At 41.0% G+C, this 1,151,029-nt stretch overlaps 16 protein-coding genes, 5 long non-coding RNA genes and 3 other non-coding genes across 57 annotated transcripts; 11 read left to right on the top strand and 13 right to left on the bottom strand.

Moving 5' to 3' along the window:
- Window positions 1-1,701: 1,701 nt before the first annotated feature.
- On the bottom strand, window positions 1,702-116,997 carry LCLAT1 (lysocardiolipin acyltransferase 1). Of its 8 annotated transcripts, XM_040550700.1 has the most exons (8): window positions 116,724-116,997; window positions 114,471-114,592; window positions 102,250-102,355; window positions 66,635-66,803; window positions 64,929-65,127; window positions 56,979-57,125; window positions 48,774-48,890; window positions 1,702-5,821 (listed from the first exon to the last, which is right to left on the bottom strand). In XM_040550700.1, exons 4-8 carry the CDS (start codon window positions 66,797-66,799, stop codon window positions 5,313-5,315), a joined length of 1,137 nt encoding a protein of 378 aa, XP_040406634.1. In that variant the 5' UTR covers window positions 66,800-66,803; window positions 102,250-102,355; window positions 114,471-114,592; window positions 116,724-116,997; the 3' UTR covers window positions 1,702-5,312. The 8 variants fall into 8 exon arrangements, with proteins under 8 accessions (XP_040406634.1, XP_040406633.1, XP_040406637.1 ...); XM_040550699.1 differs by lacking the exons at window positions 114,471-114,592; window positions 116,724-116,997 and adding an exon at window positions 109,853-109,871; XM_040550703.1 differs by lacking the exons at window positions 114,471-114,592; window positions 116,724-116,997 and adding an exon at window positions 103,918-103,936.
- LOC121066906 lies at window positions 99,458-104,910 on the top strand. Its single transcript, XR_005818015.1, has 2 exons — window positions 99,458-102,375; window positions 104,357-104,910. It is a non-coding gene; the product is annotated as an uncharacterized LOC121066906 (long non-coding RNA).
- A 56,667-nt stretch (window positions 116,998-173,664) lies between the features above and the next one.
- LBH (LBH regulator of WNT signaling pathway) lies at window positions 173,665-184,751 on the bottom strand. Its single transcript, XM_040550706.1, has 3 exons — window positions 184,564-184,751; window positions 183,823-183,925; window positions 173,665-176,174 (listed from the first exon to the last, which is right to left on the bottom strand). The coding sequence occupies exons 1-3, from the start codon at window positions 184,587-184,589 to the stop codon at window positions 175,971-175,973; spliced, it is 333 nt and encodes a 110-aa protein (XP_040406640.1). The 5' UTR covers window positions 184,590-184,751; the 3' UTR covers window positions 173,665-175,970.
- Window positions 184,752-201,777: 17,026 nt separating this feature from the next.
- YPEL5 (yippee like 5) lies at window positions 201,778-212,699 on the bottom strand. 9 transcript variants are annotated; one of them, XM_040550710.1, is made up of 6 exons: window positions 212,609-212,675; window positions 210,854-210,990; window positions 210,687-210,751; window positions 210,466-210,514; window positions 205,544-205,716; window positions 201,778-203,872 (listed from the first exon to the last, which is right to left on the bottom strand). In XM_040550710.1, the coding sequence occupies exons 5-6, from the start codon at window positions 205,682-205,684 to the stop codon at window positions 203,648-203,650; spliced, it is 366 nt and encodes a 121-aa protein (XP_040406644.1). In that variant the 5' UTR covers window positions 205,685-205,716; window positions 210,466-210,514; window positions 210,687-210,751; window positions 210,854-210,990; window positions 212,609-212,675; the 3' UTR covers window positions 201,778-203,647. The 9 variants fall into 9 exon arrangements, with proteins under 9 accessions (XP_040406644.1, XP_040406643.1, XP_040406645.1 ...); XM_040550709.1 differs by having other exon boundaries at window positions 210,367-210,514; XM_040550711.1 differs by lacking the exon at window positions 210,466-210,514.
- Window positions 212,700-212,734: 35 nt separating this feature from the next.
- Window positions 212,735-225,233, top strand: LOC121066911. 2 transcript variants are annotated; one of them, XR_005818018.1, is made up of 4 exons: window positions 212,735-212,992; window positions 215,846-215,972; window positions 218,191-218,287; window positions 224,035-225,233. It is a non-coding gene; the product is annotated as an uncharacterized LOC121066911 (long non-coding RNA). The 2 variants fall into 2 exon arrangements; XR_005818017.1 differs by lacking the exon at window positions 218,191-218,287 and having other exon boundaries at window positions 212,749-212,992.
- Window positions 225,234-295,500: 70,267 nt separating this feature from the next.
- On the top strand, window positions 295,501-302,793 carry LOC121066908 (ankyrin repeat domain-containing protein 9-like). Its single transcript, XM_040550707.1, has one exon. The coding sequence runs from the start codon at window positions 296,204-296,206 to the stop codon at window positions 297,092-297,094; it is 891 nt and encodes a 296-aa protein (XP_040406641.1). The 5' UTR covers window positions 295,501-296,203; the 3' UTR covers window positions 297,095-302,793.
- A 9,680-nt stretch (window positions 302,794-312,473) lies between these two features.
- On the top strand, window positions 312,474-335,930 carry LOC121066912. Of its 2 annotated transcripts, XR_005818020.1 has the most exons (4): window positions 312,474-312,718; window positions 312,827-312,942; window positions 315,976-316,060; window positions 335,233-335,930. It is a non-coding gene; the product is annotated as an uncharacterized LOC121066912 (long non-coding RNA). The 2 variants fall into 2 exon arrangements; XR_005818019.1 differs by having other exon boundaries at window positions 312,474-312,942.
- An 8,309-nt stretch (window positions 335,931-344,239) lies between these two features.
- Window positions 344,240-658,185, top strand: ALK (ALK receptor tyrosine kinase). Of its 6 annotated transcripts, none has more exons than XR_005818022.1 (30): window positions 344,240-344,346; window positions 428,984-429,103; window positions 440,150-440,314; window positions 493,918-494,119; window positions 550,089-550,216; window positions 577,744-577,875; window positions 587,333-587,464; window positions 589,523-589,623; window positions 598,677-598,846; window positions 606,922-607,016; window positions 608,407-608,550; window positions 621,310-621,472; window positions 625,758-625,908; window positions 628,308-628,439; window positions 629,449-629,593; window positions 630,384-630,446; window positions 632,068-632,166; window positions 632,862-633,014; window positions 634,287-634,385; window positions 635,317-635,503; window positions 637,427-637,517; window positions 638,424-638,488; window positions 640,489-640,618; window positions 644,680-644,777; window positions 645,881-645,973; window positions 647,790-647,891; window positions 649,053-649,187; window positions 649,759-649,849; window positions 650,904-652,965; window positions 654,603-658,185. XR_005818022.1 is itself a non-coding variant. In XM_040550717.1 (29 exons), the coding sequence occupies exons 1-29, from the start codon at window positions 344,247-344,249 to the stop codon at window positions 651,606-651,608; spliced, it is 4,191 nt and encodes a 1,396-aa protein (XP_040406651.1). In that variant the 5' UTR covers window positions 344,240-344,246; the 3' UTR covers window positions 651,609-658,185. The 6 variants fall into 6 exon arrangements, 4 of the variants coding, with proteins under 4 accessions (XP_040406651.1, XP_040406653.1, XP_040406652.1 ...); XR_005818023.1 differs by having other exon boundaries at window positions 650,904-652,263; window positions 652,392-658,185; XM_040550717.1 differs by having other exon boundaries at window positions 650,904-658,185.
- On the bottom strand, window positions 657,104-685,066 carry CLIP4 (CAP-Gly domain containing linker protein family member 4). 5 transcript variants are annotated; one of them, XM_040550725.1, is made up of 20 exons: window positions 684,938-684,999; window positions 683,952-683,989; window positions 683,745-683,796; window positions 681,870-681,931; window positions 681,142-681,285; window positions 678,783-678,922; window positions 677,798-677,891; window positions 676,802-676,963; window positions 674,500-674,618; window positions 672,864-673,100; window positions 668,864-668,999; window positions 668,049-668,189; window positions 665,406-665,489; window positions 664,006-664,140; window positions 663,440-663,574; window positions 661,510-661,633; window positions 660,656-660,720; window positions 659,920-659,992; window positions 659,175-659,300; window positions 657,104-657,323 (listed from the first exon to the last, which is right to left on the bottom strand). In XM_040550725.1, the coding sequence occupies exons 5-20, from the start codon at window positions 681,269-681,271 to the stop codon at window positions 657,314-657,316; spliced, it is 1,911 nt and encodes a 636-aa protein (XP_040406659.1). In that variant the 5' UTR covers window positions 681,272-681,285; window positions 681,870-681,931; window positions 683,745-683,796; window positions 683,952-683,989; window positions 684,938-684,999; the 3' UTR covers window positions 657,104-657,313. The 5 variants fall into 5 exon arrangements, with proteins under 5 accessions (XP_040406659.1, XP_040406658.1, XP_040406657.1 ...); XM_040550724.1 differs by lacking the exon at window positions 683,745-683,796 and having other exon boundaries at window positions 684,938-685,066; XM_040550723.1 differs by having other exon boundaries at window positions 657,104-659,300; window positions 684,938-685,021.
- PCARE (photoreceptor cilium actin regulator) lies at window positions 684,939-698,724 on the top strand. 2 transcript variants are annotated; one of them, XM_040550721.1, is made up of 3 exons: window positions 685,056-685,179; window positions 687,194-693,534; window positions 695,918-698,724. In XM_040550721.1, the coding sequence occupies exons 2-3, from the start codon at window positions 689,792-689,794 to the stop codon at window positions 696,045-696,047; spliced, it is 3,873 nt and encodes a 1,290-aa protein (XP_040406655.1). In that variant the 5' UTR covers window positions 685,056-685,179; window positions 687,194-689,791; the 3' UTR covers window positions 696,048-698,724. The 2 variants fall into 2 exon arrangements, 1 of the variants encoding a protein (XP_040406655.1); XR_005818025.1 differs by lacking the exons at window positions 687,194-693,534; window positions 695,918-698,724 and adding an exon at window positions 685,304-686,464 and having other exon boundaries at window positions 684,939-685,179.
- A 6,799-nt stretch (window positions 698,725-705,523) lies between these two features.
- On the bottom strand, window positions 705,524-748,182 carry TOGARAM2 (TOG array regulator of axonemal microtubules 2). The gene is made up of 21 exons (XM_040550727.1): window positions 748,082-748,182; window positions 741,219-741,335; window positions 740,596-740,721; window positions 739,255-739,389; window positions 738,219-738,515; window positions 737,538-737,758; window positions 735,777-735,949; window positions 734,544-734,590; window positions 730,311-730,501; window positions 729,294-729,444; window positions 728,178-728,342; window positions 726,117-726,258; window positions 724,347-724,452; window positions 722,309-722,544; window positions 720,968-721,126; window positions 719,768-719,885; window positions 718,358-718,461; window positions 716,775-716,979; window positions 715,382-715,598; window positions 710,125-710,211; window positions 705,524-707,866 (listed from the first exon to the last, which is right to left on the bottom strand). Exons 3-21 carry the CDS (start codon window positions 740,621-740,623, stop codon window positions 707,610-707,612), a joined length of 3,039 nt encoding a protein of 1,012 aa, XP_040406661.1. The 5' UTR covers window positions 740,624-740,721; window positions 741,219-741,335; window positions 748,082-748,182; the 3' UTR covers window positions 705,524-707,609.
- Window positions 748,183-757,200: 9,018 nt separating this feature from the next.
- LOC121066919 lies at window positions 757,201-767,296 on the bottom strand. The gene is made up of 3 exons (XR_005818026.1): window positions 766,837-767,296; window positions 757,487-757,603; window positions 757,201-757,401 (listed from the first exon to the last, which is right to left on the bottom strand). It is a non-coding gene; the product is annotated as an uncharacterized LOC121066919 (long non-coding RNA).
- A 3,671-nt stretch (window positions 767,297-770,967) lies between these two features.
- Window positions 770,968-795,018, bottom strand: WDR43 (WD repeat domain 43). Its single transcript, XM_040550728.1, has 18 exons — window positions 794,747-795,018; window positions 790,353-790,487; window positions 788,601-788,722; window positions 782,504-782,624; window positions 781,213-781,352; window positions 780,746-780,848; window positions 779,606-779,670; window positions 779,053-779,224; window positions 778,486-778,572; window positions 777,473-777,604; window positions 776,889-777,026; window positions 775,985-776,071; window positions 774,507-774,538; window positions 773,651-773,714; window positions 772,700-772,813; window positions 772,187-772,256; window positions 771,498-771,553; window positions 770,968-771,403 (listed from the first exon to the last, which is right to left on the bottom strand). The coding sequence occupies exons 1-18, from the start codon at window positions 794,975-794,977 to the stop codon at window positions 771,284-771,286; spliced, it is 1,989 nt and encodes a 662-aa protein (XP_040406662.1). The 5' UTR covers window positions 794,978-795,018; the 3' UTR covers window positions 770,968-771,283.
- Window positions 778,017-778,093, bottom strand: LOC121068856. Its single transcript, XR_005819116.1, has one exon. It is a non-coding gene; the product is annotated as a small nucleolar RNA SNORD53/SNORD92 (small nucleolar RNA).
- LOC121068858 lies at window positions 781,020-781,103 on the bottom strand. The gene has a single exon (XR_005819118.1). It is a non-coding gene; the product is annotated as a small nucleolar RNA SNORD53/SNORD92 (small nucleolar RNA).
- On the bottom strand, window positions 788,142-788,219 carry LOC121068857. Its single transcript, XR_005819117.1, has one exon. It is a non-coding gene; the product is annotated as a small nucleolar RNA SNORD53/SNORD92 (small nucleolar RNA).
- An 87-nt stretch (window positions 795,019-795,105) lies between the features above and the next one.
- Window positions 795,106-802,237, top strand: TRMT61B (tRNA methyltransferase 61B). Of its 2 annotated transcripts, none has more exons than XM_040550730.1 (7): window positions 795,106-795,571; window positions 795,655-795,757; window positions 799,327-799,517; window positions 800,547-800,638; window positions 801,053-801,291; window positions 801,886-801,993; window positions 802,136-802,237. In XM_040550730.1, the coding sequence occupies exons 1-7, from the start codon at window positions 795,110-795,112 to the stop codon at window positions 802,177-802,179; spliced, it is 1,239 nt and encodes a 412-aa protein (XP_040406664.1). In that variant the 5' UTR covers window positions 795,106-795,109; the 3' UTR covers window positions 802,180-802,237. The 2 variants fall into 2 exon arrangements, with proteins under 2 accessions (XP_040406664.1, XP_040406665.1); XM_040550731.1 differs by having other exon boundaries at window positions 801,913-801,993.
- A 50-nt stretch (window positions 802,238-802,287) lies between these two features.
- SPDYA (speedy/RINGO cell cycle regulator family member A) lies at window positions 802,288-811,311 on the bottom strand. The gene is given in 8 exon segments (XM_040550733.1): window positions 802,288-802,502; window positions 803,766-804,060; window positions 805,172-805,343; window positions 806,616-806,701; window positions 806,986-807,044; window positions 808,040-808,189; window positions 808,192-808,286; window positions 809,988-811,311. Coding segments are annotated over 7 exon segments (882 nt in total). The 5' UTR covers window positions 808,268-808,286; window positions 809,988-811,311; the 3' UTR covers window positions 802,288-802,458.
- An 8,766-nt stretch (window positions 811,312-820,077) lies between these two features.
- EPCAM (epithelial cell adhesion molecule) lies at window positions 820,078-826,014 on the top strand. Its single transcript, XM_040550732.1, is given in 12 exon segments — window positions 820,078-820,529; window positions 821,026-821,130; window positions 821,773-821,886; window positions 821,889-822,012; window positions 822,305-822,370; window positions 823,327-823,358; window positions 823,361-823,389; window positions 823,742-823,843; window positions 824,004-824,158; window positions 824,160-824,196; window positions 824,606-824,647; window positions 825,253-826,014. Coding segments are annotated over 12 exon segments (1,167 nt in total). The 5' UTR covers window positions 820,078-820,210; the 3' UTR covers window positions 825,295-826,014.
- Window positions 826,015-832,375: 6,361 nt separating this feature from the next.
- MSH2 (mutS homolog 2) lies at window positions 832,376-867,633 on the top strand. The gene is given in 17 exon segments (XM_040550734.1): window positions 832,376-832,630; window positions 832,633-832,679; window positions 833,771-833,926; window positions 834,306-834,584; window positions 834,931-835,077; window positions 836,185-836,334; window positions 837,428-837,561; window positions 850,321-850,520; window positions 851,327-851,436; window positions 854,146-854,269; window positions 855,341-855,491; window positions 859,172-859,269; window positions 861,204-861,449; window positions 862,963-863,167; window positions 863,483-863,730; window positions 865,356-865,525; window positions 867,277-867,633. Coding segments are annotated over 17 exon segments (2,805 nt in total). The 5' UTR covers window positions 832,376-832,461; the 3' UTR covers window positions 867,448-867,633.
- A 14,978-nt stretch (window positions 867,634-882,611) lies between these two features.
- Window positions 882,612-909,094, bottom strand: KCNK12 (potassium two pore domain channel subfamily K member 12). Of its 3 annotated transcripts, none has more exons than XR_005818028.1 (3): window positions 908,726-909,094; window positions 887,223-893,115; window positions 882,612-885,945 (listed from the first exon to the last, which is right to left on the bottom strand). XR_005818028.1 is itself a non-coding variant. In XM_040550736.1 (2 exons), the coding sequence occupies exons 1-2, from the start codon at window positions 909,072-909,074 to the stop codon at window positions 892,220-892,222; spliced, it is 1,245 nt and encodes a 414-aa protein (XP_040406670.1). In that variant the 5' UTR covers window positions 909,075-909,094; the 3' UTR covers window positions 882,612-892,219. The 3 variants fall into 3 exon arrangements, 1 of the variants encoding a protein (XP_040406670.1); XR_005818027.1 differs by having other exon boundaries at window positions 882,612-882,941; window positions 885,827-893,115; XM_040550736.1 differs by having other exon boundaries at window positions 882,612-893,115.
- Window positions 909,095-991,811: 82,717 nt separating this feature from the next.
- On the top strand, window positions 991,812-1,005,214 carry MSH6 (mutS homolog 6). 2 transcript variants are annotated; one of them, XM_040550737.1, is made up of 10 exons: window positions 991,812-992,077; window positions 992,467-992,669; window positions 994,862-995,034; window positions 996,146-998,690; window positions 1,000,027-1,000,292; window positions 1,000,902-1,001,019; window positions 1,003,233-1,003,322; window positions 1,003,940-1,004,094; window positions 1,004,303-1,004,502; window positions 1,005,045-1,005,214. In XM_040550737.1, the coding sequence occupies exons 1-10, from the start codon at window positions 991,866-991,868 to the stop codon at window positions 1,005,124-1,005,126; spliced, it is 4,044 nt and encodes a 1,347-aa protein (XP_040406671.1). In that variant the 5' UTR covers window positions 991,812-991,865; the 3' UTR covers window positions 1,005,127-1,005,214. The 2 variants fall into 2 exon arrangements, with proteins under 2 accessions (XP_040406671.1, XP_040406672.1); XM_040550738.1 differs by lacking the exon at window positions 991,812-992,077 and adding an exon at window positions 992,125-992,190.
- FBXO11 (F-box protein 11) lies at window positions 1,005,184-1,079,060 on the bottom strand. Of its 3 annotated transcripts, none has more exons than XM_040550740.1 (23): window positions 1,078,540-1,079,060; window positions 1,041,846-1,041,973; window positions 1,041,647-1,041,728; window positions 1,035,604-1,035,745; window positions 1,034,100-1,034,229; window positions 1,032,911-1,032,994; window positions 1,032,695-1,032,827; window positions 1,026,499-1,026,605; window positions 1,026,300-1,026,411; window positions 1,020,933-1,021,039; window positions 1,020,710-1,020,847; window positions 1,013,277-1,013,494; window positions 1,012,884-1,012,969; window positions 1,012,708-1,012,802; window positions 1,011,632-1,011,754; window positions 1,011,442-1,011,527; window positions 1,011,018-1,011,094; window positions 1,010,759-1,010,902; window positions 1,009,751-1,009,861; window positions 1,008,503-1,008,610; window positions 1,007,110-1,007,218; window positions 1,006,597-1,006,695; window positions 1,005,184-1,006,517 (listed from the first exon to the last, which is right to left on the bottom strand). In XM_040550740.1, the coding sequence occupies exons 1-23, from the start codon at window positions 1,078,655-1,078,657 to the stop codon at window positions 1,006,388-1,006,390; spliced, it is 2,667 nt and encodes an 888-aa protein (XP_040406674.1). In that variant the 5' UTR covers window positions 1,078,658-1,079,060; the 3' UTR covers window positions 1,005,184-1,006,387. The 3 variants fall into 3 exon arrangements, with proteins under 3 accessions (XP_040406674.1, XP_040406673.1, XP_040406675.1); XM_040550739.1 differs by having other exon boundaries at window positions 1,035,604-1,035,748; window positions 1,078,540-1,079,059; XM_040550741.1 differs by lacking the exon at window positions 1,078,540-1,079,060 and adding an exon at window positions 1,071,746-1,071,765 and having other exon boundaries at window positions 1,035,604-1,035,748.
- Window positions 1,079,061-1,079,204: 144 nt separating this feature from the next.
- LOC121068308 lies at window positions 1,079,205-1,080,152 on the top strand. Its single transcript, XR_005818795.1, has 2 exons — window positions 1,079,205-1,079,579; window positions 1,079,737-1,080,152. It is a non-coding gene; the product is annotated as an uncharacterized LOC121068308 (long non-coding RNA).
- Window positions 1,080,153-1,151,029: the final 70,877 nt, after the last annotated feature.

Genomic DNA, 1,151,029 nt, shown 5'->3' on the forward strand with positions numbered 1-1,151,029 from the left:
TGATTTTTAACCTGTGGCCTCTGGGTCCTTGTGGTGTGTGCAGCAAGAGCCCCATGAAGAGGACCAGGGAAGGTCTGCCTCACATTTGTGGGTTTGTCCTGACATCGCTCCTTGAGAAGTGTTCAGGAATCTGCTAGGCATAAACCAATGAAAGCCTCGGGGGGACAGAAAGTCATGCCTGCACATACTGTTTAGGAAGAGGAGGAGCTGTTTCCATTACATGCACTCACTGCACACCATTTGTTCAGCATTACTCAGCCAGGCTGGCCGTGAGCGGCATACTGATGGCACAGAGGTCTATTGAGGTGGCTCGAGGGATATTTATGACAGGAACTGCTCCACTTGTATTTGTTGTTCCTACTGTGCAAGCACACAGAATGTCCTGTTGTAACTTGAATAGCTTTTAGGCAACGGCTTAGAATAATGAAGCTAATTAAAGATGAAGTATTTAACCTTTATCCCTATCTTTACCTAACAGTCAATGATCTGATCTCTTCTGGTTGCCTGCCTCCCTTGCTGGCAGCTTCACATCCTGGAAGGGGGATGAGGGATGGTCCCGTAACTAAACAAATAGCTCTGCTTTTGCTCCTGGACCAACCATTTCCTGACAGGCCATGGTCTGCCACCAGGCTGAGAAAAAAGGACAAGTGTGACAAAACAGAAAGGCACGCTGCTCTTGTGGAGCTGGAGCCCCTCTGACCCTCAAAGAGGCTCGGCAGAGTACTGTGGTGTCCCCCTGCCAGTGGAAATTTGTGCTCCATCTACGGGACCACAGGTCCAGGGTCTGCCAGAGCCTGCAGTGGGAGAATGTTGAGCCCTGCTGCTCCTCGTCTCGCTCCCTCCTCCCCCTCTGAGCCCTAAATGATGCAAAAGGCTTGGTAAGGATTTTTCTTTTGTGAAGACTCAGCAGGAAGCGGCTAATGCAACCTCTCCTGCTCATCCCCAGTGCTCATATCCAATGGATAATAAAACCACAGGCTCCCTTCTCATTAATCCCTATTTACATGCTCTCTCGCTTACATAGCACTTTCTGTCATTAGCAGCACAAAGCCAAGAGACTGCCTTTAAGCTTCACACCACGTGAAGAGGCAGACCTAGCTTGCTGTAACCTTGCAGACCTAACTCAGTGACAAGTACCTCAGCAGCTCCCAAGAAACACAGCTCTCACCCTTCCACACCAAACTAGTTTCCAGACAACGGAGAGAGAAATCAATGAGCCCCCAAAGTTATATTAAAAACGGGTTCTATAAGGAAGTAAACCTTGCTACAGACCATTGTTTGTGTCAGTAATTACAGTGGTAATAAAAGGACATATCTAAAGCTGAAGAATGATCTCCATATCGACACCTAGCATTCCTTTTCAAGCCACAGCTAATTCTTGAGCAATACTGGCTAAGAAGCAAAACAAAGCTAATATTGAGCTACACTTCCTGCATGCACAAAGGTTTCTGCATTGCTTTACAGGAACAGGCTAGAAGAGAGTGTATAATTGTCTCTTTCCAACTTGTTATGAACAGCAGGGAAATGTCACCTCAACAGCCACAACAGCTACAAACCATCAGTCAAGTACCTGAAGGGACACCAGTCTGCCCAAGTGAAGTGAAGGGGGACACCCATCTGAGTGAAGGCAAGGTTTGTTCCTTATGGATGTGTACAGCTTATGTCACACGCTGAAATGAAAACAGTAAAATTAAACCCATGCAATGCTTCAGGTCTTTATTGCGGCTGTAGAGTAATTGATACATGGTTAAAATATCCTAATATAATCACTGAACTTTGAAAACTAAGTTTTTCTGTAGGTTTGTAGTGTCCTGGTGTTTTCATTCCTACAACATTCATATAAAATCAAGTTATAAAAACACTGATCTTTTTTAAACAACGGAGATTGATTCAACGCACAAAACTAGGAACCACATTTTGTATGATCATGACAAGAACTCACAGAGCAGCCTGGGGCCTTGCAGCATTGAACATAAGAGAAATGTCTTGGTTTGATGTTCTGTTACCCAGATGAATTTAAGGACACACACAGAGGACAGGATTGTAATCTTTCAGTTCTGAGAAAAGAGAAAGAAACCCACAGTGCTGAAGAGGAAACATTCGACTGAACAAACAAAGAGTATCTTCAAAAGCAAGAAAACCTTGTCATTTCCCTCAAATAACATAAGGAAGACCTAGCAGAGATGGAGGTGCTGTAGCAGGAGTAGTCACTGTTGAACAGTGTGGCTACTGGGACTACAAGAGGACATAAGCAAACCATGACAAACCACGCTAATAAGTAAGACAAATCTTGGTGGCAAAATGCGGTCCACAAAAGATAGGTGTGTTTGATTTCTGGTGTATTAGCACCTTTAATCTAACAGCATTGAAAACACTTTAAAGTAACTTACCCAGCACATCCTAGTAAGTGTAGTTCAAATAAGGAAACAGGGTGAATAAGAACAAGATATTCTCCCCAAAATCTGCATATTAAAACCTTTTGAGTACAAGCTACATTTTGACCAAAGAGGAAAAAAAAATTCACAGGAAGATCTCTCACAGCTCTTCAATCACTTTTTAAACATTTTTTGTCTTGCATTTCTAATTAAATTGAAAAATGATGCACATAATATGGAAATTTACATCTGTCTCAAAGTCAACACCCTTCCTTGCAAGAAGAGGATTCTTCGTTTCTCATGTGCTACCCTGCTTTATGGAGTCAGGCAGTGCAGATGTGGCATTTACAGCTCACAAGAAGTTATTTCTGTTCAATCTGAATTGCAGAATTGTAGGATGTTTACCACATTACAGTAGGTTACATATTTGGCTCTGGCTGGACAGAAAATCCCTTTTAAGGGATTTTATTTCATTTATTTTATTTCATTTTCAGAGTACAACTCTAATCAAACACATAAAAATATACAGGAAGTCTTTCAGCTCTATGACTAAGACTCACACTGATGTTTCTCATACATTTTCACAGAGATTTCACAGAATCATTTTATGACATCACAAAGTTCTCTGAATGACTGAAAAAGGTGTAATTGGTATTTATGTCACCATCATGTAACCTACCCTCTGAAATGATTCCTGAAGACTATACTTAGGCTATTGGAGTAGTCTGGCCATGTTTACATATGGTGTGAAAGCACAACCGCAGCTCAGGACAAACTAAAAGTCTTTTAGGTCTCCTCTGCATTAACTATAAACGAAGTTCTTAGATTTTCTCTTGCAATGACAGTACCTGGACATGTAGAGAACTGCACGAAAGCACAGCACAAAGCAAAAAAAAAACCCACAAGCTATGCAGATTTAAGCTTTTGCCTAAATGTCTTTGATATCACAGGATTACATTAACAAATGTCATCATACTGCACAAGAACTGCAACAAAACACCAGTTATTAAGTTTTTAGGTACTCAAATATAAATATGAAAAAATCATTAAGAAATATAATCCTAAATATAAATCTACTTCTAATTATTTTTTTAAGAAAAAAAGGGTTAAAAAATTAGAGTAAAACAGATAGCTTCAAGTACTTTCTGCATAATAAACAGTTATTATTAGCACAGATTAAAAAATACTTGTCACCTTGCAAGGGACAGTTGAATAGAGGCTGGTGATCCATTACAAAAATGGCCTTTGATACAAACATATTAGAAAACATGTTAAGTGTTGTAATGTAGAAGAAAACAGATGTGCCACAGTACTACCCCAGTGCTTGAGATGGGCAGCACAGTACAAGATACACCTTGCACTCTGCACATTTACATTTCGGAGCAATGCAACTCAACATACAGAGCCAGGCCATTTGGGTTTAACTTAAAAGTCAGGAAAGTTTTGCAGCAATACATTTGACCAGGTGGTCTAACATTTTTGAGGCTAACAAGAAATCCAATCTGAAGTGTCTCCTAAGTGCTGGCAATGTTTGTGCCTTTTAGTGTGTGACCATGATCATTACTCTTATTACATACAACAAGAAGTACACTTGCAAAATACACTGTCAGAGTTTAAACCTCCAGGTTTTCTGAATGTCATGAAACGAAGGGAAAGTTGGGGCCCAAAAAAGCAATGTAAAATTGCAAGTGAGTATGGAAAAGGAATGATGTAATCAGACAATCAATGAAAATAGTGCAAAGGGAAGATGTAACTCAATTTCTATGTGCTGTGATAGTCTGAAGCCCATCTCTTGTAGTACCTATACGGAGACAACTGTTGCATCAGATGCATTTCAGCAGGTCTCGCTGGCATGCACAGAAAAGACAGTCTTCCTGCCCAGTATTTTGACAACTGTCCAGTGTTTAGACAATTGAAATATCTAAGGAAGCAATGTGAAAACAGAACTAAACACTCCAAAGAAAAGATATCTTAGCTTCTCTGGAAAAAAAAAAAAGAAAAAAAAAGTATTTGCAATTAGATAATGTCTACAGTGAGACCTCTTTGAGAAAACATTTGCCAGCTACTCAGAGACAGACACTTATTTTTACCTCTACCAAAAAAAACACAAAAAAACACCACCAATAAAACAACATCAACAACCAAAAAAGCCCAGCTCCCCTATCCTGCAACTCTGTATACTACAGTAGGAACAAACCTCTCACAGCTAAGAAGGGAACCAAAGCAGTATGAAAAAAACAACAAGAAATCAAAACCTTCTTGCACAGGTCTATTAAATAATGTGAAGACTTAAACAGAGGCAGAGCCAGCACTGTTTTCTGTACTAAAACACAATGCTGCAAGGCTTAAAAAAAACCTTCTGATCGACTGAGCCAGAACAGGTGACTAGTGTGCTAGGTTCAGTAGTGTTCGGAAAAGCTTCAGTGAAAGTATTTTGCAGTAAGTTTGAATATTTGAAATAGCAAAAAAAAAAAAGAAACAAAATATCCTCCTCCAACTTGTACTTACCATCGAACCATCGGTAAACTTAACAGCTTTTCAAATCTGGTGCTCACTTTCTAATAATGTGATTACACAGAAATCCTACCTCTTTCTTAGCTGGACAGTTTGGATTTGTATATGAAAGTTCAATGCATATCAAAGTTATTAACATCCTTTTGATTGTTTAATAATCCAGCAAAGTGTTTCTTAATTACAGCAGGATGCAGTTGCTAGCTGCTTGCAAGAACAATGTTGAAATTATATTGAGATAAAAACTATCATTTTCACATGTAGCAATAACTAATGTTTTTCTTTCTTTTCACAGAACTAAGTGCAAATGTCTAACAGACAACGGTGATAGTAAAAGACAATTCTCATGCAAAAATTCTTCCCTGTTCATAGAATTCGCAGGATGTCTCAAAATCAAGCCTTTTTACATCCTTCTCTACCCAAGAGCTAGTTGTTTTTTATTTTTGTGTTGATAAATTTCTGTTGCTTTTTAAAATATCGATGACAAGCAAGTTCAATTAGTTCCAGCCCACCAAATATTTTCTGCTGCACAACAAAAAAGACTATCATGGCCACAAAGTACCATCGTGCAAAGCGGTACAGGTACAGCAGTGCAAACATACCCAGTGGGAACATTGTCCAATACAGAAGCGAGATGCACTTAACTGCAAAGACCCTGAGTTCAGATTTACACGGTGGAATAACGCTTTGCCTTGTTTTGTCAAAGCACTTTCCACCTTCATAGAAGTGTCGGAGTCTCTCCTCTTTTTCTTCCCAACGCTTCTGGCACCAAAGCTGCAACTCCTCCTTAGAAGTGGGCACTGTCTCTATGGGGTATCTCTGGACATGGAAGTGAATCTCCTTGGGGAAGTTTCCATTCAAAAGGTGCTTCTCTGTCTGAGGAATGTTTTGGGGGTATGCCACGGTTATGTCATGGATAGCATCGAGATTGTTACCTAGAAGAAAGATTTGGGGTAAAAGATCAATACAGATAATACAGCAACCAAAACACTCATCACTTCAAGGCACGATTGAAAAACTGTCAAAATGGTGGCAGAAATCCCAGAGATACATTAGCTACACAGTTTGTTTTATCTTCTGGAATTTGAAGGCTGAGAGGTCACAGGTTTCCCAGCCATTACCTCTTCTGAATCCCAGCAAAAACTTTTTGGAACAAAATTATACCAATTTGTACAAACTAATGTAGAACTACAACACAGTGAGTAAGAGGATAAAATCAAATTCGAAGGAGAGGAGATGCACATCTGACCTTGGAAAAAGAACAGAGCATGCAAGACAAATCTGTTACAATTTTCCAAAACAGTCATACCTGTGCTGCAAACTGAAATTACCTTTAACTAATCAAATATAAAAAGCAATGTATGTTCCTGTGAACGTGGCAAAAGAATGAGTTTGAAATTTGATTTAGAGCAAGCAGCACACAGTCCTAATTTATCGATGATTTAAGAAAATATACCTGAAGTATACACAATGTAAACAACAGGAGTTCATTTAATCTAGGGTTCCTTACAAAGGCTGAGGAAGCTCTCTGTCTACAGCTCAGCCAGTTTGGCGGGGTACTCCAGTTAACACAATTTTTTACAATTTGACAACCCAGTACTCTGACAGGGTGAGCTGTTGCCTACTGCATTCCAGATCTGGCAAACACGAAGTGTGGTATAAATGGTGGAAAAGCTGAGCTTTATGTAAACCTCATATTGTTAGCTATTTCGCCAGACTATATTGAACCATGTAAAAAGCAATTGTAGATTAGAAATTCAAGGGAATGCTGATGAAAAAACTCAGTTCTTCATTACTGTGCCTGATCAAGCCAACAGTCCTGGGAGCATAGCATTACTGCCAAAGTAGGTTTTACAATCACGTCTTTGTACTAACCGTTTTTACATGGATGCTCTTTCTACATACCCTTTTTGCCCTCAGCCTTTGACCAGACATTCTTTTTGGATTTTATATAGAAAATTCTGCCAGTGTAAAACTGATCTAAAAATAGGTGCACGGTGCACTGGACATTACAGAGCAGTTAAGTTCTGCCAGCAGTAATTTATCTTGTCTTGCTGTTTCTATTTTGCTGGCTGTCTCAGTGCAAAATAGAATTGGAGACTAAATGCTGCCTACAGTTGCGATGTCTGAAGACACATGCTGAGTCACCAGGACAGTATGGGGAACACTGACTGACAGATAGGGTGATTAAGCCAACCAACACCATCAATACCAGGCAATGGATTGCCAGGAGATAGATGGTGATATGAAATCACACAACAGCAAGTCCTAAGGCATTAGACTAGAGCTGCTGCAGGACAGCAAAACCTATGATTCCCCTGTGGCCAGGGATGTCTCCACTGTCATCTTCTTCCTTTGAGGATTGAGCGAATGACTCACGTTCTTGTACATAAAGCCTGAGTCCATGTTACAACCGTATCGCGTGCTGATTGATAAGAATTTGGCTGTATCTGCAGAGGGGCTGCTCCAGGGACTTTAAAAGCCTTTGTAAGTCAGAATTCTAGAAATTCTGCGCAGCTAGAAGCTATGCTAAGTGGTAGGAATTGTAGATGATGAGCTATGTTGATTGTTTATTTCGTTTTTATGCAATAATAAATCTCTAATTATAATCACAATCCTGCGGCCGGTCTTCATTCTGCCAAGGATCCCTAAAGAACCTGCCCGTCCTCTGCAGTGCTGGGTGACAAGGACAGAGCAAATCAGGTAACATTCACAATGGAGGTTTCTTAGTTAAATTACATTTCAGATGCAAAATTAAACCAAAACCATTAGGCAGGTACCCCAGCTATTCAAGACAAAAACACCAGTTTCAGTAGCTTAACATTCTTACAACCTTCATTCTGTAGCAGAAGACCCATATATCCTTCATACCTATGAAGAATAGGTATGAACAACAAATAGAAGCACCTTAGAAAAAGAAAGCTTACTACTGCACTCAGGAATGGTTAACGAAATTCATCTGTAGTTATTGTTACACAGCTATAAACACACGGTAGATGATTAATACATGCTGCAATCTCTATTTTTGGATGATAGAACAGCTCAAAAGCACCGTTACTTTTCTTTGTAAGCATTCTGTGCTCCAGTCAAAGTTATTTATGTTTCAGGATATGTAGATACACAACATTACTTCAAGTAACCACAATGGTCACTTTGGGCAGTGCACTTATATGTGGCATGGGAAGAATTTACCAGGCTCGCAGCCAAAATAAACAGCATCAGAGAAAGATGCCTTCTTTAAAAAATGTTTCCAAGGAAAAACTAGGACAAATTCTCTCACTATGCCAGCTACTCCATCAGGATTTTTGTTCTGTGTTAAGTTGCCAGATCTGGTAGCCTATTAGAGGTGAGAGTGCTACAGCCCCCAGTTCCATGGACCAGCTGGGGGCAAGTGTGAGCACATACTCCCAGTAGGTATGCACACAGATATATATGCAGGTACAATACAGACACAGGGACAGCCATGGATCAACATGGACAGGAAACATTACACTTACGCAAACACAGACGGCCCCATCATGTTCCCTTCTCCAGCTGATTGGGATAAAGGTCTGTCAGTGGAACTTAGGTACAAACATACATCCACATGGATTCTCCCAACAACTGGTCCTGGAGCCTTGCCCCAGGTGCTAACACCGGGACACGTGTGCCCCTTGGGCTGCAGCCCCTCCCCAGGGGCTGGTGCAGACCCCTTTGCACAGATGTACACACACTGCTGACCTTAGACACTCGGGGCCAGCCAGTAGCTGGTCCTTCGACCCTCTCTTCTCCAGTTGCCACAAGCAGAGAGAAACAGACGGACATACAAACCGGTCTCAGCTGACCCCAGGATCTATAGTCTCCCCAGCTGGTGGCTTGGACCTTGTAATCCCTCTAGTAGCCATCTTGTGACCCATCTGATCTCCCCAGTATCCAACTCATACTTACAACTGCTTCAATAACTGGTTCCTAAATATCCCATAAATCTTGCACAATCCCCAAACGCTCTTTTCTGCACCTCATAATGATTCCAAAAGCCCTGCAAGCAGCAATCCCCATCAGCCTGTAAGGTGATGGCTTCTTCTATTGATGCACCGTGATGAATGTCCACCCTTGCTCACAGCTGATTGCACTCCCATGACAGCCCTGGTTGGAACTGGGGCAGGGGCTCTGTTTCTCTGTCTGGGTTTTGGGGTTTCCCTGCCTGCTGTTGTGCCACTGCCCTTTGTGTGTGCACAGACAATCCTTTTATCTCACAACCCAACATTACAAAACCTTACAACCAAGAGCCTCTTACTACGTTCAAAATAAAGATACCATAGGTAAACTGAAAATTACTTTTAATAGTGTGTGTTAAATAATACATCAGCACAATACTTCAATTCCAGGGGAAAAAGTAGCCTGAATGTAAAAGTAGGATTAAAGATTATTTTAGGCTTTTTTCAAATACATTTGCAGATTCAATTGGTGAAAACTGCCAGAAGTGATGCTCAGTCCCAGATCACAGTCCCAAATATATGGATTGGTTGCACCAGACTCATCCCCTGTACTACAAGGATCACTCTACAGCTCAAGCACTGCTCATTCCTCAGTAATGAGTCATGCCAGTGACAAGGACACTTTCTTGCTCATACCTGGGACTGAGCAATGCTGAGCAAGCTCACTGTGAGACAAAAGGATCTATCTACATAAGCACTGACTCGAGGGCCAAAATGATGACTCAGAGTGGAAGCTCTTAAAACTCAAAATGACCATCAGTGTGCCAAAAATAAAGATGAGTCCCAAGCAAATCCATGTAATGAACTGCTCAGACTCCCAGCAGTCTGGAAAGTGAACAGGCAGATGAACCTCCTCAACATTAGCAGTGGTGGCTATGGCCCTTTTTCATTCCCAGTGAGGGTCTCAGCAGCTGTAATTTGTCCTGCTTTACTTACCATTGACATTACTTTAAATCATACAAGGATTATATGGCCTCTTCCCCTGCATTGATCCAGTAGAGAATATGCTATTCTTAATCAGTACCTCACAGAGCACCGCACTGATGAGTTGTTGAGCCAGAACGGGGATGCAGAGGTGTTCTCACAATAAAATATTCGTGATAACCTTAAAATAAGCTATTCTATGAAGTCAGGCTAATACATAAGGGCCTTGACCCTTCTACCTCCCACCACAATGTAACTACACCACCTTCCTCCTGCAAAGCAGCATATCTATCCCTTCTTCACAACAACTCCAGATGCTTCATACATCTCCAGACTTCATAAAACATTGCCTGTAGCTCTTCCCATACTTCCCTTAACATCCTCAACTCTACACGCATTTCCTTAGGAAAGCAGGCAGAAGGAGGCTCAGTATCTGTAAACAAACTGATCAACAACATAATCAAAGCAGAGATGGAAATGAGTAGAACAAAACCAGCTGTATTGCACAGTATGTGATTATTTTATGTTAGCTTTGAGATGAAGATGTTTTTGGACATAAAAAAAGCCAAAACTGCGTACTAGGAAATATTACTCTGTTGGCTCCTGAGATTTGAATCACTTTTCTTTGAGAAAACTATATTCTGGAGTATCAGAATGGAGCAGGTTCAAAGATTTACCTTGATTTATTCAAGGAAAGTATCATCCTTGTGAAGATTTAAAACTCCAGGCAGCCCTCCTTAAACCAGCAGTGTCAACCAGGGTTAATCTAAATCACTTTCAATTCAGCAGTTATTGGAAATCTTTTTTGGCTAAGTATAGCAATCACATAAGCAATCAAAAAAAGACACAATGATAATGCTGACCTTGATTAACAGAGAAGAGTGATCCTGCATAACATGTCTTTATCTAGCTATTCCTTTTTCCACTGTCATTGTGATACAAGGAGATACAGAGACCTTTCCCCCTGCCAAGAAGGAGTTAAGGCAATAGCACCTCTTGTCCTTGAGAGTGGAAGCCTGGGAAAGGGACAGTGATAGGTTTTGTGATCATCAGCAGGAAAGAGGAGTGCTCTGTGTGCTGTGCATGGGAGTCGAGATCTACTAGGAATTATCACAAGGTACCTCCGAGGTACAAAGACCAAGATAAGGTCATCCTCATAGCTATCAGCATACATAGCATAAGCTTACTTGTTTTGTTAAATACTTTTGGATCACATAGTTTTGTAGTCTGCAGTCTGATGCCGACATCTCATAAATGTGTAAGACAATACCATGAACTGAAGTTGTCTACAGATTCTATACTGAATCCATGTAGTTTACTTTCTGACCACACAGTTCTGTTCAATTAAACAGGTCATGCAGTGTTGGCCTGCTCTACCAAACTTGTAAGTTGCTCTTGAATAAACTAAACCTACTGAGAGTCTTAAATCTCAATATGAAGCACGTTTTTAAAAGCTCAAATCCTTCTTGTAGCTCCCTGAATCTTTTCTAATATTTCAACTTACTTTTCCAAGTGTGGGTACTGGAACCAGATAGAGTTTTCCAAAATGGCCTCATTAAGTTCTTACACAGACACCTAACACTAATACTCCTACTTGGGGTTGATTTTTTAAATCTTTTTGATGTCTCCAACGATTACATCCTTTCTTGAAGGTACGGTACTGCTTTGAGAGCCGATGTTCACCCCTGCTTATTAAGCATTATGAAGTCCTTTGCTGTAACCTGGAAGGCAATGAAGTCAGTAAGCTACAGTGAGAATACCAAGGACAACACCTGGGTAGGGTTTGAAGTGATGTGCAACAGAGCTGAGACACAAAACCCTCCATGAACTATGGCTGAACTGGGGATCCACCTCCCATGGACACAAGAAGCCAAAGAAATGGTAATGGGGACCTGACAGGTACCACTCCCCAGTTTCTAAGGAGCATCTAACTGGAAAGGAGAATACTGTCTGGCACACCATCCTTGAAGGACTGTTGATGCCTGAGTTGAGTCAGGGCATGCCAACAAGCTGTGGTAAAGTTTTTCTACTCTTACATACGACAAAACCTAAGGTTCCCTCACCCGAGGCCAGTGTTTGCTAATCAGTTTTGTGTTTGTAGCTTTAACACCTCCTTCCTTTTGTTCTTTCCTTAAGTCAGAAGGGGGACTACAGTAAAGCAAACAATAATTTACCCAAATTTCTTTCTTTCTTTTTTTTATCAGCATAATGTCACTGAACTTGTAATGCCAATTTAATCTAATCAACTCTAATATCTCTTACAGATTTAGTGATTCTTTGCAGAGACTATAAATGAATGTATCTGCAATGTCAGGGGTAGATCTCCCTCCTTCCTACTTGAGGGGATGCTCTTCAGTAGACACATCTGTCAGCTCCCTTCTTCCTCTGCAAACCAGATCAGCATTAATACAAGAAGGAAGATGTGGTATAATTCAGTTATCATATGAGAACTCAGTACCATGGGAAGGCTGGGAAAACTAAGAGCAGATCAAGAAGTAAATTATCCTTATCTGCAAGTTAAGATGTATCAAGCGCTAAACTGATTCCTAGTGGATTAAACAAGAACACTCAGGCACATGAAGGAACAGTGTACAGGGGTGGTGACAGGGAACAATTTGACACAGTGGCTCTCTCTGCAAGACTGTCAGATGGCAGTTGCCCTTAAGTCTTCTCTCCCAGGCTCCAAGGGGTTACTTTCTGAATTGCAAAGCAAAAGCTGCTTGAGCTATAAATAAAATAGAAAATATGTGGAGAGCAGGGAGCAAAGGGATAAAAGGGTTGGAATAACAAGTTATTTTCAGTCACTAGGGATGACCAGGCATAACTGACTCACCACTCTTTACTCTATCATTCCTGAACTACATTTATCAAACCCAGATAACAAAAATGCAATATTTATTCCCCTGCATGTATAGCTGCCCTCTCCCAGCTCCCCATACTTCGTGTCTGCTCTACACACACATATAGAATTAGGTTTTCACATGTATGTTACATGTTTGGAAGGAGAAAAGGTTGTTTCTAGGCTTATTGTACACTATTACTTATGCATACTGGAAATGGTATTTCATGTAATAGGCACTTATGTAGTGGTATGCAGCTCTACAACTCCACTAAACTTAAACATGAATTTCCTGGCAAACTGACAAGAAATTCAAATGAGAATCACAATTATGCTTGAAATAGAGATAATTTACTATACTGCAGTGAAATCCAAGTCTACCTTGTCATAAGATGTCTTTGCAGAAAGGCAAATTTACATAATTAGAAAATGGCTGATTCCCTCCCTTCCCTTCCCTTCCCTTCCCTTCCCTTCCCTTCCCTTCCCTTCCCTTCCCTTCCCTTCCCTTCCCTTCCCTTCCCTTCCCTTCCCTTCCCTTCCCTTCCCTTCCCTTCCCTTCCCTTCCCTTCCCTTCCCTTCCTCGTTTCCTTGTAAGAAGGTAAAGTAGTCACCCAAGTATTTCTGGAAAGCTAAGTATCATGACAATTAAGCAAAAGTAAGGTATCAAATAACCTTAAAATAAATACATATATATATATAAATGCATATACAAACAACTCAATCTTATTCTTATCTTTTAATATAACAGACTATCCACCTAATTCCTCTTCCTTGATAGACATTTGAAATCCCTGGGTATCTGGGAAAGAAGCAATCCATCCATATACAAACTAAAACCACATCCTTATTAGAGGCAATCCAGTTCTGCTAGAATTCAGCTGTTGCATCTGGCATTTCTCCTGTCATTCCCAACTGGCCTCAATGAGTTAACAGTCAAACAAAACACTCTGGAACAGTTTACATACACAACTGCCATCCCAATGATGTTCAAAACAGCAGGATGTTACTGCTAGGTAAATAATGCAGCTGGCTTAAAACCTGCATTTTTAAAGATCTCAGGAACAGCAGTATGTGTGAACTGTCATGTTGTAGCACAAAAGTGTATGTTAGCTTTCAGCATCCTAATTAAAATACAGACGTTAAAGGGGCTACCCTTCCTCATCTCTCTGTTCATTCTATAAGATGTTATTTATTTCCCCCAATTCTTCCAAAACCTTTGTTTATACTCTTTTCAAAAACATTTTTAATAGTCCTGGGATTTGCTAGGATGGAGAGTAGGGATTCTCATAATTTTGTCATAATTTTTAACCATTTTCAAAATGTTTTAGTTATAGAACATTAGACCCCAGATGATCTGCAGGCCAACCTTGAAACTTGACTCCTGTCTTTTGTGAAGTCCCTAGAAAACTAGCACGAGACAGAGCGTGAGAAGTAGAGAAAAATAATTCACTACAGATGAAACAAGAAAACAGCTGCAGCAGTTCTTGCTCAGTAATCAACTGATCAAAGTGTATCTTTTCAGGAATGCCATGGAGTTGTCACTTTCTGTCAGACCCTTAGTTCATGTCAATGGAAGGATGGTACTATGAGTAGCATAACACCATCCAACTGAATTGCAATGGTAGCAATAAGTAAATAAATAATGGCTGTTATATAAAAAAAAGTTTTATGTTTGGCTTCTAGTGAATTAAAATAATTCACTTCTATAGCTGAGATAAAAGGTTCAGCTTAATTGTCTCCCCTTACTCATTTTTTCCCCTTGTTTAATGGCTACAAACAAGTTACTTGTTAATTCAGCACACTTTGCTATCTGTTCTTATCACTAACCAAAGTCAGCCGCTAGAGAGTACTCTTTAGCTGCTCAGTTACCTTCTACTGTTTTATAAACTTGCCCTCTTCAAACTGTCCCAGGCATCATCACTTATGTCTACGGTAGCCTCCAGGAGCCCCAGGAAGAGCAATCTGTAATGAGTAGTAAACTTCAATTCCAAACAACGCTATAGGTGGGCTAGATGATGCACCCAGTACCATCATATTTGGGATACACAAGAAGAAACAGAAAACACATTCAAACTTTAGAGAAATTCAGTATTACAAATACAGGCCATGCCAATCCAAAATACTTGATGAAGACATACCCTGCAACAAAAATAAAATATAAACTATATGTTGAAAAACACCTGCCAGCAGCCACCTCAAATATTTGGATTGAGCGTTTCCACATAAATCTCGAGCCACTCTCTCACATTTCATGCCTCACTGGTATGTGCTATTGCCATTCTTGGTCACAGTGGCTTGTTTTCATTTCAGTGTACAAAGCAAAAGGAATGCAGAACAGCATCAGCAGTCTGACAAGAAGGTATAATTTCTGCACACAGGAAATTATTAGGCTTATAATCTCTCTCTGATCAATACATGTACAATAAAGTGACATTATCCATTTGCTCCACCTTCTTTTAAATCCAGGGCAAGGATTTTGCTCTGAAAACACTTAACACACTACCATTCGAAGAACTTCTGCCAAGTATGTCTGTTTTATTATCCAAATTCACAGCTGAGGTATATTTACATAAAAACAAGCTCATCTATACACCTCACTGAGTTAAATCAGTTTGGGGCTTGAGAGGCACTTGAGCTTCATTAACCAGCACAGCCCTCTTCTTGAGTTAAGTTCTTTAATGGAACTTAATTCTTTGAGATTCAACTCTAATACCACTAATTCCATTTCCATGTTTTTTTCCTCTGCTGGCTGACTACATAAAACATAGAGCCCCCAACACAAAAGCATACAGCATTGCAAAAAACAGGCATGCAGACCCACGACTGTATGCACTGAGATATGAACTTATTGTTCCTAATCCCATGGTGCTAAAACAGTTTCCACCAGACCACAGTACACAAGTGGACAAACCTTATTAAATTTAATCAGCCCAGTACTTGGGGGAGCCATCTTAATCAGTAAGGGATTTAATGAAAAGCTGCAACTCCAATGAATACGCTTTAATTACGACTGACTAATATTTATCCACAAAGAGGAATTTGTTTCAGCATTAGTCTGAGGACCTGGAAGAAGCCAAAGACATCAATTTAATAATGGAATGCCTAATTAAAGTATAATGGAAACCTAATTGTGATACACTGCTTTTATAGCACACGATTTATTTAGAACAATTGCTTTTCATTGGGCTCATTAGGGAAACTTAATCAAAACAATAGTAAAAAAGAAAAAGGAAAAAGAGAAACATTGGAACTTTCATGATGATTATAATCAGCTGACGAAAGATAGTGACATGCTTGTCAGATAACGCACTGCCATCCCTTCACAGGCTGTGGTTGAAAAATTTCAAAGGTTAATGATTATACAGTTCTTTTCCTCCTTAACAACCTGGGATCAGACCCAAACCCTGCTGCAGCTATTTGGTGGAGCTACTCTGGTGGAAAGGAGCCATAAAATTGAAGGCTCTCAGGATTCTCCTCAGAGAAACCTCGTGTAACACATGCAGCTTCCCAGCTGCTGGTGAAGTATATATATCCTGCTGTATTTTATTCCTTTTGTTGGTGAAGCACCAGGAAAAAAGCAGAATGGAAAGGAGCTGCTCCTGCTGCTCCTCCACCCTGCAGTGCCCCGCAGGAAACAGGCACAGGGAGCTCCAGGAGCAGATAACCTTCCTCCAGTGGTGGCTGCTGGAACCGCAGATCCCTTGGCTTTGGCTCGGTGTTGTGATGTGAGAACGGTTTTACCAACAGAAGCTGTCATGACTGTCATGGAAAAGAAAAAGGGATGCTAGGATCTGTGAATACACAGCACCATGGCTTTGTAGATGAACAACAGATTGCAGTCATTTTAAATGCACAGCAGCAAAACAGCCCTGTCTCTAGAAATAACAAGATTTGTTTATGGTTTTGTTCCAACTGCTGCTGTTCATAGAGATGGTTAGAAAAATTATACCAAGGTCAGTTCTTTAAATGAAAATGAGCAAAGACTGCTGAGTGCCTAAATGGTCATTCCTAAACCTAGATGTAAGCTGAATCCTGAACATCCATCTTTTTGTACTTCCACATGTATGATGCTGTCAGTCTGCCAGCCTGAGAAGTGAAAAGTGAATTCTTCAGGCACAGCAGAAGAGTAGGATGTGGGGCCAGTGGTTCATCTTCAGATATGGTCTCAGTATCGCAACGGTGAGGCTGAGAGAGACCACTCATCCCAGTATACAGTGGCCCAATACTGAGCCAAATGTATTGCTCTGCTCGTGTGAAAAAAAAAAGAATGGGTTGAGGCTCATAATCTACATGTTGTACCTTCATGTTAAAGACACAGGTTACAATGGTCTATTGCTTTTTAATACAGATCAGAAGGCAATCCCATGATGGTAAGTGAAGTCACAGACGAGATGTTGTAAATCCCTGTTGTATACAGACCCGTTTGAGCAGAAGTCTAAAACTCATTTCCTGAAAATATCTGCTAGAAGCTTCCACCCCTGAACTCCAATGAACATTTAACTCAGATGGCACTGTGCACTAGATGAAAGCAGTCATTACTAATGTTCTGAACATTGATTTTTGACACAAATATGAATATGTACAAAACTAAATCACAAGGAATAGAATCAACGGAGGCAATTCAATTTAGGAACAGCTTACATTGGACTTTTCATGAGCTGCAGAATGATAAACTACAAGTTGGTCTTTCTGCAAATAAATGATGAGGTGATGAAAAATCCAATGTAACTTGACTGAGATCATAGACAATTTAGGTCTAAGAAACAGTGCTGGTAGAAACTGCACTTCTGTTTGTCCACCAGGACAAAAGAAGAACTTCAGCTGCTTTGCCGTATTTTCTGAAATACGGAAAACATACCCAATGGATGCTGAAACCCAAAGTCCACCACTCATCTCAGTATATTTTCTGCCCAAGTAATAGTGACAAAAACTTCCACCAACTTTCCATCTGCACTGCCTTTTGAAAACATTAAAACCAAGAAAACAAACAAACAATAAGCAATTATAGCATGAATATCTTTGCAACTACACATAGTGACCAAGGTAAAAGAAATACAAAACAAAAAGTGAGATCTAGTATTTTTTTTCTCCCCTTGCAATGTCAACCTACAGTCATAATATCATTAAGTGACAATGGTAACTTTAACTGTGCTGTTTTACCCTAGGAGTGGCATTTCAAATGTCAAGGCTGACAAAACTCATTCAGCAAATTGACAGCTTCTGTTCAAACACCTCTAGTAACTCATGCTTTGGTGGGCTTTGTAACAAAATGAAAAATTCCTTTATTAGTTTATAAAATATATTTTATGTCAAATCAAAACACAGTGTTAGAAGAGTGAATATGCTGTTGCAATAACAGATAATATCTCACGAGATTACAAAATGGAATCTTTTTCTAGATCAATCTACAAACAGAGATGTTGTCGTAGTATCATTTCACTCTCACCAACTGCAGACATGAATGAATAATTCTACCCATAGAGTAAAATCCTGGCACGTGTCGGCAATTTAAATTGACTAGTACAGTGAGTTATGGTGCTGTCTGTGATGAAATAACTTTGTCAGCAAAAGCTCCAAGATGGAAATGAATTGGCTACTGTCCACTTGTCTTTGCTGACTTTCAAAAACTTCTCCCTTGATACTAAGAGTGACAAACTAGGTATGAAGGTGATTTTAGACTCATTGGTAAATCGTTTCACCTTATCTGAAATGGAAAACTGGTGGAGATCCAGAAAGCTAATTTTATCATTTTCAAGTTTTTTCTTTGAATTTATTTTGGTAGTTTCTCTGTTAGAACTACTAGGCACATCTTTATGTCCCTTCCTAAGCCATACACCTTCAAGAGAACAGGCAAAGATAGCCACAGTAGTAGTCTGATACAATATTATTTATAGCAGACACAAGGCAGATATGAGGCCAAGTTAGTTACTGGGAACATCCTCCTGAGGCTAGCTGCAGGAAAACCTTGCTGGAATTCTCAAAGGGAAAACTTCAGATTCGTCTAATACTTAGAAGAAACCCCTCCTTTATGTGCTGCACTGGGGCTTGATGGTCTTTGCCACCTCCAGTCAGGTTAACACCAGGCAGGGTACATATGTTATCCAGATTCCTTCACAGGAAGGTCCTGGTGTCACCGAACAGCGGGGGCATAGTGGGGTTTGTACGAAGCTGGAACAACAGTACGTGCAAGGGTAGAGTGGGAAGACCTAGTGCTGAGTCCTGTCAGCAGTCCAGACCCAACTGCGTCATGAGAGCCACCCAGTTGAACACACGATTCCTGATATAGGCAGCTCAATCTCCAGTGGGTCCTGAAAAGTCCTGACCCTGTACTTTCGTTTTAGCATCTGCAAAAGAAATATAAACTACAGCTATCAATAGACAGAATAGGTGTACTAAAATAGAATTTGTTTATGTAACACTCTGAAAAATACATGATTAATCAGACACTTCTACAACAAGAAGGGTTGTAAAAACTGATGAAAAGTCCATCATTTCATCCGGACAGAATCCTGAATGTTGACACTACAGCTGATCTGTGTAGCTAATTCTGATTTACTATACCACGCTTTCTCTTCATGATCTATTCTCTGAAATTGCAAGCCAGTAACAATACCTGTCTCACTTCTGAATACTGAAAAAGGGAAGAGCAGAACAAACACCACTTAATGCATGATGCCCTGAATTCTTGATTCTTAAGCATACGTTCTCAAAAGGCTGTTTTAAGAAAATATTTACTTTTTGGTTGTTATGGTGATCATCTTTTCACAGCAGTTTATAAAAACAAGAATGGCTAAAAATAAAAAATCCAAAGTAACCCAAGGAACTAAAAGGGGAATATGGCATGCAGATTTTTCTGGTTTCTGAATAAATCTGCATATAGTATCTTGCAGCAGCACGTTTTACAAAGGGAATTAAAGCCATGAAATTAACATTTTAATGAAGTAGAGAGACCATTGACGTCAGGACTACTCACTGATTGCTGCTTCCAGGTGGCCTAATGAGATGAAAATGAAGTTTATATCTTTAGCTAGTCTGAGCCAGGCTTGTTTTGTGACTGTGATTGAATTTAAATGAGAAGATACTTCTGTGTGCAAACATGTCTAGCCTTAGCAAATCTAGGCATAATAAATGCTTAATTTAAAATATTTCATGTTAAGAAAAGGGATTTCAGCCTTCTGCCACAATTCAAAATAAATGCAAAGCCAAAGTTTTATCACTAACTCTATAGCATGCCACAGTTCTGTACTGATTGCTCCAGGAATCCCCATATAAAATTTTTACTGCAAGATGTCTTTGTTTATCTGTCAAGAAGCAGAAAACATTCTGGATTCTAAAGGTGAAGTAGGATATCATAAATCCAAGGTAGCCTGTGGATAACCTATACTGTGACTTTTTTGGCACCAGAAGCATGTTAGACATTCAGGTCAACTGATGGAAATGCAAGACCACCATATATTGTGAAAGACACTTCAAAGGAACTGCAGCACATCATAAATTACATGTTTCTAAATGACGCTGAGAGTGCATTTTATTTTCAGCCTTCACTGTAAATAGTGAATAGATATGCATAAATATTCTTCCTCTGGGAGGGGGCAACCCTGTTTATATGTACAGACTGGGGGACGAGATGCTGGAGAGCAGCCCCACAGAAAAGGATCTGGGGGTTTTTGGTCAACAGCAAGCTGAACACGAGCCAGCAGTGTGCCTTGGCAGACAGGAGGGCCAACCGTGTCCCGGGGGTGCATCAAGCACAGCATTGCTAGCTGATCAAGGGAGTGATTGTCCTGCTCTACTCTGTGCTGGTGCGGCCTCACCTTGAGCACTGTGTGCAGTTTTGGGTGTCACAATATAAGAAAGATATAAAACTGTTATAGAGTGTCCAAAGGAGAGCAACAAAGATAGTAAAGGGTCTAGAGGGCAAGACATATGAGGAGCAGCTGAAGTCACTTGGATTGTTCAGCCTGGAGAAGAGGAGACTGGGGGGAGGCCTCATGGCGGCCTGCAGCTTCCTCATGAGAGGGAGTGGAGAGACAGGCACTGAGCTCTGCTCTCTGGGAACCACCGATAAGACCCAAGGAAAAACAGCTTTAAGTTGTGACAGGCGTGGTTCAGGCTGGATATCAGGAAAAGTTTATTCATTGAAAGGGTGGTTGGGCACTGGAACAGGCTCTCCAGGGAACTAGTCACAGCACAGCCTGCTGGAGTTCAAGAAGTGTTTGGACAATGCTCTCAGACACACGGCCTGATTTCTTGGGTGGTCCTTTGGGGACCCAGGAGTTGGAATCAATGATCCTTTTGGGTTCCTTCCAACTAGGGATATTCTATGATTGTTTCTTATTAGAGGAATGAATCAACATTGGTTTCATGATATACTCAGAATTTCTATGAAATTGTGCAAATATATTTAGTATTTTTCCACTTCCTAGCCTTGTTACAATATTAAAAAATAAATATATAAAAAACAAACCCCAAACCAGACTCAATTACTAACACTATACCTGTTATTTAAGTCTAATTCTCACTTCATTCCTAGGTTCACACATCTGTGATGTAGACCTCAATAGTCCTAGTTTCTCACTTCATATGATGACTTGACATACAGTCTGCTGCTGAACAGTGTCATTGATCAGTACTAGAGAACATAGCAGGGCAGGAGAAATGCAGAAAAGTTGTAACTGACCTTCCAAACTCTTCTCCTAAGTCTATGACCTAGAGCTAAAGAACAGTAATGAGAGGACGTTTTATTCCCCTTACAGGATATTCTCTATTTTGTCCATTGTGAGTTGTAGGTTCGTAAAAAGAATAAAGGTGAGCCATCAACAACACTCTGCTCTCTTTAAAACCAAAAGCTTCATAGGAAACCACTGCTATGGAATAGCCCTCTGCTCCTCACAAGATGGGGTTACTGTTGTTTACTACTTCTAGTAGACTGCTTATAAGCCTTTTATAGGCATCAGCTTTCTAGGCAAGCCACATGTCTGGATACAATATCTCTATTTGCATTCCTTTTTTCTTTTTTGTCCCCTTGGAACAAGCTATTGCACATGGATTATATTTGAAGATTCACTAACTAGATTTAAAAAAAATGTCCCCCTCAGTAATGTAACAGCAATAGCTGTTAAAGCTATCCCTGACTCCTCCACAGCACTGCCAAGCAATGACCCTGACTGTTGAGGCAGAGATTTCACAGAATCATGGAATCATTGAGGTTGGAAAAGACCTCTAAGATCATCTAGTCTGACCTTTAACCTAGCACTGCCAAGTCCACCACTAAATCATGTCACTAAGCACTACATCTACATGTTTCTTGAAGACCTCCAGGGATGGTCACTCAACTACTTCCCTGGGCAGCCTGTTCCAGTACTTCACAACCCTTCCAGTGAAGACATTTTTCCTAATATCCAACCCAAACCTCCCCTGGCACAACTCAAAGCCATTGCCTCTTGTCTTATCACTTGGTGCTTGGGAGAAGAGCCCAATCCCCACCTACCTCCATGCAACCTCCTTTAAGGTAATTGGAAAGTACAGTAAGGTCTCCCCTGAGCCTTCTGTTCTCCAGGCTAAACAACCCCAGCTCCTTCAGCCGATCCTCCTAAAGCTTGTTCTTACTAAGTGTGAGTCAAAGTCTTAGAAATCTTACTAGGTGTGAGGCAGAGTGAAATTGCTTGGAAGGACTTCATGAAATATGCACCATGCCCTGCCATGGGAACTCAGAAGCAGGGAAAGTGACTGACTCAAGCAAGGCAGCCAGGAAGAACAGATGGCAGACACAGATTTGTGATGCTCTTGTTTCATCAGCAGAAGAACCCATGTTCTCATGAGCAAATAAACACATCTGAGTGCAGGACTGCCACCTGGCTGCGGCGACTGTCTGCGACATGGAGCCTTCAGATCTGATTCTTACACCGTTTGTTTTACTGAGCTGACTGACCTGGACGAAGGGCTGGGTATCAACCTGCATGTTCAGCATGCTACAAAAATAGAAATGCATCCTGTTGTGGCAGCAAATACCTTTCTCTCCAAAAGATGTTTTTAACCACTTTTATTCTTAGGAAGCAGATGATATAGCTAAACCAATCCAGTACTAACTCACCTCCAGAAGGAGCAATATTACCGGTCTGCTGCTTCACACTGCGTGCTCCCTCCCATTGCTCCCCTGGTCCTGCAGTGAGCCCTTTCAGCAGATGTAGCCAGCAGAAGCTAACCCTGTCAGAGAGCCGTGCTTGTACTGGGGCTGCAGGGGAATCTTAACACCTGATTGCTGAAGGAAGTGAGATGCTGGTATTCCTGCTAACTCCATCAGGAAAGCTCATCAGGCTGGAGTGGATGCTGTATGCACAATACATTTTCATGTTAGAAACCCCTTCCTTCATCCACCAAAGAGAATAAGCACTCTCAGTTTACTCCACCCATCCAAGAGGTCAGCGCTGGCTTGTCTTTCTCGGGGCAGGAGACTCAACCTGCAGCTCACATCTGTTGTGTTGGTAAGATGCAAAAACAAGATTACTCAGAACACAGTGTCCTCCTGTAATTCATATGAATTCTGGGCCAAGGGTTGGGACATTTTTTCTTCATTATTCTATCATTGCCTAGCATAGCAATTTGCAATTGCTATTGCCTAGAACAGCATCTGGAAAAAGTTAGGTAGCCAGAACAGAGTAACAGACATGAGCTCAGTGTGTTCCCAAGACCTGATTTTAAGAGATACAACACACCTGCAGCTTTCAGCAAATTCATTATGGAGTTAAAGGCTCAAAGCTTTCTGACAAAAATCAAGCCCATGAGGATTGAAAGTGCCCCAGAAATATGCCACTGTTTTCTACACACTAGCTAAATGCTCCAGAGGCTTACAAACATTTGCCTCAAGTATGGATTGCAGTATTTCAGCCTGGGAGGTGACAAAGATAATGAATAACCTCAGCAAGATCCACGTGCGAGAGGGATGTTCACAAATTCCTGGCTAGCAGCAGATGGAAAAACAAAGGCATGGAACCACAGCTGCTCCTTTTCTGAAGTGGTGAAGGACCCAAGAGAACCTCCAAAATTCCAACACTTCCTCCCAGCTCTCTTTGGTGGCGTAGGCTCGTACTCCATTTTGTTAGATAAATGCCCTCTGCCCTCGATCTAGACACATTGCAACATTCAGACCCAAATTTCTGATCACTGACAAAACACAAAATTGCTTTGATTACGGAGCAGGTACATGCCTCGCATGCTTTAGCACAAACAACTCCAAGTTAGCTGAGAAGAAAACAACCATGTTGTACCTACGTTGAGGTAAAACTGTGGTTTTCAGCACTTTTTAATCCCTCCCCCAGTATCATCACACATTTATTTATCTGTAGCAACAACAGCTTCAACAGATTCCTGAAAATAAAAACTTCCAGGGACAAAGAAAATCACACTACAAGTCACCAGCTGCCATCGATCAGTGCTCAGCTCTTGACAACCTCACACACAAAACACTTCCTGATGTCAGCAGGAGATACTCAAGAAACAGTGAAGCGCCTTGAGGGAAGAGCAGAATGAAGACTGGGCTATACTGCCTTCTCCAGATGTGCACAGCCTTAACCTTCTAGACATTTACGTTTTAATTTTGCAGACCTCATCTTGAAAAAAGAATTACAAGTAGAGTAGTTCCCTAGGTTTTCCACTCCTCTGAACTACCAGAAAAAAAAAAGAAAAAAAAAAAGAACAGAACTGACTTCAATTTATTTGTATGCTCAATACACATATTTATACACTGACAGATCAAACAGGGCTAACATTTGATGCAACATAATTACTTCTTTTACTCTTTTTACTCTTCTTTTGATAAAGAATAAACACATTTTTGTGAAAATTGAAAATAGCCCATGGTACCTGAGACAAAACAAAACCAAAACAAACAAACAAACAAAAAACAGCCAAAAAAAAAAGGAAAGAAAAAAAGCTCTACAGCATCCTTCAGTTTTGATTCCCTAATTTTATACTGCCTTACAAATGACAAAGTACTTGACCAGAGAATTAATTGCAGAGACATAAAAATAATTCTGAATCCCATCAAGGGACGTTTATATGAAACCATGTGAGGTTCCTGTTCCATAAGAAAGCTCTGAGTAAATGGCCCTGCAAAGAATCTGCTTCAGCCAGAGAAAAAGAAAGCCTTGCCATCAGAACGGCACAAAAATGACAGCACCAAACTAGACACAGGCACTCTCTTCTATGACTCTTGCTACACCTATGTGAAGTATTTATAAACAGTGGCTAATGCGTTTTCTTAAAACGAGGTTGTAGTTTGTGCATTTAGTATCTAGAATTTATAGTTTTTTTTAGGAGACAGGTATATGCTCTCCATTCACAATATGTACAAAAAGCATGCATGCTTAATCCTGTCTAATTGTCTTTTCTACCTTTATGAAATGCATCTAGAATTTCCATCCTAAATTACGCATAGGATTCTTTATTGTAAATGATGTGACTCACCCATATAAATGTAATCCGCCAAGAACTGCTTACTGTAGTCAACTGTATGGCAGGCACATTACTGGCAACATAACGTAAATTACCTCAATACCTCCACCCCACCCACCAGCTTACTCTCCAAAGTGTTAAAGCTAAAAGATATTTTATGCTGCATTTTGGGAATACTCCTGCCATGTGCAAAATGAGAAAAATTAGGTATGAAAACTTTTCTTCTAGGAAGGATTCGTATCTTTTTGTGTGCTTGTTATGCATTCACTATGTGTGGCAGATATGACTCAAACATGTTAGTCCTAGCTGGGACCTGTACGAGGTTGATGACTGATAATGATGACAATGCCAGTCATCATAACAACTTTCACTGTTAGAGATGAATCTCAAAGCCATCTAAATGGGTTCTAGGGATTCCTCTTACTAGGACTGAGGACATGAATTTCCTTTTTAAAATGCCTAGACTGGCTGCTAAAAAAGCTTGGTTAAGGTGTTTAAATAATTCCTGTGGTGTTTCACTGACTGCTTCTCAAAATTAGCTTTCAGGTGTAGTAGATCCACTTATTTCTGTTGCTTAACTAAAGTAATCAACAGTTTAAGGATGTTTTATTCAAACAGATCCTTAGCTTGTACTTTTCCATTTCTTACATGGAAACACGGGCACAAATACGTTTGCTTCTTGCTTAATGCACAGAATTGCAATTAGATGTTAACCTCGTGCATCTAAAGGGGAAATCATCCGAAGTTTCACAAAAGTTATTTTTATATTCCACTCCAAAATAGAAAGGGTGTACTTGGGAAAAACAAAACAGGCATTACAAAATAAAGATGTCAGAGTATAAAGGTACTGTATTTGGTTGTTTTAAAGTCTTCACTCCTTAACCACATTACAGCAATGAATGTCCTGTGTGTGAAAAAGACCCTCACCCAGCTGCTACCAAACAAGTGGTCTGATTTTATTTTTGAGAGAAAAGCACTCACAAATTTAACCTACTCTGACATTCAGAAAATATTTATTCCATATAGCAAAATCTATTAAATTGGAACCTAAAAAAGAATGCAACTCAAGTATTTAAAATTTACTATTAAAAATATCATCTCCTGATATAATAAACTACATATATATGTGTGTGTATTGCTGTATCTGTATGTCTATATGTCTTTAAAAAGCAAGTTGAAGCTTTTTATTCTTGTTTTCAAATAAAAATTATTTGAATTGGACAGAAAGTGGCTACTGACAGCATTCTATTAAACATGCAAAATCCATTTGGTGGAAAAAAATGATAAAAAAGAAGCATTTTTTTCAGTTAACAGGGTAACTAATAGAAATATATTGTGCTTCAACATGTTTAAAAGAAAGAAGATACTGGCAGAAGATGAATTACAGAATGAATTCTGTTTTGGTTACAAATTGCTTATTTTTATTTTCAGAAACCTAATGCACTACCAGTCCTGTGCAATCAGATGTGCATAGCTTGATTTGTGTATTTGTGCAGTCCCCTGACCACAAATGAAATTGCTAGATTAGGATCTAAAATTTAAAGAACCTTCCTTAACCTCTCATAGCTGTGTATTTATATACACAGGCACCAGCACCTTGAACAATTTACAACCCCTCTGTGTATGCTTATTAATTTTCACTGTGCCACCTATATCTTTCATTTCCCCTTATTTCCCTCAATCCACAAATCCTATTCTGTGCAAGCAAAGGAAGCCATAAAGTGGACAAATATGATTGCTGAGATAGTAAGTGAATAAGAGAAGCACCACATTATACAACAGAGTATTATATAACGTTACTCCCTCCTCACATATATTATTTGATTTTCTCAGACACAGGAATACAGGATGAAGAATACAGATCCAAGGTCACTTTCTGTTTGCACATGCAGTTGCTGTAATTGGACACAGGTCAGGTGAGTGCACACATAGGAAGTGATTTTGAAAACTACATCTGTGTACAACTACCTATAGTTTTTTGAAATGCAATGATTTAAAAATAATACTTTTAAAGTTGTATCTTACAGACTCTTAACCTTCACTAAAAAGTGATTATATAACATTTCCAAGCTATTCTGTGTTGCTATACAGACCCTGTATTTTATTAACAGAATATAGAGTGATCAAAATCCCAGTAGGGTATGCTGACATTACTCTCCCTCCAGCTGGTCTTCTCAATCTGAAATGTTCTCCAGTCCACAAACAGGAAAAACTACAAAAGAGCTGACAGCATTATATGCCGCAGATACATGCATCCCTGCAAATTTCCAGTTTACAATACCAACAGCTGTATGAAAGACAGAACAAAATAAAACAAAAAAGCATATTCATAACAAGATTTAAAAAACAAAAACAAAATCCCACACCTTAACAGTTCAACAGTTTCTGGTTGAGGAGCTTCAGCTCCTTAATATCTGTATATAAAAGCAGATTGTCTAGCTGCAGAAACAAAGATGCAGAAAGACAGATGGTGTTGCATGTAAAAATTGTCCATTTTTATGTCTACCAAAATACAACCGAGGGTGTGTGTGCAGGAGGTGTAATCCTCTTCCCAAATGAATAGAGGATTTTCAATACAGGATGGGTCCAGAGATAGAGGTCAGAGAGAAGAAAAAGGAGAAAAGGTCGCATTCAAGCTTTTAATAGACTGTATTATTTTCTGGAGGATATAATTCCAAAAGTATTTGGCAAAACTTCAGGACATCCATCAACATAAGCAAAATGAGGGTCAGTTGGCTATTCTGTGAAATATTGAGCATTTTGTGAGTCATAAATTTAATAAAATGTGGATGTGCTAAATTTACTTCACTCCCAAGTCACACCCTTTTTTGGTAACCTCTGTCCATGATATTCTTTAATGCATCAATAATGGGAATCCTCAAAAAAAAATAAACTCAAAGAAATTAAGACTGAATAAAAACAGACAATACATGAATACCGAAGTCCCATTTAAGGTAACAAAAGAATAGAATAAAAACTCCAGACACACACACACAAACCATATATGTCAGTTTTGATACAGGTTTTAATTAATGATAGGAGAACCAAGGTTTCACAAGGCTCCTCTAACTAAAGGATTAGGATCTTGTGAGTAGTTTTGCCAGCCTATGATAGACTTTTCACAGCTATTACACTTGAAATCACAATTGTTAAACTGAGCTATTTCCCTACATATTCCATACATAACTGTATAGGATCAGAGCGTGTTCCTCCAGTCAATCTAACTATAATGTCATTACCAAAGCATACAAAAGCAAATTTTGACAGACACACATTTTTAACATATACAAATCTGTCTCTCAAAAGCAAAATAGTAACGACCTAGGCTGCATATAGCAGCAGACTTCAATGGTTTACTTCTTTAGGTGATTCTTAGTTGGGCTGGTTATTCGATATTTTTTGAATATTTCCCTGATACAACTGATGAATACCATACTAGAAGTTTAGATAATAGGTGCACTAACTGTCAGATTTTGTCTAACAAGTTATTTTCCCATAAAGGAGCATCACTAGTACTTCCAAATGCCTTCTCACAGCCCATTCTTCGCTCAGATTTTTGTATAAAATTGAGCAAAATTTCAGCAGTGTTCTGTTACCCAAAGCATGGAGTGCTCACATGAAGCAAACAAGACTCACTCTTTACTCCATCTCTTTGCACTACTCTGTATGATGCCTCGTCTTTTTGTTTTGACTGTGAACTATTTGGTTCAGCATTTCATCATAGAATCATACAATCTTCATGTTGGAAATGACTTCTAAGATCATTTAGTCCGACCTTTAACCTAGCACTGCCAAGTCCACCACTAAATCATGTCACTAAGCACTACATCTACATGTTTCTTGAAGACCTCCAGGGATGGTCACTCAACTACTTCCCTGGGCAGCCTGTTCCAGTACTTCACAACCCTTCCAGTGAAGACATTTTTCCTAATATCCAACCCAAACCTCCCCTGGCACAACTCAAAGCCATTGCCTCTTGTCTTATCACTTGGTGCTTGGGAGAAGAGCCCAATCCCCACCTACCTCCATGCAACCTCCTTTAAGGTAATTGGAAAGTACAGTAAGGTCTCCCCTGAGCCTTCTGTTCTCCAGGCTAAACAACCCCAGCTCCTTCAGCTGATCCTCCTAAGGCTTGTTCTCTAGACCCTTCACAAGCTTCACTGCCCTTCTTTGGACATGCTCCGGCACCTCAATGTCCTTCTTGTAGTGAATATGTTCAATACTGAACACAGTATTTGAGATGCGGCCTCACCAGAGCTGAGTACAGGGGGACAATCACTCCCTAGTCCTGCTGACCACACTACTTCTGATACAAGCCAAGATGCTGTTGGTGTTCTTGGCCACCTGGGCACACTGCTGGTTCATGTTCAGGTGACCATCAATCAGCACCCCCAGATCTTTTTCCTCTGTACAGCTCTTTCCAGCCACTCTGCCCCAAGCCTGTAGCGTTGCATGGGGTTGTTGTGCCCCAAGTGCACAACACGGCACCAGTATTTCAGTATTACAGTGCAATGGAGGAAAAACTGCTGCCACATAAAGAACAGTATTGTGCCACATAAAGAGCCAGACTTTCATGTGACTAAGATGTGGCATGGAAAGACAAAGACAAAGTTTGCAAAGGGCCTCACAGATACGTTTCATTGCAATTTTAAGTCAGACATAGAGGAAAGTCAGTGGGGAAAGGACAGTCTGTAGATTGCAATACTTTTAGTACTTACAAATTAGCCTGAGTCATAAAAAAGTTGGGTGGTGTGGGAGAGAGGGGGAAGCAAGATCTAATTAAGGAAACCACTAAATACACGCTCTAGTTTAACCAAACACTTATATGTTCCCTTCCCTAGAAAATAAAACAGAAAAAGGAGGAAGGGAGGATAAACACAATTGAAACAGGCAAAACGTCTTCCCAAACAAAATCTTTATGTAAGAAACGGTATCAAAACCTTCGATGGATTAATAGACTTTAAAAGACATCATTCTGAGGAAACCCTTTCCTGGTTAAGGCTTTGAATTTCAAGTTCCTGCCAAGAAAAAACAATAATGGCTCTCTGTTTTGGAAATTCAGAGAAGAAGGGTTATCACCGTTTTACAAGGATGTAAACCTTGTAAGCCTCTCTTTTGTTGTCTTTCAAAACATATTCACTTATTTCAACTGACTACGTATTTCCTCAGGAATTTCAAATCAATAGATATTTTCAGGCAAGCTATACTGGTCAGTACAAAATGAGCTGATTTCTTGATTTTCCAGAACAACAGTCAGCACAGGCTAAAGATTTTATATTATAGGTGCAAATAATTAATCTTCAAATAGCAATCCTGTGAATGCAATTCTGAAAAGTTGAACTCTTGGGATGTTCATGAGGAAAGCCACTTGCTCCCCCCACAACCATACTGGCAGACAGCTGAATTGTGACTCTTTCTATAAAGTTTGCTGTCTGCAGGCATTTGGCTTTTAGTGCTCTTTTTAAAATGCTCATGCATTAAATAGCTATTATGTGATCTCTCAGTTAAGCAACACAAAAATTGCAACTGTTGGGAAAAATACCAAACAAAGTACAAAAAAGTTACCTCATTTCTCTTGAAGGAATTTTGTTTGTTTTTCTGGTGTGAGCTGGACAGTTGATAATCTCAGAATGATCTTGTGTCGCATGAAATACAGCATGGCATAAACCATGTCATGATTTTATCATACCTGTTTCTTTATTATGGCCATTACAAAGCATGGGATATTGCTGTTCTACTAATTTCAAGTTACGTTCTTTTAATTACAGGATAACAGCCACAAGGGGTGGAACATTTTGTTCTTGTTCTTACTCCTGTTGTTTAATAAACAAAAGAGGACTTAAATCATACAACATCTGTAATTTTATAGCATATATAAAGTGGCAAAGGGGACAAATTTACCAATTTATTTTACAGCCTAGAGGATACATGAATGCAAAGAGGAGGTTTTGTGGAGATCTGGACTTGCCAGGTATCCACCTCAGGTGCCAACTTATAAGAATTCATTATTTTTCTTTTGTCAACTTGCCCAATTGTCCTGCTGCTTAGGTTAAGCTGTAGCAATTAAGTTGGCATTGCCATCAAAATACAACAGCTTCAACCATCTCCCTCATGTTGGCATGCCACATTCCTCCCCCACCAGCACTGCTGACACAAGCATTTGCGGGCCAAATGGTGAATTGTATCAAAAAGAATACACCGATTGAAAAACAGTCCTTTTCCTGTATTTTTCCCTGGTGGCAGCACTGGCTTAAATGCATATAAATCTAGGATGTTGGTTAGTTTCTGTGTGGAATAAAAATTACCTTCATCATCTCCCCCTAGGTTTTGCAACTTGTTCAGAAGCAAGCTAACTTTAGAATCATTTCCTGCTTTGTTTTAATGAAGTTCGGCTGAAAAATAAAAACCTGAACTTCCACAGTGCAAACTCAAACATTCTGGCTAAAACAAATGTATTCTCAGATATTTGAAAATACTTGACTGGATGTAATTCAGCAAAGCCTTATGTATTTCTACAGAGCTAAGGAGCCAGTCTTGAAAGAGCGAGCAGGCAGAAAAGCAGTAGATCCTCCCTGGAGTCGGTGACAACTGCATTCATCTTGGAAGGAAGCAAAACAACTTTAGCCATAAAGGGTAGGACATTATTAGTAATAAAATTCTTCACATTCTTTTCACAAAAAGACATTTCATATTACAAGACGATATCCTAACAAACTAGCCTTAGATGGTTTGGTTGGATTGAGTCTGCACAGTGCAATGCCAACATATCATACGTTCTCCTGATCAAGCAAAAATTAAAGTAGGACAAGTTGTCCAGTCCAGATTGGGTTATTTGGTCTAAAAATAAAGTTCCTGAATACCCATTTCACGTCAGTATGAAACAACTCAGATGGCAACAGCCAATTTCTTTTCCTGCAAAGCAGAGTTAGTACCTCCACATTACAATTTCCCAGGACTCTCATTACAATACCTTACTATAGCTGTTACGCAGAACATCAAGTTCGAGCCACTTGGACTGCAGTGGCTTACATTTCTGCGCTCTTTTAGCCTCAGATTAATTTCTCTGAAAGGAAGATAGGGTACCACAATCACAGCTAAAGCAATTCAGCTAAATTAAAGACTACGGCTAAAGAAAAGACCTTCTTTTGCTGAGTCTCAGGGAGAAAAAGAGCATTTATGTTCAGTGGAAGAAGAGAGGCAACTTGGGAAAAGTACAAGGAAGTTGCCAGCACATGCAAGGAAAAAATCAGAAAGGTTAAATCCCAGCACGAGCTCAACCTGGCCAATATGGTAAAAGATAACAAAAAATGTTTTTACAAATTTATTAATGGGAAGAAGAGAGACAAGGAGAATCTCCATCCTTTACTGGACATGGTGGGGTACATGACTACTGAGGATAAGGAAAAGGCTGAGGTTCTTAATGCCTTCTTTACATCTGCATTTACTAGTCAGACCACTTATCCTGGGGGATAAGTGGTCTGACTAGTAAAGTCTGGGATGGGGAGCAGAAGAAACACCCCCAGTTCAGGTGGAAACAGTTAAAGACCTGCTGCTCCACTTGGACTGTCACAAGTCCATGGGGCCAGATGGGATCTCAGGGTGCTGAGGGAGTTGGTGGATGTGATTGCTGGGCCGCTTTCCATCATCTATCAGCGGTCACAGTCATCCAGAGAAGTCCTGGCTGACTGGAGACTTGCTAATGTGATGCCCATCTATAAGAAGGGTCGTAAGGAGGACCTAGGGAACTACAGGCCTGTCAGCCTGACCTTGGTGCCAGGAAAGGTGATGGAACAGATCATCCTGAAGGCAATCACACAGCAGGTGTAGGACAAGCTGGGGATCAGGCCCAGTCAGCATGTCATGAAAGACAAGTCCTGCCTGACCAACCTCATATCCTTCTATGACCAGGTGACCCGCCTGGTGGATGAGGGAAAGGCTGTTTATGTTGGCTACCTAGACTTCAGAAAGACCTTTGACACAGTCTCCCACAGTATTCTCCTGGAGAAGCTGGCAGCCCATGGCTTGGACAGGTACACTCTACGCTGGGTTAAAAACTGGCTGGACGGCCAGGCCCAGAGAGTGGTGGTGAATGGAGTGAAATCCAGCTGGTGACCGGTCACCAGAGGTGTTCCCCCGGGAACCCCCAGTGTTGGGGCCCATCCTCTTTAATATCTTTATTAATAACTTGGACAAGGGAATTGAGTGCACCCTCAGTAAGTTTGCAGACAACACCAAGTTGGGGGGAAGTGTCGATCTGCTGGAGGGTAAAAAGGCCCTGCAGAGGGACCTGGACAGGTTGGGTAGATGGGCAGAGGCCAATGTGATGAGGTTCAACTTGGCCAAGTGCCGGGTTGTGCACTTTGGTCACAACAACCCCATGCAGTGCTACAGCCCTGGGGCAGAGTGTCTGGAAAGCTGTGCAGAGGAAAAGGATCTGCGGGTGCTGGTTGATGCTCGCCTGAACATGAGCTGGCAGTGTGCCCAGGTGGCCAAGAACAGCATCCTGGCTTGTATCAGGAATAGTGTAGCCAGCAGGACCAGGGAGGTGATCGTCCCCCTGTACTCAGCTCTGGTAAGGCCGCACCTCGAGTGCTGTGTTCGGTTTTGGGCCCCTCGCTACAAGAAGGACATGGAGGCCCTGGAGTGTGCCCAGAGAAGGGCTACGAAGCTGGTGAAGGGCCTGGAACACAAGTCCTGTGAGGAGCGGCTGAGGGAACTGGGGTTGTTTACTCTGGAGAAGAGGAAGCTCCAAGGGGGTTGGCCTCTTCTCACAGATAACCAGTGATAGGACTAAAGGGAATGGCCTCTAGTTGTACCAGAGGAAGTTTAGGTTGGAAATTAGGAGACATTTCTTTTCGGAAAGAGTAGTCAGGCATTGGAACGGGTTGCCCAGGGAGGTGGTGGAGTCACTGTCCCTGGGGGTGTTCAAGGAAAGGTAGCTGGTATGGTGCTGTGTTTTGGATTTAGGAAGAGAATAATGTTGATAGCATGCTGATGGACTGAAAAGCCAAGGACTTTTCAGCTTCTCACACTGTCCTGCCAGTGGGCAGGCTGGGGGTGCAGCAGGAGCTAGGAGGGAACAGACCCAGGACAGCTGACCCCAGCTGGCCAAAGGGGTATTCCATCCCATATAGCGTCATGCTGAACAATTAATATGGGGGGCTGTCTGGGGTGGGGGGACCAGCTGCTCGGGATAGGCGAGGCATCAGTCAGCAGGTAGTGAGCAGTTGCATTGTGCATCACTTGTTTTGTGCACATTATTAGTAAGTATTACTATTACCCTTATTATTATTATTTTATTTTGTATCCTAATAAACTGTCTTTATCTCAACCCACAAGCTTTCACTTTTTTTTTTCCGATTCTCTCCCCCATCCCACTGGGAGGGGCAAGGAGGGTGAGCAAACGGCTGTGTGGTGCTTAGCTGCCAGCCAGGTTAAACCACAAAAGTGGTTGAGTCTCAACCCATTTAATTCGAAATGAAACTCCGGAGAACTGTATAGTATTTCTGCCTATTTCATAAACAGACTTTAATTTCTTACCTTCTCATTTGTCTGACTGGAAGTTTCTAGGGTGAGTTTTACAGTACTGCTGAACATTCCTAAATGCAGCCAGGGGAAGCTCTGCTTTGAACATGGAAAGTGCTATGACTGAAAAATAAGTCCATAGGTACCTAAAACCAGGCAGTAGATCTGACCTTAATTTGGCTGGGCTTCAATTTCCCACATGTATGAGATAAATACAGACACAGTGAATATAAATTCTTTCAAGATCATGAAGCACTCTTGTACTAGAGCAGCAAGCAGCAGAGATGCTTATATGAAAATTCTGTTTTCAGAGAAGAGCTTGAAATGTGCAGTACATAAGCCCTGGGGCCACACTCTAAAGATGAGGAGAAAACAAAATATTTAAAAGTTGCTCCTTCACTGAGTGCTCAGTGAAGCAAAGGATGTGTGTGGGGAAGAATGGCATGCAACCATTTAGTTAAGAACCAGATCATCTTGTATATAGGTGTAAGAAAGCCAAAATAAGATTCCACAAACAGCTTTGTGATGTTAGCTGACTTTTGAGTGCCAAATTTGCCAAGCATTATGTTTTTGCTTTTTAAGTTTTGCTTTCACTCTTGGTTTCATCAGAATAAAATTACCAGTGCCCAAACAAATGGAATAAAACATTTACAATTTAATGATACTGGCTGCTGAAAAGTGATAAAAAAAATGAAATCTGGCCTCACCCTTAAAACATACATTAACCCTTCAAATATGAAGGCTTTCATTTGCTTTTAAAGCCCAACCCTGATTTTGGAAGAAAGATTCAAAACTGTAAAGCTCTTAGACTAATTCTTAGAGCTCTATACTTATTATAGCAGTGCTCATTAGCAACCATAAAGGTAATTCACTGTAAGTTTTCTGATTCCATTTCTCTGGCATTCATAAAATGAAATTATTCATTCATTTTGAACTTGAACATATAAAAGTTGTACATTTCAAAAGAAGCAAAGAAAAGAAATAGGATTTTGCCATTTTGACTTGCAGCACAAGTGTTAAAGCCTCAACTACAACGTTTGCACATACCAACTGTTTATGATAACAGTAGTCTTATTTTGGGCATTACAAAATTCAGTTGATGCTTCTATTATTTTTTTAAAGCATCCCTAACACACTTGTGCACAGCCATTTCAAAAATATCAAAAACTTTTTAATACCTAGAACTGCAAAACATACAGGCAAATGATTGTCCTGCATGCCTCTGGCAGTACATTTACCACTGATTAAGGACTCCTGTCTTACCAAAAGCTGAATAGTGGCTAAACTAATCAAATTCAGCAGTAGATTAGGAGGAAGGAATAGGACTGAATTTTCTGCTCCAAGCTGAACATTGTCATGACAAACAATTTGACAGACACTGATCTAAATGCTTTGGGATTTGTATTTCAAAATTGAATAACCATATGCTTTCCACTGAAATGTGCCAAAGGTTCTTGAACAGCTTCTGAAGTTTGTTTACCTGTGCATATTAATATGCAATTAAGAATTGTTTTAATACCCTCACCCCAAAGACTTGCAGCTCCAAGAGACTTAAAAAAAAACTCTGTATATAATCTAGGTTTGTAACTTTTTATATAGTCATCGGCAATTCTGAAATGAAGCAAGCAAGCAGCATAAGTAAAAAGTGGATATGGAGTCAGAATAATCACTGCCATGTACAGAGTATTCTACAGTAGAAAGCTAAAGATAAACATACCTTTTGTAACTTTTTCCTTCTCCTCAAGCCTGTTTTCATTCTACACTCAGCCACCACAAATGAGTTTCCTATCTTCCAGATAACAAGCTACCTCTTGGCTGAATTTTGGCTGGAGTTGTTCACCAGGGGAAGCCACACGGTTCAGCCACCCTTGGATTTACACCATCCCCACCTCTGCCAGCCCAGCCCATATGCCAGTGGGGAGCACCCCTTCATTACTTCTACAAAGGTTTGGAAATAAACTACTCTCTTCAAAATCTTGGCATTAACTATGACTGCTTATCACACTGATTCAACACTAGTCCCCTGAAAAGAATAAATGGTGACATGACACCCAACACAGAATTAAATCGGCTTTTGAAAGGTTAACTTGTCTGATTGTTTCTGTACAAGACAATACTTATGAAGACCACAGTTTTACTCTGTATAAAACATACATGAAAATATCTACCCGGGAAAAGAAGATTTAAGAAGAAAGGATCTATTTCAAGCATGAATTTGCTGCTTTGTTCTATTCAAATGCAAAACAGCGTTGTTGCTTATTATATTGCCACTTTCAACATCGCTTAATTTACATAAAAATTAGATTCTTCTTTTGTATTCATCAAGCATTCATGGTTATCTGTGTATATTTAATATACTTCCATGTCACCATCCATTGCTAGATAATTAGTGCCTGCAACTGTTACCACGTTTTGAACAGTGAAACATAGTAAGATGTTATTTAACATCAAGTTTTCATTCAGCAGATGAATAGCAATTTCCTACCCATCTTCACCTCTCCTGTGTCTTCATACTTTTTTCTGATCTACTATACTTAAAGGGGATGCACATTTCATTTGTCATAGGCATCCAGTCTACTGATGTTAAACGAGCATTCAACACAGACAGCTAAATGCTGACCTTCTCTCACCTTCTTCATATTACCTTTTCTTCAAGTCATTCTACCTATTCCAACATATGGACATACAGGACAGAGGAATTTTCAGTGAGATCAAGAATTAAAATATCTACTTGAAACACTAGAATATTAAAATATTTTTTGTATAAAAATATTATACAATTTTTTGTCTTGCACAGTAACAGATCCAGAACCTTATCCCAGTACAGTCAGTATGAAATTTTCCACCAGCTTCAACAAGTGAAGGACATAGTCAGAGAGTTGAACAACAAAACAGACACTTAGAATTACCTTAACATAACCTTGCACCAAATTCCAGAAAAATCCCTGCAAAGGAATTCTTACCTCAAACATGAAATATTGTTTCCTCCCACAAAACCCTATGTTTCTATTCTTAGTACACAAAGACTAAGCAATATTGAGGTACTGCAATAGCCAGGGCACAGGCCTGATAACAACAACTTCGTCATTTCCCTCCCTGCTAAGATGCTTACAGCAGTTTACAGCTTTGGGACTAAGTTGTGCTCAAATCTGCTGCTCTTGGGCTAGGCACTTTGGACCAAAATTAATCTTTGGTTAACAAAAAGACTACCTGCTGTTTTTTTCTTCTTTTTTTTTTTTTTCCTAGTGGAAATTAATTCATACTTCCTTTCTAGACCTGGCGTTACATTCATTTACTTTCAAATCCTGACAAAAAATTCATGGAAAAGCTACAACTGCATGCACAAGCTGCATGCACAAGTAGGACCCATTACCCCAGATTCCTACAACCTGCCCAGCATGCCATGCAAAGTTCTGGTAGAGATTTTCCTGTCCATCCCACTTCCTTTGGCAGCTTTACTCAACACTGGTCTCCTTTCAGTTCTGATAGACATGATAATTCAAGCACGTAACCCATTCAGAACAAATTCCTTTGAGAGCCACCAGCTGGCCAGCTGTCCTGAAGACAGCAAGTTTGTCAGTGGGGTCCATATTATTCAGGGCTGTTCAGAAAATAGCAAGGTTTTTCAATAGCCCTTGTTTATCTTGTGACAAAAGCCTATGGAGCATGTTACTCATCTTCTTCTTATTTGTTCATAATTTGTTTCTTAGTGTTTTTTGTTTGTTTGTTTGTTTTTTAAACAGAAAACTTTTTGTGAAGTGTTATACTTTTGGGATAAAAACTATACTGGTATTCCTTTTCAAGATAACTAGTCTTGTCCACGCCAGATATACATAGCAAATTACAACATTCCTGGACATTTTCCTAGAGGAAAATACAACATGATGCTTCTGCTGCATAAAGAAGAAATACAATTTAGTAAAGAAAGTCAGTGAAGAAACATACCAACTTGAAAACTGGAATTATTATTTTTTTTTTTTTAAGAGAATGAAATCTGAGAGCTTGAAGATGCTTATTTTGTAACCTATTCAAATATCCTATTTGATATTGCACTGCTCCCTAAAATGTACTCTGGACTATGCACAGATATAAAACTTTTTTATAAAGTTTTTATAAAGTTTTTATATCTTTTTATAAAAGATATATTACTTTTATAAGATCTGGATTTGAAAATCCACTGTCACAGTATACATCCTCAAATCTCTCTTGCTTCTTTCATCTATCTCCAGAACTTCCATCCTTTTGTATTTGCAACAACTCTTTTACTAAAGCAACAAAATTACCAGACTGGCAAAAACACTTTTGTTCTCTCACTCACAAGCACACACCACAAGAGGGCTACATTCAATCTCACTTTCTGAAATTCCTCTGTCTGGGCATTTAGTTATGCAATCTGAGCATTCAACCCTTTTCTTCTATTTTACTTTGAAAACATGCAGCACCTTATGAGGCTATTGACTTGTAGGTCAAGACAGAGCATGCAGCTAGTGAATCCTGGATTTTTTTTTTCAAGCCACATGTACATTCTCAACTGGGTTCCTCTGTCAGCTAAGAGGAGGCAATGGAGCAGGGCAGTCAAACTCATTCTGAAAAAGAGCACTGCCACCCTGGTTTAAGGACGCTCCAGGATATTTTGCAGACTGAGTGACCTCACTTTGGTCATATTCTGAGCTAGCTGGAACCTATGTTGGCTTCATTACCACACGTTTTTTGGTTTGGGTGTAAAGCTGCCCTAATCTTGCCATGGTGCTTTCAGTCAGTTCAGAGGGAGTGGCAGAGTGAAATCATTTTGCTTCTAAAAAAATATGGGGGATATATCCTTACTGCATAAAATCACAAAGAATAAGAAATAATTGCTTTCCCTAACTGTACTAACAAGGTTTTAAAATGCGATCCTCATCCTAGAGAGTTTGTCAAGTAAGACAGAAAACAGCCCACTAAAACCCCTACATACATACACACCTCTGTGTGTAAACAATAGTGTATCTTACATGAGAAAACTCACCATGCAAGCCACAGACTCATTACATTCTATCAGCATTTTGCTGTTCGATTTTAATGAGTTCTGCACTGCTCACTGCTACCCAAACAAGAGTATGTGAAAAAGAATATGCTGCTGGGTGATTACAAAACGCGTGGGAAACAGAGAGAGGCATGGGACTGAAAGACAAAAGAATTTATCCCTTCAAGGAGATGAATAAATTTTCAAATGTTCTCTCCTAATGTACAACACAACTATTATAAATCAGGAATTACATATAGATTTTAAAAATGAGTGCATGCTTACATGCATGTCTCGGTGTGTAATGTCAACTGAATTCATTAGCACCACAGGTAGCAGAAATCCTAATAAATCTCCATGGCTTCTCAGTATTGTTTGGAATGTATTATTAACAGGTTTATTAGATATTTCCAATGCTGTGGACATGCAGAGTGCAGTATTTGAGACTGCTGCAGCTTAACTGCTACCTGCTTCAACAACAGCGGTGTAATGGTTGTTTCAGACTCACAAAAACAAAGTCTCTGCCTCAAGAAGACACAGTCCTCACAGATACGTAAAGAATGGGAAGAAAAGAAGGAGCCACATAGCTGCTGAGCATATGTTTCATTTCTTTCTTTGATCCATACTATAACAAGAGCAAAGCAAAGAGTTCATAGAGAAAGCCAAGGAGCTTTCAAGTCTTTTGGAAGGAATGCTTTTTTTGGGTAAGTGAAGACAGAAGGACTGGTTAAATCACAGTGGTGCTGCTGATGAACCCAGAGAGCACTCAGGCAAAGAATCCTTCTGAGGGAAGACTTTTTAGAAGCATCCCAGCAGATTTAAAGAACAGTAATTCTTATAGGATTTTAAATGGTACTTATGTCCCTAAGGTCTGTGTGTTTGGCTTTTCAACATCAGTACCCATAGCAACTTCCAGGCAACACAAACGTGCCATTGCTCACAAATTCCAAAGCGTCTGAAGCGTTTTTGAGAATGTCTTTCTTTTTATTTATTGTGCATATTATGCTTTTCTCCTAATAGATGTGCTTATTGTCTCTGTAATGCCACAAACCATGAGGACGGGCTAGCTCCTTTCAGTGCAGCGAAGGACTGGTTATCAGCACGAGCCAACCAGAAGGATGCTCAGGCCCCTGCTTCTGCGACTGTTTCATAATAACTAAGAGCATTTGCTTTTAATCTTATACTGCAAGGTCAACAATGACTAGCAACACAAACAAAATCACAGTGTTTCATATACCTACATGTAGATAATACGTACTTCAGAGATGCTTATTTTAAGATACGAGCACTAGCTTTATACAGTAAGAAATGGGACTGGGGAGAGAGATGTCTACAGAGAATGTACATTAAACTCAGTTCTCCAGTTCTCAGCTGGCAGCCATTCCACAGGAAACTGACATTATGAAAAGATATTCAAACCTTGCATCTGTATGTACTTCATTACAACAGTAAATTCACATTGTACAGATCTTCAAAGAACCAGCATGGCACGTATGCAGCAGAGAGAAACTCTTCCCATACCTACCAAAGTTTGGTGAGAACATCAACAGCAAAGACATTATTTCCTGCCCTCCAGAAGCATGCAGTTCAGGAAAAGGTTGACAGAAGTCTTGAAACAGCAATATTTCAGATTACATACAAGGTGAAGAGTTGAGTTTATGCTGAAGTTTGTGTTTTGATAAAAATCTATTTTAGAAAGCATTTATACTCTACTACAATTTTTCCCAAGGTCCTCTGCCCTTGTATGTTTTTCGTTTTGCAGTATCAGTACCATAGCAACATCCAGGACTCATGAATGTGGAACTGCTCTCAACATCTCTGGAGCAGAGTCGTGCAAATGACTGCCAAGATCAGGGATCTGAGTCAGCCTGGAAAAGTAAGACATCGGGCTAATTTTTGTATACCCTGAAAATAATGGCAGGGGACTGGGAGGAGAGCAAAGGGAAGAAGGGGCTGAAGCTGCAACAGTATTAAGGAATGAAAGAAAAAAATTGCTAACAGTTTAATGATAATTAAATTTTGTAACTAGAGGAGATTGCAAGTTTTATTACTATCTTACAGATTTGATGGCTATATCAACAACTTAAGGGTTCCAACATTTTCAGTAACTGAAATGATACTCCATGGACCTTCTCCCCTGCCAGCAATTACTCAGATAGAAAAGTGATATCAGAAATAAAAAAATACATCTACAACAATTTTAATGCAGATGGAATTGAAAAGAGCCAGCATCTGCAAAAATTGGAAGAGTGGGGAATCCATTAAATATGTTTGAGAATCTCCTCTGCAATACAACGCTGATTTGGGATTAGTCTATTCAGTGTGTAGATGCTATTTTTCTAATAAAACACATCAGGAAACATTATCTCCTAACCAAAACTAAAGTAGTATTTTGTCCTAGAAAAGTATGTTTACTCTCTACTCAAGACTTCTTGAAGCAAGTATCTACCTTATTAATAAACAAAGCTGAGAAATGGATATGGTGTGTACAGCATCTGATAACGCCATGTGAAATAGATAGATAACAATACTACTCCGCCATTTAGAGTAATTAATTTCAACTTCAGCAATAATTATACTACTAATCCAACCAACATCCCCTGCAAAGTCTTGTATCATGGCCTGACAAGAGCAAGCAGTAATAAACTTGAACTTTACATCAGGCTCATCTATTGTCTGTCCTGCAGCCATTAGTCTCTAAAAAAAACCCACAACAAACAAACAAACAGCTCAGTATTCTGAAACACACAAAAAAAATAAAAAATAAAAATCCTCTTGATAATTCTTACAGCATTCAAACATTCAGTAGGCTTTCTTAGCATCAAGCCAGTCATAGGGATGTCGTGAACAAGCACACAAAAGGGACTGGTTCTTTTGTGTGGACCCACTGGAACATCAGAAGCATTCCAAGATATTATACTGACCTTACTGTACTGCTGTGAGGGACACTATAAGAAAAAAAAAAAAGAAAAGAAAGAAATGCCATCCAATGAGCTGACTGACCTTTTGAAATAAGCACCCAGAGAGATGCTGACCAAGTCTAGACTAGCAGATATACCTTGTTACACACATTCATTTCACCATCTAGCCAAACAGAATAACCTTTCATTAAAATATCTTGAAGAGAAGACAGATTTAAACAATCAATCAATCAAACAAACAGGAATGTCATCTTTAATTCTTAAGAGGTTAATTTAACTTTTACTGGACCATCTTTTTCCTGAACTCATCTGTTATCAAGCAAGAGCTTCACTTCTACCAATGTGGTGGGCTACCATCACTCCAGGCTTGCAGTTGTAGAAATTAAGAAATTCCCATTTGCCAGTCATTACCAGATAGTTATCACAGACACTGTGTATTCTGAGTGAAGGGAAAACACTGGAAACCTCTAATGCCACTGTGGGCTAACTGCTGGCAAATATTTTTTTTAACATGGTTAGCACAGCTACTAGTAATAACCTGTGAGGAGGTAAATGGAAAATGATCTGCTACGTGGTTTATCTGCTTGTCACAAGCCACTACGCACACCTAAGAGAGTGTAAGAAGATAACCTCAGTTGATGGATGTTGATAGGCTCAGGATCATTCAACCTGAAATATTTCCTATGAGTTGTATGGATGTGTAGGTAACAAACCCAAGAATTTGTCAAACTGTAAACACTACAGATAGCAGTTCTGACATGAATATGCTGGAAATACTGCAGTGAAATGCTGCACTCCATTCTCAGAAAACAATGGAGGATGGAAAGAGAAAAGGATGGGGTCTGAGAGATGAGAGGGTCTTGGAAAAAAACACAACTCTTTCCTAGAATGACCGAAAAGATGTGCTATTTGACACAGAGGTGAGGTGGTGAGGTGAATACTGCTCCAGCAATACATGAAAAAATCGAAGGGAAGAAAAAATGTGCATTGCAGGCCAGAAAATATCTGACAGAAAACCGGTGCCTGCTCTGAGGTGATGCCAAAGTGTGCTCATGCAGATATTTGCAAGATTTGGTAATCATTGATGGTTAGCACAATTCTGGAAGTATGAAAGTACAATTACAGTTACAATGCCAAACAGTAAAGCTTTAATACTGCATTTTCAGCTAAAGAATTGCTCTAAGCTCTTTCGCAGCAGTTCTGCAATTCCTAACTATCAGTCTTACTCATAAAATGACTCTGGGAGGCACACATACACAGAGCAAAACAGCTTGGGAAGAAAGAATTTCCTTGCATTGAGGAATGATGCTTTAGAGTTGTTGCTTAATCTTTGCAAATCTGGCGGACATGCATGTGAAATCAGTTGATTGAGGACTTCATGTGGCCACTTATACCTTCCTATTTTCAAAACAAGGTGGTTTCAGCTGACACATGCACAGAACAACCACTAGAAATAGGTCAGAGCTGGTCTGAGAGGCTGCACTGCTTAGCAGTGCCGGTCAGTGTACAAGCTCTGGCCTCACAAAACCCACAGAGATTTTGGTAGTGGCCCAGCGTATCATTCTGGGAGTCAGAAATCTGTTCAGTTATAAAAAGTGAGGATAGCTTTCATTAAAACAACATATCTAGACCTTACTGTGATGTGATATGGGTCCTTTCTATGTACTGCATCTCTGTTAAACAGAATACAAAGTGGGCATGAACATGAAAACTGCTGAAGACCTGCTTTACTGTGGTTCCATTGCATCAAATAAAACCTCTGATGGTAATTGAGCAGACACTTCTCAAGACCTGCATGCCTCACTCAATGCTTATGTGAAGAGGAAACAAACTTTGCGTATCAGAGTAGGAATCACCATATTTTATACACTCAGCCATACAGCCCTTAACCCTAACACTAACCCTAACCTGCCTAAGCATTTTATTCAATCAAGAGAGTTATTACAGACCCACATTTCACACCTGCGTCAATTTTCCTTTAAAAAACACAAATATAATGCCCTCTGAAATTAGTATTACTTTGATTTACATTTGAAGGAATGAATGACATCCAGGTATTAAAGACTGTTAATAGACATATAGTAAGTATCAAAAAGAGGTCAATTAAAATTTAACGTTGACAGAAATGATTGCCTGCAAAAGTATGAACAATCTTCTAACGATGCTTTAAAACCTTAGCTCTGTCTTAACACTTACTGTTTATTTAGTCCTGAGAAAATACTTAAAGGCCATGAGGCAAGTTTAGGAAAACATTCATAAACTACTTTTTTCTCTTGACAGACTATTTGACTACAATTACAGATATTATATCAAGATAATATATGCAATTCAATGAATCCAGACAGTATTGAATCAAATTCAATGGTATCATTTTCAATCTCTTTGAAACATAATACTAGAGACGTGTGAACTTTCAACTTAATTTGAAATGTTAGGAAAACTTTATGAAATACAACCAGGCCTGAAAACCTATACTTAATTTCTGATTAACCTTCTTGACCTTTCAGAGAAGGATCTTAAACCAGATCATCAAGAGCATTACATAAACCACAAGTGGTTTCAATTAACCTTGTTAAAGGCATGCTTATAAAAGTATTGTTTAAATTTTTGAATATTTCTGTCATTTTTCAAAATCCCACAGGTTGTAAAGATATCCCTTAATCCATGTTCTGCCAAAAGTAACTCCATGCGTGACATCTATTCTGAGTCTCAAGCTTAAAAAAGGGGTTTGATAAGAATTTAGGCAATGATCAAAGAGAGGTATATAATGATTACTTTAAAAAAAAAAATCATGACCAGTCTTAATTTTGGTGTCTCGAGTTTGTTTTCCATTGCTTATTCACATCAAAACATGTTGTGACTCTGTATTTCCAAAAATGCTCACCTATGCTCACTACTTCTACTTCTCAACTCTTCCTTGCCAAGCAAGGATTCTAGCAAGGAAAAACCTACCAGCAGGTCCTTATTCTTTTTAATAACCTCAAACTTCTCCCTTTGGCAGGCAGAATAACCAATATGTGGTAAAGATCTGGAATTACACCCAAAGAAATGCAGCAGAAAGCTCTAATAACTTTTTACCAGGTGCTGATTCAGAATTTTCTTGCCAGTCTGTTTGGTGGAGGTTACAGAATCACAGAATTGAAGGGGTTGGAAGGGACCTTGAAAGATCATCGGGTCAAGCCCCCTGCCAAAGCAGGTTAAGTAGATATATATTTTTTTTAGCTCCCATAATCTCAGAAATTACTTAGGAACCACCTTAGCAGCATTTAATAATTTAATTTAATCAGGTAGTTGAAATAATGACCATAGAAGAGCGAGAAGAAGGCCAGAGGAATTTGTGTGTTCGTTATCACTGGCAAAAATCAATTTTCATGGCTCAGAAATTTTTGCCACCTATGGAGAGCAAAGGACTGATAGCCACCAGGGTTATGTTGTTAGTGTTTAGCTAGTGCTTCCTCTAGGAAGCAACTCCCTAGCTAAGATACAAGCAACATTTAACTGAAGGTTATTTTTTCCCCCAATTCTTCATTTCCTATTCAGAAGGGTTGCTAATAGTTATTTTTAGGTAATAACAGGTAATTCTATCTATGCATATTAAAAAGTGTTCTTGTCAAATTATTATTATTATTTTTAACATTCAAAAAGCAGTTAAACTTCTAATGATATTTCTCCCCCTCTCTTCCTCAGCCTATTTTGGGAGCAAAATAATGTGCTCAGACCTAAAGTTAAGACACTTGAGCCTTAGAAATGGAAAACAGCCATGAGACAAAATGTATTCACAGGAGAGCTGCAGGGCAATAAGTTTGTCATCTGGACATAAAAATACTTTCAAACATGTAAACATGATGTTCAAGGCTCCACCGCTCCCTCATCCATGTTAAAGTCACACACACTGCTTTCAGCTTGCTATTATGAGCAGTAGAAAGGAAACAACTCTATATTTATCATTATTGGTACTATTGCAGCATGATGACAGTCCTGAAACAGGGAGAGTGTAAACACCCTGTCCTTAACAATCCTGAGGTGTTTTTTTGTTTTGTTTTGTTTTTAAATTACTGCTGGTATCAGAAATTAGAATTGTAAGAAAGGCACTCAAGTAGTATAAATAATGAGTCAAACCAGAGCTGCATGATAATGCCAGGTAGCAATGCTATGTGCCATCTATATCTGTACAGATGACCACCTGGACATCTACATTTTACATATAAAATAGTGTATATATATGCAGGTCTGTAATACTCTAAAGTGTTTTAAAGTAAAGTGACTACATTTGGGTTGTCCATGTAAATAAAATACTTCTGCATAAATGGTCCATATCTGGCACACTTGCAAACAATTAAAAAAGAAGTCTCAAATTAATAAATAATAATTTAATATTTTAAAATGCTAGTTGAACTACATTCTCACACATACGTTACTACATAATACTCTACAGTTGTCATGTTTGTAGCTTATAATGCCTATTATTCTACCAAATAACTAGTGAATTCAATGCTAGAGGGACATTAATATTTCACATAATATTTCCCTGCCTTAAAGAGAAGTAGAGCTTAAAGCATTGGAAAGCCTGGACAAAAAAAGTCTAAGAATGTTTTTGATTTTTCCTCCAGCTTTGTGATGCATAAAATTAGCTAATCACCTTCAAATATTTTCCTTTTTATAACCCAACAGCCTAATTTGCATAGATCTCTCATACAAGAGACAATCTCTGCATCTCTCGTAAAAAAGAAAAGTATTCTTATAAAATTAGAAAATGACTGTATAACCATAAAGCTCATTTCTGAGGTAAATATAGAATCTACTATTTTTTTAAGTTGATAATATTTCAGGTTGAAAACATTCCTTTAACTTAAAATTTATTCCAGGCTAGAAATATTATTATGCAATAGGTTAATCTAGTGCTGAAAATTTTAAGTAAAACAACTTTTTGAAATTTCATGTATGACAAATTTTTCATTACAGCAAATTAATAATAAACATTCAAGATACAGGAAAATCTAAGATGTCTGCTGAATGTCAGATGGTCAAAAATATATTGACTATATCTATGGTCAAACAGATACATAGTCCTTTACAGAGAGTGTCCAGTTGGAGAAAATATCAAAGTATTTGCTGTGATTTTGGTGTATCTGTTCAGTAGAAATCAGGCAAAATGCAAGTCAACTCCACTTCTAAAAGCCAAGCAAAGATTCTAGTAAGGAAAAACCTACCAGCAGGTCCTTATTCTTTTTAATAATCTCAAATTTCTCCCTTTGGCAGGCAGAATAACCAATATGTGGTAAAGATTTGGAATTACTTATCCCAGAAGAACGAGCCTATAAATAAGTCACTTTATATCTACTGCACATGTTTATTTTCTTCAACCATGCATTCATATACACTATAAATATTCACTCATCTGTATTTGAATCGCTGCCATATCAGTATGGTTATAATGGTTACACTGTTATGGCCTAGAGACTAGCAGAAGTCTCATCAAAATGCCCATTTCCAGAACAACCCCCAGATGTTTCATTCTAACAAGCAATTGCACCTCTATACTCTGTTCCCTTGATATTGGGAATTGGATTCAGTCTCTAACACCAGGTGAATACAGGGATGGAAGATCATTTCTAGGTAAAAAGCAAGCACCACACGTTCTCTCACCCACTGACCTGCCAAGGAACATAACTCGTATTTCACACAGCTTCTCCAAATCACCATTGCCTGGAAAAGCTAGCAGCACTGGGCAGCTGACTTGCTGCATCTGCATGTTGCTCAGCATTCCCCTTGTCCATTGAACACACTGATGTGTTCATTCTCTGCCCTCAGAAAGATTTTCCTTCTACTTTTGAGAGAGGGCAGCGTAGTACACGTCTGCATGACATAAGACTGAACCCTGCAACCACCCTGTTGGGATTAAGGAATGGTACAGACAATAAGGCTGAAATTCCTTAGGTTCTTTTTCACTATTTTCCTGGGGTAGACTGCTAAACAAACTACACTATTTAAAAAATGCAAAAGTATTGTTCTTGTACGCTACATATCTTGTGATGATATTAGTATCCTGTATCAACTCTCTCAAATCTCTCCACGTTACAATCATTTTAAGTACGGTTGCAAACAAAACCTTTTTTGTGTGATCAGTATACGTAATGCATCCCTGAAATCAAATCAAGCAGCCTCGTGAATATCAACTTCTACAGCTGTGGTGAGAGCAGTTATCTTACAGACAAAGAAGTGTGTACAACCACAGAGCAGGATTACCTTCCCGTAGACATTCCACCACAAATGTGAATCCTGTAGTTCGTGGATGTAAGACATACTCATATTTTCGAAGTCCGTTCTTTTCAGCAAAGTCATTACTGCGGGCTTTGGTACTTTCTGAAAGAGAGAATAAAAATTACCATTTTCTATTAGTGTGTATGTAGACCAAGATTTAAATATAATTCTTATATGACAGCAGTTCACACAGCACAGATGTGAAACAGCTTTTCAGACGGAGACAGACTGCAAGGTGCTTCTGGCTAGATATATATTTTGGTATTATGAAGAGCAATGTGGATTGCAAGAAAAGCCTTTTTACCCTGTTATTAAATCTCAGAAAATACTTAGAAAGTCTTTCATATTTATGAAATGCAATCTGAAATCTAGAAATTAAAATTTAATCGTCTTCCTAGGCTTCAATACCCATTTTAAAGTGAAATGTGTTAACGAGTTCACTAACTTTTTTTGAAGTCAAAGGCACGACATACAGCAATATAGGTTTGACATTATGTATAGAAATACCTTGAGTTCAATGAAAACTTATTTTGGAAAGAAAACATTAAATGGAGGAAAACAGTTAATTGAACACATTAAAACAGTATTTTACTCCTTCATTTTGAGCTTGATATAAGTTATTCATCGCCCTGTGCTGCACACACATAACCCACTTCAATTTTTTGACCTAGTGCCCAGTGCCACAACACATCCTTCTTACTATACACACAACACAAGCTAGGATCTGGAAAGCCACCTGGCTAAACCCCCTGACACATGGATTTCAAAACTCTGGCAGAAAGAATTCTCTCCAGAGCAAAACAAATAAAAGTTTTTAAGAGCCAATTCTTACAACTGCTTACAGAGCCCACTAGGGCAGGAAGACATAGACACCAAAGTGCTTTTTCTGAAGACAAGTGGAGAGGAAGCAATTTGTGCTCTCATACAGAGACTCTTCAAAGCAAAAGTCAGCAGCCAAAAAGCCTCTGATGGCTGCACTTACCCCTTCACTGCGGGTACTTCTGCACCTCATCTTGAACCGAAAGACAAAGGACAAATACAACGTTCCCATGGCAACATGAAAAAATTCAACTTTCTCAACTAACTTCTTTAATAACTAGCTTTTATATAGACTCCTACAGATGTTGTAAAAGATGAAATCCCAGCAACGTCTGTGGAACAAAATCATTGCCTAAGCAATATATAATCTTTCTCCAGGAGAAACAGCTCAAAGTATCCAGAGTTAACCTCAACAGAGATGAAAAATAAACTGATGGAAAAAAATACTGTTGCTTAATAACTTAACAGAATTGATACTTATAGGTAAGCTCTTTTCCTTGCACTTATCATAATTTTTCCCTGTAAAGGAGCAATAGCACATGTGGACCAATCAGCAACAGCAGTATGATATGCCTTTTTTTACATTGATCCATCTTTCTTTTTACCCTAAAATACAAGAGCTCTTGGGTTTACCAGAAAATGTGGGTCTCTCATAAAGTAACAGCTACCTATGAATAAATGCTATACCATAGCAGTATACTGAGGAATTTTTCCACTGTAACCTATCGTTAACTGTACAAGGTAACACGTTATATATATGCTTTTTATCCACATAGATTATCCATAATAAGATTATCTGCACAGTTCTCCTGACCATGTGATTTGGAGGAAAGGAAAACTACTGCACAGTAGGTAAGCAATTCAGTAAAGAGCATCCAAAGATTTAATTCTTAACAAATTGCCAAAATGTACAAACATTTGAAAATATTACCTCTTTAAAAGCACTGTTAAAATTACAGAATGTGAGATACTAAAATTATAGATGGCTACATAAATTAATCTTTTCTTGGGCATATGCATTATGTCATTCATCATATGATCAGAGTATCTGTTTTTGTCTGCTAGACGACTGCTACTTCATTCAATTTTGGAAACGGACTATGGTGAATCAGTGAGGGAACCTGCCTTTAGGATCCCTGCTTCTTATGGCAAAACTTGAACAAGGAATCAATCAAGGCTTGGAGTGGCAGAGAAAGAGAGAGCAATCTGGTAACTATTAAATGTTCCACCGAAAAGCTGGATTCTACCTCTTAACCATAACTGTATTGTACTATTAGCTCAGCAACCTAAACTCTTTATGAAATTACACTGATGACGAGGAGTTTTCCTTTAAAAAGCAGACAAGTCAAAAGCTCCTTTCCAGATTCTGTGGTGATTCAAGTACATGCTTGAAATTAATTTATAGCAAAGTTTTTAAGCTAATGTGTTGTTTCTTTTAAAGGACATCCAACTTCTTCAAATTGGAACATTTCCAATCTGCAAATCAGGTCAGTCAAAGCTTTGAGATGTAAGTCTATATGTCCGCTCAGTAGAACTGTATTTCAAAGGGCAGGATAAAAACAAACTTCTTGGTGTTTGCAGAACAATCCTATTTGCACCACAGGAAAAAAAAAAAAAAAATGAACAGGCAGCTTATTTTTCTAAACAAGAACTAATTTGCTCTGTAAAAAAGGTTTGGGACCTCCATTGCCCATTGTCTTCAAACATCCTTATTCACCTCCTTGTACTGGAAAAAACTCACTGTAAACATCCATAAACATCTTCCAAATTTCCTTTTATTATAATTCCGTTCTAAAAACATAAACAACCAGACAATGGTGTTCTAGCCAACACTATTCAGCTACTTATAGACAGCTACAAGTCTATGGGGCCTGATGACATCCATCCCAGGGTCCTGAGGGAATTGGCTGATGTAGCTGCCAAACCTCTTTCCATCATATTTGAAAAGTCCTGGCAGTCAGGTGAAGTCCCCAGTGACTGGAAAAGGGAAAACATCACTCCTATTTTTAAAACGGGTAGAAAGGAAGACCCAGAGAACTACAGCAATTTTGGAAGGTTGAAGGGTTTTTGATGCTATCCTGAAAGGACAGGATAGACTTTCACTATACCAAAAAGCAAGCATAATACTCTTCCTCCCCATCCTGCCTCTCCTGGCACTTGGAAAAACAAACAAACAGAAAAAAACAGTATGTTATTCTGCTAATATTTATGTACAAATGTACTGACTGCTATCTTACCTGATGCAAGCACCTTGATGCCTACTGCTGCTTGGCATCTGAGTGTGAGACACCAGTGCCTAAATGTTCTGGGGGGAATTCAGAGCAAGTCTCCTGCTTAGTACAGGGTTCAACAAAAGGCAATAAGGTGGTTGTTCCACATTATATGAAATCTAGAGTTTAGAAAACTGATTCAGGAAATTAGAAACATGTTTATATCCTCCCCTCCTCTTTGTACATAAAGAGAATTTACACAACAAACTGCTCTTTAAAATCTCTTAATCAGTAGACCAGGCTATACTGTCAACGCTATAAAACTTGTGTAGATGCTTCAACATTCTGCAGTCAAGACTGCAATATTTGTAGGCAGAAGAGTAAAAAAAAAAAAAAAAAAAAGAAAAGTAGTGTAGGATGCCTTTGCAAGTCTGATGATGAAAACACTTCCTTAAAAAGAGGAAACGTATGTTCTGTGTTTTGCTTCCAACCAATTCTAATACAAATTGCATAAAGCAGGTCTTGAAGCAGGGACTGGAACTGAGCTTGATTTAGGTGTCTCTGATCCCAAAAGGTCACTCACATCAGTTGGCTAAGGGTAATGTTCTCTCTTGCTCCTTCACTCAGAAAAAAATGAGTAAGCATTGCTTTCTAGAAACAAATATTTCATTTTTTCCTCTGTAATTAAGCCAAAGTAAATCTACCTCCTAAGTTTTTACTCATCATTGCTATTAGGCCCATTTTGCATTTTAACTCCTTGGTTCCATTTTCTCCTATAAAAAGGAAGGACTAAGAAGAATGATCTATTTTTATGGACAAACTTCATTTATAGGTTTCAAAAGTGATACAAATTCTAAAGGCAAGGAATGTCCAGCAAGATTTCAAATGCTAATATGTACAGTGTAACTAGGGGTGTCTGCTACCTCCATCTAACAGCTACGATCGTGCCACATTCCTTTAGCTTTATTGACAAAACAGGCCAAACATTCAATGCCATGAGGAATTCATTCTCTTTAAGAGTCACATGAAAATCCTGTATGTGTCAGATATGACCCTTATTAGAACAGCTACATACACACGGATACAAAACCTTCACTACGTTGTTGCCTGGTCCTATTATTTAGGTTAATAATTATGTCACGTGGTAACTTTTTTAATCTGCATACTATGCAGTAATTTCTGTGACTCTTAAATTAAATGAATACTTAGCTCAGATTTTTATACAGGTACTCCAACAAAAATACATGCTAAAACAAGGATGCATTCAAGCACTTAAATTGTGTTGATACACTGCAAGAAAAGCATTATCATTTGAAGCCCACTGAAGTCATCTGTTTCCTGCATGTTTACTGCAGTCATATTTTTCAGTTTAAACTGTCTTTTTCAGCCTGCAGTGCACTTGTCAACTTACACAAAAGAAAAAGAATTTAAGGGTTATAACCACAACCTCATACTTTTCTTTTCTTTTTTTTTTTTTTTTTGCTTCTGTGCTGCCTTTGAAATATCACTTGATAATATTTTTTCCCTATTTATCTAAAAAATGTCACTAAATCCCATTAATTGCATTACTGTTTGAAGTTATTGGAAAGGTTCCTATGTCAGCAATTTCATAAAAGCACCATACCTCTGAATTTCATTTGAAGTTTACCAGAGTAAGAAATGATGCCTAACACATTTCTCTCATCTTCATGTTATAAATCTTTAGGAAGTTAAAATTGCTTTTTAACCCCTGAAAACCAGAGGAGAAAATGTGAACAAATTCATAATATTTTTAAATCAAATTATATCCGTTTATATTTTTAATTTATGATCTAGTTTTGAATTGAAACAAAAATGTCTGGAATTTACACTAACAAGCTTCATTTGTATTAGTCTAAAGAATATTGGGATCTACAGCTCCAAGACCTGTACCCAACAAAAAGAGAAGTCTGTGTTTCCCATGAAACATGTAAGCAGTACTAATTCACCTTGAAAGAACAAGCTCACATGCTTTTACATATTCATCTTTATCTAGACTGATGTATTTTGCTGGATGTCACCCAAAAGAGTGATGAATTTCCCTCATCATTCTACTGGAATGCCAACTTGGACAACTTTAATATAACTACTACTAATCGACTCTCAACTGTTTTGTTTTATTTTTTTTTGCTACTACTAGTGACCTGAAATTTGAATATTATGTACTATGTTCTCCTTTAATCTGACTTGTGATAAAAGCATGCATATACTCTTATGATTTCAAGTACTCTCAAATGATGGTATGAGGCAGTGAAAAAATAAATGTGTAGTCCAGAAATCTCTCGAAGAAAGAAAAAAAATCCCCATTTATCTATTATCAGAGGTTTATATAGAGAGCTTAATAGCTATATTGGCTCACAGTTACTGTTAGTAACTGTTTTTAGTTAACAGAAAAAGTTAAGCAATTGTTTTTATCTGTGGTATTTTCAAACTATTACATGTTAAATAAAACTCTACCAGTGCTTTTATGATATTTTGTGCATTAGTAAGGTACTTGAACTTTAATAGAAAAGAGAAAATCCAACTGCAGGTCTGTGTTACCTTCTAGACAAAATATTGTGTTTCACATCACAACTGCCAAAGTTTGGACTTTTTTTTTTCAGCTGTTCCTTAAAGCAAAAAGGTCTGTGCACTCCTGCTTTGTCCACCCATTCCCCTTAACTTTTGAAGTTACTGACACCTGCCAAAATAGTTTGACAGAGACAAGAGATTCATAGATAATTAAGCTCCACTGAAGTTTTTAGAAAAATTAATGGCAGAACAAAGGGGAACCCCCAATAACAGAGATCTTAATGATGTGAAAAGCTGGCATAAGCTCCACAGGTATTTAGCCTGTTAGGCTTTCGCACAGCATGCAGTTGTCTGTCAGGTAACGCGTGTTGGTAAGGATGAGCCACAGCACATTACGCCTTGTGCTGAGGAGAGATTTGTGGCAGTGTTACATGGAAGGAAACATGAAAAAAATGAAAAATTGGAGTGAAGAAGTGACCATCTAGGGGTGCAGACATACGCAATGAGGCTTTACCAGGCCAAGAGCAATACAGCCACTTTTTAATGTTACTGCTTTGTAAATAGTTACTACAGAGAGTCTTCTAAGGAACACCTAAAAAAATAAAAGAGTGAGCAAAATGGTTATATTTTAACTTCCCAGAAGCACTATACTTATAGTAGTTTGTTTTCATCAAGGCTTCAGAAAGTTAGGCTTCTTTTTAAGCAGCTACAATGAAATACCTTTGATGAATTTAGCTTTAAGTTTGAAGTATTCCAGAATGAAAAGATGACCAACCTATCAGAAATAAGTATCTAGTTATTACTTCAAAGCCTATAAATACAGTCTGCAAATACATTGTTCAGGGTTCGTGATATTACTACTTTTTAAATTTATGTAGCATCTTTGAATGCAAAGTACCTCACCAACTTGAGGTCAGGCAGTGGGCCATGTCATACTTTACATTCCCTTGAAATCTTTCATTCTCAAATACCTGAAAACATTATACAATTTATCATCAAGAGGAGTAGATCTATCATTGTCATATGGTCTCGGAGAGGATAAAAAATTATAGTAGCATAGAGCTGCACAGCAATTCTCCTTTTCAGTGAAGTATATGTGGAATATTGTTTTTAATTTTAAACACTAGAAGAATTTTGTTATCAGAAGTCATTAGCAGAAAACATTCCCTCCGTTTCTGAAAAATGTTCCCTGTGATATTGAGCATCCATTGAGCACAAACCTTCATTTCTCATTTTAAAAGATAGAACATGAGATTGCAACAGATGCTAACACATCAATAATATAACAGCTCTCTGAAAATCATATTTCAAAACGTTACACAAATTACATTAAGACATTATTTTGTTCACATATTGCACTAACATTGATTGGATTAGCTTGCAAAGGGATTTTTGTATTGTCTTCTACACTATTTTAAAATACATGAGCTGATGTTTCCTGTGAAGACCATTACATAGGGATAGCTATTTACTTTGAGAAAAAAGGGGGGTATACGCATGCCTGTCCCTATACATCTTATTATGCACAATTTTTTAAATCTTTTTTATTTTTTTTTGGTACTACTTTGTAAATTACTACAAAGCGTCTTCTAAGAAACACCAAGAAATACCACAAAATACCAAGGTGACATTTATTACTGACAGGAACCTAGCATTGTAAACACTGGACAGTTTACGACATCAGAGGCCAACAGAGCTCCCAAAAAAACCAGCACCCTACCATCCCAGCCCATCACTCTGTCCTGCAGCACATCTTCCCTGGACTGCGCATACGTTTGTACTTACACAGCTACTCAATGAACTGGGGGAAACCATCACCACCAGCCAACAGTAGTACTAGTACTCATCACCAGTCATTCTAATCGTAATTGATTTTCTTTTTAAAGATGATGCTTATCAAATATTGTTGCACACATGAAGAACCACAGAGCATTCATAAAATGCTTTCTTTTATTGACATTCGAGTCTTCTTCAACACTGGTGAGCAGCTTGCTACAGATGCTGCACGACAGACCTACATTAATGCAGATATTTTACTAAGAATTAAGCAAATATTGTAGGATTAAACTCATTAAATTTACTATTGTGATAATGTTAACATTTGTTTTAGGTCTATTTTCTATTTTTGTTGAGAGTCAAACACAGACAGTTTACATGGCCTAGTGAACAAGTATCTCCATTTTCTCCTCTTAAAACACTGAGCAAGAAATCTAATAAAATCATCAATTGTTATCTTCAATCACCCTTCCATTGGTCTAAAACAATTTGCACTATTCACCCAAATCGTATGGAAAATAGAAACAGAAAAGTGATGTATTCCAGGTCTTGAAACCTATTTTTGTCAATACAATGTACAGATAGAACCGATCAATACAAAGCTATTTCAATCACGAGATGCTTTTGAAATATAACAGTTATTTTAGGAAGGCTGGCTAGACCTCTCAATGGGACTATGATTGTGCCTATCAGATATCTCAGCACATGATGATTAATAACAACAATTTATACTGTCTATAAGAACCCACTATTGCTCCTGCAATATTGAAATAGTGACTTTTTTGAACTATTACCAGAAACAAAAGGGAATCTTCATGACTGACCACTCCACAAGAAGATAACAAATGTAGCGTACCTGTGAGATCAGTTCCTTCTGGAAAGATAAGGAGCTGTAGTGGTTCATTAATGTCACAGAAATAGTCCAGCATTTTTTCAAAGTGACTCTTGTCATCTTCCCATTTTCTCTGAATGAAAATAAAGGCAGCAACCTGCATTGCCCAACCTGAAGTTTAAAAATAAATTTTTAGTAACATTTTATTCCGATACTTCCACAGTATCTGTTATTACAAAATATTTCACAAATTGCATTAGATACATTTTATTTTCCACTCACCTGTCCTCACCTCTAAATAAAGCCATTTAGTTACTGCGTAATAGGAGTTTGGAATAGGAAACAAAAAAATGCAAAATCTAAATAAATAAATCTAATTAAATTTTGAGTGGCTACAGTTTTGAAAAACCTAAGTTACCGGAATTAGAAAAGCTTTCTAGAGAGCAAGAGTAGGGTCAGTGATGTCACAAAATGTTTAAAACCATGACCCTCAATGTAACATCCAACACTGATTTCTCAATAGAAGAAATGTCCCAATGCCCCTTTGGACAAACATTTGAGTGATGCACTACAGGATAAAGTAAAGCAGCATTATATAGAGATAGTATAGCCCTTAGAAGTACATGTTAATCATGAGTGTTGTGCAAATAATATTTATTCTTTTATTGGCTTTATTACATATACATTCTTATAATTTTCATTACAAATAAAAGAAAATACAAAGTTGTTTATCACGTTTGATTATATAAAAATGTGACATTCACTGTATTAACATACAAGACAACTGATAAGATTTACAGCTTTATATCAAAATGACAGTATAATGTATTTCAATAAATGAAACTGCTACAGCAATATTTAAGACTGCAGCTCAGGGGTCACACACCATTATCTTCAATGAACACTTGTCTTTTTGGCACAATTTTCTATATAATGCATCACATTAGATTAAAAGTTCTGTGCACTATATCAGACAGCAGGACAAAAAAAATCAGGGCTCCAGCTCCATCACAATCCCATGACACACTCTTCTTCAACAAGGCCCAGAAGTAAATGGAACATTCATAGAATCACAGAATCATTTCGGTTGGGAAAAGACCCTTAAGAGATCATCAAGTCCAGCCACCAAACTCACCAACCAAGTCCCATCACTAAACCATGTCCCTTACTGCCACATCCACATGGTTGGAGACTCTATCACTTCCCTGAGCGCTCCATTTCAATGCTTGACCACCCTTTACATGAAAAAATTCTTCCTAATATCAAATCTAAACCTCCCCCAGCTTGAGGCTATTTCCTCCCTTGCTATCATTAGTCACCTGAGACCAGCACCCTCCTTGCTGCAACTCCTGTTAGGTAGCTGTAGAGAGCAATAAGGTCCCCCTCAGCCTCCTCTTCCCCAGACTAAATAACCCCAGTTCCCTCAGCCGCTCCTCATAGGACTTTTCAAGTCCCTTCACCAGCTTCTGTGCTCTTCTCTGAATGCATTCCAACAACTTATTGTCTTTCTTGCAGTGAGGGGTCCAAGACTTAACACAGTACACAGAAGCTGGTCTCGCCAGCGCTAAGTACTAAGGGACAGTCACCTCCCTGGTCCTGCTGGCCACACCATTTCTGATACAAGCCAGGATGCTGTTGGCCTTCTTGGCCACCTGGGCACACTGCTGGCTCATGTTCAGCTAGCTGTCAACCAGTGCCCCAGGTCTTTTTCTGCAGGACAACTTTCCAGCCACTCGCTGTACTTAGCTAGCTTGTATTTCATCAAAAAACCTGCAGAAAGATATTCTACAATGAAGCAAAAACATCACAGCTTCCTACTCACTTCTTTGTTTACCACAGTTCTCAAAGTCTGTTTTTCCTTTGATGGTGATTACATAACATTTTGTAGTGTATTTCAGCTCCTCTTTACATGTATTCATTTGTATTCTGTTCTTACAAGGAGCATATGCTAGAAAAACATTTATTAAAGTCACCAGTTTTTAAATCAACTTCATAAGTATTCAGCCTGGATAATATGTTAACCAGGATGTATAATCTCTTCTATATTGGACAGGATCATTAATTGTACTATTAAAGATTTGTAACCTGTATTGTGGGATCGATACTTCTTATTTTTAAATCAGCTAAGCAGATGAAGCCCACATAACTACAATACCTTCTGCAATCTGCACCTAATGAGTCTTGGACCCTGAAATAAGGAATGATATCCAGATAACTGAATACTGGAAATGAGCATGAGAATTAAGAAAGAATATGCTCGGAATGTAGTTTAGCAAATTCATACACTGTGTTTGTTAAAAACCCTTTGTACACAACACAAAATTTTGACCACAAAATCTTATGTGCATCTATGCATATACCATGTGCCCGGTGTCAAGAAGTACCTGTACAGCTTTATCAGATGAGGTTACATGTATTTAAACAAATCATTTGCAGGAAAAAAGGTCAATTTTAAAGTAACTGAAATATAACTTACATAATTTAAATACGCTCTGTTCTGGCATTTAACCGCTTTCTACTTGCTACGATATCTTTTACTACAATGGAGCAAACCCCAGTATTTTAACTTGAACAAAACAGAGCTTCATTTTCCTACTTGTAAGTATGTTATATAAAAGAGGACACTTTCTCACAGCAATTTTTGCCAAATACCAAATAGTGCCAAAACATGCAGTTACTCTAGAGGGTACCAAATCTAAAATTAAATTCATAAAAATGGACACAGCAAGGGGGGAAAAAAAAACCCTCTAAGCAGGAACAGAAATGCCTTGTAGCATTTACAACTTTGAGGACACAGCAGGCTCCATGGGACAGAGTGGAAAAACACGTTAGGAAAGTTCTGTGGTCGTTCTGGTATTTTCCACTCGTTCTTACCTCACAACCTAGACTTTTTGTATGTTTTATGTACCCTAATCATTACCCATAAATTAATGTATATAAAAACTGTACCGCGCTAAACCATTTTATTGTTTGGTATCACACATCAGGCCTAAGTTCTTCAGTCCTCAAATTCTCATTGTAGCAGAGGCTGTAAGTGGAAGGAAGGGAAGCAAGCAGCAAAAGAAATGATCATTCGGAAAGCCTGCTGATATTTTCCCAGGTCAGCAGCTCCTGAGAAAGTGTGATTTTAGTCCACAGTAGTGAAGGAGCATGGAAGAATCCTCCCTGCCAGATTCCACCCTCTCCCTGCCTCTCTGCAGGCAACCCAAGGCTTTGAATTATATGTAAGCTCACGTAATAAACTCCTTCTAGTGATCCTTCTTTGATAGCACCATGAACATCAAATTTACAAACCACCTCTGGCTACTAAGAAATCAGCTGCTTGCGTGACTCTTATTTTACTTGCCCAAATGCCCTTCAAGCAGAAGATATATGCAGCAGTATCCCATTCTTATCCTTAGTGGTGGTATATACAAGCTAAGAAGAATTTAATGCAGGCAGTAATGTAATGAAAGGAGGGTTGGTGAGGATGAAGAAAGACAGAGAAAGGAGTTGGGAAGCATCCAGTCTTTAAAAAACAAACAAACAAAACAGGTTTGATTTTATAACATAATATCCATTGTTCTGCAAGCTTTTTTTTCCCTCCCTATCTTTAAGTGTGTACCTAGTTAGATAAAACATCCCTCATTGCTCCAGTAAGAACAGATTATCTAAGAGTAAGATGACCAATAGTAAAGGATAGAGGTTTTCCTCCCCAGCTCCTCCAGCACAGCACCCTGAGCCAAACTATTTTACCATCTATGAAAGTGCAATAATCTTTCACATTCATTCAGCTTCAAAGCCTTCAGCAGAGCATGACATGAATGTGAATTCCTGCCTTCAGTCAAAATCCTGGTCCATACATCAGCAGCGGAGACACCTACTGTTTGCATGGCTCACTGTTCCACCACATTCAAAGGAGAGAGGAAACCCAGCACAAGCTTGCAGACACATGCCTTAAGCCTTTGAATAGAGTGAAAACAGGCTGCTGCTTTGATTTCCTCACCACAGCCTGTCTGCACTGTGCTGCTGGAAAAACAACACATAATAAGACTTGAGACATGACAGGGGATCCAAGTGGGAGGGCACAGAGGAACAAGAATTCAATAAAGCAACGGGAAAAAATGAAAGCTTTTCCTAACAAGGAAGATTTACAAATAAGCAGAAGGAAGTACCTGCTCATATGCAGCCTGCAGAGAAAGATGCTGCCCAGTTAATTACTGTTTAGTTTAGGACAACATATTGTCCAACAAAAGTAATTACATTTTGCTTGTTTGCACAGTGTTTTTTGGTCATCTAAACACTGCTGGGCAATAGGCATTTTCCTGACACAGGCAGCATTTACTTAACAAGGGAAAAAAAATATTCTTTTTATTTGCAAATTTTTGAGACATCTTTGATTAGGAAAACATAGCAGAGAAACAGTGAAGATTAAAAAAAATAAACAATGCAGTTCCATTTCTTTGCTAAAATTATCTTCTTGTAAGAATTTCACACATTTCTGATAGAATTTCCACACATTTCTCATAACTAACATTGCTTGAAAAAGTAGAAGCACTTCAGATTTACAAAATGGTTAGTAGTGCAGAAACTTACTAGGTAGAGTACCCAGCCACACTGACCTTTAAATTATTTTTTAAGAGATGAAAAAAATAAAAAATGCAGCTTCAAATCTCATGTAATACATACATAATGATACCTATTCCACACTTCAGTAAGGCTTTATTAGCTTCTAACTCTACACAAAAATACAATACCTACACAGCAAGGACAGCCTGCTTTGAACTAGAGAAATACAATGTAGGTAAGAATTTCCTTTATTCCTTTAGAACAGGACTGGGAGGGTTTCTTTCCTGGGGTATATCAGAAGGGGTGTGTGTTAGTAGGTCAAGTGAGGTTCTCCTCCTCCTCTACTCTGCACTGGTGAGACCACATCTGGAATATTGCGTCCAGTTCTGGGCCCCTCATCTCAAGAAGGACATGGAACTGCTCGAGAGAGTCCAGTGAAGAGCAACGAGGATGATTAAGGGAGGGGAGCATCTCCCTTATGAGGAAAGGCTGAGGGAGTTGGGTCTCTTTAGCTTGGAGAAGAGGAGACTGAGGGGTGACCTTATTAATGTTTATAAAAATGTAAAGGGTAAGTGTCAGGAGGATGGAGCCAGGCTCTTCTCAGTGATGCCCAATGACAGGACAAGGGGCAATGGGTGCAAGCTGGAACATAGGAGGTTCCGCTTAAGTATGAGACAAAACTTTTTTGCAGTGAGGTTGACAGAACACTGGAACAGGCTGCCCAGGGGGGTTGTGGAGTCTCCTTCTCTGGAGACATTCAAAACCCACCTGGGCGTGTTCCTGTGTGACCTGATCCAGGTGTTCCTGCTCCAGCAGGGGGATTGGACTAGATGATCTTTCAGTGTCCCTTCCAATCCCTAACATTCTGTGATTTAAATTGTATATATCTATTGTTGTAGAGAAGTCCTATCTCGTCAGCTACGCAGGAAACTGCCAATGACATTAGAAATTCTCCTTGAAAACTGTCACTGTAGAATAATATGTCATTAGCTGATGACGATGTCATGCAACAAACTGCAGCAGCAGCTACGAGCAGAGCAGTGGTCTCCTGCAGCTCCAACTTGAGCAAGTTGTACCAAAATACTGCAAGGAAGTTTCTGAAAATGAGACTACTGAAATGTAATACTGCTTTATGAACACTTTACTGCACACAATCTATCAAGCCAAAGCTACACTCTCAGGAAGAAAGGACCATCCATTTTTCTGGGCTTTTTTTTTTTTTTTTAAGGCTCACATTTAATCAAGTTTTTTGATACAGTGGAATGCAAAGAATTAATAACTTAAGAACCAAGTAAGTGACTCAATGATTCTCCTTGAAACATTTTCTCCTTCAATTTTAAGTAACCAGAAATAATTGCCTACTTGTTATACAGACTCATTAAATATGATACCTGTACACTCTTCACCCACAAAGGGGGTGACAAGGACTCTGGACCTATTTTCGTTCCTTTGCCCTTCACCTGTCATATATACCACTTCAATCTGTATAATCTTTAGTAGACCTAATTTTTACACCATAGCTGGGATGGTAGTTATGATAACAAAGGTGCAACGCTTAATACTCTATGTCTTTTTAGAGACACGGAAATGAAAGAAAGGGTTGCATTATAAACCTTGTATTACACACAATTTTAAATGAAATGCCTGCAAAAAAAATCATTAGAAAGGTCTGAAAAATGGGCTGAAAGCAACACGGCAATTTCATCTAATATATTTCTCAAACTCAAAGTAAGGTTACCATTAGGTAAAGATTTATTAGCGTTACATTTAGCTGACATATCAATGCCTCCATAATCCTCTATTTTTGAGTATTTATAACTAAATCATGTAAATATATAAAAGATGGAATTTGAAGAAATTACATAGCTGTGTTATTTCCAGAAATAATATACCTTGATGACAAATATCTAAAGTATAAATCATAGCTGCAGCGCACTGAAACTGTCCAGTTGATTTCCAAGTTACATCCTGGCCTTTAAAAGCTTATAAAATGAGCAAAACATTTATGTCAAAAACCACAGGACACAGTTTAACAAACAACAACAAAATCTGACAAACACCTACAAAAGGTCTGTCACATAACACAGCAGTGCCATTAGAGGTAAGTGGGAGAAATTCTGCTCTCACTGATTGGATGAAGAGGGTTGTCTGTTATGAACACTTATCTGTATCATTATCCCACCAATATGTACTAACTATGAATCGAAAAAAATCAGTTTCTAAACAACTCTTGACATATTTTTAGGAACCAGATTTTGCCAAGCGTATGTAACATCCCAGACTCTGGAGCTGACCTTCCAATTTTATTAAAGGCATTCTAATACTAAGTACGCACACATATAAATGTTTTGTTACACAAAAAATAGGGGATACTTTTGGAGATTAATCTATCAATCTTCCAGACTATAATCCTGAATTCCATCTCCCAACATTTCTTTAAAAAGTTGCAAAGGAAGCAGATTCCAGTATTTCAAAACATCTCTGCTATATTATGAAAACATTTATCTAAATATATATGTAATGTTAAAAGAGATGTCTTTCTCTCACATAAAATTGAACATTAAGTTCGAATGTTAAGAAAAAAGTGAAGGGTGTTCCCCAGTTGCAGCTCTTACTTAGAGGACTACACACCGAGTGAGTGAGTGTAATAAAAGCACAACAGTGTCAGAGGCCCTCCTTATGGGATCCTGCCAAAATGATCTATTCAGATAAATGGCCTGGCAAAAGGGAAGCATAAATAAGTTTAGTCTTTCGACATCATAAATATGATGCATATCCTGCCCAAGCTAGTTTTTATAAAAGGGCAAATAAATCAGAGAGAAATAAAATGCAAAGAGATGCTTTTATTTCAGGTAAGTCTATTCATGCAACAGTTTTTGGTCTATTTAAAATAGTTTCTCCAAATATGTGCAACTCATATCTGTTCCCAACTTACATCATGGATTATTTCATATCCTGTACAGCATATTTTGGGCAACCGAGTTTGATTTAGAACTACAGCTATTAAAACGAAACCTCAACTTTGCTGTTGCCCACAGTGTTTTCCCCTTTTTTTTTTAAAAATCTTCTCAATAGTATAGATTGGATAATGAAGAAAGAAATGATAAAAGCATGTGCAATATGGGGTGAAATGGCACCAAAACCAAAGTGTTGAAAAATAATTTGAAAAGAATCATAAAATATCTGTCACAATTTTAAAAAATGCTTTCAGTATGTAGCCATTTTTTAAAAAGAAAGGCTTAAGCATGCAGTTCAGGTGTCCTCTGGGAGATATATGATTTAATCGCTCAATACACCACATATATTTTAAACAAGATTTTTTTTAAATACTAAAATAGAATTTAAACTTAACTGAGTATGAACAGTGCTGGGTGAAGGAATTTTTAAACACATTTTACTTCCCAGGTGAAGAGTTTAGTGACCTACCAAATCCTGGAATGCTTTTCAGACTGGATTTGAGACAGATTTTTTCGAGTCTGAGGTAGCTGTATCGCAGCAGGCAGTTCCACAGGAACATCCAGTCCATTCGGGTGCGATGGTTCATGATAATGACACTCCTTTCTCCAGGAACAAACCCATCACCAGTGACAACCACCTTGGCACCAAACACCATCTCCAGCAAGGCCTAGAAATGATATCTTAATATCATGACTTCACTCCCAGAAGAAAAGCATCAGCACATTAGCAATAAAAATTAATTTCAATGACATCATTTCATTTATTCGTACACATTATCACCGGTTAAGATTTCTGTTTTCTAATAAAAAAGACAGCTTTTCCACAACTACAGTCAGCTGTTTAATGAAAGAGGAAACAATAATAAAATAGCACATATTAAAAAGCATTCTCTTACGATCCATGTCCACTATTAAACTACTTTTCCCTGTTTTTCCCAGAATGTAGGAATAAAAGTAAGGGAACCAGTATGGATCATAACTTGGCAGATGAAGTCTAAGTAGAGAACAGCTGCACAAATAATCTATGGCTCAATACTGTCAGGTCTGAGAAAGTAACTGAAGCTGCCTTGCTTTCTCCTTGGATCCAAATGGTCAATGTTTATGTGCTTGACTTCCAACTGTAAAAATGTCTAGAATCCATCTACAGAAAGAACAGCTGAGAGCGCAAAAAAATAAATAAGCTTGAATATGGCACAGTGATGTACATCTAAATCTGTACAAGTGTACAGTGCTGCCTTGAAGCCTGGGCCTCTACCCCACAGTTTAAAAACGCATCAACCAGTGAAGACAGTGATCTAAGAAGTGCCATCCCAAAGCATGAAATAAGCCTCAAAACTTAGGAGGATGCAAACAAGAGGTACACACTCCCAAGAAATGGGGATAGATAACAGATATTACTTATAGGTATGACTTACGGAACAGGATATCTATTTCTGAGCACTAATACAGCACTTTACTTCAGGGGAAAAAAAATATCTTAAAAGGCATAGAGGAACAGATGAGGCTTTCAGAGAACAAATGAAGAGATGGATCCCATTCATACTTTCCTCAGGAACAATTCAGAGAAAAGCTTTGTTACTGATTTCCAGACTCCTGGCTACAAAGTTGATGCAATGTAAGTGAGGAAGACTTCATTTCTATGGGAAGTTCTTTTTGACCTGAAATTGTCTAATACAACTACAAGTACTAAATTCTAAAAGGATTAAGTATGAGAACAGTGAAGGTTAGGAACAATGTACCAGACAGTAAATTATTTTCTTAATTAGACAGTTGGAGCACAGTTGAAAGCAGGAGTTATATGAAGACTCATTTAGGAATCTTTCCAATTTAAAAGAACCCTTGTGGTTCCTAGTGCTTCACCTACCCTTCTCTGATTAACATCTGACACTGGATAGAGGTAATATTAAAAGGCTTTTTCAGGAGTACAACCATCATGTGGTGTTAATCTATACATACATTAAACTGTAGGAGAGGGGGACTGTAAGCAGGCACACAGACAATCTGCAACACAGACTGAGCTAAAGCCTAAGCCTTCACAGATAGTTAGGAAGTTGAGGCCTGATTAACAAAAATATAATAAAGTTGAATTTTTGTTTTAATCAAATATGTTAGTAAACAGAATAAATAGTAGGACTTAGAACAGTTGTCCAGAACTTGGCTCAAACTGCAACTTACCACTGGAAGTGTGAGCCAGGTGGCCACAACACAGTCAGTGATCCAGCGATACCAGGCCGGGGAGATAAACATCAAAGGTAGAAAAGGACCAAGCATGAAAATACTTCCAAAAAAACTTCCCAAGAACAGTGCAACTACGAAGTATATTCCTTTCCATGACACCATGGCTCTGAAAAACAAAGTTGGCATTATGTTAGAAAAATAAGCCAATTAATAACTCTTCAGACCCACAAGTTCAGTTTCAGGTAGTATTCCTCCTTTTTTTCATGTCTAGCAACATACAACAAGAACAGTAAAGGCTACCAAAATGTACTACCTCAGAAGCAGCAGCAGTAAAACAACTCCATAAACACAGTAATTTGTAAGGTGCATTGGGATATTAAAGAGGTCATGTAAGAACCAGCTACATCATAATTTCCTCCACTTATTGCAGTATGCAATTCCATACTGAAATCTTCAGAAAGCTATTTTAAAATGCAAAGGTACAGAAAAGTTGTATAACAGAACACCTGTTACATTAAACTTTTCATCTACTATCATAGAATGGTTTGGGTTGGAAGGGACCTTAAAGCCCATCCAGTCCCAACCCCCTGCTATGGGCAGGGACACCTCCCACCAGACCAGGTTGCCCAAAGCCCCACCCAGCCTGGCCTTGAACACCTCCAGGGATGGGGCATCCACAGCTTCTCTGGGAAACCTGTCCCAGTGCCTGACCACCCTCTGAGTAAAGAATTTCTTCCTAATCTATCTAATCTAATCTAATCTATTCCTAATCTATCTAATCTAATTTCTTTCTAATCCTAATCTAATCTAAATCTACCCTCTTTTAGTTTAAAGCCATTACCCCTTGTCCTATCACAACACACCCTGACAAAGAGTCCCTCCCCAGCTTTCCTGTAGGCCCCCTTTAGGTACTGGAAGGCTGCGATAACGTCTCCCCCAGAGCCTTCCCTTCTCCCGTCTGAACAACCACCAATACCCTCAGCCTTTCTTCACAGCAGCAGCAGACCTCTTCTTCCTCTAGCCCTCTAATCATACTTGTGGCCCTCCTCTGGACTCACTCCAACAAGTCTGTGTCCTATATTGGGGGTCCCAGAGCAGAACACAGCACTCCAGGTGCGGTCTCACAAGAGTGTAATTGAGGGGGAAATCACCTCCCTCGCCCTGCTGGCCGTGCTTCTTTTGATGCAGCCCAGGATACGGTTGGCTTTCTAGGCTGCAAGCACACATTGCTGGCTCATGTTGAGTTTCTCGTCAACCAATAGCCCCAAGTCCTCCTCCTCAGGGCTGCTCTCAATCTATTCCCCACCTGTATTTGTGCTTGGGATTGCTCTGACCCAGATGCAGGACATTGCACTTGGCCAGGCTGAACTTCACGAGGTTTGCACAGGCCCACCTCTCAAGCCTGTCAAGGTTCCTATGGATGACATCCCTTCCCTCCAGCATGTTGGCCACATCACACAGCTTGGTATCATCAGCAAACTTGCTGTGGGCACACTAAATCCCACTGCCCATGTCAGTGACAAAGATGTTAAACAGAGCTGGTACCGTTACTGACCCCTGAGACATGTAACATCAGTAAACTACTAATGTTAGCATTTCCTGAAGATAAGGAAATTTGTTTTTTTATTTCTCCATTTCTTTCTTCTTGCAAAGCCTTGTGTTACAACACTTGCTTCCTCACCTAATAACGGTCTATATATGACCTCCTTTGGAAACCATTCAAACCTTGCACGACTGATCAGCCATTTTAAACACGATTTCCCTTTTCATCACAACAGGGCCGGCAAGCAGCAGCTGAGATCCCCCTACTATGTCTGGCATAGAAAATTTGTCACTTTTTGAAGTCTGCTGTACTTCAACTGTCCTAATCAGTTATTTTCCAAGAAGCTGATAGCCCTTGGTTTGCAAGTCAGTAGTGAAGACTTAATATAATTCAGTGTCCATGCTAACAGCTAGACTGTCTTATTATAAATTGAAATGTATAATGCATAGAGCTGCTTAACACATTCTGGTAGGATGCTTAGCAATCCTCCTAGCTTTTGTAATTGTTCCAAGCTTTCATAATTTAGCAACTACTACCAGCTATGACAAAGCAAATGTGGAAATATCAGTTCTCCAAATTAGGGCCTAAAAATAGACTGTTTTCAACTATTTAGGACGCAGCCAATTGTTTATAAAAAGAAAGGTTAAGTAGAAGTCACTTTTCAGTCACTTTACTGAATTCCTTTTTTGACAGGCTATTTTAGAAATTACAAGAGCTCAGATGGACAGGACTTCAGAAGAAAAACAGGAAGCTAGTGTTTTTAATTTAAAATGAGCAATGGAAAAGTAATCCATTAAGCCTTGTATACTATAACATACATGATTTATCTCAAGCGTGTTTTGTGCCATGTCCATAGCAATAATGTTTGCACAGCAAAGTATTCAAAAGTCAAGAAATAGTAATCCCAGTGTTCCTAGCACATGAACTTGCATCTCCTACATGATGTTGACAAGTAACAGGAAAGCAGCAGCATTTGGGGATAGTTCTAGGTTTAAACAATTTCATAAACTGTACATTTTTGGAGGATGGCTGAGAGCAGAGGCTGTACAAAGTTTTCCACATAAGAATGATACAAGCTGTATTTAGCCTGACTTCTGCAGCATAGCAAAAAAGTAATACTAAATGCAAACCATTCACTGATAGCTGGCTGTATCAGAAGAAAAATTTAAGAGAATAATGTTGGATTTTAAAAAAAAAAATCCACATTGTTTACATTCCAAAGCGCACAGTCCACTCTTTCCTGCAAAAAGCAGGACCTAAAGAACCAGCTGGCCACATATGCATGCACAAAATATGGACCAATTTTAACATATCAAAGGATCCCTGACAAGCACTGCACTGAAGAAACAATGTGTTCCTGTATGTGGTACTGCAAACCCGTGTGGGGAAAGTCTGACATAAATGTAGCCGAGGATAGAAGAAACCCAGAGAACGACAGAAATAACAAAAAGGGCAAAGAAAAGCCACTAACTGCAGCAGGGTTAGAAGAAAAGACCTCTTCCTAACATACCAAGATTAGAGCCCTGCAAAAGGGAGTAGAGAGGATTAAAATTCAATGGGATTGATCTAACCAGACGTGCACTTTCTGAGGAACAAACAGGAAAACAACTGGAAATGGCTTTACAACCCACTACCAGATCAGGAACAGGAGTTTGACCAACTTCAGCCAGCTGCGCTGTTTCTCTTGGAGCCTGCTCAGAGACACTGGTCATGGTGGAAGACACGGGGATGTCTGTCAAGCACCCTGGCCCCAAAACACTGCTGAACAACATGGAAGTGCATGTCCCAGGTGGAAATACTTGAGTACTGCACACAGATAACCACAGTGTTAATAAGAGAAGACACTGCTCTGCCATGCTCCTAAACTGTCTGGAAAGCTATCTAGGTCACTTATTTACAGGCTGAGGTTTTCAGTTTATGTTAGTCCTTCCCTCAAATTATCACACAGAGACAAATATTTAAGAAAAACCTTTTCTGTATTTTATGTAAAAGACTGTCTTGTAAACATACTTTTTTTTTCCTTTTTCTTTTTAGATGATCTTTTTTAGATCTTTTTTAGATCATCTTTTAGATGATCTTTTTTTCTTTTTAGGTATGTGAGCTATGCTAAAGACCTGAGAAGTTCCGAAGTTTCTCTTCTTCAACCTGCACCCAGCAGCATTTTGTTTATCATGACAGTATATATGCATATCATGACAGTATGTATGTTATACTGCATTCCACTGAGTTAAACATTGCAGTGCTTATTTCTAAACACAAAAGATATCACGTGTTTTTAATTGATGCCATTTATCCCTTGCAGGCACGTTTTTAAAGTGTAATGCATACCATGTTTAGTTTATACTGCTTACATTTACAGAACATATTACCTTCACATTTGTACACATGCATTTATCTAGAATAATGGATACAGTGTGCCATTGAATTACCTCCACCACCATAAAGCACACAACATGCAAACAGGTATGAGAAATAGAAAAACAGCTCAATGAATTCAAGCAAAACTGCAAAATGAGAAGCGTAAGCTGAAGAACAACAGCAGAGAGTAACCCATCCAGCTGGCCTCCTGAAAACAGTGTTCAGCAAGACCATTTTAGTAACCAGGTGAAATTATTAAGACACTGTACTTACTTGGTTCTGTTTCTGGGTTCAGTTAGGGCCTGCACAACAGTTTACATGATTTAAAATACATCTGCCTATACATGACAGCTGAGAAACATTTCCATTTAATCTCATTTTAACCATCAGTCAGTGATGGGTCGTCATCATACAAGCTGCTGAGAATGATGACTGCCAAAAGCATGTGCTCTAGGCTGGAAAGGAGGTCAGCAAGAGTACTGCTCTGCGTGTGTTTACAGCAGATAGAAAAGTGGGTGAAGACCCATGCTGCATTTGACACACTTCCTAGACCAGGTGGACCACTAAAGCAGTGTGTTGTCTCTAACACAAGTGGTGCTATAAGAAGCCTGCTCCAGCACTTCCTAGATTTGCAGTACAGTGCAGAAGCTTGTAAATTGTATAGAGCCAGCTCTGTCAGATAAAATTATTAGTCACAACTTTGTGTCCTACAAAAGCTTCAGTACAGTTTGGGAACTGCCCTGTCTCTGAAGCAATGCAGATGTTCACACTGTGCTGCAGCTTGCCTAATAAACCCTTTTTTGCTCAGCTTCTTACCCTCAGCTTCCCAACAGCAACCCACTGCCAGCCCATGCCTCATATTCCCAACCCCGCATTGCACATCTCCAAAGCAGCAATACTCCTCTCACACACACGCTGTGCTCTCTGGGACAGCCTGGACATGATAAACCCCATTATGCTACAAGGTCTGCTTGTGAGAGTTGGTTTCAGTTACCTCAGGAATTCCCCATTAGCTCCTATCACTGACAACAGGGAAGTGACTGATCCTTTTGCATCTCTTGGCCCTTTACAAAACTAGCTTGGAATGAAGGTGTCCTTATAGATGTATATGTGAGCCATCCTAAATTTGACATATATATTCAACAAGAGGAGAAAAAGCTACAGAGCAATGCAAAAATATACACCGGTGATTTCAAAACATGATTAGAAAAGCAACCAACCTGGAAAGGCGTACTCAATGAAAACTTGAAAAATGTGAAAAATCTCCAAACAAAAAAATCCAGAGCTGATTCACCTGAGAGATGGGATACCCAAGAAATGATTAAAAGGATTAGATTGAAAGTCTGAGCAACAGAAACCAAGCATTTTCAAAGTACATAAGTACTCCCTTATTGCTGTTGACAACAATCTCTTCCTATGGCAGGTATGACTCTAAACACTGGATTTGGCATTTGTGCATTTTAAAGCCACTTTCTATTCACTGTGTGTGTCAGAGCTGTGGTTGAAACAGTCAAAACTATTTTGAGATTCTGGCTCAAAGCTGCAAACATTATAAAGGCAGCACCCACATACTATGCTTGTAGTTATTCATCTGTTTTGTGGCAGAACTCCAAGCTAACGGGGTACTATGCTTCACATGGCCTTGTTGCCATAGCAGAAGGAAAACATGCCCTGTCTCCAGGTAACAGGAAACAGGGATTCTCAAAATACAATTTTTGTTTTACATTTCAGTTAATTTTAAAAATCCTTGGCTATGATGGGAAAAAATATTTTCCAAAACAGTTGCATTTCTGTTGACTCCAGTTTTATTAGAATATTTTCTGGAAATTATTTCATGATTCGACACATACAGTTTTTGCACTGTAATATAAAGCAGTGGCATCTTCCTGTGATCAGATTTTAGCCTGTTTTGCTTATTGTTCACACGTGTTTATTCCAGATACAGCTGGAATTACAGGCAAACCATGGCTTGTTATGTTTTCAAAAGGTTTTAAACACGAAAAAGAAAAGCCTGTTCTCTACAACAAAACTAGTTCTTCACTACTGTTTTTATGGCTTTGATGAGTGCAAAAGATGCAAAACAAATTTATCTGGTTAGAAACAAGAAAGTTCTTCTAAAATTAAAGCTCCAGAAGTTTCACAGTATTTGAGACTCACCACAAGCTTCACAATTCCTTACCAGTTCTGGAGTTCAAAGTACTTGTACAAATAGGTTAGTCGTCTTCCAAATCCAATGAAACACAAGATTTAGCCTACAGTACTGAACTAAGCAATATTATCTGACAGAGCCAGCTGCCTGCTAACCTAGAGCGATTTTCAAGTATTTACTGTTATGCAGTCAACAAATGAGGTTTTATTACATCACCAAAATAAAAGGGCAATAGAACAACACTGCATTGTTCCTGGTGTTTCCATTCAATAGCCACAGGCAATAAAATTGCATGTTGATTAATCTTCATGAACTGAACAGGGAATATGAGGCATTTTGTTTAATTTTTTTGGTCAGTGGAAAAGGTAAATATTAATTTCAATTAAAATCACAGAGAAATTCATATAGACAGCCAATTATACCTCTTCTTTAATAGTTCTGCAAAGAAAGCTAGCAGTTAACTGCAAACTGACTTAATTTACCTCTGCATTTCTTCAAAGCACTAAGAAAAAGGGGTAAGATAGAAATTCAGTTTTGCATTCTGAAAAATACTTCCCCGGTCAGAAGATAACATTTTCACAATGATTTTAAAACCTTTCACCTGGGTGAAGTGAATTGGTCTTCTTCAAGCAGGTGAGCAAGAAGGTTGTCAGCTTCCCAGGTGTTCATTAAACAAGCTATCAAGCTAAAATCCCAATTTTTCAGTATCAATAGTAAACAATTACAGATGTCTAGAAAGGAGAGTAGACAGATAATAGAAAACAGCTTCACAGCTTGCAAGGTAAATAATACAGGGGTCTCAGCAAGCACTGATCTGGTGGGCCAAGTTACAGACCACCAGACATGCTGACAAGTTTCAGTGGGAATGACACAACCTAGTAAAATGTTTTAAGCTCAGCAAAATCAGGCTTTTCTGTTTGAGCATTTTAACTTTTTTGTCATAATATTTCAAAGGAAATTTTTAACAATTCTTGTACTCCGAGCAAGAAACTAGTTTCTATATAGTGCTGTATTTTAAAAAAGAAAATCACTTACAGTTAGTTAGCTTTTGTAGACTGACTCAGTCTTATTTACAGATCTACAGCATGCCCTCTCTCTTTGACCACGTAACTACTCACTCGTGCCTCAGATAAAAAAAAAAGATCTGCAGGAATAGCATAAGTTATATGGGAAGCAATGACAGGGAGAAGCTGAATTGTTATTTGCATAGATATCCACTCTAATCAGTAGTTTGTAAAATACAGGCAAGAAGATCCATCAGTTTCCATAAACCCCTTTATGAACTGTATTTTATTCCTGATGCTTCTCTTGCGTACTGCAGTATTTTAAGGAATGTACACATATAGCACAGATCAACATCACAGAAAAAAAAAAAGTGAAGGAACAGGCACTTGACCATTAAAACTATTTCCTTTTTATTCAGTTCTTGCATTTAAAAAACCTTCAAGGGATTTAACACATGTATCATAAAATGATATAGAAGAGGGCAATAACAGATAATTATCATCACAAACCACATCCCTGACCCTCTCCAACAATAACATGCACATGCACACAAAGTACAATACTTAATGAGTAATTTCCGTAAATATTAACAATAAAATATGATTACTGCTGCATCTTACCATTTATTATCTCTTGTATTTGCCCAGATTTAATCTTACTATTATAATTCAATAAAGGATGTAATAGAATATTTTATTTGCTCTTCCAAGTAATTATCTTTTTCCAAATGCAAAAAAAAAAAAAAAAAATTGGATGAGATTCTCTGCAGTGCAGCCTTTAGATACTGTAAGCAGATAATTCAGTCAGAGTACAGACATCAAATCAGTCTGATGATTTTTCATTCAAGTTTACCTGTACTCTTTCCACTGTTGCTCTGGACAACCATTAGACCAATAAAGCTTGAATGAGAACATGAACTAAGGTATTTAAGCATACTTTGTAAGAGGGTGTCAAGCAACAACTACAGCTATTTCTGGGAAATCAAAAAAAAAAAAGATTTATGGAAAAGAAGTAGTTTGCTTTTATTCTTTACTATCAAATAATCTAATATAATTGACCATTTCAGCTGGTGTAGAAATAACTGCACAAAAGCTTTTTCTGCCAAAAGCTACCTCATTTTTTATTCTGTAAATTGCACAAACACAAGTCATTTTGATTAACTTCTTCATAGCTTCCCACTTCCCAATTTTTCTTTAAATTATCCTGCAAGTTACTATGACCCCACAAGCCTGTATTAATGAGCAATCAGCAAAAAAGAGTGCCCTGGTTGACAAATCATGAAAAATAATTTCAGCAGATGAAGAACAGCTGTTGTACTCCTGCCATCCCCTTCAAACCTCTGCCTTTAAAAACAGAAAAAAAAAGATCAAGAAGGTTCATCATTAAACACCAGATAGGGATGATGTTTCCTAACCCAACCACACATGGAAGAGCAGACAGTTCTAGAGTTTTATTAGTTTTATAACATAAAGCCTGCAGGTCAACTTTAGGCCTAGTTTACATTACAGAAGAAGCTACTTGTACAGCTGGCAAATCTAAGTCCTCTGATTTTAAAAGTCTACAACAGACCTAGCAGCTGACCAATTTTGATAGATAACAAATCCAAGCAAAAACTATGAAAAACAAGTTCCACTTTGTAATTGGAGATGTAACAAACAAGTTATTAAATCTATTTTTCCCGCTGTATAACAGCATCTCAACGTCTCAACAACTCAAACAGTTTATATCTGTACTTAGGGAATGGGATTTATAATTTCAGAAGTACCCATTTAACAATAAAGTCCTCAGTTGGGGAACAGAACTCAAGTATTGCAGGCTAAAGAACAGAAGTCAAAGGCAAAACAAGCAGAGCAATCAATGGAGCATCTTCAAGTCTCTACCACTGGAACAGAACCAAAATTCCTTCCTAGGAACAGTAAAAGCTCTTCAAGTTATTCACATGCACTGCAACAGATCCTGAACACATGATTAAAAGTTGAACTTCCACGGTTCTAAGAACTTCGCTCTGTTCACCATTTCACAGACAAATTGTTTGCTTTAGTCTGCTTACAGAACAGTAACCGGCAATTTCCTTCTCTATAAGGATACACCCTTGAAACTTTCAACGGCTCTTCTACTGCCATCAGCACAGAATTTTTTCATTGGGTTAACAACAGAAAAGAAAAACAGGAGACAAGTATGAACAAAATTCAAACAGCCTGTTCAACAAGCTATGTAAACCACCAACCATCACTAGGATAGCAGCAGCACGACAGAAAATTTATTCTAACTCATATAATTCTGAATATTCTAACTCATACAATTATGAAAATAAAGAGGGGGCATGTAAAAGCAAGCTTTCAGATGCCTTAAGCAAGCTACCCAAGTAGGTGAAGGCTTCAGTGAGAGTTTTGTATTTGCAGCCATCCTTTAAAAAAATCTGTTTTAGAAAAAAAAATGTTTTAGAAAAGAATATATTAACCCAAATAATTCCTGCTTTTTGTTATAATGTATGCTACAAATGCATGTGCAACAAGTGAATTTGATTCTGATTTGACAGTATTACAGTACTTTTTTAACTGAAGCATTTTCTAAAAAAGCATCTTTTATGCTGTGAGCCATTGCCTGTGAAACAATTCCAATTCCTAGCCTACTCTATTTCTTGTTCTTAGGAGCATGTTACATGTTACAAAACTTCAGCAGGCTCAGCCTTAAAAATCCCAACAGAAGACACTAAAGTCAGTAAGGGTCCACCTAGAATCAATTGTAAAATCAACTTAGCTAGAGGCTTATCTTCATTTTCCTACCCCTGTAAGACATTCTAGCTAAACAGTACTTATAAAGAGATGGAGAACTATGCCTACAGATGAATTTATGCCCCTCCTCCCTTTTTATAATAAAGATTAAATTGCTGTTATCAATCACATATAACTCTGCCAAATCTTTGAGTCTGAGCAACTGACTCAGGCTTTTTGTTTTTTTTTAAATATATTTCCAAGACAAATATAAAAGAAAAAAAAAACACATTTGCAAACAACATTAAAAATACTCTAGCCAATTAACTGGAAAATTCCATACTTCAGATAACTTAAAATTTAGCAAGGCTGCCTTAGTGTCAGGAATATATGGCACTTTGAAGCATACTTACACATCAGCAAATATTACATGATTATAATAACTTTAAAAGACACATAAATTGTAATTATCTATTGAATTACGCTTACAGGCTGGCTGCTTTCCAAGGTAAACATAGTAGAAACAACAGATGGTTACCTGGCAGACTTGGAAGCAAAAGGGGAAACATGAAGTAGTTCTGCAGAAACACTATCATTTCATCCCCACTACAGGCAGTGGAAACTGTTTATTTGCATTTGATCTATTTATGGACATGAAAACCTGTTCTCCATCTGTTATGTTTTGGTGAAGATGGAATATCCAAAAAATGCATAGCCAAAACTTACACGTTGTCAAACTACTGCACTACTATTAACTGGTACTAGTTCTGATTCAGGACCTAACCATAAGAGGTGAAGCTCTACCGCGCTTTTCAGAGCCCTCTGGAGAACACCCTTCAAATCTAGTTTGACAGCTCACTAGCCGGACCAGTCAACAGCATGTTGGGATATTTCTAAGATTACATTACAAACTAGAGTTAAGAATTGCAGCTTTAACCCTGTCTTGAGCTCCGTAATTCTCCTTCCACCAGCTACAAGGGAAGCTTTTCTTCTGACAGAACCTCAAAGGGAGGTCCTCGAGACTTCAAAACCATTTCTAATAGAGCATTAACTTCACCCATCTGCATGGTGCTGTGCATAGATGCTAGCTTTGCCTGGGAAGATACACAGCTGAGTTAGGTGTTCCGTACTCGAGCTAAAGCAGCTCCATACCTCAGCAACAAGCTGATGCAGGTACTTTGCTTCTGGTTCCAGGGCTACTGAATCCGATTCTATAAAACACACATGTTTTTCTTCAAACTGCAAGTGTACTCAAAGCCAATATACCGATATAATGGAATAGATCAACTCATGTTTTTTGTTAAAGCTTTAACAGGGTTAAAGGGTTTGGACCCTCAAACACACAGGAAGATATGAGCTAACCTTTGATCCCTATTTGTAAAGTGTTTTACGTTGAGATGCAAAGGCCCCAGTGTTATTTATAAATGAATAACAAGATGCTTGCATGAACACTTATAAAGGTCATTTTATCCTATAACAAATTACCAGTACAAGAAGCTAAACAAAGTAATTCAGTGTTGAAGCCAGGGAAGTTATCTGCCAGTGCTTACTCAATACTTTTCTAAGCCTCCAGAAGATAAATGGAAAAAAGCAACATCTAAGACTAAGATTTTTAGCCTTATTATGTAAAGCAATAGCTCGTTTGAAACAGAACCTCCATTTATAATAAAGTTTGCCAGAACTGAAAGGAGATTATATAAAAAAATAAAAATTAAGGGTTTTCATAGGTGGTGTATTTCCCATCACAAAGACCATGTCAATGTTACAATGAGTTTCATGTCAGTTGCAAATACATTTAGCAGTTGCAAATTCATTAGATGTGCTTGCTGTGGCAGACACAGATGCTAAGCAATCCAAGAATAAAGTAGTCATGAATTACAGAACAGCAAGTGACCTAGTCAGGGAAATAACCAATTACAGCTATTCAAGGTCTACCAGATTTTACATGTGAGCAACGCTCTAACTTAACAAGAGCTATGAGGAAAAAAAGGGAGGGAAGAAGGAAAGCCTCACAAAAACTATAGATGAAAAGCCTCACAACACACACTTTGGGCATTGTTCTAGAACAACCGACTGCTTCCAGTCTCTGTTTCAGTATTGCTGATTTTGCTACAAAAGTGCCTTAAAAGCTTCAAAGTGATAGGGGAAAGGAACAAAATGACAGAACAACTTTAATAGGCAGTGAAAACTCTGCTGCTTGTAACTTTGGGATGAGAGTCCAGAAAATACATAATATCCAAACCTACACCAAGACTTTCATGTGGAAGGGAGACATAGTGTCGAGAAGGTTATGGGTTATTTGCACTAGATAAATCATATCCAAAAAAAGAAGATATTATCCAGATTTGGCAGTGCAGATCATGCTACCAGAAGTATCTAAATCAGGAATCTTCTCATAGCTGTTCCTGTAGTCATGGAACGTCTTAATAATATAATACAGTTGTTAACATCAACTGTATCTAGACTTTTATTTAGGACCAGACAGATTTAATGATCTAGCAATTCATTATGAAGGCCTTTCCTTTTTTTTTTTTTTTTTTTTTTTTTGTTAGAAGAGTTTCTCTTCCAAGAAAATCTAGAATTCTCAGTTATTTCCAAGTGGGAGCACAGCCTGGCATATTTTTCCCCTTTTACCAAGTGCCCTGACCTTTCAAGGGAAAAGGTTATATAAACACACAGAGTTCCTGGAAAGGATCTGCTATTATTGATTAGCATACTAATACCACAGAAAAAAAAAAAAAAGCTAGAAGAGCTTATCTTCAAGCTGTAAGTTCACTAATAAGGATATGTATAAGAAAGCATGTATATATTTCTAGTTGCATTTGCAAAATTCCCAAATGCAATCACAGAATCACAGAATGGCTGAGGTTGGCAGGGACCTCTGAAGATCATCCAGTCCAACCCCCCTGCCGAGCAGGATCACCTAGAGCACATTGCACAGGATGCCATCCAGGTGGGTTTTGAGTATCTCCAGAGAAGGAGATTCCACAACCTCTCTGGGCAACCTGTCCCAGTGCTCTGTCACCCTCCCAGTAAAGAAGTGCCCCCTCATATTCAACCGGAACCTCCTGTGCTTCAGTTTGTGCCCCTTGCCTCTCATCTTGACGACTAAGTTGAACGAGACTGGGCCCAGTACAGACCCCTGGGGGACACAGCTGGCTACCGGCCTCCAACCAGACTGCACCACTGAGCACAGCCCTCTGAGCTCTGCCGGCCAGCCAGTTCTCAATGCACCTCACTGCCCACTCATCTAGGCCACACTCCCTGAGCTTGTCTATTGAGGACATGATGGGAGACAGTGTCAAACGGTTCTTGGAAATGCCTTTAATGATTTCATTGCAATGGGAACTATGATGGTGATACTTCTATTGGGAAAATTATGATTTATGGTCTTGTCAAAAACAGATACTCATGACATTCAATTTCCTTCTCTTCCCCATCACTTTAATGCTTCTCCCTGTATCTTATGAAAGTAAACACACTATTGAAACTCTCACTACTCCCAAATAACCAAAGAATGGTATATCTTTACATATGGGGACACTTTCCGTTCAAATAACGTGGCCTGAGGAGAGATTATACAGAAATTAGTTCACTTCTGACATTACTGCAAGGCCTGCTGAAGTTAAGAAAAAACATCACAAGCACAGCCACAAAATGGAACACAGAAGCATAAGAACTGAAAACATCAGAACTGACTATGAAATATTCCTATGTCCCAGAGTTAAGTGATTTTTTTCAGATGAACGTGGAACAGACAGCTATGCTATTCTCTGCTGAGCAATGTGCAGCACTGAAATTATTTCTGTCGCCAGGATAACCCATCAAGTAAACAGCCTGGTAAACAACAGCAAGTATAGTGATAGCAAATGATACAACACGAGAATCAAAGACCTGATATTACACAGTACCATTTGGAGTCTATTAGAGCTCTTCAATTATGTCAGCACAAGTAAACACTAACAAAAAGGATGGAAACTATTTAGAGAATCTATAGTTTCAAGACCTTTATTAAAAAAGGCACTGTAAAATTGTTCCAACTTTTTTCTAAAATGGTATGAATTAATTCAGTGACAACTGGGATCACTTGTTTTTTCCAGGGGCATAAAATCAAAAAGACATGCAGGATGCTGCTGTCTTAATTCATGGGCTGAACAGCATCTGAATTTCTGAGTGGAGGTAGCCAGGGAGCTGAGAAACACTCACCCTTGTATATCCTAACTCATACTGAACAAGGACTTAAACCTAATTCTGCACAACATCACTAAAATGAGAGCCCATCTCTTCTTTCTCCAAATTGGTTTTCTTCACTGCCCAAATTCAGCAACAAGCAAGGCGAGGATCTTGCCCTTCAAAGTTCTGACTTCTTCCCTCAGGAGGTCCATCTTGAGCAACGAACGAAGCAACAGCACATCCAGAAAAGTTACATGGTCCTTCTTATATTGGGGGTCCCGTAGCTGAATGCAGTACTCCAGGAGGGGGTCTCACAGGAGCAGAGGTATAGAATCACTTCCCTCGCCCTGCTGGCCATGCTTCTTTTGATGCAGCCCAGGATATGGTTGGCTTTCTGGGTTGTAAGTGCACATTCCTGGTACATATCAAGCTTCTCATCAACCAACACCCTGAAGTCCTTCTCTTCAGGGCTGCTCTCAAATCCATTCTCCACCCAGCCTGTATTTGTGCTTGGGATTGTCCCAGCCTAGGTGCAGGACCTTGCACTTGGTCTTGTTGAGGTTTGGTCTTCATGAGGTTTGCACAGGCCCACCTCTCAAGCCTGTCTAGGTGCCTCTGGATGACATTCCTTCCCTCCAGTGTGTGGGCCACGTGACAAAGTTTAGCATCATCAGCAAACGTGCTGAGGGTGCACTCAATCCCACAGTCCGTGTTACTTAAAAAAAAAAGTTAAATAATGCCAATCCCAATACAGATCCCTGAGAGACACCACTTGTCATTGGTCTCCAGCTGGATATCAAGCCATTGATCACAACCCTTTCAACGTGACCATCCAGACAATTTCTTACCAATTCCTTATCCACCAAGTGGTCCCTCCATCAAGTTAATGTCTCTCCATATTTGAGACAAGGATGTGGTGCAGGATGAAATAAATAATTTAGACTGACCACCATTTCCCAAGGCTAAGACATATCATTTTTTATTTTATGTAGAATTGTTTCATATTCAAAACTTTATCACACAGAAAACATTTTCACTTTCTCCTGCTGTTGTCACAGTTTAACAGCCAGAGAGGACTGAAGGAACCCAAATAATCTAACAGTGGGAATACAGGAACATGCCAGTTATGTCAAAGTGAAAGCTCAGAGCTACTTGAAAGCACTCCATTACAGCTAAGCAAGGCAAAACACCATGCCTTCTAACAATTAGAATCCAATTATAGCAGAGGCTAACTAAAATGCAGAAGATTAATATACTGGCTCAGGCATATTTAAGCTTGAGTTTTCCATCATCCATCACTGAAGGTGGGGTAAAGCCGATTGTTAGAAAGTTTTCAAGTGTGCAGTAAGGATAAAATTTGAAAACAACTTGAGGAAACATGGATTCCTGATGACCACTTAGTTTTCAACAACAGCTAAGATTTATTGTAATGACATTTTTTTCCAACATAGAAACAAGCTATAACAATGTTTTTCTTTTCCAATTTTATTGAACCATTACAGTAAGAACAACTGCTTTTAGAAGATCTCTTCTGTTGGGTTCAAACATATATTATTAAAGTAATGCTGGTAGCAGGAATCAGTTATTGGACTAAGTGATATCAAGGATTCCTGAGCAATTAAATTGCATTACAAACTTTGATATATTGATGAGAATGTCTGAACTGAGTATTTAGAAAAATATACTGAAAACAAATCTCCATGAAACTATTTTGGTTTTATGTAACGTATCAGAAAATGTATACACCTTCTACATCAACATTTGGAAAAGTTTTGTGGGTAATATGCACAGTAAGTCAGTTTTTAATAAAAATATTACTATTCATACTTACTACTTAAAGTTATTGTGTTTTTTTTGTTGTTGTATTTGCTTTTTTTTTTTCCAGAACAGGCAGAAAATGCGTGACATCTTTGTCAGTTTCTGTTCTAAAAGGTAAGCTAGCAATATTCACTAAAAGCCAACAAGTTATTTTTAGATCCTTTCTCATCTTCACCAGTTTATGCATATGATAAATTAACAGTCTTTTCAAAGAGCTATTTTATATGGCTAAAATAAGTTAGCCATATAAATTCAGTTTGGAAGTAGGTGGTTAGTAAAATAGCACATGGGTAGCCCTGTACTAGTTGCAGTATGTACTGTTCTTTGATATTCCCATGAGGCAAAGGATACGAAGACAAAGGTGCGTTTGGTGCTTTGAACGGAATGTCATTAGGGGATAAGAACAAAAAAAATTGTTTAAAGCTTCTTCTTGTAAATCACATCTAATTCCAGAATTTGTTTTTATTTCATTCCTTTTTATTGTTTTTACTTAAAACAAATCCATCCAACAAAAAAACAAAACAAAACAAAAAAAAACACCACTTTGCTCTATAGAAATATCATCAGTTATGCTTGGTGGAATACAGTAAGAAGTTCAGACAAAAAGCACTCACTGGATAGGCAATGACGACACGGTTTTGTTAAATATATATTTGCTCACCTTAGAGGTATCTCACAGAAACAGTCTAAGTGCAATAGGAAGTAATTGTAGAAATTTTAGTAATTTCTATAATAATGTATAGTAATAATGTAATAATAATATAGTAATAATGTAATATATAATAATGTAGAAATTGTAGTAATTGTAGAAAGTAATAGACTCTTGGCAGTACGTTTAATTATGTGGTGCCATAACTGTGATAACATTAAATCACAAGTAGCTTCCAAATCAAGACGTGTACATAAAGGAGCACATTCCTTCAAATGTTTTAGTTCAAATAGTTACAAAATTCAAAAGAAGTGAATCAATTTTAAGAATCAGGCTCTACAGTCAGGTTTCACCCCCTTTTAAATGCATTCCAGCAACATTACTGTGGTTCTGGACTAGCGGTTTGGTTGGTTTTGTTTGTTGTTTTTTTTTTCAAATCTTTGAGAAAAAAACATTTTAAAAAAAAAAAACAACTGTCTTCTGTTTCATACCAGCAAAGTAGCACAGACTTTTTAAAATCCTGGATGAAAACTACCTGAAAACTACCTTTCAATTCACCAAGCCTAGTCACAATCCATCAAAGAAGGGTTTTCTTCATTTAATTTAGGGTATTTAAATCAGTGCCTTAAATTGGGTAACTAGAATTATTTCTCCTCATTCCCCATCCTCTCTGTTCCCCATGTCTCTCTATTCTGTAAACTGTTTCTGTAATCTCATTTTACAAATGAAATCTCCACTTTCCCTTCCCGTGAAGCACAGCTTATTTTCATGGAGGCTTGATGTACAGGGGGCTAATATTGAAGAACTTGGTAGTGAAGCAGGCAATGGTAATAGGAAAAGCTAAAGAGACACTTAACTTCAGGGATTCACCCCTCTCCTTACATCTTCATGCCACCAGAACCTCCCAAATGCACAATACTATGTAGGCAGTATTTTTTTTTTTAAGTTTTTCTTCCGAGAAAAGGAAAGAAAGGAAAGGGGCACAGGATGCCTTGGAAGAGTTTCCAGTTATGAATAACGATTTTCCTACAAGATATGTAACTACTACTGCACACCGAAACACAGTTTGGAGTTTTAATACAGTTTCAGAAAATGAAATTTAGTTCTGTGAAACAGTTTTTGAGACGAGATCAAGACCAAAATTACCAGAATCACTTACATTTATATAAGAATAGTAACAACGAAAATAACTACGTTTCTTTTTATGTACAAAAGTGACTAAACATGTGCAGTCATAACAAACTTCAGCAATGAAAAAAACTGTTTGCAAAATTAAGTGCTTTTGCACAATATCCCTCTCTTCAGTTTTCTTCCAGTCTGTTCCTGTTAACTTATACAAAAGAATACTCTTCTGTCAATTTCACCAGAAGACATTTCAAACTGTTTTAGATTCTGACTATGTTTTAGTTCTCAAGGACTAGTCTTCCCCAAAGTTTGAAGAGAAGATCCTTTAACCAAATGTTTATGGAAGCTTATTAAATTTAGTCCACTTAGCCAACAATAGTTTGCCTAGAACAATCTTCAAAAGAGTTGCCCTGTTTGAAAATACAAGCATTTGGATATCTAATGTCTCCCACTATTACACTATTGACCCACATTTCAAGTCAATAATTTTGTTTCCATAAAGAAATTTTTACAGTAACCATGAAAATTCAGTATTCATTTAGATAAAAAGGACAAATGTACTATTATGTCACAAACAGCTAAGTCAAGAATATTACAATGCGCCACTGAATTTGATCAACCAAACTTATTTTTCTAAATAATCATATATACTCAAAGTGTACTATCCTAGGTGACCTAGAACTGTTAGCCAGGTGTACAATGGGCAAGCTTCATACACCATGACCACCAGAACTTCCCTTAGCTAGTTTTCTTTTCAATAATAAATGGTCAATTTAGAAAAATAATTTTCAGATTATAAAATAGATATCCGACATAGATTTTCCCTCACACTATGCAGTGTAATCAACCTGTTAGCCTCTGATAGCTCTAAGAAAGTAATTCATTACTAACGCAGTACCTCAACCTTCATGTATGTAACATGTTAGAAGCAGGCTACCAGTCCTCAATAATGGACTACTTAGTACAGTAAGCAGTAACAGTAAGTGTCTAGTAAGATTTTGATTTTAAAAACTCTTTTTTCATGACAATTATATTCACTAGATCATTTTCCTCCCCCTTTTCAGAAGCAGCAGCATTTGTCTCTAGTCAAATTATTTGTAACTCAAAAGAGTAAACAGCAACTAAGCTGGGAAATTTATTTTGCCTAGCTTATCTAGAGACTTTCCAAGCACACATCTAATTTACAAGAATTTGGCCTTTCAACAACTACTTACAACTATTTCTACATCCTCCTACAAGAACAAAAACACAGGATTTTAAGGAAACACAGCAGCAAGATTTTGCTCAGGGCTCCTATCTAGTCCTATCTTCCTATATATCAAGCATATCTGAATTTCAAAACAAGCTGAGCATTTGCACTTCGTAAGTGAAAATGCACAAATATGCCTAAATAGAAAGGAAGCTGCACATCTACCTAATCCTGTATGGGAGACTCCCTTCATTTTCAAATGGGAACTAAGTCAGCATTGCCACAGTGGAAAAAATTGCCACTTCCTATCTTAAGTATTAACAAGTTACCTATGACATCCTAGCTGTAAATTAATGTAGTGACGATTTCTCTAGTTATATTCTAGGGTCTTTTTATTTTATTTTAATCTTATTTTAGGTTTCAGTATTCAGTTTGTTCTTAAGACAATTTGTTTTTCAAGTATCCCAAACTTGGTTCAGAAGTAGTATTTTATCCCACGAAGCCAAGAAAATGTGTCTTGTAAATAACAGAATTTATCTGAACCATGGAGGAGCTGAGGGCATGTAGTAGGCTTACACGGCAAGGTTTTGGTAGCGAGAAGCTGTGCGGGGACTGCTGTGGGGGGACTGCAAAAGCTGCCCCATGTTAGATAAGAGCCAGTTTCAGCCAGCTCCCAAAGGGACCCGCTGCTGGCCAGAGCTGAGCCAGTGAGTGACATTGGCTGGACCTCTGCGAGAGCAGATTTAAGAAAGGCAAAAAAACTGCTGCACAACAGCAGTTGGTGGGAGAGAGGGGTGAGAAACTGAGAAAGAATCCGAGATACACCAAAGACAGTGAAGAAGGAGGGGAGAAGGTGCTCCAGGTGCTGGAGCAGAAGCTTTCCTGCAGCCCATGGTATACCATGGCAGAGTAGATCTCCATGCTGCAGCCCATGGAGGAGCCCCTGGTGGAGCAGGTGGATGTGGCCTGGAGGAGGCTGCAGCCCATGGAGATCCCATGCAGGAGCAGACTTGCAGCCTGTGGAGATGAGCCTATGGTGGTACAGATCTGGTGGGAGCTGACACCTGTCAGGGTCCCATACTGGAGGAATCTATTCCTGAAGGAGTGCACCCCATGGCCCAGACCCACCCATATTTAGAGCATATCTTGAAGAGATGCAGCCTGTGGGAAGCTCACGTAGGATCAGTTTGGGAAGAACTGTCCCCACCTTGCTTCCCGTCCCTCTCGCTATTTTTCAGTCTTGGTTTCTGATGCTGCTCTTCATTCTTTGTCACTTCAGTCATATTAACTTCTTCTGCCAGCACACCTTCTGCTGTTCGTCCAATCTCTGGTCTGCTGTTCAACACCAATTCTAGGTCTCACTCCCCACCATACTTCCCATCATTCTTATTACTTCTGATCATGCCATTGAAGCTGGAGGAAGAACAAGCAGGTGTAGATCACAAAATCTCTACACTTGGATCTCTGGAGCTCGTGTACCTTGGTTTTCCAGCTCTTCATCACAGCATTTCATTCCAGTCTGTCATAAATTACAGGATCTACCCATTCATGCCCCAGTTAGATTCCTCTCAATCAAGCAAAAGAAAAGCAAATATCAGCTACCTAACCGATGCCCTAGTAGCAAGAGTAACAGCTGAGTATCATCAAGGACCAAGCACATACCTGCAACCTTAGTAGGCAGATATAGACTATACACTTTACAGTTCTCGTTATCTGGCATTTTTTCATGTAGCTACTCTGAATTAGATGAGAGTCTGAAAAAGTGTTTGCTTTATTGTGCGGATTCTTTGGGAAGCTTTGTTGTTATTCTGGGACAGGGAAGGAGAACAACATTTACATAAAACCTGGCAAGAAGTGGCAACACCCACTTTTCATTTGTTATTTTGGCCCCCGACTGATGATATTTTTGGATTTTCATTCTGGAAAAAGGATAAAGATGAGGAATTGTCTGAGGGAGTGTTTGTTGGGCTGCCTGCCGTCAGTAAATTGGAAAATTGCCTAGGGTAAAGAAAGGACAGCTTCTGTAAACCTGGATTTAATCTGTGTTTAACAGAACATTCTCACAGAAAATGAGTATTTACAGTTTCTTGATACCTAAGATACTTTGTTATCTTATATGGTGTTGAACAAAATGATCAGTGGAACAAACACAGAAGTTGCTGAATTGAGTCCACCCAGTCATCCTGTCTGACAACATCTTGAACCACGCATTTCATAAGAAGGTGCAGGAAGAAAGCCTGCAGTAGGCAGTGCCAGCAAGTTTATTCTTAGTCTCTGCTGACATTTAGCTTAAACCATAAAATACATGGTTTTATATTCTTCTCAACATTACTCATTCATTAACAGACTGAGCTTGTCTTCTATATAAACAGACCTAATCCCTTTGTTCTAACAGCATCCTTTGAAGGTTTCTTCACTGTTGCTGAGTATCCAAATCTATAAAGGAAAATGACTGACAGCAGACAGACAACTTGCCCATTCAAGTAACAAAGGTACAAATCTCAGCCACAGTTTCGGGCAAATATTGGTACCAGGTAGTCAGAGTGAGGCAAGACCCATTAAAGGCTTTTAACTAGCTTAACTGCAAAACACTAGTAATTCTCACACTGCCCTCCACCCCCCCCTCCCTTGAATCTTTAAAATAAAGTCTAAAGACTGTATCTCATTCTAAGGAAAAGCTCAAATTTTTTTGAATGTCTTACCAGAAAGCATTGTTAGCTGTGAACAGCACCTCAGATTATGTAAAACAACTTAAAGGCTTCAAGGAACAAAGTATTTAAGAAGAGGAAAGTAGTAAGGAGAAAATTAGATCTTATTTGTGGGATCGGTTCAGACAGCCATAATGGAGCAAAGGATGCTCTTGAGAAGCTACCTCTCCAAGCCAGAAAGATCTTGTTGAGTTAGCCAGAAGTCTAAGGTGACAACTACTAAGATTTAATCATCCTTGAGCTGTGGGAAGAAGATCCCATCCTGATGCACCAACAGCAGACTAGAAACTGAGGAAAGAAAGGACACAAACATATTAATGGGCACTGATGGCACAGACTTTAACAAAGAGCTGGAAGCTACCATCTTAGCTAGCAGAACCAGTGTGAAGAGTCACGTAAAAAAATAAAGCCTGCAATGACTACTCATCAAAACCAGCCCATGCTACTAACATGTCAAAGGATGTAAAGAATGGGTAAAAAAGAAGCCAACTGGACAATCCCAATCTAACAACAGCAAAAGAGAAAAAATGTACTCCTGTTGCCTGTGTTATTTAAAGTATAATTTATCCTCCCACCATTCGTTATTACCCTAGACAACGAAATGTCTCAGCAACTTCCAGAGAACAGATTAAAGTTTTTCTCCCCTCAAAAATATGGGACTAACACAACCATCATTCCTTTTTTTTTTTCAATAACTATATATATATACTATGATTCACTTGCATTAAGTCTTACTAAACATATTTATTACCTTTAAAGAGAAAATGCAGATAATAATTTCAAAACTAAAAAGAAAGATGTGGATGTGTTATGACTATTATGTAATTTAATCCTAAATTGAGTATACTTAACCTACCGTTCAAATATTTTTGTAGGTGCTTACCTACTGTAGGTGCTTATTACTTCATTCTTTTTCATTCACGTTTGCTTTATTTTTCTTCTGCTTACCAAGGTAACAAGTGTACTTACAGAAATGTGTTCTAGAATTCTATACAAAATAGAACTACATCACTACTCTGTCACAATAGTCATGCTGATATGAAATATAGATGCCATTGTAGCTGAAAAAAATCAAATGGCAAAGAAGATGACAATGAAATATGTGGGAGCAAATATACAAATAAACCCTTTATAATGAAAGAAACTAGTACTAAAAATCTTTTTAAAATGTCAGCTAGGGGGACTCAATAAAGGTCAAGACACTTTGAAAAGAAGTTGATTCAAAAAATTTTTTTAAGTATTTACATTCCTTTGTTCCACAGTTCAGTACAATGTATTCTACATTACCTTAAGTTAAGAAATGACCTTTATTGCCAACATTTACTGTCCATTATCTAAGAAGTCCCAATTTTTGCTTGAAGAAGCCAAACTTATTGATTTGTAAATTGTCTAAGTCTGCACCCTGCAGGATACTTAGCGATTTCAGCCTCCAAAATCACTGCTTATGTTGAATAATTCTTATTACTTTTCACTGTTCTAGAATTTAAAAAAAAAAAAAAAAAAGAAAGTGGTGTGACTGCAGGAATCATTTCATGTATTTTAAACAGCTTTTAATATTACTGTTCCCGCCACTAGCAAATGAAAATAGGTGGGGCAAATATTTTTTGTTAAAGAAGAAATCTTTCACTTAACAACAAAACCGTGTCAAGAAATTCTGAAAATTTAGTGAAATTGTGAAATGTCTGTTTAAAAGCATTTTCATTACAAAAATGCCAGGTAGATTTCCTTAACTAACAGAAAGGCACATTTATATAGTTTTAAAACTATAAACACAAAAGCAAAATCAAGAATGAGAAAAAATGTTTTTGATACTGTGCATACTCCTGAAACATCTTTTTTTTTTGGTGGTTTAACAACCATGTTTTTCTGTGTATAAGAAGTGCTTTCGTCCCTTCTTATAGTGCAACACCATTACATAAACAAGAGAAACAACCAATAGCAAAACACAGCAAATGCTTCTCTTTCCTTCCTCCCTCAGGAAGGGAAATTATTTTTCTCTGGCAGCCCAGTTACAAAGCACATTTAAAATGCTCTAACAACAACAGGTTTAAAGCCACCACTTTGGTTCTCAATTCATACCATCCTAAGACTTCAAATACAAAAGGTACCTTGTTCCTAAACAACACCCCTTACTCTACAATTTATTTTAAGCTTAGCATCTAACTCCTCCAAAGCTGTTGTGAGCTTTAAAAGAATAGAATCATAGAATCATAGAATATCCCGAGTTGGAAGGGACCCATAAGGATCATCAAGGCCAACTCCTGGCACCGCACAGGTCTGCCCAAAAGTTTAGACCATGTGACTAAGTGCACAGTCCAATCTCTTCTTAAATTCAGACAGGCTTGGTGCAGTGACTACTTCAATGGGGAGCCTGTTCCAGTGTGCAACCACCCTCTTGGTGAAGAACCTCTTCCTGATGTCCAGCCTAAACTTCCCCTGCCTCAGCTTCACACCGTTCCCATGGGTCCTGTCACTGGTGATAACAGAGAATAGGTCACCTGCCTCTCCACTCCCTCTCGTGAGGAAGTTGTAGACTGCGATGAGGTCCCCCCTCAGCCTCCTCTTCTCCAGGCTGAACAGGCCCAGTGACCTCAGCCGCTCCTCATACGTCTTACCCTCTAGGCCCTTCACCATCTTTGTCGCCCTCCTCTGGACACTCTCCAACAGTTTAATGTCCTTTTTGTACTGTGGTGCCCAGAACTGCACACAGTACTCGAGGTGAGGCCGCACCAGCGCAGAGTAGAGCGGGACAATCACTTCCCTCGACCGACTAGCAACGCTGTGCTTGATGCATCCCAGGATACGGTTGGCCCTCCTGGCTGCCAGGGCACACTGCTGGCTCATATTCAACTTGCTGTCAACCACAACCCCCAGATCCCTCTCTGCAGGGCTGCGCTCCAGCGTCTCGTCGCCCAGTCTGTACGTATAGCCAGGGTTGCCCCGTCCCAGGTGCAGGACCCGGCACTTGCTTTTGTTAAACTTCATGCGGTTGGTGATCGCCCAGCTCTCCAATCTATCCAGATCTCTCTGCAAGGCCTTTCCACCCTCATCCGAGTCCACAACTCCTCCAAGTTTAGTGTCGTTGGCAAATTTGCTCAAAACACCTTCTAGTCCTACATCCAAATCATTTATAAAAACATTGGAGAGGATTGGCCCTAAAATGGAGCCTTGAGGGACCCCACTAGTGACCATCCGCCAGCCAGATGTGGCCCCATTTACCACAACCCTTTGAGCCCTGCCCCTCAGCCAATTGCTCACCCATCGTATCATGGTTTTGTTTAGCTGTATGCTAGACATTTTGTCCAGTAGGATCCTATGGGAAACTGTGTCAAAGGCTTTGCTGAAGTCCAAAAAGATCACATCAGCTGGTTTCCCTTGATCGACTAGATGGGTGATCTTATCATAAAAGGAAATCAAATTTGTTATGCAGGACCTACCCCTCATGAACCCATGTTGGCTGGGACCAATGACTGCATTGTCCCCCAGGTGCACTTCAATAACTTCAAGGATCATCCTCTCCATAATCTTACCAGGCACTGACATGAGACTGACAGGCCTGTAATTGCTAGGGTCTTCTTTCTTACCCTTCTTGAAAATTGGCACAACATTTGCCAGCTTCCAGTCCAATGGGACCTCACAGATTCCCAAGATCGTTGAAAAATAATTGAGAGAGGTCCCGCGATGACGTCTGCCAGCTCTTTAAGCACCCTGGGATGAATCCCATCCGGACCCATGAACTTGTATGGATCCAGGTGGAGCAGCAAATCCCGCACACGTTCAGGGTCGGTTGGGAGTTTGTCATTCCCACCGTCATGGTCCTCCAGCTCAGGGTACCCTGGGTCCCGAAGCCCATCATCAGTGTTGAAGACAGAGGTGAAGAAGGCATTAAACGTCTCTGCTTTGCCTATGTCATTGTCTGTGAGGAGACCCTCCCCATCTAGTAGTGGACTTATGTTTTCTTTGGTTCTCCTTTTTCTGTTCACATATCTAAAAAAAACCTTTTTTATTGTCTCCCACAGACATGGCTAGCTTCAACTCTAGTTAGGCTTTGGCCACACGAATTTTCTCCCTACAAACACGAACAGCATCCCTATATTCCTTCATCGTCGCCTGACCCTCCTTTCAGCAGCCGTACACTTTCTTTTTTCGCCTTAGCTCCAGTAGAAGATCCCTGGTCAGCCAGGCCGGCCTTCCGCCCCGCTTGCCTGACTTCCGATATTTTGGAATCGCCTGATCTTGAGCTTTTAGGAGGCAGTGCTTAAAGATGGACCAGCACTGATGGACACCAATGCCTTCAAAAGCAGTTTCCCAGGGGACCTTGCTGACTAGTTCCCTGAGCAGCCTGAAGTCTGCTTTCCCCACATCCAGGGCTGAAGTTTTGGTGGCAGTTTTCCTTCTGTCACCATAAATTCTAAACTCAACCACTTCAGGGTCACTATGACCGAGACGGCCGCCAATTGCCATGTCTCCCACAAGACACTCTCTGCTCTCCAGCAACAGATCTAGGAGGGAGCCTTTCCTAGTTGGCTCACTTAGCACCTGCACCAAGAAGTTATCATCTAGGTGCTTTATGAACCTCCTGGACTTGCTCGTGTCAGCCGTGTGGTGATCCCAGTTGACGTCTGGCAAGTTAAAATCCCCCACTAGGATGAGGGGAGCTGATCTCGAAGCATCTCTTAGTTCTGGTAAGGTCCCTTTCATTTTCATGAGAATCACCTTCCCTTAAGAAGCACCTATAGGTTATCTGAACTCAATAAAGCTTGTATAACATCTGCACAAAGTGGCACAAAACCAGGAGAGTTTTCAGCCCTTGATCACTAGAATAATTCCTCTGGTGCCTGTACTACTCACAGCAGAATTGTTAACTTTTAGGAAATTCTGAATTATGCCAATGTTCCTGAAAATACCTCCCTGATAGCTGCAAAATTAAGAGATTTTGTCTTACTGGCATTACAGAGACATGGTGGAATGGCTCCAATAACTGGAGCATTGGGATGGAAGGATACAGGTTCTTCAGGAAGGCCCAGCAGGGGAAATGAGGATGGGGGGATCACCTCTATGTCAAAGAGCAGCTGGAGTGCTTGGAGTTCTGCCTGGGCATGGATGAGGAGCTGACCAAGTCAGCTTGTGGGTCGGGATTACAGGTGACATTGTGGTGGGAGTCTGCTACAGGCCACCTGACCAGGAAGACCAGGCAGATGAGGCCCTCTATAGACAGATAGGAGCAGCCTCACAGTCATGAGCCCTGGTCCTCATGGGGGACTTCAACCACCCCAGTATCTGTTGGAGGGATGACACAGCAGGGCATAGGCAATCCAGGAGGTTCCTGAAATGCACTGATGATACCTTCCTTCTCCAAGTGATAGAGGAATCAACAAGGACAGCTGCTGTGCTGGACCTCATTCTCACCAATAAGGAGAGGCTGGTGGGGAACGTGGAGCTCAAGGGCAGCCGTGGCTGCAGTGACCATGACATGGCACAGTTTGGGATCCAGAGGGCAGCAAGGAGGGAGCACAGCAAGCTCACTACCCTGGACTTGGGGAGAGCAGACCTTGACCTCTTCAGGGAGCTGCTTGGTAGAATACCACGCAACAAAACCCTGGAGGAAAGAGGGTCCAAGAAAGCTGGTTAATATTCAAGGATTACCTCCTCCTGGCAAAGAGGAAGTCAGGCAAAAACACCAGGAGGCCTGCATGGATGAATGAGGATCTCCTGGCCAAATTCAGGCAGAAAAAGGAGGCCTACCAAGGGTGGAAGCAAGGACAGATAGCTTGGGAGGAATACAGAACTACAATTGTGGAAGCTTCACATTCCTTGTTTTACAGGTGTCCAATTTGAAACCTTAGCATTGAATACAAGGATTACAATGGACTACAATTAGCTATTCTTAATAACAATGTTGGATGTCAAGTGCTTATCAAGTAAAAAGCACAATCCGAATCTTCAGAGTGGCGTTTAACTAAGGACACTTTCAGCTAATCATCAATCCTTTATTCAGTTCAGTATACATCAAATGTGCAACTAGTAAAATGGGTTCTACAGACCATATTCCTTAGATTCGTAAGGCATTCCTAATACACAATCCATCCTAAACAGCAATTTTCTTAAGGGAAAAAAAGCTAGTATGTTAATGGAATTGCAGACGGTCAGTTTGTATGTGGAGATGTGGGTGACGTTAATAAGATGTATTCAATATATCATTTGTACCTATGTTTTTGTTGATACTGTAATGCAGACTAATGTGAAGAGAATTTTGGGGAACAACTGCTTACCTCTCATAGAAATCATGCAACTTGAGAAATGTAATTTTAGTATATTCAAGGGACAAAAGAAAGCTTTTTGATATTCATGAATTTCCAGAAAATAATTATAATTAAAAGGTAGGACATCCTAAGCAGAGGAAGACGTACCATTCCCACATGCAATGTTTATACTTTTCTAAAATCAAAATTCAATATTTAAGTAAGTCACATAACTATAATGTTTAAGCATCTCCTTCAAATTCTGTACATAAATAAAAGCAGAGATGTAACAGGAATAACTTTCTGCATTTACTACCTTTGAAAGGGTAAATCTGTTATCAATAGATTAATGGAAAAAAGAACAAAGCTTTTGGTTTAATTACCACTTATGTTTCAAAACAGTACAGTAAGTCTGTGTATTCACCGTAGTGAATATCCAGCAGGCTATACTGGATTAAAGAGTAAAACTTATCATAATAGTGTTTCACATGCCTGATTCAGGTTACTTTTTTTTTTTTTTTAAATGTACGTTTCACTATTTCCCTCTAGAGAAGCAAAATAATACCTCCTAGTGATATTAATTGCTCATAAAAGAAAAAGGCTTTAAATAAAAACCTTAATATGATAACCCTGAAATATAACCTATTTTCTTTTTGAAATAAATTCTGTCCACCAAGGAAAAAAAAAAAAAAAAAAAAAAATCAATGAAAGCTAGCTTTCAGAATCTGAAGATAAAAGATATTGACTCCAAGCCCCCCCCCCCGTTTTTTTTTTAAAAAATCCAACTCATCACATTTTAGTTGTTATTTTTCTTATTTATTCTAAATTAGGGAATAACTTAGCTAAGTAAACTTCCTTTCGAAAAAAATAATTTTGTGACTTTTCGTAATGGCTGAGTTTAGAACAGGCATATATGGAACTTCCCTAACCCTATTCCAGAGCAAAAATAGTTAAAAGTGTTTTAATTAATCCACTTTTCATTGACAAATAGTTCCTTTACAATGTTTTTAATATAATTCAACATTGGCTGCATCTTTCTTGACAGCTGGTATTTCCTTAACAGAAAATGTCACAAATGGCTTAAGTATAACATTCTTTCTAAAATTCATTTCCTTTCTGTGTAAGAAGTTAATACAGCGGGGGGAAAAAAAGCAGGAATGTTTCATGCCATGTGGGATATAACAGTTTTAGAGTTTTGCTTTAAATCAGCCCAGTAACGTTTTTGTAGAAGTATTATTAATGTTGCTTTAGCTCTACATTTGGAAAAAGGAAAAATGCTTGCCCAGAACTTTGCTTTTCTCCAGACTGCATTCCAACATGAACTTCACTTTTATGTTCTAGGTCTTCAAAACACGCCTGGTGGAAATCTGAGAGCTCTCAGTAAAGTTCAACTTAGAGGAGAGATATTAAGAATAAAACAATCATCTAGTTAAGAAACAAGATGCTGACAGTTCTATATCAAATACTTTTCTAATCAGAAAAGAAGTTCTTTATAACTTCACTCTAAACACTAAAATCATTCAAAACGTTGGTATTAGCAGAAAGGCACACCGCAATCTTTCTCAAGAGAAGGACAGACACTAAGATCTGACAAAAGGAGATGCAACTCCTGTGGTTAAGCCACTCCTCTACAGTAACTCCAGATCCGAAATTCTTAAGAGCTGGGAGTCTTGCAACAGTTGCATGCGGAAGAACTATGTTCCCACCTGCAAAAATCCCTGGAAATGCTATCTCTACAGGCTATTGAGGGCAAAGGCAGTTAGTTTAAAGCCTGTACCTACACCCCTTAAAGGTTGTAAACGCTTAACTAAATGACTGGAGAGCTACAGCAGTAACAACAGTCTTCAAGTGATGAAGAAATACCTGCTGATACTGTCTTTCCCATCATGCTATAAAAGATTCATTAGAATCTACTGTGAGAGAACAGACCATTTTAAGTGCTGCTGAAAACTTTCATTATAAAATATTCTACAGCTTATGCAACTTGATGTACAATGATATTTTGCAACTATTTCCCATTTTGGGTATCTCCTAGCCTTTTGTGATACTTGCAGTATACATTATCATCTCTTAATACTGTACATACAAAATACCTTGCACTGAAATCCAAAGCTGCCAGAAATTTCCCTTAGATTTTAAGGTTTGATTATTTTAAATTTATCAATAATTGACATGTTTCTAAACTTCAGCAAAAGCCTGTCCTAAATATGCCCTATTCAGCTAGTTCTGTACTTCAAGTCACAGCGAGAGAAGACGACCACAGGAAATGTAATCTTTCTTTTTAACAGACCAACTCATTTTAGCATTCTTCTCACAAAGATGATGCCTTTTGTTCTGAAAGCAGCATTAATTCTGCATGCCTTAGTGCTCATAACAAAGCTATGGACAAGACCTGCAATGCTAGTTTGCTTAACAGACTTTTACGAATGCCTTACACAAAGCTAACACAAGAAAAAAAAAAAAGCACATTACCACTTCTATTTACCACTGTGTATGTGTGAAAAGGACAAGAATCTGAAGATATCTGAAGCCACAGGCAACAAGCATATAACTCAGTACACAATTGAACAATTTAAAGCTTTCATAAAAAAAGTACTTGCTAAAGCCACTTCAGGGGCATAATGTTGTTGCACAAGGGCAATGGTCTGCAGAGCTGCAAAGGCAAAGAAAGAAGGCAGACCCTAAGAAAACCATACTAACGTGTAACTGAGACAATCAAAACTTATGAAGTCCTCTAAACATCTCATAAGGTTCTCTCATTAATTCAAAATAACTGCTATTAGCATATTTTCAAACATACACAGCACTCTTGTGCAGTAAAGTATCACATTATATTGTTCTTCAATAGATTAGCCTTATGCAACTATTTTAAAGAAGAAAACAATTTTACCTATTTTTCCTTTAGACAAAAGATACGAATTTGTGTTATCAACAATAATTTTAGTAATATCCCTGTTGTGAGCATTCAAGTCACATTTGCTTCTGTAAACATTTAACTTCCACACAAATACATGTATTTATGTATCAAACTTTGTCTTGATTTTACAGAACAGTCATCTCCTGAGGTCCCTCAATCACCTACAAGACACACAAAAATACAGCTGTTTAACCTTTGACATTTTTGCAGGCATTTGTCACTTAAGAATTATTAAGGTGGCAGATGATAAACAAAGTTCTTTCACGGTCAAAATCTAAGTGAGATGTTATTTAAAGCATTGTCTTAATTGGGACATTTTTATTGCTTACTGGAGCCAATACTGTTCAACTTCTAACGTTATATCCAACAGAAAGAGGTGCAAAATCCATTGATTCTCAACATTTAAGAAATAGACCAAGACTCTTTCTTCAGAGCAAGACTGAGACGCAGTAAGTACAATGCCTACCTTTAGTACTATATAAGCAGAAAAACTTTTCAGTGAAGAAAGTTTATACACAAATGATTACTTTAAGTAAAATTTGGAAATTGCAACCTCAGGGATACAGCCACTTATGATAAAATGAAGCATCCATTTTGTAATGAACAGTAGACCAATGCAAGCACTGGAAATAGTGGTAACTGTCAGAGTTTTATTTAGAAGTTGGTATTCAAGTGAGAAAATTTAAACCTGATGTTCCTAATAAAAGAACACACTTCTCTGAGCAACAGCATAATTTTGGGAGACACTTTGTTACTTTCAATGGTTAGAAATAGATGAGTCTGCAAAACATTTCCTGTAAATCAGACTGACACACAAATATTTTTTCTAAGGAAACTACAGTGCAAAGCCTATCCATCTCCTGGAGACAGCACAAAATGCAGTAAGACTGATCCTCTTTTTAAAACAGTCTATCCTAAACTACAGAAAGACCAAATATACCCAGAACATTACATTTCATCTTCCCAGAGATTGTACAGTTATTTAAGAGAGATTAAACCATATCAAGCACCCCCTATCCACACGTGAAATGCACATCAGTTCCCAGAACACTGTTTCCACTACCTGTCAATGAATAAGTAGTTTACTGTCAATATACCATTTTTACTTGTTGTAAGGACAAACGTATTGACCTTGGCAAGAGACCCTGAAACAAATACCCCTAAAACTGTTTTATATTTATGGGAAATTACTAGTCAAATTGACAGATTTACTGGTGTTTTCACACTGAAGAGGGAAGACCAGAAGAAAGGTACCGTCTATGCAGGGCACTAATAGGAAATGATTCACCAGTCTTACCAGACTCTACACAATCACTCGATAACCTTGGCATCCACGTGTTACCTCACACTTCCTGAAATTTTCTACTCAAGGGAAAAAGGCTTTCCACTAGCTCAGAATTAAAAAAATATTACTTAATCCCAGTAGAGACCCAATAGGTAATTTTTTCTTCTATTTGTTTCGCTCTTTGAGAAATCTTACATAGGTTTCCATGGCTTTGTTAAAGAACCTTGTGATGACTTCCCTAGAGCACACGGCCCCAAACTCTGGCTGGTATACTATCTAAAAAATTTACGTGGCAGAGCTATGAACAAGTTCCAAGTTCTGACTATAGATGGAATGCAGAAAACCAGTTTTCAGTCTGGCTCACTTTGAAAAGTTAACTTTCATAGATCTGCATGTGCTCATTACTATCTCCTGGTTCACCAGGAGAGTTAAATGTTATTTTCTTATTAACGAGCACAAAACACACATCTGCTCTTCACTGAGCTGAATGCTCGAGAAATTTTCAACTATACAATATGAATTCTGGGTAACAGTCCTGGTTATGAGAAAAATCATTTAGTGAAATCTACAACTTCAGCTTACTAACAGAAAGCAGTACTCACACCCTGCCGAAGGAGGTACGAGACGACCAATGAAAACTTCAGTAATCTCCAAAACAATGCTTGCACAGAAGTCTGGAAGAACAGCATTTTACTTTGTTCTGATGTAACCTGGCTTCTTGCTGAGCAGAATTTACAGTTTCTTTCTGAACAGCTACCTTTCAAATTTCAGAAGCACAGCATGAAGTGCTTTCAGTGGTATGTATTACAAAAAGGCTAGTATCAAGACTATTTGAGGCAATCTATAAATTTTTGATGGAAATAAGTTGTAAAAACACTTCAAAAGCATTAATCAGCTTGAAAACATTTATTTATTTATGCATACATTTTTCTCAATACGTTAAATCACATTAGGAGAACATCTTTTAAAATATGGCTCAAGCTAATTTTAAGCATGGTTGGAAAAATTTGGCCTACGCTGATTAAAATCTGTACTTAAATGAAAGGAAAATTTAACCACAGAAAATATGCTTAGTTTGGAAAAACAAGCATATCACTGCCAAAGTGCTGTCCTAAGTTTAGACTGCTGCCTAACGTTATAATTAGGAGAAACTAAAATGAATTTCTAAATGTTTCAAGATGAAACAGCCATTGGGTAATTTGCAAGATATATGATTATCTTCTGAATTCAAACACAGTGCTAATACTCAATCTGAACAAATGCAGACTGTTGCTTGTGTGGAGATTGGGGAAATCAATGTTAAAATCCATAGTAACACTAGGTAAGAGTAAACGCAATGAAACCTAAGAGCAAAATTACCAAGTGATGTGGAATTAATTACTCAGACATAAAGAATATTATTTGAGGAAGAAAACAGTTTAGAATCTACCGTTTACCACTTCTGTCTCTCCAAGAGCTGACCAAACTGAAAAAAAAAGGCTTCTCAGTGCTTTTACCACTGTTAAAACCGCTTTAGTGGCCATATTAAGTGGTTCACGCAAGTTCTCACATGCAGGACAGTAATATTTTCACCTTCAAACACCAGAGAAGGTCTTCCTAATGGACTTGAAAGGTCATAAGGCACATTTTCTTTAACTTCCCAAATAACATTTGTATCTGGGTTGAATCATTATCACACCAAACAAGCAAAAAGTAAGAGAAAAAAATACCACACAATAACCCCAGGTCTGTATGTTCATTTCATGTACAACCACAATAAAATCCAGTTACCATGAACAGTTGGCTAAATCTTCACCTGAGACAACTAACAAGGTTTCATGAAATCAAACTCGATTCCTATTTTAAAATCATGATGATGTGGGCTTGTCAGAACCAGCACTACCTGTTATTGTTTCTCTTCAGTTCAGCAAGAGAAATGATGTGCTTGGTTTTACTTCTTGTTTCATTTCTTGTACCTTGATACCCACAAGGACATAAATGGCAGGTTTATACCAAAGGATGATCAAAAAACTTGCAAGTCACAGAAGTTTTAGTATTACAGAGAAAGTCTTGGAAAAGACTGTGTCAAAGCAGCAAGATGAAAAAACAGTTTTGTTTCAGGGAATCCCCAGAAAAGAATAAGCCCATTATCAGATTAAACGCAAATTCATTTTCTCAGACTTATGAAAGGACAGTGTATTAACCAAGTCGAGCAATTACTTTTGTATTGACCGGTAAAGCCTCCCTCCATAAGCAGACATATGAGAAAAAGCCCTAAAAAAAAGAAGAAATATTTTGTCTAGGTTTAAAGAAGTCTACTAACATTGTTCTCTACCATCTCATCCTATCCTGCAATAGCAACAAGGGCCTTTATAAAGCACAGCTGTCTTTCAGGAGTCATAAACTTTTTGTCCAAGTCAACAAAAAGTTACATAAACCAAAGTGCAAGCCTTTCCACACACTCAGAAAGGATCTGTTTCAAAAAGTCAACTCTCTAAAGGTTCCATTTTCCACTCTCCTAGCTCTAAGAGCTGACCAAACATTGCACAATGTAAACAAGCCAGCTAGTTCCCAGTCCGTAGCTAATAAAACATTAAACCAGATTATGTAACTCAATATCGGACACAGGAATCTTGTCTGCCTGTTCTCAGCACCACAACCTGAAGAAACAAGTGAACAAGGGACAACCTTGAAAAAGACTGTCAGTGGAGAACAGGAGTAAGAAATATGGAAAGAAGAAATGGACAGGCATCAATAGAAGTACCTGCTGGAGAAGCAGAGGCTCTGCAGGAACAGATGAAACACATGACAGCCCGTCACTTGAGCAAACAGAGGACGGATTTGTTGAATCAAGTAACCTTAACACTGCTAAAATCCCCACTGAAGCTCTCTATTCTAAGTATTAAAAAACACTACAAAATCTGATGAGCCAACCAACATTTCAGCGGTGTTCATTTTAAGACATACTTTGACTTTCCTACTTTTTAATCCTAGTTTCCCCATTTTGTAACAAAGAAAAGCAAATAGACTGTCTGTTGTTTTTTTTTTTTCATGTTACTGCAAAATAAGCTTGTGCTTGATAAAGACTAAATCATTGCCAGGGTAAATACTACTGAAAAGTCTAAGTGTCCAAAAGCAGAGATTAGGCGTTGTCTTTAAAAGAAGAAACGTCTCCTATGTAGATGCTTAGCAATCAATAATCAAAATATGCAACCCATTATGTAAGCACACCCCACTTAATAAACTAGGTTAAGTATGGCTTACAAATAATTACATCCAAGAATGGTATCACGATGAATACGCATAAGAACCAAAGCGAGGCTGCACACGTAGTTTAACTCTAGCATTTATTTCTGGTACCCAGCTTTCTACAGCCAGTTAAGTTCTCAGCAGTTTGGCTGTCACAAGTTACAGACCTTGTTCTGACCCCCCTCCTGCACTTCTTGCACATGGGACATTTGGGTCAAAGTTTAGTTTTGCTACAGAGTAAATCTAGCCGAGATAGCAGCATGCACGGCATCACCAATGGGAGAAGTGACAAGAGGCACGGCGACTAGGGAAAACCACAGGAGGATGGTTGGAAAAAAAATGAAACAAATCTACACAGAACTTTACTGTAATCTTCTACAGAAGTCTACACTGACTCTGCTTTCTTAAGAAGAACAGATGCTAAGGATGAGAGTATAACAACAATCATGCGATTGTCTCTTTAGATATAATAGAATTAAAGGTACTGAAGCCAAGGTTTCGTGACGTACACTTTTCACACAACGTGTTCCCAGACGATCTCAGGCACTCCCCTGCGGCGTGTCCCCGCCCGGCATCTCCGCGGCTCGCAGCCCTCCTACAACGCTCCGGCCATGCCTGGGGAGGAAGGGAAGCAGGTAAGGCCGGGCCCCACCGAACGAGCCCCGTGGCTGCAGCCTCGCCGCCCACGGCCACCGCAACCCACCCGAAAGAGCCCCCGGGGCCCGGCCTCACCTGAGGGGAGGCGGCGCCGCGCCGGGAGCAGCCCCTCCCGCTCACAGGGCCGCCGGTGCGCGGATCGCGACGGACCGCATCAGCGCCCAGCGCCGCTATGGCCGCCGCCATCTTGGCGCTGCCAGCAGCGACCTCCGACCCCCCCCCCCCCGATCTCTTCCGGTCGCGGCTGTCAAGCCGTTGCCATGGCGCCGCTCCCGCGCCCGGCCTCCCTTAAAGGGGCAGCGGGCGGTGTCCTGCAGGCCCCAAAGCTTCTCTGCCTGCCTGCATATAGCGAAGCATATGCAGTTTTCAGCCACATTTTGCAACAGTTTGATCAAAATGACAGGAATTCGCATTGCACAACCTCTCCTCTGCCCTCCTTCCTACCCCTGCCAGGCCTTTCCTCCCCAAAACAGGACTGCCAATGGCCGTTGGGTGACACGGCCTTCTGGTTCAGGGCTGTGAGGAACTCAATAATAACAATTATAACAATAATAACAATAATAACAATAATAATAATAAAATCATCTTAAGTCCGTTATCAGCTATAAAGTGCGACAGCTAATCAGCCTAAGAGTGCTGTGTTACGGGCAAAATACCCTACTGCTGCTAGCAGCGGGTTTTCTCATAAAATTGTCAGGCAGGCAGGAAAGAAAGCAGCAGCAAACAGCCATGGAATGATTTCCAGTGCTGTTAGGGCAGGCCTGGGGGTGGTTAGTCCGAATTCTCTCTGAAACTGGCAATATTTTCAGCTTTATTGCACTGAACTTTACAGCTGCGTGTTGTTGACTCAGTTAACCCTTTTATACTCTTTCCACGTACATGTTTTTACAAGGTGAACGCATCTGGTGAAACCCTCAACCCAAGAAAGAAAACTCCAGGAGGTTTAAAGTGAAGTGTTATACTTTTTTAAAACCGAGCCAAGCCCGTGTCCTGCTCAATGGAGCTGCTGGATTAGGGCCAAAGTGATCTGGGTTCTCTTTCTGACCCCTTAACCATTTCCTGTGCGTGGCAAACACATCCCTTGGCAAATCTGTAAAGTTCAAGTACCACGGAAAAACCTGACCCCATAACCATTTTAAGATATATTGCCCCATAGCCACTCCACTGGTGGGATCCCTGTTTTCTGCTGTAGGTAATATTGAGGCCAACATCAGCTCTTTGGAAGCATCTATCATCATCATTCATTGAGAGTGCATTGCCTTAATAAGTACCCTTGTGGAGCTGAAAATCATTCATCAATTTGGTCAATATTGGAAGTAAAAAATTAGTGAATGAACATTCCAGGAATCTCATCCTAAAAATGTTGGAAATTCCATTGTCATACCTTTTTTGTAAAGCTAAAGATTTAAATTGATACAATACTCAACTGAATTCTCAGAGTACTTTAAACCCATGTCCAAAAGCATCTCCTTCAAACCACCTACAGTTTCAAAAGATTCCTCAACCCTTCATCTTCTTACTATTGCGTTGGGCCAGGGCTTCCCCTCACTGCTAGAGACTGTCATTAACCAGTTTTTCAGCCTCTCAGATGAATAGGATGGTCTTTCTACTGGATATCACCATATTGTCCCTCCAGAAAGGTTCTGTCAAAAAGGTCAGACAGTCAAAAGACCAAATGAAGTACCTCTATACCAATGCACACAGCATGAATACCAAACAGGAGGAGCTGGTAGCCACTGCCCAGCTAGAAAACTGTGACATGATTGCTGTCACAGAACCTTAGTGGGATGAAAAACAAACAAACAAACAAAGAAACAAAACCATGGGGGGGGGGGGGGGGGGGGGATTGATTGAATGGAGCTGTCTTTGAAGAACAGCAATGCATAGGTTGAGAGCTTACATGTAAAAATTAAGAGACCAAGCCGACACAGGAAACTTAATGGTTGGTGTCTTCTACAGGCCACCCGATCAAGGAGGGGATATTGATGAAGAGCTACTTTTTCAGCTACAGGAAGCATCATGCTTGAAGGCCCTGATCTTGCTAGGTGGCTTCAACCACCCTGACACCTAATGGAAAAGCAACACAGCAAACTGCAAGCAATCCAGGAGACTACTAGAATGCATCGAGGATAGCTTCCTAGCAGAGGTGATAGAAAGCCCAACCAGAGGAGACACGCTGCTGGACCTGTTGCTCACCAATGCTGAAAAACTTATCAGAGGGATCAAGACTGGAGATACCCTGGGCTTTGGTGAACATGCTCTGGTAGAATTCTCAGTCTCGATGGATTCAGGATGGGCAGAATATAAAGGCAAGACACTAAATCTCAGAAAGGCAAACTATTGGCTGTTTAGGGTACTAGTGCGAGGGATCCCTTGGGAAAGTACCCTCAGAGATAAAGGAGTGAATGAGAGATGAGAGATATGTAAAGACATTTTCTTAGGACACAATAGCTCGTGGTAACGACACTTTGTTTTTGCTGGGAATGCTGTCAGGAGATACTAATTAAAGTTTGATAAGAAAATGTGAAACGCTATATGGCTTTGCGTATTACATCACCAATGCCTGGCTATACAAACTTCCAGTTACGACATTTTACTTATAACTGGAGAAAATAAGTTGTTAAGAAAGATTAAAACATGTAATGGTGTTTCTGATTTCCTTAAAGACCCCAAAGCAATTTTGTACATTTTGTAGAGGCATCATTTTGTCTATCACATAGTTATGTATCCTACTGTGAAGAAGAACATGACAGCTTTTCAACCATTCAGCATGGCACAGTACTAGAAAATACATAGAATTGCGTTTTCAGTCACAACTACCCAAGCAAAGCATGCAAGCCCTCGAACCGCTGTGAGATGAGTTAACATAGCCATTTTGTCAGAATGCAAGAAGTCTACTCAAAAACTATACATGCAGTCGTATTACCCCTGCAGTTTTTATGAAAGTGGAAAGTACAATTTCTACAGCCAAAGACAACAGTGAGGGGAAGAAAAGAATGTTCAGTATTTAGTGAAAAGGAAGAATCTGGCTGACTGGAAGTGTATGTACATTTCAAAAGGCATTGTTAAAACAATATTAGGTAATGGCTTTACCTCCACAAAAATAATGCCATTTGAAGTGGTGTTTGAGCTTTTGACATATTTGAAAGAAAAGAAAATAAAAAAAAAAAAAAAGAAAGAAAGAAAAAAGAAAAAGAAATCTTGGATTTAATTTAGTCCCAAAACAACTGTGGGGAGAACTGGAAGGAGGGAGGCCTGAATTCCGCCAGATTTGCTCCCTGTATCCCTCAGCCTACCTCCTTCCCTACTGCATTAATCTTATCACCTCCCCACACCACGATCAACAACCACACAAGGCAAGAAGTGGTAGATACAGGTTGGCCAGTGTGTACCAGCTGCCAAGAACAATAATAATGTTTTCTCACTGGGGGCATGAATTTAATTCTCTCACCTCTGGCATGCTGTCAGTATTAACAGATCTTGTAGGAATGTAATTGTTTCTGAGACTGCTACCCTTCCACCAAATCGGACAGAAATTCGTCAGATGTGTTCAAAAGCTATTAGAGAGGAACTTGCAGCCAGACTAAAAGTCACTGTGGCTGTGTAAGGAATACTTGTGTGGAAAAACAAACTTGGGAGAAAAAAAAAAAGAGATGACTGGGGGCAAGGGTGGGGGGGGGGGGGGTGAATTAATGAGAACTCTCTGAAAAGGATTGGAATTAAAAATGATTCATACTTTTTAGTTGTGCTAGCACCTGAGAAGTAGAAAGTGAAAACGGAAGTGAGGCAAGCTACTGTCCATCCACTGCTAGGACTTTGAAATGTATAGATGAAGAGGTAAGAATTTAAGATATCAGTAACACATGAGAAGAGCATTTTTTGGCTGTAACCAGCGTAGGCTTTACAAAAGGTTTTCAGTGATATGATTTGCAGAGTGCTCCTTTAATTAGTCGTGTGATGGCACAGCTCACCAGGAATTACGAGTAGTACCATGAAGCTCCTAATGAGCCACTAAAAGAGTGATGACAGAGAGGAGGGGAAACTTGAAACCGGCTTCACTAATAGCAGTGCACCTAAAACATTTTGCTTTTTAATCACTATCGCTTAGTTCTGTGTTTTACTTGCAGACAAAGCTCCCTTGGGGCCTCTACCTGAGCCTAGTAGAATGACCACTTAAAAAAAAAAAAAAAAAAAAAGAGAGAGATAAGCAATGTGGAGAATATCTTTAAGGAGCTAGTAATGCCTCCAAAAAAAAAAAAAAAAAGCGAAAAGTAAACTCATGTTTTCCTGTTCTTTGCAAAAGCCTCTGTCACTTTAATGTGAAGACTCTCTAACAGCTCATGGTGCATATGGTTATGCTTGCATCAAAATATTTTCAGAATGTGACCCACAAGCACCTTATGGATCTGCTGAGGGTCTGGGTCTACTCTTCACATGGCTATTTGCACCTCCTAAATAAGCTCAGAATGTGTTAAATGCTTTCCTAATTGTCCTTTGCAATGTAAGCAACTGCAGAATTAGCCTCAGAGTTGTTATAAAGTAGTAAATTGAAGGAGTGGGAAGAAGAGGAAGAGGAAAGGATTGTGTCACAGGAAGGAAAAGATGAGAAGGGATCATAAATGCAACAGGTGAGAGGTTGAGAGATGCTCTCCCCAAAGACTTCCAACCTAGAGAGCAGCTTAGATGCCACCATCAAAACCTCTATGCGCTCTATCCTGAAACCCTTTAGGATAGCTCAGAACTAATTCCTGTGCTCTGCCCTAACACACTTTGTCATTCATTTGCCAAAACTACAGTACTCCATATCCATCTGGATTTTTCCTCTCTCTTGAGTTTTCTATGCAAATTTCACTGCCTATGAGAAGAGATGCGTTACTTGATATCTGGGACATTCACCTGCTTGCTTTCATTTTCCTACTTTTCTAGAGGGTTCAAGATAAGGATTTGACAAGTCAACATAAGGACGTTCATTTCTCCATCTTCTTACAAAGGAAAACAGATATCAGAGCCAACATACCCTCTTAGATAGTGAAATTCATTAGCTGCTCATAACATGCCTAAGCTGCACTTGTTAAATTTTTCAGAAATGGCAGAAGTGGGGACAGGGCCCTAATTCAAAGGGAATCAGCACAGCAGTGAACATCAAAACAGGGAAGGCAGTGACAGCATGGAAAGATTGCACTGATTTAAGCTGGTATAATATTTCTGGTGCCAGCAAGGTAGGTGTATATCTCTGGAAACAGACTAAACTTGTTCTTCTGCACAGTCCCATGAACAGCAAACAATAAATGCCACTGTTTACTGCCTTATAAATATAGTAACTGGTACAGATGACATAGGGAATTTAGCTGATTTGAAAAACACTAGGAGTTTAGTGTGTTAGCTATCAAATTCAAAAGGCATCTGCAGGTATAACCACGAAAGATAATTCAATAAATTACTGGTGTTTTAAAAAAAAAAATCCCCAAAGCCTGTGAGAAGATGAATTTAATTCAGAAATATTTATTTGACTTATTGGCTGTTTGGTTCACAGGAGACTCCCCCACAAGGGCAATAAAAAACAAGACTGCCTTTTTTGAATTACAAGGATTTTACACTGCGGTCCTTTCCAGTCTTTTTAAACATACCCCTCTCTTGTTTCAAATACTAAGAAATTCCATTCATCACGTCTCAGAAATTTCAGAGATGAAAATGATCTACTAAGTCCCATGCACCATCTCCTAAGCAGTGCAGAATTGCTCCTTGCAGTGAATTAGTATTTTTAATATTTTGTCCATCAAGTTTAGAAGGTCATGTTATCAAAGTGTTTTAAATCGCATTTCATGTTTGTATAAACAAATACACAGTTGGTGTATTTTGGTGTGGTATTACAGATGTGCCACAGAAGGAGGCAAGAAGAAGCCAGGATAAATGGCAGGTGCCAGTATCAGGGTGGTTTGTTTTGTTGTTAATATGATTGGTGCTGCATGCAATGGGCTTTCAACTCTTCCTCTGTGGAGAACAGTCACTCTAATGTCAGTCATTAGCAATTTGCTGTTGGTCAGTTGGGAACAGCATGCTTTCTACAAATTGCTTCCATTAGTCACCAATTCTGGTCAAAATAATTGGCTAGGAGGGAGAACAAGTCCCTGTGAAACAGGAGTTAACAGGATGGCAGAATGTACATTATTCTAAAATATATACTTAACATTTTTTGGATGCCAAAAGGTAGCGGAATTAGATCAGATCTCTTTTACACTGGGGTCAGGCTAGAGCTGCACCACTAACATCCAGTAGAGCCATTTGAAAAAACAAGGCTAAAGTACATGAGATCACAGTCTGGCAGCAATACAGAAGTACATTTGCTTGTCTCTGAAATGCAGTCACCTCTGGCTTGAAACATGGCAGCTGTTTAACATAAAACGGTGAGTGTGTTGACCAGTATGCCTCCGAAAAGGATGAAGAGGGAGAGGAAGAAGAGCATGGAAGAGTCTCACCAGTCCACAACCTTTGGTCACCAGCCTGTTTAGTAGAAGCTCCTATGACAACAACATGGTGTTGTCAGTTCAAGTACCTGGTGTTTTGACAGCCTTTTGTATCACTGAAAATAAGTGTTTTGGCATGACAGAAAAAAAAAATGGAACAAAAAAATGTAACTATGTACTAAACAGAAAAACACTGTGGCAGAGAAAACAGGTCAGAGTCAGCAGCACATCAACATTCGGTAAAGTAATTCTCAACAGGGTCTTCAGCCTTCCCACCATACAAAAGGAGCTTTGAGATCATACTGGTCATACTGGAGCCTGTGAAAACATATATTGGAACTCAAATGCAGACATGTTCATCAGCAGTGCAGAAAGAAAAGCAGCAACCTTTGAATCCAGATCTGCCTGTCTCTGAACCAACATGTAGGAGACTAGACAGTTGTCCCTCTCTTAGGCTCAGTAGGATCCTATCCTATCTCAGACTCAGTAGGATCTGAGAGAGAGACTGGGAAAACAAAGGTGAGTTACTGCTGTCCCCAGAGGAGGCAGCAGCACCTGAACAGTGGATGGGGTCAGAGCAAGAACAGAAGAGCCAGACTTGCATAAGCCATTTTTCAACATTACACAATGGAGAACAGTAATAACACTAATGAACTTTTATAATGCATTCCTATGGAGATTTAAAGTGCTTCGAAAAGGTAAGTAAATATTATGTCGCAAAGTGACAGATGGAGAATCCAGAGCAATGAGGAAATAATCGACTTCCTTGTAGCTCTGTGGAGAGTCAGAAGCGTGATGGAATGCAGAGTTAAGGTCTGCAGGGCTCTTGGAGGGCACAGGTCTGCTGGAAAGAAGAAAAACTGGCAGGTTAGGAAGAAGTTTTCCCTAAATATGGAAACAAATTAGAACAGAGAAGCGCATTTTTCAAAATGGGAAAAGATGTTTGGTGAAAACAACAATGAAGCATTTTGGGTTCCCAAGATTTTATTACCTTTCTCTAATGCGAGCCAAAGGATCCTATCCAAGTTTCCAGAGATTCCTCACGGGAAAAGCAAAGGCCTAGTAAAAAACGTAGCAATTGCACGGTAAAAACAACAACAATAACAAAAAGATGCCTTTTGTTTAACCACCTGGACAGATCCAGCATGATGCAAACAAAATGTGGGATAACAAGCTGTGAGAGGCAGCTCACATCTACAGGGGCTTGCCAGGCCGAGGCAGTAAAGCGAGACAGTGAGGTGGGGAGTGAGGAAGGACAGTACTGCCAGTAGCACGCTCCTGCCCACAGTCTTCATAGCTCATAGCTTTTTCATAGGTTCATAGATCAGATTATGTTGTCCACTACTCGCCCTGCAATGCAGAAATTGAGCTTTCATCAAAAACTCAGCTCTTCCTTCTCCTGGATGAGAAGCTCATCTGTGAAATGAGAGCTCAGCTGTGCAGCCATGGGCAATGTACAGATCTGCAGGAATAGCTTTGCGTTGTCTGTGTTAGCTTAGATGCAAGTGACTTATGGAGAAATATATGTCCTGTCATATGAAACGCAGTAATTAATCTGCATCTGATCTGCATTTCTCTGGCTGCAACATTTAGCAACCATTCATGATTGTGGCATGATAACAGGTCGGTGACCAGCCAGGTGTTACTCCCATTTCTTGTTGGAGAGGTTGAGAGCACAGGACTACTCCTTTTTCCCACTTCCCACTCCAATCATCCTGTTTGTTTTTGGGGGGGGCAGAGCAAAGCCAACACTCGGGTGCTGTATTTGGGCCTCCTCACAGTTATAATCTTTCCAGAGTAGTATTGCTGCCAGGGAGAGACCCCAGTAATGTCCCTGGGGTATAGGAGGCACTGCTGGGGTAGTGGAACGGTGAGCACTTACAGGACACATCTAGATCATCCTCCCTGGCTCCTGCCTCTGACAGGCTTATCCACAGACTTGGAGGCAAGCAAGGTGGAAAAGACTCGGCCAGCTTTGTTAGAGAGGTCATATATCTGGCTATCAGAAGGAATTCTACAATTCTGTGAACTTGATACTGAAGATATGAAACCCAGCACTGCTTCAAGCAGCTCTTCTCATCTGCTCTAACTTGTGGGGGACAGGATCTGGCATTCTGGGTGAGAGCAACCACAGCAACAGAGGCCGGCGTGGAGGGGATTGAGCTGGCTGCAGGAAAAGCATGTGGCTTTCCAAACATCTTGCAGTCCGAAGCAAAATCAGCAGTTCTGACATGCTGTGAGCAATAAGCAATGAGTTTTGTCAGCATGTCTAGAGGAAATGATAATTCTCAGAGTGTGAATGATGAAACGTTAACCAAGGTGGAGGCTTCGAATAGTATTGTGGTTAGGAAAGCTTTTGTGCAGCACTTTGGAAGAGCTGACACTAAGACAAAGAGCCCTAACTAAGGCATTAAGGTCTTCCTGGTTTCTCAAGCTACCCCAGTGGTGGTTTCTCCTGCTCCCTGCTTCAGGTGGTACAGCGTTTCCGCAGGAAGGGAGATTTGCACTGCTGTAACCATCACCTGAGTCTATCCTGTCTCCATGGACTTTCATCACCTACCACTCAGCACTGTCATTCAGTCCTCTGAGACACACAGGTCTTGGGTCAAGTCAATTTACTACTAAAAATGCATTGCAAGATTGATTATCCATCTTTCCCATTCTTTTCACTGATGGGCAGCTCTGATTGCTCTGGTCTTTTCAGCTTAAGATAAAGCTTAATGAATTCAGTGGGAGGGTTTTTGTTTGTTTGTTTGTTTTTTAATAGGTTACTGTGGCCTTGATAAAGCCCAGAGCTTAAATATTTTGCAAATCTGTCCCTTACTTCCAGGGTCAAAAAGTTTACTTGTCTCCTTTGCTCAGAGAACATTAAAACTATACACTGTAAAACATGTGAAATGCTTCCAGTCACTCCAGTGATGGGTACCACCAAAGTGCATTAGAAGAAAACAAGTGAGAACAACTGGAATCAGAGAAAATGATACAATTATTCATAGTAATAATACTAATTTAATAATGTCACCATTGTAGAGGTCTGTTGAAAAAATAACCTAAAGAGTTACCCTAGTGTGTGTGACAGAGGACATATGTGTATATTAGTGCATTAGTGCATCAGATTACATACTTACTTTTTCCTGATGCATCCTATGAGACATGGATCTTTGATCTTTCTCTCCAACCACCCATTCTGAGGTTGTTTTAAGAAAAATGTCAGTCCCATTATTTAATGCTGGAGAGAAGGAAAGAAGGAAAGAAGAAGGAAAGAAGGAAGGAAGGAAGGAAGGAAGGAAGGAAGGAAGGAAGGAAGGAAGGAAGGAAGGAAGGAAGGAAAGAAAAAAGCCCTGATGTTCTGCTGTGGCTAGTGTTACCCTCAGGCATTTCTGGTGTGCTTCTGTTATAAATTAATTTTATATGTGGCCAGGAAGCACAACATCTTATTGCATCATGTAAGAAAGTACCATATTTCTTCCCTGTTGCTCGTTTCCAATCTATATAACCATCTGGTGGCAGAGTTCTGTTGCACATTGCAGTTTCACGCCTGGGCCTCATCTTGAAAGAATAAGATCTAATGGCATTTTACTTTTCTCCCTTTTTAAGTGTGTCTTTTTATTGTGCTTCCCTCTTTCAAACATGACAATGATTTTCTTTTCTACCAAAAACTGCTTTTACCACTTCCACCACTGGGAAAATTTAGTTCGAGTAGAGATAAAAATTAAACCCTGCTGCTTTCCAGGAGTATCCTAGCACCATCCATTTCCACCAAGGGCTGGCCCATGTTTTATCATCTCCAATTTTTGAGGCACACTTAGCAAAAAAAGTACAAAATACTACACAAGGAAAAGTAGTAAAAGGCCAAACACTCCAGTTTGTATTAGTGATACAGAGAATATGAAGGCTCATCTGCAGTATGATGAACATGGGTTCTCTCCCACTTGTTGTTCATTTCTCTTCCCGTATCTCCTGACCAAGCCAACATCTGCTTCACCACTCCTACGATTTTCACAATGGCAACTCTAAAACATGTCTACTAAGCATTAGGGGAAAGGCAGAGGGCCATTTGCACAGCATAAAAACAGACTTTCATTGGTCCTACTAAGCCAAGGTCCATGCTGTGTAGTCTTTAGCACTATCTACTGGCACAGTGCCTGTCAACTCAATGCTCCCCCCTGTTGCCCCCAGTCCCTGCATACATGGACTGCATACATGGCTCTGCAGTAACAGAATTGGATCATTTCTGCCATGCTTTTCTCTCACAGTAAAAGGCCATGACCTGCCCATTTCTGTCACCATGCCTTGCATCCTGTGAGGGTCTCCTTGTCACCTGGTTAATTTGGGAACTGAGACATGGATAAGACAGGCTGTGTTTACTAGTGGTCAGAATAGTTCCTCTTAGATAAGCCTCACACTCATAACAGAAGCAGGGAAATTTGAGAAAATGCATCTGATGTAATTAGTGTGACCTTTCTGTCAGGTGATTAAGAGCAGAGAAAATATTTGGATTTAATATACCCCCCCCTTAGTCCCTCTTGATAAAGGATGATAAAAAGATGGATTTTCACAACTTACGTGCATTCCCAGACCTTTACTAGGCATGAAGGAGCACAGTCATAAAGCCATGCAAAACCAGCAATGGCAATATATATCTATATACTGAGTAAAAGACCCTTTCTTTTGGGATTTGTTGGCAAGGGTCCACCTGCCTCTCTTCCCTCCCTCTGGTGAAAATACCCTAGGCAAACCCCATAGCTCTGGAAACCATGCCCAAAATTTAATATACCCCCTTTGGTCCCGCTTGATAAAGGATGATACAAAGATGGATTTCCACCACTTACGTGGATTCTTTGCCACATTCAGCTAAGCTCAAACCTAAGCATTACTCTTAGGGATGAAGATGTGGAGTTAGAAATTATTGGGAAGGTGTGAGTGGAAAATGCTGAGTTTGAAGGGTTTGGATATTTTTCAGGTTTTTCACATTAGTCTGTTGCCTAACTAACCTACACTTTGTGCCCATCCTAAACCTAGAAACCTATTCAGAAAACCTAAGAGAATCCTTCCAAGATACTTGCAAACTACCTTTCCCAGAAGAAAAGGGAGGTGCTTTCTCCTTTCCTTAAGTCCTCCACTAAAATAATATAACACCTTGACTCCAGAGCACGAAGGAGCAGGATCATAGTCAGGACCAAGGAAGGAGACTACATGGAAAAGACAGAGATAGACTGGAGATACAGTCCAAATAGTAGCAGAGGAAACAGGAATTGTCCATGGGCAGCTCTCCAGGCACATTTGCTCATCTTTCCCTCCCCTACACAGCACTGATGACCAAGGAGAGCTGTGTAGACTAGCCAGTGTTACAGCAGAGCTGTGAAGAGCATTGCTCAATGTTTGGATAATACAGCCAACCACTCTCCTGGCTGCCCAACGCCTCTTGTGAAGTGAGCAGAGGTGAGAGAGGCTGTCCGGGCAGTTTGAGTGAGAAGCAGGGCTCATCTTTCCCAGCAGTATTGAAACATTTCCTTTTAGCTCTGTTCTTTTCTCTCTCTCTCCTCCCACCCTCCACCCCCCCCCCCTTTTTTTTTTTTTCCAGAAGGCACCCATCCAAACGGCCCTACATGCTGCCTGTGCAGTGTAGTTGTTTCCTGTTGAGTAGCTGTCAGCTCACAGCAGGGGATCTCAGTGGTGGTAGTTGCAGTGATCTCTCTTTTGAAGGGTTTGCATAATGCCCCGGGAACTCCTGGAATGAAAAAAGAGTTATGTAAATAGGAGATATTCCTGCGGTCATTACACACTGCAGGAAGATCCTGAATCACACTGATCCTATGAATTTCCTTCATTCATCTCAGCTGATGTCAACAGTCCAAAGAATTTTAAGCACTTGGACCATACAGAATATATAAATACCTGTATTCTGGCTAGCTGCAAAAATTGAATAGTAAGTATGGCTCCCTGGTGAATGAACAGGATATCACAGACTTATTTTGTCTTCCAAATGGGTCAGAGTTGAATTTCCACGTTTATTTTCTCTCAGTAGGTTAGGTTTTTACTTGGAGTTATAGTTCTTAGACTCATCATCGTAACAGAAACACCTCCAGATTTTCTGAAGATGTTTGAAATTATTTTTTACCAACTGCAGTTTGTTTTCTCTTTCTAATGAACCACTTCATTTTTATATATACAGTTCAGGCTTATGCACTCAGCCCGTGTTCTACATATGTAGAACCAGTAACCTTGAATCAATATGTATCTTTTCATGACAATTCTAAGGGGAATTAAGATTAATTAACCTTTAGAGACAATAATGGCCTTTCCTGTGGTATTCCTATTTGAGTACACGTTATCTTAATTAATGACATTATATTCCTTGCTTCAGATACCAGTGAGTCTTACTTCTGTGCCTGGCAAGATCATGGAAAAGATCTTCCTGGAAGCAATGTCAAGGCACATGCAAGACGAGGAGGTGATTTGAGACAGCCAGCACAGCTTCACCAAGGGCAAATTGTGCCTGACCAATCTGGTGGCCTTCTAAGATGGAGTGACTGCATCATAGTTGACAAGGGAAGACCAACCCATGTCACCTATCTGGACTTCTGTAAGGCCTTTGACAAGGTTCCACGTGATATCTTGATCTCCAAATCGGAGAGAGATGGATTTGATGGGTGGACCATTCAGTGGATAAGGAGTTGGCTTGAAGGTCACAGCCAGAAAGTGGTGGTCAATGGCTCTATGTCCAGGTGGAGGCCGGTGACAAGTGGTGTCCTTCAGGGGTCTGTCTTGGGACTAGTATTATTTAATAGCTTTATCGACAACATAGGCAATCAGATTGAGTGCACCCTCAGCCAGTTCGCTGGTGATACGAAGCTGAGTGGTGCAGTTGATACAAGAGAAGGAAGGGATGCCATCAAAGGGACCTGGACAAGCTTGAAAAGTGGGCCCATGTGAACCTAATGAGGTTCAACAAGTCAAAGTGCAAGGTACTGTGCCTGGGCCAGGGCAATCCCAGACATGAGTACACTGGGAGAAGAACTCATTGAGAGCAGCCCTGCAGAGAAAGACTTGGGGGTTCTGGTGGACAAAAAGCTTGGCATGAACCAGCAGTGAGCACTTGCAGCCCTGAAGGCCAACTGCGTCCTGGGCTGCATCAACAGAGGAGTGGGCAGTATGTCAAGGAGGTGACTGTCCCCCTCTACTCTGCCCTCGTGAGGCCCCGCTTGGAGTGCTGCATCCAGGTCTGGATCCCCTAACACAAGAAGGATGTGGATCTGTTAGAGCAGGTCCCAAGGAGGGCCACAAAGGAGATCAGAAGGCTGGAGTACCTCACCTATGAAGAAAGACTGAGGGAGCTGGGGATGTTCAGCCTGAAGAAGAGAAGGCTCCAGGGAGACCTCACTGCAGCTTTTCAGTTCTTTAAAGAGTGCTTATAAAAAAGGTGGAGAACAACTTTTTGCTAGGACAGATAATGACAGGACAAGGGGGAATGGTTTTAAACTAAAAGAGGGGAGAATTAGATTAGATGTTAGGAGGAAATTCTTCACTCAGAGGGTGGTGAGGCACTGGCACAGGTTGCCCAGAAAAGCTGTGGATGCCCCATCCCTGGAGGTGTTCATGGTCAGGTTGGATGAGGCCCTGGGCAGCCTGATCTGGTGGGTGGCATACCTTGTCACCTGTTCACATATTTCAGTAGCAGTGTGTTCAAGTATAAGCATCTCTGTATCCACATTAGATAAAAATTAACCCAGTCATTGCAAATTTGATATATTTCTGTGTTTCTTAGTGAAATGAGCTGATTGCCCCAAGCCCTTGCTGGTTAGCAGGACTAAGAGCAACAATCAGAAGTTCTGTCATCTCATCCAAAATCACATACTCACCATCAGAGCAGGTGGTCTCTCCAACTGTCTCATTTTGCAACAAACTGCTCATTTAGCTTTTGTATCGTGAAACAGAAGGTAAGACATCTGAAGCACCTCAGCTCCAAAATGGGTTACACTCAGAACCTTCCAGGATCTGACCCAATTTTGTCAGAGGAGATGTAGGTGTGGTGCTCAGCAGCCGGGTGAATCCCAGTGGAGGCCTGCAGGATTTCTGCTAGATGCTTTGTTGAGCACAACACAAAGGGATCAGCATCTCAGGTCTGCTCTGATCACTACAGAAAGGAAAACAAAGTTCTAAATTAAAAAAAAAAAAATCCTATCAAGGTTAATCTTTCAAAAGCTGTAGTTCAGCTGAATGCCCTCTTCCTTGGTATTAATTACGAAGACTCACTCTGTAATCCGTAAGTGAAAAATGAGTGAAATGTAAGCTCACTGCAGTTGCATTTAATATTTTGCTTGCTAACAGGGCATCTAATCCACCATGGGCAGAATTCATCGAGCCTCAGGGACTTCCTAAAACACGCAATCCCTTTAAATGAGCAGTGATCTTCTCTGCTGAATCTTCAATCTCGTGAACTAATAAGTGATGCTAAAGGCTCATTTGCTTTAGGAGCTCCCAAGGGGGAAGGGACCAGCATCATAGCCAACTCCAAGCGCAGCAGCAAGCATGGCTCTGAGATGAGCATGTACAAAGAAATAGATTCCAGGCAGTTTTATTTTTGTGGCAGAGAGCACTTCTTCCTTGGCATGCTAGCACTATCCTGAAATTTGTGAGCTGTGTGGACACTGGCATAAAAAGACCCCACTAACAGTCTTAAGCAGTGAGATCAATAGTAATTTCCACAAACTCTGCTCTTTCGCATCTCTCTTTCATATCCCCATGGGATAAGCAGCTGGATGCAGGGCTGACATTCTGCAGATGCTGGGATTGGGGTCTGTTCCAGGAGCAGCAGTGGTGGTGGCAGAAGGAAGCAGCACAGGGGAAAAGCAACTGAAATTCATTACTTGGAGAGGTCACGGGGGTCAGTGACAGAGACACTGAATGGATTTTTCCAGTCATTTTGAGCTGAGATTTGCACTCCGTAATCTGAATGCTTTTATCTATTTCTGAAAATAGACAGGAATTTTTTCCACAGGCTGCTCCAATCTGGCCATGGAGATGCAGGGAAGGATTACAGGGATAAATTCAGGTTTTGTTAAGCAAGCATAGCTTTTCCAAACCAAACATAGACAGCTCCCTTGCAGTATAAACACACATACAATAGTTCTTCTCTAGGAATGAGACAGCCCCCTGCAAAACAGATGCAAATGATAGCTGCCATGCACTGCCCTGGGGTCCTTAACTCCTGTTTTGCATGCTGTTTGTGTCTCTAGGCCAGCTGTGCTAGAGCCAGTGAGATCATTCCAAGGCTGCGGAGACTGATCTAGATTTGTTTCCCTGCTGAACGGATGAGTACAAGTTTACTCAGTGATTATTTTCTGTTTCACTCACATTTTGCTGCAGTTAAGCTTCCTCTTTTGCTTAGTCATGTCCTCTTTTGGCGGAGGCTTCTTTGAAAAGAGGGCTGATTCTAGAAATTAAGACAGAAACCATTGGGCGGGTGTAATATAGCCGTTTCAGGGACGAGGAGTTGATAAGAAGCCAGCTTTATTTACTAAGCCTTTTCTATCTATCTGGAGCAGACTATAGGATGTTTTTGGCTGGTTTTGGTGTTCCTTAAGGGCTTTGACCTAGAAACTCGAGCATGTACTTGGCTGTGTGTATGCCAATACCTTGGGGTAAAATACTGTGGAATAACACAACCTGCAACCTCACAGAATCAGCTGTTCTCACAAGGTTTTACCATTTTCTTGGTGTCCCTCTGTCCCACCAGCCCCATGGCTCACCTGCCCACCCTCCCTGGGTCGTGCAGTCACTCAGGCCTGGCTCCTTCCAAGTGCCAGCAGTGAACCAGCCATGCTTTTCCCCTACCTGCATTTTAGCACCCTCACTTTATACACACAAAAAAAAAGTTTTTATAAACTATAGACAGTTAGGTACTAAGACATAACCCTGCTCTTTCTGTCTGCAGGCTGGGAAGACTTCATGGTGCCTTTTTTTTTTTTTTTTATTAATGACTGTAATATCTTTGTGGTGGGGAGGTACGGACCTGGATGGAAAGCAGTGCATATGGATGGGCTCATCTCCAGAGCAGGGTCTGCATCAATGCAAGCAAGGCTTGGAAAACCATGCCATGAGCTGCTAAAGTATTCTGACAGCTCTGAAAGATGGTGATGAGGAGAGACTGTCCCCTGGGAGTCTCCTCAACTGGAGGTTCAGAGGGGGGAAAAGGTCTCCTAGGAGGCAGCCAAATCCACTGAGCTTCAGATGTTTGACAACAATGAAGTTTTTAGATCAGCCCTGGTCAGACTGGAGCTTTAAACATCACCATCTCCTGGGCAATGAAAAAGTCTAACAACAAAGCCTAAGTAAGCGTTCAAAGGAATTTGCTTGTGGGCTGAGATGTTTTTGCAGAAGACCCAGGATTTTAACCCCAATGCCAAGGATTTTAACATGGTGCTTGGCTCAGAGAAATCTGCACTTGCTCCTAATGGTCCCAACAAGTAGAGTGCTGTGTGTACCCACAGCAATGTTGGATGGGCTCTGTGCTATCAAAACTCCAGCTGGCTTTTCTGCTTCTCTCCCTGCCTTCCCCACTAAACAAATAATGTCAGACTCCTGTTTAGCCTTGTCTATTCTGGGATCTCTGACAGTCCTACTGATATTCACAGTTATACATGTTTACACTGATAGGAGACTGGCCCATATTGTGCAGAGATAATAACAGTACAATTTGATATTCATGAGGTGCTGATGATCTCCAAATATAGAAATGGAGTAATTATTGCTGCCATTACAGGCTGGATTTCAAAAAGCAGATAAATGGAGAAATGGATATGCTGTTTATTGCAGCTTCAACAGTAACAACAGGAGAGCTGTCTCACTTGATTAGGCAAGGGCCAGACTGCAGAAGACAGAGCTCAGGGCAGAGGGATGAAAGGCTAGGATACCCTATCAATAGAATGGAAAAGCACAGAAAATCTGAAAATGCACCTGATGTCAAGCTCACCCCATTGCACATCACTATACAAGACACTGATAAAGCAGGTTGACAGTACCATGAAAACCTATTGTGTAGCCGACTGGAAAAAACATTGCAGACTTTTCTACCAACCCCCCTTAAGGAAAGACAAAGCCTTTGGCTACTGTAATCAATGCATGTCTGCAGCTGGAGCAGCCTGCCAGGCTGTGATGAGAGCATGCTGAACGCCAATCCCAACCATTTGCACCCACAGGCAGTGACCCTTGGCCTCTCTCCATGTGTACAAACCACAGTCACAACACTTGTGCAGTTGCCTATAGGATGAGCAGGGTGTGCAGCAGCCCTGCACACTAGTCACTGAATGTGCACTTTCCATAGCAGGGGATATGATATCATCTCATAACTCAAAGCCAAAATCTCTATTTCTGGATAAGGTGACACAGAGTTCTTTTTTTTTTTTTTTTTTCCATAAGGTCTTAGGAGAAAATGGCCCTAGGATCTTCTCCCTGGCATAAGCCAAGGAGGCCTTATATCTCAAAACTATCACATCACGAACCAGCTGCATCATGTCCAGTAACAAAAGGTCAGTGTTCTACAGACAGTCATGATAGATAATGGCAGGGGAAAACACACAAGCAAACAAACATGGTTCCCTTAGTCTGTGTTTTTTAGATTAATTTTATGGACCTTTAGCTCTTACTGAAGACAACAAAAATAATGGGTACTCAGGGCTTCTCATAAACAGGCTGCTGGTTGACTACAGACTCCTTACACACAGGGATAAGCACTTAGCTTCAGGCTTGCAGGTTGAAACCATTGAATGATTTTCCAACAGAATCTCTCCTTTGTCAAATTTTGTGTGGTTGTGTATCTGAGAGTATATGTGTTTGGGGTCGTGTCCTTATCCCAGTCTCGGAAGGGTGCTAAGCAGTATTAGTTACCTAATGACTGGGAAGATGTCCGTCTGTCTAGAAGAGTGGCCTTTGGAGTTCCCATGCAGCAGTGATACCCACAGAGCTGAACAACTGTGTTCTTTGGACCACCAAAGTCATCCAGGATATAAAGCTATTTTGTGCAGCCATTCCCTCATGTCCCTCTGAGGAATCCCACCCCTTGCTCCTGCTTTCACAACAGGCAAAGCCAGATCTGCTTTGACTTTGACCTTTACCACTGCTGTGCTTAAGAAAGCACTCACCATCTTCTCTTGCTAGAGGGAAAAAAAAAAACAGCACATGGACAATAGCCAGCCTGTTGTCCCAGAGAGATCAAAAGAAGCAAAGTCTTCAAGCAGAACAGGACAGGAGCTGTAGGTGCATCTTGGGTTTGGTCGTCAGTCTCACTTTTGACACTGATTTTATGAAGTGAGATATGAAAGGGATAAAACAGACCCTGGTCTGAAAGTTGACTGCAAAGGGGATTTTTCTTAGAGAAGTAATTCCTCAGTCAGTCTCCTATTTAGGTGATTCTGGAGTCCTAAGAGCGAACTACACTCTAAATTTCTCCAGGGTTTAGGGAACCAGTGCTTATATGTGGACTTCACATGAATCACCTCAGGGCATGAAGAAATTAAATTATTCACATGCTCTGCTGCTCTGCCCTTCCTGTATCTTCTCTATGAATGCTACTAGCCAAAAAGGGGGAAGGGAAGGGAAGGGAAGGGAAGGGAAGGGAAGGGAAGGGAAGGGAAGGGAAGGGAAGGGAAGGGAAGGGAAGGGAAGGGAAGGGAAGGGAAGGGAAGGGAAGGGAAGGGAAGGGAAGGGAAGGGAAGGGAAGGGAAGGGAAGGGAAGGGAAGGGAAGGGAGGGAAGGGAAGGGAAGGGAAGGGAAGGGAAGGGAAGGGAAGGGAAGGGAAGGGAAGGGAAGGGAAGGGAAGGGAAGGGAAGGGAAGGGAAGGGAAGGGAAGAAATCTAAAGAGTTGCAAATGAGAAAAAAAGAGGTAACACTCCATAGCAGGTACATGGTGTTTAATATGTTATTTTAGGTTTACGAATATTGACCAACCCTTGAAATGCACTATAGATTATTGAAGTGGCTTTTTTCTGTGTTGTAGGGGCAGCAGGGTTGAAATGGACTTGTACAGCTTTCTGTCAGGCAACATCAAGGGATTTTTACTCAATTTTACAGATGGGGAAACTAAAGCACTGAGAAGTTACATGTCTTAGCCAGGGACCTAGTATCATACCAAGTAACTGGTATGATTTTCCTGGGAACTCATTCTGGCTCTTGGTCTTTGACACTCTCAAATGAGAATGGTCTTGGTTAAACTGGACATGCATGGGGTTTCGCGCTAGTTCTCTAGTTCTAGTTCTCAGCAGCATGAGCTACACGACTTTGGGGATGCTCTCATGTGATGTGCTTGGCCTTGTGTCGACATGATGGAGAGAGATGAGAGACTGCAACTGGTTCAGTGTCAGTGCCCAGAAGTCACAATGACTTGGCAAATGGACCCTGATCTCTCAGACCAGGTTCAGATTTGTCTGCACTAACTCCCACACTGATAGATTCACCAGACATTTTGCTTAAATAACTGCTGTGGGATCTTGTTGAACATGTGTTCAGCTGGATAAAAATCGCTCGGCCTGTAGGGAATCTGTGCTAGCTCCTTTGCAGCATGGTGCAGAGAATTCAAGGCACATACTGGAGATTAGAAGGGAGTTAAAAGAACAGGAGAGAGTTAGGGTGAAAAAAAAGAAGAAACCCCAAATCTTCAGTTCACATGTACGTTGTCTTATGCACTTTAAAGAGAAGTATGTCAAAAGCATGTCTTTACATGTAGCCAGGGTTCAGTTTGCTGTCTGGGACAATGAGGGTGGGAAGTGGAAATAATTATTGTTTTTAGCTCAGGTTACATGTCCAAACCAAACCTCCACAGCTGTCTTTCCTCATAACTTTTTCCACTTCCGCTACCTGCAACTCTCATTTTGGAATGAGTGGTGGAAAGTCCTTGTGGGTCATGAGAAAGGATCAGGCCTCTAAACACGTTGTTATTCCTGTTTTCCAGCTCTCAGCACTCACAAAAACAGATGATTAAATAGGGTAGGTAGCAGTCAAGTGATCCAGCTCTCCTGACAGGTGCAGAGAATTCTCTGCAGAGAACAAAACTTCTGGAGTAGTCATTTACCCTGTTGCAAATTTGCTTATTATACTTTACAGCCAAATCAATGCAGGTGCTGCAAAGAAGCATCACCACCTTACTGGAACACCCTTTCCTGCATTTTTGCTCAGGCTTAATACTAAAATACCTTGTCTGCAATTTCTCTTTAACAAACTTATGAGCAAATTTGCATCTCTCCTGGTTTAGCAAGGCAGAGCTGCGTTGGTTTCTGTTTGTTTAACACAAGCCTCTCTCCTACATATTGCACAGGACCTAAGAGAATGGGCTTTTACTTTGATCCAGGTTTCTTGTCATGAATAATAAAATAAATAAGAAGAATCAGTAGTTCAGTATCTACACATATGCCCACACCCTTTATCTAGTACTGAAGTTTCTGAATTTAGAATAGTCTTACCCCTTAAAAACAAGAACAAACAAACCAACAACAGCAAAACTGAAAAAGACCACAAAGTTTGCGACTTTCCTCCCACAGAGTCATGGAGTCTATTAGATATCCACAGCAAAGAACATTTCCTGCTGATTCATCATCATCCCTTTCACTGAGCTGATGTTACTTCTCCTCAAGCATTTAGACCCCTCGCGGCAGTATTATTTGCAAAACACATAGGTATTACCTGGAAAAACACACGAAGTGCACTCTACATTTATTGGAAGCTGTGGGAAGCTTTAACTTGCCACCACGTTTCCACTACCCTCCTATGCCCCAGGGAGAGACCTGCACAGTGTGGAGGTGATGAAACACAGCACGAAGCTAGTACGAGAGATCAGAAGAAGGTAGATGGCAGAAAAGAGCCCACAGGGCCTGTCCTAAAACTCTCAGATGGCTTTAGAAGCCAGGACATCATGGGTAGTGGCAGTGGAAGGGAAAATATAACAGGTGAATATTAGAGAAAGGGGTCCCTGGAAGGACAGGGCTTCCGGCTTGCAGTAGGAATGGGCCCTCTTCATCAGCTTTCCCCGCTGCTCCTAACTTCATGTGCAGGGCAAATTCCTTGGTGTCTGCTGGGAGAGGGGGTGAAGTCACTTACAATGACAAGCTAGGGAGAAGACTCAAAGCCTCTCTTCCATGAGAGCGTCTGACAAAGATGAAAAAATTTCAAAGTAAATCAACATTCAGAATTCAACTTCAGAATTGCTTAAGACCTCCTAAAGATAGGCTCCTACTGTGCTGGGGTACACTGAGCTGGCTAGCATGGCCTTACAACACACCTAATCCAGTCTCCCCTGCGCTGTACACCCTCTGCTCCCCCAGGACATACCCACAGAAATACACAGTATGCCAGGGCAGTAGTTCCAGGTCCAAAACAACTGTGGTCACCAGGTCTCAAGCAGGAGAGGGCTCAGCAGAGTGTTTGCTGGTACTAAGGTGGGGTAGAAATCTCGGCAAGTACAGAGAGCACCTATTTCACACTCTGGCAATTGCCCACAGCTGACAACAACACAGAGAAATGAGTTATACTAGCCCCCAGAGACAGAGCCTGAAGGAGGGATTCCAGGTTTTCAGGCAGGAGAAGCACAGTCCATTGTGTCTCTGTTCCCTCCTCGCATTGGTGCATGGTCACTTGGACATGAAACACTTCCCAGCCGCTGCGGCTGTTGCACAGCAGGGCTGGCAGTGAAACAGCCTTTACGAAATGCATGGCCATCCCTTGAGACGTGACTTTTTACTTCAGAAATGCTGGTGGTGTTCTCAGAGAGGCCAAAGCCATCGCAGCCCCTGCTGCACACTTGGGGTCACTAGTTCACTGGGGTCTCCACTGCAGCAGCGTTGGGGTCACCAGGCTGACTGGTCCAGGAGAGGGGGCCTTGCTCAGACCCCCACATGCACATACTTCAACACAGTCATTTCTTTGCACTACCAGAATAGGAGCCTTGGGAGATGAGCAGTTCAAACCCTAAACAACACTGCAAATACAACAGCCATCTTAGGCACTTCTAGCAGCCCTGGTGCCTGAAATGAGAAAATAAAGCTGCTTGCAAAATGAGTGGCAGTGTTTTTCATGTACATGTGCAACTGGGAATCATTCAGCTATAAAGAGAGAGTTTAAAAAAAGCTGGATAATTTTCTTTTGTCCTTTATTTTTCTGCAATGACACAATGCAAAGGGCAATGTTATACAGATGGTCAAAAATGAAGCCATGTAACAAAAGGGAAAAGAAGTTGGCCTAAAATATTTCACAGGGATCCTTCACAATTAATTACGGGCCAGAAATAAAAGTGACCCACGCAGCTCTGGTAGGGATAACTGGGAGTTGACTCTCCAGTGTGTCTTCTACACCATACCAAAAAGCTACCTGAAAATCCCTTACTAGAGTCAGCCAAATTATTTGGAGGTATTCCGGGGCCTTGGCCAACTCCAGTGTCTTCTGGTTTATGAGTCTTGTGGACCCTAAGGCGTGTGTGCTGCTGCTATTCACTGCAATGGATCCAGACAGGCTCTCTGCTATCTATATTTATCACGATCCCCTCAGGAAGTGCTTTGGCAGGATTTTGTAATGAAAACCCTGCCCAGAGCACTCTTTGGCATGCAGTGAGCAATCTTAAAATAGTGCACTGACATACTGCAATAATTACTCATATTAACACTCTTTATTGTGCAGTGTGCTGTTTTGTCCCCATTGCCTCGTTCGTTCCACTGCCTGGTGCCGGGTGGGAAGGCAGGGGAGAGCTAGGCTTTCTTAAAAGGTAAAGTTCAGTTCCAGGCTCAGATCCAGAGCCCTGAAAACAACTCCAACCTGATCATGATCTCATCCGTTACACAAAGAGAGCCAATGCCAGCACTGTGATTTTCTGCCAGATCCAAATGTCACAGGTGTTCAGACAGGATATCTCAGATCCTCTTTTGCCCATAGGTGTTGTTTGAAGAAAACATTAAAATAAATAAGCATAAGAACAGAACCAGAGAATGGCTTTGAGTGCACACTGTAGGAGCAGGCTGGTTCCTGGCTGGTTATGTACTGGCTTCCAGTCTAATCCATGCTTTCAGGCTTTTATACCCTTAGGAGTAAATCTTCCTGCACTGTGATAACTGTACACATCATTTTGCTGTAAAAGGTTAAAAAAAAAAAAAAAAAAAGGCAGTTTTCAGTCAGAGGATAGATGGGAAAGTGAGGACAACTTTGCTTGGGGTTGATAGAACCCACAAAGCTGCTGCTTCTTTTTTTTTCCCTTTTTTTTTTCAAAGTGTTTTCCTCTTTTCAAACAGAAAAAAAAAGAAAAAGAAAAAAAATTGAAACCACTTGAATTGTTGAACTGTGCATTTTGAACATCTGCAGAGTGTTTTTTCTGTTGATGACAAAATGAGCTTTTAAAACAACTTTTTACTCATGCCTATTTACCTAAACACCTAAACTTGCTGGATAAAAAGAACTCAATCTAAAACCCATCCAAGTCAGTACAAAGAACCCTAAAGACTTCGATAAGCTTTGTTTAAAACCTCAAGGCCCATACAGTTGCTCAAAGTTCCCAAGGATCGTGGTCTAAAGAAGACACAGCTCTATAATTACATAGACCAGGATCTCTGAATAGATGTTAGTAACTGCTTAATCACTGCCTCACAAGGGTAGATGATACTATGGTGTCTTCATTATACTCTATACAAAGAAAGAGAAATTAGGGCATGGAGGCAGCTACTCTTTTAAGTCTTTATTATCAGCAAGTATACTGTTAATTCTGAGAAAATTAGCACCTGATAACACACATCATTTATCAAAAAGATGATCAGAGAGCTGAAGCAGCCTATGAAGACAGGCTGAGGGAGTTGAGGTTGTTCAGCCTGGAGAAGTAGAGGTTCCAGGAAGATATACGGAAGAAATTCTTCAATCAGAGGGTGGTGAGGCACTGGCACAGGTTGCCCAGAGAAGCTGTGGAAGCACCATCGCTGGAGGTGTTCAAGGCCAGTTGGACAGGACTTTGAGCAATCTGGTCTAGTGGAAGGTGTCCCTGTCTATGACATGAGGGGTAGAATTATCTTTAAGGTGCCTTTCAATCCAAACCATTCTATGATCCTACAGTTCTATTACTTGCTGGTATAAGATGTGATCATATGACAGAAAGCCATCCTGCATGCTATATTTCTGTATGCTAGCCCTTTGGACTTCCATAATGTTACCAAGGAGCTCAAAGCACTTACTGAATCCTAGCCATGCCTGCACAGCAAGTTGCTATCACTGTAACACTTCTCCTCGGCCTCATTTTTCAGACACAATGAAATCAAAGATGTGGAAAGATGGGTTGCCCAGCTCCACTGAAGCTCAAAGAGGCTGAAGTTAGTGTGTGGAAGTGGGGTCCAAGCTGAAACCTCCCTCATCTTTGTGTAATCCTTCTGCTCTTTAGAGAGAATGGCAGGAAACCAACAGCAACAACGTCAGGAGAGAATGGCAAGAAATGTTACTCCAAAAAGTACAGTTAAATGATTCAAACACACATCTGCCTAGAGCAGATTACACCTCAGCATCAGTGTAAGCTAATTGCTGAAACGCAAATAACTGAAGTGTTCCCCTAACAGTCTTATTAGTTGCAAATATGTTGGGATTTGGATTATATTCACTGGGCAACAGTCATCCAAGGATCTGTTTTTTGGTTTCACACTAAGGGCCACAGTTCTGCTTCCTGGATGACTACATGAAACTTACTAAGGAGAAGCAAATAAAAAGTAGCCCCAGTGAGTAAAGCACTGTGAAGAAGCACAAGGGGTATGTCCCTTCCTGGCCAGTTTCCAAATATTTTCTGGGTGGGGAGCATCTTTCAGCATATTCATAAACAGCAAAATATGACTGAAGGAACAACAGCAAACTGAATCAACACTCAAGGCTATTTTCTTCAATAAGAAAACTAATTCAGGTCACATGAGTTTGTGAATGTGCTCACAACCACTTCTGTAACTATGATGCCATGGAAAAATGTTATTCCAAGAAAGCATCTGGCGAAGTACAGCACAGTTCCATTAAGCGATCCTACACTTCTGTCAAACAGCAAAACATCTTTCAGAATATATCAAAGGACATTTTTTTTAAAGCTGCCATTCTCTAGTGTGTCATCAAATCTACCCTAAAATCACAGCTCTGCAATGAATTCAATATCTGAATTTGTAATGGGATAGGTATCTGCCAAACATATCGTCACCACTGAACAATGCACTAGTCATATGGATTTTTTTTTCCATGCACTAGCCTTTATTAAAACTTTTTCAATTAGTTCCATGGTCTCCAGGACCTTCTGCCAAGGTCACTATTCATGGCTGAAAGGGCTGCTCACTGAGTAACGAGAACTAACTTCTCTGGAGACTTTTTTGAAAGCTGTATTCAAACACAATCTCCTGTTAATTGCTTACACATACTTGGTGCATTAACAAGAGCAGCTTTAAATATATACACCCAAACACAACAGAGGAAAGCAAAGCTTAGATATTAGCATCATAAGAAGAGCCTGTTGATGAGTTTTCTACCAAAGCCAGATCTGATAAGTGATGTGGGGCAAATGTTTTATTTGGAATAAAGCCTTTACTTCAGAATACTGTCTCAAATGCAGTGCTGGGTGGGTCCTGTTGTTCTGCGATAAATTCTAGCCTGTGAGAAGAACTCAACAATAGGCTTTTGCCCTAATTACTAGTCTAAGAGTTGCTGTCCACTGAAAATTCACTCCTAGAAATCTGGTTTTGCATGACAGTGGGTTGGTTAGTCTAAAAGACATCTCCTTTGATTTGTGACTCCTTAGGGCACGTCCTGCCTTATGGCACTCAGAAGATTAAGTCCAAGGAATTGCTGTCATGAGCAAGCAGGGCCTGATCAAATTGAATCAACCTGCTGACATAGCATCCCACTCATCCATAATATAGGGTTATTCAAACTTGAAACATTCAAAATGCTGCCTCTTAAAACTGATTGGTCAGGTTGGCAATTATCAGGGATGGTTCTGAGCCCTCTCTCAGCATGACCTCTGGATGAACAGGAGCTGATGGCACAGGAGACCGGCCTGTCACTGAGTTAAGCCACAACTGATCTCCTCTTCCCAAAACACTCCTCAGTATGATTTGTGACCCAAAGTAACTGATAACCTCTGCTCAAAGATGGTGCAGAGCAGGAAATAATCACAGACAGCTCCAGGCATTAGCAAGCTCAGCAGGAACCAGTGGGGAATCAGTGGTCAGGGGAATGTCTGAATGCATCTGGCTAAAATTCCAGTTACATGAGGGAGCTCGCACAACTTCTGCCTCCACAATTCAAATCCTTCCTCTGCTGCCATTTATGCATAAAATAAGAGCTTCTGGAGACAGCATATTTGTAGCCAAGTGTCTCAGGTGATGCTCCAGGCCACCCTTCTTACACCAAACAGACAAGACCATGCATCTTTAGTTGTACATTGCTTCCTATCTAGTGAGGAGAGAAGCAGCCTCCAGTCCTCAGGAGGAAAACCAGGGAGTGCAGTGATGGAGAACTAGCAGAGCCTACTAATAGACCCATGTCCTCCTTTTTGTTTTTTCCCTTTAAAGTACTGGCACATGAATCCTTTAGACTTCTGGTCTCTCTGGAGAGAAAATTCAATAGGTACTACAGCTAGAAAGAGGGTTGGATCAAGGTCCTGGAGAAGAATAGAGTAGATCTCTAGGCTTCTCCTTGCTTATGTTTTACGATCCTTGTGTAGGTTAACATGTTTTTCTAGGTATGCCACAATCCATATTACATTATTTTTCCATTACTAGTTTCAAATTATACCGCTTCTCCCTCTAAGCTCATAAAGTTCTTTTTAAAAGCTCATAAAATTTCACCTGTGTTTGTTTATGGCTCTCAGGATATGAACTAAACTCAATCAATTTAGCCCTATTTACCACTGCTGAACTTCACTCTATATTTCACTGAACTACCTTTTCAGGAGGAATATGTTACTTCCCCTCCCTTTCCTTTTGCTGAACTCTTCCAGCATGGCCACAGAATCCAGAACACTAATCCAATTCAATTTTTCCTTTTGTTGGAAACCCATTGATATAATTCTGGCCTAAAATGTAAATAACCGTGTCTACACTGACAAATAGCTTTGTTCCCTACCAGCACCAGACAACCAGCAACTTTGCCCCTAATGCTGGCAGAAATTAACACACATAAAGCAAAGTGGTAACTAGGCATAAACCCCCAAACTGGAAACAAAGTTTATCTAAACATGTTTGAGTTGCCATGATTTCTTTTCCCATTTTAGACAAGACCATGAAAACAGTTTTGATCTCTAGCCCTTTATTTCCTTTATGGCTGGAACATGAAGTGAATCAACATTTCAGGACCTCCAAAATATTTTGATTTGCTTTTGGTATTTGCTTATAAAAATGATCGGATTTTATCAGGGGGGAGTGGAAGAGCTGGGTTATTTTTTGCTGCATGGGGAAAGAATTTGCAAAGGGTACAACAGAAATTGACTCCAGCCTTTGCAAATCTGTGGCTCATTCTCTTTCTTGGTTTCATAGTACATTGTTGCCCTGGACTGGAATGAACTGGCACCACTTGATTTCTTGCAGCCTTGTGACTTTGAAGGAATTGTTCAGCTCTGGTAGCTCATGCTTTGGCACAGGTCAGCCGTGCACATTCCTGCCCATCACAGAAGGTGCACAGCCTCCCTCCTGCATGCACCTTGTGGACACCACAGGAGGAGGAGGAGATGCACATGTAGAGGTGGGAGTGGGTTGGAGGGAGGGAGGGACAGCTGCTGTTGCAGTCCCTGGGCAGTGGCAGTGGCCATGCAGAGGCATCCCATGTGCTGAAAGAGGAGTGCTGACCACCTGCTCCTGAGAGGGAGGCGGCACAGCCTAGCTGTCACTGGGAAGCAGAAAGTCAACTGACTTCAATTATGTGTGTTATGCAGAATTAAATTTGCTGGAGGAAAAAAAAATCACCCCAGTGTAGAAACTTCTGCTTTTCTTCTCATAAGAGACAAAAAATTGTGAACCTGTCCTGTTCAGAGAGCTGAAACAAGGACTGGGCCAAAAGCAACACAACAGGTACAAACACCCCTGAAGTTTAAGAGAGGATCTCCTCTCCTAAGATGGGCCATCTTAAAAGCCACTCTAAAATGGCCAAACCAAAGTCCTAGATTCTAAGCAAAAATGAATTTGGGAGCAGTACATCCAGATGCATATCTCAGTTTAGCAGGTTTTGAATATGGGAAATCACTACGTGGCATGCCACACCATAAAATTCCATGTTTCTCTTCAATATCATATGCACTCAATAAAAAGACTCTCACGCAGGATATTTTAAAGTGAGTAGAAATGCATTCATACGTGGAACTTGCCTCTTGCTTGGTTTTATACAGCAGACCCTGTGTGTGTGAAAAACAGCACTCCTTTCCCATTAACAGTTGCACACTCCTGATAGTGTTTCATGAAGGCAGGTAGTTCACTAAAGTCTCATCTGCTCCCTTTGTATCCTTTTTTTTAAATGTCCTACTGTTTTCTTCAGGAAAGACATTGACTGCTCTTAATGAAAGGACCTTAAAGAAAGGACAATTTCATAAGAGATTGTACAGGCAGTTGTACCTAGGAGCTATGTGGTCAACCACACACATATCAGGGTGAGATACAAGCAGCCAGCAGTGCGGGCACAGGATGAACACTTCACCTGCAGTCAGAGTTCTCTCTAGGTTCATAGACTCGTGAATGAGAAAGAACAGGATGAAAACCTCACATAAAGTCACAGGTCTTAGCTTTACCTTTAAGTCCATTCACTTGAACATTCCTTTATATTTCAGTTCCCCTCAAAAGCAATGTTTCTTGACTCAAAGAAAAATGGCCCAGTAAGCATATAGGCTACAAAATGTGCTAGCACATTGCCAGCTGTGACATGGCTATCTGAATGTGCTCATAACCCCACATCCCTGCCACACATCTGCTGCCTGCCCAGAGCAATGAGGGCTTTTTCTTGAGGTCCTGGGTCTAGAGCTGCCAAGGTGCTGTCTACATCACCATTCTGAGATGACAAAGGCTAGCCCAGTCCCAGTCATAAAAGAATTTGACTATTTATGTGAATATGGTTCAAATTGCTTGGGATCCTTTGCAGATAATGACACTGCAGATCTATACGAAGATCTAAAGGAAGCAAAATCTTTAGGGAATTTCAGCAATGGGTAACCAGATGCTATAATTTCTTAAGCAAGCAGCTTAAAAAATGCAGCTGCAAAAATGTGTGTGTACATAGACCTGGTACCATCCCCTCAGCCCGTCCTCCATTGTCTGTCCTTTTCATGTGGACAAACCTCCTCCTGCTTTAAGCTAGTATCAGTGTATAGACTCAGCTGCTTCATCTGATGTAGATGAAGCTCAGATGCTTCATCTCAAGCAGGGTGGACAGCAACATCTTAAAGTACCTTTGCAAGGCTATCCAGTGCTTACCTATCAATCAGAGCTTCTCCCAGTGTTGAACATGCTTTCCTACTCACACCAATAGGTCCCATACCATACCTCTGTGCTACCAAAAGACAGTAAGTCTTTAACTGCAGTTCTCGCTGGCAGACATGTGTGTGCTCTTGTGGTACACCAAGCCAGATGACGGGTAACCAATCCAACCACAGCGACGTGGCTTTCAGTCTGAGCTGGCTCCCGGCCCCCAGCTCAGGGCACAAGCAGTGCAAGCACAGCTGCATGCAGAAGACTGCATAGACAGAGAAAGCAAAAGACAGATGGGCAGTGGTGCAGCAGTGGTATTCTCTTAGAAAGCACCTAATGATCCCTGGAGTGAGAGTTTCTTGAAGAAACTGGACTCCCTTCATCCTGTTCTCACTGTGGTCCTAATTTGCCTTTCTTTACTGCTAAGCTGTCCTCAAGCTGGGCTTGGGTGAACAAATAAATGTGAGGTATCTGAAGTTTTGATAAACAATGTTGCTTACATAAAAATAAAAAATAAAAATGAGACTCTCTCTACATCTTTTCCAAACTGAAAAACAAAAAATCCCATCCTTTCCCCTTTCTTCCTTCCACTGGAAACTTCTTTAACACATTTAGATTAACAAAGTCCATTTGATAAATCACTTACCTTTCACATTCCCATCTCCTACTCACTTTCTTGTCTCTGAAGACTGATAGTTTTCCTTAATAGCTGCCCATGAGCACCAGGCACAGCACCAAAAGCACAGTTCCTGGTGCCAAGGCTCTCCCCACATCCTGAAATCCAACTGGAAATAGATCCTGCCCCTGCAAACTGGACAGTGGATATTTTCACCCTAATAATAACCTTCTATTTTTAAAGCAGTGGAGGGAATCAACAGCAAGGCTTTGCAAAGACTGGCTTTTTTAGAGCAGCACTGGTCACAACTCCATGGCATGGGTGAGGTCCATACTGGCCCCACCACTGGCTGTACAGCTGGAAATCAGCCCTAGGCATCAGCATCAGATGCTTCTTTTGATGCAGCCCAGTATACGGTTGGCTTTCTGTGCTGCAGGTGCACAGTGCTGGCTCATGGTCAGTTTTTCATCTACCAACACCCCCAGATCCTTCTCTACAGGGCTGCTCTCAATCCACTCATCGCCTAGCCTGTATTCAGATTGGGGATTGCCTTGATCCATGCGCAAGGCTGGTGACTATACTTGGTTGGTGACTATAATTCATGACTTCATTTGAATTAATTGCTTTTATTACTCTGCCCCTTCCATAATTCCAGAATAGCAAAGTGGGATACCCGACCAAGAACACACCCTAAGAAAGGGGATGTTCCTCCCTTAGGAAGCAGTTGTCTCTCTGTAGCTTATTTGTTAAACTTCCACATAAAAGAGGCTAGCAAAATAACATGAGGACTTTCCTTCAATCTTACTGACAAACGGGCCTGCATAAAAGAAAACTCAGTGTACCCAAAGACATAAAACTTGACTTTGCACATAACACTTAAACCAAAATCTGGATTTTTTTTTCCTGAATGGCTTCTATCTTTTCATTAGGCTGAACCAACCTCAACAGCCTCAAAAGTCAGAATTTCCAAACTGTGAGTCCAGAGTAACAGGGGCTGGACTCACCTCCCTGAAGGAGCACTAAACACCAGCAAGAGTGGGCCAGGACAGTTTTCTGCAGCACATGGCTATGCTGCAGTTCCTCTTCTCTACCCAAACATCTGGGCCTGTACCCCTTGCCATTTCAATTTTCCTACACCACTTCCCTTACTCAGATGACCACACTAGACAGTTGTGGCCATCTCAGTAAAAGCTTGTGTGCGTAAGTAAACCCAGGGCAAGGGTGAAATTGCTTTAGCAGAACTGGAAATTTGGGTTGTCTGTTTTTGAGTACCCAGGCTGAGATTTCAAAAGGTCCAGAAATAGGCCGATGCTGGGTCCATTTCAAACCAGGCCCCACAGAATCATAGAAACATTCAGGTTGGGAAAAAGACCTCTAAGATCATCTAGTCCAACCTTTAACCTAGTTCTGACAAGTCCACCACTAAACTACGCTACTAAGTTCTACATCTACACGTTTCTTGAAGACCTCCAGGGATGGTGACTCAACTACATCCCTGGGCAGCCTATTCCAATGCTGCACAACCCTTTCAGTGAAGAAATTTCTCCCAATCTCCAACCTAAACCTTCCCTGGCACAACTTGAGGGCACCTCCCTCATCTTATCACTTGGTGTTTGGGAGAAGAGCCCAATCCATACCTCACTACAACTTCCTTTAAGGTAATTGGTACAATAAGGTCTCTCCTGAGCATCCTCTTCTCCAGAGTAAACAACCCCAGTTCCCTCAGCCGCTCCTCACAGGACTTGTGTTCCAGGCCCTTCACCAGCTTCATAGCCCTTCTCTGGACATGCTCCAGGGCCTCAATGTCCTTCTTGTAGTGAGGGGCCCAAACCTGAACACAGTACTCAAGCTGCAGCCTCACCAGAGCTGAGTACAGGGGGACGATCACCTCCCTGCTCCTGCTGACCTCACTGTTACTGATACAAGCCAGGATGCTGTTGGCCTTCTTGGCCACCTGAGCACACTGCTGGCTCATATTCAGCCAGCTATTAACCAATACCCCCAGGGCCCTTTCTGCCGGGCAGCTTTCTAACCACTCTTCCCCCAGCCTGTAGCACTGCTTGGGGTTGTTGTGCCCCAAGTGCAGGACCCGGCACTTGGCCATGTTGAACTTCATACAGTTGGCCTCAGCCCATTGGTCCAGCCTATCCAGATCCCTCTGCAGAGCCTTCCTGCCCTCGAGCAGATCAACATTCGCTCCTAACTTGGTGTCATCTGCAAACTTACTGAGGGTGCACTTGATCCCCTCGACCAGGTCATTGAGAAAGATACTGAAGAGAACTGTCCCCAGTACTGAGCTCTGTGGGACACCACTTGTGACCAGCCTCCTACTGGATTTAATTCCATTCACCACGACTCTTCGGGCCTGGTCACCCAGCCAGTTTTTAATCCAGTGAAGCGTACATTTGTCTAAGCCTTGAGCAGCCAGCTTCTTCATGAGAATGCTGTGGGAAACGGTGTAAAAATCCTTACTGAAGTCTAGGTAGATCACATCCTTGCCTTTCAGGACTGCCTCCCAAGGGACTCTGCCAACCAGTCTCCTTAACAGGCCAAAGTCTGCCCTCTGGAAGTCCAGGGTGGCAGTTCTGCTAACCCCCGTCCTTACTTTTCCAAGAATCAAAAACTTATGAGTTTGTGATCACTGTGTCCAAGACAATCTCCAACCTTCACATCACCCACAAGTCCTTCTCTATCTATGAGCAAAAGGTCCAGAGGGGCACCATCCCACGTTGTGCTCCCTCTTCAGGCTTATTGAGGGTTAAGGACAAATCTGCTAAACTCCTTGTGCTCATTTCAAAACACCAGGCGCTACACTGGCAACTCCCAGGCAGTTTGCGTCCTAAGCTTACCAGTAGAAATGAAGCTCAAGAGCTGCATTTACAACGTCTGGGAAGTACACAGGAACCCATCAGGAAACCACTGAGAAAACTCCAGCTCAAGGCTCAGATCCCAGATGTACCCAGAGCTGCAGGTGTGTTTGGGTCCAAGGTTACTGCACAGACTTCTTTCTCCACCACCAAGAAATAATCACTGTCGTTGTCTTCCCAGCTGGCGAATGACTGTCAGAGAGAAAGCACCAAGACCAGAGCTGCTCAGGCAGCTTAATTCCTCCCAGTGCCTCCCTGCCATTGCATAGCCTAAATTAGAGCAAAGTGGCACTTGCATGCCCTGAGACAGATGTGCTGCTCCTGCTTGTCTTGTCCCTGTCTGCTGAGAACAGCCAACTCACAAGGAAAGCAGAGCAGCAGCTGGGCACAGTGCCTACAAAATCAAATATTGCTGTCTGGGTCCTTGCACAATGCCTGACACTAAGAGAGAGGTTTCAGAGCTACTTTTTGCATGTGAGGGGGCACACCACTTCTGGCTTGAAGAGTGTAACTCTGCTGAAAGCAAGGGAGCTGTACTGATTTACACCAGCTGAAGAGTTGATTACTGAGAAGTTGTGCTGCCTCACTCTGTAATTTTTCTTATTTTATGTAGTGTCAGGGGGCAAATCAAGGCCATGTGAAGCTCTGTGCTAAATTTCTCACTGTGATTTAGGAAATGTGTGGGAAAAAAGGCATGTGCAACTACATTGAAGGACCAGCCTCCTCTCTGAACAGAGTCAGTAGGTCGAAGATGGTATCAGTAAACAAACAAGCAAACTCCAAACCCACCATCACACCTGAAATGAGCTTTTGTGGATCAACCTGCTGATAGAAGGAGCTTCCTCCCGATCCTAAGCAATGATCTATATATCCTGAAGCCCACAAGCTCATGTCCCCCGCAATATGCCTTGTTTATTTTTTAACTTAATGACTGCTGTGCTTCCTCCCTTCACTCAAAAGAAGGGTTAAAAGGAGGAAGTGCTATACAGGCTCACAGCCATGCTGGGGGGTGAGAAGAGAGGGTCTGGGTCAGCTTGTGCCAGGCAGGAATATTCTCATTAACACAGAAAATGTGAGCTGTAAGAGCTTCTCTGGGGCATGCTGAATAACGTGTCCTGGTGCTCAGCAATGCCCAGGCAGAGCACCTATCTAAATTATCCTTATCTCAACCTGTGAGATGTTGTTTTTGTTGTTGTTGTTGTTTTTTCTTTCCAGCACAGTTTCTTCTTCCCCTCTTCTTCTAAGGAGGGGGAGTGAGAGAGTGGTTTTGGTGGATTTCAGCTGCCCAGCAAGGTAAAAAACACCACACCTTCATTTCAGATACAGGCAGGGGTGGTACACAGAAGGCCTGCCTCTGCCCTCAGTCCTTCCCTTAACATTCTTCAGTAACTGCTTAAAGCTAATGGTGGTCTTTGCAGAAGGAGCAGACTGGGATGGGTGAGATGATTTCACAAAAACATCTCACCAGAGGTGGCCCAGATGGACTTCTAGGTGCTGTGACATGGCCACAGCCAGTCTGGTGACCCCACCAGCAGCAAGACTTCCTATCCACAGAAGCTTCCCACTCGCAAGGCCACTCCACACAAACCAGTGTTGTAATGCATCACTTTCCCAGCCCCAATGACCTATTGCTGAATCAGTGACCTGGTGAGAAGCACCACAGCCCAACACATCCTGACCTGCAGCAGCCCAGCCTTGCATGTGACAGAGGTGTCCTCAGCCACTCTTCCCATCCCTCCTGCTTGGAGAAAGGACCTAACTGCAAAGGAGGATCTGGTAGTCGAAATCAGACAGCTGAAAAATGTTGGATTGCAGCCTCCACCATTGCATATTGGAATTGTTTGTTTATCTTCCTGCTTCCTCTGTAAAACAACTCATCCCAGCTGGGTCATAAGGAAAGGAACAATAGCCATATATTTTTAGGATCTATCTGTGAATCATTGGTAACCAGTTTTTCCATTTTGTCACCCAGAGCGTTTTGTTTGAACGAGATACCATGCAAAGCAGTTCAAGGTAGAAGCACGCAGGGCTTAAGTAGAAGAAAGTCCTGGAAGTCCTTTTTTTTTTTTTTTTTTTTTTTTTTTTTTTTTAATGAAAGGTGCCATTTTTCTATGTAAAGCTCAGACAGATTTTGCATAGGTGTTTTTTTTTTCTCTCCCCTCCCCTTGACCACATGACACAGAGACAGTCAAAAGCAGCCACAGCCCACGCTCTGTGAAACAAGTAATTTGCCTGCTCATTAGGAGCAGCAAGTTAACAATGCAATTCTGCAGCCTAAATATAGTGTGTGGCGGTGTGCCCCAGCCTGAGCACAGCCATGCAGCACCTCCGGGGATTGTCGGGGCAGTAACAGCAGAGATATAATATACGGGCATGCGATCAAAGGCATTGTGAGAGGAAACAAACACCTTTTTGGCCTGGCTTTCCCTTCGGGCTCAGGGCTTGCAGGCACTGCTGGACAACCTCTGTGCTGCCGTGAGCTCTCTAGCAAACCTCATCCTTCTCCTCCATGATCTTGTCATCTCCTTCTGTTAATGACTGCTTTTGGAGGAAATTAAGAGTGGATTTCAAAAGCCCTTAGTTACGAACACAAGTTCTGCTGCCTCTGAGTAATTAAATAGTATGGGAATCATTTCTCCTTAAGAAAAGGGGTTTGGGGAGTCACTAGATCACAGATTCCCCCCCATCTCTTCCCCCAAGTCTCCTCTGAAGCAGTAACTCCCTGTAAACTGCAGATTTAGCCCATGAGGCTCCCTTTCAGCAGTGTTTCCTTTTCTTTTGTTCACAGATGAGGTAGTGTAGGTGCAGAGGTAAAGAGGTTTGTTTTGGCGCGTATGGAAGATCAGGGGAAATTCTGCCTGCTTGTCCTTAATCATAACCCTATCAACAATCATCCAGACTCCTAACATTGCTTTCTCATTAAACCTGGCGACTCTCCAAAATGTCTTTTTCAGAAGTTTACCTCACACTCCTCAGTACCTCCTCCCCAGGTCTCTAATGAAGGTGTTTTATCTTTTCCATGCACAGGGGCAGGACCTGGGTACACATCTTGCCCCAGTCTTCCCTCATTCTTCATAGCACTGATTCATGCCAAATACAAACATATCCCATGTTTCATATGAAATATTCCCTTTTCAGGTCATGCTCTTAATGATAGTATTTTTGTGGATCAGTTTCATTCTACTAGCCCATAGAAAACTCCAGATCACCCCAGATCATCTAGCATGTTTGCCTATGGAAGTTTTTCCACAGTGCTGCTTTGTAATAAATTCCTTTCATGCAGGAGAAATGATTCTATCAAAAAATGGATGGACTTGTGCAGTCGTTTCCCAGTATCTCATACTCAATGGGAAGGAGGGAAGGAGGGAGGGAGGGAGGGAAGACGGGAGGGAGGGAGGGAGGGAGGGAGGGAGGGAGGGAAGGAAGGAAGGAAGGAAGGAAGGAAGGAAGGAAGGAAGGAAGGAAGGAAGGAAGGAAGGAAGGAAGGAAGGAAGGAAGGATGGATCCTGCTTAGCTACACTCTCCCTTTGATGTTGGAAGGGGCTTGGAAACCAAGTGCATTTTTCAAATCCCTGAAGAAATGCTGAGATCTGAGCTTTTCACAGGGGCTTCCTCTCTCTGTTACACACACTCTCTCAGGCCCTCTGATCCAAACCTCCTCAGACTTAGTCACTCTTGGGGTCCCTACATGTCATCTTGCCTCCTAGATTTAGAGCAGGATTTTGCAGCCTGGGAATCACAGGTACAGATGAGCTACAGCCAGCAAAGTCTCAAGCCTAAGGAAAGCAATTTGGTTGGGGTATTTGCAGACACAACAGAGTCAGTTCCTTTTTTCATGCCGGGTCAGGCTTCCTGCCACAGTCATGTCAAGCTGTGTGGCATACTCAGGCAGAGTTAGGAGTACCTCATTTCACCTGTGGCACTTTTCATCTGGAAATCCAAAAACACTTCATGGAGAGATCACCACAGGGCTGCCATAGGCCCAGCAACTTGCCTCCCAGTACACGGTCATAAAGTGCTCCCCACCCTCCAGAAGGCTCGATATTACCTCGTGTTAGCACACCTGCATGCTCATTTTGGGACAACCTGGGACATCCCGTGCCTTTCAGGAGCACCGTGTTGATATTGCTGCTTTTGCAGGTGAGGAAGCCAAGGCACAGGAGCTACATCATGATTTACCTGAGAGCGCTTATCTTCTCCCTCTTTGCAGTGCTGATGGCTCTCCCACAGCATGGCCCCACCACTTGTTCCCCAGTGGGTTTGATTCAGTTAGGTCATGTCCTGCCTGTGCTGTGGGAGGTTGTACATGAGCACAAGTAGCCCTCTAAATAGGAGATGTTCTGCGTGGATTTGGGGCACTCTCAGCTACATCTTACAGCCTTTATTGAGGCAAACCCTCTGCTGAGGTGTATCCCTTCCATACAGCTTTACTTGGTTTATTTAAGGCTAACTAGGACAGCTGCACTGGCCAGCTTAGTCAGCAAAAAAGAACTGTTTTGTGTTTTGAATTTTTTTTTCTTCCTTGCCTTCAGACAGTCTGTGAAGGGAGCAAGTTCCATCTGCTCCCAAAGCTGTGCAAGACTTGACTAGGCTCCAGCTTAACTACAAACCCTGCTGATGGCACAGGAGCATGGCTGTCTAACTCTGAAGCTGCTGCCGCACCAGCTGTAAAATGTCTCATCAGTGCTGTAGGCTCTGGGTCATCTGCTCCAACAAGAGATTGGGGCCATCAAGATTTGGCTCCTGACTCTGAGCAGGCTCCCTGCTCTTCTGTGTTGCTCTCACCACCTCGTGTGTGTGCCACTCCCTGCCTGCAGATTTACAAATTGGAGGTCTGAGGGCAAGATTTCTGCAAGGCAGCTCTATTGGACCCCCATTATCAGTGTTTCTTTTAAAAGCAATGGTTGTGTGTGAGGAGGAGGAGGAGGTCACTTGAAGGATGCCTGAAATTCTTTCTGAACATCAGCCACTTCTGACCCATCACAAATTTCCCCAGTTGCTCTGGCCTGTGAACTCTGTAAAATGCAATTAAAAGAGAAAAAGCAGAGGCCTGAAACCTCTGATTCAGGCAGTCAGTCTTAACTATTCATCAACGAGGCCAGTCTTATGCAGTGCTGATTCAATAGGACTGCCTGTCTGCTTCCAACCCTAGTTCATCAGAAGTTCATTAGACATCTGTTCATTAGACATCCAACAGAAACCCACATGAAATTAATGCCATGTTCCCAGAAGCTAAGGGAGAAGCTTATTTAATGCAGGCAAGCACTCACACTCCTGCCCAAAACTCATCCTCACAGCTTGAGCATCCGAGGAGTGTGGAAGATGCACCAGGCCCAGCCAGGCAACCCCTCCCCATCGCAGCATCCTCTATCACCTCGCATTCCATGTGCCTCAAAACCCACCTGCCCTGGTGAGGGGGTGGCAGGCAGACACAGAAAGAAGTGGCCATTTGGGGTGGAAGGATATTAATGATGGGTTTTAATGGCTTAATCACATTTATTCCCGGGGGAGGCGGCCCTAGGCTGATGACTGGTCAGGACACCATGCACTGGCAAGTGCAGTCTGAAGCCTGGTGGGGCCATTACATCAGTGAATCAGTGATATTTTCTCGGTGTCCTGGTTTCAGTTAGGACAGAGTTAATTTTCCTCCTAGTAACTGGTAGGGTGCTATGTTTTGGATTAGGATGAGAAGAGCACTGATAACATGCTGATGTTTTAATTGTTGCAGAGCAGTGCTTACACCAAGCCAAGGACTTTTCAGCTTCTCGCTCTGTCCTGCCAGCGAGCAGGCTGGGGGGTGCAGCAGGAGCTGGGAGGGGACAGACCCAGGACAGCTGACCCAAACTGGCCAAAGGGGTATTCCATACCATCTGATGTCATGCTGAACAATATATAGGGGTGGCTTGCCGGGGTGGGGGGGGCCGGCTGCTCGGGGATAGGCTGGGCATCGGTCAACGGGTGGTGAGCAATTGCATTGTGCATCATTTGTTTCGTACACATTATTATTATTAATACTATTATCATTATTATTATTATTGTTGTTATTATTATTTTCCTGTCTTAATAAACTGTCTTTATCTCAACTCACAGGCTTCACTTTCCCATTTCTCTCCCCCATCCCAGAGAGGGAGGGGGGAGGGTGAGCGAACGGCTGTGTGGTGTTTAGCTGCCAGCCAGGCTAAACCACAACACTCAGTTATGCCCTCTGCCCCATACATAATGGCTTTTCATCATGTGTTCGAATTTGTGTGTTTTGGGTTTTTGTTTGGTTGTTTTTGTTTTGTTGAAAAGGGCTGTTGGCTTTTTAGTTGCAAAAACTATTTTAATTCCCAGCCCAATAGAGAGGGCCTCACCTGTACAGTTATAGAACCCTGGAAGAAAGCCACAGGTGGCTGTTCAGGGCAGGCTGTTGAAGACATCCACCTGTAATTTGGTACCACTGGGGTTTTCTACACTAGGTTATGAGTGGTTCCACATGCTTCCTCCACAATTTCCAGACAGGTTCACTCAGCTCTGAGCTGGCCAGGAGGCACTGCAGCAGCAGACAGGACCGCTGCATGGGTGCCTGGCTCTGAACCACCCTCCAAGCAGCACCATGGACTGAAACAGCCTGGTGAAAAGCACCTTAATCATGGCTAAGTGCTACCCTCATTTAATATATCACAGATCAAGAGAGGCAAAATATGTACCTACAACACAAGAATTGATATGCACTTGGGACTGCAAAGAACAAAGAAATTACTGCAACAATTCTGGAGGATCTGGCTGTATTTTCATTGAGGCTAGCTTGACCTATTTTATTTTTTTTATCCCCACACTTTTGTCTGCAGCCATAACTGGATTTACTGGCTATAACAGCTGAGTGACAATCAAGTTTTCATGGAGAAAACAGAAGGCACAGCTCATACTCTAACGTACTCTTATCTCCAGCTCCCTCAGAACCACTGGCTTTGCCGCTGCCTGAAAGCTCCCTCATGGTGAAGACAGGAGTCCCGAGAAAATAATTGCAAGCACGGTCACACTCCCTGCATCTCAGCAGCCTGGCATGTAGAGCCAAGGAGTTTGATCTGTGCCACCTCACTGCTCTTCAGGGGCTGAAGGGAAGATGCTCATCACAGAGCCATGTCATTCCAAGCTCCCAAGAGAGTCCTGGGACCCAGCAGCCTCTCCTCGTGCTAGCAGCCACTGCTGCACCCACTGCTGCAATGCCAGACAGGGAGTGTAATGAATGGCAAGTGAGATGAATTCTAATTCCCTTTTTATACTGCAAATTTGACTGAATTAATAATACCTGCAAACCATGCAACCGTCTTACATAACCTTTAACTACTCAGGGAGCTCAGCATTTTCTATTGTCGGACAGCTTGCTGTAAGCTTATATTGTCTTGCTGGTTTGTCAGGCCCTGCAACGCGAAGAGAAGTACTTTCTGCAACTTTGCACAAACCAGGTGTCTGAGAGCTTTGTGCCTGCTCCAAAACCTTTATGCTTCCCTCCCATTATTTCCTCAGACCAGAAAGCCAGACATCACCCAAACATGTTGTTATTAGGAAGTGTATAAGGAAAGGGAAGGGAAGGGAAGGGAAGGGAAGGGAAGGGAAGGGAAGGGAAGGGAAGGGAAGGGAAGGGAAGGGAAGGGAAGGGAAGGGAAGGGAAGGGAAGGGAAGGGAAGGGAAGGGAAGGGAAGGGAAGGGAAGGGAAGGGAAGGGAAGGGAAGGGAAGGGAAGGGAAGGGAAGGGAAGGGAAGGGAAGGGAAGGGAAGGGAAGACATTTGTGTTGAAAGAGTTATTTCCAAGGAGCTATCTATATTACAATGATAAAAGATGAGACTAATGGGTGGTTGACACACTGCATGGGGCCAGACCCAGCAAAGCACTTAAAAGTGCATAAAGCTCCTAAGCAAGTTTTCCAATTGACTGGAACCTATCTTTTATTGAGCACTAGACATGAGTAAATGTGAAGAGAATAAGCTCTGACATGTCCTGGATCAATCAGATTTTTCCTGTGGCTTCAGCAGTGGCAGAAAAAAACATACTCATCAGCCATTATGTGAAGCTGTCCTCATGTGGTGGTGACTGACATGCCAGAAAGTCTGCATGGGACAAGAAGCTGAACTCCTCTGTCCTCCTGTGCTTCATACTACCAATAGCACTCAGGTTCTCCTTAAGTTTCTTTGTCCTCCATGTGCTTGAAGGCAAGACTTGCTCCATGTCACTCCCCTTCTCCCTAAAGCAAACACTAATTATATGGGCCCTGATTATAATGCTGGTTTGCACTGGCACCGCGCCACAGATTTCATCAGCATTACTGCTGATGTGTATGAGCAGAACTGCAAGCAGAATCAAGCCTTAAAAAAAATTATTATTATTGTTATTATTGTTATTATTGGTAAAATTTGGTACCTAAAGCATTTGTGGATTCCTCTCATTTCACCACCCCCGTGTTTTTATGTGCAATTAGCTGTCCTAGGGTCTCTATTGGGGATCATTGCATTAAATAATAGCTCAACACTGAGTTACAGAAATGGGTCTATAAAATGTTATATGGCACATTAGATGATGCATGAAAATGAACTAGGCAAGTTGGGGAATAGGGATTTCTGTTCTCTGAAAAGTCCCAAGGGAAATGACAGCAAGCACAGATATGTAGACTCTGTCATGCTGTCTCAGACTGGTGGTGCTTCCCCTTCACCACCCTGGCTCAGCATTGACCACTGTGAGGAAAGCAGGAAAAGATTTTTAAAAGGAAAAAAAAAAAAAAAAAGCAGTGTAATGGCAGATGAACACAAGAGATGTTGTAGCATACAGTGTTAACATGATCCCTACGCACACATTCATATGAGTTTTTAACCTGGTGCTAAAACACAACATGTTGGTGCCCATGGTCACACTCTAAAAATGAGAAGAGGGCAGAATCAGGCCACAGAAGTTGCTTCAGAGCTGGAGAATATGCCTTACAGGGAATATATATATACTATATACATATATATAGCGAAGCATCCTGAGAGCAATGTATTACTGGGAAGGTGGATTTGATTACAGTGTTTGAGTGCGTAAGTCTAGACATCAAAACGCTCCATCAGAAAAAGGCAGAACTTTTTGTTTCAGACTGAAGCTGGCCAAACTAAGTCAGAAATACACAAGCAGTATAATCTTAGGAGTTAAAGACAAATGCCAAAGGAAACAAAAAGCAGAGTCTCCATCTTTTGAGATGGTCAAAGTGAGCTTGGAGAGCTGCCTGGAGGAAAAGTTTTAGCTAAAAATACAAGCCCGCAGACTAAGTGCAGGGTTGGTGAGTTGAGGTTGCATGGCCTCAGATGTGGAGAGGGTCAGATTGGCAGTGCCTTGTCAGCTTGTGCTCTGTGGACAGTTTATGAAAGACTGTACAGGACCCAGTTCAGTCCAAATTATTTAAAAAACAAAAAACTTTTCTTATAGAATGCAGTGATATAGAAGCCACCAACCTACAGCTATCAGAAGAAGATTAATACACAGATAAGAGTATTGAAAGGAAACAAAGAAACACCGCCAGGGATTTGTCACGAGATGAGAAGGGTCATCCCTTCCTCTCAGAAGGATGTGAGGGCTGGGGACGCACATACCAGCTAAGTCACTGCAACCCGTCACTTCATACGAGAGAGGAAATCAAGTTTCCAGAAGGGTTTTTTTGCTATAAAACTTGAGAATGACTGGTGCTCCATAGCAGGGCTGAAGGGCTGGGCTGTGGGGACCTGATGTTGGCAGGTGCACCCACAGCATCCTCGCACTCCTTACGTGCCTCCCAGGATACAGGAGACTTCATCAAACATTATGAAAGGTCACCGATGCTCAACAATAAAATGGTTTCCTGCTTTCACCAGCTTCTCCTGGTGGTAATTAACGTGTCTTCCTGCAGAAGGAATACTGACAGAAAGGTAAAGCCAAGAATTGGAGAGAATGGGCTTCCAAGGAACTGCTGATTTGTCCTTGTTTGAGAAACCCGGTTAAGGCAAGTGATCAGGTGTTGCTAGAAATTGGAAATAATCTGTACAAATTGGAAATAATCTGTGTACAAACACATTCCTTCCTATGTGACTGCCAAGTTAATTATACCTTCTTGGGCAACCACTCCATTTTACAGAAATTCTCTCTGTCCAAAGTGTACTGCTGCCTGGCACAGGCTACTCCATCCACTTTAGCGCTTTGTGTCAGTGCTGAATTAACCCTTTCTGTCATCACAGCTTCAGAGGATGGATATTGCTATCAACCCCTCTCCTTCCAAGGACAGGAGAAAAATCTCTTTCAGTGCAGGCAGTCAAAAAAAGACGCAAGTCTGGGAAAGCCAGGATAGCTCTATGACATTTCGATGTCTAACTCCAGCTGTAGATTAAAGCTCCACATAGCCTTTTCCTCTCCTCTCTAGCTGCTGACCAAACCTGTGACCAGCAAAGAAGGGTTCAGGACATATGCCCATGTCCACCACCCGTAACGAACGAGAGGCTGAGGTGCTATACAGAACGCTCTGCCTTGTGCCTGCTGTAACTTCCTCAGCTAGTTCTGGTCTCACCCAATGTCAACACTGGAACAGTTTCTCCATGTTTACATGCTGCATTCCACTTCCATGGCATGCAATCAAAGCTTTGCATCCTCCTGGAAAATTAAAACGTCCCCTGGGGGAAGATGGTAATTAACACATTGAAAGAGGATGATTCCACAGTGGCAACAGGAGTAATCAGAAAGCTAATTATTTTTATATAAGCTATTTTGTGTGCAGACTTTCACAGGTGCAATGGTCTCATTCTGTTGGCTTGATTGGGGGCCAGTGTGAGCTGTCCATGCACACCTGAGAGCTGGAACCAAGAAAAAGGGAAAGCACAAGCTGACATAGGAGGGAAGCAGTCAGCTGTATCTTTATTTGAACAGGAAGAATTTCTTAAGTGAGAAAAGCACCCTCCCAAAACTGAATTACCTCTCAACCCATGGGAGAGCCCATGCTCATGTTCAGTTTTTCCTAAACCCATTTCTGACTCTGCTTCCACTCAGAGCTATCAACTCAGAGCTACCAGAGGAACTGGCATAGCCCTAAGATTTTAACATCTGATTACTTCAGATTTGTTAACATGCACAATACAGAATGATGGTGATGCTTCCATTCCTGAGATGAGGAATTCAAAAGAGGCAAATGATTTTCTTGCTGAAGTCTTTCTCAGGGTGGGTGCTAATGCTCCAACACTGCTCCATTATCCCTCTTCAGTCAGGGATGTCCCCATTCTTGATCCCATGGAGGTGGGAGCTTAGCATCTCTGTACAACAACAGAAATGTGTCCTGAGCATGCCCCAGTGCGGCACAGGGGATTTTGTTTCAAAGAGGCATGATCTCTATCTTCCTATCTCCAAACCACAAGGTTCACATGCCCTTTCCATCTCTGGGGTCCCCAGATGCAGACTGGCTGGAGTTGGACTCAGCTGTGTACCAACAGCAGATTGGTTTCCATGGAGAAAGCCCCTGCTTTCTCCCATAGCACCTGGATGGTGCTATAGGTGCCCCAGCCACCTCCCCAGCCTGGCCAGGTGAGGGACCGGACTCTGGGGCACAGTTCAGGGTATACTGAGGCCACAGCCAAAACACAGCCAGTGCTGCTCAATGCATACAGCAAGGAGAGACCATCTTCTCCCTCTCTCAGATGGCTTGATGTATCCTGGGGGCACATCCTTCCCTCAGCTTTCTCTTCTTTTAGTCTCAGTAGGTCTGGCTGATTTGCTCTTTTATTGTAGACTACATTCCTGGTATGATGTTTGCCTTTTACAAAAGCCTCATTACAACATTGACTCATGTCAAGTTTAGGTCTTATGTATGAGGCTTAGAAATTAATTACTTGGGACATGGGAACTGGCTCCAACCCGGAGATGGCTGTAATTCAGGCCTCTCCCAAACATGACTCTAATTTTAAAATAAATCTTGTAGGTTAAAATAACAGCAAGTCTTGGATACACCTTCAAGCTTCCGAGCCACTTAAGGTCAAAGCTACCGAGGCTGGGTATGTGGTTGTTTGTTTTGTTTTAAGTGAAAGGTGAGATTCATCACCCAAATGACATCTGCAGTGGGGATTTTAAGCAAATACATATCTATTGTAGGTCATTTGGTGAGATGCTTCTGCTGGCAGCTACTTTAAAGCCCAGTGCAAGGAGTGGTCATCACACATGACTCACGCAGACTCTGAGGCCTTGCTTTATCCACAGGCCATGGCCTAGCCTTTGCAATGAGGTGGAAACCTGGCCAACAGCGAGCAGCTGATGCCCAGCATGACTTTCTGGACAGGCTGCCTTTGTTACATGGGACAAAACCTGGTACAAAAAAGACAGGGAATTCCTGGAAAGAGTCCAGCAGGGGGCCACAAAGATGATACGGGGCCTGGAGCATCTTCCCTATGAGGAAAGGCTGCGAGACCTGGGTCTGTTCAGCCTCGAGAAGAGAAGACTGAGAGGGGATCTTATCAATGTGTATAAATACCTGAGGTGTGGGAGACAGAGGGATTTGGCCAACCTCTTCTCAGTGGTTTGTGGGGATAGGACAAGAGGCAATGGCCACAAGATAGAGCACAGGAAGTTCCGCACCAGCATGCGAAAGAACTTCTTCACCGTGAGGGTGACAGAGCACTGGAACAGGCTGCCTAGGGAGGTTGTGGAGTCTCCCTCTCTGGAGATATTCAAGGCCCCTCTGGACGCCTACCTGGGCAGCCTGCTCTAAGGAGCCTGCTTTGGCAGGGGGCTTGGACCCGATGATCTTTTGAGGTCCCTTCCAACCCCTTTGATTCTGTGATTCTGTGACAACAATAGTCAATATTTGTCTGAATCACCTCAGTTTATGAGGTGAAGGGAGCAGTACAGGCTCAGCAAACCTCATCTGAAGAGTGGTTTCAGGCAAGGCCTGGGATCTATCTGCTAGTACAAACGCATGAGACTGTGTGAGGCTTCCTACCTGCTCTTCCTACCCTTCAGTCCTGGCAGCTCCTATTTATTGCATAGCCATGGGATCTGCTAGCACCCAGAGAAGAGCTGGGAGGCAGATAGGACTGGAGCTGGGATTGGCTTCTCAGGAGGGAGGTGATCAAGGAGCAGTCCCTCTGCTTCTTAGGACTACAGAGGTGGATAAAATAAAAGCACAGATTTTACTGCGGCAGACGTCTCCCAGCTGTGGAGAAGCATGCTTTTCTCCTGCAAACAAAAGCTCTTTCCCTCTTCTGCCTCTGACGCTGCTTCAGTTTGCTAAGAAGGGTTGCTAATGTACTTGCCTGTTGACAGAGCAGACTTCTAGGATGGTTTATGGCACCTACTGTACTCCCGGCTCAAAGCTGTAAAACAATATCCGCTGTAGCTACTGTGTAGGGCTTGGCTAGCACAGCCACATTCAGAAGTGTCCAACAAGAAAAAACAAAGCTATTAAAAACACTCACACGCAAGCCAGGAAACATCTTATTATAGATCTGGGTTTGAAGAAGAGAAAGTAAAAACTCAAACCCACATTCAGTGTATGCCCAGCTACAGCTGTCTGGTCCACTTATTATCTTCACCAACGTGATTTAAATGCTGTACTACTCTAATATTTCACACTTTAAAAACAAATAAACAAAAAAAGAAACACAAGATGACATTGCTTGCTCATAGCTGAGGTCTATCCTGTTTCCCTGAAGGTTTGCTGATTTGGCATCAGAACAATACCAGGGGGAGCGGAGGGTGGGGGCTGTGTTCTGACTGGAAGATGTGGATGGCAGTAAAAGGAGCTCCTTCTGTATTTATATAATTGCAGCAGTCGGTTCATGTGCTGATCTTTAAAACCGTGGTGGAGAAAGAATGCACGGCTGTGAATGAGCTTCTCCACTGAGGTACATCTTGTACCTCATGCGTGTATTTCTCAGACTGCAGAAATTAAAATGAAAGCTTTGGGAATGCCACACTACACATGCAAAGTTAGCTATGCAACAGAAAGCTTTATAATTAGCTCATTTATTGTTTCCATAGGGCAAAGACTGGAGATCAATACTGTAAGTACTTTATTAAGTAGTAGGAAGCCTGGTGATGGCTTAAAAGTTGAACTGACCTTCAGCTGTGAAGGTTTTCTGCCCTTAATGCTGCCAGTCACCCCAGGAACCAAAAGCCTGAGGCATCCCTCCCCTTAACTTGGAAGAAATGTGGCCTAGGTGAACAGGGAGCTACTTCTGTGTCCTTGATGAAGGCAAGCTTAAACAGGGCTCTGCAACACGTGCTTTTATTAGTAGCCTGGATGTCTCAAGCATTTTCCTTTTCAGTTCTCATGAGTTATTTTCAGTGCACAGCTTCCCACAATCACTCGCTTTTGGGAGCTCATTAGACCAACTGGTGGAATAAATCCCCACAGATGAAAAACAACAATAACGACAAGAAAAGCAAGCAAACAACAACACAACAACAACCAAACATACCCAGAGAATCAAAAGCATTTCTATAAAAAGTTAGGGACATGGGTGTGGTGTTGTGGGTACAAACAAGACTAAGGCATGTACCTGTCTTTCCACTGCTGAGAAAAGCTCATTCAGTTACACGGAGTGTTAAATACAGAAGATGCTGATTATGTGTCACTTGCCATTTGTCACTTCTGGTGGTACCTGGCACTCAAATAGCCCAATTGCACAACTACTTCAACTTTATTCAACAGGGGAATTACATTTCAGTTCTATCTCTGTTTGCCCGTTTATAACGAAGTGCTAGGGAACAGATTTGTAGGTGACTTTCTTTTGCACAAACACCTGCCTTCTTTTACTATTTTGACCATCCTAGGAGAGATGTTTGTGTAAACAGATTCCCCTACCCACTCCATCCTCAAGAGAATGTATGGCACACATATCTGGGGGATGTGCATGTCATGTAACTCATCGCAGCCCATACTGAAAGACAACTCCTTTGCCTAGGCTATAATGTGAAACACTCAGGAGCATGCTCCTTAACTCGTTGTGTAGGCAGGAGAACATAATTATCAATTACATGATTACAGACTATTTCTCCCTCCCACATTCAGTTCCTGCTCTGTATAGTGATCACTCACTGAATGAAAATTTCATTTTTTGTCCCTCCCTTTTCTTTTTATTTTACCATACTCAAGCTCTGCTTTGAAGGTAGGTCTATCTATTAATATTCTCAGGGCTTTTTGTTTAGTTTCTGCCATGGTCTGAGCAGTAACAGAGTGAATACTAACAGCACAGGAAGAAAACTTTCATGGCACCAGTTCAGGTATTTGGATCCAGACCTGACAGCTGCCCAAGTCTTATTCAATCTCTGTTTTAGGCTTACTTAGAGAATGTAAAATCTTCTGGGAACTTCTCTGTAAAACCCATATGAGCATATGCAAATTACTTTTTTTTTTCCCCAAAAAATGTTTAACATAGTAAAACTTAGATGTACTAGGCTGGCAAACAGATGAGGCCCCACCAAATTTCATAATTTCCAGCAGTATGAATATTAAAGCTGCTGCTCTAAAATAAGTTTGCCAGAATTTAAACTGGGGAAAAACACTGAGTTTTCACAATTTTTTTTATTATTATTTTCAGCAATATCTGAACTTCTCTAAATAAGAAAATATATCTGGAGATAGAAACTATCGACATGAAATATGTCAGCTGAGTTCAAAGCAATTGGGAAGAAAGTAATGGTACCTACATGCAACGTAGCTCAATCTTGCTCTATGAGATACGGACCCAGTGGCCAATCTGCTAGACTGTGCTTCTTCCCTGACGTATATGACTGTACACCATTTACACAACCTTACATGTGATGTGTGTGTGTGTCTCTGTGAGAAAGACGGGAGAGACCTGATCTACAGCAGCACCGAAAGCTGATGCTGTTGAAAACAGAGAACTTGAAGATAGTCTTTTCATGGTCACTAACAGCAAGAATATTTTAGCACCACTCCACACAGTTAAGATAAAAAATGAACCTTTCCATAAATGCACTACTGTATTCTGAAGTCAAATAAGACTCTCAATAAAGTCACCCCAGGGTGTTCAGAAAGCAATTTACTATTTATCTTGCTGAAGAAAGCTAGTCCTTATTTTTTCCTTGTCTTTTCTTGCTAGGGCTCTAAAACCCCTGGAGGGTGACTACCTTGATAAATTGCATAACAAATTACATTTCAGGGCTGTACATCTCCATCAGAGAGTATGGAATCAGTGTAAGGCAGTCTGCTTTCATGAGCTATTTTGAGACATGATGGCCAGCCCTGGCTCTCTCAGAATCCATCAGCATCTCAGTAAATGTTTGTTCACGGACACACACATGTACATTTACCACTGCATGTCTCCCACTGACCCAATAGTTTCCACATACCCCTACCCCAAAAGTTCCTTCTCACAGAAGAGGACAACTGAGGAGATGCTCTGCTCAAGAAGGCCTGATAGCAAAAGGAAAAAAATAATAATAATACAAGCTCATTCCCATGGTGGGCTTTCAGCTTTGATAGCCTTAAAAACTACTGCATCTGGTGACCATCTGTGGTTAAAAATGGCTTCCCAGGAAAAAACTCTTAGGCTTACCCTGGGGAGGTCAGTTACTGTTAACCAAAAACCTTTTTACCTTGATGTCTCAAGAAAACAAGCATGTTCAGCAGAGTTGGTCCTTTAGAGTCAAAGTATGTTATTGCAACCTAATGTTACTTTTGGCAAACGCATCAGTATCACCTACTTGTCCAGGCTCGTTGGTGTACAGCATGGCTGCCAAAAACAGGATGAAGAAAAGGATGACACACTACTAATCTCTAACCATGCATGCTCAAAGTGCAAATGGAAAGAATGAACACCCTTGACCCTACAGTCCCCTGTTTGTCGCCAGAACAAGTGAAGCCCTGGCTGTGACCAGATAACTTTCCCCATAGCATGAATATGTCTCTGACCTAGGCAGAGGGCCAAGAAGAGAGCTGTCACTTCAAAACTCTTCAGCTCCAGAACATCTTGGCTGGGACTGTTGATCACAACAGTGGCAGGGATGCATGGAAGCTAAAATTGTTTGTCTCAGATGACCAACAATTCCTGCTGCAAGAGAACACAGCAAGGGCTTACTGTCTGGACTCAGCCTGTGGTTCAAGAAGACCTAAATGAAATAAAACCCAGGAAACCACAGAAAATAAATAAATAAGTAAAAAATCCTTCTCTCATCCTTTCTTCCCTCTGCCCAGTCATAGACAAGTGGAAAGAAATGGGAAGGCATTGTCCTGTCCCCTTTCGTGATCTGCATCTCCCTGTTCTGGTCAGCACCATGCTTTGTCTTTGAGACCATGGATCAAGGATGCTGCTCTATGTTTGCTGTCACATGCCTTGTGCAGAGCATCCTGTGTAAACAGTGCACATCTTAACTTTGCATTGTGGAGACATGCACACGTGTCTGAGTCATGGTTTCGATGTGATTGACAGCCCTCTGCTCCAGAAGACGAGTGCTTAAGCTGTGGGAGCTTGGTAAGCAAGGACGTTGTGTAAGTGAATAGTTATTTGTGTTCAAAGTTTAGTTTTGCACTCTGTGAGATTAAAATATATGCATACAAAGCTGAAGAACACATTTCTAAAACCCATTAAACAGTCACGCCCTTTCTCTCACAATCCTCTTCCCATTAGCAGCAACTGCCGAAGTTTTTACTTGCACTGCAGAGAGCAAGGCTTCTCTTTACAACCAGCCTCCTCACTGCTTTCTTCGCCCTCTGAGCCCACCCACTGGCACTCAGGACACCACAAGGATTTTCCCCACAAAGAAATGTGACAGCAACACTTGAGCAGAGAACGAGAGAGCTTAATTTCTTAGTGTTCTGCCAGACAGGTGAGGGCAGCACAAGACATCGTGAGCTATCAGGGGAGGAAAGGCAGCTTTGTGGCTGACGGCTGCCCTATTTTAGCAGAAGCCCCTGTTCAGCACTAGAAGCAAGTCTCCTACAGGACCGTGCCTTGGTCTCAGAGCAGCACATAGAAGAGGCCTGGCAATGTAGCATCACCAGATCCATGCTCTGCCCAAAGTTTTCAGAATGATTTTGGGTCAGTGCCTTAAGCAAAGATCCACAGATGTCTACTGAAAGGCTCTGGGGATTTGACCAGACAGCAAAAGTAAGGTGCCCAAGACACTCTGTGGGGATTTAGTCTTTCTGCAGGCCTTGGTTCTTTCCTCTGTAAAATTTAGATAGCAGCATGGCCCTATCTCCCTCAGAATCAGCCTTACACATATTGCTGGGAGCTGGTCAAGGGGCGTGGAGGTGATCAAGAGGATGGGAATAGGAGCTAAAATTAGTAGGATATAGCTCAGGCACAATCTAAGCCTTTGCTTGCGTCCTGTGAAACATTTCAGACTGAATAAGCCAAGCCTGTTATCATTTAGATGCTTTGAAGAAAAAACTCGGGACTTCTAGAAATTTGTCTACTGCTAGTTAAGAACTTGAGACAGTTGAATGATACTGGCTAATTCTAGTACTCTGCTATGCCCAGACGGATTTTGGTCTGCACAAGAAATGGTTATTCATCATTTCTCCTTGCCCCTTATGTAAATGTTCTGCTTTGTCTGTGAGGAAAAGAAAGAACAAAAATCTATAAATATAAAGTAAATGTCTATTTTTGGAAAAGAGTTTTCTTCCTGGCATGTGTGTCCATGTGTAAACAATCGTATTCCACATTTCTGTCAGCTTATCTAACCTCTTAAATATTGAAGTTGTTTTTTATTGCCTAGCTGTGTTCCTCAGTCTCTCTACAGGACTCTTTCAGGGATCAGATTCTCCAAACTCCACTGCACGTCCCAGCAGTGCCCTACATAGCAGATGAGTTGCACCCATTGCACAAGGCAAACTGCCCCTCAGAGTCATCACTTGATTGCACATCCTGTAAGAATACAGATCCCCATCTACCCATAACTGTATACCTGCCTATTGTACATGCTTGGATTTCACTCACCGTTGTGTCCAGGAAGTACATGGATGTAGATGATGGGATCTGCTCCATGCACCACCACCCTCCCTGGTCAGAAACATCCTATTGAACACACATTTTCTGCTGTCACTTCCTCAGAGGATGATAAAACTTCGTTGGGAACTTCAAAAGGCTTTCTTGCCTCCATTAGTCACTGAACCTATAAAAGGACCTCCAAGTAGGGTGAAGTGGCCAGTGGTTGCCGGCACACCAAGAGATGTTCTCCAAAGGACACTACACAGGTAAGTGTGGAGCTGAGCCTGCCTGTGGGATCCATTAGGTGGTGAAGGATAGTGTTCAAATCCCCTGTAGCAAGGTGGAAGCCTGTGCTGGACTTGTGGGAGCAAGCAGGGAAAAGGGGATATCAAAGAAAATGAAGTTGCTGTAGTTTGGGATGGATGAGTACCTCAGTGAGGGCAAGGGGCAGGATATATATGTAAAATGCAAAGCAGCTTTAGGAACAGAAAAAAGCTGCTAATGACAACGGAAAAGCTCTTCACAAGAGACAGCAGCATCCTGTGTGCTGATAAGAGACAGGATTAAGTGAGTGGAACATCACATGCCTGGACTGGTCATAGCTCTCCTTCCTACGCAAGCAACAAGCTCTGGAGGTTGATAACACAGGAATGTCAATGCAGAGCTAAAAAAAAACCTCCCTTGTGCTGCTTTAAATATTCCCGGGAACTTGCGGCTTGTTTTGAAAGGATCTGATTCAAAGCCCAGGGAGGGCCTTTCACTCCAGCTCGTGATAGCACTGCTTACAATGCTAGAAGGCACACACACACAGGCAAGGAGACTTGAAACACTGAGTTGGCCTTGCTGCATGTCAAATAATTTTCACCAGGAGCAAAGAGATAACCAAAGAAAGGGACAGAGAGAACAGAATGACTCAAATGACAGGTTTACTAATATAGTAGCAAGCACATTATAGAAAAAATAATTTCAAGCAAGCATTCAACATGTGCTCTGTTCCTTACGCCCTTATCCCAAACCACTCGCTGCTGCCCAGTGTCATAAACAAGCTTGTACAGACCTTGGGTCCAACAACAGCTGTCAGCTCCTATGAGGAGCATCAAAAATATCTTAATTTTTAACTATTTACCTGAAATCCCAACCCTGTTGAAGACAGTGAGAGTTTTGTCATTGCACTCAGCAGGAACAGAAATCAAGTCATTTGGCTGTGGTCATGCAAAAAACCTGTGGCAGAGGGAGACTTCAGTCCAACCCAACATTACAAACAAACCTGCAATGAAAGGAGGAGCTTACAGGTTTCGATCAAGTCCATATTTCCTTCATCCAGTTGCCCAAAGATCAATGACTGTTGAAGGTCCTACGCCAGTGTGGGGATAATTTGAATACAGGTCCCCCAAAGATCCAGCATTTGTCCCGCATTCTCAGCATTTCACAGAGTCCTTTGAAAGCCTACAAAACATAGCAGAGAGCAAGACTGAAAACAGCTGCCTACTCTACCACCTTTAATTTTATGCCTCTCTTTTAAACTACCATGGCAAGGTTTCCAAGGTGGGCTCTTGGACTTCGGAGCAGTGGTGTTCAGGCTCCTAGCCCAACATGTAAATGTCCTTATCTTGAGCAGCAAACACCCACCTGACAAGTGCAGTGAGACAAGAGCCAGACATGCTCAGCATCTCTGAAAAATCAGGCCAACAAAATCTCAGTTTTATCAGCTATAAACCATGATACCTCAAAACTCTTTCCCAATATTGGTCCCTGGGGAACTCTACTCATCTCTGATCTCCACTTGGACATTGAGACATCGATTGTAATGCTTTGAGTGCGACCATCAAGCCAATTCTTTACCCACTGAGTGGTCCATCTGTCAAATCCATGTCTCTCCAATTTAGAGACAGGGATATCGTGCACGACAGTGTCGAATGCTTTGCATGAGTCCAAGTAGATGATGTCTGTTGCTCTTCCCCTATCTACCAATGCTGTAACCCCACTGTAGAAGGCCACCAAATTTGTCTGGTATGATTTCCCCTTAGTGAAACCACGCTGGCTGTCACCAATCACCTCTCTGTTTTTCATGTGCCTCAGTAGAGTTTCCAGGTGGACCTGCTCCATGACCTTGCCAGGCACAGAGGAGAGACTGACTGGCCTCTAGCATCTTGCTTACCAGGAGTTTTAGGGCCAAAGGTTAAATTCAGCTCACACACTGAAGTCAGTGTGGTTTTGTGGGAGCAAGCTAGGCTGGAACTTCAGTCTGGCGGTTTGAGGAAGGAGGAACAACTTTGTTCTGACTTAAATAGGAAAGAGAAAGAGAAATAAAATGTTGACGTTCTCTTAAAATTCTCAGACTGTAGTCATTCTGCTGCAGTATGCTGCTTTCCCTAAGCACCCAAGCGGAGCTACTACAAAACAGAGAAGAAAACCAAGGAAGATCAGATGGCAATGGGGTATGATAGACCACCTTGATTTTCTCTTGTTCATTAACCATGCTGTTTCATTTCAGCCACCATCAGCAGTCATAGCCAGTTCTTGAGAGATTTAAGAGGATCTGGCAGGTCAGGCAGACTTTGACAGATGCTTTACCTTGGTGTCACTGGTGTAGAAAACACAAAATTTGCCCTAATGCTTTCTCTATTACCTACCATCCCTTCTGATACAGGTTGTGCTGTTCTTCGCTCACACCCCTGTAGGAGTTTTGCAGCACTGCCAGTGCAGACAGTATGGCATATCCATGTGGCAGGTTAAAATGTGACACTTCCAGTGACACCTACTCTGTACTTCTTTGTCCGGGTAAGTGGTCTTTAACAAAAGGCACGCTTATCATCAGGGGCCAGAGTCAGCATCACTCGGGAGCCTCTCAGTGAGGAGTGTGTGATTCCTTGGAGATTTTAGCCCACCTGGGAGCCTCCAGGTGTTGAGAGCACAGATCCACCAGCATCACTGGTGAGACTGGGAAAGGCCAAGTCAATGACTCACCAAACAACCCCATCCCCAGCCCTGTGTAGAAATGATTCCACTGCTCGTCTTGAAAACAAACTATCCCAATAAACTCTTCCCTCTGCAACTCTGCAGATGGAAAATGCTCGAGATCCTTCTCTCACCCTCCCCACACCCCCAAAATACACACACAAACACACACACACACACACACTCTTTCTCAGTCAGTCACATCTTTACTAAAGCTGATTTTAAGAGGATGGTTAGATTTGGGAGCGGGACAAGACCAACTCTCCCCAGCACAGCTTCCTATGGCAAACTAGCCTTCACGTTCAGTGATAAATCCCTTGCCTACCTGGCCTCCTCTTCTGAGAAGAACTGAAATAACTTGATGGTTTCCTGAGGCTTCCTGCTTACAGTTCTTCTGATAACAGCAATAGCTCAGTAGCCTTATTCATGGTGCACAGTTGTATAAATATACCTTGATCAACCCTAAGTCACCTCTTCAAGTAATGAGTGTTGGCCTTGGCACTTTCTTCTTGTGCAATTTAGTTGATACTTAAATTAACTAAGAACTAAGAATTAAAGAGTATTTCTAGTAAATGGGGTCCTACTTACAGTAGATCAGGGGCATGGCTGAGTAAGCTGACCAATAGGTGAAATGTGAAAGAATTAATTTCAGTGTCTGCTACCTCTGCTGTGCTGTTACGGTGATTTTTTCACAAGGTGGAGGAGTTAGCCCTAGGTACACAAAGACCATCTCCACTCTAACACCCTCCCAAGGAGGAAGAAAGGCTCATCCCAAAAAGATTCTGCATAAATTTTAAGAGGAAAATCCATTTCCTAAAGCATTATTTTTGTAGCAAGGTACAATACAGAAAAAGTAGGGCATCTTCCAGTCTCATTAGATGCTCATTTCACAGGATCACAATGTGGCTGAGGTTGAAAGGGACCTCTGGAAGTAATGTAGTACAAGACCCTGCTCAAGCAGGAATACTTGGAGGAGGTTGCACAGGACCACGTCCAGAGAATTCCCTTCACTCATGTATTAAGAATAGAATAGTCTATCATAGAATCACAGAACGGCTTGGGTTGGAAAGGACCTTAAAGACCATCTAGTTCCAACCCCCCTGCCACGGGCAGGGATGCCACCCACTAGACCAGGCTGCCCAGGGCCTCATCCAGCCTGGCCTTGAACACCTCCAGAGATGGGGCATCCACAGCTTCTCTGGGCAACCTGTTCCAGTGCCTTACAATCTTCTGAATGAAGAATTTCCTCCTAACATCTAACCTAAATCTTCCCTCTTTTAGATTAAAATCATCCTCCTTGTCCTGTTATTATCTGTCCTAGCAAAAAGTTGCTCCCCATCTTTTTTATAAGCACTTTTTAAAGAACTGAAAAGACTGCAATGAGGTCTCCCTGGAGCCTTCTCTTCTTCAGGCAACTTCTCTTTGTTTTTCCCCTTCTCCATCTCCACCTTCCCTACTGCTTCTGCTTTTATGAATAAATCTTTACTGTGCCTCAAAGAAAAAGTACCTCTGATGGGCTCTCTTACCCCTTATTGCTTGGGGCCATCAGAGAGGCAGTCAGAGGGCAGCTTTTGTCATAAGGAAAGCTTCTTCCAGGAAGTGGAAGACACTGCCTGGAGCTTCTGTATTTACAGTCTTTCTATTTCTGGCTCTCCCTTTTCACAGGGCTTTAGTCACTAAACCCTGTTCTTCCCCTGTGGCATATTAGTGGGTATACTTACTTCGGAAAAAGAGTGAACTTGGGGGGTGGGGGGTGGGGAAGCAGGGGGAAAAAACGCACACACACCACCACACAACACCAATGCTACCCTCACACCACGCCCACGCCACCTCCATCCCAACCCACAACAGTCCCCAGCCCCCAACCACCAAAAAAAAAACCTCTAGCACAGCCCATGCCAGAAATGAGGGGCTTTTTTACATCTCACACGTCTGCCTTTTCCAGGGCACGTTGGGTGCCCCTTCCCTTTCCTCCTGCCTTACGCAGTGTGGCACCACAGGGCATCAGCACCACCAGCAAACACACATGCAGGGAAGGTGTTGGCCCTCCATCCTCACCACCTCTGCATACTCTTTAGCTCTTCAGAGCTAGCCTGTCTTCTTTCCTAATGATTTCCATCACTATTCCTGCAAAGGTCCGTTTAGACCAGTCTCACCAGTAAAATCCAGTTAACTGCTCTCCCATCCACTGAGGCTGCAGCTCACCCTCCTGCAGATTTTCATCAGTGGCTCTTCTGAACATTTCTTTCCAATGCCTCTTGAAACCAGCTGGCGTTTGAGCACAAGCTTGTCTGACACCTATCCTGAGGTCAAACCAATAGTTACGCTCCTTGCCCACAGGCACCATGACACATTTTGTGCCAGCCTTACATCATCTTTGTCAGCTCCAGCTGACCTCAGCCTTATCCAGGGAGGTTTACACCTTGTTGCTGTTGAACCCTACAAACTTGCCAAAACCATGTGCTGCCCAGCTCTCTCCAGTGCTGTTCTGAATGGCAAATGTTTACTATATGGCTCCCTTTCTGAGCTTAAAGCCAGCTGGTCCTTCAGCTAGAAAGTTCTCTATCTTGGGTGCAATTTTTTCCAGGATGTGGCACAGCAACACTTTGATAAGGCACCGATAATGAGAGTATATAGTGGTTTCCATCAATAAATGAAGTCATCCATTTCCCAGGAAGGAACAGTCAGGGACTTGGCTGTAAACTTGGATGATTCTCCAGGTTCACAACTACCACTGACAAGGTTTGATCTGCACAAGTGAATGCACTCCCATTCACTTCAGATCTTGTCTCATTATCCCATCCAGTTATTGCTTTTTAAGGTCCAGCCCATCTCTTCAGTTCTTTTGATTTGAACACACATCCATTTCGCCATCTGGCAGCAAACAGATGAGAAAACACCTGTGTGCTCAAGTCAGCAGGTCTAATCAGAGTTATTTCTCCCAGAAATTTCTAACGGGACAACAATGGTCTTGCAAAAACAGCTCTTACTTCTCTAAACGCTTGCTAGGAGCCACAGCAGGAATAGGGCTTGCCAGAAGAGCAGAAAGTCCTTTAATTTTCACAGAAACTATCGAGCAGCTCAGTCAGAGCTATAACATTCATTCACTGCTGGCCAGTGCCTGGCCAAACACCAGGAGCCTGGAGGTGGAGGACATTCATAGCCCATTACCCAGCCTTCTAAGCCATGCAGCTCCCAGCTGTCACTGGTCTTGACAGATCACCTTATTACACAGAAGTTCTGTCCCTGCTCCAATCTCAGCTTGGAAACAGAGTGTTAAAATATACTTCCCTTTCTCCAAATATTTTTCTCTCCTGTTCAGCAGATCTGCTCCTAACCAGTCACCTTCTTGAAAGAGAGAGGAAGAAGACTCAGCTTCTTACAGGGGGAGATGTTATGTTTAGCTACATGCATGATAAAAACTGGAAATTCGCATTATCAGTAGCCAAGTGGGCAAAAAGCTGAGAAAAGTGGAATTGTAACTTGGGAAACTTCAGGCATAGCCATGGAAGGATTCAGTGATGTATTGTTTTATCCCAGACTGACTCTCAGAAGGATGCTACACTACAGACTGCTCCTCTAGTTAAAATAATTATTACAGATGATTACTGAAAATATCAGGAAGCCTTGTTCCCATCCTGAAATACTGTAAGCATAGTCACCCATCCTGATCACCTACATGTGCAAAGGAGGCTAGGCAGATCCTGAGTGCCAAGGCAGAAAATCCTTCCCCTACCAGCAGTGCAATAACATCTTACAACTGTTTTTATCAATAGGCATTAGCATGCTTTGTAGATGAGAGTAGATTATTATAATCCCTATTGCACACTCAGGAGAGCAGTCAGAGGTGGCAAGGCTGAAATTAAGAAACAGCAATGGAAGTGAGAGAGAAATGCAGGCCTCAGCCTAGCACTCCCCTTACCCAACACCATGCCCCCTAGGAGTGATGGAAATAAAATGAAGCAGAGCTCTATGCCCTCTTAAGCTCTGTAACCAACACAAATCAGGATGCCCTTGTTTTCAGAGAAAGCCCAGGAGAAGGGTCTTTGAAAGGGCTGATGGAGGAATCCAAGAAGCCAGGCTGGGGTTCACCAAACCTCTTTGTACATTAGGGACAGCCTTGACTTAGGGCTGGTTGCATTTCTGGCACTGTTTTGCCATGGATCAGCCTCAGCCTCTCCCACAAACAGAATTTTAGAATCACAGAATGGTGTGGGTTGGAAGGGATCTTAAAATCATCTAATTCCAACCCCCCTGCCATGGGCAGGGACACCTCCCACCAGACCAGGCTGCCCAAAGCCCCATCCAGCCTGGCCTTGAACACATCCAGGGATGGGGCATCCACAGCTTCTCTGGGCAACCTGTGCCAGGGCCTCACCGCCATCTTTGTAAAGAATGTCTTCCTTATATCTAATCTAAATCTACCCTCTTTTAGTTTAAAGCCATTATTTCTTGTCCTATTACTACACTCCCTAATAAAAAGTCCCTCCCCAGCTTTCCGGCATGAAGGCATATTAGGCATTTTAAACAAAATGACATACATATGCAAAGCTTGTTCTGTGAGAAAGATCCAGCCTCCAAATCTCGGAAATTAACTGCAGAGGAACTAGAATCTCACCTGTAATATTTGCTGACCTATTGAGTAATCATGTAACGCCTCGTTGAATGAGAACTTCTGCTTCTCTATACCTCTCACATGGTTTTCTACACGATGCTTTAATATTTTTTGTTTCATTTCCTCTTTAAATTCCAAGACAGCTGTCTGTATGCAAGGATAGCAGCTGTTTTGTTCCTGGAGTTAGCATGCAGTTACTGGACAGAAAAACATCGGGCTTTCTGCAGAAAACTTGACTTAGTTTTCAGTAAGATATTTTTGCTGTGTTATGAATCCAAACATTTGGCAGAATCATTAAGGCAGGGAGACAGAGAGAATTTGCTGAGATAGAGAAGAGCAAATGGGTTCATAGCTAGTCTTCACATGAAGGGCATAGCTTCCAAAGAGAAGGCTTTTATGCAAAGCCCTCTGTGCCCACAGACCCACTGGCACAAGGGTAGCACAGGAAAGGTGTCAGACTGCTGTACCTTTTTTAGCATCAAATCTATGATTCTATGATTCTGTGACACCTGGGTGCCAGCCAAGGCCAGGGGACACAGGCAGCAGCTGTGATGCCCCCGTGGATGTGAACTTGGATGGAAACAGAGGAGAGGCAATGCCCATTGGACTAAGCCACCGCACAGAGAGGTGGAAGGGACACGGGACAGAGTCATGCCTGATGTTGCCATCACCTACACTGTAAGACCCTGTTGGGCTGGACAGAGCAGAATGCCCCAGCAGGAATTACCCAAAGACAACATACAAGTAGTTCGCACAGCCAGCAGGAAAGGTACAAGCATTCATGATTGATAGGACTGACAATGCCCCTGCAAGCTGGAGAACTAAAAGTCACAGGAGAATATCGGGAGAAGAGAAAGAAAAAGGGCAAGGGTGGAGCCACCGCATCTCCTGCTGCAGGCTGGAATCACTGAAGGCTGCCTGCTTCTTTGCAAGGCAAGTGCACGGGCCAGGAACTGCCAAGCACAAGTGTCTACAAGGAAGGAACAAAGGAAGGAAGGAGGAAAGAAAGGAAGGAAGAGGCTGGAAATGTTCCTTTTCATTAAAAATGAAACCGAGACTCTTTGACAATGGGATGACTCCAGCAGCTGGGCTTTTAAGGACATTCTAGAAATTACAAAGCTCCTGATAAAATCGTAGGAGTTGGCAAGGCCCTATTTCCCCTGAACAATTATAATTTCTTTGCCTGTGGGCATCTCTGTGTTGAAATGCCTATGAAGTTCCTGCTGTGTCATTGAATTTGCAGTCATTTCTTTTTGGTTCCTTCTTCAGCCCTGCCAGAGTGCAAGCATTCCTGAAAATCAACTAACCACACTCACATGCTTTACAGCCTGAAGACCTTAAAGTAAATGAGCCTTGAAGAGTAATTGTATCATTACAGGCACCAAATTATCCTGAATTATGCAGTGTTTAGTGGACACTTTTAGTGGATTGGTCTGGGGAAAAGCATTATCTAATTGAATGTTAAAATGTTAAAGAAGAGTTAAAGTGACACTGTGTGATGGAAAGCAATGGAAAGCACTCCTTCCAGGAGGTCAGCTGAAACGTGAGAAAAAAAATCACTTCCCCAAATGACACAGCAATGCTAGCAAAAACTCGCACTGTTTTCAACCTTATTAGCAAAAAATATGACCTTGCTCATAGAAACCTGTGTGTAGAAAGGACTGCTTTGTAGTAGGTGCTATGTCTCTGCTGGGAGAAGGAATGAGAGGTCAGGCACAGCATCTTGTGATATCAGTAAGACATTTTCCACTTAGACGGACACAATTCAGGCCCCATCCCAGAAAAACGAGACACCTGTGGGAGATGACAATCTTTTTTTTTCTTTTTTTTTCTTTTTTATTTTCCCCCTTTCCTTTTTCACATTCATAGATTTATCTAGCTCTTATATAGCACTCTTTCTAAGGTACCCATTTGGCTGAGGCTCTTACATTAAAAGTACAGGGCTCTGTGCATTTTCCTTCTGAAGCCCATGGACAGTTTTTTTCAGAGAACTGCAAGAACTAGCTAGAAAACATCTCAGAGGCATTATCATGAACCCACACAAAAGAAAAGCAGCAGCAATAGAACTAATGAATGAAACACAGCTATTCCAAAGCATGGAACATGTTCGGCAGTCACCAGAGTTGGATGCCCAGCAGTCACTGATCATCTCTGCGTGCATTTCTGCACGTTTTACAAATGGCATTCATTATTATCATCTCTGTTCTTTACAAGTAGAAATTAACCTGAAATGGAGCATTAATTAAGAAATTAATGTAGAAGGTGAGCAGTTTGCTCAAGACCACACAGAAAATGAGTGAGAAATGAAGGATGGGAAATAGGTGTTGCACTGTCCATACCATCACATGGCAATGGCTTCTTACCAACACCTTGACATTCAACAGGTCCTGGAAAACAAAATATTTGGAGGCCCTGCTCCCGAAACTCTGGTGTTTGTTCATGGACAAGAACTTGGGAGAAGGTAGGAAGAGAGCAGAGGAAAGCCTATTTAGAACCTCACCTGAACTTCATGATGATTTTGTCCCCTTCTTGCAAAACTGGGGAATTAGCAGTGAGAGTGATGGACGGGGCAGTGGGAGAAGAAGGAACTTTTTTTTTCTGACTAAGAAATCCCCGTGCAGCAATGTCACAAAGGCAGCACACGAAGAGACTGGCATTCCCTGGAGGCAAAGGTGAGCAGCACATGGCTCAGGCATGAGGGACTGTGTTGCAGCATCATGAGACGAAATGCCCCTGCTACTCACAAAGGCATTTCACCCCAGAGTAGAGACTCCAGGCACCCCCAGCTTGAGGAAACACGGGGGCTGGAAGGCTTCTCAGCGCTCACCCATCATGTCACACCACGGCCCTGCATGTGCCTGCTGGGGAGCACTGGAACACAACCCAGCAGGATGTCGCTTTTCCACTGACTCACCCCACAGGTTTGGGCAACTCACTTCTTCCTCCTTCCTAACTTCCCACACGGGCAAAACACCAAGCACCAGGGCTCACTCCACGTACTGACTGAAGCAGAAGTCTGGGGGAGGCAGGTAGAGGGAGGGAAGCACAGTGACAGTCTGACTGAGGAATGCATGATTGCACCCTGCCAGGCTGCAGGCATTTCCTGACCCAGGGATGCTGCCAGCTGAGCTCCCATGACACAGTCCTAGTACTGAGCACAGACACCAGCCTCGCCATGGCCAGAGACACGGAGATGAGGGGTAATGGAGGAGGCAGTCACAGAAACCTGCCTGGGTGCAGCGCAAGTTTGCTTCTGGCTTGCTGCCTGCCACTCAGCAGTTAAACACAGGTGTCCACTGCTGTTAACACTGAGCAGTAAGTGGACATTTTTTCCATCGGAAAGAATCTCAAGAATTTCCCAGTTCTCTTTTTATTCCTTTTTCCTCGTGCCTCTTCCTAAGGAGGCAATTACAGGTGCGACAGCACTCATGACATAACCCTTGGGTGTTATCTCAAAATCAGCCCCCCGCACACCCTCCTGAGGACACAGCCAGCCTTTAAACTGAAGCCTTCCTCCCTTTCCACATCCCCAGCTGGTTCTTGATGATTTCTGCTTCATTCCCTGACTTGCAAACCAATACCCCCAAATGCAGACCGCAGACACCTCCGGGACACAATTACACCGCCCACCCCCCCCCCCCCCGAAGCAGCAGAAGCAGCAGGTCATTTCCTATGGCACTTAAGCCTGTTAGGTTTTTTTCCCCAAGAGAAACTAGTCCTGACATACTCTGATACAACACAGGGCAGACCCTGCGCCCCCTGCCAGCACCATGCACTATGGGGAAATCTTTGTCAGGTAGCAAGGTAGCCCAGTGGTCCCACATACACCTGCACAAACACAGGGTGCTGAGATGTTCCTACATGCACCAGTGTGGCCCTGCATGTGCAGTCATTACCACTTTAACTACCCTTGTTCTTCTGGGACTTGGTTGGAAAGCACAAGCACATCTCCAGCCCTCCTGCTTATACCCACGCCTGAATGCCTCTCTCCCTCTCGGAGTGATGGTGATGCTTCCCAGGGACAGCAGCAGTGCCTGGGAACAGCAGGCATCAGCCCCACTATTGGGTGTTCTAAAAAATATTAATGCATCATTGTTCTGGGAGTTTCCATGGAAAAAAAAAAAAAGAAAAAAAAAAAAGAAAATCAACAACAGCAACAACAAAAAGCAATGAACCCTCAATGCAATGCAGGGTTGTCCTCTCTGGACATCTCTGCCTGTGGGCTGGAGGAATTTTGGTGGCATGCCCAGTGGAAGAAAGCAGAAGGGTTTGAGTTCTGCTTGGGAGAAGACAACCCTCTATGCTGGAAACCTTTGGTACAAACTTCAAAAATTGCCCCTTTTCCTCCTAGATGCATATGGATATCTCCCCTCAGCACCCTGATCGCTCCATCTGCGCCCACAGGGAACCCAGGAGCATCCCTCCCATCCCAAGGGAGGGATGAGGAGAGGAGGTGAAGGGGAAGGGGAGGCGACATGTTTTGAACAAAAGAATGAGGTCAAACCGCAGGTGAGGCACTACCACTTCACAAGGGGAAAAATAGATAATGACATTAGTCAGCACCCAGCACACGACCTGTGGCATTTGCCCTCCTCAGCCTGCGGAGGTTACAAGCAGCCTTCTGTCCACGTCCTCATTGTCCTCCTCCTCTGCCACCACTGCCTCCCTCCACTCCTGCTGGTTTATGATATAGGCTTATGACAAAACAACTTATTAAAGGAATTATGCAACTGAGCTCCTAACCCTTTGCGTGCTGGATTTTTCCAAAGCCTTATGCTTACCAGGTACTTGTGCTCGAGACACCAGCTACTTGTCACAAGCCCTGCATTATTTTTTTTCCTAATGAGGCCTCAGCTCCTTAATTGCTTGCATGCTTTGTTGAGAAAGCTCAGTCACCTGGGTGGAAAGGTAATCCAGGAAAAGTACTACCTGCATGCCCCATTACAGGGGCTGGCACTACCTTTGCTATTGAACTCTGCCTACCACCTTGGTACCAGCACCTCAGGAGGACACTGGGGGACAGGACATCTTTATGCTTCTCTGTGTAGACTGATGTCCCAGCCATGTGCCCTGTGAGATGCCCTTCTGAGATGCCTTTGGGCACTGGGGTTGTATATGGTCTAAAAGCCATCGGAGTAGCATCTTCTTGCTGAGATGGCTGCACTGCTCATGTACAGCACACAGGCACACTGTGATGTACAACAGACCTCACCAGGTTCCCTCACTAACACAGAGGGACAGGCTTGCCAGCACTGGGGACTGATGCCTGAATTTGGTCTGAGGAGATGAGTGGCATCCTGAAAACATGAAGGGATGACACAAGCCCTGGGTACAGGCACATGTAAGTTCATGCAAGGCGTGTTGGCCTCTTGGTAGGTGAATGGGGCAAGGCAGAGGGTGCCCCAGAACCAGGTTCAAGGTCCGGGCATTGCTTAACTTTCAAGAGGCCTGATCTGTTGGTGCTCCTCTGAATGGAACAGCTGTTCCTTTAAGGTTTCCTTTCACTTTCTCTTGACCACACTGCTACTGTTTACTTCCCTATGTGGGTACCACCTGAAGTGGTAGGTAGGTAGTGGTAGGTAGGTAGGTAGTGGAGGGTAGGCATGCACCCACCCTGCAGAGAGGACATCCTTTTGGCATCATCTACAGGGAAAACAAAAATGACCCTGTACCACAGCCCACTGGATCATCCCACCCAGCCTCAAATCTTCTGGCAAACAACATCCATGGTACTAGCCAGCAGGCTTCTCCAAGCATCTCCACACACTGGTACTGCGCACTGCGGCGTATAAACCATATATCTCTGTATAATTAGGAGTGTACGGGGCAGTGACTCAGACATTCCAGTCAGCTTTTTTTCTCATCGTTGGTGTGTGAACTGTAACTTTAGTCATTTTTTCCAATTACTTTGGACTTTAAAAACAGTAATTAGCAAAGCCAGCTTGTTATCAGCTCCTTTCAGTAACCCATCCTCACGCTGGTCCTTCGCTCTGTTTTGGTCACAGACAAAACTTTGGCAGTTGTTTTTCATGGCTGGCATTTGTCTGGAGACTGGAGCAGCTAAGCAAGGAAAATAAGCCCTAAACCTGCAAGCACTTCCACACATCCTCATTTTAAACACTCATTCATTTCCATTGAAGTAGCTCCAGACTGGGTCTTTACAAAGCACAGCAAACATCAGGCAGGACATGACATAAAACCTCAGAGGTAGCATTTTCTCACTTCTCTTTCTAGTTATAGCTAGGCAGGCATCAACTCAGACAAATTGAAAAGACCATCGTCACTGATGATACTTCTCCTGCTGTGCTTTTACAGTGTCTTTCCCTTCTCAGAGAACATTTCACTACATGTACATCACCACTTAGCTGCAGCTGACTGGAGAGCGAGTGGCAGTCTGTTACTTACCACCTCTCACGGGTCTTTATCCTACAAAATGGTTCAAAGGGTGCTACAAAGCCTGCATTTAGTGAGGGAACAGGGGAGACTGCTGTTTCCTCTGCCACGCTGGTGGTCCCCTTATTTCCTTCCCTGTTGGGACGTCTGCTACTGCTGGTTGCAAGGTCCCAGCAAAGGAGGAGGTTAAAAGATCAATCACAGAAAGACTCTGATCTAGCCAACTTGCACAGATGAGCCATCACCAACAGCATCTAGACTGGAACACGAGAGCAGAAAAATGCCCAGGAGAAATACTTCAGTTGGCAACATTTTAGTATGAGGAATTAGAGTGGAAAGAACAAATCTTCCTGAATAATTCAGGCAAAGAATTCCTGGCAAGTAGATTGTATTTGTCCGTCATTTGTTTTGCTGTATGCAGAAAGACAACGGCATGGTCAAGGGCCCATCTACAGCGCACATATGTGGAAACGAGGGAGCAGCCAGAATCAGGCACTCCAGTTGTGCCAATGCCAAAAGATGGGGAGTACATTTTATCTTCATAGTCTAACTGCTCCTATCGGCTCAGGTAGGATGAGCCTCATGAAGTTCAAGGGTTCTGTGAACCTCTCTAGCTACATTTGGGTTCAGACAGTTTAGAAAACGCACCCGAGTTCACAAACCCGTTTATTTTCTTATGCTTCAGACTGATTTCTCCCAAAGGGAGACTGATGCTGCTTAAACCACACATTTTCGAGGCTGAAGGAAGGTCCATGTTATGTGACCACACCTGGAGAAAGTTCTCATGCTTCGGGGACCATCTTAAGCACGTGCCCAGCATTCAGCATGAGGTTAAATCTCACTGAAGTCGATGGGATCTACCGCAGATGTGGGTATAAGCGTGCCCAAATGGGACATGGCTATGGGGCAGAAGGGCTTCCAGAAGCTAGGCCAGCATGAGAAGCATGCCAATGGCATAAGCCTGCAGATACTGTCCCTGCAGTTTCTCCTTCTACCCCCTCCATCCTCATTCCACATTCATACCATATTCATTCATTTGTGGTATTTTCACCGTTTCATCTTATTTCACAAACACTATGCTGGTTTTTTGTTTGTTTGTTTGTTTTGTTTTGTTTTTAATTATTATTTTTTTTTGTGGTGATTGAAGAACATTAAGTTCATGGGGCTTGGCCTACCTCAGCCGACTGTGCTCATGCTGAAGGGATGGCTGTGGGTGGACAGACATCTTTACACTATAGAAACAGAGGCATCGACACATGAAGACACCAACCCAACAAGAGAAGAGCACAGAGAAAATTAGGGTTGAGGTTCAGCTAGCCTAGCTTCAGTTACTCAAGAGCTGGGCATGCAAACTACCTGGTTATCTACATCTTCTCTTTAGATAGAGCCAGAGGACCTCCATAAAGTCATTCTTTCCAGATAGGCTATTAAAATTAATCACCTTCCGGTGGTGTTTATCTCCTTCTGCGGAGCACAGGAAGAGATGAAACAATTATCTCAGGCTAGATGACCAGGTATTAATTAAGATGAAGGCAACTCTGCATGACTAGCCCAGTGCCAGGGTGTGAGGTGGTGTTAGTGCTTACAGCTGGGAGCTTTTCACTTGCTTCCAGAGCAAAACTCAGTCAAATACAGCATCTCTCCAGAGAACAGTAGCTCTGGATATTTTTTCTTACCAAGTTTTCTCAAAACCTACTGCTATTTCACCCAACCTTCCATGTAGACAAGTGTCTAAGGTTTGTTGGAAAAGAAAGGTATGAAAAGTCTCTATAAAGCACTGAGTGTTCACTTCAGTTAAATATTATACTTCACATGAGCTGTGGCCAAAAATGTTATACAGAGGTCAGTAATAGCTACAGAGGTTTAGCTGTTAGATGAAGCAAGGCAGAGATTGCAGCGGAACCCCCTTACTCCAGCAGCAGCGGACGCTACCAGAAGAAACTAGGGAGGACACTCTCAGCACACTACAAAGGGTTTTCCCACTTGGGGCTGTTTGCAGATGGTGAATGGTTCCACCACTGCAGCCTGCACAGCCATCTGACCTCAGCCAGCTCACCTCTAACCCACACAATGCAGTGAGGTGACCGTCCCTGTCCCCAGGTAGGCACTGTTTGAAAGGGAGCCAGTCCTCACCCCCAAAGGCAGCATCCAAAGCAGCAGACCCGACAGCCACAGCTCTGGCAGCCACCCCAATGGAAAAGAGTTGTCAAACATAGCTCAGGAAGGCTCATGCCTGACAAATATTAGTTGAGCTGATTGCAACCAGCCTGGCTCAGGTTGCTGAATGCAGGCAACCTGTAGGGAAGATTTTAAAATACTTGAAATTCATCCACCCTGTTTTCCTTCATGAGCACAGCTTGTATCCATCCTCACTTTAGAGGATGTAGAGCCAAAAGCATCAGCCAGTGGGAGCCTGGAGGATCCAGGGCTGTGGCTGTGTGAGAAATACCTGGCCACCGAGCTCGCTGACCACAGAGTAAAGAAGGAAGTGTTGAAAATAAAAGCGAGGCTGCTGTGACATTTTCGTGCTTGGCTTCTGACATCCTCTCCCTCTCATACACTTGACTTGCCTGCTTATTTTTATCAGATGAAGCTGATGGTTGCTGCTACGGTAACACTGTGTGGTTACAGAGCTGGCAGCAAACAAGTGCTCAGTGCATGTTTCCTTTGTGGCTTCCCTCCCTGCTCTGTGCTTCCACCCCTCAAGTCTCTCAGAATAGCGTATTTGACGCTGCTGTGCCTCACTTGTAACTGCTGCCTGCTGTGATGGCCAGTGGATTTATCAGTCCTGTCCCACCACAGTCATTTCTGTTAATGATATTTCACTAGCACGCATTATGGCTCATTGTACTTGAAGAAATAAATGTTCAGACTCTCTCTCAGGCTACTTCCCAGCTGGTCTGTCCTCAGTTTTGGCACTCAAACTGCACCAGGCCATTACAAACCACCACCCCAAGCCTTCAGCTCACACCACAGCATTACAAACCACAGCCTTGGACACATCTTCCTCCAACTGGGCTTCCCCCAACAAGCACCAGGAGCTGCGAAAGGGCAACTGAGGCACAGGGTACATCCCAGCTACACATCCAACCCTTCAGACATGTGCTGGGCCACCAAGGACCTTGAGTAGCACCTAACAGCTGCACAGTGTTCTTTCTCTTCTGACGTTTCTTTTCTCCAGCTCTGCTCATCAGCAGGTTGAAACTGTGCTACCACCAGCCCAAGGCATTTTCTAAGCAAAGTGACGCAGTTTGCAGGTTTCTCTGAGCTCAGTTCCCCCCTTTGGTGTCGGGCCTGAAACTTCTTTCCTCCTTCTACTACAAACACCACTCAGAAGCTTTCATTTTTGTTTTGGCCACCTCATACATACTTCAGCAGAGCAATCTAGAGATGTTTTTACACATAGCAGGCATGCCTGTCAGCTATGGGGTAATCATAGAATATCCCGAGTTGGAAGGGACCCATAAGGACCATTGAGTCCAACTCCTAGTCCAACTCCTGGCACCACACAGGTCTACCCAAAAATTCAGACCATGAATACCATCAGATTGGTATTAAACTTTGTGGTGCTTCCACTGGGCCCAGGACCAGCTCTTTGCTGTCCTGACAGCATTTCTTTCCTGTCCAGTCAAACACAAGCAAAAAGACATCATTTATTTAAATCATTAACATTCAGAGTTGTTCTTCTCAAGCAAGGATTTAGGGCACAGTGACTGCTCTCATTTTACATAGAGATGTTTGATTTCCAGGACCAGGGCTCAGAGCACTTGCATTAGAGCAGTGATGCTGATTCTCCTCTCACTCAGAGAGAAGGAGGAGTGTGGTTACACCAGAGCAGGACCTGGGCCTACACTGCGCTGCTCCCCACGTGTTGTGGTGATAGTGAATTATCTTTGCTTTCCAGCACAACAATAACTTTACCTAGCTGCACCCAAATGCAGGCACAGGTAGATGCCAGAAGTTCTTCTACTCAGTGTATTTCAATAACTCGGTGCTCCAGTGAAGCCAAACAGAAGTGGACACACACCAAAACCAACAAACCAAATATGTGGGAGACGCAACAGACTGAACTAAGCAGGGCAGCAGTGCAGAACTCACTGTGTCACCATCTGCAATTACAGGGCAAAGCTGTGAATAGAACAAATGTCTGAACTGTAAATGACAACCAAGGGTACTGCTTTTGGGGGCCAGGGGAGGAGGGGAAGAACATAGAAGAAACCTTGCTCTATGTGCAAATAAGGGTCCTAATACCCTAAGAACTTAATTGTGGGTGGTAACTCGGGGCCACCCATTCAGCAGCAAATTCACTTTCATTTGGTGATACAAGTTCCAGTTTGACCATCACAGCTGGAGCCAAGGACCATGGAAGAGCTCCCCTTTACACCATCACCTCCAGCCAAGGCAGACCCCCACAAAAGTGGCCCAAGCAGACAGTGTATGTAAGTTGGCTGAGGTACTAAAAGCACATATTGCAAGGCATCTTCACACCTGATGCCCAGTGGAGGTAAGAATATTCACAGGGAACATGTGCAGGTACTGTATTACTATTAGCAGTAAGAACAGGTGAGAATAACCTCACCTCTCCACAATTTCATGCTGTCAGCTAAGGGGTTAGATATGGATTATACATAAAACTATACAGATTAGATATGAATTTAAGATTATAAATTTATAAAGACAAAAGTTAATTCCAGGACAATGCAAATTGAACACTGATTTGCTGCAGCCATTCACACAGCAACAACCAACTATAGAAACATGGAAGGCAAAGACACTGCCCCTCACTCTCCAAGCTGATTCAGGCTCACATGCTGTTAGGTGAGCCAGATGCGTGAAACACAAGTGCCCCCATGTTCAAAGGACAGCTTCAACCTGATAGATATGAGTACTTTAGGATATTTGCATTAGCCTTGCAAGTCAGCACCCCTCATACCTGAAACACAAGCACTGGTCATTACTTGGAAAGTTGGCTATCCAAACCCACCCCAGCAGTAAGAGCAAAGCCAGTATGTTTGGAAAGCATTTTCAAACTTTATTTACAACTGTCACAGTGACAAAAATGTAGTTTGAAAAAAATGCTAGCTTCTCCCTGAGGCTCAAAAAAGAATTACAGAAATATAGAATGTATATCATACAACAGGAGGATTTTTACTGGAGTGCTTTGTTCTTTAGATGCATTCAACAACAAATAGAAATATACACAATACTTCCAAAAAAGGATGCAGACAGAACTACACAAGTCTTTAGGGCAGACAGCAGGTTTGAAGTCCAAGGATTGCCATCTCATTGCTGCAACATGGTATTATCTTTGAAATACAGCTTTTGACTTAGTGGTACAGCCTGAGACCAACAGAGTAACACTTAGAAATAGGACAACTGGCTGGTATACAGGTGTACGAGCTCATTCCATTAAGACAGCAAGACTAGAACAAGTGTTACAAATACAACAGCTGAAACAATTGTCAGAGAAAGTGGCATCACTATGTCATGACCATTCGGTGATGAACCATCCACCCAGACAGTCAAGGAGAACGTATAATCAGACCTGCATCACTAGGTTTGAGACCAGCTGCAGTGTAGGAACACTAAATTTGTCCTGCTTTGTGCTAACTCATCTCCAAACTCCTGTCTATCTGAAACAGTGATGCAGAGCTGATAAGTTATTGCCATTATGTTTAAACACAAAGACTGAAACAATCCTGTCAACATTTTTAAAGTAGTTCCCAACCCCCACCAGCACTTAACTACTTATGAGGTATTAAAAATACAAATACACACGTTCAAATAGATTTTAAAAATGAAACCTGTTATAAGCAAAGAGGGTGGCATTGGGATTATTATTAAAGTTTGGTTAAGGCCTTGACATTTCTTTTCCTCTTCTGTGACTCCAGATTTGGTTTAGGTAGTAACTGTTCTCATCCTATTCCAAGAGCAACTGGCTCCCTGAGCTGATCCACAAAGCCACAAAAGCATCACTTTCCAGGAAAACAGTGGGTTACCCTGTTTGGCAGCAGAACTGCCTCCTCCCCAGAGACAGGATATTCTTCCTTGGAGCAGGATATGGTAAATAAGGACAACCACAGACTTTGCAAACCAATCTGCACTTCATTAAACACCTACAAATGTTTCACCCATGCCACAAAGCAGACATCCTATCTCAGGACACTCAGGCTAATACTCTTTAAACAGCAGCCCTCACCCTTCCACCCTAGATCTGGTATCTAACCTTCGGGTTACCTCCAGTTCTGGCAGCACTCCCCCCTCTGCAGGTTCCTACAGGAGCAGCCAAACCTGCCCTGCACCGCCAGGGTATGAAGAGGCCCTGCAATTCAAAGCTGTAGGAGATCCCCAGACCCAGCCCTCACAAGCCCATGATGCAGCAAGTAGGAGATATGAAACCCTACAGCCTCAGACACCAAGGCAAGCGGGTGTAATCCCCACCCTGTAGCGTTGGGCATAGAAACAAGACAAGACCAACAGCAGCAGCCTTGGCAAATAGGAGAGAAAAATCCAAGGTGTTCAAATCTACATGAGCTCATGCTGCAAACAGAACGTGTCTTTACATTGGATTTGCACTACCTCATGCTAACCACCTGCAAGATAAACTAGATCCTTGCAGCAGCAGAGATGACAAGCAGCAGCCTAACATCACCCTGCAAATACAGCTGTTCAGCACCGGAAGGTCTAAAGGCAAACTGAGGGGGAAAAAACCAGCTTTAGGAAAGTGACTGGTACAGGCTCGAGAGCAAGAAGCCCACTACTCCTATGGATGTATGACCCCGACATGACTCTAGGAGGTGCTGAACTGGAGAGAGCTATGGGCCCCTCAGCAGTAGAGCATTTAGCGATGCTTCGCTATGGACACCCTTCTACCTTCAGACACACAAAATGGAAGCTTTAAGAAAGGCAGATCTGAGAGATGACTCCTCTGTTCTCAGGCTTTTGGTCAGAGGCAGCTCACAGCTGAGCACTGCTGTGCTTACTTTCCCTCCACACTCCTCCATCCCCATGCTCCCCCCTCCAGCATCCCTTGTGTGGTCACCCTCCACCACGTGCTCGGAATTTCACTGCTGTCTCCACCTTGGAAAAATACAGATAGTGATCTCAAGAACAGCAAACATTTCTCTGCGACACTTCCTTCCTCAGAAGGTCTGCTGACACCAAGGGCTTCAGTTCTCAATACAGAGAATACAAAAAACTAAGATCTTGCAGGTGCAAAGTTGAACTTGTCTTTTTTTTTTCCTTTAAAAAGCCATTCGAAAAAGTGTGGCTCTTCCTTTAGAAGGGTGCAGTCCCTTGCCTTTCCCTAGAAGCCATTTATTGCTCCTTGTTGTCCTTCTTTGCATCTTCACAGTTTTCTTCTTCCTCCTCCTCCTCGTCCTCCTCCTGCACAAGGAACTCTTCTGGCGGCCATCTTAGCTCACCGCTCTCCACATCGCCCTCTGTTGGCTCCACCACGATTGAGGGCAGGCGGTCCTTCAGCTTGCAGTAACAGTCGAAGTCAGAGGGATCGGGGAAAATCTGAAAGAGCCAAGAAATAGTCTGTGAGAGGAGCTGCTGTCAAGCAGCCTGAGACAAAAACAACTCTCAAGACACTTGGTCTTCAGGGTGGATTAGTGTCTGGACACAAAGTAAACAACTAAGTGATGAGAAGAACTCCTCAACTTCCTACAACATCTGATTGCTTGAAGCAAGCACTGCCCAGAGGCCTTCTTCCAAGGCATACGTTTACTTGGATAGGGCTCACCAAACAGGCCCCTGCTCTTCTGGTTATTCATCCAGAAAGCCTCAACCCCTCCGCCACAGCTTTTGCATGAGTGCTCCTGATTTTGCAAACTGAGATATCTCAATCTGCAAATCTGAGATCTCATTTCCTGCTGCTCGCCAAACTACACGCAAGAACAGACTTGTGCTCCAGGCACTGCCCTCAGAAGGGGAAGGAGACATGGAGCAGCACGGCACTGTAGCAATCCTGACCCTTGCCACATGGGCCTGTGCCTGGCACAACTCCTGGGCAATAGCACCAGCCTAAAGGAGAAGTTTAGCTGCATTTTGGATCATTTTGGCAATGTTCTGCATGCTTCAGCTGCCGTACATAAGTGAAATTCAGCAGAATGATACTTATTTTGTGGAAGGGTTGGAGACTGGACCATATTCCTTATGGCAGTGGGTATCTGTGGCATGGCCAGGAATTATGTACTCCAGTGCAAAGAGTAAGGACCTCTTTGTCTCCAGCCCCTTCAGGTACACAGTAACACCTTAAGCCTTCCCTCCCACCCATAGCTTGCCAGGGTAAACATTCTCATGGCCAGCAGCAGCACCAGGGCCCACACTCACTGGTAGTGCTGCTGGACTACAGGCTTTGATCCCACCGAAAACTGAGACAGATATGGGTACAGGAAAGTCTGCCACTGCAGTGGAGTGCTAACAGCAGATTTGTGTGACTATATGGCAGTGTGAACAGAAAAAAGATGCCCTCCTAGACGAACAGTTATCAAGCCCTACCTCACGCAGAAAACTGCTGGGTGAGGACAGCTGCAAAAGCAGGTTCCCTGTCCAGAAACCTTAAGCATTAAACAAAGCACCATGCTCCTCACGCCAACCATACAGGTACCCACCACCTTAGGAAAGCCTGACCCAAATTTCGAACTGGAACAACACCCAATCAACTTATTCTTCAGCCTAGCAGCTATTAACCACACCATTACCTCATTAATATTCAGTCTTCTAGTATTTAGCCATATTTCTTAAATCCAAAATCTTGTGTGAACCAGGTTATGAACTTGAAAAGGCCAGACTGCAACTTGATACAAAGTCAGGCAAAGTAACTTCAAGACCAGATACTCAGGAAAATGAAAAATGACTCCATGCACACAGCCACTTTGTCCTGGGGACAGTGGTAGAGGAGTCCAGTTCCCACTACAGCACCCACCGTTCACATGCTTTCCACATGCACAAGGGCAAGTGAGGTGTTTTGAACACAGACACATTAATATGGGTGTTGCAGCATGAGTTACTTGCTATTAATCACTCTCAGCATAAGTGAGACCGTAACTGTTTCTTGGAGCTTTGTGGCTTCTACTTGGCCAAAGACAGTTTCAGACACCCAGTACATTACTGGAAATACAGTTGATGGCTTTTAAGCATCAAGTTATTTAAACTCAGGATAGGAAAAAAAATACCCTTGACATTACATTGTTTAGAAGGTTGCAATGGAAAAAGAAGTGTGGTTCATGAGGTTATATAAGCTGATAATGTCCACTAAAATAGCCTCCTGTGCAAGAAAAATAGCAGTATAATAATTAAACTAACCTTTGACTGGTATCATTTTAAGCATATTATTTTCAAATAAATTGCTCCAATTTGACCTAGCCTGCCAAATTTTTTTTCCAGAAACTAAGTAGTAGTCATTTCCTTAAAAAACAAACAGCACTGAAATGTGGTGTGCAGCCTTTTTTTTTTTTTTAAATAAAAAACCAGCACAATCTTATCTCAAACAGTTGCAGGACAGGCCAAACCTAAGAAGGTCAAGATTTTTTCCACTAAGTCATGTCTTTTAATCATAGAAGCAGCATGAAGTGAGATGTTGCAACTGCATTTTCAAGGGGTGTGGACAGTCAATGGAAAAATTATACAAAGGCAGATTTCCTAGCATATGACAAGCAGGACAGCACTGCAGGCCAAGTACAAGGACTGAAGGGAAGTGGTTTTCAGATTAAGACTGTTTGCACATTCAGGGAAATGGTATGGAAAAGTCTCCTAGGTCAGTCCCAAATTAAGCAGAGCTGCCAGGCTCTTTTTATGAAGATCAGCAAGCATCATCTTTCTGTTGTCCCACACCAGCAGGGCCACGCTGCATTTGTTGCTCCCATATGCAGAATTTGGTCCTACTCCAGTTTTACACAATGGGAAGAAAAAAATCTCTGAAAAAAACTTGCAGTGAGTTCCCCCTCTCAGTGAGGATGCAGCAGGCTCAGATCTGACCTGCTAGCTCTGAACCCTTTTACACAACAGCCAGGACAGCTTGTCTAACAAAACCTGTCTGCAAGCTTCTCTCTGCTTGCTCACCCACCTGATGGGAAGACTTTTCATCTTCCCATCACCCAGAGAGTACAGCAGTGATGGCTTAGCTTCTCCCCCACATTTACCAGAGGGAGCCGCCCTGCACACATCTGTAACAGATGCCTACTGCTGACTTATGTTACTTGATGGGGGACAAATGACAGCCACCAACTGGTTGTTTGGGAAGGCTGGCTAAAAGCAAGTGCAGATGTAATTCAGTGGTATTAGTCAGGTATATACCTGATAAGGTACTGCAACTGCTTCCATATATCCCCAGTTCTGTGGCAGTGTCCCAGATTGTGGCCTATGGCAAGAGTCGTCTTATAGATATAAGTAATAAGCACATGTGTATGCTGTTTAGTGTAGCTTCTTGCTTTTAGCAAGACTGGTTTTCACAAGCCTCTCCAGATTATGTTTTGGGAACTGCTGTCTTTCAGGATGGAAAGGGTAGTGAAAGCAGTATTTAAAATGAAAGCTTGAAATGATTTTCTGAAGATCATATTTGCTTTGTTTCAGATGATCTAACTCTGCTACCCTTGAATGAAGTCTTGGCAACAAGAACGGAAAGTTCCCTTTGCCCTGGGGAGACTTATACCCTCTCTAAGCATTCACAGGGAAAAACACCAAAAGCAGGAGAGATGTCAGACAATTAAGAAGATTAGTTCAGAGCTACCATAATCCAAGCGACACTCAAATTCAAATGTATACTTCATACCAATACGAGGAGTTAAAATGCTTGCCTCCCTACCCATACAGGCTGAAAACTGTTTCAGCTTCAGGGAGACTAAGGTAAGATCTTTCAAAATTAAGCTACCATTTTGGTGGAAAGCTTTACCTCATTGTGGTATTACTAACATAAGAGATGAAGGTCTGCACTGAGAAGCATATCACTTCAGGTACAGGTTATACCCTGATGTACACATACCACTCCTTTGAATATTAAAAGGTAAGTTTTGTGCCTCTTTAGCAGCATCAAGTCAAAATCCTGATTTCTAATATTAAAGTTATTGAAATAAAACTCTGCTGCCATTAAGAAGCACAGCAAGCTCATTCCAGGAAATATTTAAATCATCTCAGTGTGCTTTTTGGAGAAATTTTCCAGTTACAAGAAGTAATGCTGCTAAGTTTCACTCACACAGTAGTCATGACTCGAAACCGAGCTCCATGTAGTATGCACACATAGTGTGACTCAGGTTTATGAGCTATGACAACTCCCTAGTCACAAACACATTGCCCTGTCTTTGGGGACAGTGGCAGGGAAACTTCATGCATCATAATTTTCCAGAGTAATGAGACATCAAGGAGGGAGGAAAAAACATGCACTAGGATGTTATGATTAGCTGTTTGTCCTCAGTTTGAATTTCAGCAGAACATTCTTTTACAGAGAGTAGATTTGAACATAATAGTTAGGGCTCTGCTCATTCCATATCTTGCTCATGCCTCCAGTTAAGGTCCAAGACCTGGAATAAACATTAATTCATCCTAAAATAATTAAGCCTGTGGATTTTGTCTAGTAACTGCATCAAATGTGCAATGTACAGTGGAAGATCAAGTTATCCTAAGCTCAGTTGTCATTATCAAATTCTGCAGCCCAGTCTGAAGACCTCCTGACAGCGGCAAGCACCAGCTCTAACACAGGCCTTCCCCAGGAGAAGCCAAGGCTACACAGATAAGTAGCACCTTACAAGCTAACAAGAGGAATCTTATCTTCCATCCTTTTCTGCTAGACCCCAGGTTGGTCCCTTCATGATGCAGGCTTTTGCATCCAGATCCACTGTACTACTGCTTTCCATCTCCCTAGTTTAGTTGGGAAGCTAGATGTACATCTCTGTTCTCTGCACTGATGCAGCTCAAGTCCCTCATCACTGAGCACCACAGCTCCTGAGAAAGTCAGTGCTTCAGGGTTGGTGAAGAGGTTGCATTCACTAACACCAATTTTCCCCAACAAGACAGAAACCCCAAGCTTTTGCCATGGACACTGGATGGAGTAGTAAGCCTATTTACCTAGATTCAGTCAGTCTGACGCAATTTGCAGCTAACTGTGGCTGTGATTAACCTAGACAGATCCCAGCATGATGTGACCATGACTTAAAGAGCTCAAGCTCCCCATGACAACCAAACCCCAGCTGATTGCATTAGGCAAGCTCAGATTCCACATGCCAGTCCCTTAAAAGGGAGCCTGAGGCCCCACAGAATCAGCTAGCTGGGCTGCAAAGTATCATGCTTAGCTTAGGACACATCATTTGTGTAAAACACTTTGGGCAAAGCGTTCTCAGTTGTGCTCAGAACCAGTTCCACTTTCAAGAAACAAAGTGGGATTTAGGTGAAGGTACTGTTTTAACAACAGTTCAGTGAAATGATTAAGCCAGCCTTAATTTCAGTAGCAGCATCCACGCTGCTGCAAAATGGTGTTACAGGACGAGCAGGCATAGTGCTGATGAGGCTTTTCAGAGAACAGGTATACCTGTTGCTAGTACAGCATAGTGATACAGTACAGTTCTAATACAGTACATTAGCTCCAACTGGCATGGAAAAGGCCCAGCTCTCCAGAGATTGCCAGGCAGGAAGGGGAAAAAGCCCTCTGTAGGTACATCTGTTTGTAGCAGGGGCATCTTGAGCCATCAGCTGCATTTCAATGAGTTGGTTTGTTTTTTTTTTGTTTAGCAGTCCCTTGGGAATTATGGGATATCTATTAAAGATCCAGAAATAGCTCCTTACTGCAGGCACAAGACCCAGCATGACATCATCTCCTCATCTGCATCTTCTATTCTGTTTATGCCTCCCTGTGCTCTGAGACTCATGCCCAGATTTCACCATTCACATCTACCATCTTCAGAGGGCCCAGAGAGCAACTTTGTCTTGCAAATACAGGAATAAAAACTGCTCTATATTGAAAGGTTTTGAAGTTAGCACATCAGCTTGCAAGCATCTTGCACATTAACCGGAAAAAGGTAACTATGCCAAGAAAGCACATTTTGCAAGTGAAACTGCATACAAACTACTAGGTCTGTATGGGCAACTCTGTTATCACAGGTATGAGGCTTCTGCAGTTTGGGTTTTCACATCATTGCTTAAAGAGCAGCAATGGTCAGCCCACAGAACAGCACGAAGTTTTACTGGGGGGTGCATACCTTCAGATGATGTCTAGACAAATAGACACTTCAGACTATGAACAGAGGCAAGGAATGGAAGAGGCAGAAGGAAAAAAGCAAACAAGTCAAGTTCCCTCGGAAAAATAACTAGGGAGACAGCCAGGAGCCCTGAAGTTCAGTGAACTCCACAGGACGGAAGAACCAGACTGCTGGAGTTTATAGTCTGGAGGCGGCTGTTTCCTCAGTTTACTTCCAGGTCTTTGCTTGGAAAACAAAAATACTTTAAAACAGCATGGTCTGCAAGTCAAGTCTGTCTACAGCAGATACTGACTTGCTTTACAATTCTAGCAAAGCTTCTGTGCCACCTCTTCTGATCCAAATAATCTCATGTCCACATGTGGTGGTAGCAGCAGCACCCATGCTCACTGCAAGCACCCTACAGACCAGTCCTCAGGCAGATCCTGCTCTGCACAGCCCAAAGGGCAACATTTTGAACCTCAGTTTGATGTATTTACTTTACTGCACAGATGATGCGTTCTACTACTAGAACAAGAAACACTTTAGGAACTAACAGCTTGCCTCTCCCAGTCTGGATCTACTTTTTTTTGGTCTCTAATAGAGAAGGGCTATCACACATTGTGAGTGTCCAGCTCTGCAGATGAGTGAAAGAAGATGTTGCAGCTTAGACCAATCCTCAGTGCAGGAGCAGTCATGCTCTATTAGCCCTGTCTGGTTTTAAGTTATTACACTACAGCCCTCAGACTAGCATATAATTTTCCATGTACCAAACACTCTCCATCAGCAGGATTAAGGAAGGAGTGACGAATCCTGAGACAGAACAGAGTTCACAGTACCATTTACATTTGATTTGTCTTTGCTATTCTAACTTCAATTTTCAACTTTTGAAGGATGCTTCCAACCAGCTCACTTTGCACTGTGACATTTTCAGTCTAGCAGTCAGAGGAGGAAGGGCGCAGCCATTTCTTCAATCCTCTTTACACTAACCTGATTTAGGAGGCAGAACCCTCAGCCACAGCCCACATGCTGCCAGTGCCTTATCAGCATCTGCCCTCTATATCTCTGCCCTTTCTACCACCAGTCTGGCTTACAACAAAGCAGAGCACTACCAGGTATTTACCAGCTCTTGCAGGCATTTGGACAGAGCCATCTATGACTAGACTACTTCAGAGAAGGAACCCAAGCCCTGCATAGATATGACTTATCAGCATATATGACTCAAAACGCTTTCAGGTTCAGATGATCCACTCAAAACCAAAGAGGCCTATCTCCTACTTCATCCAAAGAGACTAATCAAGGTCATTAGCACTAGGGGAAAACCTCATTGAAGCAACTGTTAGAACGAGCCAGGCACCCAGACTGACTCTTATTGGAAAATTTGGATAATAGAAACATTTCATATGACTTGGTTAGACTTCTTCACATGGTGACCCATTAAGACAACTGTTTGAACATCTGGCATAGACCAGCCCGATTGCTTCGGGTTTAGCAGCCATTCTCATTACCACACACTCCCTCTGTAGTGGAGGAAGGCAAGGTCATACGCTTTCCACTAACTCAAGCACTAAAGCAGAACAGCTATTTCCCCACACAGGCAAAAAAAATAACTTGCGCTATTCAGACACAGAATTCTGACAAAAAAGCAACACACACTCTTTTTTCCCCTCTGCACCTTTGGTTTCTACCGGAGGCCTGAGCTATGGCCCAAAGTTCAGCTGATTTCATGCTCCGGTGCACTGCTATAGGCTTGTAGCTCACTTCTCAGACATAAATATGCAAGCGTACAGCAGCACACCTCCTTAGACTGCACACTTAGAGCAACTGCCTCTGTGCAGGCTGTGTCTCAACTGCAAAGGAAAAACTCTGTACTGGGATTCCTGTCACCAAAAGACCTGCTACAAGATAAGGCCACAGAAAGGTACCTCAGACCAAACCCGCTGTCTGTCCCAAGCGATTCCCTAGGGGATTGCTGCCTAAGCAGCCAACGAAGCACCCACCTGGTATGACAGGCCGTCCTTGCGGGGGCTTAGCCCAATCTCGTCCATAGCTGGAGTGTTCATCATCACTTCAGTCATTTCAGCTGATCTCAGATAATCGGGGCTGGAAACAAAAGACAGCATTCACATGACCTGAGGATTTCAGAAGAGCTAAGCGAGGTTTAAGTAACGTCAGAAAAATAAAGAAGGCAGAAGAGGCCGTCAGCAATCTATTTCTGGTCCCTTCCTTCCTGTATGGCCGTGTTTCCCCCCCCCCCCAACTGCCAACCCCTGTGGAAGGGGATGGAAAAACCACCGTACCTAGCGAACCAGGTGCTCCACCTCCTGCACCCTGCCAGCAACGCTCCCCATTCCTCCCCAGGAGCACGGCTCAACAATACTTAGAGAGGTTTTAACAGCGGCAAGGCAGCTTTTTAACTCCACTTCCTCCAGCTCTGTCCCCAGGGGGGCACAGTAAACAAGTACAAGCATTGGTTCGAGGGGGTTTTTTGTTGCTTTTTTGAAGCTCCGTTCCGGGTCACGCCGGGGCCGCTCGGCCCGCACCCCCGCGGGCCGCCGGGCGCAGCCGTGCCACACCGCGGCCGCCAGCGGACCCTGCATCCCTCCGGGGATGGAAATATCACGATAAAAATATCACGCCACGCTGTCACATCGCCAGCCAGCGGCGGCAGGTGAGCGACGCTCCGCTTCCCCCCCCCACACCCCATCCAAGCAGCCGCCCCATGGGAAGCCCGCACTCACCAGGGCAGGGGGCAGAGCACAGACATGAAGCCCCAGCGGAGGCCGCCCTCGGGGTGGTGATGGTGGCACCACAGCAGCCCGACAGCTCCGCACAGCTCCGCGCCCCGCGGCCGCCCCAGCCCTTACATAGCCCCGGGGCGGGGCCCGGCCCGCGGCCGCCCCCCGCGTGACGCCGCCATTTCATGAATGGCCTCGGCGGAAAGCCCGGGGGGGGACAGGGGGGCTGTGTGGCCGCATCGCTTCTCGGTCTCGCGAGTGCGTGGCGGGGTCGCAGCACGGCACCCACGCGGGCACACCCCACCCGTGGTTGTTCGCGGCTCCTGTGTAAAATCTGTAAAATAAATCACCCGTAAATGTGGCAGTGGGCATCCAGCCCTGCTCCTCAAACCACCTGCTGTGTACGGTACCTTTAACTGGAGAAAAAAAAAAAAATCAGAATGAAGAAGCTCCAGGAGGCCAAGCTATATTTAGCAAGGCAATAAGAATCGATAGCAGCAAGGAGGAGACGACAGATGCAGCAAATCCATTTACTGCCCGGGAACGCACGAGTACTGCAGGCAGCAGGAGGTGAAACTCTGCCAGAGGGCCACTGGAAGATGCTCAGTGGTCTGAGGGCCTGCATCCACTCCATTTTTTCCTTGTGTGAGCAGTATCTTGCCATAAGCTGTCAGGTCAAGTATAATTCAGGGAATGTCTTTGTTTAACCTGTTGTTTCATGCTGATGCACCAGCAAAATGGATAACCAAGCACATAACCGTATTTGCTTCTGATAGCTAACATGCTGCACCTCCAAACGCAGAGCATGCACGTGTGCTGTGCACTGGATATGTGCATCATTCACCCAGCGTGTACAAACTATCAGGTGCAAGTTCAGTGTTTCTGCTGGGCAGCTGTACTCTCAGTTCCACTCTGCCAGCCTGCAGACTGTATACAAACACACACATACATACGTGCGTGTGTTTCCTCAGACCGGATATTTTAATCTTCTTAGATTCATATTATATAATGGTAGCATATGTGGGTGTTTTACATCAGGCTTCAGCAAGCATCTCCTTTGTGCCAGATTAAAATGAATCACAAGAAGCTGATCTAGCCCCTGCAGATGCATGGAAAATTGGGTGGGTGCAGACGAATCCGCTGTGAAGGGCTGCCAGTAACCTCTCACAGGTCCCACTTACTGGCTTTGCTAATGTGGGCACTCTCCTAAAAGAAGACAAGACTTGACTTGTAAAAGACATTTATGAAGAAGAATTGAAGTCAGTGCCTCGTGGTATGTACAAGGGCTGAGAGACCACTCTGGAGAGAGACGGGGGCCTTCATGTGCTGTTGATCCACATTATTAGATTTCTTAAAATTAACTTTTCTGCCTGCACCGAGTGCTCTCATCTCCTAGTGTGTTCAGCTGGAACACGGAGACAGGGCTGTAGTTTAATTCTCTCTGACGTGTCATCAGAAACAAGGCTGTCCCTCTCAGACATACACATACCTGCTGTACATGTCTTGATCTTGGCCTTAGAAAATAAAAGCCAATGAAAACAACAACAAAACAAACAAACAAACAAAACCCACAAATTCTTAGTAAAACCAAAGAGACCTATGAACAGAACCAGGCTCACCCTCCCACCGCCCACACTCCCAAGGCTCCTGCAGCCATCACTGAGCAAAAGCAGCTCATCAAGCTGCTCACCTGCTGCTTGTTTTTCCATCCAGCCTGGCACAGGCAGATAGTTTCATGGTTCTACCTTGATAACAGCCTTTTTGTTTGTTTGTTTGTTTTTGAGGGGACTAACAAAAAATCATACGTACTTATCTCAGGGATTACTTCCCATTGGTGTGGTGAGCACATCAGCCCATGGGGAAGCGTGGGGATCATTGCTGTTATTGCTCACTCTGGCTGGAAGCCACTGAGAGATTTATCCATGTGATTAACCATAAGTGCTTTAAGAGTCCTTTTGAATGCAAAGGCACACCTCATGGTTTCCATCAGCACGTTGGTGCTTTGCTGAGCCAGGCATGTTTGAACCCCAAGAAGTGAAATCTTTCTTGGGTAAGGTATGCACCAGCAGCATTAAACCTCCATTTCTTCCCTTAAGAAAGCCTTTGTGGAAGTGTTCATCTATCCCAGTGATGGGGGATCCTTGATAAGCCTGAGGATGTGTTCCCAATGCAGGAAAGTTGTCCAAGCATAGCTATAGCTTGTGCTTGTTTCCCTTGCCCCAGAAAGGTATGAAAAGAGACATTTTTTGTCTTTTGCTTACAGCCAGCTCTAGGAAATGAAGCCCAGCATGACCTGATTTCTACTTTTTTTTTTTTTCCCCCCCCATATCTATTGTGCTAACCAGATCCCTGTTTCACTGTTCCATGTTTTTGCTTTAAACACTTGGGACTCCCTTCTCATCCAGGGATAGGAACAGCAGCTCTGGGCTCTCAGCTGGGGCAAACTGATTTCCCGGGAGCTGAGCTCATTGAAACCAGATGAGCTCTCATGGCTTTTTTTTTTTTCCTTTTTCCAGTTAATTTTATAATTCTCTGTAATATTTTGTTTATCAGGAAAAAATTAATAGCAGCCAGTGGAGGGCCCGGTGGTGCTGCAGAGGGGATGGGAGGAGGCCGAATGGCTCTGCATGTCTCCCTGCAGCCCAGGAGGCCCTGTGTGGCAAAGCCATTAAGCTTGTCCCAATAATTAAATTTGTGCTTGAAGGCTTTGTTGAGCTGGGACCTTTACTGGTGTAGTGACACCTGTTGTGGATGACCAGGAGGAGAGCAGAGGGGCAGCAGTGGAGGAGAGGACAGGATGGAGGATACCAATGCATCTCTGGCTCAACAAACCTAAAATAACCATGCAATGACACCATTTTCCACCTGATTTCCCTTGCTTTTCTTCTCTGTTGCTAACAACAGTGCATCTCATTAATGCTTAGCCCCTCCTGGCCATTGTTTCACCCAGCACCTGTGCCTGGATGAGCTCAAATGTGCGCTGCACTGAGCAGGGAAGAATCAGGCCTGAAGCCCAGGGCTTGGGGCTTGCTGGGCCCTCCTTTGGCATTTATGTCCTGCCAGCACCTCCTTCTAACACTTGTTCTAAAAGAAGTGTTATCTCTTTCCTTCTGCGGAACTCAGAAGTATCACTCATATGTATTTAAGTTTGCAAAATGCACTGGTGATATATCTAAAATGACATTTAATAGCAGCCTCGGCCTTCTGAATCTGTAGGGCTTGGTCTATGCTCACACGATCTGCCAGTGTTGAGCATGGGTCAGGAAAATGGAGAAATGAAATGTCCCTATTTGGCCCAGCAAAAGCCCCAGCAAAGATGTAGGCATGCAGTAAAGCCTGGACACAAAGGGAAATCTGCTCTGAACCTGCTTTGTCCCTGCTTTTGTCTCCTTGCTGGTCTGCTCTGGAGATGCACCAAGGCTCCATCATCAACAGCGAAGCCAGCAAGATACGCAGGTTCTCAACTAGGCTCAGATCATGCCAGTACAGAAGGACAAGTTAGGAACAAAGAGTGTCTGTGTTAATATTTATATCCTGTCAGTGTAAGTGAAGTGCGTTTTGGCCAGAAATGGTGTATGGAAAATGTTTTCATTTGAAAAATTGAATCCTTTACTGAATCACTGTATTTCACCTTTTTGTTACACTACAATTTAATGTATTAATGGATTTATTTCATTAACAGTGTGTTCCAATGATACTTGCCTTACTTTTTTTTGGTCAGATTGGTGGTCAGCTGAAGAAGGTTGACCCTGTAGACAACACCAGACTTTCACACACTCTGGCAGGTCACAGACCACTTAGCACGTAGACCCAGGATGGCAGCAGGGCCTGAAAAGTAAGGAAGCATTTCTGTGCCCAAGAGGGAAAGAGGTAGTGTGTAAATCCAAGCGTCAGGAAGGCAGAAAGGCACAAAAACGGGGGAGCTGACTGGGGAAGTGTGTTGCTCCTGTGAGACGTTGTCTCTGCTGTTATATTTGTTTAGCTCTGCTGGCATAATGGCAACATGATTGTGTGCTGTAATAGCACAAAGGAGCTATTACACCCGCAGCTCTATTTCTGCATGGACAGGGGACTAAAACTGTCGGTGTAAGTCACATCCATCCCAGTATAACAAAGCCAATGCACTATCTTTGGCTGCAGTAGCTGCATCATGTCCTCAGCACGAAGAGGAGAGAGGCTGATCAGTGCAAGGCAGCTGAAGCAGTCACCCCAGTTGGTTCAGAAGAGTCAAAAGGACAAAGGAGAGAAAAACAGTACTGATAGATGAATGAAGTTTGGGGGATGACTGCTTGCCCAACACTGAGCCCCAAGCTCCACTGATTACAGGATTGGCCTTTTATATCGAGGCCTTTTAAAATCAGCCTAGGAGGAGCTACAGCCACAGAGCACAGGAGGGGCTGAGAACACGAGAACCGGGCTGTGCTGGGACACCCTGTAGCAGCCAGGTCCCCAACAGCCGTGGTGTGCCTGGATTTAGGGAGCTGCCTCCCAGGCCGTGGGAGTGCTCATCTCCCTGCTCTTTCTTGCACCTCCATGTGTGCAGGAGGCAGCGTGTTCCCCTGTGTGCAGGACCCCATCCCATCCCAGATTTGATGAAAGGTTCTTACTGATGCCTATTAAACCAAGCCATGATGCTCAGCAATGACCTTAACTCCGACCTAAGAAGACCTACATCTGTCAAAGAGCAAGAAGTAATCCCATGAAATCCTCAGCTTCCTACTTAAGAGCAGAGGCTAGTTATCCTTGTGCCTTCTGCCTTGAGAGCTCGCTAAGGCAGGGATCAGTGTAGTAATTGCTTCTTTTGGGACTCCAGGAATGAATAGCTGAAGTATTTGTGCTCTGCGGTCTGATGCCTACTTGGCCAAAAGTGACTGGTGCCTACTTGGCCAAAATCACACAGAGCTTGCAAAGTGTGACTGCACAAGCACGGAGGAGTGAGACACCCACATCTGCACCTGCATGAGAGGCAGCTCCTCTCCCCTGCTGGTGGTCCCCAGCCTTCACAGCTCCTCCACCTGGAGAGCTATCAGCATCACCAAACCCAGGGTGAGGCTGTGCCCTGTGAAGGCTCCCAGCACCGTGGTGCACCCCAATCCTTGTGGAGAATCCTCAGTCCAGCAGAGACCCACCAAGAGGAAGATGTAGAGGATGAAGGTGCTGCAGAGTCGCACAAACCGGCTGCAGGCTGCTCAATAGAAAAACAATCACTCACACTCCATCTAAAGGCCTGTGATTTAATCCTGGGGGACTAAGAAGGAGAGATCCAGGATAAACAACATCTGTACATTCACAAATAGGAAGTGGAGCTGCTTTCATGTCCTGAGCCTGTTGATTAACCGGTGTTATTGTTTGGCTTGGCTCTCACTGCCTGGTAACTTGGAAGGAAGGTAACTAAAAGGAATCATTTGGTTACACTCTCTAAATGTGAGTATCTTTAAATAGTGCATGGGTTTGCATTTTGCCTGCAGAGGACTGATGGGAAAAGGTAGCAAAAGAGTGCAGATGGCTATCAGAAGGGGACCTGTGTTTAGTCTGCTTGTGCCAGATGGGAATGGAAAATTTGCTCCCCTGCCAAGTGTTTAAAAGAGGAAATGGGATGTGATATTCTGCCTCCCACTCCTTTCTCTCCCCTGAAACCAGCATGCTGCTCTGCTTCCACTTGGTGTAAAAAATAAAAAATGCAGCTTGGACCATGTAAAGCCTTGGAGATGGCTAGAGATGCATCTCATTCCTTTTTAATGTGTTTATTGTGTAGAGATAGATGTAATAGAGTATTTTTACACACAGCTGGGTCCAGCACTGCATAGCACCTGTCTTTCAGTCTCCAATATTAATCAGTGCAGCAGAAAAAAAACTGCGAAGTCCTCAAACTGCAGAGATGTCCTGCTGTGATCTCCCTGTCTCTGGCCAGGAGGAGATAAACCTGTACCACAGCTCTCTTCCTCCTGCTCCACAGTAAGTCTCATGTCAAACACCTTGCCTGAGAAATGTACCTGTGAGATGGACCAAAATCTCTCACCTGAAATTCCTGTGACTTCCCCTGGCTAATAAACACAGGTCTGTCCTTCCAGAGATGGTGGAGGCTGAGAAAATGTGGGGCTGAGGCTCATCAGGTTGTTTTAGGGCATCCTGGAGTTGACCCTAACCCTGTCTCATTGGCATGAGCACTGTAGCAACCTCGATACGGTGCATCAGTAAACCCTCAGGTTAGTCTCAGAAACATCTCATGGAACCTAATGCCATGAATCACACCACCACTAAAGAGCTTTGGGCAGGACCTCTGGAGGTCTCCTGCCTAGCTCCTGCTCCAGAGTAGGGCTGACCTTCAAGGCTAGAGCAGGTTGCAGAGGGCTAGTGGAGCTGAGTTATGGACACTTACAAGAGCAGAGACCCCACAGCCTCGCCAGGCACCTGTTCTGCTGCCTCACCATCCCCAGAATGAACATTTTTCTTTCCATGTAATCAGAATTTCCCTCCTGCATCTTGTACTCGATGTCTCTGGGCCTCTTGCTATGTGCCTGGAAGCAGAGCCTGGCTCCATCTCCTCACCAACCCTGTTACTGTAAACAAAGCAGCGAAGACCAAGGCATGTTTTAATGTCATTGATTTCACCTGTTATTCATGACAATACCATGGACTTTCATAGCTGGGGAAGATGAGAAAAGGAAAACGAATGTCTTCCTCTAATTGGCAAAAAAGTCTGGGGCAGTGCCAGCACCCAGAGGAGTGGCACTCGGGCAGAGAGGGCACCAAGGTGTCTGTCACGAAGAGGGTTTGCAGGCAGTGATTGTGCCTGCCCAGGGAAAGGAGCTGGCCTCAATGGCCATATTCAGCTGAAGTGCAGGTAGAAATGAGGCCAGCTATCAACTATTCTGTAATCCCTATGAAACCAGGACACTTATCAGGACCCAGGATGATCGGGTCCCATTAAAAAGCACCTGCCAGTATGACTTCTCATGGGTTTTATTATCCTGCTTAGCTAGAAGTCGCCTGTGAGGACTGACCTCCTGTGGGCTTTGCAAGATCAAAAGCTGCTGCACAGGAGCATTGGCACAGGGGTGTTTGGGGTACAGTGGCATTTGTTTTCCAAATTTCTCCTCTCTCAAAGGCAATGGGATAGTGCCAGCAACAAGTGGTATTCTTGGTGGTCACGAGAGACAATAACATAAAAACTGGGGAGAAGAAACCTGACTTTCTCAGAAGTGAAGAGTGAAGTGCTTGAGCTTAGGAAGGTTGCTGGGAGGGAGGGCAGACTGAGCTCTCAAAATCAATCCCTGGGTATGGGACAGGGCACGGCTAATAGGCAGCAAAGAGAAAACCATGGAAATGCCCACTGCTGCTTGCTGCTTTCTTCTGCATTCATTTGACTTTTGACTACTGCAAAGTCCCTGAGCCATAATTAGGAGCAGACCTGTTGCAAGAGTTCTCAAACCTAATTGAGCTCTCTTGAAACTAAACCATTTATAACAACCTTTTGCAAGAAGAAAACACGATGTACTCTCCTTTGGTACAGTCAAGAATATGCTGGCTTGGGCCTGATTAGTCCACCTGCAGCAGATAAATGGTATGCAGCAGCACAGAGGTTAGTCTCTTCTTCCAGCAGGCAAAGGGTTAAGCAGCTTGAACATGATCCCATTAAAATCAGTAGGGATTTTAGGATCCCTTAAACAGAAGTCCTGGGCTGATGGACCTAGGTCTGTCTGCATGAGATATTGTTAATGGAAAGGACCTGGAGTGGGCTATTAGGAAGATGTTTTCCTTTCCTGTGCATTTGACTTTCAGAGGGTAGTGATATCCCTAGCCAGTCTCTAACTGAAGTTAATTTAATTTGATTTATTTTATTTTATTTTATTTTATTTTATTTTTAAGGGACAAGCAACACTGACTGCCATGCCTCTGACAGGGTGCCTGAAAAGGCTCACACTACAGTGGCATAAGCATACAAGGCCAGATCCAGACCTCTGCTCATAGTCTAGACCCCCTCACTCCTCTCTCACGAACAGCTAGAGATCCAGATGGCAGCTGAGAATTTCCTAATGAAAAATCTGGTCCATTTTGTAATGGGCTAGAACTACTATAGCTGTCCAGAAATCATCAGCTTGCCTTTCTGCTTGTCTGGGGCAAGAGTACCATGCCGAAGTCATGACTTGCTTCTGCATGACACCCAGGCATCCCTGGCTAGCAGAAGAACAGAGATCAGGGGCATGGTGGGACCAATCATTTAGCCACTAAAAAGAGTTGTTTCGGACTTAACAGGAATATTTTCAAATGCCAGTTTAAGTCAACAAGCAGTCATAGCCCTCAAGGCTTATGAACCAGGAGCATTCACATTATCCAAAAAGTCCTGATGGCAGCTGGCTTTACAAAAAGGAGCAAAGTCAGCCTAGGGCATTCAGAGTGAGAATGGAGAGAAGAAAGAATTACAACATTTTTTTCCTATTAAAAATAATTTTAAATGCTGGAAATACAAAGGGCCACTAAGCAGAACTGTCCAAAAGGAGTAACAAGAACTCACCTGTCCTTTTTCACTCCCTCCTGTTCTCCATCCTCAGCAAAGACCAGAGCCAGAGGACCAGCCTCACTTCCCAAGAGGTTATGATGTGCTACAGCAAGGGGATTTGGCAGCAGCTGTAGGTCTAGAGCAACTTAGTAAAGCAATAGTTCATTTATTTTGGGAATGGGGAAGAAGAGTCATTATTGCTTTGCCTTCAGACTTCATTTCACTCTTCTCTCCTTCAAATCCTTCTCCTGACAATAAATTTACCTGCCACCACTCACCAGGTGGCACACCTGCGATCAAGGCACGAGAATTCGCAAACTAATGTGACAGCAAGTATCATCGGCCTGTGTATCTGAAACCAGGCTTGTTCAAGGCCGAGAGGCCTCAGGTATCACTTGAAAAGACCAAAGTTACTCTTGGTTGTTTCTCCTCTCCGCCAGCACAGACTTTTTGATACAGGAAAAATCAGCCCAGCTGCATTTTGCAGGTAATGGGGCTGACCCCCCCGGAAGGTTTTTGGTCCCCACAGTTTAGGGAGACGAAAAACCTAAAAACGCTCAAGGCCTAAAACCAAACCAGCTAACAGAGCCTCTGCGATGGTGGTTTCTGACAGCAGAGGGGGTCATTGGGCTTTTTTTCCTTCTCCTCCATTGCAGAGCCCTACGTGCCCTACGTTCATCCGCACGGTGAGGGCTGCATGGTGCTCTGATGTGGGGTGAAATATGGGCTGGTGGAGCAGCTCTCTGCCTGCACGGGATCTGCAGAGGCTTTTTGCCCCCTCGTCATCTCTAAAAGTATTGGATGGGAGAAGAAGGTCTCACCTGCAGCTGTCAGCAAGACGTGTTTGTCTCCAGACGCTACCGCTCTGTTTCCAGGTCCCAAACTGTTCTTTCCGAGTGTCAGAAGCGAACCTCCATCATAAGCAATGTCATGAATACTTCTGACTGAATGATGTCCCCTGCTGCATCCCCCAGATGTAGGGTGGGAATTCATTCTCATCCCCTGCTCTGGGGGACCTCAGCCTGTCCCTGACCAGTGGTAAATGCAGTGCTTCACTCTGAGAAGACACCAGAGCAGGACAGTAGGACACAAACCCCTGTTCCACTGTGGAGTGCTCCCTGCCCAGTGCCAGTTCAGTCACATCACCTGTCCCCACGAAGGTGGTGGATTTAATGGCAAAATGAAGCGAAGTGGGTAACAGTGCACCTCTTATAAATTGCCTTAGCTCCTGGGGATGAAAGGTGTTTTATGAAGCTAAAATATTAAGACTACCCTGGATTATTCATTAAACATCAATTATCATAATCACATTTACTGTCAGGTGTTTCAGCGTTGCTATTCTGCTCTAGGAGGGAATGTATTTTCAAGCTGGTTTCCTAACAAAGGAAGTTCTGTGGGTCACACACTCTGGTTGTCTGTCCATCCTCACCGATCTGGGAACCTCCTGGTTCACTCCAGCTAAAATTTGCAGAGGCCTGGAAGTCTATGAGCAACAAGTTTTGGTTGAAGGATAAAGTTAGCCTCATTTGCAAAACAGGATGTTCCAAAACCAGATCTAATTTTCCATCATGAAAACCTCAGGCGAAAGTAAACTGATATTAACTTTAAAGGCAAACATAAACAAGGACTTATTATTTATCATTAAAACGTCTTAAGAAGGCTCTAGAGCCCTAAAAGCAAAACTTTGATGCTGTATAAAAGAATTATGTTTCTGAGATGTATCAATTCAATAATTAAAATAGCATCTATGAAATATAAATGTAAGATATTAATAAATTAAATTAAATTAAAGCCACTGAAAGCCAATTATCTTGTAAAATATCTCTGATAGCTAAACTGGTGAGATGTAGAGAGATTAATTTAGACCCTCATTTTAGGAAGTGACTATAAATTGTTATAATGCCACATCCAGTTACTAGGTTGTTATTGACACTTGTGAAATACATTTGGAAGGGCTTTTAAATATTTAGAATGAAGTAGAAATTAGAAAGGTATTAGAAATATTTAAAAACTAGCTGTCTTGTCTCATTTCACCTATAATCTGATTACATCTTCTAGTTTACACAGCTTCAGATTTGTAAACACCAGCACCTGGGAATCCTGTGCAGAGGAGGACAGGAGGAAAGTAAAGGCTGGGCCTTAATTCATGGAGGCAGCCATCCTTTTTGGTCATGTGAAAACACACAGCCTTTGCTCCTTTGGTTTTGCTCAGATCAAAGCGTGGGGCTCTTGGGGGGAAAGAGAAGGGTCATGTTGGTGCAGTGTATGCCAAAAGCCCAGGAAACATGGTCGTGCTACTCCAGAAAGCAGGCAACTAGCTGCATATGGAGGTTTCAGCTTGGAAGTTCATTGTTCTTGCTTTGGTTGGGACTTGCATAGTTGTAAGAGGAACTGATGAGCCCGTGGCCCCCACCTACCCGTGCTCAGGTTTTGCTACACTCTGCGCTTCCTGCCACAAAGCACAGTTAGCTCTGGGCAGAGCAAGCCCTCCCTGATCTGCAGGAGGACTGCAGCATGGGGATGTGTGTAGGGATGATTGTGGGGCCTTGAAACATCCAGGACGGGACAATACCAGAGGCCCTGGTGCTGCGGGATACCCCCTGTGAAGGATGATGACCCTGGGGCAGAGTGAGGAACAATCTGCAAGGTGTGCACAGCCCTGCTGGGACAGCTGGGTGGGTGTACCTGGCTCTGTGACCATGCACCAAGTCCCACAGCTAGGGTTTTTTCTTTTATCCCCTTTCTAATACTCTAGTTAATATTTGTCACTGTTAGTACCATTATAAGTGGGTTAACGAGCACTCTTTGATTGGACTGTTAAAACTTTTAAGTACCTGATAATACATTTTATGTCTTCTAATATAAGTCTTATTTCCCTAGCCCACATAAGCAGCACAAGTTGTGGTGAAACAACTCTGACTTCAGTCAGGGCAGTATTTGCTAAACAGAAGTAATAATGGAAAGAAAGGTGAGCGTCCAATGGTAGCCTCAGAAAACTGGGGCAGGTCAAGTGCCACCTTCCTCGGCTCCACCAACAGTGACCCTGCACTGGGGCAAGGCAGTTCTCCTTGCCAGGCAGATGAGTTTCCACAGGTGTTCATTGTCTTACCAGGCCACAGGATGCAACACAGGACTCTTGACCTTCTCCTGCAGTGCTGACACCCCCACAATGTATGACTAAATGTGCCTCCTCCTCACAGTACATGTAAATCAGTGATTTACCCCATTTCCAAAGCACAGCCTCAACATTCACAGGTCACTCTTCTTGGAAGCAATGGCCACAGGCCCCATCTCCAACACCAACAGCCCCACTGTAGAGCTTCACGTCTGTTTTTTTTTAAGATGTGAACAACGTTCACATGCAGTGCAAGCTTCTGGCTCCTCTGTCCTGTTGTGGAATAACAAGAACACAGATTTGGGTCAGGTCAGAGGAGCAATGGTTTATTTACTATAGCTGTAGGAGAGAAGAGAGAGAAGCAGACAAGCAAGCTCTGCTGATGTGAGCACAGTCTTTCTAAAAGGAGCGGAGAGTTTATATGCTCTTAGAGACACCCCATGAAAGATGACAGGGCGTGAGCTATACATACCTGTTGCAAACACAAGGCCACAGGACTGCTCAAGGACAGTCTGAATTCTGTTTTCTTCAGTGCAGAAGTAACTTCTCATTAAGGTTACACGATGATTACTGTTCCAGGAGACAGAGTGAAGGTTCGATTAAGAGGCCTACGTAAGCCCTAGCATTTCTACATCCATAATTCTCCAGAGGTTGTTCGTTATGCTCAGAGTGACTGCCTGTTACATGGGAACAGAGAACTGCTACTAGTTATGATGGGGGGAACAGTCCTTCCACCCTTGGCCTGTTTCATCAGGAAGAAGGGTGGTACAGGCTTGAAACTGTAAGGGACGGTTGCTGCATCACACCCCCAATGCGCTTGTGCTAAATGGCTTCTAGCTGCAATTTTGTCTGTAATGTCTGACATATAAATCATTTCAGTACCTTCTGCTTAAGTACAATGAAACAATAAAAATGAGTCTAGAAATAGATAAGGAAAAAGAATTATTTACATGAAATCATGTTTCCCTCCTTTCTTTGGTAAAAAGGGTAGAGAAAAACATCAGGTGTGAACCTCAGCATCTTGTTTCCTCTTGCTGTTCTTTTTCTTTTGATTCTGGATAAAAAGGAGTAAGAAAATTTGACTTCCATAGAAATAAATGCTGCAAGGGTTACAGCACACCTTCTTTATTTATTGTTCCCCAGAATCTTCTAAGCCTATTAAAACACTCTGAGATAATCAAATGAAAAGCATTGTAGGAATGTGTTTCTTTAATAAGAATCCTTTGTTCAATTTACAGACCAAAACAAGTGATTGGATCTGAGGGCATGCTGCCTTCATATAAGATTGCTTTGCTAGTCACATCATAAAGCCATGTGCAAATGGTTCCCCACCACATCTCATCTCCTTCAGATGTCTAAAATCTTATCTCATGAAGAACAAACCTTTTTGCCCTCCATGGCATACATTTGCATCTCTCCAGATAAAATCTGATCTGGTGATACTATGCCCATGTTTTTAATCTCTAGAGAGATGCATTCCTAGAAGTGAGAGGCATGAAGGAATGATATACATTAGCATAGCAGAGGATAAAGGCAAAAAAGGAGCTGGTATACATGTGGACAAAGGCATCAGGTAAAACTCCTGCAATTTTTCCAGTCCCTGAAGGAATAAATGGTGGTATAAACCCCAGCTGCAGTCATCTCCCTGCAGTAATGCTGTTAGTATTAAAAATCTTAATAACAAGTGTCTAAGCAGCGGTTCTGTTCACTGTATCATGATTCAATGGATCGAGTAAATTAAACAGTCTGCCTGGAAAAAGAATAGCAACGACAAAAGCAGGGTAACTGTTGAGACATTTCACAATGTTTTACTCCAGTTTTTTCTTTCCCTCTTATCTGATATTCCCCCTTTCTTCCCCCTTTTTGGGGATATTTTTGCAACTCCTTCAATGTACATAAAATTTGGTAGAAAAGTTTACTTTCAGCCCACACCACAGATGTTTCAAAGGCAGTAACTGACTCAAGTTTGTCTCGTGATGGAAGCAGTGTTGTAGCTTTATGTTGCCATGGCTTCTTCAGTCTACAAAATAATACTTTTGAGAGAACATCTAGGTCTTCCATAGCCCTCTTATTTCTTATGGGACGGGGGTAACCTAAAGGACAAGAAAGTGGAATAATTGTCAGGGGTTCTAGATGGCTGATGGCAGACCCTGGCAGAGACCCAAGGTATCCTCATTTCCATCAGGCTGTAGCAGCTGCCCTTATCCTGACTTCATGTGATGCAAGCAGGATTTTGGACATCAAAATTTCACCCAGCGCTGGTAACACTGGTTCACTGAAACAGTTCTGAAGACATGCTGGGTTCAATATAGCTGGGTCAATACATGTTCCCAAGGTCTTCAGCAGAACTTCTGGCTGGGGTGATGCTCGTGGCTGTAATTTTCATCTTCCCATCTTTTCCTCCAAAGCCCTAAACAGGGCAGGAAGTTCATCAACTCCAAGCATCAGGAGAAAGAGGGAAAAAAGCAAGACAAAAAACTAACCACAACCAGCACACAAACAGAACAGAGCTCCCTGTTCCACATTGAGACCATACATCAAATGAAAACCGCTGAAGCCTAGGTCTGACATCTGCTCAGACTTCTTAGATTAAAAGCTTCTTACAGCTGTTGGTTAAGTAGCAATCAATCAGCCTTGAAGTTTAAGTAGTTATAGTTACCACTCTAAATGCGTGGGATTTCCATTTCACATTCTAGTCATGAAGAAGCCAGCAATTACTAATGCTTAACCTGAGTTTTACTTTTGCACATTGGAACGTTCATATCCAAATTACCTTTAGCAACCAAATTATTGAAAAGTCACAGTCCAAATTTAGGAACACTAGAACACTGGTTGTCACTACAAGTTGAATGCACACCTATAAAAGGGTGATCCTATAAAAGGGTGATAATGGTACCATCCTTACCCTCGTGACCTCATATTGTTTTCATTCCCAGGCTGTATGTATGCAAGGACAGGATAACCATACGCTGGCTAACCCAATGGAAAGCTGACATTTTCTAAGTGTTCTACTTTTGTGACCTAAATTACCTCTCTCTAATGTACTTTTGGCTACAACAGAAATCATGCTGAGAAGCCTCATCACAAAGAATGGAGGTTTATCAAGTACATCACTATGTTAATGTCACCTCAGCAGGTAGACATGGAATAGACAGTCCATTGATCCCTTCTGAGACGAAATGAAGAATCTGCCATTCTGGTATAGTAATACTAGGAGTGACTTCTAACATTGCCAAAAGCAGACACTTCCCCAGATCCTTAAACTGTGCTAATTCTGCAGGGAATGTGCAGCAATCACCAGAGATTCACACAGAGCTTTTTTCTACATGCATTTCACCACATACATCTGGGTGCTGACTGAACTGAGGCAGGTTTTACTTTTCCACTAATCACAAAAAACAAATTGATTGCCATAAGGAAGCTTAGGCAACTTGCTCAAGTTGAGGGCATGGACAGTAGCACTCTGTGTGGACTGAAGCATACCTGCATATGGATTTCCAGACCAGACCAAACCTAATAAAATGGGTAGGATGGGGTTAAACCACTGCTCAGCAGGAGCAGAGCCATAGAGGCTATTTCTGCACCTCGTCCATTCCACCTTTCTTGACTGTGCATGAGAGTGAAGGTCCACTCCTGAAAAGTAACATCTTTTTCTTCCTTCTTTACTTACCATGTAGTTGTGCTTAGGCCAGTCTAAAGGGACAGAAGAAAGTCACCAAGATTTTTGGTCAAGCACCCTTGTATGATCTGGCCATTCTGCCTGTGTTCCCCCAAAAGCAAAGGAGTCTTGCTATTTCTCAAAATGCACCTGTTGCAATGTCACATTGGACTAAAAGAACTATGGCATGCAGTCTGCTGTAATTAGTAAACTTGCTGTTTCAAACATTTGTAAATGCTTGCAACAGTCAAATCAAACACTTTCAGTAGGACAAAGCAAGATCCCAAGTCTAAAGACGGATTTCTTTCTAAACAAGTTTTACAAAAACTGCAATGTATCTAGACATCACGCAAGCACACCTCTCATGCTAAATCAGAACGTAGGGTCTGAATACTCTTCTCTCTCCCACCTGTCTGACCCTCTCTGACACTTAGGAAATGCTAATAAATACCACAGTTTTTTGTTTTCTGATTTTTTTTCTACTTCTGTAAGAAATACAAGTTTCTGCTAGTGTGGAATGCTTCAGATAATGCGAACATAAACAGAACCTGCTTTGAAGGACAAATTCTTTCCAGCTCCATTCACACAAGCAGAGGCCAGAAACTCAGCACTGTTTTTTCAGTACTTCTTGTTATGAGTGTCCTACAGTGACATTCAATGAGGTTTCTCAAAAGAAACTGAAGAGCTTAAATTCAGCATCTTCTGCCATTTTTCAGGGGACCTCAGACCCGTCTGCAATGCCCAAGTGAATGTCCAGTTCCACTTTCCCTGAATCCCAAGTTATAAACAAGAGGTTCAAGCTTACCTCTAGAGCATGTCACCTCTTCTGCTTCTCACAAGTGCATTTATCTGTTATAGTAAGCTCCCCCCTTCTCCAAACACTGGTATTTTCCTTCCTCTTTTATCTGGATTTTTCTTCTATAACCTGCCTCCCGTTGCAGACAGACTTTTCCTTATACCTGGCAACTGTGTCCTGAGCTGTACCTTCACCAATTCCTTACCTGTTAATCCACTGACAATCTGCCAACTCTGTTTCCTACAGATCAGGGGGAAATCCACAGGGACAAGATTGCCCTGTAAGAATAAGCCTACGCCAGCTGCCCATAGCCAACCCCAAAATCCAGTGTAATGCTACCATTTCTAACAGAGCCGCAGGATGCGTATGCCATCTCCAAAGTTCTTTTAACACCCATGGAGAGATTAAAATGCTTTTTCAGTCCACAAACACAGCATCCAATCTTTTCATCTTACCAAAGATGAGTTTTGCTGAAGTGGCAGTTGGCAGCTTTAATGAAGTACTTCAGTTTTGGGCACACCTAGACAGCAACTACAGGATGAGATCATAGCACAAGATAATGTAAACTCTAATACTCTAACGTAAACTCTAATAACATTGCACCGTGCCAACCACCCCTTGTTTGGGAATCTAAGGCTATTGCCCTATTAAAAAATAACACTTAAAGCCAAATAGCAATGCATTCTATGTGGCTAGGTGTGCTGAAGCTCATCAGCTTGTCTCCTACACGTAAGTTATCTGTAAATAAAGCGTCTCGAGGGAGAATTTTTTGATGGAAAACTCTCCCAGAGCCACCCAGGTGATAACAGAGGGGAAAAGCATGTAGACCGAAAGAGCAATCCAAGGTCTATTGGATTCTGTTTTAAAACTGCAATGGACTTCACTTCAAGACTTATTTTCTCATGAATTCACCTCTGAAATGTCCAAGTGATATCCATGAAGTGATATGCACCTAGCACCTCCCCAAACCAACTGTATACTCTTTTTGCCACCTATTTAGAGAGAGATGCTCATCTACAACTTATCACCATACGCTGTAGAAACCCAATTATTTACTTAATGAAGGGAAAGGAAGATGGATTATATAATTCATTTGGCAGACTCCATGAAAATAAAATAACTGAAAAAGACTGGCAAATACCAATTCAGGACAAAACATACTTTATTCTATTGTAATGTCAGAAGTACAAGAAAAGTACTGCAGATGACCATGCTAATGGGACTTCGGGGGGTTTTGAAGGACAGAAACACAAGATAACGGGGTACTACTGTACTCAGTGCAAAAACTGATCTGAGGCACAAGTACACTACTGTTTAAGCAGCTCGATTCAAGCACAGCTCTGGTATGTGATCTACTCTGTTTTCTTTCTATATGACAAATCTATAGTAAAGCTACTTTTACATCAAATAGGCAGTAGATTCAAGTCAGGGGTGTCCAAATTGCCACTAGGCAGCTAAAAAAAAAAATACCCTGCACAGTCACCTTCCACATTTTAACTTCAGATATGGAGCTGTGGCAAGTGAAGAAAAGTTATTCGGAAAGATCAGAGGCCAGATCTGGTTGTCTCCTTGTACATCTGTGGGTAACTTGTTTCACATTGGCCACTACTTACCCAATAAGAAAAAATAAATAAATATGGATCTTTGATAAAGAATCATACATGTCTAACATTGAAATTAATTGCAGCCCTTGAGATCTTAACTTATGGCTTAAGACAATGAAAGTGTTTGGGCACCCTTGAGTTAATTAAGTTAATGAACAGCATTTTTGCTACAAGGCAAGCAACATCACTGTTTTAAGCGGAGCTGACCTCTACAAGAAAGCAGAAATCCAAGTCACTAGTTACTACTAGGCTGACATGTACTGCTGCCCAGAAAGATAAAAAAGTAACATCACAATGAAAAATTTCAAAGTTGAAAGAGAAGAGAGTTTGAACACCAGAAGTGGCATATGAAAACAAGCTGTTTAAGTTAATCTTTTCACAAGATGCAGCTTGCATAACTCTGCATGAACAAACATGCTGGCAGTCTTCTCCTTTTACACAGCAGTTGTGTTTAACATAAGTTCTGGGTTTAAAGAAAGCTACTTGAAGAATTAAGATCTGCAATTGCCTGTCAACTTAATGAGATTAATAGAGAAATAATGAAGAAAATTTACTACGGAAACAGGAGTTTCCCACTGGATCCCTATCATGACAAACAACTTCTGATTTGTAAGCAACACAAGACTAAACAGACAAGTATTATTTTATATTATTACTATGCTTATAAGTTACATCAGTTTTAAAAAAAAGAAGCCAAGCAGTTTTGCCCTATTTCAAGAATAGTTTTCAATCAACATCAGTTTACATAGTGACTGTGACTTCACAAACAGGAAATGGTGACATCCTGGGGTCAAGAATGACAAAAAAAAAATAATGGGCTCTGTGCTACCAATCAACCTCAACAAGAATATGACACAAGGGCCAGCCCAAGCTGTACCACCACTGAACCTTTAGCACTTGGCACAAATTCGGATCTCTTTAGTTTAGCTAGCAAATCAGGTGAAAAGACTGAGTCCAAAAAAAAGTAGCTAAAAACTTAAGCCAAAAATTGGAATATACTTTTAAAAAAAGCCTGTAATTTTAAAATAACTTTACACTGATATCAGTTTCTGCAAACTTAAAAAAGAAAATTGATCTCTCTCTAACAAAAGAAAAATCCCCCAAACATTTTTCTTTTAGCCCACTGTATCTGCAGATACATTCTCAGATCTAACAGTTATAAATGCAAGAGAGAAAAAGTTACAGCAACTGCACAACATTCTTTCTACGAACAGCTGCTGGAAGGATAGTAAAATATAAAGTAATAAAGAAAGGAAGGTTCCATCTAAAAAAACTCTCAAAATCTTTCCCACTCTGTAGTCCATGAATCCGACTCTGATGCTAAGGTGACAGTGTATGTAAGCAGATTTTTTTTGTTGATTTTATTACTTTCGAGTTTCAAATGAAGAGAACCCAAGAAGAGACTCAAGTCTCTTCAGGAATTGTCAGACGGAACATGCTCCTCAAATCCTTCACTCTCTCGGACCAAAGCTCTTTCCAGGATAACACGGCCTTCCTTGTAGCGCTGGCTGTCTTCAGTAGCAAATTCATAGATCCAACCCAGTTTGCTGTTGCAGTTCTTGCAGCTCACATCTCGAACCATATGGCGGCCAGTGAGCATGACCCGATCCTGAACTTCACTGTATTGCAGATTTACCACCTAACACAAACATACAGGGGACAGGGAATATAAAGAATTAGTCTGCCTGGAGCAAACCTTGAAAACAATAGGCATGACTGTCAACATCTTGAAAGTAGTCTGTGACACTGCATGTGAACTGAAAACTGAAGTGGAATAGTCTGTGGCCCCTGAAAATTTCCTGCTTGAGAAAGTAATGCTTTTAAAGACATACTTCACAGGGTTGTATAATGACCACTGTCTAATTGAGAGAGGCATGAAATCCTATCGTTAGACAGGCAAGAGTGCAAAGTACTGTGTTCAACTTTGGGTGATAAGTTCCTGGTGAAGAGTTTATAAACTAACTGATAGTGAACCACTTGTAAATACATCTACCCTATTTCTAGGAACTAATATGACCACTTATTTCCAGAAATCAGAACTAAAATATTAAGATGTGGTACTTAAAATTCTTGGGAAGCTTTTGAAATAATCATACAAAAAAAAGGCTTGGTGGCTGAGACCGTAAGACATTCACTTTTCATTATACATTCACTTTTTGTGTATGCATTATATTGTCAGTTTAAAATATACTTTTAACTCGTTTAGGCAGCAACATCACAAAATCAGGATGTATAATTCACTCAAAAGTTACGTCAGAACGATATCCAAACTGACAATGCACGGCAAGATTCTAAAAGATGGGGCTGCACTTCTCTTTACACTTTCCACCTGATTATGCCTGCTCTCTCTGCGTCAGCTGTAAGGGTCCTGACTGCAAAATATAAAAATCTAACTTCTTCTGTGATTAAAACCCACTATTTAACACACACACAAAATTTCAACCCCAAGACCATGTGCTTACTGGATGAGAAAGAAATCAGATGCACAGCTCTCTTTTATAGTTATACAGGCTTTTACTTGCATATTCATACTACTGACAGGATTCAGCAAATAACAGACAGAAAGCCCCAGACAAAGCACAGTAAAGTGAAGACACTCATGACACCTTTATCAACTCTGCCAACAGCCAGTGGCTAAATGGCTTTCAATGAACTCAAAACAAAAGAAAAAAACACTAACGGTTACATGACCAGGAACTTTGTGAGAAAGCAAAGGAAGATCACTGTTTCTCACTGACTAATGAAGAAGTCTATATCAAAGGGTTAATAATTAATGCTACAACTCAGGGTTATGACATACATATTTCAATCAGTTGATTTTAATCAAATTTGATAAATATAAAATATTGAACTAATCCCAAGCATTATTACCTGTAAAAGAGAGTGTGGTAACCTAATTTGCTGAAATACTATTAGTCCAAAATGTTTTAGACACGTAAAATATAATCTACACTTCTTTTCTTTCAAACTAAGTAAATAAAAAGCAAATGCCTTTGAAACTCTGATAAACAAAAATTCTCTCACAATGAGTTTGAGGTTCATATTACAGAACTTGGTTTCCAAAGCTAAAACTCCCTACATTTTGGTGATGCCACAATATTCATAATCCTCTTTATAGCCTTTTAGTATCGCAGATAAATTTAGATAGCTTGCCATTAACAGTCAATGCCAAATTTGACTTCAAATACAGTGGAATAGATCAAAAAAATAGTAATTACACAGCACTCTTGGTAGAGTTAAAAACTTCTTGGCTGACAGATTCATATCTCAGTTTTCAGAAGTATTAGATCACTTTTGGCTTCTTACCAACCTTGTTAAAAAGAAAGGCTCTTCCTGTGGCCCCTGTGAAGCGAGTGGAGATGAGCTCAGAGCGATTGGTCAGAATTGTGTCGCAGTTTGCACAGGAGAACAGGCGAGTGCCACCAATATGATCCAGAAAAATTCTTCCCATTTTTAGAACTTATGTAAGTTTATACTCAAGACCTGAAAGCAAAAAAAAAAAAAAAAAGTACATTTAAATAAAGCATCACAGCAAACAAAAACAAAAAAGACCCACATATATTGCTGAATATTCTGCAAACCAATTCAGCTACTCATTGCAAAAGTTCTTTCATGTATAAATTACTGAACTCACAGACTGTATTCACTCTTTTTCACCAGATTAAGAAACACCAAACTTAACCAAAATAACAAGTTCTTTCCTAAAATTGACCACGTCACGAGTAAGAACACACCTAGATACAAGTTAATTACATTAAATGAGGGAAGCATGAACTGGAACTCTTGAAATATTGTGATGACATTTGCAGACCAGTCTCCTACTAGACTATATGGTTCTTAAACCCAAAAGCTTACACTTCTTCCCTATTTTCTTTTCCTCTTTAATATGATGCTGAAATTCCATTCCGATATATATTCCCAACGAGTCACCCAGCTTAGTCAGCACTGGGAAATGAAGTACATAGAAGTACATTGAGTCACCAAGACAATTACAGCGTCATTTTCCCAAATAACACCCCCATCCCCTCCTTTATAAATATATTTTCTCCTTGTTTTGCACATTTATCACATGCAGACACAGAATACCACCATCCTGGATGCTTTAGTCTTCTACTACAGCAGACTGGCTACTGTACTTGACACTTCAATACATATACATAACGATTCATATACATAACATTGGATGATATTTAACTTAACAGTCAGCTGAGTCTTTACACCAGACAGCATTATATAAAACATTTAGAGCTGTCTAATCTAAACACAAAACAGTTTCATTTACCCAAGCTCCATTGCTAAAATACCTGAGTAACTCCCCTGATCAGAAAAAGAGCTTCAAAAGCAAATGTAGATTTGCAATACCTTATAAATAGAACTCTTGCTCGTAGGGAAAATTAAAGTATCTCAATACTAAACCAACAAATTACTACATTAGCTAGTGAGTAGACACAGCGTATCAGACAGTCTAAAACTTAATCACAGAGGATGAGATAACATGACAAAAGAATTTAAAGATGCTATTTTCATTTCAACTGCAGAAAAATTTTATGATTAAACATCTACAGTTAAACAATATGCCTCCATTTATGCTTCAGATGTGGAATCACAAAACAGTATTTTCACTGCTTTTTCATGCACAACAATGCAAAGTAAATCTGTCACTGCAATATGCACATTGTGTGAACATTTCAGAGCAGGAGACAGTGTGCTGTTCATACAGAAACTCGTCAAAGTCTGTGCTCATCAAGTTGACTATTCTACGTCTAATGCCTTGAGAAGAACAAATACCTAAACTAAACACGTTTCAAGTTTTAGAGGCTCAGTTTCTTAAAGCTTACTTCAAGATGCACAAACAAAACGGTATAAAACAAGCACCTGCACACACGAAATTTCAAGTAGTTCATACATACAAAAACCATAAATCACTGGAAAATATTTATAAACAGGTTGTTTTCTTGCAATGTAAAAATCTTGCAATGTAAAAATTCTAGCAATGTAAAAGATGACTAACATTGAATGGAGTGGTTTTAGCGTAAGCTCCTGGCATGTGGATTTTTCAAATCACTAGTCTTCTAGACCCCATCTGAAAGATATATAAAAATTCAAAGCAATGGAATGACACTTTCCTTTAAAGGTGATAACAAAACCCATTGCTCTTCCTGAAGGATAAATATAACAGGTCTTGAGTTTGACAAAATATTTCAAATAATTAGCTGAGCATAGTGGTGTAACTCCTTGTGACTTGACTCAAAGTAAATATTTTTCTTCAATTTTCTCTATCGTACCTTTCTAATATGTGCCTGTATCTTTCATAGCAAACGATGGAGAAAAAAAATTTGAACAATGACAGCATGGAGGAAAATTAACAGACAATAAGTGTGAGTAAGGATCAGTCAGTCTCCAACCAGAAGAAACCACAAATACAAGCAATAGAAGTAATTGTGACAGATATGCCCCTAAGGCATTTGGCCTATCTCTGTGTGCCATTCTTACTAATTTTGGATGCTATTTTTATGTTGATTGTATTGTGTATTAAAAACAACTAACTGATCACATGTTACTGTAAATGTGAAATCAACATGCAAAGGGGTGTTTCTTTCAAGGTAAACAAAAGGCTCACCCTGTCGTTATTTTTAGAAGCTAACATAAAAAAAATACAAAAACATGTCTGTCTTTTACCGAGAGCAACCCAAACACTAAGCTTGCTAAGTGACAAAAACAGATCCATTACATAGACTAACCTAGCAAACCATGATAATTTGAAAAATATACACCAGAACTGTCAGAAATGCAAAGATATCAAACATCTAAAAACATAATTCACTTAACTGCACCAAAAAACAGGAACCCAAAGACACTGAGAATAAAATTTAAATACTTAAGGAAAGTTGAGTATAATTCTTACTAGTTAAAAGTCAAAGTGACACCCAAATGTTTTATTACTTCTGATATGGCGTTATGCATGCAAGTGTTGAGTCCTACAGTCCAAATATTTAAATAAATGCATTAATTAATATACCCAAAGACTTCAGGTCTGAAAAACTTGTACAGAAATAAAAGGCCTAAATCCCTCAATTATTTATATCACCACAGAGAGCTGAAAGATACCTCATCATTAACTAAATGATAGAGAAGCTTCCAACGAGACTTAGGTCCTAACAGAAAGACAAAATGAAATTTATTCAATGGCAGCACAAGGATGTGAGAATTCACACTAAAGTTCCAGCAGAATCTAACAGACCAACTGGTACTGAAAGAACGTACTTCGGAATACAGGACATCAGGAAATGTCTTTTCGAGAAAATCAACACATTTAAAAGTTTAGAAAATGAACCTCTATAATCTGCATTACTAAGGAGTTTTTAATCAGTCTTAAAGAAAAAAACACGCTCAAAATTTATATAATCCTATTAGAATTTCTAACATTTAAAATAACCACTGCACTCATCTGCCTCACGGCAATTTGCAGTTAAAATAAATAACAGCCTAGAACTCCTATCATTAGCTCTCCATTTTCATTGTTACAGAATTTCAACAAACCCAAAAAGATCCAGCTGAAAACTAGTCGCCTTGCATAGTCATTGCATTACTACTCACAGTTATAAAAAGTAGAAAAATTACAAAATGACTTCTAGTAAGACAGCCTCCAAATGCTGCATTTGATCATGAGTTTTCTAAATGAACTAACAATGAACTGTCACTTTTTCTTCACATTTAGTTTACAGAAGTGAATTTTAACTTGGAATGACCCCCCCCACACACACCTTTTTCTTTTTAGGCAAGTTACGAAACACAGTGTTCACTTCTAAGACCAATGCAGAAGGTACTTGCTGTGTATAAAGACTGTTCTCCCATTATGTAAAGATCCTAAAGGGTATACTCACTGTCCACTGGAGGAAAAACAAACAAACAAACAACAAAAAAAAAAGAGCAAAAGCACAACAGAACGAGGGAAAGCAATTTTCCATACTGAAAATGGAATCGGGGCTCATACTCCTTATATACAGAAGTGGAGTGTACAAAGTCACCCAAGATAATTGTGATGTTTTCCCCCCTATAGTTTTCACTTCCTATGTAAAAGGCATGGCCATCTATTTACATTTACACGTGTAAATGATCAAAGAAAAGTCACAGGATTATGAAGCATTAAAGCTCCTCTGATCAGGGTAGGGAAAATGCACAGGAAGTGCACTTTGCCATTCATCCACTCTTTACACTCAAAGATAGTGAAAGTAACTTCCATTTGTGCGGAGCTGGCCAAGTTTCCTATTGCCATTCACAACACCAGAAAGTGATGCTACCAAATCGCACCAATGACATCATGCTACCAGCAGAAGTTGCAATAGCAGTGGACAGAATTTCAGTTACTCACAAAACCAAGGTCTGAGAAAAGACATTTTTTGGCCCATGCTTTCTTCTTTAAAATCAATCTAGATATTTTTGTTGGATATATGTCTCTGACAAAGTCCTAGTCATCCTGCCCTCGTGCAAGTTACCAAGCACAAGTCATAACATTAAAATCATGGATACCAAATTAAAATGACAGACTTCTTTGTATCTCATTAGTGTATGTATCTACCTACACAGTTAAATCTGTGTTAAATCTACACAGTTCAAAGAGGCAGGTACTTCTATGAACTTAGAGAAGATGCCACTGTCCTAAGTCAGCATCCGGAACACCACTATCAACTTGCACCATTGAGAGTACCTTTAGAAGAACTATCAGTGATAGCTCATCTTACCTAGCTAGTAAGGCTTGTTGATAGAGCATTATTATGATAGTACAAGCCTTGATATAGGTTCTTAGTCGTACTGTAAAATGTTTCTTGCCTACATGCTTCTCCCAGTAAGTGCATGGACAGTCAGGAAACATGAGCATTGTGCCTGGGTGCTGTAATATGCATTCCTAGTGCGGAGTGCTCCCAAACTTACATGTCTTTCAGTACTGATTTTGGAAATACCAAGCAACAGCTGTAAAAAAGCTGACATTCAACAAGTTAAATTTCACTACTACCTGCACACAGAGTTCAAACCACCTGAACAACTATGTGATTGGTATTTGTAGTACCTAACCAGCACACTTTCATAAGCAATAACGAATAAAAAAAGTAATGCAAAGAGTTATTTATTAACATTTTTCAAACTACAAGTCAAGGTTTTCTTGTCCCAGAGTCCACCTCTTGAAGACACAGGACCATGAGTGGGAGCTCAAGAGAGCCAGCAGGCACACACCGGACTGCAGATATAGCAGATGCCTCAGTGTTGCTTCAGCATCTCAGATCTACAACAGAAAACAGCTGCTAGTTAAAGGATACAAAGCTCTGACAGCCTCTCATTCTCCATACCTCTAACTAAAATCATTTTCCTTTGTACGGTGAGCAAACAAGTGCTCAATCCCCCTTGAAAAATGATGGTGCATTCCCCTAAATAAAACATTCTGACAATGTACTTACTCTGGAACAGGGCTTAAGATTCATCGTCTCATCTCAGGAACAGGGCTTAAGCTTTATCTTCTCATCTCAAAGATGGGCAAAAGAGAAAAAAGAATACTTAGCACAGCTACACAAGACTACACACTAAAGAATCACTGGGGAAAAAAAACAACACACTTTGTCTTTACCTTGCCAGGTTTCTGCTGCTCACATGTGAGGATGCATATGAAAACATGTAGCTTCTCAGCAGGTCTGACAATCAGCAGTCCTCCAATTTGACTTCCACGACTGTTAAAGCAAACAGGGCCAAGTCTCTGGCCTCTGCCTACATGCAGAATTTGTTATCAGAAAGCACCACACGTAGCCAAAAGCAAAGTAAGAACTGGAACAGGATGCTACACTCCTCAGAGCCACCCCCACTACTCTACGAAACTACACAAGGAAGTTAACGCAAACAAATGACTGAAGAGTCTTTGGCAACGTAATGAACACAGTACATGGCTCCCACCCATAACAAGTTGACTTTCAGCAGGAAACTGCATTTGTGCAAGTGACAGTAGTGTAATTTTCTGTTGTAGACAGTTTTCTTCAGGTAAAGTGAAAGCTTCACATTCAGATAGTGCATTTAAAAACGCTAACGTACGTTATACTGGTGTATGCAAACACTAACACGTGACAGCGGATGCACACAGATGGGTGTTTGTTTCTAGCACAGCCCCTTTATCTCAGTGTCTCCCACACCATAACTTACACCCTTACAATACTCTTGCTAGATAATAAATAAAAGCACTAATTTACAAGTGGTAGCAGATTCAGATTAAATTTCTTCCCCACTACTACACAGAGTCCAATACTAGTAACAATTTGTGTTTCCTGATCATCTGAAAAGAATTAATTACTAAAGTGTTTTAAGAAAGCTGTATTTCCTGGTTTTGAATATTTTTTCTTTATACTAACCATATAAAACGTTTGTCTATCGATCCATCCTGCAACTTCCACAAAGTTGAACTAATTCAGATGTTCTGTTTTCGTTGATTTTAGTGCCAAAGTGGTATAAATATTCACCAGAAGACACCAATGGGTTAATGAGTCAGAAAAAAAAATAAATAACATACAAACACTAAAGAGATGGTGGGAAGACAATGACCATCCCAACTACACCCACTGGCATGAAGGTTGTCAGTATAACTAGCTCATCTCACCGAGAGATTCTTACACCACCTAAGAAATGCCTAAATGCAGAGGCTCTGAAGATAAAGAGAGCCTTGCCCCCAAGTTCTCACAGCGCACAGACATTTCACAAGGTAGTTTTCAAGCTAAGCCTTGCACGTTTCAGCAGGAGCCGAGCAGCTCAAGGTTTACGCGCAGGTCAGATGACAGTAAACAAACACGAACCAGCGACCTCAACAACACCTCAGCCTGCCACGGCCACCGGCAGAGGGAACGCTATAGACACAAACGCAGAGACGCGAAGCTCACCGGGGCCGCCCCCCCGGCAGGCCGCAGGGCCCGGTCCCGGAGCCCCCCTCACACAAAGCGCGGCGCGGGGCGGGCCCGGCCGGGCTCCGTCAGGGGCTCGCAGCCAACCAGCGCGGGCCCGGCCCCGCCGCCGCCCGGAGCCGGCAGCTCAGCGCCCTGACAACAAGCGGCAGGAAACAGCTGACGGGGCGCCACCGCCGGGAGGGGCGCGCGGCCCAACACCGCCCCGCGGGGCGCCGGCAGGGGCCTGGGCACGGCCGCCAGCCCCGGAGCCGGCCCGGGGAGGTGCCGCCGCCCCACCGGGGAGAGCACGGCAGGGGAAGGGAGGCAGCGGCGGCCGGGCCGCGGGGCCGAGGGGAAAGTTGCGGCAGCGCCCGACCGAGGCGGCTCCGTCGCGGCCCCGAGCGGCGGCCGCCACCCCCTCGACCCGGCCTCCCCGCTCGGCGCGGCCGCCCCGCGGTTACCTGGAGCGGCTCCGCGGGTGCGCGGCCGGTGCCTTCCGACGCTCCGGGTGCGCGGCGCCGCCCCGCCCCCTGTCCGCCCCGCCCCGCCCCGCGCGTCAGTCAGCGCCGGCACGGCCCCGGCGGGGCTGGGCTCGGCAACGGCCGGGAGAGGGCTCTGAGTAAACGGTGTTGGTGTGCGCGTGGCTGGGCCTCAGCCTCTGTCTTCTCCGCCGGATTCAGGCCGTTAGGAAGGGCTGCGTCGACGTTAGCGCGTTAAAAACTGCCGGTTGTTCTGGGCTGAGCTCCAGAAGTTCAGGTCTCCTCAGTCCGGCTGGTCAGATCCGCACAGAACTGAGCGTCGACACGGCTCATAGGTGTCGTCAGCCTCCCTGTCGGTGATGCAAAGTAAGCAAAAAGGGTTGGGAGAGTCTGTCAGACAGCAGTCACCTCGGAGTTGGTGGCACAGGGACAACAAAAGTATGGAGAATAGTAGGAGAAAGCCATAAAGACTGTGCCAGGGGGACCATTTATCGCCAGAAAACAGAGACAACAACCTGTCTGTGGTGTCCTTGTTATTAACAGATTGTTCTGCTGGGCCTCACTGAGCAAGTGTGAGCTTTGCTCCCGGTGGTTTGTTCAGTCATGTCATGGGAGTTCTGTGAAGGTCCCCATTTTAATCATAATGCTGCTGGGGAGATCGCTGTAAAGGACAACAACAAAAGGAAAAATATGATAAAGTGCTGGTGCTTCAGCTGGAGTTGGTGACTGAGTCTTACCCAGCTCTCTGCTGCTGAGGCATGCATACATCCCGGGCAAATCATTTTTTTATGTCCCCTTTTCCTCTCCGTAAAATCCCCTCACAGGAATACTACCTGCCATGCTGGGTAGGTGTATGTTTACTTAAGGACTGCTCATATGATCTCCAGTCTGGGCATACAGAGAGGATGCTTCTCTGAATGTTGCAATCGTGTAATATAACCATGAAAATAAAGCACAAACCTCTAAATAGCATTGGGGAACATATGGGGACCCCCTCATGGTCAGGGGTTGCTGGTGGTTCCTGCTCCGCCTCAGCAAGGTGGTGGCAAGTTGCGGGACCATGGGGGCAATGCTGGCTGTCAGCAGGGATGGCTGCGGAAGCCCATCCTCGTAAGTGATGCTTAGCGACATGGTTTAGTGGGTAATATCAGTGGTAGGGGGACGGTTGGTGATCTTGGAGGTCTTTTCCAACCTTAATGATTCTATGATTCTATTACTTTCTCACAAATAAGGAAGGTAGCAGCACGAATCATGAAGAAACCAAACTGATCATGAGACAAACAGAGAATGGATTAGCCTTTGTTCAACAGATGCTGTCATGGACTGATGTTTTTATCTCCCTTGTAAAGGAACTTAGAGGAAAGGGGGCAGGGGAGGGCACATTTGTTAGAATGAAGCAGCAGGCTCTAGCAGCTCTGCTGGAAAACACCAAAAATACCAAAAGGAATTTCCAATTAGTTTGTAAGGGAGATGCTACACATCAGCTACAGGGTGAATAACAGGAACAGCAATATTGTACCACATGATACTTCTTTTCAAAGTAGCCTGGAAACATCAATTAATTCTCCTCTGGCATAGGCAAATTCAATGCACTCAACAGTTCTTTCCTATACTTCACATGCCAGGATTTGGGAAGACCCTGGGCCTTTTCCACAGCCGATTCATATCATGATAGCTCAAATGACCCTGGAGGAACCAGTCTGCCATGCGGCACAACCAGGCAGAAAAGGCCTGGTGCTAGGTCTGGAATTTAATAGACTAGAGAGAGATCAGGGGCTGCCTGTACCCAACAGTCCTAGGAAGGCCCACCCTTGATACTAAATCCAGTCTCCCCCTACTGTGAGTGATACTATAAGAGGTGTTTAAGGGAAACTGAGGTGATTGAGGACACAAACTGCACAGTGAAAATCTGACACCAGCATATTGATTTAATTAAAACCTCTGATAAAACTTCAGCAGAAGTCAGCGAGCCCTGGGTTTGTCCCATTGAACTAGCATCAGGACTCAAAGGCTGTTTATGCAGATCTCTCTTTAAAGATGAATGTTAGGCCTTAGTGGTTTTTACTCCTACTCGGTCTCCAGAAACACTAACAAATTTCTAGTACATATGTGGATTCCTGTGTGTCAAAGCCAAGCCTACCAAACGTGCATCCCAAAGAATGGGCAGGGATCTAGCAGGATTGTCCATTGCTGTTTCTCCCATGCCCAGAACTTCTGGCAGCAAAAATACTAAGCCAGACATGCAGGCTGTGATTTCTGAGATACAAACTTGACTCTTATATGTCCCCTCTATGAGTTCTCAGCTTTGCTGCTCTTCAAAGACTGGGTTCGTTCCACTAGATGCTCTTGTTATTTGAAAACAGTTACTGATGACCTGTATTTTTCAGTGGAGAAGGTGCAGCCTGCAGCTTCATTCTCGTAAAGTGAGCCTATTGACAGAAAAAATAAATTTGCTTTTCATTTTCCCCTCAGAAGCTGGCCATTCAGTCCCAGCACCCTGCAGATAGCAAGCTGAAACCTGTTTCTTTTGGCTTGGCTGAAAACCGCGATGGACACAGGTGCCCTTTACAGATAGATACTTTTTCAGATGGCTATGTTTTGTCAGGGGAAATTATTTATATAGTTAAAGATTAGAAGATTAGGGTCAAGGATGAGGAGGTCTCTCTATGCCCTCTCTGTAATGGCAGACCTGGTTTCATTACCCTGTCGCTGCCCCCCTTCCCCTGCCCTCCCAAACTGCTGGTCAGATTTTAGAAGGTGCTTAAGTATAAAATTCCAAAACATTCAGGAGCCATATCAAAGAACAAACTTAATGTCCAAAGAGAGCTTGGAGTTTCTGTGCTTTTACTAAAATGTCAGGTACAGTGACAATAAGCAGACTTGATGCCAGGGAATATACAAAGCTCTCCTGCGTCAATGAAGAGTCATCATTGTGAACATCACCATTCAGGGAGGCCAACAGAGGGGCAAAAAATCAACCTGAAGCCAGCCACTATTGCAATCAACAGTACTTGCTGCCATTCTCTAGCAAAGAAAGCACAGTAGCTAAGTAGAATGGGTGTTGATACAAGCACAGCAAAGATGGGATCTTGCATTTTTTTGCATTGCTAGGCCTTTTTCTGTTTTCCACAGGGGAGGAAGGTTACTGAAATGAAGAGAACTTTCAGGTTGTGGTCTCTCGCAAAAGGATAGACTGATTATTGTTCCTCCTATTTACAGGTTCCTATAACCACTTCCTTGTCAAGGGTCAGGATTACTCCATCCCTCCTTCTCTGAGAATGTTTAGAAACCACACCTGCTCCAGAGGATCAAAAGAGGTTTGGAGGACATACCATCTGTATGACAGGTGTGTGCTTGCTCTTTCCTTTGCTGCTGTGTCCCACATATCGCTATATAGTGGCAACACTCTGCAAGATCATAAAAGTTCACTTTTTTTTTTATTTTGGGGGAGATTTTATCAAGTGCCCTATACTTTCATAATGGTCATCTGATTGTGTCCCTTCCTCAACACAACATCTTGATCTGATGCACACATGTGAGTCAAGAGAAGATGCAGTGGGATGGTGCTCCATTGATCCTCCTGAACAGGGCAGGAAATGATTTAGCTGTCAACTCCCATCTGTTTTACAACAGGCAATTTCAAGTGAGCTATCTTATTCAGCTAAGGTAAAGCTGGAACCATTCCTTTAGCACAGAAACAAAAAAAACAATAACCAAACAAAAACAAAATCACAACAGCTGTCTATCAAGAAAGGAGATAAATATTTTGAGAGAGAACAGCTACTCCAGTTTACATTGACTTCATCAAACAGTCTAGGTGTTCCCATTGTTTGGGAGCAGTGGATGAAAACAAAGACAGATTGGGCTAGAAAGAGCCCTACACAGGGAGACTGAGAGAGCACATACTAAATAGGACACATTTTAATGGCTACACAGGATCACCATTTTTTGATATAATCAGAGGAAAATACTAGATTAGGTATATGTATATATACACACACCTGAGGCCCAGATTAATTCCCAGAGCTTTCTGTTTGGTTATACTTGCATCAAGAGAATGAACTGGTCTATTACATTTGTCATTTCATAGGACAGCGAGGAAAGATTGTTGTAGCATTGCCCATCTTTTCTGGTTGCTGTTCCTAAAGCTCAAGGTGGGTCTTCCCAGCTGCAGTCAACATAGCATTTCCTTGAATTTCTTGGAGCTGATTCAGTATTGTCATCAGTCTTTTAACAGTGCCACCCTTCTTCAGGAGGCGCAGCTTTAGGTGTCAAAGGTGAACCTAAAGGAAAGAGCCAGCCCTATTCTATATTTAATAGCCTCTTTTGTTCATACATAGCTACACAAAGACATTTATCGAGGATGATGAATCTAAAGGAAGCAGAGATCAAAAGGCAAGCAAAGTCTGGGAGAGGAAAGAAGTGGCCCACATAGAAATTTAGAAGGGAACAGTATATGCAAGCTTACCCAATAAATATCTTCTCTTCATCCATACCACTGAAGCAGTAGGGGAGAGGCTTGTTTTGTGATCTGCATACAGCCTAATACATGGTTGTAGTCAAATATCCCTCTGAAGGCAGAATACACAAAATGGGAGGAGAGCTCAGTGAATATATGTCCATGTTTAAAACCAGTCTCCAGGGTGAAGAACCTTGAGAATACAGACTTCAAATCTGTTTTCTGCCGATCAGTAAGCACAGGTGAATGGCATCACCTTCTTAAATGAACAATGTATTTTAGCAAGTGAAACTTGATGACAGGAGCCCACAGCTGATGAAACAGAAAAGGCTTAGCTCCCCTTCTGCAAATGCTTTAGAGATCTGAGGGGGGCTGTCAGCACAGAGGCCAGCTGTACAGCTGAATGTACAACATCATTTTTGCACCTGGGATAAAGTAGGAGAGACCATATATAGCATATAGCAGGGCATTACTGAGATTGCCACAGAAGAGAGAACGGATTGCCTGAGAAGGAACCCAGGTACGATAGCAGCAAAAAGCTGGATGATAGCTGCGTGTCTTACATCTGAAACTACAGCCGTGAGAATTTGTACTTGCACAGTATCATCCATGCAAAGGCTTTAAAGTACTTTGCTAATCTGAATGAGCAACACAATTCTTACCACAGAGATAAAGATCAGGAGTGCAAGTGAGGCAAAGCAAGTCATATGAAACCCCTTGTCAGGCTAGAGTGGGGATGGCAGAGTTCAGCCAGGAGCTGAGAGCAAGGAGTTTTCCCATTTACTGTGCTCTCCAGGCTTCACTTTGGCCAAGAGCCCAAAGGACAGTGTGCTTGGTGGCTTTCATTTAGTCAGCTGCTTACATGGCAAAGAATATGATGTGGCACTGGTAATCTCATGTGATTGTACACCAGACAGGGGCAGATTTAGACTAGCAGGGGGACTTGTAAAGGTAGCCTGACTTACTCTAAAGCCAGTGAAACTGGTGAGTGTAAGAGGAGTACAGGGAATTACAGGTTTAGACTCAAGTGGGCTCACACAACTATAGAACAGCATGTGTGTAAGCAACGCACACCATGCCTGATTCAGTTTTCTTATTTCAATAGGACTACACATAGATTGCTCACATTTGACAGATGTGAGCCAGCTTTCTTCCTAGATTTGTGAGACATAACATGTGAAGGTGGATATTGGCTTTCACAGGTGATTATGCATCAACAATTATATCACAGACACACAATAAGACATTACCAGTATCTCAGCAAGGAGCCGAGCTGCAGCAATGACAGCTTCACGTGTGACAGGTACACCCAACACAGCATGGGGTGGAGGGCACCACAGGGCTACCTACTGGAAGAGGAAGCCTTCAAAAGTGGCCACTGCATGTGGTTTGAGAGGAGCACAGAGCAGGAATAAAGCAAACAACAACATTAATTAACCAATAGAACATGGAAAATTATTCCATCGTTACTGTTGTTGCATCATTAGTCAAGCTTCTAGGCATCTGGTAATGTGACAGCTAATTATTATTACTACTATGTTTTGACAGATTTTTAAGAGGCCTCACGTAGGTGCCTCACTCCTCTTCAGTTTACAGAGGCTTAGGCAACAGGGACTTATTCACAGTCCAGCTTCAGACTGGAACATGAGAGGCTAGATGAAGTAATGATTCTTTTGTAAGCCTCTAACAAGCAAAAAGCAGATGTACATTCACAGGTGCCCTGTTAAAACCTAGAGTGGTTTGAAAAGATTATTTAGATTGAATTAGCCAATTTCTTTACAGGCTAGTTAGTGAGGCTAAGTGATCCTTGTAGACCTGCAGCATAAGAGCATATGGTCTTCTGTACGTCCAAGCACATCCTGTGGTTTAGTAGAGCTTAGGACACTGTCAGGCTTATAATGCACACCGTGAAGAGAGGTGTCAGAAGTGCCTAGCACGTGTTTATTTGCACTACTAGCCACCCCCCACCTCCACTAACTCAACAGCATTCAATAAAGCAAACTCCAGAGGGGATGAGTGGATAGATATGAAGAACCCTTTAGCAGACAAAAACAAAGGGGTAGTGGGGGGTAGTCTTACATGAATCCCACCCCAAACAAAAAGGAGGAACTGTGAGCTGTAAGTAGACCTGTTCATCATGGGACCCATATCTGCTAGCATATATAGACAGCTCTGCATAAGTTAATACAAAGTAAACTGTGAAAAAGGGCACCAAAAAGATACTGGCTTCTTCCCTTACCTTAAATGAGGGCAGGCTTAACTCCAAAATATTTGTCAGGGAGCAGCAATGAGCCACTGTTCCCAAGGAGCACCAAAGCCAGGAGCCAAAGGCAATCTTAGCACAAACCCAGTTCTGCAAACAGCAAGCAAAACCAAATGCTGGTAACAGGGTCAGTCAGCACGACTAGACACAGCAAGCAATGAAACAGGTCCATGCTCCATCCAGGAACAAAAGGAAACAGCAAGGACAGATCACAAGCTGTGACAACCACAGGAGGGGGCCAGCCATCCAGCAGAAAAGCCACCTGCAGAGAAAATCAAAGGTCCATTCAGGAGTCCAGACAAGAGGCAGGCATACCTGCAATGCAACTCCAACAGGAACTGAGCAAATCCACAATTCAGAATTTAAAGGGAGCCCCCAGGCCCATGAGCACAGGGCATGGGGGCGGTAGCCCCAGGTGAGACTGGTCAGTGCAATTAATGTCTTCGAGTGCCCTTAGGGCCCTGACTGTGTTTTAGAGTTAAAATGGCATTGCTAAACCAGGAAGAGGGTGATAGGAACAGGTTAACTTGAACTTCCCATAGTATAACACTTACGTTGGTATTTCCTGATACCCATTTAAAAAAAATCAGTTATTGTAATTTAGCATGACCTTAATCCATGAAAATGCATTGTAATTTGTCTGGGGGAATCTTGGGCTCAAGCGTGATGAATTTACGAGAGAAATGTGTCTGATCTTGATCCAAGTCCTTGCACTTTTTGTTTCAAAACCATGCACGCTCTGGGCAGTTTCTGATTCACTTTGAGGAGACCCAGTTTTAAACAGTGGAGAACAAAGCAACTCCAGAAGAAACACAGTGTGGAGAAACCAGGACTGGGACATTTTTTAAACTTGATACTTGACCCATGCTTTCTTATTTTCCTGTCTCCCCAGTTCTAATGCAGTAGTAATCTCTCTGAGCCCTTCTGTACTTTTCCTACCCCTCCAGTTCGAATCTGGTAGTCAAACTTAGTAGGGTTTGGAGTTTGTGTTTTGTTGTTGTTGTTGTTGTTGTTTTTAAATCAAGTCAAGAAGCAAAGTCAGAACCTCGTGTTTTACAGGCAGTGTAGAAACCACTTGTGAGCCATGGAAGTTGGCTTCTCCAGGTCGTGTAAGTCCTGAGCAAATTTATTTGTTTGGAAGATTTCCAATGGGCAACTTACAACAGAACAGAGCAATGCAGTATGCTTTCTCCTAAAATAGCAAGCAAACAAGGTAAATCCAGAGATGCTTACACACAAAAATTGCAGCTGATGAAACAAAAGGAACAGCTCAGGATTAGGGGCAGCAAAGCAGAATGACAGAGCCAAGAGATGGAGTAAAAATAAATAGGTCAAAGTCTGTCTGAAACACTGTGAAAAGCTTTCAGCTCTCAATTTCACTTCAGCACCTGGAAAGTTGAGAGCAGAGTTGAACCATGTATCAGGCAGGTGATTTTTCTGTAGCTGTTAATTGCCCCCTGATTTCTGAAGGCACCACTAATGGCCATTGACAGCAGATCTGTCACACCGCCCTTTGCCTGCATTTCTACCTTCTGGGACCGTGATGCATCCACAAGCCACATTACATTGCTATGTAGCCATCCGCAGGCAGCCCACATACTTCCTTCTGTGCTAGCTCACGGTTGCTAATAGCTGTCATTAGCTGCTGAGAAATGAAGATGGTGGCTCTCAGCTGGGAGGAGGTTGGTGTGCACTGGTGACTCACTGCACACGCCTCTGAGCAATACATCAGCAAGCACAACTGGAACTGAACAAGAATTGGTTGCTAAATGATCACATTTGGTTGATTCATTCTTCTTCTTCTTATTATTGTTATTATTATGGCTAACCTGGGAAATTTTCTTTTGTGTGGCATAGCTCTGTCTAGGCTGACACCTGATCCTTGGCCCTCCATCTCAGCTATTAGGTTACTGCCACACAGCTTGGTTGTTTTATCTGTTCCCCCATGGTCCTTTAGCCCACACCCACAATCTGATCTTTTGTATGCATGTAGGCAGTGGTAGGCTCTAGTTCAGAGTCAGCTGTTAAACACAGAAGTCTAGGTAATGCTGGGAGAGAGCTGATAAACATAAATTAAATTGAAACCCACAGAAATTTTTCTTTATATCAGTGCTTAAAGTAAGCCTATGGGGCAAACAATGAGCTGAAATAGGCTTGTATGTAAACCATTTAGAAATAGCCTGACACCATTTTAGAGTAGAAAACTACCTTATAAAAGAAGCCCTTCATGAATATCTCACTGTAATATCATAGCCCGTTGCTTTTGTTGCCTCAAGCAAACTGGTGTTTGGCAGTTTCTTACAGATCATTCCTCCTTGCTGTGCAGTGCCTGCTTGGTTCTCTGCAGAGTATCAAGACTCTGCTCTGAGTCTCTGCTGCTGTACTCTGATTCTCTGCTCTGGGAAGTCATTTAAGTCTGTGCTAAATTATGTGACACCCATCCCACCCCCCCATGGTGTTGTGGAATTATAAATACTCAACATGAGGCAGAGCAACTCAGAAATCAATTTTTGGCTCATAACAGCAGCTCTTGAACTGAGACCTGCAGCACTGAGGTAGGAAATTCTTTCCTACTGGCTGAGCAGGACTCAGCTTTCCAGATACTGCTTGCCTCTTCCCTTGCTTCTAGAAACCAGCATACATAAAATGGAAAATGGAAAGGCCACTGTAGGAAATAATCTCCTGATGTTACCCTTCTGTTAGTTTTACATATAACAATGCAGCCATAGCAGGACTGGTCTGTTGTTGGGAGAGAAAGAGGAAGCTGTCTGTGCTATGATGAAGAGGAGTGGAGGCCTCCACAAGGCAATTGTCTGCTGGAAGGACTCTACACAAAAAACAAAACAAAACAAAAAAAGTCTAGAGAATGGACTTTGTTGTTGACCTGACAAGCAAATCATCCTTAGCACTCTGCATGATGGCAGGAACCACCAATCTCACCTTGTTTTTTCTGTATAAACTTGTATATAAAAGCAGAAGGGAAGTAAAGGAACGGGTTACATCCAGGCAAAGAAGTTATGTATAAACATCCCTTCAAAGTACAACAGCACACAGATGTGATTAGAATGTGCAGTTTGTCTCTCCTGTCTTTGAAGCCTGCTGTGAATTCATGCTCTCAGGACCCACACTGCACTCAGGCTTGCACTTTAGCAGGTATAAAGGGAATCAATTCCAGGCTTCATTGATAGAAATTTTCCACATCTTCCCTTTTTTGAGCCTCAACCCTGCCCTCTGCAGTCCTCACTGGGATCTGGGAGCTGAAGACTAAACATTTAAGGTTACACATGGGAAGATACTTGAATATAGCCTTTAGAACAGCAATTATGCTACTGAGAAAGGGGTTAACCTACTCCCAGGAGGCAGAGGCTGCAGTCTGCTGGCAAGGATTTGGGAAGAATACCTTAAGGAAACCAGACATTTATGTCAGAGTTACCTTGATATTGTTAGAGGCAAACAGGAGCTTTTTCTACCCCGAAGCAGTGTTTCTGTTAACAGAATTCTGATAAGCACTTATTTTTAAAAGGAGTGATTCATAGATACTCATTTTTATTTAAAGATTAATTATTTTCCAGGGGATTTAAATCTCCCTTGACAGTGTTTATAACTCGACATGCCACAAAGCAAGGCTGTCGCGTAGCATTTGGAGGAGAATACTGACTAGAAGGGAAAGAGAAGCTGCTTATTCTCGTTTCGCTATCTGGATGGGAGGAGCTGCAGCCAGCCAGCGAGCAGAGCCATGTGAAATGCTACAAGGAACCTCAGGAGGTCACCCCTGTTGCGAGGCATGATCAGCTAGAACAAGCAGCAAGATGAAAATTAGCCTTGGAAAATAATTTCTGCTTTTATAATTCAGTGCAGTGCAGATTTGATCTTTAGGCGTTGATTTATATTGTGGGTATGACCATCCCCCTTTCTGTTCTCACCTAGTCCAATTTGCTTGGAATGGGGAATGACTCTCAGTGCAGGCTCATGGTTGATGTCATCCAGAGACAGCACTGGTGTTAGTGGCCCCTGGAGTGTTTCCACCAGTGCAACTAAACTACCTGGACAGTCTGGGCCAAAAGGCCATGTGTGGACGGCCCTGCAGGGAGACAACATTTTTTAATTACCTGGCAGAAACCCTTGGAACTGAGGGATTGCCAGTTCCATCTGGAAGGAGTGATCCCAGCTGCCCACTGTAATTTCTGCTACCTGTATAGTGGAAAAAACTTGTAGTATTAGCCTTTTTTTTTTTTTCCCTCTGAGGAGCTAAACCTATGCTCTTTGAAAAACACAAAGTGATATTGGTTTGGTAGGGGAAAGGAAAAAAGTGAAGAAATCTGAGACCTACACAGAGGACTGACAAATTTGCAAAGCGTTTTCAGTCACGGGGTTCAGAGGGAATATTGGGTTAAAGAAATCATCATCATTTGTACCAGAAGTAATTATGTGAGTGGATTAGTCACTACTGGCTTTGGCAGGGCTTTTCATTTTATTTCCAATAAGAGACTGCAATCTCCAGTCCTGTCAAAGCTGTTTGTGGTACACTGGCCAAAAAAACGTCCATGAGGACAACATGGTGCAGTATCACTGGCTCATCTTTTAGGCACTGGGGGAGGAGGACATTGAGTAGCATTTTGGGGGGATAAAAGGAGTGCTGTCTGTTTGCATTAGCCTTGGACTGTTTGAGTTTTTCTTTCCATACAGTGCAAAGCTCCTGGAATCAAGGTGAAATGTGAAAATCTCAGCTTCTTTGGAAAACAAACAAACAAACCAAAACCAAAACCACCAAAACATTTCCATCTTCTAGGGTTGTGAGGTGCTGATATCAAACAAAGGTGGCTAGTGAAGCGGATCTTACTTTGCCAATTCAAACCTTGCTGCTTTAGAGCAGGGCTGGTGCCTGCCCACCGTGGAGACGTGAGGCTGCCAGCTGCCAGCTCAGGAGATGCGCAGTGTCCCAGCATGCTGCCTGGAGAGCAGAGCTCCATAACCTCATCAGTTGTAGCAGTGAAAATCAGCCCAACGCCCAAGAGAAAATAAATGTAGGAAACACACTGTAAAGAACGCCTACTGTGGTTTCTCTCTTTCTGGGTGTTTGAGGTGGGTGAAATTGAAATATCCTCCAAAGCCTTCCTTTAGGTTATGTTGGGATGCAATTCCCCTGGTTCCCCCTCGGACTCCCATAGCATTCAGAACAGACTGAAACTCCCAACAGCACTGATTCCCCAAATGGCTTGAAGAAACACAATCAGCAGCAGAGACCAAGGGAGAGGGCTTAGAGTTTGAGAGTGTTTCATAATAAATTTCTGGAAACCCTGAAGACTTGCACTCAGATATGAACTTGCTGTTCTTCTTTCACTTTTAGCAGATGTTTATCCACTGCACAACCACCACTAACTGCTGTTCACAAAGCGATTAACGAGTGCAGGAGTCACATAGAGCTGTGTTTTAACCATTTAAAAGTGCAATCATAATTTTACCATACAGCAAACTGCTCTTGGTTACTTGGCTACTTTTTTATGCTACCACTTCTCTGAAGGATCCTCCAAATTCAATGGAATATTCCGGCACATTTATTCAGCTTTGATTCCCTGAAGAAATCCCAGAAAACAGGGTTTAGAGACTGTCTGAAGCAGAAGCAGCTATTCTGCGGACAGAAATTCAGAGACTCCAGGCCAAGTACATCGATTAGTTACTGCGAGGACCAGGCAGGAAAACTTGGGCAGCCAGGCTATGGCTTAGGGCCAGGAAAACAGCTGCTTCTAAGTTCTTAAAAGCTAGATGCCTTTGTGTAACACAAGTCGTGCAGAAATTCTTAACTCTTCAGTCTGATCCTATGTCTTTTGTTTTTTTTTTTAAATGAAAGCTCATCAACCTGCTTGAAAATATGTTCCATACCTATCTTGATTGCCTCTCTCTTCCACAGGCAAGGTGAGGTTTCCTATGAAAATGAACCCTGGAAAACTTGAAGAGCACAGGACTTACTCCTGCTTGAATTCAAGTCTCCCGAGAGATTTCTTGTATCCATCTGTATGCACGTGAATCTAACCAACACAGGCCACGCCAGCCAGGAAGAAACAGGCACCAACAAGGACAAAACAGGACCTCACTTCTGGTCCCCAGCACAGGGAATACCCTCAGCAGCAGTAAATGCAAAAACCAGAAAGCTATTCATGGACTTCCAGATTGAAACTACCTTTCTTCACAAAACAAATTGCATTGCTTTCCCGGTGCTTGTCAAGTGAGAGGCAATGGTAGTTAAAGGACATTTCTACAATCCACAATTCCCGACTGAGAAAACTTGAAAAGACATTTAATATATGAGACGTGAAGAAATTGTGAAGCATTGCAGTTGTGAAATCCATTAGTACATACAGCTTTCAAGGAATGCTAAAAAATTGGGGATGCGTAGAACAAGCTTAGCAACCTTATAAACTCAGAATATTTGCTGTGTAAAAGTTGTGGTATATTTCAAGAAAACGACCCCTCAAAATGTATGATATTTTTCCTTGTTTTTCGTGCACTACCTGCATGGCATTGTTCCAAGCGCCTGGATTTCAGTTCAAAGTAGCAGAAAAGAAAATGTGTAAATTGAATAGATTCAACAAAAAAGTCATAAGCATTTCTGAATTAAATATACACTTAAGAAAAATCTTCTGTCTCACAGTTGTGTCCAAAAAACATTCCTCAGGTTTTCTGAAGCCCTTAGTGTACACACTGAGAAGGCCAATGTGAGCACTGGCATCTCCTTGGTCCTTTCTGTTTGTATAGCTAGTAGTAAAAACAAGTGCACAGAGTGCATGAATACACTAGCAGTTGGATGTCCAGTACTAGCTTATTCTCTTAAACCCTCCCCAGGTTATTCCCCTTTCCCTGTCTGGAAGCATTAATCAGGGTGGTTAACGGGCTGAGTGTCCTGGGTTTAAACCACCCGCCTTGTAGATAGACAAATGAATTGACTAAGCGCTAATATATTTGTCATTAGGCATTCATATCTGAATTTTCTTCTGAGATGGCTATAAGCCATTGGTTAATGGGGTAAAATTAGATTTTTACAGGACTCTGTGCAGATAATTTTCTTAGGAAATCTCTTTCTGCTGAAGAGCCAGCCTGTCATGATTATAAAATGTGACGTTTCACCACTGTCTGATTGATTGCTCCTCAAACAGCAGAACTGTGGCTACAAGTGGTAGCCTGTGGCTCCGCCATTAAAGCTTCTGCACTAGCACAGAAGAGCTGTAGTAAGAGAAATGTCACATTAATGTACAAGCAAGCCCAAAGCTCTCAGCTCTGAGCATCACGGGACATGAAGGAAATTTCACGTTTGATCTAGAGCAGAGTTATTCTGGGGAACCTCAGCTCCGGAACTTTCATGTCTTCAAATCCTAGGCACAGCCTGCTTAACTTGAACTCATCCATCTTCACGTGATGAATCCAAAGAAAGACTAATACCAAGGGAACTCCCTCTCAACAAAATCTCAGAGAAATGTCGAGTCATCTTAAACCATATAAATGCTAAATAATATAAATCCTGGTTGGACAAAAAACTTGCTATCAGATAGGCCAATACCTGTCTTGCAATGATGGAGGCAGAAGCGGGTAGGGATTTCCACATTTTCTCCCTATTTTCCCATAAACATTTTCCTCAGAAATGTCGTTTCCCATATTCTAACTTCCTTTGCAGGCTGAGGAAGGTACACGAAGAAAGCTCTGGGTTTTTCCAGGGGTATGAAGTATTTCATCTCTAGGACACTGTTATCTGCAGTCAGTTGAGATGCTTCAGACAAATAATCCCCATCCCAACAGACAGGAAAGAGAACATATGATATCTTCTAGTTGCTAATTGACAGGAGTCCACAAAATCACCACCAAGATGTTCCAGATGAGCTTTTTATTTAGCACTAGCGGTGATGTAAAGGGATGGATAGGCCACAGAAATAGTCTACAAAAGATGAGGGGCAACTTGCTATACATTTAGCAGAGCTCATTTGCCCCAGCAAGAGGTCTGTGGGAGGGCAGTGTTATCCATTCTAAACTGGCGACTTATCTCTGGTCCTACATATGTCCATGACTGAGCTCTTTATATCATCCTGTTTTGCTTTCGTTCCCTTGCTTGTTAAATTTTCCTCAACAGACACAGTTTCATGATGTTCTCTGTGGCTGGGAGAAACTCCCCCCCTCAGCACACCCCTGGCTCTCACTTGTTATTCTCAGTTGAAATCCTCAAAAAGGCCGGATGCTTAAACAAAAGTTGGCAGTGTTTAGGCTGACATGTGCCACTTTTGTGTTCTCTTGTCTGGTAGCTCCTGCTTTTAGCCCACAGCCGGCCTGTGCTTGGTTTTTTTCTCTCCCTTGGAGGCTTTCTTGGGAGAGTGTTGGCCATTTTGCGCTGAGTCCTTGTCTGAGCTTGCATGGGAGTGTTGGTTACTCTCACTGATACTTCTGTATTTTAGTAACATAAAATTAATATTGCGAATAGTGAGCGGCGACGGGTGCCCACCACGGTAAATTATAAGAGGCAGAGTTCCCAAAGGAGAGGAGAGGAAGAGAAAGGGAAGTGGGAAAGAGAGGAGGGGATCCTCCCTGCGTTCCTCCCTGCCCGGCCTCAACTGCCCCGCGCAAACTGCCTGTGCTAACTGCCAAGCCAGTCCTCTCCTGCTGGCAGGTCCTGTACGCGGCGCTCCTGGCACTTTTTATTTAGCCACTTTATGACTGGCCTGTGCCCAGCAAGGCATGAGGGAACGGTGTGATATGGCCCAGGGTGGGCATTGACCAAGATGGACACATCCAATGTGAGTGGGATCCCCTCTTCATTTGCCTGCCCCCATCGGGACTTCCTCTTCCCTTTGGCACCCTGAGGTGGCCTCGCCACCTAATGAGGACGGGGACAGCCAAGGTTTTGCTCTCCCAGAGCCACCCTGCGCCTGCCTTTCACTTCCCTGCCAGTGCTCCCAGGCCCTCACAACACTGCAAGAGCCTAAAGAGGGACATCAAAATGGTCCCATGAGCCCTGCGTAGGGGCTGCTCTCTGCAAGTCCCACTATGCTGAGGTGGGCGGCATGGTTAGTGGTGCCATGTTCTGCATCCCGCAGCCCTGGTTTGTCGGCACCGTGGTGAGCCTCAGAGCCCTCCCAGACGTCTCTGCTCATATCAGTGCACTGCCCAGAAGGAGTGGAATTTTAATAGGAACGGGTTTATTTAATAGGAATGGGAAGCCCCAGCAGTGGCGCAGCTTCTTCTCTCGGATGTGCATCTCCAGGGCCTCCCGCACATCCTCATGCAGGAACAGGGCCTCCGCAGAAAAGAAGTAGGAGGGGGCAGGACGGGAGGGCAGCAGCGTGGGAGCCGTGCCATCCCATACGTGTACCTCCCGTGGGACTGCTGCACCATGGTGGGGAGAGCTCCCAGCTTGGTCTCTAGGGACTTCCTGAGGGTGTGCATCCGCAGGAGCTTCCAGAAGCCCAGTCCTTGCTCCAGCCTTGCCACGGGACGAGGATCCGCACCAGCGGGCAGGCTGCCATCCTTGTGAGCCACATCAGAGCCTGGGGGAGGGGGGGGGGTGCAAGCCGGCCTCGTGGCGCACAGGAGCCATCTTGACGAGCTCCTCGGCCTGTCTGAGAGGCCCAGCATCGCGGGGAAGTGTAGGTGCCCCCTGGGTGTTCAGCGCTGTATGCTGGGGAAAGAGTCTCCTCTGCTTTCTCTTCCGCAGCACTGGCTGCCACCGGGACCCGAGGAATGTTCTCTCGGCTGGGCGGAATGAGCTGGCCGTGGCCCGGTGCCGGCAGGAGTCGCTGGAGTCCCGAGAGGAGGAGGAGTACGGACAGCAGGAGGGTCTTGCCTGTCTGGCAATGAGCCGCTGCTGCCTCTCCCTGACAGCCTGGCTGCAGCGCCCACAGTCCAGACCGTAGCAGAGCAGGGTGCCCATGGGTCTGCTGCCCACCCAGAGCAGGCTGCTCCTGCAGCCGTGCGGCGCCTCAGCATCTGCAAGAGATGGGGGACGCGGAGCGCTGTGAGCAAGTGTCTGCGACGACGGGCCCTGCGCCTGGGCCAGGTGGCCAGCTGGCCTCTGAAGGTGTGGCCCGGCTGCCCCCAGGGACAAGCGTCTGTGCCATCCTCTGGAGATGCCTCTCCGTGTGACACTGGCCTCGGTGGCTGCTGTCACCGGGGGATAAGGGCAGGCGTGAGACTGTGAGGTCGCTGCCAGCTCTGTGACACCACCGAGCGCATCAGAGAGCCCAGGCGCAGGGCACAGACGCGGGACCAGAGAGGGGCATCCAGCAGGGCCAGGGGCTGGGGGCTCTGCAGGGAGCCCCTGGGCAGCAGGCTGGGGTAGGCCAGGCCCTGCTGGCTGGAGAGAGCCATTCGTAGCTGTCAGGAGAGGGCAGTAAGACTGAGGAAGCCGTGCGTTTTCACTGGCCTCAAGGCTCCTGAAGCCTCAAGACTCCTGAAGCCTCAAGGCTCCAGGTTCAAGGGAATTGCTGCCCATGAAAGCTTCCTCGTGCCACCCTGGGGCCATGGAAACAACACCTGCAAACAGTTTCGTTTCCTTCAGTGGCAATTGCCTGCATCCATTTAACAGCCAGGTTATTTTGCTGGTGTCCTCCTTCTGTTTGCTTTGGGGATGTACAGACAAGCATGCTTATAGTTATTAGAAAGCGCCTCATGGCAATAAACAAATTACGCTGCTCACCAAAAGTTACGACATCTCGCCATCTATCAACCTGTGTATGATGGTCCTCATTGGTCCGTGTAGCTCATGGCTCCTATCCTTTACGACTCGGAGCTTTAGACGGTTGGTGGATGGGGCGGTCCTTGCAGGAGCTCCCCCAGACAGCTGGTCTCTTTGGGCAATAAACTTCTAGCGCCTCGACTGCTTGCACTCGTACCACACCGGAGAATTCCTGGGGGAACCACAGAATGGCTTGGGTTGGAAGGGACCTTAAAGATCATCTAGTTCCAGCCCCCTTGGAGGTTTTCCCAACTTTAGTGATTTTATGATTCTGTGAAATACGTTCTCTGCCCCCATCTTGCTCATGCAGACAGTCAAATGAAGGCCATCAAGCTGGTGCTATCATTTCTACTTGGTAAATACATGCTGACTGTTCCCAGCTATCTTGCCCTGTACCTGTTTGGGAATGGAATCCAAGAGAACTTATCGCATGTTCTTTGCACGGATGTCACGTTGTCCTGTTGCTCTTTGAAACTATGTAAAGATTTGCATCTACAGTCTCCTGAAGCAAGGAGTTTAGAGATGCACAGTGTGTGAAGAGCCACTTCTTTCCGGTTGTTGAGAACTTCCTAATAGCTAGTTTAATTTCTTGTCCTCATACAAGACAGCACAATGAACAAATGTGTATTATATATCCTCCCCTTGTCCTTCATGCTTTTCTAGATCTCTGTAGTAGCAACACCAAAAGACATGAAAAAAATATGTAAGACAAATGCTAAATTCTGCTTTTCTGTCTCTTTGTTCCATGCAACATTTGACTCCCTATACTTCAGTTGGTGAGAAACTTGGTAGTAGGGGCTGGGATAACAGTGCCACTTTTTGGGGACACCAAGCTGAGACTAGGGATAGAATGATCACTGGGCAATTATTGTATGCACCCGAGGCAGGGACTGACTTGTTGGGAAAGGATTTGATAATCAAATTGGGCATTCAAATAGTAAATCGTTAGGTTAGAATAATGGTGTTATTAATGGGGTGCTCTCAGACCCTGAGAACAAAGATATATTTGCCTTTGAGTGGAAAGACTCTGAAAGGGGGTGGAAGCAGCAATACAGATGGACAATTTTACCTCAGGGATTTACAGGGCCACCAATGTATTTGGGCAAGTTCTAGAACAAATTTTGGAGTAATTCCAACCCACGGAGGAGGTGTTACTGTTACAATATGTGGATGATCTTTTATTGTCAGGACAGGAGAAAACAGTTGTGAAGGAAGCCACTAACGAGCTATTTGACTTTCTGGGAAAACAGGGCTTGAAAGTATTGGAAAATAAATTCAAACTCGTAGAAAGAGAAGTCAAATATTTAGGGCATGGAGAGACATGGAGAGAATTGAAACTGCAACCTGAGTGGGACGGACTGTTCCAAGTGCTCCTGACTACTGAGACGGCAGTAAGAACAGCTGAGAAAGGGTGGACTCGTACGTGGGTAAAAGCATCAGTTAACCCTGATACCAGAGAGACTGCATTAACAAAGACTTTTAAGGTTAAAACTGTTAAAAGTATCTATTGTAACCCTTTAACTTCTCCTTAGAGGAATTCTTAATGAATTAATGAGTAAAAGGGATTGAATTACACAGAATCGGAGTGTTTCCAGGGAACACTCCCTGGAAGTGGGAGAAAGGGGGGTGTTTAATCCCCACCAGAAGAATTCTTATCAGTTTGTGATTTTTGTTGTTTTTCTTAATTATTATTTCTTAATTATTATAGGGGTGTAGATATACATAGAAATGACGTATGTTAAGTTTATCTTAGGAATACCTATTCTCAATGGATTAGCGATAGGATAGAGGGAAAAATCAGCATTTCCAATTAATCCAGAACATCTCTCGAGTTCTATCTCGAAATCATTGTTGGATTTGCACCCAGACGCCTAGAAAGACTGAAAAGGCCTTGTCCCTGATTGCTATTTCCAGCAGCAACTGTGTCCGGATTCTCTAGATTTCTAAAAATGACAGATCATACTCAGTCCCGGGAAGCAATAGAGTTTGAAGTTGAGCTCCCTACACATAGTCCTGGCTACAATATACTGTGTTATCAAAGGTGCCATTTAAACAACATTGATAGAAAACTCAGGGAGCAATATTGCTGACCCTGGGTGTGGAAATATCCATGAAAAAGGGAATAATCCATACCGTACCGAATATGGTAGCCACGGGAATGCTAATGTACATAATGCACACCGGATACAACATGAGAATCCTGTAACCGGCTGGCCTGTCCCGAATGGCAAGGAGTGGTACTGGCTACGTGGCAATAAAGCCAGGAAGGTGTTGCCCCTAGGATGGAAGGGAGCTTGCACCCTGGAGGCAATAATTCCAAATGTAACTATTATTGAAGACCCACAAAGCCAAAGCCCCCTTGAGACCACACGCAGAATTAAGCAGACTTCAGATAATCCTCTAGTAAAATTCTCTAGCATTTCACAGTTTTGCAAGGTGGCTTTTACCGTGGTTAGGGGTGAGTGAATTAGAAAACGCCATTGTAAATATCTCAGCTATAACTGAAGAACTAGAAAATAAGTTTGGTAAGTTTGCAAAAGTAGTACTCTAGAATCGAATAGTATTCGATTTATTAATAACCTCATAAGGAGGAGAGTGCACTGTAATTAATACTAGTTGCTGTATATATGTACATCAAATGGAACGAATTTGACTGACCTCAAAAATATTTGAGAAAAACAAACAAACAAACAAAAAGCAAACAAACAAACAAAACCAACACAACTAGATCCTACATAGAGTAGCTCACGATGACAGTTCCTGGGGATTTAGAAACATTTGGGAGAAACTAACTTCGCGGTTACCTGAATAGAATTGGTTCAAACAACTATTTGTTGGTATTGTAATAATATTGGCATTGTATATCTATCATCCCCCGTGACACCCGAAGAAGAATATTGCACCTTAATGTTGGAAAAACTCAAGAGTGCGGTATGTGAAGAGGTGCAAAAACAACAATAGAAGTAAGAAAAGAAGAGGGGGGAATTGTGAGAAACTAAGTTGTGTTTTTGCAGTAGAGAATTACTGTTCTGTATTCCAAGGTAGTTGTGTAGTCATAATAAGGAGAAATGCTAAGTAGGTAAGTGGACAGTAGAAGGCCTCACTGTTCCAAAATAAGGTAGCAGCTTGAGAAAAACAGGATGAGCAGTGTGAGAACAGGAAAACAAAGATCACAAGTTCTCAAAACGTAAGAAGGGAGAAATTAAAGGGTTGAAAAACAGAAAAATTGTACATATATGGTACAGAGGAGCGTCGAGTAGCTTGTGAACCTGTAGTACTCAGCCAATGAGGAAACAGGGGAGGTGATCAGGCGTCGGGTAACGGGGAATAAAAGGTTATGATTTGTTTACTAAAGTGCGCTCCTAATTGACAGGACGCCCGCCATTGCAATCGCGAATAAAATAGCTTTACAGAAGATCCTGTCTGAAGAAAATTATTTGTGATTTTTCTCACAGACTCCAACAATAGCTTGTATTGGCAGGCATAGAAATGGAAACAACAGAAACTGGGAGTAAACAGCATTTGAGAATCATGACAAGACCTAGCACCCTTTATCTCAGAGAAGGAAGCAAAGGGAAGGAAAAAAAAAAAAAAAAAAGAGGTAAGGACAAAGTGCATCAGAGGTTATGGGGCCAGCATATCAGGGGGACCACATCTTTTTGGCATTCCAGCAAAGAGGAGTTTTAAGGAGAGATTCAAAGGAGGATAATTTGCAGATATTTGTGGAGACAATTAAATGATGACAGCTGTAAGAAGGAAACACCCCATGAAAGTAGCCAGCTACCGAATCCCACCATCAATTGGCGTCTTATGCATAACATAGTCCAGGGTTATGCCAGAGTTCACATTGCTTCCACATTCATAAGTCATAAGCGTTTCTGAATTAAATATACACTTAAGAAAAATCTTAAGGCAAGGTGAGGTTTCCTATGAAAATGAACCCTGGAAAACTTGAAGAGCACAGGACTTACTCCTGCTTGAATTCAAGTCTCCCGAGAGATTTCTTGTATCCATCTGTATGCACGTGAATCTAACCAACACAGGCCACGCCAGCCAGGAAGAAACAGGCACCAACAAGGACAAAACAGGACCTCACTTCTGGTCCCCAGCACAGGGAATACCCTCAGCAGCAGTAAATGCAAAAACCAGAAAGCTATTCATGGACTTCCAGATTGAAACTACCTTTCTTCACAAAACAAATTGCATTGCTTTCCCGGTGCTTGTCAAGTGAGAGGCAATGGTAGTTAAAGGACATTTCTACAATCCACAATTCCCGACTGAGAAAACTTGAAAAGACATTTAATATATGAGACGTGAAGAAATTGTGAAGCATTGCAGTTGTGAAATCCATTAGTACATACAGCTTTCAAGGAATGCTAAAAAATTGGGGATGCGTAGAACAAGCTTAGCAACCTTATAAACTCAGAATATTTGCTGTGTAAAAGTTGTGGTATATTTCAAGAAAACGACCCCTCAAAATGTATGATATTTTTCCTTGTTTTTCGTGCACTACCTGCATGACATTGTTCCAAGCGCCTGGATTTCAGTTCAAAGTAGCAGAAAAGAAAATGTGTAAATTGAATAGATTCAACAAAAAAGTCATAAGCATTTCTGAATTAAATATACACTTAAGAAAAATCTTCTGTCTCACAGTTGTGTCCAAAAAACATTCCTCAGGTTTTCTGAAGCCCTTAGTGTACACACTGAGAAGGCCAATGTGAGCACTGGCATCTCCTTGGTCCTTTCTGTTTGTATAGCTAGTAGTAAAAACAAGTGCACAGAGTGCATGAATACACTAGCAGTTGGATGTCCAGTACTAGCTTATTCTCTTAAACCCTCCCCAGGTTATTCCCCTTTCCCTGTCTGGAAGCATTAATCAGGGTGGTTAACGGGCTGAGTGTCCTGGGTTTAAACCACCCGCCTTGTAGATAGACAAATGAATTGACTAAGCGCTAATATATTTGTCATTAGGCATTCATATCTGAATTTTCTTCTGAGATGGCTATAAGCCATTGGTTAATGGGGTAAAATTAGATTTTTACAGGACTCTGTGCAGATAATTTTCTTAGGAAATCTCTTTCTGCTGAAGAGCCAGCCTGTCATGATTATAAAATGTGACGTTTCACCACTGTCTGATTGATTGCTCCTCAAACAGCAGAACTGTGGCTACAAGTGGTAGCCTGTGGCTCCGCCATTAAAGCTTCTGCACTAGCACAGAAGAGCTGTAGTAAGAGAAATGTCACATTAATGTACAAGCAAGCCCAAAGCTCTCAGCTCTGAGCATCACGGGACATGAAGGAAATTTCACGTTTCATCTAGAGCAGAGTTATTCTGGGGAACCTCAGCTCCGGAACTTTCATGTCTTCAAATCCTAGGCACAGCCTGCTTAACTTGAACTCATCCATCTTCACGTGATGAATCCAAAGAAAGACTAATACCAAGGGAACTCCCTCTCAACAAAATCTCAGAGAAATGTCGAGTCATCTTAAACCATATAAATGCTAAATAATATAAATCCTGGCTGGACAAAAAACTTGCTATCAGATAGGCCAATACCTGTCTTGCAATGATGGAGGCAGAAGCGGGTAGGGATTTCCACATTTTCTCCCTATTTTCCCATAAACATTTTCCTCAGAAATGTCGTTTCCCATATTCTAACTTCCTTTGCAGGCTGAGGAAGGTACACGAAGAAAGCTCTGGGTTTTTCCAGGGGTATGAAGTATTTCATCTCTAGGACACTGTTATCTGCAGTCAGTTGAGATGCTTCAGACAAATAATCCCCATCCCAACAGACAGGAAAGAGAACATATGATATCTTCTAGTTGCTAATTGACAGGAGTCCACAAAATCACCACCAAGATGTTCCAGATGAGCTTTTTATTTAGCACTAGCGGTGATGTAAAGGGATGGATAGGCCACAGAAATAGTCTACAAAAGATGAGGGGCAACTTGCTATACATTTAGCAGAGCTCATTTGCCCCAGCAAGAGGTCTGTGGGAGGGCAGTGTTATCCATTCTAAACTGGCGACTTATCTCTGGTCCTACATATGTCCATTACTGAGCTCTTTATATCATCCTGTTTTGCTTTCGTTCCCTTGCTTGTTAAATTTTCCTCAACAGACACAGTTTCATGATGTTCTCTGTGGCTGGGAGAAACTCCCCCCCTCAGCACACCCCTGGCTCTCACTTGTTATTCTCAGTTGAAATCCTCAAAAAGGCCGGATGCTTAAACAAAAGTTGGCAGTGTTTAGGCTGACATGTGCCACTTTTGTGTTCTCTTGTCTGGTAGCTCCTGCTTTTAGCCCACAGCCGGCCTGTGCTTGGTTTTTTTCTCTCCCTTGGAGGCTTTCTTGGGAGAGTGTTGGCCATTTTGCGCTGAGTCCTTGTCTGAGCTTGCATGGGAGTGTTGGTTACTCTCACTGATACTTCTGTATTTTAGTAACATAAAATTAATATTGCGAATAGTGAGCGGCGACGGGTGCCCACCACGGTAAATTATAAGAGGCAGAGTTCCCAAAGGAGAGGAGAGGAAGAGAAAGGGAAGTGGGAAAGAGAGGAGGGGATCCTCCCTGCGTTCCTCCCTGCCCGGCCTCAACTGCCCCGCGCAAACTGCCTGTGCTAACTGCCAAGCCAGTCCTCTCCTGCTGGCAGGTCCTGTACGCGGCGCTCCTGGCACTTTTTATTTAGCCACTTTATGACTGGCCTGTGCCCAGCAAGGCATGAGGGAACGGTGTGATATGGCCCAGGGTGGGCATTGACCAAGATGGACACATCCAATGCGAGTGGGATCCCCTCTTCATTTGCCTGCCCCCATCGGGACTTCCTCTTCCCTTTGGCACCCTGAGGTGGCCTCGCCACCTAATGAGGACGGGGACAGCCAAGGTTTTGCTCTCCCAGAGCCACCCTGCGCCTGCCTTTCACTTCCCTGCCAGTGCTCCCAGGCCCTCACAACACTGCAAGAGCCTAAAGAGGGACATCAAAATGGTCCCATGAGCCCTGCGTAGGGGCTGCTCTCTGCAAGTCCCACTATGCTGAGGTGGGCGGCATGGTTAGTGGTGCCATGTTCTGCATCCCGCAGCCCTGGTTTGTCGGCACCGTGGTGAGCCTCAGAGCCCTCCCAGACGTCTCTGCTCATATCAGTGCACTGCCCAGAAGGAGTGGAATTTTAATAGGAACGGGTTTATTTAATAGGAATGGGAAGCCCCAGCAGTGGCGCAGCTTCTTCTCTCGGATGTGCATCTCCAGGGCCTCCCGCACATCCTCATGCAGGAACAGGGCCTCCGCAGAAAAGAAGTAGGAGGGGGCAGGACGGGAGGGCAGCAGCGTGGGAGCCGTGCCATCCTGTACGTGTACCTCCCGTGGGACTGCTGCACCATGGTGCGGACAGCTCCCAGCTTGGTCTCTAGGGACTTCCTGAGGGTGTGCATCCGCAGGAGCTTCCAGAAGCCCAGTCCTTGCTCCAGCCTTGCCACGGGACGAGGATCCGCACCAGCGGGCAGGCTGCCATCCTTGTGAGCCACATCAGAGCCTGGGGGAGGGGGGGGGGGTGCAAGCCGGCCTCGTGGCGCACAGGAGCCATCTTGACGAGCTCCTCGGCCTGTCTGAGAGGCCCAGCATCGCGGGGAAGTGTAGCTGCCCCCTGGGTGTTCAGCGCTGTATGCTGGGGAAAGAGTCTCCTCTGCTTTCTCTTCCGCAGCACTGGCTGCCACCGGGACCCGAGGAATGTTCTCTCGGCTGGGCGGAATGAGCTGGCCGTGGCCCGGTGCCGGCAGGAGTCGCTGGAGTCCCGAGAGGAGGAGGAGTACGGACAGCAGGAGGGTCTTGCCTGTCTGGCAATGAGCCGCTGCTGCCTCTCCCTGACAGCCTGGCTGCAGCGCCCACAGTCCAGACCGTAGCAGAGCAGGGTGCCCATGGGTCTGCTGCCCACCCAGAGCAGGCTGCCCCTGCAGCCGTGCGGCGCCTCAGCATCTGCAAGAGATGGGGGACGCGGAGCGCTGTGAGCAAGTGTCTGCGACGACGGGCCCTGCGCCTGGGCCAGGTGGCCAGCTGGCCTCTGAAGGTGTGGCCCGGCTGCCCCCAGGGACAAGCGTCTGTGCCATCCTCTGGAGATGCCTCTCCGTGTGACACTGGCCTCGGTGGCTGCTGTCACCGGGGGATAAGGGCAGGCGTGAGACTGTGAGGTCGCTGCCAGCTCTGTGACACCACCGAGCGCATCAGAGAGCCCAGGCGCAGGGCACAGACGCGGGACCAGAGAGGGGCATCCAGCAGGGCCAGGGGCTGGGGGCTCTGCAGGGAGCCCCTGGGCAGCAGGCTGGGGTAGGCCAGGCCCTGCTGGCTGGAGAGAGCCATTCGTAGCTGTCAGGAGAGGGCAGTAAGACTGAGGAAGCCGTGCGTTTTCACTGGCCTCAAGGCTCCTGAAGCCTCAAGACTCCTGAAGCCTCAAGGCTCCAGGTTCAAGGGAATTGCTGCCCATGAAAGCTTCCTCGTGCCACCCTGGGGCCATGGAAACAACACCTGCAAACAGTTTCGTTTCCTTCAGTGGCAATTGCCTGCATCCATTTAACAGCCAGGTTATTTTGCTGGTGTCCTCCTTCTGTTTGCTTTGGGGATGTACAGACAAGCATGCTTATAGTTATTAGAAAGCGCCTCATGGCAATAAACAATTTACGCTGCTCACCAAAAGTTACGACATCTCGCCATCTATCAACCTGTGTATGATGGTCCTCATTGGTCCGTGTAGCTCATGGCTCCTATCCTTTACGACTCGGAGCTTTAGACGGTTGGTGGATGGGGCGGTCCTTGCAGGAGCTCCCCCAGACAGCTGGTCTCTTTGGGCAATAAAACTTCTAGCGCCTCGACTGCTTGCACTCGTACCACACCGGAGAATTCCTGGGGGAACCACAGAATGGCTTGGGTTGGAAGGGACCTTAAAGATCATCTAGTTCCAGCCCCCTTGGAGGTTTTCCCAACTTTAGTGATTTTATGATTCTGTGAAATACGTTCTCTGCCCCCATCTTGCTCATGCAGACAGTCAAATGAAGGCCATCAAGCTGGTGCTATCATTTCTACTTGGTAAATACATGCTGACTGTTCCCAGCTCTCTTGCCCTGTACCTGTTTGGGAACGGAATCCAAGAGAACTTATCGCATGTTCTTTGCACGGATGTCAGGTTGTCCTGTTGCTCTTTGAAACTATGTAAAGATTTGCATCTACAGTCTCCTGAAGCAAGGAGTTTAGAGATGCACAGTGTGTGAAGAGCCACTTCTTTCCGGTTGTTGAGAACTTCCTAATAGCCAGTTTAATTTCTTGTCCTCATACAAGACAGCACAATGAACAAATGTGTATTATATATCCTCCCCTTGTCCTTCATGCTTTTCTAGATCTCTGTAGTAGCAACACCAAAAGACATGAAAAAAATATGTAAGACAAATGCTAAATTCTGCTTTTCTGTCTCTTTGTTCCATGCAACATTTGACTCCTTATACTTCAGTTTGTGAGAAACTAAGTTGTGTTTTTGCAGTAGAGAATTACTGTTCTGTATTCCAAGGTAGTTGTGAAGTTATAATAAGGAGAAATGCTAAGTAGGTAAGTGGACAGTAGAAGGCCTCACTGTTCCAAAATAAGGTAGCAGCTTGAGAAAAACAGGATGAGCAGTGTGAGAACAGGAAAACAAAGATCACAAGTTCTCAAAACATAAGAAGGGAGAAATTAAAGGGTTGAAAAACAGAAAAATTGTACATATATGGTACAGAGGAGCGTCGAGTAGCTTGTGAACCTGTAGTACTCAGCCAATGAGGAAACAGGGGAGGTGATCACGCATCGGGTAACAGGGAATAAAAGGTTATGATTTGTTTACTAAAATGCACTCATAATTGACAGGACACCCGCCATTGCAATCGCGAATAAAATAGCTTCACAGAAGATCCTGTCTGAAGAAAAGTATTTGAGATTTTTATCACAATTTGGGGGCTCGTCCGGGATCTTGTCGCCTGCCGAAGATTTCTTTCCACCACAGACAGGAAGGTGCACCCCGCTGATTTCAGCGGTCCCTCGGCTGCAGAGGGACGAAGCAAAAGAGAGACGAGCGAAAGAGAGTCTCGGGGGTTTGGGCCCTTAGGTGTACAGTACCCCGAGCACGGTGAAGTGAGGTGCTCGGCAGTACACCCCACCTCTGTCCTAATCCTAGTTGAAGGCCTGTGGTACCCTGTGGGTGGTAAAGTCCACAGCAGCACGTCAGGAAGAGATGGGGATTAAGGGTTCCAAGAGTCAGCAGGGTGGGGTTGGAGATCCTAGGATTGTGTCTAAAGATAGCCCCTTGGAGAGAATGATAAGGATTTGGAAAAACAACCCTAAAACTAGGGAAAAGGATTAAAAAATATATAATTAAAAAATGGTTTGATATTGTGTAATTGTCTGGCCTAAAAAGCTAATAAAAGGAACTTGCGTATTTTGGCCAAAATACGGGTCTGATGAAAATTCAGGCTTGAAATTTATACGTAAACAATAGGGTTCCGTTTTCGGAGGAGGAATCAAGTTATGGTCGCTATAATGCTAATATTGCACCGGAGGCAGCGGCAGCTGCTCCAGGAAGGGAGACACGGACTGCAGTTGACGCTGTCCCTGGAGAAGTCACGCCGGGGAGCACGGAGTGCCAGGAGCGGATGCAGGGGGGGTCCAGGTGGGGCCTCGGGGCTGTGCAGGGCCGACTCGGGGCCGGTGCCACTCCCCCCTTACCAGCAGAGAGGTTAGGAGTTTTAAGAAGGAAATGGAAGACTTTAATTGAGGGCCTAGCAGAACAGTCAAATCCCTTTCTAAGGCCTAATTTGTATTCCTGGGGGGGAAATGTCAATCTTGAGTATGTTATTCCCTGGAGAAGAATGTTTAGGAGGGGAATGATTTGCCAGGCAGCTATGCAAGAATGGGAAAGAACTAACACCCCCCCCCAGCTCCCCTCCCGGACCGAGAGTAATTCCAATAGAGCAGAAATATCCACTTAGCTAACTGCAATAATAACAACCCACAACATAGAAATCATATGAGAGACTCGGGGTCAGAATTAGAAAGTACTCGGGGATGAATCCTGAGGACCCGGTAGCCCAAGGGCTCTTTAAAGTTCATTTTGTGATTAAAACCTGGCCAGATATACAGAAAAAGCTCCAGAAGGTGGGAGGATGGAGTGAACAGTGCAGGTAGTATGAAGTTGTGCGCCAGGAGGAGAGATGAGAAGGAAAAGCAGAGAGCGAAACAAATCATATTCACAGCGTACTGGGTAGTGAGGTAGAGGGGGAGATAGAGGTACTTTCGGGAGGAGTCGGGCCCAGGATGGAAAGGAGAGGAAGAGAGACGGAGGAATTGCAGACAAGGAAAACTACCTGTGTTGCAGCCTAAATCCTAGCAGGGACAGGCTTTGAGAAGATGTTTTAAGTGTGGCCAGGCCGGCCACTTCAAATAGGAGTATCCGGAGTGGAAGAAGGAGAGATTGCTGCTATGAATTCAGAATAGGGGAGTCAGGGCTTCTCAGAAAGCTAGTTCTCTGATAAAGGAAAAAGTGTACCTCAAGGGTTCCTCAAGCGTACCTCAATGTGGATCACTCTATGTGATACATGGAGTAATAATTCGTGTCAAGAAGATGGTTGATGTTAATAAAGAAGGGGGAGATGTGGGAGTGTGGCCATGGGGGTCGACAAGCCCCACGGTTGGCGATAACATCGGACTCTTAACGATGAGGCCATCAGGAATGTAAAGAGTTTAGAGGGAACAAAGAAGGGTGATTCAGGAGACGCCATGCCGCCATGCCATCTCGGGTTGCTTGTTCTCCCGCCGTTAAGGCATGGAAATTGCTGGGGGTTTGCTGGTTGCCGGGCAAAGTTGTTCGACCAATGAAGAGTTAGTGGAAAAGGACTGCTGTGGGGCGAATGGTATAAGAAGGGAGCCTGTCCTCGACGACGAAAACAGGAACAGGGACATGAACAACAGGAACAGGGACCGGCTAACAGAACAGGGACCAGGACAGGAACAGGGACATTGATCGCCTAATGAAGATGGGTTCGGCCAAACTCAGCAAAACCGCTCTAAGAAGCTCGTATAGAAAGTCGCTGGAAATAGGCGCACCGGAGCTGGAAGGAAGCTCAAGCTGAGAGAAGCAGACCCGCGCACACAACTGCCCCTCGCTGGCCGAAGGTAAGCAGTTGCGTGCTATGGGGAATCATACGTCCTTAGAAACAAAGACTGTCCCGGTAACCTTACAGCTTACTCCCTTTATTAGCAATCGGACAGTTTATGATCCTGAAACATGGAACCAAACTGAGGTCAGGGTGTGGGACTCTGCTACTAAAAACGAGAAGGTTGCGGTGGGATTGATCGGCACCTGGCGAGCAGTCTCTGAGGCCTCGAAGAGCCATGTGCGACCACAATCGGAGACGTGTGGTTTGCCAGACGGTGAGGGAGCTGCGGGCTCGTCCACCGATCCTTCTGCTACACCATCGGCCCCCCCGCCGCTACTGCCATCGCAGGCCTTTGCTGTTACGCCCCCTGGTGACCTGGACGTTCCTTTTGATCCAGGCGCTATAGGCCCTGAAAAGGAGCCGGATCTGTTTCCCTTCGATCCGGGGGGAACAGGATACATAAGGCCCGAAGGCCGAGTTGCATAACAACGTAAAGCGAGACATACTGCTCCCACGACTAGCCCTGGAATTCTCCGGTGTTTGTAATCAAGAAAAGGAATGGAAAATGGAGACTGTTACATGATCTGAGAAAAATTAATGAAGTCATGGACGATATGGGAGCACTTCAACCAGCATTACCAACTCCAACTATGTTCCCCCAGTCACGGACATTAATAGTAATAGACTTAAAGGATTGTTTGTTAAACACTTGCCAGAATTCGGAAAACTTTGCCATGTTTATGTTTCAATTGGTACCTTTTCTGATTGTACATATGTATAGGCATACTCGGGTTTCTTATGAACATGTAAAAGTAACGTTCTATATATTTAGAAAGTTCGACGGTTGTGCGTGCGTGTTGGTAGAGCACAGACACCCCGTGCACCCAGCGCTGTTTACTTGCCTTTTATAAATATTACTAAATTCAGATTGAGTTGTATCTTCTTTTATGACACTCTACAATTATTGTTATGGGCAAAACAGACTTAGCATAGGAAGATTAATAAAATTTATTACCTATTGCTGACGGGCTGAAGCGGTGAGAAACAGAGAAGCAAGCTGGGGGCACCTTCCCCCATCCACTCTCTTCCACCTCTTCCCTGCTCTGAGGGGCATGGGAGGGGGGGGGGGGGCCGGGAGTGGGGGCTGCAGTCAGTCCGTGGTGCTTCGTTTCCGCTGCTCCTTCACGGTCACTCTCCCCCCTGCTCTGTTGTGGGGTGCCGACCTTCCTGGACTGGTCCTGTGTGGGTTTCTCCACGGGCAGCGAAAAACGGGCTCTTTGGGAGCTGCTCTGGTGTGGGGTCCCTCTCGTGAGGTGCCGACCTTCCTGGGCTGCTCCTGAATGGGCTGCACCTTGGAGATCTGCTCCACTGCGGTACACCATGGGCTGCAGGGAGGTCTGCCTTCCCCACCAGGGGCCTCTCTGTGGGCTGCGGGGGGGCTTCGGCTCTGGCACCTGGAGCACCTCTGCACTGCACTCCTCCTCCTCTGCACTGACCTTGGTGTCTGCAGGGAGCGTCGAGGAGCTTGTGAACCTGTGGTACTCAGCCAATGAGGAGCCGGTTGAAACTGGCCCTTACCTAACATGGGGCAGCTGCTGGATTCTTCTCACAGGGGCTACCACTGCAGCCCCCTCCGCTACCAGAACCTTGCCGTGTGAACCCAGTACACTGAGGCAGCTAGGTCATTACTGGCCTGTAAAGAATCAGGGCTTAAATAAACTAATGTGATGGGGGTAGAAGGGGCTGGGATAACAGTGCCACTCTTTGGGGACACCAAGCTGAGACTAGGGATAGAATGATCACTGGGCAATTATTGTATGCACCCGAGGCAGGGACTGACTTGTTGGGAAAGGATTTGATAATCAAATTGGGCATTCAAATAGTAAATCGTTAGGTTAGAATGATGGTGTTATTAATGGGGTGCTCTCAGACCCTGAGAACAAAGATATATTTGCCTTTGAGTGGAAAGACTCTGAAAGGGGGCGGAAGCAGCAATACAGATGGACAATTTTACCTCAGGGGTTTACAGGGCCACCAATGTATTTGGGCAAGTTCTAGAACAAATTTTGGAGTAATTCCAACCCCCCGAGGAGGTGTTACTGTTACAATATGTGGATGATCTTTTATTGTCAGGACAGGAGAAAACAGTTGTGAAGGAAGCCACTAACGAGCTATTTGACTTTCTGGGAAAACAGGGCTTGAAGTATTGGAAAATAAATTCAAACTCGTAGAAAGAGAAGTCAAATATTTCGGGCATCTAGTGTCTGAAGGATAAATCCAGAGAGGATTCAGGGAACTGTTGAGCTACCCCTACCCAAAACTAAATAGAACTAAAAAGTCTTAAGAGAAAGAGGTTTTTAAGGAATGAGGAGTCACAAAGTCCTAAGGAAAACAGATACTCCCTGATGGGAGAGAAATGCTGAATAAAGTGCTAATGAGGCAAATATTAACTGTTTTACATCAAGAGGCTCATTGGGGAATTCAAGCAACGGGTGACACTGTGCTATGGAAATAAGTATGTGTAGGAATATATATACTCTGGCTGAACAAGTACGCCGGAGTTGTGTAGTATGTCAAAAGGTAAATAGGAAAATTATCCGCAGTCAGCCCAAAGAGGAGCGAGAACCAGGAATACAATGCTTCCAAAATGTACAGGTAGATTTTACAGAACTCCTTAGAGTAGGTAGATTTTATTTACTTATTAGTCTTGGTCGATCAGTAAGGAAGCAATTGACTAAGTTCTGGAAACTCGGCTTTCCCAAACGAAGTGCTTACCTTTGGCACTTGTCCGAATTCAAACTGCACCAAGAAAAGATGTGGGAGTTTCACCGTGTGAAAAATTATTTGGATTGCTGTACATGGACAAAGGGAATGAATTACCTCAATTTGAGACAAAAGATGCTTTTCTTAAGAACTATATACTCGGGCTGTCGTCCTCTTTGTCATCTCTCAGGACCCGTGGACTGTTAGCTCATACCCCACCCTTGGAAGCCCTGATCCATCCATTCCGAGAAGGAGATTGGGTTCTGATGCGAACATGGAGAGAATTGAAACTGCAACCTGAGTGGGACGGGCTGTTCCAAGTGCTCCTGACTACTGAGACGGCAGTAAGAACGGCTGAGAAAGGGTGGACTCGTACGTGGGTAAAAGCATCAGTTAACCCTGATACCAGAGACTGCATTAACAAAGACTTTTAAGGTTAAAAACTGTTAAAACTATCTATTGTAACCCTTTAACTTCTCCTTAGAGGAATTCTTAATGAATTAATGAGTAAAAGGGATTGAATTACACAGAATCGGAGTGTTTCCAGGGAACACTCCCTGGAAGTGGGAGAAAGGGGGGTGTTTAATCCCCACCAGAAGAATCCTTATCAGTTTGTGATTTTTGTTGTTTTCTTAATTATTATTTCTTAATTATTATAGGGGTGTAGATATACATAGAAATGACGTATGTTAAGTTTATCTTAGGAATACCTATTCTCAATGGATTAGCGATAGGATAGAGGGAAAAATCAGCATTTCCAATTAATCCAGAACATCTCTCGAGTTCTATCTCGAAATCATTGTTGGATTTGCACCCAGACACCTAGAAAGCCTGAAAAGGCCTTGTCCCTGATTGCTATTTCCAGCAGCAACTGTGTCCGGATTCTCTAGATTTCTAAAAATGACAGATCATACTCAGTCCCGGGAAGCAATAGAGTTTGAAGTTGAGCTCCCTACACATAGTCCTGGCTACAATATACTGTGTTATCAAAGGTGCCATTTAAACAACATTGATAGAAAACTCAGGGAGCAATATTGCTGACCCTGGGTGTGGAAATATCCATGAAAAAGGGAATAATCCATACCGTACCGAATATGGTAGCCACGGGAATGCTAATGTACATAATGCACACCGGATACAACATGAGAATCCTGTAACCGGCTGGCCTGTCCCGAATGGCAAGGAGTGGTACTGGCTACGTGGCAATAAAGCCAGGAAGGTGTTGCCCCTAGGATGGAAGGGAGCTTGCACCCTGGAGGCAATAATTCCAAATGTAACTATTATTGAAGACCCACAAAGCCAAAGCCCCCTTGAGACCACACGCAGAATTAAGCAGACTTCAGATAATCCTCTAGTAAAATCTCTAGCATTTCACAGTTTTTGCAAGGTGGCTTTTACCGTGGTTAGGGGTGAGTGAATTAGAAAAACGCCATTGTAAATATCTCAGCTATAACTGAAGAACTAGAAAATAAGTTTGGTAAGTTTGCAAAAATAGTACTCTAGAATCGAATAGTATTCGATTTATTAATAACCTCATAAGGAGGAGAGTGCACTGTAATTAATACTAGTTGCTGTATATATGTACATCAAATGGAACGAATTTGACTGACCTCAAAAATATTTGAGAAAAACAAACAAACAAAAAAGCAAACAAACAAACAAAACCAACACAACTAGATCCTACATAGAGTAGCTCACGATGACAGTTCCTGGGGATTTAGAAACATTTGGGAGAAACTAACTTCGCGGTTACCTGAATAGAATTGGTTCAAACAACTATTTGTTGGTATTGTAATAATATTGGCATTGTATATCTATCATCCCCCGTGACACCCGAAGAAGAATATTGCACCTTAATGTTGGAAAAACTCAAGAGTGCGGTATGTGAAGAGGTGCAAAAACAACAATAGAAGTAAGAAAAGAAGAGGGGGGAATTGTGAGAAACTAAGTTGTGTTTTTGCAGTAGAGAATTACTGTTCTGTATTCCAAGGTAGTTGTGTAGTCATAATAAGGAGAAATGCTAAGTAGGTAAGTGGACAGTAGAAGGCCTCACTGTTCCAAAATAAGGTAGCAGCTTGAGAAAAACAGGATGAGCAGTGTGAGAACAGGAAAACAAAGATCACAAGTTCTCAAAACGTAAGAGGGAGAAATTAAAGGGTTGAAAAACAGAAAAATTGTACATATATGGTACAGAGGAGCGTCGAGTAGCTTGTGAACCTGTAGTACTCAGCCAATGAGGAAACAGGGGAGGTGATCAGGCGTCGGGTAACGGGAATAAAAGGTTATGATTTGTTTACTAAAGTGCGCTCCTAATTGACAGGACGCCCGCCATTGCAATCGCGAATAAAATAGCTTTACAGAAGATCCTGTCTGAAGAAAATTATTTGTGATTTTTCTCACAGACTCCAACAATAGCTTGTATTGGCAGGCATAGAAATGGAAACAACAGAAACTGGGAGGTAAACAGCATTTGAGAATCATGACAAGACCTAGCACCCTTTATCTCAGAGAAGGAAGCAAAGGGAAGGAAAAAAAAAAAAAAAAAAAAGAGGTAAGGACAAAGTGCATCAGAGGTTATGGGGCCAGCATATCAGGGGGACCACATCTTTTTGGCATTCCAGCAAAGAGGAGTTTTAAGGAGAGATTCAAAGGAGGATAATTTGTAGATATTTGTGGAGACAATTAAATGATGACAGCTGTAAGAAGGAAACACCCCATGAAAGTAGCCAGCTACCGAATCCCACCATCAAGGATTCCTTTCTTCACAAAACAAATTGCATTGCTTTCCCAGTGCTTGTCAAGTGAGAGGCAATGGTAGTTAAAGGACATTTCTACAATCCACAATTCCCGACTGAGAAAACTTGAAAAGACATTTAATATATGAGACGTGAAGAATTGTGAAGCATTGCAGTTGTGAAATCCATTAGTACATACAGCTTTCAAGGAATGCTAAAAAATTGGGGATGCGTAGAACAAGCTTAGCAACCTTATAAACTCAGAATATTTGCTGTGTAAAAGTTGTGGTATATTTCAAGAAAACAACCCCTCAAAATGTATGATATTTTTCCTTGTTTTTCGTGCACTACCTGCATGACATTGTTCCAGCGCTGGATTTCGTTCAAAGTAGCAGAAAAGAAAATGTGTAATTGAATAGATTCAACAAAAAAGTCATAAGCATTTCTGAATTAAATATACACTTAAGAAAAATCTTCTGTCTCACAGTTGTGTCCAAAAACATTCCTCAGGTTTTCTGAAGCCCTTAGTGTACACACTGAGAAGGCCAATGTGAGCACTGGCATCTCCTTGGTCCTTTCTGTTTGTATAGCTAGTAGTAAAAACAAGCGCACAGAGTGCATGAATACAGTAGCAGTTGGATGTCCAGTACTAGCTTATTCTCTTAAACCCCTCCCCAGGTTATTCCCCTTTCCCTGTCTGGAAGCATTAATCAGGGTGGTTAACGGGCTGAGTGTCCTGGGTTTAAACCACCCGCCATGTAGATAGACAAATGAATTGACTAAGCGCTAATATATTTGTCATTAGGCATTCATATCTGAATTTTCTTCTGAGATGGCTATAAGCCATTGGTTAGTGGGGTAAAATTAGATTTTTACAGGACTCTGTGCAGATAATTTTCTTAGGAAATCTCTTTCTGCTGAAGAGCCAGCCTGTCATGATTATAAAATGTGACGTTTCACCACTGTCTGATTGATTGCTCCTCAAACAGCAGAACTGTGGCTACAAGTGGTAGCCTGTGGCTCCGCCATTAAAGCTTCTGCACTAGCACAGAAGAGCTGTAGTAAGAGAAATGTCACATTAATGTACAAGCAAGCCCAAAGCTCTCAGCTCTGAGCATCACGGGACATGAAGGAAATTTCACGTTTGATCTAGAGCAGAGTTATTCTGGGGAACCTCAGCTCCGGAACTTTCATGTCTTCAAATCCTAGGCACAGCCTGCTTAACTTGAACTCATCCATCTTCACGTGATGAATCCAAAGAAAGACTAATACCAAGGGAACTCCCTCTCAACAAAATCTCAGAGAAATGTCGAGTCATCTTAAACCATATAAATGCTAAATAATATAAATCCTGGCTGGACAAAAGACTTGCTATCAGATATGCCAATACCTGTCTTGCAATGATGAGGCAGAAGCGGGTAGGGATTTCCACATTTTCTCCCTATTTTCCCATAAACATTTTCCTCAGAAATGTCGTTTCCCATATTCTAACTTCCTTTGCAGGCTGAGGAAGGTACACGAAGAAAGCTCTGGGTTTTTTCCAGGGGTATGAAGTATTTCATCTCTAGGACACTGTTATCTGCAGTCAGTTGAGATGCTTCAGACAAATAATCCCCATCCCAACAGACAGGAAAGAGAACATATGATATCTTCTAGTTGCTAATTGACAGGAGTCCACAAAATCACCACCAAGATGTTCCAGATGAGCTTTTTATTTAGCGCTAGCGGTGATGTAAAGGGATAGATAGGCCACAGAAATAGTCTACAAAAGATGAGGGGCAACTTGCTATACATTTAGCAGAGCTCATTTGCCCCAGCAAGAGGTCTGTGGGAGGGCAGTGTTATCCATTCTAAACTGGCGACTTATCTCTGGTCCTACATATGTCCATTACTGAGCTCTTTATATCATCCTGTTTTGCTTTCGTTCCCTTGCTTGTTAAATTTTCCTCAACAGACACAGTTTCATGATGTTCTCTGTGGCTGGGAGAAACTCCCCCCCTCAGCACACCCCTGGCTCTCACTTGTTATTCTCAGTTGAAATCCTCAAAAAAGGCCGGATGCTTAAACAAAAGTTGGCAGTGTTTAGGCTGACATGTGCCACTTTTGTGTTCTCTTGTCTGGTAGCTCCTGCTTTTAGCCCACAGCCGGCCTGTGCTTGGTTTTTTTCTCTCCCTTGGAGGCTTTCTTGGGAGAGTGTTGGCCATTTTGCGCTGAGTCCTTGTCTGAGCTTGCATGGAGTGTTGGTTACTCTCACTGATACTTCTGTATTTTAGTAACATAAAATTAATATTGCGAATAGTGAGCGGCGACGGGTGCCCACCACGGTAAATTATAAGAGGCAGAGTTCCCAAAGGAGAGGAGAGGAAGAGAAAGGGAAGTGGGAAAGAGAGGAGGGGATCCTCCCTGCGTTCCTCCCTGCCCGGCCTCAACTGCCCCGCGCAAACTGCCTGTGCTAACTGCCAAGCCAGTCCTCTCCTGCTGGCAGGTCCTGTACGCGGCGCTCCTGGCACTTTTTATTTAGCCACTTTATGACTGGCCTGTGCCCAGCAAGGCATGAGGGAACGGTGTGATATGGCCCAGGGTGGGCATTGACCAAGATGGACACATCCAATGTGAGTGGGATCCCCTCTTCATTTGCCTGCCCCCATCGGGACTTCCTCTTCCCTTTGGCACCCTGAGGTGGCCTCGCCACCTAATGAGGACGGGGACAGCCAAGGTTTTGCTCTCCCAGAGCCACCCTGCGCCTGCCTTTCACTTCCCTGCCAGTGCTCCCAGGCCCTCACAACACTGCAAGAGCCTAAAGAGGGACATCAAAATGGTCCCATGAGCCCTGCGTAGGGGCTGCTCTCTGCAAGTCCCACTATGCTGAGGTGGGCGGCATGGTTAGTGGTGCCATGTTCTGCATCCCGCAGCCCTGGTTTGTCGGCACCGTGGTGAGCCTCAGAGCCCTCCCAGACGTCTCTTGCTCATATCAGTGCACTGCCCAGAAGGAGTGGAATTTTAATAGGAACGGGTTTATTTAATAGGAATGGGAAGCCCCAGCAGTGGCGCAGCTTCTTCTCTCGGATGTGCATCTCCAGGGCCTCCCGCACATCCTCATGCAGGAACAGGGACTCCGCAGAAAAGAAGTAGGAGGGGGCAGGACGGGAGGGCAGCAGCGTGGGAGCCGTGCCATCCTGTACGTGTACCTCCCGTGGGACTGCTGCACCATGGTGCGGACAGCTCCCAGCTTGGTCTCTAGGGACTTCCGGAGGGTGTGCATCCGCAGGAGCTTCCAGAAGCCCAGTCCTTGCTCCAGCCTTGCCACGGGACGAGGATCCGCACCAGCGGGCAGGCTGCCATCCTTGTGAGCCACATCAGAGCCTGGGGGGGGGGGGGGTGCAAGCCGGCCTCGTGGCGCACAGGAGCCATCTTGACGAGCTCCTCGGCCTGTCTGAGAGGCCCAGCATCGCGGGGAAGTGTAGCTGCCCCCTGGGTGTTCAGCGCTGTATGCTGGGGAAAGAGTCTCCTCTGCTTTCTCTTCCGCAGCACTGGCTGCCACCGGGACCCGAGGAATGTTCTCTCGGCTGGGCGGAATGAGCTGGCCGTGGCCCGGTGCCGGCAGGAGTCGCTGGAGTCCCGAGAGGAGGAGGAGTACGGACAGCAGGAGGGTCTTGCCTGTCTGGCAATGAGCCGCTGCTGCCTCTCCCTGACAGCCTGGCTGCAGCGCCCACAGTCCAGACCGTAGCAGAGCAGGGTGCCCATGGGTCTGCTGCCCATCCAGAGCAGGCTGCCCCTGCAGCCGTGCGGCGCCTCAGCATCTGCAAGAGATGGGGGACGCGGAGCGCTGTGAGCAAGTGTCTGCGACGACGGGCCCTGCGCCTGGGCCAGGTGGCCAGCTGGCCTCTGAAGGTGTGGCCCGGCTGCCCCCAGGGACAAGCGTCTGTGCCATCCTCTGGAGATGCCTCTCCGTGTGACACTGGCCTCGGTGGCTGCTGTCACCGGGGGATAAGGGCAGGCGTGAGACTGTGAGGTCGCTGCCAGCTCTGTGACACCACCGAGCGCATCAGAGAGCCCAGGCGCAGGGCACAGACGCGGGACCAGAGAGGGGCATCCAGCAGGGCCAGGGGCTGGGGGCTCTGCAGGGAGCCCCTGGGCAGCAGGCTGGGGTAGGCCAGGCCCTGCTGGCTGGAGAGAGCCATTCGTAGCTGTCAGGAGAGGGCAGTAAGACTGAGGAAGCCGTGCGTTTTCACTGGCCTCAAGGCTCCTGAAGCCTCAAGACTCCTGAGCCTCAAGGCTCCAGGTTCAAGGGAATTGCTGCCCATGAAAGCTTCCTCGTGCCACCCTGGGGCCATGGAAACAACACCTGCAAACAGTTTCGTTTCCTTCAGTGGCAATTGCCTGCATCCATTTAACAGCCAGGTTATTTTGCTGGTGTCCTCCTTCTGTTTGCTTTGGGGATGTACAGACAAGCATGCTTATAGTTATTAGAAAGCGCCTCATGGCAATAAACAATTTACGCTGCTCACCAAAAGTTACGACATCTCGCCATCTATCAACCTGTGTATGATGGTCCTCATTGGTCCGTGTAGCTCATGGCTCCTATCCTTTACGACTCGGAGCTTTAGACGGTTGGTGGATGGGGCGGTCCTTGCAGGAGCTCCCCCAGACAGCTGGTCTCTTTGGGCAATAAAACTTCTAGCGCCTCGACTGCTTGCACTCGTACCACACCGGAGAATTCCTGGGGGAACCACAGAATGGCTTGGGTTGGAAGGGACCTTAAAGATCATCTAGTTCCAGCCCCCTTGGAGGTTTTCCCAACTTTAGTGATTTTATGATTCTGTGAAATACGTTCTCTGCCCCCATCTTGCTCATGCAGACAGTCAAATGAAGGCCATCAAGCTGGTGCTATCATTTCTACTTGGTAAATACATGCTGACTGTTCCCAGCTCTCTTGCCCTGTACCTGTTTGGGAACGGAATCCAAGAGAACTTATCGCATGTTCTTTGCACGGATGTCAGGTTGTCCTGTTGCTCTTTGAAACTATGTAAAGATTTGCATCTACAGTCTCCTGAAGCAAGGAGTTTAGAGATGCACAGTGTGTGAAGAGCCACTTCTTTCCGGTTGTTGAGAACTTCCTAATAGCCAGTTTAATTTCTTGTCCTCATACAAGACAGCACAATGAACAAATGTGTATTATATATCCTCCCCTTGTCCTTCATGCTTTTCTAGATCTCTGTAGTAGCAACACCAAAAGACATGAAAAAATATGTAAGACAAATGCTAAATTCTGCTTTTCTGTCTCTTTGTTCCATGCAACATTTGACTCCCTATACTTCAGTTGGTGAGAAACTTGGTAGTAGGGGCTGGGATAACAGTGCCACTTTTTGGGGACACCAAGCTGAGACTAGGGATAGAATGATCACTGGGCAATTATTGTATGCACCCGAGGCAGGGACTGACTTGTTGGGAAAGGATTTGATAATCAAATTGGGCATTCAAATAGTAAATCGTTAGGTTAGAATAATGGTGTTATTAATGGGGTGCTCTCAGACCCTGAGAACAAAGATATATTTGCCTTTGAGTGGAAAGACTCTGAAAGGGGGCGGAAGCAGCAATACAGATGGACAATTTTACCTCAGGGGTTTACAGGGCCACCAATGTATTTGGGCAAGTTCTAGAACAAATTTTGGAGTAATTCCAACCCCCCGAGGAGGTGTTACTGTTACAATATGTGGATGATCTTTTATTGTCAGGACAGGAGAAAACAGTTGTGAAGGAAGCCACTAACAAGCTATTTGACTTTCTGGGAAAACAGGGCTTGAAAGTATTGGAAAATAAATTCAAACTCGTAGAAAGAGAAGTCAAATATTTAGGGCATGGAGAGACATGGAGAGAATTGAAACTGCAACCTGAGTGGGACGGACTGTTCCAAGTGCTCCTGACTACTGAGACGGCAGTAAGAACGGCTGAGAAAGGGTGGACTCGTACGTGGGTAAAAGCATCAGTTAACCCTGATACCAGAGAGACTGCATTAACAAAGACTTTTAAGGTTAAAACTGTTAAAAGTATCTATTGTAACCCTTTAACTTCTCCTTAGAGGAATTCTTAATGAATTAATGAGTAAAGGGATTGAATTACACAGAATCGGAGTGTTTCCAGGGAACACTCCCTGGAAGTGGGAGAAAGGGGGGTGTTTAATCCCCACCAGAAGAATCCTTATCAGTTTGTGATTTTTGTTGTTTTTCTTAATTATTATTTCTTAATTATTATAGGGGTGTAGATATACATAGAAATGACGTATGTTAAGTTTATCTTAGGAATACCTATTCTCAATGGATTAGCGATAGGATAGAGGGAAAATCAGCATTTCCAATTAATCCAGAACATCTCTCGAGTTCTATCTCGAAATCATTGTTGGATTTGCACCCAGACACCTAGAAAGCCTGAAAAGGCCTTGTCCCTGATTGCTATTTCCAGCAGCAACTGTGTCCGGATTCTCTAGATTTCTAAAAATGACAGATCATACTCAGTCCCGGGAAGCAATAGAGTTTGAAGTTGAGCTCCCTACACATAGTCCTGGCTACAATATACTGTGTTATCAAAGGTGCCATTTAAACAACATTGATAGAAAACTCAGGGAGCAATATTGCTGACCCTGGGTGTGGAAATATCCATGAAAAAGGGAATAATCCATACCGTACCGAATATGGTAGCCACGGGAATGCTAATGTACATAATGCACACCGGATACAACATGAGAATCCTGTAACCGGCTGGCCTGTCCTGAATGGCAAGGAGTGGTACTGGCTACGTGGCAATAAAGCCAGGAAGGTGTTGCCCCTAGGATGGAAGGGAGCTTGCACCCTGGAGGCAATAATTCCAATGTAACTATTATTGAAGACCCACAAAGCCAAAGCCCCCTTGAGACCACACGCAGAATTAAGCAGACTTCAGATAATCCTCTAGTAAAAATCTCTAGCATTTCACAGTTTTGCAAGGTGGCTTTTACCGTGGTTAGGGGTGAGTGAATTAGAAAACGCCATTGTAAATATCTCAGCTATAACTGAAGAACTAGAAAATAAGTTTGGTAAGTTTGCAAAAGTAGTACTCTAGAATCGAATAGTATTCGATTTATTAATAACCTCATAAGGAGGAGAGTGCACTGTAATTAATACTAGTTGCTGTATATATGTACATCAAATGGAACGAATTTGACTGACCTCAAAAATATTTGAGAAAAACAAACAAACAAACAAAAAGCAAACAAACAAACAAAACCAACACAACTAGATCCTACATAGAGTAGCTCACGATGACAGTTCCTGGGGATTTAGAAACATTTGGGAGAAACTAACTTCGCGGTTACCTGAATAGAATTGGTTCAAACAACTATTTGTTGGTATTGTAATAATATTGGCATTGTATATCTATCATCCCCCGTGACACCCGAAGAAGAATATTGCACCTTAATGTTGGAAAAACTCAAGAGTGCGGTATGTGAAGAGGTGCAAAAACAACAATAGAAGTAAGAAAAGAAGAGGGGGGAATTGTGAGAAACTAAGTTGTGTTTTTGCAGTAGAGAATTACTGTTCTGTATTCCAAGGTAGTTGTGTAGTCATAATAAGGAGAAATGCTAAGTATGTAAGTGGACAGTAGAAGGCCTCACTGTTCCAAAATAAGGTAGCAGCTTGAGAAAAACAGGATGAGCAGTGTGAGAACAGGAAAACAAAGATCACAAGTTCTCAAAACGTAAGAAGGGAGAAATTAAAGGGTTGAAAAACAGAAAAATTGTACATATATGGTACAGAGGAGCGTCGAGTAGCTTGTGAACCTGTAGTACTCAGCCAATGAGGAAACAGGGGAGGTGATCAGGCGTCAGGTAACGGGGAATAAAAGGTTATGATTTGTTTACTAAAGTGCGCTCCTAATTGACAGGACGCCCGCCATTGCAATCGCGAATAAAATAGCTTTACAGAAGATCCTGTCTGAAGAAAATTATTTGTGATTTTTCTCACAGACTCCAACAATAGCTTGTATTGGCAAGCATAGAAATGGAAACAACAGAAACTGGGAGTAAACAGCATTTGAGAATCATGACAAGACCTAGCACCCTTTATCTCAGAGAAGGAAGCAAAAGGAAGGAAAAAAAAAAAAAAGAGGTAAGGACAAAGTGCATCAGAGGTTATGGGGCCAGCATATCAGGGGGACCACATCTTTTTGGCATTCCAGCAAAGAGGAGTTTTAAGGAGAGATTCAAAGGAGGATAATTTGCAGATATTTGTGGAGACAATTAAATGATGACAGCTGTAAGAAGGAAACACCCCATGAAAGTAGCCAGCTACCAAATCCCACCATCAATTGGCGTCTTATGCATAACATAGTCCAGGGTTATGCCAGAGTTCACATTGCTTCCACATTCATAAGTCATAAGCGTTTCTGAATTAAATATACACTTAAGAAAAATCTTAAGGCAAGGTGAGGTTTCCTATGAAAATGAACCCTGGAAAACTTGAAGAGCACAGGACTTACTCCTGCTTGAATTCAAGTCTCCCGAGAGATTTCTTGTATCCATCTGTATGCACGTGAATCTAACCAACACAGGCCACGCCAGCCAGGAAGAAACAGGCACCAACAAGGACAAAACAGGACCTCACTTCTGGTCCCCAGCACAGGGAATACCCTCAGCAGCAGTAAATGCAAAAAACCAGAAAGCTATTCATGGACTTCCAGATTGAAACTACCTTTCTTCACAAAACAAATTGCATTGCTTTCCCGGTGCTTGTCAAGTGAGAGGCAATGGTAGTTAAAGGACATTTCTACAATCCACAATTCCCAACTGAGAAAACTTGAAAGACATTTAATATATGAGACGTGAAGAAATTGTGAAGCATTGCAGTTGTGAAATCCATGAGTACATACAGCTTTCAAGGAATGCTAAAAAATTGGGGATGCGTAGAACAAGCTTAGCAACCTTATAAACTCAGAATATTTGCTGTGTAAAAGTTGTGGTATATTTCAAGAAAACGACCCCTCAAAATGTATGATATTTTTCCTTGTTTTTCGTGCACTACCTGCATGACATTGTTCCAAGCGCCTGGATTTCAGTTCAAAGTAGCAGAAAAGAAAATGTGTAAATTGAATAGATTCAACAAAAAAGTCATAAGCATTTCTGAATTAAATATACACTTAAGAAAAATCTTCTGTCTCACAGTTGTGTCCAAAAAACATTCCTCAGGTTTTCTGAAGCCCTTAGTGTACACACTGAGAAGGCCAATGTGAGCACTGGCATCTCCTTGGTCCTTTCTGTTTGTATAGCTAGTAGTAAAACAAGTGCACAGAGTGCATGAATACAGTAGCAGTTGGATGTCCAGTACTAGCTTATTCTCTTAAACCCTCCCCAGGTTATTCCCCTTTCCCTGTCTGGAAGCATTAATCAGGGTGGTTAACGGGCTGAGTGTCCTGGGTTTAAACCACCCGCCATGTAGATAGACAAATGAATTGACTAAGCGCTAATATATTTGTCATTAGGCATTCATATCCGAATTTTCTTCTGAGATGGCTATAAGCCATTGGTTAATGGGGGTAAAATTAGATTTTTACAGGACTCTGTGCAGATAATTTTCTTAGGAAATCTCTTTCTGCTGAAGAGCCAGCCTGTCATGATTATAAAATGTGACGTTTCACCACTGTCTGATTGATTGCTCCTCAAACAGCAGAACTGTGGCTACAAGTGGTAGCCTGTGGCTCCGCCATTAAAGCTTCTGCACTAGCACAGAAGAGCTGTAGTAAGAGAAATGTCACATTAATGTACAAGCAAGCCCAAAGCTCTCAGCTCTGAGCATCAAGGGACATGAAGGAAATTTCACGTTTGATCTAGAGCAGAGTTATTCTGGGGAACCTCAGCTCCGGAACTTTCATGTCTTCAAATCCTAGGCACAGCCTGCTTAACTTGAACTCATCCATCTTCACGTGATGAATCCAAAGAAAGACTAATACCAAGGGAACTCCCTCTCAACAAAATCTCAGAGAAATGTCGAGTCATCTTAAACCATATAAATGCTAAATAATATAAATCCTGGCTGGACAAAAGACTTGCTATCAGATAGGCCAATACCTGTCTTGCAATGATGGAGGCAGAAGCGGGTAGGGATTTCCACATTTTCTCCCTATTTTCCCATAAACATTTTCCTCAGAAATGTCGTTTCCCATATTCTAACTTCCTTTGCAGGCTGAGGAAGGTACACGAAGAAAGCTCTGGGTTTTTCCAGGGGTATGAAGTATTTCATCTCTAGGACACTGTTATCTGCAGTCAGTTGAGATGCTTCAGACAAATAATCCCCATCCCAACAGACAGGAAAGAGAACATATGATATCTTCTAGTTGCTAATTGACAGGAGTCCACAAAATCACCACCAAGATGTTCCAGATGAGCTTTTTATTTAGCGCTAGCGGTGATGTAAAGGGATAGATAGGCCACAGAAATAGTCTACAAAAGATGAGGGGCAACTTGCTATACATTTAGCAGAGCTCATTTGCCCCAGCAAGAGGTCTGTGGGAGGGCAGTGTTATCCATTCTAAACTGGCGACTTATCTCTGGTCCTACATATGTCCATTACTGAGCTCTTTATATCATCCTGTTTTGCTTTCGTTCCCTTGCTTGTTAAATTTTCCTCAACAGACACAGTTTCATGATGTTCTCTGTGGCTGGGAGAAACTCCTCCCCTCAGCACACCCCTGGCTCTCACTTGTTATTCTCAGTTGAAATCCTCAAAAAGGCCGGATGCTTAAACAAAAGTTGGCAGTGTTTAGGCTGACATGTGCCACTTTTGTGTTCTCTTGTCTGGTAGCTCCTGCTTTTAGCCCACAGCCGGCCTGTGCTTGGTTTTTTTCTCTCCCTTGGAGGCTTTCTTGGGAGAGTGTTGGCCATTTTGCGCTGAGTCCTTGTCTGAGCTTGCATGGGAGTGTTGGTTACTCTCACTGATACTTCTGTATTTTAGTAACATAAAATTAATATTGTGAATAGTGAGCGGCAACGGGTGCCCACCACGGTAAATTATAAGAGGCAGAGTTCCCAAAGGAGAGGAGAGGAAGAGAAAGGGAAGTGGGAAAGAGAGGACGGGATCCTCCCTGCGTTCCTCCCTGCCCGGCCTCAACTGCCCCGCGCAAACTGCCTGTGCTAACTGCCAAGCCAGTCCTCTCCTGCTGGCAGGTCCTGTACGCGGCGCTCCTGGCACTTTTTATTTAGCCACTTATGACTGGCCTGTGCCCAGCAAGGCATGAGGGAACGGTGTGATATGGCCCAGGGTGGGCATTGACCAAGATGGACACATCCAATGTGAGTGGGATCCCCTCTTCATTTGCCTGCCCCCATCGGGACTTCCTCTTCCCTTTGGCACCCTGAGGTGGCCTCGCCACCTAATGAGGACGGGGACAGCCAAGGTTTTGCTCTCCCAGAGCCACCCTGCGCCTGCCTTTCACTTCCCTGCCAGTGCTCCCAGGCCCTTACAACACTGCAAGAGCCTAAAGAGGGACATCAAAATGGTCCCATGAGCCCTGCGTAGGGGCTGCTCTCTGCAAGTCCCACTATGCTGAGGTGGGCGGCATGGTTAGTGGTGCCATGTTCTTCATCCCGCAGCCCTGGTTTGTCGGCACCGTGGTGAGCCTCAGAGCCCTCCCAGACGTCTCTGCTCATATCAGTGCACTGCCCAGAAGGAGTGGAATTTTAATAGGAACGGGTTTATTTAATAGGAATGGGAAGCCCCAGCAGTGGCGCAGCTTCTTCTCTCGGATGTGCATCTCCAGGGCCTCCCGCACATCCTCATGCAGGAACAGGGCCTCCGCAGAAAAGAAGTAGGAGGGGGCAGGACGGGAGGGCAGCAGCGTGGGAGCCGTGCCATCCCGTACGTGTACCTCCCGTGGGACTGCTGCACCATGGTGGGGAGAGCTCCCAGCTTGGTCTCTAGGGACTTCCTGAGGGTGTGCATCCGCAGGAGCTTCCAGAAGCCCAGTCCTTGCTCCAGCCTTGCCACGGGACGAGGATCCGCACCAGCGGGCAGGCTGCCATCCTTGTGAGCCGCATCAGAGCCTGGGGGAGGGGGGGGGGGGGGGGCAAGCCGGCCTCGTGGCGCACAGGAGCCATCTTGACGAGCTCCTCGGCCTGTCTGAGAGGCCCAGCATCGCGGGGAAGTGTAGCTGCCCCCTGGGTGTTCAGCGCTGTATGCTGGGGGAAGAGTCTCCTCTGCTTTCTCTTCCGCAGCACTGGCTGCCACCGGGACCCGAGGAATGTTCTCTCGGCTGGGCGGAATGAGCTGGCCGTGGCCCGGTGCCGGCAGGAGTCGCTGGAGTCCCGAGAGGAGGAGGAGTACAGACAGCAGGAGGGTCTTGCCTGTCTGGCAATGAGCCGCTGCTGCCTCTCCCTGACAGCCTGGCTGCAGCGCCCACAGTCCAGACCGTAGCAGAGCAGGGTGCCCATGGGTCTGCTGCCCACCCAGAGCAGGCTGCTCCTGCAGCCGTGCGGCGCCTCAGCATCTGCAAGAGATGGGGGACGCGGAGCGCTGTGAGCAAGTGTCTGCGACGACGGGCCCTGCGCCTGGGCCAGGTGGCCAGCTGGCCTCTGAAGGTGTGGCCCGGCTGCCCCCAGGGACAAGCGTCTGTGCCATCCTCTGGAGATGCCTCTCCGTGTGACACTGGCCTCGGTGGCTGCTGTCACCGGGGGATAAGGGCAGGCGTGAGACTGTGAGGTCGCTGCCAGCTCTGTGACACCACCGAGCGCATCAGAGAGCCCAGGCGCAGGGCACAGACGCGGGACCAGAGAGGGGCATCCAGCAGGGCCAGGGGCTGGGGGCTCTGCAGGGAGCCCCTGGGCAGCAGGCTGGGGTAGGCCAGGCCCTGCTGGCTGGAGAGAGCCATTCGTAGCTGTCAGGAGAGGGCAGTAAGACTGAGGAAGCCGTGCGTTTTCACTGGCCTCAAGGCTCCTGAAGCCTCAAGACTCCTGAAGCCTCAAGGCTCCAGGTTCAAGGGAATTGCTGCCCATGAAAGCTTCCTCGTGCCACCCTGGGGCCATGGAAACAACACCTGCAAACAGTTTCGTTTCCTTCAGTGGCAATTGCCTGCATCCATTAACAGCCAGGTTATTTTGCTGGTGTCCTCCTTCTGTTTGCTTTGGGGATGTACAGACAAGCATGCTTATAGTTATTAGAAAGCGCCTCATGGCAATAAACAAATTACGCTGCTCACCAAAAGTTACGACATCTCGCCATCTATCAACCTGTGTATGATGGTCCTCATTGGTCCGTGTAGCTCATGGCTCCTATCCTTTACGACTCGGAGCTTTAGACGGTTGGTGGATGGGGCGGTCCTTGCAGGAGCTCCCCCAGACAGCTGGTCTCTTTGGGCAATAAACTTCTAGCGCCTCGACTGCTTGCACTCGTACCACACCGGAGAATTCCTGGGGGAACCACAGAATGGCTTGGGTTGGAAGGGACCTTAAAGATCATCTAGTTCCAGCCCCCTTGGAGGTTTTCCCAACTTTAGTGATTTTATGATTCTGTGAAATACGTTCTCTGCCCCCATCTTGCTCATGCAGACAGTCAAATGAAGGCCATCAAGCTGGTGCTATCATTTCTACTTGGTAAATACATGCTGACTGTTCCCAGCTATCTTGCCCTATACCTGTTTGGGAATGGAATCCAAGAGAACTTATCGCATGTTCTTTGCACGGATGTCAGGTTGTCCTGTTGCTCTTTGAAACTATGTAAAGATTTGCATCTACAGTCTCCTGAAGCAAGGAGTTTAGAGATGCACAGTGTGTGAAGAGCCACTTCTTTCCGGTTGTTGAGAACTTCCTAATAGCTAGTTTAATTTCTTGTCCTCATACAAGACAGCACAATGAACAAATGTGTATTATATATCCTCCCCTTGTCCTTCATGCTTTTCTAGATCTCTGTAGTAGCAACACCAAAAGACATGAAAAAAATATGTAAGACAAATGCTAAATTCTGCTTTTCTGTCTCTTTGTTCCATGCAACATTTGACTCCCTATACTTCAGTTTGTGAGAAACTTGGTAGTAGGGGCTGGGATAACAGTGCCACTTTTTGGGGACACCAAGCTGAGACTAGGGATAGAATGATCACTGGGCAATTATTGTATGCACCCGAGGCAGGGACTGACTTGTTGGGAAAGGATTTGATAATCAAATTGGGCATTCAAATAGTAAATCGTTAGGTTAGAATAATGGTGTTATTAATGGGGTGCTCTCAGACCCTGAGAACAAAGATATATTTGCCTTTGAGTGGAAAGACTCTGAAAGGGGGCGGAAGCAGCAATACAGATGGACAATTTTACCTCAGGGGTTTACAGGGCCACCAATGTATTTGGGCAAGTTCTAGAACAAATTTTGGAGTAATTCCAACCCCCCGAGGAGGTGTTACTGTTACAATATGTGGATGATCTTTTATTGTCAGGACAGGAGAAAACAGTTGTGAAGGAAGCCACTAACGAGCTATTTGACTTTCTGGGAAAACAGGGCTTGAAAGTATTGGAAAATAAATTCAAACTCGTAGAAAGAGAAGTCAAATATTTAGGGCATGGAGAGACATGGAGAGAATTGAAACTGCAACCTGAGTGGGACGGACTGTTCCAAGTGCTCCTGACTACTGAGACGGCAGTAAGAACGGCTGAGAAAGGGTGGACTCGTACGTGGGTAAAAGCATCAGTTAACCCTGATACCAGAGAGACTGCATTAACAAAGACTTTTAAGGTTAAAACTGTTAAAAGTATCTATTGTAACCCTTTAACTTCTCCTTAGAGGAATTCTTAATGAATTAATGAGTAAAAGGGATTGAATTACACAGAATCGGAGTGTTTCCAGGGAACACTCCCTGGAAGTGGGAGAAAGGGGGGTGTTTAATCCCCACCAGAAGAATCCTTATCAGTTTGTGATTTTTGTTGTTTTTCTTAATTATTATTTCTTAATTATTATAGGGGTGTAGATATACATAGAAATGACGTATGTTAAGTTTATCTTAGGAATACCTATTCTCAATGGATTAGCGATAGGATAGAGGGAAAAATCAGCATTTCCAATTAATCCAGAACATCTCTCGAGTTCTATCTCGAAATCATTGTTGGATTTGCACCCAGACACCTAGAAAGCCTGAAAAGGCCTTGTCCCTGATTGCTATTTCCAGCAGCAACTGTGTCCGGATTCTCTAGATTTCTAAAAATGACAGATCATACTCAGTCCCGGGAAGCAATAGAGTTTGAAGTTGAGCTCCCTACACATAGTCCTGGCTACAATATACTGTGTTATCAAAGGTGCCATTTAAACAACATTGATAGAAAACTCAGGGAGCAATATTGCTGACCCTGGGTGTGGAAATATCCATGAAAAAGGGAATAATCCATACCGTACCGAATATGGTAGCCACGGGAATGCTAATGTACATAATGCACACCGGATACAACATGAGAATCCTGTAACCGGCTGGCCTGTCCCGAATGGCAAGGAGTGGTACTGGCTACGTGGCAATAAAGCCAGGAAGGTGTTGCCCCTAGGATGGAAGGGAGCTTGCACCCTGGAGGCAATAATTCCAAATGTAACTATTATTGAAGACCCACAAAGCCAAAGCCCCCTTGAGACCACACGCAGAATTAAGCAGACTTCAGATAATCCTCTAGTAAATTCTCTAGCATTTCACAGTTTTGCAAGGTGGCTTTTACCGTGGTTAGGGGTGAGTGAATTAGAAAACGCCATTGTAAATATCTCAGCTATAACTGAAGAACTAGAAAATAAGTTTGGTAAGTTTGCAAAAGTAGTACTCTAGAATCGAATAGTATTCGATTTATTAATAACCTCATAAGGAGGAGAGTGCACTGTAATTAATACTAGTTGCTGTATATATGTACATCAAATGGAACGAATTTGACTGACCTCAAAAATATTTGAGAAAAACAAACAAACAAACAAAAAGCAAACAAACAAACAAAACCAACACAACTAGATCCTACATAGAGTAGCTCACGATGACAGTTCCGGGGATTTAGAAACATTTGGGAGAAACTAACTTCGCGGTTACCTGAATAGAATTGGTTCAAACAACTATTTGTTGGTATTGTAATAATATTGGCATTGTATATCTATCATCCCCCGTGACACCCGAAGAAGAGAATATTGCACCTTAATGTTGGAAAACTCAAGAGTGCGGTATGTGAAGAGGTGCAAAAACAACAATAGAAGTAAGAAAAGAAGAGGGGGGGAATTGTGAGAAACTAAGTTGTGTTTTGCAGTAGAGAATTACTGTTCTGTATTCCAAGGTAGTTGTGTAGTCATAATAAGGAGAAATGCTAAGTAGGTAAGTGGACAGTAGAAGGCCTCACTGTTCCAAAATAAGGTAGCAGCTTGAGAAAAACAGGATGAGCAGTGTGAGAACAGGAAAACAAAGATCACAAGTTCTCAAAACGTAAGAAGGGAGAAATTAAAGGGTTGAAAAACAGAAAAATTGTACATATATGGTACAGAGGAGCGTCGAGTAGCTTGTGAACCTGTAGTACTCAGCCAATGAGGAAACAGGGGAGGTGATCAGGCGTCGGGTAACGGGGAATAAAAGGTTATGATTGTTTACTAAAGTGCGCTCCTAATTGACAGGACGCCCGCCATTGCAATCGCGAATAAAATAGCTTTACAGAAGATCCTGTCTGAAGAAAATTATTTGTGATTTTTCTCACAGACTCCAACAATAGCTTGTATTGGCAGGCATAGAAATGGAAACAACAGAAACTGGGAGTAAACAGCATTTGAGAATCATGACAAGACCTAGCACCCTTTATCTCAGAGAAGGAAGCAAAGGGAAGGAAAAAAAAAAAAAAAAAAAAGAGGTAAGGACAAAGTGCATCAGAGGTTATGGGGCCAGCATATCAGGGGGACCACATCTTTTTGGCATTCCAGCAAAGAGGAGTTTTAAGGAGAGATTCAAAGGAGGATAATTTGCAGATATTTGTGGAGACAATTAAATGATGACAGCTGTAAGAAGGAAACACCCCATGAAAGTAGCCAGCTACCGAATCCCACCATCAATTGGCGTCTTATGCATAACATAGTCCAGGGTTATGCCAGAGTTCACATTGCTTCCACATTCATAAGTCATAAGCGTTTCTGAATTAAATATACACTTAAGAAAAAATCTTAAGGCAAGGTGAGGTTTCCTATGAAAATGAACCCTGGAAAACTTGAAGAGCACAGGACTTACTCCTGCTTGAATTCAAGTCTCCCGAGAGATTTCTTGTATCCATCTGTATGCACGTGAATCTAACCAACACAGGCCACGCCAGCCAGGAAGAAACAGGCACCAACAAGGACAAAACAGGACCTCACTTCTGGTCCCCAGCACAGGGAATACCCTCAGCAGCAGTAAATGCAAAAACCAGAAAGCTATTCATGGACTTCCAGATTGAAACTACCTTTCTTCACAAAACAAATTGCATTGCTTTCCCGGTGCTTGTCAAGTGAGAGGCAATGGTAGTTAAAGGACATTTCTACAATCCACAATTCCCGACTGAGAAAACTTGAAAAGACATTTAATATATGAGACGTGAAGAAATTGTGAAGCATTGCAGTTGTGAAATCCATTAGTACATACAGCTTTCAAGGAATGCTAAAAAATTGGGGATGCGTAGAACAAGCTTAGCAACCTTATAAACTCAGAATATTTGCTGTGTAAAAGTTGTGGTATATTTCAAGAAAACGACCCCTCAAAATGTATGATATTTTCCTTGTTTTTCGTGCACTACCTGCATGACATTGTTCCAAGCGCCTGGATTTCAGTTCAAAGTAGCAGAAAAGAAAATGTGTAAATTGAATAGATTCAACAAAAAAGTCATAAGCATTTCTGAATTAAATATACACTTAAGAAAAATCTTCTGTCTCACAGTTGTGTCCAAAAAACATTCCTCAGGTTTTCTGAAGCCCTTAGTGTACACACTGAGAAGGCCAATGTGAGCACTGGCATCTCCTTGGTCCTTTCTGTTTGTATAGCTAGTAGTAAAAACAAGTGCACAGAGTGCATGAATACAGTAGCAGTTGGATGTCCAGTACTAGCTTATTCTCTTAAACCCTCCCCAGGTTATTCCCCTTTCCCTGTCTGGAAGCATTAATCAGGGTGGTTAACGGGCTGAGTGTCCTGGGTTTAAACCACCCGCCTTGTAGATAGACAAATGAATTGACTAAGCGCTAATATATTTGTCATTAGGCATTCATATCTGAATTTTCTTCTGAGATGGCTATAAGCCATTGGTTAATGGGGTAAAATTAGATTTTTACAGGACTCTGTGCAGATAATTTTCTTAGGAAATCTCTTTCTGCTGAAGAGCCAGCCTGTCATGATTATAAAATGTGACGTTTCACCACTGTCTGATTGATTGCTCCTCAAACAGCAGAACTGTGGCTACAAGTGGTAGCCTGTGGCTCCGCCATTAAAGCTTCTGCACTAGCACAGAAGAGCTGTAGTAAGAGAAATGTCACATTAATGTACAAGCAAGCCCAAAGCTCTCAGCTCTGAGCATCACGGGACATGAAGGAAATTTCACGTTTGATCTAGAGCAGAGTTATTCTGGGGAACCTCAGCTCCGGAACTTTCATGTCTTCAAATCCTAGGCACAGCCTGCTTAACTTGAACTCATCCATCTTCACGTGATGAATCCAAAGAAAGACTAATACCAAGGGAACTCCCTCTCAACAAAATCTCAGAGAAATGTCGAGTCATCTTAAACCATATAAATGCTAAATAATATAAATCCTGGCTGGACAAAAAACTTGCTATCAGATAGGCCAATACCTGTCTTGCAATGATGGAGGCAGAAGCGGGTAGGGATTTCCACATTTTCTCCCTATTTTCCCATAAACATTTTCCTCAGAAATGTCGTTTCCCATATTCTAACTTCCTTTGCAGGCTGAGGAAGGTACACGAAGAAAGCTCTGGGTTTTTCCAGGGGTATGAAGTATTTCATCTCTAGGACACTGTTATCTGCAGTCAGTTGAGATGCTTCAGACAAATAATCCCCATCCCAACAGACAGGAAAGAGAACATATGATATCTTCTAGTTGCTAATTGACAGGAGTCCACAAAATCACCACCAAGATGTTCCAGATGAGCTTTTTATTTAGCACTAGCGGTGATGTAAAGGGATGGATAGGCCACAGAAATAGTCTACAAAAGATGAGGGGCAACTTGCTATACATTTAGCAGAGCTCATTTGCCCCAGCAAGAGGTCTGTGGGAGGGCAGTGTTATCCATTCTAAACTGGCGACTTATCTCTGGTCCTACATATGTCCATTACTGAGCTCTTTATATCATCCTGTTTTGCTTTCGTTCCCTTGCTTGTTAAATTTTCCTCAACAGACACAGTTTCATGATGTTCTCTGTGGCTGGGAGAAACTCCCCCCCTCAGCACACCCCTGGCTCTCACTTGTTATTCTCAGTTGAAATCCTCAAAAAGGCCGGATGCTTAAACAAAAGTTGGCAGTGTTTAGGCTGACATGTGCCACTTTTGTGTTCTCTTGTCTGGTAGCTCCTGCTTTTAGCCCACAGCCGGCCTGTGCTTGGTTTTTTCTCTCCCTTGGAGGCTTTCTTGGGAGAGTGTTGGCCATTTTGCGCTGAGTCCTTGTCTGAGCTTGCATGGGAGTGTTGGTTACTCTCACTGATACTTCTGTATTTTAGTAACATAAAATTAATATTGCGAATAGTGAGCGGCGACGGGTGCCCACCACGGTAAATTATAAGAGGCAGAGTTCCCAAAGGAGAGGAGAGGAAGAGAAAGGGAAGTGGGAAAGAGAGGAGGGGATCCTCCCTGCGTTCCTCCCTGCCCGGCCTCAACTGCCCCGCGCAAACTGCCTGTGCTAACTGCCAAGCCAGTCCTCTCCTGCTGGCAGGTCCTGTACGCGGCGCTCCTGGCACTTTTTATTAGCCACTTTATGACTGGCCTGTGCCCAGCAAGGCATGAGGGAACGGTGTGATATGGCCCAGGGTGGGCATTGACCAAGATGGACACATCCAATGTGAGTGGGATCCCCTCTTCATTTGCCTGCCCCCATCGGGACTTCCTCTTCCCTTTGGCACCCTGAGGTGGCCTCGCCACCTAATGAGGACGGGGACAGCCAAGGTTTTGCTCTCCCAGAGCCACCCTGCGCCTGCCTTTCACTTCCCTGCCAGTGCTCCCAGGCCCTCACAACACTGCAAGAGCCTAAAGAGGGACATCAAAATGGTCCCATGAGCCCTGCGTAGGGGCTGCTCTCTGCAAGTCCCACTATGCTGAGGTGGGCGGCATGGTTAGTGGTGCCATGTTCTGCATCCCGCAGCCCTGGTTTGTCGGCACCGTGGTGAGCCTCAGAGCCCTCCCAGACGTCTCTGCTCATATCAGTGCACTGCCCAGAAGGAGTGGAATTTTAATAGGAACGGGTTTATTTAATAGGAATGGGAAGCCCCAGCAGTGGCGCAGCTTCTTCTCTCGGATGTGCATCTCCAGGGCCTCCCGCACATCCTCATGCAGGAACAGGGCCTCCGCAGAAAAGAAGTAGGAGGGGGCAGGACGGGAGGGCAGCAGCGTGGGAGCCGTGCCATCCTGTACGTGTACCTCCCGTGGGACTGCTGCACCATGGTGCGGACAGCTCCCAGCTTGGTCTCTAGGGACTTCCTGAGGGTGTGCATCCGCAGGAGCTTCCAGAAGCCCAGTCCTTGCTCCAGCCTTGCCACGGGACGAGGATCCGCACCAGCGGGCAGGCTGCCATCCTTGTGAGCCACATCAGAGCCTGGGGAGGGGGGGGGGGGCAAGCCGGCCTCGTGGCGCACAGGAGCCATCTTGACGAGCTCCTCGGCCTGTCTGAGAGGCCCAGCATCGCGGGGAAGTGTAGCTGCCCCCTGGGTGTTCAGCGCTGTATGCTGGGGAAAGAGTCTCCTCTGCTTTCTCTTCCGCAGCACTGGCTGCCACCGGGACCCGAGGAATGTTCTCTCGGCTGGGCGGAATGAGCTGGCCGTGGCCCGGTGCCGGCAGGAGTCGCTGGAGTCCCGAGAGGAGGAGGAGTACGGACAGCAGGAGGGTCTTGCCTGTCTGGCAATGAGCCGCTGCTGCCTCTCCCTGACAGCCTGGCTGCAGCGCCCACAGTCCAGACCGTAGCAGAGCAGGGTGCCCATGGGTCTGCTGCCCACCCAGAGCAGGCTGCTCCTGCAGCCGTGCGGCGCCTCAGCATCTGCAAGAGATGGGGGACGCGGAGCGCTGTGAGCAAGTGTCTGCGACGACGGGCCCTGCGCCTGGGCCAGGTGGCCAGCTGGCCTCTGAAGGTGTGGCCCGGCTGCCCCCAGGGACAAGCGTCTGTGCCATCCTCTGGAGATGCCTCTCCGTGTGACACTGGCCTCGGTGGCTGCTGTCACCGGGGGATAAGGGCAGGCGTGAGACTGTGAGGTCGCTGCCAGCTCTGTGACACCACCGAGCGCATCAGAGAGCCCAGGCGCAGGGCACAGACGCGGGACCAGAGAGGGGCATCCAGCAGGGCCAGGGGCTGGGGGCTCTGCAGGGAGCCCCTGGGCAGCAGGCTGGGGTAGGCCAGGCCCTGCTGGCTGGAGAGAGCCATTCGTAGCTGTCAGGAGAGGGCAGTAAGACTGAGGAAGCCGTGCGTTTTCACTGGCCTCAAGGCTCCTGAAGCCTCAAGACTCCTGAAGCCTCAAGGCTCCAGGTTCAAGGGAATTGCTGCCCATGAAAGCTTCCTCGTGCCACCCTGGGGCCATGGAAACAACACCTGCAAACAGTTTCGTTTCCTTCAGTGGCAATTGCCTGCATCCATTTAACAGCCAGGTTATTTTGCTGGTGTCCTCCTTCTGTTTGCTTTTGGGATGTACAGACAAGCATGCTTATAGTTATTAGAAAGCGCCTCATGGCAATAAACAATTTACGCTGCTCACCAAAAGTTACGACATCTCGCCATCTATCAACCTGTGTATGATGGTCCTCATTGGTCCGTGTAGCTCATGGCTCCTATCCTTTACGACTCGGAGCTTTAGACGGTTGGTGGATGGGGCGGGTCCTTGCAGGAGCTCCCCCAGACAGCTGGTCTCTTTGGGCAATAAACTTCTAGCGCCTCGACTGCTTGCACTCGTACCACACCGGAGAATTCCTGGGGGAACCACAGAATGGCTTGGGTTGGAAGGGACCTTAAAGATCATCTAGTTCCAGCCCCCTTGGAGGTTTTCCCAACTTTAGTGATTTTATGATTCTGTGAAATACGTTCTCTGCCCCCATCTTGCTCATGCAGACAGTCAAATGAAGGCCATCAAGCTGGTGCTATCATTTCTACTTGGTAAATACATGCTGACTGTTCCCAGCTCTCTTGCCCTGTACCTGTTTGGGAACGGAATCCAAGAGAACTTATCGCATGTTCTTTGCACGGATGTCAGGTTGTCCTGTTGCTCTTTGAAACTATGTAAAGATTTGCATCTACAGTCTCCTGAAGCAAGGAGTTTAGAGATGCACAGTGTGTGAAGAGCCACTTCTTTCCGGTTGTTGAGAACTTCCTAATAGCTAGTTTAATTTCTTGTCCTCATACAAGACAGCACAATGAACAAATGTGTATTATATATCCTCCCCTTGTCCTTCATGCTTTTCTAGATCTCTGTAGTAGCAACACCAAAAGACATGAAAAAAATATGTAAGACAAATGCTAAATTCTGCTTTTCTGTCTCTTTGTTCCATGCAACATTTGACTCCTTATACTTCAGTTTGTGAGAAACTAAGTTGTGTTTTTGCAGTAGAGAATTACTGTTCTGTATTCCAAGGTAGTTGTGAAGTTATAATAAGGAGAAATGCTAAGTAGGTAAGTGGACAGTAGAAGGCCTCACTGTTCCAAAATAAGGTAGCAGCTTGAGAAAAACAGGATGAGCAGTGTGAGAACAGGAAAACAAAGATCACAAGTTCTCAAAACATAAGAAGGGAGAAATTAAAGGGTTGAAAAACAGAAAAATTGTACATATATGGTACAGAGGAGCGTCGAGTAGCTTGTGAACCTGTAGTACTCAGCCAATGAGGAAACAGGGGAGGTGATCACGCATCGGGTAACAGGGAATAAAAGGTTATGATTTGTTACTAAAATGCACTCATAATTGACAGGACACCCGCCATTGCAATCGCGAATAAAATAGCTTCACAGAAGATCCTGTCTGAAGAAAAGTATTTGAGATTTTATCACAATTTGGGGGCTCGTCCGGGATCTTGTCGCCTGCCGAAGATTTCTTTCCACCACAGACAGGAAGGTGCACCCCGCTGATTTCAGCGGTCCCTCGGCTGCAGAGGGACGAAGCAAAAGAGAGACGAGCGAAAGAGAGTCTCGGGGGTTTGGGCCCTTAGGTGTACAGTACCCCGAGCACGGTGAAGTGAGGTGCTCGGCAGTACACCCCACCTCTGTCCTAATCCTAGTTGAAGGCCTGTGGTACCCTGTGGGTGGTAAAGTCCACAGCAGCACGTCAGGAAGAGATGGGGATTAAGGGTTCCAAGAGTCAGCAGGGTGGGGTTGGAGATCCTAGGATTGTGTCTAAAGATAGCCCCTTGGAGAGAATGATAAGGATTTGGAAAAACAACCCTAAAACTAGGAAAAGGATTAAAAAATATATAATTAAAAAATGGTTTGATATTGTGTAATTGTCTGGCCTAAAAAGCTAATAAAAGGAACTTGCGTATTTTGGCCAAAATACGGGTCTGATGAAAATTCAGGCTTGAAATTTATACGTAAACAATAGGGTTCCGTTTTCGGAGGAGGAATCAAGTTATGGTCGCTATAATGCTAATATTGCACCGGAGGCAGCGGCAGCTGCTCCAGGAAGGGAGACACGGACTGCAGTTGACGCTGTCCCTGGAGAAGTCACGCCGGGGAGCACGGAGTGCCAGGAGCGGATGCAGGGGGGGTCCAGGTGGGGCCTCGGGGCTGTGCAGGGCCGACTCGGGGCCGGTGCCACTCCCCCCTTACCAGCAGAGAGGTTAGGAGTTTTAAGAAGGAAATGGAAGACTTTAATTGAGGGCCTAGCAGAACAGTCAAATCCCTTTCTAAGGCCTAATTTGTATTCCTGGGGGGGAAATGTCAATCTTGAGTATGTTATTCCCTAGAGAAGAATGTTTAGGAGGGGAATGATTTGCCAGGCAGCTATGCAAGAATGGGAAAGAACTAACACCCCCCCCCAGCTCCCCTCCCGGACCGAGAGTAATTCCAATAGAGCAGAAATATCCACTTAGCTAACTGCAATAATAACAACCCACAACATAGAAATCATATGAGAGACTCGGGGTCAGAATTAGAAAGTACTCGGGGATGAATCCTGAGGACCCGTAGCCCAAGGGCTCTTTAAAGTTCATTTTGTGATTAAAACCTGGCCAGATATACAGAAAAAGCTCCAGAAGGTGGGAGGATGGAGTGAACAGTGCAGGTAGTATGAAGTTGTGCGCCAGGAGGAGAGATGAGAAGGAAAAGCAGAGAGCGAAACAAATCATATTCACAGCGTACTGGGTAGTGAGGTAGAGGGGGAGATAGAGGTACTTTCGGGAGGAGTCGGGCCCAGGATGGAAAGGAGAGGAAGAGAGACGGAGGAATTGCAGACAAGGAAAACTACCTGTGTTGCAGCCTAAATCCTAGCAGTGACAGGCTTTGAGAAGATGTTTTAAGTGTGGCCAGGCCGGCCACTTCAAATAGGAGTATCCGGAGTGGAAGAAGGAGAGATTGCTGCTATGAATTCAGAATAGGGGAGTCAGGGCTTCTCAGAAAGCTAGTTCTCTGATAAAGGAAAAAGTGTACCTCAAGGGTTCCTCAAGCGTACCTCAATGTGGATCACTCTATGTGATACATGGAGTAATAATTCGTGTCAAGAAGATGGTTGATGTTAATAAAGAAGGGGGAGATGTGGGAGTGTGGCCATGGGGGTCGACAAGCCCCACGGTTGGCGATAACATCGGACTCTTAACGATGAGGCCATCAGGAATGTAAAGAGTTTAGAGGGAACAAAGAAGGGTGATTCAGGAGACGCCATGCCGCCATGCCATCTCGGGTTGCTTGTTCTCCCGCCGTTAAGGCATGGAAATTGCTGGGGGTTTGCTGGTTGCCGGGCAAAGTTGTTCGACCAATGAAGAGTTAGTGGAAAAGGACTGCTGTGGGGCGAATGGTATAAGAAGGGAGCCTGTCCTCGACGACGAAAACAGGAACAGGGACATGAACAACAGGAACAGGGACCGGCTAACAGAACAGGGACCAGGACAGGAACAGGGACATTGATCGCCTAATGAAGATGGGTTCGGCCAAACTCAGCAAACCGCTCTAAGAAGCTCGGATAGAAAGTCGCTGGAAATAGGCGCACCGGAGCTGGAAGGAAGCTCAAGCTGAGAGAAGCAGACCCGCGCACACAACTGCCCCTCGCTGGCCGAAGGTAAGCAGTTGCGTGCTATGGGGAATCATACGTCCTTAGAAACAAAGACTGTCCCGGTAACCTTACAGCTTACTCCCTTTATTAGCAATCGGACAGTTTATGATCCTGAAACATGGAACCAAACTGAGGTCAGGGTGTGGGACTCTGCTACTAAAAACGAGAAGGTTGCGGTGGGATTGATCGGCACCTGGCGAGCAGTCTCTGAGGCCTCGAAGAGCCATGTGCGACCACAATCGGAGACGTGTGGTTTGCCAGACGGTGAGGGAGCTGCGGGCTCGTCCACCGATCCTTCTGCTACACCATCGGCCCCCCCGCCGCTACTGCCATCGCAGGCCTTTGCTGTTACGCCCCCTGGTGACCTGGACGTTCCTTTTGATCCAGGCGCTATAGGCCCTGAAAAGGAGCCGGATCTGTTTCCCTTCGATCCGGGGGGAACAGGATACATAAGGCCCGAAGGCCGAGTTGCATAACAACGTAAAGCGAGACATACTGCTCCCACGACTAGCCCTGGAATTCTCCGGTGTTTGTAATCAAGAAAAGGAATGGAAAATGGAGACTGTTACATGATCTGAGAAAAATTAATGAAGTCATGGACGATATGGGAGCACTTCAACCAGCATTACCAACTCCAACTATGTTCCCCCAGTCACGGACATTAATAGTAATAGACTTAAAGGATTGTTTGTTAAACACTTGCCAGAATTCGGAAAACTTTGCCATGTTTATGTTCAATTGGTACCTTTTCTGATTGTACATATGTATAGGCATACTCGGGTTTCTTATGAACATGTAAAAGTAACGTTCTATATATTTAGAAAGTTCGACGGTTGTGCGTGCGTGTTGGTAGAGCACAGACACCCCGTGCACCCAGCGCTGTTTACTTGCCTTTTATAAATATTACTAAATTCAGATTGAGTTGTATCTTCTTTTATGACACTCTACAATTATTGTTATGGGCAAAACAGACTTAGCATAGGAAGATTAATAAAATTTATTACCTATTGCTGACGGGCTGAAGCGGTGAGAAACAGAGAAGCAAGCTGGGGGCACCTTCCCCCATCCACTCTCTTCCACCTCTTCCCTGCTCTGAGGGGCATGGGGGGGGGGGGGGGGGGCCGGGAGTGGGGGCTGCAGTCAGTCCGTGGTGCTTCGTTTCCGCTGCTCCTTCACGGTCACTCTCCCCCCTGCTCTGTTGTGGGGTGCCGACCTTCCTGGACTGGTCCTGTGTGGGTTTCTCCACGGGCAGCGAAAAACGGGCTCTTTGGGAGCTGCTCTGGTGTGGGGTCCCTCTCGTGAGGTGCCGACCTTCCTGGGCTGCTCCTGAATGGGCTGCACCTTGGAGATCTGCTCCACTGCGGTACACCATGGGCTGCAGGGAGGTCTGCCTTCCCCACCAGGGGCCTCTCTGTGGGCTGCGGGGGGGCTTCGGCTCTGGCACCTGGAGCACCTCTGCACTGCACTCCTCCTCCTCTGCACTGACCTTGGTGTCTGCAGGGAGCGTCGAGGAGCTTGTGAACCTGTGGTACTCAGCCAATGAGGAGCCGGTTGAAACTGGCCCTTACCTAACATGGGGCAGCTGCTGGATTCTTCTCACAGGGGCTACCACTGCAGCCCCCTCCGCTACCAGAACCTTGCCGTGTGAACCCAGTACACTGAGGCAGCTAGGTCATTACTGGCCTGTAAAGAATCAGGGCTTAAATAAACTAATGTGATGGGGGTAGAAGGGGCTGGGATAACAGTGCCACTCTTTGGGGACACCAAGCTGAGACTAGGGATAGAATGATCACTGGGCAATTATTGTATGCACCCGAGGCAGGGACTGACTTGTTGGGAAAGGATTTGATAATCAAATTGGGCATTCAAATAGTAAATCGTTAGGTTAGAATGATGGTGTTATTAATGGGGTGCTCTCAGACCCTGAGAACAAAGATATATTTGCCTTTGAGTGGAAAGACTCTGAAAGGGGGCGGAAGCAGCAATACAGATGGACAATTTTACCTCAGGGGTTTACAGGGCCACCAATGTATTTGGGCAAGTTCTAGAACAAATTTTGGAGTAATTCCAACCCCCCGAGGAGGTGTTACTGTTACAATATGTGGATGATCTTTTATTGTCAGGACAGGAGAAAACAGTTGTGAAGGAAGCCACTAACGAGCTATTTGACTTTCTGGGAAAACAGGGCTTGAAAGTATTGGAAAATAAATTCAAACTCGTAGAAAGAGAAGTCAAATATTTCGGGCATCTAGTGTCTGAAGGATAAATCCAGAGAGGATTCAGGGAACTGTTGAGCTACCCCTACCCAAAACTAAATAGAACTAAAAAGTCTTAAGAGAAAGAGGTTTTTAAGGAATGAGGAGTCACAAAGTCCTAAGGAAAACAGATACTCCCTGATGGGAGAGAAATGCTGAATAAAGTGCTAATGAGGCAAATATTAACTGTTTTACATCAAGAGGCTCATTGGGGAATTCAAGCAACGGGTGACACTGTGCTATGGAAATAAGTATGTGTAGGAATATATATACTCTGGCTGAACAAGTACGCCGGAGTTGTGTAGTATGTCAAAAGGTAAATAGGAAAATTATCCGCAGTCAGCCCAAAGAGGAGCGAGAACCAGGAATACAATGCTTCCAAAATGTACAGGTAGATTTTACAGAACTCCTTAGAGTAGGTAGATTTTATTTACTTATTAGTCTTGGTCGATCAGTAAGGAAGCAATTGACTAAGTTCTGGAAACTCGGCTTTCCCAAACGAAGTGCTTACCTTTGGCACTTGTCCGAATTCAAACTGCACCAAGAAAAGATGTGGGAGTTTCACCGTGTGAAAAATTATTTGGATTGCTGTACATGGACAAAGGGAATGAATTACCTCAATTTGAGACAAAAGATGCTTTTCTTAAGAACTATATACTCGGGCTGTCGTCCTCTTTGTCATCTCTCAGGACCCGTGGACTGTTAGCTCATACCCCACCCTTGGAAGCCCTGATCCATCCATTCCGAGAAGGAGATTGGGTTCTGATGCGAACATGGAGAGAATTGAAACTGCAACCTGAGTGGGACGGGCTGTTCCAAGTGCTCCTGACTACTGAGACGGCAGTAAGAACGGCTGAGAAAGGGTGGACTCGTACGTGGGTAAAAGCATCAGTTAACCCTGATACCAGAGACTGCATTAACAAAGACTTTTAAGGTTAAAACTGTTAAAACTATCTATTGTAACCCTTTAACTTCTCCTTAGAGGAATTCTTAATGAATTAATGAGTAAAAGGGATTGAATTACACAGAATCGGAGTGTTTCCAGGGAACACTCCCTGGAAGTGGCAGAAAGGGGGGTGTTTAATCCCCACCAGAAGAATCCTTATCAGTTTGTGATTTTTGTTGTTTTTCTTAATTATTATTTCTTAATTATTATAGGGGTGTAGATATACATAGAAATGACGTATGTTAAGTTTATCTTAGGAATACCTATTCTCAATGGATTAGCGATAGGATAGAGGGAAAAATCAGCATTTCCAATTAATCCAGAACATCTCTCGAGTTCTATCTCGAAATCATTGTTGGATTTGCACCCAGACACCTAGAAAGCCTGAAAAGGCCTTGTCCCTGATTGCTATTTCCAGCAGCAACTGTGTCCGGATTCTCTAGATTTCTAAAAATGACAGATCATACTCAGTCCCGGGAAGCAATAGAGTTTGAAGTTGAGCTCCCTACACATAGTCCTGGCTACAATATACGGTGTTATCAAAGGTGCCATTTAAACAACATTGATAGAAAACTCAGGGAGCAATATTGCTGACCCTGGGTGTGGAAATATCCATGAAAAAGGGAATAATCCATACCGTACCGAATATGGTAGCCACGGGAATGCTAATGTACATAATGCACACCGGATACAACATGAGAATCCTGTAACCGGCTGGCCTGTCCCGAATGGCAAGGAGTGGTACTGGCTACGTGGCAATAAAGCCAGGAAGGTGTTGCCCCTAGGATGGAAGGGAGCTTGCACCCTGGAGGCAATAATTCCAAATGTAACTATTATTGAAGACCCACAAAGCCAAAGCCCCCTTGAGACCACACGCAGAATTAAGCAGACTTCAGATAATCCTCTAGTAAAAATCTCTAGCATTTCACAGTTTTGCAAGGTGGCTTTTACCGTGGTTAGGGGTGAGTGAATTAGAAAACGCCATTGTAAATATCTCAGCTATAACTGAAGAACTAGAAAATAAGTTTGGTAAGTTTGCAAAAATAGTACTCTAGAATCGAATAGTATTCGATTTATTAATAACCTCATAAGGAGGAGAGTGCACTGTAATTAATACTAGTTGCTGTATATATGTACATCAAATGGAACGAATTTGACTGACCTCAAAAATATTTGAGAAAAACAAACAAACAAAAAGCAAACAAACAAACAAAACCAACACAACTAGATCCTACATAGAGTAGCTCACGATGACAGTTCCTGGGGATTTAGAAACATTTGGGAGAAACTAACTTCGCGGTTACCTGAATAGAATTGGTTCAAACAACTATTTGTTGGTATTGTAATAATATTGGCATTGTATATCTATCATCCCCCGTGACACCCGAAGAAGAATATTGCACCTTAATGTTGGAAAAACTCAAGAGTGCGGTATGTGAAGAGGTGCAAAAACAACAATAGAAGTAAGAAAAGAAGAGGGGGGAATTGTGAGAAACTAAGTTGTGTTTTTGCAGTAGAGAATTACTGTTCTGTATTCCAAGGTAGTTGTGTAGTCATAATAAGGAGAAATGCTAAGTAGGTAAGTGGACAGTAGAAGGCCTCACTGTTCCAAAATAAGGTAGCAGCTTGAGAAAAACAGGATGAGCAGTGTGAGAACAGGAAAACAAAGATCACAAGTTCTCAAAACGTAAGAAGGGAGAAATTAAAGGGTTGAAAAACAGAAAAATTGTACATATATGGTACAGAGGAGCGTCGAGTAGCTTGTGAACCTGTAGTACTCAGCCAATGAGGAAACAGGGGAGGTGATCAGGCGTCGGGTAACGGGGAATAAAAGGTTATGATTTGTTTACTAAAGTGCGCTCCTAATTGACAGGACGCCCGCCATTGCAATCGCGAATAAAATAGCTTTACAGAAGATCCTGTCTGAAGAAAATTATTTGTGATTTTTCTCACAGACTCCAACAATAGCTTGTATTGGCAGGCATAGAAATGGAAACAACAGAAACTGGGAGTAAACAGCATTTGAGAATCATGACAAGACCTAGCACCCTTTATCTCAGAGAAGGAAGCAAAGGGAAGGAAAAAAAAAAAAAAAAAAAGAGGTAAGGACAAAGTGCATCAGAGGTTATGGGGCCAGCATATCAGGGGGACCACATCTTTTTGGCATTCCAGCAAAGAGGAGTTTTAAGGAGAGATTCAAAGGAGGATAATTTGTAGATATTTGTGGAGACAATTAAATGATGACAGCTGTAAGAAGGAAACACCCCATGAAAGTAGCCAGCTACCAAATCCCACCATCAAGGATTCCTTTCTTCACAAAACAAATTGCATTGCTTTCCCAGTGCTTGTCAAGTGAGAGGCAATGGTAGTTAAAGGACATTTCTACAATCCACAATTCCCAACTGAGAAAACTTGAAAAGACATTTAATATATGAGACGTGAAGAAATTGTGAAGCATTGCAGTTGTGAAATCCATTAGTACATACAGCTTTCAAGGAATGCTAAAAAATTGGGGATGCGTAGAACAAGCTTAGCAACCTTATAAACTCAGAATATTTGCTGTGTAAAAGTTGTGGTATATTTCAAGAAAACAACCCCTCAAAATGTATGATATTTTTCCTTGTTTTTCGTGCACTACCTGCATGACATTGTTCCAAGCGCCTGGATTTCAGTTCAAAGTAGCAGAAAAGAAAATGTGTAAATTGAATAGATTCAACAAAAAAGTCATAAGCATTTCTGAATTAAATATACACTTAAGAAAAATCTTCTGTCTCACAGTTGTGTCCAAAAAACATTCCTCAGGTTTTCTGAAGCCCTTAGTGTACACACTGAGAAGGCCAATGTGAGCACTGGCATCTCCTTGGTCCTTTCTGTTTGTATAGCTAGTAGTAAAAACAAGCGCACAGAGTGCATGAATACAGTAGCAGTTGGATGTCCAGTACTAGCTTATTCTCTTAAACCCTCCCCAGGTTATTCCCCTTTCCCTGTCTGGAAGCATTAATCAGGGTGGTTAACGGGCTGAGTGTCCTGGGTTTAAACCACCCGCCATGTAGATAGACAAATGAATTGACTAAGCGCTAATATATTTGTCATTAGGCATTCATATCTGAATTTTCTTCTGAGATGGCTATAAGCCATTGGTTAGTGGGGTAAAATTAGATTTTTACAGGACTCTGTGCAGATAATTTTCTTAGGAAATCTCTTTCTGCTGAAGAGCCAGCCTGTCATGATTATAAAATGTGACGTTTCACCACTGTCTGATTGATTGCTCCTCAAACAGCAGAACTGTGGCTACAAGTGGTAGCCTGTGGCTCCGCCATTAAAGCTTCTGCACTAGCACAGAAGAGCTGTAGTAAGAGAAATGTCACATTAATGTACAAGCAAGCCCAAAGCTCTCAGCTCTGAGCATCACGGGACATGAAGGAAATTTCACGTTTGATCTAGAGCAGAGTTATTCTGGGGAACCTCAGCTCCGGAACTTTCATGTCTTCAAATCCTAGGCACAGCCTGCTTAACTTGAACTCATCCATCTTCACGTGATGAATCCAAAGAAAGACTAATACCAAGGGAACTCCCTCTCAACAAAATCTCAGAGAAATGTCGAGTCATCTTAAACCATATAAATGCTAAATAATATAAATCCTGGCTGGACAAAAGACTTGCTATCAGATATGCCAATACCTGTCTTGCAATGATGGAGGCAGAAGCGGGTAGGGATTTCCACATTTTCTCCCTATTTTCCCATAAACATTTTCCTCAGAAATGTCGTTTCCCATATTCTAACTTCCTTTGCAGGCTGAGGAAGGTACACGAAGAAAGCTCTGGGTTTTTCCAGGGGTATGAAGTATTTCATCTCTAGGACACTGTTATCTGCAGTCAGTTGAGATGCTTCAGACAAATAATCCCCATCCCAACAGACAGGAAAGAGAACATATGATATCTTCTAGTTGCTAATTGACAGGAGTCCACAAAATCACCACCAAGATGTTCCAGATGAGCTTTTTATTTAGCGCTAGCGGTGATGTAAAGGGATAGATAGGCCACAGAAATAGTCTACAAAAGATGAGGGGCAACTTGCTATACATTTAGCAGAGCTCATTTGCCCCAGCAAGAGGTCTGTGGGAGGGCAGTGTTATCCATTCTAAACTGGCGACTTATCTCTGGTCCTACATATGTCCATTACTGAGCTCTTTATATCATCCTGTTTTGCTTTCGTTCCCTTGCTTGTTAAATTTTCCTCAACAGACACAGTTTCATGATGTTCTCTGTGGCTGGGAGAAACTCCCCCCCTCAGCACACCCCTGGCTCTCACTTGTTATTCTCAGTTGAAATCCTCAAAAAGGCCGGATGCTTAAACAAAAGTTGGCAGTGTTTAGGCTGACATGTGCCACTTTTGTGTTCTCTTGTCTGGTAGCTCCTGCTTTTAGCCCACAGCCGGCCTGTGCTTGGTTTTTTTCTCTCCCTTGGAGGCTTTCTTGGGAGAGTGTTGGCCATTTTGCGCTGAGTCCTTGTCTGAGCTTGCATGGGAGTGTTGGTTACTCTCACTGATACTTCTGTATTTTAGTAACATAAAATTAATATTGTGAATAGTGAGCGGCGACGGGTGCCCACCACGGTAAATTATAAGAGGCAGAGTTCCCAAAGGAGAGGAGAGGAAGAGAAAGGGAAGTGGGAAAGAGAGGACGGGATCCTCCCTGCGTTCCTCCCTGCCCGGCCTCAACTGCCCCGCGCAAACTGCCTGTGCTAACTGCCAAGCCAGTCCTCTCCTGCTGGCAGGTCCTGTACGCGGCGCTCCTGGCACTTTTTATTTAGCCACTTTATGACTGGCCTGTGCCCAGCAAGGCATGAGGGAACGGTGTGATATGGCCCAGGGTGGGCATTGACCAAGATGGACACATCCAATGCGAGTGGGATCCCCTCTTCATTTGCCTGCCCCCATCGGGACTTCCTCTTCCCTTTGGCACCCTGAGGTGGCCTCGCCACCTAATGAGGACGGGGACAGCCAAGGTTTTGCTCTCGCAGAGCCACCCTGCGCCTGCCTTTCACTTCCCTGCCAGTGCTCCCAGGCCCTCACAACACTGCAAGAGCCTAAAGAGGGACATCAAAATGGTCCCATGAGCCCTGCGTAGGGGCTGCTCTCTGCAAGTCCCACTATGCTGAGGTGGGCGGCATGGTTAGTGGTGCCATGTTCTTCATCCCGCAGCCCTGGTTTGTTGGCACCGTGGTGAGCCTCAGAGCCCTCCCAGACGTCTCTGCTCATATCAGTGCACTGCCCAGAAGGAGTGGAATTTTAATAGGAACGGGTTTATTTAATAGGAATGGGAAGCCCCAGCAGTGGCGCAGCTTCTTCTCTCGGATGTGCATCTCCAGGGCCTCCCGCACATCCTCATGCAGGAACAGGGCCTCCGCAGAAAAGAAGTAGGAGGGGGCAGGACGGGAGGGCAGCAGCGTGGGAGCCGTGCCATCCTGTACGTGTACCTCCCGTGGGACTGCTGCACCATGGTGCGGACAGCTCCCAGCTTGGTCTCTAGGGACTTCCTGAGGGTGTGCATCCGCAGGAGCTTCCAGAAGCCCAGTCCTTGCTCCAGCCTTGCCACGGGACGAGGATCCGCACCAGCGGGCAGGCTGCCATTCTTGTGAGCCGCATCAGAGCCTGGGGGGGGGGCCGCAAGCTGGCCTCGTGGCGCACAGGAGCCATCTTGACAAGCTCCTCGGCCTGTCTGAGAGGCCCAGCATCGCGGGGAAGTGTAGCTGCCCCCTGGGTGTTCAGCGCTGTATGCTGGGGAAAGAGTCTCCTCTGCTTTCTCTTCCGCAGCACTGGCTGCCACCGGGACCCGAGGAATGTTCTCTCGGCTGGGCGGAATGAGCTGGCCGTGGCCCGGTGCCGGCAGGAGTCGCTGGAGTCCCGAGAGGAGGAGGAGTACAGACAGCAGGAGGGTCTTGCCTGTCTGGCAATGAGCCGCTGCTGCCTCTCCCTGACAGCCTGGCTGCAGCGCCCACAGTCCAGACCGTAGCAGAGCAGGGTGCCCATGGGTCTGCTGCCCACCCAGAGCAGGCTGCTCCTGCAGCCGTGCGGCGCCTCAGCATCTGCAAGAGATGGGGGACGCGGAGCGCTGTGAGCAAGTGTCTGCGACGACGGGCCCTGCGCCTGGGCCAGGTGGCCAGCTGGCCTCTGAAGGTGTGGCCCGGCTGCCCCCAGGGACAAGCGTCTGTGCCATCCTCTGGAGATGCCTCTCCGTGTGACACTGGCCTCGGTGGCTGCTGTCACCGGGGGATAAGGGCAGGCGTGAGACTGTGAGGTCGCTGCCAGCTCTGTGACACCACCGAGCGCATCAGAGAGCCCAGGCGCAGGGCACAGACGCGGGACCAGAGAGGGGCATCCAGCAGGGCCAGGGGCTGGGGGCTCTGCAGGGAGCCCCTGGGCAGCAGGCTGGGGTAGGCCAGGCCCTGCTGGCTGGAGAGAGCCATTCGTAGCTGTCAGGAGAGGGCAGTAAGACTGAGGAAGCCGTGCGTTTTCACTGGCCTCAAGGCTCCTGAAGCCTCAAGACTCCTGAAGCCTCAAGGCTCCAGGTTCAAGGGAATTGCTGTCCATGAAAGCTTCCTCGTGCCACCCTGGGGCCATGGAAACAACACCTGCAAACAGTTTCGTTTCCTTCAGTGGCAATTGCCTGCATCCATTTAACAGCCAGGTTATTTTGCTGGTGTCCTCCTTCTGTTTGCTTTGGGGATGTACAGACAAGCATGCTTATAGTTATTAGAAAGCGCCTCATGGCAATAAACAAATTACGCTGCTCACCAAAAGTTACGACATCTCGCCATCTATCAACCTGTGTATGATGGTCCTCATTGGTCCGTGTAGCTCATGGCTCCTATCCTTTACGACTCGGAGCTTTAGACGGTTGGTGGATGGGGCGGTCCTTGCAGGAGCTCCCCCAGACAGCTGGTCTCTTTGGGCAATAAAACTTCTAGCGCCTCGACTGCTTGCACTCGTACCACACCGGAGAATTCCTGGGGGAACCACAGAATGGCTTGGGTTGGAAGGGACCTTAAAGATCATCTAGTTCCAGCCCCCTTGGAGGTTTTCCCAACTTTAGTGATTTTATGATTCTATGAAATATGTTCTCTGCCCCCATCTTGCTCATGCAGACAGTCAAATGAAGGCCATCAAGCTGGTGCTATCATTTCTACTTGGTAAATACATGCTGACTGTTCCCAGCTATCTTGCCCTGTACCTGTTTGGGAATGGAATCCAAGAGAACTTATCGCATGTTCTTTGCACGGATGTCAGGTTGTCCTGTTGCTCTTTGAAACTATGTAAAGATTTGCATCTACAGTCTCCTGAAGCAAGGAGTTTAGAGATGCACAATGTGTGAAGAGCCACTTCTTTCCGGTTGTTGAGAACTTCCTAATAGCTAGTTTAATTTCTTGTCCTCATACAAGACAGCACAATGAACAAATGTGTATTATATATCCTCCCCTTGTCCTTCATGCTTTTCTAGATCTCTGTAGTAGCAACACCAAAAGACATGAAAAAAATATGTAAGACAAATGCTAAATTCTGCTTTTCTGTCTCTTTGTTCCATGCAACATTTGACTCCCTATACTTCAGTTCAGTTGAATGTTATCTTTAAGACACTACTCTCTCTTCTTCTGTTTTCTGCTCCTTTGCCTTTCTGGCACTCACCAGTGAAGAGCAACTAGGAATACCTGAGGATATAAGCAAATACTTTTCGTGTTCTTTTACCTGTGTTGTTCTTGAAATCATTTAATGGTAAACATATGACTTACTGACACACTTTAGACATCAATATTCAGAAGTTTAATTCATTGCCTTTGAAAGTCAGGCTAATACATTTTTTCTCTGCATTCCTCCAGGCAAGAAATGCTCCAGGCAGAAGAGCTATCAAGACCCCCAGCTGCATTATTATCTGAATTTCATTAGAATTATGAATAGTGCTGCAGATCAAGATGCAACAATTTTAATGTTTGGTCAACATATGCTGTTTACATGCTTTACAAGTCAGTGATTTTGCAGGCAGTTTGTCATTCAGCAAAGAACAGGACATGAAGGGAAGGAGATAACCTTCAGATTAGTAACAACCAGCTGAACCCTACAGAAACTCACCCTGATCTGAAGAGGAACTTTACTCGAACAAGGGATTCAGGGTGGATCTGAGGCAGCAGTACACTTCTAAGCCACTTGTCTGAATCTGACCCAGGCTGGAAACCTCCAAGTCCTCAAAATCTTCTGTTCGTTCAAGGCCTACTAGAAAATAACCTAGCCAACACCATGGGAGTGGGAAAGCTGATGTGGAATATAGCTGGTGATGTCTTAATAATAATGAAACAAGGGTTTTGTATTCTTCACTCCGTTGAGAAGGGCCTTTATAAGTAAATGAGACGAAGTTCTGCCTCAGAAGGACACAACTACTTGCAGACAAATCCTATATTGGTTGAGTTCACTGGGAATACTTTGATGGAGTTTGTCCCCCCCCCCCCCCCCCCCCCCCCCCGTCCTGAGCCTGTCACTAAGGAGGACCTTTGTTTGTCTTAGTGAGCAAAACACGATGATGCAGAAAAGACAAGCAGTTTCTGTATGGGAAGTGGAATCATCACCAGGCTGACAGTTACTCTTGCCAGGGACCCTTCCCATGCCTTCTAGACTATTCCAGAGCAAACTAAACTTCACATTTTGGAGCTGTCGGGTTAAAGGTGATCTCTGGTAAATCCAATGCACGGATGTCCTGACAGGGAGGCAGTCTTAACTCCGAGATTTAATACGCTGCAGAGCCACCTTAAAAGGAGGAAAACCCCTAGTGCTGCATATGGAGGTGGATACAATCCTGCAACAGGGAACAGGCTGGAGCAGACATGAAACAGCAGCCAGAAAACTTGAATATGATCCTTTGTACTGATTGAGTGCAAATGGCTGTTGGGCTGATGCTTGGCCCGCGGTTTAGAAAGTACATAAATAAATAAATAAAATTGCTTGTGCGATAGGTGGTAATTCATAAGGGGAGCTGTGTTTATCTTCTCTTCGGCAATGCCTTGTTGAGGTCTCTCCTGCTAAAATTAGTGAATTGCACCACCTTGTGGGTGTTTGAACGCGATGATCTTTTTCCACTTTTTTCCATGTGTTAGACTGCAGTGTTAAATTTGAATAGTGGTGCACCTTTTTAGAAGACAGCAATAGCTGATTCATTCTCACACTGCTTGTCAAAGACTAGGCAGTCATAAAGAACTGTTTTTCTGCTTGTTTTCTGCTAGCTGACAGAAACAGATCTTAGCACTTAGTGGTTGATTTTCATGGTCTTTGCTAGTGATCTTACTGAAAAACTGTAAACAATGATTTTTAATAATCAAAACTTTTCAATTGCAGTAGGAAAAAACTGAAATATGCATTGAAGAAAAGGGCATCCATCCTGTGCACATCTTTCCTCTTTCTAAGATGTTAATTACATGTGGCAGCCAATCTGTCCATTACAAAATTCACTAAACTCATGAAACTAATGTATAACTGAATAATATACCATGTGTAGCATCGTGTTTACCTTTAGAAATTTATCTGGCAAGAAGAACACACATCCTTTATAGCAGAGTTTCTGTCAGACATATGTTGGTGAATAGAACAGCTTGTGTACAATGAGTCCAAGACTTTCCAGAAAGCATTGGCTACCAGGTTTTATACAGCAATAGGACTGATATTATCAAGGATATGCAGGATTCCAGAATGCAAAGTAACCACTGATGAGAGAGTCAGTATGAATGTATACATAGGGAGTTTTTTTGTTTGATTGTTTTTTTTGTCAAGGGTGGGACTACTCCACATCTGTAAAGCCCAGACAAGCAGAGAAGCTCCTTGAAATGTGCCTGGTTAAGATTTTGCTGAGAGAAAGAGATGACATCCTAAAAGGAAAGCCATAATATAGCCTAGACTACAAGAAAATGGAACAATATCTTAAGCAGACCACAGGCAGATCAGCAGACAAATTCATCCACTTCAATTGTCCATGGTAAGAAACATAAATAAATAAAAAGGGTTTAAATGATAGTTCAATTTTTCAATCCTTCCTCTCATGTCCAAATTCAGGTTTGGAAAGGGCATTTTGCTTTTACAGTGTTGCTTACCTAACTGTGTACAGGGTTTTTCCAGGCAGAGTTACAAAAGCAGGTCATGATGGATACAAAGCTGGGTCAGAGATGCTCAGAACTCATGGGTAAAGCCAAGTGCTCAATGCCAAGTGGTCCAAGAAGTGGAGAGATGTTAGGACAAGTGACATGAAAAACTTGGCAGGAGTTTACACAGGTTTCTGAGAGCAGGCATCAAGGCAGGAGTAAGAAGAAACACGGTCAAAGAAAGACTGTGGGTTCTGGTCATCCTCCCATCCATCAATATCTGCCTGTCTGTTGGCTGATCCTGCCTCTTGAACCTGAGAGATCACAGGCTTAATGCATGTTACCTTGGCCATCAACCAGGATCACACCATCTTAGGCATTGTATGAGCAAAGAATAAAAGACAGCCCCTTCCCCAGAGAGCCTACAACAAGACTACAGATGAAGAAATACAGAAAGGGAAGCACATGCTAGGAAAACAGTTGGATGGCACAAGAGCCGGTGATCTCAGCACATCAGCAGCCTCATCTCTGCCAAGTGCTTTTTCCAGCCATGACTGCAAACGAAAATTTAAAGCAAAGATGTGGAAGAGGAAAATGAGCCAGTTTTATAGACGTTTATGGAGATTTCCTGGTCAGTTCCCCAGACTTGCCTACGTGGGAGAAAAGATTGAACAAGCTCACTTAAAAAGTCAGGCAGTTGATGACAACAGTGAGCCTATTGGATCAGTCAAACATATATCAATATTCAGCTGTTTAAGGCAGCAGTGGGAAGGATGGAGATTTAGAGGTTGAAGAGATTACCAGTGAATGTTTGACAATGTCAAAAAAAGGGAGCCTTCTAGTGGGAGAAACTGAGAAAGGCGATCACAGCTGTGAAAACGATCTCGGCGGCAACATTCAGGGTGGTCACAAACAGGGCAAGGTCAGGTCTGTTACAGCTAAAAAAGCACGATATTCATAGCAGATGTTTGAGCCTGTCCTGAATCTGAACCCCTGCAGACCTATACAATTAATGTTAGAACCCAATGGACCTCAAGTGTTCATCCAGGGCCTCTCTCTCACGCCACAAAACACCAACTTCCAGAGAAAATTGTTCAACATGTAAGAACTGAGCAAATATAACTTGTCATGGGGATAAAGCAGGAGGGATCAAGGACATTTTGCAATTTGTTGGGTGATGATTTGAGATTGTCCAAAGAAAAGGATAGTGTAGCAAAATATAAAGAAAGGCAAAAAGAAGGGGAAAAAATCCAAGAGTTTCTGCTAAACTGATTGCAAGAAAAGTCTTTCCTGGCTTGGTATCTGGCAGTGGAGTCAATTCTGATCATATGAGCAGAACATGCTGATCATGCATATGAGGGACATTAATAAAGGGAGAAACAGCAGTGTATTTCATAGCCTTTTAGCCAGGACTCCAACCCTCTGCTCATTCACTGAGTGCTAGAGAAAGCCACAGAGACACTGATGTATTAAAATACTGGACTCCACTGTTGTGTGAATCTGAGGTAGCCAGAGACATGTATAGCATGTGAAAAACAAGGCAAAACAAAAATCCAACAAAACATGAAAATAGAAGAAACACTGCATCAGTCATTTGGGGACATCAGTAACTCTGCTTCTGCCTCAGTCCCCAGTCTGCAAAGAGAAGAGTTGGATAGTAATTCTTCAGACTTATGAAGACCTGCATGACATAATCATGAAGGCTCCGAAATGAAATACAAAAGACAGGGAACCATATCAGTTTTGGGGTAGAATTTGGCCCTGATGTATGGTTACACCATTTTTTTTTTTTACAGTTTGCAGATTGTGTTTTAGCACTGAGCTGCCAAATTGGACTAATGAGCAACAGGGCAGTGTGAGGAGAGGACAGCTTCAGCTGCAGAGCACGCTGGCACATAACAGCCCATTTATGCTTTAGGAGCCATGACTGCCAGGAGGACAATGCCTCTCCCTGAAGAAGAGAAGTCCTCTCTTTCATAGATGAGGAAGATAACACTTATTAGCCATCTGCACTTTCAATTTCATGCTGCAGCAGCACAGTCAATATTTCTACCTATTTATGTAGTGGTTTTAGGACTCTATTTGACAGGCTTTAATGTAAACATGGCATTGCCGGCACATTGCTGACACACAGCCTTTTTTTTTTTTTTGGCACTGCTTTCAGTGTCTCTACATAGAATGATTTGGAACAATTTGGGTGTTACTGGGATTTTAGTTACAAACCTTCAAGCCAACAGTTTTGAATCTTGGTTAAGGCTGGATGTTTGCATCCATGATATATGGCCTTATTTTCAGGAGTGAGTCCTGACAACTGGAGCCAACCAGGAGGATGAATTTCTGTTTCACAAAGATTATTCTATTTTAGCGATATTTTCAGACCCCAGATCAAGATCTAAATCACCAAAGTCAGACATCATCATTTAGAAATGAATAGCATTTCATCTTGCCAACATCAACACTATAGGAGATCCCTAGCTGCCTCCACTGTTTAGCCAGGATGCTGGAAGAAGGAGTCGTCCCAGCTCTGTTGTCACTTTTGTCACTTGCCTAATGGAGCTGCAAAACAGTGGGGCAGCAAGAGTGAAAGCTGTCTGGAAACCTTACTCAAGGGACTGCGTGGTTCCTAAGTGCTCAGGCAACTAGTCCACCTGTGAACTTGTGGACTGTCCTTGGGCCTTTGCATGGCAGGGTTGTCCTAGGGGGTTCCCTGGTTTTCACAAGAGCCGTGAAAGTAAAAGGACAAGACAGTGGCCATTACAGAAACCCTGACCATTCTTCAGCCCTGCTAGGGCCTGACCTCACCAGAGGCTTTTCTGGAGTTCTTCAGAGGAAAATCATTTCCATAAACACATCCCAGTGTTCCCACTGAAGACCTCAGTCACTTTGGACAAGCAGTCATAGTCTTCAGTGTGACTACAGCTTAATGCACCTTTGGAAGGTGGAGTGTGTGCAGACTGGCACACCTTCTGGACCAACGACTCTGAAAGAAGGAGTCACAGAGGGTCACAGAGTCATGGAGGGGGGCTACAGAAGCCAGTGAAGCCATGCACATGTCTAACACTGGTGCTAAGTTAGAAGCTCCATGTTATTTTCCCTGGCCTCCAGCCACTTCTCTGGAAGGACCTTCAATAGAGGTTCTTCTGGCAGCTCTGTGTAGATGTCTCAGATCCTCAGCACATCTCAGATAACACTAAATGTTGCATTTAGGGACAGCAGCCCCCTGTGAATAATCTGTCAATGTCAACATCATGACCAACATCACTACCAGGGAAAGCAAAGGGAGGGCTACCTCAGGTACCTGCTGAGATTTCCTACCATCCGTGATGCCAGGAAGAGCAGTATCCCCCAGGTCTAACTCCCAGCCCCCAAGAAGCTGGATTTTTGATTCACTGACCGCAGCATGAAATTTAAGCCATGCTTCTAAATGCCAGCAAAGATCTGAATGTGAGTTAATTTCTTTCTGCCCTTCCCTTGGTTACCTTGTGGTAACAGCTCTTTCCTTACCACCAGTTATCAACTTTACCAAAAAGAGACAGTTCTGCTCGTGATGCACAGAAGACTCATTTTAAACAGAATATACAAGTGATTAACATAAATTCTGCATTATGATAAGAAATTTGACATCCTTTGGGACATTACTGAGGAATATTTCACTATGTTTAACAAGACACAAATAGAATTTATTTTACTATCCCAAATCAACCAGATGTAATGAATCAGAAGAGAAAGAAGCTTTAGCTAGTGCAAGGTTGGCTCCGACTGTAAACGGGCCCAAATCTCTCAATTCTCCTTCAGCTTTCAATTCAAAAGCTGTTAGCTGGGATCTTACTAAAGGCTGTTATGAACGGACAGCTCTTCCAGGGTTTCTGATATTTAGCATATTTGTATCTTCAGGCTGCTCAGAGGTGCCCAGGATTATATTTTCCCAGGTGCTGATGAAAGAGAGCTGAAAGCTGGCTGTCCACGCAAATAACATACCTCAATGAAACTAAGGGGAAACCACCACGTCCAAAGAATTCTTGAAGCATCAAAATGTTTCTCCTTTAAGCTTTCTTATGGAATTTCCTGCTTTTACATCTCTTCATTTTGCTAGTAATCCAGCAACTATTGAGTCATTTCTTACCGGCCAGATTCACATGTACATTAAACCCTAAAGAAGAAGAGAGCAGAGATGACCAGCTGCAGGTTAGCAGGCTCTGAACTCATTAAATGTGGTGGTAGAAGCAATTTGTCACTGACTAAGTCATCACAAGTACCCTGTTCAAGGAAACCATTACTCCAGTACAATTCTTTGAACAAAGCATCTGAGGCCTCAGAAGACACCGCAAATACTTCCTTAACAAATAATTTTGTAATGATAGTATGGCTGAAGATTGTTTTCAGTAGCTTCCAGCAGTTAATCATGGGTTGACAACTGGAGGCTGTAGGGATTAATGGAACTGCTTGCAACATGAATTTTTCTTTTGTAATGAATTCAATAAAAATAGATTAAAAATATGTTCTTATGTAAGGATACATTGGGATTCATCATGCTCCCAAGTAGCAAATAGTTTTCCTGCTCCTACAGCTCCTGCTCAAGCTGAGCTTTCTTTGAGTATTTGGCTTCTCTGCCCTTGAAGGGGAAATCCAACTGTGACGATACTGGCTCCACAAAATCTGGCTGCGAGGGTATTGGCTCTGCAAAACCTCAGCAGCTGGCAGGAGGTGATCTTCATCCTTTTTTGGACCATGGATTTTGTCAAAATATGCAATGAAATTGATATATTCTGCAAAGAAATGCAGCTTTATAGCCCTTGCATTTCCCACACAAATATGCAGACATTAACTTTCTGACAAGCTTTTGTTTGTACTACTGAGACAACACTAGAACCACTAAGACTGTTCAGACAAATTTGTTGGCATTGCACGAGGAATGGTACAACTGTCATTTTTTATTTATTTATTTGCCCACCTGCCTGGTAGCAGAACCTTAAAGTTGCAGTTTTGGTGTAGTGTCAGCTGCTGCATAAGCAGAGAACAAAGACCTTAATGTTTAATGAAAAAAGATCTTATTTCGGAGACTGCCATGAATTTAACCTTGTTGATATTGCATAGCACCAAATTATCAGGATAATTATGAGTTTTATAAAACAGCATTGCTTTTAATCGGTTTTGAAAACTAAAAGTATTCAGGAAGTAGGGTAAAACAGGGCACTGATACCCATAATCATCATGAAAAAAGAAAATGTTCAACAATATCAGACTGTATCATAGTCTTATGCAATCACTGGAAAAACAGCATTTGGTTCAATGTATCTGTAGGCACAAACTGTCTGCAAGTGCTTTTTGTTCTTTAAACAGAGTTCAGCTGGCAGGCTACTTTTTGGAATAGGCATGGCAATCTGTCTATTTCTGTGCTGTTTGAGAGATAAAGTCTCAGATTAGGACAGGAATTGGGAACTGAAACAAATGGGCTCTCAGAAATGGGAGGCACGAGGATTTTTGGCATGCAGGCTCTATGCAATCAGGTCTCAAAAGCACCTCTTAAAATGGAATAAAATAAGCCTTGTTATTTTCACAACTGCTTAAACCAAGCTGACATCTCATCCTCCAGACACAGGTGTGCTATTTGATCTAACCTATATTTGAAGAGATGTAGGACATTCAGTGAGAGTAAGCAACATCTTCATCCCCCCCCTTTGGAGTTATTCCAGTATTTATTGAGTGCCTGCCATTACAAATGGGTAATTCCTCCCTGAGAGTTGACAGAGGAAAAGCATGGAAATGGGTCTTGCTCCTGACCCATCTCCAAGCCCAGGCTCCCCTACTTCTTGTGAGTGCTCCAGGTCTTTGGCTAATGCACAGGTGAGGGTCTGAATGTAGCAGTGTGAACAGTATGTGTGTCTAGATCACAGCAGTGCTCAACTGGCCACGTGTACATAATCTGCGCATCCTCATTTTGTCTCTAGATGGCTTTCCTACATATATTGGATAAGACTTGCATTTTAGGCAGTTATCTTTCACTTCCAAACTTCTGCAAGTAAATAACCATCTGGGGACTGGTTTGTTCTTCACAGAGCATATCAGCTGGTCCCATTGCATGTAATTCAAATGCTTTCCAAACTGCTAAAGCTCTGCTTATTTTCATTTCCACTCTCTACCATGTAGTCAGAGATGGCTTCATTTGCTGTTTGAATTCTGCAAACAGAAGTGAAATATTCTGCAATTCAGGACAGGTCTGTTTATAGATTTTTCCAACACCTCAAAGCCTTGTTTAGTCAGCTGGCTGACTTGGAGCTGGTAAATTGTGGTGCAGGGTATAAGAGAAACCTTTCATGCCCAGTAAAACCCACCTTCTGTGTTAGCTGTACTCTTCCAGTTTCTTCACACAAAGTTGTCCACTGCTTTCTTTGTAGCTGAGCAAGAAACATACTGTTGAAGTTTTTGACAGATGTAGGATGCTGGAGGCAGTCCTAATCTTCCTCAAAAACTTTTCTTCTTCTTTTCACAAGCAGCTTGAAGTTTTTTCATGTGTGTACCCAGGCAGAAATGTGGCAGGAAGGAGCTGAGCTGAGCTTAGCTCAAATTAGCCACTAGACTGCTGGGGCCCCGTGACATGGCCACTCTGATCTTAAAGGAATTGCACCATTCCCATCAGCCAATGAAAAGAAATGCAGATATGGAGCTAGCTAAAAATGGTTTTAGGGGTAGCAAGGAGGAAAAAGAAATAGTATCTTATGTGCTCCATTTTTAAAAAGGATAAAAAGGAAGACCTGGGGACCTGAGGCCAGCCAGTCTCACATCTGTGCCTGGCAAGGTCATGCATGGGGCAGATCCTCCTGGAAACTATGCTAAGGCACATGAAAAACAGAAGGGATTAGTGACAGCCAACACAGTTTCACTAAGGGCAAATCGTGCCTGACAGATTTGGAGACCTTCTACAACGGGCTTACAGCATTGGTGAATAAGGGAAGATCAACTGATGTCATCTACTTGGACTTGTGCAAAGCATTTGATCCTGCCATGCACAACTTTCTTGTCTCTGAAATGGAGAGACATGGATTTGATGGATGGACCACTCGGTGGGTAAGGAATTGTCTGGATGGTTGCACTAAAAGAGTTGTGGTCAAGAGCTTGATGTGCAGGTGGAGACCAGTGAGGAGTGACATTCCTCACAGGTCTGTATTAGGACTGGTGCTGTTCAACATTTTTGACCATGACACGAACAGTGGGATTAGGTGCACCCTCATCAAGTTGGCAGATGACACCATGTTTTGTGGTGGACTGCATGTATCCTGGACTGCATCAAAACAAGCATGGCCAACAGGTCGAGGGAGGTGATTCTTCCTCTCTATTCCACTCTCATGAGACCCCACCTGGAGTGCTGCATTCAGCTCTGGGGCCTCCAGCATAAAAAGGACATGGACCTGTTGGAGCGAGTCAAGAGGAAGGCCACAAGGGTGATTAGAGAGCTGGAATACCCGAGGGCATTTTGTTTAGCCTCAAGAAGAGAAGGCTCTTGGCTGACTCTATAGTGGCCTTCCAGTAGGAAGGCAAAGGAATCTAAGTCCAAAGGCACCTAGCTTGTGCCACAGCCTACAAAGGTCAAATGTAAAAACTGATTTGCATTTTACTGCAGAATGGATGCCCTGGCAGTCACCACACAGCACTGGCACCACAAAAGTGGTAGTACTTGGTGATGACCCTGCCATGGACGGGAAGTGCTGGAGCAGTAGCAGAACAACTTTTGCTCAGATGATTGCCATTGGAGGTGGATTTAACACCAGAGAAGATGACTGTGAGCCTGCCTGTACTGGGGTCAACGTGCCATGGATTAGATTGACATGGATGAGGCTACCTGGTACTAAACCATTACATCCTTTGAGAGTGCCTGCACACAACCCCCAGGAAGGAACCAGCATACTGTAATTCCCCTCTCAATGTACCAAACACTAACTTCCCTGTACAAATATGTACCCTGCATCTCAATTTACCTAAACACTAGAGCAGATGTTTAAAGCAGTGAGGGTTGGTTAGTGTCTATAACCCCAGGGCAAAGATAAGGCAATTCCTGGTTCAGTGTGCAGCCCGAGCTGTGAGCTGCTCTGGGTTAGCAACCTGGGAAACAAAATGTGGATTCCCAAGTGCTCAACTACTGCCTGAGCTGGAGCACACTGAAATCAATGGGAAATTCCCTGTGCTCTTCAGTAGTCTTTGGATCTGCCCCTAAGCATGCACATGGTTTATTACAGCCATGGATACAACTGGATAATAGCATGTGCAAATGACTATTTAGCAGTATTTCCATGCATAACCACAAAAACAATGGACTAAAGCTGGACATAGAATCATTTATTCTAACAATATGAAACCTGGCCCTAAAATTAAATGTTTAGCATGAACAACGAGAACTTTTGATAATGGGAAGATGTGCTAAATCTAGATCCAGATTTGTAAATGGCTATGGTTTTCTCTTTGGATGACCCCAGACATTTGGAGATGATCGGATTTGATACTTGAACACTCCTTATTTAGTTTGAATATACTGTCGTCTCCTTGCTAAATGAAAAAAGAATTCTTGATTTGCTGTATTTTTCTGTTTTCATATCAAGGTGGTGAGATACCATCCTATTGAAATCTGTTGATTTATGAGATAAGTAGAAGTTCTCCTTCCTTAAGCATAAGTTGCAATGAAGGGTGCTTAATTCATTTATTTTCTATGAATTTAATTTCGGTCTGGCCCTTCTGCCTCATCCTATAGGCAGCCCCCATCAAGCCTTGGTCCTCTGTGTCTTACCAGGGCATTACACAAGTCAGGTTGCTTAAACCCACTTCCCCCCATTACAACTTGCTCTGATCTCAGTCCTGGAACATGACATCTGAGAAATGCTTAGATCAAAGCACTCTATCCACCAGTGTGGTTTGGCCATTAACCTTTTGTTTATGTCCCTGCTGTGCAATACAGAGGCACTTCAGATATTTCCTTGCTAAACAAAGGCAGGCATTTAAACTGGGCAATATACTTTGCAGCTCTGGGAATGGTTACTCCATATCCTGATTGACTCCTTTCTCTGCAGAGATCAATGCTGGGATCTTAAACATCACTAATGCCTTATAGACAATCCATTAACATCAGTCTCCTAATTGGCCAGCCATACCATTATTTCTAAAATAGGGATCCCTTCCTAATGCTACAGCTACCAGTCCCTTGATTTCGTGGGTACATTATCATCCATATTATCAGCTGTGTAACATTTTAAACTGCAACATATTCTTTTTACTATTTACTAAGCTGTGTGTGTGAGTGACATACAAAAAATAGATGAATATCGCTGTCGTACTTACTGCAGCATATGAGCTGATCTGGTTAGACGTGAAATGCAGACAGAAAACTACCTCACCTCTCAAGCTAATTTTAGTCTCTCCCTGCTTTCTCTCTAGCTGTGTGTGTATAAAATCGCTTGCAGTCTGACAGCGTTCCAGTAACCTGCGCCACACACAGAGCAGGATATATTTACTAACCATCTGCTTGCATGGCATGGGTTAACCGAGCCTGTGGGATTGTGCTTACCTAAACAAAACCACTGCAGTGAGGGGAAAAACAATGAATGGGTGGAGATGATCAGCCCATGCATTCCAGCTAGTGCAGTCCAGGCAGCAATGACAGCCTGAAGGTTGCAGCAGCATCGGGATCTGCATTCCAAGTGCACAGATCTTACCATCTGGAGCGATTTTACGGGGAGCAGCTCTTTATTTGCTGAGCCATGGCCAGTAACCAGGCCAGCCTGCAGGACGATCAGAGCAGGCACTGCAAGTTCTTATCCTATATGTTCTATCAGGCTGTGAGAGATCACAAGCCTGTTTGGATGCTAGAAGACATGAGAACTATGGAATATTTTTACTGGGAGGAAAATGCCAGCCTAAGAACGTACTCACCTTCAGAAGCCCTTCTCTATGCAGTGGTGCATAACCACCTGCCTTATGCTCAGTATCTGCTGTCTCATTTTCCAGAGGAGGCTCTCAAGGTGCCTGGGGAACACTTCTGCTATTGCCCATCATCTGCTCCCCACTTGGCCATGGCAGTCACATATGACAGGAGAGATATCTTGGGGCTGATCATCAAAATTGCACACAAGCTCCCCAGCTTGAACTCCTACATCAATAGGACTGGCTGCTTTCATCTGGAAGATGGGAAAACACCCCTACACCTTGCCTGTGAACTGCTGAGGTCAGAGACGGTCCTCATCCTCCTTGGCAATGGAGCTTCTCCTAGGATAGAGGACAGCAAAGGACTTACCCCGCTGGACGTCATCCTGGAACAGATGTGGGACTCCAAAGTCAACGTGGCATCAAAGAAGCTCTGCCTCGACTACCTCTTGCTCTTCATGCCCAACCCACAATTTAAGATGCGGAAAGTTCTACAAGATCATCCAGAGCACTGGACAGCTTTGCTGGGGGAAGACAAATTCAACAGCCTGGTTGGGAACACGCCTGCTTCTTTATATCTGCAAGCTATGCAAACTATTCTCCAGACTCTGCCTCCATCCCACTTCCCCAAAAGCATCCAGGAACTACCTATACCTCAGGCACTAAAGCCCTTACCATCTTATGGCAAAAAGCTAACGACAAAAAATGTGGTAAATGTTTTTCCTTGACTTTATTTGCTGGGTCTTGGATTTTCAAAGGCAACTTAGGGGACCTGGTCACCCAGCACCCTGTGTATTTTAGTGTGATTTTAATACTTATCCTATTAGGCTATGCTGGAAAATCCAATATTTTGTGACAAGATTTTAAATGTTTGTGATTTTTTTTTCTTTTCCTTTTTTTTTTTTTTCCTAATTGATTGCAGGCACGGCACTTTTAAAGACAAAAGCCTTCCTTGTTTTCTGTTTGTTGTGCATGTGAAGGGTTAACTGTAGCTGAGACTGTGTTATGTTTGTTTTTTCAGCTGTCAGCTGGTATCAGTGTATCTGAATTCCCAGTATAACTGTATCCTGTGTAATGTACCTGGGTAAAAAGGAACAACTCCTGCAGTAGGATTTTCAAAGGGTGTAACTGCAAGACTGTGTCCTACCCCCTCGCAGGAAAAATACTAGGAAAAATACTACCGTGTATGAACAGGATTGAAACGTCAGGTTTCCTTTCTAACAATGATCCAGTATCCTCTAGTAACAACCAAGAAGTCTATGGTTGATACTGCAGAGACGTAAAATTAGTCCTGCAGAGTGTGTGATTTTAATGAGTTACTTGACGGTGGGTTATAGCATGGACTGTATGCACTTAGAGAGGGCCAGTGGGTGTATATTCCGAGGGGCAAATTGGGACAGGCAGAAGAGCTAGTGGAAAGCATCCTGGCTCACATGGGAGTGAGGGGGTTAAAGGCAACCCAGCCCTGATGTCTCTACAAAGCTGTGCAGTGGGGAGGGAACCATTTTCCATGCTGTCCAGTAAAAAATTGCAAATCAGAGCAGGTCCACTGGTAGCCCTATCCTTCATGAGTGACATTATTTATCCTTTACTTGTGTTTTAGGGGTGACTGTGTCTCCAGAAGTGATGTAGCTCACTAACTTGATATACCAGTGGGTCTGAGAGTCACGGGCACTTGTTAGTTATCCGAAATGTGGGCATGACATCCTGCCATTAGAAGTTGTTGCTTGTCAATCAGAGTATTTTTGTTACCCGAGTCTAGACAGAGGGCCTGATCCTGGAAAATACAAAAAGTTCCCACTGATTTCTATGGGAACTGAAGGCAGGGTGTTTTTGCAGCTTTCCAGAAGTGGGCTGTCCTTGCAGGGCTGGGGATGCCCTGCCCAGGCAGAGTCCTGTCTGTTCAAGGCACTGGTCCTGCTCTCCTGGCTGTGCCCAGCACCAGCAGAGCAGTGGAAGAATCCTAAATCCCTCTTGAGGAACATCCCTTATTTTGGACCCAACTGTTCTCCTTCCTTTGTAAGTGTAATCCTGTGCTATAATGAAGTAGCATAACACATTTTCCAAGATCCATACTGAGCAGCAGTGAATAAATCCCTCATCTCTTCAAATACGTTTGGTGCAAAAGGCAGTGGGGCACAAACCCCTTTCTGCAAGGCTCTGGCTAAGAAAAGATGTGCGATCAACCTGTGCATTCACATCTGTGAACAGTGGAATCATTCAGCACAAAAATGTCTCCTGTCTCATCTGGCTAGTTCTCTGCCTGTGCCAGGGCTGCTGTACCAGAGCTGCACCCTTTTGTATTAATTAGCACGTGGAGCACTTCTGCTTGGTTTCTCTGTGTTCAGGGTACCTCCTGTGTGCCAGGCTACTGGTGTTGCCAGCCAGGGCCAGGTGGAGATATCTTGTGGGGCTGTGCCAGAGCCAGCTGGAAGGGCCCTTTGGAGATGCTGGGACACTGCTCCTGCACACCCTTTCCCAGGTGCTGGGAGGTAGCACTGTGCCAGCGTTGCCTGCGCTGCACTGGGTGAAGATGCACACTTGGTGAGGCAGAGAAAATGCCAGCCAGACCTACCAGTGGTGAGCAGGCCACAAAAAGGTTAACCCTTCCCCTGCAATCACACCTCCCTGTTGGTGCCCCTTCAGCTCTGCCTCTGGAGACTTGCTCTGCTCTCCCATCTCAGTCTATTCTACCTTGTTCAAGGAGGGGAGGACACGAATAGTGGCAGAGAAATCCAGGGTAAATCTCGGGCAAGGTTTTTGCACAGAGGCTGCAGCACACACTGGCAGGTGGAGGCTGTCACAGCTTCAGGAAACAGAGCAGAGCCAGAGGCAGATTTGCATAACAAGTAGTGGCTGAGCTGCTTCTGCCCTGGCAGCCTCCAGAAAGGCAGTGTTGGAGGAGGAGGACAAAGCAGGCACTTGCTGCCTAAGGCTGCTGAGAGTGACTCTGCAGAGCATAGTCTCTGTGGCACCCCTGGAGCCCAGAGAAGCAGGATTCACTTTGTCCCCAGCAACCATGTGGTATCTTATCCGTATGTCAGTGGGCGAGAGGCAGAGGAGGCTGGCGATGGCTATTATTAGAATAGTGATTAGGTGCTGGGAGCAGAGAGGAGGGAAAGTAAATCATCCAAAGGAGGGATGGTAAATCATCAACCATTACTGCACTGTCTTGATACCATGAGAGTTTTGATGCTATAAAGAGTTTCAAAAAAGGACAGGAGCGACAGTAGGACTGCTCAGCTTAGAAAACAAATGATGCAGGTGGGAATTCTTGGCATTACTGAGGCAGCTCTTTCTAACAGGGCAGGGATGTGTGTCCAGAGAGCCAGAGCAACCCACTGTGAGCAAGTGCTTCTAAAATGGTGCAGGGATTATTTGTTGACTAATAGTTGGGGATCACTGCAAAGGTCAGAGTTCAGGCACTTTGGCACTCAGGTGGCTTTGTACCAAGCAGAATGCTTTATGTGCCTGTGTGAGGTTATCCACCAGCCAAGACAGAGGATAAGAGCTTGATTCTGAGCAATTGCTCAAGAAACTCAAATTCTGGGGCATATCTGCACCTGGTATCACAGCCTGGAAGAAGGCTTCTGACTGTTTGCTGGCCAGCATGCAAAAACTCAGGTATTGTTAGCCCAGGGTGCAACAGGCAGCTGATCACACCAGAGCTCTGCCATTTCGGCTTTTCCTGACCATTTTAAGAAAATATCAAGCACTGTCTGGGCCTTGGCCACTCTCCTACTACCTGACCTCAATGTACAGTCCCACTGGGCCAGGGTTTAGGGCCATTAGCATCATGGTGCTTCATTTACCGAACAAGTTTTTCCATCATAAGAGTGCAGGGTGGGATGTCCTTCTGCTGGAGGGAAGGGATCTTCTACCTAAACCTGGTTCACTAATCTTGCAGTGACCTGCCTGTTAGTTTGATGTTCCATTTGTCTGCTACAGTACAGTCACATTACATCATTTACAGACAAATCTACCTCAGCCTTTTCTGTGTTGATCATTTTTTTTTCACTCTTTCCAAGCCAGGTTATTAGCAAAAGTAAATTCTATATACTTTCCACTGTTCCTGCTATCTGACAGTCAGTAGTCTTTAAAAAACCCTGTACTTGCATGGCAAATATGTTAGTGACTTTGCTAGTAAAAGAAAGTGCTAGGTGCTGTGTAGTGATGTTTACATTTTGCATATAGACATAGTAAGTAAAGGTAGCTTTTTATTTCAGAACTTGTCAAAAAGAATGCAAGCAAGAAAGAAAAGAAAGAGGGTTCAGTCTGTGCTAATCTTTGGATTATAGGTTATGTTATTTGATTTCAGTTGTCAGGAGTAGCACTGTAAAGATCTGATGTGTGTCTGTGTTTTACTTCAGTATCAGTGAGCATCATTTCAGTGAGCTCTGAGTGACCTTGCGTTTGTATGTGTGCATGTATGTGCACACATGTATGTCTGCCCTCTTCTGGTACAATTCGTAACTGACTGACAGTACTTAGACATCACAGTACTCATACACAACAGTGATCAATGCCTTAAGAAAGCAACCTTTTAATGAAATAAGTTTGTGTCCCAAGCACTGTGCTGCTAACAGGTAAGAATGTTTCTTCTCTTTCCAAGAGACAGCAGCTTTGCTTTTGAAACAGGCGTTCTGTCCCTAAGCATCAAACACAAGGGCTTCTTCATGCCAACAGACACAATCATCAGCAAAGGATTTGTGACAGTGGACACATTTAATTCTTAAACCGACTTTTTAAACAAAATCTATTAAACGTACATCTTCATCTTTCTTTTTTCCTGGGCTGACAGTAGAATTCAGCTACATACGATTTACCAATCTTATGCTACTGTTTCTGCAGCACCATTAGCAGGGAGGACAGGCCAGATTTTGACCTCAGTTACATCTCTTTACACCTGAACTAACACTTTTTACAATGGTCAGTTGCACCACTGCTGATGCTTGTTGGTATAAGAAAAAATGTGTTCTTCAAAGCTCCGTAACTCTGACTTCAGAATATAAATAAATGTGATACTTAATCCCTGAAAACATTTTTTACATTTTTCGTACTTTGAATGTATACAGATATATTCTCTAACACTGATGGGCACTTCCCTGTTCCTAGTTCCCTTGGCTTTTTTTGTCTTCAGCATGACAGGGACTGATGCTGTTGTTTACTGATGAATGTTGCCATGCCCAAGTACAATGTTCATTGTATGATACAACTTAATGATTCTATGATTCTAACTTTCTTATAAAGCCATACTTTTGTAATTTTGGTTTCTCTTTTTTAGGGAAAAAAATCTTCCATATACTTGTGTTTGTACATTACTCACTGCATGACTAAAGATGAAAAGATTGCAACGTGCTGGGAATAAAAAAAAATATATACCTTATATAAATATAATAGCTGTGAAAATTATTTAATCTGATTGTATTGCCATAATAAACTTGCAGTATAAATTTGATGTGTCTTTTATCAGCCAGTTGGTCAAAACCACCCACCAGCTGCTTTTGCTTTGGCTCATCTTGGTATTTGATTACTTCATTCTGACTGCTGAGCCATTACCTCCAAAAATTTGATCTGAAGAACATGGTATTTTCTTTCACAGGCTTGTAATAGCTGGCTGTGCTGCCAGGGGATGACCCCAAGTGATGAGGTGAACCCACATTTCACAGACTTGCTGTAAGGTGAAGGTGAATCAGAAGGGGCTCAACAGGAGCAAGTGGTAATTGGTTTTGAAGATTTTCATCTTTTATGTTTGAGCTCAGCTCACAGCAGCTTATGACAAAGCTCTTTCCAGTGAATATAACAGTGCTGGCAGGCTCCTTCCCCTATCTCATTTGTATGCAGTGAACATGCTCCTTTCCTTACTAAGGTTTTAACTCTGGAAGGAAACATTTCTCTGTTAGGCTTCCAGAACCAACTCTAACTTTTCCTGCGTGGTCAGCTGCTGCTGAAGGTCCACGGGCAGATGTGCATCTGGTACTCACTGTGCCACCTCCCTCTGGGTAACAATCTACTGGCATCTGTGTAGAAACACAACCCGGCCAAACTCCTCTACTGACCTGCCGAACAGCTACTCAGACTATTTCAGATGACACCAACACAAGGCTTGCACTCCAGTGCCAACTGTACCTACAAATCTCCTCTAGTGCACTATGTACAAGGTATAAACAAAGGAGTTAGTACTTCAGACTGTGATTGCACAATAAATTATTGTTTTCATGGTAGAATGTGGAGAGGGGAATTGCTTCCCTGATTCCACTTTAAAAAAAAAATAATGGCCAAGATTATCTCTTTGTATTTCTAGTGGGAGATTTAACTACTTTGCCCCCAAGAATGTAGTCCCCAGAGGCAAGTTTTCTGGCTTATTGGTTTCAACCTTCCCTGTCTCTCTTGATTATTTTTCAACAGTCTTAGGAATCTGGAGCAGTCCCAGTCAACTACCAAACATTGTTCCAATTTTCAAGATGGGCAAGAAAGAAGACCCTGTTAATTACATGCCTGTCAATCTCACTTCAGTGCCTGGTAAAATTATGGAGAAGATTATTCTAGGAGTTATTGAAAAACACCTAAAGGACAGTGCAGTCATTGGTCACAGCCAACATGGGTTCATGAGGGTAAAGTCCTGTTTAATGAACGTAATTTCCTTCTATGACAAGGTCACCCACCTAGATGACCAAGGGAAGCCAGATGATGCAATCTTTTTGGATTTCAGCAAAGTTTTTGATACTGTTTCTCACAGTATACTTTTGGACAAAATGTCCAGCATACAGCTAGACAAATAAATAATACAATGTGTGAACAATTCCAAACTGCAACAGAATCATAGAATCACAGAATAATTTAGGTTGTAAAAGACATCTAAGATCATCAAGTCCAGCCATTAGCCTAGCACTGCCAAGTCTACAACTAAACCATATCCCTAAGAAACACATTTACATGTCTTCAGAATACCTCCAGCGTTGGTGACTCAACTACTTCCCTGGGAAGCCCGTTCCAATGCTTCAAAACCCTTTTAGTTTTTTTGTTTTGTTTTGTTTTGTTTTGTTTTGTTTTCCCTAATATCCAACCTACACCTCCCCTGGTGCAACTTGAGGCCATTTCTTCTTGTCCTATTGCTTGCTGCTTGGGAGAAGAGCAACCCCACCACAACCCACCCTGCTACAACCGCCTTTGAGGTATTCGTAGAGAGCGATAAATTCTCCCCTGAGTCTCCTTTTCTCTATGCTAAATAACCCCAGTTCCCTCAACCGCTTCTCATAAGATTTGTTCTCTAGACCCTTCACCAGCTTCATTGCCTTTCTTTGGACACACACTAGCACCTTGATGTTCCTCTTGTAGTGAGAGGCCCAAAACTGAACACCATACCACAGAGAGTGTCAGGTGTCAGTCTCAAACCTGAGGCAATACAATGCCCTTGCCATCTACATTCTGGCTCACATATAGCTCAGATGGTCTCATATGGAAGGATGTTTTCATGAATCATAGAATCCCAGAATGGCTTGGGTTGGAAGGTACCTTAAAGATCACCTAGTTCCAGCTCCCCAGAGAGGCAGGTACACCTTCCACTATACCAGGTTTCTCAAAGCCCCATACAACTTGGCCTTGAATGCTTCCAGGGATGGGGCATCAACAACTTCTCTGGGCAACCTGGTCCAGCCCTCACCACCCACTGAGTAAAGAATTTCTTCCTTATATCTAATCTAAATCTGCCCTTTTTTAGTTTAAAGACATTCTCCGTTGTCCTATCACTACACAATCTGATGAAAAGTCCCTCTCCAGCTTTCTTGTAGGCCCCCTTTTGGTACAGGAAGGCCACTATAAGGTCAAACCAGAGCCTTCTCTTCTCCAGGCAAAACAACCAAAACACCCTCAGCCTGCCTTCACAGGAGGGTATTCCATCCCTCTGTTCATCCTTGTGGCCTTCCTCTGGACTTGCTCCAACAGGTCCATGTCCTTTTTATGCTGGGGGCCCCAGAGCTGAACGCAGCACTCCAGGTGGGGGTCTCAAAAAAGCAGAGTAGAGAGGAAGAATCACCTCCCTCGACCTGCTGGCCGTGCTTCTTTTGATGTAGTCCAGGATATGGTTGGCTTTCTGGGGTGCAAGCACACATTGCTGGCTCACGTTGAGCTTCTCATCAACCAACACCCTCAAGTTACTCTCCTCAGGGCTGCTCTCACTCCATTCATTGCCCAGCCTGTACCTGTGCTTGGGATTGCCCCAACCCAGGTGCAGCACCTTGCATTTGGCCTTGTTGAACTTCATGAGGTCCCTCTGGACTGCATCCCTTCCCTCCAGTGTGTTGACTGCACCACACAGGATGGAGTCATCTGCCAACTTGATGAGGGTGCACCTAATCCCACTGTTCGTGTCATGGTCAAAAATGTTAAACAGTCCCAGTCCTAATACAGAGCCATGAGGAATGTCACTCATCACTGGTCTCCACCTGCACATCAAGCTCTTGACCATAACTCTTTGAGTGCGACCATCCAGACAATTCCTTACCCACCGAGTGGTCCATCCATCAAATCCATGTCTCTCCATTTTAGACACATTTTAAAATATAGCAGTGCATATACAGGCCTGAAATCTTTATGCTATATTAAGCTACCTTTGATGCTGGAACAAATACAAGTTGGACAACCATTTCTACTTCTGCCTCTCCTTATTGACTTTATTTCAAAACTGTCTTGAGGAGGAACATTATTGTGTTATTTTTACGTTATGCTCAACATAATTAGGCCCTATTCATGAAAGAAATATTTAAAGGCTCTCTCTCAGTGTTATTATGACAGTCCCTCTGGATCAACTGCCATCACAGTGGAAAGAGCATTGTCTTCAAATTGTGAGCAAAATCTAGATGATCTTTCAGAAAATCATCTTCTGATTTTGAGGATTTGACTGAAGCAGAAAATGAGAAACTATAGGACAAAAGTCTCTGCTCCTCTGCCTGGAAGGTGTTAGGTGGTGACAGTATAAGCAGTCTCTTTTTCTAAATTTCCAGGTCTTCAATGCTATTTTTCTCATGTTATAGATATATTTTCAAATATTACTACTGTTTTTTTTCTTTTTTCTTTCTTTTTTTTTTCTTTTTCTCAGAGTGAGATAATATATCATCCTCAATAAAATTTAAAGACTGTTCAACCTGGGGAAGCTGTTAATGAACATGCTCTCACCAGCTAAAAGCAAGAAAAATGTGGATTTTAAAACGAAAGCCCTGCATTACATATATATATATATATTTCCCTCTAATTCCTGTGGCTTTGTGAGAAAGGCCTGTGTTGCTCAGCTATTGTTTGACATTATACGGTTCCTCCATTTTTGCAACAGGTCCTTGAATTGCCACAGTTTTGAAGAGGATTCATTTTGTCTTTTTCTTCCCTCTCTGCATTATGAGTACCCCAAAAGCTCCACAGGGATAGCTCAAAAACTACATTTATTAGAAGAGAAAATAAGACCTGTAACTCCTAAACCAGAGAAAATTCAGCTGGGAAAGGCAGGATAAAAATGAAGGGATTGTAAAAAACCCCCCCTTCCTCCAGCCTGCTTGTTTGCCACCAAAGCTGTAGCACGTTTAGTAATATCACTGCCACCCTTACACCTTGCAGCTGCTACTGATGATCATTTCTACAACAGACTGCCTATTTTTTTACGACAATTTTAAGATTTTCCAGCGTGCCCATCCCCAGGGCGTCCCCCAGGCGCCAGGCCGCCGAGTTTCTCTGGGCCGCAAGATGGCGTCGCGACCCTGAGCGGGGTGACCGCGGGACCTGCCGCCGTCGGCTGCCCCTCACCAGCCCCCAGTGGATGAGGGTGACGCCGTTTTTGTCACTGTGTCCAAACCTAATTCAAATAAGCAAAAACAGTTTGGGTGATTTTTTTTTTTTTTTGGCAAAATTTTGATTTAATTTGAGCAACAGAAGGGCCTCAGGTACCCTAGAATTTGATCCTGGAGCTGAGCAGTAAACAAAGAGCTGTGAACAGAAGAGAATTGTTTTTCGTGGGCCTAGTGTAGTTGCTGGGCAAAAATATGTTTCAGTCATGAAGAACAATCAATCAGCCATTTCTTATCCTCACATCTTTGTTCTCTCCGAAGAACAGGAGAAGCTGTTTTGGCTGAGCTAAGAGGCTCCATATTTGTATGTTACAAAGCACATAAATGCCAGCCCTGCTCCACGCACCTGAGGCAGCCCTGCTGGGGCACTACTCCTGCACACAAAAAAATCTCATTACACAGAGGAGCAGGATGAGGTGGAGCTGCAGGTGTCACCATTTTTCCCTTTCTGAAGAGGTGGTGGGTGAAACCCACTGCGGCCAGACAAGAAGGAAGGCATTTCCGATGTGGCAGGAGCTCTGTACAGGGACAGGGAGGCTGCCTGTTAGCGTGCTTGACTGGTGCAGAAAGAAAAGGGCTGATGAAGAGGTTGATACCCACGGGGAGCAAAGAAAGGTACTGCCAAAGATGTATTTACCTGTCTTTCTGGCACATTTGATTAAAGCTCAAATAGCTCCGTATACACTGGCAGCAGGCCTGATAGCTTAATCTGTCAGCTAACAAAAATCAGTATAGCTTTCTGAAGCTATAGCCCTCTGATCTGAAAGTCTGCCCTTTATTTTCACTTCTGTCTGCCTCCAGCCTAATCAGCAGACCTTCCAAACTTAAAAATCAGCTTTATATGCAAAAACAAAAATAAAACATCTGTATATATCCTAGAAGTCTTCACAACCTCCTGTTTTAATAATATCTCTAATATATATTTTTTTTCCTGACTCTAATTCAGCCAGAATCACTGAAATAATCCTTGTAGGACTGTTATATGTATTTCCAATTATGCAATTTATAAGCACTGGATGCAAATAGCTTTTTGTTCTTAAGAAAATTATTTCTTCATTAAGCGTAAAATCAGATTATTTTTTTTAGCCCTGCTTTATCTGCAAGTCCTTATGCCCCCTTTATGTATGGTTTAAGTACTGAGCTATGTAGAAAGAAATTAATCATCTTGTATCCCAACAAGACACGGCAGCTGGGTCAGCCTCACTATGAAGAGGCTTTTCAATGTTTGTTTTCAGAGAGAAGTAGAAGTCTGATAGACAGACACTTACTTCCAAGCTGCTGCCTTTGCCAGAGGCAACCCACGCAATCATGAGCCCTTCTGGCATCTCACTGAGTCATGTAGAACTGCCATAGATAAATGGAAGACAGCCAGGAGGAAAAAAAATTCCATTCACATCCAGCTAATGAGTAGAAAGTTCAAAATTGCCTACTGTTTTACAGGCTGTGTACCTTAATTAGATGAATCACAGAACACTGAGGGTGGAAAACACAGGCCAAAGAGCTCATAAGAGTCCACTTCATTCTTTTACACTAACAGCATTATCTACCTCCCCACAAGGGAAGATGTCACTCCATTTTCTCAGACAACAAAGTCATCTGGTATGATGCATGGACTAATGTGGAAAATAAGAGCAGAAATGATGTATGAGCTAGATGCACAAGCACTTTATTCATTTTCCTTGCCCCAAATCCAACTATTAACATCACTTTCCATAAAGACACTTACCTGCCTGCTTTCTGGTTGAGGTCAGGCCCATGACGAAACATCATGAGCTACACTGAGTATCAACATAAGGAACAAATTCAAAGTGATGTCCACATGGTAGTATTTGGAATTGACTAATCAGAAATTTCTCTGATGTGATAACAGGAAGATGTTACGAGCGCTGGGCAGTCCTGGGACTCTCGAGAAGAAACCTCGTATTAGTGTAATAAATAAATTGCATTCCCTTCATCTTTCTTTAGGCCAGATTAGAATGAGGCAGCCTAACAATGGAATGCTTCACGAATGCTTAAGATTGATACCTGGTATCAGTTTACAATAGCAAGCACAGAGCATGGAAGAACTAATAAAAGAAAACGTAATTAGTACAGTTAGTAAACAGCTAACCTGTAGAAGTAGATAGGAAACCAACACATACTGTCATGTAAACCTATACCTATACTTAGCTTGCACATTATCACTGGAAAATGTGCAACGGGTTCCAGCAGCCCCACTCGGTTCTCCCAGGAATGGGTGTGTAAAATATCTGACAGCAATGGAGCTAGTAGTGGTATGTTCAACTGTGTAGTTCAGTGTAGAGGCAATGTGTTCACAATGAACTCAAAACCTTGTGGTTTCCTTCTCGGTCTCTCTATATTATGACATGCTCAGTAACACAATTACTGTCTCTTTTTCCTTTACTGGATGGATTTATTTTTTTCTAGCAGCAGAAGGAAGAAATACATGGTTGTAGATCTCAACAAGCCAAATGGTACTTTGTATTTTGGCTATTCTGGTTTTATGATGTCTGTTGCTGTCTTAGAAGGAAATAGGTTTTGACAAGAGATTTGAAAAAAGATGGATAATATTGTCACATGTCGTTTTGTCATTGCACATGGCTGCTGGAACATAGACAACTCCATTGGCAAATGAAGAGTCATTGATCTGTAGAGTCAAAAAATGGAGATAAACACTTATGCCATGGCAGCATATGAAAGAAAGAAAGAGAATAGAGCAAAAAGCATATCATAGTTGGTGTTCAGAATTCATTGTTGTCAGAATGAACGGGAGAACAGCAAAGTAAATGTCAGAAACAGATATGCAGGTTGATAAAAGGACTTTGGGATGCAGAGGTGTAGGAAATAATGCCATAGTGGGAAGTCAAGAGATGAGGAGGGAAAAGTGTCAACAATCATTATGCAGGGCATGAGGTTGATCTAGAAGCTGTGCTTTGTGTTGACTGCAGTGTCAGAGAAGCCAGAAAGGGGATAATAATGTTAGGCAGGAGATAAGGTGAAAGTTGGTAAGAGCATGATCTGTCCTGAGTCTTAGAAACATTGCAAAGGAAGAACCATTGGTATTTAGACCTAGCCTACCGTGCAAAAAGAGTACAGAGAACAAGAGAATCCTAGAATGGCTTGTGTTGGAAGGAACTTTAAATATCACCTAGTTCCAGCCCCCCTGCCTAGGCAGGGACGCCACCCACTAGACCATGTTGCTTAAAGCCCTTTTCAGCCTTGTCTTCAACACCTCCAGGGATGGGGCATTCACACCTTCTCTGTGAAACCTGGTCCAGTGCCTCATCACCCCCTGAGTAAAGAATTTCCTCCTGGTTACTTAAATAAAGGAAAAAGAACATGGCAGAATCTTAATTATAAAAGATAAAGGGAATAAGAAGACACACAGAGGAAGATCAGGATTAAATTTTGCTTGGTGTTCAGTCAGCAAGAGAAGTGGGGGTGGCAATTTTGTCACAGCAAAGCTAAGTTGAGGGAAATAGATTCGGAGCAGTGAGTCAGCCTTGAGAGTTCACAGTTGCACAACTGATACTTGCAGCTGCAGAAGAGTGAGGATCATATGAAGCTCCAAGGGAGCGTTTCTTCCTGCGCTTTACAGCTCAGAATCCCATAGAGCACCTGAAGTTCAACAATCCTTAGTCGTCACAGATATGCACAAGCATGTCAGGTAGAGAAGAGAATGAGAGAGCAGTGGCTAGATATTGAGCTGCAGAAATATGCCTGGAGTAGAGAAGGAACTTGAGAGAAAATCCCTCTCTCACTGGAGACCTCACCTCTTGGGGGAATCTTCTGTGAGTGAAGGTTTAGGACAAATGTGTCAGCTGCTGCGAAGTCTTTTCTGTGGCCAATCCATGAAGTACCTTACTGGGTGATAAATAATAACACATGGACTATGGAGTCATATTTCAGTCTATAATTATACTGATTAAAATAATTTTGTTTAAATAGCTTATCTTTGTTTGCTTCCTGCAATACTGCTGGAAATCTTATGTGGTATCCAAATACATTTTTCTCCCTTTACTCAAGGTTTTGTGAAAAATGAACTGCTTTGTGACATCTGATTCTTAAGTACCTGCCTTAGTGACTGAGGTAGCAAACACACTCCTTTATTGCTCTGGAAACTAGCTTTGCATGTACTGTTTCATCTACTCCTTAATTCTTCCACTGGGGCTCTAAATCTGGACTAAGCTGAAATACTAGGACAATAATTCTTAATCCACTGTGGAACATCAACTGAGTGGTAAGACAGCGATTGGCTGCATACTATGAACATGGTTCCATTTCATTTCCTCTCTGGAGATGCTGATTCACTGATGGAGTGATGTTCTTCCAGGCAGGAAAAGATTAAATAGAGACAACAGACTCAAAAGTAATAAATAAGACTGTAGAGCAAAACTGCCTATGTTGTGTTATTTTAGAAGTCCTGTGTTATCATGCCTAGCACCGGGGAAGAGGTATGCATCTATTTAGCTCCAGCAGCAGTGTCTCCTTTTGGTTCTTTCTTAACCCCATCACCGTAAAAATGTTCTTCAGAGGAACGTGAGTGCTGTTTCCCTTGCTTCCCAAATGTGAAACTGAGGTGCTGGAGCAGAGAATGTTCCTTTGCTGCCTGACACTGACAGAACATGCAGCAGACAGGAACCATGTTTCCTGGCCACAGCTTCTGAATGCAGCATGTGGTCACAGAGCTTCCCTTCTAGTGTAGTGCTGCAGAAGGGCTGCACGGCTGAAACTCCGAAGTTTGGGTAGTGCTTCTCTAACAGACACAAAGCATGGGCTAGAATCACATGCAGCCCTTCAGAGAATTGTCACATCACCCTGTTCGAAGGACTGTCTTCAAAACCAGGCAGCAGCAGTTGATGAAAAACAAGGCTGGTGCTCTTCTCTCTTGATTTTGTGATCCAGAAAGCAGCTGTGCTGCTCTCCTCCCAGCTGCTATTCGTACCGGTGCTGCGAGCTTACCAGATCACCCTTCCTCAGCCCTGGGACAGGCAGCGCATTCGGAGTATTGAGCACAGGCTCAACATTCAAAATAGACAGGCCCACAGGACGGGGTTCACTGGACTCTGTTTCTGTCTTTTCAGGGATAATGGCCAAATGGCATGCATTTCAGCAGTTTTTTGAATGTACTAATTTTACTCTAGGGCCAATAATTGGTCCACGTGAATTGTGAAAATTAGGCAGTTGCAAAGGTTTTACTTCTTCTCTGTGTCGATCAAGGTGCAGAAGAAAATCTAACCTTGCTTGTTCTTTACAAGAAGCCACGTTGCTGTAGGACTTAGCGTTAACAAAGAAGCATGCTTGCCTCTTTTATCCTGTGCAAATAATGTCAGAAAACTGATCACTGACTGGTAGCAGGTTACCAGAGGGTTTGAATCTCTGAGTTTTCTGTATGTGCAGAAATCCACAAAAAACTCTGCCTGTGTCTGTGAATTGCAATCAATTTCACCTGATCCAGAATGTTAATTTGCTAAAGGAGACTGAAAAGAGGGCTTGATCTTTATTTGTATGCAAAACCAGAGAGGCAGAATGCTCAGTTTGGTTTTGACAGTATGTTGTGCAGCTGTGAGAGGTCAGGCCTCCAAGACAGACTCCAGAAGTGACCTTGTTCTCTCCTGCAGGTGAGGGTGTTCTCCCAGGGCTGGAGCATGCATCTTTAATATCCAGCTCGTCTTTTTTGCTGCGTGTGCTTGTGGCTCACAGTGTAGTTACTCTTGCTATGTGCTTTGGGGAACTTCAGTGTTTCACAGCAGGGTCATAGTTGACATTCTTAGCACATTCCTTTCATTTCTTCACCCTGATATAGCAATTGATATTCCACACAATGCTGCCTCATTTCTGGTCAGGCTGTTCTTTACAATCTATTTTTAATTTTTCCCCAAAAATTTGCCTAGTAAGGACTTTTGTATAATTGCTCCTCAAGATTTGCATTTCAGTGTAGTATTAGTTCTTGGAGCTGGCTGCAGGCTCACCTCACCTCCCGCCAAGTTAATCCACATAGATAATTTACCCAAATAATCTAAACACAGAAATACATTTTTGTTGTTATTCTCAGAACAGTATCACTCTCTCTTTTTTCTTTTTTTTTTTAAACTTTAGTAATTCAGTGGCTTCTGCAGTAGGTCTTCAGAACTCTTCTCCTAACTGAAGGGGGCTGCAGTATCTGTCAGAACATTTTTTTTTTTGGTGTATTTTCTAAGTGCTTTTCATGTTTTCCAAGTTTTGCAGCCTAGAGGTAGGCTCAACTTATTTGTGACTGGTGGTGTCAGGCAGGTGGTTCTCTTTCCCTTTCCTCCATAGGCATCTGCTTTAAATTATCCAATTTAAATTAACCTATCTGTGATAGGTTTGTTTATCTTCATTTCAACAGACTCAGAAGGCTTCAGATCCACCTATGTCATTGGATTCGGATGGAAAGGATGACAGACTGAACCATATTTGCTTTCCAAAATCAAGCTTGAAATTCCCTTTGAACTTGAACTCCCTGGTTGTAATTCACATGTGGATAGACTGACTTAAGTATTTTCTTCATTCCTCTCCCCAGATATATGATCCTCTTTTTTCTATGAGGATGGTCTATTTGTAAGGGTTCCTTGATGTTCTGCCTACATTTTGCCTTTGCTTCAGGTCATTTTAGAATGCTCCTGTTTCTACCTATTGCTCCCATTATGATGTTTGTACTCTTGCAAAGAATTGAAAAACATCTTCTGTCATTCTTACCTTTGGAGTTGTTGGTTGTCCAGGTTAGTCAGTTCTTTTTCATGTTTCCTCACTAGCTCTAAAAGGTATTTTATTTGAATCTGGGAAATAATGTTCTTCAAACTCAAGCTTTGTGATCCTGTATGCCCCTATCTGCCAGCATCGATAACCTTTTCCTTATAAACAGTTCTTAGCATTTTGCCAAATTGTCATAATAAGAACAAAACGGGGAAAAGTATAAATGCAAATGACGTTTATCGAATGTAATGGTAATGATCCTCAGCTTCATCTTGCAATAATGTGCTTGATATGCTACCTTTCTGGTCTCCTCCTCTGAGTATAAAAATGACCTTTGTATTCTTTTGCTGCCATTTTAAGAACTCTTGTTCCAAACAGGCAGTCTAACTGCCTTGGCAAGTTTAAAGACCTAAGCACAATCGGCATGTTTCTCTGGTGGTAAGTGGGCAGTAAGCTACGGTCTCAAAATCTGTGTGTGTGATCACAGCCATTTTTTGGAGTTACGAACCTGTTTGCATCTTTCTCCACTAGTAAACAAACTAAAAGCACCTGACAAAGCACAGCTGAACTCGTGCAGCCATCAAAGCAAGGTAGCTGTATCCAGGCTGCCTACAGGAAATGATACGTAGCATGTGTCAGCCCCACAAACCATTTGCAGGTACTGTAGGTATGTATCAGCTGACCCAGGGCACACCTGTGCCAGGACTATGCCAGCAGTTTAACAATGATGTGTCTTTTTCTGATGTGTTTGTTGGAGTTAAGAAAGAGGTTCAAGATGCCTCTCCTGTGCTTCACGCTCTGAGGCTGAAGGTAAAGGGAATATTTCTATTCCTGCAATAAGATATGATGAGGCTCCATGCTACTATGATAGAAGGCAGACATTACAGAGTTACCTGAAGTGTTTTGTAACTCTGTCTGTCAAGGATCCTTTTCTCCACAGCTCATGTCAGCCAGACTTTGGAAAATTTCATCTAAAATTACTCAGCCACACATGAAAATGAGAGTATGGCAAATAAGTTGATTTTTAACCTTGCTAAAAATCTTACAGTGCTTTCACTCGGAAGTCATGCTTCTTCTAGGCTTTATAGAAAGAAGCATCTCCAGTATCAGGTAAGCCCCTTTTGCTGTCTCCAGGAAAACATGAATCGGCCAAGTGATAACCTCTAACTAATTTTAATTTGGACACCCTCAGCAGAAGCTTGATAGAATTTGGCAGCTAAGTTTCTGGCTGGTGACATCTGCAGTGAATCTCCTCCAGTCTTCCAGCTTCTCCCCTGCCAGCTCATCTGTCTGCGTGCAGCTCCATCCTGCAACCCACAGCTGGCTGCTTCTGTGGTGGAGGGCAGGGCAGTGCTGGGTGAGGAGTGGGGAGCAGGGCCAGCAGGCAGGTAAAGCAGATAAAGAGGACAAAAACTGGAGACTGTACTAGGACTTGGTATTATAGGAAGGAAGAAGCTGTAGAGATGAAAAACAAAAGCAGGGAGGAAGCAGCACCAGCATTTACACAACCCCATGTCTGTTCTTTCTTCTCTGGCACAGAACAATCCAAGGTTTTCCTGAGTCTCCATGTTTCTTTGTTGGCAAGTATCTGTGTTATCTGATCATGAATTACATATCCTATATCCCTCAAGTTTGCTGATTGAGTTTCCCCCTTATGTGACTGACCCTATGGATGATAACAGATATCTCCTACTACCAGTTTCTTATTAGCACACAGTACAGAGATTTGTACTGGGGACATAAAAGGTTTCAGTTCCATTTGGAGGTCACTAGGGTTTCATATAATATCATTTATTTTCAATTAACATAGGAAGTGACTTAATTCCAATAAATTGCTAGGTGCTTAAAGTAAACCTGGCCAGAAATACAAATTTCTGGCCAGCTGAAAATTTTTACAGTTACTATCTTACTTGAGACAAAAGAGAAAAAAAAACACCTGTATTTTTGTGGAAGCACATAAGAACAAACTGCTGTTCCTTTAATTGTCCTTTGCAAGCTACCTGTCATCATTTTTCTCTGTGTCATCAAAGGGTAAACAGACAGAAAGAAAAGGAGGTGATCAAAGCTCTTATGGAAGGATGACTTTGATGTTATAGATGGCATGAGCCAGGGCTTAATCCAAGATTAACATAGTGTACAAGTTAATTGAAAGAAACAAATGTGAGGAAGCTAGTTCTAATTTTCAGCAGCTCATTTAGCTTATCTTTAATGCAAATTGTCAGTGCAATTCCTGTCATGAAAATAAATCTCAATAAAAATACATCACCTCTTCACACACATGTAAACCAAGGAAAGGATGAGCTCCTACCAGGTGAATTTGATGTTACTCAGCTGCACAGCAGAGATAATGTGGATTTCACTGCTTTAATCTAGTTTTATATTTTCTGAAAAATCTTTCTAATAATAGAAATATTGCTCAGTGAACTATGAGAGTGCTAATGAATGTGGAAGAATGGAGTGATGTAAACCTCCATTTGAAACACAGTAGAGCGGTATGATTCTCACCTATTTTACAGGTGGGAGACCTTACTAATTGAGGAAGTTAGAAGTTACATGCCCCAAATCTATAGATAATGAAAGGGCAGACTTGGAGTAACGAGAGTTCCAAAGCCATATTCCCTTTTTTACCTACAGACTTATGTTACCAAGTGTTGTATGCCCTTAGGCTGACAATCTCCTTGAGATTTACTATTGAGTATAAGTTCAGATAAAAGGAATCTCTGAAAGCAAATGCTATTTGAAATTGTATAAAAATGCAAAAAAAAAAAAAAAAAAAAAAAAAAAGCTATGTTGTGTTTATAAATCGTGATATCATATTATTATGATTCTTTTGGAGCAGTTTATGGAGCAGTAAAGCCAGAATTCTTTACAGAGATGAAAGTCAATATCTATCTCCGTACCTGCACCAACATTAGTAAGAAATATCACTAGACTTTGCAAGATAAGAAGCAAGGAAGAGGAATATTAACTAGAGACGTTTTTTTCCATATTATAGTTGTATGTTATAAAACAAACAGGTGTATAGTCTTTTGTATGCTTATAGAACTTTCTTTTCACAGAGCAATGAAGAAGTAGATATTCCAAAACATTTGTGAGGACAACATCAGGGATCCTCTAGGGGCTGTGATCTGCTTCTTCTGTAAGGTGAGAAACTATAATGAAACACATTTGTATGGGAAGCAGGTGTAGAAGTATTTAAATGTTTTTACTTGTATTTTAAAATCAATGTGTAGAGTGCAGTGTAAGGTCAGCAAACCTTTTCTTTCTTATTTATGATCCAAAAGGCAGTCTCTGTGTGTCCATTCATTCTGCATATATTTTCAAGGGCTGACTTGAAGCTTGGTCATCTCAGTAAACTTTAGATCAGGCCTATGACCTGAATGGGAATAAGATATGAAGAAGGCTGTTTAGCATATTCAGTTTTGTTTGGTGTCTGGGAAAGCCAGGAGGTGGCAGTGGAAGTCTACTTTACCACAATGGAATCACAGACTCTAGGTGTTTTCCAGTCTTTACACTGGAAAGGTGGTGAGTTGCTGCAGTTCTCCCATTTGAACCATTTAGTGGCAACTGCCTGCACACCGCTTACATTTGCAAGGCTACTAAAAGGGTCCCAGCAAGCTTGCAGAGCTCTCTAAGAAATGCTGTCTAGTCTTTAATTATTTATTTGTAATTATAATTCTGTTCTGCTGACTCAGCTCGTCTGTTTATGGGCAGTTTGACCAAACCATCCTTTCAGCAGCAAATGAGTGTTCTGGGTGTGCGTTTTGTTCCAAACAGATGGTATTTGCTTTTGCCCATGGCAGCAAGTGAATGAAAGTACACCATTTGAGCAATTGCTTGACAAGTAGTAATATATAAAACCTATGTAAGTGTAAATACAGATTTCCTCTCCTTTTTCTTCATGCTTACTCCTTAGCACTTAGCACATAGTTGGAGGTTTAGTAACTATTTTGTGTTCACTTATCTGATGAGGTGATTGTGGACAGATAATGTTTGTTTATCCTCACCAGGAGGAACTGAATGGAAATTCCTATTCAGTATCTTTATAACAATCCAATATCATAGTGAATAATTCTGTAAGTGATCCACATGAAAAGCAGAGAAATCATGGGAGAAGGCAGTGCAGATGAACAAAGAAAGAGGAAAAACAAATAGAGAATGATAAATTGGTCACTATCAGCTGGAACACTTTCTGTATCAGCTTGAGTTTTCAGTCTCTGTTTTTTAAAATAAACAGCTCTGGGCTGGGTCAGCACATGATGGGGGATTGCTGGGGGGGAAGACAGATGTTGTACAGAAGTATTGCAAATAATTTTGCAGTCTAAACTGTATCTGCTTGTGAAATGACTATTAAATAAGCAAAAGGCTTCAGAAAAATCTTTCTTCCTAAGAGCTACTAGCTGCTGGCTAGTAACAAAAACAAACAAAGAAAACAAATGAAACCAAACCAACCAACCAAAAAAACCACCAGAGCATAGTAACAGAAATAAGCCCCAAGATCTGTCTGTTAGTTTTATCAGGCTGCAGCAATCCCAGGATAGATATCGCTGCTTGCACAAAGGAAGGCTTGTACTGCCCTTTGCCTCTCAAACAGGTTTTTGTACGTCCCCTTCCCTGCAGCAGCTCTAAATGGGGAGGTAGAAGAAATGCAAGGGGAGAATATAGTAAGCTTTGTCTTAGCGTTTGATCACCTTTAAGAAAAGATGTTATCGATCTTGCTGTTCTGAAAGACTTGAAAAACTGATAGATGACTGGAAATAGAAGAAGCTCAACCAGGTAAACAAGACTGTGAGAGGAACAGATGATGCAGAGGGTTTATGAACATGATTAGATACAAAGGCAAGAGAAGCATGCATAAGGGAGACAGGCAGTGAGGAGAGGTGAATAGCAGATTCTTTTCACAGAGTGTATTGAAGTTGTTATACTCTAAATTCTGTATTTATTACCTGCCCCAAATGTTGCTGGTTTCAAAGCAGCAGTCTATGATAGAATCTGATCCCAAACGAATGTAGTTTTCATAGTCAACAATAGGAAGCGCAGATAGAAAGAAATTTGGTATCTTCTCCATAATCCTGCCTCTGGTGATAGTTATTACTAGAACCGGTCAGAGGAGGGAGAGAAACTGCATTTCTTCCAATCTCTCTGCTAACAGTTCCATTGTTTCAGTTCCAAGAAAGAACCAACGATATACCTGGGGAGAAATCACCAAAAATATCACTGATATTTTCCTCAAATTTCTAAAGTTTTAGCTAGCTACAGATTACATATACACCCTGAATGCTAATGCAGGCTGTGCCCCCAAAACAGAACTGCACGGATGAGAGAAGAGGTCACCTGCCATGACCTTTGTGGTCCCTGACTGCTCTGCTAACACCAGTTGCAGAGACGGAATCTGGAAAGCCAACTTTTGTCCACGGGCAACTGAAACAAGCGCAAGTAGCACAAGCAGCCAGACAGACTGCGGAGATTCTTGTAACTTTCTGTTGCTCCTGGCAAGACTGGAGTTAAACTGGCATCTACCACTGAAGGGCTGCATACCTTCTGGTCCTGTCTTTGAGCTTTGCAAACAGTTCTGTGCATGTTACTCTAATTCCTTTCTCATCAGTCTGAGGACTGCAGCTGTCAGGAGGTCATGAATTGTTCTAAGCATCCAGGTCCAAACCTCTTATCTAAAACAATGGTATTTGCATCGGAAACGCTATTTTGAATCTTCTCTTTTTTCATTTGCCACTGCCTTGAGGATGATGGCTTATAATAGCTGGAATATTTAAAAACCCCACCAAGCGCTGTGCTGACAGAACAGTAATTTGTATGTGCCCAGTACTTCTGGTTAATCTCAGCAAAGAGTTCACATGCTGAATGAATGTTTTTTTCTTTCATCATTCACCATATTAACTTGAGGTCATTGCTCCACTGACATTTGCAAACAGCACCCGTCTCTGTCAGTCAGAGCCGTGCACAAAAGGACCTTGGAAAGCATTAACTATGTCTATTAGACATACCCAGTTCGCACACAGCCCCTCGGGATGGGAATGAGAGCATTAGGGACTGATGTGAAATTGCAGGAGGAGGGAATAGGGGTTAGTCTACAGAAATGGAAATGCTTATGTTTGAAGTGGTATCACAAATACACAATGTCACAGACCCTTAATTTGTGTCTTGTTTTGAGAAAGCTGCAAAACCCAGTAGTTATGGCAAAGCCAACTTCTTTTGTTTTGTATGATTACAGTTAAAAAAAGACCAAATGACAGTTTGCAGTCCTGTGAACTGAAGCACAGTGCTCTGGATCACTTCAAGAAAAAAAGTGGTAACTGGATTTAGTTCAAAGCCGTAAGAAAACGGAGAGCAGGCTAATAATGCAAACAGCAACAGAGCTTTGCTTCTTAAAGAAAAATAGATTCAGCAGCAATAAATAGTGGTGCTGTTCACAAGCAGCCACATATATTGTTGATGTGCAAAGTCACATGAATGTGAGGTTAGGAAATTTGAGAATAAAAGTAATTTATACAACTGATATCCAAGCACAAATTCATCTCTCTCTTTCTCACTCCCTCCCTCCTTTTCTTCCTTCTGTCTTTCCAGAAGCTTCAAGAGACTTCTTCACTGGTACAAGACTAATTATTTTGGGACTGGGGGCAATTCCACATCTAATCAGCATCACTCCGCTTGTACTGTAGGAAAAAGGTTATTTTTATTTCATGGTCCAACAAATTGAGGCTGTGGGAGGAGCTACTGCAGGCAATGTTCGACCTAGGATAGGAACTCGGTGCTTTCAGCTTTTATATACAACTTGCTGAATAATGTTTTCTCTTGCTAATGAGAAAATCTGTCTAGGCCAGAAAGGGTAGGAGTATTTCATTCCAGAGATGAATGTCTGGATGCTCTGATTTTTTCCTCCCAGAATATGTTTTACTAGGCTGACCAACTTTTCTGTGTTATTAATTTTAGTCATCTGTCCACAGAATAATCAAGAACTGGCTTAGGAAGATATTAAGCTGAGCCATATACCAGTAAGAGCAAACAAATTCACTTGGACAGCTGCAAAAGTGAATTTAACTTACTCTTGCTGTGCCTAGGCATAGTGTGATTTCAGAGTTTCTTTTTGACATGTCACGAAGTCTCATCACGTTTCAAATAAAGTTACTGGAAGAGCAAAAGCAAGTCTTTCAATATACTACAAACAAGGGACTCCGTGAATCTTACAGACACATGTAAATCTACCTATGAGCATTGCTAGAAAAGTGACTAGGTGTTGTAAACCTCTGAATTCAATCTGTGCAAAGATCTCTGTGTCTATAATGTGCAAAGGCAAACAAGCACTGTTCTCCAGAGATTGAAGCACATGTGTGTAGATCTGCTCCTGACTCTGTGTTTTGATCAAATGTTGGGAGTTGAGGTGCTACCTCAGTTTTTCCGTACGTTCAGCAAGATGCAGCCTATTCATTGATTCTTGGCAGAGATACAGTTAATTTTCATAGTAGTTGGTATGGTGCTGTGTTTTGGATTTAGGATGAAAATAATGTTGATCCAGATGGCATTAAGAACGTTAAAATAACCACCAGGTGGATCAGGCTGCTAGAACTGAAGTGCTTATAAATTTCTAGACAGTTTTGGAATGGATGACTAGATTGTTGTCCTCCTGTACCTATACATACTATCAGAAGTAACCTACTTGTTCTTTTAATTAGGCTAAAATTTTCAAAGTGTGTGAAAACTTGCTTATTCCACTGAAAACAGAATTATATGCTGAGAGCTCACAGCCCACTCTTCAATCATTGCATAAATATTTTTATTGTGTATTGTTATGTCCTGTATGAAAAGTGTGTCCGTGGGAACATGTGGTGTGTTAAACACTGTGCCTGCCACCAGCACCTGCTTCATGAGCAGGCTAAATGTGGAAGCACATTTTGACAGTTGAGCTGTGCAAACAGTTTGTGTTCTGCCACAGCATGGGCGAAGCAGGAAAATTTGCATCTGGTTGAGTTGGCCCAGAGTGAAACCTGACCAATAGACTTCAGTTGTGCGTTGCAAGAAAACTCATTTGCTTGTCTTAACTTTTGAAAAGTAAGTGCAACTGAATTTGGCCTTGAACGATCCCATTGGGTTGAGGAATAAATGGTTTTGTAACAGGAAATGTTGAAATAGAAAGTTGAAATTTTCCTCATGTTCTTTTATTTTTTTCCTTTTTGTCAGTCACAAATGACTGTCCCAAATGCATTCAAACTTCACTACTAGCCTAGGCTGTACCATGACATTGCATTTTTCTGCAAATAAGCTCATCCCAAATTTGTGGCTTGGTTGTAGAGATAAGGTTGACTGTACCCTATAGCATACCACAGGTTGGAGAGAGGGAGGCTATGGAGAACCTATAGCAGCAGCAGGGTCAGTAGCTTTGTGGCACTGAAACCCTGCAGGCAAAGGAAGAAGCGAGGTCAAACCCTGGTAGCAGTGGGATAAAACTGCTCGTAAACCCTCAGCTATGGATTGCCTTGTTCCCTAGCTGTTTGTAATGCAAGCCGGGTTTCTAATTAATTGGGAAGAAGTCAGTGAATTAGTTGGACTTAGATCTGTGAATGATGAATACTGACCTAAACTTCCAGATGTCTGTGCAACAGCTCTCCTTTCAGCATGTGATTCTTGCATTCTCCCAATTCCAAAGCTTTGCAGAGTTTCAGATTATGTTTATCCTGACAGAGCCCATGTTGTGAGCATGGCTAGTCTTTGCTGTGGTTAATTGGTTCTAGTGCAGCAAAAATGCATTGGATATTTGAAGTTTCCTTACTCGAGAGCATTTTGCTAGCTCTGAGGAAGAGCTGCTTTGGCTGCGCAGCTGTGTGTGTTCGCCAGCAGGGCAATATGCTAACTGAAGATCCACCCATTGACTGACCCAGCATCTCCCTTCCTCAGGAAGATCTCAGTGAAGAGACTCTTTTCAATGTTGGACAAGCTTTGAATAAGTCTGAATTTGCTGCAATGCATGCAAAATGAGTCTAAATTCTCTTTTTATCACACACTTAATCATCCCATCACTTTGGACTTTGTTGTAGCCATCATTTCACACATTGGCATAACCTAGAATATATATGCTGGAGGGAAGCTGTGCTGGTAACAAGTTGTTTTCCTTCTGGGATCTTTCAGAAGTGGTTCCTTTTCCTTGCTTCTATTGGTTAATTAAAGGGACATACTGGATTTCATAGACTTACAAAATGATTTGCCATTCATGCCATAATGCCACAGATTCTTATTACCCTTGCGGATTTTAGAAGTACTTTTTTTTTTGGGGGGGGGGGAGGGAGGGGGCAAAGTTAAAGCAAGACTTTTATAAATCAGAAGAGGTAGAATATATTATGTAGAATGATATCCGATGGTTTAATTGATATTAGAGCCTGGTCAACCTCTTCTCTAGGCCAAATTGGTCACAATTAGTATTACATGCTCAGCAAAGCCCTTGGGAGACACAGTAGAAACTGCTATCTTTTTCTGCACAAAGATGGTACAGGACAGACTCACACTGTTCCTTTCTCCCAGTACCCTTCTTTCGCAGTCCCTTCTAAAAGGGAGAAAGATAGTTCATTCCCAGTGGATTTGGTACTGCGAACAAATTTTATTCGTGATGATCTGGACAAACGAGGCCTTGAACTGTGTGAAAACCACCATTTCACATATTGCTCAATTTATCACAACTGTTAGATCATAAAGAAAATATGTCATGTCCCACATTGATGTATGGCCATGGGGGAAGTTCTTTGATATGTCATATTTGCCATCCAGTGCTGTTGTTGGGAGAGAAGCCAGCATTGCTTCAGTTCTGGTATCACTTGTACGCAGAAAAATGTGTGTTGAGTTGTGGAAAAAAAAATAAAAATGGTGTAAGTACTTTACTGGCCTCGTACCACTCCCAAAAGAGCAACAAAATGCACCAAAATACAGCATTTCAGGACAGCAATTCATAACCAAAGGCAAAAACGATCAAATAAGTTTCCAAGAACACTTCTTTTCAAAGTGCACTCAGCTCACTTATGACAACGGGGTGCAGCTTTGGCAGTGACCTCTAGAAAGTATATAATGCATGGGCACTTCAAAAAACAACACCATACAGAGGGCACTCTGGTGGAACACAGACATTTGGGAAATGCTCCCATCACTACGCATGGTGTCAAGTCTCTGCACAATCCTTCTTTCGTATGTGAGCTGAAAACAGCCTTCAAATGTACATCAGCATCTTTCCGTTCATTAAGGCATTTATGTAGAGGTAGGATCTGCACTTGAGTCTACCTTGAGGGTGTAATTGTGTGTTGCTAATGTAATGGCTAGAGCTGGTGATCCAAACGGCAGCATATGAAAGGTCAGTTTGCAGAACACAAGGTTGTGTGGAGCAACTGGAGGAAAAATGGAGTCTGATTTAACAGAGTCAGAAGGAAAAAGGAGGGCAAGGGCAGTGAATGAAAGAGAGAGACAAGATGTCTTTTAAAAATAGATCCTGCAGAGGTGAAAACAAAAATTTTAAAGAACTCCAACTGTATGCAACTAAAATCTTAAAAAGAAAGATAATAAATAAAGGAAAAAAGAAACAAAAGCCATTATCAGAGCCAAACATTTAAGTGTTTTAAATGGGTGCAGATATCAGATTAGCTGTTTCCATGTATATCATCATGAGAACATTCTGTGTATATATTATGATGGATGCCCTTAAAACATCTTAGGCAATGACATGCCTTAAAAGGCAATTTATGGGATGTAATTCTGATCTCAGATAGCCTAGTTAACATCCACAAGTGGTTACTACCATGAGTCCTCTGGCAGGGCACTGCACGAATGAAAGCAGGACTTCACTCCTACTCCTTAACATCATTTTTGCCACTGTGATTTGTATTTTCTCAAGTGCTGTTGGAAAAATCTCTGTTACTCTTGGTTCTGTTGACAATCAGAAAAAGTTGGAGAACCCAATGGAGCATTACTATAGGGATTTATTTGAATCCCCACATAAATTTAAAATGGTATTCTGTCTTAACAACAACAAAAAAATCAGACTAATTTTCTTCTCTTGAAACTGCCCCAGTGGTCATGTCCATGCTTCTGTCATGCTTTGAGGTGCTGTTGTTCACTGGCATGGGCTTGTGTACGTGTGTAAGGTTCATTTCAATATCTGATTACATATTTCATTTGATGCATAGCTTTTATCCTCCTAGTGTTTGGACAAGTACATCGCTTGTGTAGGCCCAAATCTAGTGGGCCTAAATTCAATTCTTATTAGAATTACGCAACAAAAAGAAAATATGTTGGTCTTTTCTTGTCTTTGCTGGCTCTTCTCTTGCTTCTCTGCAGATGTTAAAACTAACTATCATTTTGAAAAAGGAAACCACTATCCATCAATATTAACTTGATTACTTCTCACTTTGGACGGGGTCATTACAGCTGGTATCATATTACAAGCTAATATATCGTATACTGCAAATTGACTCAAGTTTTTATCCCTGTAATGAGATAAAGAGGATTGATATGGCTCTCTGACAGCGATAATAAAATAACAAAGGAAATGGGCAGGAAAAGGAGAAACAGAACTTTGACACTTTCTCTTTGTGCATGCTACTCCTACTGATGTGGTTTTTAAACTACAAACGGCTTGAAGACCATGGTACTGCACTGATTTATGTCACTTAAAGACATAAGACCTATGTCACTCTAGTATATTACCATTCATTTCAGTGTTACTGTACTTTGCTGAGGCCTCAGAAGGGCTGGCAAAAGAATGCTTTTTGTGTACATGGAGTTTTGTGAAGTACTCTTGAGTTTCCTCAGGTTGCAAATACATCAACCTGTGTCTCATGAGGGAGACAATTTACAGAAATTATAGAGGTATCAAGCTAAATTCTTGACATGCCTGGGTCACATTAGTAGTTCTCAGAAAGCCCTCATTCCATATGCGGTTCCAGTCTTGGGGTTGCTTGTTAAGGATTAGGGTCTTGGGAGTAACTGTTGCCACAGTGATCTTGAAGGGGCATTCTAGGAAACAGAGGACACAGTTGTGTTCAGAGGGGTCCCAGGCCTGCCACCCTGGGGATCCATCACCCTAAGACGATGGACCAGTCTGTCCATTCAGTGTCAGAGGCCTGATGTTCAGGACAGTGCATGTGTTGTATTTGATGTGTGTGCGTCATCTGATGGTAAACCTGAATCACTAAGAGGTCTAGTTAACTCCTCACTTTGAAACATCTGTCAGAGGAAGCTGCCAGAGCAGTGTATTCAGCTGGGCCTTATAGATCCTCACCTTCGAGGGGGTACACCCCCTTCTTGAGTGCGTCAAGATTGTCTTTATGGATCAGCAGAAGCACAATTTTTTGTGCTTCTTTTGATTTTTCAAAACAAACAAACTAAACAAAACCTGACTGGTCTCTTTATGCTTTAGCTGGAAGGCTTTTCTCGTAAAGGAATCTCATCTAACAGGAGAGTAATCGTTACTGTGGTACTGAAAGCAAAACAGCAAGCAATTTCCTCTACTTTTGCCTTTCCCATTTTCCACAAGTGCAAATGGCTTCAATTGCTTCCTCAAAGTTTGATGAATTTCACAGGGTGGCCAGTGATTAACTGCAAGGGAGATTTTTTCTTCCTCTTTGGTAACTGTTCAGCCATTCCACTGAAGCACTGAACATCAGTCCTAACTAACCACCTGCACCAAAACACAACAAGGGTAAGGAAGAGGCGGTGGCAGAATCATTCCAGCTGAAATACAGGTGACTCTGTGTGTGGACAGTCCTTAAATGCTGTGTGATGTGAGCAGGCTGAGTCATGCTCTGAACACCAGAGCGTGAGTAAGAAAGCTCGCCTTCCTTGGAAGTTTGGTTTTATTGAGGAGCTGACAGCATCAGCTCCTATTTCCAGCATTGCTCCCTGAGTCATTCTCTGCGCGACTTCCTCTGTGCCCAAACAGGTAGTCTCATCCGCCTGCAGACAGGGCCAGACGGAGCAACATGCCATCGTGACTCAATGGCAAGTGTCATGAGTTTGGCGTGACTAAGCATCAGTGGTGGTAACACCAGAAAAACAAGTGAGGCAAGAGGCCTGCAAGAGGTTCTACCTCACCTTCTCATATGGCATTGCTGTAATGCATTAATAAAGACTGACTTGATGAGCAATGAGGGAAGAAGGCTAAACGTTATGTGTGCATGGTTTGCATGCTGAACTCTTACTGCTGAACGAAGTCCTATGTTTGAGAAGCCCAGTGCTGACTGAGAGACAAGTTAATTTAACTTGAGAATGACCATGATATAATATACTTTTAGAGCTGGAGCTTTCAAAGGAGGCAATTCCTGCTACAGCACGAAGGGAACTGGGCAGTGGGTGCCCATGAATGTCAGTTCATGGCAGGTTCCAGGTTGTCACTTGCCCCAGACTGGGCTTTTGTATTCAACTCTGGGTGGTGCTGCTTGGAACACAGTGGATCTGCCCTTGTGAAAAGCACTAAGAGTGCTTTACTTACGGAAACCACACCTTCAAAACACATTGGAGGAAGGAAGCTTTGACTCGTTTGCTAATGTTTCCATTAAGAAGGTGATTTTTTTTAGTCAGAGTTAGCGTTTCTTCAGGCAGTGTAGAAGGCAGACCACTTGTGTTGTCTGCACTGACACTGCTGTAGTACTCCCTGTGACTTTTGCCAACAAACTCCACTGGGAAAGAATAACAAATGAAGCACATTCGGTGAGTAGTTTGGAATGACAGTGAGAAGAGATTGCATGATTCACCAACCAAAAAGAGGACAGCACTTCTTGAATAGATTATTCGCTTGGGTTTATTTGCTCAGTGAGCTAAAAGTAAATGTAGAGCCAGTAATAGGTGCCAAGGCCAAAAAGGCAGAGTGCCAGAAAGATGGCAACAGGGACTGCAGGGCACTCATTCAGTTCATTTGACAGCTCTGGGGCCTAAACAAGGGAATCCTGGAGTGAGAACAACACTGTCTACAGACTATGAAAATTTCTTTATCTCCGTACTAATAGTGTATGGAAGAGCACTTCCTTGTTCTAGACATAAATTCTTTCTCAATGGCTCACCTAGCCATTGGTCTTTTTGCCATTGCTGTTGAGTGTCAGTTGCAGGTGATAGACCTGTGAGAAAGGAGTTTGGGCAAGACTTTCTTTGCCACTCTGTCTCTTTTTGCCAACCACCTAAGTGAAAAAGTTATTTTAAAGTAAGAACTGAGGAGCGCAAAATGATGGTGCTATGTTTAAGCCATTCCATCCCATCTTGGTAATGAATGGGTGAGGAGAATGGCTCTGGTGATTTTTCTTGACCCAGTGACCCCTAGGAACTGTTGCCAGCCTTCAAGTTTCCCTAAGCTGTATTGATTATGAGGACAACAGAAAAATAGCACATGGTCTCACCTGTAGCTCTCCCTTCTCTGATGCCTTTGTTGCTTCCTTGCAATTCCTATATGCCAAAACTTGGGCTAGGACTTTACACAGAGCACCCACCCTTTAAACACGTGTGTTCAACAGCACGTGATGTAGATTTCTTCATATGAGATTTTATTTCTCCACTATCAGTTGTCCAGCACAGAATGAAAATTGGGTGAATATTCACCTACCTTGAAACACTGCTTATTTATATACAGTTTTAACTGAATACAAAGTTCTTGGCTAAATCATTCTGCAGTCACTTGCTCTACAGCTGCTGCATCCTGCTGTTCCTACATGGCAGCACTTCAGCAATAACTGGAAGGGAAGCATCTGCCTGTCAGAGCAGTACACTGAGTTTTGGGATTCTCCCAAGTGGCAGTCATTATATCCCTGTGCAGTGATATTATTAGCATATTTTCACCCAGCAACAGTCAATGTCAGATTGTTTAACGAAGTGTTCAACAGGCATCAACATTTCAAAAAACACCAGACAAATGTCTTTTTGCTCGACCTCTTTAATGCAGTGTCATTGATCATTTGTGTGTTCAACTGCTCTCAAAACATCAATGTGTGTGTGCTTACAAAATAGGTATCTTCTTACTCCTTTTTTTCCTCCTTCAAGTGCCATGAGAAATTATTTAAGGACGTTTTAATGAAATGCATCTGTCACTTATGAAGATAAATAGCCATAGTATGGCTTTCCATTACTGGAAATGGCAGAATTAAATTAGAAAATTACAATCCTCAGCATCTTCCCTGACTTGTTTTTGCATAATGTGTTAGAAAATATGCCCACATAGGCAGAATGCTGCAATACCAATGGAGCATGTCATAAAACAAGACTTCTTTTTATGGTTGTTTCGTTAGTTAGCATTGTGAAGGTTTCTCCTATTTTTGGTCCTGTTTCTGGTCAAGAAGGCACAATTAGTAAGCAGAACATAAGTAGAGTGTCAAGTAGCTAAAACCCTCTTTTCAAAATCGAAGTTCTGGAGTTCTCTCTATGTTACTATATGGCTCCCAAGCCAGCTGGGAAGGCCATGGCAGAGCGTACCATCCAGACTGCTTAATTCCTCATATCCTATTTACAGTGGATCCCCTTTTCGTGGAGTAGAAGTAGCCCCAGTAAAATACTTGGGGCCACAGTTTGGACAATAGGAAGAACTGTTGTATTCTGAGTATTAAACAAAGAGATGACTATTAAAGGAGACATGTAAATGAACAGTGGGATGGTGTGAAATTGCCTTTTAAGATGAAATGGGCTTCTGTTAGTCCTTCATTAGCAAGGTGGTCTTTATGTCCTCAAAAGCAGATTGTTGATACTATGTTTTGTCTTTTTAAGTGAAGAGTTAAAATCCAGTCTGGCCCAGTCACTGTAAACCAGAATGTGATTTCCGGCCTTTAGGTCTGCTCCTTATAGAATCAGTAAGGTTGGAAAAGACCTCCAAGATCATCTGGTCCAACCATCCCCCTACCACCAATGTCACCCGCTAAAAAAGGGGGTATCTCCACTTACCAAGGGAAAGAGATGGCAATTGAGAAGCACACAGTGGGAGGTCCCTTGTGTTTCTCTCCTGTGATTCTAGCTGGTAATGGAGGATGCAGGCACAATGCTTGTGTCACTCAGCCGTTGTGCCCACATGCCAGCAGCATGTGCTCCTTCTGCACTACTCTGTCACTGTCCAACTCACCTGGCATTCCTCCACTCATTTTACTGGTGTTTCTCTCTCTTTCCTTTTATGGCATGTGAATTTTGTGTTTTTTGTTGCACAGGAAATGGCTTCAGCAGACACTGGACTGCTTTACCCCTGCCTACTACCCAAACTCAAGCTTCTTTGTAGGCATGTTACTGATGAATCCTTATCCCTCACTTCCTGAATAAGTACTTCAACTACTGTACTTCTATTCAAAACTGAGACCCCTGTGAGGAGAGAGAGAGAGAGAGGGGCAGTAACCAAAATTACATTGAATACCTTCTAAGGAATCCCAGGGCTTTTGGAGCAGAGGAGGCAAGCAGATAAAATGCATGGGGCATGAAGAAAGGCTCATTGAGAGAGGAGAGCTTTTAAAGCCCTGTCTGTTTTCCTTTCAGCCTGCAGCAACTCTACATGAAGTAAGCACTGGTTGTCCTAGCTTTGACCTTCAGCAGCCCTTCATGATTATGGATAGGGATGCAGATCACATCAGTTTTTCTCTGTCTATGCAAAACAAGAAGTATTCAGATTTGAATATCCAGATGACCAGGAACAGCACAGCACCAAGGTCACAGAGAAATAGCATAAGTAGTGGTCAGTGTGGCAAGTGGCTGGTCTCCAAGCAGGGATCAGTATTCGGTTCTTGCAGGTGGCATCGTACCTCTATAATACTCCCAGGTAATTGTGGAATTTTGTTTGATTGTTTAAATCCCAAGACTGCAATATTTTGCTGATGCTGGTAGAAGCATGATTTTCTCTGCAACATATTCTACAAATTGACTACATGCTGTGAAGAGAGGGATTGCATTTTATTTTTTTTTTCTACATGTAATGCCCTTTAATGTAATCAAGGAACTGTGTGTTCTCTCTCCCTCCATGCAGTCTGGCCAGAGGTGGGATAAGAAACTTCTCCTCTATGCCTTCCGCCATCTGGAAAAAGCATTTCTGTATTTCTCTGCTTCACTGGTGTTCCATCTCATTTAAAATCTCAGCTGAAAACTTATCCCTTCCCCCTTACATCTGTCTTTCTGTTCTTATTTATCTCTTCAACTGCACTACTGGTTTCTGTAAAGCATTTAAGAGGTGGAGTTTACATGACAGACACAATTCAAGGACTTAATCCTCTTACCCTTACTTACTAACACATGTATCTGTATTGGAGATAATGGGCTACTGGTGTAAGCAAAATCTGCAAGGCTGAGTCTGACTGCCCTATAAATATCTGGACAGGTCAAGAAGAGAAATGCTATGGAAAACTGACACTAAGGAGGGGACATGGGCTTCCTTTGTTTTACATACTTAGAGATGATCAGGATGGGAGCAGCACAGTTGACCAGGGATGATGCAGACTGATTACTACCTTGACAAAATGCCGCCTCTTTCTGTGTCTCACCATACTGAAAACCCTCAGGATTCTGATTCAGTCTTAGATACAAAGAATAGGAAACAGTTTTGTATGTCATGACATGTTGCTCTTTGGTCATAAGACAAAGAGTATAAAATGAAAGTTGAGTAAAAGGCATTCTTCCAGCAATGGAAAAAAACAGTTTATCATACTTCATGTTTCAAAGTGCTGAGACTCACACTTAACCCAAGTCTGGAAGACTTGCTTTCTGTTGTATAATTCTGCACACTGTGGAATAGCTGCCTGGACATACTCCATCATCCTTCCTCAATTCAGAATGCTTTTCACACCCTATCATGAATTTCAGACATTTAGTAAAAGACTTTCAGTTGCAGCCATCAACAGCATCAGGATGGAAGAAAGAGAATCACTTTGTCAATATTTGGTAGGATATGTTAGGTGAAATTCTCAGGTGATCTTACATGTCGGACAAGTCAGTGCCCTTCAGTGAAAAGTCAAACTAAGAGAAGATTACCTACTGACATCAAATCTGGCAATCAGTGCAAACCCAGGTATGTGGACAATAACTTAACCAAAGCCACCCAGAAGATCTTAATGCCTTAAGGAACACCTATGCACCTATCTCTACTTCCTCTCTTTCTCTGTGGCTAATCTTTGCCACTGCAGGAAAAGGAAAAAAAAAAAACAAAGCCCAAAAAGCCAAATTATGTATGAAGTGGAAAAAGTTTCTTCTTATCCCTGGCAGGTGATCAGTAGGAGCTCTAGAACATAGAATACATGTTATGCAAATATATAGTGTAAGCAACACCTTGAACAGATAGTTGATGAAGTCATTTTTTTCAGATCCACTTGATTTTTCAAGGACTCCCATCACAAGATTAAATTGAAGTTCTTTATCCACCACTACCCTATTTGAAAGGCTATTCCAGAATGTCATTCTTCCGATGGTTGGAAACCATCCCCCAAATTCCAGTCAAAATTTATTCATGCCCAATTTATATCCATTTGATCTTGTCCCAGCTTTATCCTTTAGGTTAAATAATTCTTCTCCCTCATTGATATTTACTCCTTGATGTACCTATATAGAGTCGTTATCTCCTCTCTCTAGCCTCATTTCATTAGGCTAAACAAGGCAAGCTCTTTTTACCTCTTCCTGTGAGACAGATCTTTTGTTCCTGAACTCATCCTAGAAACCCTTCTCTGCACCCCTTCCATTTTCAGCTTATCTTTTTTGAACAGATGTGACCAGAATTGCAGTATCTGAAATGAGGCCTTACCAGTACTGTATATGGTATTTCCATGCCTCTACCAACAAAGCCCAGCCTCAAGTGCCTATTCATTGGGCACTGGGACAGGAGCAGAGCTTTTCCTTATGGGCAGCAGGTTAGTCCTCTATGATTTGCTTGGATGTCAAAAGATATGTATATTAGGGAAATTACTTTTTCTGTGGCAAATTTGTTCTTTTATGCAGAGCAGTTCCCAACAGAAATATTCTAGGGAAAGTTCATGGAGAAGTGGAACTTTCCATTCTCCCTTCACTCAAATACAACATGCTTTTAAATAGGAGGCCTAATTCCTAAGAAGACCTTGGAAGCAAACACGAAGAGACAAGGCTATTTTGGACCTTGCCTTGCTGTGAGATTTTCTGGCTTGTTTTGCTTTAATTGAAATAACTTTAGAGAAGGATGAAGAACAGACTTGCAAGTCCAAACTCAGTGGAAATGAAACAATCTCAGAAGTCCTAATCTCCAAGGGTCTTGTCTCAGCTTTGGGAGGGGCTGAGCTCACTCAGCACCTCTCTAGACTTGTGCCTGAAGAAAGCAAACAGCCTTTCCTGGCAAAGGCAATGTCTTTACGGGATCTTTTGTGCCAAGTGCAGAAGGCATCAGCTTAAATTAATTTTAAACAGGCAAATGGGTAAAAAAAAAAAAGTGTTTTAATTTGTTGGTGATAGTAACAGAAATACTTATGTAGGGAGGAAGTTTCCTGACTATTTTGTTTTGAAGATTATAAAGCAATGGGAAAAGGACACACTGAAACACTGCAGTTAAACATATGGCTCATGAATAGTTACTTCTTGTTTTAATAGGATTTTCTTGTTTTTCTAGCTTGGCTGTCCACCCAAGCACTTAGTAGTTGAGTACAATGTGGTGGTTAAGAATGCTCAGGAACCCCCTAGCACTTCTAATGAACAGTGTGAGCATTCTGCTTAGCCAGACTCTACATCTTGTGAAAACAAACTTCTTCACACTGGCAGTAATTAATTTTGTTGCAGGTAATGATGACAAACTGTTAGACTTGGAATTTGATGCCTTCTTTATGTTGCACATCTGGGAAAGAGAGAACAGATCTAATTCTTCACTAGGCTGTACACAGGAGAGTGGCTGCTCTCATTTAACAGTTCTGCCAATTTGGGGTTGGACACTTTTCTGTTCGCATATTGCACTTGTTGAAAAATGCAGATTCAGGTCAATCAAAATCTGATTATGATCAGATGTTGATCTGAAATTTGTTAGCAACAAACATTTCTGTGTGAAGTCTAAATTTGTTTGTTTTCCAAAAGGGAATATTTCATTAAAACAATTACAATGAAGTTTTGAAGTAGCAGGACAAACAAAAACAATGTAAAAACAATGTGATATTTTATTTGATTGAAAATGATTGATGGGATGAAATGGAAGAGGGGAATATGGGAGTATTTCATGCTACAAAACTCCTTTGTTTGTCTATTTGTTTCAGGTTGAAGAAATCAGGCTTCTTTTTAATGTTTTGTTTAGGCTATGTCCTTGATCCTCAGGGCTGTCAAGAAGCCTCAGAAGAGCTGTAGGACACTCTACTGTGATCGTACTTACTTGCCTTCAAGGTGATATCAAAGGTTTTGATGGGAAAACAACTTTGTTTTTAGTAGATCTTCATGCATTTTTCTGACATGAATTTCTTTCATCTTTCTTTGAATCTAGTTAAGTGGTTTGGTATCCAGAAAGCAATCTGAACAAACTGCTTACTGCATTCAAGATGCTACTAGACAAATTCATGGAAGAAAAAAACCTCCATCATTGCTAATACCCTTATATGCTGCCTCAGTGGATTTAGTGTAACTGAGAACCAGGCCCACTGTTATTCCCAGTGTTAGTCTTACACAACCTCTCACATCTTTGCAAAGTACAATACAAATTAGAGCTTGCAATAGTCTTTCAACTTTATACCATGTATGCAAGTGATCTCAGCTCATTTTCAAGACAGATAATCAAGATTCAGTAAGATTAAATGACTGACCCGTTGTTACTTAACAATTCATTTGTGAAGTGTAAATGATTAATTGAAAGCTCTTGTCTTCCTTTCCCCAGGCCAGCATGTTTCTATCACAATGTAGGGAATAGATCATCAACAAACCTCTTCATCAGAAATACGTAATCCTTTGCTGATGGCTTGTTTGGCAGGCGCTATGGATACTCTGGGACATCATCCAAGAAGGGCCCACAGAAATTAATTGTCTCCTATCCTTTTTTTGAAATATAGGTCAGCCTTTCATGGCTGTGCTAAAGCAAAGATAGACTTAATCACCTAGAACAGCCAGTAAAACCTGGAAAACGTGGAGGTTTTCAGGCTCTCTCACTGAGAATCTTCCAAGAAAAAATAACATTCTGACTGACCTGGAGATAGCTTTAACTTAAAACAAATAAACAAGAAAACCAACTATACTGAAGCCTTTAGTCATGAACTCATGGATTTGTGTGGGACCTCTTTCCTTAGCTTCTCCTACTCATTCAACCTCTCTCTTCTTAGCTGCCCTTCAATTCCCAGAATATGAAGCCAATTAAAAAGAAAAAAAAAAAAAGAAAAAAGAACCAAAGTAGAAATATTAAGTGGCATCAGAGAAAATTTAACATAGAAATCAGAAACTCCAGACTCCCCCTCCAACATTTGAATCCCTCTCTAGCCCCTCTCTGAAATGAGTAAATAGTCTTATAGGAATGATGCAGACAGCACTGTTGAGCTGCCGTTGATGTGGTTCTGATACAGCTTGCTCTTTACCTCATTATAAGATTCTTGGTTCTTCTGAGCCCAATCTGCTGTCTTTGCAGGGGAAGCAAAGTCATCCTGTTGGAACACGGTATCCCTCTGCTAAGTTCTTACAAAGCTGGTTGGCAATAGTCCAGAGATATTATCTAATACTGGCTTTTCCACCTAGGCCAGTCACGAGTGAATATGAATGTAAATCTGTTTGTCTTATTTTTAGACTATTTGCTAGTCAATTTGCTTCTTATAACATATTCTTCACCATACTGGGGAAAGAGTGAGTTAATTTTTAACCTTCCCTCACTGAAAGATTTAGTAAGTCTTTATCTCCTTGATGCAAATTTGCAATACCAGTGTCAGAAAAGATGATCATCAGCACTCATTTCCTGGATGACTTCAGAAATACCAAGACAAATTGCACTTATTTAAAGGCACATTTCTCAGTGCTCTCAAGCTTTCCTGCTGTCTTAACATCAGCAACCATTTAACTGCTCTATAAGCTTTCAGTATTTTTACTAACTTGGTGTAAGCAAATATTGATCGTGACTAAGATAGTAATTGAGTTCATCCATGTTAATAGATGTCCCACTGGCTGCACCCATTAAAGATTCTTTAAAAGCAAAAACCATCTTTAATTGCCTGGGGAGACATGGGCTGATGTTGCAGCAGATTGGAACCTATTAATAACAGTAAATACAATGGTTACCCTAGCTTGCTTGTGCTTCTTTGGATTAATGCTTCACATGGAGTAGAAAGTTGATTAAAATTGGCATTCCAAACAGAATACTAGCCTGGTTATGCAGTTTTTATAAAACACCCTCTTTAATTGCTAAAAATATTTTCCTACAGAGCTGCAGAACATTCTTGAAAAGACCTTGTTCTTCAGTGAATACTTCTGCCTTCATTCTTCCTTCTCCACCATGGGCTGCTCCACCGTGGTACACCTTGTGCGGCAGAGGGAAGCCTGCTCCACCATGGTCCCCTCCACAGGCTGCAGGGGAACCTCTGCTCCAATGCCTGGAGCACCTTCTGCCCTCCTGCACTGGCCTTGGGGGCACAGAAGCCATCCCTGCAGCCCCCGGCTACCGAAACCTTGCCATGTAAACCCAGTACAACCTGAAAGATGGAGAAATTTGGTATTTGCTTGATATGTTGTCATTTTTGTTTGCCATAGGATCAGAAGACCAGAAGGATCACTAAATTCCTAAAAGTTAGTTCAGAAGGATGCACAGTTTATAAACTTCTAGTGTTTGTGTCTACTTGAAAACTGGAAGTAATTAAAAATACATCTGCATGTCTCCATGAAAGATTTGAAGGGCTTTTTAAGCCAAGACCTTCAAGATATTAATAAAAATTTGCCTTTTTACATTTCAAAGCATCCATGAAGCAGTAATAAATCAGGATGGTGGGATTTAATAGCCATGGTGCACCAAGAAAAATTATGAAACAGGTCTCTGGTTTCTTCAACCTGTTACCTATGCTGGATATTACCTGAAGCCAACTGCTTGTTGAAGTTGGCAGGCATGTGAAGGGGACTCCTGAAGACAGTTTCTATTGCACTTAGTAATATACAAATTTTTTTGGGGGGGGAGGTTTGTTTTTTTTTTTGATTTGATTTACAATGAAATATATCTGTTATGAGGTCATCCCACTTTTTCAGTAAAAAAACCTCCTGTGATTGGCAGCATGCCTAAGGGTGACATTAGCAACACCTGGGAGTACAGAGTCAGTCCCTTTTAGATGCTAAGCAACAATCTCCTGAAGCTGATGGGAAAGGCGTTAGTTCTTTGTGTACAAAAATTAGGACCCCGGCGAACATTTTCCCACTTAAAGTTAGGCACTGCAATCACTACCAAGTATCACAAACATGTTCCAAATGTGCCTGCAGTAGCATTACATTTTTCATAATGTAAGTTATGCAGTTAAGCATTATTGTCCTTTTTATCCAACCTGAAAAGTTCAGAACAAACGCAAATGGATATTTGATTGACTTAGCACACAGAAAGGCAATATCCCCACTGCTCCCTGCTGGAATTCCTGACATTCAGCCCCCTGCAACAGCTGCAGGAGACCTTGCAGCCATTCACTCTCAGGCAGTCATTGAGTTTTGGGGAAGTATTATTACTTTAGGAAATTAATGAGGAAAAGCATCCCCTAAGTGCAGTGGGTTCATCTTCATTAGGTAGTTTGCTGATGCTGCTCTCAGCCCTAAATATCAGCTTACCAGTGGACTGCAAAATCCACTCCCTAAAGTCTCTTGCATATGCGCTTGCTCTTTTTTATTTCTCTTGCAATGCTTGACTCAGCACTAAATTAACCTCACAGACAGAAGGTGAATAGCTGTGACTATTTTTTACTTTGAGAATGGGGAAAATCGTGGTTCTGTGATAACCCAATGAAAATTATACAAAATGATCAGATCTATACACCTGCCTGAATTTACGGTCACAATACACATCTCAGGAAAGGTCATTTTCACTCAATTTGCAATAAGATGGGATGTGACCTATGATTCTAACATGATAATCCAAGGACCTTAGTGAACTTGTTCCATTTCCAGAGAATGAGATTTAAGGGTGTTAACTGCCTCTAAGGAATTCAGAAGCTGTTTCAAAAGCCAAGCCACAAGCCTAGAAAGCAGACCTGGATCATTTTATTCACAGCAACAGTTTGGGGAATATGCCTGTGTATTAAGGAAGTAGTCTGGTTGATGCTCTGAAACAGCAGAAACACTAATGCTTGGGTTTTATGTGAAATGCATTCAGGTGTAGCTTGGCTACAGAGTCTAGCATTCAAAGAGTAGAGAAGTCCCAGACAGGTGATTCAGAAAGACTAGGTATCAGCAGGAGCCTTGAAAGCCATACAGCATGACAATCTGGACAAAACTCAGAAGGATTTCAGGCATGTGAAGTTCAGACAGGAAAGAACGAGGCAGTACATCCATCTTCAGAGGTAGACTGGGTAGGGAGATGGGGTATGGCTACACAAGGGAGAAAGGTTCTGTATGCTGGAGGAAAAGGCACAAGAATTTCTGAAAACCTAAAAGCCTGAGAACCTATGACATCTCTGACTATTTTCTAGTAAGGATATTTCCTTTAGTAAGGAAATAGTCAGAGAAATATACAAAATATTTTATTATTTCCTTGCACGGATCAACCTCTAAAGTAAAAACTGATTGTGCTTATAGATCTTTGCATAAGCATTTCTGTATATTTTAGCCATATGTTTAACTAAAATCCAGAAGAAGTGAATTTTAAGTCCAAAGCACCTACAGGGAAAATCCTTTGAGCTGAAAACTGATTAGAAGTAAGTAGACCTGGGGACTCAGATAAACTGAGTTACAGGTTGCTCTTCCTCTGTAAGGTTCAGAGACAGTGAACCCATATCCAAAACATTATTGGTTCTGAGGCCTTGTTTCTGGGAACTGTGGTTTGTATCAGTCAGTATAGGACCGGGCTTAACACTGCGTACATTACACTATACTGAAATGTTTTTGCCTTCCTGGTATAGCTCTATTGAATTAATGTGGTCAGTTGAACTCTCTTGGAGAAACTGCTTCCCAGGTACAGAGTCCCTCTGCAAGGTCCCTTGGTATCTGTGAAACAGGAATGTTGTAGCTAGCTTGACTGTGTTTGAAATTTCAGCCATCACTTCAAATGCCAAAAAATTGGCCTTTTCCCCCTGTGAGCATAGTTCATTTGAGAGCACCGAAGCAAGTCAAGTGCATATTTGTGTCTGTATATTGCTCATTCAGGTGATCAGGGAAGAAATCACATTTCATTGGTGATGTGTTTGATACTACGTGGTATGAAAACCACAACACAGGTTTCACAAACATGATGTGTACCAGCTTCCACCCTACTCTGTTCTTATGCTCTCTTCCATATGCTTTATAACCTCTGTTGTGCACACCAGCATCTAAATGGACATAAATTCTGCTGTAGATTTAAAAGCAGACTCCTGCATTCATGCAAGGTGAGGCAAGCAAAATTACAGGAGAGGTAATGCAGTCAAATGTCCCTGTGCTATTTTATATAGCACCAAAAAAAAGATGAGGCCAGATTTCTTTCTTTCTTTCTTTCTTTCTTTCTTTCTTTCTTTCTTTCTTTCTGTTTCTTTCTTTTGTTCCTTCCTTCTTTCTTTTCTTTCTCTTTCTTTCTTTCTTTCTTTCTTTCTTTCTCTCTTTCTTTCTTTTTTCTTTCTTTTTTTCTTTTTCTCTTTCTCTCTCTTTCTCTCCCTTCCTTCCTTCCTCTCTCTCTTTCTCTCTCTCTCTTTCTCTCTCTTTCTTTCTCTCTTTCTTTCTCTTTCTCTTTCTCTCTTTCTCTCTTTCTCTCTTTCTCTCTCTTTCTCTTTCTCTCTTTCTCTTTCTTTCTCTTTCTCTCTTTCTCTTTCTCTTTCTCTTTCTCTTTCTTTCTCTTTCTCTTTCTCTCTTTCTCTCTTTCTCTCTCTTTCTCTTTTTCTCTCTTTCTTTCTTCTTCTTCTCCTTCTTTCTCTCTCTCTCTTTCTCTTTCTCTCTCTTCCTCCCTCCCCCCCCCTTCCCCCCCTCACCCCTCCCTCCCCCCTCCCTCCCTCCTTCCTTCCTTCCTTCCTTCCTTCCTTCCTCCCTCCCTCCCTCCCTCCCTCTTTCTTTTTCTTTTTCTTTAATTTCTTTCAAATTGAGAATGACATTTTCCCCTATTATAAACACAGTAATTCATCTTACTCTATTTTTATCCCAGAACCTTCTTTATAGGGTGTTTTTTCCCATTTTATAACCTGACACATTTTCAGCATTGATTTGTTTGTTTAACTTAATGGGCAAAACTGTTGTATTGATGCACCCTGCCGTTGGTTGATACTAACCATCGGGGGTTCATGGCTGACACTTGACAGCGTGGGCATTAAGTGATGGATTAAACTTGTCATTCAGAAGCTCCATCCTGCTCCATACTCTTCATATCTGTGGCATGCTCTTTCCTTGATAAAAATTCTCGCCAAATAAGAAAAAATGCTTCGAGTATTCAATAAAAGATGAGATGAATCTGTATGAAGGTGAGAAAATATTTCATACAAGTGATGACTCATCTACTTGTATTTTCCATGTTTAATCCCAGGGATGTGTAAAAAGCTGTGACTAGAGGAAACCTTATGAAAAAGCAGCAGTTTGGCTGGAATTGAGCACCCAATTTGCAATCAGGCTCTCAATTAGGACACAAACGCTGTCAAATAGTAACATTATCACCTATAATTGGTCCAAGAGAAAGAAACACTGATTGTGACATTAGCAGCCAGAATGGTTTCAGGCAGGATCTCTGTTAAAATGCAAACACTAATTGACGGGATGAGGGAGAAGAAAAAAAAAAGAGTGTAATAAAAGAGGCTGTTATGCTTTATCTCAGTAAATGAAAGGCTAGTTAAGAAACACTCAACAGCCAAAGGGCAGGTAGCTTATGCGGAGCAGTGAATGGAAGAATGGGCATTGTTGATTCACTGCCTTTGTCTCAAGGAGCCAGAGTAACTACAAAGTAATGAGCAGAAGTCAATGTACTTTCTGTCTCATTAGTGTAAATGCAAAGTAGCTTCACTAAGGCAATACAGTTGAGATTTATATGGTGTCATATCTGGCCCCTCAATTACAAACTCTGGATGAAAGAGCTTGGGACTGTGGGTAGCACGGCAGAGAGTAAGGACATAGGTCTGTGCCTGCCATAAATCCGATGCAAACTGATGAACAATTGTTCTGCCAAAACCTAGTGAGGAAAGATCTACCTAAGTGAAGGTTGGGCCGTTGATTGGATTCTGTTGGTCTAACACGTCTCTCATTCAGTTCATCCCAGCAGGCTTAAGCAGCAAGACCACAGAGGGACTATGCTGCTTCTCCATAGGTCTCCTCTCAGACAGTCCCAAACAAGATGTACATTGCTATATCCCACTGTCAGTTCTTCCTGCTGTCCTGACGTGTCCAAAACCAGTCCCAGTCTTCATCTCTCTCTTTGAAAAGTTTGTTGTGTACAGACAATTTGTTTTGTGACCTTGCCACTACACCTTAGATCTAATACATGCCCAGAGTAAAGAAAACCGATGACTTGGATGGGAACTCCATGGTAGGAGGGACGGATAAACAGTGTCTGTACAGGAGTGCTTATACTCAGTAGTAGCTATTTCTTCTCAGAGTCTAGCTGAAACACACTGTTCTTAAATACCATTTCCTTGTTGATAGTTGGCTTAGCTCCTCAACAATATTTCTCTCCTTTTGCTTTTCTGACACTTTAATGGTCCTGTTCAAATTATGATGCTCCATTTTTTTCTGAGTGAAGGTTTTCCAAGGCAGTGTTGCCTGAAGAGTCGGTACTGTTTACATTATCATTATTAGCAGAAAGGTTAAAACAAAGCTATTGCTTATTCTTGCTCAGTCTATTATATACCCATCTTCCACTCATGCTACTGCAGTTTCCAATGCTAATGCAGTTTTCTAATTCCTCTGATTAATTTTGAGGCCACATGATATTACCCAGCTCTGGTATTACCCTGCTAATATTTCATATGAAGTTCTGGCAGAGGTTTACTAGAATGTGGATGTATCTTTTTCTGCATCTTTTCCAATGTCTACACAATTTCAGTTTGAACCCTAACAATTAATACCATTATCCTGGCACAAATTTGCAGTGTTTGAGGTTTGCAAGTCTTTCCTTGGAAGAAAACGCCTTCCAAGGGTCTAACACTCTCAGTTTGCACACTGCTATGCTTCCACCGAAGTACCCTGTCTGGCTTATTCTTTTTTACTGTTTTGCTGGTGCTGAAATGTAGACACCTACCAATGTGACTTTTTTTTTTCTCCACTGTAAAGACTAGTACTGTATTTAATCTCCCCCCACCCTCATCCTTTGAGACATCCTTGGATTTCTTCTGCTTTTCAAAATTAATTGCCAGTGACATAGTCAATTCATTAGCTAAATTAAAAAACTGGGATGCATACTGTCCAGGGCTAATCCCAGCCTGTCACAGAACTGCGCAAAGTATTTTCTTACCTGTCCCTCATTACCAGTTGTATTGACCAGACTTTTAATTTTTCCCAAATTTCCATTCTTCTTAATTTAAAGAGAGAATTTAGAAAGGAAGATAAAAGGCAGCCCAGCAACACAACCATGGGAGATCCCTCATTGATTTCTTTGCCCCTCTTCATTAATGGGGCCATTTTCACTTTTTCTCTTTCAATGTATTAACATCTGTTTCTATTTCATTTAATGTCTATTAATAAAGATGCCTCTTCATTTTAGCTTTCAGCTCTAACCTTCTTGTGTTTCATGGCAATAAAACAAGGTAATACAGTGGAAAAATCTACATACTTTTGTGTTACCTGATTTCCTTGGGACTGTTAAATAACAGTCTGCTAGCTGCCATGACAGGTATGGCCTATTTCAGCAGGATGTTGGGGATAAAGGAATCAATCCAATTACTGCTTCTAGCAGCCGAGTTAAAACCTGAACTGTGTCCTGTGTGGTCTGTTCACGTCAATGAGAGACATACCATTCACTGAAATGAGCTAAGCGTTAGGTTCAAACTGGTTGAATCTGACAGGAAAATACTAAGAAGTGAAAACTGCAGAAGTTCTACAGTAGCAACTTCATATGATGGAAATCAGATCTGTGAAAGCAGGAAAACAGCCTACGATAAACTGTTTTAAAGAGATTTTTAGAACATTTTCTGTGCCTAACATGACATTTTCTGCACTAATTTCATCCCTCTTGTGAGAGACTCACTAGCATACGATACTCAGACAGAGGAAGGTGACAGTCCAAAATAATTTGGTGAAGAAGGCAGGACTTAGTTCTCAATCCATGAATGTACATGCTAATATGACCATCCACTAGAGTAACAGAAGAGGCTGAATGCAAAGACCATGGTGAATTCAGTCCATTTAACATTTTCTAATAAGAATAGTCAAAAGAATAGAAGTACACATCTTAATTCAAAATACTTCTGTGTTGGATTTTGTGCCACAGAACACTTGTATGTATTCCAGTATTTTTCCAGTCATCTTGCTCTTCTGAGAAAAGGAAGATCAAACCCCAAAGTTTTACTAAAACTTAGAAGTGAATGAAGTAGGTTCACATATTGAGCAAGTAAATTTAATGAATTTTAAAACAAGAAGAGCTGTGGAGAAGAGAAGGCATGTACACAGCCCATTAGCGTGAGTTGGGAAAACACTGTCATCCTGGATGGGCTCTGAATTAGCACACCTGTATGAGGCTGAATACGGCACAGCAGTGCTTTTTGGTATGAAGTGTAGTACAGAACTATTCCTGTGATGATTGCCCTGAAGTACCTTCTTCAGCTCTTCTGTACTGAAAAGATCTTGTTTCTTGTCTAGGATTGTGCCTGCAATTACACTCTTTAGCACTACAATTATGGAAGAATTACACTGGGGTTCTGCTCCGGAATATCTGTGCATTAACATTAATTTGGTATAAGCAGAAGAATAACTGCTTGACAGAATAATTGCATTCTAATGATTATATAGTTCAAGTACCTGGATTATAAAAATATACCTGCATTAAGAATCAAACTAAAGAGATAATAATAAGTCATTAATTCGTGTAGGCAACTTCCAGAAATATGAATGAGTTATGATTAGCTAGAGCACTAATGTAATTACAGTGATTTCACATTGTTTATTATAGGTTTAAAAAAGGAAATTGGTGCACGAACCATTCTTAAAGCTGTTGTTTGCATTCTGAAATTGAACAATTCTGTTCAGTTCTTTAAAATGCCTTGTGCTGTAGGATTTTTTCCTCTGCACTTCTCTCCTTTTTATTTTTTTCCCTACCGACGAAAGAGACCCAGGGTTGCTCTGGGGACCTCGGTTTTTAAGGAGGTAAGAAAGGAACGGGAGAGAGAGGGAAGGCAGGGAGAAAAACGAACAGCTCTGCCCATCACTGCCTGCGGGGAAGCGGAGGAGGGAGGAGGCACAACCGGGGCCCCAAAGCCCCACAGCACCCGGCGCTCAGGAGCCTGCGCCCGCCTCGGCTCCAGCCCTGCCCCTGCCGGGCTCTGCCGCGGGCAGCGCGCCGAGTCCGCACCTGGGGACCCCCGCGGGGCGCCGCGCGCCGCCCGGCCATTTTTTTCTCAATGAGCGTTCCCGCGCCCCGCCCCCGCGCATTTGCATAACGCCAGCTGCCGGGGCCGCCATTGGCTGCTGGCGGGCAGGCTCGGGCGTGATGTCAGCGCCCGCCGGGTAATGCCCGCGTTGTGGCGGGTAGTTGGAGCCGGCAAAGCTCGCGCGGCGGCGGAGGCGCGGGCACCCCGGCGGCACGGCCGCCCCAGCGCTCCGCCGGCCCCGCTCCCTGACCACCGGGCACGGCGGGTCGCAGCGCACGGCGGCGCGCCGCCGGCCGGTGATGGCGGGCAGCGGGCTGCTCGCCCGCCTGCTGGCCGCCGCCAGCCTCGCCCTGAGCCTGGCCCCCGAGGCGGCGGGGCCGCGGGAGAGTCCCGGCCTCTCGCGGCTGCAGAGGAGGAACCTGGCGGTGGACTTCGTCGTGCCCTCGCTGTTCCGCACCTACGTGCGGGAGCTGCTGCTGCTGGGGCCGCCCGGGCGCGCCGCGGCGCGGGGCCGCCTGCTGCTGGACTGCGCGCCCCTGCTCCGCGCCGCCCGCGGAGGGCAGCCCCGGGCCTCGCCGCTCGCCTCCCCCGGCGGGCCCACCGGAGCCGGGCGGCGGCTGCGGCGAGCCAAGCAGCTGGTGCTGGAGGTGGGCGAGGGCAGCCTGCGGGACGGCTGTGCCGCCGAGCCGTCGCCGGGCTCCGGCGGGGCCCAGCTGGAGTTCAACGTCACCGAGCTCTTCGCCTGGTGGCTCCGCGCCGGCTCCGGGCGGCTCCGGGTGCGGGTGATGCCCGAGCGCCGCGGTGCAGCGCCGGGCAGCGAGCGAGGGCTCTCGGCGGCCATCCGCGCCGCCCGCCCCCGCCTCCTCTTCCACGTCTCGGCGGCAGGTGAGCCCTGCGTTGCATGCACTGCGTCGTGCCCCGCAGCGCCACGCGAGTCCGGCTCCGCCGTGCCGCTCACCCTTAGCCCCGCGGGAGAGGGAGGCGCAGCCCCAGCGCCCCCCGCACCCCCCGAGCAGCCGCGTTTTGCCCGTACGGCTCGTCCTTGCTGCGCTTTACCGGTCTGAAATGTACGGAGGGGGCTGCGGGGCCGGGAGGACTGCTTAGAAAGCGCCGAGGGGGTTTTATGCGGTACAAACAGTCCGTTGTGCCAGACAACCGCAATCGAGACTCAGAGGTGAAAGTGTCATTAGTCTAAGGAGGGCAAGGTCAGGTTGTCTGAAACTTCCCTTTTAAGATGATATTTTTTACTCAGAGTGCTGCAAGTGATTTCCAAGGTGATGTGCAGGCAGACCTCAGCGAACAGAAACATTTCTACAGCTGAGATTGACCATCAAACATGCAGTAATACTATTTGGTATTACTATCAATATTATTGCTCTTCTCTAAGCATAAAACATAATGGGTGACAGACAGACATGCAAGAAAAAGGTTTTCTGGTGAGTTTCATGTAGCTGTGTCCAAATGCCTGGCCAAAGGGGCATTCCATATCACACGGCATCATGCTGAACAACCAAAAAAAAAAAACTGGGGGAAGTTGGCTGAGGGGGGCTGCTGTTGCTTGGGGACTGTTGTGCATCACTTGGTTTGTTTATTCTTTATGTTACTGTTTTTTTTCCTTTTTTTTTTTTTTTTTTCCCATTCTTATTAAACTGTACTTATCTCAACCCATAAATTCCTGCACTTTTCAGTTTTCTCCCCTATCCCTCTGTGGGGGAGTGAGTGAATGGCTGGTGTTCAGCTGTCTGCCAGGTTAAACCATAACAAGCTGGAAGTGAGTTAATTTCTACCCCTTTTAAAACCGTAGAGGATATTCATGCACTATATCAGCTACAGTATGACAAGAAGTTTTTTATCTGTGAAAGCTCATGTATCATTGACACTTCTCTGAAGAGAAACCCTGGCTTAGATTTTTGATTCTGGACGGCAGTGATTTGCAGTCAGGGTATGGGGCAGCTCCATTACATCAAGTGAAGTCTCTAATTTGGGCCAATGATCAAGGAAGATTTCCATTCTGTGCATGCATTGCACCTTTAACACAAGCTCTGATTCAGGCTGTCCCAATAAAAGATTGTAATACCTAGAGGTCTGCAGGAACAAATAATTTGTCAGTGAGTTAAGTAGCTTTTATGAAGCTGTGTGGAAGTCAATGGTGTGTCCCCGAGTAGCTGCCTACTTAATGGTCCACAGAATAAACAGAAGTAAACTCACAAGAGGTGAGACAATTCAGTACTGGGCTATGAATATGAAGTTGGAACAACCGATTTTTGATACTCAACTGAGAAGATCCATTAGCAATTGGAATAACTGCAAATTGAACCCATCTCATTCCTTATTACCTGAAGCAAAAATCAAAGCAGGCTGTTAAAGCAAGCTCCATGTGAACCAGTCTTATACTTCAGACAAAAAGTGACATGCCTGGGTTAGCTCTTTCTGTGCTCATTTTGGCAGGGTAAGGCAGAGATGTCACCTGCCATAAGTTGTCTGGGTGAGGCCAATGCTCCCTACCTTCAGCAGATCTTGCCTTGCTATGTTACAGGAAAAAATAATAATAATAATAAAAAAAATACAGACACCAAAACTCACCTGCTATTCTTTCTCTTTGGGGAATTTATTGTGAGAAGCAGTCATTTTGCTTTAAAAATCTCCTCCATCTTTGGTGGTGAGGATAGCGTTAGCTTTTAATGCCACCTCAACCCTAGTGCTTTTAGCAATAAGGGAGCTGGAGGGCATATATTTGTCTTCTTTGAGGAAGATGGTGTGATTTTTAGCTTGGGTGAAGGGTATCCTTATGAACTGATGGGTGTTTTGGTCTTGTCACAACACAGATGGAGCTTTAACCGAAGTTCATCAGTAAACCCCCAGGCTCTGGTTATTGTCTTCACTGTTGGGAAGAAATGCATGTTTTTGCTGAGAGATAACAGTGGTTACCTATACCACTGTAAAACCATGTTGGAGACAAGGCTCTGCTGTTTTTACTGCAATATAGTCATGCAAAGTCAGTCATAGGGGATGCAGGAGTAGGAGGAGCAGAAGGAATATGGACTGCATCTACCTATTTCACAGCAATTCTCCTAGCAGCTGTTCATAATCTGCAAAAGTCATAGTTTCCTGCAGAATTCTGCACCAAGGCTAAAATGCATAAGTTGTGGCACTGTCAAATTGTCTGACACTTGGTTAGCAATGAAACCTTAGTGTGTTTATACTACTGTATGACTTTGCACTAGATTTGTAGCATGGGGTTATTGAAGAGTTTGAAAATCCATTCTTTCTGCTTTGTGAAGGTGCTGCTTACGTGAACACCATGTGTCACTGCCATAGTTAAATTTGTGCCATATAGATAGCCCTGCTGACAACAGAATATGCTGACACAGTGGTAACAGTATGAGCAGCATCCACTAGCCCATAAGTGTGCAGATTCCAGTAATTATTAATACTATTGCAGCTAATTTGTATAGGGCTTAACTAAAGCCTTTCCTAAGGCAACTGAGCCTTTCCTTCATTGCTTAAGCTAATTGGAAATGGATTTCAAACAACACAATCCTCCCATCAGTAACGTAAAGAGGCTTTACTTATGTTGACATACTTAGCACTTTCTCGCTCTCTGTTACACAGGATTGCAGTATTTCCTAGGAAAAAAAGCAATTACCTTGTTTAATTTTTTTTCTATAAAATTATCCTCCATGTGAATGGAGATTGAATTACAATTTAGGATAAGAAAAAAACTCAAGAAGCTGAATTCCCATTGAGTTTAGGGTTACAAAAGAGTCCTGTAAATAATACTTTATTCTCTTCAACTGTTACTGTCTCTGGTACTTGCTCAGAGATATTTAACTGGAGTGAACCCATTTCTATTCTAACAGCACGTTTGCACAAAGCATAATGCAATTTGTCTCAGTGTGTTACTGAACAATTAGTAAAAGACTCTTACTGGAGTGCTGTTGTTTAATAGACAAAGTTCACAAGAATTTCTACAATACTCTCCTGCAAATGCTCTCAATGCCAGATTTCTCTTGCACACTTAACCTCATGTAATGCGGCATCCTGCAAGAAAAAGCTTCCTTTTGCAGGAGCTGTGGTCCCCAGCCCATCTACCACTTCTGTGTCAGGCTGGCCTTTTCAAAATTAGGTAAGAGAGAGTTTTCCTCTCTTGGAAATGCTTCTTGATTTAATATTGGTTTCTCTTTCTTCCCACAGCGCTTCTCTGGAGCAAAAATCAAATTAATGCACAGGAAGGGAGGTGTCCTGGTTTTGGCTAGGATAGAGTTAGTTTTCCTGGTAGAAGCTGGTAGGGTGCTGTGTTTTGGATTTAGGATGAGAATAATGTTGATATCACATTGTTGCAGAGCACTGCTTACACCAAGCCAAGGACTTTTCAGCTTCTCACACTGTCCTGCCAGTGGGCAGGCTGGGGGTGCAGCAGGAGCTGGGAGGGGACAGACACAGGACAGCTGACTCCAACTAGCCAAAGGGGTATTCCATCCCATATAGCGTCATGCTGAACAATTAATATGGGGGGGGCTGGCTGGGGTGGGGGGACCGGCTGCTCGGGATAGGCGGGGCATCGGTCAGTGGGTGGGGAGCAGTTGCATTGTGCATCACTTGTTTGTACACATTATTATTGGTAATAATATTATCCTCCTTCTTCTTATTTTCCCTTATTTTCTGTCCTAATAAACGGTCTTTATCTCAACCCACAAGCCTTCTCTTTTTTTCAATTCTCCCCACCATCCCACGGGGGGGGGGGGGGGGCAGGAGGGTGAACGAGCAGCTGTGTGGTGCTTAGCTGCCCACTGGGTTAAAGCACACTGCGGGGGTGAGCTCAGAGAGGGTCACAGTGCCGCAGATCTCCCATATGTTAGGTAAGCCTCCCAGCTAGCATTTTGCTGGTGACTTTACTGTCATTGTCTTTGGGTTTGATTGGAAATTCTGTTTTTGTTTTGGTCTTAGAGGGTTTGCTTTCTGATGTCAACACACAGTGGGTCTCTAGTGGAGTCTGCTCTGGACAGGCTATAGAGCTTTCTTTGATAAAAATCCTAAACGTTCCTATATTGAAACTGCCAGTTAAAGGACTCAACACTGACTGTCCCTTGCGTGATTCATCCCACAGGTAGTGGGATGTTGGATAGGCATCAGCTTGGGTTAGTCCAGGTGAAGTGCTCTGCACTTGCAAAGTCTCCATAGTAATCCAGAGCTCTGGTAGCCTAGCCCTGCATAGGTGCTTGTGTTTTTTCATGTTAACATCACAGATAACCAAACGACTTACTGCAGGGAACCTAGGCCACAAATGTTGCTAAATATGTTTCTTCCGAGTTTACTCGGGAACCTTAATAAGCTGAAATGGCCATAAAATAACTTCCCTTGAGAGCTAATTTATACTTACATATGCAAATGTGGGAAGTGTATGTTAAAAGGGGCATACAGTGATGAAAATGAGTCATTCCTCCCTCTAAAGGTCAATGTACTTTCATTCACGAAATAGATTTAACATTCCAATTATATTTTTTTTAAATAGTAGTGTATAAGTCTTCATCCTCTGGCTAGGGGAAATATTACTCCTGCACTGTGGTCTTCATCTAAAATCGTAAACTTGCAACACATACTCTCCCTGAAACTGTCTACATTCATTACATACCACTGCTATTATAATGCTGAGGCAATTAGGCTTTTCATCTTTAGGGCAGTGCTACCACGCACCTGAACTTATTTGCAGGAGGAACCCTTTACCTAAGATTAGAAAGATCTTCAGACTAGATGAAAATGTGTTTCTGAAAGTGGACATTTTGAAAATGAAAATCAGAGCTGCAAGCTGAAATCAGACTGTAGGAAAGTCCACAGATTTTTTTCACATATTTCAGAGGTACCAGCTTTTGACCAAGGTCTTCCCTTCCCTTCCCTACCCTTCCCTTCCCTACCCTTCCCCCCCTTTTTTTTTCTGCCTCCAAAGAACAAAGTTTTGAATTGTGCAATACAGAGCAGAAAAATGGTGAAAGACTTCAGTCACTTCCCAGTTGCTGTCTGTTTTTCTCTCCTCCTTGACTGTATGTGAGGTGAGGTCTGATCTCTCCTGATAAGTTGGAGGCAAAATTCAGTGATTAAGTCTGAATCATTGCAGTAGGGCTTCTGAAAGGCTTACATTTTAGTGCAAGTCATTTTCTTCTTTTCTGCTGGGGATTTGTGCTTTGCCTAGGCCTGTGGGCCAGCTTTACCAGCACAGGTTCAAGGACAGGCCTGATTTGCACTTGAGTTTACTCCAGACAGGAATTAATGTAAACTGAGGCTTTCTTCTTCTACCCTTGGGTAGTCACAAGGCACCAGAGTACTGCATGCCAATTACTAGTTGCTAAATCACAGTGAACCCTAAGCGTGCTTAGGAGCATCTTTCCCAGTCCTTCCTGCCCTAAATTTCAGGTCTGTAGCTCTTCCCTTCTAGTCACTGGTGCTCTCCAGAAACCTGAACTTGGTCCATCCACAGGAGTCAGGCTTGATGAGAGTCAGGATTATGGCACAATGTTTTTATGATTTCCAGGTCTTTTTTTTTTTTAATTTCTGCAAATGTCATTTACTTTTAGGCACGGCTCATTTTTTTTAGAAATGTTCTTATTCATAAGCTTATTCAGTAAAATAGCAGTAAATGAACACCAAAAGGGACACAAGTATCGGTTTATTATGTTAACTATTTTATGTGGGTGAAAATTTATAGTAGATTTTTAAAAGATATTTTCTCCAATCTTGCTGTGCTTTAATTTCCCTGTTCTTAAAAACAGTGAATTAATACTTACAGCAAAGGAGTGCACTAGCAAACTTTAGTGCTTTATTATATAAATGCAGAAGCACACTTCAAAGGCAAAGGTGGTTTTGCACTGTCTGATGGTTGTATTTGAACGTAATCTCATCATTTGGTTCACTGCACATCTCACACAAACATTATATGATAGGAAATATAATCTGTGTTTGTGATAATGTTTGTGAATTAGTCAAAAAAGTAGAGAAAGTGAGGGAAGATTAGCAGCACTTAGCATTTTTAAATTTCACAATTTATTTAATTGAGACTTGTCATAGTAAAGAAAATATCACCTTTTCACTATATTAGTGCTAACTCATTTGGGGGGATGCTGTTTTGGGAATCCAACTTCAAATTTTCTTCGCAAGCAGCAGCAAATTCAGTGCTGTACCTGGACATTTCTGTTTTTTACTATCTAATAAAAGTAACCACTTGGGTTACCCAGAAACTGAAGTACTGAGACTAGGGGACATCTAGTTTTTGTCACAAGTGACATACCTAATGGCAAACAACAATCTAAGTTGCTTACTTTTCTTACCTCTTTCTTTCCCCCAACCATAGCATCTGTTTCCTGATGAGCTGCTCAATGTGGCTGCTGAGACCACAGTGCTAATTCAAGAAAGGTCCGTTATGAAATGTGCTATATTTCTCTTGCTCTTCAAATTCAGAAAAATTTGGTTGGAGAAAAATGTCATGGAGGTATAAATGCAGATTTGATAAGCCTGACCTTTATTTTCTTCTGAACAATGAATGTCAGAAAGCTTAAAATGGCAAGCTGAAAAGGCTGGAAGTTATTTACGTGTTTAAATATTTAGGCAAGAAACACACTTTGAGACTGAAGTCTAGTTTACATGAGCATTGTGATTTATGACTGAAGCAGCCAAGTAACTTCATGGTTGTCACTACCCTGCATGAGCATGGCTACTCAGAAATGCACTGTGACAGCACAGATAGGACTTATATATCTCTGCTTTCAGAAGCTATGAACTATGTCAGTTGTAGTGAAGGAGAATCATCTGCACTTGTTGGTCCTGTAGGATCTGTGATGTGGTTGAATTGTTCTGGCTGTATCCAAGAGCTGGTGGCCCGCTGCAAGTGGCTGTGTATCCACAGCTGGTGGCCTGCTGCAAGTGGAGTCCAGGTTATTTTTTATAACAGGCATTCTAAAGAAAATGGGAAACTATTGTACAAAGATAAAATCAAGCACGGAAAAATAGGCACTGAATGCAAAGTGATCACTGTGGTGTGAAAATAGTGTATTGGTTAATATTTTGCATTTATTTTTCCTCTTGCCAAAGAACTTCAGTGTTTTACAAAGAGTGGTCACAGCAATCAAATTCTTCTTTAACTTCCAACTTAATTGTCTTGCAATATTGGGTCTTCCATCAGTGAATGTGGCACAGAGTGAGCGGGAAGGAGGAGAGAATCACATGAGGAGGTAGAGTCAGAAGAAGAGTTGTATATCGAGACTTCTGCCATTGACATGCTGTGTGACGTGAAATACTTCTTTTTGTGGTTGGTACCTCCTTTGCATAACAGGGGTAGTTTTGACTGCTTTTGGACTCTGTTGGTGCAAGATGCTATTTTTTTGCAGATCACTATTACTTTTACTTTCTAAGAACCTCAATAAAGACAATAAAATGCAGTTTGAACTCTGGGATTTCTAAGGACAAAGCTAAAACAGCCTACCATACTGATTTCTTTTGATGTCTGCAGTGCTAATCATAGGACTGCTATTTCCTTGCTATCCTGGATAGCAAACTTAACAAACTTAAAAATGGCAACAGTTTTGTTTGATTTTACAATAGACTGAATTTGTGGTTTTGTAAAAAAAATATGAGCAATGCCTTAACCTGTTAAAGTACCATCCTGTCTGAAAGCCAAATGGTCAAATTTAGGTTTGCTAGAGTTTTTAGATTTTACTTTGTGGGGCTTTGGCCAGGGATACTTGTAGCCCTACAAAACATGAGGAGGAGTGGGATGGGCTGTGGTTCCTAGTGTCGTGGCCAGCTGGGCCAGGGGACATTTAATGACTGCAGCTGAGCACCATCTCCTTGTGCGTTGAAGAGCTGCAGGTGTTGGTGCAGTTGACTACTAGGCTGCTAAGCAGGTCACGTGTTGTCTCTTCTGAGAAGGGAAAACCTCATGGAGATGGTGGGAGAAGGTCTGTTGTTTATGATTTTCTTTTTAAGGTGTCAGAAATTAATAGAGAATGTGGGACTTGAGATTGTTTATAACTTCAGTGGTCTGCCTATTTCTTCCTGGGTTATGGGAAGAAAGGCAAAACTGAGGTACTAGGAAGGAACCTTTCATCTAGGCCTTTCTAGAAATGACGGCTATCCCCTCCATAAACTTGCCTCTAGCAGCTCTGCTGGTAGCTTTACAAATTTCAGAAGCCTGTAAGTGGCCATTCAATGCTCACATTGAGGCAGAAGAGCTACTTTTCCTGTCAGAACAAATGTATATGCTGGAATGGCTTGGACTTGAATTTGCCCTGCAGCAGTGTGCTGTGAAGGAGGAGGTGTGGGGTCCTTCTGCAAGCTTCTCACTGCCTCTCGTATCCTGCAATGCTGTGTCTTGAAAGAAAGCTGTGACTCTCTCTCTGAGTTATGAGCTGGGTAAAGGGAGACAAGATGGCTCTGTGTAAGATGGTCAGGTGAAGAACAGAGAATGCTTCGTGAGTGTGGGGAGAAAGCAGGGACACTACAGCAGTGAGGGTGGGAATGTGGTTAGACGTGGCTATGTGTGGATTCTTGCGCAATGTATTTCTTGATGTCTGTTAGGAAGAGGTAATATCAGTCTGTGTATGTACTCAATGATGTGCACAAATAGACATTTTGGAACTACTTCTTCCATGTCATGTGCTTTCTGGGACTCTTATGGCATTGGAGATTTCTTTCTAGCTCAGTTTTGAAAGCTTGTGTGGTTTCATGAATATACATGCTGTAGTGCCTGTGGCATGCAGCTGAATGCCTCTGATTTCACCTGTCAGAAATCTCTGGTAATCTTCAAAGCTCTGCAACATGCAACAGACTTTTAATTTCAATACGTACATTGGCATTTACCTGTTGTTTCTACTGTCCCACTATGTAACAAGCTATCAGCTGCATCAGAATGTCTGGGCTTTTTATAGCTTCTTCCATCTTAGATTCTCAAAGTACTTTAAGCGTTATCATCCTGGTGACAATGCTAAGCATTATATCTATTTTACAGAGAGATCCCAGGAAACAGAAATGGAAAAAGCAGCATTTGTTTATGTTAGACTGTAAGTGCTGAAAACAGTTTTCCCATATAGAATATACTACATAGCGATGTCTTTCTCTGCTTCAGCCAAAAGGCCAAGAAAGATCAATAAATTAGAGTTGAGAGTCTTGATAACTTACTGGAAATACTGCAGCAATTATTGGCAAAGCTGCTTTGGAGTCCTGTCTACTCCAAATTGCGTTTGCAATGTTTGTCTTTCAAAGAACTATGTTGTGGTGGTGGTTTTTCTTTTTTTGTCACGTTCCACACTACTACGTTACTGTTTACACTTTATTTTTGCGAACATCTGGGATCTGCTGAGCCTCTACCTGTCTTCAGAAATTGCCATGCATCTTTTCCATTTGTAGGATGGCATGTTATCATTGGGGAATATGATGCAATGGTTATTTCTGAGGGACATTTCATTATTGGTGCTAATTAAACTTGAAACTAATGAGAAGGGATTACATTTCAACGCTGGAGAGGAGGCCAGAATAGTTGTTATAGGTTAATTATTCTCTTAAAAGACTCAGTTTAAGTAACAATTCAGTTTATCAACTTTTTTTTTTTTTTACATTGTGCCAAAGGCATGTTTGAAGAGGATTCAGAATGTAACTGTTGCACTGACCTCATCTAGTTCTCAACCAGTAAACTCCTTCCATCTGCAAAAGGTTAACAAAATCTTTAAGAAAAGGAAATTTGTGGCTTATCTATGTATGGGCAATTCAGATGAGGTCTCCCTGCAAGTATTTCTTACCCTTCTACAAGATTTCCTTGGAGCGCTTGTTATATTTGAAAAATGTAGTATTCCATAAAGCTTCAAAGTTTAATGGTTGTGTTGCAAAACAGGTGCCTTATGGAGGTGGAGAGCGAATCTGTAATCAGGGCTTGCTTGAGATTAGTATTGTGAGTAACCAAGGAAGGGAGGAGGTGGGACTTCCTTTACACAGGAGTGAAGGGGTCAGCTGGCAAGCACCATGGCTTTCTGGTGGTGCGAGGGTGCACACCAGTTCATTTCAGTTCTTCCTAGCTGTCCTGTTGTAATCCTCCTCCTGCTCACTGCTCTTTGGAGAGATGAAAAATGGCCTCAGGTTGTTGCAATATTGTACTATGAAAAGGGAAAGGGGGAGCTGGATTGTTGATACTGTGATTGCAGAATGCTGAATAAAATGTTTGTGGGCAGGGAAAATATCAGTGTTAATTAGCTGCAAGTGTTAGGGCAGCCTACGTGCTCCATTAACCACTTGCCTGGTGCCTTCTGTCAGAGGACCTGCTTTGCAGATAGGGAATTATATTAACAGGGGGACTGTAAAGGCAAATGACCATTTCTGAAGGTGATCAAAATGCTCTGTGCACCACAATGGCTCAAATAGGTGGTGGGAGGCTGTGGTTTAGAGAAGCCCTTCAGTGTTAAGATGGTTTGCCTACTAATTGCAGGCTACAATCAGAGGTACAGCAGGGTGTCCTAAAAGGACAGCATTTGCTAGTCCTGAGCTCAAGAAAAGAGTTGCATCTTCCATCTGGTTGGTGGTATCAAGTCCACAGATAAAAACATCCTCTGAGTATCCATTTGTGCCACTGGATTGTGTCAAGGCCAACTCACTGGATTTTGGATAACATTTGAAGTGCTCAGTCTCTTTTGTTGTTATGGTTTTAAATCACATGAAGGTTGATCAAAAGTCTAGTGTTTCCTTCTCTGCTTTGCCAGCCTTACTGCCCTTTATCTCCTGAAACAAGGCAGCATTAAATCTTTAAGATCTGATTCAATAACACTTTATGGATAATAATTATGACTGATATTTAGCCTTCAGCAGCCAGTCTGTATGGAGACTTAATGTGTTGGGTTTTAATACTTTTTTTTTTCCAACATCAATTATAAAGCAGTATCAACTAGAATAGAAGAGGAAAAAGAAATATCAATGAAGTAGTTGTCTTTGCTTCTCTGCAGGGTGTTCATATGCTTGCCCCTTAATGTTGCTAGCACAGAGGGATTTTGCTGGTGAAAAGATTTTGTTTACAGAATCTATTTATGCAACTGCAGAGTTGTGATGAGTGAATGAATGAGCTACAGTAATCCTATGCTGGGAAAGGGAGTACATTAGTGGATAGTCCCTGGAGAGCAATTGATCCTTTTAATAAGTATTTGAATTCAAATTTTCAGAGATGCTATTTAGAGAAGAGCTGCACAGCTTCCTCTGAGGCTTATCCCACTAATGGGAGTTTAATCTACGAAACTTCTTTAGTTACCCCATATTAGTGAATTGTTATTTTCAGAAGTTTCCTTGATCTTATCAGGACATAGCTGCATGTATATATGTCATGAGTGTTTATGGAGATGGTCCCAGAACCAAACTGAAGACCAGATTGAGCAGAAGAAAGCTCTGATACTTTTGAAGTCCTGAAATGACATGCACAGTTGTTATATAAATTACAATACAAGAGAGAGGAAACTTTTGTTAGTTTCCGTACAGGGTCAATGCAGGAAGTTCTCCTGTCAGCACTGAAGAAGTTACCCAAAGGACCCAGGGCTGGGTTCTTGCTCAGCTGAACCTTGTGATATCAGTTAATGCATTGTTAACTTTAAGTGTACTATACTTTATAGTTGCCTTTTTTTTTTTTTGCCTTGCTCCTCCTTATAACTTTGTGTAAGGAAATCTACCTCCTTGTTAAGTTCAAATAAGATGCTGTCTGCTTTTGTCCATTTTTTTTTTTTACCTTTTTGATGGGGGGAAAAAAAAGAAGGGAATTCTGAAGTGCTTTGGGAGCTACGTGGAGGCCTTTCTTTGACATGGCTAAATATGTGAGTAATGGGGTGCTTAGAAACAATTTTACGTGTGATGGATGCTCAACAATAAGAAATCACAAATTGTGGGCAGCAGAGCTTAGAGAGGAGAGCTGCTCAACAAGATTAATGGGAAAGGAGATCTTTAGTATAATGAAAGACAGTTCAGGCTTGAAAATGGAAAATGACACACTAGATCGAGTCTTAAGGAGTTGGACGGCTGGGTTTCCTCTGCAAGTGGTAAAATGCTTTTGTAGAGACCCTTTCTAAGTAACAGAAGAGCTGTGAGACAAGTCGTAATTCCCACTTCACCTGCAGCTGAGTACAGTTGTATATTGATGGCTCAGATCATTTACAGGCTACCTGTCAGTGATGTCAAAGGAAACCTAGATGTTTCTTTGTTATAAGAAATGCAGGCAATAAGGAAAAACAGGATGAGACAAAAATAGAATGTAGCTGGGGCTGAGCACTGTAGGGTTTATTTTATAACCAAAATACAAGTCTTTTAAGTATCTCATTGTGCACTTGGTGTAAGGCTGAAGTCAATGAGATCCTTCTTGGATCTTATCTAGCCAGGTTTTTCTGTAGGGGCAAAAGCTCATGATCTTAGACAAACCATGTGATTTAAAGGTACTCAAAAAAAAAATAGGTCTCTTTCAATTAGATAGTTAATAAAACTTTATAGATGTATTTTATTTCTAGTAGAAATATCAAGTTTAAAAGAAAAAATTGATCAATATTTTGATTCATGATGATAAAAACAAAACAGGTGAAAGTGTAGCTCTTTCTTTCCAGCTCACTGTAAGTTGCAAGCAGTTAGTAACTCCAAATATCATGCCTAAGGAGGTTTGACTGTGAATCAGTTAGTAAAAGGTTAGTGGAGCTGGCCACAGAACCATTGTTGTGCCTGCAACATTCCTTATCTAACTCTGACAAGGATAATAGTGTGTGGAAACAAAGCCAGCAAACATGTAAAATACATGTAAATATAGAGGACAGCAAGTAATAACTGGACTGGTGCTCAGATGCAGAACACATTATCTATAGGTACAGTGGTTTGAAATATGGTAATGCTGGTAGATAAACATTAAGAGGACTATGAAGCTGAGAATAAATAGAGCAGTACTCCAAACAGTGAAGATCTGGAGCACAAGACCATAGAAAGATATTTGGGGCTTACTGCATATGTGAAAGATCCCTAAAGCTGTCAAGTAAATGCGCAACTGGCAAGTAGGTGAACTGCTGGGACATTGACTGAAATGGTAGAAGAAATAAATCAAAGGGGATTGCATTAGTGTAACTGAAGGCAGTATGTTACTTTGTTTTGAAGTGTAGTGTTCCATGAAGAAAGCAATGACTGTCATCCCATTAGAATGATCAAACTGAGTGAAGACAAGTCCCATATTTGGGCTATAGCATATAGGGGGCAGAAGTTTCTCTTCCATGCAGTCATCATTTTCCTTGAAGGCCTTGAACTGGAGTTTGATGGGAGACATAAGCCAGTTGAAGCCAAGAGCATCTTCCCATTGTATACCTACTCCACTCTTGTTCTCAGATACAGCCAGACTGGGCAGGAACCACCTTTCTTGCTCTTTGCTACCAGGCCACCTGCTGTGAGTGTACAGTGAGATACAGCACACCTAAGTTTTTTTTTTGTGGTGGAAGGTTAGAAATTGCACTTCTTTTCAGCACTTCTGGCATTTTTCATTAGTTCTTAGTCCTGGGTGGTAAGCAAAAGAATATATTGCTGCTCAGTTTAGTGACCAGAACGATTTTGTCTGTACCGTTGTTACATATGAGCATGTGAGATGCTGAGAGCCCTTCTTCTTGAAGTCTTGCAACTGTTTTGTGGAAAGGACTCTTGTGTGTAAACTGTTGCTTTGCAGCATGGATATTAGCAATTAAACATATCTTGCTGTGACCGACTGTTAGACCTGTGGCATCCTTTGTCTGAGTTCTGAGTTGAATGAAGACAACAGAAGTATCGTTCGAATAAGTGGAATGAAGGAGTAAGAGCATCCTAGTGCAAGCAAAGGGAAAAACACCAGGTCTTCAGAGTGCACTGACAGGAGGAAAGGACTTCTCTGGTTTATTGTAATATTCCTAAATGGAAAGTTCAGATAGTCACCTCTTAAAGACTTTACGTACGCTGTCCATTAAGCATTATATATCTGAAGACCTAGCTCAAGTATTTTTTAACCTTAATTTGAAATTGTTTAGTTTGCACCAGGGTACTATACAGCACAGACAGACCATTTGGGTCTCCTAACTGAGAGTAAGCACCCTTCCCTTTTCCCACCGTGACTGTGCTATTGTTGTCATGCCTTCATGATATGTTGATGTGATATTCCAAACCTCAAACTTAAAAGGCCAATAAATTTGCCCTTTATGCCTCATGAAAAAGTTCTAAGTAACTACTGATGTTATTTCCAGTTGCTTTTTGTTACCTAACAGTGTGGAAATAAGTTATTTTTAAAAATAGGGTAAAAGGATTGGAAGGGGGGAAATGCTCTCAGAAGAGAAAAAGTCAGCTAACTTGAGCTTTGTGTCTGAAAGGGGAACACTTTTTATTTGAGAAGGGACAGAAAATGCCTTGCTCCTGCCTCTAAAGTCTGTTCCGAGTATCTGTGATAGTCAAACCCACCTGCAAAGATTAAGAGATAAAGATCTTGTCTCTTACCATGTCTTTTATCATCACTGTAATCCCTTTTCCAAGAAATATTTGGGGATTGCATTAGGGGGTCCAAATTAAAATGTTCAAGGAAAGGAAAAAGATAATAGAGGGTCAGAGTGGATTATATAAAAGTTAAATCATCAGAGTTAATAGAAAGAGCAGACAAAGTACCCAAAAAATAATGAAAACTCATGTCCAAACTCCTTTAAAAGGCACTTCCATTTTAGTTGTAATTTTTTGTTAGTTCAGGCTTAGAACAATTCAGAAATATTTTTTTCCAGGTCTCTAAATTGGTCTAACCCTTGCTTCTTTGAAATACCTGTTTTATTCATAGTTCTTATTGCATAGCAAGATCTATGTCTCATGGGTGCACTGTGAACCATTTTAGACAATATAAACTTGCTTTCTGCCTCAGGATTTTGATGCTGGTGCTCTAAGAAGAAATACTTTATATGGTGTTTTTTGAGCTGCTCCAGGCATGTTCCTGTACTAGTAACAAAAGCCTGGCTTTCAAGTTAGCTTTGAAAACATGGTTCTCTTTCTAAGGCCTCGCCACTTCTAAAGGTCACCACTTCACTAAATGCTGTTTTCAGATCCTTATAGACACTTTCATTATCCTGCAGTGATCACTGTGTATCTTGGGGACAGAATCCTGCAAGGTCTGGAAGCCTTTCTGTTTTACCCTGGCAAAACACAGGTATCTCTTGCTTTTCTGTAGCATCCATTATTGTTATGAAGAGTGATATGATCATACACAGGGAATTTCATCTGTTCTTTTCAGTGCATGCCTAAAGACAGGGAGGGAGCATGACTTTTGGAGCTGAAGTTCCATGAAGGCTCAGTTTTGCAAAATCACTTCTCCAAAAATCCTACTCTGGGTACAAAGTGCCAAGTTCAACTCTAGTAATCTGAGTCTCACATGCTTTAAATGTAGAGCCCAGCTGGATTTTTTTCTGGGCAAAACCATTTGTCTCTCTTTAGTAGAAGTCTTTCTGTTAACACACTTTTTTCCTCTCTGAGAAAGCTATCTGCGGTGTTACAGTTTCGTACCACCACAGGAATCCCTTCCCAAAATAGCCGCCTCTTTTAATGAGGCTGCTTGTCGTGGAAGTAATGCATCATTGTGACTGACAGTATCATGACTTGGTCCTACCTTGATGAGGCTTCCTCCACAGGGTCCCTTCACAAATCCTTTTTTTAATATTGCTTTTCTGAATATATAACTCTTCTCTCAAAGGCACTCTGTAAAAGCAGTGTGGTGCTATTTCTCTGAGTAGCATTAAAACTCCGTCAAACTGAAGGGAGGCTCACAGCAAGGTGATAAACTAGTGGCTTGTCAAGATTTTTGCTGGCTAAATGGAAAATGAGTCAGGCAGCTTTATACTTGAAGGTAGAGAGAGATGAGGGCAATTTTGGTGTTTCAAAATCAGCCATTAACATCCATAAAATGAAAAATTATTTGTTTTTGAACTCATTCTGATTGTGAGGGACTCTTTTCACCAGTTTTTATGTTTGCTTGTGTGTTAATAAAAGAACACATTGACTAATATATTAAAAAGCTAAGATTTCATCTGTTAATCATTTTCTTTGAACAGCAGTTTTTGATAGAGTGGATAGTCTGATCTATTTGTGAGGTCAAAACAGGTGAGACTGATGCCTTCTGGCTCAGATACAAAGCTGGAGTTACAAGGTGCCAAGTTCAGCTCTAGTAATGTGAGTCTCACATGCTTTAAATGTAGACTTGCTGTATTTCGGAGTGGTGGAAAGATAAGGTTTTGTAAGCAGTTCTATAGTCTTTCATAATACCAATTTTTCAGTAAAATGATGACATCAGTGAATCTTGCAATCTTGCTGAAGTGGCAGGGAATTAGAGGTGAACTTGGCTCTCTACAAAGGTTGAAGAGGTTGTGCTGTAACTTGTTATTGGTCATCATCTCTGACACTGCAGGGAAGATAAAACTCTGACCTACTGTGTTCATTAATCTTTAGACCTCTATCTTCAAACATTTCATGTAGTCCACTTCATTCTTTTCCTCCCTCTTTTTGGGGTCCAGTATAATGCTCCAGTTAGAGCTCGTAACTGGAGTAGTGGCATGCATTTAAAGCCAGCAGTTTGCTTTGTGCTCCTGCTGGGTCAGTGCTTGGCAGTAGGTAATGGGGGGCTGAAGCGCCAGCATGGCTGCTGTGCGCCTGTGCTCTGGTGGGTGAGCGTCCGCACTCCTCTTCAGCTCTTGTGCCCCGATTGAAAATATGTCTGTAATAAAACATCTGCTGAGAGGTGCATGGAGATCATGGATTTCCTGCCTACCAGGTTGAGGTTGTGAAGTGCAAACATCTAGACTGGTAAAGTTTGTTTCAGAAGCTGCAGATCAGTTTCCTGCCACACCTGGAACTTCAATGAGTTTGTCTTTGTAGTTACAAATAAGATTTGACCAGGCTTTTTTAGGGCAGCTTGAAATGTGATTTGTTTCCCCATGTGGCCTATATATGTTGTTACATTTGCCCTGTTTTTCTGTGAATGTCACCAATCTGAACATTTCTGCTGCTTGGAATAACGCTCTGTTCAGATTTATGGTACTCTTCATACCCGATTGCTCACCACGTATGTCACCAGAATAAAGCAGTGTGCAGAGCAAGGGACTCATTGGGAGAGTGACACACTTGTGACAAGATGAATCCCAAGTCACGCACAAGTTCTCTAACTGTTTGGGGGCATGACTTGGGTATCTGTTACACGGGACTAGTATTTGGTTCACTCACGGAGACAGTGGGTGACACACCATCGACACGAGCCTCCTCTGTCAACAGATCAGTGAGCTTACTGCTATTGAGTATTTGTATAGCAATGCAACAGTTGAGAACTGAATTATAAAATGCAGGTTACTTGGTAGATGTGACAGTCAGTGAGGGAGCATGAGGTGACACTGAGACAATTCAAATCAGTAAGCATCTGTTTGTGCTCTAATTGCATCTCTCTAGATATTTCTGTGATGTGTGGTGGAAGCCAAGCAGTCTGTAGACATAACTGTATTCTAGTGTTCAGCTTTCTGAACACTCTGCTGTGGTTTGTAGAGGAGAGAGGCTTTAAGGACCTAAGCTGCTTTATCTGTGCTTTCAGATAAACTCTAGTCACTCTGCAGTTACATTTCCCGTGTATGGATATATTTGAGTTTTCTTTTCACATTACGATCAGCAAGAGCTGTTTCTGGGAAGCCTGATTAAAAATGCAGTTTCTCCTAGGAAAGAAAATAAGTGTTTTCAGCACTGAAAAAGATCACAGAATGATCATGAAAAGAATGAAATGAACTTTGAAGTTTGTTGCATGGAAGTAGGTAAAATTAACCTCAGGGCTTTCTACTCTTTGTAAAATAGTTTATTTTGAATAGACATCTGCTGAAAGTATAAATGACAAAGCGTCTAGGAAACAAGAAGTGTCTCTTATTGGGGTTAGTCTCAAGAAAGCGAGGCAGATTTTGTGACTGTCACAAAAGACTTTGTGGAAAAATTATACTTTATATTAAAAAATAGCAACAGCCAACACACAAATTGGCTGTAAGAAACCACAACTGCTATTTCTTGTCCTTTACGTTCTGTTAGCGTTTTTGGGAACACACAGATGGGTTCCAGCTGTGCTGTAGACCTGTGCCTCCTAGGATCAGACTAGGGCATCAGCAGCTCAGGCTGCGGAAGTACAAACACTGCTTTCCTGTTCTGCTCTCTTGAGCTTGATTATGTTCTTTTACAGTGGTATAATTAATTGTATAACTGTCCATATATCTCTAAATAAAATAGAGAGAATCTCAGGAAAATGTTATTTTTAAGCTCTGGAGTTGACCTTTTTGACACTGTTCAAAAGGTATAGAGGAGAGAGGATTTCAGTGGTATCAGGTATTACCTGCTGTACTGCATATGGCCAAAATCTTATCAAATAGTGACCTTCGCATAGGTCTGGTCTGGAAACTTAGAGAGAAAAATGAACGTTGGAAGATATTCACCATTTTCTTTTGACATTCTGAGAAGTCTGGGAGACCTTAGTATTAAACACTACTTTTTTTCCGGTTTCTACAGTCTAGCCCTAATCTGTAACCAACCCTCCCATTTTTCTCCTCAAACATTCTTTCAGATACGTATCTTTTTCACAGGAATAGAAAATCTTGTTTGTTATTAGCAAAAAAAATAAGGCATGTTTTATCAACAACTTTATTAAAGTGTGTTGTATTCTGAAGTGTCTCTAACACTTCAGCTCAATGCATATGTTGAAAGCAATGGAGACTGCCTCTCCAGTGTCTTTCATCAATCATTTTAGATATTTTATGTAAAATCCAACTGTCTCTTCTATAATAATTAGGGGCAAGTAGCTTTGAATTGTCATTTTGATAAATTTTGGAGTATTGGCAGTGTTATGGGCAAAGGAAGCAGGCATTCAAGCATTTCATCTGTCAATGTCATGGAATAACTTAAAAGATCATGTGGAATGTCCTAGCTATTTGATAAAATAGCTCGTCTACACGAATGACTGGATTTTGTGTGGTTTCATAATCTACTGAACTCTATTCTTTATCCTTTGCTTTAAGAATAGCTGTTAGAACCAGGTGCTTGATAAGTTTGTGTATTGCTTTTCTGCAGCCTTTTGTTTTTTTTATGTCAATGAATGACTTTCTATGGTGAATGTCATAGCAATGATTGACCTATATGGTACATGCATGATATTAATTTATAGTGATCAAAATTAATTTATCCCAGATGGATACATCATCACTCTTTTTCCCCCTGTTTCTCTGTAGGATATAATACCAAAGGCAGGCAGAACATTTTTTTCCCCAGCAGCATCCCAAGCAAAAATTCCAAACTAGGTAAAGTCATGTTTGTTATATGTGTTACAAAGCAAAGTGCTGTTTTTAAGGTCCTATATAACTGCATGGTTGGAGCCTATAGTGACATAGTAGTGTGATCTTAGGACCTATTGTTTTGTCACTTTCAGCATTGACTGTGCGTTGGTTTGAGCACAAATTAAAAGTTAAATACATAGCTTCATGTGCCATAGCTTAAATGAAATGCAAACAATATTTGAAATTAAAATAAGCTGTGGTGTTAAGAAAGGACAGTGACCATTATCTACCCACTCTAATTGAATTTCACAGTGGTTTGAAAACTAGTTCCCACCAAGTATGTTACGTCTGGGGACAGTCTTTCAGTCACTGCAAGACTAATACACCTGTGGTGAGATTTGACTCTCGTTTTGCCAGTTGTTTCAATTTATTTTCATGTTTAGGTTAAGGCAGGTGAATAGAGGAAGAGTAGAGAGAAGGTGGTGATGTCACTAGGCCCTGTGGTAGGGGTGGTAGCATGCCATGCAGCCCACGGTGCTGGGGGAGCTGGCTGATGTAGTTGCCAGGCCACTCCATCACATTTAAAAAGCCCTAGCAGTCAGGTTAAGTCCCTGGTGACTTGGAAAAAGGGAACTACAGACAGGTGAGCTTTACCTCTGTGCCTGGGAAGATCCTGGAAAAGATCTTCCTGGAAGCAATGTCAAGTCGTGCAGGACAAGAAGGTGATGCGAGACACCCTGCACAGCTCCACCAAGGGCAAGTCATGCCTAACCAGTATGGTGGCCTTCTATGGTGGAGTGACTGCATCATAGCTGACAACAGAAGACCAACTGGTGTCATCCACCTGGACCTCTGTAAGGGCTTTAACATGATATCTTCGTCTGTAAATTGGAGAGAGATGGATTTGATGGGTGGAACATTCAGTGGATAAGGAGTTGGCTTGAAGACAGCACCCAGAGAATGGTGGTCAATGGCTCTATGTTCAGGTGGAGGTCAGTGACAAGTCCCTCAGGGGTCTGTCCTGGGACCAGTACTGTATAATATCTCTATCAACAACATAGGATTGAGCGCACCCTCAGCAAGTTTGCAAATGACACCAAGATGAGTGGTGCAGTCAATACAACAGAAGGAAGGGACCCCCTCTGCTCTGCCATTGTGAGGCCCCACTTGGAGTGCTGCATCCAGGTTTGGAGCCCCCAGCACAAGAAGGATGTGGGCCCGTTAGAGCGGGTCCAGGCAAGGGTTGTGGAGGTGATCAGAGGGCTGGAGCACCTCACCTATGAAGAAAGGCTGAGAGAGCTGGGGCTGTTCAGCCTGAAGAAGAGAAGGCTCCGGGAAGACCCCATTGCAGCTTTTCAGTACTTACAGGAAGCTTACAAAAAGGATGGAGAGTGACTGCTCAGATAGATGATAGGACTAGGGGGAATGGTTTTAAACTAAAAGACAGGCAACACAGATTACATTTTAGGAGGAAGCTCTTCATTCAGAGGGTGGTAAAGCACTGGACCAGGTTGCCCAGAGATGTTGTGGATGCCCCATCCCCGGAAGGTGTTCACAACCAGATTGGATGAGGCCCTGGGCAACCTGATCCAGTGGGTGGCATCCCTGCCCGTGGCAGGCAGGTTGGAACTAGATGGTCTTGATGGTCACTTCCAACCCAAGCCATTCTATGATTTAATGCTGCCTTGCTGTTAATTTGTGCTAGGCTATCATGCAAGTTCACTTCCTAGACATAGGATATATTTAGCAAAATGGGAGCAGAGTACTTAAAATATCAATAAGGAAGTCCATACATAGGAATTCTGTATGAAAAGATCTTGATTTCTAGCTAAATGGGGTGTCAGATCATGAAATAGCCCATTATTTGAATTATTTTAGCTGTGTATAACCTTTACCAGACTTATTGACCATGTGTCACATTTTTATGACTGCTTTTCAGTACTAAGGTCTGGAGAGTAATGTCTTTATGAGGTATGTTGCCCTGTAGAAGTTGCAGGAGTCGAGCAGAGGACAGTGGACAACATGGGCATCCATGTAAAAAGGTTTATGAGATGTGATAGTGTAGGTGTAACCTGCTGGGCTGCCAGGTAGGAAAGAGTGTTTCTGCCTTGATCTTTCTTTTTTCTTCTGTGGGGTTAGTAGAGGCAGTTCTTGTTAATAAGCTTCGGACTTACTGTGATTCTGTCTTATGGCCATGATCCATGTGGCTGCAGGCAGCACAGCTTTCTGGGTGCTGTCTTGTATCTGGCAGGTGAACTAGGTGGTCCTTGTAGGTCCCTTCCAACGGAGCGATTCTGTTCTAAAAGATCCTGACTGTGCTGAGCATTTCCAACATAACACTGGTGTAGTAGGGTGAGTATTTTTTTTACCAAAGTTAAGGTTCCCTGATGCTCTGAAAGCTGGACAAGCATAGCACAATTATTTGTCCAGGTATGTGCCGAGGATCTCCCTTAGGAAAAGAAAAAATGTACAGTGTCATTTGTGAGGAGACTAAAGTTGAGTTTAACATAGCCTCATCTTAAAACAATGTTAATATAAACACTAGAGTACATTTTTTGCACTATTTCAACTTGTTTATAACTGACAGCTTAGATTTGTGTGACTCCATGTTGGTCTTTGAAAATGAGGTTGCTTAGTTTGGTAGGGAATGAAAAGTTTATGGAGTAACTTAGTAGTAAAGAGTAAATTGACTTACTACTTTGAATACAGGCAGTAGAAAAAAAGGCTTGACATGAGAGAAATATGCTGAGGCGCCAGCAGCAGTCTGACAACGCAAGCCTAACTGATTCTCTTTTTGCTGCTAGTGACTGTCAGGCAGGTGGGTAGGAATATTAAAGGAATGTTAAGAATGTTAAAAAGAACTCCTGACACATGGACTGACAGGTACCCTTAGTGCTTGAGTGTGCAATGCAGTCGTGTGTCTTAAAATAGAGCCAGATGCATGCATAATTAAGGAGACATAATTGCAATGCACTTATGTAAATTATCTTGTGCTTCTGTTCTTCCTTTTTTTTTTCCCCCTTCAGCTCCTTCAGGAAGGTCCCTTAGTCAAAGATTCAACTGATCAGTAAGAAACATTAAAATACCATGTTTGGAGCAAGAAAAAAACAGTTGTCTTTAGGAGAATTGGAACAACTTAACATGAGAGAAGTATGTGGCTCCAAAGTACATAGAGTTGGTGTTGGCAATCTTGCAGTTCATTATGTGAACAAAAATTCATTTTAGAAACCTTCATGTAAATGTAGTGGTTCTGTCATCCTCTCTATCTTATAACTCAGATAAGCAAATAGCATTTTTGCTAGCTGAAATCCTGCCTGCATAAGCTTTTCTTTCATTCAATGAGAATCTTTCTGGCAGTATATGCTTGTGAATTTAACCTCATTTCTGTTTGTACTAATTATAAGTTTTATTGTATTTTTACATCCTTTGGGAGGAACACAAAGACATTAGTCCATACATCATGGTTTTATATCTCCCAGATGACTGTTCTGGTTGCATCTGGAGTATTGCTTACAATAAAATATTCTTTCACTCCACGTTGCTCATCTCTCCTTTTCTTTATCAATTGTACAAAACTGTATATAGCTCTAACAATTACTGTATTTCCAGATCTCTGGTGACTGCGTGCATCAGACTTTAAAAATAACAGTCGAGAAGCTGGTGGATAAATTTCACTGTCTGGGATATTACTAAAATGTTTGCATTGACCATTCATTAATATCAGTTTACAATTGATCACATAGCACAAAACAGTTTCAAAAGCTCTGAAGCACCTTAAGCTCTGAAAGCCAGGACTCATTTTGAGGAACTGTAGTGCAGATGGTGGCATGACCAGCTCCTGCCTCTGAGATTTCATTCTTGCTTATATAAGACTACTTTTGAAGAGTAAAAAGGAATTGAATCCCTCTTAGTGGGGTCCGAAGACTGCATGAGCTGAGACTGCTACAGAGAGTGCAAGCTGTGGTGGTGAATGGTCCTGGCAAGCAAACAACTGCCTCTTATGCTTTTCACTCAGCCTAGTGTTAAATATTAAACACACCATTTAGCACCTATCAAAAGTCAATTGTTTATAGATATTCCTGACCTAGTCTGGATTTAAGCTGTGCTCTTTGTTTCCTGTCAATGAATACTTTTCTGGAACGAGAGAAGAGTGCACACAGTGTCCAACGAAAGAGAAACATGGTGACTGCCTCATCTTCATCTCCATGCAGAAATTCATCCACTTTCCACAAGGTTACAGTGCAACAGGGCAAGGAACTGGGAAGGCAGCAAAGCAGAAAAAATAGTGTAAAGCAGGAGATGCACTTCTGCTTTTTCTGTGCTATTTTTTTATGATCGAAGCTCTGGAAAAAGTAAAACATCAACATAAAGCTTGACCATTGATTTGTTTAATAGTATCTTACCACTTTCTCACTTAGGGACAGCTGAATTCAAGATACTGATGGTTGGTTATACAGCAAATGCTGGAATAAGCCTCTCTGCTCCTTTTGTGTGGCAGTGTCCTAAAATGCAGAGCTTGTGAAACTTATGGATGTACTTGAGTAAGATATAAGATCTGCAATCATGTAAAACTGAGTTGTGAAATGTTTCTAGCAATTAAGTAAATTTATTCAGTGGTTCATTGACCTCACTTTAGAGTTGATTGTCTCTTTGGAGCAGTTATTGTTGGTCTGTACATGCAACTGTTACTGAGTAGCGGGGTTTGGAGAAGAATGTTTTCCCTTCAAAGCTGGCAATAAATTGAAATAATTGAACTGCTGTATATGTGCAGTGTATTGTGAATATAGAGTAGTAACTCCTGAATGAGTAGCATGTGGAGCAGCTAATATGTTGTAGTACATGACACGGTGTAAAAGTTACTGAAATAATTCATTTAAATGCAGTACTTAGAGAGTTATAAGATGCCTTTTCGAATATTATTGAAGCTCAGATTACACCGCCTCTAAAAAAGGTTGCACAAAACTTTCCAATTCTAACATTGTTTTTTTGCAATTTTCAACCTTTAAAGCTTAACCAAAGAGACTTTGCTGATCATCTACTACATCTACACTTTTGAGTTATGTTTCAGGTAGGACATCTTATTCTCCCTAAGGAATAAGCATACTAAGCTATTTTATTGTGTGAAACTTTGAATTCTAAATTGATAAATTTATAAATTCTATCAATTGATAAATTCTAAGTAAATTGATAAGCAACTGTATGCACTTACATTGAATTGGTGTAGATGGAGCTAGCATTTAGATGGAAGGAATGATGAAAAAGGATAATACAACCTCTGCAAAAGACTGATGCATGACAACAAAGTGTTACTACTTAAGAGTGTAGCAGTAGGAAAAGTTTTGCCAAGCAACCATTTCCACCCTTTAGACTTCTGAAAGGTTGCCACCAATTCTAAATCAAACTTCTGATTGGAAGCAATTGCTTGTTCAATAAGTAAAAACTGCACAGCTTATGTAAACTATAGGCCAGATTTCTCCATCACTGTTAAATCTTTGAACATTATTGATCAGTATCTTTCTGGAAAATGAAGGTAGTCAAAGAATTTGACAGCATCAATTTAATCAATTCCTGATATTTGCTTGTTCATGTTTTTTGTTTGTTTTGTTTTCTCGATTTACTGTTTGTTTGTTTGTTTAAATGGTTGAAATAATGTGAAAGTGTAAAAACACCTCTGTTAGGGACATCTGCAGATGCCAATGAGATTAAAATGTATCAAAAATTCTGGTTTAGAAAAAGAAATCAGTCTTCCATCTGATATAATTTTCTGAAATTCCCATCCATGAGCGGTGGGGACAGAATCTGCTTCTTCAGAAAGGAAGAAATTTGACATAGAATGTATGCCTGTCTGGTAGCGTGTCCTTTGTATATAATCATGACGCAATGTTTTCCCCCCCCATTTTTGCTGGGCCAAATCTGACATTGCATTTGTGACAGAGTATGAGAATACGGACAGCTTGTGCTGTGTCTGAAAGTAAAGAATCTGAAAGGTCTCTGCAGCTGTGTACGTTCCTTCTTCCCATTACGGATAATAAACATCTATTTTGGATATTCAAGACTTCATGAAATGTTTTTCAGGTTCTGTCTCTGATAACAGAAGCTTTGAGTTTTTGTTTTCCCGTTTTGAAATATGATTTATACTTCATTCCCCATTTTACATAGATGTTTTAACAGATTAGCTTTAAGACTAAAACATCTGAAAGTTTGTCCTCATGTGTCCAATTGCTTCTTCATGCACTGAATTAATCTAAGAAAATTGGAGCCCTAAGCTAGATAGTGGTAAATAACCAAGTTTCTAATCTTTCTACATGCTTTTAAATAATATATTAGTTCAGGATTTTTTTGGGCCTAAGTATTAGACATTAATTTATAAATGCAGTGTATAATTCATTAATCAAATGAAAAACTTCTAAAGCATCAATGGAAAATCTTGAGGGATGTACGTTATATGCATATAATGTATAAAACTATCAAACTGCTCTCTGCCCCCTTGCCTTACCTCCCCCCCCCCCCCCCCCCCCCCGGTTGAAGCATGTATACATGACCTAGACTGAAGTCTCTAGAGATTGGGATAACCAGCCTTATAAGACAAACTTGTATAGGGCTCCTTGAAGTTAAGCCTAAATCTGCTCCTTGTAGGAGACGTTTCCTTCAGGGTGCCATTTATTTAGTTATTGGTCTGGTTTGCATAACTATGGTCATGGTTGACTTTTTTTCTGAACTCTCTGAAATGTTCTGTGTTCATGAACAAGGGGTACATCTTCCTCATACAATATGCATGTGGACATTCCGACAGTGGTCTGTGACCTGCTATGTGAAGATAGAAAAACTGATCATACAGAATGATCTTTCTTATTTAGCACAATAACAGCTCTCGAATACTACTTTTAACTCTGGAAAAAAGATGCGTAATTACAGCTCCTGGAGCGTATAGACTGGCTTCTCCATTGCTTAAGGAGCTTCTGAAGAGGCTCCTCTTGAGAGCATATGAAAAAGACCTAATTCTATTGTTGGATAGTTGCATCCTTGAATTTTATCTTGGTCTCATCTTGTGGCAACTTGATCGTCTTTTTTGAAGGTCAGGCTAGGAGAAAAGCCTAGGTCAGGACTTGTATTACTATCTTAAGAAGTCTGAGAGTCTGCAACTGCCTTGTGATATGCTTTTAAGGCACTGAAAGGCTGTGAGTCCAATTGTCCCCTGTGCCTCTAACATCATAATTATTGTTTGAAGTGTCGTGAGATTTTTTGTCAAGTTAGAATTATTGAACAACTTCACTGTACAGTACACAGTCAAAGATATTAAGGATTATGCATAGCTAGACAATGGGGGGGGGGGTTAAAATCCATAGATATATTCTATGAAAAATTTCAATCCGAATTTAAAAAAAAAAAAAAAAAGAACCTCCTAGCTTCTCCTATTCTCCTCTGTGGACTATGTATCCTTCTGCGTAGTATATGAAATGATGTAATTACATTCTGGGAGGGGGGAAGGACTGGTTTCCCACTTCTGTACCTACGTTGTGGTTCTGATAGGATTAAGCAGCCATGAAGAACTTTTCTCTGTAGGCATTTATTAGAAAAATAGCAGATGAACTTGTGTCAACAAAAAATGGAAGTTCAACCCATGCTACCTGTGCGTGCAAAGATCAGCAATGACAACTACAGGTGATTGAGTGTGCATCCTTGTGTGAGCATTCCAGATTTCTCTCTTTACGAGCCGCTCAGAATGCGTTATGTCCTTCCAAAGTCTCCTGTTAGAGGAAGCATAACTGTCCTGTGAGGAACATAGGCCTTTTCTGAACAGCTAAGTTTCTTTTGATTTTTTTTTCACTATTTGCATATGACTCTAATATTAGATTAGGAGATTTGCTAGAAAAAGGGGTGTTACTGAAGTTCTGTTTCGTATGTGGTGGGACTTGAATGCATTATTTGCTTAAGTGCTTTTATGATTTTATATCAAAAGCTAGTTCTGAAAAGCAATGCATAAAAATGGGATTTTAGTAAGATGGGACTGAGCGTAAAAATATTAAAAGGTAATTTTTTCCATGCACACAAGTGACAGACTGGTGAAAGCAAATTAATAGAGCTCCCAGAAACCAAGAAGGAATTAACAGTCAGGTCAGTGTCACAAAAATATGTTGGATATTAAACTGTGCAGAAGTTGTACTTAATTTTTAGTTCAAACAGACTTTATCTGCTGAACTTATGTCAGGCCACGGATAACAAACAGGATTTGAACTGGCCAATATTTGGTAGCCTAGTAACGTTATACACTTCAAATCAGCAGGGAGGTCTCTCTTCTGCTCTTCATTCTTAGCAAGAAATAACCTTCTGAGGGGTGGTTTCCGTAAATGTATCCAAGTGGTAACCTTGAGAATGGTCTTTTTGTATTTTTTTTTATTTAAAAAAAAATCTTGATTGTTCTAGTCCTTTTAACATCAACGGATGTTAAGAAATTCCACTAAAAGTGGCCTAGCATGGGAATAGAACTTCTTTACTGTGAACGTCACTTTCACATCTCATTTTAGATAGTATAAAAAATTATGGGAATTCAGCTATTACTGCAGGTTAAATTGATAGTCTCCTTCTGAGATTTCAATACTTAATTAAGACTCTTTGAGAAAACACAGGACACAAACAAAACATTTTTGAGCCAGGCTGGAATTAGCAGGGCTGAAGTGCTGCAAGGAAACTTTCTTCTCTCACTCAAGGATTTCCAAACAGTTGAAAAGTTAATGAATTCTCGCTACTGTTCAATTAGGTAGGTATGTTATATGAATGTGTAGACTAGAGCTAAGTGATTTACCAAGGATTACTGAGTATGGCTTTGTAAAGCAGACTCTTTTGTCAGTGTTCTCACATGATTTAATGTAATTAAATTACATTAATGAAATTAGGACCAGTACTTTTGCATCTGATTTTTTTTTTTGCATGGAATAGTAATTATATATTACGTCTTTAGAAAATCATTTTTTGTTCCTCTCTTGATGTGCTCTTGTCTTGTCTGATTCTGAAATGCACTAACTAATGTCTCAGATCTCTTGCGCTAATTCTCCTGAGAGTTCAACGATGTTGTGCTTGGATGTTTGCTAATTAATTAAGGGTTGTGAGTTGCTCTTAATCAAGGATTTCTTCTGAAATCCAGCCTAAAGCACTCTGTGTATAATGTTTGTGGTAGAAAGGGGTAGGCAATAAGATAATTAGTACATTAATGTGGATCTCCATTAATGATCTAATAGATAAAGTTTAGTACAACTGTGTATGCAATTGCTTATCGGTATGTAAATAAAAACGTTGTCACATGGCCCAAACCTGGATACTGGATTACTTTGTGTGAGCATTTACACGGTTGCACAGTATGCCAACAGGACACCAAAATGCCTGGAAATCACTGGGGGTGATGTGACTGGGAGCAGGACAGGCACTAAGTGAGGGCCATGCTCCCAGAACAGGGGGAGCATGGGATTGTGAAGAATCAGGCACTTCAAATACTCATGCCAGATCTTATGCAACAAAGAACGCTTACTGCTCTGGCAGCTCAAGGCCTGGACCCATATATATGTGGTAGTCTGGACATTAGACCTGTATTTATTTTTAGCCTCTGTATCTTTTCCTGCACTTATTTTAGGTAAGGAGTTTCATCACACCCTAGGTGAATCTTCTGAACCCTCAGTCTCAGTTGATAGTTAATTAAATATATTTCCAGGTATTATTTATTGTTGCCCCCTCTGTAGACTAGAATTTTGCAATTATCTAATACTTCCCCAACCCCCCCCATCCCTTTCTTTTCTCTAATTTCATTTTTAACATAAGACATGCACAGGTAGATATCTGCTAAAGACTGGAAGGGGACAAGTTGTCCCCTCTCCCATGCCATGATCTGTCCACTCACCTGGAATATAAGGCTTTCTTCAGCACCTCCTCTCATTCCTATGATGTTTCACTCCCCAGTTTAACTGTTACCGAAGTCTGAGCGATGAGAAACTGGATCAGAGGATGCTTTTTTAAAATTGTCTCTTTGCCTCTGGGGGAGGGGTAAAGTTTGCTTGGAGAGCAAAACTAGCTTCCAAAATTTGGGTGTAAAATTGTGATATTTCAGAAAAGTATTGATTTGAATGTTGCTTGAGAGCGTTTGGAGAAGTGAGTTGCTATGGGGTTAGCATCAACTCAGCTACATTCTCCATGGTGCTGCTCAGCCAGGAATGTCAGTGATATGTGAGTTTGCCTGACCCAGAAGGTTGCTGCATGTTTGTGCACAGCAGGGGTTGGACTGCAGCAATCAGCAGTAGGGTGACTTGCTTCAGCTATGGCTGATGTGAGGTGCTGTAGCAACGTTTCCAATTTGGAATCATACCTGGTTTAGGCAGATCTCTTCTTGAGAATTTAATTTCTATTTATATATAAGGGCATAAAACCAAAATCTAATTTCTTCACTCCACTTTTTTCATGCTAGTGCCCACGCAAAGGGCAGGGGAGAAATGGGGATAGGAATTGATTAATGTTCAGAAAGTTTTCTTGAGCATTTGAGGAAGTAAACACCATTTTGAAGACGACACTGCACTTGTGTACACGTATGTATTTTGGTCACATAGTCCCTGAAAATATTGCTGTTACTCTGTAACTGGCTGTATGTCATTAGCAGGTTTCAGCATCTGCCATGAGCTGCGTAGAGTTCTATATTGCAGTTGTTCTATTTTTGTGTCAGTTGTGCTGGCAGCTTAAATCCTAGCTAATGTACCATTGACAAATAGCCCTCTTTGAAAGGAGGCTGTATATATTACATATATAATGTAAATGAATTTATATTCATTTAGAAAAGAAGCACAGGAGAGAAAAATCAGTGCTTTTCAAATCAAATATGACAAATTCACCAGCAGAAGATATTTGATTTTCGAGCTTCTAAAAAGCAGACAAGATATTTACCATTCTGATGTATTTTGTTTTAAACTTAAAAAGGCTAAAATATGATCTAGAGCTGAACTTGTTATATTTGATTTTGCAAGCTGTTACTGGTTGGGTTGACTGAGTTTGAATTTACAAGGCTGTATTTTGAACACCTTCATTGAAATGCAACAGGTTTGATAACCCTTGGGCAGTTCTAATGTGACAGGAAGGAAAGAGCTGAATGGACGTTTACCTCCTACCCCGGAAGTGTTAACTCTCTTGCATGTTATCATTAATTTCTATTGATAATTTTAAAATTTCCTGGGCTCAGATCCACGAAGGTTCCTGGAATCCTACTTCTACATAGATCCCACCAGGGCAATTCAGTTGAAGACTAAAAACCCCCGAACTGCAGTGTGGCGTATTGAGGACCATCTGTGCAGCACCATGCCACATCACATTGAGTTATTTGAGGTGGCTCCAAATGAGGTACAAGCAGGCACAGTGTGACACAGGGGAGATGCTTGCAGAGGTACGAGCCATGGGAGGCTTGCGCACATGTAAGCTGTTGTCACGGCACTTCACTGGGGCTGAGAGCAGCTCACAGCATCAGAGCAACAGCCCCTGCCACCAAGATTTTCCACTGCCTTTTGCATTGGTTGGGAATTTTATGCAATAACATTCCAATTGTTTGATTGTAAACTAATAAGATAAATATTGTTAATTCTTTCCTTGAGAGTATTGCCTGAGGATGATAAAAGATCCTGACTCTCCTGGCATTCCACACTAGATAAAGAGAACAGTTCACTCATCCTTGCCATGGAGAAATTGTGGTCTAAGTTATAGCTCTCTGTTCTTTGGCTGCATCTCTCCAGAATAATTTCTTTGCTGAAGAAAGAAATCTATTCTTTCTTGGACCTGTCTACAAATTCTGGATATAATCACTAAATACTTGCAGCTGGAAAAATACCAGATGTTAAATTTATAAAAATAACCAGTGGCTTTCTTTTGCATATTTAAGCAACTGGTTGGAGTGGTCTCCCATGGTGAAAGAGTTAGGACTTGCAAGTCCTACGTAGAGAGCAGCTAAAGCCATCAAGCAATGCTTCATTGAGCGGGGGAAGCAGGACATTTCAAAGCTCTGTCATATGTTGCTCCATTTTATGCAGAACTCTTAACTATTCATTTTGAGCAGGAGCTAGAGCTCTATTTCCCTACTGCCAACTGAGACGTGTCCAGAAAGTCACTGCATCATCTCTTCTCCATTAGGCTAGTCATAAATTTTCAAGTATTTTGTACAAAAAAGGACAACTCCTGCAGGAAGGACTGAAGGAGACCCATCTCATAAAATGCCCTTTAATTTACTGATTATAAGGTACTTTCCTGGGAAGCTGGTCTTGGAGGAACTTTAGACCAGGATAAGAGCAGGAGATATTGGATGCAAAAAGACTGCACCCTCTTTCCTGCAGTGACTTCCCCTCAGAATCATTTAGGTTGGAAAAGACCTCTAAGGTCAAGTCCACCCATCCACCTAACACTGCAAGTCCACCGGTAAACCATGTCCCTAAACACCACGTCTATGCATCTCTTAAATACCACTAGGGAGAGGGACTGTAGTGCCTCCCTGGACAGCCTGTTCCAATGCCTAATCACTCTGTTAAGAAATTTTTCCTGATATCCAATCTTGACTAGTTGATACGTGGAGTTTATCATTGGATTGAATAACCACACACGTTGGACTATGTATTTCTGGGAAGTGTGTGGCTGGGTTAAAATGAGCAATTAGACCCTATGCTTAGCTGTGAGGTGGGGATACCTCACACTGTTCTTGTTATGGCCTGGCGCAGAGCAGGCTACATGGCTGCAGACATACTATGGTGGTGTTGGAATCTAATGCTGTTGTTTAATGTGTTTGTAACAAACAACACATTGTTAGGAGGTTTACAAACCCACACTTTCCAAGCTGTTACTGAAAGATGTGAGCTCTGCCTTTCTAAAGAATAAAATCTTTTTAAGGCCATTAAAAAAGAAAAAAGTAATTAGAGCCTTCCTGTGGTCATCCCAAAGGGCTGCAACACTGGGTTAAACAGTCTTCTGGTGCCTTGTTAAAGTGCTGTTTTGGGCATTGCTGCTCAGCCCAGGGGTGCCTGCAGGGCACTTGCTGGTGTGTATGCACCATATCGTGCTTGTGAGAGCACCCCTAGTCCACCATATCAGCAACTGGGTAAGGGATGATCAAACCAAGTGCAGAGAGTGCATTTTTCAGCTTGGCTTTGTCTGGGATCTAAATATTTAACGGGCAATGCCCAGTAAGATGTTTAACTCAACAGTTGAAGAGGAAACTTGATAAAAAGAGCTGATGGAAATAAAGCTTAAAAAAAAAAAATCTTGGTTATCATTTAGACTGGTATTAGAATCTAACTTCACCATGTAGATAAAGTGTGTGGCTAACGGGTATGCAGTGGTGATTAAAATGGGATCATACAGTACCTCATGTACTTAACCCCAACTAAACTTGACTTGTTTGCTCTGGCAAAGCTGTAGCTAACAGAAAGCCTGACCTGAGCAGGGAATGGAAGCCTGAGCCTTGCACACAGTGCAGACAGTATTTCTGTAGCAGAGAGGACCAGAAATATGCTGAGGAAAAGTGCATGGGATGAATCTTCTGTCTGAATTCTGGTCTGAGATTTCAAGGAAGTTTGTAAGGAGCATAGACATCATCATGAAACCGTTGGGGGGTACAAGCGTACCACTTCTCTGTAGAGCTCTGTTTATCCCGTATTGTGTGGTTTCAGACCTCTGCCTCTGAAATGGTCCCATTCTAGGTGCACATCTCAGCAAGCTGATCCTCAAATCATCTCTTAGCATCTGAGACCCTTCACACTAAGCAGAACTCTTTTCTGCTGTGTTGTTGTTGTTGTTGTTTTTTTTTAAGTCTATCCCTGATGGTTTGCCAGGAAGCAGTTCATGTAGCTAAGCCAAGGTATGGTGGAGTTCTCCTCCAAATCCTCCTACTTTGAGCAAAGTAGTATGCATTTTTATGTATCTTAATCTCATGATATACAGCTTGAATGCTTGTAGGGACAAAATGATTTTGGAGAGACAATTTCTTGAAATAGAAGCATGCTCTTTAGCTTATTGATACCTCTGAGCCCAGATACAGCTTCTAAACACACGCTAAGAGAGGAAGAATGGTGGAATGCAAGCAGTGCTAACTGTCATAAAAATTACTTCTCTGATTAATCATAAGATGGCTTAGAGACCGTCGTTTGACTAGAACAGAGTTTTCTCCTGAGACATGGAACCTATTTTTTCTGTACACTCAGAACTCATTGTTGCTGCTTAAAGCACAGAAAGGGGTTTCATAAACATTTTAATATTTCATGAGGCTTCTGTAAGCCTGAATGATCTTATGAATGCTAAAACCATGACATGTTACAAGAACAAATGCAAGCAGGCAGCAAAGATTTTGTAGTCTTATCATCCGAATGAACTAATAGATAAGGCAGTACACTTTAGTGACTTGTCATGTTTTGATTTCCCTCCTGGGGAAATTCAGACAAGTCTTAAAAATACTCTGCCTCCAGTTATTATTTTCAGCATTCCCTTAGTAGTTAGCCTCAGCTAGCAGACCAGTTACACATCTTAAGGTCCAGCTATGCGTTCTGACTTAAAAAAAAAAAAAATAAAAAAAAAAAAATTGTGTGAATTAGGTCTTTCACTTGGATGAATCTCATGACAGTTTTTTCTTTTATCAACTGTACAAATAATGCTGAAGAGTTCTTCAGTTGTTCTCACTGATACAAGATGTAAGGCTAGAATAAAAGAAACTCTGAATATCTGAGTAATGTAAATTCAGAAAAAGAGATAAGGTAAAGATTTGGTAACCAGCTAGAACAACAATCTTCAAAATAATTAATAACTCATATCATTTGCAGTCTTGCAACTAGGTACTCCATGGGTAGCACAAATTGGAAACCAAGGCAGAAATTTGATGCTGCAGTTCTGTAATCTTCACTGGTTTCTTCAGTGGCTTCCAAAAATAGCTGGACATCATTCAAACGTAGAATGATTGTACTGGATCAGACCAGGATATCTGCCAATGATCACAGCTCTAAAAAAAAAAAAAAAAGTAAATTAAAAAAAACATAAGAAAAAAAGCATGTATGAAATACTGTTTTCCTTAATAATATTATTTATCATCCCAGCTTCTGGTAATCTGTAGCTGAGAAACTTCCTGAATGGAAAGTTCTGCCAGCATCATCTTGTTTAATAACTTTTAATGAGACCTTCTTCCAAGAATTTGTCTCATTGTTTTTGGAATCCTTTGATATTGATCAATGGTATTTATATACCTGAGTTTCACAACTTAATAATTTTATCATTTAAGAAACAGTTATGTTTTAAAAGTTGTCAGATGACTTTACTGTGTGTTTCTAGTTTTTGGCATACGAAAAATAATGAAAATATTGAAACATAAGAATAATAATGAAAATTAATTACCATCCTATCCCAGCAATTCATCATTTCATATTCCCTTATTAAAAATCTATTTCTGTCTTCTCTTTGCCAGGATGAAGAATTCTAGCCTATTTGAGTTCTCCAGATCTGCCATGTGGCTGATCATTTTTGGTCTCTTCATCAGAAACTTTTCTAGCTCTTTCATATCCATATTGAGATTAGGGGAATAAGTGAAGGGAAAAACAGGCCCACAATGACATCACAATTATATTTCCTGATTTTTTTTTGGTTTCTTGTCTCATAATTCCTGAAGTTGCCTATTTGATTCCTGTTGAGCGTTGAAGTGATATTTTCATGGAACTACTCTCTTCGGACTAGTACTGGCTAATGTAGTCACTGCTGGATAAATACACTAGGGCTGTTGATCACAATCGAATTACATTTTGCAGGAAGGAGTGCTGACTCTTAAGCTATCCTACTCTCCCTAATAAAACCTAGTGTTCATTGTTCTTTGTTGAAGAGGTTAATTAGCCTCTCTGCTTCTTGTCAGAATTTCTCATTCATCAGCTTGTTCTTCACTGCAGCTGTGATGGGGATACAAGTAGGGTCTGTGTGGTTGAAATCTTGTTTGCTTCCTGCATTGGTAACTGTCCGGGCAAGCAGGACTTGGTAGTGGGAGGATGGGAGGTTCAGATAATTAGGGAAGATTAGTGTGCTTCAATTATCTCAAAGGCTTACCTTTTTCAACTTGTTTTTCAACAGAAATGAAGGGGGCCTCGTGTAGATCCTTCAGTTACCTACAAATAATCGAGGTCATGTTAAAAAATATGACCAACTCCTGTCAGTGTACATTATTAATATTGTAATTAATGGTACTGGGTCCCTCATAGTCTTTTCAGGTACTTTGCAGCAACCATGTAAGGTAGATAGGGTACTAATGGTTTTAAATGACAGCACAAAAAAAAGAAAGAAAAAAACTTTTGTAGAGCACTCCAGGGCTCTCTACTATCCAGAGATCTGTGCACCGCTTTTGGTAGGGAGCCTCACATGAACTTCTGGTGACGGCAGGAGCTTGAGCAGTCCTGTACACCCCATGTGGTCTATTTCCCCCTGTGCCAATGTGTCCATTGGACTGTGACCCAGGTACACATGAGTATTTGCTCTTCTCACTGCTTGGCAGTTTTTTATTCATTCACTGGATTTGCTTCTTTGCAGCAACTTGTCTACGGCATCTTCTTCCTTCGCTGAAGACCTGATCAGATCTTGGGTGACGGTGTTTGACTATATTTTTACTGTGATTTTGACTGTGAACTGGATTTCCCTTTACATCAGCAGAAGCGCTCAGTTCGTGTTTTGCAGCTCTCTTACAATGGGCCTATTGAGCTGCATACCATGGTTAATAGCCATGGGCTCTTTGACTGTGCATGCAGTTTTCCATACCCTTAGATTGTTGTGGAGGTAGTCTCTGTGCCATCTTAGACTAACTTCTCCCAGTTTGTCACGGTAATTAAAAAATAAAAATTGATTGTTGATGTTTTATGAGGATTTAAATATATGCTGAGAGTTAACCTGATATAATCACAGGAATAACATAGGTTTGACTGCATTACCCCCAGTTTTCCCATCTTTTTCACAACCTAACAGAAGATTCAAAAGACGCTGCCACCTTGTCCATATGGGACAAGAACCACAGCACTTGAACAAGCAACTCCTTTTCTTGGTTTCCTGTTTGATTGCTTGTGTGTGCTGTTCTGTGCAAGTCCAAGTACAGTTACAACGGAACTAGATGCTTTTTAAAAGGACAAAAATAAGGAAAAGTTGTGCAGTGACAGAATAACTGTAGTAGCAGAATAGTTTTTAGGGGGTTGTTATGTGCATGAAGTTTCTCTGGAAAATGTACTCGTGCTAAACGAAGCCTCTTAGCAGAAGTCCCTGCATCAAATATTCTGGGCGCTGCTGTTTTTTTTTCCTGTGAATTGCAGGGCTTCAGAACTGCCCAAGAGCAAACCCCCCACGACACCTAGGAAAGTTTGTGTTTCTTTTTTGTTAGTTGGTGGAGATATAGCTGTTATTTTGTTGATCACATCCATTGGGATTTGATGACGTCCATCTTGCCATTTTATTCCTAAAAACTGGATCTCTCGTGCAGGTCCTTTAACTTTGTTTTATGGCAAAACCGGCCTTCAGAAGGATTTGGACTATTTTCTTCCCTTTCTCGAAAACTTCCTCTGCAGTGTCACCCCACACAATGATGTCACTGATGTACTGCAGGTGTTCAGGAGCTTCCCCCTGCTCTAGCGCAGACTGGATCGGTCCATGGCAAATGGTAGGGCTATGTTTCCACCCCTGGGGCAGCCGATTCCAAGTATATTGGACTCCCCTCCAAGTGAAAGCAAACTGTGGCCTGCACTCTGCTGCTAGAGGGATGGAGAAAAATGCATTAGCGATATCAATTGTGGCATACCACTTGGCTGCCTTTGATTCCAGTTCATACTGGAGTTGTAGCATGTCCGGCACTGCAGCACTCAGTGGTGGCGTGACTTCGTTCAGGCCACGATAGTCCACTGTTAGTCTCCACTCACCATTAGACTTTCGCACTGGCCATATGGGACTATCAAAAGGTGAATGAGTCTTGCTGATCACTCCTTGGCTCTCCAGTTGATGAATTAGCTTGTGGATGGGAATCAGGGAGTCTCGGTTGGTGCGATATTGCCGCCGGTGCACAGTTGTGGTAGCGATTGGCACTTGCTGTTCTTCAACCCTCAGCAACCCCACAACAGAAGGGTCCTCTGAGAGACCGGGCAAAGTAGACAACTGTTTAATGTCCTCTGTCTCTAAGGCAGCTATGCCAAAAGCCCACCGGAACCCTTTTGGGTCCTTGAAATATCCTCTTCTAAGATAGTCTATGCCAAGGATGCACGGAGCATCCGGGCCAGTCACAATACGGTGCTTTTGCCACTCATTTCCGGTTAGACTCACTTCAGCCTCCAATACAGTTAACTGCTGGGATCCCCCCGTCACGCCATAAATACAGATGGGCTCTGGCCCTTTATAGCTTGATGGCATTAGAGTACATTGTGCACCGGTGTCTACTAAAGCCTTATACTTCTGTGCGTCAGACGTGCCAGGCCATCAAATCCACACAGTCCAATAAACTCAATTGTCCCTTTCCTCCCCCTGGCTGGAGGCAGGGCCCCTCTAGTCCTGGTCAGAATCTTCATTTCTGTGTTTAAAGGACTGCCTGCTGGAAGCTGGAGCAGCAAACTTTTCAGAGAACCCCTTTCTCCCGATTGTTTTCTTTTGCAACTCACGTACCTGTGCCTCTAGGGCCGTGGTAGATTTTCCATCCCATTTTCTCATGTGCTCTCCATGGTCACGTAGGTAAAACCACAGGGTGGTGAGGGGTGTGTACCCACCATATTGTCTTCCTTGCACGGATGAACGCTTACCCCTAATAGCTGAGACACTGGTTTGTACAGGAGGAAAATAAACTCTCTTTAAGTTGGTGGACCTCTTCAGAAAGTTTCTCCAAAGTATTCTCTTTTAGTTGGTGGACACTGGTTCGTTCAGGTGGGGGGGAAGATAAATTCTCTTTAAGTTGGTGGAACTCTTCAGAAAGTTTCTCCACAGCCAAGACGCAGGCCTGTAGGGAAGAGGAGAGACTTTCTTCGTACTGCCGGAGTTGTTTAGCCACTTCATCCACTGTGGGTTCCTCATCCTCTTTCCAGGCCATTATTGCCAATGAGCTGGCATATGATGATGGTGCACTCTGTACAAACTTCCGCCACATGGGTCGTGTACACTGGACTTCATCTGGATCTGTGGATATTTGTGCGTCATCTAGGTCCTTATAAATTACTTCCCGTACGGCTAATTCCCTCAGGTACTGAATTCCCTTCTCCATGGTGGTCCACTTGCCTGGTAGACGTACAAGTTCTTCCTTGAAGGGATACCTTTCCTTCACAGCTGACAGGAGACGCCTCCAGAGGCTGTGAGATCGTGCTCCATCTCCAATTGCTTTGTAAATGCCTGCGTCTCTAGCAAGGGATCCCAGCTGCCTGGCTTCCCTGCCCTCTAATTCCACACAATTGGCTCCGGTGTCCCAGCACCGGAGCAGCCAGGTGACAAGCTGCTCACCTATACAGCGACCAAAATCTTTTCGCACATCTCGTAGCTCACGCTGGTATAGGGTTCGGGTAGTTACTGTTGATTTTTCGACGTCCTCATCTTCATCCTCCTTCACATTTGATGGCCCAGCCTCGTCTTCTCTATACCCAGACGTAGCAGAAGACTGTCTGCGTTCTAAACGACCTGAGTCTCTATACCATTTTTTCACCTTGTCTACAGGGGCAACTTGCACTGCTACAGCTCGTTTCTCTGACCCAGCCACGTAGTCTGCAATACCCTCTGCAGGGGCAACTTGCACTGCTACAGCTCCTTGCTCTGACCCAGCCACAGGAGTGGGAGTGGCTGGGACAGCTGCAGGAGCTGGAACTGGAGCGGCTGCAGGGGCTGGAACTGGAACAGTTACAGGAGCTGGAACTGGAACGGCTGCGGGAGCTGGAGTGGCTGCAGGAGCTGGAACTGGAACGGCTGCAGGAGCTGGAGCAGCTGCAGGGTCTGTCACTAGGTTGATAGTAGCATCAATCGCAGCTTGATAGGCACAAGCCAGACCCCAGCACGCTACAGCGATTTGTGTCACTTTGGAACTGCCAGAGTCATGACACTTTTTTCAAGCATTCTACCAGTTTTTTCGGATTTTGCAGTTGTTCAGGGGTGAATGTCCAAAACACTGGAGGTGCCCACTGCTCTAGAAACCTGCCCATATCCTCCCACGCTCCCTGCCACTCGCAACTATCCCACCTCAAGACAGATCTCCGGATGAGATTCCTAAGTAGTTGTTTAACCTTAAACAAAACCTGAAGTGCATTCAGGAGACATAACAACAAGAACATGCTGGTCTGAGTATCCCAAGGATATTCAACATCTTGGAGAGCTACCGTAACTAGCTCGGGGGACAAGAGGGTGGTGAAGGAAGAAGGGAGAGTGAACAGGTAGGAAAAAATATCTTCCCCTGTCCCCTCCACAGATTGGCTCCCTGACGAAAAAAGGCAATAGGTGTAATTGCTAATAGTTTCTGAGATATGGTTTCCAAAGTATAGAGTCGATGACAGTGCTGAGTACAAATACCAGGTTAGAGTCATGACCAGAAATTTCATCATTTCATAAGCCATTGTTACACCACACAGTACCATAGCAATCTTAAACCAGGGCCCGGAAAGGATAAACAGCACAACAGGGAGCACATACAGAAAGTAACATGCTATAAAACTCAATTTGGGAAACAGGCACAGCAGACTTGAGATTAAGGCAATCAACATTGTGACTAGCAACTATTAAGCAGGTCCAATACTTATACCAATTTTAGTTTAACACACTCTGGTCAAATCTGTCGATATCTCAACCCTTCGGGCCCCACGTTGGGTGCCAAAAGGGCTGTTGTGGTTTAGCCTGGCTGGCAGCTAAACACCACACAGCCGTTCGCTCACCCTCCCCCCTCCCTCTCTGGGGTGGGGGAGAGAAATGGGAAAGTGAAGCCTGTGAGTTGAGATAAAGACAGTTTATTAAGACAGGAAAATAATAATAACAATAATAATGATAATAGCATTACTAATAATAATGTGTACGAAACAAGTGATGCACAATGCAATTGCTCACCACCCGTTGACCGATGCCCAGCCTATCCCTGAGCAGCCGCCCCCCCCCCCCCTCCCCCCGGCTAGCCACCCCTATATATTGTTCAGCATGACGTCAGATGGTATGGAATACCCCTTTGGCCAGTTTGGGTCAGCTGTCCTGGGTCTGTCCCCTCCCAGCTCCTGCTGCATCCCTAGCCTGCTTGCTGGCAGGACAGAGCGAGAAGCCGAGAAGCTGAAAAGTCCTTGGCTTGGTGTAAGCACTGCTCTGCAACAATTAAAACATCAGCATGTTATCAGTGCTCTTCTCATCCTAATCCAAAACATAGCACCCTACCAGCTACTAGGAGGAAAATTAACTCTGTCCTAACTGAAACTAGGACAGACAGGATTACCTTTTAAGCATTGCAGTGGCCAAGGCTAACGTTAGTAACACATGGCTCTAAAAATCCTATTGTCTCTTGTGACAAAGAAGAGAGACTCTGTACCAAGAATAGGAAGGATTCATCTGTTTGCAGAACTGAACAAACCTAACGTAGGAGGGACAGTATATGTTCTGTCATCTCGTTCACTTCCCTGACATCTCAGTTGTAATTCCATTTCAAATTTAAATAACCCCTTTAAAAAGAAGCTGAGATTCCCTTCCTGCTTCTCATTACTTCTGCCAAAATGTTATTGCTCAACCTCATTCCTCTGCTATACAGAAGCTTTGTTTTCATTTCCAGGTGTACTTTCTTATCGATTTGTATTGGTTTGCTGACATGCCAATAGAGCTGTTTGGCTTTAATGACTTCTTTTTTCCCCGGAATTTATCTCCAGTCATATTAAAGACAGCATTCCTCTACCTTCTTCCCTGGTATTTCTACTTAATACTTTGTCTCCTTCCATCTTTCTGTTCACACTAATTGCTGCACATCTGATTTAATTCGAAGTCATACCACTGGACCCCTCCAGAGCAGATCCATTCTCAGACTGATGGCTCAGATGTGTCTTGTCTTGTTTTGGCTGATAATTGCTGTTAATTAGTAAATGTATGACAATGCAAGCACTTTCTCCATAGTATAGGACTTCCATCCAGACATCCATTTTTTTCATTTAAGGCTTTACGTTCTTTCTCCTCTTCCCAGAAGGGTGAGCTGAAGGGTCACTGTATCACTGAAATAGTCCCCTTTTTTATGTGTAGGCAACTGCTGCAATGCTTCTTATAGCTCTGTAAAATATCGTTGTTTCAGTTCAGTCTGGAAAACAGCATTTCTGTCCAGAAATATTTGTAAGAATGATCTGAAGACCTCTTTTTGTGAGTTCCCCTTTTAGGACATACAGTTATTGGTACTTTGCTTTTGTTACTGCCTTGTTTATCTCTCAGCTCCTCCACTGTCCTTCAGCTTTCCCAGTGTCATTGATCTCTTGATGGTGCTGTATCAAATAATTTGCCCATGCAGATAGAATACAAGGCTCTGCCCTTGTTCAGAAAACCTTAGCAAGTACAGATAGTAGATCTGCCAGCTTTTGCTAGACACACGACACCTTTCAACCCTGTTCCATTCATCTCCAGACTTTCACAGTTCAGAACCTGGTCATATAGTATCGCCACTGTCTTGATAGAGTTATTTAAAACAAAATCTTTGCTACTGACTTGCAATTACATGTGCCTTATGGCAGAGAACAAATAGGAATAGGCTGTAGTGAGCAGTGAGATTGCTGGGCAGAAACAAAATTCTGTTTCATTTCTAGTTCAAAACAGAAACAGCCTATAGTATCTAATGACATAATTTAAATACATTGGGAATTTGTTTTCTGTTCTTCATAGAAAATCTAAATGAAGAAAAACAATTCACTTTCATTAGCAAAATAGTACTGAAAACCTTGACTCCATGAAAACCTTACCTTTTAAGAGCTTAAAAACAATCAGACAAACAAAACCCAACAGAATGCTTTCATTTTGCTGTCTGGAAGCTTGCAATAAATGATAGCGTAGACTTAGGAGGGATGATGGAGAGACTGGACGACAGCTACGCCTTGACATTTTCCTTCTGGTTTGAATATTAAAAGCTATTTGTTTCTTCTTTGTTCTGCCCAATTCCTGCCATATCCATAAAGTAGACAGAAGCAATAATCTTGGGTGTTGAGGGAGGCTAATTACACTGAAGGAAGAAGGCAAAGGAGAAGAGAGAAATGTCATTCAAGATAATTCTAGATGGTATGAGAACTCTGCAATCTGTCCCTAAGTCTGCAGTTTGCACCCTGATATATGTGGACCAGTCTGTCTAACCCCTTTGGCTTCTTTGCCAGTAAACTGGGACTGCTGATAAAGCCTACCCTGGTAACTAAAGCACTTTGAAATCCTTTAATGAAAAGGGCTAAGTATTAAAAATGTATAAGTCCTCAATTCAAGTTTGATGACATTTCTCACTGTAGGGAATATTCATTTCCACTTGAAGATGCTGAAGTGTGGGAAGATACATGAGCTTGGGGATGGAGACAGGATTGTATCCTTGGTTGTTTCTGAGTTATTTTCTCTTTGAGAAGGCTTAATTCTAGAGCACTGGCTCTGGGCTGTTGTACAGGACATGTAATTGTGTCTTCAAATCCTGGACATGGAAGCTCTCTAGCACCTTGGCAGGTGTGCAAAAATTTCAGTGTACCATCCACGAGTACGTGCTGCATTTAGATATGTTCTTTGGTACTCAGTCTATTACTGTTTGTTGTAATTCAATGTGTTTTCACTCTCTAAGATAGAAATTTTACATTCTTTCTTTATTGCAGGTGTGAAAGAGATTGTGTATTTAGGCCACCAGCAGCAATTCTGGGTTTGGAACTGTCAGAAGCTGTGTTTTGACTGTTTCCCCAGGAATTGCACTTCTAAGCTAGGGACTGTTTAGCTCACTGGGCATACCAGTTTTCTTCCCCATGGGACAGAAGACAGAAAAAATAAGATAGCAAGTAGTTAGTCATTTCCACAACTCCTATCTGCAGCAGTTTATCGCTTGGGATAGCTTGACTGTTTCAGCAGCTTTCCTTTATTAAGATCTGAGGCTGACAAACTCCTCTATTCTACTGATTTAGTACATGATATTGGATGTTTCTACATCTTTCTATGCATGACTTCACCTAACTATATAACTGAATGAAGTTAAGTGTTATTACTTGTTGCCTACCTCCTTAAGGATATTCTGTAGTGAAACTGCTTAAAGCTGATAAAACATTTTGATGTTTTTAGGAATTATATGTAAATTTCAGTGAGCAAAAACTACTTCAGTATATTTCAGTATATTTTTTTCTTTTTTTTTCTTGTGTTCAGATCTCCATGGATATAAATTCTGGCTCTGAAGACAAAATGTAGTTATTTTGCCATTGTTTTTACAAATTCTACCTGGGGATTTTTTTTTTTTTTTTGCTTTTTTTTAGCAGGCAGAGGATACTCACATTTTCTTCTGTGTTTGTGAGGAGGACATGGACTACTAGGGCAATAAGGAAATAAAACGCTTCGGATAAGACTCATATGATGTTTTTATTCACATGTGCTTGTACCTAAATACCAAGGCACCTGGGCACATCAGAGTCTTGTGTCTTTAACAACACTGAGAGAGCTCTACTTTCAAATGATGATTTATATATTTTAATATAATGCACTGTGTTTGGAGGAATGTTCAATACAGTAATTTGGTACTGTATTATCAGTTCTCAGCTAGTGACTAATCCATCAAATCTGCTCAGCACTACAGGTCAGAACAAGATTTTATTCTAAATGCCAGTGTGGCTAGCTTATTCTGCTCTCATAAAAATCAAGTTTTGAATTATTTATTTTCCACCCCATATATCATAATCACTGCCTACGGTAAAGAGTTTAGAATCTAAGCTTGACTGGCTGGCTATTTTTCTTAGAGTTGCATGAGCCAAAGCAGCACGCAGTTTACTCATCCAAACCTATTCAGAGTGTGACGTTATTCTGTGATACAAATTTACAGAACAGATAAGAAAACTTGGACTGCACAAATGGAACTGATAAAGATGGCTGCAAAATCCCATGGGTTCTTTCAGAATTGTTTTGAGAGTTTTTGGTGTTTTGCTTTGTTTTCTTTTTCTGGCATTGGTGCAGTACATTTTGACAAGCTTCAGCAGTTTTAGAAAAGCATTCAGAAGTTTTTGATGCTCATCTGAACCAATTCCATCTAATCAGAACAAGAACTGAATGCTACTGTTAACAGGAATCAATTGTATTCGTAGAATTTCAACTTTTCTGGTGTCCTCAGTTTATCCTCTGACAGAAGCAACCTTTATTAATCTGTCATTTCATGGTTATTGATTGACTATTATGCCAGTGCATTCAGCTTCTCTTTATATATAAGCTGTTCATTAAATCGAGGTGATAATTGTAATTCAATGCTCTCAGTTTTGAGTGAAAGCACTGTTGTATTCCTGTCACCTGTCACATTTAACTTTTAGGGGTAATGGTAGACTTCCAGTGGCAATGCTTGTGATTGTTAGACCTCCTTCACTTGTCTGATATCCTGTTCATATTGCTGCTTCAGGGGGTCCACCTGTTAGTAGGCCTAGCAGCAAGGACATGGGTCTGTTGTCAGAAGGGACTCATATAAGAGACTGTACTGTGGTGCAATTCAGGATTGCAAAAGACAGCTTTCAGCTAGCTTACTCATCGTGTTGTGGAGCTCAGAGCTGAATTGTGCACCTTGCCCTTCAGCTGGGCTTGGCAATGTGCAGTAGCTCTATGCCAAGTGCTACTCTAAAACCAACACAGGCGTGTATCAGCATCCTCCTGCAGCCATTGCCATAACTGTAGGTTCCACAAACTGGGGGTTGGCTAACGAATGTTGAAGTACTGAAATATTTACCTAGAACTCCCTGCAGTTTTTTATTACTGCCAAGCTGAGCTAAAATTGTCAAGCAGTTGGCTTCTTCCTTTCTGCTTGTAGCTGGGCCAGAAGTGCAGTAGTCTTCACAGAGTTACTTGTATAGCATGTATGTAAATGGCAAAAGGCAATGAGTAACCAGACGTTTCTTCACTTTATTGTTTTTGTTTTGAATCAACAGAATGGTGAGCGTGGGATCAAGCAGCACATGACTCAGAACAGACCTGGCCTTTCCCACCTAAGGGCTTGACCACAGATTCCGTTTTTCCCCTTGAGAAATGTGATTTTTTTGCTCTCAGCACAGCAGAATAGCAAGAGCATAACTAACATCCACAGTAGCTGACCTGCCCCAAATCTCCAGGCTTTAGGAAAATGCACTGCCAACATACTGGCTGTTTGCATAGCTTAATGTGGCTTATCAAAAGTCACTGAGAATGCAGCTCTTTTGTGTAAACAGTGCTGCAGTTCTCACTGCATATCACATCACACTGGTCTTTGTAGTAATTTCTTCACTCTTGCCTAAGCTGCTGGCCAGCTCTGCCTTTGCTCAGGTCACAGTTCGTTTGCTTTTCTCTACATGTCTTGGCACCAGTGCTGGAGACGCCTGCCCGTAGCTACAGAAGCTCATTTGTACGTGTTTCCTTCACGTGAATGAGTACATGGGGTGATGCCAGGCACTTGTGCCTAGGAGACATGCAGAAGTTGTAATCTGAAGGTGGCTGGATTGGTTCTGCTACCAGTGAGCTGTGGTTGTTATCTGGGGAGCTCTTTGATGACTGTGCTGCTCAGTGCAGATAATGTAAGTTGCCGTTACTGAAGGCATGTAATTGGAAAGAGCCAAGGATTTGTCCATGGATTTGGAAGAAGAAAACAGCATTTTTTTCTGAGAATCAAACAGATACAGGATTGAAACTGGTGAAGAGCATTGACCAAAAACCATTTCTACAAGCATGCTTTTCTTAGGCTACAAATCACAATTTATGTGGCTTTAACAAGTGTGTCTGAAGATTTCAAACAACTAATTTTATTGTTTTTGAATAAACAGTGTCCTCTGGTTGTACATTTACTGGACTATTTCAGTGTGAGAGCAAGACTGATTTCATATCGGTCTGTAAGTTTCCTGTTAAAATGCCTGTTTCTTGAACACTGCATCTCAGTATCAAATCCAGCTTTGTCTTTGGGTCATTGCGTAATAGTTTGTTTTATATGTGCTTTTAAATCTGAGGAGTTAGGGTTGCCTTAGTGACTATATACAACTCTTGTATAATGCAGTTTGTTTTACGTGTTGAAGTACTATTCCAAGTATACTTGTGTAGCACTGGAACAGTTCCACAGGGAAGTGATGATGGCACCAAGCCTGATGAAGTTCAAGAAGCATTTGAACAATGCTCTCAGGCATATATATGGTTTAATTTTTAGGTAGTCCTGTGTGGAGCCAGGAGTTGGACTTGATGATCCTTGTGGGTCCCTTCCAACTCTGGGTTGATTCTACTGATTCTAAATTTTCTTAGTTGTTTGGGAGGGGAGGGGGCTAGGAGAAGGACCTATTGTTATGCAGATGTCATGAGCCCTCACTGCAAAACCTAATAGTTGAAAAAAGGTAAAGGTGCAGCTCATACCCTGGCACACTGCTCACGTTTGGCTGACAAAGGATTTCCTCTTCTGGAGTTTGTGCTTACAAGGTTGCTTGATGAAAGGCTACCTGCAGGGCCTGATGGCACCTCTTGTGAAAGCGATAAACTGATGCATTGTATGCTAATCTCAGAACAGTTACTTGCAAAGTAAAGAATTAATCAGCAAGGGAGAAGTTGCCTGAATTGTACTCCTTAGCTGAAGAAGAAAGTAAGACATACGAAATATTCTCTTCTACAGCCCCAAGAATAACTGGACCACCTTTATTAGCTGGGGTTGGTCCTGCAAGGAATTGCTAAATAAACAAGTCCTGAAGGTGACTCATTAATGTCCTTCTGTAGGGACTGCATCTGAGGGAGGCAGGATGTAATACTCCGCTTTGTAAAGTCCTGAGGCGAGGCAGGAGCCCAAGGAGAACCCAAAGCTGAGGTTATTGTTCAGGCCTTGTTCTAGCCTCACTGTGATTTTTATTATTATTACTGAAACTAAATTTTAGGAAAGGAGGCAGTAGAAGGGGTTAAAGTCATTACATGGAACAAATTTGGAAAATCCATAAAGCCATGAGTCCACATCAAATTTGAGTATTTCTAGGATGTGGCAGTGCTTGCAAATAGCCTTACTGTAGTATCATTTGTTGGGCTTTATTATCCTTATTAGCTGATGACATTCCTGTTAGTCCTTGAAACATGCTGGGCATGTCTCCATTTTCTTCCTTTTGGTTAGCTCCCCAGAATGCTTTGTCTAAATCCTAATATTATAGACAGAGCCAGGAGATTTGCAGTTAATATTCTACTTGACTATATATTTTGAATAATGCCACATATATTTTACAGATTTTATGTCCATTCAGTAATACTCTAACTGCCTCCTTCACTGATGTACAGCCTCTAGATTTGGTCCTACAGTAATAGAAAAAAATGCTACATTAGTAATGGAAAAAAAATGCTATATTAGTTCCTGGCTCTTTTCTCATCATTCTCCAGTTCTGTCTTTTCTTGAAATATGTTCTATTTTGTTCCTTTTATTTCTGTTCAAAATATATTATGCATACTGACCCACACATATACTTGCTATTACTGCCTACTACCTAAAAATCAAATTATTTGACTTAACTGAAGTAAGATAGCTAGCCTTCTTTGTCCCCCTCTTTCTGTTCCTTCCCCTCTTTCCTTCTGTTCATCTGTATGTCTTTGCCTGTCTACTTTATTTGCATTGTTGACGTAATGCTCTCAAGATAAATATATATATATTTATGTAAAAAGCAGCCTTGCAGAATCACTAGAACAACAATGAAAATTATCAGTTGTACAAGTGTTTTGAAAATCTAGTTTCCATTTTTGACAGGAAGAAAACATACCTTAAAGCATTCTGCTTTGTAGGAATAATTACTTTTAACTGTGTCATTTGTTTATTACTTCATCATTTATTTCCCCAATGAAATAAGAGAAGTGAGTTTTGCTCTTTTTCTTTCTTTTTCTTGTCAGTCCTTGTTTGTTTACTGGTATCTTGGTTAGATGCTGAGTTTCCTGTTACTTCAGAGAATATTTGATTGCTTTGTTCCTCTTTCTATTGGAAGGGTGATAGACAAAATCCTAAAAAAGTGAAATTTCACCATCTTGGTTTCTTCTGTGTAGCTCCTCATCTGTCACTTGAAAATAAGATTTTTTAACAAATATTTGATTGTGCACATTTCCATTTCAAATTGAGAATTGTAAGAACTAATGATATAAGCTGTTACTGGAGAGAGAGGCTTCTGTATTAGTTTGTACAGACTTCTATAGTTCACTTTACGTTTCTAGATTAGAGTATATACTAGATGTACCATTAACATTTTATTTAGGCAATACCACTTGTATTAAAAAAGTACTATTTAAAAAAAAAGTTAATTATATGACCATGTACTGAGAATAGCAGAGGTTTTAGGTGTAGCTAAATGAGTATTTTAGCTGGTTCACTGAAACAGCATTTTTGAATTTTGAATAGCAAGGATGGTTTGTCTGTCCTGAGGATGAGAATGGACAGGCTGTTTCCTACATGTTTTTTAACTTTACCAGGAAGTGGGAGGCAACAAAGACAATTTACAGCCCCTTTTCCTGGCAGGAAACCAGGGCTGTTAGCACTGTGTTAGTCATCTACAAGGAGTTCAGTTGGTGAACCTGTGCTTGGGGGTCAGCCTTGGAGGGGGTCTTACTCACCATGCAACCACCTCCCTGTTTTCTTTTTCTTATCTGTATTGCTGCCCTTGAAGACGATACTCTTCAGATACTGGTGCTGCAGTTGATGACTTCTGTGTAGGTGTAAGTGGATGTTTTCCCAAACAGCTCTTTCAAACCAGCACGCATTTTGTAAAGTCCTGCCAGCTTTGAGATACTTTTAAAAGCAGTGTCCATTTCCTTCAAAATTGGATCTGTCCCATTCGTGATGTATTTTCACTTCCCTAAAACTTGCTGAAGCAATAATCAGTCTTTTAAAATTCTCTCTGCTCACTTCTGAAACAGTTGAACGTTATCCTCTATCCAGGACTGAGTAGCACACTCCCATGTTTGCATTCATTTTTTAAAGTAACTGAGAGGTTTTCATGAACAACGAGCTCATGGAGGTGATGAGCAAACAGAACTATTTGCCAGAGATTCTGTCTTTCTATGAAATGACAATATTACAGATTATCTGCTGGGCTATCTGACTGTAATTCAAAGAAATACACGACTTCTCTGGCTTTATTACTGCATCTTGTGTGAGTGAGCCAGTCCCATTCCCTCACATTTTACAGGTATCGATGTTATCCTCGTGTCGACTAATATCTAGTTCTGCCAATACAGTGTTTTAACTGCCATCCTTGGGTGTATTTCATGGACTCATTTTCTTCAGTGATGGCTGAAATAAGAATTGAGTCTTTCTGTTTCAGAGCTTCTGGAATAACCTTGTCTGGACCCTTTTGTTCCCTGTTCAAGTGTACTAGTATACATCTCTGTCCTGCTGTTAAAGATAAGAGAAGAATATAGGCCCATTCTGGTGTTCTTTCTCCAAGAGATTTTCTTTAATAGCCAACCTGAGATGTCCAAGACTAAGTCACACTGATAAGATGATATCTCTCAAATTCTAAGGATGAAGCATTATTCTGGCAAGGGTATTTCCTTTTAGTCTCTTGCCTGCTACTAATTGGAACCTTCTTTTCAACTGGACCTCATTTCTTCCTTATGCATGCAATGGTGACAATGGTGTTGACTTGCTTCTTGTCTCATGTTGAGACTTACTACTTTATAGTGGTGCAGGAGCAAAGTAGGAGAATGGAGAAGATTTGCAGATAAGGAAAAGCTTATTTTGCTATTTCTTGCATGTTTCCTTTAGTTCCAGAGATGTTTATTTCCAGAGAGATCAGACTTGCTTTATTATACTGAAGGAGAAGTGAAGATGTAAGTTGTTGAGCCTATCAAGAAAACTGCATAGTACAACTGAGTCATTAGACTTATAGAGTGGCCCATTCTGGGACTGATTCTGTGTTCAGTGTGCATCTACACAGCATAGAGTATACCTAAGCAAAGCACAAGAGTGGTTTTAACGGTCACAGAATGTTTGAGGTTGGAAGGGACCTCTGGAGAACAGCTAGTCCAACCCAAGCCAAGCAGGGTCACTGAGCACATTGCGCAGGATCATATCTAGATGGGTTTTGAATATTTCCAGACAAGGAGACTCCACAACCTCTCTGGGCAACCTGTGCCAGTGCTCTGTCACTCTCACAGTAAAGAAGTGTTTTCTCATATTCTGCTGGAACCTCCTGTGCTTCAGTTTGTGCCTGTTGCCTCTTGTCCTGTTGCTGGACACCACTGAAAAGAGCCTGGCCCCATCCTCTTGATCCCTTTCAGATATATATACCTTGACAGGATCCCCTCTCAAGTCTTGTCTTCTCTTCTCCAGGCTAAACAGGCACAGCTCTCTCAGCCCCTCCTTGTATGACAGATGCTCCAGTCCCCTAATCATCTAAGTAGCCCTCCTGTGGACTCACTCCCGTAGCCCCATGTCCCTCTGGTACTGGGGAGCCCAGAACTGGACACAATACTCCAGGTGTGGCCTCACCAGGACTGAGTAGAGGGGGAGGATCACCTCCCTCGACCTGCTGGCAACACTCTTCTGAATGCGCCCCAGGGTACCGTTGGCCTTCTTGGCCACAAGGGCCCATCGCTGGCTCATGGTCAGCCTGCTGTCCTCCAGGATTCCCAGGACCTTCTCCACAGAGCTGCTTTCCAGCAGGTCAACCCCCAGTCTGCACTGATGCTTGGGGTTATTTGCCTATATGATCTCTAACCCGATCCTCCTTGACTAAGGCAAAGTCCTCCTTTCTCCAGACTTCCTCTCTTGTCTCTAGGGTCTGAGATTCCTGAGGGCTGGTCTTAGCAGGGAAGACAGAAGCAAAGAAGGCATTCAGCAGCTCTGCCTTCTCTGAATCCTTCCTTACCGGGGCACCTGTCCCATTCATCAGTGGGCCCACAGTTTTCCTAGTCTTCCTTTTGCTATTGATACATTTGAAGAAGCCCTTTTTGTTGTCCTTGACATCCCTTGCCAGATTTAATTCCAAATGGGCCTTGGCTTTCCTCATCGCATCCCTGCATATTCTGACGATGTCCTGATATTCCTCCCAAGTGGTCTGTCCCTTTTTCCACATGCTGTGTACTTCCTTCTTCTGTTTGAATTTTGCCAGGAGCTCCTTGCTCATCCATGCAAGTCTCCTGCCCCCTTTGCTTGCCTTCTTGCTCATAGGAATGCATCGATCTTGAGCTTGGAGGAAGTGATACTTGAATACTGACCAGCTGTCCAGGACCCCCCTTTGGGTTATATGCCTCCAAATCCAACTGGCTCTCCTAGGGACCATTTTATTAGTGTTTGGATTCTGCCTTGCCTTTCAAGTCAGTTCTACAGATCTTCCTCTGAATTGCAGTGTCTGATGGATTACGAGGGCTGTGATCCAATATCCCGACTTTATTTGCAATTTGATAACAGCATGATAATTTCCTCCTAGTAGCTGTGTAGGGAGGATGTAAATAAAACAATCCAAATTGCTGAATAAATATGAATGTCAGAATCCAAAATAGGAGTTCATACAGCAGGATTAGGGAGATGGATGGCTCAGGCTTTCACTCTGAGTGGCTGCTAGGGCAGGAGTCTACCACTCCTCAGTCATGCATGGAGTCACCATTGCTTACAGCAGCCTGTGTTTGGCTGCTACTCCACAGGTACCAAACACTGCCTTCTTGACTGTGATAGAAAAATCCTCATCTGACTAAATTGCCCAGCACTATGAGTTCTGCAAAATGTAACTCAATCAAGTAGTTTCATGGGCCTGAATACACCTATCATGTAGGGTGGGGCTATCATTTCATAAAAGTCACATTTCTATAGAATCTCAGCAAAATCACAGCCTGTTCTTTCTTTAGGAGAATAATTTTCCTTCTACAATGCCTTGCAATATTGCTATTAACAATAGCTGGTCTTACTCCTTTCTTTTGGTACATCCTGACCAAACTGTGGAAAACTGAACTGCATGGTTACAGACAAAGAACATAAAGGTGTATTACCATAGCACATTACATGGTGTTTTAACAGTGCACAAGCAAGGTGTAACTGCCAATGATTTATTCTTATGACAAAGAAAAAAATGGGAATCTATATAGTTAAAATGAAAATGGCATTGAATTAATACATTGTTTTGCCAAAGGCCATTGTAAAATCTGGGACTTGGAGAGGGGAGACAAAATTAACTCAATGTTATTATAACAATATTATTATAATTGTCTTTTATTGTATGCCAGGGAGAAGAAACCAGCACCTCTCCTTCCTCTCAGGAAGTTGTAGAGAGCTATGAGGTTGCCTCTTAGCCTCCTTTACTCTAGACTAGGCAAACCAAATATCCCCGGCCTTCAAACCCTGCTACTGGCTTTGTTGCCCGTCTCTGGAAACTTTCAAGGACCTTAACATACTTTTTATTTTGTGGAGCCCAGAACTACACACGATATTAAAGTTGAGGCTGTACCAATGCGAACTATACTGGGAGAATCACCTCTTTTGACTAGCTCATTATGCTGTGTTTAATGCACCTCATGTTGAGTCTATGGTCAGGCAGTACCCCCACATCACTTTCTGCTGAGCTACACTCTAGCCATTCATCTCAATTACTTTGTTCTTTAATTGCCTTCATAACTTTTCTCCATAACTTTTCCAGGCACTGGGATTAAACTAACAGGTCTGTAGTTTCCTGGGTCTTCTCTCATGCCCTTGTTGGAGATGGGTATAACAATGGCTAGCTTTTAGTCAGTGGGGTCCTTCCTAGACTCTCATGACCTTTGGTAAATTGTGGAAAGGGGGACAGATATAACATCTGACTTCTTCAGCACTCTGGGGTTAATCCCGTATTATGATGGATATGAACTGAACTCATTTAGTAACAGGCCAAACAGCAATTTCTTACTGTATCTCAGTATTTGTCAGGGACCGTGACTCAGGGAAACATGACTGTTCAGGGTAGCACTTGAGTTTCTGTACTTCAAATTTCTGTGGAATACCTTTTAAAAGGTTAGCTGAGATTAAGTTTGTGCCCGCTGAGTAGAGGGCTACAAAAAAACAGTGAAAATTAATCTCTGAAATCCCACACGAATGCTCAATGTTTTCTGAGTATTTTTGCTGTCTGGAAGCAAAGGCATGGATGAGGGGTTTTGTTGTTGTTGGTTTTATCATGTTAGCTAAAAATTAACCGTTCAATAATGATAAAATTACCGCCTTCAGTGTAAAAAAAACAACCTTGAACAGCTGATTTTACTTGCAAATTGGTTCTCTTCAGAGGAAGATGAAATAGTTTATGTGCACAAGTGGCCTGATCTTAGCTTAACTATAGAGATATTTAATCCATATTTTAAGGCTCTGTGTCAACTGTATGGGACTAATAACCTGCCCTAAAGAAACAACAGCTTTTGTTGTTTCCCATAATCCTGGAAAAAAAATCCCAGAATATTTCCCTATCAGAAAAGACAGTTTAGCTGAGCTACGTGTTTCCCAGCCCATTATACTATTGTTGTAAATTCCATTAAGAACAATCTTTTTTATTATTTATAATGTACCATGTTGCCATTTGCATGAGGTAAGCGTTCATCTGAGAGGCTTGGACTAGGCACAAGAGGGTTGAAAATCCAGGCCTTTACATTAGCTACAGATCTCATTCTGGCACAGAGAAGTAACATTTTCTTAAAGTTACTCTTGCCACCTTCTAGAGAGAGGGATAATCATGCACTAAACCCGGTATCTTCCATCTGAAATTGATACTCAGGGTATGTCTACATGGCTAGGTTTAGACATCCTGGAGTTTGCACTGCCTGTATTTGACATGGTATTAGTGTAGAAGTGTAACAAACCTGAAGTGTCCGGTGGAGAAGGAATCCTCTAAAAGTATAAGCTATTTCATGTGACCTCCAGGCCTTTTTTTGTGACAATCTCAGCCAATAAAGCCCTCTGTCTCTCTCAATTTCTTCTCTAGAAGCTATTTTGCTCTTAGTATAACTATTGAATATTCTTTGAAGCAGAACCTTAGTATCCCATTTCCTGGTTGAATGCTTGCCCCTGAAGGTCATAACTAGTCATCCCTTTCCTTCACCTGACTTGTATCATACTGAAGAAAAGCATAGGAAGTTATTTAGTAGACAAAGAAAAATACTTTAGCATAAGAATTGAAGTGCTTGGTCCAGCTAGGTGATTAGGGAAAAGATTCATGGGTCACTTTTGAAGTCCTCGTGTCCTGTTTTTCTCCTTTTAAAGAGGAGCTCTGGATGGTAAACCATAGAGCAAAGTAGAAGGACCTCTACATGCAAACTGACAAATCCCACTTTGAAGCACAAATTTCTCCTCAAGGAGAGGTGGGTGATGAAGTGTTGAAACAAAGTACTAAGTGTAACAGCAAATCCTCTGCCTGCCAACACCTTCAAGTCTGGATGCCTTTTCCAGAAGATCTATTTTAAACAGAAGGAATAGGGTTTCATGAAGGGCCAGTTGAATGAAATGTGAGGACTATTGCTATATAAGAGCTCAGATTACATCTAAAGCTATGTCAGTGAATTTATGACAAGGCTTGATTCCAGGTGATGTCAGAAATTATTTCAAATGTGTGCAAGATTCTGGAAGCCACCTATTTTCTTGAGCAGGACAGCTTGAAGACTTTCAAGCTTTTTTTTTGTTTGTTTTCCCCCTTCCCATTAAAACCAAACCAAAGGAAACAGAACTAACTCATTCAACCTCAGTGGTCAGGATGAGTTCCTTCCCTCTCAAAAAGTCTGCATCTGCAAGTTCCCTTATAAGCCTGCCCATTTCTGTGCATCAGCTTTAGTACCTGTACAGCCACATCCTTTACTTTCCACTCATTTGTTGACATAATGTTCTCTGGGTTTGTGGTACCACAAGGGTCACTGCAGATTCTCGTCATCCCTCCATCTGTGTGTCTTCAGATGAATTAATGCTAATTGGACCTGGAGAAATGTTATCTACATTCATGCTATTGTAATCTATAAAATATTCATGCTAAGAGTGGCAAGTCAGTGTTGTTGGGACTGAAGTTGAGTTGGTAATGTCATTTTAAGACTTGGGTAAATACACCTGTAGCTTCTGTTGTCCATTTTGTTTTTTCAAGTGTTAGTTCTGCATACATATGAGATGAATAAGCCAGACTTCTGTTTAAGAGATGCTAAATTATTTTCATAAAACATATATTGTTGGCTGTTTAACTTACTATGAGCCAAGGTCCCTGGCATTAAAGGCTACACACTACAATGAAATGTGTTCATATTTTCTGCATTTATGAATTTAAATTATGGCAGGATACTTTCTTTTTTTTTTTTCTAATGCTTTTTTCCTCACAGCAGTCCTCTGTGGATATTCACAGATAGACTAATAATAATAGCTAGGGTTGCCTATTTGTTGCTCTGTCATGGGTTGTCAGAAATTCTTTATTTGTGCCATTAAAAACACACAAACAAAAAGCATGTTGTATCTGTTTGATGGTCCTCCTCGAAGGCCTATTTACTTTTCAGAAAGGAATTGTAAAATCAAGTTTTTAAACTTTATAAAGGATAAAGAATGAGAGAGAAACTTTTCTTCTTAATTGTAACTGATCTATACTCGATTCCTTCATCCTGCCATACCACTTAAGCAGTGTTTCCTTTTTTTAGCTAAAGGTATGATATGAAGGAGGTTCAGATCATAACCAAGCAATGAAGAATGAGTAACATGATGTTACCAGGTAGACAATAACTTTGTCTATATCATTTATGTGTTATAGAAATTTCTCATTTTGAGAAAAGCTCAAGTTCTTACTTTTGTCACTGAGGTGTCTTTTCTTTTTCATACACCCTCAGTAATTCCTCCCTCAAGCTTCAGCATCAAAGCATAACCACTTGTAGGTCATAACATAGCAGCTCTTTCCCAGCATAAGGGAACAGTGTACCTAGCAGTTGCAAGACAAGGTGTAATGTTGCACTGTAAGAGGGTAGATTTAGTGAGGATGCAAGGAAGAAATTTTTTTTTTTTTACAAGAGCGGTGAAGCTGGAACAGGTTGCCTAGAGAAGTTGTGGATGCCATATCATTGGAAGGGTTCAAACTTAGCTTGTTCAGGGCTTTGAGCTAACTGATCTAGTGAAAGATGTTCCTGCTCATATCAGATGATGTTTAAAGGTTCCTTCCAACCCAAACCATTCTATGATTTTATGATATGAAATCACAGGTAAAACTTGGGTATGTAGTCCCAAGTAATTCTCCCAAACAGGACTTTCCCGGCAACCCGTGCTTCGCATCCCAGTTTTGTCAAAAATACCCTGTTTTTCACTGATTAAAAGCTATGAAAACCTCAATGTCATACATCTCGTGCTGATATGTGTAGCACTGCAATCATACCCACATGTGAACCAGGATATTAGCTACCAAGTGTTTTTAAGGTACCTGTGTTCCTGCCGCAGTATCCTTTCCCATCCCTGCCAGCACACATCTTTTGTGGATCTGGAGCACGAGGTTTTTGTGTCAGGGAATGTATTTCTTTGTGTGCAGACAGCACATAGAGACATGGAGCTGATTTTGACTGGAGATGATAGGTCAGGTCACAACAGAATTAGTAAGTGCTTGCAGTGGCAACCAATGTAATTTTCCTCCAGTGTGGCTGGACTTTATATACAAAGCTTCCATTTTTCCACAACTCTGTCTTCTAGGATCCTGATAAATCATGTATGCTTTCTGGAGTTGGCTAATACTCTTCCTTGTGATGCTGTATCTTATGAAATGACTTACTCTGGGATCTTTTAGTAATGGCCAAGATGAAGTGGGAGCCAAACTAATTGGTAGACTTAGGCTACCCAAGCCTTAAGTAAAATATGCCTATTTTATGTTGTTTTCCTCAGATCTCATTTCTGTTACCTGAACTTGCTGCCATGTCTGTAGCTGTAAAGCAGAGTTTGGATTAATGAAGATGCACTTTCTGCACATTTTACAGTTGATCGCTCATTATAAAAAAGTAAATACAGAATGTTTTCAGGATTCTGTCCCTTATACCATCTGCTCTTCACACTCATACTAATGTGGCCACTTCCCTTTGGGCTTGCTGTGCACAAGTGATGAAAGCCATTAATATTTCCCTGGAGTTGCAGTTCACAGGGTCTTTAATAATTTATATGTTCCTTGTAAGCATTGGGCTTCAGAGTTTGAAGCCCAGGACAGGCATTTCTTCAGCTTCTGCAAGAGGTATATTATTATTTACCCTGAACAGTGGAGAATTTTGCTAAATATATAAAGCCACCAAAGGGGCTGAACTCCTTGGAGCTGAGAATTATAAAATCCGATCATCAGCTAGGGATACGAATTTTGACAAGTAAAAGAGTCAATGACCTCAATCTTATATACAAAAGAACGAGCATGTAAATGTGGAGTGTAGTCCTGTAGTCTCAATCCTAAAACATTTCTGTTTCACACTGCTGGAAAGCACTGCAGCTAAAGAGCAGCTGTACAGAGTCTGAGTTCTGTTCACATACAAGGAGACATCTAGCAAACTGTGGCTTGTCCTGAAATGCTGCACCCTTAGTGTAGACCATAAACTGTCTTGATGCAAGGTTTTTTGTATGGTATTTCAGAAGTGCCATTACAGACATTACTTTTTTTTTTTAAGTCTTAAGTACAAAGCTTCAAGTGCAGAAGATACTTGTTGAAAAGAAACTCCTCACTGTTGTAACTTTCATTGTAAATGGTGTGTTTAGCTTTGAGCTGACTCTGGGGAGCAGTGATGTATTAAGGCCATCACAGTGTTGTGGTTCTAAACGACCAGGGTAGCAACAATGTGAGAATCTTAGGCAGCAGCAATATTGCAGTATCCGCAATATCCATCCCTGCCTCAACCTGTGCATATCCCCAGGGTTAGTGCTGCTGTGCTGAGGCTCTTCTTGCTCACTTGGGCAGAACTCCTGTCTTCGTGGGCTGAACAGGGAGAGAAAGGGTCACAGCAGTGGGTGGAGAAGAGGGGATCCCACTTTGGAAGCCAGAGAGACGAAAGGGTCTTGAGTATTGTGCTCTCAACCGTGTTGCAAGCCCCTGCCAGCAGCAAGTCCCAGGCCCCTAGCAGGATTATATTGACAAGAAGTAAAAGAGTGAGAGAGAATTGCCTCTTCCTGAGCACCCTCAAAACTCATGTCCTAAAGATTTAATGGAGTTATTTTACTTGGTGGAGGCGTAGTCTAGTACTGCACACAAGTCTGATGGTGTTGCTGAGAACTAGATGACATTGCGTTCAACCCGTTAGTTATTTTTCATCATGGTTCTCATTGCGTGTTCAAAGAGACATGCTAAGGGAGAATATCTAGGTGTATCATTGCTTTTTAGGGATTGAGACAGAATTTCTGAATTTATTGTACAGCAGGGTGCTTACGGCAGAAGTAATGAAGGAAATGCCCATGAGACACTATTATACTTACCTTCCAGTTGATGGATCAGTTATTCCAGCCACGAGGCCCATTGAAGGGAGATCAGAAGATAATTGACTGTCAGGCTTTTGAGCAATGTTAAGGTCAATTGCTGTGAAGATCAGTTTATTTGAACAATGGGCCCGTTTACAAAGGGTTATAGAATGCTAATAATAGTTTTTGCTATAATGGAAGGTCTCAACATTGTCAAGAGAGAATTAACTTTTAAATGTTAAACCTAACTATCTTTTTTGAAATCTGAAGGCTTTTGGACAAAGAGCCCAGCTTCATTTTTTTGTTGGAATGAATGTGAAGGATCTGAAAAAATACACTCTAGAAAATGCTAAAACTCAGTGCTTTGACGGTTGATTTCTACTTCCAGTCATTCAGCCAAATTGCTAATATGCATGTATTTATTACATGCATATATGTACGTTTGTTTTTTTCGACTTTATCAAATCTTGAGAGGATCATTTGGGTGCACATGGAAACAACTGAAGGAAGCTATACTCAGAATAAATTTTTTTCCACGGGGCTCACTGTAGCTTTAAAAATATAAGAAGTGATAATCCCCCAACTGATCTGTGCATTTTGTGCCTGCTTTGTACATGGGTAACTAACAGGAAATGTGTGAGACCATCAAGAATCGAATTGCTGGCTGTCACATATATTATATCAAGTACATATTGCCTTTCTGTTTTCAAAGAATGCTTTGTATCAGTGAGATCCTTGGTAAAAAATTAGCAAGGTTTCTAAGTCAAGCCACTTGCTGCATTTGCTGCAAAGAAATTCTTTCAGCATCATCAACCACAGCCAAAAAGGCAAAGGCAAAACTATAGCAATAAGCTACCGGTCAAGCAACTGCCATAAACTCATCAGAACCTCCCAGCCGTGGCCAGGAAAAGCAGCACTATTACAGTCAGGAGTAGGTATTGCCAGGTAGAGATGTGCTTCAGTTTGAGGAAGTGTTTTACAGTACTGCTCTGGTCCCAGCATGCTGGGTGCCCTGGGGCTGGCACTGCACGGCTGCCTCTGCCTCGGCCCCGGCCTCGTCCTGCTCCTGGTGGCCTGGGCCACCCTGCGCTGCTGCGGCAGCACCTCAGGCAAATGGCGCCAGGTAGGAGGGAGGCTCCAGGCCAGCCCTTCTCAGGAAGCCTGGCAGGGCAGGGAGGCTGGGGGCTCGGGGGGATCCCAGTGGCCCACGGGATGGGACACGAGGCCTCTCGGTGGGCTCAGCCGGGGTCAGGCTCACTGGGGGGCTGCTCTCTGCCAGCAGGTCTGTGCTGGGAGCCGAGGCAGGGGAAGGCGCAGGAAGACGGATGACCCAGGTAGAGCTCTCCTCGGCCCTGGCGCTGGCTCCTGCAGGTGCTGGGGTCCCCTAGGGCCCCGCTGCTGCCCAGGGCTGGGCCGCATCCGAGCCGGGGGCAGCCGGGCCACACCTTCAGAGGCCAGCTGGCCACCTGGCTCAGGCGCAGGGCCCGTCCCCACAGACACTTGCTCATGGTGCTCCACGTCCCCCATATCTTGCAGATGCTGAGGCGCCGCACGGCTGCAGGAGCAGCCTGCTCTGGGTGGGCAGCAGACCCATGGGCACCCTGCTCTGCTACGGTCTGGACTGTGGGCGCTGCAGCCAGGCTGTCAGGGAGAGGCAGCAGCGGCTCATTGCCAGACAGGCAAGACCCTCCTGCTGTCCGTACTCCTCCTCCTCTCGGGACTCCAGCGACTCCTGCCGGCACCGGGCCACGGCCAGCTCATTCCGCCCAGCCGAGAGAACATTCCTCGGGTCCCGGTGGCAGCCAGTGCTGCGGAAGAGAAAGCAGAGGAGACTCTTTCCCCAGCATACAGCGCTGAACACCCAGGGGGCACCCACACTTCCCCGTGATGCTGGGCCTCTCAGACAGGCCGAGGAGCTCGTCAAGATGGCTCCTGTGCACCACGAGGCCGGCTTGCCCCCCCCCCCCCCCCCCCCCCCCAGGCTCTGATGCGGCTCACAAGGATGGCAGCCTGCCCGCTGGTGCGGATCCTCGTCCCGTGGCAAGGCTGGAGCAAGGACTGGGCTTCTGGAAGCTCCTGCGGATGCACACCCTGAGGAAGTCCCTAGAGACCAAGCTGGGAGCTCTCCCCACCATGGTGCAGCAGTCCCACGGGAGGTACACGTATGGGATGGCACGGCTCCCACGCTGCTGCCCTCCCGTCCTGCCCCCTCCTACTTCTTTTCTGCGGAGGCCCTGTTCCTGCATGAGGATGTGCGGGAGGCCCTGGAGATGCACATCCGAGAGAAGAAGCTGCGCCACCACTGGGGCTTGCCTGCAGGGTCGCTGGCAGAGCCCCAGGCACTGCCATCAGTCCCCTAAGAGCAGCGCGCCAGGCTCCACGTTCAGCACCGCCCTCGAGATTCAGTTGGGCACCAGGAAAGCGGGTGTCCAATGGAAAACATCCCCTGCTGCCTGTGCTGCGAGGGACAGAAGCTGCAAGGGAACGTGGAGGCCTCCCCATCACTGACTCTTCCTACCCCTGTTCAATCCATTAAACCCATTCCTATTAAATAAACCCATTCCTATTAAAATTCCACCCCTTCTGGGCAGTGCACTGATATGAGCAGAGACGTCTGGGAGGGCTCTGAGGCTCACCACGGTGCCGACAAACCAGGGCTGCGGGATGCAGAACATGGCACCACTAACCATGCCGCCCACCTCAGCATAGTGGGACTTGCTGAGAGCAGCCCCTACGCAGGGCTCATGGGACCATTTTGATGTCCCTCTTTAGGCTCTTGCAGTGTTGTGAGGGCCTGGGAGCACTGGCAGGGAAGTGAAAGGCAGGCGCAGGGTGGCTCTGGGAGAGCAAAACCTTGGCTGTCCCCGTCCTCATTAGGTGGCGAGGCCACCTCAGGGTGCCAAAGGGAAGAGGAAGTCCCGATGGGGACAGGCAAATGAAGAGGGGATCCCACTCACATTGGATGTGTCCATCTTGGTCAATGCCCACCCTGGGCCATATCACACCGTTCCCTCATGCCTTGCTGGGCACAGGCCAGTCATAAAGTGGCTAAAAAGACAAAAAAAAAATCCCCACATGAGATTTTTTCTCCAAATCAGGCAGGAGCAAAGAGTAGGCAGCACCGCCCGCACACCGGGCTCCCCTGTGTTTGAGCCTGCTGCAAGGGAAGGATTTCTCGGCAGGGGCAGGAGCTGGGACCAGGCAGGGAGGTGGCGGTGAGGCTGGGCTTTGCAGTGCCATTCTGCTCCTTCCTTCCCAGACGAGGCCTGGGTTGTGCACGGAGGTTGGGGACATGCTATAATTTAACTGATTATGTGCTTACTGTACAACTTAGCACTAGCTGGATGATTAAGGGGCTGGAGCACCTCTCCTATGAAGAAAGGCTGAGAGAGTTGGGGCTCTGTTCAGTCTGGAGAAGAGAAGGCTCCAGGGTGACCTTATTGCGACCTTTCAGTACTTGAAGGGACTTATAAAGAAGATGAAAAGCAACTCTGCTCAGTCCGATAACGACAGGACAAGGGGGAATGGTTTTAAACTAAAAGAGGGGAGATTTAGATTAGGTGTTAAGAGGAAATTCTTCACTCAGAGGGTGGTGAAGCACTGGACCAGGTTACCCAGAAATGTTGTGGATGCCCCATCACCAGAAGGTGTTCAGAACCAGGTTGGACAAGGCCCTGGGCAACCTGATCCAGTGGGTGGCATCCCTGCCTGTGGCAGGGGGGTTGGAACTAGGTGATCTTTGAGGTCCCTTCCAACCCAGGCCATTCTATGATTCTATGATTCTGTGATTGAGCCTTTGTACTACAGTATCTGCTACAGTCAAGACTGGACCTACTTGATAGGAAGACTGATGCTGAAGGAATGTGAGGAGAAGTGGCACGCTCATTAGAAAAAGAGAAGAAACAAACAAAACCAGGTTTTGTTTCTATGATGGACACAGGGTTGGAAGCCCCACAGAGTTTTGAACAGCTTTTTGGACAGCAGCTGTGGGATTGTGTCTAGTCTCAGAAGGTACGAGGTTCCCACAGGCTAGTCCACGTGATATTTTCCTGGCAGATGAGAACACATGTTGGTGTTCTCAACCTGCTGGTGGTTATGTGACAACTGGAAAGCAATCCTCATGCTGAGCCAGTGTGCCTTGCTGAAGGGGGGAACACACTCACCTGGTTTGGCACTACTTTCTTACCTGACTTAGAGCATGCAAAGCAAGGCAAGCAGGCAAAGCAAGTTCACACCTGCCTGCAAAGCACCAGAAGATCATATCCTTAAACATACCTTGCCTGTTTAATAGAGGTATGAAGATCTCCCAGGCTCCTAGTCCTCATCCATCACTCTTTATGGTATTTGTTCAAATGGAAGCACTCAAATGGAACCAAGTTTAGGAAGGTAAACAGTGCTTCCATGTAATTGTTTTGCCTTCTGGTTCTCATATACTAGTATACCCTTGAAATGATGGTGTTGCTTGTTCCTTAGAGGAAAGCTTAGTGCATGCCTTCCAGTCCATACAAGTAAGAACCTAAAAAACCTGGAGATTTCCAGAAGAGTTTAGTTTAGTATAAGAGTAATTGCAAGACTGGGGCAAATGTTTAAGTGCTACTCGTGTGATCTTTATATGATTAAACCTCAGCTGGAAGAAAAGCAAGGCTTATGTATGAATCCAGATCTCTGTCAGATCCCTGTCCAAGATAGAACCGAGAGTGCATTGGAATGCATGCAGTGTCTGTGTTTTCATGTGCAATGAGAGGTGGACGAGAGAAGGGGGAGGAAGAAACATCAAGAAGATGCTGTAATGCAAATGAGATGGGAGTTTAGTTAGAAGCAGTATCAACAACCTGTATATTGCTGTATCTGCTCCAGTTCACCCATCTCTACTTAATATCCTTTTGGCTTGTGTCTGTTAGTGGAGTTATAAAATACTTGTTATCTGATGATAATAAATGCTTTATTGTTCTCTGTATGCTCAGATATTTTCAGATATTTTAGCTATATTTTAGGTTTCTAAATTAAGATATTTTGGACATGTGCATATTAAGTAGTGCAAGAAAAATGTAAAATGCTAGCATAGCCTCTTGAGTTTTTGCAAAGTTAAATAGTGACACAAAGTACATAATAAAAGACAAACGGGCCTTGGATGGTTACATGGTTTGTAGAAGGTCACCACAGGCAGAAACAAATGAAAGACAATATGGTAAGCCTAGGAGTCCTGTTCTCAAGTTCTTAAAAAAGTTTGTCTAAGAAGGGATAAGTTTACCTTCCCTATTTTCTAGGTGCACATCAGAAGATGTAAGTAAGCTTCTATCACATTTGTTTTGTTTTTAAAAATGCTGTTGTTAACAGTTGTTTTACTATGTCTATCAGCTTGATAGATTTTTTATTCCCACCCTTAGGAGCAATGGATATTTTGTGTACAGAGATAAGCAGATGATTGCAGCAGTGTTCTTAGCTGCAAGGCAGTAAAATATTACGATACTCATTTGCAGTGTTGTACAAATATATAATTCTGTTCATCAAATTGCTGAACACTAATGCATTTATATGACTAAACTTCCTTTACCTTCTGCAACAAAAAAGACAGAGGACTTTGTTAGATGAGGGAGAAATCCCAGAACACTCTTGTTAAGAACTTGATGTCAGTCCAGAAAGGGAGGTATGTCTTGCTTTAAACATGCAACAAAACATAGCCAAACAAAGGGAAAAATAACAAACTCAAGACAGCTTGAGTTCTGCTTCAGGGCATAGGCAGATTGCCATAGGATGGTAGAGGAATGATTGTGTGCTAAGCAGACCCCATCTATGAAACATGCATAGCTTAGAAAAATAATAATTTTAAACGATTTTGATTTTAGGTGATTTTGATTTCAGAAAAATAATGACTCCAACTATTTTCCTTATACTTGCTGAAGAATAAGAAGTCCCATATGCTGCAGGAGGTTGTTTAAGAGAGAGTTTTCCTGGAGTTTCACTTTCAAAATTCCAGGTTTTTGGAAAGGCAAGAATGTGGAGGACCTGGAGAATCCATCAGCCCCATTCCCATCCCAGGGAAGGGCGTGGTGCACATTCCCTTCGAGTCTATAAGACTAGAGGACTTCCAACCCTGATCTTTGTGATTCTGTTGCCTGCAAATTGAACCCAGATCTTTAAAGATCTTTAAAGTTAAGTAGGGCCTGGAAATTTCTATGGTAGCACTCATGTCAAAACTTTTCTAAACTCAGAGGGCATAGATCTACCAATCTCGTGATATCAAATACCTAGCTGTGCTATGTCTTCAGAGAAAAGGCTTTCCTGGAAGCCTCCTGTTCTAGGGGCTAGTTGGATCCTGACCGTGTGTGACTCCTAACAACAGTGGATGTGGAGGAGGCAGTTCTTTCACACACCTTTTCCAGGCTCTGTTGAGAACAAAGTGTGATTGAAGAATATGTATGTTAGGTATAATATTTTGCAAGTCCTCCAAGTGACTCATGAACTGGGGATGGGGTAGCATGGTGGGAAATGAAGAAAGAAATTGCAAAGGTAGTTTGGAATTCAGAGGGATTCATATAAGCAAAAATGGAAATCATGATTTTCTTTTATTTCTCAACTAGAAGCAATATTTCTTTTATAAATATGGGTACCAACAATAGATACAAAACACCATTACAATTCTTGGTAAAGCTGGTGTTTGGACTTGACTGTGAAGGTCTTTTCCAACCTAAATGATTCTATAATTCTATGGCTGTAGGCTGGGAACCCAGTCAAAATCAGGAGAAGCTGCATGTAGGAGTCCTCTGGGTGCCCACTCTTCACTAGGTAGTGACACCCAGCGACACTTTGACCACCTCCGTTTTGCTGCAGGTGAGACACAGGCACTTTTGAAAAATCCTCTCTTCATGAATGAAGATAAAGGCTGGGAAAGTGTTTTAAATCCATGTATTTATTTTCCTGGCTGGTAAAGAGGAACCTTGAAAGAGACTCAAGAGTGAAGTAGAATAATCAAGCAACTCATTGATCTAAAGTTAATCTGCTGCAATTGCCTCAGCACATGCTAAAAATGGTCTCTTTTCTTTCTTTCAATAACTGAGGAAGCAGCTTCTGCCAATATCCCTCTAGCACCAGCAACTCTTGGTGCTTTTGTCTAACACACTGTGTTTGAACAGATCAAATGAAACTCATTTGTTATTATTGTTTAAGATTAAGCTGTGCTTAGAAAATTATTGTTGCATTATTACGCCAGTATCCTAAAACACAAATAGAATGAAAAACAAAAATAAAAAAGAAATCCTGTTTATTTGAGTTTTAAAGTTCAGTGCTAAGATTTGAGTCTCTGATCTTTTCAGTTGTAAATTGTGCAGTATTGTATTCTACAAAGAAGTACCAAGAAGCTGTCATAAAAACATTATAGTCATTATACCAAGGTCCCATGCAATATGCAAAGCTTTCAGAATGTTCCCCAGACACCGGGAAGGTGTGTTTCTAGTGCAAAACAAGACTAAATCACATCTCTTAGCTTTGGACTCTGATGTGGAAACTGTACAGATATGATAAGGTCACGTAAACTATCTTCTCAATCCACAAAATGAAGCTATTGAGTGTCTCATACTTCCCAGGGAGCCAGAAAAAATATCTAGGCAAAATATTTCGGTGTTGACCTGCTGGGATTAGTGCAAGCTGAATTTTGCTTTTGCACTTTCACTGATGGAAATAATTCAAAGTAGGTTTTCTACCAAACCAGCAGAAGTGATAACATTTTAATCAAAACCTACCAGTCCTCTAAATCATCTTAAAATGAGTTATGTGTCAAAACTATTATTTTCATAGAACCTTAGAATAAATCATGTTGGAAGGGAATATGGAAGGTCTCTAGTCCAGCCTCCCACTCAAAGCAGGACCAACATGGTATTCAGACCAGGTTGTTCATGGCTTTGCCCAGATGGGGCTTGAAAACCTGCAAGGATGGAGACAGCGTGTGTCCCTCGGACCCCTGTTCCACTGCTTTACTATTATTATGGGGATTTATTTTTTTTTCTTTATGTTCAGTCAGACTCCCGAGACCCAGTTCATGACCATGTCTCTTGTTCTCCCACCACATATACCTACAATAAGCTTGGTTCCTCCTCTCAGTCACTTCACCCTGGGTGCTTGCTGCTCTTAGGTCCTCCCAAGCAATCCATTCCGTGTGCTGAACAAGCCTCAATCCCATAACCTCTCCTTACAGGCAAGTGCTCCTGCCCTGACTATCTCAGTGCCTTCCCCTGAACTCCCTACAGTTAACTGATGTTTTGTTGTACTGGGTGTCCCAAACTAGATGTAGTGGTCTAAAACGTGCTGAATAAAGGGGACCAAGCTCTTCCTTCAATCTGCTGTCTACGCTCTTCTCGATACAGCACAGGATGCTGGCTCCCATTGCGCCTGCTTTGCAGCAGATCCCTTCTGGCAGAGCTGCTCTCCAGCCAGGCATCAGGCAGGGCCCAGTCCATGCTGCTGCAGGGAGTTCGCCCTACCGAGGTGCAGGGCTTTGCATTTGTCCCTATTGCACACCACATATTCCTGTTGGCCTGCTCCTCTGGCCTGGCTTTGTGCCTTTGGGTAGCAGTCCTGCCCTCAGGCGCATCAGCTGCAACCCTTGGTTCGTTGTCATCCATGTGCTGGATTTAAAACAAAACAGCCTAAACTGAAAAATAAATCTATGAACGGTTGGGCTCTATTTGTCCTGCATGTAATTCCTCTGATCTTGCTGAATTTATCAGTAAGTTTCTTTAGGAATGTTTTACAATTATATTTTCCCTTCAGTTTAGGCAAATTCACTGATCTGAAAACCTTTCTTTGTTTTCATCTGTGACAAAACCTACTCCTCTAGCTCTTTCAGGTCACGTATACCTGTAGGATCAGAAGTTTCTTCAGTTAAAAACAAAAGCAAATAAATATCACGTTCCTCCCTACCATCACCATGTCAGGGTAAGGTTAAGTTTTAAAGAACATTTGTTAAAAAAAAAAAGTTAAAAAAAAAAAAAGAAAAAAGTGCTAAGTCTGGACAAATCAATACATCGACAGAAGAAACTTTGTTTCTCTGATTCTACTAGAGGGCAGGTATTGGATTGGATTGTATCCCACTTGGTTTTAGTTTTTTTCACTGGTTCTGTATTGCCTGGAGCTCAGGCCCTAGTAAGATAGTGTAGAGATACTGCTTAAACCACAAAGATTTTTAAAAATTTATAAAGTATATACTTGATGTTTAACCAGCACATAAAGGATTTATATATTAGCAAAATCTTTGGCTTTTAACCCTATGATAGCTATGGATTGTGCTGAATTTTATTTCCACTTCAAACCAACCCTACAGGCAGGTATTGTAGGTTGTTTTGCTCTTATTGCAAGAGTGGAGCATGCTAAAAGTGTGAATGCCACATAATCTTGATGAACTCCCCAGATGAATAGAATTCACTACTGATCTTAAAATGCTGTTCTACTCTAGAGAATGACAATTAAAAAAAAAAAAGATCCTAATTTAATCAATAGAGTTACTCTCTGTGTACATTCAGACACATATAAAACCCGTTAGTGACAGCGTGATGGGTTTTATTGCTTTTTTCTATTAGCATTGCAGAACCGATTCAGCTTTGAGCAAGCTGAAATCTCTACGTTCCTATATTATGTCCACCAAAAATAAAAGCTGACACAGCTTAGAGGCTTTTAGGCACCAGAGTGCTATCAATAAAGGCACTGTTAACCCAGGTTCTGGTGAGTAACCTGTCTTGACCACTGGAAGCACTGGGACTGCACAGGTTTTACTGAGACCATAATTTCAGTTTACAGGATTTTTGCTGCTGTGTACGTTGTACAAGGACAAGAAACCCAGCTTAACTTTGACCCGAGGTTGCGTTTAGAGGTTAGGAGGTTGTTGCATTTTTCATTGTGCAGCCGAGTATTGTTGCTGCATTACTATAAAGTCCCGTTACAATATTTTAACACAGCTGATTTTTGTGAACTAGAATTACACTATTTGGAAGTGTCATTCAATTTGGTTAAGGAAGTGATCATTTTAGAACTGACCCCCCCCACCTGCAAAATTGGTCAGAGGAAAGAAAGAGAACCTGTGTGCACGCAGCATTCTGATCTGTTTCTGTGGCTGGTAAAGATACTTGAATCTATGTTAATGGAAAAGAAGCATTTTCTAGCAAATTGAGGAACTCAAGGCAAAAAAAAAAAAAAAGCTGAACAGATTATCTTAAAAGAGTTAGACAAAATTCTGGGCAATCTTGCTTATTTCATTCCCTATCAGTTCTGATTGTCCAATGTCCAATGTCAAGGTTTCACAAAAATAGACTTAAATTAGCAGATTTTGATTGCAGTACTGTGATTGACCTGTCACTGGAGATAAATCATTTTTAGACTAAAATAGAAGTGGCATCATACTCTGCAGTGATAGGATGTGAGATGATACAGATCCCTCCAAGCCAGGGTTCCAGTTTGGATTTTGAATTTGCACGCCTCAGAATTCAGGAAAGTTTGACTTAGCTTTGCTTTTAGTGGACATGTTGCAAAAGCTTCCATTTCTAGGTGGTCATCATAAAAATAGTGGTTTAGGTGCTACTGGAAACACAGAGGCTGCTGCCCTGAGAAGCACTTCACATGATGAAACAGAAAAGTAGGGAAAGTTCTTGATTTTATGATATGCAACCCAGGGTGCAGTGGTCAGAAAGCAGAAGTACTGGCAGATTAAAACTGAGAGCTGGGGAACCGATTCTGTAGCTCAGGCAGTCTGTACAAGGAGATAATGATGTTAATTCCTGCGAGTACTGAACTGGATTCTGATCAACTTAGTGTAAGCAGGTGTGCTCCACAGATAGCATGAAACAGAAAAACAGGTTAATTACTATTTTTTTGCAATGCAATAAGAGCATGTTGGACAAGTTTGCACTATTTCCCTGATAAATGCTAGATTGTGGGTGGGTGGGTGGCCAGGTAGCATATTAACATTCATTTAAAACTCTGCATGAGCCTGATGGATGCTGGTTGTCTTTCCACAGAAGAACAAAGTACTTCACCATGAGAATTGGTCTGCTCTTATCCCCTGCTGTCCCTTCAGTGTTCTTTGGGTGCTACTCACCTCTAGTGAGAGGTATCTGACTGCTAAAAGCCAGGGGAAACTTCCCCTCTGTTACCAGCTCCTGGTACCAGGGCCAAGAGAAGTTCTCCTTCTCCATGGCAAGAGAAATCCTAGGCCTCCAGTGCTCAGTCCCAGGGCTGGAGCAGGGATATAAAATAGAGAGCAGAAAGAGGAAGAGGGGCACCTGTCTGTACATGTGCCCAATTCCTGAAGACTCCTTCTTAGCAGCCCAGGAGAATGACTATAGGACATCCATGAGCAGAAGGCTGTAATGACCCAGACATCTGAGGGAGAGGCAGAAAAATATTGAGAAGAAGCTGGGTGTAGAGAGATGTCGTTGATATTAGAATGTCTCACTGGGGCCCTTATTACCATTGAGATATGGGGTAGATGTCCCAGAGAAAATGTGGCCTTGACCTCCAAACTGTTAGAGAGTTGCTTTGATTTCCAGGTAGTGAAATAAATTATTTAGTGGTAAAAATCTTCTTAACATGCTGTTCTTTTGCATCATTTGATCATCTTGCATAAGTCAAAAGTTTTATCAAATTACTCATATCTTTCTCTCTCTTTGCACGTTACAGGGCATCTGAATGATGCTGGTCTTTTTTTGTGCTCTAGTGTACTTCACAGATTTAAGACAACATCCTGAGCCCAGAGTCTTTCCTGAAATACAGTTATCATGGGAGAAGAGCATGTTCCCTGTTTTTCTTGCCTGGATTTCTTTTAGTAAACGGGATGGAAAGAAGGCTGCTTACCTTTGCAAAGCATTTTTTGCTTAAGGAGTACAGATGTTTGTCTCTGAGATCTCATAACACATATCATGTGAGTGGGTTGAATCTGGGGTGATTTTTGCCATGTGCAAAGCAAGACAGCTTCAGTGTGTGTCTAGAGCTCACACAGTCATTTCCATAGCACAGAGATTAGAGAGGGGGAAGATGCTCTTAGACAGCATTACGGCATGCAGCAAATACTTTAATGTGAGATAACCCTCTACAACAGTTTTGAATGACAGTTTCTTAATACAAATACGTTTCATGCAATTACTCATTTCCCAGGATGTTTCAAACTGTAGTCATGGGCAATCCAAAGTCAGTTTATTAATGAATCCTACAGGGTTGGCTGCTAAGGTGAAATGTTCTCCTGCTTATTTCTACTTACTAAGCCGTATGAAAAGAACCTTTAAAATACCTCAAATTCTCGCTTGATAGTTTCTGTGATTGCTAATACTGTCACTGACAGAGGGATATTAGGCAGGCCTTGGAAGAAGAAAGGCAGTTTGTGAAACTGTTTCAAAATTCTTCTCCCAGTTTGAAACCAGAAATTATGAAAAGGCTCAGTGCTCCTGACTCCCTGATGGGATGTAAACTTAGAGTACTTCTCAGCAGCTGTGCCCATGCCAGTTCAGTTTACTTTCTTCAGTGCTGGAACAGATACTTGCACTGTTAGACAGTTAAAGGTGCAGCTAGGACTACAGGTGCAAGCGGCTTGCAAACAAAAAGGCCAATTTACTTTGCAAAAGAACGGAAGATGTGTGGTTTTCATTCTGAAACTGCCTGCCAATGTTATCAAAGAAGGGTATAGATATAAAGCGCGGTGGCGTTGCTGTTGTAATTCCCACAGTTGTGCTCATTTGTGCCATGCAGCTCACTCTGTCAATAAAAATAAACATCCATCTAAAGTTTTCAGCAATAGTTTATTTCATTTGATTTTTTTTTTATGAGTTTACTATAGCTGTGCTCATTGTATTTTGCCGTTTACTAAATTTTCTAAAAGACCTTATTGATTCACAGTGAGTCTTGTCAGATTGGCCAAGCTCAGTGTCTTTTCTAGATCAAGCTCCCTGTCAGAGGATTCCCAGAGAGGTGCTTGACATCTGCAGAGCATAGTGATATCTTGTCAGATACACAGGAATTAGAATTACTTAAGTTGTTTTCTAATGTCAGATTTTCCACCAGGAAATATCATTTTGAAAACTAGACTTCCTATGGGAATGTATCAACTTACACAAAATGCTGGGGACTTTTTCAGGCTGGAAGAAAATCAAAATGAAATGTTTTGACTATACTATGATAAAGCATTTGGGTCATTTATTTCAATTGCAACTCTACTATAGTATACTTTCCTGTAAAATTGACACAAAATGCTTAAATTTTAATTCTTTCAAACAAAGTACTTGCTTCCAGACTGTTTTCTTGTATAAGATTTATTATTATTATTATTTATTCTTTTTCATTCCAACATATGGAATAGAAAGAAAGAGAAATCCTGAAGTTTTCTGCAAAACAGAAATTCAGGTATCTTCTCAGATCAAGCACCTATTCAGTACCACGGGCATTTGAAAGACCAACTGCTGCATAGCTGGAGTACCACACAAAACAAACAAACAACCCTCCCAAGGGCTGAAATCTGTTCCTAGTAAATATTTGAGTAATTTCTAAGTAGTCATCAACTGCAGTCTGTCCGTGAACAGTTTGAAATCAGCCAACAAGTGCCAAATTTCACAAACTGTTCATTGCAAATTGTTACTGTGACTGAGATGTGTGTCATTAAGAAGCCAACTGTTCTTAAACAAGCTTTTTGCCCTCGCCATGGTAAATACAGTACACAAGAAGCAAACAATAGATTTTAAGGGAAATGGTATTTTGAAAATTTTGCTTAGAAGTTTCTTCATAAAGATATTTACTGCTTTTTATCCAAGGATTCCCAAACACAGAGCATCATTAGTTCTATTTTACTAGTAGAAAAAAAACAAGGCAAAAAAAGAAACTGCACAATTTATCTTAGATCCCATTGCAGAAAAGAAGAGCTGGGAATGGAATTAGCTCTCTCAAGTTCTAGTTCATGAAACATTATCTATGGAACAATAAGTTAGTTGGCTTTTATTTATAACAGGCATTACTATGGTGCTTCTTGCAGAAGGTTCTGTATAACTCAAAAAATTCAACTTATCAGTTTCCACAGCAGACAGATAGGTACACTCTTCCTTTTCTAGATGAGGGAAAAGATACATAGATTGCAAATTGTTTTACAGCATTTGGGGGTGGCAATAAAAAAGTAACAGGAGACTAGCAGTGCTGTCTCAGCCTTTCCTGGCCTTCTCTCTCTTAATTTGTCACTCATCAGGTCTAAAATCACTTTTAAAGCAACTGCCGAAAGTAGGGTGATTTCCAAGACATGCATGCAGATAAAACATTCCACACTCAGAGAATAAAGGTTAAAAAATAAAAAAAGTCCAACACTGAAGCAGCTCAGTGAAGGCAGCTGGCAATGATTCCTCCTTGATTATTGCTTAAGGACCATTATTTGCAAGCACCTTACCCAAGGAGGACTTTCTTGGGAAAAAGCCACGGGAGGAAGTCTTCTTAAAGAGGTGTCATCTGTCATGACAACTTGCCTGTCCTGATGAGTCTTGTGCTGAGACTGCGTTATGATGACTGATGAGGCTGTCCAGAGCAGTTAACTCAGCCATTTGTAATCATTTCTCTTACAGGCCTTTTGGTAATCACTTTGGGAAATTCGTTTTGAATAGTGCAGGTTCTAGGGGGAAAAGAAGCTAGGTGTTTCACTTTTTACGGGAACGGATTTAGACAGCCACATATTCCGGGAAAAATGAAAAACAAAAATCTGTATAAAATATCTTACCATCTTTCTAGATGTTCCTGGTCATTATTCTGTTTTGTTTTGGTTTTGTGCAGATGAAAGCCCTTTCAACACACTGGATTTGTTCTAGATGCACAGAATTTCATTTTCACAAGAGAGAGTAAAGTCATTTGGCAGAGACAGGACTGGACTATCAGAAGTGGGGACCTCTGGGAAGAGGGAAACAGCGAATTGTGTTTTTTTTTCCTAATCTTTGCTATCAGTTTGCATTTTTTCTAGTCTTTGCATTGTGAATTTGGGCAGGTCATTTAATCCAATGGTTTGGGTTGTCCTAGTACCCTTACACATAATAGGTACCTAATTCTGCAAAAAATCTGTTTTGTCTATTTTTTTCTATGTGGTTCATGTCCACTCCTAGCTATTTTACAGCTCCTTAGGTTTCAGTTAAGGGCCAGTTCTTCAGCCCAGCCTTTCTCACCAGCTTTGCCACAGATAAGGAAGGCTGTAGCAGTATCTAGGAAAATGAAACAGTGAAAAGAGAAAGCTCCTCTTTTGGATTATCCCGTCTATAGCAGAAGCCAAATATAAGGACAGGTAGGACTTCACAGTGTGGCACTTGCACCCTGCTAGGCAGCTAGACTCCACTATAACTGCTCTCTCACTTCCCCTCCACAAAGGAAGAGGGAGAGAAAATATGATGGGAAAGGGTTGAGATAAGGACAGGGAGATAACTCACCAATTACTGTCACAGGCAAAGCACACTCAGAATAGGGAGATTAATATAATTTATTGCCTATCACTGTCAGACTGTAGCAGTGAGAAACTAAAAGCTAACTAAAAACGCCTTCCCCTTCCCCATCCACCCTCTTCTATGTCCTCCCCCTAGGCTGCACAGGGGAACGGGGAATGGGGGCTGCAGTCAGTCTGTGACACTTTGACTCTGCTGCTCCTTCACGGTCACTCCCTGCCCCTGCTCCCCATGGGGTCCCTCCCACGGGATGCCGTCCTGCCCGAACTGAGCCTGCGGGGGCTGCCCACAGGCAGCAGCTCTTCAAGAACTGCTCCCACACGGCTCCGTACCACGGGGTCCATCCCCCAGGAGCAAACTGCTCCAGCACGGGTCTCCCACATGTGGGCAGCAGCTCCCCCCATACCCCCTGCTCCTGCGTGGGCTCCTCTCCACGGGCTGCAGCTCCGGCCCGGGGCCTGCTCCTGCGGGGGCTCTCCATGGGCCGCAGCCTCCTCCAGGCCACATCCACCTGCTCCACCGGGGGCTCCTCCACGGGCTGCAGCGTGGAGATCTGCTCCGTGTGGGACCCATGGGCTGCAGGGGGACAGCCTGCTCCACCACGGGAAGCATTTTTTAAATATTTATTTTTCCCCTTTCTTAAATCTGCTCTCCCAGAGGCCTGACCAATGTCACTCACTGGCTTGCCTCTGGCTAGCAGTGGGTCCCTTTTGGAGCCGGCTAGAGCTGGCTCTGATCTGACAAGGGGCAACTTCTGGATTCTTCTCACAGAGGCCACTGTGAGAAGTGACTTATGCCACTGCTGTTGCTTTCTTCCATATAGTAATTACTTATTGACCAACATTTGCAGCTGTGATTATTTAATGGTTCCAAGCAATGGAAAAAGGTTGGCTTGCTTCTGGGGTGGAATTTTGCCAGATGTTGCAAGCATTCATGTTTTGGACAATATCTTGTGCCCTCGTGCTCTCTGAGGAAGAAGGATGGTACACATGTCCAAAAAGCTTTTTTCACAGCACACTGCAAAAGAAAGGCGTATATGTAACAGTAGTATGTGATGCAGGCAATGTGAATTTCTGGGGAAGCCTGAACAAATCAGCTGGAGAGAAATAAACACACCTCCACAAATTAACTCAGGTGTAACTGGGGCCTTCTGAATATATATATATATATATATATATATATATATATATTTTAATTTTAATTTTTATTTTTTGTCTGTACTAGGAATAATAGGAAGAGAGTTCCTCCTTCCTTCAGACAGGAAATTGTTGTTTGAAATTAACATTTTTTCCCCTCCACCCCCAACCAAGCTTCATGTTATAGTTCAGAGGAAGACAGGGATTTAAATGCTCAGGCCATGTGTAATTGTAGATGGATTAGAACTGGAAGAGGGGCATTTTGTTGCTATATATGAAAGTAAAAAATGTTCACTAAATTTTGTTGTAAATGCATCCAGAGCCAGAGGTACTTACATGGTATGAAAGTGTTGGAGAAGTGAGCCACCACCATTTTCATCCTGATCAACAAAGGAGTCTTTAGCAAGTCACGTAGCCTCTCTGCTCTGAGTGTTAACAGACTCCTGCAGACCAAAGAGGTTCAGATCTGCACCTAAACCTTCAAATAATCATCCCCTCAGCATCTAAATGTTCAAGGAATTTTTGTGTGGAACCTAAGAAATACAGAGACAAAAATTGAGAATTGCATGCCTATCTTGAAAATGAGAGACACAAATCAAAAGACAGATGTTGAGAAAAGTGTGAGCTTTTATGAAAATTTGCAGGAACTGCAGGCCACTGAGTATCGAGGTATCTGCAGCCATCTTAAGGTGATAACTGCCTAGAGGTCTAAGTTCGTGTATGCATTCTGGTGTAGTACACATTAAGGGTAGTACAAAAGAGGGTTTTAAGTGTATGTAGAGCAGGAGGTTCTTTCTGGCTTGCTTTCTTTCTTTTTCCTTAATCCCACTACTTAAGTGATAAGTGACTCTAGCTGTACGTATGTGTTGAATATGGAAGTAGCCATGCACAAATCAAAAGTAAAGGCACTATATGGTTTGAAGCCAGTATGTGAAATGAATTATTAAAACTCTGTTAGGACAACTACTGTTTTTTATTGTTGTTGTTTGCTTGTTTGTTTGTTTGAAAGCCTGGCCACTGTACTTTCTAGAGGTTACATTGATTGGGTACAGAATAAGGGAAAGTGCATGTAGGGGAGCAATATGAGACGTGCAGATAGATGGCCACTGAGAGTACATGGGAACTAGACTCCAGCTGTGAAAGATGAGAATCATACTGGTATCAGGTAAGAAACTGCTCTTAAATTCTTTGGTTTAGGACCACTGTAATGTAGAGTCCTAGGGGTCATTCAAGGAATGGAGGAAATCTCTAATGTTGACACACATGGCCCAAACATGAACACTGCCTTTTCGTTATTTGTTGGAGGTTTTTATAAACTACAGTGGACAAATACACCAGCTAACAGTGGAAAGATCACTTTATTTTTACATGTACGGAAAAAAATTCAGAACATTTGCAACCTGAAGTACTTCTTTGCACTTCAGCAGAAAGGTTACCAATTCCACAGACTAAATCTTGCACTTCCCTGATGCCTGCAGTGTCTGGAGGTCTTTCTGTGCTGCAGGAAACAGATGGATATAACGGCTTCTGGTTTTCACTGCATACCTGGTGAGTAATTCAGGCACATCAGTTATCAGTACAAAGATAAGGACAAGTATTGCCCTGTATTGAAATAGTGCAGCCCCAGAAAGCTGTGCCCCATCCGCTGCTCCTTTTCCAGTTGTGATCCTAAAATATCTAGAAGTGATATTATGTGCAAGCATCCAAAAATTAAGAGTATGTGTTTGTACATGGAGCTTTGCTGTTAAAGGGCTTTTCCCCTTTGTTTGTCAAAACTGCAGGCTAGACTGGCAGGAAAAGTTCACCCAGAGCCTCAGCCATTGCAGGGACCAACTCTAGCTGGGAGCAGTTTATTACCAACGCTCACTTCTTTGTTTCCCCTATGTTGCCCACAGAGATGCTTAATTGTGTTGTAAATGGTTAGTAAGGCAAAGATCAGCATATTGTTGTGTGTTTTTTTGTTTGTTTGTTTGTTTGTTTAAAGGTTTCTTGTACACACACAGATGAGTAACAACCTTAAGCCATTCCTAGTCTGGTTTGTAAATGAAACCCCGAACACTATCAGTGCCCACTTGTGGTGTCTTAGTGGGTAGGTCTTCAGCAGCTACAGAGCATTTGAAATGCAGTAATATACTCTAGATGGCAGTATATTTTTAAACTATATTAGTTGAGCTAGGTAGAGTATAAGCTTGGTCATTTTAATTGTTTTTGATGCCCTTGTCATGCCACTAGTAGAAATTTAAAAATTTCTAGATTTCACAACACACATAGAAGTGCTAAGAATTCACAGAAATCTGCAAAAAACAGAACATTGTTATTTTCACCTACATTTTTACCAGGAAAATTAGCTTTTCCGTGTAATGAGCAACAATACATGATACTTCTTTAATATTTCCCTGTAACAATGTCTTTAAGGAATTCTATTTTGGGTACTTCATGCTCCTCTTCTTCCATCCAAGATCTGCTGATCCAAACATATCTAGACTTAGCACAGACTCTCCTTGCATCAGTAAATGTCCATGGGATGTAGTTGTTGGAGAGAGTGCCTAGCTGGTGGAAAAGAAGGAGGTCATGGTGCACCTGATTTCTGATTCAGTTAGTCACTTTTGAGACATTAGTTTCTTCTATCAAAAGTTAGTATTTCCCATGAAAAGGAAAAAAAAAAACAAACACATTTCTAACAGAAGGGAGTTAACGGAAAATTTTAAATAAGCCTTAAAAAGACAAAAAAAAAAAAAAAGTAGTCAGGGCCAGAATGATAACACAGTTCACAGTTGTTGAGTTAAATACAGTTTTATTACTAACATATGCTTCATGTACAGGAAATATATGCTATTTCCAAATGTACTCATCAAGCATCTGCCTGTCAGTATTGTTGATCACTTGTACGCCTCATGCAGTGTGTCTAACTGAATTCCCTATCCCTGCAGATCTGCTACTGCCCACTAAATGCAAATTTCTTCTCCACGGCATTCGGGTACGTGTTTGGTGACACATATACTACCGTTTATTTGTATTCATCAGGCTTTCAAGATGACATAAAATCATTGTAACATAATGCATTATTAAATATATTTTCCGTCTGAAAAAGATAAACTTGACAGACTGTCAAGTGAACATTTTCTTACTTTAGAAAAGGTTTGTAAAAATAAACCCTGGAAGCCATCCATCCATTAGTGTAGTAAAGCTCACCAGCTATTCAGAACAAGAAACTGTGAGGAAAGCGGCTGCCCTTTGCCTGGTTCTCTGCCTTAACTGTAAACAGATTTTGACTTTTGCTTGAGTGACATTTAGACAGTAGGTTTTATGAGCATAGTTGAGTCTATGGATCATTCACAAAGTGTTAATTTGGCTGCTGGCTTTGCTGTTGCTTGTTCACCTTGATAAAATGAAGTGTTCTCACAGAATTCATGATGACTGTGTTTGCAGATGGGAAGAAAGGAGGCTGTATGAACACTGTTGGTGTGATCATGAGGATTAGTTTTGATTTTCTAAGTTTACAGGGAATTTTCAGGCAATCTTTTTTCCCCAGTTGCATCCCTTTCCCCATAAAATCTGAAACTAGGAACTTTTGTGGAGCCAGGAGCTCAGAAATCCTTTAGCAAGATTCTCCGGGGTGTACACTCACAGCTATTACAGAGGCAGTCCTGAAAATCCTGCTGGTCTTTTCTTGAAATGTCAGACTTTCCCAGAGACTAGAAAATGCAGATCTCAATGGAAGCTGTTTCTAAGCATGTAATTTGCTAGGAAATATTTTAGTGATTGCTGTTACAAACAGGAGCCACAAATACTTCTAAGGTTGATTTCTGATTTCCATGCAAACAAATAGGAATGATTTTGAGATATTCTTCCAGATATAGATGTCACTGAAAATACAGTTTGATCTCAGTTATTAACCTTCATATCTGTTGCAACTGTGAAATCTAGATGACAGGTAAATGCACGTTTGTCACCCCAGATTCACCACTATCTTACAGAATAGTAATAAGAACATTATCTCCCTGCCAATCTATATACAAAGGTAGATATGCGTCCCCCAAGCATGAAGATATTGGGTTGCCTGCATTGATTCTCAATATATTTTTAGTATTTTTCTTGGAAGAAGCTTTCTTTCCTATTTTGCTGCTAGGATGCATCTTTGGTGAGGTCTAGCTCTGAGAAACTGGGAATAATACAGCTCAGCACAGTGAGAAAGCTTATCTACAGGGTAATGAAGCAATATCAAAAGGGAGTAATATCCTGAAGTTGTTGTTTTTAGTTAAAAATAGCATGGATGTTTCAATAAAAATTCTGTTACGTTTCTACACTACACAGAACTTTAGAAAACTCCATATGTTAATGGCTGGGGATACTCATTCCTTCTTGCAGAAAAGGAGAAAAAGGGAGAAATCCAGTTTGTTTTAAAATGACCAAGGTAGAAAGCTTTTCTTTTTTTTTTTTCCATTTTTATTTGAACATGCAGGCTTATTCTATTAAAGAGGTATTTTTCATTAAAATAATACATAAATATTTTATTTAATGAATTTGTGGCCTTGAGGATTGACTTCCCTACATATGAAACATTTATTTTTTTTTTTTAAACCAAAATCTTGGTGAGCTGAATGAATTGCACATCCCCTAAGGAAATTCCTTTGCACGAGTTTAAAAACAGAAATGTCAAATGTTCTCTTCAGGTGCATGTTTCTAGCTGTGATTGAGTACCTTGGGTCAGGTTTTGGCCCTGGATATTCCTTTAGGGCAGGAATATCAAACGAACTTCTGTTATACCTCACCAAATGTCTGGCTACTAAAAACGAAGCTGTCAGCTTCTAGTTGGTAATCCATTAATTTTTTTAAAAGGTTAGGGTTACTGTTGACAAGTGATAGAGCACCATGGTACAGACAACCATAATGGGAGGTTAGTATATTTAAAAAGAAAGAGAATAAAATTTCTTAGTGCTTATTGTTTTCAATATTAATTGTTTCAGAGAGGGGGAAAAAAATATCTTGTGAAATGGTTCCAGTGTACGCTATGTTTACATTACCATTACAGCACAAGAAGCATTTGTTTAGCTGATATGCAGGTCTTCTGTAATTACCTTTCTGGTCATAAAATACCCTGGAGGTGGAAGAGGAAAGGTCGCTCCTATTCCTAACCTACAGCTCACTCTGAAATCTAATCATTCCTCACTGTGAAGAGTAGCCTCTTGGCTACAAAAAACCTTTTACCCAGCATCTTTCTCTGAAGATAACTTAATTGGGAAAGATTCATAACTTCTGATACAATCTTCTTGTCTTCAAGTTCAGACCAATAGCCCAAGCAAATCATTTGAGGTGAAGTTACAAAATTAATCCTAAGGAATATGAGAAAAAAATGAGTTATTAGGTTAAAATGAATTGCAGTAACTCTATTCTGAGAGAGGGAGGGGGAGTGAGAGAGAGAGAGAGAGAGAGAGAAAGTTCCAATTTTTGATGTTATCTCTGCTGCAGCTCTTGCTGCTGATAGAGGGGAGGTTCAGGTGCCTGGACTGCCTTGTCTTCTCTGCTCAGATGTTCAACTTTATTTTTTATCTCAGTTTACTGTATATAGTGGTGACAGAGGGAACACATCCACTTAGATGAGGCTGAAGGCTGGCATGATTTCTGAGGAATGAGATATGTATTGCATTAGAGTTGTCAGAGGCATATTTCTGAAAGTGAGGAGTGCCAGGGAATCTATGGTATTGCAGCTGATCATTGAGTTACAGATTCCTAAGTAAGGGTGGTCAGGATACAAGCAATGATTTAATTTTGAGTTCCATGGTTGCAGCGTTAAAGAGAAGAATGCATCAATGTAACATTCTATCAGATTATTTTTCCATGGGGAACAGGTAGGTTTTCAGGTTTGCGTCCTCACAGGATTCAGATCCCTTCCCTACCAGTGCTAAATGCATGACATCTACATTCATTTGGGTCTTGCAGGGGTAAGGAGGCCCCAGAGTTCTTGTTTGTGTTAGATGTGTGACCTGTGTTAAGGTTGTAAATCTTTCCTTGTTTTGGAGTGTTACTGGATGGAGATGTTATATTACAGGGATATTGTTACTCATTAGACATCTCACATCAAGACGAACACACTTATTATGTCCACTGATATTAAAACTAGTTTATTACAGGAGCTCAAATTTTATTATTATTTTTTTTAAATATTATTTTATACTAGCATCAAAGTGAAGCACATTTGTAGGAAAAAATCTGTTTTAGCAGCATCTGTATCTATTGTAATGGAACCTAACATTATTTGCCACATCAAGCTATATCATGAACTACTGAAAGATGCGTCAACTACGTCTTCATGTTAAGAAGGAAAATCCAATATAAAGGTTATACCATAGTTGCTATTGCTTTGTTATTCACAGTTGAAGGCAGTACACTAGGTTTCATATCTGCCCTCAAAAATGACTGGCCTGGTCTTTTTTTCTGCTAAACTCAGACAATAATAGGGGATGTTTTCAGGGCCCTGCAACTCTGTTCTGGATCCAAATCTTTCTTTTTATGCTTACGCCCTCAGTTTTGGGGCCCAGGCTGTTATTTTTAGGGCAAAATGCTTTATTTTTAGGTCGTGCAGTTTCATTTTAAGGTACAAAGGTGCCTTTTTAGGGTACAGTGCCTTATTTGAGAGAAAAAAATAACACCTTTTCTATTTCCAAAATCCTTATTCTAGGAGACAAGGCCTGAATTTTATGGCCCAAAGCCTCCTTTTAGGATCCAAGAACCCACTTTGAGGGATCAAAGCATCATTTTAGGATCCAGCCCCCAATCAGTTTTTTTGCAGGCCCAAAGCCTTTGTTTTAGTACCTAGAGCCTTCTTTTCGGGACCCAAAGGCTCAGTTTTGGGTAGAAGGAATCATTCTAGGGTCCAAAGACATGTTAGTGTCCAGAGACCCCTTTTCTGGGTTCTGAAACATTCTTTTTTGTGGCCAATGTCTCAATTTCAGGTTCCTAACCTTTTTTTTTTCCTAGGGCCCAGAACCTTAGTTTTGGGTTCAAAGAATCATTCCCAGGGTCCAAAGCCTCATTCTAGGGTTCAGAGCCTCATTTTAAGATTCAAATCATCATTTTTAGGGCACAAACAATCTCTTAAGGCTCTAAACCCTCTTTATTTTTTTGTGGCTGGAAAACATATTAATAGGGACTAAAGGCTCATTTTTATAAACCGAAACCTTGTAATTAGACTCTAAGCCATAATTTTCATGATCCTGAGCCTACATTTGGGATCCAAAACCACCTTTTTATCACCACACCCTAAGTTTTCAGACTCAGGTCACATTTTTAGGGCCCACAGTTTCATTTTTGGGGAACAAATCCTTATTTTGGTGTTCTAAAGCCTTAATTGAGAGGACAAATCCTCTTTTTTAGTGCCTTAAACCCCATTCTAAGGACTATGACCTCAATTTTAGGGCCAAAAGCCTCTTTTTAGGGTTCAAATGCCCATTCTTAGGGATCAGAACATTGTTTTAGGATCCAGCCCCCAAAGCTGTGAAGTCCAAAGCCCTATTTTTAGGTCCAAACCCTAATTTTGAGGTCCATACCCTAATTTTGGGGGCACAAACATTCCCTTACAAGTCTGAACTCTCTTTCTGTGGCTAGAAAGCATACTAGTAGGGACAAAAGGCTCATTTTGCTAGGTTAATGGTTGGACTTGATGATCTTAGAGGTCTTTTCCACCCTAAATGATTCTCTAATTCTATGACTGTACTGTAACTTAGCATAGAGACCAGATTTAATTGAGCCATTAGGGTTATTAATTTTTTGGAATGGCTTACAAAACAGCACAATGTGCTTTCTTATCTTGAAGATTATTGCTTTAAGCAATGAGAAGGAGTTACAGTTCTTACGTAAAAATAGTTCTTTTTCTTTTGTTTTTGTTACCATTACTCAGTTACAGGACTGCTAAGAATAAGAATACACTGAGAATGAGGTAGGGCTCAACTAACACTTGGTACTTAAGCTTCTGACAAGTCCCTCTGAAATTTTCAAGTTTTTCTTATGTGAAACAGGGAAGTGGCAGAGCTTTAGCAGAATCAAAGCAATGTTTTTACCAAGGCTTTAGCCATTTACCTTGCTTACTATTATCCCCTAAAATGTTTCTGTTATTATCCATTATTATTTACCCATTCAGGAGGACAATTATTTGACATTGAATTAATTATCACTCTAAGTTAATTCCTTTTGTTACATAAAATTTTAGCAAACTTTTATTGGGAGGTATCGCCATATTTTTTTTCTGGTATTTTAGCAAAGCTTAGCATTGCATCTAAACTAAAGTAATTCAAGCCAGCATCTGTATTGTTCTTACTTGACAAAAAATTTAATAGATCAAAAATGTATTTTTTATTTTTTATTTTTGAACAACAATTTCCTTATGGCTTCTTTGAGAAATCAGAACATATCAGCAAGCCAGAGGTTTGTTTTGTTGCATCATATTTCCTAAACACAAGTTTTGCCTGTCTGTACTTCTACAAAGTTAAATCCTTCCTTTCTCCTGAAGAGTTCAAAAAAATGAGAGGAGGATACTCAAGATCCTGTTATCATCAGGAAAGAAAGAAAAAAAAAACAAACCCACACCTTAAACATTCACAGGGAAAATCTGTGCTTTCAAAGCCTATATTATTCTGCTCATTGACCTGGCATGTTACTTCAGATTCTCTTTGCATCTCTAAGATCACTGTGGTCTTGCACAGTTAGTACAGTTTTGTACAGATACTTTCATGTTCTGGGTCAGTGTAGTATTCTGATCCCCAAACACATCTCTTAGATGCATAGGGTTGTTGAACAGGAGCTGTGTACTTTTGCTTCTTCCATGTACAGGATGTCTGAATGCTAACAAGACTTTAAGAATAAATAAATTGAAGTAAAGGTCAATGAGAACTTAGAATCTGTGTGGGACTAAACTTGGCAATTTTTCTAAGTGATGATAATACTGTTATGTAAAGCAATTTGTCTCCTGTTTCCCTGAACACAGACATAACTGGTAGTAAAAAATGACCAAGAAATAGTTTAATATCAGCACTCAGTGTGTATAATATATAAAGCTGATATCTGCACTTAATGTGTAGCATACAAGTAACAATGTCATACATAATGTTTGTATTTCTTTTTCTTTTTTTTTTTTTTTTTTAATGAAAGGTCTGAGCACTTTGGATGTCCCAACAAACAGCCCTCATCTTCCCCCTGGTCTCTCTGCTTGGAACTTGACCTGGGTCATGAGAGATACATCTCCTTTCTTCTCCCATAGAGGACGACACAGTAAGTAGCATTTATATGTTTTCCTCAAGAGGCTGTAACTAACTGCTTAAGGATATTCATATAATTGTGGAGCAAACCAATCAAACTCAAACAATCTGTGATACAATATCCATACTGTCAGCCCCTGAGGGCACTAATAAGCCTTACTGTCCCTTATCAGCTTCCCCTGGGGCCTTCCACGATCCTGCTTATGGGCCCAGGAACACCATTTCCGAAGAGTTGGACTTGGCCTGTTGCCATCCTCACAGAGGTTTCTGATGACCTGGGTTGCCCCAGCCTACCCTGCTCCTTCAAAAAAAAATAAATAAACAGGTCCAAACCAATACCACTCAAATATTTGGGTGGTATCTGAATCAAGTGATTTAAAATGAGGAGCTGCGTAGCAAATTCAGTTTTCCTTGGCATCTCCTTTCACAACTTGTATCTTTTCCAAAATCAGGGAATCTGTTTTCATCTTTTCTTTGGTATGACCTATTTCCTGGCAAACCACAGGCACATTCAGCACTGAAGTAGTATATGTCTACTCTATGCCTATTACCAGTCTCTATGAGAAGAGTTAAGGTACTGAGAGGCTAATAAGATTTACTCACCCCAAGCCTGTAATTATCTGCCTGAGGGAAAAGTTTGACCTACCTACATGAAGGAGGTCCATATTTCTTCAAATTTATGTTGCAGCCTTTTATGTGTGCAATATATATTCTTTCCACTGGCATACAATATCTGCTCCTAGCTGTTGTATCTGCTTGAACGATGAGGACACATGATTTTCATTTTGGAAGGGACAGTAGTCCAATCTTTTTCTCTCGCTTGGCTTTCTTAGAAGTTGCAAGGATGATTTTTAATTTATCCTTTATTACTTCTTCCTAAACTTTTTTAGATTCTCAGTAATACCATTCTAAGGGAAGACTTTGTTCTTAAATCTAAAAGCATCAATTCCGTCTGATAGCACCACATGGAGATAAATGTACTGCATCTAAGCAAAAATGATTTATTATGATTTCAGCTGGCTGCATGGGACCAAATTCTACCACATTCCAATCATCTGTTTTGGAAGGAAAGGCAGGAATTTAATGATGTGTTACACAAAATACGATCTTTAATCAGTGCTTCAAAATTGGATGAACATATTCCTCTGCTTTGTGTTCTATTTTTAAGAGGTCCCCAAAACCTTAACTAGTATGCTTCTTACTATAGAAAATACCAGTTTCCAATTCTAAGCTGTTTTCTCCTTCAGAAGGTGTAATTCAGGATGTGCACATTGAAACTAGTGGGGAATCTGGAAGAGGGGTAGGAGTCATGTTTTTTGCTAGCTTTGCACCTTAAGGTTTCCGAAAGTTGGCAGAGCCTCCTCTAAATTAAAGGGATAGCAGTAGCTGTCAAAGTTTTCAGACCAGAACGCCACATGGCATTGCTATACTTCCCTGCCACTTCAGATACACAATATGTGGAGGATTGTTATGTGTATGTTGAATAGAGCATGTAAGCATAGTTCAAGCCTAAAAGAGCAATTCTTAAAACTTCTCCCTATTCCTCTGCACACCTAAAGCTTTTAGGCACCTGAATGTTTCTTAGAAATTTTCCAGGGATCTAGATTTCTTTCCAGAACTGCGATGTGCATGACAGGGACGTAAATAGTGCCTTTCAGCAGCTGATTATTGGCTCTGGATCCAAGAAGCTCACTGAAGGTCACACAGGGATTCAGCAGAGCAATGCAGAAGACAAAGTTAGACTATCCAACTTCTACACTAGCAACCTTGTCTCAGGATCACCTCTGCCTACTGATTAAGCAGTTAATCCAAAATCACACAATAAATCATCAGCAGAAATAAAACCCAACAGTATTTTACTACTAGAGTGTTTTCCAGTTCTGCTAGAAGCTTTACCCGGCATGACTGAGATTATAAAGTGAGTGCTCAGTAGAACATCTATTAAAACACCCTCATAATCCGATGGGACCCATCTAATTAACTGACTGACATTGCTGGAGTGGGAAAATATAAGTTGTCTAATTACCTTTTTCTCGTATTCCACTATTGGATTTTTTTTTTTTGATTGAAAGGCTGCGTAAATTGAAATGCAGGGTCCCTCTTCTTCTGTCAAACTAAGTTCTCTCTTCCTTCACTCAGAATTAAACATTCTGATGGACAGCCACACCAGTTCTGACAGGAACAATGCTTGATGTTGTCTTTGAAACTCTATGCAGCAATCCCAAAAGATAATCACTGGCACAACAGGATGCTTTGAGAGTTAAGCATTTACAATGCTTCTTTCTATCTTGTCTTGAGTGTCTATATTTGTCTCTATCCAAGCACTGATTAATCGTCTAATATCTCAGAGGTGCATCATCGTCCTGCCTTGCAGAAAACAGACTTAAAGAAACATACAAAGTCAAAATTACCTGGAAAATTAACCCGCAGGGTAGGAGGAATGTTTAAATCACTGTTATTTTATTTTATTTTATTTTATTTTATTTTATTTTATTTTATATTTTATTTTATTTTATTTTATTTTATTTTATTTTATTTTATTTTATTGTTGTTGTTCTTTTTGAGATACACTGTTTAGCTAGAACAAACTTTAAATGAATTCTGCCTGTCTGGACTTATTGCAGCATAGTAGCCTTCCACTTGCAGCACTGATGGAACCCTGTCCTGAGGCTTACATGATTAACTGCACTCAGCCATGTAGTTTATTTCTTGTCCTGGTTGGCTGAATATTAATTTTCTCTTCTGTACAGGTATTGTATAAAAAATCGTCCCCTGCATAAAAACGATTAAACTTCTATAACAGGGGTTCCAGACAACAGGCACCCCTTAAGGCTTGGAAGCGTTCATGTCATTAGTAAACCTTTCTCTTCCCCATCCTCTACATGCCCCCAGGCAGTCAGCAACACCAAACCTTGAGCATGATTCTGGCAGAGTATGGTGGCAAATGCAGAAAGTGCTACCAACTGGAAAAAAATCAAATGCAGTTAATCCCATCCAAATTCTGTTTGAAAGAACACGTTTTCTGAGAATAACAGGCATAAACACAGCCATTTCCTTTTTGGAAAGCTGGAGACAGCTTTTACTTTTCAACTCTTCTTACACAGTTGTGCTGTCTGAGTGTGTCTTTACTAGGTCCCCCAGTAGCAGCTGAACTTCTCGCCCATTCTGTACCAGCTTTGCACAAAAGACAGGAATACCTCTTGGGCCGTGTCAGACTTGCAATCTCGTTTACAGATATTTTTCCCCAGAAATTTAGGAACTAAAGGTAATAGTGATGTTTTGGATTCCTAAGGCAACTGGGAATAAAACTCACGGGAAAAGTGCAGATTCAGCTATCAAATTACTAGTGTGCTTAAAAAGGTGAGTTCAGCAGAGGAGGAGCACATACCTTCAAGAGTGCATAATTATTCACAGCTTTAATTTAATAGGTACTAAAAGCATAATCCAAAGGATGGCTCTATTAATAACTTATTAATAATTTCACTCTGCTCTATGACTTCAGCAAACTGATCTGACATATTTTATTTTTTCATTTTTTGCCTTTTTTTTTTTTTATTTTACACTTTCTAATAGAATCTTGTCTGTGAAGAGATCATGATTTCCTGAATGGGGTTTGCTAAAACAAACAAACAAACAAAACACCAAAAATGTATCAGACTAATTTTACTGTGGTATAATTTGGGGTCATTCTCATTGCGTATATGATGCTCAGTGACATGGCTGTGGCTCAGTGAGGTATCAGATGATTATTTTTTTTTCTCTGGTAGGCTGAGTGCCCTTGCTGAACAAGTATTCATAAGCATGCATTCAAAACACTGTTTCATTCACGTGAGTTGAATACCAGTTAAACACTGCTGACAGGAAACTCAGTGAGTCTGATTGTCAAACAAAAGAGGGCAGCAGCTAGATGAGTTTGTGCTACAGTTATGTTCCCATGACTACTTGTTTTGTACATCTACAATAAATCAGACTAATATGGACATTTTCAGAATGATAAATCTATCATGATACTTGACTCTGCATGGCACAGTGAGAAGCATAGATATGAACTAATAGTTACAACAAGTTCCAGCTTGGAAGGTGAGATAAAGTCAGGAGAAGAATGAGCAGAGTAATACTTTGTCTCAAAGGAAAAATAAATCAATGCTTTGTTATTAAAGGTAGTGTAAAAGTGAAGTACCACCTTAATTCAAACATACCCTAACTTTCAAAGAAAGCATTTTGCAATCTTAAAAGTATTCTAACACTGTTTTGGGAATAGTGTTATAAATATAACAGAGCAAGACTTCGATCAACAATGGTTACACTAAATTAATGGAATTGCTTCATATAAAATAGCAGATGCTGTGACCCCATATACATGCGCACAAATTCTTGTTTAACAATTAGATGGTGTTTTTACCATGTGTAATGGCACTGAAGTCCACGGGGAGGAAAATCACAGGAAAAGCAGTTTCTGCCTAACTAAGCTGAAGGCTGTGCTATGCAAGAAAGGAAAATAAAATTTACTAGGGAGAAAAATTTACTTTCTTTCAAGTTATTCTTTTCCTTATATCCTCTTTTCATTCACAGATAATATACAATGACAGCTCAATATTTTTTCAGTAATAGAGTAATACACAGCAAGACAACAAATGTATTTTCTTCCTGTGTGTCAAGTATTTATTTTCTCTAGAGATCTTTCAAACTTCATGCAAGAGGTCCCTTGTATGAATTGTCAAAATATGACACTCCATCCAACTGCTGTTTTGTGCCAACTGGGGCATGTTTTCTAACTATCAGTGTTAGACAGTACTTCAATCTTTTGGTCAGAATGGGCATTAGAAATGCATTTACATCTATTGTTTTTGCTGCATGCTTGGGAGATGTGCTGGACAAGTATTTCTTGTGTGGAAGATGAGCTCTGTCACTTTTCACAGTGGGAGGAATGAAAATCAGAGCTGTTGCTGGTTGTGCTACCCACACCCCCTCCTCGCTCTTCTTTCTGTAGCTGTCTCAAAAGACTGTGCTTGTAATTGATTGATAAAGGAGTCCTGGCTCTTTTTTGTAGCTCGATTTCCACTAAACAAAGCAGCTGTCAAATACTTTGGTGATTCAGTCCCTGGTGTGCACTAAGGGACCAGGTGGATATAAAATGTATGTTGTCATTTTAAAGATTGACTTAACTAATAAATAAATCTTTGCATTATTGTAATTTTCTCTAAGATGTGGCCCATCCAGCTGTTGCTTCGCTCCCCTTGGGGGATTAATTTAAAAGCTTCTGGCACTAGGAGAGCACTGAGTTCCCTAGGGAGGGAAGTAGCACGTTCCACGCTTGGCTCGGAAGCCCGAGCGTCGGGATCTTGAGCTCTCTTCCCGGCAGTCGATGCCATGTCTCTGCAGAGCAAGTGACATTGTATGTCCTGCTGGGCAATGCTCCAATAAAATTTTATTTTCTTCAGAATACAATCTTAATTTCAATAGCACCTCCCGAGGGAAACCTCGGTGTTTTGCTTTCAATGCGGATAAGCTGTGCTGTTGAAGCCTGCCAGGACTCACCCCTGCGATGCTCCGCACTGAAAGCAAGCCCGCTGTGCTGCGTGCGGACCCATTGGGCTGGAGCCTTCCCTGCACACAGCACTCGTGGACGGGCACCTGCAGGCACCCACCGGTGGTCACCAGCCTGGCCTCCTGCCAGGGCCGTGAGGCTGCACAATGACTGTTCGTGCTGCCAGGCCACGGCTGGGCGGCCTCCTAGGCCTCTGCCCTGTTGTTGATGGGATTTCCCGCATCAGCGAGCAGGAGGCAGAGGGGCAGGGAAGCCTCTGAGGTGAGAGGAGGTGGGGAAGGGGCCTGTGCAGCAGAGACAGGATTGATGTGCTGCCTGGAAGGGGGTGGGGAGCTCAGGGAATTGGGGGGAGACGCTGGGGACTGCCTTCACTTAGCCCTACTAGGACACCTCTGGTCCTCCCAGTTAGCCTGAAGGATGCATCCCAGCTGTATAATCACAGAATATCCCGAGTCAGAAGGGACCCACAGAGAGCAATGAGTCCACCTTCAGACTCCACATAAGATGACCCCAAAATCAGACCATATGTCTGAGAGCATTGTTCAAATACTTCTTGAACTCCAGCAGGCTTGGTGCCATGACCACTTCCCTGGGGAGCCTGTCCCAGTGCCCAACCACCTTCTCAGTGAAGAACCTTTTCCTAACATCTAGCTTCCCCTCTGCTCCCCCTCATGAGGAAGCTGTAGACCATGATGTGGTCTCCCCTCAGTCCCCTCTTCTCTAGGCTGAACAAACCAAGTGACCTCAGCCGCTCCTCATATGCCTTGCTGTCTAGACGCGTCACCATCTTTGTTGTCCCACTTTAGACACAGCAGTAGTTTTATATCTTTCGTATAGCTCCCCCCAGGTGTGGGCCTAGCTGTATGCTGGCTGCCTCCAAAGAGCCAAGCCATCACACCACTCTGGGGTTTAGCAGAGGCCATGCACCCTCCTTAGACCATGGGTTCACAAAATGGCAGTGCGTGGTTTCACCACTTCTATGTGCCAGTGGGGCAGTGCTCACTTCCAAGGGCTCTTGTTGTGCCTTCTTCCACAAGTTCCTCCTAACTTTTCAACAGGTTGCTGAACTGACAGCCAGAGAGCACAACGTCTCCTGTTCACGCTCTATTTTTTGGGAGAAAAACCACTGCAGGCATCCTTGCATCACCCCACACGTGTAGCTCTGTATCAGTGGATAGAAATATCTTGATGAGGAAATTGAAACCCTTAGATGGAATGCCTTTTGCTCTTTTCTACTCGGAGGGAATGGGGAAAGGCTGTAGGAACTGGCTTTGTCCCTGGGATTAATAACTGGAAAATCAATTTGTCATTTCCCTGTCATAAATTAAAAGCTTATAGGCTTCATAGCAGGAGTATAACAGAGGTTGGTGCGTACTGATGGAGGGCTCAAAGCTCACTCAGCAGAGCACATCTCTACTATACAATTTAAATTTTATCTCCTTATACAAGGAGTATCTGACAATATTTGTATAAAAATTGAAATTCTGTGCAAAAATATTTTACCTGTTTCCACACTGCTTCTGTGATTGTTGCTACTGCAGAAGGTGTATTCTTGAGGAAGATTCTGTTCCTATTTTGATCTGTGTAAGTGACCTCTACATTGTGCACTTGTATCTGTAGGGGTAGTACAAATTAGTCATATTTAAGCTGATCACTTGCCACTTAGGATTCACATCTCTGAGCTGGTTCTTTGGGGAACAGAGAACCTCTGCTCTCTCCCTTGTCTATTTTAGTGAAGTAAGAAAGCAACCAAGCCTTTTCAAAAGGGTGTTCAGCTAAGAGTAACAAAAAGGAGTGATTTGTGAAAGCCAGAAGACCAGGGGTGAAAAGGACTCTTTTAATACAGACAAAGGTAGAACAACAAAAGAGCATTCTAAGAGGAAGGTACCTGCTGGTAAGATTTTTTGTGGTTGAACGGAGGATTGGTTTAAAATAAATAAGCCTAGTTTGTTATTGGTCAGGTGAAGAAAGGACAGTTTCTTAAAAAGAACAGGCAGTTTATATCTCTGTAAAATTATTTTTATTCTAAACAAAGCATGATTCTGTGAGGCAGGCTTACAGAAAGTATCTAAAACGATCCAAAGAGTGAATGATCCATAATCTGACCTGAAGCAATATAAAGGATATTTTTTGCAGATTACTGTGTTTTGGGGTATTTCTTATACTACTGTGTTAAGTCACTATTTTATTGGAAAATTCTAATCAGTTTAATTAAAACAGATGTGGTTGCCAGATATTTTAGTTGCTTGTGCATAAATTATTGCTGATGACTACTTTGATTAAAATAAATAAATTGAAGCATTCACAAGACACTTCGCATCATCAGACATACACAGATTCCACTGGCTTTTCAGTCAGATAGTAGCTTAATTTTCTTTTCAGTCTATGGTTGGTATCCTATACACTTTAAAATACCAGAAAATTAAATTATTTATGTCTACAGCCTTTCTTAAACAGGTGTTTACCTTGATTTGATTAGAAGCATCATGTTTTGTTTCCTCTTTAAAAGTGTAATTATGATAAAATAGACTTTAATAAATTAAACCATCCTGTTTCTTTAGTGTCCTTTGGATGGAAATACAAGAGATTCTTGGACAAGGGTTTGCTGTTTCACAGTATATTAGAAAAGAATCTTTGCAATTTGCTTAAATTTAAATTCTTGTAGAGCTTCTAGGATCTATAATGTCAGTATAGCTGTGCATACACAGGATATAAATCTTTGTGATATCTCTTTAATAGAAATAAACAAAAAACACTTGACTATCTAGTTACACTGTTCAAGTCTTAAAGCTCTGTATCTAGTCAATTAGTATTGGTAGTAGGTTTAAAGAATAATCAGAAGAGGTTGTGTTTAACATATTTAATTATCTTTCCTGCAGAGTTTGCTGTTTTTCAAAAATGGGCAGAGTGGGTTTTATTCGTCTTCTAAAGGCAAATGACTACTTTGTATGCTTAGCTGGGCAAGAAAAAAATACATTGGGTTTTGCATTTAAACATGTTATGACAAAAGTCAAAAAGGAATCTGAAAGACCTTTCTTAGGCAGAGGCATAAAAAATGAAAGGTGATTTGTGGTTCTGTACTTGCAGATATGGTTTATATGGTCTTGCAGCACCTACCACACCAACAACAGTTTGTCAGGAGAAAAAAAAAATATATATATATTCTTATATATTACATATAATGCTTTTTTGTATAAAGTATATTACACTGTGAAGGATGTAGTAAAAGATGGAAAGCCTGAGGATAGGAAGTTAACTCACATTAGGCTTGAAAGACTGGTTTATGTTTGTATTGCCTTTTACTGTGTTGCATCAGATAGCATTTCTTTGTCATCATTTCTTTGTGCTGAATAAGATAGTAGCAGTGAAATTTTGTTCTGATATGAGATTAATTTAAATAAGAGCTTATGAAGAACGCAGATATTCTGATGGTGTAGGGAGAGGAGTGGGAGGATTGTTGAGTTCTGTTAAAGATGCAAGTATGTTTTCATTAAATCTCAGGCACTCTTAAGATGTACAAGGTAAATAGTTTCCTCTTCTTCCAAGGAGTAATCTGTTGTAAAGGCCAAAAGGCCATCCAGCTTGACTACAACCAGCATGTTAGATGTCCACTTCTCTGTAGGCTGTTCATTGCAAGGGAAGGAAATAGTATTGCTATTTGTCTTTTTTCCTTTATTTTCACCACTTCACATGGAAGCTTTAGTTGTTTTCCGGGGTCATAACACTAAATGTGATAACTTATTTAATCACATACCCCAATTAAGTTGTCCCAGTTGTAAGTCAGAAGCCTGCTGTTTTACATGCTTCCCAAACAATATACAGTTTTCTTTTGAGGAGGAGGAGGTTCTTGAAAATGAGAGAGCCTTGTGGATGTCCACAAAAACCTTCTCTGCATGGGGACAGGAGGGTAAGAGAAAGCACAAAGGCTTCTGTTCACAGCAGCTTGATAGTAGAGGAGTGGAAGCAAGAAGTGACCGCTAGAAAGCTTATGAAAATACGTAAGACTGTTGAGGGAGAGAAGCCCACAAAGAATGAAGTATCTGATTTGAAATGTTTGCTCTTGCTGTGTGTTTTCTTTGGCCCAGGCTTTCACTTCCATAGTTCTGTGGGTTCTGTCAAAGATGCCCTTGCATGAGCTGTGTATTTTTTTCTTTTCTATCCTCCCCCCTCCTTTTCTTTATTTGACAGTGCCTTAAAGAACATACTAATCAAGGTGTTCCTGTAACTGAACTAATCACTAATAATGATAGATTTTCTATAAACTGTAGTTCAGTGTTTGGTTGCTCTTTTGTCCATTTGGGCTTTGGTGCAAAGTTTAATAGACTCAACACTTACAGATTTATTTATTTTTTTTAAAGAACTAAGGGACTAGATATAAAAGTGGTTTTCAGCTTGGGTACAATATTGTAGTAGTAAACTGTACAGCATGAATATATCCACCGTTCACTGCTGCCTAAATTGAAGTGTGCTTCATGTATTTATTTGTAAAATTTATATTGATAGCATGGAGGCCTGAAGAGGATGGCAGCATGTGCACTCAAATTTAAAGAAATATGTAAAATCCTTGTTATCACTACTTCTGCTGTGTGTGGATTCCTTACATTGTATGGTTTCCATGGTGTGATGAAGCAGTTAAAATGCAGAGTGAATGACAAAACATCTCAGTAGTGAAGAGAACCGCCAGGAGCTGGCAGCTCTCACAGGAGCGGTTGATGGGCCTTGGGCAGGGCCAGGAGCAGCAGTGGCCGCTCTCCGGGCATACAGAAGGCAGTCCTAGGGAGTGCTATGAACAAGGCATGGCGTGGCAATCAAGGCATGGAGAGGGCGTTTGCGCGGCAGGTCTTGTGGGATGGTGTCTGTTCAGAAGAGGGCTATTTCACTGGCCCTGTTGTTGTGACCATTTGCACTGGTCAAGGGCACTCATCCTGCCTCACCCTCAGGGCAGAATGGTGTACGCTTGTCTTAGAGAAGAGACTGCAGCTCCAGCTGGGAGGGTGAGGGGGTCTCTACCATGTACCCCAGCACCATCTGATGCCTCCACAAACGTAGAGCTGCTGAAGGGAGAGGCTGCAGTACAAACCTCAAACTGCAAGAAGTGTCTAGACCTTTCTCTAGTAGCAGGGACAGGCAGCAGACCAGCCTGCAAATGTGTGCCCAGGTGGAGGATCTCCTGCAGCGGGTGGCTGAACTGTAGGATGCGGTGAGAAGCCTATGTAGCATCAAGTGACTAAGCTATTAGTTTAGATGATTCCCTTCCCTGATTTAGCCTGTTCTGTCCTTTTATCTGTTCAGAAGAGAAGTTACTGGCTTTTGGGTCTTCCTCTTGATCTGCTGCTACCCCCATAATGTATCTCGGTGTGGTCCATTTCGTACAATTTTTTGCCTGTCTCTTTACGGACTTCCCCTATAGCTACTCATTAAAAAAGTACATGTGTGTAAACATACCTTCTAGCACAGAGGAAGTTGAACTTAGTCAACCTGGTGCGTTCTGTGTCTGTTTTCTTTTTCCAGTATTTGACTGCAATTTTGAATCTCCTTGTGAGCTGGAATATTCCCTTTCCTCAAAAGATCAGGAAGCCCCCAGCAAAGCCTGGCTCAGAGTGAGTGCAGAGGATATGTCACAGCTAAACATCCCGGATGTGCCGGAGAGAGATCACTCTGAGAATACACCAAAAGGTAAGATGAATACAAGTATGTCATGCCTTGGTTGTAGTGGTTGGTTTTAAACAAACAAACAACCAAACATAAACAACCAACCAAACATGCCCTTTTAAATACTTCAGGCAGTTATAATCCTTTTGCTGCAGGAGGCAATGAATTCAAACAGTATGATTAACAAAGGCAGTCACTTTGAATATGAAGTATCTGCTTTTATCTACATTATATATATAGGAAGCAGAATATAAAACATAGTATTATGTAAATTCTGTATAAGGCTGATCTCTCTATGGACAATATCTGGATGAGACTAGTCCTGTGGTGCCCATGTTTAAGGTTATTCAGTGGTTGAAAAAATTATTTAAAATCACCAAGACTGGTTTTACCACTGCTCTAGGTGATGTTTATCCTTGTGTTCAGGGCTCAGGTTTTCTATTTGGTGCAAAAACAAAAGATAGGTTTTGCCCTTAATATAAGAAAAAAAATCTTGCCTGTAGAGAGAGCTAGGAAGCATGAAGAGAAAGGAGTGTAACACTTTTCTTCTTCCTTGGATGAAAATGTGGCTTGTTGGAATTATTTTTCCTGCTTATAATCATATCTGTGAATGGCAGTATATTTCATTAAGATTTTAAGTGATAAAAAGATTGGTAGATATGTTTTTACCCTCCTAAGTATGAGAAAGCTAAAAATTCTTAACGCCTTTCCTGCTGTTTAGTAAGACGTGCTTGAAACCTTTCCCTATAAGGGTGGGGTGGTGGTTTAGAATGGAGCTACAAAGTGGAAAAGTGGAGTTAGGGCTACAAGCTTAACCAGGAACATGGAACAAAAAGGTATAGGGAAGGGTAACAAACATTATCAGAGTACTAGGAAAAAAATAAACAAAAATGCTTTATTCTGTCTGCAATGTGACGACTGTGAGATCTATAAAAATGTGCATTGAAGAGCAATGGGAAGCAGTCATGAAGTTAAGAATGCTGTGTATAGAACATACAAGAGGAAATATTTTCCATGTAGTATCTGAGTAAATCGTGGTAATAAGATGCATCAATTAATGTTATGGAGGCCAAAAGTATGCATAAGAAGGGTTGGATGAATTCTTGCAGAACACATTAATCACTGGTTATTTAATTCAAGTCTGCTTACAGTCCTTGACTCAAAAACTTCTGTTACAGAAAGCTGCAAGTGAAAAGATCCTTTCCTTACTAGCCAACATCAGAGATGTCATTTGACTTTGCAGACCTGCAATCGGACTGTATTGCTTGTAACAGTTCTTATGTTCAAGTAAAGACTAAGGAAAAGTTTCAGTGCAGCTTTTGTTCTTGTTCTTGAATTCTGTTTTCTCATCCTTATCAAGAGTATAGAACTTTTCCCCCAAAAAACATTATAAATTAACTTTCAAGGCCAATTGCTTGAACACTGGTTCATCAACAAATCAAGTCATTTTAGTGGGTTCTGTATTGTGTTTAAAACAAATGGACTGCATTTGTGATGCATGCAAATATCTTCTAATTTTCACATCAAAGAACATACATATGCATAATAAATTTCTTGCTACAAAGATAGTTAAGTGAAAGTTTGAGGTAAACCAGAATGTCTGCTGCTGAAAAAATATTTTTCCTTTTCTTAAATCCTCAAGCAAGCTGACTGCTAATGAAATTCAGGAATTAAAACATGCTTGTTTTGAATTAAAAATAGTAGTTGTTGCTTTCCAGGAGTGGGAAAAATGGAGTAAACAGTGAACAATAAAGGTATCATCACAGGTGAAGGGCCTGACCAAGACACTGTGGAGCTTTTCTTTGGTAGAGTTATACCTCTGTCTGTATTTATTTATGTATTTATTTTAAATATCTATCAAAGCAGAAGACAGAAAAACTGTTAGCTGGTCCTGTAGCCCAGAAATAAGACTATTATTGGTTGATGATTTCTAGTTACCTAAAATTCCATTTCTAAGCTCAAAAGTTTTCGTGGTGGTATTTTTTTGTTGTTGTCGTTGTTCTGTTTCCACCCCCACTCCCCAGCCCCTCCCACTCCTTTCTCACTCTGGAGTATAGGCAGTTTAGGCTGAAGTTTGTGTTCTACTGTTTTCTCCCATTGCAAGGTATGCCGTGTAACTAATGGCACGTTATTTGAATGGATTTATTTGGATGGGGTGCTGGGATGAGGTTTTGGGGGTTGGGTTACCTTTTCTTTTTTTTTTTTTTTTGTAATTATCAAATCTGTTGGACAATTTTCTCCTAAGCCCCTCAATAGAACTGTTGGTCTGAAACTCATAGGTGACTAACTTTTTGTGTATAAAAACTCATTTGAAAAATCAACACTTGGAGCTGGTATCTCTACTTTAAATCACTTTAATTACAGCTGCTTGGCACAAATAGTTACGCGGTCTGTTTCATTCTGAAATAATTAAGCACAAGTAATTCCAATCCCCACTGGTTCCTGCCAATTGTACTTCCAATTATCTCAATCTCATTTCATCTCCTTTGCAGACAGTAATGCACGGAGAGAAACAGATAATGTAACCAGCTTTTGAGATGGTTTAGGTCATCCTTATAACTCGGCTATCAAGTCGTGTTAAGACATTGATAGAGACAAATGCCTTAGGTATGATTCATTGTGCTTCGTAAACATTTATGTAAAAGGTTTTTCAGGAAATCATTGGTAGATATCCCGAAGAAACACACTGAAAGTATTTCTGTTTCTTTTTTCTTTCTTTTTTTTTTCTTTTTTATTTATTTCCTGCAGCATGATATAGCTCAGTGTCTAGGAATCAGATCAAATTGTCATGGATCTGAGTACCTAGAGGAAGAACAAGTTTTAGATGTCTCAATATTTGGTTATGGTCACATCTGAGCGCTATGTTCACTTGACATGTTCATTGTGTAGTATCACACAAATCATAGATCTGAATAAGGGTAAATGTTGAGGTGAAGAAATCTGATATTAAATTATTACATGTTGGAAAATGGAGGTCTGGTTTGCAAAGAATTGAAAAAGGATGGTTAACCAGACAATGGTGGAAGGTGAAATTTAGTGTAGATTAGATGTGAATCGAAGTGGTGGGAGAAACAGTCTGAGTTGGCATATGTAAGAATAGATTCTGATCTGGTTGCAATTATTCAAGCTGATTTTTGGGTAGGAATAGAACTGTGAAAATATCAACTCATTAGCAGTCATAAAATAAATGTCATGTTGGAATTAACTGGGAAGAGAGTAGAAAACAGAAAATAATACACTTTTATAAATATGTGGGTCACCTATATCTAGAATACATCATTCTTTTCTGTTTTCTGGTTCCCATATATCAAAAATCATTTAGTACATCTGGGAAAATTATTAAAAGAATGGAAACAAGGATGATCTAAAGTATGCAATGGCTCTCTTTTACGAGCCCTTAAACTGACTAGGGCTCTTCTCTGCCTGGAAGAGACATCTAACAGTGGCAATGGTTTATCAAATCATAGGATTTTATAAAATCTTTATGAAAGATTTTAAAAGGTTTATAAACTCCCAAGACTTTATAGAGCAAGGAAAAGATGAATATAGAAGGAATATTCCTTATTTCTTCTAATACAGAATTGAACATCATCAGGTTAAATTAGTAGGTGTCAGGTTGAAAACAGAAACGAATGAGATCCCTCAGTATGTAGCACAGAATAAAACTGTAGAACTGATTTCCAAAGGGGACTGTTTGTGCTAAAACCTTCTGCAGGTGTACAGGAGGTGTGCAGGGAAGAAAATAATTATCACTATTACGATCCTTTTCTGGCTCAGAAAATCCTTGCGCAATATATCCCTGAAGGCCAGAGGATTAATCTGGGGAAGTGCAACTGTTTGCTCACCCTGTTCATGTATTCGTTCCTATGTATCTACACCTGTCTGTTTTCAGAGGCAGATGGCTGACATTGATGGATCTTCAGCCTATGTTGGCAGGGTTGGTGTGGTGTTCTGTTCCTCTCCCATCCTTCACCCCAATTTTTTCTTCCTTTCTGAAAAAGGAGAGAATTGTACTCTTTTGGAACAACTTTTAGAGTTAGAGAGAGAAAAGGTGTGACTTAAATATTTAATATTATTTGCTGTTCTGTGAAAGTCTTGTAAATGGTATGGAACCACTTCTTGTGCAAAAACATTGACTGTTTGGTAGGAAGAATTGCAGGACTGTCTGTCTGTAGGAATCTGTAAAAGTGTGTTTGCCAAGGTACTTTGTACCTTGTTGGAAATTTTGTGCTTGGAAATTTTGTGCTAAAATACTTCACTCTTCTCCATCGCCTGCTTCCTAGGCCCTGCACAGTACATAAGATCTGCTGGAGCTACTAATATTTTCAAGTCAAGCTTATTAACGTTTTGCAGGATTAGAGATTTAAAGTTAAAATTCCACTGATATGCTAAAGATTGACAAGAAAAACTCTACTAATAGTATCTGAATCTGGTCTGTATGTATTGCAATGAGTAGGCAATCCATTACTAGACTTTTTTCTTTTAATTCATAACTAAACAAAATGCTGCTATGAAAATCTAAAATTCTGCATCAATGAATGCATTTATTTATTTTGACAAGTGCGATTAATTCTTAATTATTTATGATCCTTCATAATATATTATACCACCGAATGTACTGCAGTCTATTGTAATGAAATACGGGGAACTGGAGATCTTGCAACTGTGACAGTATTTCCTAAGGAGGCTAGTTATACAGTCCAGTCTGTGGTTAGAATGACAGAGTTTGTGAGCTTGAGAAGCTGCCCTTTGCAGCAGCGTGGTTGAGTGTGTTTGTCGTGCCCAAGTGAAAAAGTTGTTGACCTCTCTGATACACTTTCAGTGGGTCAAACCAGTCATAAATTCTATGCATCTTTATTCAACTCTTGATTCAAACTAGGGGTTTTCTGTGCTGCAGAGCCACTGAGTAACAGGTGGTTTAGTATTCATCAGAAAGTGTACCACTCAAGAATTCATCCCTCCTGTGACCTTTTCACAGTGCTGGTATTATCCTTCTCCCAGACAGCCAACGGCTGAGCTTCCTATCAGCAACATCACATTGTCATGTTGCCCGTGGGCTCATAGAGGACAGTAATTTTGGTCCCTCATCTAGGAGCACAGTGCTTCTGAGTTGGATTTTACATGGCAGAGGAAGAGAGAAACCACTAGTACAAAGTTCATCTTGTGTATTTAAGGAGGAAGGACCAGCAGTGGTGGAACCCAAAATACGTATTCACAAACCAGAACAAGATCTGTGCTTGGTTGAATGTCAGTGTGTGTCAGTGTGAGTTTCCAACTGCAAATGCAGTTTTAAACCTGAAGGATTAGAAGCTTTACCACTCCTGCAAGAGTGTTGCCTGCTTCTCGCTTAAGTCTTGTGATACTAGATAAATTAAGTGAATTGCAGCTTCTGTTATCTGAGTATTTCAGGACCATGAAAATATGCAGATACTTGATAAAAATTTCAGATGAAGAAATCAGCTGCGGAGGTATGACTACTATTTAAAATAAGAAACAAGGAAGTAATAAGCCAGTCTGCAAACGTGAATATGAGTTGAAGCAACTCCTTAATGGAAAATGCAGATTAAACTTTCATGAAGGGGGCAAGGGAAATGGCAGATGACAGCATCCTAGCCAGCTGCTGATTAGTTGAAAAGCTCTTGTGTATGTTCTAAAACAATTATCTGCACGTTGTGTTAATGCAATTTTGATTTTGTTATTCTTACTAAAGAAATGGAGCAAGGCTAAGGCACTGAGCGTATTACCAAATGGGAGATAATGAACTGCAGGATTATCAAATGGCTGTTGACTTGAATTTGTGACTACTCAGACAAAGAAGAATGAGGAAGATAATATAAGATAATAAACAATATTTTCTTTCAGGTTATCACTTTATTAACAGAACTGCAGAGTATAAAGGAATGTGGATTTGCAAGAAGTAAGTAGCTGAGATGTTAATTAATGTGTAGTACTCTTAAGCAGAAAAAACACTTGTAATGCTAAAAAGATAGCTGTCTACTAGGGGAAAGAATACGGGGTAAACAGAGTAGTTGGGTTCATGCTAGACAGAAGTCTTCCCTTTATATTAATCCTGAGACTGGTTTCAGGATATGCCTTGATCTCACAGAATTTATCAATTTTATATATCTTTTAAACAAGATTTCATAGTATTTGTTATACTTCTTTTCTTTAGTAAATCAATATATGGTGTTTGAGGTTTGACAGGGTGGGTCTGAAAACAGAATTGTCTTCTCAGGAGAATTTCAATTTTATGGGAAGAAAAATATGTACGTTTTTTCATATATTCATGTCTTCAATTTTTTCTAAAATTTGTGATGTGCAATAAGCACATTTCTTTTTAATGTTGGAGGAGAATATAGCTCATCCTAGTCAGAAGAGGTTCAGTCCAGATGTTCAAATAGTCCTTAGAAAGATACTGCTATAGTATGAGGCCATCCTAGTTTTATTATTTATAAGTATTCAGATAAACAGCAGGTATCCTATGAAGATTTGTAAACTTCCATTATTTTGTAAAATCAGAGTGGAATTGGGTTTTCTATTAGTTATTTTCCTCCATAAGATTTAGCCATTGAATCAGTGGAAATAATTGTTGTGCTTGCGTTAAAAGATCTGCTACAAACCACAAATGAAATAGTAGGAGAACGAAGCAAGATCTGGAAACAACACATAGGCTCAAAATTATTCATAGGCCTTATAGCAAATGAGAGATTTATGGATTTACAGGTGTCACTGTCACGTTCTTTGTAAACAGAGAGGGTTTTCAAATAAAAAATGTTATTTACAGTGAATAGTTATGGTTGTTCTACATGAGATTTAAATTTTGATACTCAACTTGGCAACACATATCAAGTGTTGCAACATGGCTCTGTAGGAATTTGTATAACTTTCATACACTAAACACAAAGCAAACTTGCTTCACAGTCTGTTGGGCTGTGAGGAGAAAAAAGAAAAAAAAAAGCTTTTTTTATGATGGTCAACTTCCAACTCATTCTCTTTCAGTACAAGAAATAGACCAGATGTTCTTAGCATTTTGCAGCTTGTTCTTCTCATTAGTACGACACTTGTGCTTTGTTATTGCAATGTTATTTTTCTTTAATGAGCTTCCTCTGAAGAGACAAATTATCTCACTGTAGGACAGTGTGTTTGTTTATACAGTAGGTATGTATTTATGCAGGCTGTGGAGAAGTGTGTGTTCGTTGATTTTTGAAATCTTCTTTGCTAATTCCTTAAATCAGTGAAGACTTGCTTGCAACTCATCATGAAACATTCTGTTCCCCAAGCTGAAAAATAAAAATTAATTTCAGTGTGCATCAGATGTTAGTGTACTCTGAGGACTTGCTGCATACCTGTGACTAATGTACTTCAGCGAGTATATCCAGAAAAGGCACTGACAATGAAGAATAAATGGCTTGTAAAATGGCCTCTTTCTCACTCTTAGAGACACTTTCTCCTTGTCAAGATGAGAGGCAAATTGAAAGGACAGCTGGAAGGAAGTGTATTCTGCTCTTGGCTGTGTTTAACCTTCTTATAGGAAAAGACTACTGCATTAACACAGATTTGTGATTTTTTTCCTGTGTAGTAGGGGTAGTGTTCTTTATCCATGAGTGCTTGTTTCCATGGGCACATTGGTTTTTTATTGTACTTTTCAAGTACAGAAAACTCATATATTTGTGCAAAGAACATTCAATGAATTTACACATTGTTATTTGATAGTTTTAATTTCTTTCTAGCCTTTCTGCTGCCTTGGTTTTCTGTGTATGTATACATATATATATGTATGTGCATATATATATATATATATATATATTGCCATGCTAATGACAGCTACCAGAAGTAGTAGCAGTCTCTATTTACAGTCTCTGTAAATAAAAAATGTAATGTATGATGGAGTATCAGCAAGACACTGTAAACTTTGTAGCTACTTTGTAAACTACTCCTTACCAAGCATAGTCTAATTATATGCATTACCAGTTATTCCTATAACCTGTGTTTGAGTCTGAGAATGTCCTTCTGTGTTAGACACTTACTTCATACTGTTTTGAAGAGCTGGGAGAAGGGTTTCTGCATGTCATCAAAGCAAAACTAGAACACAACATGTTTAAATTAATAGCCCAAGCTGAGTTGTATTCCTAGCTCTTCCAGACTTCATGTATCTTTCGTACCTTAACTAGCACTAACATTTAGATGCCTCTTACTCTGCAATATTTTTGGCATTAAGTTGGCCTGGTCCACTTTTAATAAATAGAGATTATCATATGGGATTTTCTACAGGCCTGTGTACAGGCCCTTTCTACAGGGATCCCAGATCACTTTCTACGGGGATCTGTGAGCTTAACTGTGCAATTCTAGAGTTTTCTCTTATAGCAGCTTAAACTGAGAGTGCTTATTTTATCCTACTCAAAGTAATCAAAGAAGGTCGTAGTGTTTAAGGTAAGATACTGAATGAGAATCATTTTACATCTTTAAAGATTTTTTTTTTCTTTTCTTAGTACCATGCAATGACCATTTAGGTGGCCCCAGGCATCTTGCGTACTTTATAATGAATAATCTTCCATTCAATTATGAGTTAGAAGCTATCCCTAGCTATCCCTAAAGTTTCATCTGTTTTCTTTGTTTGCTTGTTTTGAGAGCACAATAATTAAACAGATCATATAATGTAAGAACATGAGAATGGCCATACTGGGAAAGCAGGACAGGGAAGCAACTACCCACAATATTCGCTGTAGGCAGACAGGCTTGCCTTGGGGCTTAGGGGAGCAATACAATATAGCACTCCCACGTTATATGATAAGTCTGCTGGGATACATGCTACATACAATATGTTGTTGATTTGGAATCTGCAAATCTAGATGCCAGTCCTATGCTGAGCATCATTGCCTTTCTGTGTAGTGAATTATATTTTGAGTGCCTCTTTTGGTAAAAAATCACTTCCTCTAAGTTCCGTTAACTCCCTTTAGGCTCAGTGGCATAGTCTTTCGTATCTATCAAGTGCAGCCAATCTAGAAATGCTTGGCATTTTTCTTTTGCCTTCCATATATAAGAATTTAAAAGAGGATAAATACAAGTGTTTGTCTTTTGTTAAAATGAGGAAAATGTGTGTTTTGTGTTTTGCTTTATTTTTATTTTTGAATCTTGACTTGATAATAGTGGGTTCATATTACTTGCAAACCCAGATAAGTCATTTTTATTAGCTGAATACTCAGGTGTCACAACAGAGATGAAAGAAGCAAGCACAGCATATTTCTAAATGGCATTTCCTTAAGAGTTAAAAATAATAATAATAATAATAATAGTGGGCTTTAGTCATTGTTCTGCATTTTTTCTTCTTCCTCTTCTATGGCTGTGAGCAGTTCTTTCCATTCTTCTCTGAGAGGTTGTCATATAAATTATCTGGTGTAAACATGAGTAAATAAGATGATGAGTAGACTTCACCAGATTTGAAGAGGTATTCAAACAGCCAAAGCATTGCCTATGCCAAAAGAAACAATCTGATTTAGAACAGAGCTGCAGTAATTTGTTCTGTGTGCTGCTTTTAGGGTGGGTCATCTCACTGCTTTCACGTGCTTCCAGTGGGGAAGTGGAAAGGTCAGGCAATGAAGGGAAACATTTTGCTGTATACCACAGATAAGCATCTTTGGCAGTCATTTGGAGCCTTGCAAGGCACATAAACGGCATTAATAAAGGTTAGATGGGAACTCCTTTTCACCTGTCATGGTAATTTTGTTATCAGAGAAAAGCCCAAGCTGCAAAGCTCTGATACCAGTTTTGAACAGCTGAAGGTGCAAGGATGTTCAGGTTTCAAGGCGTTGATTCAGAGCAGTGCAGAAATAAAAGTCCATGTTTAAACAATGTACTGATGCAGGTTTAGTTCTACTTTAAGTGTTTTTCCTGAAGGTGTGGAATTATATGGAGAGGAAACAGAGAATGGTTTATGTTCAACTACTGTAACAGATTATAGCTTTTTAGGCTGCCAACTTTGGATGGTGCTGAGTCGGTCATACACATCAAAAAGGCCACTTTATTAGAGCTGAAAGTTCTCTGTGACATACAGAACTTGGAATTTTCCATACTGAAATTTATTAGATTAACTTTCCAATTACTAATCAAGCCAAAGTAGTATCTGTTATGCCAGAGCGGATTCTACAAAATACTGCTTAGTAATGATGCCAAGGCATTTGCAAATCAGTGACAACAGCTGGATTAACAGCACCAATTAACGTTTTTAATAGCAATTTTCATTAAATACATTTGTTTAAGTATGAATACTAGTGTAGGTTAGGTATCTGTTTGTCTTAGCCACCTATGGAGAAAATTAAATGGATGCAGAGATGGAGGCTTAGCTTTACTGAAGGAATTGATTACCTAGTTAGAGAACAGAAAATCTGGTTCCGTTACCTGTAAACCTCCAGAAAAAATAGAGATGGTTGTAATGACTTTGAAGCAAGAAATGACTAAGATGTAGTTCCGACTTTTTCAAGGTAGGTGTGTGACAGGCTGCAGATATTTCTCACTGTATGGCCAGTGTGAAGAACAAATGGTTAATGGTAGGGGTTTGGTGTTCAAGGGGCTCAAGTGATTGTTGTCCTGTGTAGAGCTGAACTGAATATGGACTTCTGTAAAATTAGAGGTGCTTACAAATATTCAGCAAGCTTGTGAATTCCTGATTACCTTAAAATCAAGGAAAACTCAAGTAATGGAAGTTAACATGTTTATTATTTACAAAATGAATTTGGGCTTCCAGTAGCCCAAAACCTCCTGCTCTGTTGTACAGTGGAAATTTGACAGGAGGCTGTGGGTGGATTAAGGAGTATTTCACTGCAGATGAAACTTTGGGGACCAGCATTTGGGTTTTGCTTGCACAGGTGAGAAGTCACGTTATAAAGTCATACTAGAGCTAATACGCTTTCCGTGGTATTGGTGTTGTGTGTTTGCTTATGTGCTTAGCTGAGATGTTTGGGGAGTTTGTCATGGCTGAGTGCTGTGTGAAGCTGAGCAATCCAGTTCTTTCCACTGACTTGTGGGGAGAATGTGCCTGTCTGGAAAGGTAAGGGGAGGCATAAAAATATGTTGGAGTAGGGGCACACCTTGAGTGATCGTTGACTTATATTTTCATTACACAGTGAGTGATAAAGTGTAGTTGAAATAACTGAACTCTAACCAGGTGAGGTCTCTCATCTGGGTGTAAAGCACTGCATAACCCAGGGGAAGAGCTTTTCTGCTTGGCTGTGATATCCCCCAAGAGATGGGAATTAGCTCTGTGGAAAGGACACATGTTACAGACAATACTTTAATCACTCTCTGCTGTGTGTTTTATTGTCGGCATGAAACTATGCATCTCAGACTGCTTTGTGGGTGGGCAGGTGAAATGTATTAGAGCTATACATTGATTAATATGTGTGTTATTTAACATTACACCCATTAACCATCAGAGAGGGTGGGGCACCAAAGACTGGCCCTTTGTGTGAAGTTAATTATGCCCATTACAGCAAGAATGACCTAAACTACTTATGAAAATTAACCAACTTATTGGTTACTCGTTTTTTTACCTATTACACTACTTTTACCAGCAGCCAAGCCTTTTTATTGATGGAGCTGAGTTATTGAGTTCTTTGTAACTAAGACAACTGTTCATAATGCTGACTGCAGAAACTTCAGAAACTACAGATCACTTTTTTTTTTTTTTAACTCCAGCAACATAATCAAATCCTTACTCTTTATTTTTTTGTGTATTCTGAAAAGTACCTTCCTATTCCTTCCTTCTCCTTTGACCTTTAACAGGTATTGCCCTCTTGTTCTCCTTTTCAGCTTGCAGGATGAACGGTTACAGAGGGCAGGAACTGGCATTTTGCTAGCCCAGGTGTATTTATAATTAGACTGTTTGTGAAATTGCTGAAAGCTTCCAGTTTCTCATTGTCCAGCTACAAGAGCATGTTAAGTTGAAGAATATGTTGTTCCTTAAAGCCTGACACTGTCATGGAAGTGATACAGATGTGCAATGTGCATTGTCTCACTGGCAGCTGCAGGTATGAGACCTGGTATGAGTATGAGCTGCAGCTTTTTTTTTTTTTTTTTTTTTTTTTTAATGTGTGTGCAGTACATTTCTTGCCTTAGAGATGCCAGTTTGTTTGGTAGTATAAGGAAGTAATGTTGTGCCACTTCTTTCTACCTTTCTATTCTTTTTGGCAATTGGTGCTTGTTATGTATGTTGATGTTATGTGCTTCCTGCGTGGGGTGGAGGACATAGAAAAGATGGAGTGAGGTTTACCTTTGCACAGGGCATTTCTCAGTGTGGTCTGTTTAATCATTTCGATCCCCTCCAGACTCAGTATTAGACCAGAAATTTAGACCAACAACAGTTTGATAACCTGTATTGCAAGCTTGTAGAACAAGTTCAGGAGGGTAGAGACATTATATTCTTGAGAACTCTGTTGAGATTTGGAAGTTTGGTAGTGGAGTTGACCACTTTTTATCTCTTTGGAATGAAAAGCTATAACAATGACGTGGCTCGGGGAGGGAAAAACACTAGGGAAGCAACAAAGGGGATGCGTTGTGTAGCGATGGTAGCATATCTGTTTACTGGAAAAACTGCTGTAGGGCTTAGTCCTGCTAAGAATCAGTGTTTGCTGTATTACAGTCATCTGTTTTAAAACAAAAACAAACAAAATTTCTCCATTTCTTACGACTACCCAATACCCAAATACTCGGAGTGTTTTTTGCCAGATTGGGTTCACAGAACATGTTAGCCTGTCATCTCTGAGAGCCTGTCATCTGTTACTGAGACCTGCACTTTGATCACCACCGAACATATCTAAAGAAGGAGATTGACCTGTCTTTGGCCACAGCACAATGGATTTTTTACTCCTTTTCAGGCAGAGATAATGACCATAAGGATTTCTCTCCTGCATCACCTTTGGTCTAAAAAGTACTAACACTGAGAACAAGAGATAATTTATCAGGTTTCCCCTATTACCAGATGTCTTTTTAATTGATGGGAATCTTTTTACAATCACTTAAAATAATTGCTTTTGAAGAATTTTTTCCCAATTGACAGCAGCTTAATGACAGGTTGTGACTTTATAATCAATTTTATTTATTGAATGGCTAATAGTACTAAAAGTAACAACTTTAACTTTGATATGGGGTGATTGATTTGGGAGGCCACTTGTAAATAAATGATTTCTTGTTCCATAAAGATTTTTTCTATTAGTGCTTTTTGAAGTAAAGAAAAAGAAAATCAGGCAAACTAATTTTCAGTAGCTGAAGAACAGCACAGGTAGGATAGTTTGTTATAATAACCACTGCTGCCCTAACTGTTTTTCTGACTACTAACAGAGCTGTGTGTTTTAATGGCTAAAAAAAACCCTGGAAATCAGCGTTCCTAGGTGTTTTTCCATCACTGAGTCAGTATGCATATGATCACACCCAGCAGCCATTTTGTCCCTCAGCAAGACTCTTAAAATAATCTGCAGACTGTCAAATGCTGTAATGCTAATAAGGTTCAGTTCTGGTAAGGTTATTTTACAAATGGAGTGTAGAAAACTGCATCAGCCTGTTATTTTCTGAATACATTTGCTGAGTTTACAGATGACATGATGCTTTTTTTTTCCCCCCCTGCACTGTTAACTGTAAATCCAAAAGTCAAACCAATTTCTTCTGGATTTTTTTTTCTGGTTGTCAACAATAATAGAGGTTCTCTGGCTCAACCTTCGTGCATCCTACTCTTCTGTTGTTGAATCTAAGTGAGAGTTTTACTTTTAATGTTTGAAGTAGAGGAGCACCCTCCTTTGTTCCCAGAAGTTGTCGGCCTTGTGGCACCAAGGATTTGAATTACACGTTAATACAGGTCTGTTTGCTTGCATGTATATTAAATAAGATGAGAAAGTACAAACCCTTTTCAGATCATTATTCTTCAGAGTTGGATCCTTTTTTGTATGTTTGCAAAGCACTTGGAGTTCCTTCAGAGGAAAGGTGCTATAAGTTCATATTACTGGTCTGCATGTAAGTGATAGTGGGCCATTCTGTTCCTTGGCAGTAATGGCACAGTGAAAATGGATTATCATTAATGTTAGCAAATACAGTTTTAGCAATGTAAAACCCATATCTTTGTGAAACTAAATGAGATTTTTCTTAACAGAGCTACTTTTATGTATCCACTATGCATTGCGCAGACTACTTCACTATTCTTAAAGCAGCTACCAGTCACCAGGAGCAGTCAAGCAGTCACTGCATTTTCCATAATTACAAGCAATTTTCCAATTGAATTATCCCGTGATTTAATTCCTTAGCTTGCATCTGGAGAGCATCAGCAATGTGCAGCTGTTTTGGCTTTGAGTGTTAATTGCTGCTAAATGCATTAAGAGTGGCCTTGCTGCAATGATTTCAGAAAAGAGTTAAATCCCAGCTCACTTCTGGATTAAATTTTTGCTTCTTGTTTCTTAGTCTCTTGACTCACATTGTGATACAGGCCATAGTTTTATTAGTATTTGTCTTGGGTAGTTGTGAATCTTAACTCAGAGTAAATATATTTAGTCACTGAACTGAAATCGTATTACAATGAAATGCAAAGATTAATAGAACCGTGCCAGAGCCAGTAAAAACCGAAGGGCTGCAGATTAATCATAGAATCATAGAATGGTTTCGTTTGGAAGGGACCTTAAGATCATCCAGTTCCAACCGCCCTGCCATGGACAGGGACATCTCCCACTAGACCAGGCTGCCCAAAGCCCCATCCAGCCTGGCCTTGAACACCTCCAGGGATGGGGAATCCACAGCTTCTCTGGGCAACCTGTGCCAGTGCCTCACTGCCCTCTGAGTAAAGAATTTATTCCAAATATAAAAAATAATAATCAAAATCTACCCTCTTGTAGTTTAAAGCCATTACTCCCTGTCCTATCAATACATCCTACGATAAAGAGCCTCTCCCCAGTTTAGTGATAAACGCTGTTAGTTTATATTGGTGTTATGACTGCATAGTTATGGATGGCAAAAGAAAAAGACTCAAGGTAACTTTGCAAGGTACAAAGGATCTGATGAAATAGGTATGATACTTCACATCAGAGGATTCTTTGGACAGGCCGCGTACTTCAAATATATGATTAGCGTGTTATAGTTTGTCCCCAATGGAAGGACTGGCAAGTATTTGGACTGGAGTGTTTGTGTGTTTTTTTTTTTTTTTTTTTTTAAATTTCAGAAAGAAGAAATAGGAGGAAGATTGAGAGCCTTGTAAGGCTAAAACTATCATCAGCGCTTTCCATGCTCTGTTAGATTCCAGTGGGAACAGATTTTTTACTGAAAGTCCCAAATTCTCTTCTTTACTTCTTTCCATTAAGTATGAAGAATGTAGTTAGGGGATTCTTAAGAATCATAACTCCTGTAGTTTAATGGGAATATTCTTGAACTGTACTTAATTAAGTAATGATGATACAAAGAAAATGTGAAACTTGTAAAGCATGAATTCATTTTCTAGCTTTGAATCCTGTAAGCTCTAATATGGTTATTTAATATCTTGACCATTTGATAACCTTTTATTAACAGAATAAATACTTATTGTGAAATGCTGTTAATATAATGCACTTAGTATAACAAAAGTGGTTTACAAAATAATTCTAATGGCAAACAATTTCTAGGTTTTTAGTAAGAAAACGTTACTGTTAAACGAATATGGTTTAAAAGATATTTACCCCTTACATGTAGAGGTTATTTATCCAAAGCTGTGTAACACATTTGTGTCTGAATATGAAAAAATGGCTCATTTAAAAATTCTGAGATTCTGCAAGTCCTATTCATGTTAAATATGGAATGTGTATGGTTCACTTTTCTGAAAGCTTGGCTGTTTTCATCCAGCTGTTTGGACAAGCTTGGGCTGTCCGATACACGAAGTTAAATTAGTTCTGGCTAACTTCCTAAGCCACCTTAAGGTAACAAAGCTGTATTGAAATTCACTGTTTTGTCTGTTTATTAAGATACTGACCCTCCATTAAAATAGCTGCCTATGAAGAAAATTAATTAAAAGAAATTATTTACTTAATATCTGCAGGATATTTGATCTTACACTATGGTATAAAACTTCTGACTATATTAAAGGTGGTGCATTTATATGACTGTGGAATGGAAAATCACAGAATCACAGAATTGTAGGGGTTGGAAGGGACCTCAAGAGATCATTGGCTCCAACCCTGATAAAATAAGTTCTGATTATATTACTGTTTATATTTTCAATACATTTTAAAGACACTGTTTTGTACAAAGTGTGTGTTTCAGAGTGTGTACATGGATTATACCAATTTGGTATCCAACTCACTTTCTCAAAGGCAATTTGCATTTGCCCTATGATAAAAACTCTATATTTGCTTCCTTTATTTGACTGTAACAAAGGAATTTGTTACGCTGTATTGTGTCTTATTTTTTGTAGCCTCACAGTAAAAAAAAAAAAAAAAAAAAGGGGGGGTGGCAAGCCCCCCACTATAAACTTCTGTGCTGTTTAGACACGTTACATTGATAAGTAGGTTCTGTTTATGTCTGAATAATATAAAGGTGATTGAATTTTCTTAATGGTTATGTCTGGTTCATGATTTTTCCTTCCAGTGAGAATCCTATTGTGCAGGTTTAATGTAACCAGGGCACTAGGCAACAAGCAATTGAATTACCTGCGTCTTGCAAAAGTTTCTTTTGTTCTCACTCAAAAAACTGTTTTCTATATGGCTTGTCTGCTCAAGAATTTCACACTTATCTCATGTTTTCACAATTATTTTTATTCCTTAAAGGAAGGCTTAATTTTGAAACATGGACAAGTAGCAAACACCCTGAATTAACTTTTTCATCTTAAAAGATAAACATATTCTGTCACTTCTGTTCTACGTCTGGAGATGGTTTATCCTGTTCCAGTTCAAACAAAGTGCTTTAGTTGTATTTGTAAAGTCTGCATGGGCAACTGCAGACTATTCAACAAGCAGAAGAGAGAAATTCCTGAAGGAGTGCTGAGAAATGTGTAAGGTTATTCGATTGACTGATAAAAGAATTTACAAGTCATTGCCTATAGATTGTTTAGAGAACACAGAAACAGCAGGCCATGCAGGATCAAGAGGCATTGCTAATTTAGTAGTGGAATAAATCAAGGAAGAATTTGATGCCTTTAGGACTGGAGTCCCGAAGGCAAAAACTGTAGCAGAAAATGAAAAATCAACTACATGGGGCATAGTAAGAATTTCTGTTCTAAGTAGGGATTTTATCACCAGGAAGTGGGAAGGGAGGCTTGAGATTTTCTGCAAATTGCCATAAAGCAGCTGAAAGACTGGTGAAGGCTTCCAGAAGAGTTAAGAATATGCCATTGCTACTGTATGAAACAGCAACAGTGCCTAATGCAGTGTACTGCGTACCGCTCTGGTCAGCTATGAGGAAGGTAATCTAAAACGGGAATAGATGTAGAAGAGGGCTCCTAGGATGCTGTTTGGAGAGCAGAGATCTTGCTACACCAAATGAAATTACAAAATGTCCTTTCTTTGTCCATGACATGAGGAATAGATACTGATATTTATAAATATGCTGCGGGAAAGAAAGGCAAGTACTGAATTACAGAAAAGAGCTAGCTGAGGGAAACGGAAGTGTTGATCAAAGAACATAAACAGGCCATGAATTCATTTAGCATGGAAATGAGGAAAAAAAAATATGAGAGCTGCGAATTGGCCTTCCAGTGATGGGAGCCAGTAGTCTAGACAGCTTTAACATAGCACTTGGTATTGTCTGTCAAGAGATGAAAGAATTGCCTTTTCTGGTATTATTGTGATGTGTACTTACTTGTTCTAAAGTTCCTACTGTGGTAGCGTCTGAATTGTCCATAAGGCAATTATTAGAGCTTAGATTGATCTTCTCAGCTGTGTACTGCACATTTATACAGGCCTACAGCCTGATGAAAACATCTGTAGCCCAGACTGTGCAGATCTTTAAAAAAAAAAAAAAAAAATCCCAGACTGCAACTGCACCCTGTCCAACAGAGCTGGTAATGCTGTCAGTTTTAACAGTTGTGCTACTTTATACAAGTATATCAGTCTCTGGCTTGCTCTTGCTCTCACATTGCTGGGTTCTCTCTGCTTCTCAGAAATGCTAGTTTTGTTTTCATGTAGATTTGAATGTCCTGATACACTGGCAATTTGCTGAGCTTCTTTTTACAGCATAGAATGGAAGGACTTCCACCACCCCACAGGAGACCATGGTGGCAGTAAGCCATCTGCACTGTTTGCTTAGCTGTGCTGTGGAGAAGTAAAAATGGGAACTTGGCAGCTGAATGCTCCCCCATGTCCTCCACCAATCATGCACCGTGCACTGCACTGTTTGCATTTGGTAAATGTGCAATTAAGGATTTTTTATTCAAATTACCTGGCCAATTACATGCAATGCAAAATTCCTTGCTTGTAGTGTGGTGATAGCCTGAACTGCAGACATTCTTGTGATTAAACTGTCCCTTGATGATGAAGTGGATAATTAACAAGAAGGGATTTTGCTGCATAGTGAGCAAAGTCCAAAAAAAAAAAAAAAGAATAGAATTGAGTTTTCACTGCTGTAATATGGTTTTAATGGTGCTCTTCTCCGGCAGGAGAATTGTGTCCAACCTTGCCTGAAATGAAAAATGTATAATCACATGCAGAATCAAATGGTAGACCAGATTTCTTTAAACAGAACATAATTTTAACTGGGTTAAGTGCCTTGCCAACTTTTCTTTCTGTGATAGTTTCATCCCAATAAAACCCAAGGCAGGCTTTGCCAACCCTCATGAAGAGCATTTGTAGATGAACATCTTTGTCCTTTGTGACAATTTGTGTAGTTCTGTGCTTTCAGACCTGAAAATTTGAGTGTCAGTGTCTAGTGATGACTAAAGATGAAGTATGTCGGAGTTGCTATTGTTCATTTGTTCTGCAGTCGTAAAATAGGAAATAGACACTTAATCCTCACACTGTTAAGTGTTGTGTGGACATGCAGTAAGCTCCATGAAAAGCCACACAGCTCATCCATGACAGCCTGGCATGAGCTAGAAGTTACGCAGGCAGAAAAACTATGCTCCAGTATGGCATGTTACTCGAGCTGATATTTCTGTACGTATGCCTGAGCTATTCTCTTTAGAATTTATTAGGTTTTCTTTAAGGCTATCCACTTAGAAAATTTAATCTTGTGAAGATGTCAGCTGAGAAAAATTAAAATAGTTCAGATACTGTATTTTTCTCCCTTAGAAATTTCAAAATATTAGCAAAAGTAATTATCCTGATTGAGCAAATGTTACAAGTTATGCCCAATATTGTGGATTAATACAATTAAATTATAGTAACTGGTTTAAATGAATGAAACCTGGAATTTTTATTCTTCCTGGAAAGTTGTAGCAAAACAACCTAAAATATACATGAATTTGTATGAACTTCCTTTGGCCTGCTAAAAAGTAGTTTTGTACGTTGTGCAGGCCATTTTCCTTCAATCAGATCAGTTTTAGTCTAAAACCAAAACTTAGAGCAAAGATGTTTTTGACGACAAGAACAAGTTAGATCAAGGAGTCTATATTCCAGCTAATGTAGTTCATAAAACCAGCAATCATCATTTGGTAAATTAGTGCTTGAAAATGGGTTGACAAACATATGAAGTATAATGCAGTAATTGCATGAGGTCTGTGGGTACTGTGTTGTTATGGCATTATCAGCTAAATTAAATTTGATCAGTTTTATATTTTTTTTAACTGTTTTTACGTACTTAGATTTTGCAAATGCTCATTATGGTTGAGCATGGTGCTATCTTCTCTAACAGAAGAACATTGTTTTTCGCTGTGTTTCTCAGATATGTTTGTCCTTAGAAGTACTTTGTAAGTTCTTATGTGTAGTGGCTTCTGGTTTGATATATTTGTTACAGCTTTAAAGGCTTAGAAACTTGTGTCTGATATCTCTGAGGTAAGCCTGACTCATTGCCTTAATAAAATCAGTGGACATAATAAAAGCTAAAGAGAACTTTGACTGTTACAGCAGTTATACTGGCAAGCTCAACTTCCCTTTAATCAAAAGCAAATAAAGTAACTTTCCTTAACACCTTTGATAATTTTGCATGTTAACCATTCATGTCAGGCTATGGGCACAAACTCAAACACAAGAGGTTCCATGTAAACGTCAGGAAGCCTTTATTGTGCAAGTGACAAAGCACTGGAACGGGTTGCCCAGACAGGCTGTGGTGTCTTAAAACCCTTGGAGATCTTCAAAACCATCTGGAAGTGGTTGTGGGCAGCCTGCTCTAGGTGGCCCTGCTTGAGCAGGGGGTTTGGACCAGATGGCCTCCAGAGGTCCCTTCGAACCTTAACCATTCTGTGATCCTGTGATATATAAGACATCAAAGCTAAACTGAGCTTTTAAAAAGAGGAATAATTCTGATGAAATTTCCTCTACTGAATCTAGCTAAAAGTACTCAAAATATGTTCTTGTAGAACTTCATTCGCCATTGACTTTGAACAGAAATATAAAGCTAAAATGAATATTAGTTCAGTTCTGTAGGAAGTTAGACTTTTTTTTTTCATTTTTATTTTATAGATGTTCAAAAGTGGGGGGGAGGAATTAGTGTTTCTTAACCTGCAGGGAATTTCTCTTGCAATCGTACAGATTTTTATCAAAGCACAAAAAATCCATACAACCTTAGGCTTGTTTCAGTTGTTGTAAGCATATATGTTTATGCTTAACAGTAAAATACACAGATTTCTCTGTTAGAGAAGCTTCATGAAATGACTTGTCTGCCCCTATAATTTGTTAGGAGTGAAACAAGAATTGCCTACAGGTGCTAATTTGGAAGAGATTAAGACTTAAGGATGACCTCCTGTGAACTAAACCCTGGGGAGGTCCTAATTTAGGAACAAAAATGGCAACGTTTCTAATTTTGTTTAACTCTGAAGGTGAGAGCTCTGGTGCTATGCTATCATTTCATCATGTCTAAGATACTGTTGCAGACAGTAGTACTATATCATACTCTTTGAGGCACTGCTACAAGAAACACTCAAATATGTAGGTATGGGATAAACACCTAAAACCAATTCCCAGCCATGTCTAGCAGGTATTGCTTACATTGTCATAACCACATGTTCATATCTTCTTAGAGCTGTAGATATTATTATCTCTATAAAATGCTTTATTATTATTGTTCTTGGTTTCAATATTTTATTACAGTGAGTTCCATAAGCTAATAGTTTGTTGTATAAAAGGTTTTACTTTTATCAGTTTTCAAACTGATACATTGCAATGGTAGACTTCCCCCCCCCACACCCCCCAAAGCCCCAAAATGTTAGTAGGGGTTTATTTAACATACAGGAAATTAGGTTGATCTTGATGTAAAAAGCTTTCAGTATCTGACTCTCTCCTTTATTTCCATGGGATTGAGATACTCGAGCACTGTTAAGTACTTAACAACCTGTAAAAAATCTCTTTGTCTATAGCAGATGTGTGTGCTATTTATTTGTGCTTTTTTTTTCTTTGTCTGCAAGACTATAATTAGAATGTTTTATACAAATGTTTCCATATCTGGACAAAACTTTTCACTGATTTGATGGACTTCTTCCGTAGTTTGCAAAGTGATTTGGACTTCTATTTTGATTTAGGCTTAGCAAATGTGCTAAAATGCATTATTGTCATATTTCAATGTGTATAAGTGCTTCAAAACAGTGGCCCTGCGACAACTTTCTATTGGAATAGTGAGGCTTTATTCACTTCTCTGTAAAAATACCATATTACTCTTAGATCTTTATTAATGGTTTTCATCAATAGGTTAAGACTATTAATTACTTTTTTCATCAACAGCATTGTTTTTGCTGGTCATGGTGACTATGTAGTTGGTGTGTCATTTTAGAGCTGACAGTTTATTTCCGCTACATAAAAACTTAGTTATAACTGATAAACATCAGAGACAAACATAAGGTGTTTTCAAGTTACAAAACTGCTCAGGAAAGCTGAAGCTCCTAGATTTAAAAGGTGACTTTGCATTATTCTAAGTTAAATGCACTTGAAAGTCACTGATGAGATGAGCAAGGAACTGCATTATGAGGACTCATGTTAAATAGATTTAGATAGACTCCAACTTGTGCAGTAATTCTGGCCTCACAACTTAAGGATTGTTCCATGGTTTTAAAACACAGGAGGGTAGGAGGAGGAATGAGAGAAGAAAAGTAACAATTTTGGTCTGCATATCCTATTTTGAGATTAATGATTGAAAAGATGTGCAAAAAAATCTTGAGGGATGCTCCTCAAGCTGAAACCTAGCACGCTGGTGACATCAAGATACAACCAAATCCTGTATCCGGCATTCAGGTAGCTCCAACTTTTCAGAATATCAGAACTCTAAAGATGTGACATTCTGTTGCTGTAAATTTACCTGGTGCTTTGAAACATACCCATTACACTGGAGCCATAGAGAGGGACGAATCAACATACAAGTTTTGTAAGAGAAAAGTAACTAAGTTGCTGGGGAAACTGGGACTTGTTCCTGGTAATCTTGTTTACTAGTAAATACTGGGGTCTGTAAAAGCAGAAACATTTTCCTCTGCCAATACAAATTCATTAGTTTGCAATTTTCAGTGTAAATTGGTACAAAGCCAAATTCTACAAGAGCAAAGTTTATTTGCTAAGAGATTGTGCCATTGATGTTGTAGCTAACAGACTAGAAAGATAATTTTATCTTTTTTTTTATTTCTATCTAAAAACATAAATAAATGCATATGGACTTGTACTTAAATGATAAGTTTCATAAGCAGAGAAGGTGGCAACAGATTTCCATGCTCTAAAGTGGGCACAAACTGAATTTGTCAAGAGCCACTCAAAACAAACGAACAAACAAAAAAACGGGGAAGCCTGGAGATTTAGATGAGAAAAAGGTTGGTTTGAAGTACAAAATGTGCATTCTTGTATCTGCCTCTGCATCACAGTGAGGAGTGACATTGGCAGGGGGCTGAGTATATGTTGTGGCAGTGAGATTTATTCAGAGGAAATGTCCTTTAGCATAAGAGCTGTAGGTTTGGATTTTCAGGGGCTGGCTGAGTGTAAAAGGGGGCAATCCCTCGTCCTTCAGTGGCACAAAATGAAGGTAATGACCACAAATGAGTTATGACAACTCCTTTCTAGAAACCTTCACTGGGATATTATAGGACATATGCAAATGTGCATGCATTTCAGGCGAACTCACACAACTTTGGACAAAAGTCCTTTATACTTCTAAAATGTCTTAAAAATTAATCATTTCAATGAAACATGTATTTGAGATACAGTGAAAATCCCAGAAAATCTTGGATTCTAAAATCAGAAGTAAAAGTGGCTTCTTCTGGAATCACTGTCTTTTTGGGGAATCAGTGCAAAAATAATTGGTATGAATAATTAAAAGTGCTTAGAATTTATGCTTAGATCAGAAATGTTTAAAATATGCCTGTAACTTTTCATAGCTGTTAGGTCCTCGTTATCTCTTCAAAGCAAAATAACAACAAAAAAACAACCACAGAACTTCCATGTATAAGATGATAGATACATTATAGGCTACAGAAAGTTTCTAAATGACTTTAAGCCATTTTATATTGATTTCATATACACTTAATAAATTCTTTGTTGAGATGCAAGAAGGGTACAGTCAGGTTGATTTTTTTTTTTTTAATGAATCACAGAGTCACAGAATCGTCTAGGTTGGAAGAGACCTCCAAGATCACCGAGTCCAACCTCTGACCTAACACTAACAAGTCCTCCACTAAACCATATCACTAAGGACTACATCTAAACATCTCTTAAAGACCTCCAGGGATGGTGACTCAATTCCCTGGGCAGTCCATTCCAATGCCTAACAACCCTTTCAGTAAAGAAGTTCTTCCTAATATCCAACCTAAACCTCCCCTGGCGCAACTTTAGTCCATTCCCCCTTGTCCTGTCACCAGGCACGTGGGAGAATAGACCAACCCCTACCTCGCTACAGCCTCCTTTAAGGTACCTATAGAGAGCGATGAGGTCTCCCCTGAGCCTCCTCTTCTCCAGGCTAAACAACCCCAGCTCCCTCAGCCGCTGCTCGTAAGACTTGTTCTCCAGACCCCACACCAGCTTCGTTGCCCTTCTCTGGACTCTCTCGAGCACCTCCATGTCCTTCTTGTAGCGAGGGGCCCAAAACTGAACACAGTACTCGAGGTGCGGCCTCAGAAAAATGAAAGTGAAATATGTTTAGGTAGAACAATCTGCATGCTGCAGGCTTGATTTTTTTTTTTTTTTTTCCCCCACAAAATTTTCTTGAATTTTTCTTGCAGATATATCCCTTAGGGTTATATAGAAAGAAACCCTTTCCACTGAATTGGTTTTAGTATCAGTCACTGCTAGAAATATCATTTTCTGCTACCTTTCACAGGGCTTGTATTGTCTTGTAATCATTCTTGACTAAAGAGACTTGTGATTTAACTGTCCCAAAAACAGAGAGAAAAACATTTTTCTTCTGTTTTTGACTAACAATCTCACTCTATTAGAGAGGCCTTCCCAGTGAAACGTATGTCAAATGCATTTATGAAGCATCCTGCTTCCAAAAATATTGTACACAGAAACATAGAATATCCTGAGTTGGACAGGATCTACAGGGAACGTTGAACCCAACTCCTGGCTCAGTTTAGTTGGGTTGAATAGTGGAATTGAACGTGTGTGAATCAGACACACTTCTGAGTGCCCTGGGGCATCGTGGGCACTCTCAATTTGATTCCTGCCAGGGGAGAAACTGCTGCCCCTGTCCTCCTGCAGGCAGTTCCCCTCTGTCTATAATGCATTCTTGTTGTAATGCTTATTATGGCAATAATCTGTTCTTGAGCTGGCCAGCATTTGCAGCTTAATGAAAATTTATAATGGGCTTTGATTGTTAGATGGCTTGATAATTTTTTTTACAAAAAAAGACATTAAAATACCTAATAATTTCATCCTTTTCATGAAAGAGTAGTAGGAAAGGAATCCTTTCCTGAAAGGATTTTGTGTACTTTACTGTACAGAAAAAGTGCTGTTAAAGGAAATGATTGGAGGGTTTTTATCAGTAATTCAGGAAGACAGAAAATTTTAATCGTAGTGCTGTCTAGCAAGTCATAATGTAGGTGTTTGCCATACTTTAGCTCATTGGCCTTAAAATAAGAATAAATGTACTGTCATGACTGAGATATTACAAGGCTAACTAACTTGGAAAACAAATTCCACAAATCTTCTCATGGACATTGCTCTAAGTAACAGACAGCTGATGTAATGTTATCTATATTCCTGGACAAAATTGCATCTTAATTTTCTCCACCTTTTCTAACAATTTATTTTCAGCCTTGAAGTTGCACACCTGCACTGTCTCTGCATTCTTGTAAAGCTGGGCAGTACTGCTTCACATTTTTTATCCAGGGCTTGGGGATTTACTCCCAAACTGCTGCTGGACAGTGTCTAGGCACACTTCATGGGATTGATGGTACTGTATAGAATTTTAAATTAGAATGAATATTGATCGGGATCTCGGGTTTTTACCCATATAGTGCTGCTTCAGATGTGGTCATCTGGAGAAAATGAGTCAATATGTGTGGCTTAAAAACATTTGGGATGGTTGTGAGGGTTTTCTTTAATGAGTAGGACATTCTTCAAAGCTCCTTTTGGGGAGGTTGCTTTTTATGGTTTTGTGTGACTGTGTTTTTTCCGGAATGTAAGTTTAGCAATCACTTGCCTTTGTGGTCTACCAATTTCCTGTCATCAAGGTTAGGATGATTTTACAGCCTGTATGTTATTGTAGGAGTTTTATTAATTGTTAGGAAGAGTGCTTGCATTACGTTGAAGTCCGCCTCTAGAGAGAGTGCATTTGCATGCTGGTTTTTTTAAGCTTAGGAAAAGCTTTTGAGTGACATGATTATCTTGACATTTGATTTAATGTGTGAGGTTTTTAAAACTGTTGTTAAATAGTTAAAGATGATAGATATAATAAAACTAAATGAATATCATCATGTGCAACACAAGCAGGGTAGCTTATGTAGTAACAAAGCATTAACATGGGTGACTGGGTTCAGATGAAAGGCTACTACACCTTGCGTATTTTCAAGTTCACATTCTCTTCTCTAAACCTTTTGCTGAATAATGTTACAGTTAGCAATAGTATAACACAGTGGCCTTCAGCCTTCTGGGGAAAAGCTGGAAGTGACATTGGTAAGAGATTATTTCTCATGGCCAGTAATCTACTGTTTGCAAGGCAAGCATTTTGCTTTTTTTTTTTTTTTTTTGGTCTGCCACAGATGACACTCCAAAGAAGCTAGGCCAATATCACGTTGTATATTGTAAGTCCAAGTTCCCATTTTAATCAGGTTTGGTTTAGACTTCTTTGCCTTTTCAAGTGTATTTTTAATTCTTTACTTTGGACAGCCTCTGCTATGGAGATACCGAGTGTTCACATTTTTGTAGTTCCTTTTCCTGTAGCTTTACACAAAAAGGCAAAACATTTTAAGCTAAGTATCAGTACTGATAGTATGCTTTTGTGACTGTCAGTCAACAGACTGAAAGAGTTCCTCCCAGATCTCTGAAACATCATGAATTGTTTCAGCAATTCAGTCTTCTCAGTTACAGTGTTTATATCCCAATTTATAACTAAACTGAACTTGATGGTATCAGTTGAAAATTAACATATTCTATTAAAAAGCACTTCCCTGCCAAGGTGGTTCCCCAATGTCCTTTCCTTGTCAAAAGTGATAGGCTGTGAAGACTGTTCTTCTTGGAGCCATGTTTGTTTGTCTGTAAAAAACAAATTAATTAATAGATTTTAAGGCCAAAGGAGACCATTAGATCATTTGACTCCTGTGCACACAGTGCATGGAAATTGATCTACCAATCCCTGTATTGATTCCAGGAAGTTATTTATTAAAAATGCACCTTGGTGTCATTAGCTGTCATTTGCTTTGCTTTCTGTGTCGAGTGGCAGTGTGCAAAGAACACTGAGCAATGTCGGTCTTGCACTGTATGATAACGGCAGTGCATTGCACTTGTAATTTACTTGGGAATCTCAACAGACTGAATGATTGGAAAAAGATTTTGGGGGTGGAAAGATAACGTTCAGATTACACTTTATACAACATTTATCCTGAAAGAAATTAACTGCTAGGCTAAAAATGTTTATTTTTGCTTCTTAAAATAACAGTTTTTAAAAATGCCCGAATTCAGACCCTCTCTATGTAAAAGCATTTAGCTGGTTGTAGTCAAACTTCTTCCAGGCTCTGCTTCTTCTCACTGCTCTGGCCCAAAACCAGGAGGGTCATTCTGAGATCTGTAGTCAGGTACCAGCTCCTTCTGCATGGCTTGGAGCCAATTTCAGGCATCATGTCGGAAGATTGTGGATTGGGCCTCTCATCACAGCTAGTCGTGCCCGACTGCAACTGCAAGTTCAACTGATCATCTCATGTTATGACCATTTCCTTTTTGGTGCCACTGTTTCCCAGAACAGGTACCTTCATACCATCAGTGTTGCCATGTTTTTTTCCTCCATGCCGTTTGGCACTGAACTTTATTAAAAGTATATGTTACTTGGACTGGCTTTCTTTTTATCATTGATTTGACCTTTTATTTATGATTACCCTGTCTTAATGCTAGTTGTGGAGTTTATTGCTGATGGCATTCTTCTTGCTGTAAGTTGTATAGCAGCACCCCTTCCCTTCTCCCTTGTGAAAATATGTTCGCTTAGTAATGACGAACTGTCTGTCACTTTCTAAGACTCATCAGACAATTCTGAAGCCATTTAATCTGTACCATTTTGATTCTCTGGTGTTTTCGTAATCAAAATGTCATGTGGAACTAAGTCAATTGTTCTGTAGAAGTCTGAATATACAAAACCTGTTAGTTTTCTGTAGGAAGCTTGTAATGTTATTAGGGCTTGTAACAAGTTAGGCTTCAGTTTCTCTTAACCCCATGCAGATTAGAAGTAAATGTACTCCTGTCTCTTAATTTTTTATCAATGAAGTAATTACTACAGGGTTCTCTATTAGTTTGACATGTTTGGGTCACCTCTTTAAACCTTTTAAAAATACTGGTATAGCGTTGCATATCTCTTTTAAATTATCTGTTATTCTAGGAGTTAAAAATAAAAACCTAACATTTTAGATAAACCCTTTAGCCGTGTTTTTTACAATATGCCAATGTTGTTCCATTCTGTTCTTTTGAACACTCATCTGTGTTCAAAAAATAAATAGAAAGACACTTGAGTTGAATGAACAGTGATTTGCTCAAAACTGTTCAAAGTTATATGTATTGTCTAAATTACTAACAAAATACAAATTACTAACAAAATACCCATGAATAGTTAGAAACCCTTGCTGAAATGTTGACATTTGCAATTAGCAAACTGCCTTTTAGTATACTTCATATCTACTTTGGTACCTTAGAAAATAAGCTGTAATTGCTGTTGCTAAAGACAGGTACTACTGAATCACTGCTAAATGTGTCGGTTTTACAGTAGCAAATTGCTCTGAAGAATGGACTGTACTTTAAACGTTTTTGGCTCCACCACCACCTGAGTCAGTCAGCTGAACAGTTACTTCATAAGAGACTTCCATTTTGAATTTATTTAAGATTATGATCAGGAAGTCTATTGGGTTTAAGTGGCAAGGGTCTGAAGGGATCAGTTCAGAAGGACGGCATCCCATGGGAGGGACCCCACATGGAGTAGGGGCAGAGAGTGACCGTGAAGGAGCGGTGGAGACGAAGTGTCATGGGCTGACCACAGCCCCCATTCCCCTGTGCCACTTGGGAGGAGGTGAAAGAGGGTGGATGGGGAGGGGAAGGTGTTTTTAGTTTGCTTTTAGTTTTTCACTGCTACAGTCTGCTAGTGATAGGTAATAAATTAAATTCATCGTCATACACTGAGTCTGTTTTGCCATGTTTTTGCCATGTTGGTAATTGTTGAGTGATCTCCCTGCTCTTATCTCAACCCTTGAGCCCTTTTCCATCGTGTTTTCTGTCCCTCTTCCTTAGAGGAGGGGGAGTGAAAGGGCAGCTATGGTGGAGTTCAGCTGTCCAGCAGGAAGTCCAGCTGTAACAGCCCATAGAGGGATCTGGATCCCTGTTCATTCTTTTGAAATAGTTCTGTAAGAGTTCAACTGCCTTCTTGAGTTGTATTCCATTTTTAAAATACATTGCCATTTAGACAGTCTGACCAGGCTAGGTGCAGTGCTCAGTAGAACCTTAGCTGCACACACACTGCTGTGTCTTTCCTGGAAGGAGAAACTCTCAGTTTTAGGTGATTGCATAGTGCTTGGTTAGACATTAAGAAGGTGGGTCCTCTCATTTCAGTTTTGAGGGCATTAGAGATTTGTATATGCTTGTGGAATAAATGGTGAGTGTGGCTTTTGAGTTTTTAAATACTGTGATTATAATTGTATGAGGTTCATGTAAGTCCCTAAAAGTACACTAATTTATACATTGGTGAAGCATAAGAACAGAATTTCAGTATTTTCATAGATATTTTATGCTATATCTAGCTTTAATAAAACATCTGCTTCATAAATTATTAGTGTTAAATTCTTTTAGTGTTTGTCTAGGCATTTCAGACAACATGCTTAATAGGTATGTTGCTAAACCAGCAGGTATTTTTCTACTTACTGTGGTACAGCTCTTGCCTTTTTTCCCCCTTTCCTTCTGACATTCTCCTACTGCTTCCAGATCCATGGTTAAGAGTGGGATACTTCACTATTTCATCTGATGGAGTGAAATGAACACTTTCTGGAAGCTTTCAGCATTTTAATTAAACATGCAGATAGTTGAGGAGCAGTACATATTAATTTTTTTTATTAAAAGCATGGATAAGGTACAACGTTAATCAGTGAAAAAGATCTTGCCCTTGCATTTCTTAATGGATTATATTAGTCATTAGATCATTAGAATGAGTTCAAAGTGCTCCCTCTTCATCTCATACTGTCACTTTGTTAATACCACTCTCTTATGAGTCACCTTCCCTTTTAAACAGTAATAAATTTTACCTCTCCTCCCCTTTTTTTCCCTCCCCAATGCCCACTTATTTGATTTGTTATGTAACTTTCAGGGAAAGGAAATGTACCTGGCTGAGGAGATTGAGAAAGATGCAACAGAAACGAAACAGCTAGGCAGTGAATTAGCTTTGTCAGTTCACGTTCTGCTTTGATTTATGTACTTTAAAATGCTTTTGAAGCACAAAAGATGTGCTGGTCCCTGGAAATGAACACTTACTCTCATTTCTACCCTCCAAGGTTGACATTAGCTGCTTAAGTGAAATCTGATCTGTGCAGTTGTCCAAGGCTTCCGTTTGACACCTCTTTCACTTCCCAAGGGTAGAACTCAAAACAAAATAAAGCGCTTGGAGAAGTGCTCTTTGCACCCTTACCAGTACATGTGTGTGCCTGGGTGCAGAATGGCACATCTTTCAAAAATATACGGGACAACAGTTTTCAAAAGCTTTGTGTTTTTCTTCGAAGCAACTGAAAGACGCACATGCCTTCAAGCCCACAAAACTGTGAGAGTAACAAAAACTTCTCGCTGCATAACTGGCTAATGGGAGTAAATCATGTGCGGATCATGGAGTGTCTCATAGGATATGATTGTGGTAAGAAGGATTTTTAAGGAAAGCCTGCTGTTCTGGTTTGTATGAATATTCTGGCAAATGACTCCAGAAAAGGAGACGACTCCAGTAAGAAGACAACCATCATGTAGTGAGCCGTCTCTCTTGCCTGGATAATGTAGAATTGAATGCTTTTACAAACACTATCCTAAGTCTACTGCGTGCTAATTGTGGTGGTTTTACTCAGCTGGGCAACAGAGGTCCACCACAACCACTCTCTCACTCCCCCTCCTCAAAGGGAAAGGGGGGGAAAATATGATAGAAAGGGCTCAAGGGTTGAGATAAGAACAGGGAGATCACTCAACAATTATTGTCATGGGCAAAACAGACTCAGCGTAGGGAAATTAATGTAATTTATTACCTATTATTTACAAGCTAGAGCAGTGAGAAACTCAAAACAAACTAAAAACACTTTCCTCTTCCCATCCACCCTCTTCTACATCCTTCCCCCAAGCATCCACTAGGATGTCTGTCTTGTTGGCCTTCCCCCTGTTCATTATCCACAGGGACTCAACCGTATCATTCCCAGCCCCGAGCTCTACAACATTGAATTAATAGAACATTCCTACATAATTCAGTTATGGCACTGTACACCTTAAAAATACCCTGGTAAGATGTGCTACAAAGACCAGCTGTATTTAAAACAAAACAAAACACAGCAGATGTGATTATATACCAGAGATATATTTCATGATTTATATTATTTGTAATACAGTGATCTATATTCCTGGTCAAGGGAAGCACAAAATTCGTTTAAAAAACCTTGCCTATTGCAGAAGAGAATTACATGAAAAAGGTTATTATAAAGTCAAAGCTGATGAAATGGCCACAAAACAGACATTTCGATGGAAAAATTTTCGAATAATGTTAGTGTCCTTTGGATCAGGCACAGAATTTATCATTTTTAATATAAGACTGCATTTGCTTATTGGGAAACATTTCTGATTGCCTTCCAGTGATTCCTTGTCACATCAGGTTATAAAAATGTCTAGTCCTAATTTTTACATACCAAATACGGGGAAAAAACAGCTTTTTGAACATTCATGCTTTTGCAACTGTTGCTGTGGTGCCACTACCTTCCTGAGCAAATTCTCTCGGAGAGAAACCTGCCTGTTTTAGCATGTCAGTAGATTTGCACATGATGATTACCTGTCCACCAAACCACAAGGATCAAATGTAGCTGGGGATAAGTGCTCTGTTCTGCCTTGGAAGAAGCAGGCCTGAGACAGTATTGTGGGATCTAAGGTATTTAGAAAAACTTGTAAAAGAAACAGGTCTTCTGAAGGGCTTGGGATATGCAAGCAGCCCAAGCAGCCAAGCTGGCATTAGCTGCCTAATGGAGCATCACAGACACGGTGTCTTTGTTCACTTGCTTACTCTGTTACTGTCAAGTTTCTCATCACCTTAGTCATAGGACTTGATGCAATTATATATAGAATTTGGCCTCAGTTGTCTTTAAAAGACATGTAGAAAAAAAAATAAATCTCACCAAAGACTGCAAGCCGTGGTTCAGAACCAAGACTCTGTGTGATAGTCATACTTCCTCAAAGGCAGTCTGCTGTCGGGTCTGCAGTGCCAGGTCACATCTGACTAATGGCATCAGTTTCTACATGCTTTATTAAGCACTGATTAGGCTGCATGCCCCTTCTAACATAGCTTAGTCACAAATCTGGACAGTTATCAGGTGTTTCGTGGTGTTTTCCCTTTTTTTCCTTTGTTTTCCCTCATTAGAAGGAAAGGAACGTGCAGCAGTAATAAATTTGATCTGATGATGATGTGTATGTCTGGTATCTGGTTCATCTTTGATTTCATGGATGAATCCCAAAGAAGTGTGAGAGAAGGAAATTAGTAGAGAATCGTGTTGGCAAGCAGGATTTAGAAGCTGATAGAGATAATGAAGTATCAGCAATACTGCGTGCAGCAGAGAAGATAACAGCTAAAAAGAAGCCAGTGTGCACTCAAGATGAAAAAATATAATGGAGATATAAAAAATGCAAAATGAATACCAGTGGGTTAATACTGGGAGTTTAGGGCTATCAGGACAGCAGTTGTGTGTGAGTAGTTAGAGCAGAGAGAGGGATGAGTAGAAGTTGTGACACTGATAGCAGGAATTTGCAGTATGCAACCAATCCATTTGCATCAACAAAGTTCATTCAGTCACCCCCTTTACCTCACCTAGACCACTTCACAACGTACACTTTGCTGCTGCCATTGCTGAATGCTAAATAAAAAAGTTAATTCTCTAATAAAAATTAGACATAAAATAAATAGGTAAATATATTCTCTAATAGAAGAATTCAGAAAGATACTGAGGTTTGGCTGAAGGCAGCATGGTGCCCTGGAAGCATATTGCTGCGTGGCCTGTTAATAACCTCAGTATGCTTAAAGCTAATTCAGTTTAAGCCATTCTTTTGTTTAAACTTCAAAAAATTGACCTTAAGAAAATAATAAAAAAATAATATTCTGGGAGGGGAGCTCCCCAGTACACAAACCTTCAGTGTCTTGTACTTCTGCTTAGAACAAGCTTGTTTCAGCGATCTTTGTTCTGTCTTGTTCTGTAGGCACTTATCTTCATCCCATTGCCATTGCTTTGCTACCTTTGTAATTTAGCTTTGGAAAGTACTCAGACAGATTACCTGTACATGTCTGTGAGGTAGTTACAGGTCTGTGTAGCCCCTCCATTCATTTTGTAGGTGGATGCATTGTGGAAGAACATCTCTACAAGGTGCATAGGCAGTCAAAATGACCCTCTGGAAACGACCAATTGCAGTAATATCGAAAACATTTTGTTTCTTCTCCACAGGGCAAAATGTGTCAGTTTGCAAGTTAGTGTATTATGTACTTGCCATTGTGAGGACACTAGGAAACGAGGTGGACTGTTTTCAGCAGCCAAACAGCAGAGTGTAAAGGTATTCCTCCTTTTTGAAGATTTGGGTTCTAATATGTATGAGATTGCAAGAGCCTTATCTCTTTCACCTAAGCAGTGAACAAGAGTATTTTTGTAAAGGAGGGTTGAGGTCTTGACGTGGGGGGACATTCCTCTCTCTAAGTCTTACCTAGTTGGATATGAGCTTCTTCATTTCTTATCATATTTCATAGCTAGACACTTAATGAGTTGCTGGCCTTTTCTCAAAATGTGATATTTTTCCTGGTGAGCAAATTAAATCCCTGTATGACATTTGCTTACATCAGGGAGGGACTGAGAACTAATGTGTTATGAATTACATTATAAGACTCAGATGAAAAGTGCTATAGAAATGGAAAATATTTATTACAGTTTTTATGTACAATTCTCCTGTAATGTATGCATGTTCACTGTTAATTCATACTGACATTTATGTGAAAATTTTCAGACTTTTTTTTGCTGTTAATCAATGTTGTAGGATTGATTTCAGTATAATCTAGTTTTTGAAAGGCTTTTTTTTTTTTTTGAACTGTAATGCAATTCACAGCAGTAGCAGAATCTCTGACTTCTTTTGCCTTTAATTACATTTAGCAATTACAAAGCCATGGCACCTATGTGAACTACCATATGTTATTCATCTTTATTATTCTCAATTAGGGTGTTGTCTGGTTGTTTCTCTTCTCTTCTCTTCTCTTCTCTTCTCTTCTCTTCTCTTCTCTTCTCTTCTCTTCTCTTCTCTTCTCTTCTCTTCTGCAGTGACTAATATAACAGAGTTATAATCTCACTTATAATCAAACTTTCAGGAAAGCTTATTGGATTTGAGGTGACTTGTATGCAAGCAATTTCCCGACAGCCAAACGAGATGCGTGCAATTTATGGGATATCCAACCTGATCATTTCATGGTCAGATACTAGTATATCTAATAGTCAGGTTTCTGGATTGTTGCAGTTATTGATTTTTAGTTTTCTTTTCCATTTTAGGGGCAGTATCTGTGCTTCATTAACTGCAGAGTAATTTTATAGGAGGCCATTAAAAAAAAAACACAACTTTTTAATTGGTTTGTTATCAAGGTAGCACAAAGCAATCATGAGTATTCCAGGCACAGTGAGGAAGAGAGAGCTGACTGGAAAGAATGACTTGCTTTAATGAAAAAACATAAATAGGTTTATTTTTTAAAAAAACAAAACCACGATATATCTTTTCCGTGTACAAGGAATATTAAAATTATATTTAGAAGTTGTCTTTGCATGGAACTGGAAAAGTGGTATTAAGGTATAAATTGTCATTAACATAGTACACAAGAGTGTATATCTCATCCTTTTAAACAAATCCAGGAGATATATTAAAATGTTGCCAAATAGTGGAATGTCAGAATTCTGTCTTTGAAATATTTTCACTTCATCAACAAGTAGCTGTCTGGAAATTCTCATTTTGTCCAGTTACACACATTGTATGTGAGCTTCTTCCTTGTCTTCTCATTGAAGTAAATGCTGTGTGCATGTGAGAAGTGGTGAATAAAAGACATAGTCAGTAGGCTTGGTACGTTGTTTATGACAGTACATGCTCAAAGAGGGAGAGGGAAAGCATGGAATAGCTCCTTTTATAAAAGACTGTTTTTATTTAGGCTGAAAGTAGATAAGTAGGGTAATTTGCTAGCTGTAGAAGAATAAAGGTTGGGCTAAATATACCTTTGTTTTCTTACTACATGAAGGTTTTAGTTTCAGGTGGACCTTGATATTAAGGAGCAACAATAAGACATATACTTTTCTGTGAAACTGACATTCTCTTATAATTGAGATCTTCTTAAGTCTCTCACCTAATATGCCGTCTTAAAGACAGAGTGATATTTTTTTTCTTCCTAATCTATCTGAAATAATAACTGTAAAGTTTAGGAAAGCATCAGCACATATGAGAACCTATATCACGGACAGAATGGAAAGGCACAAGGCATGATTTCAATATTTATTTATTTATTTATTTATTTGTGCATTTAAACAGCTGGCTGAATAAGAAAGGTATACATTAAAAGTATTGAAATTTTGAGGAACAAAATTTACCAGCTGTGAAGGTTTTAGGATGATCTGCATGAAATAAATAGCAGCTGCAACACGGTTTCTAAATGGATAAGTATCAACATGACAGAAACCCTCTGTCATAAGTTGCTGGAAGTCTAAAGGCCAAAGTAGAAATTGTCACTGTTATTTCTGTAAAATAATGATTATTCTGTATGCTATAATGTAGGTGGTGCTAGTCTTACTCATTACTTAAACTCTCTAGAACATGTGAAATATTTTGATTCTTTTGAGTGCTGTTACATTTCAGAACGTTTTATGTTTCAAGTCTTTCTGAATGCTGATCCTTGACCAACCTACATCTCCCTCCAACAAGGTATTATATCCTGTCAATAGTAAGTTGAAGTCAAACACATAAGCACCCTTTAGTATTTCCAGCCATAGTATCAAACCGAATTTGCTGTATATTGCCTCTTGGTTTGAGGACAGCAGACTGAACTGTAAAGGACCACAAAAGTTGGCTTTTATTGCTTTGTATATCATTCCACCCTATTTAGAGTGTGGTTTTTGGTCATATATTGTTGATGGTTTTACTGTAATACAAGATGTCAGCTGATTTCCACCCGGCTGTGCCAAGTTACTATTTTCTCAAAGAGAGTGTTTTCTTGGCTTTGCATGCTGTGTGATGATGTCAAATAACTGCTAAGTTCTGGTTGTGTGCCATTTCCAAATAAAGGAGGATATTCCTCCACTTCAAGGCATTATGTAGTTTATATTTGAAACCACACAATATTTTAAAGGTAGAGTATTTTAAAGAATAAAAGAGTATATATAGGATCATTGTTAATTTGTATCAGGATCACCCTGAAAGAGTTTGTGGATTTTCATTAGTTTCTTTGCAAAATTAGTCAAATGTACGTTGTTGACGTATGTGCAAATAATGCCTGTCACATTCACTGAATAAATATAGTACATGAAGCAGTGGCGAAAACTTTATTTACCATTATGCTTCGACTTGACATGAGAAACCATCCTTGAAGTATCTATAGCATGCAAAAGCCTTTTTCTTTCACAGAGTGCTAGACAGGGATACCAGCTAAGGGTCACAGCAAAAAGAACTGTTGGAATCAGCTGATTTTATTCTAACTTCCCATTTTCAAAGTATGAGGTCCAGTGCTCATGCTGGCCTTAGTACTGGTAAATTATTATGCAAATGATAAAAATGACTGAAGACTTATGGACACGTCTTGGTGTTCAATTTGGTTTGCAGTCTGGAAGGTGCCAGTGTCTACAGAATTGCAAGAGATGGTCACTGTTAGTCAGGTGTGCCACTTTTGGCTGGCCTTTAAGGGTGCTTAGCTTCCAGCAGAAGCTTTGAATATCATGTATCTCATACCCCATGAGTCCTAAAAATCCTCATCTCATCTGTCTGTCCTTGAACTCTGAATATAGCCCTGAGGAGAGGTTGCTGGTGTCACACAACTTAACAGCATTCTTTCTGTCTCCATCTGCCTGTGTTCAGAGTTCCCACTCAGGTATTTTCCTACAAAAATGCCAAGAGCTGGAAGTGACTACTTCACCTCTTCTCTTGATGCAAGAGTTGTGTGAGTGGGTAGTTGTTCAGTATTGAAGGTTGCCAAAAGAAGAACTATGTTTTCCTTTAGGACAAATGTATAAAAGGAAGCCAATAAAACTGCTGAAATGGAGAAAAGCTGTCAACTGTATTCAGAACAAGGGTTACAGAAATGCTGAGACTTAACCAAATTAAGTGCCTCAATAGCTCGTCTCCAAAGATGGGAATGGTGTGAAAGCCTTCTCATACTAAAGGTCTCTGCAGTGTTCCCTCCAGGATCAGTTCTACATCAGTTCTATAGTTGTAATGGACAGAAAAACAATGTTATCCCTGTTTCTTAAAATAAATAAAATAAAAAACATTAAAACCTTGCCAGTTGGGATGAAAGATACTGCCTGCAAGAACAGTAAAAGTGCATGCTGTCAAATATGACATATATGCAGAAATACCTATGGGCATATTAGTGCCTCCATAGTGATATGCTGTCAGCAGCGCATTTCTACTGTGTATGACCTTGCAATATTTACCTTTATAGAGGGGGAGTATTTCAATGAAGCTTGAGTATCTCCTGTAACCTTTATGGACTCTCTGCTAACTGCTGCATAACAGTTCATAGCACATTCAGTCTATGTAGGACTCGGGTTATTGAAAAGCAATAGCGGTAAATCCTATGTGGCTGGATGTCACAAGAAATAGAAGAACTGACTTTTTGCTCTTCACTGTTGTATAACTGCTTACATGTCTGCTGCCTGCTGCCTCTCTTAGCTTATTCCTAGGGGAGTTTATTTTCCATCCTTAAAAGAAGGCTGTCAGACTGATTTAAGACCAGAAGTGATGCTTTAAAAAAACACACATGAGTTTGCTGAACCTTGGATCATTGGACAGGTGGTCATAAGGTTTTGTCTGAAGTCAAAGAAAGCAGAATCTTGACTGGGCTTAAATATCTTATCTCTTGCCACTAGTTTTGGCAGCCTTGTGCTAACGCATCCAATTAGGAAAGGAAAACAGTACAGTCATGCAAAGAAAACTGACCTACAGGTGAAATTCGAAATGTAGGCAAATTACATGTATGATGTAAAAGTGGATTAACAGGTAAAATCTCCATTAATTTAACTGGTGATTTACAGTGCAGGCTTTTAGATGTACCTCAGCCTCATTAAAACTAAGTCCTAAGCATGTCTCTTTAGACCACAAGTAACCTTTGTGAATTTAAAGAGAACATGGGTGGTTTGCCACAAGTACCTTAAACTCACTCTGCTCACTTTTGACTTTCATGTACACTGTATTGCATAAAATGCTGCATCAGTTTACCCTAATGCATCAGTTTGTGAGCAGAAGTGCTTCTACTAGTGCTTCACTAGCAGGTAAATCACCTATAGTCAGAGCAAAAAGCTGAGGGCAAGAATAGTTGTCTTAAGGTAGGTTATCCCCATTTATGAGCCAGAACTCTCTGGGCTCCCAAATCACTTCTATACCTCTTCCACAATCTAGCTGACATACCTGTTCATTTCAGAAGTAACATTCACTGGTGTTTTGCTCTGTAGGGATAAGCACTAACACACATTTGGGCTTAAGGCAGATAGGATCTGACGTTATAAGGACCACGCATGTTTCATTTGCACCACCTCACCAAAATATCTCGCTTTTGTACTGATAATGGTAATGGCTTTCTAATGAGGACTCACTGAAACCATCATATAGAATCACAGAATGGCTTGGGTTGGAAGGGACCTCAAAGATCATCTAGTTCCAACTCCCCTGCTATAGGCAGGGATGCCACCCACTAGATCAGATTGCCCAGGGCCTCATCCAACCTGGTCTTGAACACTTTCCAGGGGTGGGGCATCCACAGCTTCTCTGAGCAACGTGGTCCAGTGCCTCTCCACCCTCTGAGCGAAGAATTTCCTCCTAACATGTAATCTAAGTTTCCCCTCTTTTAGTTTAAAACCATTCCCCTTCCCCTGTTATTATTTGCCTGAGCAAAAAGTTGCTCTCCATCTTTTTTATACGCATCCTTTTAAAAAAGAGAAAAGCTGCAATGAGGTCTCCCTGGAGCCTTCTCGTCATCAGGCTGAACATCCCCAGCTCTCTCAACCTTTCTTCATAAGTGAGGTGCTCCAGCCATCTTTATGACCTTTCTCTGGACCTGCTCTAACAGGTCAACATCCTTCTTGTGCTGGCAGCCCCAGACCTGTATGCAGTACTCCAAGCCTTACAAGGCAGAGTGACTGCATCAGTCTTCCCATGTCAACTGATGCAGTCACTCCATCATAGAAGGCCACCAGACTGGTCAGGCACAATTTGCCCTTGGTGAAGCTATGCAAGCTATCTTGGATCACCTCTTTGTCTTGCATGTGCCTTGACATTGCTTCCAGGAGGATCTGTTCTGTGATCCTGCCGGGCACAGAGGTGAGGCTCACTGGTCTGTAGTTCCCTGGGTCCTCCTTTCTACCCATTTTAAAAATGGGAGTGATGTTTCCCTTTTCCCAGTCACCAGGGATTTCACCTGACTGCCAGGACTTTTCAAATATGATGGAGAATGGCTTTGCAACTACATTAGTAGACTTGTACCTATTCAGTTTCACCAGGTGGTCTCAAACCTGTTCTTTGCTTACAGTGAGAGGGATTCTGCTCCCTCAGCCCTCATCTACAGGTTAAGGGAAATGAGAGATGTGGGAAGGCTGACTGTCAATGAAGTCTGAGGCAAAGATGTTATTGAGTACCTCAGCCTTCTCCGTGACTGTTTTTACCAGTTCCCCCTTCTCATTTATCAGAGGGGGTACAATGTCCTTGGCCTTCTTTTCTAACCAATGTACCTATAGAATTCCTTCTTGTTATTTTTTGCATTACTTTCCAATCTCAGTTCCATTTGTGCCTGGGATTTTCTGATCCCATCCCTTGCACAACTATCTCAGTTTTCTGCCCTCCCTGCTCACTTAAGCAGGGGGATGGAGAGTTCTTGCACTGTGACAAAAGCATCCTTAAAAAGCTGCCAGCTCTGTTCAGCTCCCTTGTCCCTAAAGACAGTGTTCCACGGGATCTCATCCACTAGGTCTTTAAACAGCTGGAATTTCACTCTTCGGAAGTTCAGGATCCTGACTTTGCTCTTCACCAGGCCCACGTTCATCGAGATCACAAATTCAACCAGGGATGGTCACTGCAGTCCAGACTGCCTCCAGTCTTCAACTCCTTAATGAGTTCTTCTGCATTGGTGAGCACCAGGTCCAGTAACACTTCTCCTCTCATTGGTTTGTCTAATACCTGGACCAGGAAGTTATCTTCAATGCCCTCAACAACTCAGGAGTCTCCTGGATTGCTTACAGCCTGCTGTGTAGCTTTTCCAGCAGATATCTGGGTGGTTGAAGTCCCCCATGAGGATGAGAGTATGCAAGCATGGTACTTCTTGTACTTGAAGCAAGAAGGTCTCATCAACAGTTTTCCCTCGATCAGGCAGCCTGTAGTAGACCCCAACCACAAGGAATCATATGGAATGATGGAATCAACTATATGGAATTACTCTGTCAGGTAGACAGCTTCTAAAGTTGAGTGCTATCCTGGGCTGTGTAAAATCTACTTTCTGAGCCACGTTCCTTTTCAAATTCACCCTGTCATTTAGTCATTGTTCTGTTGTCTGCAGGCTAAAACTGGAGAAGGGAGGTAGTCTTTTAATAAGACAGCAGTTCTCACAGTCATCAGCCAACAGAAAACAAATAGAATGTCTCATTTATACTGTATCTTAGCGAAATGAAGAAGAGGGTGGACTAATGGTTACCAAACAAGATGAATACACAAGCACCTTCTTAGCATAACTATGTCTCTATGAAATTAGAATGTCAGTGAGCTAAAGGTAATTTGATCAGGATGCCAACAGAATGATAATGGCTGTGATCTCACTGCAATTACAGAACCATGGTGGGATAGCTCAGGTGACTGGAATGCTGTCATAGAGGGCTACATGCTTTCTAGGGAAGACAGGCCAGGAGGGCGAGGTGGTGGAGTTGCTTTTATGTGAGAGAGCAACTGGAATGCATCGAGCTCTGTGTAGAGGTGGATGAAGAGCAAGTTGAGAGCTTACGGGTAAGGATTAAAGGGCAGGCTACCATGGCTGACACTGTTGTGGGTGTTTGTTACGGGCCACACAATCAGGAAGAGGAAGTAGATGAAGCCTTCTACAGACATCGGGAAGAAGCCTCACGATCACAAGCCCTGGTTCCTGTGGGGGACTTCAACCACGCTTGTATCTGCTGGAAAGACCGCACAGCTAGGCACAAACAGTCCAGGAGGTTCCTGCAATGCATTGAAGACAACATTTTAACACAGGTGGACAAGGAGCCAACAAGGAGAGGTGTGCTGCTGGACTAACAAACAAAGAAGGGCTAGCTGGAGATGTGAAGACTGGGGGCAGCCTTGGCTGCAGAGACACTGAGATGATGGAGTTCAGGATCTAGTAAGGAAGAAGCAAGGAAAAAGTAGGCTTGTAACCCTGGACTTCAGGAGAGCAAACTTTGGCCTAGTCAGAGGCCTGAGTGGAGGAATCCCCTGGGTTAGGGCCCTAGAAGAAAGGGGGGACCAGGAGAGGGGGTCAGTATTCAATCATCACTTCCTCCAAGCTCAAGATCGATGCATTCCTATGAGCAAGAAGGCAAGCAAAGGGGGCAGGAGACTTGCATGGATGAGCAAGGAGCTCCTGGCAAAATTCAAACAGAAGAAGGAAGTACACAGCATGTGGAAAAAGGGACAGACCACTTGGGAGGAATATCAGGACATCGTCAGAGCATGCAAGGATGCAGTGAGGAAGGCCAAGGCCCATTTGGAATTAAATCTGGCAAGGGATGTCAAGGATAACAAAAAGGGCTTCTTCAAATGTATCAATAGCAAAAGGAAGACTAGGAAAACTGTGGGCCCACTGATGAATGGGACAGGTGCCCCGGTAAGGAAGGATTCAGAGAAGGCAGAGCTGCTGAATGCCTTCTTTGCTTCTGTCTTCCCTGCTAAGACCAGCCCTCAGGAATCTCAGACCCTAGAGACAAGAGAGGAAGTCTGGAGAAAGGAGGACTTTGCCTTAGTCAAGAAGGATCGGGTTAGAGGTCATCTAAACAAACTTGACACCCACAGATCCATGGGCCCCAATGGGATGCACCCATGAGTGCTGAGGGAGCTGGTGAATGTTATTGCTAGGCCACTCTCCATCATCTTTGACAGGTCATGGAGAACAGGAGAGGTGCCTGAGGACTGGAAGAAAGCCAATGTCACTTCAGTTTTCAAATGGGGCAGGAAACAGGGTGCAGGAAACTACAGGCCAGTCAGCCTCTCCTCCATTCCTGGAAAGGTAATGCAACAGCTCATCGTGGAGGTCATCTCCAAGCACATGGAGGCCAAGAACATGATCAGGAGTAGTCGGCGAGGATTCACCAAGTGAAAATCATGTTTAACTGATCTGATAGCCTTCTATGATGGGATGACTGGCTGGGTAGATGAGGGGCGAGCAGTGGATGTTGACTACCTTGACTTCAGCAAGGCTTTTGACACCGTCTCCCATAACATCCTCACAGGCAAGCTCAGGGAGTGTGGCCTAGATGAGTGGGCAGTGAGGTGCATTGAGCACTGGCTGGACGGCAGAGCTCAGAGGGCTGTGCTCAGTGGTGCAGTCTAGTTGGAGGCCTGCAGCTAGCAGTGTCCCTCGGGTTAGTACTGGGTCCAGTGTCGTTCAGCTTAGTCATCAATGACAATGACCTGGATGATGGAGCAGAGTGCACCCTCAGCAAGTTTGCTGCCAACACAAAGCTGGGAGGAGTGGCTGATACCCCAGCGGGCTGTGCTGCCATTCAGAGGGACTGTGACAGGCTGGAGGGTTGGGCCGAGAGGAACCTCATGAAGTTCAACAAAGGCAAGCACAGCGTCTTGCACCCAGGGAGGAATAACCCCAAGCACCAGTGCAGACTCGGGGTTGACCTGCTGGAAAGCAGCTCTGTGGAGAAGGTCCTGGGAGTCCTGGAGGACAGCAGGCTGACCATGGGTCAGCAATGGGCCCTTGTGGCCAAGAAGGCCAACGGTACCCTGGGGCGCATTCAGAAGAGTGTTGCCAGCAGGTCGAGGGAGGTGATCCTCCCCCTCTACTCAGTCCTGGTGAGGCCACACCTGGAGTATTGTGTCCAGTTCTGGGCTCCCCAGTACCAGAGGGACATGGGGCTACGGGAGTGAGTCCACAGGAGGGCTACTTAGATGATTAGGGGACTGGAGCATCTGTAGTACAAGGAGGGGCTGAGAGAGCTGTGCCTGTTTAGCCTGGAAAAGAGAAGACTGAGAGGGGATCCTATCAAGGTATATAGATCTGAGGGGAGGATGTCAAGAGAATGGGGCCAGACTCTTTTCAGTGGTGCCCAGTGACAGGACAAGAGGCAATAGGCACAAACTGAAACACAGGAGGTTCCAGTAGAATATGAGAAAACACTTCTTTACTGTGAGAGTGACAGTGCACTGGCACAGGTTGCCCATAGATGCTATGGAAGTCTAAGGGGATATTCAAAACTCACTTGGATGTGATACTGTGCGACGTGCTCTAGGTGAACCTGCTTGGCAGGGGGGTTGGACTAGATGTTCTCCAGAGGTCCTTTCCAACCTCAACCATTCTGTGATTCTGTGATATGTCTGAATATGATCTGTATGATCGTTCTCTCATTAGGTAGTTTAAGTAAGAATGAAAAGGGAATATAGTTGGTCAGAAGAGCCTTATAGCACCTTCTAGAAATACCTCCACCCACCTCTCCCCCAACAATAATTTTGAAGCAGAAATTTTTGGTAGGGCTGGGATGATATTTCAGAGAATTTTATTTTCTGGGTGTTCCATGAAGAAGAAAATTTCTGTGGTAAATATTCTTTAGTTCTACTTAGCTGAATTCCATGAAAAATTTCTCTGTTGTATTTGGGCATTGTGCTATCCAAATTCATTACTTTTTTAAGGTAAACATTTGTCTTTTGAGAAGTAGAATTGATTTTAAAGGCATACTGAAGGTAGAATTAAAGCATGTGAATTGATTGGCATGCCCTGTTCAGTCAGCAGATCCCTTGTGGCTCTCTTTTTTGAGTTTTAGAGCAAAAGAGTTGTACAGTCTTTCATCCATAACGCTCATCAAGAGCTTCAACTTCTGCAGCTTGTACTCATGTGAAACCCACATTGAAGCCCCATGAGTATTTGCTTGCAAGAAGAGTGGAGGGCTTATTGTTTGTGTTGGAAAAAGCAATGCCATTTTTATTTCAGTCAGTTTAGTCTATTTGGAACCCAAAAGTGTGATAGGCAGTTTGCAGAATAAGTAAAGAAGAAATAGCTTCTTTTCATCAGAAATGTAATTTTGAAGTTGATCACAGTGCAGTCACACAGTAAAAATAGCAAACTGTGAAAGAAGAGATGAGGCACTGGAATTACAGTTTGTTATTGTGGGCAAAATACTTTGTTTATAGATGCGTGTTCTTTAATGGTCTCCATTGACATGACTGAAGCTCCTCTTTGTTTCCTTGTGTCTCTCAATTCATAGCTGCCAGCTGTCTTTTGGAATCTGGTACATAGACTTTCTTAGGTACTACCTATCTCACTGGCCTTCAACGAGACCTCTAAAATCCTCTTCTTCATTAAAACACACCATCTTCTCATGATTTATCTTACTTATATTATCTTTGGACCAAGCTCATGATTCTCTGAGCACCAGAGTTATGACACTAGCACACTACACTGACATTATGGCAGCCTTTATATTGTGAGCTTAGTCCTGGCACAGGAGACAGGAGGAGGTCTCTGCCAAGTAGGTGTTTTTACATTGTTTCTCCTGTGTTTTTCTAGTTCTTCAAGGGAATAAGTCACCACACTTGCTCCTTGTTTAAGATGGTGTCTGACATTACTGAACAGTGAGTTGCTGCAGTATGCAATCTGTTCCAGGCATGTTTCAAGTACGTGTGTGTCAGAGTATTGTTAGACTTCTTAATTTTTAAGCTTTTAGCCTGCTGAGTGTAATCAAATAACCACACTCAAGAGCAAAGTGGTAAGGAGGGACAAAGCATTCACCATCCTTTCTCAACTTCCTCTTAGCTGTTGTGCACACTATGACGTACTGAAAAGACATTCTGCCTCTCTGTTTTTATTGACAGAACCAGCTTCATCTTGGCTTTCCCTTTAGGTGTGCCTGTCTTGCTCGTGACGATGGAAATTTCTCCCATTTTCTAGTCTCAGAACAGAGATCTCAAAAAGCAACTTGCCCTTTGCCTTTTGTCAGCAGTAAACAAGAAGATGCGTATTGGCTAATCATCTGTGCAAGGCTGAATTATTTAAACACTTTTGTCCTTCTCTAGGAAATATTTTAATTTCAGATTAGTTAATTAAAAACTTAAAATTCAACTACTTTTCTCAGTTCAGTGCTTTTCAGCTGGGAGTGAACACTGCTGAGTCATTTAGGAATTGGATTGTAACAGTATCTGGCTCTAGCTCCCATTACAGCAGGCAGTACCTGGAGCTTTAAGTGTTTTCTTCCTTCTGATTTTTTTCTTTTGAAAAATTGGCTGTAAAATTCTTTGTGAGGAAAAACTTCTTTTATTGTTGTATATCTGAAGAAAGTAGCACGAAGGGATTCAGCTTTCCATATGTGCATGTTACAGATTATCAAAATTTAAAATGAGTAATAATAATGGTTATTTTTTAGTTGAATGGTGTTCCTTTTGACTTCAGTTCACATGCTATGTTCTAGAGATTCAAACAGGGGACACCTATAAAAGAGCTGCATGAAGGTCACCTCTTGGGGACTGCTGCTGCTTTGTGTAAAACTTCAGGGTTGCTCTGAGGGAATAGGTAAATTACTAGGGAATATTCCTGGTACTGGAGTGTGAGAAAAGGGATGACTCGTCTTTTATAACTTCAAGTTGCATTTCTATAGCACTGCTGCAGTTCCCAAGGATCGTAATAAATACTGTTTGTTCAAAGGACATGGTTTTATTTGAGTGACGTCTGATTTTAAGAGAAATGAAATTTGCCTGATCCCTGACTAAGAGAACAAAATTGGTCTTTATTTTGCTTTGATCAGTTCTTGGCCCTTCCTCCTTACATTTCAGAAATGAAAAGTACTTGAATAGGAGTTAATCTTAAGGACCTTTGACTTGCAGATTTCTGCTCTGATACCTATTTTGGCTACATGTTGTTCATGTTGTTTTCATTTTTTAATCTGTTTTAGCTTGTCCATTTGTGAAATGTATTACATGACCACAAAAATTACTATGAATTCATTAGAGTTTCTGAATTACTCCTGCATCATCTAAACAAACAATCTCACATACCTGCTAAGCTGTAGGAGTGAAATCCTGATTCTAATTAAGCTAGTAGCAAGAACTCTAATTGACTTCAAAAGAGGTAAGATATCATCCAATTACCATAATTAGATTGTTAAGAATTGTTCAGCTCCAAATTTTGTAATAATTCAAAGGCTGTTACCTTCATGAATTTTAAGTCAGATGTAAGTATGGCATGTTGCCAATCTTCTGGTGGTTATGCAGTCACATTGCACTCAGTTCTGGAGACTATTCACATTATTAGTGTTCAGCACATTTTAGAAGCTTGATGAAACAATTAGAAAATCTGTGTAAGTAAACCTAGAAAAAGTTTTCCAGTATCTTTTCTCAGTGTCACTCAGCTAGTGTCCAGTTCTTCCATGGCTTTTACCAAATGCTGAGCTCCTGCTGTGAGAGTTCTGCTTGAATAGTTAATTTAGAAGCTGAGTGTAAAATGAAGAATCTGAAGCTCTGTGGGATGTTTTGTGATACTGTGGAAGTACTCTCTCCAGTCAGCATCTCCAAAGAACATAAAACTTGATTTAATTTTTTTTTCTACTGTACAGTCCCCAACAGATGTTGACTGTTAATAGTTTTTACAGTTCTAATTTAATCTGGTAGGGTATTGAACTTGTATGTGAAAGGTAATAAAATCATTTTAGTAGGAAGATGGAGTTTATGTTCAGAATAACAGTTTTGCAAAGGGTTGTTAAATGGCTGCTTTATAACTGTGATCAGATTAAGTCAGCTTAGCTGTGTTATGAGCCTTGGTTTTCCAGAAAATAAGTTAAACTAACAAAACTATGGTCTTTGGTTATTAAGGGAGGAATCTGCTTGAATTGACATAAGGACACTGTAATTCGTATCAGGTATCTGCATGTCTTTTCTGTGTGTATTATTGGCTTGGGTGTGTTGCTAAAAATAACTTTCAAACACTGTGAACCTCCCACTTCATTAATTCTAATACATGCCACTTCTGTAACTGATTTTTATGTCCCATCATTTGATGGGACATTATGTCCTCATCTGATGTAATTTCTTTAGGTTTACTCGAATGTGTGGTATCCGGTATACAAGAACATCCCATGCATGAAATCCTAGACCTCATGTACAAATTGAGAAGTTTCACCTGTATGTTTGCCCAAGAAGAACTGGTTGGCATTTTCTGCAGTGAATGCTTTCCTGGAGAACCTTCCATTGTAACTTCTCTAGCTGTCATTTCTTTGGGTTGCAGCCATCTTTGCTAGACAGCTGCTTCAGAAAGTTCAAATGACGCATTAGGGTGCACTGACCTCACTTAGCATCATGAAGTTATTTAACAGAACATTGCTCTGTACTGCATTTGCCCTGAAGATTGACAAGGAAGGATTTAGGAGATGAGCAGTTAACAGGTTGCATTCAAAGCTATTTAGGTGATGACTAGCTTTTGAAAGGGTTAGCAATAGGACGGTAAGTTTGCCCAGTTCCAAGGGCCTAATGACAGCTCTTTCTTTTAAATATTTCAGGGTTGCCTCAGGATTCATTGGAATGTTTCAGTTGTATTCTGCATCCATATTAGACAAGAATATTGGGTCAAAGATTGGTCATTTGTCATTGGTGTGTTTTGAGTTGTAGTCTTACCCATCTATACCCCTTTGTTTGTAAACATAGAATCATTAAGGTTGGAAAAGACCTCCAAGATCATCTGGTCCAGCCATCCCCCTACCACCAATGTCACCCCCTAAACCATGTCCCTAAGCACCACGTCCAACCTTTCCTTAAACACCCCCAGGGACGGTGACTCCACCACCTCCCTGGGCAACCCTTTCCAATGCTTGACTGCTCTTTCTGAGAAGAAATGTTTCCTAATTTCCAACCTAAACCTCTCCTGGTGCAACTTGAGGCCATGTTTGGACAGGTGCTTTATTGATAGTGTGTCTGCATATACATGGTGCATTAGCATCATTTTACCTTTTTTTACAGATATCTCACGTTACTTTATTAGTCCTGGCGAGTGCAATTTCAAGGTGTCTCTTCATTGTCTGAAAAACATCTTGCGACTAAGCCGATCAGCCATCCTTCTTCCCGTTTGGTGATACGAATGTTAGAAAGTTGCAAAAAAGCTTCCAAAGTATCAACAAAACTTTTTCGTGGAAGATATGTTAATTTGTCTTGTAATATTCTTCTTATGTCCACTGCAATAATTTCCTGTTGTGTGAGTCAGTGCAGCCAGGCAGCAGGAACAACCACAAACTGGTGGCTAAAATGCCAGGCGAGATTATTCTTGTTACCTCACCAACCAGAGGATCCCCAACACAACACCTGAGCAGAGGCACATGAACAGAGGCACACAAGCGGGGATGAAGGAACTGCTAAACAGAGTCCATGCCAGGAGATCACCGACCTGCTGGTTTCTCCTGTTTTTATCGAGGGTTCACAAAGGTGCAGTTTTTACCACCATGCTGTGATCCTCACTGTGCTTTTTTGATCTTCTCCATACCAAGGCTGGGAGCTCAAGCGCGTCCAATAGGGCACCTCTGAGTCCACCAAACACCTCCGTTACCTATTTACAGATGCGCTATTTGCCAAACAGCCAGAGCACAAACAGCAGCAGGCATCATTTAGATGTTTTTCTACATTGCTGCTCCCCAGACGCATTCCCAGCCGCAAGATCACTTGAGCATATTTACAATCCTCCTTGACCGTCTTCTGTTCTCATCCCATCCTCCTCACCAATCTTCTGTTTTTAACCCATTCCTCCCAACACCGGTCCTTAAGTGTAAATATGTTTTAATTTGTGTTTGTCTGAAGTGACAGCAAGTTGCCAGAGACTTTATCGGATGCAACATGTTGAGGATGAGGAAAACTTGCCTTATGACTGCAGGTATTAAAAAGTTAGGGAAAAATATTATTAGGCGATGAGTAGTATTGGTAAATTTCTTCTACAGCTTGTGAGGGTTTATGGAGAATGTGGAAAATAAAGTATTTGCCATTTGGACCAGTAATTTCTGAAACAACACAAAGCAATATTGGGTAGTAAGGTTTATGTCATATAATGCAAATGCAGATATATTTGGTGCAAAAGGCTGAATGCTGTTCCCACTGCAATTTCTTGGTTCTGTGTGATCATGATGAATGAGCTCATGAGCCAGGGAATGCTAAGTGGCTGGGTCTGTGTCTGTATATCTAGTTATCTAGTTAATTTGTGATTATTTTAACTGCATCTCTTCAATAGCAGCAATGCACTGTGCAGCCAGAGTCCAATTTAAAACCTGTAATTGAAGAATCCTGAAATGACTCATTGGTGAACATCTTCTGGAAATGAATAGACCATTCGGAGTCCTGATTTTAGCAATTATAAGGTCCATGCTGTGCCATACACTGTCAGACACAGGTCCTGTCAACATACCCATGTTGATCAGTTGGGAAGAAACAGAAAGGGAAGAGCTTGATTTTGTGCTGTGGCATTCTGTGTTTAACCACTCCTTCATGTGAGCAGTAGAATGTGACACTGTGCAGTGTCCTGCACCATGTCATGTACCATGAAGTGGCCTTTCATTTCAGCTTATATCCCCTGATATCAAAATAGCAGCAGAAGTTTGTTTGAAACCACGGTGCTTTTTCTAGCTATGCACACAGGAAGATCCCAAGAGCCTTGTTAGAATCGTGAGAAAATAAGTGCAAAGAAATTATAGTTGGAGTCTTCTGGTCTTAAGGGTCTACACAGAGATCTCAGAGCTTGCCACATAGATTCCCTCCCATCGGAGGGAAATACAAAATTAATAAACAAGTGAACACATACCTTCTAATTTTGCCAGAAAGATGATGGATGGATGAAACAGAATATTCTTCTCTCTCTCGGCATGGATAGGGAATCAATGTCCATATGTACTTTTAGCTCTTTCTAAGTAGCTTTCTGTAACCTGATCCTGGAAATTGTGCTTGTATTGATCCTGTGGGAGGCTGTTGCATGGAGCAGAGGCAAGCAGTGACTGAAATATTGTGTCTGTGAGGGAAGGGATGAGTATGAGGATGTACGTTCAAAATATATCATTTCTCTCTTCAGACACTTTAATTTTTCCTTTGTAGGTTTGACACCATTGATTCCAGTAGCATAAGTCCTGCCAACTTTGATGAAATAGGATTTGGGCCTCTGTCAGCCATTTGTTGTGTTTGTGTGAGTGTGTTTGTGGTTGCCTGACAGATACGTTGCATGTGTGTCAGGGAGAGCAAATTCATGAAATTGGCTTGGTCCGAATTAGTGTTTTGAGTCTACTGCTTATGTGGTAAAGCATCTGTGTGATGTTAATACATACTATGTGTGTAAGGTCTGGTTACTACAGGAACTCACTGCTTTGCTCAGTGATAAGCAGATCTTGTAGCTTGTGAGGAGGAATCTTCAAATTATCCTGGTAACAAAACTTCTGCGTTTTCTCTGTTTCTTAGCAAGTCCCTCTCATTTTAACTTTGAGAACAGTCCCAGTTAACACCAGAGCCAGATGCAGCTCTAATACTTTCCTTAGCATTTATGAATTAGGCTGGCAGTAAGAGCAAAAAGAGAGCACCACAGCAGACAGTATTGCCACCCGTGAAACGGCTGAACTTTCAAAAGCGGGAGCAAAGTTATATTTATGCTCTCTCTCTCTCTCTGTCTTCACAAAAATATGAACTGAGAGGGCATTTCTAATAAGATTGTGTACATTGTTGAGGGCAATACTGCATAACAGCAACGTCTTTCGGAGTGATTTTCTAGGCATCATTTCACAGCAGTATATTGTGGGTCTATTCCTAACGTGCTGCCCAAATGTGGCTGGGTAGCCTCTAGCGTGGCAAATTCGTTTTCCTTTTAGCAATATAATTTAACAGGTAGAGCTGTTGTGACGATTAATAAGCCACATTTGCCCAGAGTGAGCCCTGTAAATAAAAGTACCCAAACCAAAGGGGGCTAGGAACTAACACATTTACTCTAGCAGCTAGCCATGTTTTCTACTAGGTCTCGCTGAGGTTTCAAATCTTTCCTCAAGTCAGGGTGTAAAAAAGCATACTCTTCTTTATTCAGAACCACTGCAGGAAAAAAAAATATGTAGGGGAATGTGAGCTTTCTTTTTGTTTCTTTGTTATGTTAGAAATCTCACTCCCTGTTGCAAGGCAGTAAGATGAGAAAATGGCTCTCGCACCTGCCAAGCTACCATCAGCAATTATTGCAACGCTTAGTGGGTTTCTGCCACCAGCAGAAGTCTCTTTGCTCCCTTTCATGTCAGAGATTTCAGTGTTCTTGTGGGGATGGTACAATTAAAGCCACAAGATTTAGTGCTCTAATTCTCTTTTGTTTGCAACGAAAGGGAGAGACGTGGAAGTATGATATATAAGGCTGGGTTTCTGGTTTATTTTACTGACCAGCAAAAATAGTGTGTATATTAAACTGTAACAATGACAGTGTTTGTTTAAACTTATCAAACCATTCCTTTAGTAGCTGGATTAAAGGCTACCATTTCACATAAAGGAATCTTGCTAATAAAGTGTAGCAACTACATTTCACTCATCTCTGTTTGCAAACCTTGACGTCTGAGAAGGCTGTACCTTACGTATTTCTGTTTCTTTCAGTATAAATATTTTCCAGTTTTATATATGTCATTAATGTGATGCAATGTCAAGAACACTGTTTTTTGACAAGTTTGTCAAAAATGTTCCCTATGATAAGTGTGGGAGGGACGTATGGTGGTTGACAGGAACCCGTGTTTCATTTTGAGCCTTTCTCTTATTCGTCTATGGGACCTGAGATAAACTAACAAGTCAGATTGTTTCAGAGGGGACATCTGTGACCAGGAGTGCAATTCCCCTGTTCTAAACTGGCATCTGGCAGTGAGATACTAAAATCTGAGCTCATCACCCTCAGTTCAGTGGAAATGGGAACTTCTGAAGGGCAATTCACCAGGTCCATTTTAGGATGAGATGAACTGTCATGGGAGCTGAGAATGTCTGCTTTGCACATTGTGATCCACAGCTTAGACACCAAGGTGAAGGATCCATTCATGGCTTCACAGGGTTTCTTAGACATTCTGAGCATCAGCAAAGCCTTGGGTTATACCTGCTCAGCCACTTTGAAAATGATTCCTTTGAGGTTTCAACCTCGGTATTTAAAAAAAAAAAAGGTTGCTGCTCCTGCTACAATTCATGCTTACTTAAAAACAGATTACAGCCTATAGGGCCTTAGTTTCTCCCTTTGTGAAATTAAACTGTTGATCAGATCTGTATGTTTTGCGTAGTAACAGACAGGCTTTTTTAATGGACACTGCAGAAGTGAAATCCTCCTTTATAATCCTCCTTTATGATTATCTGATCAGTCTTGCTAGAATCTGTGGAATTTAAATTTTTTTCTTGCTTTAAGGGTCGGTCCCTTTCATTTACCTAGCTGAATTTTCACTTACCTGACTAAACACCTCAATGTGCTGACTCTGTGGGAGAATTGGTAAACTGGTCAACTGCCAAAGGGGAGTAATTTGACTTACCTGAAATGAATAAGAGTGTAATGAAAATGCATCGCCTCTGTCCAACAGGATAAGCTTCAAATTGTACTGAAATAGAATTAGGCCAGGGGAGTCAACATGCTGGATAATAATGAAGTTTAACGTGGATTAGCTGCATGTAAAATGGATATGTTAGAATGAATTGCTGAAGAAATAAAGTGATGTCAGGCTTTTATCCTGACTCTTATGGCTTAAGAATGCTGCTCTCTTCTGTTTATTGAAGATCAAAGCTAGAGCTAATGAATGCGTTCTTTATTTGGGTGAGAAAAAGAGATACAAAGATGTAATACATACCTGACCTGTCAAATCAGGATGCCACTGGACCAAGGCCATAATGTTTGGCTCTGGACCACACCTGAGAAGTTGCAGAGATGGGAATAAAGTCCAGGAAGTAATAAGTACATAAAAACAAGAATCCAAACTTCTTTAATGGCTTGCCTGGGCTTAAAATTGGAAATCTCTTGGTTGACTGATTGATTTTTATAGTTGCTGTTACATGTTTTTCCCTCCAGTAATATTTGTGGCTTTTTTCACTTTGTGCCTTTTCTTCTGGTAGTTAAATCTAGGGAGTTTCCAAACTAGGTGGCAACAATAATCTTAGAATGAGTGGGAAGTATAGAAGGGCTGCTGAGTGAGTTGTGGCATAAAAATGACAAGTATTAATGTGTATGCTGGGGTTTTTTTTGTATTTTTTTTCCTTAAAGATTTCCCGTTGCTTCATCTATCCTAGGTTCATTCCTGTTCCTCAATGAATCCAAGAGTCCAAGCCCTGTCATCCTGAGCCCTTGGCTGAGAAGCAGCAACAACCAGTGCATAGTTCAAGTGGCTGTTTATAAATTTTTCCAGCAAAATGGAGAATATATTGCTCGGGTCCTTCCCATTGATGAAAGCAGCAGTGAAATCTTGTCAGCGCAGAATCTAGAGAAACATGGGTAAGTCTCATCCTCTCATTTGACTCATAGCTTGATTGAGAAGAAACACACAATTGCATAGCAATACAACCACAAAATGAACGCTACATATCTATCAAGGAGAGCAGGACACCGCACTGAGTAGATGTTGGTCTTGCATGGGTCTAAGTTATTGTAGAAACTGGTGATTGCTTATTTGATTATTCAAAGCATCAGCAAACTACTGGATCCATGTAACAGTGAGTCTCTAAGTTGACATCACCTTTATTCTCACTGCTTGTGAATACTAATTTGCTCTGATTCCTTTTTACTTCTTCTTTACCCAAGTGTACTTTTGGGGCTGGAATATTACTGAGTCTTTGGAGTTTTGTGCATCTGCATGAATTCTAAGTTTTGTCTTGCATTTGTATTTTTTAAATGCAGTCTCTTGTCAGTAAAGCAGTTCAGAGCTACTGCCAGTGGAGGAAGGCTTTTCATCTTTAAAGGGTGAAACTGTGTGAAATGTTTTATCCTCTTTGCACAATTAATCTTACTTGTTGATGATGTCTTAATTTGCCAGAATTCCCATGTATCCTTTAGACTTTAGTTAGTGGCAAAACAGTAGGAGCCATAGCTGAACGTGGTACATATTTTTAAACACTGGAGTAGTGGAGTGCTTTAGAATTGAATTTGGATTTATATGAGGCTAGTGTTGTCCCTATTGTATATACTGATTTTTTTATATATTTTTTTTCTGTCATAGAATGTGTATTAAGAAGTATAATTTTTACTAAGCACTCCAAATGTTTTTTGTTTTGATATGATAGATTAGAAAGTTTCTAATAGCAAGTCCTGCTGGCTTGTGCTTGAAATAAGATGTGATTATCTGATTACTATCTATAGCAAATTCTGTATTTTCCAGTAGCAAAGGCAGAATGTGCAGTTAAAATGCTGACAGGTGATGACCTAAGTCATAGAAACAGTTTGAATAGAAGTAATTTTCATATAACACATGGCCTATAAATGTGAGCAGGAGAGCTTGTGTATGGACCTAAATTGTACTTAGTTCCAGCAATATCATCCAAATTGTAAATTACTGTTGACGTCTGGGGAAAGGTAATTAGGGGAGCTGCAGCAGCTGTCTTTTTCCTTAGCTCTTTGAAAATGCTGTGCTGTATGTCACAGCTAATAAAAGTGCTTTGTGCAAAGTTCCTCCTGCATTGGCAATGCCACTGCTCCTTGGCATTTGCAGGGAATACTGCTGAGTGTAAAGTGCTTTGCTCTGCTGTGTGGAGGAGCTCTAGCTCACATCTGGAGCACAGGCAAGTGCCAAACGTAAGGAGCCCTGAAGGGAAGAGAAAGATCACTAACTACAGTAACAAATGCACACTTTTGCCATCTGCTGGAGACAATATGGGCTATGCAGCTGTGCATTGCAGATGGCAGAAAGAGATTGTCACCACAGAAAAGGTTGCCTATGCTTGTAAAGAAGGTGAGTTTGGTTATAGCTTGCCTGTCCCATCCACTTAGAAAAGTACAGCTTGCTACGCAACAGCATTTCCATGGCACATAGTGTAGTAAGGACATGCCTGGGACTTTCTCCATTCTATATTGCTGAATCCTTGGTAGTCTGCGCTATAAAACTTCTCAGGTTAGTTCATTTATTCCCCTCCACTCTTGTCTCATCACTGTGAGAGGTAGTAGCTCTTATCCAGCTCAGCAAGGAAGAAAGGCTCTGATATTGTGCCCACATAAAGGTAACAAAATGACAGTTAAGTTCCTACCCAAAAGAGGGCAGCCACAGATGGTAGGCTAACAGTTTGTTATTACTTGTTATTATTTTTTAACCTTAATTCCAGAACTGATAAGCGCTCCTGTGCCCTTTAATTGGAGGAATTAGATTAGATTATCTAAACTCTGATAATAACACATGCAAATCTTACTTTTGTAAAAATCTTTTCTTTAAGTAGGAAGCAAGAATAGCTGATCAGAATTTAAGAATAATTCAATAAAGTTCTTAAATCAATTAGTAATCCTATAGTTTACTCTTTTTAATACTATTTGTTAGAAACTGCAAAAAAATGGTGCAGTCTTGTAGTAAATTCTTTGACAAAATTCTGTAAGCTCTGAGTGGAAGATAGCTGATAAGCCTGTGCTAGAAATGAGAAAACACCTTGAAGTTTTACAGGTGACACTTCTTTGATTCAATGCACTTTACATACTGTTTTGCAAATAAGACCTGGAAGGTACGTGTAGTTGTGAGTCCATACCATTGCTGAAAATCAGGCTTATAGCAGGAAAAGCATGTTTTATCAAAAAAACTGCACTTGAGGGGTGCAGTAAATTAATTCCAGGGTGGATTTTCTCATATCTTGAACTATGCACCATGTCAGTATCTTTTTTTCCCTTCATTTTTTTTAAACCTCATAACCTGAATTACACGTATTAATATCTTACATGGTCTTCACACTTCATGTACATTTACAAGAGAAAAAAGTAAATGCTGTCAGGTAGTTCTATTTATTGAAAGAAGCCAAGCAAGTGTTTTGGTTGGCAACATATTGAACCAATCTTAAGTAGAATATATATAAAGCCTTGAAACTTTATTAGGAAAATAGAGACAGTATAGCACCAAATATTTATTTGTTACCAGGGTTCAATCATGCTGTCCTTGTGAGCACAATACACATTTTTGTTGTAATGGATAAAGAGCTAGTGATGTTCTGTTTGCTCTTATGGTCTCATTCGGTCTGAAAAAAATAGCCCAAGACTGTGAACTCACTAATTCCGTAATGAAGCTTAAATGGCACAGAAATAGTTACTTAGAAGATGCATATTTGTTTTATTTTATTACTTGACATATTTCACTACATGTTTTATTTTGCTTAGGAAGAAAGCAAGACGATTTAAGATATGTTACATAGTACTAGGATAGGGCAGATGTAACAGACACCAGGAAGAATATGTCAGAAGTGTTATCTGCAAGTGGTTCCTGAGTGATGAAACAGCAGAGGTTGGCAAACGGATTCTTGTTTTGTACTATCCAGAAATTTTGCTAAATAACTTTTCCACATAATATTTGTAACAATCCTCACTACTCAAAAGATAATTATGCCCTTGTTTATCAATTCAACAGAATTATGTACCATTGTTGTTGTTGTTGTTGTTATTATTATTATTATTTGTTTTAAGGCAAAAAAAGTCTTACTCTATATTTAATCTTGGTGGTTTTGGAATACTTTTGGTTAGACTTTTACTAATTTAGTTCCTAAGCAATCTGTAGGGACTACTCTATGGGGAACAACACACTGCTATATTCTGTTAGAATTAGATTTGTTGCATGATAGAGTTTCTAGATGATCTAACTTTGTGGATCTGTTTTTGATATGGTTTGTCTCTTCTGCCTTCCTTAAAGTTCTGTTGTGTTTTACAAGCCCACGCAATTGATACAGGAAGAGAATCCATGTACTGCTGTCAATCCGTTGTAATGGCAAAAAATTGTTATAATTCCTGCCATGGAGCATAGCAGTTTCTGATTTATCCCAAATGTCACTAGATGTTGTTACTGTCTTTTGCTGATTTTCTGCTCCCAGGGTGCTCTCTACAATCCTTTCTTGTTGCTATTTAATAGACTGCATTTTTTGTGTTACTGTAGTTGAGGAGAATGCAAGTATGAGTACATAGCATAGGAGTTATTTAGAAAAGCAAAGTTACTATCACAATTTGAATGTTGGCTTGGAGTGCCTCAGAGCTTGTCAGGCTGTCACTGTGGCCAGTGATTTCATTTCACCTGTTAATTATTTTCCTATCTGTTAAATTTGCAATTATAAAGCTAGTAAGCTTATAAATGTGCTTAATGAAGTAATGAAAATACAAAGGAAATCTTTTCAACGAGGTCAGAGTTTGTAATACAGGACTGATTTTTATTTCTTTTGATCTGTGTATTTCAGATAAGCTAGAGCCGGACAGGGACAAAAATAGCATCATACATTTTAATTACCATTATTATTTTACATCTCTACCGGCACTATTAATGGTAAGTGGCAGTATTATATACTGTATATATATACTGAAAGAATCAAGTATATTATATACTGTATATCAAACAAAACTTTTTAGTAAGTACATAGCAAATGACTACATAACTTCAATTTGGTCTTTCATTACAGAAAACTATTACTAATCCCATAATCAAGTTTTTGTTTTTGTTTTTTTCCAAAATATTAGGTAACAAGTAGATCTTAATATGGTTCATATGACTGAAGGTAATCTAGGCCTCCCTGAAGAGTGGAGGCAGTGCAGATCCTCAGATCAGCTAACTAATCATAAATACCAGGAGGTCAGACTTGTTCAGACGTAGATTCAAAAGGTGCGACCCGAGCTGCTGGATTGAGTTCATTTCTTGCATCTGTCCCTCATTTCCTGAACGACCTGGGCACATTACCTGTTCTGTTGTGCTAGCGCTTTTTCTCTATGGGAAGAAGAACAGTAATTTCTCTCTTTTTTTTTTTTTTTTTTACTTTAGATTGTAATTGTTTTGCGTTAGTGAGACACTGTCTTTTACTACAAATGTTTTCAACAGTTAGAGGCAAAGGGAGGTTGAGGCTGTGGCACCGACAATTAGATTGACATGGTCTGCTATGCCACCCCACACGTCTGGGAATAGAGACCACAGAATCTATGCACAGAATTGTTGGTACTGAACTGTATGCCTTTTGACTTAAGGAAACACATGATCTGTTAGGAATCACTAGCATCTGTCACATTTGACCTTGAGTTTTAGAGTCTCCTTCTCCTTCTCCTTCTCCTTCTCCTTCTTCTCCTTCTCCCTGAAAAACCTGTGGAAGGGAAAAAAAAGTATAAAAATATATATATTTGGGGTACTGCATATGAGCACTTAAACTCCTGACTTAGAATTCTGTGCAACTGAAATATGCTGCAAATTTTTGGAGATAGATTTTGATGCCTAAAAAAGAGTTTAAATGATTCAGTCCAAACTATGCATTTGAGAAATTCAGTTAATCCAGAAAATAATCTGGATTTATGGATTCATTAAAAATTAAGCTCTCCAGTCTTGGTGGCCAGGCACCACTAATCCTTACTTTAAGAGAGGAGCCTTCAACGGTTCTAGACAGAAAATTATCACTTAAGGTTTTCCTGTGCTGTTATCCGCTAGCCAACTGTTAGTCCCTTCAGGCTGGCAAATAAAATGCAAAGAAAAAAAATACAGTATTTGTAACTCTTTCCTTCCCCTTCCCTTTTCAAAATGTACCATCCTTAATACCTTTGAGGAATCAGTCCTTTCCAGAACAGATGCTTGTTTTGGAAAACAAGTTTTTCTTCTCCACTCAACAAAACCTTGATTCTTTCAGTATCTCAACTCTAGCTCTGAAGAAAGCTTTAACTCTGTTGATTGTGGTACCCTGAGGAGTTAATCTCTAGTTCATTTTCAGTAGATGAGGAGATTTAGATCAAAGCCCTTCAGAATGCGTAAGGTGGAATACTTCAAAGCTTTATGAAACAGTATGAACCTGATCTACAGTTGTCTTCAGATGTGGAAATATTGTTTCCCCATTCCACGTGAGCACTAGATTATGTAGATTAAGTTGTCACTTTAGCACTGGAGGTAGGTACATGTCCATATATTTCTCCTTCAAGCTTCTTAGTGGTTTTGCTGCTGAAAAAGTGCTGTGTTATTTCTTGAGATGAACCTGGTTCCTTTCTCTTAGATTTTGTGCAGAATTATTAAACTTCTGAGTGTGCCTTATTTTTGCATGTCAGCTCAAGTACAACAAAGCAGTACCTGCAAACTGCTCCAGAGGGATTTACTGCATTGTCAGTTGAGATTGGACTGTAGCAGTATGTTTCACAGTTTGCTGTCAGACATGTATGTGGAAGCAAAGTGTTTATAACCAAGAAAGATATATTAATATTGTCAGAAACTGAATTTTGAATGGTATTCAGTACTGTGGTATATCGTGTAGTGAAGCAGCAATATTATGAGACCTCTTGAACCAACCAAAAAGAACCAAAGTTCAATTATCAGTTACTGCTTATATTTTTTAGCAGTTAATTACAGTCCCAATCAAACAGATCAGAAGTCAGTTTGGGGCAATGGAGTTGGAGAGGGTGGGGGAAAAGTGCAGTTATTAGCGACAGTTATCAGGCAGTTTTTAAGTGGCAAAGCTGTCTTTTATTGATGTTGGCTAGCAATTTTAAGCAATTTTAAGTTAAAATAAAAGTAGCAAATAAGGAAAAAAAATTGTCCAACAAATTTCATCCTACTACCAGGGCAGATTACATAATGTGTAGAGAATGGAAGATTAGAGGAAAAATACACTTATTCTTTAAGGTAAGAAGTCAGTTTTATGGGTGCATAGTGAAGCAACTTTCTCTGCTGCTTTTCACTTATTGCTGAGCACACTATAACAAAGGAGGGCTGAGCTAGAATGCCCAATGTGCCCTCTACAAGGAGTCCTTGTGGCTTCCCAAATAATTGCAACACCTCTTGGTGACCTACTCCCAGTCTCTGGGAGCTGCTTCTGTGCTTGAAAGCTGAGACTGTCACATCTGGCCTCATAGAAATGACGCCAAAATGGGCATGGTACCAGAGTTGGGGCACCCTTGAAAGTGGCTTTTTCGTGTATTTGTTCTTTTGAACTCAAATAGTCTTTAATAAAAATAATTTCTTATGTGGCTGAAACAATTTCTTCAGACCAATCTGAACAATGTAATCCTACTTTATACCTCCAAATCCTAAGCACAAAAATTTGTCTTCATAAACTTTTATGTTGTGTCTTCAGAATTATTTGCAGGCTACTCTTTAGTGGTTATCATGCTATTCTCAATTTCTGAAGTCTATTTTTTTCCCTTGCTTTTGTTTTCTCTCTTTCATTTAACTTGTTTCACTTGTTTTATAGATCTTCTGTTTTCCTCTCTACCTGAGGCTTCTGCTTCAATTTTTAGCAGTCATCCTGAATGAATCTTTACAGCCCCATATTGCCACTAGCCTGTGTTGCACTTCATATCTGTGTAGACAAGCAAGGATGAATTTCAATTTCATAAAACCCGAACAAACAAACAATCCACCATATATACACACACCACCCAAGCTTCCTGCCCCCAAGCATGCACACACACACTGAAGTTGTCCTGTTGTCTTTTCTTTTCATGGTTTAGGTGTCCCTTCTGCCATACAGAATTGTAAGCTCTTTCTTAGGTTCCTTTGCTATGTAACTTCCAAGTATGCTTTCGTCACAGCCAAAATGCTTCCAACATTTGTTTCTGGAGGCTAGGCTACATGCCTCATTAATATTGCCAGCCTTGTTTCTAGTTTTCTGTTCCCTTCTAGCCAAGTTCTCTGTCATTCTGCTCTTGGCAAAGTTTTATAACTAGCCTGCAGTATAATTTCTTTTTGTATTTCCTGCTTATTTTTTGCCTTTAAAAAAATCTTCCCTGCTCTGTACAACTTCCTTTGCAGCTGTCCCACCATACCCTGTGGTTTTGTGCAATTGCCTTGGGGCTTTCCTTGCTAATTCTTAAGAATCTCCTTAATATCCAAGGCAAATATACCCTGCTATATTAGGTGCTATATAAAATTTTCATACCTCCCTTCAAATTCAGAGAGAAATGATTAACCAGGTGCTGATAATAATGATGGGACAAGGGGTAATGGTTTTATACTAAAAGAGGGGAGACCCAGATTAGATATTAGGAGGAAATTCTTCACTCAGGAGGTGGGCCAGGCTGCCCAGAGAAGTTGTGGAGGTGTTCATCCCTGGAGGTGTTCAAGACCAGGTTGGATGAGGCCCTGGGCAACCTGATCTAGTGGGTGGCATCCCTGCCTATGGCAGGGGAGTTGGAACTAGATGATCTTTAAGGTCCCTTCCAACCCAAGCCATTCTGTGATTCTATGATAACCTTGCAAGATTTGAAACTCTTATTTTTGACCTGTCTATCTACTAAGAGTATTTGAACTGTCTATCTCCTAAGAGTATTAGTGTAGCACTAATGCAGTTGATTGTGCATTCTAACCTATATTCTCAGATCTATTACTCTTAAGTTATCTTAGTTGTGCTTCATGACTTATACAATAGGGTTAGAGTCCAGTAGGGCAGCTTCACATCCCCATTTTAAAGAACATTATCTGTATTGATGCCTAACCAAAAATCTTGACAATTATTCTCAATTGCCAATAAATCAAGTGTTTCCCACTCAAGAAGGAGTGAGAACTCTGATCAACTTGGACAATAACTTACAGTTTGCGTGTGTATATTAAAAAGAAATCAGAGATTTATTCAACAGAAATTTGCAAGTTAATTCTCAATAAGTTCCCAACTGGAAAACTGAAGGAAATGAAGGCTAAAAACTTACTTAGATTCTGATGCTTGCTGCAGCTGCAAAGGAGGAGACTTGGGATTCTTTTCAGCGATCTGTGAAAGTACTGAGCAGGCCTTCTTTCTACAGGTATACAGTGATGATTGTGGTATTTGACACCACTGTGAAGCACTTTGCAGAGCTTTTAATTTACATCTCATGTACTGTATTTGTTAACTAGTATTTCTAATACCTGAAAGCATTTTCCTGACGTTTTTCTGTCAAATAGTTACCTTTGTTTTCTTTTCAGTTTCCTCTTTTTCTGTGGTGCAGATCTGGTACAGTAGGAATGATATTTCTGTACCAAAATACTGGTTGTCTGAAAGGCTCTTCTGTACTGGCAATAACAAACCATTAGTGTCAGTGACTAGTCTGGCAAAAACATGGTTTTGGGTTGACACCAACACCAAAGGCATAATTTTCAGAGAGGGTTGTCAGATCTGCTTTGCACACTGCTATATACAACGGAGTTCTTGACTTCTGCACTGTGCCAGAAGGTTTTTCCACACACTGTGCTGGATAATACTTGTTCTTAAGATAAATCAATATAGTGAAGACATGAATGTTCATGTCTTGCACAGTAGTGTTTTGGTATCTTGTACAGAAATGAATAGTATTCACCTTCACATTTGGAAGTACTTGCCTTCTCACTACCTTTTTGCAAGGGTTGTGTTCATCTGTTTTTTTATTTTTTTATGAACATTGCATTCTCTGAGTCAATGAGTACAGTTGCCAGCTCTTTATAAAAGTCAGCCAATAACCTTATGATATTTGTTGCCTTCTATACCAGGCTGACTAAATATGATTTTCTATTGGAAATAGCAGCAGTGAAGTTTGTTTACTGAATGTAGTTGGAGATTTTTCTGATCATCCCTTGCTTGGTTTGCCATTTGTGCTGATGGATTGAGGCCACAAAGATGCATAATTAAGTTACTTTTGACAAGACAAACCTATTCTAATGTGGGTCTTGAACCAGCAGCACCATCTGCCATCCTTGATGAACTTTGCATGAGGATAAGACTGCAGACGTTCAGCACAAGGCTAAATCTTTCATGAGGCAATGAAGTTTTTATGACTTTGCTTCATCTAGAGAGGAATACCAATACCTTAAGGGAACTTACAGAAAAGCTGGGGAGGGACTCTTTATCAGGGAGTGTGGTGATAGAACAAGGAGTAATGGCTTTCAACTAAAAGAAGGTAGATTTAGCTTATATAAGGAAGAAATTTACTCAGAGGGTGGTGAGGCACTGGACCAGGTTGCTCAAAGAAGCTGTGGATGCCCTGTCCCTGGAACTGTTTAAATTCAGGTTGGATGGGGCTTTGATCATCCTGGTCTACTGGAAGATGTCCCTGCCCATGGCAGGGGGTTGGAATTAAATGATCTTTAAGATTCCCTCCAAACCCAAGCAATAGAGTAAGTGAGACAAATTCAACTGTCTCTCATATTCAGATCACTGACCAGTTTTTATGATCCCTTTATAATAGAATAAAATTATACTAAGGGGAAGATTTTATAAAAATATTTACATTAAAATACTTTTTAATAAAGAAGCTAAATGATTTGATTTTATTTAGCAGAAGAAAAATATAAAATGTAGAACAACTATTATCCTCTGCAGCATCCTTGCTCAGATATGTTAAGATAACTTTAGTTAGAAGATTGCTATCGGTATGTTAAGTGCAGTGGGAGACCTGAGTATTGGAGGATGTCAAATGTCTTAACAGTGTCTAGCTAAATATACTACCATACCAGAAAATAAAAACACGAAACGATCCATCTGGATATTTTTTTTAGCTTGAAAGGAGATGGTGTTTTTAAATCTAGCAACTGTTTCTTGTATCTTGTACCTCTACTCCTTTCCTTTCAAAGTGCCTGGGTTTCAGGAGGCTCTGGTGTGGGAAGTGTGTGCTAATGCTTTTGACAATGCAGATCCATATCAAAACCATGATGATTGTAATTTGTTATTATTTAATGCTAGATGAGCTATTCAGGTACTCATTTCTTAGAGGTCTGTAGATAACATCTGACACAAGTACAAAAATTGATTCCCTCTCCCTTTCTCTTCCTTTCTCCTATCCCTACCCCTTTCCTATTTTTGTTGTTGTTGTAAAAGCCAGTTGTCTGGGAACTTGGCTGTCTTTTTCATTCCTGTAGGCAATTTCTCCAGGTCAAGGACGGGTCGTGTAGCTGGCCTGTTTGAAAGAGAATTGACTCTGCTCTTGCTACTTCTGTTTTAGATAGGGGATTCTGCTTGACAGTATCAAGGCAGTGGCAGTTGCACAGTACCTCGTAAAACAGTCTCTCTCAAACACAATGAGAGATACAATCAACTTAAGTGTTTATCAGCAGAGTGCTATCAATTTTTAAATGCTTTTTTAAAGAACATCTTGCTTTCTTTTCGCTCCTTGCTTCCTACTAATATTCTATTACAAAAGGGAAAAAAATCCTATATAATTTTGCTGAATTCTTTCCTTAATAACTTGAAAACAGACAGAGTGGTGTTTCTTATACAACAGAATTTCTTTCCCTCGCTCATCAGCTGTTTTCTCTCTTCTCACTTAGTTCCAGGACTCACTTGTTCCCTGTTCCCTCCATCCCAGCATACCTTCCCTTGTAGTTTTGAGTTCCAGGCATTTCTCCTAACCAGACTTTCTAGCTCCTCATCAGATCTCATTTTCTCTCTCTCTCTTTTCATCCTCATTTTCTGTCTCTTGCTCCTGTTCTCCTTGACTCTGACTCAGATATTTTTTCTTCTTAACATATTCTGCGTCCAAAGGAGGGGAAAAGCACAGACCAGACTGTAGGGTGGGAAGTGGTACTGTCTGCTGCAGTCTGGGGAGAGCAGTGGTCACCTTCTCTTGCAGAATCCTGCTGCCACTTCTGTTGGAAAATCTTGGCCAAGAGTATACAAATGCCAGCCTGTTAGAGGCTTGCAAACTGGCCTCAGTGAGGTGAATTTTCACAAGAAGAGCCTCACGAATGAAGCAAGTGATGCTGTAGCTGTCCAGCAGCAGCTTTCACTGAGTGATCTCAAGAACTCTTAAAACATTATGACATTGCTGAAGTTGGCAGCACTATACTCATGTGCACAACTGAGCATTAAAGAGAGACTCTAGCAGATCATTAGTGAGGTTCATATTCAGTAGAAGTACGGCTGAGTGGCACTCTATTTCTGTCATTGTCTATGCTAGAGGAGTGCAGGATTTCATGTAGAGACGTAATGTTGATGTCTGGATTTTCAGAGTCAAAGGAAATTATTCCAGCAGAGAGATTAAAGTATATCCCCTTCACCTCAAGTGGGTGGCCCAGCCCTGTTTGCAGAGGAGGCATTCATCCCTTGAATTTCCACATACACACAACATCCAGATGCTGCACTTGTTGCATTGTAGACACACTTGTAGGGGCAAAGTAAAGAGAAAAAAATAATTACAGGCTAGGAAAACCGTAGGCCTGCATACACTCCTGACTCCTTTGCCTCATCACATTTCCACCTTGCAGGGGACAGGCATTGCACATACTCTTTCCATATCCTTTTCCCCATGCCCCTCCCAGCATTTCTTATTATATTAATTCTCCCCATTTCTAAGACGCTGATGACACTGATGTCTTTTTCTAACTGAAGGAGCAGAGAAATTAAAATTGCAAAATCTTCATGGCTTTTTTTTTTCCAGTTTTTTGCCTCTGTACTCAACATGAGTGGTGTGTTCTCCCTCCGTCTCCATTTCTCTCTCTCCTTTCTTAATAGTTTTTCTTTCCTGACAGAGCTGCAGGGTTAACTGCAATTCATAGACTACATTTTAGCTCCAGAACATGGGAAATGTGCTGCATTGCCTACCTCTTTTGGGAGATACTGCAAGTTGGTGAAACAAACTGTGCTTTTCTTTTTTAGCTGGACTTCAGAAACTACCACTTGGAAAGACTGAAACCCCTAATACTTAATAGTCTCAGGGATGATAGGTAGGAAGGGAAAAAAAATGAAGTGCATTGTATCCAACTGAAATGCCACAACTAATTTAGGACAAGTGCACAATTTCTTTTCCTCAGAAATTGTATCTTCCATGGAATCAGAACTTTTCATGTGAAAAGTTCAGCTTTGATTACATGTTTTCCCTTAGGACAAGCTAGATGAAATACTGATTTCTTGGACTGACCCCAAACACCTTCCAGCTGTCTCTTCAGCATTATGCTGTCCTTTTGCTGCTTGGGCTCACATGGAACAAAGTTTCTATGTCCTTTTTCCTGGGGATGTGCTTTATGCCTGTGGTCACACAGCACGTCTCCTCCAGCCTGGATGTGGCATGCCATGGAAGTTGCATGAGTGTTGATAGGAAAACTAATTATACAAAGAATAATGACACTGTTTGAGTTATTGTGTTGTACGGCACAGGAGAGTGCAATTTCATTTTTGATGAACTGAGTCTGAGAGAAATACTGCAGGTCAGCTCAATGAAGCAAAGAAAACATGCTGATAAATGAATGACAATGTTTTGCCTTAATGCAAGAACAAACATCAAAACCATTATTGAAGGGTTTCGGATATTTCATTAGGTAAGAATCTTGATTTATGTTTTTCCTCCATTTTTTGTGTAAAATGCACTTGAAATGTCACAGTTCCTCTGAGATAGGAACTCTGTTTTGTTGTTATAAGCTGTGGTAATTATTCTGATTGGCGTTTGGAGGAGACATTGGGATTTATCACATCTTTACTGTCCTGAGAACTGTATTGGTACCTCTAATGTTCATAATTGCATGGATCTTGCTTTTCTTAAGAAAAAAGCATACTGGTAAAGGTTGAGTCTGAACACATTACTTTAAAATTTTACAGTGTGTATGTATCATGAGGCCAGTCAGGACAGTCCAGTTGGGACTGAGGCAAGAATTTTTATTTCCAAAAATGTGAGGCTGAATAATTTCAGTATGTCATGTTAGCTTCTACCATCTTTAACTTCCTGTGATGAGAACCATAGCAGGGTTAAGACTTCAGATTAAAGTTCTTTTGTGGAGAAATATCACTACAGAGTAGGACAACTTTAGTAATCATTGAGTCAAAAAAAAAAAGTCTATCAAATTGCTAGATTTTAAATCTTAAATTTGTTGCTTTTTACTGGCTTGTTTTGTTTCTAGGACTGATATGATAGCTTTTTCACATTCTTGATGTTTTCTTAATGACTTCCATTTGTAGTCTTCCGTAATAATTTATGCCATGATTGTGCTCAGTTATCTTCTGACCGGTAATACAGTTTGTTTTATAAACATTCATTGTAATGTAGCTGTTCGATACAGGCACAGCAAGCCGTGCTAATAACTTCTGCAGGTTAATGTCATTCTTTACTCTGCTCTTGCTCAGTTAGCCATCAGAAAGTATTGTGTTTTCTGTTCCTTGCCTGTGACAGCCCTGGGTTACCTACTGCAAGTGATTTGCACTTTCCCCTCCCCCCCCGCTGTTTAGGTGTAAAATGGATTTTGATGCCTTTTTATCCACTCAAAACTATTTCAGTCTGGTATGGTATCTTACTTCCTTCATCCTGTAGTGGCTACTGAACGGTGGCTTTGCTGACCCTTATTGCCTTTTGGAATAGCCATCAATGTCACACAAGTCCCATCCATCCAGTAGTGAATGTAGTTCTAAAACTTTTGTTTAATGGTATAAAAGAGTCATAAGCTCGATGTTTTCAACCACAGAAATAGAAGGGAGGGAAGGAGTGTTCCTCCAGCTCATTAATCAGAATGAGAAATGAAAACAGCTCCATAGACATTTACTATTTGCTCCAAAGTAAATCTAAATATTAGTGCACTGATGTTCACAGGAAGGGGAGAAAGAGGTGGGAAAAAAGCCGTGTCATTAGCTTGTCATGCCCTGTAGCAAGGTACATGAGAGACCAAAGATATACGTACTATGACATTTCTGTAATGAAAACTTGAGCAATAAAAGTAATTTCAGCTATGTTCTAGAAAAGAAACTCTCAGGAAACACATTAACAGTATTTCACATTACAAATTATTATTGCATACTCAGTTGTTGTTTCAAATGAGAATTGTGTGTACTACAAGGTGAGAGAAGGAAGATCTAGTATTTCTTCTGTAAGCATAATAAAGATTTTATGCACCTGGCAATTTCAGTTCTGCCCTATAAATTTAAGTTAATATTTTCACAGAATGAGGAATTGGTCGTCCCTACTGGATGGATTTACACATGTAGTTCAGATTACACTAATGAGGGATATATGTGGTAAGGGGCAGTCTTCCACGTTGTACGGATTTACAGACTTCATCTTGTAGATATTGGACATTATCAAACAACAGTGATTATACTCTGAGTGCAAACTGCATTTTTCCCACAGTGCCTAACAGTATTTTGAATTAATCAAATGCTTTCTAAGTAAATTATCTTTGTGTGTTTGGTTTCACCCACTGCCCCTTCCCCACCCAGAAGATATGTGTACATAGAAAGATGGTTATTTTAATTACCTTCTTAAACTGTAATTAATGTTATGACCTTGCACAGGAGGTCCCAGTTGTCTTCACAATAATGTGGGATAAAGTTTACAATATCATTAAGAGTTTCTGTGTTAATATGTCAATAGCATGAAGTTATTTCTCTGATGTTAAATTGCTGATTTACTTATTCCTCATCTTGCCTCTTTAGTAGAAGTAGAAGCATCCCTACTTCATATTTTCATCCATCATTCACTTTCCATTTTCCTCACTTTCCATTTCCTGATTGGCCAAGGGTCAGTGAATGAAATTACAGATGTTTACTTGTGGTTTTGAATTTGGTTTCAAATATGTGTGAAAAGAAGAGAGAGAAAGAAATTATTTTCTTACTTTGTTCATTTCTGGGTGTATAGTAGCACTGAAGACATACAGTGACAACACTGTGACTGACAAATCACTCTGTATTGACAGAAGACAGGCTGATGTTAGCAGAAATTGACAGAGGGGTTATCATTGGTTTAGTTCTTCTGTTATACTTACTGGTTTCTAGGAACACTCCAGTCTTTTGCCCTATTTACCCTTGCTTTGGCTTGGCAGAATGGGATGCTGGACATAATCACCTTGGAGAAGGCTTCAAAGAAGCATGGTATTAAGCTTGCCATTTGTATCTTATGTACTGCTTGCATCTGTGTCTTAATGATGATGCATCAAGACATTAATATGTCTATTCTTCATCAGCAACATCATTCATTCATTCATTTATATTTACATTAAACTTAAGTGAACAGTATCGTTAACATCTTAGTGATATTATGGTGTTGATTTATTACTGTGTTCTCAAAACACTTCCCTTTGAAGGAGATTTGCTAAGCACTTCATTGCTAGAAACAGTTCTAGCAAACCACAGAAACACTCTCTAGTTAAATAAAAGTAGTTGATATTCCTTTTTCTTCCACTGAAATTGCAAGCCAAGTAGCGTCCCAAGATATTCTGACTGTACTAAAAGTGACAACGTTTTTTTTCCCCCTCTTCACAATTGCCTGGTGGAGGATCTGAGCTACTCAATTTACTTGCAGCCCCACATGCTGTGAGAATACAAATCCCAAAAGTTCTAGAGAAATTGGTGTGAGAGTGAAGTACTGTTTCAGAACCAGAAACTCAAATGTTGATTTGCCATGTGGTTGGTTGCCCATTCACGGTAGATTAATCTTGGAGCTCCGGTGTGATTGAGGACATCTTAGTTACCACTTAGTTATCACTTACTGCACTGAAGACATACAGTGACAATACTATGTAATTTAATTATGAGGTAATGTGGCTACCCAGTTTATTTATTTGCAAATATTGTGCTGTTTCTTTTCTCTTTCTTTGTTTCTTTGATAATCTTGGTGAAAGAAAGGCATGGAAATATCTCACCTAAATGTCATCCCCTGTTTGTGGGTTTTGTTTGCTTGTTTGTTTTGTTTTGTTGTTGCTGTTCTTTGTTTTTTGAGCAAAATGAGAAATTGTGTCCAGATCTGCCCTGCAATTTTTATCTTCAAAGTGACATTCCAGAAAATGAATTTTAATCTATCAGTTTCAAGCAGGAACAGTCAGAAAGGAAGTTGTAGATACAGATGTTGATTTTTAACTACTGCAAATGCTGTCTGCTAGCAAACTTTCCCTGAGGGAGATAGTATAACAAGTTCGCTAAAGCAGAAAGACAAAGTGCTAGAGGAACAAAGAACTTCTATTAATACATGACAGAGTTTAGCCATGTATAAATTAATGCTTTGCAGTTTAGCAACACCTTTCAGGTAAATACCTGTGTGACTTTATCAAATACTAAGCTTTGTTTTTATGACAATATTCTGCTGTCACAGATAAGTGATTAGAAGACCAGCAGTGTCAAGGGACTGTTCACAACTCTGTATTCAGAGCCCAGCAGTCCTGTGTCACAATCCTGTGTGTTGTTGTGAGAATTCTTCATTTTGAGTCGTTGTCCTGAATACTTGCTCTGTTTTGCTGAACTTTGAAAAATATTTGTCATCACACTGTTTATAGTACTCTTTTTTTTTTTCTTCTCTGTGAGTGCTGTTTCTTCATCACAGAGCTGTAATTGGAATGCCAACCTTCAGCTCTCCAAGTGATAAAAGAAAATTCTGTTAAGATTTTATGGCTTCAGACTGATAAAACAGAGTAACATGGAATCAGTTCACTGTTCAGGACAAGCTGTTGTCCAGAGCAGGTATGATATCTTAAAATATCTTCCAGAGTTCATTGGGAGATAGGAAGAAACACATTTGTCTGCATGAAATGAAACCTACCCGAAATCTGAATATTGGGCAAAGCATGACATTTATAGAGATTCAGAAATGTTTGATTCATGGAGAGAGTAGAATATTCCCCCACCACTGAGTCTGGAGGTGTTTTGTACCTTCGGTCGGACTAGAAGAGCCTGGAAGACAAACCTGTGACATTTCATTTTCATTCTGGACATTTATGACTACTGTAATAGTATCCAAACCTAAGAAATTCTTCGTTTAATGATGATATTGTTTATGAGTGTTTGTTGCTATAGTGAGTGTAATACCTTCAACAAACTATTGGTGGTGGTGGTGCACACTTGTCAAGCTTCAATGCAAGTTGCCAGCAGTAGTCCAGTGGTACATGTAGAATGTTTTCCTATTAGTTGATAACTCTGACTTGGCCTGCTGGGATCTGCTTTTCCTAGAATTGTTCATAGCATGTTGTTGCCTTACATGAAAATAGGTTGTCTTTATATGTTATTATCTGATAGTTTTACAGCATAGGAGGGGGTAGGTCAGACTTAGAGTACTGGCTAGGCATGTGTCCCTTCTCCCTTTGTTCCTTTTATACTCCTTTTCTTTCTCATATCACAGTGAAGCTTCTTTTTTACTCAATTAAAAAAATCGGTAATTAAAATTAAGATAGCAATCAAAAAATTTGCCAGTAGCCTCTGTTGCTATGAAGACTGAAAGGTTAAGCCAAATCTCTGCACATTATTACAATTATTGACCTTCATCTCTCTTGAAAGTTGATGGTATATGTGCCAGAGCAATCCAGATTTTCTTGAGTAGGATGGGTGACACCAACGCCGAGTTCTGGAAAAATAAGCAGTACCAGTGGTGCAGAGGTACAGTTGTAAAGAGTGAAAATTTAAAGTCTCTTAAGCTCTGTCACTGATCTTCTTAGGTCTTTCTCAGATACTTACTATTATCACATTTCTAGTTCAGCATGATAATTAAGCATAGTTGAATCTTCACAGCTCAGAGTGCTAGTGATGAAAACTTTCATGTCTTCAAGTTAACAGTTTCTTCAAATCTGGAATGGTCTTTGAGAATTCATTCATTCATTGCTCCTGACTGAATCATTAGAGGTATGTCCATTTGTAAACTGCTAAGTTTCTCTCTTCTTTCTATTATTTCACTTCTCGTTTTGAGCATAAAGTATTCACATCTCTCACACAGCATTCAATCAGAAATGCATACAGCAGTTTTGGTGGACATATAGCTTTCTGTAGAACCTTCTGCAGCCTGCCAAAATCTTGTAACAAATGCCAACACAGAGGTGGTAGGTTTGCATTGATATGCAATATGATTTACCCTTTTTTCCATGTGCACTTGGATCAAACACGGTTGACCAAACATGGGAATTGACCCAAAAACAAAAAGATGAGATTTGGCATTAAAAGTTATGAGGAACACAGGCTAGACCAGATCTTTCTTGGTCTAATGCTGTATTTTCAGGGGTGGAATGGGCTTTTCAGAAAACTTTGTACTAAATTGATACTGGATTACCAGCTTTTCTACATTTTAGATTTAATCCTACTTTTTTATCCTTGCATTTTCTACAGCTAGAAACTGCCTTAAGTTTTGAAAAAATAGGGTTAGTAAAAGAACATCTTAGGAAAGCTTTTTGTTTCTCATTAATTCTTTTTTTTTTTTTTTTTTTTTTTATTTTACACTGTTTTTATGTTGTAACAGAACCAACACCTTTTCAAGTACTAATTGTGTGCTTTCTTGTTAGGCCCTTCTTTTCTGTACCGGTGCACACCATAGACCGTGCACTTTCCCGTGAGTACCCGCCTTGAGATACTGTTTTGTGTGACTCTTAGCTGGCATTTATGTATTCCATTGGTGTTTGAGATGAGGTATCAATCCCTCTTTCTGTTAACAGGAATTTCACTTCTTTTCAGAAGAACTTTTTTATGAGATAGAAGTATAATTGAGATAGGTATATTTCTATCATTGTTTTGTTAAATTTTTATTTTCAGACTAAAAAGTCTTTAGCCACTCCCAAAAGTGTCTTCTTAACAAACCTTTTAAAAAAAATTTAACATTAGATGCTGTTACAAAGATCTAGTCCTTTTCTTATTGTGCGATTTTGGTGTATGTATTACAACAGACAGCTGGTTTATTTGCATTACAAGGAGCTGTAAACCACATTTTGTATTTGCTAAGTCTTCCTGAATTTTTTGTTGGCCCACCAGAAATGTCATTATGGATTATCATACCACTTCTACAAGCTCCAACCTCACTGTCCATTGTCTGTTTAGAGAGCTTAGGTTCCCTACATAGACCCTTACATAGTTATATCCTAAGCTTGTGTCAGTTCTTCCCTAGAAGTCAAATTACAAATCCAAAATAGTGGATATTGTGAAAATGTTGACCTAAATAATTCATCCAAAATCACATGATGAATTAGTGGCATATCAAAGCCCAGCTAGAGATGAAGGAGCAACAAACACAAAGATAACAAGAGGAGTCCACAAACATTCTAGTAGAATATGGAAATTCATCAAAGTGTTTGTCCATTGAATAGAGTAGTTCAGTTGGAAGGGACCTTCAGAGATCATCTAATCCAACTGTCTGACCTCCTCAGGGCTAACCAAAAGTTAAAGCATGTTGTTGAGGGCATTGCCTAAATGTCTCTTGAACACTGACAGGCATGGATCACCAACCACCTCACTAGAAAGCCTGTTCCAGATTTGACCACTCACACAGTAAAGAAAATTTTCCTTATATCTAGTTTGAACATCCCCTGGCGCAGCTTTGTGCCATTCCCTCACATTTTATCATTGGTTACCAGGAAGGAGAAACCACCACTTTCCTCTCCACTTCTCCTCAGGAAGGCATAGAGAGCAGCAATGAGGTTGCCTCTTAGCCTCCTTTTATCCAAACTAGACAACCCAGGTGTCCTCAGCCTCTCATCGCAGGACATTCCTTCCAGCTCTGTTACCAGCTTTGTTGCGCTCCTCTGGACACTTTCAAGGACCTTAAGTACCTTTTTATACTGTGGAACCCACAACTGCACACAATAGTCAAGGTGGGGCTACACCAACACTAACTATAGTGGGGGAGTCACCTCTTTTGACCAACTGGTTATGTTACATTTAATGCACCCCAAAATGTGTTTTTGCCCTCTTGGCTGTCAGGGCACACTTTTGGCTCATGTTGAGCCTGCTGTCAACCAGCACTCCCAGATCCCTTTCTGGTGAGCTGCTCTCTAGCCACCCATCTCCCAGTCTGTACCTGTCTCTGGCATCACTCTGACCCAGGTGCAGAACCCATTATTTTCCTTTGTTGAACTTCACACCATTGCTAATTGCTCAGTGCTCCAATCTGTCTAAATCTAGATTGGTGAAAGGAAATGCAAAAGATATTTTTCTTGCCTCTAGTCTTCACAACCAAAGCCTGCTCCCAGACCTCTGAGAATATTAGTATGGTTTAGAAAGGAGAAGAGCAGGCAACATCCAGGGAGCAGCAAGCCCAGGACTGCTTACAAAAGGTGGATGTATTCAAATCCATGGAGCTAGATGTGCCCAGGGGTTCTGAAAGAGTAGTGCTGTGTGTTCATGAGGCTGATGTCTATGAAAAAAAATGGGTAATAGAGAAGGACGTATGGCTGAATGGCCTGATGACTGAAAACAAAGCGTTATGCCAGGTTTTTGGAAAGACAAGAATTTGGAGGACCTGGAGAATTCATCAACCCCATTCCCATCCCTGGAAAGGGCATGGTGCACATTCTCTTGGAGTCTGTAAGACAAGAGTACTTCCAACCAACATTTTTATGATTCTGTTATCTGCAAATTGAACCCAGATCGTTGATTCTCATCTTCTCATTTTAGCTGAAGTTCTGGTTTGTTTCCTCAGCTGTGTTCTGCTCATGATGAGTCTCAAACTGCTTTTCAGAGTTGGATTTCCTGTGAGCTTTCAGAAAAGTTAGGTCTCATCTGAAGCTGCAAGTTGTAGCTTAGGATAGTTTGTATTTGGTTTATATTATACTTAGCAAATCGGTATTCAAAAGTGAATTTCTTTATTTCTATGAGTTCATTGAGTTTATGTTGCTCCAGTACTTGGGAAGAGAATAAATGGAGGGAGTTTAAACTAATAGCTTGCAGAGATCAGAAAGTATTGATCTCTTCTCAGTTTATCATGTTGTAACAATTACTTACTGTGTTACAGGACTGCTGTATTTTATCTCATCCCAAGTATTGTGTAGTGTCTGTATGCTAGAGGCAGGCTGCATAACTAGTGAAATCAATGATCTGGCACATTTAATATTCAGGTGATACACGAGTAGAAATACATACACTGCACTTTCCAGAGCCCAGTGTAACTTTATTTTCTCCTACTTAAGTTATAAAAACAGTAAGTTTAATTTTGTCAATTTCATGTTAACATTTCATGTTGTTAAGTTTTAATGTATCCTTAAATTCTAGCGTTTCTGAAATCAGGAAAGGCTTCTCAGTTTAATGAGAAGGAGATTTTTATCATTGTTTCTACACTTTGATTATATGGAAGATTCAGAAATTTAAGTCTGATGATTATATTTTCAGGAGAACATAATTAACAATAATTTGCTGTTTTCCTGATCTAATAAGTTTTAGAGATAATATTTGCGAAATGCCAACATTCTCAATGAAATGAAACCTGTGTAATCAAGTGAATTTCACATGCAAGGACTGTTTCCATAAACATTAAACTACTGCATTGGCAATCTCATGTCCAACTTCCCTAGCACCCTTTCCCTTACCTGCACCTTTTACAGTGGTATGGAAAGTCGAGGGACAGTGGAAGGTCAGGGCTCCTTGCATTTCTGTTACAGCTAACCATTTATCCTGGATAAGTCAAACTGCACATGAAATGAAAGTAATTAGTACCATTGAGATTTACTGCAAAAATTGGTGCCAAGGTTGATTTTCATTTTTACACTTCACTCATCCTGTCCCCTGTTGAGTGTTTTCATGGTCCTCTATTTTAACCCAGAACTCCATAGAAACCAAGCAGGAGGTCAAGGCTCCTGTACTGCTGGTAGCTGCTATGTGTGTCAGTGCTGTCCCTGCTCGGGGCCGATGGGCCTCAGTCCATTTGGGGTCTGAATGCCGTGGAGTCACGTAGCATGGGACCGAGTCTCATTAGCAAATCCAACTGCGGGGGACAGGACTTTGCAGCAAGGGCTTGCAAATGTGTGCAAATGAGCACATGCTTTGACAGCATTACAGAGTGGATGAAGCTCTTGTGCACTAGTCCACATCTGGACACATCGGTGTGCTCATTATCCAAAACTGCAGCTCAGGACTGTTGCAGTTGTAGTACATGGTCTGTGACACCTCTTGGCTGGGAATCACACAAACTCTCTGATCCAGAAACAGACTGTGCTGCAGGAAAGGGAAGGACCAGTTTCTTTGCTTTCTGTGCCACTCCAGTGAGAGAGCCGCTTTGTTTTTTGAAACCAACAAGCAAGCAAACAAACAAAAAACAACTACAGAAACTCTGTACTGTTATTGATCATCTTCAGTGGTATACCTCTGTTGTTGGGTCTGTGTTTATGTTCCTTCCCACCGCATATACTGCAATTCTATCAAGAAGAGATTCTGTGAGGATGCAGACATGGGAGAAAATACCCATCAGGTCAGCACGTCATTGTGAAGGAAAAAGGAATGAGAGTTATGTTTTATCAAATCCTCAACAGCTTGGTCTGTTGGGGATAAATGTTTTCTCCCTTATTGCCTTCTGGAATCCTGGTATTCTTCATCCAGCATGATCCTGTGATGTGCAATTGAATTAAGAACCATATGGCATATCTGAGGAAAATGCTCTGAAAAAAACTGCCATTTAAGGGGAGATATTTGTAGGAGATGAACGCTTTCTCTAGCCTCAGTTACCTTCAAAAATAAGTTTAAGGCAGTCACATCAAATACAAGCAAACTTTGCTGAGTAACTACCAGCATGCCAGTGGTCTTGTTGCCCCTACAGACAGGACTTCAGCCTTGCCAGCCATGCTTCAGGGATTGTCTGGCTTGATTTAGTTGTGCTTTTTCTTTCCTTCTTTTTACTTAGAAGTGTTGGGGAAATGCTTTAATCTACAAGTGCTCTAGGGCTGTAAATCAGCAGCCTTGGCACTAGTTCTGCTAAAAGGATCTTTTCAAGGGGTTCAGTTGGGCACAGTTCTGGTCTTCTTCCTTCTTGCATTGTAATAGAAATGATAAAAATTGGGGCATTAAATGAAAGCAAAGTTCATTCACACTCTGTGAATTGTGGAGAAGTATATCATTGTTCACTCGCTTCACTAGTAAATTTCAATTTCCAGCTCTGGAAGAAGGAGGGGTGGGAGCTGCCCAAGCATCTGTAACTAATACCTGCTTGTGTTAGAGGTTAACTCTCAGGTTGCCTTAAAATATCTGCAATTTATAATGTTTATTAAAGGAGAGTGAGGCTCTGGGTTCTTATTTTAGATGTGATTTTCTACCAAAAATCTTTATTTTGTGTACCTAGTACTAATAATTAAGCTACGAGCTTTATAAAACGTGTGCTTTCTTACTAAATTTACCAAGATGATCAAGGAACTGGAGCACCTCTCCTGTGAGGAGAGGCTGAGAAAGCTGGGACTGTTCAGCCTAGAGAGGAGGAGGATCGGGGGGGAACTTACCAGTGTGTGTAAATACCTGAAGGGAGGGTGCAAAGAAGATGGAGCCAGGCTCTTTTCCATGGTGCCAGGAATGCCAGGACAAGAGGCAACGGGCACAAACTGGAACACAAGAGGTTCCTTCTAAACATCAGGAAGCACTTCTCTACTGTGCAAGTGACAAAGCACTGGCACAGGTTGCCCAGAGAGGCTGTGGAGTCTCCCTCCTTAGAGATGTTCAAAAGCCATCTGGACATGGTCCTTGGCAGCCTGCTCTAGGTGTTCCTGCCTGTGCAGGGGGGTTGGAGCAGATGATCTGCAAAGGCCCCTTCCAACCTAAACCATTCTGTGATACTGTGATTCTGTGATTTCTCATTTCTTTTTGCGAGTTTTGTTTCCACTCCTTAATATTCATAAATCATGCATTTCTGGCTTGAAAATAATACAGTTGGCAAATTTGACTCTGGCTTTTAAAACTTCACCTCACAGTTTTTAAAACTTTTTTTTCCCCTAAACAAGGAAGACTGGAAACTTTAGAGATAAATAGCTGACATTGAGAAAGACATCAGGCGTTGCATGGTTTGTAATGAACTCACAAGAGCTGGTAAGACAGAGCATTTTGCAGGTATAGATGACTGTGTTGCTGTGCACAGACAGTGCTAGTCAGTAGCTCATTTTTACACTCAGGAGTCTGTCTTGGTTATAGCCCATGGGTCTGTTTCGGATACAAATCAGGCTTCCACATTTGAAAGCCTGGCTGAAATCTATAATGCAATCAAGAAGTACATTCTCTCCTTATCATAACAGCAAACACCAGTACTTAGTACTGACTCAGTTGCTTGTACCCTCCTGATGGAAGAGCAAATGCATTAAGTGCATGAAGTGATCAGCAAAGCAATGTTCTTATCCTTTAACTGCTCAGTTGACTGCTCCCTGTACAGCTGAACATGGTGTTCAAGCATTGTATCCAATGTCATTGCCACGGTGCAGCACAGCATTTTATCTCTGCTGCTGTAGACACGGGATTACATCTGGCAAGACCTTATGAGCAGCTTCAGTAAGGTCTGCTTCATTCCTATGTTTAGTGATGCACAAATGGGAGTACATGCCTATAAACTTAATGAAAGTTGTGAACTTTCTGGATCTCAATCCCAGAGGTCTGGCGTAAAGTGGAGGAGGAGGAGGAATGCCTTAATACAGTGCCATGTCTTGCCTTTGATTGCATTTCAGTTTGTATTCAGATCAGACTGCTGGCCCTTTGAATCCATACTCAGTTAAAGCTGAATTGAAAGAACTGTCAAGCAGGTCTGATTAAACCAAAGGTATCACACAGCATGTTTCTTTTCAGACTTTCTACAATCCACTGACTGCATTCAATATAAAGCAGCTATCTTTGTAGTTTAGAAGTGTACCACAGTAGCGCAGAGAAGTGAGTACAGCTCTCTGTGGTGCTAAGCTTTGGTGGTCTCAAAATGATAGGTCAGCTATCTGTGGTCAGCATAAAGTACAATGTGCAATATTTCACATGCTTTCCCATGCTTTCCTGCTGTAGCCAGATCCTGTCAGTATGGGGCTACTTCCTTGACTGATTGTAGCCTTCTCCTACCTGAATTGCATTCTGCTAAATGTATAGGCTGTATTTGTATACATTTCAGGAGCTAAAGTCAAATTCCTATCTAATTTGGACTGTAATTTCAACAGCTTTGTGCTGCTTTCTTATGGTCATGAGTCCCAAGCAGCTGCTCAGAAAAGCATTCAAAAAATGTATTTTTATGGTTTTTGAGATAAATATTTTCTATGCAAAGAAGATGAAGAGGGGATGATGTGAATCAAGTCATGCTAATGTGAACAAAGTCCCCAGCCTGGAGGGGAGGACAGGAAACTGCTATTATCCATGCTAACCTGCAAGGGTGATGGAGAAAAATAATTCCTTCATGCTTTCTTATTACATGTTTGTATGCATACCCCCATGTTTTCACCTTCCTCTTTCATTTAATGTAACTGTATCCTATTAAGAATTAAAAAACTTAAATTTTCCAAAAAATCCTGCTAATCCAAATTGCTGAGTCAAAGACTATATAGAGCTCACTCAGTCACCAGTTAACAGAGGGAGCCTGGTTGGAACAAAACCCTAACATTTTTTCTTCTGTTCTTTTCCTGGCATTCCACTGGTTTGCAGTGACTATTTAGCATGTAGTGCACTTCTCTAAAACACGTGGATTATGGGGCGTGCCTTGAAGAGAACTGGAAGTAGAAACCAAGTCGACCTGCAAGGGAAAGGTTCTGGTTCTGTAGTGATGTGATACTTTGTAGTATTTATAAAAAGTAATTTAAACAAAGTAAAAAAATAGGCTGAGAAATTTTAACCATCTTTAAATTTTTCACCAACATACTTAAGACAGTGAAACAGGCTGAGAAATATGTAAACTGCCTTCTAATTAAAGTAGGTCAATAAACAAAAGATTCCTGGTGCTCTAACTTTAAGGTACAATATGCATTTAATTATCACTAAGGCATAAATGACTTTCAGAGAGGTGTAACTCTCCCCATACACACAATGATACACTTTACTGAACTAGACCAGAGTTTAACAAGACCTGCAACAGCAGTAATTTTAATGGCTCCTTGGAGATTACAGAGTAAACACTTCAAAATCTCATCAATAAGAAATGCATTATGCTTTTGGTTAAGCCCAATTTATTGTTAACAGGTTTATTAAAGAGACAGAAACTTATGACCATTCCTGCTGGGTGTTATGTACCCTTTGCTCTCAGTAACGCTGATGAAAATTGGAGATAGTCATTTGACTACCATATGCAGGTGTATAATACTCTCAAGAGAATAACACTTAATTCTTTAACTCTTCCATAAATAAAATACTCTATCGGAAAGTAGCTTACCTCTTTGGTGTAGTTTTTCTTTCCTTGAAATTAGTACTAAACAAGGTGTGATCATGTAAATCTCTTAAATAGCAGTCAGGGTCTTGGTCAATAGCTGTCTGAATATGAGCCACCAGTGTGCTCAGGTGGCCAAGAAGGCCAACAGTGTCTTGACTTGTATCAGAAAGGTCGCGGCCAGCAAGATGGGGAAGTGATTGTCCCTCTGTATTGGGCTCTGGTGAGGCCACACATCAATTACTGTGTTCAGTTTTGGGCCCCTCAGTACAAGAAGGACATCAAGGTGCTCGAGCGTGTCCAGAGAAGGGCTACAAAGCTGGTGAGGGGTCTGGAGCGCAAGTCTTATGAGGAGCAGCTGAGGGAACTGGGGTTATTGAGCCTAGAGAAAGGGAGGTTCAGGGGAGACCCTATCACACTATAGAATTACCTTAAGGGAGGCTGTAGCAAGGTGGGGTCAGGCTCTTCTCCCAAGTGCCAAGTGGTAAGATGAGGGGAAATGGCGTCAAGTTGTGCTAGGGGAGGTTTAGTTTGGATATTAGGAAAAGATATTTCACTGAAATGGTTGTGCAGCATTGGAACAGGCTGCCCAGGGAAGTAATTGAGTCACCATCCCTGGAGGTATTTAAAAGACATGTAGATGTGGTGCTTATGGACATGGTTTAGTGGCAGTCTTCACAGTGCTAGGTTAATGGTCGGACTTGATAATCTTTGAGGTCTTTTCCACCTAAGTGATTCTATTCTATGATTATATGATTATTTGATTTACTGTTATGACTACTGTGAAGTCATGACCTATTAATATAAATTGAATTTCTTTTCATGTAGTGCTTAATAATCACGTCTTAAGATTTTTCAGGAACAGGGTCCAAGTTATTTCAGAAACTTCAGAGCAGTCTTGGAGTTATTTTTGAGTTTGACTGTCAATATCCAGGCATAATATTTGTAATTGAAAATTCAATTTGTACCATTGAAGCATGCAGTTTTTTAGGCAAAGAATCTAAATCTGGTTAAAAGTTGGATTCCTGCTCTATATTTCTGGATTTTATCCTACTTTAAAATGACCTACCAAGCCTTACTGGCATAAGATGTGCCCAGCCTAGAGCAAATACATTATTTTAAAGTATCTTAGTACTGTCATTAAATGACCAGTAGATCTATTGGGTGGCATCAAAATATTACATATTCTGTATTTCTTAAGTCTTTTCAGTCCAGCTAAGGAAGGGGAAAGAAGCAGAAGGAGAGGCCCTTGAAGCTGCAATTCTCCAGTGACTCAGGATTATATAGCTGCTGCTTAAGTCTCTAACAAATTGAAGTGTTTTAATTCTGTCTCTTCATGGGTCCTTTATGCCTGGTTGTTCCTGAACTCTGTTAGCAGTATATTTGTTCTTGCCAGCTGATGATGGGAGAGAAAACCATATATTAATATTAACTGTGACCTGCCACTGGTAAAGAGAGCCAGACAGGGTCTGATCAAATGGGTAAGAATGGGTAAGAAACTTCAGTGCAAGTTCTACCCTATATTTGGTAGTTCAGAGTTTGTGAAAAACCTTTTTCAAGAGAAAGGGAAGTTTTATTTGTGGATATCTGGTTCCTCCTCTGACCAAAAATTGAAGAACTCTGAGCTAGGATTTGGAACAGCTTCTCTAATAATAATAATAATAATAATAATAATAATAATAATAATAGTGGTAATAATAATAGTGGTAATAATAATAATAATAATAATAATTCCATCTCCATTTTGCAAACTTGGGCACTTGAAAAGGTTTATCTACTTCTCAGAAGTCTCTGTTTTAAACCTGAACCTGTGGTGTATTTTAAGCTACTGATGTTTTTCTTTTTTTTTTTTTTTTTAATTGGTTGGAAATAAGTGCTGAGGTACCAACAGGCCAGCTCCTGCTCTTACCCCTGCCATCAGCGTGGTTCCAATGAATGTTTATCAATATGGTGATAGGTAGTTTATGTATCTAAATATAAATAAAAATATTTTATATATATCATGTACAGAGCAACATTAGGCTTTCATTGCAGACTTGCTCAAGGCATATTATGTGAACCCCAGAAGAATGAATGCTTGAAATTGTCCTGCATTATTTTCAGGAGAGGACAGCAAGAACCATGAGAAAGTAATATAGACTCGGGCAAACGCTGAAATAATGAGTGCCATTTAAAAGCCCTGAAGCAGATTAAAGTCATCAGTCTCTGCTTTACAGACACCATACATAGTGTCTCCTCATTCTACCTCCATCTGCACAGTAATCTGTGATACCTGAGGAAAGGACATTAGAAAGAGAACTGTAACAAAATGCAGGGGATTCCCTCTTCAGAGCTACAGGACTGTAATTGGGTGCAAAATGAAAGGAGAGCAAGCATTTGATATTATCTCTATACCAGGCAAATTCTGAGATGCTGCAGGGACAAACACTGCCAAGGCAAACCAGGGCTTTTCTGGGAGTTGCTCTTTCCCAGGGCCTCCCTGGGTTTGCCTACAGATGATGGTGCTTGAAGGAGCCTCCCCTCCAGGGACATTTTGGACCCTGGGCCATCTTGCCATTGCTGCATTAACAGGAACTCCCTCCTGATCTGCTCAGCCTCCTCTGCCTTCACTATGTGTCACCCAGCAGCACCCAGAGATTGTACTGCATGCTGGATTAGCTCTGTTTTAAATGTGTTGAGCACAGAAATCATGTTGCTTATGCAAACTATTTTTAAAGGGGATTTCAGTTCCCCATTATTCTCTCATGCCACTTTCTAAAGTATGGAATAAGATTGTACTTCTTAGGTAAGAGAAACATAAAAACAAATCTTTATTTTTTTCTTTTTTGATCTGGGAGGAAGACTATCTCCAGATAGTTGTCATAGCTGCAGCTTCTTGAGCCTGCAGATGAATGGCAAGACAGCATTTGCACCGTGGCTTGCTTGTTTGTTTGTTTGTTTTCTTTCCTAAACCTTGTTTCTTGGGAGTTGAAAATAAACCTTGTGTCTTCCTGACTTAATGTTCCCTCAGGGCTGCTTGCACAGCAAGGTTAGAGCTTTCGTGAAGTCATAACCTAGCAGCTAATGAGCCTTCCAGCGCAGGGGAAGGCTTCCTCTTCCTACACTGAAAGACAGATGAGAGAGAAGTAAGAAAGAAAACAAAAACCCTGAATACAAATCTTCTGTAGTTTCTCTGTTGCTCACAGAGAGATGAGTCAGTGAACAAACTTTTCTTTTGCTTTTAACCTTTTGAATGTTGTAAAAAGAGCATTGGCAAAGGCAATGCTGTAATTATCTTTTAATTTAAAAAAAAAAAAAGTTGAATACAATTTTATTGCCTGATCCTATTGAAGTGCTGATCCACTTCCTTCTACACCATCCACATGGGGGAAAGAGAAGAAAAATGCTGAAGATGAGAAAGAAAGAAATAAAGAAAGAACTGCTTCTGACAACTAGTAGCATTTTCTTAAGTTACAATCTGTGCAGTTTGATGGGGCAAACGTTTTCTTCTATGTTAGAGAAGGTCTCACAGATAATGCCAGGATGTGTTGGAATTACAGCTTTAATTTCTCCTGGCAGCAGTATCCATCTGAATACCAACATTAAATGCTCACTGAACCAGGGGTTGGTGTCTTCCAGGTGAAGACAATCAACAGAGCCTTTCTTACCTTCTTGTTTGCTTTCTACATGTTTAATGTTTAATCTGATACATAAAATGATACATAATCTGATGGTAAAATGGTACATAATAAAATGGTACATAATCTGATACATAAGATGAAGCAGATACCACAGAGATGTACATTTTGGAATGCCCTTATGCTGGTGAGTAAGATGGGGATTTTGACCTGTAATCTTCTAAACTGAAAAAGGAATTTTTCAGTTAAGGTTCTTTTCTTCTCAACCAGACTGTTCTTAGCAGTAGCCAGTGGAATATTTTAGAGTTTTATTTGGGGCAAGGAAGTTTTTTGAAAAACACTTCTTATCAGAGCTGTAGAAAATCCAAGCAGCATCAATGTAGTTGCACAGAACAGACCTGACAGTGGACCAAAGCTTCAGTCTATGCCTGTGTTGAAAGGCACATAAATGAAACAGTTTCCCTGCTACCAGCTCAGTGAAATCTTGTTCAAGGTTACAAAAAAAGCAGAATGATGAATTAGAGCTTTTTGTAATTAGTATTAATCTTGCTTTTCATCTTGATGTTTTTTTCCTAAGACAGAGCTGCCAGATTTCCAAACAGTAAGTAGAAATGCATCCGGTAACTATATTAATCTAAGGATTTATTTGCAAACATGGTCTTTTCTTCTAGGGTAACCTCCCTTAGATATTTATTTTGATTGATGCATTTTTCCAGCCGTTCCTTGTGTTGTGATTTAACCCAGCAGGCAACTAAGCACCAAACAGACATTTGCTCATACCCCTGACTCCCTCCATGGGAGAGAATTTTTTTGGGGAAAACAAAAGTAAAAGCTCATATGGGTTGAGATGAAGACAGTTTAATAGGATGGAAAAGAAAGAAAAATAATAATAATGATGATAGTAATAATAATATGTACAAAGCAAGTGATGCACAATGCACTTGCTCACCACCTGCTGACCAATGCCCAGCCTGTCCCCAAGCAGTGGTGTCCCCCCTCCCACCCCCAGCCAGCCACCCCATATTTATCGTTCAGCATGAATAGGGTGAACGATATCACATGGTATGGAATATCCCTTTGGCCAGTCTTGGTCAGTTGTCCTGGTTCTGTCCCTCCCAGCTTCTTGTGCACCCCCAGCCTGGCAGGGCGATATGAGAAGCTGAAAAGTCCTTGACTTAGTGTAAGCATTGTCTGCAATAACTAAAACATCAGCATGTTATCAACATTATTCTCATCCTTAATCCAAAATGCAGCACCAAATTCTAGGAGTAAAATTGATTCTATCCTAACCGAAACCAGGACACCTAGGTAGAAAGTAAAATACTAATTGATTGTTTAGCTTTATGACTTCTAGCAGATTTGGGAAAAGACAGTAAACATACAGTCCGGTCATCTTGCTCACAATAATCTAAAAATCTAATGACAAACACTTCATTTTTCTGTATTATATTCTTACTGTACTGTGGGAGATTTTGCTGTTAAAACCACAATACACTTTCTGCAATGAATTTCTCAGTACCTTTTTTCATTCTAAAGAATGAAACTAAAGGCAACTTTAATGTTTATTGGAGGGAAACAAGTCTCCCTGGAGAGATAAATGACTTTGTAAAGAATTCCTCAACACACACCATTCTGAGGAATGAATTCCTTTATTCGAGGGAAGAAAGGATGTAAAAATTTCATGAAGTAATCAAAACCTTAAAAGAGTAGAGAAGCGTCATCCAGTCAATGGCTTTGAGAGCTGTGTTTGCCAGCATATTCACTCACAAACTGGGTTTGATACTGACACTATAAAATTCCTGTTTTCAGGGCAGGAATTTAGGACAGGAATCCCTAAGGATTTAAGCAAGACAAAAGTGTTGCAGAAAGACATGTTCTGCTCCTTTGTAAAGAGACAAAATATGCTTTCATTCTGTCTAATTACAGTACTGTGAGCATTAACTAACTCCTGTGGCACCAAAGATCCACATGGATCAGAAACCAGGATTATGGTCATGCCCTTTACTGGAACTTTGTATGTCTCCCAGAGTTGTGGTTTGCAGCATGATACACAAATTACCAACAAAGAGACTGCTAATCAGTTCTGATTAACAACAAAAGACTTTTTGAAGCCAGAGCTTACAGAAGGAAATGCACCCAGCAAGTACCTTATTTAATTTTAACAAAATCTGTCGGAGAGAGGTGTTTACAGGACTGGCTCTGTATTACCTGTGAGGGGATTGCTCACAGAGAAGATTTAAAAGAAAGTGCATGCTAGTGTCAGATAAAGGTTAAGACATTATCTCTCAATTAGAGCTAATTATGTCCTGGGAGTGTTTGCTCTTTCAGCCACACTGCGTGACATCACATGTGGTATTTCCCTGGGCAACAACTTTGTGCTGTGGCCTGCGTCTTCTGATGATGATTGTTAAGTGCATAAATCACAGAGCTCCAAAATACTTCTACCATAAGTCATAGTTTGAAAATTATCTTATTATATCCCTTATTATCTTAAGGGATATAGAAGATGTCGAAGATGGGTGTGACTAATGTTGGTTTTCTGGTGTGTGGGTGGACGCTCGAGTGCCATGTAGGTATATGAGATACTGAAGCTAATGGATTGTTTTGGTTGATCATGGGCATTTTAGTGAAGTTCGGGATCAGGTAGTGTGCTGTTCCCTGGTGGACTAGGTTGGAGGGACCAGAAGTTAAATACAAAATTGAAATGCTGTATTGTTTATGTGGGAGAAAAAAAAAAAAAGAAAAGAAAGAAAAAATATTTTGAACACTTGATCATGTGCACAGATTAAAAATTATTTTTGTCCAGAAGGTTCTCAGTTTGTTATGAAATGAGTTGGTGAACTTGGTATAACTCTTGATGAACCTAGGTGGGACTTTCAGAAGTATAAACACTTGTTGACTCTTGTCCCAGTGAAGCTAGTGTGTTCAACCCTGACTTAATTTGGGGTGAAGTTCAACCAAACCTCAGTGCCTATTTTGAGAAGCCTGTGCTTAGTGCCCAGATCATAGCATTCTTCCTTACACCCGACATTACTTGGCACTCCTGTTTGCAGCACAAGCGGATAGGTCAAGGAATAAAGGGATGTTGGGTATTGACCTTACTTTCTGCTTCTTAATAAAAAGCTACTGTTGAAGTAATAGCTGGAGCAGAGCAGTGGGCATTGAGCAAATATTTGTAGTACTGACACTAGTATGTAAGTGTTCTGAAGACTCATCAGTTCAACACAGCAAAGACAAAAAAAAGGATGGAAGTAGACTGAGAGCTTACACATAAAGCTTTCTTGAAGCCTTGCAAATTAATTTCTCCTTTCAAATTGTTTCCAGCTGTTCTCTGGGTGCTCAGTCCCCTGAACTGGTAGCTAGGGGCAGGGAGCAGAATGAAGTCCGCATAATCCACGCGGAAATGGTTAGCAACCTGCTTCTCCACTTAGATGTACACAAGTGTACGGGGCCAGATGGGATCCACCCAAGGGTACTGAGGGAGTGGGCGGAAGTGCTCACTAAGCTGCTTTCCATCATTATCAGCAGTCCTGGCTATCCGGGGAGGTACCGGTGGACCGGCAGCTAGCAAATGTGATGCCCATGTACACAAAGGACCAGAAAGAGGATCTGGGAAACTACAGGCCTGTCGGTCTGACCTCAGTGCCAGGGAAGCTCATGGAGCAGATTATCTTGAGTGTCATCATGCAGCACTTAACAGGACAAACAGGTGATCAGGCCCAGTCAGTATAGGTTTACGAAAGGCAGGTCCTGCTTGGCAAACCTGATCTCCTTCTATGATTCCATGACAAGGTGACGTGCTTAGTGGATGAGGAAAAGGCTGTGGATGTTGTCTACGTAGACTTAATAAACCTTTTAATAAATTACCATTTCCCACAGCATTCTTCTGAAAAAACTGACTGCTCATGGCTTGGATGGATATATGCTTCTCTGGGTAAAAAAAATGGCTGGCTGGGTGGGCCCAAAGAATCATGGTGAACGGAGTTAAATCCAGTTGGAGGCCAGTCACTAGTGGAGTCCTACAGTGCTCAGTATTGGTGCCAGCTCTCTTCAGTATCTTTCTCAATGATCTGGACGAAGGGATCAAGTGCACCCTCAGTAAATTTACAGGTGACACCAAGTTAGGAGTGAGTGTTGATCTGCTCGAGGGTAGGAAGGCTCTGCAGGAGGATCTGGATAGGCTGGACCGATGGGCTGAGGCCAACCGTATGAAGTTCAACAAGGCCAAGTGCCGGGTCCTGCACTTGGGGCACAACAACCCCATGCAACGCTACAGGATGGGAGATGAGTGGCTGGAAAGCTGCCTGGCAGAAAGGGCTCTGGGTGTAGTGGTCGATAGCTGGCTGTATATGAGGAGGAGTGGGTAATAGCCTGAAGTCTGTGTTATGCCCAGAGGTCACTGGTAACACCCCTGATCTGAGCCCCAGTGAGACAGCAACCTTCTCCATGAATAGTCTGAATAGTCCGAAGGCTTTATTATGCTTGCTTCCAGAGATCATATATTTTCTTTTTCTGTCTTAGTTCCACTTTAAGAAAAGCAATTTGTAATACTCAGCCTTGTATTGGGACTCTTGCCATAACAATATTAGGAACTCATATTGTTTATGATGCAATAGACTATGGATATAGAGTAATATTTTTTCTGATTTAGTGGAATCCAGAGTTGAAACAAATTTTGCCAGTTCCATATTTTGCCCTTTGGGGAAGTTTCGTGTAATGTTTCCTGTAAAATTATGCTGAGGCTTTTCATGAGCAACATACCTGTATGTATTCAGCTGATATTTGGAAGGCAAAAAAAAATAATCTAATTGCTTGTACACATTTGAATCCAAAATGATCCAAAGGGCCTTTCCAAATAATGCACACTGACACGTAATTTTAATTTTAATTGTATTTGTTTGTTACATAGCTGAGATTTGTTGCTCCTTTTTTTTTTCTTTTTTCTTAGACATTCTCTTTTACTGAAAATACCTGCTTCTCATTCTGGTTTGGGGTGACACAGTTCTAAATAGAGAAGTTCTGGTGGAAAACAATGCCAACTCTTTACTAGGGTTTTTCTCTGTCCCAGAATTTTCTCATGTTTTCATGTGCTTTGGAAGATGAAAATTCCTTCTTCCATCCAGAGTCTTTGAGGGCCACTTGCACTGCCTTCAGCTCAACTTCGCGTTGTCTTACCTGGAAAAGAAGGATGTGTCTGCAACTAATACTTCTAGCATGTTTTCTTGAAAGACTAAATTCTATTCATAATGGTGATTTCACCTCTAATTCCATACCAGACTTCAAAGTTGAGTAGTACTTTTGAGGGCCTTTCCCTAGTAATTAGCCAGCATAATCCCTGGTTTATTGGTAGGCTTGTTACAAGAAAAGTTTTCAAATGTATGTTCAGCAAAAACTACCAGCAGCTGAACTTAATGTTTCAAGTTGTAGTGTTTAACAAGTGCTGGATACAGCTGCTGTATGTTGTTAGCTGGCACTTACTTTCTTGGCACACTTAGCTGAAAAAACATGTAAAAGTAGTGTTCTGGCCACCTGTTGCTTTCATACATTATTCCACAGAAACCCACCTCTGCTGAGTATAAATGATTCAGCTGTAGTTCTCTGCTCTATGCAACCAAAGAGAGATGAAAAAAATATCCATATGAAAAACAGCTTAGAAGAATTCTGTTACAGCACTCCAAAGGCCCAATCAAGAAACTTTCTTTGGATCAGAGCTAAGGGTAGGTAAATATATTCATATAAGAAAGAAGAGTTTAAATAGGAGTCTGAACTTTCAAGGGAGACTTATGCTAATACATGCCAAGTTTGTCATTCCCCACTCACTTGTGGTGGTTTGTTACAATAGAGCATAGCTGGTGGTAATCCTAAACCTGTTCAGAAGCAGAGCCATGCCCATTTTCGTCACTTTTTAGGCATGACTCCAAAGACTGCAGACATTTAGTATGCATCTGACATTTTTAGCTCTGCATTAAGTGGAACTATCCTCTTTGGAGACTGTCTTCCATTTATTCAGGAACATCTTCCTGCAATGGCAATGTGTTTCAACTGTAAACTACAGGAATAATTTTTATTGGTGAGAAAAAGATTTAGTCTTCACAGCTTGTACAGACGCGTGGTGTGCTTTTTAAGAGAACCTTACCCTGAAATGGAGAAAGAATAGTTAGGGTGAGAATATGAATCTTCATCTCCTGTACTTCATCAGACATCACATAAGTATGAATAAAGCATCCATGTCTCTTGAAGTTAGGTCTCTGCATGTCATTTGTTCACGTTTCTAGATTTTTTGATTTTCTGTTTGCTTTACCTGTCTTCATTTGACTAACACTTTAACTTCCCTGGCCTTGTACATATGTTCCTGTTGACACCTTGCTTCCATTGCTGATGCATAACTCATTGCATAACCCATATATAGTTATTTTCTTTTCTTTTGGTTAAGTTTAGAAATGAGGGATTACTGAACTCTGCCATGAATTTTGTAGTTCATATGAATTAAAATAGTATTGTTCATATTTAGCAGTTTTTTTCAGTAAAATTTAGAGAGCTGGAACTGTAGTCCAAGCCCAGTTTGTCCTTAGAGGGTAAAAACCTGTATCAATGTTGGTAACCTAGACTTGACAGTATTGTTTTTTTCTGTAAAATAAAATAAAAGAAATAAAAAAGGAGTGGAGAGAAGGCTTTGAGTCTGCTGCACTCTTTGAATTTAAAAAGCTGTTAGAAGCAAACAGTTTTTGATCACCACCAGCTTTTGGCTGAGTTAAAGCATATGACTTAAAGCTAGGAACAGAAGACTGGGAACAATCGCAAGCAAGAGCTGGGGCATTAGTTAGTCTGTGGTATTCTGGTCTCCACTGTAATGGGACTTCCTTTTCCCCCTCTTCAGACGAACTGAACTTCACTAGTCTTACACATTTCTACAGCTTTATTTCAGGAGGCTATATCCTAATCTTCTGTCTTCACCTTGTCTCCATCCTTTTTTCTTTTCCTCCACTCCCCGCCTCCCCCCATTTTCCCAGAATAAGTGATGATGTTGAAATTTGCTATTAAGACTCCTTTTCGTTTAGTATTTTTTTTTTTCCTTAGTCATTTTTTGATGGGATTTCTGATTCATGCTTGTAAGTTTCAGGTATATGTTCTTTCTGATATTGACAGATATTTCTGTGAAGGTTGTAAGTACAGGATTGTTCATAAAGGTTATCTAAGCAAAAAGCAAGAGAACAGCAACTGATGTTTCCTCTGGACTGTAATTTGTGTGGCTCGGTTTTCAACACTAGAAAGATCACTCTACTTTTTTTCAATGGATTTTTCATGAAATGTTTCACAGATTGCCTCATGCCCTTTAGAGAATGCTAAATAGTGCACAGAGTGTTCCTTTGCTCTTGATTCATGGCTGCATGCTGACATCCCAAGGGCTGAAGGAAAGGGAAACAAGACAAGACCAAGGAAGAAGTTTTCTCAGATAAAAAGTCAGTCCACACTGGCCTTGAACTATTTAAATACACCGTTTTTGTTTGGCTTGTGCTAGTCTGTTATTTTCATCCAGAAGTGTTCAAAGAACACCCATTTCCTCATCTTGTTTGAACCACAAATCAGAACCACAATGAGAATGCTGTCATAATCTTAGCTACCTCTGGTGCATCATGTCTGATGCAGCTAGTGCTCTTGCACACATTTTGCTCTAATCCACATGTTCTTGCACACTCTGATTCATTTACTCACCAGTACTATGGTTATCCAGCTCGCCCACTGTCCTCCCTTTATCTTCTCACTGGCTATACAGATGGACTTTCTGGACTTAATTTGATTTGCCCATGTTCACCAGCGTTCTCCAGAGCCCCGTTTACACACTTGTATACATTTTTGAGTTTTGAATGTTGGTGTTTGCACAAAACTACAAGAAGAAATAACCTTTTCTCCTTCCCCTTCTGCAAATAGAGAATAGTGACCAAAAAACAAAGTATAGGGTAAACAAGCACCGAGCAGATGTCTAAAAGGGTCTGAAGGGTTTCTCTCCAGGGAAAGGCTGCTTAATACTTATTAAATTTTGCACTTTTAACAAGAAAATGGTTCTTTGACTGTGAAATGAATTTGGGAGTGGAGCAAGATTTGAAGCATTTGACAGAAACTTCAGGAATAACTTGGTGCTTTTCTGGTTCTTTGCATTTTCAAGGCCTACATCAAGAGGAGTAAAGCACAGACTACTTCAGTAAGCTGTTAATAATACACATTTTCTCATCCATGTATCCTGTTTCAGTGCTAATTAGGTTCATACAACTGAAGTTCTCAGTATATAGCTGGAAAAGAAAAATTGAAGATGTGCCTTCCATTGAGCCTCCAGCATCATTGATCCAAGAGTGTCTGTAATTCAGCATGTTTTGTTAAAGAAAACAGCAGTGAAGACAGGGATCTTTAGCCAATGGAACACCTTCTACCTGAATCACAAAATGATTGAGGTTGAAAGGCGTGTCAGGAAATTACCTAGCACAATGCCTCTGCTCAAAGCAAAGTATTTGTACATATTCATAAGATGCTACTTGAACCTTCTCTTCTAAGCAATCCTCTCACAGCCTTGCCTCATATGTGAGATGACAGATGTTCCAGTCTGCCATTATGCATACATTACATAAGCTATTAATCTAATTTCTACTTAGCAAGGTGTCTGGAAGCTGTTTGTCTTTGTGTAATTGTAAGTCTGAGAAATACTTCCTCTACTGGCAGAAATCATGTCAGTTATGTGAAGTGGGATGCTTATGGGGACTGAGTTCAGAGCTTCTAGCAGAAGAAGGCCGTCCCTATCTATCCTAGAAAGTGCTGTACTCAGAGAGGTTGCCACATCCACTACTCTGACCTCAGGCCACAATTTGTGTCAGCCTTTAGCGGAGTCTTTTTTTGTGTATTCCTGTGCTGTATCTCTGCTTCCTCACTTTCATAACAACCAGATATCAAGAAGCTTTATTTAGTGGTATGTTCAGGACTTCAGAGTATCTTTCCCTGGCACCTGTTATTCAAGCCCAGGGGATCAGTATGCTATAGTGCTCTGTGAAAATGTTCATAGGTCTCATTCCATAAGTAACTGCATTATACTGGTGCATCAGTACGGTCAGGGGAATAAAACTGACTTTTTGTTTAGTCAGAATTTAGTAAAATTGAATTTATTTGTCCACTCTATTGTGTCTGGTTGAACAGAAATTCGCTCAAGGGAGTGCCCCAGTTTTGGCTGGGATAGAGTTAATTTTCTTTCTAGTAGCTGCTGTAGCTTTGGACTGAGGATGAGAATAAAGCTGATAACATGCTGATGTTTTAGTGTTGCAGAGCAGTGCTTGCACAGAGCCAAGGACTTTACAGCTTCTCGTGCTGCCCTGCCAGTGAGAAGGCTGGGGGTTCACAAGAAACTGGGAGGGGACAGCTGACTGGGACTGGCCAAAGCGATATCCCATACCGGGTGAAGCCATGCTCAGCAATAAAACCGGGCACGTTGGCCAAGGGGCCTGGTCACTGCTCAGGGACTGGATGGACATTGGTCAGCAGTTGGTGAGCCAATTGCATTGTGCATCACTTGCTTTATAGATTTTTTTATCCTTATTATTTTTCCTTTATTTTCTGTCTTTATGTCAACCCATGAGTTTTATCTTTTTTTCCAATTCTCTCCCCCATCCCACTGGGGGGCAGGAGGGGAGTGAGCTGTGTGGTGCTTAGCTGCCTGCTGGTTTAAACCACAACAGGGAAGAATCTCTTTGTGTGTTTTTGAACCAACTCCACTATTTTGTTTATAATCATTGCTGCCTGACAACTTAGACGTTTGACTAACAAGTTTTAAGACAAGTTCTTGAATTTACATGGCTCACATCAGCAGGCATGAAATGTAATACCATTTCAGGTTCACCGTTTCTTTCATTGCAATGGACTGATGATTTACAAGGGACATTGCTTGCTTGGAAATGAACATTTTACATCCACTAAGTCCCTCAGGATACAAACCTGTCCCTGTAAAAGGAGAGGAGAATAGAAGAGAAGAAGGTGTTTAAATATTTTTTTTTGGTGAAGTAAAAATTGAGAAACATATAAGCAGCAGGATAGGAGTGCTAGAGTTGCTTGTACTTCACATCCTATGAAAGGGGTTCATTCACATTGCAAAACAAAAACAAAATTCTGGAAGGCTGAAACAGAAAATGACCAACTGCAACTAAAAGCATTTGCTGCATGTTTCTTCTGAATTCTTTTAATTATAGTCTATAAAGATGGCTCTGTTCCCTACCCACCACTGAGTTTCCAGAAGTGCTGAGTGCTTAGGGCTTGGGCTGTTAATGCTGTAATTGAAACAGCTGCTCTGCTCTCTTAAGTACTTTATTCATTCACCTTGGAAAATCTGTTGTATGTTCTGTGCCTTTTGTTAGAAGTGAATCTCAAACACAGACACGTTAGATGCATTGGGTTTACATGCCAAGGGCTTGGTAGCAGGGGGGATGCAGGGGTGACCTCTGTGAGCAGAGCCCAGAGACTGCCCCATGTCAGATCAGAGCCAGCTCCAGCTGGCTCAGGAAGGGACCCACTGCTGGCCAGAGCTGAGCCAGGGAGCGATGCTGCTTGGGCATCTGTAAGAGCAGATTTAAGAAAGGGAAAAGACTGCTGAGCAAAAGCAGCTGGGAGAGAGAGGAGTGAGAAACAGCCCTACAGAACCCAAGGTGAGTGCAGAAGGAGGGCAGGAGGTGCTCCAGGCAGGCAGCAGCAGTTCCCCTGCGGCCTGTGGAGAGGCCCCTGGTGGAGCAGGCTGTCCCCCTGCAGCCCATGGGTCCCACATGGAGCAGATCTCCACGCTGCAGCCCGTGGAGGAGCCCCCGGTGGAGCAGGCCCCAGGCCAGAGCTGCAGCCTGTGGAGAGGAGCCCACGCAGGAGCAGGGGGTCTGGGGGGAGCTGCCACCCGTGGGGGACCCGTGCTGGAGCAGTTTGCTCCTGGGGGATGGACCCCGTGGTACAGACCCGTATTGGGGCAGTTCTTGAAGAGCTGCTGCCTGTGGGAAGCCCACATAGGATCATTTCAGGAGCTCCCGAATGTTGGAGCAGGGGTAGAGAGTGACTGTGAAGGAGCAGCGGAAATGAAGTGTCATGGACTGACCGCAGCCACCATTCCCCGTTCCCCTGCACTGCTCAGGGTGGAAGAGGTAGAAGAGGATGGATGGAGGGAAGGTGTTTTTAGTTTGCTTTTAGTTTCTCACTGCTCTGGTCTGCTAGTGATAGGCAATAAAATGTATTAATCTCCCCATGCTTAGTCTGTTTTGCCTGTAATGATAATTGGTGAGTGATCTTCCTGTCCTCGTCTCAACCCTTGAGCCTTTTTCCATGGTATTTTCTTCCCCGTTTTTCTTTGAGAAGGGGGAGTGAGAGAGTGATTGTGGTGGGGTTCAGCTGCCCAGCAGGGTAAAATTACTACAAGTACTAATGAAGAGAATTTGTTAGGGCTTTTAGTGTTCTTGGCTTTTAAACGTAGGAGAAGAAAAAGGGAGGGGGTAGGTGAAAGACTTCTCTTAGATCATAAAGCTCTTTGGACTAAATTCACTTTACCTATAAGACCAGTCTTCCTAATTGTCTGTTATTCTCAATGACTTAAACTTCAAGTGAATGTAAAATATTAGACCAGAAAGTCATTATCTTTATATTCTGTACTGATTTACAAATTACCACATGCAGAGAAGAGCTTTTAAGAATTGTGATGTAAATAAGCAGAGCATTAGGAGCGGCCCTCAGAAATTCAGTAAGGCCCTGGGCCTGTGGTTGTTCTGCAGCCCCCACATTTCTCTTTTGCCTTGTTACCACAGCCGAAGAGCTAAATTTCTGTAGCAGTCTTTGTTGAAGCCTGAAGACTTTAGGCAGCCAACACAAGGTCTCAAGTATACCTATAGCCTTTCTTGGTATACCTTCCTTTAACCATTGCTTTTCCTCACCTTTGTATTTTGCCCATTTCTGAATTGCTGTTTAGGGAAGCAGACTTTGTCATCATGTCAGATGAATGCACTTAATTGACGGAAAGTCATCCTTGTGTGGCCTAATGGCAAGTCCAGGATTCAGCTGACAGTGGGTAACATGGATGTATTGGATAGCGCAGTGGTTTAGATGGAGTTACTGACTAAAACAATCACTTGAATGCTCTGATGCAGTTTCTGCCTAATGGCATCTTCCTTCCAGCCCATTGCTCAGCTCAGCATATCCTACAGATTCAGGCAGCATTAACTTCCTTGTGACCAGAGTTCACTATATCCTGAGGCAGGTTGGAAATGAGGAGACATTTCTTCTCAGAAAGAGCAGTCAGGCATTGGAACGGGTTGCCCAGGGAGGTGGTGGAGTCACCGTCCCTGGGGGTGTTTAAGGAAAGGTTGGACGTGGTGCTTAGGGACATGGTTTAGGGGGTGACATTGGTGGGTAGGGGGGCGATTGGACTAGTTGATCTTGGAGGTCTTTTAAAACCTTAATGATTCTATGATTCAAGGGCTTCTGTGATCCATAGGCTAGTTTTTATTCAACAGTATTGATTTTTCTTGCCAGATATGGAGTCTGAGAGCTTTTTCGTTACATTTGTTAAGGAAAATTGGAGGTCACTGAGAGACTTTGAGAGTCATTAAATCTAAATTTTCATGAAAGAGGCAAAATCCTACTCTGAAGCATGTACTCAGACAGTTCATGTTGAAGAAAAGGTAAGAAAGATAGGGCTAAAAATTTTACAGTGTTTTGGAGGTCATCCTGCAGCTTTTGGATTATGGTTGTGTTATGTGCAGAACAGGAGGAACAGCAAGGAAACTGTCCTAGAAAATAACACATGGAAAAATCCTCTTGCTTTGACACGAAACACATGATTAATGTCAGGTAACACGGTGTTACAGTGTTGGTGTTGCTCCCCAGTTTATGTTTCCAGTAGGTGAGCTGACAGTATATCAGCTGTGCAGATGCTTTTTATTTGACTGTGAGAAGCCGGTACATTACACTAGAACATCTTGTGGAGTCTGTTTTCTAGTCATGTTCCTTGTCAAGGCTTTTCTTCTTTATGGTAAGAGAAAGTTTACATGCCAAACATTGAGACTAACAGGCAAATGTATGCCATGCTAAATAAAACCTCGCAGTGCTCCAGCTTCTTTGAAGTTGCTATCCCAGGCAGTGGCTTAAATTTGTTTTTTCTGGGCAGTGACAGCTGTGGTCAGATACTTTTGGCTTCCTATCAGGGCATTCATCTTCACCTCTTGCGGTTCTTTCTCTTGGAAATGTCTAGTATTAAACAAAGGAGATCAGGTCTGTGGGACAGACAGTCTCAACATGTGTGGCAAAAGTTAGTCTTGACCAAAGGCAGTGTTTCTTCTATATGGGCCTGCACAGCAGGTACTGTTCTCACATATTCCAGGTGTAGATCAGTAATGGGTGGTATTCCTCAGGGGTCTGGTACTGTTTAACATCTTTATCAGTAACATGTGACAGTGAAATTGAGTGCACCCTCAGCAAGTTTGCTGATGACACCAAGCTGAGTGGTGCAGTTGACATGCTGTAGAGAAGGGATGCCATCTAGAGGGACCTGGATGGGCTTGAGGGGTGGGCCTGTGGGAACGTCATGATGTTCAACAAGGCCCAAGTGCAAGGTCCTGTGTCAGTGTCGGGGCAACCCCAAGCACAAGTACAGGCTGGGCGGGGAATAGGTTGAGAGGAGCCCTGTTGAGAAGGACCTGGGGGTGCTGGTTGACAAGAAGCTCTACATGAGCCTGTAATGTGTGCTCGCAGCCCAGAAAGCCAACCATATCCTGACCTTCATCAAAAGAAGTGCGGCCAGCAGCTTGAGGGAGGTGATTCTCCCCCTCTACTTCACTCTCATGAGATCCCACCTGGAATACTGTATTCAGCTCTGGGGCCCCCAGCACAAGAAGGACATGGAAGTATTAGAAAGAGTTCAGAGGAGAGTAACAAAGATGATCAGATGGCTGGAGCACCTCTCCTATGAAAACAGGCTTAGGGGTTTGGGGTTGTTCAGCCCGGAGAAGAGAAGGCTCTGGTGAGACCTTATAGTAGGTTTCCAATATCCAAAGGAGGCCTACAGGAGAGCTGAAGGGGGACTGTTTATCATGTAGTGTAGTGACAGGACAAGGGGCAATGGCTTTAAACTAAGAGAGTAGATTTAGATTAGATATTACGACAAAATTCTTTACTCAGAGGGTGGTGAGGCTCTGGACCAGGTTACCCAGGGAAGTTGTGGATGCCCCATCCCTGGAAGTGTTCAAGGCCAGGTTGCATGGAGGGATTGGAACTAGATGATCTTTAAGGTCCCTTCCAAGCCAAACCATTCTATAATTCTTTGATTCTATGATATTCCAAATGTGATAACATAATGAGCAGATTGTTATCGACTATGATTGCACTGCTGTCCTTACTGCAATATTGAAAGCTGTGCACACTTTCATGGTGTACACTTTCATGCTTTCACTTCAAAACTGAAATTTCAGTACAGTCTGTCCAACCTCTGATGTACTATTTGCTCTGATAAGCACATTCTATGTCTTTGAATATAGTCATTAGGTGATTGCTTTAGTTGCTCTCTTTTTCGTTTGTTAAGGGCTTTCCCCATTCAAAGTTCAGTCATACAATTCAGAGAACCTCTCTCCTGCCCAGTAACGGTAACTGTTACAATCCCTGCTATATAAGTAGACACAATCTTTCTGCATTCCAACACTCATCTTTCCTGATTCAGATCCTTCCTAGCAAGTCATATCTTTCAAATGTCTGTTTGAGGGAAGCAAATTAAATTGGAGGAGGAAGTTGTTTATCAGGAAATACATCTTTCTTCTTCACCCCTGCAATTTCCTTTCATGTTGCATACATATAGACATCTGTATTGCACAGCTTTATGAGAGACATTTTACTTCTATTTATCTTGCAATGTGCTTCATTTTTATTTACTTATTTTTCACTGCATGTGGCACACCCTACACTCCATGCAAACCATAAGAATGGGTGACAGAATCTTCTCTGACTCATGTGCCCACCTCTGTGTTATAAACAAACACTGCAAATAACTGAAGATATGGGAAAGGTGGAATTTGCTGAGGATTGTCTGCCAGTCTTTTTTTTTGTGCGTGTGAATCTCTGAAATCCAATTTTTTTTAAATTTATTTTTTATTTTTAGATCCTGACATCTTTTTATGAGTTTTGAACTGATAAATGGGGTTTAGGAGCCTCTTATAGAGGCTGGATACTCTCTTGAAATGGTTGGAAATGTCTGGAGTAGATATTCTATAAACCCTTCTGAACCTTACAATCCAAAGAGTACTTCATCTAGCCCTTAATCTTTCTTTGGATATATTGATACTTCATTTTGAAGTCTAGGTTATTAAAGCTACTAGATAATTGCAGCATATCCCTAAAGGATTCAGAGTTAAGCACAGCTGTTCTCTCAAGTAAAACCTTCCTTCTCATCCACTCTTTCAGCCTTTGAACCTAAAGTCTTTCAAGGTGTTTATTCCACTGTACAGATGTTGAACAGACACAATATCTGTACTTTCCTTTAGGTGTGTTGTGAAAAATCATTGCTGAATGCAGAAGTAAAAATTCTTATTTAATTGGTCTCCCAGACACAGCTATTGAGAACTCAGTTATTTCAGAATACCTTGCCACTATACTCTGCTCTTTGAAGAGGCCTCCTGTCTTCCTGAAGCCTTGACCACATTTGATTGTAATTAAGATCAAATTATGTTTCACTTTATTTAAATAAAAAATTAAGACTACTTTTTGGTACACTAAATAAAAATAAAAAAAATGCAGTGATGTACATTGGGTTGAAAGGATGGAATTTCTTTATGATCCTCACAGACAATTAAGTTACCCCCTGAAGCGTGAAATTTAATTACCATCACCAGAAGCAGCATGATGCAGTGGATTAGGACATAGGAATAAGTATCACAAATTTTTGTCTCTGATCTTAGTTCTGCCATCTATTTATTGAATGACTGAGTCATATAACCTTCCTGTGCCTCCTTTTCATCCACCTGAAAAATGAGGTGTTTGATGGCTTTGCTAAGGGGCTGTGAAGTCTGTATAAGGATTTAAAGGTGTAATGGGTTATATGAATGCTAAGTGTTGCTAGGGTTGCCTAGGCTTACATACTGTGAATACTTATTGCAATCTGGTTTCATAGAGTGAAATCTCATTTTTTGGCAGTGTTAGCTTCATTAAAGGAAATGTAATCAAGCTCATGGGCAAATAGGGAGAGGACTGCAAGAAGAGATGACACTGAAGAGCCATTGTGCATCAGAAAAAGATGCTGAGCTATTGTTCTTTTCACATCAGCTTTGATGCTACATGTCAGATAGAATTACTAATTGTAGCATCTCAGGAGTGCCTCCAACCATGTACTTCTCATGAGGTGGAAGAAAGCATTTTTAATCTTACACAGTTTAACTGGGAAGCAAAAAGAAAAGAGGAGTGCCAGATGAACATATTCCTCAATGAAAATTGCCTAGCTCTACTGTATTTGCTATTGTAATAGTCTCTTACTGAAGTGGTTAGCCACATCATGTCAGTACGGAGCTCTCACAAAAACTGAAAACTGTTTATTGGATGGGGAGAAGTGGCCAATTATAAAATAGTTTGTTCTGTCTTAAAAAAAAACAAACAACACCAGTGCTTTCTCATGTCACAGCACTACTTGGCCAACAGACCTTTTGAGTAGACAAGTTTGTTAGCATAGCAATAGCCATGCTAAGTTCATATTAAATTCACACTTTGGAATAGTCAGCAACAGAATCCTCCTATAAGTGTCTGGGTTACTATTTTCACAGATTTAAAAAAGCAAAACTTAATTTAAAATGCCCATTGCATTTTGTGGGTTACATTCCAGTGCAAAAGTGCCAGATGACTCAGTTGGAAAGAAGTTTGTCCTTCACCAAGCAGACTGATCTCATTGCCTTTCTTTGCATTCCTCTGAGTTTATATGCTGCTTCCTTCAGGACCTCTGTCTGTATTAAAATCCATGCAAAGATTCTCATTTGTAATCACAAGAAAATAGATTGAATTGTGAGGCTGCAGTTCTTCACAGTTACTTATCTGATTCAATTCATTGCAGCATTCAAATGTTTTTCAGAGCAAGATATTTACTTCAACTGGGTTAGTAAGGCAAAATCTTCAAAACAAGTCTTTTCTACAAGATACACAGAAAAGCAAAAACTTTAATATTTTAACTCTATTAAGTTAACAGGAGAGTATATTTTTTCATAGCTTTTGTTTTCTGTTGATGAATTTTCTTCTATAGAATAGGTGTATTGTGGTCTTGTAGCATGTTCTAAATATAGGAGGAGATCCAAATAACAATGAAACTCTAATGATTTAATTGCAAACTTCCTATGTTATCCAAGAATAAGTATGAATTAAAGATATCCTGTATGGGCTACTCATGTTTTGTTGAAAACTACAGCAATTTCTGCCATACTATGACATCCCTCAGACTGTACAATTGTCAAAAAGAGTAGCTGTACAGAAGGGCCCACCAGTGCAGTCCTAAAAGGCGCGTAAAGTTAGTTTCTTCCCCAGTACAAGTGAGGCAGTATTATTGCAGTCTGGATCAAAAATCTTCTGGGTCTCCTGTTCTAAGCAAGGTAATTACACCGTGAGTCTGACCTGTTATCCAGATCTAGAAGAATTACACAGTATTTTCTTGGAGGGAGGTCATTAGTTTTATCTTAAAAGAAAAGCATCAAAACCCACGTGCTTTTTTTCCTTAGACAGTGAAAGAAAAGAAAATCATTACAATTAATTCCATCTTTTTTAATGGCAGAACTTCTGTGAATAAATCCTGTAAAGGCATTTTGAAGGAAGGGCTGGGAAGCATTCTGGGAACCAGTAGAATCTAATAGTCACAGGGATGTTAAAGGTCTGATCCAATAACAAGAACAAAGGTCTTAATTGTATTTAACCTATCACCAACAGTTACATCTTCCTTTCACAAGAGGCCATAGAAAAAGATAGAAGGACAACTGGCATTAAATCAATACAGGAAAACTATTTCTCTTTCTCTTCTTAAGTAGAATGCTCTGTGAGCAGAAGAGTTTGCACTGCAGTCTTTCTGCATTGTTCAAGAACTATCTCCTTTAATGCTAGATAATGTCTTGTGTTAATATACACTAACTTTATTTGTTGCCATTTTAGAAAATAGATCCTTTTCAAGACTATATTATCATCCATAAAATTAAGGCCCTGATGTCTTTTAAGTAATTTTAAGATTGGTAAGCTGAAAATAATTTAAAATTGTTAATTAAAAGTAATAGAAGGCAGTGTAATGTATTGCTTGAACTAGTGAAAAAAGCCTTCTATGGTTCTTTTTTTTTTTTTTTTCTTCTACTGTCTCTTGGAATTATGTTTGCATCATCTGAAAACATTTTTTAATTTTATGTTTGTTGTATCCTAAAAATGTCTAGTCTGTGCAGTATGCATTAATTGCTATCAGGCAAGTAAGCATGGAGCAACGTGGAAGCAAGATTAGAACCTGTTATAAACTCCTGTGTAATTATGCAATGGTATGTAGGATGGAGAAAGTTATGTTCTTTTACCGGTTCATCTAGTGGAGAAGGAGAATTCTCTTTTGGACTCCTAATGATAATTTTTCTTTTTAATCCTGTCCAAGGTTTCATTCTCAAAAATTGGCTTTCAATTTTTTTCACTACCTTTATCATGCCATTTGGTGGATTTTGGTGTGAAATACTCTGATGCAGATGCTATTATTGGTATTTTATTTTGTAATTCCCCAAAGTTCACTGAACCCTTTACCAAGGATAGACTAGATTGTATAGGTACATTGCATTTTCCTCTCAGGCATACCATGATAAGTGTTTGTAACAACGGGAGTATTTTATATGAGAGAGAGCATGGATTTGGAGAAATAAATCACACTGTAACTCGGCTTAGTTATGAGAAATCTGTCATACCTAAGGTGAAACAACCGATCCTAGAAGCCAGGGCAAACCCACAGTGAAGGCATAGGTGGTAACACAGGTGTCAAGCTGGCTGGCAGCATGGAAATGAATTCTATCTTGCATATGTGGATGGAAGTCTGGAGAATAATCACTAAGATGGTTGCAATGTATGGGATATCAAGACTGAAGTCCTAAAGCTTGCTGCGATCAAGTGTTTTGAAACACCTCTTTAGCAGAATGAAAGAGGACTCAACAAGTTATGTTATTAATTGAATTCAAAACTATCAGAATCATTTATCCATGAAGACAGACAAATGCAGGATGCAAATGTTTTCTCTTGAGATTTTACTTAAGAATTCTAGCACATCTTTTTTATGAATTGACTGCTTCTAAGAGAGCATCCTGACTTGCACTTGCAATTAATCATTGCTGGCATTACCCAGAGGAGCGTGCAACATGGCATCTAATGCATTAGTGTATTGATTAGAGTTAATCAGTTATGTGTTCCTCCTGAAGCTGCACACTACACAAACATTCAAAGAGTAGCTAAACTATAAATATCTCTCAGAAGTTAAGTTTCCATGAAAACTCTATTATGCTTCTGAAACTGTGTAACTGCATGTAAAATAGAGGCAGAGAAGCATCACCTGGTATCTAGCAAACTGAATCATGGATGGGAGGCCAGAGGAAGCACTAAGAGGAAGGTTAGATCAGAAAGAAGTGCTTCACCATTACAGTCTGACCACCTAACTCTTTCAGGGCTATGCAAGTCCTGAGGCTCTGTTTCTAGCATACCTTCACTTTACAGAGAGTAAATGAGTGTACAGATGGTCACTTGAAAATTCAGCTCTTGTACTGTGATCAGTTTCTGTCAGCAGCATTTTCTGGTTTGGGGAAGAATGATATAGCCTTGTAAGAAAATTTCTGGGTGTAGTGCAGGCTTTTTTTAACCAACAAATTATCTCTAGATAACATATACAGGTCTGAACTTGTATGAAGTCTGAAAATACTTGGTTCCATGATTTTTAGCTATTCTGTCACTGAAGACCAAGGTGCTATAAGTTTGAGTCTAAATCTATTTATATTCTAGATTCAAAATATCTGATCCAGCTTCATTCATAACATAACTTCAGTGAAAGTCCTTTTGAGTGGGTCTGGCCTGCTGAATCAAGACTCTGAGCAGTGTCTAAACAATGTTATAGTGTGTTGCTTTGCAGCATAAAACATTGAATTAAGATGTTAAGCCATGGTTTTACCTGTTGATTGTGGCAGTTGCTAGAGAGATCATCCTAGCTATTGTGGCTGATGTGGTAAAAACAGATTTTGCTATTGAAGGCTGAGTGGAGATTATAGCTATATGCACAGTAACTGATGCATTTGTCCTTGCAGTTGTCAGCTTACCAGTCTTATTCATCACTCTGTACACTGCTTGGAGGTTATGCAGAGGATATCAGGATATCTGATGTAATTTTCTTTTGGGACCTAAGTTTCACAGAATCACAGAATGGTTGAGGTTGGAAGGGACCTCTGATATTTACTAGTCCAACTTCCTTGCCCTATGCAAGGTCAGCAAGGAGAGGTTGCCCAGATCCTTATCCAGTCAGGTTTTGAATAGTCAGGAACAAAATGTATGGATAGAGACTCCATAGCCTTTCTGTGCAAGTTCTTCCAGTGTTAAATCACCCTTCAATTAAGCAATTTTTTCTTAAAAGGGATTTCTTGTATTTCAGTCTATGCACATTCCCTGTTGTCCTTTCGTTAGATATTACTGATTGGTTCTTACTTACACCCTTCCACAAGATGTAAACATTGATATGATCCTCCCTGAGCCTTCTCTTCCCCAAGGTAACCAATCCCAATTTTCTCAGCCTCTCTTCATATGTCAGATGCTCCACCGCCTGCTTACCTAAATTATAGTTCCAGCAGTTTGTTGATGAGGATAGACACAGACACAGATTTCTAGGTTGGAAGAGACCTCAAGATCATCGAGTCCAACCTCCGACCTAACACTAAGCACTCCACTAAACCATATCGCTAAGCTCTACATCTAAACGTCTTTTAAAGACCTCCAGGGATGGTGACTCCACCACCTCCCTGGGCAGCCCGTTCCAATGCTTAATAACCCTTTCAGTAAAGAAGTACTTCCTAACATCCAACCTAAAACTCCCCTGTCGCAACTTTCGCCCATTCCCCCTCGTCCTGTCACCAGGCACGTGGGAGAACAGACCAATCCCCACCTCACTACAGCCTCCTTTAAGGTAACTGTAGAGAGCGATAAGGTCGCCCCTGAGCCTCCTCTTCTCCAGGCTGAACAAGCCCAGCTCCCTCAGCCGCTCCTCGTAAGACTTGTTCTCCAGACCCCTCACCAGCTTGGTCGCCCTTCTCTGGACTCGCTCGAGCACGTCCATGTCCTTCCTGTAGCGAGGGGCCCAAAACTGAACACAGTACTCGAGGTGCGGCCTCACCAGAGCCGAGTACAGGGGGACAATCACTTCCCTAGACCTGCTGGCCACACTGCTTCTTATACAGGCCAGGATGCTGTTGGCCTTCTTGGCCACCTGAGCACACTGCTGGCTCATATTCAGCCGACTATCAACCAATACTCCCAGATCCTTCTTGGCCAGGCAGCTTTCCAACCACTCATCTCCCAGCCTGTAACTCTGCTTGGGGTTGTTGCGCCCCAGGTGCAGGACCCGGCACTTGGCCTTGTTGAACTTCATACAGTTGACCTCAGCCCATCGCTCCAGCCTATCCAGATCCTCCTGCAGAGCCTTCCTGCCCTCGAGCAGATCGACACACGCACTTAGCTTGGTGTCATCTGCAAACTTACTGAGGGTGCACTGGACGCCCTCATCCAGATCATCGATAAAGATATTAAAGAGGACCGGCCCCAGTACCGAGCCCTGGGGGACACCACTTGTGACCAGCCTCCAACCAGATTTGATTCCATTCACCACAACTCTCTGGGCCCAGCTATCCAGCCAGTGTGACAGGAGACAGTGTTGGAAGCCTTACTAAAGTCAGATTAAGCAATGTCTACTGCTCTCCTCACCCACCAAGCCAATCATCTCACTATAGAAAACTACCAGTTTGGTTAAACATGAAATCAGGATGAAGAGACTCCACACATGGTATTGCCACAAATATCTCAGCAGATCACTGAAGTAGCTTTTCTGTCACCTTGCTAAAATGCTTTCTAAAATTAGATTCATAACATATGCCACTCACAATAAAGCTACCATTAACTAACATCTAATGCATATCAGTTATGCTGCAGTAGATCTTGCTACTGCCAGACCGCCTCTATTAAAGGACCTTCAAATGAGTATGGTTCTGTTAAATGCAGGGTGCTGTATGGAAAGATTTGGAGATCAGAGTCCCTATTCTGCCACAGAACAATGGCGGAACTGACTCCAGTCTTGATTTGCTCATGGGTCTCTGTACTGACCTGGTAGCTATTTTTAGTCTCCCTAATAAATCTACCAGTTAGTGTCATCTCCAGATCATTTATTTTTGTGTCTGTGAAGAACAGGATGATACTTGGGAATTAATTTCACATGAATCTTTGAATCTCAGACAACCTATTGTAAGAATTTGTTCCACAAAACAGGAATATATTTTGTAGTGAATCTGAACTTGAGTGAATCTGCCTTTTCCCATCTTGCAATTGCAGTGAAATAAAATACCTGCTTGGCAACAGCTCTGGGAGTTAATAAAGTTTCTGTGGTAACTATGAGAAGCCCGAGAATTTCAAACTGAAGTTATTGCACCAGTAACTCAGAAAAGCAATTCCTAAAACTCTTGGCACATTTATCCAGAGGGTTAGCAGTAGCACAGAAATGGAAATCATTGTTGAGAGCCACTGCGTACTTGGAATTAAAACCCATCAGTCTTCTGAAACCAAGGAAAACAATTTTTGTGACATACAGATGCTTCTGTAGTTCATAACAAAAATTAAATCTAAATCTTCTTTTTTACCCTGTTTGTATGGAAATTCATATCCTCGATCCTTGTAATATACCTAACTTGAGATGACATCTAAAGAAATAATGCACAGAGAAGCTAGGCATTTAAAATGAAGCACTTTCAGTGCTTCATTTTATTTAATTTCAGTAAAAACAGAGTTATCCATTTGGGTGAGGGGGATGAGAAAGGAGAGAGAGGATGACAATATCATCTTCTGAAGCTGGAACCTGAAATACAAGAGATGAAATGTGGAAAATGAAGATAACTGTAAAAGATGCGTAAAACTTAGAAGTCTAGTTTCAGTGTTCTTGCTGAAAAGGGAGGGAGAAAGAGACCTAGTAAACCACAAAAAACAAACATACAAAAACCAACCAAACAAGAAAACCCACAGTGTCTGGTTTTCAGAGTGGAGAGTTGAACTGTTAGCTGTCATCAGTGTCTTTATGCAGTCCTTGCTTAAGGACTTTTATTTAGGTCTTTAAAATACTTGTTGGCACCTTCCTTGCCTGATGGGAACTGTGTCATGTTGAACAGAGTGTAGTGACACTGCTATAATCCTGCTGAGATAAAAAGTGTGTCTACCTCCGGCACAAAGAAAAATCTCCTAGCTATTAGAGGTATAGGGTCAGTGATTTGGGATGGATCCTCCCTTGTAGCGGGCACAGATGTTTGTTGGTTGGTTGGTGCAAGTGGCACAGCGAGGGAAGGGCAGGGAGAAACACACACATGTACATACATATATTGTTATTCCCATTTGGAAGTGTGTCTTAGCTTGATAACATCCAAATTTTGGCATACTTCTGGGGAAGGAAGTTCGTTGTTATACTACACTATGTAGTTTGTTTTGTTCAAAACTATGTTGCAGTGGGTTTCTCCATCCCTTAAGTCAAATGCATTCTTGTGTACAGCCCACACAGTCACAAGCCAATGGTGGGTGATGGTCGTACTTGATAAGGAAACATTTGAGTTTCAAGAGTATATTGGAAAAGAGCAATGAAAAATCTGTTGCCCCTGACCAATTATGTTAACCAGAAATAGTTAGTCTTCCACAAAAATACTTGATATTGGGTACTTGAAAGCAACTTCAGGAAACACAGTAAGTTTTTGTTCTCATCTTTAAAACTTCAGCTGGAGATGTAAGGAGCATTTTCTAGTAGGTTTTATTAGACATCCATTTTCTTGTTTTTCTCCAAGTACAATATGCTAAAAAAGAAATCTCTCTCTCTCTTTCTCTGTGTGTGTGTGTGTGTATATAGTAGTAGTAGAGAAAACAGAAAAGTGGGTTAGTAGTGACTGAATGGGTTTACAGACAATCTCTCATCTCTGGTCATGTTTATGATGAGTGACCAGTGAAATGGGTGATGGACTCTGTACAGCTGCAGGAGTAACGCATGCCTCTCAGAAAGCATCCATTCACAAATGGTGTCATCGAGTGTTTTTATTGGCAGCCTGTACACAGTAATGAAAAATGAAATGGGCCAGAGAGCGTTATCATAGTTACTTTATTCCATAGTGATTCTATGATTCTATGAAAACTTCTAGGGTGAACAGATGTCACAATAAAATAAGGACATAAAATTACAATACAATATCCTGGGTTGGAAGGGACTCACAAGGAACGTCAATTCCAAGTCATGGCTCCACAAAGGACCACCCAAAAATCAAATGAAATGTCTGAGAGCATTGTCCTAACACTTCTTGATGTCTGGCAGGCTTGCTGTCATGACCACTTCCCTGGGGAGCCTGATCCAGAGCTCAACCACCCGCGCAGTGAAGAACCTTTTCATAATATCCAGCCAGAACCTCCCCTGATGCAGCTTCATGCTGTTCCCTCGGGTACTCTTGCTGGTCACCAGAGAGAAGAGATCAGCACCTTCCCCTCTGCTCCCCCTTCTAGGCCATGATGTGGTCTCCCCTCAGTCTCTCCTCTAGGCTGAACAAACCAAGTGACTTCAGCTGCTCCTCATACGTCTTGCCCTCTCGACCCTTCACCTTCTTTGTTGCCCTCCTTTTGACATGCTCTAATAGTTGTATGTCGTTCATATCAGAACCAGAGGGTAGAAGGTGGACATTAAAGAAGGCAAGCCCTTAAAGTCTTCTGACATCTCAGAAAGTACGTTAAGCTCGTACAGATTTTCTGTTCTCATTTACTTGTGGCAACAAGCAGACTAAGTTGAAACACTCTTGCACTATGTTATGTTAGTTTCCAGAACTGTTTCTCCATTCCATTTCCTTGGTTTATTTGGTAGAACTGTTTGTTTGTCTTTAAGGCCAAAACAAAACAAAACAAACAAAAAACAGCAAGAGAAATGACATATTTTAGTTGTAGTGCTTCTTGTATGTCTAGACATTCCAGCCAGCCACATCAGAAGCAAAACATGCTACCTCAACTAGCAACACAGTGTTGGAAATTACCATGTTTACACAAGTCCTTGAGACTGGCTTATTGCCCAAGTCTGACTAACAGCCTTTGCCAGTGAGGAGCAGGGGGAGTGATATCTAGAGAGCATATACATGTGTGCTACAGATTTCACAGCTTGCTTTGTAAAGAAAGTTAAGCTTCTTTGAAACAGCAGGCAGACATCTCTGAGAAGTCCAGGAGCACAGAAGTGCAACAGAAGAGAGCAGTAGGCGATTATTTAGTTGGGTTTTCCACATCTTAGCTCTGTGGAAATCTTGGTGCTTAGAAGTTTGCTTTTGCAAAATCCACAGGAGGGGAAGGCACTGACTATGGAGCACCATGAGATGATGGGGGGAGGAGGAGAGAACAAGGTACAGTATGGCCAGCCATATGGAAAGCTGCTTCTCTGAAGGCTTCGGTCCTCGTAAAATAGCCTTTCTTATCATTCTTCTTCTTTGTTCTTTCCCTTTTCTGTATGATGAGTGCAGATGGGTACTGCTTCAAAGGAGAGTTGGACATCTAGAGAAACCTTTCCGGATCTCACTGGAGTATGTTGCTCATGGGAACAAGAGCATAGCGGCTGTGGATTCCTTTGCCATAAAGAACTGCAGTACTGGTAATGTACCATATTTTATTGTTTCTAGCTCATACTGTTTTGATGACTTTTTAGAGATGAGCATGATTTCTGTCTAAGAAACTTCAAAGAATTAAAGTTTTTCATTTGATAGGTTAAATATTTTTTTAACTATTCTGTTCCAGAGAATATATTTTTTAAATGTTGCGTTAGAAGTTTTTAACTTCTTGAAGGGAACAAGATCTTTCTTTCCCCCTTTTGGAATGAATTTCTAGGAAAATTCAATTTGGGGAAAAACAGATCAGTACTTTTCCTGGCTTACCAGATGCATATCCTGACAACTTCACTTTCTGCAGCAGAAAATAGAACAGAAGAATGGTTCTGAAACATATATCTTGCAAGTCATCTTTGGATGTTCCTTGTAACAATTTCAGAGTTGTTTTTTTGAACAACTATGGTAAAGTTGGTTTTATAAAGCGTACATTTCTTTGAAAATGTTCCAAAGCAGTTATTGCGGAGTTACCCCTAATAGCTTGATACAGTGTGTGGAATTTTAGTAATGGGCAACCTTATCAGGAGTTACCTTTTTAAATACAAGCTTCATTATCAATTTAAGTATGTAAATTCAGTGCTTTGTGTCAGAAGCAGCTGTGTTTTAGTTCTAACATCTTTATGGAGATTGTGAAACATACTGAAATCTTTAGGTGGCTTGTCAGTGAATATTATTGCTTGTAGCACTTAACACCTTTTCTCAGTTTCATTTACTTAGAATACTGCTGAGTGGCATGTCCTCCTTTTCAGCCTAACTAGGACAGGGAAATCTGTTAGAGAGTATATGTTGTTTTCATTATTTACATTACTCTCCACAGAGGTCAGTTGTATTAAGGGGTTTATTGCACTGTTCTTAGATAAAGATGAAGATCTCTAGGCTCCAACAGTGAACAGCTTGACCTTGTGCTGAAAGTGCAAGGCATATTCAGACAGAAAGCATCTGCTCTTCTCCTGACATACAAAACTCATCTTGGTATATCTGTAAGGATGAAAAGAAAGTATTTCAGCACTGCAAAACAAAGAAGTAAATGGTAGATAAGTCATTCATTCCACATTGTTTGGGGAGTATGTTGCAACAAACTGCAGGAATTGTTCAGCTGCTATGAAAGTACATAAACTCTCTTGGGAATGCCTGAAGGAGAGCTATCGGTGACAAGGAAAGGCACTGTTGGCTGAGTGAAAAGTTCATGTTGTTTTAGTGAGACATTTGATAGAAACTAATACCAATACTGGACACATAAAAACATAGAATCAAACAATGGTGTGGGTTGGAAGGGATTTTAAAGATCATCTAGTTCTAATCCCCCTTCTAGTGGAAGGCAGGGACACCTTCTGCTAGATCAAATTTTGAGCAATTTTGAGATTGCTCTGGAGACTTCTCTGGACAACCTGGTCCAGTGCCTCACCACCCTCGTAATGAATTTCTTCCTAGTATCTAATCTAAACCTAGCCTTTTTTAGTTTAAAACTGTTACCCCTTGCTCTTTCACTACATTCCCTGATAAAGAGTCTCTCCTCATCTTTCCTGTAGGCCCCCTTTAAATATCAGAAGACCTCTATGAGATCTCCCTGGAGCCTTTTCTTCTCTAGGCTAAGTAACCCAGACTATCTCAGTCTGTCTTCATAGGAGAAGTGCTCCACCCCTCTGATCATCTCTGTGGCCCTCCTCTGGACGTGCTCTAACAGGTCCATGTATTTCTTATGCTGTGGGTCCCAGAGCTGAATGCCGTACTCCAGGTGGGGTCTCACTAGAGGGGGAGAATCACCTCCTATGACCTGCTAGCTACACTACTTTTGATGCAGCCCAGGATATGGTTGATTTCTTGGGCTGCAAGCACGCATTGCCAGCTCATATTCAGTTTTTCATTCACCAGTAACCCCAAGCCCTTCTCCACAGGAAAAGGTACTGTTCTGAAGTTGACAAAAGTTGGTTGCTGAGGCTATTAAAATATATTGTGAGCATAAGAAGGAACAAATGTCCTATTTTGTCTACAGATTTTAGCAATTGGTTACTCTTCTATTCTGTTTACAGTACATGTTATATGAATAATACAACCAGGGAAGAAATCCGTAAGTTCATTTTTCAGTTACTTGAAACTGCTATGCCTCCTGCACACAGGTGAAGACTGGGCCTATTTTACTAGAAAGGAAGTAGTGATGAGCAGCCAAGGTGTCACCTTAGGCTTGGAGGAAATACGGAAAGCAATAAGAGAAGATTCATTTAGAATTATTTTTTCTGCAGCTGTTAGAAGCATCTATCCAGTTTAGGTGATTGGATGCCTTAATATCACTGAAGAGTCTAAAACATATGTGCATTTGGAAAAGAAACATCCAAGAAACAACAACAGCCCTTCAGCCTGACTTTTCTAAGCCTTTTATACACAATATGTGCAATTTAAAAACAAATTAAGGGGCATAGAAAATCTTAGGAAATTGGTCTACCATTTCCATAGTTGAATATAGGTTTGAATCTAAATTAGATGTTACTAGAGGTGTGACAAAGGTAGAGGTTTGGGATTGGGATTTGCTTTTGAACGTTGGGAATTCCATTTTGTGAGTTCTTTAATCATGGAAAAAAATGGATTCTTGCATATAAAATGCAAAAATAACAGCCTATTGGGAATTTTAAAAAATAAAATAAAAATCATGTGCTGATAACATTCTGAAGTTTTCTATAATTCTGAATTTAAAAATTCAAGATTGAAATCCCATCTAACCAAAATTTGTTGATGAGAAATACAACTCTGTCAGTGTCATTGTGCTCCACATTTCCCTTTCTTTTTCATTCAACATATTAGAAAGTCAAAGTGATTTGTTCCTTCAATATCTTCACATTCCCCAAGTCCCATCATATAATTATTCTTGATCAGGTTAGATTGATAGGAAAAATGAAAATCTTTGCAATTTGAGGGTTTTCGTTTGTTTAATGCTCAGGATGAGCCATAAGTGTATTTGGTACATCTCTTACCATTGCTATAGTTCATCACCACCATTCTTCTCATGTACTCTGTCAACCTCTCTACCTTTAATTCATGAAGGGCTTTTTAGCATCTTAAATGGATTCAAGTTTTTAAATGCTTTTGCTTACAGAAAGTTTTCCTGAGGCATGGAGTTAGATTCTGATTATAAAGCTCCTAAAAAGCTGCTTGTACTTCTGCAGGTTTGGGATCAGGCCAGTTAACAGGTAGCGTTTCCTATAGTTCTACATCCAATTGATTTTAAGTTGCTATCTTAAATGTGAAGCAGATTGTGTTTGTCAGTATGTAAAACCTGAACTATTGATTGTCTAATTATCTTTCTTACAACTTAATATTTAATCAACTGCAGTGATACAAAGCAAAAATATAAAAAAATACAAAATGTAGAGAAGTAATATACTAATTTAATGTCAGTTAATCTTTTTTTCCCTTCTGCAAGTAATTGGTACTGTGGCATTTGATAGTCGATAGTAATTTTTAGTAATAAAAATAGAGTTAATTTCCTAAGTATGTATTGACTTATTAATGATATTTAATGGGTTTCTTACAATTTTATTGCAGTTGTAAATTAATTAGTTTGCTAACTTACTTCCAAAAGTCTTAATTAAAGTACCTAATAGTAAGCACAAGTAAATGACAAGACATTGTTTTACTTAGCAGTGTTTGATTTACCAATTCTAAGTAACTTTTTATGTAAAAGGCATGGAGGTCAAATGCTTCTAAAATGTGTTAAAGGTTTAATGATGCTCTGAGGCTGTTAAAAACAGTTATTTCAGATGCTCACCCTGTCTAAGAGGAAGCACTTAGCTTTCAAGTTTTCAAGCTTAATAGGCAACATTAAAAATATATTTATTTTGAAGCAGGGAGAGAATATATGTTGTTGATTTTTTAAGTTAATTCTACTGTCCATTCAGCAATAGCTTTTTCAGGAGATACTAAAAGTACATAGAAATACACTTCATGCCTTCAGAGCTAGTAAGTAGTTAGTTCTGTAATGATCTTGTGGTTGTAATATGCATGCAAATTTCTGAAAGTTGAAGTTAAGGTTATACGAAAAGTAAAAGCCTGGATCCAAAGCAAAGGACTTCTCAAGAAAGGGGAGGTTATGAAGACCTAGAGGTGATTTTACTGGGAAAAGAGATAGTGAGGGAAGAGTAAGGAATACGGGCTTGAAAAATACATGAAGAACTATAAGCAATTGCCAGATAGATTTTTTTCATGATTCCTTTTGATAAATAGTCTAGCAAGAGATTTATTAATCAACTGTAGGAAATCAATAAGGATTTTCTTCAAGCAGGATTAGTTATATATCTGAATCTTTACTAAAATGATGTATTTGTGTATTTAGACAAAACCTGAATATGTGTCATTTTCCCACATATGCTTGCTTTCTGTATTTTGTCTTTTAAATGAATTTGCTAACAGGAAGTTGTGGTTAACTTAAGGAGATACCAGTGAACACCTTTTCAAAATAAGTTCTTGATGCTTCCTACTGGAAAACCACATAGAAAAGTTAACCTCTTCTAAACCAAGAACTGAAATAGTGTCATAGAATCGTTTAGGTTGGAGAAGACCTTCGAGATCATGAAATCCAACCATTAACCTCACTACTGAGTCCCGTTACTAAACCATGTCCCCATGTCATGGCACACCTATAGCTAAGGTGTTAATAATTAATTTGTATTTTTTGTATAGCATTTAAATAAGTTTCGTTTGAGTAAGATGTTTGCAGAAGATTTATGAAGCAACTAAAATGTAAATAATTGTTTATGAAATATTTGCTTAGCTGTAATTATGGGACAGAGGAAAGAAGACGTACCTTCAATGACAAATATGTCATTTTATTTGGTCTGGAGATCCACCACTTCTCAGATATTTCAGGAAGACCAGTGAACAGAACAATGAGCACAGTCTATTGTGCTATTGTTACAGAACTGAAAAACAGACGTTAAAAAAGGTAGTCTTTAATTTCAGTAGTAATTGTCTCTATTTGAGGTTCAGGACCAATATTTACCATAATACATACTTGGGAGGGCCAGATCAATTTTTTGTAAAGGAAGCTGGAGAATTGCCTTTGGCATTAATGCCACAGTTAAGGAACTTAACAAGCCAGAGGATAGATCCAGAGTAAATTGAAGTCAATGAGAATTATTCCATATGTTTGGATTATGTCCCGAGTATCCTTCATTTAAAAAAGAAAAAAAAAAATAGGCAGATTGGCTGCATTTTCCTTGGAGTGGCCTATGCTATTTATAAAGTTTCAGTGAACTTGTTTTCCTTTGGATCTAATGTCACTAATTAGGCATTTGGAAGAGCTATATTATTTTAAGAATATTTGCTTTCAAATGCATTCTTCACCACCTTCTTCACCATTCACCTCTTCTCCCCATGAGGCAAGACTGATTATTCTGACCTCAGGCTGTGTACCAAAAAACACCTCTAGCTTGGAAGTGTTTTAATCCTTTAGGGAACTCATGGTGGAGAAAAAGTGCTTTAAATATGAGCGTGTGGTGGCTGTAGTGAAGTTAAATCATTTGAAGGCAATTCCAAAGTGAAAATTATTTCACTTGTGGTTTGTGCCCATTTAAGTAAAATAAATTTAATACGCATGTAATGGAACTTATCTTTGTTTTCATTTTTCCTTTTCATCTTTTAAAAATTAAGTTATAGTATCTAGGAATAAAAAAAATAAGCATTTCTAGTCTTAATATTGCTTCTAAAAAAGGCACAGTAATTCTATTAATTGTAGAGCTTTTAACAGTAATGAAATAGTGCTTATTCATTTCCGTTGCTGACTGCAAGCACTTGCTTATTGCAGAGCCAAATTTAGATAGTGATGGTTATGTTAAATGATTTAATGTATTTAAAACATCAGTTTACTCACCAAAGAAGGGAGAGATGAACCTGGATGTCTAACGGATTTGATTTTCATAAGTCTGCCATGCCAGTATGTTGGTGAATGAGACCTAGTGTTCTGTTGTTTTACTCAATAATCATCTGATTATATATATATATATATATATATATATATATATATATATGAGATATGAGGAAGGAGGTATAAAGAAGTCCTTTAAATGGTGTAATACTGCTCATAAAACTGTTTTTTAAAATTGATGCACTCATATAGAAGGTCAAAAGACCAGAATCTGCCACAGAAAGACTGAATGTGAATGTTTCTTATACAGAGTTACTGTCTTAACCAAAGTGGACAGGTTCTTCTAATTCAAAAGGTTAGGTGATTTGGGTTAAGAAACAAAAATGAGAAATCTCAACTTGTAAAATTCAAGTCTTTAATTATCAAAAGGGAAGGGCCTGCTCTTAAGAGGTACTGGAAACTGCTTGGGAGACACTGCAAATCCCTCAGTTCCTCCTGCAAATGTTGGCAGTAGTGGGTACTAAGTACTTTTTAACACCTAGAAGAATTGGCCGATACATTATCTTTATAATGCTGTATATGATTTTTATCCTGACCTTCTCCCTTAATTAAGGCTTATTTCGACAGGGGAGCCATTGATTCAGTGAAGGAAAATGAACTCTGTAATCTGCTTTCCCCAAATTGAACTTATTTTTATTACTATTAATTGCTGCCACTTAGTTCTTGTGATGTTTTAATTGTTTGGATTTATTGAAACAATCATAGGATTCATTGTACTCACCTGAGAAATAGGGAGGACAATGATAATTTATGGATGACCCAATGATTTTAAACCACTGTTACTCCACATTCAAAGATTTATGCAAGCCAATCCATTGTGTAAGTAGATACCAGTCTATTTCTCCCTTTCTCTTTCTGTAATAAAATCCTGCATTTTCAAAAGACTGCCAGCCTATAACAGAGGGCATGCAGAACCCTGATTTTACTAAAACAAAGTTAAGGACAGGTTTACTTAGAGTTTTGTTTTGTACAGAACCATGAAATTTTCTGCTAGCTGTAGGAAAGGTTGTGATTTGACCAAGACTGATGTTTAAATATGTTAAGACTTCACTATGCAACTTGATTCATGTTAATGAAATAAAAGAGTAGTCTTTGAGAAGAGGTGAAAGGCAGTGGGGAAGCTTAGGAAGTCAGAACAGAAGAAGGAGATGATCAAGCAAAAAGGAGCTGGACTGAGTGAGCAAAAGAATAAGCGAGACAGAGAGAGGTGAAGAAAGATGGTGACCAGTAACACTGAAAACAAATGGCAGGATATCAGGCAGGAAGAACTGGTCTAGATGGTGGAAATGATTAAGAAGTTTGACCTGATAGAAAGTGATTAAAATAAATGATCCAATTAATTAATTAGAACAATCAAAGTTAATCAGATAGGCAACCAGGCCGAACTAACTTGATGGATAATCTGTTGCAAGGCAGCACAGGGAAAGAAACCAAGTGAGAATGAGGGAGATTCAGTGAACTGTGAAAATTGATGAAATACAAAAGAATTGATCAATTAACATTTAAAATAATCAAATGAGAAGACAAATGTGTTTAGGTGGAAGTTGGTCCCCTTTTCTGGCATGACTCATAGATATCAAACACACCAATGAGATACTACTGCATTGTAGTGGTGCAATGCATAGAGGATTGAAGAACAGGATAACTCCTCTTTCTTTACTACAGTAAAGTGTTCTGTAGATTTTGGCTCAGGGCACTTCTACATTTTGGGTCTTATTTTCTGAAGTATTTGAGTTGAGCTTGTTTCCTCTGTCTAAGACATCTCATTACTAATCTGCCTGTCTGGCCCTTCCCTTTTCTCGTACAAAACTTCCCTTCTGCCTCAGGGAGTCCTGCTTGCTTTCTACTGCCGTTCAATTTCTGCACAGATTATTTCAACTAGGTTTCTTAGCAAACCAATTGCTGAACCAATGCCACAGACATTGCTTGGTAGTTTTGTGCTGTATCTAGTGTGAGAGAGATGTGGCACATTAGTGTCAGCAGTGACGGATACAGTAAAGTAGGCACTCTGCGATAGGACAACTAAAACCAAAAACCCAACCTTGTAATTCTGAGTCAATTTCATAATACATAACTAGAAATGCCATCTGACAAAACCAGATGCATCAATTTTTTCTTGAAAAAAATAAGAATCAGTAATGTGGGGCCAAAGTTTTCTGAAAAGGAGTGTATTCCCCTTCAACAAAGCAGACTTCTTTATGCTGTATTTGGAAACTCACAACCAGTAGCTGTACATCAGATCATTAAACCTGTGTGTTGTCATTCTTTTGCTTTGAAGTCATGGAAGAAGTTGGGGAAAGAGAGGAACTTTCAAAAGCTGCCAAGTGACTTAGGAGCACAAATTAATGAGAACTGTGCTCCTTAGTCCCCCAGGGTTTTTCAAAAATTCCATCATTACTGCATTGCACTGAGGCTTGCCTTCCACCTGTGACGATGTGAAAGGAAAGTCTATACACTCTGGAGGCAGTCTTAAGGAGTACCGCCATAAATGAGACATACAATGCTTTCATGAATTGAGAATTTGAAAGCCCTGCTAGTAAGACACATTGATCCAGAAGTCACACACAGATGGTAAGACCTTAAATTACCAGTCAGGTTTTATTACATAAAAGAAATCTTAAGAACTGAAATGCAGAAGTTTCATACCACTGGGAGGCTGCAAAAACCTAAATGAGTCAGCTGGATTCTGGGTCCAATTCCAGACTGAAGTATATTGTCCATGGGGCATGACTGATGGAGTAGCAGCAAATTTGTAAGCAAAACAAGGTTTAGAAATGCTTTTCAGATTTACAAGGAAATATAATTTAGTCAGCTCTTACAGAGAGATTTATCATGTTCCAAAAATTATATCAGTGTTGGATTTTTCATTTGATGTGAATAGAGATGAACAAAGCAACTATTTTAATATCTTAAAACTTTGAGGGTGAGAGGCAATCTATCCATTTTTGTGCGATGATGGATTGTGGCATACTGGGATCTAAGCTGTTCTGGTTGATTTGTGTGAGCCACAATCTGAAGTAAACAATTTTGCAGAGACTGCAGCACTGAATATTCCATGCACTTATGCCCAAATTATATAGTGGATTTTTAAGATGTCATTTAGAGCTGTAAGTAACAACTGCATAAATCCAGCACGATGGTATACAGTACAAAACAGGATGAATATGAAATGGAAGAAATTATATTTCTGTAATAATATCAGTGTTAATGTTCATTTATAGGACGTCATTGTTGACTCCTTAATCACCTCGTGGAATAACTGTGTATGTAAATGTATTCATGGACATAAGTTGATATTAATGAAACCAGAATGGAAAAAGAACAATCACTCTAAGATCAGGAACAGTAAGTGTAGGGTTTTGGCAATGGTGTCAACTCATCAGGTACTTTTATGGTACACATGAGTAACAAAACAGTAGTAAAGTGACTTATGTGTCTACAGAAATTGCCATGTGGCTTAGACAGCAAAGTACCTCACGTATGTACCGTATGCAAGCTATTTCATGAAGTAAAGAAAATAAAGTGAGTAACTGTGAAGTCACTTGGGTAAATCTGCTAGTGGAAGTTGTAAAGCATGTTGCTTCATCGGTCATTGTTGGAGTTTTGACCACTTGCATCAACTGAAGATCTGTCCCAGTGTATTTAAAAGCTTTTGAAAAAGGAGACACCTAACATTTTTGGTAGGAACAACACTGTTTTTGACCTCAGTCTTGTCATTTCTTGTTTCTTCACAGCCAAAAGAAGAGTTTGGTTTAAATTATAGCTGTCCTTTCATTGTTGGTAAAGGAGGCTAAAGCTGATGCTTAGTGTTTGAATTATGCATATTACTATAAAGTTTTATACATTTTTAAAAAATAGATCACAGAATACATTTTTTAGGAAGTGTACTTTCTAAAAATATAGCTTACTACTAATGAAAGCAAATGAGAAACCCAAAATAACTGTTTCTGTGGGATGCCATAAAAAGGTCTACTCTGAGATATATTTAACCAGTTCATCTTCACACAGAATGCTTTGCTGTGGCCCGTCTGTTTTCCTCAAATTTTACCTTAGCAGCATCTCCAACTTGCTCTGCTCCCAAGTGAAGTCAATCAACTTGTCTCATTTGGACAAGCCTGTTCCTCCTTTTTCTCTCTAGTCATAAAACATTCCTGCCTATCTAATCTCATAATACAACCTTTAGGGCAATTATTATTCCATTATAAATGTATATTTTAGCAAGTAGTCTTCAACTTCTTTGTTGATCTGTAGAATGCCATCTAGTTCATGGCTTCATGTAGCTTGCCATAAATTAAAATGTGCTTCTATTTGCTTCTTCTGTTATTAGCAGTTACAGACATCAGCAGTGTCCGTAAAGCATTACAGTGTCTTTCTCAAGTATAATAGCAGTGAGTACACTCCCTGGTTTATATTATTTTTTGACACTTCAAGTACAGAGTACATTCTTTTCATGTACAATTAATGTAATTGCCGAAACAAAACCAAAGTGTCATGATGAGGCAGGATGTCACCAAATGGAAGTCAGTTTTGCAAGTTCACTCTTTCTATACCGCAATCGCACAGCGATACTGTTCTGCAAATACTACAGAGGAGTTTATTACTTTTCCCATTTATTCATATTGTTATACCATCTGAGAGCATTACTAACAGGTGTGTCTGGTCTGTGCTGTGCACTGAGTACAGGCAAAGGACAAAGAAATCAGATCGTAAATACCTTAATGCAAGTAGTAAGGGAAGTGTCAACAGAAGAATAAAGATGAGCAAAGCCCTTTGGCTGGGCCACAGTGAGTGAACATTAGATTAACTGGTACCTGGGATGGAATTAGATAGGAGGAAATGGAAGCAATTTTAAATGTCCCTTTCATCAGTCTTAGAAATGAGAGAGAAATAGTGAGTGAACAGAATCAGGCCATTTGTGGCAGTAACAATAACCAACAATTTACTGGGGTATCCATAACAAGTTTAAATTGAAGTACTTGGCTAATGGAACAAGAAAGAGTAGCACTGCTGTCAGCTTTGAGTTTTCAGTTAATGCTAGACATCGCCTAAGCTGTAAATATGTTGGTATAATTGAACACTGTCTCTCGAGAATCTTCTTATAAAATTGCACTTATTTTGAAAGTTACTCAGGCAGAGAGGTTGGTCATTGCAGAGCTTCATTGTATGCCTAAGAAACTTTCTGTACTTGTGTGGGTTTTATCCAGTACCAATTGTTCATAAAGAGTACATAGGAAAAGCATTAGGTGAAGTAAATATGGTTTCTTTTCCAGTTTACAAAGCCAAGCAATGGAGTTGTCCTTTTCTCCATATTTCTTTGTCTTAATAGTATACAGACCTCTTTTTTAACGTCTAAATGTTGCTGATGTTGGCTCTTTTTTTGTGTGTGTGTGTGTGTTTGTTTTTTGGAATTTGAACAAAGGCCAAAAAACATTTCAGGTGGATAGGAGACTAAAAAATGTTCTCCTGGACTCCTGTTTGCAAAGCTTATTTCCAAGCTGTTCAGCACAATTCTCAGTTTAGACTTCAGCTGGGAGTAAAATCTGTATAATAAGACGCACATCTAATTCACAACACACAGGATTCATCTCCCTATTCAAGATTTAGTTCAGACATTCAGATGCTTTGTTGTATGAAGTTAGACAATGTCGTATTCATCTTTTGTGACTTCAGCTATCTGAAAGTTAGGCATCATGACAAAGCTAGTCTCTAGGGTCCCTCTATAGTCAACAGAGAGAAAAAGAGGCACTTCAGAGAGCAATTCATTCTACCTTTAGCATCATAGCATCATCAGAGTGTCAGAAAGGGGACAATGCTTTGCTTGAAGAATTGTAGCCTAGAATTTCTAACAGAATTCTCCTTTTAAAGCCAGTGGGTGCTTTAGTACCTGTTATCTATAAAGTCTGCCCACTGATTCCTCACTTTTGAATGAAAAGCATCAGGTAAGGAATCATTAACAAATAGATATTCCTCAATGCTCACTGGTTAGCATGCTAGATAAATCATTCTATAGTAATTATTTTATAGTAGGAGTGGTTTATTGAAAGTCTCTTAGGATAAACCCTGAAAAGACTAGCAAGACTAACAGTGCTATCCAGGAATACTATATAACACTGACATTGACAATACAAGTTTCATGCATGCAGCATTGACAAGATGTTTCCAGTCAGACTTAGACTGTCTGGGCTTGGTAAAAACAGACAAGCAAACAAGCACCAGCTATGCTGGGAAACCTGTATAAGTTATAAATATAAAGCCAGATATTAGGCTTGGGTTTTAAACTGTGATACCCTCTGTAGATATTTTATGCATGGGTCTAGAAAATAAAGTATATTTCTGAAAACAAACAAACAAACAAAAGTCACACTGAAGAACATAAGAACATAGAAGTGGTTTCTCAAAAGTAAGGTGGTTGTTGGTAGAACCAGAGCTACACCAAATACTTTCTAATACAGCCTTGTAGATCACATTGCATCTCTGCATCCACACAAAATCATTTACATGTAGAAGCTTTGTTTTTTGTTGAGCACATTCTTAGAATCATAGAATGGCTTGGGTTGGAAGGGACCTTGAAGATCACCTAACTCCAACCCCCCTGCCAGAGGCAGGGATGCCACCCACTACATCACGTTGGCCAAGGCCCCATCCAGCCTGGCATTGAACACCTCCAGGGATGGGGCATCCACAACTTCTCTGGGTACCTGAGTGTACTTGTCCAAGCCATGGGCTGCCAGCTTCTCCAGGAGAATACTATGGGAGACCATGTCAAAGGCCTTGCTGAAGTCTAGGTAGACTACATCAACAGGCTGTCCCTCATCCACCAGGCGGGTCACCTGGTCATAGGAGGATATGAAGTTGGTCAGGCAGGATTTGCCTTTCATGAACCATGCTGACTGGGCCTGATCCCCTGGTGGTCCCGCATACATTGCATGGTTGCGCTCAAGATGACCTGTTCCATCCTTTCCTGGCACCAAGGTCAGGCTGACAGGCCAGTAGTTCCCCTTACAACCCTTCTTATAGATGGGTGTCGGATTAGCAAGTCTTCAGTCATCTGGGATCTCTCTGAATGACAATGACTGCTGATAGATGATGGAAAGCGGCCCAGCAATCACATCCACCAACTCCCTCAGCGCCCTCGGGTGGATCCCATCTGGCCCCATGGACTTGTGACAGTCCAGCTGGAGCAGCAGGTCTCTAATGGTTTCCACCTAAACTGTGGGGGGGTTCTTTGGTGCAGCCCAGGACGCAGTTGGCCTCATGAGCTGCAAGCACGCACTGCTGGCTCATGTCAAGCTTTTCATCCACCAGAACCCCCAAGTCTCTCTCCACATGGCTGCTCTCAATGAGTTCTTCTCCCAGTCTCTACTCCTGTTTGGGATTGCCCCAACCCAGGTGCAGCACCTTGCACTTGTTGAACCTCATGTAATTCACATGGGCCCACTTCTCCAGCCTGTCCGGGTCCCTTTGGATGGCATCCCTTCCTTCTTTGGTATCAACTGCACCACTCAACTTGGTGTCGTCTGCAAACTTGCTGAGGGTGCACTTGACCCCATCGTCTATGTCATTGGTGAAGATATTGAAAAACACAGGTCCCAATTCCTTTATGGGAGACCTCACCGAAGGTTTTTTGAAAAATCTACCTAAATTGAGTTACATTTGGACATTGGATCCCATGTTACTTTCTACAAAGGGCTAATAGAAGATCCACATTGTTTTTTCAATTACTTCCTTACCAGTAGATGCAGTTCCCTCTCTTGCATTATCTTGCTTGTTCTTATTACCCCTGTGAATGACTGTCACTTCTGTTTAAGCAGAACTGGTAACTCAATCCCTTAATAAAGGCCTAAGCAACATTACTTCTAAATGAGGTTAAGATCTGTATTATGTGCAGCATTTGCCTTGAACCTTAATTCGTCTTACTTCTGCGTGGATATCTGGTTACATTCAGGAATCAGTCATTTCAAATCCAGTTCTTTGAGATCATTGAGATCTCACCTAAATTTCAACTGACAGGACACATCTTTGACATGATGCGACATTGAGAATCACATCAGGGAATTAATATTCCATTATGTTAGTATAATCAATGTGTCTTCTTCATCAGGAAAATATAAAACAAAAAGTTTCTTTTGTTGTTTTTTTTTTTGGATGTATCATTGTAGCAAGTTTTTGTTGTTGTTGTTTATATGTTCATTGTTTCAATAATTTTAAATAATTCTCTCTGAAAATGATTTCCTATACGTAAACACACCTTTTTATCTCCAGCTTTAATTTAAAGAAAGGTCCCTCCTTTGTAGTTCTATATTAAGACAGAATTTCCTCTGACCGTGGTAGATACCTGCAGCTGTTTTATTCCATTCTCCTTGTTGTAGAAACAGGCTTGAGCTGAATATCTCTAATAAAGACCAAACTGTGCTTAGAAGTTTTCCAAAAGCTGCAAAGGTAATGGAAGTTGAAAGTCTGATGTTCCTCACTACACCTTCTTTTTAAAAAAATGAGAAATGGAAATACCCACTCCTCCATAAATTGCCTTGAATGGGATAGTAAGAATATTTTTGTGTGTCAGAATTATTTCACTTATTAGAATGACATCTTTTGAATAGTGACTAGTGCACAGCCACTGTGTTCCTCTACCTTGTTGCACCACTGTATTGTGGCCTTGCTCCTGTAATCTTTAAGCAGGTAACAAGAGTCTGTAAGATGTTTAAATGCAATCCAGAGAGCAACAGCAATTTGAAAATTAGATAAGCTTACATAAAGTCCTCAGGTTGGTAAGAAATGTTGCTCTGGACTCAACTGTCTGAAATAAGTTAGGGAGTACTTGCACATGCCTCTTCCCTTGTTGATCAGAAGGTAAAGCAGTCCTTAACAGATGAAGGTGTTAATCTCTCCTGCCAATGCAGCTGGAGAAGTATGTCTGTCTGTTCTCATTGCAGTCCAGTTTAACTCATTAGCATGGACAAAGGGGAGCTGAAGTGTTGTTGCTAAGGCTTGAGCCTTGCACTGCCTGAGAATTGTAGAGGGGAATATCTTTACCTTGTGAATTTCTGACTGTATATATGAAAGTAGTTGGGGTCTTTTAATTGACAGAGAGTAGCATCCGTAAAATACAGAGGGAGAGACTATGACTTGTTTCCAGTTGTTGGGCCAAATATTTGTTATGAATCTCAGGTCCCTTCTGTGGCATTTCTTCCTGCAATTTCTTCAAGAAGCAGTTCTTTGTTGTACTAAGTATCAAAGCAGAACTCAGAGACAGGCATTTCTTGAGAGTACCTTTACAAAGCATCTCTCTGTCTTCAAACACGTGTCCACCAAAGAGAAGCTTAGATTCAGACTTGGTGCTGGTAGAGTTCTGTTACAGTCTCCACCACAAATAAAAGCAATTTTCACTTGAGTTTTGGAAATTTGAGCAGTTCTAATAGTGTCGGGTACTTCAGAAATAGTCTGGAAGTCATTCTGGTCAGAAATTGAAAGTCTCTGCTCATGATCTCAAAATTGTAATAAGTACTCGGTGCTTCACCTACAGAAAATTTAATAACTTAGCTTCCAGAATTGACACCATCTGTATATATTGCTGAGTGAAGTTAGCAATTTATATCATTGCATTTGTTAGTACCTAATTTACTGCATTAATCAGTGAATGCCAAACAGGTTTGCAGATTGCATGCAGATCCCTTTAATCTGTCACCTTAATTGTCAGTGACATTTTTAATGTTGAATTTCTATTAACTATTTTCCATACTGTCACTCACCGAGAAAGCAAAAGCAGAGCACTATGTCTTTGGTGCTCATGAGAAACTGAGTGAATCAATGGTTGTTTTTCACATTGGAAGCATGCAAATCTGAGGTTCCCTCAGTGAAAGCTGTATTTAGCCAATATTTGCATTTTTTAATAAAATGGAGAGATTGTTTTTAATCACATCAGCCCTAATATGGTAAACAAATTTCCTCTTTGGTGCAGTGTCTGAGTGATTAGATTTCACGGGACAGGACCAAGCTGAAATGATCCACGGCTTCTTCAGACAGTTGCCCCAACGGCATGTGGTAATGATTCCAGTGATTCTGTCATCCTCAGTATTGCAATTAGCATTTACTGATACGATCAGTATAGCCTTCCACTTTAGAGCTTCCATGTGTTACAAAAGGGATATGTAGTCTCTATTTTTATTCTAGGTTTGTTAAAAATGCAAATTTGGTGAGACAAAACTGAGCAAAATTCTGGTCAAATTTAGTACGTATTTTGACCAAAAAAAAAAAAAAGGGAAGAAATGGTAAATTTTAACACCTTTTCCTTTTTATTTTTATTTTTTAATTTGAAATATGTTAAGAGGCATAAATGAAGATTAAATATTCAAAATGAAGCAAATTTTAATTTTATTTTTAAATAATAATAAATATTTTATTACAGATCAAATAAAAGATTCTAGACTAAAGCTAAGCAAACATTTTCCATTTTTAGGGGTCATTTTCATTTCAGGTAAGCTCTTAAAAATGAGATATTTTTTCTGTGCAAGGAAAAATACACTATTCATGCAGCTCTATTTCTAAACAATAGGGAGACCACATAAACCCCACAAGGTGTAATTTCTTTCTGGCACAGGCAATGAAATGGAAGCTTGGAGAAGTGAAAAGACTTGTCCAAGGTCACAGCATAAGAGCCAGTTTGGGAATCCTGATGGTCGGATTGCTTATTTGATAAGCAGCATTTCTGAAGGTGGCTGGCTAGCAATTCAAGGCCCCTACACACAGAAATAGTGTGTTAGGGGCCTTGAAGTGGTGGTGGTTTGAAGTACCTCAAAAAATGATGTTGGGTTGCTATGTTTTCACCGTTTTGCACACAGTTCTTGGTTATGTACTTCATTCTTCCCTTTCTTGGGTATTGGGAAAAGGATGACAGGCTTCTTATTTCTGCGGATATGCTGGATGAGGTGATTACTTAGTCATGATCTACCTGGAAGAAACCTAGTGACTACTGTGATACACCTTTCACTTGTCAGAGACCAACAACATTGTCCAAAGACCCTCCCAGCAGGAGGATCTTTTCAGAGAATGCAGTGACTGTTACCCATAAAGATGTGGCTGCCATGAATGCTGAGACCTGTGAGTTTTCTGATTATGTTACTGCCTGTGGAACAGTGGATTGCTGATTTCATCCATATTAGATGCTAGGACAAGGTACTTTTAACATCTTTGTGGTATCTCATTGACAGACTGTTTAAAATTATAGTAGTCACTAAAAAGCAATGGTAATTAGATGTGGGATGGGAAGAAGAACATGGTTAAGGCAGAGTTGAGAGCCTTCAGTGTACTTACTGCTACATAACAGTCCTGCTGATGTTAATCAAGACATCGTTGCTAAGGAGGCAGGGCATTTTTTTCTGGTTTAAGTACAGATTCCAGGGCAGTTGGTTTTGTTGGTGGTATTTCGATAAACTTCCGGAATGTAGATTCCCTGTATGTTAAGGTCAATGTCCCAGTGCTGCAGAGATGTGAATAGTTGTCTGGTGACATTCATTATAGCTGGTAAACTGCATCCACATCCCATTAACTGAAAGCCCCAGGACGGCTGGAGGTCAGGTATTATAACTGCTCTCTTTATAAATAAATATACACACACAAACATATATATCACGTCTAACACCTTTGCACTCAGTATAACTTAACTGCACCATGGAGGTGATGATGTACAGCTGAAGATGAATGGTAGTACAAGTTCAGAGCAACCTGTGGACCATAGTAAAAAATAGAAAGTGTTTGTGCTCCCTAAGATGATTGACCTCACAAAGATTGCAACCACTTAGAGATAAAACTTAATGAAATGCATTCAAAAATTAATCTTAAACATTATTTGGTCTTTTAAATTGATACTTCGAGACCAAATTGTGTTTTAAGTTTAGACACATGCAAATGTAAAATATCTTTTATGTCTCACCTCGTACATTTTATGGCCAAAAGAAAGTTTGGTGGTTCTCTTTCATTTTTTAGTCTGTTTCTGCTGTTTTTGCAATCATAAAATCAAAGAATAGTTTAGGTTGAAAGGAATCTTAAAGATCATCTAGTTCTAACCCCCTTGCCAATGGAAGGGACACCTCCCACCAGACCAGGTTGCCCAAAGCCCCATCCAGCCTGGCCTTGAGCACTTCAGGGATGGGGCATCCACAGCTTCTCTGGACAACCTGGTCCAGTGCCTCACCACCCTCTGTGTAAAGAATTTTGTCCTAATATCTAATCTAAATCTACCCTCTTTTAGTTTAAAGCCATTACCCCTTGTCCTATCACTATATTCCCTGATAAAGAGTCCCTCCCCAGCTTTCCTGTAGGCCCCCATTTAGAGGGAAGACTGGAAGGCTGCAATAAGGTCATACCAGAGACAGGCTTCTCCAGGCTAAACAACACCAACGCTCTCAGCTCCTCTGGACCCGCTCTAACAGGTCCATGTCTTTCTTATGCTGTGGGTCCCAGAGCTGGATGCAGTACTCCAGGTGGGGCCTCATGGGAGGGAAGGAGAAGGGGGAAAATCACCTCCCTCGACCCTTCAGCACTTGGTATGATGCAGCCCAGGACACGGTTGGCTTTCTGATCTACAAGTGCACACTGCTGGCCCATGTTCAGATTTTGTCCACCACTAAGTCCTTCTCCACAGGGCTGCTCTCAATCCATTCATCGCCCAGCCTGTATTCATGTTTGCCCCAGAACATACCAGAAGACGGTAGTGCCTGAAACCCAGGTGGTTTTCTTGGAATTTTAATGTCATCTCTTCTCATGTTTTTCCCTGTTATCTTCAGTACCTACCTCTGCTTACATAGAGCCAATCACTGCATTCTGCTCTGACATCTGTATGTTTGTTGTTGTTGTTTGTTGTTTTGCTGTAATCATTTCCAATTCATAAGTTTTCCACATGTTCAAGGGTTAGCACAAGCCTCTGGCAGAGCCACAGACTACAGAAAGTAGTCCTTCTCCAGGCTTTGTTTTATGTCCAGTGCCGTTGACCTTCAGCAACTTTGCTCCTAGGATAATTTCATTGAAGTGTAGCAAGGCTTGAAGTACAGCCTGGCACACAAGAGCAAAGAACTGCTACTTCTCCATCCCTTTTGACTGTCTTCAAAGCACCATGATGTAGGCAGCCTTCAGTGCATTCAGCTGGAAGAATCAGCAGTGTCATAGCATCCACCAACATATTGATGTTCAAGGGCATGTAGAGGTAGGCTAACACTGCACTTATGTCTTTTTGCTTCCATGGAACCGAAAGCTATATACCCCCCATCCACATTAAGTCTCTCCCAGTGGCAAACCTGTTAATGAGTGACCAATGTTATTGCTCTAACTCACAGCAAGTGCTCATGTGCAATTTCCTTTTGCTTATGCTTTGAGTTTTTGAGCTATTGCTGCTTTGTTTTTGAATAAAGTGGAAATTTGCTCCTTAACAAAAATTTGTTGCGCTTGTACAGTTACAGCGTCACAGGGATTGGCACAGTAGAGAGTGGTGTGACATAAAACTTTCTTCCCCAGCAAGCTCCTGCTTCTACCTCTAGTAACTATTGCTTTTCCACTGTGGGGCCACTGCTTTCCACAGAAAAACATTTGGCTGTGATGTGAGCATGCAACACTGTACCCTGCTGAAATGATCTATGTGCACATTCGTGATTGTGTTGATTTGCGCTATTCCACCTGTCTCCCACAGCAACTGGTCAGCAGTAAGGCCATAAACCTTAATTTAATGCTGCTGACAGCTAGAGGAGAGATGCTGCTTTAAACAGTTATAGAAGCAGAATTGCGTTTTAGAAACGAGAAATATGATTTCTATCTAAAGTGATGTTTGAATGTAGTAGGTGTCATACCTTTATTTGTATTTTTCGTGACAAGGCATACAAATGTACCTCTGTTTACTGTTTTGGCAATGCTGAAAGAGTATGCCTGAGAGATTACTGAGATGCTACTGTTGCAGGATTGAGAGAGAGGTTATATATGACCACAGTGGAGTCAGTTCTTGATGATCCAAGCTGTCTTCTCCAGTCTACTGCTTCTATAACTTTTTTCTTGCATCTGGGCAACTTCAGAGCAAAAGGTAGAGATTGGAAGAGGAATCAGAGTTAGTCTGGTTTTGGCAGTTCATGATCTCATGTCATTATTTGAAACTGGTTGCTGCATGCAACAAATCCACTACTGGGTTGTGCCTGGCACTAGGGAGTATCACTGGGCAAAAACAAACTTCAATAATTTGAGTGGATTTGAACCCAGCCTTCTAGAAAGCAAAATGTGAAAGATCACACTTATTTCCTATCTGATCAACTGCTACTGGTTTACCCCCCGAAAAAAAGCATGCACTGTTTTCACGTCCTGTCTCCAGTAGCTCTGTTTTATTTAAATCAGTTCTATGTCTGATGTTGAGAGTGGAGCAGTGTTAAATCTGCTACTGTTGTCTATAAATAAGACATTTGACATCTTAGCCAGTTCATGATTCTGTCAGAGTCCACTGCATATGGCAAGAGCATTCATCGTCCAGTGAGCCAGCGATCAGCCCTATGAGCATTTCCCATGGTGAAGGTTGCTGGCTGATAAGAGCTGGTCTCTAAGTCCATTCAGACCCGGAGAAGTCTGATGGAAATGGCTGAGTTAATAGGAGAATTTGGAGCCTTCTGTTCTCTCTCTCCAATGATTGTATTTTGAAAAATTCACAGAAAAACAAAGAAAAGATTCTGCTGTTTTTTTTTTAGTTATTTTTGTTCTCTTTGATACATTTTTTAATCAGTTGCTTACTGTTATAGTAATCAGTGCTTTTAGGAGAAGTATGAAAGCTAGTTTGTTGCTGGGTTTTAATCTTATAAAGATGCAATGCTAGTTTAGAGAAAAGGTACTCAAATAGCAAATGTGGTCTGATATTGAAACACTGGCAACAGAAAGCAAGCAAAAGAAAAGACATTTAGGATTTCAAAAAAATTACTCTATCCCATTACATCATAAGTCAGAATGTCCATATAGAAGGAAGAAAACCTTAAAGATCTGCTGTGTGAGATGTAAAAAAAAATCCAATGACTATGTGTACACAATGTTTTGTAAGTATTTGGGAACAAATATTAATTTTCTGCCCCACTTGGCCCCTTTCAACTTTGTAGATACCCCAGAATATGTAGGTACTGATGCATGCTGGAAAATCACACTTTCTTTATAAAATTCTCTGGTGCTGCTGCTGTTTACTTGCTTCCTGATAAGTTTTGGATGTGCTGTTGGAGTTGCTTATTGCAACTGCTTATCGCAACTTACTTTCAGTGAGCAGATCACAGGAGAAAAATACATGTTACTGGGAGCCCTAACCAAAAAAAAAAAAAAGTTGCATTTTGGGCAAGATTTATAGGAAGAAAAAAAAATTATCATGTTATTTATTGTGCTCAGCAATTATTTACTGTCTCAGGAGCAATGAAGATAAATAGTAGGACCTCAGTCAACCTCCCGAATTAAAAAATGAGAAAGTGTGAAATAAAGCTTTCACATTCCATATTTTTGTTTCATTTTAAAGAAGGTAGTTGTTGCTGTAAACTTGGGAAAGCTACATCATGTGAATATTGATTTGAGGAATTCATTCAGACAGAAGTTATGGACAATAACTTGACCTGGTCAAAAGCATTTCCAAGAGAACACAGAGGGCCTGCCTAGTCTGAACGCTACCTCATGCTACTGAAATGTGGCATGGAGCAAGCGCCTGCTCCTCAGGTGTGCTATGAAGCTTTCTTCAGTATAAGGAATCCTACTGGCATTAGGCAAGGCTAAAGGAGCAGGCATTTTAAAATTTGCATACCAAGTATAACATCCCTGCTTTGAAACAGCAGCAGCAGCAAAGAGGGAGAGCATGTTAGAACTGAGCTGGCTGAATTTCTGACGTAAGAGAGTTCCAAAACAGTAACTTTCCACTTGAGTTTCCTGTCAAAAAAAAATAAATAATATATATATATCTTTGTCTGAATACAAGTGTTTTAGATTTCTTGGTTTTATGTCAATGTTTAGTTACATATTGTAATCTCTTAAGTCATTATTTCTAAACCAGAATTGTTATGAAATTTCTGTTCTCCAAAAAAATTTTGGCATTTTTATTTCAGTGTAAAGTATATTTTGAAATGTTGAAATTTTCTGTAAAATGAACATTCTGTTTTCTACATCGCTCTAAGAGGCAACATTCCTTACCTTGGAGTAGCTCACTGTGACAGTGGTGTCCCCTTAGCATGCAGGACATCTTATTTCCTTACAAATGTTAAAAAAATAAATTTCACAGAGCTCCTGGGATGAGTTTGTTCCCATTTTACATACAGGAAATAAAATATGAAGTTTATAGTCAATTTATATGACTGGAAAAATGGGTACGTTTTCAGGCATACAAACATTGGCTGCTATTTCTGCCTGTACCAGGCAGTCTAATAACAAGAGATTACCACCTCCTACAAATGTGGCTTTACTTGCATCCCTAGGCAATGACAACAACAGTACCAGTGCTGTAACGAAGATTAAAGCCAGAAATCACGAAGTGCTGACTAATTTTGGCTGCCTGGCTTGAGAAATCTGGCATCCAATCTGTTTTCAAAGCATTTTTTGAGGACATTGTATTTTTCAAGCATATCTCTTTCTGGTCTCATTTGCAGCTGTGATTGGTAGGCTTTTCTGAAGATCTGCAAACAAATGTCCTGGGGTGGGTACCTGGAAAATGAAGGCAGTCTAGTTGGCTGTGAAAGTTGTACTTTATCTGTCTGCCCTGTATCATGTTGGAGTTCATTGGCTATTTGCTAAGGATGGCGGCAGTTCCCTTAAACATGAACTTCCCTCACTTCTTTCACTCTCCTACATCCTTCATTTTGCACGTTCCGACTTCTGCAGTGGTGGAGGCAGAGGTATTACAGACTCATTGACAATGGACAATTTAATTTGTCCTGGGATATCGCTATCCTCAGCGCCAAGTGACCTATCAACCTGCATATGCCTGCACTGCTATAAGGCTGACAAGTTAGAGATGAAGAGCGAGGAAACAACGTGCCCACAAGGAATGGGCGAGTTATAGCAAAATCGATAATCAAAAACTCCCCTGAGTTCTCACTATCCTTTTATAGCTAGGCAACAGTTTTTCTTTGTTTCGTGCAACCTTTAAATCCCCAACTACGCTCTTTTCAAATATGTCTGACTCAGCGGCTTGAACTCCCGCCAAAGAAAAATGAGAAGATAATGATGAATACTTGTAACAGGTGAGTAATATCAGCAACGGTCCACAATCCATGGTTTTCAGTGACATTCAGCGGCTGGAGGGAGGAGCATGAGACTGCAACACTAGTCTCTTACAGTATTTTTAAAGAGCTGTAATTAAACACTAGGAAAGTTCTCTTTTTTGAGGAGTAGTGTGCGTGGCAAGATAAGCAGGGTGGAATTCCATGTGTGGATATTTCTTCCTACTTAAGTGCAGTTAAAAATGGAAGTTTTCACTTTGTATGCATACAGGGTCTTGCCTTGAGAACCAACAGAGTCAGAGTCCAGTTGTGTCTGGCTGGGCTCCTCAGAGACAGCCCAGTGAGCCTCTCCTTGTCTGTGGAAACCACACAAGGGTGCAAATTCATCACAAATCATTGTAAATCATCTGTTTTGCGGAGCACAAGCAACAGTTTTTTTCACAGCAACCAAGTAATTGACCCATTAGCCTCTCTTGTTTTTCAGTGCACTGAGTGGGAGTGCTTTACCTGGCTGTGGTGGTCCCAGGTTGCAGTACCATTGAAAATTATGGCCTGAGAAGTTCTACGTAACACTTGAAGTTACAATTATGTTCAGCTTGATTGATCTTGCATGATAATTAGTAGTGCAGCCAGTTGGCAAGATAAGGGATATCTTTGCAGAAACCTGTACGAATTTGTCTTCTCTTCCTCTTGGCCAAGTGTGGTGGTAGTGAGTTTAAGGTTCTCATTTTTTACCCATCAGTTGAGCAAATGTCATGAGTAAACATACTTAGCTACACTTCTCAGGGACCAATTTACCAGAACTTGCCAGTACAAGTTTCTCTGCTGATTAAGGATGGAAGAAGAGGCAGTCTGAAAAAACCTGAGGAACATCTGCTGCAAAGTAAATTACATCAGCCTTGGCCCCACAGTCTGAGCAGTAAGTTGCTTATCCTATGTTAGGCTAAGCCATGCAATTTTTGCCTTTCATGCTGATCATGCTGCACAAAGACTAACTCCAAAGTCATAGTGAATCAAGAGCCCGGGCTGTATCATTTCTGTTCAGGGTCTGGTAATGTATTTGAATATTGCCAAGACTGGGCTGTGTTCAGAAGCAGGACGTGTGAGGTACAAAGTAAGCACTTGTTCCCCAAGGAGTTGTTTGTTTCTCCTTTTGATTTAGAGCCTGAAACGCCATTTGTTTAAAGTTGCTGTTTAAACAATGATTTATAAGACTCCAAGCCAGCTATGGTACAGCTTAATGATTACTGTACTTTATGAATGACACTGGCTACATAAACACTGCTGTAAATATAAAGGATGTCTCCCACAATTTTTACTTTGATACTTATTTGATGCAATTCATTTTCCTTTCCTTGCACATCTTCTATGTAGGAGTCTAGACCACTTAACTTAGTGATCCAGGTCATTCTGGCTCATCTGGCCAGGAATGGTAGGGGCTGGGAAATGAAAAGTCAGATAAAACATCTGTTTATGTTACAAAATATTTTAATTGAAGATTAAGTTTCCTTGAGCTTGGTTGCAAACATCTGCATCAAATGGCCCGTTAAAAGGGTCGTTTGTATTTGGATTTTTTTGATTAGGTATTTTTCTTATTAGTTTATCTTCTCTTTTCTCCAATTCATTTTGCCTTTGTGCATACAGTAAGCAAGCAAACATAAGGCAGAAAAGTTCATGTATTGTCACAGACCCCAGTCTTTCCATCAGTTGATGCTTTGCTATTTGTGTTCTCTAACCTATACAAAGAGCATGTATGTATATGTGCATCTAATGCAAATCTGAGCTAATTCAAGTGCCATCTCCACAAAAATGAATGAGCATGCAAACCGGCTGTTTCTTTTGAAGGACATTCTCCTGGAATTACCTAATGTCTAGCTGCAACTGATGGCTTTTAATACCACAGTGAGTTTATTTCAGGGGATTTGTGCTTTTGGGATGCACGAAAGACACCTGGGAAGACAGTAGATGCTCTTGAATGCCTCAGTTCCATTAAAATTAGAGTTAATGCAGTCCTGTGCTTGGAAAACCAAGTGTCTTTACAAAGTTGTAACTAATTGAGTAAACAGAACAACTCCATTGCCTACAAGACCCTCCTCTGAACATCTGCATATGATCTTCAAATGCAGCATCTTCTGGGCAAAACACAGAGATTGCTGAAAAGATTGCAGATAAACCAAGTGGGATATGAGAGTTGGTAATAAATGTGGGAATTCCTTCAAAAGCATAAGTGGCAAATATGTGGCAAAAATTCAGAGAAGCAAAAATACTTCTAAATTTTACTAGGACTTCAACATTTTTAAGGAAGTCACGATATTTCTAACCTAATGGAATCATTCTGGGCCTTAACTCTTATCTCGGGTGGTACTTAGGTGTGTACTGGGACCACAGTGCCCCACGGTTTCACTGCATACCCCAAGGAGAAGGGATCACTTACTGAGTTACTGGAGTCACTTCTCATTTGCACACTGGGACTGGTTTGAGGCAAGTGAAGAGGAAAGGCAGTGTCTTTTAAGAGAGCATTTTTGCAAGGAGCACTGCAAGGGCAAGGAGGATATCTTCTACACTGCCTTAATCCGTTATCAAGGGGCCTGCAGAATTTGTCAGCAACGAACTGGGTTGAGTTACTTGGCCTATTTTTTTTCTGTGAAACTCTCCTCTGTACTCATGCTTTGACCCTGACTGAAATACAAGGGCACCATGCAGCTTGCATGCAGCAAGACAGAATTGCTCCAAGGCAGTCAAAAGAATCGAGCTGACAATAACAAAGATCACCCTTTTCAGGAGCCAGGGTCTTTTATTAAAAAAATTTGACATGTATTCCCCCCACTCCTGAATTGATTTGCACCATAAAATAAGCTTGAAGAGAAGTAGTGGTTGTTTTCCTCCATGCTTCATTAATTTTTAGTTTTGGCAGGTAATATAAATAAAACTATCAAGTGCACATCTAATTGAATCACCAATGATTCCCAGCTCCCTGCTGTAACAGAGAACATGATGTAGCTGCACTGTTTAGCAAGCATGGATGAGCTAGGCAAACAATGGCTCACTCTGCCCAGAGGCTTTGGTTTAATCTTTAGTACTTACCCATTTAATATGAGACAGAGCAGGAGTTTTTGCAGTGGGGAATCACAGCACAGACCTCTTTGTACTTCTAGACTTGCCTTCTAGGAGTGATGAACTGGAAGCACATCTGTGCAGACCGTCAGGAAGGTTTCTTTCTACATCCAGATTATTGTGGAGGGGGCTTTTGCACTTAGCAAGCTTGGCCTTCTCCATACATACTAACTGGAGGCTGGTGTTAACTAATTCATACCTCCTGCAGGTGACTGATCTGGAGCATGGATCTTAAAAAATAAAATAGAATAAAATAAAATAAATAAAATAAAATAAAATAGCCAAATCAGTCCTTGTCTTGTGTATCACAGCCACAGTCAAAGGATTCAGGTTGAGAGAAGTCCCATGATAAAGAAAATTATGCTCATCAGGCTGGATGATCTCTGACTACTCAAGTGACAAGGGAAAGGAGTGCTTCCAAAAAAGGACTGTGCTAAAGGTCCTTAGCACACTAAGGGTCCTTAGTACTCAGGATCATTTCTGGATAGATGGTACTGGCTGATTCTGAATGGATGGTGCACATGTTCAGTGACACATGTCACAGAAGTTGGCTACTTTCCACAACATTGTTAGCTGCCTTTTGCTGCTTGGCATAGGGAAAATGAATTAGTGATTTTTGTATCTTGGTAGATGTAGACTGCTGTAGGACTCCCTGATTCATGGGGAGGGGAGTGCAGGATGCAGGAGTGGGAAGGGGTATAGAAGAGAAAGAAAACTGTAAACAGAAGTCAGGCTGTTTGTTTTTTTTTCATGTTTTGCTTTGTTTGCTTGTTTGTTTTCTTGCAGAAAGAATATCAGGATATGATACATCCAAGTCATAGGTAATACATTTTGACAGGAGGGTATGATAGAAGCTAGTATTCTTTCCAGGCCAAGTAGATACATTATTTCTGATCAAGAGAGAGACTATATCAGTCTTCAGGACTGTCAGTCTAGCAGTAAATTTGCGTACAATTAAAAATCTATCATGCATATCATGTAATTCTTGAGAAATATCATAGAGCAGGCTGTAGGATTTCAACCCGCGTTTCAAGTTTCAGAGCTGCCTTCCAAATAAAAATGACAGACATGCATGAAGAACTTAAGTTCTGCATTAGGTGGACTGTTAGGTATTTGGCAAGACAAACAGGTTGAACAAAAATAAAATAATTACTTTATCAAGTAATTAGTGGACTAAGGGGGTTTCACAAGGTTTTTCTCCTGTTCAGTGTTATCCAGGATCCTATGGCCTATTGGCTTGGAGAAAGACAATTCAGTAACCTGAAATGGCTTTTGTTTTCTTTTTCTCTAGGATCTGCTTCTGTCTCAAAAATGGCTTTGGAGGGTTCTTTCATCTGCTGGAATGGTACATCGATCAGGCTGGGCCAGGCATGTGACTTCATCAGAGACTGCCTTGAGGGAGAAGATGAGGGAGATATGTGCAGTGAGTAAATCCAGACCCCCAGGCCATGTCCTTTTTCCTTCTGAGAGAAGCTGAACAGCTGCTTCCAAAAGCACAGATTGTTTTGAATTTTAATGCCTGAGACTTCAGTAGTAATGAACTAATTTGGTGCTGTCAAAAGACCAGTGTCCTCCACAACACATGCACTTTCTCTGAATGTCTGCCTAGAATGGACCATTCAGTATGTTTCTGTACCGGCCTTCATTAGTTCTGCAACAGGTTCTTAAGTTGCTCTCAGTGCTTCATCTAACAAAATCCTGATCAAAAACTGAAAGAAAGAATAGCTTAAATAGCTACATGCCTTATAGAATAATGAAACATGTAGCTTGTTTTAGTGTCCTTAATCAAAATGTAGTGCCCTTAATCAGCATGTGGCAGAAGGAAGAGCAAGAAGAAAACTTCCAAGGTAAGAAAAATGAGTAGAGGCAGGAGGTTGTCTGTGACCAGCTTCTACTCCTGTGTCTTTGTAATTACGCTTGTTTTTGGTCCTCTCTTCAGCAGTCAGTAATTGAATAACATAGATCAGAACCTAGATAGCAATCTGCATTTTCTGAAAAAGTTCTATGCCTAAATATTTCTGTAAATGTGTTGCTTAAATTAGATACTTTAGGACCATCCTTTAACCATCTTGAAAATGCCTTATCTCTTTTTCTGTACTTTTATGTGTTCTACCTCCATTGTGTTTCCCTTTGTCAGTCTACAGATATTGAGGAGTGGTGGTTTGTTAGCCATGTAGTTAACCACAGAAACAGTGTCATCACTGCTGTCTTGCAGCTGCTTAGAACCAATAATGCTTCATATTACTGGTATCAAAACCTTTTGGCCTAAGAACTTTACAGCAGAGATCTAAAAAAGAGTCACAGAATCACAGAATGGTTAAGGTTGGAAGGGTCCTCGGGAGAGCATTTGATCCAACCCCCCTTGCGCAAGGAGAGACACCCACAGCAGGTTGCCCAGGACCGTGTTCAGATGGCTTTTGAACATCTCCAGTGAGGGAGACACCACAGCCTCTCTGGGCAACCTGTGCCAGTGCTCTGTCACCTGCACAATAAAGAAGTGCTTCCTGATGCTTTGACGGACCTCTCCTGTGTTCCAGTTTGTGCCCACTGCCTCTTGCCCTGTCACTGGGCACCACTGAAAAGAGCCTGGCTCCATCTTCTTTGCACCCTCCCTTCAGGTATTTATAGGCATTGATAAAATCCTCCCTGAGCCTCCTCCTCTCCAGGCTGAACAGGGCCAGCTCTCCCAGCCTCTTCTCACAGGAGAGGTGCCCCAGTCCTTTGATCATCTTCATATTCAGACTTCATAATGGTATTTCTATTTTCTACATTTTAATTAAAAATACTTAGTGAATTATGCTAATGAGTAAGTTGAATGCATTGTCATTTCATTGGAAGTACAGAGACATATTATTTACCACTATTTAAAATGGATCAGATATATGTCTGGATATACAGTCATGTCTATCCGCTATAAATGGTTCTGCCTTGTGAGGGTAATACTAGCGAAGTCTATGCTAGTGGGAAGAGTAGAGCTCCAAGGTAGAGTTGTACTAGTCACAGATGCAAACTAAATACCACCACAGAATAGGTCAGGCCTCACGGAACATGCTTGCCTATTATTTTCAAACACTGGGTACACCTGTGGCTATTGTCTTACCAGTATTCACAAATAAAGAGTCTGGCTCTGCTTTTGCCGTTAGTTGCCAGGCTGTATCCCATAGTGAGCCAAGTGGTAGGGTGACCAGTCCTGCTTTCACATACGCTGTCCATGTGGGTTTGTTTTGTTGCCTTTTAGACATGTATGCAGCATTCATCCATAGCTATTGGCATGAAGCAGTATAGCGCTTACGGCTATGTTGGCAAAGAATTTACTGAAAATACAGAGGAGGTTAAAAGCGGAAGATATTTAACCGCCTGTTTAGCAGAATGTCAGTCCCCAGCTTGAGGAGAAGACCACATGGCTTGTTTTAAACCACAGGTACTGGCAATGAGACTTCTTTCTCCCAGCCAAAAGGCCCAAAAGGCACCATCTTCCACTGCAAGAGACAAAAGAGACAGGCTTACCCTTAGCTTGCAAGTGCTTTGTTGTGGATATGTCTGCTTAGCCACATAAAACCTGCTCAGTTCTGTGGCTGCTTTCTCTGATTTTGCCTCTTTGCTGTGTTGAATATCATTGGCATAAAACTTCTTTCACAAAACAGAAAAATAATCTAATGTTTTAGATGTCAGTTACATCTGCATGGCAACCCAGCACAAAACATATGTCATCTTTCAGCATTTCACTTGTCATTTTAGTTCTGAGCAACATGGATGTTTCCATCAGCTTTTTGCAAGTGCGACAAGAAGTGATTCAGATATATAAAGCAGGGAAAGGGTTTTCCCAAGCACTTCTGCGTACACAAAAGAGCTGTCAGAAAAAGAAGTAGCCATGCTTGCAACTGAGGGGAGAGCTTTTAAAATTACCATTAACTAAAGGTCATGTAAAAAAAAAAAGAATGTAGTTTTTGTTTGTTTGTTTTTCAAAAAAGATGTTTTCTTGTTTTTCCTTCCAGTCTTTTAGCTGTTTAAATGCTTTTCTTTCCCTTCCCCTTCCCCTTCCCCTTCCCCTTCCCCTTCCCCTTCCCCTTCCCCTTCCCCTTCCCCTTCCCCTTCTCTTTCCTTTTCCCTTTCCCTATCACTTGATTTTTATTCATGTTTCTTAGCTGAAAAATATCTCCTAAAGCCTGCTGTTTGTTAACATCTCTTTATTTCCCAATAGCCAATGAAAAGTCATAGTGCTTGTTCTGCATCCAACCAATTAGTCTTTGTAGAGAATGTAAAATTAGACAGGGGTGACCCCTGGAGAAAAACATGTTGCTGTTTGAGTCATAATCAATTATTCTCACAGGAGAAAAAGACAGCTTCAAAGACGCAGATGTAGAAATAGGTGCCGAACTGTGTTGATCTGTGATCAGATTTAAAAAGTTTACAGACTCATAGAAGTGTCTCACTGGAAATTACTTTGCAGGAGCATACTTTGCAAACACACATTAAGACTTTGGATAGTGGTGGTCTTATGTCTTTACTAGTAAATTCCTGATTATGAATCACAACTTACTGCAAAAAAAACAGATGTGTTTTTTCCCAGTGGAGCAGAGAATCATGTATGTAGTATACCTGGTATGGTACAAGACAGATGAAAAGTCACATTCTTTATTAATACTTACTGATATAGGTCTGCACTACCAAAGAGGAGAAATTGTTTCAGTAGTTTGGTACTTCTCTTTGTAGGTAACAATGTATTTGCTTTTGGTTCAAGAATCTTTTGCTGCAGGGCAGCAAGTCTAGGCAAAAGTAAAAGTTTTACAGAAAAAAAAAAAGTGCATTCTTTAACTAGTCTAAAACTATCATGCTTTCTGCTCAGGTTTTGTTTTCACCAAAAAAAAACAGCCTGGGAAAATATTGGTTAATCAGGCAAAGCATGTATGAAAGTTATGGATATATTAATATTTATATTACTAAATTGAAATGATGATAGTATATTTATTATCTGGAGACCCACAGCTTACAGGATTCACCCAGGACATGACAAACCCAGCATTGATCCTGTTTTCTCTCTAAGTGAATTTGAACCCATACTTCTGGTTTCCACTGAAAGTTTCCAAGACAGTGTGGTCTGGAACATACAATTTGAAAAAGGGTTACTCATTCTCTCCTGCTGTTGCTCTTCCACATTTTATGAACGTCACCTGGAAGAGAAATTGAAAATAATGTCCTCCGCCTTTCAGATGGATCTCATAATCACTTTAATTTTCACTCTTTGCCTCAACAAATATTTAAGAATGTTAAACAAAATGGAATCACGGTAACAGGTAAGATAGGAAGGACTACTATCAGATTCGTATTAGCAGTGACTCAAGCTTCAACTCTGTATAGTCAGAGGAGTGCACACACATCTGTCAAGAAACAGATGGCAGCTAGAATAGGAAACTATAAAGTTTGAATTTGTGATAACATGAGTAACATGAGCAAGTGCCAAAAAAAAAAAAAGGATAATTAATTCTACAGGAGCCAGTTTACTTTCCATGCAAAAAACAGTTGATTCATTTATGTCCTAGAGGTAGATACAGCCCAGCAGAGTCTCCCTGCAAGCAAAATGAAGTGTAGCAACCTGTTGCATTGCAGTGCTCTCTTAAGATTCCTGTCTTGCATACAAATTCTTTTGTTCCTTTCTTGATCAAAACCTGCACCTCTAGCAGTGAATTTTAACTACTGGCAGTTCTGAATTTAGCAATGCCTTCCAGCATTAAAGGAAAAGTCTTTGTGTACTGTGTTGATTTGTATTTTCCCTTTCTATGCTTCATTTCTGGTAGAATTTGTCAGACAACTTTGCTAGGACAGAGACAGCCACTGAAAACAAACTCATGTTTAAGATTCATGTGCTTCTTTAAATTGTTTGAGTAGGTGATCTTTTTGCCTTCTGCAATTTTCTCCTACATTTTACATCTTTACATTTGGTAAAGGTCTATACACAGATGAGTAGTCTTTTACTTTTACATCCTTTATAATACATGTCTGGAATTTCACCCTGAATTTTAAACTATAGTACCTGTTCATTTACACCTGGTTTTGAGTCAAGAGCCAGACAATAGAGAACCTGCTCCATCTGCATCAGAAAATACTCCAGTTGCTATTTTTTCTTGCTATTAAAGGATGGAAAATCTGAGTTAAAGTTTTTAACTTTAAAAAATCATTCTTTTAAAATCATTGCGAAGTCTTAAAAATACTTGGTTAAGAACAAGTTTAACACCCTACAGCTTCTTTGTACTTTCTCACTCAAAGAAAAGCAGAGACTTGCATTCTCATAGTGCTTCAGTCTGATCGGATTACTCTATCCTCAGTCCCCCATCCACAAACTGCATCTTACTCTTAATGAGTTCTAAATCTTTTGAAGTTTCTGTCACTGGTGATAATATCCAGCATGACAGGTTTCAGTAGGTATAACTGCTGACCCCTGCTTTAGTTGATTTTATAATACGGTAAGATTAGCTTTCCCTCATCAGTGCAGTGTTTACGCTAATGTGAATTTGAAGTATAAGCACTCAGAAAATTGAGGAGTACATGCTGATAAAGAAGTGCTAGCCAAAGTGATCTTTGTGAAGCAGTAACACATGGAATCATAGGTGCTGTATGTATATAAAGTAAGATCACAGAATCATAGAATCATTCAGGTTGGAAAAGACCTCTGAGGTCATCTAGCCCAACCTTTAACCTAGTACTAACAAGTCCACCACTAAACCATGCTACTAAGTTCTATATCTACCTGTTTCTTGAAGGCCTCCAGGGATGGTGACTCGACTACTTCCCTGAGCAGACTGTTCTAATGCCGCACAACCCTTTCAGTAAAGAAATTTCACCTAATATCCAACCTAAACCTCCCCTTGCACAACTTGAGGCCATTTCCCCTCATCTTACCACTTGTTGCTTGGGAGAAGAGTCCAATCCCCACCTCACTATCGCCTTCTTTAAGGTATTTTGTACTGCGTGATAAGGTCTCCCCTGAGCCTCCTTTTCTCTAAGCTAAATAACCCCAGTTCCCTCAGCCGCTCCTCATAAGACTTGTTCTCCAGACCCTTCACCAGCTTCATTGCCCTTCTTTGGACATGCTTCAGCACCTCGATGTCCTTCTTCTAGTAAGGGGCCCAAAACTGAACATAGTACTCGATGTGCGGCCTCACCAGAGCAGAGTACAGAGGGGCAATCACTTCCCTGGTCCTGCTGGCTGCACTATGTCTGATACAAGCCAGGATGCTGTTGGCCTTCTTGGCCACCTGAGCACACTGCTGGCTCATATTCAGCTGGCTATTGACCAATACCCCCAGGGCCATTTCTGCCAGGCAGCTTTCCAGCCACTCTTCCTGTAGCAATGCATGGGGTTATTGTGCCCCAAGTGCACTTGGCCTTCTTGAACTTCATACAGTTGGCCTCTGCCCATTGGTCCAGCCTATCCTGATCCCTCTGCAGAGCCCTCCTACCCTCAAGCAGATCAACACTTGCACCTAACATGGTGTCATCTGCAAACTTGCAGATGGTGCACTCAATCCCCTCGTCCAGATCATTGAGAAAGTTATTGAAGAGAACTGGCCACACTATTGAGCCCTGAGGGACACCACTAGTGACCGGCCTCCAAGATAGAGCAGTGTTCAAGACATCTGAAAATTCATAAAAGATTAATTTGTGGAGGAGGAATCAAATTTTCTGGGAAAGTAATAGGTTCTTATTTATGTCCTTACTTGTTCATCTACAGCAAGCTTTTTCTGGCCTCCAGGCAGGGATTACTACTTAGATGACTCCTCCTGCTGCTCTGATATGTTTACATCATCCTAGATAACATAGGACCATGAAATGAATTCAGCTGGACACCAAGACAAGCTGTTTCAGTAGGAATTCAGGGCACATTATAATTTGTCATTTTCTCTGGATCTCAGCCTGAGGCTGCACAATGAAATATAATCAAGTTCTGCAGAGTGATAAAACACAGGGAAGCAACTCTCAGCTTAACCGCTCTACATTTAAAGACTAGGCTGAATGATTTTGGAGACATTTTAAAAGAAAAGCTCAAAAAACCCTCAACACAAGTACAAGTTTTGATCTTTTCATAACAGATTTGCATGACTGTGGAAAATAAAACAGTAAAACGTGGCTGTCACCTCTATGTCAAGTTCCAGGTTCAACTTTGGCCTTACTAAAAAGCCATAGATGTCATTTGTCTCAGTCACCTCTGTGAAGTGAACTGTTATTCAGGCTCCTAGAAAATCAAATATTCCATGTCTAGACAATGCAGGTGCATTCCCCAGGTCTTTTCTCAGCGTAGTCCAAGGAGTTGCCTGTTGAGATGTGTGCTTGCAGCCCAGAAAGCCAATCATATCCTGGGCTGCATCAAAAGAAGTGCAGAAAGGTCAAGGGATTTGATTCTCCCCCTTCTACTCCACTCCTATGAAACCCCATCTTGAGTACTGCATTCAACTCTGGGGCCTCCAGCATAAGAGAAACATGGACCTGTTAGAGCAGGTCTAAAGGAGGGTGGTGAAGATGATCAGAAATCTGGAGCACATCTTCTGTGAAGATAGGTTGAGAGAGATGGTGTTGCTTAGACAAGAGAAGAGAAGGCTCTGGGGAGACAATAGTTGCATACCAGTACCTAAAGTGGACCTACAGGAAACATGGGAAGGGACTCTTCTTCCGGGACCATAGTGACAGAAAAAGGGGTTTATGGTCTTAAATTAAAAAATGGCAGGTTTAGATTAGATATTAACTGTGAAGTGTGGTGAGGCACTGAACCAGGTTGCCCGGAGAAGCTGTGGATGCCCCCTCCTTGGAAGTGTTCAAGGACAGGTTGGATGGGGCTTTGGGCAACCTGGTCTGGTGGGAGGTGTCCCTGCCATTTGGGGGGAGCGGGAGGGAAAGGTAGAACTACATGATCTGAAAGGTCCTTTCCAACACAAATCATTCCATGATTCTATGCATAAATCAGAGCTAAGGCCCTATGAGCAGTTATTTAATCGACCTGCAACCTCAGTCAGAGAGTTCTGATGAGATGTAAACATCTTGAATTATCTGGGGTCTGGGTACTGGTGCCTTATTGTCTGGCACACACTTTATGGATAGAATTCTTCCCTCTGAAGTTGTCTTCATAATCATGAAAAAATCTGAGTTCAGGAACCTCCTCTTCTCATAGGAAAGCTAATGAAATTGCTGGTGTAACCTGGCCAAACTTAGGAGTTTGTAGTCTATCCTACTCTTTGTAAGTCAAGAAATTTTTACTCTGACTTTGGAAAGCAGTTGAAAGGAAAAACTAATTTCCTGGATATATGGTTTTATAATGTGTTCGCACATGAAATTTCATTTTTGTCTTGCAATTTCAAACAGATTTCTGGTCTCATTTTCTTTTCTTTCAAGAAAAAATAAAAACCAACAAAGACAGTTTTAGGGGAAGTTGAGGGGAATAGAGACAGAGAAAATAAATACGGGTTACACTGGTAGCTAGCACAGAGCTGAGTACATAATGGTGTAAAAGCTGTGAGAAGTCAAGAATATCATCATCTCTTTTATAGCTAGTTCTGGTCATCAGAGCAGTTTTCTTTTGCTTACTGGAGGAAAGACCACCCCCACTGAGTATGCATGTTCAGGGGCTTTGTGCTGCCAGGTCCAAGGACTGGTAAGTGTATATAGCAGGACATAAGGAGTGATCACTCTTCTTTGCTTCTCTTCTAGCATCTTTAATGCATAACGTAACTCTATATTTAAACTGCATCTTTTTCTCCCAGGCCAGTTTTGTACTCTACCTTTTTCCCCATATAAGACAGTCTGTGCCCTTTTTACCACTGGGAAGCTTTCTGGTATGTGGCAGAGTTGTCAGCCTCACCCTGAGTGCAGAATTTGTATTCTAGATCATTATTTATTCACTAAAAGTGAAATCACATTATAGTGGTAGTGATTTTACATGGTGTTTTACAAGCTTTATTTTCTGCTGAAATTACTTAATAAGGTCACAATCTGGCCTCATGTGAAAGGAGAGAAATGCAAAGGTAGAACCTGACAGCAGTAGAGGCAATGCATGTTTATTAAGGATGATGAGAAAAATGATTTCATAAGTTTTCAAGGAAATGAGTGAGTTGTGGCAGAATAGAGCATGTTAACCTGTGGCAATGTAAGTGTACATCTCAGGGCAAAAGGAGTAGTGCTTTGCACATTTTGTAAGAAGAACTTGGGATGTGCACAGATGGAGAAGGCGTGAAGTTATGTGTTGCTTTGAATGAGATGACTATTACTTTAAAACCAGTTAATTTAAAGGCAAAAAGATAATGTGTCTTTATTGTTTGGAGCTGGAAACATGCCTGAAATCACAAGCTAGTGACAGAATGAGTGGGCTTCAAATCCTGAAAGTATTACTTAAAATAAACTGTTCTCTTTTCATCCATTCATCTCACCAAACAGACCCACAGGTACAAAAATTGAAGCACAAAAAGATTTAGTGCTTTACTCCATTAAAGGCAGCATTCACAAAGAGGAGAGGCCACAGTGCTGAGCTGAGCTGACTTAGAGACAGCTAGAGACATGGAAAGGAAACATGTTAGGAAATATCACTGTCCAAGATTTCCCTGGCTGTGGAAACCAGGTATTTAGGAGACCCCACAGTGTCTACTAAAATATGTCCTCCTACTTGGTTTTGTCAAATTTTGAGGGAAGTCACTTATTCTAGGGGTTGCTTCCCTCAGCACCACCCTCTGTATGGTAAGGCACAAGTGTGACTCCACAAAGAAGGACTGAGTAGCCGTGGGGTTGCCTGCACGTCCCTGGACAACCCTGTCAGAATTGTAAGCTTCTCTGTGTGCTCAGGCATCTCATCCACAGCTCATCTGGGTTATTCTGTATGTGTGTGTCGCTCCTTCTTTCAGAAAAACTTCCCCCTGGCTTTTACTGTTCATTTGAAGAAGGGGACTGTGGCTGGATGCACAGCTCATCAGCGTCCCACGCGTCTCCATGGCGAATTGGAAGTCCAGACTACAATCGTTTTCCTTCAGTAGAAGGTATGTGAGAGTAAATAGTAAGTGTAGAGAATGGATGGCAGAAAGCAAAAAAAAGATAAGCAAACAGCGGGGAGATGGAATAAAACACGTGTCACGTTTTCCTGTGTGATTATATATTCAGCCTCCAGTGAAACAAAACCCACCTTTCTACTACAAGTGCTTTGAGCAAAAGGCTATCCTGCTCACTTCTTATCTTGAGGGTACAGACTGGTACCTCAGGTTTCCAAGACTGACACCAGAAAGAGTAGTCATGACCCTTTCTAAAAAACTTCCCATAAAGTATTCATCTTTGTGCCCCACTACCATATTGATCTGGTTTTTTTTTTCTTTCTGATTTTCTGATTTACCTCTTCCATTGCTCTGTTCTGCTTCTTTTTTCCCTCATACAGACTTCTAAATTTTCCTTCTCTTTGCTCTGTTGTCCCTTGAGTTCCAGTTCTATGTGTAACTACTGTGTATTTGCTTCCACTACCCAAATTCCAGGAGTTCATTTCTAATCCGACTCATACAACCATTGAAGGTTTATACCTTGGTCATTGAACTACTGCTGGTTGAGTTTTGACAAACAGACTGCCTGCCAGGATAAGTTTTTTCTAATGCAGTAATGTAAATCATAGAAGACATTTATTGCTGAGGCACAGAGAATCTAAAGGGATACCATAATAACAGCAGAGTTAATGGTGTATAATCCCAGCATTGATTTCCAAAGTTAGACCCAGAGTTAAACATGAAGAGTGAGATTCTCTACCTTTATGTGAACTGGTGTAGGCTACAAGCAGCTGTTCTGATTTATGCCAGCTGATGGCTCAGCCCAAGGTATTGCAGACCACAAAGAAATTGATGCATAGGTAAACAAGAAAGTAAAGTGCCAGAAAGAGGTAACTATGGGGAGATTGCAATAAAGTGCTGCTGATTTGTGATCTGTCTGTGCTGTAGAGGCATTTTCAATGTAAGCCCAAATAACTAGGCTCTAAGTAATGGCACCCTCCTGAGCTGGAGGGCAGAGCTGAAGTAGTACAAACAAACACCTTTCCATCCAGAGCTGCCAAGGAAGAACTGTAGTGTTACTACTGCCCTTGTTCTTGTGCTGGGTCTGGCTGGGATGGAGTTGACTTTCCTCACAGCAGCCCATGTAGTGTTGTGGTCTGCACTTGTAGCTAGAACAGTGTTAATATGACATCAATGTTTTGTCTATTGTTGAGCAATGCTGGCACAGCATCAGGACTCCCTCCAACCCCCCCAAAGCTAATAGGCTGGGGGTAGGCAAGACATGGGGAGGGAACATCACCAGGGCAGCTGTCCTTAAATTGACCAAAGGAATATTCCATATGTCACACTCAGCAAAAAAAAGCTGTGAAAGGGGAAGGAGAAGGAAGGGCTCTCGTTATGAAAAAATCTGTCCTCCCAAACAACCTCTATGCATATTGAGGCCCTGCTTCCCAAGACATAGCCAAACGTCACTCACTGATGGGAAGCAGAGAATAATTTTCTCTCTCTTTGCTCACCTGTGGCCTTTGCTTGTTTCTTCTCTTTCTTTTCCCTTTAATTAAATTATCCTTATCTCAACCTATGAGTCTTTACAGTTCCGGTGGAGTTTAGCTGTCCATCTGGGTGAAACCATCCCAGTTCCTCTGGTTACAACAAATGATTAAAGGACTAAAGGGACCTCAAGCTGCATTAATAGTACACTGCTGTTATTATGACATTGTTTTGTTTTGTTTTGTTTTGTTTTGTTTTGACCCATGTAAATATTTGTTTCCATGTTACTCTTTGTTTATAAAAGATTCTTTTTCTTATTCACACTTGCAAGGAATATGAAGTCATGGAGGAACAGAAAATAGCTGTAAGAGGAAGGTAGTCAGACTGCTTAAATATGTTTCCTGAGTATGCCAAATTGGTAGGTGAAACTGCATCCCTAATAAATTGAAAAAAGCTTTCTGCTGTCTGGCGTCCTGCTGTAGTAGGAGCCAGCTTACATAGATTTTAGAAAGGTTTCACAAGCCCCAGAACCAGAAGGTGAGTGCTGCAGTTTGACTTTCTTCCTGCTCTTTTATCCAGGTTGTGGGCTGATCTTTGACACCAGCAAAGCACCAGCAGCAGCAAGCACTGCAGTGACCAGCACTGCATTTCCAGCTCCTTTGAGGAACTCCCCCTGTGAGGCAAGTCCTAATGTTTTATTTTCTTTTGCATATCAAGCTTTTACAAAGCGTTTTAGTGTGTCTAACTCTGGTTTTCTGTTAGGGGATTCCATTGTTTCCCCTAGCAGAATGGGTCTCCCCAGGCATCCAGAACTCATTCAAAGAGTGGACATTTAGTTAAAGCAGCAAGAATTTAATGGTACCCATATATCAGCTCGAGCTGGGTGCCTCCAAGGAGGAACCCTGCTCAAAATTTTCCCTGGGTTCTTATACCTGTAGAATCTTTGTTTCATCCCCTATAGTCCAGTCAGTTCTTCATAACACATATATGTTGTGTTCCTTCAGATTGGTGGATCTTTATTGCAGGGCAGCATGGCTTCTGTTATCTCCCAGGACTGGATGGCTTCTGTTATCTCTCAAGGCAGGGTGGCTTCTATTATCGGGGCAGGCTCTGATCTGGTGCCATCCCTGGTCCGCACATCCCCCACTTCCCCATCGGTGCCACCCAGGCCCCCCCACAATGCCTCTCACTGTTGCTCAATCACCATTACATACCAGGTTCAGGTGTCGTACAGCTCATGCTGTGGCCTAAAGCTTCACTAAATTTACTCTACTAATGTGAAACAATAGCTATCTGAATTCCTTACATACCAGCAGCTTGTTTCCCTTTCATTTTCAAATATAGGCACTGATCTGTAGACCAGCAGACATTTTCACAAATGGTTTATCTATGAAATATACTTAATTAATACCAGTAGGTGAAAGGAAAAGATGTGGTTATCTGCTTGAAATGCTGCAAAATGTTCTCTGAAAAGCTTGGCATGTGTTGTCCTGATTGTATGATCTCAGATGATGTATTAGCAATCTTCATAATTAGGTGTATGTGCTAAAGGTATGGCAGCCAGCATTGCATTAATGCAAAGAGGAAGAAGCTTACCGCATGAACAAACATTGCATTTGCAAGATCCAGGAAAAAATTGGCTTCAGGACTACTCCAGAGCCACTCAGAAAATACAATGCATTCAGGCTGGGATTCAAGCTGGCAGGTCTTCAAGAAGCTTGCACCTCACACCTCCCAATCCTTACATAGGCCTTATTCTTAGGAGTGCTCAAGTTAGTAGCTGCAGAGATTAATTCATATAGAATGGAAACAGGTTCTTACTCAAGAAGAAGAACTATTTACAGTCATTAGACATCAACTTAAACAAGTATATCAAGGCTTGCCAGATAACCCTGCTGTTGTGGTTTAGCCCTGGCAGGCAGCTAAGCAGCACAGAGCCGTTCACTCACTCACTCTCCCCGGGTGGGATGAGGAGAGAATCGGAAAGATAAAAGTGTGAGAATTCACGGGCTGAGATAGTTTATTAGGTAAAGTAAAGGCCACACACACAAGCAAAGCAGAACAAGGAATTGATTCACTGCTTCCCATCAGCAGGCAGGTGTTCAGCCGCTTCCAGGGAGGCAGGGAATCATGCATAATGGTTTCTTGAGAAGACCAACTCCATCACTCCAAACACCCACCCCCCCTTCCTCCTCCTTTACCCCAGCTTTTATTGCTGAGCATGACACCATATGGGATGGAATGTCCCTTTGGTCAGTCTCAGTCAGCTGTCCTGGCTGTGCCCCCCCTTCCAACTTGATTTTGAGTCACAGCTAGTGACTTAGAGCATTTCACCTTGAATGCTCACTCTGACATATCACAGAAGCTTCTGGATCCTGGAGCAGGGTTGTTTGGGAAAATTGATCCTAACAAGGTAGTTTTTTGTTTGTTGGTCAAGTACTAAACAGACAAAAGGATCAGACCCTCCCTGTTCCACTGATCTTAAAATGCAGAGAGGACAAAAATGGATGCATTAGAAAGTCCTCTGGAATGAAAATACATAGAAGGAGAGAGTATTTCTTTGGCTTAAAGTTTGGTTTGGTTCACTTCTGTTGTGTATCTCATTTCATACAGTTAAGCACAACTGTTTTTGCTCTCTTGATATATCCATGTCCTCCTTCTTTAGGAAATACATTCTACTTTGTTTTATCTCCCTTCTTTGACAACGACATATGCAGGTTCTGAACATTTTAAGACTTTGTTCTGACCAACAGGAGTTACGTGTTTTTCATAATCCACCTGACACAGGAAGCAGAGTGAATGATTTCCCAATATGTGTATATTTTTTCCTTGTGTATACAACAGTGCAGATAATTAAACTTGCCATCAGGGGAGAAGCTGCCATGTATTTCATCTGCTAACATGCCATCCCACCTCTGTCACTCCCCTTGGCACTTAAAAGGCATCCAGACACATCCAGCATTGCAGCTGTCGGTATAAAGAGTAAAGGAGTTTGGCAAGGGTTTTGTCTCTTGCATTTTCATATAGTGTAAAAGCTTCTCCTCTCAATGAGCCCCTTGTGGTTTCAAATTCTATTTTACTGGAACAATCTGTCTGTGAGCAGAATAATTTAATTCCACCTTTCAGTGTAACACAAGAGGAGAAAGGAGATATTCCCCCCTACGCACTTATTCCAACAATAGATGCCAACTGACTTCTGTATAGTGAAATTATGGTCAGAAAAGAGGCTGTGAAAATACCATAATCCTGTCCTGTATTTTTTCACCCTCAATCAATTCCCGACTGAACCAGCTCAAGGTCAGGCACTAAAAGATTATTTTTCTTCTATGTGTCACTGCTGACAGCTCCACCTGACATGTCACAACCAGGACAGGTTCTCTGGCAACTGAAACTCCATTGACAAAGCTCGCTCATGACTCGCGTGGTAAAGGGATCTCATCAAGTGTGTACAAATGAGACACATTTATTCTTCCACAGTCAGAGCAAGCCATAAACTTGCTCTCCCTCTTGTATTTGATCCAGTTTACTCACTCCTTTAAATATCTGCCTGCTGTCCTTGCAAGTTCACTTACCATAGTGGTTAGTTCTGACAGCTTGTTTCAGTACAAAAGATAGATTCACCTCAGATTCACATTCTGCACCGATATACACAAATGATGGAGGCTGTCCTCAGGCCAGTCATTTCACATCTCTCTCCCTCCTTGTATCTTATGCCTACCCCATTATCATCATGGCCAGTTCAGCTGAACTCCTGGGGGTGTGGTTGAATATGCTGCCCCAGCTACACAGTTCACTCACCTCGCTTAGGTGCATAGAGCTTACCTGCCTTTAGCATATGTCCTTATGCGGCAAGTGTGAGAACAACAACGAGGCCAACAGACATCCACAGTTTGCTGATTTTGATTCCCCTCCTTCCTTGCTACACAGAAGCTCTGGGGCACTACTAGCCCCACTGTTTCCTGAAGCTACTATTTTTTCCCTTAACTGTTAATTTGCCTGTACTGTATCCACCTATGTTAGACAATTACATCCACCATAGCAAATGTTGACACCCTGCTTTTTAGCCTGAATTGTACATAGAAATTAATTCAACCTCAGCGTAAGCAACATTCCCTGCTGCAGTAGTGTTTACTATGCTGAGGGTGGATCTCTCATCTGGCCAAATATCCATAGAACCAGGACTCAATGCTGATAAGGAAACAGCCAAACAAAACTGTCCATGGTGGGTGCCAGCCACAAAGAGTTTGCTAATGCTTCAGGCTCATTTTTCTCTCTCAACCCGACTGTTTAATCTCCCACTGTGATAGTTAGACTGGCAACAGAGAAGACTGAGCAGTTTGAGAAAATGATTGCTAGCACCCTGGAGACACTGGGGTGGACTGATCTGAACGCCTTCCCTGCTGAGGTTCTGGATGGCTGTTTACAGCAGTGGTGGGCAAGCACTTGGAGACTCCAGAGCCTGGATGATCTTTAACATAGGTATTGCCTCTGAGTACAGGACAGGCACATCCCTTAATCTTTGTATTATACCATGATGTGCACTCCCCATCTTGAGCTCAGTCACCAGGAACATGCTGGGCTGCTTGTAAGCCGTGCTCCTCAAGCATTTCCCATGGCCTGCATGATGCTTCTCTAACTCACAAAGGGAAAAATCCAGCCTGACTATTCTGTACTGCCCTACATGCATCAAAAGATGAGAACAGAGTAAAAATGCATGCAGCAGATAGAGTAACAAAGACAACCTGTACTTTCCCACACGTTTGGAATTGCCTTGCACTTTGTATATTGCTTGGTATTGGACTTTGCTCCTGCTTTTTTTTGAGCAGCTTTATGTTTTCATTTTCTTTGTTCTTCAGTGCTGTTGGCAGGTCAGAGCTGTTAGTCTGTGATGCTGCTCTTTCTTCTTGGTTCAGTTCGTTTTTCTTTTTGTTGTTTTATTAAATCTTGGCTAGAGTATCCTGGCTTCAAAGAATTTGTCTTGTTCGCAGACCAGACAGTCTTCATTATCTTTTTCATGCTGCACATTCAGTAGAGTCCATTGCCTGTTGACCCAATAACTGTGTTTAATGCCCAGTTCATACAGAAGAGGGAAACTGGCAGTTCTAGTAAATCCTGGGGGAATGTAGGAAGTGGTACACATAGTCCGTGAAGCGATGCTCCATTACCCTGAAGTTGCCAGAAAGGGGAGACACAACAAAAAGCCCAGAAAATGCGTCAGGAACCAGACAGAGTCACAGTAATCAAAACTGACAATCTTTTTATCCCACATGTAAAAGTTCATCAGAAAAAATAGCACTTGTAATTGAGCACAGGAAGGCACATAAACTGCAAAGAATTAATCCAAATAGTGACTTTATTTAAAGGCAGAATTTATAAAGACTAAACAGTAAAAAATATTGTTATTCTCCCATTTTCTTCATGGTGTCATTTCCCTCCTCTGAGTGGAAATCAGAGAATCACAGAATCCCTGTGATAGTAAAAGAACTTTGTGCATTTGGCCATTTTTAAAATAATGAAATGTTTTTCTGATGCAATTTTGACATTTCAACTAGCTATTTCATGAAAGCCACCATTATATTGTGTAAAAAAGTACCAAGCTGAGCCAGACTTCTTTTTAACCTGAAATAACTTTTTGAACTTAAACATAGTCTCTCTAGAAAATGAACATAATGTGTTGATGTAAAAGAGTGTAATAGAAGTTTGCCCTCTCAGTCAGGTTATGAAAGATGGATTTCATGCTCTGTGGTTAATAATTCAGTTTTCTTTTTCATGCAAAAGTGATGTATTTTTTAAGCATGTAAATGAATAATAGAAATCATTCCTTGAGTGCATTCTGAGCCACATGATGGCACCTGCAAAGTGTGTCTCTTTCTCTCTGTTCCTTGAGTTTTACGTAACTTAGAAGGGTACATGCTAATAACATTGACTCATAACATTTGTGAGCATGAAAAAATGCAATATAGGTATGCCTCTAGCACAGCCTTTCATGTGCTTTATTTTGCAAAATGTTATCATCCTTTTTATTTTAAATTGCTGGTTTTAAATATTTGTGCAGCTGAGTCACTGTTTCTGTTCTTACAGAAACTGTTTCTTGCTTCTTTTGACACCTTGCTTCTGTATCATTGGATGACCTATAATATCTGAAATTTCTTGAAGGCTTGCTCACTCCACAGTACTTTGGAAGCAAAATTACAACATTTTTCTCTTTCTTTCTCTTTTCATGTTGTCTTTATTTTTGTTTGTTTGTTTGTTTCCAGAAATTAAGGCGCTTTTATTCAGTTCTTGATTTTATAAAAGTAAACATGAATAATAAATGAGAATAAATAGCATGGGAATTTCTTCTAAAGTTATAAGCTTGTCTATCCTGCATAGATATTTTAAAACTACATAATCAGATCAGTTTAATTACCATTTTATCATTTACATAAGGTTTTTGCTTGCATATTTAAGTTATAAGCAAAAGCAGAAGGCTCGGCAGACTACAAGAGACTGATCATGCACAGTTATTAATCTTGAGAAGAAAACGAGCAAGAAGTTTTGGTCATCTTTCTTAAGCCAAAATCATTCAGCAGTTCAGATAGATGACTCAGCTTGTATTGTTCTGTACAAGCATTTCTCCTTGCTAGTAAGAAAAACAGTGTTCCCAATGTGATAAACTTCATGCCTCAAACACACTTCATATTCATGTACAGATCTTACTGAGACTTGGCAAAAGTGTCGGCAACCATTGTCTAACTGTATGTAAACTGTATTCCAACTTGCAGCTTCAGTTCCTATTTAATTATGAGGTGTTTTTCCAAGCTTCCCCTCCCCTCCCCTCCCCTCCCCTCCCCTCCCCTCCCCGCCCCTCCCCTCCCCGCCCCTCCCCTCCCCTCCCCGCCCCTCCCTCCCCTCCCTTCCCTTCCCTTCCCTTCCCTTCCCTTCCCTTCCCTTCCCTTCCCTTCCCTTCCCTTCCCTTCCCTTCCCTTCCCTTCCCTTCCCTTCCCTTCCCTTCCCTTCCCTTCCCTTCCCTTCCCTTCCCTTCCCTTCCCTTCCCTTCCCTTCCCTTCCCATAGTTGCAGAGAGCAGTAAGGTCTCCCCTGAGCCTCCTCTTCTCCACACTAAACAGCCCCAGTTCCCTCAGCCGCTCCTCACAGGACTTGTGTTCCAGACCCTTCACCACATCTGTCCCTCCTTTCCCTTGACAGATAGCGGCTTTTCTCTGTCTTAGAAATACTTTACCCTGGGCCCTCTTCTAAACATGTTCATCTCTTTCCCTTTTCTTTGGTTATTTTTGCTACAGGAAATCATTTAACTTTTTCTGCCAGGTAAGACCTGAAATATTTCTAACTAAAGTAGACTCACAGGTGTAAGCAGGCCCAAACCTAACCCAGAAGGTTCTTGGTATTTTCCTTCTTTTGAGCATACAAAAATAAAATGCAAGTCTTGCTCATTTCTCGCATGGTCTTGAAATTATGCAGCTTATACCCTCATTGTTTTTCCTGACCTCTCTGTTAAACCTGAAAAACCCTGTTGATACTGATGAGGATTAATGTTCTTTCTTGGATGAATTGAGCCTCTTGATTGTCAGTTCAGATATTCCACAAACTCAGAGGCTAAGGGGCTTCTCAGGAAGGCATCTTTATAGACCATATTTGCAGTACAGGGCAATGTGCCCCAAGTTTTGCTACAATATGCTTGTCTTAACTGTGAGTTCTCTCTCCATTTAATTTTGCTCAAATCAGTTTACAGTGTTTCATTTACTTAGTCAGAGTGTTTGCATATGAACAGCTAATCATCAGTTATGGTGGGTTCTAAAGCCAGAAAGCAAAGCGCCATTGAGCCAGTGTCCACCTGTAATGGTTAATTAATTTCTCAATGATGTTTCTAGCTTCTATTTTGCTGCTAGTTTAAGACAGGGGCAGATGTTTGGTGTATAATGTTAGGGATATGCCACCAACAGCCCAGATACAATTTTTCCAAATGCACTGTTTACAGGATTCATTGTGTATATGGTACCACCTGCCATCATTGATGCTGTATTCTGTAGTGTGAATGCCAGCCCCATTCGGAAGTCTTTACTATGGCATCCAGCTCATCATCTGCTCTGGTTCACTGCAGCAGGTGTGAAAAGACCCAGACTGCCCTGCTGTTAAGCTTAGAAGCCATAGAAATCATAGCCAGGAATGCCCATTTGGACACAGAGACAGACGATTCACTCAGAGCCAGTTCATTAGAGTCTGCATATTGCACTTTGCCAGTGAGCTGATCTCCCACATCTAATGCCAGCTACTCCTTTCCTTCAAACAGCTGACATGTGTGCAAAGGCATCAATTCCAATTCATCAGTTGCTTCAGCTTTTGCTCTAGTGTTACATTAATAGCTATCAAAGGCTTGCTCTTTTCTCACTTCTGACCATGTAGATGTTGCCTCTCACTGTCTGGCAGGTCTCCAGAGGAGACAGAAGTCTGAAAGACGCTGTGTAGTAGGACCTTCAAAGGCTTTACTTCTCAAATTTTGAATTGTCAAAATGGAACAGTGAAATTGTCCCAACTTATCTGTATTAGAAATTTCACATAGGGTGTTACAGTAGGGTTGGCATTGGGGTACTAAAACTGCTTCACATGTGGACAGTCAATAAGAGGAGTTGTTTTTCCTACTATAGGTTGAATACTTTACATGTCCACTAGCATCAGCCTGTTCATTGTCTTGTTTCCAAAGATATTATAAAAAAAAAAAAGATAAGTCCTGATATATTTTCTCAAGGGAAAGGACTTAAGCAGTTCTGAAAGGTATTCCAGTGGTATTGAAGGGAATATAAAACGCCCATCAGGTTCTTTAATCTTGATTGTCACCTGACATTAAGGCCACGTGTGCACTAACATTTAAGAATATCCATGCAAATATCCTGAAGTCTGTGGGCATCAGCCTCCTATACCACAAACCTTTGTCAGCAGCCTCTTTCACCAGTGTTGGTTCTGGTGAACTTGCGGGTATGAACTCAGCCCTTCCCTAGCTGTATCACAAAGTGACTCTGGGCATTCCATGACCAAGGAGGAAGAAGAATCAAAGAGTAGATTTATAAATTTTTTACTAAAGTTTAGTCATGATCATGAGATCCCTCCTCTTCCATTAGAGAAATGAGAAGGAGAGAGCCCCCCATTAAAAATTGCAATAGCTTATGCACAATTTGCAACAAAATGCTATGCAAACACATCCAATCATATCATTATATCAGTTCTGACTCTGAAAATCATCTTCCCTCACTTCCATACACAGCGGAGTTCACATGCAGGACAAGTGCAAGACCTTGCTCTTCTCTGGAGTTGAAATTTTCTTGAAACAGGAGTTTTGGTGTTTTGTCACATAATCAGTCTTAACTTGCGTAATTGCCTTAACTTGAAACTCTTAGGCATCTAAGGGGAGAGTGATCTCTGTAGTGCGGATAATAGAGGTATTAACTCGTCCCTGTAAAATTACAGTATGTATGTGAAAGCAAAACCAGGGATGTTTTGGACTCAACTTTAACAAAAAGAAAGGCCACTAGTTCCAATAGTAAATAGCATATACTAAGTATTACAGGTTTCTACATCAGTGGTGAAACTGAAGTTTTCTAAAAGGATTACATGGACATAAGGGAGAGAATTGACTTCTTGGTGATTAGAAAACAGAGAAATTAAAGAAGAGTTGGGAATTTTGTTAACTTTTGGATAATGTTTGTGATGTTTAATCTCTTGTGTTCTCTTTCTTCTAGCTACGAATGTCATGGCTCATCCATGGTGTCTTGCTGGGAAATATATCCTTGGTGCTGGCTGAGAACAAGACAGGGAAGGAGCAGAGCAGGACATTATGGCATTCAGCTAACAGCAAAGGTTTGGGAATATGGCAGTGGTTGATCTTACCTCTCCCAGATATACTGGATAGGTATGAGTCTCTCCTCATCATACTCCTTCTCGATGATAAGTCACTTCATCACTAGCTAGTTGGCAATGAAAATGGCCAACATCACTCCCAAAAATAGTTTCCTCAGGGAGAAGAACTGCTTTGTTCCTGGGAGGTATATTCTGTTACAGCCAGGGAATGAAACTCTGAGTAGTTAGAGCAAACACAGAATTTTAAAACTCCTGAATGGTGGTTATTCTGAAATTGGGTGTTCTACGACAAAGAGCTTAAACTTATGTGTCTTCATTTCATCGACTGGAGATACTTATTGTCCTCATATATTATTTAAGTAGCATGTTTTGATCCTCTTATGTGATTTGTTAGAGTTGACGTGAGCTCCATAGTTCATATTTTTTTCTGGATATCAAAGTCCTCAGTGTCCAATACCTTTAGATCTGAGGGTGAAAGAGATGGGAAGAAGAACCTGCTGCAAAATCAAGACAAGGATGCTTCTGAATACCTTCGTGTTAGCTGTAACAGGAGGATAAGCTTAATGAAGGGGTCTCAGTTATGACTGTAGTCTGGCTTTAAGCATAAAAGTTTTATCTGGTAGCATATGCTTATTTACAGAGTGTTGTTTTAGCTGTTTCTTACAAGTCGGCTTTAAAGGAATAATCTGTTTCTTGTTGTTTACTTTTTGTGTATCCTCTGGCCTATGATCTTTACAGAGAAGACACAAACATACTTCACCTCCCGCTGCCTGGTCTTTAGGCGATAAGACGCATCTACAGTCTATGTCATGAGCACGGGTGTCCTTTGTCTTTTGGGGAATATGCGCCCTAGAAATAATGGATTTCATTAAGGGATAGTTTCCCTCATAAGAAAATAGAACAAACATTGTATGAATATGTCTTTTATCTTGCTGGCTCTTGGGGATGCATGTGGGCTGCAAATACAACAAGGACACTGCCAACGCTTTCGTCCTGAATGTATAATTAATATGCGTGCGTCAAAGATTTAAAAAATATCTGCATTGTGCAGTCAATGGTGAAGTACCATTTGTAAAAATACCTAGTTGCTTCATTCCCTTCATTCCCTTTACTTTGAAGAATGGTATATTTTGCCATTATTATTTATGTGACTTATTTTCTAATGTTGCCATGGGAATGTTTTTTACCTGAATTATTCTGTACTCTTATACTACTGCTTTTCTTTAAATTCTCTCTGGTTGCACAGTCAGACAGAGAATACTTTGATCTTAGGAACCAGGCTAGTAGTGGTTCATGTGGAATCACAGGTCCAGCTGATATACAGTGCTGTTATGTATAAGGTTTCGACATCCTTATTTCCCCATTACTTACAGAGAAAGACAGATGGGTTCATTCACTGAGAGAAGGGTTTGTTGGAGGTTAAGACTTAACAAAGACAACTTTGAAGTTTTAGTGTCTCTTGAAAAGTTTTTAATCCTTATATATTCACAGAAATTTCACTGTTTTAAAGATTTTTATAAAGACCAATTTAGTTGAAACCAGTCCTTCCTGTGAGAGTTGAAAATACTGCAAGCATCTTTCTCACCATCTTGAAGTCTGCTTCTTAGGAAATCCAGAGTGATGTACAACTTAGGAACTCTATGGAAGTGATACACTGAAGTGGTACTGGGGACACTACAGTATTGCATTTATGCTATTGCATTTATCTTTGGAGATAAATGATAGATAGTTTTATTGAACTGTTAGAATTATTTAATTGATGTGAATTCCATGATGGTGCTGCTGAAAGCTTGCTGTTTGTCTTTTTCTAATTGGTTCCCATGTCTGTAGCTATGAGGGTGTACATTAGACGGAAGAAGCAGGGTATTACAAATATTCCTAAAGGAGGAGCAGAAATCTTAAATCATCCTACAGAAGTAAAGCTCTTGAATAAAACACACTAATGTACCAGTTCCACACAAAATTAAAGCATCGTCCAATTTGATTGGGAAGCTGAATTGAAAGCGTTATTAATAACAAGATAATATGCCCTAAGGCTGCTCAAAAGCATGGTTGTTCAAAAGCTGCTTAGCCATAATTTTTGTGTTTGGCTTATTGCCCTTTAAGGAAAGACGATTTTCAAGAAATCAGACCACTTCTATCTTTAGAAACAGACACCTCAAATGTTTAAGAAAGCTGTTGGGGGGGGTGGATTATATTTTGGCAGAAAAACACTCTTAGAACATTTCATGTGATTCCATGTTATCCCTAATGGCCAGGGCTGTACAGTTTAATCTCTCCCTTACATATAGTACAACACCTCTACCTCGCCTGCCCGGTGTAACCCTCCTGAACAGCCGATAGCCCTCCTGAACAGCACTCCTGTCACGGGACTCATCCCACCAAGTCTCACAAATACGAATGATATCATAGCTCTGGGAAAGGACCAAAGGCTCCAGTTTGTCCCGTTTGTTCCTCACACCGCATGCATTGGTATACAAGCATTTCATGTGCTCCTGAACCCACAGTGCTCCCTGGAGTAGCATAGGTGCTCCCATTAGCCTTGCCACCCTCAGACAGTGTCACCCCTTGGCTTAACGTCAGTACTCCTAATGGTATCCCCCATCCCACATTAATCTTAGTTTAAAGCCCTCTCAATCGGTCTCACCAGTTTATGAGCTAAGAAATGTTTCCCCCATGAAGGCAGGTGGGTCCCATCAGGCCCCAGTGGACCTGTCATCTCAAAGGCTCTGCCACGATTATAAAACCCCAAATTCCTGCTGCTTTGTAGCATTAACTATGTCTGATACTGTTCTCCTTCTGAAATAGAATTATTCTGGTGGTGGCTGTTCTGTTAATCTGAAGAAGTGGGTTTTGGTGATGGTGTGTGCGGTGTACCTGTGATAGATTTTGTACAAGTATATATTCTGCATGGTTGCCTTTAATAACACCTTTGAAACACAACCTTTATTACTGGCTAGTAAGTAACTTCCTACATGGCAATTCTGTCACTGTAACTGAGTTTGGTTAATATGCTTGTAGTTCTCCAAATAATTTCATTCCACCTAAATATGTCTTTTATCCCAAATAGTACGTCATTTGTGAGGTGAGCTAACAATGCATCATTTTTAACAGAGAAGTTAGTGGGAACCTGAATGTAATAAGGGTTAGTGACCTGAAACTTTTCTCTTCCGTAAGTACCTCAATCTCAAGCAAGTTCAGCCATAATTATTTTAGCTAGGTAGAAAGAGAAATCAGTTCCATCAGAGGCAAAACATTACAAGTTATGGAATGGCATCTGTACATACAGGTACAATGTGATTGTGTCACTTCACGGGAGATTGTCTACAGGGGAGATGAATATTCAATCCTGTTCAATAATCCTTGTCTTTATGATAAAAAGAAAAAAATAATTATTATGAACCTTTCTAAAATAATAGCATGAAGACAGCTGCCTGGGTCTGGATAATGGAAACCTGAACTGTCCATATGAACTAGGGACAAAATTAGGTGGAATTCAGAGTTGCTACTGAAGGGAGGGAGCTGCAGAGAATTCACATAAAATGAGCTTTCTGAGGTACTCCATTCAAGGAGAATGCTTTTTATTTCTTCCCACATAGGAAAGGACATAATACACCCAAAAGCTAACATTTCTGTGCAAAATGAAGACCTAAAGATAGGTGACATAAGCAAAACAGTTTGTCTTCATGGAGGCTATACCAAAATAATTATAGATGTGTTTTCATACTTTTGGTTCTATATTTCCCTTTTTAGATAAGCCCCAGATATTTTGGGGGCTAACAGTCTTCTGTTAGGATCAAGGAAAATATAAGTAAGGAAAAAGAAAACCTGAACTGAACAGAAAACCCAAGATGATGTTCTTAAGCTCAAATACTGACCATCCTGAAATAAAACCCAGGATTCAAAGATCATGAGGACTGGAGAGGACTACAGTCCAGAAGGTTCACTGTTGTCCTGTTTCTGTGTCAGATTTAACTTAATTGGAATACGCTTGGTCTTACCTTTCAAAGAACTGTTCATCTGTATTCTAATTTCGTGGGTTGGGCCAAAGAAACAAACCAAAGGAAAACAATTTGTTATGCCTTTGGTGGCACTTTTTATCCGTGATTCTGAGGTATTTGATCAGTAGTCACCCTTGAGTGTTTTTTAAATTTAAGTAAAACTTGAATCCTTCAAACAACTGAGGTGATGTTCACAAAGGGGAGATTTGAATTTTTATTTTTTTGCCCACCTGGTACAACATTTCCCATCAGCCTCAAACAGTTTATTAATTTTTTAATTTTTATTTTTTATTCTTAAAAGGGGTCTTTGTATGAGTTCCATTTACAGCTCAGCTGATGCTCAGTTCTACTGGATGTAACTTGTATTTCCCAATTGGCAGACATCTAAAGAACTTTTTTTTTCTATCTGTGCTCCTGGATTCAAATAAGATAGAAGAAGAGATGGAAAAAAAGTAATTTCCACCAGTCCTCAAGTAACATTTTTTCTGATATCCAAGTCATTAAAACCCTTCATAGCAGGCATATTTTGATTCTTATGAAGAAATCTATCTTACAAACACAGAGTTATCCAGAATAACATTGCATTCCATGTGAGGATGTTGCTGGAATTTAATAAACAACAAAGCTGTGACAAAATTTCCAGCACTAATTTTACTGCTTCTATATATTTACCTTCATGAATGGTCTTTCATTGCCATCCACCAAAGCGTCTGTGTTAACAGTGAGTATGTGTATATGGTATGGTGGATCAGTATACGTGCTGTATAGGTACTAGTTCAAGTACTGGATGCATAGTCAGCATAGCCCACTTGGAGCTGTGTGAAAATACCAGTGAGATTTTGTCACCTACAGCATTACACTAAGTCACCACAGTAGCATATGCTTTTTGATGTTTCGGTATCAGCTTTAGCAAAGTCAGTGGGAATTCGTTCGTTGATTTCTGTAAGCATAGGATCAAACAGAAGGAAGAAAAAGGAGGGGAAGGGAATGAGATCATCTGTGTGGTTTTTTTTTCCTTCTCACTGATGTGTGACATTTCCATCTTCAGTTTTGATTAAATTTCCCTTAATTAGCCCATTAAGCTAGAACCACCAAAGCTAATGATGGAAATGTTGGTTAACTGATGATCATGTTTCAGTGGAATTTGAGAGACATCATATTTCTAAATTAATAGCAGCATTAAATTGGAGAAGAGAAAAAGATGAACTATTTGTTGCAGAAACTCTGGTCTTAACAGAAGGCTTGTACTGAACCTACATTCATGTTTAAAACAAGAACAAAAAGAAAAGGAAAAGGGAAAGGGAAAGGAAACGGAAACGGAAACAGAAAAGGAAAAGGAAGAAAAAGAAAAAGAAAAAGAAAAAGAAAAAGAAAAAGAAACACAGATTAATAGGCAACAAGAGCAGCATTGATGGTCCTGACAGTGCTTGACATTCACATGATTCTTCTCTTTTGGGGGCTTTTCTATCAGTTTTTTCATCCCTGGTGAACTTCAAGAAACTTCTTATGCGTGCTTGTCCCAGTGTTCCTGCAGTTGAAACTGGCAAAGCTCTCGCTTAAGTAAGAGTAAAAGGCAACCTATTGCATTCTCGTATGGGCAAATAGATGGCATTCTCCTCCATGACAGAAATACTGTTTTGTATCATGCTTTCCTGCTCTGAGGGGCTGACCGTTTGATAATTCATGTAAGAACAACCTTTTGTTGTCTGGAGAGGCAGGACGTGACCATCAAAGGTTAACACCTTGCAGCATGAAGCTTATGTTCTGCTCAGGAAATTGCCCAGAAATATTTTCAGAAGTATTCAGTTGCCTGCAAGTACAAAAAAAGATGCACAGTAGCCTTTACAGAAGTATCCATCTCTTCTTTTTTATCCATCTCTTGCCAAGATCGGCTCTGGGGCAGATGCGTTCTGTGGTGGAGTGGAGGGATCGAGGCAGTCGGGCTTTTTTTCTGTCACTGAGGCCACTTGAGGCAGCCAAGGGAGCCGCCAGGGCCCGGCCGCCCTCATAAGGGAGGCTGATGAGGCACGGGCGGAGCCAGCAGCGTCAGCGGCAGGCCATTTAAATCGGGCGTCGCCGCCATTTTGCAGCCACTCGCCAAGATCTGGCGGAAGAGCTGGCCAAGACACTTTCCATCATTTATCATCAGTCCTGGCTATCAGGGGAGGTCCCAGTCGACTGGCGGCCAGCAAATGTGACGCCCATCTACAAGAAGGGCCAGAGGGTAGACCCAGGAAACTATAGGCCTGTTAGTTTGACCTCAGTGCCAGGGAAGCTCATGGAGAAGATTATCTTGAGTGTCATCACGCAGCACTTGTAGGGCAAGCAGGTGATCAGGCCCAGTCAGCATGGGTTTATGAAAGGCAGGTCCTGCTTGACGAACTCAATCTCCTATAACAAAGTGACGTGCTTAGTGGATGAGGGAAAGGCTGTGGATGTGGTCTACCTTGACTTCAGTAAGGCTTTTGACACCGTTTCCCAGAGCATTCTCCTGAAGAAACTGGCTGCTCATGGCTTGGACTGGTGTACACTTTGTTGGGTTAAGTAATGGCTGGATAGCCAAGCCCAAAGAGTTGTGGTGAATGGAGGTAAATCCAGTTGGAGGCCAGTCACTAGTGGAGTCCCCCAGGGCTCAATACTAGGGCCAGTTCTCTGTGACAGGTGTGTCGCTTGGTTATTCTTTTGTGAGCTTGGTTTGTTGGTGAAGTAAAAGGTAGATTTTAAAAACAGCAGGAGGCAACAAGACTAACGTAAGAATACTGATAGCTGCCAAAAAGATGAGAGAAAATGTTTTAGACCAAAAACCATACATAAAGGACTACAAGCTGTGAGAAGAAAATTCTGCTGGCATTTGATTATTGCAGCAGTGCAGGAAACAGGATTTGTACAGCCTTTTAAAATAAATAGGAGTGCTCCACAAAAATACTTTGTTCATCAGCTTGTCATCTAAACTGAAACACCTGCAAGAATACACATTCTAGCTAAATTCTTATATCCAAAATCTAGAGTAGGAACCATAAGCAAGTTATGTACATTAAAGAAACACATAAACAGCTCTAACTTAAGGTGCTGTAAAACATCAAGATACAAAATTGAACAAGGTTTAAATAACATTTTATTCTCTTGCAGCTTGCATCATATGCTGTCTTTGTATTTTTCTAGTTTTGATACAACCTTTTGGCATCGTATCTGATTTCCAGGCCATGGTCAGTTGCTTTATAAATTGTTCTCCTACAAATTGTGACAGATACGCATCAGGAGAACATGCGTTTACTAAGCAAAGAGAAAACCTAAATCCGTGAATGCCCTAAAAAATGCTGTGGTCTGTATACTATCAGATTTGAAATACTAGGCTGTACATTATTTTTGCTCTACCTGTTGACCTGTAATACCACTGTGTGTGAATTTACAGTGATCTTTCTTTTGGTAACATCAGAGTGGCAAAAGCTTACTCCCTGCAAAAGCCAGATGAGAATATGGAAGTGTTTTAAGGCAAACCTGCACAGCTTCAACAAGGAGATAAAGAGTTCTGTTGTTCCTATGGACTACACAGTTCTCGTGGTTTTTTTGGTGGTGGTGTTTTTGTTTGTTTGTTTGTGGCTTTTTTGGGGGGACTTCCAGGACTGTAAGATATCCTTGTCTTCCTTGATCAGTACCAAATACCTACTGAATTGCTTTCAGCTTTTGCCAGCTTCTTTTTAAAAACTCCTAAATGACTTCAGAACCTCCAGCCTACGTACTTTTCTTAGCACTTTAGGGTGCAAAACACTTGTGAGAATAAAATCACCTTAGGTGTCTGATTTTTGGTGCCAGAAGTCAGGGTGTTTTAGCTGTTGTCCTGACACCCCCCAGCACAAGTACTGGCACCTGCTTCAGATTGTAGGCCCCTGGAAGGACAAGGGGCCATACTCATTTTTCTGCCTATATTCATGTGCAGCTCCCCTCTGAAGATCCTCTTTGCTTGTCAGGGGTGAGGATGCTTTCTCTGTCAATTTAATATTTTTGTATGTGAAAGAAAAGCTTTTTTTTTTTTTTTTATTTCTCCATTCTAAAACTGCTTTAGTTGTGAATAGCTCTGTTTTATCCCTTTACCAGACTTTAATCCCTGTTCTTCAAATCTGTGCAGGTTTTGGTTTCAGATCATCGCTTCATGGGAAGAAGGATCTGATGCCATTATTGCTTTTGACAATGTCTCCCTTAGTCTGGACTGTTATTTAACAAGTAAGTTTTCCTTTTATCTGCAAGTGGTTTGTCTTTTATTGCTATGCAACTGAAACTTGGAGAGGGGTTGAAACTGTGGGGAGGGGATTGCGTGTTGTTCTCTTCAAAAGACTCTTGAAAAAAGGTATGTTTCTGAAATACTTGTGCTAAGATGAAGGAGACTGTTCAGATTCGTATCTTATTAGAAGAACTGACTAGTGAATGGGTTCAGAGTTTGGCAGTAAATGAATAGTAAGACATATGGTGTGGGAGAGTCAGTTTCCAGCTAAGATAGTAGCATCACCTACCTGCACAGGCTGATGCAGAAGCCAGTCTGTGATTATAGAGTTCCACATGACCTGGCTTGCTGTGTGACAGTTATCAAAATGAATGACAGTTGGACTCTGGCTAGGAAAAGACAGGCAGTCTGTGATTGACACTAACTTTGCAATGACATTGGGCACAATGCTACATTTGAATTAGAACAAGGTTGTTGGTGTTTTTTTATTTGGGCTGACATGCCTTTTAGTCTGAATGAGAAACTAGGATCTCTCCTCTCTCCTACTTTTGGGAAAAATATGGATTTAGGTCCAAACTTTGTGATCAGCCAGCCTTTAAAATATGCCCAGTCTATACCTCTGCTGCCAGATTCACCCCATTTAGATTTTTATTGAACAGTTGTGTCTAGCTCATAATCTCGTGCGTAGTGAAATGCTTAATTTGTAAATGTGTTCAATGATCTGTCACTCTATACCTCAGACCAACAACTTACTTGAGAATTGGTGCTGTGAACACAGGAAACCTCTGCCTTGGGTTGAATGGTGGAACTTAACTGTGTTCATTCATCTCCTAGGCTTGAAGCTACAACTTCTGTCATCTTTAGTAGATTGAAAACCTCTGAGCCACTTCCTCATCCAACAGCAGTCAGAAAGTTTCATCTGCTTTGTGTTTTGTTAGTTTGTGCTGTCTGGGGCTGTGAGTGTTTCCATTTATGCAGTGATACGTCTTGGTTTCTGTGCATAAGTACCATGCACTTCAGTTTCAGGTTCCCGTATTCTAAAGAGATCTAAAAGTAGTCTACTTCAGAAAGAATATACATATTTTTACTGACAACAAGAGAAACAAGCAAGTGCTAAAAAGCACTTGCTAGAGATTGTTCTGTACTTCTGTTTTGTGTCTTCATTCACTTTCTGTTTTGTCCACCACCCATTCCTGTTTATTTTTCATTTGTCACAGTTCCCATTACAGCAATGGAAAGTCAATCTGTCCTTTCCTTTTAATATTATTATATCCTGTGTCTGCAGGCTGTAATTCTCAGCAGAGAAGCCTCCAGCTGTTAATTTAGCTTGAGTTTTTTATTACATGCTGACTCAGCACTGTGATAATCAATCTGTGACTTCTTGTTTTCTAGTCAGTGGAGAGAAGATACCTCGAAGTACTACCCCAGACTCAAGCAATTTGCTTACCAGTAGAGGTGGCAAGAATAAGTCTGGATGGGAACAAAAGCTTCTGGGAAACCTCCAGCTCAGCACTGCCCCCATTTCTGGTCCAGCAGGTAATTGTCTGATCTGAGAAGCATTCTCAGACAGCAGAGATTTCCAACAAGCACAGATTTCAACTGAATGTGGCTAAAAGCAATATGATTCCTTTTTTTTCTTTTTAACCAAAGCCTTTCCTCAGATCTTTTCCCAAGTCTCTTTCAAACAAACAAAAAACTGTAGAAAACAATTACTGTTAGCTGTTAACTGTTACTTGGATTTTGATTGCAAGCTTGTGAAAGAAAAGAACCAGAGTGAGGCTCTTCTTAAAGTAAAGATTGCTTTTGAATTGTAAGACAGATTTATTTGATCTCATGATCATTTGAAAATTGGAAGGAATCAAACCGAAGTGTCCAAATTAACTGAGTCCAGCATGTGGTAACCTAAACACCCATCTGTGGTTAATATAAGCTTGGTTTGAAATAACAAAATTCAAATTTTTCTTTTTTTTTCAGTAATATCTTCATTCTCCATTTGAAAAAGTACTGCATGGGACTTGATTTTAAAGACATAATTTTTGTCAGAAATGGCAGTCTTGTATACTTGATTCTCGCCCTGGTTCCCCTTTCCAGCTTAGTTGTAGTGGTGGGATACAAATTGATGCAAGATTTCCTTTCCCTCCCCATCACATCACTGTCTCCCAGGCATTTGTCTCTTCCCTCTCCCAGGCTTGCCCACACATTCTAATATATGTTTCAGGAGCTACACATGCATTGCTATTTCAGTCTACCCCTTTTCCCTCTTCCTTGCCAGTTTTTCTTCCTGATTCAGTTCAGGTGGCCACAGCTAACCTGGGGGAGCACTCCAGACCCATCTAGAGGAGCAGGGCTGACCATGGAAATGAAGGATGACTACAAGAGAGAAGCATGCATTTGCTACAACTGCCACCCTTAGCACTGTGTGCAGCTGTTCCTCCTCACATAGGGCTATAGATGCCTGCTGATTTGAAATACCACCTCTCTTAAGTTAGAGAACAGGGGCATGGTTGGTACATGCCTCCTTTACTTTGTGAGTAAGCCCAGGGATTTGTTCATGCTTCTTCCTTCTCTCCCATTCTTCCATCTTAGAAAGACTTTTTAAAATCTGTTCTACTCTACGTTATGCTTCACTCTCCTACCTGGAGTGTACTATTGAAATACATGGGCTCGTGTTAAGTCAGCTCTGATACCAGCAGCAGTCTGGCCAGTGCAGTCAAAAGCTCAACACAGTCTTTAAAGCCTGCTTGAAAAGCTGGAGTAGCCTCAGCAGGGCAGCTGCTGGTACCTGAACCAGTGAGCTCTAGGAAAGTGAGTTGTGGTGGAGGCTGATGTCTGTAGTGTAGGCCAAGAGTTGCCATCAAGTAGAGTTTGTTGATATTTTCTCTTTTGAACATCATGCAGCCAGAAAAGTGCAGGAGTGATGGATTAGATAGGGAGAGCGGATGCTGTGCTTTAGGGTTCTCTTTAATGTTTTCATAAATGGTCTGGATGCAGGACTTGAATGTATACTAAGTAAATTTGCAAATGATACTAAATTAGGAGGATCTGTTGACTCCCTCAGGGGTAGAGAGGCCTTGCAAGGAGATCTTAACAAATTAGAGGGCTGCACAATCACCAACCACAAGAAATTGAACAAGAGCAAGTGCCAGATTCTGCACCCTGGATGAGGCAATCCTGGATACATGTACAGACTGGGGGACAAGATGAGCTGGAGAGAAGCCATGAGAAGGAAAGGGATCTGGAGGTTCTGGTTGACAGCAAGTTGAATGTAAGTCAACAGTGTGCCCCGGCAGCCAAAAGGGCCAACCATATGCTGGGGTGCATCAAGCACGGCATTGCTAGCTGGCCAAGGGAAGGGACTGTCCCACTCTACTCTGCATGGGTGCAGCCTCACCTCGAGTACTGTGTGCAGTTTTGGACACCACAATGTAAGAAGGAGGGCAACAAAGGAGGTGAAAGGTCTAGAGGGCAAGATGTATGTGGAGTGGTTGAAATCACTTGATTTGTTCAGCCTAGAGAAGAGGAGACTGAGGGGAGACCTAATTGTGGTCTAAAGCCTCCTGATGAGGGGGAGCAGAGAGGAAGGCACTGATCTCTTCTCTCTGGTGACCAGTGATGAGACCCAGGGAGCAGCACAAAATTGCGTTGGAGGTTCAGGCTGAATATTAGGAAAAGGTTCTTCACTGAGAGGGTGGTCAGGCACAGGAACAGGCTCCCCAGGGAAGTGGTCATGACACTGAGCCTGTTGTAGTTGAAGAAGCATTTGGACAATGCTCTCAGACATATGGTTTGAATTTTGGGTGGTCCTGTGTGGAGCCAACAGTTGGACTCGATGATCCTTGTGGGTGCCTTCTGACTCAGGATATTCAATGATTTAGCTATCAAGATTGTGTCTAGCTCTGTTACAGATGTAATGCATGAGCTTGCATAGGTTACAAAGATATACTTTCCAAAAAGGCCCTTAAATTCTGTTTGCAGATCATAGGATCATACTGTCACACAATCATACAATCATAGAATGACTTGGGTTGGAAGGGACCTTAAGGACCATCTAGGTCCAACCCCCCTCCCATGGGCCGGGATGCCACCCACTAGATCAGGTTGCCCAGGGCCTCATCCAACCTGGCTTTGAACACCTCCTGAGATGGGGCATCCACAGCTTCTCTGAGCAACCTGTGCCAGTACCTCACCACCCTCTGAGTAAAGAATTTCCTCCTAATATCTAATCTAAATCTCCCCTTTTTTAGTTTAAAACCATTCCCCCTTCTCCTGTCACTATCTGACCTAGCAAAAAGTTGCTCTCCATCTTTTTTTTAAGCCCCCTTTAAGTATTGAAAAGCTACTATAATGTTCCCTCTGAGCCTTCTCTTCTCCAGGCTGAACATCCCCAGCTAGAGAGCGCCTTTCTTCATAGGAGGTGCTCCAGCCCTCTGACCATCTTTATGGCCCTGCTGTGGTCCCACTCTAAAAGTTCCACATCTTTCTTATGCTGGGGGTTCCAGACGTGTCTGCAGTACTCCAAGTGGGGACTCAGAAGCCTGCAGCAGAGGATGGTTTTGATGTATTGACCTCTGGGTTATAGGCACAGCACAATTCTGTTGCACCGCTCCCCCTAGTGGATCCTTTGAAATGTCTCCTTTGATATCTGTACCTCCATTACCTGCCTAAGCGGAACCACTTTTCAAGTGATTTCAGTGTTCTTCTTAGGTAGGATCTTGAGGTAGGATCCGCACACAAGTGTAGATTATGGATTTTCCATAGGAATGTCCATGCTTATGTGGTAATGTAGTTGCCCAAGCCTGCTGCAGTTTTCCATCCAGGGTACCTACTCTTTTAGTAACACAAAAGCCATTAAATACCAGTATCAGATTGGAAATCGGCTTGAACTTTGGACACAAAGTTAATCTAAAGTGAGTGTGTAGATGTTAGGCCAGAAATCGTATGGCCATAGGCTTCTTTCAGAATTTTGTTGCCTCCTTTTTCTCACTAGGCCTGATATGATGGGACACATCTTCTAGCTCTTCTATTCCCTGTTCTATCTGGAGAATGCAATTTAAAGAAATGATTGAAAAGTAGAAATAATGGGAGTCAAATTCTATGGAGGTAGAAGAAAAGGTCACTGAGGTACTTTGAGCAATAGAAATCATCTGTATTGAACTCTGGGTGAAGGTTCAAGGCAATTCCTGTGATATTGAAGCCATCTTGCCTAATTTCTGCATTTGATCCTCCATCCTGTTCAAGTGTCTGTCAAAAATTGTCTATAGCCCTTGGGGTTTGAAATCACTCCTACAGCAGTTTTTTGCCGTTTGTGCCCTTTTGGTGCAGGCAGGGCATACATCAGCAAACTTGTGCTGCAGCTTCTTGCAGTGGGAAGTCATTACATTTCTGAGTGTCTCCACAATACCAAATCACCTTTTTCCTTTGTGTTTCTCAGTCCCTGCTCTCAGTAAACAGTGCAGATGCTTGTTTGGTCCCTGGGCTATGCATTTTACCCAGATTTAATTTTGTTACTTTCTACATCCTATAATGCATTTAAGAAACCTCAGGCTGAGTCTGTCAAGGCCGTTGCTTTCATGGCCCCATATTTACTGTTGTTTTAGTGAAATAACAGGATCAGCACCACCCTGAAGTCCCAAAGACTGCATTGACCGATATGAGCTCAGCCAAAAGTAATTACAGCTAATGTGATCTTTGGCTTGTGTGATGGATCACAGGCTGTAGTATTTCCTTCTTAAGAAATCATATTAAAACAAAGAAAACGCTGTTTCTATAGCTCAGGAGACAACAGGATAATAAAATGCCTTCCCCAGGTCTCTGAGCCTGCTCAGCCTGCGCAGCAGGAAGTATGATCTGAAAGACAGGTACCACTTTATTTACCTGACAGTATATCCAAATAAGTTCCATTGCTTTCAAGGGTAAGGGGCTGGATTTGCTCCTTTGTAACTGAGAACAACCTCTTACACGCACCTGCTGGTTTTGCCTTAGAAATCCAGTTTCAGCAGAAGTGATAAAGAGTCATCACCACCAGTGTCCCTGTCCTCTCTGTTCTCAGGCCCCGTACCCAGTGAATTGCTTCAGCCCTACCATTGCTCACAATGGCTTGACATTCCTCCAGGACTTGTACACAGGAGTCCAGCAAAAGGTTTGAAACATACAACACAGCCACACCCTAAAAGATCCTGAAGTTTCCAGAGATCTATTAAACACTGTTGTGTGTAACACACAGGCTGATGAACACACTACATGGAGAATAAGACCCCAGTTATGGTCTTATTCTCCACATAGCATGATGGTGTTATTCTCTCAAGTTTCTTGATGGTGACCAGTACTGACACACACACACAAAAAAAAATCCCTGCAGGTTTTACTTTGCCCAGTCACTTGCAGTGCAAGGTGGCTGTGAGATAGATGGCCACAGAGCAATGCAAAGGCTTTCCTTTTCAATTAATTTACATGCCACTCACTGGAATGCCAGCTTCTTGCTGAAATGTTGCAGGTGAAACTTGATTCTGGAAGAAGCCTACAAAAAAGTTGCAAGAAAGCCCTCTTATGCCAGAAGATTAAAGCAACTTTAGTGTAACTAGGATTTTTGATTGAAATAGTTAGATCTGTACAAAAGGTTTTGTGGTGTTTATTTCGATGTAAACCAAGCTTACTTCAGGTTAGTTTTAATATCAGTTGGGTATTAGTTTAAGTAAAACTGAAAGCTGCTCAGACCATAGCATCTCTCTACAGGGAGTTCAACTACCAATTAAAAAGCCAATTTAAATCAAACCAATGCAATTTCCTTCTATAGACAAGGCCATATTATAGGAAATTCAGGCATAGACAGAGATCACTAGTGAGGAACTCTAGGAAAACGAATGACAATCATGGAAGTTGGGAAGAGAAAAAATAGGATTTTCAGTAAGCAAAAGGAGACAAGAAACAGAGCATTCAAGCTTTAATTAAAGCTTTCTTTTGCTTCTGAGTAGGCTGTAAATACCATGAGGATAGCCTCTTTTTTGATGTTTCAGCTTCTCATCTATCCCACTGACGACTTACTTGTATCAGGTCATACAGTACAAAAATGGTGTGTTGTAAAGCGAACAGAAATGTTAAACTTTTCCCCCTCAAATATTGTGATGTTTTGTGCCATCCAGTCTGCCATTGTGTGACCCTGCTTTCTTGCATGGAAACTGTCATCAAATCATTTTCTGGACTGGATTACAATTTTTCTTCAGCTCCAGTCTTTTCCCCACGGCACCTAGTGGTTGCACAGATTTTCTTTTCTGTCAGGGAGAGTCCTGTTACAAGTACTTACATAGCTGTTTCTCGGAAGAACTCTGAGTCACATTAGTTAATCAGATGAAGTAGCTGAAAGGAACAGCAGAGCGAGTATTAAGTAAAAGAAAATTACATTTGGTTGTTCTTTGCGTGCAATTATACTAACTGAACTGTTGGCATAATGCAATAAAGGTATCTGCAGAATTGTATTTTTGTTTTAAGCATCAATTAACACAGTGAACAAACAGCTCAGTACCCTCCTCTCCAACAAAAGTAGCATTCTGAATAGTGATAGAAAATGTTTAAAGATGGATAGAGGGATCTCAGATTATGTAGTCATGAATTTCTTTATTGCAGAGTTTACACTTACTTTCTCTAGAGGATTAAAAATAGCAGAGGTACAATATTGAGAACCAACATAGAACGGTTACATTGGAATTACTGCTTTCCATAGTTAATCATACAATTGAAATAAACAGGGTAGTTAACACATTTTAAACTTAAAATTGAAAGCTGCCACTACTCTTTAAAATGCAACAGTTTAAATTGTGCAGAAACTGCTATAAATCTCAGGAAAGATTTTGAAATGATTTTGCCACCTCCTCCTGATATGGCCTCTGTTATCCAACATGCATTTCTATCACCTTTTGCAACTCTGAACAGAAAAAAATCCAAAAATTAGTAGCCTCTCTCACTAAGCAGCCTTTAAAGAAAACTCTCTCTACATATATACATGAAATATAAAAGAGAAAAATAAATTAATTTTCTTCATGCTGCTTTGTTAGTTTCTGGTTCCAGAGTGTAGCAAGAAACAAGCCATTCTCATCGCTGTTCAAAGTCACCCCTTGTCCTGTTATACTGACCATAGATAATTTCCTCAATGGATGCCCAGACAGTGTTCCATTAATCTATACAGACAAGAAAGAAGCTCTGAGTATTTCTTTGAAATGACACTCAGGACAAATGAGGCATACATTCATCATTAGTGCAGATGCTGTTCCTGTTGAACTGAAAAATATGTCCACATCTTCCATTGCCTTCTTCATTTACAGAATGGAAAGACAGGGTAGAGATAGTAACTCCATAAATAACTGAAAAAAACGACCTCCTCTTAATCTAGTCATACCCGTGTAACTGTTTTACAGCACTGTTAGCAAGACTCACTAATTTCTACCTAATATATAGTGTGATATTCTCATACATAGTACATCCCCTTACCATTATTGTGTAGACACATTTAACTATTCAGAGACTGTATCTGTGAGCAAAACTTAGTTCTGCAATTGCCATCATCTTTCAAACCTACCCAGTTCTGTTAATGTCTGGCAAACTTAATCCTGGAAAAGATAGTGATCTCAGATTACTGCTCACAGGACACTATTAAACAATAGAACCTGAAGCAGAATTTAAAGGTCTTTCTTTCCTCACAGCACTAAACATGTTTGTTATATATGCTTGCAGTATAGTTTGTCTACAGACTTCTAACACAGACCAAGCCTGGAATTACTGGCAATGCATAACTGAGATTGTTCATGCACTGAATCAAAGGTACATCCTACCACACATATTGCGATGCTAATGGCAGCCAAATGCTATTGAAGGTTAAGATACATAGTATTCTGTCAGCCTCTAACTTGCCATATTGCCCACATATTGCAAGGGAGTTTGTGAATGTTTCTACAAGTAGATGAAGCAAGTGTTCTGCTCGTTCATGGCATGATGTTCACTCACAGCTGCCTTAGAGGAAGAAGTATACTGAAGTCTCTGAGGGACAATTAATAGGATTAGTTGCTTCCATAATGTTAGTAACTGGGGTTTCTGTGCCCCTGAACGTGTTAGGCCGTATAACCCTTATTAATTTATTTATTTTTTTTTAATCTGGTGGAAGTAGAGATAGCATCTTTGGTTGTGGTAGTGCATTCCACACAGTGCCTACACACGGAAAGCACCAATGCTTTCATTAGTGCATTACTCTAGAGTCCAAAGTAATTCCAGCACCTCAGTGCTTAGTTTGTGATTTTCTCAAATCACAGTAAAGCTTTGGCTTGGAACAAGTTGAAACTTGGTTCAAACCAACTTAATTTAAGAAATGCCAGTTAATACCTATAGGCCCTTGAAGTGTAGCTAAAAGGCCTGTGGCTGATTGGTGATATGGAGTTTATATGCTGTATGTGACAGGGAAATTGCTTTCTACGTTAGCAGTACAAATGTACTTTAGGCTTTGTGCCACTGTTTTCCCTTCGTTGTTGTTTGTTATTTGCAGCAGTGCTACCTTGGGCTTCAAGTTGTGTCAGAGCCTCAAATAAATTAGTCATTTTAAGTCTTAGGAGGTTTTGTTCTTTTTCTTTGCAGAAGCAGGGCATCGCTCCTCCTTGCTGCATCTAAATTCCAGTGCTGTTAATTGCTGAGCATTTTATGTATCTAGCCAAGCTGTGTGAAAACAAGAATTCTTGATCTGCTGAAGAAAATAAGCACCAGTGTGTGTGTATCTGTGTTAATATATCAGTAAATCTGATTTGTGAATAAAAGGTGGGAAGAAGAATTTTTTTTAAATCTATTTAAATAGACCCCAAATAGCATTTTCTACAAAATGTTTTTCCTGGGACCTTAGTGGTGTGGTGGGGAGACTGCTGGGGAGCTTGAGGAGGGCAGATATGTGGGTGAACAGGCAGCAGACCAAATAGTGCTTTTGTCAAGTTTCTTGTGGAAGTAGGCATTCTATCAGATGAACTGATGTATAAATTATTCACTGAAATTTAATACCCTGATCTCAGAGCAATGTTCATTTATTTTCTTCCCCACATCCCAAAAAGGAATTTCCAGTTCTTAAGCCCAGCTAGTATCTTCCAACTGCCAATGTCAGAACATATTAGGGACCCTGCATTTGGCTGCCTGGTAGTTTTCATTATGGGAATGCCCAGCTGTTTCTGGAAATCAGCCATCTGTGACTTGCATGAAGTTGGGCAACATTCCAAAATGTGCTAGTTGTTGGGGAAGATTTAGACCGGGGAATCCTGCTTTTTTTGCTGTCAGGTGTGTGTGAAGTGCCAGCAGTGTTACCCTGTCACACGCTGCAGAACAAAGAAGAGGCATGCCATGCAGCATGCAGCAGATCACAGTTGGGCATCAGTGTTTCTCACCTAGCTGCTTAAGGAGTTTCACTTCAGGGCTGCTTCTTTAGTCTTTGGAGATTAAAATAATGCTGCAGATTGAATTACTGTAAACTGCTGTGTCAGGCAGCAACCCATATAAATGCTGTCTTTGAGCTCATGAGATGTGCTGCACTCATTTCTAGAATCAGGGAAAACCAGGACTTTACAGGGGATGAATGAATGTCTATTCTTACCTTAAAAAAAAGAAATGGTGGGTTATCTAAGGTAGGGATTACTCTGAGTCTGTTTTAATACTAGGTTAGTGGTTTAAGACCTTTGGCTACTGTTGTATCTGCAGATCGAGGATTGGTTTTGTGAAACTTAAGAGAGAAGAGGGAGGAAAGTGTGAGGTTTTTAGTCAGTATCCAAAACAGTAACTGAGACCTATCTGTCCTGATCATGTTGAAATGAGGGGCAACATCTTCCCATGCCATATTCTGTCCCATTAAATTCAGCAACAAAACTGCTATGTGTTGGAATAGCTTTTGGTATAAAAATATGAAAGTGAATATAAATGGGAGGAAGACTACTGTCTGCAAGTCAGTGCAGCAGTGACAAATGAGGAGCTCATGCAACACCTCTCTGTTGTCTTTTACTGAAATCCTTGCTCTTTGAAATCAGCTGCCTATGGACTTCGCTTGGGCCAGACTTCCTCCTGCTATGTTTTATGAGAATGTCACTGCCCAGCTCTACTGCTTCTGGAACATGTCTTCATCCCTTCCTGTCCACCATCTACCTGAACTGAGCAATTAAGTATGTTTGCTAGCACTGACTACAGCAGCTGCAGAACAAGGGAGGCTTTAGATATAATCTTGCTTATACCACTGTGTAAACACAACAGGACCACTTTTGAAATCTAAGATAGTACCTCCTGTACTCAGTCATCTCCGGGTTCCTTATGTCATGTCATACATGCATAATATATCTGTGGCTTTTGATTCTTTAGACCTGTCATACTCTGCTGTAAAAGTCAGGTTCTAAGAGCTTAGATGCACATTCACTAATCTTAAATTTATTTGGTCTTACCCTGATACTGCCTCTGCACTGGAAGTAAGCACCCTTTAGTCTGCTGAAGAACTGGAAAGTACCAATGCTTTTCAGTTCAAAGTCTGGAGATATAACGTTTACAGCATGAGGGCACTTTTCTTCTATTCTGACAGGACGTTGGGCTGTTTAAGGAAACAAAGGGTCATTAAATAGCATTTTGGAATAAGACACAGTTTATTGATCCCCTGTACCTGGAACCCAGTGAGAGTCAACAGCTGCCAGTTTCAGGTAGAGCCATGCTCTGTGTTGCGCGTGTGATAGTCTAGAGGTAATTCTTCCAGGTGAGCAGATACTTAAGGAATGAGGTTTATTTAACTGGAGTAAATCATAAATGCAAAGCTTAACTATAGCAGCAGTGTGCACAAGCTATGGTCTGTGGTAGGTTTTATCACTTTCAGTTTTCCATTTTGATTCTCTCAAGTTTTGGGTGTATTGTACCCTTGAAGGTCATCTGCTTCTACCCTTGGGAGTATTTTTGATGCTTCACCAGAGACATCCAAATGGCTTCTTACTGTTCCAAGTGAAGACATTTACCTGTCTGCATTACTAAACATATGTTTCAGTGCAGATGGCTTAGTCCACTGGGATGCTACAGTGTTAAATCATTGTGATAGCTGACAGAATGAGTCTCATCTTCCATTTCGTGTGAAATTTTGCTTTGGTTTTCTTTGTTTTTTGTTTTTGCCAGAAAAATAATAAACATATGTAACTTCTGGTATAAGACTGTAAGTTTTTCAGGATCTGAGCTACTGAAGCATTTTACATAGGAACCTTTAGAACTACTTTCCTTTTTAGGTGCTTTTCCCTCATACCTGTTGTTCACGTTTTTGGGGGGAAGGAGTGAAGGGGTGCATTTGTCTCAGAGGAGGAAAGGGGAATTCTTCCATTTGCTGCCTACTAATTTTAAGACTTTATACAGCCACCCATTGCTGAAGAATTTGAGAAATAGTAAAATAAGTATGTAAGTATTTGTATAAAACAAGCAACAGTAGCAAAGTCCCTAGAAGGTCCTTCCAGGAGGGTTTGGAGGAGCGATGATGTAGATTCTGCAATAAGACAGAAGAGCTTACTCTCTCAGCAGTACTTTGATTAGGAAGCTTTCTTAAAGTAGTTTTGCATTGCTTCTGAAACAGCCAAGACTCTGTTATGAAGGGTTTTCAGAAGTACCAGCCACTTTATTTCTTACAGTCCTGCCAAATTGTTTGATCCATTTCGTGCACTGAACTTTTTAATAAGAATGAATTTAGCCCATCTTAAGGATTAGTTTGTGAAAACTTGTGCATGGCTAAACTAATGTATTGCCTTTATTTCTGGCAGGTAAGCTACTCCAGCAACAATAATGGTAGAGCTGTTTGCCTCTCTTGTCCAAAAATATTTTGACCATCATTTCTAGACCAGATCTGCTTAGACAATAGCTCCAAATGCCAAGAAGCAGATCCAGCTAATCTTCTCATTGTTTGAGCTAGAAAGTACTAAAGGAGTCTGCATATGTTGTTTTGCATTAGAGGAAGTTGGGGGGAAAATTACTACCCTTTAATGATACCATAAAGAGGACTGGCTGACCTGACACCATTTGTAGAAATATCTTTTTTTAGATGTGTCTTTTGTCTTTAATGGCAGTTTATTCTACTAACATATTCTATGTCAGTAGGATGAATTCCAATAACGGAGTTCATTGGATACTGTGTATTAGCTTGTTAACAAGTATGGATGAGCGATCATATTTAAAGAGCACCAAAAATGCTTAGTCTACTTATTTTCCATCTATATGTTAGTTTTGATTACCTAGGAAATATTTCCTGATCTACTAGCAAACATATTAGTGTGGGTTTTATAAGAGCATTGTGGTCTTGCAACTGTGCTGGCCCTAATAGTGAATCTTTTGGAAGAGACATGACATTTCAGCATCATGTGTTCAAATTAAAAATTCAGATTGGTGAGGCACAAATCAGCAAAGCCTTGTTCTAAAAACATATTTGCATGGGGCTAGTGTTGTGTTAAAGGGTAAGGAAGTTTGGCAGGACCTAAACCCCCTTGAATTCCAGCTTGTCCTCAAATATCAGAGGGGCTGGGGGCAGCTTGTCTTAGATTCTGACTGATGCCCAATTTGGCACTGTAAGTCCAGTCACATTCAATATATTAAATTATCATGATCACGGCAGATGCACAAATAACACAATAGTGCAGCACTTTGAGTGCGCTTGCTGTAGTTATATTGAATTATCACGATCACAGATGCACAAATAGCACAACACACTATCAGTATAGTACATGGCTGGTGTAGTTTATTGAAGCAAAAGGAGTACAGGTTCTTTTGGGTTGCTGGTGATAAATACTCTGTCTGCAAAGCATGTGCAAATGCCAAGAATAGGACAAATACAACCAACTACACATGTGCTAACTTATGAAACAACTGTATAGTGATTGTTAGGTTTCCCAGGGAAGCACTCAGTATAACTGGGAGTTTGAATCTCACCCAATAGGTGTCCCTACTGGGGGGGAAGAAAGATTCAGCCTGTCGACTTATCCCAGAAGTCAGCAATGTCATTCCAACTTGAAAAAAGTAGAAAAAGTAACTTAGAAAAAAAAAAAGAAAAAGTAAAGCCATGCTCACGGTTGTGGTAATTTTGAGGAGCTGTCACTGAAAAGCTGTCAAATACCAAACTGCACAGTGTTGTGAGTCATTTGAAAGAGTTCTGTGAATGAATATTTGTTCTGGCTAGAACCTCAGGGACCAGGTTCTTCTCATGATCCAGCAACAACTGAAAGTGAATAAAGAGCAGAACAGCTACTTTGTTTTTGGGTGTTCAGGGCATGCTTGTCCTCATTTCAGATCACTGGCTATTCACAACATGTGGTGCCAGTGGACCCTATGGCCCCACACAGAGCCAATGTAATAATGCCTACAGGAACTCCAACCTCAGTGTGGTCGTAGGAGCTGAAGGGATTCTCCAAGGCATTCAGATCTGGAGAGTACCAGCAACCAACACATACAGGTAAGCAAACCATCTCTTACTCTCGTACTGTGTCTTTGCACTGAAACTTTCCCATGCTGTGGATACATGCTAGGCATATATGATGTTATATTCAGAAATTTAGTCAGCTATACATGGGTTTTACTTCTCCCTGATTCTGTGATTTTCAGCCTTTCCAGTTTCAGATTTGTTGACTACTAGATGCAACCTTTTGATGAAAAAGGCCAGGGAAGGCAAAGCAAGGCAAGGCAAGGCAAGGAAGGAGAAAGGAGAAAAGAAAAAGCTTGCGTCAAGCTCTGCTCAGCACCCTGACTGTTTTGAATCTAGGTATAGTAAGTTGAACCTGTAAGCCTAGATCACCACTGTAGGATTGATTTTGGAAGCCAGACACCTAAATTTTAGCCTTTGTTACTGAGGGTGATAATGCTTAAATCCCTTTGTGGAGTCATCCTTAAAGGGAGATGATCAGATACAACTCAATACGACTTAATCTGATTTTTACCACTTTTTTTTTCTTCTTTGCTTTTGCTGGGAAACAATAAAAACAACAAAAAAATAGCCCACTACATCTGAATGGTAACATCAAGCCATTATATGCATCAGTTTATTAGCAGAACTGTCACTTTGAATCAATGACTATCTAGTGTATTTTTAATGCAACATTCCCTATTGAAATCAATGATGGTGCCATGGATTTCAAAGCAGAAAATTCCAGTGAAGGCTTTGGACAAATTTCAGTTAAAACTTACTGGCTACTTCTGATTTTTTTTTCTTTTTATTGAAAAAGAACTTTAATATTCGGAGTAGATATCAGTCTCTAACAGAAGTCTACTGCAAAGCAGTTTTGAGAAAATGGTTAGGTGAGGCTACCCTCAAGCTCTACCTGAGTGCCTATTACCACAAGGATTGATGGTAATGAAAAAAGCATTAATGATATTTTACTCAGCTATCAAAAATGAGCTGCCTGAGGTGAATGAAATTTTTCAGGACCAGCATTCAGTAAATAGAGATATAAAGTATAGCCCAAAAGAGAAGAGGCAATAAACTTACAACATTGTCATTTCTTTAATAACGCAGGTCGAGAAATTGCCAAAATTTTATTGTAAAAATAGGCTGATTTTTGCTACACAATATGAACCACAGGTAAAATGAGGCTCCTACTGGAAGAACCTGTCTATTTAAGTCCTATAAAAGACCTAACAGACTTTTAAAGTCTGTATAGATAATAAATGGCTAATATCATTAACAGAGTGACATTCTTTTCTGCACCTCTTAAGGCTGTAGTAGATAATTCACAACCTGGAGAAAGGAAGCAGCAATTACAGGCCTTAGGCCCATTAACTTGACATCTTCCTGATTCTGAGCTGCTGAAGGGGCAGGAAAGACCCCAGTATAGCCTTAGGAAAATGTCAAGTTGCAATATCAATTCTAGATTTTCCAGAGTCTGGACCCACCGCCTGTATTCAGCTCCTCTCTGCAGGTCTGCTGTAGTGTGGATCCTATAAGTCAGTCCGATAGCCATCTCCAATATACCTGACCCAGAGATAAAATCCTCCAGCTGGCTGTTGGGCTATTAAGAAACCTATTATGGTACATCGGTATATTTTACACTATGTAATTTAGAGCAGTGAGTTACATTCCTGGTAATTTAATAAGAAGAATATAGATCATGTGAAGACAAGACAAAACATGCTTTATTATCATTAATATCCAAAGATGGAAAGCTTAACTTTTCACAAAATTCTGCTAACACAAGCTAACCACACCCAGAAAACCCCACCATCTATGATGGCCTGGGTATACTGCCACATGTTGTAGGCTGCTTCATTTGAAGGTTAGAGTACTACATGCTCTCTTGCTGATGCAGACATAATCAGCTGGTTCGATCCCATGGGACTGCACTTTGTATAATAATTAGGCAATATAAAAGAATATCTTTTTTTTATCCTGAACTTTACAGATTTCCTTCTAAACATTCAGAAGGTCTTGTCATCCCACATCTAGGTGTAAGATCAAGTATGAGAGAAGTAAGCTGTAATGAATTACATGTTACTATCCATTATACAGATTCCTTCTGTTTTTAAAGCAAGAGTCTTTGGTTCATTTTGCTGTGTGACCCATTTGATGTCACTTCCACCATTCTCTATCATATGGTCCCTTCTTGTAAAGTAAAGCAAGAACCTAGGACTGTGGAATGTAAGATGCTGTTCTCATTTGGCCAACCTAGACACCGCATTTTTTATATTCTCAAAACTATCTCCAGTGTGAAGATAGAGGTGGATTTACTACTTAGAGGTGGATTTTTTTTTTTTTCTCCAGCACTGGTTTGCACTGTCAGTGCCCTATGCACATTCTGCTCCTTACTGAAGACACCATGTTTTTTTTCAGTTCCAACATGTGTCATAGGAAAAGAAAAGGAGGGAGACACTGTAAGATGTTGTGTTTTGCTGACATATGCTCAGGGTGGTCTGAGTCTTTCTTCAGTGACAATATGGTTAAATGGATCCCTCCCATTAAAAAAAAAAAAAAAAAAAAGTTGTATCTAAGGAAAGGGATCCTGCTATAACATGAAGTCAAGATAACCCATCTGTTTAAATAGTGACACGCATTTTAAATATGGAATGGCTGTCACCCAAATCTACCATTTGTTGTCTGCAGCCTTTGAATGAGGCAAAAATGGGTTCTCTCAAATTTCCTGACATCATTGCTTATATACGAAATCTGTTCATACACAGAAAAATATGCCCTCTAATCGCAGCTGATTAGCCTTGCCAGCTTGCTGTGCCTGATAGTGCACCTCATTAGCCATTATGAAATGCTACAGCAAATCAGCTCAGTCTTCAGGTTCATACAGCATCTGTTCAGGGGAGCTCAGTACTGTGTCCATTGCTTTTTCTGCTGGATCCAGTGCAACCTAACTGAGGAATGATTGCTTTGGTTATTGAGAGTGGCATGAATATAATCGTGTCACATTGCACAGATCTAATGTGCTTTATGAGGCACTTGTTGCTCCATGTTTGCTTCGACATTAGAATTACTCCATGCTGGCTGCCTCAGAGTGGTATCACAAGGTGAGTTCCTCGTGCTAATCTTTAAGGCAAGGAGATAGCTAAAAGTGAGCTGGTTGTCCCCTGAGGGAGCTGCCTGCCTGACCTTGTCAGGGTTCTCATGCACATTGAGCCCTGCTGGCTTGTTCTTTTTATAGACTGCCTGCAGGACTGTGCTGGGCAAAGACTCACCATGTGCTAGAGAAGAGAAGGAGTTAAAGAGAGCAGCACCTTAGTGTAATGGGTAGGAAGCCAAGGGAAAATTTTGTATTCTTAGCCCCGCAGTCACTGTTTACACAATCTGGGTTGAATTTTGCTGTCATGGAAATAGCTATTTAGAGCTACTAAATTCAGTGGAGAATCACCTGCTGAAATAAAATCTGTATTGAACTTGCTTTGCCACCACTCACTTGCTAGTGAAGTCAAGCAACTTTGTGTTTTGTTGCAGCAGAGATGTGTGCTTTATGATGATATGTATAAAGTGCTTTGAAGGCCTGTGAATAGAAAGTGCTTCAAATATGTAAAACACTTACGTACATAGAAAGGGAGAGAGAGGAGCTGAGCAATACAGTACTACAGTCAAATCTTTGGATACATCATCAACAGTAAGAACCTCTGAATCTTGGCTGCTTGAAATAAAAGTCCCAGTGCCTTAATTGAGACTGCAACAGCCTCTGTATGCAATCTAGCCACTCCTGGCCAGAGATAGTGTGATGTTCATGGGGACTGTGAGTTAAGCCAGGGAGCTTTTGCCTTCCTTGTTTACTGCAGTTAGTGTGACCATCTACTCTTCTACATTCTGGTCCTGGAAACTGCAGAACTGTTTCCCATCTGGTCGACAGTATCAGGACCAGTTATGGTCTGCTTTCTCAAGTCTCTCTGTCAATTTTGCACATAATGTTCCTTTTAGCCATATGCATTGTACTCTTTGGTTCTCCTGCTTCTGTTCTTTCCAGTGCTTGCTGCAAACCTGTCAATGGTATGCCTTCTGAGAAACAAGATGTTTTTCATATACTAAAGTTTGAAACTACGAGGACTTGCTCAGTGTGTCCTCAGCAAGTGTTTGCCAAAGAATCAGTATGAAAGAAGCTGTTTTGTAGCTACCCAAGTTCACAAACATATAAAGCAGAAGACCTCAGTCTTCAGGCTTTGGGTTTAGATGTTTTTAGAGCGCCGTGTCTTTGGGGCAAGGCCCTGTGACACCAACTCGGGTGCCACATTCCTGGTTTTTTTTGTTTGTTTGTTTGTTTTTCCTGCAGCATCTCAGGCTATGGAGCAGCTGGTGGGAAAGGAGGGAAGAACACTATGGTGAGGTCCCACGGCGTGTCTGTACTGGGAATTTTTGACCTCCAGAAGGATGATACTTTGTATATCTTGGTGGGACAGCAAGGAGAAGATGCTTGTCCTAGTGTAAGTGACTGTCCTTTCTGTTTTGCCTTAATACCTTCTACAGATCTGTGGAGTTTTATCTGTTTGCAGAGAAAATCATTGTCCTTAGGGGATTTAACGTTATGTGTTTCAAGGGATAGCTACAGTTTTACTAGGAGGTCTTGAATGTCAAAAGCTAAAGTACCATGTCACTATGCTCACTTCATCTTCAACATTGAGGGCCCACTGATAATACACTTCTGATCAGGCATCTGAGTGATCTGCATATCTCAGAGCATCTGTGGGGGGGTTTGGAGAGAAAAGACAACCCTGCCTTCCTACCCTCTGACTTCACAGGGCTTTCTCTTTGTTCTGCTGTTGAATCCAGCCCTGCCATTGTCATAATACTCTGCAACTGGAGATGCCAACCTGACAGTAGCCTTTTACTTATTCTCTGTATGGGAACGGGAAAGATAAATGAATTACTGCTGAGTCAGTCCTGATCTTTGTGTTATTAACTAAACGTTGCTGCAAGTGTCTTGATGGAAAGGAACAACTTCTGCCATTTGCAGGCATAATAATATGTTAATATTTTAGTATTTGTTGGAGGATGAGGGAATAAGAGATTCTTATGGAGGGAACTAAGCATTTTGTGATGAAATTTCACCTGCAGGTTTGAGCTGGACATTTAAATGCTGTGCATTTCTCAGCTTTCGAATGGCTGGCATCCAAGGAGAGAAAGCATAGCTGTCTTTTAGAGCAGAAAAAGGTTGAATAATGTAGACAAGAAAGAAGGGTTCTCAAGGCTGGGTGCTGAAGTAAATAGTGTTAAAATTGGAATTACACACATCTACAAACAAACCATTAATATGAAGCCTCTTTGAAATAAGAAATGCCCTAACTCAAACTTCCATCTAACGTCTATAACTAGGACATTCCAGCTCAGTCTAACATATGGACTCATTAAATTGCAGGCCACTGTAATCTTAGTGAGAATTTATTGAGTGCTGATGTAATTCTTTCATGGAGGCAAAGAGATTGTATTGACTTGTAGAAGGGACCTTTACTAGATTGGATTCTAATCAGCTATGTCTTTGTTGTGAAGGATTTTTATTTTTATTCAGTTGTAATCTAGTGGCTCCTCTGGGCCATGGACTTTGTCATTTTATTAATCATCTCTACCAAACTCCAAATCAATTAAGGAAAGGGAAGACAGGGGAAAGAAGGATTGTTTAGTTCCATAGACAAGACTACACACTCAGAATGGATGCCATTCATTCTCTGACATAACCTAGAACACATGCTGTGTTAACAGAATAGTCTGTATCTTGAGGAGGATGTTTTTATCACGTCCCTCTTCCGAAAGCAAACACATATGTGAAAGCAGATGGAAATAGAAGAACAGTCCCTCTATACAATTATTTGTGCATTTTCCCATAAAGTGCCATTAACTCAGTGAATTCAGTGTGCATAACAAGATCATGTAACTCAGAAACTTATAAAATGAAATAATCTAGTAACAGTGCTTGCAGCTTACAGATACTCAAAGCAGAGTCCATCTTGTCATGCACTTTAGCGCTCCAATTTAATATCGAAGCAGCAATTACCCTTTTTAGGTGATTGCTAAAAAATTGCTAATTGCTAATTTAGATCCAGAAGTACTTAGGAATGATGGATTAATGTTGTCTGAGATTAGTTAGTGAATTCAGTGATTTGCCTAATGCAGACAGTTCATTACATTTGGTGCTAACTGGTGGAAAACATGGAAATGTGGAGGCTTTCAGGTTAGGAATTTTCTTTAACGTTGTGTCATCATTGCAATCTAAGGTGGGATAGCACCTGTTTTGGTAGACTTTGAACAAGCTAGCTCTGATAATTACAATATAATTGCTGATACAGATCAAGCTTGAGAGGAACAACAAAACTTGCTTGAAAGTCTGGATAAATGTTTAATCTATGCTGAGCTCATTGCTACTGTCCATGCTGTGACTACTTACCTTAAAGCTAACTCTGGTACGTCTCCAATACACCTTAGTTCTGGATAGACATACACTGACTGCCTGGCCCCAACCTATTGCTCGGTTACTCCCTGCTTGTGAAATGCAGATGGCTAATATAGTACAAAACATTTGCAGGAAATTCTGCTACATCTTGTATGTAAACCGTTCCTGGAGCTGTATTTCATGGTGATAGACGTCAGCACCGAACTTCACATCAAAATAATTCAGTTAAAATGGTAACAAATTCTTCTGACCACGGCTGAAGCAAAAAATGAGATTCTTCTAGAAGAACATTAACTTCTGAGTATGTCATTTCACTGGAGGACCATTTATTAGACCTGTGGTTTGGGAGGGTAGAGAGATAACAAGGCCTGTGTATATGAGGATCTCATAGAGATTCTGGTTTCTCACCAGAATTCAGCCCTGCTCTTCTGTTTGCAGACTAATGACATTATTCAGAAAGTGTGTATTGGAGAAAACAATGTGATCGAAGAAGAGATACGTGTAAACAGAAGTGTCAATGAATGGGCAGGAGGAGGTGGAGGTGGGGGCGGAGCAACTTATATATTTAAGGTATGGAAACATTCTTTGTGCACCTTCAGCATAAACACATCTTGCCACTTGCCTCCAGCATCACAACATGAAATTTCTGAGAGCCCTTTATACACCTTTGTACAGCACTTTGTGGAAAGGGTCCACAAAGTGAGCTCTGCATGTCCTTCATTTCCAGTTGATAGCTGTAGTGAGCTGAGCTGGCTCTTCACACATTTTAGAATAGAATCACAGAATCACAGAATCATCTAGGTATGCTACATGGTATACATAGCTACATGGTATGGCCACACTTGCTTTAGTGTCTTGGAATTTCCTTTGCATCAGTTTGAATCAGATTTTTTTCAATGCAAGCTAAGATTCTGAAGCATAAAACTACAGCAAAGGGAAAATTCCACAGGACTTTATTCAAATTTGTCATTGTAGAACATTAAACTTCAGCTACATTTGTGGCTTATACAATGCAATGACAAGAAAAGTTGAATATAGCCTGTATATTTTCTGTGGGCAACGCTATAGCTAGAGGACACTTATCTTTACTGTCGTGTTCTGTCTGAGACAGTACTCCTTGCAAACACCAGTTTCACACCACTGTTAATATGTTTAAATCACCCAGCTTCTACATAATTCTACATAATTTTTCATGCTCAGACAGTTTCCAGTGTAGCTGCCCTTTACCAGTGGAGATACTGTATTGCACTACGTAGAGCAGTGCCCCTTATCTGTTTCATTTGATGATAACAGAAAGTTATCACATGGTAGCATTACAAGCTTTATAAGATCTATCAGTATTGTAGGTACAATTCACAGAGCTGCTGATGCCATTGTTCTCTGTTGCAGAACTTGGTAGAACTAGTGCAGTTCATTAATCTTTTGGATGTTGATACATAAATAACACAATGTTGATTTGTAGTGCTCAGCAGTCCTAGATGCCTGTTTAGTGCAACATGCAGTAACAAGCATGTGGTTGAACTTCCATCTGTGAGTCTGACTCAGTCTGAATACTGCCTCTATTTCTGAACTTGTTAAGATGGAGAATGGAGAACCAGTCCCCTTGATAATTGCAGCAGGCGGTGGTGGCAGGGCCTACAGGGCCAAAACAGACACATTTCATCCAGAAAGGCTGGAGAATGATTCCTCTGTTCCAGGGCTGAATGGAAATTCAGGAGCTGCAGGTATGGAAAGTTTATTCTTTTTAAGAAAACTATTGTGAATATTTGGTACTCTCAGATTCAGTGGATGTACCCACAATAGAGGATACTTGGCCTAAATAAGGGTGTCAGAGATGGTATAGCTATAGCAATGGCAACATTCTCCCAAAGTAATGTGGTACCTCTAAGATTGTTTTATTTTTTGGTTGTTGGTGGTTTTTGTTTTTGTTTTTGTTTTGATGTGGGAGTTTGCTGAGACCATCCAGCTCCTTGCACTATTTTCTGCTGTGTATAAATACTCATGGTTTCCCTGGCTTATGCAGAAGAAGCACAATTACACACTGGCTAGAACTCTCTGTGTAGAGACCTTGGACTGAACAATCTGCAAAGCTGAAAGTGAGTCAGTGGTATGTTGTATTTTGAGCAGGGCTGGGAAATGTTTTCACATCCATTTCAATAAATTCCTTTTGTTCCGTGTTAGAAATGACATAGGGATTTTTTCTTAAGTATTTTTTTGTGAAGAGAAGGGGAAGGCTCTGTAAGCCAGTAGCAAGTGGCTGGGGAGTAGGTAGGGTATCTTTTGACATTTTCCGTTGGAAATACTAGTGAAAAGAGGTGCAGATGATTAACACAGTCGAAAGCTCTAAAATGAGGTCACTGTAGCACTCTATTGCAAGGACATCTCACAAAGGAATGAGATTCTTACTTTCAGATGAGGTGTTTTAAATGAATGCTTATTCTGCAGATCCCTACAGCATTTTTTTATACACAAAAATAACCTTTAGATATGCCTTTTCTCTTCTCTTAACTGCAGGTGGTGGAGGTGGCTGGAATGATAACACTTCCTTCCTGTGGTCAGGAAAATCCTTGCTAGAAGGTGCTACTGGAGGAAGATCCTGCCCCCAGGCCATGAAGAAGTGGGGGTGGGAGACAAGAGGGGGTTTCGGAGGGGGTGGAGGGGGGTGCTCCTCAGGTGGAGGAGGCGGAGGATATATAGGTAAAGTGGCTTCATGTTCAAGGTGTCCCTTCCCCTCCTTTAGTGCTAATGATTAGCAAAAGGCTGATAGATAATTCTCCTGTGGATAGCATATTTGATTATAGACTTTACGTATTAGTATGTCTGTGTGTTTCCTTTTTAGCACTAGATGAACGTATGGCATTTAGTCTTTGAGCAAATAGCCAGATGTCAGTCCTTCAGCTGTAATCCTAGCGTTGCACTCTGAAAAAATGTGCCATCAAGATCCTGCTGTGATTCTTGAGCACTAACCCATTTAGGGTTATAGTGCTGAAGAAGCAGGAGCCACAGCCTGGGTTCTCCATTGCCAGCACCTGTATTTTGAGTACTTTGGTCCTGGAGACTGGCAGCCAGGCTTTATGCCAGGGGAAGGATTCAGCTTCTTCTACCCTGCCCTGCTGTGGGTAGGCCTCAGTCCTACGCAGGTGGTCTCCACTGTCCTTTGGTTCCTGGGCTCAGGCTGCCAGCCAGGACCCCTCGTAATAGTGACAGTGGTGTTGACTTCAGTCAACAAGGAACTAATTCCATGTGCTGTGGGTCTCAGGACAGCTGTCAAATGGCATTATGTTGATTATAACTGGTGCGGACCGAGTTCAAGGTCTCTACTAATCCTTAATCTCCTGAGCCACATAGTTTCTTCAGCCATCTGCATTATGGTGGATGTTTTAACCCCTTGTTCTCCACAGCTTAAATCAAGTCCATGATAGGCTTGAAATCTGAGAAGTAATGAGTTTAAATGATTAAGTGCATGTTTTGTATGAATGTTTCTGTGTAATGCTTCTTTTTCCAACAGAATGCCTCACATGACATAATTTTGATTTGCACTGAAGATGGTTAAAGAGGAATAAAGAAGATATCTTTGGGTGGGGTGGGGGAATCTTTGCATGCTTTTAGTACAAAATATGTGGCCCATACTATGCTTCTGGCATGTTCTTTGTATTTCCCATACTTTGCTCCTGATATGTTCTATATGCTCAAGCACAAATGAGCAACTCAAGTATAAATTCCTTCAGTCTCCATTCCTGGTGGACCACCCTGCTTTCAGGGTGCAAAGGAGAAGAAGGATATCAGATAATTTATTCCCTCTGCTGATGCAGTACTTACCTTGATCAACAAGGATACTGAACTAGCCCGTGAGCACTGGTGTTTTCCAGTCTGTTGGCGACATTAATATTGAGAAGGGCTTATATGTTTTCACAGCATCCAAATGGTTAAAGATGAACTTCCTCCCTTAGTTTGCAACAGTCTGCCTAAAACAGGACTAAGATTGTAACAATCTGCAGCTATTAAATTGAAGTTCTAGAGGTGGAAGTCCAGTGTTTCATATCACAACTCACTAAGTGTTCCCTATATGTTGAAAATTTTGATTTATTCTCTTTTCTCATTTGGATGTCTCCCTAAATACGCTGAAGCCATGCATGCTTATCTGTATTTTAGTGCTAATGAGCCTCAGTCTGTTAAGGTAACTTCTGGTTTGATGTAGGTGGAAATGCTGCAGAGGACAATGACCCAGAGATGGATGGGGAGGATGGTGTGTCCTTTATTAATCCAATTGGTACTTTATACACTCCAGCACTTAAAGGTATTCATGTTGGTCAGAAGTCTCTTCTAGTGAGTTTCTTCCATGTTAAGAATAGTTTGCATCTGTAGGACACTTTAAAAGCCTTTGGATATGGCTTAGTGTCATTCTAAACATGAGGGAGAAAGATTGCTTAACAAAGTCCAGAAAAGCATTTACGCTTCCCACAAATACTGCCACTCCAGCCTTCCCTAAGCCTGTTTGCCCAAAATTCTACATGTTGGATATGTTTTCAGTGTGTTCAGAAAATAACAAAAATATATATTTAATCAAAAAAATGTTTGCTTTAGAACAGCCAGAAGTATGTTCAAATACAAATGGACTCTGGCCTGATAGATTCAGCCAAAGGGTTTTGAAAATGTTGCAGCGTTCTATCTCAGAGGGGGTACGGACCAGAAAAGAGAAAACCTTTTTTCTTAGGCTTGGCAACAGCCTCCTTATTAACCTGGTAGAACTACCTGCTGAAAGAGGGCCAGTGCACCTCAGCTGCAGTGGGGCTCATTTAGCTGGACATTATTTTCCACATGAGAAAAGGACAGCAGCCATGGAAAGCGAGGAGAAATCAGTGTCTTAGCTGAGGCTCACCCTGCCACATCTGGCAACTGTGAGCACCATGCCTCCATTTCTGTCAATTCCCATGGGAACAATATGACTGATCTTTACAGTAATTAACTTGGCTTCTTTCATCCATTCCCTAGTGACAGAGGGGCATGGAGAGGTTGATATTAGGCTGCACCTTAACTGCAGTCACTGTGAGATGGACGAGTGCCGTGTTGATCCTGAGACTCAAAAAGTCATTTGCTTTTGTGAGCCGGGCACAGAATTGGCTGAGGACGGTGTGTCTTGTGTAGGTAAGTAGATGTAAGGGATAGGCTAATGGGGTATGAAACAGAAAATGAATGGTAAAAATCTGTAGATTTTTTAGTTTACATTTTCCTGCATGTAAACATGCAGAAAGTCTTATCTAGTCTCTCTCTTAAAACTGGCTTTCTGTTGCATGTTACCTTCTTTCCTGCTGGTACTTGCTGAAGAGTTATTTTGCTAGAACATAGAAACATGAGAACAGAGGTATGGTGCAACCAGCAGCGTCACTGGTTTGCTTTATAGTATATGTGTGGCATACTGGGCAGCACTGAGTGTTGTGACTCAAATTTTGTCTTCAAGAGACAAAGAGCAACATGTCTGGTTGCACTGATGCTTCCATTTTGCTCTGAAATCATGAAAGTTTACTCACTAAAGGAATTTTTCAGCTAAACTTAACTTCCAGGACAGTCCTCTTAGGAAAACAACAACAACAAAAAGTACAAGGTACAGGAGAGTGTAATTCCTGTGGATTTGGACACATAAAGTGCATGTGCAGAATCTGTAAGAAATTCTGCATGAGAGATCTCTGAAGAAATACATACCTGTATTTGCTTTACTTGAAAAACTGAATGCTCAGAGTTCAGTTACTAGGTTTCCTTCATATTCTTGCCCAGCAATTACTGCAAGTGATTCCAGAGTTTCAGGATCTAGCTCTCAGCTTTGTCATTGGTAAGGGAAAATCGTTCTGTACTTTTACCATCCCCATCTGTAAAGTGGGTAAAAAGCGTGGTCATTTTGCCGAGTGAAGTGAACCTTAATAGATGGTCATTGAGTGGCCTGTGATCCAAGTGAGGATGCAGCTATGGAGTACTTTGTACTGCACATGTTATCAGTTTTGTCTGCCTGGGTTAGACGCATTTAGGAGATGATATATTGCAGTCCTCCTTCTGCTTTTGCTCTGATTTGTCATTGATAGCAGCACTCTAGACCAGGCAATTTAATGTTCTTTCCATCTCTCCAGCTCCTGTCCCCAGCTTTTATGGTCTTGTTTTCATACCCAGAGAGTGCGTGTTAATTCCTTGATAGAAAACCATCTGTTTTAAGGGATTGATATCAATTAATATCAGGAATAGAAAAGTGAAATAATGAGATGTTTGAGGTCATAGATCCTGAGAGCTGATCACGTCAGAGGTTGCTTTTACACTATAGGAGTAGCAGATGAGTAAATGGAGGGAAGAGCAGAAAAATCTGCCTGCAAAAAAGTGGGTACTGAAAGATCATTTCAAATGTAATTCCCGTTTCTCATGCTTCTGTTACAGCTGAACCAGTGGTTCATCTCCCTCTCTCCTTGGTCTTGTCTGTAGTGACTTCAGCATTGGTTGCTGCCTTAATTTTGGCTTTTTCAGGAATCATGATAGGTGAGTGATGCTCTGCAAAGGGTATTTTCATATGAGGACTGTATCTGAGCCAAGATTAATTGGGCCCCAGGAGAAAAAAGGTTCAGTTTTTTAGCTACTGCTGTATTTAATGACACCTTCCCCCATGCACTCCTTAACATCAATTATCTGTAGTTGTTTCTAACCACGTTGACCAATTTGAGTAGGTTTTGGTTACTGATTGCATCTTTAAAGAGATATTATTGCTTTTGTTGTGGTATAAAGCTGCCAGAACAGAAGTGTCACTGGTTTTGTGAGAGCTGTTGGTGCTTAATATCTAAAAACTCTTTATTTGTGTGCCTACATACAGATTTAACAATTTCCAATGAGATTTCATAGATATCAGTGAAGTGGTTCAAGGAATACAAAACTCTTTTGAGCTGATTTCAAATTTAGTCCAATTCTGTTGTTTAGAAACAGTGGAAGTTTTGCAAAATAAATAAATTTTATGTACAGTATTTTATTCTGAGGTAACAGTTTAGTCTATCCTTTTTGAACAATGTGATGCAATAATTTATTTCAGACTTTTAGTCACTTCTACATGATTTAGGAAAGTTGATTATGGCAAGACTCCCTCAAGATTGGATTTGGAAAGTCCACCTAAACTAAACAGGATAAAAGAAAAACCTCAGATCTGTGAAATCAGAGATTTCTGCAAGTGAAATTCATTTTACTTTTTCCAAGCAGTTCATGAGCAAGTCTGCTTCTTTATGACATACGTAAATCAAAGGTTTTTGGATAACTTCAGATTCCATTTTCAATCTGTAATTATTTGATGTGCAGAAATGTGTCACTGCTTGTTTTGATTCGCTGGAATTTGACCATGCATCTAATTCCAGTGAGACATGCTGCACAGCTACCATTGTCTTCCAAAGGGAATGTGTGTCTGGTTTACTCTGTTCTCTACATATAGTGTATCGTCGGAAGCACCAGGAACTACAAGCCATGCAGATGGAGTTACAGAGCCCAGAATATAAACTAAGCAAACTGCGTACCTCCACTATTATGACAGACTATAATCCCAACTACTGCTTTGCAGGAAAGACCACATCCATTAGCGACCTCAAAGAGGTGCCTCGCAAAAACATCTCCCTCATCCGGTAAATTCATCTTTGCCTTCCCTATGCCCCATATTGTATACTGACATATGCTGGCTCTCTTACACAGATGTGAACTCATGTCTTTTATGCAGGCACATGCAAATACTCACACACTTTTAGACTCATGCCCCTTCTCACTAGAAAGATAATAAATCTGCAGTAGTTAGGTTTATGTGGAGGGGATTAGACTTTGGCTGTCTCCCTAACCTTTTGCAGGTGCAGTGTTAATCTTCTGGAATCATGAGAGGAACTGAAGAGTCATCACCAGTAATTTGGACACATCTTTTGCAGACTTGCAATGAATGGCCAATTTCCAGCATTAACGGATGAAATGCTGGGAAGCCTAAGGCTTGTAGGCGACTCTTTGGGACCTTTGGTATAGAGAATGACATCTTTAAATACAGTAAGAGGAAAAGCAATGGTTTTGAGGCTGCAAGACAGAATTAAAAAGACAGCAATATAAAGCAAGCAGGATAGCCAGGTCTAGGTCAGAACTTCTGGAAGGTTGGAAATAGTCTCCTAGAGAAGACTTGAAAATTCAGAATTCTTGCCCACCCTGCTTTGCTGGTGCTCTACAGTGCACACCACTGGTGAATATGGCATTACCCTGGTACCATGTTTGTTAAACAAAAATCCAAGAAGTAGGAGCAGAAAGTAGAGCTTGGAAGACAGGGGACCTTATGGTGCTTAAAAAGATGATGGTCAGAGTAGCCCACGCAGTCTGCAATGCATTGCAGACTTACCACGTTCTTATCACACTCCCCCCTGCCTGCAGATCTTGCTAGACTTCATCTGGAAGTTTCTGGTGTAACCCAAACTTTACCCTGTGTTGCTGTTGCTGTTGTCGCTTGGGCTCTGAAAGAATTTTTGAAGTGTGGCAAGCTGCAGAGAGCAGAGTATGCAGCTGGGAATTGATAGGGGCAGGGAAGTTGTGCTTTTGGGGAGGTGGGTGAGTTATGAGCTGTAGAGATCTGGTTTATATCCTTAGTTTGTAATAAGTTGGTCAGGCATAGCAGACAATGGTGTCTCAAGCTGACACCTACAAAATGTTATTAAAGAAGTGGTTGAGTCACAGGCAGTGCAAGTCCTCACTGCTGTTTCACTGCTCTCAACAGAGTAGATTGCTCTTAGCAGCACCTGTTTGAACTAGGAGGGCAACGGCCCATGCGAACACAGTCCACAACAGACTGGAGGACACACAGTGCAGCTCTGAGGTCAGACCTGGCACTACCAGGAAAGCGTTTGTTGTAGAAGAGAGCCTTAGTGAAAGCCCCTTAATTTTTTTCCCCTGTATGCTTAATCAAAATAAAACTATAAGTTTCATAATATAATCAGTGACAGTAACAATTCTCAGCATGAACTCCTAGAGCTTTACAAAGTGCTGTCATCACTGTTTACTTACACAGAATCACAAAAAAAAAAAAAACAAGGGAAAGATCTTTAATTTAAAATTCAGGTCCTTTGAGAACCATTGTGCTTCCTAGTTTCTTGTTCAATGTTTTCTTTAGTGGTGATACGTAAACATGGGAACTATTATGCTTAGGGTGTGCAAATACCAAGGCTTAAGACCTATCTTTATTGACCTGTTTTGGAGAACCCACCACTATAGCACTGGCACCAAAGCAGCAGAAAGTGCTACCCATTACACTCCGTAGTGCCAGCAGTTTGATTTCACAGGGGACAGTTCATTTCTGAGGATTGTTTTTCCTACCAGTTAAAGACATTGTAGGTCCAGGAAAGATTACATCAAGGTCCCATCTGCTGCGTGGTGTAAGGAGAATTATCAGAAATAACTGTGCCAACGTCTAGTCCTGCCTGTTTCACTGCCATGAAAACTGTGACCCCATTCTGTTAGCTGTGACCACAGCATTATAATGTGTGTTCTCTATAGTAATACCTTCTTGTCTTCTCTGGTCTGTCCAGGGGTTTGGGCCACGGAGCCTTTGGTGAGGTATATGAAGGTCAGGTGGCAGGGATCCCCAGCGACCCCACTCCCTTGCAGGTGGCTGTGAAAGTAAGTGACAGCGTATGAGTTATCATGATGGTTTCATGCACCTTCCACCTAAGAGTCCCAATGCATTATAAAAATGAAGATGGATTAAACATTTCTGTAGCACTGAAGGATGTGTTTAGAAAGGTTGCTGTTCTATTGCAACACTTCCATCCATCATAATGATGGTACAGCTTGTTACATATGGACTTTCTATAAAAATAAGTTGATTGTAAGTAGTAAGTAGACAAAGATTTCCTATACAGCTGCAGTAGACTACAAGAATGAGAAATAAGTCCACCCTCTGTCCATTCTCTGCACGCTCTTCCTGGTGTGGTAACCTGTCCAAAGCCTTTGAGTCAAAGGGACAGAAGTCTTAATGTGGCCAAGAGCAGCTGGTATATACATCAAAGAGGCTGTGGGCAGGATTCTTTCCATTACAGGATGGATATGCACTGCGTGCATAGCTAAATCCTAAGGGACCCTGGTAGGGTACTTCAGGCCTTCAGAAGCTTGGCTAGCTTGTTTTCTCCTAGAGGTTACATAACAGCATAATTCTACTGCTGGTTATAGTTCCTAGTTTTGATGGGAGGTAGTGGTATTGAACTTTCTGAGAGCTCAGGAGCTATGGTCTCATTTCTTCTCCTCTACACAGTAGAGTCCCATATATCAGCGCTATTCCCTTTGCACTCTGTTGTATTTCCTGCACTGGTAGGAGGATGACAGTGTGATTGACGGACAATGCATCCTGATCTTTATCTTTCAACATGCTTCATGGTCTAGTTTATAATGGTCTAGCTATTATTAGAATGAGGTTTCTTTTGGAGAAACAAGGATCACTGCAAACGATGTTAGTGCTTTTGATTGTGTCAGGTGTTCTACACCTGTCAGTTTAAACATCTCCTTGTCAACCTGTTCTTTCTTTTTCAGACATTGCCAGAAGTGTGTTCGGAGCAAGATGAGCTGGACTTCCTCATGGAAGCTCTCATTATTAGGTGTGTATGAATAAGATGAACAAAGACTTATATAGGCCTGCAAAGCCCAACACTATAAGAAGAAAAGGTGCTTTGGGAGGTGATGTCCACAGTGATCAATATTTTACAATAGGGATAGGCATTACTATCCTATTCTATACTTCTTACAAATGAAGAAACTAAAGGACCAGATGATTAAAGGCAACATTTTCACAAAGGTCCACACTAGTTTTCATTATCCAAATTCAAAATCTTTAGGGCCAGTTTTCAGAATTGATAATAAGATCATAGAATCATAGAAGCGTAGAATCATAGAAGCATAGAATCATAGAAGCATAGCTTCCTGGGTTGGAAGGGACCTCAAGGATCTGTTGTGGTTTAGCCCGGCTGGCAGCCAAACACCACACAGCCGTTCACTCACCCTCCCCCCTCCCTCTCCGGGATGGGGGAGAGAAACGGGAAAGTGAAGTCTGTGAGTTGAGATAAAGACAGTTTATTAAGACAGGGAAAAGAATAACAACAATAATAATAATAATAATAGTATTACTAATAATAATGTGTACAAAATAAGTGATGCACAATGCAATTGCTCACCACCCGTTGACCGATGCCCAGCCTATCCCCGAGCAGCCGGCCCCCCCTCCACCCCGGCTAGCCACCCCTATATATTGTTCAGCATGACATCAGATGGTATGGAATACCCCTTTGGCCAGTTTGGGTCAGCTGTCCTGGGTCTGTCCCCTCCCAGCTCCTGCTGCATCCCTAGCCTGCTCGCTAGCAGGACAGAGTGAGAAGCTGAAAAGTCCTTGGCTTGGTGTAAGCACTGCTCTACAACAATTAAAACATCAGCATGTTATCAGCACTCTTCTCATCCTAATCCAAAACATAGCACCCTGCCAGCTACTAGGAGGAAAATTAACTCTGTCCTACCTGAAACCAGGACAGGATCATCTAGTTCCAGCCCCCTTGCCATAGGCAGGGATGCCACCCACTAGATCAGGTTGCTCGGGGCCTCATCTAACCTGGTCTTCAACACCTACAGAGATGGGGCATCCCCAACCTCTCTGGGCAACCTGTTCCAGTGCCTCACCACCCTCTGAGTGAAAAATTTCCTTCTAACCTCTAATCTAAATCTCCCCTCTTTTAGTTTAAAACCATTCCCCCTTGTCCTGTCATTATCTACCTGAGGAAAGAGTCCTTCTCCTTCCTTTTTATAAGCCCCCTTTAGTTACTGAAAGGCCACAATGAGGTCACCCTGGAGCCTTCTCTTCTTTAGGCTGAACACCCCCAGCTCTCTCAGCCTACCTTCATAGGAGAGGTGCTCCAGTCCCTTGATCATCTTTGTGGCCCTCCTCTGCACCTGCTCTAACAGCTCCACATCATTCTTGTGCTGGGGGCTCCAGATTTCTCTCAGAGACCAGAGCATGAGGAAGAAACAAACTTCAGGAGTTTTGGTTTGACTGTGAAGAGATGCCATTGACACAATGCTGCTGTCATTTCATATGTCAGTGACTGTGTCCTAGAATCCAAGGAAATAGTTCCCTATCACATTAAGGCCTGGAGAACTTAGGAACTATTAGCACTAGGCCTTGAGGAATATCCCTTCAATAAGCTGATCTCTGTATCAGTATGTTATTTGGAACAACTTTGCCCTATAACAGCTTCTACCCCAGGATAGGGAACGTAGGGATAAACTCTTAACAGACATTCTCTGCTTCCTATGACCCACAAGTCTTGCTGCAGCACAAAAAGGATGCAGAATATAGGAAGCTACTCCTTCAATCCACTCCTCCTCCAATCTCCATTTCTGCACTGTGCAGACAGATGGAGTGCAAGGGTAGCACTTCGCCTTTATCGAGTTACTATGACTTTGGGATTTGTTACTTATTCTGAAAACAAACACACAAACAAATAACAAAAAAAAACACACAATTCCCCACAGCAAAATATTTCGATTATTTTCTATAATTGTGCTTTTTGGATCAAAGCTGATCCATTATTGAGCCTCCCTGTCTCCGCAGCAAGTTCAATCATCAGAATATTGTGCGCTGTATTGGAGTGAGCTTGCAGGCACTGCCCCGTTTCATCCTGCTAGAGCTTATGGCTGGAGGTGACCTGAAATCGTTCCTGAGAGAGACACGGCCTAGACCGGTAAGAAAATTGAATTGTATTTAATAAGCTGATGACACAAGGCAAATAGGTAACTATAAAAGGACTGATCCATGCAGCTACTATTTCCCAGCATTTTAGAGAGTCAGAGTTTTTTATTACTAGAAGGGCTGATCTGGAGGCAGGATATAGTCTGTATCTGTCATATAGGCAACAAATGTTGTTGGGGTTATACAGAGGAGCCTCATGCCTGGACTTTGCTAGATAGCATTGCAGACACTATCTAAAGAGTAAAATCAAAGTCTTATATATATATGTGTGTGTGTGTGTGTGTGTGTATATATATATATATATATATATATATACATATTTTAAACTCTGCTCTTACCTTCCTGTGGATGTGATTGCTGAGCCACTTTCCATCATCTATCAGTGGTCATGGTCAACCGGAAAGGTCCCAGATGACTGGAGACTTGCTAATGTGAAGCCCATCTATAAGAAGGGTTGCAAGGAGGACCCAGGGAACTACAGGCCTGTCAGCCTGACCTTGGTGCCAGGAAAGGTTGTGGAACAGCTCATCAGAGTGCAATCACACAGTATGTGCAACACAACTGGGGGATCAGGCCCAGCCAGCATGGGTTCATGAAAGGCAAGTTCTGCCTGACCAACCTCATCTCCTTCTAAGACCGGGTGACCCACCTGGTGGATGAGGGAAAGCCTGTTGACGTAGCCTACCTCGACTTCAGTAAGGCCTTTGACACGGTCTCCCACAGTATTCTCCTAGAGAAGCTGGCAGCCCATGGCTTGGGCAGGTACGCTCTTTGCTGGGTTAGAAACTGGCTGGACGGCCAGGCCCAGAGAGTGGTGGTGAACGGAGAGAAATCCAGCTGTCGACCAGTCACCTGTGATACTCCCTAGGGGTTGGTGTTGGGGCCCATCCTCTTTAATATCTTTATTGATGATTTGGACGAGGGAATTGAGTGCACCCTCAGTAAGTTTGCAGACAACACCAAGTTGGGGGGAAGTGTTGATCTGCCGGAGGGTAGGAAGGCCCTGCAGAGGGACCTGGACAGGTTGGGTCAATGGGCAGAGGCCAATGGGATGAGGTTCAACATGGCCAAGTGCCAGGTCCTGCACTTTGGTCACAACAACCCCATGCAGTGCTACAGCCCTGGGGCAGAGTGTCTGGAAAGCTGTGCAGAGGAAAAGGATCTGGGGGTGCTGGTTGATGCTCGCCTGAACATGAGCTGGCAGTGTGCCCAGGTGGCCAAGAAGGCCAATGGCATCCTGGCTTGTATCAGGAATAGTGTAGCCAGCAGGACCAGGGAGGTGATCGTCCCCCTGTACTCTGCTCTGGTGAGGCCGCACCTCAAGTGCTGTGTTCGGTTTTGGGCCCCTCAGTACAAGAAGGTCATTGAGGCCCTGGAGCGTGTCCAGAGAAGGGCTATGAAGCTGGTGAAGGGCCTGGAACACAAGTCCTGTGAGGAGTGGCTGAGGGCACTGGGGTTGTTTAGTCTGGAGAAGAGGGGGCTCAGAGGAGACCTTATTGCTCTCTACAACTGCCTGAAAGGAAGCTGTGGGCAGCTGGGGGTCGGCCTCTTCTCACAGGTAACTAGTGACAGGACTAGAGGGAATGGCCTCAAGTTGCACCAGGGGAGGTTTGGGTTGGAAATTAGGAGGTATTTCTTCTCAGAAAGAATGGCTAGGCATTGGAATGGCTTGCCCAATACAATACAATTCACTCATGTGGAAAATTGTCACTTTATGACAGCCAGGCCTACTCTGTAAGTTTCAGATTCAAGCTTCTCCATGGGTCCAGAAAACCCCAGCCCTGAGGGGTTTCTCCATTCCATTTGTAATGAAGTTCATATCTATTACAGGATATCTCCTTCCCCCTCTTCTGGAGAGAGGCAGTCCTGGTAGATCCAGAAATGCCTGAAATAGGAGCATTGCAGAACTGTCCATTCTAGGAAGTTCAGTGCTGTTTTTTCTCACTCATAGCAAAGCAATCAAAGAACAACTCTGGAAGATAAATCCTAGTTTCCTGTTGTGTTGTGCAGCCTATTGCACAGAGCAGTGATTACACTGAACAATACACAGAATTTCATTCACCTTTAGCAAGATTCAGCCTCACCAAGGAAGGTGTCACATTAGTGACACATTAGTGCTTCTAGCATGCCCACTGCTCTGAGCATTGTCCATTCATCCAGGGAGCAAAAGGTGTAAGCAGCTGTGAAGTGAATTCTTTGGTGTCTCAAGGCTGCATCTCTTGCAAAATGAATCCAAACCCTTCATTTTTCAAACAAATTACATGGCTAAAGCATCCTTGGGTGGGCAGTCACATCTGTTTTAGGGCTGTATTTAGCAAAATAAAAGGTGGAAGGAATTCATCCAAGGAGGGAGAGAGGAAGGAAAAAAAAGAAAAAGAAAGAGAGAGAGAAAAGCTATGTTGTCCAAATCAGCTTGTGTTTTCAAGGTACAGGCTGCCTTGCAGTATAGCTCAGGTCTGCAGTTGATTGCGCAGTAAAGAACGGGGATTTTTGCTCAGCTTTCACTTCAGGTTTTTGAGCCTTGCTCAGATGTAGAGAGAATGGGTAGTCTGAGGTATTCATTTCCCCTTGGTTGTTCCCTGAAGGGTGGGGGGGTGGGAGGGGAAGGCACCTGCATCCTCTGTTCCTGTAGCTCTGTTGGAGCTGGTGAATCACTTCAACTCAGAGAGGTGAAAAAGACGATTCTCCCCTCCCCCAGACAGTGTTTGATGGGTGGGGGAGAGGCTTTAATGTTTTTAGGAAATGGTTATGCTGCATAAAGAAAGGTGGGGGGATAACAGTCCAGTTTTTTAAAGAATCACTTAAGTATATATATGCAATGAAGTATGCTGAGTAAACAATAACATATAGGCAGGTGATGCGTAGTCACAAACCATTTTGGTTTATGATACCACACTGAAAAAACAGGCTTTGTTCACACAAAGATGCAGGATATTTCAATTATTTCATTAGTCAAGCACTGAGGCCAGGTCTTTCCTAACCTCTTTAGAAAACATGAGGACTTCTTTAGGTTTAGATAATGTCCAGTATTTAACTATTGCCTGCAGAGCTTGCTGCAGAGCATGGACTTATTTTCAGTCCCACTTATTGGTGCTTTAGAGCAGGTGGCTCAGCACCACGTCATTCTGAGTAGTGTTTCTTTACAACTACAGCAGACAGGCTGGTAGGTCCAGCAGTCACTATTACTGGGGAACTGGTGCTGGTTTGTGCATCAGCAGGAGAGACCCATGCACAGGTGTGCCTTTTGAGCACTGGCAGAATGGTAAGTGTCCACAGAGAGAGAGAGGGTGGGAGAGGTTTGTTAGTCAAATATCTAAGGCCCCAGATAAACACTTAACTAGCAAATAACTGCTGTGGAATAAGATATCACTGCCACCCAGCTGTTTGTTTTATGCCCTCTGGCAGAATTAGTTCCCTCCTCCCCCGCAGGATTGGCCACAGGGATCACTGGTTAACACCTCAGAGCAGAAGCTGGTGGTTTGGCTTCAGCCCACTATGTGAGCTGTTGCTCAGCCTGCCCTTTTCACAAAAGCATCTGTCCCCTGCTGGCTAAGGCCATAGACTTCATCAGAGGCAGAAGCAGTTAGCAGCCCTCATCTTCCATAGCCATTGGCTAAGCAAACCTGTGTCAGTGCTCTGAGGGGCAAGATAAAACCTACACAGATGTGTAGGAGGAAAAGAGTAAATGTGACTCATGCCATTATACAAAATGTCATTCTCATTGTTGAAGGTGACTTTACAGAAGAGCTGGAAATGATATAAGGAAAGTGTTTGAGGACCAGTTCAGGTGACATACCTCCTCAAAAAAAAAAAATATCGTGCTGAAAATTCAGAAGTGTCTCCCATGAGAACTGGGGGAAATCCATTTGTGTCTTGCAAAACAGTGGGAGATCCTTAAAGGAGAACCCTGATGGAGCTGGGAAATTGCATCCAGCTGTTCTGATTCTGTCTGGGATTTGAATGACATCATGCCTGCACATCCTGTGTTGTATCAACGACCAATCATGCTGTGTTCTTGCTTTTAAGCCGTATTTGTCTTTTGTCTTTTGGTAGAATCAGCCTTCCTCCCTCTCCATGCTGGACTTGCTCCATGTGGCTCATGACATTGCTTGTGGGTGTCAGTACCTGGAGGAGAACCACTTCATTCACAGGTGGGTAAAGGCATCTATGTCAGCAAGGGCGTGACTTGCAGACAGACCAGAATGACTCATAATGCTCTGTTTGATATATTTATGTCCTGCTGCTCTCTAGTGGCTCAACAACTTTAAGCAAGGTAGATAAAATCAGAATACTAGAAGCAATTAAGAGAAATGCTGCTGTAGATCAGGTTGCAAAGGTTTGTAGTTTTATCAAAGATCCTGAGCTCTTTTCTTCAGTGCCTGCACTTATGCAGACAGGTTGATTACTTGGCAAAGGGAAACACAATCTTGTGACAGAAGTCTTCAAAGCCCTCCCCGTTGTGAATTTTGCTTAGTGTCTTTTTGTTCATCCTGGAACCCTTTTCTCCTCCCTCTTGAAGAATAGCTGTACAAGTGCAGACAGAAGTACAACACCTTGTGACTACTGTTACCTGCTCCTGCAGAACAGAAGGGAGGTAAAGATATCAGTTTTTCTCTGGCTCCCACTAATCCAGTACTGCTGTTATTCGTGATGAAAGTGCATGGCCACTCTGCCTACATCAGAAGAGCCCAGTACCAGCACGTGGCTTTGCAAGGGGCTGTGAAGCTGCTATGGCCAGACTGTAGTTCACTTTTCTGAGTTATCCACAAGGGGTGCCACCATGTTATTCAGATTTCAGGGTGTACTTCAGCTCAGCAGAGATGGAGATGGAGCTTTACCTGCATGCACAGATTCAGGCCAATACCTGTCTTTAAAACGCTACCTGCTTGTTGTTGTTCTTCCTGTCTCTGATAGTATGATGCTTGTTTGACAACATTTGAACTGGCATGGTAGGAACATGTCAGTGGATCACTCCCGAGACATCTTGATGCTAGGACTGGTACATTGCTGAAATCAGCCACACTGCGTGCAACTCCCTGGAGAAATTAAGTGAAATTTAAGGAGGAAGTTTTTAAGGAGCAGAACTGCTCAAACTGTTGGGGGAGATTACAATTTGGGACGTCTCTAGTTACCCATAAACACTGACTTTTCCAGGTGGTCTCTGCACCTCAGGAAAATAGGTACTATTCTGCAAAATTGTTAAATGATTAAGTGATTCTTTTCTTGTTCTTGCTTTTCTTGCCTTTCCTTGTAGGGATATTGCTGCCAGGAACTGCCTCCTTACCTGTCGAGGGCCTGGAAGAGTGGCTAAAATCGGAGACTTTGGCATGGCCCGGGATATATACAGGTAACAGCTAAAGCCAAGGGTATTCACAAGTGGAAGCTCACTAAAATGAGAGATGAGCAGTGTTCATGTAGGAGAGCAAGCTCACATGCTGCTCTGTTTAACTCTAGAAAGACAAGAGTGGAGACACCCAACCCCAGTGAATCCCACCTAATATTTTAATTGTTTTTTGCCTTCACCTGTATTTGAACTGTGTTTTGGAGACTTTTCACATTCCCTGAGAGCTTTCTTCTGTGTAATGAAGTCTTATGGCCATGGAAGGCTTTTTTCCTCCCTCTTGTACTCTATCCACAGTTTCTTGCCTGTACTTTCTCCACGCTGAATAGGACTAATGTGTCCTTCTGTTTTGTGGCCGCAAATCTTTCTGAGCTTAATCTCTCTGATACTATCCCTCCCCCTTTGGTTTGGTGTCTTCAGTAAAATCAGTAAATCAAATCAGTAAATAAAAAATCAAATCAGTAAAAAAAAAAAAATCAAATCAGTAAATAAAAAATTTTTTCAGTAAATCTCCACAATTTCATGCAGGTAAATGAGGAAGGTGCAGAGGAAGGTTAGAGAAATGTAATCACCCAAACTGGAATTCAGCCAGGACACAAGGTTAACTACTCTGATGCTGCAAGAATCATCAGGAAGCCTTTAATGACCATGAGCAGCCAGGGCTGCAGTTTGATATCTCATCCTCTAAATAGCACCTCTAGAACTGCAGCACCATGTGCTGCTCTGCTGGGGAACTGATTTGCCTCTGACTCAGAGGAAGAAAAGCATTGTACTCAGTCACACACATTGTTTATTCTAGAGCTTCAGCTTCTCTTTTTCCTGCTTCGGGATTCTTCTGTGCAATTACTAAGCCAGGCCTGGCTCTGCTTAGCCTGAGGTCTGCCAGTATGACAGCCCGAGGTGATGCTAACAGAGTGCTACTTTCAAAAACCAAGTGTATTAGAACTGCTTTTTTTTTTTTTTTTTTTTCCCTACCTCCCTTTTCACAAAGAGACCCTACCCTGCTCCTCTGTCATATCGGACTCTGCTGGGAAAAAGTAACATCTGTCACACACATACAGTCAGCAGAACCACCTGTCAAGATGAATGCTTTGGTGCTGAGTTTTCAGAGTTGCCTTTGAAGTTTGCACGTTCCAGTGCCTGAGAACACCCTTCAGATGCTCAGGCTGCATAGTTATGAACAGTGATACTGGCTTGCATGAGCAGTCTGCTGTAAGCACCAGCACAGGATTTGGGGCTTGTAGGTTTTATTTTAAGTGAAAATCACAAAACAACTGAAATACTTTCTGTCTCAGGAGCATAGGAAGTGATTTTTCTATCTACTGCCCCAGGTAATAATGGCCAAACATTCTCCTTGTTGCTCGTTGGTCTTAATAAGGGTTTTGGATTCCACTTGCAGTGCTGTAGACTGGGTATATTTGGGAAAAGCTTTGTTTATTTTTGATACGGATGCTTGAGGTGACGACTTGTGAGATGAGGTGGAGATCCTGTTGTGGCTGAAAAATGCAGGATAATAGCTTTGCCAGCAGCAACTTACTATGTGAATAAGTCACTTGAGTATGGACATAGATAAGGATAATTCAGGTTCACTAGATCAAGCCTAAGGTGAGGGAGATTGCAAAGCAGTCCTTACATGGCCTGCCCATTTCCACTGTTTTTGTGAAAAGAAACAGGCCTCTTCAGCATTTTCTCTGTCATTCTGCTTTGCCTAAATTAGTCTGTCCTCCAGCTGATAATGTTAATATTCATAGTTATACAAATTGTGAATTAATAACATTTTCTGAATTCACAGCTGACTCTTTGTTTTTCTTGTTCTCTGCAGAGCCAGCTACTATCGAAAGGGTGGGTGTGCAATGTTGCCTGTCAAATGGATGCCTCCCGAGGCCTTCATGGAAGGGATATTTACATCAAAAACAGACACATGGTTTGCTTCCTTTACTTCTTCATCTGTGTGCGTGCATGTGTGTGTGTCTATTGTAACTTGTTTTGTAAAGTCTGAATATTTTGTAAAAAACACGTTTCTTTTCAGTTTGCCTTTAGAAAAAAAAAAAAACTGATCTTGGAGAACATGAGGGAACAGAAAGGTCGTCAAAGGCAGGTACTGCTAGGGAAGCAAGCAGGCAGGGAAGGAAGAGTGAGGCAGATATAGGCACTGCTGTAGAATCTTACAATGGCTTGGGTTGGAAGGGACCTTAAAGATCGTCCAACTCCAAACCCCTGCCAAGGCCCCATCCAGCCTGGCCTTGAACACCTCCAGGGATGGGGCATCCACAACTTCTCTGGGCAACCTGTTCTAGTGCCTTACTACCCTCACAGTGAAGGATTTCCTCCTAATGTCTAATTTAAATCTGTCCTCTTTTAGTTTAAGACCATTCCTCCTTGTCCTGTCATTATCTACCTGAGTAAAGAGTCCTTCTCCATCCTTTTTATAAGACCCCTTTAAGTATTGAAAGGTCGCAAGGAGATCTTCCTGGAGCCCACTCTTCTCCAGGCTGAACACCCCCAGCTCTCTCAGCCTTTCTTCATAGGAGGTGCTCCAGCACTCTGATCATCTTTGTGGCCCTCCTCTGGACTCAGGACTTCTTTGCAAGCCACACCACAAGCTCAGGACTGTGCTGTTAGCTAGGGAAAGTTTTCCTACTTTCCTACTCTCTGAGGTACAGATGGGAACTTATGGGGATTCACTGGCATAGTTCATGAAGTGGAGCTTACAGAAGACGAAAAGGTTGTTGTTAGTGTTCAGGCACTGCTCTGCTCAGTGTGGCTGATGTCTCAGAAAAGCATAGTCTTTCACATTTGTTACATCTAGTTGAGCAGTGCTGAGTAAAAAAGCAAAACAACCAGATTTACGTACTTATATTGTAGACTCAACTCACTTACCAGTCAACTATTAGCATTCATAAAATGATTCAAAATCTACCTTTACAACTATAGAATTTAGTTATGTCCAAATCCTGCAGCAGTGACTTCCACACATTGAGCATAGGCTGCAAGGAGCGATGCTGACTGTGCTGCATTACCCCTCAGTGATGATGATGGTCATTTCTGTATCCTTCATTTTGGTTTCCTTCTCTTCTGTATTCAGGTCCTTTGGTGTACTGCTCTGGGAGATATTCTCTTTGGGATACATGCCCTACCCTAGCAAAAGTAACCAAGAGGTTCTGGAATTTGTAACCAACGGAGGAAGGATGGATCCACCTAAAAACTGCCCTGGCCCTGTGTATGAGATTTTAACTTTGATGTATTCATGCAAATACATTTCCAGTTTGAATATTGTTCTCTAGTCAAAAGTTAATGACTTTTGAGATTGATCTTATCTTGGATGATCTCCCTTATTGAACTTGATTGCCAATGACTTCTCTACCAGTTAATTTTTCTGTCTTCTTTGGAGAAGAATTCAGGACCCCTTTGAAAAGTACAGGTTACTGTTTGTTTGGTCAAAGGTCATGCAATATTTCTGTCCTAGATTGACTGTGAAACTGCAAATGTGTAAGCTTGTTCACAGGTAGGAAAAACTGGGTTCCATTATCTGTGCCCCTGCCTACCTTTAAATAATTGCCCAAGGGATTTCAGGTGAATGGGTTATTTCTCTAATGGGCTGTGGATTTCACCCCACTGGTGGCCACATTTCAGTAGTTACCAGTACATCGGGTGTCTGACTCTGGGGAATGCAGAGTACTCTTTATTAATTAGAGTGACAACATGTGCTTATGGTTTCTAGTCTGCAGTGACTAGCTGTTAAATATCAACAGGACTTGCCCTTTATGAGATCTCTTGTTCGGCTCTTTCAGGTATCGCATTATGACCCAGTGCTGGCAGCACCAGCCTGAAGACAGGCCAAACTTTGCCATAATACTGGAGAGGATCGAGTACTGCACTCAGGTATCAGTGTTCATTCATCTCCTATGAGATGGGTGAAGAGGTTTCCAGTTGATGAAGAGTTTAGGCAAGACAGAGTGTGAGATGAGAAGGTGGCACTGCATTACTGCAGTCAGCAGTCCAGGAAGACTGATGTCAGCCTGGGACCAGCTGATGGGACATTTGCCCCATCAGGTGGTTGATCCCTCTGTCTTTCACTGCCAAAAGGACATAAGCTTACACAGCTCTACAAATAGCAGACCAAATAGTTCTCCTTCTGCTTATGAAGACACAGATTTTTTTACCACCATTTTTAGCTGACTAGTGTGGAACAGAATAGCTCGGAAAACATTTTGCTGCCTGCCTCAGTATGCGTTTCTTGTGTCACCTCATGCAATTATTCTTCTCAGTCACCTTGCTTTCCCTCACTCTTTGGGAGGCTTGATCAGTTTTTCATGAGCGTTTGGATCCTGGGATTGAGAGGCAGTGTTTTCTGTTACCTATAGATTGCTCTGGTGTCTAGCAACAGTTAGATTGCCCAGATCACCATGTTACTCTCAGTTTAATTTTCACAACTGCTTAAATAGCTCAAAACTTCTGTATTTGTGGATTTGGGCTTCAAAGGGTCTGTCAGTGCTGTCTTTTGCCTGCATTCTCACTCCTCCCTTGTTGAGTGGAGGCAATACATTCATGGCTGAAACTTTCTCAATATTAACTGAGAATGTTATGAACTTTGAGACAATAGAGATTCCAAAACAACATTCCCACAGGAAATTTGGCTGGACATAAAAAAAAAAATATGTTTTTCATTGGTTTTGTGCTCTCTGCTGTTCTGTGGTAAATTCTAGGGTTGCTATTTTTTTTTAAGAGTCCAATTTTATGGGTATCCCATTGTCTCTCATAGCTAATTACACTTTGTCAGCTTCCTCTACACCTGGAATGTAGGTTGTAGATGGTTTGGGAAAGGTGGTCTCTGATCATAGCAATGACAGTTGTCAGATGTCTCAGGTTTTTAATTGAGTCTGAGTATGCATGATGGCAACAGACTTGGAGAAATTCTTATTTGTCTCTCCTGCAGGATCCAGATGTCATCAACACTGCTTTGCCAGTAGAATATGGCCCATCAGTTGAAGAGGAAGAGAAGGTAGCGATACACCCAGAAGACCCAGAAGGAATTCCTCCTCTCTTGGTTTCTGCACACCAAGACAGAAAAGATGACAAGCAAACTCTGCCATCTCCACCACCCCTGCCATCAGCCATCACTGCTGGAAAAGCTCTAGGGAAAGTGGGAGCCTTGGAACCGCCAGTCCCTGGGAAGGTGCAGTCAGCTTCAGCTGGGGGACATATCAACATGGCCTACACCCAGTCCAACCCCCCTTCTGAGCTACACAAAGGCCGGGGCTCCAGAAACAAGCCCACCAACCTCTGGAATCCAACCTATGGTTCCTGGTTTGCGGAGAAGCAGGCCAGCAGAAACAATCCTCTGCTCGAGAAAGAGACGCCTGAGAGGGAGAATTTGGGACATGAAGGAAACTGTACTGTGGGGCCCAACATTGTGACTGGCAGGCTACCAGGCTCCTCCCTGCTATTAGAGCCATCTTCCCTAACAGCAAGTGTTAAAGAAGTGCCTCTCTTTAGGCTCCGTCACTTCCCCTGTGGGAATGTCAACTATGGATACCAACAGCAGGGCTTACCTTTGGAAGCATCCACGCCACCTTGTGCTAGCAGTTACGAGGACCCCACCCTTAGAAACAAGAGCCACATAACCCAGCATGGGCCTTGAGAGCCCTCTACCCTCTTGACTTTTCCACCTGTGGCCCCAAGCCTTGAGGAGATGTCCTGTTACCCAGTACACCACAAGCAAGGGATGTGACAGCATTACCTTCTATTTGTGCCAACTTGCTCCAAAAGTGCCACCTTCAAAGTTGTAATTTCAAATAACCCGAGAGGCTTCAAATCACCAGAGCCCCAGTACAGTAAAAGAAACAAGGGGGAGGGTGGGAAGATAAAGGAAACAAATGTTAACTGTGAGGCCCAGCTTCCCATCACATTAACTCATACGCATGGTTGTTGTCATGCCCTTCCTGTGAGCTTTTCTTAGTTGTGCATTCTCTGCTTAAGTGTAAAGCCACAGTTCACTGCCTTGAGTGTTTCATGTCTGGGATTTTCTGTGCCAAACTTGTTGTTGCTAAGGAATGCTTGGAGAGCACCTGCAGCTGGCAGAGGTTTTACTGGGTTCGGGTAGAGCATTCTTCATCCAAAGTGAAAAAGGAGACAACTTTGGTGACACAATGGCACATTCCCAAGTTGTGCTCCAGCTACAGCCTAGTCTTTGAAAGTCCTTGAATGTATAGTAGTTATGGTGCTATTGGCAGGGCAATAGAATGACTGGTCATACTGAATTGCTTGAAAGAAACGACAGGAAGCAGAGAGGACGGGTGAGATGCTGTGAGGCACTGTGGTTTGGTGGGGGCGGTTGTTGGTTTTCTCTGTGTTGTTTTGTTTTTCTCCTGTGCTTAAGCGCTAAAACTGAGTAAAACCCTGTGAAATTCCTTCTGGCCTACAGAAGTAGGAATGTCCTTCATCACAACTTGCGCATGTCACGTGGAACCGAAGTGAAGCTTTAAAGGACCGTGATTGTGAGAGAAACTTCAGCTGTGCCCTGAAAATGGACAGCCATCTGCATATCTCAGGGGTTTAAAGTAGCCTTTCACAGACCATGTACAAGCAAGAACACCACAAAGGCCGATGACATTGTGCCGCAATCCAGATGCCAGATACTGTCTGTATTTGAAGGGTTTAGAGCCCTTTAACAAAAAACGTGTATGATCATGATTTAAAAACAAACACTGTATTGATTCATTTGTACACCTTGTGCATGAAAAATATTCCAGTAACTGTATTGTCAAAACACAGATGTAGGAAATGATTCATGTGTAAAGATGTGCATTAGTAACTTTAACTTACAGGTGCAAGGAGCTGTTTTAGCATTAATGAAAATTATCTGAAAAGAAGCTGTCTATTTCTATAGAAATGAGTCTTCTGAAGCATCATCAAAGGAATATGAAGGTGTTCTTCAGGCCAAGACTCTTCATTTCAGTGAAGTAATTCCGAATCTGGCCCTGGCTCCAAATATTGAGGTAAGCTTTCTGTCTGCTTAAGCGAACCAACCAGTATCTGCATTTACATACCGTTAACCTTTGAGATATGCAGCTGGCAATCAGAGGGCTTGGTTTGGGACACCACCCTTGTAAAAAAAGTAATTGAGGGTAAGGGAGGAGCACAGAGAAAAGTAGTGTGCGCTCCCAACCTGCTTTTCTTACATCTCTAGTATGCAGAACGATTATTTTTTTCTTTGCAGTAATGCCAAATTGTGTGTGGTAGTCAGTTAATGGAGATGTGCTCTTGTGTTGACAAGCTTGAGTGAGGAGCTGCCAGTGATCCATTGCACCGCTGTTGCATGAGCTTGGTGGTGATAACTAGGGTTACCCTTTGGGTGTTCTGCTGCTGTATGTGGGCTGCTTTAGCTTGAACTAAGAAAATATTTGTGATCGGTGAGGTTGCTACGTTTGTAGTTCTATTCATGCCACTAGCCATTGGAGAAGGATTCTGTCTAGCTTAGGACTGTGTTACTGTCACACTGGCCACTTTTTTCTACCTCAATAAAGTCAAGGAGGTAGGTTTGTGGAGTCTCAGGAAAGCTGATTAATTCAGCAGGTAAGCACTATCAGAGAATTTTCTTGCACCACAACATTATTCACATATAATAGCAATTTTCGTTTAAATATTCTTGCTTTCGCATTTTCAAATGGGTTGCAGCTCCTCATTGTTTTCTTTAGCTCATCTTTGCATAGGAGCACACTGAGTTTTTGCTGTCCTGCCTCTTACGCGTGACTGAGGACAGAATCTAAACTGTGTACTGACAGGTAGTCTTAAAGAATACACACAAACAAAAACATTGAAAGTTAATGATCTTTGAGCTGAAATTACTCTTATAGCTGAGGCAGCAGCTCTGCTGCTGCACAAATGCAGATAACCTACCAGATTATGATGTAGCATTTCTAAAGAAGCTTAAAAGAACAAGGAACAAAGTGTGATGCATGTTTAAGGAGTGAAGAGGAAAAACCAAGGCTTTCTTCAGCCATGGTGATAGCATGTGTACTACGCTGCTGTTTGTGCTGTGCAGTTACATTATCATAAAAGTTTGAACAAAATAGTCTCATAGAGTGAACATTGTAAACGATGAAGGAGCACATTACTGCTTCTTACCTATGCAATATGTCAGGAAGATAACTGGTCAGGCAAAATGGTGAGTTACTACTGAAATTCTCCAGCCTGCTGGGAATGGTTCTTGCACTAGCAGTTGGCTTTAAGCTTCCTTCCAGTGTCTCCAAAGTAAAATGCTTTTTTGTTTGTTTGTTTTTGTTTATTGGCTTTGCTTGTTTGTTTTGTTTTTTTTTTGTTGTTGTTGTTGTTTTTTGTTGTTTTTACCCCACACACACTTATTAACACTTGAAATGCAGAGGAATTTAGAAATCAGTTTCTACTTCTTCTTAATGTAAAAGAACGTAACATCTCTGAGCTCATCCACAGAAAGCATTTAGTTTTGTATACCAGTTTGCTGTCTAAGCTCCACGCCCCAGTTTGCACAAACTGCTCCATAAGTACTGATGCTGATCAAATCGCGATACTCAGAAACAAAGTTTGGAGAGTTTGCATGTCCTGTTTCTTACAATCAATGACAAATTATTTCTGTGAATTAATTGCCTGGATGCAGGCTGCATCAATGACAGTTTCCTGGTCACTCTATGATTGCATTAACTTCAAGCAAATGAATGTACGTCCTGTTGCTGAAATCATTCCAGGATTTCAGTATTAAAACACCACTTTATTTATATCAACCACTAGGATGTTGTAAAGAAAGCTTTCCTTAATAATAAACCCAGTTTCCTCTATTGCTATGGTAACAACTCTCACTTCACTATTCATTGCTGTCCCACGCAAAATTATCCGAAGGGCTGCAACAGGAATTATCTAACTATCTATGAAGTCCTGCTTCATACAGCAGTACACATGTGGTAGCTGCAGTTATCCTGCAGTTATGCCCTGAGTTGAAGAATTACCAGCAGGAGTTCATCCAGAGAGGCAGGAAAAAATATGATTGTCTTTCCCAGAGACAATACAAGCCAGGCAGAAGTTGGGGAAAAGCTAGCAAATGATGTTTTAGAGGTAATGGACTCTGTCTGCCTGTAAGGAGCTGAGTAATTTATTTGTCATAGTTGTTAGTGATGAGACAGTATCTTAACTTCTGTACAAGATATCTAACAGAATTTATTATAGCATTTCTGTTATAACTGGAAGCAGTCAGTGTCCATGTCTGTATTCCACTTTCTACCAGTTTAGCTCTAGCCTGTTTCTTTTAGATGTAAACCACCAGCAAAAGCATTTCATCCAGTCAATTATTTGAACTACAAACATTGAATCAGTTTTGAAAGCGCCAGTGAGCAGAATGGGCTTAAGTTACAGACCAAAGAGCACCCCAGCATGTGTAAATTCCCATCTTAAACCCTTCCACACTAGGCTTACAGTATTGTAGGAGAAACAGTTGAAGTCATTTAAAATCTCTTACAACATTTTGTCTGTTGTTTTTTTGTTAGTACAATTTATTGAGACAACATAAATCGTAAAATGTAGAAGCAAGTTCTGTACTTGCTTTTAAACTGAAAAAGTTAAACTTTTTCATTGTCAATATTTAAATTCCAGTCTTATGTATCTTCCTCATGCTACAGTGGAAAAGCGGGAAGCAGTATGATCTACAGGATATAAAGAATGAATATAAAAATTCCGTGCTACCACTCTCATACTCTGAAAATGACTTGTTTCCTTGTGGATGTTATCTGTTTCCTGTAGATGTTAGGTAGATTTTCTGATTCTGTGCTGATTTGTAAGCTGCTGAAGGTAAAGTAGGTTAGGATGCCTGTTTATCTACTTTTCCAGTTGTGCTTTCATCTTTGTTTTTACTACTGAACCTTGCTTCTATATCACATGCTTGGAAATGAAGCAAAGGCGAGAAGTCTGGGTTGTTCTGCTTCCTCAAGGAACAGTGGAAGGAGTGGTGGCAAGAGAGGGGCTTTGCTGTAGCAGGGGAGGGAGGTCAGGTACCACAGACTAAAAGCTCAAAATCTGCGTTAATTTGGCTGAGTCACATCTTTCAGTGGTGTAGTATCACTGGTCCACTTGCTTCACTTCACTCCCTGTGTGTTTACAAAAGGACAAAGGCTCAGTGTGAGAGTAACTGCAGCACCACTGGGCACAAATATTTAGACAGTGCATGAGGTAAGAGGTCTGAAATAGAATATGAAGGATTAAATTTTGCACGTTTGCTCCTCTTACTGAGCCTGTCTTTTTGGGGACAAGAACTTTGACATAGGAATAGCATAAAACAGCCTTTCACAGCTGCAAAGACATCACAAAGCATCTGTCCCAAAGTTAAATCCATCACAGGAAACTGCCTGAATTGTCTGCACCTGGCTTCTTCTAGTAACAAAGCTTCATTATAGGAATGTCTCTCTCATGTACAGTAGTTTATGCAACACTGTTTATAAAGGAAGGGCCTATGCACTTCAGGGATACTATGAAGAAAAATACTACTCTATGGTCATTGAGTATTTTGTATTGAATAGTGTATTTGTATTGTAAACAAGTGTAGTGAACCAAAAAGGCATGAAGACAAATAAAATGACTGTAAATGGCTTCTTCTGTGTTGGGTTGTATAATGACTGTATCAACATCAGGTCAGTTATAGAAGTAACCAGGTACACCTGTGCAAAAGGAGCAGGTGTGGTGCCAAACAGAGACTGCCATCTTTCTGGCTAACAGCAGCATGTTTAAGACTTGGTTGCATTGTAAATCTAGTACCCACCAAACTTCTTACAGAGGAGAAAGGTGCTGTTCCATCTATTACAAGCACCAAAGGTTGGCTTTCACCCAAAGGAAGATGGCTAGTAGAAATAGAGAACAACATGCACAGTTCAAGAAAGCAGGTGGGTGTTTCCATCCCTATATGTATATAGCCTAAGACAGCATTTTTCTTTGTTTGGAAATAGACTTTTCATAGGTCTGATTATAAACTGTACTTAATACAGGGAAGTACCACAGGTAAGTCCTATGACAGGCATAGGAAAAGCGAGTTCCTGCCCTGAAATGCTCCTTTGTTTCCCCTCCCTGTTCCACTCCCACACCTTAGGTAGCTACTTTCTTAAGAAACATTCCTTAAAATTAGAACGAACATTTATAGAGTTATTTATTCTCCTTCACTTGTTTATCCACGTGCTTATTATTCCCTAGCAGGATATTACCTTGGTTTAGTTAACAAAACTCCTGAGCAGGTTTTAGGCACACACGTCTCTTCTCCATTTCCCCACACACACTTCGGGTTCCTTCCTCTCTTAACTGAAAAGGGACCTCTCCTGTGCACTGCGAAGCACACTACAATATCCTGTTTACAAAATTTGTACATAAGAACAGAAGTGAGAGAAAAGATGTACATTCTATAAGGACCTAATGAAATTTCTCTTTACCATACTATACTACCCACCAGGGTTTCATTTTAATAATACCAGCAAGAAACAGATATTGGACAAAATAATGTTCAGTAGATCACTGCGTTCAGTACATCTTCAAATACAAAGCATTAATTTTTTACATTAAAAATTTACAGCTTTTATATTCAATTTAAATGTCCATAAGCTAGAATACAATATGCAGTATTTTAAATACAGCCAAGGAAAAATAGCTACATTAATTGTTAAAATAACATAATAGCAGCAGAATTCTGTCTAAAAATAGTATATTAAGATGTAATTATAGTGTCACTTCTTTCAAGGAGATAAAAGCAGGCAGATCATTTAAGAATAAAATGACCGTTCTGGAATACAAAACCACCCCAATAATATCCAATAAGATAGTGAGCAATTAAAATACATTACATGTTTAAAACATGGGCAAAATACTATCTATTTTTTAAAAAAGCTGATATGCAAATGTCACCTCACATTGTGTTACAGTGCTATACCTAAAATTAGCCTTAATTTAGCATAAGACTCTTACAATAAACTTATACTGGAAACTGTTCCAAACAAAACAAAAACAAACATCAGTAACAAACAAATAGCTAGTTAATAGCTTGCTTGAAAACCCTGCGTATAACCCACACCACTGGCAGGAATTACTATGCTGTATTTATACAGACTTAATATTTATGCTGCATCTATTATGTATAGTTCCACTCTGGGTTCATTTGCACTTAAAAATTGTGATACTCATAGCCTGCAGCACACCAACCAAACAACAAAAAAATACCTTTAAAAATGAGGGAAAGCTCTCCAAGAGAGTGTAAAGTGCATTATTTTAAAGAGTGCTTCTTATAAGAAGCTCTTTCAACAAATGCATACAACAAAAAGTGCATTTAACAACTACATGCAGTGTCTGTGTGTTTTTAAAGGCTTTTTACTTAATTCATTCACTAGGATAGCCACAAATACTTGCATTTATCAGCCCTTCTATATTCAGGAGGGGATAATGCCAGGGGGTAAAGAGGATGGATCTGATGATAAAATATAGAAATACTTCACAAGTGCTTGAAAAAAAGTCTTTTTTGCTTTTTTATTATTGCTAGCAGCTGGTATTGAAATTGTCAAAGTGTCTAGGAAACACACTAATGTCACTCATTAACCACCTCCTCTATCAAAAGCAAGCGATGCATGAAGCATTGTCAGTTCATTACTACATGGAAGAAAATCGTTTAAGTACTTTATGAATCACAAAGCAACTTTAGAGAACACTGGATATACTAGCATTCTCCCACTGGAGCATGATTCAAATAATACAGCATCTCAAACCCAAAAGCTTTTGGAGTAACCTTCCCAGGTAAGAGCTGTTTCATTAAGAGAAACAGAATAGTGTGTTTACTTCTAAATATGTGTATATATGCATATATATACACATACACACACAATATATATATCTTTATACACACATATATATTATATATATGTAAAATACAAATACAGGTTTAATTGTTTAAAAAATAAGGTGGAAATCTAGATGAGGTTTTTGTGTGCTTTAATTTCCTACTTTGTAGCATATTTTGGCTCAGCAAATATCATCTACAAGTTTTGCCCCATTAATCCCACGATAGGTTACTCTGCTAGGTCGAACTAAGACCCCATGGTTCAGCTTACAGGTGAAATAACGCGTTTCCCCTACAGAGCCATCATTCTTTCCCTTTGCACTTCGGAGTTCAAGTCCGAGCCATATCCCCGGTGCAAAGTCTGTAGGACCAATATACCTGATTGTACCCATTTCATTGGAGCTGGTCAGAAGAACCTGCGAGCCTTCGTGCAGCTTCACCAGTCCCTCAGCGTTAGTTGCACTGGTATTACTCCAGCTGTGCCGTGAGATAGAGCTCTTAGACCTAGTTTGAAAAGCAGAAAAGAAAGTTTTCTTTCTACAAAACACTCAAGGCAAATTTGTAATTTAGTGCAGTGCAAGAAAAACTCTCAAACTCCTTTTTTAAAAAAAAATGGTTTTGATCTCATGTTAATAGCAAAACATAATTTTAATATATTAGAATACACAGTAGTCTGAAATGCTTGGATTCATGATGTTTAGAGCAGTTGACAATATTGGCAAATTAAGCAGTACAACACATTTTGTTTGGGGCTTGAAAGAGGTTAGCCAAAACAACTTTTAATGTGCAAAGGTCAGTCAGTATTCTGGACTCAAAGAGCTGTGTGAAAAATACAAGAATTTGGAGAATGTGCAGTGATTAACAATTGGAAAACCATTTTGATGCCACCTTGAATATTGTATTCTTGAATACAACGTTGAATACAATATTCTGTGTTCCAGGACTGTAATCCTGGATATCCACAGAAAAATGGTTGACTGCTGCTTAATCTTCAAAGAAAAAGCTTCAAAGAAAAAAGAGTGGACATGTATCTAGTTTTTACAAGCACAAATATTTTCTTTTGAACAAGAAACAGCAAAGCTAACAGCCAGCTCACCCAACCATTTTAAAGTTAAATACTCACCTAAGAAAGGAGTTTCTTCTGTTTATCTCTTTTTGTGAAGATGCAGAAGTTGTGCTTAAGCTGCGTCTAAAACCTAAATGAAAAGGTTAATAAACTATGTAGAACTTGTGTTTTTTTTGTTGTTGTTTATGAGCTCATTTTTTCTGTTTATTTTAATACTGTTTCCACTACCTTTGCTACATGGTCTCCCTGCCAACTTAGAAACTAAGTGATGAACCTTCTCATGAAAATGAGTGTCTGTAACATGTTCAAATGTTCTGAGATGAAATAAATTAAACAAACCAAACAAGGGTAATTTGAAGCAGCCTTTTCACAAAAAAGCTTAGGTAAGGAAAACCAAAAATGACTACTTCAAGTATCTCACAGAAGTTTTAGCAATACTGTATGCACCTCTCCCTACACTGATCCCCTCACCAGGGGGATGAAGGACCAGGTTCAATTTATGATTACTATGATTAGAATGCAATACAGTAATAAGGAAAAAGTGTCAAGAGTCTTAACTCTGATGTAATTATTTCCACACGGACAGGCTTAATAACATGGTACTCCACATTTCATTCTGCAGTCAGCAACTGTGGGCTTCATTTTTAGGATGGGAACAGTCAGACTGTTTGCTAGCATTTAGGTTCTTGAAAAATCCCTTTTGTTTTCACAGAGGTTAGCTTTGGTGCTAGTAGGTGCTAGTTGAAGAATGGTAGAAGGCTACATAAACCAAATCAGTGTCTTTCACACCTACCTGGAAAACTGTGATTTATTTTACTTGATGAAGTCTCTGCAAGAGAATCCAGCGAACCTGTTAATCTAAAAAAGCAATAATAAAATGAAGAAGTCATTTAAACTCAACTTTTAACAGAACTCCTGCTGGAGCACTTCTTGTCAAATGTTGATTAAGTTCTATCATTTCCCTTTCCCATCCACTCTCAAAAGACACTAACATTTTAATTGTAATAAGGCTGGTATGTAAGAGATGAACATACTGATTTGCAACAAGCAAGTTACTATGGAAAGCCTTTTATTAACAGACAGAGAGGATGTATAATTTTGAGGCAAAGTTCTTTAACAATGTAGCTCAGATAGGACGTTAAGGGAAAGAAAAGAAAGAAGGTCTGGCAGAGTAACAGCATAATAGCAGGAAAGAGCACAGTACATCTCAGATTTTCTTCCAAAACCAAATGGAGAGGCTACAAATTAGCTTGGTGGATGTTTTGGGCCTTCCGTGCAGTTAGGAATGAAATGGTATTTCTAGTCAAGCCCAAAGGCTACTCCCTTTTATAAATGAATTTTGCTTGGAGCATCAGGATTGTTTTCATTAAATCTAACCTTCATGACCCAGACTGTACTAGAAATGGAGGCCCTTGAATGAAAATACTTGAAGTAGCAGCAATGGAAATGGAGCTGCATTTCCAATTTATATTCTGCTTTCAGAAAGCTGATCTAAAAACCATAAAGTTTTTAATGGAGGTAATAAACTTCCATTAGCAGAATAAAAAGATTATTTCTTCCATATCTGCTGCAAAACTTCATTTTCCACTAGAAATGTATTAAGAAAGTGTTTGGCAATACAAACATTAAACCTGCCTCAGTGCTTACCTCTGAACACGAGATGGTGGTGCAAATATACCGTATCTAGGAAGACAACTGAAGTACTGAACACCTCCTACTGAACCATCATTCTTACCATGAGGCTTGTCCAATTCAATTCCACACCAGAATCCTACAAGATTTAAAAACAGTAAAATCATGGTTATTTCTTTTTTAAACAAAACACCACAGGCATTTCTTTATCCAGATTGTTGGTACAGTTAATATTCACCCATATTAAGAAAACCGTTTCGAGTTAAAATTTGTCTATCTACCTGATAACATATATACAAAAAAAAATGTTTATTACAAAATAAGTTTTTGCATAGTTGTACCAGAATCATTATCTTTAGATTTATTGTACATGCTTTCAAAAAATTAACAGCATTTTAATTAACACAGACAAAGTAAAAACCTTTGATATTTAAACTAAAGTTGAATGGAATTGTTACCAAATGCAACAGGGGCTACTTGACAAAAAAGGACATATGAAAGAATAGTAGTGGTGGTTCAAGTTTCCCTCTTCAGTCCTCCGACCACATGATTTATGCCTCATCTGAGATCATCAAAGCTAAAATTTAAGTTCTGACATTAATTCATTCCTTCCCTCCACCTAGCAAGTTACAATTACTACAAATATTAAGGGTGACTGTATGATATTGAGAACAGGGTATAAGAATCACAACTTGCCAGCAATTCATCTCATACAGAACACTCAGGAGGCATCAAGATGTTAATAAGCCTGATCATTCATAACCCATGATAAATGAGAGCTAATTATGTAAATGTGCTAAATTTTGTACTCCAGTAGCAGTCCTTATGATATCCATCTCAAAAGATTCAAAAATTTAATTAAAGTCTCTTGGTACTAAGGCACTGGATAAAATGGTAATTCTAATAATCAGCTCGTGAAACTCAGGAATGACAACTTATGAATTAGAAGGTCTCAGTTTGTCAGGAATTCTCTCCTTCCTGTTTTCAGAATTAAATAAATATCTGCATTTTGCAGCAAAATGAATAGGAAATAGAGTTTTGGTAACTTTACAGAGCTTTGACATTAAAATTGAAATTTAAAAATGTTACTGCTAGCTTTGTTAATGTATGTTATTACTAGCTTTGCAAAGCTCTTTTTACTAGCTCTTCCCATCCTTGCTTCTTGCAATACCATGCTTTTCACCGAAAAAATTCTTTCCTTAATTTGGATGTGAAAGGGAGGGTACAAACTGTCGAAAAGCGTTCTGATTTTAAACTTCTTAGAGTGTATTGAGGAACCTGTACTTTTCTCATTGTTCACTTTGTAAGAAGTAACAAGATTTTAAGAGCGATCACATAAAAGTGTAGAATTAGTTAAATACAGTATCTTAAGCAAGGACTGTCTAAAATGAAATTGGGGGAAATGACGAGAATTAAAGAAATATGTAGTTTGCACTGCAATCTCACATGCTTTTTTCTTTTTTAAAATGTTGATGCCACCAAATATCAAGACAGAGTATTGCTCATTACGTATCAATTAAGTGGTCCTTACTTAAACCAGGTACTTAAACCAATACTTACCAACTGCAATTATGCATCAATCTTACAATAATAAGATTATGATCTTATTAAAAGATACAGACATAAGGAACAGAATGTGGTTTAAAAAGAATAAGTAGTCAAAAAACTGTTTCCATAATTTAGGTCAACTCAATCGGTTTGAAAATGTCTGGATTCACTGCAACGTGGTTTTTGTATTTTTCCTAATTTACACACACACACATATACACATATGTATATTCAATGAAACATAGGAGAAAGAAAGATAACTTTGAAACAAATCAGTAAATTTAGAATATTTTGGAAGGAGTTAAGAATAAGGAGTTCCCAATGGTTCCCTTCCTGTCCTCATGTGCAAGCTATTTCAAATTGGTTCTACAACATACACAAGGTGTATTGCAACTACCTGGTGCAAATTTTGTCGTCCCACAAAATCTAACAGTGCCTGTTCTCTGTCCTACCACCAGTACTCTGTCTCCAACTTGAATTTCTCCCTCATTGAAAGGAAATTTCCTCGCAGCTGAAGAGGAACTGTACAGCCCTGTTCAACAGAAGAATAAGATTTCAAATTGTTAACGTTATATCTTTAAAATCAAAGAAAATCTTAGTAGATAGTAAATCACCTGATTAGTCAAATATCCATACAAATATCCAATCAACTCAGTGTACCTTTAATACATAGCAACACAAATTTTACTTAGACAAAGTATTGCTTTGCTCCAGTGGACAATTGTGGACTACAGCCTTTTCTCTATGAGCTGAAAGGCACAGTGCCAAACTATAACATTTTTCTGCTTGAAGATGTTATAGAAAATTACGAAGTTGCAAAGCTTAAGTTTATCAATTAAATACTTTCATCTGCCTTTCTTTATCCATCTCATATTCTGAAACAGCCCAGGTAGTTCCAGGTAGTATTTAATACAACAGTAAACTTCCTCACTTGAAAATCTTCCTTGATAAAACGTATCATACCAGCACTAATTTTAGATGAGGCAGAAGATGCTCTAGTAAGTGGCTTTTTATTGCTGCTAGTTGAGTTCCGCTTCTTATTCTGCTTGCCTTCTAAGGAGGTAGTAGAAGAGGAAGAGCTGCTGTATCCAGGAAAACCTACAAGACAAAAAGGAAATATCCCTTCAGAGATCACATTTGGAAACTGATGGACTAAGCAGAAGAGAAAGCTTCTGCATGAGGGAATTTATCTGCTTTCCATACAGTGGGCAGAATGCAAAGTAAAGGGTCAAAATTAAGAGTGTTTTTTTTTAAGTAGTAGTTAAGCAAACACATGCCATGAATAACACAGGTAGACCTGGTCCTCCCTTGGGAATAAGGTGCTAGTTTAGTGCTGTAAGAGGTCTCCAAAAGCCCCATCTTTGTTACTCCATGAAAATTTTTCTAGACAGTCCCAAGCAGATTTATTGTAATATGGAAGCCTTAATAATAAGGGATCATACCACCACACTGTCTAGACTTGATGACAAGTGGAAGGAAGGTGACACTATGTGAATGAATTATTGTCTGGATTAAAGCCTACTACATTCTGTTCCATACTGTGTTAATATTAAAATTGATACAATAAGATAAGAAGTGGAAATAAAGCACTTTCATCACCATTTTCAAACCCTGATATCTAAATCGTCCAATAAGACTTATGTTCAGCTTTCCTCCATCATTTTCAAGACTCCCACAGTACCGTTTTGTGTATTTTTTGTTTTTGTTTTTACCAACAATGGCAATATGGTTTTACAGAGGAAATCCCAAAGGAGACTTGATTTTTATTTTTTTAAGAATACTCCTGAAAGTGAGGTCCCTTCACGTTTTAAGTTCAGCACACACACAAAAAAAGGTTCAGCAAAGTCACAATCCAATTCTGAAACTAGGTAATTGCAGAGAATGATTTATATTCAAATGGAAATTTTTAACAAGCTAGTTTCATTTTCCATAAAAAGCTTGCAATTGTGTCTTCCGTGATACCCATCATCAAAAAATGAGCAGCACAGAGCAAAAGGTCTCCCTTAGAAACATAAGAAGGTACATCTGCAGGTACTCTGTAATGTCATTTACTAAGAGACAGCCTTCAGCTTTAAGGACTTGTCTGTATTCTTGGCTGTGTATCTGGATAGAGGTTGTTGCTGCCAAACCAGCATAGAATGCCAGTCAAACATTCACATAATTTACTCTTGCTCCTAGTACACTAATGTGTACTTGCTTGGAAATTGAACAGATAGACAAGGTTTTTATTTTTTTGAAATAAGCCTTGCAGATGCAAGGCTTTTACAGAGCAAAACAGTCATAATACTTCTTCTGCTTTACTCATTTTTTCTCAAAATGTTAAAAAAATAAAATTAGTTTAAATTTAAAATTAATTTAGTTACCTTCTTTTGCAGGTAGCATTTTTCCCCTGTTAACAGTCATTAAGTTGGTTTCAGAAGCACTGGGTTTTTTTGACATATTTAGGCCTAGAATAAAAATATATACATATATATATATATATATATATAAATATCTATAGAATTCAATTATATCCCAACAATGAACAGCAATTTTACAGGAAAATCATGTAAAAAATTAATTTGAAAGATTTGCAGATAAATGGATGCATGGATAAAATGGATAAAACTGTAAAACTCTTTAGATTCTTGCTAAGTGGGTAAAACATGACTGCAGAATTGTTTTAATGGATGTTAGACACCTTAACACATTAAAACAGTCCAAACTATCTTGCCACACTATAACATGGTCTGCAAAATATTCATGTTTATATTAAAGGAGTTTCACTTAAGTCTTTCAAATATTCACATCTATTACATAAACAACACACAAGAATACTTTCATAGTACTTAAGGTACATTGTTCACTCCTATTAATTTCATATTTTCTGCATTAAAGATTACAGAAAAAAATTGAGATCAAATCTTCAATCTATAAATAATGTATACCAATACTGTTTTTAAGGAAAGATCCTTACTCTTAGAGCAGCAATGTTGTGATATGCATATGAACTAGTGTTAACACCTTTTACATTCTATAAACAACTGTATTGCACTTCTAGCTGTGTTCTAACCTAACTCAACAAATAACAAGCTTTCATATGATTTGCCCTGTCCCTGTTATGAAGAAGAAATCCTATATTTTTTATTTAACTATCTCTCTCAGCTTAATTCAGCTACAGGGGCTGCACTGGTTTACAGAAAAATTTGCAGAAATTTTATATTGTAGCCATTAAAAAAAAAAATCTGTGACTAATAACACATTTCTCAATTTGATTAAAGTAAGCCTTTTTTTTAAAATCTTGAAAAAGTGCTATCATCAATCTGATGGATGATTCAAATCCAGCAGAAACAAATCAAATTTGAAGATCTCTACACAGTATCATACTTTACTTTGCAGTTTATAACCATATCTACAAACAACATTTTTTTCCTGGATTACAAGCCAGTTAACTGTAGAGACGAAGTTTAAAGGAAAGAAGAAATTTAATCTGATGATGCACATAAACACTGCAAAACAAAGTTCTGCATTACGCAGCTTTATCCTCCCATTCCAGACCGTGAAACAGCCAGGCACATTCATTCTAAGGGCCCTTTCGATACAAGAACATGAACATCTTAAAAGTAACAGCTTCAAGGTTACTGTTAGTAGATATAAGTTCTGCTGGCCATAACTCACTCTGATTTTACCTAAAACAAGCATCAAATGTTTTAAATTTACAAAGACAGTCATGCAACTTTGACAGAGAAGACAGTTTATGACTAAACTGTCTTGAACACACTGTCGGTGGCAAAGGAAACAGACCTATTACAGTTTAACAAGTTCTAAACGGTTCACAACAAACTGAATCAAACATTGAAAAAATATTTAATGAAGTCAGCATAGATCTGCTCCTGAGCAATACAGCTAACAAAGTAATTATTCAGAGATGCATTTTATGCAGGACATCAATTTCTAAACAGCTTAAATCTTGTGTTAATTGCAAATACACATAATTAGGGCTTACTTTCCCCCTCAATGTACACACAGTTACATGAATCATCCAAAATTCTGCCAAAAGATCCCTCTTACCAGCCTGTCATATTGTTTCAATAGGCTGCATAAACCTGCTGCACTGGTAAAGAGTGGAGTGTTTTAGGGTACTTGAGCAAATTCATAGAAAATGTATGCATAGTCTTCCATCCTTGAAGCTGTGTTGCCTTAGTATGAATCACCTAAACAGGATTCAAAAGACTAAAGACATCCTAATGTAACATATTTAATAACATTATTATTAGTCAGCCAGCCAGCTACAGAGCCTGATTATGCATGGTGGGCACTGTACACAGCAGGAAAGAGTCTGTTCTCAACCTTGGAATCTCAACAGATGAGAAGAGATGCATCATTTGTACTTTGCAAGTCGTAAACTAATCCTTCCGTATAAGTTTATTTGAATAAATCACTAACAGTCTAAATCAGTGCAAGGGACTGAGCCTGTAACTCTAACCAGTAGTCTAAGGCCTTAGTATAGCCACATCTGTTCTCTTCTAATTTGCCTCTGGTTTTACCTAGATAATGTAATTAGCAGAAAAAACACAGTTCGTTAAATAGTTACTTGATTGTTTTGCCAGAAAATTAATTAGACGTATTCAATTTCTATACATAAAATTGTATATAGATTAGTTTCAAGATTTTCACCAATCTTAATGTTGCAAGTTACCCAGGAAGATCATAGTAAATGAAATCATGTTATGTTTAGACATGTAATTAACATCACAACGAATCAGAAATTACTTTAAAGACTCGAGAATAAATGTCGTGATGAACTCCTACAGAGTATATTAAAGACAAGAACCTCTATTGGCACATAGTCACTAAGCAGCTATATACAACGTCCTACCAGGAACAGGCAGTGAACAGCACCTTCTCATCCCATGTGATGAACTAATTCCAAACAAGTTTTTTAATACAAAGATTTACAGGACTGGTGGTAATTCTTGAAAATTAGCATCTCTATATCCTGTCTCAACAGGAAAGAAAATACTCACCAGAATTCACTTTGGAAGTTACATGCGTTATATCTATTTTCTTGGATTTGACCAAAGGCGAAGATCGCATAGAAGTACTTCGTACAAAGGGTTTCTTGTGATCGTAAGACTTGCTTATTTTAGAAAGAGGTGCAAAGATACCTGGAGAGAAAATTGTATGGGCCAAAAAGAACCAGAGATAATATTAATGTAATGTCTTTCTCTTACATCAGTTAATTTAGGTATTTTTTCAGCCACATTCATGGCTAGTTATGCTGTTAAAGCTCTCGTAGGGTAGGAAGGACTAGCTCAAACAGAATGCGAAACCAAAAGGCTTATGAAGCAACTTGAACAAAGTAATTCAGGCAGTCACTAAAACTATCAATTACAATCTCCTTTTTGGCCTAATGGTAACCCTCAGTCTCTGCTGCTATAAAATGCAAGACTATCTAATGAGTATTCATGAAATATCAGTGAAAACTGTAACAGGTTGAAAACAACTACAAGCATACCTCCTTTCAAAGAGGAAAGCAAAGCAAGTAAAAAACATGACCATTGCTGTTACAAGAGAAATAGCTTCAGCAGTATAGATGTAAAAACAAGAAATACTATTATCTCAGTTTCAAGGAATACCATAAATTTTCATTTTTTGTTTCAGTGTTCTTGCAAATATTTGCAGCAAAAATACTAGGCCAGGAACAGTTAAAAGAATTAGTAAAAACAAAACTATAAAAAAAGGCATCAGAATCTGTATTCTCCCCAAAAGTTTGTATCTTCCAAGTGTTTTTTTTTCTTTAATTCTCTTAGGACATGAAGTATAAAAAAAAAGGTTATACCGCATTTCGGTGCACACTTGAAGTACTGGACTTTTCCAATACTTCCATTGTTCTTTCCTTCTGCTTCATCCAGTTCTATGCCAGCCCACTGGCCACTTGCAAATTCCGTTGTACCACAAAATCTTAACGTACCAACCTAAAGCAAAAGGCATCAACATAGAAAGACTGTTAAAAAAGCATTGTTCACAAGAGCATAGTATAGATTATGAAGGTGAGAGCAAATCATCGCCAACCTTTTAATCAGAACAAACTGAGAAATGCAAACATAATGATCTCTCTTGATGATTGACATTCCTATCTTTCAGTGCCAAAGAATGCATTTTCCAAAACTTATTATTCCTTCTGTGTATATTTTGAACAAAAGCAGTGGCTATTGACAGCTCTCATAACATACCAGAATTCAACAGTAAGCACCATTGTACAATAGAACTCAAACTCAGCACGGTACACAAGTATATGCCTAACGAGAAGTTCTACTTTCAGTGCCTTCCATAAGAATAGTTCCAGAAACCTGGTTTGATAGCTTGCTGAATTGAAGATTCCATGGAAATATTAGATGTTAAATTCCGTAACTTTTTTATTTATATTGCAGAGGTTAAAAGGTAAACACTGCCTTCGGAACATACTTAATATTTTCTTTGGAAAAGATTATTAATTCTTTTATTCCCTTCTTATGATTAAAGAAAATTTAAAAATCTAACTAACGTTTTAAATATTTTGTTGTTGTTTTAATATATATTACGTGGACGTAAGACATATTAGTCTTGCTATTGGACCTGTGTTTACTCTACACAAATACACATTATAAGCACACTAACTTCCAGCAAATCGGGGAGGAATATCTAAGAGAGATGTATTTAACATTGATTTCAATTCATTTTCATATTTATATACATATCACTTATAGTAATGAAAACCCTTCATCTTTCAGTTGCTCAGTTTTCATCATCTCATATGACCTTAATAATCTTACTTAATTTTTCACTGTGACTTCACTGTCTAATCCAGTCTTCAGCGAGCAAACAGACAGGAACCAATCTTTTTTCTAATCTACAACTTTTTGGCTATTATTTCTTAACATTTCATAAGAAATAAACATTACCCAGACACTATTTTTCTCTTACTCTGAAGATTGTCTTTAAACTTGATCATTATAAGCAGGTACATAACATCTAAACACAAACTTTTTAGCTACCAACCCACACATCAAATTCAACTGGGAGAAGTTTGACTAAGTGGCCTAACAGATTCTTCCACTCTCCGGGCACCAGCCAAAAGCCACTTACCAAGAGAAGGAAGGGACCAGCAGGCATTTCAAACCCTAGGACTTGAGTAAGAAAGGAGCAAAGGATACACAGGCCATGAGATATACAGCAGAAGCAGGAAAAAGAGTTTCCTCCCAGCTACTGGTTTCCCTGCAGTCACGTTTCACTTGAGCGTCCATTGAGAACATAACACAGTAGGAGCCAGCAGAACTGTGGGACCCCAAATTACGTACACACAAATATTTGCTTTCACAGGCTTCTACCAAGTAAGACAACTACAATAGCAGATGCAGCAGGAATCACAAAGAATCCATTTCCCCTCTATCATTTACTATGCTCGGGCTTCCATCTGCATTGAAGCTGACACTTTAGGAGACTGCAGAAGCAGGAAAGAGAATAGGTATGTATAAACACTGCTCATAAAAACATGGCCACTCCAGTGCCCTCATTCCAGCTTCTGTATTCTGGAAAACTCATCAAAGAGAACATTAGGAATTGGGTATCATTTTCATCACTCTGTTTTCACTTCTGCTCCATCCCACACACATTTATGAGTATAAATGGGCAGGGGGAGACAGGTCTGAAATCAACTTCTCCATTCAGACAAACGGAGAAAGTGGGTGGGAAGCAGCGCTCCTCACACAGAGAGGAAAGAAGGGAGGAAAGCAGACATGGAAAAGGAAGACTGAAAAGCACAATCACATTCCTCCTTCCCACCTGTCATATGACAGCTTCAGCTCCCGTAACAAATGCTAACAACTTGGAAAGCTTTATCCATACACAGTAAGCAAAATTACAGTACAAAGTACTGTGGGCCTTATTTCTCTCAAAACTACACAGGAGTACTAATTTCTTCCCTTTCTTGCTATAAAGCCTTTATAAATTCGCATTTACATTATCTCCCCTTGCTTTTGCCGTGCAACAGCTTTCTGTAAAAGAAAATTCCATGGATTTGTTATTTGTCTTTTAAGAGCAGGCAGCTTCCTCTGCATACTTCAGTTAAAATGCCTTCTGCACAGGTAGTGATTCCCTAACTTCTTCGGACCTGATTCCAAGAATATACCACAAAAATGCAGGATGGAGGCAGCTTTGCACTCTCAGTGGGGTCCACTTCAAAACACTTCAGCTGTGGTAATTACAAATTACAAAGTTATACTAGAAAAATACTAGAATACTAGAAAAATTATTAAACACAAAACTATTCAAACATAAAATTTTGCTCACTGACTCAAAATGTCTTCAATATTTACCAGAAAAAATATTAGAAATCGTAAAAAGAATACTAGCACTCTTAAATCATTTCTGAGCCCTCGCTATCGCAAATAAAAGGTACCGATATTAGCTGCAACAATGTTAAATTTTTCAAATCCATTTTTAAAATAGTGTCTAGCAAGTTAGCTTCTTAAAAGCTATTCAAATCTGAGCTGGACCAGTATTAAATATGTTCTTATACGTCTACAGAACAATATAACAATCCCTTTGGCACAACACTGCTTCAAAGATTTTAGCTGCATTGCACCAGTGAAACTGGGTCACTCTAGGCTAAGCAGAATTGAAGAAAATAAATTTTCTGCTGCCTTCTGGAAACTAACAGGGTTAATTCATGAATGAATACTGGTAACTTTGAAACTTGGACAACTCACAAAGTAATCTGTAAATTTTACTATCATTTTGATGTGACACCAAAAGTGTTAACAAACTGAATGATGCTGATGTACTACAGGAGACTGTTAAAATTTTGTTTACGGATGCAGATGTTGTCTGTCGAAACAGCTTTCCATGGGAGTGACTCTCTTTAACACCTAACTGTTCGGCTCATTACTTCGTGTAACCATACCCTTACTGCCATCCAGAGTTCATACCTCTCAGAAAGCATTTTAGAGCCTCAAATTTGAAATATGTCTCCGAATACATAAATTGACTATCCAGAAATTATAAGGATAATACAGAATCATAGAATGTTTTGAGTTGGAGAGGACCTTACAGATCATCTAGTTCCAAGCCCTGCCACAGGCAGGGATGCCACTCACCAGACAAGGTTGTCCAGGACCTCATTCAACGCAGCCTTGAACACCTCCAGGGATGGGGCACCCACAACTTCTCTGGACAACCTGTTCCAGTGCCTCATCACCCTCTGAGTGAAGAATTTCCTCCCAACAGCTAATCTAAAACTCTTGTCTTTTAGTTTAAAACCATTTCCCCTTGTCCAATCCCTTCACACCCTGGTAAGGAGTCCCTCCCCATCTCTCTGATCATCTTTGTAGCTCTCCTCTGGACCTGTTCTAACAGGTCCGTGCCTTTCTTAAACTGGGGGCCCCAGAGCTGAATGCAGTGCCCCAGATGGGGTATCACACAAGCAGAGTGGAAGGGGAGAATCCCCTCCCTCAGGCTGCTAGCTATACCTCTTTTGATGCAGCTCAGGATACAACTGGCTCTCTAGGCTGCAAGTGTACAATGCTGGTTCACATTCAGTTTTTCATCCACCAATACCCCCAAATCCTTCTCATGAGGGCTTCTCATCGATCCACTCATCACTCAGCCTACATTCACGTTTGCGATTGCCCCAACCCATGTACAGGACCTTGCTCTTGGCCTTGTTCAACTCTGTGAGGTTTGCATGGGCCCACCTCTCAAGCCTGTCCAGGTCCCTCTGGATGGCATCCCTTCCCTCCAGCATGTCGACCACACCACCCAGCTTGGTGTCATCCGCAAACCCATCAAGTTACTCAGCATACCTTCTGTCCTGCAATAACGACACGATCTCCCAGCTTCAGGCCAAGCGATAAGAGCATGGCCTTGCCTGTGACATGATTATGGTTTGGAATCACAGCTTTTGAGACATCACATGACAGAGACACTGCATCCAGCAATATCTGCTTGATTTCTTTTGCACTGGCTGCTGCATCTGCCATTTCCAGTGGCATATCTACTGGATCAGGAACCACATCCACTGGGATCTGCCCTTTGTCATTCTGTAAAAATGTAACATACTACTGAATTTAATGTTGTGACAGCTGATTAGGCAAAAAAACAGAGCAGTTTACAAAGTTTTTAATCCGCTTCATTAGATATTTTTCCTAGAATATAAACAAGAATAAGAACATCCACATTTTCAAATGAGGATGCCAAGACATCCTTAGGCAAATAAGATAGCATTTACGGTGTTTTATTTTCAGAAGTGCTAAGTTTCCAAAATTTTTAATCTTAAGAACATTATTAGCACTCTGGACACATGAGAAAGGAGAAGAAGAAGAAGAAAAAAAAGCACCTGGATACATCTGTTTACCCCAACACAGATTCAGTAAAGTAAGAAAGAATTCTGGTCTGTAATATCAATACTATAAAGCTAACACTTCTCAAAGAATTTATCTTTCCCAAGCATACAGTTTAATCCTTGGTGAGGCTTATTCCAAATGTAAGATATAATTAAATTAACACATACAGCATGTGTAGAATATACAAAAAAAAAATGGTGTCACATAAACTTGAACAACTTTATTCAAGTATTTATTTAGATACAGAGTACTGCATGAGAAATGAAATGAGGATTAAAAATCCTTTCCAAACAACTTCCACGTCCATACAGTAGTTACTGTGATTCCTCTGTGTCCCATGAGATGCTTGACCTACGCCAGAGTTAACCTTAACTCAAGGCCAGTAGACCAGAGAGCATATACACTGCTTGGCCTTCAGGCTGCTACAATGGCAAGTTCTGCCTACCCTCCCTTCAAAGGCATTAGTACAAATCTTAACCCGTCTTCCAAATTTCAATTTGTGGAAGCACAATTATCTGTGTAAAAAAAGAATCTGAAAATGGAGAACTGAGATACCACCTACACTTAAAAAAAAATCCAGGATGGGTGGCTACACACATAGAGCAACATTTTACACTGTAACTGAGGTCTACTATTTGATTAGTAAGAAGAGCAGCTAATTGTTCTTCATTATCAGTTATTCATGCTAAGACTAAGTTTACTACTAAGCAATATACTGAATTGCTGGAGGTCACATACTGTACTCCTGTATTTCTGAAAAGATCCACCTTTCATGACAACTGTTGCAAAATACAAAGGCGTTTTAACAAATGAAAGGTAAAGCATCAAAACAGAACATCTTGAACACCATTTGAACTAATGAACCACATCGAGACATGAAAATACAAAATTCAACACAGAAGTATGACAAAGCATAGAAAGTCATCTACTGCAAGTTACAAATAATTTTTCAAAAGCACTATTATCACTCCACATAATACATTTTTAGCTAACCAAAACCCATACATGCTGTTTTACTTTTTCCAGATATTTTTCCCCAGATGATCAAATCATTTAATTATTAGCCTTTTGATGTATATACAACCTAACACCTTACCCTAAAGGCAGGATTTGCTCCATGTTCCAGTAAACACTTGACGGCTCCTGTACATAGGTTAAATGCAGCAATATGTAAAGCTGTTCCAAAATCAAAATCACTGCAGGTAGCATCTACATCTGCAATTAAATATCATGTGAGGTATGCAAGTCTGTTAATTGAATATTTCACTTTACAGATTACTTGAGAGAACATTATTTTTTTTAATGAAAGTACATTAATTTTTATAATTTATATCAACATTTATACAGAGACACAATTAGCTATGTACTAAATGCATATGAGAAGTGATTCTACAAAGAATGTTAACCTTATTTGCATGTGTTTATTCAGACCATGTTCTAATCTGGAAGATGAGCATTTACTTTATTTTTTGATACTGCTATTTGAGATACCCAATCCACTGAGCTAAGACTAACAAGTAACTTTAGGTTTGCATGTAAATTAACGTTTCACTGATATTTATATTTTACTGTTTATAGACTTTAAACTTTAAAATCAGATGCAACTTCAACCAGTTGTTTTCCTTTATGAACAGGTAGTGGGACAAGGGAAAACTGACTATACCTCTGCTTTGCACAAATTTTATTAGTGATGGCCAAGAATTATGTAAAAACTACTGATTTTTATAATTCCTGTGTTTCCAAAGAATGATACTCAAAAGGGTCTTGCACCGACATTTTGGAAAATACAGTACTGCATTTGACTAGAAGAGGGTTATCATGATACACATTTCCATTAATTGTTCCCAGTATATCTTTTAATCAGCTGTGAAGTTAGTCTTTGGCACCTCTCCTAAACTATACAAGAGATGTCAATTTGAGTCAATTAAGAATATAACCATTTATTTAAAATGCCAACTGATCTCATACAGAATCCAAAAGCCAAGAAGGATTTAGCAATAATATTCCAGTTTGAAATACTGGTGAAGGATGTAAAACTTTCCACCTCAGGGCTGTACAAGTCTTCTAGCATTCTCCAGTTACAGTCTCTATCCCACTAACCCTTTCCACAAGTTGATAAATAAAACTTATCTCAATTGTATCAACATTCTAATATGTTTATACTGAATTAATATTTTAGGGCACAAAATATAACAGACATAGATCATAAATACGTATATGCATGTCAACTTTATACATAGAGATTGACTGACTTTAAAAAGATGAAAGGTACCAAATTTTAACAGCTTTACAATTGGTTTTTGGAGCCCTATCTTTTTATTTTTTATCAAAAAGTCCTACAAGAAGGACACGGAGGTGCTCGAGAGAGTCCAGAGAAGGGCAATGAAGCTGGTGTGGGGTCTGGAGAACAAGTCTTACGAGGAGCGGCTGAGGGAGCTGGGGTTGTTTAGCCTGGAGAAGAGAAGGCTCAGGGGCAACCTCATTGCTCTCTATAGGTACCTTAAAGGAGGCTGTAGGGAGGTGGGGGTTGGTCTATTCTCCCACGTGCCTGGTGCCAGGACAAGGGGGAATGGGCTGAAGTTGCGCCAGGGGAGGTTTAGGTTGGATATTCGGAAGAACTTCTTTACTGAAAGGGTTGTTAGGCATTGGAATGGGCTGCCCAGGGAAGTGGTTGAGTCACCATCCCTGGAGGTCTTTAAAAGACGGTTAGATGTAGAGCTTAGTGATATGGTTTAGTGGAGGTCTTGTTAGTGTTAGGACAGAGGTTGGACTAGATGATCTTGGAGGTCTCTTCCAACCTAGACAATTCTGTGATTCTGTGATCTTTTTAAAAATATATATTTATTTATGCCAAACACTGAAGTAAAACTGTTCCTTAGATATGACCTTTCAGATAGCTCATATGTGAAGAAAAATGAGTATGTCAAAGCTGCTTCAGCCCCTAGTTTGTCACATGCTGTTGCCAAATCTCCACTTCTCCTTTACCATTCTCCAAATATTTCAAACACACTTCTCAATGATTAAGGCACTTAAAAACACTGAGAATTTGCCAGAATAGTTGCATCTTTGGTCTTGTGCATATATTCTCTTATTCCTCAAACAAGAACTTAGAATTAACCTAGCTGCATTCAGTTCCGCTAGATATTTCCCTACCATTTTGTACAAACCTCAAGCTTATGAACTTTAAAACACAGCAATGGATTCTGTGCATTAAACCACACAAAAAAAATAGGTTAAGAGAAAACACACCAACAAAATTAACTAGAAGAATAAGAAATTAGAAATTTTTAATGTAAAATGGGTAAGCAAACCCTACACTTAAAGACCACTACACATCAGCTTAGGATCAACAAAGGAACAAAATACTGACAACTATATGAAACAACAGTAATACCTACCTTTTGGCTTTGCGTTTTTCAAAATAACACTAATAAGTTCTGGAACATCAAAGTAAGCAGCATAATGCAAGGCATTCATATTTGTCCAGCGGCTGCGTAAACTGCTATCAGCACCCAGATCAATAAGCTGTGTTGCAAATTTTACAGCAGTTTCAACATCACCTGCAAGTCAATTTTTTTTCAAACATGCATTAGAGATTTATTTACAGGACCTCAAAAAATATGCACATGCTTATGTGTAACAAAATGTACATCAAGCTCTTAAATCTTACAGAAGAGCAATTACTATTAGATGCACTTCTTTTTAGGATTAGAATGCAAGAGTCTTTGCCTGTTATGATAAAAGAGCCAAAATCTCTGCTACGTTATGTAACACAACCTGCCTATCTCCAACATAAAGAACAGCAATCTGATAGGGAAAGAAAAAATACGTTCCACAATGATAAAGTTTATGTTAAGAGATCTTCCACCACCAGGAAAGCTAGCCTCTGCCAGACCTCACTATGAAACTTTTAACTCCGAGGAGAACTGGGTTCAGAAGCAACAAACACAACAGGGGAGTTCAGAGTTAAAAGAGCTCTTATTTCCAGTAGTTATGATCATCATAATGTAAACAAAGAAAGATTACTGTTTTCTTCTGACATGATCAGAGTGAAAGAAAAAAAAAAAATGAACAGCCAGCCACTTAAATGTTCTGGTTTTATTAACCTAAGACTGTGAATACATTACTTCACAGTTTGCACCTCAGTCTGAAACAGCCTTTGCTGTTATTAAATGTATGTTTAAATTAGTACTATTGTTTGAAATACCTGTACCACTAACTGCCACAGCAATAACCCCATAACATCTCCACATATTCCTTTCTGACGGACACTAAAAGCCAAAACTAAGCACTAAAAAAGTCTACTTCAAGAAAACCTTCTGTAATACTCATTGGAAGTAGCCTTTTTTTTATTAAATAGGCTTTTACATTTGCAATGATGTTTCTTTACTCACCAATACCATGAGCCCCCGATTTACAAGTGTAATGCAAAAGAGTCATATCAGTCAGTCCATCTCTGTCATTCACATTGCAACCTCTTTTAATGATCTGAGAGACAAGAGGAAAAGAAGCAAATTTTAGCTGTACCATAACTTACTAAATACTGTAATTCATTTTAATGGCTAGTAGCAAAGAACCTTCCTAGAATGCAATGTAAATGCAGAACTGAGGAACATGCACAAATGAAATAAATTTGAACAATCTGAAATTCAGCGTTATCTGAACATCACTAACTTCACTATTTACAAATTTTAACCTGTAAATCTTTTTTTCCTTATATTATTACTTCTAACATACATTTTGCATGCTGAAAAGTTAACTGCTTTACTGAACAATAGGAAAACTATATCATTTGAAAAGTCTCCCACTGTTCTTTGGTCTCTCAACATTATTTATTTATTTACAAAAAGCCCCCAGTTATATTACGGTAGGAAGAATCTTTACCATACTTCCTCGCCTGTCTAGAAAAGCCTATAATAAAAATAAGAATGTAGGATGAAATAGAAACAAGGTGTCCTATGAAAGCAACCTATTACAGAGTCCCAAAAAGATTTCAGATCCTATCTCATCCTGGGCCTTGGAAGCATTGCCCATAAGGTCAAGCTTCACTGTAATTTCATGTATCAGTTTTATGATTACTGTTAAATAGGAAACTGAAGCACCAAGGTAGAGGGCCTCTGAAAAAATAACCGTTTTGAGAAGAAACATTCAATTTCTACCATCTACCAAATATGCTGAATTTTTAATCAGTCTTCTCCTTCTATTCAAATGAAAACTGAAGGTATGTGGAATACAAGGCACTGACTGGTAATCGTTTGTGACCTATAAAACCTGTACCTGCATTTATGATTAGTTCTGCCTTTGAATTAACTGTTTTAATTGATGTCACCATAATATTTCTTTAATGCTGTAAGCATTCAAGGATGTTGATTGCCTCACCTCATTCCCAATAACATCAATATTCTGCTGGACCTGTGGAACCCACTGTCTTAAGATAGCGAACAATTCAGAAATTGATGTTTTGGGGTTGAAAAGTATTTCTTGACATGCTGCATCATTGGGATCAAAGAAAGAAAACTCTGTTTAAAAAAAAAAAAAAGGAATAATTACGTACAACTGTAAGTTTTAACATGCTTTAAGAATACATCTATTTTTTCAGTCACAGATGCAAAGAATGCAAGAGATTCACTCCACTAATAATCACGCTGGAAAGTGAGAATATGATAAATACAAAAAAATGTTCCTTAATGTCTGTTCTATTTATACTAAGGTCTTGCTTCTACTTCAGAAAAAGCTTTGAACCAGGAACCAATACAATGGTACTGCAAAGGCTAATGTTAAGTTTAGGCAAGGACCAACAGAGATGGGCAATGAGTAGGCTAATAACGGCTTACCCTTATTTCTTCAAGCTAGGCAAAGACTGAAGATTCTAAAATGTTCCCAAGCACAGACAAGCCTCTTGATCTCTCAGCTGAGCAAAGAAACATGTACATGATTTTTCCATATGCTATAAAACATCTTTTTCTTCTTCCATCATAATTTGCATAAAACATTCCAAAACATACACACATGCACAAATCAGGAATGTATTCTGTGGCCTCCATTATTTTTATGTCATAAATGTATCAGTCACATCTGGTGGCAGATGCAGGTAACATACATTTTCCAAAATTAAGCCACCAAATCAAAACTGAGCTTTTGAGGCTGGGTACCTGGAGAACAACTGGTTTTACCATTAAAGTCTGAGGCAAAGAAGGCATTAAGTACCTCAGCCTTTTCCTCATCCTATGTTTTCCCCCCACATCCAATAAAGGATGGAGATTCCTAGTCCTCCTTTTGTTGCTAACGTATTTATAGAAGTATTTTTATTGTCTTTAATGGCAGCAGCAAGATTAAGTTTCAGTTGGGCTTCGGCCCTTCTAATTTTCTCCCTGCATAGCATCACAACATCCCTGTTGTCCTCCTGAGTGGCCTGCCCCTTCTTCCAGAGATCATATACTCTTCCCCCCTGCCCCTCAAAACTTCTATCCAAAGCTCTCTGTTCAGCCAGGCCAGTCTTCATCCCAGTCAGCTCATTTTTTAGAACATGGGGATGGCCTGCTCCTGCTTCTTTGCCCTTCAGGACTCCTTAAGGGATTCTGTCAACCAGTTTCCTAAACAGGACAAAGTCTGCCCTCCTGGTGGCAGTTCTGTTAACCCTTCTCCTTACTTTTCCAAGAATCAAAAACTATTATTTCATGATCACTATGCCCAAAACAGCCTCCAACCTTCACATCACCCACAAGTCCCTTCTCTGTTCACAAGCAAAAGCTCCAGCAGGGCACCTTCCCTACTTGGCTCACTCGCCAGCTGCATCAGAAGTTACCTTCCACGCACTCCGGGAATCTCCTAGACTGCTTCCTCTCTGCTGTACTGCATTTCCAGCATACATTCGTAAGTTGAAATCCCCCACAAGAAAAAGGGCTAGTGATAATATCGTATATCATACAAAACTTAATTTATCATATGAAACTTGAATTTCCTGCCTGTACTAACTCATCAAACATGTCTCAAGAATGCCAAGTCTGCAAAGACAGAACATTACTTTACATGTGTTTATTTTTCCTGAAAACAACTGATTGCTGTAATTAATGAGCAGGAAAAATAGAGAGGGAAAAAATAATTTTTAAGGTGTATAGATGCTATCTCAAATATATTATAATTGTAGCTACTTATGAAGATCCTTTAGCCACAGGGACATTTTAATATATAACCAGTTTTAAAAATTATTATAATTCATACATGTGAAGACAAATCAACATTATTTCAAAAGACAATCACCTAGTTGCTAGTTTTCTGTTAAAACATGTTCCACAGTCCTTACCACTGCAAACAACTACACTTCCAACAGAAATATTCCCCTATAGTTTAGTTCAAATACTGAAATCACACTGAGAAAGTGTAACGCTACAGATTTTAAATGTGATGTAGATGCTTAACTACATTAAAATTTGAATTGAAATTTTGCATCTTAATATCCAGCTCTCTGTTTAGACCTACAAACATCTAATCACGTGTATAGAAGAAACAATAAAAATGAAAATACATTATAATTAAAAATGTATGCAATAAAAAAAAATGGGGAAAGAGTGGGTCTTTATCTTTCATTTTTCTTTACAAGAACAGAGAATCCATTTAATAAGCAGTAATCTTTTTGTGGAAAGAGGGCATAAATAAAGAGTTGGTAGTTCTTCTTAACATTTATTTTTCAAACTTACTCTCTGCTTACCACAAAATCATTTTCCGTTAATGTACATACCACAGTCTGAAGGCATTGGTGCAGCAGCAACAGAAAAGGTAACAGATGTTTCAGAGTTTGGGAATAAAAAACGTCTTTCAGTGAGAGAATCTCCTTCTAAGGAACGTTCTGGGAGATCTTCTACAGTCATCTTCTAGAAAGCCACTTTAGTAGGAGGGAAAAATGAATGAATAACCTTGTTAGAAATACTCTGGATTAGTTCTATTGTAGTAAAATATGTGTGAGACTAAAATCTTTCCTTTTTGCAAACAAATTATTACGACTATCGCATCCTTGCAAACCAATAAAATTTATTTATTCATAAAAGCTAGTAGAGTATGGTGCCAAGGATAGCCAACTTCTAGACTGGACATTGTCAAACTCGCATGTTATTAATGAAAACATGAAATTTCTCCCTGTTTTTCCATTTGGGCAGTGATGAAAAGAATAATGCTGTAACTAGCAGCTGCACTGTAATAATGAATGGATTAGTATGTTTTACAGCTTTATGAAAAGGTGAGGCATAGAGTACCTTTCCTCATACTCAGCATGCATCTTTCTCTCCTTAAACCTGAGCAAGAACATGCTACCAGCTACTGCTTTCTCCTCTTTTCAGATTCTCGTGACTTCAATCCTCCCACATAAAGCTGCAGACAATTCATCACTGAGTGATTCACTCCTGGACTCATGATTCCCTGTCATCTCCTTTCCCAGCTTCTCCCCTCTGTGTTTTAAAATAGCATACTTACCACAGTGTTGTAGCCCCCACCCTGGTGTTATTTCCAGTCAAATTTTCAGGCCTTGCAGCAACCTAGGAAAGAGAAGAAAAATAAAACGGCCGCACAGAATTCTAGTGACATTTTCTAACAACCGGGACAAGTCACATTTTAGTTACAGCCTGCATGCTAAGATAAGAGCTGGCTACCACTTGTAACTCATCTACTTAGGCAAATTCACAAATAAATAGAGAAAAATGTTATTCCTGAGAGAAAAACAGAGACTACCAGAGGCTACATCTCACAGATGAAAAACTGAAATTTGAATCTTCATGACTAAGTATAGTAAAAGTATCACTTCCAATAAACAAACCTAAATTTTTCATTCTGGAGAATACTATACAGTCCTCTTAAACTCAGGAATTTGTTTAAACACTTTGCCTGATAGAAAGAATTCATAGAGCTTCAAGGCATGTTTATTTTTATTACACTTAATCTACACACAAGTGAATGAGTGGGAAAAAAAAAGAGTAATTTTTTTTTAAGATTTATTTTGTTTTGTCCATCTTACACACAGCAATCCACATGTATGAATTTATTCTAATATTTCACCCAAATAGATTTGCCACTTTATTTGGGAACCTTGCACAATCTTCATTCAAATATAAAAAGCATTTTAGCAATGGGTTGCAGATGCTAACCTTGACAAATAAAAATAAATCCCTCCTCTCTTCTTCTGTATCTTGTACAGTTCACCCTGTCATCAACTTGGAAGAGGTATCCAGATGAAAAATTAAAATTTTTCTCCAACTAACTCACTTCCTCAGTCATGTACAGCTGTAAAAATCCATGTGCTCACACAAAGGAAAGATCAAGGAGGAGGACACTAGGAACAGGCAGGACTATTTCTTCCCATTCTTAATGCATTATCAAATTGCATTGGCTTAAGCATCCTTAGATTCAACAAGGCCAAAAGTATCACTAGTTATTTCAATTGTTATTTTTATCCAGGAAGGAAAAGTTAAACTTTACATTTTGAATGTCAATTTAAAAACATCCTTAACACAAGAAAGTCATTGCTGTCAGTACGATGGACTCTTAAGATGTCTCTTAAAATGCAAGTGACTAATTTAATCTCTTGTAGGGAGCAGTAAAGTAAGTTTGCTACAATCTAATATTTGTTCAGAGGCTGCGGACAAATCAAAACAAAGCAGTTTTATGAAACAGAAAGTCTCCCCACATCAGTTTTTCATGGCAAGCACATCACTCTCACAAAGTGCACAAGTAATATGCATGTGTATAGAAGACAGTTGAACCTGTTAAATCAGAAAAAAAACACCACACAAGAAGTGATTTATATCCTTTTTGCACAGCACTGTTTAGTACAACAGTGAAGAAAAAGAAACACCGTGAAAAGTAGTCAGACCTGATGAAGCAGATCATAACAGGAAGAGGCGAGATTTGTAACATGTGATTACAAAAGCTGCTGTAAGAAGAGATCAGGAGAGACAGTTGCAAATTAATAGAAAAAAAAAATCGTTTATTGCACACAGACTGAACAAAGTAAAATCTGTGCTTTTTCAAGTATCCAGGTCATTGTTTACTTTGAAGGAACACGTAAAACAAAGTGTCTACAAGGCAAAAAAAATCAATATACAACAAAGCAAAGTAAACCAGACAGGAAAACAACCCAGCTTGTTGGGTAGATGACATGAAGACCCAAGTGCCATCACAAGTGGTTAGCGTGATACATACACACACAAACACCTGGAAAGGCAAAAGGAAAGCAAAAGTTTGAAAACAATTTCAAAGAAATGAAGAAGACAAAAAGACCTTGTCCTCAAAATAACTTCCATTTTGAAGAAAAACACAACATTGAGGTATTAATAATATCCAAGATATACTGACTCAGATGGGAAGTCCTGGTGAAACTACATCTTCCAGAAAAGCAGTGATGTTCCTATAGAAAAGGTAACATTAATAAGATCAGAAGTTCAGAGAGACAGAAGGAAATGGTTAAATTAAATGAAAAACCACCAGTTTTCTTTTTCATAGTATTGCTGAGCTATGCTACTATTAAGTGCAGTTTAGCACAAAAGAAAATACCATACTTACTATTTGCCAGCCATATGTTGTTGTAATCCAAGTGCAACCTGAAAACAGGGAAATATCATTGGAAAAAAAAAAATAAGAAAACTTGATGGAGTCATCAGATGTACATGCTTTTACGTTGGCAAGACTGAAGAGCAAGTACAAGCTTCTCAATATCCATACGTTACACAAAACATGCATGGTTTATTAAAAAAAAATAAATTTATTAATACAGGATCCAGATTTTTTGTGTACTCCAGACAATTTGCAATCTTATTTTACAGTACTAGTAGAAAGTTTTTCTGCAACAACTATAAAATACTTGCAAATACTAAAGTACTTTAAGTGATGCAATGCAATTGCTCCAGGACTTTGGTAGCAGAACTTGTCACACATAGGATGCTGTTTTTGACAATAACCACATATAATGGACTACTTATGGGCCCAAAAATGTAAAAGCAAGAAGAATAACTTGCTCCAGAGAACAAGGCTCTTGTACAAATGCTAACTAATCAATCTCTAAAATTTATGTTATGGGCGAAGGACGTGTGCGAATACAGATGCACTCATGACTGTTTTTCCAGCTGGTGCACGGGGGGCTCTCTTGCAACGCAGCACTTTCAGAAGCTGTAAGTTTAGAACAGTTCTGGCTTCAAAGCTGTCACGTTGCCTCTGCTGCTGCTTCAAACTCTCATTGCTGCGCCCTCCCGACGAAGGCAAAGCGCAGAGGGGAGGCCGTGCAAACGCCGCCGCACGGAGCTGTCAGCAGGGCAGCGGCGGCTCCCGGCAGCTGCGGCCAGCGCCTCCTCAGCAGGTCGGGCCCCCGCCAGCGTGAGGGGCAGCGCGAGGCGAAGCACCACGACGTGCCGGACCCCGGGGGTGCGGGCAACGACCCCCAAAGCGGCCCCCACCCGTTAACTGGCCGCCTCCGGGCAGCGCCGTGAGGTGTCCCCGCGCCCGCCCAACGGTCCCAAGGGTCCCGCTCCCCGCGGCTGCCCCCCGAACCGTACCTGCAGCCGGCGGGGCGCTGCGCGGCCTCCCCCGCCCGCACCTCAGGCCCTCGGCCTACCGGCGGCCAGCACCGCCCCCCCCGCCGCTCAGCACCGCCCCGCTCCGCCCCGCCGAGCCGACACTGCGCAGTGGCAGCGGCGGGGCCTGCTGGGGCTTGTCCGCGGGCGGGAGGCGAGGCGCGGAGACGGGCAGTGGGGAGCCTCCCGGGTCCCCGCCTGAGGCGCTGGCAGGGGTGATTCAGGTAATGACAGAGCAGTCACAGAGCGCGTATGACGGGCCAAGTGTCATGTCTCACTCAGAAACGGCCTGCACTGGAGCAGGGGTAGCTTGCTAGCACAGACATGCATGGCTCTTGTTTGTCCTAGGTGAGGATAGGCCTGGAAACCGTCCAGGGCAACACAGACGACATATCCATCATCTTATCCACCAGCTTAATACTCGGTACCTGCCCGTGTTCACCGAACGCTAGTAAGAGAAGAGTGATCACCAGTTATGAAAAACGAGGGGAAAATTAAAGGCAATCAAACTGTAGATCAGACAGCTTGGGTCTGCAGACACTTAGGGAACTAATCCTGATGCTCCACGCTGTTTCACAAGGTAAAATTTGGGTTAGAGAGGTGTAGCCAGGAAGAGACTATGGGTGGCAAAGAGAGAAGGGAAAGTGCTGCTTAAATGACAATTTGTCAAGTCTTCATCAAATAGAAACTTGCTTTCCTTGAACTGCTCCACAAGCACAAACCTGCTTCCACTTGTGAGAACTGATGTGAACTATGAAAAATGAACTATTTTAATTAAAAATCCAAACCACGGCATTGTGTGAGCCTTTACAAAGGTGATTAATTCTATCCCAGCCAAAACCATGACACTGTTATATAAAAAAAATAAATAAAGCAGGTTTATTTCAGAGGAAAAGAGCTCTTTAAAGTTGTTATCACCTAAGCTCTTCATAATCTCTCAATGAGCAGAAACTCAGTTTTCCTCAGAAGTCAAACACAAATACAAACCTTAATTTTTTAAGACCTGATGTGAGCATTTATGCACATTCGCCTTTTAAATCCTGCAAACTTGCAAAGGATAGCAGCCCTACATTGTCTTTTTTGCTTGCTTCCATAATTTTTAGGCTTACATTACTTGTTTCACACTGAAACTTCATGCTGAAATTTCAGAGTTTCTATCAATCAATTCTCCCATCATCCAGCCCTAAAATCCATCCCATGGTTACCACACTGGCAACATCTCTGGAGCCTGTCTACCACACATGTCCATCAAGGTTCAGGCCTCATTCTTGCCTTTGGTAGGGCCCTTAACAGTTCTACTAGTCCCACTCCCACTTTCAGACTAGTCTGTTTTTTATCATCCAGTGCACCAGACATTTCTGGCAGGGTTTAAGAATATTTAAGCTGTTCCCTTCAAGAGCGCTATGTGACCAGGCAGCTTGCTTAAAATGAAAATACTGCCAGATTTAACAGTAGGAAGAAAATATATGAAAGGAAGAACAAAGGCCTTTTAAACAATTTCTTGCTTCTTCCCTAGGCTCTGTTCCTCAAACACAGTTTTGTGTTCATCTGGGACACTTGTCAAATTGTTCAACTCAGCAAGTTCACAGATAACAACGTAGGCTCAAACATGACAAATGTTTTCCTTTTGATATGGGTTCAGTAAACAGTAGCGTTGTAAACCAAAATATGATTTCATAAACAACATATGACAATTCATCTCATTCCTTTACTCTCAAAATATTTGCTTGTCATTCTCCTATCAATATTCTCTTCTACTGCTGTTTTTACTTGGTTTACCTAAATTACCATCTCTTTTGTTACATGACCACGAGGCAACGAACATTTTCTTTTGCATTATCCATGAGGTAAAGCATGTTTTTTTTGAAGTGCCTCAAACTTTCAAAGCAATATATAACTATTTAGGAACAAGAATATTAATGACAAAAATGCAGTTTCATAAGTGGTTGGAAATAGGTGCAAAGTTTCTTCTCTCACAGAAGCTAAAAAATTTGACACAACATAAATTAGTTATATTCCATATACATGCAAACTATAATTAAAGTTAGGACAAAACATATGCCTCGTTAAAACATTTTTTCTAGGACCCAGGATCTCTATTCAAGAATAAATAAATAAATAATGAACTGAACATAAGTTAATATTTACTAATGTTAATATCAATTGTGAAATAATAAATACATAAGAATCATAAACCAGTGTCTTATGTTTTTTGACCTATGTATATGTTGCCAGCAGATGTTAATACATGGCCTGAAAATAACTAGGAAAAAAAAAAGCGACATGACACTAAAAAAAAAGGAAAAAGTGAAGAAAAAGACCTTTCCAAAAACAACAACCCACATGAGGCTAATTCCCAGTAGAGATGATGGAACTGTTGGAGCTGCTCTTCAAAGTCACAAGAGTACTTTATACAACAAATACTCAGCAAGCTATGTAAAGAGGTCTCTCAACTCACTGGAAACAGAAGAGATATACTAAAGCTAGTTGATTGATCTATTGTGTTTTCCTTGACTTATTGTGGAGGGCTACAACATTCTGACCTTTAGGATCACTAGGATGAAGCAGCTGCCTACAGCTGCCCTGTTTTTCCATTCTGAACACATTAGATATGTGCCTAAAAGGGAATGCAAGCGATCTGGGACTACTGTGTACTAACCACATCATGCTGGGATGCAGAAGCAGCTGGAGCGTGAGCTACATGACTTGCAAGAAGCGGAGTCAAGAAGTAATTACCTGATGTTTTCCAGAAAAGCTTAGAGGGAAATGACCGTGACATCACATACATTAAGTACAATTTATGTGTTCCAGAAAAAATACTGTAGAGAAAACAGATAGGATTTTAAAAATTTTCTTTGGAGTCACTGGCATGCCTTCTCCCTTGTAAATCAAGGTAAGTTTGCTGCTCATGTTGAACAGAACAAATGAAAACAGCAAGGCTACAGAGAATAATGACTTTCCATGAAGACATTCTGCTACTAAGTCCAGCTCCAACAAATGAATCATGTAAGCAGGTCATTCAAGTCTGAAAACATTTTATAGGCTTGGCAGCATAAAAAGATTTTGGGGAACTGGATGAGATACCTGCAATCACACAGAAATCACATTGCTAGAGAGAAGTAGTAGGCTTCTCTCCAGTGTTAAGATAGCCGCTGTTTTCTGTAACCTTTTCTGACACTGAGAAACAGATACCTTCAGTAGAAAAGCTACATCTGGAAAACAAAAGGTGAACCCATCCAATGTGAGTAATGAAGAGGGAACTTGGTGGCAATTGCTATTGTCATCCCCATCCACATACTGCCCTTCATAAATAAATACTTGGAAAATATAAGTATCTTCTGCTTCATCACAGTATTCCATTTCCTGCTTTGAGTTCTTTAATTTCTCTTTCAGACTGGGATTATTCTGGGGTTTGTTTTCCCAAGTAAGAGAAATAGCAAGTGATAACAGAAATAATGAAAGGAACAATTCTTTCATGGCCGTAGAAGTGGTTTGAAGAACTTTTTGGTTTTGTTCTTTAGAAATGGGTCTATTTTTTTTAGCTTTTTTTCCTTAGAGTTTTAACACTTGAAGTCTTGCCATCAAGAGAACTAGGCCCTGGCAGATGACAATGAAATAAAGGCAAGCAAGTCACTTTTCTGACTGCAAAGAACATGTTAACACTTTGTCCCAAGAAACTCAGAAAGGAAAACCCTTTTTTTTGTTATTTTGAGATTTGTTATCTTATAGGAAACTGGATGATTTTTTGTGGCCCTAACCCATATTTTTGAAAGTCTAAAGTCGTCCATTCAGCCTGTGATTTGACTTCTTTCCCAAATTAAGACTGGTGAACTGAACGCTGAGCACTGTGGAAAGTTTAACTAACAGCATTTACAATGACAACAAGATAGTAGGTTTTTTTTGTTTGTTTTTCTTTTTTTTTTTTTTAATACTGAAATTCTACAGTTTAGATGCACTAGAGGTAGACACCGTCTTAACCACATATGCAAAACTTATTCTTGAAAGTTCAACTTTCAAGTTGGGAAGCTATCTGAAGAGAAAAATACCTTCCAAGAATGATCATCTGATGGGGAAAAAATCAAAATCATCTTTGGAAATCTTAGAAGGACTTAGAAGTAAACAGCTTGTCACTTGCAAGTAGGGGAAAAATGATGAAGACCATCAAGGCAGAAGCACGACGAGTATCTCTAACCCATTTGATTCCATGTCTTATATTCTCCAGCTGGTACACACTCTGTCAAGATCACCTTTTCCTTGGTTAAGCAGTACTGAGTGGTATTCACACACCTGTTCAAGTAGCTCCCCTTCAAAAAGGCTTCAAAATACAGTCTCTTTCTTTAGATCTCTACATTCAATTACATGTTACCGTTTTGCAACAAGGGAAAAAAGGAGGGGCAGGTACCAAGTCCTCTTGCCTCCCAATATAGCACAGAAAAAAAATCTTCAACATGGGTGCTGACTGGCTGGTGCCTGCTTACCGTAATGAGCTTAAAGTCTTATTTGTAGTGGACATCTGTCAATACAGAAGTGAGGCATTCAGGTCCTCTTAATCCATTAGCTCTAAATCCAGCAGAGCTTTCACACTCCTTTTTTGAATCAAAGAAGAAAACCTGAGTGGAAACATACAATGGAACAGCACAGCTTCAAGACCAGATCCTGGACAGTAAGCACGTGAAATTTCAAGGCAAACAATAAGGAAAGACAGCAAAACTGGAATTGTGATGGAAAACTTGTGAGGAAAAGGACAGTCTGCAGTTCAGGATGAGAAAGTGAGTTTAATTCTTTGTTTTATTTTCCCTGGTTCATCTGGATTTTTAATCAGAAATACAGTCAAAGATGGGCTGCACACCATCTCACAGCGAGATTGTTAATACTCTTGCAAGAAATGGTTTTAAGGCTTTGAATAAACCTAAAGGTATTTTGCGTATTGATCCAGCAGATAAAGGAATCCCACTGCTAGTTAAAGGTTCATCTTGCTACAATATTGATGAATTCTACCAATACAAAATTCAGAGGAACAGCTGCCTGAGAGAAACTGAGGAGAAACTGTCTGAGCAGGACAAAAGTGATTATTTGCAGCTTTCTTCCAAATCTCATTCAGATCCTCACATTTCCAGGGAAGACAACATAATTGAGAAAAAAGCCACAGAGGCTGAAGTTATGTCCAAATTCATTGAGTCTCAAAAACACATCATTGAGGCTGTACAGATCAGAAAGCAAAGCTCTTGTGAATCAGAAGCATCAGCTTCCATTTGTGATAATAAGAATGAAAGCAATACCAAGCAAATCCTAAAGAAAGGAAGGAAGCCAAAAAGTCATAAATTAGCTAAGCAAGGTCGACTTAGCAAAATTAAAAAAAAATCAATTTTGTCCCCATGCGAGATAGAGAAAAAGGTAGATTTCCCAGAACTGCTTGTTAAGGCTCATCAGAATGCATATGCCTACTTAAATCCAAACCTCTCCAAGTATGAAGCTATACTTCATATGGCCAACCAGGCTGCCCAAACTCAGCTCTTCCTACAACAGATGGTAAGCTTCCTCATGCTTCGCTTTGATGAAATCAACCAGCTCTTGGAAGAAATTGCTAATGATGGGGAAAATCTTCTCAAAGATGCGGGTAGATATCTGGCATGGCCATCAGGAAAAGATGATTTGAAGGAGCACCCTGATCTTCTGCAACAACTACTTCAGTACACAATCAATAAAATGCAGTTAGTGAGTGGAACACTGGCCTCTGTCACCTCCGACGCCCTGCAGGAAACCTGCAGCTACCTGCAGTCTGCTGCAAGCAACTTGGAAGGAAAACTGAAAGCAAAGCAAAGCTATGATGAGCGCCTGTTTCGGGCGGTAAGGCTGCTTGAAGCCTCAAGCATGGGAAGCTCTCAGTCCCATGGTGATGATAGGACTCTCTGTTCTGAGGATAGTGGCATTGGCGTGGACAGTGAGTCCCTCAAAGACTTCAGTCCTTTCAGCCAGCTTGGAGCACAAGCAAGCTGTGAGTCCTGCGCACATGGCCTTCTGTCCCAAAACCACACCAGAACAATGGAGCACATGCATAATGGGGCAATGTCACCAGGCACAGCCACATCCCATGGCTGTGCACTTGAATGGCATTTTAAAGATACATTTTATTCATCTCTACGGAGCAGAGAAGAAACTTCTTGTCAGGGTGAAGTACCAGAAGGTATTTCCACCGCGGCAAAATATGCAAACTTGAGCAAAAGCCACTCCAGTAACTCCTTCCAGTCTGATTCTACTCAGGAAGGTGAACATTTTGAATCAACAGATTTTCCTTCAGATGATGATGAAGGGAGCACCCTGGGGGAGGATGATGACAATACAAGTTTATCAGAAATGGGTAAGGATGCCCTGCCAAAGAGGCCCCAGTCTTCACCTGCAGTCACTGATAACACACAAAGACAGTTGTCCACCAAAAGGACAGAGAATGCGGAGACAGAGGAAATGATTCTGAAGATGAAAGATGCCATCAGTGAAAAAATCAAGTTTGTCCCAGCTAAATCTGGGTGTAAAGAATGGGTGGAGGATGAGAGCGGAACAGCAGTCCTAACAGCAAGGCCCAGTACAGCAATGGGAAGGCAGAAGGCCTCTGGGAAACAACGACGGTCCAGATCGGAGGAGTCCCTCAGAAGCCAGGCAGAGGACCCAACCCTCCTAGAGCTTCAGAGAACTCAAAAGGAGCTCAGCAAAAGGCTAGAAATGTTTTATGGAAAGATGAATACAGATAACAACCAAGAGCTTCGGAAACTGAGAAAAACACGTTACTTGCAGGATGAGCAAATTACATCTAGGTCCTCTAGCAAACTTAAGGCATGCCTCTCAAAAAATTTCAGCATCCTGCCTAACCAGGATAAAGTCCCTTTGTACATGGTTGATCAAAATCCTGCCAATCAGCTGGATGAAAAGAGATGCAAGAAGCCTGTCAGAGCTACTGTGCCCACCCAGGAGACATCGGGGAGCAAAGACGACAAGACTTCTGGAACACAAATACTCAGTTGTGCCCCCCGCCAATCTGTCAAAAAGCTCATTGAAACATTCAGTCCGACTGATGATCTTGAAAAAGCCACACCTTTAAGATCTTTAGGGCCAATTAAGTGCATCAGAAAATTTGGACTTCCAGTCATCCCACCCTCCATTCCATTTCAGAGAGGGTTGGTGCCTTTAAATATTAAGCATCGTATTTCACCAGTAGAAGACACAAGCCTTTCAAACACCAGTGGAGTTTGTTCTAACTTTCCAAATGCCTTTCCTCCTGTACCAGCTGCAGAATTAAATGCAGAAACTGATGTAGACACTGAGAACCTGCCACCACCACCCCCTGAAATGTTAATGGACACTTCTGAATTCTCTGAGCCTGAAGAAACAGCAAGAATAGGAGACAACTCTTTGGAAGATGCCAAAAAGCCTGCCAAAACAGAATTTTATACTACTAAGAGAGCACAAGTTTCCCCGAAAATGAAAGCCTCCCTCCAGTCCATTGACTTATTACCAAGTAAAAGCATCAGCCCCAGCGCAGTTGCTAACAAAGTTTCAAGGAATAGCGGACCCAGGGACGAGAAACTGCAGATATACTCTCTGGAGCTGAACCCTACCAACATGCACATCCCTAGCCCGGAGGAGATATTAGCAACCCAGAGAAAAGAAGCTGCAGATTTGTACAAGCAAACACATAAAATTATTCCTCTTCAAAATCCCAGTGGGGTTTCAAAACCATATGACAGTAGCTCAGAGAGCAAAGAGCCCAATTCACCTGCTACTTCAGTGCCATATCAGAAGCATGGTTCTCCCGACTCACTGAGGAGAAACGAAAAATGTTCATCATTCAACAGGAGGGTCTCCCCAGCAAGAACGCCCCCTTCTTCTCCACCAACTGAGAAACAGCTTTTCAGCCCTCCAGTACACCACAGACGTGCTCTGCAGGCTTTAAACAGCCAGCAGCTGAGCTCACCCACCATGCAGAGGAAACCCAGTCCCCCTGCCAGCCCCAGGGCGCCCAGCCCACCCCGGGGGCCCAGCCCACCCCTACAGAAGAAGCTGCCCTCTCCACCAGCCCAGCGGAAACTGCTCAGCCCTCCTGCGGAGCACAAGCAAAGTTCACCAACACCACACCGGCTGCCAGGCTCCCCAGTCTACCGCCGAGAAGCAAGCCCCATTCCATTCCTCACTGCCCCATCCCCACCAACCTCCCCATCCCGCTCCTACAAGGGATCAAAAGCTGGTCTGGATGCTGGGGATGAGTACCAGCCTGCTTCCTCCAAGAAGGGCAGCAACATACATTCAATATTTTGCCCAGCCACTTCTTCCTTATTTGAAGCAAGACCTCCACCAGCACCCAGCAAACCCACAGTGGAAGTCACCAAACAGCCTGAAGCTTCACCACCTTCCCAAAAGAGCAGTCTGCTACTCCAGCAGCCTGTAGACCGAACCAGAAAGCTGTCTCTGAGCGCTGCCAATCCTCAGCCGTTTGTGAGGAGAAGCTTCTCTGACCGCAGACCAGGGGTTCGGTTTTATCTTCCAGCTCCCGTAACAGCTGGCAGTGAACCTGCTCTTAACCAAGCAAGGTAAGAAACTTTCTACTTTACGTCAAGAAGCAGAAGTATTGCACTGCGTTGGCTTTCTAAACTAGTAATGGGAATTTATTGCCGTTAAGAAATACCCCAGAAAAGTGCCCTGTTCCTGCACAGAACAGATGGCTGGAGAAAGATAACATCATCTTGCCCCAGATTTCAGTTAACTTCCCACAGCTTGCTCTAGCTTTACACTTCATCCAGAGAAAATTCGGTGTTGGTTTCATGCTACTGAACTTCCTTTGTTTGGGGGCTAAGGACATCCATTTTCAATTCTTGAAAGCTATGAAATAGCCTTCAGGTTATAAATATATTTAAACAACCATGAGAAGATAGGCCAGGGTGTCTTTCCTAACATCAGCCTCTAAGCCTGTCAACTATTCAATACAAATCTGTGTTAAAATATTTCAGATCAGCTGGCAAGAATGATGGACAGATAATGGCATGGATCTGTATGGACATTATAGCTTGAAACGTGGAGCTTGTCAGCTTTCAGATGCTAATTTCAAGTCTAGTACACCATACTTTGAGTTTATTGGATGGTTTATTAATCGTGCAAGGCTTACTCTGCTCTGCAATTCATTCAGCTAACAGAGGAAAATTTAAAAGTAACTCCCTAGATGTTATATTCCTAAAACTCCTCATTCTGGCAATGTTTACATCTGGTCTCAAATTTGCAAGCTATTCCCACCCAACTGTTAGTCTGTTTTCCTTCATTCCTTTTCTTGCTCTTCCTCTCCTCTCCAAGTTTAAGCCTCTGTGTCTGTTATTTGTGTGTGTGTGTGTGTGTGTGTGTCATTAGCAGCTTCAAGCACTAGGTGGGGGTGGGGGGGGAGGAGGAGGAAGACACATGCAAACCTGCAATAGCGTCAGACTTCATAGTAAAAGAGTTTGGTAATCAATGAGTTAGCTACTTTCTCCCATGCTTCTGAAAACTCTGGGATATTTGCCTCCATTTTTTCCATGCCCAATTAAAACATCCATTTTCTGAGAACAGATTACTAAATACAATTTTCCAGGAGCTTGTAAAAAGTAACATTCCAGGAAGTCATCAGGCAGCAGAATTCCCTTTCCCACCCACCCCATTTTAGCAGCAACACCAAAAGAACAAGCAACTTCTATCTCATTTTGGTAGCTAGCATTGACAGGCATTAAATGCCATTGTTACGTGCAAATTTGCATCGCCTGCATGCGCACTGCCTAGAAGGCAATAAGTGCTCCTTTCCCAAGTACATCTGCTGCCCATCCTATGCTGTGTGGAATATCAGGACTTAAAACATCACTAGCCTTAGCTAGAGCTGGAGTTTCAGCTTTTGTATTTGGACAAGAGATTCATTTTAAGGTTTCCATTTCTAAGTTCAACAACTAATTGAACAAATCAAGTATAACAGCTGGTTCCAGTTGGACAGCCTATGGTTGTTAGTTACTGAACTAACTATGGAAGTTAGTTACTGACCTAATTTTGCTGTTTTCTAAGCTTGGTCATTTGACAGCAGTCAACAGCTACTAGCATATTATCAGGGCATAGCATGTGAAATTATCCTGCTTATAGAAATCCTGTGAATCTGTAATAGGATTTCTGTGTATGCAGTTTAACTGAAAATAATATTTCATTGAGGCTGCTAATCTTCCAAGAGGTAGAGCAGAGATAAAAGATTAAATGCTATTGCCATTAAGATATTGTTCAAGAAGGCAAGGGATTTGGTTAATTGAATCAGCCCACAGCAAGTAGTCAAAGTGAGACCTCCTATACTTAGGGGACATTTGAATCTGGATTAGAGTTTCATGACTGGTCATATATCACAAATATCTTCATCCAGCAGCACAAATCATGGAAGTCCTAGTAACCAGAACAGGAACTTAACAGCTTGTCTATAATCAAAAGATAATTCAGTTTAGCATGGTTTCTGTGTATCAGTTCTCCTGTCTGCAGTGTGGCAGATTTATACCACCAGAACACATATCCTATTGTCATGTTAACATACTCAGATGTCACTGTAAAAATACTAAGCGGATGCATAACAGAGTTAAGACCTTTACTCCAGCTGAGTCTGGATTTGGAAGACTTTTCACTCAAATCTCTCTCCATCCACAAGTGAACTCAGATTTGTACTGATCTCCCGTTAAACATTTTAAATATTTTCTTCCCAAGAGAGATTTGGGAAGGGAGAGTACAGCATATCTGGCATCACAAAAGAGGGAACATGGAGAAAAACATCTGGATAGTGTGTATAAAGACCACGTACACAGAAGGAGACACTGAGTTACCTAGTACTTTGCAGGATTTGTGCTTCATGAGTTAATGTAGTCTTACCATCATTGTTTTAAAAAGTCACCATTCATAAGCTTCTTAACTTAACTCTCTTCCCTTCTGCAGTGTGGAGGAGAGCCCTGGAAAAGCAGGTGACTGTTGGAGCAACCCTTGTGCCCCTGAAATCAAGGAGTCCAACAGATCCGCTTCCCACCCTGAGCTCTACATCGTGGGCCAGGGGCTGCAGAGGGACTGACAGCAGAAATGTTTGGGCAGACAGAGGAACAAGCAGAGGAAACAGCTTTACCCAAGCCTCCAAAACACAATTTATTCACAAGGAAGCATTGCATCTAAAAACACAAACTGCTACCAACAGTCTGAGGAAATATCAGTAGCCAGCTGCTTCTCCTTTTGATTGTGTTTTAGGGTTTAATTCAAAGTTTTACAATTAGCAACAGAAATACTTTCCAGTTCTGCAAGTCTGAGGCAAATTGATTCCACGAAGGCAGGACCTGAAGCCAAGCCCTTTGTTTCACCGTTTAGCTAAAGGAGTTTGAAAACTTTCAGAAATGATCATGATTTGACATGTCATTTATTCAGGAGGCATCACAGCTTTGGTTGTGTAAAAAAGTGACTGATGTGACCTTTCCCTGGGTAAAATCCTGGACCAATTGTATTCTATTGCAAAAATACAAAAAAAGCAAAACCACAACTTCACACTAGGTATTTATGAGTATGGAGGGAAAGAAAAAGGTCAAATACAAGTTAAAACAAAAAATAACCCTTTTTTTAAAAGGAATAAAGGAATCAAATTAGGGATATTATTACCTCAAAAAGGCTTTGATCTTCTAAAACACCTTTGATTATCATGTAATCTCATCATCTCTGGTTCCAAAGATACAAGGCTTAATCCTGATTAGAGTAGTTTTGTAAGAGCCCAATCAAACAGCATTATAAATCCAGAGGCAGCTAAGGACATGTTGAGAGAGAGAGAGAGAGAGAAACCTCTCCTCTAGCACAGAGAATCCTGTTTTCCCAGGAAGACATTTATGTTCTTTCTGATTTATGCAGTTTGAAGGGATTTATTGTAATTTCTAGACAGATTCTTGCTAATGAAAACACAAGGTACTGAAAATTGGTTAATCTTAGGCTGTTACAGCACTCATTAAAATAGTTTCAGAATTTACTGAATCTTGCTCACAGAACTAGTTTATCATCAGAATTAAGATGCAATTTTTTAATTAATTTAATTTGATGTGTTTTCATATGCAACTTTAGTATGGAACAAGATGCAGAAAATGAGCTATTTCTAGTTGTGTTCTGATGGGAATAGTTATAGTTTTTTCCCACAGTTTTCATGATGACAGTGCTTCATCTTCACACAGAATTTTTAACCCTTCCTGCCCATGATCGGGGAACTGAGGCTTGCCTTATGCTGTACAAGGGACCCCTTTGGATACTGAACTCCTGAGTTTTATTATATTGCCTTAATCACAACCATCCTTCTTCAATAAGCTCAGTGCCATTTTATGCCACACACACAAGAAAATCTTAATTATGGTATTTACAGTGAGGTATTGAATATAAAGAAGTAAATTGCAGCAGATAGATGCTTTGGATCTCTGGGGGTTGCAAGCTTGAGGTGACAAAGTAGCCATACCCATAGCATACAGATAGATTTCAACAAATCCACCTTGTAATCACGAAGACAGATGCGCCATCACCTATTAAATTGGGAAATCACCAAGAGATATGGCAAAGATCATCAGCAGGGCAAAGTGCAAGCCAGTCTTCCCACTCATCAGAAATGGAGTCCTATCCAATCTGCATTAAAAATACAAATACATTTTGTATGCATTTTTTTGGTTTTTCTGTTGTGCTGGCAGTAACCACCCAGAATAGCAATAAACAAGAAACACGACAACAGAAAAACAGCACTTTGCATGCCTAAATATAGCTTTGAAGATGAAAATACAAGAGTGGGAGGACAGCTTCTCTTCAGTTAGTACAATCGTTTTCTCTCTTTATGAGTAAATGGTGAAATTTCTCAGCATCTATGATGGACGGTAACTGAGAAGTATTTACACCCCCCAAGCACCAAATTCTTCTGTGGTGTAAGAGCTACATCAGCACACAGAAAAACACTTCAGCAATCAAGCTGGAAACTTGCTCACATGTGCTGGCTGGACATGAAGTCAGCCAAAGCAACTTCCCTGAAAAACAGGCTCCCCTGAAGACGCCTCACATCAGCCAGCATCCTCGTACAGCATCTCTCCCAGCTTTGACTAAGGGCCATGTCATCAGGACACTCATCACAAAATCAATCACCTAATCCCACCTAAACACTGCAGCTGCTGAAGAATTCTAATGCTACCCTAAGGATGTTGCAGCAAACTTAGCATTATATTCAAGAAACAGAGCTTCCTTCAGTAGTAATCTACAAGAATGCATCACAAACTCATGACTACATGTAGCTAAGAGATTCTCTTCAGTACAGTTAATGTACAGGACTCTTGCAAAATTCTTCAATTTGAGTTGCAAGCATGCGGTTAAGAGCAACTAATGTAGGAAATCACAGTTTAGCTGGTCACTTTGAAATTATTTTTTTCTAAAGTTTTTTTTGGACATTTCCATTTTTCATTAATCCAAAATTTCTGAAATATGGTTGTTTTTAAGATCATACTCAACTTCAAGAATTATTTTTCACTGATGTAAATAAATCGGAGTTTTTATACCCAAGTTGTGTTTGATCTCCCTTATGTTCTGTATGCAGCTACCTTAAGTCTTAGACCAACGTTATACTACTGATTCCTTACTTAGTCACTAACTAGTGCCCCCTCCTATATAAAGTCCATTTGCTCGCTTCCTCCCCACCGCAGTAAAAGCTTATCTTGTTTTGTGTTTTACTGGGACATCAATTAAATTAAGTTGTGTTTCCATTAAGCCAATATGTATTTTTGTGCCACAAAATCCAGCCTGTGCCACAAAATCCAGGACACTGACAGAGCAAAACAGATGTCAGCTGCACTTCCACCTTCACTTGTTCTGATTTAAGCTTGAGCTACCAGGCAATTTTGTACTCTGTTCACAGTTGCTATGTACAAACACAGCTACGTTGAGCGTGGAGTTGTGGTTTCATCCTAGGGGTTAAAGCCAGAGCACACATTGTGCTTTGGAGTCTTATTGCAGAAGGGCTGAGCACACTGTGAAGCAGTATCAGTTTTCCAGCCAGAGATTCATAGCTGCAAAACCAGCAACTAAGAGTTCTGCGCTACACTTTATCTGCAGACCTTTAACAAACTGGCAGTTGCCCTTGCTTCCATTGGCACTGCTCAAACCTGAAACCTTTAAGGGAGTTGCCATTCCATGCTCTCAGTATCTGAGGGTGACCCAAAAGCACTACACTGACTCCAGTTACTTTATTTGACTTCAAGAAATACACCAGATATTAGCAATATAACTGAGAATACTATGCATTTTACCAATAAAAACAACATATTGCAGAGTTTTCACTGCCACACTTCTTAACATCCAAAACATTTTATAATCATTGATGAGTGTTCTATTATTAAGAAAGATATTCTGAGAATTATGCCCTTTGCTATAGGAATGAAAGAAATCACAACACAGAGAGGAAGTAACTTGTTCTTACTGTCATGTATCATCACTATCTGAAAGAGTGGACTACCTGGATTATCTGAAAATCTGGTGCAAAGATCCCAAGTCTGCATTTCTCCCCACTACCCCTTTTGGATGAATAATGAAAATACTAATGATAAAAAATGGATGTGCTGATACAGCCAGTAAGTACTCAGTACCACGGTACTGCTTGGGATCTTTGCACCAGATTTGCAGATAATACAATATACAGTTGTGAAGATTCTGTAAGTATCTTGCACAGCAAGAGCAAAATCTCCATTTGAAGTTCATGCCTGCAACATGCATCTATACGTGCTGCAGTCATGATGGCATTAATTTTATCTGATGTGGAAGGATTAACAAATTGTTAAGCTAGAAGAATTTATTTTCAGATGTTGACGGTTCCTTAGTGATGAGACATGACAGTAAATATTCAGCAGGGAAAGACGATCATGACCCACAACCACATTATCCCTCTGATCCCATTTACATACATCTCATGTATGTCTGCTGTTGGGAGGAATGGATTAAAAGTGGAAGATCAGTGAGAAGGATGGGGTGAGAACTGAAGGTTGGTAAGGATGACTGTAAATACAGTCAAGTGAGCTTGAAGCTAGGAATGTTTAAAGCCTTGAGAGTTGTAATGTAGGAAAACACATGCATCTTACCTATTGCTGTTTATCTTCTGCATGCTTGATGAGTAGAACATCTGTGTAGAGATAACATAGGCGTTTGGTAGACTTGGAGGTGCCCTATTGGACATGCTTGAGCTACCTTCCTTAGTACGGAGAAGGTTGAAGCACAGTGAAGATCAAAGCATGGTGGTAAACCACACCTGTGCGAACCCTTGGAAAGCAGGTGTAAACAGAAGGTCAGCAATCCTCTAGCATAGACTGAGCTTAGCAGTGCCTGCATCCCCCCACTTGTGTGCCTCTGCCTGAGTGTTACTTCAGGGATCCCCCAGTTAGCAAGGTAACAAAAATAAATATACTCTGCATTTTCTGCTGTCTGCCTGTGCTGACTCACACATTGGCGTAGTCAGCAGGATCCAGAAACAGCCATGCCATGGCTAGCAAAAAAATCGGGAACTGGGGAGGGCACAACAGTGACTCCCTGCAGTCTGTGATGGCCCAGTACTGAGTGCTGGACCACCTTGGCCACTTTATTAGCTACATTAACTCTATCAGAAGAATGGCCTGAAATAGATGGCAGGGGCAGTGGTTACCCCTCAGATGACTATGCACGAATTGCCATGGAAAGCAGCATCAAAGTATTCTCACAAGCTAGGGGAGACTGGGATGGCTATTAGGTACCAGTCGTAGAGCTCCTGACCAAGTTGTATCATTACGGAGTAAAATGAGGGAGTTAGAAGAAGACAGAATATTACAAGACACAAAGGTGATTGTGCAAGAAATAATTACTACTCATGGCAGGGCGGTGTAAGGCACTATAGAGTAGCTGATGGTGTGTATTGCTAACAAAGGTGCAGATATGGGAAAAGTGAGGTTTCAGTTTCCCAAGTTTGTGCTCTTATAGAGTCCTCTGTCTCCAAGGTTGAGTTTGAGCCAGATTTAGAAGGTAGGAAGGTGGTAGGAGCACTACCCCTCATACAAATAAGGGAGCAGCAGGAGCAGGCAGAAGGAGGTTGAGTGAATACAGGCTGAGTGATGAGTGGATTGAGAGCAGAACAGCAGCTCTGAAGATAAAGACTTGGGGGTGTTGGTTGATGAGGAGCTCAACACGAGCCATCAATGTGTGCTGGCAGACCAGAAAGCCAATTGTATCCTGGGCTGCAACAACAACAAAAAAAAGAGGGTGATTCTCCTCGTCTCTCTCTCATGAGACCTTACTGCATTAAGTTTTGGGACCCCTAATAAAAGAAAGACATGGACCTATTAGAGCGAGTCCACAGGAGGGCCACAAGGATGGTAAGGGAGCTGGAACACCCAGTATGAAGATTAGGCTTAGAGATTTGGGGTTGTTCAGCCTGGAGAAGAGAAAGCTCTGGAGAGACCTTACAGCAGCCTTCCAATACCTAAAGGTACTTCTCTGGTACTGCCCAGAGAAGTTGTGGATGCCCCATCACTGGAGGTGTTCAAGGCCAGGTTAGATAAGGCTTTGAACAACCTGGTCTAGTGGGAGGTGTCCCTGCCCATGGCAGAGGGTTGGAATTAGACGGCATTTAAGGTCCCATCCAACCCAAATAATTCCATGATTCTAAATTTATTAATGGGTGGAAAAGGTTTAGTAAACCCTATATGCTCAATTACAAATATCAGGAATCTTGATGGGCAGGATATTACTTGTACCTACACTATATCAATGGTTGCGTGCAGCAGTTCTAACAACATATGCAGATCTTGCCGAATTCGTGTAGCGTCTCAGAAAACGGTGTGCAATGAAAGAAGGTATTAGTTGAGTGTGGCTTATGAGGATGGCTCATGCATTAATTACAGGATCCAATCCAGACAGGTTAGCAGTAATGAGAATTATCAAAACGCAGCTTTTGAGGGGGGTGCCTCCTTCACTGAAACCTTTGAATATAACAGCTGTCAAAAGTGCTACTGGTAATGGAGGTGCCCTACCAAATACCTTGAGGGAAATTGGAGCTATAATTTTGGGACCATCTGTGCAGGTGGAGGACAAAGGAAAGGCACCAAAACCGAAAGGAGTCATTTCCTGGACTTAGGAATTGCATTGGATCCATAGCTGAGCTAACATACACGGACACATAAAAGAGATTTTGTCCTTCAGAAAGCCTAATTAACACATCACACATATATTTTCTTCTGTAACATCAGAAACTGGCAACCATGCAGAAATTGCTGTCAAAACGTTAGGGTTTGCATTAGCCTGTAAAGTATTTTTCCCTCAGGCAGAGGATTAATGGCAGCTACAAATTAAAATGTAAGTTTAAAAGATTCAAATGATTATGAAATGAAACTTAAATATTTTTTAAAAGGCAGTGCCATCAATAATTGCATGGTCCACCAAGAGTCTGAGCTGCATCCAGAAGTGCTTGTTCCAGCCACAGAGGAATTTGTTACACTGTGCAGCACTGGCCCATGGCAATAAGTTATCACATGGCCCTCTGCTGAATGGTTGCTCTGGCTTCGGTATAAATATAGCTCATGTCAGATGAAGTCCCCGTTGACCGGAGAAAGAGAAACAGCACAGACATTTTTATAAAGGGTAGAAACAAGGACCTGAGGAACTACAGACTGGTCAGCCTCACTACCATGCCTGGGAACATCATGGAACACATCCTCCTGGAAACCACATTAAGGCATAGGGAAGACAGGGAGGTGACAACATGGCTTCAGCAAAGGCAAATCATGCCTGACCTATTAGCCTTCTATGATGGAGTGAGTTCTGTAAGGCCTTTGATCCAGTCCCACACAACATCTTTGTCTCCAAATTGGAGAGAGATGGATCTGAAGGGTGGACTGTTCACTGGACAAGGAATTGGCTGGATAGCCACCTCCAGGGAGTTGAGGTCAATGGCTCAATGTTCAGATGGAGATCAGTGATGAGAGATGTTCAAGGCCAGGATGGACGAGGCCCTGGGCAACCTGTTCTAGTGGGTGGCATCCCTGCCTACGACAGGAGGTTGGAAATAGATGATCTTTGAAGGTCCTTTCCAACCCAAACTATTCTATGATAAATCTGAGTAACCCTTCTCACCTTTGTTGGCCTCATTGTCAACTCACCCTCCTGCAAGCAAGTCACAAACAACACTATTTGACTGCTGTTCCAGGTAAATATGCATATATATGCCTTTTGAAAAGCAGTGTCTCTTTTCCTTATAAAAGATATTTTATTTTCCTAATTATAAAACAAGATAGAAGACAGCAATGAGCCAGAAATAACTCAAATTGTGAATATACAAAACTTTGTAATTTAGGCCAATTTTTCTTTGTTCAAACCTTCTGTGAGTACAGAATACATACAGTTAGAAAATTTATTCTATACAGGACTTTCTCCACATACACCATGTCCCAAATATATTAAAAAGTGATGCCATTGGAACACTAAATAATATATAGCAGCAGCAGGTGGCACAAAGAAGCCTTGGCAAAAGAGGAAAGAGAGGAGCAGCAGGAAGAGAATGTGGTGGGTCACATTTTTTCCTTATTGGAATTGCAGTAAGGAAGAACTATGAGTCTGAAAAAGAAAATCTTCCTATGTGTGAAATGTGAACTACTGTCAGCCCTGGTATGGGCATACTGTCACTACTATTTTCAATGGAATTATTAGTTGCAGGATCAATGGGGAATGAAACAACAGTACCTGCCAGCAGTTGCCAGATTGCACAATGAGATCCCACAGCTGCAAGGGCAGCCTGCAAAAGGTCCAGCCTCGAAGGGCACTTACCAGAGCAATTGGGCTGATTTAGCTGGAAGGCAGCTGTCTCCTGAGAAAACAAAAGCATCTCTTGTTGTTTGTTTGCACTGAGTGATGCTGAAAACAAAGAGCTGCCAGAACAAGACAGCAGCCAAAGAAAGAGATCTTAATATTGGCACAATTATATCCATATGGAAGTCATCTTATTAGTATAGCCAATTTTCCTTCTTGTGCTGAAACATGCTTACCATTCAAGTATTTGCACTGACAAAAGTACATCAGCTCTAAGCAGCTTTATAGCCTATATTGTGTACACTAACAGCATACAGAGAGGAGAAGAAACATGCAAAATAACACATACAGACATGAGTGCATAAGGGTGCATACTCCTGTATATGAAGCTAAAGCAGCAGCAATCAAATCACATGCAACATCAAACTTCAGGCTGTGCCTGAGAGCCTAGGCATGACTGCAGTCACCTGGGCATGGCCACTTGACACATATGTCCTGGAAAGCAGCAGATAACGACAAACTTGCACATCCTGCAGCCTTCACGGCAGCCTCCAAAGCAAGTTTTACTTCCTATTCCCAAATGCAGCAAAGGTGAAATGTGCTAAACAACTGTGAGAAGGACAGCCTTCATTTATCTGGAGTACAGCTATTAGTACAGAGATTTTACAAGCTGTTTTACCACAGCCAATTGCATTTGAAAACTATTTGGGAGCTTTTAAGGATACACAGGGGCAGTTCACTGGCTCAATACTTTTTTTTTTTTTTCCAGCTACAGATACCAAGGCAGAGGGGAGGCTTAAAGGTTCAGGTCAACTCTAATTTTAACTAGATAGTTTTCCCTCCTCTGCTTATATCAAAGGCTTTATTACGGTATCATAATTCAGTGTCAGCTGGCAGGGATTTGTTAGCAATGCCAGTGCTTTTATTCCCACCATCAGTATTTATCAAGGATGAAAATAGCCACCTCAGTGCAGTCCCTCTCCCTCCACTCGATAGGAGGACTCAGCAGCTGGCTCCCAAGCCCACCTTTAACCTTTACAAGGGCAAATTCTGCCAGAATCATCTTAGTTACACTCCATGATACAGCAGCATCTCTGCAAAAGCACTATCTACCCAGTGTGTAGGGGAACATGAGCTTTCCTCAGTCCTTCATGGTAGAAGTCACGTTACCCCTTCTCTCCCACCTTCCCTTAATGACAACAACTCTTACCTTCAGCAAGCAGGAGACTATCTGTGACAGCCAGCATCTTTCTTGGGGCTCTGCCAGGTCGTATGGTAGAGTAAGCTAATGTACAAAACTGCTGTACATATCTTTTGCTGTACTAATCTACCTGGGATAGCCGCTGCACTGCACATTAAACACAACAATCAAATGAATTAAACTGGCCATGTAAGTGCAGCTTGCAGTCTCCTTTCTGGTGAGATTTCTGGAACAAAATAATAATAAGTTAAAAACATATATTTATTTTTTACTAGTTCTAGAAGAAGGTCTAACACTGCCCTGAGTTTTGGTCCTACCTTCCAAAAACCTTAATAGCTTCATAATAACTTACCATATGTGCACCTGTGCAAGCATGTGGTAGAAGAGCTCACCTGAGCTGACTTAACCTGTACAAATTAACCCTTGCTCCTCTATTCTCACTGCACACTGTCACTTGGTCAGCTAAATCTGATTTCTCTGTGGTGGGAGTGGCCATGTCATGGGGAAACTGTCTCGGCTGGAGAGTTAAAAAATAAAACAAAACAAAACAAACAAAAACAAAAACACTTAGACAGAAAATAGGTACCAGTAGGCAATGCTTTATTCTCATCAACTGTGGGGAACAGCACGCATGAAAGCAAAACTCAAGGCCAACAGAGAGTTAAGAAACAAGTTACATGGGTTACTTCTTAAACATACTTTGCAAGACCTACACCTAAAACACATAAAAAGCAGGCTCTGGGAGGCTTCATTTGAGGTGTGTAAAAGCCTTTTTCTCCCAAGTGCAGAAACTCCTCCCCACATCCCCAAGAGCCAAAGCACAGTTGAAGTAAAAATAAACATCTTTTATTCAGCCCAGCTAAAACAGCCTGTGTAGAGCAGCATGTAAAGGGCTCCAGAGGGACAAATGTGCAGAGGGAAACTGCAAGAGCAACTTTGGAGGTAGAGAAAGCAAAAACAGGAAGCCCTCTAGAGATATCACCTGCTAAAAATAAAAAATACTACCTTTTAAAATAGACCTCAGACAGTAGCCAACTTCAGGTGCTTAATGAAGTGACACAGTTCCAGATCCACTTTTTAAACTCAGCCACCTTCTAACATGCATCATTCACTTTTAGCACTTCAGTGCATACTTGTACTCTGCAGAACCCTGACACACCTGCAAAAATCCTGCGCACTATCATGTCATTCCTGTCTCTGGTGAACCATTAGAAAAAACTCTAATACCAAACTCCAAAATACTCTGGCATATATCCAAGAACTGTGGCTTCCACCAGGCTCTTCAGGATCTCCAGACACACCAGGGTTTCAGAGCCAGGTCCCTAGGCTAGATCATATGCCATGTCTCTTCAGAAATGAGTTCCTGACCACCCCATGCTACCAAAAGTTAGGAGTTAAAAACAAAACACAACAAACAACAGCAAAAGAAACACCCTAAAAGAGTCAATTAAATAGTTTCACCACTTCAGTACTGTACTGAAAAGAAAAAGTGTTTCTGTAAGAGGTGACCCACTGCAACATCATCTAGCCAGCTGAAGTCCTGTATAGCTTTAGACATACTAAACAGGTGCAGCAAATAAATGTAAAACCCCAAGACTTTTGGGATGGACAGATCTCCCTGCAGTATTCTTTGGCTTCCCAACCTCAGGCAAGGTCCTTGTAACTGTCAAGAGCCTGCCAAGGCTCTTGTAAACTTCCATAGCCCCGTTGTGCCTCACACCTTATATATGTATGAGGCAAACCTTAATTTCTTGAAAGACAGATTATTTTTTTAATTTGTCTTTTTAGACATTGAGAAAATGTATATATTAAAAAAGAAAAACTTGGCTTTATTTGTTCCACAGTGCCCACCCACAGCTTACCTCTCTCCAACCTCTGTAGGATGCCCTCAGCCCACTTGCTGCCCTCTGTGTATCACCTGCCACCCCCTCCAAGGGGGCACAGCCCCCTGCTTCATGGCCCCTCTACTGCACCTCCCCAAGGGTGTCCCAAGGTGCTTGGAGGCACTCAGACAGCACTTGTCACCTCTCCATATCAGCCCATTGCATGGGCAAGCAAAGGGGACTAAAGACAAGAGGTGTTCCCTAAAATAGGAGGGAAAATTCAGCAAACCTAGAAAGATTTCAGAGAGAAATCTCAGGTACCTTCAGTACTTGTCCTGGCACTGGAGGTCTGAGCTTGACCTGGACATCTCTTTTGCTGCTGGTGCAGTGGCAGCTACAACATTTAATCCTGCAGCCCACATGTTTTCAAAGCACGTGTCTTACATTATAAGTAAATATACATATAAGCACACCTCTTACTTTCCAAGTATTTATATAAATATATTATTTTCCTTTTTACAGTTACAAATGGCATTTACACATGGGATTTTATTTTTTCATACCTATATAAGCTTCATAGGGAAGAAAATAAAACTTTTGAAGAATACTTCCTTTTAAAAAATAAAAATAAAAAAAACTTACATCAAAATATACTATGTACATCTGTAGCTATAAACTCTGTAGGGTAAATCTGGTGCTTTAAAACCAGAACAAAACCAATGCCAGGGGTTCCACCCTCCTCTCCACATGCCCCATGCAGTGCCTTACTGCCACCTGCATGGAGTGCACCAAGCCTTCTTCACCAGACATCCAGATCCAAAACATGCCAGAGGTTTTTCACCACGTGCTGAGGCTGGCCAGCGGCGTGCTCCTTGAGGCTGGATCCCATCTCTTGGTAGAGGCTCTTTGCAAGCTTGGTGACTGCAGCCCTGACATTGCTGCTCCGGCCAGGCAGGACCCCATTTCCGATCATGTTGCTCAGGAAGTACCAGAGCACGGGCAAGGTGTAGCGCTCAACCACGTGGGCTTTCCGGGGATAAACAGATGCCACGAGTACTGCCAGGCAAGAGAGACAAGTTTCTTAACATCTTAACGCAAACAAGTTCTTACCTTTATTTTTGGTTCTTTGAGGGCTTTTCCAGTTAATACCAGCAAGCACAAATAGCCCCAATGATCCGGAAACAGGCAGCAGTGGCTGATCATACACTGAACAGAATAACTGACCTCTGAGGACCTTAATTTCTACAAATCAATGGCTTTGTGTCCAAGATAGACTTAGTAAAGTGCATCATATACATTTTGTAAATTGTTTCATTAATTATTTGTGTATTACAAATGACAAAAATGTCAAACCTCTTTTTATTTCCATTAAGAAGTCATCTAAAGAAGCTGTAAAAGATTTTGAAATGCAGCTTAGAGAAATAATTGAAAATTTTCTAATAAAAAGGATGATTACTTTTTTTGTGATCTTTGATAAAAAATGTCATGAGTCTAATCTGGCAGTTCCCTTTTGCTCATTGGCACACAGCAAATGGCAGTAATATACCACATTTCAGAACTCCAGACCACAAAAATGTGTGATGCTTGACAGTCTTATTAGAAACATCAGTGAATAACTGATATCTCTGGCAGAATGTTCTGATTTGAGCTTTTTCCCTCATACTTGGTGGCCTCTAATGAACAGCTATTTCCAGCTTCAAGATGTCTAAGGTAATAACCTATACCCCATTGCCATGGCATTTGAGCATCTGACAACTTTAATGGCATTTATCTACACAGAGTTCCCTGAAAGAGGGAAATAGAGACAGAAACTGTTTCATAGGGGGCTGAAATTGAACTAAAAAACAAGCATTCCCTCTTACTCTGTGAAATCTGTTCTCAGCCCATTTTCTGAACTGAACTATATTAAATACAAACAAAAATTTACTACCAACAGGCTCCTTGCATGGCAGATTTTGCTGAGAGATCAAAATCTGAAATGGTCTGGAGACACAGTTCTTATTTTCTGTTCAGTGGAAACGTTATGCAGTAACCATTTATTATTATGCAGGGGAAGGACCACCATTTTCTCTAAGCTGCTCATCCAGCATCAGTCATCAACACTTAAACAGATGCTGAAAGTACCTAAGAACAGTTCTGGTAAGCAGAACAGGGTTATTACACCTGTTTTAAAATGGAATTTAATTTGAGTTTAAGTGCTATTAAATACAGCAGTCACTATGGAGTTTCAGACGAGAATGTCTGTTCCCACAAAGTCCCAGACAGAACATCTGCTCTCTCCAAAATAGTCCAAATTAACGTTCAAATGCTTTATTTGAAAAAGGGATCAAAGTAACTGTAAAATTAAATTATATTATTATGGAGATTTACTTTATTCAAAGTATCTTTAAAGGCCCTTTTTAATTTGCTATGGCTAAACATGTCCTTTTGAGATTCATAATGAAACAGCAAAGTGTACTAAACCTTGGATTAAAAGATGCTGGCATAATTCGCAGTGGCTTTAGCCCTAATTAAAGCAAGGCTATAAATAGTTTTCTCTAATATTTATAGAGATTGAATTTTTTTTTTCATTCCTTGGCTATCGCCACTCATAGTAAGCTACTATTATAAATCAATTGTCAGCTGTATTTTTAATGTGTAGGACACCACTGATATGAAATAGACTGTTTATACATTCTGAAATGGTCAGTGTCATGTTGTATCTGTAACGCAGGCAGGGAGCCACGGTGGGTTGGGATCAACTGCCCACTTCTGCCCCTCTGTTCCTAAATCCTGCCTTGCACATTGTCCTTGCCTGTAATATTTTGTCTTGAGTTTTCACCTGCACTACAATCCCCAGTCTCTGCAGGATTCAGCCACAAAAGTTTCCAACAGTAAGACAAGGATCCCATGCTGACAAAAACTGATCCTCAGAAATACCAGTTACCATAATTTTTTCTATAGGATGTTCATTCAGTTCAGGAAAGGGACCTCTTAGAGACTTCCTTGACCTTTACTGCACTGTCCTTCAATGAGAGGAGCTGGCTAGGGTATTTTTAGCTCCTTTCTTTCCTGGAGGTGGATCCTGAGATGCCTCAGTGAGAGATCAGCACCGGAGTCCCAATTTTACATCTTGCATGCCTTGACAAGCATGCAGGTAAAGCCCTGCCAAATACAACTTTTAGTTGTATTTTGCAAGAGGGAGAAGCCCAAAATCTTCTAGTGATTGATGAGTTACTGCACCGTGTATTGAGAGGAATTTCCTCTAAATATTTGCCATTTCCTGTGAAAGACTGCTTGACTTAAACCTGGAGATTGACTAAAGCAGCCAATACCTGACAGATGTTCTGTGACATCCTGCATAGCTCGACCGCTGAGGAAACGCACTCGGTGGGCAAGCACTTGCAGCAGTAATGCGTTATCTGAAAGAAAAACATTTATTTCTGCTTACTATTAGAGGTTATAAGAAAAAAATAAAAGAAAAAAAAAGAGCAGAGGTGATGGCATTCTGTAAAGTAAAATAAATTTCTATTAGCTTCTGTGTTCTTACATTTGCTCTTTCACTACAGCTTACTTGGGAGGATTTAAAATTCAAAAAGAAAAGATTTCATTTCACACCTGTAAATACACAGTTAACTGCTGTACAAGGAGCTGTATTACATATTTCTCATGAGGGCCCTAAAAATTTAAATCACACATAAGTAGGGAGGAGGTTTTGCATGATAGAGTTTTGCAGAGATGAACCTTGAAGAAAAAGGGTGAGAAGGCTCAAAGGTCCACACATCCATTCACTCTTTACAGATAAACTGGCGTTAAATCTGTAATTTACATGGGGGGACCTATGGACAAGACTCCAAGTTACTTGTATGACAGAGAATTACGTGCTCATCACTAACACCATGTACTCTCAGGGGCTCTTGTAACATCTCTGAAATCAGAACTTGGCACCGAGACTTAAAAACTAGCCGATTTCCCAATACTTGACTGTTGTAAGTTTTAGAAACTTGGAAGCTTTAAAACATGTAAGTTTTCCCTATGCTGGCCATTGTTGATTTGGGTTCTTATTATAATTTTAAAAATGTTGTCCAGACTGGTCTGTAATCCTCTAGTCCTACCACTTTGATAAGCTGAGCAAAGCTTCTCTTGGAGACAGATGCTCATGAGACATGCTGCAGTACCTCATGGTGTCTCCAGGAGTGGTACCAACAAAGCAGACAACTTCTTTGTGAACTACTACAGAACCAAGTCCCATAGTGGTTTTAAGTAGCACTGTGCTATTAAGAGCTCGTTTTTACATGAGATATAAGAAGGAAGTCCCTAATGATCTTTTTGCAAGCATGAAGTGAAGAATTGATCCTGTTATTCTAACTAATTTTCTGCTTTGGTAATTACAGTCTTCTCATTCACCTTTCTAAACAGACACTTAGCTTTTTGCCTCACAATCCTGCCATATTGGCAGATGCAGTTTCACACTTGCTGTTCCTCTTCAGAGATTTACCTTACTGCTGCTGCTTTAAAAAGAAGAAAAATAAATAAATAAATAAATAAATAAGAAGAAAACACTCAGATCTGGAGACTTTGAAGCAGTATGAAATGTTAATTAATTGATAATGTTGGCATCTACACAGATTTTCATGGAAACACTTGGGTTTTGGATAGATGAGGAGGAATTATCTTTTATAGGTAGATTAAACGTATAGTCACTATTCACCTTTCAATTTAAGGGTTTCAAATTCCCTGAGCATTTTAAAACACTAAAGCTCCAGTCAATAACAAATCTACCCAAGCATTACTTTAGCTGCCTCAAAAGACCAAAAGACAGAACAGCTTTTAATGGCAGTTAGATGAAAAAAAGGCAGCAGGCAGTTCATTTCTTGTTAACTCAGCTTTAATTCTCAGTACTAGATATTAGCTAAACCTGTTGGCCACAGGACAGGTCCAGCATTTGCAATACAAGTGAAAGAAGAATCTGCTTTGTGCTCTCACCTTCACTGTGTTCCCCTTTTTGCTATGATAATGCTTATGGGAGCGATTTCCCTTCCCATTTTGTGGAGGGCTGGTCGCTCTGGGAGCTACTCAGGCATTACTCTACACCCTGGTGCCAGGCAGTGGCCATCTAAAGGATTTTTCTTTCATGACAGATGACAGATTAGGATGGATGTAGGAGCAGAGCAAGATCTATGTCCTGGTGCCATAAGTGATAAGACTTGATTTGCCCCCATCTACAAGGTGGCTCCCTCCAGTGTGGATAGGGTCCAGGGTCACAGCTAATGAATTGCTGCTGTGTGTGACCTTCTGCTGGGAACGTCCATCTCGATCTCAGGGCTAAGCTAGATGAATGATTTAGGTTTTATTTGGAAACAATTTAGTTTATGGATAGGATTTTTGGTTTAAGGGGTAGGAGAAGAGTGGTGGTTGTTGGCTGGATGGGATTACTACTTGTTTCCCTTGTGTTCTTATTTGTTTGTGTTTGGTTTTACATTGAGTGATCAAGCAACCTTATAACCAGCTTTCATCTCTGCATGGATCATTAAAGGTGACAGATGAGGAAATCTCATCTAAACTCAGAATTTGCAGCACATCAACACAGAGTCTCAGCAGAATAGCAGGGCTCATAGCTAGGAAACTCAGTGGAGCAATGGGGGCAAGACATTGCACTTACTGACTCTAAACTAGAAGCAGTATCCTTTAGAGAGTTCTGTTGTTGGGGGGGTTGAAATTGTAAAGGCAAACAGTTTTGAAGCATGAGGAAAGGTTTAGCTCAGGTATTTTGCCAGTAGAGCCTTCCTTCCACCACTAAAGCCCTAAGCCTTGAATTCTGAAATATTTGTGATTCAGTTGCCTGTTTGAATTTGTGCAAAAAATGACCAGATCCAAATATATATATATATATATATATATATATACACACACACCCCACCTTATTTGTGTGAACATGTCTCTGTGCAGTCTTTCTGATAAGAGATAGATGTGCTTTCCTCCTGTTCTGACATATGCCAGTACTGAAAATTTAAGGTCATATCTCAGAATTGGTGAGGGGGGAAAGATGAGAGAAGGCTCCACACAAAACCCTGAAGGAATCTGGTTGCCACATCCTCTGTTAGGAGGATTCTGTGACTCTTCCCCAGCCTTCTCCCAAGCACCACAATAGGACCAACAGCAGGACAGGTCTTGCACCCTTCTCCCCACAACCCCATATTTAGAACATAGGAAGGTAACAGGTCAGCAAATTCACTGGGTTCACAAAGAGGCTGTTGTGGAGAAATTTGTTAGTTCCCCTTTAAAGCCTTCCTGTTCAACAGTAAATTTTTCAGGCATATTCACCCAGTGCTGCATTTTCACAGCTGGCATAAATCCGTGTGGCAAGATAATTTACAGCAGACCTTGGCCATGTAATTACTGGCTACAGCAATCTTGCCCCATGCAGAACAACATTTGGAACAAGCCATCATTTACACCTGGATTTATACCTGTTTGTTCTAAAGAAATGAACTTGGCAAACCATAAATTCCCTTAAAAAAAAAAAAAAAAAAAGAAAAGAAAAAGAAAGGTAGAAAGCAGACAGGACCAGCTAATGCCCATAATGTAGAATCTTCCAGGAAGCTGTTCTGCAGAAGCTCTGATGCACCAGTATCACATCAACAGCAAAGCAATTAATTTGGGAAATCAAACTAGACCCAAACAACCTCCCAAAAGTCCCTTTGTCCTTGAATTCTAGCGTAGTTGAACACCAGGATTTATTGTTCAGCTCCTTCTGTACCAAAGCAGACAAGGAGCACAGAGACAAAGACTCACAAGAATCTGGGGAAATGCTGATACATGTTCAGGCTTGCCTGGAAATTGGTGCATAAGGACTGCACCATGGCAGCTTCTTGTTACCCAGCTTACCAGTTACAGCTGGCAGGAATTTAGGTCCTTTAATATATAGCATAGATGATATGAGTGATCTGCAAACTTGGCGTCAACTCTGGAAGCCAAACACTTTATCTGGAAACTGCTTCTCTGCAGTAGATTTTAATCAGTGGAGGGGGAAAAAAAAAACTTCTAGTGAACACTTTTAGTGATGGCATCCATCTTTCCAACACCAAACTCCCTGCATGCACAAATACACATACACCATTTCTCATCTCACATTTCAACATAAGTCAGAGATCCAGTAAATAGCACATGAAGAGCCCCCAGGAACTGGAAACATCTGGTCACAATTGCAGCAATGACAGCGTTAGCACAGGTATTGTCAACGTGCTTCTAAATCTACACCAGAAGATCAAGAGGCAAATTCAGGTCTGGATTTGGATTCAGGTCTGAATCTCACTGAATTTTAAACACTAGACTGAAAAGATATAAATCCATAAACACCCCCAGCAAACTACACAGATCAGTCTTGGTCTCCTTCCCTGGTGGAAACGTGTGCAAGAACAAAAACAGTCAATGTTGACACCTCTCCACCAGATCCTTGCAGAGGGATCCTCCAGGGGATCCAGCTGCCTAAAGCAAAGGACATAAGAATAAGCTAAAAGTCACAGAGAATATTTTCTACAGACTTAAGGCTGGTTTCAGACTGTGTCCCCGGGCTGCAACCAATCCTAACAGCCCCTCCTTAATTTGGAGTGCCAGCCAGCTTTCTATCCTTGTGCTCACTGTTGTAAATTATTAATATCAAACACAAAACTTAGCTGAAAAAAAAAATGTTAGTGGAGACCCCTGTACTTCTCTCCCATCCTTTTCTTTCTGCTTTTCTGATTCTCTTATTTGTAGGTTACCGTCTACAAATTAAGGCAAAATGAAACCTGTGGCAGGTGAGGGGAAGTGGGGAGTCACCACATCAGGGCAATGTCTCCATATACTTTTAAGAAATACATGCTAGCCATGTGTATAATCAGTGTCTTTCTGACTGTCCAGCAAGCCTTTCCACCTTCATCTATCTCCTGTGCGATTTTTCATAACACAACCTTATCAAGGTCTCAGTCTTCAATTTCAAAGGGACGTTTTCATTTGGGCTGTATATGGCTAAACTACTACCTAAAAACTACAAAATGAGTGAGTGAGCTCAAAGCTTTAGGTCAGCAAAGTCCAGATACATCTGCTTGAGAGAGTCATCACTGCCAGAGTATGGAACAAAGCCCAGCAAGGGCAAAGAGCCTCCACCACCCTTCTCACAGCATGCGTCAAAGAAAAAAATACATTACTTTCACCTTGTTTTAGTGGATATAAACTTACTGGAATTAGCATCTTAAAAATCCAATTCAATAAGAACAAAACACATGCAGTTTCTCGTTAGGAAGGGAGAAAACTGACATGACATGCTAGTTGCTTCCCTCATACTCTTCTGACAGGAGTTTAGAATAATGCCTATAATGTCCTCTCTGCTGAATTAGTAATCATACAACCCAGATCATAAGCAGTATCCATTCAGCTGCACATCACAAGATGCAATAGATTGGGATAGAAAGAATTCAGTCAGGACTTCATAAACATCTTGCAAGAGCTGAATCTTTCCACAGACAACAACAGCTATCAACAGACTGAGTGTTCACTTGGCTCTGAGATGGAGAGTCCACACTTTGAGTCTAAATCTAAGGTCAGCTTTACCTAGGTGAGCAAGGGATGCTTCCAGCACCTTCACAGCTGCAGTGTATATCCCTGTGTGCTTTGAGTTCAGGTTGTCAGTGACTGCTGCTACCACAGAGATCAGCACTGTGTGTATGGTGTCTCTGAGGATGGGTGTTATTGAAGCCAGAGCCTCCAGTGCCTGCTGATTCACTTTCTTATTGGAATCCTGAAGTCTCGGGACAAAAACATCAAAAATCTGTTAAGAAAACAAACATAAAAGCTGGGTTAAAATGTCCTTGTTTCTACAAGTGACGCAGAAACAAGTTCTCAACCAAATAAAAAACAAATGTAATCCTTTCTGTCAAGCCAGTGCTTACTAGCACAAATTCACTGTTTTCCTGCGGGTTACTCACTGTAGTATTTGCACAATCTCATGCTGGTTTAAAACACTTTCATATTTTATTACAAGGTTGTGGTGAGGATGAGAGAGTTTATGTGGAGTTTCTCTTTACCTATATATCATTAAATCGCCTTGATAATGGAAAAAAAAATCTTTGACATACAGGTATGAAAACAGCTATTTATGATTCTCATTTTTCCATAGTATTGTCTCAAGGACTGAGGGTAGATTTTATCTTGCCGAAATTGAGTCTGGATGAGATCCAAGTTTTGTTTTATCTAGCTGTCTCAGAACCTTGGTCTGGAGGATAGCAGGACTCTGATGAACTCTCCAGGATCCAGACCATCTCTCTAGCTAACCATCTCTCTAAGGTAGACGTCTCAAGTTTAACATGCCATGCTAATACTCATTGAAATAGTTTCAATCACTTTATCAGGTACCATTTTCTGTAAAAGGGGAAAAAAGCAGATGCTAAGAGGAAAAGGAAGCCATGTCTCCAGACATTTTCCTTCTCTTTGCAAAGAGAAAAGAGAAGCCCAAGAAGAGTGAAAACAGGATTTCCCAATCAAGAAAGGGATGAGAAAGGAAGTGAATAGGCTGAGTTTTGCCTTCACATGACAAGATGAAGTGTACAGAGAATCCTTTATGTTTTATTTTTTAAATCTACCCAGCCTGATACTTCTCTTCCCCATCCCAAGCCATTTTTCTTCTGAAGAGTAATTGCCAAGTTTTCAGTGGTTGGGTTTCCTTTCTTTCTACCTAACAGAGGAATAGAGACGTCAGAAGCTACAGCAACAATAAATTCCATCATCAACTCATGAACAACACCAACAGGCAAAAGACAGAAAAGTACATCTGGACTGAAATTACTTGCCTTGAAACTTGGAGTTGAATTAAATTATTTTTGGTGAGAAGGGACCAGCTTGTCCTGAATGACTAGCATGTAGTGCCAAGACACACGAAATTAACTTTACTGTGACAGGCTTGGGAAGGAAACTGAAGGGAAAAAAGCAATGGAGATGTCCTAGATACCTGGACAATGTTAGCTGAGATGAGCTGGGGGTTGTTTTTGCAGTGATCTACAAGGAGTACTACTCCCTCCATTCGTGCATGAAACTCTTTGGCTGTCAGGAGCTTGTTAAGCTCCTTGAGTTGTTCAATCTCTTCCACAGTGCGAAGTGATGTGTGCCGGACTGTCTGACGGGGTAAGATGAGGACATCAGAGCCGGACCTTGAACTGGAAAATAAAAACAAGGTAAAATCTGTTGGTGATAATATCTTCAGTTAATTGTGAGGAAAACATCTCGAGGAGACTTCCTAATGGTGTGATTTCAGCTAGATCTTGATCTGAAAAGCAACTTTGATCTCATAACAATCATTCTAGGAGACAACCTCCAAATACATTTATAACTACTGCTTACGTAGGAAAACCAAAGCACCAAGGATGGAATTCATCTCACTTATCTTCAAATGTCTTCAAGGTATTAATCTAGCATTCCTTTGTGGGGAAAAATAGGCACTACTTTAAAGTTATGAATTGTCTATACTAAAAGAAAATGAAATGTCCTGGAGAAGTGTCCCTATAATAGGTATGGGAATGTGGATAAATAACTCAGATGCATCTGAACAGGTGAATCCCCCTCAGCGAGATTAAAGGGCATATCTGAAAGGGTCCAGAGGATCAGTAACACAGATGAAAACCTAAGCCAGACAGCCTACTATTGTGCTTGCATTATTGCTTCCCTAGGGACTGATTCACAGCTTAACACACTCAATGGAAACGATTCCCTTGGATCAACCTCTCTCTGGCATGAGCATGGGGGCACTCCTAACCACGCTGGTGAGGTGTGTGGTCACCTTCCTACCAGCACTGAGCACAACAGGGCTACATAAACCCACTCTGTAGTCAGAGGAAAGCAGGTACAAGTAGCTTTCCCACTAGCCTGGGGAGACAGCAAGGACCAAGTTCCTATCTTGAATGTTGATCTGCGGCATTTGGGGGTGGGGAGTGTGTGTGGGGGTGGAGAACATGCTGTCCATCAACCAACCAGTCATGGGTCTGAACGGCATAAATAGCTACAGAAAAAGTCCACATTGAGATGTCTGTCTTCCAGAGCCACTCAGGAACTGTCTTGCTGATGCCGTTTGAAAGCAATTCATTCAGCCAGCTTAAACCACACGCATGGAAAGTTCCATTTTTGGGAATGGCATGTTCATTCCAGACTGGGACTTCTCATCAAAACTACCCATATTAAAAAAAAAAAAAAAAAAAAAGACTCCACTCAGATAAGAAGACCCCAACTGAAATCATAAGTCCCAAGTCAAACAGCAGAGATGTGACTCTCTCACAGCCTCCCTAACACTATCCTAGCCATTGCATCGGCTCTTCTGAGCTGCCACTGGTGGTAATCTCTTCCTCTCTCAATTTTTCTGGAAACCCCCCCACAGAACTTGTATTCAGCCTAGTTGCAGAAGCAGATATTTTTCATTGTAGAAAGTTTTGTGGGGCTAGAAAATCTCTGGCACAGTTCAGCTCCAGCAGAAAGATTTTACTGAGGAAGAGATACAAAAAGCTTGCCACATGCTTTGTCAGATAAAACAGAAGTGTTCAGTACCCTTCATCAGAAGGCAAGTTTTCCTGGGATACCATCAAACCGCTGCTCCTAGACTCCCTGCGGCCCTTGCTAGATGGAAGTTCAGATGTACGGTCTTCTATCCCCTAAATACATATATTAAAAAACAAACGGACATTAATTTATAAAAGACAAAATAGGAAAGCATTTGTTTAAAACAAAGATTTTAACTAGGATCACAGCTACAAAAATAGGCTTAGGAACACATTTCATAACTTAGAGAGAGAGAGAGACGGGCCAGAAATTCAGAGATGTCTACTGAAGGTTTTGTTATTACTAACCTAATGCAGGTTCTGGTGTTACCATGACAGCTGGCAGTATAAAATCTTATAAAATCACTAGTCATAAGCACAAATGGGAATAATGCAAACTGATAGGGAACAAGCCTTCTCAGAGAGAATAGCAGAAAACTTTTGGACTCTCTGGAGGTTGGCCCATTATGTTGGGAGTTGATTTGGTTCACACTCACTCTCTCCACTCCTGCACAAAGACACATTCCTTTCTAGAATATAAGTGGAGAAGATAGAAAAAAAAATGGGGATGATTTTCCACTGGCTGCTGAATTCATGGAGCTTCTTTAAATAGAATAGGATCATTAAGAAAAAAAAAAAAAACTTAGGAAAAAAATCTATTCAAAAAAATATATATATTAGAAAAAACCTTCAAGATCATCTGGTCCAGCAATCACCCTACCACCAATGTTGCCCACTAAAGCGTGTCCCTAAGGACCACTTCCAACCTTTCCTTGAACACCCCTAGGGACAGTGATTCCACTACCTCCCTGAGCAACCCATTCCAATGCTTAACCACTCTTTCTGAGAAGAAATGTCTCCTAATTTCTAACCTAAACCTCCCCTTGCATAACTTAAGGCCATTCCCTCTAGTCCTATCGCTGGTTATCTGGGAAAAGAGGCTGACCCCCAGCTCCCCGCAACTTCCTTTCAGGTAGTTGCAGAGAGCATGACATCAGGGCAGTATTCCTAGAATACAGGTAATATAGCCACTAATTATGATAGCTTTGTGTATCTTTTGTACATATGGGAAATTTCTTGGCACAATTACTTCTTTCATCTGTTGCATTTTGGGGGAGGGGGGGGAGAGGGGCAACAGGGCATTTTTGGGGGGAGTGTTTTTATGGAGGGGGGTAAAATCATTTTCTCTTATTTCCCTTTCCTGTTTGTTGTTGATATCAGCATATACCCACTTTATTTCAAACCATACAAATTCCCTCACTGTCTGCTGACAAACGTGCTAAGAATCAACAGTTCATTTCCAGGAGCAAAATAATACAACAGAAGAAGAATGAGATAAAGAAAGATTTAATATTTTAAATTTCATATTAGCAACATCAGTACATGCATAAAGGAGACATCTCTCCTGCCAAGCACTTACTTTCTGCTTAATTGTTGCCATAACATCTCGCAAGTCACGTGAGGGGAGAAACTGTTTCAAATACCCATCAAATTTTGGATGACTCATCAATATATTCAGCATTTTCCGTCCATAAAACCTAATACAGGGAAGAGAGAAATGAATAACTGTTTTTGCTACAGAATATTAGTCATCTTCTCCCTCATTTTGTGCATAAAAAAAGAAAGGGATTAATAGAATATGCTGATATTTTGAATTCTCACATGCAGTACTTTCATAAGAAGTTATCCACTCAGCAAAGAAAGATATTTACCTCCACTTGGCACCTCTACGCAATGCTGCCAGCTGAACACAAGAAGTACTGGAGGACACAGGGCAACAGGAAAGTACAATTTCACAGTGAAATTGTGGAATTGTTTCTGTGGGATCGAAGGATCCTATGGGATGACTGGAGTTCATCTGCTTTGCTGCCACGATTAATTTGCAATGTCTTGCTGCCACCGTACAAAAATTTACCTTCCTTTTACTGGCAGACAAGCTAGGACAAATCAACTCACATTTACTATTTACTATGCTATAGTACAGGTATACAGTAAGTTACTTGTGTGTTCTTGCTGCCTATTAATTGGAATTTAGAGCCATAGTCAAAGTAAGGGTGTTTTTTTGTTTGTATTGTTGATGTTACCATTTTTATAACCTGCTGTGAAACTACAGCTATCTTCAAGAAGAAATCAGTAATTTGTTCAGCCACAGACAACAATATTATACAACAGATAGAAAGAAAAAATTGTGAATAGCATAGGCATTTAGATCTGCAGAAGGGATTTAGAAAGACTGAACACGTTGCTTGAAGACAAATGGAATTTTTCTAGGAGAGTCTTAACCTTACCAGAAAAAAATACTTGGTATCCTCACGTAATGAACAGTGGCCAATGCTTCAGCTTTTCGTTGAGCACACGTTGACCAAACAAAGTTGTTTGACTGATTAATCTGAGCTCAGCTGATCTGAATAAAGAATTATTCAAGTCACAGGAATTTGGCAGTGGTCTTTCTTGCTGGACAACCTCATGTTATCTGGTACAGTTGTTTCCCTAAACACCATTATCCACACTAGGAAGTAACTTTCTTAATGTTTATTTTACCTTCCACTCTTTTGCTGCTTTATCATGGCCAGACATCATACAGCTTTCAGTTTGTAGGAGGTAAAATTAAGATCCTCACCTTGTGTCCTGATTACAATCCTGAGCAAGCTTCACCAGCGTGTGAACCAGCAGCTCAGTACTGTCACGTGTGCCTGACAGGAGCTTCTCAGCTCCAATTTGCTCCATCACGGTCAGTAGGTGTTCAGCTGCAGACTTCCGCACCAGGACATTGCGGTGACTGGAAACAAGAGCAAGCATTTGGCAGAAGGAAAGGGAAGGACAGAAATACAGGTCTTGGTCACAACATGGTCTCTGTCATTGCTGGTGGAAGCAGGCATGAGTCCTTGCTGCAATTTTTACCAACAGGAGACAATACTACCCTCAGATAAAGAAAGAAGCTATGTACAGGGAAGGAATTCAATCTCCCTGGACTATTTGATAATTAATTTCTTTCCTGAAATTATTGACCCTGAGAAAGAGGAAAATGAAAGGCAATCCATGTTGACTCATCAGAGGACTCCCATCACAGACAGTGCTGCAGTAGGACTGGGGCTTATTCCACCCATTTATCTCCAAACCCACAGACCCTCGAAACAACAGAAAAAATTCTGTGGAGCATGAATCTGAAGAATATGCAGCAATGCAGTTTGTTCTTTGAGGCTTGGCAACAGGTACGTTTCCTCGCTTTTTGAAAAGCTAAGGAAAGGGAAGGTAGTAGTCATTTTAGCCAGGTTGTCTTTCCTAGAGGGTGCCTATTCAAAACTATCAGAGACAGCACTAATATTTTAAGGCAGCATCTGCTTCAGATATCTCATGGGAGTCTGCCTGTGAAGGCGCCTGTGGAGTGACTCACCATCTCAAAGCCAACACTCGGCATCAGTTTGAATAGGAAGTGTAGCTCTGAGGACACAATGGTCAAACAAGCTCCTCTCAGCAGGAGCTGCACTTGTTGAGCAGGTTGTGCTGCACCCAGCCCATCCTCCCATGTGTGCTCCTAGTCCCAGCAATTAGCATGCCTGTCTCTCAAGTTAATGGCATAATGATGATGCATGTTTTTTCCCAGCGCCTCTGTGGTTAGCATTGTGAAATATCAAAGGGCACTCACTGCTGCAATTTCCATTGTCCCTTTCCCCGCAAAGCCACAAGACTGTACTACCAACCTCTGCAGGGACTTTTGCCTCCCCATCATTCACCACATCTAGACAGTGTTGACAGACTGTGAAAATAAGTAGGCTATAGCATGGCAGAAGCAGATGACAAGAGGAAGGGAATGAGGATGATCAGACATTAAAATCACTGACTTCACAGAAGACACAATAGAAAGAACCCTTCCCTCTTTCCATTCTCTGTCTGTATCCCATCCCTTCCCCCTACCATACAATTTAAGGTGAAGGATATCACTAAGAGAACAACCACATACTTGACCCCACTAGCCAGGATAGCAGCCATTGCTCGTGCAGGAGTCACACTCCCCACCATAATACCAAGGGATTGATCAGCTGCTTTCTGAATGAACTCGCTGGAGTCCCCGGTCTTCTGGAGTAAAGCCCGAGCAACCTCCTCCACCTCCTGGTCCATGTGTTTCTTCATGATCCTGAAAAGCTCTCCGAGAGTGTTGATTGCAAAGCGAGACACCTTTGAACGGAGATTGTTCACCTAGGGAAGTCATGAGGGGAAATATTAGAATCATCTTGTAAAGAAAATCAATTTCTCTGGACAGAAGTTCCAGGAAACACTATGAAATTTTTTTCCTGTATCCAGGTGGAACATAAGAGCAGAAGATCACAAGCACAGAAAAACAACATCTTCTGTGGCTTAGGCCCACTGACAATCTAATTTCAATGAGACTGCAGTTCTAAGAAATACGTTTATTCTATGTTTCACACTTTATTCTATGTGAAACAGAGCTATGCTACTTTGCCCACAATGTATACTGTTTTTATTTCAAGCCCTTTTACTGAAAGGAAATACATAAATAAAGAATGTGAGAGCTGATTTTAAACTACAAATGCATAATTAATAAAGACAAGATAGAGGAAAAGTGGCACTTTCCTCCTGTCCAAATATGTAACACCAGCCATTTGAATGCCCACCCAGGAAATGGAGAATATAGGTTCAGGTCTACAGTCGACTAATTCGCAACAGGAACTTGAGTCCATCTGCTCTGTCTACTCAGAACCCTAGCTGTTGGACGTGAGGCACTCAAGGATCCTGAAGGATCACATGCAATTACAGCTGCTTTCATTAGGTTTTTCTAGCTTTCAGTGCTGCTCTGGAGTGACCCCTGCTTCAAAAGAGCTCTCCTACAAGGGGAAGAAAGGAACATCTGAGGAGTCAGGTGATTCATTCAAAAGCTACTTTGGAGGCCGGCCCAGTGTTTCTTTCTGCCAGACTTGGTTGTGCTTGCTAATAAAAGGAAACAACATGAGGGCTTGAAGTGCTTGTGAAAGCAAAAATCTGGGACTAGAGACTGGAGTGAAATGAAAGCTGAACAATTGCTCTGCACACGAGTGTATGCAGCAAAAAGGAAGGAATTTCCTCAGAAATATAAAAGTAACATCACCATCAGATGAGTTAAGCTGAAAGGTCTTCTCCTAACTCCGATCTCAGACTGGAAGAATCCAAGCCTTGCATATGTAAACAGAAAAGTTTGAAGAGTCCAACACAAGGGACATTCAGGCCTTCCACATCATTAGGTACTGGCTAGAAGACAAGAACTTTAATGGAAAGGAGCTAAGTCTTACTGCATTGTGCAAGCAAAGGAAAATTTAATATATTTGGCAGTCATGTACGAGAGTACAGAGTACAAGGCCACAAACAAATGCTGAGTTGGAAATTCTGTCACAAACATTTCCAAGGAGTTTAGGTTGGGACTTTTCTGTGAACTTGATGATGAGACAGCAATCCTGTGTTCAACTGCCCAGCACACACACAGCTGGGATGCTCCAAGCGTCCAGTGGCTGCAATGCAAAATTCAACCAGCACATGGAGGTAATGGATCAATGGGAAGGGCAAATTACCAAAAGGCAGACAGAAAGGAAGAAGAAGAGATCATCAGGCAACACAGGAAAATAAATACCTGTAGTCAATCACCAAGATGCTGAAAAAGAGGAAGAAGGAGGAAGCTGAGAGGCAAAAGCTGCAGCATTTAATTACAGCTTGGGCAGAGATTTGGTTTGTGGCAAATCACCTGATGAGTTCCTCACTTTCTGCATTTGTATATTGCATTATAATGACTCCTAGCTCAAAGATGAGAGACACAGATACCCTACATACCAGCAAATGTAGCTATATATACAGACAGATCACACAGATAGGTGACATAGTTATTAGAGGAATGCCATCTAAAAATAGTAATGAAGGCAGACACTGAGCACACATGTAAATGAACAAGTACGTATCTACTCTATGCCCCATGCACAATGTATGCGGGACATAGTTAAAAACAACGTTCCTACCTCTTTGGTAACTGCCAAGGTAACATCATGAAGTCTACCAAGAAGGATTTCTGAGTGGCAGATAGCCAGGCGTCTGATGCTGAAGAGTCCTTTCCCCTTTAGCTGCCTGAAAGGCAATTACCAAAAATGATTGATTTTTCTCACCACCCAAAAAGAAGGCAGCACCCCCTGAAATTACCGGGGTGTCAGCTCAAACAAAGGGAGGTGTTTCTTATATGGCACTAAACTAAATCATGGAACTTGCTGCCACTGGATGCTGTGGTGGTGAAAAGCATACATAAATCTAAAAGGCAAATAGATGGTTTCAGAGTGGATGGGTTAACTTCTGGCTATTAAACGAGACAGCATCCCTGAAAGCCCTGGCACACGAAGTCGCTGTGCCACTGCTTCCCAGAAACCTGGAGGCTGTGACATGTTTCTGTATCTTGCACCCTCCCTGGACCCTGCAATACAGTCCCATCTGGCGGTTACTGAGGGCATTTCCTCCCACTCCCATCCACAGAGGGCAGTTCAGGTGTAAGAGTCTGCACTGCCACTCCGTAATTGAGTTTGTACCCTGCAACGCAGTCAGGAGAAAAAAAGGGGGGGGGGGGGGGGGCAGAAAAAAAAAAAAAAAAAAAAAAAAAAGCAGTACATCCTAAAAGATTCCACAGCTGGGCAAGAATGGCCAAAACGATGGATTTCCCAGAAAATCCCTGCTTAAAGTAACACCCAAAGCAGCAACATTTTATTCAAAAAATCTGTCATAACTTTCTTTGTGAAGGACCTGAGCTGGATGAAGGCACGTGGTGGAGTCACTGGTTCACTACAACAGCCTCCTCCCAGGGGGCACAGAGGGCTGTAGGGCAGGATGGGGAACCCATCCCCACCGAAGTCTCTGAATGTAACCTGCAGCAGCTCTCTGCACCTTACAGAGCACCTGTGCGATGTGGCAGAGAAGGGGGGAGGCAAAGCAAAGCAACCATGCAAGGAGGTTGCTTTAAAAATTGAAAAGATTATTCGTGGTTATCCTGGTGTGAACAGAGCCGTGGTGAGTGTACACAGACCCACAAATCAGAAAGATGATATCACCCCCGATATCGCCCGATATCACCTGAAATTCATAGTCTCCTCCTGTCTTCATCTAATTTCAAGATAAATTATGATTATCAACAAAACACATTTGGCCCATATTAAACAGCAAGGGGGAAAGTTTATTTCTAAAAGTGCAAGATTCCTAAAGGATTTATTTTCTTTTTCCTTTTCTTCTGCCATGAGCCCCTCAGGAGAAATGAGGGGCCAAGAAACTCTGCACTACTTCTCAGTCTGTTTTTCAGAAATAGGAACTCCCCGTAGGCACTGCTGGGTCAAGGGAAGGCCCCATCTGCTGCTGCTGCTGCCAGCAGCAGGACCAGAGATAACTCCTTATGCAGTCTCACCTCAGTCAGTATCCTGAGGCACGCAAATCTCTAAACTCAAGACTGCTCATGCCTTCAGCAGGCAAATTATCTTGTTCAGCAACCTCTCTTCCCCTAAGCTTTCATTTGCAGCTACGTGGAGCAGAAGGCAAAGCTAGAAGACAGCATGGACCTGTTGTGGCTATAGCACTGCTTCAGACCAGGTCAAATAAGAGGAGTACACCATATTACTGCTCCATGATTACTTTGTAGTGGTTTCATGAGTTCTCTTTGGATATCTGGGCTGCCTAGGCCCAGAGATGCTAGAAGAAACTGTTTCTAACTTACCTTTGAACTGAGAGGGAGAAAAGGAGAGAAGAGAGAGGTTTCTTACCAGTCATTGCTGCTGAGCCATGTGAGCGCATCGAGCAGCCCCTGCTCTGGGTGAGAGAAGGGTCTGGTTTCCCAGGCGTCCCCACACTCGGGCTCCTCTCCCCACTCCAAGGAGCCGAGAGCAATGGCTGGCAGTGAGTTTGCTGTAGGGAGAGGGTCAGACGCAGGCAGTGCATACCCTTGGGCAGGGCACAGCACCACAGGCACGGTGAAGACTGCAAACCAAGCTCCTAGCTAAGATTACATATGAGCACAAGCTGGCATTGCCTTCAGAGACTTCTCTGCTGTCTGGCTCATTGCTTTCCCCACGCTGGGCCACCCCACGCTGGGCTCTAGCTCCTTCTGTAAACCTGAAATTTGCACACATGCAGCCAGCTCCCAAATCCTTACAGGTACCACAGCCAGCTTGCAGATTTATAATGCTGTGGTGCTCACTCTCAGTGGGAGCCAGCACCACCCAGCAGGACTTGCAACACTAAGGGTAAGCTCCTGTAGGATTTTGCTCAGGCAAATCCCTAAGGAGCAAACACTGGGGAACTGTGGTATCTCACAGTACCTTACTCTCTAAATCTGGCAGTGCCTCAGGTTCCATTTATTTCAAGTATTCTAGACAGCTGACAGCTGAGTGTATATACAGTTTAACATACTTTTGGGAATGTAGCAGTTTATGGGGTTTGTTATGAGTATTTCCTATTTCAGTGATACCCACTGGCTGTATTTCAAAGATGCTGAGGTGAAATTTATTTGTCATCAAACGTACTTGTTTGCAAACTGTGCAATGCCTAAGCTTTCTCTTATGGAAAAAATGCAATTTCCAGTCTAGATACTCATGACAAAAAGCCTTCCAAATGTGAATTGAGAATAAAAATATGTAAATATAAATGCAAATTGTTGGCAAACACGCTCTCTTGATGATAAATATGCAAGGTATAAGAAACTCTAGATGACAAATGCATTTGTTATAAAAACTATTTCAAAATTTTCGTATCTTTCACTCAAAGGCTCATTTTGTAAAGTCTAGATGAAAACACCTGAATTGTCTGAAAGTGTTGAGTATAAATATTGCACAGAGTCTAGATGAACTGATATGGACTTTATAAAGTTTTTAAATTACCTTGTATGTTCTACAAAATATGGAGGATGGAAGAACTGTTAGATCAGCAGCGCTTTTTACAAAAATGCTCAAATGGGCCTGAATTTGGATCTTACTGATATTAGCGACGTTACTGTATGAATACATAGATCTACATATATACATTCAATATGAATGGAGAGTCAGATCCTAGCTAGATTCATTCCTAGTCAGATTCATTCCTAGCTCCCTTTTTCTTAACTCATAACCATAATACAACGTAGGCTACCCACAAAGTAGAAATGATGATCTCCATGTATTCGCCATCTGCTGTATATTTATTGCAGGTAGCAAGCAGCCTGGGAGCCCCAGGTAGCCTCTCCTGTATGTCACCTGCTACACACAGCCACAGTTATTTGGGCAAGTTGACAGAAGAGGCACTGTTCATGCCCAGTTCGTGTTGCATGTGGTAGGATGCTAGAAGCCTTTAAGCATTTTTAGGTGAAATAGCACAATTGCACCAAGTTGCTAATTTCCATGCAGTGGCAACCCCTGTTGCAATAGCAGAAAAGCTGGCTGGAGAGCCAGGCAGAAGCACAGAGGGCCAGAAGAGTGAGTGGCTACTTGGTCACAGTGCTACCCAGTGGGCACACCCTGCCAGATTTCATCAGAGCTCAGCCCTACAGTTACAGCTGCCTCCCTGTTTAAGATACTGTCCTGACCCAGAACCAGTGTTATATTTTAGACAATCAGTACAAGCTTACCACTTTACTTTACCGCTGCTTTATTTAGTTAAACTTTCCAGTGGATCTGTAAGGACCAACTGCTCCAGTATCATCAAGCTGGAGCAGCTTCCAAGTGGGCTTGCTCTCGGTCCTGGACAGGACAGGATCTGGACCTGAGCTCCCATCTGTGTTTGGGGAAGGAGCAGTTTGTGTTCTTTGTGGGAGGGAAGAGCTGGCACAGGGGGCTGCAGCAGAGCGGGCTCACCTGAGGAATGGCGCAGGAAGCCACTGTCCTGGCTGATAACGGGGATGCTGGGCAAGGAAGGTCTGTTGACCCGCTTCCTCAGGGTGGTTCCAATGCTCGATCTGCATGCATTGCTTGTGCTACAGGAAATGGGAACTGTCCCGTTGATGTGTAGAAGGCCAAAGCCTGTAGAGACAGAAAAGCACCTTGTAAGTAGAATGCTGGACAGGGTGACTACAGGCTTAAAAACATCTAGAAATTTTGCTGGAGTTGGGTAACATCATCTGTTGTTTTAAACAACTCCAAGCATAACATCTACATGCTAACCCAGGACTAATCAAAGAATACAGTGATGTTTTCCCAAAGAAATGAGGAAAACTCAGCACTGTCTTTCCTTTGTTTTCCTGTTTCAGAGACTGGATAGGGAAGCTACATTTCTGGGGCTCCCACCTCAGCACTCCATACCACCATTTCTCAAAATAATAACAAGAAAAAGAGCAGATAACCTTGTCTGATACCCTTGGGTTGAGTGCTGACTTCTTCAGTTTGCTGCTGCAGTACTTGTGGTAGTGCATGCTGCAGGACAATCAGAGCCTGTCATCTGCAATTAAGTCAGTAAAGCTGTGAAGTCATGTGGGTAAAATGTGAGTGCTTGCTAAGGGCTCCGGCATGGCTCAGCAATGCAAGCTCCTCAGCAGGGAATGGTGGGGGCAGGATAATCATTTCCATCAAGCGAGAAAGATATTCTTTTATCTTTTAATTGGAAATAATTTAATTTCTGTTCTTCCAGGTTGCAGCTTAGTTAAAAAGCATTTTTTGGACTTACCAATTCACCTTTCCTATAACCTACTCTCAATTAGAGAGAGGCCAAATCCCAAATGTTATTTGCAAGAATTATCCAGTCTGCAAAACATGGTAAGAGAAGGCAGGGGGAGGGGTGTTATTTGTGTTCTGTGACTGACTCACTAGGGGCTGCAGGCAAGAAACTCCATGCCTTTGTAATTTTCTTTGGAAAATAGAAATAAATTCCACTCAGATGCAAGCGTAACAGCCTTCCAGTTTGATTCCATATACATTTACAAAACAATGTAAACACAGAAAAGTGAAAACAGGCTCACAATTATACCAACCACTTACCTTCTTCGGCCGTAATCCCAGGGTCACTGCTATATGTGGAGAGCTGCAACTTCTCTCTCTCTTTCTCCATCTCTCTTCGCAAAAGCTCCATCTCTCTCATTCGCTTCTGGCGCATTTTCTCCTGAGCTGACTTGGATATGGTAACATGGATCTGGTTATAATAGAAATACATCAAGGGACATGAAGAACATACGTGACACCTCATCAGGAATACAGTGGTGGAGTGTCACGGTCTTTAATGCAGTTCCACAAACATCCCAATAGCTTCAAAACGATTCCTCATTTTCCTCATCTCAGCATACAATTATACCCAACGGTGTATAATGCTCCATTTCCATATCCTTCCACTGGTCCAAAATACCGTTTCTCAAGCTATGTCATGAAGACCTGCTCAAAGCAAGAGGGCCAGATCAGTGCTCAGAGAGAACAGACAGTTCAATTCCTACAGGCCATGGCAGGGCAGTATAAGCCATCTGCAATAAGCAGCAATAAGAGGTAATTTGTCACTTCTTCATGCTCACAGCCAGTAATTGCAGCTGTTTCTCCCTTCTCTGTTTCTGAAGAACTCAGTTGCTCCTTAAGAATGGATGAGTCCAAAAGAGGAGTCATGAGGAAAAAAAGCTTAAGAAACACTAGTCTTAACATATTAGAAAATGGAGAATAAGACAGCTGTGAGATGCAGCAATGATACCAAGGAAAAGCTACTCTCCCGTTTTGTTTTGCAGCCTTGCTTACACACAACATTATAATTTCTGCTTCCAAGCATACACTTCACACATGTTCACTGATTCATGACTTACTTGGCCATTCAGGTCTGCCCTAAATTGTCCTTCATAAATAAAGAATGCTTCTGACTTAGCCTTAGCATCATCTCCCAGTGTCTTCTGCAACAGTGAAAATGGATTCCCCCTTCCACAACAGAGAAAGATTATGATATTCAGTGACATCTTGTCACTGAAGCAATCACTGACCGGTCACTGAAAAAGAAGCCTGCTCACCCCTACCCATAGTCCTTACCCTTCCATTGCTGTCTTTCCAGTCATCATCCCTCAGAAGGCGAGGACTCATGAGATGATCCATCCCCTTGGCCTGGCTGAGAGGCAGACCTGTTAATGTGGGTACAGGTTCATACAAATGTCCAGCAGACTTCACACTACAGGCAAAGTGATGATGGGGAATAGGCAAGATGGGTTCCAGTGTCCAGAGTTCTGATGAGATATGAATACATTGTGTATGAGAATGGCAAATAACACATGGCCGCTCTAGATGCATGGAGTAATACGATATTGCTCTGGCAGCAGCAATGACATTTCTTGGTTTGCCATCAAACTCAGGTCTACTGAATAATAAACGCCTCAGTCCTCAGCTCCTGGTAAGTAGAATCATAAAATGGCTTGGGTTGGAAGGGACCTTAAAGATCATCCAGTTCCAACTCCCCTACCATAGGCAGAGATGCCACCCACTAGATCAGGTTGCCCAGGGTCTTGAATCCAGCCTGGTCTTGAACACTTCCAGGGACAGGGAAGCCATAACATCTCTGGACAACCTGTTCCAGTGCCTCACCACCCTCTGAGTGAAGAATTTCCTCCTAATATCTAATCTAAATCTTCCCTTATTTAGTTTAAAACAATTCCCTCTTATCCTATCATTATCTGACCTAGCAAAATGTTGCTCTCCGTCTTTTTTATAAGTCCCCTTTAAGTATTGAATGACCCTAATGGGTCCACATCTTTCTTGTGCTGGCAACCCCAGAGCTGGATGCAGTACTCCAGGTGGGGCCTCATGATGGCAGAGTAGAGGAGGACAATCACCTCCCTTGCCCTACTGGTCATGTCTCTGTTGATGCAGCCCAGGACGCAGTTGGCCTTCGGGGCTGCAAGTGCTCACTGCTGGTTCATGTCAAGCTTTTTGTCCACCAGAGCCCCCAAGTCCTTCTCTGCAGGGCTGCTCTCAATGAGTTCTTCTCCCAGCCTGTACTCATGTACAGGATTGCCAGATCTGTTCCATGATCTTTCCAGGCACAGAGGTGAGGCTCGCTAGTCTGTAGTTCACCGAGTCTTCCCTTCTACCCTTCTTAAAAACTGGAGTGCTATTTCCCTTTTTCCAGTCACCAGGGACTTCACCTGACTGTCAGGACTTTTCACATATGATGGAGGGTGGATTTTCAGCTACAGTAGCCAGCTCCCTCAGGATCCAGAGATGTGCGGCATCAGGCCCCATAGACTTGTACCTGTTCAGTGTCATCAGGTGGTCTCAAACCTGCTCTTTGCTTACAGTGGAAAGGACTTTGCCTCCTCAGCCACAGCCTAGAGGTTCAGGGACTCAAGAAACGTGGGAAGCCTGACTGGCAGTGAAGTCTGAGACAGAGAACTTGTTGAGTACTTCAGACTTCTCCATGACTGTTGTTACCAGTTCTCCCTTCTCATCCACCAGAAGGGGTGCATTCTCCTTGACCTTTCTTTTCTGACCAATGTATCTATAGAATTCCTTCCTGTTATTTTTTTGCATCCTTTGCCAAGCTCAGTTCTATCCGTGCCTTGGCTTTCCTGATCTCATCCCTACACGTTGACAGCATCCCTGTACTCTTCCCAGGCCACATGTCCCTGCTTCCACTGTCTGTGCATTTCCTTCTTACATCTCAGTTTGACCAGCAGGTCCTTGCTCAGCCATGCCAGTTTCCTGCCTTTCCCTGCTTGATTTCTTACACATGGGGATAGAGAGCTCTTGCACTCTAAGAAAAGCATCCTCAAAGAGTTGCTGGCTCTGATCAGTTTCTCTGTTCCTAAGGACAGTGTCCCAGGGGATCTCATCCACTAGATCTTTAAATAGCTGGAATTTCACTCTTCTAAAGTTCAGGGTCCTGACTTTGCTCTTTGCCAGCCAGGCCCATATTCCTTGAGATCACGAACTCAAACAAACAGGGCACGAGTGGTCTCTGCAGCCCAGACTGCCTCCAGTCTTAACCCCTTTAATGAGTTCACACTGTTGAGCTCCAGGTCCAGTAATGCTTCTCTTCTGGTTGGTTTGTCTAACACCTGGACAAGGAAGTTCTCTTTGACACACTCCAGGAGTCCCCTGGATTGCTTACAGCCTTCAGTGCTGCTTTCCCAGCAGACAGCCAGGTGGATGATATTCCAATCAGGGTGAGAGCTTGCAAGCACAATGCTTCTTGTAGCTGAGACAGGAAGGCCTCAGCAACAGGCTCCCCTTAATCAGGCAGCCTGTAGTAGACCCCAGCCACAAGGTGTCCTTTATTAGACTGGTCCTCAACTTTTACCCACAAGCTCTCAACCTGTGTGTGGCTGTTTCTCAGAGGCATCTCTTCACAATCTATCCTTTTCTTAAAATAGAGGGCTATACTACCACCCCTCCTTCCCTGCCTATTTCTTCTGAAAAGCTTGTAGCCCTCAATTCCAGTGTTCCAGCTGTGGAACTCGTCCCATTACATTTCTGTGATAGCAATCTGGTCACAGTTTTCTAATAGCACTGTGGTTTCCAGCTCCTCCTGCTTGTTTCCCATTCTGTGTGCATTAGTGTAGAGGCACTTCAGCTTGACTTTCAGCTGCATCAGTAGCTGTGTTGGACTGAGAAGGGAAATTAAGATTGCCCTTGCCCAAAAGTTTCTTATCTGTTGCCATTTCGATTTTAGTAAGCATCCTCTTTTTCTCATTTTCTAAAATATCTCGTTTTTTGATTGATACCTCTACAAAGGCATGTAGCTATGTTTCCTCCACTTTGCTGGAATATTTTAAAGGGCATTGAAGAAAAGCTCAGGATTGCTAGAGCGTTACCAAAAATAGAATCATGTTCTCAAAGCTGCATTCATTCTCCCAGATGAGTTTCATTATAAATTGTAGCAGATCAACTCATTTTCTGGGCAGACTCACTAAGGGCTGGTTTTCTTAAAGGGAATAGTACAGTGCAGCTCATTCTGAAATGCTCTTTAGCAGAGCTGTTAAAATGCAGAAAACTAAGTGTTCCTTACAGGGCTTCATGAATGATAAAATCATGTGATAGTCAAGTAGTAAAAAAAAAAACTTTTAAAATCAGGATTTTTTCCCCATTGAATAGTTAGGTCGATGAGAGAGAGAGAGAGTTTAATGGTATAGCTCATTTCTAGTCCAGAATGTATCCAGCAAAAATGTCACCTTACTTACTCAGCAATACTTCTCCCTAGTTGCATTCAGCATCCTGCTGCATATCAGCAATAAAGTAATCATTGCTACAGCATATGCTCGTTATTTGGCAGAGTTAACTCTGAGCTGAGAGACCAGTGGATCTCATCCCTTTTTCTGCATCAGCAAAATTATCTGTTAAACTCTTATCTCTCCCATCACTACAAACTCACATATGGCAAAGAAATAGCAATGGTGTCATTGAGGTTTTCAACTTAAAAGTATTTGCTAACACAGATGCAACTGACACCCTATTTTGTCTTGCAGATTTTTTTATTGCTAGTCATAATGCAAGGGAAAAAAAAAAAAAGGCAACTCCTACCCCAGCCTGAATCTGCAGAACTAACATTTGCAGATAGAGTAGGGGAATGTATTTGTAATAATAAACACAGCATATGTAGTTTAAGGTAAATTAGTTGCAAAATGGAAGCCTCAATTCATTACTCAGCATTTGGTTTAGACTTGTGCTTTAAGAGGGTGGAAATCTCAGTTTAGACAATTGCTGCATAGGCTGGATCCTTTATTTTAATCTGTAAATGCAAAATGCACATGGACTCACTATCACTATTTCTCCCAATGTAAAAATACACAGTGTTCATGAATCTACTTCATATCTCAGGGGGTTTGGTTCAGGATCAGAAACTGTTCTGAGTGAAGGTTTCCCCCTCCAAGTATGGAAGGAATGAGTGGGAGCATTTCTCAGTTCATGTGAAATGCCTTGTTTTTCTCTAATCTTTGTACCATTAGAGAGTATGCAGGGGGGATTAAAAAAAAAAAAAAAAGAGCCTAGAAAAGAACATGAGGAGGAAGAGTTGGGCGAACCTTTTCTTTTCCTGTTGTGTATTTCCAGGACCCCAAGGTACTCCTCCAGCTATTGCCATTCAAACCCTGTACTGGAGTTATTTCCATTGGATCATCAGAACACATCTCCCATTGACAGGGCTCTGGACTAGCCATCTGAGCACGTCAAGGAATAGCAAAAAGTTACAGAATAGTTTTCAACATGACTTTCACAGTGCCACCCATGGGTCAGGATTCCAATGTTCATTTTAGGACAGCCACGCCCTGTACTTACCCAGAGATTTAAGGGTCTTCTCTTCTGTTTTGCTGCCTGATCTTGGTCTTAAGAAAATCAAGGAGAAAAGAATATATGAGGAGATAAAAAAAGGAAAGGTGTAGCTTTAAACGAGGAAAAGTTTCTTAGCAAAGTGACCCTGATGAAGAAGGAAATGCATCCCATAAAACCAGCAATATGCAAAGCTCATTAACTGCCATTAAACTTTCAGTGTGCAGAGTCACGCAGCTCTAGATGAAACTTCTAGCTCCAACTGAAGCACAAGAGTCAGATTCTTCAGTTTGTGCCTTCAATATCCCTTTTGGAGCTAAGTGGCTCTCACTTTTACAGACATCCTTTCTGATCCAGCAAGAGATGTTAAATCAGTTTGCAGAAGCCTAACTGCCTGGTTGTGACTTAAACTGATGACAGTATCTTGTAACAGATGGCAATACCACTGCTTTATCCTCAGAGTAGTATTACATCTTCCTGCTCTCTCAAGAGGGAAAAGTTTTTTTTTCCAACTGGCATATAAGTATAAGCAGATTGCATTTTAAAAGCCATGCTGGAGTTTTCTAATTGGAACTGTATTTCTGTGACTCCTTATTTAGTGTTAAAACTAGGACAACTTTGACAGATTTCCCCTTGCATATCCAAGAAAGTATCATTCCTCCAGTTACAGACCTGTAACTGTTATCTAGCACCTTGCTCCTTTGATCTTAAAACTGGATGTAAATATTACACATCTATAGGATTATACATCTATAAACAGAGATTTATTTGAGCTCTCATTCCACAGTGAAGATCCAGACACAGAAGATACAACCAACATTTACCAAAGTGCCATATGAATTTGGTAGGCAGCTATATAGTAGCCAATATTCACCCTAAAATATTCTTGCAGGTACGGATATTTGCAGTCAAAGTTCATGCACAAAACCAGACACTGGATTCAGCTCTATGCAATACAGTTCCTAAATGGCACCACAATGAATACGGAGTGAATTTGGATCAGAGTCCAGCAGAGTATCTGCTCTTAAGGTCCTCTGAAGTCCTGCCTCCTCCTCCCCTTCCCACTCTTAATTTAAGAGTATGATGTTGGGTTTGACATCATGTTGGATCACCATAGGTACACAACCTGGTAATACACAGAAGTTTGCATAAACATATTGGAGAGCTGACTGTGGAAAATAATCTCATGAGATGAGACATGTGAGTTGAACAGCATACCAAGAGGCAGTCACCTTGGCTTACCTCATCTCCAGGGACTCTTGGGAAACCAGCTGCTGAGAGCTTGGGAGAGGCACTGCAGCACTTCTAGGATCCCCATCAGATGGTCTTGCTGACCTCGGGATAGGGGGAATCAAAGCCACCCCCAGTGACTTCTTCCCTTCCTCATCACTGCAATACAGGGGCTGCAGGGAAGCCTGGAAATGGGAAAGTACAGTGCTCAGCCTGAGCACGCAGCTTTCCTGCTTGATGCCACAAGCAGTTTAGCAGTACTCTTGCCTAATACTTGGTGGGAAAATAAGTCAAGCTGATGGAGTCACTTGGCCTGGAATGGGCAATGGAAAGTGAAGTGGTGAGGGAGGAACCATGTCCCACGCGGTTGACAGCTCTCTTCCCTTGTTCACCTCTGTGGCAGCAGCCATACTACCACCTGGCATCTATCTGCTTGGCAGATGGGATGTTCTGGGATGCTGCTGCCTCTGCTAGCTTTTCCTATGGGATTGGAATGGGTTTAGGTCACTATCCCCTCGCTGTCCAAAGCCTCCTACCAGCCATTGCTGAATCCCAGCCAAGTCCTCACAAAGTCATCTTGCACCCTGCCAAAGTCTGGTTTTCTCAAGCCTGTAATTTTTTCTACTGCTGCCCTTTCAACAGTTCCCCATCAGTCTTTTGGCCCAGATGCTGATGTGCTTTCCAGATCTTTGGTGTTCTCCAGCTCCCACACAATTCATCACTGCAGGTTCACTGGCGTTTATTAGGTTCAGCAGAGCTCTCTACCCCACTGCTCTCTGTAAGGTCTCTTTGCCTGCTGAATCACTTCACTTGGCAATGCCACCCTTTAGGTTCCCCACAGCATGACTAGGAAGGGCAGTTGAGGGAGCAGAGCAGACACACACCTTTCCATAGTATCCCACCATTCTTTTCATAGCCAGAGTCAAATCAGGACCTGTTCGAACTCCAGTGAAACCAACCAAGTTAATGTCAGGGATACATATGGCCCTGCAGGGATGAAATAAAATGCACTAGCCTTTTGTTGGTTTTCCTGTTTACAAAAGCTGCCTTCTCCTGCACATCATGGAAAAATCAAAACAACTGCAACTGCCGTCCCTCCTGCAAAACTAGCCATGTGGATGGGCTCTGGACTCCGTTCCCCCTGGTCTGAATTGCCAGTTCCCACCGACTAACCTTGGGCAGACCCATGGAAGGCGATGAAGCTGCACAGGGGCCACTGAACTCTAGAAATATTGTTAGAAGTAACTGTGCAGAAGGACATGGCTGTACCTGGACCTCAAAGTTCAGTTTGCATGATTGTCCACTCCAGCAAACATTTTTTTCCGTCTAGACCAGACAGAGCTGGTATAAAAAGACACCAATACACTGGCATGTCTGCAACAGTAACAGCCACGTACACAGCACAGATGGTTCACAGATACTTGTATTTTACTAACTGTGGAAGGATATGCTTGGCCAGATTAAACGCATTTGGTTGCTCTGTGTGGTTGCTGGTGTTTTTCTTTGTCATAAAACACAACAGGAGATCTTAGAGAGCACAGAAACTATTTGAAGAAGTATTCTCTTATTCTTATACACTGGAGACATAAAGCCTGCTATATGCACACTGCAAAGACAGATGAAAATGCAACATCCAGCTGAGTTCTTCCTTGGCTCAGCTGCTAGCCTGGGCTCACACCATGGGGAAAAGATCTCAGAGGTCTGCCTACAAGAATCAACTGAAAACTCACCATATATGATTTAGCTTGTTTTCTTTACTTTACACCCTTTTACCTCTGACATCAATTCCTTGTGGTTCCCTTCACTGCCGCCACAGCCTGTGCCATTCTCCTCATGCTCCTGCTCCCTGTTGCTTGTCCAGCTGGGCTCTGGGGAAGGAAGTCTATTCTGGATGGGAGGCATGGGCCTGGAGGTTGCCAGGAGCCTCTGGGAAGCAGACCTGGAAACTGCTGGCTTCAGAGTAATCCCCTTGGAGTCACTGCTGTCAGTCACGCCTACAAAGTGGACGCAAAGTGTAAGAGAAGCAGAACTTCAAGCACAAAGCATCTGAAACTAGGTATTGCATTTGAAAGATTTATCAGAAATTTGTAAATAACTGCACAGTGTTCATGCTGGCAGCCACTTGAAGTAGGCCAGTGGACAACACCTATGCATTTCCACAGAGCCACCCGAGGAACACCCTGCTCCTCTGGGCTCCCATCAAGACAGCAGGGAGCCTACAGACCTGTGTTTACTTGGAATAAGTCACCTGCACATACACACAGCCACTCCTGTCCTTGTGCCACAGCAGTACACCCCTACAAGGGACAGGAGGGCTACGCAGGGGACAGAGCAAGGAAGGTTATTGCAGGGGGGCATATTCAGCAGGTATCTGTTCACTGAGAATGTGTGCTAACTCTCTAGCCTGGGACAGACCCTGCCTCCTGCAGAAGAGTGTGCAGGCTCCAGTCTTACCTCTCTGTGGTGTTAACAAGCCCTCAGACATCCTTCTCTTCTTCAGCTTGTCCTTGATCTGAGTAGTTTCCAGGGCAGCACTGCTCACCTCCCTGTCTTGGGGGTCCTGTGTCAAGGCTGGGTGAGGAAAATGGGAGAGAACTCCTCCAGCCCTAGCACTGAGGTCATGCACAGTAGCCTTGCTGTCTCTGTCCTCCAGGGAAGAGACGGCCCTTGGTTGTGGAGGTTCCCCATCTCCATCCTCTAAACAAGGCTGCTGCTTCTTCATCTGGGTTGTTAACATAGACTGAAGAGAAGCTGAAAATCAGACAAAAAAAGGAAGTGAGTTAGTTAACCTCACTGTTTTACAATCAACCTACCTAAGGAGTAAGGCATTCAAGTTTTGTTGTTGTTTTAATAATTCAGAAGATCATTTTGTTGTTTTTCATAAAACTAGCATCAGTTTAATTATTATGAACAGCATTGAGCTAGCAAGCCAGGAGAGACAGGCCAAAGGCCCTGCTAATAAGAGGGGGAAAAAGATTTCCATTTCAGGCCTTGGCTTCAGTCAATGCTACCAGTAAAGACCTTCATGGTACTACCAGTATTTCTGCAAAGCAGAAAGACGTCTTAGCAAGCAGGCAAACCTTATCAGTGCTTCTGCAGCACCATCCTGTCCTCAACATCAGATCTGATGAGCAAGCAGAGAAAGCACTTGGAATTTACCTGTGGTGAGACCACACACTGATAGCAAGGATAGATACAGAACTCATATCTCATTACAGTGCTCAATTAATAACTAGTCAAGCCACAGTCCCTGTCATGGTGGGCAATTCGGCTACCGCAGGTGAAGTATAAAGCATAATGTACTAATGATAAAGAGATGTGATGCCAAGCACACCGCTGGAGGAGGGCAGGTTCATCTGCATCTCTCTGTCTGCTGCCTACTCTGACACAGAGCCAACATGAGGACTGACCTTCAAGGACAATTTCTCCCTGATATCAGGATTTCTCTTGGGCTGAGGCCATCATGTATTCAACCCCCTTCCATCCTCACCTTCTTCTTCAGTGGTCCATCTGCTGCCACAAAGGTGCAAGTTCGAATCAATGCTTCCACCTCGCAGAGCTCTGCGTCTGGGTTTATCTTTTGTGATGCTCCCACAGTAGACAGCAACTGGGGCATGGTACTTAGCTTTAAAATAAAGACAGTACAAATGACACAAATTTGCAGCTTTTGAAAAGGAGTAGGAAAAAAAAAAAAAGATATCCACATTCTGTATCGGACTAACACATCAGTATTAACCTACAGTCCTGACCTCAAAGGCCTTGGTATCTTTATGCCATGCTGTCTAGTGAGGCACTTACATTCCAGCATTTTGACAGCTGAATGCTCTGCAAAATTACATGTGTTTTACTAGTTGCCTATCCAAGACTATGGAATTTCTTCATGTCCTTTCAAGGGGTAGACAACCTGCATAGGTCTCTAGAATTTGGAAATTCTAATTTGCATCTAATAATAACCATAGTATCATAGAATCATTTAAGTTGGAAAAGATCTCCAAGATCATCAAGTCCAACAACTCACCTAGCACTGCCAAGTCTAACACTAAACCATGTCCCTAAACACCACATCTACATGTCTTTTGAATACCTCCAAGTAGTAGTAGTAATAATAATAATCTAATAAGTAGGTGGCTTCCAAAACTGGTTCAAAAGTCTTTTGTTTTCATTAAATCCCAATCAATTTTGTTGGTTGTTTCTATTTCCATCCACAACAAAGAAATTACTAGGAAACAAACAATCACCAAATGTTATACCTAAGAGAAGGTTTGGACTCTGCACTAGGTATTCCCAATATTCAGTGGGATTATTTGGTTACTGTATCTGTAGGATGCAAATTGTCTATCCAAACATTCTCCTTTGTTCTGTTTCACTGTTACAGGAGTTTATTCCCCGCTTTCCTTACTGCAGAGGCACCCTCCCACACCCCAACAGAAACATGGCCTGGCTCAGAAAAAAATTTTGATCTTAGTTATTCCTGAAAATTCAAAGTCACATACAGCACGTTTCCCTGTCCTTTATCCTGGCCAGTATCTTTCCCATTACCCAGCCTCCAAGGCCAAGCTCTCACTCCTAAAGAACAAGAGAAAATGCAGGCTCTCATTCTTACAGAACTACTCTTGCCAGCAGAGCCAGCACCTCTAGGGCTGAGTGATCAGTGCTTTGAATGCAGCTTTTGTACACGCTCTGCCTCCCTGAACCAAGCAGCATTCCTGGGATCATGCATCTCTGCTCTGGGCAAACACCCTCTGGGCAAAGGCTGCAGGAACAGGATTGCAACAAGCCCTGGCTGCAGTGCTAAAGGTAAAGGGGTCTCTGATCTGCTGCAGCCCTTTACCTGCTGCAAAATCGTCTTCTGTTGCCATGGGGTGATGATGGGCTCTGCCAAGATGAGAGGCTACTTGTGCTGCCCGTTGCTGGGCCTGACGCAGCTGCCGGTGGGTTCCCTTGCAGCATCAGGAGCCTGCATGGAAAAATAACGCCACTAATGCAGGTGACAGCAATAGGTCCCTGGCATTGCCCTGGCCACAAGGTTCATGGGTGGAACATAGTAGTAGAAACTGCTCACGCCAGGTGGTGTTAAAATACCATAAAAATCCAATCAAGCTATGCATGTTCCACATTTTACAGAAATATGTCCAGAAAGTCCAAATGTTGAAGGAAAACTGTTGGCTTGCATAACAGGGGAAGTGTAGCTCCACCCCAGCAGCTGCTGTCTCCATGGCTGGATGGGCACAACAGCCAAGACAAGTTTCTTACTGCACTCACTGCTGTTGGACCTGGCACAGCACACTGGAGCTGGTTCCACAGAACTTATCTCTGCTGCTGCAGCAGGAGCATAATTGCACGTGTCTGATAACAAGGAACTGTAGTGTTAAGGTTGATACACACCAATAACAACCAAGAACAAAAAAAAAAAAATGAGGTGTGGAATAGTTCCCCTTTTTAATACAAGCATACCTGCATTTAAGGTGGGGTGCCTGGCCGTCAATACTGCAGACTGGTTTGTAACCCCTGTCTGGCTTGATAAATGAAAGCTGTCTTTGTCACTTTCCACCAGTGCGCAGGATTTTTTTTCTGTAGAAAAGGGAAGATAAGCTTTTGTGATACATTCATGAGTAATTCTGAAGCACAACTCAAGCCACAAGCCAAATACTTCTAAATCTGCCACCTGCTGGGAAAGAGAAAAGCAGTTGAAACAACTGCTATTGTAGCTAAATTGTCTGCATTTTTAGTGTTGCTGAGCCATCTATAGCTCTTATGGCACCTCAGAAAGCCTGAGCCTATAATATGACATATTTAGGGATGCCAGCTATCCAGAAACTGTCTGCCATGCTCCCACCAGTGAATGCACAGCCCACAGGACTACTAGGACAGTGAAATGGTCTGAAGGATATACGAGGGTAAAAAAATAAAATAAAATAAAATTATGCTTAGCCTTCTCGTTTAGTGCTTTAACAAAACATGACATTTTTCAGCTTCAGCCCCTGTGGTCTATTACCTTACTGATTTGGTTGCTTTCACTTCAAAACTCTGGATATTTCTTTTCATCTTCTGACAGAGGCTTCAGTCACCATACAAAGCCTTGACTTCTTTTAATGTATTGGCCTAAGAGGGTTTTTTGCAAAGCATACTTCAGGATAAGAGGTCAGTATGGTAAGTCAACACTAAAATTCCTATAAATGTCAGTGGGAACAGAAGGATGCAAATGTGAATTGCTTTTGAAAAGCCACTCATAGGTGCCTATAAAGCTCTGCAAAAAGAATGACTATCACATGGTAGCTAAGTGCAGCCAGAAGGATCAATTACATACAGTTAAACTGTTACAGAAGGAGAAGAAAAAGCAGGTACCTATTAATGTGTTCTGTGAGCTTAAAACAGATAACAAAGAATGCCTGTGCAAGGAGTTTAGGCACCCTACTATCAATCAAGCTTACAATCAGGTAAAATGGTGTCCTCAAGCAAATTACAGTAGAACATGTTCATATTGCAGCAATGCCCTATAGGTCCACCCCCTGGCAAAAAGGTTTAACTCTTCTCAAAAGTTGTCAAAGGCTCCATTTGGAATAAAGCAAGTGATTTCAGGTAGGCTGGAGTTAGCTCAGGCAGTTAACCCACTTCTGGCTTTAACCCTTTTTTGTTAGTCTATATAAATTCAAAGAGACAGGTTAAAGCCAAGACATGAATGCTTAGAGGGTTTTTAGAGCCTAATTCCCACTGTTTTCAGTGAAAGTCAGGCACTAAACATCCCTAAAATACAAATGTAGGTCTAGTTGAGAGTATGTACATTAAAACAAGGAATGAGAGATATCATTGAGAGTGGGACTAGGGCTTAAAACAGAGATTAAGGCATAATTTCTTTGGTCTTGTTGCATAGGATAAATATCCAAGAAATACGCCACTGGCACTTTTGGCTGGTTAAAATTATCACCTCCTAAACGAAGCTGAGCATGCCTTGTTGCTTAAGGTATTAAAAATGTTCAAGAGGAAGCAGTAAGTACCAGAAATGAGTGCATCTTGTATCTAGGACAGAAGGCTACCTCTGCCGCTGACTGTAATGCAACTGACTTAACACAAGGCCAGTCTCTCCATGCCTCAGTTTTATACTTCTGCCAGGCTGTCCTGGTATGCCACAAAGCATAATTAGGAAGGCTATTACTTATGGCATCTCCGTGACCCCAAAGGTATAATTGCCTCAATTCAGGGCCGAGTTCCTAATTCAGGCCAACTACATGGTATAGAAAACCCCAAATGTACATCTATGTAGGATCACCCCTTTCTCTTAAGGGAAGAAAAAGGACAGAAGATCGCACTGAGACTGGAACGGTAATGGGAACAAATTTTCCTGTAGTCTATAGGAAGCGTTGGGTGTGCAGGATTCATCTTCTCCTGCCACTGCTGAGAGAAGCACAAAATGAGTTGGTGCCATTCCCTGTCCGGAGGAGAACAGTGCAAATGGTTCACTGCTTTGTGGGGAAAAAAAATAAATAAATAAATAAAAAAGGGTTAGAAAATGGCTTTCTGAAGAAGAAAACAGAAAAGGAACACAACTGCCTATGAACAGCTCCAGGCCCTGGTGATGTTTCATTAGACAGTAACTGCACGTCTTGCCATTCTGATGGGCTAATCCGAAGGAAACATCCTCCGGGATGTTCAGCTTCTCTGGCTCATTAGCACCCAGTAAATGAAAATAGAGGTTATTTAATACCATCGTTACTGTCTGCCCCAACTAACAAGCTATTTCTCTGGTGGCTTCCCAGTGCAACAAATACACAGTATCGCTACGTGAAAGATGTCAATGCCAACACCAACAACCCTACAGAGCCCATCAGGATTGGAGCTGATGGAGGCTGTACCCAATATTTCAACAGCTGGAGGCTGATTGTGAGGATGCAATGAAACTGATGACAGGATTTTTTTTATTATTTTTTTTTTGCCATTGGATTTCAGCTTATAGGACCCTAATGCAGCTGTAGCATGAAGTTTTCACAGAGTAGATAGTCATTGACCAGTTGAACTGAGCAGTTCCCCCAGGCGTGTAGGAGAATGACAAGGCAGAACCCTGAGCTACAGATTGCACCTCCTCCTCCACTTCAAGTTCTTGGTATCTAAACCACTTGAGCTAGACGTACAGCTCACAAGAAGTGCTCCCGTTTCTTTCACCACAATGATCCGATCATTAGCGCTTGAGATTACACATTCAAAATCTATTTTCTTTTACCATTGTATTTACTGGTTTGAGGAGTTTTTGAATCAGTAAACTTGCTTCCTCAGACATGACTGTGCATGGCAAGAAACACAGACAAAGGAAATCATGTTAAAAATTCCACGTGACCCATGTGATGCTCTTTTTATGAGTTCTGTCCTCGTCTCTTATTTGAAAGACCTTAAAGTTCAATGCCTCTATGAAAAGCTCCTGCAATGGCTGCTTCTCAGAAGAACAGGGCTGCTCAGCCATGAAACAAGAGTTACCACATGCAGCAGCTCACCCAGGGCAGCAAACCAAGAGCTAGGAATAAACGCATCTGAATGCCAAACCTCATCAGCCCCTTCAAAAAGGGGTCGAACAAACCCTCATTACAGCTCTAATGATGTGTTTTGCTGGACACCGCAGCTATTTGAGTACTGTACACAAATGCACACGGAGCACTGTGACGGTCCCTGTTGGATCTGTGGCCAAGGGCATTCATTCCCCAGTGGCAGGTGATTGATCACTCTGCTGGTTCCTGCGGCTGCTGGACACAGTGGGACAACGAGGAGCCAAGTACACTGACGCACCTTTGCTTTGAGCATAACCCTGCCTTGACCAAAAGCACTGAAAGGGTTCTTTCTCCTCCTATGGGTGCCCCTTGAACAGAACTCTGGACCTGCAAGGTCCTGAGCCCATGCAGGGGTTTACAGAACACCTCATGGAGAGGGGTCCCCACCATCATGGGCCTCAAGGTACTAATGCTGTATGAACATAACTCAGCTGATAGCAGTACAGCTGTGGGGGCTAGCACCAGAAAAAATACATGACAGTCGGCTGCTGCTTCTCCTTCCAAGAGGAGGACTTGACAGGGCACATAGGATTTCTTCCACGAAGGACTCTGTGAAAGGCTCTACATGCCCAGTGTTCAAGTCTTGGGTACAGAAGTCATGATCATCACTTTGATTGAACATACACTCAAAGCAAATCCAACCAACGTCCCACATCTCAAAACATTAATACAGTGGTTTTTCAGCTTACATGCTCCCTGGGAGCTTTGCATTAGTTTCTTGTGACAGTATTTTCCTTAGAAATATCAGGCTTGTCTCCTCAGTTCCTTCCCCTCAGCTGCCCCAAGGAGAGAGTTCTCCTACCTTGTGCTCCTGTGTGAAGGGCTTCTACAATACAGAATCACAGAATCATTAAGGTTAGAAAAGATCTCCAAGGTCAACTAGTCCAACCATCCCCCTACCACCAACATTACCCACTAAACCACGTCCATAAGTGCCACATCTAACCTTTCCTTAAACACCCCCAGGCCCGTAGTTTTCTCCTGGTGAGGCCTCACATACTGTCCCACGCATCTTTCACAAAGGCACAAAACAACTACTAGTACTCTGACTATAGCAGGTTTTCACAGACACCTGCAAAAATCCAAAATAACTCTGAGTGAGCATTCTAAGGGCTCTGTGTTGCTCCTGTGTAATCACCAGACAAAGAAATTCTCAGTGATCTGCAACAATTTCATTGAGCTGCATCATGGAATCTGAGTTATGTATTGAAATTTTTCATTATGGGTAACAAGCGTTGGGAGCACAAAGTGCAGGGCTGACATGCAAAAGCAGGAGCATATCCTCTAATGAGATGAGATTAATTGCCCGTTTTATTACTCTTATATCTATTCTGCTTAGTCCTGGTGCTGTTCTTACTGTAGTATGAACCTTGAAATACAACAGTTCCCAGCTCAGAATTTATTCTCTAGTCCTTTCAGCATCTCTCTGTCTTGTTCAGGACCTAAGTCCACCACTCAAGCATCACTGATTTTTTTTTTTTAAGCTTCCATTCACCTAAGCTATCAGATATCACCTAACCCCATGGACATTTAAATGCCCAGAGAGGCCAAGCCTCCACATGCTGATGCCTGCTAAACATTGCTGCTGTCTCGCCTCCGAGCTGCTGCTCGGATCCCAACACCATTCTGCCCAGAGGAGCCAACCTGCATGCAAGGCAGATAAATGCCTATTTTCTAGTACCTACCAGCTGGCAGCCTCTGCCCTGGGTGAGCTGGAGGCCACCAAGAGGTAAAGGAGTAATAGGATGGCCTTTAATCATCCTATACTGCAGCATAAAGGGATGCAGTACATACAGGGATGTGGACAAAAAAGAGCTGCCAGGTATGAGCACGCAACACAGTAGAGATGGCTGACCAAACCCTGCAATAGTCTGGCTTAATGACCTGACAGAAAACACCACGTATCCCAGGCACCACCACTTCTGAGGTCTGAAAGTGAACAAAGCTGAAGAACAGCATGAAAGCTGTGCCGGAGCAGTACCAGCTCTGCTGCCAATTCACTGCCTGGCCTGCAGCAAAACATAAATCTTAAGGCCAGAGCATATAAACTTGACCTCTGCACGCCACAGATTTTGAATAAGTCAACTTTAGTTTATTATAGGTCAGTATCTCCAACTGAAAATTGAGAATGATGCTTGGAAGCTTTGCAAAGCTCTCAGAGATACTGGGGGTGACAAATACTACACAAATGTGAGTGTGGTTACTGTTGTCATTATGGCAGTGGTTCCTGCAGCAGAGCCCCAGCTTGCTGAATTGAGAGGCATGAGGGAACATAGATATTACCAGAAAGAAAGGGGAAAAAAAAAAAAAAAAAAAAGCAAAGATTCTCTCCAGAGAGAGAGAGAAGCAGAGGGAGAAAGTAACCTGCAAACACCTGTGATAATCAGCAGATAGTTCTTGAATCTCAATCCTTCAGAGAGTTTGGTTTGTCCTCCCTCTGCGGCTGTGGCAGGCTGGCATCTCCGCACACCAAGAAGAATTCAAAATGGATTTGACTGTGGATCTTCCCTCCTCATTCTCCTACATCACTTCCAGATACATTTTTCAGAGATTTGTACTTCTTATAATAAACCTCTCTGAAAACAGAGTCTATCCTGAAGGCAAGTTTGCTTAGAGTGATATTGCTTTGGGACCAGGCACTTATGTACCAGGAAGCCTGTAAGCTCACAAAGATTCTCTTTACTTGGAATAAAAAACAATTCTACTTTTCCCCCACATCATTTGGAGTGGGGTGCCAAGGTTAAACTTAGCGAAACACAGCAATTTAAACCACTGTCAAAAGCAGACTTGATTACCATCCTGCAGGGATGAACAGGCTCATGGTGGAGCCACGTAACCCTGACCTAAACCTCAGCAGCGGCTGATTCAGAAAGTTGGTTTGATTTAGATCTTCTTTGGTTCTACCAGGAAAACAACAGCACGAGCCAGAAAAAGACCCAAAGTGCAGTTTTTGCTTTTTGACCCAGTCAGAGCAAGGTGAGTGTGAGCAGGAGCTGAGCAGGGACTTGTCCTTTTCCCTGTGCACAGCAATAAAGGGACCCCGGGAGGCCAAGGGCAGTGACTGAGCTGAGGTGGGAGCTCTTGCTCTGCTCCCATGGTGTGCCAGAGAAAATCCCCAGGTGCTCAGCATCTCCTGCCTGTCCTTACCTCCTCTCCTTCATCTGTCACCCCACTTCTGCTACACCTCTCAGGGGTGTCTGTCCTTTAAATGATACACAAAATCTGGCACACAGCTGGAGTCACCCAGCAGAAACTTCCCTTGTGCTGTTGTAATGTTTCCTAAAACAATGTTTTGAAAAAAAAAAAAAAGAAAGAAAAAAAAAGTAAAAGAAAATAAAAATAATAAAAGAAAAATAAAAAATAAATGCAAGTCTTTCTTGCAGAGCTTATTGCCTTCTGGGAAAGACACTTGCACCAAGCAACCTCCACCAGAGCCCAGTAACAGCAGCCCCTCTGCACAGCTCCTGCCAGCCCCAGTGGAGCACCGCCTTGCTGAAAAAGCGGCAGCACCCAAGACAGGGCTGTTCACCAACCTCCTTCACAAGCACGCGTGTCCTTCACTTCGGAAACCTAGCTCCATGCTGTTAAGCTTGTAATCCCCCGCGAGGCAAAAGCCCTGCTGCAGGTCGAGTCCCACGAGGAAACGAGGATTTCTTGTGCTCCAGAACTTGCGTTTCCCAAGCTGAAAGCAGGGACAGCCATTTGGCAAGCCAGCCCCCTTCTCCAGGACAGCAGGCTCCCCCGTCCAGGTGTACAGCTCCACAAGCAACCAGTGCCACATACCAGAAATAAACAAGGCTGCATAGCAACCGCTCCTCTGAAGAAAACTTGAGCGTGAGATGCGAGGAGTATCTCCTGCCTGCAGGGCTGGCAGCCAGCTCCTTAGACACTGCGGCAGGGAGCTCAGCAGCACCCGAGCCTTCAGGCAGGGACAACCTCTGAGATGCAGCGTGCTCCGAGTCCCCCCCCCACAACTGCTGCATGAGAATCATCCTTAAAGCTTTGCTCAGTGCCCAAACAAATAGCAAAGCATGCACCTGATAGAAACTTTTAAAAGGAAGGGGAAGTTTCCCACAACCTTTTCTGCAGGATAAAGTATCTGACAACTTCCTGCCACGGTAAATTGCTTGGATAGGCGACGTGAGCTTGGAACCCCTCTCGTTTAGACTGGTGTAAATCCACACTAGTCCTACAGAAAGCATCCTACCTGGGCAAGATTAGCAAAAGAGGAGAACTAATTCCTTCAGACTGGCTCTCTCTCATGCAGCATGGCCACACTTACTGCAATCTCCACTAACTGCTACCGAACAGGAATTTTCCATCACCACCACTGCAAATACTTCAAACCTCTCTGCTATGCATAAGTATGTAGAGCAGAAGCTATTTTTCAAATGGAAAATAATGATTTTTTCAACATTTCCATGGCTAGTTTTGAAATCTTCCATAATAAAGTCACTTCTGGCTGTTTTTTTTTTTTGTTTGTTTGTTTGTTTTTAAGACAAAAACAGAAATAGAGAGAAATTTTGAGCAAATGTTCAATGCTATTCTCTGTTAACACTTATTGGTAACAACTTGTTAATAACAAGTTGTTGAACAACTCCTCAGTCTGTCTATACAACGACTTGAATGGACTGTGTCCACAAGATATGACGAAAGAAATTCTCCAAGCTTTGATTCATGAGCTCTTGTGCCCAATCTGCAAGCAAACAGGGAAAGAGAAAGAGTTTTTTAGCTGGAAAAATGTGCAGTAATTCAGCTCTTAGAGGAAAACAAACAAAACCAAATATCTGCAAGAGTTAGCAATCATTTGTCAATAGTACAGGCAGCATACCCACCCTGTTGTGATTTGGGGAGATGACTGGCACCTCACTTGGTAAAAGCAGCAGCAAAGCCAAAGAGAAACATATTCCTGCCACTGCTGAGCCACCCCACTGGTACCAGCAACGTAGGAGTAAAGGATTTGGCCTTACAATGAGTCACCTTAAATCATGCGAGTCTCTCAGCTTCTCTGAAGCTGAGTAATCAGATACATGAGAAAATAACAACACTATATATTGCAGAATGGCAGAAAATGAGCCAACCACAGCTATGGGTCTCCTGCTGTGACATTACCTGCATGAAACAGGGGAATTCTCTCCAAAGGCCTCTTCCCTTTCCTACAAACAAGAGGCAGAGGACTGCCCTCGGACTCAAGCACTGCTTTAGACCTTCAGAGACACTAGGAAAGTTGTGCCTCAGCTGTGTTGCAGGCTTCAGGCAAGATTTAATCTGCTACAGCTCCTGCTTGTAAAGAAAGCAAAGCAGAAATGCTGCTTGTTCACCTCTCTCCATGTTTTCTTTTAGGACAATAAACCCTGCAAGCCAGGGAATTGTCTCTTCCTACAGGCGTGCGTCATCTAACAGAGTAGGCCCACCTGTCAGTTAGGGACAATACCGTAAAATAGCAGTGGTACCAGCTCTTCAAAGGACTTTCCCTGACACAGTGTTGTCTGTTCCCTTTAATTAGGGGGACAGCAATGAACTACCAGCTCAGCTCTTGTGAAAAATGTAAGCTCCTGTGTATCTCAAAACAAGCACTCCTTCAGGGAAACAGCACTAGCAAAGCTGAAAAGCGTGGCCCTCATCAAATCACCAAAAATGTCAAAAGTAAAGCAAAGGTTGTCAGTCAGTCAGACTAAGACTGGCTGGGAGCACCTAACGTCCAGTCTCCAGCCTCAAGTACCTGCACATATTCCTCCTTTATTTTTGCTCAGTAATATTGATGTTGATGGGGCAGATTCAATCAATGAGAAACCTGAAAGCCTAGACACTTAGCCTGAAAAACAGTAAGCCAAAGTTTTATTTCATATTTCCTGAAAGGAAGAAAAACATTGCAGCCGTCATGGGGAGAAAAGAGTGCCTTCCGTCTTGAACCTCGTGTCAGACCCATTTCATCTGGGGCAGCACCACCCACACGGACACACTCTGATGCCACCTGCACACCCTGTAATGATGCATCAGTATGTTACGCCGGGAAGGAGTAGAGTCCATTGACACACAGGCACCCTGGAAATGAACCTGGTAACAGCTGGTCACGAACCTGGTCATAACACTGTCCCTCAAAGCAGCCAAGGGGTAAAACATGCTACTAGATCAAACCCTCTATCTCATCTATCTGTAGCAAACCAAAGCATCTCCACCAGTTCCCACCTGAAAGAAAACAAACCAAACACCCCTCAGGGTAGGATAACAAAATAAAACCTTGAAACCCCCTTTCTCTAAAAGTGAAGCATGGCCTCTCCATTTTAACAAATGCACCTTGGACATATTTGGTTAAACCTCTGTACTCTCTGTTTGACCAGCTGCCTGCTCCCAAGCTACATCTTCCTATAGTAGCAGGGAAGCCTCGGGGCACTGCAGGCAGGAGCGTGAGGCTGAGCAGGGCTTTTTCTGCCATCTAGAGCAGGGATAGAATTAATGCTATGTTCTGCAGCTGTAATCAGAAATCTACTTATTTATTCCTCTTCACCTTTTTTCTTTCACATGGTGCACTTTCTTGGCAGCGTGATCCTTTGCAGCAGCCTCACAGCATGCATACCGCTTCTTTTTTGCTCACAGGAGCTTCTGCTGGGTTAGGAGTCCTTGGGCTTTCCCCATTGCAACCTCATTTGTGCATTGGGGATGGGCAATCAACACTGATTCAGCATCTGAGGTGGTGAGGGAAACAGCCCAAGCCCTGGCATTAATTAGCCCAGCAGACAGGTCAGAAGCCAGCAAGTTTATACAGACCTTCTGATTTTATGACCTACAGCAGCAGAAGCAGGTTATTAATTTAGTACTGGAGGTGCCAATGAAGCTTTGCAAACTGGTAGGAAAGAGCTGAGTTTCACTAACAAATACAAGCTGTGCTCCAAATCCTCTTCCAACGATAAAAAACAATGCAAGCTGAAATACCAACACAGGGAAAAGATGGCTGGGATGAAGACTTTTTATTTTTTGGTAATACTTCAGTCTTATAACTACATTGCAACTTCTCTCTGATTAGCCCAAAGCAGTTTGTGCTCCCACAAGTGGCACTCAACTCTTTGAGGTGATTCAAGCAGCGTATAAATATATGGGGACGCTGAGGCAGGCAAGAGCACTCATAACTGCACTCATGGCCTCAGAGTAAATAAACTGCAGTGACGCCAGCAAAATAAGGTTTCTCTTGATGCAGTGACAGCTGTCTGTGACAGGGTAACGATTGGGATTGGGTCATCTCGAGGAGAAAATGCTGAGACATTTTTAAAAAATGACTAAAACAAGGTAGGGTTTAAGGGCACTAGTCTCATTTACAGAGGTGCTATATTAAGAGCTGCCAACTAAGCTTTACCAGAGATTTATCCTGTGGGGATCAGGGACTTTCAGACTGACGGATAGAGTATCTTGGCTGCAGCTTGCCAAATTCTTTTGATGGAAAACAACAATTCCACAAAATTGATGTGATCTGTGAAAAAGTATTTTTTTCACAGAAATCATTGAAACAAACAAGTTTTAGAAATGAATGCTTGATATTTTCCTCAAATTCCTCAATCAAATAAAATGGAGATAAATTTATCTCTATTCTGAGTAACCTTAATTCTAAGGAGTGAAAACCTGCCTTACCAAAGACATGTTTCCAGACCAGACCTTGAGACACCCTCTGGTGATTCAAGGCACTGTACACACATGATGCCTTCCAACCTAATTCGTTTAGGATCATATGGTCCTAAATTAAGCCCACTCGGTTCCCTATGTTGCTAATCTAGCTAACTGCATATTGGCTAATTGCAGGCTTTAACTCACCACCAAATGTAGCAACTCGCCATCTGTTCATTCTGGCTACCCAAAAAGTCAGCAAGCACATGAAGTTGCACCTCATCTGGGGATGCAGGGAAAACAGCTGTCAGCAGCTGCGGTCTAGCACAAGTCTGCATTGCATTCGATTTATCATAACAGAACGGTTATTATATAACAGGGGAATAATGAAAAAAGCAACTCAGGTCACCCTTCACAAACAAAGTGTGGGGGCAGACTTCCCTATGACCCTGATTCTTTTGCAGCTATGTCAAAAGAAGGGCACACGAGCCAGTCTGCTAACCATGCGTATGCAAATACACCTCTGATTTTCCTGAGTGTAAGACATGACTAAAAAGACCTGTCCTCTCCCCAAGTTTATGAGAATTTAGCATAAATCATTTTGAAAACTGAACCCAGATCCTGAACTGAAGAGTCAGAGCATTGGTACCTGTCTGTTGGAGGCAAACCTTGGTTGGTGCACCTTTAAGGAGGCGGGCAAAGTCTATTAGCTCCATTAATGCCACACCACAAACCTTTATTGCAGAGCAATACACAACCCTAACTGCAGCCCTGCTATACCTGTGCTGCTGCCTTGAAGTACAGCTGCAGTGCGTGCAAGCCCCAATAACTTGCTTCTATGTGCTTTGGCTAGCTACTGTACACACTGAGGCAGCTGAATAACATCAAAGCTGCACAAAAAATTAAATGCTTTTCCACAACGTCACATTAAAGCCTAGAAAGAACCAGAAATCAAGCCCCAGTGATGCAGAGTTCAGGCCTCAGACTTTAAAATCCCTCTGCTCCTACAGAAAGATTAGTTGTTTCTTTCCTAAGAGCCCTGTTTTCCCCTCCTACCATTCACCTGCCAAGCAGAAAATCTGTCTGCCCGGCTTGGGGTGCAGGACTGAGGTTTCAGGACTGCATCTGTGATTTGAAGGGCTCTCAAAGATCACAAGCAGAGAATGCATAACTTCAACATCTGTAAAACAACAGGTACATTCATTGGTAACAGCAGTGAAGAAGATGGAGATGAAGGTGTACAACAGGTATATGTAGGAGCCCATGTTACTTCCACATGGTTTACCAGCTGGCAGCCACCAAACCATTTTCAGGAAACAGGATCTGCTAAGTGTTCTCAGTAATGCTCTGTAACACAGCACAGGTCAGAAAGTGGATGTTCCTGAGGGCGCTTTAGGAAAACTGAGACAGAAAAGCATTGTTGTTTCTATAAGTGTTATAAACAGCAAGAAAGTACTCTGTTTCACTCATTTCTGAAAGAAGAAACAGTGGAATTATTTGGATGGGAAAATGAGTAAAAGAAGTACCAGCAGAAAAAGATTTGTTCAGGCTATTGAACAATTCACACAATAAAGGTGACCGAGACTTGAACTGGAGATAAAGAGAAGAGAAATTAAGCCTGCAACTTATTTTACATACCAGCAACTTCGAAGAGGTCCTGAAACCACTTTCAACTTCGATCAATCCCTGATAAGAGCTTGGCAGAGAATGTCCTGTGAGCTGGAGGATACCCAAACTTCCTAAAAGTCATCCTAACTCTCCCAGATCAGAGAACATCACCAAAATAAACACACAGATGAGACAAATTGAGTCAAGATGAGAAAGGACTCAATTTCCTTGTTAATGGCTTTCCATTCAAACTCTCTAAAGCTCCAGAAATTAGCTGCTTGAGCTCTGTAGAAAGGAAAAATAGGCACAGGCTAGTAGATTTTTCTCAAATAATTACAAAAACTAAGTATTTACATACCACAACAAAGTCATGGAGAAGACTGCTGTGGTAGATGAGTAAGTTCCCTTTTTCACTGTCACTATTTCAAACAAACTCTGTACCTATAGGGCTCCACTATAGTTTTCATGGCTACCTTGAGTTTAATGTGTGTGAAAGGGATGGTAGCTTTTTGTTGCTGTTTCTTTTATGTAGCTGCTCTTGAAATAAAACTGTACAGGATGCAATTCTACCTCCTTTACCCTTCATTGAGCCTGCTGGGGTAAAAAAAAAAAAAGAAAAGTAGAAATTAGAGGACTGAGTGTGACCCCACTAAAATCAAGCAGCCACTGTGCCCAGCCTATGGGCATTTTGAGAAATGATTCCTCTTCCAGATCACTTTATCCCTGTCAGTCCTGGGTGGAAAATGATTTCCAGTCACTAGTCTACAGCAGACAATAATAAAGGATGAAAAATAGCCAAGCTATCATTCATACTAGATGCCAGAAATGAAGTATGGGAGAATTTTGTGGGCTTAGCGCACTGGTGGGAAAGCCAAGGAGGAATGGCATCAGCCCCTGCCTGCTCCAAGGTGGCAGCAGCACGGTGGGAACAGCTCATTTAGCAGATGGCATTTTTCATCAGGCTGGTAGCTGTGTACGGAGCCTTCAGTATGAGCTGGAGTTTGGTCATGACAAGAGGCAAACAATGAGTATATTGAAATGCCATAAATCCCATGTTGGCAGAGCTCAAAGCAATTCAAGCCTCCATGCAGCATTAGGCCTCATGACTGCACCTGGAGGCAGGCAGGTAAATGAAAAATCAGTACATCTAGAAGAGACCATTTCAGTGCCAAAAAATAAAAGGAGAACTTGGGGGCAGAAAGAAAAACTCACGTGGAACTATGACTTGCATACAGGTGGCTGCTAACCAGCTTGTGGATTGCAAGCCAGCTGCTCCTCATGGCCCTGCAAATTAGGTCCCACAAAGCCTCACTGAGAACAAGGGTCAGCACCTCAACAGAGAGCTGTGATTTGCCTTATTGTATCCTCTCTGCATTCTGGCTGCTATAGTATCTTCTTTCTCTCACCTTTTTGACGTCCTTGCCTGTGTAAACTGAAAGCTTGTTGAGGCAGACACCAAAGAACCTTCCTGCAGGGTTTTCCTCAGGACATTAAGAAGCATGTACTTCGTCTCCACTGCATGTTTTTCTCTAAAAAATTCCAAGCATTCAGCCACAGAAAACAAAGAATTTTGATAACCTAGCCATGTAGGGCTATCCGTTCCTTGCACATGGAGAAACTGACATACAGAACTTGGGTTTCAGCCTTGGTGGTCACTGATTTCCCATAGCTCAGTTCTGAGATAGTTTGGAAACCACTATGATAGCTTCAGCCACTAGTGAAGCAAAGCTTTCTTCATACGTCTTACACTGTGTCATTCAATTCCTCATCTGAGTGGCAGTGATCATGTCAGAAGTTGTACCATTATCTTAAAGCAAAGCCAGGAGTTCACTATTTTTTTCTCCAAAATAAAAACCCATTGTCTAGTTAACAGTTTCTGAGAGTTTAGTGAGGGTTCTTCTGTTTCTTTGTGTTGTTTTTTGTTTGTTTGTTTAAAAAAAATAAATATATGCTGCCTCCGAAGCTAATGAGATGACTGAAAGATGAGATTCCTAAATGGAATAAAATTTTGCTCTGCTGTTGGGCATCAAGTGCTGCTCCTTATCAATGAGAGTATTTCTTAATGCCAAATTTGATGGGGTTTGAGCAGTTATTGAAAGACAGTGGAGGTCTGCACTGCTCGTACCTAGGAGCTCGTACTAAGCTAGGCATCCCAACAAGGATGTGTCCTTGAAATCTGAGTCTCAGGGAATGCTTAATACTGCGACAGGCTCCTCTGGAGACTCAGGCATGTCCATTTTCCTCTCTAGGGCTGCCAAAGAGCTTTGAGTCTGTGGGGCAAACATTTGCCATGAAATTATGATCATCCCTAGGACTGATTGATTCAGGCTGCTCGAGTTTTTTCATGTTGTTGTTTGTTGTTGTTGTTGGGTTTTAAACCCTAGGAGTCACAAGAAACCATGAGAAGAGATGACAGTTTAGGTCCTATCTCATTCTCATCAGTGCTAATAGCAAAACTGTAATTGATTTTAATTGTCAGGGAAAAACCCTCAGCACACGGACTAAAACATGGAACGAAGCTTCTTCATGCAGTCTGCTGTCTGTGCATTTTTTAAAGATGTGATAAAAACCTCCATTAGAAATATATTTTTAATTAAAATAATTTTTTTCTCCAAACACACACTTAGGTCGTGATCTTTTATTTTCCACAAAACAGGTTAAAAAAAAAAAAAGGATGAAAACAGTTTCCAGCTGAACAGTAACAGAGATGTTTGAAAACATTTGACAAAGCCATACAACCATCTGAAACATAAACAGCTCTCATTTTTATTTTAAATGTTTGTCTTCTTAAATTTCCACTAAACAAACAAACAAAAAAAAAACAGTGCTTTTGTAAGAAGTCTAAAGTTTTAGAAACTTTCCAGTGAATCTAAACCTTAGAGGGGAAGTTCTTAGCCTTTATTATTTTTAAAGCAAAGGGATGGCTGGAATGGCCCACTGGGATCTCACTGTTACCCAAACAAGCCATAAGGAGAGCCCCACAGGAGCTGTGGAAGGGGCACGCTGCTCAGAAGACTTGTACATACTCCTGCAATCCAGACCGGCACAGCATTCAGCAGAGTTTTTCCCGGGATAGACCAAAGTGTGCCACGGGTTCAGCCACCAATAGGGTAAACACAGAAGCTAGCTGCAGAGATGTGAAGTCCAATACACCGGGCATTTTAAACAAATCCAGCTGCACGTGCTGCAGTGAAACCACAGATGTGTTCCTTGGACAGACCCAGCCACCCACCTTACGCTGGCCAAAAGGGCAACTGCTCCTCATTTCAGTATCCAGCTGTATCAGTATGCAGTATCCAGCTTCCCAGGGTGAAGAGAAATGCCTTACACCATTTCTTTGAGAGTCAGAGCTACACACTGCTTTTTCAGAAGCATCAGAATTTTGCATACCAGCCCTTACGCATAAAACTCATCTGGTAAAGAGCCATTGGTACATCACTTCAGGAGGCAGAGAAGGAGCTAGCATGGATTGAATCTGTTTTTCCCATGCATTTTGCTAGGAATAATAAAGGCTATTAGAATCCCGCCCTACCAAGGGATCCTTTAAAAAAAAATTGTTGAAACTATGACTCAAGGAAACACTAATAAGTAAAATCTACTGCCATGCAGCTTGCCAAGGAGTTTGAGTTCCTTTGGCAAACAACATTAATTGCAAAGCAAATAAAATGCTTGCTGCAAGAATGACAATAAGGGAGACCTACCTTCATCTTTGTTCTTATTTACATGCTTCCATCAGTACCCAGAGAAGTTTAAAACTCTGGGCTGAAGGACCTGGCATGATAAAGTCCTCAGGTTTCAGCATTCCTCTGGCAATCCATCACCCCTCAACTTCTCCTCCGCAATTCAGTCCCAAGGCATTAAACTGTCACCACTCACTAAGAAATTGGACTTGAAGACACCTAAGCAGATTCATTAACGTATTAGGTAAACGCAATCTCATTGGCTCCTTTTTTTAGGCATTTGGCAAGCAGTGTGCAAACAAACCTGGAGGATGAGGCTCTCAGGGGAGGGCAGGCATCTTGCCAGTGTTCTTGCTTAAATGGAGGGAAATAAGGCAGCAGCTCCTCACAGCCACACCAGAATTCGCAACCCGCTGCTTTGCTTCAAGACAGCAAAAGACACAAGGTGGCATCAGCTGCTTCAGCCTTATGGATATGTGATGTACTTTCTGTATGTGCCACGTACGTCATAACGCACAGGGCATTTCTACTTTAAAGGCAGCATGGTACTAGTCACAACCAAAGCAAATCCCAATAGGTTGTTTCTTGCACGTAGACTGAGTGACACAAACCATCTCTAGACTAATCCTCAGGACTGTAGAGGGGTTATTTTCATTATCCATAACCAGGCGGTTGGTGGCTATGTAGCTGCACTGACGTACAGCCCTTATAACTCACATCCTAATAGCACAGACTAAGCAATAAGGCCACCAAACCAGCACAAAGGGAGCCATTTGCTGGTGTCAGGCATGTATCTACCCTGTTAATTCTGTCATGTCCCATAACACACACCAGCTGTCATAGACTGTGAGACTTAGACATCTGTCCTTCCCAGAGATTCACATTTTGTCACTGATAAATACAGCTATTGGCCCTCTAATTTGTTAGAGTTACAATTTTGCAGTACACTTGAACACGTTATGATTGGCATTTATTTGACTTGTGCAGGCAATTTGTCCATAGCACTTCCACCCCAGGCTATGAGCTCATTAGACCTCATTAATTAAGCAGAACTAGACTGGAAAGATTCTTGGAGGAGAATCTTGAAGTGCATCAGGAAGTAGGACGAGCAATTCAGTAAGAAACATTATTCTAGGAAACACTACTATGTCAAAAATTAGATAACATTTTGTACATGACTGCAAAACTTGACATCTTTTGGGAAGAGAAAGCAGTAAATACAAACAAATATGCTCTATACATTAAATATACCTACACCTAAGTATAGGAACATTACCTCATCTAGGCTTTGCACATCACATGCCACTTTTCCAGGAAAAGGCTACCTATGGTTGCCTCACTTTCCTTCAGTGGCAACCAGAGTTCAGAACTGTATTGATCATTTCCTCATTTTGTTTTTAAACAAAAACATATATAATTCTCTCAATACCTATTTAATACTACTTATTAATATTTAAACAGAGGAGACACTTCAGTAAAGTTTTAACTTAGCTGCTGGTTCAGGTAATGGCTGATTGAGCTCTCAAGTCTTACAGCAAAACTATATATATTGACATATTTGTCTATAAAGCAAGCTTTGCTTTTAATGCTTGTGAATAAATTAGCTGACAAATAGCTCATTTTGCTAACTATAAACCAATACTGATTTTCACATAGAAATTGATTATTAGCAAATATTTTCCAAGTTCCTCACAGAAGCAATATTCAGATGAGTGAACAATTGTTCTTGGAATAATTCACCGCACTGCTGCCTTTGCATTCATGTGAAAGTGGGCACCCAAGTCATACGGCATTGTTTCTGCTTCCTTAGTAAACAACATAGGAAAAAAGAAAAAAGAGAAAAAAGAGAAAAAAGAGAAAGAAAGAAAGAAAGAAAGAAAGAAAGAAAGAAAGAAAGAAAGAAAGAAAGAAAGAAAAAGAAAACGAACCCTGAATTACAACTACATTTCAGTTTGAGTTTTCAGAAAGCAATTGCCTGTACTAAAATTCTTGAATCTTTGTGATTTCTGAACAAACCAGCTCGGGCAAAGAACTCCTGCAATGATTACAACACAGCTCTTCCCCAATGATATCACGAGATCATGTACTTCACTCCCATTTTTAAAAAGAGTAGAAAGAAGGACTTGTTGAAAGAGGTTCAACAAGTTAAAGTGTAAGGTTCTGCACCTGGGTCAGGGCAATCCCAGACATGAGTACAGGCTAGGAGAAGAATTCCTTGAGAGCAGCCCTGCAGAGAAGGACTTGGGGGTTCTGGTGGACAAAAAGCTCGACATGAGCCAGCAGTGAGCACTTGCAGCCCTGAAGGCCAACTGCGTCCTGGGCTGCATCAACAGAGGAGTGGGCAGCAGGTCAAGAGAGGTGATTGTCCCCCTCTGCTCTGCCCTTGTGAGGCCCCACTTAGAGTAGTGTGTCCAGGTCTGGGGCCCCCAGCACAAGAAGGATATGGACCTCTTAGAGAGGGTCCAGAGGAGGGCCACAAACATGACCTGGGGCTGTTCAGCCTAAAGAAGAGAAGGTTCCAGGCTGATCTCATTGTGGCTTTTCAGTACTTAAAGGGGACTTATGAAAAAGAAGGAGACTGACTCTTTGCTCAGTCAGATAATGACAGGACAAGGGGGAATGGTTTTAAACTAAAAGAGGAGAGATTTAGATTAGAGGTTAGGAGGAAATTCTTCACTCAGAGGGTGGTGAGGCACTGGAACAGGTTGCCCAGAGAAGTTGTGGATGCTCCATCCCTGGAGGTGTTCAAGACCAGGTTAGATGAGGCCCTGGGCAACCTGATCCCAGTGGGTGGCATCCCTGCCAATGGCAGGAGAGTTGGAACTAGATGATCTTTAAGGTTCCTTCCAACCTGAGCCATTCTATGATTCGCAAAAACATAAGTAAACCTTTCTTTGATTCAGCCTGCTCTATTGTTTTTTCATCACAGGACATTCAGTAACCCTGAGAGCAAGGACAAAGTAGTCATTTGCTACAGAAGAAGGCATATCTGCACACAGGTTTTGTGTGTCCTACTACACAGATATTCAGGGGCCCTGCCACTGCTTGGATAACACTGGAGAAGGCATCTGTTTCCCATGTCCTCAGCCTCTGGAAGGACATGAGACCACATAATTCCACATCCCCAAGCCCCCATGAGCTTCTCCCACCACCTCAGCCCACTCCCTGTAACCTTCACCAGCATGCACACAAGGAAACTGCTTCTCATGGCCAGGTCCAGGCAATGAGCCCCAGGCAGCTGCATATCTCAACAAGAGAGCTGAAGGAGTAAATTGATGCCTGTCCATCAGCAGCCAACTGAAACTTGCCTCTCCTGAGGGACAGCTGTATAAACACAAACTGTATTGAGCTGGAAAGCAGCAAAGGAAGTATGCAGTAACAACTTTCAGCCCATTATTGCATTGTTTGGATTTTGGTTTGATGCAATAGGAAGGTTACATGATGATAGACCGGGTCCCAGATTAGAGGCAACATGAACATATGACAAACCCATTGTATTTTGGTGAAGGGAGTGAGAGAAAAGGAAGTACCACCATGCTGCATTGCCTGCTCATCACAAAATCTTTCCAACACATTTAATGTACTGTCAAAGTCTCCTTACCAAAAACTGCAAAGCATTCAGATTCTTACATGGCACTAAATAGTTAAATATATTTCCATGCACAGTCTTCTACCTCCTTTTTTCAAATAGGAGTCAATGTCTTATCCTGCTTCACATCTGGCCATCACTTTTTTTTTTTAAGCTGTGTAAATAAGAGCTTATATAATGTTGATTTAAAGAGAGTCTGCAGTCTGGATGACTCCACTGAGAGAGAGACAGAAAAGCCTCAACAGGTCAGGGCCATGTTCATTTGCATTTTTTCCTTGAGTATCTGAATTTTCAAGGAGGGGATTAGGGAGTGTAAAGGACCTGAACAGAGGTGTGACTGAAAACCACATCCCCTGGGCAACCTGAAGTCTTATTTAACTCATAAATTTACAAATGGCTCACATAAGGCACTATGAAGCACAGATTACACCTGGGTTTATGCCCTCCATTAGGATGAAATACTGTGTCTGCTCACTGCAGGGCTCTTGTGCCTTTCTCTAAAATATCGAGTCCAGACTGTCAGAGATGGGATTCTGAACAAAACAGTTTACCTAAAAACAATCCAGTCTGTCAATCCACATATTCATGACTAAGCACCCCTCATCTCTGACCTCTGCGAAACAAGCCAAATAAATTAGCTGCATATTTATTCCTTTTACAAACCTCTGTCTGATTTTCAACGAGCTGATCTCACATGCATTTGCAGCCCCATAATCAATAGCTTATTTATAAATACCTCCTCCAGCTTTGTAGACAATACCAACAGGTAACAATAACAACTCCAAAAACAGGTACATGCTCCAACATCAGAGGTGAGGGAGCATGCATTCATGTTTGAACTATAATTAGCAAAGCAAGTCATATAAAGACAAACTCAGTAATACATAACCAGGTTGTTTCAGGGTACTCAGCAAAGGTTTGTGGGTTCAGCATACAAACACTAAGCTCCTTGGAGAGGCTATTTGAGGACTGATTGGAAAAGGAGGAATGAGCAGGAAACTAGTCATGTATCTAGTGATGGGGATAAGGACAACTGTTGAGGAGGCTGTTTCTTATTTTTCAGTCAGATGATTAGACTTGAGACCTTCAGCTCCAGATCCATCCCTTTTTACCTAATACCCAACTCCCTGTAAGAGAGTGGCTTGAAGCCACCCCCCCCCCCCCCAAAAAAAAAGGAGTTAATCTCAGTAAACCTTTTTCAAAAATTGTGCACCTATACCCCAAACCAGCCACACAAACAGGTCCTTTCCCATATGGGAAACAGAAAAAGCAGTGTACAGAGGACATACATTACCCTCCTCCACAGACTGGGACCGGCTGCGCTGTGTACATGAGGTGCCCAATGGATTTCTTTGCGCCAGCAGTCCAAAACAAGGCTGGAAACGCTCTGAAGATCAGACAAAGCAAAACTGAACCGGTTAATGAATTTTCCCAAGAAACTAAGCACTTGTTTAGCATATACTCCTGGGGGACATAACAGGAACCTGTGGTGAGGCATCTGTAGGGGGCTGCTGCAGGGCCACCTCTGTGAGGTGAGGCCAGGCCTGCCCTGTGCTGGACACAGCTGGTTCCAGCTGGCTCCAATGGCCCCACCCCAGGGCACAACTGAGACCCTCAGCCATGCCAATGGAGCCTCTGTGAAAACTACTTAAGGGTTAAACACTGCACAGCAGTGAAGTAAAAAGTGTGAGAAACAGCCTTGTGAACACCAAGGTGAGACAAGGAGGAAGGGGATGAGGCGCAAGGGCAGAGATTCCCTTGCAGACCCTGGAGAGACTACGCTGGAGCCAGTATTTCCCTGCAGGCCACAGAGAAGAGACCACGGTGGAGGAAATTGCATTTTTCCTGAAGCTGTGGGCCCATGGAGGAGCAGGTTTATCCATTGGTACAGAGATTGCAGCCCTTGCAAATAACCCACAGTGGAGCAGGAGAAAACTACTCCCATTCCCCAAGGCCACTCAGTGGGTGGTCAGGAATGGAGCTCAGTCTGAGAAAAAGGCAGGGTAGGGAGGGAGGTGTTTTAATTTTGCCTTCGTTTTTCACCATCCAAATCTCTTCCAAATCTCTTTCAACTGGCACTAAATTAAATTCATTTTCCCCAAATCAGGTCTGTTTTTCCCACAATGGTAAATGGTGAGTGAGGGACACCAAAACTCCACAAAATCCACTCTAGATGCTACAAGATAGTTCAGACGCAAAGGCAGTCGTTACTTATATAAAACACTATGACAACTCCTAGAGGCCCACTTTGGCAAGATCTTGGAAGCAAGGGAAGATATCTGCAGCTGTTTAAAGACTCCTCGCTTGCAGCTGTATTCATATTTCTAAAAGGAGATTACAGGGCTACACTTGAGTACTTCCCCAGAGGTACACATCAGAGTTGTGCTTGCACAGTTGCTCAGTATCGTTTCCCCCACATCGCTAATGAATGAAGATTTCTTGCACACACATACACTTCCCTTATGCTGTCAGCCTTTTCTCACTTCACATAGTGAGCAGGAACTGATCCCTACGAAACCATACTTTAAACCCTTTTGGACTACAGAAATACAAAACATTGAAGTCGAGATAGCTGCAGCAGCTGAGACCCCCTTATCCTCCCCTCTCTTCAAGATAATACAGCACTATCATACAAAACATCATTAAAAGTCATTTTTTAAATAACACTGTTTATTTGGCTCTAGCAACTGAGATAGGATAACGAAAGGAAGGACTGACAATTAGAGGGATGACAAGAGGAACAAGAGCAGGCACTCTTAGGAGGTGCTAATCCTGCAACTGAAAGAGTCGAGCTAACTGGGGAGTTTAATGGAAGGAAGATTTGTACAGGAGAGTCTACTCTAATCTTTCAACAGCTATAATGCGATGACACTTGGAGCTCCACTCAGCAAGCACTATTTTTGATGTTCAGAGCATTTCTTATCAGATGCAATTAAGGCTGTAATCTTCAGTCCTCAGGAGAAAATAAATCTTTGGCCTCAAAGTTACATGAGATCGCCTTGCCTAATCAGTCATTTCCTCTCCTGAGTGTTAAAGCGACATCAGCTCCTGTACCTGGGCACAACATTGCATACTAAACTCCTTTCAGCAGTTCACTATCAGAGGCCTCAGCAGACGATGCCTGTAACTCACATGGGACTCCAGGGCCTTGGCTACTCTCTCCACCAGTTTCTCCTCTCCTCCCAGTACACATCAGTGATGTATCAGTAACAGACTCTCTCAAAAAGTCAGCTTCTGCAACGTATTCAACCACATATTTCAGTCTAGAGAAGAAATTTCGACAGTGCAAATGTCACACTCAACTATCACTGCCTTCAAGAGATCTGTGGAAAGATCAAGGAGACAATGCAGCCTTTACAGAGGAACTAATAAAGGCACTTACTTAGATTTTTTTTTTTTTACCTCATCCCCTGAGGAATATAACTTCCCAGAAATACGTCTATCCCTGCCCCAACCTCAGCATTTCACTCTGATCATCTCCCCTTTTCATACTAGTACTTACCAATTGGGAAAGAACTGAGTGTTGACAACAAAGCAACACCACCAGGTTTTAGGACTGGCATGCCAGCCAGCGAGAAACAGGGAGTTGCTGTTTCAGGCCACCTGCATATTCAGCCTGTTCACTGGGTAAATAAGGCTTGGTACTCTAGGTGCTTTTTGAAGCCAAGGGAACTAAAGGAACACTTAAGTGAATCAATGAAAGCTGAAATTCTGTGCACACCATCAGAACTTCATGCACCAGAGAAACACATTTAGTTGGGTACACAGACCATGCTTGTTTAACCTTTTCTGCAGATATCTTCTCACAATGACCCAATTGGCATCCTTTATGGTCCCTGAGTGCACTTAAGTTCTGAATATCTCCAAAAGTGCTATTACTACACTTAAAAAATCATCACCAGTTCTTGGTCTGCCATTCCTGCATTTTAAGAACATGACAACAATTTTCCCCACAGAGTAGAAAGGCATGTTGTGCAAATCAAGGAGCTAAAAGTCACACCCAAAGGAGCACACACCAAGGATGGACCACAAAGGCGTGGGGACAGATCCCAGCCGGCACAGACACAGGTGGAGCACCCAGCATGTTTTTATTACCCGTTTTCTCCACCATTTTGCAAAGCAATCAGCAGTCTGGAGCCGAGGACTGAAAGATAACATGAGAAACATGCCTTTATGGTTACTGTGTCTCTTCTAAGTTCCCAAAACTTCACCTGAAACACTCTGAAGAGTGTGTGTTAGGTGTTTCTTTGCCTGGCCCAGCAGGAGATGCAATAGGACATTTGGTCCCTTTCCCAAAATAGTTCAGACTACCGCACTGTTATCAACACATACATTTTTAAATGCTGGACTATGACTAGTCCCAGGAGCACCGCTGCTTCCCACAGCTATGCTGAACAATGTGAAGAACTGAGAGGGTCTCATCTGGTGAGCAGCTCTGAAGTAGAATATTACTTGCACTGCAGCCTGCTGCAGTACCCCTCAGCAGCTCTCCTTGCCAAGACTGAGTTAGGGGAAAAAAAATCAGATTTACATCTGGATAAATTTAGATAAATCGAATAAATTATTAAATTTGAGTAATTTTGAATAATAAAAAGAACCAACATAAGTGTGAATTGTTTTGAGTATCTAGAGGAGATTAAACAAAAGGATGAAAGTCAGATTAAAAACAACCAATACCAAAGAAGAAGCCAGAAGTTCTGTTAGGATATTAAAATAGAATGTTTCAGCCTCTCCCTGCTACTCCCCAAGCAGCCAAAAAATTTCTACTTTTCCCTTCAATTCTCCCATCCCTTTGTCATTCACATTGCCCTCCACCTTTTTTTTGTGCATCAAATTATTAGTCTGATCAAAACTCCCATTTTTCTTCTGCAAATGTACCGTTACCAAGTTACATTGCAACCTCACTTCAAACTTCAAGCTTCCAGGAAGTCAAAGTGTTCAAGACACCATTTCTGAACTAAGAGTGACCTTATATCTATAACAACATAGACTTCTCCTAAAAATCAATCAGACCAAAAAGAGATCACCCATGAACAGCAATGACTTGCATGCTTCAAACTCACGATGCAGAAACAAGGATGGCTTCAGCCAGGACACAGAAGGGGGATGCTGATCATCCCACCAGCGTATACAGGGTGGTTTCCTACTTACAACATTTTGGAAGCACCAGGAATGCTGTTCTATTCAGGCTTTAATTGTATAAAAATGCCAACACTAATTTCTTGCCAGTCTTGTATACCTTCAGCACATCCTGCATCAGGCTAGTTTCTCTCCACTCCAGCAGAGTGCTTTTGGAAGAGACAAGGATGTACAGCCAAAGCCTCCTGAGTGTTCAGAAGCACACTGGGTGCTGAGCAGAAGGTAGACCACAGGCTGACCAAGCGCTTCTATTTCTTGTGCTTTTACACACTCCCTTTACAAAGGGAGTCTTCATGGGAATGGACAGAAATTTATTTCTCTATGGAGAGAAAAACTCTTCCTATAAACATGAAAATATTTCACCGGAATCAAGGAGACTGTAGGAAATGAATTGTCACTTTGAAACTCATTTTTTACAGAGGTAAAAACATTTAGTTTGAAGCATCCAACGGAGTTTATATTTTCCGTAACAGCCTTCTCTTCATCCTATTAGTTTCTTTCACTTAAATGTATCCCTTTCCCAAATCTTTAATCGTATCTGCAATTTCTATTTCAGCCATAACCCTTGCTTTGAGGAGCCTGAACGCAAGATAAAGCTTCAGAGAACTGCAAGTTCAGACAGGACCCAAGCCTAAGAATGCCTGAAGGCAGTCAGCTGAAGCAGCAACTACAAATACCCATGTTCCCCTGAGTTCACACCACAAGATTTTCTCCATTGCAGAAATCTCTGAAAAAACACAGCGCAACTTGAGCAAAAGCAGATTCTGCCAACCTTTGTTGTCAAATCTCCTTCCCAGAAAACCCAGATTCAGCTGGTGGCAGAAAACATTTGATCTGATTACAGGAACTTCCAACTTGAGATAGTTGAAAGGGTCATTGGTTCCCGTACCAGACATTTTGCATGATATCATTTCCATCTGACTTACCTCTACGCCAGTTCTGGGGAAGTTGTCACAAATGGTCTCACCCGATTCAGAGTGGGAAGATTTTTAATAGTTTCATTGATGTGGACATGAAAAAGATTCTTGTTGATGTCAGTTTCCCGCAGCAACTGTTGCCATGGTTATAAATCATTTATTGCCCCCCATTGGCCAACAGCTGAATATAAAGAATGGGTTTACTATGTGCAAGCGAGCATGACAAACACACAGACCTGCTCCTCCTGGAACGTGCCACCAGGCAGCAAAATACTGTCGATGTTTTATTGCAGAAGCTATGGGAAGATTGTAAAATAACCAAGAGACAAGTCAGTTGGTGAAAGCAAACAGTCCTCCAATTCAGCTGCAGAAATTAAGGGGTCCTAAGCTTGTACGTGCAATAACTATCATGGGAGGAGTTTAGAGACAAAAACCCTTCTGCCAAGCCCCCATAGACCTGGGAAGATCTTTTCTTAAGGAGAAAATGCACCACTAATTCCTTAAGATATGCCTAAATAACTTATAGTGCTCATTCCTGAGCCAAGGTATTTGAAATAACCTAGTTAAGCCCATCTCTGTGATTAGAAAAGCTTTGGATAGGCTCCAGGTCTGGCCGTGACCTCACTTCCCCTCCTAGACAAAGTGAGATTTACTCACACAAATCTTATTTCTCTCTCATACCTCCTTGCTGAACAGTGTTATATCTTGCTGCCAAAACAGAAGCACAGAGAAGCACACTTGGACTGTTCCTTAGGCAATGACCCAGGCTCTCTTCCAAGCAGCATTTTCTTAATTATCTTGATTTTACAAGGAACGGGTATACAATACTTCTGGAGAAAAGATCTAAAAAAGAGGCTATGTTTGGGGCAGCAGTGAAAACACAAGCAATCATGCTGGCAACAACCAAATGCATTTTGGCAAGTTTGTTCCCCTGCTTGAGCACAGCAGTTTCCCCACGTTACTTCTGTAACTCCTGGAGAAAGTGTCTCTCTCTCTTTCCAGTTCAAACCAAGCCCTTATAGACACTTAAAAGAACTGAAAAATCCCACAGCTGTCACAAAAAAAAAAAAAAAGAAAGCTAAGGCACCCACACACTGTAATATAGTATTACAAACTGCTTTACAATATTTATTTTTTTTTGTCTCCAAACCACAGCTCCAGCATCCCTCCCTGTGACACGAGGTGCTGGGCACACCCAGAGAGTTTATGGACTTGGGCACTGGGAGGGAGACAAAGAGAATAATCCCAAACTGGAAGGGTATGATCACCTGGCACCTAGCTGAAGTAGCAGTCATCCAATTTTAGCAAACTGGGAGATGTAGAAATACTTTCTCTCTACAATGTCAGTCACACTGCTGTCTAAAGCAAAACTGAGGTTTTAAGCTAGCTACTGTAAATTAACTCACAAAATATCTGGCTTTCCTACAAACCAGAGAAAGTCTCCTAGATGGTTCATCAAGGTCCAACAGCGGAGAGTCTGGACACACCTGCAAGGAAAAACAGTGTTTGCAGCAGTCATCTCTCTCCAACCCTGTCCTTCCACAGAGATGGGAACCACCATCTCAAAGGCCACAAAATTAGTTCCTTAGAGGTTTGATCTTGGTTTATGCATCAGTTAAAGGGGCAAAGGGCAAAACTGTACACAGAACAAGTTTTCATTATCATGAAACAGTTCCCTTCCGTACAAAATGGGTTGAATACATTACTGAGCCCTTATTTTGCATGCATGCATGGGGACCATGAGCAAAAGACCCACACTCTGAGTCTTCTTTACACAGCAGAACCTTTCTTTAGCAGACAAAGGGGCACAGCCCACGTGGGCAGCTCTTACTCCTACACCCAACTTCACAGGATCAGATTAAACACTGAAATATTTAGCAAGAGAGGCAGCAAGCATCGTTTGCATAAAGCCATGGTGCAACAAAGTTCCTCTGGAAGCAGGCATAACAAGAAATGAGAATGTGAGTGACACTGTTTTACAGCAGGATCTATTTAGCAACCATAAGATGATACCATCATCAAAGGCATTAATTCACAGGTTGTTCTTGCTGCCCGGAAAAGCAAGGTATTTTTGTGAAGCTGTTGTGACACCCCCTGGTCATTTGTGGTATTGCTCCTTATCACATTCGAAGTTCATTTACTTCAATAACCTGGAAACAAGGCCACTATCACATTAAAAAAAAAAAAAACAGCAAAGAAAAAATCCCTCAGGTTGTGCAGAGGTGTCTGGACAAACATTAAATAGACACCTATAAATGGGACAATACAAATTTGGTATATAAAAACAAAAGTACACCTCAGAGTTTACACTGCATGGATTTGTTGACTCTTTAACAACCAAGGCTTGCTCTGGACATATCTTATTTGACTTTATACAAACGCCCATCCAAACTCCATTGCTCAGAACAAGCAGCTAGCCTATCCTCCTTACTCTCTTCATAGCTCTAAACACCAGGTTTAGGGCTGCAAAGCAGGACCTACCCCATTTCCAGCCTCTTTCTCCAGATGATGCTGCATCTTTGAAAGACAAAAATATGAATGGCGCAGTCAGCTGGCTGATACTTTGGCTTTGATGTGAGAACAGTCCTCAAAATCCCCCTCCTCTTCCTGCTACCAGGTTCTTCCACAGCTCCACTCCTGGAACAGGTTTCTGTTGTGCTGAAACGATTGACAAAGGTAATATGCCTTCCCTGACAGTGCATTCAAGTTTCCAGTGCCATCACAACCCATGTCCAGATAGTGCCAGCAAGGTACTCACTTCACTTTGAGCCAAACCCAGGGCCCCTGCTTTGCCTTCTAAAAGGATGGTGCACAACTATGTGTATGCAACTGTGTGTAGGACCTTGCACAAACCAAAACACATGTACTGATTGTGTTACTCCATGCCCTAAGAGCTCAGCACTTACTAGAGACGCAGACCTTCATTCACACTCCTCTTTTGCCTTATGTGAAGCCAGTCTGCAGGAACATCAGTACTGCTTGAAAAATCACACATCAGATTAGCTTGATATGGTGGCTTGTATGAGTACAGAGTATGCACAAGTGTTTGCATTTATTTTCACAGCTTCTCAGTAATGAAACAGAAGCACAGCTTTACAAATTGTTCAGACAGTTATGTACTGTCAACTAAAACATTCCAAAGACCAGAAACCTCGAACTGCTGCTGTTTTACCTTCACCTCTCCAAAGAGGGATCAGCTCTTCCCACTATTAATCCACTGTTTCTCCAGACACCACACCACCAATGCAACAGGAAGGTAAGAAACCAAGAGTATTAGATGCTTTGCAGAACACTGTAACCTATTAGGTCGGTTTCCTCTTACACAAGAGAACTACTTTGTACAAATAGGGCATTTCACCCTTCAGCACCACCCTTAAGTACCTAAAGGATCTCTCAACAAACATCACAGGACAGATATTTGGTAAAGGAGATGTATATTTATTCACTTTACAAAGAGGGCGGTATTTAGTTGCAACAGCTCCATTTATAGACAAATATATTGTACATTATAGTGGTGAATGGCTCAGACCTTTACCATGTTTTGCTCTTAAAAACGTTTGTACCTCTTCAGCTTCCATTAGCTGAGCAAATAGCTATCCTTGTTCTGCCTCTGAGATTAAAAATCCGTAATAAATGTGTAGCTGTGTGCTATGTATTCACAAGCATTCACCTTCTCATTTCCCTGTGTTACTCCCTTCTCCCTACCCAACTCAACAGTCAGTCTATCCTCTCTGGGTTAGCATTAATCTTATATACAGCCTCAATTAAAATGAAATTAGGAACCAGTGATATAGTTCTAATGTTCTTTTAAAGCACAAGAAAAGTCATTGATTTCTACATACAAAAGTCTTGAGTTCAAATTTGTTTAAAAAAAAAAAAAAGCTGTTTTTAAGCCACTTTGGCATTAAGATACTGCCAAGACATGGCTGAACTGATGGAGGGTGGGGAGAAATAAAAGAAATCCATTAAAGAATTTAAATATTACAAAAATATCTTTTTTTTCCTTTTTCTTTTTTTTTTTTTTTTGAAAAATGCATCAGGATGTCCACTTGCTATTGCTAACTGAAGCATGGAAAGAAGGTATAGATCAGTTGTCTTTGATCCTTGAACATCTGAAACAAATTCAATGTAAAGCTGAACCAAGTTTACCACACAAACAGCGGTGGCAGATTTATTTCACTTGAGATACAAATGCATGTCCACGTGACAGGCATAATCTGAACATGAGGTGGAAGAAATGTTTCTATAGTAAGCGCAGGGAAATAGGGCGAGAAAAGGCTGGCGTGGTTAAACATTCTGGATTCAGAAATGCACAGTGCCCCACATGTGCCTCTGCACATAGGCTGTGCACGAGTCTGCACTCCCTATATGCAAATATGGCATCTTTCAGCAAGATGATCCAGAATTGTAAAGTTCTGGTGGCCCACTTGTTTAAACTGTTTATTCTTTTATGCTGTTATTCTTCTTCACTTTCATTTTCTGGTTCCAAATCAGAATCACCATTGATTTCCTTTTCAACAGTCATGTCTTGCTCATCTGATCGCTCCTCTTTTTCTTCATCTTCATCCCAGTTTTCCTGGGGAAGGTAAAACAGGAATGTTTGAGCTTTTGACAGTAATACAATTTCTGTTACAATCAAATGGGAGATGGTCTGATCCAAGTCCACTTACATCTGAGTCTTTGTCTGCAATCATCTCATCATCTGAACCTTCCTCTTCTGAGGATTCTGCAAAAAGAAAACAATCCCTCAGTCTGGAGAACACACTCGAATGTGTCCAAACAAAACCCAAACCCACGCGCTCCTAAACTAAACTGTGCTCCTCCACTGAACAGTGCTACTTAAATTCCAAAACTAATTCTGCATGAAGACTAGGTTGATCAACATAAATAAGAAACTAGTCATTCTGTTATGCTTAAACAGTATGCAGTTGCAGTAGAAACTGCAGGTCCAAATTGGAAGTGTACACGCACACAAAATGACATTACCACCTTGTAGTTCTGATGACTCAAACATAGAAGCTTGACTGCATCAATTTTGGCATATGGGCAGTTAGTGCTAGAAATCTGAGTTTGTTAGTTAAGTAGTATACTGAACTTCCAATTAACTGCTTTTATAATTTGTAAAGCAGGGACAGGAAGGAAAGAAAAGTAACAAAAGTAGGGGAATGAAGGAACAACTAACTGTAAGATGCCTACATGGTTAATCCCTCACCTACCTGCCATGGGTTTCCCACAAAAACTCTCTGCTTGCAGACTGTACACTACTAGTAGATATGCACAGGAACATGATGAACAGCCACCAACCATCAGCTATCACGTGAGCTCAGGAGTTGAGCTACGCCTAGCATACAACACTTACCGTCCTCATATACCAGCTTTGCAGTCTGGTTAACTTCAGTTACATCCTGAACTGTTTCCGATGCTGCAACCTGAATAGAATTTGCGGATTAGCCTTAGATGAAATCATGTGTTCCCCAACCTTAAAAGTCAATAAAACTCAACAATGTAAATTAAGTCTACATCAAGGTTAACATTCATTCATAATTGTAGTTTAAGAGCCACATAAATAGGAAGGACAAAGTAAAATTTTAGAAGCACCTGCTCTGAAGTGGCCTAGTATCTCGTTTATTGCTCTTTAAAATGCTATGGGTTAGTAGACATTTGGCAGGAAAGACCACCTTCTGCAAGCATGGATTGACTAGACAGTCAATCAGTTGTGGTGCTTTGTGTATTGTCAGTGTAGCTGTACAGCAGTTGCACTAAGTTCATGATGACAAGTTCCATTAAATGTAATCTCAACAGACAGCTACGGCTGCAAACAATGCTTCTTCTACACATCTGTATACACCTGTATTATTAAATTGGAACTCACCTGGGTGACAAGAAGGAAGAGTCTTCCATGTAGACGGGAAAGCTTTTGCAGAGTTTTTACTCTGCTCTCCATTAACTGGTATAGCATTCCCAGCTGAGGAATAAGGTCTGGCAACTTGGGAGAAGGAGGAAGAAAAACAAAGCTGTTAACCAATATATCATCTATGTCTAATTTTTAAATTTTTTAAATTTTTAAATTTGGGGCAAATAATCCTTGCTCACACCACTCTGGATAGAAGGAAAAGCTAAGAATTTACAGAAATCACCTGGAGACCAATCGACTAACATTTGACCATGTCTAGAACAATCACCTGCTTTCAGAACATGACAATTCTACTTACACTACTTTTTCTTCCACAGTCACTCAGTAAGCAGGTTTAAAAGCACTATTCAGAAAGCTGTGTAAATGGGAACTGAATATACACCAGTTTATGAACATAGCATTAGCAATGCCTTTTTTTTTTTTTTTTTTAAAACTGAACAAGAATGCTTTATCCATCACTTGCTAAAAGAAGGCTGGACCTCGATCCAGAAGCTACTACATTACCTGCTACCCTGCCAACTTTGGCATACCCTTACCCTATATATTCAGTCATGCCCAATACAGTCTCAAGATTAGCATTACAGTAGCAGGACAAATTTAGTTCTTTAAGTTTTAGTGACATATACTAGACCACACTTATGACAGTTGTTTTGCTCCCTAATTCTCTTAGTTATGACATAACTTGTTTTGACTTTGGGATGACTATAATTATGTCACGAATAACTAAGACAATTTATAACAGATGTCCACCAACACAGCAAAGTGGTAGAGGTATAGTCCTCTGCACATTGGTTTGGACACCACCATATGTGGAGAGCAAGAGACAGATTCCTGAAGGAAGATAACATGTGTTTAAGCATCTAAATCTAGTTTTACTTACATGCACTAAATTTAATGCAAGATACTTACTGTGGAAAGGTAGGATGCATGTAGAGTAAAAACAGACTTCAGCCATCGAACCATTTGTGAGGCACTAGAAATGATATTAAAGAGATATTGACTGACAACGCCCATTTCATTTTCTATACGCGAAGCTGTTCTACAAAAAGTCTTCTACTTACATTATATAAAAAGAAAAATGAAAATAATATGAAAAGATGGAAATATAAGTTTGACTATCCAGATGAGATGCCTATATATAAAATACTTGCTAGGAAAAGAACAGACATCTAAGCAAAGGATTAAAACTAGATATGCTCATCTGTGTTTCTAATGTATTTTATTGGAGGTTTCAATGGATAAAAGACCAAAGTTTTTTGTTTGTTTTTGTTTGTTTGTTTTTTCTTTTGTTTAAAGTTAAGGACATCTAGTCACACCAAAGCTATCCCTATAGCAGTATAACAGGACTGGGGGGTGGGGGGGGAGGAGATGGGGTGCTAACAAACTATGTTTTTCTTAAACAATACCAGGAGCTGTCTCAAGAAAAGCAAACCACACAAGCAACACACATCTGATAGTGATTTGAGTTCATATATTTAGCAGGTGTGAGCTGTCAATATTCTGGGACTTCAGATACTTTCTTAGAATACTGATTTCAGGTATCCTTTTCCCTTTTCATTTTCACTTTTATTAAGACAGTGCTTTGTCAGGCTGACAAATTCTTCTTTGCACCCACAGTCAGGTGAGAATTTTTACCTCAAGATGCTATTACTACAACTACTGTTAATTAGTTACTTTGGAAATCATCACAGGGAAAGAGGGGACCATAATGCACACAATAAAAACGTTTTCCGGTAAATTAAACTATGGGTGGCTTGTCTCTTACCTGTATGGGTTGCCTTGCAATCTCTTTGTAAGCTAGCAGGACAAAAATAATAACAATTAACAAGCAATAAATGCTTAATGAGCTTAAAACCCAACATTATATCTACATGACAGCCCCAATATTGGGGCAGAAAGATCTCCAGGCATTTGAAGTTTCCTAGAACTAACCACTGCCAGATTCCAGAATATTATATTGCTGGCTCTACCATCCTATATGCAGGCTCATAACTTGCAGAAGCTGAGTTTCATTACTACAACAAAACTGGGACTCTTAACATACAATACATCCAGAGGAACTTGAAGCTGTCAGGAAGAGCTAAGAAGGAAATCCCTTTGTGATTTGTTTGTACGTCTCTGTGTATCTGCTTAGTAGAGCAGCTGCTACTACGTTGACAGGTTAGAGAAAGTGAAGCCTCGAAAGGTAAAGGCTGTTTCATAGAACAAATTGCAAGTTCTGGACAAGAGTTACATGAATCTCTCTCCATCCACTGAGATTATCTACTCAAATACTTATGATTCTCTGGCACGGGTCCAAGAGAAGAAATGCTGCACCTCATTAACACAAGTCGGTATCAAAACATAACATAACATTAACATAAGTAGGTATCAAAACTTACGTGCTTAAAGCAAATCTAAACATTCAAACCCAGGCAGTCTGCATACTTCAGTTAAGATTAGTAACACAAGTAAAAATTAAATTTTACTTGTAGCCAGCACATTAAAATACAAGAGAAGTCTAACCATTAACTTGTTACAGAATGTCATTCACATAACAAGAGCAACTAACTGACGTTCAGGTTAAACAAAGTAATACATAGATAAAGCTAATTATTAAAGTATTTCTGCCCAAACACAAATTTTATGAACTATCACTGAACATGCAGTTCAGAAGCCAAATTCCCTCTCAAATGACTACTAAATGACATCGCAAATCACAAATATAGCAACTAGTCTTTTAAGCTGCCTTCAAAAGAAGAACGAAATTGCCCCAAAAGCGCTATCTAAATTGATTGTTTTAAGTACATATTCAGTTCTTCTTTTTCTCATGTATCTAGTGTACTTATGGATTTATGCTCGTATAACTTACTCAGGCTCGTACTGCTATTTTCACATTTCAAATTATCATCTACTTTAATAGCGTAAAAATAACTTTTTTTTTTTTTTGCCATGGACTAAATGCTTTAGAGCTGTAGCTTACCTCTTCCTTCTTTTCCCACCTAAATTTTTATGATAATACTAAATGATTTAATGCTTTTCCTAGCTTTGACAGTGGCACTTTGTCCTTTGGTTAAGCTTCAGCCAGACAAGATAAAAGCAAATCACAGGAACTAAGAATGAAATAATTTTGGTATTATAAAACTTTAAAATCAATGTTATTTCATTTATTGAAATCAAGAAACATGTCCTGGATTTTCCCCAGATAAAAGACAAGTCAAAAGCAGTTTGTATGACAAGAACATGAAATGCAATCTCTCCTACCTCATGCAGCAGTGGAATGACAGCATGTATAGGCATCCTGGCTACTGTGTTCTTTATTAAAGCTTCCTTTCTTGTGTTAAGCACTTTCTGTTAAAAATGTGGAAAAATAAAATCAGGTAGTCATTCAGCTTTAACACGTGGGATCACAATCAAAAACTCCTGGGTTTATATCTCTTTTTCTACCCTTTTGCATGCTCACATGAAAGTAACAAGCAAAACAAAATTTACTGTGAAAAGAGTCCCATTTTTCAAGTCAGCTACAATTAATAAGACATTTGATTAATCTGCCTAAAACAATCCACTTTTGCCCCTAGTCCACCCAACCCATGTTAGAAACAAAACACCACAGACTTATTAAAGAGAATTTTCCTAGCTATTTTTCTATTTGTTTCACTTCTGTAAATAAATGCCTTTCACCAGTGTCTGCGACAGATTATTTCTACTCAGTGTTAAATTCTCAAGAGATTTCATTTTCCTGTCCCGTAACTATCATTTTCTCCTAGTTCAAGTGGAACCATAAGCTTTTTAAGTGAAACTGTTGTCAATGTATTTTTAAAACAGTATCTACTCAGAAACTGTATCTAAGCACAGATTATTCTCTATCTCAAACTGAAGGGCTTGCATTGGTAACATCAGTTGTAAAACATCTGAACTCTGACACAAGTTTATCATACACAGAAGTGCTTCAAAGTTCACAGACAGACTAAGAAAGCAAGGTAGATTTAAAAAAAAAAAAACACCACCACCATAATTTGTAATAGCATAGCGTGAGCAGCACATCAGCAAAAAGCTGCTAGGAGAAACAATAGGATCCTAACTGTTCAGCCTCCACAGCTTTCAGGGAAGCTCCCCACAAGTCTCAGCAAACAGATAAAACAGCATATAGTGATCCTGTAACACTTACATTTAAGATGTCTGAATCATTGCTTTCCAAGCCCTGAACCAAAAGTACTGCAAAGCTATCTGTTTGCGGAAGGCCACCTGGAGTTTTCACTTTGCTCACGTCGATATCCAATGCCCCCAGGCGCTCTTCAATGCTGTCCTGCAGACAGTAAATAAGGGCAGTATTTCAGTGCAGTTTCTCAGAAATATCGGCTGAAAGCAAAGTAGCTAACCTACACCATTCCCTCCTACCCTGCTGAAAAATAACAGATTTAGCATATTCTTTTAAACATACTAAGAGAGAATAGCCAGAGAAAAGAAAATGAAGTTTTGACTGAGAAGCAAGAATACATCTTAGCACAGAGTGACAGACACAAGCGTGTGATAAAAGTTCTGCAGTAACATGGCAAAACTACGGGAAATGCACTCACGGCTTGGATGAGAGAAAGTTGTTTTTACCAAAGAGAAGACTTTCATACAAAGATTTTATGATTCACTTTGCCTCCATGCAGAACACAAAGCAAGTTCAAGTTTACCTAAAGAAGCTGCAACGATGACTTAAGACTTTCTAAATCATCATTGTGTTTTAAAGAGGATGCACCTTACCTCTGTCTCTCCTGGTTTCCTCTTGCTTTTATTTTTCTCCTTTCCTGAGGATGGAGTTTTAACAGCTGCACTATGTCCTGGGATGCCAGGCACTAGAACTTTGGTGTCTGAGTTCACAACTGGCGTCTTTACCTAGTAGAAAGAAATAACCGCATATGCATGAATTGCTAATATCTTTACCTTTCCTCAGGTTTAAAATACTGATTTTATTTCCAGACTCTTATGTGTGTTAAAACCAGTCTGCCACAACCAATTAGAAAAATGCTACACGCCCCCTCCAGAACACTTCTTTCCCCACAGCTCTGCTGCGTTGGCCTTTATTTGAAGCACCTGCCTGGCCTTCTGTACTCGTGGGAGCCCTGCTGGGTGCCCACTGAAGTGATACAAATACAATCTACTACAGTGAGCACTTCAACTTCCACATGATGTGCATAGAAGTCAGACTCATTTGATTTTGTGGTTCAAGAACTTTACTGTAGAACAGTAGTGGCATTAAAATACTACCCTCTTCGCTCAACACACATCATCTTTCTCTCCACAGGGCATGCTCAGACAGCCAAGAGAAATGTCTTCACTGCAATTCAGCAAAAAGCGAAACCAAGATGGAGATCATCACTGCATGCCAGGGAGCTCCCAGACCTCTCACAGCATTTCAGTTCTGTTACCCTTCATCTCCAGGGACCAAGGATTTAGCACAAAGGCCCGCCAGGCTGATGGAGCACCAGAACTGGCAGCTAACCTGAGGGTAAGAAAACTGGGGCTTTTGACTCACTTCATTGATGCCATGAGCTATGATTTGAGCTACTGGAGGGTAACTGCGCAAGCGCATACCAGTACACAGAGCAGCCATGAAGCACACTTCCCCCCCACACAAAAGGCTATGGACATCTGTAACTACACACTGCAGATCTGAGCAGACCTGTCCAGTAACCCAAACTCATTTTAGAAGTAAATTCTAGCATTTCTGAAGTAAACTATGAGAAGCAACAGAATTATATTTCACACAAGCTCACCTTTGTCACAGCAACATCTGTTTTAAGTGCCAACACTTTCTGGACATCCCTTATCAAACATATGTGGGATTCGGAGGTGTTCAAAGACTAGAAGGCCAGGAATAAAAACAGTTAAATATTAATAATTGCAGGGGCAATTCACTGAACTACTGAAAGGTGAGAACAAACTCCAGAGGCATAAAGAAGAATGAGCTCTCCTCCCCCCCCCCCCCCCCCCCCAAAAAAAAAGCAGCTACTTTACACACCTGCCTTTTGTTACCAGATCTCTGCAAACAAGTTCATGCAGAGAACAAAAAAGTTTCAAAAAGTGTCAGTGGCCTAAAGTAGTTAACAGTTGAGATGGCAGGAAACAGTGATAACGCCAAGTTTTGCTTTAATGGAAAGAATGGAAGAATACAAATCCCCTTTCAAAACAACTCAGGAGCAACAGTCATAACTCCCAGAGAAGGGGTAGTAGTAAGTTCCATCTCAAGATGTAATTCAAAAAAGTGCATAAAAAACCTCCAAATGAGAGCTGTTTGGAACCATATTACAAAACCCCAAACCCCTCCAGTAAGTTTTACATACCACTCTCTCTATGATGGGCTGTAAGGTGTTTCCATACACAAGCAGCAGAGACTGTTTGTCTGTGCAAAATGCAGCTGCTAGAATAGGGACTGGTTTTGGCGTGGAGTCCCCGTCATTTCCAGGTGTTGCTACCTGGATGGTACAGTTTGATGTTAAGGGTTTTTTGCAGTAACTGCAGAAAAAAAGAAAAAAAGGAATGAAAAAAAAAAACATGTTTAGCTTAAAAGACTTCTACACCTTGCACATGTAAGCACCCTTCATTATCAAGTCCTCAAACTCAGCTAGTTTACATCAGATGCTTCAGATGAGGTACAGACAGGGAAAGCCTCAGCAAAAGCAAGTGAATAGCAAAGTACAGTAGAACCCCCCAGCAAATAAATTCTCTTGCATTTCCCCAAAAAACATGTCAAGTAAGCCAAGACAAAGAATCCATTGGAAACTGGTCTGTGAAGAGATGCCAGAGTTTAAAGGCAGCAGCACAACAAGATGAGCTTTGCCTTCCAGTAATCCCAGACCTTTCCCAAAAACACTCTCAGAAAGAATACTAACTTACCCATTTAAAATGTGTTCAAATAAATGCAACTGCCCATCTCTGCACACAACTGCTAACTTCACAGGCTGAAAAAAAAAAAACACAAAAGATTTTAATTAGACCAAATAACAAACATCCCACAAGTATGAGACATCAAGAGACATTTGCACGGTTATTATTTGACTTTCTTCAGTAGCTAAATAAATTAGAGATATAACTATATCCATAAGGAAGGTAAGAGAGACTAACATCTCAGGAACATTTAGTACAACTATTAGAAGACAAAAAGATAATTTGTAACTGCACTTTACTGTGTCACTATTGATACATCCAAATCTGAACAGCTTTCAGACACTAGCAGACATATGTAACCATAAACAGCAATGTTCCAAAAAAATACGGTACCCAACGTGTCTGGAGGCACTGGTCTACAAAGGCACTGACACTGTAAATATTCTCACAGGAAACAAACAGAGACAAACTACTCTGAGCAGTTAAATTACAGGTGTGCATTACAGAATATTTTCATCTCCAATACACACAATAAGAAGGCACAAATGGAAACATTAGAAAGTATAGCGCGAAACACTGGTTTTGGAAAGAAATCTAAAGGCAGCAGGAGAAAAATGTTTTAAATCATTACAGAAACTATTTCTGAATGTTTCATAAGAAAACTACTATGGAACACTTGTACTTGCTGAAATTGAGACTTGGAGATTGCACATTGCTACTTCAACTTGTAAAGGTTAGTTAATTCAAAATGCAGTTAAACTACTGAAGCCATTTTTGATCAGAATAAAACAGGGCCACACTCAAACTGCATTTTAGAAAAAAAATCAATTCTTTTGCTGACAAAATCCAACACACATTTTGATTACTAACTTGTCCTAAATAGGAAACAAATGACATTTCCACCATAACAAGCAAAATTTCAGAAAGACAAATGGAATTTGCACTTAGTAGCTTTGAAAAATGAGTATTTCAAACTATCAGCTATATAAATACACCTGTAATAAATATCCTCATACTTGTGAATCGGCATTCAAACCTCGTCCTTTCATAACAGGAAAGGAACACAAACCAAACTTCTTTCTTTATACCCTAGGAAAGGAAACTAATGTGAAAATTGTTAAACAGTTGGTTATAAACTACTGCTCCTACCTCTTCTTTGACTTCTGAAACAGTCAGGTCAATAAAAGTTGGTTCATCTGTTACTGTGAAAGACATCACAGCATTCTTTTCTTTCCTATCTGATCTGATCTGCCTGGAGACACAAACAGCACAGATTATTTACAAGAGCAGAAACAGCAGCCTCTGCATCTGAAAAGCAGCAGAGTGTTATAGAACCTGTAAATCACTCGTGACTCTTATCTACCTCACCCATGCCATAATTGCAGCTTTCAGGTTGGGAATTCAAGTGGCAACTACTGGAAGCATGCTCAGACACAGCCAAGGAAATTCAAGTCTTCATTCAACAATCAGTGAATTGAAACCACCATTTAAGAGATCATCACTGCATTTTTCCAGAGTGCCCCTTCTGCTTAATCACAAAGTTCAGAACATACTTGTTGAGTCTATCCTCAATACTCATCATAATCAAAGTTACAAATTACGAAAAGCTTACATACCATACGCTCAGTAACCGGTCATGTATAGCTCCAGACAAGAAATAAAGCCCTGTAATTCCATCAAAGGACTTATTTTCATTCATAGGCTTCACTGTAGTAAACATTAATGATGACACTGATGTGGCATGGCCTGTGAAATGCTAAGAGGGGAAAAAAAGGAATTCTTCAATCATTGCCATAAGCAGTCATATGACAAAAAAATACATATTAGTTAAAGAATGTTAAGAAAGATCCATGCTTTACTAAGTCAGCAAGGATATTTCAGTGTTTTTTTGTTTAACTAGTGATCAACTTTGTTGCATTTCTATATTTCTACATTTCATGGAAATGTTTTCAGACACTCTACATATTCATCAGAATTTAAAAAGTTTAACGGGGAATAAAAGGCAAACTTGCTGAAACTAAGCCTGTGAAAAGAAATCACATATGCCTGTACTACTGTTACTGTCAGAAAGCACTTCGTTTCACATTTTACAATGAAACTAGATTCACGGTTTAATTCTGAACTATAAGATGAACGTACAGGTCTGCTAACGCACCAAGACTGTTCAAACAAAAATGAACTACTCAATTTTTATGTTCACAGATAGTGTTTTTGGTCATCACAGGATGATGTGTCATCACAGACACACGTACAGTAGTTGCCAGATGCCAGCAAGTCCACAGTAATGGCACATGTACACACTTACCTGGCTGCAAGTACCACGAAATTCAGAAACTAGCTGCTTCCTCTCTGCTGTCATGCAATAAAACACAACTGCATTTATGGAACAGCCAAAATATGGTAACTTGCTTGTGTCTGAGCCCTGCCCAGGGAACAATAATGGTTTTGCTCCTCTGCCTTCCAATTGTTTTACAGCAAAGCTGATGCCATCAGTTATATACAGTTTAGCAAAGAAACCTGAAGGAGCTCTCACAAAAACCCATGCCAGCAGCAAACTAATAGTGCACTGAAGTTAGTTCCCTGATAGAAGGGCATCAGAAAGGGACCCAGTGAAAACGAAAGACACCTAAGAGAAAGGGTTTTGGTGGCATTCTCAGAGACAGCCAGGAAATTCAACATCCTCACTGAACTCTCAGCAAGTTGAAACTACAGTTCACAGTACCATCACAGCAACAGCTTCCAGCAGCCCCAAAGGTGACAGCTGCCTCCTCATACCCAATAAAGTTTTCAGATGTCTTATTAGGAAACAAATACATAATGTCAGCAATCGAGTAAGATTTTTATTATTTTATTTGTTATTATTCATTATTATTTAATTTTTACATCTAGTTGAGCAAAGTTACTTACTCTGTAGACTTCTTTGGTCTCCAGGTCCCACAGTTTTATAGTTCTACCAGCTGACAGCAGCATTTTCCCATCTGGACTGATGCACAAAGAGCTGACACTGCTATTGTCGCCTTTCCACTTACTAGAATTTGGATGTAGTTTTTGGCCAAAGGGAGAAAGATGGAGAAATAGAAAAGACAATATTAATTAGCATAATCTCAAAATGCATGCCAACGATGCTGAAAAATTTAAGGCAATATGTATTTTTTAAAAAAGTAGTTGAAAATGAGGTTAGTTATTCTGTTTCTACTCCTCTTTCAAATTAGTTCACACAAAAATATAGCAATTCAAAAATAAAAAGGTATTTTGAACCACCGTGCTTTGCTTTGTTTGTTTGCTTTTTAAATATTTGTTTATTCTGTTCTGAATGTCCCCCTCAAAGTTATCTACTATTCAGAATCAGATAAGAGGAGACATACCATTTCAAGACTTCTCTCAGCACCATAATCCAAAAAGCTTACACCAACCTATTCAGAATGGACTTCTGAGTTTTAAGGCCCACTCACTTCCTGGCACTCCTCTCAAGTCTGTCAATGACACTGACAATAACAACCTTGGCCTTAAAGAGGTCCATGGTTGAAAGCACTATTTAAGAAAAAGAAAGATGCAGTCATGAAAAGCTTGCATCTGCTTAGAAAGAATGTGAGTACTGTTATATTTCTCACAGGACAAAATTACAAGGAAATCATTAACGCAAACCCTTTATAGATAGTAAGTACCTCAAAACTCTACATGGCCTGATTGCGAACAGCCCCTCTGAAATACTTCCACAAATAAGTTTCACATGCTCAAGCAGCACCTCTCCTGTCTTCCAAAACAGAGCTCATTTGCAGCATCGCCTTTGATTAGATTTCACAAAAGCCGCAAGTTTTACTGCCTACAAACTTCACAAACAACATTATACTTTACACAGAGTACAAAAAAAAAATCTCTATTATCTTCCAGATGAGAAGGTCAGGACTAAGAATTTCAGACCAAGCTCCATTTAATGAAGTGAACCCAAGAAGATATTTTCGTATGTTCTAAGAAGACTCATCTAAACTAGACTACAGAATTTAACTCACAGCAAAAAAAATATTAGTTTTTACTTAGGATACTCTTTATATAATTATACAGGAAAGAGTTGTTAAATAGGACATCATGAAACAAGAAGTTGCATAAGGAGACAAACTGAATGCCTCTGAGTGTTCAGAGTTTAAGACTTGAAAAAGCTACAAATAGAAACAAAATGTCATCCAGAATTTTCTTTATTACCTCCCTCCATCACCTTGTCTTGCCTCTTCTTCTACAGAAACTCCCTCTTCCCCAACTTGCTCTTCTACCAGAAGCTTGCTCTTCTACCAGAGGTTTTCATGTGTGCTGGACAGACCTCCTGAAGAGGTTCTACAGACTACTTCTACAATAATTAAAAAAGCCAAACCTAAAGCCACGTGATTTCAATTCCCCATCTAGCAGTCCGTACCTCTGCTGGAAAATATCCAGAAGACTGCAAACCAAAAGAAGTTGAACATCACTTCTCTACCCCAGGAGTTTCTATCCTGAATTCTGTGAGATACATACAGATTCACTTCCAGGCACTCACAACTGTTAGAGAATGCAGGCAATCTGACATGTACATTGGTCATAAGCTGTTATTTTGGTTACCTTGTTCCTTCTAGTCTCATCAATTTGGCTAAAATTTTAGAGAACTTTTTCTTCTTCTCTTTCCAATTCCAGCTACTTCAGATATGACTTGAAATACAACTAGAGTTTTTTTTCTGGTAAAAAGCATGATATTATACTGCCACTGTGCCTTTCATTTATACACTCCAGTAGTTATTTTTTTTTGTTGTTGGGAAGTGATTGTCCCCCTGTACTCGGCTCTGGTGAGGCCGCACCTTGAGTACTGTGTTCAGTTCTGGGCCCCTTGCTACAAGAAGGACATGGAGGTGCTCGAGAGAGTCCAGAGAAGGGCAACGAAGCTGGTGTGGGGTCTGGAGAACAAGTCTTACGAGCAGCGGCTGAGGGAACTGGGATTGTTCAGTCTGGAGAAGAGGAGGCTCAGGGGCGACCTTATCACACTCTCTATAGGTACCTTAAAGGAGGCTGTAGGGAGGTGGGGGTTGGTCTATTCTCCCACGTGCCTGGTGCCAGGACAAGGGGGAATGGGCTAAAGCTGCGCCAGGGGAGGTTTAGGTTGGATATTAGGAAGAACTTCTTTACCGAAAGGGTTGTTAGGCATTGGAATGGGCTGCCCAGGGAAGTGGTTGAGTCACCATCCCTGGAGGTCTTTAAAAGACGTTTAGATGTAGTCCTTAGTGATATGGTTTAGTGGAGGACTGGTCAGAGGTTGGACTAGATGACCTTGGAGGTCTCTTCCAACCTAGATGATTCTGTGATTGTTGCCATCTTCAAAATAAAAGAATACAATGTCTCTAACTACTTTTTAACTACCTCAACCCCTACCATCAAACCTAGGAGTATTTTGGGGTATTTTCCTCAGCAATTATTACACTGTAACCAGAACTGCCACAGAGTAACATCATTACTGTCAAACTGTTAGCAGAGTTTGTTGGTGGCATTCTCCTCAATTCAACAGAGAAGACTCACACAGGAGTAGGCACATCCTGCACATCAACACCTCGTTAGGGGGCTGGCATCGCAGGTGGGTCCTTGGCTTGTGTAACCACAGGACTCTCTTTCAGCCACAAGGACTGCTGAGGGGAGATGGTATCCATCTTGCAAAGTGAGACAAGAGCAAATTTAACACCAGGCTTGCTAACCTAACAAAGAAGGAATTAACCGAAGTTTGTTGTGAGACAGTGACCATAGTCCCAAAAGAAGCGGAGGTATGGGAAAGAGGCAGAGGGAAATACCCAGGTGAAGTATGATGGGAAAAACTCTCAGATTTCCCAATACAGCAGCATGACCGGACCCATCTCAATGGCTGCACATGAACACATGCAATATGAGAAACAATCAGGATGAGTTAGATATCCATGGGCAGCTTCAGAGCTTTGATCTTATTGGGACCACAGAGAAACAGTGGGAAAGCTTGCAAGACAGGAATGCTGCAATTAATGGACTTTTAGGGATGCTATTCAGTGAAGACATGCCAGGAAGGTGAGGAGGTTTCCTCCACACAAAAGGGTGGCTTGAATGCATGAAGCTTCGCTTTGAAACAGGCAAAGAGCCAGTGGAGAACTTACAGGTACGTATGAGAAGAGGCCAACAAGGGTGATGTGGTGAGCATCTGCTACAGATTGTCCAATTAAAAAGAAGTAGATAGATCTTCAGAATCCCAGGCCCTGGTTCTTCTAAGGGACTTTAACCACTCCAGCAACTGCTGGAAAGGCAGCACAGAAGGGCAGAAGCAATTCCAGAGATCGCTGAGAAGCGCTGAGGACATTGTCTTGACACAAGTGATTTACAACCAGACTATGAAAGGTGCTTTACTGGATCAGCTACAAAGAAACAAAACAAAAAACCACCCCACAGGTCAGGGATGCGATGGTTGATGACAACCTTAGCTATAGCATCCACAAGACAAAAGAATTCAAGATCCTAAGAAAAAATGAGCAAGATAAACAGCAGAATAGCAGAATTACAACTGTGGACTTCAGAAAAGCAGACTGCAACTTATTAAGAGAATGATTTGCAGTATCCCACTGAAGATTGCCCTAAAGGGCAAAGGGCCTCAGGAAAGCAAGTTACTCTTCTAGAATAAACTCCTTGAAACACAAAAAAGGTCCATTCTAGTGTGCAGAAAATCACTGGGTGTTGCAGAAGGGTGTCTTGGATAAAAAAAATCTCTCTGGACTCACCTCAGAAATGCAAAAAAGGAGTATAGAGAAGATTGAAGTGGGGATAAGCTACATAAAAATATTGCCCAGGCACGCAGGGACAGAATTAGGAAAGCCAAAGATCAGCCGGTGTTCAGACCAGAAAAGAATATGAAGGCCAACAAAAAGGACATCTGCTGGCACATCAGCAGCAGCAAGATCATGACTGAGAAACATGCAGGCCTGGTGCTGAATTGTGTAGGGACCCATCAGTACACAGAAAAGGCCAAACCACTGAAGAGCAAAGTCTATTCTCAAGCCTCCCTTGTTCGCAAACCTAGTGCCAGATCAAGCAAAGTGTTACCCACAGTAAAAACACATCAAATTAGGGATCACAAGAGCAAAGGTTAACACATGCAGCTCCATAAGATGGAGCATGGGATAAGCATAAGCATGCTCCATAAGCAGCATGGGATGCACCCAGAAATGCTGAGGTCAGTAGTACTGCGAGGCCACCCTCCCATCTTTGAGAGGTCACATAGCTCAGAAGAAGTATCTGATGACTTGAAAGGAAAAAAGACAAATGTATCTGCAAAAGGGAGAATACAGGAAACAACAGGAAAGATTGTACAGCACATCCACCTACTAACCATTTCCAGATACAAAAAGGTCAAAGTGACTGGAAACAGACAGAAGAGATTTTAAAACGGAAATCATCCCTAACCAACCTAACTGCCTTCTTAATGAGACAACTGGCTTAGTGGACAGGCACTGTACGCAATTTAAATTGACTTTAGCGATGTTTTTGACAACGTCTCACATTAGACTACATAATTCCAGTCTGGCTGCAATGATACTAACTTGATACTAACTGGATAGTCTTGAAGGTGGTCTAAGAACTGCATGGATCACTGGGCTCAAACACCTGGAATCACTGCTATGAAGTCCAGATGGTGGCCAGTTACTGGTGTAATTTTCCCTAAGGACATTTCAGTGCCATTTAACAACCTTAGTATTCACCTAGGTCTTTACTAATAACCTTGGAACATGACAGTATGCACCCATAACAAATTCACAGGCAATACTAAATTACAGAGATAAGCAGATACACTGGAAGGCAGGGCTGCTATTCAGGGGCAACTCAACAACCTGAAGAATTAGGAAGTCAAATCTCAAAGATCAAAGGAAAATGTAAAGTTCTTCGCGTGGGATGGAAACACAAGTTAGCAGTGAGCATTTGTAGCAATGAGGTCAACTGCACACTGACCTGCGTTAGCTAAAGCTAGCCCAGCAGGTCAAGAAATGTGATTCTTCTCCTCTGCGCAATACTTTTCAAATTACACCTGAACACTACTACCAGTTTAGAAAAGTACAAGTTACTGACATAACGCAGCAAATCCAGTGAAGGACTACCAAGAAGGTTTCAAGGCTGGAGCACGTAGCATAACAGGAATAGGTGAGGGAATTGGGCTCATTCAGTCCTAATAAGAGAATGCTAAGGGGAAATCTTACTGCCATCTTTTGCTATTTTATGTCAGGGTCTAAACTTAATACAACATAGGGACACATTCCTTTCCTACGAAAACTGAGGAGGTTACTGGTGATCAGCTGTCTGCAACGCCCACACCATCTCTAATGAAACTGGTAAACTGCTGCAAGAATAATTCACAAGAAAGTAACAACAGCAGATGAGAAAGGTCAAGGTGTCATCACATACTAGGCTTTTATTGAGGTAAGATAACCAGGATCAGTAACAGAAATCTTAGTTTCTTCTTCTAAGTTTAAAAAATGTTTGACTTTATTAGAAAAGAAAAAAAAAATGCCTAAAGAGTAGCAGCCTGCTCAGACAGCCAAGTGGAATTGTCCCCACTGCACATCAGTAGTGAGCGAAACCAATTGGGTTATCATCACAGCAAGGCCCTTTGGGCAAAGTGAGGCACATAACAGATCTAACTAGGATGAGGTGTTCCAATATCTTCTAGAATCTGTAATTTTCAGTGTCAGAAAGCTTTTGTCTCACTTAAAGACAGCATGGAGGGACCTGAGCCCCTCTTAGCAGTAAGGAATTCATCTAGTATTTCCAATACAAGGAGGAAACCTGACTGAGAATTACGCTTTTACCTCTTAATAAAACTGCTTTAAAGCCCTCAGAAAATCAATAGCCAACAGACAGTTTTGTCCAGGGGGCATGAATCCTACATGGAGTGCAACATTTCAACAGGACATCACTAAAACCTGTGAAGGAGAAAATACACATCAAGTGCCAAGAAAGCCAACCAAGAAGAGGCATCACTCACCACTTTACTTTGCAGGTCTGTGTGTTCCATTCCACAATGTGTTTGTCCTCTGAACAGCTATACAAACAGTAGTTGTCCTGATGCCACCTCACACAATTTATTCTATTGTCATGACCACCATCCTACAAAAGATAAGAGAGGGTCACTTATGAATAAATGAAGAAGTCTTGCTACCGAGTCTTCCCTACCACCAACAATGTGAACAAGCTGCTCTTTCAAGAACTGAATTCAAATCATTGGCAATTCATAGAGGGGTGCATAGAATACAACTTTTTTTTTGTGCTTTTAAAGACCAATACGGATTATACGATTATAAGTTAAAGATACTTCATATTTTGGTTTGTACGTATAAGTATGTGGACTAATTCTTGTCCTAGTACTTTAAAGTTAACAAAAAAAATTGTCTTGTCCACTACTAACAGCCAAAGCTGTCTTAACAATATGAAATTTGTTCAAAAGAATGGCTAGTACATATGTCTTGCTGATAGTTATCTAAGTGCTTGATTGTTTAAGTACATTTAGAGATGGGTACTCTTCCCTTCATGCTCAGCATTCAAGAATGTGCAATCATCAAATCACAAGACCCTACAACAGGTATCATCTACCTTTCTTATTGAAGGACTGAAATATCTGCTGCTCAAATCAACAAATCTTTTAATCATTTATCATCATATTTCCTGCAGTTTATAAAATTTCACTATCTGAATCAGCAACAGCCAGCTCAGACTGCTTCCAAGGAGGTCACTGTAAATTGGCCTTGAGCAAGACAAAAAACATCAAAGCAAGACATTCTGTTTAATAAGGACAGCTAAAAGCGACAGCTCTACTTCTAGCAGGAATAATCTTTTAATTCAACCTTTCTGTATAAAAAGTACTCACTACATATCATCTGCCATGCTGATTATATAGAAGACTGGATAGTGTTTTCAGACTGACCCAAACTGTAAATTTTAGCCTGAAACTCCTTTACTTTGTTCATAGTTTTCAGGCACAAGACCATAAAACAGTGTTGACAGTCATCAGCTAGCGTCACTTGGATGCATCACGATTTTAAGATTTCCTGGCTTTCTCCTAATTCCCGTACATTTATCACTACGAGTTTAGAAGCAAAAGAATGCCCAAATATATCAAAGTATTGCAGTGAGTTGCTCATACAGATCACATTGCTTGTTACGTAACCCAAGCCTAAAAACAAGTTACTTGGGAATAGCAGAAAAGCTAACAATTAGAAGTGAAAACTTTGAAAATCAGAATCTCATCTGAGAAAGATCAGGTTCTGAGAGGGTTCCAAGGCCTCCACAAGGACGTAAGTTTGTATCTGTACAGAACATCAATGCAACACCTTCACAAGAGTCAATGAATGCTTCAATCCTGCTCTCTTTTCCCACAACGCTGTGCAGGCACAGCGGGTACGACACTCCCATGGAGGACCTAACTGTTCGGTTAGACATTTCATCAGTTCTGCCATACCCAAAGTAAAATAATAAATCCACACACAATATTAGGATACTGAATAAACTTTCAAACCAAGAGTTCTTGATGCGTACATACTGCTAATAATAGAAAAAGTATCATTCAAACGTTTCCAAGAATTTGAATTACTGCACCTCTATTCATATATGTAGCTATTAAGAAAAAAAAGATCTGAATAATTAGGTCAGTTTATCCCATTTCTGAGCAGCAGAAAGAATAGGATAAACTGACTGACACAACCAGTGTTTGGTAGCGTGTGATGAAGAGTGTGTAACTTACTAGCTTGCTCTGTAACTCTCCTTTAACTGTGCTGTACAACAAAATGCTACCAACTGCTGTGCCAATAGCCAGGATATCTAACTGCTTGTCCACTTCTGCAGCTTCAGACTTCCGTTTTTTCCTCTGGGGCCCATCCTGGAAAATTGGAGAAAAAAAGAAAAAGTGAAACAAATTAGTCTGACCAGCTATTCTTAAGCGTTAAAGCAAAGGGTAAAAAGCTTCTGCAAGTTTGAGACCCAGTCAGCCAGCACAAATTCTGTGGAGGCATAAAATGAAGACACTGAGGCACACAGAATCTAGAGGTTCATCTTGTACCTCCATGTACAACTTAACAAAGTTACTATGAGTCACTTGGAAATATTCAGTGGAGGCCATTTTGCTAACCTAGCCACCACACACAAAGGAAAAAAAAAAATTCAAGTTTTTCACAGAGCTCACTTCCCAGAAGAAGGTAAAGATTAATAAGATCACATAACTTCATCCCCAATAACACACCCCCAATCCCCTATAACACATCCCCAATGTGTTTTAAGTTTTATCAAGCATGATCAGCTTACCATTTCCGAAAATCTATTCAGAAAAGTTTTGCAAATACTAAGTACTGATAATGCCTCTTAAAAAGAGAAAGTGTTACCCAACTTGGCAGAGGGAAGCAACCAGGACTGAAGCTAAGTCATCTGCCCAAGCCCTCCTCTGATCAGGCAATTCTCAAGCCTTCACCCTCTTGCTTTGCAAGCGATACTAACCACTTCAAGAAGGAGTTTCCCTTCATCTTGCTTAACCAAATGCACACCAAACCGAAGTAAGAAATAGGCAGAAGAAAGAGCTACATTTATTCTTACAGAGTTAATCCCACATAACTAATCACCAGAAAAAAAAAATGGAAAAAAGTGTTTGAGCACTTTAGAAGAAAAAAATCATAGCAAAGCATCCTCTCATATTAAAAATAATACCAAAAAAAATACACACAAGGTAAGGCTTTCTCTACACAACAGCTATGTGCACTAACCAACAGCCAGACAAAGGCACAGGAGACTCAGATAAAACGTGGGCTCTGTGCAAACTCCATGTAGTGCAGCTAATCTGTCATACAATAGACATCACACAGCAGACGTGAGTAATTTCTACTCAGGCCCAGAGATATGATTACAGTCAGGCTTTGGGAGTTTTCATTACAATTAAAAATTAAAATTTTAACAGTGCAGGGTAAATAGTTCAGTTGTTTAAATTACTAGGACTTTTCTTCCCCTCCACATTTAACATACACAGTGTTTTCCCCAAGGAAAAGTGTTTCGTTTGGAGCCAATAAATACAAAAATGCTATATTGCTGGTTTAAGACAAAAGCAGGCTCTAGAGAAAAGAGAGGACACTGGGTTTTTTTTGCAGGCAATTGTTTAGGCTTCATCCTTCCTGGGAAAGGAAAGTGTTTGGAAAACATAATGAAAACATACGAGCTAAGAAATCACCACAGTTACAACACACAACCAAGTAATCAACCAGGTTTTAAGAAAATATGAGAAAAGACACACACACCAGTTAAATTTTTGGCAGCGATGCCAACTAAGCTGTCTCAAAACACTTGTCAGAAATGCAAAGACTGGGATTACATAGCCAGTGGAGATTCAAGTACAGTTTCTCTTTTCAGGTACTTTTCAAAAACTCTTTATGTAGTTTTATTAATCAACAGTACCGACCAGGACTGCACATCAAAACCAAAATTAAAAACAGATTTTATTCTCTTCCCTTCCATAAAGCTTTTAATTAAAATGTATTCACCTTCCATTTCAGTTTGTGACTGACTTCCCACTAGAGTCAACGGTGCTTCCAGTGTCAAGGAGAAAGCTAGGGGCAGTAAAGGTTTCTCCAATTTTATTTTTTTTAAACATCTATTGCTTTACTAAACACGCTATATCAGCACCGCTAGAGGGTCATTTTGTCAGAAATTTTTGCTTGAAAGAACTACCAGTGGAAAATTCAGACACCTATTAACATTAGAAGTCACAAAAAAGCACATAGCTTTCATGGAGCAGACAGTGGAGCTGAACTCTATCAAGTATCTCTGGTCCTTTCAAATTTTTTCAGGTTTATGGACACTCAAACTTGTTTAGGAACACTGAAAAAGCATAGTTTTAATAGTAGAGATGGTTAGAAAAAGTTATTTGCAAAGGGTAGTTTTTTCCATAATGTTCTTTCTTAGGTAGGGCAGCTCTTGAGAATGAGACTTTTTTTCTTTGAATTAACAGAAAACTCGTCCCCGTTGCTAACTTGTGAAGTAAAGCACTTAAAACACTCAAGTGGAGGTAAGCCTAATGAGACTGAAGAGTTGAAGGTGAAAAGAACAGTTGCAACTTATTAGGAAGAAAGTGGAAGAAGCTATTTTGAAAGTTGGTGGTCGGCATCCTCTCGCAGAACATACCGCTGCATGGTAGGGGAGATGGCGAACAGGGCAAGCAGGATGCACTGACACTGCGAAAGCACGTGTGCAGGGAACATGCCAATAAGCCACCACTGCATCAGCAGTTCCAGGGCCCGGAGTTCAAAACTTCATTTCCAACATTCCCCTCGAAACACACAGCCTTTGTTAACATGGCAGCAGTCCAGAACATGGTTTAGGTGTGACTTGTTGAAACTACTTTTATAGATATCTATTGGCACAGTTTTACCCCTGAACACCAGATACTACTACCACCTGTGGAGATGTCAACTGCCCAGCAAAAAGAGGAAAAAAAGACTGACCAATTTCAGAGAAAATTTCAGACCAGTTATAAGAGAAAATACATTCAATATAACGTATTTGGAAGAACCATCACAACTGTAGTTCTGCAGCTTCGTCTAAGGACAGCCCAATGAATTATAAAAGTTTATGGCAAAATTATTCCAAGAAACAGTATGTTTTGAAACTGAAAAAGTACCAACTTCCAGGCAGCGGACAGCATTCAAACTGCTGGAATAATAGAAAGCACCAGGAGACCAAAGTTTGTCTGATGAAATTCTTTTTCGGTACAACCCTAACAACAGTTACATTGTAGCATCTGTAGCTTTTAGGGGTGGTTGTCTAGAAAGACCTTAGCTTTTAACAGTCACTGAAAGCTTTAAAACTTTTTTAAAAAAAAAGAAACCTTTTTAAAAGTCTCCTGTGGTTGACCTAGGGCACCAAAAACAGTGCAGCATGTTAGGTTTTGAAGTCGCACAGCACGAAGCATAGATTAGCACCACTTTCACATGCCAATTTCAGTTTACGTAAGAGCAAAATTCCTACTCGGCCTTTTAATCAATGTATGCATTTTTTTCTTCAAAAGTGTATTAAAAATGAATAAGTTAAAGGCCAATTTAAAACTAATGCTTTCTTCAAATGCCCTTTTTAAATTTGCTAAACTAAGCTTCTCAGCTGACAAAAATGGGAAAAAACAAGTCTTCCTTTGGACAGGCAATCTAAAGTGCGTTATGCACTTCAAAATATGTTAAAGTATTTTCCATAAACAAAAACGTTAATATACCAGAACATGTTAAAAAAAAGTACTTGTTATGACAAAAGGGGTGCAACACATATAACTGTCCAAGGTTTAAGATTCACTCAGGAAATGGTATGGCCTAGGTAAAAGAAAAGAAAATGGTATGTTCTACCTAAAGGGATACAGATTACTTCAACATAAATAGGATGAAAAGAGTATATCTGACGGTATATAATACAGATATTTTCATGTTGAGTGTCCAATTGAGCTGAAGTAACTGAAATTGAAGGTGTGAAACGTCCAAGCCCTCCGCTGTGTGCTCAGAGGACAATTGCTGAATAGAGTACCTACTTGCTGGATTCCTGAGGTGAGGGAAACGTGTCACTGACAGTGCAGCAGCCTGCACAGACGTATTTCTGAGCAGGGGGAAGCAGAGATACAGCCTGTACCAGTACCTGCACCGCACGTGGATGCACGCAGCCTCTCTGTAACACCACCTGTGAGGCGTGCCGTGGAGTAAAGCGACATACCTTGCTCCTTCGGGAAAGCCTTCTTCCACGCAGGTGATACAAAAGACAAACGAGTTTCGTGGTCAGTGCTTTTGCTTACGGTGCTTTTTTTATAATTAAAGAAAGAAGGAGAAAGACCTTACAGTGCCAGTTTCCCTGATAACACCTGAAATTTGCCTTCCACGGAGGAAGATGGGAGGGGAAACCCCACACACACGCGGCGTGGGGACAGGGCCGGGCCCGGCCTCTCACAGGCACCGCTCGTGTGCGGGACCCCGCTCCCCAGCCCCGCCGCTGCCCGGCCACGCCGCGGCCCCGCCACATGGCGCCGGGAGGGCGGGGTGAGGCGGCGCGGCCACGCTCCGAGGCCGCACGGGGCACAACCCCCCCCCTCTCTCACCCCGCCGCCACCCCGCGCCCCCCGCGCCGTACCTTGTCGGGGGGCGGGCGCCCCCCCGGCGGGGCCCAGGCCAGGCAGGTGCAGGCGGCGCTGAGGTGGGCGGAGGGCACGTACTCGTGCCGCAGGCGGCTGCCGGCCGCCTCCCAGACGCGCAGCCTGCCGTCCGAGCCGCTGACGGCCAGCAGCCGGCGGTCGCAGGGGGAGAAGGCCAGGGGGGGCCGCGCCGCCGCCTCCCCGCCGCACGCTGCCGCCGCCGCCGCCATGGCGCTCCCAGCCCGGCCCTGCCGCGCCGGCGCAGCCCCGGCCGCGTGTTCGCCGCCAGCGCCTGCGCCGCGCGCCCCGGTGACGCCGTTCCGGACCCGGCGGGGCTGGGCTGGGCGGGGCGGGGCGAGGCGATGGCGGCCTGGCGGGGGCTGCGGAGGGGGCTCTGCTGCGCGCCCGGCGGGCGGCGGCCGGCGTGGGCGGCCTCGCTGTCGCCGGAGGAGAGGCTGCGGCGGATGCTGCCGCCGGAGCTGGGGGCGGCGGGGCCGCGCGGGGCTCCGCGGCCCCCTGAGGAGGAGGAGCAGGAGGAGGCGGCGGCGCGGTCGGTGCCGGTGCCGTTGCCGTTCCGCGCGGGGGAGCTGGCGCTGGCGGAGGCGCCGCGCAGGCAGCGGGCCCCGGTGCGGCTGCTGTGCCGGCTGGCGGCGGGCGGGGCGCTGGCCGCCCCCGGGGGGCTGCTGCCGCACGAGCACATCATCGGGCGGCCTCCCGGAGAGGTGCTGCGCCTGGCGGGCGGCGGGCGGCTGCTCGTGAGGCGGCCCTCGCTGGAGGAGTACGTGCTGCTCATGCCCCGCGGGCCCGCCATCGCCTACCCTAAGGTGCCCGAGGCGGGGTCGGGGGGGGACACGGGGCCGAGGGAGACCCCTTCGTGCCGGTAACGTGCCGCTTTTCCTCCCCGCAGGACGTCAGCGCCATGCTGATGATGATGGACGTGCACCCCGGGGACACCGTGCTGGAGGCTGGCAGCGGGTCCGGGGCGCTCAGCTTGTTCCTGTCCAGAGCGGGTGAGAGCCGGGGCAGGGGAGGCGGAAGCGGGGCCATTCCCTTAGGGCATGTGGCATGTCTGATAGTCAGGGAGTTGCAGTCAAATCTTAAAAGTTTTGCAGCAGTTTCAGTTTTAACTTAAAGAATAACTCCGTCTCTGTCAGGCCTGCGGCAGGGACTGCATTTTGACTGTACTTTGAGTGTTGGCATGCAAACGGTCCATACAGGTCCTACAGAAAGCTGAATTTTACCTCTTGGTACTGTTGGCTTTCTAGCGTATTAGGCCCATCTTCCTGTCTCGCACCTTTCTCCATTTTCTATTTCATTGGACCATCGGAGTAATGAGATTGCTGGGTACTAGTGAAAATGTTTGTTTTCCTTCCAGCTAGCCTGGCTGGAGCTAGATCGCAGCGCTCTAGCAGATGGACAGCCTTTGTTTGCACTCATCACCGCTGTTGTGTTTGTACCATCCAATTCCATCAACAGCTGGTTTGCGGCATAAGTTGGCAGATATCTATTCTTTTCCTTTGTCTAGGCTCTAGGTTTAGTTTCCTGCTAGTTTAGCGCCCTGAGCCTGCTCCCTGCATGACCAAAAGAGAGTTGGTGTCTGCAGCGGGGAAGTGATAGGCACTGACATCACTGATTGGGGCAGTAGGTAGGCAGAACCTCTTTGCAGTACCCTGTAGATAGTTTAGTCTTGCTGGAGTCTGTTTTGTAGTTGTTTGAGGAGAAACCTCACCCTTAAACTTCATATCATCTGTAGGCATCCTGGTAGTGGACCACACTTCAGAGTAGTTTGATCGATGGGCTCCTGATAAACTTCCTTAAGGAAAAAGTCATGAATTTTTCAAACGTGAATGTTTCTGAGGTTGCTTAGTATTGAGCAGGTATGTTACTAATGCCAGCTATCCGATTCTGTTCTAGGATGCCAGGTCTTACTGCTGAGGAGAAAATGAGGATTTAGGAGTGGTTACAATGAGTGAATTGTGTAAACTAGAGTGCTGAGATCCATCATGATCTTAAAATCAGCAAGAGCATGTAAGCAGCCAAAGAGGGAATCTGGAGAGCCCCCTGCTGAAATGAACAGAGCAGTTCGTTCTTAGTTCTTTGTTTTAGCTGCAGTAATCTCCACCTGGCATAAGCTGAAAACATTTTAATAAGCCGTTAAAAGCTGACCAAAGCTCACTCAACTGCAGGTCTTCTTGATGTATGTTAGATACAGGTTTTGAGGTCAGCAGGTGTACCTCAGCTCCCTCACCCTCTCTCTGCCACGTACTATTCTTCAGTCACTTTCAATCACCTTTCTGCAATAACTTTTTTGGGGTCCCTTGATGGGATTTTGAAGATAGTATGGAAAAATTTCAAAGCAACCATTGCAGTCTTGGGAGCTAGAAACTGGCAAAACAGAAGAGGAAAGCTTCTCTTTCCAGAAATGTATTTAGAGGGAAAGTAAGAGCCTTTATCTTTTCCCATCTTCCCCTACATGCAGACCCTCAATCTGAAGAAAAAGCTTGAACGCCTGTTGTTTGCTAAGGCAATAGTTAGTTATTGCCAAAGACAGCAAAGGAGTTTTTTGCACTGGGTATTCAGTCCACTAAGGCTATTCCATCCAAGCACATATGGACTTGCAGATTATTCCTCTCCTTTTTCGGTCTTGTCTCCTTCTGATTGCTTACTTGAATTTAGCTGTAACCATAGAAAGTCAACAAAATCCTTTGCATCACCAGATCATTCACCTTACCCATGTGAAGAAAGCAGTCCTTGTGCATCTGTTCAGTTCTGTCTCGAGGAGAGGGGAAAAAGGTACAAGATTGTATTGCTATTCTCAAGTATCTTGAACTTATATCAGCACCAAATACAAACAGCTCTAGTTACAGTTTGATGCAATTTGGTGCTGGCCTGGAAATAAATAGATTTGACTTGCTCTTTCCCAATAGTGGCTAATTTTGCCACCATTTAATACAGTGTTACCCAACAAGAAAAATGGCTGCTACATAGGGTAAATGCTGGAATTTAAATATGGTGGATGCATTACCAAGGTCCACAGAAATTTCCAAAATTCTCATTGAGTTATCAAATGTAATTAATATTCTCTCCTTGTGTTACTCATTTAGTGTTTTGTGTTCCATTGTCCTTTATTGTTTTCCAGCAACTACTGACACGCAACAGAACAAAGTTAGGACTATGTTAAGAATGTGACACTTACCATAACAGTAAGATCTTTGAAAAGTAGAAACTGTGATGTATGCAAACCTCACATACTGCAGCTTCATTATAATGGAGGTGTTTTGTTTTTTGTTTTGTTTTTCCAGATAACTGGTTGTCCTTATTTTTCTGGAAGTCAGTTTTAAAATCTAGGAAACTTTAGAATGAGCAGAGTAAGGAGTAAGACTGACTCCAAGGTGAACAGTTTAATTCTTCAAATATTTCCAAATTTTTAATTTTGAGTAATAAGAAGTTCGTGCTGCAATCCTACAATTGTTTAAGATGATCTAAGAAGACTAAAATCCTCCCTCCTTTCATATTGATTCTGGCCTCAGGGTGAGTTAGATCATGGAGAGATTGGCAAGAAGCCTGTCCCTTATTTTGTTGGGTTTTTTTTTTTGGATTCACAGTGGGATCAAATAGGTGAGGGAAGGAGTCTGCTGACTCCACCTTAAAATGGCTTAAAAAGTCATGGAACATTACCTGCAGAAAGCTATATTTGCCCATTAAAAAGTATCAAAGAGAAGTGAATGGTATGATTGGTTTGAGAAATTAGAATAATGCAAGTATAGAATAATACAGCAATGTATACATTGCTGGCTTTGCCTGGATAGCCTGCTAACACTTCCTTTACAAATAATATTGTACAGTAAATTTCAAGATAGCAAAACTTAAAACAAGTAATAAAGTAATTTATAATGGTCATAAACAATAACATGAAACTAACACAACCATGTGTAAATCAGGAAGTACATTAGGAAAACTCGCCTATGGGACTGAGATCATCAAGCAGGTCTGGGGGGTTTCTTATCCCTTCCTCAATTCTGATTAAGGGAAAGGTGGAGAAAGAACAGCAAACCTTTGTTTTTAATAAACAAACAAACAAATCAGGATCATAAAATATTTAAAACCATCATTTTCAAATCTTATTAACAACAGAAGCAGTGACTAGCTGTCCTCTTCATAGCATCTGTGAGTAGTGACCTACATTACAGCTCTTTCAGCTGCTACCTCTGGTAACTGTAGTAGATAAATCATGAGTAGATTGGGCCACAGATGCTCAAGTCATCTCTTGCTGCAGGAGTTACTTTGGGAGGACATCTGAGGAATAGTTTGCAATGCTATAAATATGTTTTGTTTCTATCTGTGTATTGACTGATTTCAGTCTCTAAAATTATTAACCCAGCACTTTATCTGCATATACTTGTTTTAAATATAAGGGAAATAATAAATTGTAATTGATTGTTTCATATGTGGTTGTTTCCTAAAGTGAAGTTGAGATTTAACAGCATACTTCTGTCACTTACAATGCTACTTTTTCCTAAATTCTTTATTGTGGATGGGGGAAAAAAGTAGTAAATCTAGTATTTTTGTTTGTTTTAAGTTGGGCCCAAAGGACGAGTTGTAAGTTATGAAATCAGAGATGACCACCACAATTTAGCAAAGAAGAATTACAGGCACTGGCGTGCTGCATGGGAAATAGGGCATATGGAAGAGTGGCCAGATAATGTGGATTTCATTCTTAAAGACATCTCAACAGCTGCTGAGGATATGAAATCTGTAACATTTGATGCAGTAAGTGCAATAAAAATCCCCTCATATGACATAAATCAATGCTTATATTTTCTTTATAATTTGAAACCTCTAGTGCTCACACTTGCAGTGGAATCCCCAAATCTAACGTGATTGCAAAAGCAATCGGATGATCATCAATGAAAGAAACACTATGATTTTTTCATCAGGTTATGGGTATTTCAAGGTTTCAATTACGCTTTCCCATGTAAGAGTGATATACTATAGTAGAGAAATATTAAAATTAATCACTATTGTCTTGTAAGCAAAGATATACTTATTTTCTTGTATTTTGGAGAAATGCAGAAAATTTTGTATTTGAGTAAGACATTTCAAACGTTAAGGAAAATATACAAGCTTATTAAAATATGAATACTTAAACACTGCTATCAGCTCTATGGAATACATAATGTTACTAAGCAAACAAACTACTTATTAACTCTTCAAATAAATGACAATTGTGTTAAAGGATTTAAATGAAGAAACAAAATATCACAAAAATATCATTTTTGAAACCTTTTGACAATCCACAGGAAGGATCGGGTGCATCCTATCTCACCATTTCAGTTTGAATAGTTTTCTAGCAAAAGATGGATAAATCGACAAAGAAGTTTTCTCAATCTTGAAACAAGGAGCAAGTTAGACATTGAAATTGTAGTGTGATCACTGTGTTATGCAGATGCATTGAACTTTTTAACATTTGTAAACAGGACATCTAAAGCTGTTTGTAAATATAGTCTTACAGAAGTTTTTATTAAGGTGAACAGTGTGGAGTTTAATTAGGAGGAGGTTCAATGTTTCCACAGGACTACTGTGTTGGTGAAACATGACTTGTGTTAATAGAAATTCATTTGGAAGTAGCATGGGCTTTGATTTGTAAATGTTGGGACCTGACGTTTCTCTAAGCTGTTCAGAGGCAGTAATAAAACTAGTTTGCAGTTACAAGCTGCTATAGTATGCATTTATTTTTCATATATAAATGTTGTTTTCAAACACTGTTGTTTGGAAAAAAAAAAAATCTTTCTCTTGCAGATAACTCTGGATATGATTAACCCTCAGTCTGCTTTATCTGTTGTATACCCAAGTCTTAAACAGGGTGGTGTATGCACTGTATATTTAGCAAAGTAAGTATTTACTTCTGGCACTCAGAAATTTGTTCAGGCATCACATGAAATTGTTACAAAACCAAGCATCTCCTATAACATATATCCAATGTAAATGTAGTTATTAAAAAAAAAAAAAACCTTTTTTGCATTTTTCATTTATTTCCTTTTTTAGGAGTTGTATAAATTACACTTGGCTGTATCTTTTGGTCTGTACTTCAGGAACTATGGTCAGTGGAAGTTTTAATTAATGACATCCTCAAAATAACTGTGCAGTTTTCAATTTGGTAGTCAGGTTGCTAGCTCCTTTACCCTAAAATCAAAGGACTTGTATAAACAAAGATGAAGAATGTGACAAAGGCAATAGAATTGAGGCTAAGTTTACTATATTGATTTGAGTTTTCAAAATATTTATCCTTTGCATTTCTTCAAAAGCATCACACAGGTTATTGACCTTTTAGACAGAATACGGACCTGCAAGCTCCCATTTTTGTGTGAAAGTATTGCTGAGGTAACTCATAGAAAATGGTTGGTACTTCCTGCTAAAATCAAGAATTGCAAATCAAGCCAAAAAGTGGAAACTCAAGAAAATATTGAGGAAGAAACTCACCAAAAAGACTATGATGAAATCCATGTTCAGGATCAAATAGCTCTTAAAGACATTGAATGCAATGGTAAGAATGTTATTGTTAATGAGCTAGCCTGTTATTAGAATTTTGATAACCTAAAGATACAATGAAGGCAAAGTTGTTTGTTTTAGGAAGATGAGGGCTGTGTTTCTTTTCCTCGAGGTCAGCTATAGACAAGCTTTTGGACAACCTAGACATTGTCAGGTCTGAAAAAGGATTTATTAATGGTTATTTAAACATCTTATTAAAAATCCAGACTAAATAGAAAATAAATGGCAGTCAGCATGTACAAAATGACTGTCCTTCCACTACTATTTTCAAATAAAATTCAGTCCTCCATACTCAGCCTATTGCTGTTTTAGAGAACCCTGCTGGGCTCAAGGATTCCATAGAAGAAATGTTACCACTTTACTCTGTATTCTAATTGTACTGCTTTAGCAAATCTAGAAAATATACCTTATACAAATATATATACTTGTAAATTCTGTAGTAGAGCACAGAAGTCTGAACGTACTGATAAATGGCAACAAAGCAATTTAAGAAAAAACAGAAAATGAAAAGATGTCAAGGAATACTGCATGTGCGTTGCTAACTGTAGTCTGTTTTGTTGTTGTTTTTCTTTGAAAACTTGCTGGAAAGAATTACAAAAAGATGTACTTCTCACAGAATCATTTTCTGATGACGCTGAAACATACTGCTCAGTACCTTACGTTGCTAGACCATCTAATTGGCAGGATGCTCATTCAGGTGAGACACTAAGTGTATTCTATATATATTTTTTGTACTAGGACTTCACATGTTACTATATCATGAAATCATAACATTTATAATAAACTACAAATTTTACATTGAAATACTGAAGTAGTAACTTGTTCTGTTTTTCAACTAGCGTTCCTCACCAAGCTGAGAAAGTTTCGACCCCTGCATTCTTGATGCTGCTGTGATGTTAGCTACTAATTTGTGTTGTATCAGAATAAACTGTTACAAAATAGCTGTGTTTTGCAAGTTGTGTAACTTAAGTAATTTCTGCTCTGATTTCTACTGCCTATAAACTCTTAAATCCCCTGTGTGATTTAAGGGGAATGTTTTAACAGAATCATTATGTATGGTACTACCATGCAACACAAATTTTTCTGCAAATCACAGTATCTGTCTCATTCAGTGTTTTTCATTCTTCATTGCTTGTAAACCAATCCATTGATTTGTCTTGGTTCAAGATGCTACCTCGTCTGCTTTCCTGGACTGGCTCTGACAGTCTACCAGAAATCAAGAGAGAAAAAAAAAAGTAAGAAAATAGTAGATCAATATTTTCTCTTTGAAATGCAAGTGAAGCAGCTTCTGAGTTTACTAAGTACCAACCGGTGATTATCAGTTTCTCTAAGAACGATGTTTGCACAACTGTAAGGGAAACTGAAATACACTAAATCTGGTCTTTGATAAAGCTGTACTCACTTCAAGAAAAAGATCAGTTGATGAAGTACTCAAATAGTTTAAAATAGACACAGAGCTATAAATTAACTGTAACTCTATGGTTAATTAACTGTAACCCTAACCAATATTAAATATGTATACCAAGAACACTGCACTTTATCTGCATAATTGAGGCCTTACACAGGAAATTTACATCTCAAGTGTATTCCACTCTTAACTGTAACTTGAATAATAAACATTTAACCTAACTGCTCTATGTAATAGAGGCTTCTCATACAAAGGCTCAGGAGACTAGTTTGAGTAGTTCAATATGCAAAGATTCTATTACATTAAACAATTTTCACAATAAACTGTTGTATTTTCTACACAACCTTCCAAACCTTAAAAGGATATCTTCCATCAATTGTCAGAGATACACTTAAAAGGAAGTGTGAAGTGCTGATTTAATGTATGTACAAACTGATGACTGTAATTGAGGAGCCTGCCCTTTTTAAAAACACCACTTTCAACAAGAGCACTTAAAACTCACCTAACACACACTCCATTCATGTGACAGACACACCAGTATTTTCACTGTTTCTTCTTGCCAAATGCTTTTCAAATAGGATTATCAGTTTAATTTATAATGTGAAAATAGTAACAAATGCCTAAATAGACTAGAACACAAAATTAGCCAGAGTAGTAGATGAAAACACTTTGAACAGACTTAACATGTAATGCAGTTGGTACTTCCAGGAGAAGACAAGATGTGAAAGTGTCAATTAAATGTTTGGCTGAAGCAAGATGTTACTTGTGTCATAGAAAAGGAAAACAAGGAATATTTTGCAAAAATTAGTTCAGATATGGTAGTAGTTCTTAAACACACAGGTGGTTTTCCTGATACCAGTGTCCAAGGCTGTTAGTATATAAGTTTACCCAAAATAAAGAAAGAAAATGGTAACTGCATTTGTAGTAGAGGTTTCTGCTAACACAGAGGTTGGGTCTTGTCACACCAAGAAGAACATAGTAGTCCCTACAGTAGTCTAAACAGCAAATAGTGTCTCAGTTACATAAGCTATTTGAAAATTATTTGCAGTATTAAACTATACCTTGGGCATAAGAAACAGGAGAGTCAACCAGCATTTTTTCAACTGGAAAGGTGTCCTTCATATCCTGGGCTGAATGTAATTCAGTCATCTCCAGCGTGCCAGTTGAAGAGGAGGAGGAAGATAATCCTAGTCGCACAAATCTTCCTTTCCTACCACAAAGCGAACAGTCCACAGGCGTATTACTAGGTCCTCGGGGCAGCTGTTCTTCGTCTTTGTTGTAGCTCCTCACAGCTCCACTGTGGTGCACAGAACGTTCTCGCTGCCATACATAATGTGTTGGAGCAATAGCCATTACCTATCAGAATAGCCATTATATCAGAAACCATAAAAATAACTGGCAAACATATAGCTGAAAACAAGGGATCCGATTCACGTATGTCAGAGAATTAAGACTAGAGAGTTGAAGTGGATATCATCTATTATTTATCTGCCTCAGTCTAACTAGAAAGTTCGCTACATTAAGCAACAATAAGTGAACTGGTTATGAATCAGATGTTGAAACGTAAGTTTTATAGCCTTGTATATTCATGTAAATCATCACAAATACCAGTTCATGCTTTGTTGGACTGAAGATGGTGTCTTACTATTAAACTAGGTGGATCTTCTGACTCACCATGTCACTAAACTAACAATTGCTAAAACTTGGGAGGGTATGCTGGGAAAAGCATTCTACACTTGCCTTGTTCCTTGTATTTTTCCCCATTAACATCTCATCCAATCCATAGAGATGGGATGCTTGAGTAAATAAGATTTTCTTTTCCACCAGATGTAGTAAACAGTACCTGTCAGGGCTCTTCCAGACAGACACATGCCATCTGGAAAGTGAGGAATGTCTTTTTTTCACCCAATATCTTTTGGAAAAAAAAAAATGCAGGTTGTAACAGGGCGTTAATAGAGAATGTTAAAAATGCATCCTTTCTTTTTTGAAATGCAATGAAAAACCATTACCCTACAAAGTCAATTGAAGTTACACTGTTAATTTTGAAGAGGAAAATTTCACCTGAGGTGCTAGGCTTTGGAAGGTTTTACTTTGTGTACAGTTTAAAATTTGTAAAGTAAAGACACAGACAAAAAGATTTCTACAGGAATAAAGTGAAACAGATAATGGTAAATTTAAGTAAAAATATTTGCATAAAGCAGAAAGATTCTTCTCATTAAAAACTACATTTCACAGCAGCGTAACTTAAGATATTCTAATTTACCTTAAAAGCATAGTTTCAAAGACTGTATTTTGAAAGCAGAAGAAAAAAATTGATGGAGGGTAAATGGGCTGTTACATTTTAGCTGCATCTTTTCTTTCTCATGGCTTGCATACACTCTTTAAGGTAAAAATGTTTGTATAGAGCTATAGTGTTATCTGATATTAACTGTAGTTTCAGCATCTACAATATTAAAACCCTCCCTACCTCTTCACAGCAACGTCTGCTTACAATAGCCCTGTAGTCAATTCTATTCCATAGTTGATCTCTTAGCTTTAAGAAATCAGGAAAGAGCTTTCTCCATTTTTTTCCCAAAGCCCATGGGAAAATGTCATACTTGGATTCTTCATCATCTTCCTCCACTGTATTTGCCAGATACCTTCGAACATATATATGTTTGTGTCTGTAAGTGTTATTCAATCTTGAATCATTCTATCAGTGTGATTTCTAACAGTAAAAAATGTAATATTAAAGTAGTTCTGTATCTTAATGTCATGAGAAAGATTGCTAACAAAACAGTTCTCTCTCAGTGTTACAATATGTTCTTAACCAGAAAGTTCCACATATATTCTTCAGGTAAACATAAGCTATAACAACAAATATTTTACCCTAGAGCCTCCTAAATTAGTGGGTATGTAAGAACTAGCATATCCTGACAGCTTTCACCTGATACTGAATTCCTATAAGTCATACCTGAAAAAATTTTTAGTTTTAGTCTCCTTCCCATTTTTCCTCACTTGCTCCTAATCTCAGTCTTCTCTCCAGTCCCACTCTAATGTGACCCTCTGACACTTTCTAATTCTCTGTTATCTTCTGGGCCTCTTTTTTCTCCCTTCAGTGGAGTCAGACAACTTCCTCTTCCATGCTTTATGGATGCTATCTGGAATACCACATATGGTAGAAGGAACAGCCATCTTTCTCCTTGCACTAGTGTGCAATCAGAGGAGCTGCCAAGTGCTATTACAGAAAAAGATGACCTGAGCTCTGTAACACTATGAAAGAAAATAACTTAATCGCTGTAGGTATAGCATATATCCTTATATATGTATCCTATGATATAGAATTATATAGGCTTGGTAAAGACAGATTTATGACTGCACCTCCGTTTCAATGTATAGAAATTTTGTAAGTGTTCAAAAAAGAGGTTCTCTGAAATTACCTACCTATATTTTTACAGTTGACTCAAATCACCTTGACAGAAACTTAATTAAAAAAAGTTACCCCAGAGTTGTGCATCATGATGAAACATTTCAGTAAAAAGGACTTAAAAGACGGCTAAGATATTAAACGAGGTCTTATAAGAGAAAGCATGAGCTTTACGTATGTTGCCACATATTATCCTGCATTTACTTCTTTTAATCTTAAAAAAGTTCACAGATTAACAGTTCTGTAAGCAGAAGTCCATGCTATGTATTGCAATACCCATGCGAACGTCCCCTCATTGCTACTCAGGTTGAACATCACGGAAACAACGTTGAATTTGCACTAATTATAATGTGTAGATTATGTTTCTTTGCTTCATATAGAACCCCAAACAACTACAAAGTGGTTATGAAGTCTCACTGTATATCAGAATCATTAGTGATGTAAACAAAGGAATAAACTAATGCAAAGTTTATGCTAATAAACCAGATAATTTAAGAGTACTTACAGAGCAACAAAGAAATTGATTCTGGTATGCTCATTTATTGTGAAGTTAGCCCTCTTGAAATAAACGAAAGTCATTGCCAAAAGATACTGTTTTAAAATGTAAAATATTACATTCATTATTAAGTATTAACATATTATTTCAATATAACATTTCTTAAAGTGCTTAGCATGTTTGTCTCACACAGAACTACTTTGTTCATTCTTATCAATGAGGAAAGCATAAATTGAGTTTCTTGAAGTTTCCATATGAACACATTAGAAAAAAAAATATGGTCTGTATTCTCATTATAATATCAATATTCTCATTATAGTATCAAGTGATTAACAGTCAATTTTCACTGAATAATGTTCTGTTAACTAAGAACACTTACCTTGTCTGTAATTTTACAACAACAGTCCATCCATAGGAAGTCTTGAATCACATCATCATCTGCAACAAAATTGTCATAGCATTTCAAACAATAACGTTTTTCTTAGAAAGTCAATGTAAACAAATAACATAAGTTCCTTTTATTAAACCAAACAAAAAGAAAGAAGCTGGACCCACCAGTAGAGAACAGAGAAACTGACAGGGGAAATGGATTAGGTATGAAAAAATAGAAGACTAACAGAAAGGTAAGGTGGAAAAAAACTACTGACAGCATCTCACTCCATGACACCAAGTGAAGGTGAAAAAATCACCAGTATTTTTTCTATTCATGTAACCTTTTCCTGCATAAAAGGTTCCCTTGAGTAATGTACAGTTGTTTCTGATTAACCAGAGACTGTTGAGATCTCTGCACCTTGATTACCTGACAGCTTTTACAAGGCAATACTTGCTTGATTACTTGTGGTCAGTGTATGTCTCTGTGAACATGTACTTTAATGTTCAAGGTTTAAATAAAAAAAAAGAAAACAAATGTAATCTACTATGTCTCAATCTCTTCTAAATAAATACAAAACTTTATATGAAAGAGATAGAAATGCAAAAGAGAGGCAGCAGTTCCTCAGATTTTCTTCTCATTCGGTTTCTCTCTCTAAAATGCTTATTCCTATAATAAATAACATGTTTATAGAACTGGGACACCAGCCTCTTTTAAGCCTTGCGTAAAACAAGGTGTATGTTGCTTTACATGCATTTGTTGAAAGCTAAGAGAAAATAGTAAGGTACGGGAAATTATTGTAGAACGAGGTACCATACCATCTTGTTTTTGTTTTTCATTTTAAAGGATGCTTTTCATCACTTTAGTAGCCTTTTTTGTATTTTTTAACTGAAGCATTAAGTATTTATACACTAGAATATAACAACAAAATATGTTTAGACAAAGACATTAGCAACTATTTATAAAAAGCCCTCTCAAAATTATCATTGAGTTTAGAAAACATACTTACTTATGGTTTTCTACTGTTCAATCAAAACACTGATATCTATCATTATTAACCTACCAAACAATTTAAAGAAAGCTGTCATTTCCTGACGCTGAATAACTAGGCATGGTCCCTTTGGATGTATATATTTATGACTAAGAACCCTTTTTTCACAATTTTCTTGATGGTCTTTAGAAGCAGGCCGCTTCAATCTAACAAGTTTTTTTGCTGATGTGATCTGGATGCACTCGATTTTACATGCACAGTGACAGTGGGAGGTGTCTGACACACCAGATTGTGTCTCATTTTGGTAAGTAAAAAGTTCCTGTTAAAAAAGAAGAAGAAGTTAGCTACAAAAAATAGTCAGTTTTAGCAGTATGTCTCTAGAATTGTTTTGTTCAAATGAAGCATTTTCAGCAGAGCTTTGTCTGTCAGGTGGTATAAAAATTAATTGTATCAGTACGCAGTCAATTAGGCAGTTTAATTTAGTTCTGATTTGATGAAGCTCTTTTTCAGTGGAAGCAGACTTAATCGTTCATTTTTCATTCAAAATTTGAAAACACATCTCCTTTCCAGAAGAAGTTGCAGTTTGTCAGATCGTCACACATTTATCCAGGTCTACCAAGGAATCTCCATGCCTCCCCTCCTATTTGTGAAGGGGTATTTTTATAGGAATGTTAATAGAATCAATGTAACATTGCCATAATTAAACCATATAATATGAAAAATAAAATCTTGAAATGCCAAATTATTTTCATAACCTTTGGTTATAGCAGCTGGGTATAAAATTTAAATTAAGTAGGACATAACATAAAGGCATAACCAAGGAAACAAACCTGAGGTTTCTGTAAAAATCAAGAGGATACCAAACGGAGCATGAGGAAAGCTACGTTTATACACGAGAAAGCAACTTTAATTCTTCAGAAGGTCCCTACGCAGAGTATAGGGAGACAGCCTCCCTAGATCTACGGCTCTTACTTAGTTGTGACACAGAGAGGGGGGGAAAAATAATAATAAATAAATAAATCTCACATTGGGTACGTAATTACCCAGTTTCGGTTCCCAGTAGGCGAGCCCGGAGGAAGCCGGCTGCCCGCGACAGCCCCGCCTCACACGGGCCGAGCCCCCTCACAAGGGCCGCCCCCCTCCTCTTCTCCCCTCAGCGCCGTCCCCCTCAGGCCGCGAGGTCGCGCCCTTGGCAGCCAATGGGAGCGCGGGAGGCTGCCGCCTCCGGCCCTACCTCTGCCGCCTGGGGCGCTGGGCTGCAGCGCGCCGGCGGAGCCCGCCCGGCCGCGCCAGCCAATCAGGCAGGGGCGCGGCTGTTGCTAGGCAGGAGGGAGGGTAACTGCCGGCACAGGTGGGGAGGGATAAAACGAGGGAAGGGGGGCCACTGGGCCTGGTGTCTGTTAACAGGGAAGGCTCCCATGGGTGATGTGCTGGTTGGAGGCCGTTCTGGGCACAGCGATCACAAGATGAGAGAGTTCTCCATCCTTGGGGAAGCAGGGATGGTCAGAATCCCTGCTCAGGATAGAGCAACAAAGCTGGTGAAGGGCCTGGAACACAAGTCCTGTGAGGAGAGGCTGAGGGAACTGGGGTTGTTTAGTCTGGAGAAGAGGAGACAAGGGGAGACCTCATCACTCCCTACAACTACCTGAAAGGAGGTTGCAGCAAGGTGGTTGTCAGTCCCTTTTCTCAGGTGACAAGTGGTAGGATGTGGAAACCACATCTAGTTGCACCAGAGAAGGTTTAGATTGGATATCAAGAAGAATTTTTTCAGGGAAAGAGGGGTTAGGCATTGAAACAGACTGCCCAGCCAAGTGTCAGTCACCATCTCTGCATGGCGAGAGATGTGAGGATGTGGCATTTCAGGACATGGTTTAATGGTGGACTTGGTAGGTCAAGTCAATGGTTGGACTTAATGATCTAGAAGGCCTTTTCTAACACAGATGTTTCTATGTGTGTTCAGTCAGATGGAGTCAACCTGCATTAATTGTCCTTTATTCAAAAACAAACAAAAAATCCCTACCTTTTACACACACATGCTCCTGTTTGTGCACAATGCTTTTCATCTAAGGAACTCCAAGCACTCAGTTACCAATCATTTGATAACTGTGGAAACCAAAGGAAGGATAAGTTACAGAAAAATCTATTTAACCACACAAACCATTGAAACTAGGAAGAAAGTTTTTTGTTATTTTTTGCAGTCTGCAAAACATAAAGCTGCAGTAATTGTAAAGTGTGTGCATTCTTAATCCTTACACCTTCAGATTTGCATTCCTCACAGTATCAATAAAAAGGAGGTTACAAAGTAGATCTTTACCGGCTTCCCAGGGCTTGTCTGTTTTTTCCTACAGCTCTCTCCTTTCTAAAATAGTTTAGCTTTTTTTGATTTTTTTTTTGAGCCCTTGGTTCTGCAACAAAATATCACAAGATCTTTTATTTTCTTTTCACCCTCAAAGATCTGTTACAATCAAGTTCGACTTACTCAAGAGGTATAGTGATCCACTCTCCGTAAACCTTTTTGTACTGTTCCTCACCTCCTAAGACCCAAGGTTCAGTTGCAATACATGCTAGCTGTGTTCAGACTAGCTTGGTTCAGACTGAGGAAACTGAAGTTGTGAGAAAAAGCAGGGAGAAAATTTGCAATTTTAGTTTCTCTCCTTGCAAGACTTTAGAGACTAAGGTAGGATTGCTGAGATGGGGATTACTCAAGCATTCAACTTGAAACACTATGGAGAAACATCAACCATGGAAGGGCATAAAGCCCAAAAGGAAAAATCAGGGAGTCTGAAACTGACAGCTCAGATCAGAAAATTTGTTCCAGGGGAGTCACAGAGGCTCACAAAAACCCTTCTGGTTGCTAGCCTGGCTAGCAAGGTCCTCTGGCTTCTCTTTGGAGGTGATGAGCATAATGTAGTGGTTAAACTCTGCATATCTTTTAGGTATGTTTACTAATAAACAATTGTTTTGTATTCCTGAGTTGTATATCTTATCTTCAGGTCTCTACTGGGTATATGGTAAGAAGTTCTTGAACAGGTGACAAGAAGGAAACAGAACTTTACCAGACTGTAAATCCCGTGCATGATGTAGAGGACCTAACTGGTTCTCAGCCTTTATTACTAATGTATTAATTATAGTTTTTATACATGTATTATTAACTACAGTTTTTGGAAGTTTGTTCAATAATTCATCCAAGCATATCCGGGAGAATGTGCTAGTTCTCTGATTTCCGAGTAACTCAGTGAACATCAGGGGGCACTATTTCACTACAAAGCAACTTAGAGACAATATAGCATTGTCTTGTCTCTGTGCTAGACTTATATTGTACTTAATCAGAACCCTTCCCATAGGAAGACGTTAGATCATTTGAGTTACTCTTCATCTTTATATGCTATTACAGTTTGAACTGTTTTATGTATATATATGATTAAAACCTGTTGGAATTCTTACAAAATCTTTTTTTTTTTTTCAGGAAAAAAAAAAAAAATTATAAATACTCTGGAACTGAATTATGAGAGATATATAGTTGTATAACTACTAAGTAGCTAGGTAGAAAAAGGCAAATAGCAGTTTACTTCTCTTAAATTTAAAAAAAAATGTTTTCAGTAGACCAGTTGTGAGACACATGGATTAAGAAAATGGATTAAGAAATATCACTGAAGTAATACTTGTAAGGCAGGAAAACAAATGCCTTTGACATGTGGTGTCCTTTCTAGTGGACTTTCTAGTGGATGATCTTGGAGGTCTTTTCCACCCTAAATGATTCTGTAATTGTAATGAGGTTTTGTTGTTGTTGTACCACTGGAAGAACTCCTGATATATCTTTTCAAAGGAAGTCATGAAAAAGAAACATTGGTTTGTCTAAATATAGATCGTTGTTCAAATATAATGTGTATTTGTCCAATTATAGACTTCTTCTACTTATTGCAGAGTGTAAAATAAGAGGAAACAAAATAATAATTCTCTTCCCTTTAGAGAGAACTCCTGCCCTTGTCAGGGGGAACCCAGTCTCTCAGTCAAATACGTTCTAGATGAAACACACAGGATGAGAACTCTATTCCTACAGACACAAATAAACTCAAGCATTCATCTAAAAATTAAATGCTGGACATGCATTCTGTTAGAATATAGGGTGCAATAAGACAAAACAAGTTCAGAAAATTTCAAAGGAACAGGTAAACCACCTGAATGCACATCTATCACCAGTAACCTGCTTCTTTTATTTGGAAAGGGAGAGTAAGAATTTAGATAATTTGTGTGAAACAAATCATTACAGCGTTGTGGTGCCTGAGCTAGGGCTACACTTAACAACCTGAATGTGGCTTACCTCTTTGGTACATAAACCAGTAACTAATGACAATAGAAATTATTCTTATAGCTAAGTCCTTGCTGTCAATAAATGCAACAGTAGGATGAAAACTAAAAATGATCTAGTGCGACTTAAGTATATGTCAGGGATGGATGGATGGATGGACAGACGGACATGGAGATTGACATCTGCTTTGTTTACTTGAAAAGAACTTCTAAGCATACAGCAGGATTTTCTAATATATAAATCCAAAACTACCTCTGGTTACTCTCAGGTGCTGAGAAAGTCAGAAACTATTAAAAAAAAAAAAAAAAGGAAATACCGCAGTGAACAAGAAATGTACTGGCTAGACTAATACAACAGATGACAGAAGAATGTCAAGGCTGCCAGCAAACACAGTGCATGTCTAAACATGCTGCTTCTGCATACTGCAATCAGCCAAATGCTCTGCAGCGGCAAATCTACATAAAGTACTGGGGACATAAATTTGAACTTGCTGTTCATTTTCTACTGTAAATAGACTGATATATCCTGTATGACTCAAAGCAGAAAGTGGAAGCATTTATGTTTTTGGTGTTTTTTTTTAAGGATTGGCAGTTCTGTGCTGGTTGTAAGTAAAACCAAATAGTCTTACCTGAAGAGTTCCAATTACTTGCCAAAATAAATAGATAAGACTATGTTAGGTCTTCACCATCATGTCTCAATAAGGCAAGTGAGGAGCTGATGTTGTATCTCCCAACATCATTAACTCTGAACTCTTTACTGCATATTTTATATCAAGGGGAAGGGGACACGAAGTGTACAGTAACCCTTAAAGATTTTTTTTTTTAACTTTTCCAATGCCACCCACAACATTTAACTTTTAAAAGTAACTTGAAGTTGCATCCTGCACATTAGTGAGCATTTAATAAGCATGGATATTCATTATCCCATTGTGCCCATGCAGTTTCTTCATACTGTATTGTGCAAAGAGCACTAATAAAACAGACTCCTGTACCACCATGACCCAGAGCCATTTCTTTCAGCTGCAAATTATCTAAGGAAATAAAAAGTATAAAAAGTTTGGTGCTTTCAAAATGATGTCCTATTATTTTTTTCCTGAAGGTAAATTCATCATTCTTAAATTCATAGCGTTGAGTGGATGAAGAATAGGTGGGAGCCTTCAAACTCTAGCTAGCCAGTTTTTGATTCTGTAATTGGACAAAATCTGTAATTGCATCGTCTTTCTGACCTTGTTTTCCAATTACAAAGTTTAGATTTACCCTTAGTTACTGGTTGCATAATTCAGATCACAAACTCTCCAAACACAGGGTATCTCTTTATGCTGGTTTTACACCATGGAACACAATTGAACCTTTTTTCATGACTATAGCCTCTATAATATGAAACAATATTAGTAATTAAGATGGTGTAATTTCTCTATTGTCAAGAGCCTTATTTTGATGGCAGGGCATTCACAGACTCATCCATTAAGGATTAATCAACAATAACGTAGCTATAATTTCTGAAATAAGGGAAAATTATTTTTATATGCAAATATTTTGGCTTCCTATCCCCCCATGCTGTTAAGAAAGGAACAGCCTCAAGTTCAGTAGCAGGAAGGCAGAACTTTACAGACTAAAACCAGATTAATTAAATTGTAGGCTGAAGAGTCTGGATGGTGTTTTTTTTTTCACACCCAATCCAATGGTTCAGGCTCCAAACGGTTAAATTAGAACTGCCACAGTTTGTTAAACATTGAATGGCCCTCCCTAGAAGCAATGGGTTCTATAATTACTCCACAGCAGGTCAAAAAGCTTTCTTGTTTCTCAGAGATCAGTAATCGCAAATTGTAAAAGTTTTCTCACCCAGAGGTTGAAGCAATAAAATGACTAGTACAAGGGCTGTAAATTAAAGTGCAAACTGAAACAGATGAACTTTGGTAATAGCTAGCTAACTGGAAAAAAAATAAAGATAAACTCATGAAATAGGAAAGTATTTACAACACAAAAGCAATGTATTTCAGTAAGAAAAAAAAAAAAATACTGTCAGCTATGGAACACCTCGCTCCTTTTAACCGTACTCTTTGGTGCCCATTGTATTATGCTAAATGGTGTTTGTGGGCTTAGCTGCTTCTGCTCAGCTCTTCCGTGTATTTATTCGACTTTGCCTTGGGTATGACTACAAATACAAGCTGCAATGAGGTAAGACTGGGTGGGGATTATAGCATGTGAGCTGCTCCATAGAAACTGCCTGTGTGAATGCTGTGGCCCTGTTTTTGTGTTTTTTTTGTTTTTGTTTTTTTTTAAGGAATAAATGTCTTCTGCTTACTGCCATGTACAACACTGACCATAGGCTTGTTACCATGGATTAGCTGATATATGGTAAATCTACACCCAAGCTTGCCTTGTAGTGACCTGTACACACAGACAAGTCTGACATAAGGAAATTTAATGGCAGACACCTCCAAGTACTTAATGTACCTTCCAATACCAACATACTGGACAGCTATCTGTCCGTACAACCATCTGTTTGGTTCTTAGAACAGCACTGAGATGTTGTCACACAATAAACACGTTAAAATCTATTTAGGAATTTTAAACAGTTTTTAACGAATTTAACTTTTGACAAAGTTCCATCTGTAACGGCTAAAAGGGAAAAAAAAATCTTATATTCCAGAACTGAAAACTATTTTAGTTTAAATGGAGCTCTCTGACTACAGCTTGTGACGTCATGTTTTCTGTTAAGCCTTCCAAACTATACGAAAGCAGTGAGTATACTAAGGGATTGGACACAGTATGAGATTACTGTGCTTGACTCTCTGCTACAAAGTAGGCTGGATGAAGACTTACTCATTTTTTTACCTCTAGTGCTACACATTTTAAGCAGCTTGAATGCTGACAATAGATGCTGTAAAAATGCTGTAGGTATAAGAGCCATGAAGACATATTTCCTTGGCAGTAAAGAGAGGGATGATAATGAGCCTGTTAGTGACCCCACCCACTGGGGTTAGACTAAGCCCTAGTAGAAAGGTGAGGATGCCATGATGTACAGACAGGTTGGTTTCTATAATCCTCAACGATACAAATAGAACACACATTAATTGCATGAGCATCTCTCTCCAGTGCTACACCCTGTCTACTTTTACAAACCTCTGAACCAACAGTTGTATGCCTCAGATACTCTTACTTTCAGCCCAAGCTTGATGGAGAACCAAGGTGCAGGTTTCTGAAGCTGAGGACAGGTTTATGAGTGTTGCCACTGCCTGTGCACTGATTTTCATCTCCGGTATGCATGAAAATTTCAGCAAAATAAACAGGTACATTTATAAACTGTGTTACTACTCAAAGGAAAAATGTCATGATTTAGAAACAGGTCAAAAATACACAAAATGTAAGCTATCTTTTTACAGTGTACAGTAGTTAAGACAGTCGTGCAGAAAAGACACGATTGCTCATTTATTTTCTTACTGGGTCTTTATTTGACCAGCTACATGTGGCCAAAACATTTCAGTTCTGTATTACTCTCAATGTTCTCATTATTCACATAAACATAATACTTACCTGCTATGTTGTTGTGGTTTAACCCAGTCAGAGTTAACACCACACAGCCGCTCGCTCACCCTCTCCCCTCCCTCTCTGGGATGGGGGAGAGAAACGGGAAAGTGAAGCCTGTGAGTTGAGATAAAGACAGCTTATTAAGACAGGAAAATAATAATAATAATATGGATAATAGTACTACTAATAATAATGTGTACGAAACAAGTGATGCACAATGCATTGCTCACCACCCGCTGACCAATGCCCAGCCTATCCCCAAGCAGCCGGCCCCGCACCCCTGCTAGCCACCCCTATATATTGTTCAGCAGGACATCAGATGGTATGGAATACCCCCTTTGCCAGTTTGGGTCAGCTGTCCTGGGTCTGTCCCTCCCAGCTCCTTCTTCACCCCTAGCCTGCCCGCTGGCAGGACAGAGCGAGAAGCTGAAAAATCCTTGGCTTGGTGTAAGCACTGCTCTGCAACAATTAAAACATCAGCATGTTATCAGCGCTCTCTCATCCTAATCCAAAACATAGCACCCTACCAGCTACTAGAAGGAAAATTAACTCTATCCTAACTGAAAACCAGGACATATGTAGTGTTTTTCAGTCCTGCAGGAAATAAAAATGGCAATGTTATTACAGTTCTTTGAGCAGCAGCATACACTGGTTTGTGAAGGTCTGGAATCTTCAGAAACACATCATGGACAAGATATTATATATTATTTCTCAGTATTGTCTTTTGTCTATGGTACTTTCAAGGGTCCTTCCTACGGTCCATTCTATGTAGAGAGTATAGTCTGAAAAAAAAACAAAAAAAAAAAGATTGAACACATTCTAAAAGTGTTCTAATAGAAAGTTCCTTAGTTTATATATAACATAATTGTCTGTAACTTAGACAATGTGTATAAGTCTACCATCAAAAAAACAACCAAACACAAAAAACACAAACCTGTTTTCATTTCTGAGCACAAGGACCGTTTCTGCTTGTTTCTAACTTCATCAGCCTCAACCAGTTTGAAAGTCATCATGAATTTTCAAAAAGCATTAATTTTGTGGGAAAGCACTAGTAGCACTGTTTTGCACTTTGGCATAATACTTGGCCTATTTTTAGGGACATCCTCAGAAGAGCACACCCCAAACCAACGATGTTTGAGCCCTCCGAAAAATCTCAGTTAGAGCTGGATTGCCAAATACTCCAATGAAACCAAACCATCTTCTCCCTACTCATCTCTCCGATCTGCTGACCACAATACATGTCACAGCCCCACTTTGCATCATTTCCTGATAGTTCAGGAATGACTCATAGATTCTTGCACTTTCCCTGAAAGCAGATTTTATCCCTTTTCTGTGCCTGTGGAGTGTCACAAGACCACTCACCCAAGTTCTAGAGAACACCTGCAATTACATTGTAAAGACCCAGGCCAGATCCCATTATCACACTAATTCTTACTGGCTTCTGAAAGAGCTGAATTTATCTCCTCGGACCTGATCCACAGTTTGCTGAGTCAACAGAAAGTCTCCCACCAGCACCCACAGTTCTTCAAGTAATACTTAAGTGAACTGAACTAACTTTATTCTCCAAACAGATCTGGAGCAGATATGAACTGGAGAGCAAAAGTTGTAAAACACAGATCACCCAGGTTTCTCAAATATGAGTCTACATATCCCCTAAAGCCTAGTGATCAAAACAATTTTATATATATGTAAGAACCAGAAATGTGTTTGTAGCATTTAAATTATAATTGGTCTGAGCTGTAATTATGCGTTCATAACTGTAAACCACATCTATCCTACACTGTACTGCCTAATTGGCATTCAGCTATTTGCTAAGAGGAGATATGTCCAACAGTTGATAAAATTCTCCTGTTGTAACCAGTAAGCAAGATCTTACCTTGAGAGCTGTACACTGGGGAAAGTCAGTTTAGAATAGCCATTGAACAAAAGCATGCATTTCCCCAAAAAAAGCCTTTTGTATAACTACAAAATGTTCAAAAAACGGTACTCCTCTCTAAGCCCCAGACACTGAGTTGTCTCTGTAATTAAGCTATTTCAATACCTGGATTGTTTTATCTCTTTAAACCATATGCCTGCTCCACTGGCTTAGATTCTGCAGAGAAGCTTCCCTCAAAATACCTGGAAAGACGGTAAAATTAATGCAACTGAGAATGGTCCCTTCACTCCCATTGCTTTGCTGGGTAATGACATTGTGTAGAGTAACTATCTCAATTTCCCAAAATACTAAGCAACGTCCATAGGTATAAACAAGAATTTATTTCGATTTGGAAAGCTGGAGAAATTGAAGATAATGAGACCTGCATTGGTTCCGTGCAAATTGGAGCCCCATCAAATGCAACATGTTGCACCTATCTTTCCACTAGTTATGGTTTGGCTTTCTAATGCTGATAGTTCAGGGAACACGTAATGTGTCACACTACAAGGCCAAAACACACTGTGATGGGCTTCTTCAGACCACACAAATCTATCGTAAGTCCATTCAACTTTTAGACACTGAAGGTTATGGCTGTTTTTTGTATACTGACAACAAAGACTTGTCCAGTATTTGGAGGTGGTGGAAGAAGCAGCTTTACTTTCAGTAGTAGCCACTATGAGGTTTCAAGACTGCAGACTAAGGCTTGGATTATTAATACTAGGCACAGAGGTTTACCTATACCAAACAAGGGCCAGGGAACAAGAAGGATTAGCATGAGCTCACTCTGTCCTGTTTCTATAAAGTTACAATATTAAAACAAAACAAAAGGCAAAAGCCTGTCATGAAGTGTACTGTTCCCTGTTTTTAAGGTCTATGTAGTTTAGCTTGGCAATTTGACATGACAGGATAACTCCTCATCTTGAAAAAAACAATACATTTACACACAAAATGAGCTTTACAATAAGACAGGCATTTCTGAGCCTATTGATCCTGCCCATCTTTCTGCAGAATGCCATCATCTGACAGCAACAATGTGAAAAGTCCATGAGAGACTTTAAAATCTTTCCAAGTTTTCACTTCGCTAAGATGATGTTGTTAATTTGAGTCATTGAAAACTGTACCAGAAGAGTATTAATAAGCCACTCAAAACTGCACGAAGAATTAAAAAAATCTGGACAAGTCTCATTCAGACTGTGCTGGGAGCAGACCTAGAGAACAGTCATTTAACTTACACCCATCAGAGAGAGCTCCTCGGTTTCCAGGCCATTGTGGACTATAGTAAATATGAAAACAGAGATGCAACACAAACACAGCTCACACAGAGACAAAATGGCACAGACTGCTAACCTGTGCTTACTTTCAGAATATGCAAAGGTTTTAAACAGTTTCATTAACTAAGGTTTGCATGTAAAAGGAGTGGCAACATGTTTGTATTGTACAGCGAATAAAACACTGGTAAGAGGAAGTTTCAACTGTCTTTAGATTTCTCATAAATGCAGAATGTCGTTGTTTTTCTCCTTTACTAAAATAACTTAGTTTTCAGGGCACTAATGTATCTTTCAGAAAGATTTTTTTAAACTGAATTAATAAATTCAGAAAAGATTCAGAAAAAAGTATACCACACCTTCTTTTGTCTTACATTTTGGCATCACTTTTCCACTTTGGAAAGCAATTCTAAAACGAGCAGCAAGCTTTCGTACCTTTCGTTTTCTGTAATGTTGCCAGGGCTTTTGCACTACCTACAATTTCATATGTTCCTGGTAAGGACTAACTGCTCAGGGACATGGCACCAAAGACTTTGTTTTCTCAACAAGGAAAGTGCAGATACTCCTGTGCCAGAGCGATTCCCTTCAGAGCAATCTTAAAGGGGAGTAACCAAACATATACTTCACTATAGTGTTTTAGGGGGAAAAAAATGCAGAAAGATCCTCGAGAAAGTGTGTTCTGTATAGACAGGTGTCTGTTTGTTTTTTCCTAAGCTAACTCCGGGATCATCAGGATTTCTGTTAAGCGCTTGTAGGAAAGAGTTCAAAAGGCACCGGTGGATCTGAGCAGAATTAATCATTAAACGCCGCTATCTATCACTGTTCCTCAGCCCGACGGAGGTGGTCTGCGGGAGCAGGGGGTGGCAGCGCGACCACCCAGGGGCACAAAACCCCTCGGGGGGGGAACAAAAGGGCGAGGCAGGGCCGGGAAGCCCCGGGCCGGCGGCGGGGCTGGCTTTGCTTCCCGGCCCACCTGCGGTCACACACACACACACACACACACACGCCTGCCCGGGACTTCTCCCCGTGACTAACAGTTTCTCCTCGTCGGCGGGGGCGGCTGCCTGCTGCCGACACCCCCTCCTCCCCCGACGGCCCGGGGCAGCGCCGTTTCGTCCCCTCTCCTGCACGACGGGACGGGCCACACCCGGGGCGCTCCCCTTGCCCGCCCCCGAGCGGTCCGGAAGAGGCTATATTTGGGCCGGGGCAGAGAAAGGGAGGGCGATGAGCTCGGGCTCGCCCTGCTCCATCCAGTTTCGCCCAGGTGCGGGGGGAGGGGGCGGTTTAACAACGCCTGGCTGCCGCCCTCTGCGCGTCTCAGGTGTAACCGGAGCCAGGGGGTGCGGCGCGGCCATCCCCTGCCGAACCTGTCGGGCGGCTCACATCGCTCTCCGCCGCGCACACAGCGCTCGCCCTCTCCCCAGTCCGCTCCTCCGAGGCTTTCCCCGGCCTTTCCGCGCCCCACCGCCGGCTGAAGCCATGGAGCCGCTCCGCGAGGCTGCGCTCCTGCTGCTGCTCTGTGCCGCTGCCTGCGCCCAGAACGGTGAGTGCCCGCACCGCACCCTCGGCCCGCCCCGAGCTTTCCCCGCTTCCCCAAACGGGGCTCTCGACCCCCGCGGACGACCCCGTTCGGTCTCCGCGGAGCCGCCCACGAGCCGGGGTGGTGGGCGCCCCGCTCCGCCCGGCCCCTGGCAGCGCCACAAAATGGCGCCCCCGCCGAGGCGGGGGGTGCCCGCGGGCGGGAAGGTGCCCGGCCGTCGCGTCCCTCTCCCCCGACGGCTCTCGCCCCGTCCGCGGGATGGCCACGGTTGGGGGTGCCCAGCTTCAAAAAAGGGCCGGCAGCCGGTCCTGGTGCTTCGAGAGGAAAGTTCTCGCCCTTCGCTGGGCTGTCGGGGTTGTTGAGGGTGTCTGGCGCCCCGGGCCCGACCGCCCCCGCCTGGTGAGGGGAGGCTGTGGCTCCCCTCCTCGCCCGCGGGGTCAGCCGCCGCCCCGCCTCGCCTTCGGGAGCATCCGCGCTCATGGCCGTATATCTCTTCCAGATTGTGTTTGTGAGAAGAATAAGCGTGTCACCGACTGCGTGTTGGTTAACGGCGTCTGCCAATGCAGCTCCATCGGCTCCGGTGTCACCGTGACCTGTGATACTCGTGAGTACAGCCCGTTTGTCCTCTGCGGGTTTTAACCTAGGAGTTCTCACTACTATGGGGGTGCTAAATAAAAGTGCCAGCTACGGTGTAAGGGGGTATGTGGACATGCGCAATGAGCTCCTGGCAAATTATGATAGCAAGGGAAAGAAAGATTCTTCCTGGTCTTCTAGGTCAACTGGCAATGAACAATGAGCATGTCTGATTCCTCCTGCGTAACTTGTGTGGATGTGTGTATGACTCCAATTCCCTGATTTCTGTTATTATCTGATGTTTGTCTAACGGAAAGGATTTCTCACATGTTAATTTTTTGCTTCCTTCTAAGCATATATTGTAACTCTTCCTATGAATCTAGGGGTGAAAGAATCTTTTCAAAGCCTTACATCTTGGTTTGAGGTAGCCTGTAAATCTTCCTCTGGGCGGAAGAAACCAAAACTGCCTGGACTTATGCATTTGGCTTCAGAAGCTGATATACTCCAAACTGTATTGACTTTATTCATTACCTACATCTTGCATATCTGATCTTCCTGTAATGGCTTCAAATACAGTTGCTTCTAAAGTAACCATGTCGTTTATGCTTTTGGAGTTTTGTTTAGTGCATGCGTGGTCTGAACTTGTAAAATGTGACTTTCTGGTTATTTTTAGTGACATCAAAATGCTTGTTGATGAAAGCAGAAGTAAAAAGCACAAAATCAGGTCGTCGGGAAAAACCAAAAGATGCATTTGAAGATACTGATGGTCTTTATGATCCTGAGTGTGAAAAAATGGTGTTTTCAAGGCAAAGCAGTGCAATGGAACCACCTGTTGGTGTGTGAATACAGCTGGTGTTAGAAGAACTGACAAACATGACACAGACTTGAAGTGCAATAAATTAGTCAGAACAACGTAAGTCTTTTCAGCAGGGTGTGCTGTGACCTAAAAGCCTTCCTGTATAAGGTTCTGCCTTACAGAGGATTTATCTGTGAGTGATACACTGGGACTGAATGAACATGGAGCAATAAGTACTTGTTTACTGCCTTTTCTTCCTTTGGAAACAGTGAGATTTGTGGGGAGAGGGGAGGATATATATATTTCCTCTCACTGCTTCACCCACCTCCACCCCCAAAAGGGGATGGGATTAGATTCTTGGTGTACACTGTTTATATGCACGTGTTTTTAAGAATATTCATTACTTCAGGTGGATCATCATTGAAATGAAACATGCTGAAAGAGAAACTCCTATAAACCCTGAGTCTCTGAAGAAGTAAGTGACCTAATGTACTTCTAAACAACTAAGTGTATAAAAGCATTGACATGTGTGAACTCATTTCTCTATAAGACTTCTTGTAAGTGACCTATAGGTCCTTCATAAAGCTTGCTTTAATTTTATTGGAAATTAACAGTTTATGTGGAAATGAATCACATTTCCACTTAAAATTGATTCTGCCTTTTAATCAAGTCAATAGTAAAGAAGATAATCAGGTGAAACTGCTCAAAAATTAAACTGACAAAGAGGGGAGGGACTTCAGAAAAGTAGGACAAAACATCAGGCTAGCTATATTTCTTGGCTTAAATAAAATTCTACCTATTGTCAAACGTAATATAACAAGGAAAATGTGCTTGTAGCTGTGAGGGTTTTTGCTTATTACAGTAGAAACTTCTGTTTCAGCATTTGTGAAATCTTAAAACTATATAAAGTCTTTTGATCTTCACCAGTGCAGTAATTGTTTGTTTTGCAGTAAGCCCAACTTCACTGTTGGGAATTAACAGAGCTCTAGTACCTCTTAATGAGTGCTGGGCCTGGCTGGGGTGGAGTTAATTTTCTTCGTATCAGCCAATAGTGCTGTGTTAGACTGGTCACCAAAACAGTGTTGATAAGAATCTTTTATAGTGTAAAGGTCTCCTCTGTCTCTCCCTCTGCTGCCTCATTGAGTAGGTTAGGGATGGGCAGGAGGTTGGGAGGGGAAACATCCAAGACAGCTGACCTGAATTGACCAACGAGATCCCAGATCATATAACATCATGCTCAGCAATAAATCAGGTTTGGAGAGGGTGGTTCCGAAGTAGCTATTGCTTGGAGACTGGCTGGCATAGCTGTCAGCCTAGGGTCAGTCTCCCACAAACAGACTGTGTGTGTTGTGGGGGAAATTGCTACTTATCTGTAAAGTGATGTGTAAAATAGTACTGCTTTTAATAGTTACGGTTCTAATATCCTTGTAGATTCTTCAAAGAAACAATTTCCAGACGTTATCTGCTGATGGGCGCTATATAGCCAATGTTGTGGTAAGAGGCACATAATTTTTAGTGAATTATTCACAAAATAAAACTTCAGTGACTTTGAAGTTCTTGTTGCATGTACAGATCTTAATGAAGGTTCGCAAAATAGTGTCGCTTATTGAATGCTAGCAAATGACTGTATCTGAATTTAAAAATTGCATGTCTGTCTTCCTAGTATAATGAATTTACTTTGCTCCATCAAAAATGCGGAATATGAATTGTTCTTTAAAAACTTTGCTTGAGAAGTACCATAAACTTGATTGAGAATGTTATCTCACAAGTCAGATTGTATTTTGCTGTGTATTTAGTAGTTGGGTCTAAATTAGCCCCTTTAATTCTATACTGTCTTCTTCCCCAGTATGAAAACCCTTACATTACTATTGATCTGAAGCAAAATTCCTCAGACAAATCTGCTGGAGAAGTGGATATAGCTGATGTGGCCTACTACTTTGAAAAAGATGTAAGTGTCATGGGTAGAGTCTTCCAAAGACTAAATATGTATTGTATCGCGTTTGATAGTCTTAGAATATTCTGGCAAAAGCAAGTTAAACTATTGTGATGCATAGAAGAATGCCTATTACAAGGTGAACTAGCAAGTCTCTTTTGCTATCTGTCCTTAGGTAAAAGGTGATTCCATCTTTCTTAATGACAGACTGAATGTCAGTATTGACAATGAAGTGGTACATCTTGAGAAGACAGTGGTCTACTATGTTGATGAAATAGCACCAGAGTTCTCCATGAAGTCTCTGACTCCTGGCGTCATTGCTGTCATTGTAAGTAATAGTAGCAATAGTTGCTGGAATTGTTGTTCTGGTAAGTTCTAACAAAGCTGCCAGGCAGAGTGGGTAACAGTGTAATTTGGGGAATAATATACTAAGGTAATTGGACTCTGACAAAGTCTTCAGCTGTAAACTAGCTTTTGTGGGTTTTCTTGAGACTCGGGAGTAGAGAGGAGTTAAAGGCGGACTGTCACTGGTTTGGGTTGTGACAGAAGGGTGTTGCATGGAAAACAAAGTATTAGGAAAACATTTAGGTGGAGGAAGTACCTGTCTTGCCTCCCGGTTTAAGGTAGTCAAGAGTGGCAGACAGCCTGTTAAATCTGGAAGGATGGGGAATGGGCAGTTTCAAGATCAGAGTGCCAACCAGATAAAGTTAAATGTAAATCAAGACTTAAATCGAACTTAATTAATCTGTCCTTCCCTTGCTCCTTCTTTCCTTACAGGTCCTCACACGAAGGAAGAAAGGGAAGTACGTGAAAGCAGAGGTAACTTTTGTTGATGGTATATAGGGGAAGTGGGGGGAGGTTGGTTAGAACCTAAACTTAGAAGTTTCTGCTGTAGGCTAATAGCTTGCTTTGGGTGCTTCAGATATGTTGGAGGGTGGGGGGGAGTGAAATTCTGTAACTAGTTTTGATCTCTGTATAGTTCACCATGTTGGCTCTGCCTGTTAGTTTCAAAGGCAACTGGCAATCTGATGCCTTTCCCAGGATTTGGGAAGGGGGAGATACTGGAGGCAAGTACTGTTTTTACATTTCTATAGCAAGGGCTGTGCAATCCACAGGAAGCACTGATAGTCTTGTTTTATTATGAAGATGTGGAGATCTTCAGGGGTCTTCAGCTTCTTCAACTGCAAGGGCCTTGGGGTTCCTATTGATGTGCTACTTTCCAATGGAATTGTGCTAAGGTGTATGGTGTTTCAGCCCTAGGTTCAGAGTATTTGTAGAGGAATCCAAATGCTGTAGCTGAATAGTCCAGTTGACAACTACCCCTTGCTAATGAAAATCTGGAATAAAGTTATTGATTTCTGGGTTCTCCTGTTAAGAAGTAGCACAAATGTTGATGTTCCTCAACCTATTTCCTCCTCCCCCAGGTAAAGGAAATGAATGAAATGCATAGAGGACTGAATGCATAACTAAATCAGCTGAATACCAAGTAAGATTCAACGAAGAAGAAAAAAACAGTGGAGGCATGGATCTTAAGAGTTAATATTCCTTGGATGGGGAGGCAATTGTGCTTGCTTAATGATTGTTAAACAAAGCCTAGACTGACAACCATGCTACTACTTTTACTATTTGTTGAGAGTTAAATCTTAAACATCTGATTTTATCAAGTCAAAGTTAACTACTACTCCCTGATTTTTGTAATGAAATGAGCTGTCAACTGCTGCTACTGGGCTTTTGGAGCATAAACTTTTAATGGTTGTTTTAACCTTGTGGGAGTTTTTTTTTTTGAAGACTTTTTTTTGTAGCCATGTCATGAATATTTGGCTCATGTATAAGTAACTGAACATGGCTTTGTTTTTATGGCTATTTGTACATATTTGAACTTACTGTAAGTTTTTTATGACAAACTAATAAAACCTTGAAAGGCTTCTAATTATTCCATGTTGAAATGATGATTTGGTAAACTATCATGCTTCTAAATTCAGTAGTGTAATGCTTAAAGCAAGCAATCTTAGAATAGGTGAAAATATTTTAGAAGCCCAAATAACAGCTATCTAATCTCTTGATAGCCTGATTCTTTTTCCTTAAAGTAAATTCTATGCTTTATTTTCCACTATTAATGTGCAACAGGAGTAAAATGATAATGTGGATTGATTGTATTAAAAAATAACATGCTCTGAACATAGTAATTTCAGGAACATGTAGATGCTCTTTCAAGTGGTATGTATTTATAATAAAACAAGCCTTTAATTGGGTAGGTTTTGGAGTGGGTATGTTGGCATCTGATCTCAGAGCTGGAAAAGAGCTAGAGCTCTTACACCATTCACAGACTGTTTCTGCTTTATTACTGTTTTCTGTCATGGAGTCTGACCAGACTTTAAAAGGCAATCTACTTCCCCAAGCTTAGCATAAAATAGTTTGCTTTGGCAGTCAATAATCCTATGTAATGTATACTAGCTAGCATGTAAATAGATGGTCCATCCAGCATCTTATTTATAAAGGAAATGCTGTAACTCCTGTTGCCAAAGAAATAATGAGATACAAGATAAGGAATGGAATGACAAATCTGTTTATTAATGCAATGTTTTGTTCCCCCTCCCTAAAACAGGAAAAGTAGGCTAAACTACATACTGTGTTCATAAAATTAAATGTGGAACATAGCCTATGAGAGAGCTTGTGTATGTCCACAACTTACAACAAGGAAGTTGACTATAATTATGTCACAGGTCACCAGTATACCTTCTGCTTTCAGACAACATGGTAGCTATCATATGCTTGTGTTAGTTACTGTGTTAGATGTTGAAAATACAGGCTTGTTACTGGTGGTGATCACTTCTAGGCTTCTATCATCTAGTGCTATGAACATACGGGCATGTACTGAGCTGCTGCAACCCATAGGTTTTGCCAAATTTGATAAGCAAGGCATTCTTATCAGTTTGCTCTGTCAAGCTGCTAGTCTTGCTAAGCACAAAAATCTAGTTGTAGGGATTTACAGGAGCGTCTTCACCCCTTTTGGTGGGCGCATTAGTTGGTGACAGTTCCTACAGGGCATTCTTTCTTTGCCAGTACATGCCACTCCCTTTCTTCCGTGGTGTAAAGGCGATCTGTTGAGCCATGCTAAATTTAATACAATTTTATAAGCTGTTTAATGAAGTCTAGTTTTCAGTAAGGTTGTCTTTTGTTGAGTCACGTGCAATCTTATATTTTCTTTAATGTCTACAATATGCCATCATTACCATGCCTCCCCATAGATATGCTAGTTTTTCCTCTCCTCCCTAGACTCCCCATCCCTTTTTCATGCTCTATTTTTGGCCTGTGGGATGGAAAGAGGTGCCATTGTGCTGTGGCTGAGCTGGTGCTACAAATGTGCTACTTGACCGGTATGTGCCTGCTGTGTGGCATGAATGTTGTCCCAGTTTGTTCAAAAACATTTTTCCTACAGTAGAGGAAGGCATTTTGATTTTTTTTCACAGAGTGATCCTACTGTGTCTGTTGCTAAAGTCATTACTATGGTACAAGCATGCTGCTGCTTACCTGAAAACGGCTGTTATTCACAACTGATTTAGTAGTAGGCTTTACCCTGGTTTCCTATCCTAAGTACTTTTATTGATCTCTATAGGTTTTTGTTTTGTCCTGTTTTGTTTAGTAAGCATGACTTGTAATGCAGCTGCATAGGAGTGTATGTGTATGGAGAAATGGAAAAAAAATAAGGGTAAAAAGAGGTGTTCTGCTGTGTATTATAGCCTTCTGTATCTAGAGAAGGCTAATGTACTGAATTTAATTAAAAAAAAAAGCCAATATCACTGTGGTGGTTTTACTCTGGTAGACAGCTGAGCTATGCTATGACTGCTCTCTCACTCCCCCACCTCAAAGAGAAAGAGGGAAAAATAAGATAAAAGGGCTCAAGGGTTGAGATAAGGACAGGGACATAACTCAACATTATCTTCACGGGCAAAACAAATTCAGCATAGGGAAATAGAGAAATTTATTACTTGTTACTAACAAGCTAAAGCAGTGAGAAAGAAAAACTAAGAACACCTTCCCCCGTCCACCTTCTTTCACCTCCCCCTGAGCAGCAAGGGGGAGTGGGGGCTGCGGTCAGTCCCTAATGCTTTATCTCTACCACTCCTTCACGTTTACTCCCTGCCCCTGCTCCACGTGGGGTCCCTCCCACGGGATGCCGTCCTTCCCGAACTGAGCCTGCGGGGCTGCCCACAGGCAGCAGCTCTTCAGGAACTGCTCCCACACGGCTCCGTACCACGGGGTCCATCCCCCAGGAGCAAACTGCTCCAGCACGGGTCTCCCACATGTGGGCAGCAGCTCCCCCCACCCCCTGCTCCTGCGTGGGCTCCTCTCCACGGGCTGCAGCTCCGGCCCGGGCCTGCTCCTGCGGGCTCTCCATGGGCCGCAGCCTCCTCCAGGCACATCCACCTGCTCCACCGGGGGCTCCTCCACGGGCTGCAGCATGGAGATCTGCTCCGTGTGGGACCCATGGGCTGCAGGGGACAGCCTGCTCCACCAGGGGCCTCTCCACAGGCCGCAGGGAACTTCTGCTGTGTGCCTGGAGCACCTCCTGCCCCCTGCTGCACTCACCTTGGGGTCTGCAGGGCTGCTTCTCACTCCTCCCTCTCCCAGCTGCTGTTGCCCAGTATTTTTCTTTTCTCTTTCTTCAATCTGCTCTCACAGAGGCATAAACAACATTGTTATTGCTCGGCTCTGGGCAGCAGCAAGTCCCTTTTGGAGCTGGCTGAAACTGGCCATATCTAACATGGGGCAATTTCTGAATTCTTCTCACAGAAGCCACCCCAGCAGCTCCCCGCTACCAAACCTTGCCACATAAACCCACGACAATCAGATGTCAACTCTCTACATAGGCATATGATGTTTCTTTACAGAGCACTTTTGAACTGCTGGCAAAATTGTTATGGGAAAATGCTAAGATATTAAATAGCAAAATATTAAGCATTCTTTATTGCAATACTTCAAAAGTTTCAGCAAAGTTAAAAAGCAATTTTGTATTGCATCTGGTTTTGACAAGGTAATATTTTAATACTTTTATGTGCTTAATTCATTAACTTCCTTCAGTAAAGAGCATGTTTCCTAAATCTAAAGTTCTACACAATGTTTGATACCACATTCCTTCTCTTTTAATGTACAGACATAAAGGCCAACTGTGATTTTAAATAATTTGAGGATGAACAAAAGAGATATTTATCTCAGTTTGTATGTACAACATGGGAAAATAGTGCTTGTATAGGCAGGTGCAGATCTATTACTTTCTTATGAGTTTGCTAGTATGCATTTATATATGTAATATATTAACATTATTATTATTGCTGAGCAAAATTAAATGTTTATGCAAAACTAATGAGAGACTTTTTTAGAAGAGGACATGCAAATAACAGGCTTGAGAAAACATGACCAATAAAGGTCATAAAAATTTCTTACAAAGACGTAAGTAATCCCTAAGCATAGTTTCCACGACTACAAAGTGAAAGCACGGTGTTGAGTATGTAGGGTCTGTTGTGATAGTATGCCTGTTACCCTCTCAACAACCACCTAATAAATGTGGTAAGACAAATAGCACTGTTCCTGAAACGTGTATTTGCATCTTTACCTTTTGGATGTTGATTGCCATAAGACAGAGGCTTTGAATTACAGACTGCTTGAAATAGCCCTGCAAAAAAAATCTAGGTAACTAAAAATGCTAGTAGCTCTGCTGCCACAACTTTACAACTGATTCTGAATTTTATCAACTTCATTGTGAGACTGCAGTTTGGCATTACAAAGATCCATTGTTAGGCATGCAGGTAGTCAGGCATGCTGTAGGGAGGCTCACATATAGGGAATAGTGGGTTCATCTCCACGGGAGTTTTATGGACTTTGCTAAAATCCTTCTTTGTTCTTATTTCTTAGTGCAATGGCAGACATACAAGGGGAGGTGGTAGATAAAGGAGGTGATGTATAATGTTAAAGGCAACACTTATCAAGTTACAGCATGTAAAAACTTGATACATTTAAGATGTTTTTGTTTTCCCTCTGTTAAGCCCTAAATGCACTGCAGAATCCTTACACATGCAGGTGACTGCAAAGTAGAGGGATGGCTGTGGCAAGTTGGTCTGAATAAAAAACTGCATACAAGAAAGTTAAAAGGTCCTTTACAAGGTAACAGCCACATTTTCTGTTTTCCAGCTTACATTAACTAACTATTCTTATCCCGTTAATATTATCTTAAACCTCTGTTGCACTGTATGTGTGCACATGTGTACCAGTCACAAATTTCCTGGTGACAACCCTAGAAATTCAAAAGCATTATTGCTGCCACTGATCACCGTTGAATACTAATTAACTGTTAGTGAAACAGGATTTATTTTTTTAGTGTTTAAAGGGCATACATTTTCTTAACTGAAAAAAAAAGATGAAGATTTCTGTGTACGCTCATTATGCATAAAAAGGCAACAAAAGTAATGAAGGTCTAGATTTGCACACATTTACCATCCACCACGTGCCTAACAGTTACACGCATCTTCTCGTTCTCATCCCTCCTGGTCTGCAAGAGAAAGCAGCAAATTTTCTGCTAGCTATAGCATGAGGAAGCACCACCCTTCCTAATAGGTTGATGGTCTGCACTCAGACTTGTGTGGATCAGCCAGTGTGCAGAACAGGTGGGTTAAAGAAATAGCCAAAGCTCAGAGGAAATGTGACTGATCCAGTGAAATATTGAAGATGAGATGTCATGGCATAAAGGTTTCTCATGAACTGTGCTCACCACAAAGAACGCTAGTGGCAGGTTTAGGTGGTGGCTTTCTGTAAATGGGAGACTGCAGTTCAGCAGAGCTGCCTGGAGCAAACTGCTGAAGGAGGAGTGTAACCAGCCCTGAAGAGTGAGAATGAAGCACTTCAACACACAGCAATTACAGCTTAACAGGCATTATTATCTCTTTTGAAGGTGGTAATGAGGTCCCTTGAGCTCATCTCCTCTCCAAATGTTCATAAAGTATGGTTTTGTTTTGTTTTGTTTTTGTTTTTGTTTTTGTTTTAATCTTCTTGTGCCATCATCTGCCTTATCCATATTCATCAGTATGTACAAAGAGAAGTAATCCCATCTATTTTGGGCTAATGTGGTTTTTCACCTCACTTATGAATGCCTTTCAGAAGGCTGCCTGTTGTGTTTGCTGAATGATAGTTATTTAGGCCTAATTTTTCTATGTGAGCACAGCCTCAAGTAAACAATTTTGGTGCAGGTGAATATCAGGCTAGGTGGTTTAGCTCTTCTGAAAATAAGTTTTGGAAAAGTATACTTACACATACTGAAAATAAATCCAATTGCCCCTCAAGAAAGATGCTGATTTTATAATTGTTCAGGACATAAGAGGAAGATTTGGAGCTACAGCAAAGCTGTCAAAGTTCTAGTAACATACTTGCAGCAATGCCACCACATTTATAACTGAAAATGGGTCTCCAATTGTCTTATTAATTGAATTGAAGTAGTCATCTGTACCATAACCTGATGAAGACCAGGTGGAATGGGAGGGACAGGGCCTAGGGGTGTCACTGTGAAGGGGGACTGCGAGAGGGCAAGCCCCCAGCTGAGGGGTGTGGGTGAGAAGGTGGCCCCAGGGGAAGAAAGCGACAGTCCTCACCATGCTGTGTGACATCCTAGTACTGCTGGGTGGCGATAGTGTGAGGCCCTGGGGCGATGCTGCAGGTGTGTGCGTGTGTGAAGCTGAAACAGACCCTTGGGCGGCAGATGGGGTGGGAAGCACTGAGGTACCAGAGCACGGGCTGCATTAGCTTTTAGGAGGAAAATCTGAGGAGAGTGTTGGTGTGAGGAAAGCTGTTATCTCAGGGGTATGGTGCTGGTGTTTGGGTCAGGAAGGCCGAGGTGCCCCTGAGGGGATGGGCAGCTCAGGTGACGCTGTGCAGGAACAGGACAGAGGGGGATTGTGGTGGGAGATGCTTAAGTGCTTCTTGGGAGGGAACAGCCAGGGACTGGCGGGATGGACGAGGGAGAGAGGTGAGGTGGGAGAAACTAATGTAGGGTGGAAAGATGGGAGGAAAGCAGTGGGAAGCAAACAATGGCAGTCAGAAACAGAAGGGATATGGACACATGCAAGAAATGCTAAGGCATTTATTCAATTCTAAGATGTGTTTTGACTGTAGGCGATAAGATGCAGATAACTGAACTGGGGCATAAGAATCATGATGTGGAACTGAGGAAAAAACAAAAAAACAAACAAAAAAACAATAAAAGCAATGCCAAACATCCAAGTGATTTCTTTACGGCCCGGGTGCGCTCGGGGCCCCCGGACACCACCTTGCCCGGCGTTTTAGCGCAGCGCCAGGCCCCAGCAGCGCTCTGCGCGCAGCAGCCCCCTGCAGGCAGGGCCGGGACCTGAGCGGCGCTGACGGCGGCGCGGTGCGGCCGGTCGCGGCGCCCCGCAGCCGCCATCCCCTCAGCGGCCTCTGGGTCCGGCGGGGAGGCCGTGACGTGCTGCAAGAGCCGGGCGGCGATTGGCTGCCGGCGGTGGGGCGCGTGCGCCGCTGGCGGAGCGTGCGTGCGTGGTGGCGGTTGGCGGGAGCAGCAGGAGCAGCAGGAGCAGGGGTAGCAGCAGCAGCAGCCAGCAGCAGCAGCCATGGCGGTGGAGGCGCCGCGGGACGCGGTGTGGCCGGAGGGCGCGGGCGCCGAGGCGGGCTTCGTGCGTGCTGTGCTGTCGCTGCCCGAGAAGCCCGACACCACCGTGCGCTTCTTCGAGCGCGGCGACTACTACACGGCGCACGGCGCGGACGCGCGGCTGGCCGCCAGAAGCTCTTCCGCACCCGCGCCGTCATCCGGCAGCTGGCGGGCGCCGCGGTGCGTCAGGGCCGGGCGGGGGGGGCTCGGGCTGCCGGCCCGTTCCGTTGGGTCCGTTGGGGTCCGTCCCGGCCCGTTCCGCCCGGTTTGGAGGCCGGGGGCCGCTCGGTGGCCCAGGAGCGTGGCCTCCTCGCGGCCTGGGCGCTTCTGGCCTCGCTACTCGGAGGTGGCGGCCTGCTGAAGGCCGCAGCGTGTGGTGCTGTTCCCTGGGCTGGCAGGAGTGGGAAGGAAGGCGATAAGAGGTCTCCAGGTTTTTGTGTCTGATCTGGTTCGCTGCTGCTTCAAAGCAAGCGTAAATAAATGCGAATCTTTTTATTTTCCAACTTCTCGCTGCTTTGAAATGATAATTATTAGTCGCTCCGAGTAGGGTGTATGGGACAGATAATGTAGGAAAGGATCTACAGCAGACAGCGTGCTTCTGTTACACACCTCTCTTTGTTTACACACACCTCTCCCCATAACCCTCACACTGCACAACCGTCAGATGCGGATGACTAGTTGGACACAATAAACACCATTATTAACATTAGAGCACTGTCAGATTTCCATTTGTGGAGATGATTCCGTGACATTTTCTGCGATAGCTAAGGACTCATATACTTGTGCAGGTGACAAATTGGTTAACAACAGTGAGATTCACCTGTACGATGTCTCCATTCTTAGGTGGTTGACTCATGATGGCCTGCAGCAGTGAATAACATTTAATTATGTATTGCTTAAGATTTTCTCTTGTGCCTGCCCCTTGTTGCTTTTTTATTTATCTCTTCATGAAATAACTAATAAGAAGGTAGAGCTTTCAGACAACAGATGTAAGAGCATTTAGATAAAAGCATTTTGTCAGAAGAGGCAAACCTTAGTATTATCTTAAGGAGCTTAATGTTGCAAAGTTATATGGTGTATACTTTCTCATGCTTAACGTTAATCAGTTGAATATTGAGTTTTTATGTTTCATGGGTTTTACATACTTTTCAATATCAGAGTAACGTCTACCACAAAGGCTGTTAGCTCTGTTTCTTGGGGATTTTGATTACAGAAAATAAATGTGAACATGTTATTTGGGCATCTAATAAGACTTTTATTTTTTTCCCCTAGGAAATCAGAAACTTGAAAGTGTTGTGCTTAGTAAAATGAACTTTGAATCATTTGTGAGAGATCTGCTCCTGGTTCGTCATTACAGAGTTGAAGTTTACAAGAATAAAGCAGGGAGTAAATCTGTCAAAGAAAATGACTGGTATCTAGCATACAAGGTACAAATTTCTACCTTTTTTTTTTTTTTTTTTTTTTTACAGATGTGTGTGTGGGGGAAATTACTGTTTCCTGTGTCCTTTGGTATGGAACTCTGAGATTTTCAGTGACTGACTGGTGGTAGGGTGGCAAATCATGTGGTCTGTTGTATATTCCAGTATTCTAATGCTGGAGGAACTTGTCATAGGTTGGGAGATTAAAGAAGCCAGAAGTAGTTCACTTTCTGTGTATGATATGTAAATTTCAATGGTTAAAAAGGTTTAAAACAGCTGTATGTTCTGCATTAATGGATTTTTCTTATCTGTTGTTGTCTTTTTTTTTTTTTTAGTAAGTTTATCTGTATATACACACTCTTTAAAACTATATTTTTTCTCTAAACAGGGTTCTCCGGGAAATCTTGCCCAGTTTGAAGAAGTTCTCTTTGCCAACAATGATATGTCAATGGCTATTGGGGTTGTGGGGGTGAAGCTGTCTACTGCTGATGGACAAAGAGTTGTAGGAGTAGGGTATGTTGACACTACGCTGAGAAAATTGAGCGTCTGTGAATTTCCAGATAATGATCAGTTCTCAAACCTTGAAGCTCTACTGGTTCAGCTGGGACCTAAGGAGTGTGTGCTACCAGGAGGAGAGACTGCAGGAGAGATGGGAAAACTGCGACAAGTAAGGGAATTACCTGTGCTCATAGCCTTAGGCTTACAGCTAGACAAAACTTTATCTAAAAAGCTTTATCTCTATCTTTTTAGCTAGGTGCTGTGATTTATGGAAAAATGAGGAAGTGCTATGTAAACTTGAAGAAATTTTGGTTTATGCATATAAAATATATGATCTGTCTGACTTATTTGCAATTTAATCAGAAAAAATTGTAAGGGTAAAATCTTGTGTCATTCTTCTCTCTGCAAATCAGCAGTAAATAAATGTCTCCTCAGTGTGTCTCCTCTCAGGAGATGAACATCTATCAGCTGAAAATTGAAAATAATTGATAACTGTGTCTGCTTTTGGATGACAGGTCGTTCAGAGAGGAGGAATCCTGATTACAGACAGAAAGAAGGCGGAATTCACAACAAAAGATATTGTTCAGGATCTCAATCGCTTGCTAAAATCAAAAAAAGAAGAACAACTTAATAGTGCAGCATTGCCAGAGATGGAGAAGCAGGTGAGCATAGAGCACTGTTTAATGTGCCCCTGTTTTTTAGAAGCAGAGTGGTATATACATGTGTTGTAAACTGATCTCTACCCTTCTTGATCCTGTTTTATACTGGATTCCTGCACTTCTGGGAAATTACATTGTATAACCCATGGCATATTAAGCTGCATTCTTGTTGAAGTGCTTAGCAGTTCTGCCCTGCTTGAATCTTTATGTCAAAGTCAGATTCTAGGGGTTCTGGAAAAAAGTGAGATATCAAATATCTCTTTAAAGTAGTAAACTCTAGTAAACAAATTGACTATGAGCAAGAGGTACGTCCTATTCATAATCTGTCTACATAAGGACTCAAGAACAATCCTTAAATTAATTTGCATAATGGGCAAACTCATTTGGAAATAGAGTACTGTGTATGCTAATATTTTAATGTTTTATATCATCTTACAGCTCAAACATGTGATGTAGTGCCTGCATATCAACTGAGTGTACTTGTTCTCTTAGTCAGCTGTAAACAAGAGTTAATTTCCTTGAGATAAAACATGTTTTAATTTGTTTTAAAATGCCTTTGATTGTACCTTACATTTGCAATGAGCATCAGCAGAGTTATTCTCCCTTAATGTGTGATTTCATAACAGTTCAAAATTGTTTGAAGTCTGTTACAACTGAACAAGTCAGTAATGCTGCTCCCTCTCTTTTGTGCTGGCACTAACATTTGTAAGGCCATGTTGGTGAGCCAGATCAGATCCTTGTTCTGTCTGAAAACTAACCCTGAAACCATGTCCTCGGATGATCCATGGTGTCTTATTTATCTGCAATAACTCATTTGTGTTCCCGGGCCAGAAATGTGTTCCTGGGCCAGCTGATAACAGCTTTGGAAAGCTGGCAAACGTATTTTACGTCTTAGTTTGTTTATCAGATTATGCAAATGTCTAGTTCATTTTTCTTGCACCTACCCAGAAAGGAGCTGCCATGCCCTAGAAAAAAGGAGTGCATCTGATATAATTGATATGGTGGAGAGACATTGCCTGATTGTATTTCTTGTAATTTTATTTATTATCAAATGCTCCCAGATTCAGGAGTATTTCGAACTAGATTCTTTTTTTTTTTTCCCAACTTCAGGTCGCTATTTCATCTTTGTCAGCCATTATCAAGTTTTTAGAGTTGCTGTCGGATGAGTCTAATTTTGGACAATTTGAACTGACTACTTTTGATCTTAGTCAATACATGGTTCTAGATAATGCGGCTGTCCAAGCCCTCAACCTTTTCCAGGTAAGAAATGCACAATTGAATTGATCAGTGTTTGGCAGTATGCTTGTTTAGCTGTTGACAGTAGGACAGTAGTAGCCTGACAGTCAAGTCTCAGCTCCCCAGATCCTGATTAAGGACAGTTTCTGGTTTTTGGCTTTGTTTTTAGCTACTGCTGTATAATGTATGTTTTAGTTAGTCAGTGTTACCACTGTTTCTGTTTGCTGTTCTTTGTTTTTTTTTGTTAGCCTTCTTTCAATGTAGAAGAGAAGATCATAAGAGAGGTAGGAAGTGGCCATAAACAAGTGTCTGTGTGTAAAATGCAGATATGGGAAGTCCCTTAGAAGTACTTGGCTGTAGCTGCTGAGGTGTCTGGCTAAGCAGAGGAGGGAATGCTTTGACTGTCCTTTGCTTTAGTCTGAGAAGTTCATGTCTCCAGTGGCAGGAGCAGACTTGGGGTGGGAGAAGAAAAGAACTCTATAGTTGGATCATATTATGATAAAGAACTCCGAAGTACTGTTGCTTTCTACAGTCATGCTGGCTTTGGAAAAGAGAATTGAAGTCTGAATTAGTTCATATTAAGGAAAGAGGAAGCATATGCCAGGAGCACTGCTGTTGGTGATGGAAATGGAGGGCTGGCTGCAGCAGGTAGACCAATGAACAAGATGGAATTTAAGAACATTCCGAAAGCACCATGGCATTCTAACTGGGAATTCTAACCCTTGAACCAAAGGCTTGTTTCTGCCTTTTTTTTTTTTTCTTTTTAAATGGACAGGATTACCCCCCCTTTTTTTTTTTCACCTTACAAAGAGCAAACTAGCAAATATGTTTTCACTTTTCCTATTCAAAGGAATGACCATCCAATGACTAGGCATGTCTCTCATTTTTCTGATTTTTCAGCTAGTATCAAAATACTATTCATTGCTTGCCATGTTCCAGGGACCAGAGTGTAGTTGCTTTAATGCTGTGCTGTTTCATTCGATTTTTTTTTTTTTTTTGATGGTGCCAAGTTGTCTACAGAAAAAACTCTCTGATCTGTATTTAAGTAGCAAACTTGAGTGCCGTTCGGTGGGTGTCAGTAAACTTCACTAACTCTTTTTTTTTTTTTTTTTTCCAGAGTTCTGTTGAAAATGCTAATACTACACAGTCCTTATCTGGTTTACTAAATAAATGCAGAACCCCTCAAGGACAAAGACTAGTTAATCAGTGGATCAAACAGCCGCTTATGGACAAGAATAGAATTGAAGAAAGGTAAAGGTGTTGCATGCTTCACAGACGTATGCAAATTAGTAACTATTTCACAGAAGTCTTTTTCTTCTTAAGCAAAAAACCAAAAACACACACAAAAAAACCAACCAACCAAACAAAAAATGTTTAACGCTTGCTGTGTTAGAAATGGTAGCTGAAAGCGTGCTATCCTCTAACATACTGTAGCTAAACAGAGCAGAAGGTCTTTTGCTCTGTGAGATATATAGTGACAGCTCACTGCTGGATTAAATAGTTTTACAATTATGACCTTTTAGAAAGGAGGTATATATTTAGATGGTCAAATAATTAATTCTGCATGCTAAGACACTGCAGCAACCACTTTCTAACTGTTCTTCATACTGCAAATGCTCAGTCTGTGTAATGGTATCCTGATGCCACTTCCAGTTTACCAGTGAATAAATTAAGCGGTAGTGACCTCTTTGTATTTCTAGAAAATACTTTTGGTTGCAACAGGACACACTTACCATATCTTGCCTAGATATTGTGGCCCAAGTATGGTCTTTAATCTTTCTTGATGTTTCATACTGCCACCTGTCACCATGTGTCTGCCCTACCAGTAGAGAGCAGTATCCGTTGATATGAAGCTTTACAGAATTTCTCTACTTACTGCTAAGATTGTACAACTAATTCTCAGTCCTTCAGAAATGAAAACTGCAAATGCAATATTCCCACAGAAAGTTTGCATGTGTGTTTATTTCTTGATTATATTCACCACACAAAGAAAGCCTAGAGTTTCTTTTAAGCTTGTACTGAATATAGCTATTCCCCTATCACCTAAAACTAAACTTGATGCAACTCAAGTAAATGGCAGGTTAGTGCATTTCAAGTGCATTTCATATTTCAGATAACAGCGTATATGAACATACCTGTAATGTCTTGAGCTTTAGCACAGATCAATACTGCCAACAATGACATTTTGGCTTGTACAAGGGGATGTTTAAAGAAGTTAGACAAACAGTAGTCTTCTCTCTAGTTTTACAGACTGAAAAAAGACAAACAATTCAACAAATATATGCGTTTTCAAATCATTTTAGGAATGATGCCTAATAACTTAATCAAAACATGCTTAAAACTGTTTGAAGTTGACATGAAATATTTGTTCTCAGATTTACTGAATGCTTTATCTTACTCCTGCATGTGTTACATAGCTTTAATTGTTAGTTCTTGGTTATATGGTTAGGATCTTGTACTTCTGTCAGTTCTGGTTCCTGAAATCCATGACAACTTTAATTTTATGGTTATGCTGGTTTTAAGATTTTGAAATTAGTTACTCCCATTTGTGGTTTTCTTATGCCAAAGTAAACATTGGAAATTTTAACTTTTTTATCAGTCTTGTTTGCTGCTTATTGTGCATCAAAAGTCCTGCAAACCTGGAAGAAAGACAGTGTTTTCCTTATAAAGTTGGGGTTAAATGATAGGGGGCAGAAAATGTAACTTGAACTGTTCTGTAGAGTTACGATCATCTCTACATTCTGTGTTGTGATTCTGTGTGGCTGATGGTGGTTGTATTTAGCAAAAGCTGTATTTAAAGGAGGAGGGGAGTAGTTGGGTGGAGTTAACATCGGTGAGCCTTGTAAAGGTTGGTGTATCCAACTTTGAAACATTTTAAGGAGGTCATTGATAACCTCCTGTATCTTGCCTAGTAACAAAACCACCAGGGTTGCAATTTATTGAAAGTAGTGTCCATAAGTACAGACTAAAACAAAAAATAGTCGTACCTTTCAGTTTATTCTGCAGCATTGCTGCATCATAGCTAAGCTTGTCTGAACGCGTCTTTCTTTCAAGGACTGCTTTAATGAATTTAATTATTTGGCCTCCAGATAAAAGCAATGTATTTTACTTATAAACTGCTGATATACCATCCTCCTAATCTTAATGCTGTTCAGAGTGTGTAGGGCTGTTCTTTTTTAATTCAAAGAAACAAACATAAGATAAATTGTTAGTTGGACTGATAAGATGCGTTGCCAGATTTAAATATCTTTTCAAATATTTGTGATAGCCAAGTTATCTTTTGTATGCTGCACTGTATATTGTGTTTTTTTTAAGAATTCAGAATTTTCACACAGTATAATTTTAGAGCACATAGATAGTTAGCGAAGAAAATATCTGGATGTCTGGTCCTTTACTGTTCATAGAAAACCAGTGCTTCCTTTGTTATCAAGGTGGGTAACCGATTATTTCTTAGCTTGAATGTCTGTTACAATAAAGCACCCCATTTTAAAGCACCTATTGCAAGCCTCTTAGCAAACTAGCCTAAACTATCCAGGTTTGACTGATGTTAGATGACATTGTTTTGGAGTAAGCCCAGTGTTTTTGCTTACCCAGGAAGTGTCTTCACTTAACTTTTTATTTCAGAAGTGTAGAGTTGGATGTTTGACAGTTTATTTCAAAAACTTGAGACTTTTGTAACCCTCTGCTAAGGCCTGTAGATGGTGCAACTCATCTTTTGGAGCTAAGTGGGTCAACTTTCAGTAGTTTGTATCCTGCAATGTGGTGTTGCATTTATGGTTAAATGGAACACAATGTTTTATCAGTAATCTGTATTAACCATCCATACAGGATACAGTAACAACATGAATTAATGTATGCAGTGCAGGTGCTTCAGATAACAAAGTTTACCTACTGGAACAGCTTCTAATGAGAACTAAGAGAACAGAGGTTCCTGGTTCTTGTCTGTCTTGAAAGACGTGGGGTTCTGCCCATGTCTGGCTGGTTTTCCATGATTAAAAAAATAATGATCGGTCATAAGTATGCAAGATACAACACTGCTTTCGCCATACAGTGAATTCAGATGGCAAGTACATGAGGTTCTTACTCCTTCTTTTGTAGTCAGCATATTTCTGAAATTAGAATGTAGTTCCAGAGACGGGAAGTGAAAATTACATTGCAAATATGTATATTAATTGGGTAACATGGTTTAGTGAAGTACAGCAAGCAACTTCAGTAGGTTTTGTTTGTTTTTTCAGATACGAGAAAGTTTGAGAAATGCAGAAGAATGTAAAATAGTGCTTGTTCTGTTATTATATATATATTTTTTTATTATTACTTTCTGAGGGAAACTATCTTTCTGAGTACGAAACTGTATTTGTACACAGCACAAATACAAGGTTCCATCAGACCTTTTTAGTCCTCAGTGTATACTGTAGCTGTGTCCTGTAGCAGAAGAGGTGTGGGGGTCTCAGTTCCACAGGAGTTACAGGCTGTATTAAAGCATCATTTTCTATTTCAAGACTGTTTTGAGCTTTTTTTTTGCAGATTCCTAAATACCTATGCTGCATGAGGACCAAATTGGAGAAACCAATTCTATATCTAACAGAGTCAGAAAGTAATAGATTTAGGGAACTTGAGGTGAATAAAGGTCTAGCAGGGTAAAGTCTCCCTGTTCGTAGAACGTTCTCATGAATTGATCTTAAATGAAAATTGAGGTAGCAGCTTGTTTAAAAATGGAAAAAGTAACTTGTTGCTAGCTAGCGTAGGAAGACTTTAATTCCTTTCCATGCTTTATTTAGTCATGCTAAATCCATCCTGTCATATGCTTTCTCTAGCAGACAAATGGAGGGACCGCGTTGGGTAAACCATGTTGGGTAGCTCAGCAGGGTAAGTGTTCGCAGTGCCCTGTAAGAAGCTGTATGACTGGGGACTCATCTCAGGTGCATGTGAATTCTTAACATGGATGAGAAACGTCCAGCTGAAATGCAAAGTCTGTGGGCATTGCAGGTTTGTGATCTCCCTCAGATCACAGAAACATGATCATGTAACTGGAGTGCTGTAACACATGCTCTTTATGGAGGTCAGACAGGGAAGGTGGAAGGGTTGTTCACTTAGTCATATGGTCTGAATTTTTGGGTAGACCTGTGTGGTGCCAGGAGTTGGACTCGATGATCCTTGTGGGTCCCTTCCAACTTGGGATATTCTATGATTCTAAGGGTTATGTCTCTGCAAAAGGTGTGAATGTGCAGAGCCCTGCTGTAGAGAGGGCAGCAGGCTTATCAAGAGCTTATGGTCAGAGTTAGGGAGAGAACAAGGTGGGGGTGTCAACAGAGAACATCCGCAGCGGACGTGCCCCAAGGTGAGGAAGTGGACAAAGCTGCCTTTAGATAACAAGAAGGAACATGATCGTAGGCTCTGGCTCTCTTGGAGGACTTGAGCCACACAGGAGTGAGGCATGGTGCTTAAATCTCATATCCTGGTGGACAAGTCAGCATTTGCAGCAGTGAAGGGTGACCATTAGGACCACTGGGCTCCATTAGGAAGAGCAGATTGAGGAAAATCTTTGTTCACATCTACTTGGCAGCTGTGAGGCTGCATCAAGAATACCATAGCCAGTCTGGGGCTTTGCATTACAGGCGGACTGGCAAATGGGAGCCAGGCCAGGAGAGACACCAAGAAGGGCAGTGGGCTGGAGCATACGGCGGTATATGAGGGGAGGCTGAGGGAGCTGGCCTGTGGCTTGGAGAAGGGAAGGCTAAGGGCACCTTACTGATGGTTTTAACTGCCTCGTGGGCAAGTGTTACAAAGAAGGTGAATCTAGGTGCTTCTTGTAGGGGCTCAGCAAAAGGATGAGATGAAACAGAGATAAGTTGCAACAGGGGACATCTGATTTGGATATAAAGAAAAAAAATCTTCACAGTGAGTATGGTCATTCTGTGGAACGGGTACTCAGAGTTTGAGGGATCTCTGTTCTTGTTAAACGTTCAACTGATGCTAGACCCATTTTGAGCAAAGACTGGGACTATAGGCCCTGAATTCCCTTCCCACATACTTTAGTCTGTGATAGAAAAGAACGCCAGAGTAATGAAAACCTAACCTACAACCCTCCCTGCAAAGGATTACAGGGAGGCTTTGTTTCTTTTGTTGCTTTGGTTAGCAGCTTTGTAAAGACCTTCAGTACTTTTCCAAGTACAGGCCAGTACTTCTCTAAAGCAACAGACTGATTTCAGGCAGTTAAATTAGTAGGTGGTGGCCTGTGCCCTCATGAAGGGAGGGGAGAATATGAGCAGCTTGGAGGTTTGTCTAAATGACTTAATTAAAATGCACTTCAGCTAAACACTGGGAGTGCCTCCGATACCTGCAAAGATGGTTCTGAAACACAGGTTGAATCTGAACTAACTGGAAGACAGGAGTGTAATTTGATATTGTCATGCATATCATCGTGCAATAAATATTTTGCATGAAAGAAGCTGTCATTCCAGTGCTATGTAAGTGGTGTTGGCTTCGCAGTAGGCCTCTAGAAATGTTAGAAAAACATTACCTTTGTCATTTTAAAAGTTATAGTCTCTGAGTTCTCTGGTAACATGTTTGGAACTTGAAGATCTAACATTTCTTTAATCCTTTTCCTCCCCTTGAACTATGCACCAGTACTCTCTGTGTCCAGCTCTTCAGCCAATTTTTGATCCACCTCATTGTATGCTCAACCAGCTCATAATTCGACATCTTCTCTATGAAGATCTTATGGGGGACAGTGTCAAAGGCATTACTGAAGCCTAGAGGACAATCTCCACAGTTCTCATCCATCAGGCTGGTAGTTTCATTATAGAATCTTATGAGGTTGGTCAAGCATGACTTCCCCTTTATGAATACGTCATCTACTCTTGATGTTTTTCTTCTGCTTCATGTGTCTGGAAATGGTTTCCAGGACAGTCACCTTCCTAGAGATCAAGGTGAGTTTGACTGTCCTCTAGTTCCTTGGGTCCTCCTTCTTGCCCTTCTTGAAGGTAGGAGTGGCGTTTGCTTTTTTCCAGTCTTCAGGCACTTATCTCAGTTGCCATGGTTGACCAAAGGTTATAGAGCCTTGCAAAGATTATAGCCTTGCAGTCATATCTGCCAGCTCCCTGTGCACTTGTGGGTGCATCTCGTCATGGCCCATAGACTTAAGAACATCCAATTTGCTTAAGTATTTCCTGACCTGCTTCTCTAACACCAAGGGTATATCTCCTTTGCTCCAGCCTTTTACTCTAGTCTCTGAGACCTGGGATTCCTGAAGGCTGCTGTTGTTGGTAGACTGAGGCAAATCATTCAGGATTTTTTTTAAATCACAGCCAAAGTTAATTAAGTTTCCAGTTTAAAGAATGAATTGTCTACTCTGTGGCGATAAGAAAACTTTCACTATGTATGTGTGCAAAGCTCTCTGCTTTGTAACAGTGTACTTGGTGATTACTGTTTTGAATGTTGCGTACAAGAATATGGTTTATTCTTCATGTAAGAACTATGAACATACTATTTTTTTCTGATCTGTTTAATTTATATCCACAAACATTGGAAAGGTGACATGTTAGGAAACTGCAATGGAAACTTTATGCAAGATAGTTTTGTCTTGACATGTAATTTAATTTAATTTAGCATGTATAAAGGGTATAAAGGATTTGTTTGCATACATTTTAGAGTTTCTTTGCTTTATGGAATGAATGCAAATGAAGAAATACATGTCTTACAGCAAAGAAGTAGAACTTGCATGGTATGCTCTTTGCACAAGTTTAAGGGTTAGCAATTTGAGAGAGTATTAGTATAGATGGAGTGTAATAAACATAACTGCTTAATTTTAGTAATATATGGAAGCTAGCGAGGAGTAAATCATTAAATAAAAATCATGGAAATTCCTTTCCTGATCTTTACCTAGTCTTTAAAGACCATATAATAATGTTGTTTCATCATTGGATCCCAAAATGCTGTATTTAATTAACCTCCCCCTGCAATGTAAAGAATTATGCTGAGAAGCAGCCTTAGCTGCTTCCCACCTTGAGTTTCTATAGAAGGTTTTGGGTGGGGCAGTTTCACTACACAGGCTTTATGAATTTGCCCATGACTGTGCAGTACTTGCTCTGTTGTCTTCATTGTTCTTTGTTATGATTTGAAAAATGTAGGTTTATTAGAAATTCTGAAAACGATGTTCATTTGTTTTCTAGAAGCCTGAATATTGCATTGATGGTACAGCAGTGTTCAAAACGTATTGTGAAACTAGTTGTTCTTGTCTGTATTTAAATTAGTAAGTTGCATTGTATTCATGCCCTTAACACTTGTTCACAGCTAGTAGTCCTGTATGTAGTATTGCCTTGGTCTTTGGTGGTCAGAATTCAGTGTGATTTTTTTTTTTGGTTTTGTTTTGGTTTTTGACTCTTTCACATCGTGCAAGCAGCCTGCAACACTGAGAGAGTTGTTTTGTAATTCAAATCAAAAGATGTAGTCATGCCTTCCCAAATGTGGATTGTCATCATTTCCCTTTTTATTGGCACTGGTGTTTATGTGGCTGCTCAGTTCATCTCTTGATGGGGAATTTAGCCTGCTAAAATAAATAAGGGCATAATGTCATGTAACCTCTAATCCAGTAAAACTAGGCAGTTGCCAAAAGGGGCAGTCCCATTTCTTTCTGGCCTTCTGGCTCTGCTGTTCCCTTCTTTTGGTCTGGCTATCTTGTAGCTACAGAATAATTTGATTTGGCTTATTCACTTGATGAAAACTAATACATGAAAAAAGGATGAAGGATGTAATCTAAAATTAATCCTTTTGCTGCTCTGCAGCTGGTCCTTGGCTTGCTGTCATCATAAACATGAAAAGATTAATATCTTAAATGCAGATCAGGCAGTGCCAAAAGCCCGTTCTTCACATTTAATGATCTGACTTGTAAGAGTTTGTTTTCTGTTGGTATGTTGACTTTTTTAAAGCTCACGCTTAATTAGCTTATATTGTAAATTGGATTACAAAACTTACTACATGAGAATTAATTGGATATCTGCATATCCTCACATTGGAAAAATGTCTGAATCTGTGGACTGGAACTGTTCACTACCAGTATTCAATAAAACTGTGCTGCCTTTCTGACAGATTTGCTATGAAAGTGCTATTTGAATAATTTTAACTCTCATAAAAGTAAGACTATGAAAGTTTTATGAAAAATAATATATATATATATAGAGAGAGAGAGAGAGAGAGAGAGAGAAATTAATATGTCTCTTGTAACTTTGGGGAGATATCATGCCTCTGCTGAAGTGCTTGGAGGTACTTAGAGAATCTTGTTTTATGAAATATTCTTTTATCTCTTTTCGTCTGTACAGTTCTTGAGTGTAGGAGACTGTTCAGTCCAGCAAGATCGTGCTTTGAGGTGGGAGAAGATTTTCTACGTAAACCATATCAGCAAAGTTGCATTTTGAATATGATTTTTTTTCCCCCTTCAATAAGTGAGTTTAAAAGTTGGGAATAGTGATAATCATTCTGTGAAGCAGGTTGCTAAAAGGAGAGAAATTTCCTGATTTATTCCAGCTACTCTTTTGTGGAGCTGTTTAATTCTTTAAGGGTAATAATTTTATTTCTCAAATGAGAATGAGGAGTGGTAAATCAAACCTAAATAGTGCTATTACAGAAGACTGTAGTCTGAATAGCAGTTAGCAGTAACAATTAAAATTTCCTCTTATTTGGGAAACATAACTTTTGAGAAACATAAGTGAAGGTTTATTATCTATAATTTTAATTTGATACAGAATGGGAAATAAGACACTGACTGTGACTGGGGTAATCGTGTAGGTATACATCGGATGCACAGATGTATGAAAGTTTCTTTAGAATGTAGACAGGAACAATACTTCGTGTTTTAAACGTTTGAATATTTTCAGGATCCAGGTCTCAGAGCAGGGCTGGTCTGCCCTGGGAGTGTGGAGTAGTCCCAACTGTGAAGTGAGCCATTATGGGGGAGCTGGTCGGGTGCTGCCAGTAGGCCTCTTTGGGTCTCTGCTAGAGTATAGGTGGCCTGTCTGGTGTGAAACAGTGGGACCCTTGATAAGCTCTGGTCAATGCCTGCCTGTAGGAACGTTCCTGAAGATTCCTTTCGTTATTGCGCAGAAATGCAGCTTGCAGCCTGCAGCTCTCGGCCATATGAAAAGATAGGTGTGTGATAGAACTATGAGGGGTGTTGCCAGCTTTGCCTTGTAAATGAATAAAAAAGTGTTTCCTTTCTGCTTCTCTTACTTCTCACTGTAGGGCATTTGTGTGCGTGTCTCAGAGCCTGGCAGTTCTTTGCATTGATCTGCTTTCTGGCTAGAGGAGGAAGAGCAGAGCTCTCCTTGTGTCCTGGTGATTTATTTGCATATGCCTCAGAATGATGCCAGGCACTCCTTTCCCTTGGGGTCTAAAAATATTGCCTTTGCAGCAGTCTGCTTCAGGAGCAAGATATTAATTGTATTAAATGGCATCATGCTGGCAAGGATGAGACCCAAAATTCTATTTTTCTGCTGAAGAATCATTTTCTTCTTTACTTTGCTAATCTGAGGTCAGAAAATGTTTAAAAATGTTATGCTTGTGTAAAACAATGAATTTTGGTAACTTACTCTATTGCTGTCTTATATTCTGAAATACCTTAAGGGGGGGAAACATTATGTTGGAGTTAATGATGCTTTTTTGATAATCCTGTCTGGTTTTTAATCTGAGCTCATTAGTTTACAGCCTTACAGCCAATGCAGCTGCTTCCAAAGCTTTGCTTGATAGTTACAGAAAGTACTTATTTTGTGCCAGGTATCCTTGATGTAATCTAAGGGCTTTCATTTACAATCTGTAGGTTTTTACATGAATTGTTGGATGTTTGAGTATCATGTTGAGTGGGAAAAAGTCTGTTGTTTCCCTGTTGTATATTACTTTTATGTAGAATGTGTGTATTGAATTCATACCTGTAAATGAATCATTCTGAAGTTGCAAATATCCAGCATTGTTTTCATGGTAAAACGGTTTGAGGATTAATGAGGAATATAAGAAAAGGCGTAACACTGACGTTTGATTGCGGCTTTCTCTTATGTTGCAGAATCTTTCAGGTTAAAAAGGAAGTCTGATGTGGTGCACAGTGTGCACCAAGCGCTCTGAAGTGCGTGCACTATGACTTTTGCAGCTCCTCTAGGGTCTAAACCTGCCCATGAGACTTTGGACTCAGTATCACAAGGGACTGCTTCAGTAGAGCTGCAGGAAATAGTCAGCATAATTCATAGTAACTTGAAATTATACCTTTGAGATTAAAAGACAGTAGTTGTGAGTTCAGTCCAAAGACCTACCTGTCATAGCGGAACAAAGGCCACTTTCTAGTAACGAATATGTCCTGAGGGCATCAGATATTTGCCTGCAGATCCCTTGATTAAGTTCACTCATGACTTGAGGGAGAGGGTATGGCAGGGTGGAGAAGAGCCGCAGGACACCAATGCTACTTCACTCTTTTTGTGGTGGCGGTGCTGGTTCCTGCCAGCTTATAAGTATTTGTGGGACTGTGGCTTAAGGGAGTCGTATCTTAGCCAGCTTTGGACAACATCACGGTTCAAGTGGGCTTTTCCTTGGTTAGCAGACCCCTGAGCAAGGTGTGCGACAATTTGCTGTGTTGTCTGCTTCTGAAGTATAGGCTTTCTGCATGGACATGCATTTGTGGGGGAAGTTGGGACTGATTGAGCTGAAAGAGAACTTACTCAAGTGTTTGTTTACATCTTTCTTGGATTCTTGTTTTTATTTCTTCTTGTATTTTCTTTTTGTTTCCTCAGCCATAGGTTGTTTTTAATATAAAGCTTATCAATTGATTTCATTATTACTTGTGAGCATTAGATGTGGTTTATACTTGTGTTACCTTAATGTAGCCCTTCCTATTCAGCAACCTTATATGTATTCTTACTGGACAGGAACCTGTTCTGCAAAATGTTGTGTGAACAGAAACCTGTCAGCCTTGTATTTGTGGCTGGCAAATACAGGAGGGAAAAATAGAACAGTACCAAGAAGATCATGAGATGTTAGTCTAATTAGCATGGTTTTGGCAGAAGAAAAATGTATCATGCATATCTTAACTCTTTGAACTTGTCAGTGTAGTGGACACAGGAGAAAAAAAAATGAATAAAAATCTGAATAAATTAGGCATTTCAAAATGCCTTTGACAAGTTCTTTTCCAAGAGGCTGTTGAACAAGCTGAAAGAATCGTGGGATGAAAGTGAAAGATTTGTTTGTACAGCACTATGTAAAAAGCACAAGCAAGAAAAGAAAAAAGGAAAAGGGAAAAAGGAAAGAGTGAGCTCAAGAGTCTAGAAGCTGCACTGAAGTGATTCTCTAATGATCAGGATAGCAGGATAGGAGCTAGCTAGCTAGTAAGGTGGTGGCACAAAAGAGGACCTAACTTTTAGTGAAAACCACAATAGGACAGGTGAGTGGACAGAACAGCAATTGTTAGGACTTTAATCATGCAATCATCCTAAGCTGCATCCTTCACATCCTATCACTTGTCACCTGAGAAAAGAGACCAACACCTTCCTTGCTGCAATCTCATCTCAGGTAGTTGTAGAGAGCAAAGAGATCTCCCCTCAGCCTCCTCTTCTCCAGACTACACAATCCCAGTTCCCTCAGTCACTCCTCATATGTCTCATTTTCTAGTCCTTTCACCAGCTTCGTTGCTCTTCTCTGCACAAGCTTGAGTAACTCAATATCCTTCTTGCTGTGAGGGGCCCAAAACTGAACACAATAGTATCCAAGGCACGGTCTTTCCCAAATGCAGACATTCTCAGGAATCCCTACCAGCTGAAACCAGTTGTAAAGCCTGGAGCAAAGACCACATACCCTTATTAAAGGAGGATCAGGTTAGCAAACAAGTCCATGGGACCCAATGGAATATGCCCATGAGTGCTAAGGTAGGTGGCCATAGAGACCACTCTTGATAATCTCAGGTCATGGCAATTGGAGAAGGCTCCTCCAGGACAGGAATTGACATTTGATTTCTTCCAGCCCTCAAGAAGGGCAAAAAGGACTATGAAGGGAATTAGAGGTTGGTCAGCCTCATCTTTATTCTTGGAAAAGCGATTGAGCAAATAATCCTAGAAAACATTTCCAAAAATACTAAGGTTAAGAAAAGGATTGAAAGTAGTTGGCATGGATTTTTGAAAGGAAAATCATGACTAACCAACCTGGTAGCCTTTTACGACAAAATGACTAGGTAGTTGGATAAGGGAGGAACAGTGACTGTTGTTTATCTTGACTTAGCAGCCTTTTGTCAGTCTCTCCCATTACATCTGATGAAGTGTGGACTAGATAAGTAGGTAGTGTGGTGGACTAAAAGCTGGCTGAACTGTCAGGTGGTAGTAGTCAGGGGCATAAAGACCAGCTGGAGGTCAGTAACTAGTGGTGTATTCCAGGGGTTGTTACTGGAGCCATTCTTAAAGATACCCAAAACTTGACTGGACATGGTCCTTGGTAACTGGCTGTAGCTGATCCTGCTTTGAGCAGAGTTGGGTGGAATAGAAAATGTCCAGGAGTATCTTCCAGCCTTAAGGATTCTGATTCTGCGATATACATCTGCACATCTCCACTATGTCAAGGTTGGCCTTGAGCACAGGTAGCTAAAGTCTGCAAAGAATAGAGTTTTTCTTCCCTACTAAGTATCTGTTCTTCTATAGGTTACTGGACGACTTTTTTTATGGTCAAGGAAAAGATTAATCTCAAAGAAGGTCCTGAGCTTCAAAATACCTACTGAACAGGTGTTGGCAGTGTGAAATAGTTTCACCCCAATGCTGTTGGTTAAATACCCCAACAGTAAAAATTACACAAGTACGATGTAGTCTGAATATCCTTGCTTTCTCAGCTTATGCATTGTTCTGGTTTAACTTGCTCTCTCATCAGGAAAGTGGCCAACAGATACACCCTTAAAGAAAGGATAGAGAAACTTACAGATAAGTGTTTTTGTTCTAATTGATGATAAACGAATTGCAGACCATGCCATGCTAATCCTTGTTATGAAATATTATTTAGGTTGAATTTGGTTGAAGCCTTTGTGGTAGATCCAGAACTACGTCAGGGCCTTCAAGAAGATCTTTTACGTCGCTTTCCAGATCTTAACCGTCTGGCAAAGAAATTTCAGAGACAAGCTGCAACCTTACAGGACTGTTATCGAATGTATCAGGCTATTAATCAACTGCCTAATGTTGTAAAAGCACTAGAAAAACACGAAGGTAATGCTATTCCCTGCCTATTTTCAATGTTTTAGAATGCATTAATGATGCCAAGAAATAGTATATAGATTTCTAAAGCTTACATTTTTCATATGTACTTTTGTTGCAGGAATAAAGCTTAAAGACATATGAATTTGAAATATACTGGAATTCTGAAATAGCAGTCAGATACTTAAAAATGAACATAGCAAAATTTTTGCACAAGAAAGTTTTTCGATCAGTGTGTAGCTGAAACACTTGAACTGTTGGGCAGTGGTCTTGTAGTCTTTGACATTGGCTTGTCTCTAAGAATTCTTGGCTAATTTTATGCATGATGTGTATCTTGCAGTCAAGATAGCTCTTGATACAATACTGTGTTCCTTTTGAAGACTGTTTTCAAATGCACTTTGAGTTGTAATTAATGTGATTTTTCATTTAAGGATCAGTGGCATAATTTGAACAGCATTTTTGGATTTTGAAGTAGTAGAATATTCCTGCTGTGGAGAAGAGTAATGTGGCAGGCTTTCTCCTCATCGTTATTAGTAGGATCTCAATGCTATGAAAAGCAAGCTTAGAAAATAAAGGTTGCCATTTCTTTTCCTTTTCTGTGTGTTACCAAGAAAATGCAACATAAGATAGTGTCAGCACAGTAGGGGGGTAATTCAGTACAGCAACAGCAATCCTAGCCCGTCAGAATGCATGTTTTTGTAGAAATTTACCAGCTATATAGTTGTGCTGTTTACCTTGGATAAGTGAATTCTGGTTAAGTTGTGGATTTTTTGAACGATTAATTCATTTGATTCATTTTTCTTGTTTGTTCTTAACAGGAACTCACCAGATGTTGTTGTTAGCAGTGTTTATAACACCTCTTAATGATATTCACTCTGACTTCTCAAAGTTTTTGGAGATGATAGAAACAACGTTGGATATGGATAAGGTACGGGCTGGTGTGTGTGAACAGGTTTATTTTGCAATTAAAGTTTCTTATTGAACTTCACAATCTGCTCCACACTCACCAAGTTAATTGATTAATCTGTATTTTAAGTAGTTAGCCATATATAGCTAAGCTAATATATGAGGATTGATATTAATATAGCAGACGAATATCAAGAGGATATTCACACTACTGGCTTAATGATGTAGCCAATGGAAAAAATGCTTTGGGTACATGGATGCTATGGTCCTGAAACTTGTTAGAAAACTCACTATTAAAAGTGGGGAGATTATTTTGCCACTTTTCTGCTTCTTTTGTCATCACTTCCATGTTACTGTGATGTGTCTCCAATCTAGGATGTAGACAGAGTGTGTATGTTACCTGTTTCTCTGCTTCTGTAGAGTTAAGTAGATTTGCTTCTATATGGTCACATTAAGTCTTTGTAACTAATAGTTTGCCTCTGTGGAAAATGATTGACCTAGATATAAAGATGGACTTCCCAGGGTAAAGAAGTTTCTCACTAGAGGGAAAGCTACCAAAATTAATCTAGCTTTGCATCTACACCTGCTTATAAAATACTACTGCAGACAGGACTAAGCCTGCAAGGCAAAACTGGCATTTTTCAGAGAAAAATTGGCCAAAGAAAGCTAGAAGGAACAGCTCTGTTTCTTAATTCTGTACTGGAAAGGATAAGGGATAAGTATAGGTGAGTGGTTTATCATTGTTTAACATTGAACACTTGGTTCATGTTTTTGGCTGTGTCCAGTTGCCAAAAGTGAAACAATGCCAACATTTTTGGTGCATTTTTTACATATTTTTTCCATTGTATTTGTTGGAGAATTGGTACATTACACATAGAAATGTACATGTTTTTACAGTATCACTATTTGCTCTGCTTATTAAGAAACTTAGTTAATATTTGTTTCTTATGTTTCAATCAATTTTGAAAACTTGGAAGGTTTTTAGAATTGCCATAAATGTCAATTGCAGCTCACTGTAGAAATGAGACCTACCTAACAATGTGCTAGGCATAGTAGTAACAGCAATTTGTTGAACTTTTGAAAAGTGTACTGGCTTTAAAATTTTGAACATGCATATTTTGCACCAGATGCAGAAGTATTTTTTTCCCTCTTTGTACTGTGTATGCATTCATCAGCTGCATTATACTCTTTAAGACTGTTTGACTGACATGTTGCTGTAATTTATGATATATGCTAATGAAGAAATTTATAGCTTTATGCTAGTTACAGACCATCTGTTGATGCAATTTTGTATGCCCTGGAACTCTGTTTTCTTCAAAACTAACAGCTGTTCTGAGCCTTCACCCTTCATAGTCCAGCTATTCAAATTTATTTTCAGCTTCTACTTTAAAAAATATTTTGTTGTTTTCTAAACAGAATGATGAGTCAGTTATTTTTAATCGAGACCTGATATGTTGAATTTGTGGTTGCTTTTCCTTCACAATACTGGAATCAATTAAAATGGCTACAGATAAATCAACACTGGTTTTATGAAGAATAAACCTTTTCAGTATGAATGTTAAAACTTGAGCCTTTGACTTGCAATTCCTCTTAGATTTTTAGGGAATTGAAATTAAACACTGAGATCTAATCTAAGTGTGATTGAAGGACAGGTTGTCATAGCAACTATATTATGTCAGTAATCTATTCAGGGCAAGCTTTCTGATATTAAAAAAAAAACAACATCTGAGTTCAAAACACATGGGATGTGTCTATTCATTTACCTAGCTGTTTAATTAAATAAAGTTAAGAAACCGTCACTTCTGTTCCTGTATTTTATAGAATCATAAAGGGCCTTTGAAAATCATCTACTCCAAACTTCTCCTCTAAATTTTGTTAGTGCTTTCATTACGTAGGATTTTAGTTTGAGTAAAGAGCACAGCCTTTTACAGAAGGACTTGCTTTTCAGATTAGTTAGCTAGCTCAATATAGTCTCTGTGTCTCCAAATCATTTACTGTCAACTCATTAATTGAGAAACACTTGGAAACAAGACTCACTTGCATCTTATTTCATATAAGTAAACATGCAGATATCAAAGTGTCATCAGTGTTGGGATTGGTCTGGCCAGTGATGACAAAGGCTGTCATTCTTAGCCTTTTCAGCCTATTCTTTCTGTTTCAGAACAGGGATTTGCCCTATTAAAACAGGAATGGTCATTTCTGCTGTATGTTCTGTCATAAATGTTCATCACTGTTCTTTTTGTGGAAATATTAAGGGAATGGGAGGAGCACCCCTATCAGCAGGGCCTATAACAGGGAACGAATTTTTTTATACTGCTTTATCAATGTCTCCAAGTTTGAAGAAGGTCTTCTAAAATTGCATAATTTTGTGGTGTCCACATCTACGGTTAAATAGTTGGAGAACATTGCTACTGCAGTATGTTTGCATGCGACAAAACTGCAACTGAAATAGCAGGCTGAGTGAAATACTTTGCAGTGCTGGTAATTGCACAGAGAAAATAGACGCTGAAAGTTCAGTTGTCCATGATGCAAATTCTCGTTTATTTTGTAGGTGTATCAGACTCCAATTATCACTAATGGCACTGCATTACAAAATTGTATATAAAAAGGCACAACAAATTGAATAAGTGATTAAGTAAATTAATTTCACTGTGTATGATCAGAGAGATTATTTTTTTTATTATTGATGATAATCCTACAATTTTTTCCCCCTTTTTTTTTTTTCCCCTAGGTGGAGAATCATGAATTTCTTGTCAAGGCTTCTTTTGATCCTAACTTGACAGAATTAAGAGAGAAGATGAATGAACTGGAAGAAAACATGCAGTCCTTCTTACAGAGTGCAGCCAAAGAATTAGGTAGGGTATGGCAATGCCTTTGATTCTTACCTCCTTTTTAAAATGTTTTGAGATCAAGTGATGTAAACTGGTATAGAGGAGTTAGGGGATGTTTCTATTATTTCATGATTAGTTTGGGGTGACTTTAGTTGTCACAGTATGATCTATTGAAAACTGAGTGATTTTGGAGCTACAACTTGGCCTTTTTTAAAGATGGCATTACAGAATGTTTCAGAAATTATAATCTATGTTGCCATGTACTGTGGAATTCTAACTCTTGAATAAGCCTAGTTTTATTTTACATCCTTTGAGGATGTGCATTGGAACAATTTTTTTCTGTCCATTCCCCTGGATTATCTGTTCAGGATATGCTAATTTTCCTTTGAACTTCTTTGCAAAATGTCTCATTTGCTTACACATGACATTTAAAGGATAGATTTTTTTTTTGTATCGGATAATCAATGTGCAGTTGACGAATTGGGCATTTAAAGAGCAACTTTAAAATTAAATGACAATTTTTAATGCAAATGTGGCAAGGAAAACTGGAATCACTGTAGGTATTTTAGACTATACTCTTAAGGGCTTGCATGTTGTTTAGTCTTATGTTTTTTATATTTTTATTTTTTAATACTTTTTTTTTTAAATTTAACGTGCTGAATGAAAAGAAAGACAAGATTATGTAAGGATGAGAAATCTCACCAGCAGAAGTATGTGTTAGTAAAAGAATCACAAGACTATGTGCTGTGCTTACAACGGCAATATAGAATGTCCTTGTAGTGTGTTATGAACATTTTTCATATTTCTGGAGAATGTGTAGCAATATAATAATGATGTACACTTCATTTCAATATGCAGTTTGAGGGTATATCAAAGGTAAGAGCAGAGAATGAAACAGTAAACCTTTGTTAGGTCTGGGCATTTTTCATACATGTGCAGAACCAAAGCAAGTATACTGAATAGCATATCCAAGAAGTTATATCATACAATCTGGGATTATTGCACAGAAATAACGCAAGCTGAAGGATTTTTAATAACACCATTGTTTTCTTTTTGTTTTCTTTCCTATTTGTTTCTTCTATTTTTATCTAAAAGGTTTGGAAGCTGGCAAAAGTATTAAACTGGAGTCAAATGCACAGTTTGGACATCACTTTCGAATTACTTGCAAGGAGGAAAAAGTCCTCCGGAACAATTCAAAATACAAGATAACTGATACACAGAAGAATGGTGTGAAATTTACTAACAGGTATGAGATCATATCGGTAGTTTTGAAAGTGTTTTGTAAAAGAAACAATTATTCCTTTCTTTATAATATTGCCAATAAACAGTTTTTTGTACATCTTAAATGGCTGAATTTTCATCTTTTTAATTGGCTTACAGATTGAGAAACTGAGCAAGACTGGCATGAGGGAGAAGTCATGCAGTTTCTGTTAAAAGCACATGCCTGCATTCTCAATTTCCTTTGCCAACTGTTAGCTATTTTTGCTCCTTTTAACTTTGTCTAATTTCTCTGTTTTAGCTACACCTAACAGTGTAATTACATTCAGTGTGAGTGTTTATACAGACACTTTCATAAACTGCAATGGAAAAGAGCTATTTATGTTTATCACCAAATATGACATGCAGCAATTTTGTTGGTAATTACCTTTTCTGATCCACGTTATAGCACCAACAAAGATAACAGCATGTATTGGACTTCCATTCTGTGGTTCTGTGGATTAAGCCGTTTAAAAATTTAAACCTTTAGGTTAATTGCCTTCATGGCTGTTTCAGGTTCTCCTTGTCCAGTTGTCACAGGTACAGCCAAGTCTGTACTTTTTGTTGGATTTTTAGCTCTTTTTGAAAGTTTTTAGGAGGAGCAAGGACTAATCCAGTCATCATCTCTCTCAGAATTTCATTATTTTAATACAGAAGTAAAGAAGTTACCTGTGTAGAAAGTTGTCTATGAAAAATCATGAAATTACTCGACAAATTAGATGTCTCAGCAATCACCAACTGCATGAAGTTTAACAATAGCAAGTCCCAGGTTCTGCACCTGGGATGGGGTAACTCTAGATATATTCACAGACTGAGGGACAAGAGGCTGGAGGGCAGCCATATAGAAAGGGATCTGGGGGTTCGGGTCAATGCCAAGTTGAATATGAGTCAGGAGTGTGCCCTGGCAGCCAAAGGGCCAACTGCATCCTGGGTGCAACAAGGACAGCATAGCTGTGATATAGAGTGATTGATTGTCCCACTCTATTCTGCACTGGTGTGGCCTCACCTTGAGTACTGTGTGCGTTTTTGGGCACCATAATATCAGAAGGACATAAAACCATCAGAGAGTGTCCAAAGGAAGGCACTAGAGATGGTGAAAGGCCTGGAGGGGAGAATGTATGAGGACCATCTGAGGTCACTTGTTTTTTTTTCCACCTAGAGAAGAGGAGACTGAGGGGAATCCTCATCGTGGCCTACAGCTTCCCCACGAAGGGGAGCAATGTGGGAAGCACTGATCTCTTCTCTCTGGAGACAGTGACAGGACTCAAGGAAAGGGAATGAGGCTACATCAGAGGAGGTTCAGATTGCATATTAGGAGAAGGCTCTTTACTGAGAGGGTGGTAGAGCACTGGAACAGGCTCCCCAGGAAAATGGTCACAGCACCATTTTGTTGGAGTTCAAGAAGCATTTGGACAACCTTCTCAGGCATATGATTTGATTTTTGGGTGGTTCTGTGGGGAGCCAGGAGTTGGACTTGTTGACTCTTGTGGGTCCCTTCCAAATCAGGGTATTCTATGAATCTATGACACTTAAATTGAAGGAGATCTCTTGAGGTTAACTGGTCCAAACCCTCACTTAAAGCAGAGCCACCTTTGAAGTTAGATGCAATCTCAAAATTAGATAAGGTAGCTCAAGGTCTTGTTCAGTTGCCCATGCTTCAAGCATCCTTTCATAACCTGTTGGGGCACAAATTCCAGTGCTTAACCAGTCTTTATGAAAACTTTCTTCATCAGATCTAGTGAGAACTTCCCTTGTAGCAGCTTGGGTGTTTAGTATCTCATCCTTTTGCTCTGTGCTTCCAAGAGTCTGACACCTCTCCTCTCCAGACTGAATAAACACACTTCTCTCAGCCTGTCCTTGTATGCCATGTGCTCCAGCTTGAAATCTTTGTGATGGCCATCTGCTACAAGTTCAATGTCTCTTTTACACTGGAAAGTCAAAACTGAAGACAACATTGCAGATGTGGCCTCATAAGTAAAAGGGAAGAACCACCTGTTGACATGCTTGCTGGCTGTGTTCTTACTAGTACAGCCAGTAGGAGCTTGGCCTTTGCCTCGGGTGCCTCAGGTTCAGCTTGTTGTCCACTGTGTCCCCCAACTCTTTTATGCAAAGCTGTTTTATAAGCATTTGGACCCCAGTCTGTACGGTTACATGGAGTTATTTCATCCCACCTGCTGGACTTTTGGACTGTGTTTGAAATTGTCCACCTATTTCCCTGGTCTGTTGATATCCCAATGAATGGCAGTCCTGTCCTGCAGTGTACTGATGGCTCCCTTTAAGTGGTGGTATTTATAACCTTTCTGAAAGTGCATTCAGTCCCATCATCCAGGTTAATAATCAAACAGTATCTACCCAAGAAATGCTACAAGTAATCAACTACCACTTGGACTTCAGATTCCTGAGAGGTTTGTTCTTGTCTGCTTCATGTGTTATATATAGAATGGTTAAAATACCAGAGATTAATACATCACACAGTCTGTTTCAGACAAACCATGTAACTGTCACTTTAGGTATAACAGTTCCTGCTCACATCACAGAAGTGAGTTTCTTGAGAGAGATCTTGATTGACAGATGTAAAGGGCAGGGTTGGTTTCAAGCCTATGCTATTACTGATGGTGACTGTTTCTGTTAATCACTCACTTTCTTAAGTAATAAATCCTTTGCTTTGAAAACGGTTGCAAAAATATTGATATATTTCACACCAACCAACATGCTTGTGTATTTCACACCAATTTACTTAAATGAACAAAGTAAAAACCTTATGTGTGTTTTAACATTTATTACAAGAATATTTTTTCAAAATATTCCTGATTTTTTTTTTTGTTCTAAATGTGTTATGAATCTAAATGTAATGATGAAGTTAGGCTTTTCCAGAACATAGAAGATGGTACTTAGAACCTCTACTTTAAGTGTCATCTGTTACTTTTCTAAGGAAAAATCTTGTGGATCACTAACAAAGCAGAATTCTCTGTGTTTAATTAATAGTTACACTTCTTTCTGTAGACACTCCGAGAAGTAGAAGGTTTCTACCTATAATGGAGGTGCACTACCTGGATATCCACGTTTCATATTCAGTCCTACTGACTGTTCCAAAAAGTGAGATGAGTAGCTTGAGAAGAATGAAAGATTGTTTTAAATATTCTCTTAATTTTGGTTTAGCCTATTTTGAAGGCTAGAACCAGTTGTTAGAGACAGTAGTTTACCGAGTTTTTTACTGAATGGAAGAACTTAAATGCCTTCGGCTCTGATAAGCCTGTTACAGGACTCTGGGCTACTTGGTTGCTTGGCAGTTCTTCTTCTCTGCCAGCTCTGCAGGGTGCCACATCTTGTTCTAAGATGGCCATGAATTCAGCGTAAAGAGAAAACTCATAGCACATAGCTTGTCCATAACAAATAACTGCACTGTAAGACTTTTAAGAATGCTTGTGTTTGGAGTTGCTAGAATTGCTGGTTTGGCCCTTATGGATGATTTTCAACTCAGAATTAATCTTACTGATATCCTAGATGAGTTGTAGGTTAGCTGTTTTGTGGTCTTTGGGTTGAACCCAGTTGTTAAAACAGATGGGGATTTCTGGTACTGACTCATGGATGATGTGGCCAGAAGTTACATGTTGTAGCAGTGAAGACAGAGGACGTCACAACTTCTAAATGTTGTGGTTTTGTTCACAGCAAACTGAGTGCCGTCAATGAAGAATATATAAAGAACAGAGAAGAATATGAAGAGGCTCAGGACGCAATTGTTAAGGAAATCATTAATATTGCTTCAGGTGAATGCATCAGTGTTGATGTGTATGACATTCTGGAATGCTGGGAGGGCTTGTTGTAGGACTTTGTAGGTCCTTACACAGCGAAGGACCTTAACTTTCCATAAAGAATTAATGTGTGAAATGAGTTTTGGCCTGCAGATAGTTGTTGAAAGTTTGAAATTTTTTTTCTTCTGGTCAGACCTTTTCCTGGAGTTGCTACAAATGTGCAGTGATGGGGCATGTGCCCCTTGTCCCTTAACAGGGAAAAAAATGTGTCCATAAAGGCCACATCTATGATCTTCCCTCTCTGACTGTGGGCATCTCCACCCAAACAACAGGCTAGGTAGAAGGCAGAAGAGGTAAAAGGCAAGAAGGAACTGAGGTAACGGGACCTCAGGACTGAGATGGGAGAATGTTGGTGTGCCATAGAAGAACAAGTTAGTCATCATTTATATAGTACAATAAAAAATCTGTTATTTTCCTAATTAATTTTCATGTATTTTTGCTCCAAGATTGCTTACCTACAGGTAGAGAATCTTTACGGTTCTTTACCAAAAGGAGAAGATACACCAGGAAGTTTCAGTCTGGAGGATTCTGTAAATATTGTCTCCTAAAAGCACAAGTTCCAGCAGAACAAATCACAGAATCATATAATGGCTTGGGGTGGAAGGGGCCTTCAAGATCATCCAGTTCCAACCCCCCTGCCATGGGCAGGGATGACACCCAGTAGATCAGGTCCTTGAAAGGGAGAAGTAGAAAGTGAAAGCCCTAATGAGTCTTAAGCTAAGGGCAAATGTATTAAAGATAGGAAAACACTTTTAAAGCTGAATATAAATAGATTTCAACATATAAAGTTACAGTGGAAATCTTTGACCCGCTGTTATGGTAGGGAGCTTGCCAGTACATTACAAAAGTATTTTTTTTTTTTATTTTGGTAATCTTTAAGTGATATTTTTTTGTGTGCAATATAGTGAGGTTTGTATATGTATCTGGAAAGCTAAATTGAGTATTATATAGCAAAAATAGCTGCAATGTCACCTATAAATACCTAGTATGTTTAAAAAAAAGTCTTGCTGCTGCTTAAGGTTTGTGGTGTGCAGTAATAGACTTACAAATGTATAGGTGTGGAAAAAAAAGCATTTTTTCCCCCAGTGGAGGCAGTTTAATGAAAAAGACTGGATTAAATGTGTAATTTGTAGTGAAAGTGACTTGAAGTCGTTCTAATGATCTGTACTTGGCAAAGTTCAAGAAATGTTAGAATAGTGAATATATTCTCTAAAGGTGAGAATCTTTCTGAAAGTCACTACTCACCTCTTCCTACATATGCATCCCTTTTGCAGATGTTACATGCTTTACCTCTGTAGGCCGTCATCCCTTTCACTGGAAGCCCTTCCCATCTCCCCCACCTCCAAAACAACAGCAACAAAAAACACGAAAACTTAAAACCAAAGTTGGTACTGAGCATCCTGGGCCATCTAATCTAGTCATCTGAGATCACTGTATTTTACAGACCCCTCCATAATATAATCTGCAGAAACATAAGTGGTTGCACAGTGCTGTGTCTGAGTTGTCAGTGCTTCATCTCAATTGTCTTTGCCCCAAAATTCAGTGTATTATTGGGGAAGGAAATGCATTGGGTTTCCAGCCTTCTTGCCATTGTGAGTATTTGCATTCCCACACTAAGATAAGGTGTTTGTCATTGTCTACTGTTAAGGCAAAACAATCAACATGGCCTCACCTCTTCTTTTCTGAGTCTGACAAAGTCCCGTTTGTACTCAAAGTACAGAAACTTAAGGGTTGCATCAGAGTTTGTCACAGAAGGTGACTGGTATCTTGAGGAAAAAAGATTTTAATGCAGATGGATTAAATTTGGATGCTCAGTATACGCTTTAAGATATTTTTTTCAACAGGAATAAAAAAAAATGTTGAATTTGTCTCTCTGTAATCAAAAACAGGTTATGCAGAGCCAATACAGACTATGAATGATGTAATAGCTCATTTAGATGCAATTGTCAGTTTTGCTCATGTGTCAAATGGAGCACCAGTGCCCTATGTCCGTCCTGTCATTTTGGAAAAGGGACAAGGAAGGATTGTGCTGAAAGGTGCCAGGCATCCTTGCATTGAAGTGCAAGATGAAGTGGCCTTCATCCCCAATGACATTACATTTGAGAAGGGCAAGCAGATGTTCCACATTATTACTGGTAAGTGTTCGTACCTTTTTCACTTGTCATTTAGATTTTAACTCTTTTTAAGAAGTATTTCTAGTCTTTTTTAAAAAGGGAGGGGGGGGCAGGGAGGGGAGAAGTTATGTCAGAACAATTTTTCTAATCAACAAAGGGTGAGCAATTAGAGAGTTATTCATGTGTCTGTATGTAGGCTAAGATTTAGATCTGGAAAACAAGGATGGATGTTTGTAACTGATTTATTATATATATATATATATATATATTTGTAACCTATTGTTTATTTTATACATATATATTTAAAAGTGTCTACAGGGTTCTTGTCAAATGATTCCTGTGGTAGTGGATATTATGGAAGCTTATGCACATAAATAGGTCTTCCAAACTACTAATCATAGAATTAGATTTTACAATTGTAGTTACAGTGCACTGTTTGGAGAAGGTGGTCACTAATTTAGAAGTATTCATTTGGGAAGAAGAGACAGGCTGCTGTGAAGGAAGTAATTTCTTACTAGGAAGTAAGAAATCAATTCCTTAATATATCTATTCTGTGCCTTACTGAATGTCACTTCACAGGTCATATGACCTCAGGAGCTGGAGAACCTGAACCTACTGAAGTGATTTGGAAAATTCCATTAGGCACCAATTGTACCGTAGCCATGTAGGCATCTTCTGTAGACAAGATTTTAAACACCCACTTTGTTAATGTTTTCTTTTAGTGATAAAGTTGATTTAAAATGCAAAACATGTTTTAATGACTACCTTCTTTCTCCCCATTCTTGGTGTAATTAAGATAATTTTGCTGTACAGGAAAACATTTTTTAGTGTTTATACATTTAATTGAATTTTAATTTTCATTCAGATGTGCTTGACGCATTCTGAGTAGCAAAGCTCTGAAATTAGAGAATGATTGATGAACGTTTCTAACGTGATCAAAAAACTGCAAGAATCTGAATAAACGCATGGCAATACACTTATTTTTCTGGTTAGCAAAAGTCAAATGATCATTTTTTTGAAAATACTTTTTATTTCATTTGCACTTAGTTAAAGTATAATTTCATAATATCTGTTTTTGATGATTCAGAATCCCTTTAGATTGTAATTTAAATTACCAGAAAGCTTGTACCCAGTCTGTAACTAAGCTATTTCATTTTTACAGACAAATTGTAATTGTAGTTTGAAGTGAAAGCAAATTATTTTCGTTCTTAAGCAGTAATGCTGATGACTTTAAAATGAAAGCTTATTAGGAATAGGTATGAACATGTCTTTTATATGACTTCTGAGACAAAAAACAGCATTAAAAAACAAACCACCACCACAACAAAAAAAAGCATTCAGTAAGACATGCCGCCTCTACTATTACTGGTAGAGCTACTTGTTGCACCTGTTAGACAAGTCTGGTTCTCTCTCTCCTGGCAAAAGTGTAAGAAGCTTATGTGTTTTTTGTTCTAAGAGCCTGTTCTCCTTTAAAAGGAATGCTGAATGGTAAAAGATGACGTTTTTGAATTCCTTTGCAAAATTTCTTCTTTAGGCCCTAACATGGGAGGAAAATCAACATACATCCGACAGACAGGGGTGATTGTTCTTATGGCCCAAATTGGGTGTTTTGTACCCTGTGACTCTGCGGAAATAACCATTGTGGATTGTATCCTGGCTCGGGTAGGAGCTGGAGACAGTCAGCTGAAAGGTGTGTCTACTTTCATGGCTGAAATGTTGGAAACTGCTTCAATCCTTAGGTAAGTCCTGTGTTTATTTGTTTTTGTAGGTTAGGGTTGATTGGAAAGGATGTGCTCTAAGAATGATGCATCTCAAGATTTTCTTTTATGTAGGATCTCAGTGGAGGATATCAAGTCCTTCATAGGAGGACTCGTAAGTTCTTGAAGTAGCATACTGTTTATTTCAGTGGTCATACAGAGGTGCTACCAGGATGCAAAGTCTAAAAGGGCCAAAGAAAGCCTAACATGGAACGAACATAACTTCTGGTACTCCAATATCCAGAATAACCATATTGAGATTGCACTTTTCTCAAACTTAATGCTCTTCTGTTTTAGGACAGCATCTGAAAACTCCCTAATAATCATTGATGAGCTGGGAAGAGGAACTTCTACCTATGATGGCTTTGGCTTAGCCTGGGCTATTTCAGAATACATTGCTAGCAAAATCTGTGCTTTCTGTATGTTTGCTACGCATTTTCATGAACTGACAGCACTTGCTGATCAAGTGGCAACAGTAAATAACCTACATGTTACTGCTCTAACCAGTGATGACACACTGACAATGCTTTACCGTGTCAAGGCAGGTAAGACTCTATTAATGGTGCAAATGTAAACTTAGCAACTATTATGATAGAAAAAAAAAATAATACAAAACTAATATGCCCCAAGTAGGTGGGTGAATTTTCTCTCGGATCCCCTCCTTTTTTAAACATGTATTAATTCATCTAATCTGGTCTTTGGTGGAATCTCTAGAAGCCAGGTTTCATACTTTTCTTCAACCTGGTTTCCCAATTTTAGTCATACACATCTTGTCTTTGTATGTGCAGTGTTTTTTCAAGACCAAGTTTCTTGGAAGAGCTATTGAGCACAGAGGCACAATAGTTTGTATCTTTTTAAACCTCAGTCAGATTAGGTGCGACATTACGAAATCTTTATCTTAAAATAGCTAGTCTCAAACTGGATGCATTTCATATAAGGTTTTGCTTTTAGTGTCGTGCTCTCTCCCTTTTGGAGGAATTGCATTGCTGAAGCAAGAATGTAAGTGTATGCACCTCACATCCAGTTTTGTTTTGAAACAAACAACAGGTTTCACGTCATTTGCAATGTATAACTAAATGTAAAAGACATGACATGAAACTTTTTATAGAGTATTTTCATCCCTCTCTTCATGGAAAGGGTACACTGCGTACAGTTTTCCAGGCCTCTGTTCAGGACTTTCTCAACAGAAATCTGAGTTAACTTCGTGTCTGTGGAGGTGCATGTTCTTAATACAAAATCAGGAAAACTAATTTCTGCTTAAAAATCTTAATTTCCCTTAAGAAACCTGAGTGATTACAATGTTGATGAAACGGAAAAAAATCTAAATGCCAGATTTTTCTTTGCCTATTCTTCAGTTGCCCAGTATTTAATAGATGCTTAGTGAAGTGTCATTTTAAATGTATAATTCATTTATTATAACTCCTTGCTGAAGATCAGAATTAAAAGGATGTAGTAATATGTGGGGTGGCCAATTGGAATGATGGCAATGTAAACAATTGGAGTTGATGGATTGTATCAAAGGGCTTTTGATACCGAAGTGCAAATGATTTTATGTAACTGTGTATAATTGACATATTCTGAGCAAGTGTGAGAACTTTCATTCTCAACCCAATGTTATAAACAGTATATTAATCGAAGTCAGTGTAAGCATGCAGTTGAAAGGTTTTGATATAATTAAACTCCTCCTGGAGACTAGGAAGCTATGTGGGACTGACAGAAAGGAGGAGGAGGAGGACTGAGAGTGTACCACACCATTTTTTTAATATGTAAGTACAAATGCAGTTTTTGTATATTTATACAAATGATGCAGATGGTTATTTTCTACAGATTGTGCTGAAGTACTTTAATGAAAAAAATTGTTCTACTTCATTGAAGTACTAGAGGAAAGCTCTTTCTGCCTGAATTTTTTTCTCTCTTCCTGGAGCACTTCTGGACCTCTGCAATTACTGCTCTAAGACAGCTTAGTTTAATAAGAGCATATTCTGTAATCTGTGTTATCATATATAGTCCAAAAGCTAAATCAAAATATACTGTGAAAACCAAACTATATCACACACTTCTTCAGAACAGAGAATTACTATAAGTTTGTTCACATAATCTCTGTGTGCATGGCCTTATCACCTCTTGAGATTTCTTTACAGGTTGTCAGGTTGTTTTTCTCTCAACCCAGGTGTTTGTGACCAGAGTTTTGGAATACATGTAGCAGAGTTGGCGGCTTTCCCAAAACATGTGATAGAAAGTGCAAGAGAGAAAGCACTGCAACTGGAGGAGTTTCAAAACATTGGCAAGTCCAAGGAATCTGAAGAACCACCATCCAAGAAATTCTACAGAGAAAGAGAGGTTTGCCAAAATAAATGCTTTTTTTTTTCCATTTGTTTAGCTAGAGTAGCTCAAGCAAAATAGTTTTAGGGTTCAGCTTTCCCCAGAAGCTTGATCATAATTAAATGTGCTCCTGTTTTTCCGTAATAAAATCTTTTAGCTATGAAGTTTGTTATGAGTTGTTATCTCTTTGTTAAGAGATGCTCAATGGTAGTGAGTTTTGGTTTTAATTCATTTCACATTAAGCTTGGGCAAGAATTTTGTCTAAAGACTTACTCATAAGAATTAAATATATCTATTTTTTTCCTAAAGAATAGTAATCAGCAGTTGGTGTGATTGGCATAGAACTGAAGGTGTTCATGGGACCGTGTCTGTAGCTGTTCTGTGGGATTTTCTTTTGTGTTCGATGCTTTTGTTGGCTACTTACTTGAGACTTAAGTTGTAGCTTTTGTGTTAGTTGTTTAGATTATTCTTGGCTCTGCAGGTGGGTTGTACCTGGTTTTGCTCTCCCCCCTTTTTTTCTGAGGGCTTGTTAGCACTAATTCCTTCGAGCTCAACGTGATTCTATTCAGATCTGTTCCTGAAGTGTTAATCATATCCAAAGAGCTTTCTACATTTAAAAAGCCTTTGCTCTAGAAAGAGGCTGATACTTTATTTTCAGTTTCAGAGGTCCACTGCATGTTTCCTTGTCTCAGTAAGAACGTTACAAATAGAATAAGTGTTATAGATGAATGATCTCTGTTCTGTCTTAGCTGTGGGTGTTAGGAGGTTCCCCCCTCCAGCTACATCAGCTGCTCTATTACCTTTCCGTTGCCAACTTTCTAGATACCATGGTGAAGTATTTTTCAGATTAGTTGGATCTGGCTGTATGAAGTTAATTCCTTGTAAATTAAATTGACAAGGCAAACACTTCTGACAAATATGGCGTCATGTTTTATTCTTTGATAATTCAGTAATACATAATATATTAAAAACTCTCTGGGCAATAGAATGGCATAGCATTTCTTGTCCAGGCAATTTGTCTACCTTCATTAACATATTTAGAGGCACAATCGTACTATTATATTTCCAAGTGCTTTGGAGAATTCCTGTCTGAATGGACACTGCATTAGTCCTAAATATTGAAATGAAAGTATGAATGCTTTGTGGCAGAGTAGCTAATGTAGAAAATGCAGAGGACTAGGCAGAAATCTGTGTTCTGGGCAAATTGTTTCTGATACAGGAATCCTGAACACAATTCATTAAAATGTTTGTTCTTGTTATTCATTTCAAATTGTTTAGAATTTCCACTTCTCCTGTTTGTGTAAAAGCATATGCATAAAACTTAATTATCATCTGTTCTCAGTGCTGAGAGCCACTCTCCAGTTGCTTGGTAACAATTTGTTCTTTGCTTTTGCATATGGAAACATTGATTTGGATTTACAGTTCTTCCAAAAAGTAACTAGTTTGGATGATACAGCCTCTCTAGCTTGCAAACCTCTCCTACTGTGGTTGTGTACTGGAATGAAATGTGGAACAGCCATAGGAGCTCTCAGTGGTAAACATTGTTTCTGCTGATCAGCTTATGTTTGGGAAAGAACTCCTGATACCAGTATAACTGTGTGTTGTTCTGGTGTTGGGACCACGATAGCAAGTCCAAAAATTTTTTCCTGCAAGAAGTTTCTGGTGCTGAATAATACTTTGTATTTATGGTATAATTTGGAAAAGAGCTTTTGGAAAGAATCTAAATATTCTGTTTTCTTTTCCTCTTTCTTCCCCTCACTCCATTTTAGGAAGGTGAAAAGATCATTCAGGATTTTCTTAGTCAAGTGAAAGCATTGCCCCTGACAGATATGTCAGAAGAAGACATCAAAATCAAGCTGAAGCAGCTGAGAACTGATGTGTTGGCAAAGAACAACAGTTTTGTGAACGAAATCATTTCCCGAACAAAAGTTACATCATAGAAGATATGAGAACAGGATGCAGCTCTTGAAGTGCTTGAAGCTTTTTTTCTTTACATTGCAAGAACTCTTGCTTTCTTGTCATGTAGTTTTTGAACTTTGATATTTCATACTGATTTGTGTAGGCTTTTTTTCTTGGATTGTATTTTTTTTGTAAAAAATAAATAAATTGGCACCCATTGTGCTAGATTCTTGCTTTAGTTGTGATCATTTGTCTTCTTGTAGAAGTTTTCAATAAAAGGCTTTTTTCGTAGTGAGAGAATTATTGACTGTACAAACAAAACAGGTAAGGCTTTACCAGAAGAATAGAAAATATAGAAAGTGTAACACTTCAGATAGCATACAGCTACCACAGCCTTGAAAAGCAATGGCCCATACACAAAATCTTTTTTTTTTTTAATATGGTGCAATTACGTTAATTCAGTGAAGTTTTAGTAATGCTCTTTTAGTGTTCCATTATAAAAAGCATCCTAAGTGATACATCTTAAAATTTTTATGGGTGTACCTGTGTGAAGCTTTGGAAGAGAATTGTTTTTGTTTTAATGTGTGGGCAGGTAATGCTTGAGTCAAATATACTACAGGCCTACTCTTCATGGTTGAGTGGTGGTAACTCTTGCGTTTTTTTTGATGATTTTGTAATGTAAGCAGAGGCTGAGGTGAAGTTATAGTTTAACTGGAACTTCTGAGTTGGTCTTGGTTTGTCAAGTCTGTCTATGAAGAAAGTATGCATTGATTTATTTATTTATTTTTAATCTACTACTCAAACTTGAGACATTTTGAAAGCATTTGGATACAGGTTTATATTCTCCTGGATATTTAGCATTTTAAATTGTAGCTCTAGAATGCTTTACCTGTATTTAAAATTACCCATATTAACAGATTAATGGGAAAAGGTGTTTACTGCATTGAGATAGGAATAAAGTTATGCCAAAGATGTCATGAAAATTCTTGTTTTTTTTCTGTAGCAGAGATTACATCAGTGGTTTGTGCGCTGGGGGCAATAATGTTGCTGTTAAAGCTGTGCTGTAACTGCGTAAAGGATTAGTCTGTTGCAGTAGTCTGCATTTCAACATTCCAACAATTGACATAAATGAGTGATGGGGGTCAGCTTGCTATTGAATAGCATTTATTTGTAGTTAGACAAGAACTTGGAAGGGAGATGTACTTCTCAACAGAAGAAAATAAAGGATGGTTTGTGAGTGGTTCACATTCTGCATAACACCTTTTTGGTCTTTAAATCAGAATGCATTCTCCTAAAGGCAAAAATAAAGACTTGCATTTACAGAAAGCACAGCTGATAAGTGTATTCAGTAGCTGTGTCTGGAAAGTGTGAATGGAAAAATCTGTTAAGTGATGACAAATGGTTTGCAAACTGGGTTACAGGTAGTGTGATTTCATGTGAGCATGAGGATGGCTATTTCTGATAGTTCCAATTTAGTTTTTATGTCAGAAATGTACCTACCTATATAGCTGGTTTTTTTGCAAATGCAGTTGGTTCAAGCACAATCTATTCCAAAATAGAGTTATACATACAATACACAGTGAGAATCAATTTAGAGCACAAAATATTGCAATGATGCATTGTTTGCATTAGATCAAAGTGCTTGAACTGTTGCTAGAAGTGGGCAGTAAGGACAGTAAGTGATCACTGTAAGTGATTGGATGGCTGGCACTTATAATGTCTTCCTGGGTATACTGAGGTGTCCTTGGTCTGATGAAAGATGTCAGTTCCTGTCCCTGATGAGGGAAACAGGCATAGTAGGCAGTGGGTTTATCTTCCACGAACTTCTTATTTTCCCTTTGACCCTGCGTGAACTTTAAGTGCCTACGACGCTCTTGGCTAAGGTCTTCCTCACAGAGCTGCCATGTGCAGGAAGGACCGCTTCTTGTTTGCCTGGAACCTGATTTCTAGGTTGGTTTTTTTTCAATGCCTCATGGTTTTATTCAGTACAGCGTGTCTGCAGTATGCTCAGGAAATGCCATTGTTTTTGTATGGTAGTTGGAGGCTGATAGAGCTGCTTATGTGACACCGGATTCTCCCCTCCCCAGGGGTGAAAGCAGTACTCCTGTGTTACACGGGAGTGATGGAGTATCCTGACAGGACCGCTCCAGGTGACATCTTCTCCTCTGTGCCACAGAAAGAGAGTTCTGTATCTGAACAAAGAGAATTCAGGTAGTTTGCTCCCACCTTGTGTCCTTCAACACTGACAAGGAAGAAAGCTGCAAATTAATGGGATTTTAAGTCCTTTCAATTAATCCTTCTACACGGCGCTTCCACATCCTCTGTTCCTGAATGTACTGAGGCTGCCAGATATAAGCAAAAGATGATCAGGAACCAAGTAGTCTCCATATGTCGTGGTGGCTTGCAAACTGGGTTGCAGGTAGTGTGATTTCATGCGAACGGAAGATGGCTATTTTTGCTAATTCCAATTTAATTTTTCTTCCAGAAACATACCTAAGAGACAGGAGCAATTCCAAAGCTGCTCTTGTTATTACAGAGCTGTGCCAAGAATGCTGAGATATCTGAATTTCATAACAAAATAATGTAGCTTTTGAGGAGCAGTGAGGCCCCTTACTGTCAGCCTTGACTAAAGATGCAAGTTTCTCTTTGCTTGCTCCCTTGAGAAAGCTCGGCACTGAATTTTTATTACAGGTGCAGTCTCTATTCAGTTATTGTTCATCTCGAAGGCTCTTTATGAAGGAAATTGCATTAAGTGGGATGAAAGAAAAGAGCACACATGATCAAACACTGAAGGAATTTATTTCTTTTGATTGCTTTACCACCCACCTTCTAGTGATCAGGAGATGGAGCAACTTACTTGTTTGCAGGAATATGTGGTAGCCAGGATGAGGAAAAAAGGCCGGGCTCACCTCTTTGTTTGTGGTCAGCCTGCTCCAGTTAATGTCTGGAGGACTTGGGGACCAAGCTAATGAATCCAGAGGTAGCAGCCTGCCAGTACTGGGACTTGGCTCTGCCATATACCTATTCCTACTTGCAGCTGTGCAAGTTTATCGCAAATAATAATGTAGTTGATAAATGGCTCTGTATCTCTTTCCTCTGTTGGAACCAAGGTAATTTTGGAAGCAGAAATTGCAAGAACACCACCAAGATGAGTCCTTTCCCACTGACAGGTGCACTAAAGCTGGCTTGAGAAGAATTTCAAGCCTGAGAGACCTTCAGATACCTGCAGTTCAGCTTCTGCTTTCATCTGCTCATGGGGAACAGGTCTTCTCCTGGACTAGGCTTTGTGAGCCTAAGTTTGTGCTTACTAGCTCTGGCATGAGTTTAGTTTATACAGCTGTTCTGGGTTGATAAATGCTCTGTAAGCAAATGGATGTGCTGGGGGTCTAATTCCTTCAGATTTAGTGAAGCCTGTGTGGGAGCTCATTGTTCTACTGGAGGAGATGCTGCCTTTGCAGCTCAGCTGAGGTCCAGGATTGTGTGCACAGATTTTTTTCTGATTTGATACATGATGAGGATGACAGTTCAAACCAGTTTTCATGAAACCAGTTTTCATGGCATGTAATGAGTTTTCAAATATACAAAATATACAACTATGGTACGTAAGCTGGGAGATTTCTATGGCTACAGAACCCTGTGAAAAGTAGCCTCACTATTCTTCAGTGTGGCAGGTTTATTTGAATAAAACCAACAAGAGGCAGCAGGTGCTGCTTTGCATCTGAAGCAGTGTGAGGTCATGCATTGAGTGGATTGCATCTAGCTGACCTGGGAACAAGGAAAACAAGTGGCCAGAGGAGCCTGAGGCCGGAAAGACAATGGGAGAGGTATTGTCATTTCCGTGTGAGATACCCGTGACCCTTGCAGTTAGAACTTGTCTCTCTTTGCTGTTTACTTAAAAGCCTCGTATGCACTTGTATTTCAGATTTTCTTCCTTTTTTAGCCTTGCAGTCATACTTCCCAGCCTATTCCCTTTCTTTTCCATTATGCTGGTGTCTGCAGTGTTCCTTTACATGCAGGAGTACCTTGCACTGTGTGAATCACAACACTTTGTGTGCATGGCTCTTTTAGCAGCAATTTTTTTTTTGATCCTTTGCATGAGATGGGTCAGGAGTAGACACAGGTATGCATGTGTATTCTTTTCCCAAAACAGTTCTGCTTATGCTCAAGACTTAAAGAAAAACAAACAAACAAAAAAAACTCCTTAAAAGAAGCTGGTGTAGCTCAATTTGGCCTGACATTAATGGCATGCTTTGCTTTGTCTGTCAAGTTGAGAGTAGCAGCCTCTGTTGTTGAAGAGGAAAGTGACAATTTGTAGTCGTTTTCAGCTTGCTGCACTGTCCTCTGCCACCTGGACCAGTAGCAGTGGCTGTGGCTAAAGAAAACAATGCAGTAAAGCAGTTGGCAGATTGGGCTTGCTTCTGCAGCTGGAGTAAGTAGCACTTCCCTGGAGCTGAAAAAACGTATCTGCTTTTTTGCTGTCATGGCATAAGATGCCCTGGCACCTGGGTTGAGCTGGTGGACGTATGTGGCCATTTCCATAAGGATGTAGTCATTCTGTCTATGTGGGGATGGCTGGAAACCTGAAAACAAGTGGAGGGAAAATCTGAGAGTAAATGGCCTGTGCTTAGGTGAGCATTTCCCCTGTGGATCCCCCTGCTCCCGCTGCATGCAGCAGTCATCGCTTGTTGGGGCAATGCACTAGCACAGGGGACTTCCTTTGATTTCCTCTTTTGTTTCCTTATTGGAAAGAAAAAAAAAAAAAGACAAAAACCAAAAAATCTTGTTCCCATGGAGACTCATTGCAGGCTCTGGCTCGGGACCCGGCTGTGCAATGGCAAGCAGCAGGCCTTCACCCTGAGCTGGGAGCTACAGCAGCTCGCGCTGACAGCCTGGTCCCCAGCATGCCACCTAAAGTGTGCTGTGGTGAGGCAGGGGCTTCAGCAATGGTGGCTGGTGGGCAGCTCACTCCTAAAGGGTGTCTGTGCCTGCTTGAAGGGGCTGACTTGTGCTCTGGGGAATATGGATTGTTATCTTGAGCTTTTGAAATAATGTTGTGGCTTCACTTGTCTGTCTCTTGTGATGGAAATACATCTCCAGGAAAATACCAACCCCTGTGGGCTGTTTTTTGGTCTTCAGTTGCCTTGTTGCTGCTGCCTGCTGGTTTCCTTTGTGTGGCTGTGCCCATACCTGAATAAGGGCTCATTTTCTGTAACCATTGATTGCTCCTGTTTTCAGTGTGCGCACTAATAGCATTTTCAAGCTCACACTCTCTTCTTGCTTGTAGTAGGTCATCTCTTGTATCTTCATTTTTCTGTGGCATTTACTGTTTTCAGGGATGCTGTGATGCAATGTAACAATTAACTTACATATTAATAGCAATAAATAACATTGAAAAACTGCATGCCTACTTTGTGCCTGTGTGTTATGTAAACATAAGCACAGGGGTGGGGGAGAGAATGGGAATGGAAAAAAAGTAAAAACTCGTGGGTTGAGATTAAAGGGAGTTTAATAAGATAGAAATGGAAGGGAAAATAATAACTATATAAAAACAAGTGATGCACAATGCACTTGCTTACCACCCACTGACTGATGCCCAGCCTGTCCCCAAGCAATGATCCCCCTCCCCCAGTCAATCCTCTCAGTTTTTATTCTCCCACACCGTGTTATATGGTACAGAATGTACCTTGGGCCAGTTTGGGTCAGTTGTCCTGGTTCTGTCCCCTCCCAGCTCCTCGTGCACCCCCAGCCTGCTCACTGGCAGGGTGGTGTGAGAAGCTGAAAAGTCCTTGGCTTAAAGTAAGCACAGCCCTGCAACAACCAAAACATCTGTATGTTTTCAGCATTATTCTTCTACTAAATCAAAAACATGGCACATACCAGCCACTGTGAAGAAAATTAACTCTATCCCAGCCAAAAGCAGGACAGTATGAAAGTGAAAAAGGCAGGTCTGGAGTTAGAGACACGAGGTGCCCATGAGCTCTGTGAAATGCTCTGAAACTCAAGCAGCCCCCAGAGATTAAAGACAAAAGCCAACCCATTTCCTAACCCATCAGCTGTGGGTGAATCTGATGAACGCATTTTCACAAAAGTCCCAACCTCAGCATGGGCTGAGGTTAGATGGGGTGTGTGGGAGCATCTCAGCTCTACCAGGGGGGAAAGCCAGTCTGCTACTGTGCCAGCTGTTAAACACATCTGTTGGTGAGGGTGAGAGGGTTTGGGAGGTGGTTGCAGTAGGTGTCCTGTTATTCCGTACTTCTGACAAGAAAATGAAGCCCCTGGTTCCACCTCCTTCCTGCCTTTCATGCATACTCTTCTTGCCCTTTCTCAGAGAGTAGCTCCAGTTGTGCTGGCTCCATGGTATTGTCTCTTTTGGTGTCTACAACTGGTTCTCCATACTCCATGAGACCCCTTGAAAACACTATTGAGCTGGTCCTGTGGCCACCACGGTGTCCTACTTATTACCTTTGATTTAAATAAAACCACCAAGGCTGATTATCCCTCTTTGAGGTTTCCACGAAAGATGACTGACACTTATTAAGCAGGCTAAGACACTTACTAAGCAGACACTGATTAAGCAGCCCCCCCCCCCCCCCCCCCCCATGCTACCAGTCCCAGAAGTGTTGGGCAGATAGGACCCTGCAGCTCCTGCATAGCCCCAGGCTCTCTCTGACCTGCCATCACTCAGCAAAGCAGAGTTTAACTGGCTGTAACAGATTTGAGTCTTATTCCTAGACTTCTGAGTTATATTTTTACTTGTAGTAGCATTTTAATAGTTTTTTTTTTCTTCTTTCCTCTCCCAAGAAGTAAATTAATTTGTGAAAAGAAAATCTTGCAGAACCGCTGTTATCTGTGCTGCAGGGACTGGATTTTATGCACAGCGTGTTATGGTGCACCATTGCCTATGAAAAAATGGCAATGTTATTATCTCTCTGCTATAGAAAGACACAGGATTATCTCTCAGTAATCTCTCTTGTAAGAGAAGTGCTCATCTGGTGTGAATCTGAGGAGCTGCATGAAGTAAATATTTTTTTCCTGAGATCAGAGTGGCTGTTGATTTGGTCCATGGGTCTACACTATTCTATTCTTGGTAGTTCTCGATGGTTTAATCTCTCTCTCTCTTAAGTTTATTCTGTCTGTAGATAAAAGTGTTATTTTCTCTCAGGAAAACATTGGAAGCTTATGAATATCTCACCCGTTAGCATTGTAAAGTTTAGCTTTACTGATTTCTAAGGGATTCCAGCAATGCAGTGAAAACTGTATAGTCAGTGACCAGATGCTCACTTATTCTGTCTACATGAGAAAGAGTAAAACCATCCAGGACTGTAATCCCCCTCCCATGCATACTGTGGGATGAACTTCTTATCACCTTTCTTTTCCTTTTTCCGCTGTCAAAAGAAATCAGGTGAGGTGCCAAGCTGTTTAAAGATGTTTTATGTGCACAAAAGTTTTTGGGGAATACAGTAACCTGTACACTAATCTGACATTTGCAGATGATGGCTAAAAATGTGCTCTTTGGAGAGGATTTCTCTTCTAGGAGAGGAAGGTGTTTGTGTGAGGGGTGCTTGGTATGAACCCCAGAGCTGCTGATCCACTGGCATCTGGGCCAGCCTCCCCTCAGGGAGGGCTTTGGCCATAAATAAATACATCCAGCACCTACCCATTAAGCCAGAGGAAACCAGGACTAGCTGGTGCAACTGCTATTTCAGGGAAAAACAGTTTCTGCTTTTGTTCTTTACTTTTCTATACCTGCAGCACTCTGCCCACAGCCTTTGTACAGCATTTGAACCAGCACGTGGTACTGTCCTTGGACGCAGCCTGCCATCCGCTCTGCACGGAGCTCATCTTCAGCCCGCTGGAGATTTGGACATGTCTGTGGGTTTGGATGTGTCTTGGGGACTGCATGTATGGAAGAACACAACGTGTCCACACCAGGGCTACTCTGAAGATTCAGCCTATGCTGCATGTACAAGCAAAACATGTTGCTCTGGGGGAATGTCTGGTAGTCGCTTAATTTCACTTAAAGTCACTTAATTTCAGCCTTCACACTCAGCATCACATGACATTGAACTGCTGTGAGCACACAGATATCACTCACAGCACCCACTGCAGTTTGAAGTACCCTTTATGGGAACTGCTATTTCCTCTTGCCTTGCTCTTGCTCAATCAATTAGACAAAAACTTGGTTAATTAAGAAGAAAAAAATAATTAAATAAAAATAAGAAGCATGAATAACTATAGGGCCTTTGACTTCTTAACAAATTCCTCGTTGTAATTTAGTGTAAATGTGGCAATACAACTAAAGAGGACAGAAAGCAGTAGAAAGCTCCAGGTATGGCACTCTTAGTATCTCCCAACAGAGGCAACACAGACAAGGAGAACCTGCAACCATCCATCTTAATTAAACTGTGTATTGATCTCCCATTCAGCTATAATGAATTCTACTGCCTCCACACCATAAGCCAGCAGCAAATACCACAGCATGTGCTCCAACAGGTGGGTGATCCATTGACTATCCCTTGTAGCTTTTCCCAGAGTCAGAGCACGCAACATTTTGTAGCAGTCATACAAGTGAATGCCTGGTTACGTGGAAATGAATGACTGTCCATGTCCCAGGGCTGTGGTGCTCCTTTGAGATGTGTTGTGCAAGCGGGACAGGCCAGCTCTGGGCCCTGCACAACGCACAGAAACCTACTGCTTTCATATTTGCTTCCCCAGGCCTGCAGGAGCTGGTTCTTCCACACCCACAGCCTGTTGTAGTCTTAAGCTGACGAAACAAGGAAACTTTGAAGTAAACAGGGGGACTGGTAGCCTTGAGCTAGCAGAAGCAAGGGAAATCAGTGTTGGAGGGGAGCATGCCAGAGACCGAGCACGCACTTGTGATTTTATCAGGGTCCGGCCTACACCCTCTGAAAACCCGGGGCCGGCGAGTGGCACAGCGGCACAACGCTCTGAGGAAACCACCGAACGTCTGGGGGTCAAGGGGGACGTCACTGGACTGGTGAGTACGATTTATATCTTCCTGTGGGTTTTTGGAGTGCGGATTGTCAGTCTCACACGTAGGCACTGTGGTTTGGCAAGAATAGGACATGGCCCTGTGAGCTACCTGAGCCACCTACGGTGGGTTAAAGTAAAAGCTGAGTGGAACACTCAGGGAAGCAGTCAGTCCAGAATCCCTTCCTCCCCTCTTGGATGCATCCTTAAAAATTGGTCTAAATTTGGTGGTGATTATAGGACAAAGGGTAAAATTAGGCAATTTTGTAATCAGGAGTGGCCTCAATACAAACTGGATGCTAGGGAACAATGGCCAGAAAACGGATCCTTCAATTATAATACTATATTGCAATTAATGTTATTTTGCCTGCGGGAAGGAAAATGGGATGAGCTGATGTATGTTAGTGCTTTCATAGCATTGTATCGGGACCTGAGAAGCCAGACTGAGTGTGCGTTGTGGGAACACCATACTTTGCTATGCACCGAAATGAACTTCCAATTGTTTGTGCATGAATGAAGAGGGGTGGCAGCCAGGGTGATGACCAAGGTGTTGGGAAGCTGGAAAAGACCAGTGGTCTACTTTTCCAAACTGCTAGATGAGACAAGTAAGGGATGGCTGTCTTGCCTGAGGGCAGTAGCAGTGACGGTACTCCTAGTCCGGGAGGCTAGAAAACTGACTCTGGGACAACTTTTGATGGTATTTGCAACCCTTTGGGACACTGTAGAAACAAATTCACTACCCCATAATACCTCAGCACAAACAGCTGAATTGTTTTGACTAGGGCCTTGGGATTAGCAGAAGGGAAGGCCCTCAATGTCTACACAGATAAATATGCCTTTGGAGTGTTGCATGCCCATGGAGCCACCTGGTGGGACAAAGGGCTATTGACAACAGCTGGAGGACCAATTGAGCACAGTCCAGAAATTCTGCAGTTTAACAACGAAAGTGCAGGGGCAATGCAAAGGCCCAAAGATATAGCGGTAATGCATGGTAAGGCCCACCAAAAGGGTGATCATGACATAATAATAGCAAGCAGAAAAGCTGGCCTAGCAGCCAAGGAAGCAGCTAGAAGAACACCAGGAGGCCTACAAGGTATGTTAGTGCAAAGACTCAATCCAAGGTGGGGGGGGGGGGAAGGTTGGGTAAGACAATATTTGCTGTCTTTGTGGATTCCGACTCTGTGTGCTTGTTGGCCAGGCGCACTGGGCACGAACCTCCAAATAACACTGTGATGAACTGTGGTGCTGGTGGGGGGTGGTGGATGTTTTTTTTTTTTTTTTTTTTTTTTCTGCCCAGGCTGTGCTCCACACCCAAGAGACCCCATTGCAGCAGAGCTGGCCAGCCAAAGGCTTTGCCAATGCTGGCCATGGTTTTTGCTGACCAGTGTCACTGTTCTCCAGCTTGGCTTCCTCTTCTGGCTCTGGGCTGCCAGCTAACAGCGGATCCCATTTTCCAATTGCTTGGGCACTGATTAGGTCCCAGAGTGATTAGCGCTGTAAAAGTAGATAGAAATAGTGCAAAAAGTAGATATTGTCCTTTGCAAAGGAGAACTCAGCTCTAGCACAGCTGTGAATCCACCTGGCTTCCAGACAGCCAGCAGCAAACATCTGGGTCTTGCACTGCTGAGTTGGTATACATAGGAATCAAAGGGGAGAGGAAGGGAAAAAGGGGAGGGGAGGTAATACAGATAAAAATGTATTACATTCATGTTTCTAGAGACAGCTTTCTGAAAATATTTTTTTCCCCTCCATTCTGCACCCTCCTATCAGGCTTCATTAAAAATGTACCTGCGAGCAGACAGGTCGTGATGGGTATTTATTGATGGTCTGTATGGCAGGCTGAGAGAGTGGGGGGGTAAACCCAGCACTGCTCAAAGCAGCTTCAAAGACTTGTCAGAAATTCGTGTCAGAGACCCAACAAGTGTCTCCTTCAGTATATCCCCAAAGCTAGCAGTTCTTATTTTAAAATGGCCTGAGGGGACAAAAGTAGTTTCTGGAAGATATTTATGAAGATGTTGCTCTTTACCTGCCTCATATTATAGAAGTGGTAAACTCTGAATGGACATCTTTGTTGATTTTGTGGTGTTTGTGGATGGTCTTGGAAGGAGACCAGCCCTTGGCTTCCCCCTGAAGCTATTTTCTCTGCAGGTGGGAGTCCTCATCCACCTGTGGGGTGGGTTTTAATGACAGAATTTGCTGAACAGCAGGGGCAGGTCCCCCATGTGGGCACTCACCATGTCACGTAGCCCTGTGAGCTGTGCTGCAGCAGAAGAGAGCTTGGAGACTTGAATTGTCTAGCAGCTAGAGCTTGTTCTGGGAAGCCACACTTCCAGGGCAGGAGATGTGGTATACTGATCATTAATGGGGTGCTAGAAAGATACTGAAGGCTATAGGGCTGAGGCTAATAATGCCCAGCTGTAATTTCTGGGGTTTGGAAATATTTTAGAGCAGAGATGACTGACAGTGCTGAATGGTGCTGTGAACACATCTCCTGGCAACATGGGGCACTGCTAGTGCTGACTGGGACTCCAGCACTGGGAATCCTTTGCCCAGCCCATAGCATCCTTGGTGCACCAGCAGTGGGTACCAGCAGTGGCCCTCCTGCCCTCACTGCCACAAGTCTTTTGTTTGTGCTCCCAAGGCAAACACTGTTACATACCGGGAAGTCAGCCAGCACAGTGGAAAGCAAAGTGTGGCTGAAAGCCAGACTGATGCCTCTATGCCCAATTCTGAGCCAAGGGGCTGACTGGCAGACAGCTGCTGGGAGCAGCAGCATCACCCTGAACAACAGGTCCTGGCATGACACCATTTCTCCTTGCCTTTTTTTGGGCAAAGACAATTTCTTTAAAATCCTTTAATCAAATTATGTTTTTAGAAAATGTCTCCCAAGTCTCCTGCATTGGAGTTGCTACGTATTTATTCAGCTTGGCTTAAAGGGCAGCCAGGAACATATCTTTGGGTACTGGAGCCCAAAAAGCTCTTTGGCTCACCGGGGAAGTGGTCATGGCATCAAGCCTGCTGGAACTCAAGAAGTGTTTGGACAACACTCTCAGACATATGGTCTGATTTTGGGGTGGTCCTGTGTGAAGTCATAAGTTGAACTTGATGATCCTTGTGGGTCCAATTTCCATTTAGAATATTCTATGATTTTGAGCCAAACTATCTTGGTGAAGAGTGGATTGAGACCAGCCCTGAGGAGAAGGACTTGGAGGTTTTGGTTGATGAAGAGGGACTCTTTGTCAGGGGTTGTGGTGATAGGACAAGGGGGAATGGCTTTAAAGTAAAAGAGGGTAGGTTGAGATTAGAAATAAGGGAGAAATTCTTTACTCAGAGAGTGGTTCATGGGACACTTGGAAATTATAGGCAATAGAAGTACCAGTGACAGAAGGCAAAAAGACAGAGGATCTATACATCCATAGGATCCTAACTATTGATAATGCTCTGCATTAGAAAAAGGTGATTGTACTTCAGATGGAAACAGTCACTAAAACTGATTCCTGATTTTTTTTTCTTTTCTCTGAAGCGCTGGGGATACAGCCTGTAACTGCCATTTCTAATATAAGGTAATTTCTGTTTAAATGATTTCACAGATCTCCTGGCTGTGTTAAAATTTCCCATCATCTATTAGATCTACTTAGAAATGTTTAATTTCTTCTGTAATAGCACAGCTGATGCTCATGAGAGGTTGTTTAATTATAACTACATTTTGGGAGATGGAGGAAAAATATAAAGTTTGGTAAAAATCAAGATGTTACTTGCAGTCACTAAGAGTCAAGGGCAAAGATTGAGCCTCGTTGTATGGGTATGAACAATCTCTTCCAATATTGGCTTGATCCTGTATAATTGCTAATGGGTTTTACCTGATTTGCAGTGATTTCAGGAGTGAGTGTGTATTCCTCTGTATAATTCAGAGGAATCAGTTTGATCTTGCATGGGGGCGAACACTGTAAACTCAGGCAATGTAAGGAGACACAGGTGGCTGCAGCTCCTTTCAGAGCTGGGGTTGGAGGAGAAGACTTCAGAACCTGTATGGCCACTGTGGGAGTAAGCTGGGGAGAGCCCAAAAATGTGGAAAAGGCAAAGTGACCCCCCCACGCTCCTTTCCTGAGAAGTGCTCCTGGGTTTGGTCTCTTTGGCATGTCAAAATTAAGCTGCTGTAGCATATTAGGCTAAACATTTTTCCTTTCCTGGACACCTCCATTTAGCCAAAATCCATCATTTGAAAGACACCTACTATCAAATTCCCACTTATTTTCTACTGAAAGGGCCTTTCTGAGTGGCTCAGAGTCACTCCTCCTATGTCTTTTCCCTAGGATGGGGATGTGATGGCCAGTGAAAGCAGAGATGGCTTTAGATGTCTACTCTTGGCAAAGCAAACACAAGCATGTAATTTACTACTGTATTTTTCTTTGTTTTGTTATTCCTTTCTGTAGTTTGCTGGCAGAATAAGGTCAATACAATTTCCTCCACCAAGTAAGTTGTAAATGTGGTATTTTGCCAACTAATTGACACTGAGGTGGCGATTAGCACACGGGTGTCAAACTTTGCACAACACACATCCACCTGCAGCATCAGCAGCTACTGGGGTGAGACAAGGGGACTGGCTCTCCTATTTCTGTAAACGTGCCCAAATAGGAAGTATTCCGTATCACTTGTTATTGCTTTGGGGCTGAAGCACTCAGGAAATCATCCTTCTTGGTGTCAACATACTGTGTGTGTGTGTGTGTGTGTGTGTGTCTGTGTGTGTGTCTGTGTGTGACTGATTAAACCCCATGAAAGCAAAGAGGCAAATACAGAGCCTGTTATCGTTTCTCTAGCACTAATTTAAAAGACATTTCAGCTGAAGTCTTTTGGCTTACACTCATTTCAATAGCCTAATTTTCTACCAAAATAAGTGGTTACACAACTAGGGTGAGCAGGATTTTAACCTTTATGTAATCTTTCTATATAAAGGTAACAGTCACACAAAATGCACGTTCCAACTTGGGTATAGACATGCAAAGTAAGGGACAGTGTGTTTCTCAGTGCATGACCAGATGTCCACCAGTGGTGGAAGGAGAAGAACATTCAGACACAGGAAAATGCAACAGCAGTCATCTTAAGCCACTGAGGTTTGCAGCTGGGTGAGTGGAACCACTGAAAAATGTAAAATACCATTAAAGCCCCACATTACACTGTACAAGGTCTAATGAATCAGCAGTAACTGTCTCAACATGTAAGCACCAACCCTCACGCTATTTTATGTAAATATGAATTTCTATCAGATCAGTAGCTTTTTTCTCCCATATTCTGTGATGGAGGATTTTATGGTTTTAATTGTGTAGAAATTGAATGTTTCTGAGATTATTAACTTCTCCGACCCTGTACAAATGCCAGGGGAACTGGTACTCACAGCATCGGTGTCTGATGATACCTAGCAGTGGTGAATTCAACACCAAGCAGCCAGCAGCAGCCCTCTCCCTCTTGTTGTATTGCCCAGCACAACTTTCGGTGGCTTTCCTTCTCCATCCTTTCCCCTTCCTGACAAGGAAATATTTTTTTTGTGCGTTTTGGCAAGCAGGAGCTGTCAAATCAGTGCCTGCAGGTGGTGTGTCTGGCTGGGATGCAGCAGGAGCGGGTGCCTTGAAAAACCTGTGCCAAGCACCAGCTCTTGTTGGGGGTTATTTTAATTAGGTATAGAGGTGGGTGAGAGGAGCGTGGGACTGTGAACCAGGAGCTGGGTCTGTGAACCACAAAAGTTTGTACTTTGGTTCCATGCTATCTAGCAAGATTAACAAGCCTCCACATTCGAGGCAGTAACATTTCTCTGTCTGCAGTATGATTGATTTTTTTTTAAATGTCTCTCTTTAATCAATACCAAAATTTCCTGGATTTATCTTAATACCTTGGACAGAAGGATCCTATTGATCTGAACGAAAACCGGGGAGATAGAGCTGAAGTTCCTTATAGCTGTTTACAGAGCAAACAGTTTTCATCTGCTTTCTGTGTTACTGCAAAGCAAAGAATGGGTTTGCTGCAGTCTTTACTAGATGGTAGCCGTGTGCATTAGAAGCATGTCACAACAGTTACCCCCCGAGCCCTACCGAACCGTACACTGGTGAATGAACATGCTTCACACATGAAGAAACTTTTCTCTGAGAAAGAAAATCGAATGCAATCAAAAGCAACACGAGTAGCACTGACTCCAAAGAGAATAATACTCACACACATCTTCCAGGCAGTGTTTTCTCTTATTTATTTCAAGAGTCTTTGTAAGAGGTTAAAGGCAACAATCCAAGTGCCATCTCCAACCTGCTACCCTACCAGAGGTACAGCAATTTTAACTGGCTATGTAGCACAGCGTTAAAACCACAGAGGCATGCTCACTGAGTGTGGTGAGCAGGTTCTTCGGGGTTCTCACTTGCTGTGCACCCCCGGACAGTGCCTTTGCACCACTCGGTGATGCAGCTGACCGCCAGCCCTCTATGCCGCCCAGTGCCGTAACCCTGCTCGTGTGAATGAAAGGGTGTGGAGCCAAAAACGTCCACTCAATTTTGTTTGCAAGCTGTATATAACACACGAGCAGATTTGAGTTCAATTAGCTTGGTTTATGGCTTTTAGTCCTCTACATTCAAAGATCTTGCACTAGAAAAATCATGGGCTGACATCAAAAATCAGGTGGGTTAGTTAAAAGCACTCACAATTATTGGATGTGCTGGAGGGAAAGTTCCTCTCAACCCAGAACGAAATCATTTTTAAAATGTCACTTGCTTAAATAGATTTCAGTTTTGAAGTTTATTTCAGCTTAATGTTTTGCTAGGAAGCATCATCTCAAAGAGGATAAATATCTATAATTTCTGGTCAATGGTTTACAGGAATTTATATTCCTTTATTTCAGCTCCTGACTCAGTAAACAAAACTGAAATTGTGCTGTAAAACTCATATAGTTTCTTTTGACTCGTAGCATACATTTAAGAGTAATTGTGTAAGTTTAATTACGCTGGCTACTACCTGGAATTCAATGAAGTTACTCCAGATTCAGACAAGTGCACTTGGAGAGCAGAAAATGGAGAGCAGCGTTTGCTTCCTAGAACCCCCCCAGCTCTTTCATTTACGTAATCTCCTCATCATTCAACTCTTTAGGAATAAGGTGAGCGAAGTCAGCAGGTGAAGGAGCATCTCTGTTCATTTCTCACAATGGGAAAAGAAACAAGACACAGCGGTACCCACGGGAAGACCGGGCTCCCAGGGTAGCCCAGAAGGCTCTGGGTAACACCCTTCCCAACACTACAGAGAATTTCCACTCTTTTAAGTTACCAATTCTGTCACTTTTGGAAGTAGAAAGTTATTTGAATCTGAGGTCCCGGGGGTGACAGTCTTGCAGTGCACAAAGCATTTTCTAAAATTGCTGTCATCACCAAACCCACACGAGTGGGAGTTCCTGACAGGTGAATTTTGCTAAAAGTGAGTGAACAGCTTGTGGAGGAGGAATGTAATAAAAGAGGAGGTTTTCAGGGTTTTGTCTGTCTGGAAACAGAGATTGATGCACACCTGGACCTGCCACAGCTAATATTGCTATTACCTGTGACAGGTTTCTTGTAAAAAGCACGTGCTTGTGTACAATTTGCTGTCATCTTCTGATTTCGGTATAGATGATGAAAACCTTCCCTAACAGTGCAGAAACATCTGCAAAAGGTTTTTCATGAAGTGTCATTTGTGCTGCTGTAGCTGTTTGCAGGGCAATGTCCAGCACCCTAAAAATCCAGTTTCTGCTCTGCTAAACCCAAATTTCCTTCAGTGCTGGGAAAGCATCTATGGCTGCTACCAACAGCAGCTTCTGTATGGATCATCATTATTGTTTTATTTTGATTTATTATTTGGATTATTTGGCTATTCTTAGATGCTGCTATTTGGTGTTTCTTGTTTTCTCTTTTTTTTTTTTTTCCTTTTTTATTTTTTAAAAATATATTTTATTTTGTTAGTTTTTTGGCAAAACCATGACCATCAAAAGGGCTACCTGCACAATTTTGGGCAATCAGGTTTGACAGAACCAGTACAACAGCTGAAGGCCAGCTTTTCGTGAAACCCATGCTGAGAAACGCTTGGCTAGAGGGGGCTGCTGCCACTTGCTGTAACATAATTGCTAAATGATAAGATGTTTCTTCCCTTTTTACTGCTAGAGATCTCTTAGTGAAAATAACCAGCCTGGGCAATTGATTCATCTTGTAATATTTATACATGCTGTCATCATACAGGAAGCCTAAACAAATCATCCCATCCATTTAACTGGCAAATTAAGATCACAGCACAGCTGCTTTTCCAGTGTAAAATGAGTCAATAACTACACCTGTGCCCCAAACCCTCAATTTTCAGGAACAGCCAAGTTTGAGGACAGCCAGAAACCATTTGTAGTATGTGAAACACATGCAGTGCTTTGCTGTGCCCCTCAGGAGTGGCTCAATACCAGTCATGTAAACTTTTTTTGGCCTTTCTCTACTTCCTTATGTTGGAAATTCGAAGAAAATATTCCTTTAATCAGCACCATTTTTTCCCCTGAAATAGTGGAAAGCATTAACATCGAAAGCTTCGTTCTTCCGAGTTACTTTGCGCATGCTGACCTTGAACAAGCTGCCTTTCTCACTCTCAGAAGCACCAAACACAGCACATGTATACACTGAGTCAGTAAACCATCCTCGATACAGCAGCTTTTTACCAATGGTCTTTTTGATAAAAATGGCCAGCAGAAAGTGGAACTCCATTATTTCTGTTTATTTGCCTGAATTAGAATTACATTAGTACGCCCTTATTTTGTAGATGCCACACAGGTAAAGTATTCAAGTTTTGAGAGCTTGTCAATGCAATTGTGTTTGCAGTGATCTGGTATGCTCAGTTTTAATCCCTTTAGAAGTTCTGTTCATAAGCAGGAGTGTGTGGAATAGAGCATTTTCCAAATGGGATTTACATCTGTCTTACTCTCTGTTAAAAATTTTACACAAATTGGATAAACTGGATAAAATAGGAATAATTTTTTATATAAAACTGTACCTTTAACATCATTTACTGAGTTAATGTCAAGTTTCTATTGACAGGAAAAATATCCAGACTGCTCATTTCAACCATTACAAATAATTTATACTCATAATCTAGAATTTATAAAACATTTTTTTTAGACAAAAGTGTTCAGTAAAGTGTCTAATTTCAATGTTTCTCCTAAGTATGTCTGCAATTAATGCAAAGGGGAAAGTGATACCACCTAGGAAACAGTATGGGTCATTCCTTTCACAATGCACACTGAAGCACAGCAGTAAGCAAATACCAAACACAAAAAACAATGGAATTAACAGAAGAAGAAAATTTCTTCTGACATTCACAATAGGAGATAATAATACCAGTTCAGTTAGAGATATCTACCAAGCTGTGTCCCTTAAAAAAAAAATTAAACAGGAATACCTTTGAGCAGATATATTCTTTTATCACTGAAGTCCTTTTGAACTGGCTTGAAATTTGCAACTACGAATTTTGCAGTAAGTATACAAGGCAGAATTCCAGTGAGCTAAAAAATCGTGTATCTGTGTAAGTAAAGGGACGGCATCTTTTATTTTTGTAAATAAACGTTATCTGCACAAACACAAAGAAGCCCAAAATATTTTTCAGATGTTGTGCTTTTAGATATTGAGGTTTTTACAACGAAGTTAGAGCTGAATTCTTGCTCATGGCTGGATATATTTTACTTGCAAGGAGTAAAACAGATTTTCTAATACAAAAATTAGAAAATGACGGCCACTGAGAAAATACTTGGTGTTTGAATTGCACAGTCAGAATTATCGGTGATTGTGTATTTTTATAAAGGCATTTATTTTGAATTGACTTGCTGCCTTTGAAAAGTAATCTTACAGTCTGGGAAATATAAAGGGATTATGGGAACATCTTATTTGTGTTTCTTAGACGGTTTGACAAAGCATCAGCTGCTGGAGGGTCTAATCCTGAAAAGACTTGTACTACAATGCTACACTGTTTAAAATCCACTGACTTCCCCATACCCAGTGCTTCCTTGTGCTTGGTGCAGGCTTGGGAGCTGGCTGGCATGTGCCAGAGTGTGCCATGGGTGTTGGGACTGATGGGGACCTTAGGCATGGGAACTAGGGCCTGCACTATACCTAAAATATTGCTCATCCATGTAGCGGAGCAGCATAGTTGCTTTTTCAGCAGTAGGTTTGGTCATTGTCATCCTGAAATCCAACCATTACAATGATCTCCTCTTGGATGAAGTGCAGAGCGTATGTAAGTGTGTGGCCCCTCTCCCTTCCCTCTGCTGCTCACAAAATATGTCTCTTAATGTTCCAGATGAGGTAGATGAGCCTGTGATGCACCAAGAGCTACTTTGGGCTGTGATGTTGTCTGAGATTTTATGATAGGTGTGAACATCTCAAAGCTTTGGAAGTAAAAGGGGATCAACAGGTGGCAATGTCTCTTGCTAAAGGTACACTTGCTGTTCTTTGATAGAAGTCTGTGTTTTTTTTTCCTGTGCTAAGTTGCCAGTACTGGGTACTCTGCTATAAGTGGTATCCATACGCACACTGTCTGTCCTTTCCCATGGAACGAATAAATCCAATGACCTTGGGTTTTACATTATGGGTATAAAATCCTTAGAGAAATTGTTGTTTTTTAAAGGTATATTCTAATTAAGGGGTGGATGTTAACTATTATTAGAGAAAAAGAGAGAGAAAAAAAAAGGCATGCATCTTTATTGGGCTCTGTGTGCTGACTGAGGTCACATAAACTGAAGCAGCCTTACCTCTGTGCCATCACTACATAACATGCTTGCAAGGCATAATGAACCACTTACTGTGCATATATTAATATGCATATCCTGTGAGTCAAATCTCGGGGGAGTTGGCCATCCGTTTCCCACAGACGATGTAGTGCTTCTGTTTTACTATTGTGACTACGCATAAAAGCAGATTGTGAGCTCATAATGGAAGAATTCACAAAAAAAAAAGAATTTGGGTGTTGGTTGTAAAATGCCCGAAGCACACCTCACTAGCTGTTTCATGTGAATAAAATATTTATGTGCCCTAATTGAACTTACTCCATGACATAACATTTCTTGTGTTATTTAAATACAACATTGAAAATGTTGAAAATTGAGAAGGCACATTAGTACTCCAATTAGAGCAGAAGCCATATCCATAAATTTGCTTAGCAATCAGCATCACACCAAGTATGAATTTGTTTAAATTAGTGTTGAACATTCATTGGAATAATTAGGCACTGACTATTTTTTCAAGTGAAGTTAGAAAAACACAAAAAAGTGAGAATTATTTCCAGTAATAATTTTGGCTGCAAATGGAGATGACAATTGGGCTATCCATTAGCATGTACTCATCAAAGAGGCAAAAATACCAGTTATAACAGACTATCTTTCCATTTTCAGTTTTGCTGCTTTATTCCAACCACTGCATAAAGTGCGTTTGAAATTCTTGCTACTGTTAGCAGGAGCTACTTATGAAAGATTTCTTCCAGAGGAGAGAGAGGCAAACCAGAACTTAAACTGCAGCCTTGTCCTTCCAAAACTGCTATCTGTGATGGAGGTCAACGAGATTGTTTCACTGAACTTTTATGTTGTTTGAAGGACATCCTTTACATATCAAGGAAATAAAAGACAATCTATTTTTTTTCACAAAACATGAAGTGTGTTTTCAGATGGGAAGAAAACAGTGGCAATCTAATGATGTGTCAGTGTGACTTGAAACTTGGTTTGAAAGTTGTCAAGACAAACCCCAAGAGGTAAAGGTAATGGCATGTCAAACACTACTGGTTTCACAAGAAACTATTCCTTGTAAATGTTCTGTCCTGAGCTCCAGCAGAAAGAGAGAATTCATGCTCATGGTCTTGTTAATTTCCACTTAAATTTTAATTCTTATCTGCAAGATATTAGTACTTGGATCAGGTGAACATGTTATCTCCTCCCTTCTTGCTGGAGGTCTGAGCAGTTCATGCCTGTGCAACCATTTCTCTCGTTTATGGCTGGCTCACAGAGAAGTCCTGCAGCTCTCTGCTGCTTGTGAACACTCTTCTCAGGCTAAAATAGCAAAAGCCCAATTTGGGGTACCGGAGCTGAGTTACAGTTTGTACTGCCTGTATAGCTGCTCATCAGGCAACTGAGATGACTGGGTGTGAGCCAGCAGGGATCACTGCTACTGCTCTGGGGGAGGATGCAAAGAGGGGTGAATAAAGAAAGATGAACTTGCAGACCCTAAGTTAACTTTCTGGCTGTCCAAAAATAAAACTATAAAAAAAGAATTAAGACTGTAATATAACTCCCAAGTTTCCTGAAAAAAAAGTGCAATCTAGTGCAGTGTGCTTTCATTTTCTTACTCTGTTCCTTCAGTTTCCTTCTGATTTCTTGTGCTTCAGCCTATATCTGGGTATTGTAGGTATCTCCTTTGTTTGTGAAGAAATACCAGGAAAAATTGCACTTCGTGCACCTAGTGCAAGTTTAGGGTTTACTTCATAAAAGAAACAGGCTGCTGTGGGGAACTGAGTAGAATTGTACATAGCAAAGGAGAGGAGATAGTTGTCAAGCCTTGCAAACTTAAAGTTTCCATGAGAAAGCTAAAGAAAGAGAAGGAGGGACTGTGAAAAACTAGTTTCAAATCTCCTGTGTCCTCTTGGCTCATGTATTCATGCACATGGGTGATGAATGCTCAGATAGTAATCGAAGGCAGAAGTCTAGGGATTTGGAACTTGCTTTTCATGTATCTCTGAAAAACACTTTGGCTACTGAATATGAGGGAACCGTAAGCCCACCCCTTCTCATAAGCTCTCCAGTGAGACACAGTTCAGTAGCCAGGCTCTGAACGCTGTTGTAAACTGGGCTTGATGAGTCAGGTGAGTTTAGGGATTTTTATGGAGTTTAGACACAAGGTGGGGGGTCCCTGTGGTTGAGTCACGTCACTATGTGGGGATATATGCACTGCAAGGAATGGGGCGATTGGTAGAAATCAAGGCATGTGCTTTCTTTACATCCCTCTGAGGCTAAGGAGAAGGTTTTCAAGGATCTCAGGAGTAATGAGACACTGGACATAATTGCACACAGTAGCAATCAGATGTCCAAATCCCTTGGGAACCCAGTTCTAAAAGCCAATCCAACTTCCCCTGATGTCAATAGGAGCTGCAAAGGGTCCTACAATGCTCTTCCTCTGGGGTCCAGTCTAGCATCTAGATCAGATGAAGGCAATAAGAAACAGTAATGTGTAAATCAGAACTCAGTGGACTCAGAAAAGTGCAGCAATAGCAGAACAGGTGTATGTACAACTCCATATTACTTCACATTTCCCAGGCAGGAGCAGGTAGTTTGAAAACAATTTACAAACATTTAAACATGTTCCTAATCATAGCTATAATTCTTATTCTTTAAAAGCAACTTACTGAAAAAATAAAACCCCTTAATTTGCTATTTTGCTATCATAAAAATGTATCTCCTGGGCTCACAGAATGTTAATGCATTTGCACTCAGTTTTATAACGATAAACCTAAGTAATTCTGCTGGAATAAAGCCCATCTGCCTCTACTCAAGCTGCACTTCACGCAGCGGGTTTCTCTTCAACGAGTCCATGCAATGGCAAAGGTACCAAGGTACAATCCTAAGAGTGGTCTAGCTGCAAAGAGACCGCAGCACACCATACATGCTCTTAATAAACTAATTCATAAATCATAATAATTAAAGAGATCTATCATTGGAGATAGTCCTGTGGGAAAGAACAAATTCTTTTGGCTCCCTGCCTCTGCTGTTCCCAAAGATGGCCCCTGTGGCTCTGGAAGTCACCTGCCTGAACTGGGTCTTTGAGCTTTCCCCAGACCATGACCTGCACCTATACATCCTGCTTACAGTAATCTTTCAGGGGGCTTCAACTTAGCAGGACTAAACACTTTGACCTTTGTATGCTTCCTCAAAAGGCTGCTCAAACATAGCACCTGAGACAGAGTGCACACACAGACACATGCTGCTTTGGGGGTCTCTGTCACCAAGGAAGCTCCTGCCAGATGAATGCCTCCTGAACACAGTCTCTGCCACGCCAAGTACTCTTAAATAGGATTCTGTATCAGGTAGATAGAGAATGCAAACATCATTGAGTGTTTTTGGCCAGATGCATCTTGATAAAAGTTGTGACTACATTTATGATATGAGAGCCACATGGGATGGTCTATCTGCTGCCCTGATTCCTTCTCCTTTAGACAAAATATACAGTCACTGCCATCCTTCAGCTGGCAGTCTCAAGTGTGCAAAACCTTCATTTAAAAGTCAGTTTTCCAAGGTTAAATTCTGAAATGTTTTGCACTCCTACAAGTTAAAAAGAAAACAAAATGAGGAAGAACCCAAACACATACAAAACACAGAAACACAATAACTATATGAAACTCCACAGATGTATTTTCAAACATTTCTAATATTCCTAGTCTGTTTCCATCAGCTTTTTCATTATTTTTTCTCAACAGCCAGCCTAGTAGTCATCACCTTGCCTAAGGCTTCAACCTTAAGTTGTATTTCTTGCTGAAATATACAGAAGCCTTCGTATTATCTTTACATCCTTAAAGATGTGGCACAGAACAGAGAAATGATCCAGAGCTTTGGAAATAGTTATGATAGAAATCTGCAGATATTCCTCTGCCCCCTCTGTCATGGTAAACTACACACTTAGACCAGGTTTGCTTAAAAATGCTTCTTTAGCAGTTTGGGCTAGTACAGATTAAATATGAGTTAAAACAGTAGCAACAGTCTTAGGCCAATTTATGATTTAATATCAACATTTTGGGAGAAGTCAGCTTCTGGGGGATCTCCAAAGCAAAGCTCTTTTGTATAACTTTCACAGTCAGGTTTGTGGAAAACAAGTACAGTGCTGGGGCCCATGAAGAATTGCAAAGAAATTATTTGCATGATCCCCTGCAATAGTATTGTAGAAGTAAAAGATACAAATTTATGACAACAAAGAGAGCCTACATTCACTTTAGCAGACTATTTCATGTAAAAGTAATGTAATTAGTAAACAGTTTAACTTATATTTCAGTGGTAATGCAAACATTTGACACCAGAGATGAATACTGTCTTCTCTGGTATGTTTTCGCTTATTCAGTAGGTAGGAATAGTTTTGCACATTTTCAACATGCTTATTCTGACTGATAATCCCCTGACTTTTAATAGTTAGGTAGCACATAGTGGTTCAAACAAGACTAGCTGAAAAAAAATCATTGACAGTTAGGGGAATTCAGTCAATATGATCCTCTGCCATTGAGGTCAATAGGATTATTGAAGTGAAGCACAATCACCCTAAAGCTGGTATAACTGCAGTCACCTACATGTATGTTATATACAGGCCTGGTATGAGGAACTGGTGAAGAACATCAAGTACAAAGTTCAGGGTCAGATCCAGACTTCAACAAAGTGAGATACTGGTTTAGCCAACCCTTATCCCCCAAGTTTGAATCTGGAACTGAATGTGCCCAGAATGCATTTTAACCCAGAGTTTGGGTTGAGGTTATTTTCTGAGGAAGATGTTGGTTTTGGCAGCATCATAACAATGCACACCCTTCTTCTGAAATTGCATCAGATTCTTCATCAAAGACACCCAAGTCCCTCCCACAACCTCTCTGGGGAAAATCGTAACATTACGGTAAATATGTTACTGCATATTAGAGAATACATAAAAACTTGAGAAACCAAATTGCTGGACGCCCAGTGAATACTGTCTGTTTCTGAATTTAAAACTTTCCAGTAGTTTACAGTGATAATTCCTCCTGAAGTCATCATTTTTATTAAGGAAACAAAAAGGCATTTCAAAAACTCTACCTACGATCACTTGTTTCTGCCAAGCGGTTGTTCATGATGGCTAGAGCACCCACCCCTGCAGAGAAACCATTTTGTCTTGTATTGATACAAACGTTTCTTGGGTAGCCATTGGCCGTCTCAGACAGCTGCTTTTGCAAAATGGCCAGGGAGACTTTGTTTGATGCCATGAGCTCCCGCATGGAGATCATCTCACCGGAGAGCCTCCTGCCTTCAGTGTCACTGTCGTACTGTCCATCAGCGTCCATTGAGATTTTATGCCGACGCAGGCGTGCTCCTGGTGTGATGGCGTTGCGACGTCCAAGGCGGGCACTTGATTTATGGCACTTTGGGCAACATCTGCATTCAAATTTTTTCAACACCCAGTTCAAGAGTTGCTTGATCATAATTGAGATGACATTAAAAAGAGAGTATATGCAACATACTCCCATTAATATAAAGATGAAGTTTCCAAATCTGTATAATCCCTGATTTTGGTACACAGCATTTTGGCTGCTTACCAAATCTCCAAAGCCAATGGTGCTAAAGGTGACAAAACAATAGTACAAGGAGTCAATGTAGTTCCATCCTTCCACCAACGTGTACATCGCAGACGCGCAGCAAGAAAGGGTGATAGCAAAAATTCCCAGAATCAGCATCACATGGTAAACTGATGGCTTCCACCCGATGAGGCTGCCCACCCCAGCCATAGCTGACCCCCTTCGGAAGTTGGGAGGTAGGAGACCACTTCTTCGCAGCTGTCTCTCATGGCAAGCCTTCATTATGAATGCCAGGAGAGAGATAATGCGCTCCAAGAAGAGGTTGAAGAAAAGGATAGTCCCGGCACACCCAAAAAGCCCATAAACGATGAGGAATACTTTTCCAGCCACTGTTGCTGGTGTGGTCATTCCAAAACCTAAGGTGTGAAGATAAATGAGCAACATTAATGTCACAGTTTTTCATGCATGACCTCAGGATTTATGTAACTTATCATAGGTCTTGTCTCACTGGACAAAAGAAAGAGTGCTATTTCTAAGTTAGATTAGGTCAACACAAAATCGTGTAAGTAATGAAGATCCCCACTGTAAATTCAGGTGGAAAGCATTCCTGAGCCCGAGCCATTTTGTGGTGAGATGAAGCAATCAGGTCATCTCCCTGCTTCTACATGTGTGAACCACCATGGCCTGCTGAAAAAGTTGTCTATTCAAAAGCTGTAAATCAGTGTAACACTATTATTATCAAAGTTTGATTACACCCCTGTGGCTGAGAAGATGGAAGTCTTCAGGTTGCATAATGGAAAACAAACAAACACAAAACTTCTCAAAGATTGAACGTTATTCAAAGAATAACGCCACTGTAAAGTCTAAATCAAATCCCAACAGAGCCTAGCCCACCTGGTACAATCGAAGAACAAAGGAAAAGCCACAATCTCATTTAATTCTGGTGTGATAGCTACATTGTAGAGCCACTTGGCAGGCTGGGAATAGTATGGTCCTGCAGATGGACACTTACAGCAGGGTAAAACACTGCTGCATAGTTAAACAAAACAAACAAACAAACAAATCACAGTATACAAAGTCTAGAAAGATCTAGCAACACTATTAATTCTTCTCTTCTTTATAAGAATTGATTTTGCCATTACTCATATACCTAATTTTATGTATAGGCAGTAATGCCTTGTAGCTGTAGATGCTTAAACGTGCAAATGATGTAAAAGCAATCTCAAATTTTTATGCAAGTAAACACAGCAAACTTGTTGCACATTATTTGCTGATACCAGTCATTTTATGAAAAAGAATTGCATATATTTCATGAAGTATCTCAAAAAGATTCTTCTGAGACTTAATTCTGTAGGTATTACCTTTGCTACTGCTATTCTTCCCTGTAAAAATACTCACCAATTCAGTCAAAAACTGAATTCACATTCCATGAATAAATAACCACATATAATTAAAATGAATGGTTTGCCAAAAAACACAAGCTGAAGTTTCTTTACCTCATTGTTACATAAAATTGCTGAGCAAGTAATATATTCAGGGAGATAAATATCAATATCAGATCACATCAGTGAAAGTTTGCTAAGAGTAAGAAGGGCTGTATTTAATAGATAATGCACACATAATGAAATCATTAAATCCAGTTTATTATCATTATGCACCTTTAAACAAAAACAAATAAGTATTTCCTATCCATAAATGAGTCGAGATTGCTGCTCAAAACCTATTTATTCACAAAATATGTGGAAGTGAAAAATCTGCAGAATAGTACCAAAGAATAAAAAAAATAAATAAATTATACAGAGGTAATTAGATGTTGTCTAGACCCAGTCTCTCTATTTTCTTGTGCTGAAAATCTACCTTTCAAGCAGACTTCACAAAGCCTACCTTGCTGGCCCCAGACTCAATAAGGGTGAATGAGAAGTTTTTTATTCAGTTCCTCTTCTGTGGGGTGAAGTTGTTCTCTGGGTCAGTCTAGCTGCTTGCAGGAGCCTTCTGATTTAGCAATGAATATCCATTAGTGTTTGCCAGAAGCTGGGGAGTCTCCTGTGGCTGCCAGCTAGGACTACATGGCCAGCTCATTACAGAGAAGACATCTGTTAGCCCATGCCTCATTAATAAAAGTAGTTAAGCATGTGCTTCACTGTAAGCATTGTGACCATCACAATCAAAATAAATGGGTTTATTGTCACACATATGGCTAAACACATTTATTAATTTTAAAAAAATAGTGGCAGTTCAGATGGAATTGTAAATGCACTGATTTTTTTTAGTATTTTCTGGTGATTAGTCATGAGAGGCGGTATATATTTTTCATACATTTTGTTTAAGTAAGATTTCTGAAGCATAATATTACCAAAATTCACTATATAGCTATGCAAGATGAAAGGACATGTTGCTGTAACAAGAGCACTAAGGTATATATAAAACAGGCAGACAGTAAGAACAGGTAAATACAGCATCATCACGTGCTCTTTCAGCAGTTTGCAGCTAGAAGTGCACTCATGCACTCTTCCTACATGGGCTTCCTTTGTCAATTGTGTTTGTCCCCTCAGCACCACTTGAATCAAGAGGGGTTACTTCTGGTATGTTCATCACAATACAGCTGAGCTCAGTCCCTTCTCAAGGCTCAGCACATCATGATGCCTGGATGAAATTAATACAGCCAGAATTGCCTGCTTCGAATTTTTCAGTCAAAGAACAACAGTGTATCTGGCATCACCTACCAGGACTTGTGCAAAGCATTTGACCCTGTCCTGCATGATATCCTTGTCTCTAAATTGGAGAGACATGGATTTGACAGATGGACCCCTCGGTGGGTAAGGAATTGGCTGAGTAGTTGCACTCCATTGAGTGTTCAATGGGTAAATGTCCAAGTGGAGATCAGTGATGAATGGAGCTCCTCAGGGGTCGCTATTAGGTCGCTATTAGGTCAATGGCAGCATTCATTTCCTCTCTTTGATGTCAGTCAAAGAGATTCAGTCAAAAAGCTGAATTCATATTCCATATGAATAACCTATGAATAATCACATATAATTAAAATGAATGGTTTGCCAAAAATCACAAGCTGAAGTTTCATCTCTTTGATGAAATGAATGCTCCCCAGACAAACAGAATTAGCAGAGATGAGTTGATAAAAACTCTCAGATAATACTTATACTTCTGCAGTCTCTCATGGGTAAGTGCTGGCAATTAATGAGTCCCTTTCCCTGACTTGCATAACAAGTTTTGTGGTTACTATTCAGCTCATCAGGATTTCAATGTATTTAAGTTGGTGACTGAAGCAAGAAACAGAACTTGACAAACTTGCAAAGACGTATGTGCCTGTAGTATGTTTCCTGTTGGTCTTGCTTTTAAGATTCAAGGGGTGACAGTTTTCTAGTAGAGATATATTTACCCAGAAATGTTTTAACCAGGAATACTTTAGTCACCTGAAAATTGAACACAAGAATTCAGGGAGCAGGAAGTTTCCCAGCCTTTGCCTATAGCACTCCTGCCTCTCTCAGCCAGCCTCTCAGCTCTTCTCATGCAGGTGTCCTGCCATGGTACTTAGGTTATGCAGCAGGTGAGCAAAACTGGCAAATCATTTTAAATCCCAGAGTATAATGGTACTTATGTCATGAGGTTAGTATCATCCCTTAGTAATATGGTTATATTTAAAGGAATTAAAAAAAAAACGACCAACCAAACAAACAAAAAAAAATACCACCAACAAAAAATAACAAACTGAACCCTAAAATTGTTGAGTATAACTTTCTAAACAGATGACTTCTCTAAATCAACAAAAACCCTCTAACTGGAATGCTGCTTCCAGGCAGAAAGAAGTTCATGAAAGACAAAGACCAAGCTCTTATAGGGCTGGTCCCCAAGATGTACGTTACAGAAAAATAAACTAAAAGCAATCAATTTTATTTCATGTCTGTTCCATACTTCATGGTTTTCCCTAGTCTTAGTAGGTCATTATTGATTAAGATGTATACTGTATCATATTTTGTATTTTGAGACTAAAATTCTGTATTACGGTTCTTGTGTTCCTTCCCTTCATAGAACAGCTTGGGTTGGAAAGGGCCTTAAAGACCACATACATTTCCAATCCCCCTGCCATGGGCAGGGATGCCACCCACTAGATCAGGTTGCACAGGGCCTTCGACCACTTTTCACATTAGCATTTCATCATTACTGTTCCTGACAGAATCTTACCTGTGAATTTCCCAGCTACCTCTCATTTATTCTATAGCGCCTCAACACCTAACATCCAGAAACAGTTGCCTTGGATACAAGGCCACAGCTTAGAGACAATCTGCTGCAGATGGAGAACTCTTCTGCCACATACAGCACTTTTACCCAAAGACTGAGAGTACCATGAGGCAGTTCTTCCACTTCAGCTGCGATTTTCCCATCAATAACAAAGGCCATGAATGAAAAAGTTACTTTCCTTAACATTCTTGCCAGCCAGTTTTATTAAAACACCCCACTTTGGGCTCAAACAATATACATATTTTTAGAGCTTTTCCAATGCCAAATTATTTGCTGTCAACATTACTGTACAACCACATTAATAATAATTAATAGGTAGGCTACTTCTGGCATCTCCTAGCTGTTTTGTAACTTCTGTAAAGTTCTTTCAACATGAAATTGCTCTCCCAAAACTCCAAGGTAAATAGGTGGGGAGGGATGCTGTAAATTTGCTTTGTAAACCAGTGCTGCACTTGGGGTGGGCTAAGACAAATCTTTTGTTTTTCCACCTCTTATATTCAGTGCACACAACTGTACATATATGCACCCTGCCCACTAGCTAGACACTGTGGGCAAAGATGTTAAATCTGCTCTGTATCCTTAAGGAGCACTATGATAAACTCAGTGAACATAGTGAAAAGCCAGCCAGGTCGCTGCTGTTGTTTCTCATTACATCTCCGCTGTTGAAATATGGTGCTTGGTGCAATTGCTATTCAAAGGAATCCACTCTTGCAGAATGATGGAGATGATGAAAAGAACATGAAGGGGTTTCAAGAAACTGAGGACAATTATTAAAGGCTTTCTACAGCACCAATTTTATTCTCTTTACACGACTGTAATCAGGTTATTGGTTGTCCAAAACACAGCTATGCATAACAGGAGTGAATTACTGAATCAGTTATCCTCAGTGCTTCTCTGCTGGGTGTGATTTAAACTACCACCTAAAAGGTCATGGCTAGGTTTTCACTCCTTTTAAAAACACACCAGTTTCTAAGAGAGTTAACAGATTTGTCATCCTCAAACACCCTAAGCTTCCTTACTCCCTCCCCCCAAAAAATGAAGTTGGCAATCATGATAATAAATAACTAAAAGGTAAAGCTAATGAACAGTTGTCATGGGGGACACCCATGCCCTACAAGGAACGTCTTGTGTGTCAGATGTGGAGCAACGTATTTAGGGTGAAGGATGTGCTGGACCTGAGAGCAGTAAGCATGAGGTTTCTTTTGAGCACCTGAAATGTTACCACCTCGACAGGACTTGAACGCATTGGAGGTGCCCCCAAGGAAGGGGAGAAGAATACAGCTTACAACCTGGCTGACTGCATACGTTTACCTTCTGCTCCCCACTGCAGGTTTCCTAAGTGTGTTTTACTATGCCGACACCTGGTTGAGCTTTCCAGGAAAGATTGTCAATTTCCAGTGAGTAGTCAGCAGGGACATTTAGAAGCTCAAGTGGTATAATTTTTGTAAATTTGAGTGACAAGTGGCCCTTAAAAAATGTGTTGGAGCTTCAGCTTCCCCACCAGCAGCAATACTCCTGCTCTATTAATTTACCAGAAGCAGGTAAGCTTTTTTTGCGCATTGTACCGCACGTTGCCATTTCTGTGTACACCATGAGAACTGAGGGCATACCAGAGACTAACCCCCCAAAACCCTGCTTGCTGCTACAGGCTGTTATTATAAGTACAGAAGGAGGCTGATCATCTGCTCTTGCCAAGCTGCTTCGGCACAGAGCCAAGACCAGGAAGAAGCAGAAGTGTCTCTAAATCAGTTTTATGGTTCCTCGGCTGTGGCTGGCTGCTCCTCTGTGTACGTTGTATGAGCAATTGGGTATCAATTTGTGCTAAGCACCCAGCACCGCCAAACGAGCAGCAGCTCCAGGAGCAAGGCCTTGCTACGCAGCTCCCTTTCCTCCTGCCAGCATCCCTGGAGTTGGAACACCCAAGGAGGGTCTCAGGTTTAAGGCTGGAAATCTTTGGCAAATTTATGTTTGGGTTTTCTGGTTAATCCTATTGTATCATGACAGGGTTTCTAATGAGGGACAGAAGCCCTCTCCAAAAAGGAGACTATGGAGAATGAAGCTCTGAGAAGGATGGCTCCTGAAAACCAGGAGACTACATATTCAGACTACAGAGAAAAAGAAAGCCATGACCTACGGGCTGGCAGTATTCTTGCTGACTCTAAGTCCCTAGACTGAATAGGGATGGAAGCACTGTGCACCACCAGTCTTCCTTAATTTCTCTATTAACATATATGTCGTACATAAACTTTCTTCCAACGCATCGAGCAGTATGCCCTTTCTTTCAATAGAAGACTGAGTCCTTGTGAATTGACCTAACCTAGTCAGGAGCTGTTTCTCATGGCTGTCTGATGATCAGAATCCTCTCCCTGGTTTATTTTCTTTCCTTATCCTAATAGCTGTGTGAAAAACATTTTTGCTATTAGGTTTTCTGAAATTGCGGTGGTGTTAATAATGGAAAAATATAGCCCACACACTCCTGAGTTGTTTGCGTAAGTTATATTACTGTGGAAAAACACTTTCCTGCACTAGAGGCTAATGGTCTTTAAATCCTGCTTTAAGAGCTGTTGCAGCTGTATCAAAGCCTTAATCTCATTCCAGGTTGTGTGCAGAAGCATCTGTCTCAGTTTGCCATTCTGCTGAACCTCAGCTAAAGCATAGAGATTTTGACACATTAACACTATTAGAGGACACAACTCTGAATTTAGAGTAACTATGTCCAAAAATTGGCAGAAAAGGAAAGAATGATAAACAAGAAATATACACAGTCAGCTTCAGCACCTATGGATATACATAATGTTAGAGCTCATGGACTCCAAGTGTTGCCACTTCCTTTCCTCTCTTGAGATTTGTCAGCTGTCTGAAACTGTTCATGACTGCTGTCTCTGACCTTCGCACACTCTTCATAGTTGAGGATAAAATTCCATGTGAACATTGTTTCAAAAAAAGTTGCCTTCTCTTGAGATCGTAGTTTTTCATCCTTTAAAGCTCCTTCTGCTCTTATTTCTCTCCTATGTTTTTGAGTATATATATATATATATATATGTATTATGGACAATTGTGTATCTAAGCAACACCCTAACAGGAAAAAGCTTATGCTCTGTCATCTCAAATTGAGTGTTTCAAATATTAGCATTCACATTAGCTTCCGTTGTTGAAACTTGCATTTCAGATGCCTGTGCAGACCCAAGGTTGTAGAAAAAAATATATATATTTCGAGCTGCCAGGAAAAAAGGAATAAAGGCATACAAATTTTGTTATATTCCTGAGATATTATGGACTTCAAAAGAATATCTGCATGCGTACTGCCACTCTAGAGCAAATACACCTCACAACACTTATCCTTTGAGGAGAATTGATTTTCACTCAATTTGAGATGACACAGCATATTAGATAGCATTATCAGATTTTCACAAGTGATCTTGGGTGTATGCCTTATTTCTCTACATGAGAAGTTTGATAAAACAGTGTGTTACTCCTGGGCTTTACAAGCTTCATACACGGGAAAGGTTGTCATATGCTTTAATCACTGGCTTATCTTTTGGCTGGATTAAAACAGAAAACTTCTAGATATTTTTTAAAGTTGCATCTCTTGATGGCTGTTTTAGCTCTTCCGCTTTAAAAAGAGTAGCCTATAAAGATGTACCTGTAAGGCAAAAACAACCTAAACATACAGGGCAAAATCTTTTACATTGTTTGGCCATTTCCCCCCAAAATTTATGTACAAACTTCTACAGTTATGATTTAATGAAAAAAAAACAACCAACCAACCAAACAAAAAAACAACACACACACACAAAAAACCCCAAACCAACCACAAACCAACCAACCAAACAAAAAACTGACAGACCTACATCACTTTTTAATGGTCCAAATATGCCTTCATGAGGCCCATTCTTCAAAAAGTTACAGCTGAAAGCAAAGAAACAAACTCTTAAGCCTCTTTTAGCTCAGTCAGGTCTCCTACTTCCTTCGTGAAGACACAAGACCTAGTTTTAAGTCACTGCACTAGAAATACAGGATGATAATACTAACTGGACTAACCAACTATTTCTCTTTTTCAACTTCTGCATGTAACTCTTCCTTCTTTAGTAAGCATTTCCCTTAATTCCTTTTAAAGACAATGATATCAAACACCTTAGACACTTTATCAGCCACTTTTGATGTTATCCAGCATTTTTCTGGTCCTTTCAGCTCTGCCAGTAACAGTTTTTGTAAATTGACAAACTGTTTTACCATATTTTTTTTCCTTTACACTGCAGTCATTTCCAGCCCCAAAGTCTTAAGACTTGACTCTATACATACGTTGAGCACAAGTGATACTGAATTTCTTTTGTTTATCCTAAGGAGATAAATTTATTGCTTGCACAATAATCAGCAAATAAATGACAGAATATTTAATAATGAATAACCAAAAGGATTCTTTTAATTGAAATTTACTGAACTACTTTCTCACACTGTTCTCATATGGGCAAATTTCCCCTAATTGCTGTTTTTGCTGTGATTAAATTTGCTTGACTTGAGACTGAATGTGAACATTTGCCTATAATTTCTAAAGGAGATTTGTTATCAAGGTATTATTGCTTTTCTCATTTATGGGTGAGGAGCTCTTACTATGGATTTTTAAACATGAGTAATAGCAGTGCCTCACTCGAGTAATCCCCTACATTAACATCAAACCTTTCAATTTCTAATCTTATTCGAAACCAAAGCTTTAATTACTTGAAAAGGCTACTAATGCTTTGCCTCATCTAATGTAATTAGATTTAATTTTCTTTCTCCTCCTCTTTGTTTGATTGAAGAAAGATTGCATTTAAACCTTCCAACATCTACAGCTCTGTGCACTGCTTATTGCCATCAGCAGACTCATGTGGCTCAGGGAGGTGCATTACCTACAGCAGTGACATGTACTAGGAAGTACTGACAGTGTCAGATCTGCATATGCGATACATGTGTGCCAATAAAATGAGTAAAGTGGGATTTCCTAAAGCTCTCTAGGTTGACCTACTATTGACTTCAGCAGAAGCAGGCAATTGAGGAAACATAAAATTAAACATATTTGATTTGTGTGGATTGCTAGGCAATTGCCCCTTAGGTTATAATTTTTTAAACTTAAATACTTCTATTCACAAAATGTTTTAATATCACTTTTAAGATGTATTGGGCTCTGAAGGAGTTTTACCAGCATGAACACTATTCTTTGTCCTTGCCTACCTTATCCCAAAATGCATTCAGATATGCACTTGGTGCTGAGACTTTAGGAAAACCATCTCTTTTCATAAAGGTAAGCAAGCTTCATATGTATCGTAGGTAGAGGCTATGTTTCCAATAAAAACAAGCTGTCTTCACACAAAAAAATGAAGGATGAAATGTTCCAAGTTGTATCTCTGTTGCTCTACCCATAATTGCTATTACAGCAAGCAGTAAAATTCTCAGCGACTTCAATAGCTGCAAAGGTACGTTAATAAAGCAGTCAGTAATGAAGATTTCCCGTAGTATTTTCTAGCATAACACCTGGAGTTGTTATTGTTACATGACATTAATTGCCAACAGATCTGTCCTATAATTCTTCTTCTTTCCTGTTCACAATGAAGAGCAATTAGTTTGCATAAAAGCAAGACAGAATGCTTGCAAAAATGACCCATCGGTAAATGTGAGAAAAAATGGTGGAACGTGTATGTTCTGTGACAAATAGAAGACATCCAGAAAAGGGAGAAATATTTAGACCGAAGAAAGACACGAGGGCCAATAGCAAGATTAACAGTATAGAAGAGAGACCAGGGTGATTAGGAACAGAAATATACTGTAAAGCTTTACTTTCAGCTTGTTTAGTAGATATTAACTTGAAAGGCTGCAAAGATGCAAAACAAGTATTCAAAATTTAATGAAGTAAGCAAATCATCAGTAGTGGAGGGCTTGCTAATTGGGAAGGACAGAGCAGAAGCTGGAGGAATTAAGAGTGCTTGCTTGGGTGACAGGGGAGTATTAGGTAAGCTCTAACTCCAGGAAAGGGGGAATATATCCAGGGGAATGACAGAGGAGAGGAAACAGGGATGGCAGAGGCTAGGGGCTGGCTAGGCTCCCCAGGAAGACAGTGTGCAGGGTTTCTGGCAGCGTTTGGATTTATTAAGCCATCAAAGCACAGAGCAAGTACATGCAGGTTAGGGATACTGCTACCCAAAGGAACCAAAGAATAACAAACTGTGATTTGTTTTTGCCCTGAACCTGACCACCACACAGTAAGTCAATATAAAACTTCCCCTGATATCTGTGATGCAGGACCATATCTCACATCACGACGAGTAAATTCTTTATTTCCTGATTTTAGGGAGGGGCTTTGTTTTCCTGGTGACTGCTCTGAGGTGCTGTGGGGCTTGGCATTCAGACCCCAGGTTTCAGTGCTCCAGCTGGGTGCCACAAAGCCCAGAGCGCACACAGTGAAAGGGAGCTTGGAAGTGCATTCTGGTGTCCCCTGATTTAGCGCCTCCAGCCATGAAACAACAATCAGATCTCTGCTGTACTGATGTTGGTTCATTTTGGTACAGTGTTTTCAAACATAAATACTCATTTTTTCTGTGTATCAGTCTTACTTGATAGGTCTGTAACTTAACATCGGTTAGTAGAGACTAACCCACTCCCCTGCCCAATTTAGAACATTCTGAGCCTGGCCAGAGCACTTCAGAAAAGTTGTACTGAGGCAGGGGTGATGGGAGCACAGTGGTAGCTTTCCACCACACATCCACGATACCCTACTCCCACCCCACTCCTCCTGCCCAGGACAAAGGCAACCTGGGCTTTCCACTGACTGTGCAGGTAAACTTGTGCTTCTGCCTTGAGAAGTACTGAGATTGATTAAAATAATACTTCTGAAAAAAATTCATTCTTTTTAAAGGGCTTTATTGAAAGTGCTAGGGTTCCTCCCCTTCTACAAAACAAACAAACAAAACCAAAAAAAAACCAAACCAAAACAGAAACTAACAAATGTCGGATCAAACCCTTCAGCAGGGACACCTCAAGTCGCCCACATAATTGCATGGATGTTCTCCAAGTACAGCTTCCCATAGTCACTGTCAACTGCAAAGACACAAACCAATTACTTTGAGTGCTTGAAGCACTCGAACCAAATCCACACATTCAGGAAATTCCCATCAGTAGTGCCCAAGGAAGTTAATGCTTCCGTGCAGCTATGGGAAGTAGAAAACATTGCTATGAAGCCAGGTCTTCATCTCAGGAAAATCACTGAGGAATCACTTATATCCACAGAAGTAGAAGGGAGGCGATTCTCTCCCCCTCTACTCTGTCCTTGTGAGACCCCCACCTGGAGGCCTGAGCTCAGCTCTGGGGCCCCCAGCACAAGAAAAACGTGGACCTGTTAGAGTGGGTCCAGAGGAGGGACACAAAAATGGTGAGAGCACCTCTCCTACGAAGAAAGGCTGAGAGAGCTGGGGTTGTTTAGCCTGGAGAAGAGAAGGCCCCAGGGAGACCTTACAGCGGCCTTCCAGTACCTAAAAGGGGCCTACAGAAAAGCTGGAGAGGGACTCTTTGTCAGGGGGTGTAGTGGTAAGACAAAGGGGAATGGCTTTAAATTAAAAAAGGGTAGATCCTAAACAAGGTGAGTGCAGCTGCTGGGAGCTTGGTAGCTAATAAAAAATACCAAACATTTCTCATTATGTGGCCTCCCTACATGTGGGTTCATTTATAAGGCGAGAGCCTTATCTCTCACCTCGCTTCAAGGCTGTCCCTTCGCCACCTCTCTGTGATAAAAGTGAAGAAGAGCGTGCCCCATCACTTTGGATGGAGCTGTCATTTTACAGGATACATCATGGAAAAAAGAATGGATCCTACTCACGCCTGTAGGGCATGCCCTAAACTCCTGCAACCCTCACACAGCTGTACAGAGGGAAGATGTGAAGATCTTCAATCCTTTTCCTCACAGTGGCCTTTTCTCAAGCACACAGATATGTTTTATCTCAAAATAATCCACCTGCTGTAAGGGTGCATTTTAAAAATCTTATGTTGAAAAATTTTTTTTTTTTTTGCATTGGACTACTTACTGAGTTTTATGCCTGGCGTGGATTTATCTAAAGCAATTTTATCACTTCATTTTCCAAAGGATTTTGAAAAATGTATTTATGCATTAGAAGCTTAAAATCTAAATTTCATAATGAGCTGATGTCTCAATATGTCTTCATAGGTACGTACCTAGTGTTTATTCTAACATTTAAGACAAGAAAAAAAACCTGGGTAGAGCCTAGACTCGTGGACCAAGAAATTCAGGGCTTCAGACATTCAGAAATTGCCTTATGTGCTAAGCAGAATGTGTATGTGCCACTAGAATACAGGAAAATCTATAACAGATTAGGCTAGGCTTTGCGACATTTTACCAGGGAGAAGACTTGTTTGAGTTACGCTTTGCTTTCAGCCTTTAACAATGTGCTGGGAACTATTTGTGATTTGTATTTGGGGAAGGAAAAAAACATCTGAAAAACAAAGTCTACTGCCAGTTAGACCAATGAATCAAGAATATATTTCACCCAGCTGCTCCTTAAAGAAATCAGAACAAAAATACTATTAATTGAATACAAGAAAATACCTTTTGAAGAGCAAAGAAATGACTAAATAAATGGTGTAGACTGACAGCAAGCAATCTGAAGCTAGTCTGAAAATTTTTCTTACATAGTTCTGAAAATCTAGACATGTTTAATGAAAAATAGATTTGGCATTTCATTATTCAACCACAAACAATGCAATAATAAAACATGAATGCCCAGAGTGCTATCAAGAGGGTGTTTTATGGACTATAAGTCAGTCACTTTGTGGGCTATTCAGGAAAATGCTGAAATACTAGACTTAACGTTTCATGTTAACTCTCTCATTTCTTGAAGACCTCGCTAATGTGTCCCTTACCCGGGGGCTTGGGGCTGTGTCTTGTACTCTGTGTAATTATGCAAGACGCAGAGCTACAGCCAAGGTAATACAAGAGATGAAGCACCTAACTGGAAGCAGAGTAGAACAAAAGTCCTGCCCAAGAAGAATGGAGGAATCAGCCCTTGTCCCCAGCCAGGTGGAGGCCGGCTACTTCTCCCCAGGCCACACACCTGAATAAAGATGGGTGGTTTTCCCTGTACCTGCACTGTGCAGATGGGATGAGGGAGTGGAGCACCTGCTCAGGAGCACCGGACTGCATCACAGTAAGAGCTAGGGACAGGAGAATGAGGGCTTGAAAAGGCCCGGTGAGTTTTCTCTAAATTGGAATACTTCACAGATAAGAGACAGAGTAATCCATGGGTGATTTTACCTTGATAGAGATGGCATCTACTTTTTGTGAAGCTTTCTGATGTGTTGCTAACACAGACGCGTGTTTGGCTGAAGTAATAAAGCTGCTTTGACATATGTAGCTGATGAAGCAGTTGGGGAAGGCAAGCTGTTTTGACTCTAAATGTCTGGTAGTCCTAGGTGAAGTTAAGTAAAGACAGCTTTCTCCTTGTCAATGAATTGTGACATGAACACAAGTGAAATTGCTCTGAACCAGGATAATAAGGTACTTCAGCTGACAGTGGAATCAGAGATAGATCAGATAGCTAGGTATTTAATCAAGCTGGCTCAGAGATGAAAGGGACTATAAAAGAAAGGCTTTGAAACTACTTCCCTGGGTGACACGTTGATGTCTACCACTTAGTTTCTCCTTTGCTGGCAGCGTGAGCAAGACAGCTTTCTGGCACATTTCACTGAGTATTTTTGTTGTTGTTTTTTATTTTTTGCTGAGCCAATGCAATGAACAACAATAGATGTACACAACTGTGGTAGAAGAAACCTAGTCCATGAATAAGAAGCTGACCCCACCATGGGCTTTGCCTCGCTTTACCAGCTGCAGCAGCCTGAAGAGGCAAGAGAAGAGGAGTAATGAAATGGGGTAGCAGCTCCTCTTCTGCAGGTGCTGTGCACATGGCTGGGAAAAGCAATGCTGGGATGCAACAACCTCGGGGTGCAGGTTCTCCAAGACATGCTGCTCCTGCTGGGACTGCTACACCTCTGGCACCCTGCAACAGCCTTGGTGGTACCCAAAGGCACAGCCCAGTCTTCACTTCCTGCTGCATCTCCTCACCAGGGCAAAACTTTGCTCTACCACAAGCTCACTGAAATCACAGGAAGCCATGTGAGGAATCCAGAAATAAGAACTAGCAGGACGTATGCCAAGAGAAAGCAGTACCCTGGTGAATGCTTGGCAGAGTCGGGCCTTTGTTGTAGCTCAGGAAAAACAATCTTCAGTCTCCATCTTGCACCCGAGATACACACATTATTGGCTATAAAGAGAGTGCAATGCCTTAGGTCGTACTGCAGGAATATGAGAAATACAATACTCGCTTCGCCCATTTCCACCTGTCAAGATTGCTGTAAAATGCTGCTGAGTTTTTCATTCCCTTTGTGCAGGTACAAATGATTGCAGACAGAGCAATGAAGTGGAGACACAAACAACTATTTGCAAATGAAGAGGAAACATTTTACATTTTAATAGCCACATGTAAGAGAAGCTGGGGTTTGAGAAGAAGTGAACAGATCTGCAGTTAAACATCTCTGCTTGCTATAGCAGGTGTAAGGACAGAGCAGCTCCTGTTAATATATTGACCATTTTTTTCATCCATTCAGCTTAGTAATAATGGTCTTTCAAAAATATGTGTTCCTTTGATAAAGAAGGCCTAACAATGTTGAGTTAAAATGGTGTTTTAATGACTGGATTATCGAACAGACTTGAAGAGGAAAACTTAACTGGATTATTCAACGCAAAAAGTAACAAAACTTGACAACGTTGTTATAGTCATCATCACAGCTCTATTACAGAGCTTAGTCACTATTGATAAAACATTTTCTGAACGAAATGAGAGTGTGTGCAATAATGAGCTGTACGTTTCTTTCTTTTTAATAAACACAAAGTATGGCATTTTTGCTCCGCAGCCCCAGGACAATTGGCTTGTTACAACACTTAAAAACTGGTAGAGCGAAAAGATCAGCATGATATTTCTGCAGGGACACAATTTCTAAAAGCAATTCTCCAAGTCATAGAAAGCCAGAAACGCACTTAAACCAGGTCTCCCACACGACAGTTCTCAATGGGGCAATTTCAGAGTAAAACAAAATTCCCCCCCCCCCCCGCCCCGAAACCCACTATTTGCTCATCAGGCAAATGTCTAAGCACTGATGGGACACGCGCAATTGCTGTGGCCAGCGATGTACTGGGAATGCATATTATTGTACGGCTACAAGACATACGGGTTGTAGATTTCATGCGTTTATTCATATCGGTATCTTAACTTTATCAGCACTGAAAACAAGCACCAAGTCCGGTGGTGCTGCCCCGCGGGCAGCGACCACCCAGGCCCCCCGGGACGACCCGTGGCCGGACTTTCGGGTCGCTGGAGCCCCGAGGATGCCCGAGGGATGCCCGGGGGATGCCCTATGGATGCCTGAGGGATGCCCGGGAGATGCCCGAGGGATACCCGGGACCCGGCGCGACCCGGGCGCGGCGCTGAACGACCCGGGATAAGCGCGGGGCGGGTAGGAGCCGCGACCCCCGGAGGATTTGGGGGTGCCCCCCGAGGATTTGGGGTGTCCCCCGAGGATCGGGGGGGCTGCCCCCGGTCGAGCCCGGGTTGCCAGGGCAACGCGGCGCCGCCGACGGCGGTCCCCAAACTCGTGTGGCGATAACGCCGGCCCCGGGACGCGGTCGCAGGGCTCCCCGGGCGCGCCCCCGCGCCTTGCCGTCGGGGAGGCGCTCACCTATGGTGGAGACGACGGTGCCCACGAAGTAGAAGGCGCCGGGGAAGTCCCAGCGGGGCCGCAGGGCGTCGACGCGGATGCCCGCGGCCATGGCGGCCTCGTAGCTCCGCAGGAAGGCGCGCAGCTCCGGCAGGCTGATGTTGAAGATGCGGCTGAAGTTGTGCAGGGTCCGGTTCCAGCGCAGCTGCGCCGCCGCCTCCGACGGGCTCTCGAGGGCCGAGAAGACGGTGGCGCCGGCGCTCAGGTACGCCGCGATGAGGGCGGCCAGCAGCAGGAACCGCCCGTTGTCCTCGTTGAGGGGCGCCAGGCGCCGCCGGCGGCAGCCGCCCGCCGCCCCCCGCGGAGGCATCACCGGCGGCGCGGCGCGGCGGGGGCCGCGGGCATGCGGGGGGGAGGCGCGGCGCGGCGGGCGGCGCCGCCGCAGGGGCCGCGGCTTCGCTGCAGGGGCCGCGGCTCTGAGTCATCCCCCGGCGGGGCTGCCCGCAAGGCTGGCGGCGGAGCCCCGGGGCCGCCGGCCTCGCCCGCCCGCCCTCAGCCCGACGCCGCGGCCCGGCGGCGGGCGGCGGCGCCCCGCGCCCCCGGGGCCTCGGGCTGCGGCGGCGCGGCCTCGCCGGCGCGCCCCGGCCGGCCGAGCGCGATGCCCATGGGGCGGCGGCGGGCGGGGGGCGGCAGCGGCTGGCGCGGCCCCCGGGGAGCCGCATCCCCGTCGGGGGGCCTGCCCCGAGCCGCCGCCCGGCCCGGCACGGCCCGGCACGGCCCGGCCGCCGCTGCCGCCGCGCCCCCGAGGGCCGCCACGCCGGGCTGGGGGCGGGACGGCACGGGGCGGGGGGCGGCGCGACCGACGGGGCGGCTCGGCCCCCTCGGCCCCCCCCCCCCCCTCGGTCCCCTCGATCCCCTCGGCCTCCCCGGTACCCCTGGTACCCCCGGCCCGGCGGGGTCCGCACCCCCCGTGTGTCCGCGCCCCGCCGCCGGGCACCCCAAAGCCGCCGGGCACCCACGGCCAAAGCGGCAGCCCCCCGGCGCGCTCGGGATGCGGTTAAGCGCCGCGGACCTGCGGGGCTTTGGTCCTCGCCGGGAAATCTTTTATCTCATCACGATGCCCGGCGCTCGGGGAGGTGGTTTCGAGTGAGCCGGTGCTGGCCGATGGAGCGGTAATGGATTTAGTTCAGCCATTTCTAGGTGCACGAGTTACCGGGCTGCGCAAAGTTAGACCCAGCACCGTGATACATCTTGTTTTCGGTGCCAGATTCTTAACCAGTTTTAGCTAGCATCTCAAAGGTCCTTTTTTCCCGACCTCCAAACCTGTGGATTGTTTTTTCGCTGTTTTCTTCAGAACAAGCACTACATCCTTTCTTATCCGTTAGGCTGCGGTAAGAACTGCAGTCCTTTCCTGAGAGTCTTGTAGTAAATGATAAGAGTTGCATTTTTAGAGAAAGGGAATGGAAATTCACACAGATAAAGTATAGCAAAGAGGATGGGAGTGATGACAGTCGTGCAAACAGGCATGCATGGGACGATAACGTGGGAAAGATCTGGGTTTGAAAGAGCAAATACACTTACAGCTTTCAACCGCCAATACCAGCTTCACATGGACAGGGTTTAGTTCCTTTTATTTATTTATTCATTTATTAAATTCTGGTTTTGTATGTTTTTACACAGGCAAATCCCTTGGTTGATGTCTTTTTGCAAATTAATATTTAGCGTCCCCAGGACTTCTCCATAGCAGTTCTTTATGCATTTATTTCTTATTTGGGATTGGATAGATATTGCTGAAATTTTTGCCCTGAGATTTCATGTTGTTGGCAGTTATCTTCTGGCCCTATCCATAATGGGAGACTTTTCTCCATTCCTAACAGACTGTTCATCCTTGCCAAGTGAAGAAAATGACTTGGGTTTGCACCTATGCTATCTTTCCAGGAAAAGAGGACCGATAAAATGCAACAACTTAGTTTACAAGATACTTGAATATCATGTTTAAATAGCCCATAACACATTTACACTTAACATTTTTGCCATTATTGTTTTTGTGACAAAGCTTTTTTTTCTGTAGAGGTGGAAGGATAGTGTCCAAGCAGAAGCATCAGAGAAGATTTTCAATCTCCTGTAATGCTGAAAGGGACTGGTATCACATGCAGCCCTTAATAAAAAAAAAAAAAAAAAAGTGGCTCTTTTTTCGAAGTATCAGTTGTGTATGATTATAAATACTAAAACAAAATAAAAATAAAATAATTAAACCAATAAATCACAAACTCAATAGCTGTAAAAGTAAGAGCAGATCTCAATGACAAAAGAAGTGAAAAGAATTAAGAAAGTAGAGCAGACCTAATCAAAAACCCATCTAAACAAGTGTAATGTAATAGGTCAGGTATGGGCTACTCAATTCTATAGATACAGTTAGAGATAATTTCCACTCTGGTAATCCAGGAGTGATTATGTGCAATCTACTGTGTCAGCTTCTGTAAAGCTAATCTAATATATTTGAATTCACAGGAATTATGCTGCTGCAGGTGAATATTGGGGTTTGGATTCCTGGTATTTATGTGTTTACAGAGGAAATAATTCTGAGACTTTTTTTTTGTTTTCCATTGAAAACATTTAAAAATGAGTGTCCAACTCTCTGGAGTGCTCAGCAATTTCATCTTTTGAGAAAGACCAATGAAGTTTTTAGTTGGCAGACGGTTAGAAAAGTTTCTGTAACTTGTATATGACATGCGCAGTCCCATAACTGAACCTTTTACCAGCACTAGAAGCTGACTGACTTTGGAGTCTGTGACCTTCCAGGAGATGTCCTGTCTATGAAGGGATCCGCTGCTAAGATGCTGATTAGAATCACATAATAGGTAGGAGATGCACCGGTAACTTTTCCATGAAGAAAGAAAGAAACTTAATCACCAAAGAACATGGTTTAGCTACTCCAGCACTGAAAATACAATACTCTATGTATCACCGAATCTCAGCTTCTAAGAATTAGAGCTTTGTCACATTTTCAAAATGTTTTGACAACTCATTTCACTAAGATGATCTTGAAATTTGTCACTGTTTTGTGATAATACTTATTTTTTTTAGCTATAAAGCTAGGGTGCAGAGGAGGGGGGAAGAAATGTCCATTTATTTTTTAGTAAAGTTCTTGATGAAATGTATAGTTCTTTTCTAAGCAACTAACTGTTGGAAACCTCCTTTTGCTGGATACAAATCCTCTACAGGACTTTGGCTTAAAGGAAAGTCCCAATTTCTGTCAGTCTGTTAGTACAGATACCAGAGTTTGAGGAAATGTCTTGAAGCCGCTGCTGCACCTTGACATAGGGAGAAATCCTAAAGGCAGTTGTTTGTTTAAATGAATGATTATTTTAATAAATGTGCTTGATTCATTTGCAAAAAATCACAGTGCATTTGGCCAAAATATTACTGTGTTTTAAAACATTCGCCTAGTAATTTTTTCAATGCTGATGGTCAACTGTAAGTCTGTTTTTTTGCTAAAATTGGCTTCCTGCACTGCGGGTTTACTGGGGCCCAGCTTCCTCTGTTCATATGCATTGTATCAGCCATTTTGTCAGAGGGCTGGTGTTCATGAAAACAATTATTTTAATAATCAAACAGTGATGTTTACATTATTAGCTTGGTTGTTTGGAGTGGAGCTCATGCAAAGAAATGAGATGCATTCATTAAATGTTAAATTAAACCATTGTCTGAAAATAGGTCATATCACTGAACATCATGTCCTGCTTTAGAGAATGAAGTTTAGTACGGTATTTTAAAACAGCCCAGCTACTGTTATTCGTTTCAAGGGAACAGTTCTCCTTCTCTTTTGTAGGCAAAATCATTAAATTCCCATCCCTGGTTTGACTGTGTGACTCACAATCATGTTAGCAAGGCCACCTCCTTTGACCTCAGTGATACTAAGACCTCCACAGTTGGATGCTTGGTTTCAGTACGAGCTTCATTTGTACATATCCCCACTGATACTGCAGCAAATATTTTCGTGAAAAAAAAAAAAAAGAAAAAAAGTGGGTAATTTAGCATCTTTTAACCACTATATTGGAATGGAATTGTCTCAAGTAATTACTTGGAGGTGTCCCCAGCAATATGAATATAATTGTGCAGTACAGTTCCTGACCTAAATTGTATGGCTGGTTTGAAGTAACTTGACATATTTTCTACTGTGATGGTGACCAAAGACCAATTATAGATTTGTAAATGTTACTGTAACTGTGATTGTTGTGCAGATGCTTTTCCTTTTCTCTTTATACCGTTCAACACTGTTTAGTTTTTGATTTGTGATGCATGCCAAGGAAATTACTTTTCATTGAATAGTCTTTTGGTTAGTCTGGATGCTTAACAAACTGTGCATGCAATACAATGGTGCTCTTCACTTTTTTTGTCTTGGTACCTGTGGTGGTACCCTAGACATTCTTAATGCTACTTCTTCTGGGAGTATTTTGGTGGGTTTTGAAACACAACACCAGAACCCATCTAGTCGATCAAGGAAAACCAATCTAGTCGATCTAGTCGATCTAGTCAATCAAGGGAAACCAGCTGATGTGATCTTTTTGGACTTCAGCAAAGCTTTTGACACGGTTTCCCATAGGATCCTACTGGACAAAATGTCTAGCATACAGCTAAACAAAAACATCATACGATGGGTGAGCAATTGGCTGAGGGGCAGGGCTCAAAGGGTTGTGGTAAATGGGGCCACATCTGGCTGGCGGATGGTCACTAGTGGGGTCCCTCATGGCTCCATTTTAGGGCCAGTCCTCTCCAATGTTTTTATAAATGATTTGGATGTAGGACTAGAAGGTGTTTTGAGCAAATTTGCCAACGACACCAAACTTGGAGGAGTTGTGGACTTGGATGAGGGTGGAAAGGCCTTGCAGAGAGATCTGGACAGATTGGAGAGCTGGGCGATCACCAACCGCATGAAGTTTAACAAGAGCAAGTGCCGGGTCCTGCACCTGGGATGGGGCAACCCTGGCTATACGTACAGACTGGGCGACGAGATGCTGGAGAGCAGCCCTGCAGAGAGGGATCTGGGGGTTGTGGTTGACAGCAAGTTGAATATGAGCCAGCCATGTGCCCTGGCAGCCAGGAGGGCCAACCCTATCCTGGGGTGCATCAAGCACGGCATTGCTAGTCGGTCGAGGGAAGTGATTGTCCCGCTCTACTCTGCGCTGGTGCGGCCTCACCTTGAGTACTGTGTGCAGTTCTGGGCACCACAGTACAAAAAGGACGTGAAACTGTTGGAGAGTGTCCAGAGGAGGGCGATGAAGATGGTGAAGGGCCTAGAGGGGAAGACATATGAGGAGCGGCTGAGGTCACTAGGCCTGTTCAGCCTGGAGAAGAGGAGGCTGAGGGGAGACCTCATCGCAGTCTACAACTTCCTCACGAGGGGGAGTGGAGAGGCAGGTGACCTATTCTCTGTTATCACCAGTGATAGGACCCGCGGGAACGGTGTTAAGCTGAGGCAGGGGAAGTTTAGGCTAGACATCAGGAAGAGACACCGAGAGGGTGGTTGCACACTGGAACAGGCTCCCCAGTGAAGTAGTCACTGCACCAAGCCTGTCTGAATTTAAGAAGCGATTGGACTGTGCACTTAGTCACATGGTCTAAACTTTTGGGCAGACCTGTGCGGTGCCAAGAATTGGACTCGATGATCCTTATGGGTCCCTTCCAACTCGTGATATTCTATCATTCTATGATAACAGTGACCTGAACAGCCATATAATATCTCTTGTCTCTTACCTGTGTGGGGTGACCTTCTGGGGAGAGGAGAGAGAAAACAACCAGGCTCATAGCTTGTCTTGAAGATAGATGTTAGCTGCTGCAGCCAGTGGGGTTAGCTATAGCAGCAGTCTGTCTTCAAACTGGCAGGAATGTTTACCAGGTAGCTAGCTCTGTGCTGTATAATGCCTTGTTACTCCATCAGTAGCAGTCTGTCATCAGAGCAGAGCCGAAGAAGTTGATGAAACAAACTTTGGGATCCTTTGGGAACCCTTTCTTTTATTCCCAAACTCAAAATCAAGTCAGGGGAAGAAGGTAGGAATCAGCCACATGTGAGTTTTGGCTTGCTAGCCAATTTCAAACAACATTAGTGTACACTCACTTGCCAGTAAAGCCAGTGGAAGCTGAAGGCACCCAGCATCTTGTGCAGTTAGTTCAGCATGCAGATGACTTATTGTCATCTCAGTCTTTGGCGGCATGCAACTTCACCTTTAATGGCCAAACCTTCCACTCTGGTGGGTTATGTTCTTCCTATTTGTTTTGCTAATTTGCTTTCTATTATTACTTTGTGTAAGGAAATCTGCCAGTGTCTAGACATTCAAAGGATTTTAAAAATGGATATACAGTGCTCCATGAAACTCCATGAAAAACAACTCTGTAATGTCTCTAAAAGCTTATAAAGAATATTTTCTGAATATACAACCTGCTGTAGAATTCATGTAGCATAATAGGTAACCAAATAATCACTTTCCTGTCTTTTTTTTTTTTTAGTTCACCTTGTTCAGCACAACTGGGGCCAGACTTTTCAGAACAGATTGGTATTCTTCAGTTCTCCAAGTTAAGGGCCATTTCCTTTGAAAGGACTGAATGGCCAATTAGGCTGTGAAGGTGTGCTGCAGCCTGCCATTTCTCTTGGCAATAACTTGGAAGAAAGAAGAGAAGCTTTTTGGAAAAAAATCTCTCTCTGTTAAGGTGAGATTTATTGCATGCTGTCTTCTTTTGAACACGTGTCCCCCATAGTCAATCACAGAATCATAGAATATACTGAGTTGGAAGGGACCCACAAGAGTCATTGAGTCAACTCCTGACTCAACACAGGACTACCTAAAAATTAAACCCTATGTCTGAGAGCATTTTCCAAATTCGTCTTGAACTCTGTCAGGCTCGGTGCCATGACCACTTCCCCTCAGGAGCCTGTCCCAGTGCCCGACTGCCCTCTTGGTGCAGAACCTTTCCCTAACACCCAGCCTGACCCTCCCCTGTCCCAGCTCCATGCCGTTCCCTCGGGTCCTGTCGCTGTCCCCAGAGAGCAGAGCTCAGTGCCTGCCCCTCCGCTCCCCTCGTGAGGAAGCTGCAGGCCACCATGAGGCCTCCCCTCAGTCTCTTCTCCAGGCTGAACAACCCATCTGACTTCAACTGCTGCTCATACGTCTTGCCCTCTAGACTCTTTACTGTCTTTGTTGCTCTCCTTTGGATGCTCTCTGATAGTTGTATGTCCTTATATTGTGGTGCCCAAAACTGCACACAGTAATTGAGGTGAGGCCACACCAGTGCAGAGTAGAGTGGGACAATCGCTTCTCTCAGCCATAGCTATGCTGTGCTTAATGCCCCTCAGGTTAAAGAGTTTGGCTGCCAGGGCTCACTGTTGACTCATATTCAAGTCGTCATTGACCAAAACCTCCAAATCCCTTTCCATGGCCTGCTCTACCACCTCTCATCCCCAAGTCTGTATTATTTCAATCAGAATGGGATGGATGCAGCTCTTGAGAAACCTGCAGCCTGCAAATCCACACTCGCCTGTGAACCAGAGAGCTGCAGGGAGCTTGCCAGGAAGGAAAGTAATTTTAGAGTGTGATTTGGAAAATGATTCAGTTAAAAAATTGCTATTTTTGAAGGGCTACTTTCCACTGGGATCCAGTCCACAGCATATTCACAGAAGCTCTTGTCTTGCTGCAGCAGAGCGTGGTGGAGGTGGGAGGAAGAAGGTCTGCCTGGGAGCTGGCAACCCCACACCTCACACCACCGCTAGGAAAACAGTCCATGGAATCGCATCCTCCTCCTACTTCAAGTCTTACCTGTATTTGGCAGTGGGATGTAAGGTGAGTGCTTTAAGCCTGACTAGCTTGATAGAAATGATGAAGGTAGCTCTCCTCACCCTCCACTGGTGGGTTCACTGTCTCCAGGGGAATGAACGGTCCTGTGTATCTAGAAATTGAACTTTTAGACAAAATTTTGAGACATGAAAGCCAACATTTTCCTCTTGACATAAAAGCCAGTGACAGACTGAGGAATTTATCAAGCAAATTCATGACTTAAAAAGTCATAAAACACCTTTTTCTTGCCACCTGAGGACTTACTGTATGTATTTTAAAACTCCTGTGGCTGCCTCCTTGATCAGTTACTTCAGCTGGTAGCACTGACATGAAACCTGCTGAGCTGATGCTCACTGCATCAGGCTGAGCCTTTACAGAAGTACAGGACAGGACTAACACAGCAAGAAACGATTGGTAATCCCTCTGGCTTGCTGGCTTTGGTTTCTAGGATGAAAAAATGCAGATGAAGCTCTGATGATGTAGATAGGTTTGTTGCAGGTGGAGATGTGATGATCTGATCTGTGGTGATGAACCTTGTCAGTTAACAACAAACAGGTTAAAATGTCCCCTCCATGCTGGATTTCTCTCTCTTGTCTCATGCTGAGTGTTGGCCTTTTGAGGTCATTCATCCTGCTAAGCTTTTAATAAACAAGTGCAACTGGTGAGTAAGCAACTTTATATAATTTAATTTGTTCTCAAGGATGCCTGGAGTTAAAGTATATGACACATACAAAACATGACTATGCTGTAGTTCACATGCAGATTTCAGGACGGCATGATGCTGATGACTTTAGGAAGCATTAGCGTTTTATCACAAAGGTGCCTGAACCCTGAGAGTGATGGGCTGTTGGGTTTCCCAGACTATGAACCTTGTCCGAGTGAGATGTGCATGTGTGTCCATGTATATGTAATACAAAGGAGTAATTTCCCTTGAAATGAAAGACAAAGTTGGGCCTACAGTTGGTTGATCATCAATTTATCCTCTGCTGTGGCGGTGTTGGAAATATGGGTAACTTTTATCAGCTGGAGGGTCATGGGGAGAACCACTGTGAACAATTTGTCAATGCAGCATTGCAGGTTTATTTCACTCTGTTCAGTGACTGACTTTAAACAAGGTGTCATTCTCATCACTGTTTCTCTTGATTTTCTTCAACGTTGCTAGGAAGTGGAAGTTTGGGTCAATTTTCTGAGAGGTTTCTCTGATCCTGTTCATGGTCTTGCATGTAGCAGATGAGTAGCCCAGCCTCAGGCTGTGTGAGAAAACTTTGAAATCCAGCAAGCAGGTCCCTGAGGGAGCAAACAGGGGTCAGACACTCATCAGCTCACCTTGTGTGTAGCAGAGAGATTGATGACTCTTGCACTGAGTTCACCAAACCTTACACAAACACTGTCTGCTGAGACTGTGATTCACCCTGAGAGATCAAGAAATGATAGGAAAAGGAGGCATATTGTTTTGCTGATTGGTTATTATTTCTTTGTTCTGGAACACTCGTGTCTGAAAGAGATGTTACGGTCAGTTCTGTATCTGGGGGGATGAGAAACGTATGAGGCAAGCAATGTATTACCTCTTGAACAAATGCTAGCCTTCTTCTAGAAAGCAGAAGGTAAAGAAAGAACATGACAGTCAGGAGGCTGCTCTTTTACACCTGTCCATTCCTGCTTCAGAACTTGGTAAGCAAACTGAGAAATGTATTGAGCTTTCAAAAAAAAAAAATATCCAGCTTGTAATGCAGAGTTGCAGAGTGTTTTAAAGGACTTTTCTTCCCATTTTTTTTTTTCTTCCCAGGACTTTTCTTCCATTATTAATATCCATATAAAAGACGTTTTCTGTGCAATACCAATATATTCTTTGTGCATGTAACAAAAGAGAGCTACTGTGCTACTGAGCATGCAAAAATGTATCAGGCAAAACAGGCAAAACTGCGTTCAGGATCAGGTTCAGTCTCATTTTGGGGTCTTCCTTAACCTGGAAATGGACTTCAGCCTGGAAACTAACTTGAAGTGTCAATTCCCCCCCAGATTTCCTATTTTTATAGTGGCAACTGCCAAATATTCACCTGGCCATTAGTGGAAAATTCAGTGAAGCTGTTTGGCAGCATTTTGCAGTTGTTTTACAAATAAGCAATCAAAGCAGTGGAAAGAATAAGTTTTTAAGCTTCTTACATCAGATGATCCATTGTTTTAGAGTACTGGAGTATGTTTTAGCCTATAACAAGCACTTGTCAAGTGAAAATGTATTAGTGGAAACAAACAAACAAAAAAGCACAGTGTAGAACATACAGTATTGAAATATAGCTACATGGTTTGCTTCAGGTAATGGAGACTTTAGGTAAGGAATGAGGTAAAGGTAAAACAATAATGGCACAAAAGATGCCTAACTGTGGTGACTCCAAAATCTGACTAAAATAATGGTAACTGGTGGCGCACTGTGCCTGTGATCATCTCTGAAGATCTGCAAGCATGAGAAGGGTAGGAGGCAAGGATGGAGAACAGAAAGGAAAACATGCTTTGTTAAAAAGGTTTCTGAAGACTCCATCAGCCTTTCATCCTGTCATCCTGAGAGTTTTTCTCCTGGCTGCACAGCCTTTCTAGTTGGTTAACTTCCAGTTAAATTAGACAGTCAGCACGGTCTAATGCAGAAGCTGAAAAATTTTTCAAGCCTTGCTTGCCAGACTAGATTTTCCTTTTCTAAATTGGAGGTTCAGTGTGCTAATATACAACATTTTGGAGAAATGAGGGCTATCTCTCATGGAAGAAAGCTGTTGCTGAGCAGTGGAGTGTTGAACCTCTCTGGCAGACAGGGACTACTGGCTTCCCTTGAACTCACAGCTAGAAGTTACTGTTTTGCAGCGCCTCCATGTCATTAGGACTCAGCTCATGCATTCTCTGTAGGCACTGTGCTATCAGCTACTGACACTTGGTCCAATGGCTAGGTCATCTGATTGAGGCTTAGAAAACAATTTTTTTTCCTCACCAACTCTGTGCTGATACCTCATGTTACCTTGCTCCAATTATTTCTCTTCCACTTCCTTTACTTTCTCTCCCAACTTTGCTCCTGTTTTTCTCCTTAAATTGAGAATTATTCCAGAATAGAGTTCCTTTTACTTTAATGTATTATAATAGCTGCATTGGAGATATAGTGGTAATCCTGGTTGGGAAAAGTTCCCACCATCCAAGGAGGACTTAAAGAGCATCCTATTGGCCAGAGAACCATTGTACTGGGGAGACCTTGGCATGCTGTTAATGATACAAGGGTATAAAACTGCTACGAAAAAGGTGTTCTCTAGCAGGCACGCTTCATTCCTGTCCAAATGCTGGTGTGGCTTATTATTTTCTAATGAAATTAAATGTATTCCTCCTCTCTTAAGTAGACTGTGTTGATTTAATTTGTGTTCTATGATAAAGATCCTAAATTTCATATCTTGTATGTTTTATAAGTAGTGAGCAGGAATTTAGCTGCATGAGACCCATTAAAGTCAATACAGCTAACTCCCCATGCAGTTCTTTATAGACTATTTTATATACAACAACATGGATTTTCACCTCTTTATACTTCTCTTAGTCTCTGCAGGAAAAATAGTGATAGCTAATCTGAAGGCAAGTACACATTTTATTATTGCTCTTAAAGCAATAAGCATTTTTATTACTCGGAATTTTTCCTGCTGACAAACAACAGGCAGTGTGTAACACAGAAATCAAATAGCTGCTTTTTTGTGGTTTGGGGAAAGTAACAGAACAGTTTAAGGGAGGAAATCACAGATTATTAATGTTACGTAATTTCAGTGCACTGCCTTTTTTTTTGTTGTTGCTTGTTTGTTTTGTTGTCTTGTTTGTTTGTTTAAGAGACTTGGTATGCACAAAGGTAGGGAGACACATCTCCAGTTATTAGAAAAGGAAGAACATTCACTTTCCTAGTTGAAGTTTTCTGGGTTTGGTTCCTTTTTCACATACGAATAAAAATGATCCAACCATTACTGAGAATGAAAATGGGAAAAAAAGACATTTTCCAAGCAAAAGATGTGAACTTCATCCTTTCATGTTGTCCTTACAAGCCATGTTTTCAGAATTTCATTTCAACTATTAAATTTATCTCACTGTGCCTTCTGCTGCTAAGACAAAAATTCTTATCTTAGAATCTCGTTGTTCATACTTCTTGCTATCCATGAGAACAGAGCAATTTGGAGACAATCGTAGATGATTTTGAGTATATGCCAGCAGAAAGATCTGTCAGCATCTGCTAAGGACTTTAAGTGGGTCTTGGACATGGCAAGATGTTTTATTCAAGCTCAGCTCGGTGGCAACTCTTGCCACAATGTGGATTGCACTGTTACACGTGGTAGGAAGTATCTGTGGAATCTCACCTGTATTGTGCTTACCATTAGGTAAGAAAACATTACACTTGTAAAAATTTAGTCTTCCCCAAACTTGCCTTTCCTGATTCAGTGCATGAATCAGGTAAACAAAATGCAGCTTATTCCAATGGCACTTCACAAGAGTTAGACTCACAGTGTCCTTTTCACATTTTTTTCCTGGTTTTCGATTACAAAACATTATTTTTGCTCTGTATTAAAATGAGGGAATACTTCCTATTTTGCAAACATCAGGTGTCTCCAGACCTGTGCATTTCTGGTCATAAAGAATATGATGCACTACACCACTCATTGACACGGTATTAAGCCCATGAACCAAATTCTTCCATCTGTGATCAACTGCTGAAGGAGGCCAATGCAATACAACTGAACAGAAACCATCATTTTAACTGCAGTGTGTGGAAACTTGTGTCATGGACTTCAGCTGAGCAAACCAAATCTATAAATAGAGACGGAATGAACTGGAAATGGCCAAGAAGACAAGTGTCTGGATTTTATCAGCTGAGAATTGTACAGTTAGGAGCTGTCAGCATGGGTGCCTAGGTCTCACACACACTGGATGTGTATAGCTTATATAGATAGTTCATTTGGAAGGGACCTTCAAAGGTCATCTAGTCCACGTGCAGCTCAGAAATTCATTATTTGACAGCTATGGGAGTTACGAAGTCCAGGTTTGCTTGATCCAGATGCTACTTCTAAGCTGCATCATATGTAAGTATATGAGGCTGAGTTCTTGATGCCTGCAGTCAATACATGAGTCAGAGGAACAGAGCACAGGGAAAGAAAAGGTTTGCTGAAGCTAAAAGGTAATTTTGGTCCAAGAGCAAATGAGTGTATATTGCCCATGACCACACTCAGAATGGATATTTGAAAAAGTTTCTAACTATTAAAGCAGTCAACTGTTTGAACAGTCCTCCAGTAGGAAAGCAAAAACCTGGACTACCTGTAAGGTAGGGTCCCAAAATAGCGACCAAGTCTTTGCCATGGGCCAGATCTTTTCTGACACATACTGTAATTGGCTAAAATCACTGAAACTTCGTTGAAAGTCTAGTCAGCCCTCTGGATGTATACGCTGTGTTCAGTGCAATAAATGTTGACTTGAAAGTCGACTATCATCGTCTGGCTGGGGAATAGATTTAGGGAGAGAGGCTTAACACAATTTTGCTGCAAGTCTGAAAAAACAAAACAAAAAAGAAATATGTCTGTTTTACAAACATGAAGGCTCCTCAAGGTCTCCACTATTCAGAATGCATCAGGAATTTTCCAGCTGAGGAGAAAAGAGAAACGTTTACTAAAAGACAGATTGCGAGCATCAGTCTGCCGGTTCTTTAATTGATCTTTTACACTGAGCACATTCAGGAAATCTATACTCATGGATAGGCTGTTATTTGGAAAACTGGCATAATAAATTTTGCTGAGAACTGCTTTGTATTAAACTTGCAACCTGGGAATCTTTTAAAACACAGCAATTGTCTTGAACGTTCAAGATACACAGTGCTTTGTACATCTAAAGCAATGATTTGTCTTTCAGACCTGCTTTTTTATTTTTTTCTGATTGATTAAGAAACACGAGAAATAACACAAAGGATAAAAATGCATATTAGATTATTAGAGAACATTTTTCTAAATGCAATGCTCTAGCTCTTTCCTGAATGAGAAAAGTAAAAAATAGGGGGATACCACATTCAAAACCCAAATTATAAACATCAGCTGGTTCTAACTTCTTGCAGCCTTGATTCTGCTCCTTTTTGCATCAGAGTTATGTTACACAGCTGCAGTAGCATCCCAATTTCACCAGAATATTTGTAATTAGAGTCATGATATACCTTCTCTAAATAGCCTAGAGCTAGCACCTCTAAACTTGGAAGTTTGAAAACTAAGTGCAGATTTTCTCAAGTAGGAGAGTTGTTAAATTCAGTCCTTAAGGCTGGACCTAGTTCAATAAAACACTATTGAAAAGTCCAGAAATGGAGAAATCATGGTCAAATGCAGTAGCAGTTTGCTGAACAATTATATTGCTATTTTTAGGAGGGGCACTTTTATACTGAGTCATATCAACCTTTAGTTTCTTATCACTGCTGAGTATGCTCCTTTTATTGTGCTCTTTTCCCACCCTCTTCAATCAATACCTTCTTGATGAGATAACTAGTAATTACAAGATTAAGTTCTGCTGTGGAGATGGATTTGCTAAACCTTTTGAATTGCTGCTTGTAGGACACGCAGTCACAGAAAACAGATTTAATGTTTACTGCTATGTTTCCTATCTGCCAACATGAAATTGCATCCAGATCTCCTGGGTTCCTATCTAGTACTCATCCACAAACCCGCTTTCCTCAATGGAGAAGCAAAGCTATGCTTTGCTGAAAAAGCAGGGGTGAAGAGCTCTGTGGTGCCTCGGTCCTTCTTCCAGCTGTTCCATCACTTCTGTAAGTCCTGAATCTTCTGCAATAAAGCACCTTTCACAGTCATTTCCCAGAAGAGGTGTAATAGCTATAACCTATCTCTCTGATATAAAATTCCCTGGTACTAATGGATTATGGCCTTCAGCATTGTTGATATTACTAAGAACAGTACTGTTACGCTGGAAACTCAGTCAACTGTCAACTTTTACATTGATTGTTAAAGGGTTTTTATCTTGGCAGCCCAACAGGAAACAAATATCCTTGATCCATGAAAACATCTCAGACATAAAAGTCACCAAGCAATGACTGACAGTCCTTGTTTTTCCCTTACCCTCAAAGGAAACCAAGGAATTAGAAAAGATGTTGGTAGAAGAAAAGGGGGTACACAGTGCCACAGGTCCTTCATAACAAATGTTGCCTGCTTGTATCAGCATAGTGCACCAGCAGTTCATCTGTTTCTCAAAGGGGATCAGAATGCTTTCCCATGAGTGGTTTCCACCCTGATGGAGCTTTCTTTGGTGGTAGGAAAGAGCAGGAGAGAAAAAACTGCCACAAAGTGCACCTTGGAAGGTTGGCACTGGCCACAAGGAGGAAGAAATGTCCCTCAAAGGGTAGTGCTGTGGTGCCATAGGTGACCCAAAGAGTATCTATGATCAGACCATAGCTTTGTGTTTCAAGGAACAGCAAGTGAGGGGCCCAAAACTGAACACAGCACTTGAGGTGCGGCCTCACCAGGTAATTAGAATTAGCTGTGTATCAGATGATACTGTCTCCTTCTTGTCCTTGGGACACCTTGTATGATTAAGACACTTTGGACTGATTAAAAAGTGGTCTTCATGGAAATCTTTTAAACTGGACGTGAAAGTACAAGCATATTCTACTTTTTTTAGCTACTGCAATATCTTTAGAAGAGAAAACTGTCAATTCTCTGGGAAGACTTAAATATCCATTTTTAAACATCTCCACTACTCTTCACTCCTAGCTGCTGTATTCTGCAGGCATTCTGTTTTGTTAATATAGAAGCAGTTCTAAAAGTAATCGTAGGCAAGAATTATTTCATGGATTCAAAACCATAAGCAGGCTACTTGTTGTTTTACTACAATTCCATTTCCTAAAAACTAAAACATGATTTTTCTAATATTAAACTACTGCATAAATTGAGCAACATCTTTCTTCAATAACTAACTCTTACTATAACGAAACAGACATTATTGAAAAACTGTCAGCACATAAAGTTGCACCCATTTCCTTTAAAAGAACAGTTCAAGGAAGATAAATCTTTTCTGGATGATTTACCAAAAACAGCTTTATTCCAAAAGAAAAACTAAAACAAAAACAGCAAAATACAAAGAATTGGTTTGACTTTTTTTTTCTTTTTTTTTTTTCCTTTTTTTTTTCTTTTAATTCCTCAACATGATTTCTTTTATTTCTCTGTCCACGACTGGCATTTCTGGAGATGTCATGTCCTGCCACAACAGCAAGAGCTGGACCAAGGCTGCTAGCAACAGTGCTTTGTGGAGACAGGCAGGTGGCTGAGGAGCAAGGGGGTATTTGAGGCAAGAGAAGGTATGGAAATGAAGAAAAGATGTTAACTGCAAAGCTAGGATGAGAATGAGGGAGATAAGATATTGCTTAAAATAATCGTGTGACTGTTAAAATACATTATTTTGCTACCAAGTGAATTATAGGTGATAAATGGAGATTATTCATTTGATGCATCATAGAGACAAGACATAAAGGATTAGAAATGCTGTTTGAGCCATAAAGCTTTCACCAAACAGGGAAAGAGTAATGCTTTTGTTTTTATTGTGCTGTCTTCGGCTGACAAACTTCTAATTTCATTTCCAAAAATAAAGTTCTGAGCCAAATATAAAGGGACCTTAAATCATGTGCATTTGCTTCTGTGACTCTGTTGACTGTGCGTAAGTTAGTTTGATACCTATCTGTTGGAGGTTTAGAGAAAACGCAGGCTTTATGGAAGGCCAAACAATTCCCAAAATATATGCAGATAAAATTTATTCCTATTATTTAGCCTTCTGTGAGGGCTGTGCTTGCTTTCTGCACCTTGTATCTGAACTTGGTCTGGTTCCTTCAGCCCACAGTCATGAAATGCTGCTCTGAAAAGAGCCTTATTCCAAAACTGCATGTCCGCTGCTCATCCCAACTCTTCTGAGTCACACGTTTACATCATCCTGCTCCTTTTGGTGCATTTCTCAGCTGTGTGTTGGGGAAAATGCTGCTGCAACCTGCTAGTAGAGCATCAGTGATAACAACAACTGCCAAATTGACAACAAAAAAAACAAACAATGAATTTCCTGTATCAAATAGGCAAATCATAAGGTCTGACATAAGAATGCCATGCACTTCAGTTCTGTTTCATATTTATTATGACTTTGACAGCTCCTTGACTGCCTGTGGAAGTAGCTTTAAAAATAAATTCTAGTACATTTTAGTTACCAGATCACCAAGTGCTGCTATTTTTACAGCATTCAGAATGAGGTAGCTGGTGAGGAATGTAATAAATAGACTTAAATCCCTCCTGTAAGCCAATTTCAAAACTCAGAGGAACAGTTTTACCCTCAAAGCTCAGAGCAGCCAAAAGCATTTTACATTCAGATTTCCTAGGCAGGCAATATTACAATGCTGTGCCCTGCACTCTTTTGAGCCAGGCTGTTGAGTTATGTGATTCAGATATGCTGAGTGAAATAGCAAACCTGATCTGCCAGCTACTCTTGTTTCCTTTTTTTTTCCTTTTTCCTCTTCCCTCCTTTACAGTTTTTCTTAATTCTTCAGTAGCTTAACAGTATATTTATCTCAATTTCCAATTTGAAGTTAGCATAGAAAAGGATGTATTAAATACCCAACCGATGTATAAAGGTTGCAATACATGAATAAAGCACCAAAAAGATAGATACATATATAAAGTTATTCTGACTTATCAGCCTTGGGAGTAATATTTTCATACATATTTTCATACGATATTTTCAAACAATTTAAAGGCAAGAAAAATATATATTTATTTATTACAAGGGTAGCTTATATTTGTTCATTGTTCCTTTCACATTGTCTTTCTCTTTTTTTTGTGAGTTCCAGCAGATGATAACTTTAAATAAAGCAGAAAATTTGGCTGGCAATTCCTAAGTGCATTACCTTCCTCTATGGCTTCACTGTACAACTAAGCTAATTTCTTAGACCATATTTCTCAAAATTACCTGCTTCTTCCTGCAGCATATTCTAATTCTTTGTCAGATACTGAAGCAAATTGTTCCTTGCCAGTATTTTTTTTTTTCTTTTTTGGACCCATACCATTGCATAAATATGAAATGAATATTTCTAAGCTTGGCTATAAGAAACTTCAGCAGATGCTTTCTCCAGTCCCCAAATTACTCTTTAGCAGCCTGTTAACATATACTGTTTAAGCAGATCCTCTCAAATAACTAGTCTCATACTGAGCTTCCTCTTATATACCTTAACTAATAAATTGTCATGAAGCCCTTCACTGAACACATAAAGCTGATGTCTTCTGCCTCATGTTTAAGAAAAAAAACCCATGCTCAGATAAAATCAAACCAAACCTGGAAGTACTGAGCTGTACTTGTTTAGCTGTACTTAATGTTTTGCTAACAAAACCTAATGAGTGCTTAACTTAGACTTAAAAATAAAACTGAAGGCATTATTGGCCACAACCTGAAGAAAGAAATTATTGTTGATAATAATTATCATACTTGGCACTTTTCTTCTTCAGAAACTGCTTTATCAACATTAACAACTTAATGAAAATGCAGTGGTATTTCATGCCCTGTGGATCTCATCTAGTCCAGTATTTAAGCTTTGCTGCTTCTGTAATAGCTGGCCAAAGAATTATTATCATTAATGCTCTGTGTTTAAAAGTACAGTCAAGCTTGCTTTAGTGGGGAAAATGGTAGTCTAACTTTACTTCCTGACAAATATTGTCAGTATAGGGTGCTTAGTCAAACAGCAGTGAATGCTTCTTCTTAATGGAGATGTGTTTGTTCCTGTTTAATTGGACATTAAATAGGCTTCACTTCTTCATCACCACCTTCGTCATGTTCTTGACTTCTTCATCACCACCTCTTCAGTGGTGACCATGTCATTGTCTACAGATAGGTTATATGCAATTCCAGTTGTGAACAGTATGTATTAGCAAAAAAACCAAACCAAAACAAAAAAACAACAAATAATTAATAGAAAAAAATAGACATTGCTTTTGCCTGCAGTGAAACCCAGCATGCTCAGCTGAAAGCAGAGTAAGTCTCAGGTTTAGTTTCTGTCTCCATCTCATACTCAACATGTAGCGCAGAAACATAGCAGCTGTTTAATGTGAAAAAATGGTGGACAATCCTCCTTTCGTGATGGAGAAAACATGAAGCTCACAGGATTCAAAATACTCAGTAGCTCTCAGAACAAGCTTATCATTATTATGCAGCAGGGACTACTCTATTTTTCATTTTGGTCAATGGACTCTGTCTTTTCATCTCTGGCTTTTCTTTCTTTTCCTTTCCCAGAGATTTGAAATAAGATGGGTGCATTTGTAAGTGACAGCACCAATTTCCTTTGCACTGATAAGTAAAATCAACTTTTCTTTTCAGCAAAAAGAAAACATCTCTGCCATTTGTATGTTATTGGCCTGTCTTTTATAAAATGTTACGCCATTCTTAGCTAGGCAATCTGCTATAAATATAGCCACGCGGCAGTACATTTTACAAACAGCTTGTCAGGACAGAAATAAAAAAAAAACTAGCGTTAGAGAGAAAAATAATTTGGCACTGATTAGCCATTTGCATTTGTGCAAACTGACTGCAGAACTGTGTGGAAGAGATTGCAAGCCGCTCTCCTTCACCCTGCTTACTCCCTGTCAACATCTCCACAAGTGTCATAGAACAGATTCATAGAATCATGGAATCATTAAGGTTGGAAAAGACCTCTAAGATCACCTGGTCCAACCATCATCCTACTACCAATGTCACCCACTAAACCATGTCCGTAAGCACCATGTCCAACCTTTCCTTGAACACCCCCAGGGATGGTGACTCCACTACCTCCCTGGGCAACCTGTTCCAGTGCCTCACTGCTCTTTCTGAGAAGAAATGTCTCCTAATTTCCAACCTAAACCTCCCCTGGCACAACTTGAGGCCATTCCCTCTAGTCCTATCACTGGTTACCTGGGAAAAGAGGCCGACCCCCAGCTCGCCACACCTTCCTCTCGGGCAGTTGTAGAGAGCAATATGTAATGTCAATGTGGAACCCTTAAAGGAGAGGTGAGGGGGGTTCCAAAAACAGAGCAGGGCCTGGGAAGCTCCTGCTGCCCCTACCCACAGGTTTGTCAGGATGGAATGGAGGGGAGCAGTTGTTCCCCTGCCCCCAACAACATGGTCGTGCACTTCTCTTGTGCCAGGAGCAGCCCCAGCCTCCCTCATGGCCCTGCCCTGGTGCCACAGCAGGAATGGGAACCTCAGCCTCTTTGTCCTCCAAGCCTATGTGAACACCTTGAAATTCTCCAAAGTTTTTGAGAAAGATTGTGAGAAGAGGCAGGAAAGCAAGGGTTTTATCTGATGCCAGTCTTTTCCATAACTATCAGAACTACTTATTTACTGCATTTTCCTTGGACTCAGACTAGAATCATGTTTTGGCATCTGCAGGTGAACCCACATCAACCCTGCAAAGCTTAAGAAAAAAAGCAGAAGTGACCTGGGGCACCTCTGGAGACATGCCTAACCATGATTTGGGGCAGAAAGAAAGCCTACAGGAGATGCAGATTTCCTCTTGTCCTCTTGCACGTGTGCTGGCAGTGTGGGGATCCCAGCAAAAATATCCAATGAAGCCACTGAATGCCTTGCTTGTCACAGTCCATTATTTTTCAAGCAACTTTTCATTAGTGCAGTTAATTAAAAGCAGAAGGTGATTAATTCCACATGATGTAACTCAGTTTTAAATGTCCTGTTTAAATGTCCTAAATGAAATGCTGCTTCTTAACACATAGCTTTTCAATTTCTGCTATGACTTAGAATGCTAGCAGTAGCATAATAATTACAGAAAAAGTACAGAGAAGGACAGTTGAATGTTCAAAGATAAAGAACAGCTTCCAAGCCAGGAGAGATTAACAAGGGCACTGCTCCTCAGCATCAGGAGGAGATGGTCTGCATAGAATGAGATAAATGTTAGCGAAAAGTGGAATGTTTATTTGTTAGTCCTCCTACGGCACTGATATGAGGCATGCTGTAAAATTACTGGGTAGCAGGTTTAAATGAAAATAATGGATTGCTTCGTATGGTTTGTAATTCAGTTGCAGAACTCGTTGCTGCTGGCCACTAGAGACCAACCATTTAAATGGCTTCAAGAGGAAATTGGCTCATTCAGGGAAGAGAGTTCTGCCAGGGCCTATTAACACACCGAGATGTTTAAAAATAGAAATGCTCAGGAGCTGGTGTTTTGGTGGAAGTATTGCTCTACATGCTCCTGGCTCTTACAACCCTTTCACACTTGCCGACAACTGCTGTCAGAGGGATCCTTGGTATAATCCAGTTGCAGCAATTACAATGTGTGAAGTGCTCATCTGGCAGTGACAGTAAGCACTACATGTCCTTGTACAAGTATTTGGTCAGCAAGACATGCACAGAGCAGGGCTATATGTTCCAAGAGTATGGAAATGGAGATAAAGCAGTTAATGTACCTGTTCCAATCTGCGTATCAGCAAAAGAGTCCTAAGGACTTCTCTCACCTCAGTCTCATGATTCAGAAGGTGGCAAATGGCTTTTTAAATGACAATTCAGGATACAGACTTTCATCAAAGCATATATAACAAAAATATTGTGATAGATGAGCAGTTGTTTTAACATGAGAAGACATGACTTCCCAAGTGATCTCAGTGTCTTAGATACTACACGGAGCACTTTCTTTTGTAGTGAACAACAGTTTTTTAAAGACCAATCACAAGCATATCTGTGGAAAGTAAATACAGAAGAAAAAGGATGAAAGAGAGTTTTCACAATTCCCTGTGTTTTGGAGTCCAGCATCCTCATTTTAGGAAGGCAGGTTGGTTTGGTGGGAATTTCCTCAGTAAAGTTTTTCACACCTTTTGTCTGTGCAAGAGGCATTTTCATCATTATTATAATATGGTTCTGCTGAGCACCACTGTATGAGCACCAGAAGAACTTCTCCGTAAAAAGATTTTCTTCTGTGGAGTATATGTGTGGGGTGTAAAGCAGCAGACTAAGATAATGATTTTTCTAGTCTTATATGTTGCATAGTGTTGTCACCCAAAGAGTTGGTATGAAGTACCTGTAAGACACTAGAATGCAAAAAAGCAATTTTTATAATAATTACAAAGGACAGAAAAAAAATGTGCCTTTTAATGCAGCATAATAGCTATATAACCATTGTTTCTAGTAATTTTCCTAATCTGAAAATGGACTGTGCTTTAGATTTTTGACGAGAGGGAGTGATAAGACATACCTCCAACACAGCTGTAGATAATGCTATTTTGTGGATGATCATCCGTCCTTAATTAAGGGCATCAGATTCTGCCTTCCTTTTCACTTTTGCACAGATCACTCCTTTCAAAGCTACTTAGATTTTCACCTGTATACAAAGTGGTAGAAATCTTGGAGAAAAATATTATTTTATCCAGTTTACCCAGGTGGCTGTTTGGCTTCATGTCTACATCAGTGTCTGTGCTATGGTTGCAGTGGTGCTGGAAAGCTCCAGCCGAAGAGACAGAGTTGCAGGATTCAGCTCCCGAGCTTGCTGGTGAAGTACAATTCATTTCTGTTAAAGACTTTATGGCTTGCATGAAAAGCAATCCCTATTTCATACCCTGAAAGGAAAACAGTAGCTGGAGAGTGTTGTGCAGCCTTGTGGATTTTTGAAGTTTATGTTTGGGCCCTCCTGAGAGTAACTGTAGTCTGCAGATTTAAAAAGAAATGGTGGCCCTACTGTGCTTTTTGATCCGGCAGACCTCTGGGGTTAAGCTTTTACAAACATAAGCTTTACAAATCTTGGGTTGGGTCCTGCGTTGGGGGTCACATGCAGACTGAGATACTGTGGTTCTCCACCATGTACTGGCTGTAGCTGGAAATGAGACCAATATAGGCATAGCTAGGATGATCTGCAGCTGCTCTTTAACATTGTAGAAAAAGTTCTCTAATGATGCTTGGGTCTTGCTGACTCAGCACCTAATTTTTACATACAGTTTTTCAGGCAAATAATGGCATTTTTCCAAGTAGTTGACCTCATCCTCCTGGCCTTGAAAAAACTACTAATCTGAAGCATGGAATCTGCAGAAGGACTTGTCTGAGGAAGAAACTATTTTATTTTGCAATATTAATAGTCCTATATTAGATTTACCATGTTTCAGGCTAGATGGTTTAAAAAGCATCTGGAATTTTAACTATGGACCATCCTTCCACCTGTTTGGGAGCAGCTGAAATTTGGGGTTACCTAACAGCTATAGTTGTTTATTTGTACAAGGAGGGAGACTCATAAGTATTCCTCATATCCTTAGGAAAAAAGCACTGTAACAATATAGAAATAAGCTTGAGTTCATAGGCATGACTTAAGACTCTCATTGTGCTGATCATGCTGTTTCAGTTAAGATTTATGCGTTTTATTATGGAGGTTGGTGGAGTCTCAATAAATCATCTTGATTTAGAGATAACAGTCTGACAGAGTCAGTAGTTAGCCTTACATCATTAAGAGAATAAAGTGGAATAAATGTTCTGTGAAAACAAATTAATTTCTTGGCTTTATACTCCTATGAGACATTGTAAAGTGACTGGAAGAGACCAGCAACTGAAAATCACGGATGTAAAAATTTGTTATTATTAGGCCTTTGGGGGACATGATCATCTGTGTTAGCAGACCTTTCAACAACTCATCTGTGATGATCAGAGTTTATAATTATTTCTGTGCTTTCTTTTAAAGCTTCTTTCAGTATGAAATTGATAAAATACAATGTAGTAATTTACAATTTTAAATGTTAAGAATTATTATCCTAATACACCTTTGAATAGCTTTTAAACATTTTTTTTAAGGTTTAATATATCTGAGGAGGCATTTCATAGGTGTATTATTGACATAATATTTTTCGTGATGGCACCAGGACAGAGGAATGTTAAAGTTTATCATGAATAAACTTTATATCATGGCATTATTCATCTCTGCCCTGAATTCTTAATACCATTTATTTGTACACTAAATATATTACATGCAATTTTGGTGGAAATAAATATTCTTCATTCCAGCCAACCAAAATGCAACTGGTATTTTACATTGGATGTAGTCACTCATTTTTTTTTAATGGTTACTCCTGTCCAGTTTACATGGTTCATGTTACTAGGATACCACTAAAATGAAGCTGAAGAGCTTCAAAGAGCCAGAACTGTGGCTCTCTAGACTGAGGCTGGCTGCTCTCCCACAGACCTTCTATAGTGTTACTGAATGGAGGACCCAAATGGCTTCTGTCAAACTGGGGCCCACACCAAAGACAAGAGAGAACTTATTTCCTGGCTCAATATAACACAATCAATTCAATGACTTCCTTGTCGAAGTAACATACATGTTGAGTTACGTAAGTACATGTAAACAGCTTGCCACAATGTCTGATGTCTCATGAAGAAATTATATACATTTTTGATGTAACATAGTCGCCTTAATTATTTTCAGAATTCAGATAGCATGTCATGATTTCTTGCTTCAGATTTCTTTCTTTGCATGACTTCTGTTGGTGGTTTGTTACTCAGTAAACTTTTTAGCAGCTAGTTTTGAACAATTGTCTTTGAATTGGTGGTGGATTGCACTCTCCTCCATCTCTGTCAGAGATTAAAACAGGCTTTGCATTCATGAATCTCCCCTTGGAAATCTGTGGGTGTCACAGTGGTGCTGATCTAAAATGGACATTGACAATGAGTCCACTTAACTCTTTGGAATAACTTCACCTTCAGCCTGCTGGATTATATTCTGTTTTCAGTGAAACCAATACTACATGATTAAAGAAAACAGCTCATGGACTTTTTACAGGGGAGAATTTCTCTTGTTGTAATGTTAGAGCCACGGGAGGCAAGGATATGATTAAGATAACAAGGTTGTTACTACAATAACATGATCGTTATCTTAATAAGGAGATCTTTCTTATGTATAAGTAAATGTGTATGTTATTACAGCTACATAGTATAAGAAAAGAACAATCTATACATCTTACTTAAGTGCAAAAATTATGATAAGAAACTCAGTGGTGATTTAAAGAGCAGCAATCTATTTTTCCTAGTTAAAACAAACAAACAAACAAACAAAAAAACAGTGAAAAAGCATGAGCAGGGGGAGAGATACTTTGATCCATTTTTCATTACCAGTGTTGAAATAATGTTTCAACAAGGTTTCTGGGATCTTCTTGAATTAAGTATTGTAGTGCTGTAACCATGTTCTGGCTGATTCAATGCAGGCATCTTGACAATCTCCTCTCCTTCTTTCCTGGAGCTACCTCTCAGTCCCATCCAAAGCAACAGCAGTAGTAATGTAACTGTTCAATTACACCTGACAAGTAGTATCACAATAATGATAATGCAGTATTACTGTAGATTCTTCTGTGACAATTTGATAGGGACGCTTTGCCTAACATTTAATCAGCTAAAGATGATAGGCAAACTTATGACTCAAGACAATTTAACTGAATTACAGAGGAGAAATAAACGTGGGACTTCTGGTCCAAATAAAATTATCTGGTAGGAATGCCATTCAGACTGAAGATACAGTAGATTTCAAATTTGCTATGGTGCTATTGCGGTTTTGTGAAAAACATCAGAAAGCATTTTAGTTTCATGCTTGATTTTCTGAAGCTGCTAATGTAAGCTACAGTGCTGTTCTATTATTTAACCAGCTAAGCTACTAGAAAATTATTATAAACCATGAAACCTAAGGCTAACAGGTGCTTGGACTGAATTTGTAGTCGTGAGACACAGTGTTGGACCAGAGGGTCCCAAGGCATGACAGAAACATCACACGTATGAAAGTCAAGTGAAAATAATTAAAGATAATTTTTGTACTAAATTACTGCGCTTTCAAGTTTGACAACTTCTTAGGGTGTTATTCTTCCCAGGCTGTCTAAAGGATGGGCATATAAAAAAGGAAAGCTAAAACAGCTTGCTAAGGAACAGGAAAATTGCCGCAGTGCTGTAGGTGTGCTTCAAGAAAGAGTCAGGTCTTTGGATGGGAGGCAGACATTCCGGGGCAGATTCAGCTCACCATTCTTTCTAAATCCACAGCAGTCCATTCAAGTCACATTTTCCTCTCTCTCCAGGGTATACATCAATAAATGAATTTTGCGGTATAATCCAAATTTTCTCAATTCAGAATATGGGCAAAAAAAAAATCCAATTCTGTGATGGATATTCTGGAAAATTAGATGTTTATAGAATCATAGTATGGTTTGGGTTGGATAGGACCTTAAAGATGGTATAGTTTCCCCCTCCCTCCCTGCCATGGGCAAGGACACCTTCCACCAAACCAGGTTGCTCAAAGCCCCATCCAACCTGGCCTTAAACACTTCCAAGGATGGGGCATCCACAGCTTCTCTGGGCGACCTGCTTCTCTGCCTCACTACCCTCACAGTGAAGAATTTCTTTCTAATATCTAATCTAAACCTACCCTCTTTTAGCTTAAAACCTTTACCCCTTGTCCTATCACTACACTCTCTGGTAGAGTCTCCTCATCTTTCCTGTAGGCCACCTTTAAGTACTGGAAGGCTGCTATAAGGTCTCCCTGGAGCCTTCTCCCAGCTCTCAGCCTGTCTTTGGAAAGGCGCTTCAACCCTCTGATCATCTTTGTGTCCCTCCTCCGGATCTACTCTAACAGGTCTGTGTTTTTCCTGTGCTGGAGGCCCCAGAGCTGAACACAGTGCTACAGGTGGGGTCTCATGAAAGTGGAGCAGAGGGGGAGAATCACCTCCTCCAACCTGCTGGATGCGCCTTTTTAACGCAGCCCAGAATGTGGCTGGCTTTCTAGGCTGCAAGCACACATTGCTGCCTCATGCTGAGCATCCACCAGCATCCCCAAGTCCTTCTCCACTGCTCTCTATCCACTTGTCACCCAGCTTTTATTCATGTTTGTGATTGCAAACCTTTGTACAAACTTTTTTAATTCTTGCTAATCCATAGATTTTCTAGTTCTTGGACTTAACTGCTGCCTAAAGAGAAGCAAACTCTTCTGTTTTTTTTCTTGTTCATTTATTCATACAAATGAGGCATTCTATTCCCACCACCACAGCCTGCTAATGGATTATTTCTTTTATCTTTAATTGCCTTTGTTTGCTGAGGCTGTCGCACAGTTTTGAGATTGCACTCTTGTGGCTGTAACTCCACATCCTTTTTAGCATCACTTTCACTGACAGCAGACACCAAATGGGTATGTTTCAGTTCATTCTGTAATTTTTCTGCCCTTGATGATCTCTATCTATGGAGTAATTTGGACTTTTATGTCTGTGGCAGCTGAAGTGAAGCTGTGTTTTAGCAAATGATCTTAACAGTTTATTACTTTTAGTCCTCCTATGTGATCTCTTATATAACTTTATGAAGGGTACATTTCAAACTGGTGCAGTCAGTGCCCCCAGCAGGGCCACTTTTCTCTCTCACTGTTGGGGAGAAGATGGAAGAGTTGAGCCTGTTGAGGGCTTTGCTGGCCTCATGGGAAAGGCTCATCTTTGCCTTGAGCTCTGGAGTGGGCCAGGTGGGAAAGGATTACCACAAAGTACCCACCCAAAAGACTCCTTGCCATCTGACTGAAAACCAGATCTGACTTGCCTGCTGACCTGTGGTCATGAGCACGAAGCGATATTTTTGGTACTGTTCCATGAGCAGGTAAGTACATGCCTGGCTATTTAACAATATAGTCAGATAAATTCCTTTTTGCCTCTGCCTTGGCACTGGCATGACTTTATCATTGTGAGGTGACCTCAACATGGGACAACTGCACATAAAGCCACAAAGAATACACTCGAGGTGAGACGTGATAAAGCAAGCTGTAAAATAGATGGCTATGCCTGATGATGACACCACCAATTACTTGAGCATCTCAACGTTGGTGCATGCAAAGACTCCATCCTAAATTCTCACAGTACTTCTAGGCTTGTGACTCACTGGAATCTTTTCTAGATGTAGGTTTTTATACATAAAAACATAGACTAATCAAAAACAGTGTGTTTTTCTCTCTGCAGCATTTCCTAGCTGGTAAAACTATTTGTCATAGCTTGGCAATGTCTGCCCTCATTTTAAGAACACGAATCTACAGCCAGTAAGGTTTCAGATCTCTGTTAAAAATGTCTCATCTCAAAATCGCTTCAGTAGAACCCTCTTGCCTCTGCTGAATGCTGCGCTGAGCTTCTAAAAGAGCAATGCCCACAATTTGTCTCTGGCTGTAACTTTCACATCACTGTTACACAGCCAAAGGCAGAACTGGTTCTCAGATACTCATGTTAGACATGGGACCAGTACTAAATATGTACTAATGGGTCCATAGCATCAAAATATACACTTTCTTAGTGAGACAATCCTGAAATGAAGCATTGAGCCTTGATTTTGACAGGCAAACACACTGAGCATGTCTATATTGCACAGTTAAATAAAAGCTTTTTCCCATTCAAAGACAACGTCCCTCAGAAAAAAAAAAAATCATGTACTTCTATTAGTTACCTGCCATCTATATAAACCCTTCTGGTTAATGGAGGGTTTTCCGATTCATAAGTAAAGCATTTCAAGCACCTTCTTAAAATGAGTAAACCTTCTTTGGCATGAACTGGAACATGCCAGAACTACCAATGCTTTTCAAGGGAAAGATTGAATCAGTAAAGCCTAGACTTCTTTGGTCTTCTAGCAGAGGCTATTACTGAGCGCCTTCATTACTAGCCATAAATACTAGATGTACAGTGATGACATCATGTAAGGTAGCACTGTTGTAAACACAATAGTCACTAGATATAAATGACACATTTTCCAGCAGCATTGTTCATTAGAACAACAGTGTCAAAGCAGAATACACTGTTAGGCAGTGCTTTGGTGGGGCATTTATAACAAATCATTGACATGCAGCTGTTATCCCAACATGATAGCGCTGCCACGAGGGATGTGGCAACTGTGTCAATGTGCGCTCAGACTTTGAAGAATTTTTTCCTACCTTTCTGTTTGTCTTTTTTTTCCATGTCTCCCACTTGCTTTCACATACAAAAAAGGGACATAGTGTGCTACCTGTTTTTGTCCCTATCTGCAGTCCAAATTTTTCTTTCCCCAGCATAGGCAGCCCCTTCTAGTATTTGCAGAACACATGGGAAGGAAATGTCTCTTCACTCTGTATGGAAGAGCAATCATTTAAAAATAAATCAGTAGCAAGTGCACACAATCCTGTATGAGAATACTCCCTAGCATTTTTTTGAAACCCTAAGAGAAAGTATGAGAAGGTAGAATCATAGAATCATAGAATATGCTGAGTTGGAAGGGACACACCTGAATTTATTACTGCTTTCTATGCAAAATTGCCTCTCAATATTATTTCCCGACTTTTAAGAGTATTTTTCCACTGCATGTCACTTGCATTAAAAATAAAAAATTGAAAGGGAACAGAAACAGCTTTCAGAACCCCCTCTGACACTATAAGTCAAAGAAACAGGCAGATAAGTGAAATTCCTCCTCAGAAAAGAAGAATTACCATTTTTTATTTATGTATTTATTTATTTTGTAGGCACAACAAGCAAGATTGGAATGAGGACCACGATTTTTAATTGCTCTTTTTAAGTAAACCAGACTTTAACGTATGGTCAGCCATTGTCACAGTTAGATTTTTGCATTAGCATGGAAAGTTACAAGTGCAAGGAGAAAAGCAATAACAGTTGGTTTGAAAAGGCATCTGTGTGTTTTTTGTATTAGCTTTGAAGACATGTTCAGATTTCCTCTTAATTACATAAAACTTACCTGTGTGATAATTATAATTAACCATTGTTAGCTGAGATGTCACTTAACTGAGTATTTTATGCTTGTATTAATGTTCTCTTCCCTCCTTTTTATCAGACCACTTTGTTTTAAACTAGAAACATTTCATATGGCAAGGCATTAAAATAAACCCTAAGTGCGGAGATCCTAACAATTTGGTTGCGTGGCATGAAGTGGAAAAAGCACAACATTTTCCCAAGAAAACATTTTTCACAGAAAAAAAGGTGCAGATCTCCACGCTGCAGCCCGTGGAGGAGCCCCCGGTGGAGCAGGTGGATGTGGCCTGGAGGAGGCTGCAGCCCATGGAGAGCCCCCGCAGGAGTTATCTTTATATATTTCTTTGCAGCAATGGTACAGTACAGGCATTATTCCCCCATTTTATAGAGAAATGCTTTTGCATTGTCTGCTTCTTCTAAGCTGCTGTATCATTCTTGCTTTTTTTGTGTGTGTGTGTGTGTCACATTAGTTGGATTCATCAATGCCAGAAGACAGCCAGGATTTCTCCCCTCATCTTTGTCTCTCATGATACAATAATTTTCACCTCTGATGCCAGTAGATCTTATTTTAAAATATCTTGCTTGTGTCTTTGTGAGCAAAGACATTCTTAGACTTAATGACCTTTATTTGAAATGTGAGAACAGTGACATGAAAAAGAACAAAAATGGGAAAAACAGTAGAGGTTAAATGTTGTTTCTGCAAGTCCACTAAGAAAAGGGTATATAACTATTGCTTGTTTTCACAGGTCATTTTTAATATTCTGGCTGAATAGGAGGGGGCACTTCTTTACTGTGGGGGTGACAGAGCACTGGAACAGGTTGCCAAGAGAGGTTGTGGAGTCTCCTTCTCTGGAGATATTCAAAACCCACCTGGATGCCATCCTACACAACGTGCTCTAGGTGATCTTGCTCAGCAGGGGGTTGGACTAGATGGTCTTCAAAGGTCCTTTCCAACCTCAGCCATTCTGTGATTCTGTGATAGCCAGGAATATCTAGTCAATTGCCCCAGACTGAAACTATTCTTTCACAACCATGTCTGACATCAGTTACAAGCGCGTGCATGCTGGCAGCTCATCAACAGGGCCCAGCAGAAAGCCCTTCTGGCTCTTCTCCATGCAGGCTATCATGGATTACTGGAGTGGGGACCATGCTGAGGGCAGCTCTCCACTGGCAGTGGAGGGCCACAACCTGGCTGATGGTCTGCAGATGTTAATCTCATGTTGCTCCAGCTGCCAGAGGAACTTCCTAACCTCTCCAAATTGCTCCTTTGGCTTCCAGTATGAAATTTTCCCTCCTTCTCTTTTGGAGTGTGTAGATGTGAGTTATTACATGTCAGTCATCGCAAGGGAACCCACTGAGCATTTCCATTGAGCTGGAAAGTTGCAGGCAACTACATCAAGATAAAACATCCCCATCTTACTCTTGTTTGAGAAGTGCATGCAGCTATAGTTCAATAAATGCTAAGGATTTTAATTGCCAGGTCTGGGGAATTAGAAGGCTTTTATTTGTGCTGTGACAGGTGGCCATTGCACAGAAATGTGAGAATGAAAGCATTCAATAGTAGTTACTGGTTGCTAACAGACTGACAAAATATTTCAAATGAGGCAGGAAAATGTGGCAGCAGAGGAAACTAGATGAGCCAGGCACTCTGCCATAGGTGAGCAAGAAGAGCATCAGACCTTTTCCTGGGTTAGTGGAGCTATGTGTTTTAGTGATGCTGTTTTCCTTCCTACTTGTAGTCATTATTTACTGTGACTGTGCTATAAAAAACACTGGGCAGCTATTTTCAGTGCAATGTACATATCCAGGAAAGCTCATCAAATTCAGATGCATGTCTTGAGCTGAATGATCTTCCCACCAGAAGGCAAATATTTAAAAATGATTCTCATCTTTTCAGCTGGCAGCAAAATGGGCAGAGATACAAATATATTAATCTTTCTTCTGTTCTCACTGACAAAGTATGGATCATATATTACAGTGGGTATTATACCTATATGCATCAAAGAGCAATGTTTGCTTTTTGTTGAACAGTCGAAGCCTGGGGTTTTCTGAAAAATGTTTCTCAATGCTTTCTAGAAGGGGACAGTGCCCCATGCATAAACCTGAGGGGATGGTTATACAGACACAAAGTCCAACTCCATGTCTTTGATAAATCTCAATCTTAAAACATCATTTAAACAATGTCAGAAGACCCTCTCCTGATTTCTGGGACACCGTAACTGTGCACAACCAAGCCAACAAGAAACTCTGTTTGTTGCCACCTTTCCCTGTCTATCCACCAAGACAGAACATTTGCATTAACTGGAAAGTTTGTTTTCTAATAGTTCTGCATTGGGTTTTGGTGGCAAGGGTTTGGTAATGGAGGGCTGCAGAGTGGCCTCTGTGAGCAGAGCCCAGCAGCTGCCCCACGTCAGATCAGAACCAGCTGCAGCTGGCTTCAAAGGGACCCATTGCTAGCCATAGCTGGGCCAATGAGCAACGTTGGTTGGGCGTTTGGGAGAGGGGATTTAAGAAAGGGAAAAAAACATGCTAGGTAATAGTGGCTGGGAGAGAGAGGAGTGAGAACCAACGCTGCAGACACCAAGGCAGAAGGAGGGCAGGAGGTGTTCCAGGTGCCTGGGCAGAAGTTCCCTTGTGGCCTGTGGAGATCTTGAAGAGCTCTTGTAGGGCTGCTGCCTCTGGGAAGCCCCTGCAGGATCAGTTTGGGAAGGATGGCCTCCCATGGGAGGGACCCCTGTTCTACTCTGTTACTAGTAAGCAATAAATTACATTGATCTCCCTGCGCTGAGTCTGTTTTGCCTGTGCTGATAATTGGTGAGTGGTCTCCCTGTCCTTATCTCAATACTTGAGCCCTCTCCAACATATTTTCTCCCCCTTTTTCTTTAAGGAGGAGTAGTGAGAGAGCAATTGTGGTGATGTTCAGCTGCCCAGCAGGGTAAAACCACCCGAAGTCCTCAAGCAACTTCCTTGGGAAATTCAGGTTGACTAGAGCCTCCTATCTGAGCCATTAAAAATGGAAAATAACTTCTAAAATGTCCATTTAAGAAACAAAATTATAAATCTTGTGGAAAATAGACTGAGTAAATTAAAAAGGTACTTACAAGGTTGATAACTGAATATTTTTGAAGTTTTTATTATTTTTTTTAGTGTTGCTTTTTGCATAGTTTTCTTTGAGTGCATGCATGGTGTGCGAGTCACAAAGCAATTTTATAGACTGTAAGCATTAGGGATTCTATTCTATTTGCTGGCTGAAGGTAATCCAAATATTGGGAAATTATCTTGGTCATTTTGGCTTTGTGTCTTCAGGTTTATTTTCCAGGACACTTTGTTTATCTGAGAAGACTACAGTTGCTTTTGGCATGGCTGAAACTTGGGGTTCACCTTGTTGTTTTGTTCAGGTCACAGTGTTAGGAAGGCTGTTCCCTTAGTTGTGGTCCTAACTCTTTATTTTTACATGGGTATGGAAGTTTTCCATGGGTGTTTCCATGGGTCTTAATGTTAATTTGGAGGGAATTAGGGTTTCGTATAAGTAAAGAATCATTAGTTTTGTAAATATTATTTATCCATAAGTTGCCCAGAACAAAGAAATAAGCTGATGTCACTTCTGGCCAGTGCCTTCTGGTGATGCACATTGGTGCAGAATTCAGTTTAATGTTACTATTAAGATCAGATATTAATATTTTTATTCTGATTTTTTTAAAAATAACACTGTATTTTTAACGTGTGTCCATTAAAAAGTTATTTTTATTGTGCCCATGGTGAAGACCTGTTTTCAAAAATCACTGGAAAATGTTGGAGGGTGGAATAATATTTGAATCTGCCTGCAGGTCCATTGAACATTCAGTCCCAGAAATACACCCGTGGCCAGGACAGTATTTAAGATTGTATCAGAGAAAGCTTTGTCTGTGACATGATCATAGAATAATAGAATCATTCAGGTTGGAAAAGACCTCTTAGATCATCTAGTCCAACCTTTAACCTAGTACTAAAGTCCACCACTAAGCCATGCTACTAAATCCTACGTCTACATGTTTCTCGAAGACTCCAGGGATTGTGACTCAGCCACTTCCCTGGGCAGCCTGTTCCAACGCCCCAAAACTCTTTCAGTAAAGAAATTTTTCCTAATATCCAACCTAAACCTCCCCTGATGCAGCCTGAGGCCATTTTCCCTTGTCTTACAACTTGGTGCTTGGGAGAAGAGCCCAATCCATGCCTTGCTGTAGTCTCCTTTAAGGTATTTATACAGTGCAATAAGGTCTTCCCCTGAGCCTTCTTTTCTCTAGGCTAAATAATCCCAGTTCCCTCAGCTGTTCCCCATAAGACTTGTTTTCTAGGCCGCACACCAGCTTCATTGCTCTTCTCTGGACATGCTCCAGGGCCTCAATGTTCTTCTTGTAGTGAGGGTCGCAAAACCAAACACAGTATTCAAGGTGTGGAGGTACTCAGAACAGTGAGATTACTAGTTAGACTGAGCCTAACAGCTGTTCTCCCTACAGACCATTTCTTAAGGTTTCCCAGAGGTCCAACAGCCTACTGTGCTTGCCACTTTGCCTAACTTTTGATGCAGCTACTTTTACTGGGTATTGATAAGCTTACCATGGAGTCAACATAAAAGATGTTTCTGGTGCATAGGCAGCCATCATTAGGACCTGCGGTGCCAGTCTTGCTCAAGGAGAGACAATAGGGACAACCAGAAGGCAGGCATTTCCAAAGAGAAGGAAGAGGAAGGAAAATAGCAACAATGCAAATTTTCATGGGGACAGGAATGTGACCATCCTGAAAGTACTGGCAAAGGAGAGAGGAGGCTGCATGGCCAATAAGCAAGAAGCAAGAAATGATGCGTCTGCATGATACGTTCTCATTTCTTTTGTTCTTTCTACTCTTTCTGTAGGAAGAAGCAGACAGACAGATAAAGGAACAGAATGTGCCATGGTGAGTGATGAAAGAAGCAAAACAGCTCCTTAAGGAGTTAGTATATTAAAAAGGAGCTCTTCCCTTTGCGTTGCTGATCTTGGTGGTGTATACAGCTCTTGAATATACAATCAGTTTTAATAAACCTGTGTAGCATATGTAATTGCCTTTGAAAATGTCAGATTTCTCAGAGCATCTTTTAAATTCATTCAGTCCACTTCCCACAAGACTTATAATTTTGTTTCTTAAATGGCCATTTAAGTTATTTTCCTTTTTTAATGGCTCTTAGGTGACTCTAGCTAGTCTGAATTTCCCAAGGAAGTTGCTTGAGGGCTATTACAAAATGAACTTTCCAGTTAATACAATTATTCTGTGTGGGTTACTTGTATTAGTCATAATGTGAATTGACATTACTTGAGCATACATTAACCTTCTCACTCCTCCTGCTGGGGTTTTAGGAATTACAAGTATGTAGCTCAGAACAACCTTAAAAGGCTTCTGTCATCCAAAGAAACTTGAATTACATTACAGCAATCAGCATTTTCTGGTGAATCTTTTTTATCCATTAATGTCATTACATGAGGTTTGAAGTCTTAGTGTTTGGAGAAGACAACATTCTCAATAAGAAAAACCGTACCAATGTTTGGCATTCCTTTACTTTAGAGGCTTTTTTTTTTTTTTTTGCACAGAAAGATAGAAAGTTGACCTTAAAATTGAATTTATTCATGAAGATTTCCTTCTCCTAAATGAGTTTTTTTTTTTTTTTACATTTTCATTTTGACTCATCTGCATCTCTTCCTAAATTACATTGTCTTATAAACCCATATTTTCTAAAGATGAATACCATGCCCCTATCAAAGTGTGCATCTTTCAGGTGGAGGTGTCCTACTGTCTGAGGAGCTGCTTTTACTGTTTGACCAGAAATGGGTCTAACACTACAACTTCCCACTAGTAGCATATTCTCAGCTTTAAACTAAACTTTGAATAAACTATGTTAGGGCACAAAGCCATAGAGAGCAAGGCAGGCTTCTCAGCTTGTTCCCAGTCCCATGCAATGTGTGTCTCATGGTTGTTACCTACTGAGCACAATAAAGTGAGGTGGTGCTGACATTGTGTTCCTCAGAGCTTCAGTGCATTGACCAAACTGTTCTCAGGTGTGAAGCACAGCCAGCAAGTGGAGTGTGTCCTATCAACTGTAATTTGAGACCCCTTGCAGTAAACACATCTATTTTCTGAATTACTGCATAAAAAAAAGAGATTTAAAGCAAGATGTGCTAAGTTGCCTTCTAGACTCTGTATAAAACCAGCTGACTGGTCAGTGACTTAAAGTACTCTCTTTTATGATGTGAAATGTTCTCATAACAAAACAAACAAAAACTACAAAATGTCCTAGAAATACTATAAGTACAGTGTTACGTACATATGTTTCTGAGTGATTTATTGTCCTTAAAGCAGAATTCCAGTCTTCTCTCTAGACATCATGTGCACAAAACAAAATGGGTTTGTAAAGACATTTGTACCACAGTAACTTTATATGAACGTTTCATAGTTTATTTAATAACATTTTATCATTATTTTAGATTTATGTTGATATGGTTATATTTATGTTACTGTATTTATATTTTATTATTTAATAATGCATTTTAATAACAAATAGCCTACAATGTATACATTTTCCAAAATATATTTTTATAAAATATGGGACTTTACTAGTTCACTTTTTTTTTGAATGGGGTATATTTTTAAACATATTTCTCTACTATGATTTGCAATGGCGCAGAAAGTTGTAAAAAATCCTTTATTTTCTTCACTTTCTCTTGGATTATTACAACAAAATGTTTAGCCAGAACGCTCATTCCTATGCCATAAGAAATAAAATTTTCTGATGTGGTTTTAGCTGTTGCTTTGCTATAATGCAGATTAACCCCCAGGGAGTTACTGTGTAAGTATCTAAGGACAGATGAAATGTGAAAATGGAAAGGCACAAGCAGACAGACTTTATTTTCTTCAGGTCTTCAGATATATGTAGTAGCAGAGCTGGACCTAGATTTTTGTAGGGCCACAGCCTAAAATCAGTGACTTGCTTGGCTGTAATAGATTGTACCATCTTCAGGGCTTTTGCTTCTGCTTTATACTGCCATTTCCATCTGCTAGCCTCTATGATACATAAATAATCTCTAGGTTTTCTCAGCATGCTTTATTTTCAATCAAAATCCAAGTGGAACGTAGAGCTTTCTAGTAAGCAACACAGATTTTGTATATAAGATTCAGTATGGTATTATTCCCATATGGTAAGCAATCACTTAGTAATAAAGTAGTTTTTGCAACATAATAAAATGTAGTAAAGATTGAGAGGCATCATTAGTCTTTACATTCATCGTTAAAATGGACAGAGGGTGTTGATGCTTTTGGCTCTTATAGATGTTACCACAGTGGTACCACATCAAAACCTGAACAGGTGCTGACCTTATGCAAGTGAATTACAGAAGAAAATTATAGCAGCAATTGCGAGGGTTATTTGTGTTTGAAACAGCCTAGAAGACTGGTAGGCATACTGCTGAGAGATATTAATGTAGATAACAGCTCCCTAACCGCTTCTAAATATAAGCTGCTGGCCTGGATTCTCCCTTCCTAAAGGCTAACGCTTTGCCAGCCAACATTCATTTTGATGATGTACTAAAGATGGGACATAAGCCAGATAAAACTTTTGAAAATGTGCAGTGACTTACTGCATTCTTTGCAGTGCTGGAAATGTAAGATGCCTTTCTCTCCATACCCATTCTAAACCCCTCCCCAGCTGACACGATATATTTATCACTGACACGTATATCTGTCTGGTAATCTTTTGAAACTTTGGAAGAGCACACTGACTCAGCATTAAGTACAGAAAGTGAGAGCTTTGTGCACCGAGTTAGTTTGTTCTCTGTTGATAGGAGCTCCCTGCTTCTGAGACATACTATCTGGTATTGGGTCTGAGCCCTCATGTCCCACTGCCCTTCTGTGATGCCTGCACTGTTCTGCAGCACAGCTGGAGACGTCAATGTGTAAATCGTTGTCATTCACAGTAGGTCTCCCTCCTACCCTGATGGAGTAGCAGTGTGTTAAACGCCAGCCAGGCGGGCAGCAAAGTCTTGGTTTGTTTATTTATTTATTTATTTATAATTGGTTGGAAACAGAAGTGCTGAGGTACTGACAGGTAGACTCCTGATCTTACCTCTGCCATCAGAGTGGTTCCAAAGAACGCTTATCAGTAGGGTGATAGGTGCTTCATGTTTACATATATCCTATCCTCCTATGCAGAGAATGCAGTGCATTGGTTACCTCCATCGGCAGGTGGTAATAGTCTGTTTATGCCTCACCATTTTTTATGTTGCTGGACTGACTCAGCCTTTGGATTGACTCAGGATTTTGAAGACACACACACAGCTTGGCCAAGTGAGAAGTGCTGGAGAGCATCAACCCTCCGACCAGTGTTTTGCAGCATTGCTTTGCAAAGGCTGGTGCAAGAGCAAAGTCCAGGAGTGCATTAGATGTTGAGGACTAGACTAGAAAAGTTCCTTCCCAACTGGTTTGCGTTCTGGCCAAACTGTCTGCCTCAGTTGGCAATGTGGTCAAAAATGTTGCAGCTTAATTCACATTTCTGCCAAAAAAAACCACACCACAAAACCCTCAATTGAATAAGGTTATTAATTAAATAATTGATTGACATTTAAATAATTATCAATTTAAATAAATGCCATTTAAATAATGACAATTTCGTGATGGTTTCATTCACTGGTACTCAGCATATAATTGGCACACATTTCTGTAGGCAAAAAAGATAAAGGACATAAATTACAGCTGTCACTCATTGTGAGGGTTGTGTTTTCTCTGTATTGCAGTGTAGCAAAATGAAACCCAGATCATGTTAAGAGCTGAGAGCATGAATGCCTCGTGTAAATAACACAAATCCTGGGAGAGACTGAACTCAGCTACAGTGTCACTCGGTAGCTATGAAGCTGTTTGGAGATGAACTCAACTACACAACTGATAGCAAGATCCTTGTAAAGTGGTACTCCAAACCTGTAAGTCATCTTACCGTAGTGGTTTCCTGTGTTTGCTCAGCTTACAAGTGAATGAGGACGTTTTAAATGCTATCAGCCAGGAGTCAGTCCATGTTCCTTCCTGTTCCCAAATTCTGCAATTATGTATATCTATATTTCTGACAATGCTTGCAGAAGAATGAAACTAATTAGGTTGTCTCTGCAGGTCTAGGATTCACTATGCAAAAAGTGATACCATCAGCAATATTTAATCTAACTTCCAAAAGTGAGCTGGAACGCATTCTGCAGAAACCCATCCTTGCCATTAAAATGGGTGGCAGGAGGGGAGAATGGGTGTGTACAGCTCTATCAGAAACAGCCTCTATATGTTTTCCATTTCTGATGTGCAGCACGGTTTTTAAACGTTAAATACTAAGTCATCAGTAAGGACAGGAACTGGTTGATCACAAAGTGCTTTTCCAGCTGTCCAGGTTTCCCAAAAAGACACACAGATTATTCATGGGGAAGCAGCTTTATTAAATGTTATGCAATTTAGCCATTAAATCACTCATCTGCAACACTTCCTTTAGTCATTTATGAGTGGTGACACGGGACTTTCCAGATAATCCCTCCTATTTAAGGTTTAGTATTTTATCCATTTCAAATGGGATAAGGTTAAGACTTTTCTCCTTACAGATTAGCTTAGACAGACTGTAACTGAAAATGTTTCAAATCACGTAAGCCTTTATTTTATGTTTTCTTCTAGGTGAAGCAAATATTGCTTCATTTAAAAAAAAAAAAAAGTCTTCATAGAATAGCAAACTTTTCTATCCCCAAATGACACAGATTTGAATCTAAGTTGATATGGGCATGTAATGCAGGTAAAGATGTTTTCCTAATGTTCATTACATATATATATTTATGTGAATATATGGGTATACAAGCATATGCATCTGTAGTCAAACCCTGAAAGTGCCTTGTGCACAGTCATGATATTTAATGTAAAATGAGAAGAAAGTGTTTGTGAAAACTATAACAGAAAAAATATAAAGCATTTTTTAACATGCCTAAAATCTTTATGTGAGGAAGACAACAGGACATGTGGCACTGTGGCTGCTGAATTATTTAACTGGAGACAATATGCAAGTTCTCATTTTTTCAGTCAATGATGCTTTTCTACTCTATCAGCATCCTTACCCGCTTCTCCAACAAGCCCACTGCGGATCAAAGTAAGACTCCCCAGCTGAAACTGGACCTCCAAGCGAGCCAAGAGCTTGTTTTGCACTTTGCCTACAATGGAGTTAGCAGATTGGTCTGTCATGCTGGCCATTTGCTTGTATATCTCTGCACATTTGCCTCACAGTTCCCCCGCCCACACTTCCCATGAGCTCTGTGACTCATGAACTTCACTTGTCAAAGATCTGGAGTACCTGAGCAGCAAGGTGCTGCTTTTCTTTCGACTGAAAAAAAAAATGATAATCAGTGCTGTACTAGAAGTCATGTAGAATTTCAAATACATCAGAAAGTGAGGGCAAATCACATTTTCAAATTGAGGTTATGTAAAAAAAAAATAATCCCAGTATCTTGTTTTAAAATGAAACCATATATTATCTTTGGCTGTACTAAAAAGGTGACATCTTTGAAGTGCTCGGTTCAATGTTTTTGCTACCCACTCTGGAGCTTTTTTTATGCTCTGCTTCCTATTCATGAGGAATACTTAGGGCTATGCTTGAAAATGAAAACCTAATTTTGCTTGTAATAATCAGAATACCTTAGGCTTCAAAATTTGCATGTGTTACTGGAAATTGCTAACTCAGTGCCTCTTGAAACTCTTATTTGCTTATTCAGCAAATAAGGTATTAGCTGTATGCATTATGAGAACAGTGCCTTCATATAGAGATTTACCTGTTGAAAAATCACTGGAGGGTATGAAGAAAAATGAGGAAGGAAATGACTAATTGAAACAAATGGCTACACTGCAGTTTTATTCCCCCACCCAAGGGAAGCTGGTGAAATGAACTTAAAATTGTACGATGCAGAGAAGAGCTCACATCTTTGTGACCATCAGGTCTCTGCTCTTGCATGGCAATTTGTTCCCATATGTTCCCATTTGCTCACTCAAATACCTTTTCCTCCCATTGGCATGCTACTCACCTTGGCACTGTCAGGGCTGGCAGAATGCATGGCTTGCATGTACAATAACCTGAGGTCACTATGCTGTGATTTAACCTCCCCTCCTTCCTGTTTTCTGGTGTGCCACTCTGAGATGTCACCTCTGGATGAAACCAGAAATGCAAGCTGCAGTCATAGTACCATTGATAGGAATGTGCAAACTTCATTATAAGTTCCATCAAACTATAGACCTGCTAACCCTCACACTACTACAATACTGTCCATTTGCTATGTTTCAGCTACAGTTCCTTACAGTGTTTTCAGTTTTCTCATTACATCCAGACCTAATAACCTCAGCTTTTCATGTAAGTTTTGGAAGGTTAGAGGTCTGCTAGTTTCCTGTTAGGCAGCTCGTTTGACTTGACTCTCCTATTGCATCTGTCTTTCCCATTATAAAATCCAATTTACTCTAGTATCTTAGAGCTCATTATTAATTTCATTTTAATGCATTTTCATTTTAATAGCAATTTAAGGGATGTATATCTACGCACTTCCTGGGAACAGATCATCACAGTTTGGCTGGCTTGGTCAATCCTAAATATTGTATGAGTATTTTACTGCTCTGAATACCCTCAGCAGCTGGCTGAGGTCCTAAAAGTACATGCAAAATTTTTACCGATGAATTTTCTAGCATGTTTGCAGAAGAAGGAGTTAGCTCAGGAGGTGTCTCAGTCCAGTCCAATTTGCTACAGCATTCCCTGTTTTGTGGCTGAGAGCTTTTGTTTCACAGTGTCTTATTCCCTGCCACCCTCCCCTGCTTTTCTGAAGAAAATCTTTTGATCTTCTGTCCTGTTAGAATTCAGCAAATTGCAGCCAATTAATTATAAATGATCTAATTTGCTTAATGCTAAATGAACTAGCATCCATACTTATTCCTCTCAGTGACAAGTTACAAACACCTGTGCACCCAGTGTTACTGCAAGGGCTTGGCGCTGGGTGGGAGGTAGAGGAAGTGGGATGCTAGTGCCAGGGATATCATCTGCTGACCGGCTTGGCCAGACACATGGTGAAAGGAGCAATTCTGATGCTAGTTTGTGGAGCTTGATGCCAGTGGTGAGGCTTAATCACAAAAAATACATTCAAGGAGATTTAGGCTACAGTTACCTTTTGTATGAAAGCAGATATATAATCTGAATGGTTTTATTTGCAATTAAGACTTGCCCTGCTCTCAGTTGCTCATAGCCATGTGTCTGAGTTAAAGAGATTTGGTTATTCGTAGCTAACGGGCTGGATATTTTGTAGTGTGTCTATTTTCCAACTAAAACATCCTTCACTGAAGTGAAACTTTTTGACCAGCTGCAGCTCCCTAGAAATCAGTGCTCCAGTGCTCCCCTGATAAACAGAATAAAGACAAGACTGATACTGTGCAAGTGTCCTGAGAAAGGCTGGGAAATCAGATCAAGCATAACACATCTGTGTGGAGGAGCTGGTTTCTGTGCATCTCCCCACACTGGCCTCAGAACCTTACTAATGTGAGCTTTTTGTTCATTTTCCTTTTTTTTTTGTCCTTTTGCAGTGTATTTCTTCATAAAGTATTCCCCAGACATTATTACAAACAAGTTATGAATGTGTTAACAGAGGGCATGAACAAGTTATGAGCATGATCAGCATATGGTATTTTAGGCACACCAGAAACTAGTACAGATGATTATAATTCACACTTAGAAGGCACCTGCTTTATCCTTTTATATTATACACTAACTAGATGCCATTCATTAAAGTATTTACTAATTATCCTTAGCCTTGCAACCTGGCATAAATGTGTTCCTATAAAATAACTAAATTGCAAAATTAAAGTGATTTGAGTATCTGGAAATCCTCCTCTCAAAACATACAGGCAGGCAGAGATACACCAAATTACTACTGTTTAATGTTTGGCATGATGAGGGCAAAGCCATCTATCTCTCTTTTGTAACTGACAGTATTTGGTAGATAGACAAAAGAACTCTCCTTCCTGCATAGTTTCTGACCAAAATTGTGACTGTGGTTCCTCTTGTTAGATCTGGTTGGAAACAGCTGATGAAAGACGACAGTAGATAAGCAAGCATGTAGAAACATACACTGACAGACGCACACTTATCACACTGGAGGAGCCAACTAAACGGGGCAGTCTAATATAAGTTATAGGGCTCATAAAGGTATATTATTTCAAAGCACTTTACCACTGCAGCAACAGGCACTGCACTAAAATTTAACCCATTTGAACAGCATGTAGAATACCCATTTATTCCAAGAGCTCATGAAAGAAAAAACCCTTATAATGAAAGTGTTGTTGTTTTTTTTTTTTTTTCCAGTGGTGTAATGTGCAATGAATCAATACAAGCTGCTCCTTGTCCATAGCCCTAAAATATCTAAAAGGACACAAAGAGCTCATTTTCTAATTGTCTAAGGCATGTGATGGTTTATAAATAGAATTAATTCCCATGCTCTTCTAGATTTATCTTCATTTAAGTCTGACTAAGTAAGAAATTGTATGTTATGATTAGGAATCATTTATGATTAATTTACAGTTCATTTTAGTAAATGTACTTTTACATGTATGTACACACTCCTATAGCATACACATAAATACCTTTTTCCCCTTTTTTCCAAATGGTTTCCTATTCTGTTACATGGTTCCCATTCTGTTTCCTGAACTGAGCTTCTTGTCTGCGGCTTTTTTCTGTAGCCTCATCTGATGAATTTTTCATTTTCAATGTATTCAGGAAATACAAGCTGTTCAGCAAAGCAGTAAAATATTTTTTTCTCTGCAAACATTTACTGCCAGAATTTAAACAAAAAATTTGGGGTTCCATTGTACTGAGAGACTTAATAGCCTGTCATGCTTTTTCATGTGTTTAAAAATTAATGGCTTACATTTGAAGTCAGTCTTGCATCAGAACATACATGCCTGCAATTAATTCTTTGGGGCCTCCCTCAGTGATGCTCCTTGCCCTTATCTCTGATGATACAATTTTCAGAGTCCACTGAAATTTCAGGTAATTGGGAATGAGGAGGTGCTTTCTTTTAATTTTTATTTTTTACAAATTGATCTATTTACTCTTAGTATCTATATAAATACATCTCTTTATATATAACTACATACAGGCCTATACATATATGTGTGCTGTTATTAATTGTTGCAGTGCAGGATGACCTTCACAACAAGCTGTTTGATTACTGGGATTTGTTCCCTGACTGAAATGAATCCAGGCTAAGGAAAAAGGTACAGACTTCAACTTTGGATAATGTTGTTTTGCCAGCTCTTCGTTGTTCTTGCTAATGCTAGCTTCAAAGTAACAGAAGAAAATGATACATCATTTAGGCAGGAAAATAAGTTATTTGGTCTAACAATAAAGACATCCAGTATTGAGGCGAAGTAAATGATATGTCTTGTCTTGACTGAAGTCTAGTCATGCCATATAAATCATTGTTTCCAAACCCCCTTAGCTTAGTTCCAATTTTAACCCACTGAGTCAGATTTTCCCACTGGTTTTTCTGATGTGACTGACTTAAACATTGGTTTTCAAACTCAGGAGCATCCTGTTCTGCCTGTGCTGCAATACCTGCATGAGATGCAAATCTACTGACCCAAAGTGTTTTTGTTTTTTTTTAAGCTTTTTATACCAGTGGCTAATTCTCCTCAAGAAGATATGCCAGCATGTGCCTAATTTAAATACAACAAATCATTCACGTAGATACTGTAGGTGTTTCTTTAACTACCCTAATTAATAGGTTCCTTAGTAAAGAAGCAGTTGGAAGGTTTGTAGTAAACCAGTGGCTAGTAATGCTGTGGGGGAAGCAATGATTCCTTTGTACAGTATGAGGAAAAACTATGTTTTACTGCAGGATTTAAGGTGGTATTTTGTAGACAGGAACTTTAAAATGAAAATCTGAGGGCAGCGTGCTACTTAGAGTCAAAAATCACATGCTGAAAAAAAGTCGTAAAAACATTACATTGAAAAGCCCTTGACCAAAGAAGAGTGAGCACGAATACAGAGAAGGTATGTGCCTGCATCTAGCTTACCCAGAGTGAAGCATAGATCTGGAATAAAATGAGTACATCTCCCCAGAATCAAGCTTCAGGCTGCCTACAATCACTCGAATTATGACTCCGTTTCCCAAATGCAGTGTGGTGCAGTGCCACTGCCACCGGTGATGCCATGAATGGGCTGACCCATGTGGATGCACATACACAGCATCGCCAGTTAGAAGCTCTGAAGGACTATCCTGCCCATGGGAAACAACAACCCAGCAAAAGTTTCTGCAGAAACAGGAGGTTACAAGCAGAAAGTCGGGACAAACTGTACTCTGTTTTTAGCAGCTTGACCTCACCTTCAGAAACCTGCAAGATGGCGTTACAGGAAGAGACTGGAAGTCCTGAGGCCCAAGTGTTCTCAGTGCTTTGAGCTCTGTCCTGTAAGATTTCCAGTGCCAGAGCAGTCCTGATGGTGCAGGTGCTTTGGAGAGAGAATGCCCTGCATTCCCCAGCTGCCAGTCCAACGGTCTGGTCAGGGTATCAGGCTCAGCAGGGGGCAGACATCTCCCACCAGCTTCTCCCATCCACAGACAACCTTGCCCTGTCATCATCACCCTCAGGTTTCTTGTTTTTTGCTCTTGGGTGAGGTCCTGCAATGCCAGCACTGATATTTCACAAATTAATTTATCTGTTTTGGCAGGAAGTTCTAGGAGCTCATTCTGATATTTTTGAGAAAAAAAATCATTTTTCAGTTTTATTTTTTTTCTTCCTCATTCTGTGGGTTTATTTATAATGCTTTTGGCCTGAAAATGAGCTGGAGCTCCTTGTGCCACTGAAGTCACTCACAATGCTTTGATTTGCTTGCGTGGGATCCTTCCACTTACATTGATGCTGAAACAGCAGAGGTAAACTAGGACTGATGAAATGTCTTTGCCATTTTTACTATGATCCCTTCTAACCCGTGTGCATCACCAGGTCACCTTTGAGATACAATTCTTGCTTCTAGGGGGAGGCTCTGGACAGAAAAGGGCAGGGAACAGGTGGTCAGGCACACATGGGTTGGGCTGCCAGACCTGCTGAGGCTATTTTGAGGGGCTGGGGGCCAAGCCAGTACCACAGAACACACACAGGAAACCTGGAATGGCAGGATTCAAGCTGGCTTGGTAAAAACTGCCTTTGTGGGCAGCCAGTTAGCCAAAAACCACTCAACACACACACACACACCAACTGTCACAATTTTTTAGGGTGTGCTAACGAAGCATGTGTAGCAGGCCCATGAACATATAAGTATAAACGTATGCAGTGTTATCAGAAGAAGCTTTAAGTGCTGCGTTTATCCTTTTTTTCTTGCTTCCAAAACCAGAACTTTAAAGGACTAATTTTGCTAATAAAATTTTAAAGAAATTGGATATGCTGGAAAACTACTTTTGACAGGTTAATCTTAAAAGAATTATTTTCTGTTCTTTGAACAGCTGTGGGAACATAAAATAGGAAAAGTTAGTCACATCACCAGTTGTTTTATAAATCATTTTCTGTCTCATCATTTCTTTGGTAATATTTTGAAAATTATCAACTGGTTATTAAAGTGATCTGAAACACCCCTGTTACCTATGTGAAGATGCTTATAGCATTCTGCAACTTAACTGACAATAATTTAACATCTTTAAAAATAAGCATAAGCATTTTTCAAAGGTTAAATTACCCTGATCTGCACTTGAAATGCCTAAAAAATGACTGCAGCACATTGCGGTAAGCAGTTATGTCCCAGTTTGCATTGCTGTCTGGCTTTCAATATCTCATGAACACTTGAGGAAGAGAAAGAGAGAAATGCTATAAATTTCTAGTTTAATTTCATGGTTCTGCAGATTTGGGAGTACCCTGAATCTCTGAAGAGCTATTGATACCAGCAACCTATGTTTAAACTTTGCTATCATGTGCCCCCAGTTGCTCAGAAATTCAAGGTAACTCTTAGCATCCTCTCCCATCATACACTGCTTTTCGAAATGAGTTTTCTGAAGGATATGGTTTCTGTAATGGTTTGCTGTCTAGCCTGGTCCTGCTTGAGTAATTCTGTCTTGAGGAGAACGAGCAGGCTTCACTGTCAATTGATATGGATCAGCATGGAAAGCTATATATAACACCATCTTGATGCATTAGCACAGTTATTTTTTATTTAATAAACACAGTCTCTTCTTGAGGAAAACAAATACCTCTATAAGTCTCTTCTGGTACTGACTACAAATAAACTCCGGTGTCCCTTATTACTGTCACACAACATGTATCCTTTCCATCTATCTACAAAAAAAAAAGAACAATATGGAAAAAGGATTTTTTTTTTTCCTTAGGCATAAGGTTCCATGGTTTATTACATTAGGAATGTAATTTTCAAACAGCTTGTTTTAGAGAAACTCAATTTTAAGATCTTAAATTCTGATTTATGATGTGTTGTACATGCATGCTCGAACAGCTACAAATGAGTTATCAGACAGACCTATTATTTCCTTGGCTGTAGGTAGCTAAATGATTCGTTGTAGCTGGCATGAAAGGCTGGCATCCAGCAGTGAAGCTAACTGCTTCAGTGAGGCGCTTTATCATTAGTGGTCTTGAAAGCGGGAGCTGAAACCCTGCTTTCAGTTAAAACCTGGGAATAGGTAAGCCAAGCAGCAAACATCCCATCACCTTTGGTGCTGCAGTCGTTTTCTAAAGCCGTGCTCTTAGTCCATTGGGCTGGCAATGTGATGCACAGAGTATGCTGCTTGTGGTGCCCTTTAGCAGGACCTTCAGAGTATTAGCATCAGATGGAGTGTGACTCATATTGTAAATGGTGTTGTGGAGAGAGCTTCTCTGCAGTCCTCAGGTGCCTGGTGAATGGGCTAGTCGGTGTCTAGTACTGCGTCCATTAGGTGAGGAAGCAGCCTGAAAGAAAATCACATCTTAAGCTACCTGAAAAGTCGGAGAAATGGTGGTAATGAAAGTGGTGTTAATAAAAGTCCTCTGCTTCAAGATGGCTTCCTCTGTGTGGATTTTAAATTCGGTATGATGTCTAGTGTTAAGAATGGGGATGAGCCTTTAGTCTTGCCCAGAGCTCTAGCAGGGACTGAGCATAGCTGAGCCTCTGTCCATGCTCCTCCAGGCAGCGTGCTCAGGGAGGGCTTTTTGCCAATCCCTCCCACCCCAGGGGAACAGTGGTGTCCTTGGTCTAGACAAATATGTTTAAAATGGACGTAGGACTACACTTGAAGACCTTTCTAAAACAGGAAGCACAGCTCCCACCCCTGCCAGCTCATCAATGCAGACACCCGTGCCCCCACCCCAGCAGTAGGTGCAGCACGGCAGTGGGAGCCCCAGTCCACTCTGCTGGGGGGGGGACTACAAAACAGGAGTCTGGAGAAGACCCCTGCAGAGCAAACATTTCTGGAGAGTAGCACTGGAGCAATTTGTAGTGTAGATGTGCCTAAATGTCCTCTGTGCTGTGTCCTCTGTCCTCCCTCATTCATCATACCAGCAAGCTCATAGTCCTGCTGTGCACGGGCTGACACTGACTATGGCAAATGAGGTCAGAATCGTGCATGTCTTAGGGAGGCATACACCTGCGGCAGGGTTTGAGCCTAGCAGGATGATGTCAGTTTATTAAGGCTTTTCTTCACTTTTATGCATGGTGGAAAATACAGTTGACCTTGTGGGAGCCACTAAGGAGTCTTACTACATCTTGCAGCTTTCTGGAACATTTAAATATGGAAAAGCCAAGACAGAGACAGTTTGACTGCAAGGTTGGCTATATTTAATCCTAAAGCCTCGGGAAAATATCAAAGATGGCACTGACGTAGGGAATTCTACTTTTCTCAAAAACTGTTTGTGGCCTACGCAGACACATTGTTTTCTTCTGGAACCCAGGATACTGTCGAAAATGTCATTTTAGAAAAAGATTGCAGAAAGCTTGTCATTTTAGAAAAAGCATTTGTATAGACTCATGAGCCTGCACATATAATCTTCTTGGCTTAATATAGTAATGAAAGAAATATTTCCAAGGCTTTGCTGGAGGAACAGATTGGAGATCATGATAAAGAATGAGCATATAGTGCCATTTATAGCTTGCCTGAGTTAAATTTCTCATGTCTGATTTGCAGTTAAAACTGGATATAGTAGGCTTGGGTTGTCTTCGTCAGCTGATGAAGAACTTGTATCAGGACAGTGGCTGTTCATTTAGCCTGGCTGTGTTCTGCGATCCAGTTCTCTGCAGCTGTCTCCTGAGCTTGTTGATGTGTTTAAAGAACACACATTTGGTACTTCACGCGTGTGGAGGTGGCATGTCTTCACACTTCCTGCTGAGACTTAGCACTATACTTTACAGAGTTGTAGAAACAAAATCCCCTAACATAAACAATCAAAATTATTCTAGGAAAGCGATGACTTTTCAAACCAGGGTCGTGAAGTTCAGACTCACAAAAAGGTCTATGGCTAGTTCTGCATTAGCTCAAAACTAAGATTCAAAGCACATGAGACAGATCTTGTTCTGCCTTAAGCTAGTTTGTCAGGGTAAATACTTACATTTTTTGAAATACAAAATAGGTATCAAAACCAAACATCTTTGGTGGTAATGGATACAAAAATCCAACGTTATGTTTAAATGAGAGGATTACATATGGATGTGGAAGATTATATCGACGCTTAGACACCAAGACACGTCTGCACACTTTCTTGTGAGCAGTAATAGCCTAATGGTTATTTAACTTGAAGGATAGACCAACACCGTGTATATTTATATATCACCTGTTTGTTAAGTGAATGAACTCTGTAGAACAGGGACCACCTAACTGTGGGGCTATTGGAAAAGTAATAATGAAAGAAACAATAAAGGAAAGTGTAAACATTTCTCAGACAGGAAACGTCAATAAGTAAATAAATGAATGAATGAATGAATAAAAAGCAGACTGGAAAGATGTGTGAGGATATATGGCATGGCAGAAATATGCAATAGGAGGGTGGTGCAAGGGAAGCAAGTAGACAATAGAGGAAGATGGAGGACAGGTTTGTGAGTGTAAAGCATGGAGTGGGATGTGACTATGGTAGCAGCTTCTCCCTTCCGATGAGAGGGTTCTCGGGAGGGAGCACTGGGCTGGGGGGCTGTCACATTCAGAGATAGGGAGCTATCTATCCCTGTGCTTGCCTCAGGTCAAGTACCAAACTCCACAATGTGAACTGTTTATTCTGAAAGATGATGCTACAGGTAGAGGGGAAAAAAAATCAATTTGCTATAACGAAAAAAGGCAATTCAGGAATCATGAGCTGAAATTACTTAAACTCGTGGTATTAGTAAAGCTGCAACACAGTTGCAGCAGTCTTGTGTCTGGAAAGAAAAACAGCTCTGCATAGAGACTGTCTTTGGAATGGGTGTTGCTGCTCTGAACTGAGTAGGATTCAGCATCTGATGAGAAGTGTTGAAAGGATAAATTGTAGGGGTGAGTTTCATTTTTTTCGGGATGTGAGAGAAAAAAAAAACACACCTCTTTCTTTAAGCAAGGATTAGATCTCTTCCACTTAGTAATAAACTTCAGTTTCCCGAAGTTAAATCAGTATTCAAAAATACATCAGCATTCATCCTGTTCCAGAAAGTAGTTGTGGAACTGGTAGATTTATGCTTTCAAATGATAGAAAATAATGTAATATTTACTGGTGGAGGGGGAGGATAAAATAGAGATGTTTTATTAAAAGGTTCATAAAGCTATATCACTTAAGAATTCTATGTTTTAGATATATATTTTTTCCCCTAAAACTCTATTACTATCATATTGCTTAAATTGCTTTATTATTGATCTACTACACTGAAAACTAATTTTCTGATTTGAGGTAAAAGCTACAGTTATTTTCTCTATAAACATCCTCAGCTAAAGGCAGTCTGGGAGTTTTTAGGGCTTCTGAATGCCAAGACAGCCAGGAATTATATTTTATTTCCATCTGAAACAGATTTAAAACCCTGTCAGATGAATTTATATTATAGATTAAATATAATTTTTTATCTGGAGACAAAACCACACATAATAACCTAGCAAAAGCCTTAGTGCTATAGCTTGTTCACAACTGGCTTTCCTGCTGTCTTTTTTTGTTTGGGTATTGTCATGTAGACACATAAGCACAATTCCAGAAAAAGATGCATTAATCTAGCATGAATTTCTTTTTCTACAGGAAAAGCATGAGATAAAGGAGTGCTCAGTCTGTTGCAGGTCTTTCATCTTCTTTTCATAGAATTGCTTGTCCATAGAGAGAGCAGTTTTTAGCAGTTGTGACTCAATAATTTTTTGTAACCTAACTATAACTTCCTTTAGCAGAGCACTCAGAAATTATCTATATAGCCAAACGTTGCAGACCGTGAAAAGATACAATGAAGGGAACATTTGTGCCTGTTCTCACTAGACAATATCCATCCTGTCCTTATGTGCATGTCTATGGATGGCTCTCAGATGCAGAGTCTGGGAGCTACTCAGTTGACCTTGTGTGCTGGCATCCTTGTTCCTGTATTTCTATGGGATTCGTGCTCAGGACAAAATTGCACAACTGCACTGTGGCTAAAGATACACACTTAACATTTGCCACTGGGGATCAAAAATGAGCCAAACGAATGGAGCACAAAAAGTTAATAATGCCTTGCCTTGCCTTAGAAACATTGCCTGTCTGTTACAAAAATAACAGCTGATGGGCAGCCAGTGCCTTTCAGAGGCCCAAGTGCTTATGAAACATAAAGTCCCAAATAATCTGGCAAAATACTATTAAAAGCTGTGGTGTTACGACTTTAAACCTACTAACCAGGGATGTTTGTCTGGGCATGAAAACTATGTCGCAGAAAAGAAGTAAATTGAAGTGTCTGGCAGGTAATGGAAATTATTTAAGTCTTGTATATAATGGGAAGAAATACTCCAAGCAAGAAAAACTTGTTCAGCAAGATTCAGTTTGCTGGGGAATCTAGTCAAAAATGCTTCCAATAGAAGTGAAAGCTGATAAGAAAAGCCACACGAGATAAATTGCTATGATGTTAGAAAAACAACATAATCAATATGTGTGATTGCTGGAGTGCTAATTGTTGAAAAACTAAACACTGTAGCATACTACAGATGCTGGAAGAAGCAAAAAGAAATTCTGCATAATTTTAATCTAATGTAGGCAGACATGAATTCTATTCTCCCACAGCTTTAAGATAACACTGGCATTACTTTTTTTTTTTTTTTTTTTTTTTTGACCAATATTCAGTGCAGAATACATGAAATTGCTTGGTGGCCCTTCCACACTGCTGCTGCTGGTGTGGGGCATTTCCACAACGCAGGCCAACATGGAGACTTCTGCTAAGCAAACAAACCTTTATTATAATTTGTATTTTTGTTTTTCAATCTGTTTTTTTTTGAGCACATCTGGGATTCACACTGTGCCAATGAAGGGGAAAAATACCTTTTGTAAGACTTTCAAAAAGCCTGTCTATTCAGTAGTGCTGAAGCTATTGTTTAATACAAGTCCCCAAGTCGGTACAATCAATAAGCCACAGAAATTCCCTTTTAGTAGATTCCCTTTAAGTAGACCTGAGATCAGTATTTGCACTCAAGTGTTGAATCTAGTCTTCCAGCTATCTAGAAGGTAACATACTTTTGCAGCTAAAACTCCCTGAGAAATTTATCTTTGACTAATGTGATGAACCTGTCTGCCCAGGGGAGGAAGCAAAAGTGCAGGAGACCAAACTGCCCTGGGAAATAAATTTGGATTTACTTCACAGTATATCAAAGTGACCCCAGTTGTCTCTATGCTCAAGCCTTTTTTAATTGGCTTTCCTTTAAAAAAGGTGTCCTGATATACAGACAAAAATCTTTATGAAAGGTGCTAGAGTAGTTACTTCCATATAGACCGGGGGACCTGGGATGGGAGAGTCTCAGTGACTTGACTATCTTTAGTTACTTAAAGCAGCCTAGTTTTACAACTCTTAGGCCATACAAAAGCTCTTAATGGGTGTATAGATTCATGTGGTCTTATTACACAAAGATAAATTGCTTTGCTTCCATCCTAAACTGTCTGTTCTGCAGTGCACTACCTGTAAATTAACAATAAATAGAAGAGAAGTGGTAGAATTGTGTTTCTGCAAGAGAAATTGATCTGTTAAGATTTAAGTTCTTTGCCAGAGGCTTTAGTAGGTCTTTCAGTTGAAGGTAAGATTAACTTCTTCCCTAAAGCTCCAAGATCTTGGCTTGTACTTTTTTTAAAGATGCATAAAGGATAGATATCCCTGCCTTTCAGCTCCTGGATCAGATCATGTTCATTTAGCTTGATGATATCATGGCCATAAATTTCAAAGCTAAAAATAGGCTTGACTTTTTCTTTCTCTCTTAATTCTCTGAAATAGATAATGATTCAGTGCTACCTTGTGGCCTTTCAAGTCTAGGTCACTGCATGTTAAGTGAACATATTGATTTGGAGACTCTTACAGTCTGAGGTTTTTAAAAAGTTAGATTTTCATATCTTTTATTTAAAGCCACAGGTGAATTTATTCCTTTACTGCATAGCATACATGTGCCAACTGTGGAGCATAAAACCCAGATTCTGTTTTTTCACTTCAAATAATTATATCCCAAATCTTTAATTTTTACAGAACTGCTTCATAATATGTAATGCCATTAGAGCTTGCTTTCACGTGTACTACCATGTATCTTGCATAATTAAGGAAAAGTGACACCAGATTCGTGCCACCACAGAAAAGATCAAAGAATGACCATCAGCTCTTGCGTATATGACTATAATATTAATTGCTACAAAATGACTGTATCAGCATCTTGGTTTAAAATTAATGTTATGAAAGGCTATTTTGAAAGAATAAACCACATCAGAAGACTTCTTTTTAGATGTCTAAGACGGAGTCCAATAGCAGAGCATTCAGACTTCAAAGACCGAGCAAAACACATGAAGTCATCAAGAGGTTGAAGTCTGTGGGAGATGTCCCTCACATCAAGATTTCCTTGCCAATTTCTCTAGTACATGGAGTAATTCCCAAGACATCCTGTCAGCCTCAGGTAATGGCTATTGTATACCACTGACATTCCTGTGATCCAGAAGACACTTCTAGGAAGCTAAGAAATTCAAACTCTAACAATATTTTGTTTTTCCTGTATGTGCAATAAGGAAAAAATTGGTTTTGGTCAAAGGCTTAGCATAAACTCTGTGCTAGATGAAACAGGAACTGAGGGTCACACGCAGAAGTTTTGTATTATCACAAAGAATCACACAATGATTTTGCTTCTTGGCAGTGAAAAGCGTATTAGAAGAGCAGTGTAAGCATAATACAACCAGTGACTGTTTTGACTGTGGTCTAAGTCAGCAAGGAAAGGAGTGTGCTGAGTGTATTTTGCTGACTGTTTTATGTGTGCTCGGTCTTTTTAGTGATTCTGGTCATGCAAAAGTGAAAAGTTTGGACCTTATTTTTAAATAACTTTAGCATGCATATCACAGTGTCTAGGCTGTGTGTAATATCCAAAATGGCACAGCTCTCAATTACAGTATGGGTTGCCTATTAGTTTCCTGTGTTTCTTGGGCTTTGAATTGCCCCACTGTTAATAGAGGAGTGACTCTGTTCCTATGGCTACAAGGTGTTTATGAAGGCATTTTAACTCCTTATAGAGCATTGAACACGGTTATAAATACTGTGAGAAGACCAAAAGGAAATTGTTCATCTGAAAATCAGACACTGAGTATGAACAAAATTCTGACATTAAGCTGAGCACTGAATAAAGCAGGGGCCTGGGGTATGGAGAGGAACTTGGAGGGAAGGAGAATAGAATGAGGCTGTCACAGAGAGCGTGGTCATGAAAGAACTGCATTGAACCCAGTGCATGTATTTTATCTTACCTTACTTCTGTGGTAGGATTTTGCATTTAAAAATATCTCTTTCCCCTTCTCATGAGCATAAACCAAGATAGAATAAAAACAAGAAAACATAAAGACTAGTTTCTATCACACACGATGCTTGGTATTTTCAGGCTGTGCCACCAGCAAGTGTTAGATTGGAACAAACAGCTTGAACAGATGATTTGTGTGCCATTTGTTACATGTAGCAAATATATGAGCAGTTAGTAATGGACTTTTCAGGGAGCTGACAGTCATTTCCAGCAGGCAGTACTGATAATCTCCATAATTAAACCAGTCACCATGATGTAATGCACACACAAATAATTTTTATAATAATTTTGTCTCTTCTACTTTCTGTATCACTCATGTCCTTTGCTTTTAAATTATTGATGAACATCTTAGTATTACTCTTGATGAGCATCTTAGTATTTGCAGTTGTGTACAGCACATGAATGCTTCTTTTCTTTTTGGTAGTTTATGAATCAATTTGCAAGCTATAACTAAAGCAAAAAGAGTGCCTGGGCATTCTGGGACAGTTCACTAATAAGCACAGTTCAGAGAAACTGGTGAAGTCTTGCAAGCATAGGTATTTAATTCGATATCAGTTGATATTGTAAATGCAGTCCTGCTAAAACTGTTGTATTGTCTGTCTCTTAGCAAAACTTGACAAGTATCTCTTTCTGAATACATATTAATCTCAGTGAATTAATAACATTTTGAGTAACCACCTCAAAACAAGTCTAAGGAACTCAGAAATGAGCCGTCTCGACAGCATCTGCAGGGTAGATCAGTAACCTTCCAATTTCAAGTGCAAAAGAGTCTGTCTTCTTTACTAGATCACACAGAACAAAACAAGACCATGAGCCCACGTTGCAAAACTGTCCTCAGAAAAAAAAGGAAAAAAAAGGAAAGAAAGAAAGAAAAAAAACCTCAGTAAATGCTAAATTCATAAACAGAACTAAAAAATAAGCAAAGAAGCCCAACTCTGTTACCTTCCTTGGCTGGACCTGGGGTCTATATATATCCATTTGATATTCACCCTAAAATTAACTACCAGCTCCTTCGGTGTATTGTTTACAGATTAGCATATTGCAGTTGTGGGAAAACAGTCACTACAACATTTGCACTGGATGAAAATAACTCATTTGCTTAAAAGTTGCGTTTATCTTAGTTGCCTGCCGTGTGTGTCTCCACCTTCTAGCTGCCAGAAGATTGTAGTCAATTATGTAACTGCTACAGTATGGAAAAATACAGTTAGGAGAGGCACTTCTGACAAGCTGGATATAGCTCTGCCCCATTTACTGAGGAATGCAGCCAAGCAGAGGAGCAAAGAAACAAAACAAAAAAATGCTTGAAGTATCCTGTGCATCTTTTCAAAGCTCAGAGTATCATATGTCAGCATGATCAGCATGATTTTCCCTGTAGTGACAAGCCTAATTCTTTACTTGATACAAGGGAATATAGGAGACAGACAAATAGTTCATTCTGATACTCAGCTCTCCATCACTGCAAGAGCACAGGGTGCTGTCAAAGGCCACTTTCACTTTGAAAAAGTCCCATAGACAAAATCTAAAGCAAACTATTATTGAAAGGTTTCTATTTGGAGAAATCCATGAACAAACTAAAAAAAGAGGGCAACTCCTTCATCCTGCATCCTGTCTCTTTCCTCTGTATTACTCCTTTTCCCTTCTCTCTCCCTAAGCAGCCACCTATTCCTGTACTACTTAATCTTTTTTGGTTTGCTTTGTTTGTTTGTTTGTTATTTTTTCCAGGCACAGGGATCTGTGTTGGAGGTTACTCCCAGCAAAACTTAACTTGTGGCTCAAGGCACGACCAGTGGTGTCTCACATATCTCTTTATTAAGAATTAACACTGCCCAGGCAAGTAACATTGTTTCAATCCAGGCATAAGCTAGTGAAAACTTTTTTTTCCTGACTTTTTATCTTAATTACAGGTTACTGTGCTTGGTAGTTTCTCTTGTAGCAAAATCAAACTGAAAATCCCTGCACAGAAGATTTCCTGTTCAGATCATATTCACTTTTGTTTGTCACTTTACATATTCATTTTTATCCCTTGATTCATTTTCCCTGAGCCATGAATTTGTGGAATGTACATGTAAATGTAATCTCTTAAATTTTACAGTTGGATAAAGTGAGAGTTAGTCACCTCCTACTCAGAGCACAGCTAACGACCCTGTGGGAGGAGGATCGGGAGAAGTTTAAGGAATTTCCCAAAGCCATGATGTCTATAGGATATTAGGGCAGAACTTTTGCTTAAGAGGTAATTAAAGCAGATGAAATGGCCTCCTGCCATGCAGACTAGTTCACCATCAGAGGAGTCTGGAATATAAAGGGGAAGATACCCAAAGCATTTCTGTGACTCCTACAAGCAATTAGATGAGCGGGTACTGCAGGAGCACCCCTTTCTCACACCAAAACCCTCTATTCAAGAGGAATTGTTGGTGAAGTGATGCACTGCTGCTATAATGGACAGCCATTTTTAACCCAGAAAGAATGAGCCAAAGCAGGATGTCTCACTGACATCCTTTGTGCTGCACATGTGGCACCAAAGGCCAGCGAGCTGCAATTAAAAAAGCTCTCAGACCTCTGCATTTCTGGAATCAAAGGTACCTCTCATTATGTACCAGGATACCACTTCTGATCTGCAAATTATTACAGAGGATGAGTGTAGTGTACTTCCATCAGGGTGGGATGATTCCAGGATTAGTTTCATTATAAGAGTCCTTTTAAGCCTTGATCTTGGTAAACCATAGTGCTTTGGTGCTGGCGCTCTTCAAGCCAACAGGCTTACTTGTTAGATGACCCGTCCTCAAAATGAAAAGGAAAATTGGACTAAATTTGCATGTGGGAGATTTTAAGGTCCAGTTTCTGAAAGGAGATTGATACCTTTTAATTCTCTTGACTGTCATAGGAACACAATACTTTTCAGCATTTCTTGTAGCTTGGCCCTACATAGTCAAGTATTTAGATAGAAATATGTTATGTTTACAAAACTCCTGTTACCTTCTTCTGAAATAAGCACTACAGGCAGTCAAGTGTTGTTTTAAAAATGTAATATAAAATTAGTTTTTATTTGACATGAAGACAGACTTATATTACTCATTCTTCTGTGCTTGGTGCTTTTCCTCCTTCTTTTGTCAGTGACAATGCACTCTTTACTGTTCTGGAAGATGATTATAAAAATGACCCTTTTTTCTATAAACTTTCCTACTGAAGTACTTGTAAAATACCATGCATTATGACATTTACACAGCAATAGAGAAATAAAATAAATTCCTTCCCTGCTTCAAACAAAAACTTCTAATAAAACATCAAAGTCATCATTTAAAAAAAAAAACACTTTACTAATGTAGGAAAGCAATTTTAAAATGAAATGAAGCCTAGCTACAAAAGCTACACTCAGCCGTGGAGCAATTGTAGCACATCATAACCTTCTGCCCTGTCACTTTGTCCTTTAAAATTTTTGGATTACCAGTTTGGCATCACCTGATTAAAGAAAAACAAGCAAAACAAAGCAGAGCAAAACAACAACAACAACAACCCAACTGGTCAGGCAGGAAGCAGGTTATGTGCGAAGTCTGTGTGGTATTACCAAAATAAACATGCCAGAAACCAAGTACAGGACTCCACTGGAGGCAAAGGGGATTGGGGTGGGGAAAGTAGAAAAGGACAGTTTTGCAGCTAAGCCAGGAAGGGACAGTGCACAGTGTCACCAGGGCAGGACTGCTCCAAGTGATTGACTGGTTCAGTAAGACCATTACCCACTCCTTGGCCAGGAGAGCAGTGAGAGACATCTTGTACAGCATCTTCAACCACAAGGACACAGAGACTTTGCTTGACACAGGCAGCTTCTCCTCTTTCCAGCAAATGACTCAGAAAGATCTCCATCCGCTTAGAAACATCTCTAGCTTTAATCTTGAGCTTCGGGTGGTCAATCAGTGTCAAGGACCACACTCAGCAGCCTGCTTGTGGGTGAGAGTACAAATCATTCTTTTTGCTTGTGTAAATCAATCACAGATCCCAAACTGACTGTTGCATTTCACCTCTTGTATTTTCCCTGACCTGTTTTGCCTAACTGTATATGTGACTCAGACTTCCAGCTTTGCCACCTGAGGTTTTTTCAGAGCTCTGCTGATTTGCCTGTTTGTCCAGATGAGACATCAAACTGTGAAATAGGTAAAATTACAGCAGTCAATGTCAAAATTGGGGAAGCGAACTGTGCAAAAGCTTTGGGCACTGAGAAGGAAGTGCTATCTGAGGGCACCTTCATCCATCACCTATTTTGGCCATGTGGCTTGCTGTTTGATACCTTTCACAAAAGGGAGGTTATATGCTCTGAGTTAATTGCTTGCAGGTAACATTTCCATTCCTCCTTAGCCTGTGAACAACTCAAGTTACCAGGCAAGGCAAGGAGTATGGCACAGTAAGGAGTGTGGCATACTACAGCATTTTGACACAGATTGCTTCCTCACAAAAGGGTGTCTGGAACACTCTTCTTGGACACACCTCTCCATCCAAGTAACATGTCCTTGGATTTGCAGGGATTGTCAGCCAAGAAGACATGGCACTGTACAATGGAAGCAAATTCAAGCCCTGTAGATTGTCAAAAGAGTCTTCCCAGATTAAAGGAAGAATTTAGAACAGGAAGGGGCTGATATAAACGATAAACCAGCAGAGAGCAGTGTGAAAGTGATAAGTACTTTTCTTATAAGCTCAGTGAACATACGTACTGGTAGGCAAAAACCTCATAGCTAGCAGCAACATTTGATGGATGGTACAGACAATATACTTACCACGTCTCTGTACATAATCCAGAAGCCAGTGTCATAGAATCACAGAATGGCACCAGAGTCATAACACTAAAACTATGGGTGTTTTGGCAAGGAAAACACAATCCAGAAACATAAGGATTACAGACTGTTAAAGAGGATTTAGTGATCTTTTTGCAAGTAGCCTTTACTGAAGCTTGCTTCTGGGTCTTACTTGATTAACAGGTACAGCTTGGGAAGATCCACTCAGTGAGATTTAATCCCAGCAAGATCCATGGCTGCTAGTGGCTCAGCAGTGGGAAGTTACAGCTGCTAAGGACTTTGTGAGATCCAACAAGTCAACACGTCCCAGGAAATGACAAGCTATGGTTTAACCATTAGATATTAGCCAAGGTCCTCAAAGGAGAGACACATTTCCTTTAGCACTGACACTCTTTAAGTGTCTGTAGCATGGACTAGATAAGCAAAGAGGGGAAGCATATGGCAGCCCTGGCTGGGCAAAAGTCAGTAAGGCACTTCTGAGTTGTTTTTTAATTAAAGATATGAAGCATGCTAACAGAAAGAGTCTCCTGGGCACAGGAAAGCAGCACTAATTCACTGAAAGCCTAGCAGAATTAAAAAAATAAAATAAAAAATGTACTGAAACAAATGCCATCCTAAGCTTCCAAGTGTTAAATAGGCTGATGGACTGGGTACTTTCCCTCCCCTTGAAGCCCATCTGTTTCGCTCCACTTGGCCTTCGTTGTCTGTATTAGCTCAGGAGCCAGCAGAGCCCTCCGCCAGTCTCTATGTGTAATTCCAGCTACAAGTAGGAAAAAATAAAGAGTTCAGAGACTTATTTCAAAAGATGATTTTTTTTTTCATGACAACAGGTAAAAAAAAGTGTACTCTATGGTCTAATTATGCAACAGAATGGGTAGATAAAGAACAGTGCAATACAGATGTGACATTGGCAGTCGTGTTACACTGGTATATGTAAATTCTGACTGTGAATACAGAAAGAAAAAAAAGCAAATAAAAAAAAAGAAAAAAGAAAGGTAAATACAGAGTGCAGATTATATGAAAGAAATGCTAACAAGGAAATAACCTATTTTGACACAGTTTTGCCTTAGCTAAGTTCTGCATTTCAAGTAGTGTTTGGAAATTTGTGGGCAGACATTTCCACATGAACATGGGTTCAGGGTCAGAGGGGTATGGTCAGAGTGCCAGTCCTCTCATTATTATAGTTGAGGCTATAAAATAGCTCAAACTATAAATGACATTTGGATGTGATTGTAACACTGTGTCTCAACTTTAGTAAGATAAAATGCATATTTGTTGGCTGTTTTGTACCCAGGTTGTTTTTCCTGGCATTCTGACCATGGAAGCCCCAGACCTCTGTCTTGTTCGTCTGGTATTTTCTCATCCCACAACTGCCAGTTGGCCTAACACAAAGTTGACATGAGCTGCCCATAGTTATCACTTCTATATGCTAACCTAATAACTGTAGTCTTAGAATTATCAAGTCCTATCATTATATTTACAAGCTCCTCTTTCTTGAACAATGTACAACACCCAGGCATCATGGAACAGCTGGGATAAAAGACAGGGCTACCCTGAGGAAGGTTCCTTTGCCTCAGGCTCTCTGACCCAGCAAGCCATGTCCCTCAACTCTGCCTGGGAGTGAGCTTGAGTGCGTGGTAGAAGGAAGGGAAAAAAGTAATGCCATGTTTCGGCTGTGCAGGCTGGGTACACCATATTCACCCTACTTCTACCTGCAGTGAAAAAATGGGAGAATGGATTAGATTTGGTGCCAGACCAGAGTGTGGGGGAGAAGATGTAGCACTTGCACATCTCTCACTTTCCTCTCTTCCTCCCCTCACTCCTGGCTTCCATTTTTTCCCACTTTCTCACTGTCATTACTACCTGATCCTCCTGCTGAGTAGGCAGCAGCAGGAATTACAGACTTTTCAACATATATATACCTCCTCTTGATACCCACCTCATGGGTGCACAGCGTACACCTTCTTGCTCCACCCTGGCTATGGCCCTACCGCTTGTTTGCCCAGGGGAAAGCAGCAGGCTTTCAATGTGCAAGAGATGAATACCCAAGAGGGATCTGGCCCACGGTACAGGAAACATCTTGGATTCTCCTTGCTGGCAGCCTAAGCTGTAAGCTCTGTCTGAATCAAGTTCAAGAAGTATTCAGAAAACTGTCAACCTGCCATTGAGACAGCATGATGTATGTCCCTGGAGTCAGGCTTTAGCAGACAAGCAGAATCAGCCTGAAAGTAGAAACCACCATCCCAGAGCAATAGCCAGCAGTTATTAGGATTTCACTAAGAATGAAGTTGGCAGGGACAGAGAGGCATATTGCTAAAAATGTCTTGGCAGGTTGCAGGAGAAAAGGCAAAAACCTGCCTGACTCAGCTCTCTTTGGCCATATTAAGGTAGCAGGAGGCCCTACAGCATGCATTTGCTGAAATCACCCTCTGTGGGTCTCCCTTTGGTATGTAGTAAATTCCTATCAGTGGATTCTGCGCTGAATCCTGCTCAGTCCTGGAAAAAAAATGATGAAGGAGAAAGAACCATTCTTTCTGTCAATGAAATTTTTGTCTTAAAGCAAATACATACAGACTAAGAGTACAACAACTAGTAGGTGCAGCACGCTGAACCTATCTTAATCTGTCTGCAAGGCCCCTCGTCCCTCAGTAGAGTGAGCAGTATCTTACAGTTTACTAGTCAGTGAACTTCCTAAGGAAGCATTCAACTCCTACATCCAGGTCATTGATAACGATGTTGAGCAGAACCAATGCTAGAACTGAGCCCTGGGGAACACTGCTAGTGACTGGCCACCAGCCAGATGTATGCCCATACAAGCCCATGTTACCTTCCATCCAAATAATTACAGGGAAATAAAATAAAATTTTATGAATGTAACAAAGTGAAATCCTTATATAAAATTGCATTTGATAAACAAGTTCTTGGACAAAGGTTGGTCAAAAAATTAGGGATGATCAAAGTCGCGATTTTTCAGTCTAGAGCCAAAACCAGTTTTATGTGTCAATGACTTTATGTAAGTTTGGGCTTGTTGTATGTTTCCTTTTGCAGCTACGAGAGACAGCATAATTAAGTCCATCTACCTATTTATTTTGGTAATTATCTGTACTATGTTTATAACATTTTCATCATAGCTGTTGTGACACCACAGATGGCAAAGCTCTGCATATTGGCTGTGGAATCAGACTGAGAAAACCTCAGGACTTTAACTGATGTTTTTAAAATCCCTTGTGAAGTACTGCAGACACCTATTACCTCATATATGCATTGCTACTGATCATCACATGTGGACAATTTTATATTGCAAAAACATGTAACAAGGCTGTAGTATATCAATCCCATTTTTCTCAAAGCTCAAAAAATTTGAACAGTCTGCCTCAAAAAGTCCTATTTCACCTGTAATAGTTTCAAGTCTTAGCTATAATATGCTGAGCTCAAACTGAAATGAGGAAACAGTAACCCTGTGAAAAGAAGGGTTGCAATTCTCTGGCTATTATTAGTACATCAACACTTCATTATGCAGAGAACACTTCATGTCCAGAGTCTTCAAACGTAAGACAAATGAACATGATTCTGCAAAACAAGCAGGAGGAAAAAAAATATATATATATTTATAATCCTATGTGTTTTGTTGATTAAAGGACATGCATTTAATTGATAGGGGAATGAATTTGAATGGGCAGGAAAGGCAAAAGTTTGAAGTACCATATTGCTATAATTGAAAGCCTGGTGTCCAAGAGCCATTGTCCCTTGTAAAGGTAGAGACTGATGGTTCCTAGCACAGACCACGAGATACCATGTGAAAATTTAAAGTCATCATGCAACTAGCTGCAAATTCCAATCTGTAGGTCAGGACCGAGGCACAATGTGTACGAGAGTGCAAGAGACATTTAAATTGGTATTGCATCTCATTTGTAGATAAAATCTTTACTTTCCAGTGACATTTCTCTTGCTGAAAGCCATTCTGTACTCTGAGAGTTCATGATTTTTTTTAAATGTAAATGTCTGAGGCTGCTGGAAGGCAGTGGTACACTAAGTTACACTGTGTGACAGGCAGAGACCAAGCCATTCTAAGAAAACCCACTGATCTGAGAGGCGAGGAGAGAATAAATGGAAGAGAAACAAAGCAATAGAGTGAACACATTTATAAGCATTGTTTTTAAAATGTAAAGCTAAAATAATATTTCATAATAATTTATCACACACGCTAAGTATGCATTTACCACACTAAATTTAAGAAACAGAGGCAAGTCATATATAAGGACTGTGCTTATTTTATAGGAGAAAGAAAATCGGGTAAAGAGGAGTAAAAAGTTTCATCCTGCAGTGGAAAACAAACATTCGAGACCACCGGGGCTACTTACTGTGTTGGGACTGCTCAAAGCCAAATATCAGGTATTCCTATGTTCTCGTGGGAGACCTAGTGTATTATTTCATTAAAACACTCAGCCATTTTTAACTGCTTAAAGATTTTCTGGTTTTCCATGTCTAGCTGATCAAATATATTTTTTCTCCTTATCACTCTTGGTCATTCTCTTAGACCAACAGTAATATTACTCTTGTTTTAAAACATGTAGTACTGGAAACACCTGAAATAATCAGAGTGAGAAACATGAGAACACTAAAAATCAGGGGAAAATGTAACTTCATGGCAATTTACAGGAAAAGAAATTCATTGGGTGAAGTTAAACTATATCTCCCTGAAAATCACAAGATTTATTGCAGCAGGTTAAAGTTGTTCCAAAGAATGGTCACTGTTACCAGAGCGCAATATATAACTGTCATATCACAGATTGCTGCAGATCTCCTGCAACTGGCCACTTCCAAGCCCCATGCTGGGGCAAGGTATAGGTAGCTACCATACTCCTGAGAGCAGAAAGCTGGATGAATGTGCAGGATTTGAAGATCCTTATGTAGTTTTGCTTGTCTCTTGAAAGAATAAAAATATATTTTTATTTATATTTTTTATATATTTATATATTTTATTTATATATTTATTTATATGTATATTACATAGAATTTTAATAATACTATGTTGTTATTTTTATGTTCTGTATTTAAAGGGCTTTATGCCATCTCCTACTGTATTTCAAAATCAATTTGCTCCTTTGCTTGCACAAGTTCCAGCTCTAACACTGGAAATGCTATAAAGGAAGACTAAGGGAAAGGAATCATGGTTGTTGTTCCCTACTTGGTTCTTATAACCTAGATCCTAATACTTCAGTTTATTTATTTATTTATTCATTTATTTATTCACCAGTGCCTCTGGAAATAAAACTAACTACAGGGGGAAAAAATCCCCTGAATCTCAAATCTATTTACAGACCCAGCTGGGCAAGACAAGCAAATGTAATGCTGATGGTCACAAAATTACAACAGATATTAATGAGCATAGAACATGTTTCAGAAAGTGAAGAGCTTCCCACCACTAGGAATTACCAGCATATTTTTGTAATTTTTGAATTTGAATTTTGAATTTGAATTTTTTTTTGAATTTTTGGCAAGAGTGAGACTAACCTTTGCAAGTTATTTATGAGCTCAAACTTGATAGAATGCATGTGGCAGCTAACTGAGAAGGTATTGCAAGCTTTTAAACAACTTGATTTCACTAAATGCAATTGAGGACTAAGAGATATCAGATTCATGCAATCATGTTTTCCTTATCTAACAATTCTTATTAATAAATCTCAGGGACCATTTTAAAATTTGGTATTTGCTGGTGCTCCCTTTTTCTTTTTCTTTTTTTTTTTTCCCATTACTTATTTCTATCACACATTTGCTTCTATCCAACTAGCAATTCCGCTTTATTATGGTGCTATGCAAATTCTGTTCAGTGAATATGAGCTGGGCCTAGCAAATCCAACCAGTGAGGAATTCCTTCTGTCTGGTGAAAGCTACTTGAAGACAGAGTCTGACCACTAAAAGCACTAGTTCCAAAAATTTCTTAATATAAAATGCGACCTTTAAGGTACATGGGTGGACTCATTGGGTGAGCAATGTTTATATTACCTATATTTATTTGCTTGCTCTGACATGTAGATTGGTTACCAACTCTGTCTCCAAATTATTTTTGCAAAAGTAGAGCAGCATATCTTGACCCATATTATGAATTAAACTCTTGAAAGAATTGTATGGCAATTCCTTCTTAGCAGATAACAAAATAGAAAGGAGTATCAGAAATTTACTATAAATGGAAATTGTTACTTCAAAGATTATTCTACAAATTTAAAATACTAAGAGAACTTGAGCTGTTCTTTTCTGTAAAATATTAGAAATAATTACTTTCCCTATCCATACAGTTGATATTTATTTTGTTAGCTGATGAACAGTCTTTATTGTGGTTGATATATTATCCCTTAAAAGTTCTTTAACCTACATCCCAGCAATAATTAAACTGGTATTGCTCTGAACAATGCAATGTAAAATAAAGTTTATAGTTAAAGAATCTAAACACATTTTGGCTGTCAAACTGTCAGCATGCATTAATACCTGGTTTGAACCTGAATGAGCAGGAGAGTCCTTTTACCATAATAAATAAGTAAATGATACAGTTTTGGTGGGTGTGAGACAGTTTTTCCTTGAAGCAAGATAGCATTTGTCAGTGTCATGCTAAAAGAAAGAAGGGTGACTGTTTTGTTCCTAGAAACCTTTGATCTCTTGCTTCACTAACCATGCCAGGTAGCTTGAACTCCTGAGACATGTGGGCATGCACAGAATAGCAGCTCTGCAGGGAAAGTCTCCATTGCTATACTGCAAGGTTTACATTTTCTGTAATTGCATGATTCTTCCTGCTCTTCTTGCCCATACTGTCACAGAGCATGAAGGGACAATAGCCTACCAGATTCCTACAACATGTCTCCTGTGAGGAGGCAGCCATCCCCTGATTGCCAGTCTGCAATCTTTCAGCAGCATTTGAGCTGACACAGTGCAATGCACATGGCAGATTTTACCCAGTTTTGTAATCTCTGTACTGTTTAAATGACTTACAATAATGTTAGCTCTTGTGCTAGTACTGCTGTTTCTCTGTGGGAACATTTAGGGAATACTGTAAATCCTTCAGTAATTTTATGGGCAAGACTATATAATACACTTATTTTGGGCTTCAGCTCACAGTATCATATGATTATATCAGAATCCAGATATGGTAAGCTTCTTGCCTTTACAAATAGCTTTAAAGGAAGAAGAAACTCTTTAAAATATGAAATTGATGCAATGTGATATGCCTGGGAGTGTGAAATGTGCCCTAAAGAGTGTGAACTCCAGAATACATTTTCATTTGGTATTTATCCCTGAAGCCAGGATCCCAGTGAAGCTAGTGACAACCAGGCATGCAAAAACAATGAAAATTCAGGAACAGATAACTGTGGCAAGCCCTGCCAACTCACTAAGTCAATGTGCCCTGCAAATTAAAGTAACTATTACAGGTTCTCCTGCTACTCTTGCCGCCTTTCTTAAATTAAAAAGTTCCTGTTTTCCATTGCTACTTCCACTGAGTTTGTAGGACTATGACAAAAGGCCACTGAGTATGGCAATAATTATGGGCTCTGAATTCTCTTTTTCTAGCCATCCATGGTCTACAAATGCTGTCTAATAAGGAGATGCAAAAAGTCAACCTAATGCAGCGTAGTGTTGAAAGTTCATGAATGTTGCACAGCTTGATAAACTACTATTTTTCTGTTTAAGGAGCCCTGGAAGTACACATGGGGATAAGGGAAAGAGCTGAATCTGTCAGGAAGCTGTGATTAACAATTACTTAGTTAGAGCCAGAAGCAGAAAATAGCTGTAACTCTGCAGAAAACTAGAATTAATAGAGCCTATTGATTCCTTTGAGCCATAATGTTATCAGCCTGCTTTACTCTCAGTTTATAGAATTGGCTCATTTCCATCTTTTAAACTCATTTATGTGCTGTAACTGGAGGCATCATCTGGCCTTTTGATATTTGTTACTATTTTCATCTGTTATCATTTAAGTGGTTTTGCCATTAATGAAGGCTTTTAGATTTCTTTCCTCTTTGGGCAAAGCTGTTTTAATTGCTTGGCTGCTAATGAGCTAACAGTAGTTGGTTTGAACATTTGTGATCTGACAGTGTATTCTCAAGGGACTAAAAATATGCCCATTAGTGATTTACTAGAAGTAACCATGACATTTAACTGACTGAGGTCTTTATCTCATGCTGAACTTAATGTGACCTTTGGTATCCTATTGGCTAGCAGAATAAAGAAAATTTTAACAGGGAGTGAAAAGAAAATAAAATTGAAAAAAGTAGTCATGATAAAGCATCTCGACTTACAAATATGAACAGAATTAAATGTATATGTTTGTGCATTTCTATTTATTTTTACTTCTTTCTCATTAGCCCTATTTTTATGGTTACTATTTCTGAAGAAAAGAAGCTGGAAGAAGAGAAAGGTGGTCAGAACTTCATTTTAAGTAATGAAGGAAATACATTGACAGACAGTAAATGTAAAAAGAAGCAAAACAGCAACACGGGCCTTACCCTGATTCTCTGCTGCAGCTCCGATTGGAGCTGTTGAAGCTGCTCATCTCCTCCTCCCCCTCAATGTTACGGCCTCTCCAAGATCCGTGGGCATAACCAAGCATGCAGATTTGCGCTGTGTTAGCTGAGGTACTTGGCTTTACTGAATCATTCAGTGTGTTGCCCTGCCAACAGCTGAGGTCAGAAATACTGCAGGGGCAGTAGCATCCATCCGAGGATGGATGATAGCTGCTGATAGCAATCCCAATAGCCCAGCTCAGCTGCCAGGAGAGCACTTCTGACCAGCTAATTTTGTGTAAATCCAATGACACTAGATTTTTTACTACTGTATCTCAGAGGAGAATGTGACTCATAAAAACTGTAAAAAAGGGAGAAACAGTGCATCGGTTTGGAAGAACAGGAAAAGAAGAACACCCTGGAGGTGTTCAAGAAAAAAAATGGCTTTAAACTAAAAGAGGGTAGGTTTAGATTAGATATTTGGAAGAAATTCTTTATTATGAGGTTAGTGAGGCACTGGAACAGAGAATTTGTGGATGCCCCATCCCTGGAGGTGTTCAAGGTCAGGTTGGTTGGGGTTTGAGGAACTTGTTCTGGTGAGAGATGTCCCTGCCCATGGCAGGGGGACTGAAACTAGACGAACTTTAAGGTCCCTTCCAAGCCAAACAATTCCATGATTCTATTTTATGAAAAGTTAGGAGAAAAAAATGAAAGGGAGACACTGGCTGTTGCTCTGCACAAACCATCTGTATCTGTTTATCAGTGGAGCAACAAAGATCATAGAATCAGAGAATGATAGAATATCCCGAGTTGGAAGGGACCCGTAAGGATCATCAAGTCCAACTCCTGGCACCGCACAGGTCTGCCCAAAAGTTTAGACCATGTGACTAAGTGCACAGTCCAATCGCTTCTTAAATTCAGACAGGCTTGGTGCAGTGACTACTTCACTGGGGAGCCTGTTCCAGTGTGCAACCACCCTTTCGGTGTCTCTTCCTGATGTCTAGCCTAAACTTCCCCTGCCTCAGCTTAACACCGTTCCCGCGGGTCCTATCACTGGTGATAACAGAGAATAGGTCACCTGCCTCTCCACTCCCCCTCGTGAGGAAGTTGTAGACTGCGATGAGGTCTCCCCTCAGCCTCCTCTTCTCCAGGCTGACCAGGCCAAGTGACCTCAGCCGCTCCTCATATGTCTTCCCCTCTAGGCCCTTCACCATCTTCATCGCCCTCCTCTGGACACTCTCCAACAGTTTAATGTCCTTTTTATACTGTGGTGCCCAGAACTGCACACAGTACTCCAGGTGAGGCCGCACCAGCGCAGAGTAGAGCAGGACAATCACTTCCCTTGACCGACTAGCAATGCCGTGCTTGATGCACCCCAGGATAGGGTTGGCCCTCCTGGCTGCCAGGGCACACGGCTGGCTCATATTCAACTTGCTGTCAACCACAACCCCCAGATCCCTCTCTGCAGGGCTGCTCTCCAGCGTCTCGTCGCCCAGTCTGTACGTATAGCCAGGGTTGCCCTGTCCCAGGTGCAGGACCCGGCACTTGCTCTTGTTAAACTTCATGCGGTTGGTGATCGCCCAGCTCTCCAATCTGTCCAGATCTCTCTGCAAGGCCTTTCCACCCTCATCCAAGTCCACAACTCCTCCAAGTTTGGTGTCGTTGGCAAATTTGCTCAAAACACCTTCTAGTCCTACATCCAAATCATTTATAAAAACATTGGAGAGGACTGGCCCTAAAATGGAGCCATGAGGGACCCCACTAGTGACCATCCGCCAGCCAGATGTGGCCCCATTTACCACAACCCTTTGAGCCCTGCCCCTCAGCCAATTGCTCACCCATCGTATGATGTTTTTGTTTAGCTGTATGCTGGACATTTTGTCCAGTAGGATCCTATGGGAAACCGTGTCAAAAGCTTTGCTGAAGTCCAAAAAGATCACATCAGCTGGTTTCCCTTGATCGACTAGATGGGTGATCTTATCATAAAAAGAAATCAAATTTGTTAGGCAGGACCTACCCCTCATGAACCCATGTTGGCTGGGACCAATGACTGCATTGTCCCCCAGGTGCGCTTCAATAACTTCAAGGATCATCCTCTCCATAATTTTACCAGGCACTGACATGAGACTGACAGGCCTGTAATTGCTAGGGTCTTCTTTCTTACCCTTCTTGAAAATTGGCACAATATTTGCTAGCTTCCAGTCCAATGGGACCTCTCCAGATTCCCAAGATCGTTGAAAAATAATTGAGAGAGGTCCCGCGATGACATCAGCCAGCTCTTTAAGCACCCTGGGATGAATCCCATCCGGATCTGTGGACTTGTACGGATCCAGGTGGAGCAGCAAATCCCGCACACGTTCAGGGTCGGTTGGGAGTTTGTCATTCCCACCGTCATGGTCCTCCAGCTCAGGGTACCCTGGGTCGCGAAGCCCATCATCAGTGTTGAAGACAGAGGCAAAGAAGGCGTTAAACGTCTCTGCTTTGCCTATGTCATTGTCTGTGAGGAGACCCTCCCCATCTAGTAGTGGACCTATGTTTTCTTTGGTTCTTTTTCTGTTCACATATCTAAAAAAAACTTTTTTATGACAATGGCCAGCTTCAACTCTAGTTGGGCTTTGGCCACACAACTTTTCTCCCTACAAACACGAATAGCATCCCTGTATTCCTTCCTTGTCGCCTGACCCTCCTTCCAGCAGCCGTACACTTTCTTTTTTCGCCTTAGCTCCAGTAGAAGATCCCTGGTCAGCCAGGCCGGCCTTCTGCCCTGCTTGCCTGACTTCTGATATTTTGGAAACGCCTGATCTTGTTCTTTTAGGAGGCAGTGCTTAGAGATTGACCAGCACTGATGGACGCCAGCGCCTTCAAAAGCAGTTTCCCAGGGGACCTTGCTGACTAGTTCCCTGAGCAGCCTGAAGTCTGCTTTCCCCACATCCAGGGCTGAAGTTTTGGTGGCAGTTTTCCTTCTGTCAGCATAAATTCTAAACTCAACCACTTCACGGTCACTATGACCGAGACGGCCGCCAATTGCCACGTCTCCCACAAGACCCTCTCTGTTCTCCAGCAACAGATCTGGGAGGGCGCCTTTCCTAGTTGGCTCTCTTAGCACCTGCCAAGAAGTTATCATCTAGGTGCTTTATGAACCTCCTGGACTTGCTCGTGTCAGCCGTGTGGTGATCCCAGTTGACGTCTGGCAGATCTATAGCAATACATATTTTAAGGACACTTGGAAGATGACGTGAATGCAAAATACAACTGTTTGGTTACGTATGAAGACCTGTTCCAGAGGAGTTTTTGACAGTGATCTATGCTGCACAGTCTGCTAGTGAGTCTCCAGATGTTATTCACTTGTAGAGTTTGGGGGTTTTGTTCGTTTGCTTGTTTGTGGTTTTTTTTTTTTTGTTTGTCTGTTTGTTTGTTTTTTGTTTTTTGACATTTAAAGCTCTAAGAAACACCTTACTCCTTTTGCCAGATCAATACTTCCATCCTAAACTGTAGCCCCATTCAGCTGGAACTGTGCCTCCTTGTTCTATCACTATTTGTCCTTGTAAAAAGTAGTTCTCCATCTTTTTTTCTAAGCCCCTTTAAGTAATGAAAGACTGCAATGAGGTCTCTCTGGAGACTTCTCGTCTCCAGGCTGAACATCCCCAGCTCTCTCAGCCTTTCTTCACAGGAGGAAGGCTCTTCATAGGTGCTTCAGTTCTACAATCATCTTCACGGCCCTCCTCTAGATCTGCTCTAAAGGTCCATGTATTTCTTCTGCTGGGGGCTGCAGGCCTGGATGCAGCACTCCAAGTGGGGCCTCACGAGGGCAGAGCAGAGGGGGACAATCCCCTCCTTCTCCTGCTGCCCACTCCTCTGTCGAACCAGCCCAGGACGCAGTTGGCCTTCTGGGCTGCAAGAGCGCACTGCTGGCTCATGTCAAGCTTTTCATCCATCAGAACCCCCAAGTCCTTCTCTGCAGGAAGTAAAAATACTTGATTTTTCAAGGCTAATTGTTTTAGTCCTACCCAAAAGAAAAGTCTGTGGTTTCATCGTGATCAAAATAGAAAGTAACAATGATTGTGAGGTCAAACTGAACAGCTTTGAAATCCGATATTATTATTTCATTAGATTTTCATATACTTTCACACCATCTTAAATAGTTAACTTGATTTTGAAATATGACCTTATTTTAATATGAAAAAAAAGGTACTTCTCTTTATGAAATATTACATTAAAACAATCTGTTTCACACATTAGGGGATTTTTCTATATTTGAGGCTGAAACTTACTGATTAAATTCACGTATGAATTTGCAAGGAGTTCCAGTTGATTCCAAATTGCATAATCAGCAAATGATTTATTTGCATGGAAAGCTTTGGCTACTTTTATATTTTATTCTCTCCATTTGCAACTTTAAACAAAATTGTATATACTACAGTGTCATGTATCCCATTACTTGACTGCATATGAAAGTAGAATATTGTAATTAATGCACAGAGAATGAATCAAATACGCAGATAAGTCTTTTGAGAGTAATTCACACTTCTTCCTCTCTAAACTACATAAAATCAGACTTTCAAACTGTTTTTTTCTCACTTACTTACTGACATATCCGTCATGCTGTTTCCATACTATTAAACTGATGTAAACTAGAATCTAACCTGGTAATTTGCAGTAATCCTCTTTTCGATATCAATCTTCTTAAAAGCAGAACTGTGTTGTGTGAGACCTCTTTTGCTGTCGTTATATCTGTAAGGGCTAGAGTGTTATTTCTGAATATGCCTCATATTGCATTCATCTTCGGATAACTTCTACTTATAACGTCTTAGTAAGAAGACTATGACCAAAACATCAGGGAGAAGGTGGGGCTGCACAGGGTGTAAATCTGATATGAAATCATGATCAGCTATGTATGAATCACTCTTTCAAAAGACAAATGCAAATACTTAATGATCTAACCACATGCCTCAAGGAAATTTACATGGCAGTGAGGTACTCTTAATAATTTAATAATGCCTATGCAATGTTTATGTGCTACTTAGCAAACCTAAGAAAAATCATTCATCAGTCAGAGAGAATTTCTCCTAGCTTCATTTTTTTTCCTGTTGCCTTCCTCTATACTTCAAAATGAATAATCATCCAACTTTTACTTTATAAAACTACCTTTTTGTTGTTGTTGGCAGAGGAACTATTATTTAACACACACAATTTTAGAGATAGATTGAACAGTACAAATATGAACTGGGCTGCATTTCACCAAGAGCAATAAGACTCGAGAAAGAGGGGCAAAAAGCTAAGAGTGTCAAAACGTGTAGGCCAAGAGAAAGGCAATTTCAGCATGGCAAAAATGAAAAACATTTATTAAGAACTCACTACTAACTGTACATACTGGCAGGATTAAAAAATGCTACCAACTATAACAAGGAGAAAAAACAGCTTATTACTTTACAATACTGTGTAAACTTGGAATTTTCCTAAGAAATGCTCTTGTATTAGAGCTTTGTACAGTTATACAAATGATCTCAAAGGTTATGAAATCTACAATATTACAACATATTATTTTGTTTTAACATACCAACTACTCTGGGAGAGGCCAAGTAGTAAGAAATCAGGCTAGCCAGATTCTGTAGTCCCGTAGTCTCAAAACATCATGTAGGAGGGTATAAGAAAGAATAATTTATAGAATTTCGTTAGAATTATTAGAATTTTTTTCCTATAGAAAAGGATCTCAAAGTTGTAATGGCTTTCTAACAGTAATTTATTGTAAAAGAAGTACAACATAAAGATAGTAACAACTTTAAAATGATACCAGTGACATCAGAAACTATTTCTGTAATTAGGTTATTTATTTCATTTTATCTTACTGTGTGAAGCACATGGAGGTGTCCAGTGTCCTAGCAAGCAGAACAGCATATTAATGAAAGATAAGAGATTAAACAAGCAAACAAACAAACATCACTATCCTGAGACCAATATAAAGCACATTACATACTCTTGTAATTAGTGCTTTTTCCTCAGTGCTTTGGTAACTGCAGCAGACAGGCAGAATGCATATTTATGTAAACACAGCATTGCTGGAAAGTAGTTTAAAACGTATCTAACGTGTTAGCTGAGACAAAGTGACCCATAACAACCTAACAGAACAGTGGGGTTCTGTGCACCGTCTTTCTCTTTGATATGTTCTTAATTGGACAGTTCTGATTTCATAATTGGTGAAAAACCAAAGTCCTTTGCAGCAATGGAGAAGGCCTGAGCATTCAGCACACATTTTTCTTTCTACAGATCATTTTCTAACCAAGTGAGTGAGTGTTGACTTCTCGAGACATGTTAAGTGAGGAGGAAGGTGATTATGTGGCTCCCTCTACTGCAGCATGCTAGGTAGTGTTGCTGGTCCCTGCCACGTTCTCTGGCTTGGCTATGAGAAAAAAGAAACAGTCCTTTTAAATAAAAACAAACCAACCCCAAATATTACTCCAATAAATCTGTCTCAGTAAGGAACAGCTTTATGACTTGCTGAAGTCATGAAGATGTACTTCATTTCAGGTAGCAGAGCTGGCAGAAAGTCAAAGCATTCCACCCAAAGAGGTTCAGATGCAGTTGGAGACTTACAGCTCCTTTTAATGCATGGAGGTGCTGGTGAGGCTGTGAGACATGGGGTGTTCCCTCAAAAGGGCTCCAGATGCTGTCCAGCTGCAGATACACTCTCACCTTTCTATAGGTTCCTTTTCCTTCTGCTCACTTTGTTTTCTTGCCTCCTTTTTTAACCACTTTTCTTTTTCTCTCCCATGCCCCTTATCCTTATCGTCTCCTGTTGTCTTCTTCTCCCCTCATTGTTTTAGGCTAATTTTTCATTTTCTATCTTGTTTCACCACTTCTTTATAAGGCAAGCTACTTTGTTCTGACAGCCCCAAAAGAAGCTGTTTCAGTGTCTTGATGCTGCAGATATTACAGTGCACCCACACCATGAAAAAAAAAAAAAAAGAAGAAGAAAAAAAAAAGAGTTAACCACCTTCTACCATCCACAGAAGCATGGGAGGACATGTGCTGTGGACCAAGGAACAGATTTGTGTTTCTACATGCAACCAGTCTCAGTGTGGTTCGACAACAGTGTGACCTGTCATCCCTGGGCTACACCAAGCTGGTCTGCTTTTCAATTAATCAAGTAGAAACAAATTAGTGATGACTCAGGACTACATTCAGAACTAATGGAGAAATTGCTTGAATGGCAATTGGCAGTTATTATAGGCAGACTTCTTTGAAATCAATGTAAACACAGCTATTTTGTAGCCATCTGGATTCACTGTTGTGCTTGTGCAGGGGGGGGGGTCTCTTCACCTCTGGTCTGCCAGCAGCAGAGTTAACAGAGTATGCTGTGTAAAGGGCTACTCGTATCTTTGCAAAGTCAGTGAATGCCTGCGATATGAGTTCATGTCTAACTTTGCAGTGAAATTAATTGGCACTGAAGCTTTTGCTTGATCTGCTCAGTCTGAGGCAGATGAGGAAGGCAGTGTCCAGCTGATAGATCGCTGTTGTCACCCACTGTGTCATCTTCAGCTATTGTGTCATCTTCAATCACTCCAGCAAGATCCAATAAAGATGTAAAGCATTGCCTTAGCCTCTCCCCACCTACTGATAGATGCTTTCTCCTCCTCAGTGGACAGTTAATGAAAATGGGCAATCCTCCACATACTACTGAAAAGATGATCACTTCTGGAAAGACAGCTTTCTGAGCGGAACATCATGAGTTTGTGTGCATGTGCATAATGGTCCATTAGTGGAGGACTTGTTAGTGTTAGGTCAGAGGTTGGACTAGGTGATCTTGGAGGTCTCTTCCAACCTAGATGATTCTGTGATTCTGTGATATGCACGGCCACACACGCTAGATGCACTCTAGTGAGGATGCAGAACTGTCCTGTTGAGTACCATTATCTGCACAATTGCAAGTTCCGTGTTTCTGTTTGTTTGTTCTGTAAAATTCACAATACATGATACCTTCCATGAAACCCATTTCCAAATCTCCAGCATTACATGAAAATTTAAGCTTATTAGAAAGGAAGGCATGTGCTTAGCTTTTATCTTTCCAGAGAAACATTTGAAAATTAGGCCACCTGGAGCTTCAAAAATCACCAGGCAAATTTAAAAGTTCATTACATTTGAAAAACTTGTTATTTTTTTAATGTCTGAGGATGCCAATATAGCACAAGTCCTATCCTGCTGTCAGCTTACAGATTTCTTAAATTAGATGCTAAAGGAGTTCAGCAGTCCTCACCAAAAAAAAAAAAAAAAAAAAAAAAAAAAGACACAAAAAACTTGGGGCCATCTGTTTCCATGAATTTCTTCTAAAATTATGAATCTCTGTGGCAAGTGCTGCCCAGCTGTAATTGGCTAAGAGGTGAGTAAGCTAACACTTGAGGGAAGAGAAAAAAGACAGTGAATATAAACTTTACCCAGAAAATGAGCACAATATAATTAAGATATTTAACCATTTTTCCAATAAAAAGTGTTTCAAACTAATTAAGCACATTTTCCATTCATAGAGAAATAAATGTATTTAAAAAGTGCATCAGTTGGATGAGCTAGAAAGCAGGACTTTCTCTGAGATCCTCCATTAAGATTTAAGGAAGAATGTGGGAGGAGATAGCGGATGCTCTAAGACAAGACAAAATTATTTGGGTGTAATTCTATTAGTAAAAAGCTGCTCTGTATTATTATTAATACAGGATATTCAAGACACATGGTAATAGATAAGGCAAGCAGTGATGTGGGAGTCCTCCATGTTGAAGTTGCCTTCCTGAAACTATGAAGAATGGAGAATGTGTCAAACAGAAGACCATTACATGTGAAGCAAAACAAAGAAAAAATAGCAATGCAAAGGTAGTGTGTAAAATGAGACCTTGTCTCCTGGTAACCTTGAGGAAAAATCAAATTTAGTAATAGAGATTACATCTTAAATTATGCATGAGTGAATGTCACAGCTATAAACTTTGACTTCTGAGGTTCGGGCAGCACTGATAGAAGACCTGCCATGCAACCAGTCTAACCTCCCAACCGCTCAGTGTCACATCTGTGAAAATGCCAGTGCCTACAGAACACAAACATTGAAACACAGAACACTGTGAAACACAATGCACGTGTCATTGCAGAACAGATCACCTCAATCCATGTCACCTCATCCTTGTCTTGATCTACACCTCCTGACATTCAACAAGTAAACAAATTTTGGAAGGCATTTGCCAGATTTAGCATCAAGGAAAAAAAATGGAACTTGCTTAAATCTATCCATCTAGCTTAAACCTATATTCCCTGCTTGACTGCTGTACAGATGTCATGCTACTTAATTAACAGACCATTCTCATGATCTGTCTTTGCAAATCTTTACATCAAAGCTATTTTCCACAAGTCTGATTTAAACAGGGATTGATTCAGGGAAATCCAATGCCCTGTGCTACCCAGGTTAGGCTGTTTGATCGCAGGTTTTTTGTTTTGTTTTGGTTGTTTGCTTGTTTTTAGATTTAGATATTTATTATTTGTAACTTGAAATTGTTAAGCTATATCATAAAAAAACTCATGTGTTCATACTATTTGTAGACTCATAATAAAACAGATGGCAGGAAGCAAGATAACAGTGGCCACTGCAATTTTAAAAACCAGGAACATCTTGAACCCAAAGAAATCAGCAGAAGACTGTTCTTGATGGTTCAATCATCTTCAGACATGGCCTGTTTCTCTTTTGTTTCCGGCTTATTTCTTTTACTTTCTTTTTTTTTTGCACATTTTATTATTATTTAGGGATCTATAGTATATCACATGAGAAACAGATCTGAACTGGAGATGCAGTCTGTTCAAGTTTTTGGTTGGTTTCATGGGTTACATTTAGACTATTCCAGCAGCTCTGATCTCGCTTCAGACCTACATCTAAATGAAGGCATAATGCAAACAAAATATCTTAAAATGTCATTTATTCAGAAATCTTTCAGTTTCATCTCTTGTTTTCACTGCTTTGTCATTTAAAGAAAATAGTAAAATGGTTTTAGCAACAGACTGTGAAATTCAAGGGACCGTAAATAATCATACGTACCTTGCTGCTAAACAAGTTCTTCTAAAACTGGTACAAGGAAGCTGCATGTCTGCAGATGCAAAAAAGCATGGTGGTTTCTCAGCCTAGCTACAGAACAATAAGCTAGTTAATGAACACTAGTCTATAATTTATTTTCATACTCTTGCTTAGCCCTTTAAGTATGCTGGACGTTGAGGAGGAAACTAAGAAGTAGAAAACAGCACAGAGGATAAATACCCTTTAAACCTTTTAACAACCCTTTATACAGTCATTTTTCCCAGCCTGCACAAAATTTGTATATTAGGGTATCTGACTCTTAGCATTCTACCAGATGAATTTTATTTATGTCAGTGACATCAGTCCTCATTAACATTTTGTCATGGTCATATTTTTTTTAACCCTTAGCCTTTCCTTGGTTACCTTATTTACAGTTCACGTAATACACAGATATCTCATGCTGGAATTCTCCTTTTGGGGTCAGTTTTTTAGCAAGGTCAACATTGTCTTCAGTCATGTCTATACTAGCATGATGAAATTATTTCTGTAAATTGTTCCACCTCACAATGTAACAACAGCTCATTATTATTAGATTGGTCCAGCACACTTTGTCACCAAGGTAAGGCTCATAAAGCATTTAGCACTGCTTTAAGGTTACATCTGATCACCTCTATGGGTGTAAAAGCAGTTTAAATCATCCTCAGAGAAAGGACATGCATTAATAAAGTGAAGCAGTGGATTCTTCTTCCTACTTCCCGTTAAGCTATTTGCATGCCAGTTATTTCACTTGATTTTGATAGAATCACTAGGTGTTTGGAGGAGCCTATATAAAAAGCAGTTGAGACTCATAGCCTTCCTCCTTTGTTGTGTTTTGTGCCAAAAAGTGAAAATAAAAGGTATTAAAAAATTACCTGGAGGCATGTCTATAGTACAAGAGAAAAGTGAAAATTGCTATATTTTGTCCCAGTAGAACAACTGCAGGATATTGAAATGAGAAAATCTTACAGTTTTGTTAAAAAAAATAAAATTAAAAAATCCTACTTTTGTTATTTTGTTTAGCAGGCATAAAAAGAGGGGTAGTGCATTTATCCTTCAAACACCCATCAACATGAAATTTCCTAGACTACTCTTGAAACTAGCTATCATAAACATACCTCTTTTGTGAATCAATTAGCAAATTCTGCTTGAAGAGGTTCTAAAAGTTTGTTATGAGCAGTTTGTTTCTTGAGCAACAGCCTTCAGGTAAAAAGAAGTTTAAGACAGTTCTGCAAGAACAATTTGTATATACCAATAGCATACCTAATACACAGGATGTTACCAAACATCAATACCTTGCAGGATGCAAGGCCTTCATCCTCCTGAGGGCACCGGTAGGCATCAGAAGCCCATGGCCCTGTCCGTGGGCCCAGAGGCTTCAGGTCTTCTTGGCCCTGGGCATCCAGTCCCTGCCTGAGTGGTGCTAGCTGACCCTGGGCTGGATCCACTCCCTTCTTTTTTTTTTTTTTTAGGGTTGGTGCTGTGGTTACCAGTACCCTGCTTTGCCCACCCCGTTCAGATGCTGTAGGTCTGCATCCTGGTCAGCAAGGGCATAGCCTGTGCCAGGAGCACTCTTGCTGTTCTCCCCAAGCCTGATTTGCTCTTGGCTGTGCCTGGCAACTTCAAGAACTGTGTGATCCCTCACCTGAGGAATGACTCTTCCTTTCTATATTTTTTTTTTTCTGAAGAATATTAGAGATAGCAAACACTACAGAAAATAAACAACCAAGTGTTGATCTTTATTTTATTTTGCTAGTCTGTTGTGGTTGGTGTTCTAGGTTTCCTTCTTGATTTATGTAATTTCATTTTCCCAGAAAGATCTCAAAATCACCTGGTTAGCATTTGCTTATTACAGCATCTAGCAAAAGAGATGAGTAATTCCAAACTCTAGGAGGAAGCCTAAGCATAGCAGTCACTGAGCAAGCTAGTTCATGGATCCTACTCCACCATTAACATGATCAACAGTCCATTTCCCTTTCCTGTATCAGATGCCAAGAAGGTGCCATATAATTTGATAAACCAAGGTGTGTTCTTCAAAGTTGCTTCAGTTTCAAAAATTTTAAGATACTATCTTGAAAAAAAGCCAAATCCATGCCTTTTCCAATGCACCTAGAATGGAACTTATTCAGAAGTACTTAGGGAGATAAAAAGTACTGTTGAAGGCAGTGTGGGTGTATTTGTGCATGCACTGGCAGAGGGAGAGGGAGGAAAAGAATCAGAATAAATAGAGCACTTCTTTATATTACACTGAGCTTGGTGTAAAGTCTATGCTACAGCACTTTAACAATTCCCAATGGTTTTCTCTGCAAAAGAGAAATAATGATAAAAAATGATCAATATAATGATCAAAAAAAGGAGAAAGGACACAGAAGGATGTTTATAGTAAGTTTTCAGTAATATCACTTACCTTTCAAAGCTTCCTACAAAAAAACTTTGAAGATTCATGTATTAATTACACTAGACCCTACCCTGCTGAGACTGGTAGAAAAACAAGTAGAATTATATATCATACTAGAGGGAAACTGAAAACCCTGTTACAAAAGCCCCCTCTGTGTTCATTTGTGTGAATGGCTCTGTATGTGTGTGGATGAAGAAACAGGTACTAGAAAACAGCAGGCTGAAGAGAGGGAAAGTATGTGCCAAGTGGTACTATGTGAAATTCTCCTATGAACTGATAAGCTCCGGAGACTAGCAGTCCTGCTGAATCCACAAAAACTGATAAGCTCTTAACAACGAGTCTGCTGAATCTGTCCAAATCCACTAGCATCAACAATGGATTGTATAACCCAGGCTATGTCCAAGTAGGCTGCTATTTGCAAGACTACAAAATTACCTATATAAAATACACACACATGCACCCACGCTGAAATGAAAGACCTTGAGGGACTTCCTGAACACCTACCTCAAAGCCACTGGTACACCAATACATGCCTCTGCTAGTCTCCCAAGTCTTGCACCAACTAGATAGCTGTGAATGTGCGTGTGTGTGAACTGTGTGAGGGAATTCATGAACGTAACGTGTCATGAGTACCTTCTGTGGTATCAAAGTGCAGAGCTACCCTGATTTAGGGAGGGTGCCTGACATTGGATCCAGAATTTCTACAATAAGGACTTGGATATATTTCCAATGTGATATTTCTTAAGTGGCCATCACCGTAAGTGCAGGAATGCCCAGATCCAGACACTGTGACATCACAGACACAGAGAAATTGTATCACCGTATGGGACAAATTAAAAAGCTGCATCCCAAAGTATTGATTTTCTCAAAGTTGCAGACTCCAGGCCCCTTGCTCAAGCTTCTGGACCACGTGGTCCTTGAACTGGAGCATCTCACATACAAAGAAAGGCTGAGAGAGCTAGCACTGTTTAGCCTAGGGAAGGGAAGGCTTGGGGGGAACTTATTAATGCTAGTTTGAATATTAATACCTGAAGGGAGGGTGCAAAGAGGACAGAGTCAGGCTCTTTACAGGGGACAGGAGGCAATGGACACAAACTGAAACAGGAGGTTTCCTCTGAAATCAGGAAGAACTTCTGTACTGTGTTGGTGAACAAGCACTGGCACAGGTTGCCCAGAGAGGCTGTGGAATCTCCCTAAGGGAGATATTCGAAAGCTGTCTGGACATGGCTCTGGGTAACCTGCCAGTATACTGCAGGTTATACTGTAGCACATTGCACTTCAAAGTTCTTCATGGCCTGCATACTTCGGAATCCCCTAGAGTGTTCTCAGGAAGCTAAATGTCTTTCTACTTAAGTTTGAGATGTGTGTAGCTGAGGACACATCAGATTGTTTTGGAGGCAATACATCATACATTAAATGGAAATTATGCACTGAAATTAAACAGAGATGATTCCTTTGGAACGAGTATGCTTTTAAAATACTTTGGTATTGCTTGGGTTTGCCTGACCTCTTGTGGTCAGGTCCCTACCTTGCAGTTCCAAAGTTTACTCTCGGTGGTAGTGCACCTGAGACGTTTTTTGAGGGCTACAGCTGTGCTGAACAGAAGACATTTTGGTTTGCAATCCTAAACGGCAATTTTAGAGAAAGAAAGAGCTAATCTAAAAGACATTTAGTGACTTTTTTTTTTTTCTTCTGAATTTATGCAGATAAAAATAACTTCTTATTTTGCTCTGTAGTATTATAGACTAAGCACAACATTTAGGATGACATGGATTGTATTGTAACATATAAAAAATTTGCTTTTAAGGGACATAGTCTTACCACTGAACATGAAAAAAAATAAACACATGGGAAGAGCACCAGAGAGAAAAGATCCAATTACTTTTGCAGAGATTGCAGGCTATGTATTATATGAGTGATCAAGCTACATAACTACAAGCTTTCCCCTGAAGACTAATTCTTAATAGGGCACCTAAAGGAAATGAATAAGATTCCAAAAAAAACTCAAGGTGTAAAAAATAAACATAACTACATCTCCTCTTCCAGCACCTGATGCTCTTACTTTTGAAGTACTTTTACTTTGCCGTACTGCACATCTGCCAGTTTTCTGATAGTAAACGCATCTGAGAAGTACCATCTTAAATTAGGAGGCATTTCTTCTCAGAAGAAGCAGTCAGGCATTGGAAAGGGCTGCCCAGGGAGGTAGTGGAGTCACCCTCCCTGGGGGTGTTTAAGGAAAGGTTGGACGTGGTGCTTAGGGACATGGTTTAGTGGGTGACATTGGTGGTAGGGGGATGGTTGGACCAGATGATCTTGGAGGTGTTTTATGACTTTAATGATTCCATGATTCTATGATCTTGCAGCCGGGCAGCAAGGCAGGCAGCTGGCCAAGCTTCTGCTCTGGCCACAGCCAGCATCCTTCCCACAGCATTACTGCTCTTGTCCTCTGCAGCAAAGGCTGGAAGAACCCCATTGCAGGTGCACAGCTTCCATTTCCCTGCAATGTGTGTATACGTATATATATATGTGCGGGTTTTTTTGTTTTTTTTTTTTTGTGGGAAGGATCCTCCCAGCTGTACATCAATCACAACAATCGCCACAGCCTCACTGGCTGCTTGTCTCTGCTGTAAGCAAGGCGCAGGGTTGCAGCCCCCGGGGCCCTCCCCCGTCACACCACCACACACCACGCCGCCAGGACCCCAAAATGGCGGCTCCCGCCCGCGGCGGCGTGTGCCGAGCGCGGGATGAGGGGGGCGGAGCCTGCGGGGGGGCGGGGCGCGCGGCGGCCGTCTTGGCGCGCGCGGGCGCTGTTGGCGCGCTGTCGGCGGGCAGCGCTTCCCGGCCGGCCATGTCGCGACAGAGCACCCTGCTCAGCTTCTTCCCTAGGGCGCGGGCGACGCCACCGGCAGCGCCACCGGCAGCGGGCGGCGTGGAGACGCGGCGCCGCGCTGCGCGGGAGCAGGATGGCCGCCAGGCCGCCGCCGCCGCCGTGCCCCCGAGCCCCGCGGCCCGCTGCGGCGAGGCGGCCGAGAAGGGGCGGCGGCACGGGGCGGCCGCGGGGTGAGCGGGGACGGGGCGGGTGGGGCGGCCCTCGGGGCCCGGAGGGGCCGGGAGGGGGCTGGGGGCGCTGCTGGGGCCCGGCCTGCTTGGGGCCAGCATCGTCGGTGTCTCAGGTGCTGGCTGGGATCTGCTCGGTGTGGGGTCTTGGGGAGAGCAAATGGGAACCGCGTCAGACAAGCAAACAAAAAAGCAAAAATCTACAAAGCAGAAAAATAGCGTAAGGAGAAGTCTGAATATGGTCGTTTTTATGGGCCGTGTAAAGCAGGTCACGCCACCCAGGAGCTTTCCAAGACCTCCAGTTGCTCAGAAGCAACGTGCAGTTATGTTCCTGAAGAAAGCTGTTTAAAATGTTAAATGCTCATTAAGTTCTGTGTCTGTTGTCTTTGTAGCGTCTCCTGTGATTATTCGCCTGGTGACTTAGTCTGGGCCAAGATGGAAGGTTACCCTTGGTGGCCGTGTCTCATATACAACCATCCGACCGAAGGAACCATCGTCAGAGGGAAAGGGAAATCCACCCGTATCCATGTCCAGTTCTTTGACGACAGTCCCACAAGGGGCTGGGTCAGTATTAAATACTTGAGGCCATATAAAGGTAAGAGATGTAGATATACGTTTTTGAAATGAAAATATGCCCCTTGTTTTGGAAGTATAGGTATGGAATATAGGGTATAGTATTCTCCATAGAAAATGAGTAGCAAAACCAAAATTAGCATTGAGTGCTAAAGCATGTTCTGTACTTCGTAAGTTTAGAGAAAACAAATTTTTGTGGGTTTCAGGTGTGTTTATGGTTATACAGTTCTTTAAATATAAAGCACGCTGTCCTCTTGTTTGTTGGATGACAATGCAAACTTGAAGTTTGCTTATGTCATAGTTTTTTTTCTTTTACTTCTCCCATGCATATAAAGAATATCAAAGATAAATCCCTGAAATCCTGAAAAATGTTAGGACTGTCAAACCTAAATTTTAAGCAGATATTTGGGAATTGCAGTTTGACCAGAGTAGAAAGATTATGCACAAGATGTAGGTCAGCTAAAATTACTTCTTTTGTGGTGTTATTTCTTGTAAGCCTTGAAGTACAGTTTTGTTAAAATGTTAACTTGAGAATTCAGAGTTTTAGGGTGGTGCTTGTAGTTACAGAGCAGGATTGGCGCTCATCATCTTGAAGAAATGACTTAGCCAACTGATGTAAAATCATACGTAATAAAAAGTTAATCAGAATTTTGCATAATAAATCTGATCTCATTAATTACGATTGTTATATAATGGTTTATAATGTTACTGTGGCTGAAAATGGTAAATCATTTGCTGTAAACTGTGATACCACGTTTCTGTAAATTGTCATTGTGTAAGCCAAACGAGTACTTTGGGTGTAATATGGTATTTTTGGTAGACTGTAAGATTTGATTATTTTGTCAATGAAACAATTTTGACTTCAAAAGGTTCCTTCATTTTTAAAAGCCAATTCTATCTCATGTGATCATGTAGTCATCTTTTGTTTACACTGAAGTGTATTACAATTAAGCCATAATTATTTTAAAATTAAAATGGTATTGTTATTATTGTAGGCATCTGAAGGTATTCTAAAAGAATCAAATATATTTTTAACAGCTTATAGTTACACTTAGAAGCAAATACAGGTGAGGAGAACTGAGCTGTTTATCAACAGAAAAATAAGATATATGAAAGATGCCCAAGCACAGAAATGCTGGTGTGTCTACAAGAAAGGTGGCTAATACAGAACAGACTAAATTATTTAAAATGCATGCTTTGCTTTTAAATTGAGATAAAAAGCTCCATTATTAACCAAAAAGACTCCAGCACTCTTACTTAGTTTAAGAAGTGGAAAATTTTCTTATTGTTATATTACTTGCAACTGTGAATAAGTATAGACACCACAGGGCTAGGCTTTTTAACGGTTGGGCTTGTAAGAAATATTGGTTTATATACAGACTGGTTAAATGAATATGAGTGTTGCAGACTTGAGTATGCAGTTAAATTATATGATGAGATTTGCTACTGTCACTGTTCAATTGTCATTATTGAATGTAAAATATTTTTAGATTTTTCTCGCTGCATTTGCAAAACAAAAACTAAGATCCAGTTTGTTTGTGTGTTGCATATGTGCTGTAGAAGGAGCTACTTTTAGCTCCATACTTAGCTACTGTGAGCTCAAATAAATTAATTTGAGGAAGAAATCTGTTTGGCTTATATTTGAGATAACAGTGGACAAACGGCAGTGTATTTCTACAAGTCCAGCTAACTTGGAGCTGAATCTTCAGTTCATAGCAGCCTTTGAAGTGATTCACAAGAACAGGTACAAAGACCTGTTCAAGCAGATACTTTTGTCTCATGCAGACAGCTAAACTTACAAAGCAGAAAAAAATTATTCTTCCCCATCTATAGCATACTCTTCTCTTCTTTCTATCCCCAAGCTTAATGTACATAGTACATTATAAATACAGTTTACTTCTTGAGCATGGCATTAAGATGAATCCCAGCTTCTCTGGGATTCCTTTCTGAAAACCAGTCTGTAGGTTGGCTGCCTTTGTTTTTGTCTTCGTTTATAGGTAGTTGTCTCCTACAAAGAAAGAGGAACCGTGGTGCTAAAGGGATGTGAGAGAAAGAGAGAATATATATGTTGTAGTATAATACGTATTAAGTATATATTATATATTTAATATATATAATGGTTTGAATATATTTAAAAGTGAAGGATGAACACTAACTAAAGGACTGGTTAAATGCTAGACCAACGTCAGTTTCTGCCATGTTGCTGTTTTGTAGGTTCATCAGATGGGGAGGCACTGAAGGGAGGTATCTTTTATAGTACAAAACCTGAAATTAAAAAAGCCATGGAGCTGGCCGACAGCGCAATGAGTAAAGATAAAATTAAGCGACTCGAGCTGGCAGTATGCAGTGAGCCTTCGGACACGGAGGAGGAGGAGGAGGAAATGGAGGTAAATTTTTTCTTACTTGCTGTTGCTTTCAGAAATAATACTGTATCTTAGAAACTGTCTCTTGGAGCTAAGCAAGGAATATCCTACAACTCTGTAGTTTAGTTATCACTGCCTATCTGCTCTTTTATCATGTGTATCCCTATGTTTTTCTTGCATTGCCTTTGTGCTGTTAGGTTATATGCCGGTGTCTCACCTTTTCTAGTAGGAAGAGAAGTCTAATATTTCATTGGTGTTCCCTAACCTCAGATAAGTTACATAACTTCTTTTAAAGTATGTCATCTCTGCCCATTGATCTCTCGCAAGTTAGCCCAGGTTACCTACCTACTTTTCAACTCAAAATACTTTTCATCTGCTGCATCTCTATCTTCTCTGCTCGTATTCCCAGTTCCCATAAATTCAATCTGAAATTCTCATTTGCCATAATGTAGAAATTCATAGCTTTTTGAGTGCTTGCTTTAAGGCATTAAATTGGATTTTGGAGCCTGCCCTTGTGGAGCTGCACCAAAGTGCAAATTCTAATACTGTTAATACCGGTTTGTTGGTGGGGTAGCTAAAAGGAGATCTTTTATTGTGTTGTGTTCACATAGTATTTGAATTATTCACAATACAGTTTCAGTACGGCCACGTGTATTGGAACAAACTTCTTTGGAAGGGAATGGTATGAGGAAAGTGCTGATGTGGTGGTGGTTTTCCTTACCTCCTCTGTCAACGCGACCTGTCTATTCTTTTTACCAATTATATTTCTGACACAGGCCAGGTCAGTAGGAACAAAATCACACCACCGTTAGCCGATGGTGATGTTTCTTTCTGCTAAATTTCATATACTGTACACCTTTTATCCTGTTTGAATGGCTTTTTAATCAGGATCACTTATGTGACCTTATAAGTGAAACAGTAAGGAACACAAAGAAGAGTAATTATGCCACAGACAGCCGTTCATTATCCAGAAAAAAAGTCCACGAGGGTAAACTGAATTGGCTGTGACTCCCCTGTCTTCTGGTTCAAGCATCATAGCTACTGCATTATCCTGCATTTCCAAGCTTCTTTTTGCAGCTATGATATTTTACTTTGTAGCCAGAATTTTTAATAGGCTAAATAATTTATCTTACAGCAATCAAGTGAAAGTGCATCAGGTGACAGTGATGACCCGAACAGTGAGGAGGATGTGAAGGGCAACAAGCGATTAATGAGCAAGGGAAGTGCCACAAAAGCCAAAAGAAGAAGAGTGTTGGATTCTGACAGTGATCATGACGGTTCTGATGTAGAGTTCAAGCCTGATGTGAAAGAAGCAGCAAGCAGTGAGGAAGCTAGCAGTGGTGTGGAGGAAGATGAATCTACTGACGCAGAGACAGATGAAGAGAGCATTGCAGAAAGTCCCGTAAAAGTCTCTTCTAAACGAAAGAGAAGAGATGTGAGCAAGCCTTCTAAAAGGAGCAGCTTAGAAAATGGGCGTTCTGAAGCACCCAAGAGAGCAGCAACGGTTTCCTTGGAGGCCAAGTCTAAGCTGACATCGTTTGCAGCACCTGAAAACTTTGAATCTCAAGCAAATGCTTGCAGTGGAGGAACTGGTGGCTTTGCAGTATGGGAACATGAGAAACTTGATTGGCTTCAGGAAGGGAAGAAGAAAGATGCACACAGGAGGCGACAGAGTGACCCTGATTACGACCCATGTACTCTGTATGTACCTGAAGACTATCTTAACAAATGTACGCCAGGGATGCGGAGATGGTGGCAGCTGAAAAGTCAAAACTTTGATGCAGTGATTTTCTACAAGGTTGGAAAATTCTATGAGCTGTATCACATGGATGCAGTCACTGGTGTGAATGAGTTGGGCCTGATATTTATGAAAGGTTCTTGGGCCCATTCAGGTTTTCCAGAAACTGCGTTTGGCAGGTTCTCTGACGTTCTAGTGCAGAAGGGCTACAAGATAGCCCGTGTTGAGCAAACAGAAACTCCTGAAATGATGGAAGCACGCTACAAGTCAATGGCCCACCCAACGAAGTTTGACAAGGTCGTACGTCGAGAAATCTGCAGAATCGTTACCAAAGGCACTCAGACCTACAGCATTCTGGATTGTGATCCGTCGGAGAACCATAACAAATACCTTCTGTGTGTTAAGGAAAAAGAAGACTCCTCTGGACAGCGTGTTTATGGGGTCTGCTTTGTTGACACATCAGTTGGAAAATTTTACGTAGGCCAGTTCTCAGATGACCGGCACTGTTCGAGGTTTAGGACTTTAGTAGCGCATTACACTCCCGTGCAGGTACTGTTTGAGAAGGGGAACCTGTCTGTGGACACACAGAAAATATTGAAAGGCTCACTTGTTTGTTGCATTCAGGAAGGCCTGATCCCTGGTTCCCAGTTCTGGAATGCATCTAAAACACTAAAAGTTCTTCTTGAAGAAGAGTATTTCAAGGAGAAACAGAACTCTGAAAACGGGTGTTCTCTGCCCTCTGTGATCAAGTCTCTGACTTCGGAGACTGACTCGCTAGGATTAACTCCTGGTGAAAACAGTGAGTTAGCCTTGTCAGCTCTTGGGGGATGTGTCTTCTATCTCAAAAAATGTCTGATTGATCAGGAACTGTTATCGCTGGCAAACTTTGAGGAGTACATCCCTGTGGATATTGATACTGCAAAAACTGTGAGTTCCAGTAGCTTCTTTGCCAAAACTGACCGGCGGATGGTGCTGGATGGAGTCACCCTAATGAACTTGGAAGTTCTGCGGAATGGAACCAACGGAACCACAGAAGGAACTTTGTTGGAAAGGATTGATTCCTGCTGTACGCCGTTTGGGAAGCGGCTCCTGAAACAGTGGCTCTGTGCTCCGCTCTGTAACCCAAAATCCATCAATGATCGTTTAGATGCTGTTGAGGACCTTCTGGCAGTGCCAGACAAAATGTCTGAAGTTAGTGAGCACCTGAAGAAACTTCCTGACCTTGAAAGGCTGCTCAGCAAAATTCACAGTATTGGATCACCGCTTAAAAGTCAGAACCATCCTGACAGCAGGGCCATCTTTTATGAAGAAATCAAATACAGCAAGAAAAAAATTGCTGACTTCTTGTCTGCACTGGAAGGGTTTAAAGTAATGAATGAAATTGTTGATGTCATGGAAGAAATTGCCACTGACTTCAAATCTAAAGTACTTAAGCAGTTAGTCACCCGCAAAGCCAAAAATCCAGATGGACGCTTCCCAGACTTGAGCGCGGAGCTTAAAAGGTGGGATACTGCTTTTGATCACAATCAGGCTCGAAAGACAGGAGTGATCACTCCAAAGACAGGCTTTGACCCTGATTATGACAAAGCACTGCAGGATATTAAAGCTGTTGAGGAAGATCTCCACGCATACCTAGATAAGCAACGCAAACTGCTTGGCTTCAAATCCATGCTGTACTGGGGGGCCGGCAAAAATCGGTACCAGATGGAAATACCAGAAAGCGTGATATCACGTAATTTACCTGAAGAATACGAGCTGAAGTCAACCAGGAAGGGGTATAAACGTTACTGGACCAAAGAGATTGAGAAGATGCTGGCTGCCATGGTTAATGCCGAGGAGCGAAGAGATGCGGCGCTAAAAGACTGTATGAGGCGCCTGTTCTACAACTTCGATAAAAACAGCAAGGACTGGCAGGCAGCTGTGGAATGCATCGCGGTGTTAGGTAAGAGGGTTTTTTTTAGTTTTATCATATAGCAAAAACAATCTTGCATTGTAACTGATGAAATCTGAGCAGGATAAGCAAAAAAAGGCCCGTAGCCAGCCCTTAATTTGTAGTTTAAAAGCTGTGGCGGTGATAACAGCATTAGTAGGTAACAGTTACAGCTCGCTTCCTTCCTGCCAGTAAAGGCAGAACAGTTGGTTTGCAGGGTCTTGCCATGTGCAAGCTCTTTCTTCATTCCCGTTGTGTGATTGTAGTGGTGTAACTGAGCATTTCTCACCGCTCAGTGTAGCATTACTGGTCTCACACTGCATCTAGGATTCTTATGTATCAATGAGTAGCTTCCTATTAAATGAAGACAGTGCAGATGGAGGTACAAAAATCTAGCCTGATAGTCACTGTCCAAGCAGACTGCTTTATTAGCAGCCTTTAAAAATAAAATAAAAGGTGGTGGTTTTCATTACCTTGACAAAGGTAGTCTAATAGGAAGACTTCCCCAAAGTTTCCTTCAAGTCTGGGGTAGAACAGTCTCCTGTATTATATTCTTAGAGAAGAGGATTCTCTTCTCAGTCCTGAGAAGATGTCTCCAGGGAAAAACGAAAAGAGTCTCATGCCACTGCAGCAGAAAAGGGAGGACAGGCAGACAGTGAGGACAGCTGTCTAGGAACCGGCTGAGTGGGTTGGGAGAGCTGGGAAGCAGTCACGCTAGCTACACTATGGCACTAGCAGGAGTATTGAAAGTCGAAGGAGACTGTGCTTTCAGGCTCATCTGTTTAAAAGTTGTTATATGTGTAAATGAAGTCTCTCAAATCACACAAAATGGTGTTACTTTGTAGGCAGCCAGTGCTTTGAACCTTAGAGCTAGGCTAACTGAGGGGGATTGCGCTGCTTTCTGCTAGGCATTCAGAATTTTAATCTTTATATAGTTGATTCTGACAAGTTTTAAGCAGTATTATAGTTCTTAATAACTTACTGTCGTGGTAGTTGGTTTCCTCCTCACGTAGCTTGTTCCAAATCAAAAAACAATGCTAGAAAAACAGTATTTATACATGTATATAAAAATAAGCTAAGTGAAATGATTCAAATGTTAAAGACTTTAAAAACGAGAGAGGGTATTTTTAATCTGACATCAGAAGAAATCTTGAAGGAGTGAGGAAAGACCTTGTGAATATCCCACCTTTTAATCACTCTTCAGGAGTGAGTACTTCTTGGGTGTTTCCTTTAACAGGAAAATGGAAAAAATTGTTTCCAAAAATGCTGTTCAATGAGTAAATGCAATCCAGTGAATGGATAAAGAAAGATAAAGCATGACTTACTGGAATTTCTCTTAATCTTATAGATGTCTTGATGTCCCTTGCTAACTACAGTCAAGATGGTGATGGACCTTTGTGCCGACCTGTAATTCTACTGCCTGTGGATAGCGCTCCTCCCTTCCTGGAACTTAAAAATTCACGCCATCCATGCATTACAAAAACCTTCTTTGGGGACGATTTTATTCCTAATGACATCATGATAGGCAGTAAAGATGAAGACAGTGGTAGTGAAGCTTCCTGTGTATTAGTAACTGGTCCAAATATGGGTGGCAAATCGACACTCATGAGACAGGTGATTGTATACCTACATAAAATTGAATGTTCCAGAGTACCTGTGTGCTTTGCATGAAGGAATTGCATGATTTACTTGTTCATAAAAGCCAAAGGAGGTCCCACTGGTGGTCTGCAGGGTTTGCACTACAATACAGCAATTATACTCTACAGACAAAGTATAATTCTGGTTGAAAATGCCAATGCTTAGGTGGTAGATTTACTATTTATACTGACTTCATAACTCTTGTGAGAGATGGCTGGAAAAAGTGAAAGCTTTTATCTCTTTCAAGCGTTACTATCCAGGACTTGGCATCGTCTGGCAAAAGATACTTCTTCAAATTGAACAAGATTAAAATAGAGGTCATAGGCAACTGGGAAAGCATTAGGAAGTTCGCTTAGTTCGCTTTGTAAACACCAGTTGCTGTGGTAACTTGTTTGAAGGCTTTCAGAGTAGTTCAGTCCCAGTTGAGATTATGATGCTACAACCTGCAGGTCTTAAAACTGTAGCAAGTTTTGTGTGTTGTAGTTTGTTTCAGGGGAAATGCAGTTTCATTCCCTTGTTCTCTGTGTGGAAATGAAACTCCGAAGACTTAATAAAAATTAAAATGGTTTAATGTTTGTTTTGCAGGCTGGTCTCCTGGTTATAATGGCTCAACTGGGATGCTACGTACCTGCTGAAGTCTGCAGGCTTACACCAATTGACAGAGTGTTTACAAGACTCGGTGCCTCAGACAGAATTATGTCAGGTGAGTTTCTGTAATCCAACTGTGGGTTTTACCACAGAATGAGTTTCTTAGTACATTTGGACACTTTGTGCTTTGAGTGAGTGGCAGGTTGGAAAGGGATAGTCTTTCGTGTTTCCATGGAGAGCCAAGTGACTAATTCTTTGTCTTCCATTGTTCAGTTGTAGGTATGCTTGATTTGGTTGGTATGCTTGTTCTCCATTATTTCTGACAGACATTTATAATCATTTGTTATAGACTTAATATTAAAAGCCTACCTTGCGGTTGGATGCAAATTGGAGGAATATCTTTTGGGATGTTGTACAGTTGATTGATATTCTACTTATACAGGCATATTTTTCTAAATGTTCTAGAATAGGAAGGTGGTGTTCAGGTATCTGCAGTAGAAGAGTTATTTTGCTATCTTCTCTCAAGAACTAGAGGTCCTTTGTTTCAATCAGGATGTATTTGTTAATGCTGAAATCTGATTTCTTCAGATGGAGTAAGGCAGGCTTCCTTTTTGGAAGCAGTAATTGTCAGTTCTTAGAATATTTAAAATCTTGGATGGAGAGGAGGACAGAAGTGGGTGATGACACAACAACTGGAATGGGAAAGTCTGCCTGGGGTGGTATGCCAAATGTCATGAGGCTTGAAAAATTATTATTTTTATCAGGTAATAACTGGTATCACAACTTATTTAAGGTGCATTTTTTTCTGTGAGCTTTGTGCTGGAAGATGTGGGTCAGTGAAAATGAGAGTATTTAAATTGTTTCAAAAATTTAAGCCCATGTGTTGTTCCACATAAGAAACTTGGAAATGAATCCATTCCATCTGAGTTCTTGATGTAAAAAAAAAAAAAAAAAAAAAAAAAAAATTGCGCCTCCCCAAACAGCAACTTTTCTTTGCAGCTAGAGAATTTTACTAATGCTTTTTTGCCCAGCTATTTTTCATTTTATACAAAAATAAATTTTAAGAATAAAAGATTGTTTATGGTAGAAATAAAAGATGCCCTTTCTGCAATAGCAAGGTGGTTCAGAAAAACATAGCATTTTAAATTTTTTGTCAGCTACAAGCTATGCTTTTCTCTTCCAAATATGTACACAAACATTTTAACTTCACCTTACAAGGCTGCACAACAGAGCTACCTTTGAAATCTGTTTCCACACTAAGTAGAAATGAAAGTGCAGTAAAAGTTTTTCCGTGGCAGTCAGTTAATAACAGATGTCAATGGAACTTACCTGAAGTAACTTATAAGTAGTGTTGTTTCAAAATTGCCTGTGTAATTCTTGGATTTTATTTTCCAAAGTGAGTAAATGCTTATTCATGAGTATTCTTAAACCATATGAAAACCTGGAAATTTCTTTACATAAATGCAGAAAATAAAGATTGCTGGACAATGTTTAATAATGCCTATAAGAAACGTGTGCTAGAGCACAGCAGTGTGGGGTATGTTCAGGCTTCTAACCAAATGAATACAGGAAGTAAACACTTGTCTGCTCCAAAATTGCCATTTTGCAATTGCACTGCTGCATGTGATTATTTAGAATGAATGAACTCTACGAAGAATGAGTAAATCTGGACTTGGTACCCATGGATGTGTAGCGTGCAAGGCTCTGAATAACTGTGTACTTCTGCTTGTAATCTGCTAAGGGGGAAAAACAATACTCATGCTGAAATATGTGTTTTAACTTGGTTTGCTGACATTCCTGTCAGATGTTCAGTTTTCAGCAGTGGTGAAATTTTTAGTAACTTCAGAAAGGTTTGTTTATATGAGTACAGTCTTTATTATTTGAATAATTCATTGCCTTATGACATCACCAACCAAAACAATAAGCCTGGCTTCTTAGTCTTTTTAAAGCTCCCTGCTTGCTTGTTCACACTGAAAAGTCACACATACATTAGGCCTGTGTCTTGTGCACTTAAGAAGGAGCAAGAGAATCTTGTCTTGTTTCCTATGTGGCCCTTTTTGATATAGCTAATATATCTGGCCACTACTGTTAATACGGGACAGATGAGGTGTGCCTGTATTGTTTAGCAACCAAAACTTGCTTTTCTTGCAGCAAATGGACACCCCACCATTTTAATGCTGGAAAAAATGCTTTGTTTTTGTTAATGTTTAGTTTGCTAAGTTTCATTTTAGCTTGACTAAGATACCAGTGCAGATTAAACGAGGTTTTAGCTGTGGTGTTCAGCTCTTCAATGACTTCATGGCTTTTTTGTTATTGTTTCTTTTAAAGGTGAAAGTACCTTCTTTGTTGAACTAAGCGAGACTTCCAGCATTCTCCAGCACGCAACAGAGCACTCCCTTGTTCTTGTGGATGAACTCGGTATTTCATCTATCTTCTAATAGATAGAAGCTGTCTAAGATGTAATGACTAGCTGTAAGGCTGGTGGGCTAAATCAGAACTCAAGTACATAGTTTTATCATAATGCTAATAATTTTTAACTAGTCAATATCTATGTAATTGTCTCAAACGTTAATTTCTTGGGTGTGCTGGGCATTTACACAACCCCTTTTATCCCCAATCCCTATTATCCTATTTCTAGTTGAGTTTTCCTGCCTGCCTTTGCGTGATTACTTGCAGAAAATGTTGAGCAAGTCAGTATCGTGTTTCAGTGCTGAAATGTCATCATCTGCAGTGCAGAAGAGATTGTGATTGTTACGGAGCATATACTCCAGTGAGCTCACCCTGCCCGTGGCTCTCATTCCTCACTGCTGTTTTGTTTTTTTCCCCTCCATGCTGCTTGGAAGATTATTTGCCAAGTATCAGTTTGTAGTGTTTGTCAATGAATTGCATTTGAAAACTTTCTTTGGAATGTCACCTTTGCTTTTATTGCTCAGTCTTAATGCTTAAGGGAGTCTTCCATAGCAGGTAAACTATGGATGATTTACTTTGGTATACTCAGGAACAGAAGTGGCAAAGCTTTTCAATTTCATTTCCAGGTAGAGGCACAGCTACTTTTGATGGAACAGCTATAGCAAGTGCAGTTGTTAGAGAACTTGCAGAGAAAATCAAGTGTCGAACCTTATTCTCCACACACTACCACTCCCTAGTAGAGGATTATTCACAGAGTGTTGCTGTGCGGCTCGGTCACATGGTAAGTATAATAAACTGTGATACACAAATCACGAGCACCGAGGTATAGGGACTCTTCCTCACGGCTGGCAGATCTTATATTGTTTGTGCTTTTCTGCAGTCATCTGCTCAGAGTCACAGAGGTGTCCTGAGAACAGCTAGTGATGTTTCATGCATTTATTAGTCTTGTAAGTATTACATACACTAACTTGTGGTAACAATCTTTCTAGGCATGTATGGTTGAAAATGAGAGTGAAGATCCAAGCCAGGAAACTATTACATTCCTGTATAAATTCATCGAAGGAGCATGTCCAAAAAGCTATGGCTTCAATGCAGCAAGACTTGCTAATATTCCAGAGGAAGTTATTCAGAAGGGGCACAGAAAAGCAAAAGAGTTTGAAAAAATGATGATATCACTGAGACTGTTTAGGTAAGGCCTTGGTTCTCCATTTCTAAGTTGCACATTACTTACTAGGCAGACACTTTAAAATTTGGGCAGCTGCTTATGCTTTGCTTACAACTTCAGTCTTTCCGCAGAGGGGGAAGTAAAAACTATTTTTGTGTATGTCAAAGGTACTTCACAAGCATTGAGGGAGGGATGTAAGAAACCGTGGCTGGGAGATAGCAGATATGATGAGTAATGCAGTATTTTGAGGCTGGGCCATGTGCTAGGCTCCAGGGCTAAGAGCTTGATTTGCATAGGTGCTAGGCTGGATGTGACCTGAGCCTAACTGAAGGAATGCATGAATAAGTCCTTGCTGACAGCTGCTGGGTGGGTACTGGGGGAAATCAGTCATGCAGGAACCATGGTTGCAGCGCCTCTGCAATAAGGCACTGAAGGCTGACAGCAGCCTTTATACCACAGGGGAAAAAAAAAGTAATGTGTGTCTTCTAAAGCTGTGCAAGTAAGAGGAAGCTTATATTCTTGCCCCTTGGTGGCCGTGTTCAGTAACAATGACTTATTTTCTTTAGGTATCTGTGCCTGGTGGTAGATGATGCAACAAGTGATGCAAATGCAGTTCAGAAACTTATCACTATGATCAATCAGCTTTAAGAACAAAAATGCTTTTGTACTGGCAGTTTCTCAAAAAGGTGGTATCAGACAAAGTTATGATCTAATAAACTTTATTTTTTAAAAATGACCATTTTTCCATTGTCTTTCCTAGGAAATTAAACCCTTTAATTCTTACCTACCCTCTACATAATGGTTATTGAGTACTCCACAATATATTAAGTCTAGATGTTATGGTACATGCATACACTTTCAGGCTGTTGATTACCCACTGTCACCAATACACATAAATGGAAAAAAGCTATGAAACGGTATAGGGCTGTATATATACTTGTCTCAGCTTCATTAGAGCAGGAAATTGCTGTGATTTCCAGCAGGTTATGTAAAGTAATGTCCAGACTGTTCAAAAAAAACTATGAACAGAGTAAAATACAAGACTGTTTTGAGGAGACTTTCTACTGTGTACTTTAAAACATAGTAAAATTTCACTCACAAAACTTAGTTACATGGGTACTTTGTTTTATAGTGCATTATATTCTAGGAAGTCTCATTAAAACACTCGCTTTTTTGTTAGGGTGGTTTGAGTACAGACTATTGCTGGGGCAGGGAAGGAGATTATTCTAACTTCAGAGGACACCAGAAAAATTGCTGGATATAATTTAAGATTAGTGTTTTCTCTTTCATAGAAAGAACGTACATACTGGGACATGAGTACAGTTACAGCAAGTCTAGGTGTGCTAACAAAACAGGACACATTCAAGTACAATAAGATTTTTTTTGCTTGAAATTAGAAACAAACTACATGAGATTAAAGCATTAAAATCATATTTCTCAATCTGAATAAATGTTAAAAAAAATCAAAAGAAATGCAGAAGTGCTAGCTCACATTTTTTTTTACCATGTTACAAAAGCAATTGGTACCCATGTCCATAAAGGCAGCAACAAAGAATGCTGCTTGTCTACAGAATAGTACTACTGCAAATTGGACTGCGTTTCAATGCTACTTGTAAAAACACCAGCTTTCAGAAGTTGGTATCTGTACAAAATTGCAGCTTATTTTTCTTCACTTCTGTCCCTTCAAAGTCTTTGTTTACACAGTAATGCTAAAACGCCCAGTTCTGTTATCCTGAGTCAACATATTGCCACTTTCTTTTTTGGTAGGTTGAGCTCCATAGTGTCAACACCTCACACATCCGCTTTAATACAGTCTCTTTCTGCAGAAATGGGCAAGTATAACTTCCTCCAAAAAAAAGTTTTAACAGTTATGATATTAGAATGGCAGGACTTTCTTTCTGAAAGGAATTCAGTTGTGCTGCAATGTATTAGATTCTATAGGTGGAGCAGAGTCATATAGTGTATCTGTGTCATGAGTAGGCTCTCCAGCAAGCGTACAGGGATTAGACAGTGTTCCAGCACCACAGTCACAGAAAAACCTACAAAGAAATAGAACTCTTTAGTTCTCCTGTTCACTTGCATTGCCAAAATTGCTTTACATACTTGTTCGAAACATACCTATCATGCCTAATGAATTCTACATCATGTCCTTGATGGCACTTCTTAATGCAGTTCACACATATGGCATTACGGTCTGTGGTGTTACAGGTATGACATCTGAAGAAAAATACATCACATTGCACATGAATCAAAAACTGATGAGCTGGTAAAAGTGGTTGGGGAGAGTGGGGAGGGGGAAGAACAGTACTTAAGGAAAGGATATGCACAGGACCAAGACTTGAGAATTTTACTTGAACTTGGATTTCATGGCACGCTTTTGGCCGTGTGTTTTGAAAAAAGTTCTGCCATGTAATCCCTTTGGGTTTAATGTTCGTGGTAACCATACCTTTCCCTGAAGCTCACAATAAATTAAAGGCAATGAAACTTGATTGAATTTTTTCTCTTGCAGGTGAGGGAAAACACACATTTGTCTGTTACTGACACAGCAATTTTTAGGGACCTTGCTAAAAGAACATGTGTGGGAGTTTATTTGAAAAACCTTACTGTAGGTGACTAAAAATAAATTGTTACCTGTAGAAGTCATGCATCGGATAGCTGGTGTAACTTGATATCTTATATAAACACTGGCCTCTACTGACAGCTTTTTCTATGGCATCTTGATTGTTCATTATTTTGTTATCTGTTAGGAAAAAAAAAAAAACGAAACAAAAAAAACCAAACCACTAATTATACCTCAGTCAATGGATACATTTACTTTTTATTATTTTTAAAGATGTTAGTTTTTTGCCTACCCTTTTAAGAGCTAAAACAATTAGGAACAGTTAGTGTTGTGCCTGCATTTTAGTTCTGGCATTTAAGCACATCAAATACTCAATTCCAGATGACAAGACAGGTGCCCAGACAGTGCAATGCTGTCCTCAGACCAAAAATACTGCTGCTCTATGCACTTCACATAAACCATCTGATAAGCCTTTGTTTAAATACTCTTTGTGAACTGGCTTGTGAAAACAGTTAGAGAAACCAGTTTAAGTTTTCTGTTCAGAAGTCTGAAAATCCAATGTCTGAAAGCCTCTAGTCTACCATAAGGACTTTCATACATCCCTTCCAACAGAAAGGAAACCGGAATTAGGCCTGAAATTAGGACCACCTCCAGCATTTAAAAGATGCGTCCAATGCATAGTGAACTTGGTTATCCTCCTTTATTCACATACTAGATCTTCTACCAAGTCCCAAAGCACACCTGACTGCCCCATCACAGCATGGACTGATGCCGTCAGTAAGCCCAGGAGCTGAGGCATGAGCCAGAGCTTATGTTTTGAGCTGGGACAAAGAAATACACGGGACAGGCAGAACAAGCACATCCAAGCAGGTAAAAACTTCTGCAAAGTGAACCTTTCACTTCTAGAATAACCCTCCTGGAGGTTACTGCCATTCAGACCATCACTCCAAACTCCTCCAAAATGACCCTGTCTCACGCACACTCCCTTACTAGACATGGACATTTTAGGTATATAAACTATTCCTATTTTCTGAAAAAGTGATTTGGGATCGTGCATATTCATGCTTTTAGATCCTAAAAGCCAAGTGAGGCATGCTTTTTTACTGGACACTTGCTTTCAGATCTGTGACAAAAGACTTACCATTATATTAGCTTAGAGTGTGATTTAGAGATGGGCTAAAACCCAGTGACCAGTCCAGAAACCATTTTGAGACAGAAGAGCTAATAGCAGTTTTAATAATGATAGCAAAACCTTAAGTTACCTTTGAGAGTTTCTCGCTATCTGTCTAAAATTCTAAGATAGCTTAGCTTGGCTTACTACCTTCAGTTGAAAGGTTTAATTACAAATTCAGCTTAAAAACATGCCAGATTTGAACCCAAAAGTGGTACAATAAAAAAAAAAAACAGCACCAAATTAAAAAGTGCAAAGTGAACAAACAAAACCAAAGAAGGGCTCAGGCTCACCTTTCATTGTTACATTGACACCAGATGCTAGAAATAAACCTCCAAAGCGGTTGTTGAAAATCTGATTGCCTTCTAATGTTGCAGTTGCATGATTTGTTATTTCAATACCTTTTTTGGGTTGGGAACAGAGAAAAGAAAAGAAAGTGGGAATAGTTAGTTAGTCCTCAGCCATTGTGCATATTTGTACCTCTCTCATAAGCTGTGAGGGTTGATTTTGTGTATTTTTTTTTCTTTTTATCATAAGCTCAGGGAAAAAGTAAAATGACATAGCTAGGAATTGGACTCTGAACCACTACAAAACTGAGGTTCAGATACTTTTTGAATCCTTTCAAAGAGCTACAGCCAGCATGCATGGTTTCTGGCAGTAACAATATATTACCAGTTTATCTGACAATAAAATGCTACTTTTATGAGGCATTTCCAAGGGGTATATGATTTCTGGGTGTTTAACCTACCATCTTCATGTATATGTGAAAGTTCTTGTGCACATACCTTACCTTTCTTAAAATATCTTTTTATTACACATATATTTTTTTCAAGATAGGGACCTAAAAATCATTTAAATCTTAGCTTTTATCATTAACCCATGTCTTCCAAGTCATTTGTCCAGAACTGATCGACAGCAACCTATCCTTCCCCCCTACTACACACAGAAAACAACACCTTTAGAGACGCCTTCTCAGAAAACTTGCTTCTTCTGAAAAAAAGATGGGAGAAAACTCAAGAACGTGATTTTAGTTGAAATGGAATAGAATGCAAGACGTATGGAAGTCTGATCATTAAGCAATAAATTACACAGAAACCATTATTAAACATTCTTCATCTCTTTTGGAGTCAGAAATGCTCATTTCAATAATTTTTCAAGTTTGTAGAATGAAAGTTAATCTTGAGATGCAATTCGAATCTCCTTAAAATATATTTGCTATACGTTTCCTTTGTTTTAAAGCAGTGATAAAATGTTCTAGACAGCTTTACCAATTACTTCTAAAACAAAATAGCAAAAAAAGTATTTCACAGAAAAATGAGAAGGCAGAATGTGCATTATCTCTCAACACACGAGTAATTCCAGGACTACTGTAAAGACTTTTTGCTACGATTCTGAAATTATTTCAAAAATACACTGAAGGATATTCTGATTGCTTGTTAAAATGTTTAAGTGCTGTGGGGTAACGAAAGTCACAAATTCAGCTTTGTGAACAGCTTATTCTAAGCTCTAACACTTCAAAATTTGATTTGAACAACACAAACCTGCAGCAAATCCATCGAATATTCGATTTTTCCTTAGCACAGGGTGGCTGTTGGTGCTGATAAGAACACCAGCTTGAGCATTCCTGAAGATATCATTCTCTTCCAGAAGACCTATTACAGAACCAACAAACATTTCGGATTATTAACATTTCCTTATCTGTAACCATTCTGCGAAACATATATTCCTTTCATTTGGGGAATACCCATCAATAGCACCGAAGTTAGTCTGTGATGCAAGTTTAAAGTCATTCTCAGTGTATAATCATATTAGGGGTTTTTTTTCAGTGTACATAATAGAATTTGGAAATGCATGCACCATTACAGAAGATTCCTTTAAGTGCCATTTCATTTTTGTGGAAAGACTGAATCTTTTGACTTCACAATCTTTTCTTTAATTTTTCTAGCATCTTTCTGTTCTTGTCTTCTAAAACTATCATCCTGTCAACACAAAGCTAAACTTGCATTTTTGTTATTGCAAGACTCTAAAATGCTTAAAATTAAATCTCATTTTAACTACAAAATATCAGAAGCTGTTTTCACACAACAAGCTGACACACAATAGTCAGAAGATTTTAGAAGAGGACCATTTCTAAATCTAACAGGTGTACAAAGATTCCTTTATAAATCTTTTTTTTTTCCTCCTTAAATCGTTGACCCTGGCAAAACATGAAATGTTCATATGCAAGATTTTGGCTAAGTGACTTCAATTTAATACTGTGTCAGTGAAATGGCAAAGCTTACAAAAACAGATGAGATAAAAGGACTGTCTTAAGCAGCAATCTAACAGTCTTCTTGGATTAGATTAATTACCTCTCTGCCCCCCACAGAGTTCACTATTAGTGATGTAATTAAGGCTAAAAAGCATCAATATATATCTGTTATATCTATTTTATTACTTCAAAAGACAAGAGAGTTTTCTAAAGAGCACTTTAAAAAGGACACAGCTTAATCTGAAATTAAACTCTTACCCAGAATACTCAGTACATGCTAGTAAGGGAAAAAATATACCTCTTCCCCCATTAAATATACAGATGCCTCCATCTCTTCCATCATGAATTTTGTTTCTTCTTAGTGTAGGGTTACTGTCTGTTTTAATCCATACACCAGCCATTGCATTATCAAAAATTTCATTGTCTTCTATAAATCCAAGGCCTTAAATTGAAGGAAGTGTGGAAAAAATATATAAAAAAAAAAAAGAATAATAAATGAGAAGAGATAATATTGCAGAACATAAACAATTCTGAATAAATGAGAGAAACAGACCTACCAGAATTATAAACAAGAATACCACCATTCTGACCTCCCCAGATCTTGTTGCGTCTTATTTTGGGGTTGCTTCCAGTTCTAGAGAGATACATACACAAATAAGTCATTTAACACAGTTCACTATTTCTCAAGGCCAAAGATTTGAAGCACCTCTGTAGAAATGCCCAATGGATCTCATTGTTTAGAAACCTGAATAAAATACTGTATTTTCCAGCAGGCAAACAGGTTTTAATTTTTACATGCTTCACAGGTCACACCTTCTGGTCAAAAACCAGGCTATATTAGAAGTAATTCTTTATTGAAGCAGAGGATATTCAGAAATACTGAATTCAAAAAAAGTTATTTTTAGAAACTGAGTGACAAGAACAGGATAAAACAGCACAACACAATGTCTGTTTAGACACAAGAATCAGAATACATTTTACCTTATCTGAACCCCTGAGTACATGTGATTATAGATGTCATTGTCTTCTAGCACGCCATGTCCATTGTCATAAAAATAAACTCCAACCTAACATATAGAAAAATAAATTATGAGTTTGAAAGTAAAATATAAAAAAGCAAAAGAACTTTCTTCTTTTTTGGCCCCCTTCTAACACACAAAGTAAAACTCACCTGCTTCCCGCTATGTATTCTGTTTCTCCTCAAGACTGGAGTGCTCCCCGTTGTCACCCAGACCCCAGCCAAAGTATTGCTGTAAACTTCATTTTCCTCAATCACACCTTGTCCTTTTTCATGCTAAATACAAGAAGTATAAGAGTCGAGAAAAATTGCTAACTGCAAATATTGTTTATCTGGTTGCACCCACCATCCCGAACATCGATTCTTTACTGTGGAAATGTAATTCTCTTCTATTTGAGTATATATTCACACTATTAAAAAAAATAACATCACAATTTTGACTGTTTGTCATAAAATTAAGAACACTCTACATATAAACCACCATATTTCAAGGCTCTGCAGTAGTATTTGCTAATGTCTGCTAGTTTTTGTTAGAAGAGGTACTTCCCCATCAGATGAAAGCTGTGGCACATAGCACTTAAACCTACACCCAGCCTGGTCCACCAGACTGACAAAAAATTGCACGTCACTTTAAAGTGACATCTTTACCACATTTTTGTGCTTAAAAGCGAAGCAACAGTATGAACTGTTCTGGTTAGATCTGTCAAATGAGCAGATTAACACATGTAGCATTAGCTGAACATTTGGTAATTTCTGGTAGGAAAACATGCAAATATTTCTTTAAACAAAATCTGACATGGCTTAAGGTGGCCTGACAGCTCATTGTGCTTTATTCCTCACTTTTACAATACATGCCTGTACAGCACCTGCAACGCATATCATAACTTCAAGGCAAAAAAAAAAAAAATCTGAGGTTAGTGAACGTATGTTACTGCATAACACTCAAAAAAAGCTGAACAGATTTCTAAATTTATTTTTTAAAAAAGCTTTTATCCAACAAGTGAAGTTCTGCCATCCCATTTTAAATGGTGTACTCTGTAACAGAAATAATTTAGTAACACTTGTAAGAGCCTTAATCTTCTAAGTACGAGCACCAGCTTCTGCCTATTACAATTAACCTAAGAAATCTAGTCATTTTAAGTACAAACATTTTACGTATAATATACACTTTGGCAACGTTTCTATGAACAGAAACTAAGTCTGCATGTCTACTTGTGGGTCATGCTTACCACGTAAATTCCACCATGCTGACCATCATGAATCTTGTTGTGTCGAACTATGGGACAGCTGTTTGTTCGAATCTGTATTCCTGCTAATGCATTACCTAATAACAAAAATGGTATTTAATGCAACGCATATGCTCATTTTTCTCTGAATTCAAGATGCAATAATCAAATCAGCTTACCGTAAATGTCATTTCCTTCAATAAGGCCTCTTCCATCACCGAAGATATAAACACCACCTTGATTCCCATTAAAAATTGCATTGCCCCTAAGAAACGAAAGAATCGACATTATGAAATTGTTATAATAATAGTACACAATATATAATGTCTAGGACTGTATAGTACCCAGACTTGAAATATTTTTTTTTCCTGTGTCTTTTCAAGAAACACGCTCTTCCAAATACACATGCAAATTAAAAAACACAGTTCGGTCAAACACAGACAGTAATCTCATTTTTACGTATACAGGAATATTTTCAGTTCATTAGAAATAAATGAAATAAGGTTGCACTTTTCCCATTCCGATCAACTCTCTTATTCTAAGTAGTAAAATATCAATAGGGAAAACAATACCTTATTGTTGGGTCACTGTTTGAGGTAATCCATACACCTGCAAAATTGTTTGCATAGATTTTGTTCTCTATGAATTGTCCTCTTCCTTTTTCATGAACGTAGATTCCTCCAGTCTGGCCATGATGAATTTCACACCGAACTACTGTAGGATTGGCATAGGCTTTAACTTCAAAACCCGCTATCCTGTTTCTATGGATGTTGCAGCTTTCGAAATAACCCTTAAGACACAAAACATACAATGTTTCCTGTAAATGTCTTTTCTCAATTGAAGGCTGAACATTGAGATGTTACTCTCTCTCCCCTCCAAACACCATGGTCATTTAGAAGGAAACAGTATCAAAGCTGACAAAACAACAGCACTTACATGGCTAATGAAGACAGCTACTGTCACTATATCCTGTTTTTCCCGGAAAATAAAATACTGTTTCAAAGACACTCTGTAGTGCTATTTATTAGTACTGATTGAATTACCAGTAAAAATGGCAACTCTGGATATAGCACCTCAAAGAGGACTGAATATCAAGTTTCTTTAGCAGCTACAAAGCCCACACGGCTAATATCTGAAGGACACTGTTAGACGACAACCTGCTCTTTTTTTCCAACCACATATATACTCTGTACGAATATAATTAATTTAGGAAGAAGCGCCCTAAAATTCTTTGTAATGACTGGTCAGAATAAATGCATACAGCTGTGGGAGATAAGTAACATTTCCAGTGCTTGATAGTAACTAACCTCTTCTCCTTTTCTTCAAGTCTGAGCTGCCAATGAATAAACTCTCCCTCCACCCCCACGCAGTTACACACTTAATTTAGACACTGCAGTAGTATGTGTCAATTATAAAAAAGCAAGAATATATGCAGTTCAAGGAAGAAATCAAGACAGTGTGTACTTTACCCTACTTTGAGGACTGCAGACAGGAAAGGGACTACATTGACTAAGCAAGCTCCAAAAAAGTACTATCAGTATACATGGCTTGGATCCTCAGGCCTGTGTGGTAAGTCAAATGGAAAATGACTGTTTTTTGTAAATACTCTGAATATATTTCAAGAATTTAGGATTAGGTCTTGTCTCAAAGTGAGATGAGACATCTTCAGAATTCTTGAAGATGCCACACAATAATAGACAGGGGAATGTAAACAAGATCTCTTTAGAAATACACCCTTATGCCAACAGGCAGCCTTCTGTGATTCTCAACCCCAAAGGAAACACTATTTTCTCATTTTTGTTTGAAGAGAGGCTGTATATGAAACTTAGGTAGGATGACAACTTGGTATTAAAAAAGCTTCATCCTCTTCATGGTGGAATACATCATTTCAATTAAGATACTACTTCATGGTCTGGTATCTTTTTAATTACTTCACAGATTATCTTTGAGTGCTAAATATGCTGCAACTGCAAAAACTGCTTGGGTGAAAGAAAAAGGGTACGTAAGGTGTGCTTCATCACAGAAACCACACAGAAGCTGCAAACAGGGTTGCTTAATATAAAAAAAGGCTCTGTGATTAGTAACAAAGAAGGAATAAATGATCACAGAATCATAGACTGGTTTGGGTTGAAAAGATCTTTAAAGATCATCTAGTCCAATACTCCCTGCCATGGCCTGAGACCTCTTTCACTAGAACAGGTTGCTCAAAGCCCTGTCCAGACTGACACTGTGTAATTCCAGTAATGGGGATGTACGCAGAAAATAGATTACAAAAATACCAAGTCTAAGCAGATTCAAAATACTATTTTTGAAGCAGAAAGAATCACCGAATCACAGAATTGTAGGGGTTGGAAGGGACCTCAAGAGATCATCGAGTCCAACCCCCCTGCCCAAGCAGGTCCCCTAGAGCAGGTTGCCCAGGTAGGCGTCCAGACGGGCCTTGAATATCTGAAATATATGAAAAGCTGCTAATAAAAAAAAGCTTCATAATATATGAAAGCTACTTTTAAAACATAAAGAAGTAGTCTCCATATGAGATATATTTAAAATACCAGGCAAGGCATTAGCTGCAGGCACAAAATGACAGTTACAATGACAGAAAGGCTGCTATGTGGGTAAGACAACACTGATGTAACCTGTTAAGACCTGACCAGAGAAAGTAATTGCAAACAAACACACACCACAGTAACTGTAGTGTTGATACTTCCACGCACTACTTAGCATACAAAGTGTATGTGATAGCAAAGATCCTTTCCTGCAAAGTTGGACAAGATCAGGAGACTTTTTACATCAAGACTAATTCAGGAATTCATCTTGTTTGTGCTTTCTACATTTTATCCAGTCCAACGAATACTGCTTTGAAATATATTTGGGTTAAATTTTTTAATTGATGCAATTTTGTTCACTTTTTTTTTTTTCCTCAGAAGAACTTTTCTGTATTTTTATACTTTTTTTTTTTTCTTATTTCAAGAATAACTATTACAGAAATGCAGGCATTTCACATTATTGTTTGAAAAATATAGGTATTCAAAAAAAAGGAAATCATGCAAATTTTAAGATTTCCTAAATATTTACTGAAACTCATAGTCTCAACAGGGCAAGAAAAAAAAAGCCCAAAATAAAAAGAAGAACTGCTAAAGAGTATCTGTCTTTGTATTGACTTAATTAAATATATAATAAATGTGACTGACAACATAAAAATATATGTTCATAAAAATTTGCCTACCAAAGTCTGGAATGGTCTCTATTTGAGAGTTGGTGGATTTTATTAAAAAAAAAAAAAAAAAAAAAAAAAAAACACGCAGCATAAAGAAAAACATATTCAAGATGCAGAACAAACCCTTTATTTTTAGGGGATAGGAAAAATTTGCTATTGCAGCAAAAGGCCAACCGAATTTTTATGTACTCCACATAGAAACTGGCAAAAGCTTCATTACCATTTTTGGACTATGTAAACACTTCTTTAAAATGATCTGATTTGTAATATTTAAAAGAATGAGTGCTATATTTCTCATTTGGGAAACAAGGAAAATGAAGACCTATGCTTTGGTCTCAACTACAAGTTACAAAATTATGTTAGCTTATTCTTACAGTACATTTGACGGTTCTCTGTTGTTTGCATACGATGATCAAATACAGTTTAGTCTGGCAACTTGTCTCAGGCACCTGGCAAGAGACATCAGTGTAAGACACTGAGGGATGGCAGGGCCATTGCCGCATTTTTAATGCCTGTTTGTTCAATGTTTGGCACAAGCCCTAGCAAACAGCAGAATACTGCTGGTTTAGAAATAAGAGGTTAAGTTTCTACAAGCATCAAAACACAAAGAACAGTCTGAGAACATGAAAGTGAAAAACAAAGCACTCTTTAACCTTTCAGAGTCAGCACTGCAGTACAGAAACCCACGGGAAAATAACGTGTAGGGTAGGAATTTGGTACTGGAATGCACTTATCCTGCTTCACAGTTACAAACAATCAAAGAAAGATATATACAGCCAAAAATACTACATGAGAAGCAAGAGAAAAAGCATAGAGAAAATCCACTCATTTGGTAGGTATGTAGGATTTCTATCTGAAAAATACCGTGTCACTTAAAGGATATTTACATTTTGCAATGGTGTTACATCATCATCTCTATCGCTGGCCTGATACAGAAGACTCTGAAAAAAGCAGGCTTCGAGATGGAAGGAGGTAGGGGGAAATCTTTCAAAGGAATTTATGACTAAGAAGCATTTCAATAGTGGAACTAGACCACTCTTAAGGATATTATATTGTGAAAATTGACCTGTTTTTCCTCCTACTTATTGAAATACTTCCCAAATATACAGACCAATGCTGCTGCATTCCTCCCCCTCCCTTTTTTTTAAACTCTAAGTATCTCAAAGACTGCATTGCTCTGCACATTTAACCATAGTTAGTATGTGAGACAAGAGGATCATCCCTCTTATTTGCAGCTAAGATAAATATTAGCCACATTCTCTTTAATATGCTACTGTTTCTTTTATATAAAAAGGAAAAATGTCTTTGTATTCCGTTTTGCTTGTGAAACCACGTTGATCACAGTATTAGAATAGATAGTATTAGTATAGACTGTGTATTCATTCTAGCTGGAAGAAAACAAAACACTTTTGTTTCAAATGAATCAAGTGAGCACAATCTAGTTTTATTATTATTACTATTTTTCAAAACGTTTCAGTACTCACATGCTAAACACTTATACTTCAGTACTTAAACCAGAAGCTTATCCTAGCCAGATTTTCAACCAACCCTCAAGCCTATGCACACAGACAGCTCCCCTCCGGGAATTACTGAAGCATTCACCTTTGCCAGCCTTCCTGTAGCTGAAATAATTTTATTACATGTTTCAGAGCCTGTTTAAGTCTTGGAGGGATGTATGGATATAGGTATCCACTGAAGTGGATTAAGAGTGCTTATACAATACATTAATACAGCTTAGATGAGGCAGTGGCAGCCTGCAAACACTGAGCTAATATAAAACTAAGACATAACGTCTTAGGTTTGCCATCACTCTTTGCAAAATGCCTACACAACTACATTTCCAGAACACATATAATGTTTAAAAAAATAAATCTGCCAGAGGGCTGCTAGAAGGGAGATCTGTGCTGGTGTAACATTGCCCAACACAGAGCAAATGTGCTCCTTAGGATGTAACAGAGAACGGAGAAGAAGCACCTAACAGAGCAAAATCCTACCACATTTAAACTTCTGCTAGCCAGATTTTCACAGAATGGTTTAAGTGGTGAGGGACCCCTAGAGGCCATCTGGTCTAATGCTCCTGCTCAAGCAGGGACACCTAGAGCAGATTGCCCAGGACCACGTCCAGATGGCTGTTGAAGATCTCCAAGGAGGGAGACCCCACAACCTCTCCAGGCAACCTGTGCCAGGGCTCCATCACCTTCAGAGGGAACCTCCCGTGTTCCAGTTTGTGCCCACTGCCTCTTGTCCTGTCACCGGGCACCGATGAAATGAACCTGGCTCCACCTTTCTATCCTTCTCTCAGGTATTTATAGACATTGATAAGGTCCTCCCTGAGCCTCCTCTTCTCCAGTATGAAGATTTTATGCCAGCAGCAAAAATAACAGCAGTACACATCCTGATTAACTTATGGTGAGACCAGGAAGCTGCAAATCAAACTGCTACAACTAGTACTGCATTGCTCCTTTACTGCTACTTCCCCAACAACTTGGGTGGAAAGGAAAAAAGCATCAGTGGTTTCTATACACAGTCCATCTTTTGTTAGTACTATCTACAGACATAATTCTCATCAAAAACCCAACCAAGCCTGAGCTAGAATTAAAGCAACACAACAAGTACTTACAAAGGCAGGAAGATGCCCTAACTAAAGGAAAAAAGACCCACAATTTAGTGAGCATAGACACACTTGGGGATCAAAATACGGATCTTCTAAAGTCGTCTGCTTCTCTTCTTCCTCTTTCCCATGATAAAATAACATGGATTTTTTGGGAAAGTTTGCTATGTTGTGTTTACCATAATTGCATTTAGTATCTATAGAAAATATGGAAATCCATTTCCCAAAATAAAGGTCTTATTTTATTCAATTAGGAATCTGATACCTAGCCAATGCTCTCCCAAGACACAAATAGTAGAAAAACCTCATGTAAAAAGTTCAGCAGAAAAGTTAAAGCAAATTAGTACCTGAATTGATACATTTAATTTAGGAGTAAGTTTACTTTAAAATGTTGGACTATTGTTTGTTTGGAGCAAACACTGAGTGAGTATAACTTAAAAATTATTAACTAACGCAGTTAGGTAACTGAACATACTAAATCTGGAAGGAGAGTATGATAGTAAGATGAAATACATGGAGGCTATGGAAGGAACGGTAGATCTGAAGGTCATAAGATGAGTGAGAAAATGAAATGAGAAAGCAGAGGTCCTGTCTGCACCCAAGCTACGTTTGTATTAGTGTGACTCGGGACGCATCTTTCTCAGCTAGTCAAAGCCATTAGTGTTCAATGTGTGCATTTTTACTAGTATTATCTTTCTTGGAAACTAAGATCTACCAGCAAAATTACAACTTAGATGATAACAGACATTTACTTACGAAGAATAACAGACTACCTATTCTGTTATCTAACAGAGTATCTGTTGATAGAATATGCTAACTAATTACAGTCTTCTCACCAAAAAAGAAGCCTAACATATTTAGTCACAACTAGTCAAGCACCGTGTCAGGTAGTGGCTAGGAACAAAATGTATGGAAGGGAATATGCAGTAGTATCTGACAGTACGTAACACGTGCACTGGGTTTGGCTGACCTTCTTCTTCAACAGAGTTCTGAAATGAAGTCTGTTAAAAAGGAGGCTTTCATTACAACAGCAGCTGTTTATCTACAGCACCTTTAAAAAAGGAAGCCCTAAGCAACTGCCTATGTAGTTTATCATTCTCTACAAATCCCTATCAAGCAGTATACAACTCCTACAACAAGATAATCAAATTCTGTGCTACCAATGTTAAGGTAAAAAGGAATCTTTTTTTTTTTTTTTAAACACCGCTTGATCTGAAAGCAAGCGGCATTAACCTCAGTAGCCCTCATTTAGCTCATTTAGTCTGACATTTAGTTCACTGTACTTGATTCACATTCTGTACTTTTAATGTGCAACTCACATTTGTGCTCATAATTATAACAAAAAGTGACCAGAAAAAATCCTGCCGTTTTTGTCAGCTGGGGGGGGGGAGGGGGGACGGGGACTAGGAGTTCAGCATTCAAGCAGGAAAAACAATGATTTGGCACTGTTTGGAAGACTTGCAGAGTATTTTGCCAAAAACAAATGAGCAAATAATCTTTTACTTGAATGGCAAAAATCCATTCTGCTTTCTATTTCAAGGAATATGCACAGTCATTACACATCAGTTTATATGCACATAGAAGGTATCACCTTCATCCCACAGAAACGTTTTTATGAAAGAATGCACGAATTCTGAAGTAAAATTTTGTGATAAAATTCGACAACTACGTCCGTGCTAAAATGCGTCTTCTTTCCAGAGAAGCTGGACATACCCCGTGTCAGTGATGTACATTAAAATAGGACTGATTAAGTGTCCACACAGCGATTTATTATGCTTTCAAATCTTCTAGCACCTAAAGGTACAGAATCCTACAAGAAAAAACTTAGTTTTGTTCTATTTTGAAAGAAAAAGAACAAAGTGATAGTGTAAATGTAAGCCTACCATTTATATCCTACTTCAAGAGGTATTTTATCACTTCAACACAATTCAATATAAGATATAAGAGGCTACCAATCAAATGCAAGAAGTACTTAAATCTCTCAGCTAAAACTGTCTTTAAAATGAAACTGGCCACGGAAGGGCAAAAGAAGCAGCAGTAGGCATATTTTTAAATAACTATTCACATGTAAAAGCATCTTTTTTAAAAAATTTATTTCTTCAATAATGAGCAAAGTCTGAAGACTTCAGCTATGCAACGTCATCTATCTTTCTGCAAAAGAAGAAAATAAACATTACCATGCCATGGTCAAAAGTGAAAACGCCAACATCACGTCCATGATGAATGTGATTCCGTCTGATAATGGGATTTCCATGGTTTTTAACCCAAATTCCTGCTAATGCATTGTTGGAGATCTCGTTGTCCTCATATATTCCCTGGGAAATAGAAAAGTAAATTAAGATGGGAAACATAAACAGTAAACAATTTTTATCAAAGTAGTAGAATTGATTCAGAAAATACCTGTGCATGGTCTGTAATGTAAAGTCCAACGTTTTCACAGTCGCTGATGTTACAGTGTTTAATAGTAGGACAAGCTCCCTGGCCACTGACACATACTGCAGAGCCAACTGAAAGAAAACAGTACAGTTACCATAGCTTCAAAGCACAGCGTATCTATAAATAGTCTGGCACCAGTCTTGCAAGAAAAGTTAGCGTGAACTGATATTTCAAAAAGATCTGCCATGTGCAGTGCCAAAGCACTGCAAGCCACTGGTGGAAAAACACCTGCGTCATCATTTTGTAGATACAAAAATCTGTGGCAGGAGTTGCTTTTTAAAATCACTCTTCCAAAGTTATGCAGCTGCATATGACTGCCAGAATAGACAACAGTTTCTGTAATAACTCATGTTTATGAAAGTTCTCATTTGTTTCCCCACAGCCGGTCCACTGTATACCATTTACAACAAAAGACACAAGAAATATAATAAAATTCTTCGATAATTCCTGCCTTCTTTTAATTCTATTTAACCCTTCAGAACCCAGTACTTCCAAAGCCCAAACAAATAATAACACTGTAGCATACACAGACACCCTGTTTAACTCAATATGAGCAGCACCAGCAGCACAAGGTAGAGCACAGAACTACACCCCAGCAATCCACACACATCTTTCCACTTGAATTACAATGCTCCTTGCTGCAGCTCCTTGGGTGATTTTACCTAACATGTTATTTATTACCCAGAAAACAAACTCTTCAGGGAGCTAGGACTCAAACTGCTCAGGACTTCATCAGACCAGCTCAATTCCCTCACTTCCATGAAGAATGAAAACATGCAATTCTGCTCCATGGCAGATTCACAGCAATTTCAGAATGGTAACATTTCATCTCAGCATATCTGGCCTACATAACACACACCTTCCCTTCAATTAAACACCACTAAATAAGCAAGCTGGTACATGCCCTATTAGTAAGCTTTCATATTACTTCAAGCATACCACAAAGACTAGCCTTTAATAATTCATAGACTCATTCAGGGAGCTGCTTTTGTAAAATCCTCAAGAAATCATTTTGGTTGTCTGATCTGACCGTCTGAATAATACAGACTGCAACACCTCCCCGGGTTAACTCCTGCTTCGATTCTAGTAGCTGAAATGTCAGCACGTGTCTTAGTTTTGATTTGAAGGTTTGCAACAATTGAGAAACCACCTAAAGCTTGTTAGAGCTTGTTACACACTTGTTACTCTGTGAATTTACACTTCAGTTTTTAATCTGAATTATCCCAGTTTCAGTATCCAAATATTGGGTACAGATACGTTGTATACAGAAAAATAAGGCATGTATGTATTTAGTGCAAACAACCTATTCCTTCAGTCTGCTCGTTGCAGAAGTAACAGTTTGTGATCAGTATGCATTTCACTATAAATGAGTTCTTCTGCTTTATCCTTTAGGACTTTTTGTTGACCTGTTTCTAAATTTTCAACATGTTGCCGTGGGCACCAGCAACAAGAGGACTTGACCTGAACCAGGACTAAAGATGGGCACAATACAAGCCGTTTCCCCTCAATATTCCCCCATGCCTAACTAAGCATCACATTAGTTCTTTGGACCACTCAGCTACATGTGGGTTCATATTTAGCTGTTTACCTACAATGACTCCTAAAACTTTTCCCAGGAACACAGCTTCCCAGGATAGAGGTTTATCACTTGCACCCAACGGGCTGTTCCTATTTCCTAGTTACTTTGCATTTTTCTGCATTAATGTGAATACTGTTTAAGAGAGCCCATGTCACAATAAGGATATAGCAACACATCTTCCTAGTTATTAATATAAATTATTTATTAAATTATAAATTATTATTAAATTAAATTATTTATAACACCCTAAATCATCATCTACAAACTTCATTAGTTACATGTTTTATATTCTCTGCAAGTCACTGATAATGTTAGAGGGGCTTTAAGTCAAGAAGCCATCTTTGAAAAAGCCACAAAATCTTAAAAATAACTTGTGGGGTAATTACAATCTATTCAATGTGTGCTATGTTAATTCTGTGGAATTCAGATGCTTTAAAGCAGTGCAAGATAAAGTTGAGTGTCTTTGAGGAATCTACATAGTTTATATTGGGAATGCTCCCTTCTTTTAGTCAGATGAAGTCATCAAAAATGCTAACGGTATAATGCAACCATTAACATTTTCTGTAGTTATATTTGTTTTGATCATTAATTTTAACTCTTGACTGACCATCCACCTGTATTCACTGTCTCCTCATTCTATTCATGATCAGTAAGTAGTATTGTTTGCCATATTTCATCCTGTTTAGTGTTAGTACCCCACCTCTCTCCCACCCACCCCGAACAGGTTCTCATTCACCACCCAATCCAGGCTTCAAGTTACTGTTTATACTTAAGAGGAGTTCAGAAGATTTCTTGGCCCGTTCTTTAAACTCTTGTATGATTTTAGAATGGCTGTTTTTACAGCTGTTTAACCTCATCCATGGTTACTGTCAGAGTAGAACATCTCATTATTCCTCTAGGGTATGAGCACATTTATCATTCCTACCTATTCTCATTAAATATAGAACAAAAATTACACAACACTTCTCAAATTCTTCCGTATCTATGACAGATCAGCATCATTGCTAGAACTCCAAGTTCAAGTTTTCCAAGTTAGGGCACAATCGCTGTCTCTTCTGAATAATTTCTCATCTTGTTTTTTAGTTTTGTTTGTTTTGTTTCTCTTGGGGGAAGACAACGGGACATTTCTGAAGGGCTACTGTTTTGTTGAGGGGAAGAATTTCCCAGTTTCTTACAATTCCTAGCTGCTTCCAATTTATATTAACTGCTAATAATTTCTCCTTTCTTGTATCTCCTAATTGTTTTCACTCCTTTTCCTCTACCTCTTGCATGACATTAAGGAATTGTGCATTTTGGGGAACCCAGTAAGATGTTCTAAAAGTGTACCTCTATCACATTTTGATTATAAAAGCACTCTTCATTCTGACTCACTTCACTGGACTTATTGATTGGGTGAAATTGGTTCTTTAGAAGGACCAAGCACATCTTACTAGTTTAGGCTTTTTTTATTTTGTTTTTAACTTAGAATATAATGATTGCACACAAAAACAATACTTAAAATAAATAAATGAGGCATATTGCCATCAACTTTTGGTTTTGTCTATCAAGATGAAAACCAATCCAGATTTCTTCTGCAACGGATGCAACAGAATATCTAGACTCAGGATCTTCCCATTTAAACTTTATTTTAAAATTTCAAAGATACTTTGGACTGGCAGTAAGAGACCTCCAGCTGAAATCACTTACACAGCTCCCATCTTTACATATTACATAAAGAATTTAACATATAACAATATAACAATCTAGAAACAGGCTTTAATGCAATTAGATCTACAGAAAGGGTATCAAGCATGTACTAGGAGAGAGATTCTGAATGTTTATGGATCAATATTTCAGAGATGCCATTGACTTGGAAACAGTAAATGGCTTTTTTGGCAGACTGCCACTTTTTTTTTTTTTTTTTTTTTTTTTACACACACAATACTTCCTGAGTAGATTATAGCATGGCTTGGTAGGATTAAAAAGTCAATAAAAATTAATAATCAATAAGTGTTGACAGCATAGCCTGCCCACAGCCTGCAAAATTGACCAGAAATGTTAACTTTGGAGCAGAGAAGCAAAAATACAATGCAGCAGAAATTCAGAAGTCCAGAGGGTTGAAGAGAGCAGTAGTCCAAAATTATTGGAAACAGTTTGTTATAATAAACAGTGGCCATAAAAATTGAATCTTAACTTTAATAAACATTTTTCACAAGAACATCAAGACCTACTGGCTTATATACAAGCATGTTCCAATACAAAGCCATGCAGTTCTTCAAACTACTTCTCTAAGCAAGTTGAACGTGTTCCAAGAAATTAGAATAAATTCCTCTCATTCATTATCAGAGTACCCAATATTGGTATAGAGAAACTTAAAGAATAAATTTGTTTTGTTTACTTCAGCTTCCCCAATATTTAAGATACAAAAAGTAAAATAAAAGAATCAAGATACTTTGAGTAGCTAGCTGTCCTTCATTCTTCTTCATCTTTAATACTTTCATATACTAGCTGATCTGTCTCCAGTAAAACAGATGATCACAGAATCATCTAGGTTGGAAGAGACCTCCAAGATCACCGAGTCCAACCTCTGACCTAACACTATCAAGTCCTCCACTAAACCATATCACTAAGCTCTACATCTAAACATCTTTTAAAGACATCCAGGGATGGTGACTCAAAGTATAGAGCTGACCATAAAGGTAGTAGTGTTTTGCAGCCTGTAACCTCCAAGAAAGAGCATGTCTTCCTCTACAAGGCATACACAAGGAATCCTTCCCTTCCACTCTCCTCATTACAGTTCCCAGTAGATATTCCTTCTGATTGTACCAGAAAAGGATAGTTTCATGTCTAATTGAAGATCTCATTGCTTCCCTGGCTTTATGTTGAGCTGAGCAACTATTATGCACAGCCTGCTGTGTAGATCCATTCCATTTCACTAGCTGAACATAAATATATAAATTTATATTGTTATTTCCATGCAAAGACTCAGTATCTTTGTTCTCCTGCACCTCTTTTTTCTGATGCTCCAATTCTGTTTTATCTGCTTTTTTTCCAAACGCATAGATGTTACCATGTCTTGTCATTGTGAACTGTCATGCCTCATTTCCAGTGACTACGAACTGACATCCATCTTCTCAGACCTTCACTGCCTCTGACCCTTTCTTTCCAGAATCTCAACTACTGTTATTTCTCAAATCAGGTGGTCAGGTGGTATAAATTTCTCATCTCTGATGCTGAAGTTGAGTGTCAACCTTCCACACTGTATTTCTTCTGTCAGTATAGCTAGCAACTCATGCTTATGTCAAATCCCTTCCACTCCTGTCAAGAAACTTAAGCACAGTAGTTACAGCTCATGACTGTTTCAATGCCATCAAATCCCAATACTGCATATTGCAGTGAACCTGATGTAAAGTCCCACGTATGCCCCCTTCAAATGTCATCTCCTGCCAGCTACAACTATGCATATCAGAAACAACTAAGTTTTATATAAGAACACTCCTGTCATTTCTCAGGTTTTAAACTAACTGCCCGGTGAGTCCAAACTGACTCAAACAGAAGACCAAGCATGTGTCATCACAAAGGTCTTAAGACATCAGTAAATCACCAGAATGATGCCGTTTCAAGGCAAATAAGGTTTTCAGACCCGTATTAAACACCTGCATAAAAAAATATGGCAATATGGATCACAGTTCGTGTACTCCTTCTATGCACACCGGTTAGATTAGTCAACTTTAAACAGAGTGTTAATTTCAAACAATAAAAAGCCCACTAACCCGTACAAGTACTTCGAATAATACAGTGATCTATAATTGGACTGCAATTCACGGTAATCTCTAAGCAGTGGTGTGCATTGTGGTGCTGAGCAGATTTGTCATCAGGATTGAACTGAAAAAGGAAAACAAATATAATATTTATTGGTTCAGGCATTGAAACGAAATTTTTAAAAGCTCCACTCAAATTTGATATTCTTACCCTGATTGTCATATATCCAACATAGGCATCTTCAGAACCCTCCATAAAAACGAAGGTGGAATCTCTAGTGTTTTCTATTATAACTTTATCTGCTACTTTTCCAGGAGCTGTAAAACATTAAGAAATTTACATTTTAGTGTATGTCAGTGAAAATGAATTCTACAGAATTCTATTCAAAGCAACAACAAAAGAAAAATGAATGTGATTCATGGCACAAAAATCTTGATGTCAGAAGACCTTGACAACAGTGAATTTCAAAGAATGGAGAAACTAGTCTTAAATGATCTTGTACCATTTTATTATTTAATAACATGAGAAGATCTTCTCTTGTATAGAGCTAGTTTTTCTGAGTTTAGTTTATTAGAATTTCTAGGAAAATTGAAAACCACAAACTGAAAACCTGTACAAGAACAAAAACAAAGACAGTAGCTACAAAATACCAACACGTTTTCTGAATACAAACTGAAGAAACTGTTCAACAAACCTGGATTCCAGTCTAGATACTAGTCTAGATGCACTGTAATTCTGTTATGAAATACAATTTAGTTTGGTATTCTAAACTTTTATTAAAGCTAAATACATACATTCCACCACTAATTTGAACCAATTTAAGCATCTACTTAGTAAGCTGTTCACGACCTACATGTGACCCCTCAATGCCTCTCAAACGTAAGATTCAATGTTTAAATCATTTCTTCATTTACAAGAAAATCTCACATAACTAGACTGAACTCTACTTCTGAAAACATACAAAGAATTTTTTCAAAATAGTTCATTTACAGTTTCCCACAATCTGGAATTTGATTTCCCATATGTTAACAGCAAGGCTCTGCTATATTCTTTATCCTCAATCTGAAGGGAAAATAATGTTTACATTGGTATTACAAAAGCCAGCAGAGGGAGCACAAGTTAACAGTCTTACAGTGGCATAAATTCAGTGATACTCATTCACAAGCAAGAGTTTGTCCAGTTCAAAACTGCACATGAAATATGCAAACCAGAAACCTTCATATATGAAATGAAAACATGGAAGTTTCACATATTAGAGCAAGCTATGGGAATGATTTGGAGTTGCAACTCTGAAACAAGAGATATGCAAGTGTGACAGATATTTGCCCTCATATCAGTATTTTACTGAAGAGCCTATTCACAGCATTTCTCACCAGCAGATCTTTTTCTGTTGTCTATTGACACCAGGTACAGACAAGTGGTATGTCCTGTTCTTTAGCACTCAGGCAGAAAGGTGCCAGTCAGAATGAAGCAATATTTACATAATTACCCAGCTTGTTCTTACTACTTAAAAGCCAGATCTCTGTTTTCACTACTGCAGAGCTGCAAATGTTTTCAGGTAGTCTAATCTAGCTCTTTGCACCACTATGCACTTAGCAATAGCCAATACCTAAAAGAGGTTGTATGTTGTCACACGAAATACTTTGCTGTGACCTGTTAACATTTCTATTAGCTGTTTTTCTCCATCACACAAATGCATTGACATATATACATTAGTACACTTCAGCACCTGAGAAAGAATGGCCCCACAGTACTGCAGCCAAACTAAAACTAGAAAATGAAGTGTGGTCCATGGCAGAAAATAAGAGCCATAAACCAATATCGGAATTGTGTTCAATCCCAGGGAGCAAGGAGAATTTGTACTTTGGATGCTCTGAAACACTACCTAAGCAAAGCAGATGGATCTGTGGAATTGTATTTGGAAGTGCTTGCCATACTCTTGCTTGAGGTTCTCTACAGGCATCTCCTTCCTCTTAGCACAGAAGAGAACTTACAGGTCTGAGTTTGGGTGGTCCCAAAATGTCCAGTATGGAACATCCCAACTAGTAACACCAGTGCATTTAGATGTCCCACCAGGAAAAGACCGAAAAGGGAAAGGGGCATGTTCAAGGACTGATTTTATTCTAAATGCATCAAAGAAATACTCTGCAACATCTTTGCAAAAGAATTATTCAAACAAACATCTCCATTTTAACTTTTGGCTTAGAACACTTTACAAGAGAGAAACCAAAAAAAAAGAATGGAAAAAGAAAGAAAAGTGCCACTAGTGTTATAATCAAGCAAAACACTGCTCTTAAGAGTTCTATTTTGCCATAGTCTAAGGGAGACAATACCCCACAGGATCAGAGTTGGTTCTCAATTTAAGGACCAAGATGTGACAATTTAAAAATAATTTAACAGAAAGCCTATGATAAGAGACTGCCTAAAGGAATTAACTGGATGTTGCCTCAGAATTATTAAATTCCTAAAAAAAAAAAAAAAAAGGAAGTTTTCAGTACATTAATAGGAATAAAAACACTAGATTCTACAGGAAATACTTGTTATGACCCTGTTCGATCACATCAGGCAAAAAATGCTGAGATCATTTTAGATCTTGCAGCATACAAAATCTATGAAAAGGATACAGCTCTAAACTTGGGTAAAACATTTTCAATTCAAAGATACAGAACAGGTATCTAAAGAAGAGTTCAGTCATATTGAAGTTCTTTCTTGAACACAGGAAGTATCTAATTATGACAGTCTACACGATTTTAGATTCTGCTACCCTTAAAATTACAATCATTTCTATTATTGTCACTACTGCTTTTTCATGATTGGAAAAAATCCTTTGACAATCCCTTTTTCACTTACTTGCACATTACGTAAGTGAAGTGGAAAATAAAGGAAAAAAATGAAAGCTGTATCTCCCAAAATACAGAAAAACATATATAGCTAAGACTGTCAGATCAAGATACCTGTCTGGACAACTGCTGAAACAGTTAAGACAAGATGTTTCTCATCTTGAGTGAGTTGAGCACTTCAATGGAAGGCCTGTACTCCTGCATATATCCGACTCCCTACCCCACCACTTGTTTTCCCCTCCAAACCCTGGACAATATAATTTATTTTTTAAGAAGTTCATAGGTGTTTCTGTCCACTGAACTGGATGCATCCATTTCCTAAGAGACAGTCTACTCTTGCCTCCTACTTGAGAGTTCAGATAAACCACATTACTAGTAAATTTAATTTCCTTTACAACAAGGTTATTTACCTAGTTGATCAAGGGAAACCAGTAGATGGGATTTTTTTTCTTTTAGATTTCAAAGCTTTTGATACTGTCTCTCACAGTATCCTTCCAGACAAGACATCTGGCATACAGCTAGACAAGTACATAATATGGGTTGGGCTCAAATTGATATAGTAAATGGGGTTACGTTAGGCTGGTGGCAAGTCACCAGTGGGGTTTCCCAGGGCTCTATTTTATGGCCAGTTCTCTTCGAGGCTTCATTTATAAAAAGTGATCTGTACGCAGGGCTCAAATGCATACAAACTCAGCTTGCAGATGATACTAAACTAGGAGGAGGTGTTGACTCCGTTGAGTGTAGAGAGGCCTTGCAGGCAGATCTCAACAAATTGAAAGGCTGGGCAATCATAGAATCATTAAAGTTGGAAAAGACCTTCAAGATCATCTGGTTCAACCATCCCCCTATCACCAATGTCACCCACTAAACCATGTCCCTAAGCATCACGTCCAACCTTTCCTTAAACACCCCCAGGGACGGTGACGCCACCACCTCCCTGGGCAACCCATTCCAATGCCTGACTACTCTGAGAAGAAAAATCACACCTCATGAACTTTAACAAGATCAAGTGCCAGATTCTGCATTTGGGATGGGGCAATTCTGGATATACATACAGGCTGGGGAACCAGAGGCTATAGAACAGCCCCACAGAAAGGGATCTGGGGAGTTTTAGTTGATGGCAAGATAAATATGAGTGAACAGTGTGCCCTGGAAGTCAAAAAGGCCAACCATGTTCTGGGAATGCAGTAAGCATCACTGCTAGCCAGTCAAGAGGAGTGGTCACAGCACCAAGCCTGTCTGATTACAAGTGTTTAGACAAGACTCTTACAGACATGGTTTAATTTATAGGTAGGGTAGTTCCTGTGTGGAGCCAGGAGTTGGAGTTAACGAACCTTGTGGGTCCCTTGTAACTCAGCATATTCTATGATTCTGCAACTACAGTAATACTCCTAAAGGCTTCCTTCTGAACCAGACTACCTCCCCTAGATTTAACAAATTTAAACACCAAAACTAAACAGAACAGCAAACATAGAATACCAGGCATTATTCTACAAGAAAATTTTGCTTATTTGGGAAAGAAAAAAATTCTTGAAAGCTTGAAGTATGTAAAGCTGCCTTACTAGTAATGCTGTGCTTCTTCAGAAGTCCACAGAAGCAAGCGTTAAAGAAGATTGAGTAGAATTGCAAAGAGATTTGGTGCTGTCTTAATCCCACCATTCTGAAAGGCATACCAGACTGAACTGAGAGGAGGTAGTTCTCCAAGGCTTAGTGGTTCGCTTTGTTTTCTTTTCAGACATGTTAAAATTGAATCCCTCTACAATCTTACTGACCATTCAGTGCAGAAAGTCTGAGGAAGTGAAGAGACAGCAGTGCCAGAAACTGAAACGAATACATCTCACATTTCTCGTTTACTTAGAGATTTTGTTCCTCAAGACAGCTATTCTATTACAAAAACACAATGCAAATCCCTTGCTTGTAAAGAACTGCAGTTAAAATTGTTTTCTGAATAACTGAGGTTAATTGCAGTGGAAGGGAATTACTGAAACAGAGGGTATTTCAGACTTGAAAGTATGCATAAGTTTAACCAGGTATCAGAGATGTCCTTTCAAATTTCACGAGGGAAGTAATTGAGATATTTTGCATCTTTGAATAGTACTGATCCATTTTTTTCTGGATTTTAAACACTGAAAGACTCTTGCCCTATTTGTATCAGTAACTATAACTGTCATCCCTTAACTGAAGCAGAAGCCAGGTCAGTACTTTGATATTGGTCCACAGCTATGGCTGCTTTAGACAAGCACTGCAGCACAACGGTAGTGAAACCTACAGAGTAAAATCAGTATTGCTGAGGAGCAGGCACCCATACCATGTTTGTTGCAGGACAGTGAGGGAAGATACGACTGACTTTAGATTAGTCACGGCTTGGTCCCTTTGACTGAATGCACACTGACTACTAGATTGCAGCAAGTGTATACCAAGAACATGTCTTAGATCAGCCTCATCCAAAAGAAATCTCATTTGTGCTCTAAAACCTCTCCACAACACAAACCAGAGCACCTTAAATGGAGAAGTTCAGGAGGTTAGTACTGAAATGCAGTCCTGAACCAACACACTAATTCAGCTGCACCTTGCAGATTTGCACGGACAAGTTTTGTTGCAGTATTAAGTCTTAATCTTACTCAGTTGGTCAAAGCATTTCTCACTCCAAGACAGCAAAACCCAGGCAAGAAGTGCCAGAAAGAGGTTCACTCAAGAACAAAACAGCTGGTATACAGAACAAAAATACCTGAAAAGGAGGGACTTTCTCTGGTCAGGAAAAAAGACAGTACCATGTTTATCTCCAAAAAAAAAAAAAAAGCGCAGAGCTGGCAATTCGCTTATGGTCACTATAGGAGCAAAGACAATGAAGACCTCTTAAATGAGATCTGTACCAGATAAAGAGAATCAAAGTTCTTATCACTCCGTTGTACTACTCAGGATTAGCATTCTCACAGTAAGGACAGGAGAAGCAAATTGCTAATTTAGCACCACAATTTGCAGACAGGCGTATTATTTTATATTAACTACATAAGACTTTTAGAATACGGAAGAGTTTATTTACTACTCCGTACAGGATTCTTCTTTAGAAGGAACAGCTGAGAAATGAACAAAGCAAAAACCTCTAGTCTCAGAATCTTTCTGCTAGATGTTCTTATTTCCTAAGTCAAGATGGAGTTACGATGCTTAAGAAAATAGGACAGATACTAATTTGGTCTTGCTCCCACTACTGGATTTTACTCAGGAGATAAGATATAAAAACAAATTTCATAAGAACCAACTGAAAATTTCAACTGTAGTCATAACCAAATATACTTCCTGACAAATTCAATTTTTTTTTCCTCCTAATGAAATAAAGGAGATAAATAAGTTATTCCAAGAACTAACAAGCAGATAATAGTACTTCAGTCCAAAGCATCAGCCATTTTTTTTGTTAGTGACACTTGTACAGAACGTATTTATTCATTATGCTCAAGACAACAAACTGGCATTTATACCAGATATTTAATATACAAAAATATCTTGTAATGAAGGTGGTAGTGAACACAAGTCATGCTTTGAGACAAAGATGTTTTCAGTTTAAATACCTGCACCGATCATGGTGATTGGAGATTCTATATATATCCATTCATCAGTATATATACCAGAGTGAACAAAGATAAGTCCATCAAAATGAGCTTCTTGAACTCCACCAAGAGCATCCTCAATGGTATCATAATACTAAAAGAAGAGTAAGAAGTTTAGAGAGAGATCCATAAAAAGGTATACAAATATTCTTAAAAATAACTGCTTTAGAAACTTACCAACATATTTTCTCTTCCTTTATATCTTGCAGGATTACTGTAGAAGTGTTCAGCAAAACCTGGCTTTACATGTGCTCCTTTGTACTGAAACAGGCAAAATAGTTTATGATAAGCTTGCAGATAGGTGGATCTGAATGCACAGCCAGACACCTCATGTACATACCGACAAGGGATCTACTAATCCCCTAATTAACAAGCCATTTCTTGATAATGGTTAGTTCTGGGAACTAAGGGTCATATTTGACCTCCCACATTAGGGAACCCAACTGAAAATGGCAGCATCAAAACCAAAGTCTGAGTCTTAAAAGAGTGAGTGATCAGCTAGCTCACTTACACAGCCAGAGGCATCTGAAGTAACTGAAATTTGTTAGTAAGCTCTTCACGTACCTTATGAACTCCACAAATTTCCATCTTTTGATTTTATAGCTGCTTGCCACAGAACAAACTGCACTTATGTGGTGAGGAAAAAATAATCCTGTATACATTCACATCTGATTCAGATACCAAGTTTGTCTTCAACAAGCTTTAGCGGTTCATTAACCAACGTACACTGCGTTGTGTAACAGACTCGCTTTGATATTTTATTTCCATTTCCTACATTTTTCAAATATAAGCCATTCTTATAGTATTTTGATATTTTGGATTAGAGGTTCAATCACATGCCTTAAAGGTAATCTGTTTAGCTCCAATCACACCAGCTGTAAGCCACCATTTAAGCCCAAGTGATGTTAATAATGTACTGCTCAGTTTACTAGTGGAAGAAGCATCTGAATCTCATAACCAGCATGCACACAGGCTTAAAAATATACATGATAACAACAATATACTTGAAGCTTATTTGTGAGCCACAGACCATGACAATCTCTTCCACAGAATTTCACTGATGCAATACATGAACAAAACCCAAGAGAGAAGAGCTGGATGCTCAAACATTCCACTTAAGCATGATCTTTCTCTAAAGTGTGCCTCAGAACAGGAAATAACTTCAGATATTTCCTTATTGCATAAGGGTAGAGAGATCTCTACCCACCTCCTTAGTCTCATCATCTCATTTACTTTAAATTCGAAAAAAACTTACTTTAAACTCCAAAAACCAAGTCATTACTATATAGTCAGCTATATTTCAGAAGTCAGTTTTTGCTTTTACACACCATACTGAAATTGGAATATAAATTAATACTACTGTTACCAGTTGCTGAAAGCTTTCTTTCCAGGGATTTGGATGTTCATATTCTTCTGGATTAATCTGATAAAATTTACCAGCTTCAGGATGCATCATTGGACGTGTGTACTCAAATACTTCCATATACAGTCTTTTCCTGAGTAGAAGTGTGAATCAGGAAAGAAAATTAGTGTACTACTCATAACTCCTCCATTTTAATATACCACACAGAAAATTAAAATTGTTTAATACAGTCAGTGACAGTGAATTTGACCACAATCAGTAACAAACACTTCGAAACACTTTCAAAACAATTTCTCTGTTGGACTGGCTTTTGTGTTTCTGTAAAATAGCTTTTGAAATGTGTTTCAGAATCCACATGACCATGTTTCTCAACATGTAATTTCAATTCAGGGAGAAATCTTAGTTAGCTACACTGTTTTTGGAATTGGAGTCCAGTTGTGCATGAACTGCACATATGAAATATGAATATATATGAATATATATATATAGTGTATATATATATATAGAGAGAGCATATATAGCATATGAAAGCTAGCATAGTAAGAATTACAAAACTTAAGACAAAGTGAGCTACTACTTCATCCTCACCTTGACAAAAAAAGCTACAAAAATACATTCACAGAAGACCAATGATGCACTGTATCTCAAAAGGATGGAATTTCATCAATGGAATTTCATCATGGAAATTTCATCAATGAACAGATTGCACTGATTTAAAAAGAAAATAGCACACCAAGCACAACAATTGGATTATTTTGATTAATGCCAGAATTCAAACAATTGCAGTGTCTGGACGTGATATTTAGTTTTACAGGATGACACCAAATCTTAGAAATTTTAACTCAGCTAACAGGACACCCCCAAAATTGTCTTTAGGACAGAAAAAAACATCACTTTTGTGATGTCATACTCAGGCTTTGTTCTTTTCGTCCTAATCTTTATCCAAAACTAAACAGAAAAACAAAAACCCACACCAAACCCTAGCATGTGAAACACGTTACTTTCCCTTACGAAATAATGTTAATTTAGAACCCATTTATTCAAGCTCTCAGTAACCCAGGGGTGGGGCGAATTCATATGTGGGAAAACAACTTCAGTATCTAAGCAATAAACAAAAAATGAAAACAAAACCAAATAAAAATATCTAACACTAGACACACTAGCGCTTAACATCAAGACATTAATTTTATTTTTTGACTCAGGCAGAATTCCCACAGAAACCTGAACAATTTAAAGGGAAGGAGTGGCTACTGAAGGAATACCTCACTGAATTCTAAAGCAGCCAACTACTGTCTACACTACTAGATAATCAGAAGTTTTACTGTTTAACACACACAGATATTTGTAAGTAAAAAATAATACTTGTGTAAACGAGATATATTGAAATACAATTTAATTCAACTAATTGCAACTCCTAACTAACATTTCAATTTTTCTATTGTAACAGCATTTCATGCAGCACATCTTATATTTTCTCTAGATAATGAAGAATAGCTTTTTCACTTACCACAAAATTGGATCATTAGCCAGCTCACTGAAGCGTTTACACACACAAGCTGCTCTGCAGAGATCCTGCTCCAGCAGGTAGGAGAAGATCTTTAGAACCACTTCATCTGGCAACTTTTCCTGAAGATACTGTTCTGCAGGTGCTGCTATTAAACAGTAATCTATGTGAGATTGACATATTTAACCAGCCCGAATTCTAATCAAAATAAATCACCAACTTGCCATTTGCAACATTCCCAATGAGAATTCCAAAATCTCAGATTTTAAATCCCTTCATCTAAATCTAAAGGCAAAAAGAGGTAAATGGTTGACTCTGGAGTCAGGTAGAAGTTACAGACTGACAAAAACCAGCTACTAAACACATTGCAGTAATGAAGAGCCACTGTATCTATTATTACCATTGCCACACATGACAGTTTTATACAGAAAAGACCATCTATACAGTTTGCATTCTCACAAGGACCTTCTGTGTCAGGTATCCTTACAACAGGGATGTTCTGTTTGCAAAGGTCACTTGCTTGGTTGTTGTCTTTAGAATCTTTTCTCAGGCAAAGCCATACAGAATAGCTTCCAAATTTTAGATTTCTATGCATGGCATTAAAAGCTCCTGCTACATTCATAATGCAATTATATCCATGTAATGCTCCTTGCATTATTAATTTTTTTCCTAGAACATCTGAACCAAGGGAGCAATACAATGATTTTGACTATTACAGGACGATGACTAGTAGGCCTTCTGTCTCATGGTCACTTCAAATTTGAGTGAGATTCTGAAAAATGGTTGCCAAATGAGATTTGCCTACCTACCCTACCCCCAACAAAACAAGACACCACACAAGGTAAGCCCCAAGCCTTCCACGGGCAAAGCAGCATGAACAGCTAAGTTATTTCCAGCTAGAAGGGAGAGAATACATGAACTGCAAGGACCAGGACTGTGGCTTTGGCAAAGATGTTAAGCTGTGGTTTACAGACGACATCACTAGAAGCTATGGACTATCAGAGAACTGATTAAAGCTGCAGCACACTTGTGTGTTTTTGTTGTGTGTCTGTCCCCGTGCCCCCCTAGGTGTTATACTCACATCTGTGGTCAGACCATTTAGTAGAAATTATGAAATGTTACTGACTCTCCAGTGACTTCCCCTAAACTTGTTCTTTGGGTGACATTCATACAATGGTGTAGCAAGTGATTCACAAATATTGATTTCCTCTGAGATGCTAGAAGGATAATTTATACAATGTACTGATTGCTGGTCTTTATAATAACACAACTTACAGTCATAAGCTCTAAGTATGCACCCACCACTTTAAGCAAACAAAAATCCATGCTGGGCATAAGGCAAAGTCTCACTATTCCCTATGTTCATTGCTATTCTCTTCCAAAATATATTTTTAAGTTTGTAGTATTGATCATGGACAGAGGAAAAAAAGTTTTCTTCCTCATCCTTACCTGCTCTCCTCCAAATTACCATTTTTCTGGATCAGCTCCTTGTTGTAGCTCATTCGCAAGCTACAGAACCATTAGCATGGATACCACTAGCATGGATATCCAGAAGCTGGACAAGACAGTTCTTGTCAGCAGCAGTACTACTAATGCCAGTTTAAGGCATTTATTTTTATTAATAATAATAAAAATTCTTATGAGCCAGGCTGAAGCCAGTAAACTACCAGAACTAATAAAGAATAAGCAAGTAGTCTGGAAAAGTCTCTTATGTTCAAGATGAACTTTGAGAGACCAAGATCTGCAGACCATACACCAACCCTTGAAGTGAATACAACTACGAATCATCAAAAAATATTACCCGTGCAATCAGTGCTACTTTTTAAGAAGGTGTTTTTCCACTGGACATAAAGGTTTTTTTTTCTGTATCAAGCAGGCAGCAGCAACTCATTCTACAGTCCTAATTACCCTTGAAATGCAGCACAGGATAACTGGGCTTTGCTTTTGAATTCATCTTTTCCTGGTAGCTTTCCAGTTAGATGTGGAGATAGTCTTACAAGCTGAAATGTAATGTTGTGAACACAAGACAGTAAATCCTCACAGGTCTTCCGTGACCTGTCTTGGGCTTTTAACACACACACACAAATCCCTGAGGCATACGACGTGATCTTCTTCCCAAGACAATCAGTTACTTGCCTGATCAGCCTTCAGAATTTCGTCCTCCGGTAAATTTACCTATATTAGGACTTGATTAACTTTGTATGGAGGGGGGGAATTTCATTAGTGTAGTGCCTCCCATTGCTCAACAGTTCGTATTTCATTTTCCTCCCTAGGTCACATCTCAATAACGACTGAAATCCAGGTGCATTTCCCCACTGTGAGAGATGGGAGAACTTTGAAGGTATCAAAAAAAATTCTTGGGGAAAACCAAAACCAACAATATCACACCTTGCAATTTTTCAGGCTGTATCTACTTGGAAGTTTAGACACTGCTTGCAAAATGAAGACGACAATTTTTACAGGTGTTTGCTGTCCTCTCCCACCTTTACCTGAAGTCCTTTAGAAGTATGAAATTTTAAGTTGCCTTTCTGCTCAGTTACAAAAATGGGTTTAAGTGATTTCAGCGTACATATCAGAGACAGTGACAGTTACTAGGTGGAATTCTTCAGTAAAATTTAAAAAGGTTGGCTACTTCTTAATGTGAATACCTAGAATACCTCTGAGTCCAAGAAAGAACCCCATGGTTTTGTTTTGTAAATTCATGCTTTGGTATCTTTTAGTACTTTGTCAAAGCAAGGATGCATTTGTGTTCTCCCCAGTTCACAAAAATAGTCCAATTCAGTTTTAAAAGCCTATCTGGTGACCAAACTAGAATCATTAGTGTGCTGCTACTTCTGGTAGTTGGAAAGCTATTTAAGTTTTTTCATGTAAGTATGCATTTCATACTTACCTTAATTTTATTCCTGTTGACATAATGAAGTGTTAAAAAACACAAAGTGCAAGAGGCTACCACCAATCTTTACCATTGCCCTGACACATAGATTCCAATATTGATGATTTTAATAAAGTGTTAATATATTAGACAACTGAAAATTAGAAAAAAAGGTGGCTGAGTCATTCTGTTTCCACAAGATAGGCATGAAGCTAGTTCAGTTTCCTTTTTTTAATCATTTAGTAGATAGAAACTAGTACAGCAACAAGATGAGGGCATGAAAAGCTGCCTGAAATTGAACTGCAGTTGTTGTACAGAGATCAAGAATGCCATCCTGTGAATCCTGAATTGTAAATTATGTCTTGTATGGATACTTTTTTTTGTCCATTTAAAAGAGAAGATAGGGACAGATATCTTTTGTTCTGTAAGAAGGCACTCAATGTTTTCTTAATAAGAAATAGTTGTCAGAAAAGATGGTGGGCAGTGATCTTGGAAAAATAACTTATAATCAATAGGAAAAAAAAGTTAGTAAGTTCTGTGAACCACGAGCTATGCATGTATCTGATGTAAGAAATAAACAATAAGTGATCCAACAACCTAGAGTCTCAGCATCTACTGTAACTCCATAGGTCATCGAAAAGAAATAAGTTGTCCCTGAACTCAAGTCTTCCAAAAACGATTAAAAGCCAGTATGAACTGCTCAGTATAAAATGAATATGCAAATATGGTGATGTAGTGAGAGAGAAAAAAACCCTACACAGTAATAAACAAAAAGGAAGAGTGTGTCGATGGATTAAAATGACAAGTGGTACTGAAGGTTGAGAAATCATGTTAAGTGGAAGCAGACAGTTCAGTTTATGTAAGGAAACAGAACATACCAAATTTAAAATCTTTCTGTAAATCAGGAAGTACTATGAATATCAGCATATGATAAAAGCATTTCTATCTACAAGATCTAAAAGCAGTGAACTTTTTATTCAGATACCATACAAATAACAAATTTGTAGGTTCACCAGTTACTTGTGATGTAAGCAAGACAGCTCAAGCATATCTTCTTCTTATCTATTTTTTTTTCATTTCTTGGTATTCTACTTAAAGGTGTTTAAGTGAAAAATCATTCACATATTTTCTAATAATGTACAACTTTCTTATCAAGATTCTTATATATGCATTAATCTTTCTGTCTCAGGATTGCAATACATACTGTCTATTACCAAGACTATTTGAGGACACAGTTGCAGAGAAGAAAAACTTGTCAATATTTGAAATCACCAGAAAAAGACTGAAATACTGTCAGGAAGAACACATTAAAAATTTTAAATAGCGACTTTCACAGAAACAGTAAGGCTGAAATCAGTAATAAAATACGTAATACTCTTGTTTTTCCAACTACTGGCTCTAATCCAGCTGAATACATTGGTTGACTAGCATTTCTCCTTTCATCTCCCCCCAAATTTTCCTCAACTCAGAGTCCATACAAGAAGGAATGGTTCTCCACCCAGACATATCCCTACATTACTAGTCCCATGCCTTTATTTTAGAACTCTAGGTGAAATAAACAGTTATATGTTCCAAATGATAATATACCATTTCCACTTGTGATGTTCCAGAAAACTTCACGCTCACACTCAGTCACAATAGCTATCATTATCCATGGTAACAAAGAGCAAACAAACAAAAAGGCAAGAAAAACCTTGTGGCAATCAGTATTTGCACAAATTTAGAGGAACATCTCAAGAAATGGAAAGGGGAAAATAAAGTAATGATCACCCACACTGGAAGAGCGATTAATATAAAGTGGTTTGACAAGTATCCTCTCTTGTCAAATTGTGACTGGTCTGAATACATTCTTAAGAATATAGTTAGAAAATCATTGTTTACAATTCCTCTGATAATTCCATGCTGGAGAAGCTTCCACAATTCAGTACCTTCCCCAGATGAGTTCAGTAATGCAACAAGAGTAACATACAGGAAATGTGTGGAAAATTCCTTTGGAAATTAGTGTTGCAATGTAATTTGTACCAGAGGACTTAAGTAAAATTACTGACCTTCAATAAAGCAAGGAGGTGGGTATGAGCATAACAAAGGATGTATCAAAAGTAAATAGCCTTGAAGGAAAACCAGGAACTGGCAAGAGAAACTGAGAAACTGAAAAGCAACAGACTTTGTACCAGGCTTTAGGTATCAAGTCAGGAAGTGAAACTGGAAGTAAAACGACAAAAGCTGATGTTCATTTGGTTCTCCCCATTTCAAGGACATAAATCTAAGGTTAAATGGGTTTTAGTTACAGAAATTAAGAGAGAAAGCCAGAAAGGGGGGATGGATATAAAACAAAGGGGAAAAAAGAAGACAGACAGCTTGAAATAGAAATCTACACTACCAAGAAGGTGAGAAGCCAGAAGGAACAGACTTCAACAGAAGCCGTAACTGACCAGTCTCTCATGCCAGCACCTCAGGCTTAATTCACAAGGTTAAGATAGACATGGACTAAAAGATACCCTTCCCCCAACACTCCCCGAAAGCAACAGAAACTACATAAACAGGAGCTGGCAAGTGCTAGCACTGATTTTTCAGGGAGAAGTCACAACAGATCTCACGGAATTAGTGTGTACAAGACAAAAAGGGGAAGAAGCAGAGACTGAAAAAGGATACAGAAAAAATGAACAAGTAGTATGTGTGTGCTTATACATGTACACGTGTGAACATAAATACACCCATATGTACACACAGTACGCATAATACACATACTTTGTGCATGTGCATATATGTGCATATATGTTTATTTTTTAAAATAATTTCTCACACACACACTGAAAATTGCAATAATGACAAACCAAAACTACTTCTACCTCCAAACAATATGCTGGAACAATATGAGAAATCGTAAACAAACCTAGTCCAAATGCTGCACCATTATTACTTTTAAGAGTACCTTGGATATATCTGCACAGCACTTAAGAGGAATAAAAAACAAATTTAAAACAAACACCACAACCTGCACCTGCACTAGAGCAGGCAGACTGAAGGACCAGATTCTAGGAATCAGACTAAAACCAGGTGTTCTTCCATTGCAGTTTCTTAGTTCAAGAACAGAAAGGAAAAATGGTTTTTTTTTGAGGGTTAGAGGGGTAGTGGTATCAAAGCGCATCCCACCAATCTTTGTACAGTTATTACCTGATAAATCCTGGGATTTTCCAGATACTCTAGCACGTTTAGCTCGGTGACCAAAGTTTTCAGTAGCTGAAGTGGAGGCACCCTTTAACAAAATAAATAAGGATTAATTCAGTCATTACGTAAGTTACAAAAAGTACAAATTAGCTGCCTATTCTTGAGGCAAGAACTATGGTTAAAAAAAAAAAACAAAAAAAGTTACCTCCATACTGTTCTTTGTAGGGCAAGCTGTTCTTTTAGGTAGAAGAGTTTTTCTGCGAAGTTGGTATGGACTATTTTGTGCACCAGGACCTGATTCTTCTGCAACCATATCTGCAGGCACATCATCATCTGTCAACAACAAGAAAAAAACAGTTTAATTAGAAAAACCCTACAATTCTGTTTGTTTTTTTAAAAACAAAACACTACAGAAGTTTTTAGATAAACCCATTCCGTTTGGGGGGGGGGGGGGGGTGGGGGGGTAGGGAAGTGCTAGAGCACAGTGAACATTTGAAGAAGTGTGGAATATACATAGTAATACAAAACTACATTCAAAAGTACAGATGAATTTAACCTGTGCTACCCATATATATACACAGCAGCTATACCAGAAACTACTTTTTAAAAAAGCAATTAAAAATACAATTTCACTTTATTTGCAAACATGTTATTCACTATGCCAATTCAATTCTATTACCTCATTACCACAAACTTTTCACCTCTGTAACACTATCATAATGAATACCACTGGAGCTTCAATTATTAATCAGGTGTTATCAAGAAGTCCCTTAGTAAATACAGTACTTAGTTCAAAACCCACGGTGGATTTTTCCGAAATATTCCAGGAATAGCCCCAGCCAGCATACAAACTCTTCAGTAAAAGGGAAAAGGAAGACATAATGCTAGAGGTAGCTTTAAGGGCATACACTGATTGCCTGAAGTACACTTCTTATATAAAAAGTATATCCTCTTCCTGCTCTTTTAAAAAAAAATACAGAAAGTGTGATGAGTATCACTTGAAAGCAATGAATGAAAAAACTTAAGTTTCCAATGTTTATAAAATTATGTAACATATCTAAACAAGCAAGGAATTACTATTTATCTTTACATCTCCTACAACTAGCATCACACAAAGTTACAATAATTTAACAAAGGCCAGAACAAAAATCTGGTGGGACAAAAGGCTGGTGGCAAATGCAAAATAAGCTTAAGGCAATCTAGGAGAGTGTCATCAGTTATTTAATCCACCTGAAAACTAAGCCTTCAAGAAGTACCTCCATGCTTATCCTTCAACCAGACCAACAGCTCAGCACAGCCACAAGGAGGGGATGAGATCACACAACAGGGAAGAAGCACCCCTTTTGCAGCACCAGCACATGTTTTTAAGGACATTAAATGAAACTTGTAATAAAAAACAAAAGTAAAACAACAACTCCTTAACTTCAGCTAGCTCACTTTCCGTCCACCCCATCTGCTACTTACAGGGCAGACCTCACTAGCAGCCGAGGACTTCCATCTCTGAAGTATTTTTTCATCACACAGAGCACCACCAATACATGAACTTCAGCGCATGTTCCTGTGAAGCGCCCAGCCCACCTCCGGCATCATGCTCCCATTGGATGTTACTGACAACTTACAGGTAACTAACTACATCCCCAAGGTTCAATCATCGAATTTTAAGTTTCTTTGCCATCTCTGATAGAAAATACTGCTGCCAAGTTAATCGCACTGTATCAGCAGCTGGAATAGAAAGCCTGTTACAAGAGAGCTCCCAGCTTCCCTCACACGTAGTAACAGCAGCGGAGTCTGAAGTAGGCCTCGATTATATAGAGTCTTGCTCCTGGCTGCCGCTTCAACGCCAAACTCTTGCATCCAAAGGTGTTCGAACATTTGAGCGCATCACTACTTGCACCCCTTATTTCTCTGTTGAAGGACTGATACAGTAAGTATGAATTCTGTTGCTGATACCACCAGAAGCATGCTATTTGGAGATTTTGAGCGTCTTCTCTTAAGCCTCTTTCCCCATTTCACACTGAACACAAACCACCTGTCACAAATGCATGATCTTTCTTCCCCCATTCGTGATGGTAAATACAATAGTTCAAAACTGCCACATGGAACACAGTAAAAAAAACATAATAAACAATTAAAAAAATATCGAAGCACGGGTTTGATCTTTCAGTAGGTGATGAAGAGGGCAATGTCAAAACCCCAGTGGGGTTCTTAGAAGAAAACCAATGAAGGCTACTGAGAACAAAACGTATTACCACTGGAAAGAAGACAGAAGCCTCTGGGGGCAGGGGAGAATGGAAGTAAAGGTCAATTTGACTGAAACACTGAAAGACTGCTTAAGCAGAAAAGAAAATATACTCATTTTCTTGCAGGAGATTTAGGAGGATGGCACAAGTCCTGCTCGAAGATCCCTCTTCTAGCACAGATGACATTAAGAGATGCATGCATTCACTCAGATTCACAGCAGGTACTGTAAGAATTAAAACCTTCCTTCTCCCATCTGGCTGGCAAGGCAGATGAGGAAGATGAGAGTGCACCAGAGGGAAGTGTGAATGTGCAGAGCGTGGGAAGCAGCAGGGTGCCCGGAGCAAGGGTGGGAACAGTCCCCACTCCTCCTGCTGCTGCATGGCATTGCCACCAGAGGTGCTGCTCCTGTTTGCTTTAGCATTGTCAGAGCAGCTAATGGGGCAAAAGAGTGCTTCAGAAAGCAAGAGCCTCCAACCTGAAGGATACGTTAATACACTGGCTGCAGATGAATGTTAACAAGAGTTGAGTGGATGAGATGCCTCGTTTCCTCACACTCACTAAGAGCTGGCCCAACCCTCAGAAAGATTTCTAATATTAGAGAAACAATAACATTGTTCAGAAACTGCTAATATTTTTCCAAATGTGCCCCACAGTGTTTCACTTAAAGTAACTATCAGGAAACTCGGAAGTTTGAAGTGATCCATTAGAGAAGTAATCTCACTGCTTGTTTTTGATCTTCCAAATGCTACATTTCCAACTCCGAACAGAGTAGAACAGCTACAGGGTAAGTTCTCAGAGAAATAGTTCTCAGGATGTACTATTTCCTGAAGACTGTGTTACCCTTCCATAAAGGAGTAACATGACAACACCCAATTTTGCCTGGGAACTTTCTGTGCTAAGAAAACATCTTGAAAATCCTCCCCTAAAAACACTCGCATGGTAGACATCCTCTTTTTTTTTTTTTTTTAAGAGAAGTTAATTTTAAAATACAGAGCCTCAATGCCTACAAATCATTTTGAGAAACCCAATTTTAATGTGCAATGGTACTAGCTACTGCATCTACTGACATAAATAAAATGCATTATCAACATCTGCTGATGTTAGAAGTGTTTGTCCTATAAAGTCATTAAACAAATTCAGGGGAGCATGTGTAATATCAATGCCCTCGTGTACACACCTGCTGAAATGACTGCCAGATGCTGTCACAATTTTAAGTCAATACATTTACAGTTTTAAAAGATTAATTTAAGCTGGAGTCTGCTCTCAAACATTTACCTGTATACTTTACACTAGTTGTATTAATTAAGAATATAAAATAGTTTCAAAGAAAATAGCATTTATTTAAAAGTTTAATCTGCCACTCTTGTCAACTGCTATAAGCAAGACTCTTGCATTTCCACAAATGCTATGAAGCGTTTACTTTTAAGTGTGTATGTTAAAGAACATAAAATTAACATTTTTTAGAACGTAACTTACAATAGTTGCATGAAAAGTAATAAAGGACTTTCAAAATAGTTTATTAAAAGACACACGGAGCACCTCAAGAGAAAGTTTATCATGACCATACCATTTTCTTCACAAAAAAGTATGCACGTGTGGTTTCATTTCTTACACATTAAGATTTCCAAGAGCCTTCTCAAGCAATGAAGGCAACCTTCATTAAAACAGAGTGGGGCTCATGAAAGTTTTAAAATTATTTATTTAAAAAACAAAACAAAAACACCAGAAATACATCCTTAGCAGAAAAATACCGGGGTGGAGGTCATCAAGAGAGGAAAGTCACATCCTATTCTGTAGAGTTGAATTACTTAGTTTAATGTCTGTAACATTACAGTTTCACTTTTTTTGTACTGTTTTTCCATATATTCCCAAAACATGGGGGGTAACGGGAAATGTAGAGAGCTTTGTACTCACTGGCAGATGAAGTGACCACGAACCGATCAGTTTTAAACTAGGGAAACACCTAGTGAATAGGGAGCAGCTCCTAGAAGGACACTTCTGAAACAAAGTAATCCATACTGAGGCTTTCTGAATGAAGTGATGATTAATCTAGCCCATCAGACAAATTTTAACAGTGATAAAGGTCAGTCACACGCAATCTTAAGTAGCTGGTATAATTTCTGAATGAAATAAGCTATTAACTAAGACAGAAAATCCGAGCACTTTCTAATTAGAAGAAAACCTGAAAATAACAACTAAGATGTAAACCAATACAATTCCCAGGCCCGTAAGAAAACACCATGGGGAAGACATATGGCCAACCTGCTGAGATGACAGCTCCCACTACTTCACTGCCTAGAACTGCAATGCAGATGAGAAGAATGAAGCTTAAGGGAGTGGGAAAGGAAGATGCACATACAAAAAAAAGATAGGAATGAAAACAAAATAACTTATGGAAAACAGAAATACATGGCAGAAGTTTCATATTTGCACATACAATATTTACAAAAATGTGAACATCTCAGTAACAAATTGTCAACCCACAATAAAAGGAAACACCCACCCAACATTTTTCTTTAAAATTAAAAAAAAAAAAATCTGGCAGTGAACTGTTAAACAGGTGTGTGTTTCAATAGGGCAATTGACACTTATCCCATGTCCTTGCGAAACATCCCAACAACTGAGGGACGTCTTACTTTTAGGTACTGTATCCACTTTCTAAAAAGTGACCGCATATTTAAAGCGTACATTCCACACCTTACATCAGAGCAAAAATCTTCTTACATGGAAGCTTTCCCACTGATTCGGGACAGCATTTAAGGCTTAGACTATGCATTGCAGACCATAATTTGGAGTTGGGATAGCTCTTGAATGAAAGCGGTCTTTTCTGCCATCTGGATATTTAACTTAGCTTCAGAGAAAGCCACTGCCTGGGTATACCACCACAAAGAAAAAAAACTCAAGAACTGAGGAAAATGAATCAACTCCAACTGCAAGAAGTTCACTGAAGCAAGATCTAACATCATTTTAATAGTCTTTCACAGTCAAGCAGTCCCTCTCCTGAGTGGACTTCAAAAAAAAAAGTCAAAGAAAAACAGTACGCTTATATACAGTAACAGTAGGTTTAATGGTAAAAGAAAGTGTTAATATTAAAATAAGAAGTACCTGCAAACTCATTTACTACTAATACAAAAACTAAAGACTTTGATAAACATTGCAATATGTTGTAATTATCATTAATTAAATCCTACAATATTTTTTAAACAATATCCAAAGCAACCTGACTCACAGAGATAAAACCGAAGGGATGACATTTTTGTAAGGTTCCAATGGCACAGGTCAATGAGAAGGATTAATCTGACATGAGAGTCGAGGCTGCTTGGAACTGGAAGAGACCCAGCAAGAATAAGATTCGGAGGCAGATCTCCATTCAGAGTAGCAGGATTTCAGTTTGGAAAAGGGACAGACCTAACATTAAAAATGCATGCTTTCAGAAAGACTCCAGAAAGATCAGACTTACTGAACACCATATGGAATAAGGATATTCTGCCTTATGGAAAGAACAACAAGACAGAATAACCATTACTGACTGCTAGAATGTTTTAGGCACACATACAAATTCTTAACTGATGATAAACCAAAGATATCTCACTCTCTTAACAATATTCAAGTTTATTGTAATTGGTTCAAGTTTGTTTGATGAAAGAATCTTAGCACATGTAATATCTAGAATTTTTTCTGTATTAAGATTAGTATTTCCAAGATGAGGGAATGCTGTTTTACTGTTTAAACAAATACTAAGAATTGGTAAATGTATAGGACAGGTGGTGGTGGGGAACCACAACACAGAAAAGGAACAAACAGCATCTTTTTGGAAGTTACATTTTAAGCTTTTAAACATCACTATCCAAATGAGACAGCTTATTACTCTTTGGAATCAGGTCATGCACAGCAGATAACATGATGGCCTAAAAAGAGTAAGAATAGATCAGATAGATGCTCAATTCTATTTTTATTTGCTCAAAAGTTCATGTTAGTTTTACAATACATCTCTCTCTCTCTCTCTCTCTCTCTCTCTCTATATATATATATATATATTAATAAGAAGGAAAATAGCTAGATTTAGCATCTATACAGAAAGTTTCTTGAGACTTTTTTTTTCCTCCCTGTTATTCTTAGGATGCAACAGAAATTAACTTTTATCTAAGAACCTGACCTTTTCTCCAGCTCTTCTCATTGTAAGGCCCACTACATAGGTCATTAACAAAATACTGAATAAAGCTTATATACACACGACAAAAACTTAAGTTCTTAGAGCTGGCACAGAGAGAAAAGCAGAGAGAAAGTGAAAGGTGACAACTGGGCAAGATAAACTGTCTACTAGCCCCCAACTAGTCCCCAGCTACATTTGTTTAAAATGTATGACCACTCAAAAGCAGCTATTCACAGCTCTGAGCCTCATTAACTACGGAGCTCATAGCCCAAAACTATCTAGCACAAAACCATGCGTGGACAGTAGTTAAAACACTCCAAATACTATGAAAAATATTTTCCTTTTCAGACACCAGAAGCAGGAAATGATAACAAGGATCTGATGAAAAATTCTAGTTTCCTTCCAGAACACCTCCACCCCAAGGTATTAGCACCCAGTTAAAGCCAGAATTTCTAAAGAAATACAGTAACATGCACATTTTTATTAGGCATACAGAGTAACTGTTGAACTACCTGCATACTTGAGTTACTTGTTATCTAACTCATTTTAGAAACGCAAGGAAAACTTTCTTGGAGCAAGCAGCTCTAATAATCAGTACTGGCAGGTTTCAAACAATAGTACCAGACCAGATAGATTTTTCTTTTAGTATTTTTCTAGATCATACTGTTTTCCCAAACCGATAACAGTATCACAGCCAACTAATAAAACAAATCTCCAGGTGGCTGCTTTACAAGTATTTTATTAAGAGAATTTCCCTTCTTGCTTAATAGCCAGCTTGGCTCCTGCTCTAACAAGCTTTCACTGAGAAGGGACAAGGATCCTTTCCTGGATGCACTCCTCATTAATAAACCAACACTTTCAAAGCCGTGGCCTTGGTGCATGGTTCCTTGATGATATAGTGAAAATGCTGGCCAAGTAAGTTTTAAAGGTGCGGGAATATATAGTGTTTAAGCACTATATAGGGAAGTCGCTTAAGGGCCCTTCCTCATTACATTTCTGAGCAAATAAAGAAAGGAACTTTTTTAAAAAACTTGGAACAATTTAAATTTCTATCTGGTGATATTTGCTTCCTTTGTTAGAGAAGTAAGGTTACCAGTCTCGAAGGTCATCTTCCTCTTCAGCTGAAATATAGTAATGTTCAACTAATTAAAAAAGCACAGCCAGTGACAACAATAAAAACAAGCCAAAACCACAATGAAAGAGGTTCAAGTATTCCCATTTTATTCTGCATTACAATTGATCACAGCAATTGTCCTGATCAACCAGTGTGTTTTAATTTATGGCTGTATTTTAAGGTGCCTAAGCACCATCAGGAATGCATGCAACTCTCTGCCCACATCCTTGCATCTACCGTTATGGAAAATACAACAAACCCCTTCTTCCTTATCTTCCTCTCAACAAACATCCCACCTTGTCTCAGATGCCACCTCCTGATAAGAAGAAATGAGATTATCCAATACCAACAGCAGAATGACCAGAACACATACACTTCAATGGCACTGTTGGTTCAACAGTTCCTGACACTTCAAAGCTCACTTCCCTTAGTAAAATTGCTGAATATTGATAGGATGAAAACCTGTCTCCAAAATGTAAGTATTAGGAAGAGGACAAACGCTGGCTGGGGTCAGGAGGGACAATTAAGTCAGTTAGTTTTATGGAACAGCCATTAAGGCAAACCAGTAAGTCCATCCTGTATGAAACCCTGGCTCAGGCTAGATATTTTTTCACGTAAAACGTCATAGCAATCATATCTAAAACAGATATTGGAGACAATAGATTTCTAATGATCATAATCACTGAGCTATGAAGCAGAAAGGTTACATTATTTAATAAGACTGAATCTGGACATTCTTGATACCCGTAAACTCCAAAAAGAATGAATTAGAAGTTTATAAATAACTGTCTTTAGCACTGCCACAACTAAAAAATGAACTGACAATTCCCCCCCACCTTTTGTGTTTCTCATATCTTAAAAAAACGAAGTTGGGAAAAAACAGTATAGGAACGAGCAATAACTCAGTGAGAATGCAGATTTTACTTGATGCACCTACGTTTTATATTTCAAGTTTTCTATGGCCCATAACTGATCCATCTGAGGATTCTCCTGCAATGCATGGGTACCTAGAGAAATCTGGCTGAGAGAAACATTACTCCCCTTGAAATGACAGGAAAGCTTCGTGTAATAAAACAATCCACCTAGCTAGAAATCTCGGTATGACTAAACACTATTGCAACTATTCAAGCATAACTCCCATAAAGCATAATCTCAGGGCACAATCACTTAACCAAATTTTCAGGAAATGGAAGCCTCCCACAGATTTCTTTGCCATAAGCCACACCTGCAGAGCACTAATGTGACACAAGGAAGGGGTGGTGGCAAAACATCCTGCTACTAGCCGTAGTAGCAGATTTAGAAATCCTTGCCATCTGCCTTATAGAGACTCAGTATCAGAAGTAACTGGCATCTATCAATACACTGGGCCAGGCGAAACCCAGTTATGTCACGGAACAGTTTTGATATATGGAACTAGGAATTTCCTAAGGCTCTTCAGAAGTGTTTCTGAAATGCCTACCAATGATCTGTCCTGCAGTAGCAAACAAAAAGATAAGATATAAGCTAAAGTATTTCAGGATTTGTTGGACAACTAGATCAAGTTAAGACAGATTATGCACAAAATACAGGAATTTTCTCGGACCCTTTAGTAATCCTTGGAGAATTCTACATAACACCTAAAGTAGTTTGCTGAAGAAATTTCTGTTTTGGCTAGAAAAATTGGGGAAGTATATAACTATCTTCAATTGTCTCTTCCAACCTAACTGATTCTGTGATTTTAGTGTACACAGAGTACCCTCAGATAATGGAAAAGACTTCTTTCTTAGTACAAGGGATTCGTTTTTGAGCAACAATACAGCTCTTTATAATTAAAAAAATAATATATATTAAGTGTCAATGCAAGTTTGTGACAACCCCAGTTCAGGCTCTGAAGAATCCAGAGGTAAATCTCATCTATTTTAAGACCAGAAAGAGGAAAACTCAATTAAATCGGGAAGTAACACCAAGAATTATAGTTGTCTTTTGGCTTTGTTTTTGCAGTCATATGAGTTGAAAGGCCATATAGCTCCGTGTGCTACGGGTAAGAGGGGGGTACAGACAGTATGGCTTTTTCCTCTCTAAGCAGGAAGAAGAAAAAGTAGATTGGTAGTGCTTTAAAGCTTACTGGTTTGGGGTGATGTTACATCAAAGGAAGAAAAAAAAAAAAAAAAGAAGATCCAGGAACCATCAACTTAAGTACTCCGTATAATTTAACGTTACTGTAAGAAAACGGAGGATAAGCAAGGAAACCTCATAGTCTGATACTTTGGTTTTTACAGATCCCAGGTAACATTTTGACATAGTCTGTTGGCTTGTACTGTTTCTGAACCCTATGAAGCATTTCTCTTTTTTAAAAAATAAATAAATCCCTGCTGCTACTTACTGTACCAAGCAAAGTTTCCAAGTCATATTTGGTTACAGTTGCAACTTACCCAACCATTAGCCTAGGAAGGAGCAAAAGGCCACCAAGTAGTCTCAGAGGCAAAAAGGTGTACCCCGTAACTCAGACATAAAGCAATGAAGAAAAAACACCTTGAGCTAATAATAGTCAATTTCAGATGTACAACAGCATGCCACTAAATAACTGTGTCAACTGCAGAAGGTAAAATATGAGATTTGCTACCTCTTTTGGCTATTTCCCCTAACTCACCATTACAATGATACTGAAACATGCACATCACTTCCTCCTCCCCCCCGCCAGCCCAAGTACTAAAATCAACATTTACATAACTTTCAAATGTTATAATGGAAATGAAAAATTATGAAATATCACTATTTGAACAATATTATTAGAAACAGTATACTAAATACACACCAAAGGGAAAAAAGGGGGGGAGCAAAGCATTAAATCCCCCAAATTACTGTTCTTTACCAAAAAAAGACAGAACCTCTATTACAGTATATATTTATTTTTTAATCTGACTTTCAGTAAGGCCATTCAGTGATAATTAAGACACAAAAAGAAAAGAAGCCTCTATTATCCTTGGACCAGGCAACAATATGTTGTATTTAATATAAAATTCAAGCTCATTACAAACTACTAGACTTGCTCCTAACTGTGGCAAGGCTTGCATGCTGTCAGTCAGATGTATCTGATCACTATTTACTCAGAAAATGTTTCAAAATGACTTTGCCTATTTTTCTGTTACTTGGATTACAAACTCCAAAGGGCCTGACAAGAGCAGGAAAGCATGGCTCTGTTTAGCTTCAGGGAAGTCACTATGAAAACAGCCCATGGACTGCAGTAAAACCAGGCAACATCAGGGCTCAGGAAGAACCTTCTTTGTTACACATTACGTATCTGTTAGCATATATGGTATTAAGATGGGTTACAAAAGCTGACACCACATTATACAGTGCCAGTGTAGCAGGCATCTTCTGATTTGAATTTAATTTTGTTAGTAACTACAGTAAAAAGGAAAAAGCTATCAAGATCGGAGTACTGTGGTAGTAATGGTTAAAAGTCTGCCTAGGTCCAAGCTGCTATGAGAAAGCAAATTGTACAGAACATTCACATTCAGACCTCCTACTCTGGCAGATAAAGCTAAAAAGGTTTTCTACTCTGTTTTAAAATACTAACATATTACATAAACACAAATTGGAAAAACAATGTTTTCCATCCCCAACACGTGTGTTAGAAAACACGTCAGAAAAGCTAGAAACAGGTTTTGTATTAGATGCTCAAGGAAGTTGCTCCACACGAAGGATTTCTGTTCTTCCTTGCCCTGAAGAACAAGCATCTCCCAACCACACCAATCCATCAGTTACTACAGCAGCTAATACACTGCTCTTGGACTTCAGCAGAAATCACATCCTGAATCTTATTTTTTTAAAGTTATAAAACCAGATGGTATAGTTTTGAGACATTAATTCACTTTTCTACCTCTGCTACTTTCAACTCCTTCCAAAAAAGCTTTTTTTTTTTTTATAACCATGTTTACTTTGAAAGACAATTGTTATACTAAATATTCTAGTCTAGGTTTTTCTAAACATAAACACTCTGTTTTAATTCTACATGCATTGGTTACCCAGCCCATTCCACAGTACTTCATAATCTAATCCACAGTTTTCAGACCAATCGCTGCACAATGCCCACTTAGTTTTTACTTTGACATTTTCAACTGCAGTGGAAACATGCAGTCAGATGCAGACTGAGCTTTTTTTTTTTTAACCATTAAAAGCAGTATCATGCGTGAAATGCTGCTTCAGTGAACTTCTAAGAGCTTTTTTGTAAGTAGTTATTAGATTTCCATTTGTATTTTCTATTAACATTGTCATTACAGATCGTTAGGAGCTCTTACATGGGGATTTATGTATGTATTTAAATGCATTCCCACTTCAGAAAAAATACATTTTTATTACATGCTTAAACTGATTTTGACACAGGAACTCAGTTTTCAGTAAAGCTTCAGAGACTAAAAGACCAGCACCTGCAACTGCTAAGACATGCGCGTGCAGGAGGCGTATCAGAAGTCAAACTGCTTTTAGCAGTTGCAATTTTGCTTTTAATTTTTTTTTTTTTGGCAACTAATACTAGTTGCTGATTTTTTAATTTATTTATTTTTAAGAAATACTGAAGTTAAAGTGTAGTGGCAGCTTAAGAGTTTCCAAATTGAGATGTTTGCAATAAATTTTCTCAACTTCAAAACTCTGCAGGTGATGCCCCGGTTCTTGATGAAGTATTTTTAAACAACTGACAGTTTCTTGAAGCAAAATAAATAAATAAATAAATAAATCAATCTAGGTTCACTTTCTCACCATCTCTCAATTGTTTCTCTCCTAGTCCCAATCTGGCCACAGCTCTGTTTCAGTAAGCAATATGTAAGCGTGATTTGATGAAAAAAACAAATACTAACAGCTTCAACTGGAGATTTTTTAGTTTTCAAATACGAGATGCTTGTTACTTGTTCTTCAAACTATTCTTAACAGCATTAAGAGAGACAAATTTCAAGTAGGCGGCATAAGCTTGGTTATCTGATAGCAAACATAACTCACAAGACAGAAAGGAACTACCAGTTTTTCACATTGTCTAAGACATCCACAAGTAGGTGCTGAAAGCTTTCAACATAGTTTTGCATCGCTCCATTCCCTTTTATGTCCAGTCTTTCTGTATATCCACAGCAGAACCCTGAACTTTACTTATTGTTAAACAGGTCCTCATACTTCTGCACCAACCTCCCATTTCATTTAATTTCCATAGGTCTGGAAATTCACCCATTGTAAGACCAGGTAGAACAGCCGCCATTTATTCAATATCCATACTGAAGTCTGGACCCACCACACCTCCCACAAATTCCCTATAATTTGTCATGCTTTAGTATAGTAAGTTTCAATTTAAAAAGCTACTTAAAAAATATGTTCATGAGCTGTAAAAGCTGTTTGGACATATGTAACAAAATTTTCCTGAATATTTTGAGAGAGAATAGTTTCTCTGGAAAGTTAATAGGAATACTAAAAGACGCAAGATTCCCCAGAGCAGCTGTCCCATTGGGACACCTCTATCCCAAGTCTGGTGCTGACTCCCCTTCTCCCAATCAGCCCCATATTCCCAACTGTTCCACAGGCCTGTGCAACTTGATCCTTTCTTTCAGCTTTTCATAAAAAGAAAAATAATACCGAGAAGTATTAAGCAAATACATATAGACTAGAAATGCAGCCGTTTGCACATGCATAGCTGTTGAGGCATTCTTCTACAGACGATTTTGATATATATACAAAAATATGGGAAAATAGTCACAGGCCTATGGCCCTTGAACAGTTCCAAGCACACTGATCTACCTGAAAAGATAAACACTTTTCATTTAGCCAAATTAATTTTACTTAGTACAACAGGCTACGTCAGTCACAATGCCTCGGTTAAGGAGGGCTATCATTTCATACTATTAACTTATTGTGGTTTTTAGGTCATCTGGCTATATCCTGAAAAGGCTGCAGGAATAAGGAGTGTTAACATTAAGAAGGAACACCGCATAACAAACAAGGCAGATGGCTAACAAACCTTCAGATAAGTTCTGTATGACAAATAATCTTCTAGATAATTATCTCTTTTAGAGGACAAACTGTTCAAGTATTATCTTAAAAAAAAAAAAAAAAAGACTTCTCTGGTCCAAAGCACTGCAAAAGTTAACTTACAGCTACAAATACAGAGCACTAAAGCACTGGAAGGACTTTTATTAAAAAAAAAAAAAAGAAGAAGAATCCACCTGAACATAAGGAGAGGCTTCTTTACTGTGCAGATAACTGAGCACTGGCACAGGTTGCCCAGAGAGGTTGTGGGGTCTCCCTCCATGGAGATCTTCTAAAGCCATCTGGACACGGGCCCTGGGCAACCTGCTCTAGGTGGCCCCACTAGAGCATAGGGTTGGACCAGATGACCTCCAGAGGTGTCCTCCAACCTAAACCATTCTGTAATTCCAAAAAAAACCTCAGTGCTCCCTTGCCTTCTCTGAGCATTTACAAAACCTCAGCTAGAGCTACTTCTTAGCATTCTAATTTTGAAATATCTTGGCATCCTGGCATGAACGAACAAATCAAAGTACCTAAAAAGCAAACTGTTGTCCCAATAAACTCTCAACCATTTTTCTTACCCTCCAGAAAGGCAGCAGTGTGTTTGAATTTCCATATAATAAATTAATGATCATGGCACCTTGGGTACCATGCTTTACAGTCCCACAAGCACCCAGTCCTTTCCTGTAAGTCTGCCTGGAACATGCCAACACAGACTGTAAGCCTGTGTCAGCAATAGCTTTGGTAACACAACTCATTTGAGGTACAACAAGTTAAGGAAATACTAAAATGAAAAGCTCAAAAGGCTGTTCCAACCATTTTTGAAGGATGACCTAAGTTACGAGCCTGGACAACCCATGCAGTCAGCAAAGAGAAGTCGCTATCAGAGAACAGACAACTCATTCATGGCTTGACTTCGGTGTGCTGAACAGCCAGGTAGCTTCCCCACTCCTGCTGAACATATGAAGAACTCACGTATTTACCAGCATACCACCTCTAGATTTCACATTTCCTGGTCTAGCTAAAACACCAAAAGCTTTCACCCAAGGAATACTTCGTTTATAAAACAAAAGCTTGTGTATTAGCATCTCAAAAACCTCAGACCATATTCATTGTACTGAGTACTCCACACACCCGTAAGTCCCAGGAACGCCAGACCATACAGTACTTTTAACTGTGCACATGTAAAGTTACACAACTTCATGTAGCTTGCATATCTATGTAAACGTGCATATTTTCTATGCCAGCAAGTGTTACTGCAATAAGCAGAGAATCTCTCTGTATCCAAACGTATTTTGATAGCAATAAGCCCATTATGAAGGAATATGAAGAATGGTTTAAGTTAAAGTGTCAACAGCACAGTAATTTAAAGAGATCTGATTAAGTATAAAATATAACTTGTTAAAAATGATCTGCAGTTAGAGAAGCTTCCTTCGTCCTCTTTTAGGTTTCCATAATGTACACATTAACCCATTCCTTCCCAGATGTAAAACCCAGGTGTTTTTTTTTGGCGGGGGGGGGGGGAGTACCTCATAGGGTACTTCTACACACTTGACCAGGCAAGTAAAACATCGTGAAGCCTCTAAGAACACACCACATTTACTTAATAACAAATAGCTGAAGGGCTATTGGTTGATGAAGACTTTTAAAAAAGCTATTTTATAGTAATAACAACCTTTTTACAAAACTGACACTGATGACTAGCTTATGAGATCACTGTCAATTTAGTTATGTCTACAGGAAAAATAAAGGTCTATCTCAAAGGTGATTAGCAGAAGTTTTAGAAAAGGAGGACTCGAGCAGTTTCCTTCCTCACCTTGGTACATTGAAGACTCTTCCAAAAGCTAAGGAGAACATGTTTGCATGTAACCCAGAAGGTGGACACGGATGCAGCCACACAGAATTAAAGAACTGGCCTGTGTGATCTCATGTACGCTGCTCAATTTTGGTTGTACCAAAAATAAAAGCTTTACCTGCAGGAGTACGGGAAATATTTATCCCTCGCTACTAGAGATGAGAAAAAGTCTGACAAAATCCCAAACATCCAACAGATCTCCCTTTAAGGGAACAAAGCTTCCAAAACGCAGGTGCAGGATGGAAGCAGGCCAGCGATAACCTCCCGCTGCTGTCAAGCAGCCAGGCCCTCCCAAGCACAGCGGGCTGCGTACAGGCCCACAACCCCAGCGGGTACATGTATGGCCCCAACGCAGAAAGGTGGGTGTGCAGAGGTACCTACAGCAAGCTCTGCTCCTTTCGCTCTCTTCCTGTCCCCATCTCATGCTCTTCCAGTCTTCTGTTTGTGCCAGAACAGGGATGCACTTGGCTCACAAGTACAACCCACTTCAGTGCTCTTCAAAATAGTATTTTTCTCCCATTTCTTTCACCAGAATGAAGTATTTACACAATTACTGTGCACTATCTTTATACAAACTTGTACATGTCTTCCTAGTACAAAAGATAGTTCACCCTTTCTCCATATTATAGCTTTAGGCTCCCAGTGTCTAAAATGCAAGAAATGCTACTGTGCCAATTCATGTTTCACAGATCTTTGCAACTGTAAATTCAAGTACGCTAGAACACATGCTTGTTCACACTGGAAAAAAAAACACCCCACAATTTATGTGCTAGACATGATCCATGCCAACTAGAAAACCAGAGTAATAATATATTCAACCTCATACACCTCCATTCTAAATTACAATTTGCTAAAAGTGAAGCCGCATATGATTGCTCTCCCTTCCAAAGTATGCTCTCAAACTAATGAATTTATAGACTTTACTAAGATGGCTGTAACATCAGCAAATTGAATTTATGTTGCTTGCCCTATTTTCTGTCAGTCTTGGTAATCAACTCTGGTTTCACCTTTCTTCAACAAATGATCCTGTCACAGTTTCACCTGTGCTTAACTCACCAATCTGACATACCTGTCAACTACTCAGTTGTTCCAGTGTTAGTCACTCGCAGGAGCACCTAGGGACAGTCATGTTGGTCACTTCCTGGTGACCCGGGGGACACAACACCTCACCTTACCCTGGTGGCCTTGTGGACATGGTTACAAGCACAACTAGAACAGGAGAAAATAAGGCACACGAAGTCATCGTGCTGAGTATGTTTTTACACAAGCATACACCAGCACGTTGACCATGGTTTGGGGATTACATGAACGTGGTTCACTTTTCTTTGCTCCTGCTGGCTTACTCACAGCCAACTCTTTTCTCCTAGTTAGAGATCTGGGGTGATGGCTACACCTGGGATGATCGATACATCAGTTAAGAGCTCTGCCTTCAAAGGCCTGCTTGAAACTGAAGGAGCCAATTCAGAACTGGTTACAGCCATCTCACGATGCTCTTTACCTGACTCACAAGCATATGAATGATTAATGTCTTCCAGAATTATGCCAGGAAGGGTTAAAAAAACAAAACCACAGAAACAGACGTTGCTGCTTACAGTCTTTCAACTGCTGCTTCTTTCAAACATCACTGCTAACAAGAACTACAGTATCCACTGCTTGATCTAAATTAATTTACCTTATGCCAACACTTAGGACATCAGTTCAGTACCAGAAGTCCTTCATTTTATTAACCACATTTTACTCTCATTTTTCTTCACTGCACTTGCAAACTCTACAGAAACAACAAAGCTCATTAAACCACAACTAAAGTTTAACAGAATGGCCACTGTTTACCTGCAAGATAACAAGAGCATCTTGATGCCATAAAAGCATACATGTGTTTCAGAAACTTACAACCCCCCCAGAAAGGTGTCTGGAGAGCAGTTAAACTTGCAAAGAACATGCACAGCCTTTGGCTTCTCTGTACTCTCAGGTAAGGGCTGGACAAGCAGACATTATTCAAAATCTGCAAAAGGGAAGGTTTCCAGGCAACAAGGACAGAAGACTACTTTTAAATACTGATTACGCCTTGAAGAACCTCATCGCTGTACAGTAGCTGGCTAACAGTATTTTTTCTCCAGGAGATGTCAGAGCATATCCCACCACTGATGACAAACAAGGAGCACAAAAAAAAATATGGTGCATCAGTCAAACCACGATTGAAAAACCTATGAAACTTGAACATCAAATCAGGCTGCTATCTTTGATGTGTAATACTTGGTGAATTATTTCATGTCAGTGCTGTGTGGGTTTTTGCTACTGGCACAGGAATCAGAAACAGGCCAGAGTCTGACCTATGATGGAATTAAACTTCATTTGCAGTTGATAGGCACAACCAACACCACTAGCAGACATATGCACTCAGCTATCTACAGTGATATTCTGAGAAAATATCATGGCAGTTGAAAGAGTCCAGTCACAACCAGAAATGAAGCAGTAGATGAAACAAATCATCGTAGAGATGTACTTTCTTTCAGAAAAACCTCAAGTATCTTTTCAAAGTGTAAAGAAAAAAATCTCTCTTATGGAGAAAGACACTTCTAAAAACGTTTCCAGAAAAAAAAAAGACTATAGCTCAGTCTCTGAAAGGACTTATAGGAGGTTCCACCTTTTGTGGAGGAAAGTTTGAGACCTCTAATCGCAAAACAGAGCTATGCATGTCTGCACACAAATGCCAGATTATTTATTTATATATATATATATATATATATTTATATATATATATTATATATATGAACGCATTGAAGAGTAAGGCCCCACTTCATTCTGCTCCAGTCCCTCTACCTTTCTTGCATTGTTCGATCCTGGAGAACTGCAACGTTTCAGGGAACACTGGTCAATGCCAACAATTCAGCTCTAATGCAGTTCTATCACATCTGGGGATGAGAGGTTTTCACTGACCATCAAGCACCCTTACCTTGCGGAAAGCCTCTCTACAGTGTCCCTGTCTTCCTAGAGGAAGACCTCCATAAAGGATCTACAGACTAATGATACTGTCTTTTAGACAGTCATTCCATGTACCCTTTCCACTTCTTTGGCAGACCAGTGCCTACATAGGTTAGTGCAAGTACAGAGCTCAGCCTTAGTACAAAGGCTCATGACACTCAATTGTTAATCGTTCTCCATCCAAAGCAGAAACCCTGGATTACTGCTCATTATTTCTGGTTTTGCCACTAGCAGAATGGAGATCATTTAAGTGTTCTAATACATATCAAGGATATTTTACAAGCGTATTTTGCAGTGTATCCTGCTGTATTTTGTTTGACCATATAGAATACTAGCCATCTTTGATACATTCATGCTTAACAAGCTTCAAAAACTGTCTAAAATGTATTCTACAGAATTCACTCCAATAAATAATGTTTATTCACAAACTATGGTTCAGTTAAAAAAAAAACTGTTTGCATTCTGTAACAATAGAATGTACAAGAACATTACAATGCTAGTGTATTAAAGTAGTATTTGTTCATGTGATTTTTCATAGCTGTTTTACCACAGAAACAGAGTTTCACACAGTAATTCAAGATTAATAGCTTTCACAATGCATTAAGCCTCACCATTCTGAACCCTGAAGTTTTCTACAGCAATCTTTACTTTTTCCCCCCAACATATATCTTTACTTCCCCCCAACACAGACAATCTGTCCTACGTTCCAGATCCTATAAATACATCATTTGGGTTAGCTTTCTTGCGTTTAGTTGATTACTGTTTTTTTGTTCCCAAATTCAAAAAAAGAAAATATCTTGGTAGGAAAAAGTATTTCTGAAAATTTTCTACCGCAGTTATGTAGCTATATCTAGTATTAATTCACCAAGAGCTGTAAATCCCTTTCCAGAAGGCTTTTTTTTTTTTTTGGTAACTTGAAGAACAGACTTGCACACCATCTCTCCTCTGCCACATTTTCTTCATCTTTTGCTTACTTCCTCCCCACAAACTGTAACAGAAAGCTGTGGGAAGAGTCCTGTTATTTGTTTTAGAAATCTGACATTATTATTTATCACATAGGACAAAAAATTACTAGTACAAGTTTATTAATACAGGTAGGATTATCTAATGCATAGTTTCTATGAAGTTTGAGTTCCAGCATTTCTGACTACAAATTTCACTTGCAGGAAAAAAAAAAAAAGGCAGCAGAGGAGGATTCCAGTGCGTGCTACTCTGTACAAAAAGTGACCAGCAACGGGGGCTGTTTCCCGCAAATATTTCAAAAAGTTTCAGGTATAAAGTATGCATAATAGGCTGAAGACTTCACAGCACAATCCTCCAGGATACGCTACCTTTTTTTCAAGGTGACTTGTTTTTCTAGTCATTCAGGTAAAGGAAAAGAAATCCAAAATATATCCACCAATTTCTAAGATTCTCTACCTTTAGTTCCTTCCCACAAAAGCTTGGTACTCTTCACCTTCAACACACCCATCAGTAACAATATGAAACACTGCAGAGAGCTTCACTGCCTTTTCCTCTTCAAGCTTCTTCTGAATCTCTTTACACATTAAGGCTGCACCCAACAACTGAGCTGCCCCTACTTTGTGATCACAAAGCGGGCTTCTCCAAGTGAGGTAGAAATGCCTGCATCTGGCGCTTCTGTTTTAAGGCCTAGAAGAGGCTGCTGGACACCCATCCTGAGTCAGGACACTTACCTGCACTTGATTGTCTTCCGCTCCAGCCATCCATAATCACTGAAGGTTCCCATCACAAACTGGTCTCTTTAGAAATAGGCACTGCAAGTCTTTTTTCAGAACATCTTCTGCCTGACATGCATGGAACACTCAAAAAACACCCACCTACTTTTTATTACCTGGGTAGCCATATCGCATATGATAAGACAGCTATAACAAGAGACAACAAAACCAACTATACAGAAGTTATTGCAGGGGTGGGGGGACGCGATACAAAAGGGACACCAACCCAACCCACTCAAGGGAATCCATCATCAATACAAGTGCTACAACACACTCCAACTGAGGAGCAATCTAGACCTAAGTTCTTCTGCAAGACAATTATAAGTTGAAAATAGAAAAAAGATGACTAGCCAGAGTTTAGGTTATAATATATTAGACCTCTACACCTACTGCAATTAAAAATAAAGATTCTGTAAAGAAATTCTTTCCAATTCTCCTGAATAGTGGATAGAACAAGAGGAATTACTCTATACAGACTTACAAATCCCCATTTTCTAGTAGCTTTTCTTCTAGTCTCATCTGAAGAAGCTTATTCACATCTTCTCCCTACCACCAGCCTCCTCAGCCTCCAAAAAAAAAAAAAAAGCTCTGCTGGTGCCAGGTAACAGCTATGCATCATCCTAACATTTTAATTCATTGGTAGGCAATACAGTAGTCCATACTACTCAACAGAAAACGTACATACACAGGCTCCGGTATTAGAAACTCCACAATAATATAAATAAGGACTTCCTAAACCTTGGTACAATCACTAGATTTAGCAGCAGACACAAAGGCCTCACATACAGGCAGGAGGCTGATAATTCTTTCAAGCTACATATACACCCATTACTTCTAATTAAACATACGGAGAGGCAATTCATATACATTGGGGTTCCCACCTAGTATCAAGTAAAGCATACAACAACAACAACAACATTAGGTATTTTGTGGATCAAATGCACTAGTTAAAAGCAGTTACTAAAACAAAAAAAATTAAACATTAAACATTTATAATCACCTAGCCTTGGAGACGAAAATTCATATTTAAAGCTCAGACATGATTTACTGCCAGGCAGTAAACTGTTGAATACATATAATTAAGCACACATAACAGTACTATGCTAACACGACTAAGAGCAGCACTTAGGTAAAAGACTAAGAACATCCTGCGTTTCAGTGACCATTTCTCTATTCCAAGTGCTAGAGCCGTTCACTCCATAGTGGTGCCCAGCTACTAGTCAGACAGCGTGAGCATTCCCACAAAAAATAAGTGAAGAGCTGTGACATTACAGGATTTTTGAAGAATTTAATTTCATTTCACACTCAAGTGCTAGCCCTCAGTTTTTTAAGGCAGAGGTTTGTGTTCTGTATGAAAGAAACAGAAAGGGGAGCAGCTTCCCTTGAGCAAAAAGGAAGTACCGGATTGTGGCTGAAGATCAGCTAACCTCAGCTATTAAAGCGTTGGGAATGTAAGAGAATCATACAAAGCTAAAAACTTCTAGAACCTATACAGCAACAAAAATCACCAATGATTTAACACAAATGCAAAAAAAAAAAACAAACACACACAAAACAATACCTCTTTTGGTGCCCTCAGCAGACAAACACAGAGCTGCAGCTGCCTGAGTAAAGAGCAGCTCAAAATTAATTTTTCATCTTCTATAAAGCAAAGCCCTGATGTGAACTGGTTGCTCACTGTAAAGACTGAAGAGCTCTGGATTCCCAAGAAAGAAGAGAGATGAAAGCAAGGGAAGGAGGCCATTGTGTATTAAAACACAAGTTAAACACCATTTAAAATACATATATGCACACACTACAACCCCACAGCTTCCTCCCTCTCCTACCCTGCTTAATGTGACCGCCTCAGACAAGACAGCACGCTTACCAATATAAAGTTGTTGCTAAAATATCTTTTAGGAATCATGGTATGGGAGAACAGAGATCAAAATCAAGGCAACTAGCTCATGAACCTGAGCATCTGAAAATCCAAACTACACCTGACAAATCATTTATCAGAAGCAACTGGACTGAAAACAATTTTGAAAGTGGCACTGACCTTTACTTTGCCAGCATAGGAATAGAATAGTTTATCTGTGTCTCTTCTGGTACTTACAATTGTAACTTATTTTCCTTTAATTAATGACATTGGTGTTGGTTTTTTGTTGTTGCTGTTGTTTTTTTAATCCAACTGTATTTTTCAGATTAAATTTAGTTCTGTATTATTCAATTTCCTGGGAATTCTCGAGGCAATTATTCATGACAAATGCTTCCACTACATCAGGAAAAAATGTTGTCAAAAGTTTGCTTTCACCCAGCAAATGGTATGACTTGGGAGGACAGCTGTACAGGAAGGTTTAACTGCAGACTGTTCTGAGCTGCACGCCCCAACGCGGAGATGCTCCAGACATCCCACGACGTTTTCAGAAGAACATGCTCAGCCTGTGGGCTCTCCCAATTATTTTTAGACATTGTAAATGCACAATCAGCACTGAGACACATTCTGAGACCAAACCAAGAGTTTATCAATTTTGTGCTGGTGGAAGACATGTTAGACATGCCCTTTAACAGTCTCTGGTATACTGAACATGCTAGAAAAGTGGGGAGAAGTGGTCACAGCACATGTATGCCAGCTAGTAACAGTTGCTTTCTAAAGGACTTTTGTAAAACAGCGGCTAGTTTAAATTGAGCAGAATACCATCTGCACCTGTTGGGATTACGACTAAGGACTAAGAATCCCCTACAAAGTTATTCTGTTTCCTACCTTTTACCCCAAGCATATGAGCTGGCTATACGGGATGAAAAAAATAGCAGCAATTAGGCTCATGCAAGAGCAAATGTAAAATGCCATCCTCGGCAATCCAAGTCCTCCTGAAAACAGTGAACTATCAACTCATTCCTGGATTTGAAGAAGCAAGGAAGCCAACCAATTGAATAAAAAATAGAGGCAACAGTACCTCCTTTTCCGATAAAAATATTCGAACCATTTCAAATTAAAAGGCACATACTGTTTGACTACCAACTGCAATGTGTTCTCCAGCTATTTTCCCAGCAATTACCTTTCGTAAGCCCAGTCTTCCTCAGATAAAACAAGGCTTAGTGCTTTTTTTCCTCTACTAACAGCAACAGATCCAACCATGATCAGCACCATTAAGAGGTCAGATGTCCTTACTCAGAAACCCATACCAAAACCACTGATGATAGATTTCTTAAGAAACCTGTGCAAAATCTAAATGTTTGAACCTTCCACGTGGTTCTTCCTCTAGGCTGTCTCAACATATTTCCTTCAATCTTTATGCTTTTACGAAATAACATGATTTCAGTACGAATAATTTTCTTATATTATATGACTGGCTCAGTGCACGCAGAGATGAAACTACAGCTTCATAACCATCCTATTATTGTTACATCTTGAAACTGCAAAAAAACAAGTCTCTAAGAACACAGAATACACATCATATGAATGCAATTTATTCTTGCAGAAACGTCCACTTGTCCTCTTGGGATTTCTATTTTAATTAATTGCACAAATAATTAAGGGAACCCCTACCCTCTTCCTTACCAAGGAATAAGGGCTCTGACTGACAGGTAGTGGCAAATTAAAAAAAGTCTGCCAGCTGAAGCAAGCCTCACCCCCTCCAGCTGCCCCTTGGAATACAAGTTGTTGCCCCAGTGACAGATGGCCATATAGCTCGTGGCAATTCAAGAGCAGCTCGAGGTTTCAGCCTAGCATAATTAAGCAAGCCAACTGCAATTCCCCTTTACCTTAATAACGCTGCCCTGAAAGATCAAAGCACCACCACGGCCATATTTTGAGCTGTTCAGTGATCCCCACCTTGAACAGGGATCAACTGGGACCAGAGGACAAATTACAGCTGAGAACAACCACCCCCACTCCAACCACCTCGTGTTTATCTTGGGACAAGCTGAGCACTAAAATAAGACAGGTACTGAACCAAGAGAAACAGCACAGCTCCATGACTATGGTACCCGCTACAGGAACCTTAAAGCACTAAGTTCAATCTCGAGCTTTGCCATGGATGCAATTCTATGATCAAGGGAAACCAACATAGGGCTATAAGGCTACCAGAAAAGACAGTACAGACCTCTTCCACCAGCTCCCCTACATAACATCCACTGGTTGGACAGATGAAGTGTGGGAAAGAAGGAAGGACAGACAGACAAGCATCAAATCCCTTTTGGCGGCCATCTACAATCCGACTGCTTAAATCAACAGTAAGATGGTGCCTACAGTCTTCCCTGGTGATTTTGGACAAGTTAGGACTTTTCTTAACACTTTCATTCCCCACTGCTGAAGTCAGAGCACCGGTACTTCACTGCATCAGAGGCGTGTTCCATAGCCGCCCTCGTTGCACAACTGAACTCTACGAGCTGCAAGACTTCTACACAAAAAACATCCAAATCAGTAAAACAAAGGGAAATACTTGTACTCAAATTACTCTAGGCCATCACTATAACCGTCATAAAAAAAAACATGGTGGGATAAGAGACATTTTCCACACACATACACCACTGAATGCTTGAACAGTAGGGGGTTTTTTTTGTGTGTGTGTGTGTGTGTGTGTGTGTGTGGTTTTTTTTGTATATGCTGAGTATTGACTTAGGAAAAAAATTCTGCAAGGAGTCAGGAACCTCCTGGACATTGCTGGAAATTGCTCCTTAGCCTAACTCCATCTACCACTATTACTGAAACTACTGAAAGAGGAAACAGCCACTGAATTACTCCTGTTGCTTTAAAGAAAGAAACTGAATATGTATATATTCATGAGTGAGTCTCTTCATAAGAGAAAAAAAACCTAGCTTCTATTTGAATCCCTAAGATCATAACATCTTATATAAACACACCGACCAAAGGAAATTTCATCTATGTAGGGAGACTTTACCAGCTAGGTTTGGAGAAAAATACTTCAGAATTTTGTCTCCACATATGTGGAAAATATCTGATGGGGGGGGAAGAGACATGCCTTGGGAGAACATTTATCACCCGTGTGTACTTATAAAAAGGAACTTTTTTTAAAAAAAAAAAACTACAAATCCAATGCGAGCAGGATTTTTCAATACTAGCTTCTATGAGCCTGCTATTCTGACCTATACCTCTTTGCCCCCTTCTCAAACCATATTTTGATTTCAGAAGCTACAGGAATTAAACAAATTCTGTAGCCAAAGCTTAAAAATAGTTCATTTTCTGTAATATATTTGGCCACTTCTGCAATAGCACAGAATAGAGGTCGGGGAAGATGACAAAACAAAAACATATATGCCTTTATATCCCAGAAATCTTGAAAAGATAACCTAACCAGGTTCAAGCAGTCCCCCAGCCACCAGAACATACACACAGTATTTTTATCTCTGAAAATAAAACCTTTCTGCCAACAGGGCCCTACACACAAGTATTCAAATCATAGTGAATGTTTAACACAGTACATGCACAGAATTTTAGTGACTGCAACAGCATCAGAACTTCACGAAAACACCAAAACAGATGACTTTCAGTTTTTTCCTACTATTTAAAACTTGCTCGTTATGCAAGTGGCATCATTCAAGTGATAGGAACAGTTGAAAATTTCTGCCTTCCCCAGGTGTTAGAGTACTTCTTCAGTGGACTGTTATCTGCTTGCTAACACCAGTAGGAGAGAGGAATTCTGGAGGTCCTACAGTGCTGGTAAAGAGAATCAACATGGCAGCAACCAAAGTATATTAAGTATGAAAATCGCTGTGTCCAACTCACTAAGATGCTCAATGTTTCCAAACATTATTCTTGATTTCACCTGATCGTGTAACACTTCAAAACTTCATATTTAAAAAATACATTGGCAGCTCATACCACTCTGATCTTTGCCATTAAGGAGACAAGTAAATGACAAGCTATGCTGCCTGTTGGGATCTGCCCAAGAAGACGGGAATGAATCCACTTTTACAGCATAAGTGGAGGGCAGGTATTGCTTGGTATGCGTTTCAAATAGTTAAAAATTGTGATTTTGACATGTGCAAACCATTTTTAACTTCCACTGTATTAATTAGTTAAAGCAACCCACAGCAAAGTACATGCTCAAATCTTCAGTTTCTTGATAAAGTTTTCTGGAAAACATAGGCAGAAAAATTAATGAAGTGAGCATGAAAAAATAAGGTTTAACTTAAACTGAACTAATACACAGTGTCAATATTGAAAATTTCAAATAAATTGAATAACATGTCAAAAATAAAAAGGAAAGGTAATTCCAAACAGATTTTTACAAGTTCACACTTCCTTTATACGTCTCTTTTATTTTCACTCTAAGTACAAAAGCTAAGCTAATAGCTATACCAAAGCAAGAAGCCTCCAAAAGATGAAGTATTTCTCTCAACATTAACATACCCAGTATATTTTCTTTTAAAGTTACATACTGAGGTTATTTTGTCTATAACTGAAAATCAGAATTTTACCTCTTCCTCTTCTGTTGCATGTAGAAAAAAACAGGTTTAGCTGAGAAAGCTGTCAGAAAATTTCATTTCCTGCTAACATTAGAAATGAGTTTCACTCAAACTCAGTTGTTCAAAAGTCACTTAGGCAAAATGGGAAAGGCAGCATCATACTGACATGTACCGTGACAGCTTTCTCTTCAAACAGGCCTTCATTAGATACCCAGTGAACCTAGCCAGGTATGCCCTTTTCAATTATTTAGATCTTGTAATTTAAAGTAAAGTTTGACCATGGCAAATATCCACACTGATGATGGATACACCATCAAGTATATCAACGGATTATTGATCACGAGCTGCTGTGACTGAGAAATTTGGCAAGATATGAAGAAGGGGTCTAAACTTGCTATTGAAGGTCACCTGAAGTCACTCAGATATTACCTGTTATCACAACCATACCAATAATTCTTCTAATCATCCAGACTACAACAGTAGCCAAAAACATTCATCTCCTGCCTTCTCACTGATGTTTAGCTAGCCAAACAGCTTCAAAACTTGCACTGAAGGAGGTTCTTTCAGCAGCAACTTGAAGCATATGCCTTAGAGGCTCCATTACCGTATACCTTTGCAGAAAGTTAAAAACGGACGTAGAGAGGAACCAAACGGATCAGAACAAAATGGTCATTCAGTGATGGAACACTTGCTACTCATTTTCATATACTACAGCCACCTTAGAGACCTTCAGTCTTGCAACCTCCCAGGTCAGAAAGGATGGAGCTCAGGTCTTCTGTCACCATGGGTGATCTCAACATTGACGCTGCAGTCAATACAGTCAAATAACTGAGCAAGTGAAATTCCGGAGTAAACTCTGGTTTGTTTTGAACAACAGGTCTTATCACCTTCAGAAAAAGGTGAAACATCACACCTTGCCAAAGTCTTTAACGTAACAGCCATTTAAAGCTGTTGTCCACCCACCTTCAAGATGGCAACAACTCAAGGAAATGGCAGATAGGTCCATCTGGATGGTTATTACATCTAGTTTAAATTGAAGATACATCAGCTGTTGAAACACCTTTTTTGACTCTTGCTTTCATGATAATCAGGAAAAAAGCATCTGTTTTATGCTCAGATCGTAGAAAAATGATGAAAATTGGAAATTTTGCTGTGTTTCTGCAGCATAAAGTGTTTTGTTTTTTTTTAAATCAATTGCAGCCTACTATAAAGCGACATTGATAGACCACCTTCACAACTGTTTATTTCTCAGAGAACCACATTAAGTCAGCACCTAGGCCTATGTCTTCAGAAGACTGAATTCCAGGAGTTACACTTTTCCATTCATTTTTCCCAAGTACAAGAAACTTAGGAACTGTACATTTTACATAGTATTCCCTTAGAAATTCTCATCTGCTAAATAAGGAGAAATGTGAAGGACATTATTTGTCATACAGATGTAGGATCAGTAATGCAGTAATTAACTAACCAGATTTGTCTTGGGAAAGAGTGGGAACTGATGTAGGTTCAAGAAGCAGTTTTAAGTTTTTGTTTGGGAGCCCTGGAAATTTAGTCAGGGAGCAAGACAGAGTGGCAATACCTGACTACTGACAAGTTTTTTGTCCCACGTGCATTTAAGTAGTATTTTATATTTTTAATAATTATTGATGAAGCAGATTGGATAGCTATGTATTTACTGTCACAAACTCAACTTTCATATCGCTAAGCACTAAGAAGAAAGTTGATTGTTTTACCTTTCATGTCAATTCAGATCAAACTCAGGTGCCATTTTGTGGTCAATGGTAATCTTTCAGCTAGCCAGGATTTCAGTGAGCTTTGAATCAGAACACCCAAAAAGCATTACTGAAGCATTAGAACGATTGACTTCTTTACGAAGATGCTTGGTAACTGCAAAGTAAAACCTACTTTAAATACGAGAAAGAAGTATACCGAGATACTGTGAAATAACCAACCTACTGTAGTGTTTTATGATGTGCTAATGAAGCTTTCATAAGTTTTGCCAAAGGAAAAACAGACCTGGTAATTATAACATCTGACTGATTCTCTGGGTAGCATCTTTGTAGCAATCATTCCTTCAGCAAGGTATAGTCTCAAAACAGCAATGACAGAGCAAACTATGGCGAAGCCCTCATCTTACTGTTGTACAGATACACTCAAACTAGCTTGGAGACAGAAACTGGATTATTGTTTTAGCCAGGCACTCCAGCAGGTCTAACAATCCACGTGGACAAGGGAGTGCCTTGAAAGAACATAATGAAAGAGGGTCAAGCTAACTCAAATTACCTTCCATTTGCCACAGGCTAAGAGCACACACATGAACAATTATGGTGCATCAGATACCACAGATCAGCTGACATCTGGTAACCTGTCATCCTGCAATAGCCTGTCCAAACACAAAGATAGCTTGAAATTTAGACAAACTGTAGAGTTAGAGCTCACTCCTGTTCAGAAAGCAGAGACTAAACTCACAAACTTTTGCCCCTAAATGCACACCACAAAAGAAAACCCACAAGTCAGAGCCCTTAAGGCAAGCAGGCTGTTTCCAAACACTACAAACCAGGATTACCAAAAGGAAATAGTTACTGTAACATGACCTATTCATGCTAACCAGCCCCTTGGTATAAAAGCATGCACACAGCATGATGATCATGAGACTGCAAGTTCAGCTCTTCTGTTGATCTGGACAGTGGTTATTCAAAACAAGTGCAATAATTCCAAGTACAGTTTTTAATTTTGCCTTGTAATGGCAATTCACAGTACGACAAAAATAAAAGACCTTTTGCTTCCCAACCTCGTTCCCAGGAATGCTTGTTTCCCTACGCAGTTTTCAGGAACCAGAGGGAGACTACCCTTCTAGCAGCCTACAGACAGAGTAATGAATGCGTACTCCTGCCTCCCACCCCCAATATTTTCCAGCCATTACCCTGTCTCCCAGCCCAAGAGCACTCTCTGCTAAGAGGTTTAGCTAATTTTCCAAATCAGTTTTCACTAACAATTGCAAAAACAATCATTAAGTAACAGCCCTAATCCTTACACCTATGAGGTTTGATTAAGTCAGGAAAAACAAAAAGGGGAAAAACTATGTACTTAATCAACACTAGACTGATGCTGACCTGATAGAGCTATAAAATTTAATCAGTTTTTGGAACACAGAATCACTTGCACTGGAAGATAAATACTATTCTTTTGATACTGGAATAAAAACAGTAATAACCAGTATGTATTGGAATGATACAACAGATTGTCATAAACAAATTTAAGAGCTTCAGCAATGACACCTGTAAACAAGAAACATCTATGCACCAGTTAGAGCTCCTACAGCAAACCAGTGCCTGAACTCTCACATTTAAGACACCAGGAGAGACCCAATGAACCTGGCAATGGGGTGGAAACTGCAGGTTTCTGTGACAACAGTAAATTTTATTCATGTTTTATTACACGTGTAACAGCATGTTATCTTAGAACAAAGCCACAGCAGCGTTTGTACAGCTCCTACGGAATGGACAGGACTATCATCATTCACTGCATAAGGCTACAGTCTCCTACAACACCAAAACTGCTTGACTGATTATTAGCCATGACAGCAAGGGGCAGTCCCACTTCCTCCCCCCCATTCCCAGGTACATACCTGACGACCACATCTCATACACACTGAGCTCTGCAGTTAGCTAGTTCTAAGTGCTTAACCAGCAAGTAACTATTCAGGTGGTGGTGGTTTTGTTTGTTTTTTCTTGATTCTTAGCTTCCATGGTATTCTGGTTCAGGGTTGGCCTAAACCAGAGGAGTGACAACACAAGGCAGGGTATAAAAACGTGCTTAGAAGCAGGAATAGTAGTGAGACAACCCCTTCCTCTACCAGGCAGACTCTAAAATAAATAAGTTATCTTGTCAAAATGCAGCTAAAGGAAATACCTCAGAGGACTGCATAAGGAGCAGTCCTTAAAAGCCTGCTGAAAGGACTAAATGGTTTACAAGTGGTCATTTGTTGTTTGCCTGCATCCTAGCAGCTTCTATGAACAGTAACATTTTAAGAACAGGCAGCAGCGCAACAAGCAAACCTTATGTATTGAGAAGAACCACAATGATCACTATGCAACAGTTACCTTCTTAGATGCATTCCGAAGTCAGAGATTTTAACCACCTCAAAAGAGTTCATTAAACTTTCTAGTAGAAGTAAAATTAAAGGTACCCATGCAGTGTCTTCTTTACTTCAGGATTTATATCTAGACCTTGCCTTCCTCTTTTACATCAATTCAAAATGCTTTCTAAAAGTAAAATTTTAATAGGTGTTTTGTAATTTCACTGTATATTTCAGTTTGCTTTCTCCCTCCCCCCCCAGTTCATTTCATCAAGAAGCAAAAGACTCAAACTAAAATTCTAGGGATATGTTCACGTACTAAAGTTTAGCGCTACGAAAAATAATAAAAAATACTAAGTATATTTCCCCTCCTTTTCAAGTGCTAAAAAGAAAAGCACCACATAAGCAAGACATCAGCAGTAGTACTTAACAGTCAGAAAACAGAAGAGGATTAAGTAATGACAGAAATCAACTGGAAACAAACCTTTCATTTTTTTTAAATTCTTTTTAGTTCAGTTACATCTTCTTTTCTTTGTTTTTATTAACCACATACTACACAGTTCTGATTTACTTTTCTTACTTCACATTAAATATGTTTACCATTGTACATTATAAACAGCGTGATTTAGAAATCTTAGAGAAACACACTACCTCCTCTTTATGGCAGATCAAACAGTTCCCAGCCACAAGCTGTAAAAGGAAGTTCAAGCCCTGCTACAGGTGACCCACATTACAATACACCTGGAGCATACTCCCAACACAACTTCCTTTGTAGAAGCAACCTAGAGCAGATGGTGACCAAAGGAGTTGTCTTCGCTGCAGTGGCTGCCCTTGGCCTCCTCGATGATATCAGCGTGCATATGCAAAGTAAGTACACTTACTGCGCCAAACAGACCCCCACATGCAGCAGTCGCTTTGTATGTACACTGCAAACTGAAGCACTTGCCAGGCACACCAGATTTACAGTGCTGGTGAGGAAGCTGCTACGTAAACTAAGCTGCAAGTCTGACGTTCCCAGGCAGCTGCTGGGCTGACAGAGTGTTCACAGTACTCCAATTCTATGCATATACATTAAATTCTTCATATCCAGTGTGCATAACGTCTATTATGTATAATGCCCTGCACACCTGCAATAAGCCTGACACGTGCTGGACAGCTTTGGTCCACTCCATAACTGCGATGCTCCCAGGTAGCACTGGAGCAGGAAGGGGGCAGAGCGTAACGCTCCCACGAAGCAGGAAGGCATTAAATAGACCAGTGTAGGAGACTGCATTTACCTAACCTAAACCATTCAGCTCAAGGTTTTTGGAACACAGAAATAAAATTTGAAAAGACTTGCTAGTTCTCAGAAACTAACGTATGTTAATATTCTTATGAATTATGAAAAATACACCAAAACTATGAGCCAATTAGCATTATTACCAAGACCAAATATACTCTGTTTCGATCTTTGCAAAAGAGATATGTAATCTTTAGCAAAAATTCGGCACTTGTCCTACATGACGGACAATAGTACAAGTAAACAAGTACACCTCTTTTGTACTCCTGATGCAAAATCAGGATTTGAGAAGAAGTAGTACTTGCAAAACCAAGTTCATAAAATCTAATTTTTTAACTGTAAGGCAGACTTTAGAAACTTTTTGCTGCAGGAACAATGACTACGCATCTGTATGTAAACATTTTTTCACAGCCTAGAACTCTATTTTAAGGAATATGGAAAAACCTGTATTAGATTTCTTTCCACCTGGAGCAATTGATGCCCAACTTCTTGACTTCTTGCCATAAGGGATGATCCTACAAAAACTGAAACCAATTTAGCTATTTTGATGCAAGTCTGGACATCTGCTTCAGAATAAGAGTCATTTAATTCAGTCACTGTTACAGGCTAGCACACACCAAGGTAGCCCTTTTGGTGCATACATTAAAAAATAAAAAATAATCTCACACACGCTTACACACATGCACTTGAAACAGGGCCAAATCAAGACTCCTTAACTTTCCCAAGATATTTATCTTAACATTACAAAATTCAAGCTGTGTGAGCAAGAGATCTACTGGAGCTTAGTTTCTACATGTTTGTGTCTTGCACAGCCTAACCTACTCTTCCTCTCAGTACTTCAAGCACTCGTGTCCCCTATACAGACAAATGACTAATTCAATTACCTTGTGTGCTGACAGGCCAGCTGGCTGTTGCTTCTTGGCATGGGTAGAGAGGATAAGTTACAACTGTCTTTCCCTCATTGTCTTCTTTCTCTGCCCATTCAACTATTTCCACAAAACTTAAGAACTTCACACCCCTTTGTCAAACCTGGTTGAAATGAGCTAACAAATTCAGAAGTTGCAGAGTGACAGACAGACAGAATGTATGGGTACGAAAGTCTTGTTTTGTTTGGAAAACAGAACAAGGAGGAAAAAAATGAGCAAGCTTGCCAGGTAGGTATACAAGCTGTATTCCATATGCCCCAACTGCAGAAGTATTGACCCAGCTTAACCCAATCTAAATTGGAGCTGCCACCGTCCCACCACACCCACAGGCATTCAGTGTTATCCCTCCCCTTGGCACTCAAGCCAAAAATACACCTGGGAAAGAAAAAGAAAAAAAGGAGTTAGTTTTTGGCACAGCCAGCTCACTACCTTGTCACGTGAATACCAAAACCGTATAAAAGAGGGGAGCAGGATCACGGCAACCCCACCAGCTGTGATGGTGCTATACATGTGGTGCTTAACAACATGCAAGGTCCAATCCTGAAAACACTTAACACTGGACATAAAGCTCAGAACCTCATAAATACTATATTCAGTAATGTGCTGACATCACAAAGAAGCACATAGGCACTAATGCATTTATAATTCTGAGAGGAGTAGAAACAAGAAAAAAATAAAACTATCATACATGATAGCTTTGAGGTTAAGTTTAGCTGCATTCTGACTTTTTTTTTTTTAAGTGTCTAACCTTGTTTGCTTCCTAAAACTGTAGCCAAACAGAAAATAGATAAATAAATAAAAAGCACTATAAGCAAACATAGGAATATTTTAAACACAGACGTCACCCAGTCTAAATTTCCTTCTGGACAGACCATTGTCCTAAATAAAATGAAAGGACCCATCCATTCTGTATCCTTCATGCAGAATTCCAAAACCACAGAATAAACCACTGGCAACGCCACCAGTGACTGTGGAAAGATCAGGAGGGAGAAGGTAAAACAGAAGTAGCACAGTGTAGCCAGAGTGGCTAATTTAGATGGAGGGAGGTGTGAACAGCAGAACATAAGGCAAAACATCTTGGGAACTATATCCTGATGACATCTTATCTTGGCTGTACAACCCAGTAAGTTTGGGGGGGGGGATTTTTATCTGCATGCATTTATTATCTCCCTTCCCCAAAGTAATCAGAATAAAGGTACACAATCATTATTTATCAATCTATAATATAGATAGCACCATTACATGTTCATTAGATCTATTCATACTATACATATAAAATACATTAAGAATAATCTCACATTATACAACACAGCTCTATATGATTTTTAAACCTTTACAAGGAACCTTTGACAGAGGATTTCTTTACTTTTTTTTCCTAGCAATGTATTAATAAAAGGAGTCATAACTCTAGATTTTTACACAACAGTGAAATTTTAACAGCTGTTGCACAGATGCAAAACACTGTGTACTTATGCAGCATTAAATAATAAATAAAGTTCAGGATCTAGCACTCATTTTACTAAGCAATCTACCTTAATGATATGAAACAACAAGAAGTTCCAAAGATTAACTATATGCTACATTATATACTCTGTTCTACAGTATTTGTAAGATCCTCCTTACTGTGATGTGAAGGACGAGCAGAATTAATTTTAACAAAAAATAATTTTAATTTAATCACAGGCACACTCGCATTATCTAATAATAATTTTTAAACAAATTTAAATCTGATTTTAATAGAAACCCTCGGCTAATAACTTACACTGCTTCTTTTATACAGACTTTTTTAAGACGACCTACATTGCTTGGGAATAAAGGTGAAAAAAGTCAGCACTGACTTGTGTGGTATAGTTTAACCCTTTTCTATTGACTTCTCATTTGGTAGCATTCTTTCTCATCCTCTCCAGTACCAGCCCTGCACAAAGCCATGTCACAGGTCACAGGTAAAAGTGGCATTAGCTTCCAGAGATACTGAATCTGACCATACAAGTTCTGAGATGGGAATAGGAGGTACCCTAAACTAGAGGTACGCTAGAGGTACCCTAAACGTAAGTATGAAATTAATACAAAAGCCCCTAACACTAATAATGCATTTTTCAGCAAGCCAGACCTTAGCGCAACTGACCTTCAAAAATGGAAGGAAAAAGCTAGCACTGACCCATATAGAACAGTAGTTTCAGCAAACAGTTACCACCATTGAGCGGTAAACAGCAGTAACAATGTAAGAAAATAAATAAAAATAAAATAAAAAGGTTAACCTAGAGTTCCACAAAATATCAGAGCAATGCAAATAAATTGGAGTCTCATATTTCAACAAAAAAAGTTTCTGCCTGGATCTTTAGCAAATTAGTAACATGTGAATGGTTTGAGACAGGCAGTAAAAAAAATGGTTTGAGACAGGCAGTAAAACTGAATAATCACAGCATTTAATTTATAAGCACACCTTCCCGATGCCTCTTAGAGACTGTATTTTCATCTGTTTAAAATATGAAGAAAACTCAGGGATTGAAAAAAATTCTGTATTGTGCATACGGAACGTCAATGATGAAAATCCTCAGTGCGTATCGTTGAGAGGAGGAAGTACTTTTTTTTTTTTAATGTCAGTTTACCAGTGAAGTCATTTTAATTATATAATTACTGAAGATTTGGGAAGATTTACACAAGCCCCATAATTGGGCATAAGACATCACATCCTCTGGTATATACACAGCAAGCTGGTCCGGGTAACATTCTTTGCTCTGACCAATGTGTGCGAGGGGGGGCGGGGGAAGGAAGGGGAGGGAGGGGAGAGGGGAGGAATGGAGAATTAAAAATACTTCCTCAGATTAAATTTTATTTACTTCGTTTGATTAAAACGCTTTGATTGCCACAAACACGCTGGAATATTTATCGTGACGCATCTCCATAGTTAGAATACCTCGCTCTTGATGTGATATCCTGGATACTCAAACAAAAGACATTCAGCTGACAATGAAGGCTTTTTTTTAATTTTAAAAAGACATTTGTGCATCTAAAACTGCACCACGGATCAGTCTCCTTTATCATGCCAGAGTTGTGACAGCCAACGCATGAAAAATTAAAATCCAATCCACCAGATAAGACATGCAAAATGTCTCCTCCAATCCCACCCCCAATCTCGCCCTTAAAAAAAATAAAAAAATAATAAAATAAAAAATCCCCAAATGCACGGAGCACACTGGCACCCCCGAGGACCCGTTCCTGCGGTAGCAGCCCCGGGCCTGAGGGACCACCGTCCCCAGGTCGTCGTCGTCGCCCCCCTCAAGAGCCCGGCGATCCCGCTCCGGCCTCCATTAGGGCCGGGATCCCCCCTCGGCGATCCCTCTCCTCTCCCATCCCCTCAGACAATGGTGGTGCTTCCCTGCCTGCGCCCGGATTGTCAACATTTCCAGGCCAGGCCCCGGCCCCGCCGGCCTCGGGGCTTGAGGCGCCAGGGCCCGAGGCCGGGGGCGGCGGGGGCGGCGCGGCGGAGGGAGGTCACCAAATGGCCGCCCGGCCCCCGCCGCCGCGGCCCGCGCCCCCCCCGTAACCGAAGCCCGGGCGCCCAACTGCGCAGCAAGCCCTGCGCGGCCGGGCGAGGCGAGGCGAGGCGGGCTGCGGAGGGCCGCGGGGCTCCGGGCCGCCGCCCCCGGGCCGCGTTTGGCCGGGGGTGCCGGGCGCCGTTCCCCCCCCCCGCCCCCCCGATACACACACACACGCACACGCACCCCGCAGCCCCCCGGGGTGGGCTCGCGTCACCCCGGCCGGGGCTGAGCGGCGAGCCCCGCTCTGTCGGCCCGGCCCGCCAGGGCTCCCGGGGGACGCGGCGCGGGGGCAGCTCGCCCCGTTCCGCCCCGGGGGGCCGGCGGCGGTCGCCCCCCACCCTCCCCGGCGGGCGTGGGAGCGCGGCCGGGGCTGAGGGCCGGGGCCGAGCCCCCGCCTCCCTCCCTCCTTCTCTCTCTCTCTCCCTCCCTCCCGCTCGGCGGCAGGGCCCGCAGCCCCGAGCCGGGGCAGAGCCCGAGCCAAACAAAGCGCGGCCTGAGCGTGAGCCCCGGGTGCCGCCGCCTGGGCTTTTCCTGCCGCTGCCCGGCCAGGCCCGGCGCCGCGCAGGCCCCCGCTCGGCTCGGCGGCGCCTTCCTTACCCCGATCCCCGGCGGCGGCGGCGTTGTTCCTCTCCTGCTGCTGCTGCTGCTGCTGCTGCACCGGGCGCGGCCTGGACACTCGCCTGGGTCTCCTGTTGGCGGCTCGGACCGAGTTCATTTGCCGGCTTCGTGTGGGTGGCGGCAGGGGAGGGGGGGGGGTCCTCCGGCAACCGGCGCCTGCTCGCGGGGGAAGGAGGGAGCCCCGGGGCGGCCGCCTCGCCGCAGCGGGCGCAGGAAGGAGGGGGCTCCGGGTGCGGGTCCCGCTGCCGCCGCCGCCGCCTCCTCCCCGGCTGTGCTCGAGAGGCGGAGGAGCCGCTGGGTCTCCCGAGCGCTGGCTGCGGGGGACGATGGCTCGGCGGCCCCCCCGAGAAGCGCTCTCTTAAAGGAGCCCCCGGCCCGGCCCGGCTCAAGCCCGTCGCTGCTCCGTGGCAGGAGGAGCCATTGACACTGCCGGAGACACACACTCGCGGGGAGGCAGCCGCTGGCGGCCGCGCTCCGCCAATCGCCGCCTCCCACACAGCGGGCCGGCGGCGGGACGGCCAATCGGCGCGCCGCTTCTATGGGGCGCGGGGCAGGGAGGGGCAGGCGGGCGAGCGGCGCGGCGCGGGGTGGGGTGGCAGAGCCCGATATAAGGGCGGCGGGCGGGGAGGGGGGGTGATGAGGCTGCGCGGCGCGGCGCTGAGTGGGCCGACATGGCGGGCACCGGGATGGCGGCGGCGGCGGGAGGGACGGGGGCCTGCGCCCGCGGCGCTGTGCTGTGCTGGCAGGGCCGGGGGCCTCCTCACAGCGAGCTCCCCGCTGGGAGAGGACGCATGGAGGGCCCCGGGGGCCCTCAGCCGCGTGTAAAAGGGGAAGGAGGCAGGCAGGCAGGCGGGTGGCCGCCGCCTGGAGTGCCTTGTTGTGTGTGCGCTGTGCCTTGGTAACCTGCTGCTGCTGCTGGGTGTGGGCTCGGGCCTGGGCCGGGGTGGGTGGCTTCTGGCTTCCACGTACGGACTGCTCGTTTCCTGACTTCTTGTTAACAACTCTTTCGTTTGGGGGATGTACGTATTTCTCAGTGTAAATGCTCTTTCTAATATAATAATGTGGTGTTTATTTTGGGCTGACACTATATGAAACTTCTCCTTTATTATATTGGTGCTCACCTGGTGGCCTGGGATCTATAAAAAAATAAAGCTACCTATGTTTTTTACTTTTCAGACTTCATCTAATCCAGTGGCAAAATCCAAACAGTAAGGATCTTCTCTGCGTAATCTTCTTCTAGCCTTGCAAAGGTTGGTCTGTGCATGGTCCTGCTTTATTTAAGTGCCTGGAAGACTCTGTGGAATCAGGACCTGGTGTGTTATCTGGCATGAAATGTAAACAAAGGGTTGTAATTAAAAGTGCATTAGGCAGAAGGTTGTTTGAAGCAGATATGAAGATATAATGGAACCTGAAGAAGTGAATGCTCTATTAAAAAAAAAATGAAGATTTAAAAATGTTTATATTTATGCTTTTCAAGTAAAAGACAGTGAAATCTTGCTTTTAAGTTCATACCAGTTCAGAAACCAAGTCTGAGTATGTATATATGTACATGTGTAAATACATACAAAAATAAAGAGATCTTGTAGTAGTAACTGTTAAGGAGTATTTCTTTGACTTGGTATTTTGTTGCCTTGAAGAATGGTAGAAGAAACTGAAGAATTGTTTCCCATGCCTGAAAAAGTAATTCTTGCTACTGTCTCTTAAAGGGAGGGGAAATATTAAAGGTTAGTGCTCGTGAAGAGAACTTTACAGGAAAAGAGAATAGTTGTCACTCTACTTGAGGCAAGTTTCTGTCATAGCAATTGCAAGGCTAGAATATAAGCTTTTGTTAGAATGTACATATACAATATATTTATTTTCAGATAACAGCAGTGTGAAACTGCTTTAACTTCAAAGTGGAAAGGGTGATCCATAGTAAAGAACTGCCTAACTTACAGTGACAAAGTTGAGGGATTTCATATCACTTGAAAACCTATAGTCTTCAAAATACAGCCTATAATGAACTAACAATACTATTTTTATATATGCTACTAATAAATATAATAAATAACTTTATACAAATATAAAAGTTTATTTGTATTTCTGTTCAATTTTTCTGGTTGTTCTGTCTTCACCAAGATCCACCAAATGAATCCTTAGTGACTCCAACTTAACCTGCAGTTGTGCAATATAGTATAACCTGATTTTCTAGTACTCTGTCCAAATTTTTGAAAACATGTTCAAGGGTCAAGATGGATGACGAGCTAATTTTTACCTAAAGCATAAAATAATCTAATGTTCTGATACTAGAATAAAACTTTGAAACCTTTAACCAGAGCAGACTTTTGACTTGAAGTCACTTCAAATCTCGACTTGAACTACTTTGAAACCCAATGATTTCTTGGCATAAAAACACTTTTTGTAATTGTGTTATGTGGTAATCTGTGTTAAAGATGTAATGGTGGGAGTCTAGCAAAATATACTGTAAATGGAGAAAAATAGTGTGACTACTTGTAAGCAGTTCCAATATGTATTCTTACTGATTTAGTCAAGAGGGATTGAGGGCGATCTCTAGAAAGCTACACAAAAGTTTGAAAAATGTTCTGAGTTGATGTAGTAAGAACCTCATGCTGAGTAAGACAACCTGTATAAAGCTACTAAATACATTACTGGTGCAAATAGTGATATTATGGGCGCTTTCATTTGTCTTACAAGGCATGAAGTATCAAAATAGTTGCACTAATCTTCTAGTGCTCATGGCTGCACATTAGAAAGCCTGAAAAGTCTTCAGAACAGTTTTTACTAGTATTTTTTTTTTTCCCTCATAACAAAATTATTCTGTCTGTGATGGCTGGGAGTTGATTATCATAATTTCAGTTTTGTAAGTCCTTAAATTCTTATACATACCCATCCCAAGCATTTGTTATTGCTGTGTAGTGTCTGAGAGGAGAAACACCCTTCTGTGATGCAAATAGCACTGAAGTCCAAAGTAATATTAAGGCTATGTTGTACTGACTACTGTGGAGATGATTTAAGCTATCCTGTATGATGTGCTAATAAAAGCTTTTCTGAATGTGGGTGCAATTTATAGTGGCAAGTTAATGTTGCCTTTGTCAACACGGCTTTTCTTTATTTAAATTGGAAAGAGAGGGAACAGAACGTGGAACTAAACATAATGTGATTTATATTGTAGATAATTATGCAAAGAAAATGCTTGTCAGACGGGTTCTTTGCCACCAACCACCTTTTGGTGACCTGTGAACAGCAAGGCACAAGACCTGGTAAAGAGTTTACTCGGGCCACTTTCAGCATAAGCAGTTTGGGCAGAGTTGTTGTGTGCTAGTTCATATGGTTGTGTGCTCGTTCATTTCAAATGTAGATGTATTGAAGCATTAAAGATATTTAGTTCTCTGTATGTACACGAAGAGTTGGCTGCTGCTTTGAAGAAATCAACTTCCTTTCTGAATGCAGAAAGGGATGCCATGGAGTGCTTAGTGATGACAGTAACACGTTAATTATGTGTTAACAGTGAGTAGTTAGAACTGCTTAGCTAATGAGACTACTTCATAGAGAGAAGTAGTGCAGGCAGTAGTAGTGAAGGAAATATTGATAATGAGTTTCCTATTTATTTGTGAGGGTAACCTGCAGAGAGATGAGCAACTCTGGTTCAGATGACTTCCAAAGTGAAGACCGTTACAAACAATTTGAAGATCTGTTCAAGTAAAGGGATAGTACAGCTAAGCATTTCTTTTCTGAAATCTCAGAAGAAGAGACAAGATGGTGGGGTCAGAGAATAAGCTGGGTTTACAAATGGATGTGGGCCAGTGTAAACTGTTCAATCAGGATGATTCAGGCCAGGGTGATCATCTGGAATCCCCACTATTTTATTCCCCTTAACGTGCCCGTTCAGTAGCATCCGGAAAGGCCTTGCTTCAGAGACTGCTGAAAATGCTTTGAATGTGAGACTTTGAATGTTGTAAGATGTTATGATCCTTACATATCCTGAGGATGTGAGTATTGCTTCAACAGTTGATCAAAACAAGTCTAGAATAAAAGATTTCAATGGATGGTGGTCTGTGGATTGCTTCTAAGCGGTTTACAGATAAGTAAGAACAGACTTTAAATTGTATACAAAGGCTTAAATCTATTTACAAATTGTTCAGAATCAGCAAATTGAAAAATAATAAATTGTTGGTTTGCAATTAAGTGGAACACAGTATTTTTACTGATCATTGCTTCCTAATATTTGAGAGAATGAGAAATATTGAGACCACTGTTGCAGCTTGTTACACAAAGCCCACCACAGAGCCTTCTGCTACATACAGCTCCTAGATTTGAACAAGAAATACAAGTCAGTTTTCTGTTGCACTTTTTAATCAGTTCAGAGGGCTTTGCAAAAGAGCCACATATCTATCCCTCTCCTTACAGATGAAAGTGAGGCACAAAGGGTTGAAATGACTTGCCCGAGACCATTCACAGGCTATTAACAGGGCCAGGAATAGAACCTGGTGTACAGGAGTCTTTATCTAAGGCTTTCTCTACAGTGTCACATTTCTGCTTTCAGGAGCAGAAGACTTCTGCCTATTATTTCTATCTCATAAGCCATTAATATATCCCTGGCCTAAAAATACTACATTGAAGATTTTGGACTGACCCACTGGCAACTGCTGACTTTAAACCTGGAGGGTCGTTTCTCATAAGCTTGGAAGATCTGAGCATTTCAAAAATACTGGGATCTAGAACTGGCTGAACCTGCTTACTGTGCAGCTGAAAGTATTAATGCCATTTTGCTGCAGTTGCTCTGACCCCTGCTTCAGCTAAGTCTTCCACGTGTTACAGCAAATGATTCTTAGAAGTTCCTGCTGTTTACCTGGAATCCACGTCTCCAGAAATCTAGCTTTATTTTAGCTCACCTTAGTGGCTTGCGTCATAGATGAATGTGACTGGGATGTCGTCTGTTGCTGTACCAATGTGGTTTCTGCAGAATGAGTAAAGACCTTGGGAAAAGAAAAAAATATATTGTTTCCTATAAGCACTTGGGTCTTGGGACTTGGTTATTTAACATCCTAATTTTGATTCTGCCCTACCGAAATGTTTTTGGAAACCTGAACGCTGCTTCAGTTTTCATACATATATATATATATATGTATATATATATATTAAAGGTAACTGCTAAGTCCTGTAGGAATTTTTTAAAGCATCAGCACAGCACTCTGTGGTAATGTTTCAAAACCACGTATGCATAGGATACTGGATACGTATGCATCCTGCTTCAGGATTTTCTTGGTTGTATTTTCAGGGGAGGGAGAATAAATACGAGTGATATCAAGTGATGGGAAAAGCACCCAGTTTTGTACAGTTGCCCCATGAGCAAGGAGGGAGGTGGTATGCAGTTCCTGTGGGCCACCTTCACCCAACAGCTAGAGCAGAGCTCTGGATGCTGGCCTCTGACAGGGCTGTCACACTGGGACTAACCCAATCGCCCTTGACAGCCATAAGCAGGCTTGCAGCAGGGCTTAGGAACGTGCTCACTTGTGCGGCTTTCTGCTCTGTGCTGGGAATGTGTGGGAAACTGCTGCCTTTGTTTCAGTATGGTTTTGAGAAAGTGTGTTCAATCCCAGCTATAAATTAGGAGCACAACACGTCTCAAAGTGAAAGGAGCAAGAGCCTGTGTTAGACATGAAGTCTGAATGACAATTTTAAGGTAGCGTTACGGCAGAGATTTCACTGTACAGACCAACCTAATGTCAATAATAAGAGTTTATGCTGAGGAGGTAGAGTGGATGAAATCCACTGCATATGATGGTATAAAATGTTGGTTCTCTGGATTTCACTGAATTTATCTATTTCATATAGTCTGAACTGATACAAAGCCGCTGTGCTAAAATTAATTTAAAATCCAATGGATATAAACCATGTAATTTTAAGGGTGACCTGTCAAAATAGCATGATTCTTCCAAATTATTTGACTAGATATTTAATATTGAGATAATGTTTTGACTCAGCAGTCAACATCCATTCAGGGTTTGCTTTTCACTATCCCTTTTCAAACATATCTGTACAGGGATTTTTAAGCGTGGGCTACACCTTATACCTGTAGTTTCTCTCAAGTCTATGGCTTAGATTTGAGAATTATTACTAGATTTTTTTGTTAGTTTCTAGTTTCAAATTTGTCTTGCGCTCAGTTCCTATTTCTTGAAGTCTACTTTTGTTCTGCTCATTGCGCCAGTAACACATCCATATGACAAGTTGTGTCTGTAGGGTTGAGCTTTTCTGCCCCCAGATACTGCAGGTATGTCTGCTTATATTGCCTTGGAAAGCACACAGCCTAAACAAATCTTTCAACACACTGAATTGAGTCAGACCCTGAGTGAAAAAAGTTTACAAGAAGCACCTCCAATACTACCAACCAGAAAAATCAATTTTTTGATAGAAGGATGCTGGAATATGGAGCCTGCCTCCAGATTTAGACCTACCTAAGAAAAAAAAAATGTTTCTTTAGGCATTTTTTTTGCTGGTCTAAGGCATATTTCTCCCTAAAAACGTGTCAGTGGGATTCTGAACTCTCCATTTTTACAAAGCAATAATGCTCTGTGATGCTTATCCATGATGGGCCTAGATTGTCAGGAGCAGTTAATGACACTTTGCCTCATCTTCATTATGAGCAGGTAAACCTAAAAATGAGCACGAGAAATCCCATTCTTCATTTCAGCTGTTGATAGCATTGTAGAGCATCCAAAGGAGCTGTCTTAAATGAGATTCAGTATCTCCAATTGCCTCAATGGAGAGTCAGCAGTAAAGAATGATACCTGCTTCAGTCCTGGAGACAGGAAACGAAGTGTCTGTATTCACGTGCTGGTGGTGAGACGACATGTGGCACGACTGCTTTCACTTCAAATACTGAGAGCAGGTGGATATGGGTACTATTGGCATTAACTGACTACTGTATCAACAACTGATTTTGTTTACTGGTGGGAGTAAGTTCTCACTAACAATGGATAATATGCAGAATGTTACTGCCTTTCTTTGCTAGACCAATGCTATTACAGATCTCCTGCTCCAAAACAGTATCATTTTCTTCAGAGGACTTCTTTAGATGTAAAAGGATTGTGAAATGAATTCCCATGAACACACTAACAGCTAAAGGGGAAAAAAAATAAGTGTAGCATATCTTATGTGTATGTCTTGCCAGTTTGCTCCTTCTCTAGATTGGGCAGCTGGAAGAGAGGAGTCTAGGTCCTTGTTGCCCTTCTTAGCCTCAGCTGGATCTATCAGTCATGGCTCAACTAGGCCTTTTCCCTCATTCATAAGATATCCTTGCAAGTGGTTCATAAAGTCATAGAACGGTTTGAGTTGGAAGGGACCTTAAAGATCATCTAACTCCAATCCCCTGCCATGGGCAGAGATGCCACCCACTAGATCAAGTTGTCCAGGTATTTCCCCAGGAAAGGTTTTCGAATGTCCTTAAGAGTGTTTTGTAGTTAGGGTCTAAACTCTCATTGCCATTAAAAAGCAATCCTGCTCTTCTCAGGCAACCTTTTTCTTTTTATTGTTCCTAACCTATCCCCCTATTCTGTCAACTAGTATTTATGCAGCAGCACAGTTAGGCAGATCAAGGAGGTAATACAGCTGAAAAATAATCTAGCTGAAAGTGCAACTAGTTTTCAGGCACATGTGCAGGTGTTAGCACAGGTAAGTGGAGGGAAAGCATGGATCCTGTGTGGTGAAGGAAGCTTGGATTACTGTGATCCTGGAATCACATGCATTTAGCATTTCTCTGAGCCTTTAAGGTGAAAGTTGTGTTTAATTAAGTATGTTTTATTAGAATGTTCTCAGACGTAGCTGCTCTGCTGGAGGATCTCTTTGGGCTGCTGATGAAACACCACGTTATTTTTCTTGACCGATCTATCCATTTAAGCAAATGGAAGCATGTACTTAAAGCTTACCAAGTTATAATCACGCAAAGCGTATGGATGCTAAGCTTGTTAATGACTTTAAGCAGTTTGTTTCTCTTCATTGCCAAGTGGTGTTGATGTTGGTTGTTCCCTTCAAGAGCTTTGGACTTTCACTGCTGTGGGCAAGTGGCAGGGATGTCTTGAAGACCAGTACCTCCAGATTTCACTATTGTTGTGTGTTTTTTTCCAGTTATCCAAATGCTGGGGACATTTGTGCTCCTATTTGTACGATACTTTACAGGTAAACATTCCTATACCTCAGCAGGGTGAGCTAATCAACAGCAGGAAGTGTTTTGCTAAGGATAATTTTGACAAAACGTAATGCTTTTTCATGGCAACATGCTGCAGGTATCTCCTTTTGAATCCTTGCTCATCTGTCACTCTAGATTACTCTAGATCTATAACATTTTCCTATCCCATCTTTATCACATTAGTCAAAATCTTGGCTGTGATCTTTTCATCTCCCTACTGACTCTGTTTCTTTAGTGAGATCTGAACTCTGTCCTCTTGTCCTCAGTGGGTGAGCTCTCACTTTCTTCAGATACACCATCGTCAATGCCTTTCACTGTAATGTTGCTGGATCAGTGCAGTCCTTCAGTTTCTGTCCATCCAAGAACTCCGGAACTTCAGGTAAAGGCCGTTTTGTGTGGAATACTGATTTGTTTCACTTTCAGCACGGTAATCCTTGTAATAAGTCTTCAAAGTTTATTTGCCACTAGCTAACTAACTAATCTGGAGTTGATGAGTGTTTATACTCACCAAGGTGAGGAGCGGAATGGTGGGCTGCATTCCTGGAAGAGTCAAGCATTTTGCAGTTGAAGGGAACTGTGGGCTTGCATTGCCTCCTTAGCAGAGTGTGTGGTCTGTGCCCTATCAGCAGGTATTCTCTGGTCTTGACTACATGTAACCCCCACATGCAAACATAAATACTAATAGATATGTAACCTTTCAGTATGCAAAGGACATAAAAACAGGAATTCACCCAAATTAACCGATAAAGAATAACTGTGCTGTGTATGAAAAATGCTCTGGTCTCTTTCAGTTGCCTATTGAGATAGTTGTCTTGGAATCTCATCAGTTTTATGCTGACACGCAGAGATAGAGAAGAATTTTAGAAGAATGTGTGTATAAATGACATCAATAGCACTGTAAAATCCTCTCCATTGACTGCTGATTATGAGCATCAGTGTGATCTAGCCCTTGAAGAAATTTATACAGTATAGGTGACAGCATAGTAAGGACAGCTTACAAAACAGCTGGTTTAAATGTGTTTAATCAACTGTTTTTCCTCCACCTGTCTGTGTCCAGTACTACGAAGCCAGATTTGCTGAGGCACTGAAAATCTTGCATCTTCTGTTTCCTCAGCTTGTATTTCTGTGATTTTCTCCACAGCAAAGCAGAAGTGGAAAACGGGAAAACTGAGATTCTCATCTATTTTCAAGTCTCAGTTGGCTAACATGAGAAGGAAAATTTGAATAAGACAAGACTACTCTAACATTTTAGAGAAATTTCCTATTAGGAATTGGATAAAGGGAAGTAATGTGTCTGTGCTGTTTTGTGTACATGGGTTATTTATTGACAGTCACTGCAAGCGTATGATTGAGATAGGTAGGCTAGCTGTTGTTCTAGAAGTTTATAAATGTTCAAACTTTATTGTTTGTTTTGTAATCTCCATTTCTTAACATCTGATATTTCTTTTTTTAATCTAACTGGTGATCTTACTACTGTGTATGATTAAATGAATTACTTTGTCTTGTAATGTTGCCTGGCAAAACCAGGCACATTTTGATGCAAGTTTGTTTCTTTTTAGATTTATATCTGCTTACATAGCATTATTGCTGTTGAAGTAGGGCATTTTATTTTCTTCAATGGTATGTGATCAGAAAATGAAAGGGAGAAAACGCATCAAATCAAACGTTCTTTGTATAAACTCTGTTTCAACATGTCGTTGCAATAGCTAACGTTGGGCAGTGTTGGACTGTGGAATAAGCGGAACAATTTTTCATAGCTCTGATGATGTTTGAGTGGATACTGGAGGTCTAGCCGTCACAATTGTATAGTTTCCCTGGCCTGTATGAGTGCCTTGACAGCTGTGTTCTGTTGCAAGACCCTGTATAGGACTATGTTTACATGTCTTTTATCTTTCAAAACTCAGCCTGTGAGGTGTGGGAGAAAGAAGCTAACAGTCTGATTTATGAGTCAAAATTTTTGGAGGTGTGCAAGAGTAGTTAGTGAAGATGAAAAGAAAAAAAAAAGATGAAGATTGGGGAGTGGAATGTTTGGTGTTGGTTTTAATTAGAATCATCCTGTTCATCACTCATACCATGAGATAAAAGGGGAGAAATATCCATTACTAGAGTACATGCAGAGAGAAAATATTTGTATTATAGTGAGTGAGCAATTCTAATTGGCCTGCCAAATATAATTGAATTGAAATACAGACCTTTTCTTTACTCCAACATTAAGTATATTCCCTTATGTGTATGAGACACACAACTGGCATCATATTTATTCCTAATCTGTTTGCCATCTAATTATTTTTGTCTAAAATACATGCTAATTCAGTATTAAAGCTAGCAATTATCTTAGTCAGTACTCCTCCCCCCCCCCCCCAAAAAAAAAAAAAGCCAAGTTAGTAAACCTTTTTTTCATGGATATAAGCCTTCTTGTGCCTTTCTCCTTCCAAAAAGGAAATCAATGGGTTTTGTATTGTGGCTTGGAAGAATGCATATTTTAAACCACGTAGGAAGTTGATGGATGACCTTTCGAGTTCAGAGATGAAGTTTCTTCTGTTTTGGGGGCGCTTTTTTCCTGCCAAGGAGTAACTAACAATCCGCTCAACTGTCCTGCTTGTCTTCCCATAGGTGTGGTGCAATGACATGACAGGAGAGGTATTTGCTACCCGTAACTGTAGTTAGTCATGCAAAGTGACCTATGCTCTAATCTCCCAGCATTGTAAGCCAGCCAAAGTGACCGATACTGCTACTTCACATGTTACTGCAAGTTAGATTAGAATCTGCTGCTCCTGAAATTTAATTAGCTGGCAGTATCTTTAAAATACTTTCTGGAGTGTTTGAACTGTAATGCATCGTTTTAAAGACATGAACCTTACTAAATGAAGCAAAACAATCTGTGCTCCTTCCACACGTTAAAGGGAAAAGTTTTTAAAAAATTCGTATCATACTACATTTTAAAACTTAATATCAGGATAAGTGGGTACAAGTAGCCCTTTCAACCTCTAGTTTATACAAAATGCTGTTCTAACTTTACATGAATGCCTGTGTGTAGACTCAGTTCAATCTCAACCATTTTTTTTTTGGTTTCTGACTAAAAAGCATGCAAAGAGATGGTCCAAGGTAAGTACGGCAGGTTGCTATCAAACTCCCAGATATCATATCTAAAAATAATGATAGAGGAAATAACTCTTGATTGATTGCTTTCCTTTTCTAAAATAAAAGTAAGGCAGTTTTGACACTATTTCATTGAGGTCATCAAATTCATATAATTGTATAACAATGGGTAAGGCATACATTTTAGAAAAATGAAAAGTGCAGAAAGTTTGAACGATACGCAAATGTAAATTTACTCATCTTCTATAAAATGCCTTCTTGAGGTGCTGACATTTTCAGTACATTAATTGTTCATAATGAATACTCTTGTATAAAACATTTCAAAGGTAATTTTCTGAGGCCAAAGAATCACTAAAATGTTATTCACTAAAGAGCAGTCAATAATCTGCGTCCAGAAGCAGACTTACAGGATGTGAAATAAATTGATGCAACAGGCAAAGAGGTTATACAAAATAATCACTTGCCCTTTTACAGGTTCGATGTCCTAAAAGAGAAGCTTCTGAAGTGGTGTTGGCTGATGCAGAGGCAGTCATTCTGTTCTGACCATGTGCCATTGAAGGAAAGGGAGGAAATGGCTCTGGGCAAGATATCCATACCTATTGTAGCAGAAGCCCAAGAGGAAGTCACCTCTGCTGCAGGTAAAATGCAATCACTTTTGTGCTACGTGCTTCAGGATGGATAATACTAGTCAGTGAAGATACAGTATGTTTGGAGAATATACGTAAAAATAAGGGAAATAAACTAGTTGATCTATCAGGCTGCTTCCAGGCGGTAGTCTTTAAAAAACTTGTCATTGGTTTCTTGGCTATTACAGCCCTGCATAAAAGCTTTTCCTGGTTCATAAAGAAAATTAATGTGAAATCAATAATGGTATTTAAAAATTCACTGATCATTTCCCACCCAGATAAAGTCTGTTTCAGAGTGCTACTAATGCTACAGGCAGAGTGGGAAAAACACGGAGCTGACCCTAATGGCAAACAAAAGAGAAAGCAATGCACATGGAAAGTGCAGTGGAGAAAGATGCTTTCAGGAGCCACCAGGAGGAACAGGGAAGACCTGCCTGCTCCCCCACAGGAGCAAACGTCTACACAGAGCCACTGTGGGATCAGCCTGCAAAAGTCTTCTGCTTGAAGATGTAGCCTAGATGCTGCACTGACTGCAAAGTGAAGGATACAGGTGACATGAGCAGCAAAGAAAAATTTGCTTAATGGTGAAAAGACCAACAGAAACACAGTAAAATGAATTTCCTATAGCATATCATGACCTTATGACCTGCTGGATTCCTGACAGTGAAGAGGATACTTTTGCTACTTCAGATTGCTTCATTCTGCTATCCCAGAAAACACAGAATTATTGTGGAAATTCAAAGAAACAAACCATATAATTAGATTTGGTTGTATATGTGTTTAGGCTACTTCTCTGCTGAAGATGTGTTGTATTTACAAGTTGTACAATTTAGTGCAACTGTAATTACCTGCAGTTGCCACATTTAATCTGTGAAAAATAAATAGGATTTGTCAGTATTCCCTCTCTTCCTCTTTCCTCCCTGAAGCAACGGAGGGCTGTTTTCCAGCCTCTTTCACAGCATGGTTCAGAAATAGCAGAAGGCAGCAGCAGCAGAGCAAAGCCTCTAGAGTTTGGGGTGTAATGGTCTTTGCTGAAAGGCTGATTTCCTGATCCACTGCACCCAACAGTGAGGTTCAAAGGGTTTGCTCAGGATTGCCATCTCCTCACCCTCATATCCATATGCCCTCAGTTGCCTTCACACATTTTAAAATATGCTTCTTTATTACTTGTGATGATTTCTAGACTGGGGGGTTGTGTGCCTCACATTTTCCCAAGCAATTCTCTAAACTTCAGAGTTAGAAAAGTCATTTTTCTTTTTAGGTTAAAATTCAGATTTGCATGGAAGTGCTTGACTCCTGAAGCTGAGGCTCAAACCAGCAGATAGGAGGTTCGTGATAAAATTGGCAGAACTGTACTGCTCTAAGCACTTTCGGAGACATATGCTGCTTTTCCTGCTCCTGGAAGTAGTCCCACAGATGTCTCATAATTATTCACTTGAGTCATGGTTGCAGAACTGAGTTTTTGGTGTTTTGGATTTCCAGATACACTGCACATTTATGGTGTTTGGAGTGCAAATTCTAATAAATGACCTGCCTATTTTAAAACAGACGATTATGTTTTACCCCAAACTGGTACTTTGAATTTAAACTAACTTTCCTAATTACAGCAATATTTGTTCAAAACGAGACATCTCCCAGGACATAGAAATGACAAGCATAAAACTAAACTGGACATGGCACGCTGCTATTAAAACTTCTGTTTTTGTTTTTATTCTCCTTGCGGTTTTCACCCGTGGTATTACTGTGATATTAGGCACTAGGTGGTGCTATCCTACATGGTCTTCTGCATTCCTCTCCCAGGGTGGGAGTGTCCTGGGCTGCAAGTCCTGAGCAGTTTGTCTCAGAAAGAGAGCATGGGAGTTATAAAGTTAGGCAGCAAAATCTCTGGCCCACTTGGACTGGAGTGAATTTTTAGAGTAAAGTTGCTCTACGGAGCCTAGGTATTATTTTTTTTGGCTGAGATCCCTGAAATGAGAGACTGCTTGTGTGCCATTTACGAGCAGCTCCGCACGCAGGTTGATGTGCTTTGTAACAACTCGGTAGTGCTAAGCCTGTACTTACAAGCAGTTTAACTCTACAACTTCTATTAAGCTACAAGGCTTTAATGTCTAATGTGTCAACACAATAATAGCTTTTTTCCCCATGTGTATTTTTACTGTTAGCTGAATTTATTACAGGTATTTGTATACACTGTACCATTAACAGATGTTAGGCAACCTGAGAAAACTCACGCAGTTTTCACTTCTTCCATTTGTTTTGTCTTTTTTTTTTTAATTGTTTCAGATTCATTCATTTTTTATTTTTATTTTTAATTGAAATGGGAAAAAAAATCTGTCTATAGCAATCCTTTACAGAGTTCAAAATTTTAGATATGTCATGAAAGAAATTTAGAGATTGATTGAGTACTAGGGATGGTCTGAAAATGGTAAACATTTCTCAGTGCTTTCTCTAAATTTCCCACAGAGTTTGGAACATTTGAATTATCTGACTGTAAGTCAGTTTGGTTTTCAGGCAAAGAAAGTTGTTTTCTTTTTCCTCACTTGTAGTATTTTTACAAGAAGTGAGGACAAGATCAGACAGATGGAAGGAAAAAAGTGTGAAGGAATTGCGACTTCAAAATCTTTGAAACTGCAGTTTGGGTTTGAAAAATGAAAACATTAATTGTGTAGCTTCCGCATCTAAATTTCAGGAAGTTCTTAAAAATAGCATTTTTTTTAATGTGTTGTATTTATTCAAAGACATCCAAGAATGAAAAATATTGATACATTCTATTAACTGTTTTTATATGGAATCTATTTTCAGCCTCATACCAGAAAATGTCTGTGTTATTTTTTTGATTATGATCCTAATCTTGGAATGACTTTTCATTTATCAGTGCCTCTAAGTCTGCTATTATGTTTCAAGCCAGATCCTTTCTGCACCTTTTTTTACTGTGTCAGCTTCTTGCATACTCACGGCGGGGCAAAGTTTGCAGTTATTTTCCACCTGCACAGGAAGGATTTCCCCTCTCAGGGGTGCACATGGGCTTTACAAAGTGGAAGCCAACCCAAGTTAATGCTGGTTCTAATCTTTTGTGATAAAATTTCTTTTTTTGTGTGTATTATATTTAATACTGAAATCTGCAATTTGAGATTTAACTTGTTAGCAATTCAAAGGCCTTTCTTTCTTATGCTGTTTAGTCAGATGAAATGGCTTACTTCCTGCTTTGACAATAATAATGTTAAAATACCACTTCCTAGAAGAAGATTAACTTCTAGTATCTGCTATTCAGAAGTTGGAAAACATGAGTACAGTGCAAAATAAACAAACAAAAAATGAAAAAAGAACTGATTCCTCTTAAAATTGCATGATTTTTTTTCATTGCTTAATGATATTGTAGCATTTATATTCTCTGAAGTGTATGTATTTTAACTTGTCCCAGGGTGTTCAGGTTCATTTCTATGTATTCAATATGCAAGAAACAGCTGAAATTCTCTCAAAACAAACAAACAAACAAAGCCCCACTGATTGTTCTCCCCTGATTCACTATTTGCTATTACAGGTTTTGTAACTCCTGGTAGCAGCAAAAATTTGTGTTCAGGTCCTTGATCAAAGTTCCCACGTCCCTGCCCTGCAGCAGCTATGTGCCGGTTATCATGGCTGCCATCTCCTGCAGCTGAATGGATCTTGTAAACTTGTGGAAAGTGCTTTGTGTTCCCTTCAGATGAAAGGCTGATGTTCAGACTGGAGTTCCTTGTATCAAACGTGCTTTTGTGTTTCTCACTGGACATTTGTGGCCTCCAGCTGGAGCTGAGGGAAGCAACAGTTGTTTGCCAATATCAAATAATTAGATATAACAGGAGAGAACCAAGCATGCACGAATCAAAACCAGACAAAACTATTCAAGCTGGCTGTACCATGGGCTCATATTGCTCAGTTATGTTTTACCAGGTGCCAGTTTAAAAATTTAGTCCATCGTGTTGTTTAGGTATCTGACACTACATATTAGAGAAGCCAATAAACATCTGTATCACAAAATGAAAGCATAGGTATGAAACCTCTTTGGGGGTTTTGTGCAAGTTTTGTTTGGAAAGAGCTAGACTCGTCCAAATCAGGTCCATGGGAAAGTGTCACCGATGCGCTGGTTTGGCTGCTTGCCTCGTTCTGCTTTCCCTCCTGACATTGAGTTGTGACCTTTGGATGATTCCCTTCCCATCTCTCGGCACTCCTGACTCCTCCTGCCACTTGATTGCTTTGTCTTTTTAGAGATGAGCTCCCGGGGAGGGCGAGGCTGCATGCTTTCTATCTTATGAGGTGTTTGCTCAGTACATGTTACAATGGGACTATCTCAGTCGAGATCTCTAGGCGCTAATGCACTACCAGTAATTGTTACTATGAATAACAAAAGCATCTAGTCGTAATAGAGTGTGGAAAGGGGAATAACTTGGCATTATTAATGTCAAGTTTAAAGAGCAAAAGCTCCATTTGTGTTATTACCTGTCATCCTCTGGAGAACTATAAGCATCTCCCTGAATAGGGATCCAATTTCTGCCCTTACCCTATATAACCTTACTGGCTTCAAAACAAGATTTGATGTCTTTAGAGCAGACTGGCATGAAATCAAGGGATTTTGTCCAAGGAATTCAGAATGCCTTTACTTAGTTTTTTAAGTGCATAGCATCAGAAAGATCACTGAGAAACGTACCCATAGCAGCCTTTCTTCCCAACAATCTCAGTTCCTGCTTGTATCATCATTCTTTTTGCCTATGCTGCTTTCCATTATATGGAGTGGCAAACATCTTTCAAACAACTTAACATCCTGCAGGATATTTTACACTCCTCTTGTTCATCTCATAACTGTGTGGTCTGCTCATTACCTAGGAACTTGGTCAGCCCTCTTCATGTTCTCAAGATCGGTGATCGATTAATACTCCTCTCTGGTTTTGCTGTGGGTTAATTATCATAATTCACAAATGGACTAATGTATATGACTAGCATTTAGTTTTATACAGGTTTCTCTTCTTTTTCTGCAACATTTTTTTTCCTGCTGCTTTACACAAGAGTATCTACTTCCATGATAGAGTCAGTCTAGAATTCCTGAATTAGTGATTTAGGTTCTCCTTCTAGCTTCCACTTTTAAATCCACTTTGCACTTTGAAATTTATGCATTTAAAAAAGGGGGGGGGGGAGGGGCAGGGCAGGGGAGAATCTCCATTGTGGAACTGCTTAGATTTCTTTTGTAGATTTTTAGTATATCATTCGGTAATTTGTATCCTGGTAGGTATAATTCCCCTAGAAATATCTTTCTACAATCCTTTAGGGTACCTCCAAAAGGAACGCAAAGTAACTTTCTATTAACTTAAGAATGAAGCTTGAGGTATCAAATTGTCCCAGGAAGAACGTGACCACCTGATGGGGTGGGCTTGCTGCAGAGCGCTAAAGATGGGAAAGAGTGTGACTCTGCATGGAGGTGTGTCTGCTCTAGAGCCCCTATAAATGTAAATGTGGCTGAAAGCTGAAGAGAAGCAAGGAGGCTGTGCCGGGCAGCATATCATTTCCTGGTGTCATTGCAGGAGATTAGAAAACATGTTTTAATGGGGAAAGAGATTTTTATCTTTGGAAATTGATGCCCACATGGGTCTAAAAGAGAATGAGTTGGAGATTTCCACTATGGTATTTTGATTCTAAGAGAGACAGTGACCGTGATAAGTAGTGAAGAAACGAGACTTACAGTGATTCTTAAGGAAGCTTTTTCAGCAAAAGCAACAGAATCTGTGGAATGGCAAATTAGAGGATGTGGTCTAAGAAAAGGTTAATTCAGACCACATAGCAGATAAGTGTGTTCCCAAAGTACAGGATATTCCCTTAGGAAAACCCCCTACCCCACCCCGCACCCCCCCCAAAAAAAACCACAACACTGCCAAAAACAGCAACAAACGGAAGTATTGGATTCCTTTACCAAGCTAAATCAATCTCCCTGGCATGACATGTCAGTAAGCATGTAAACTCCTTGCTGTAACACCTTTCTGTATAGATGAGTTGCAGACATGAAAACTGAAGACAAATGTCATATGTATTGAAGAGCAGACTCTTCGTGAGACTGTATGAAAGATGTTAAAAACATCCCTGTTTTTATTTTATTTTTTTCAGAGGGCCAGAATGCATGTCAGATGGAAAGAAAAAATCTGAACTTTGCAATGAGAATATTTCAGGTGAAATGTTTCCTCTTAAACCCTAGAGAAAGACACAGAAATGATAACAACAGATTTGTTGTCAGCTGTCAGAGTGAGCAGGTAATACTTACCAAAGGGCACCCAAAATGGAGAGCCTGCGGATCAATCTGGTTATCTCCTGTAAGAATAACCAAAAAAACAATAATTTGGAGTAGTTAAGCATTTGAGAGGTATACAGTGACAAAATGCAATATAAGACAAAACTTTCAGAGATTAACTAGTACAGAAGAGTTATTTCACATAACTCTTGCTTCTGATCATTTTCCATCCAGTTTCCTGACTTTTCCTTTCATTTCTTTGTAATACATGTGCCAAGAACTGTTTCCAGTGAGTCAATTCAAACAGAGGCTGAGCAGATATCTAAGGGAGCAGTCTTTGCTAAATCAAATAGGAACATATAGGTAGATCTAGAAATTACGGGCACAGGCTGAACACCCCTGTATAACGTACAGGCTGTACATATTCAGTCCTGCAGTTGCAGCGTTTACAATAGGGATGTGACATATTGCTCATTTAAGGGGGATGTGCCAGAAATTATGAATTACAGATCAAGTCTAGTAAAAGAAAATCAGACCAATTGGAATCTTGTCTAATATTCTCAATTAACTTAAAACTCAGCCTCTTCATTCTAGAAAAGAGTGCCTGAAGGGATGGAGGCACTTGGATAACAAAATTTGGATATAATTCCAAACCATTTGGAATTCACTCTGTTAAGAATAATTTTTGGCTTTATTTCCAGCTAAATTTCAAAGTAAGATGTTAGTCAATACAACCTCTGAAAACAGAAACTGAAGAGGAGAATTCAGCTGACTTCTGATAGCTTTATATGGTACCAGTCAGTCCGGATACTACAGTATCTGAGCATCTCAGGCTTTAATGCATGTAGCTTCAGAACTTCTATACAACTAAAATTTTTTTAAAGGTCAAAATCAACTCCTTAAAAACAACCCAGAATGTGAGAGCCAATTCCTAAGAAGAATTTGGCAGCATGCAACAGGTGAAGACATATTTCAATGTGGTGTGTTTTGTGATTATTTCTATTTATAACATACATCTTTCGTAAGCATACAACCAGCACAAATATATAAATAAAGAAACAATCCATGCAATGAACTGGTAAAAAGCAGTACATCTATGACCATTCAGTCTGCCAGGTTTTATATTTTTCACCCACTCACACTGTTTTCACTACATCTTTATGTCTAGAGAAAATCACAGGATTTATAATGTACCAAAAGAGCAAAAAATCTCAGTCCCTGCCATGCTAAGGGGAACACCAAGTTTCAGATAAAAGGATCGTTTCCCAACACATCCTTGTCTGTTTATTTTATTCTAATCTACTCATATTTTACATATTTTTATATTATCTTTGTTATCATAGTATTTGAGCATTTCTTCCCACTACCCACAAGTGGAAATACTGTTCTGTATGGCTGGTAGATAATCATGAACAAATGGGAGTCCAACAGGCATAAGCCCAAATGACTAATGCTATTTTTAACACTTGCATGCATTTACTCAAATTCTCATGTTCTAGCGTCAGTAAGGTCCACACCTTATGTTTGAGTGCTGCTGAAAGATAAACGAGGAACAAAATGCACATGCGTTTTCAGCTCCCCTAAAGGTGTAGTGGAAACTCCCAGCTGATTGTACGGCTATCATGGGACAACTGAGAGGAGTCAGGGAGGAAGGAGGGCAGCTGATGTGATCCAAATCCTATTCACTTATGTGTTCAATAACGTAAGCACAGGGAGCATCTTTGCCGTGGCTGCAGACATGGCTGTGAAGCAACTGCAAGGTCAGCAGCAGCGGTGGGGTTTGCTCATTCCTGCTCCTGTAGCTTATAAAGAGGGACCAGACAGGGCTACACAGAAAAGTTATGTCCTGTTATGAGGCGGGGGAGAGACGTGAAATACAAATCTATAGAAAGTTCCATTGTTCGTAGGATAATTTTATGTCACGTGCATAAAAGCACGGCAGTGAACGTATACTGCCTTTTTAATAGGCTGCACAGGTCTGTGAAAGAAGCAGCCCTGTTCAGTCATTTGCTTAATACTGCATATGAAATAAAGATGAGGTTGGGCTCTATACAGTCTGACTAACGATGGGTAGTCCTGGATTCAAAAGCAATATAATATTCTTATTTCTCTCTTAATCCTCGTCATTCAGGTATATACTTTGGTTCTTCTGCAATTAACGTTCATTTTTTTCTGTGTTGTAGCTCAGAGGCCACCATCCCCCTTGTTATAACGTTTCCAGTTTGTAAGAGGGCAGTGGGAACAGAAAATAAGATAGTTCTGAATCTTTCATCTCCATTTCTAAATCCTGTAATTTCTTTAAAGTACACGCTGTCTTTCTTTCTTGCCACCAGAAACAAGAACTTACTTGAATGTCAAACAGGGCCTTAATGAATCCCACAAGATAATCATAGCTGCAGCTGTCCAAGTTAGTTTCTATAAATAATTCTATATCATCTTTACTTAAGTTTTTGAGCGCTAACTCCAGAGTCTGTTTTTCTCTTCATCTCATACATCTGTTTGAAAACAGGGATGTGAATTTACCAGTTAAGGCCTTGTAAGTACTTCAGCTTAGGGTCAGATTGTGCCACTGAACCCTGATCTCCTCAAATGTGCCAATTGAAACGAAGTATGTAATTATGGAGGTAGGCACTCTTAACTAGCCAATATTGTAAATAGTGTTGAAAAAAATTGTTTAAATTGTTGAAAGAAATATTTTAAAATGTCTTGAAATGACATTAGTTACCACTCAAAGGTTGGCACCTGTAGAATGATGGTTAGTAAATAATCTTGCGCTTTATCAACTTCATTTGACAGAGTATATCTTATGGGTTTACTAACTTCCTCTAAGGAAGCACTGCATACATACAGCATTTTCCCAGTAATACACCTTTTAGAAGTCATACAAAGAAGGGCAAATGACAGCAAATTAGCATTGTTGCCTTGTCTTCTAATCTGTGTGTGCTATATCCATCACTAGCAGATGCTTGTGCTTTCCTTTTGGACATACGTCTGAGGATATTCTAAATTTGAATCCCTTCATTTGCACATACATATCAGTCCTAAAACGAGGATGTGCAGCCAACGTGCAAGGCAGTTCCCTCATGTAGGAATCCTAGCCCAACATCTCTGTCTGGTTCCCAAGAGACAATTCTTACACCAGAATTGATTTAACAAGACTTAAAGCAGACAGCCAATTTTCAGACTGTTCACATTGCCTCCTCTTCTTCTCAGTCTGCCAAGGCACCAAGTCCTTGCATAACCCAAAGACTGAGCAGCAATATAGCAATTCTCTCTCAGTGATGAAAACCTGCTTGCACACTACAAGGGCAACATTAGAAAATTTTGTACTGATGCTACAAGGAGATGCTTCCCGTAACAATTTGCCTGCTTCTGTTAACAGAAATGGTAACTGCAAAGCTTGAGAGCTTTGCTCTTGACTGTTATTTCTGTAGATGGGTTCTTATCCAAATTACTTGAGTCTGCAAAGCAAGGGTAGGACTCAGCTTTCTGGTGGTACCCTGATACTGGTTACATGTATCTTTAAAATGTTTTCAAGTTTTCAATGCGCTTACTAATAGGCTTGTTCTCAATAACTTTAATTCCTGGCCTGATTAGTTATACAGATAGGGGCTTTTTTACTTCAAGAACCTTCTTTTTCTTCCATCAGTTATTATACCTTCACGATGACATCTTGTAGGGCTTCCCCCAGGAGTACTGGGTTTCACACATTTTTCTCAGAAGAAAGATTTTTTTTAGTACCTCAGAACTGTCTCTCTGTAGTTCTGCTATACTTTTTTCTCTTCACTTGTTTCAGATTTGCAAGTAAGATGCCACTAGTAACATAGGAAGGCAGCAGTAACTTCCAGCCTGTTCTCAGCACTGCCCACAGACTGATGCAAATCGGCGTATTTAAAGCCCAGGCAGACTGCAGCTGTGTAATGCAGTGGCATTTCCTTCTAAAATTTTCTGCACAGAAGAGGAGCTTGAAGGGAACATGAAATGAATTAACAGCTTGGAGAAGCAGCACTACACTAAGCAATACATCTTTTTGTCTGTATCTGCAGAAAGAGAAAGCCGCTCCTGGCTTGCTGGCTCTGTCCCTACCACCAGGCAGGTGCCCGCAGACCTCCTTCCCCTGTCTTCTGTCTGACCATGCTGCAATTCCCTTTCACCCTATGCTCACAGTTTCCTTTTCCATGGAAACCAGGACACTGTTGAAGAAGAAGGATGGGAGGGATACTGTGTACCTTATTTCAACCTGACATGGCTTTAGGGCATGAGCAGAAAACAACATCCAGATGCAACCCTTTTTTCACCTTGCTAGGTTTCCAGTAGTTTTAATCAGCTAGACAGTGTCTGATTTGAAAAACAAGCTGAAAAAATACACTAACACACAATTCTTTCATCAGGAGAAGTCAAAAAATTGACTTGCTGTGTGGGTTGTCTAACCTAAGCTGCCTGTCCTTCAGTGTGCTGGGCTGACCCCGGTGGTTGAAGGCCGAGCTGCTTCCCTGCCAGGTTAGGGGGAGTTGTCCCCACTGCCCTCCAGCTTTCCTGGCCCAGCTACTGCTCCCTTGGCAAAATGTGTCTTTTGGGCTGGGTTGGGGTGAGGAGTGTGCTGGACGTGGCATCTGGCAGTGATATTTTAGGAGGAGTCCAACCTAAGAGGTGAGACCAAAGAGAAGACACAGAAACCCGAGCTGCAGCTCTCACGGTACACGGCTTCCCTGTGCAGCAAAATGTAATTTAACATTGAGCTGTCTCAAAATAAAAGGCCAGAGGATTTTTCTTTCCCATCTCCCTTTCACATCACACTGATATTCTTCTCTTTACTACTATCTCTGGGCTTTCAGTTCCTCTAACAAACCAGCGGCCTGTTCTGCTTCTGGGGAAACTTGAAGAAAGGAACCGCAAAAATGGAAAATAAGTCCACTTGTTTCTATCCACCTCTTCCTCTGCACAACTTGGTAAAAAGAAAATTTGCTGATTTCGTATCTCCTTTTGTTTAACCCCAGACTGCTTTTCTTAATGCTTTCTGTAGTAATTTCAGCTATGCTTTTTGTTCAAAAAGAAATAAACCACTTCATGTTTAAAAGCCACAAATTGTTGCTTCCATTTTGTCAAAAAGGATGGTCTCTGTCCAGGTTTAGAAATACACTCAGATCTACCAAATTTTGTCAAACATTACCTTCCTTTAACAAGAAATATTCACAGTTTTTGGATTAAAGAGAAGAGGAACCATTCAAACGGCTTCTAAAGAGGGAAGATTTTGTATTTTCTTGGGTGCAGACAGAGGGGAAGAGGAATATGGAAACACAGAATAAAAAAGAAAAAAGCAGACAGAAATACCCAACTGAGGGCCAATTTTAGTTTATAACTGGTGTCAGATTCTACCAGTTTTACTCATGTAGCACAATCCCTGTTGATTTCTAAAGGTTCCTCACAGAATAAGTTAATGTTTAACGTAAATAAAGGTTACAGGATCTTGTCTTTTAGAAGTAGGGGTTTGAAAGATTTACCAATTCAAATGCCGTAATGCTGACTGGCAAGCCTGCTTGATTCAGGGTTAATTAACAGATTTTTTGGAGTGAAAGTGCTGTGGAAGAGCACGATCATTACCATTTATATTCATTCTAATATGATGTGTTCCAACTCCCCCTCCATCATGTCTTACAGGGAGTTATCTGGTAAAGGAGGATGTCAAGTCTTTGTGAAACGATCACAAATCCTGCCAGATTTCAGTGCTCATATACTCATAGTTCACGTTGCATAGCAGTGCAGGATCAGACATAGTGTGAAAGAAAATAGTGCATACCTTTTTTATCTGAGGTTAATTTTTAAGCTTGCATGATGCGAGACCCTAACATTACAGGGCATTTAGCTCACTTTTCACGTCAACCTTTGCCACCTAGCCCACTCCAACATGTGGGAAAGAAACACTGATTTGAATTCTGCCATGGTGCCATGCATCTTAATAACACTCTGGAGTGATTGGCACCGAGTCTGGATCCTAAGGATGGACCCAGTCTCTGCCAGGAGGTAATACTCAAGAGAGGGACTACAGTTATGGTCTCTGAAGGGACGTGGACAGTCTATTGATGTATTTTTTCCCTGTATCTTGCAGTGCTTTAAGCTGCTAATTTGTTCACATTTTCCTCTTTTCATTAATGTACTCTCTCCTTTAAAATTCGCTTTTAAAAATAGAAATGTGTGTTGCCTATCTGAAAGATTAATCACAAGAAGGTGCTTTGGGTGGGAAGGGTTTTCCGGAGAGGTTACACATGTCAGGCAGTCACTCCGAATGGTTATTTCCAGGTAGGTCTTTTAGCTTTCAGAAGTGACATTTAGTCTGACATGTGCCAGCTGCATAATCTACCTAGCCCTTCAAAGTGCAAATATGAACATAAATGCATATTAAGATACTGGGTGTTAGCTCCTTAGCTGAAATAAAGAGTAGGTGTTTCAACAGACGCAAGCAAATACTGTCGATTTACAGTGGCTTGAGGATTTGGCCTGTTATCACTTCTTTATACACTTTTTAGCAGAGCTGCAAATTACATAGCTAAGGTTTTTTCCTGGAACATAGGCAAATAATTGTTTGTTTAAGCTGACTGGTAGTAATGCTGGGGAACCTTTTGCATTAACTCCTACAGAGCTACTTATTTATCTCAACCACTTGTCCTGGGCCTGCCACTCCCCTCAGTGATCTCATCTGAGCAGATATTAGAGAGCAGCTCTGATTATCCAAGGTATCTGTGTGTCTGACCAATATATCTGTGGAAGGAGGTCCTGGACCAGTTGTGTCTGTGGTGTCTGGAGCAGTGCCCACAGGCAGCCACCCTGTGCCTCACACCCAGCTTGCCTGTGCAGACGAGGTGCAAAAGTAGCTCCAATACTTTCTGAAAAGCTCTGGTGTTACTGCACAGATGCAAAGCAATCGCAGTGCATGTGAAATAACACCAATGCTGATTTTATAAAAGTCTGATTTTATAGTATAATTCGATCACAGTTTTCTTAGGCATTTTTGCCTCTCTACTAAGTATGCTGTGAGTACATCTATGAGCATCCACACGTTGAGATAAAAATACTGGTGGTACTTATCTCCCCTTCTGCTGCTGCTGCTACCTCCATGGCCTGCATGCCTACATACCCACACAGACGCATGCACATGACACCTGATCTGGTTTCTCAATTATTTTTAGCCCAATTTCCTCTGTTGTTCTGCTTCCTGCTGATGAATGGGAAGCTGTAGTAGCGCAGATTCATTTCACCAGCTTCTCAAATGTAGAAATTACAGTAAAGTTGCAAATAAGTGAGATTGGATTGATAGTTGCACCTCCTTCTCTAATTAGCCAACCACAGTATCTGTGGAGACAAGGAGGGAATAAGATTTCACCATGGCAAGAGTGCTGGAGGTTCTTTCTTGTCTGTTCTTTCCTGTCTGTCTGTTCTCACTGAGACTAAACCCTTTCATGATGTGTGCTTTATTTACAACTGCCCTCACTATGCTACATCAAAGATTTCCTTGACCTTGGCTCCATGATTATGCAACAGAGCATTGTAAATTATCTTGTCACCAGAATCTCCATTTAGGCAAGTATAATCACTTTCTTGTAAGAACCCAGGCCTGATGTGCAGAAACAAAAAGTCTACTGCATAATAATGAGAGCAACGTGCTATTAGGGAGGAAAAAAAAAACCTCTACCATATGGAAAACTACAACACAAGGGTGCTTGCAACCTGAACGTCATTAATTTGTGCAAAGTGCTTAGCAATCCTTTGCAAAAAGGTGATAAAGAGTAAAACGTTATTTTTAGCTATATTAGGAAATGCAGCATATCCCAACTTCTATTTAACACAGTATTGAGCCTTTGTGCGCCTTGCTGCAGTGACATTTGGCAGTGCTGCAATCACTGCTTGGCAATGCTTCTGCAGGCTCCATATTGTGAGGATTGTTCCTCACCTTATTGGCTCTCTGATCAGTGGGACCTGCAGTCGAGTTTTTCTACACCCATGGCAATAAAACATGTAAAGCTAGCTCCTTGCAATGCATCAGGGGAGTGAAGTGGAGCAATTGTATCCTGCTTGCTACAAGAAAATCGTATTATGTAGATCAGGAATCGAATGGCTGTGTGTCTGCAGGTGTGTATGTGCACACATATGCATACTGATTCCTTCAAGGATATATATATATATATCCTTGCTTGATGTTGCTAGCAGGGCTGCAGAAGATGTGGTAGGGATCAGCTATTATAGCAATGATTGTGTCCAGTGAGCTAGAATCAATTTAAGAGGTAGCATATTTGCTAGTTCTAAATCTGCTCTCACATTTGCTTCACTTCAGCTGGGAATTATCCTTTCCTGTTTTGTATCTCAGACTGACAAAAATGTCCCTCCCATAAAACAACTCTTCAGTTTGTTTCCAGACCAACTCGTCAGCAATTTTCCACTTCTCTCTCCAAAACCTTGAATGTAAAACGTTGGACTGTTAAATTATATATATGTGTGTGTGTGTGCGTGTATGTATGTATACAAGGGAATCACATTATCTTGTTCTTACTCTAAAGACTTCATAATTAGTCCTCAAACACAGTACTTTCTCCTCTCCCTCTCCATAGTAACAGAAGAACAGTTATTTTGGTATATTTGTTAGGAATGTAGTTAGCATTCAGTGAATAAACTCAGAAAGCAATATTTCACATAGAATAATGATGAATATGTATTTACTTGAATAAGCTGTTGATTTTGCATGAATTCTGCACACTGGTTCTTAGGCAAATATGCTAATGATTGATGTGTGAAAATTTACTTTATTTTGGGCTTGTCAGACTGACTAACAGAGTGATCAAATCCAGAAAATTATTTCCTTACACCTAAGGAGCCATAACAATTACAGGAATATTCCAGGGAAGCTGATTACTAATACATCAAAGACTTTTCTTACATATATGGTGACTTTGCACCAATATGTTTTTTTGAGGAGAAGGACTATGGATCTGGGTGGACAACATGTTGAACATGAGTCAGTGGTGTTCCCTTATGGCCAAGAAGGCTGGCAGCATACTGGCTTCATTAAGAAAAGTGTAGCCAGAAGCTCAAGGCAAGTGATTACCCCTCCTGTACTGGTAAGACCATACCTGCAGGGCTGTGTCCAGTTCTGAGCTCCCCACCACAAGGTAGGCATGGGCATAACTGGAGCAAGTTCAGCAACAGACACCAGGGCAGTCAGGGAGCTGTGGCATACGGTGTACATGGACAAATTAAGAAAGCCGGTTTGTTCATCCTGTAGAAGGGATGATTAAGGGAGAATCTTACTGTTCTCTGTTAGTATGTAGCAAGTGGATACAGAGAAAATGCAGCCGGACCCTTCTGGAGGTGCACAACAGAAGTGCTAGGTGCAGCGAACACCAGTTGCAGCAAGATAAACCTCAATTAGATATAAGGAAAAGATCTTCACAGTGAAGGTGATCAAGCATTAGAGCAGGTTCTCAGAGAGGTTGCTGACTCTCCATGCTTGGATATATTCAAAGCTTAACTGGACAAGGCCCTGAGTAACCTCACCTTATCTCAAAGCTGACACTATTTTGAGCAGGGCTTTGGACCAGAGACACACTAGGTCCCTTCCAGCATATTGTATGGTGAGTTTATGGCTAACAGTTGGAATGAATTTTGCGCTTAGAAAAGTACTCCTTTTATCTGTATTTTGGATATCTTTCATGTCACAGTAAATTCCACCAGAAAGGCATCCAAAGAATGGGAATTTTGCCAAAGAGATGAATGCTAAGACTAATTTGTATCACGACAGTCTAGCTATGAATTTATAGTTGGATCACTCTAAAACCAACTGCTTCCATACCTATAGATCTCTGTATCTGAACTCTGGGCACCTGCTTTTAGGGTTGAAAACTCTCTGATGCTTTCATCTACAAGTTGCAGTGGATGAAACTTCTGTCCTTCACTGGACACCCACACAGTTTTGGCTCTTTGTTTGCAGCCTGCCTGGCTGCACTGAGTAGGCTGTGCAACCCCACGTAGGTATGAAGGTGTGAGACTGATCTTCAACACAACCGTCAAAGAGCCAAATTTGCAACCTAAGTGTCTCCTATATCACTTGAACAAGGAGAATAATGAAACAAGTTCTGAGCTGATATGAGTGAAGTCCTTTCTGGATTTGAATCAGTGGGAATTGTGTCATTGATATCAATGACAGCAAGATTTCACAGTTCCCCTCCTTTAAATATGTACATACAAAATCTTAGAAGTAAATCACAAGTTTAAAGGCAATGTTTAATGCAAGAATAATCTAGGTAAGCATATTGACACAAAAATACTAATTGTTCACAAGCTTTGCCTTTTCAAATGTAAATGGGAGGTTGCTTGCAAACTGGATTTAATGGTTCATTTCTGATGGTGAACCATAAATGAACATTTTTATGTGAGTTTGGATATGGGGAAGAATACTTGGCATTTGGCTTGAGCACTTCAGTGGCAGGGAATCTATTCTTCTAACTGTCTGGATGATGTGCCTGGTGAAGTGTGCATAGGATAGACTTCAAAACTGTTCAATAAGCTTTCTTAAAACCTCCAAAAGTATTTTGATTTCTGAGCATATGGAAAATAACTGAATAAGAAATATTAAATTTGGGGGGTAGCTACACAGTACAAGATTTTTCAGCATTGCTTTGCTAATGTAACTGATTGAGTACAAGATGTGTTGCTTGCCATTTCCCGGAATAAAAAAATGAGCTGTTGAGTCTTAATGCACTATTCCAATTATGGTTATAAAATACTGAATCGAGTCATTCTTTTTTTAAAAAAAAAAAAAAGAAAAAAAAAAGAAAAAAACACCACTTGCAACAGTACTTGGAATTAAACAGTTCAACAGAATTAATGATTCCAGATGGGCTTGTATTTGGCACTAAGAAGTGTGTGAAAGGAAACATTTTAGGGAACTCATTTTAAACCAGAATTTTGAATGATTTATAAAAGTCCTTGAAAGATTTTTCACTAGTAAAAATGCCCTTTCAACCTTTGCACATTTGGAGCTAACAAAGGAAGTGACACTCACTCACTGAAAATCTTGGCATTGGTGAAAAACACACATATGTTCACGAAGAGAAATGCCTGAAACGGTACAATTAAAAGCCCTAGCAGTCAGGTTCCCAACACACTCTGTGTGCCTTATTTCTCTATTAGTAAAATAGGAATAATAGCAGTTCGCTACCTCAAGAGGGTACTGGAAACAGGAAATCTTTTGTGATTGTGGATTACATTGATGGTACTGATACCTGTAGAATATTTTGGGAATAAAAGCAGCTTCTATTTGTAATTTGAATCTTTCTTTAGGTCCAGGAGAGACAAGACACTGGTCTACGTTTGACAACAATTATTTTAGTACATAATGTTGGGCACACTGGAAACACTTGGGAACACTGGAAATAGGTGAAGGCAAAGTTATAAGCTCTTACCCAAAAGTAAATGTTATCTAACTCCACTGACTAATTGTCTCCCTTTTCAACAACATCCTTGTTATAACCACTAAGTGTCTATAAGACATTTAGCTCTCTTAAATGCAAGTCAGCAGCTGGAGTTAGGAAAAGAGTTGGCATCATGTGGTCAATCAACCTCTTTACTGGTCACCAGTGATTCATGGATTATATTAAATGGAGGAACAAGAAAACAGATTACACACACTTCATGTGTTACATTAAATCAATTATTAATAGACAGTTGGACATTTTACTGACTTGTACTCTGTTATGAATTTGTAAGAATGAAAGAATGATGAACAGCGAAGCAGAAGATAATAGACTGCCCCAAACCACTTTTTTTTTTTTTTTTTTTTTTTTACTGATTACGGTTTTAGCCTAGTGTCACTTAATGGAAATTACTGAATTTCCACATCCTGCCTCTTCTATGATTTACAGTCCGTTCCTTGATCAAGACTTAAGGGAGGATGTCTTTTGCAAGGGGAGTAAAAACGACAACATATGGTTTCTGTCTCATATTACACCCATTTGTAACCTACAGATTTAGCTTTCTTTGTCCTACAAAGCCTGAGGGATCCCTTGGCATAACTAGCTCCTGAATGCCCCAGAACCTTTCTCCTTGCAAAAGTCCCTCTCCTTTATTCCACCACCTCACAACTTGCTGCCTAGTAAAGTCACAGTCTTTATTTGTGCACCTAAAACTGCCCAATTATTGATAATATCTGGGCCCAAGTTCAACGAGTCTGTTTGAAGATAATAGTTGCTCTGCACACACAACTTCCTTTCCAGTGAGTGGTCCAGGCTCCTGAGAGCTCATCTGTTTCAATCAATACATGGCCTTCTTATTTACCTGCTTTAAAATGTTAACAAATGGTTCCACAGGCAAATTACTGGATTTCAAGACTTGCTAGAGCCATCATGTGTTGAGAGTTGCATGACTTTATTGTGTGTCATTATCCTTGTTACAGTTTAAAAGCAGATGCTCACCAAGAGTGAGCTGTTAGTGTTTCAAGACTTATGAGGATAAACTGAGGAAAATGGGGTGTTTAGTCTGGAGAAGAGGAGGTGAGGGGAGACCTTGTTGCTCTCTACAATACCTAGAAGGGGGTCGCAGCAAGGAGAATGTCTGTCTCTTTTCGCAGATGACAAGTGATAGGATATGAGAAAATGGTCTCAAGTTGCACCAGGGGAGGTTTAGATTGGACATTAGTAAAAATTTCTCCACAGAGAAGGAGTTCAATCATTGGACAGGCTGCCCAGGGAAGTGGTGGGGTCTCCATCCCTGGAGGTGTTTAAGAGATGCGTGGATATGGCAGAAATGGGCATAGTTTAGTGATGGGCTTGGTAGGGTAGGCTGATGGTCAGACTTGCTGACATAGAAGGTCTTTTCTAACACAGATGATTCTATGATTCTATGATTTTTAATTCAATCTTAGTGGCAGCGTATCTCATCTGCACCTTCTATTAATTGTAAATTTTAGAAAGAACATCACTGTTACCTTTCACTTTCTGAAATTTCGAGGCCTTCACTTCTTTCCTCTTTACTGTTACGTGAATTTGAAAAAAACAGGTTGCATCCTACATGTTGGATCTATGAATGTTTATTTTTTTGTCCACCTATACTGAGACAGGTTCTGATGCCCTGCACAACTGGCAGTGCTGCTCTCGTCAGGCTGTGCTTGCTCCTCTCATCTGCCTTGGGACCTATGGCCACAAACACCTCGCCTTTCACCTTCATCATGAATTTTTCCCCTTTAAAAGGGTTTATTGGCTTACTGTATTGCTTCCTGTGCAATCCTTCTTGTTCTTTCTTGGGTTTTGATCTTTTATAAAAAGGATTGGCAGCAATTCTGATTGTGCATCTTTTCTACTCCCTTCCTTCTTCAGTACCTTCCACGAAGAGCATCATATTGTCCATTGCTTTGTAACTTTTCCATTCATTCAACATGCTCAGATGAATCTGTCATTCTGGTGTTTAAACCAAAACTCATCCAAGACCATGGAAAAATTCCTAATTCCCTCAGCTGCTGGGCCTCATAAACTTGGCACTGGTTACTCCAAAGCTTTGTGCCTTTTGTATAATTATTTAGAAGTTTGCAAAGTCAGGGGAAAGTTAAGTGTTACACAAGTGGAATATCAGGGCTTCACAGCCCCTCTGCACAGCTGTAAATGAGTTAGAAAACTCAGAAAATCTGTTCTGCTTGGTAAAATAATACTAACAATTTGGAGTTCATGTTGGGCTTAGGCAGGCAGAGCAAAGCACCAGCAACTCTGCCTAGGAAATGTACAGAGAAAAGCCAAACCTCATAAACATTTCCTTTCAAGGAAAATAGGTTTTGAAACAATGTAAATACAGACTGCCAAAAAAAAAAAAAAAAGTTTTTCTTCTATGGAAGGACCATCCAGGATGGAGTATTTTTTTTTTCTTCCTTTTAGGAAATAAGGAGGTCTATAAGAAACTGGTCAAAATCTGTCAGAAGCAAAGTAGTCTGGACAAGAAGAGGAATAATCAAATGAAAATTAATGTTTTCTTTTTTAGGATTGTAGGAGCTGTCTGTGAATTATTTTGTTTTAAGGTCTAATTTTCTGACAATAAATAGATCTGTTTCAACAGAGAATTTTCAACCTTTTTACATCCTTGTGCACTGTAGCAGATGCTAACATTAGCATTTCTCTTATTTACAGAAATAACTCTGGATTTGAATGAACCACCTGGACAAATACGGCCTTGCTGTTCTCCTTTGCTAAGAGATACAGCCTTATTTCCTCCTTCTTGACTAAGCCCATGATCAAGGTGTCAGCTGAGACTTGAATCCCACAAGACCCTATGGTAGCCTGAATTGCTTTTAGCTTACCAAAATCTGTTACACAGTTATAACACAAACTTCAGGTCTGCATACACACAGCATTACTTCATTCTGGGGATATATCTTTTGCAACATTTTTCAGGCTAGAGGAAGAGGTTTTAACTGTTCTCTGCTGGCTAGAGAATGAAAGGACAGCTCCCAGCCTGCTCCTTGGTTGTGGTCTCAATCAAATCCTGGCTACTGCAACTGGAGATCTACAGATGTGAGATCCCCAAAAGGGGAAATTAAAATGTGGAAGAGGTTCTACTTCTAAGGCAGATCATGGGCATTAAATAACTATCTGGGCATGCAGGCACACAATGCCTGGGTTGGAGGAAAAGCTACAAACCAAATCTGATTGCTTATTTATACATTTTTTATTCTTAAAAATGTAAATTTGCAGCAGGACCACACGTGTCTGATATGCCAAAAAAGACATTTGAATAAACTTGCAAATTATAAAACACACTAGAAAGTGAAGCTCACTTCTGCTTTCCCGGTTGCCTAGGTGACTAACAAGGGATAAATACAGTTCTTCTTATGTCTATTCTTAAATCTTTAAGACAAAGAGCTTTTGACTTGGTGTTGCAAGATGTGAAGGTGTTTCAACAGCCAGATTTCACAAGAGTTGGACCCTCCTCCTTTCCCTTTGCTTGTATCATATTTCTGCTGCGAAGGTCACCTTATAGTCACTTTTGAACACCCTCCAAGCCCTGCAAGGGCTGGGAGCAGGGACTGTCCCTGGGGGTGACCAAGTTCAGTGGTGAGCGTGCTTATAAGTAAAGCTCACACTGGTTAAAAATACCAAGTCATATATAATTATCTGGAATGCCATTAACACCCTGTAAGCATTAGAGCAGCAAATGGTGGTTGGCCATGAGAAAGAACAGATTGCTGGGCTAGAAATCAGGATACCAGACTGCTGCCTCTGGCTTTGGCACCAAACAGTATAACCCTGAGCTAGTCAACTCATTTCTAATCCCTCCCTTATTTTTTCTTTGTCATGCCTATTTAGAGAGTATGTCCTTTGTGTCAGGGATAGTCTCTCCCCTTGCATTTGTACAGTGAATGGCACAGTAGGCCTCAATCTCCAGTGATGGCTCCAAAATACAGAACCTTCATGAGAAAAGACTTCTGATGCAGAAATCTTCTTGTCTGATAGCTTCAGGAAACTCATTTCTGATACCTATTTTCCCTTCTCCATTCTGAAGATCTTAGACTGTTTGTAAGTGAGCATCAACATGAGGCTGGGAATAGCTGCTGCCCTTATCCAACAGATCAAGAAACAGAAGTACAGAAATGTGGAATTATTTTCTCCAGCTCATACAGCAAATGGGCTTTTTTCCCCTCCCTCTCCAAATTCAGCAATACAAAGATACAAAACATTAAAAACAAGAAAAGAAACACAAAATCCCAGCATATCTTTGAGTTTTTACTTCCTGTTTCCTCTCCCTCTTCATGAGCTGGCAGAAGCCACCACATCTGAAAGTATATGCTTCCTTTCATGTACTCCCCTCTCCTTCCTCCCTGCTTCTCTGCTGACCTCTGGAAACGCTCTGGGGATTACCTGAGCAACTCTTATCCATGCAAAAAGTCTCTTCTTTCCAGAGACAGCCACTGAACATGCCTAATCCATCCTGAGGTTGTAGATGCCTGTATCTACCTAGCCCTCCTTAGCCATAAATTGAAGCTTTTACTGTGAGACTTCAACATTCACACATTGACAGTAATCAGACTTTGTTGTTGTTGTTGCATGTTTCTGACCGGGAAGCAGAAAGAACATTATCACCCTTTGTTTAACCTCACAGCTCCTCAGTGGAGGAAACTAATCAGAATAGTGTCTACTTTAAAGATTAGCAAATTGGGGTAAGGGAGTATGGTACATTTTGTTGGGCACTTACAAAATTCTGAGGTACAGTCAGACGATGAAGCAGTCCATCGCCTCACTGCTAACTGGGAGGGGAAACCATCCTCCTTTGGGCCAAATCCTTCCCATTACCACGCACAGTAAAACAGAGAGCTGCCTTTGCCGTTTTGTGCATTGTGTGTGAATTTGGAGCTGCTTCAAAAAGGAAGCTTAGGAAAAGAAAAAAAGAAAAATTAAGGAAGAAAAGGAGGAAGGAGAAGGGGAAGAGGAAGGAGAAGATGAAGGAGAAAGAGAAGAGGAAGGAGAAGGAGAAGAGGAAGGAGAAGAGGAAGGAGAAGATGAAGGAGAAAGAGAAGAGGAAGGAGAAGGAGAAGAGGAAGGAGAAGAGGAAGGAGAAAGAGAAGAGGAAGGAGAAGGAGAAGAGGAAGGAGAAGAGGAAGGAAAAAGAAGAGGAAGGAGAAGGAGAAGAGGAAGGAGAAGAGGAAGGAGAAGGAGAAGGAGAAGGAGAAGGACAAGGACAAGGACAAGGACAAGGACAAGGACAAGGACAAGGACAAGGAGAAGATGTAATTTCACACATATTTCCCGGGCTGCTGTTTGGCGTTTCAGCTGCAGCCCAGTGGCACGAAGCGAGGCAGCCCTGCGGCGTGCTGTTCGCCTGGCTCGCAGGGACACCTAGCGGGTAGGGCAGCGTGTGTCGGGGGAGGCAGGGAAGAACACGCTCTCCAGACTTCCCACCATGGGCACTGTTTCATCTTCTGAGTCATGCGTGTGCCTAACTGAGACTCATGTTATCCTTAGGAATTAGCAGAGAGCTGGGAAGAGTTTACAGCCAAGCCTCCTTCAAGGAAAAAAAGGCTGTAACTTGAGAAGGGGATCTGAACTGCATTACCCAAACTGCTGTTCACTGGAAACTCCGCCAGCCTGGCTTTTGTGTGATTTACTTCTTTGAAGCCTGATATAGTCATAATAAACCCCTACACTGGCTATACATGAGAGCTGAATCACAGCTGGTGTGATTCATCCTTGGATTCAGTTATGAATTCCATGGGACATCCCATTGGGTCCACTTGTGCTGTCTTGCAGCCACCTACAAACTGCTCTTGAAACCCTGCTCTCAGTGGCATTGCTTAGGCAGGAAAAGCAGTGGGAAACAAGAGGAAAGCAGTGTGACCATCCATTCCCCCCCAAAATAGCAGGACTGGGCCTGAGTCCCTCCTGCCTCCTCAGGGGGCTTTGCTGGCCCCCTCTCTCAAGCTGTTTCCCATAATCCCTCCTTGATTGCATTCCCTTAATGCATTTTTTTATGGGAAAACATTGCTGACTAATACCTTTGTTTCCATTGCAGGTCTATGGACAAAATTTTCCTGGCCTCTTCCTAAGTACTTATCTGAGAAGGCTGGTATGCAGATGCTAGGTCCCAGATTGATAGCATCCCTAAAACTCTCCAGCCTGTCTCAGAAACAGAAGTATTATATGTGGGTGATCTAGTGCACTGAAAAGCCAAGTCCTCTTATAAGCATGTTATTATTATTATTTCTTTTTTTCCCGGTTGAGATGAATACTTCTGCTCTGCAAACTACAAAATCTGGAGCAACATCCTCCTGCTCCCACTCTGTGGGTATAGACCCTGAAGAGGTACTTACACATAAAATTTTAAGATGAACTGCAGCTTCTGAATCAGAAACAGATTGCCTAAATAGCAGGAAGCAGTTATGCTGTGGACATTTTGAAATCCCACTCTTCTGATCTAATTATGTACTAGCAGTAAAACTGACACAGTTATGGTTATTAAGTCCTTTTTTTTTTTTTTTTTTTTTTTTTTCAGTTTTTAACAGAATTGTAGGGGTTCTATCTTAGGCTTAATAGGTGCTTGCATCATCTCGGTCCTGTGTGCTATATTAAGGAGCATCTACATCATCATTTTTGTTGTGCTGAAACTGCACACAAAGTCAAATTCAAAGGTTCAGGACTTTCTTTTTTCTTTTCTTTTCTTTTTTTTTTTTTGGTCCTCGGCTTTCAGCATATATTTAGTGGCTTACTCTTTATCAGTTCTTTAAAGGAGAAGACAATTCTCGTTTAAAGAAATAAATACATTTAAAGGAGGGGGTAAAATTGTTAATTTCTGGCAAAGCTGTATTGTCACAGTTTTAGAGTAGAACATATATGTCTATATTCTAAATACTGATGACTGGAAGAAATAGTAGACAATATATTTGATGATTTTTGGTGCTAGTAACCTATATTTGTATATTTAAGCTTGCAAAATATAGTTTATAGAAAATTAGGATTTTTATGATTGCGTACACAAATAGATGAAAAAAACTGTCAAAGAATTATTGCTAATGACTCAATGTCAAACTGGAAGTAAATTTCCAAAGAGCTTTCCAAGCAGATGTGCAGAGATCTTTAGGGCTGATTTTAGTCAATATTTGTATTAGCTATTTGGAGGATAAATATACAGTACACTTATAAAACCTGCTCAGTCTGGCAGGCAGGATCATAATGCAAAATGATAAATTGAAGAGATTGTCTCAGATCAACAAGATGAAGTTCACTAACGATAAGTGCAAAGTGCTGTACTGCAGAGGGAGATATCAAATGCATAAATACAAAATGGGAAATAATCAGCTCAGCATCCATCAATATGAGAAAATGATCTGTGTGTATAGTGGTTCATAAATTAAGTATGACTTGACAATGTGATTATGCTGCAAAAATTGCTAATCCCACCTGGAGATCTGCTAATAGAAATATTGTGTGTGGAAAACAAGAGATAGTGTAGCTATCATTCTGGATGCTTGCAGTTCTTTAATTGCAATCTGGACACCAAAGTAGATCACACTCCCCATCACCTTCCAGACCTTCCTTTCCCCCCCTGTCCAGGCCCTTACCTAAGTTAACATTCTTTGCTGGCTTTCTCCATGAGGGATCCTCAACCTCTTCTTCCCTCATCCATATTCCATGTTACTTTACATCATTCTTTCTCATGAATGATGCCAGTGGAGGAGGTCTCCATAGCAATCCTATAGGCACAGTGGATCCCATATAGGCAGCATGCATTGCTGAAAGGAAACTCTCAGGGACTCTTGCAAGGAGGACATGCTTCTGCAGATGCTCCTGGCAGTTTTGGTCTGAAAAAAGGGAATATCACACAAACTCAGTACAAATGTGTCATTTGCAGGCATAGCTAAGCTCAAAGGGGAATGGGAAATAAATATTTAAGAGAAAGAAAGAGGCAATCCCCTGAGAATTACCGCTGACCCAGTCAAGACTGGTGGGAAATGATTGTAGTGTATTGTCTCATTTTCATGTTACAGTGAATTTTTGGAAGTTTTTTTTTTTTTTCTTAAGTCATCCAGGGTTGAATACATATAACCATCTCCTCCAGCTGTCAGAGTCAGGCTCCTCCAGATCCAGGTGTAATGCCATGTATGAACAGGTAGGTTACCAAGAATAAAGCAGGGTGGGCCATACGGTGTTAATAAAAATGAATATATCATATATTTCAGAAATCACATACAGATCACCTAAAAATTGTAAGGCTGGGACAGCTGCATGAAAAAGCATCTTCTGAGGCCTACCACTAGATGGCAAACTTTAATTTTTAATTTCTGAATTTCCCTGCCCAAAGCTGCGGCCAGACCAGAGCTGGTGGCTCTGCGCCTGAAGGCCCAGGCCCCTTCACACTGGCTGTGTGCTAACCGGGGCCTCTTCTTCCCTGCCGCATGCTGTCTGGGTCACCACTACTTTTCCAGTCAAGTGGGTTCTTTTTGGAAAGTCCAAGCCAAAAATTTCCCTGGGGCATACCGCTGACACACACAACATAGTCCTGAGTTGGTTTCCCAGGTCTGTTATGGCTGCTTTTCCCAAATAGCACAAGCCCAAGAAGGCCTGGCAGTTCTCCCGTGCTTTTCCTCTGTCTGAACACTGCTGGTGGTTGCAGTGAGCAAGGACACGGGTGGGGAAGGTCCAAGAGGTCAGTTGGTCTTGGCTGAGGAAGGGAACCAGGCTGTGCTGGGTTAGGCTTGCAGGGTGCTGGATAACCCCAATTGCTCTCCTGGGTACCACCAGCCTCCTTCCTTCAGCCCCAGTCCACCCTCTCGTACTCACTGGGCTAGGCTGGGTGCACCAGAGAACAGAAATGCTTTTCAAGGCGCAGAACATTTTATAGGGTGGGAAGAAGTCTTTTCTGCCCTTCTCTCCCTGATGATTATCTTGGAAAGCATTAAAAGGTAAGTTAAGAGAGCAATTCTAATGAACTTGATATTCTCCAGATTTTTATCAGTCCCCAAGGAAATGGGCACAAACTGTAAACTAGAGTGGTGCCAGCAATGCAAGTAACCTCAGATCTTACTGGTGTGTGCTTGGTGTATCATGATAAATTCTATTAACACATAAAGTTTTAAACATATTTAAGGAAACTCTAATAATATTGCCTAAACCAACCTTCATTTTCTTATGAATTTATGAAATGATTAAACTTCCCCATCAGCCATGTGTGTTGCCTTAATTTAATCAGTAAGTTTATTTTAGTGTGAGCAGTACGAGGAAACTTGACTCCAAGACTGAGATATATGCTCCTCTGTACAGAAACTCACTGCTGGGTCATATTTCCAGCACCACTAGCATTAGACCAAAAGCTGACCTTATGAGAGACGCTGTTTCTAATACTGGGACTGCAAGATGCTTCAGTGAGATAAATCACATTTTCTCCAGAAATATAGTTAACTGTATATTGTGTAGCATTGCCAGGAAGAATGTATCTTCACCACAGCAGATTTTTGTGGCAAAATATGGCAGGTAGCACAGAAAATTCTGTAAACCCTCTCAAGGTTTTTTTTTGTATCTACTTGCAATTCTCATTCAAGGTGGTCCTTTTAGATCTTTTGAAAGTCTTACATATTAAGCCATTCCCAGCAGTTGTCCTTTGCACATGAAGTCTCTTTAAAAATTTTGTATGTTATACAAATAGGTGCCTGCTTTTATTGATTCATTATCTTTTAAATTATATGGAATGAATGATGTGAGAGAATATGGATTCTTCATTTTTGTGTACTTCTATATGTTAACTCTCTGTCAGTAGTCTAGTCCTACATCCAATGTCATTACCTGAAAGCAAATTCAGAGATTCCTTCCAGAAGAGCTGACTCCTCACCACAGTCTTCTGAACCTCTGTTTTGAAGCCTAAGCTTCCCAGTGGGCAAGGATCTCCCCTGGCTCCACATATTGGGGTTAATTCCTCATTTCTAAGTAACCTCCTGAAAAAAGTTTTTAGCAACAAAAGCAGTATTTCTTATTGGGATGTAGGTGCTGCAGAAAGGTGAGGAGTTCAAAGTATACCTGGGTTTGAATAAATAAAATACCCTGGCCTACCTCTTGGTGAAACCCTTTCTATAAGGCAGGGGCTGGTACACAACATTCAGAAGGAAGTATCCACCTCCTGTTGTTTTCCACGGGACTGACAGTTCCTCTAGCTATTTCTGCAAATGTCTGCCCAGACCCATGTCTCCGAGAGTTTGATTTCAATGTCAGATGGCCAATAAGAGACTAAGCCCAGGTACCTCCTCTTCCAGGTACCTTCCTCTTCTTATGGTTCTTGGGAACCATAACCTCCATCTTGTTTTTTCTCTTCCCCTGCCATTTTGTCAGGACTTGGCAGATATGTGTGACTGTTGAAGAAAGATGTTTCCGGTGATGCTTCCTATTACGGTGAAAATGTAATTCTAAATAGCACGCTCAGAGCTAAGGTAAATAATGAAGGGTTTTCCAAAGTCTTGTTCCTCTGGTGGACTCTTGAACCAGAACGTTCCAGTTACAAGGATTGCAGGAAGGCAAAAAGACTGATTTGGGATCAAACAGCAAATAAATAATACATTATTATTTATTGCTTCCTACAAACATAAAATGAAAACAGCAAAGAAGGATTTGGTATCTGAATTTATATGCATTTTTGACAAAAGGGCTAGCTTTGGGAATGGTGAGGCTGTATATACTTTGTTTTCAGTGTGAGAAAAGCATCAGGTAACTGCAAAAGGGCAGAGATTTGTTTTGTAATAATGGACTCTCATTCAATGCACTTAGTCAAGATGAGCACAGGAGTCACACCAGCTACCTGCGTTTACCCAGGACCTGTGTAGCAATGCCCATGCCCTTTAATGCTGGGGAGAAAAATAATAATAAATTCCTTTGGGTGTTGCTGTTAGCACTTCTCTACCATCGAAAATGATTCACTGTGTGAGTGAGGGAAGTCTTGTGAACGATGAGCATTCCCACCCACTCAGTCGGGACCTTACCAATGTTATAGACGTGCCCTGTGGCTCTGAGCAGTCAAAGATATCAGGGAGGTGGAAACTGTTCAGGCTGTCTTCTTACATCTAAGGAAGGAAAAAAGATCACAAGCCAGTTCTGAAAATGTCCTTTCCCTTCCAAGTTAACTATGATCACCTTCTGTTCAGGGAGAAGACAGCTGAAACATAATCTGCCCATTAGACGCTGCCACCTTAAAGAATGCAAGGCATAGCTTGATCAATGAAAAGGTAGCCAGGGAAGGGCTGGACATACTGTATAAGTATATGGATGTCTGACAGCTTATTCATTGTTGCTAGAAGGTGCTAGTTGAGAAGGACAGAGTGCTCACAGGGTTGGCTACAGTCCTTAGGACCAGCTGTTGGGGAAAGGCACCACTGTTTCTCAGTAACTGCATAGATTTTGTGAAGTGTGCATGAAACACTTACTGGATAAATGTCTAGGAGGCAATATCTGCCTGCAATGGCACTGAGTGATGTGCTAGCCAAAGTCAAGTATGGTCTGATGATTCTGTTTTTTCCCTGGTAATGGTTGTGCCAACATCTTACAGCTGAGGCTCAGAGATGCATTTAGCTGGTGCAAGGAGTGCCCATTCTGCTTCATTTAGAGATCCCTGTGGGTACACATTATACTGAGCAGGGGGACACTGGACATGCAAAGATGGTGATGGTCTGGCCCACTTTTCCATGTTGAACTGCAGAGTTTGGGGGATAGCTTTCTCTTTTGTCTAGTATTTCTAACAGTATCTCTTTAGCAATGCAATCAGTCATGCACACTGCCAGAACGAGGCGCACGATACTGTTGGTGCTGCTCACTGAATGTTTTGGTATACCTGCTTTTATGTGTTAGATCCAGGCCCCCAACCAAACTTCACAGCTCAGACCCCCTTCTCACTGAACTGGGCGTGGGGTAAAGAAATGTTGAAAACAGGACTGGTGTTTCCCAACTAGGCCTCCATAAGCATTTTTAATTAACTGCTACCAACTTGAGCGTGTTTGGGGCTGTTAGCAACATTGACTGAACTAATCCATTGAACCTTTAGGTAAGGCTTCATTTCTTAATTAACTCCTATGGTTGACCTCAGCAGGTATCCTTTAGTGGTGTTCAATTAAACATTTGCAATTGTATCTTGACAGAAGTTTTGAGTTCAAGATTATATTGTTATTTTTTCTCAGGTTGCTAGATATGAACAGTTTTATTTTGTGCTATGGTACAGCCCAGTTGCCTGTTGACCTACATATTATGCAAACAAATACCTAGGGTAATATAAAAGCAGACATATTAAAAAAATTAATGAGCACTGAATGGTAAAAATTGTTCTTCCTCAGAACAAAGCCATATTTTAAGCTTGCAAAATTTTTCATGAAAGGAGTTTCATTATTCCATACGTTCTCCTTGAGACATCTTAGAGATGTTTTGATTTTCATTAGTTATTTAATATCAGATTCCTGAGGTAGTGTAAAAAAAGGAATCAGAACAGTAATATTGGTAATTGTTTTCAATGTGCAGTGTTAGCATTCCAACCATTCCCTTTATGCAGTAAGGTAGTAAATAATGTGAACTTTGGATGAAAATCTGCTTGTATAAAAGCCACTGAAGGCAATACTAATCATTTACAATTCATTTTGAATTTTAACTTCATGCTTCCCCATCAGGAGTCTGTAAAAATGCAACATCCTTAATTGTTTTCCCACATTCTGTGCTAAGTAAAATGTATTAATGTTACAAAACATTTCTTTCTTTTTTTTTTTTTTCAATAACGCTGTTTAAATTTTTCCCCACTTACTAGCCATATGTGGAGTATGGAACAGGGAAGGTCTGATTTTGATCTCAGACTGCTATAAACCCGGAGTTAATCCATGGAATCAGTTGTGTGACAATGTGAGAAAATGGTTGTGAGATCAGAGTAAAGGCTTCTGTTTCTAGGAAGACTCATTAAACAGGTTATAGCTAGCTGTTTTCCTGGAGAGATGCTTCAGAGCTTTTCACATGCTTATTTTGATAATTTTTAAAAATACACTGAAGTGAAAAAAGAAGTTGAAAAGAAAAAGATGTTTCTAATTCTAGTTGTTTCAAGCAGTATCTTAAGATTGAGTACAAAACAAACCATACATAAACAGTAGAAAACAGTCTGCATCTTGTTGCCATGACAATGCCCTACTTATAGCACATTAAGCTGATTCATGTCTTTTCTCACCTCACTGTTAATAAATTATGGTGGCTGATGAGAATTAAGCCAGCTGGAAGAGCTAGTGAATGTAAGCAGCAAATTAATTTGCCACTTAACCATGGTGTCCTTTAGGGGAATTACCCTATGTGTAGCAAATAACATCTTACTACATGTAAAACTGTAGGGATGGGTTGAAATAGCTAATCTTTGTTTTCTTTGTAATACGGATGCATCATAGCTTATTCCTGTACCAGCAAGAACTGGCACAGTCCTGCTCCTGCTGTAGGCAGCATCACCAACTTAGGTTGATGGAGGACAGAGCGTTGCATAGCCTCTTCCGCCGCATCCATGGAAGTTTCAGGAATAAGTCTTTAAAAACTAAGTCCTCAAGTTTGGTTCAGTTTTGTCATTTAAAACATAGGGCACTTGGCTAATAGCTGCTAAAGCATGTCCACTGCAATCCAGCACCTTTTTGTTAAACTGATGCACCATGCCTACTTGTGCAGAGTTATATTACTAATCAGCTGGTGTATGAATAGGAGGTATGCAGGTCACAGTGCAATAGTTTGGATGGAAGTCAGCATTGGTCAGTGGTGATCAGAATTTAGGCTTCTGAATATATATTCAAGGTAGAAAATATTTCCTAATTTTTCTGCGGGAAGAGATTCAACAGTGGTAATGGTAGAACCAAATAAGCACTGTATAGCTTGTAATAGCAGCCTTTAACAGAAACCAGACGTACTTCATTCAAACCTTTGCCTCTCTACTTACTTGAAGTCAATAAACTCTAGCAGCTGGAGCTGGAACTCTGTACTGTAGTACTGCCTGAGTCACGAGTATAAGGACCTTGGAAAATAGCAAATGGTTGCTCTTGGGACCTGAAATCTGAGAAACACTAACTGAATTCTAATTATAAATATTCTGTGATCTTCAAGTATTCGCTCAAGTGCAGATTGCTTTCCCTGCCTTTTTTCACTGCTGGCTTTTTGCATTGTTCTTCAATAGTTTCATTTTTTTTCTCAGCTCTAAGTAGGTAAAATACAAATTTTCTCTGGCTTTGTGCTTTAGTTTGAGTTAACTAAAGAAACATTACCTGAGCAGTATCAGCTGAGAAAGCCAGATTAAACAATCACTCAGAGTAGTTTGGCTAAACTAAGCCTTCTTCCGTCTGATTCCCGATTTCATCCATTTCTTTAATAACATGAAAAAATCACTCTAGGCTGACATCTGCTCAGCTATCAAAATGCTGTTGGAAGAAAATTCTCCACATTTTCATTTTGTCAGAAAAGTCTCCAACAGGCAATGGCAAATTTGTTCTGAGATTAAGGAACTTTACAGACTTCCCAACAATTCACATTGCATTGGAGATGTCTGCAATAACAGCTTTGTGGTGAATAATACGGTGATAAAGAGCAAGCTCTGCACATCCAGACTTAACAGCAACTCAAGAGATCCATGATTTCTCTTCATTATGAGAGCTGCAACACCCATTTTTCTTCTCATTACAGAAGGTGTAACACCTATAAACACTAGCTCGAAGTTACAGCTCCATGCTGTTTTCATCAAATATATGTCATAAAAATATATTTTAAAAAACCTACCAAGGGGCCTGAAGCTCTTAAGAGCAAGTAGCTCCTGAGAAACTTGACATTATTGCCTTATGCTACAGACCGCAATGAGGAATTGAGAAAAGCCTTCAATGCCACGGCTACCTTCTAGTGCTCTGGAAAAGGCAACTTTCCCATGGTCTTCGGAAGCCAGACTTGGAGGTGTCTTGTACATGGCATTGTTGTCTTAGGAAAGTTGAACTGACAAAATACAGTGTTCATGCTCGGTATAAAATTTTTATAATCTCCAGCTTGCATCATAATCAACTCGCCGTTGTTAAATGGCTTTCTCTGAAAGCAGAAACCAGGGTTGTCATACAGTTGTCTCGGTCTTTGCCTTTTGATGGTCTCACAAATATAGATTCAACTCCAAGTGAGACTATTTTACTCTCCCACAAGAGCAATAATTACCAAAAATGCCACCCATGCCACCCAATGCCACCAATGCCACCCAAAAATGCCCTTTGGCCCCCAGGTGCTGTATCAGGTTCACTTCCTAACTTTAGTGCTGACCATTTCTCTTCTGCAGAGGAAGGTGAGGGGACAAAAAGGCAACAGAAATTTGCCCTGCAGGAGCCCTGGTCTGGAATGCCTCATTCTTGATACCTAGTATCCATGTGAGATGGCCACCACCATGTATTCCCCTTTTCCTGGTCCTTGTCAGTCCCCACTGGTTCTGCAGTCATCTTTAGCAAGGGTCAGGAAAAACGATGCCAAACATGCTTATGGCTGGAGTCCCCCCTCCACCATGTTGATTCAGATTAGGAGAGAAAAAAACGAAGTGCTGCAGCCCTGGGTCTTCTCAGTAAAATGACCCTTTGGGTGCATGTATGCCACACACACACACACTCCCCCCCAGTGCTCAGAAGCAGTATCCCCCCTGCCTTGTATGTGCTGATACGTATGTACAGGGACATTACTGAAGGGTGATTAATCTTTTTAGTTTTCATACATACATTTCTGAATATGCTGTCATAACAGGCTTTTGGAGAAGATCCACTGGATTATGCTGGAGAGCTGAAGAGATAGTTCGAAAAAAAATTAGTTTTCATCATCACATAATAGCTCTGTTTTGTTATGGGTAGGAACATTGGCAGTTTGCTTCTGCACAGCACAGCTGGAGAGCCAGAGCCTGCAGCTGTGGCGTTCTGTAGAGCTGACAGCACCATGGGGATAGATCCTGCTGGCATCAATAGACTTGGCCTCTTAGTGTCTAGACACTCTTACCCATCTTCCACAGCAGGAAAATATTCTAAATGGTTATATGGATTTAGCAATTCGAAAGTATGTCTGTGCACCTCATCCAAAGGCTACTGAGCCATGAGGAAGACGTGTGGGAACTCTTGCTTTATTCTGTGTGCAATGCTGAGCTCTGTCTTGTTCAATTTCTCTAATGCTCCTGTGCCCATCAGTTCTGTAGCATTGTTAGCATTTCCTTCCTTCTATTCCACACCAACAGTCTGGATGGATTGCTCTAAAATTCCTTTTTTTAATCTTTATCTGGAGAGTATTGGACAAGAGCTGTCTACTGCTAAGAGGTCTTGTTTAATGAAGCAGGAAGTATCAGCTGCTCTAAGCCTACAAAGCCAAAATTCCTAGACTTCTTGTAATTTCAAGGCACAACACTAAATTTTGTATCAAGGATTTTTACTTAAGGTGAACCTATTCCAGTTCCCTGCTCTGAATTATAGAAAAATTAATACACGAGTGCTGCAGGAGTATCACATTGAGATACGCTTAAGAGTATGTGAAAATTGCAAGAATCTATGTGAAATTAATTTTTTGCCTCTGAAACATGACCTTGCAGTGTGTATTTGGGAAACTATGGATTAATCTGTATCCTGCTTTTACTTCTCCCTCTCCTGTTTTGCCTTATGACATAAGCATTAATGATGCAAGGTGGCATCACACATGAAACCAATACCCAAATCTCATAGACAACAAATGAGTGCTGCCTGCTCTCCCCCACTACCATCATCTACCCTGTCCTACTGGAGCATCAGCTTCTGTATATTACCTTAAAGTCTCTCTCCTCTAATGCAGCCAAGCAGATTCATACCAGCCGACTGACCTGTGCAGCTTAATGTGTATGGAGATCTATGGATTTCAGGGCTTGGAGCTAAAGGAAGGTGACAAGTCGTTTCTGTGTCTCCCTGTGATTATTTTCCTTAATTAAAAATATAAGAGAGAGGTGTGTTTGTTACTTATTTTTGGATAGTTTCTCAAGCAGGTACTGTGCAACTACAGAGAGATAGTATGTACCACCAAATGGCAGTGGAGATTTTGCTGGAGCCTTCTCTTGGGGGGATACAAAAAGCAATGGCAGAGAGGACTCTCCAATGTGAATGGATTGCTTCAACTTAGATATTTACTTCCCCGTGTACCAGCCAGGTAGGTGAGGGGACACACAATACAAAACGCTATGTGTGGAAAGGAACACAACCTCTCCAAAATTAGCCATTACCTTCCTATCCTCACCAAGAATGTTGTTAGTTTGAACAAAGCTATGTCCTACTTAATGCATCTGGAGCTTTTCCTGCCTTCCTGTGAAGTCTTGTCTGCATCTTTCTCTCAAAGAGAGGTATGGCGCTGAGATTCTTCATGGATCACCTTGCAGTCTTCCCCATCTGTTTCAGTAAATAATAGATGGAAATCATGAAAAGTAAACTAAAAACCAAGCAAACAAAAAAACCACGGTGCATTCAGCTGAATGACACTTAGCACAAGGATTTCTAATTTACCTATAAAGAAAGGTGTTTGTTTATTTATTTATTTATTTATTTATTTATAAACATTGCCTGGGTTATTCTAGTTCATACTTGTGATAATGATTCTCTCCTTCAGTTCCCATTTTCTATATTGCTAATTTAAATATAAATGAAGCACCCTTGCATTTTAAGAATGCAGAATCAGATTTACAGCTGCCATATTTTAGCTTTTCCTCATTTACTCCAATATAGCTATGTACAGTGATATCAGCTTAGGGTCTGATTTGTGTAGTTGTGTTAAAGGAATGACACACATAGATAAATCACAAATAAGTAAGTCTAAACACAGCAGAAAAATGTTCATTATGGGCTGTGTAGGCAGATAACCTGCGCTCTCGCTGCTACTAATGCACTTAGAAAATATCTCCAAAAGGTTGTGTTGTGTTGCCAAATAATGCATGAGGAAAACCATTTTCCAGTCAACTTTTCATATGCAGAAACAACTGAACTCAACTATTGAACTGATGTGTTTTAACTCTATACAAGCAAATACAAGCAGTGGTTTTATCTCAAAATGCCATATTATACACTAGTACCAGGATACGAATGATAATCAGGATAACTAATTTTAAAAGTATTTGTGTTTTTGATGACTTTTTCTTTCCTGAGTTACAGGGCAGAGGGGAGAACAGGACATGTGTTCAGCAGATATTTTTCAGACACAAACGATCCAGTTGAAGTTGGTTACTTTGGCACTTGGAACAAATGGTCTGAGCACTGCCCTAATTTTGTGTGCCTCTTGTGTTTGGGGGTAGATGTTGTTGATAAACAACTGATATCGCAGCTACCATATCGACAAGTGTCTGATCCTGCTTCACAAGAAACTGGTGGATATCTTTTCTTCAGTGGTTAGAAGCAAACCCACGTCTCCTGCTTTCCCACAGCTCGATGCATTATTGCTTGAGAATTGAGGAGAATCTCCTACCAGTGCAATTTTATGGTATCTTTAGGGTTTCTTAGCCTTCAATCTTGCTTATTCACAGTCACATGTAATGTATGTGGAAATTGCAGCCATGATTTACTTTGTAGACAGTATGCTGTCAAGTGCATAATCTCTAACCATTTAAATATGGGAAGAATCATTACCAAATGACCATAGAATCATTAAGGCTGGAAAACACCTCAAGACCATGATCAGCTTCTCAAGAATAACTGTGATATTTAGGAATTTCAGAACTATGAACTAGGGCTTTTTTTTTTTCTTTTTTTTTTTTTTTTCAGTGGTGGAGTCATAACATAACTGGAAGCATAATTCAGGGAGAAGGGCATTGCTACAACAATGTTTAAAATAAAAGCTAGCATTCGATCTCTGGTGAATGACACTGTTCCTCAAGCCTACTAAGACAGACCCTACCCTGCCTGTTGGTGAACGAGTGGCAGGACTTGAGCACAAAAGAGAGGGTGTAAAGAACAGCAATGCAGCTGGTGGCAGAACCAGATACCAGCTTCTTCGCTCTGTTCATATAAATATCTGAAGGGAGGGTGTCAAAAGGATGGAACCAGACCCTTTCCAGTGACAGGACAAGAGGCAAGGGGCTCAAACTGAAGCACAGGAGGTTCTGGCTCAATATGAGGGGGCACTTCTCTACTGTGAGGGTGACAGAGCACTGGGACAGGTTGCCCAGAGAGGTTGTGGAATCTCCTTCTCTGGAGATATTCAAAACCCACCTGGATGCCATCCTGCACAATGTGCTCTAGGTGATCCTGCTCGGCAGGGGGGTTGGACTGGGTGATCTTCAGAGGTCCCTTCCAACCTCAGCCATCCTGTGATTCTGTGATTCATTACTGCTTGTCTTGCTAGAGTTTCCTAATGGGTTAATCCCAGCACTAGGGTTCATTTCAATAGCACCGACTTTAATAGCACTGTTACCTAGGAACTAAATTGATCTCTTCCTTCCACTGCTTACTGAAAGGCCTAAGGGTGGAAGTTTTGGACATGCTTAAAAAAAAAAAAGAAAAAGGGACAACTGGAAGGAACCCAGCTTGGTTAGTGATTCCAGATGACTGATATTGCTGTCAACTGGTCTGCAACCTACAATGGGCTTGAAAAACTCCACTGTTGCAGATGTGGGCACTGCAAGATCCTGATAGCTGATAATTTAAAGTCAATACTCCCTAAGGTGTCCTGGTTGTCCTCTCTTGCAAGAAAGAAAATATTGTAAGGTGAGATCTAAATGTCTCCTTCCCTAGTCTGAAGCAGTGGCAGAATACCATCATTGATCTGCTCTTGTGACAAAACCTGATCAGTGGCCAACAGCCATGAAGTCAGCAATGTTAACTCTTAACAAACACAGAAGAGCATTTATTCTTTCACATGCACTGTGGTGTGACATGGTGCCTCTGGATATGGTACTGCCACAGACAATCCTGGCTGTGCTTCAGCTGTCTTCATGAAGAAAGTCAGGCTATTAGCTGTCTTCTGGCAGACAGGTTTGGCTAACAATTGCCAATCTGCTTAGCATTAAGCAGGAAACTTAATGCTAAATACCATTACATTAAAATTAAAAAACATCAACAACAAACAATTTTCAGTAACTGGAAGGAAACGCTGGCTGCAGGTCAGCAACAAAACCTTTACCAGGATATTTTCTCAGATACAGACCTAGAGTGTTTTCTGCAGTTCTTTCATCCTACAGGCAGGTTGGTAGCAGTAGTGACAGTGGTTGCTTTCAACAATACCGTTTGTGGGTCTGGTCTGGGGAAGGAGGGCCAGCTTTGGTAACTCAGGTACACTCTTTGCTGCAATACTGCTATGTTGCAGTTCAGAAACTTGAGAGAAAAAAAAAAAAGAAAAGAAAAAGAAAAAGAAAAAGAAAAAGAAAAAGAAAAAGAAAAAGAAAAAGAAAAAGAAAAAGAAAAAGAAAAAAGAACTTCTCATATAGAATACCAGCAAAGATGGCACTCCGCTACTCCAGCTTTTCTCGGCTTTTGTGAAGTTATGGGGTGGTCTCCCAGTGGTTAACACTGATCAGTGAGTATTTTCCAGGCAGTGCTTGACACCCACCACTGGCTGTCATTGTGCCAGTTTTCCCCAGACTCCCATCACTGCATTGCAGTGCGTGAGCTATGTCCATGCCTGGATGTGAACACTTCTACCAGCAGTGAAGTCTGTGATAATGATGAATGATGATGGTCTTTTGGGCATGTTACAAGCAGGTGTTTTCACTTAATTTGTGAATCTGCTAACAGTTATTGCAAGTTCCACCATTTCGGGAGCCACCTCAGGCAGCCAGAGGAGCAGTGCGCAGTGCTGCTGCTTGTACCCTACCGTGTACGTGCTGACACTTTCAACACCTGTTGGGTGAAAAGCAGAAGGCACAAAATGTGTGATAATTACATTTTAGCATTACGGATCACTTTTGGGACAAGAAGAAGAGTCACGGTTTGTCTTTTGAAAGCAAACTGATTTTGTAGGGTGGGATGGGGGGTTATATGAATATTTAAAAATTGTGGTTCACCAAATCCTATAGCACAAAGAGGGAAGAAGGAAGAAGCTGATAACAGAATTGAAAAAAATGAAGTGCTACAAATTTTTCTAGATCCCCACAGCATCTTGAGAATAGCTGAGAAATCATGAGACTTTTTAAGAAACTGGGTCTCTCTTGGTTTTGTTTGGACTTTAATAAGGACTTTAATAAGTCCTCTGGATACATTTGTGTCACACTTTTGAGCTTTATTCTGCAACCATAAGGGTTAAAAACCTTTATAGTAAAACTGGAATACTGGGGTCATTGCTTTAACCCAACAAATGCTGCAAGACATACAACATATTTGTGAGAGATGCCAAAGAGCTGCTTCTGACATTCTCCTAAAGTAAGCTTTTACAACAATCCTCCCTGCAATGGCTTGCATAAATCATAAATAAATAAATAAATCTTCCAAGCTCTTTTTATAAGTTCTTCATCTGTTGCTTTTGAAAAGCCAGCACATACATGCAGCCTGTGATCCCAGTGAATTTCACGAGGAATTAGTAATCAATATTTCCACACTTTCCAAGAACTGTTTATTATCTCCATAATTCACTTCCCTTCTCCATGATCTCTCCCAAATCCTCACCACATGCAGCTGATCCAAATGCTGTGTAATCCTTTTGATGCAGTTTGGTTCGTTTTGAGTCAACAAAGCACTTTGTATGCTTTTAACCTCCATGTTGCATGCCACACCTGTAGGGGGGCTGCTAACCTAATTTTGATTCACAGTGGGGGCAACAAGCAGGTCACTTATGGAGTTAATGTCAGCTGCTCCAGTAATTACTGTAGGAAAATGATCCCATCATCCTGGATGGAAATGTCTAACTCTACCCTACAAAGCAATTTGAGTGTGTTAATTCTGTTAATGCTCCATTACGGCTTCACTTGAGCTGTGTGGTTCATATCCCAAAGTAAGGTGGTAAATCCCCAGCCAGTTCCAGAACTGGGAAAATGTGCAGACAGAAATATTAAATATATTATTGGGCATTGTTTTCTGTTTGATTGGTTTGTCTCTTGAAGTTTATTTTGAAAGACCTTCCTTGGTAACTCTTAGCTTATAGTAGCCTCAATCCTTTGAAGATCATGCCAAAAAACAAACAAAAAAACAAACAAACAAAAAAAGTCTGTGGACATGGTTCTGATCTCTCTGCTCCTTGGATAGTGAAATAAAAAATGAGTGCAACAAGACCATAATTACTCATTATATCTACACAGCACCATCGTACACACCACAGTACCATTATATCTACACAGAGCCATCTTCAGTGGTCCCTGGCACTGGCCCAAGTTAAACACATGTGGTTGTAAAAAATATTAATGAAAAGAGACACAACAGCACGTGGTGAAATTAAGGAACTCTGGTGCTGAATTACCTCAGTGACAGGTAGGATAGATGATGACTGACTGTTTCAGATGCAGCACCCCTTGTCTGTGGCAGTGAGAATGGGATCTCTAAGGAGTTAATTCACTGAATGAATCAGATCCCCAGAGACTGAAGTGGATCCATCCTGATGGATGGCATGAGCATCAATGGCAATTTATTATCTACAGAGTCTCTGAGCTGCGCTCTTGTAGGGAAAGCACCTTCCTCCCGTGTGGCTGGTGCTTCTGCCAGCTTCAGCAGGGACTGAAGCCTGGTTGTGGAGTATCTGGCCCTTAAACCTTCAAGCATTAAAAAACTGCTGGAACAGTTGAAATACAGCACCAGAGCACCGCGCCCACCGGAGCACCTGCTTTTTCCAGTTTGGTTCTCTGTCACTAGTTCTGTTGCGTGCATTTAGGAAAGAGCTGTTTGTCTTCAGTATTAATTGTGGCTGCCGAGCACCATTGCTATGTTACTCAGCTCAGCAAATTCCTGTCCTTAAAACAAGGTGACTATGGCAGGGTCTGGTCTGGTGCAAAGCACCACCAATGGGAGTGCCTGGGAGTTGCTGCTGTTTGAAGTGTCAGAGGTAATCATATAGACAGGCGGTACTTTGAAGTGATCATTTTTCCTAGTCCTAGTCAAATATAACACATTAGGTTTCATCTGGTCACAAGGAAGGCTGCTATCAAACCCTAGTGCTTTTGGTAGAAATCCCTCTCTTTTTTTTTTTCATCCCACCCTTCTTCCTTGCTGGACATAAAAGACAATGGAAGGGAGAGGGCCAAGCTGCTCTTCTGCACACAAGAAGCCAATTGTTTAAAAACAACACATCATTCAAGACCATGGGAGACTGAAGACAGTGGCAGAAGCATGAATGTACAAAAGTGCCTACTGTTAAGGCCACAGCTTTAAGTGTTTAAATTCAAATCACATTCCCATTTGAGGTTCGAATTTATACCAAGAACGTGTGCACAAGGGTTTCAGTGTTTTCTGCAAATTTCATCTGACTTCTCAGGGTATTCCTGATGGCAGTACATCAGAGCTGAGTGCAAGGGAGACTTGCTTTCCTTGCTATGTGAAGCAAAAACATTGCAGTAGGTTATTTTGGTTTGGTTTGTTTTTATGTGTTCTGTGTTGGTAAATAGAGCAGCCTGTCATCTCTGGGCTCTGGTTTTCCAACTGTGAGCTTAGTCTTTGGCTTGAAACACTACTGTTCTTGGACCTTTGCCTTCAGCTGAAGGGTTTAGTTGTGGGGAGGAAGAGGAGGAAGCAAGCTAAAGATGAAGTGAAATAAAATCCTCTTTATTGCTGTGGAGTAGGTAATGCTTTCCTTGATATTTTGGCAAGTGCTGTCTATGCAGACAGTGTGGACTGGTGCAGTTTGCTTTCACGTGGAAGAGGTGAATATCCGTATCCCCTAATGGCTTCCTAATATTTTGCTCTGTGCTCTACTGGTGTTTGCTTATGCAGGTCACAGCAACTCCACTCTTTCCACTGCATGTCAGGCAAAGAGTGTTTGCATTGCAGATGTGAGAGGCAGGTTGAGCTCCTTCACACTGCAGTGTCTCTCAGGGCAACCCTATGGTGCCTGTTCCTGCTGTGGCCCTGTACCAAGGGGAGATACTGAGATCTACACGGGCTTTTGGGTCAGGACTGTGGTACAAAACACCTGTGCGTACATGTGCAAAGTCTGCCCAGAACAATACCTGGACAAAAAGCACTCACTGTCTCCCTTTTTGTACCCTCCTCCACAACAGGACATCCCATAGGGCACTAAAGGCTACAGATTTAAGCCAGTGAAGGAACCATTTTTGCACAAGACTTGCTGCAATGAGACTTCGTGCGTACAGGAGCCGAGCAGATATTAGGTCATTTGCAGGAATAATGAGAGCATCCCCAACTACACCAGATGATCTGTAAACTAGACATGAGGTAATTGCCAAAATCTTCTTTTGGACAGGACATTTCCTCATTGCCTATTTTAGGCGTTGGAGTACGTGCCACTAAACATCTGCTGTGAACCCTGTTGGTGCTGGCTCCAAGTGTAGGATTGACTTAGAGCACATATTCCCCTGGTTTGGACATTCAAACATTTTCCATTAAAACCACTCAGATGAGGTTATATTTGACAATCCACCACATGGATAGACGGTGGACAAGGAAAGCCCATAGAAGCTACATCTTTCACCTGTTTAACCATGCTTTTCTTGCACTGATAAAATATTACTGAAGCTTTCCTAGTTAAAAGACATGGAAAAAGAGTTTCTCTCAGAGATAGTTTTAGTCAGGTCACTGTGAATATTTTATGTGTAGTATCAAGAGCAAAATATGTTCAATTTCTTGAAATATTTGACAAGCAGAATATCAGAACCTTTTAATGTAGGGGGCTTAGTGTCTTAGGAAAGAGGTATGGTACACTTTTAGACATTTTAGAGATCTATTAATAGTATTTCTCCATATGAGTAAATCAAGTAGCACTGATGATGTCTCTGGGGTCGTTTCCCAACACGTACTGCTTGTGCTCATGAAGTGGGACAATTGCTGTGTCTCTGGGATCCAACAAGGGTATCTGTATGGAAAATTCCCAGCTCTGGCATTATAGTTTGGGTATATTATTAGCACATCCTGTTTTTTTTAGGGTAGTTAATTTAGAAGACAAGGCAAAGCTTCCTTTTCTCAAATCAGTAAAACCTTGGGGATCCCTTTGCGGTGGTAATGGATTAGGTGTAGTCAGATGTCCTCCAAGAGCGGTGTGTTATTAAAAAGCAGGCACTTGAGTACTGGTTTCATGAGCTGGGGTGGAGGTAAAAGGCACACATGCAAATCTCTTGTGCAGGAACATCAGGCGGGGCACTGCTGCCTTGTTGCAAAATACAGCCATTTTGTTTTTCATATTTTCAACCTAAAATATGGCTATGCTTCAGGTACCTTGCAGTGAAGTCTCCCTCATGATTAGAAAAATGGCTTATGTACCCAAAACGATGGATAATTTTCTTCCTGCATGAGCAGCTGCACTAATAAAAGATATGATATCTTCTTACAAACTTTGTCTCACTTAGCAAAGGAAACCCAACTGTGGTTTTAGTCATGCACACGGGTGAAACAGAGGACTTGCCTGTCTGCACCCCAGTACCATGCCCGTGCTTTGTCTTTCTAGGAAATGGGAGGCGGAAAATGTTCCCCGAAACAACTCCTACCATCACCTTTTTCAACAACGAAGCCATTTTATTTGTCTCTTTCGGGGGCATTACATTACTGTTTAATAGACCTTAAATCACTTTCCTCCCCTTCTCTGCTTCATGTTTCATTTGTGCAGGTACCAGCAAGCAGCTGCTGGCCAGGTGGGGTTTATTTAAAGTAGAATAGTTCATTTGGAAGGCATCTTCAAAGATTATCTAGTCTAACTGCCTGACCACTTCAGGGCTAAACAAAAGTTAAAGCAGATTATTAAGGGCATTGTCCAAATGCCACTTGAACACTGACAGGCATGGGGCATCAACCACCTCACTAGGAAGCCTGTTCCAGTGTTTGACCACTCTCACAGTAAAGAAATTTCTCCTAATACTCAGTCTGAACCTTCTCTGGCTCAACTTTGTGCCATTCCCATGTCTTGTCATTGTTTTTTGGGTCATTGTTTTTTGGGTCATTGTTTTTTGGTCTCTTGCAGAGACTGGCACCTCCCTCTCAGTTTCCCTTCCTCAGGAAGTTGTCACCTCAGGAGGAGGTCACCTCTGAGCCTTCTTTTCTCCGGACTAGGGAATCCAAGTGTCCTCAGCCTCTCTTCATAGGACATGTCTTCCAGACCGTTTACCAGCTTTGTTACCCTCTTCTGGATGCTTTCAGGTATCTTAACATCCTTTTTATGTTGTGGAGCCCAGAACTGCATGTAATATTCGAGGCAAGGCTGCACCAACTCTAAATACAGCAGTTAAAGTTCCCTCCTGCAGGAATCTTTCAGCTTGGCTTGCCACCTCCAGGATCAGCACTGCTGTCTACAGCCACTGATGGCTGGAGAAATGTAAGAGCTACAGCTGCAGTGTTAAGGGGAGCAAAATGCCATTGGAAGGAAAAAGTCACCAAACCAACCTCAAAGTCAATGCAGGGGTGAGGGCAGCACCTGGGATGCTGGGCCTGGGGAAAGTCGACAGGAGTCACGGGAGCTGAACAGGGGGGGATGGATGCAGTGCTGCTGGTTGTGCTGTGGAAGGTCTTCCTTCATCTGCTCAAAATACCAGGGTAGATCCAACTAGCTTACACTGCAGGATGTGATTCCTGAAGAACAAAAGCAGTGGATGTCATTCCTTCCATGAAGTAGCTAAGTGTCTTCATTGTACCTTTGTGGAAGTAGTGCCTGGGTGAGGTTGGCTTCTTCGTTTAAAGCATTCATCTTATCAAGATCGTTATGCATCCCAGTGTCACGTTAAATGTTGTGATACTCTTACTCAAATTCTGACTCCCCAAAGTGTTGGTCTATAAAATAAATAAATAAATTTTGTCATCATTCTCCTTGATCACATTTCATAGGGAATTAAATCAAACTCTTTTCTCTGGCTTTATTACCAGCTGCTGTTGCAAAAGATAATTAAAGTTTTTTTGTTTGTTTCGTTGTTTTTTTAACTGGCCGCTACAGAAGTATCACTTCCATTACATAAAATGTGTAACGGTTGCCACATTTATATTGCCTTGTGGCATAACTAATTTAAGAATATCTTTGCAAATTACATTAATTATGATTTTCCCTTGTGTTATGGAAAACAAAGAAGAACTTTTTTTAACAGCAACAGTTTCTTGTGTCCCGGACTTGGCAATGTTCAAACCAATTATCACATCAGTTACTACATGAAAAACAGTTTCACAGTTACGGTCATCATTGAGAACACAAGGTTGTAGTTGTTGAAAATGTTCTATCTACATTCATGTGTATCTTAACAAATACCAAAAGAATTTTTTTAAAAGAATCTAGTTTTTCTCAAGCAAAGCAGTGTTACTGAAGACCACAGCAGTGATAAATGAGTGCTCTTGTTTCTGTCATCATGGCTTAAATTCTGCTTTCAAGATGAATACCTGAATTTGCTCATGTTGACTGATACAGACTTTAAGTCCCTATAGTTATAAATGTGAGCAAGATTTGGCTTAGCGACTTTGAAAATATATTTAAAAATAGGAAGAAATTAATATAAATAAGAGGATGTGTGAAGAGCTGTTTCATATTGCCAGGAGCAGAAAGATTGGGTTTCTTTGGTTAACACATTCAGCACATCTGCATCCACATCTTAAGACAGGGAGACAGAACTGACTCAGAGCTACCGTACAGCCCCAAAATACCTTACAGCTCTGCTTTGAGTGTGGCAGGCTCTCCAAGCAGCTGATTTTCAGCCAGTTCCTGCTGAGCCCTGCTACTTGGTGCTCTCAGTGAGCTGAAGATGGTTTCAAAGTGCTGCTTTGGCAATTGATGGAAATTTTCACCTGAGCAGTCTGAATGGGTTGGAGTGGTTTTATGGTCATGTAACCAAGAGGGAAATCTGTTTGCCTAAAGTCTGAACCATTATTTTAAATGTAATTAAATGTTAAAACTTGTTTTAGTTATAAAACTTAATGAAACACTACTGCAGAGGTGTTTCAGGGCTCCTGCTGGCCCACGTAGTACTTCACGCAGTCATTTTAATTCTCAGGGGAAAAGCTTACTCTTTCTGTTTCTTGTAACTCATTAGATACTGACAGCTGGCACGGTGTTGTACACGACAATGGAAAAATAGCAGGGAAATTCAGAAGATATGTAACTGTGGATGCCCCCCGCCCTCCCGCAACTCTCCTCCTTCCCAGTAAGCAGCTCTAAGCGGCAAATTCATGAGACTTGCATCAGCCTGACATTCTCCACATATATATATATATATATATATATATACACATACATATATATACATAAAGGTGCTAATTTACACTAGAGATTAATTCTTTTGCACTGAGTCAAATTTCAGTTTCTGTCTGCCCTCAAATTGTGTCCTGGATTTGTATGTGCAATATCCTCAAAGATGGGACAGCCAGCTAACCTACAAGGGGGTAAGCCTTATTTTTCCTTGCAAACCACCCTGTTGTTTCACTGTTGCACTAAAAATGCTGATACTGATGCTGAAGAGATGGTGGCAGAGTGATACTGTCAGACTGCTCACCACTGTGGATTGAAGCCAGGCCTGATGCACATCAGGACAGTTGACATTATGCCTAATTTGTCACGTGCAAGCAGTTCTGCCCTGCCCACCTTCACATTTACCAGAGTGACATCTCTGGGCTCTTTATTTAATTTTACCACCTTTGCAAGAAGCAAATAAAGGAGTCTGTGATGTGTGGCTGACACAAACACAAATCCTTCTAATGACCTCCGTGGAGCTGAACAGTTTAAATTGATAGAGGTATTTTCTCTATTGTCCCTGTAGGGAAAATGATACCTGCAGCTTGGCTCACCCATACCCAGCCTCAGTGCTGCCAATTGCAACACAAACCCTGGCACCAGCCCTGTTTCTGGTAGCTGTATTTTCAGAAAAGGTTGATGGAGGTGCTTGGCCTGAAGAATGAGCTGGCTGTTTTGCCTGCCCCAAAACCAGGTGCTGGTGTATGCAGGAGTGTTATGGTATCATCCAGCAAAAGCCTGGATGGGTGTAATTCTTAACAGACACTTTTCTTTTTGGTTATAGCTGCCATAAGTAAATAAATAATTAAATGTATATTTTATATAATCAGAAACAAAATAGGGAAAACATTAGGGAAAACTCTAGTAGTTAAATCTCTGAGCTGTCTTTGAACTTCTACCTCAGTTTCTACCAGTTTAAAATCGTTGCGAAAATTAGTTTCAATTAAAGTGTATTTAATTTAAACCTTAAAAACAAACAAACAAAACACATTATTCATGTATGATCGAGCACCACTCACACACAGTTTTGCAGTTCACTGGTGACTCACACAGTTCCTGCTAACTTTGCCATGTTCAGAAAATGCTTTTGCAAGTGGCTTGCAGCAAATGCCAATACAATGATCACTTAATGCAGAGGAATTTGCTGTCATGTATGGCTGTAATTTTGTTAAATACAAATACATCACGCATGTTTCCACACATGACAGTGTGTGCAGTGTGGGTTGATTGTTCTGTGCCCTTATCAATCTATTCCTATTCCATGAAAACTTCATCTCAGTTTAAGGTGGCGATGCAGGATGGACAGGGCTTTGCTTACACTTCCAAAATCTCTATAATAGTCACAATTTGACTGGCAAATTTATCTCCTGCTTCCCCAAACTGGAGCCATTCTTAAACAGTCACTGGCTCCCAGCAGCTCCCAGCACTGACAGCTGCGGCATTTGCTTTCGCGAAGCTCTGAAGAAACAATAAATACAGATACACCTGACCTGAGAGTCAGAAGCATTTGGTATGGCAATAAGAATGTTCCTGGCCAAATGCTTCAATAGCAAACAGCTTAGCAGCAAATTGGCTTTATTCTTACCAAGAGGTGGACATACATTTCTTTGGAAATTGGCTGTGGGGTTTAAGAAAGTAATATTATTCTTTTCCTGCCTCCTATAAAGCTGACAGAGCTAGCATATGAAGGTGTGATGCTATTGATTAGCTTATGAAAACAGTATTCTGATTTAGTAGAAAATTAAACAGAAATATTTCTTCTATGTATTTGAAACAATCAAGTAAGTGTAAAGACAAAGAGAATTATTAACTGTATGAATTTCCCCATATGCAGCTCACTGTGCCTAGGTGAAGCTGCAAATAATAATAATTGAAAACTGCTTTTCTTCTCCTCCTGAAATTTGCTGCCACCTTGAATTAGTATTCCTTGTGGTAACCGCTTGTCAAGCACCCAGCCAATAAATAAAGCTGGTGCTGTAAACAAAGCTATGTGATCTGGAAGTTTAAGAAGGCTTGGAAAAGCCCTTTGGGGGTCTTTCATTTTCCTAGACAAACAGTTTTTCCTACCCACAAAACTCTTAAGTTATCTGTATCAGCCTGCGTGGGAGAGCAGTGGCTCGGCCAACAATTCACCTCTATTCTGCAGATTTTAGTCCCATGAATCATTTCCAGTTCCTCTTTCCTGTTCCAGGCAGTGCTATTGCCACTGATTTCCAAAAGGGAGGGGGTACTATCAAGAATACCCAGTGTTACTATTGTTATTGTTAAATCAAATGAGAGTAAGTTGAAAAACCTCTTGAATATCCTTCTGGAAGCCAACATTTAACTACTGGTATTGGAAAAAGAGACACAGTTTCTTCCACATCCTGGGAAGCATTCAACACTAGTCTGCATCAGAAGCATGGCTGCTGAATGGACTGGACTTTGAGATCAAGCCAGAAGAGTAATTCCTACTTTCCTGTCACAGCCTCCTTCCTCCTGGGACTGGAAAACGAGCCCAAAACCTTAAGAATCATGTCTTGCTTTCGTTGGCTGCCAGCATGACTGAGACCCCCATGTGTCTCCATCCCTGTCCCCATCCCCAGCTGCTCCTCACTTGATGGCTGGACATCCCCATTTAGACATGGGCTCACAATGCAAGGTCACCTCTACCAGCCCCAAGCTGCTTCCTGATGTGGCCAACCACATTCATCTCTTGAACAATTTATATGAACTTCCCTTTGTTTTGAAAGCAAAGTGCTGGTTCAGATCACATGGAGCACTTTATTTTCTGTGCAATTGGGGAACTAACTAGCATTGTCAAAAAATAATGGTCTTTACAAAGAAGTGGTAGTTTGTACTTCGAACAGGATCACCTTTACTCCAATTGTACCAAATTATAAACATGTAAACAAGTAAACCAGGCTCAGGACAACAGAGATTGTGCTCCTTGAATGAAGTAATAGACCTCTGGAAGTCTTTGCTGAAGTGTGATGTTTGTGTGCAAGTTTTTACGAGTCCGAAGAGAAAGCAGAAAAGTGCTTGGAGGAGAGGCCATTTATTTACAGAGAGCCTTAATGCACCGGACTCAGGAAGTCCCCAAGCTGAACATAAGCAAAGGTTGGGAGAGCATAAGGGGGCAGAAAGATCACGTATGCTTGCACCATTCCTGCCTTCCCCTTGGTGCTCACTTATGGCCACGGATGGGTATGGAATAAAGGCAAGAGGGATCATTGGTCAGCATCGGTGTGGCTGCTTTGTCACCTCGTTGGAGGCTTTCAGGAGCAGGGATGTAACCTCAGAATAATGCACAGGCAGGAGCTACACTTTTCCAAAGTCCTGTCTCTGAAGAGAAGGAGTTATCAAATCTCCTTGCTTAATGATTTATTCTTCAAAATAGCAGGGTTTGGGGCAACACTGCTGTCATGTCATGTGAATCCTGTGCCGTATAAAGTGGTTTATGTGTGATTGGTTTGGGTGGATTGGTATGGATGAGTCCATATCAGTGACTCAAACCTTTGGGTTTAGGAACAATGAATAAGATCAAAAATATTTTTTAAACGTGTTCAACTGACTTTTCTTTTTTTAAACATTAAGTAAATACATCATCTTAATTAGAAGTGATCTTTCACAGTTAACGCATGGCAAAATTACATATTGTTGTTACATGCACTCACAGATCTATGAATAAATATCTTCACAAAAGCCTAATCCTACTTTCTTCATAATTTTACTAAAGTACAATATTTCTTTTAGTTAGAAGTTAAACAAAATAAACTTGGCTTAACTTATCTTTTATGGGTTGCCCCAATCAGAAAATGAAACCCCCAGTAAAGGGCAGTAGTTTCTATTCTTTATTCCAACCCATTGGAACTCCAAAATCCAAATTGCAGTAAAGGGAGGAAAAACAGCAGCATGGTTTCACATAACCTCATAGATACCAATGGAATGGCTTTTATTTGTGCCACTTGACAATCTAGCTCTGTGTTTCTAGATCAGTTCTGATCTGACCAAGACACTAGTTCAGAGAGAATTCAATGTAGTTCTTGTCCATCGTTGAGAATTAATTCATTAAAACTTGCATTACTCTCAGGGAGAACTGATGTTAGCTATACCAATGTAACATTAACATAACACAATTATTTGCATTTTATTTCATTTCTCATCACTTCATTTTGCTGAAGAAAATGGACCCCCTGCCTGGAAGCCTCAGGATTCTCCTTGTAAGGACAAAGAGAAAGAGGTGCTGGTGGAGGAGCCGAGGGAATGTGTGGGAGAGGAAAGTTCCACAGCATCCTCCTGCTGCACACAGCTGCTCACACGCAAACCCTTCTGCACCTGCACTGCCGCAGGAAAGGCTTGACTCGGGGAGGACCCTGAAGGAAGTTTTGGCTAAAGGATGATTTCCACACTTGTAAGAGGGAATAGTGCAGCTCTCTGGGAAGCACCGATGTCTGCACCATGGAGGCCCCTGGGCATGCTCTGCTCTCCCTAGTGCCTTTTGTAGGACTTGTGTGTTACCTCCAGGTGTGCTGGAGGCTTTCATTGTCCAGACACAGGTTTTGGCTGAAGCAACAGCCAAGGCAACTGTGATGATGAGAGGCCTCGTGCTCTCTGGAGGAACAGGAGCAATGCAGTTTTGTTGATGCAGCACCTTTTGTATATATATTAAATAGAAATAGACGGATTTTCAGCTGTGGAAGAAGCTATCAACATTCCTGAACTTACAAGTCCTCTGAAGAGCTGGAATCAGGTCCAGAGATCCCTGCCAGCTGTTCCACAGATGTGCCTGTCCAATCTCTCCAAGAAGGCCACTATCCCACACTAACGTACACTAATAAAAAAGTGTGTTGTCTTTAAACCAGAATGGTGACACCTGACATTGGAGCTTTTATATCAGATCCTGTTGATTTCTAACTAACTCTCCAAATAATATAAATGTAAAATATCTATGATGATAAAGAACAATGATCTGTGGAAGAGGATTTCTCAGAGGGGCTGCTTTACAACCTCTCATCCCCCGAGTCTATACATATATCCAGGATTGCCCTATCCCAATTGCAGAATCCAGCACTTGCTCTCATTAAACTTCATGTTGTTGATGCTTGCCCAGTCTTCTAATTTGTAAAGATCTCTCTGCAAGGCCTGTCTACCCTCGAGGGAGTCAACTGCTCAACATTAAAAAGAACTAGCCTTAAAATGCCCAGGGAACCCCACTAGTGACTGGACACCGGTCCAGCCTGATGTAACCCCTTTTACTACAACCCTTTGAGATTGACCCAGTCAATTGTTCACCCATCTTATTATGTATTTTTCTAACTGTATGCTGGATATTTTGTCCAGAAGGATACTGTGAGAAACAGTATTGAAAGCTTTGCTAAAATCCAAAAAGATTGCATTAAGTGGCTTCATTTGGTCAAGGTGGATGACTTTGTCATCAAAGGAAATTAAGTTAATTAAGCAGGACTTTGCCTTCGTGAACCCATGTTGGCTACCACCAATGACTGCCTTGTCTTTTGAGTGTTTTTCAATAAGTCCCAGAATAGGCTTGTCCATAATTTTACCAGGCAGTGAAGTGAGACCAGCAGGCCTGTAATTACCAGGGTCTTCTTTCTTACCCTTCTTGAAAGCTGCAACAATGTTTGCCAGATTCCCAAGACCCCTAAAAAATAATTGAGAGAAGTCTCTCGATGACATCACCCAGCTCTTTGAGTACCCTGGAATGAATCTCCTTGGGCCCCATAGACTTACGTGCATCCAGGTGGAGCAGCAAATCCCATACAAGTTCAGAATCAGCTGGGAGGTTTTTGTTCCCCCGGTTATGGTCCTCCAACTAAGGGCTGTGGGGGGCCCAGGGCCCTACATATTTCCCCCTTTTGCTGGGCTCCATTCACACATATAATAAGGTAGATTTACATTCAGCATTTATATATAATCTTACATTTAAACTAGAATATATAAAAAAAAACATATATATGCAGAATATGTCTGTGTGCATAATACACATATGTATATATACATACAGTGACTTAAACCTTTAAAAGAAGAAAAAAAATTGGTAGGTGGAGTACAGTCAGTAACTCATAGTGTTTCTGAATGCCTTATATGAGGATGTCCCCAAACATGTAGGACAGCCCATCATCTCATGAACATCAGATTTGATATTTTGAGTGGCATGCAGAGAAAATCTTGTGCAGTGATTAAAGAGCTGTAAACTGCTGCTGAGCAGTAACCAATGCTATATGCAAATGTGGAAATTGTTGTTAAGTATAATGTTCAGTGATGAATGTTTTGATTACGGTCATTTTAGCAAATTCTGATACATGGCTGGAGCAAGATTGGAGAAGTGTTAGTTCTATCTTAGATCATCTCAGACCTTGACTCCTGTGGGAGATCATGACATCTTTTTGTTTTTGAGGTATTAGTTTACTATCCTTTTTCTGCTGTGCCCAAGCAAATCTGTTAGCACCAATGGAAGTTAAAAAGAGACACTGGATACCCTAAATATTTTATCAATTAAGAAACCTGTGTGGGTTCAGCTAATTTCAGATATCTACCCCACATAAGAGGAAGGGTTTTTGAAAGCAGCATCAGCTTACGAAATGCAAGACTGAACAGCTCCAGTCAATGCAGCCAACTTAGTGTGATGATGGGCTCATAAGTGAATCTCCCAGAATTTTCTGCTGATTCTCTCCACTGCATTGTCAATATGCTCTGTGCTCAGTGAACAAAATACAGGGTTGAAGGACCATCTCAGCTCTTTTACCGACATTCTGTGTTGCTGAAAAGAAAGCCAACAATAGTAACCTGGGGAGAAAGAAGGTGAAGTGAAAATCTGCAATTTTCCCTGTGTTGCTGAATGGGGAATAAGGCTGAAGAAGCAGCTGTGGCAGTGAAGACTGGTGGAGGACAAGAGGCTGGAGCTGCAGAAGCTAGAGGAGAGTGGATGAACAGGAGGGAAATGAGGGGTGAGATTGACATCAGCGGTATGTATGGCACAGCTGGAGACAAAACCAAGCTTGGTTTTGATGTTCAGGGCTTCAGAGAACCTCTGTTTCAAAGTGTTGATTCGCTGTGGTACAAACTTTGGAGTATTTCTTTTGTTATCAGGGCTAGACTAAGTGTGCAGAGTAAGATTAAGTAACGTTCCTCATCACTCCTGTTCTTTGGATCTTTGACTAAAATCAGCCTTGGACAATGATCTCTTTCTGGACATTTGTGGACAAACACACGTGACACCTCGTGGAATTGCTTTGTGTCCTTTCCACATTCAGCACACCTACCATTGTAGCTGCTTTTTAACAGTTTGTAAACTTGCACTCACATCTTGAAACATACTTGGGACGCTTCCATCCCCTGCTCGTACTTGGATGCCATTGTGATATGTGTCTATAAGGCACTATGCTGCACATGTCTGTGCTGCATGGGGACCTGCTAGCCCTGAACAAGCTGCGCCAAGTGTCAAAACTACCCAGCTGAAGAGATGGAGATGCCATTCAAGCACCACAAGGGCTATTCCCCAGCTCGATGTATTAGCCTGTGTAGAGGTGTACCCTACCAGTCCCAAAGGATGTCATTATTATCATGAGTACCTCAGATACCCAGCAGATCCATGACAACAGGTTTAATGCCAGCAAGATATTTGTTGGTGCTTTGATAGTGAATTGGATTTAAACCTTGATGATCCATGATTGATGGGTTTTGTGAATGTGCCTAAAAGGACTGGCTTCAAAAGAAAAGGCTTCCTCTACTCATCCAGAGCCATTAATGGCATAAGGTTTGCTGGCCACGATAGTATAAGAATATATCAACCAAACAAAATGCTGTGTGATCATTATGATGCTCTTAATCAACTGGAAGGCGCCTTCCTGAATGCCACAGAGGAATGCACCAGCTGGTGCTGAATAGTCTTTCTTCTCTGCAAATAAGGCAGTAATCAACAGGACATCTGAGTCCAGGCTTATTTTCCAGGGCCTCATCCATCTCCTGCTCTTACTCATGAGATTATATTCAGTGCCATTACACTGAAAAGATTAAGTTTTATTCCACAGTCAGGAGTTTCAGCACAGCTGATCCTTCAGCCCAGCACATCCTACCCAGGCAATGAAAGAGTGAATAATTTTTTGTTTAGAGAATAAAGATAACTTTCAGTTACTCTTTTCTCCCATGCCTTTTATACCCTGCATGATGGCAAGGTCACAGGTTGGTACTTTTATCTGCTTGGTATGCCTTCATTTCATTTCTACACACCAGCTGTTCAGACACTGTTAGCAGGAGATGTGCCAGCCCACAGACACGTGGTGATAAGGATTTCAAAGTTCGTTAACTGAAAAAAAGTTTAGAGAAAATGTGGCTTTGGCTGTCAGAGACAGTACAACAACCAGACACAAGGTCTTTGGCAAGTATTTTTCTAATATTTCCAGAAAGGGGACCTATTTAAAATCCTTGACTGGAACAGGATGTGAATCTTCCATTTCAGTGCTGGAATATCATCTCTGTGAGGGTGACTTTTCTTAGCTTGCTTGAAAAATTCGTCAACAATTGGTTTGCACGTATGAAATAGCCATTGCTATTTGTTTTGTACAAGGACCACACACTTTGAGTTTCTCTTATATGAAGGGAATTTCAAGCAACTTTGTGCATGAAATTCAGACAAATGGTAACTTTCTTGCAGAACTAGGTTGCAAAATTGTAATTATCAGTACACCTCAACCCATGTGTGCCCTAGACAGAGAGAATCAGGAACTCAGTGATGCTCTTCTCATAACATGAAGTCACTGAAACCAATAACCTGGACTGCCTGGGTCACTACTTCGATACCAGTGATGGCATAACTATACAGCTGTCTCTTGATTTGAAAAGAAATGTATTGACATGATTGACAATATTGACAACAATTGACATGAAAGGGTTGCATGGAGAGTTGCATCATGTATAAAATATATAAGAAATATGCAGTCCTGCTTACGCCATCCCCAATCCGACTTCTGTGCAAAAGGTGACAACCAGAGAGCATCTCTTAAAGGAGTCCTACCTGCAACAGCTCTGGAAAGCTTGTGTTTTCCTCTTGATCTTGGACTCACCATTAGGAAGGCGTCACCACAGGCTCACTGGCCTGTCTAAAGCAAATCCAAAACTGTCTGACAGCAGAGCAACAGATCTGTGCTCTTCCTAATTCAGCCAAAAACATAAGAGCAGAATGAAAACAGATCTCTTTGGCAATTATTTCGGAGATGCTGAACCCCAGCCCACCACTGTGCAATGATGAGATGCGGTTCACCTCCCAGTCGCTCCCTGTACCAGTCCACCTATATATTAGAGGAGCTGATAAGAACCAGCTGCCTTGGACAGTGTTATGAAGCTAAGCACTTAGAAATGCTTGAAGATATTTGGAGTAAAGATAGGCCAAATAAAAGATTATATGAGTAGTAAAGTTTATGATGTGCAGTAAGGCTAGGTGTAGCTTCTCCCCCCACCCCCCCAGCTTTAAATCAAAACTTTTATTTTGAATAGTAGTGTAAAAACATAAAACCTTTGTTACTGAGAGGCACCATAATAAGCATCGAAATCAAAACAAAATACTTTCAGTTAAAAATATTCAGGCTCTCTTTAAACTGCAGAATGCTTAGTCAGGTATTATACCCAGATGAGAACTTGAACTATTGCCATCTGCCTTAAAACTTAAATGTAAGTATAAAAATGAACCACAAATAAATTCATTTCTAGTAGTGCAGAATACATGGATGTAAGCTGAAAGCCAATTGTTAAACAAGCAAGTGCTCTCCTAATTGTAACAAAAAGTGAGCGTGATAATACAAGGTGAAAATAAACAGAAAGAAAACAGAACACGCCATTGATTGAGTCCTTCATTATCTAGCATAGCTTTTAATGGAGGAACCTGCGTGTGTGTCATTGCTCTTATCTCACTATAGGCAGTAGGCACACACTGTAAAAATCAGTCTCCTCATTTTCTGCTTGAAAAGATCATTGTAAAAAAAAAAAGTGTCAGGGAGTGGAGGTCATGCTGATTTATTGGCAATTAAACCTGCAGGATATCTGCACTCCTTTCAAAACAAAGTATCTCTGGGTAATTCAGCCTGCCAGATTACATAATGGGCTATCTACTAAAATGCATGAATCTTTTTGTTTGTGCACAACAGAAACAATTGACTTGGTCTTATTTAGGAAATTGCTACTATTTTCTGTAAGGTATTTGTATTACCCAAGAAGAGAGGGAGGTAAGTTATCTCTTAAAAATGCAAGATTGTCTCCAATAGTAAAAGTGATGTTTTTATTCCTTACATTGTTGAGAATATAAAGTCTACAGATAAGCTTCCTCCTGCTTAAGTGTAAATAGATGACTCTGCTAAATATATAGTCCAAATGCTATGGGAGGCCACATTTGCTTTACTCGAAGTTTGATTTACCCATTCTTGAGCAGCTACTTCAGCATGGGCTTTCAAACCAGGCTGCTTTGGCGTAGCCTGTTTGTCATGCTTTTCTGGCTGTATCATTTAGAAGCCTGTAAAATGTCTTCCTTAAGTGGCATAGCTGAACTGACAAAATTTTCACTATTCTGTTTTGGTAGAACCATCTCAAACAGGTTTGGGCTTCCATAATTTACTGAGATAGCGTACTAAAAAAACAAATGCAAGTATTCCCACCCAAAGTGACTCCCAGCATACCAAGGTCTTTCTAACACAGATAACTTATTAGCTCTGTAAACAGTTTTGGATATCCAATATTCTAGAGTTTCAGTGTTTCAATGGTGATCCAACGTGTGTATGTCGGTTCTCAGACATGCAGCATGCAGTGCAGCAGGGATACTACCATCAGAAACCAGCTCTGAATACCTTTCCAACCACTGTGGTTGTATCACGCTTTGGTTGTATGGTTGATAAAGCATCTAATCACTTGCTGGATTGTATTCCCCCTATAGTTACTTGTCTGAGCTTTGGGTCTACACTTTAGAGGTAATCAGTGGTGAAGAGTGGGTTTCAGTAGATGTTAGAATACCTCCAATTTTAGGAGGAACTTTTAAGGGGGAAATAAAAAAGCAGAGAGTACAGCACATTCAGTCCTTAAAACGGGGGGAGTTCTGACCTATCTTTATGTAGCTACAACCAGATTTAAACAAGAACCTCAAGGCTGAGTCCCAGTTAGGACACAGCGAGAGATGAAAGAGAGCAAAGAAAGCAGGCAGCAGGACTGAGGAAGAAGAAATGGTAAAAATCATGCACTGCACAGGAATCCTCATGGTTTTGCCTAGGGGGAGGAGAGAGCTCACGTGCTTAGCTGGTGGTAGGAGGGAGCAAACTGGGAGAAGTTCACAGACAAAAAACGCAAGCAGGATGTTGCCATGCAGTAGGCAGGCACACTAACCTGAAGAAGTAATAAGTCTTTCTGAAGCCATCATTTCAAACAAGTTATCGACGCAAATCTGAGATACTGTTTGTACCCAGAAGTCCTAGAAGAAGCAGGTGTCCAAACAGAGCTGGGGCAGCATTTCTCTCATGGCAAGCAGGGATGGATATAAATCGATGGGAAGAAATAGAGGTTAGCAGATCCTGAGAGCAGCATTGTTTTGCTGCTGTGGAGGAGGCAATGCTGCTCCTAGGTGTGTTAGGATATATATACAAGGTGTTAGTTACACAGGGATGTACTGGCTGTAGGTCACTGGGACCAGAGGGCCACTGGTTTCATGATGCTAGGTGCAGAGGCACTATAAACCCAGACTGAGAGTTTACGTCTGTTGCAGAAATCCTGGCACAGTAAATTGGGCTTACTGACTCGGTGCCAGTCTTGCTATCACATGCCCACACCATCTGACTTCTAATTCTTGCCCATGTGCAAGTTCCCTGCTTGCCCTTCCCTGCTCTCAGCCTCTCGGGTAAAAAGTATTGCTGCACACTGCCATCTTCCTACTGCTCCTTGACAGACTGCACAACTACCTCACAGACCTGTGTCCAGAGCCGAGCTGGACAAAAATGCGAGCCAGCTTCACAATGTGTCATGTCACTGCTCCTCTGCCGACTGGGCCAGATTGCAGGACCTGTTGGGTCTAATGGGAAGCATTGGTCCAGCAGTTTCTTGGTGGCAATACAAAGGGCTGTGAAATCAACAGCACCATTTTGGTGATAAAAATCCCAGGGTCCGAGCAATGAATATGTTACCGCCATCCCAGGAAGGAAAGCCATTTTTGCAGTCCCATTGCTGCTTTCATTTTTTGTGGTATCTCTTTCTGGGCCTTCTGCCAGATCTCTACACTTGCTAGCAGATCAGCCTTGTGCTGGATGCAGTCTGGCCCTGGCCCCGCCTTGGTCCCTGTCCTTCAGAGGACAGGATCAGTGGCTGCCTGGTTTGGGGAGGAGGTGCTTTCATGGCTCTGAGTGGCATGGGTCAGGTCTGGCTGATGTACTCATGGCAAGTCCCTGCTGTGCCCTTCTGCCCTTGTCTGCTCCTCCCCAGAGAGGCAGACTGCAGTTTCTGGGAGGCAGACTGCATCTTCCCAGTGGATTCTCCAAATAATATCCTCCATGAAACAGGTCTGGATGATAGTCCTCTCTGCAGAGGGAAAGCCTTATCCCAGGATACCTGTATAAAAGACATCTACCATCAACAAGATAGAAGGTCTGAAGATACTGACCCTAACATGGAAGAGGTGGAAGGGTTTATTTTCTGCCCAGAGGAAAAAAAAATCAAAATAAAAACACAACCACAGACAGAACAAGACAACTTGAGCCATGAGTGCCCTGAAGAGAACTCACCTCTGGCAAGAAATGGTGCAAGGGCCTGGAAAGGGAGAGACAGCAGTGAGAGTTTTTGGCCTTGGCAAAGCAGGCAGGACTTGTCCTTGAGTGGGCAGCGCCTCCAAGGCCAGCCCTGGAACAGGGCCAGCAGGCATCAGCAGCCTCTGCTGAGTCTGCATTGGCTTTGTGCAGAAGGTGACATGAGAACAAGGTAGGGTGGAGGCCACCTCCTGCCACCTCCTCAGCACCTACCCCAACAGTCCATCTTCCCCATGCCTCCTGCACCCACCTCTGGTGGAGTTTTTGGGACTGAAGGGAGCACTGGATGAACACCCTGAGCATCTGTGTGAAGTCCAGTGGTGTAGCACATGTCTATTCTGCCTATTTTAAAGGTCTGTTTTGGGAAATAGCAGTGTGTCTTTGTTATACATAAAAGCTCTGCTTTTCTTGGTTGCTCTTTTGCTGTAGGTTTTCTTCAGCCCCACTTGTTGTTTGCCAGTGTGTGGTAGAAAGCCAACATGTCCTGGAGTCCTTGTGACAATGCTGGGGGAGCAAAAGGGAGCCCAGGGCAGTGAGACAGGGCGAACTGCAGGAAAGAATGATTTAATCCCTCCAATCCTAAATTTCAGAAGAAGCAGATTTCAAGGATTTTGCACAAAGCAGCATGGCAATTCAGCCTCTGTGCCGTGGCTCTCCAGTTTCTCATGGGTGAATGAAGGAGTGCCGGGATGATACCGGTGGCTTTGTCTCTGCCTGATGCGGCTGCTCGCAGCCCTCCACCATCTGCTCCCTCTTGCTCTCAGAAATTGCCCGCAGGATTTAGCAGGCAAACTGTATCATTGTAGTGAAGCAGGGATGAAACTCAGCACTCACACCAAGCCAGGAGTTGAGCACACATTCCTCCATCCTCCTGTACCCTGTGCCAGCTCTGGTGATACCCACAGAAAATGCTGGGCCTTCCACCAGACCTGGGGCAGCTTTGGGTGCTCCAACACTGTACAGGTGAGCTGCTGCAGAATTGCAACTGCTCACAGAAACATGGGGTTATAGAATCACAGGCACTTTTAGAGTTCTGACTACGGTGAGTTGTTGGGATGAATGTCATACAAGGCAGAAAGTTGAAGCCTTTCTGAGGATTGTCCTGCACCTTCTCCTGTCCCCCTTCTCAAATCCACTGCTGCATCACTTGTCATTTCACAGGCAGCAAAAGAATAAAGTCAACTCTGGTTGATGTTAGAGTTTAACCAGGTGGTGCAGAAGGTGCTCCAGAAAGCCTTAAAGCTTGCTTATTGTCTTTACTGATACATAGCTACTGGATTTTCTACAGTACAGTATAGTTTAAAGCCAGAGAAACCCCTCATGTAGGCATGTCCAACAGTAGGGATGATTGGGGAAGATAAAGATGATGTCTTTCAGAAGGCACAGAAGCATTTTATTTTATTTGAAGTGTTATGCTACACCATTGTTCAAATAAAATGCCCATTCAAAGTCCAAGGCTTTATTTTTTGTTTGTTTCCTTGAGGCGGCGCTCACTTCAGGACACTTTCAGTTTATATCTTTTTTTTTTCCTTTGTGTTTGCATTTTTTTCTTTCACTAAAACACACACACAAAAAAAAGTGAGAAGGCATCAGTTCCTACTGAACTCAGACTATATTTTTAAAGAGTAAATGGAAAATTTGTGGGCAGCTCTGCTCTAAATGTCAGGGTGTAAACGTAGTCAACTACTAGGTGAGAATGGATGCTATCCTCAGTAGCCAGTGGCGGAGCTTTCATGGAAAATACATTGAAGTCTGACGGA

Source organism: Cygnus olor, chromosome 3, assembly GCF_009769625.2.
Source record: "Cygnus olor isolate bCygOlo1 chromosome 3, bCygOlo1.pri.v2, whole genome shotgun sequence".
NCBI classification, from domain to species: Eukaryota; Metazoa; Chordata; class Aves; order Anseriformes; family Anatidae; genus Cygnus; species Cygnus olor.

Coding starts and splice junctions, on each gene's coding strand:
- FBXO11 (XM_040550739.1), bottom strand. CDS start 1,078,657: ATGAACTCGGTCCGAGCCGCCAACAGGAGACCCAGGCGAGTGTCCAGG. Junction 1,041,729..1,041,845: donor CTACAAAGAACAGTATGGAG/GTAACTTTTTTT, acceptor ATTTTGTTAAAG/GGTGCCTCCACTTCAGCTAC. Junction 1,012,803..1,012,883: donor TGAAGGAAATGACATTTACG/GTAAGCTGATTT, acceptor TTTTGTTATTAG/GTAATGCATTAGCAGGAATA.
- ALK (XM_040550717.1), top strand. CDS start 344,247: ATGCCCGAGCGCCGCGGTGCAGCGCCGGGCAGCGAGCGAGGGCTCTCG. Junction 550,217..577,743: donor CATAAAGAACTGCAGTACTG/GTAATGTACCAT, acceptor CTTTTTCTCTAG/GATCTGCTTCTGTCTCAAAA. Junction 625,909..628,307: donor GAGAAGATGCTTGTCCTAGT/GTAAGTGACTGT, acceptor TTCTGTTTGCAG/ACTAATGACATTATTCAGAA.
- PCARE (XM_040550721.1), top strand. CDS start 689,792: ATGGGCTGCACACCATCTCACAGCGAGATTGTTAATACTCTTGCAAGA. Junction 693,535..695,917: donor CCTGCTCTTAACCAAGCAAG/GTAAGAAACTTT, acceptor TCCCTTCTGCAG/TGTGGAGGAGAGCCCTGGAA.
- TOGARAM2 (XM_040550727.1), bottom strand. CDS start 740,623: ATGGCAACAGAAGACGATTTTGCAGCAG. Junction 730,502..734,543: donor GAAGACCCTTAAATCTCTGG/GTAAGTACAGGG, acceptor ATATCTCATCAG/AACTCTGGACACTGGAACCC. Junction 728,343..729,293: donor TGGGATTACGGCCGAAGAAG/GTAAGTGGTTGG, acceptor CTGTCTCTACAG/GCTTTGGCCTTCTACACATC.
- KCNK12 (XM_040550736.1), bottom strand. CDS start 909,074: ATGCCTCCGCGGGGGGCGGCGGGCGGCTGCCGCCGGCGGCGCCTGGCG. Junction 893,116..908,725: donor CACCGTCGTCTCCACCATAG/GTGAGCGCCTCC, acceptor TTCACACCTTAG/GTTTTGGAATGACCACACCA.
- TRMT61B (XM_040550730.1), top strand. CDS start 795,110: ATGGCGGCCTGGCGGGGGCTGCGGAGGGGGCTCTGCTGCGCGCCCGGC. Junction 795,758..799,326: donor CTTGTTCCTGTCCAGAGCGG/GTGAGAGCCGGG, acceptor GTTTGTTTTAAG/TTGGGCCCAAAGGACGAGTT. Junction 800,639..801,052: donor TGCACTGTATATTTAGCAAA/GTAAGTATTTAC, acceptor TTTCTTCAAAAG/CATCACACAGGTTATTGACC.
- YPEL5 (XM_040550708.1), bottom strand. CDS start 205,684: ATGGGAAGAATTTTTCTGGATCATATTGGTGGCACTCGCCTGTTCTCC. Junction 203,873..205,543: donor GAGCCTTTCTTTTTAACAAG/GTTGGTAAGAAG, acceptor TGTTTGTGTTAG/GTGGTAAATCTGCAATACAG.
- LBH (XM_040550706.1), bottom strand. CDS start 184,589: ATGTCTGTGCTCTGCCCCCTGCCCTG. Junction 183,926..184,563: donor GTGCTCTGCCCCCTGCCCTG/GTGAGTGCGGGC, acceptor TTTTGTTTCCAG/CCCCGATTATCTGAGATCAG. Junction 176,175..183,822: donor AGGACGGCCTGTCATACCAG/GTGGGTGCTTCG, acceptor TGGCTCTTTCAG/ATTTTCCCCGATCCCTCTGA.
- CLIP4 (XM_040550722.1), bottom strand. CDS start 681,271: ATGACTGTAGAAGATCTCCCAGAACGTTCCTTAGAAGGAGATTCTCTC. Junction 676,964..677,797: donor ATCGGGGGCTCATGGTATTG/GTGAGTAAAGAA, acceptor ATTGACTTGCAG/GTGATGTTGAAACTGCTGTA. Junction 664,141..665,405: donor AATGCTACCTGCAAAAGAAG/GTAACTAAATTA, acceptor TTTGTCTTGTAG/GTTTTCCTGGATACAGCAGC.
- LCLAT1 (XM_040550700.1), bottom strand. CDS start 66,799: ATGGTGTCATGGAAAGGAATATACTTCGTAGTTGCACTGTTCTTGGGA. Junction 65,128..66,634: donor CCTGGCTCACACTTCCAGTG/GTAAGTTGCAGT, acceptor TATCATTTCTAG/GCCTTGCTGGAGATGGTGTT. Junction 48,891..56,978: donor AGAAGGAACTGATCTCACAG/GTACGCTACATT, acceptor TCTCTCTTTCAG/AAAGTACCAAAGCCCGCAGT.
- LOC121066908 (XM_040550707.1), top strand. CDS start 296,204: ATGGCCAGTAACCAGGCCAGCCTGCAGGACGATCAGAGCAGGCACTGC.
- MSH6 (XM_040550737.1), top strand. CDS start 991,866: ATGTCGCGACAGAGCACCCTGCTCAGCTTCTTCCCTAGGGCGCGGGCG. Junction 1,004,095..1,004,302: donor CTGTGCGGCTCGGTCACATG/GTAAGTATAATA, acceptor CAATCTTTCTAG/GCATGTATGGTTGAAAATGA. Junction 1,004,503..1,005,044: donor ATATCACTGAGACTGTTTAG/GTAAGGCCTTGG, acceptor TATTTTCTTTAG/GTATCTGTGCCTGGTGGTAG.
- WDR43 (XM_040550728.1), bottom strand. CDS start 794,977: ATGGCGGCGGCGGCGGCAGCGTGCGGCGGGGAGGCGGCGGCGCGGCCC. Junction 790,488..794,746: donor GGCGCCCGCCCCCCGACAAG/GTACGGCGCGGG, acceptor CCAATTTTCCAG/GATGGGCCCCAGAGGAAAAA. Junction 781,353..782,503: donor AGACCAAAGAAGTCTACAGA/GTAAGTAACTTT, acceptor TTCCCCTCTTAG/CATTTCACAGGCCATGCCAC.